At 44.3% G+C, this 1153433-nt stretch overlaps 1 protein-coding gene across 3 annotated transcripts; it reads right to left on the bottom strand.

Moving 5' to 3' along the window:
- Positions 1–69651: 69651 nt before the first annotated feature.
- Positions 69652–576429, bottom strand: PLCL1 (phospholipase C like 1 (inactive)). Of its 3 annotated transcripts, none has more exons than XM_078680511.1 (6): positions 576245–576429; positions 310951–313422; positions 296575–296778; positions 248302–248377; positions 225280–225389; positions 69652–70172 (listed from the first exon to the last, which is right to left on the bottom strand). In XM_078680511.1, exons 2-6 carry the CDS (start codon positions 313369–313371, stop codon positions 69996–69998), a joined length of 2988 nt encoding a protein of 995 aa, XP_078536637.1. In that variant the 5' UTR covers positions 313372–313422; positions 576245–576429; the 3' UTR covers positions 69652–69995. The 3 variants fall into 3 exon arrangements, with proteins under 3 accessions (XP_078536637.1, XP_078536635.1, XP_078536636.1); XM_078680509.1 differs by lacking the exon at positions 576245–576429 and adding an exon at positions 536906–536981; XM_078680510.1 differs by lacking the exon at positions 576245–576429 and adding an exon at positions 386326–386368.
- Positions 576430–1153433: the final 577004 nt, after the last annotated feature.

Raw genomic sequence — 1153433 nt, forward strand, 5'->3', positions numbered from 1 at the left:
CTGCGTTTGGGTCATCCAGAACTGTCACATTGCTCTGACTCAGCTCATAACAAGGGCCTGGCTGGGGATTATCCTGGCAGGCTGGATTAATGACCTTCCTTCCAAAAGTGAATGCCTCATTTCCAAGAAGAGAAGATGGGTGGGGCTGGAGGCTAATCCATCAGCAGCTGTCACCTGGTGCCAGGCCCTTAGCTGCACAAGGGAGAGGGCAGCGCGGGGGAAGGGGCTTTCAGAGACCATGTGGCAGGAGACCCGTGGACGACGCCTTCTTGAACCAACCCAGAGGCCTGGGCAGGAACAAGGGAGCAGGGGCAGTGACGTGATGTGTCGCCGTTTGATAGGACAAACGGAGACTTCCTGCCAGCCCCCTCCCCAAACTTTAAAAAGTGTTGGCACAGGAAGAGAAGCTCTCTCTGGGATGTGGTCTGCTGAGGCAGAGGGTGCTGGAGCCTGACGCAATGGGCAGTTGGAAGGGGGAATGCCTTGACTGTCCCAGGATACTGAACAGCGCCAGGAGAAGAGTCCAGGACCAGTGCGCAGAATCATGGGCCTCTGCGCAGGGAGTAGAGAGGCAAACGAGGAGAGCCACGCGAAAGGCTGGCGCAGGGAGCCAGTGGAGACAGCTCCCTGCTGAATCCACCCTCTGTGAGACCCAGAGGGGGAAGGAAGGTGTTCCCAGTGGCTGGGGTGCGCCTCCACGAGCAAGAGGAGGCCAAGATCATGAATATCGGACCACTGGGGGTGGAGATAGGCCCCCTGAAGGTAGACAACCTATGACCTTTAGCCCACTGATGACAAAGCGCGTGGGGCTCAGTTGCCAGTCCAGAAAATGCCCCCGGGGTGGGTCAGGTCCCAGGGGCTGCCCCCACAAGAAGAAAAGTCAGGGAGCGCCGTTGCACTCTACCCGTGAAGAGGCCCCCGCGGGGTGCCAGGCGCCCACCTCGGCCCCCGACGAAAATGAAATCGGGGAGCACCATCATGCTCACCCTTGAAGATTTGAAGGGGGAGGGGCCCGGGATCCCAACTCCGGGCCCTGTGTGAGGAAGAGAAGGCAGGGAGCACCGTCGAGCCTCTGCAATGAAGACGCAAGGTCCTGGGATCCCAACTCCGAGCCTGCTAAAGTCGGGGTGCGCCATCATGCACCCCTTGAAAATGTGCCAAAGGGGCCCGAGTCCCCATCCCTGGGTCCCGAAGAAGGAGAAGACTAGTCGGGGAGCGCCGGCACCCACCCCGTGAAACTGGGCAAGTGGGGTGCCAGGAACCCACCCTGCGGAAGTCGGGGGGGCACCATCGCGTCCCCCCATGAAGAATCGCTGGGGGGCCGGGACCCCATCTCCGGGCCGCGATGCTGGTCGCGAGGCTGGGAGAGTTCCACGGCACTCCCAGGAGGCCAGCGGGCCCAGCCCGGGCCTCCGTGTCTGCCCGCCGGAGCAGGCAGACCAGAAATGTGGTGCCAGCTCCTGTGGCAGCACGTGAGGGTGCTGGCCGTGCGGTGAGCCGACAGGAGCCACCAGGGGGTGGGCTCCACAGGTGGCTCTCCAGCACGGAGGCATGCAGGGGTCCTTGATGGGACCGGGCCCCCATCCAGGGCAGAAGATGCGGCGAAGCCGCTGGCGGTACAATCACAGCTCTCCTCTACGCAGCGGGGGAGCCCCTAATAGAATATTTACGGCAAGGAACACGGAGCACCCCATAATGCCTTGCAAGGCATGCGTAAATCTACTGTTTTGGGCGTTTGGTGGCCTGCAGAGGAGAGGGGCCACCCCCATTTGCTGGAGAAGTACAGTGGGAGCTGCAGGAGGCAAGCAGCCTCCCCCAGCATGAAGAAGAAAAGTCCCTCCCTAAGTCTCTGGGGACTTAGACAGAATAACCGATCAAGGGCTCAGCCAGGAGTCGCCTGCATCCCCATGGCTGGAACTTTTGTTCTACAGCTGGGGGTGCCTTAGGGACTACCTCAAGGAATGGGGTTGTGTTGGGAATGTCTGGAGAAGGGCATACCCTGGAGATGAAGAGGTGTAATTGCACCATAAATGGATTTAACCACGTTATTTCTTTCTCGAGGGACTGAAAGTCACATATGTAATGTGAAGTACCTGTGTAAGGTGGAGTCATAAGCAAAGTGGGGTTAGGTTGCCAAACATTCCTGTTAGGGTGTCGGCTGTTTATGCGTAATCCTGTGATTTCATCTGTGAATATGCGTAATCCTGTGATGTCATCTGTGATACCTTTAGGGATGGTAATTGCAATGCATTCTAATGATCCACAAATGTGATGAGTATTGTCATTCTAAAGTGATGCTTAACCATGTATTCTTGCTGCTGCGCTTAGGTGAAAAACCCAGACTGTTAGCCCTTAAGATGTAGAGGTGTATACTTCATGGTCAGTAGGAAATGCTCAGTCAGGGTTATGTGTCACCAGGGCAGGTGTGCCTATTTTAAATGCTCGTTGAGGTAATGGGGTGGGTCGTCACTGGTAAGATTCCAGTGCGCTAGGCCTTCGCTCCAGGTTATGTTCAACTAACTGCATTAGGGGGCAAGATGATGTGCATACATGGGAGTGGGGGTACTTGACCCCACCCTGCTGCGGGAGGGTTGGAGATGTTATGCAATGTCACAAAAGTAATTCCAACAGCTGATGAATATTTGTAAAATGGTGCATTGTATTGAGTAGTGTGTGTGTTTATTAAATGTACTCTTACTCTTAAAAAGCTAAGTACAGACTGGACAATCAATAATTGAGTGTTATTTCTGCACACCTGTATTGGCGATTACTAGCCCACACCACCTCCCTTGAGTAAGCCTCAGACTGCTGTGCAACGCTACTCTCTGAGAGTCAGGCGCTACAATTGGGTGTTTGGTTCCCAGTGAAGGACAAACTGTAATGTTATTTGTGCAGGCCTCACAGATACTACCTTGTTTACCAACACAAGCGCTATATAAATAAAAACCTTTTTCTCTCTTCTATCCTTCTGCTATCCTTCTGAATCTAAATAACTGACTAACCTATCCACCACTCAAATTACTTTCATATTTCACTATACTAATTAAATAATAATCCTTTATGGTTTCCGGAGTAGTGTGCTACTCGCCGAAAAAGCACTTCGACGCCTCATCAGGGGTAGTAAGCACTATTTAAATGCAATTTATACATTTATGCCTCAGAAGGAGACCCCACCGCACTATAGTCACAAGTGAAGTTTACATAATGATTTGGAGACAGATGGCAATTTCTCATTCCTGAACATGGGGCATGACTTTGAGCAGGTCACTGTGGCCTTTCCGCTTGATGATTCTGCCATGCTGTTCCTGTTCAATCTCTCATCTAATGAATGCCATGCCCGGACATTAACGAGCTGTGCGTCCGAGGCTCCCCAGGCCCATGTAAATCTAGGTCATTATCCGTTCCTGATGCAGGCCGCTTCCCTTGCACAGCGTGCACGCGAGCCTCCTCGCCTCTGCTGCAGGTAATGTATTCTGGGCAGTGGCAAAGTGTCGTCTGCTCATCTAAGGCCCAAAAGCCACTGCCACGCTTTTTTTGGGGAGAGGTAAAACTGTGCTACATCAAGTAGTAGTGGTGTCACAGAACCGGTTGTGCCCGATGGGGTGGAGCCCAGCCCAACATGCTGGCTGCCTGTTGGCATCAGAAGGGGAGTAGGGCACTCCTACCAACTAACACGCATATTTTCAAGCTTAAAGGAGCATATAACTGAAAGTGAAACCTACGAATCATGTCTTCAGCTCAGTTTTCTCTTCCAGCACTGACTAGTGGTTAGTCCGTTTCAAAGCGCTAAAAATGTTTTCACTGGTAAAGAAAAATTACTGAGGCTGACTTAGTACTATGGGCCGAGGGCATGAGGTGCACCCTCGATCCTGGTTGTATAAATGGCATTTGGTAACAGTGCCATCCTTGGGCAACCCAACTGTAGGCCAAAGCCAGGGGCAGCCCTGGTAAATGGGAGACACTTTCTACTGGCCTTCCCCTGCCCCCAATAAACTACATCTGGATACCTGGGGCAACGGCTGTGTTCTTTCACATGCTTTTCAAGTGTGCGTAATGTTCACAACTGTTTTGCACGCTCTTCACTGGCAGAACCCATTGTGAACATTAAAATGACTGACTTGGAGTAAAGGCTTCATGAACATGTCTGGTTGCAAATGTTTACGTGAGTGTAAGGATGGTCCTTGCAGGATAAAAGAGTGCTGTACAACGAGGGCAACCCCATTCCCCGCTTCTGCTTACTACTCTGTTCTTTGTTAGGCTCCATCTTGGGGGAATCCACATATCTTTCATCCAAGTAGGCGCCTTGAGGGTTCACCTGAGTCCTGGACTTAGGCAACGTCTTGTGCATCCCAGACTCCTCTCTGAGGGTGGAGAGACTGATCGGGGCTGGTTGCATGGACATTTGAGTTGTAAAGATGCACTGGATACTGATTGGCAGTGGCTGTTTGTCCAATTGCTTGGATTTGTAAATTTATGCTGGAGCTGCTCTGCTCTGCAACTGATGTGAACACCGCTCAGACTCATGGCTTGCATGGACCCACCCTGCTGCTGAAGGCTCATTCCAGAGTGCAGACTTCTTACTGTCTTGGCCTCAACCTGAAGGTGCTATTAAGCTCTTCCTGCTTGTCCTTATGTTGAACTTGCCCTTAATTAAAGGTCCCATCAAACCCAAGGAGACCCAGACCCAGTTGAGTCTTGAAGCTGCTATGCCCTCACCACGAGAATGGTGGCAGAGTGATGAAGTATTCACCTCAACAACCTTATATGTTTGCAAATACCTCCCGCCCCCTCACTGGAGGCAGAGTTAGGCCGCCTGAGACATGTAGGTGGGATGGCTGTGACTTAGCCTGGTGTACACACCCTTTCTGCACCAACTTTTGTTATTTTTATCCATTTCGTTGATCCCATAAACAACCTGCTGTGTCCTGTGGCCCAGCACCTAGCTGACTTGTCAACCATCCAGGACAATAAACCTTTGTGTGCCCTGTAGCCATTTTATCTCTTGATACCCAAATAATGGTATACCGGCTTGGTGTCTCCTATTACACATACAGACTTTAAAACACTGTCTGCTTCATTTGCAGGTAATTATGTATTATGTATTCCCTTTCAGCATTCCTTGTTCTCCACTGTTTAAATGCTGACGGTAATGGGAAGATTACAATCCTCCATTTTGACCCAGTATTTGTTTATTGTTCACAAATATTAGCAATTTATGAAAATTGTATCCCAGGGCTTCAAGTCACATTGCATTGCACTGGTTTCGTGCTCCTAAATGTTCTGTGTTTGTTCTAAACTTTAGAAACATTTTACAGAGTGTTTGGAGGACCCTTGTTTCGTTGTTGTCTTTTGATTAACATTTTCATTCAACAACTTCATTTATTCAGATTTTTCTGGTTGTGAGAACACGTTTCACCATGCAAATGTCAAGTCAAGTCCATGAAAATGTCATAATCCTGGCAGACAAAAAATCAAGTCACGAAAAATTAAAAATTCATATAGTGGTATCAGAATTAATCAATAAGGACATTAAAGTGTCAATGATGCTACCGTTAATGCCAGTCAGGACCCCAGATCACACCATAATTAGTACCACTCCCGGTAGAAGATGAGATGTCGCATAAATGAGAATCTGTACATTGGCAAGACCCTCAATATTGTGGTGTTGCCATTGGATAGAGGGGACCACAAAGAGTAAGACGTTGGGGTATAGTGGGAGGTCCACCCCCTTAGTAGATTTAATGTGTGATAACATTTCATTCTGATATACCTAAATTGAAGAACATGTGCCACTCAACTAAATGTTAACCCAGGTGTCTTCCTGTGTCCCTGTATGTAGTTCCCTCTCTCAGTTGTACATACAGGTGTTTTTATGAGCCGATCTTCAGTTATTTATAACCGGGTATAGGCTAGATATACCATTTTTTAACTGACTGTTAACCACTTAAGCGCTGATGACGAGCTCAGCTCGTCATCAGTTGCGCCGCTCGCACGCTGATGACGAGCTGAGCTGGTCATGTAACGCGGCTTTTTAAAAAAAGCCGCGCAGCGCGAAAAAAGCCGCCGCACGCATGCGGTTAAAAACAGAGATTCTATAGAGATTCTTTCCCCTCACTCTGCTATTCTCACTGACTTTTATTCACCCAGTGCAGAAGTTGTTAAGCAGTACTCACCTGGTCGAGTAAGGTTGAGTGTCTGAATAGATGCTTCTTTGGTTAATAGTGTCTAGTTCTCAAAGCGAGCCCATTGTAAAGGCAGATTGTGGGTGTTCCATCTTCCAAACTCTAAGTCGTCCATGTTTAATTTCAGGGTTAGGAACCACTGGTGTCATTGAGAAATTAAATGTTTGCTGCATTTGACTCTATGGTTCCAATATTTTAAGAAGATAGACAAAAAGTAGCTAGTGAGCTAATAGTACCTCTCCAGCTACCTATAAGTAGCTCTCCTGTGTGCAGCCCAGCCTAATAAATTAGAGAGTTTTGCTTGGTTGAACTAATATATGTATACTGGAGCAGCGCAATTTAGGCTCCACCCATACACATCACAGAAGTGCAATATTTAAGAGTACTTAGAACTATAAACTCTGTGTGCCTTAACTTTATTAACGTGGAGTGAAGCATGCAAATGTACTCCATAAGTGTATTCACTGTTGAAAACTAGAGACTTATGATTGTGTGCACATTAATGTTTAGTTAATCATGAAAACATGCAGTTCTACTTTATATTTACACCTAGGTCTTAAGTATTATTGCATTCTTTGAGAGTGAATTCCATATGTAACCATGAATGCAATTCTTGTTGCATTTATTTGGAAGTTATCTGTGCAAATATTGGTCCTTGGAGGGACAGCACAAGATATGGCCTTTGGTGAGGTATCAGCATGTTTTAATTAGTGTTTACACTGTTAGACTTTAGAGCAGATCCCTTTTGACTTATCGAGGTACAGGCCACTCTGCTTCATTCTGTCCATGTGAGTGTAGCTTCATGATAAGCAATGATTTCCTTTTCTTAATAAGATTTCTATTGAAATCTTCGCTGTGCTGACAGCTTCCTGCATTTTAACTTTCTCTGAGACCTTTTATTCCAACCCATCCTCATTTTAGAATTAGAGTTAGACTAGATGACCTTAGAATCTATTCATATTTAGGAAGGAGGAGTGGAGCTTCTTCAAACACTTATTCCAAATTCTTGGCATCCATATTGTTCTGACTGTCATTATTTTATGCTTCATGCTATTGAGACAGAATTTCCTTCAATGCCTTCATTTGCTGGTCATCTTTCTTTACCTTAATAACATGTTCTTGATTTTTGCATGTACTGGAATGATTATTAACTTGTAATAAACCCACTTTGGTTACTGATTCCTGGTCCTTATTGTGTGACCAAATGGGTTACACAAACGTAAAATTGTTTATTTGAATGTCGACTCCCTTTTTACTTCTCAGTCAGTCAAAAAGATCAGGTGTTAAATGGTAACCGCTTCCTGCACACTCCCAAGATGGTAGCAGAGGGAGTTAGTGTAGCATATGTTAGACCCGTTTGAACCCAGCCTGAGTCCCTAAAGCCCATGTCTTGCATGTGAATACCAGTTCCAGTGAAGTTCCAGCAAAGAGGGAGACACTTGTAGCAGCGGAGGACTGTGTATCAATGGGGTGTGCATTGCAATTGCACATGTCTAGCTTGCGGTGATTTGTGGAGATTGTGTGGTGTGATGCAGTAATGTTTTGAGTTGTTGTGTGAGTGCGCTGTTTAATGCAGAGAAGTTTAAGTTGTTATTGGGCTCGATGTAGCCCAAGGTCTCGGGATGAATTAAAAAGTGTACAATACACTATAGTGTAATTGTCTTCTAGGTTTTGTGGTCAATGTCTTGAGAAGTCGTCAATGGCAACATTGAAATAGGGACCTTTATCTTTGTGTGAGTGTGAGGTGTGGTTAGTGTAGCAGATTCTTTGCTCAGGGAGCAGCTGCACAAATCCAGGTGATTCCTGTCTGGTCGAGGTTTCATTCAAGTGTGAGTCGGGTAGGTTGCAAAGGGTTGTTCTGACCTGTTTCTTGTGTGATTGAATACTTTGTCTGCTCTACTAAAAAATCAAAGTTATTTGTTCAAATCGCTTTGAGTTTTTCTTTTTGCATGCTTGGTGCTGAGAAGAGTGCGTCTGTGAACATTGTAAAGGAGGGTGAGGCACTGCAGGGAATGAGAACTAGAGGAAAAAGCACAGATGATGGACGGAATGCGGAACAAACCAAACATTCACCTCAGTCACAGATCTGGGCTTAATGCCATTGTTTATTTGCTCACCACAACACCCCAGATTGTGACTGGGGGTACATGTTTCATTTGCATAGGGCTGGGTCCAAACTGGGGTGGCGTGGTGGGCAAAAGAAATATGGATTAAACCCAGATATATGACAGGGATGAATATTTGTTCAGCATTCCCTCCATCATTTGTTCTTATTTCTTTTGTCACCCTGGGTAGGAAGGGTATGCCCAGACGTGGGTCCCGTTCTCACTGTGCCACTGTATTCAAGCTAGCCTGGCAGATGAGGGGTGATGCCAAAACCTGTCCCAGGATGCTTGTTTCCAGTCCAGGGAGGACTGGTCCTGGCAGTTAGGGCTGGACGGTTCCCATGGGCAGCAAGTTCAAGTCTGATTTGCATATGGTTGGGTCCAAACTGGGCTGGCATGGTAAGCAAAAAAACGATGGATTAAACACAGATCTGTTACTGGGAGTGAATGTTTGGTTTGTTCAGCATTCCATCCATCATTTGTTTGTTGTGCCCTTGGGAGTGAGAACGTCACAGTGTGCCGCACTGAGATTGGTCGATTGGTGTTGAGTAGCGCTTCTATTGGTTGCCTACGTCATGGAGTGCCGGCTGTTATTGGTTGCTGATTCCGAACAAAAATCGTGGGTGAAGAATTATTTCCTGGTTGGAAACGAAATTATTTGTTGTCCCAGATATGATTGCTGGCAAAATAAAACTCTTTATGGCAATACGAAGTTTTATGAGGGGAGATGTGAGTATACCAGTTCGAGAGGGCAAAGCAGTACCACTTGAATTTACACAAGGTCATTATCTATACTAATATAATAAAGAGAGAGCCAAACCTTTGAGGCAGGTAATCTCAGGAACCACAGCACCAATCACAACACCCAATACAGCATTGGAAAGGACAGTTGTAGCAGATGGACATAGGCTATACAAGTGGCCACCATATACATTACAAAGGTAAAACAACCTTAGGGGTAAAGTAGTCCCTTGTGGGCGTGGGCGTTGTGCTGTCAGTGATGGGCATGGCAAACAAACCTTCACAGGTCTCCCTTGTGGGCGTGGGCGTTGTAAGAGGGGCGAGGACAAACAGCAAACACCAATAGGCGCACCATTCACGGGGCGCGGGGCGCGCCATTCCCCGTCATTACTGGTAAAAGCAAAAACGGCATTGTAAACAAAAACCTTCGCATTACTCCGTTGTGGCCCTGGCCGTTGTCAGAGGTGTGTGGCAAAAGCTGAATGGGCGCCGCATTCATGGGGTGTGCCTCCTGGACGTTGTCAGAAGGGCATGGCCAAACACCAATGGGCAAGGCTTCACGGGCCGCGGCATTGCTACGGTGCTCCCGCGGGGGCTCAAGCCACTCAGCCTAACAGCGGGGATCACAAAGCTTTGCATACTGCTCCGGTGCTCAGGCGGGGGCTCAAGCACCAACTTCAATAAACAGGTACATAACGACGTGTAAGCTCAATGATAAATAACGCACCGAAATAATCTTACATTTTGTGATACTTACCTAATGCTGCTAACCTCATGATTTACTTTTTTCTAATTACTACAATAAAAAGGCTTTCAGAGGCACAGTTGCTCACACTTTCATTCTAAATCACGTATGTCACAGGGAGCAGATTGTAAGTGATGTGCCACACATTCTATTTCTGCCCCGGACAACGTCGGGACTGGCTGCTAGTATAACCATAAATGTGGGCATTCAGACACGTATTTGGCTTAATCAATGGCATAAGATAACTGAGTAACTAGGCGCATTGATGTTTCCAAGCTATGGCACATTCAATTTGGGAAGAATACTGTATGAAATAAAACCGCATCCTAGACCTGTTCAATACGAAGCACTTAACCCATGGGAGCGAGCAGCTCGTGCGAGGCAGAAGGAAAGGTATAGGGAAGAACTAAAAAAGCAGTGCATACTTATGAGGATACTAGGTGGGATCTGGACAAAAGAAGTGGAGAACTTATATGATAGGTGGAGCTAGACTGTACCCTGCATTGAAAAGCACTGAAACAAAGAAAGGGAATGAAGAGAAGAAGAGGAAAAAAGGTGACAAGACAAAAAATGTAGAGAGCGAGGGTGGAACCAGCGATAGTGATTACAGTAATTTCCTGGATGTGTTGTTGTCAGCTTGTCAACCTCCATACCATGAGGCCTAAGTGGAGGGAATGAATGGCACAGGTGCTAGTGGAAACCCAAGAGTAGCTACTCCATCAGTGAATGCAAATTCTAACATGATGGGAGAAAGTACAGGGATGAATACTCCTATTACCTCCAATATTTTGCATGCTCTAGATGCACTTACTGTTTCAGTTACTATTGGTCTTTTGTATAAACCTAGATCGACTGCAAACACAACACGTACTTTGGCAGCTCCTACTGGTGTGGGTCCCTCCGATAACACACCTGTAGGCCCATGAATGAGAGCATTTCCTCAAGTTCCTTTAGTTCCACTCAGAAGAATACCCTTTGTGCTGCAAGTGCACAATGCACCATGAATTAGACAGTATTCTCACAGAGAGGACAGTTTGCCCAAAGATTGCCAAATTCTGATATGTCTATTTCAAATTCACTTCCGAGCGTTGACTATAGTACTCCCAGAGAAGGGCTAGTATCAAATGCCCCTGTGGCGCAGACAGTTCATAGTGCTAAAGAGTTTGATGATTGGCTTAACAGTTTAGTTGAAACCTCAAGAGAATGTACCAGCTAAAGATCAAGCAAGGGGGTGAATCAGTCCTGAGTAAGAGAGAATGCAGTGGATGTGGCAACATTGAAGTTTGAATTGGATGAGATGATACTAGGAACCCTTGATATTGCCCAATTAGATGGCTTTCAAGAGAATGAACTTGTCTTCAGGTGTAAAAATTTTATAAAACACGCAGGACAAGCTCATAAAAAACTGTGTCAATTAGCTCAGAAGTATGAAATCGATATAAATACAACCACATCACTACAGAAAATTTACTGTGTATGTCTTAATGAAAATTATATCACTAGCATGAGACCATCAGCAATGATATTGCAAATTGAAGAATAAATTAGTAACATCCCAAAGTGGAGTGAGCTGGATAAGTGGGACGGCAGACGGGTAAAGAAGAAACAACGAAAGAAGTCTAGAGGAGAATTGCCCCGTCCACTGCAGAAGAAGCGGGTACCTCGACCTTTCCATTAAGAGAAGTGCCTGGTGGAGGTTATGTCCAGGTGCCCTGGAGTAGAAGTGATCTTGCGTCATTCACAAATGATTTTCCTACTTTGAAAGAAAAGCCAGTGGAATGGTATATGCAGGTTGAGTGATTTGTGAAGATTTCAGAAGTCTTTTGGGTGGATTGAATACTCTGTTTGACATTCTGGCAGCTGCGGTCAGTAGTGGAAGTACCTGCTGGGCGGTGACGTGGGGAGGGGCAGGGTGGGGGGTAGTAATCTATGGATTAAGGAGCTTTACAGGTAAGTAAACATATAAATCAATTAAATGAATTTCGTTGCGTGCACTGCATCCCCAAATGCGATGCAGTGCGCGCAATGAAATTTGTTTTATTTATTTATATGTTTACCTACCTGTAAAGCTCCATAATCCATAGATTACTACCCTCCACCCTGTCCCTCCCCCTCCCCACGTCACCGCCCGGCAGGTACTCCCACTACCGACCGCGGCTGTATTCTGGTACTAAATGATTTGTGGGCAGAATGTAAGGTGGCTACACAGTGGCTGGAGAAGGAGCCTCAAATAAATCCTGTGTCAAATGCCCCTTCACCACTGGTGATGAAAAAGTTTCAACAGGACCGTTTTGAAAGAGAAAACACAGCCGAAAGACATGGCATGGGTTAAGATTGACAGAGCAATTCAAGAGCCTACAGAGACAGTGCATGTCTTTTATGAGAGATTGCTGCATGTCTTTCATGAGAGATTGTTGCAAGTATTCAAACAGTGCAGCAGAATAGAGACTCTCGAGCCTAAAGATATGGGAAATTTCATGCCCCATTTGTGACAGATTGAGACCTGATATTAGCATGATGATTCAGCAGCACAAGATTTGTTGACAGAGTTAATCAGTTGGTGACATTTTGAGATACACACATTTTTGTAGTGATGAGTTGGAAATAAAACAGAAGAGATTGAAAGAGAAATTGATGGGGGCGCAGAGGAGAGCTGGACAGAGAGGAAATTCGAGTCAGCCTTTTGTAAGGAACATTGGGCCTATACAAGGAGTATATCAGCAAGCAGCACCTGTGATGCAAGGTGGGAATGTGTTCCCACAACAAGGTAGAGGTCATGGTGTTCTGACTGGTCCAAGTACTAACTTTGATGTGGCAACTTTGAAGAGAATGAATCCTTGCCATTATTTCATTAAGTTGGGACATTGGATGCGGAAATATTGTCTTATTCCTAGTAACCAGGTTTAGAATTTGGGGTTTACTCAGCCCCAGGGTAATAACCCTGTACAGTCACAGAATGTACAGAGACCAAGAATGCAGAATTTTAAAATGCCATAAGCTCCAGTGATGCAGGTTACACAAGCCCCGATGCCACAGCAAAATACCAGTTCCAGAATGTAACTCACAATCCTTTCCAAAGTCAGGGTTTGTTTCAACAGTTTCCTGTGTTCAAAGCATTTGAGGGTTACAGTTCTGACCAGTCATTATGATGGTGCATGAGGGGAGAGGAAGATAGCGTTCTTGGTGCAATCTTGGAGGAAGACCAGCGTTGTCCATTCGTAGAGGTGAATGGCCACCCCGTATCATTCCTGATTGATGCTGGTGCTACCTGCTCTAAGCTTCAAGCCTACCTCTCTCGGGAAAAAGAATCCTAGTTGTATGAGTTGCAAACAAGCAAATGTGAAGCCCAGTGACAGAAGAACTACCTGTTAAAATAGGGTCCTTTGAGAAGAAATACCTGTTAAAATATGGTCCTTTGATAAGACCGATTGTGGTGCGTGATTCAAGCCCTGTAAACCTATTAGGCTGTGACCTGTTGTGCAAAATTCCAGACACATAATGAGAGAAGTTGTCCACTAATTGAAGCGGGCAACCTGTACCTGTCCAAACAACCCTTATTGATGATTCGGTTAAAGACAACATTTATAGAAAGCTATCCTAGTGGAAGCTGTGGAGAGCAGCCTACTGGCTAAGTCTCAAAGGAATGTAAAGCAGCTTGTGTTACCAGATCAGATCCTCCTGAATAACCAAATCAACGGAGAACCACACAAGAGATATATATAATATATGTATTCATTACTAAACACTCTCTACTAACCTCTAAACGAGATTAGAGCACAAGGTACACAATACTGAATCAATAGAACCATAGCAAATAGCACAATACACAGCGGGCTCCAGGGGGAGACTGAACCATATACTTAAAAAATGATATAACAACAACAGCTTCACTAGACACAGTGCCTAGAGCACATAGAATCACCGGGACCCCAAGGAACCACCCAAAGGAGTGAGACAGGGAGCCCACGGAGGACGGGTGCAGCGTGTGAACAGAGACGCGAGTTCCGTGGAACTCTATGGGAAAGTTGCGGTTGGAAAATTACAGTTTGAGGACACTTCGGAGAGGACTTTAAGCAAACCCTTTGAACATAGAAGATTCTAAGGTCAGCACACTTGTGAGTACCGAGCTACCCGTGTTACCTATCCCAGGGGAGCCGGGTGAATAGGGGTCAAGTGGTGTCTGAAACCTTTGTCGCTTTCTATGGCGTGACTCCAAGAATTGCTGCTGACGGGAGGATGAAAAGTGTCGGGTGGAATCCAAGCCTGGATCCAAGGTGAGAAGAACCTGAAAGCAGAGGGGACAGAGACTGGGTCACTTCAGGCTGACCAGGGGCTCGGTAGACGAATGCCCACCGATGTTGGGTGCTTCAGGCGTGAAGATTGGATGCTTGACTCTGTAGCCACGTTGACTAGAAGACGTTGACGATGACCAAAGTCTGGAGGTGAGCTGTTCCACAAAGCATGTGGAGTGCTGAGGGGTCAGTGTCTGGATTTAACACCAACAAGCCTTGGCAAATGCAACCCATACAGGCAGAGGAAACTAGTCACTATGAGGACCACCAAAGTCCTGGTGACTCTTCACGCAATGGGGAGTAAGTGCATGTCTGGAGCAACCAGGAAAGTCCAAGAGAAATCAAAGTTACCTTCACAGGGGCCCACAGGCCAACGGACCAAGGATCGTGAAGGGACCTTAAGCTGAATCACGAAAACAGGCCTACGGAGCACTCGTGGGGTGGAGGCCAGGGATCTTCAGTGGAAATACTGCTCGGGGTCAGAACTACACGTAGCCCAAAGCACAGCCTCAGGGATCGACACAAAGCATATGCTGCTGCAAAAGTACACGGTGCACAAGGGTTCAGGGTGCACGGTCCCCACGAGGGATACTGGTCTCAGGATTGCTGAGAGAGCAGACCAACCTCTGAGACGCTCAGGAATCCATGTCCTGTGTTGCAGAAATCTTCCGAGTCCTCAGGAGTTTGGGAGATGCAAACCGGTCAGATGCATTAAGGTGCCTGCTTCAGCAGGGGAGTAACTCCTTTACTCCAAGGGAGATTCTTCTGTCGTCCAGCGAAGTGTAGATCATCGAAGTACTTGGTTTCTGCTTGCAGAGTTTAGTCCAGGTAAAATCTAAAGTCCTGTAGTCAGGTTTCCTACTTTATACCCAAGGAAGGGGTTGGATAAACTCTGGGGACCCTCCTAGGCAAGGGACAGGACAGAGGGATGGTTACACCCATGACCTTTGTCCAGTTTTGTGCCAGAGCAGGAGCAAATGGCTCCTGCAACCAGTTTGAGCTGAACTATGCACAGGGACACCAGATGTGTCCCCAGTGCAGACTTTCAGGCACTCTCAGAGTGCACCCACCCAGCCCCAATACAATAAAGCCTGTCTGGGAGGTGGTCACACCTCCCTGTGACAGGAAACCTATTGTCAGGCCTTCCCCTGCTAGAGCTCAGCTCAGCAGAAGGAGGGCAGACTTGTTTCTGTGGCTGGAGCATCCATTTTGTGCTGCCTTGGTCGAGAAAGCTGGTACCGGTTAAACCGGTGACCAAAGGTAGTGGTTCTACAAGGGAGAAATCATACCTCCCACACCAGTAACTGGTGTGGAGGTATGACACCAAACAAGACAGGATTCTAAGCAGCCGTTTTAAAGTTAGCATTTACTGCGAGGTTATAATGCACTTAAGTATATATGGTTTGGCTGCATCACAGACAACCCCGGGGAATAGATTCTGAAGGCTGCACAGGGGCTCTGCTCATGTAGGGGCACCCTCTCATACAAAACCCAGCACCCTGCCATAAGGGTGACTGGGCCTAAGGGTGATAAGGCCTGCCATAGGGGGGACTGATAGGCTTATATGTGCAGTGATTTAGAATAGATATAGGTAACCTATATCTAAGTAAGAGGAGTATGCACCACCTTACACAGGCTGCAGTAGCGGACCTGTAGTGTCAGTTTGAATGGTCTCTCAGGGGTGGCATAATACATGCTGCAGCCCCTGGGAGGCCTCTAGGGTACCTATTCCCTGGGTACATGGTTTACCATATACTAGGGACTGATAAGGGTACTCCAGTATCCAATCTGGAGTGTACCTAAAGTACATGCAACCAATTTAGAGGAGAAAGCAGCTAGACTGGGGTCCTGGATAGCAGGATCCCAGTCAGTCTAAGCCGAAAACAGTGATACATCAGCAATAAAGTGGGGGTAACTATAAGAAGCAGTTCCTACTCTCCTACACGTAGCCTTCAAATTGAGACTGCATGGCCGGATATCAGATTGTACCGCTTGATGATGATGAATTACTACAAAACCATAAAGATACAGTGAAACTAGAAGTCTAAGACTTTTCAGGTAAGGACATAGAACTCATCAAAAGAGCTGAGGCTATCCGCATTAAAGCAAAATCCAATGTTGAGTGCCCAAGAACACCACAATATAATTTGACTCAAGAAACAATTGCTGGGATTACTCCATTGATTGACTCAATGAAAAAGCAAGGCATTTTGAAAGAACAATGGAGATTCCATATAATTAACTGATTATGGGTTTACAGAAGCCTAGCGGTAAGTACCACATAGTCCAAGACCTGAGAAAGATAAGCGCCACGGTTGTTCCTTGCTGTCCCATGGTACCAAATCCAGCTATGGTTTTATTTAAAATTTCATGTGAGGCCGAGCGGGTCACTGTCATTGATTTGTGTCAGGCCTTCTTTTCCATACCGTTGCATGAGGACAGGCAGTTCCTCTTTCCATTTTAGTTCCATAGCTGTGTTTTAGCATTGAGCTGAGTCCTACAAGGCTAAAGGGAGAGCCTTCACATTTTAATCAGATCCTCAAAAAGAATCTTGTGCTTAATCGTGCCTTGTAACTCAGTTTTCATTCAGTACATCAAGGACATGCTGTTTGTGTCTAACACACAGGAAGCTTGTAAACAAATACTATTGCCCTGTTGCCCTGTGTGCAGCAGAACTGTCGCGTCGCCTCCCCAAGGATTCAGGAACTGACGCATCGCTGTGTTTTCCAACGCTTCCTTTCTCTGCGGCTGTTTGGCCTTGTGAATTTCAGGTATTTTGTGTAAATGTCACGCATCCATAGTTTTTTAAGGTACAAGTTCTTGAAACCTTTTGAAAGTCACATTTTTAACTGTGTATGTTGGATTTTTGTTGTTTTGGTCTTGTTTAGTTTAGATAAAGATACTTTATTTTTCTAAACCAGTGTGGTGTCCATTTGTGGTGTTATCACTGTGTTACTGTGAGTGTTGGTGCAAATACTTTACAAATTGCCTTTGGGATAAGCCTGTCTGCTTGTGCCAAGCTACCGAGGGGGTGAGCAGGGGTTATCTAAAGTGTGTATCCCCCTTACCATGACTAGAAGCAAGGGGTCCTATTTGGACAAAGGTACCTACCTCTGCCAACTGTAGACCCCCATTTCTACAGGAGCGCAATATTCATGTGCCCCTAGCAGTATATACTCTGTGTGCCTTAACTTTATTAACGTGGAGTGAAGCATTCTCATGTACCCCTGAAATGTATTCACTGTGGGAAACTAAAGACTCATGAATGTGTGCACATTAATGTTTAGTTAATCATGAAAATATGTAGTTCTTATTAATATTTACACCTATGTCTTAAGTCTTATTGCATTCTTTGAAAGTGCATTGCATATGTAACCATGAAGGTATTTATTCTTGTTGTATTTATTTGGAAGTTATATGTGCACATATATTCATGTATTCAAAGTGCGTTTTGAAAATGCTTTAAGTTGACTGAGTCTTTATTTCTTAACACAAAATGCATTTTACTTGCTCTTCGTGTTCTCTCCTCTGCAGGTGTGTTCTCATGGTTTCGTAGCTAGAGAAAGGAGTATTATTGAATTAGACATAATGAGGCATGAGAAGAGAAATCTTGGAGAGAGCAGGACAATTTAATGAGCAGAAGAAGCCCCCTATTTTTCGCTTATCAGGAAGGAAGGGAAACACAAGGTTGCTGAGGCTATCCAAGTTCTGCGGGATGGAAAATTCTAGATTCAATGTTGTAATTGTACCTGAGAAGTTAAATACCATCGGTCCTTTGAGGGGTGGTACGAGAACTCGCTGATGGTGAGGTATCGTTATGTTTTAACAGACCTCTCTGCTTCCTTCTGTCCTTGCAATTGTGTAACTTCATGCTAAACACTGATTTCCTTCTTTTTTGCTGACACCTTCCTGCATTTTAACTTTAACCAAGACCTTTTATTCCAACCCATCCTCATTTTAGATTTAGAGACCCATGACTTTAGAATCTATTCATGTTTAGTAAGGAGGAGTGGAGCTTCCAACAAGAACACAGATTCCAAATTCTAGGCATCTGTGTTGTTCTGACCGTCGTTTTTTATGCTTTATGCTAATGAGTTGGAATTTACATCAACGTCTTAATTTGCTGGTGGTACTTCTTTACATTGATTTTTCCATTTACTGGAATCATTATTGACTTGTAATAAGCCCACTTAACTTTGGTTACTGATTCCTTATCCTTATTGTGTGACCAACTGGATTGCACAAACTTATAATTGTTTATTTGAATGTTGACTCCCTTTTGCCTCTCAGTCAATCAAAAAGATCTATCAGGTGACAAATGGTAACCACTTCCTGCATGCTCCCAATACTAATATTGAAAGTGTTTATTCAAAACAAAAAAATATTTTTAGATCTCATAAGCTATGTTTGATTAAAAATGTCTGAATTTCCAAATATATTTAAAGAAGTGGCATTCAGAGACTTATTACTAATACTGTTACTTTGGTCCCAGGGAAATGTTGGCTATGGCTGTTATGCATTATCCATACAGAGGCATTCAAAGTCGATTTCTGCTAGTAATGTTGCATATGGTGGCCAGTAATGTCTGCAGTGGTCATTATTACAACACTAATAATATTTGTAACTGGATGATTTTCATTGCACATAAGTAGCTCCCATTACAGAAATTATTGAACACCCGCTCTATAAGGTAAAAGAGTATTATGGGGTCAATGTTTCAGGAATATGGGTCAATGGGACGAGAGAAAAAAATCTTGTTATATGAGCCCCCTCACATTAGAGAAGGGGTAGAGGTTGCAATCCAGTACAGGTCATAATTGTTGTTGTGTGTGTGTGTAGCATTGTTAAGACCGTTCGCAACTTGGGAGTCATATTAGATAGTAACCTTCAACTGGACTCCCAAGTGGATAAAACAGTGAGTACCTGTTTATCACTGCTTTGAACCCTGCACCAAATTATCCCCTGTTGCCCAGCTCAGCTAGGCCTCAAGTGGTAAGATGCATTATCATCAGCAGATTAGATTTCTGCAACACGCTACTACTGGGAGCTCCTGACTCCTTGCTGAAAAAGCTACAAAGGATACAAGTGATTGCAGCTAAGCTGGCATTAAACAGGCAGCGTAGTGCTTCTGCCTCGCTTGCCCTGAAGGACCTCCACTGGCTACCACTGGCACAGAGAGTCCAGTTTAAGGCACTTTGCATTGTCTATAGGGCAGCTTATGCAATGGGGCTTAAGCCCTTGCAGAGGATATTCGGCTGGTACTCTCCTACTAGAATTCTTGGTTCTTCCTCAGTAAATCTGATGTGTATCCCTCATTTTAATAAGGCCCAACTAGGAGGAAGATCATTTAGTCTGGTAGAATCTAGGGGCATATTACCAAGCAATAGCGATAATTATCGCTATTTCTTGGTTAGAGACAAAAATTTACCGCTGAGCTGCGGCGATTTTTATCGCAAATAAACCTTAGTATTACCAAGGTTTATCGCAAATGCGATAAAAATCGGCCGCAATGCATAAATATCGCTGAAAAGTCAGCGACATTCATGCATTACCGAGCTAATGCTCTTAGCCATGTTATCCACCTCCCATTGGATAACATGGCTAAGAACTGCTCAGGGCAGGTGTTAGCTTTTGGAGATATTCGCGCTTAGCGCGAATATCTCCATAAGTTGGTAATAGGAGATAGCGATGTTAGCGACTGTTTCCAGTCGCTAACATCTTGGCACGCCCACTTTGCATGTCATTAGTGATAAATATCACTGACATGCAAAGTGGGGCCCAAGATGGTCGCTATCTCCTACTAGATGTCGCTAACTGGTGTTAGCGACAGCTAGGTAATAGGGAGATAATTTTATCTCCGCGTTCTTGGCTTTTAAAGCCAAACAAGCGGAGATAAACCCCCTTGATAATATGCCCCCTAGACTTTGGAACTCACTACCTACTGAGAGTAGACAAAGTGACACCTTACTGAAGTTTAAAAAGAGCTTGAAAACCAGAATCTTCCCTGGAGACAAATCCCTAGCATTTTTAGATTTCCAGTTTCGCACATTGCTTTTTACTGGTAATCTAAGCGCTAGGATATCCGTCGGGTGGCAGCTGCGCTATATAAGTGTACCATACAATACAATACAATACATTCAATTTTGTGAAAACCAAAGCATTCAGCGGTGGTGTGTCAAAGTAAAGTGTACCTGGCTACTCTTGGAGTTTGTTGCACCAGAATAAGTTAAAGAGTCTCTTGTACTTAGATTTGAATTGGTTTAGGGAATTGAAGAGGTAGTGTTTGAACTCCATATAAAATTAATGGGAGGAAGTTCATTTTTATGTATGTGATTCCACCCAGCAATGAAATTTCAAGTTTGCCATATCTATGTAGATCCTTATATAGGACATACAGAAAGGAAAGGTGGGGAGTATATGGAAAGAGGTCTGACAATAAACTCGCAGATATACACAGAGGTATTTTATTGGCCCAACTGACCAGCCCAAAAAATTGGAGGGGATCCATACAGGCTTTTAGCAGATCTGAAATCCTTATCCATTGTGATTTGGCAAGATTTATTTAAAAATGGAAATAGGAGAGAAACACTTTAATTTGTCTAATAAGACCCGCAGTGATGGTCCCAGTTAAGGTAAAAAGCAGAGAATGTTTTCAGAGAATAATGCAAGTTTGTGTTGTCTTTGCTGCACTATTATCCCTGCAATGTCAATGATTCTCCTAACAAGATGTTCCATTGACAGAGCAAACAGCAGGGTGACAATGGACACCCCTGTCTTGTAAATCCCCTCAACTGGGGAATTGCCAGGGTGAGTTTGCCATTTATTTTTAGTTTTGCGGAGCCATGAAGGAGGACAAGCTATATAACGTCAGGTTACTGCCAATTTCACTTTCAGAAAGGACCGTAGTCAAGTAATCCCAGTTGCCTCTGTCAAACTCAATCTCCATGTCTAATTCGGGAAGGCCCATTTGTTTGTTTTTTAACTTCCCAGCTTATATAAGATTTACAGCAAGCCCTACATTATATATTATCCATGCTAAGGCAGTTTTTGATTAAACTCAATTGGTACATTGAAATCAGGGATGGCCAAATGGACTGGAGCCGAGAAACCAACATGGCAGTACAACATTTTATGTCCAAAACCGATAGGCCAGTATGAGGCAGTCTGTGGGATTTTGGTTGAACCTCAATATTAATGATATAGGAGACTCAGACATAGTTTTGGTAAAAGAACCAGAACTTAGGGGATGATTATAAATCTTGGTGATGGGGTGGGCTAATGTTTCCATGAATGCCTTATGAAATGATGAGGAGAAACAATCCAGCCCATGGGTTTTGTTCGGTGACCGAATTTTATACCTGTCCTAACTTCTACTCTATTTTTTATTTTTGACTACTGTTTCAGTTGAGATTACTATTTTAATGTTGGATTACCAATTTCCTGGTGAAATGATGCAGAGAAAGAATCAAGCCCATGGGTTTGGTTAGGTGACCGAATTTTATACCGGTCTTAACTTCTACTCTATTTTTATTTTTGAATACTATTTCAGTTGAGATTACTATTTAATGTTGTATTACCAATTTCCTGAGGAAATTACAATTCTCAATCAAAAAATAGCAGCTTCGTTGTGCAATTACCATAGTCTGTATTGTACATGGTACAGAGTTGTGTATATCCACAAATTTGACTATCGTTTATATTGTAAGTATATTTCATGTACCATAATGTACTATTAAAAGTGTTGTGTTCACACAAAGTCTTGGTTGCACATCAATACATATTGCAACTGTGATGCTTGTTTCTGGTCCTGGGAAGACATGGCTTGGCAGTTCGGGCTGGACTGTTCCCATGAGGCACAGGGTCAAGACTGATTTGCTTATAGCTGTGTCTGAACTGGGGTGGCGAAGTGAGTTCAAGAATAATGATGGATTCAAGCCAGATCTGTGACTTGGGTGAGTGTCTGAAAAGTTTCAGAGCTACGTACATCATCACCTTGTGTTAGCAAAAACTGAGTTGACATATATATGGCTGGTTACAGTGTGCATTTTGGATACCGGAGAAAATAAATAGAGGTACCCAAACAGAAAGCAGATGGTCCTTTCTAATCTAATAACTAACTCGTTCGCAGATCTAATGAGCCCCTTCCTGGAAAAAAAAGAATTTGTTTTTGAGTCAAGATTGGTTCAAAATATTGGGACAAATGTAAATAATAGAGAACTAGATGGTAATGTTGGCTTGAATAATGACTACATATCAGTCTTGATCTACTTGCCTTCCGTTTCGCCTGTGATCCAAAGCCCTGATAGTTTTAAAAAGCTTTCACCTCGTAGCTCCATATTCATAGTCAGGAAATGAATGGTAGACTTGAGCTTGGTTGAATGATCATTCAGACACGGCAACATACTTTTTTTTCTCAGGTTAGGCAAAATGGTCAATAAAAATAAGTATTTATTGGATCTATATCAAGTAATGGAGTTTTTAGGTTTTCCGGTGTGTATGAGCTGCAAGAGCCTGGAGGTGACGAGTGAAGAGAAAAATTCATATTACCTGTTTAATGTTTAAAATGCCAAACAACTATATCTGCTATCAGAGGTGTGGTGAGGGATTTGTCAGGTGGGTACTTTTGTTTAGCATGAACAATAATTCAGCAGTCTTTGATAAACAAACTACAGTGTAAAACCTTTAGCAGAGTGGGTGGGGGCATTTTAACACTGTCCTACATAAGAACATTTTAAACACAGCAAAGTAGCTCTTAAATCTGTACATTGACAGACAGATTGGAATTTAAATCTGTATTGAATACTAAAAGCTCTGGGTCTCATTTACAAGCATATTGTGACACCGGTCCATCACTTTTTTAGATGCACCAGTGGCACAGTTTACCTGCGCAAACTTACAATGCCACATAAAGTCACCCTTGTAAACATGGCCATGTAAATATGGGCCCCTTTCATGCATTACTCTGCGTGAAAGGGGCATTCCATGGGTGTTGCTGTGGGTGTTCCAACACAACATCCATGGAACCTGACACGTTCCCATATTTACACATGCCTCACCAGGGGAGGTGTAGGAGTGGTGCTTCTCTCCTCGTTTTTTGCTGTTTCTATGTGTGCTGCATTCTGAAGCTTACATAGAATAAGGAAAACTGCACTAATGATTGTTTTTGTGCAGGAAAGTGTCCCTTCCAGCACAAAAACAATCATCCCTGCTACCTAGGCACCCTTTCACCATGGCGCAATGGTGACTGCGTTGGGCGAAACAGTGTCTGCACTGGCGCAAGGCTGCTGTTTGTGCACTGGTGCAGGGTAAAAGGACAGGAATGCCCTGTATCTTGAAGATACAGCACATTCCTGCCCTTTTATGTTGATGCATGTCAGCGCAGCAGGAAGGCTTGCTACACTAGGTACATCCGGTAAGCGCCACAGAGCTGCGTAGCAGAGAGATGTAAAAAGGGGCACGGCCTGCACCACCTCTCTGCAACACTGTGCAGTGGCGCTTCCTGGAAGCAGCTGGTGGGCTACTTGGCCCCAGGGTCCCTCAAGATTGAAGGGGAACTTTTTCCCCAACTTAAAACGCTCCACAGGGCGTGTTTGCACAGTGGTGAAGGGAGGGGATGGTGTAGGAAAGTGGCTCTATATATACTAGACCGAAGTAAAATCAGCCGAACTACGAATTCCGATTTACTCACCTGTTATCAGGAGAGACCTCAGTGCTGCATCTTTGAGCCCAGTACTGATCCTGAAAAGTAATTCTAACCGCTACAGGGAGTGTTTGCACATCACCTCAGGCCCCGTCCCCTCCCTTCACCTCTGTGTAAACGCGCCCTGTGGCCGTTCTAAGTTGAGAGATTGAGTCCCCTACAATCCTAAGGGTCCCTAGGATCAAACTAACCCACTAGGTACCTCCAAGAAGCGCCACAGAGCTGCGTTGCAGAGAGGTGTCAAAAGGGGCGTGGCCTCTGAACACCTATCTGCAACACAGGTCAACTTAAACCGTGCCACAGGGTGTGTTTGTACACATGTGAACTCAGGCCCTGCCCCCTCCGTTCACCACTGTGCAAACGTGCCCCGTGGCTCATTTTAAGTTCGGGGGATTAACTCCCCTTGAATCCTGAGGTGCATCCCAGCACTCCATCGAGCACGTCAAACGGCGGACTTGTACATGTGAGAGGTGCCGCTGTTTGAGGAAAGGGAGTGGTTCTGGTAGAAGTCGAGTGGCCCAGTGATCCACATGGATTGAATTTTTATATTGAGAAGTGAAACAGCAGTGTATCTCACTTGAGTAGGAAATCGACACTACAAGGACCAGGGTGCTACAAGTGTGGCCACGCCCATGGGTGGTGTCTTGGATATTTGGTAGTTGCCGCCAGAACACTCTGCTGCTTTGCTTCAGTCCGCAAAACCCCTGATGAAGTGATGCCACGAAACGCGTTGGGATTTGGACTTTGAACCGTGCTGTGTCATCGACTGGCCCAGAAATCACTGCCTCAATAAAGCTATGTGTGGCGTATACTTACCACTTGTGGGCGTCCTCCATATCAGGCAAAACTTTTGTTGGGATTTAAGCGGCCCTTGCCTGGGTCGCGGAGGAATGCCCCGGTGCATCCCAGCACTACATCGAGCACGTCAAACGGGGGACTTGTACATGAGAGGTGCCGCTGTTTGAGGAAAGGGAGTGGTTCTGGTAGAATTCGAGTGGCCCAGCGATCCACATGGGTTGAATTTTTATATTGAGAAGTGAAACAGCTGTGTATCTCACTTGAGTAGGAAAACGGCACTACAAGGACCAGGGTGATACAGGTGTGGCCACGCCCATGGCTGGGGTCTTGGATATTTGGTAGTTGCCGCCAGAACACTCTGCTGCTTTGCTTCAGTCCGCAAAACCCCTGATGAAGTGATGCCACGAAACGGCTTGGGATTTGGACTTTGAACCGTTCTGTGTCATCGACTACCCCAGAAATCACTGCCTCAATAAAGCAATGTGTGGCGTATACTTACCTCTTGTGGGCGTTCTCCATATCAGGCAAAACTTTTGTTGGGATATATATATATATATATAGATATATATATATATCTATATATATATATATACATCACGAGAGCGTCAATCAAGTAAAACCATTCAAAAATGACGCTGTGCACAAGACGCCGATACCTTTAGGCACTGAAGAAAGCTTAATGCTGAAACGCGTCTGCTGATAAAGGTGTTTTAAACTTTTACCCCTGAGTGCCTTTGTGTGTTTATACGTGCATGCGCTAAGCTGTTGTATTTAAATGAGTCAAAAAATAAAAGAGGCCCCCTATTGTTTAAGGTCTGGGACCAGGGGGAAAGTAAGCAGAAATATGTGGCAAGGTCCCTACATGAGTCACAGGAGTGATCTCTACTAGCACTGCGTACCTTGTTGTTCTAAACAATACCAATCACACAGATTTTATGACCTACGTTGGTGTATATAAGAATTAAAGTTTCACCAAAATAGAAACACTCAATATTGTCCACTAGCTATATATGTCATATACATATTGATACCTTGAGATAATAAAAATTAATACAGACCACAATAAAAATAATTAATACGTGAATAATAAGAAAAAGAAAAAGAAAATGGGAGATATGTTGTGCAAGTTGGTACAAAATTTATTTAGACATATTATCGATTTTGTTATTGTCACTGGTTAATACATCACTTAATATAAGTACATTCATATAACACTTTATAAAAACATCAAAAAGCACAATCGTTAAACAACGGTGCCTAAAACGACAAGTTAAAAGTCTGCGGCTACATCGTGTGTGCCATTGCTCAAATTTTGGTAAGCAACTCCACAATATGGCTTAAATATTTTGTAACAAAGATACATTTTATGGATTCCAACGATGTTTTTGTACTTTGTTTGATTTTTATCATAGCCTTACCACATCCTCCACATGCAAGGACATTGGTGGCTCCTATCATACAAGCTCCAATCCGAGTTAATCTCGGTCAAGGTATATATGTTTATGTGCTCCACGTACGTACTTTGAAGGTCTATGGGTGTAATTAAATGACACCGTAGAACAATAATAAATGCATCTGATTTCAGATTTATGAACTCATAAAGCACTGAGATTGAATCTATTCTTCATCTTATCGCCTTATATGCTGCTTGACTGATCCGAGTCAGAGGAATTTTAATACCCTCAGGTAACCATCAATTTGGTTGTATATACCCCATAGAGATTGATAAACCCCAAATAGCTATCAGAGCTATGATGTAGAGTGTACCCCAAAATGATGCTTCTTAACAATACCAATAGTATAACCTGCGTAGTTGAGGATGTGTAGTCTAAAATGTCCATTAGGATGTTGTGAGAAAAATGTATATAATGGGATAAAGATGTTGTTGGTGCTGATTTGTACAAAAGAGATATCATGCAGAGATAAAATATTTATTGTCTGTTTCTTTGTAGAACTGGTCCTGAAGAAGGTTTTTATTCAAACCCACAACCGAAACGCTGCGTCGACCCTTGTTCTGATGAACATTTTTAACGATTGTGCTTTTTGATGTTTTTATAAAGTGTTATATGAATGTACTTATATTAAGTGATGTATTAACCAGTGACAATAACAAAATCGATAATATGTCTAAATAAATTTTGTACCAACTTGCACAACATATCTCCCATTTTCTTTTTCTTTTTCTTATTATTCACGTATTAATTATTTTTATTGTGGTCTGTATTAATTTTTATTATCTCAAGGTATCAATATGTATATGACATATATAGCTAGTGGACAATATTGAGTGTTTCTATTTTGGTGAAACTTTAATTCTTATATACACCAACGTAGGTCATAAAATCTGTGTGATTGGTATTGTTTAGAACAACAAGGTACGCAGTGCTAGTAGAGATCACTCCTGTGACTCATGTAGGGACCTTGCCACATATTTCTGCGTATTTAAATGAGTTCCATCCTCACTCGTGAAAGGCACCCACCTAGAGTTCAGCCAAATCTGTTTTTGATGGAGTTTGGAGTGAAGTTATCAGAAGCTGAACCGTCTCTCCAGGCTGCTCCCGCTGACCGAAGGTCTTGAATTATACAAATTCAAGGTGGCCAGTCATATACCGCTACCTGTGCTTGCATCCTAATTAGGTGAGACTTGGTGAGGGGCAAATTGTGCACATCGCCTATGCGGTTAAAGATATTTCAACGGACTGAATATTTATAAAACACGCCACAATGAAGAAATATGCTGGTATGGTAATGAGAAACACCTTCTAAAAAACTGAACATTACCTTTGAAGTATGGCGGATACATAGAACGAACATTGCAAGTCCTGTTTCAATGACCACATCACGAGAGCGTCAATCAAGTAAAACCATTCAAAAATGACGCTGTGCACCAGACGCCGATACCTTTAGGCACTGAAGAAAGCTCAATGCTGAAACGCGTCTGCTGATAAAGGTGTTTTAAACTTTTACCCCTGAGTGCCTTCGTGTGTTTATACATGCATGCGCTGAGCTGTTTTATATATATATATATATATATATATTCACTGAAAAAACCATAGGTTTCACACACGTTATAGTTAAAAATTAGCATTTAAAAAACCTTAGAAATTCACTGAAAAAGCTATAAGTTTCACACATGTTATAGTTAGCTGGACATTTCACTCATACAAAACCATTGAAAATCCCCCGTTATAATTAGTTTAGTTAACTATAACTCGCGCACCCGCAATGCACTGCTGATGTTGTCACATACTACATCACTCACGACATGGTCAGTGACATCACTCATGACATCACTGATGACATCTCAAATGACATCATTGATGACATCATCCAGTGAATGTGTGTCTTTCTGAAAAATAATTTTTTTATATATGTATATCTAAAGGTCGATGGAACAATAAATGGGTAAATAAATGTCTAAATGGATTTTTTTTGTAAAATTGATTCTATAACTGACTTATTAAGTGTATCTTAGTGAATACATGTATTAACGAGTAATGTTTAAATATGTAAATATCTGTATCAGTGTCTCACTTTGTGTATAAGTGGCTGCATGGGTTGGTGAGAAGCTACATGAGTGTGTATATGGCTTATTAGTTGGTTTTTTGAGTATCAGTATAAGTGTCTGTATGGTTCGGTGGGGATATTACTTAGAGTATAGATGCATAAATGACTGACTCACTGTATGTGTTTTGAAGGCAGCATGTGTGCAAGACTGCACGGGTGGATGAATTTGTGTATGGGTGTGTTAGTGAGTGAATGACTGTCCAATAGTGTCTTTATGAGTAAGTACATATGTTTTAAACTAGTATATGTGAGTATTGTTTTATATAAGTGAGTATATATGAGAGTGAGAGATTGGAAGAGTTCCTGTATAAATAAGTATTTGTTTCTATAAGTGATTGTTTAGGAAAGTAAGTATGTGTATGTTTCTGTAGAAGTAAGTGTAGTGGTGTGTATAGCTGTATATGCAAGTAAATGGATGTTTGATAGTTTAATTGTAAGTGTGAGTATGTGTGTGAGTAACTCTATGTATGAGTGTCGGTGTGTAACAGAATGTATAGATGTATGAGTACATATGCTTAGTGAGTACATGTATGAGTGACTATAGAAATGTTGGTGAATGAGTGGATGTGTATGTAGATGTTGGAATTACTGAATAGGTTGTTGAAACTGGTATTGGTATCTCCATTTTTTGGAAAATTTTATTTTCTATTTTTGAATGTGTGTATCAAAGGTTATATTAGGGTGAGAGGAGGTCTGCCATTCTTTCACAAGGATGATGTCATCAGTGATGTCATCAGTGATGTTATTTGAGATGTCATCAGTGATGTCATGAGTGATGTCACTGACCATGTCATGAGTGATGTAGTATGTGACGTCATCAGCAGTGCATTGCGGGCGCGCGAGTTATAGTTGACTAAACTAATTATAACGTGGGAATTTCAATGGTTTGGTATGAGTGAAATGTACAGCTAACTATAACATGTGTGAAACCTATAGTTTTTTCAGTGAATATCTAAGGTTTTTTAAATGCTAATTTTTAACTATAACGTGTGTGAAACCTATGGTTTTTTCAGTGAATTTCTAAGGTTTTTTAAATGCTAATTTTTAACTATAACATGTGTGGAACCTATGGTTTTTTCAGTGAATTTCTAAGGTTTTTTAAATGCTAATTCCTAACTATAACGTGTGTGAAACCTATGGTTTTTTCAGTGAATTTGAAAGGTTTTTTAAATGCTAATTTTTAACTATAACGTGCCTGAAACCTATAGTTTTTCCAGTGAATTTCAAAGATTTTGTAAATGATAATTTTTAAATGTATTAGTTGTTATTTTTTTATACTAATTTATTACATTGTTTTAAAGTGTTTATTTTTAGATATTTTTTTTTAAATTACATTACATATTTTTAATATACATTGAAAAAAAATGTTTTAAAAAAATATTGAAATTGTAATATTTTTTTTATTATTTAATATTATTTTAATTTATATATATTTTATATAGCAGGCAATGATATCCTATGGAAGGAAATTCAAGTTACTGGTAAGTACAGTTAAATTTACTTTTCAGGAATAGTAGTGAGCTGAAAGATGTAGCACTGAGGTATCTCCTGATAACAGGTGAGTAAATTGGAATTCGTAGTTCGACTGATTTTTGAGGAATTTTCCTTGGTTCCAAAACTCCACACTTTGAAAAATTTCCAAGTGAAATCAGTCAATGTTAGCCTATGAAGGAAATTCAAGTTACTGTAACTACGATTAAAATTACTTTTCAGGATCAGTAGTGGGCTGAAAGATGCAGCACTGGGGTCTCTCCTGATAACAAGTGAGTAAATCGAAATTCGTAGTTCGGCTGATTTTTGAGGAATTTTTTAAAGTTCCAAAACTCCACACTTAGAAAAATTTCCAAGTGAAACCAGTCAATGTTAGCCTATACAAGGAAATTCAAGTTACTGTAAGTATGGTTAGAATTACTTTTTAGGATCAGTAGTGGGCTGAAAGATGCAGCACTGAGGTCTCTCCTGATAACAGGTGAGTAAATCGGAATTCGTAGTTCGACTGATTTTTGAGGAATTTTTTAAAGTTCCAAAACTGCACACTTTCAAAAATTTCCAAGTGAAATTAGTCAATGTTAGCCTATGGAAGGAAATTCAAGTTACTGTAAGTATGATTAGAATTACTTTTCAGGATCAGTAGTGGGCTGAAAGATGCAGCACTGAGGTCTCTCCTGATAACAGGTGAGTAAATCGGAATTCGTAGTTCGACTGATTTTTGAGGAATTTTTTAAAGTTCCAAAACTGCACACTTTAAAAAATTTCCAAGTGAAACCAGTCAATGTTAGCCTAGAAAGGAAATTCAAGTTACTGTAACTACGATTAGAATTACTTTTCATGATCAGTAGTGGGCTGAAAAATGCAGCACTGAGGTCTCTCCTGATAACAGGTGAGTAAATCAGAATTCGTAGTTCGGCTGATTAGAGAGGAATATTTGTACGTTTCAAAAATAGACACTTAGAAACTTTTCTGGTGAAAACCACACAATAGATTCCTATGGAAGGAAGTACAAGTTACTAGTAAGTACGCTTAGATTTACTTTTCAGGGTCCGTACTGGGCTCAAAGATGCAGCACTGACGTCTCTTGTGATAACAGGTGAGTACATCGGAATTCGTAGTTCCGCTGATTTTAGAGGAATATTGTGCTCAATAGTGAAGGAAGGGGGTGGGGTCTGATGTGACATGTGTGCAAACACGCCCTGTGGCGTGTTTTAGATTGGGGAATTAATTCCTCTTCAATCCTGAGGTCCCCTGTGAGCCAACTAGCCCACCAGGTACCTCCAGTATGCGCAAGGGAGCTGTGTTGCAGAGAGGTGTTCAGAGGGCACCCCCAATTTTTACAACACGCTACAACGCAGCTCCGTGGCGCTTAATGGAGGTACCTGTTGGAGTAGTTGGCCCCTAGGGAACCTCTGGATTGAAGAGGAATTAATTCCCCAACTTAAAACACGCCACAGGGCATGTTTGCACACATATCACCTCAAGCCCCGCCCCCTACCTTCACCACTGTGCAAACGCGCCCCGTAGCGCGTTCTAAGTTGGGGGATTAAGTCTCCTTGCATACTGGGTGTCCCTGGAGGCCAACTAGCCCACCAGGAACCTCCAGTATGTGCCAGGGGGCTGCGTTGCAGAGAGGTGTCAAAAGAGGCGTGGCCTCATTACACCTCTCTGCAACGCAGCCCCCTGGCGCATTTGCAGAGGGAGAACTAACTCCAACTAGTCCACCAGGAACCTCCAGTATGCGCCAGGGGGCTGTGTTGCACAGAGGTGTAATGAGGCCCGCCCCTTTTTACACCTCTCTGCAACGCAGCCCCCTGGCACGTTTACAGAGGGGTAACTAATTCTCCTTGCATATTGGGGGTCCCTGGGGGCCAACTACCCACCAGGAACCTCCAGTATGCGCCAGGGTGTTGCGTTGCAGAGAGGTGTCAAAAGGGACGTGGCCTCTTTACACATCTCTGCAAGGCAGCCCCCTAGCGCATACTGGAGGTTGTTGGTGCGCTACTTGGCCCCCAGGGACCCCCACTATTCAAGGGAAATTATTTCCCCCTCTGCAAACGCGCCATGGGGCGCGTTTGCAGAGTGGTGCCTTAATTTTTTGAGGGGGATTGGCAGTGTACGCGTACCCCGCGATTTTTAAAAAATAATCATATTTTTTTGGGGCCTTGGGGTTCCTTGTGGGACCCCCTGAGCAGATCTAGGGGGTCAGGGTGTTTCTACCCTGCCCCCTTTTCTTTGTTTTTACCTTTGTTTCCCTGTTTTCTTGTGACTCGGTTCTACCGAGGCACAAGATGGCTGCCAACACTTCCTGGTTTCAAGTGTTGACAGACAGTTGACAGCCAATCAGCATGCAGTTCGTGCTCGGGAAGGTACACGTACTGTACTCCGGCTCTAGATATCGCTATGATTTTGATTTTCTCAAGAACTACCGAACGGATTTACAACATTTAACAAAAAGCACTATCTGCGAAACGAAATCTACCTCTCTGCCAAATTTGGTGTAATTCCGTTCAGCCGTTCAGGCTGTAGCCCTGGCTAAAGGTCCCTATGGAAAATTGCATGGGGAAAACACGTTTTGGGACCCCCCTTTTTTCTCGCCCCCCACTTGACGAATCACCCCCAAATTTTCAGGGAAGGAGCGGAGCGGAGCAGGCCATTTTCTTGAAGAAATTCGCGAAGATTCGTCCACCAGCGCCAAAGTTATTCCAAATAGAATATTGCGGATTTCCTATGGAAACTAGGTTTTAACTATAACTACCTACCGCCAGTAGGTAATATATATATATATATATATATATATATATAAACAGAAAACTGAAGAGGTAGGTAAGTTCTAGGAGCATAAGTGGACTGATGCAATGTGATATAGTTTTCATTAGAGAGGTGTCTTCGGGTCTTTCCCAAAGTGAAGAAGGGTTGAGCCAGCCCTGTTGAATCATGGATGTAGAAGGCATATTGTTGTGTTTTCTACTTTTTCACACTTCTTTACCTCCAGTATCATGGTGTTTTGGATGCGAGTGTCTCCAGACACACCAAATATGGTGAGTTTGTCAGCCTGTTAGACTGAGGTGCTGATCATGATAGCTTTGTAAATGAGGCAGCTAGTTATGATTTGAAGGCAAAGGGGAGCCAGTGGAGTTCCATCAGGATAGGAGTGCTATGATCATATTTCTTCAGCCCATGTATGAGACGGGCAGTGGTGTGTTGGGGACTTTAGGAGGGCCAGAGTGGACTCTGCAAGGTCAAAGAGCAGGGAATTGCCACCATCCAAATACAAGAACATGAGAAGCAGTTCTGAAGTTGCTTTCTGGAAGGAAACATTGCACTTAATTCAGTACAGAGAGCAAGCACCAGGCTATCCTCTTTGGAGTGTATTTCTTGAGGTTGAAGTTTGTGTGCAGGGTGAATCCTGTCCAGGTTTATGTTACTGAGCCAGGTTTGGATTAGTTGTTGCTTGTTGCTCCTGGTAAATAACATGAATTCTGTTTTAGTGGGATTGAGGTTTAGATAGGTGCTGTACATGTAAGATGGTAAATCAAATAGAGAATATCACAGATTAATATATCTTGCACATATGTCCCTCAATTCATATTCCCCCTACACCCTTCAGGTTAGACTGTGATAGAGCGCCATATTATTCTGAAAATTGTAGGGGTGCTTCATAATCATGGGTAGTCAGCACCCGCATATTTAGAGGACTGTACTAATATGTGATTATTAGAAATGTAGTAAATAATCAAATTATGTTAGAATGTTCAGGAGTATTCATATTGTTTGGAAACTAATGTAGAGTTAACATGAGAAAGTGTCTTAAGTAATGTAGAAATGATAGCTTCACGTATAAGATGTCGCATTAGGTTTAAACGTGCACCATGTTAAAAGCTGCACATGTAGGTTGCTTATTCACGAGTAAAATGTAATGCATTAACATGATTTTGAATCTAACATTTCATAATGTAGTTTAGAAATGTGTTTAAAATGTGTAAAGGCCTAACTGTATGAAAGCATTAATGAGAGGCCTAACTGTGGTTCTTAACTTGTGGAGAGACTGGATAGCGGCTGTAGGGAGTCGAGTGGCACATCCAGCCGAGGTACAATGAAAGCAGCAATAAAGGCAAAGAGGCTAGATGTAATGCGGTTAAAAGTAGAGGTGGATGAGATCGTTGAGGGAAATTTACCACTGGAGAGAGTGGAACTTTACAACCCAGATGAATTGCTGTTTGTGGCACAGGATGTGACTCGCAAAGCAAGGTCGGCATATGAGAAACTAACTGAATTGTCAAACAGATATGAGGTAGATCTGTCTAAAACGAAGAAGTTACAAGGTAGTCACAGGTTGCAGTACAGTGACCAAGACTTGGATGAAAAGAGGGTCATTGGGCTAAAGACTCACATTAGAGAACTGTTCATAGGGATACGTGCATGGAACAGACTTGACAAATGGGAAGAAAGATGGTCCAAGAAAAAGAGTACCAGGAAGAGTGTGGCAGAGCTACCGCCTCCGGGAGGGGCAACATCAGAAATAGGGACCTACCCTTTAGGAGAAGTAGCTAGCGGAGGGTATGTGCATGTGCCTTGGAGTAGAAGTGATTTGGCAGCATTCACAAATGATTTCCCTAAGCTGAGGGAGAGTCCAGTCGAGTGGTACAAGCAGATTGAGCGGTTTGTCAAAATTTCGAAACTGTTGTGGATCGATTTGAATACACTGTTTGACATTGTATCCCCAAGTGATCTGTGGGAAGCATGTAAAATTGTGATCGAGTGGCCTACTTCAGAGATGGACAGGGATGCTATCACAAATGGCCCGTCACTGATTGTTATGAAAAAATATGAGCAAGCGATTACATGGTTGAAATCTAAGGTGTCTCCACAGGATATAGACTGGGTAAAGATAGATCGGACGGTTCAGGAGCCAAAGGAAACAGAGCATGAATGTTATGGGAGGCTTTTGCAAGTCTTTAAGCAATATAGTGGGTTGGACACGATGTACCCCAATGATATGGGACAGTTTTTTTCTTAGTTTGTTCTGGATTTGAGACCTGAGATTTGCCTTATGATCCAACAGCATTTGATCTGTTGGCAGAACAAACCGATAGCCGAAATACTGTTGTATGTTAGATATTGCAGCGATGAAGTGGATTCGTAGCATAGGAAGCTTACGGACAAACTGATGCTAGTTCAGATGCAAGTGGCAGACAGGGGAGCTCAGACTCAGTCAGGTGGAGGAACCCTAGGGAGAAAACAGAATGGCCAGAACAAAGGGAAGGGAAATGCAGAGGACTCCAAAGTAAGAGTAGATGTGGCAATGCAGAAAAAGACCACTGCGTGTCACCTTTGTCATCAGGTTGGACATTGGAGACGCGAGTGCCCCTTGAATCCATTAAATCAGCTGCAGCAGGAAGGAGAAGTAGTACAGGTGCCTGAAGTGACAACCACTGTAATTAAGCCAAGATCGATGAAAGGGGGGACGTTGGCCCCACAAGTACAAGTTCCGCAGCCACCGAGGATCCCACAAGGTACTCAGACTTACCAGCAGATGCCTCTTTTTGTTGGAAGTGATGAGTACTACTCAGAGCCGTTGTTATGACGGTGCTTGAGGGGGGAGGAAGACTGCACTCTTGGGGCAGTCTTGGAGGTAGACTATAGGGGACGTTTGTAGAAGCTGATGTTGATGGTCACCCTACCACCTTTTTGGTTGATACTGGTGCTACCTGCTCTACTGTGAGATCTGCAGTAGTTCCCAACCTACCCCTCTCAGGACAATCAATCCAAGTTGTAGGCGTTGCAAATAAGAAAATGACCAATCCATTGACTGACCCGATTCCTGTGAGAATAGGAACTTTCCAACACAGGCAACAATTTGTGGTGTGCGACTCAAGTCCTGTCTGTCTATTAGAAAGAGATCTTCTGTGCAAGCTCAACTCCACAATCTATTGCATCCCTCAGGGAGTGAAATTGCAAATAAATGACAACGATGCCACCTTTAAGGTTGGGAATCAGCACTTGTGTGTGGAGATGTACCCTGTAGTGACAGTGGAAGAGCTTCCACTTGATTTGAGAGATTCAGTCTTGCAAAAGGTGTGGGACTTCACAGGGGAAGATATAGGATTAATCAAAGGAGATGAGCCAGTCAAAATTCAGGTTAAGCAGAATGTTGAGTTCCCACGAATGCCCCAGCATAATCTGACACCAGAAACAGTTGCTGGAATAAAACCTGTGATCAATTCCATGATTAAGCAGGGGATCCCGAAGGAGATAATGGGCAGTCCATGCAACTCGCCTATTATAGGATTGCAGAAACCGAGTGGGAAATTCAGGGTTGTGCAGGACCTGAGAAAGGTCAACAATATAGTTGTTACATGTTGTCCGAAGGTACCGAATCCAGCAGTGATCTTGGTTTAGATCCCATGTGAAGCAGATTGGTTCACCCTGACTAATCTTTGTCAAGCATTCTTTTCGATACAGTTACATGAGGAAAGCCAGTATCTTTTTGCTTTCAAGCTGGAAAACCGTGTGTTAACGTGGTGTTGTATCCCTCAAGGGTATACAGAGAGTCCATTGATCTTTAATCAGATCTTGAAAAAGAATCTGGAGAGTCTTGTATTGCCACAGAACTCTTCTGCAGTACATAGACGACCTCCTTGTCGCGTCAAAAACTGAGGATGCGTGCAGGATTGACACCATCGCCTTACTGAATCATTTGGCAGAGAATGGACACAAAGTGTCACCAAATAAGTCACAGTACTGTTTGAATGAGGTGCAATACTTGGGTCATCGAATAGAAAAAGGCAAGAGGAAGGTGTCACCTGACAGAATTGAGGCAATCATGAGTATGACTGTGCCCTCTACAGAGAGGGAAGTCAGGATATTCCTAGGGATGGTTAGCTATTGTCGCTAGTGGGTTCCCAACTTCTCACTGAAGGCGAAACCTTTACAGAGACTGACGCGCAAGGATGTGAGTGATCCGATACCATGGGACAATGACTGTATGACGGCGTTCCTGGAGTTGCGAGAGGACCTTGTCGTGCTCCGGCACTGGGAATGCCTGACTATAACAAGCCTTTTTTATTATTTTGTTGTGAACAACAGGATTGTCAGTTTCAACTCAAGATCATGGAGGTGTGCGTAGACCAGTTGCCTATTTTCTACTTTAGATCCAGTAGCTTCAGCGTTTCCCGGATGTCTCAAATCCGTTGCTGCAACGGGTGTCAGCATTGAACGATGTGAAAGCATTGTCATGGGTCATGCATTGATTTTTTATGTATCGCATTCGGTTGAATTGTTGATGACAAGGACCAAGACACAGCACCTGACCAATAATAGACTCACACGCTACGAGCAAATCATTTTTGCTGCAGAGAATGTGATTCTTAGGAGGTGTTTTGTTTTGAATCCTGCTACTTTGATGCCGTTACCAAACACCCTTGATGAAGATTGTGCGGACCATGAATGTCTTGATGTGACTGAACTTTGCACCAAGCCAAGACCTGACATTGTCGATGAACCATTGTCTGACACTGATGAGATTTTCTTTGTTGATGGTCCATGTATATGGAACAGTGTTGGTCAGTTGAGAGCAGCTTTTGCTTTATGCACCATCACAGGAGTGGTTGAAGCTGCTTGCCTCTAAGGAGTATACTTCGCTCAGGTAGCTGAAATCGTTGCTTTTACTCGTGCCTGTTTGGCAGCTGACCAAATTCAAATCACCATTTACACTGACAGTCAATACGGATTTGGCGTGGTTCATGACTTCGGACAACTATGGTCCCAGAGTGGTTCCATGACATCGTAAGGATCACCCATTAGGAATGGGGAGTTCGTGAGTCTACTCTTAGAGGCCTTACAGCGCCCAAAAGAAATTGTTGTTGTCAAGTGCACAGGTTATGGAAAAGGGATAGATTTTGTCTTGCTCGGAAACTGATATGCTGACGAAGTTGCAAGTTTCTGTGCCGAGCAAGGTTGCACCTTTACTGAGAGACACACAGTAGAGAGCCAAGAAAGAACCGAGTTCAACATGATGTTGGCCATGGCAGATACTTGGGATGAGCTCAAGTGCCTGCAGGAACAGGTTTCAGAACAGGAGAAAAGTGTGTGGATCAAGTCAGGATGTGTGAAAGGTGATGTTGACATTTGGGTTTCAAGTGATGGGAGAGCGGTGTTGCCAGATGACTTGTTGAACCCAATGGCAAGGCAGAATCATGGTGCAGTGCATTTGGGAAGAGATGAGATGCTGCGGGTGTTCAGACAAACATGGTACAACCCACAATTTCATGCAGCAGATGAGGCTGTATGTCAGAGGTGTGTTACGTGTCAACCGATGAATGCTGGGAAAAAGACAGTAGTTACATTGAGCCACATTGGGAGGTCGGGGGACCTTTCAGTAGGATGCAGTTAGATTTCTTTGAGATGCCTAGGTGCAACACGTTGAGGTACATCTTGATCGTGGTGTGTGTGTTCTCGAGATGGGTAGAGGCTTATCCAACACGTAGGTGCGACACACTCACTGTAGCTAAGTTGCTGTAGAGGGAGCTCATACCTAGATTCGGAATTCCGACCTCTTTGGAATCAGATAGAGGAACGCATTTCCACAGTGAAATCATGAAGATGATTATCACAGCACTGAATGTTGACCAGAGACTCCATTGTAGCTACCGTCCAGAGGCTTCTGGGATAGTGGAGCAGGTTAATGGGACTTTGAAAGCTCGAATGACAAAGGTGTGTTCGTCCACATCCCTGAAGTGGCTTGATGCTCTTCCTCTGGTATTGATGAGTATACTCAGTACTCCAGATAGGAGAACAGATCTTTCAACTCATGAAGTATTGATGGGGAGGGCTATGAGATTACCAGCAGTGCCATCCACAGCTTTGATAAACATCACAGATGATCTCATCCTTGATTATTGCAAGGGACTCGCTGATGTGGTCCATTCTGTGTCTCATCAGGTGCAGGCTGCTGTGGTTCCAGCTTCAAGTGATCTCTGTCACGATCTGAGCACAGGGGATTGAGTGCTGGTTCGGAAGCACCTAAGAAAAAGCTGCCTGGATGTTCGCTGGAGGGGCCCTTACCAAATTATACTTGTGACAAATACTGCAATGAAGTGTGGAGGACTGCCAAACTGGGTGAATGCTTCTCACACCCGTCGCATTTCAGCACCCTTGGAAGAAACAGCTCCTCTCCCGAATGAAAATCCAGATGTAGTAACAGAGCCACAGGAGGGGACAAGCCAAGATGTGAGGGTGGCTGACGAAGCTGGTTGCTCACCAAATCCAGCTGAAGAGGGTCACGACAACAGCGACACTGAGACTGCATCAGAAAGGGGAAGTTGCAGTGAAAGGTGATCAGGAGTTAGACTCAGCAGAGCAAAGTTGTGAGCAGAGTGAGCAGGAAGTGAGCAGGAGAACTAGCAGAGCAGAGGAACAGTGACCTGAGAGACAAAGGCAGTTGAATCTGCGGCTGGTATCCAAAAGCGATCTTGCTCCAGTGCCTGAAGATTCAGATGAAGCCAATGAAGGGCAAGCTCGTGGAGGTCTGAGGAGATCAAGACGGACGAGGGTGCCTTGTCAGAGATACGCAACTCCAGAGTGGTCATACGTTGTCACTGATGTCAGGAGTGTTGAGATCCGGAAGGCTGAGGGCAGTAACAGTGGTTAGCAGCAGCCCTAACGTGAAATTGGACGTGGTGTTTTTGGTGCCAGGACTTGAAATTGAGGTACTGTACTGACCATCATAGTTCCAAATCCACCGATACTGAGCATAATTCTTAATCTGATATTGAATAGACTGATATTTCCTACATTTGGAGTTGAACTTCCGTCACATGAAACTATTGTTCTTCGTCTTGAACTTTTGCAGCATGTTCTAGAAGCGATTGGAGCAAATCTTATTTTGGATTAAAGAGACTTTGTTGTAAATCAGTTGCATTTGATAATCTAGGTCCGAGTGGAAGAAGAAGAAGAAGAAGAAATTTAGGGGCTTTCCATAGATTTTGGAGAAGGTTTATGGAAGCCTTTTGTTGATGTAAATAAGGAACTGAAATCAAATCAGGGGATCTTCCAGCTTTCCGAGGGGTGGTTCAAGTTGGTTCGCAAGCAACTGAAAGAGGAGAAAAGAGACTTTTGAACATTGTTGCTGAATAAGGAATATCGAAGACCTTTTGAGACCATGGAGGCTGGAAATCCAAATCGTAGAGTTAGGTGTATAGTAGGTACACTTGTAGGAGGAGTGATACTTTTCATAATTCTAGTAGTTGTAGTTTCATATTTAGCCCCACACAAGCAGACAGTGGAGGTACAGGGAACACCTACACCCACCACACCTAGTAAGAAAGAGGTCAAAATAGGAGACGAAAGAGCTTTGCTACTAGAAGGGAGTCGTAGGTTTCATATGGATCTTTCTAAAAGTGACTTTAAGCTTTACGCGTACGCCAAGATGCTTTATGAATATATTGATGTGATGTATTCGAAAGACTGTTATATGTGTATGCAGTTGCCTGCCTCAGTGGATGAGGGTATTAGATATCACCACCTTCCTCTGACGTATGGTAATACCCGTAGTTTGTTGCTTAGCATTTTCTATGGGCGAACTCATTTTGAGTATTTCTTTTCTAATTATGAAGTGCCAGCTTATAAGCTAATATGATTATTACAAAACAGAAGAAAGACTTAGAAAATATTTCATATCTTCTTCAGAGTTAGACACAGCTTATGCACATCAACATAATCTGACGTGTTTGTTGTCAGATGTATAGAAAAGGTTCATAGATCAAGTAGACGATAGACACAGAAAACAGACACAGTTACGAGATTCAGGTGAAGGTAGAGTGGATTGGACGGATGCAGAAAAGTTGCACAAATCAAAAGGGAGCTATGGTCCAATAGCACTGGATGAAAAGCAGAACGGAAAGTTATACATAATGCGTCCTCAGACATATTATAAGAATGTTAATGTGGGACAGACCACATGTGATCATGTTTTCACTATAGAAGATTCAGCTAAGGACTTTTTGCAAAGTGTGGTGCAAGTGATACCAACTGTGTATTATGTCTGTGGAAGGAATGTCTATGTGAGATTGCCTGAGAAATGGTATGGCACGTGTTATTTAGCGATAATTTTTCCTAAGAATTATCATGCAGACGATGTGGAGCTTTCGGAAGGGGGACAGCATGTGAGAGTAAAAAGGGGTGAAAGTGCAGCAGCAATAATTGGAGCTGTTTTGGAGCAGAGATACCAGGTTTGGGAGTGATTTTGAATGATGTGAAGATCAGAAGGCTGGCGACTGTTGTTGATGAATTGTCAATGAATACAGCTAAGTCACTGGTGTTGGTCGGAGGAGAGATGTTGTCGATAAGGACTACGGTTTTGCAAAATCGCCATGCTTTAGATGTCCTTTTGGCAAAAGAGGGTTGACTCTGTAAACTTTTGAAGGTTAAAGAGTGCTGTACTTATATACCAGATAACAGCAAGGATCTGGAGAAATATATAAGTAACATCACTACGATTCATCATGAGATTGAGGATCTGACGAAGGGAGGTGTTTGGGAGAAAGTTGGGAAAGGATTTGGTAAGGTGGGAGGTTGGTTTGCGAGCTTGGGAAAAGGATTCCTTGGCTATGTGTTGAAACTCAATATCGAAATCTTAGAAACATGGAGATGGTTAGGCGAGGGAGAATGGCAACAAGTTCTGTTTAAGTCGGTTCTTTACCCAAGGATGGTGCAGTTTGGTGATGACACAGGTCATCAATGGGGGGAACTGATAGAGCGCCATGTTATTCAGAAAATTGTAGGGGTGCGTCATATTCATGGGTAGTCAGCAACCACATATTTAGAGGACTGTACTAATGTGTGATCATTAGAAATCTAGTAAATAATCAAATGATGTTAGAATGTTTAGGAGTATTCATATCGTTTGGAAACAAATGTAGAGTTAACACGAGAAAGTGCCTTAAGTAATGTAGAAATGATTGCTTCAAGTATAAGATGTTGCATTAGGTTTAAACGTGCACTATGTTAAAAGTCGCACATGTAGGTTGCTTATTCACAAGTAAAATGTAATGCATTAACATGATTTTGAATCTAACATTTATAATGTAGTTTAGAAATGTGTTTAAAATGTGTAAAGGCCTAACTGTATGAAAGCATTAATGAGAGGCCTAACTGTGGTTCTTAGCTTGTGTAGAGACGGTAGGCCTGAAAATGTATTTTTCCTTGGGAAGGCTTCTTTTCCTCGTTGAATTTTGCATTGCAGATCTGTGTGTGTACTAGGCCAATTCGTTCACAGGCTTTCTGTTGCAGGTGCAAGGACACACATTTAGTTAGGCAGAAAAACTATTTGTTTTAGGAGCTAGGATGGTAGAGGCGAGCGATATGGGAAGGTATTGGAATGTGAAGAAGATACTTTTGGCACAGAAGGTGCCTGGGACCCAAGGACACACCAACGTTTTCTGGATGAAGTCGAAGTTTAGTTGAAAAATTACAACCCTGAAGACCTGTCGAAGGGGTGTGTTTAGGGCATGTTTAACGTTTTTGGGATTTTGTATTAGGGACAGTGCCCCGAGGGAGGAGAGTCAGTCTTGCAGAATTAGCGGGAGCAGAGCAGGAGAGAAGGAGGGCAGGGGAATAGAAGGAGCATCTTAGAACGAGCTCAGTAGCTTAGGCTACTTACCTATGGAAAGTGAGTGTACTTCTGAGGAAGTCTTCACTACTGACACCTTTTTCTCTTGCCTGGGAGGGATGCTAAGTAGGGATGCCACCTTAGTGTTAGTGTGGGGAGAGACTAACTTTCTTTTCTTCCTTTGAACGAATGCAGTCAAAGCTCCAAGCAGGGACTGTCATAATTTGCCTGATGCTTTTAGAGATAACTTTAGTCATTATCTTAAGTCGTCTGAGACTCGGGCGTAGGATTATGTCTGTATTAGTGCCCGATTGTTTTCTCAACCTCTTGCTGAGGTGCCTGTATGTTCAGTTATTTTTTGCTTTGTATTAAACCTCTAAAATGCTACCCTGTAGTCAGTGGTTCTTGAGTTGGATTAATTTGGTTGTTTCTTAAGTTATTATAAACCTGTTGTTCTTCCCTTCACACTTCTTAGCAGACCAGACGGTCCAGTCGACCAAGGATTCTTAAGATTGGTAAGAGGGAAAATCTGGATAAGAATCTGGCTGCAACAATTGGTAGCTGGAGAGGATGGTTAGTCTCTAAAGTAAGGGGAGATCTACTAAGTTTGTCCTATATTATGATAAGAGTTTCCCGAGTCCCATAGAATTCAGGTGATGATTATCCAGCAGATTGTCAGCAGAAGACGGCGTTTCATGGAAACCGACGGAGAGTGACGTTGCGGTGAAAGCAGCAGTTAGTGGGAGAGTAAGTATAAATAGGGTTATATGTTGTTAGATTGCAGTGTTTAATGTTGTAATGTCTTGTGGAGTTGGAGTGACTGTTGTGAGATTGTGAGATCAGGCTGTGAGCGCGCGCAGCCCGGGAAAATCTTAGGCTCAATGAGTAGCTTAAGTGGTTGTGGTGTAGCAGACACCCAGAGTAATTGTCGACCATTGTGAAGGGAATCGTGAGGTACCATCGTCTGCCTGGACCGAGATAGGGGGAGCGAATGTGTGAGTGCGTGAGTAACTGACGCTGGTCGTGGGTTGCTGTATGTGGAACATTGAGCGATTGTAACCTATCAGTTGAGGTGATAGTCCGGTCATTTCATAGACAGACAGTTGCCAGTTGAGGTAGACAAGTACACGAGACTGTGTATGACTGGGACGCGTGAGTGGGTGAGAGACGAATTGTAAAGAAGGGAAACTGCTGCGAGCGGAGGAAAGTGACGTCATAAGGTGCCGCGCCGCACAAGGGCGGTTGGTGTGAAGCCGCGCTGGGAATGGTGAATTTCCATCAGGACGTGAAAAGAGAGCTGTGAAAGGAGAAACGCTGGTTTCATCAGGAAATGTTTTTCATTTTTGCGAGATCTGTGTAGAAGAGAAAAGAAGGTGGCTACTCGGGGTGGAGAAGAGGCTCCGCCCGAGGACACCCCAGCTCATTACATGGCCACGAATGTGGGTTTACATACTATACTTTGGCTTGAAAATTAGTGTAAAATGACAGAGGGAAATGAGGAGTTGACCTTTCCCAGGTATGAAACTTTTAGATTGGAAGTGTTATACCAGTTGAAAACGATTATGGCTTCTTTGCGACCTTTGCCTAGACCCACACAGTTTGAGGCACTACATGCATGGATTAGGGCGGCACACAAAAGACACAGGGACTGGAAACAAGAAAGAGTGAAAAGGTCGGTCAGGGCATTTCAAGATGCAAGGTGGGATGCCTTGGAGAAAAGATGGAGAGTACAGACAATCGAGGGGGATAAGTTGTACCCACTGATAGTCAAGGAAGGTGAACACCCAGAAGGAGGTTGAAGAGGAAGATAACAGTGATACAGATGATAGCTTGATAAAAAGACTGCTATCTGAGAGACCACCCCCATACAACCTAGAGCCAGAGGGGGAAAAATAAGCCCTGCTGGAGGAAGCCAGAGAATCGCAGGCTCTGCCGAGTGTGGGAGTAGTGGGGAAGCTCTCGATAGGACGGATGGGAATGCAGAATCCAGAGAACACAGATACTAGGAGGTTACCAGATGCCCTTACGGTGCTGGTTACCATTGGTCCCATAGTGTCGATATATGATCCAGATCAGGTGAGGATTGGAAATACTACCCAGACAGGAGCCGAAGGGAGATCTAGCATGGGAGGAAACGGTGTGGGAGTGGATTGGCTCATATACCGAGACCAGTGGAATCGAGTACGCCAGTGCCAGCTATGGCAGACTCGTCTAGGGGACCAATGGATCTGAGAGGGCCAAGACCGAAATCCTTTGCTGAGTAAAGATCAGACCTGAGGATGTGGGATACATCCGAAGGGAATCAGAGCGTCAGGGCAAAGGAAGAGTGGGACCATGGGAATGCAGATAATAGGATGAGTTTTAGAGATACATCTAAAGCGAATAGGTGCCGAGAAGAGGATAGCGACTGTAATGAGTCGAGTGGCACATCCAGCTGAGGTACACTGAAAGCAGCAATAAAGGCAAAGAGGCTAGATGTAATGCAGTTAAAAGCTGAGGTGGAAGAGATAGTTGAGGGAAATTTACCACTGGAGAGAGTGGAACTTTATGACCCAGATAAATTGCTGTTTGTGGCAAAGGATATGACTCGCGAAGCAAGGTTGGCACTTGAGAAACTAACTGAATTGGCAAACAGATATGAGGTGGATCTGTCTAAAACTAAGATGTTACAAGGTAGTCACAGGTTGCAGGACAGTGACCAAGACTTGGACGAAAATAGGGTCAATGGGCTAAAGACTCACATTAGAGAACTGGTCATGAGAATACGTGCATGGAACAGACTTGACAAGTGGGAAGACAGATGGCAGAGGTACCTCCTCCGGGAGGGGCCAACATCAGAAATAGGGACCTACTCTTTAGGAGAAGTAGCTAGCGGAGGGTATGTGCATGTGCCTTGGAGTAGAAGTGATTTGGCAGCATTCACAAATGATTTCCCTAAGCTGAGGGAGAGTCCAGTCGAGTGGTACAAGCAGGTTGAGCGGTTTGTCAAAATTACGAAAGTGTTGTGGATCGGTTTAAATTCACTGTTTGACATTGTAGTCCCAATTGATCCGTGGACAGCATGTAAAATTGTGATCGAGTGGCCTACTTCAGAGCTGGACAGGTCTGCTATCACAAATGGCCCGTCACCGATTGTTATGAAAAAATATGAGCAATCGATTTCATGGTTGAAATCTAAGGTGTCTCCACAGGATATAGACTGGGTAATGATAGATCGGACGGTTCAGGAGCCAAAGGAAACAGAGCATGAATGTTATGGGAGGCTTTTGCAAGTCTTTAAGCAATATAGTGAGATGGATACGATGAACCCCAATGATATGGGACAGTTTGTTTCTTAGTTTGTTCTGGATTTGAGACCTGAGATTTGCCTTATGATCCAACAGCATTTGATCTGTTGGCAGAACAAACCGATAGACGAAATACTGTTGTATGTTAGATATTGCAGCGATGAAGTAGATTCGAAGCATAGAAAGCTTAAAGACAAACTGATGCTAGTTCAGATGCAAGTGGCAGACAGGGGAGCTCAGACTCAGTCAGGTGGAGGAACCCTATGGAAAAAACAGAATGGCCAGAACAAAGGGAAGGGAAATGCAGAGGACCCCAAAGTAAGAGTAGATGTGGCGACGCTGAAAAAGACTACTGCGTGTCACCTTTGTCATCAGGTTGGACATTGGAGATGCGAGTGCCCCTTGAATCTGTTAAATCAGCTGCAACAGGAAGGAGAAGTAGTACAGGAGCCTGAAGTGACAACCACTGTAATGAAACCAAGATCGATGAAAGGAGGGACATTGGCCCCACAAGTACAAGTTCCCAGCCACCGAGGATCCCGCAAGGGACTCGGACTTACCAGCAGATGCCTCTTTTTGATGGAAGTGATGAGTACTACTCAGACCCGTTGTTATGACGGTGCCTGAGGGGGGAGGAAGACTGCACTCCTGGGGCAGTCTTGGAGGTAGACCAGAGGGGACCGTTTGTAGAAGTTGATTTCGATGGTCACCCTACCACCTTTTTGGTTGATACTGGTGCTACCCACTCTACTGTGAGATCTGCAGTAGTTCCCAACCTACCCCTCTTGGAACAATCAATCCAAGTTGTAGGCGTTGCAAATAAGAAAATGACCAAGCCATTGACTGAACCGATTCCTGTGAGAATAGGAACTTTCCGAGACAGGCATCAAGTTGTGGTGTGTGACTCAAGTCCTGTCTGTCTATTAGGAAGAGATCCTCTGTGCAAGCTCAACTGCACAATCTATTGCACCCCTCAGGGAGTGGAATTGCAAACAAATGACGACGATGCCACCTTTAAGGTTGTGAATCAGCACTTGTGTGTGGAGATGTACCCTGTAGTGACAGTGGAAGAGCTTCCACTTGATTTTAGAGATTCAGTCTTGCAAAAGGTGTGGGACTTCACAGGGGAAGATATAGGATTACTCAAAGGAGATGAGCCTGTCAAAATTCAGGTTAAGCAGAATGTTGAGTTCCCAAGAACGCCCCAGTATAATCTGACACCAGAAATGGTTGCAGGGATAAAACCTGTGATCAGTTCCATGATTAAGCAGGGGATCCTGAAGTAGATAATGGGCAGTCCATGCAACTCGCCTATTATGGGATTGCAGAAACCGAGTGGGAAATTCAGGGTTGTGCAGGACCTGAAAAAGGTCAACAATATAGTTGTTCCATGTTGTCCGGTGGTACCGAATCCAGCAGTGATCTTGTTTCAGATCACATGTGAAGCAGAGTGGTTCACCGTGATTGATCTTTGCCAAGCATTCTTTTCCTTTTTTACATGAGGAAAGCCAGTATCTTTTTGCTTTCAAGCTGGAAAACCATGTGTTAACATGGTGCTGTATCCCTCAAGGGTATACAGAGAGCCCATCGATCGTTAATCAGATCTTGAAAAAGAATCTGGAGATTCTTGTATTGCCACAGAACTCTGTTCTTGTGCATTACATAGACGACCTTCTTGTCGCGTCAAAAACTGAGGATGCGTGCAGGATTGACACCATCGCCTTATTGAATTATTTGGCAGAGAATAGTCACAAAGTGTCACCAAATAAGTTACAGTACTGTTTGAATGAGGTGCAATACTTGGGTAATCGAATAGAAAAAGGCACCTGACAGAATTAAGGCAATCATGAGTATGACTGTGCCCTCCACACAGAGGGAAGTCAGGATGTTCCAAGGGATGGCTGGCTATTGTTGCAAGTGGGTTCCCAACCTCTCACTGAAGGCGAAACCTTTACAGAGAATGACGGCCAAGGATGTGAGTGATCCGGTGCCATGGGACAATGACGGTATGATGGCGTTCCTGGAGTTGCGAGTGGACCTTTGTCATGCTCCAGCACTGGGAATGCCTGACTACAACAAGCCTTTTTTATTACTTTGTTGTGAACGAGAGGCTTGTGCATTGTCAGTTTTAACTCAAGATCCTGAAGGTGTCAGTAGACCAGTTGCCTATTTCTCAGCTACTTTAGATCCAGTAACTTCGGCGTTGCCCGGATGTCTCAAATGCGTTGCTGCAACGGGTGTCAGCATTGAACGATGTGAAAGCATTGTCATGGGTCATGCATTGATTGTTTATATATCGCATTCTGTTGAATTGTTGATGACAAGGACCAAGACACAGAACCTGACCAATAATAGACTCACACGCTATGAGCAAGTCATTCTTGCTGCGGAGAATGTGACTCTTAGGAGGTGTTCTGTTTTGAATCCTGCTACTTTGATGCCGTTACCAAACAGCCTTGATGAAGATTGTGCGGACCATGACTGTCTTGAAGTGACTGAACTTTGCACCTAGCCAAGACCTGACATTGTTGATGAACCATTGTCTGACCCTGATGAGATTTTCTTTGTTGATGGTTCATGTATACGGAACAGTGTTGGTCAGTTGAGAGAAGCGTTTACTGTATGCATCATCACAGGAGTGGTTGAAGCTGCTTGCCTGGAAGGAGTATACTCTGCTCAGGTCGCTGTAATCATTGTTTTGACTAGTGCCTGTTTGGCAGCTGACGAAATTCGGATCACCATTTACACTGACAGTCAATACAGATTTGGCGTGGTTCATGACTTCCGACAACTATGGTCCCAGAGAGGTTACATGACATCGTCAGAATCACCCATTAGAGACGGGGAGTTTGTGAGGCTACTCTTAGAGGCCTTAGAGCACCCAAAAGAAATTGCTGTTGTCAAGTGCACAGCTCATGGAAAACGAACGGATTTTGTCTCGCTCAGAAACCGATACACTGACGAAGTTGCACGTTTCTGTGCCGAGCAAGGTTGCACCTTTACTGAGAGACACACAGTAGAGAGCCAAGAAAGAACCGAGTTCAACATGATGTTGGCCATGGCAGGTACTTGGGATGAGCTCAAGTGCCTGCAGGAACAGGTTTCAGAACAGGAGAAAAGTGTGTGGATTAACTCAGGATGTGTGAAAGGTGATGTCGACATTTGGGTTTGAAGTGATGGGAGAGCGGTGTTGCCAGATGACTTGTTGTACCCAATGGCAAGGCAGATTCATGGTGCAGAGCATTTGGGAAGAGATGCGTTGGTGCGGGTGTTCAGAAAAACGTGGTACTACCCGAGATTTCGTGCAGTAGCTGAGGCTGTGTGTCAGAGGTGTGTTACGTGTTAACAGATGAATATTGGGAAAAATACTGTGGTTATATTGAGCCACATTGGGAGGTCGGGGGGACCTTTCAATAGGATGCAATTGGATTTCATCGAGATGCCTAAGTGCAACAAGTTGAGGTACATCTTGGTTGTGGTGTGTGTGTTCTCAAGATGGATAGAGGCTTATCCAACACGTAGGTGCGACACACTCACTGTAGCTAAGTTTATGTTGAGGGAGCTCATACCTAGATTCGGAATTCTGACCTCTTTGGAATCAGATAGAGGAACGCATTTCTACAGTGTAATCATGAAGATGATTTGCACAGTACTGAATGTTGACCAGAGACTCCATTGTAGCTAATGTCCAGAGGCTTCTGGGATAGTGGAGCAGGTTAATGGGACTTTGAAAGCTCAAATGGCAAAGGTGTGTTCGTCCACATCCTTGAAGTGGCCTGATGCTCTGCCTCCGGTATTGATGAGTATCCGCAGTACTCCAGCTAGGAGAACAGGTCTTTCACCTCATGAAGTATTGATGGGGAGGCCTATGAGGTTACCAGCAGTGCCATCCACAGCTTTGATAAACACCACAGATGATCTGATCCTTGATTATTGCAAGGGACTCGCTGATGTGGTCCGTTCTGTGTCTCATCAGGTGCAGGCTGCTGTGGTTCCAGCTTCAAGTGATCTCTGTCACGATCTGAGCCCAGGGTATTGGGTGCTGGTTCCGAAGCATGTGAGAAAAAGCTGCCTGGATGTTCGCTGGAGGGGCCCTTACCAAGTTATACATGTGACGAATACTGCAGTGACGTGTGGAGGACTGCCAAACTGGGTGCATGCTTCTCACACCAGTCGAATTTCAGCACCCTTGGAAGAAACAACTCCTCTCCTGAATGAAAATCAAGCTGTGGTAACAGATCCACAGGAGGGGACAAGCCAAGCTGTGAGGGTGGCTGACGAACCTGGTTTCTCACCAAATCCAGCTGAGGAGGGTCACGACAACACATCACTGAGACAGCATCAGAAAGGGGAAGGTGCAGTGAAGTTGATCAAGAGTTAGCCTCAGCAGAGCAAAGTTGTGAGCAGGAAGTGAGCAGGAGAACTAGCAGTGCAGAGGAACAGTGGCCTGGGAGACAAAGGCGGTTGAATCTGTGGCTGGTATCCGAAAGCGATCTTGCTCCAGTGCCTGAAGATTCTGAGTCAGACGAAGCCGAAGGGCAAGCTCGTGGAGGTCTGAGGAGATCAAGACGTATGAGAGTGCCTTGTCAGAGATACGCAACTCCAGAGTGGTCATACGTTGTGATTGATGCCAGGAGTGCTGTGATCCGGAAGGTTGAGGAGAGTGACAGTGGTTAGCAACAGCCCTAACGTGAAATTGGATATGGTGTTGTTGGTGCCAGTACTTGAAATTGAGGGAGTACTGACCAACACAGTTCCAAATCCCCCGATACTGAGCAGAATTCAAGATCTGATATTGAATAGACTGATATTTCCAACATTTGGAGTTGAACTTCCGTCACATTTAACTATTGTTCTTCGCCTTGAACTTTTGCAGCATGTTCTAGAAGCAATTGGAGCAAATCCTATTTTGGATTAAAGAGACTTTGTTGTAAATAAGTTGCATTTGATAACCTAGGTCTGAGTGGAAGAAGAAGAAATTCAGGGGCTTTCCGTAGATTTTGGAGAAGGGTTATGGAAGCTTTTTGTTGATGTAAATAAGTAACTGAAATCAAATCAGGGGACTTCCAGCTTTCCAGGGGTGGTTCAAGTTGGTTTGCAAGCAACTGAGAGAGGAGATAGGCAGGGATGCCCGCTCTCCCCTCTCCTCTTCGTCCTTGCCCTGGAACCATTGCTTTGTAGACTTCGGTTGATGGCCCCCCACTATGGTATACGACGACATGGTACGGATCACATAGTTTCTGCATATGCGGATGACCTCATATTATATTTTAGGAACCTGAGGGGCGACTTGAGTCCGATTTCCAGGATTTTTGAGGATTTTAGAGACATCTCCGGCCTCACCATCAGTGAATCTAAGTCCTATGGGTTCACCTTTACAGCAGTGGACGGGTCGGCCCCCCTGCCTTTTGCCCCCCACACCTTCCAGGTGGCGGACACCACCTTCCGGTATCTTGGGATACAGATATATAGGGAGGCGGGCATGATGATAGATGGCAATTTAGGGAGGGCTATCAGGACGCTGAAATCGCAAATTCAGTTCTGGCTGACATTGCCGCTCTCCATACCAGGCAGGGTGGCTATATCCAAGATGGTGATGCTACCCCGCCTCATCTATTACTTCACCAATCTGCCGTTCCAGATCCCGGCGGTGACGTTCCGGACCCTCGATTCCCTCCTCACCGAACTTGTATGGGGTCATGGCCGTCGGCGCATAAGTCTGGCCAAATTACAGCTTCCCTCTGATTCCGGAGGTATGAGCTTGCCAGACTTCGGGCGTATAATTATGCATGCCAGCTACAATGGCTCGCTTACTGGGTGGCGGGCCGTAATCTTCATGAGATTGATGTTTCAAAGGAAGACCACGCTAAGGGGAGAGTGCACACCTTGCTACTACCTGGCTCGGATCTACCTAGAAACGCCCCGCCGCTTCTCAAACTGGCGGTTACGTACTGGCGGAAAGCAATAAAATACACGTCCTCCGGGACACCTTATGCCCCCACGGTACCTCTGTTAGGAATACCTCTGGGCCTAGGCACCCTTACGACGACCCTACTGGGGCCATGGCATGATGCGGGTGCCACACATGTGGGAGACCTCTATGCAGAGGGACGCCTGTTATCGTTTGAGGACTTCCGGACCAAACAGGGCATCCCCGACGGCTCCTTTCTTCTATACGCCGGCCTCCGCCATTATCTTACACGCACATGGTCACCGGACGGGCAGGAACCTGGTACGAACCCTCTCGTCGCAATGCTCTACCTCATGGGAACAGGTGGCCATCTGACCAGATGGCTAACGGCTAGCATTAAAGCGGGTAGGGCACTCACACTAATACCACTGAGGGCGGCGTGGGAAACAGACATAGGGAGGCCATTGCGGGACGCTGAGTGGAGGCGCATACTACAGTTCCCCAAAAAAGTAGCTAGGAACCCCAAATACAAGTTCATACAACTAATGTTACTGCACAGAGCTTACCTGACACCACACCGCCTCCATGTGATGTTCCCTGCATCCAAGAGCAACTGCCCCAGATGTGATACAGACGATGCTACACTGGTACATATGTTATGGCAATGCCCTAAGCTGGGGTATTTCTGGTCCACTGTGCATACCTCCCTTGAGCAGGCCGGTGCTCTATCCAGGTCCCCTACGCTAGAACATACATTGCTGGGGCTGGGGCCGTCAGCACGCACCAGGTCCGTGGCGACGCGCTTCTCGGATCTGGCGCTGTTACTGGCGAAGCACGCTATCACAATCAGATGGAAGTCGTCTACTCCACCTGACCCTGATCTATGGAGGGCGGAGGTTGTACGCTGGGGTAAGGCGGAGGGCGAGGCCCTACAGAGAGAGGAACGTAGGGGGCTCAGGAGGACTCCGATCTCCTTGGATTGGTTCGCCATGGTGGGGGCGTTTGAGGCTGACGATGCCGACGATGAGGAGGACGCGAGTGAGTAGCCACTTATGGTAGGGCTGAGCCCTACTTCACTCTCCCATACACGAATACATCCCACAGTGCACTGCGTTGGGGTGCGAAGGACCCTAACCCGTAATACATGCTGCCATGCCTTATGTGTGTTTAAATTCTAATGTGTTAATGCATTGGGCGTCGCCCACTTGTCGATTTTTACATCATATACCTGTATAGAGAGTGTCGGGTGGGATTCATGTGGGTGGAGGGAGGGTTCGGGTATAGTTGGGACTGTTCGTTTAAGGCAGAATGAAGATGAAAATGGAAATCTATTGCATTATGTTTCTTTCTATAATCGGTGCACAGCATGTATGTATCACCAGAATGGTTAATATGCTCGTATATATATGGACTTGTATACATGTTGCTGCTCGACATACTGTACTAATAAACAGATTTAAAAAAAAAAAAAACTGAGAGAGGAGAAAAGAGACTTTTGATCATTGTTGCTGAATAAGGAACATCGAAGACATTTTGACACCATGGAGGCTGGAAATCCAAATCGTAGAGTCTAGGTGTATAGTAGGTACACTTGTAGTAGGAGTGATACTTTTCATCATTCTAGTAGTTTTAGTTTCATATTTAGTCCCACATGAGCAGGCAGTGGAGGTACAGGGAACACCTACAACCACCAGTTAGTTAATTTGCTTTATTGTTTAGTTAATTAAAACCATAACACATTTTCTTTACAGCGTTTGACCAATGTTAAATTAAAACAACCTAAATAAAAACAACGCAAACAGTAAACATAAATTTCAATAAAATTGCTTCCAAAAGTTATCTTTCCTAAAACCTTAAAATAAAAGACTTCCTTCAGGCATAGTCCGCAGTGCTAACGAGGCTTAATAATGTTAATTTGTTATAGACGTGCTTGTTTTCAAGCGTTTTTCAAAAGCCAACAAAAACGTTATCATCTCGCAGTTCATTTAGGGATCAGTTGCATCCAGGCCATCAATGAGAAGTGTGGCTCACTGGTTAGAGGCGGCAGACCCGTAAGCAGAGAACGGCCCGGGACCAGGGTTCGATTCCCGACGCGGCAGGGTTGTGGACCAGGGTCAGCGGACTCGATAATTCTCGCCTCGGTGCCTACTCTAGTCAGAAACCACACTCGGCAACTCTGGGCATCAGCTTGCCTCATCTTCACAATGGCCCCCCAAGACCGCCGGGGATGCTTGGTCGCACCTTAGAGATACCCATCAGGGACCATCTCTCAGGGTGAGCCAGGACGGGTTCCCCAGCGGTCGAAGCGTGGAGATACTCCTCCGGGAGTCGATTCCTAGCGCTATATAAACCCGCAATTAATTAATTAATTAATAGCTGTCCTGCATGTACGTATTCTCTTGACCAAAAAGGCATTCTTCAAGAAAAACGCACACTCCCTGTACAGCTTCTTACAATGGCATATTATATGGATTAAGTCTTCCTTTGTATTTCCGCAGAGACGGCAATCAGTTAATTCAATGTGCTTCCAAGATGGTTCATCGGCTAAAGTTGGAAATTTGCCGAAGCGCAATGCCATCAATCATTTTTTAATGTAAATGGAATATGTTGTGTCCAAGTAGGCCACCGGTATAAGAAATTTTATAACTATTGATCACAGTCCAAGAGTGGGAGCGATGAAAGAATTTCTTTTTATCTGTGAGCAACAAATGAAGTTTGGTGGCTCTATTTAGTACCTGCTTGAATGATGTAAATAGCAAGTTTTTATCCCATAGGTTGGAAGAGCATGTTAACTCCAGTGCGCTGGTCAGGAATTTGTTGGCCTCCGATTTTTTTTGCATTTCTAGATCCTGCCATAGAAATGTATTAAGATTTTTTTCACTGGCACTTTGCTTGATTCGATACCATACCTTTATGCATGTATACAGTCTACCCAGTAATTCGTTCATTAGTCCGAATTCTAACTGCATTTGCACTGGTGAGGCAGAACTGGGACGTTGGAAGACCCTTTTGCAAATTTTAGTTATTAAGTTGTTAAGAATTTCGGAATCCTTGCCATGCATTGCAACACTTGCATAAGCTAAGGTGGGTAGCGCTTTGCTAGCAATCACAGTTAGGAGCGGCCTTAGAGATGGACCTTCCAATTTTTTTGCCAATGAGCTGAATGCAAATATTAAGGCCCCTGCTCTTTGTGTCATATCATTTTTCTGCTCTTTTAAGGCTAGCTTATCGTCAATGTAATATCCCAAGTATTTATAATAGGATACCTTTTCCAATAGTTTTCCTTCTAGCCAGATGTTATGATGTGCAGATCGTCGGTTGGTAGTTAACATTGTTTTAGTTTTTGATGAGTTAAGGGCCAACTTATTTGTAGACAGGAAATCTGACAGTTCTATTAACAGCCTCGACAGTCCAACTTTTGTTAAGCTCAGAAGCACAATATCATCTGCATATGCTAGGTGTGAAAGTTGTAGCTTGCCTAGTTTCGGGGAGTGAGCATTGCTGTTATCTAGTTTTCCGGAAAGATCTGATATGAACAGATTAAATAAGTGTGGAGCCAGGACGCAACCCTGTTTTAATCCGATAGTAGTATACACTTTTCTCAATAAGCAGGAACCATCCCCAAGTTTTACTTGTGTCCATGTGTCAGAGTAAAATAATAACAAACCCCTCAATATGCTCTCAGGTATTGCCCATGCTTTTAACTTTGCCCACAGCAGGTTCCGGTCCACGCTGTCAAAGGCAGCTTGCAGATCTACAAAACACAGATGCAGGTCCTGTTTTACGCGCTGGCATTTTTCGGCAACCATTATGATAGATATAATGTTCGAAGTTGTTCCAATCCCTTCTCTAAATCCCGTTAATAGGAATCAGTTCTCTTTCTCCGGACCAGTTTACCAGGCCTTTCAAAACTAATGATGCGAAGTATTTAGCTTCAACGTCCTGCAATGCAATTAATCGGTAATTGAGTGGATTAGTTCTTTCTCCGCCTTTGTATATGGGCATAATTATAGAGCCTTGCCAGCTGTCCGGAACTAGGTTGTTGGTCTGCACATTGGCAAAGAGTTTCTCGAGGTGTAGCTCCAGTATTCCAGTGCGTGTTTGTAAGTTGCTTGCGGAATGCCATTCGGCCCCGGGGACCCGTTGCTTTTACCCTTTTTAATTATTTTTGCTATCTCCTCGGCAGAGTAGGTGCCATAAGTTACTACAGGCATTGATGTTTTGCATTGGTCTATTGTTAAGGACTGACAGCGACATGCTTCATCAATGATCATTTTATTCGGATTTTTCAGAATGGGTTGTTTCCATGGGACTTTTGATGTGTTTTCTTCAAATTTTGACGAGAGGAAGGTGACCAATTCCGTTTCCTGCACATTCGATGTAAGTATATTTCGATGTCTTGTTGATTGATTTATTAATTTCCAAAATGTATTTGTGTTTGGGTGCTTAATGCTAAAAAGCAATTTAGACCAAAAACTCTAATTTTTCCTTTTTTTGAATTCCCATAACTTCTTTTTGTATTTTTTTTCTTTGTAGGAGAAATGTCTCCAACCACCACTCCTAGCAAGAAAGAGGTCAAAATAGGAGACAAAAAAGCTTTGCTACTAGAAGAGAGTCGTAGGTTTCATATAGATCTTTCTAGAGTGACTTTAAGCTTAATGCGTATGCCAAGTTGCTGTATGAATATATTGATGCGATGGATGCAAAGGATTGTTATGTGTGTATGCAGTTGCCTGCCTCAGTGTATGAGGGTATTAGATATCACCACCTTCCACTGACGTATAGTATTACGTGTAGTTTGTTGCTTAGCATTTTCTATGGGCAAACTCAATTTGAGTATTTTTTTTCTAATTATGATGCAGTGCTTCCTGAAGTGCCAGCTTATGAGCATTTAAATAAGTATGATTATTACATAACAGAAGATTGACTTGGAAAATATTTCATACTTTCTTCAGAGTTAGACACAGCTTATGCACATCAACATAATCTGACGTGTTTGTTGTCAGATGTAGAGAAAAGGCTCATAGATCAAGTAGAAGATAGAGAAAACAGACACAGTTACGAGATTCAGGTGAAGGTAGAGTGGATTGGACGGATGAAGAAAAGTTGCACAAATCAAAAGGGAGCTATGATCCAATAACACTGGATGAAAAGCAGAAGGAAAGTTATGCATAAGGTGTCCTCAGACATATTATGACAATGTTAATGTGGGAAAGACCACATGTGATCATGTTTCACTATAGAAGACTCAGCTAAGGACTTTTTGCAAAGTCTGGTGCAAGTGATACCAACTGTGTATTATGTCTGTGGAAGGAATGCCTATGTGAGAATGCCTGAGAAATGGTATGGCACATGTTATTTAGCGATAATTTTTCCTAAGATTTATCATGCAGAAGATTTGGAGCTTTTGGAAGGGGGACGGCATGTGAGAGTAAAAAGGGGTGAAAATGCAGCAGCAATAATTGGAGATGTTTTTGGGGCAGTGATACCAGGTTTGGAAGTGATTTTGAATGATGTGAAGATCAGAAGGCTGTCCACTGTTGTTGATGAATTGTCAATGAATACAGCTAAGTCGTTGGTGTTGATCGAAGGAGAGATGTTGTCGATAAGGACTATGGTTTTGCAAAATCGCCTTGCTTTAGATGTCCTTTTGGCAAAAGAGGGTGGAGTCTGTAAACATTTGAAGGTTCAAGAGTGCTGTACTTATACACCAGATAACAGCAAAGATCTGGAGAAATATATAAGTAACATCACTACGATTCATCATGAGATTGAGGATCTGACCGAGGAAGGTGTTTGGGAGAAAGTTGGGAAAGGATTTGGTAAGGTGAGAGTTTGGTTTGCGTTCTTGGGAAAAGGATTCCTTGGCTATGTGTTAAAACCTCTTCTTATAGATGTGGCCTGTGTGATTGGATTGTGGGTGTTGATAAGGGTTTGCAAGTGGTATAAGTCCAACAGGATGATGAGGTCATTGAGAGAGCAAGAGAGGCAAATAGAGAGACCACAGGACAGTCAATATTGAAATCTTAGAAACATGAAGATGTTTAGGCGTGGGAGAATGGCAACAAATTCTGTTTAAGTTGGTTCTTTCCCCAAGGATGGTGTAGTTTGGTGATGGCACAGGTCATCAAATGGGGGAACTGATAGAGCGCCACTTTATTCTGAAAATTGTAGGGGTGCGTCATAATCACGGGTAGTCAGCACACGCATATTTAGAGGACTGTACTAATGTGTGATCATTAGAAATGTAGTAAATAATCAATTTATGTTAGAATGTTTTGGAGTAATCATATCGTTTGGAAACTAATGTAGAGTTAACACGAGAAAGTGCCTTAAGTAATGTAGAAATTATTGCTTCACATATAAGATGTCGCATTAGGTTTAAACGTGCACCATGTTAAAAGTTCCACATGTAGTTTGCTTATTCACGAGTAAAATGTAATGCATCAACATGATTTTGAATCTAACATTTCTAATGTAGTTTAGAAATGTGTTTAAAATGTGTAAAGGCCTAACTGTATGAAAGCATTAATGAGAGGCCGAACTGTGGTTCTTAGGTTGTCGAGAGACTGTAGGCCTGAACATTTATTTTTCCTTGGGAAGGCTTCTTTTCCTAGTTGAATTTTGCATTGCATATCTGTGTGTGTACAAGGCCAATTCGTTCACAGGCTTTGTGTTGCACGTGCAAGGACACACGTATAGGGGCCGATTATGATCCGACCTCTGAGGAGGAGGGAACGTCCGCAAGGGCTGCGGCGTTCCCTCCGAGCATATTAGGATGTGACCGCCAGGGTGGCGGTCACATCCTCTATCTTTAACATTGCAGCGGGTGCAGCTTCAAGCTGCACCCGCCGCAAGGTTAAAAATGCATGCATCGCATTTGCATGCACAAAGCGGCAGGCGCCGCGCAGTGCCTGCTGCTTTGAGCACGCAAATGCAGGGGGGTACCATTGGTACCCCCCATGTGCACCCCCCACCCGCCCTTCACTCAGGAGGCCTGCAACGGGCCCCCGAAGTGAAAGTCCGTATGTTTTTCCACGGCTGAAAAGCCGCCGCGTAAAAGCATGACTGTCACACCATCCTAATATGGCTGGCGATATCTGATAGACACCGCCAACCATGTTAGAGCTTTTCCACCGCGGTCAGAAGGCGACCGCGGCGGAAAAGCTGCGGACGGAATTCCAGACCCACCAGCCATCCTAGTATGGCGGTGGGTCTTTGGAGGCTCCGCAGCGGTTTTTCCGCATCCTCCGGGCCAGCGGTGGCTTCCGCCGGCCCGAAGGATGCGGAAAAACCGCAATCATAATCGGCCCCTTAGTTAGGCAGTTAGTTAGATGGTAGAGGCGAGCGATGTGGGAAGGTATTGGAATGCTTTGGCTCACTGGTGGAGTGGTGTGGCTCACTGGTTAGAGGCGGCAGACCGGGAAGCAGAGGATGGCCCGGGACCAGGGTTCTATTCCCGACGCGGCAGGGTCGAGGACCAGGGTCAGCGGACTCGATAATTCTCGCATCGGTGCGTACTCTAACCAGAGATCACACTCGGCAACTCTGGGCATTAGCTTGCCTCATCTCCACAACGGCCCCCCACATACACCGGGGATGCCTGGTTTCACCTTGGAGATACCCAGTAGGGACCATCTCACAGGGAAAGCCAGGACGGGTTCCCCAGCGGTCTACAGCGCAGAGATACTCCTTCGGGAGTCGATTCTAGCGCTTTAGAAACCCACAATTAATTAATTAATTAATTCAAGCGAAGAAGATACTTTTGGGGGAGAAGGTGCCTGGGACCCAAGGACACACCAACAGTTTCTGGATGAAGTTGAAGTTTCGTTGGAAAATCACAAGCCTGAAGACCTGCCGAAGGGGTGTGTTTAGTGCGTGTTTAACGTTTTTGGGATTTTGTATTATGGACAGTGCCCTGAGGGAGGAGAGTCAGTCTTGCAAAATTAGCGGTAGCAGAGTAGGAGAGAAGGAGGGCAGGAGAGTAGAAGGAGCATCTTAAACGAGCTCAGTAGCTTAGGCTACTTACCTATGGAAAGTGAGTGTACTTCTGAGGAAGTCTTCACTGCTGACACCTTTTTCTCTTGCCTGGGAGGGATGCTAAGTAGGGATGCCACTTTAGTGTTAGTGTAGGGACAGACTAACTTTCTTTTCTTCTTTTGAACGAATGCAGTCAAAGCTCCGAGCAGGGACTGTCATCATTTGCCTGATGCTTTTAGAGATAACTTTAGTCATTATCTTAAGTCGTCTGAGACTCATGCGTAGGATTATGTTTGTATTAGTGTCCGTTTATTTTCTCAACCTCTTGCTGAGGTGCCTGTATGTTCAGTTATTTTTGGCTTTGTAATAAACCCCTAAAATTTCACCCTGTAGTCAGTGGTTCTTGAGTTGGATTAATTTGGTTGTTTCTAAAGTTATTATGAACCTGTTGTTCTTCCCTTCACACTTCTTAGCAGACCAGACGGTCCAGTCGACCAAGCATTCTTAAGATTGGTAAGAGGAAAATCTGGATAAGAATCTGGCTGCAACAAATGTATCCAGCCCCCTTCCTTGTCTAAACGTGCGTGATCAGACTCATAACCGAAATAGTACAATATGATTTAATATCCCATTTTACGTGCAGTATATGCAAGTAAAATATCCTTTCATTATGGTGTTCAATTGAGGTCTTTTTTTTATTACGTAAGCATGCCTCTCATGTTTTCAACATATGTTTTGCCCCCAGCAAGTATGCCTGGACTTATTCAAGGCATGAGGGTGTCTGGATTGTATAAGACGTCAAGTTACAAATTAGAAGCGGTAGTCTTACTGTGGTGCAAGATAACGGTGCAGTTCACTATGAGTCTGGGCCATCCTTATTTCAATATATGTGTGATGATGGTACAGACTACAGAAATACAATCTCAAATTGAGGTCTGCTCTCTTATAACGGTGTAGCTTAGTATATAACTATAGTATAGATTTTTTGTGATTTATTGCTCTGTTTTTTAGTGCTTAATTATTTGGATTGTGGATGTCAATATTTTACAGAACAGTTTATTTCACACAAGGGTGTTTGGAACAGTCACTGTGTCATGGCCTCTTGGCTCTAAAGGCACCGTCCAAGCAACTTGCCCATCTACTACAGAGGACCTGTGTAAAGCTCCCATGAGGTTACCTTTGATAGCAGTCTGGGACTGTCTTATCTCGGACTGCTATATGGAAAGACAGAAAGGCATTAGGATGGAGAAAAATGAAAATATGTTCATGCTCCCGAACAGTCTTTGTAAACATTTTTATTATAATTAGGCTATATGTAGGCCAATTTTTCATTTTCATTGTGTAAAATGTGCCACCAGTTCAAATGTTTAAAAAACGGCAAATGTTTGTGTAATTCTCACTCTTGGGAGATTGGCTTGAGCAGAAAATGTCTTGCTGGTAGATATTTTCTCCTCCAACTATGCCTGTGGTTTTAATGCAAAGTATTCCCTTGTTTAGAAAAGTCACGAGATACCCAGCCCATATTTTTTAAGAACTTTACATTCTTTTTGCTGACATTTTGGAAGAGAAAAATTACATAGCTTACATTTCTTTAATGCGTAGCATTTTAAAATATCAGATTTAGGGCCAAACCATTTTGCGATTTCCTAATTGCGAATCCTTGCAACTTGCAATTAGAAAATCACAAAACGGAATGCATGAAAGTGTGTTTAACACTTTCTGTGGTTCCTAGGGGATCACAAATGACCTACCTCATGAATATTAATGAGGTAGGTCGCCATTTGTGACCCCCTAGGAATCGCAAAAATCACGGGGATGGTGGCCTACTGGGGTCTGCAGACTACCATGTCCATGATTGCTTTTAAATAAAGCAATCTTTTTTTTTTTTGTAAAGCAGCTCGTTTTTCTTAAAGGAAAATGGGATGCTTTACAAAACAGAAAATGAAAACTTTTCCTTTCATTTTGGGACCACTGCCTACTCTTAGAAAATGCATTTACAGACATTCACAAAGGAGAAGGGGTCTCTTGGGGACAACCTTCCCATTTGCGAATTGGTGGTAAAATACAAATGATTTTCGACAGCATTTTGGTCGCAAAACATTCATGCATACCGATGCGATTCGGTATTACGAAGGGACGCCCTAAACACGCCCCTTCCTAATAGCGAATAGAAAACCCATTTTACGATTAGGTAACAGGTTACCAAATCAGTAAATAGGGTTTGCTGCATCAGAAGAGCATTTTTTTGTATTCACATATGGCCAATTCTGCGAATCGGCCGTTTGCGAAGGCAAAAATGCTTGATGCATCTGGCCCTAAATGTACGAATGTGCTTGCTTCTGTAATGTAAATAAAACACAAACACACACACATCATCATCTTAATATTGTTTACTTATTCGGTAATGTGCAAAATGAACAAGATGGTGTTAAGGAAATAAATTGAGATTAGTAATAACTTAACACAATACAGAATTTCAGCTAGTAAAATATGTTTACAGTTAAAATATCTGTAGAATTTGATTGAGTTTGTCTTAATGCATGTAAAAGGTAGCTTTTCAAAATAAAAGCAATTTTTAAATAAATATAATTTTTTTTTAGTTCTGTTAGGAGGTGACACATGACACAACAACAGGTCATCAAACCTTTAAGGGAGAGGATTAAAAACAGTACAAATACATGACCTAAAAATGATATTACTTAAATATTACTACTTTTCTCTATCTATTGGTATATTAACAGGACCAATACGAAGTGGAATTTTGATTCTCCAGGTATTGCGCCCACTCCTCTTACCTACGTAGAAAACAGTTAACCCCTTCAGCGCTAATGACAAGGGTAACTCGTCATGGACTTTCCATTGATTTCAATGGAAAGTGAATGGACCTCGCACACACCCCTTAGCAGCCAAGTGGTTAAACTGCCAAACATTATACATATTGGAACAATTGTATCGCACACACAGCATACAATAACCTCTACTATTAAGTAACTGAAGCATTAGTATACAATGCAATGTTCTTAAGATCATGTGGTATAGAGTAGCTAATTTGAAAATCAGAATCACAAGTTACGTAGTCCACCCATTGTGGCATTATGGCCACGCCCACTACATATTGAGTATGTTGCAATCGCTTTGAATCAGGGATTGGTCTCAGAATTTTACATTGTGTTTTTCACTAACAATCCAATACAGTCAAAGCTACAAACTGACAAAAAAAAGAATGAAAAGCCAGCAATCAATTTATTAGATTTACATAATGAGAGAAAAATGGGATTTAAATGATTTCATATTTAGTATTTAACCTATTTTAAGTAAATCCTTCAGTTTTTTGGTGTGCCATTGTTGGAATTTCCTCTTTAGCCTGATTACACTCCATAAGTGGTGACAAGATCAGAGCAACTATAACTAAAGGATTGTCAGGTACTGCAAATGTTGACTTCTCTCCTAAAACATCTAGAAGACCGTTCTTTCTGGATGAGCTACAACAGTGGCTAATATTAGACTGTCCTTTGAAATGGACTATAAGATCACATTTGCTGTGAGAATAATTAGTACACAAATGTCAGTGCATTTTTAACTCAAACATTTTTAATGCCACAGCTATTTAGTAAGGTGGATAGACTGGAATGAGGTCCCATTAAATTAATATGAGATATTTCTAATTACAATCATTATTAACAGAGGTTAGGTCAGTACATTGAGTAGGATGAAAAGGCGGGGAGGTAGCCTACGAAGCATATCTAAGAATACTTGTAAGACTTATGTTCTATGTAAGTAGGGGTGTGTCCGAACACATATGAAAGACAATTGTTTACCTTGCCAATTCCTAGAGTCTTACTGAACAAACACTAAATAAATTAGAAGGAAAGAAATGATTTAATTGATTGTATGGCACCATTATCTTGGACCATGAGGGAAAAAACTGTTGACAAGCCCCCTTGACGTCTTGCTATTGCTACCATTGGAAGTTCAAGTGAACAAAGGGGATAACTTGGTTGAAAATTGGAATGAAATAGTATTAGGATACCAACGTTTAACAACCACCTAGAGAAAGGTCCTCACACTCTCAGTCTGACTGTAGTCCCGAGCATGAAAGTAGTAAAGTGATTAGCAATATATAGAATTCAGGTGGTAAGTGCTCTTAAAACACCTCAATTAGACCCCAAGCAAGGTGGGTAAATCATGAGGATGGGCAAGCAGGTAAACCCACTCCCATGAATATATGCGGTTCAGTACACTTGACATCTAATTCCAGTTTTATCAAAATATGTTTGTGATAAAATGTGAGCATAACACCAACACAGTCAGACAACATACTTTTATTTTTTTCTTGTTTTTCCCTCTATAGAGGACGGAAAGAAACTTTTAGGTGACCTCTACTTGTGGGCTTAATATCAAAGTCGTAACCCACTGAACCATATCAATCTTATTTCTATTTTAAGATCACCAATTTCTGGAACTATTGTAGATTACAACTCTAGGGATATACCCTAAACACGCAGACTATAAACACACAACACCTCCTTGTTGTCTCATCCATCGAAGGAAATTCACCTCCAAAGGACATCACAGATATCAATTATGCAGAGAAAAGCATTATAACTTGTGGTCATAGTAGGTCGTAGTAGATCATCTTACTACAGAACTAGTAATGGAAATACACATTGGCTGTTTTTCTTCTTTTTTAGTTCTTTGTCATCTTTGCTAATAGATTCCTGAATTAGAATGATTAAGGCCACTTGGAAGGGTACAGCTGAATATAATGACATAACGTAAATTTCAAATGTTCTTGCTGTATTTATTTTAATTTCATGCTATTGGCAGAACTGGATTTCATGCCAAATAAGGCTACAGCTTCCAGTCTCACCTCACTGGTGGATTTTGAGAATCAAATAGATCAATATGTACAGGGGCAAAGTGGCAAAATCTCCGTCAGCAGCTTTGGAATCCTACTTCCTCCTACTCTGACCTTTTGGTGCCAGAAATAACCATTTCAATGGGAGCTTGATGATGGCGTATCAGACCTCAAGGGGCCATCTTCAGCTTAAGCTTAAGCTTCGTGCTTTGCCCTAATGGAGAACTTAATTTATTTTCTAGAACTCGAAGTCAGAAGTTGAAAGCATTGATCAGTGTAACCTCATTGTTATTCTTGACCTCTGTCGCACTGCAGTCAACCTCAAAGCACGACTAGATCCTAATCAACCATAAACTGTCATTTTTTATTGGCGTTTGGGTTTCTCTATGCTTTTTTTGCCACAAACTGATAAATTTGCATATTTCTGATTCCTCTCATCCAATTTGAATCCGTTTGAGATCGTTTTGCTCTATTTTTCTAAATAGGCTTGGGAATTTTATCATTTTCTCAATTTTAAAATTGTCTAATGCAGATTTTGCAGAGCAATTGCCTGCCACTTTTGCCTCAGCTACCAGCTTAACCAGGTTGGGTTTATAAAGTTGGTAGAGGTACTTCCCTCTCAATGTAATAAACTGGCAGGGCTTTGACATCAAAAGCAACCCTTCTAGCTAATGTAAGACCAGATATAATCATCCTATGGCCTATATGCCCTGTTATTATCCAACATTTTGACAAGTTGACTTTGTAGGTTGACTTTCATTCAGTGTTTATCTCTCGCCAGATAACCTGTCCCGATTCCTATGATGTACACTGAAATAAATTCCATACCTTAAAAAACACGCTTTGAGGTCCAGTCATTTTTGGGAGGCTTTTCTGTACAGTCTGGCACTTTATCACTGTCTCTGAATTCATAGTGCTAATGATAAATGTTGCTACATTGTGGATATCAGACCAACAAGCTCCCGAGTGCATTCTTTAAAAATGATGTAATTGTGAACTTAACAAATGGCTGGCATCGGACTGCAAAGGTCTAAAAGAGCTGTCCACATTGTACATGGCAGAACGAGTTTCAGCCTTAGTTAATTAAGCAGGGAATATGTCAACATTTAGAGTTAAGAGGGGCTCTGACGCTTTCCTATTGTATGGTTAGGAAATGTCACCAGAACTATACGTACATGAGCTGTGAGCCAAACAAGTCATAGAATGCAGTGTAGTTCCCACTCCTGAACCTGATGTTTCAGTACAATTTATGGTGATCTGAAATAACCAGGTGCTTGTGAAACAGCACTGCCTTTGCTATACTATGCATAACTCTGTGTCTAGACATGGCCTGTAGAGGCAGCTTTGCCATTCATATTTTGGGGGCTCTCACAGATGAAGAATATTTAGGGGCATATTATCAAGAACGGCATTAAAAGTTATCGCCTGTTTAGCGGCAGAAAACTGCTGCTAAAGCTGCGATAATGGATTTGATAATATGCCCTTGTGTATTCCCATAGAAGCCCATGTTCTGGTGTGAACCTGGGCTTCTATTGGAATTCTCCAGGGCATATTATCAAGCCCATTATCGCCGCTTTAGCTGCAGTTTTCTGTCAATAAACCGGCGATAATTTTAACGCCTATCTTGATAATATGCCCCTTAGTTATTAGTGTATTCAAGAGGAACCCCAACCATTCTGGCTTGACAACTCTCTCCTACGAATATATGATGTTACATCGCGGTGTTTACATCGCAATACCTTTTCAACGCAGGCATTACAATGCAAGTTGTTACAACGACTTGCGTTGGAGGGTGCTGGACTTAGGAATAGTATGATTTACTATTCCAACTCCAGTCTACGTACAGTAGGGAAGGTGTTGGAATAGTAAATCATACTATTCCTTAGGTTAGAGCGCCATCTACTGCAAGTCATTGTAATGACTTTCGTTGTAATACCCGCATTGTTAAGGTATTGCGGTGTAAACACTGCCATGTAACCAATGTTTCCCCGCTCCTACTGGTCAGGCAAACAGCTTGTTCTACCTTGCTGGATATAATCCTTTCCATGTTCTTCTTCCAAACATTTTTGGAATTGGTCAGAGAATTTTTTTTGCCACTGTCAAGGACTTTTTTTTGCAAACTTGCATGTCATCAGCTTTGACATAGTCTTCCCAGCTGCCTTCGAATTAACATCTGATTAAGCTAATGATTTAATGAAAAATGGGTACATCAAGCAGCAGAGGAGAGATGAGGGGTCAGACCTGGCTTGAAGGGTAGGCTTCCACAGAAGAAAAAATAGAAGCTCACAGTACCAAACCACAATTTTTTGGTAAGGCGCTAGGGGTGGTTCACAGGGAAGCATCACTTCTTGGAACCGGGACCTATTGTTTAGGTTTATTGATGACAATAAGCAAAGCTGGACCACCATCATTGAGATCTCTGACAAAGAATCCCATTTTAAAGTTCCTGTAGGAGCATTTTCACCCACAGTTTTTTTCCAAGTAAACGGATTTAACACTTTTGACTCAGACTTTACTATTTACTATCTATGCAGCAGTACTGTATGTGGAATCAACATGCAATGAAAACGCCTTCTTAAATTAGGCCCTGACTCTCGACATGAGTCCTTTTAGAGAGTTAGAGGGTACTGACCTAGCATGTCACCATCGATCCCGCCCAGTGGCGTAAGGAAACTTGAGAGAGGTCCCCCTGCAAAGTACCTGGAGGGGGCCCTCTCCGGACTTGCACAGGAGCGCTGAGGCCAGGGTACTGTGCTGAGGAGGCCCCATGGAGCTCGGGTCCCACCTGTACTGTGGAGGCTGCGGGGGCATTTACTACACTTACCCGGTTTACATGGATGCAATATATGCTCCAACCTAAGAAGTGGGAGAGCTATCATTGATCTTTGCCTACAGCGACTGTGCTAATTTGATTGTGTCCACCCTTCTCTTTGACAGCCGCGGCCCGTGCAGGTAAGAGTGGTAGGGCGGGTGGGGGGGTGATTTCGACAGACAACGACGAGGGAATCTTAATTATTTATTTAATTTTCCCTCCTGGTGGTCTGTCGAATTCCCCCCCAACCCGGCCCCACCGCTTTTACCTGCATGCGCCGCAGCTCCTCTTTGATGGCCTTTTGTTTAATTTCTTACCTACATTGTAAGCGAAGTGAGAGGTTTAGAACAGTCAAAGTAATTCCTTCACAAAAAGAATATATATATATATATATATATTCAATGTTGCAGGCAGAAAGATAATTTTCTCCATTAGGTTCACCACAGAACTACTATTTATTTGGATTTCTTAAATACAACCGGTGATATGGCATAATATACATATTCATTTCTGACACTGCACGCCTGGTGGTGGTTCTAGTGGGGTGATGGCGCTCTCATATGTGGGAGACTTCACCAGCTCCTTCACCGGATTGGGTGACCAGCGGCAACACAATCAAAGCTGGCTGACAACCATAACCCTACGAATAGTGTCTCACAATAATCAGTAACTGCATATTCTGAATACTCGTCTGCATCACAGAATATAGAATCAACTTCATGAGGAAACTTTAATTAAATGGAATTCTGGTCTCTGATACCCTCGAAACCTTCTACTACTATTTACCTTTGGGACGGAAGTAGAACCGACAATAAGGACCGTAATCAAAGGAATTTAGCCCTGAAGAAGTTGCTGTGTGCTTCATGGTAGTGACGAAACACATGTTGGCTAGGCTAAGACTGTACCAAGGAACGCACAACAAGGACAATAAATCCTGGAACCACACAGAGCAGTGGATAAACAGTGTTTCTTTCTTTCTTACACTCATTACTGTACTAACTTAAATCTATGTACCACTAGCGTGTGCAGGGGACCTTGGAGTTACATCATAATTTCTGATGGAAAGGCCACTGAGGCCTTCACAGATTTACGAAGATTGTCTCCTTTGCAAAACTTAACTTGAATTTCCAAAAAAGCAAGAGGGTACTTTTCTTGCAAAAACCTTTTGCAGGTGGTTTCACTAATACATTAATTGGCCTGTTGTAGGATCTTTTAATCTTCCCATTAACCAACTGTCCCTAGCATAGTATATGGAAAGTGTACTAGCCCTTACATATTGTGTATCTAAATGATCCTCTGGCTGCATCCAGGTTATGTTTTGGTTTGCCAACCCATCAAATGATAAAAATTAAGCCATGTTTTCAGGATGTTTACAGTGCATATTCATTAGAAAAGAAAAAACTAAATGTAATAGCTTTCGACTTATAATTTTCGCATTAATTTCGGTCACTTTGCTTCTCTAATTGACATTTAGTGACGTTTAGTGGTCAGTGAGTCGACAATTCAAGTGTAATTTAGAGCAAAGTTTTCCTGAAAGTAAAGTAAAATCACAAACATTTTCTTTTAGTTGAAAATTATTCTCAGGATGCTGCAGAGAAGTTGTGTGTCTTTTCTGCACAAAACGTTTCATAATTATGAAATGGACTTGAGGATGATTTATAATTAGGCAAATCATTTGGCAGCCTTTCCAGCAACATCTAATCCTTGAAAAAGGCTAAAAGAAGAAAATTCAGACTTCGTTCTATCTCGAACAATTGCACAGAACTTCTTCATCCAGTGCTTTTTTTTAATATATCACAAATATTGTGGAATGTTCTTGTGGGACTCTGAGCACAAAAGCACTCATTCCATATGCTCAGATTTCAAAGTCTAGATTTACTGAAGTCTTTTCATATCTTAAAACAGTTTTAGGACAGTCATAAGCCAGGAAACATGGACTAGATTCACTAAGGTTTTTGTCTCGGGTTTCATGCAATCTTAAAACTGTCTTTAACCAGAAACGCTAGTCTTTATATAAAGTCTTAAGCCAGGAATGACAGTTTTGAAATTGTTTAAGGTGGGCATACCCCTTTACAAACCAGGGTCTTCATGTCCTTGCTTCAGACAGTTTGGAGGATCACACATTCGATTTGGCTTCAATTTTCTTAGCAGGTCTTTTTTCTAAAAACAATACTAAACCATTCCTTTGGTTTCAACAATGTATAAATAAAATATTGGTCTCTAGGGCACTAAGCAGGTGCTTAAAGGTTGATAAACCTTACTTTGAGCTAACATTGAAGCATCTAGGAGATTTTCAATATTCAAAGCCAAAAAACAAATTATGAACATAAAAGACAAACATGAAACAATAACATTCCCTTGAATAGTCTAGACTATCATTCTCTATTAAGACAGGACTTTTCAAAGGTGGTGATAAATAATAAATTAATAGACAGTTGATGTTGCAGAAAAAAACATTTTGTAGGATTACCTACATATAACCACACAGGTGGAATTTTATAAAGACTCTAGTAACAAAAGTGTTTTACTTTTGCAAATGGACTGACTTTAAAATACTGACAAAATGTAGATCTATAGTTACTCCACACAGAGCAGAGCTACCTTTATTTTGTTTGCCCCATCTTTATACTCTTTTATAAAAATAATTCCATGTTCCTTCCCAAGCACGCATCGTGTGACCGCCTAGCTTACACAGCCGTGTCCTCTTCCAGTCTGGTGTGCACCAAGGCTGAGGGCGAGGCTGACATACGCCCCGCCCCCCACTTCCAAACACCGCTCCTTTTTCAGAACATACTGAGAGCCTTTGCCTGCACTCTCTATCCTGGGACCGGCCAGGGTGGGGCAGGGCCCTGGCCGCCCATTCCTAGTCTGCTATTTTGAGGCACAGTTTGGAGGAGGGGATGGTACTGTTTGCTCTCACAATCTGCCATTTTCTTCCCCACCCTCCTTCTCCTCAATGGCCTCCAGGCCTCGCTTCTGCCTCCCATCAGCAGTGCCAGCTTTACTTAGGCCGCAGGACAGGCACGCCAGCTGAATCTGCTTCATGTTCTCCAAGCCTTCATTCTTTGCACTCTTCAAGAGGTCTCCTTGTCCCTGGGTATAGAAAAACATGAAAGCAAAACATAAAAATCAATAGAAAACATGAAAGTGACACAAAGAAAGTATAAGTTTCCCAACTATCAAATGATTGTAAAGTTCACTCTCTGAGCTCCACATGCTTCTTCCTTCAGGAGGACATTGTTGAGTGGCCCAAGTAGGTAGTTTTACTACATTACTTTATATCTTCTTATCAACTGTGTATCATGGTTTCGTTCCTGTCCTTTCCTCGAACAAACTGATGCATTATGACATCTGCAGCCTTTCTCCACTTCAAATGCGTATGTGAGGCTAAATAATCAGGTTATAATTGTTTATATAAAACAATTAATCGTGATATGGCTTGAGTTAATTAATTAGTCACAATTTTAAGAAGAGAAAGTTTGATCATTCTCAATAAAAATAACTTCTGGGCATATCCTCCTAAAAAATTTATTTACACTCTCAGGGAAAGAAAAGGAAGTAGTGAAAAAAGCTCCATCTGTCCTATAAATGACATAAATTGATAAATGTTTACAGGACAGGGAGTGTGTACCTTAAAGGATGACAGCCCTCACCCACCCAGAGGTGACATGCTCACATCAGTGTACGAAGCCACCAATGTGGGCTGCTACCAGTGTGAGGAGAGCTCTTCAGGCCGGAATATGGTCCAGTAATCTGTGCCTGGGCACCCAATGAATTGGTGTGGGAGAACTGTTTTGGGATTGAGAGAGGGGCAAAAAATAATACTGGTGGACAAGATACTTTAGTAGAAGTCCCTAGTGGGTAGGCCTAAAAAGTATAGGGGAATTATTCAACCCTTTTTAGGTAGGCCCACATGTTTCAGCCCCATGTAGTACCCCAAAAAGGTGCTGTGGGCTTTCATAACACCTGCACTGATGCAGGTGTGTGTTGTAGTGTAATTGGTGCACAAGTTACTACTTGTGTAACGATATATCTGTAAGAGACATTAGTTAGTGATAGATTCCTTACCTTAGAATATTCCCCAGGCGCCTGTCTGGATCCGGAAGGTTTTCTGCTTAGCAGTACCCATGTGTGCCAGTAGGTGGCGCCGTGGGCTCTGCGTCCGTCACTGGCGTCGTAAGCACCGGGATGACGTCACGGAGGCTACTTAGGCGCCACCCATGTGCGCTGACGTCAGTTCAGTACACAACTTTTTGCACCAAAACGCAAAGCCATGCAAGAAACTGACCATTGGTGCATAAAACTAGGTCCCTAAAAGGGGATGACCTTAACCCTAGTAATCAGTTCGCAGAACGGGAGGATTGGTGGGGCGGTAGGGAAACTATCACTAACTAATGTCTCTTACAGATATCTTGTAGTAACTTGTGCATCTGAAAGAGACACGTTAGTGATAGATTCCTTACCTTAGAAAAGATACCCCAGCAATACCAACCCAGGTGGTGGGTCTGCGAGCAAGATTACACCAAAAAGTCACAGAGCACAGAACGGCCAAAGAAGCCATCTCTCTGGATCTGACTGTCAAGGCAGTAGTGCTTGGTAAACATGTGCAGCGAGTCCCACGTAGCTGCCTGACAAATGTCCTGCAAGGGAACGCCACGTCCCAAGGCAGTAGTGGCTGCCGTTGCCCTGGTCGAATGGGCACGCAGCCCAACAGGAGGCTTCTTCTTGGCCAAGGAGTAATATGCTTTGATGCACATAACGACCCACTGGGAGATGGTCTGTTTGTGCACAGCCCCACCTAGCCAACAAAAAGCTGATCATCAACACCCGGAACTGCTGTGTACGCTGCAGATAGAATGCTAGCACACGGTTTGGATCCAGACGGTGGAGCCTCTCCTCTTCCCATGAAGGATGCGGAGGTGGAAAAAAGGTGGGCAAAGTGATGGTCTGCCCGATGTGGAAGGGCGTGACAACCTTTGGCAGAAAAGAAGGACGGGTCCTTACAACCACCTAGTCTGGATGAACAGAAAGGAAAGGAGGTTTGGAAGAAAGGGCCTGGAGCTCATTCACTCTTCTGGCAGAGGTGATAGCAACCAGGAAAGTTGTCTTTAGAGTAAGAAGACGTAAAGGACAGTTATGAAGAAGCTCAAAAGGAGTGCATATCGGAAAAGTCAAGACAAGATTTAAGTCCTATTGAGGCATTATGAGAGGCACGGGAGGAAACGTTTGTGTAATGCCTTTGAGAAAGCAGTTAACAACCGGGGACTTAAAAAGAGAAGGCTGATCAGGGAGCCTCAGGAAGGCGGAAATGGCAGAAAGATAGCCTTTGATGGTGCCCAGAGCACAGCCCTGCTGGGCCAAAGATAGGAGCAACAGAAGAACGTCAGAAAGAGGGGCCGAAAGGGAATCCACAGCCTTTGCTGTGCACCACGCCACAAATCTGTTCCATCGGCAGGCGTATACTATTTTAGTGGAGTGATGCCTGGCTGCCAGAATGACATTACAGCCATCCTGACTGAAACCCGGGATAGAGGCTGAAAGAGCGGAATCATAGCCTGAATATCCTGGTCTCGCTGCTCGGGAGGATAAACCCGAAACAGCATTGAATCCAAAACCGCTACGATGAAAGGGAGCTTCTGAGAGGGAGTCAGGTGCGACTTCGGCACGTTGATGGAGAACCCCAGCCAATGCAGGAGGTCGGCCGTAGTCTGGAGGTGGGCGACAACTGCCTGGGGCGAGCCCGCCTTCAAATAGCCAGTCGTTGAGGTAGGGGAAGACTGACACCCCAGACCTGCGCAGATGAGCTGCGACCACCGCCATCACCTTCGTGAACACCCGAGGGGTGCTGGTAAAGCCGAAGGGGAGCACGGCAAACTGAAAATGCTTCTGGCCCACCTTGAACCGCAGGTAACGAGGATATGAAAATCTTCTTCCTGCAAGCCCAACCCTACCATCCAGTCTCCAGGGTCCAGGGCAGTCAGGACATGAGCCAGAGTCAGCATCTTGAACTTCTCCTTCCGGAGGAAGCGATTGACATCCCGGAGGTCCAAGATGGGGCGCAGGCCCCCCCTTGTCCTTCTTGGGGACCAGAAAGTAGTGGGAATAACAGCCACACCCTACTTCCTGATTGGGAACGTACTCGATGGCCCCCTTGGCCAGGAGGGATGAGACTTCCTGATCGAGGAACGAAACCCAGGCGTGACAGGGCTCTTCGTGGAAAGACTCAAAGACTTGGCCATGGCCCGCTCTGGACATTAAGCGAGAACCCGGTAAAACGCAACCAGGCATGGCGCCGCAACGCCACAGTCATGGAAATCACCCTGCCCAAGGAATCAGCTATGTCCAGACCACACCTGATGGCAAACTTCACCGCACCCTTGCCCTCTGCTGTTGCTTGGGAAAGGACAACCTGGACCTCCTCAGAACACTGAAGCAGGACCTCTGCTACAGAATCCCACACTGCGTGGGAGTAACGGCCCAATAAACAGGCGGTATTAACTGACCGCAACCCCAAGCTGGCCGAGGAGAACAATCTCTTACCATATTGGTCCAGCTTCTTAGAGTCCTTCTTCGGCGGAGCCGTGGGAAAGGTACTCTGCGATGTTGAGGCCTGAATGACCAGGCTCTCAGGCGTGGGGGAGTGGTCAAGGAGGCAGGATCACCAGATGCCAGATGATGACGCCTAGCGACGTTCTTATCCACCGGTGCCCCCGAGGCCGGCCGCAACCAAGTGCCCAAGAGGACTTCGGTAAGGGCCTCATTGAAAGGCAGCAGAGGTTCCGACGACATAGAAGCCATCTGAATCACCTCCGTAAGGAGGTTGGTCTTAAGGACCACCGTAGGGAGGTCAAGATGGAGAGCCTCCGAAGCCCGACGCAGCACCATGGTGTAGGAAGCGCTATCCTTCATAGTAGGCGGAGGGGAGGCAAACCCCGGGAAAGAAGACAAATCAATTTCACCAGCATCTTGAAGGTCATCCTGCCAATCCTGCTCGGAGTCGCACTGCCCCGCATGGGGGTCCTCGGACCTGTTCCAATTCTCATCTGGCTCTGGAGTAGAAGGAGCCGGCAGCGGCGGCAGGGCCAGAGCCGGAGTGGGGGCAAGCAGCGCCGGGAGCGGCGCCAGGCACGGCGCTGGCCAGGGCCGAACCAGAGCCCCACCCCAATGCAGATCCCAGGTCGGAACAAAATGGTCAGAGAACAGGGGCAGGGGCGGGATAAACGGCACCCAGTGCGGTGCCTGTGGCGGAGCCAGGGGCGGCACTGGGGCTGGAGCCAGCGGCGCTGCACCTTGTGGTGCCGGATCCGAGGGCACTGGATCCAGTGGCTCCGGGGCCGGCGCCAGAGGCGGTGCCGCCAGGCCAACAGGATCTGGACACGGGACCACAGGGCCTGCAAGCGCGCCGGCGGGAGCCCGAGGCCTAAACAGGCAGTCCATGGTAGCAAGAAACTCTTGCATTTGTTCAGGAGTCGCAGACGGACCCGTATATTGCGGGTAGGCCGCGGGACTCCCAGGCTCCGGAGGAGCCGCACCGCGTCCGCCTCGGAGGATCGACAGGGGGATGTCGGAGAGCGAACACGCTTCTTCGACTTTTTCTTATGGCGTCGCTTACCGGAATCTGAAGGTGAAGACTTAGAGCACGAGGAACGGCAGCTCTGGTCCTGCAAACGGCCCTAGACCTGGAGCGGTGGTGAGAGGACTGCCGGACCTCCAGCAACTTCCAGCGCCGCTCTCGCAAGGCTTCGGGCCATGGCACGGCAGTCCCGACAGTCTCGGGAGTCATGGTCGGTCTCCAGGCTGTAGAGGCAGACATCATGGGGGTCCGCCACCAACATATTATGGCGGCACGACCCACAAGACTTAAGCCGGCTTCCCTATGTGCACCAGGAGACAAGAGAAAGGAGACAAAAGTCTCAAAAAAGTGGTAAAAAAAATGACCGAGGTACGTGCTCAATCCGGAGCTGCGCTTTAGGTGCGGAAAAAGGAAGAACTGATGGGTGGCGCCTAAGTAGCCTCCGTGACGTCATCCCGGCACTTACGACGCCAGTGACGGACGCGGAACGCACAACACCACCCACTGGCGCGAAGGGGTACTGCTAAGCAGAAAACTTTCCGGATCCAGACTGATGCCTGGGGAATATTCTAAGGTAAGGAATCAATCATCACTTGTCTCTTTCAGATATATACATACACAACCTAGCGTTAGATGATTATTTGAAGAATTGAAGACCTTGTTAGGGATGGGTCTCAACCTCAATTCTTGTACACAGAATGTGAGCAGCCCTGTTTATGCTGTCTAGCATCCAACATCTGAGGCAGAAAGTTGGCTTTTGGTATCAGAAAGCAAGAGAAACTGCAAGATTCTGGCATGAACCAGAAATATACACAAATGCAAGGAAAATCATTGGGGTAAAAATCAGTTACGTTTCTACACCTGGCTAACTCAAATCATTTTCATACAGCCTTATAGCCCGCTGCCGATGGCTATACCAGTTGTTAAAGACCCTGAACCCGAGTTATAGGCCCGAGCCTCAGGCAAGAGCCTATAATGAGGGAGAGGGTCTTTAACAACTGGTATAGCCCTAGGCAGAAGGGCTATAAGGCTATTAGAACATTCCACCCACTGAGTATAGAATGTTCTAAATTAAAAAGGGAAAAAACATGTTGGATCTCCAGGCTTCTACCAGCCATTTTAAGCCCAGAGCTACTCCATTGTCTTCAATGGAGCTCTCACATTTCTAACATGCTCTAATATAGCCTAATAGCCCGTCGTAGCGGGCTATGCCGGCTAATAAAGGTGCGTTCCAGCGTTGGCGAGGGCCTTTAACAAGGGAGCAGGACTTTAATAGCTGGTATGGCCCAGCTACGAAGGGAGATAAGGCTATTAGAACATTTTGCCACTAGAGGGCAGAATGTTCTAATAAATAAAACAAAGGCAACTCGGAGCCCAAGGAGGTTTAAATCCCTTCGGGCTCTGAGAGGACTTTGTGAAAACAACATTGGAATGTTGCTTTGCAGGCCTTTAACAGCTCGTGGAAGCACGGAGCACACCATTGTCCAATGTTCTAATAACTTTTAGAATGATGCAATCAAAGCAGTAATGACCAGCCTACAAATCACCCACGCCACTCAAATGCTCAGGAAATGACACCAGCATAATATTGATCCAATGACTGAATTCAAACCCCACTGTCACTTTGAAGTTTTCTATTTATTCATTATCACTCACAAGTGATTACAGTTACATTGGAGGGGCCTCATACAAGCGCCAGTTCCATTAGCAATCCACGGAAGCGCTGGCAATATTTGGAGTCTTCTCTGCGCAGTTTTGTAAGTGACTGGCGCAGTTCTCTGTACCAGCTGATATTTCAAATTTTAAGTTCATATTTATGAGCCTATTGCCTGAAGGGACCTTCACTGTCACACTTTTGGACGACAATTTTTTCATTTTTAGCTTTTACCATTTTGTCTGTGGTACTCTCAGGCTCATATTGAATAAACTGACCATAGATTCTTTGGGTAGGGTTGTAACGCAGACTGTACATAATCGACTATAAGATAATCCTACGATCAACTCCAGACCTGATCTTTAACAAAACTATTTGCTGTTTAGACTTTGTCCTCCAAGTATTCAGTTCGATCCTCACTTCGAAATATTGAGGTTTTACTGTTTTTCCCCAAATCTGTTCTTTACGCTTGTTCATGGAGAACTGCGCCGCACACTATCCACAACTTTGTATATAATATTTTGTATAATATTTAATCGATCGAATATACTCATTAACACCAATGTTTTTATGTTTTCCCTGGCCGTACTAGTGTTGGATTTGCATTGATTGCAACTTGGCATCCAATTTTACTTGGATTTTAATCCATATGTCGTTACTTAAACCAAAGCAGACATTTCTAATTGCGATGTAATCTTGTCCTTTGTTTCAGCGTCATGAATCCTTTTCTGTATATCGGAGCGCTTATCAAATTAATAAATGAAATAAGATCTTAAGTCAATTAGTGACCCCCGTCGGCCTCTCAGACCAGTGTGTCTGTAGATCCTGAAGTATACACAGTGAGAGTCAGAATCCATTTTGTGAACTTCTTAAAGGAGGCCCTGAAGTTAACAACGGGTGAAGACAGCAGCCTGGATAGGACAAGAGATTGGATGAGATCCCATTTCACCCCATGCATCCTGCACAAAAGTAGGTGGCATTTGAAAGCATGTTTACAAACGGTCTGGCCAATAAATGCACACTGATTCGAAGTTTATTTTAACATACATTGTTCACCCACACCAAGGGACAGCTACAGTATTGAATGGTATTTATCATCTGTTCAGATAGAAAATATCTCCCTTCACGTGTTTTCATAACACACAAATATACATACATAAACACCTATATATATATATATGAAGAAATATATATATATATATATGTGTGTGAATGAACAGTAGAGTTGAATGGGGTTGAATGAGAGAGAGTGGTTTTTGGATTGTATAAAAATATCATTTGAAAAATTGGGGGATGGATTGATATGTATATAGTTGTGTATAGTGTAATTTGTGATAATGATTTTGAAATTGTGTTTTTTTGACTATGCATTAATGATTCCTCAAAATAAAAAACTGAGAATGAAATAAACAGGCAGTCATGTTTGTTTAGGTCAATGTGACTCATTCGAAAGGAAGTGTAGAAGTAGTGAACAGCAGTGGCAATTCTTTGTTTATTAGTTGCCTGGGGCTCTGCCCTACTGTTTTTTAGCCCAAACCCTGGTTGTTTAGTATAATCTTTTAGCCCAGCACTGACCCTGAAAAGAAATTATAAGCGTACTTACCAGTAACTTGTATTTCCTTCCATAGGAATCCATTGTGTGGTTTTCACCAGAAAAGTTTCTAAGTGTCGATTTTTGAAACGTACAAATATTCCTCTAAAATCAGCTGAACTATAAATTCCGATTTACTCACCTGTTATCAGGAGAGAACCCAGTGCTGCATCTTTTAGCCCAGCACTGACCCTGAAAAGTAATGCCAATCATACTTACCAGTAACTTGTATTTCATTCCATAGGAATCACTTGTCTGGTTTTCACCAGAAAAGTTTCTAAGTGTCTATTTTCAAAAACTAAAAATATTCTTTAGAAATTGCCTGTATGACTTAAACGCATTCTCTCAACTCTTTACAGGAGATGCAGCAGTGCTGGATCCAGAATCCAACACTGAGTAAGAAAAGGTAGCGATAACACTACTGACTTGCTAAGTGAATTTCCTTCCATAGGGTAACATTGACTGGTTTCACTTGGAAATCCTTCTAAGTGTGGAGTTTTGGAATTTTAAAATATTCCTATAAAATCAGCAGAACTACGAATTCCGATTTACTCACCTGTTATCAGGAGAGAACCCAGTGCTGCATCTTTTAGCCCAGCACTGAGCCTGAAAAGTAATTCTAACCATACTTACCAGTAACTTGTATTTCCTTCCACAGGGATCCATTGTCTGGTTTTCACCAGAAAAGTTTCTAAGAGTCTATTTTCAAAACGAAAAATATTCTTTAAAAATTGCCTGTATGACTTAAACACATTCTTTCAACTGCTCACAGGGATGCAGCAGTGCTGGATCCAGGATCCACCACTGAGTAAGAAAAAGTGACGATAGCACCACTTACCTGCTAAAGGAATTTCCTGCCATGGGATAACATTGATGATTCTATGTGCAAACATTTCAAAGTGTCAACTTTTAAAATACAATAATAATCAGTAAAAATCACTACTGTAACTAAAACGCTTTTACTCAACCGTTTACAGGAGATGTCCAAGTAATCCCTAAAGTAACTAATTGCATTTAACTAGAAATTCACATTGAGGTCAATGTTGCATTGTGTTTGAAATTGTGTTGCCCATTGCAACAACTGTAACTACTGTACTTAAAAGTCTATTGCCTATTTGCAAAGTATTTAAACTAAAGTAATTCATTCCGAGAAAGTATATTTTGTAATGTAATGTATAATGTAATTTAAAAAATAAAATATCTAAAAATAAATAGTTTAAAAAATGTAGTAAATCAGTATCAAAAAATAAATATAACAATTAACACATTTAAAAATTGACACTCACAAAACCTTCGAAATTCACTGAAAAAACCATAGGTTTCAGGCCTGATATAGTTAGGAATTAGCATTTAAAAATCCTTAGAAATTCACTGAAAAAAACTATAGGTTTTAGGGGTGTTATAGTTCGTTGGTTAAATCTCTCGTACATAACCATTTAAATTCCTCCAATTTAGTTAGTTGTACGCACTATATCTCGCACGCCTGCAATCCACTGCTGATGATGTCACATATTACATCATTCATGACATGGCAAGTGACATCACTGATGACATCTCAAATGGCATTACTGATTATATCATCCACGTGACAATCAGATACACCTCATCATACACTAGTATAGCCTTTCATCACTCACTGTAAAATACAGAGTACCATATTTGAATCCATTGACACACCAATACAAGTTTCTAAAAACCCACTCAGTGATTCCTAGATCTATACACACATCTTATCACGTACCTATAGGTTCACTCATACATGCAGTCAATGATCAATAGAACACTATCAACTATACTTATACACCAATATCGACATTGCACACCAGCACACATCCTATTCACTTATGAAGTCATCCTATTCACTTTGCAAACAATGGATCATACTTACATTTACTTAGCTATACACTTATACAAACACCACTTTATCTATTAATATTGATAGTGACTCATGCTTAGTGTGTTATAAAATCACTATTACAAGTATACAGTTATCCATACAGTCACTCATACAATCACTGAGTCTTATGTATACTTATTTATAAACAACAACTGACACATACACTGCCTTTTATTTTTCAAGTTTGTTGGACATGTACTATTGAGAGAGATATTTGCTCATCACCACACCCATAAAGATATTCACTCACCCAAACAACTGTTATAACATGTAGTTTTAACTTCATATACCTACTGAATCAACTATTCACAAATATTTGGGCAGTCACACACACATTCACTCTCCCATACAAATACTCAGTTAACTAATCAATAACTAATATAGACTTTCAAATAGCTAGTTGCCAACTGGAGCAGCAGTTTACACAACAACTGACAAAGTGATACAGATGTTCACACAGTTTAGTCACTATCCAATATATTTAGTGAGACACTTTAAATTAGTCAAGTAAACAGTCAATCACACTGCTACTAAATCCTCCATCCATATATTTATATTTATATATCCACTCATTCTTCAATGCAAATTGCTCATTATATAATACATATTTAAATAACGAACCAAACCACATTCACTGGATGATATCTTCAGCGATGTCATTTGAGATGTCATCCGTGATGTCACTGACCATGTCATGAATGATGTAATATGTGACATCAACAGCAGTGGATTGCGGGCGCGCGAGATATAGTGAGTACAACTAACTATATCAGAGGAATTTCAATGGTTTTGTACGAGTGAAATGTCCAGCTAACTATAACAACCCTAAAAAAATGGGTTTTTCAGTGAATATATATATATATATGTATCCAAACCAAAAAGCCCCTGCTTAGAGACGCCACACGCACGGAGCTTGCATCCTCCTTTATTGGTTTACTGCAGAAAACATTAGGGTCATCAACTGAATCCTCGATAAATGGCCTTACGCGTTTCAGACAAACCATGTCCTTGTTCACAGGCATGACATCGGGAGCAAAGCAGCTCATTAAAGGAACACCTTATATCCACTTTCAAAGTTCCGCCTCAGTGGGCGCAAGGCGCATTGCCTCCTGGTCCTTGCAGTTCCTTTAAAAATATCTACCTTGTGGTTGCTGCTAAACATCACGTTATAATGTCCAAAGTTTTTACCCAAGTGGGTTGATAACAGTGTGAAACCTCAATGTCCTGCTTTTAAAAACACCACATTGGGACTCCTTGCTTTAACCGCGCCTCGTGTTTACGAGCCGCTGTAGATCTGCACTGATCGCAGCAGGGTGTCTCAGCGACCGGGAAGCCGCCAACAAATCCAAACCAAAAAGCCCCTGCTTAGAGACGCCACACGCACGGAGCTTGCATCCTCCTTTATTGGACATTATAACGTGATGTTTAGCAGCAACCACAAGGTAGATATTTTTAAAGGAACTGCAATGACCAGGAGGCAATGCGCCTCGCGCCCACTGAGGCGGGACTTTGAAAGTGGATAAAAGGTGTTCCTTCGAAGAGCTGCTTTGCTCCCGATGTCATGCCTGTGAACAAGGACATGGTTTGTCTGAAACGCGCAAGGCCATTTATTGAGGATTCAGTTGATGACCCTGATGTTTTCTGCAGTACACCAATAAAGGAGGATGCAAGCTCAGTGCGTGTGGCGTCTCTAAGCAGGGGCTTTTTGGTTTGGAGATATATATATATATTTATATATATGAACGCACAATCCACTAGTTTTCGGTCGATTAACGGCAAGCACACGAATATCCAGTTACAAAAGTGTTTATTTCCAAATCCCCCTCACCCTTGAAAAAAAAAAAAAAAAATATATATATATATATATATATATATATATATATATATATATATAATAAACCCAAGGAAAAAATTTTTACAACTCTTATTGAACTCTAACATGCCAGTTTCAGCAACACGTGTTTTACGTTGACCTTTCCAGTACACCATAGTCCTGCAGGGAAAAATACTGCAACAAACTTTCAGTCACTGCCCTCAGAGACCTTTAACCGCATGCGTGCGGCCGCTATTTTTGCGCTGTGCGGCTTTTTGCGAAAAGCCACGTTACATGACGAGCTGAGCTCGTCATGAGCATGCGAGCGGTGCAACTCATGAGGAGCTCAGCTCGTCATGCGCATGGAAGGGGTTAACATCATTAGCAAAGCAAACGGGCACAGACTTGTCCGAAGAGGCTGAAAACATGATATCAACCTGGCCACTCTGCCACCGAGGCATCGTCCATGTGGGTTACAGGCTAGGGGTCTGCTTTCAGAGCAGGATTGGCATTCATCACCCACCCCTGTGGTCCATTTTGGACAGGCTCTCCTGCAGTGTGGGCTGGTTTGAATATGCTTGCCGGGCTGCCTTTTGTTTCCAGTCTGACCATGTTCACAGCGCGCTTCAGGATAGAAAGAAGTCTACCTTCATTGTTAGAGACTAGATTAAGGCGGAAATCGGGTGAAAAAATAAAATATTTAATTATATCAGTATAGCACATAGATTTACCCAGAGTGAAGCATGCCGTCTAGATACCTGCATGTAATTGCCTTTCCGCTCTGGATCATTAAGCAGTCAGGTCTGCTGAGCAGCAGCACAAGTTGTAATTGTGGGGCGTCTGAATGCACTAGATGACAGCAAGAGAAGTGTTATTTTTAGGCAGCGTTGTCCCAAAGGTCACATCTGCTCCTTTAACTCGTATCATTTTAATCAGTTGGGGATGCGGTAATGAAGTCAGATTTTCGAAGTGGAAATTGTAACCTAGCGGCAGGCTGGCAAAGAGAAGAAAAACATAAGAACCAAAAAAAAGGCCGAAATAATAATTAAAAAACAAAAGAAATTAGACAGACAGACAGAAAAGTGTGTAGGCTCTGGTAGGCTCGGCAAACCTGTCGAAGATTGACTCACCCCTTAGTATCTCCCTGGCATGTTTGTGGAAGTTTGACTACCCAGATTGTTCCAAAAGGATCGGAGACATGACAAGCAAGATTCTATGAACAATGAATTCCTTAAATGTCTCTATATATTTGGAGATAGGCAAGAATCAAGGTACCGAGAGAGATTGGTAATACTCCCAATCATTTTGGAGGCATTCATTTCTCATGGGTATGTTTCGCAGTTTTTCTTAGACATATAGCTCTTTACTTTTAGGTTTCTTTTGTGTTAGTTGTTTCCTGTTGTGTACTTTAATTTAATAGAAAACGAAGCATTATTGGACTTCTCATCCACCTTCAGTGATGTCATCTAGAGTAAGAGACTTGTTGAAATAGCCCCAATTGGTCCTTGGTGCAAGAAGCAGAGGGAGTTGCTATCCTCTAGATTCCCCAAGAAAGACAAGGGAAAGTGTGGGCATCTTGTGCCATGGGTATGTTGAGATTGGGGTGATTACTGATTGATGCAGAGGGAAGATATGCAGCAGCATTCATAGGAGAGGAGGAGTTGCAAGCAGGAGTGGTGTAAGAGTGTGGTGTAGGCGGAGCAGGAGGATGCAGGACTCCTAAAACATATAACAGCAAGGAAGAGATACTGCCCGGACACTTACTACTTCCTCGAATAACTACTTGAAAAACGAGTTTGAGTCTGTGGCATTATTTTAGCTTGCCGTCCGGAGTCTCATTTCTTGAAGCCACATGAGGAGCCGCAAAGCAGAAGGTTGCTATCAACTGGGCACAATTCTCAGGAATAACCGTACACATGCCAATAGGCCCGGTTCTGGAGGGTGGCTTCCGAATTTTGGAGCCAAAAATCTATTTATTCTGGCTGTCTCCAGCCTGGAATTGTCTCTCCTTCAATAGAATTCAATGGAAGAAATACATTCTTCTGATTCGTTTTTTACAAAATCTCTCACTTTTCTAAAATGCTGGCATGTATGTAACCGCCACAAAGCTTGGCACATATACATGTATGAGATACCTCCATTTCTAGGATAGATGCTGCCAGCATCGAAGAGAAGGTGTTTACTTACACCTATTAAGGTGGAAGTGTTGTAGAACCTAGGTGTGCAGCTAGCCGATGGTAATCCACAAATTGGATGTGGTGAGTAGTGTTCCCAGGTAGGCAAGCTCCAGGATTGATTGCCCCCTGCATATTTGCAGGGACCTGCCCACTCCTCTTCAGCACAGAGGAAAGCTGTCTCGTCTGTGGTCTTCCCATCAGCTGGGTGAACCAGTAGTGACAGCCGGTATCCAGCAAAACAGCATGCACACAACTGGTTATTTTGCAAATCTGTTTTGTAAATAGGAAGGGGAGGGAGGTGTCTTTCAATTTTCTATATATTTTCTGGGTCGAGGTGAAAGAAGAGAAAACACATAAAGTAAACACTTTCAGACAGCTGCTTTTGCAAATAAATTGCATTATGTACATATTCTGAACTGGGCAGTAGGCTGTACAGCTGTTCAATTTTTAAATGCCAATTTGTTAGAAAAATATAATAAAACCAAAACCGGAAAGCCACAAAACAGCTAAAAAAAAAAAAGGTTTTCAAAAATTCAAAAGTGACAATTACGTCTTTAATGTTTCATGTTTGATACTGTCTAGCATGCTTCATTGAACTTTTTTGCTATTTCCTTTGGCATTGGTTTGTATGGTTAAGTGGACTTTAATTTGCATAACAGAAATAGAGAGATGTGGGAGTTTTTTCCACAAATTACACCTTTGAAATGGAGTCTCCTCCTCTGCTACTTTATGAATCCATTAATTTCTGTGTTTGAAATACAAACTATGTCGCACCTTTTCACAAAAGGGACAACTGAAATGGAGCCACACCATCACTTCCTAATGTTCTAATTCATTTATGTAATGGAACTACAGAGATGGGATTGGCTGTTCATGCGAGAGACTTTTGAAATTGAGCATAATCTTGCTACAATGATATGCCTTTTCATTACTTTCGGAAAAATAGAAACACGATACTGCCTTTCATTCAAGAGACCTTTGGAAAGGAACCTGACTATGGCTTCTTAATGGGTCCCATTCAATTTTCAGATGGAAATACACAGAGGGGATTTTTTTTCTCGCCTTAGCACTTTCATATTTATTGACCATTTCCTCATATTGAGGAAACATTAACATATCACTCATTTTAACAAAAGAACACGCCCAAATGCAGACTCAGTGGGTCCCTACATGACTGTCTGCGCATATAAAGATGTCTTAAACTAACCTCCCGATGCGAAAGTCTCCCTTTTGCCAGATGTCATGCTGGGTACATGTTTGTAAATCTGGCAGTGCAGTAGTGCACCAGTCTCTACCACTTTTTGTTGAGATTTAGTACACATATGTTTGATGGATTCATCCCATGCGAAGGTAAGACAAGTTAAAAGTGTAGGCTCTTGATGGTGCGGCTCTCTTCTCTGGGCGAGCCATTACACACGATTCTCTTCCGTGGGAATGCTGATACTAACTAGATATATCACTATCCTTTCTTTTGGTCCAGTATACATAAAATACTTAGTTTTTGTCTTTGTGGAAGCATGACTCTCCATAATGGAGGAGGCTGTATTAAATGGAGGTCTTCTCCAATTTGTTCAGAAACCAGTAGAGACACTTTATCATCATCTGAGCGTAAGTAGGCATTAATAATAATGGTGCTCATCAATGTGGAAGGGAAACCCTTGGCTCAAATGAAGGATACTTTGGGTGTTCTAGCCTTCATCTCAAAACTCTGGGCACCCTCTCTACTGGCCAAGAGGGGCCCACACTCTCATGTTGCATATATCTCTTACAGTACTTTTGTGCAGTACCACGAATGCAAGTTTTCGTCATTATACATGAGAGATTTGATATTTTTCACAGGCGTACTGAACACAGCTGCTCTAAACATACTCCATTTGTATTTATATGTTTGAGGACCAGACCTGAAAAACAAGGAGAGTTATACAGACCACGGGGTAAGCAAATTCTTCAAAGTAATTTTTTTGTCTGTCAAAGCATATATATATATATATATATATATATATATATATATATTGGGTACTTATCGGATTCCAGAATATAGTAAGAAACTATGGCTTTGCACATTTGCGGTATTTGCACAATTAAACTGCCTATTTGCACATTTTTTTGCGTAATTTGCACATAAGATTGGGTACACAAATATGACCCGTTCGTTGAATAATGCATTTGCACTTTATTGTAAATATTGCTATATTGTGGTAAATTTGGAGTTGCTCTAGGAGTATAAATGAACTATTTATTTTGTGATGAGACATTAAGTTGATTCCTTTGATTTCACTGATATTATTGAGTATACAAAACAATCCCTAAAACAGATAGTACTTAACTTTGAATTTAGAATCTGTATAGGAGATAACCTCTTGTATTAGCATCTACAGCTTATATTGTAGCTGTATCGATCTATGTTACCTGATCCTAACTCAAGCTACTATGACATGTGAACCCTTGTTTGAGTATTGTACTTTTACAAATTGGTATTTTACTAGCATTCATTTATGAAATGTCTATGCAATGACCAATGTGAGTTTTACCGGATAGTATGTCTTCTATGTCCTTGTTGCACACATTTTTTTGAACACGTGATATCATTTCAATTTCACTGGCACTTTAAAAGGTTGCACCCGTTTATCAAACATTGTCATGTGAACAAGGCTCGTGGAGCCGAAACGTCTTTGACATACCTGCACTGCAATAAACTGTAGGAGAACTTCTGTGGTCCGTGTCCGTGAGCTCTTTTGGTGTGCCCTGGCTGGTTATTCCGGAGCGAGGCGAGGCAGCGGAGTGTTGAATATATATATATATATATATATATATATATATATATATATATATATATATATATATATATATATATATTCACAGAAAAAACCATAGGTTATAGACCATATATAGTTAGGAATTAGCATTTACAAAACCTTGAAAATTCACTGAAAAAACCATAGGTTATAGACCATATATAGTTAGGAAATAGCATTTAGAAAACCTTATTTTACTCACACAAAACCATTGAAATTCCATATATAGTTAGTTGCACTAACTATATATCGCGCACCTGCAATCCACTGCTGATGATGTCACATATTACATCATTCATGACATGGTCAGTGACATCACTGATGACATCACTGATGACATCTCAAATGACATCACTGATGACATCACTGATGACATCTCATTTGACATTACTGATCACATCACTGATGACATCATTCATGTGATGATACAATGAACCTCTTCAGACTCTAATATAACCTTAGATACACTCAGTGTAAACAGACACTCACAGACTGTCACTCATCCATGGAGTTACTCACACACCTAGTCAGTCTTGCAAAGAATCAATCACACCTCGATTTCCTCAACTATATAGTTATACACACCTTACTTATTGGAACATATAATAACACATATTTACTCTGTTATACAATCCCTGATACAAGTTCACAATAATCCATACAGCCACTCACACATTCACTGGCTCTTATGCACAGTTATTTATATATGTCAACTATCACATGTACTGTGTTTTACATATGTACTTACTTTGACATGTAGCACTGAGATATCCATTCACTCACCAATACACTCATGCACACAGTCAACCGCCCATACAGATGTTTCCACATGCACTTTTGAACCCATACATCTAGTGAATCAACTGCTCACACATCTATGCACAGAGTCATACACCTCCCAGACACCCACACACACACTCAGTCTCCCATACAAATACTTGGGCAACTAATCAATAACCCATATAGTTAGTCATATAGCTAATGATCAACACATGCATCAGATTACAAAACAACAGACACAATGATGCACAATTTAAAACAGTTTAGTCACTAACCCATGCACTCAGTGAGACACATTTAATCACTCACTTATACAGTCAGTCATGCACCTACTAAATCCTTCATCCAGACACTTATACATCCACTCATTCTTCAATATGTAAGACATATTTTAACTTTACAGAAGCATACAGTCACTGGATGTTGTCATCAGTGATGTCATCAGTGATGTCATTTGAGATGTCATCAGTGATGTCATCAGTGATGTCACTGACCATGTCATGAATGATGTAATATGTGACATCATCAGCAGTGGATTGCAGGTGCGCGATATATAGTTAGTGCAACTAACTATATATGGAATTTCAATGGTTTTGTGTGAGTAAAATAAGGTTTTCTAAATGCTATTTCCTAACTATATATGGTCTATAACCTATGGTTTTTTCAGTGAATTTTCAAGGTTTTGTAAATGCTAATTCCTAACTATATATGGTCTATAACCTATGGTTTTTTCTGTGAATTTCATTGGTTTTTTAACAGCTAATATCTGTAGCTGTAAAATGTATTCTTCTTTAAATCCAAAAATATATTTTATATGTTTATGAATAATTTTTTTTTAAAATATTTTTTTTTCTTCGTTCCCGCTTCGCGAATCGGGAAGCTTCCCGTTAGCTGACCTTGATGCCGCGAAATAGACCGCGAGCCGGTAAACGTTTCTTTACCGCAAGTGCCGCGTTAGAAAACAACATCGTGACGCCTCCCGTCCGCATGACGTTCCACGTTGTCGCTTGATACGTCATATGACGTGCTACGTTAGCAAACTGGTACGCGAAGCGAGTGCCAAAGCGCAGGTTTCTGGAAGCAAACCGGGAGGCCCTGCAAAGCGCTTAACGTAAACACAGCAAGTCATGTGACTTGGTAATAACACTTTTCATTGGTTCATTTCACTTTTGGTTTCCTAATGATGTAAGACTAGGTCATATAATCTAAAATGAACACTTTTGATTGGTTGAGAACTCTTGTTTTTCCCAAATGATGAAAATCCCTCCTTCTTTCCTCACTCTGACTTTCATCATTGTGAGAGAAAGACCCTTTGTGATCACTGAGCAATGGCTTCTTTAGTAGCTTCAGCTGGTGCTTCCCCACCACCTCCACCACATCCAAGGAAGAGTGGACCACCTGCTCAAGTTGTAATTCAACAAGAAGAAGAAGAAGAGGAACAGGAGGACGAGCACGAAGAGAGGCAGTTTTTGCCTGAGCAGCCCAAGACGTCTCACCGGAAAGAAAACTTCATTTGGCAATTTTTTAAAATTCCCAAAGGTCAGAAAAAAGTAAATGCAAGATACGTAACTTGCCTTATATGTCAAGATAGACTGTCCAGAGGGACCGACAAAAAATACAGTTTCGGAAACTACACAATGCATCGCCATATGACTAGGTGGCATCCTAACAACTACAGTGCTGCACAGTTTCGGAAGGACCTAGATAATCTCCCTATTATGGCCAGAAGATCTGTTGTACCGGAAGTAACGGGACCAGAGGGCAGGGAGATGGTGCCAAATATACAAATGAGATTTGGTGAAGTAAAACACACCTGCGTATTTTGCGATGGATTCATTTCCTACGGAGAAAGAAGCATCACTCTGATCAACAGAGCTATTGACTATCATATGCAAGTTTGTCCGAAACGCCCAAAATAATAAATACTTCTTTTTTTTGTTTTGTTGCTCCTGTTGAGCCCTTTACAATGAATCGTTTTCATTGCCCCCTCCAAGAAAAACCCAAAAAAATATAAAACTGTTCCGAAAAATTCAAAAACAGTAAAAAAATGTTCAGAAAAATAAAAAAAAAAGTTCTTTTCAGAACTACCTCCCCGTTATTAAAAAATTGGTACAATATTTGGAACTGTGCCAACCTCTATTTCTCTTAGTTCGCTTCCTAGTTCGCTCGCTGGTACGCGAACTGGAAGCGAACCAAAAACAGTAAGTATAAGGGAAGGAAACACACACTTATGTTAAAAGAAAGACAGCTATAGGGGAGTAAACTAGAGATACTATTACCCATAATCCACTACTGATGATGTCACATATTACATCATTCATGACATGCTCAGTGACATCATCAGCAGAGGATTGCGGGTTTTTTGGCAACATGCCTTATCCACGGTTTAATAACGCTGCCTTTTGCTTTATATAAGTTTTCAAATTGTATGAAATATATACCAATAGGTCTTTATGAACCTTTAGGTAGTGCTTTTGTTCATGAGGTCTGGTCGCTTCCATACACATACAGATGTTTCAAAGATGATCAAGAAGTTTATCTGAATGGAGAGGAATGCACTGAGACGCCAGATCATTCACTAATGTGTAGGCACATACAGTTACACGATTCATGCAACAAACACCGACCAAATATGGCTTGCGTGTTGCAAGGCACGCCAGTTCCTGCTATCATCCCCACGTTCAAGTTGTTGGAAAATGGTAGTTATTTGATGCTCAATAATGAAGATTGTTCTGAGTTAATTAAAAAGTATTCCTTTTATCGTAACAGTAAGTGAACGGGTTATTTGCTGCAGAAATGTTCTATTTCCTCCCACACATGAACATAGGGAGTTTTCAATCTGGCCACAAATACCAACCTTGGGACACGTTTCAACGGCATGACAAGAATAAGAGCTCTTTTGTCTCAGAGAGAGGTGGCCTTGAGTTCGGCCCGTGAAACTTTCGTACTTCACATAGCGAACACCCGTACACAGGTTTGCCTTTCAATTTCAGCAACATGTTTCCGACTATCTTTAACGCATCCTCCACAAAATCCCTGGCACACTTTTTTAAAGTTGTTACCAGTGGTCTCGTGACTTCATTTGAGAAAATCTTTGGAGTCATCCCTGCTCCCTTTCATTCCATTTTCTCCACTCTGGTTCATGGATTGCATTTTTACTTGCATTACCAGCGGACGCTCTTGTGCTTTTTTACATTTTTAAATATGGATGTCCCTCCTATGCAACCTCCGACCCTGCAGCTGCTGACACTGTTCCGCAATCGCATGCTAGAATATTATGGCACAATGCCGTTGGCGATATTAAGCACGGCATATGGATTATCTTTTCGGTTCTCCTACTTCACCTGTGTCCAGCCTGTATTTCACTGCCTGACCTGTGATTTCGATTGGGCCATTGATTTGTGTCTCTGCGGACCGGTTTCTCCTGACGTCGACTTTAATCAGCTGATGACTCCTATCATTACTCACGAGTTGATTTGTCCTGGCGAAAGGATTATGGCTGTGGCATTGATGCATGGACTACTTGGTCCCTGGAATTTACTGGCGGCAGCACAGTCTTTCTTGGAACACAGCTTTCTTGAAAACCCACCGAGCTGTCCTCTGATGGTGATAGAGGATCCGGTGCTGGGAGAGCACGTATGTTCTTTTCCGCTTTTAAATTGGATGGCTGAACTGTTTTCGGATGAAGACGGTGACTTCCTATTGGAGGCTGTTGCAGCTTATTTTGCATACACAGTTATGTCATAGACCTTTTTCATGTTTGATATGCTGAGTACTAGCATTTCATTGACAATTCATTGACTTATTTGTCAAGTTTTTATTATTTACCTTGCCTATTGGCTTAAGACTCGATAAAGTACTTGGCTGTTTTATTTTTCTTTAGCATTGAATTTTCCTAGTTTTTAATGCTTTACCTTGCGGACCGTCCACATATAAACTTGCAATCTGCTCTCATGAGATGGCACTTCTATTATCTTATTCAGTTCGTTTCCGGATCATGAGGAGGTGTCATCTAGGTCCTGGATATCTTTACACCGTGTTAAGTTAGCATGGGCTCATTACCGGTTTAAACGCCATTTTTCCTTTTTTGCAACTTCTGCACACGACACTTAGTTGTTGCTTTAGCTTTCCACCTAGTAGTTCATCGTGGTTTACATGAGAATAATATGTTATTGGTCTACTATCTGCTTTACTTGTTAAACTATATCTGTACAGCGAGTGCTAAAGTTTCAAGAACAACACGATACAGAATTGTTATGAGGTCTGATCTCCACGACTTCATACTCATAACATAAGTGCAACTTCTGCCAATTCTGGGCATGAGGCGGGTTTTATATTGCTTTGCCGAACACACATACACAACAGTTGATGCGGTTCACATGAAGAGAGAGCTGGTGTATGCTGATGTGATTCCTTCAAATCTAAGACACTAAAGTATGGACACGCCCTAAACCAACACAAAGAGACCTTCTTAGCAAATAATATAATATGTGTATTAGGGAGGGTGAGATATAAGCAGCCGCGGGCCGTGGAGGGAGTTACGATGGGGCAGGGAGGCGGGGAGGGGGAGAAGCAGGGTGGAGCCCTCTCTACCTTGCCCCTCCCCCTCCCCGCCTCCCTGCCCCACCGTAACTCCCTCCACGGCCCGCGGCTGCTTATAAGTGTTGCTAACTCTTATTCATTTACAGCATGTTAACATACTGTCACCATTCGCTTTTTATGTACTAGTAACTAAGCTGGTAATTTTGCTACTGATAATATGTGTACTTGTATTCTCCACCCTGCTTCTCCCCCTCCCCGCCTCCCTGCCTCACCGTAACTCCCTCCACGGCCCGCGGCTGCTTATAAGTGTTGCTAACTCTTATTCATTTACAGCATGTTAACATACTATCACCATTCACTTTTTATGTACTAGTAACTATGCTGGTAATTTTGCTACTGATAATATGTGTACTTTTATTATCTAAGGTACTACGCCTGAGAAGACGGCATTAGTAAATAAACATTTCAAATACACATGTGTTCTTCTTAACTCCATGTTCTGGTTTCTAAGAAATATATAACGACCGACTGTTCATGAGTTCCACGTATCCTGAGGTACTATAAGTTCATATTCTGGATTGTCTAAACATTGAGAGTTTGTTATATCCAATGTGACACTGTACCTAGCTTGCTAAATAGTTTTTGATTACTAACGTGAGTTTTGGGACACCCTAATTCGCCGAGGTTCCAATCCTCTGTCCACAGTTCTGTGTGAGAACAGAAACCCTGCGACAGGGGCACCCCCGACCCTTGCTGGAGCTTCATCACACTTGCGATACAACTCCAGCAATGCGCCACCTTTACGGCACAGATACATCACGCATCTGTGCTGTTTTTGCCCCATGATGCGCCGCATTGTAAATGCAGCACACCATAGGTGACGGAACAGCGGCACAGAATGACTAACACATCCCTGGTGATGCGCCAGTCATCATAAATCTATCCCTATGCTTCTTATCTTGTTAGAGATGAACCGCCATATGTATCATAAAAGTTATTTGCATTTCCTAAATAGCGAACTTTAAGGAATAAATAGCGATTCTTTACCATTCCTAGTTTGCGATGAGCTATTTGCTAATTAGCCGAATGTAGCCCAATGAAGCCCAATGTAGCCCAATGTAGCCCAAAGATGGCCGCCAGACACACAAAAAAACAAATGTAGCCCAAATATCAGCCAGATGTAGCCCAACTATAGCCCAGTGACAGAATGACCAATCAGCTTCGCAAACCTCCGTTACGCGAAGCGGAGCGCTGTTACAGATATATATCTTTTTTTGAACGTTAATTTCTCAAAATCCACTGGAGCACATATATTGAGACCTAGCAAAGGCACATCGGGCTACCAGTCCCTAATATTTTGCCAAGTTTCGTGCAAATCCATTCAGCCGTTCAATTATTATTTTTATTATTTTTTTTTGCCCCGCGGGGCCCTTTTAAAACCTCCACATCAAACCTAGGGGGTCAGCGAGGATCTACTATGCCCCCTTATAGTTATTTCCCCCTTTGTTTTGACCTCCTCTTGTCTCTCGATCCTACCGAGAGACAAGATGGCGGCCGCTACGGACTGTTTGGAATTTTGACAGACGCCGGAGAACCAATCAGCTTCGCTTCACAAAGCTCCGTTGCGCGAAAAGTCCGCGAACCAGAGCGCTAACCGGTCCGCTGTTACAGATATATATCTTTTTTTAAACGTTAATTTCTCAAAATCCACTGGAGCACATATATTGAGACCTACAAAAGGCACATCGGGCTACCAGTCCCTACAATTTTGCCAAGTTTCGTGCAAATCCATTCAGCCGTTCGGGCTAAAAGTGAGGCCAACCGCCCTATGGAAAACTCAATGTTAAAAACACGTTTTGGGACCCCCCTTTTTTCTCGGCCCCCACTGGACGAACCCCCCCCCAAATTTTCAAGGGCTGCTCAGAAACAAAATGTGCCATTTTCCTGAAAATTTCAGCCGATTCCGTCCACAAACGCCAAAGTTATTAGACATAGAATTTTCAAAAAACCCATAGAGAAAAAATCCTAACTATATATACCTACTGGCGACCGCCAGTAGGTAATATATATATATATATATATATATATGTATGTATGTATGTATGAATGTATATATATATATATATATATATATATATATATATATATATATATATAAGATCCATCAGCCTCAGCAGCCACCGAAAAAGTATATGAGAGAGAGAGAATTAATACTTAACAAAACAGTAGCCCTACCGCCTAGTGACACATCCTGATCCATACTGAGCAGTTTCAACTTGTCCTTGAAGAATGTCCTTCTTGCATCATTATGTGCAAGGGGACGTCTTGCTAAAGTGAGTAAGATGAGTACAGGAAGACAGCAGTCTCCTTAGAGGTTGAGTATGCAACTGAATGGGTGCCACTTGTCCCCCTGGCCTTTGCTCCTTCAAGCATCCCTCCATTTTTTTCCTATATAATTTGTGTTCCACCGAAGCCCAAGGTGTCGAGCATGTGACAAGAGTGGGACACAAATGATGCCCTAAGATATAGAACCAAAATTACACTACAGCTGTTATTAGCTGCCACAAAATCCATTTCTATCACGCTGAGTTGTAGCCACTTCTCTAGCACCTACGACTATTTCTTCCAAATGTCTCTCCCCATGTGGATTTTGTCATCCACTTTTTGTAAGCATAAAGTTGCCTGTTAATGAGGAATATGCCTTTACTGCACCCACTGTAGAATTTGAGCTTTAGAGCGTCCAAAAAGGTAAGCCAATCAAGTTGTTCTAAAGTGGCAATGATGTAATTGAATGTCATCTAATTGGAAATCAAGGAAGCAGTGGCATGCAAGTCAAAATTGTGTCAAGGGTTCTCAAGAGAATGGTCAGATTATGAGTGTCATTGTGTTGTCTTAGATATTGATGGGTTTGTGGCATCTGTAGTGAAGGGAGATGATGGAGCTGAGCAATGTCCCTTTTGGGTCCTTTGTGATAAGGTGCTACCACAAAACTAAAATGTATGGCATAGGTATATGTGATGGTGATACTGACTGTGAATGGAATCCAGAAAAGTGTGCATTTGCTGTATTTAATGGATCAGTAGATCACATGAACACTGAACGACTAAGTGGTTCTGAGGGCTAATCAAGGAAAGAGGTATTAGAAGAGAATGCTGGTTGAGATGGGAGTTGCAAGCTGCAGGGTGGCATTGTAGATGATCGCGAGGCCACCTCTGATATTGCTATTGAGAACCTGTTGTGTGAAAATGTAACCACCTGGTTTGAGTTCAACAAAGACTGGAGAAAAGACTGGGATAAGCTGTGTCTCTGAGATGAACAGACTGTTGGTGCTTTCATGCATGAAAAGGCTCACTGTGTCTATTGGGGTGAGGAACTTCAGCAAGACGGTTGGAGTTGATTGTGAATGTCTTGTAGGAGGTCGACGTGTCTTGTTTACTAACATGAATGAGTTTGTGAGGTGCTCCCTAATTGTTTTGGGATATTTAGAAACAGATGTTTGTGTGTGGTCGGAAGATGGTAAAAGAAGGGTATCAGAAACAGAGTGTCCTATCTTGGGATGATGACAGCGGCTCTGGACAACCACCCCTTCCTCGCCCTAACACACCCAAATAGGGAGTCACTTCAGGAGAGGTGCACTCTGTTACTTTGGCTCTTAGAGGCAATGCTCCTCTGATGTTGCTATGGAAGCACCTACTATATGGGAGCAGGTAGTCAGGATCCAGAAGTATTGTGGAGCCAATCCGAGTGTCAGGATAGCTCAAAACCCTATGCAGGAGGCAACACAAATGAGTTGCAATTCCTGCCCTGGCAACGCTTTGTAGGCCTCCAGTGTCCTTCAGCATTGAAATTAATTAGGCATATTTTGGCAGCAGCTTGCACGTTGGTACCCCCTTTACTGTAACTGTCACACCTGACTTCAAAGGCCATGAAAGTGGTGGCAGCAAAAGAATGTAATCTTGATTCTAGAAGCACCTGCAAAAGGTGGCAATCATGTTTTCTACAACTGACTGCATAAGCAAATGAGAAATACTAACCCAAGCTTTCTGAATACTTCTCCTGTTGATGTAGCTACTGCGTAAGTGTCATGATGAACTATTAGAACTTCTCTTATTCTTGTGTGTCATTTTGGTATTTGTGTTTCTGGTTTGGCTTTTGATTTATCCTGTGTGCTTAGACAAATCAAACTTGATATAGTTTTCGGGATTTGGTAGTTTAATGTTATAATTTATTATAAAAACCTTTTTATCTGTTTTTATTGGTTTTGAACATTTTCAGTGTTGTAATATCACACCGTACACATTGATTTTACATACATAATAAATATGTCTGAACCTAACACCAGCGGCTATCTTAGCGTCACCCCACTGCATTTTGAGCAGTGGATAAATTACAAATAAACAGATTATAACATTAAGTTATTATCATTTTATTTTTCCGGTTTACAGGGTGGCGTGGGGTGGGGCATGCACAAAAGGTACTAACACAAATCCACCAACAGCTAAACGAATTGGAAGAAGAATTGGAGAAAGTGAATGTGTCAGAGGTGCTGCCACCCGCCACAATGTAAACATACAGGATGCGCCCGCCATTGTGGCGGGTGCATCCTAATTCGTTTTGCGGGACCGCCGCACCTATGGCGGGCTGTCCTTTTTGTACCAACGATGGTGGGCCATCGTAATCGGGCCCAAAGATCGTAGCAATGCCATTGCAAAACACATGGAACAGTATCACAAAAGCAACTGGGAAGATCTACAGTATTATGCTATTGAACAAATACCGAGGGATACAGAAGGGGATGATGGACGGAGCGTTTGAGCAAATCGAACACTCACCCCCAGTCAACTGATCTGGGTTTAATCCATCACCATTCTTTAGCCCACTCAGCCACCCCATTTCAGACATGGCTATATGCAAATCAGTCTGACCCTGTGCCTCATGGGAACAGTCCAGCCCGAACTGCCAAGCCATGTCTTCCATGGACCGGAAACAAGCATCCTGGGACCGATTTCGGATTCATAATCCTCATCAGCCAGGCTATCTTGAATCCAGTGGCCAAGTGAGCAAGGGACTCACGTCTGAGCATACCCTGCCACACTTAGGGCGAACAAAGCGATACAAAAGGGGATGATGGACGGAGCGTTTGAGCAAATCAAACACTCACCCCCAGTCAACTGATCTGGGTTTAATCCATCACCATTCTTTAGCCCACTCAGCCACCCCATTTCAGACATGGCTATATGCAAATCAGTCTGACCCTGTGCCTCATGGGAACAGTCCAGCCCGAACTGCCAAGCCATGTCTTCCATGGACCGGAAACAAGCATCCTGTGACCGGTTTCGGATTCATAATCCTCATCAGCCAGGCTATCTTGAATCCAGTGGCCAAGTGAGCAAGGGACTCACGTCTGAGCATACCCTGCCACACTTAGGGCGAACAAAGCGATACAAAAGGGGATGATGGACGGAGCGTTTGAGCAAATCAAACACTCACCCCCAGTCAACTGATCTGGGTTTAATCCATCACCATTCTTTAGCCCACTCAGCCACCCCATTTCAGACATGGCTATATGCAAATCAGTCTTACCCTGTGCCTCATGGGAACAGTCCAGCCCGAACTGCCAAGCCATGTCTTCCATGGACCGGAAACAAGCATCCTGGGACCGGTTTCGGATTCATAATCCTCATCAGCCAGGCTATCTTGAATCCAGTGGCCAAGTGAGCAAGGGACTCACGTCTGAGCATACCCTGCCACACTTAGGGCGAACAAAGCGATACAAAAGGGGATGATGGACGGAGCGTTTGAGCAAATCAAACACTCACCCCCAAATACCAGCATTAGAAAGAGGTGGCAATAATGAAAAACTCTTACAAAAAAAAGAATCAAGGTATGTACCATTGATGAGAACTCTTACTCCGAAATGTTTAAATCAGGATGAGGAACTTTACGTGCATTTGTAAGAACTGTAAAATATACATTGCTAAACATAAAATATATGGTTATGGAAAATCAAGGTGTTTTTTAGGAGGACTTGCAAATATTCTAACAAAGAATTTTAATGACATATGAACTTCTAGATTTCTGTGGAAACACTGGGTGTTGTAAAAAACAAAGTAAAACACAAAGAATGATTACATTTAGATTGATGTCAAATCAAATTACATTTCACCCATTTGAGAGCACAGACTATGATGTCTTGCAGGATCAACCAAAAGAGAAAATTGAATTTTATGAAAATACAGATATAGATGATTGTAATCGTTTTTGCACAATATAGCAAAATTGCAGCAGATTCCCTGTGAGTGAGTTCCTAATTAATCGTACTGAGTTCGAGGAGGAGAAATTAGTAACCGGCTAGGCCCTGCCGGTGGACATGCACCATCTACATGGAGAGCACCGTACCCGACTTGAGGGACCAAAACGGCATGGATATATATATATATTTTCATATTCCAAATTATGCTTCTTCCCCATGAAAAGATCAGCTACAAACAACATTAACTTGTACTCATCATCTTTTTTTGCCTTTTGTGCTCACTCAGCCGGCAATAATGCGTTTTGAACAGTTCCCATGGCCTTGATCACAAAGCATTGCAGCACCATTTTCAGCCCCATAAGTACCATGCAAATCATTGACTTAAAATTCTAAGTCAGATGAGGTTATTACAGGTACATCTCATTAAGAAAAACAATGGCAATGCATTCTTGTTAACAGTTTTCAAGGTTTAATAAATTGTTTATAGCATTTATGTCTACAGAAACATTACCAGGATATTCACGAAGGTAATTTACACTTATAAATAATTAACATGTTTAAGTTTATTCTTACATAAATTGGTTGGGAACAGCCACACAGTTTCAATAATCCTGAAGCGTTGTAGTTCTGAATATCAACCATAACAGTATAGAGGTCAAAATACAAATTACCTAAATCCCGTTAACATATCCCTTTCATTAAAATAACATAAATGTAGATTATAACACATAGTCCTAGAAAAATATCAAACATTTAACAATATACACTACCAAAATATAGATTTCAATAATAATATTGTCTTTTGAAATTAACATTAAAATTCACAACATTATTGAAAAACAAAATATAGTGTACACCATAATAATAATAAAATTATTAATTTAAAAAATATATTTTACATAGTTAATATACAAATAACACAAAGTAACCTTTACATTACAAAAATGTTCATTTAAAACAGAAAATGTTAAATGAATTGTTATCAATGCTGATCATAAAATAAAGATATAATTATATATACTCACAAATAAATAAAATACTCGGTTTAAAAATATAAAATATTTTTTAGAAAATAACATATATATGTAAACATATACTCTGAAGTAACAAAAGCTAAATAAATGTTGCATTTCTTAACAAAATAATAAATGCTTAAAAAAACTAAATGTAAAACAACCAAAACCCTACGGGCGATTTCGATGTGTTTGTAAACGGCTCAGACAGACTACAGGTACCAGCATGCCGTGTATTTATTCACCTGGGAACTCATGCAGGACTAATTGGTGGGCGGTGCGCATGCAGTCAAATGGTGCCTGGGAGTGGTTACCAGTCTGCTCTATTGGTTTTCCACTGAAGAAGGAGCTGTGATGGCTCTAAAAAGCATCTGGAATCGATTTTAAGAACGGTCTGGGGAGGCATGTCTTTCCTGAATTAATAGTGAAAACCAGCTTGCTGTCGGCGTATCCTTGCCTCAGGGACTTTGTTTTGGATTTGAATTCGACAGCCCTGCCGCAAAAACTACGCCACCATGAAAGTTTCAGATTGGGGCCAAAAGACTCAACACCTCATTGGGACTTACATTTGGCACTGCAGTGAAGGAGAGATGACGACGTGCCGCTCTGGTTCTGCAGCCCACTGGGGTAACACTTTTTACAAGAACAATGCAGTTTGACTGGACCCACTCGGGTAATGTGGCTCCTTTAACAAGACTACAGGTACCAGCATGCCGTGTATTTACTCACCTGGGAACCCATGCAGGACTAATTGGTGGGCGGTGCGCATGCAGTCAAATGGTGCCTGGGAGCGGTTACCAGTCTTCTGTATTGGTTTTCCACTGAAGGAGCTGTGATGGCTCTGAAACGGGGAACATCCTTTACAACGCAGATGTTACCCCGCAGTACCATTACAACGCGTCTTTTACGATGCAAGTCGTAACCACGACTTGCGCTGGAGGGCGCTTAAGGATAAGGAATAGTAGATTTACTGTTCCAACACCTTCCCTATTGTACGTAGGCTGGTGTTGGAATAATAAATTTAACTATTCCTAAGTCCGCACCCCTACAGCGCAAGTCGTGGTAACGACTTGTGTTGTTAAAGTCGCGTTGTAACGGTACGCGTGGTAATACCACGCGTTGTACCGTCATACATCCCTCTGAAACGCGTCTGGAATCGATTAGAAGAACGGACTGGGGAGGCATGTCTTTCCTGAATTAATGGTAAAAACCAGCTTGCAGTCGGCGTATCCTTGCCTCAGGGCACTTTGTTTTGGATATATATATATATATATATATATATATATATATATATATATCTTACCTACTGGCGGTCGCCAGTAGGTATATATAGTTAGGATTTTTTTCCTATGGGATTTTTGAAAATTCTATGTCGAATAACTTTGGCGTTTGAGGACGGAATTGGCTGAAATGTTCAGGAAAATGGAACATTTTGTTTCTGAGCAGCCCCTGAAAATTTGGGGGGGGTTTGTCAAGGGGGGGCCGAGAAAAAAGGGGGGTCCCAAAACGCGTTTTTCCCATGCAATTTTCCATAGGGCGGTTGGATTCACTTTTAGCTCGAACGGCTGAATGGATTTACACGAAACTTGGCAAAATTGTAGATATTGTTTGGCTGATGTGCCTTTGCTAGGTCTCAATATATGTGCTCCAGTGGATTTTGATAAATTAACGTTCAAAAAAATATATATATCTGTAACAGCGCTCCGGTTAGCGCCCCGGTTCGCGTACCTGACACGTAACGGAACTTCGCGAAGCGAAGCTGTTTGGCTCTCCGGTGTCTGTCAACATTCTAAACAGTCCAGAGCGGCCGCCATCTTGTCTCTCGGTAGGACCGAGAGACAAGAGGTGAAGAAAAACGAAGGGGGAAATTAATTAAAGGGGGCAAGGTAGACCACTCCTGACCCCCTAGGATTGATGAGGGGGCAAAAAAAGTTCCCGCGGGGCAAAAAAAAACAAAAAAAAAATTCTGTTTTTTCGCGGTAGAGGCGCGCCCCGGTTCGCGGACCGGGAAGCTAACCGATAGCGTAACGGGAGTCCGCCATCTTGTGTTTCGGATGAATTTAGACACAAAATGGAGGATAAAGAATGTTGGGAAAGGGTGTAAGGGGGCACAGGAGACGTACCCTGACCCCCTAGGTTTTCTAAGGGTGGCTGAGGAGGCTCATATATGTCGAAAAAGAAAAATAAATTGAATTTTTCGCGAGGTTAGCTGCCGGTACGCGAACCGGGTAGCGCACCGCGAAGCGAACAAAAGTGAAAATTTGTGAAAAAAGGTACATTTTAAATTTTTAAAGAGTAATCATAGTTAAGGTAGCTCTGAAAAGAGCTTTTGGGTTCTGTGTAAGTTCTAGGTACTTATAAGTAGGTACCAATACATAGTCTTAAATTCAGGATGAAAATTCTGTTCCCCTCATCTGAGAACTGAACTCCATCTGCTCTGTAGATATCTTGCATGTAGTAACGCAAGTTATTGTTGTAGATGGAGCCCATTCCATGGTCTCTCATGTAAGCTGAAACAGACTTATTTACATGCTTCCTCGATTTCTCAATTTGTGGACAAAATTGGTTGGACCACCTCCATTTCTGTCTTTGGCATATATTGGAATATACCAAGGCAGTTTTAGGAAAAAGTGCCATCAATTGCTCAAAGGTGTCCTTTAAAAGCATTTCCAGACCTACCCCAGTCGAAGTGCCCAAGTCATTTCCTCCACAGTGCACAATTAACAGGTCAGGTTTTGGCAAATGCAAAAAGGTTTTCACCAATGGTATCAATTGGTGACATCTTAATCCTCTGTGACCAATCCAGTTGATTTCCACATTTTGTAAATTGAGGTTGTGTAAATTTCTGTTATCAGCATACCTTTGAGCCCAGTGGATGTAACTATGTCCAACAATCCAGACAGAAAACATGGTGAGAGGAGGTTCTGCTGCAGTCAGATGAAGTGTGGGAATGAAATGGCAGTTGAAACAGTAGGAGTTTGTTATGAAAACAACTGTGGAGTTTCTGTGCTAATGATTCAGTAGCAGTGATTGGTGGATTTTGATTGCTGAAAACAGAAAGTTAGGGTGCATGGATGAGTTCTTTGAAAGATGTAATTTGAATGGTCAAGAAAAAATCATGTTATGAAAGATTGCACTGGATACGCAGGTGTACTGAGAGTTCAGAGTTCAATTGAAACATTGTTGTGTGAACTTGTAAACATGACAGGTCTTTCAGGAGGTGGTTGCTATGGAAAAAAGGCAGAAAGGGCAGAGGGGGGAAGGGTGTTGATTTAAAATAAGTGAGGGAAGAGTTTTGATTGGGTGACATGAGAGATATGTGTGATGAATTACAGCATTTCTGTGCCTTTGTTGGTTGCAGCCTCTCAGTTTCCTGCCTTTGCTACTTCCCTCATTCCTTTCTCTATTACTTACTTACTCTACTCCTTCCACTCCTTTTCTCAGTCCCTCTGTTCTCATAGCTCCTCACTCCTGTTCACTCACTCCGTCTCTATTACTCTTACTGTCTCTGACTGATCACTCTTTCACTACTTGTTCATTATGCTTTCTCCCTGTAGTTCAAGCACACTATGCTATTTACATTTCTTTGCTGTTTCAATTATTCCTTTTCTCTCACTTCTTCTTTTCTGCTTTCTGTTTTTTCTCTCTGTTATTCCACATGTTTTAACCGTAGTCACTGTCATACATCTTGTTTTATTCCTATTTACTTTCACTCACTCTTTTCTTAACACTTTCCTTCAGGGTTGTTCTTTTAGTCCGGTTCTATCCCTACCTCTCATTCCACATCCTTTACTGTTTTTCTTCTTTATTTGAACATTCGCTCATATTCTCCAAGAAACTCTTGTTTATTATTCTTCTACTCTCCTTTTTTTCTTTCACTTCCTTATCTATTTTGTGTTTCTCAATTATACCCTCCTACATCTTTTCTTTGGTAAATAGATGTATTAAACAGTATCTCTGTGTTACTCCCTCTAGCTGTCTTTCTTTTAACATTACTCTCTGTTTCCTTCCCTTATACTCACTCTTCCTTTTTTTTTTTTTTTAAATGTTGTTTCGCTTCCGGTTCGCGTACCGGCGCGCGAACCGGGAAGCGAATCAAAAGAAATAGAGCTTGCCAGAGTGCTAAACATTCTAGCAATTTTTTATAAAGGGGAGGTAGTTCTGAAAATAACTTTTTTTTTATTGTTTTTGTTGTTTTATATTTTTTTTATTATTTTTCTGAACATTTTTTTACTTTTTTTGTATTTTTTGAACGGTTTTATATTTTTTTTGTTTTTTTTGGGGGGGGGGACGAAAATCATTGATTATAACGGGCTCAACAGGAGCAACAAAAAAAAAAGATAATTTACTTTTTGGGGCGTTTTGGACATTTATGATTTTCAATTGCTACGTTGATCAAATTTATGCTACTCTCCCTGTAGCAAATTAATTGGCCGCAATAAATGCACACATGCTTCACTTCCCCGAACTTCAACTGGATGTTGGGGACCATCTCCCTCGCCTCTGGTCCCGTCACTGCCTCTCCAGATGATGTACTGGCCACAGGAGGGTTTTTTTCCTGCAGGTGACGTACCTGCGCAGCACTATAATTAATAGGGTGCCACCTCTCCATATGCCGATGCATAGTGTAATTGCCATAGCTATACTTCTTATCAGTCCCTCTGGACAGATTTTTTTTACAGATGAGACAAGTAACGTAGCGGGCATTAACTTTTTTTTGGCCCTGGGGAAATGAGTAAAATTGCCAGATGTAATCTTCTTTTACATGGGACCTCCTTGGTTCTTCAGGCAAAAACTGCCTCTCCCCTTGCTCCTCTTCCTCTTCTTCCTCTTCTTCCTCCTCTTGATTGAGGATTACCTGAGGAGGTGGTCCTCTCTTCCTAGGAGGTGGTGGTGGTGGTGGTGGTGGGGGTGCACCAGCTGCAGCTACTAATGAAGCCATTGCTTATTAGTCAAAATAGGTCTTCCTCTCACAAAGTTGAAAGTCAGAGTGAGAAAAAAGGTGGGGGCTTTCATCATTTGGGAAAAAAAATGTTCTAAACCAATGAAAAGTGTTATTTTTAGGTCACATGACCTAGCCTTACATCATTAGGAAACCAAAAGTGAAATGAACCAATGAAAAGTTTTATTAACAAGTCACATGACCTGTTACGCTTACGTTACGCGCTGCGCGCCGGATCGCTTCCGAGGAGCTGCGCTTCGCGCCTCGGTTCGCGCTCCGGCGCACTTCCGGGTGCGCTAACGCGGCGCGTCATAAGACGCATTACGCGAGAACGCCATACGTCGCGCTTACGCGACGCGTCACGATGTTGTTTTCTAACGCGGCAGTTGCGCAAACGGAACGTTTACCGGTTCGCGGACCGGGTCGCGGCACCAAATTGAGCTAACGGGAAGCTACCCGGTTCGCGGACCGGGAGCGAAACAAAAAAAAATACATTAAAAAATGGTATTAAAAACATATAAAATATATTTTTCGATTTAAAGAAGAATACATTTTAAAGCTTTTGATATTTGCTATTAAAAAACCATTGAAATTCACTGAAAAAACCATAGGTTATAGACCATATATAGTTAGGAATTAGCATTTACAAAACCTTGAAAATTCACTGAAAAAACCATAGGTTATAGACCATATATAGTTAGGAATTAGCATTTACAAAACCGTATTTTACTCACACAAAACCATTGAAATTTGCATATATAGTTAGTTGTACTAACTATATATCGCGCACCCGCAATCCACTGCTGATCATGTCACATATTACATCATTCATGACATGGTCAGTGACATCACTGATGACATCACTGATGACATCTCAAATGACATCACTGATGACATCTCAAATGACATCACTGATGACATCACTGATGACAACATCCAGTGACTGTGTATTTCTGTAAAGTTAAAATATGTCTTACATATTGAAGAATGAGTGGATGTATAAGTGTCTGGATGAAGGATTTAGTAGGTGCATGACTGACTGTATGAGTGAGTGATTAAATGTGTCTCACTGAGTGCATGGGTTAGTGACTAAACTGTCTTAATTTGTGCATCATTATGTCTGTTGTTCTGTAAACTGCTGCATGTGTTGATCAGTAGCTATATGAGTAACTATATGGGTTATTGATTGGTTGTCCAAGTATTTGCATGGGAGACTGAGTGTGTGTGTGGGTGGCTGGGAGGTGTATGACTCTGTGCATAGATGTGTGAGCTGTTGATTCACTAGATGTATGGGTTCAAAAGTGCATGTGGAAACAGCTGTATGGGCGGTTGACTGTGTGCATGAGTGTATTGGTGAGTGAATGGATATCTCAGTGCTACATGTCAAAGTAAGTACATATGTAAAACACAGTACATGTGAGAGTTGACATATATAAATAACTGTGCATAAGAGCCAGTGAATGTGTGAGTGGCTGTATGGATCATTCTGAAATTGTATCAGGGATTGTATAAGAGAGTAAATATGTGTTAGTATCTGTTTGAATAAGTAAGGTGTGTATAACTGTATAGTTGAGAAAATGGAGGTGTGATTGATTCTTTGCATGACTGAGTAGGTGTGTGAGTAACTCCATGGATGAGTGACAGTCTGTGAGTGTCTGTTTACACTGAGTGTATCTAAGGTTATATTAGAGTCTGAAGAGGTTCATCGTATTATCACATGAATAATGTCATCAGTGATGTGCTCAGTAATGTCATCAGTGATGTCATCAGTGATGTCATTTGAGAGGTCATCAGTGATGTCATCAGTGATGTCATTTGAGATGTCATCAGTGATGTCACTGACCATGTCATGAATGATGTAATATGTGACATGATCAGCAGTGGATTGCGGGTGCGCGATATATAGTTAGTACAACTAACTATATATGCGAATTTCAATGGTTTTGGGTGAGTAAAATACGGTTTTGTAAATGCTAATTCCTAACTATATATGGTCTATAACCTATGGTTTTTTCAGTGAATATATATATATATATATATATATATATATATATATATATATATATATATATATATATAGTACAAAAAGCTCAAAAAATCAATTAAATATTAATTTACATAAATCATTATAACTCCCAAAACACATTTTTATAAAAACACTACCTACCCAATTAACCAGTGAAATAAAAAATGTTTTATAACATTTTACAATATTACTAAAATTCAAACTTAAAAAAAAAAGATAATAGTGTATAAAAATACTATATTAATTACCAGGATACTAAAGTAACCAATGTCAATACGTTGATGCTGATGTAAGGAAACCACTGATATTGCCATTCTCAATAGTTTTAATCTCAGGATATTTTGAAATTTATATTTAATACCATCAATTTTTTGGATTCAATGTTCAGGATCTGCACCATTATATAATCATAAGGAGTTCCTCTTGAGGGCAGTGGGGTCCAGACTAAGCAGTACGTTGCAGTTTCAACCACGCTGGGTCAAAAGTTGGTTAAATGCATTTTATTTATATTACTAATTTGTTTCAGCCAGACCCAAATTCTGCCTATTTTGAAGCAGTCTTTAATGCTTCATTGAGATTTCTTAATATTCTGGTTTCATGTCGAAGTGGCTAAGCCAGGCTCATTAAAGGCTACGCTTTGGCAGGAATTACACAATGACATGCATCTACTGATAAATCAATAAACATGTACACTCTATATGGTGCTTGAACAATTAAACAATACAAAAGGAATGGGTTTTGAAGCCTCCCTGCCATGATTTGAGAGGAATCATGAAACCGAAGATAAAGGCTATTACATTTAAATATGGTTTAAATATATTGGGAGCTGGAAGTGACTATATGTTTACTGCATACATATTGTAGTGAACTTAGCAAACATATTATTTAAACGCATTTTGCTGGCAAGTAAAGCAACAATTTGTTTTAACATTTATGCAACTCCTAAAGAAGATGTGCACTACAGATTAGAAATATAAGATCTTTTACAATTATAATCATTTATTGACATCCTTCCATGTCATTAGCAACTGTTTTAGTTCATGTATGGAGGATGATGGACAGGTTGTTTTAAAATTCTGCTCCATTAATTCATTCGCTTAGTTGGCAAAATAGATGTTGTGAACTCAGTTCATGAGCTGTGGGTTGAGATCCTGGGGTTGGCTAGTTAGTTACAGGACATCTGTACTTCCTACAGAGGGGCCTCCTAATGTGTCTCAGGTACACTCTGCCAGGACCAAGGCTGGGGGCTATGCATTCCCATACTGGATGGATTCTACTCAGAGGCAGGAGAATGAGAAACAAACAGAACAACAAAGGAACACTAGTTGGTTCAGAGGAGTTTGCCCACCAGAGTCATGACTCCTGGGGATAAGTCACTGTTGGCCATCACTGGTAAGAGGTCTTTCTAGAGGACCCCTAGCCACTTCCACACGGTTCCTCTCATGCAGCACTTCAAGCAGATAGCACTGGACCCACAGGCAGAATTTCTGGTGTGGTCCCAGCCCTGAGTGCGCCCGTCGCACACATCTCTAATCCCGGAAGCATCATTGGGTCTTGAAGGTATAGATGAATTATAGTCAATTTTGGAGTGGAACTCCAGTTTGCTTTTATAGTTGGGCAAAACTCCACCTACACTCAGGTTTGTAACATTGTTCCCATGATTGGGCACCAACTAATCAGGCTGTCTGCATCTAGGCATGCTTTAAGGAGTACCAGCTATGTATTACAAAGGCATAAACGAGACGTATGGAGCCGGTGTATTCTGCTGAGGAACAGAGCACATATTGCTCTGCTCCCAGAAAGATTTGTGTATCTCAAATACTATGACTTGGCAGAGTCAAAAGGCTCTATTAAAGGGAGACTTTCTCATTTGGAAGATTTTGCATTTCCCACCAATAGTAAGGAGAAAAAAATGAAAACTAGCTTGTCTTGCAAGCAGGCACACGTTGACTGTTTTGTTACAAATAAACATTGGTCGGGCACATTCAAAGAACTCTCACACACCACCAATAATTACTTGATAGCAAAAAGCCAGTAAAGATGAAAGAATAGGGTGAAGGAGGCAATTCCTGGTTAGAACACCTGAACAAAGGAAATATGGTTTAAATAAATTGGGAGTATATCCTCTGCCTGTCTCTGTTGGGAAACACTTAAATCTGTGTTTGGGATATTGTTGGAATTTAGCCAATCTGGGCCTGCCTAGAAAATACAATAGGGGAATAATCAGGGGAGGGGGGGAATAAACATCAGAATGGCACAGCTGTCAGTAATAAATAAACAAAAGTTGCTTAGGCTTTCAGTAGTAGACCACTAACGTGAGTGATGTGGGCGTGGTCTGTAGCAGGAGGGACAGTTGATTGGTTTTGTGCATTTCTTTTAATCATGTTTCTTTTCCCGGGATTTCTGCATGGTTTTGCTACATTATATACTGTCACTTGATATCAATAAAAACATATTGTTTCTGAAAGAGGTTTATTTCAAATAAAATGATTGATAACAGGTTTGAGATAAAACTGATGACCTTAATAAATTACGGGATATAGGTACCCGACCCTAGAGATTTGGGATCATTTTTATCCACAAAGTGTGAAGAGGAGACTGCCCTCAGCTTTACAAGCCGGAAGCAGGAGGGTCCATATCTGCAGGTTTGTGCAGCAGGAAAGGGAGAGAAAATCTATTGACCCATATGTGTGTTGGGCTCTCTTCACGTGGTAGCCAAAGAGTCAACCCATAAGTCACCATCTCTCACGATTTCATATCAGAGAGGTCCCAAACTTTAGTTTTGCACAATTTAGTAATGATAATAAATTAGGTCAATTTTGTGTCTAAATGTCTAATGCCGGTTGCCTGTTATTCCACAAATTGTACATTTTTATCACACAAAACTATAACATTAAACTACTGCCAAACTTTGTTAATAGAATCTTGCAAAAAATATTTATATAGTTGTGGTTTAAGTGAGGATGTTTGACTCAAAGGGTTACTTATCAAAGGACCCCAGTCTAAATTGGTTCTGTGATGCGGAGATTGCGCGATCTCAAATAAGCCCTATGTCTTTGTTGATGAAAGGGTCCGACCTGTTAACGCTTGGAGAAGGGAGAGCAGAGTCTCTGTTTTAACTCAATAAAGAGCTACTTCTGCACGCCCCTTCTCTCTTGTGATCTGTGAGGCGGTACTTCCTGGAAGAAAGTATGTTGTGGTGGAGAAACCATCACTAAAGTCTCCCTCCGCTCCCCACTAAATGATTTCATTATTTGTGGAATTATTATGGCAGAGAGAGGACGGCAATTAGGGAGTCGAATGGGCCATCACAGGAAAGCCTATTAGACAGCACTCCATACCTTGGTTGGCACATTAAAATGCAACCTCGACTTGTAAAGTTGGTGCAGTAGCTCGGTGTAATGTTTATCTGCTAAAACAGGCTGAATCAAGCACACGAGATAGACAGAGAAAGTCAAACTGCCATTTTTGTAATGCAGACTAGATTGGCTTGTTTGCATCGGGGATTTTCTGAGGGTGTAATATGTCTGCCAGCAGAGCCTGCCATTTACTTAAATAGGCTTTCATCATTTCCCAAGGTGGGCAGCGTCAGCTGCAGTGAAGATCATAATTACCAGCTATTTCCTTGGATTTGACAACCAGATAATAATTTAATTTAACCACCCGCACGGTGCAAAAGCTAGCAGAAAAACTACAGCCGACAAAAACAGAGAGCAGCCTTTGAAGGGGTTCGATAAAGCCCAATGGAGGCACAAAGACAGACGATCTAATTTAGATGACACAGCTCAACCCCTACAGAAAAGGCCATTAATTAGACACAGTTTTCAGGTCTTTCCCGTTGCCTCCCTAGTAGATACAAACAGAAACGATAAATTAAACAGCTGATATTCCATCACGAGAACGAACAGAGAGAAGTGGAGCGATGGGGATAGCGGTTATCTGAGCATATTTGGGACAGAGGGGAATACAGCCCCAACCAGAGTGCTAATAATGAATTTAATTGTTTCGAAAAAACTCTGGTATGTTATTGGGGTCTGTCAGAACCACTTTCAGAGGGCCATTGGGCAAGCAGGAGCTAGTGGACCCAACCATGGGGGATGAGGCCTCTTAATCCTGATGTCCTGGGGCCCAACCTACTGTAGGTCCTGAGGAAATGGACCAAGTACCCCTTCAACAATTGACTCTCAGTGGTAGCGCGGGTCGAGCAGTCCAATGCTTCTTTTGAAAGAAGGTAGATAAAGGAGCGGGTGGGGGGGGGTTACAGGCTTGCAACTGAAAGTACATTCAATAGTAGCAATATATGATTTTTCGGTTAAATACCGTCTTTTATGCCAGTATTTATATACATACACAAAGTGAAATTCTACATACACAAATAATACACAACCCAGTGAGGTTAGGGCGCTAGTGTTTAATGAACAGGCCCTGAGTTCAAATTTCTTCTCACTGGCTGTAATAGCTGTGCCCCATTCACTATAGGAGACATTCAGGTTAGGCCCCAGCAGCAGGCTGAGCCTCAGGAATCCCACTCTGACTCTTTCCGAAAAGTCAAATGTGTTCCAGTACTGAAGCGCTAACTGGCAAACAAGTTCTCTCTGGGCCTTCCAGCCATTCAATCAGTCCAACCCACAGCAGCATGGATTACATAACTGTAGTCTCACTCATGGATGCGCAGGGTGCGGCAGCTGCCTTGGTAGAGTGGAGGGGGGAGAAATTCAATGTCTACTTATTTTGATCTCCAGTCATGGCTCGGGCCTGCATGGGTCACTGCAGTGGCCTCTCCAATCGAAGACTGCATCAACCAGGCAACAGTCCTTGTCCTTTTCCAGTAGCCCTCTTCTGACATACAGGACCACCACTCCGGATCGGCACAGCAGCAGGTTCCTCTTCACGGAGGTCCCCTCTGGCATATGGGATTGCTGACTCTCCAGCCGCACCTGGGCAATGGCTGGGTGATGTTTACTCACCCAGCTGGGAGACTGGCAGGCCCCTACACCCAAACTAGGTCACAGGCAGAAGTCTTGCAGAGTGCCTCCTCTTCACACTGACCACTGGCTACTTGACAGTTGACAATTTTTGGGCCCCCCTGCTCTCCATCTTATAATTTATTTTCAGGCACCAAATACGATTTAGGGTTTAAGCTTTTGAAATGTGTGTTGGGAGTCTGCTTCCATGTGAAGTGCCCTCCCATTGCCCTGCCCTTCCTGCAGAAAGCACCCTTTCACAGCAGGAGTGATTATGTAAGAACATATTTAAACACTGCAGTAATCCTTTGTATAAAATGCAAACAAATGCAATAAACATACTATTCGGGACAACCAGGTCTTAATAAAGTGTAATAGTATCATTTGGTGGTGCTACCACCTTTGACATCTACTCCCAGCCAGGGTATGAATAACAAAATATGTTAGTAATGGCCCATTAAAGAATGGCCTTCGTTGCTCTGTTTTTTCAGTAAAAACAAAGCATTATCAGCATGATGAGACTCTTAGACGGTTCCTGGCATCCCCCGCCGGATCAAACAAAGCCCTCCTTCTGGATGCCCCTCCACCTCCCCCCCCCCAGTGAAGACATCTGGTCAAAAACCTTCTGAATATTATTTCTGGGTCAGACATTGTCATGAGTCCTTCGACATTCCTTGAGGCCCTGGCCCTAATTGTGAAGGGAGTGAATGCTTTTTATTCTGCTAAAGGACAGAAATATCCTTCAAACAGGTGCGTTTTAGTTTTTCTTCACAGATGCTAAGGTTGCGAGGTTCCTCAGTTCGGCTTGCAGTGAGTTCAGAGTTGTGCACCCACTGTCCAAATACGTGCCCTCTCAATCTTTTGTGATGTAATGTTTACCATACACTGTTTCAGGTTATGGATTGGCCTGTCAGAAGGGTTATGGGAGTCTGTCCTACCAGGCGTTTAAGGCTGTTGAAATCAATTTGAATTTGCTCTTCTATGCCATTGGGATCTGTAATATAAGCTAAGATACAGCTTACCACACACAGAAACAATCACATAACCCTGCCAATTTGAATCCCACTGTACTAATCAGGAGCGGATTATGTCAGGGAAAAGAGGCAGGGCGGGGGGGGGGGGATTGAGGCGGGGGGCGACTACCAGCTGTGTGTCATCGGCGTAGATGACCAACTCAACCCCCCAGGGAAGAACCATCTGAGCCAACGACCTCATGTAGATGTTGAACATGGTAGGACTTAATGAGGAACCCTGGGGGACGTCGTACTGCAGAGGAATCTGCTTCGATATTGCCCCCTCCTCAAAGACAGCAAATGTTCTGTCCGTGAGAAAGGACTGGAGCCAGCTTAAGGCCAGCCCTGAAACCCCAACATCACTCAGCCTCTGCATCATTATAGAGTGATTAACAGTATAGAAAGCTGCGCTTAGGTCCAATAGGATGATAGCAGCGCAGCTTCCGGTATCCACAATTTTTCTCACATTTTCGACTACTGCAATGAGAGCTGTCTCTGTGCCTTGTTTACATCTAAAACCCGTCTGAGTAGGATGTAGGACACTGTTGGTTTCCAAAAAGGAAAATAATAAGATGTTAGCATGCTTTTCCGCCAGTTTGCCTGTGCCAGGTAACAAGGAGATGGGACGATAGTTAGCCCAGTCCTCTGGATCAAGATTGGGCTTCTTTAGGAGTGCCTTCACTCTTGCCTGTTTCCAGGGGGGTGGTACCATCCCCGCTGCAAAGGAACAGTTGATTACGTCTCGCAAAACTGGGGAGACAGTTTCCGATGCTTTATTAAGAATGTTGGGTGGTACAACATCAGCCAGAGACCCCGATTTAAGGTTTCCCAGCAAACGATGGAGAGTGGGAAGATCCAGGGGAGTAAATTCTTCAAATCTCATCAGTCCTGCTGGAGGGGCAAGTGGTACTATAGATTCTACCTGATGAAATTTTGAATATATGTTGAAGACTTTGGCCGAAAAAACGGTTGCTAGCTCCTCACACCGATTCTGTGCGTTGGATGGCCCTGTAAGGGGACCTGCCGGAGAAACCAAAGAAGTGAATATCTTAAAAATTTCCCTGGGGGAATTGGAAGCAGAGGTAATCTTGTCTGCATAGTAGCTAGATTGTGTAATTTTTATTTTATTTTTGTAAGATCGAAGGACAGCTCTGTAATTACTTTTGTCAACTACTGAGAAGTCCTTCCTCCACTTCCTTTCCAAATGTTTGCAGGAGTGCTTAAGCAGTTTCAATTCCGGGGTGTACCATGCTTTTTTATCAACTCCAATACGATGACAAACTTCTGTCTTCGGGAGAATAACCTCCAAAGAAGATTCCAGCCAGTTATCAAAATATACATTTGCCATTAAAGGATTGGTACTGATAGCTGGAATAGCTTGGCTAAGGTTAGTAAACCATTCCTCCAAGGGCAATTTAGACTAGATACGACTCAGTCTTTTAGTTGTTATAGCTGGAGCTACCAGGTCCGAAGGGGACCAAGCAAAGGACAAGAGCGCATGATCTGACCAAGGAACCATAATGGACTCCCTCAGGCTGATATTATTGAGGTTGGTGAAGAAATGGTCCAACAGATGGCCTGCTCTATGAGTAGTACCATTGACGATTTGTCTCAATTGGAGCACGTCTAAACCTGCCACAAGACTTTGGGAGGCGGGGGCCTCGGGTTCATCAAGATGTATGTTAAAATCTCCTAGAATGGAGAAGTTGGGGGTGGAGCTTGCATGATTAATAGCGATGTTGGGAAGATCGTTACAAAAGTTGGAGTGTGCTCCTGGGGGACGATATAAAAGAATCCCTGTTAGCGTACATGTGTGTGAGAACTTGATAGAAAACAATGGAATACAGATAACTTTCTCACGCATCATTCTAGAGTCTAATAAAATACTAATAGAACACAGAAGACTCACACCAAATTCTAGAGGCTAAGAAACTAATGTAACAAGAAGACTTTCACACCACATTCTAGAGGCTGAAGGGACACTAATGAAAAACAGAAGACTCTCTCACACCACATTCTAGAGGGTGACGGGAAAACTAGTGTAACACAGACGACTCACACTACAATCTAGAGGATGATAAGATACTAACGGAACACTGACAACTCTCTCACACCACATTCTAGAGGCTACAATGCTAATGTAACATAGAAGACTCTCTCACACTACATTCTAGAAGCTGATAAGTCACTAATGGAAGACAGAAGACTCTCTCACATCACATTCTATAGAGGCTGATAAGACACTAATAGAGCACAGAAGACTCTCTCAAACCACATTCTTTCTCACACCACATTCTAAAGACTGATAAGTCACTAATGGAACACAGAAGACTCACACACCACATTCTAGAGACCGATAAGACACTAATGTAACCCAGAAGCCTGTCTGTGCTATTACAGGCAGCATGGCAATCAGTCTTGCTCCCGCCCTGAACTAGGCCCCAACCCCTTTAAACAGAACTCAAACAGGAAGAGCAGCAACACCACAGATGATTTAGTATAAAATGCAATGTGAAGAACAAAAGATAGAAAATAAAATCCTGAGATGTTCGTTTTCTATATTATGTTACAGGATATAGAATAATCTAATTTTCTCTAAAATAAATAAATCAGCCCTGCCAAGTACTACTCATCAGGCACGATACTAACGCATTTTTGTGTGGTGGTCCGCATCACAGGACAAAAATGCAAGGTCACGCATTTGTAGAGCCTCCTTGACACCACCAAAGGTGCAGAGGAAGAGACAAGCAGGACCGAAATGGCTGCCCTGGCAAAACACTGCTGATGAGCAGGCAGCGCTGACCGCGTGCTGCTCTGCTAGAGTATCTTGCAGTAGTGTCAAGTGTGCAAACTCTATTGTGAATGGCAGGTCAGGAGTGGGGCGCCGACCACTGGTGGCTGATTGCTGCGCTGGCTGCAGCAAAGAACGTTCATGATTAGTACAGCTGCTGGGGCCGGCGTTCACGTGACCTGGTGTATCACTTGATTGCAACAACCGGTGTAGCCATAACTCTGTGAGCGCGTGGAGGGTGACCTGCAGGTATGTGTTTTAGTTTTCTGGGCCAGTCACGCTGCAGTCATTATGTTGGTGCCTCCTGGATCCGGCAGACACTGGACGGTGAGGCGGGCCCCACAGTCATGCCAGAGGGAACAACAAGAGGTCCGGCCGGGGCAGCTGAGGTGTCGAGCACGCCACCGCTCACACCACCGCAGATTGCCTTGGCCTCTCTGGCTCAATATGTTATTCTCTCTAGTCGAGGTAAGCAAGTGGTAGGCACACTGTCCCGGTTTTCAAACCTGATAATCTGACCCTACTACAATAACTGACTGCTGAAATTTACAGAAACGTTCTTTTGTATGCAGTGGCGCGGCGCCCACCATCACTGAACCAGGTGCAGATCTGACTTTTTTTTAACTGTACGATCAGTTTAGAAGGGCTGTAGGTACTTCAGTTTCTGGTACTTTCCAGTAGTTTTAATATCTTCTTAGAGTGTCTTGTTGCTCAAGTGGGTGTTATTGCAGATATTTAGTCTGCAATGCTTAATTTTGCTTCCGAAAACGTCACACATAGCAAGCAATCTGAAACCTTGGCAGCTATGATAAATAAGATGCTATATACATTCTTCTTCTTAGTTTGGCTAATTCTATAGGAATCCAATTTCAAAGTGTGTATCTTCAGAGTCCGGAAATGGTTTTCACCTTGCAAGATAAGTTTGACATTTCTGTCTGCTTGGAAATTCCAGGGTCCTTCGTTCTGTGGACAGTATGGGCAGGACAGCCCGTCACAGGTCTCAGTCCAGACACGGCCTTTGACGCACTTGTTTCCTCTTATTCCATTTTATTTTGTTTGTAGATTTTAACAATTTAGTGGGATAATGCACCTGCTGCAAATATAGAGATGGGGAGAATGCAGGCTGATTTACCCGGCCTTTTTAAATGAATGTGAGTATCGCTGATAAAAGTTAACTGTGCAGACTTTTGACTGTAAAATATATTTATTCAATGCTTCCCTTCTCTTCCCTTTTATGATATAAAAACAGAGCAGAGCTTTGATCAATTATTGTGAAAGGTGGCGCTCTGCTTACTGACCCGCCAGTGCGTGCTTTCAAATGTCAACCACATTCGATGCTGAACAACTTAATGGAGAAAGGCACGTGACGAGGGAAGATTGCCTTATAAATATTTCTCTCCCCATAACCAAGCTGTGGTCTGGTGTCGAATAACTGACGCTTGACACGTTTCCTAATGTTCACAGCCTCATAAATGGTTTATATGACATTTCAATAAGTCCCACTAGAAAGACAAGGTCTACAGTTTTGATTCATTATCCTTCACCTTTGCATTCGTGCGAAGAATGATGAGGCGTGTCATGCATTATGTTTCCCTTTCTCCCTAGGCATCATATATTGGCCTCAGCCCTTAAGGGAAGATAGCTTACTAGGTAAATGTATATGCTCCTGAGAAATGTGTTCCACCTGTGGATCGCTGGCTTGAATCCTACCAAAGGTGAGTCACTTTTTTATCCTTGAGAGGGCAACAAAGGGAGAATCGTCGAATTGGGATATTTGAGACTAAGGGCCTAATTTAGAGTGGAAATGAGGTTGAGGATCTCCTGATATGTGGAGTAACTGCTGAAACTGAAAGTCGATCCACTGCTGGAATTTTTTCACCATATTATTTTTATCAGTGGAATAAAATGCTTCTGCGTTCTCTTCCAGGTTTAACCCTTTCTACATAAACCATACCACCCGAATCTAGAAAAACGATGTATGTCCTATCAGCACTTTGAGATTTTGGCGAGTTGGCACAATATGAAAGATCTGTGATTATTGCTAGAACATGGGAAAGTTGGGAGGTCCAATGAAGGTAAAGGGGTCCCCCAAGGCTAATGATGGTTGGTATAGGCTGTCTGCTCCTACATTGTAATGCGTCTCTTTCTACCCTGTACGGGTGGAAGTGCTAATAGCATTATAGTCCTTCTATCTTGGGCTGTAATAGTTATTAAAGGCCCAGTCCCTCATTATAAGCCCTCGCTGCAGCTCAGCACTATTACTCGGGAAGAGAATCTTCAACATCTGTGAAAGCCCTGGCAGTGGGCTATATTGTCTGTTTAGAGACCTTCCGCTCTAACATTCCCAAAAACTTGACTCTGTGTTTTCTCCCTGTATAATTTGGAACATTTTACCCTCATTGGGTGTAATGCTGTAAAAGCATTATTGGCCCTCGACGTGGGCTTTTCTGGACACGAAGTCCCTCTCCTTTAGCAGAACCTTGTATGCAGCCCAGGCCTGTCACTCAGGAAGAGGGCCTTTAATGACCTGAAAAACTCTCGTAAGAGGGCCATATTGCTACATAACATCACTAGAGAATGAACGACAGAGAAAACGACAACAAAGGTTACTGGATAAAAGTGACAAAAGTGTAAATATATGGGGAATTATCTTCGGGAGAACAACAACCCCACAAACTGTTCAAATGAAAGTAAGACAAATGAACAGATTTTTTTCCACAAATTTCAGGCAATATGAAACTCACGAGTGTGCCTTACATTTCCCAAATAACTTTTAATATTTGAATGAGAAAAAGATAAGATTGGATCCTTTGTTCTACACTTAGGGGGTCATTAGCATGGTGGGAGGATCCACCCACCAAAACACCCCGTTGGATGGCCTGTTACCCCCGCCACATTACCATGGCGGGGGTACCGCGGCGGACGGAAAGACAGTCCACCACTTTTCCACCGGTAGGCAATCCAGGCGGAAAAGGTCCATAATATGGTGGCGGTGCCTTGCAGGCACCACCATCCATATTAGTATGTGGCATTTTCAATCCACCGTAGAAAGGCATGCTGAGTTCTCCTAAGGGCCCGTTGCGGGCCCCCAGGGGGTGGGGGCTGCACTTGGGGGGGACCCATGGTAGCCCCAACATTGGCATGCACAAGGTGGCAGGCACCGCACAGTGCCTGTCACGTTGTGCATGCCAATACACAACATACATATATTGCATTGTGCCAGGTGCTGCTTATAGCAATGTAATATATGCGGGATGCCATCTCCACTGTGGCGGTGGCATCCTATTTGCCATGGCAGGACCGCTGCACCACTGGCGGCCAGTCCCTGCACCGCTAGGGTGGCGGGCAGACTGAAGTCCACACGCCATCCTAATGGACCCCTTAATTTCCATTTTCAGAATAGGAAAGGCAGCATTCTGTCATCATAATTCAAGATGACGGATGCAGGAATAGTTTGGGCCTGGAATGCTATGAAGAAAGTGATGCCTGGAGCATTCATCTCCCGTCCAATCCCTGGCACATGTCCCTTGGTAGCTTAGTGGTAGCTACAAGGTTTTACTCACGATCTGTCACTCAGGGAGAACACAGACCCTCTTAACGTCAACATTGATGTATTTTCCCATCAGTGAGCGCCGTGCTGCGTCCTCACTGACTGGCTGAGCGCCACGTCACAGAGGAAGATGTTCTTAACATTAGCGGAGGGCATTACCTCCTCGTCCTGTCTTCCTCGCCACAGTAATTACCCATGAGCCTCCGGCTCCACACAGAACTCCAAGCGTTAAAAAAAAACAGCGCTCTAGTCTCCCTCTCCCTCCTCCAAGATGGCCCCCAGTGGCTCCAGCCAATCCCATAAAGGGATACAGAAAGACCAACACGACCTGTTCTTTTTTTCTGCACTACTCCGAGTGCTGTGTTCCCTGCTGGTCAGGTGAGTGGGGGCTGGGGTACTGCTGGAGCAGCCCCGCTTGTCCTCTGGTATTGGGAAGGGGGACGTTAGTGTATTGCCATTCCTTGGTGGTTTGACCATGTTGTTTTGTTTAATGTTTTTTTCTCCCCCTACTTTTGCCGTTGCGCTCCGGTCCTGCTCTAGCGGACTTGGGAGCGTTTCTGTGGACTGGGCGCCTTGTGCCTCGCTACTTGTGAATGCGCCTTGGTCCTGCTGTGTGGGGTCTTACTGGCCGTGTTCTGTCTACAGGCCATGCGTCCTGCCGTGCGGGTGTGTGCGCGGCCGGGTGCGTTTTCCTTGGGGGGCCGATGTCTCCCGTGGACTCGTGGTGCATCCTGCTATGCGGATGTGTGCGCAGTCGCTTGTGGGTGCCTGTGGGGGCCTGGGGATCCCGGTGACTCGCACTTGCCTTCTGCTGACTTTCTGATTCACGGGCTGCGGGAGGCGAGACGTGGCTTCTCGTGCTGTTTTCCCTGTGCACGTTGGGTCCGGGCATTCTTACCGGGATGCGCGCATGACTTCTCTCGCTTTTCTGTGCTATTGGGGGCGTGCAGTGGGTGTTTTCCATTGGTTGCTTAGCTACCTCGGGTATATTTTGTTTTGATCAGGTGTTTTCTGTGGATTGCCTGTGTTTGTCACTCATGTTTGGCTCTTATGGAGGGTGGTTCTTCGGTTTTGGCTGCTCCTGATTCCTTGGAGGCTTCTGGCTCTGGGGTAACGATTCCTTCTGTGGGATTATTGCTGTGCGTGATAGCTTATGCTATGGCTGCTGCCTTACGGGATATGGGGCAGGTTCCTCCTGCTAAATGGCCTAGGGCTGATGTCGCTCCCGCTCCTGACTCTTAATCGGAGGTGGATGTAGACGTCCACGATCGTTTTTGTGCCGGGTGCCGACCTGAAGGTGGTGCTGGGTCACATTCGCTGGAACTTGGTTTTTCCTGGCTCTGTTGTGCCTATGGAAGATGATTATTTGTCATTATCAGCGTCCTGAGCCTGATTCTTTGCCTCTGCATTCTTCTGTTTTGATAGTTTTGGAGTCGGAGTGGAAGAATGCGGACAAGGGCTCTTTTCCGCGTTTTTTGAATAACCGCTATCCTCTGCAGGACTTTGCTGTGACAATCCCTTCCTCTGTTGAGGTTGATTCCTTGATGGCCGATATGTCCTCTCATGGGATGGTTGTTTGGGAGGATTCCTCTCCTACTGATCCTGTGGATCGTGAGGTGGATGGTGCGGTGTAGCGCACTTTTGCAGCGGCTGCTTTCTCCATCCGGGCGGCGGCCTGTTCTTAATATGCCGTCCAGTCTTTCCTTACGGATTTTCAGTCTTTCGCTGTATTGTTGGACCAGGGGGTAGATGTCTCTTCTACTCTGGCGTTAATGGTACAACATGATTCTTTGGGGACGGCTGCTTCGGCTGCTGGGTCTTCTTTCGCTGCGTGCAGGCTGTTGTGGCTCCGGTCGTGGTAGGCTGATGCTGCACTGATGGGTCTGCTGATATGCTTCCATTTCTCTGGTGTGTGCCTGTTTGGCTCTCAATTGGGGACTTTGTTTCGGTAGACGGCGGAGGCTCGTTTGCTTCTGGCTCCTGAGCGTTCTGGCCGCTTCCGAGCTTTTGGTTCCCGAAGGTCTTTTGGTCCTTCGCGGAGGGTACGTGCTGGTCAGCCCTTTCATGGGATGGGGCTTCTTCGTTTGCCAAGTCCCGGTTCTCCGGTGATTTTACCTCCTCCGATCCCGCATTCCAAGTCCTGACTGGGTCGCTCCTGGAGTGTTTCCGGTTGGGGGTCGCCTCACTTGCTTCTTGGACTCTTGGCGCGAGTCTGGGTCAGATCGGTGGGTGCTGCAGGTGGGATCCATTGGGGTTCATCTTGGGTTTTCCCTGTCTCCCCCAGGCTGTTTCGGGTCCTCTCCGTGTCCCAGGGTCCCTCTTCTGCGGGTGACTTTTTGGAGGGTGTTGAGTCCCTTGTTCTGTGGAAAGCCGTGATTCCCGTACCGGACAGTCTCTGAGGGTTTATTCTATCCTCTTCCTGGTGGCGTTGAGCGAGGGGGTTCTCGGTCATGTGAGGATTTGTTCCTCTTCGGAATGGTTTCCCTCCGGGCTTTCCTCCCTCTGATCTTTCTTGGGGATTTTTTGGACTCCTTTGTCTTACAGGTTGCTTCTCTACATGTGCCTGTTCGCCCGGATTCTCTGAGTTTTTCTCCGTTGCTGCATCCTGGGTCATCACTCTCAGTTCCTGGTATTGCCTTTTGGCCTCTGCTCTTCGCCCATGGTATTTTTCGGGTTCTGGCTCCTCTTATTGACCATTTCTGGGGGAGGACGTTAGTGTTTTTTTCCCTGTCTGGTCGTTACATTTTTCTACTTCTTCTCTTTCGTAGGCGGGGTTGCATATCCGGATGCTATGCCGTGTCCTGGAGCGTCGCGATTTCCTGGTGAATGTTCCGTGGTCATCCCTGGTTCCGATGCGGGTATTGACTTTCTTTGGGACTCTGTTCGGGACTCGATTGGGGTTGGTGTTCCTGTCCCCTGATCGGTTCTGTCCCTGAGTCTGCTGTGCGGTCCCTGTTGTCGGGGCCTTCTCCTCATGTGTGCCTGTGATTGCGGGTTCAGGGTCTGATGTCTGCATCTTTGTGGCCCGTGCCATGGGCTCGCCTTCACATATGTCTGTGGGTGTCCCGCACTTTTGTTGCATTTGGACCCCTGTTCCCTGGATATGGTTGTTTTGTTCCCTGTGTCCCCGGGGGTTCGGGTGGTCCTGGTGTGATGGTTGGCCGAATGTCTTCTGTCCAGGGGCCGCCCGTTTCTGGTTGTTCCCTCACAGGTTCTCACTGCCGATTCCGGCCTGCTGCGGTGGGGTACTTCTCTGGGGGTTTCTATGACTCGGGGGTTTGGCCTCGGGCGGTGTTGTCTTGTTCTTCCGACTACAAGAGGCTGGGTCCTTCCTGTTGGGTCTGTTGACCTTTTCAGATCTCCGCGGGGTCAACGTGTGTGGGTCCGGACGGACTCTCACGTTCCCTCCGTTGCCTCGACCGTCGTTTTGTTGTTGGGCGGTGTTGAGCCTGGCATCCCTGTTTGGGCTTTTCCTGACTGGTCGGGAGTGCTTTGTGATGGATTGTCTGTACCGTGTGTTTCCATCCATGGGGTCTTTGTCCCTGCCACACTTGATGTTCAGATGGTTGAGGTGGATGTTTGGGTCTCTGATTGTAGACCTCTTTGCTTCCCGGACCTCGGCTGCATTCCGCTGTTTTCACACGTTTATGCCTTGTCTGGATGCTTGGAGTGTGGTCGCTCTGTCGTTTCTTTGACTGTGGGGCCTGTTGTGTGCCTTCCTCCTGTTCCCCTGATTCCGTAGGTGTTGCGGGTGATCAAGTGGAGGGGGTCGTTTGTCCTTCTGGTTGCTCCGGGGTGGTGGCGTCGTCCTTGGTATCCCCTATTGCTGGAGTTGGATGAATCTCCGGGCTGGACGTTACCGTTCGTGCCTTATCCTCTGTTGGGTCCTCTTCTGCCTCTGCCTGTGTTCCGGTCCCTGGGTCTGCGGGTCTGGCTCTTGTGAGGGGATCGCTGTTGCGTGCAGGTTGTTCTTTGCGGTTGCTGGCGTCCTTCAGCAATCTCGGAGGCTTTATACTCTTCAGTCCTACGCTAAGCGTTGGTATGACTTTGCCTCTTGATGTGTGTGTCACAGGCTGTCTTTGGCTTCTTTGGACCCTGCTCGGATTCTGGATTTTACTTGTTGGTTTTCCTTTTGGGCTTGGCCTTTCCGATCTCAGGGCTCTATGGACCGCCGTTCGGGCATTTCATGTCCTGCCTTTGGTTTTGTTTTCTCCTTTGGTGGCTCGGCTTTTTGAGTCGCTTTCTTTGCAACGTCCCAGTCCTATCTTCTGTTCTCCTCCTTGGGACCTTCCTCTGGTATTGCGTTCCTTGCAGTCGGCTCTTTTCGAGCCTTTGGAGTCGGTGGGCCTGGGGTTCTTGACACTCGAAGTGGTGTTTCTTGTGGCTTTTGCATCTGCCAGGCGTATTGGTGTGCTGGGTACCTTCCTGCGGTCTGCTCCATTTTTGGTCATTTTGTCTGATCGTGTGGTCTTGCACCCTCATCCTACGTTTTTCCTAAGGTGGATTCTTATTTTCACCGTTCAGCTACAGTGGTTCTTCCGATTCTTTGTCCTGATCCTTCCTAGGCTGTGGTTTGCCTTCTCCGCCTGTTGGATGTGCGTTGTGCATTGTTGGTTTCTTTATCACGCACTTCTTCCTTTTGTACGGTTGACAATTTGTTTGTCAACTTTGGTTTGTCTCATCAGGGCCTGTAGCCTCCCTGTCCGCTGTCAGTCATTGGATTGAGGAGGCCATGCTGTTGGCTTATGGTTCTGTTTCAATTCTTCCGCCTCTGTCTGTTCGGGGTCGGTCCACCGGATCTGTTTCTGTTTCGTGGGCCGCTTTTCAGCGGGTGTCCTTGGTGGATGTTTGCCGGGCTGCCTCTTGGTCGTCCCCGCTTACTTTCCGGTCCCGTTATCACCTTCGGATGGGGGGTGGGGGTTCTGTTTTCCTTGCCTCTTCTGTACTGTCGGCTGGGATTCCTTGAGGTGTATGTTTCTGTGGAATATTGTACCTCTTGTGGTTAACATTTGTTTCTCTACATGATTCTGTGGAGTGTTTTCCTTGCATGAAGCTGATTGCTTTGGTATCGGCTCATGGGTAATTACTGTGGCGAGGAAGACAGGACGAGGAGGTAATGCCCGGTTACATACCGGTAATCTTCATTACTCCGAGTCCATGTCTTCCTCGCCACAGTATAGTTTCCCTTCCCTCCCGGCCCAGTTGGTGGCTTCATGTCTGCGGCTTGGTTCTTCAGGTCGTGTTGGTCTTTCTGTATCTCTTTATGGGATTGGCTGGAGCCACTAGGGGCCATCTCGGAGGAGGGAGAGGGAGACTAGAGTGCTGTTTTTTTTAATGCTTGGAGTTCTGTGTGGAGCCGGAGGCTCATGGGTAATTACTGTGGCGAGGAAGACATGGACTCGGAGTAATGAAGATTACCGGTATGTAACCGGGGCATTTTCCAGGTGAGCTCTTTCAAACAATGTTCTGTTTTGCAAAGACAGATGAAGCAAATCCTTCATCATCGTCATCTCCACGCCGAGCCAGGGCTCTGCGTGCCTTTGTATCCTCCAGATTAGATTTCGGAGCCCGTGTGTCCGAGATGCTGCCTCTCAAACACGGCGCATGGAGAATGCATCACCAAAGCTGTCTGCGCGATTGAACATTGTGCAAAGCTCTCTTCATGAGCTGCTTGTTCACAAGTGTCCACTCGTAATCCCTACGCGCGGTCCAATGTGGCTTTTAGGGCACTGCGCCAACACATCTGAAGGGAATTACTTTGAGAGCATCCCCCAAGATGTTGCTGGGATTCAGCTTCTTATTTCTTGCGGAATCCCCTGCCTTCCAGCACTCTCGATGTGGAGGAGAGCTTTCTGGCTTCTTGTGCTCATTATGCAAATCACTTCAGGTAATTCTTCATTCTGAATTGTATCCCACGCCTTTAAGTTCCAAAAGACTGCTGCCTATGTGTCACTGGGAGCTGCTGTGCCAATGCAGAAAGTGCAGTCGGGCTGCACCTTGAGGGGCAGCATTAGCCACCCTACAGCTCGGTCCACCCTATGACCCTGCTCCACCCCTCTGTAATGACATCATTTAGAGCTAGGTGGGATCGGCCCTGTGCCTGTTTCCATCACCCCCCTCGTGGTCTCGATGGGATTTCCTTCTCTTGCAGGCAGGAGCCGGTGGGAAAAACTGAGCAGAAGCAGCACCGCATATGGACGGAGCTCGGTTAGGCTCCACTTCGAGGTGGGCCACATCCTTTGAACCAAGCATTGCAAGGTCTTCAAGCAAGTGATAAAAAGAGGGATGAAGTGGGGCACTGGGCCCCGTCAGGACTTTAAGTCGGCCAGGACCGGCTGGTGCTCCGTTTGAAAAGGCAGGTGCTGGGACGGGTCCCTATTGGTTCTCCATTTTTGCCCTTACCATCAGGGTGAAAACAAAATCTTAACTCTACTGCAGTGCCCCCCTTCACTGACTGTGACTTAACTTCAGTGAGACTCGTTAAAGTTCTTTCACAGCCTCATCATTTCAGAATTCAAGCATTTTCAATATCATATACAACTAAGCCTTAGTAGTTGCTTATTTATCCTATGCAACTAACAACCATTGACAAAGCCAATAGTCCTGGCTTGTTGTAGGTGAATTTTACGTGTTGTACTATACATCTGGATGCAATGACAGAAGCAACAAAATACTAGTTGGGCGGCACACTATGCTAAGCACAGATGTTTAGCTTACGTGTTTTTAAGCCACGCCCTTAATTACATGGACCACGCCCCTTTGAGAGCCCCCCAGTTTTTTCATCCCACTTAAACCCCTGGGCCCTGTGATAAATACTGGGGACAGAACTACCGCCCCTCATCCCGTGGTTCAAGTCCCCATCCCTGTAGAGACCAGTCTGTCTCTGGCACACTCCAAAAAGGATCATTCTGGCTGCTCCTAAAAGTCAAAGGAACTCAATGATGTCTAGTGCTCCTAGTACTTCAACAAGTATTCACAGACATCTCAATGGGCGAGAAGAAGCACCCCTAAGTTCCGCTTTTCATCCCCTCGTTTAACGCTCTTGTGCAATAAGCAGATAATATACATCCAATGTAATCAATATGTCAACAATCTTCAAAAGAACTGACAATAACAGGGAACAGAGCCGACGTGGAGAGCCACGAGAAGACCACGTTCCAGTACTATTTATGGTGAGGAGACCATGTCCCCTATAGCATCAGAGAGAAGGAGACCAGTCCTATTCATTGCGGTTAGGGCAGGCCGTCTTTGTCAATCCCAGGTTATTACATACCTTACAATGGGGTCGCCACTTAGCAGCCATCGACCGCATCTGCCCTGATGTGAAACTTCCCTTGATTATTTCTCACCCACTTTTTAGCCCGTCTGCACCTCTGCCCACTCTCAGCCACGTGAGTTGAGTTATCTTTTCCCATTCCATCAAAGTTTGGCTTTCAGAATTGGTTGATTTTGGCTTATATGTCTTATGCCCAAGTTCCAAAACCTTTCATTTTCCTTATCGTTATCAGTTATTGTTCTCCATGAAAATTACAAGTGCTTGCTTCCGTCATAAGTTACTTTTTCTACTGAGGAATTTTAATATTTAATATAACATCTTTATGAATGAATGAAAGGAATTATCCAGCTACTCAAGAGCGTCCCGGCACAAGTCTGCATACAGAGGAGGTGATGACTTTAGAGGCTAAGGAGATATGTTTTATGTTTTCAGTTTTTTTTTAAAGCCTTCTCTTTGGACATATTTCTGAGAGTCACGGGAAGGCAATTCCATAAAAAAGGCCACGCGCACTGAAAACGGCGCACCCCCGTCTAGTACTTTTAAAACGGGGGGCCGCCATCAGTAGAGTTTTTTCTGAGTGGAGCATCCTGCTAAGGGAGTACAGATGGATTCTCTTTTTCAAGTATTGTGGACCCTTTAACTAAGGCGGAGATTTAGCACTTGAGAGAAATCCGGTCATCAATTACAACCCCAAGATTTCATGAACATTCCATGTCAGCAGGCCCACAGGCAGACAAAAATCAGGAGACAGATCGGGCACAAAAAAGAAGATTTCTGTTTTATCCTGGTTGCATTGTAAGTGATTTATTTTCAGCCAGTTGATGACCACCCTGATACAGGTTGAGATTCCATAGGACTCCACTAGAAAAAACAGCGGGCCATATCAACATAAAACAGCATAGTGCTTAATGCTGACCCATGGGACACTATACTTACGGGGTTTTGCATTAGAGAAGTATGGTTTCATCCATACCGACTGTTCTCTGTCAGCCAGAAAGGAGCTGAACCACTTCAAGGCTTCTCCTACCATCCAATGTCTGCTACACGTAAAAGCAAGATATCGTGACAGACAGTGTCAAATACTGCCAAAAGATCTAATAAGTTTAAGGCAGCATTCTGGCCATGATCCAATGTCAACTTAATGGAATCTGTTATTTCTAACAGGACTGTCTTAGTACTATGGCGTGCAAGAAAGCTGGACTGGGAAGGATGGAGAAGGTTGTTAGTCAGTCAGTCATAAAATCTTTATTCGGATTTGCATGAATCCATAAAAGTATGAGATTTAAAAGCACTACATCCCAAAATCATATTTCACATTTCATTTAAAACATCACTGCAGAGAAGGTTGTTGGTTTCAATCAGCGCCGGACTGGGAACACAAAGCAGCCCTGACAATTTTGTCAGCCCAGCCCCTGGAGGGGTGAGGGCAAGCATGAACCACTGCTGCTTTTGTTACTAGGGGCTAATATTGCAGCACAGCTGCAAAACAGGCCCACTAAACACAACAAAATCGGCCCCTACCACTGCAGAACCGGTCCCCACCCAATCAGCCTTCTGGGGAAACGATAGTTTCCGCTTCGAACAGTCAGTCCTGATTTCAATAAACTTGGTTGACAATAGATTCTAAAATTTTGGAATCTGCCGGAAGGAGGGAGATAGGTATAACATTTGAAAGGACCTTGCTGTCAACTGTAAGCTTTTTCAAAAGGGAAATGACACTGGGCTTTTTCCGCATATCAGGGACACTTCCCCTCTGAAGGGAAGAGCAAAATAGCTTGAGGCAAGTTGGAAAATACTCTCACTGATCTGTCTCAAGATAGAAGGAGGGCATGGATCTAATCGGGAGCCCGATTTACATTTCATAAAACATGTTATTAGCTGCTCCTTTTCCAGAGGTATGCATTTTAAAAGCTTACACTTAGGGGAGGGAGTCACAGTCGGCATAGGGCAAGCATCGCAGAGTCCAGGGTTAGGGATCATAGGTTAGCCTGTATTTTGACAATTTGTTATTCACCAAAATCACTTAACCTATGCCATAAGGTTGGATTAGCTTGAAGGGCCAGGGATCTTCTTTTAGGGACCATAAAATGAGAGACTGTGTGCCGCTTTGGCATTATAGTGATATTTACTTAGGGCTTGCTTGTAGGCAATCTTGTCTATATCCAGATACTATTATCTCCAGGCTCTTTCTTTTCTATTGCAATGCTTTCTTTCGATGGAGACTTCAGGGCAAAAACCAGGGGGCGGATGGCGTGAGCCTCTGTCCCTGTTTAGTTTTAGCTGACGATACCAAATCCATGGCTGTGGACAGCATTTGTTCACTGTTATGGTATCTCTATTGGTTTCTCCAGATAGTACTGGTCCGGTAAGTTCAAGTCTTTCCTGAAACTCGAGGATCGGTCCTTTGTGCCAAGCTCTTACAAGAGACGTACTACTCAGACGTTTCCTCTCCTGCTGTCTGGGAAAAGGCCACACAAAAGCGATAAGAATGTGGTCCGACCAAGTGACCTCCACCGGGGTATCTGTTATAACTAGGATGTTCGATAGGATCAAATCAATCATATGCCCCGCTTTATGAGTAGGTTCCAAAGAGAGCAGAGGTAGATTGAAGGAGGAGGTTATCTCTAAGAAGGATTTTGCCAGAGCATCCCCAGCAATGTCCACTTGGAGATTAAGGTCACCGAGGACTGTAAGGTTAGCAAACGTTACTATATTGGGAGCTATTGCCTGGTCAAATGAGTTATTCAAGGCCAGGTCTAGCCTTAGCTCTGCAAATATCTCCCCTCAGATGGCGATTTCACCAACATTTTTATTTCTGGGCTTCCTTCGTTATGAGATTGTCCATCTGGTCAGCCAGACAGCTCGGGAGATAAATTATTTGTTTAATGTATTGGTAAGTCACTTTTGTATATTGTACTCTTGCAGATTTAAAGCTTAACCATAGTGTTTTTCCTGGAAATCAAGATTGCAGGTTACCAGAGGCAATAACAGACTAAACTTCTGAGAGGATCCGAGGCTTCCAGTTAGGACGGCAAGATCTCTAAGCAAGGAAAAAAACATGCACCTTCAGCCCACCCTGCACTGATTCCAAGACCCTCTTCAAGGCCGTTGTTGTAGGTGTTGAGGAAGAGAGTTTCGGAACTTCGAGCTGAGCACAAGGCGGGATCTTCCACCCATGTGTATACAACCACTCTGAATAATGATTATTATGGATGGTGGTGGTTGGAGAGCCTAGGAAAGTATCGCAAGGCAGGGCTGAGCAATGCTTATAGCACTAGACCTTGCCGGTTGGACTAAAATCCTTGTTGGCGGCTGAGCAGGGTCAATAGCTTCACCGCAGGATAAAGCGACAGAAGTATCTCATTCCCACTTTTTATTATCCTGTAGAAATAGTGAAAAGACTGTCTCTCACTGTTCAATATGTTACAGAGTGGCAGAAAGTCTTTCTATTGTGTTTAATTTCGTGTTTTTAATATTTTGTGGTCCACTATGGGAACCCCAGGAAAAGAGGCCCTGCCACACTGCATGGACCCGTTTCTCTGCGTCTGCTGTCATTGTGTCGTTCTGTTGGTCTGCACTCATGGCTTTTCAGACTTGGTCTTTCAAAAGTGAAGCAAAATAACGAGTGCCAAAAGGTGTTGATCTTTTAGTATTGGGCTTTTTTCATCCCAAGATGTAGGCCCTTTATAGATATGGCGAAGGTACGTCAGTTGCATGTATACTTATCGCTGTATTTAGCTGCAACCCCACCTTTGTGATTTAAACTAAACGGACAACAAACGAACAGAAACACACACACATCACAGAAAGACGGACAGAAAGAGACACATGCACTCACACAGTTTCGTTTTCTCTGTCTCTCTCATACTGTTCATCTTTTCGGGTGAGTTGTATAACTACAGTCTCTCTATTGCTTTTGTATACGTAACAGGTCACCCATTGTTGGTTCCCAGCAATGAAACCTCTGTCTTGGTACCTTGCCAAGGGGATTGTTCTAACATTTAAAAACATGATGGCTTACCTTAGTGCTATGAAAATGGTTGCTATTATCTCACCGATGTTAGTAGGAATTCAGAAATTACTCAGAACATAAAAAACAAATCGCCATGTGAGCCTGTCAAAAATCTTTTTTTGCCTCAGTGGCGTAAGGGCACTCACTGTCTGTTCCTGCCCTAGATACCTAAAGATAACAGTTGCGTTGTTTAACTGTAAACAACGTCCCCACTTTGCACACCGGAGGGTTCAACTACCCTTTAAGACAATTCAAAACGTTCAAAAAAACATGAAATCATCTTTTTATTGAGTTGATGGATTCATCTTCAATAACCACTCGTTACGAGGAAATGTGGCATTTCTCGTAAATACATTCTTGGATTATTTAGTGTACATTCCTGATACATTTCGAGTCAAAGCTCTTCTTCAGGGATATAATTCTTCGGAATTTTGTTGAACTCATACGACGGGGTATGAATTCAACAAACTTCGGAAGAATGATTTGGTTTTTTGAACGTTGAATTTTCTTAAAGGGTCGTTGAACCCTCCGGTGTGCAAAGTGGGGGCGTTGTTTACAGTTAAACAACGCTACTGTTATCTTCATGAATTACGCCCTCAGGTCAAAGGGAGACACCCACCTGCACCCTAAGCATCAATTTGTTAAATTTTTGTGGACTATAGTATCTTCAGTGTGCCACAAAACAACTGAATTCTTTACTAGATACCTAAAGGACATCAGACATTTCACATTGCCTGAGGCTTGTCTCGCTCCTGTCTTCAGTGATGTTCAAGCTTCCTATCAGTGTATCCATAGGGGAATCTAGTATTTATTTAAGAACTTTATATAGTGCTGGCAAGACCCAAGGGTATTAGAGCGCTAAACATCAGTAAATGTTTACATCAAGGTAACGAGACAAGTGGTCCAAGAGACACTCAACTGTGGAAATTGAGCAATACCGGAACTGAAAGAAGTCTTAGTAGCTTTGCAATTCAAATGTTTCCTTTTGTTACTACATTATACCACTTGGTTCCAAGGCCCTGGGAATAAAGTGTTGAGTGCTAATCTAAAGGCTTCATCAATCCAGTTTCGAGTAGTATCTCCCCAAAAACTCCACTACTCAAGTTAGGAGGAAGCCTGCCCACAAAGCACTGGTCACTAATGACCAGAACTATTGAAAAAGAGGTTCCCTTTTCTAATACTTTGTTCAAACAAAGTCCCTAAATTGAGTTGAAGGTGTCAAGCCAACAGTAATAGAATATTATCAGAAGAAATGGTCGCACATTCTACACTTGTTAATAGTATGAATGAGGGTCCAGACACCGTAGACCGTATCTGTGGGAGTTTCCAAGAGGAAAGTCAGCCGCAAGAGTTTAAAGGTATACAGAATGGGAGGAAATCAGTAGGTAGGACCTGGGATAGAAACTCCAAATAGAAATGTATATATGAAAGGCACGTGTCTGAGTCTAGGGCTGTTCTGTAATCATCTAAATGCAAAGAAACTCCTGCAGGCGAACCCTAACAGACAGGCCCTGGAAACAGGGGTTTATGCAGGGGAGGCAGAGTGCATGCCTGATGCTCTTGTTCACTTTTAAGTGCACCGTGGCCTGTTCCGCTTTATGATTTAAAAGAGTGCTGCATCTAAACGTCCAAAGCAGATGTGTTACCCTGCCCGAGGCAGTCGTGAAGATGTGTAAGCATGTCACAGTCTGATAGGCCTTACCATTGCAAGAGCTGCAGGCTGAAATGCTTTATTCGTTGAAATAATGAAGTACGGGGCCACCACATTACCAGAAAGCATGGATGTCTACTAACCCTAGTTACTGCATCCAGCCTCAACGGCCTACCCAGGACACTTCGCTCGCTGTCTCTTTGGCAGCTTGCTCACTACCCACCTATGCAGACATTTTTCCTGTTTCATCTTCATTGTTTCCTTCTGAAGTTTCGACACCAGGATGGATCTCTGCATGTCTATATGTGCGCCAGTGGAGAGTGACGGGAGCTGGACGTGGCACGGGCGCTTGAAGAAGCCAGAGAGTTCGGGTGGAGGGCAACCTATTACAAACAGATGATCAATGTATGTGCATCTATGAAAGGAAGTTGGTGAATAACTCTTCCACGGAGGGCGGGTGAGTGAGAAACCAGTGGCGGCTGGCAACTATGGCAGTAGAGAGGAGGGGATCGTAAAATAAATAGATAAAAAAATTTTTTTTTTTAAAAGAGTCATTTCCCTACTTGCGCAGACATGCAGTCCTCCTCACTCCAGTCACCTTCTTTTCCTGACGCCACATTCAGGGCCCCAGCTAACGTACTTAACCAATCCTGGCACTGCTCCCATGCTGTTAACCAGCATGAGAGAAGTGGCAGGATTGGAGGACGCTGCCTCTCTCGGCACTACAGAGGACGTGGTAGGCTTCTGAAGGCTGTCAAGCCAGCTTTTCGAGACAGCTGAGCGGTTTATAGTGTACATGTCAGGCCAGCCAAAGTGAAATGCGCACTATAAACTACTGCACAGGCAGCCCACCACTGCTGCCACTCAGAAGGCCAATCCCGTCCTGACACTCGCTTCAGGACAGGTAGACAAAAAATAAAATGGTAATGAATTAATTTCTTTACCATTTCATTTTTCGTCTGTGGGGCATTTCTGAGGGCATTTTAGTGGGGCATCGCTCCTCCATTCAAATGGAGGAGCTGCCGCTGCAAGAAACAAAAAAAAAAAAATCAGTTTCAGAACAAAGGATGCCATCTTCTCAAAATTACATTATATATTGTAAAAGGGCTCACAAGTGACATACCAATAACAATTTAAGTCTTGTTTTATATTGATAGAGAATCTGGAAGGAACTCTCACCACCAAACCAAAAGAAATATAGCATTTATGTATGACATCCATTGGAAGCCAAATAAAAACCCAGTTATTCACTGCTGTGATGTAACAAAAGCATTTACTGAGAACAAGAAAGGAGGCGAAATACAGAGGAAGAAAAAGATGAAAAAAATCGTCATAAAGTGAGAAAGCATCATGCACGAATGAGATAATAGAGCAGGGAGTGTCTAGTAGTGGATTAAAAATCTTGAGGTTTCAAGACCACACATCCTCAGTACTCCGCATGTGGATATTGATGTACAGCAGCCGCAGAGCAAAGCTTTGATCACTGACACTCATTCTTTTACAAATTAAGCACTGGGCAAGGGGGCAAAATGAAACTTCACTGTGGGCTCCTCCTACGTGCTCTACACCAAATGATTAGATGGGTCTGACACGGGCTAGGAATGCCAGATTAGAAATGTGGGCTGTGCAGTGTCTGCTGCACGGTTTATGGCTAACCTGGGTCAGACGTGCAGTGTGCCTTTAATGTAGGCAAAAAGAACAAGAATGTTTGACTTTGTGCAGCATTCTACCCATCGATTGTTCCTTTTGTATTTGTCACCCCGAGTGGAACGGGTAAGATCAGACGCCGGTTCTGTGCTTTCCATGCCACTGGAGTTAAGCTAGCCTGGCTGATGAGGGGTGATGCCCCGAAACCGGTCCCAGGATGCGTTTCTAGTCAAGGGAGGACCTGGCCTGGCAGTTCGGGCTGGACTGCTCTCATGGGGTACAGGGTCAAGACTGATTTGCATATGGCTGGGTCCAAAATGGATTTAGGCCCAGATCTCTGTATTGGGGTAAATGTTTGACATTGTGCAGCATTCTGTCCATCAATTGTTCTTTTTGCATTTAACTTAGGGCCATTTCATTACCGTCACAATTAAATATCTATTTCTGAAAGACAGGTAGTTTTCAACTTGGGGTGTCTTACCTTGCAGATTTGACAAGCTAAAAGCATTTTTCTCGTCCGTGACCTTTCATGTTCAGCTCTGTGGCCCACGCCTCTCTCAGCTATATGCCTGATTTCGAAGGTGTGAAGCTAATGCTCGTTGTTATGAAACCTGTGCAAGCTTCTGTGTAAGTTAGTAACACAAATAAAAAGACAATGGCTAATTTACTCACTCTTACAATTGGTCCACAGCTAGATGTATTACCTAAGGGGAGCAAATATGCTTGTGTGCACATACAAACACACTCCATTTAGTGCTCTGAGACTGTCATACATTTCTCTGTACTGTTTTTAACCTTGCTGCACGGTTACCATTGAAATTGCTCAGTTATGAGAAGTGCGGGTACTCTGTACCAGAGCATGTGTTTGTTTTCTGAGCAGTGCTGGTACTCTCCAATTAAAAGTGTAACATCTCTATTTTAGAAGTGCAGGCACTCTCCGTCTCAAAATAAAAAAGTTCCGGTACTCAGTACCGGACAGTAAGCCCATTTAAAGAACTACCCCTATTGCAGCTTCCCCATCAGGCAGTACTCTGAACGATAGTCGCTGTAGGTTTAATACAAGCACGGGCGCTGTCCGTGGTGCTGAAGGGTGAATTCAACAGGCGCTTCAGACTGCCGGGCAGCGTCTATTGTCATACTGAATTTTGGATTCACGTGCATTTTTAACAAAAGCAAAATCATTTTCAACAAATTCAACGTGATGTTGGTTTCATACAGAGCATCCGTTCACTCCGCTTTTCGGGACTGCTAGAGGAGAGGAGCCGTCCGAATGTTACAAATAAAGAGACGGGGGGAACTGCCCTTTCCATCCACGCCTCTCGTAGAAAGCGGGCCCTCCTGCAAGCGCTAAATATATTCCAGAAGAATACGTGGCCACACTTCGAAAACCACAACACAAACAGCGAGCACTGGACGGACACCGGTAACTTTAGTTGGAAATGTACAGCCTGTCCTCTCACGTGACAAACTCGGCCTCAAAGGACACTTCGCATAAGTGGTGTACACACGATAGCCCTATTTTGACCTTTCCATAATTGCGCTGTTATAAGAAAATGAACACATTAAATTATGGTACACATACACTATAGAAAAGGGAGCAATCCGCCAGACAGCTACCTTTAGGAAAAATATTTTTGTATTCGAGAAAATGCCCTGTCAGCTTGTTTAAGACCTCGCTCATGAATGTGACGAGGCTTGCAATTTCACCAATATCCCAATTTACACTGGATTCAATGTATTTACTCTAAATATATTTTGAACCTTAGGTAATTAGAGTTTTAGTTTCAGTTTCAGTTACAATTTGGTGTTTAACTTCCTGGGGAACCGGGTGCGTATGCAAATTGGTGTTTTAGGCTTAGAGGATGAAGGTGAAGTCAGGATGGATATTATATCCGAAAAAAACGGGTGAGACGTAAATAGGAGAAAATGGGAAAGAAAGGAAGAACTAAAGAGAAAGAAAACTAAGACAAGAAAGAGAGCCTACCACACAGAAATGGGTACTTTTGAGTTGGGTAATACTTGCACCTTTTATTTATTTGCAGCTCTAGAGGGTAGAATAAAGTACGTATTAAACTGTTTTTAAGACAACACTGTTTATTGCTGTTATAGTTCCGTATTGTTTTTATGTTTATTATTAGTAGGAGCAATATTGTTAATGTGTTCCTCGTATTACATTATTTTCACCCGGAATAAACCGTCAAATGCAAATACATTTTTTGAGATATAAATATTTATTGCTAGATGACTTTCTTTGGTTATCAATGCTATTTCAAACAACCAATATCTCCAAAGAGATGCGTTATCTGATAGAATTGCATTGTTTTGTGACGAATACAATTTTAAACAATAATAGAAAAAGAAGTAAAGTATATCCATCTGTATAACTTTAAGATTCAGATCACAAGCTAGAGAGGAACTCACCGGGTCCAATGAAAAGAAAATATCTAATTTACACCAGGAAAAGTCATAATTTCGACTTCATTTACAAACGTGTAAGTACATTCTTAAGTGTGTTTTTGAAAAACACATACACTCGTGGACATTTCACATGCACATAGATTTTGATTTAAGGCATAATAGTGGGCATTTTTCTGAGGGTGTCAGGGCAGTCTGGAAATTCTATGCAAATGTGGGTCCAGTGATGCACAAACATTTAAAAATGAAGTCCCCAAATGTAAGTTATTATATCTGAATGGCCCACGTGTAAGTAATACAGATAGTGTCTGCTCGTGCATCAAAGTCCCTAGTTTTCATGGGTTAATTTAGGTAAAAGGGTCATGATGGGGAAGACTATTTTTGTTGAAGTGAATGAGTGCTTTTAGGCCTTATTGGGAAATTGCACAGGCGTCCAAAATTAGGCATGACACGTATGTACTGACTGGATTATGCAGATGGGTACTTGTTAAAACTAGTCTAAACTAAAAGCTAAGCTTGGAAACTTTAAAATTCTTGTGTTACAACTCCAGAAGTCAGATCCTTGCAAGTAAGTATGTTAGAATGGCATAAGTCATGAGGAGACGCGCGAGCGCGTCAACCAAGATGGCCGCCGCCACCGGAGCTCCGTGATTCCAAGGAGCTTTCAGCTTAATTTAACGACGAATTCCTGCAATTAACCCGGCGAAAACACCAGCGCTTGCCTCCTGAAGCCTCTCCTCACCTGTGAGTGCTTTTTCTTGCGATTTTGGTCGACGGGAGTTTTCCCCTCACCTCCCATGCTTCTGCTCCACACTGCTCCTCGAGGTCCTGCCGAGATTCTGAGCCTGGGGGCGGAGAGCTAATTAAGAAAGAGGCTGGCTTGGGCCTAGCTCCGCCTACAGCTCTGTTTAGCTGCTGCACCTGGGTTTTTTAAGTGCTGTATACTGTTTTGGTCCATATTTACGACAAATTTCCTCACATTTTGAGGTAATTTTGTTTCAGTCTATTTTGCTCATATTAAGGAACATATTTTCTCCTCAAAATGGATACAAAAAATCCTCCTACAAATAAAAGAAGGCAGCAGGTTTCCCCTCCTCCAGCAAAAGCTAAAATGGTGGAATCCTCGGAACCTTCTTTGACTCTGATTTTGGAGGAAATTAAAGCCTTGCGTTTGAATACTGACTCCATTGCCTCAGAAATTAAAAATGTTCGTAAAGATATGGCTTCTATGTCCATGAAGGTGTCGGATAATGCCATTAAAATCCAAGATAATAAGAATAAGTTGGATGGTTTTACACCTTTAGTGGCCAGAATCATTCCAATGCATTCTCAACTGCTGGACTTAGAGAATCGCAATAGGCAATACAATCTGCGCATATTTAATTTGCCTGAAGAAATCGAAGGGGCCAATTGTCGTCTTTATCTTGAATCTCTTTTGCCTGGTCTCTTGAATATTAAGTTCCCAGAAAAATTTGAAATTGATAAGGCTCATAGAGTTCCGTCACATCGTAATCCTCGTCATTCAAAGCCACGGCAGATGATATTTAAGGTCCTGCGTCATCATCATCTGGTTCTCATTCGAAAAGCTGTTCGAGAAATTCCATCATTGCTGGTGAATGGAACCAAAATATTCATCCATCAGGATTTTGCTAAAGAAACTGTGGCTATTCGTAAAGAATTCTCTTCTCTTCGTCCACAACTGAGGAGCCTTGGCTTCAAATATGGACTTTTTGATCCCTCTACAATGCGAGTCTGGAAAGACAATGTCTCTAAATCTTTTCAGCGCCCAGAAGATCTTCGTCTTTTCCTTGAACAACAACTTCCTCCATCGATGGATACACAAGACCCTAATTCTTGACTGCATCTCGCTGGTTTCTTATAGCAGGTTTATACCTAAATTTCCTTATGGGCTCCAACGGTAATTGGCCATGCTTGAGGAACGGGTGTGCGTTTCCTTGTCTTTATGTATGTTGTTTGTTTGTACCTTACTCTCTCTTTTTTGTTTCTCCCTTTCCTATTTTTCAATCAGAGTTACTCTCTTAACCTGTCCTATCTTGCCTTCTTCTTGTTTCCATTTCTTTCTTTTCCTTCTATTCTATCCTAATGGCTAATGTTCATAATATTAAAATTGTTTCTCTTAATGTAAAAGGTTTACGACATCCAGTAAAACGTTTAAAATTTTTAGATTATTTAGGTTCTTCTAAGGCTGACATCTGTTTTCTCCAAGAGACACATGTTGATGATAAAGTTTTAAGTTATATGAACAAAAAATGGGTGGACTCAATTGTCTCTTCTCCTGCTGCAGGTAAAAAGAATGGGGTCGCTATTTTCTTTGCCAAAAGGTTGCATTGTCAGGTATTGCATAAGATCTCAGACTCTGATGGCAGATATATTATAGCTAAAGTTAAACTTCATGACTCTGTTTTCTTTTTGATTAATGTTTATGGCCCTACGTCAGAGGATCCTGTTTTTTGGTCAAATGTTACGTCTGAAGTTTTAAAGTTGGGAAATGCTCCATTGATTTTTGGTGGTGATTTCAATATTTTTGTGGATCCCCTATTAGATAGACTGTCTACATCTAAATTTCGGCCGTCTAAGACTTTTCATGCCTTTAAGACTTTTCTTCAAACCACCAAGTTAGCTGACATTTGGCGATTATATCACCCAACTGGTAAAGAATTTTCCCTTTTCTCCAATCCTCATAATTCCCATTCCAGAATAGATTATTTTTTCCTTTCTCCTTCCCTTGTTCAATTTGCAAATAATCCTACCATTGGTGCCATAGACATTTCAGATCACGCTATGATTTCTTTTGTTTTGAATGTATCCTCTTCCTTTACTAAACAGTCCAGATGGCGCATGAATTCCGACATTGTTCTTAATGATACTCATAAACCCAAAATACTTCAGGCTATTCAGGATTATTTCACTTTCAATTCAGAAGGTTCTACCTCTATTACCACTCGATGGGATGCATTTAAAGCCTATATTAGGGGTACCACTATTTCTATCATGGCTCATGAAAATAAGAAGTTTAATTCACAGGTTAAATCCTTAGAGAAACAAATAGCTCATTTTGAGCGTTTATTTATTTCATCTAATGATCCCCAATATAAAGTAAAATTACAAAAGCTAAGGTATGAATTTAATGCTATTCTCAGCACTAGAGCCGGTATACAACTCTCTAAATCCAATGCTAAATTTCGTTTTAACTCCAATAAATCTGGCAGACTTTTGGCTACTTATTTACGTATTAAACGAGATAAAACTCAGATCACTTCCATTAAATGCCCTCAGGGAAACATTGCTTTTTCCCATAATGAGATTGCTAATGAGTTTTTGAATTTTTATTCCACTTTATATAATAAACAAAGCGTTTGATAAAATCCATTGGCAATTTCTATTTAAAACTCTGTTATCTTTTAATTTTGGCCCCTCCTTTATTCGTATGATTTCTGCTTTATACTATGCTCCCACAGCTCGATTATTTATTAATGGCCAGATTACTAACCAATTTTCCCTTTTCAGAGGAACCCGTCAGGGTTGTCCCCTCTCCCCTCTTTTGTTTTTACTTGGAATAGAGCCATTTCTTAATTACATTCGAAAATGTGATAACATTCAGGGAATTAATATCAATGATATTACTGTTAAAACTTTAGCATATGCTGATGATGTGTTGTTATTTATTAGTAATCCTGTTTCCTCTGTTCCTTTTTTACTTGATATTATTTCTAAGTATTCTACTGTGTCAGGTTATAAGTTAAATGTTACTAAAACTGAATTTTTTCCACTAAATATGTTATGTACTTCTGATATGCTACCCTCTCCAGATATTGTTTGGCAAAAGAGTAAATTGAAATACCTTGGAATACTATTTTCATCGTCCCTTCATGCTACTTTAAAATTAAATTGTGATTTCCTCCTAGAATATATTAAACAAAAAACATCCAAATGGTCCTCCCTTCATCTTTCTTGGTGGGGGAGAATGGAATCTATTAAAATGACTATTGCACCTAAAATATTTTACTCTCTCGCAATGATCCCGACTCAATTTCCACTCAAATTTTATAAAGATGTTGACAAACTTTTATCAAAATTTTTATGGAATAATAAGCCTCCTCGTATTGCTTATAAAAAATTAAAAATCCCCAAATGTCATATTGGTTTTGCCCTACCTGATTTCCTGTTGTATCATAAAGCGTTTATCCTTAAACAGAGTTCGTTATGGTTTAATTATCTTCTATGCTTATTCCCCCTATTTGGTTTCATATTGAGACTTCCCTCGTTAAACCGTTTCCTTTATTATCCCTGTTAACCATGTCTCCCGTATCTAAAATTGTACATTCTTCTTCCATTATTAAATCATCAAGATTCATTTTTAATGATTTAGATTCCAATTTTGAATCCCCCTTACTTTCTACAGTACATTTGTCCTTGTGGCATAGTGCCTTGATAAAATTAAATAGGAATATCTCCTTTTGGTCTTCCTGGATTACTAAAGGTATTTTTTATCTTGGAGATGTTTTCATGGATGATGAGTTTATTCCATTTATTCAACTCCAATCAAAATTTAATCTGCCTTTATCTGATCTGTCAAAATATCAATTTCTCTGTAATTCTATTTTAGATTCCTTCCCCAATGGTATTCCTTCAAAAATGACAGCTGATTTTATGCTTTATGTTAAAACTGTTTCTTTATCTTCTAAAGCGGTGTCTGTATTCTATAAAAAACTCACTGTATCCTTAGGTTCCAATGTTGATACAATTTCTACTTTCTGGAATAATGAGTTATCTTTATCACTGCCAAATGATTCCTGGTCTTTAATTTGGTCCCTTTCCATTTCTGGATGTTTACCAGTATCTATTTATCAAACTAATGCTTATATTTTGTTTAATTCCTTATGGACACCATTACGTTTATTTAAAGCTCACTTATTACCATCTAATTTATGTTGGCATTGCAATTCACATCCTGGTTCCTTACGTCATATGTTATTTGATTGTCCGACTATTTTAAAATTTTGGTCTGAAGTATGGAACGTAATACAGAAAATTTTGCCTATTTCTGACTTACCCTCTTATAATTTAGTTATCTGTAAATCTGTTGCTCTGAGTGTACCCCTTGATGATATTGAAGCAAAATTATTTAATTTTCTGGTATCGGCTGCGTTAAAATCCATCACTTTTTGTTGGAAGGATGTTTCTTCCCTTTCAGTTCATGCTTGGTGGTCCTGGATAATTTTTACAAGAAGAGGTGCACAATTGTCATTACAAGGTGTTCCTCATAATTCGTCGACTTTTCAATCTTTTTGGTCTCCTATTGATTCATATGTACAGTTCTAATTATTGTTGTTTTATTGCTAATATAGTGTTGGTAACTCTACTTATTTAAGTATTTATGCTATGAAATGTATCATTCCCTTTCCCTTCTCCCTTCCCATCCCATTCCCTCCTTTCCCTTTCTTCTGTTTTCCTTTAATTGACAAATTATTTTCTGGCGATGAATTTTATTGTTGACTGTAATTTTATGATTATTCTTTTTCGCTTCTTTGTATTTTAATGAATTCATTCAACTTTTTTTTGTATGTCTTTATGTACTTCTCCTTTCTTGAAAATTCAATAAAAATTTACTGAACTAAAAAAAAAAAGAATGGCATAAGTCATATGTGTTTCAATGAACTGGGCCTAGTTAAGGAACCTGAAATTCTATGCACAAAAAGTTCAAAAGGTCCTTACGACTTACATATATAGTCATCAGTTTATTTTCTGAAAGCGTATGTCCTATAGCGGAGAAAGCAGATCTTGTATGTAATGCTGTCCTTTTAGATTGGAGGCGAAACAATCAAGTGAAAAGGCGATAGTCCGCCGATTAATGTACATCTTCAAAACATGCTAAGGTTAATGAACATGACCAAATTCAAAATAGATAACTTCTTTAAAGAACTGACATGCGGAGGTAAAAAAACTACATTCAATGACGACACAGGCATGGAGGACTTTGGTATGTCAAACATCAAATATAACCACAGAAGCATCATACTCAATGGGCAAGCACACCAGGAAGAAAGCAAGAAAAAGAGTGGGTTGAACCGGAACGAGATATCTAAGTCCAAACCCCACCTTCTCCTAATCTTCCAGCTGAAAAGCCACTAGAAGTCAACAATTCAGTTTGATTCAATGACCAGAGACGACCTCATCAAGGTTCTGTGATTCACTCACAGTGCTATCCGCAGCTTTGGACCTATCAATGACAATATGGTAGATATACGCAAAATACTTCTATAGTTCTAATATCTCTCTGCCTCACTTCAAGCTTACTGGCAGTTGCATTGGCGGCACCACCTTTAAAGCACCCCACCCGATCTCATGCATAAAACTAAACTCTACCCACATAGCCCACTCTATGAACCGACACATTTTCAAGCATGCACACCCACCGCAATGGACTAAGATCCCCAGAGTGCTGGTACGCCTATTTGCTTCACTCCAAGCTTAAGCGCAGCTATATGTTCCTGGTGACATGTTCACAGCAGCTCCCTCATGCTGAAGTATGATACCAGGCCCTACAAGCCGCTCGTTAACCCTCACTCTGCCAAAAACATTCAATGAACAGGGTAGCCTCTTACAACTGCTCTCGGTGACGATGGGGGTATGAGCTGCCATAAAGATAATAAAATACATTTCTTAAAATGTCTTTATTGGCATTTCAGTACACAAACATAAATGCATTTACAAGAGCAGTAGTCAAATCAGCAGATCAACAAGCAGGCCAAGTTTTGGTGCTTGCACATTACAGTTCAAAAGGCATTCCAGTTACAATTCTACGTCAGCTTTTTTATGACATTGGTCAATCTGTCCTCTATTAGCATTGTACCAAATCATACCCTACTGCTCTATGCTTACAGAGACCCTTGGGGAGTCATAGGTGCAGCCGTATTACAGACATATCAATGTGTAAAAACTATAGAAACTGAACACATAAACAATTTAGCAACTGTGTCGTCCAGACGGTCTGCGTTTGGAGCACATCATTAGAATCTAAGCTTTTCTCAGGGGGTGTGGGAGGGAGTGTATGCTTCACAGATTTGCAGACTATAGTAATCCTAGGGGGAGAGAAGGGGCTCCGCATTCAGTCCTATACTTCCACTAAGTGTGCCTCATATAAGTGATGTGTCTCAGGGGAAAACCATGGCCCTATCAACTCAATCAATCAATCAATCAATCAATCAAAGCATTTGTATAGCGCACTACTCACCCGGAGGGTCTCAAGGCGCTAGGGGAGAGGGGGTCCGCTACTGCTCGAACAGCCAGGTCTTGAGCTGCTTCCTGAAGGCGAGGTGGTCCTGGGTCAGGCGGATGTGGGTCGGGAGGGAGTTCCAGGTCTTGGCGGCGAGGTAGGAGAAGGACCTTCCCCTTGTGGTGGCTCTTCGGATGCGGGGGACGGCGGCGAGGGCGTGGCTGGTCGATCGAAGCTGGCGTTTGGGAGCGTAGAAGTTGAGGCGGCTGTTGAGGTATCCTGGGCCTTGGTTGTGCAGGGCTTTGTGTGCGTGGGTGAGGAGACGGAAGGTGATTCGCTTGTTGACCGGGAGCCAGTGCAGGTCTCTCAGGTGTCCGGAGATGTGGCTGCGGCGGGGGATGTCCAGGATGAGTCGTGCTGAGGCGTTCTGGATCCGCTGGAGTCTCTTCTGGAGTTTGGCGGTGGTTCCGGCGTAAAGGGCGTTGCCGTAGTCCAGGCGGCTGGTGACGAGGGCCTGGGTGACCGTCTTCCTGGTCTCGGTGGGGATCCACCGGAAGATCTTGCGTAGCATGCGTAGGATATTGAAGCACGATGAGGAGACGGCGTTGACTTGTCTGGTCATGGAGAGGGAGAAGTCCAGGATGAAGCCTAGGTTGCGTGCGTGGTCTGTTGGTTTGGGTGCGCTGCCTAGGGCGGGGGGCCACCAGGAGTCATCCCAGGCGGAGGGTGAGGATCCCAAGATGAGGACTTCCGTCTTGTCAGAGTTCAGTTTCAGGCGGCTGTTCTTCATCCATTCGGCTACCTCTTTCATCCCTTTGTGTAGGTTGGCTCTGGCGGTGGCGGGGTCGTTGGTGAGGGAGAGGATCAGCTGGGTGTCGTCAGCGTAGGAGATGATGTTGAGGTTGTGCTGGCGTGCGATGGCTGCGAGGGGACTCATGTAGACGTTGAAGAGGGTTGGGCTGAGCGATGAGCCTTGAGGGACGCCGCAGATGACTTCGGTGCCTTCTGATCTGAACGGGGGGAGGCGGACTCTCTGTGTCCTTCCGGCGAGGAAGGAGATGATCCACTCCAGTGCCTTCTCCTGGATTCCGACGTTGCTGAGGTGCTGTACTAGGGTGCGGTGGCAAACTGTGTCGAAGGCCGCGGAGAGGTCTAGGAGGATGAGGGCCGCTGTTTCTCCGTTGTCGAGCAGGGCTCGGATGTCATCGGTTGCTGCGATCAGGGCGGTCTCGGTGCTGTGGTTGGCCCGGAAGCCAGACTGCGAGAGGTCGAGGGATCCGTTCGTCTCGAGGAAGGCGGCCAGCTGTTTGTTGGCGGTCTTCTCGATGACTTTTGCGGGAAACGGGAGCAGCGAGATGGGTCGGTAGTTCTTGAGGTCGGTGGGGTCGGCTGATGGCTTCTTCAGTAGGGCGCTGAGTTCGGCGTGCTTCCAGCTCTCCAGGAAGGTAGCGGTGTTGAAGGAGGTGTTGATGATGTCCCGCAGGTGGGGTGCGATGATAGCGTCAGCTTTGTTGAAGACGTGGTGGGGGCAGGGGTCGGTCGGGGATCCGGAGTGGATGGAGTTCATCGTGCGGATGGTGTCTTCGGTGCTGATCGTGGTCCAGGTGCGGAGGGTGGTGGTGGGGGGCGGTGGTTCGGTCGTGGCGTGCGTCGGTTGAGTGCTGAAGCTGTTGTGTATGTCCGCGATCTTGTTGTGGAAGTAGGAGGCGAGGGAGTTGCAGAGGTCTTGCGAAGGGGTGATGTCGTTGTTTCCGGCGTTGGGGTTGGAGAGCTCTTTAACGATGTTGACGAGTTCCTTGCTGTTGTGTGCGTTGTTGTCCAGTCGTTCCTTGAATGCAGTCTTCTTGGTGGTGCGAATCAGTTGGTGGTGTTTTCTGGTGGCGAGCTTGAGGGCAGCCATGTTGTCCGTGGTGGGGTCTCTGCGCCAGGCGTTCTCAAGGGCTCTGCAGTTCTTCTTGGAGCACTTGAGTTTGTCGGTGAACCAAGGGGCTTTGTTGCTGCCGGGTCTGCTAGGCGGGGTCCTCAGAGGGGCGAGGTCGTCTGCGCAGTCGCTGATCCACTTCGTGAGGTTGGTGGCTGCTTGGCTGGGGTTCATTGCGCTGGTGGATGGGTTCTCGTTCAGGGAAGTTGCGAGCTGTTCGGCTGTGATCTTGTTCCAGCTTCTGCGTGCAACCTGTTGCTGGTGGTGGTGGATCGTGGTCCTTCTGAAGCTGAAGTGGACGCAGCTGTGGTCCGTCCAGTGGAGTCCGGTGGCGTGGCTGAAGGCGATGTCCTTGCTGGATGAGAAGACGGGGTCAAGTGTGTGTCCGGCGTAGTGGGTGGGGGTGGTCACCAGTTGCTTGAGACCGAGGTTGGCGAGGTTGTCCAGCAGGGTGGTGGTGTTGCGGTCGTTGTTGTTTTCCAGGTGGAAGTTGAGGTCCCCGAGGAGGATGTAGTCAGCGGAGGGGAGGGCGTGCGGGGTGATGAAGTCGGCGATGTCCTCGCTGAATTGTGTGCGTGGTCCCGGGGGTCTGTAGATGAGGGTGCCTCTGAGGGTGGTCTTGGGGTCGATGTGGATCTGGAAGTGCAGGTGCTCAGCGGCGGCGAGGGTGTATCTCTGCCCTACTTTCGTCTGAGTAGTCTTCCTCTTTCCTATTATTCCAGGCTTGCATCACCACCGTCCACATTCCCACCAACGGGTGGCAATGAACCCCTCGGGTGTCCTTCCTCATCAATGGCCTCTCCTCTTACTTCAACATCTTGTTCCCAAGCCACCACTGAAGGATCCATCCATCCTCATCCTCGGCTCCACCCCCTCAGCCTGGGACGACTCCTGGTGGCCTACCTCGCTGGGAACAGCCCCAGCACCCACCAACCACGCACGCAACCTGGGGGTCATCCTCGACTCCACCCTCTCCATGACCAAGCAGGTCAACGCCGTCTCCACATCCTGCTTCAACACCCTCCGAATGATCCGCAGGATCTTCAAGTGGATCCCCTCCGAAACAAGAAAAAGCATCACCCAGGCCTTCGTCACCAGCAGGCTGGACTACGGAAACGCCCTCTACGCAGGAACAACAAACAAGCTCCTGAGACGGCTGCAACGCATCCAGAACGCCTCAGCACGACTGGTCCTTGACATCCCCCGATGCAACCACATCACCCCCTACCTGAGAGACCTACACTGGCTCCCCATCAACAAGAGGATAACCTTCAAACTCCTCATCCACGCACACAAAGCCCTACACAACACCGGACCAGCATACCTCAACGGACGACTCCGCTTCTGCACCCCCACCCGCAGCCTCCGCTCAGCCAGCCTCGCCCTCACCACGGTCCCACGCATCCGGAAAACAACCGCTGGTGGCAGATCCTTCTCCCACCTCACCGCCAAGACCTGGAACACCCTCCCCACCAACCTTCGACAGACCCAAGACCTGCTGACCTTCAGAAGACTTCTCAAGACCTGGCTCTTTGATCAGTAGCAGCCAATCCAACCCCCTCCCCCCCCCCAGCGCCTTGAGACCCTCATGGGTATGTAGCGCGCTCTACAAATTCCTTGATTGATTGATTGATTGATTGCCACCCACTTCAGCAGTATCTGTCTATGCGCCAGAACCAAAGCAAGGTCCACAAATCTGTATCTTACCTTTCTGGCTTAGGGTCTGGGAAACAGACCTAAGAGGTAGATCTCTGCTGTGCAGGGTAGGGTGCGAGCCAGCACTCTATCAATGGTGTCTTTTATCGTGTTCCAAAAGTCTTGCAACCTCGGCCACTCCATGGCATATGGGCAAAACCTGCGTCCGGCTCTCTGCATTAAGGACAGTATCGGTCCCCTCGCCATACATGACTTCGTAATCTGTGGGGGGTCAGGTAGGTCATGTGTAAATAATTGAAGTGGATGAGTTTGAATTTGTTGTTTCTAGATACCGCCTTCGTGCTCCCAAGAACTCTGCTCTATTCTTTGTCCAATAAGTCTCTATCTAGAAGTGTTCTCCACCTTTCTCATATTCGATCTAATGGCTTCGTGAACACCCCTAACTGTGCTTTATAGAGTCATTTCACAAGATGGCGAGCCGCCCCGGGGGTCACCAGCGCCTGGAGAACACAAATGGTCTCCGGCTCCTGTCGTCCTCCTGACCATGGATCTCCAAAGGTTCTCAGCACGGCATGGAACTGTCCTTTGGGTAGGTCGTACTGACAATACAATCAATACATTACATAAAACACAGTATTCACAACATCCTTGATGAGATCAGTGATTCTTTGACGGCTTCAGCTACAGAAGAAATATGTTTCACAATACTGCAATTCAACACCTAGGTGACTAAGAAATAAATGTTGCAGTCACATTGACAGTGTCTGAGATACTTGATCAATAGATTATACGTTAACACTGAAAGACATTCACTGCAGCTATAGAGTCAGCTATGAACCGCTACAGAATTGTATGGAATTTTGTTCTAAGACAGCAACAGCATAAGCTGCCTGTCAAAGCACCATATGCCAATAATGTGGGTATAGAGTGGAAAATACATGAAATAGCAGTGCAAGTGGTTTCTAAGGGCACTCCATGATAGGCGCGGAGACAAGTAAATGGATTGGAATCTGAGGGAGAAAAGAAGTGAAGAGGGAAGCCGGGTATTTATTCACTGCAGGATAGGGAGGGGGCATATGGACCTCTACAATGGAAGTGTCCAGAGTGGTATGTCCACACTTTCATATGGTGGCGAGACACCAGTTTTATAAAGTTTCCATTAACAAGTCTCACAGTTGTCATCACTGAAGTTCCATGAGGTATGATCAGTGAGGTAATGACAGTAAAGTCATCTACGGTGGTGTGCGTTTGTGATATCCGCAGCGATTGCATCAATGATTTCCTTTGTGCCAATCATGATGGCATAGGCAAGAGATTTGGAAGAAAGTTAAGGATGCTTTTCTCTTTAGCAGACACTCATTCAATGATAATGACTTGTCTAAGCTCAGCTTAAAGCAACGCTGCAAATTTAGCAACAGTTTAATTCAACCAACAGGCGCCCACACACATGCTTTATTTTGGATAGATTGCATCTTTCAGCTCTTAGCAGTTTGAAATTGTCAAAACCCGACACGCACAGTACTTGTGGAGCTGCTATCTTTAGTGTCGGCAGCATGCACACGTCGGGCAGTGGCGGAACGAGCATGAGCGAGATCCATGCAAGCGCACTCTCCCAAGGATCCATGTTGAGAAGATCAGAAGTGGTGACCTTCTAGGTGATACAGCCATTGCACTTGCATATCCCGTTAAGGATCCCACTGCTGAATGATGCTTTGGTCAGACGATTTGTCAATTCGTTGTTTCAAATTAGTTTTATTGGTTGCATAAGATATAGGAGGGATGGTGCCCTGTACACTTAGAGAGCCTGATCTGTGGGGATCTGTATGCCGCCATTGAAAGGAAATAAGGAACTACTTACTCTAAGATGCTGTGCGGTAGCCATGCTGATGCAAAGGCAGGATGTAGAAGTTACATAGAAAGAAAGAGTATGTGAGTAGAGTGGTCTCTGAGGTGCTTACACTTGATTTGTATTACATTTAACATAGTAATTATCTACCTAGATTTTGATATATTTATGGAGAGCAATTTAATTGGGACAAACAGTAGAGAACCAAGCTCCCAATCCAATGATAGGCAAAGACCACTAGAAAGCTCAAGATCATTTTAAGTTCACCCTAACCTACACAACCAACAATATTGAACAGACTCCCTACAGTCCTTATATAATCACACACCGTCACAAAGAAAGAGCTGCAAAAGGTCACTCAGACAGCAAAGTGGTACAATGCCACAACAATGTACAACATAATTAATAAGAGAATTACGTGTGATAGTGAATTGGTGCTGAGCAGGAGCATGTTTGGCACTATGGAAACCACTCTCAGCACACTCATAAATAGCATAAATATTTCCACGCATTTGATTTGACTTTCTGCTGAAAGAAGGCTGGCTGAACAGAAAGAACTATATCTCACATTTACTTAGTTGAACCCAAACATGGCTGAAATGTGCCTGAAGGCTACCATCCAGTCAATTCAACATCCACAAACCTTTTATTTGTTCATGGTTAATTCAAGGCACTAGAATACTGGTGTGGGCTAAGTTTTATGGCCAAGTGAAGTGAATAATAATGTGTTCTTTGTTATGCAGGAAGACCAGACAAAAGATTTTGGGCCCCCTCACCCAGGCAGTATATATCCAGACTGTCACATGATTTTAGACAGCATGTGCCCAGCTTCTAGGGTGACCCTTCTGCTTTGTTGTATCTCTAATCTCCCCAGGAAACTTCAGAATACAAGTTAAGAATCTGAAAAAGACACTGGGTAATAAAACTGTCTGGTCAACAAAACCTAATAAAGGGGCAATTCAGACTACGAGTAAGCACTCCAAACATGTGTCTTGTTGGCATTTCGCTCTATGTTTGTGCTCTTAGCTTTACCACATGTCTCTAGAAGCTATAGAGATGGTGCTTGCATTGGAAATGCCATCTCAGGTGACATAATGTTACAGAAGAAATCAGTAATTTAACTGTAACAATGGTTTTGCAGCTTAGAAACGCTACCAGATTCAAATGCTGTGCATGATTCTGCCATCTAGAGGTTGGGTCCAGAGCTTTATGGTTCACTTCCATAATATTGACACTGGTAATATTGACCAACAAAATGATCATCACACCAATATCGATTACAAAAATATCGACTTCCTATAATTTTAGGAAAATACATAAATATAAAACGTAAAATATCGTCATAAAAACATTAATACACCTAATATCGGAAACACAAATATTGTCCACAAAAATATTGTAAACATTAAATAAACAAACAAACAACAAAAATATCAAAAGCAAAAATATAGACTTAGGGGTACATTAGGATGGCGGGCGGGCTTTGTCTGCCCGCCACCCAGGCGGAAATCGGGACCGCCCGCCGGAAGGGCGGGGGTCCCGACATTGCCATTAGGATGCGCCCGCCACAGTGGCGGGCGCATTCCTCAATTTAACATTGTGGCGGGCGGTGTTCACTGTACCGCCCGCCACAATGTTAAAAAAAAAAGCACGCCTTTGCACAATCGAAGCAGCAGGCACTGCGCGGTGCCTGCCTCTTCGATTATGCAAAGGAAGGGGGGTACCACAGGTACCCCCCCGTGTGCCACCCCCCTTTGGCCTTCACACTGGCGGCCCACAGGGGGCCCCCATAGTGAACACCGCATACCTTTCCGTGGCGGCATTGCCGCTACGGAAAGGCATTGAAAGAAGCCCATAGTAATATGGCGGGCGGCGTCTAACAGACACCGCCTCCATGTTACTCGTTTTCCGCCCCGGCCGCAAGGCGACCGGGGCGGAAAACAGGCGGGCGGTGTTTTTCACCGCTGCCTTCCCCTCCGCCATCCTAATAGGGCGGGGGGATTTGGGTTTGCGATGTCGGGCAGTTTGCCTCCGCCAGGCCGGCGGTGGCCACCACCAGCCTGGTGGAGGCAAACCGCCCGACATCGTAATGGACCCCTTCATTCTTATGGTACAAACACAAACATCAAAATCTTAATATAAAAAAAATACCAACAAAATGAATAATATTAACAAAAAAAAAATATTCAACACACAAACAGAATTATAAACTAAGGGCTCAACTTGTCTCTGATCGACACCTTTGCAGTCTCAGGACCGACCAACTGCAGGTCGGTGGCCCAGATACCGCAATTACAATGCGACCACACATGGTGCAGTCGCATTCGCCCATTTCTCTATGGGAGCTTGTGCTGCGGCCATAAACCGGTCGTAGCACAAGCTCCCATAGAGAAATGGAAGATTGTGTTAATCCCCGCACCAGGTGGCAGGCACCTCAAGGTGTCTGCCACCTGGTGCGGGGATTAACAGAGGAGAACCATACATGCCACCTTAGCCCCCTAACCGGATGCCACAAGGAGAAAGGGGCCCTGCTAGGGGCCCGCAAACCCATTTTCTGACAAGCTTTCTATGTTGGAAAGCCTGTCAGAAACCGAGCATCGTAATCCCAACGGCAGAAATTCATCGATTGGGATTACAGGCTGGTCTCCAACTGGCTGACTGAGTTCCTGAGCCCCTCAAATTCAGCCAGAATGACTGGGTGGTTTCAATTCTGACTGCCTAAATTGTAATTAAGTGGTCAGAATTGAAACTGCGTTAAGGCCCTAAATATAAACCATTTTAATATTCAATTAAAACACCACTACACAATATTGAAATTTACTTTCACCACCAAATATAAAATAAACAAAGCAACTATATAACAATTAATACTTTACACAAATAACACATTATCTTAATATAAAAAATACTTACATATTACTCTGAAAAAAATATGTGACCATATTGCCTATTAACTAAAATTAATTAGCATTTTCGAAATAAGGAAATAAATGTCAATACAATTAAAACAGACATTTTAAAAACCAATTAAAAATAACTACAAACAACATCAATCAATGAAAATTGCACATCAATTAATTAAATACTATACAAGTAAAACAAAAATCTACATAATATACCAATATACCTTCCAATAACGCAGCAAGCCGAATCTCTGCTGGATTTCTACCAGAAAGCAATACCTTAATATCTAAAGCTTTAAAACCTATTTTACAAAGTAAGTAAAATACATTCCTTATTTTTTTTTTAATATCTTTATTGTTTTTTGGTTTTTATTGTTGCATGACAGTACACAATAATTAACATAGTAAACACCAAGGAAATCTATGTAATACAGTTATGCCACCTCCTTGAGTAGATTATTGCTTCACATTGTAAAGGCCTAGGTATTGCATGTAGCAACACTCACATCCTAAATCCAGCACATTGCAGATTATGCTACATCATGTTCTCCTGTTCAATATGTTACAGCATTATTTCTAACAAGCAGTGGTAGTCAGTAGCATCATGTATCAGCATTGTTGATCATATACAGTGAGTCTATATACATCCTTCACGCCGTCATGAGACGTAGTGGAATTCCGTGCATAGTCGGTTAGGTCCCCTTCAATAATACTACGCAATAATAAGGAAGGAAAGAATGTGGGGTTACAGCAATAAGACATTTATTTTCTAATAAACATCTCCTAACAACTTACTCAAAACAAAGAAAGAAAAGGGCTGTCATTAAGTTAGAATTGTAAAATTCTTCGCTGAGCTGTGCATAGGGCTGTACGTTACTGTCTCTGCAGCGGGATTCAGATATGTGAAGATATCTGAGGGACAGTAGAGTGCTGGTGTGTGTCCTGACAGGAGAGGGGGGTATGTGGTTCACCGCATCTGAGGACAACCATGCCACAGCTCTCGACAGGTGGTAAGTCTTTTCCGCTAATATCGCAACTCCCACAAACTATGGCTGCTGGCATGTGTATTATGTGGTTACTTGGTGTGTGTCATCCGCGTAGTCAGTGCTATCACCGCTAAGTGTGGAAAGTCTAATGTCCCAATGCTGGGCAATGGGAAATTTGCGTAGCCCTACCGTTTCTTCCCTATGTAGCGCCGTGCTCTCTGCTTGGGCCCAGTTCATGATAGACCGTTTCCAGCTGATCAGCGCAGGAGAGTCTCGATGCTTCCAGTGCTTCGTAAGCAGGTGCTTCGCAACTATCAATCCCAAGTCCTCAAACCGTAACGTACCTTTATTTTTCTTGGTTCTCACGTAAATCCCCAGTATGCACACCTCCCAGGACAGAGGCAATGTTGTGTCTGTGCAAGTGCTAGGGATGCAGTGACCTTGCTGCAATACTCAAGAATGAGGCCGCAGAACCACAGCATATGCAATAGGTCCGCATCCAACTGCCTACAACACGGGCACACGGATGTAGTAATATTGAAATATCTGTTAATTTTATCAGGGGATAAATACGCCCTGTGTAAGATGTAGGTTTGTATTAACTTGAATTTGGAGTTTCGCGGTATATATCTGGGATAGACCAAGATATTGTCCCATTCCTTGTCGGACCAGGGTCGTCCACGGTCCGTCTCCCAGCGGGCAAGGAGGGATGTCATTGGCTTCAACGCAAGTAGAGCCATCACCAGCCAATGTACTATGTGTGATCCCACCCCCATGACGAACCGATACTGTATTAATAAATGCATTGGGGCTCTGTTGTTATATCTCCCCAAAGAGTCGACAGGGCTCTCACTAAGGAGGTGTGTAGTAGGAATTGTCCTACAGGTAGTAAAATACATTCCTTATTTAACTAACATATTAATTTTATAGACTATCTCTCCTCTACAGATTTTCCGAAGTACAGCAAACTAACTACAAATAACATCAAAAGTAAACCTCTAAAGAAAGTATACTTTTAAAAACTACTTAGCCAGTAATTTAAACTCCAAAACAAAAACATCCCCTATCTATCTACTCTCTTAAAAAAATATTACTATTAAATAAAATTATTAAAAACATATTTTTCTTCCACAGAAAAACCCCAACTACTGCAAACAAAGTTCAACAGAAAATTGTACAAAACCCAAAAGTATTAACACATCTAAATTGGTAAGTATATTTACAATTAATATTTTTTTTAATAAAAAAGTGCATGTAATAAATATGTAACCGTTTCTACATACATATTTAATTACAGTGCAAATATCACAGTGACAGAAGGTGCAACATTTATAATGTCACAGAAAGGAAACATTTTACTGTGCTACATGAGAAATGTCTATAGCCAAGAGAAACAAACAGCTAACCATATTAATTGGAATTGCACTAAATATTATTTTAATGCATGTTATGGGATGGGTACAGCAAGAGAAACTACTGTAATTAATGTGAAAGAGCATAACTACCCCCTTAACGTGCCAGAAATAGAAGTTAGAGATGCTTTAGAAACTATCAGCTCCCAAGACACCCGCAACAGTAATCCTGAAAAATATTTTACCCCAAGTTCCAGAGCATGTAACCGATCAATTACCCTCCATTTAAAGGTTAAAAAGAATAATTAGCAAAACTAAAAAAGCTACAACTAATACCCTACCTGCCCCCAAAACATTCCTTTTTTTTTTTTTTATTAGAACCAGTATTAGCAGATGATAATACATATACCGTAAAATACAATAAGTCCAGTATTTAACATTTAAATTCAGTCAAAAATAAAGCAATACATGCTGTAACAATTATAAAATACAAAGAATGAATAATAAAGCAAAAAGCTAAAGGGAGAAAAAAAAAAAAAAAAAAAACATTAACAAAGAATACAAAATAAACAATAACAGATATTCCAAATAAGAAGAAGTGGGGAAGGGATTCAGATTTAATTTAACCAATTCCACTAGGAAATAAACCTTCTTTCCAAATAGAAATTGGGCGCCAAAGTTCTTTGCCACGAAGTTTTGTTTTGGTTCCCCTAGTCGCCAATATTGCGGATTCAAAATTAAAGACAGCGAGAAGGCGGGCTAGCCACATTTGGAAGCTAGGGGGAAGACTATCCTTCCAACGCGCAGACAAGATTAGTCTCAGTACAGCTGTACCGATAAATAATGGTCTTTGTTCGGATTTAGTTAACTTTAGCGAGCTGTCATATCCCAAAACATATAAAGTGTCAGACTCTGGCAGTTTATGATGAAAGACTTTCTCCCAGAATGAGGCAATCATATTTTTTATTAGAAGAAGCTCGGGGCAGCTGCTAAACAAATGAATTAGCATCGCTGGACCTTGTGAACAGCGTGGGCATAAGTCATTTTCCCTTTTGCCCCAAGCAAAAAGTTTGGCAGGAGTAAAATATAAATCATAAATGGTTTTATACAATTGTGCCCTTAGATTACTAGCCATAAACAAATTATTACTCATATCAAGTGTTTTGTCTATATCAATATCGGGATTATTTAATTTTACCGCCCATTTAATTTCTGTTTTCTCGATATCATCATTGATATTTATTAATAGAATATTGTATAATGTTCCTATCCTAGTTTTTGCGAGGTAGCATGCTTCTATTAGGTCATTCTTCTGGAGACTAATTAAATCTTTTTTAGCTTTTAATTTTGCATGCAATTGAGCAAATTTGAGAAAGTCCCCTTCTGGGAGACCAAATTTTATTTTTAGATCTTGAAATGTAGTCTGTGGGCCATTTACCCAAACCTCATTAATTGTTCTCATGCCCAGGCTGTACCATTTCTTGGCTGTATGTTCAAAATCAAGATCGGAGGTAATGGTCGATTGAAGTATAGGCGTATAGCGGTTAATTTTGCCGATCTGTATATGTTTAAGTATCTGATTCCAGATTAGCCAGGCGCTTTTAATAATCTCACCCTTAACTTGTTTATAATGGGCATTTTCAGTTTTTCTTAATAGCAAACCGTTAGCTTCCTGCCCAAGCACCAGTTCATAAATTGTAGGAATAGTGTTGTTAATAGTATCAGTGGCAGAGGGTGTTTCTAGAATCATTGGTTTTAGATGCTTTATAAAGGCTGCCCAATGGTACAAGATAATATTCGGTGCTGTAAGCCCACCTCTGTTGAACGGAATGGATAAGTAAGATAGAGATCGTCTAATCTTCCCGTGTTGCCACACAAATTTAGAAGTAAGTTTATTGATTGAATTAATTATCTTAGAGTCTATAATTAAAGGGACTGAGCGAAAGAGATATAGACATCTCGGTAATATATTCATCTTTAGATAGTTCACTCTACCTATAGTGGAAAGATGTAATCCGTTTACCCTGTCCAGATCCATCTTAATTTTGTCTATAAGTGGATCAAAGTTGTTTTTAACTAAAGTCTTTATATCAGCGGATAGAGTCACACCGAGATACGTCGCAGTTTTTGCTCTTCTTATATCTAAACAGATAGTGTTGTCGGTGCACAGTACAATGGTCTTTCCCCTATTCAGAGAATAACCCGAATATTTACCATATTGGAGAGAAAGCAGTTTGATTTCATGTAGCGCTTCGATCGGGTGAGATGTTAATACCGCGATGTCATCAGCATATGCCAGAACTTTGGTTTCATAATGATTACATAAGATCGGCTTTATATTATAATTTTCTATCAATTTTAAAATAAGGGGATTAATATAAAGGGCAAAAAGTACAGGAGAACAAGGACAACCTTGTCTTGTGCCTCTTGTTATATTAATGAGACCTGATTCCAAGCCTAATATTGAAACTTTTGCTTTTGTTGATGATACATAGATTTTATAGATTTAAGAAATTTGGGGCCGAAATTAAGACGTGCCATGGCAACCCACAAAAAGCTCCATGAGACATGGTCAAAGGCTTTCTCAGCGTCAAGCAGAATCATAGACATCTGATCCCCCGTGACCGACATGGCATCAAATAGTGCAATAGTACGGCGAATATGGTCAGTTGTTCCCTTACCCGGAACGAAGCCATGCTGCCACGGAGAAACCAGATGCCCAATGATCCTGCTGAGTCTGAGAGCCATCACTTTGGCGTATAATTTGGAGTCCGAATTTATCAATGAAATGGGTCGATAAGAAGTCAACTGTTCGGGTGATTTTCCCTTCTTAGGAAATACTATAATGCTAGCCTCATCCCAAGAAGGTGGGGGAATGCCACTGTACTGTACACCGAGAAATAAATCCAATAATAAGGGGTTTAATAGGGAACTAAGTATTTTGTAAATTTCAATTGGCAATTTATCAGGGCCTGCTGCTTTACCCGAGGATAAAAGTAATAGAGCTTCTAAAACTTCATCCAATGTAATCTCAGCTTCAAGTTCTTCTCTCATCCCATCATCTAGCAGGTTAGTGGCTGCCGTGTTGTTAAGAAAGCCAGCCAAAAAAATATCGATATCTTTTTCAGAATTATTCCCTTCCTCAGAGTATAGGTTTTGATAGTACTGTTGGAATTGAGTAATAATATCTGTAGGCTGAACGTAGGTACGTTCGCCATCTACAATAGAAGTAATGTTATTATAAAAAAAATTCTGACGTGTACGCAAAGCCAGTTGTTTACCTATTTTTTCCCCCGTCTCATAGACCTTCTTTCTATAAGCTCTATAAGTTTGAGCAGCTTTTCGACTTAGTTCAGTATTAAGCTCAGCTTTTAAAACTGCAACCCGAAGCCATTGATTATTGGAGTCTTTGTTCTGTTCTATCAAACAGGTGTGCTCTAATTCAGCTTTCGTCAAATCCATTAACTTTATTTCGTAAGATTTTCTAGCTTTGGTTCGTGCTGCATATTGAAAACTAGAGATCTCTCCTCTTAAAGCAGATTTATACGAATCCCAGACTATATCTCTGGACGCACTAAAGCGATTTATATTGAAAGACTCCTCAGTCCATTTTTTAATATGTAAAATGAATTCAGTATTGAAAAGTAGTTTCCGGTCAAATGACCAGGACCATTGTTGAATAGAAAGAGGGGTAAATGTAATTGCACAGGTTAATGCATTATGGTCTGAGATTATTCTTGGAATTTTTTTAATAGTTGAAAGTGGTATGAGATCTACAGTAGCAAATATGTAATCAATCCGAACCTGCTTTTGATGTGGATGAGAAAAGTAGGTAAAGCCTTGATCATGTGGATTATTGTGTAACCACATATCTATTAATCCGAGATTGTTAATAAGTCTCCTGAGGGTTTTGTATACTCTGGGTTTGCGTCCTCTGTATTTTGTTTTGGAAGGGATATTAGATAGAGGTGGTGTTAATGAGATGTTAAAATCCCCACATAGGATTAACGGGCCCTGCCATGAGGGCGACTCGATCTCTAGTTCTTCAAAAATTGTGGGATCATCTAGATTTGAACCATAAACTGTACAGATGTTTATACCACAGGCAAGTTTTGCAATAGCCCATCTGCCATGGGGATCTGATAGATGTCGTACACTTAGTCCCAGATTTTTTTTCCCAAGTATTGCAACCCCCCTTATATTTGAGGTCTGCGTGGAGACAGCCAGTATATTGTACCCATTCATATCTAACCATGATTTTTTAACCCATGGCAGATGGGTTTCTTGGAGACAAAGTATGTCTACTTGAGTTAATTTAAGCAATTCAGCCATTCGTCTTCGTTTATCCCCTGTTAATAAGCCTCCAACATTCCAAGTTTGAACATTTAATCTACCGATTGTTAATAGAAAATGACTGTAGCAGTGCCTCAAACAGATACCGCTTTATTATAAAAAAATGTTCTAAGTCTGTTACTGTACTATTTGATCTCTTTTTAAGTATTTCCCCTGCTAAAAAAACTGGTTCATTTATTTTTTCCTTTTTAGTTTTCACCCCCCTGGGTGACCCACCCGTGCCCCCCCTAGCAACCCCATCCCCCTTCCCCCTGAGCCCCCCTCCCCATTCCGTGGGCAATCAGACTCAACCAGAGTCTGAATGAAGTGGACACAGCATAGTGTCTGAGCAACCGCTTAAGAAAATATTTAATAAGAAGAGAACAAAAAAAAAAAGAAAGTAGGAAAAATAGGATTGAAAAGAGGAGAATCAAACATAAGCGGAATATTTAGACAATATCAGTGCAATATAAAGCGTGAGAAACCCCCATGAAAATGCATATATTAACAGAGATGAAGCATCATCTAAAAGTGTGTAGGAGTGTATAAGCCATTAATTAAACAAAGCAGTTTTTCGATTTCACTCACATTCTAATAACAAATTAAGGAATCTGATCTAAGTAAGCCTTTGCTTTGATCTCTGAAAGAAAAAATTTAGTAAGACCGCCATGTACAATTTTTAGCTTTGCGGGGTTATTAAGATATGCTTGTGCACCTTTGTCTTGAAAAGGTTTAATCAAAGATCGAAGTTGCCAACGTCTTTCCACCGTTACATGGCAGAAATCTGGTCTTGAGAAATATGCAAAGTCATTATATTGCACTTTATGATCTGGCCTAGCTTTCTCAGCAACAATCTGTCTTACTAAGAAATTCCCAAAATAAATCAGAATGGCTCTGGGATATATGCCTGGTTTTGTAGGAATATTAAAAGGCATCCGGTGGGCCCGTTGAACCTCTACATTCAAGTTCCAGTCTTTGAGTGCGGGGATAGAGTCTTCTAATAATTTAACCACGAATGCTCGGGTATCACCCCCTTCAAGTTTCCCCGGGACACCTAAAATGCGAAGATTGTTCCGACGTTGCCGGTTTTCAAATTCCTCTAGCTTCCATTTGATATCTACTAATTCAGCATCTTGGAGCTTAGCGCGCTCGGCGTTCAGCGTAGTTTCTTTTTCATTGGACATAACCCTAGCCTCCATCTCAGTGACTCTTTCACCTATCAGGTTACAGGATTTAGAGAGTTTCCTGACTACTCCTTGCATTTTTCGGAGTGCAGCTCGGGATTTTTTACTATCTTGTGCAATCTCTTCTCTGTGAGCCGCAATGGCTTGCAGAATAGTCTCTACAGCTGAGTGAGAAAGCCCTGAGTTTGCTGGAGTATTTGATGTTGCTGCTAGGTGCGGAGGTGGGTTCGGAGCTGTCTGTATATCCTTGGCGCCCTTTTCCTGTGTTCTGGTAGTGGCTTTAGATCTGGCTCTAATCGTGTTAATGTTAGAGTCTTGCTCATCCGTACTTTCATCATATGAGCTGAACTGTAGTTCAGAATCTTCAAGGCCCTCCAACGAGTCAGTTTCATCTGACCATTCCCCCGGTACAATTAAGCCATTTTCGTCAGAGAAAGAATAAAATTCACTAGATTCTTTCTCCTTCTCCTCAAGTACCTGATTCTTTAATATGCCTTCCCCTGCTATTGTTTGAGTCAATGCGTGGCCCCCCGCTAACAAAGCTGAATCTGCAGGGTCAGCAGTCTGTTGTATAGGGGGTGTTGTTGTATTTGAAAACTCAGTAAGAGTAGTTGAGAGTCTGCTAGGGGTCACTTGACTAGATTGAGCCGTCCCTGGTGAAGTTGAATCTATTTGCACCCCCAAAACGTTTCCCCCTACCCCTGAAAAAGACTTAGTTTGTTGTGCAGGCTCTGAAACCTGGCTTGGGCTAGTCGAGACTTCAGAAATATGAAGAACAGGGGTCTGTAGATAACTGTCCTAATTCTACATCAGTATTATTGGTGGTAGTAGGAGGCAGAGTGAGGGTCTCATTCAGTAAAATTTGTTTGTTGGAGCCACTAAGAAGTCCTTTCTTAAGAAATAAATCGAGTACTGTGCCCCGAGTTGAGTTTAGTTTCCTACAGGCAGCGTGGAGCTCCTGTCTTGCTGTGGAATCCAGTAAAGCCTGCTGGCTTCGTGTCTTAGTCTTATCCGAGTTAGAAAGTAAACGTGTTCTTTCACTTCTGTCAGGTTCCTCCAGTAGTTCGTGTTGTTCATATTGTTGACGCTCAGCCTCCTTGCGTAAAATCCTAGCAGCCTTGGCGACCCGAGCTCTGGTTGCTGCAGCTGATGCAGAAGATTTTGCTGGCATTTTTTTTAGCAGAGCGAAGATCAGAAGCGGGTATTTCCTTCTCACTCTGTGCTCCGGCAATTTGTACTGAAAAGAGCCCTCCAAGTTCAACTTTTTTCGTTCCGCTATTGTTGTGAACAAAGGAGCTTGTTGCTACAATGTTACCACAGTTTCCGAAACTAAGTTGGTCCCTCTGCAGCGCTGAAGTCAAACTTGATTCCTGAGACAGAGCCCCGCCCTGCTGCTCTGTGTACGAGGAATACACTGCAGCTGCGGCAGGGAGAGTCAGAGAGAGCAGTCGCGATGCTGCAGCAGAACCAAGTGAAGCCTCCTGGAGAGTGGGAGACTGGCGCCGCTCACAGTAAACGTATATTTCAAATGTAAGCATAAGGGTTTTTTCTTGAGCCGCGCAATTCAGCCACCAGTGATTTTAGCTAGCAAGGCTAGTCCGTAATTAGGCAGGAAGATTAGCTTCAATCCATAAATCCTTCAGTGTGTCGATTTTCGAGCGGAGCTCAGACACTGCGCTGCTTACACGGTCTAAGGACAGACCGCCATCTTGCCTCTCCCCTGCCCCCAAAACATTCAGTGAGGTTCAAATACCACCCAAGCTAAGCATAACTCACAAAGAACAATTCCTTCTTTATGACAATAAAAGTCACAAAAAAAGAATTGTAATCTGTGCAACTGCAACAAACCTATGAAAACTACTATGATGTAAAACATGGATGATGGATGGGACATTAAAAATATGTCCCCAACCATTTTATCAATTGTATAAAATCCATGGGCTATACCTCAATAGCAACATACCTTTCATTTATGCACTTTTTCCCAACAAACAAACAGCTACCTTTGTAGACCTACTAGCAAAAATCAAACAAGAAACTAACAACTACTACCCCCAAAACATTATCACTGACTTTGAACTATCAATGATACAAGCCATCCTAAAAAATTTCCCCCACACAGCCATACAAGGGTGTTATTACCATTTTAATCAAAGCATATGGAGACTCCTTCAAAAATCTACCCTTAGTGTAGAATGTGTAACTGACAGCCAATTTGCTTATGAAATAAAAAAATTAACTGCATTAGTCCACATCCCAATAACCAAAGTTCCTAGCCACTACACTCTCTTAATTGAAAGCCCCTGTTACCAAACCAATGAAAATAAACTAAGTCCCCTACTTGACTATTTTGAGGATACCTGGGTAGGAAAACTACATGTATCTGTACACAACCAAAATTTCACATTCCATGGTGGAATGTGTGCAACAGTACCCTAGCCCAAGAAGCTAAATCCAACAACACAATGGAAGGATGGCATAATGCCTTCTAAAACACAATGGGTAGAAGTCAACCCACCACCACCAGTCTTACAGTGGTGCAGGTTTGGTGGTCCACCGTTTAGCTGATTACGACTTTGTAAGCCGTATCGGCAGTGGACTGCCTGCTGCACCAGGGAACAGTCGCTCCCTGGCGATGGTGCAGGAGTGCCACAACGCAATATGCTAAGCGGGTACTGGTGCAGTCCAGCTCAGCAAATTTTGAGTTCCTGCTCCGCCAGCCATTTCATGGCAGAGCCTTACCATGAAAAGGCTGGCGGAGCAGCAACAAAGGGGGCCCTACAGGGCCCCCATTTGGCCTCCGCCATGGGATACATTCAGGAGGGCAAACATGTGCCCCCCTGTTTGTATCTCAAAAAAAAGTTCCAGCACGGCATGGACGTCCATTTTCATGCCACCCTGGAACCTTCTTTGCTGTTCCCATTGCGGTGCCTGTTTTTCAGGCACCCCCATGGGAAAGGCAAAGGACCGCTGACTGTATCACAAGTTGAACTCGATGTAACACACAGGTTTGGTCAAGCGGCACAGGCGTTGAGCCGGCACCGCTGCGCAAAACTCGTAATTTGGCCCTAAGACTTGACCGATCTGTAACACAATTATGTCCTAAACTAAAGAAAGAAACTAAAATAATGTATGAACATTTTCAATTCAAAGTATGACTCTATCCAAACACTAAAGGACTTGAATACCTAGAAACCATAGCAAAATCTAAACTCTAAAAACATCCCTTATTCTACAATAAAGTCACCAAACTTGAATTAAAATAGAACCCTACTCTAAAACATTTTTTTGGATAAACATATTAATATGTCAAAAATATATATAGTAAAAATTATATATTATTTGACATAATATAAATATTCTTAATTTAAAAAAAGAAACTAAATACATGTCTTAAAAAAAAATAGAAAACTAACAAACAAATCTTTAACAATCCTACATAGATATTAAACAAATCAAAACATATCATTTATAATTTAAAACAACAAATAATTAAATAACATTTCCCATCCATTTTAAAGAAATAAAAATGACTTACGGTTTTATAGCTGCAGACCTTCATGCAACCAGCACTGTAAAGCTCAATAATCCTTCAACGTCCATTTTAAAAATAAAACGCACCCCAAAAAAATGGAAAAATACAACTGTCCAAACACAAATCCATCAACATAATCCTCCATAGCACAGAACCATAAAACCCCCGAAAAATAGATTTAAAAAAAAGAAATGCTCCTGGCAATCCAAAATATAAAGGAAAAGTAAAATAATTATTACTAAACTAGAAAGTAATACACTCAGAAACTCAGTGCAACACGATTAGGAGAAAGTGTGACCCTCAACTGCCACAGGGGGTTGCCTTGCTGATGGTCCAAATAAATTGTCATGGGTTGGATCTGTTGAAATGCATATTACTAGTGACCATGTATCCTTTTGGGAGCCCAATGTGATTAAGTTGCAATGTCAACAGTGTGCAAATTACTATAACTGTTTATTATAAATTGACGTTTGAGCAAAAGTTAATAAAAAGACTTAAAAAAAGAAACAAAAAACAAAAATGTGTGGAAAAATATACCAAACCTGGATTTGAATTCTGCACCAGGTATAAAAAATGGAAAACTTTTTTCAATTCCAGAAATAAAATTAATTGTAGGAATGAAAAAAAAAGCAGAAACAAATCTTCCTTCAAAGTCTAAGTCTGCAATAAAACAACCTGTTTAAAGAAACAACACAAATCCCAACCGCACATACATAAAATTAACATACTATGCACTACACACAAAATTCCTCAATACATATTTCTCTACACATAACAATGGGCCTGATTTTATGACTTTGGCACAGCGGCGCAAGCGCAACGCCGGCTCCAATGCACCAAAGCCTTACAAGGACCACAGACCGTATTACGAATTAAAAATATGCAACTCGTAACAAGGTGAGCGGTCCTTTGCTATTCCCATGGCGGCACCTGGAAAACAGGAACGCAATGGGAACAACAAAAATGTTCCAGCACGGTGTGGATGTTCAGGCCTTGCTGGAACTTTGTGGGGGCATAGACAGGGTGGCAACATGTTGTGCCCCCCTGAATGTATCCCCATAGCAGGGGGCCATGGGGAGTCTGTAGGGCCCCTTTGTCCCTGCTCCCCACTCAGCATATTGCGTTGTGGCACTCCCTGCCGCAGCTGACGTTCCACCACCGCAATTACTTTAGAAGTCGGAATATGGTGGATAGTGGACCGCCCATGCTGTGCCACCTTGAGTCTGGCAGTTGGAAGACTGCCAGACTCATTATCGGGCCCAAATATTCTAAAACATCTCATAACACTACAAAAACAACACATTAATGCTACTGCAAATAATATAAACTACTTACTACACTACATAAAAGCATCCTAATAAACACACTACAAGCCCTAAACAGCATTTAAGTACCTCCCCTACTCTTAAATTACCTTAAAAAGTAAATAAAAATACTTACCTTAACCGATGTGACGCAGCTTCCAACCACAAGCCGCTCCCTTCAAAAACGCCCAAACAATAAGTGATAGATTAAAAAATCAACTAAGTAAAATAAAATGGCCGCCTAATTGAAGTGGAAAAAAGACTATTCCCCACTAAACTCAATATTAAATAGTAACAGTATTAAAAAAACTAGTTTTCAAAATGTTTAACACCATTATCAACTACTAACATATTTAAAAATATCCCCAAAAAATTACAATATATAGTATTAAATGTTACAACATATATATTTATTACCTTACATAATTTCTTTTTACTTTGTTATTAATAAAACAATATACTTTACTGTATGTAAAAATGTGAAAAATTATCAAACATGTCTGAATTTCTTTTAACACTGTATAGAAAAAAAATATTATCTTTCTAAACAATAGCATAAGCTTCTATAGAAAATATTATTTAAATAACGTGTTAAAAAATACTATTATGTATTAAACAGTATTGCAAAGTATGTAACATTTTAAAAAACAATAATATATGGGGTTTAGTATGATATCGGGCGGAAACACACCCGACATCGACTCAGTCATGGGACCGACCAACACTCGGTCATTGGTCCCGACCGCCCCATTAGGACGCGCCCGAACAATGTTCAGTCGCTTTCCTATATTTCACTATTGGAGCATGCATTACAGATGTAATTCATACTCCAACAGTGAAATGGGATGTGCAGTTCATTGCTGCATCCTGAGGCTGTGCACCAAAGGGGGCTACCTGGGAGCCCCCTTACACACCTTCCGAAATGACTTCCATTGCTGACAGAACGGCATGGGAACCATATCAGAAACCGTGCATTGTAATCTCAAGGGTGGAAAGAGTCGCCCTTGAGATTACAGGCCGCATTCCGACTATCAGACCAGCTTTCTGAACCCGTCGGAAGCCAGCCGGAATGACCAGTCAGATTCCTTTCCGACCGCCTCCATCAAAATGTGGCAGTCGTAAAGGAATCTAACCAGCCCATTACCATGCGGCTGTAAAGGCTCCGACCACAGGTCAGAGTCTTTACGAGCCGCATCGCAATCGGCCCCTATGTGTAACAATCTTTAATTTTGGGAAAAATACTTTGAATATATGAAATAGACATAACAGTGCAGTAATAACTTTTTTGTTATTAATATTTAAAGTTAAATACAAAAAAATCCTTAATAGTTCCTATGTTTTTTCTTTTTTAATAAACCTATATTTTCATTACAATAAACTTTATGTATATTTAACCAACACCTGTCTCAACTTCTTTTCTCTATAAATATAAATGCTTCTTATAAATTATGAAAATATTTAAGTATTAATTACAAAACTCTACAGAAAATACTTGGAGTGTTAGATGTGGGGAATGCCTCCTCTTTTGACTCATTGGATAAACAATGGAAGCTTAGTAACGATTAGTCAAAGAGAACAGGAAAATTGCCCGGAGGAAGTCCTTATGCAATAGGATGAAACGCGTTGGTTGTGTCTTTGTCTGTGTACTTGGCTGTCTCTGTGCTGCTATTTCTGTGTATAAGGCATAAAAGATGAATTGTGTACCAATGTAATTACACGTATTCCCAAAAAGCTAGGGAAGGCAATTCCTAGACATGAAGTTTCAACATTTTATACTTTTCCTTGTGTCAAACAGATCTATGTCTACTATTGACTATTTCTAGGGAAGTGCCTGTTCTTCTGCACATGAATTTGCATGTGGGTCGCTTCCCTGGTGTGCTACCAGTTTTATATTTACAGTTCCATATTTCTTATGTTAGCTTGGTCAGAGTGACTGATCATTGTCACCACTTGCTTGGTGAGGTAAAACATTGTTCTACTGTTCACTTCAAAGAGTTTGGGCTACACGTCTGTGTAGCTGACTTTGGTGTTCATGTCCTTTTTTGTCCTGTAGCAGCTATGAAGGTCAATTTAAGTTCTTTCTTTTTCCTCCTGCGCCCAATCCACATCTATGTGTTGATATATTGCCTGTTTCTCCTGAATGATATAGCCTGTATTGTCTTTCTCAACCTCTGCTATTTGATGGAAACAATCTGCTCTATAGGATGAATCCTCATTCTTCAGTTCTTCCTGAATTATTGGGGGGTGTCTAAACTTCTCTTTCTGTCTCTTTGGCTTTGCGCCGTTCCTTAGCATTTTAATCCCTAAAAGGTTTGTAATTTTATATGAACCTATCACTTCCTCAAACATTGGTTTCTTTTTAATGAAATTGTCAATCTTGACCTCCCGTGCTTATTTTTTTCTCTGCCTTGAAAATCTTTGGTGATTTTTTTGATTAAATGGTCTTTGAGGTGTCCTTTTATTCTATTGAGATTGAGGACATCTCTGTTACTTTTCGAGCTTGATTGCCCTCAGTTGGCACCTTTTGACAGTTACCTTCAAGTGGCCTTTGGTTTAGACCCAGAGGAATGGTATTTTTCAACACCCTCCTCAACTGATGCTCCTTTCAATGTTAAGGGTTTGTCTCTAAGAGGCCTTTCCTTATCTGTAAAAGGTTTTGACTTCAATGTTATACGTAAAGACTTTGATGCCTTTTTTGTCAGTGCTCTGAAAGTCCTTTTATTTGTGGCACTGAAGATTTTAATTGCATTGTAGACTTAAGATGTAATTTCAGATGATGTTATAAATTATGTCGTAGAACATGTCATGAGTGATGCATCATGAAGGTGCTAGTTATAGTTAGCTTTGCTATCTATAACTGGTGAATTTCAGTTTTTTTTGTTCAAAACGTTATGTTGGCACTGACATATTTACCTTACTATAACATCACTTTAACCTTTGTTTTTTTCCGTGGATTTCTAGGGTTTTTTATATAAAGGAATATTTTCTCACCATATGTAAACCCATACATATTTTAATATTTGTATGTGAATAAATGCTGTAGAATGGGCTACCACTATGTTGCACAACCTGTATCAGTGTGTGCTGAGGCTAGTGAAGAGAGGGCCAAGCCTCCAGTTTCTAACTGTGTCTAATCTTTTACAGTCAATCAACCCTAAAGCTTCTGCACAGTGCCACTAGATGTATGAAGTACACAGGTCCTTGCTTGTTGATGATCATTGTTCAGGTTTTCTTTTTCTTCTTCTGTTTTCTCTTGTTTAACCTTTTGTATTTTGTTTTCTAATTATGAATTTCCAATTAGGCACAGTTAATATATCCAAGCCACTTTTTTGTTAAGGGGGGTTTTATGTTTAGTATTTATTTGGAACTGTAAACTTTTTTATTTTTCAAAATAAATCTTTCTTAGATATTTTGTCTATGCCCGTGTGTTGCTTATCATGGAGCTTTGGAGAAAACACTTTTGTTTTTCTCCCATGAATAGACATTTTTGTTTTTTTACACATGTGGTTAAGTATGTAGCTTTGTACTGCATAAATGAGCAACCCTCTTCTTCTGTCTGCTGTTGAACCCCAGGTGTTGCTCTTTCCTCTTCATCATCTCCTTTCCTTTGCCTCTCCATCTCAGCATGAGAAATTTGGTGCAGGGGATGGGTCCAAAGATTCTTTCACATTCTGGATGCCCCTATGGACTACTGCCCCAACCTTACTCAGTAGTAACAGCACGGGCATTAATTGTTTTTGTCCTGGAGGAAGGGTTAAAACTTCCACACAACCATTCCTACCTCCAGCAAAGTCAATGGTTGTGCTGAGGATGGTGTAAGCACCACAATTACATCCTCGTCTTAGTTCTCAATCAATCAATCAATCAATCAATCAATCAGGGAATTGTAAGTGCACTACTCACCCGTGAGGGTCTCAAGGTGCTGAGTTCTGGGATGATGATTTAGGACCAGTGCTTGCACTGATTGACTGATGGTCTTTCCCACTTTCTGTACATTCCTTGATGGATCTGGAATCTATATATGCCCATCTGCCTGTGTCAAATAGCAAAGGCAATGGTATTTAGGAAGTTTCTCCCAGATTTTTGTAATAGCCTGTGCACTTAAACTCACTACTATTTACTTTCTTGCTAATCAAATGCCTGATTTCATTTTTTTGTATGAACCTTAAGGTACCATAGTACTCCTATGGGGCCATAGAGCGAATGAATAGACTGCCACGTCACTGCTGCAGTACAGCCCTTTTATTTCTTTTCCAGGTCCTGCTGGAGTACCACTGGCTCAGATGTTAAAAAGAATAGTTGTGTTTACTTGGAAGAGGCAATTTATTTTTAAAGCTTTGAACTTAGGGGTTCCTCACAGGCACAAATAAGAAAGATATCAAAGTTTAGTGAAATTTCTGTTTTAGGTGTTGCTGAACCTTAATGTTGTACTGCTGTACCTGTAACTCATCTGATTCTCTGATTTTATTGTGTGTGGCACTTGAGTGCATTGATACTCTCTGTACTCTCTGCTCAGTTTTATTTTGTAGCTTTGAACTTCTTGTGTATTTATCTTCAAAACATGAAAAACTGGCAACTGGAGAACAGAACAGAGGAGATGATGTGACAATCAGGAGGAGGATATGAGTCTTTCACCTCCCATTTTTGGGAGTTCTTTTCACTCTGTCCAGGAAAGAAGGTATCAGCAAAGGCGACAACGTAACCTTTGCCACAGCGAGTTTACCACAGGTACTGGAAAGAAATATTAATTTGCGATGTCTGGAACGAGAAACACCTAAATGCTTGGTACACCATGCACCACAATACTGCAAAGACAAGGGAGTCTCAACTTCATCGGCTCCAATCCAGACTCTCCAGCCTGGTGATAGACTTCCAGGGGAAGTTGTTTACACTGCCACCCAAGACACCAACCTTCTGGATGCAGACATTGTTTTGTATTTCATGAAATATGCTACAATAGGCTTTGTTGAGAACAGAGCACAAGTGGTCAGGACCAGTTGTTGGCTTCTCACAATGCACATGCAGAAAGTAATTTTTCCCTTTATTTTTGGATTTAAGTTTAGAGGTTTTGGCTCTGGCTATTTAGTTGAACCCCTCAAATATTTTTTTAAATCCAGAAAATATTTACAAAGGTTTGAAAAGAAAAAAACAAAAGTTTAGGGGTAAAAAATAGGAAAATTCAGATCCACCTGCTACGCATCGTTTTTGTTTATACACAGCGGGGATTGGGCACAGGACATGCCTCTGACCAAGCCCTGCACCCTAATTCCCCATTGGGCTTTCAATATCTGGCTCCATGCAGCCTTCGGCCATGCGCAGATGAGATTTTAAGCAGGGCCACCAGTGGGTAATTTGTGAAACAATGAGTGCCAGGGCCCTTGTCAGGAGGACACAACAGCTGGCACCACCCATTGCCCCTTCCAGCGATGCCAGTTGCAGTACCAACACAACTACTAACCATCACACTCTTACAAATGTGACAATTCATACTATTCAAGGTCCACAAAGCTATAAAGAATGGCCTGGGTGGCACGTATTAGTAATTGTTAATGGACATTATCTTGATAAACAGCTGTTGTTGTGCTCATACCCAAATTTGGCAGACAGTGCCACCAGGTGGCAGACTATCACAAATGCTGGTGCAAAGAATTAAGTACTGGTGCTGAGCACTTGAAACCACCTGTTCAAATTAAGCACTGAGGGCCACCCAATCTCCTGTGGCTGCCTACTCCTCCACAGGCCCCCAACCTACATTTTCCTTTTTTTTTGGTGTTTTTTCTGAGCATCATGGTACTAAAGTGGTACCCATTGCCCAAGCTTCACCACCACTGTACCATGTTGGTGAAGCTTGCAGGGCAGCTGCTGCAGAAGTAACACAGAACCCACAAGATGAAATTTCTTTGTTTTATTTTTTGTCATTTTGGGCTATGGACAGTTAGTGTGTCCCTACCCTGCCCTATTTCACTAAATGTGTCTAATTGTTTCATGTTACATGGACCAAGTCCCCAAATTCTATAATGGTGGCAGCAACATGTTGTTCTCAGTTCTCAGCTGCAGTCAGCTAATCAGAAAGCTCAGTACTCTGGGACCGGGTTCAGTCCCACTGTACTGAATTGGCCAATGGGAAGAAAAGCTTAGTTGGTTCTTAATTTGCATATATCATTGTCTCTACAAACTTGACAAGAGTTTGCTCATGTGCTTCGGTTTCTACTGTTTTTTCTTTGGCTACCGGATTGAGACCTGCCCAGGATGGGGCACACACAGTTTGCTGCTCACATTAGCCCACAGAGACCATGCTTTGGATGTGCAGACTATTTTGCATAGCCATCAATTGTGTTGTGTAAAAAAACTATTTCTAGCTATATAGTGACAAGCAGAAGGAGATATTTATGGCAGCCTGTTGATTGTTTGCACTCCTAATGTAAATTGTAGAACAGCTATCATCTTTCTGCATGTTTCTACATATTCCTAGTTGCTGCATCTTTTTAAAAATCTGACTTCTATGTTACTGACTCTAATATTTTTTTTCAACAAATATCTAAAATCTGTGTTTAATTTAGCAGAAGAGATTCCAGTTTTATTCTTCATGTTTGCAAACATGCTCCCTCCTTCATATGAAAAAGCCATGCACCAATGCCTACCTACTCCGCCGGCCACACACTCAACCCCGTCTTCTCCTCAAGCTCCCACGTCTCCTTCAGCCACACCACCAGACTCCTCTGGACCGACCACCACTGCATCCACTTCACCTTCCAGAAACCCACCACACACACCACACCCAACAGATCCTCCGCCGCTGCTGGAGCAAAATCACTGAAGACACACTACACGCAAACCTCGCTCTCAGCCCACCCACCGAACCCTCCAACACCGACGACGCTGGCCACAGCCTCAGATGCTGGATCGACGACTGAGCCAACACCCTTGCCCCGCTGAAGAAACCCTCCTACAGAGACATAAGCAAGAGGGCTAGCTGTTTCACCCCAGAACTCCTAGCTTCCAAGCGAGCCTGCTGGAAACTAAAGAAGAAATGGCACAGTGAACAGACTCGGGACAGCCACGCAGACCAAAAGGACGCCATCTGCAACCACCATCACCTATCAGGACTGCAAGAGGACCTCCTTCAAAGACCGCCTCGACAACAACGCACACAATAGCAAGGAACTCTTCAACATCGTGAAGGAACCCTCCAACTCCAGCTCCAAAACCAACGATATCCCACCGTTGCAAGCCCTGTGCGACTCCCTCGCCACTTTTTTCCACCGCAAGATAGCAGACATCCACGACAGCTTCAACACCCAGACAGCCCCAACAGACATCAACCCAGACCCATTCCCGCACCACATCTTCAACAAAGCCAGCAGCTCCATCGCACCCCTTCTGCGCAACGTAATCAATCTCTCCCTCGAGACCGCAACCTTCCCAGAGAGCTGGAAACACGCCGAAATCAACGCCCTACTAAAAAAAAACAAGGCGGACCCAAGAGACCTCAAGAACTTCCGGTCCATCTCTCTGCTTCCGTTCGCGGCCATGGTCATCGAGAAGATCATCAACAGACAGCTAACCCGATACCTCGAAGAAAACAGAATCCTGGACCCTTCAGAGTCAGGGTTCTGCAGCAACCACATCACCGAGACTGCCCTCATCGCCACCACCGATGACATCAGGACCCTGCTGGACAACTGTGAGACCGTGGCCCTCATCCTACTGGACCTCTCTGCCACCTTAGACACCGTCTGCCACCGCACATTACGCACACGCCTCCACGCTGTAGGGATCCGAGACAAGGCTCCGGAATGGACCACCTCCTTCCTCTCCGGCAGAACCCAGAGCGTCCGCCTCCCCCCATTCTGATCCCAAGCCTTCGAGATCATCTGCGGCGTACCCCAGGGAGCTTCCCTCAGCCCAACACTGTTCAACATCTACATGGCTCGCACACGTTGCCCGACAGCACGACTTCAACATAATCTCCTACGCCGACGACACTCAACTGATCCTCTCCATCACCAAGGACCCCATCACCGCCAAATCCAAACTCCACGAAGGAATGTAGGCCGTCGCCGACTGGATGAAGATCAGTCGACTGAAGCTGAACACGGACAAGACGGAGGTCCTCATCCTCGGCTCCAACCTTTCAGCCTGGGATGACTCCTGGTGGCCGACGGCACCGGGGGCAGCCTCGACACCCACCGACCACGCATGCAACCTGGGAATCATCCTCGACTCAACGCTCTCCATGACCAAGCAAGTCAACGCCATCTCCTCCTCCTGCTTCAACACCCTTTGCATGCTCCACAAGATCTACAGGTGGATCCTGACAGATACAAGAAGAACAGTCATCCAGACACTCGTAAGCACCAGACTCAACTACAGAAACGCTCTCTACACGGGAACCCCGACCAAGCTCATCAAACAACTGCAACGCATACAAAACGCCTCTGCGCGACTGATCCTCGATGAATCACGCCACAGCCACATCACCCCCCACCTGAGAAACCTGCACTGGCTCCCCGTCAAAAAGAGGATATCCTTCAAGCTCCTCATCTACGCACACAAGGCACTCCAAAAGACCGGCCCAGCAAACCTAAATAGACTACTTTCCTTCTACATCCCAAACCGCCAGCTACGCTCTGCCGACCTCGCACTCACCACCATCACTCACATCCAAAGAAGAACCACCGGCGAGAGATCCTTCTCCCACCTTGCCGCCAAGACCTTGAACACCCTCCCACTGAGCCTACGACAGACCCAAGACCTGCTGACCTTCAGGAGGCTACTCAAGACCTGGCTGTTTGACCAGTAGTGCTCCTCCCACCCCCAAGCGCCTTGAGACCCTCGCGGGTATGTAGTGTGCTCTACAAATGACTGATTGATTGATTGATTGATTGACCAATAATTTAGATGGCTTTTGGGAAAGGTGAAGGTGTTACTTTTTATTATAGGGGTTAAAGTACCGTCTGCCATATATGATAAGCACATTAAAAGTTACCTTGGAGTTCCCTAACCTTCTAAAGTTACACAGCTTTGGCCTCATTCCTCTATATATATATGGATGTTCTCAGTGACTTGCAATATCCTTATAATGTACAGCAGTGGGGCACTTCATCCCAGATGTTTTTAAAAAAAAGTAACCAAATAATGAAAAACACAAAAATCAAAGAAGCAACAAAACAATGATATACCGTTGCAACACTGACCACTCAAGATAAATACATTATGAATTGTTTTTATTTTTTATTTTTAAAGTTCCAAGACCTTTATTGAAGATGTATGTTAAAGAAACACAGCTTGGTGCCTACAACCTTGATGAGGCCGGCAGCGTTGTGACCCGTAAAGCAAAACCATGGGCCAGCCGCGTTAACAATAATATTTGGTCTCGGGGTTTTCCTTTTCTAATGCAGAGCAAACATCAACATTACTGGATCATTCCACAACCACACTCCCCACCCAGTCGACAGTACAGCGTGAAGTGAACTGTGGTGCCGGTGTGCCATTGAGACAGTAGTAGTAAAAATAGGCATTTTACTTAACTATCAGCAAGGACATTCAATCAGCGGCGTGTGCATTCAGGTAGGTCGTCAGATATACCCAACAGTTTTTAGACCGAGCCCTAGGTGGCAACATTTCTTCATAAGTACATATAGTGTGTCCTGGCAGTAAGACATATCCCTCAGCCACTGTTTGACCGTCGGTACATTAGTACTCTCCCAGCACAGCGAGATTCTGCGTTTAGCCAACAGCAAGCCCACAGCACAGAACTTACGCTTTGCAGCCCTCACACCCCACAGCAGACCCAGGAGGCAGCAGCGAACAGTGCATTCAATAGCAAGTTCCACCATTTCAGACAATACAGTTACTACTTCTCTCCAGTAGTTTTGTACCATCGCACAGTGCCACGCTAAATGGACAAAGTCAGCTCGGTTATAAACACACCTTTTGCATCGTGCTTCGTCACGTAAACCATATCTATGTAATTGAACCGGGGTGTAATATGCCTGGTGTAGGTACTTAAAATGTATGATCCGTTTATTGCCATTAGGAGTAAGCAGTTTAGCCAGCGTGCAAGCGGTCTCCCAGTGTTTGTCCGTGAGGGGGATTTCCAGCACTAGGTTCCATCGTTCCTGAGCTCTGGTAGCCCTATGGCCTATTTCCGTCTGTACTGTTGCGTAAATTCGAGATACTAAGTGTTTGGTGTTAGGGGCTGTCAGGACGAGTTGTAGTGTATCTAGAGTAGGCGGTTCATCAGGAAAGGTAGGGTAATGTTGTCTAATCACCCCTTTTAGCCTGTGAAATGTGAATTGAAATAATAACGTTGGGTTCTGTATATAGTCCAAATCCTGTACCGTGAGGAATACTCCATCTTTATATAGGTCACCCATTGAGACCATCCCCACTCGATTTAGTAGATCCATACCCACAGTTTCAGCCGTAACCGACAAATTGGGATGGTGGTGGAGTGGCAACGCAGGAGCGTAGAGTGGCAGTTTGTGTGCCAGTTTACCTAACCGTCTCCATGCTGCGTTCGTAGTGTCTATTGTATTAATGGCCTTGTTGTGGAGTGGAGGTCGAACATGTGTGATGATGGCATCCAGTGGGACAGGCTTAGCGTCTCCCTCCTCAATCGCTACGTGGGTCAGATATGGAGTTGGATGGTACCAAAAGGCGGCATAGAGAGCCTGGGCACATAAATAATATAATAAGAAGTCTGGTATGCCCCACCCCCCTTTGGAGTATGGTAATGTCAATACAGCTAGTGTGACACGTGCTTGCTTGCCCGCCCAAATCAGATTCAACACCAACGCAGTTATACGCTTGAAGACTTCCCTCGGTGGTTGAATGGGGATATTGTTGAAGAGGTAGAGGAGTTTAGGAAGCACTACCATCTTAACAATCGCCATGCGGTCAGCGAGCGATAGCGGGAGCTGAATCCATCTCTTAATTTTGTCCTCTAGGGTGTCTATTACTTTACCGTAAATTGTCCTAATTACTATTTCCGGGTCCCTATGGAACCAAATCCCCAGGTAGCGTACAGGATCTGTTTGCCACTCCAATGGGTATTCTATCGCATGCGGCAGTGTCGTGTCCGTTAGCGGGAATATCAAGGATTTTTCCCAATTTATCTGTAGTCCCGAGAGTCCACCAAATTTAATATATGTACGCAAGAGGGGGGTCCAGATTTCTCGCGGAGTCACGAACATAGAGGAGCATGTCGTCTGCGTAACGGGATATATGTAGGGGTCTGCTTGGGAATTGGAGCGCTAGGTGATGGTTCTTCTGCCGAACGACGCAGGCCAGTGGCTCCAGGGCAATGGCAAATAGGAGAGGGGATAGCGGGCAGCCCTGTCTGGTCCCTTTTTCTACACTAAATGCATCCGAGTCATAACCATTGATTTTGACTCTGGCTGAAGGTCACGTGTACAGTAGCTGGATCCATTGAATAAATATTAGGGGAAAGCCCATCCTGGGAAGTATTGTGATTAGATAGGACCATTCAATGGAATCAAATGCCTTTGCGGCGTCCAGCATAACCGCCACAGCCTTCGTAGTCGGCGGCAGGTAATGGGAGACCGCAAAGAGTGTCCTAGTGCTGTGTGCGGTGTTTCTGGAGGGTATAAAACCCGACTGGTCTGGGAGGACCAAGTTCGCCATGAGTGGTTGTAATCGCGTAGCGAGAATTTTTGCGAGAATTTTCAAATCTACATTCAGCAAAGACAGCGGGCGATACGAGTTACATTCATCAGGATCTTTGCCTGGTTTAAGAAGTGCTATGAGTAGGGCTTCACGCAGCGTAGATGGCAGTATCGGGGCGTCATGCGCGGCCCCAAACATAGCAACAAGCCGAGGCGCTAGGATATCTTTATACGTTTTGTAGAATTCACAGGTGAAACCATCAGGATTCGGGGCCTTGCCATTCGGTAATGATTGGATCACTTCCGTCACTTCCTCTACAGTGATAGGCAGAGATAAATATTGCCTTTGTGCGTCGGAAAGCCAAGCAATGGCAATGTCCTCCAGATAATGGAGCGTTTCTTGCTGTGTAGCTACCGGTCGTGATTTATACAAGTCACTGTAGTTTTGGACAAAGCACTGCAGTATACCCTGTTGGTCCGTGTGTATCCTATCATCTTCCCCTCTAATCTGCGTTATAGTGTGAGTTTTGTGGCCGGCACAGATTTTAGACGCCAGTATCCGCCCGGGACGCCCACCCTCTCCGTACGCTCTGGCTATGTGTTTTTTACTCAGATATTTAATTTCATCTGCTGCAAATGCTTGATGTTCAGTTAGTGTGTCTCTAATTTCACTAAGGATAGAGGGCTGTGGCGTTATTTCCTACTGATGTTCTAACATACTGAGTTTGGATTCGCATCGAGACAGCTGTGTCCTGATATCACGCAATATCCCTGCCGTTGTGCTGATGCAGACACCACGTATTGTGACTTTAAACGCCTCCCATAAGAGACCAGCATCGTCGGTGGATGTTTCATTTAGTTGAAAGTATTCCTTGATTGCCTTGTGTATTGTGTCAGCATAGATTGAGTCAGTAAGCACTGCAGCATTGAACCTCCAGCTATTTGGTGGTGGTGTGTAGTTAGGAATTTGTAGGGACAGCTTGATGGGGTTGTGGTCTGAAAGCGTCTTGGGCATGTGTGTAATCGTTTTGGTCCACAACAGTAGATCATCTGACTCCAGCCAATAGTCTATGCGTGACCAGCTTCCATGTGCCGCCGATGCATGCGTCGCCTCTCTGACTCCTGGGTTACGTGCTCTCCAGATATCTTTGATATTTAAATCTAACAGTATGTCGTGTAGTTTGGCACGGGCCCTTGTATGGTGTTCCGTCATGTTGCCTGATCTGTCCAGACCATCATCTAGAGCTATATTTAGGTCACCACCCCAAAGCAAAGTCAGCACATCCTCAGAGTGTAGCTGCTGCCAAACCTCGTGATAAAAGTCAGGCTCATCAGTGTTTGGCCGTATGTGTTAACTAGTGTCAGTCGCCGACCTCGTATCCTACCACTGAGTATAATGTAGCGACCGTTCGTGTCCAGTGTCGTTGTGTCAATTCTGAAATGCGTACCTTTCCTAACCAGGATGGAGACCCCTCTAGAGTATGATGAATATTTTGAGCAGTGAATAGATTCTGCCCATCTCCATCCCACCTGTGCATGTGAGTGTGGAGCATCGTGTGTTTCCTGGAACATAACAATATCAATGTGCCACCTGTCCAGGCATGTGAATATCTGACGTATCTTTTTGGGGTTGGTGTACCCCCTTATATTCCAAGTGAGGAAATTCAATGTTTGTGCAGCTAATGTAGGCTCAGTCATGAGGCCCGACAGTGCGATCTGTGAACCCTCTCCGTCTTATCCGGACAAAATCTCCATGTGATAGTCACCATATACTGCACGTAGGCACCATATTGAAAACAGCAGCTGTTTTTCGGTTGGATGTAGGCAGTGCATCTTAAGCAGTCTGATCCATGAACTAAAACAACGACCCTCTTGTCCCACCCCCCTCCCACAACAGCAGCCCAATCCTGCTGATGCCACACCCCAGTTAAACATCCCAATTGCATAGACCTTTCGTGGGGATCACCATTGGGTGGTCCGCCTGGACTGCACGTCTCCATCCGAACTAACGGATGTGGACGGACTACGCTATCGAATAGCGATCTAAGTAATACATTAAACTATACCATGGTAGCAATTAACAGTGCATTGTGAAGAGCCCATACATAGCACAGCAACTTGCAAGGCGTGTAAATTACGCTAACGCGCATGGTACTGCACGTAAAACAGTATGCAAGCAATGTTAATCACAGATGGAGTAGATGCTGTGCCAGGTACAGTGTTGGTAGAGTGGGTCTTGTTATTTCAAACACAAGCAGATAACAAAGGAAACAGAACAAATAGGGACTGATAGCGACCGCCATACAGATGTGTACAGCGGTCCGGGTGCATGCTGCATGGATTCTAAATACACCGCTCTATCTTGTGGCATCTTAACGTACCCATCCAGAGGCGTGGGCACCTGATTACATGTGCAAAGAAGACCAAATTTGCAAACCACATTCACATAGATAGCAGTCATAGTTGCATCTTAGCCAAGTGGCAATACAGTGCTCATACAGTTCCCCCCAACCCATTAGAAGTGCAGGGACAGGAGGCACAGATCGGTCAACCCCACAGAAATTGCATAGAGAGAACACAGTACCAATATGTTGAAGCAGATATACCCTGTGCCCATAGCGTAATGAACTAGTGAGGGGATCAAGCGGAAACATACATGAAGGCAGCCGCAGCGCAATGACTCTGAAGCATGGTTCCTAGTTCATCAAGCGCTACATCCGTAGTTACTCCTATACCTTCCTACTCCGTATAGTGACTGTTCTTCACCCAGATCCATACCCCAGACACATCTGTGAGGTTGGGGATTCACTCCCTCATAGTACAATAAAGTTACGTGCTAAGATCCTGCACACTCCAGGCATCACAGCACCCATGGTATATCGAAACAGTTTGACTTCATACGTGCTTGTAAAGCCATGGGTACTAGCGCCGGGTAATGTTTCAGAGTGTGGACTTACCGCTGGCAGGGTGCCCATCGCGACTCAGTTCAGCAGTTATAGCAGTCAGGGTAGTTCTTACCAGGCCGTCCGGGGCATCCGTGATTATCAGTGACACCAACAGTGTCTATTCCCAGCAGAGTCTCACTCCTCGTCATGTTCCAGGTCTTGTGCTCCTCTGTTCTTCCGAGTGGCCACCATGGTTTTGATGAAGTCGTTCGATGCCTTGGGCGTGGTGTGCATCGTTGATTTGCCATTCCAGGTCACCTTCAGACGCGCCGGATACAACATAGCATATTCAATGTTCAAGTCACGCAGTTTGGTTTTCGCTGCGTTAAATTCTTTACGGGTCTGCTGCACAGCAATCGTGTAATCAGGATAGAATTCCAGACGGTTGTTTTGGAAGGTGAGATCTTTATGCTCGCGAGCCATCCGCAATATAGCATCTCTGTCGCGATAATTCAATATGCGTGCAACTATTGGTCTGGGCGATGTGCCTGGCGGGGGACGTGGTGCGAGAGTACAGTGAGCTCTCTCCACGATAAATACCGGTGATAGTGCGTCTTTGCCAAAAAGCGCCAGGCAGTGTTCCTCCACGTACATCTCCATTTTTCCCGTGTTTGTGGATTCCGGCACACCTGCGATGCGTACATTGTTGCGAAACGATCTGGCTTCCAAATCCTCCGACTTGGACCTTATGACTTCCAGTATTTTTTCGAAACCAGTGCATTTAGTTGTGCTTGTGCGTGCTTCATCTTCCACCGCCGATATTCTGGTTTCAGCCTCATCCAGCCGTTCGCCATGCCCGTCCAACTTCGCCGCCATACTATCCACGCGGCAGGTGAGGTGGTCCAGTTTACCGTTCATGTCCTGGGGGGTGGATTGGATGGCTTTCAGAATGGACTCCATCCCCTGCGTCGCGCTATCCCTGACGTCTGTCTCCGTGTCCAAGTGTGACGCAGGTGTCCGTGTTGTCCTCCGTTGCTCAATGTTGAGCTTAGGTTGTTGCTTGTCCGGCTTCCCCATCTTGGAACGGCAACCGTTGCTATGGGTCCTCAGTCAGGCGCAATATAACACAGCACTCTGATGATGGCAAGTCGTAATCTCTGCTATACACACGACAGTGGTATTGTGAGCTTGACGCCCCTACCGCAGTGAAGCTGCAACCATGTGAGCGCGTGTACCTCAGCCCTCAATTGCAATGCCACCGGTGCAACCGGGTCCACTCTGCTGTGGTAGGACTGTATTTCCAGAAAGTGTGCACGGGAGGGAATGCGTGCACTGGTGTCCGAAGCCACGCCTCCGCAAGAAAATTGTCCGTGCCAGTATCACGCGATTTGCACCATCCAATGACCACGCTAAAAATGACAGTATGGCTAGACGTCGCATGGGCAGTTTTATCAGATTCGGCAGACAAGAGATTCTGTGTCTCCCACAAAGTTCACCACCATGACATATTGCGTGTAGCCGATAGTCTTATATCGGAGGTGATGCGGCACGTTTGTGTAACGCTCCGCCGTTGTTCCAAGGATCGGGTGCGACCCAGTGCCACAGCAGGAGTGCCATAAAGCAGTGTGACGTGCGCTGTAGTGGCTCCGTTGGTGGCCTCTTGATACGCTTAAACGTCTCTGGGTCGACCACCAGCCAGACAGAGAGAGTCGACAGGGAAATGGGCAATGTAGCATTAATAAGCGATCTTAGGCAGCGGTGCAGCCACTACTACGGTTTTCCAGTATCTGCATAATCCACATTAAAGCTGTGTTATGAGGTAGTATAAACAGCAGCGAAGGCCAACACGCTGCGTGTCTCGTATGTCGCACTGCACATTATGGGCGCCGCCATTTCACATCTTACTTGCGCGCCATAGCCGCGACTCCGTTTGATTCAGCCCGTACAGCGGCTAATATTAACAGTTGGGCAGCAGAATGCTCAGGGGGTCCGTGCAGCCTACAGTCTACTGTGGAGCAAACAGTGCACAGATATGAGGGCATCCATCCTCCCCGGGAGTGCAGAATTACGGGCCGTTATTAGCGCAGAATGCCGCCATTTTGCCGTTCTTTGTGTAAACAAACATTGCTCATCACTGCAAAGATGTTCCAATTTCGGAGGCATGTACTACTCAACAACCGTGTATCAGCAGATGTGGCCTCAAATAGCTCTCAGTAGTCGCCCTGCATATTCCGCTCGTGAATCCTGTACGGCAATACCGAATTCAGTTGTTGGAAACGGTATAAAACTTGTGATTTCAGGTGCGTCCGGCGGAGCTGCCTTTTCAGCCAGCCATCCCGCAGTGCGCCCTCTAGCGCCCCCCTACATTATGAATTGTTCATAGTACATCAGTGATTGAGAAGGATATTTTGTATGTAGGACAAGAAAATGCAAAAAATCATGCTCTTCCTATCAAATAATAGCAACTCTGTAAATACTGTTCACTGTTGCCAAACACTGAGAATACACAATACAATTGGAGCACAATGTAATGGTAAAATATAGCATCCTTCAACAGTAAAATCAATTGTTTTGAAAGCTAGCAGTCAGCCTCTGATTAGACAGCAATTGTTCTCCTTGGGAGCTGGTTGCAATGAAGCTGCATTGCCTGAAGATATTTTCCTAGAGATGTTTGAAGCTAATTTACAATCTGAGTGGTTAGTTGGCTGGAGAGCAACTGCCACCGTTTCTGAATATAAATACTCCCCACCGGCTTATTCACCTCTTTCCTACGAAAAGCTTTCTGCAGAGAAATACTAAGACCAGAGATAGGAAATGTTAGTTTATGCCATTAAGGACCATGGAGCATACTCAAGAGGCAAGAAAACACCTTTCTTTTGCTGAGAGAGAAGGACAGTGCCTAATTTGAGCTGACTTAATTATCAACACCAGCTGGTGGCGCTGTTTGTGTAATTTAGAGATGAGCAGAACAGTAGTTGTTGGTAAGTACAATATACAAACAAATACCTGCTGTCCAACCCATTAATCTAGCTTAGTTGGCCTCGAGCAGACTGAATTGTCACACTTGTAGCAGTGAGATAGTTATTATTGACAATGCTGATTGTGGCAATGGTTGGAGCAAGTTATGCTGGCAAAATTTGGAAATTTCAGGTTACATAACATTCTTGAAATCTTGATTTATAAAATTGAGTACAATGTTAACCTGCCAGAGACTGGGTGTGAAAAACATGTCTTGCTATACAAACATTTATGCTCAAACCAGTGCCCTAACCATATCTAGCATGCCTCTTGTTATCCTCAGGAATGCACTTAAAAGAAATGTGCACTCAATATTCCGAAGCCGAAAGGGTATGCAGTTCCTAAGTGGGTCACCCAGCGGGCGAGTACAGAGAGATAAGGGGTTGACAATCACCTTGGGGGGCAAAATGTCCTCCAAGGGAGGTGAGTAAGGAGGCGGGGGAATTCCTCCTTTCGGAACTAAGGCCCTCACACACCCAGCCAGCTAGGTGTCATGCTTCATCATCTGGACTGCTCCTCGTCGGGTCGGCGCTGCAATATTATGATGCCCCCTTTTGTTCCCTCCTTTCTTCGATTTTCTTCTTCTGTGTTTAGGTAATTATCCTATAACATACGTGGTAGGTATATTACCGTCACCATCACAGGGTGTAGAAAGTTTACACTTTGGTCCTGATGAATTGCCGTCTGACCACTCAGACATTTTGGCAAGAAACATGTTGACCAGTATAGAGTAGAGCACTATAATCTTAAACCACTACATTTAAGATAGGAGTTGCCGCTCTAATTTTATGTTAATCAGGTAGGAGCCACTTCATTAACCCCTTGGGCGTGGCCGCGATTCTGCGCCTATGCGGCACTTTTAAAGAGTGGGCGGGATCATGACGGCCCCCAGCCGTCAACAGCACACTCCCACCGTGTTGCATGACGGACGGGGGCCGTCATCAGCATGGAAGGGGTTAAAATACATTTGTGGACTACCTAACCTGTTTTAAATTGCACCTTCATCACATAACATCCACTAACCTAGGCCCCTCACCTACACCTCACCAACCGCCAAAGAGCCCCATCATTGGGTGCCTGTCGGGTATTGCAGCGCCGACCCAACGAGGAGCAGTCCTGATGATGAAGCATGACACCTAGCTGGCTGGGTGTGTGAGGACCTTAGTTCCGAAAGGAGGAATTCCCCGCCTCCTTACTCATCTCCCTTCAAGGACACTTTGCCCCCCAAGGTAGATTGTCAACCCCTTATCTCTCTGTACTCGCCCGCTGGGTGACCCACTTAGGAACTGCATACCCTTTCGGCTTCTGATTGTTCTGGGCAAGTATGCTGGACCTGAATAAAAGCCCTACCTGATACCCCCCTTTTGAAGCACTCAATAATCCAACAGTCCACATTTCGGATAATGTTTTGTAATTTTCCTGATATTGCCTGACAAAAAGAGAAATTTGGCACGCGCCTAATATTAGCATTTATAACACATCCTATAAGTTGAGGTAGACTGCTCACGCACAGCTGAGCACATGGAGTCAAGGAGTTTACGGAGTTCTAATGATTACCATAATTTCCAGAATCAGTAGAAAGCATTACCTTTAAAGTGTTAGCTGACCTCTACAACCACCATGACCTGAGAAAGGTATGATGCAAATACCGCAAACAATAGAAAAAAATGCCACATTAATATATAAAGAGACAATTTGGGGTTTGTGTGTACTTGTGAGCAAACACCCCTATTTGTGTAATAACTCACTTTTTTTTGCTGAATTGATTTGCTGGCTTTTAGACTCTGCACACTGGGGTACTGCTGGCAATTCCACAGTGTATGTTCTCTGACCCCTAAAGCATGTAGAAACTGGTGAATCTCTGATTAGTGTATTCAACATTCCTTTAAGACCATCTATGGCCTGCAGCACTTAATGTGCCATCCACTTGTGTGGCAAATGAAAACATGCCTTCATGCCTACCGTTGTAGCCTGAATGCTTAACAGGTTTACCCCTATGTAGGCCTTGTAGGATGCATGGTACTTAAAAGTGAGACATGTAGAAAATTACTGTTATCATGTCCCTACAGTGACAATTCCCTAAAAGCTATTTTCACTGTATCAATCCAAGCCATCCTATGTAGAAAATCAGAGTACATATTGAAATACTATTACTGTATCATGGGAATGAGACCAGCAAGAAAAGTAATGAAACAACTATTTTTACTAGTTATTAAAAAACTCCAATTCAATGGCAAAGTTAGACTTTTAATAAATATTAAGGAAAAAGTATATTTTAAAAAGTTACTGGTTTTACTGCCTGTGGTTCCTGTAGACTAATTCACATTAACTCTAAAGCTTCTCACAGCTTGTGTTAAGCTAGGGAAGAGATGCAAAACTCTTCTCAGGATCAAATGGGCAGAGATGGCTCCTTTGAGCTCACTAAAATATGCAGTGTAGAGATGTGTCCCTCCTGTTGATACTACACTTGCAAACCCCGCATGACAGGTTTGTCTGAAGCACATGTTAGAGTTTTGCACCCTTCAAAGGAAGCAAGCAGGATGCCAGGACAATTCTTGAGTATCCCCTGCCTGGTTGTTGAAAGACCTTGCTAATGTCCGACCAGACTTCTGTCTCTGGGTTTGTTGTGTATACAGTGCCTTCATCAAACTTGATTTTAATTTTAGATGTGGGAGGACAATAGATATACCATAGTACACTCCACACACACTCAGCCTCAGAGTCCAATTTTAGTGTGGCTGAAGATCTTCACAATTTTGGATTTGCCCTGACATCTTGAATGTTGGGCCTGTTTACAAAAAGGTCCAAACGTGGGTAGGTTAGGGTATGGAGACCTTACCTCCATTGGTCAGAAAGGAATAAGGAGTGTCTTAGGGTGTTACCCTACCCACAGGATGGTGAAACCTACAAAACTAGACTCTCATCCAACCTGTCTTAGAATAGTGCTGAACTTGTTAAAGGATACCAGGCAGACTGAATCTACTGCATTTGGAATCTGTGACCTGTGAGAAGGACCTCAGGAGGTCGGACAGCCTTCCACTTGAAAAGCAAGGAAACGTAGATCTCCATGGATAAGACACATTCCCTGGCTTGCTCCAGGAACATAAAAAAGCTGAAAAGGACATTCCTGTGAAGAATCCCAGCTGACCAGTGGTAACTGGACTTGGAGTAAAATTTGGTGCTGCCATCTGCCTGACACCCTGAGAGGCTCTAAATTCTCCCTTTGCAGCCTGGGGGCCATGGAAGTGTACACTTGTGGTTGTTCAGGCCCCAAACCTTTTCTCCAGAGCTTGAAAGAGACTAACCATTAAAATTATCCGACCAGCAGTTCCATAGCGTCTGATTGAATTTCAGGCTTGTCCTGTGTTAGAAATGGGATTTCTGGTTGGCTAAGGCTTGCGCTAAAGCCAGACAGAAACCAGGGCAAGGGAGTTAAACACTGAAGATAACCCCTGCTCACCCCCTAGGTAGGTTGGCACGAGCAATCAGGCTTATCCCAGAGGCAATGTGTAAACCATTTGTGCTACATACACACACAGAGCAACAACTAGCTAGGCACACCACAAAAGAAACTCCACACAAGGTTATATAAAAATAGCCTTTGTGTTATCATAAACACATTAGAAACCTAATCACACATTTACACTGTGCCAATTGGCACAGGCAATATTCACAGGGGATTATATACAGGACCGGGCAAATCGAGCCACGTTCAAAGCCATCAAAATGCAGGTAAGTAAATGCAAAACACAACCAGTAACTACTGGTATAATGACTTCAGCATTATTACATCAGGAATAAAACACATTAGTGAATGTTTTGATTTGTTCTGCATCCCGTCCATCAATTTTGTGTCTTTTGCTTTCTCACCCTAAGTACGCCAGGTATGCCCAGACGTGGGTCCTGGGCTCACTATGCCACTGGAATCAAGCTACCTGAAACCGGTCCTAGGATGCTTATTTCCGATCTCGGGAGGACCTGGCTTGGCAGTTCGGGCTGGACTGTTCCCATGAGGCACAGGATCAAGACTAATTTGCATATGGCCAGGTCTAAACTGGGGTGGCATGGTGAGCAAAAGAATGATGGATTTAACCCAGATCTCTTGACTGGGGGTAAATGTTTTGATTTGTTCTGCATTCCGTCTATCAATTGTGTGTCTTTTGCTTTCTCGTCCCTAGGTGCGCTGGGTATGCCCAGGCGTGGGTCCTGGGCTCACTCTGCCACTGGAATCAAGCTATCCTGGCTGAGGGGGGGTGAAACCCCGAACCCACTCCTAGGATGCTTGTTTCTGGTCCAGGGAGGACCTGGCTTGGCAGTTTGGGCTGGACTGTTCCTATGAGGCACAGGGTTAAGACTGATTTGCATATGGTTAAGTCCAAACTTGGGTGGCATGGTGAGCAAGAGAATGATGGATTTAACCCAGATCTCTTGACTGGGGGTGAATGATTTGGGTTGTTCTGCATTCCGTCCATCAATTGTGTGTCTTTTGCATTCTCGCCCTAAGTGCGCCAGGAATGCCGAGACGTGGGTCCTGGGTTCACTGTTCTACTTGAATCAAGCTATCCTGGCTGAAGAGGGGTGAAACCCCAAAACAGGTCCTAGGATGCTTGTTTCCGGTCCAGGGAGGACCTGGCTTGGCAGTTCTGGCTGGACTGTTCCTATGAGGCACAGGGTTAAGACTGATTTGCATATGGCCAAGTCCAAACTTGGGTGGCATGGTGAGCAAAATAATGATGGATTTAACCCTGATCTCTTGACTGGGGGTAATTGTTTTGATTTGTTCTGCATTCTGTCCAACAATTGTGTGTCTTTTGATAAAACACATTAGGACCCAACCTCCTGCGCATAAACACATTACGCAATAGGCCTCATAACCATAAGATACCCTCCTAAGCATAAACCCTTTACGCACTAGGACATCAGCAGCCCAAACACATTAGTCACTAATCATGGGGCATAACATTTGCATTAGGCATCTCCTTTAAAAACCGACCCGCCCAGTCCAACTTGCCTTCTCAGAGGGCACAACTGCCATTTGTCCAAATAGTCAGGGCTGGGCTGCCAATGCAGCAAACTCCAAAGTGCGCAAAGCACTGGCCTAAACGTAGCAGCTGCCCGCTAATTGTGGTGCAGCTGTGTAGGCAACAAAAAGTGGGCACTGGAAAAATGGTGCTGGACTCTGGGGCCCTGCTCTGGGGCTATCCCCATAACTGTAGCCCAATGGAACCAACAATGTGCTCCAATCTGCACCACTGTGCCCTGGTGAGCCCCACTTGGACTCAAAAACAACTATGGCCCCATGTTGCAGCTGCCCACTGGAATGCGGGGCAGCTGTGAGAACAGCCCGGGCCCACACGGTGCCCTAAGTGCGACCACAGTGGGGGGTGGGCACCGACAATGTGCCCAGAGGGGCCCCCCCAACAAACAGTTTAACAATGAGCCCCACTCACCTGACCCTCTGCTGCAGCAACACCTCTGCTCTCTCAGCAGGGCAGGACTTGGTACTCCCCTCTCCTGGGACCGGGACTTCTGCAAGGATCCGGCATGGCTCCGGACGCCCTGGGCTGCTCGCGGGGCTCCTCCCAACAACATGTGAGCCCCACTCGGGCCGCCAGTTACTTCCTTCCTTCTGGTGGCCTCCGGCTCTACTTCGGCACCAGAGCGTGGGGTAGGCTCCTGTCTGCTTCCTCTCTTCTTTGGAATACACAAAAGGTTGCCCCCTCTCCAATTATTTTACATTGAGGACCAAATACACTTTTATTTTAATTCGGTCCGGTATATTTATTCATACCTTTTAATTATATTCTTTTATACAAACATCATTTCGAATGGCAGAGACAGAATACACCAAACAAACAATTACTGACAAAACTTATTGGATATACAATTAACAAAAAAACATATTTACAAAATTATGAAACAATAAATAAACACAATACATCCAATCATTCAATATACATTGCAGTGCGGGATTTTGCAATATATGAGATCAAATCAATGATCAAAACTTCATTACATAAGCAGAAGTTACTACATTCAAAGAGAGAATAGAGAAATATATCACAATTATCCTGAAACACTCTAGTTGTTACAATTCGCTCTTGCTGGAATAGCCGACGCGTTTCAAGTTTGGACCATGAGTGTCCAAACCATCTTCAGGGCTTTGTATTATTCTGTTGGGATGCAGAAAAACGTAGTTTTAATACAACCAAGTCGCCTCTATTTATAAAAATACTCCACCGTTTGGATAAAAACAAATGTACCTGTGTGATGCTGTGTAGTTTTAACTTCTATCACTAGGCACGACTCTTTTCTTCAGCTGTCAAGCAGTGCTCTATATTCAGTGAGCAGTAGTCTATGAAACAAACAACATGTTGCCTGTCTTTACTCATTGTGGTGCCAGGGGTTTCAGGCCACCTACTACTAGTAGTAAGAATTGTTTTTCATACCTTGGACTGTGCTATCTTGCGTTTCACCAGGGGGCGGGAGAGTGTATTGTTCCTTGTTCTTGTGATCCTAATTGAATGACATATAGCCTGCTTTTAGATAACCCTTGATTGTCAACTAAGACAAATAAGTACGTATTATTTCAAACCCATTTCGTACCTTGAAATCATGTAATGGTGCCAGTCAAGGGCCTTTGTTTTCTTTCTTTCTCTGTGAGTCCTCCACGTCTACCTGTTTGTATAACGTACTTATGAGTACACAATATTTAAAGAGATTCACATATTTACACGACAGCGGCGGCCTGACTACAGAAACAGGTCTACATACCTGAATCTTCGGTAGGGCAAGGCGTTGCCTCTCGCCTCCCGTCTACCGCCCCGTCCGGAACTGTAGGAAAAACGGCCTCGCCTTCTGGTTAATGCTTGGCGGTTTCCACTTGGGATAACAAATCTCCCGTTCTGTTTAGAAAGAATTAGGCGCATTATTACACGCACCGCGTTCAGCGCGGGTGGAGAAAAAGAATTCTGCACTGGCGCGTAGATTTCATTACCTTCATACGCAGTGCGCTCTCTTTCTGATGTGCTCCTCGGTTGCTGCTAACTCGAGTGTGTAGCTAGCCGCCATGTTGTCTAGCTATAAGAGACTTGCTTGTAAAGCCATTGCATTATGGGAGTTGTAATGTGTTTAGAGATGGAAAGCATGAATCGTAGTAGCGTGGGTGACAAGTTGGTTTTTTTGGGGGGACCTATGTTATTAGAAAGATAAAAATCACACAAGTGTTGTCATTAATACTCAAAAGGAATGCATATTTTAGCTCCAGAATTTTTGCTGCAAACTTTGCAAGGATAACCGGGCAGTGTGATGGAAAGTCTCAAATTCTTGACAATTCAGTCATATTGTTTAATCCAGTCATTGTACAATTAAATTTTAGGATAAGGTATGCTTCCTTCTCAAGTAGCATCCTTTCAATGTCAGCAGGGCGTTGTATATTGCTCATTGTGTGGAGAACAGACCACTTGAAGTCAGTTTCACTATGTGACATCTCAACGAAATGTTCAAACATAGGAGCTGTGAGTATTTTCTTTTTAATTCTTGACCTGTGTTGTCCTATTCGGAGGTTAACCTGCTGGTTTGTTTTGCCTATGTAAATCTTTTGACACGGGCAAACGATCACATAGATCACGTTTTTGGTTTTGCAATTTGAAAAATTTAGATGTCGCCACTTGACTCCTTGGTGCTGGAACTCATTCCCTTCGATTGTGTTTCCACATGCAACACAATTGCCGCATCTGTGGTGGCCCTCTAATGGTTTCATGTCCCATAATGCTCGAAGGCCATGTTTTGGCTGAGATTTTGGAAGATCTGCTCTCACTATTTGTTCCCCCACACTTTTATTCTTTTTATATGCGAAGATGGGTCGCGGAAAGGGGCATTCCAAATTTTCAAGCAGGTGCCAGTTTTTGAGCACCGCCTGTCTGTGATTATGCGTGTCTGGCCCAAAGGTTGTAACGCAAACTAGTTTATCTAGTTCCTTCTTCTCTTTAACCTGTAGTAGAGTTTCTCGAGGGGTACATCTGGCCCTTTTCAGGGAATTCTTCAACAGTTTTCGCGGGTAACCTCTGTGAGTCATTTCATTACAGAACGCCTGGGCATGATGGTCATAGTCAGCTATCTCGGAGCAATTTCTCCGGATGCGTAACATTTGTCCGTACGGCAGGTTGGCCTTCAAGCTTCTGGGGTGGTAACTTTTGTGATGCAAAATGGTGTTTTTATCAGTCAGTTTTTTGTATAAGGACGTCTTTAATTTACAATCCTCACAGGTGACCTCTACATCCAAAAATGTCATTCTGGTGGTACTTGTCTCAATAGAGAATTTGATATCCCTATGCCTGTTATTAATCCAGCCATGGAACGCCAAGAGGTCCGTCTGGCTCCCCTGCCACAGGAGCCAGACGTCGTCTATATATCGCCACCATTGTTTGATGTTACATTTGTATGGGTTATTATTCTCTATGAATAGAGACTCATACTGTGCCATGTAGAGCACTGCCATTTCTGGGGCATAAGGACACCCCATGGCAGTGCCCTTGATTTGCATATAAAACCGCTCATTAAACATGAAGTAATTCTTTTGCAAAGCTATTGCTGCGAGCTTTAAAATGAAGCTGGTTGGCACTCTGTGTGGCTTCTCCCTTTTCTCTAAGAATAGTTCAATTACCTCTAATGCCTCATCTTGAGGTATTTGTGTATATAAGGACGTGACGTCCATGGTTGCCATTATTTGTGTAGTTGGGTCAAAGGTCAATCCTTCTACTTTCAGTAGGAAATCTGTAGTATCTCTGAGATACGATTTTACCTCCGTCAAGAAGGGCTTTAAAAAGAAATCCACATATTTGGATATTGGTTCCAAACAGGAATCGCAGCCCGAAACAATCGGACGCCCTGGTGGTTCGGCTAGGTTCTTATGTATTTTAGGGAGTAAATATAGGACTGGTATTCGTGGAAATTTTTTATTCAAAAAGTCAAATTCTTTACTCCCCAAAAAACCTTCCTCTTTCCCTTGCGTTAACACTTGACTGATTAATCCTTGGATCTGCTTTGTAGGGTCCTCATTGAGGGCTCGATACCATTCAGTGTTGTTAACCTGTTTCAAACCCTCAGCGACATATTTTTCGCGAGGCCAGATGACAACTGCTCCTCCCTTGTCCGCCTGCTTAATGACAAGCGAGGGATCTTCTTTCAGACTACATATTGCTTGTAGTTCTCCCTTGCTGATATTGGGAGGTACATACTTCTTAGTTCTTTCCATTTTGTTTATTGAAGAAAGCATGATTTGTTCAAATGCTAGTATTTGCTTTGGGATGTTTTGCTGTGGGACAAATTTAGATTTATTTCTTAGCCCAGTTGTCTCAGTATTTTGAAGAGCCGGCTGGTTATAAAAGAAAGCCTTTAACCTTAGTTTCCTGCAAAACTCCAGCGTTTTTATCTTCAATTTTGTATAGTCTGTTCGTTTGCAAGGAACGAATTTTAAGCCAAGGTTGAGTAAGGATTCTTCCTGTTTTGTCAGTGTTCGATCAGAAAGATTGACCACTACATTAGGGTTGCTTATGATTGGTAGAACCGTTTGCGCGTTCGCATTTGCCATGGGACTTTTGACTTGGTTCTTCCTTGTTGGCCCCGGTCTAAAAAAGCAACCTGTTTGCGTGAATTATTCCCTCTTGCGTCTGGGTCTGAAGAATCTGATGACGAAGTCTCAGAGAAGGTAGTAAATCGATTTCGAGATCTACCTTGGTAGTCGTTCAACGCCCTGCGTGACTCGGCCTGAGTATAGTAATCCTCTTTTAAAAAGGGGTATACTTGTTAAATTTTAAACGATTTGGTGTCTTTCTCGTATTTCAAACTTTTATTATTTATTGTAATATCCTTAAAGACCTGTATGTCTTTCTGGATTTTGTCAAGAAGAGTCTTGGCATCAGTGACCGCTGGGTTATCCGCAATAGCTTTTGTTAACTCTTCTATTTCCTCTAGTTCTTTTTTACACAACCTTTGTGCCGTCTCGATGGTATGGACCATCAAATCCCGGCTACATTTAGTATTGATGTAGCTGAATCCCTTTTTGTATTCAGCGTCGTCTACAAAAATAACTGGTATGTTCTTAACCTGGAGACCCCAGGGGATAGTTCCACCCTGTAGGTGTTTTAGCAAGAAATAGCCATGTAATTCAGTTCTTACGTGTTTTTTACAAAGTCTAGTAAGTTTTTCAGACTCGTTTTGTTGTTTAGCGGTGGTACTTAAAGAAATAGATCCAAACGGTGCAGAGGCAATGAGAGACTGGATATGACTCTCACTAAAAAATAGTGTATCTTTCTCTGCCATAATATTCGAAGGAAAACACTGTCCTTCACAGCTGCTACTTTTGTATTTGCGCCCCTATGCCTCTCGCGGATCTGGTATCCGCTCTAAATTGAACACAAAAAGGAGGTAGACCCTTGGTGGGGCTGAAGGAGGGCTGGGCCCTATATACTTGTAATACACAAAAGGTTGCCCCCTCTCCAATTATTTTACATTGAGGACCAAATACACTTTTATTTTAATTCGGTCCGGTATATTTATTCATACCTTTTAATTATATTCTTTTATACAAACATCATTTCGAATGGCAGAGACAGAATACACCAAACAAACAATTACTGACAAAACTTATTGGATATACAATTAACAAAAAAACATATTTACAAAATTATGAAACAATAAATAAACACAATACATCCAATCATTCAATATACATTGCAGTGCGGGATTTTGCAATATATGAGATCAAATCAATGATCAAAACTTTAGAGCGGATACCAGATCCGCGAGAGGCATAGGGGCGCAAATACAAAAGTAGCAGCTGTGAAGGACAGTGTTTTCCTTCGAATATTATGGCAGAGAAAGATACACTATTTTTTAGTGAGAGTCATATCCAGTCTCTCATTGCCTCTGCACCGTTTGGATCTATTTCTTTAAGTACCACCGCTAAACAACAAACCGAGTCTGAAAAACTTACTAGACTTTGTAAAAAACACGTAAGAACTGAATTACATGGCTATTTCTTGCTAAAACACCTACAGGGTGGAACTATCCCCTGGGGTCTCCAGGTTAAGAACATACCAGTTATTTTTGTAGACGACGCTGAATACAAAAAGGGATTCAGCTACATCAATACTAAATGTAGCCGGGATTTGATGGTCCATACCATCGAGACGGCACAAAGGTTGTGTAAAAAAGAACTAGAGGAAATAGAAGAGTTAACAAAAGCTATTGCGGATAACCCAGCGGTCACTGATGCCAAGACTCTTCTTGACAAAATCCAGAAAGACATACAGGTCTTTAAGGATATTACAATAAATAATAAAAGTTTGAAATACGAGAAAGACACCAAATCGTTTAAAATTGAACAAGTATACCCCTTTTTAAAAGAGGATTACTATACTCAGGCCGAGTCACGCAGGGCGTTGAACGACTACCAAGGTAGATCTCGAAATCGATTTACTACCTTCTCTGAGACTTCGTCATCAGATTCTTCAGACCCAGACGCAAGAGGGAATAATTCACGCAAACAGGTTGCTTTTTTAGACCGGGGCCAACAAGGAAGAACCAAGTCAAAAGTCCCATGGCAAATGCGAACGCGCAAACGGTTCTACCAATCATAAGCAACCCTAATGTAGTGGTCAATCTTTCTGATCGAACACTGACAAAACAGGAAGAATCCTTACTCAACCTTGGCTTAAAATTCGTTCCTTGCAAACGAACAGACTATACAAAATTGAAGATAGAAACGCTGGAGTTTTGCAGGAAACTAAGGTTAAAGGCTTTCTTTCATAACCAGCCGGCTCTTCAAAATACTGAGACAACTGGGCTAAGAAATAAATCTAAATTTGTCCCACAGCAAAACATCCCAAAGCAAATACTAGCATTTGAACAAATCATGCTTTCTTCAATAAACAAAATGGAAAGAACTAAGAAGTATGTACCTCCCAATATCAGCAAGGGAGAACTACAAGCAATATGTAGTCTGAAAGAAGATCCCTCGCTTGTAATTAAGCAGGCGGACAAGGGAGGAGCAGTTGTCATCTGGCCTCGCGAAAAATATGTCGCTGAGGGTTTGAAACAGGTTAACAACACTGAATGGTATCGAGCCCTCAATGAGGACCCTACAAAGCAGATCCAAGGATTAATCAGTCAAGTGTTAACGCAAGGGAAAGAGGAAGGTTTTTTGGGGAGTAAAGAATTTGACTTTTTGAATAAAAAATTTCCACGAATACCAGTCCTATATTTACTCCCTAAAATACATAAGAACCTAGCCGAACCACCAGGGCGTCCGATTGTTTCGGGCTGCGATTCCTGTTTGGAACCAATATCCAAATATGTGGATTTCTTTTTAAAGCCCTTCTTGACGGAGGTAAAATCGTATCTCAGAGATACTACAGATTTCCTACTGAAAGTAGAAGGATTGACCTTTGACCCAACTAAACAAATAATGGCAACCATGGACGTCACGTCCTTATATACACAAATACCTCAAGATGAGGCATTAGAGGTAATTGAACTATTCTTAGAGAAAAGGGAGAAGCCACACAGAGTGCCAACCAGCTTCATTTTAAAGCTCGCAGCAATAGCTTTGCAAAAGAATTACTTCATGTTTAATGAGCGGTTTTATATGCAAATCAAGGGCACTGCCATGGGGTGTCCTTATGCCCCAGAAATGGCAGTGCTCTACATGGCACAGTATGAGTCTCTATTCATAGAGAATAATAACCCATACAAATGTAACATCAAACAATGGTGGCGATATATAGACGACGTCTGGCTCCTGTGGCAGGGGAGCCAGACGGACCTCTTGGCGTTCCATGGCTGGATTAATAACAGGCATAGGGATATCAAATTCTCTATTGAGACAAGTACCACCAGAATGACATTTTTGGATGTAGAGGTCACCTGTGAGGATTGTAAATTAAAGACGTCCTTATACAAAAAACTGACTGATAAAAACACCATTTTGCATCACAAAAGTTACCACCCCAGAAGCTTGAAGGCCAACCTGCCGTACGGACAAATGTTACGCATCCGGAGAAATTGCTCCGAGATAGCTGACTATGACCATCATGCCCAGGCGTTCTGTAATGAAATGACTCACAGAGGTTACCCGCGAAAACTGTTGAAGAATTCCCTGAAAAGGGCCAGATGTACCCCTCGAGAAACTCTACTACAGGTTAAAGAGAAGAAGGAACTAGATAAACTAGTTTGCGTTACAACCTTTGGGCCAGACACGCATAATCTCAGACAGGCGGTGCTCAAAAACTGGCACCTGCTTGAAAATTTGGAATGCCCCTTTCCGCGACCCATCTTCGCATATAAAAAGAATAAAAGTGTGGGGGAACAAATAGTGAGAGCAGATCTTCCAAAATCTCAGCCAAAACATGGCCTTCGAGCATTATGGGACATGAAACCATTAGAGGGCCACCACAGATGCGGCAATTGTGTTGCATGTGGAAACACAATCGAAGGGAATGAGTTCCAGCACCAAGGAGTCAAGTGGCGACATCTAAATTTTTCAAATTGCAAAACCAAAAACGTGATCTATGTGATCGTTTGCCCGTGTCAAAAGATTTACATAGGCAAAACAAACCAGCAGGTTAACCTCCGAAATAGGACAACACAGGTCAAGAATTAAAAAGAAAATACTCACAGCTCCTATGGTTGAACATTTCGTTGAGATGTCACATAGTGAAACTGACTTCAAGTGGTCTGTTCTCCACACAATGAGCAATGTACAACGTCCTGCTGACATTGAAAGGATGCTACTTGAGAAGGAAGCATACCTTATCCTAAAATGTAATTGTACAATGACTGGATTAAACAATATGACTGAATTGTCAAGAATTTGAGACTTTCCATCACACTGCCCGGTTATCCTTGCAAAGTTTGCAGCAAAAATTCTGGAGCTAAAATATGCATTCCTTTTGAGTATTAATGACAACACTTGTGTGATTTTTATCTTTCTAATAACATAGGTCCCCCCAAAAAAACCAACTTGTCACCCACGCTACTACGATTCATGCTTTCCATCTCTAAACACACTACAACTCCCATAATGCAATGGCTTTACAAGCAAGTCTCTTATAGCTAGACAACATGGCGGCTAGCTACACACTCGAGTTAGCAGCAACCGAGGAGCACATCAGAAAGAGAGCGCACTGCGTATGAAGGTAATGAAATCTACGCGCCAGTGCAGAATTCTTTTTCTCCACCCGCGCTGAACGCGGTGCGTGTAATAATGCGCCTAATTCTTTCTAAACAGAACGGGAGATTTGTTATCCCAAGCGGAACCCGCCAAGCATTAACCAGAAGGCGAGGCCGTTTTTCCTACAGCCCCGGACGGGGCGGTAGACGGGAGGCGAGAGGCAACGCCTTGCCCTACCGAAGATTCAGGTATGTAGACCTGTTTCTGTAGTCAGGCCGCCGCTGTCGTGTAAATATGTGAATCTCTTTAAATATTGTGTACTCATAAGTACGTTATACGAACAGGTAGACGTGGAGGACTCACAGAGAAAGAAAGAAAACAAAGGCCCTTGACTGGCACCATTACATGATTTCAAGGTACGAAATGGGTTTGAAATAATACGTACTTATTTGTCTTAGTTGACAATCAAGGGTTATCTAAAAGCAGGCTATATGTCATTCAATTAGGATCACAAGAACAAGGAACAATACACTCTCCCGCCCCCCGGTGAAACGCAAGATAGCACAGTCCAAGGTATGAAAAACAATTCTTACTACTAGTAGTAGGTGGCCTGAAACCCCTGGCACCACAATGAGTAAAGACAGGCAACATGTTGTTTGTTTCATAGACTACTGCTCACTGAATATAGAGCACTGCTTGACAGCTGAAGAAAAGAGTCGTGCCTAGTGATAGAAGTTAAAACTACACAGCATCACACAGGTACATTTGTTTTTATCCAAACGGTGGAGTATTTTTATAAATAGAGGCGACTTGGTTGTATTAAAACTACGTTTTTCTGCATCCCAACAGAATAATACAAAGCCCTGAAGATGGTTTGGACACTCATGGTCCAAACTTGAAACGCGTCGGCTATTCCAGCAAGAGCGAATTGTAACAACTAGAGTGTTTCAGGATAATTGTGATATATTTCTCTATTCTCTCTTTGAATGTAGTAACTTCTGCTTATGTAATGAAGTTTTGATCATTGATTTGATCTCATATATTGCAAAATCCCGCACTGCAATGTATATTGAATGATTGGATGTATTGTGTTTATTTATTGTTTCATAATTTTGTAAATATGTTTTTTTGTTAATTGTACATCCAATAAGTTTTGTCAGTAATTGTTTGTTTGGTGTATTCTGTCTCTGCCATTCGAAATGATGTTTGTATAAAAGAATATAATTAAAAGGTATGAATAAATATACCGGACCGAATTAAAATAAAAGTGTATTTGGTCCTCAATGTAAAATAATTGGAGAGGGGGCAACCTTTTGTGTATTACAAGTATATAGGGCCCAGCCCTCCTTCAGCCCCACCAAGGGTCTACCTCCTTTTTGTGTTCCTCTCTTCTTTGGGGCACGAGAGCAGCACACGCGGGGCTCTCCCTTCACCACGGGAGTCCTGCTGCTCAGTTGTCGTTCCTCTTCTCTCCTCCGGAGCTTTTGAGGCGTTTGCCAGAGCGGGGTAGGCTCCCACCTGGCTTCTTTGCGTTTGCAGGGTCGGACCACACGCAGAGCTCCCTCTGGTACACCAGGGGCCCGCCTTCCTCTTCCCAGACTTCCTCCTGGGCCGGGCGGCCACAGACCGGCCATCGCGATCCTTTTCCGGACCCGCCCACAGTCAGGCGGCCCTGGCTTGACTTCCTGGTTTGGCTGCCCGATCGTGGTGGCCGGCGGTTTCTTCTCTCGGGCAATGTGGGGTGGGCTCCCGCGGTTTCAGCAACCACCACAGTGGGGTGAGCACCCTAATTCTAAAGAGGAACAATGTGGGGTAGGCACCAGTTTTTCTAGGAACAATGTAGGGTGGGCTCACGCTTCAATAAGGAGCTCAGTGGGGAATCGCACACTCCGGGATTCCCTCGCAGCCTCGCGCTGCAGCAGGGCCAGCTCCTCTCCCCTCAGGCAGCCAAAACACAGTGCTCATGAGGCGCGAGGCCATAAAGTCCTTACAAGGGACAGAGATCAAAGAGTCTTTGGTGCTGGGGAGACCACAGCACAGCGTAGCCAGACAGGCCAGCCTGCAGGGACACCTAGGAGACAGCATCTGGGTCCCGCTGCTGTTCCTCCTGGCAGAGGGTCCCCCCATGTAAGCACCAGCACAACAACACTCACGTGGTCACAGCCCCTACATTTATAGGACATTTTTCCTTTGTCTGCAGTACAGGGCTTGGGGGAACCAGATGCAATTGGTTCCGGAGCACTCTGTTTACAGTGCTCACATCCTTCTTTCAGAGATGGGGACCTGCCATCAGACACACCACAAGGGGGCGGAGCCAGCATTGTACAGGCCAGGCACTGACCTATTCAGGGACCAGGGACTTCTCCTCCCACTAGTCAAAATGTACATGTTCCATTCAGCCTAGCGCTGACTCACCCTGCGCCTCCTGGAGCTACACACACCTCCCAGCCCCTGTCACTCACAAGCCATACATGCAATTCACATCAGGCAGCCAGACACATAGTACGCAGAAATGCCAACTTCTAAAAGTGGCATTTCTAAAATAGTTGTAATAAATCTGTGCACACCATTGTGTAGCATTTATTATCAGTATTCCAAACATACCAAACTTGACCACGCTGCGCCTCTCATATCAGGAATTACCACTGAAACACTTATCCGGAAATCCCAAATGCATTACTATAGGAAGGGCAGCCCCACAATAGTGAGAAACCAAAATGGCTGTTTGTCACTACCAGGACATGTCTCAAACTTAAGGTGCATGTTGTATCTTTTACCTACAATGCACCCTACCCATAGGGCTAGCTAGGGTCTACCGTAGGGGTGACTAACATGTAGTTAAAAGGGGGGGTCACGGATATGGCACACACTTTAGTTGCCACGTCACAGTGGCAGTAACACTGTGCGCACAGGTCCTGCAATGGCAGAGGCCTGGGATAGGTTTGGAAGGCTACTTTGCTGGGTGGCGCAATCAGCGCTGCGAGCCCACCAATAGCATTTAATTTACCAACCCTGGGTATAGGAGATTCCACTTTACAATGGACAGACAGTTACATTAAATAGACCAAAACAGGTGTAGACCAATCCTTATCATATTTAACACAGAGTGCACACACACTTTACAATGGACAGCAGCGCTAAAGTGGCCAGAGTCCTAGAACCCCAACACCATGTCAGAAAAAAGGCTAGGAGAAAGACAAAAAGCTTAGGGATGACCCTGCAAAAAGGGCCAAGTCCAACATCCTGTATATAGAAGAGCTTTTCCTCTGAAGAATGCCAAAGTCCCTTTTCAGATTAGGATTTTGAAAACTTTTTGAACTTCCCTACTTCCAGGTCCTAATGGGGCCAATCTACATGGAGTATCTAATCATCCTACATCCCGATTTGCTTCAAATCACACCTACGTCCCTAGCTACTGTGACCACCTACTACCATTGGCACTTTGCACTTTTTGATGTTATTTTTACTTTAAACCTTTAAAATGTCATATCTATGGTTCCCCTCATCAGATTGTTGTCATTTTGGTATCATTGGGCTTAAAAATATTGTCTCTGTGTTTAGAAATTGGAGTGGGATTTATATTGTGTTGTGTATTTGTCTTTTTAACTGTTTTAGTACTGCTAAATGCTTTCCATATTTTCGTTAAGCCAAGCCTGTTGACTATGTGCCATAGCAGCCAGGGTTTGAACTCAGGTTTAAATTACTGAAACCTTTGATGTGACCAAATAGGATGATGACTTATGACTTGTGCCACCCTGACCTCAAGAAACAAGAGATGTCAATTCAAGATGCTGACTCACACCCACAAAGCCCTGCACAACCATGCATACATCAACCACTGCCTGAACTTCCACCAACCCACCAATTACCTGTGCTCTGCCTCCCTCTACCTCGCCCACACCCCAAATCCACCGAAGCAACAGTGGAAGACACTCCTTCTCCTACCTCGCTGCAAAATCCTGGAACAGCCTCCCCTACTACCTCTGAACCTCACCCTCTCTTCAGGAATTCAGAAAGGGAGTCAAGACCTCTCTGTTCAACTGATCCACCCGAGTAGCACGGCTCTCGGCATCTCAATACCCTCATGGGTGATTAGTGGTGCTCTTCAAATTCTGTTTGAATCATTAGACTAGTAAACCACTTTCTCACATTACGCTTGGGCACGTGTATACTTGTGTCTAAGTAGAGATAAGACAAGGGAACAGAAAATACCTGGAATGGATCAGAGTAATAATTCAAGCTGCGCTGCTTTGCGACTTATGAAATCAATGACGAGACCCCGCTTTAACTGAATTCCCAGTAATTAGCTGACAACAAGTGGTGGCAATTGAAGCATGAAAAAATATTTTTCAAATGCCAAATCGAGATATCAGTGAAATTTACGTTCATTCATTTATGGAACATTCTTTAACAGGACTCAGTTGCTCCTCTTCTTATAGCGTCTTGGAGGTCATAAGGGAGTAAAAGTTTGTTGATGAAAGAATTGCATGCCTCATGTGATTGTTTGTTTGTTAAGCATAGGACCATATGGTGCGCGCTTAGAGCCAGATGCTCGTGGTCTTGCGGTTACCGTATGCCGTCACTGTCATGGCTGCACTTCCCTCTCAAGCTGCTCGTTCCCACCAGGAGTCTGGCAAGATAAAGACACTGGAGGTAAAGCAAAGCAAACAGCTTCAAATTACCAAGTCTACAGGGCAGTTATCTCAATGGAAAGAGATGCAGGAATATCAAAGTCAGGGATTGAACAGCACGGCTCATGGTAAGAGTGACAGGAGTAGCCCTCAACCGCCAGCTATGACCCATGACAGTGGCATAGCAAGGATATCATGGGCCCCAGACAAAGAAAGGAAAATAACACCCTCTACTGCCTGCCACAGTAGTAAATGGTAATAATGAATGGGTCAGGGAGGGCCCTTGGGACCAAGGTGCCACTGCACCTGCTGAACCCATGATAGTTACACCCCTGAGCACATGCCATTCATGTCTGGCAGCTTGCTTTCCAACAGTAAGGGACGTGATCCCTCAGAGGCGGGAGTGGAACCACTGCAGCCCCTGAGGTGAAAGTGCCCAGGGATAAGACACCCCCTCACACACTCCACAGAGTCTCTCCTGCCAGCTTCCCATAGCAGCTGTCCAGCAGTCACTGTCAGCAGCTTGTTTTCAAACCGTGGCTTCTGCGCAAAGAATCAGCAACACCTCAAAAAGTCCAAAGATGTTCATAAGTCACCAGCACTTCACAGATCTACCAGGACATTAACCCCATCTTGCAACAAATAAGAACCACTGGATAGCCAGCAGTCATCAGGCAACTGAAGCAGCACGTATTCCACATGTAGTGGATGACATGCCATACTATGGAAGAGCCATGGGAACAAGCCATTAGCACTCACACAATTTACAACCGCTGAAAGGTTCATGACCATTTTCGAAAGTTAGCCTTTACTTTTCAACTATTACTTTGCTACCATCGTCTAAGATAGGAGTAAAACTACTGTTGTTCAATTTGCTCACCCTACTGGCGTACAGGCTTCAGCACGCCTTGACTTTCATTATGCTGCTCCAAAGTATTCCACAAGCAGCTTGGCAGTGTCTGATGCAACACCGGCCCACATGAAGCCCCCAAACAGCCCACATGCAGTTCCGTGGAGGCTCGTCTGAGGTTCCACTTCATCTGAGAGAGGTGGACTGTCACTGTTGGAAGGATGCCCTGAAAACAACTTGTTGAGTTTCCTCGTCGCTTGAATGCCATCCGTGGGAATGGACTCATATGACTTCAGCCTCCCTCCTCCTCCGGTGTCCATTTCTAAATAAAGTTGTAAATTGACCACGGAATAAATTAACCTAGGTGTCAAAGGTGGACTATCCCTGAGTTCTCCAGTTATTATCCTGGCTTGTATGCGGCTAGGAATCTAAATCTGTTGCCAGCGTCTTGAGCAGCTCTGCCATGAGTATCCATATCTGGAATGCATAAGACCGATTAAAGTAAGATCTTGCGTGATGGAGAACTGTGGCAGCTGTATTGCTCATCCAGGATCTCACACTGGACTACATGGACTCTTGACTCTTTAGGTGAGGACCGCAGCGTCCATGAGAACGGTCCTGTGGAGGGCGGTCACTCCGACATACATGCATCCATCTCAGAGCCATGGGACGGGTCCTGGGACTAGGTCTATAAAAGTGAACGGGGAACAGATCTGCTTCTATCAGTGCATCACTAACTCTTCAGGTCCATCAAGCCTCCCCCGCCGGTGACACTTCACAGCACACTCTGATCCGCTCGGTGCAGACATAGGAAGGGCAATGAGCCACTGTGAGAACAAAGGCAGAGTAGCCCACCACTGCTGATGGGACTGTGGGTCGAAGCTTTTTACAACAAACAAACATGGAGGAAGGAGGGCTGCTGAAACTCTGCTTCTGGGATGTGCCCAATGTTGGAGATTTCGTCATAAGACGGGTTTATAAAAGACATGTGCTATGAAGTATATTATATTAATTATTTAAAGATGTATTACCACACCCCCTCTCATTCACAGGCGCGAGATCACATTGCCCTGACCATAAACCCCGCCATCAGATGCCGTTCATATATTGAAGCCCCGCGGGAGTTTAGAAAGTAAAATAATAAGCGATTTTGTTCTGTTGTTTAAAGTATAGGTAACATTCAGTGATACGGAAAAGGAGGGTCCAAATATTTTCACTTCTACATTACATAATAAGTCAACGTTTAAGTTTCCTTCTGAAAATTAACAGCTCCTTCTGCAAAATCACTGCCTATTGCTAGTTTGACATTTTGCAGAGAGATGGATAAGAACTAGGCGTACTTTTATCCAAAATGTACGTACGAAATGTGCCCATGAAATAAATGCATTTGCATATTAAAAATGCATAAACGACTACTAAAAATATGTCAATTGATTTATATACCAGACACCCCCAGAGCAGTACGGCAAATATACCCACGCTCTCCACTCTAAACTCACAATGAGCTGTTTCGGAATGTTTATTTTTGTAATATTTATTTTTACATTTCCCCAGCTGCTCATACAATTATATCGTGTCTTGCACACATACAGATAAACCGGCATTCAGTCTCAAAAGCAATCATCAAATCAAACTGGAAAACATCGCTCGCTTGTATTTGTGGGATGGTAAAGAGGATTTGACCAAATGAACACAGCTCAAACCTGCTGCAGGTAAGAGGAGCTCATCCCCGGATTGTGACAAAGAAGCTTACATGAGGCTCTGGGCTGTTTTTGTAACTCAACAAGCACTGACAAGAAGCGCTTGGCTTTTGTCTAAGGGAAGACACACAGCAAACATGGTTACATTCAATTATCGGGCGCACATATTTTTACACGTAGGCAGACATAGATTCCTAATGCACATACGGGATGAGCTCCCAAGTACACACCCCAACAAACAGGCTTATAGGCTGCCAGCTACAAACAGGCTAGCAGACAACACACATGCAGCCACCTGTATACATCGAGGCACATTTGTATACACATACATACCCATATAGAGTCACAGACACACATAAAAAGACCAAAAAGTGTGACAATAAAAAAAGCAACAGGTTTTTATATTTGTGCACCCAAAATCTGGAACAGCGTCCTCCTATTATGACCAGGGCTATGCTTGGACTGGAAATCAAAAGCAACCCTGGCAAACTTTGCCAGAACAGCCCCCATACTGCAAATGGTAGGAAGCCTGACCTCTGCAAAGAGGGGTTTTGTCCCCCAAAGAAAATTTTGGACAGTGATGCATGGTTCAATGAATGAATAATTGGATGGCGAGGATTGGGTGGGTGAATTAATTCAAGAAAGGATGAGAATGAATAAAAACTTAATTGCAAACAGCAAATTGTCTCAATGCATCGATAAAGGGTGAGTGCTCTGGTTTTCATTTTAGCTTCTGCATAAAAACATCACCCTCGCCAAACACTATCTACACCATTCCTTTAGAAATATTCATAGCGGAATGGGTTTAAAAGAGTGCACTGATTTAGCACCTCTAATAATTTAACCCAAATCATTTATCTTTGATCTAAAATCAGAGGGAGAAAGAAATATCAGTGTAGTGTCTGAATGCCACAATGTCAAACCAGAAAACCATGCCTCATCTTTGCATCCACCTCACCACATTGTATGAACCTAGGCAATTACTTTTTCACAGTGCCTCCTTTTACTTCATCACTTGAGAGCAGTTGACTTTCCTGACGTCGTCAGGGCGGTGGGGGTAAGAATGCTTTTAAGTTCATGATTAGAATCTTTCATGTCTAACAATTGCCACTCAATGCAATGGCATAGTTTAATACACTAAACTGAAATGTGTTGGAAGGGTTCGATTATAAAGTTGGATTTTTAAGAGCCTTTCCCATTATGTACTGGATTCTTTTAGCCATGCAACAGCAGACTCCGCACCCCTCCCCCTAAGGCTCTGATGGTCAGTGCTGCTCATGGCAAACCTGCAGGAGACAAGAACAAACCTAATGCAAAAAAAACAATAGTTTTGAAGCTACACTATAAAACCAGCTTGGCCGGCAGGACCCTGAGCAACAAAACCGGTGCCCAGCCTGCCAGCTGACCTCCCACCTCTCCCGGAAAACACCCAGTACCCTGTAGCGCCAGTTCGGCCCTGATCAGGGCCGACCCAACACTGCTCTAATATAGGAAAGAGTTGAATACACATCTCTTTAAAGAACTCTACATTACAATGCATCAGTAGTCCCCAAACTAGCGACATTTTCTACCATTCACTGACTTTTTGCTCGTTTTCAAACCTGTACAGCGCACCGCTGACTTTTGGCTAGATTTGTGCAATATAGAAGTTGCATACATATACAGTAATAGACAACACACATGCACATCATGCTGCTTGGATGGTGGGAGGCACCGGACAGATAAATGCATTATTGCAGTACTTCTTTTGAGCCAGAGTTTGCTGGTGGGAGGCACAGCCACTTATTTCTCCCCACCAGGACACAATAATCCTACAGCATGTGGCAGTCTAGATAATATGGGGCCATTTGAAAGGCCCATTCTTCAACACACAATTATTTGGGCCCTTGATCTCAATATGTTCCTGTCTACAGAGGCTGTATCCTACTCCTCCCCTCCCCACTCTCCCATAGAGTGTCCTCTACCACCCCTTCAGAGCTGCACTGTGGTCCCTCCCTCTCTCTCTGTGATGGTGCTCTTGGCAGTGTGAGCACCATCGCAGCGGTAGAACTTTTCATCCTGTTGCTCGGCTTTGTGTGGGTCACTCTACCCTCAAAGTCCTCCACTTTTCTGTAGACACACTGTAAGTCAATGCTGGGATCAAGCAGTCTAATAGAGGAGTGTTTCAGGGCCCCATGTCTCTATTCTTGACCCCCTGGATCTTCGGTGTAGTTGCCGAGCCTAAGGCAGCCATCATCCCTTCCCTCTGGCCTTTTTCTGTAAAGGGCCACATTGTGTCCCTAATTGTGAGTTTGGGGGCTTTTTATCTGACTAAGGCAAAAAAATTGAATTTGTGCCTTAACTTTTACCAATTGGACTTGGTCCCACATCATGTGATTGATTACACTGGAAGGGCCTGCTACAGGGCCTCACCCACACTACCATTCACAAAAAATTGAGGTCATGGTCCAAGGCAAGCTGGCAAAGTCTTAAAATGGCAACATGGAGAAAAGCAGGAGAAAAAAATACAAACATGTTGATACATACGATTAGGTACCACAGTGTGCAACTGCAACAAGAGAAAACATAAACATATGGTATACAGCATAACATTTTCAAAGCCTTGTATCTAGCAATTAAATGAATTGTTTAGCTCTGGGGGATAAAAAACCTTCTGCAGCGCATGCAGGAAGAGTCCATATATAAGACAAAGCAATATGTGCATAGGTTTTGTGCAGTGGTGGCTCCTCCGCTAAGGCCGAGGAGCATCGTCCTACTGCTCAAAAGGAAAAATAAAATGATAATAGCCCATCGTTATTATAATTTTATTTTTCCTATTGCAGTCAGTGGCAGGGCAGGGCTGGCCAGAGCAGGGGGAGGAGTGGTTTACACTCTCTAAGTGGGAATGACTGTTTGGACGGCCCTCTTGAGCCGGCTAAACAATCATGCGCACTTTGCATGTTCCCCACAAGGCTGCATTACACAGCCTGATGAGGAACATGCACAGGCTCCCTGTCCCCGTCTGAGCACCGAACTACGGTGCTCAGACCAATCACAATGCTGCATTGCTCAGTAGAGCCTGTGTGCCCGGGTGCTTCCTGCTGCCCGCTGAGACAGGAAGAAGGAAGATGGAAGAGGATGGAAGAGAACGGAGGAGAGGCGACGGTCAGCCAACCATTCCAGGTAAGTCCTTTTTTTTTTCATTACCCCACCACTCCCATCTGGTAGCAGCCGCTCCTGTTTTTGTGGAATACAACAGTGTTCACCAATAACTTTCAGATGCTAATTTGTGGCAAAAAATACATACCGTTTATACAGTGTACTCCTTTCAGAAAAAATGCTAAAGAAATTTGTACATTTAGTTTTCAAGATTTCTAGCATTAGACAACTATCAAATGTAGTAAATATAATGCTCCTAAACACCTTATTGTTAATTAAATTAATAGTTGTTAGAGTGTTAGAAAATTCCCTAATGCTGTAGGGCACATTGGCAAAGTACCGATGAGAGCACCCCTACACAATGTAGATAGTGCCACATTTTTAGGTCTCACCTAACAGCGCGCATAAGCTGATTGCTCTCAGGGGTATTTTTATACAGTAAACTTCTTGGAGACCGCCCCTACTTACTATTGGTCTGCTCCATCTTGACACTTCAATGCAGACTTTTAATTGGAAATCAGCGGCCATTTCGTCATTTACATTTCTTCAGTGGAGCACGGCCGAAGTACAAATAAATTAAACTTAATTAGTGTCTATCCGCTGGTCCCGCTATGATTTAAGTACTAATTCTTATTTTCTCCCCTCCCGTTAACCCATGGGCATGGTGCGTCTTTCTCCTCTACCATGAACTCGACCAGAAGGTATTGAAGTGCTTAGCATGAGCTCCAGTTACATTCATGTTTTTTATTTAATTTTTGTATTTAAGCATAGAGACACATTAAACAACGTTCCATCAATTTGTTTTTGTTTTGTTTAGGCACGGATGATTAGGTGATTTGCTGAGATTCATGGAATTTTGAGCCGATGCCAAGACTCAAACCTGGCCGTCTGTGAATTTTAAAACGGTGCTTTGAACTGAATTGAGCCACCCGGCCTGTGGAATACGTCACTGCTTCCCCCGTAGTTGCTTCCTCGTCGTTGTTGCTTGCAGTCTCCTCCATTCATTACTGTGTGTGTCCCCTCATGCACACCGTGGGTCAAGAAGACTTCAAGATACTAGTCCAAGAGGTGCAGCATTCATTCAAATTCCAGAGCAGCTGGGGAGGTGGGCAGCTCTAATCAGACGAGGATCTGTGTTCAAGCTCCTGATGACCACCCGACAAGAAGAGTAAAAGGGTTTTAGGTCACTCTCCTTGGCAGGCTTTGGAGGAAATATTTCAGATTGCATTACCTTGTATTCCCAGCCAAGCCAGACAATTACAAAATAATCCCTTCATCAGTATATGGGCAGGGATCATTTACAGGTGGTGTGTGATTTCTGCAGTCTAAGGGGAGGGCTAGCCAAACACAGGAAGTCCCTAGAAGAAAGTGTATTCACAAGCAGAAAACCATCCATAACGCAGTCATATTCCCCCTGCCTACCTATAGCAACGACAATGTTAGCACCCTACAGCATGGATGCCATAGGTTGCAATAGTGCTAAATCTACAATCAAAAGGGTGTAGTCAAAGGCTGTAAATCTATTATGATCAGAACTGCCATTACGTATGAGGCACCTTATATTTTGCTATTCAGATTACCCACTGAGGACAAAAGAAAATCAATTTTTTTCTATTTGGCAGCATATTTTGCACCTGTGTGGCTCTTGGGATCAAGGCCAGAAGGTCTCTCCTGTTTGAGATCCATCGACTTTGCAAATGTTTCTTAGCCATGTTGGAACATAGCTGAAAGTAAAGGAAAAAAAAGCTGCGTGACACAGCCATCGTTTAAAAAAAATAGTTTTTTTTAAACTTTCAGCCACTTTCAGTGCTACTGTACAACATGGCTAAAAAACACTGACAAAGCCAATAGATCTTGTATAGGCAAGACCTATTAGCTTTGCCAATGCTTGCTATCAAAAGAGAGTGTTTTGTTGGGTACAGTGTGAATAGTAGTGACGCTTTCTATGGAAGAATGGTGAAGGCATTATATACTAACTTCCAATTATCCCTGGGAAGGCCTACAACAAGAAATGTAGAACAATACAGATACTTGACATCTCAAATCCCATTTGATGTTGGATGTTCCAGCAGACAAGTTACATATGGATTCCATCAAACCCCATCTTTAGCACTACGGATCTAGGGGCAGCTGCTGAATTATTAAGGAGAAATTCGAGTAGCTACTTGGGAACGTGTTGTTGGTGCTCAACGCAGTCTGTATATTTTATTAACCAGCAAGGGATTATGCCAAGGTGCAGAAACCCAATTTGATGCAACCCTATCAAATAGGATAATATGTACTTTGTCAGGCCAAGTTTCCTTCAGGGTTGCTTCATCTCAGATTACTGAAATAAATGCTCAGGTAGAGCAAATGGCAAGACTTCAAGATCACTTGTATTAATTGACAAAACAAATGGGACAGCTGAGGGGTTTTATGCCCCGCGGCAGAGTCGTGTGTGCAATCTGTGTGTCACACATTCCCGTCATGCTAAGTCTAATTCAACGTTTTATCTTTTTAAAGTCAGTGCCCCTAGAAACCAGTCATATTTGGTGTAAGTTGTGCATATTAAATAAATACAAAGTAAGTAAATACAGCTAAATTATATTCACTAAGAGCCTGAGGTTTAGTTTGGCAGATGGGTACTCCGTTACAAGCGCCATAGAAAATATTGCACTAGAAATATGGTGGATGGGATATCCACCACATTTCAGATAGGGTATCCCATCCACCAAACTCTTAACCAACAGTAGTACTAAAACATGCCTTAGTGTCACAGTCTACAAATATCGCCATACTCACTTCAACGGGCCAATATATTTCTGGTAATTCCGTTATGAGACTGCATGGATTCTTTTACAGTGAATTTGGCTTTTCATCTTGCACAGTTTACTGACACCAAAGTGTGTTATCTGATTAGTGCATCTCTAAGCTGTTGGGCTCCGCTGGGGAGAGCTGGGGGCGCTTTAAAAGACACTGGGAGGGGGCAGTAAGCCCACTAGACACCAAGGTGTACTTTTTTTTATTCCATCAGGGATGGGGGGTGGCCTGCCTAAGCATTCAGCTGAGTCCCCACCCCAATAAGTCCACTAGAGGCGAGGAAAAACATTTTTGGATGGAGGAGCGCATACCTCGCATTGGGTTTGTAGCCCCTCCATCCAGCCACAAAAGTGTTTCAGTCCCTCCGGGAGAAGAAAGCCCACTAGTAGCCAGGGATTACTTTAATAGAGGGAGGGGAAGCCTCCATAGCAACGGCAAAATGCTCCCCCCAGCCACAAAAGTCTTTCTGCCCCCTGTTGATGGTCATATAGGAACATTTTACCATCAATCTTCCCCCCTTGCGGACAGAAAGCCCACTAGATGCCATGGGTTACTTTTTGAGGAGGGAGAGGGTACCCATGGCATTGGGCTTGTGCCCCCCTCCCTCCAGCCAAAAATAGTCTTTCTGCCCCCTTGAAGGATGATAGGAAGTTAGGAGGGTTTTACTTTCAATCTGCCCCCCCCCCCCCCCCCCCCCCCCCCAGGAGGGGCAAAAAGCCTACTAGATGCCAGGATTACTGTTTTTGAGGTTGGAGCAAACCCCCTGGCAGTGGACTAACATGCTCCCCTCCCTATGACCAAAAAAGCCTTTCAGACCCCAAAGGGGTAGATAAGTAAATTTTACCTCCATTCTGCCCCATGAGAGGGTAGAAAGACCACTAGACTCCGGGATTGCTTTTTTTTATGAGGAGCAGTGCCCCATTTGGCAAGGAGTTAGTGTGCCCCCCTCTCTCCAGTCACAAAGGTCTTTCTTCCCCCACCGGGGGACAAATAAGAGTGTTTTACATCCAATCTACTCCCCGGGGGCAGAATGCCCACTACACGCCAGGGATTACTATATTTAAGGGGGTAGCCTCACACCAGGCAATGGGCAAGTGCCCCCCGCCCACAAAAGTCTTTCTGCCACAAACAGAAAGCCCACAGGAAGCCAGGCAGATTTTTGTTTGTCATAGAAAGGGGTGAGGGCAACCCACCAAGGTATCAGACAAGCCACCTACCAAATCTATGCCCAGTTTTTCTGTCCCCTCCACCTGCGGTCATGAGGGGGTTTGCCTCAATTTGCCCCACATGTGTGAGGGAAAGAGGCAAAAAGCTCACTGAAAGCCTGACTTGTTTTATTATTAAATAATGGGATGGGGTTAGACTTATGCATAAATCAAGCCCCTCCCACAACCCCGCAAGGTTCAGTCTTTCTGCTCTTACCCTGTATGGCAAGAGAGGAACTTTTGATTCTTTTGGACATTGTTTTTACCTATAAGCCAGCAGAGAGGGGCTAAATCCCATCGCCCCACTTTCCGTGCTGAATGACTGCACTTTTCGGGTCAGGTTGGCCGCACTCAGGGAAACCTACTAAACCCACACAATTCTGAAAACTAGACACCAAGGGGGTCCAAAGTGCTATTTCTTCTGTGGATCCCTTAATGTTTTCTTAGCTACAATGCCCTGCAACCTCAAACTTTGCTTAAAATTGCTAATTATTCTTGAATTTCTGAGACGTAAACTTCCGAATGCACAAGGATCCACAAAATTCCCAGTACCCAGCATTCCACCGCTTATCCAAATGACAACTCTACCCCACTTTTGTGGGTGGGCCTACCACCCACAATACAAAAGGCCCCAAAACTCACTGTGGAGAAATCAGCCGAAGGAATAGCTGCAGTATTTGGGGCTTTGGTCTGCCGCTACCTGGGGAACCCTATCAAACCAAGACATTTCTATAATTACCCGGTGTAGTCCAGGATGGTGTGCCTTGTGTGGCTCTAATGAAGCCCTAGCCCATGCATTTCACTGAAATGTGAGGAAATATGTGTTTTTAGACAATTTGAGGTTTGCAAGGACTTCTGGGTAGAAAACCTTGTTATATCCACACAAGTCACTCCACGTGTCTAGTATGGTCTGGGTATGGTATGGTATGTTTTCCTGGGTGGTCCTGGGTGGTCCTGGGTGGTGCATGAGCTAGGGCCTAAATCTAGAGTTACCCATGTGGTAAAAAAAGCATGGCTTATGCTGGGTAACATCGGATGTCTCCAAGTTGAGTTCTGTGGTGTATTGTGTCACAGGTGCTAGGCCCAGTCACACAGCTGAGGTACCATTTTATTGGAAAATATGGTAGAACATTTGATATTACAGATTGGATTTGTGCCTTCTAAATGTAAGCCAGTGTGCAAGAAAGAAGACATTTTGAAAAGTGCCCTCTAAATCACATGCTAATATGGGCACTCAAAAATTCAGCGACATACAAATTAAGCACTGCTCCTAAACTCAGTATCTGTTGTACATTTCAGAAATACATAGGTTTTCTTCATACCAATGTTCCCTCTTTATATTTCACCACATGAATTTTGTTTTATGCTCTGTACACAAAGAAAAACCATTGTAAGGTGCAGCTCAGTTGTTGGCTCTGGGTATCTCCGGTTCTTGAAGAACCTCCAAACCCTACATATCCCCATAACAAGAAGGGTGTAGTAGATGTGACGGTATATTGCTTTTATAAATTGTCAATTGTGACCAGAAATTACAGATTAAAACATTGTCACAAATGTTTTTTTACTACTCCTTTTCAGTTTTTCTTTTATTGATTGGTTCGTTTTTTCAATTTTCAATAAGCCTCTAGAGATCTACAAGAGTGACCCCATGCTAAATCCAGATTTCCTGTCTACTGTAGAGAAATGCATAGCATTCTGGCATCATCCATGGGTTTCACACCTGTTTCTAACACAAACTGGAAATAGTTTGAAGAGCTCAAAAATTATGAAAAAAGAGCTACCTCATAGAAAAATGACAAAACTGTGATTTTGGTTCAGCTCTGCTTGTACTTGAAAGCTGGAAATATGGTCAGTTTAGCATATCAAACTTTTTGTTGATGCCATTTTGAGGAAAATAACGGACACTTTCTTGTGGTGCACAGTTTTCCCCACAAATGCAACATTTAGCTACATTTTGGCTCTGTCTCATTTTTCTCCATGAGAATCTTCAAACCATGGCCTTTTGCAAGAGCAAAGTCCCGCAAAAAGGGCTCAGCATGGCTGGCAAAGCCTCAGAAGTTAAGGGGTTAAAAAGATTTTTGAACATTCAGACTTGTGGCCTAATTTGGACCTTGGTGGGCATCTTGTCATCTGTAAGATTGGCACCGGTCATTTTCTCCTTCACCGAGCTGGACTACTGCCTGACATATTTTGAGATCTTCATCGGTATAGCAGAAATCTTTGTGCCTTCAGAGGAGCACTGTCGCGTCAGCTTCTCTTAGAGGAGCCACCGTTATGGTAGTTTCTCCTAAGGCACCTGGGGCCAGATGTAGGAGGCCATTTACCGACCGGTACCGACCGGTAAATGGGTATTTGGTATGTAGGGGGCCATTTTTACAGATTCGGTAATTTTACCGAATCTGTAAATTTACCGATTCTGTAAAATACCGATTCGGTATTTTTACCGATTCGGTAACGGCCAGATGTAGGTGGGACTCTTCAGAGTCCCTAATGCCTTACAGATTCGGTATTTTACCACCCAATCCAATTGGGTGGTAAAATACAGAATCCAGGTGTGCATGCACATGTGTGCATGCACACCTATGCCATGTGACACACAAACCTGCCCCTAGGGCATGTCTGTGTGCCACATGTCACACGTGCCTGAATTCGGGGTGCTAGAGGGTGTCAAAGTGACACCCCCTGCACCCTTGCAACATTCGGTATTTACCGATTCGGTAAATACAGAATCGGTATTTCCCATTGATTCCTATGGGCTTCACAAATTCTTCCAAACTTTTAGGGCCAGATGTAGGTAAATCGTATTTACCGATTCTTAAATACCGAATTTTACCGATTCGGTATTTAAGAATCGGTAAATATGAAGGGGTGAGATGTAGGTATTTTTTTAACTGGAAATACCGAATCGGAAACATTCGGTATTTGTCACAAATTCGGTAAATACCGAATCGGTATTCCCTATTGATTCCTATGGGCTGTGAAGCCCATAGGAATCAATGGGAAATACCGATTCTGTATTTACCGAATCGGTAAATGGCATGTCTGTGTGCCACATGTCACACGTGCCTGAATTCGGGGTGCTAGAGGGTGTTAAAGTGACACCCCCTGCACCCTTGCAACATTCGGTATTTACCGATTCGGTAAATACAGAATCGGTATTTCCCATTGATTCCTATGGGCTTCACAGCCCATAGGAATCAATAGGGAATACCGATTCGGTATTTACCGAATCGGTAAATACCGAATGTTGCAAGGGTGCAGGGGGTGTCACTTTAACACCCTCTAGCACCCCGAATTCAGGCACGTGTGACATGTGGCACACAGACATGCCATTTACCGATTCGGTAAATACAGAATCGGTATTTCCCATTGATTCCTATGGGCTTCACAGCCCATAGGAATCAATAGGGAATACCGATTCGGTATTTACCGAATTTGTGACAAATACCGAATGTTTCCGATTCGGTATTTCCAGTTAAAAAAATACCTACATCTCACCCCTTCATATTTACCGATTCTTAAATACCGAATCGGTAAAATTCGGTATTTAAGAATCGGTAAATACGATTTACCTACATCTGGCCCTAAAAGTTTGGAAGAATTTGAATATCTTGAATTTAGATTAAGTGCCTCTAACCTGTCAATGAATCCAAAACAAGTTTCTTCTATTTTGGGATGGCCATCTCCTACACACGTTAAAGATGCACAACATTTCCTTGGATTCACCCATTTCTATTGCCAATTTATTAAATATGTTGTTGAGATTACTGGCCACAGTACTAAGATCTTATAAAATGTGAATTTGAAGAAGGGTTGTTGAGATTATCTAGCTGAAAGACTGTACAATTCATTAAAATAGTTGTCTGTGCAAGCCTATATTCTGTGTCAGACAGGCACCTCTAAGAAGTTAATTGAGGAGGCAGATGCCTTAGTGGGGTCAGTTTCACTCCAGAAGCCGGAGGGTGATGTAAAGGAACAACCAGTGTTTAATTAGTCCCATGTTTGTCCTTATGTGAAAGTAATTGTTTGGTGCATGAGATAACTCTTGGCTTTGAAGATGGCTGGTATTGAATGGAGACAATTCGTTATGGGGCCTCAAGAACCTGTAGGTATTCAAACAGACTATTGGAACTTGCCATGTTTTAGAACTCTCCAATGCTCCAATTTTTAACCACAATTTTCTTTGCACAGTATGGTTTAATCATCTCTGAAACACCTCGATCAAAGAATGTGTTGGCAGGTGTTTTGTGCCACCAGATCCAGAGTTGTCACCTATGTATGAGCAATCGGTAATTCCTTCAAAACATGTTGCTGGTAAAGTCGAGTATTTTCTGGAATGAGTTAAGACTATACAGGAACAGATGGATTCATAGAATTATGAAGATCGCCACCAAAAGACCTTCTTAAGAAGACAAAATAAACAATTGTTTAGCCGAAAACGTATATGTATTCCTATTAAGTAATTACAAGTCAGAGTAATAAAGATGTGCCCTGATTGTACCATCTCTGGTTATAGGGGGGTTAAAACTACTTTGGATTTGATATTGCAGTCTTTTTGGTGGCTGACAGTTCAACCTGGTGTCCAAAGAATATGATCTGGCATGCTCGGTTTGGGCTCAACACAAATCATGGAAATTCCTAGCAGTGGCAGATGGTAAAAAAAAAGAAGCCATCCGTCCGCCTACTCTAAATAGAGCGGTTGGTCAGATGGCTTACCTCTGATGGCCCGTACTCCCTCGAACCGTCAGAGGCATTAGATTTTTCTCAGTTGTTGTAAACTTGGCAGTCTGACAACTCTAAAATCGGGTGGATAGTCTGAGATTTGGCAAACAGGGTACTCTGTCCTTATTGCAGTGGAGAGCCCTGTGTGCCAAACTCTAAATCAGGTCCCAAGTTCTGATATTTTTGTGCTTGGAAGAAGGTCTGATTGCCTGCTCATTTCCACACAGTTCAATGTTTACCATTACAATTTCAACCACAAGTTTTTTGCTCCATTTTGTAATAACTCATCAAGTTTATCCTCTGGCTTTTCTATTGAATTTACCACGTATTTGGAGATTCATTCTATTTTCCATATGAGCCACATCCTTATCATCAGATCCTATTTGAAACTCCAACAATAATGATACAAGGACAATATGAGATTCCAGAGACTTCTGAGTTCCTGATGTTTCAAGAGAAACTTCAGTTTTGAACCAGTGGAAGGGCTATCCTTGGAGGGCGTATTCCTGGGAAGACACTTCTTCAGATCTTGCTAGTTAGAAATAGGGTGACAGGTTGACTGCAGTGTGGGCCCTGGTCACACTTTTGAGAGGATGTTTATTTAAATAATAATGTGCCCTCGCCCTTGTAATAATGTTTTCCAACTTTCTACGTATCAATTTGGCGATTGAATATACATTGGCGATTGGATGTTGCACCTGAACAAAGTGTTCTAAGTACTTGGGAGTGATCCCAAAGCAACATGGCGCCTTCACATATAACTGACCTAATAATACCACGTGACTCGCCTTGAATACACTTTGGCGATTAATTTGATTCTGCTTTTACCCCCCTTTTTTTCTGGACCGAATAATGTGTAGATTAACACGATAGCACTATCAATAAAAGGAGAACAGTATGGGGATAGGGTTATATTCAATCATATAGTCCCGATCTAAGATGGCGGACTCAGAATTTCCGACATAATCCCTTTTGATTCAATCCTATTTTTATTCTTCTTTTTCACCAATTTTATTCTATATTCCTGAATTCACACATTCTGTGTAAAAGTATCTTTCACACTATGAATTGTGCCAATATACAAATATCGGCGATTGAACCAAGTAGTGGGTACACTAGTCCCTTGTTGATCTCCATTACCGGCAATGCGGAAGTCAAGTGGGTCGTGAATTGAGGCAGCTTCCTTGCGATGTGTACACACAGACGGTTTGGAATGCTGAACGCTGGCAATTGGTAAGCGTAATTGCTCCTTTGTGATATTTAGGCCCAGGACATGGCACGATTAGGTTCCGAGTGTAATGCCGTTTCGTTACTTTTAGACATAGAATGTGGAACAGATGATCCATACTTCGGTTGGTGAATAAAGAAAAATGAGGAGACCCATCCGAATTGAACACTGAACACAGGTATTATCCATTGTTGTTCGGATCTTGTAGATAATGTGCAGACAAAGATGGAGGGTATAATATCGGCTCCTTTGTCTCGGTATTATTTTGTAGGACTCTGCAATATAGAGTGGCCCCGAGTCAGAACCAGTGGTTTCTTCAAATGTACAGCATAGCTCTGGGGATTGAGCATTAAGGACATCCTGATTGAATCAAGGTATATTAAAAACCCCCCTTTTACAACAATCCTCATAGGAATACAAGCACTGTGTGCAGTTGTAGGCACTGATAGATATAATTTTCTTTACAGTGTTTCTCTCTTTCCGCTATTGCAATTGTGGCTAACGCTATTCTACATCTACAATCATTTCCCTACGGAGTAATTCCTCGCTCCTGATGAATTGGTAAATATTGATTTTGGAGTCCCTATTTTTATCAATGGACTTTTCTGTTTGAGAGTGAGTTTTTCTACATGTTTTTAATATTTATTGTTGTAGGATTAAAGAATAAGCCTTGGGAACGTGGGAATAAGCACCACCCCCATCGTCTGGAAGGGTAAGCCACCTATAATTGGTAGGGTCTTACCTTCATCAAATAATGTTTTGCGGCAGCAGCCCATAGAATTATTATCTCTTGTTTTGTAGGGTCATCCATGATCCCAAGTTACCCCCTTCTTTTTTCGTCCTGAAGAAGACTCGCATGGCTCAGGCTTAAATGACCGACAGGCCGTAAGGACGAGTCGAAACGTCGACGTATTTAGTTATAAACCTGGACCAGTTTTTTGTTTCTGTATATCGATGTGCAGACATTTTTGACACTGATGAGTCATGAGCATTTAATAGTAGCTTTAGAAAATGTGTCTTACTTTGGCCAGGTTGAACAGCATGGTCAACTGATTTATCGTCTGTTGTTTAATCAATTATTATGAATATCTTATGTCACAATATTTCTCTATGAATTCCTTTCCTTCTTAAATTGCACACACTTTTTCTACTTATACTTTTTCTATCTGCACGCTCCAATTGGGGTAACGTTTGTCATAAAATTCAAATCAATGTTTGCAATAATTAACATGTTGACCTTGGTACATTAAATATTTCTCAAGGTTGTACATTTTGGTTTGCTGTTGCCCTTTTTCGTAATTTGTTGTTCTGAAGAATGAGAAACATTTATTTGAATAGAGCTGATCTTGAGTGACATGCTCCTGAACTTTGTTGATTTAAAAAAGTTACTGATTAATTCAGCTATTATAAAATATAGAGGTCTTGGACCAATTTTCTATATCGGCCCTGGTCAAGCAGCAACCACAATCCTTGCCAGGGCGAGGCTACACCCATCCCCAAATTAACCTGTGCGCAACCCTCTGGTAGCTTGGCACAGAGCAGACAGGCTTTTCGTAGAAGCAATGTGTAAAGAATTTATGCAAACCTTCAAACAGCAATAAAGTGAATACCACCACACAAAAAGGATTCCACACCAAATTAGAAAAATAGAGCAAAATGTAATAAATTAAACAAGACAAAAATGACAAACAACTAATCAGTAGAACCTGAGTTAAGAATGTTTTAAGATTTCTACCATAAATATCGCACCTGGTGCAACTGTGTCAGATGAGTCTGTGCTCAGATGATGGACCTTTGCATTGTAGGGCCCCACAGGCCACATTCCTACACCTGGCCTAGACGTGCCCACTGATTTCAGGGTTCTGGGATGAGGTGTTCCAAAACATTGCAGACATAACTGGTCAGGAGTCACTACCCCTTAGTGGTCCTACTGAGATATGTAAAAGATACCCCACTTGACAATGGGCATCTAATCGCAATGTTGCTTCTACTGGCTAAGCACAGAGTAGCTATACACTGGAACAGGCACCCAGCCCCCGCTATTAAGTCCTGGCTGCAGGATGTCACGTCCCGGCCCAAGGACATATAGGGTTTGTTCACCTTCTGGCTTCGGCAGCAAAGTTCTGATTATCCTGTGCAGGCGCCACCACCATGGCGATGTCCGTGTTGCAAGTAGATATTCCCCAATTCCCACCATAGAACTGTTGTTCTGCTCACACTGGGTCACAGTTGGACCACCAGGTGGATGCTGGGAATTGCATTGGTATAAGTTGTCTCCTGTTCCTCCTTGAACTTTGAGGAAAGGGTGGAACCTCCATGTAGTGATGACACAGCAGGCAATAAGTACGCAATGGCTTATACTGCAGTTGTGTGACTGGACCACAAATAGGTATGAAGATATCCCCCAATTACCCTGACCCCCTTAAGTTTGTATTTAGAGGCGGCACTTTCCTTTCTGTATTTCAGCAAATATGTGAATGCCATATGGTGTATATGTGCACAATTTCAATAAACAAATTATTACATAAAACAACACTTTTTTTACTGTAAAATAGTGCCAAAATGCACATAGTGCCAACTGCGGCTATCTGGTCCTATTGGTCTGGGTCAAAGTCACACTTACATGCCGATCGCGATGGAATGCAGGTTGGATACAGTCCCCAGGTTAGGCCTGCTGAAGTTTACCTTAACAAAGTCCTTGCCAAGAGTCCCGTTCGCATTTTAAGGGGGGAGCTGGAAGGAGAAGGGAAAGCATTTGGGAGGCTGCCGGCGAAGCCCGAATACCCGGCCAGTTGTCGCAGGTGGATGGTGCTGGAGAGAGGAGAGTTAGGCTGACGGAGCTGCGTGCTGAATACAAATGCAAGTAGGAAAGTCCCAGAGCAAACTGGCCAATTCACAGGCATGTAGAGCACAATACATTGATTTTAGATCACTGACCCACACAAAGGGTTTAGGATCTGAGGGGCACCACTTGGGTGTCAGGAACTCACTTCAGCGCGGTCCAGGGGCTGGTGCATGATGTTGGGGAGCCTTTCATGTCCCTGAGGCTCCAATCAGGAGGCCAGCAGGCGAGCCCAGGACAACAGAGTTACTCCACGGGCTAAAGATTAGGTAGTAGGTCTAGTTCTTCATTCCCAGGCAAGAGGGCAGCAGGTCAGCAGAGCAGCAGTTCATATGGAGTAGCAATCCAGCAGAGTGTTAATCCTTTCAGCAGCATAGCAGTCATTCTTCCTGGCAGAGTATCTACAGGTCCAGAATTGTACTGAAGAGTTAGTGTCTGAGGTGCAGTATTTATACACATTTGTGCTTTTGAAGTGGGGAGAAGCTTCAAGAGGCATGCCTTTGAAGCGCACTGACACCCTGCATTCCTGGCCCTAACTCCAGACTAACTATAGGGGGTATGCAGCCCTTTGTGTGGAGATAGGACACAGCCTATTCAGGTATAAGTGGGGCTAGGCCCAGCTCCTTCCACCCACCCTGCCAGTGATGGTCCATCCAGTCACACCTAAGCTCCCCATTTAGTGTGGCTGTCTAGGACTCCATGTGATTTTTATTCGTATGAAACTGTATAAAACTGTATTAATTGTTCATGCCTTATATCAAATGTGTGTAATATTTGCAACCAAAGACTCTTCATTCAAGCTAGAAATGTGTATAATTTGAACATTAATGAAGTGAGCATTTGATTGCATACTGTTTTTAATATTGTTTTTAACATTGTTTTTAACTGTGTTTTGTAAAAATGTATTCAGGTTATTTTCTTATAATAAATCTTAGAGAAATGAGGAATTTATAGAGTCTGAATAATCCTTCATGTCATGTTAAACAATTGATTGGATATATCTGCTATGTGCCAAATGGTCAAATAACTAACTGAAGAACACAGAAAGGAAACCCCCTTTTTTATTATTTTTTTTATTATTTTTGCTGTCTAGGAGAAATACACAAAGCCCTTTTGTTATTAAAAACTTTTTAGACTTTTTGGTCTGCAGTCCAATGGTTTCCTGCTACTGGGTGTAATGGAGAACCACCAGAGATGGCGAGCTGGTCTGCAAGATAGGCTGAGGCGCCGCTCACAATTTGCTTTATAAATGATAAAGCTAGTTTTGAAGATGGGGTGGGCTGGCAACAGGAGCCAATGGTGTTCCATCAAGATGAGGGTAATATGATCATATTTCTTTAGACCCTGGATGTGACATGCTGTGGTGTTTAGGATGCCTCTAAAGAGGGGGGGGGGGGGGGGGGGCTACTGTGAAGTCCAGAAGGTCAAGGAGTAGGGTATTACCACTTCCCAGGTGCAAGATAATGATGCTTGAACAACAGGTTTGAATTTGTTTTCAGGTAGAACGGTTTCACTTTCTTTGGAAGAGAGAGATGGCACCAGGTTGTCTTTATTGTTTTGGCAATGTGTTACTTGAGGGTTAGGTTGGAGTTCAGTGTGAATACAAGTGACTAGCATTCAATGAAGTTGAGTTTTGAAGCTGTCAGTGTTCATGTTAGTATGACAGGTTTGTACTGTGTCTTGTTTGATTCTTGGCAAATAACAGGAAATCTCTCTTGGTTAGCTTGATTTTCAGTTAGGTACTAGACATCCAGTTCTCGATGATGTTTAAGTAGTGTTTGAGGATTCGGATGTCTGAAGCAGAGGAGACTTTCTAGTAGAGTTTTGTATTATTGCCATATTGGTAAATGTTGACACTGTTTTCTGGGAGTAGAGCACGGCTCTGTGTAAAGGTTGCAGATGCCAGGAGACAGTAATGCACCCTAGGGGAATCCACAGGTGATTGGGATCTTTTGAGACCTAGGTGTGCTGATGTGAAGGTTGGAAGAGTAGGAAGAGAATCAGTGATGGACATTGGCGGTGAATCACAATCGAGACACCAAGGTGCGTATGAGGGTGAGATGGTCGACTGAGTCAAAAGCAGCTAGGAGGGCCACCAATATCAGGAGGCAGGGGCTATATTCATCTGATGAGGACATCCTATACAATGTGTCAGGTAGCAGTCTCCGTCCTGCAGCCGGATCTGAAGACAAGCAGGTAGGCTTGCAGGAGATAGCTATCAATTTGTGGGGCAGAAGTTCTTCAATTGCTGCTCCACATAAAAAGGATTTGTCATCCATAAACCCCTTCCCACCATATGATTTAAATTCATTATGAAACCTTATTGGCCATACATACAAAGGGTCTGTAATAATAAGTAAGGTATACACACACGCTTTTTGCATAGTTAGTGAATTAAAGGTCTACACAAAGCTTATAGTTTGACCCAGTAACTACGGCATGATGTGGAATTGGAAAACCAAGAATCTTTTCAACTAGAGCAAAGTCAGGAAATCTTCCAGTACATGTGCAGGATACCTACGCAGCTGGTGTTTTAACAGAAAAGCTGATGATAATCAGCAAACAGATCCATTCTGCTTTTTAGTAAACATTACTCTGCTGAAGGTATTAAAGTCTTTTTGTTCTCCCTAGAAAAATAGAATTGTTCTTCATCATTATTGTGGTAATCCTCTCTCATGTTTCTTTTAATTTGAAGTATAAGCACTAATCGTAGCCATAAGATGTCCTTTGGATGAGTCTCTGCTGGTACTGATTGAGGTATGATTACCTTTATTAGAAACTAAACATTATTTCTTTTTTTTTTTTTTTTTTTTTAAACCTTTATTGTACAAAAAATGCTCACAAATACGGGCCTACAACCCAGCGGGCTGGCCACCACATAGCAGGAGCATAGTCAACAATACAAAGCATCCACAGGAGACGACAACAAGAACACAGGAGACATAGGCCAAAAGCCATAGAGCAACCAGTATGGACAGGATACGTGAAGGTTGATTTTCTAATATGGGAACGGGAAGTACAGGATCAGGACGGGCAGTGAAGCAAGCAAATAGGGAGGGGCCGTGGTGAGCCGCGAATCGGCGATCATAGAAAGAACAGGATAAATCCAACAAGAACTAAACATAGCTGTAAATACCACCCCAACTGAAGTACCACAAGGAGAGGCGAGTACGCACGCCGTCCAGTGCTCACCCACCACAGCCACAACCCGATCATCAAACGGATGTAAAAGGACCCCATCGCATCAATCAACACGGTACACACCCCAATAAAAGGAAGGAAATCCCCCACGAAAGAGGGAGGGGAAGGAAAAAAGGGAAAAAAGAAGGGACTCCTCCTCAAACATGCGCCCCCCAGCGGCGAAGCAGGAAAACATAAACCAGTACACGGCATACATTGAAAATTAGTGGCGTAAGACACAGTGAGCCCCAAGCACAATAAAACCGGCAGGTCAGTGCATCAGAAACACCCCAGGGGGACACAGGACGAAAAGGAGTCCTGAAAAAGAGAATACGCCAGAGCCATAGAACAAAAAAGGGAGAAAAAAGGGGGGAAAAAGACCCCCCAAAATGACAGCCCCCCCTACCCACCCCGCAAGCCCACCCTGCACCCCTGCTGAAGGCTATGGCCCACCCCCCGGCAGCGTGCCTGTCGCCCTAATTAGAACCCGAAATATAGAAGAGCAAAGGCAAGAAAGAAATCTAAGACAAAAGAAGGGGGGGGGGGGAAAGGAAAAAGGGAAGAAAACACGCGGGAGAGGGCCAAGGAACAGAATTATCAGCACCCACCCACCCGCCTGAGAAAAAGGCAGAGCCCTCGGGAAGTCAAAAAAGGTATCAGGATACACTCCAGGAGCAACACAAAGTCACACATAGTCATACCGTTACATGCCGACCATCCAACCAATCAAGACTACCGCACACAGAGGCAAGTTCGTCTCAGCCCTGTCCTTGTTTGTCCAAACTTGTAGCCGTCCGATTCACCAAGAACCAGACCACGAAGAACAGAAGGCAAAGAACAGGGAGATCAAACGGCAGTCCAGAGAAGATACGTGGAGGAAAACCCAGATGATCCGGAAAAGTCAAAGAACATCTCACGCAATGCAGGCACAGCTTCAGGGACAGTTTGAGAAAGGCCGACTCAGCGGGGCCGGCAGGGGAACCAGGGACGATCATTCGAGGCGAAGAGAGGCAGAAAAACCCATTGAGGCCAGCCCAGACGGGATCCGGCCCCCAGAGCAGTGGCGCTGGAGATAGCACAGTACGATGAAGGGCAACGGAACTCCGCACAGCCACAGACGCGGCCGTCGCCGGGCCCATGCTTCCCAGGATAGTTCCAGCCGCACCCGGCAACGGCGACGAAGCCGCACCCAGTTTAGGGGGCCCCAACGGCCCGAAGAGAGGATCCACCTCCAGGATGACAACGGGTGCGGCCAACGAAGCTCGCCAGGAGTGTAGGGCGTCCAGGATGCCCTTAAGTGTAGGAAAACCTTTACAGTATCCGGCACCCGGGCCATGCGGCGGGCCTCCAGCGCTCGTCCAGGCCCGGCTGAGACACTCAGGGTCGGCCCCCATCTTGGAAGCCCGTCGGGGCCGCGGCGTCCGTCAACCCCCGTCCGGACAGCAGCGAGGCAAATGAAGACCAGCCGACCAGCAGCAGGGCACCTCCAGAGCAGGAAGGGGGACCACCAGAAGAGGGGGAGTCGCCGGCTCCCCAGTGCCGCCGGTCCCGTTCTCCGAGTCCGGGCGGAGGAAATCAAAATGGCCGGACCGGAGAACAAAGGGGGAGCAAGCCGAATGTACGATCAGCCCCGTCAACGGAAGGCAGCGCCTCCACCCACGGCCACCGGCCCACCGGAGCCGGCCAGCAAGTCACAGCCGGCCTATACGCACAACGGCCTCTCTGACCGCGTCCACAGCGCCATCAAGGGCCGACCATCGCGCTCCGCCCCGTCCGGGCGCCGCCGAGAAGATCCAGGCCAGCCCGCTCCGGAGGCCCCGAAGCGAGCGGGAGCGATGTGCAGGATCCACGGCACCCAAGGACAACCAGAGCAAAAGGTGAGTGCCCGCAAGGCGTCTTAGCACTGCAGCATAGCAAAGAGGACTTCCCGGGGCAGGATAACAGCAGGATAGACGATATAAGCAGGCAGGCGAACGGAGCCGAGCTAAAACGCGTCCATTCCGGACGCGAGCTTGGCTCCTCCCCCAACTAAACATTATTTAATAATATGGTCAATTACATTCAGATCCTGTAATTAGGCATATACCATTGTGCTTAACCTATGAGAGCATTAGCCAGTTTCTAACCATCAAAAACATATTTGAGCTTAAAATGTGATTTATGTAAAAGGGAGAAGAATGTACACTAATTATTTATAACACTAACGCAGCAGGTGCCAAGAGGGGCAGAATTACCACAAGCGAACCTGGAGACTTAATGGCACTGCTGAAAGTGAAATCCCTGAGACAACTAGCAAATTTGCCAGTGAACAGCTATATCTTTAATATTTTACTTAAAATGAGTTTGTGATTCTGAAGATGGGGCAGAGATGTAGAGACAAAAGATACCAACAAAAAGAGATCATTTGACATGATATGAAGGAGAACAGCCAAAGACCTGATCTTAAGGTTTAGAGAGAGAGAAGACATTCTTGTTTGAAGGGCATCCATAAGGCCATCAACCACTCACCAAACAAACGCACTCACAAAAAAATTCAGATTTGCCAGTTTAAACTTTTTGACCATCTGAAAGAAAAATACCTACTACATACAGAGCAGCACCCTTACCACAAGAAATCCTCACAGGACAAAAAGATTAATGTACAGTACTCAATTTAAGTCATCCCTCAACCCTATAATGGCCTGTCTGATGAATACAATCTTGATAGAATGGCCCTTTAAGTTCAGAGGTAGACCAAAATATAAACTGAATGTCCTGCCCTACCCCAACATGCAACCTGCACAACAACTAACACTAAGTCATGTGTCTTACAAATTATAAATGAAGTCTTCAGGTTAAGGGTGAACAGTAGTAACATTTTTAAAACGCATGTAGCACCATCTACAAAACATGCAATGTGCTAATATTTTTTTATTTGACATACTCAGTATAGGCAAGTGGAATGTAAAACCTGTAGAGAACGATCAGTTAATACATTCCACTGACATCATTCTGCTCTGCTTTGGTCTGATCCATATTTATATGCGTAGGTGCGGATGTATTGTAATGCCCTGTTAATGAACCAATGCCCTAGAGGGACTTGTTAAGATTCAGTCAAGGGCTCAACACTTTCCTATACCAGAATTTCATTAGAGATATGGAAAAAGCTGAAGCATCAATCCACGTAAAAAATTAGCAGGAGCGCGCTAAAAAGAACCAATTCACTCTACAAACGTCAAGGGAGAAGCAAGCAGTGAAATTCAAAAGCCACAATAGGGACCAGAGCGGTGCCACTTTCACTCTTCCACTTCTTATCTGTCACTTTGAGAATCAAACCAAGCAAAACACTTTGAGTTTAGCCGGGTCTATGCTCCTTACTGTGGCATCAGAGAGTAGAGGAATTTATTTGCTAAATATGCACTACTCCAGCTGATTTCACTGGACCCCTCCAAAAGCATGTGTCATGGCTCCTGTGGTTCACAACCTGTAGTGTCACCAGTAAAAATCACAGCGCTTGGCCACCCAGTCTCATATTTTAGTGACTCTGATCAAATAAGTGGGACATTCATGGAAATGTTTTGGGTCCTACCTTTAGCACAGTGATATTCCAAGCGAACCCTTCGATGGCTTTGCTGAGCTTCCGTCCTTTCAAGCCTTCCCTTGCACCGAGCTGGTGAAGCTCTTCATGAAGCTCCATCCCTAAGGAGAAAAGGAAGCCACAGTAGCACTGTTAGATGGCAACATGATTAAAATTGATGGTACACAGGGGTGGAGACTGCAATAAATGGAAATTGGGAGATTTTCTAACAGGCTAATAATGTTGGGGCAGCATTAGTTTACATCTGTAATGTGGCTGACTCCAACCATGCGTTTCTGGCCTTCGAGGGGCATCACCCCACTGGAACATCTTGTAAATGGGGCAAATTCCCCAGGCACGGTCAGGCTAACCAGGGATGCGTTTATGGTTGAAACAAAAACATCATCTCCAAGTAAGTCAAAAAATGGTAGGCACATAGAAAAGAATAATTTTCTCAACCAGGCTTCTTGTATATAGGATTCAAAAGAGTACCTGCAGAGGAAACGAATCAGTGGTATTCTGTGACGTGACTCGTCTGTATGTATTTGCATATGTATGTTACAAAACCCAGCTGGGAAGAAGTAGACTCCTGAATGTACGAAACAGTTCAATGCTGGATGTAGGTAATAGATAAATCCTAGAACAGCGGTACTTAACCTGGAGCCTGTGATTTCTACAAATAAAGAATGGCAGCATGGCACAACTTACTGCACCACCCAGTATAGTCACTCTTGAGTCACAAGTTTTATGCTGCCCACCTCAAATGACCAGCTGCCACACTGCCATAACTCAAATACAAATAAAATAACAAAATGAGAGGCAATATGATCATAAATGAAAAAGTCCAAATTTCAATGGTTTCAATCCACAGTTTCCAATGTGAACAGGAAATTCTTTATTCCAAATTACGTTTATATCATGCCGGCACAGCCAGCCAACGTGTTTCGACCTACAACAAGGGCTTCGCCAGGGCTACAAATATATATAATAACATACATGTATAAATATATTTAGCGTAAACATGACATTCAGAACATTATTATTGAGGAAGCCAAAGTATTCCTTCATTTAGACATCAGTTTCTGTCCAGATGATGATGATATAATCAATATATCGGCCCTACGCATAAGTGTGTTTCACCCAGCCCATGAAGAGGTCGTCATACAATGGCGCAACTTTAGAGTCCATCACAGTTCCTTGTTGCTGTTTATACCAGTTTTTGTCCTGGAGAAAGTAGTTTTTATCAAGAATGGGTTTCTATCGCATATATTTTTGATTTTTGAAGGACGACGGAATTGGAAATACTAAGAGGAATTGAAGAACTGTGGTAGAAATCTGGCGTGTTTTACCGTGATCAACAATTATTGATATTACTTTATAGTGGTAAGCCCATGTATATATGGCTGTATGTCACTACTTGAGCTATACGGTGGAAGACTGCACCAGTTGGTGTTTCTTGATCTGGAGTCTTCTCTGGTTGGTCGCTGGTTGACACTTCTAGATTTAGGTTTCTTCTGCATTTAGCTTCTTTCTGCATACTATTTTCTATCCACTATTAAAGAATGTTCTTCTTTACTTTGGGCAATTCCCTATGCGTGCAACTTTTTTTGCTCTATATACTGTATATGATCGTGGCACTGGACTCTATGAGACTAAGAATTTGAAATACGGTTTTGGATGTATTTTTTTTTTATGGATTTTAATATATATCACTATAAGTTTGTTTCCTTTGTCAGTTGCGTTGTACACTATTGTGTATATCTTGACTCTTTTTGCGGAATTCTGTTTTCTACACTTCTATTCTTTTTGAACTGTGCATAATTCTCCATATATGTATATATCTTTGTAACATAATTGAGTCCAAAATTGGTATATACATGTATGTCCTTATATGTTTTTGCAGCCCTGAAAAAGCCCTTGTTGTAGGGTGAATCATGTTGGTTGGCTGTCCCCGCATGATATGGACGTAATTTGGAATAAAGAATTTCCTGTTCGCATTGGAAACTGTGGATTGAAGCCATTGAAATTTTGACTTTTTCATTTATGATCATATTGCTGCCCATCTTGTTTTTAAGCCTGTGATGTCTACTCTGGGGGTTCTCACATTGAAAAAGTATATATTTTTTTAATAAAAAGTTAAAATGATAACTAAAATTTTTTAAATGCTCTATAAATAAAAAGTTTAGGAGACTAAAAATGAAGTTGGTATCCATAGCTTACATACAGCAAACAGTTTCTAGCGTTAACAACTAGCCGCATTGAAGCACTAGTTTTCGCAGACAAAAAGACTGCATGCATTAGAAGCAAAAAAGACCAAGTGATATGCTCGAGTCTACAATATTGCTTTGTCTTTAAGAAATAAACTTGAACTTTGAAAAGCTCCAAACTGCGATAAAATTTATATTTGTGAATATTTTTGGTTGTGAATTATATTCTGTATATGTGTGTATTGTTTTGAGGTTCAAACAGGGGTGTATCTTGAAGGGGGGTGTTTGGGGTGTAACACCCCCCCCAAATAATTACATTCTTGGCTTGGTAGTTGAGTGTATGTGTCTGCTATGTCTGTTTCTCTCCACATGCACCAAGCTAAAACCCCAAACAGTAGAATTTGAAGCAAAACAGAAGATCAACAGAGATATATTTCTGGTGGCTGAATATTAAAAAGTGAACCCTGATAACCTGGATGCAATACCATCTTTCCTGTGTGTTCAAACTGTGTGATCGTTGGTAAATATTTTATCTCACAGAACTTCTTTTTTCTTTATAATCACACACAAGAACACTTTAAAATACTTGAGTCCAGGAAGTGCACCGTACAAGCATCCATAACATTTGATTTAATAGACTACAATGTTCTCCGTTTATAATATTATAATAAGACTCTAGGCTACATTAAAGGTTTACGTGACTAATGACTTGCCTTTTAGTTGACTTATGGCATTGTCATTGGAGGGCAAGCCATTAATGTTTCTAAGTATATGTTTAAAAACTATCACTTTTAATAAATGTCTTTCAATGCAGTAATATAATCTGATGTACTACAGTGAAACGCTTCCGCATTTTGAAGTAAAAAGAATTTGGGATTTTTTGAGAATATCTCATATTTTTACATTATGTTTGTTGCACAATATGCATACCAAATGTTTTCATGGCTTGACTTGTGCACAGACTCTTAGAGCCAAGCCAGACCCCTGGTTCAGCTTTGGCTTGGCTAGATCTACCAATTAGCTGGTGCACCACCTCTATTTGCAACTCATGTTTAGTACATGTGGCCCTCAGTCATGAGATAAAATGATTTGTAAAAGGCAAGGACTGGAAACATTCAACCTTGCCTACATGCACTGATACGTTACCTCTACCATCAAGATTTCTAATAGCAGAGATATAGAAGAGTGCGGCAGTGAAAATACATCTAAAATAAGTGATCCGGCAGCAGGGACTTGAGGCTGTTGTGGTTTATATGACCATTGTCATGAGTCCCAAGGGACAACTACTAGGATCATTTGGAAAAGGAAGGTGCATAGCATCAGGGGAGAGCTTGGGGTGTGACACTCCCGAAATGCATTCTTCGATTGGTAGTTGGGTCTGGGGACCCTGGGTTGAGTCGGCTACTATAAAGTGTGCCAACGTAACTTTTTTGATAGCCCTGCAAAGAATGCCCCCTCAAGCAAAACTCATTATTAGATGTGTATTTCTCAAGGGCAAGCCGTCAACATCAGCAGTTGCTGAATCAGCATAGAGTGTTGAGCTTTGCAAATGTTAGTACCCGGGCCAATCAGCAGCAATTTTATCTAACTTTTATCCTGAACCCGCGATATAGGTTTTATCTTACTAGGTTCTGCTTGGACATAGTGCACTTTTTGGTAGACTTCACGCATCATTGCAGTTGGTCTGATATTCTCATGCCATGTCCTTGTAATAATATGGCTAAACAAACTACATACTACCTTGCACTTTGTTTTGTTTTATGAAAACAAAATTTTTGCTCCCATTGCTGAGAGCACATCGCCCCTGTACTTATTGTGAAGGTTTTAGCCATTTGTATTTGCTGGATTCTACTGACATTTGTTCTGCCATCTTAAGTTTTATTAGAGGCGTGCTTGTAATTAGAAAGCGGTATGGATAAATTCGTTTCTAGGAGGTGTAGTTGAGGCATTTAGTATTCTCCCTTTTAAAGAATGTATAATTACACAATTATCTGAGATATATTATTGATTGATATTTGAAGTTGTGAGAGCACTGTTAAGAACCTATAAACAGGATTAGTTTTATTGTGGGTTGTTGTGATCCTATTCTATTTATATGCTTGAGTCTGTTGTTTACACTGACTGATGAATTTCTAGACGTAAAATGTATTTATATTCATGTTTTTATAATAATAGTCTTTAAAATGTACATTCTTTTTACCAATGAGTACTTGACTTTGTACATACATATGATTTGCTTGCTAACTCGAATACAGCTTATTTGACTTGACTTGAGTCTGCTATGTCTGTGTCAGTTTGTTTTGACATTCTCATTCTACTAAAAGCTTTTAACTTGTTAATTTAATGGAGCTGAAATTTAAAGATGTATAGTGACTGGTTTACCCAAAAAAATAGTAAATTGGTACCCATATCAGTGATCCATTTAATGTGTGCAAATGTACCACTTTTTGGAAAACACAAAAATTGGCAGTAATAGGCTTGGAAAGCTGTGTCAGTCTCAAGTTTACTGGCAATCAAATACCCAAAAAGTCATGGGATGAATGCTAGCAAACAGTCTAACCAGTGGCAATCACTCAGGGTAGCTTTCCAAGCCACTGTTTTTCACACACTGTGCCACTCCTAACTGAAGCCCACCTACTGCAAATCAGTACTGACCCAGGTTCTAATGGAAATAGTCCACCCCAATATACTTGGGTATAAGGATTATGTCCGAGTTAGAAAATTTGGTGGATCTAAGATAGATTGAACAATCTTCACCTATCTCTTGTCGGACGTGTAACGTCGTGAAGATGATGTTTTTACCGAAGATTCTTCATTTGCTTAGAGCAATCCCACTGGAGTTTCAAAAATCTTGGTTTATCACTTTGGAAGGTTTGGTTAATCGATGTATTTGGGCACACAGGAAAGCTAGGAGGGCTCTTCGGTTTATGTCTTTGCCACTGGAGAAAGGGGGGTTTTCAGTTCCTGATTTTCAAAGTTATTACTGGGCAGCCGCCCTTCAATACATTGGCATATTGGTAGGTTCATGCTCCGGGGATATATATGGTGAAACAGAGCTCCCTGATATCTATAAGTTGTTATTGGGGGAACATGCTGAGATTTGTTTCTGGAAATTCACAGAGCCCAGTTATTACAAGAGGACAAAATTCAAGACTTTGTTGTCTGCCTTCATGATCTGGTGGGCTCTAAAAAAGAGGATTGCTTTGGGGAGACTTAATCACTATACTTTGCTTTATAAAAACCCACCCTTCCGGAAATTTTCTCTGACGAGGTCCTGGCAGTAGGGGCAATGAAGGGAGTCCGAATGGCCGGGGATCTAATTTGGAATGAAGAATTTCGCCAATTCAGTGGTATTCAGTTGGAGTTTGAGTTGGAAAGGGGTAATTTTGTTAAATACCTTGAGCTGCGCAGTTTTATTGGTAAAAAGATTGGGGGGGCTAGCAGGTTTAATAGCAACAAAATTATAGATATCATGCGAGGCACCACTAAGGGCACTATTAGGCTAATATATGCAGAATTGATCGGCTTAAACAAGACGGTCTAGTTAAGCACGAGAACCAATGGGTGGAGCATGTGGGGGCTGCACCAGATGCACTTTTAAAATCTTTAGAGTTAGCCCGGACGGTTTTGTGCTCAGTCGGGATTCAGGCGCAACATTTTAGAACTGTTTTTGCTTTATATTACACTCCGGCTAGACTAGCACAGTGGGGTGGGCTATAGGGGATCACCTGTCCACGGTGTGGGGTGATGGCAGCAGATCTTGTGCATATGTTTGCATCCTGTCCACGTCTGCAGGGTTTATTAGAATTTAATATGGAATTTTTAGAAAGGTCACTCAGGTCAAAAATTACACTAACTTCTGATTTATTTTTGCTGGGACTAAGTTAGACGGAACAAAATGAGATGGCTTATCAATTCCTTTTCGTTGCTATGGCTATACTACGGATTAATATTGCTTCTGGCTGGCAAGTCACCCTTCCCCCCACCTTTCGCCAATGGCTTGCGCGGCTACTCTCTATATATGCACTGGAAAGAGAGATCTATGAACGAAAGGGGAAGAAATCAAAGGTGCTAGGACGGACCATTTGGGCACCACTAGCAAGATGGATGGAATCAGAATAACTGTTAGGAATTGGGCGAATAAGCCAAACATGATGTTGGAACTAACTGTATGAGCTCAGTTTAAATGTGTGTTCTCGTGAATCTAGATTAATGCTTTGTTTTATAACTAGTTCTTCTTGGTGCAAAATGTGTCTTCCTTATCCTGTTTTTTTTATGCTCTCCTTACGTTTTTGTTCGATAGTATGTCTATGCATAATCTTGTTCGATTCCTTCTAAAATCTCGCAATATTGTAATGTGGTTGTGTTTACTGTGATGATATCTGGGGAAAAAGTGTCAAAAATCAATAAAGAGTTTTTTTTTAAAAAGGAAATAGTCCACCCCAAACCTTGGTCATCTCACCCTCCACTCTGCAGCCTAATGTTTTTTTAGTTAGGACATTTGAGATTCACACACCCCGAATCTCACTGACTAAGCTATGGCCCTGAGTTCCAATTGTAGAAATTACATAGCTCAGGGTTCTTAGCTTCCAGTAGTGGAAGCAGTTGAAACCCAAGATTGCTTAGATCAGAGGGGAACGTAGGTGTGAAATCCAGAAGAAGAGGCTTGCTAACGATCATTAGGTTAGAAAAGGGAGAGGATAGCAAAGATTTGGTCTGGGGACTCTGAGGGAAACTATGGCATATCTCATAGAATTTGATATGGATGAAGTTTGAGAAGTCATTGCACAAAGTTTGGGAGGGTATTGCCCTGGAGGAAGTACAAACAGAGAGCAATAGGGAGTTTACGATTTTAAAAAGTTCTCTTGCAAGGTTTTTAGTGCCTAATATTTGATCAGCAGAAAATATGGCTTTAGTAGTGTAGAGTAACTGTCTGTACGTCCTAAGTGCAGATTGTAATGCCATTTTGTTTTTTATTAAGAAGGTAATCAGTTCTCCAGACTTGTTCTAATTCTTGCAGATAAGTTTGGCCTCTCTAAGGAAGGTGCTGTATCAGGAGTGAAGGGCAAGCCGAGTACTGCTCTGAGAAGTAATAGGGAGTGCTATCCATTCTGTATTATAAGGGGACTCTCTGAGGATGCACCCACTGACAGGCTGGCTGGAGGCTATTTAATGCCTTGGAAGGCGCGGATATGCTAGATGGGCATGAAATATTTATTGCACTTGCAGAAGCCGCTCCTACTTGATTTGCTTTCCTTGTAGGGATATAAAATGACTGGCTTACTACCAAGGTGTCTCACCTCATCTTAATTTAGCTTCTCCATTGGTTAACAATAGGTGCTGTCCCTAGGAAGGTAGACACCAACACCAGGAGTGTCGGCGTCTACCCCCTTAAACCTTGCCCACCTCTGGCACTGAACCTAAGTACTCCTTCTTCTAGAAAAAACACTCTTCTCAATCTGCAACTACTCTATAACCTCAGCCAGCGTGCCAACTACTTGGAAACACGCTCTCATAATTCCTTTGATAAAAAAAGACCTCTGCAAATGTGACTGCGCCTAGCATTTTCAGTCCACTTTCCTGTTAACCCTTGCAATTAAGCTAAAAGAAAAATTCTTTAACACACAGCTCTCTAATTGTCTTAAAGCTAACTCACTCAGGGATAACCCTCATTCCAAATTTCGCCCCTCATATAGTTCAAAAACTGTGTTTGTCTCTGCACTCTGTGACCTACAAAGGTTTACTGATCAGGTCATATCTTCTACCCAGTATTACTTGACCTATCTGCTGCCTTCAACGTCATCTCCCATGCTTTGCTGTTAAAATGCCTCACAGAAAATCTCACTTAGTTCAAGCACTATCTCGCTAACAGATCCCAAGCAGTGTACCATGTTTTTTTAAAATCTGAATTAGGGTCATTCATTCATTCAAGTAAACTTTATTCGGTTTCACAGAGGAGAATCATAAAAGTTACAAACATACAATTACATAAAAACCGTAATTCAATAAGAGTACAAGTTAAAAATAAAATAGCTTACACAGCCCCCATGTATCTATAATCACAAAGTGCAATGCGCCATAAAAAGCATCACTCCTATGAGGATTTAACCTTATAATGTAGTCTGAGCCTCCACAACTTAAAAAACAATGATGCATATGTTAACTATACATCCAAACAAGCCCTGGTTTTCACAATTGAGTTAAAATATTCCACAATGAAGGATAAACAGTCCTATTTTAGCAACTGCAAGTACAAAAAGGCGGGCGAGCCTGAGTAAAATCCATCTTCTTTAAAATTGGAAACAAAAAGTTCCTTCGAGGAATTACATAAAACTTACATATAAACATAAAATGCAGCAAATCCTGTGGAGACTGACCGTAGCAGCCACAAGGTGCTAGCACATAGCCTCTACTGCATCCTTTGGACCTTGCTAACAGGAGGTGAAAAAGGTTCTGAATTAAGGTCTATACCAGAGTTCCACAAGGTTCTGCTGTGATCCTAACACTTTTTAGGGCTCGTCCTTTCCTATTCCGTAGGAATAGGAAACAAGCCCTAATGCAGTCAAACCATACTTTCTGCCAAGGGGCTCTCCAGCGGATTTTGAGAAGTGCACGAGGCGTGCGCGAGCTTCCACATCAAAGCCATCTGTTGCTTTGCTCTCGGCCTCAGGCCGGCATTTCTCCTCCCCTAATTATTCACTCCATGGCCGGCCGGCACATCAAAGGCTGCTGCTCGCCATGCGTCTCGTCACCCGCTCTCTGCTTTGCGCTTGTTTATTTTTACTGTACTCATTTTTTTTCTTCAACTGCTGTATTAATGTTTACTTCTAAGATTGTCATGCTTTTACTTACATCAATTAAATAAACTTCTCTTTTGAAAAAAACGTGCTTCGTGTCTTGCACTTAAACTGTTCGGACTCTCTTCACCCTCTTCAGGAACTGTACATCAATTAAATAAACTTCTCTTTTGAAAAAAACGTGCTTCGTGTCTTGCACTTAAACTGATCGGACTCTCTTCACCCTCTTCAGGAACTGGGGGCATCTGCCAGCAAGGGCAGATGCTTATCTGAGATCTGAGAAAGTCTATCCACCCGTCCTCCCCATATTTCCTCACTATTGAGCCAGGAGGGTATTGGAGGGAAGGGACTGTTGGAACAGCCCAATATGTGAACATTCATGTTCATTGGGGGAACACCCCGTGTCTGTAAGCAACGTGCACAGCTCCAGATTCAGCAGACTCACTGTGTGATATGCTATTTTTCACAGAAAGTGCATTGTTCGTGAAGCTGTCAACTATTGCGCCTTGGACCCTTTGAAATTTAATCTGTACCTCTCAGTTTTGCTTTGGAACTTTTTAATACAGTGTCTGTCAGTGAAACAAAGAAACTGAGTTTCCTGGGAAAGAGTCAGCCCGTGCCCACCATCAAATATTTAGGTGCTATTATATCAGCCTGGTATGTAACGGGCGATCACCTTCTTTTGTTTCTGTCTACTCGTTTCATGTCGTGCCGGGTGACGTCATCAGAGGGACAGCTAAAGGAACAGTTCACGATGCGCGTCCACATCACAGCCATCAGCCTTCCTCCCACAGGCAGCTCGGCCTCAGGCATTCACCCCAGCCCGCGCTCGGCCTCACTTCTCCTCCCCCCTAATTACATCCCTGCTGTTTTTCACTTCTTTCACGGATGAGAGGCCGTGCTTCAAAGGGACCCGCTCTTCCAACAATGCGCTACCTTTATGTATCCACCTCTTCCATTTCCTGCCTTATGCCGTTGGTTACCCCATCTTCCCGGCCTCTATCTACCCGTCTCCATTCCCTGGTCCCTTTCTCTCCAACTTTTTATGAAACACATTTTCTTTTTTCCACAACACCTCTTACTGCGTCACATTCCCTAACGATTTGTATTCTGTTGTCTCATTGTCCCTCCCCTTTGTCCTTCCCTACTCCTACCTCTTCCAAACATGCCTCTCCTTCTCACCACAGCTCCACCACGCCCCCTCCCCTGACCCACACCCCGTCTCTTGACCAGGGCTCCTCCGCTTTGATCTCACAAAACAGGGAATGTCAGAGAGTAGCCAGGGCATTTGTTCTTAAACTTATGTCCGCAACCAAAGCCGTGCCGTGCTCTGGGACACACTTGTTTTTCCCTTGTTTTTGTGCCCTTCTGCCCTCTGTTAGACTCGTGTTTCCCTTGTTATGTACCTGTCCTTCCCTCCCTCCCCCGCCATTTAAAGACTCTCTCACACTGGTCCACCGGTGCTTTCACTTTATGTAGCGCCTCGTGCAGCAGCACTGTCAGTGCTCCAGTCACATGTAGCACTAGCACCCCGTGCAGCAGCACTGTCAGTAAACGTAACATTTTGAAAACGTAGACTTTGTAAGCCGTGCCTTTAATTTCTCTAGCGCCGCACGCAAAAGTCTATTTTTTCAATGTTATACACTTTTAATAACTAGCGCTGCACGCCGCTTGTGCCGCTCTGGTTACTAAAAGCACATAATATAAAAAAATAGACCAATAAGTCTTTATTTCCCCACTTCTCTCTATCCGGGACTGCCGTTTCCGAAGCATTTGTCCCCCCCCCAAACAAGGTTGTTAATCTTGGCTGGGTTGGAGGGGGTAGAAAGTATTTTGCTTGAAAACGTGCGGTGACAAAGACTGCTTACCAACCTCTTACAGGCCCCAACTCCTTGCCCCTCCCCTCTCAGCTCGGACTCCTGGGGACTTACTCTTCACTCTCACTTCCCTTTTGTTTTTACGTACCTGTCCTTCCCTCGGTCCCCCGCTCTTTGAATCAGGCAAGCTGCATGATTTCAGCCCTCACCCACAAAGCCAGATGAACTGGTTGTTCCCGTTTTATTGATTGAGTAGAAGGATGTTTGAGAGGGGGGGTTTAACGAGGGGCGAGTGAGGAGAAGAGCAGAAGGCGGTAAACACTTTTTTTTCATGCTAGCAAATACTTGCAGCGAAGAGAGATGAAAGGGGACACAGTAGAATGTTTGATAATAGACCACTAAATATCTCATAACATTTAATAGCGCTCTTGTTCTATATCTCGGAAACATGAAAGGCAGAATAGGCCGTACTGGGTTCTCATTCCTACATACCTGCCCTAGGTAAAAAATAAACATTATCATATACAATACCAATTGCTCTAACTCTAATAATTGCGAGCCCTATTGCATTGCAAATGCTTGTTAATATTTATGTTTAGCCATTGGCCTTAAAGACCATTCGTTACGCTGATGATACTCAGATTCTGCTTTCCTTGTATAACCATGATATGTATAATTCCCAAAAACTGTATATCTGCAGTAGTTAGGTGGATTGGATAGGTTTTCTCAAATTAAGCACAGAAGCACAGAGAAAGGACATTTCTGTTTATTTTGCATATTAATGCGTCCATCAAACCTCTCTCCTGTTCTAGAGACCTCACATTGGCAATGCACCAGCTCCAGCATCCTCTGTGAGGGATCTGCGCTTTGTCCTGGACCATAAGCTTAATGGACCATAAGCGTACCCTCGCAGTGAGTAATCATTTCTCAATGTGCTTCTTCCTATTTAAACTGCTGGAAAAGTTTCTTTCCTTCCCCCCTGCTTCCACTTGCAAAAAGTTATCCAAGCAACAGTCTTAAGTCACTTTAACTATTGCAGCACCTTTTTCTTAGCTCTCCAGCCTATATAGTCCATCAGCTACAAGTCGCCCAAAATTCTATTACACGCCTGATTTCGAAGCGTCCTCACTGATCCTCTTCATCTGCCGTGCTTGCTAGGCTACACTGGCTTCCACTTGACAAGAGAATTGTTTTTAAATCAATGTGCCCTACTTTCTGGGCCTCCAAGCATCTACAGAATAACATTTCGCACAATCATCCTTCATGTCTGCACTGCTCTTCTGAAGCATGCCTCTTTGTCATTCTCAGGATCTGCCACATTTGTGCCAGTGGCTAAGCCTTCACTGTCCTACAATCAAGAACCCGGAACTCTCTTCTTTTACAATTGCATTTGATTGACAACATTTTGCATGTTTTCAAAACCTTGAAAACCTGGCTTTTTCCAAATAACTTTGCTCCATTTTCCAGCCAAACACTGTTTCGTCAGAACACCATATTGGGAAATGTCACGCTTAACAAATAGCTTTTCCATTACATCACATTGCAGCAGTGGGGGTCCACCGGAGTCAAAAGATTATAAACCACTGTACTAGTTTGTTGGGATGTTTTCTACCTGTACATAATATTTAATTTGTATTATCAAGTCTATAAGTATTCTTCAAGTCATCGTAAAGATGCTACTCTACCTACAATTCAGGTTGGTGATAGCTTTGAATTGTCCCAACTACTAACCACAAAAAGATTCAATAATGGAATTGTAAAACCCTAATCATAGGAGACCAAGCATTGTAACATAGTTGCCATGATTGATATGTTGAGCCCAACACGTGATGATAAGACCGACAAACTCAAAATGCATGCAGCACTGCTGTGGGGCACCTGTGTCACATTTCCATTTCTGTCCACAAGGGGATTTCCATCATGAACTTACTGTCTACCCAGTGCTTAATTTGATCCTGTGGTTTTTGGTTCTAAGCACTGGCACTTCTTAATCATCAATTTAAACAAAGAAAGGAGAGAGAGAATATTACCTAGAAATGGATTCGTTGTCCCCGAGTTACATTTACAAACAAGAGGAATCCATTAAGTAATGGGTCAACGATGTCCCTACTACGGTTGGGAACACGTGAGGTGTTTTTGGGTACCACTCACACACCAACAGGCCCCTTGGTGTCATGCTTCATCATCTGGGTCATCGTATCCCTCTACGGGATACGGCGTGCTGCGACCAACGATTACGTGGGAGCACTTCTTGACTATGTGTGGTGTATGTGAGGGATTTTTATGTGAGTGCTGTGGTGGGGTTTTAAGAATAGTGAGTGGAGTTTAAAAAGCGCCTTACTCATAGGGTAGCAAAAAAACTTTAATTGGCCCCCGGGTTGGTACTAGTAAAAGAGTACGTGAGGAGGTAATGGTGTAGTTTATGTGCGCCACCTCCTATGTGTGTGTCGTCAACATGTTTCGATGTAAAAACATCTTCTTCAGGACTGGGGTGCACAAATCCCCACCTTACTCACGTTTTTCTAATCACGTCTTTTGAATATTTCTAAAAAGTGATATTTGCAAGTGAAGGTATATCAATGTACCTACTGAGCAACCGCTATTTAGCAGACCTGCGGAGGAAAAGGACAAACATTTTTTTTCAGGTGATCCCTTCCTTCAAAAGACCATAGGTTGGTTCACCTGTGGATCAGGTCATGCAAAAAATGTGCGGTTTAAAAATTGTCAAGACATGTCAGTGCCATTCTACACAGGATAAACGTGCCTATGGTGAAATTTTTTTATTCGGAAAATCAAAAATCAGAAACGACACATACAAGACAGACACACATGTAACAAAAAACACACGCTCTAGTGTCAGGTTTGTGGATAAAACCCTCTGGTATTTACTATGTTTGTGATTAGTAGGGAGATTTCTGTGAAGCTCACAGTGGGCAAAACCTACTGTTTAGTTAGGAGTTTGTTACTCCATGAGACCGTTTCTTGCGTAAGGGTTACCCGGGCTTCCTTGCTGCCTGTGAGAAAAATACACAAATACCGCTATTTGTTTTCTGGTACTTACATATTGCTTAGGGGTGGTTAGACCTTCTGTTTTTTGGTGGTATTACTCACGGGTCTATGAGGAGAATCCCTCTTCGCTGCCCCTTACGCCGGCTCCGCTGATTGTGGAAGTGCGTCTACAAGGGGCCTTTATATACTCTCGCTGCTGCACCCTTAATTGGATTACTGGTAAGGCTAGTGACCGGGGCGGCCTATATTTGGTTCGCTGGTAATTGGTTTCGTTCGCAGCGTTTCATTTTTGAAGGCGCATGCGTTTGTAGTTAGTTGCGTTTGTTCACGCATGCGCGTTACGCTGAACGGTCCTGCTGTATAGCGTGCATGCCCACAAATGTAACACTACTATCCCTAGACTTCTGAGAGTCAGGTTCGAGTCTGCACTGGTCCTATTCTGAAAAAAGTTAATTTTTATTCAATAAGGAAAAGGGAATGCCAAGATGCATTTCTTGAGGGGCTCCTACTAAAATTACTGATACAATGCAAGAATAGTTTGCTGCTATTGCCGTACTACTCTGCGAACCAACGGTTCGCGCCTGTATTGGGTCTATTATCAACAATATATAATCGTTTCTTTCAGTAATAAATAACAGTGCTGGCATATGGTCTCATGAGAATTACAATTAAAATAGTGAGGATTTTGTGAACTTGACACATTACAGGGGATTGCACTTAAAATACAGATATAAAGCAAGAATTGTTCGCTACTTTTTACATACTACCCTGTGAAACACGGGTTCTCGCTTGTTTTGGGTCTATTATGAAAATATATGATCGTTTTTAGCAATGAACATAGCAGGACTGGCATTCGGTTTAAGGGAATTACAAAGATAGTGAGGATGTTGCAAACTGGACACTCAGATTTTCTGTTAACACATTTAGTGTCTAACAATAGCATTGCTGCACAGGGATGTTTTCGATACTCAAGGCAATTCTATGTTTTTAGTTGGCCCCAGGGAATATCGTCATTTAGTCCTGATATATGGGTACCTAAGCGAAAAACCCAACGCTGTTCTTTTTCAAAGAGACCTTTTTCTGTGGGTAATTGTTCAATCACAGTCCAGTAGATGTCATTGACACAATGTCCCATCTCCAGGAAGTGAGTTGCCATTTTGGTAGTACTTTTTGTGCACCGTATATTGCTCTTATGCTCATTGAGCCTTGTTTTAACTGCTCTGGTGGTCATGCCAATGTATTCCAAGTCAGTACAAAAGAGGGTGGTGATGGACGGAGCATCAGAACCAATCAAACACTCACACCCAGTCAAAAGATCTGGGTTTGATCCATCACCGTTCTTTAGCCCACTTTGCCACCCCAGTTCAAACATGGCTATATGCAAATCAGTCTGACCCTGTGCCTCATGGGAACAGTCCAGCCCGAACTGCCAAGCCATGCCTTCCCTGGACCGGAAACAAGCTTCCGAGGACCGGTTTCTGGCATTCCAGCCGTCTTCAGCCCGGCTTGCTTGAATCCAGTGGCAAAGAGAGCAAGGGACTCACGTCTGAGCATACCCTGCCACACTTATGGCGGCCAAAGCGGTACAAAAGGGGGCTTGGCAGTTCGGGATGGACTGTTCCCATGAGGCACAGGGTCAGACTGATTTGCATATAGCCATGTCTGAACTGGGGTGGCAGAGTGGGCTAAAGAACGGTGATGGATTAAACCCAGATCTTTTGACTGGGTGTGAGTGTTTGATTGATTCAGATGCTCCGTCCATCACCACCCCGTTTTTCACCACCCACTTTTGTACCGCTAATGTATTTCAAGTGGCAGGGGCATACAATCATGTAGACAACATTCTTGCTGTTGCAATTTGTCATTTTTCGTTGGTCCCATTTTGTGCCATTGGCGAAGGTCAGTTGTCTGCTTTTTTTGGTTAAGTGGCAGCTGGCACAGTAAGCACAGGGATAATGTCCCTGGATTCCTTGTACTGTCAATTGTCGTGGTGATAGCTTTGGGCGTGTATGTACTAGTATGTCTTTGAGGTTTCTTCCGCGTCTGTGCGAAAACATCGGTTTTTCAATCTTCATATTCCCGCAGTTTAAAATGCGCCAATGCTTGTTCACTATCTTTGACACTTCATTAGAATGAGTGTTGTATGTAGTGACGCATATTGGTCTCGTTTGTTTGGCAGTTGGTTCGATTTTGTCTTCCAGAAGAGCGTCTCTATTGTTATTCCTAGCTCTTTTCATGGCAGTATCGATTACTCTGTCTGGGTACTTCCTGGCTTGTAGTTTGTTCTTTAAATCTAGGGCCTGAGACTTGTAGTTGTCCATTTGGGTACAGTTTCGCCTCAATCTGAGAAATTGCCCATACGGCAGGTTCATCCTGAGGTGGCGTGGGTGGAAACTGTCGTATCTAAGTAGACAGTTCCTAGCCGTTGGTTTGAAATGTGTCGTAGATTCTAGTCCTCCATTTTGATGATAGATGTTGAGGTCTAAAAAGACCAGTTGTTCATTGGAAACTGAATGTGTGAATTTCAGAAACCGGTCTTGGGTATTGAGCCATTCCATGAAATGGGTTACTGTTTAGTGGTTACCCTGCCAGATCACAAAGATGTCGTCAATGTATCGTTTCCACGTGAGTATGTGTTCTCTGTAGGGGTTGCGAGGGTTAAGGATTTTGTTGGTTTCCATGTGGTGTACATACAATCCGGCCAGATTTGGCGCGAATGTGCTCCCCATGCTTGTGCCATGGCTCTGTAAATAGATTGTTTCATTATATTCGAAGAAATTTTTGGTCAGCGCTAGAGCGATACACTCCATTACTACTGCCCTAGGGGTTTGGTATCGCCAGTTTGTACTGTACAAAACTTCTTCGATTATAGCCAGGGTCTCGTCATGGGGGAGGCTTGTACACAAGCTCTCCACATCCAGGCTGAGTAGTAGTTGGTTCTCTGGGTCAAATGTGAGATCTTTTAGCATTTGCAGAACTGATTTTGTATCCCTCAGATACGTATCTGTGGCCTGGATGAGGGGTCGCAGAAAAGCGTCTGAAAATTTTGAGAGAGGCTCAAGAATCGAGCCAATCCCTGAGACAATGGGTCTCCCTGGTGGATTGTCCAGGTTTTTATGGATCTTGGGGATACAGTAAAAGTAGGGCGTACGTGGGTTCTTTTGCATCAGGAACTCAGACTCTTTTTTCGAGAGCCAATTATGTGCCACAGCCTCCTCTACCATCCCTCCAATTGTTATTCGCAGGGATTCGGTCGGGTCATCCACCAATACCGTGTAGTTTCGTCTATCTGACAAAAGCCTCTGACATTCCTGGTTGTATGCTGTCGTTGTCTGTATGACAGTGGCTCCCCCCTTATCGGCGGGTTTTATAGTGATATCCTGATTATTAGTCAATTCTCGAATCGCCACCTGTTCCTCCTTACTTGTGTTGTGAAAAACTGGACGTTCCGTCGGGTTTCATTTCATGAGATCGTTCATTACCGCTTTTTCGAAGGTCAGAACCTCTATGGGTAGTAGGGTATCAGGCGGTGTGAAGGTAGATTTGGGTCTCAATCCTGTGTCTGTCTCTGGGACAGTCTCCTTAAAGAAAATCTGTAATTTAACTTTTCTCAGAAATTCTTGCATCTCTGTGTGAAGTTTGAAGGAGTCCAACTTGTTGGTTGGTACGAAACGTAGGCCTTTGTTCAATACATCCCTCTGGGTTGTTGTAAGTTCCCATGGTGTGATGTTGACCACTAGGTCCCTCTGGAGCTGGTTGACGGGTTGCTCTGTAGGGCCCCCGTCATGCTTCTCGTGTTCACCCTGGGGTCCCCTTGGTTGGGGTCTTGCCACATCACAGTGTTGCCTTTTCTGTTCCGCCCTCTGTTGGTTCCTCTGCGGGAGCCTAAAAAAGGCAGGGTATTGTAAAAGTTCGGATCGAACTCAGGGACCCATGGTTGGTACATTGGTCCAGCTGGTCCTTGTCCAAAGTTAAATGGTGGGAACGGTGTCGGTACTGTAAAAGGTGGATGGAATGGTTGTGGTTGGTATCCTCGCCATCTTCTTTGTCTCGGGTAGGCTTGGCCCTGTCATCTCTGGTAGCCTCTCCGCCGCTGGTTACTGCGAGTGCTTGAGCCAGATGAATCGCTATTGGTGCCATCACTATCGTTGTCATTACTACAACTCAGGCAACAGGAGTAATGACAACGATACTGATGGCACCAATAGCGATTCATCTTGCTCAAGCACTCGCAGTAACCAGCGGCAGAGAGGCTACCAGAGACGACAGGGCCAAGCCTACCCGAGACAAAGAGGATGGCGAGGATACCAACCACAACCATTCCATCCACCTTTTACAGTACCAACACCGTTCCCACCATTTAACTTTGGACAAGGACCAGCTGGACCAATGTACCAACCATGGGTCCCTGAGTTCGATCTGAACTTTTACAATAACCAGCCTTTTTAGGCTCCCGCAGAGGAACCAACAGAGGGCGGAACAGAAAAGGCAACACTGTGATGTGGCAAGACCCCAACCAAGGGGACCCCAGGGTGAACACGAGAAGCATGACGGGAGCCCTACAGAGCAACCCGTCAACCAGCTCCAGAGGGACCTAGTGGTCAACATCACACCATGGGAACTTACAACAACCCAGAGGGATGTATTGAATATAGGCCTAAGTTTCGTACCAACCAACAAGTTGGACTCCTTCAAACTTCACACAGAGATGCAAGAATTTCTGAGAAAAGTTAAATTATAGATTTTCTTTAAGGACAAGGAGAATGTCCCAGAGACAGACACAGGATTGAGACCCAAATCTACCTTCACACCGCCTGATACCCTACTACCCATAGAGGTTCTGACCTTCGAAAAAGCGGTAATGAACGATCTCATGAAATTAAACCCGACGGAAAGTCCAGTTTTTCACAACACAAGAAAGGAGGAACAAGTGGCGATTCGAGAATTGACTAATAATCAGGATATCACTATAAAACCCGCCGATAAGGGCGGAGCCACTGTCATACAGACGACGACAGCATACAACCAGGAATGTCTGAGGCTTTTGTCAGATAGACGAAACTACACGGTATTGGCAGATGACCCGACCGAATCCCTGCGAATAACTATTGGAGGGATGGTAGAGGAGGCTGTGGCACATAATTGGCTCTCGAAAAAAGAGTCTGAGTTCCTGATGCAAAAGAACCCACGAACGCCCTACTTTTACTGTATCCCCAAGATCCATAAAAATCTGGACAATCCACCAGGGAGACCCATTGTCTCAGGGATTGGCTCGATTCTTGAGCCTCTCTCAAAATTTTCAGACGCTTTTCTGCGACCCCTCATCCAGGCCACAGATACGTATCTGAGGGATACAAAATCAGTTCTGCAAATGCTAAAAGATCTCACATTTGACCCAGAGAACCAACTACTACTCAGCCTGGATGTGGAGAGCTTGTATACAAGCCTCCCCCATGACGAGACCCTGGCTATAATCGAAGAAGTTTTGTACAGTACAAACTGGCGATACCAAACCCCTAGGGCAGTAGTAATGGAGTGTATCGCTCTAGCGCTGACCAAAAATGTCTTCGAATATAATGAAACAATTTATTTACAGAGCCATGGCACAAGCATGGGGAGCACATTCGCGCCGAGTCTGGCCGGATTGTATGTACACCACATGGAAACCAACAAAATCCTTAACCCTCGCAACCCCTACAGAGAACACATACTCATGTGGAAACGATACATTGACGACATCTTTGTGATCTGGCAGGGTAACCACGAAACAGTAACCCATTTCATGGAATGGCTCAAAACCCAAGACCGGTTTCTGAAATTCACACATTCAGTTTCCAATGAACAACTGGTCTTTTTAGACCTCAACATCTATCATCAAAATGGAGGACTAGAATCTACGACACATTTCAAACCGACGGCTAGGAACTGTCTACTTAGATACGACAGTTTCCACCCACGCCACCTCAGCATGAACGTGCCGTATGGGCAATTTCTCCGACTGAGGCGAAACTGTACCCAAATGGACAACTACAAGTCTCAGGCCCTAGATTTAAAGAACAAACTACAAGCCAGGAAGTACCCAGACAGAGTAATCGATACTGCCATGAAAAGAGCTAGGAATAACAATAGAGACGCTCTTCTGGAAGACAAAATCGAACCAACTGCCAAACAAACGAGACCAATATGCGTCACTACATACAACACTCATTCTAATGAAGTGTCAAAGATAGTGAACAAGCATTGGCGCATTTTAAACTGCGGGAATATGAAGATTGAAAAAATGATGTTTTCGCACAGACGCTGCAGAAACCTCAAAGACATACTAGTACATACACGCCCAAAGCTATAACCACAACGACAATTGACAGTACAAGGAATCCAGGGACATTATCCCTGTGCTAACTGTGCCAGCTGCCACTTAACCAAAAAAAGCAGACAACTGACCTTCGCCAATGGCACAAAATGGGACCAACGAAAAATGACAAATTGCAACAGCAAGAATGTTGTCTACATGATTGTATGCCCCTGCCACTTGGAATACATTGGCATGACCACCAGAGCAGTTAAAACAAGGCTCAATGAGCATAAGAGCAATATACGGTGCAAAAAAAGTACTACCAAAATGGCAACTCACTTCTTGGAGATGGTACTTTGTGTCAATGACATCTACTGGACTTTGATTGAACAATTACCCACAGAAAAAGGTCTCTTTGAAAAAGAACAGCGTTGGGTTTTTCGCTTAGGTACCCATATATCAGGACTAAATGACGATATTCCCTGGGGCCAACTAAAAACATAGAATTGCCTTGAGTATCGAAAACATCCCTGTGCAGCAATGCTATTGTTAGACACTAAATGTGTTAACAGAAAATCTGAGTGTCCGGTTTGCAACATCCTCACTATCTTTGTAATTCCCTTAAACCGAATGCCAGTCCTGCTATGTTCATTGCTAAAAACAACTATCATATATTTTCATAATAGACCCAAAACAAGCGAGAACCCGTGTTTCACAGGGTAGTATGTAAAAAGTAGCGAACAATTCTTGCTTTATATCTGTATTTTAAGTGCAATCCCCTGTAATGTGTCAAGTTCACAAAATCCTCACTATTTTAATTGTAATTCTCATGAGACCATATGCCAGCACTGCCATATTTATTACTGAAAGAAACAATTATATATTGTTGATAATAGACCCAATACAGGCACGAACCGTGGGTTCGCAGAGTAGTATGGCAATAGCAGCAAACTATTCTTGCATTGTATCAGTAATTTTAGTAGGAGCCCCTCAAGAAATGCATCTTGGCATTCCCTTTTCCTTATTGAATAAAAATTAACTTTTTTAGAGTAGGACCAGTGCAGACTCGAACCCGACTCTCAGAAGTCAAGGGATAGTAGTGTTACATTTGTGGGCATGCGCGCTATACAGCAGGACCGTTTAGCGTATCGTGCATGCGCGAACGACTACAAACGCATGCGCCTTCAAAAATGAAACGCTGCGAACGAAACCAATTACCGGCGAACCAAATATAGGCCGCCCCGGTCACTAGCCTTACCAATAATCCAATTAAGGGCGCAGCAGCGAGAGTATATAAAGGCCCCTTGTAGACGCACTAACGCACTTCCACAATCAGCGGAGCCGGCGTAAGGGGCAGCGAAGAGGGATTCTCCTCATAGACCCGTGAGTAATACCACCAAAAAACGGAAGGTCTAACCACCCCTAAGCAATATGTAAGTACCAGAAAAGAAATAGAGGTATTTGTGTATTTTTCTCACAGGCAGCAAGGAAGCCCGGGTAACCCCTAAGCAAGAAACGGTCTCATGGAGTAACAAACTCCTAACTAAACAGTAGGTTTTGCCCACTGTGAGCTTCACAGAAATCTCCCTACTAATCACAAACATAGTAAATACTAGAGGGTTTTATCCACAAACCTGACACTAGAGCGTGTGTTTTTTGTTACATGTGTGTCTGTCTTGTATGTGTCCTTTCTGATTTTTGATTTTCTGAATAACATTTTTTCACCATAGGCACGTTTATCCTGTGTAGAATGGCACTGACGTGTCTTGACAATTTTTAAACCGCACATTTTTTGCATGACCTGATCCACAGGTGTACCAACCCATGGTCTTTTGGAGGAAGGATCACCTGAAAACATTTTTTTGTCCTTTTCCTCCGCAGGTCTGCTAAATAGCGGTTGCTCAGTAGGTACATTGATATACCTTCACTTGTAAATATCACTTTTTAGAAATATTCAAAAGACGTGATTAGAAAAACGTGAGCAAGGTGGGGATTTGTGCACCCCAGTCCTGAAGAAGATGTTTTTACATCGAAACATGTTGACGACACACACATAGGAGGTGGTGCACATAAACTACGCCATTACCTCCTCACGTACTCTTTTACTAGTACCAACCCGGGGGCCAATTAAAGTTTTTTTGCTACCCTACGAGTCAGGTGCTTTTTAAACTCCACTCACTATTCTTAAAACCCCCCCACAGCACTCACATAAAAATCCCTCACATACACCACACATAGTCAAGAAGTGCTCCCACGTAATCGTTGGTCGCAGCACGCCGTATCTAGTAGAGGGATACGTTGACCCGGATGATGAAGCATGACACCAAGGGGCCTGTTGGTGTGTGAGGGGTACCCAAAAACACCTCACGTGTTCCCAACCATAGTAGGGACATCGTTGACCCATTACTTAATGGATTCCTCTTGTTTGTAAATGTAACTTCTTAATCATCAACACCAGCACTTTTCATGAGCACCAGTTAAGGACACATTCATTTTTTGTAGGCACAGGGAGACTACGTGGTTTGCCCAGAATCACAGGATGTTGGGCCGACACAGATTCGAACCTTGTTCCGGGGCCCAGAAGTCGGCAGCTCTAGCCACTAAGCCACCTCCTCTCTCCACTTTCATGGTTAGTAGTTGGTTCTGTTTTAGGCAGTGCTAAAAGGAGACATGGGCTTGTACAAGCTGCCTCCCGATGACAGCCGCTTAAATTATTTTTACAAATTAACCACTGTGTCTAGCTCTACAGTCCTCTACACCAGTGGCCCACAGAGATGATTTTTGCCCATTTTGCTCTAATTGCCTGCATGACGATGAAGGCCCATGCGTAAGGAAAGATTAGGGAAAACACATGTATGTTCAGGACACTGGGATAGTTAGAGACAGAATTGCATTGGGCTGCTGCTTACCGGCTTTCTGGCACTGCATAATCTTCTCGTGGATGGTGTCAGCCATTTCAATCAAGACCCTGCTCTCTTGAATCATCTGCAAAGAGGGCAAAAAGAGAAGCAGCTGCTGTCAGAGAAAGGGTACTGTCAACATTCATTCTGGCTGCCACATGGCAGAAAGTAATGCAGATGAGCTGGCAGGAAAGGAAATGGGGCACAGATGAAGCCAATCATCTAGTGTTAAATTAAAATGAGCGCACAGTTGAGCGTTTTTCGAGTAGCCACAGGCACTTGGGTTTCTTTGTTCTGCCAACAGAGGAGAGGAATGGCTAAAGAAATAGAAAATCAGCATTATACATAACCCCTGCCTTTCCACGTCATAATGATCATGATAGTGCTTTCTAAGTTGTAGAGCTTAAATTCCTACCTCAAATAGGATTGACGGCTGTAGATGTATAACTTGCGGGCCACTGTCAAATCAACAATTCGGCTGTTCATCCTTCTGAAGTTGATAAAATATGTGCCACTGAGTTGGACATGTGAATGGCTTGTATGACTGATAAGAGACAATTCAGTTTTCCATGCAGCTGGTTTTGATTTTAATGAGCTAATATAATGGATGCTTTTTGTTTCCTTTCTGATAATAAAATAATGCATTTATCACATATGGTTTCATATTCTGCCACTTTCAAGAGTTCTTAAACAACATCGATAAAAACAAAGGGCCCTATCTATCAAGGAGGTTTTGTTACTTTTGTACCACGCATCATGGTGCGTTCATGCACGATGCAACCCCCATATGAGATTTATCAAACCACAATAAATCAGAAGTAATGCAGCCCAGCGCAAAGCGCAGAGCTGCATTACTTTGCACTGGTAAGGCGTTGCATGGGTGTTCTCACGCAACTCCCAAGGATTTTGACGGATTCCAATATTTACCGTTGCTGGTAGATCTGGGTATGTGCCAAAATGCTACGCCTCCTCGTTACTTCGCTTACTTACATTTTGCAGCCCACATAAAGAGAGGAATATGCCTCAGGAGATTGTTTTTGTACAGGAAGGTGCCCCGTTCCTGTGAAGCATCCTCCCCAGAGTGGGAACATGGTACAGACCACGCCGCACACAGAGCTCTGGTTTGCAAGTCTTTATTCTTCAGTATGCATCTCTTAACTGGATGGCTGCATCACAAAGTTTGTTAACCACACCCAGTCACACCCATCAGATTTCATAATACTTTTGTAAAGCATCTGCTGAAGGCCACTAGAGACCTCGTACAAATCTCCCCCTTTGCTAAACAAAAAGTATACACAAATATATACATATGTGATCAAGGCCGTTGTAGGCCGAAACGCGCCATGGCGGTCGTGGTGGTTTGAAGGCTTTCAATAAAGACACTGACTGAGCACTGAAGTTGGGTTCGCTCTCCATTCTTTCCCATCAAAGGGAAGCGCTTGGATGCAGTGGTGAAAGCGAGATATATATATTTATATATATATATACATATATATGTATATATATATATATACACACACACATATATATATATATATATATATATATATATATATATATACATACACATTATAACTCTTAGATGAGTAGCCGAGGTGCTCGCACCAGCCTTCCCTTCCAGCTCTAGTTGTATGAGATAGAGGAGGGGCACCTTCATCTGTATCTCTGGAGAAGAGTTGAATGCTTGATTGGTGCATTCAGGTGGACTTGCCTCACTCCTGAGATTTGGAGCGGATGAACATTGAGGCAAAGGCTTAAAGTGAGACGAGTCTCTGGTTATGGAGTTTCCAAGTCATTGGGCAGTTACCATATGTCCCTTGCTCACCACAACAAACAGAGCATCAGTCTTGCGTGTCCACTTTTGCTTGACAAGAACTCAGTCTCTTTTCCCGAAGACCATGTCTCGAGCGCATCAGCGCTTATCAGTGTAGGCCTTCATTTTGCCTTTCCGAGAGGTGTGAGTGACACTGACACAAATCTCCTTAGGGTCTATTGACCGACTGGTGGTCCATTGCGGTATCTTTGTTTCAAGAGCACTTCTGAATAGTTAGGTGGTGGGGATTTTCCCTGTCGTGGAATGAGGAGTGGAATGGTAGGCATGGAGGGCTGGGATTAAAGCGGACTTGAGGTCTATGCCTTCTAGTGCAGCACTCTGAACACTAGTAAATCAGAACAAAGAAGCAGTAATGGCCACAAATAAAACAGAAAACACTTTGGAATCCACAAGACCACAAATCCCAGGTCACAGAGCAAGATCAGGATCTCTTAATGATATAAATGATTCTTGTATTTATAGCATTTAGCCATGACCTAAGTCTGTTGATACCCCGAAAGAGTAAGAAATCAGAAGTCAGTACATTTTTCAGCAGAGTCTTCATAAGGAAGCATATGCCTCTTCCTTCCTACGCTCTGCAAGAATTGATCACTAACCATTTATTAATGCCAGGGTGAACGCCACCACAAGAATAATGGAGCACTTTAATAACACCAGTAATAAAATAAGCTTTAACAACAAAGGGCCCAATAGTGTATAAACAAGTTCATATCAGCATGACCAACAGGGTCAAAAAGAGAATGAAGCAAGGGTTATTGTTAGACGTCATATTTGGAGAGGGAGAACTTTAGTGCCTTGTAGAAGTTAGAAAGAGCTAAAACTTTTCTAATGTGTTTCAAGCAAGAGTTCCTAGGTCTGTAAACAAAGCAAGAGAATGTCGGATTTAGAATGTTCTCCTTTTTAGTGAGATGGATGTTCACCACAAGCCCTGCTCTACTGAAAGTGAGATGAGATCCACCAATTTTCAGTTTGCTAAGGAGGACCTGAATGTTAGCATACAGTCCTGAGAGCTGTTTCTATGGGGAGTCACTGAAGATCCAGAACCACTGAAATGATATGGGCTGATTCTTTGTTCCTGCTACCTTTCGTGGTGCTGAATGGACACATTTATGCAGAGCAACCAATGGATTAGGAAGTCTCACAATTATGGCATTTCCTCCATCAGTGTGCCATAGGAAAACTGATAGCACACTCATTTTTAAGTTCTTGGTTGGAATCAGTGGTTTTACCTTGCTGAGGAAGTATAGTTGGTAATGAGCAGATTTCCAATTTTTTAGTTTTAAAAATGTTAATTGTACGATGGATATCTAGAAAGAATTCCAGGGAAAAATGATGAATAGAGGGTTAGAGGAGTCAGAACAATTGCGGACAAGGGCCCTGACTCCAGAAGTAGACATTTGTTCTGTGTGGGGTTACCATCTTAGGTACAAAATCCGAGCTATTCAACAAAAAGATTGTCTGCTGTGAGTTCTTTTACTATTTTGACAATGGTATCATTATTTGATGTATACAATCTATAAATGTCCTTACCTCTGTTATAAGCATGTGGCAGACTGGTTTTTCTCTGCCGACCAACCAGGGTCTGGAGCAAGTGAAACGCACTAAAATGTCAAGCGCATAACACCAGGTGCCCATAAAGTCAGTCGCTGATTCCCTTTCGTTTTTTTAATGGGTAGCCCTGTCACAAAGGCTCCTGCAGGGAAGACGAGCTTTTCAGCTTCAATATCACAGTGCTCACTCACCAACTACTGGGAGATAACGAGAACTTTGATTTCAGGAGCGTTGTCCAACTTTAGAATAAATCAGAAGGATTATGTGGGGTCTGATCCAATTTGAAATGCTATTTTTCACAAAGGCGTTCAAATGCCAGAGGAAAAATAAAACAACGAGCACTTTCTCACTCCAATCTATATTCAAATGATTGCAGATGCCCTTGGCTTTACTGTAGAACCACTTCCTCTTCCCTTTCTTTTTACTCCTTCGACCAAGCTATGAACAAAGCGTGACCTTAATACATCACAGGGCTTTAATTATCCAAGCCAATGTCATGTAAAAATCACACAACCATCTTGGCAATTTATCTTTGGTACTCCACAGAGTGAATGAATTGCCTCTTGGTGCTAAAATGACAAAAACGCAAAGTCTGACCACCAGGGATGTGGTGATTTGACTTGCAGGTTGTGCACAGATAAATGCAACAAGAACGAGCAAAATAAGTTGTGACTGAACTTCCGGTCTTACTCCAAACTTGGAACCAAGAAGCACACCCATAACCCTAGGGCTTGTCAAGTGGTGCACCGCGCTATATAAATTACTCTGTGACCAGTGCGTCCTCAATTGACTAGATTATAATCATTATTTTACATATGAATAACCTTCTGAATTCATTTATGTATGAAAATTGCTTTATTTACCAAAAATCTTAATTTTTTCAGGTTAACTGTTGCATAGTCATTGATCATCGATAATATTGTTTAAGCCCCAATGCATTTTAGAATCGCCCTCCATCAGGGAACAAAAATTAAGTAAAAAAACGCCATTCCAGCATTGATCAAGTTCACCATGATCTCCAAGATCCCTCGGCTGACTACGGCCTGGGTGCACGCTCAATGCACTTCCGAATCACCCTTCATCGAGGCAAATATGAAAGTGAAATGCACCATTCTTGCAATGTAAAATCGAAAATGTACTAAAGCTAGTATTACCTTGTGCACACAATATACATGTTGATAGTCAAGGTTTATGCAAAACCTGCCTGGCAAACAATTGTTATGTATATATTTCTAATGAGACAAATACAGTAAACTGTGGTAACGACCATGGTAATGCATAAATCAAGGCCAAAATATCCTCTGACTAAAAACTGGTGAGATCACACCAATTGATGGATGGTGCAGCGTGCAGACAAAGAACTGTGAATCCCTGAGATGACAATATGCGTATCTTAAGTGGGAATAAGTGAGTCTGCAAGGGTGAGCCTAAGGAGGGCTGGGGCCGTCTGGAAAGGGGTAAAGTGCAGTTAACTGGGGGTTATGGATCCAGCATACTTTGGGGGAGCTTCAAAAGATGGGAACACAAAGTGGCACTGGCAGGAGGCCTTTTAGAAAGGGGAGTGGTGTTCAAACCATAAGAAGGGCTAGCAAAAGGCTGGAGGAACGCAAAATGGCCACCATATTGGGGATAAATGTGACAGAAATAGGAAAACCGTATAGTGAAAGCCACATCGGATAAGATCTTAAAACTATTCAAAGGTAAAGAAACACAACACTTAAACATAAGGGTAGCAAAATAATGATGGGGTACAAGGGGTCTGAATAGAGTATGGGGGAAAAGACTGTGAGGAGATGCATCAAGCATACTGAATACCTCAATTAAGAAACCCTTTTCACATAAACTATTCTTGTACATATATTTGGACTAAAATGATTATTCATATTTAAAAAAAAAAGATTGGAATATGTTCAATTGAGGACAATATATTGTGTGTCAAAAGCATATAGCACAGTGCACCACGTGGCAAGCCCTAGGTTTAGAGTGCGCTTCTTGGTTTCTTATTCGTGCTTCTAGGCTGAAGAGAGCTTTATGTGTTGTCATGTCATTGAAGAGTTTTAATTTGGATACATTCAAGGATAACATAAAAGTGCATTTCAGTGACGTCACTACTCATTCCTCATTGAATTTTATATTCAACCACAGGACATTTTGCACCATAGTGGAATCTTATCAGCATGCATTTGAGAAAAAAAAATCCTTAAGCTCAGAAAAGAGCAGCACACTCAAACAAGCCCAAAAAATATACCCCCTTATAGAGGAGGTCATACTAACATCTAGGTTAAGCCTGGGTGGAGTTCGCAGAGTTACTCTGCAAAGTGCAAAAAAACAAGCGGCAGAGTTTCTTTAGATAAATGCTGTTCGCTGTCATTTTCAGTGCCAGGTGCTTGTCCGCACTGTGCAAGTGGGTGCTGCTTCCTTTCTGCCGCTTGAGTAGATTTTTAACGCAAACGGGCGGTTGTAATGAAGAATCGTAATGCTTGCATTGAGAAATCTTGCCGGGAGGTTAATTTTCCACGCTTGCGCTCACCAACATGATGTTGATGACCGCGAACAAGGAAAAATCTCGCCAGGAGGTGGATTTTCCTTGCTTGCGCTCACCAACTTGACATTGATGAACGTGAGCGAGGGAAAAAACTCCGCTATGCGGAGCGGAGTTTTTTTTAACTCCCCGTAATGCGACGTGTGAAAAACTCCGCAAGCGAAGCGGAGTTCACTGCCCAGACTTAATCTAGATCTCCCAATAACGTGGACACAAGTTTAAAACTTCTAGAATACCTTCTGAGTCGTGAAATAAGTCAGAGATTCTATGCGACCAAACTTATCAATACAACAAGGCAAAGCGCTTACCAAGGGTATTAGAAATAATACTGAATGCAACTTTATAGAAAAATAAATAAATCTTGCTCATTGCATTTATAATTATTACTTGTGGAAGAACTATCAAAAACTTAATGCTTGAAAGCAGGACTTTACAAGCAATTAAAAGAAAGCAAATGAAAGGAAAATGTAGTTAACATAAAAGGAAACATAGATTTATGTTCAAAGAAATCATAGAAAGAAAAATTAAGAAATTCAAACAAGGTACGGTTGTTTACAAATTTAATAAAGTTATAACAGGGAAGCATATGCAAGACAGAGCTATACGCAACAAGACTACTGACTCTTCAGGAGAAGAATCAAGTCATACAGACAAGGATAATCCTGACACTTTCCAAAAGGGTGCAGTCAGCACAAAGACTGTAAAGCAGCCAATACCAAGGTTAGATAACCAATAATCCAAAGATTCAACTTTTTTAACCATCAGCCCAGCACAAAACGAAAGAACTGAAGAGCATTTAAGCATAAAACCCTTTAAGTCTTGACTGATTGACTCAAGTCTACAATCATTTTCACTCCGGCCCTTCCTCTTTCTACAACATTAGTCTTACAAGATAAATATGGGATAGTTGTTTAATTTGAACCGTGCTTAGTAAATATTAATATATTCAAAAAATGAATTACTGTCATAGTCAGAAATATCTCTTCTAGACATAGCTGTCAAGGTTTTAGATTGATATGTTTGACATTTTCATAATTTCAGTGTAATTATGAGTGACATTTCAATGACTTATCTCGTGAGCAAAATCAAGCAATGAAGATGAGGGGAACATACACATATCAGAAATTGAAGCATGTCTGTTAAGCTGGCACATACTAGACTGTAGTGTGAGTGCACAATTATGACCACCAAGTGCACGCAGTCCGTGAATAAAGTGGGCAATGTGAATGATGTGGGTAATTTAATTAAATGTAGATCATGTGTGGTGGTGGGGCATTAGTACAAGTGTCAGAGAGGCTGACCACCTTTTGGAAGCAGCATGTCTGCCAAGGTTTCAGATTGATATGTGTGACATCTAAATTATCCTCTGCTTGTGTTCTACGTCAACATTTCCCCCCCCCCCCCCCCCCCTTGGAATAATTACATTCTGGGTCTCTTCAGCCACTACTTTCAAGTACCCTGTACCCTTGAGACCGGTATGGACCCGGATGTTGGTAGTTTTTGCTGCCAGTTCCCTTTCATCTGGGACATGGCTGAGGAGGAGGCCTGCCTGATGTTCACCCGTTGTTCTCGCCTGTAATGCCAGTTGGCGGATGTATGTATCCCACATTGTGAGGAGGGCCAGTGTGCTGGCCTTGTGAGACTATGGAGTTGCCTCAGTAAGTGGGACCAGTGGCAATTCCACTGAGAGACTGGCCCAAAGAGGACAACCAGCAGCCCAGATAATCAGACTGGAGCAGTGAGACTGGTGCACAGGCACACACCTACAGCCAACCTGTATTCCAGTTGTGCTTGAGGCATCCCCACTGCTCTGCAAAAAGGGTAGGAAGAAACCATGGTGAATCATGGTCATGGGCGAAACGTGGACCTCACCTCCACGTGGCGGGTAGTAAACAACCAGCAGACCTTGTATTGGACCCAGAGCGCAGGAACACTGACCAGCTCCACCGAAGGCCCTTACGGCCTGCAACCAAAGAGGACAAAGAGACAGCAGGGGCGCAAGAACAAACCTACTGCAACCAGACATTTCCCTAGATACCGGCATAGGGAGAGCTCGAATGGGAGATGCCCAAAACTCCTGCATAGGTATTCCTGCTCCTGGAAGCACCAACACTAAGGGAATACGTTTGGGATTCCCAATGATTTTTCTAATTACAGGGCCTTTTTTCATCCACACGTTCATTCGCTCGAGGTTAGCAAAATGCGAGGGCACTTACTTAATTTTGCAACGAGGGGGGCAGCAAGAGCAGCTGCCATTCTGTACATGGGTAACCGGCCTGGGTCGCCTCTGTGCTTGGTGGCCGCCCGCTGCCGCAGAGGCTCACTCGGCTCACCTACTTACTAGCTGCAGTCTTCTGGGCAGCTGCGCTGCAAATGATTAACCATCACTTTGCCGGAGCGAACTGTGTGTTTCAGCACCGCCATCGATGTCCCGGAGCCCTGCCTGGGCCCAGCGGTGTCAGCGACGCGGGATTCATCTTTACAGCAGCGAGCTGAGCTCATGATTGCAGTAAGCAGCAAAAAGAAACTGATTTCAACTGCCACGCCACTTAACCACCAATAACTGTGAGAGTGATGAATTCATAGTGTTACATTGTTGCACTTTAGCTCAGCCAGCCCCCTGCGGTGGAGTCCTCACCGTGCGCTGCCTGGAATGCCAGCTTTTATCATAATCATGTTTTAGCACTAATCAGCCAGCGCTCTCCGGGGTAGTTTGACAGCTCAGCTAAGCCACTACATATGTGTGACAATGCATTTCAGTGCAGTGATGCAGCCAATCACACTGAAATGCATTAGTCCAACGCCTGATGCATGGTACTTGGCAGGGCTGTCTAGTTCATAATCAGTTAATGTTCGCTACCAATAAGAATAAGAAAAATCGTCATTTGTGGTTAAGCATCAGAGTTAAGAATACTTCCTATAATGAAAGCAAATGTCATGGGTAAATATAGATCATTCTCCCAGTAAACCATCAGGTTATTAAGAACTCTGAATTAAGCTTGTGCTAGATAAAAGGGGTGTTCACCCTTTTCCTTAAATATAAAGGCTTTTATCTCAACTTCCTTTCAAATTTTTTGTGTGTATCGAAGAGGACAGGAATGCACCGTATCTATCAAGATATGATGCATTCCTGTCCTCTGACTGCGGTGATAACAATCTGCAGCCTAGTACCAATGCCTGAGCCTTGCACCATGGAGCAAGGGTGCTTGCATTACAGGCAGGATTGTTTTTATGCTGGAAAGGACACCTTCCTGCACAAAAACAAATCATTGGAGGCATTGTCCTCTTTCTATGTGTGCAGCATGTGTTCTCCTCCTTGGACCTCTGGTGGGAAGGCGTACAATTCCGATGCATTCCTATGCCAACTAGTGTAGGTAAATTTGAGAATGCTTCAGAATACATGGATGGAGGCTTGCAGTGGGGTAACAATACCCCCTGCAACCTAGGGTGTGGGGGGCCCCTGAGCTCCAGTGGGACCCCTCCAGCGCTGTGCACTGGCTGCTGACCCCTGGCCTCAGAGCTCTTGACTGGGTCCAGAGTGTGGGGAGCCCCCACCATGTACTTTTCAGGGGGAGCCCCTAAGGTTTATTACACCACTAGATGCTTGAGAACACCCACGCTTCACCCACGTAATGCCCCCACCATGCAGAGTAGCACAAGGCAATGACTTGCGCTGCCTTGCGTCACTCCAGATTTACCAAGACACACAAGGTGGCCTTGCGTGACTTAGTAAATCTCATTCCGGGTTCTGCGTCATCCTGCCTCTCCTTGCATGGCGCAAGGCAACGCAAACCTTAAGAAATCTGCTCCCTAGTGTCTGATTAACTGCAGCAGGAGTGTGGGGCACAGCAGCCATCTTAATTACCTATACTGCCTAGTGAAACCCCCACTAGGTTAATGGCAATGGGGTTATATATGATGATTGCTTGACATAAGTAAAATCAGCACAGCAGGTCCAGTGACATTTCTGGTTTTACTTAATCTGAGTATGCGTCAGTACATGATTTAAGTGCTTACTTGAAGAGAGTGCTTTTTCCAGGGTTTATCAATGTTTTTCTTTCTATTTTAAAGCATATTTACATATATATCTGTATGCCTTTCTGGTCAGAATCATCCATAGCTCAGGCACCCTGTAATGTCATCACAGGCTGTTGTGCCAAAGGGGGAGTCTTTTCCGTTCTCCTGAGGACTTCATTGTACTAATTGTCTCTAAGGCAGCGGCGGCTCCTCCGCTATGGTGCCTAGCCAGCCCACCAGCAGCCTAAAAAGATGAGAAATAAAACAATAATAAACCAGGTTTATTATTGTTTTATTTTTTTTCTAGCAGCTGAGTTTTGGGGGGAGGGTAGACATAAGAGAAAGTGTTTTGCACTGATATCAGTGCGCATGTGGGTTTGAGCCGCCATCTCAGGACGGCCAAACCGACATGCGCACTGAAGCTGTCTCCAACCTGAGTTGACTTGCCAGGTTGGAGACAGCAGGCTCAGGCGTCCAATCTAACTGGAAGTGCAAATTCACGATGCTCAGGCCAATCCTGATGCGCCTTTCATGCTGCCACCAGCAGCATAAGAGCAGCGTCAGGATTGGCCACTGTGGAGTGTCGAAGCCTGTGCCTGTAGTGGAGAGGAGCTTAGAAGAGCGTGTTTCAGTGATCTGGAGATGCAGCAGGTAAGTTTTTTTTTTGCTTATTTGTGTCGTCAGCCCGTCCCCTCTCCCAGCTCCCCCACCACTCACCTGAGGCACCGGCTGCTACCGCTCCAAGTCAGTTTTATGTTTAGGATGCTACCCACGGCTTTTGTCATTTTTGTGAAGCTTATCCCAAGAGAGGGTCCAGGCTACCACCTTAGGGTGAGGCTGCAGCTTCTGAGGTGGGCTGAGAGGTGGCTGTGTGTTTAGGGCTGAACCATTAGAGTCCTATTTGAGAGTCATGTGGCAAGGATAACATTACTTGATGACCTTACAAAACAAGTGCAGGTAGGAGTTTTTTCACGAGGTAACATGTTTGTGATATAAGCTTTGTTGTAAAATATCACTATAAGAATCTTTATACCAAACAATTGGATAACCAAGGAGATAATTTGGGAAGAGTGTTCACAACAGAAAAGGAACAGGATGAGTGAGACCAGATCAGAATACTGCTGTGCACCCAAACATAAATATCTGGCTTTAGAAGTAGCATTAATGAATAAAGAAAATGGACACGCCCAAAAGGAAATCGTATATAAGCATTCATATATACATATGGTATCTGGCCAACTGGAGGCACTTCATAACAGAAGAGAATTGAAACTAGGGTCCACAGACAGCGAATATCCTCTGATAATTCCTTTAACACAATTTATTTTCTTCCACTTAAATGCTTGATATATGAACAGTATCTTAGTCCAGGTTCTATCCCCCTAAATTAGCCACAGCAGTCACCTCTTTTATTTCTATACATATACACTAAGGAGTGGACAAACATAAATGCAAATAGAAATATCAAGAAGGTTAATGCTTTAAAGAATGTTTCCAAACACATACACTAATGATAAAACCAGGTTTAAGATGAGGCTAGTGACCAACGCATATTACATAATACTCTAGATGAAGAGTTAATGAAACAATATCCTATACAGGCAATATTGGGATCAACAGTGTTTTATTTCTCCCTGCCATACCTATGTGCAAATGATTTGATCAGGAAGGGGTGGGAGCACACTGCTGACCTCCCAGCACAGTTTGCCCCTTAGCATTAGGGTAAATGCAGTTTACAGAGCACGCTTACTTGGTATTTTGCTGGAGTGTTCCACCAAAGTTGGTGCAGATTAGTGCTGTCATCTCTAGACACATGTGTTTCTGAATTTTATCCGTCATCAGTAGAGATTAAAAAAATGTTTGTTATCTGGTGTTGCTGAGCAGGCTGCCAACATTCTTACAGGTCTGAGTACCTCTCACTGGTGCATCTCCGCTAGCTCGTCAGCTCAGTGGCTCAAGGGAGCCTTTTTAAACAGGAAAGGGTGGGAGCACACTGCTGACCTCCCAGCACAGTTTGCCCCTTAGCATTATGGTAAATGCAGTTTACAGTGCACGCTTACTTGGTATTTTGCTGGAGTATTCCACCAAAGTTGGTGCAGATTAGTGCTGTCATCTCTAGACACATGTGTATCTGGATTTTATCCGTTATCAGTAGAGATAAAAAAAAAAGATTTTAATCTGGGGTTGCTGAGCAGGCTGCCAAAATTCTTACAGGTCTCAGTACCCCTCACAGGCGCACAGGTGTATCTCCACTAGCTTGTCAGCTCAGTGCCTCAAGGGAGCTGACGAGCTTCTACAGATGCACATGTGCGCCTGTGAGAGGCACTGAGACCTGTAAGAATTGTGGCAGCCCGCTCAGCAACCCTATATAAAATGTGTTTTTATCTCTACTGATGATGGATGAAATCCAGAAACATGTGTCTAGAGATGTACAGCACTAACCTGCACCAACTTTGGTGGAACACTCCAGTAAAATCTCAAGTAAGCATGTACTAAGAACTGCATTTACCATAATGCTAAGGGGCGAACTGTGCTGGGAGATGAAGCAGTGTGCTCCCACCACTTTCTATTTGAAAAGGCTCCCTTGAGCCATTCAGCTGACGAAGTTGTGGAGATGCACCTGTGTGCCTGGGAGAAGAACTGAGACCTGTAAGGTTTGTGGCAGCCTGCTCAGCAACCCCATGTAAATTTGTTTTTATCTCTACTGATGACGGATGAAATCCAGAAACATGTGTCTAGAGATGTACAGTACTAACCTGCAACAACTTTGGTGGAACGCTCCAGTAAAATCTCAAGTAAGCATGTACTAAGAAATGCATTTACTATAATGCTAATGGGCGAACTGTGCTTGAAGATGAAGCAGTGTGCTCCCACCCTTTTCTGTTTTGAAAAGGCTCCCTTGAGCCATTGAGCTGACGAAGTTGTGGAGATGCACCTGTGCGCCTGTCAGAAGTACTGAGACCTGTAAGGATTGTGGCAGCCCGCTCAGCAACCCCATATAAAATGTATTTTTATCTCTACTGATGACGGATGAAATCCAGAAACACGTGTCTAGAGATGTACAGCATTAACCTGCACCAACATTGTTGGAACACTCCAGTAAAATCTCAAGTAAGCATGTACTAAGAACTGCATTTACCATAATGCTAAGGGGCAAACTGTGCTGGGAGGTGAAGCAGTGTGCTCCCACCCCTTCCTGTTTGGAAATGATTTGATGATGTGTTTGCCCATCAATATAATGTTCTGTTGAATGATTTGTGAAAGGCAACAAGGAGGCACTATTCAGTGTGCAGGTTGTAAAAGAAAATATATTAAATTACACATTAGCACTTGGCCTACTGTTACTTATGGGGAGTTACTAAGATAATGGCTAGGGTGTACGTTACCCCAAAAGAGTTGACAGTCATTGGTATGGACCCAAAGCAGACTGGTCAATGAGGGCTATTGGACAACTCCATTTCAGTTAATGGGAGACAGCAGTGTGAATTCTAAAATGTTTTTTGGGTAGTTGAGAAGTTGTGCCACTAGGACAGCAGCTGCCAGTGGTGACCTAAAGAGTCAGAGGCAGATTTCCAAAGGAGGCAGGTAAACGTGAAAAAGGAAAGAGTGAGGAGTGGATTTTCCAAGTTCATAGGACCATTTAAAGTGAGGAGTGTGTTTAGAGCCTGGGTGGATTCGAAGAATGGGCAGAAAGTGAATAGATGTTATGCCTTCAACGAGGGTGGTTTATGTAATTCTAATCCATTGCGCTATGCATGTGTGGGTTCTCATCTCATCCATGTCACTAAATAAATATTGTAATAAACGAGTTGACTTCGGCGAATTTAACAGGTAATGTATTCAGGCAGAACCCTGCGATGATCTCCGCAGGCTGACTGCTGGCTCCAGCTCTAAAGTTGGAATTTCAATACAAGAATAAATAAGAAGTGCAGAACATTCTGCAGCCAATTATAGTCACAAAATACTGGACTTCTGCTGTTGAGCACAGTTACCCTGCAAAAGGCTCAAGACCTGGGGGGCTGAGGACTGCAGATAAAGAGCGTAATCTACTGCGGGGGAACTGCAGAGGCTGTTGATGGGATAAAGAGACCCAATTCAGGAGATCAACTGGGCTGAAAGGGAAAGTCAGTTCACAGTCCTTGCTAAAGTTAGCATAGTGTCACTTGTGCGTGGTTTATTGTTCTAATGTTTCATATTATTGTGTGCATCTCTGGAAAGCAACAGTGCCTCTGGAAAGCATCAGTGAAGAAGCAGCTCAATGTTTTCTCAAGCATGGGTTAGTGTTATAAGCATTATAATCACAATTTAAACTTTGATTTGTACAATTTTTGTTACTTTCGAACATGCCATGTTGAGATTGAATTTTCTTATCATGTGTTGTGTAAACATTCTATACAAGAATCCCTTTATTTAGAGGTGAACCAGAAATTACTTTACTCTCTAATAGGGATGCTGTCTTTTTCTTTCATGATTTTGCTTTTCATTTGGGACTTAAAATATTTCTAATTGCTGACTACTTTGCAGTTTGCATTTGAGCCTTCATCGCATTCATTTATTCTTTATAGAGCAAATTTGAAATTTTGTAATTATCCTTCTAATCATTCATTCCCTGACCTTCAAGTCAGTTATTGAGTGGTCCCATTTACTTATGATTATTACTCTGCTGAACGATTGTTAGGTCCGATGTTGTGGAATGTGCCTTTTAGCACAAGATCTACCCTGGAACAAAGCTGCCTGTAGTAAATATTGGGTGATTTGAATTTTTGTGTGCCCTGAATGTTTGGGTTCAGGGTTCTGCTCTCATGGTCTTTAATTATGTCACCTGAAGACATTTCCTTTATAAAGGTAAATGTGCAGACTGGACAATGATTTATTTTGTGTTATTGTCTTGAATTGCAGAGTTCTGATTTTGTCACCTGCAATACCCTTCTAAGTCAGCCTTGGACTGCACTACCTTGCAATCCTGAAAGTCAAGTAGTAAAAGTGGTCCTCAGAACCAGTTTGAGGGTAAAGTGGCTCCAATTGATGCTACTCAAACCCAGTAAATCCTGACTGCCTAAGAACCCTGAAACTGGATTTCACTGTGGCATAATAAATAAAACCCGTTAGAATACCATATTACAATAAAAATGTGTTTAGTTTATTGAACCTTAATTAATTATCTCCCTTGGCAGCTTGCCATGAAAAATCTTACTCCTCAATAATAATGTGCTGGAGAATTAAGCACGCCGAAGTACTGAGGCGTCAACATACTTTTAATCACCTCTTTCATGTTAGGAAATTAATGATCCTCTGAAATCGTGTTTTCAAGAGACCGAGTAAACGCAAAAAGCACTCCATCAGGAGGATAAACTGTCAGAAAAATATTGTATCTATATCATCCATGGGAATCAACCAGACAGAACAATGTTAATAAAATGGAAAGTGTGTATGGGGATACTACACCTACATGTGGAAATGCATGAAATGGAGATTATACAAGCAGTGGCGGAACAAAACTTGAGGGGGCACTTGATGGAATAAACTATGTCAAACAGGGATACCAAGTTTAAGTCATCTTATGTGTGACACTTCAATGTTTTTCTTTTTTTTTTTTAGAAACAAACAAGGGGACCCGATGAGTAGCTAAGGCCCCGGGTGTAAATTATTTTATCAAACAATGGTCCTTAGAGGACAAATATAAAAGACAAATAAGCATAATGAGTACTATATATATTTTCAATGTCCAGCCAGACAGAGAATTTATTCTCTGATTAGTACAAGCTACCGTAGCTCCAGTTTTGCCTGTAACATGTTTTGTCTATTGTTTGTTTGCTCCCTGTCCTCTGTATCGGGTGCAGGATTGCGTCCCGCTGTATTGTTTTCTTGTATCATTTGCTATTTCTAATACATTGCATATTAAAAATTCTCTGTCCGGCTGGACATTGAAAATATATATAGTACCCATTATGGTCTATAGCTTATTTGTCTTTTATATTTCCCCTCTAAGGACCATTGTTTGATAAAATACTTCATTGTTTTTCAGCAGCTAATATACATTTTCAGGCCTCATGTATGACACTGACTGACACCAGAGGGAAAACTATGTCTTTGATGCAAGCATATAATTTGTATTCACATGTAGCGGGAATTTTCCCTGCTGTACGTTCAAGGATCCTTTGAGGTTAACTTACCCTAATTGTGTCAGAAATTTTACCTAGCAATAGAAATTAACTTTATTTGGACCTGTCACAATATCATGACTCCCTTCAGCAATAATTCCCTCATGGTCGCCTGCCACTATCATCACCAGCCCTGAAAAATCAAATGCTTGATTCCCTTCATCACAGCCCCTTAGACACTTCCTTGATATCACTGACTGCCTTGTTATAGACGAGGAAAGGATTTTATTTTGGAAACTAAAATAACCAATGCAGCTATACATTCCTGCTATGGGAGCTGTCTGTATGAAAACACTTTGTGGAAACAATGAAGGAAAAGGCTTCAGTGCTCCATATGTGTACAATAAATTATCAATTAGACCTCACACAGTGACCTCGCATTTTTCAATTTCAGCTATGAGTAGTGAATGCATTGCATTCTGGTACTTGTAGTTCTGTCTATAATGGGGAAAACAAAATAACAAGAGCTAGATTTAAAAACCAAGATACATCTGACAAGAGTGAGGTTGAGATCTCTGCTTTAGAATCATCCTACAAATTAATGTGGTTATTTAAATATTGAATTCACTGAATTAGTTTGTGAAATGCAGAGGCATTACTTTAAAAAAATACATGAATCACTTGTAAATATTTCGGCAAATCTTGTCACTTCTGTTTTCAATGCTGTGCTTTTATTTGTATATATTTGTCAATTATATTTTAATTATATATATAGCATATTGCTTGCAAGTTTGGCCTGACACATTTTTTAAAGTTATTCAAAGCATGCCCGAGGAAAAAAGGAACTCTGGATTTCCATCAGTTACTTTAATGGCAACATTGCAAAATCACCTGCAATGACTAGCATTTACTCTCATGGCTTTATGTTTTTCCCCTTATCAGTTTATACTTTAAACAGTTAATGTAAGAAGAAACATTTTAGAATGTTTTTCCACAGCAGACCTAATAACCTCTGAATGATAACTTAAGTTAACAAAGACTTAAATGCAATGTTAAAATGAATACAGATTATTTCATATAAAGTTTTACTTAACAATCATGTGTAAGCCTTTGCAGAATCTTAAAATGTGAAGAGCATTTTTGTCAGTGAAAGGTGGCAACCCTACCTCTACTCCAGTAATTTCTCTGCCGCCTCTTCCCTCTAAAACGATCAAAGCTCCACGGAAGATGCTCTGTCCTAGGGGCCCCCCACCCACTCCTATAATGTGCCTGGCAGACTGAAAACAAACAAATAAAATATTGGGACTAGCGCTGTATTAGCCCAAAGCAGGCAGCACACTGCAGATGCTTTAGAGAGAGACACAGTACACAGTCAAGCTGAGGGGGCCCCTTCCTGTAGAGAAGACCAGGGCTGTTGGGGAAGGTCCTGTTACCCCCCCCCCCCCTTCTCAAAATTGCATTGTTATGTTTTTTTCTTCTGTTTGGCTGTTTGTTATATGCAAGTACATTTCTTTCACTACCTAAAGACATGGGTATTGCTGGCATGGCTACTTCTCTGTGGCCAGACCATTCCTACAGGCCCGCCATAGTATGTCTCCCGCTCAAAACTCTTTATAAACTAGATGTTCAGCCCTAGGTCATGATCAACTGGGCTTCCAGCAGCTGGATGAAGTTATCCCTAGAGTGAGGGAGAGCTGACATGTCATGGAGGGTTTTTGCCTCATTCTAGTGTTTTTACTAAAAGCTCAAGTATCTCAAAGAGTTTCTTAACCCCTTCGACGCTGATGACGAGCTGGGCTCGTCATGAGGTAGCCTCCTCGCACGCTCATGACGAGCCCAGCTCGTCATGAAACATGGGAATCAACAAATCTCAGCACAGGAGGGGAATACCATCAGCATTGATGTGGTTAATGGACATATTCAGGGCACTTAGAAATCAGCAGAGAAGTTTAAAACAATAAAAACTTTTCAAACACAGGAAAGAATCCAATTTAACGGTGCAACTTTATGTTCATGCTGGAGGATGATTCTCTAGAGTGATAAATCATCAGGTCTATCCAACTTCACTCTGTCAGCATCATCAGCACCATCATCTATGCCATCATCAGTATCCATCCAGTACCAGGAGCACCTGATAACAATGTAGCATTGGAAGGCTTCATTCATAGTTTCTGCTATGCGGTTCACTTACTGCATATTGTACTATGGTCATGGTCTCGACCAACAGCTTCCTCTAATGAACTTCTCAAATGAACAAATACTTACACATTTTTTTATTAACAATTCACCCTTTTCTGGAACCTACTCTGCAATCCAATTAATCTCATTTAAAATCTAGCATCTAGTATAAACATGACACCATTTTCTTTGCATCTCACACCAACTTATCCCACAAGATTAACATTGTGGTTCATTAAGAGTACAGAGTCATTGTGACATTCAAGAAGTCATTGCACTCCTTTGTATGAGACTCCATGTACACGGTTTTGTAGAGAGACGTTTGGGGTCTGTCTACTCACCCTCTCTCTCACTGCAGGATTAGGGTGATTTGCACACAGTTATGTGCATGAAGTAGTTAATTGGAGCTGTCTAGAAGGCTTTCATTCCAGGCATACCCTTACAGAGACTGATGTAAGAGATGTGTGTCCTAGATCCAGATGATGCAAGGACCTATCAATTAATTGCTCTTTCGACATTCACCTTCCTAAAATGCTGCTTTGTAAATTCAGTGCAGGCTACAACAGCAGAGATAGCCAGATTAACTTGTGGACATGAATTAGAACCAGTGTGCTCCAACCCAGCAAAAGCACAGAGCCATGATGAACTAGCCTCAGTCTGCTTTGAAGCTTACTACTGGTTGACAGTAGGATCTCACATCATTTTACACTTATATTAAAGAGGATCTACCCAGTATTGCAGTACCTGAAACAGCTGCACTCAAAAATGCTTACAACCTACTCAGCTGCAGTGCAGCATTTTCATTTCTAACACTGCCTCTTCCTTTCCTGTGAGGAATTTCCTGTCCTGTACCCGGAAGTGATTGGAGAGACGCCGCAGCAGCCGTGGCAGTCCGGACCTAGCAGCATGAGCCCGAAACCGAAACTGAGCCTGAAGCCGTCATCGGAGCTTCGGAGCATAGCCGGGGACGCAGGACACGCGCAACCAGGGCACTGCACATACCCGCTTCCTCCCACCCCAGCTTCCTTTTGCTTGCTTGCGGGGGTCAGACTCGGATGCGGAGTGCGGAGCTGTACCCGGGACACGGGGCCTGAGAGGAGAGGTGAGCATGCCCAATTGTAGCCCAGAGCAGAAGTAAACCAGCTTTCGCGGAGGCGGCTAGCACCATGCCGATGTGGCCCGCGAGCCGGCTGGCTGCTCAGCCCATCTCCTCCCTGCATCTTTCGATCCTTACTCACTCCACTCGGCCCCCCACCTTCTAGGTGTCTCACACCAGGGGGTGGTGGCACACTCATAGTTCGAGCCTCAGCCTGCTCCTCTTGCTGCCTATCTTCCCCTAAGCCCAGTGAGGGGGGAGTCTCTGCAGCTCTGGAGATTGGCCGAGTGTGTCGTGTTGGCAAACGTGACTGACTACAGTGGGAGTTAGGCTGGTGCAGACCAGAGATTTGCCACAGAGTCCTGCCGTCAGGTGATTTGAGCGCCCTTGTTCAGACACTAAGATACCAGAAACCAGGCCCAGTATTCAACTCCCAAAGGTGGACCCCGAAGAGCCCGAAGAGTCTACAAACCCGGGGTAGAATCCTGAAATGCGGTCCGGGAGATCAAGAGGAGGGGGAAAAAAAGGACAAACATCCACAAGTTACTTCAAAAAATGAAAAAGTGTAAGGATGAGGACAAGGACAAGGGCAAGGAGGGAGCCTTGACTAACATTACGGCATGTATGTACCTCGTTCCCGTTACACCCTCTGCAGTCCTTGGCCAGCCAAACACAGAGGACACAGTAGTCACAGAAGCACGGCACGAGTGCGCAGCCACAACAGAAGTACCAGCAGCCAAGGCAAGCACCATGGAAATGACAGAAACGACAGTAAAAAAACAGCAGAGTCCACCCCACAAGCCAAGCGTGTTGGAAGCAAGAAAATAACCTGTACAGCTTTAAATCGGCACAAATCCTGCCCGAACAGCAGCAAACGGGCACTGATTATAGACTTTCTAAAGGTCGCAATTAAAACCACGAAGGAAGACCGGATTCGACACACTCCCAAACACTCCAAAGCTACAAATACAAACATCCCAACAAACACTGATAGACTTCCAAAAATATGACAACACGATCGGTATAGGCGATAGAAGTATTACCAGCAGTGAGGGTGAAAGGAAAGAAAAGGAAGAACCCCTGCACATGGGATTGGACTCCACGGGTGACAAACATAAAGTCGTCCAACTCCCCAATTACTAAAACCCAGAAACCTGTCAAAGTAATCCCCTCCAGGTAACTGAGGCACTCATTCATTTCCACTCGTCAATTTTGGATATACCCTGCCAATCCCAGCAACAACAATTTTCACCCGGCTACAGCGGCCACAGCAGACTAAATGGGCACATCGAAAGGGAGCCATCACATCAGTTTAATATAATCACCTCGAGCCCTTTGGGCACGCCATATTCGCTGTCGGGAGCCTACTCCCCTGCCTGTCGGCGGAACTCTAAATCCAACACCCATAATCAAGATAAACTTGATTCACTTTTCCACACACCGGAAATAGATAAGCATAATTGCCAGGACCTCAGTCAGGGTAAAGTAAATGACAAGACATCATGCCAATTAAGTCACCCAGGATCCACCACCCATATACCACTCTCCCAAAATAAGGTATCACCCACTATATTCTCTGGCCGCCTGAGCGAGCCATCCTCAGGGTACACGCACCAACGGGAAAATCGCGCTCGCCAATCACTAGTAGAACAAGATGGCCCATCTACATCCCCAGTCTGGCCCCACCTGCTAAACACCATCAGCAAGGCAATGACCCTCCACGCAGACAAATTGGATACCCAAGTCGACCTCCTGAATATTCTCGCAATTCATGTTCAGGGGGGCAAACAAAAGTTGCATAGCTTCAATGAGATGATCCTGAGGGTGCAGCAAGACCGGGAAACAGCTTATCAAATGTGTCAATGCCACTACACCCAGATTATCGATAAATTAGCCGCAATGCCAACTCTACAGACAAAACTACTGGTTACATCAAGAAAAGTTTCAACCAAGCCTGCTACACCAACAGAGAACAAAAAAGAAGCTCTAAAGGAAAAGGTCTTGGACTGTCTCAACTCCTCCTTGGGGCACAAAAACAGTAAACTAATAACAGGACTAACCAAACTAATCAAGACAACTACACCCACACCTAATCTATCAAGCGTACTTGACAATTCAGGCGCCTAGTAAACTAGTAACCGGACCAACCAAACTAATCAAGACAACTACACCCACACCTAATCTACCAAGCGTACTTGACAATTCAGGTGCCTCGGACTTATCACTCCAAGTTCAATGCAAGCAGTCTCCATCAAGACAATTAAAATTATCCAAGCCACTAACTAAATGGGAGAGAAAACGTCTGAGAAAATCCAGAAAGAGCAAACATACAAGCCAGGCATCAAATCCGGGCAACATCCACTCAAAACAGAATTCCTGAAGAAGACAAAGTACCACAAAATAGCATAGAAGCAGCAAGACCCAAAGAGCAATCAACCTCACCCCCTACACTGCCCACCACTCAAAGTACCTCAATCCACAACACAAGGGAGCCACCTCCGCCAGCAAAAAATATATAGTTTATTCAAACCTGCAGCAAGTTAAGGTGAAAAACAATCTAAAAGCTCAGGCCACACAATTAACAGTAGGGAGCACCACAACGGCTATAAGATAAACACGACGGGGGAGGCTACCTTGACCCAGGAAAATGGCCCAGGAGTAAGCAGTAATTCAGAAACAAATAGGGGAGGTGAAATCCATACACACAAAAAAACTCCGGAATACCGAGATCTATTTTCGATTTTCTAAGGCCCAGGGTGGCGAAGAATGAAATTGGAAGGAGCTCAGTTAATGAGTGGCAGTGCGACCTGCCAAACAATAACAAATTGGTTTTTAATCCCCAATATGTCTCAAGGGGAGTGCATGACACCCTCAGCAGAAGTGTATTGCTCAAATTATTTAAAGGTCTCCCCCCCTTGAGCCATATCAATTCCAACGAAATCAAAAGCATCGAGTTCAAACAAAACTCGAGCCTTATGAGTCAAGAACTCACAACTACCACATTCATCAATAATACTCTCATCAAACAGATTTGGCAGCAGAAGGACACGTTTGCGAAATGGGGTATCGAGCTAAAAAAGATAGTCCCTCCCTGTTACCCCAGCCCACTACAACTACCACTTAACACAATGTGTCTGATAAAAGGGGCAATAGGCCCAGATCAACGCAGCCTAACAAAGGATAAAGAGTCCTTGGTCAGGAAAATCACCATCACCTTTGACCATCCTGAAGCTAGCAAGCCCTCGGGTTCCCGGCACCTGAGCATGGCAGTTACCCCCACGGGAAGGGCATGAATAGCCCCCCCCAACAGCTTCACATATATACCAAGGTTGCAACATATGTTTCTGGAATGTGCACGGCCTGCACACAAAACTAGAAGATCCAGACTTCATGGATTTCATAACACAGCACAACATTCTTCTTTTTCAAGAATCTTGGCAGAAAAGACCCTCCCCAATAACCGGTTACAAAGAATTTCAGAATCAGGCCAAAAGAGCCACTAAATACGGAAGAGCAAAAGGGGGCCTCTCCACTTTCATTTCAATATAACTCCCATGGCATGCTTCTATTATAGACTTAGATTGCTCTTGGATGTTATGTGTCAAATTAGATGCCTCGTTGTCGCACAGTCTTCTTATACTCAACATCTACATTCACCCGGAATCCAAACAAAAGAAGCTAAAAATCGAACAACTAATCACATCATTAACAACATTAAAACTAGCCTACCCAGATGCCAACATCATATTGTTGGGCAACTTCAACATGAATTTACAACATGACAGGAATAAGGACACAACAGAGGCCACATCAGCCTCCAATCGACAGGCCTCCCTCGGTAAGAGATGCGCAGCCCAGCTGAATGATCTCTCAATGTGTGTACTCAATGGTCAAAGCCCGACAGATTGGCCCTCAGCACACACAAGGGTCACCCAAAAAACATGCTCAACCATTGACTACACCTTCACGGACTACAACCTTTTCCCGTACATTGAGAACTTTCAAATAAAAGATGGGCAGAAAGCGATCACCAACCACAATCTTTCACTCTATTAGGAAGTTTTGCATTTCCAGAGAAATCAAAGGCGATGTCTTCTCTAACACAATCTTATAACTTAAAACACCTTTGCTGGTAAAAGGAAAATATTCATCACATGCATATATACCAGCCTCTTGGAAATATTTAATCTAGAAACACTGAGCATAAAGGCCTGGGAGTCCTTCATCCACGTCATAAACAATACATTTTCCAAGCACATCCATGGCCATAAAGCAGGAAACTCAAAGGGGGCAGCCTGGTTCACCAAACGTCTGAGGAAACAAAAACAACAACTAAATAAGTACCTTAGACAATTACGATCATGGGGACCAGAACATCATCAGGAAATCCTGCTTTTAATTGCAAAAGCAAGAAAGGAGCACAAAAGGGACATAAGATTGGCCAAAAAAGAGTACAATAAACATATCTGGGCAAAACATCTGCATGCATGTAAACTAAGGGACTCCAAGCGCTTCTGGAATTATATCAATCAGCTAACTAATGGAAGGAATCGACATCATAACTCAGATGTAATGGAAGCAACTTGGAGAGCCCACATCGAACGCCTATATAATGAAACTCGTTCTTCAATTGCCCCAAACAACGGAACTTCAACAGCAAACGGGGCTGGTGGCGGAGGACAAGTCAACGATACTCTGACTCATGAATCGCCTGCAGTTTCAGAGTTGTTTTCTGCTGAACAAGTACTAAAAATAATAAAAAATATAAAACCTGAGGGAGCTCCAGGTCCCAATGGACTACCAAATGCCCTGTTTCAGCATGATCCTCCATTTTGGTCTTTTCTCCTGACTCCCCTTTTTACCAAAGCTATAACATGTGGTTTGATTCCTGAAGAGAAAGTATCCTTAACCCAATCCACAAGTCGGGTTCCCGCTCGGATCCCTCCAACTACAGGTTGCTTGCAATGATAGATGTGGAGGTGAAATTATACGCATCTAACCTCTTGGTTGAGTCAGATGCTTGGGTCAGCCGATCAAACTTAATACCCTACACACAAACTGGATTTCGGGCAGGGATGGGCACCCTCACCAATATTTCAGAGGTTACTCTCATAGTCAATCAAGCCTTTGTAAAATCTAGACCTTTGTATGCCTGCTTTATCGACCTAAAATCAGCTTTCGATAAAGTTTCAAGAGCTTACTTATGGGCAAAAATACAAGACTGGGGGGTCCCGCCACGACTCCTGACGGCCATCATCAATCTGTATTCACACGTGTGGGTCCAAATCAAGAAAGGAGATGGGTCCAGTTTAAGTGGCAAAATTCCAACATTCAATGGGCTAAAACAGGGTTGCGTATTAGCGCCCTGTCTATTTAACATTTACACCTCCGACCTTGATAAGCGCCTTCGGTTAATCCAAGCCGACCCTCCGAAATAGGGAAAAAAAAATGACACCGTGCCTCCAATATGCCGACGACATCGCCCTGCTAGCACAAACTCCTATAGGCCTGCAGAAACTGATTACAGAATTAGGAGCCTACACTACCCTGAACCAACTCACGATTAACAACCAAAAAACAAAAGTTATGTGTTTCTCCAAATCCAATAAACCATCGAAAAGGCATACTGTTTCCTGGAAATTGGGTGAGCATCCATTGACCAGGGTTACATGCTATAAATACCTAGGCTTTCAGCTAAATTGTAAGCTTAACTTTAAATCACACTTGGACCAAGGCCGTATGAAAGCCAAACAACTGTTGTTCACTTTTAAAACCCTAAGAAGAAACGTACAGGATGCTCCACCGGCCATCTGCTTAAAGCGATTGCTGCAACATTTTTTACTTCCATCTCATACGACTCTGAAATTCTGAACACTAAAGATGCCACAGTCCTAAATACAGCACAATCCACACTATTTAAAAGACTGTTTTCAATACCGCTACATACCTCACAGGCACAAATCCACCTAGGATATGGAATAAGAAATCAGATTATGGCCAGACAAGGTGCCTTAGTAAAATATTACTGGAGGGTGAGGGAGGCAGAAGACAACACCCTAGCCCATCATTGTTGGGTCGAGGTCGAAAACCAAATGAGCCTAGTCAATTCAACTCCAACAGCCCTGAAGGAATCCCTGTCGGCATTACAACTAGAAGATGCTTGGTTCACCCTTGCAACGTACTGCGGATTTAAAAGCGTAGTCAATAAAGCCATTAAGCGGACCTCTTTATTAACTGATAAAACGACCTTTGCAAAAAACATCATGACTGGGCTGTGATACAGGCCTACCAGAGGCTGAAGCCGCAACAATACCTGTTGGAACAATTCTCCCACCAGAAAAAATATAATCTGACTTTGCTACACATGGGATCTTTACCCTCTAAGGATTTGACCCCAAAATGTAAACAAACATGGCCATCAAAGGAATGCCGCCTCTGTGGTCAAGGGAAAGAGTCACTACTACATTTACTATGTACTTGCCCTTATTAGAAATTCAAAAATCCATCCTCCGGGAGGCTCTAAGGAAGGAACAAATAAGAACATGTAGAGCAGCGGTCATTAAATGTCTCGGAGGGTCATCGATTCCCCTGTCCTGCAGAGCCATAATACTTTGGAAAATAGCGGCAAAAGAACTGGCAAAATGCGACTCTGCCAAGTCATTATTTTAAAGTAATAAGCTGCCCCTTATTGTGATGTAGACCTCAAGTCTTTTTACGTTTTTAAAATGTATACTCTAAAGCATTGCGTTTTATGATGGTTGTCCATCCTTTTATGATTTTTAATGAATCAAATAAAAGTATATTTTGACTTGACTTGACTACTCAGCTGGACAATGGAGAAACACTTTTGTCAAACCCCTTGACCCACTGGCTTATATTGACTGCACTGGCTGCAAGATCTAGAGGCAAAGATTCATGCTTTAAAGAGATTTGTTCACTGAAAAAAATCAAAGATAAAATCTCTGCTAGCGAAAAAGGCAGAGGTTCTTTTAGATAATGCCCTTCGTGGAAAGACAATGCAGGCAAGGTAATTATTTATTATTATAATTAATATAAACACTTATAGAGCGCACTGAAACCCTACGGGCATCCTGGCGCTAGTAGCTACATAATAGAGGGTCGATATGCTCTCCAGAGAATCTACTTCTACCTCTCACAGCGAGGCATATTATAGCCTGGGGAATAACCAGGTCTTAATTTTCTTGCGGAACATCAGCAAGCCTTGCGTTCTCCTTATTTCTAAGGGGAGGCTGTTCTAAAGGCGTGCTGCTGCCACGCTAAAGGCTCTTCCTCCCAGGGTCACCCTCCTAACTTTAGGTACTCTCACGCAGTTTGTAGTAGCGGAGCGGAGATTTTGGGTGGGTTTATACCACTGAAATCTAGCCTGAAGTGGCTTAGGGCCTTGCTCATAAAGAGCTTTATGCACGATGCACAAGGATTTAAAGCGGATCCTTTGAGCTACTGGTAGCCAGTGTAGATCCGCCAGTGCTTGTGTTGTTGACGAGCCACGCGGTCGGGAGAGTGCTAGCTTTGCTGCTACCGCCTGGATACTTTGCAATCTGTCAATCAGATACCCCGGGGATTCCAAAAGCAAGGCACTGCAATAATCCAGGCGGCTAAGGATGGTACTCCTGACCACCGTTGCTCTAACCTGGATAGGCAGCAGCGGCAACACTTTGCGGAGACCACGAATTATGAAGAAGAAAGTTCCCACCAGTTTATTAACATGGGTCTCCAAATTGAGATTCTCATTGAAACTGACCCCCAAGTAACCCTACAAATGCTACAACTCTAAGAAGTTGTTGTCTTTAAAAACTATCTATCCTCACTACTCACCAGTGGCTGCCTGGCACCACATTCATTTTGTTCTCCGTTTCTGGAATTATGAGGCAATTTCTGTGGCATGTTTGGAACTGATTAAAACAATGCAGCATTTTCGATCCACTTCAGCACAAGAACGCTGGCAACAGCCCCACTGAGGGGGACAGGTAAGGGTACAAAGAGCTGAAATAATACAACAACCCCACAAAGAGCTTTCCCCAAGGTCAGTAGGAGCATGGCTTGACTGGGAACCCCAAGCAGCCTTACCATTTTTGTCCGACTGGCTATCATCCCCAGGTTTATGGGGCAAGTGTCAAACACTGCTGCTTAACAAAATTGGCCCCCAACGCTGCTGCTTTTACTACTGGGGCCGATATTGCAGCATCACTGCTAAACCAGCCACCAGTAACAAAACCGGGGCCCACTGCTCCAAAACCGGTCCCCACACTTCCAGCCTCCCGGGTAAAGGTCTGAGGCCCACTACAGCCAGTCCAGCACAGAGTAGGAGAGGAAGCCTCTCTGTGCAGAGCTCTTCATCTCCTCTGTGCAGAGCTCTTCATCTCAAACTATCCTCCAAAAATCTATTCTAGACTGCATTGAAAACAAACCATAAAGAGAAGAGCACATGGGAGCTAGAGGAGGGTGACCGTCTTTTCTGCCAGCGAGTCTTGGCCTACCTAACTTGACTCCACAGCAACACCTCTCATCATTGACAGTGGTGATTAGTTGCATGCTGTTTATGTATTGAGTGCTGGTGACCCACATACACATTTTGAAAACATAGCCACCATTCTTCCCATGGATAATACTCAATATGCTAGCTGCCATTATGGCAGGCATGCAGCCATTTCTTGCTTTGTTGAAAGGCTTGTGACACTTATATGGCGTGTTTGGAGAACAATGTGATAAAGGACACCGAAACCACAGGTACACAGTTCAAAACCAAAATTGCAGTATTTGTCCTTTTCTGGAACTATTTCTTTCTTCCAGCAGGGAAGAGCCAGGTTCTTTTGTGGTATGAAGCAATGCTCATAGTTATTGGAAAGAGGCATAATAACATGTGGGATCATTACGAGTAGTTCATTTTCCAAGGTGGACTTAGAAATGTGTTTATTTTAAAAGCATTGCAGCATTAGCCAAAATGAGAGCAGTGAGTGAGCTGCCTACACCTGCTCAGCAGGTGACATCAGCGCCATGGCACCTTTTCACAGAGTCCATTGTCTTGCCTATCACCAACAACACAGTTGACTGAAAAGATAAGAACTCTCCCATGGTGGGATGCAGATACGCTTAAAAAGGTATATAGAATGCAAGGAGGTTCCAATGAGATTTAGAATATTAGTTTAAATCTTATGAAGACCTAGTAGCAGAATGGGGAACATCTGCTCCTCTTACAGTATGATGGACAATCTCATCAGGCATGCAAAAAGAAACCGAAAAATCCTACTCGACATAGAGAAATTGGAATAGGAGATCAAAGCACTGACCCTACCTAAGGCATGTGCTCACATTATAAAATATGTTAGACGGGGACCCGGAGGGTCGGCCGAGTACAGAGGGGTAAGGCCTCCGGTGAGGGTCCTCCCCGGTAATCGTACAGACAGGTAACTTCCCCCCCCCCACAGATAGACACCACACAGGGACGAGTTCTTCACACTTTTATATATCTTAAGAGCAAGGTAATTGTCGGTACAGCAGGACCAGGATACGAGGATCCTGTCAATTCTAGTCTCTTTGGGGGGAAGGGTAGCGGGACAGTCTCAGTACCGGACAGGAAAGGGGGTAGCAGGTGTAGAGCTCACAATCCTCGAGCTGATGGTTCGCAAGTAGGGGCCGCGGCAGCGCCAGCAGGCCTTCGGGATGGTTCACGAAAGGATGAGCCGCAGCAGCGCCAGCAGGCCTTCAAGATGGTTCACGAAAGGATGAGCCGCGGCAGCGCCAGCAGGCCTTGAAGATGGTTCACGAAAGGATGAGCCGCGGCAGCGCCAGCAGGCCTTCAAGATGGTTCACGAAAAGATGAGCCGCGGCAGCGCCAGCAGGCCTTCAAGATGAGTTAGTCTCGGTGTCTCTCGACTCCAGGATACAACTCCCTTCCTGCTCTGGAGCTGCCCCAGTTATAGGCCTGGCGCCCTTTGATGTCCGGACCCTCGCACTTGGAGGTCGGGGGGTCCGGGATGAGGGAGTCCAGACACCCAGCAGGGGGGTGGAGCCAGCGCCCAGGGAGGCTGGGGCGATCGACACCTGGCGGAGGGGAGCCGTTGACACTCCTTCTCCCATTGACTGCCAAGTGGTCTCTTTACCCCCTGGGTGGATGGTGGTGCCTCGATGTCGGGGCCTGGCTGGGCCCGAGGCCGAGGTCGACCCGAGGCCACGAGGCCTGGTCGAGAAGTGTCCAAAATGGCGGCTGGGCCGGGGACAGGGGTTCTGGAAAGGACCCGGGCCAGCCGATACGGTGGTGTTCAGGAGCCAGGGTTCCGTCGGGGAAGGGCCGGAGGTTGCCCCGGCGGGCTGCGGGGGTGGTTCTTGTCCGGGGAGCAGGAAGAGCAGGGGTCCGTGACCCGCCATGCGGGGAGGGGACAGCCTGGCCACGAGGCCTGTCCAACATGCGTCCCCCCCAGCTGAAGGCAGGGAGAGTCAGCCATCCGCTTGGGTACTCTCCTCGCCAAGGCGGAAGAAGCGGGACAGGCCGTCTGCGTTGGCGTGATCTTGGCCTGGGCGGTGCTCCACAGTGAAGTCCATTCCCTGCAGGGAGATGGACCAACGCAACAGCTTCGGGTTTTCTCCCCGCATCTGCATCAGCCATTGCAGGGGTCGGTGATCTGTTTGTACCCGGAAGTGGGTACCGAAGAGATAGGGCCGGAGCTTCTTGAGGGCCCATACTACGGCGAAGGCCTCCCGCTCGATGGTGCTCCAGCGCTGTTCTCGGGCCAGCAGGCGTCGGCTGATGAAGACCACTGGCTGATCGACCCACTCGGTGTTGAGTTGGTAGAGGACGGCCCCTATGCCATGATCTGAGGCGTCCGTCTGCACTATGAATTCCCGGCTGTGTCGGGGGCTTGGAGTACGGGGGCGGTGCACATGGCGGACTTCAGGTTCTCAAAGGCCGTCTGGCATTCCGGCGTCCAGTTGACTTTCTGGGGGTTCTTTTTGGATGTGAGTTCTGTGAGTGGCCCTACAATGCTGCCATAGTCTTTTACGAAGCGCCGGTAGTACCCGGAGAGCCCCAGGAAGGCTCGGACCTCTGTCTGGGTGACCGGGGGCTCCCAGGCTTGGATGGCGGCAATCTTGAGCTGGAGGGGGGCCACCAGGCCACTTCCCACCTAGTGTCCCAGGTAGGTCACGGACCCTTGGCCGATCTGGCACTTGCTGGCCTTGATGGTTAGCCCGGCCTGCCGGAGGGCGTTCAGGACCTCCCGGAGGTGGTGGAGGTGTTCTGCCCAGTGGCGGCTGTACACAGCAATATCGTCCAAATAGGCGGCGCTGAATTCCTCCAGACCCGCCAAGACTTTGTTCACGAGTCTCTGAAAGGTGGCGGGTGCGTTTTTCATTCCGAATGGCATCACCTTGAAGTGGTAGTGGCCGTCCGGGGTGGAGAAGGCGGATCGCTCCTGGGCACCTGGGGTGAGGCCGATCTGCCAATAACCCGCTGTTAAATCGAAGATGCTCAGGTAGCGGGCGGCCCCCATGCGGTCGATCAGCTCATCTGCCCGGGTAAGGGGGTGAGCGTCGGTCCTGGTGACGGCGTTCAGACCCCGATAGTCTACACAGAACCTGAGCTCGGGGGGCGACGCCCGGGGCGGCGGCCTTGGGGACCAACACGACGGGGCTGGCCCAGGGGCTGTCGGACGGCTCGATCACTCCCAGAGCTAGCATCTTGGAGACTTCCGACTGGATGCAGGCGCGTACTCGATCAGGCACCCTGTACGCCCTGTGTCGGATAGGGGGGCTATCCCCGGTGTCAACGTCGTGGAGGCACCAGGGGGTGACCCCAGGGATGAGGGAGAACAGGTCGGCAAACTGTAGAAGCAGTTCTCTGCAGTCTTGGCGTTGTGCGGGGGACAGGGCCTCGGAGAGGTGGACTCCCTCCACGGAGCCGTCTTTCTCGAGCGTTTTCAGGAGGTCGGGGAGGGGCTCGGAGTCTTCTTCAGCCCCACTGTCGGTAGCCATCAGGAGGCTAAGTTCAGAGCGTACAAAGTGGGGCTTGAGTCTGTTGGCGTGGAGGACCCGCAGGGGGTTTCGGGGGACTCCAGGTCCACCAGGTAGGTGACGGGGCCCTTGCGCTCCACCACTTTGAAGGGTCCTGTCCATTTGTCCTGGAGGGCGCAAGGTTCAACCGGGGACATCACCCAGACCTGTTGTCCCGGCTCGAACTCGATGGATGAGGCATTCTGATCATACCAGCGCTTCATGTCCTCTTGGCTGGCTTCGAGGTTGGCTTTGGCGAGTTCCCTGAACCGCCGGGTCTGGTTACGGAGAGTCAAGAGGTACTTGTATACATCAGGGGGAGTCTTCTGAGGGGCCACCTCCCATCCTTCTTTGACTAGGCTGAGGGGGCCCCGGACGGGGTGTCCATACAAGAGTTCGAACGGGCTGAAGCCCAGGGATTTATGGGGGACCTCCCTGTAAGCGAACAGGAGGCACGGGAGCAGCATGTCCCATTGGCGACGTAAGGGTTCTTCCAGGCCCATGATCATCCCTTTGAGGGTGCGGTTAAATCGTTCTACTAGTCCGTTCCCTTGCGGGTGATAGGGGGTCGTGAATTTGTAGGTGACCCCGCACTGTTGCCATAGGGACTTCATGTACTTGGAGATAAAGTTCGTGCCCCTGTCACTGACGACTTCTCGGGGGAAGCCCACCCGCGAGAAGATCCCCATCAGGGCTCGGCCCACCACGGGCGCCGTCACGGTCCGGAGAGGTATGGCCTCGGGATAGCGGGTGGCATGGTCCACCAGGACAAGGATGAACCGGTGCCCCTGTGCTGTCCGGGGCTCCAGGGGCCCCACAATGTCTATTCCCACCCGCTCAAAGGGGGTGGTGACGATGGGAAAGGGTTGCAGGGGGACCTTCAGTTTTCGACCGCTTTTCCCGCTGGCCTGGCAGGTGGGACAGGCCCGGCAGTGGTTCGCTACATCGTTCCGCATCTTCGGCCAGTAGAAGTGGGTCACCAGGCAGCTGTACGTCTTGTCCTGCCCGAGGTGCCCGGCAAGAGGCACATCGTGTGCCAAGTTCAATAGGACGTCTCTGAATCGGAGGGGGACCACCAGCACCCGGCTGGCTCCAAGTTCGGCGATCTTTTGCTCACTGTAGAGCAGCTCGTTGTCCCAGTAGATCCAGTGGGCCCCCGATGTATCCCCTGCGCTCTGGGCTATGGCTTGTTGTCGGAGGCCCTCGAGGGAGGGACACGCTCTTTGTTCCTGGCGGAACTGTTCCTGAGTGGGGCCACCTTCTTGGCGCCACTGGGCCCGCTCCAGGAGGTCTTGGGGCTGATCCCGTTCTTCATTGTCGGACCCCGGAGGACCAGGCTCAGGGGTGGTTTCTTCGGTGACAATCGGTGGGGGAGGCTCGGGCCACTCTGGTTCCTCTTGGCTGGGGATGGCGCGGGCGGCCATGGATCGGGTCGTTACGCAGACCCATTCAGGGAGACCAAGCATCCCCAGGTGCTCCCTCCGTTCAACGGCTGACCAGGGGGAGCTTTCGAGGTCGTTCCCCAGAAGGCAGTCCACCGGGGCATCGTCGCGGACAGTTACTTTTAGCATGCCGGACACCCCCCCCCACTCGAAGGGGATGCGGGCCATCTGGCACAGGCTTTCGGAGTTGTCTGCCGACCGCACTGGACAAAGTACATTTGGTAGGATCTGGTCAGGGGTCACCAGGTGGCAGCGGACTGCAGTCACACTGGCCCCTGTGTCACGGAGGGCTTCCGCCCGGCGTCCATTGATTGTGACCCACTGGCTGTATTTCTGCGTGTTGGCGGGGATGGGCGCCCGCGGGACCAGGTCCCTCTCCCCTAGACAGACCAGGGACATGGCAGCTGGTTCCCACTCGGGCTGGTACGGCTCGTACTCTTCGGCGTCTTCTTGGCCTAGCTCTTCTCCCAGAGCGGCGGCGGTGATCTGGCGGTTCATAGGACTCTGATTTTTCGGGCAGTTGGGATCATTGGCGCAGTGACCGGGTCGCTGACATTTGTGGCAGGTAACGTTGGCGCGGAAACCTGGTCGCGTTGGAGGGCTACCTCTTCCGGCCGGGGGCGGGGGGTTGCTAGTGGAGGGTACTGTGACGGTGTCCCGGCCCCGACCCTGGCCTCCTCCTCCTCCCCGTGGCCGGTGGGGCCCTTGGGAGGCTCTGTTTTGCTCGCTGGGCCAGTTTCGAGGGACTCAGGTGCTTTCCCATCGGTCTGCTTCGATGGCGAGTTTCCGAGGTTCGGTCAGTTTGCTATCAAGGAGGTGCTGTCTCAGTTCGACAAAGCAATTATTGGAGAGGTGCTCCCATACAATCAGGTTGAATAATTGCTCGTAGGTGGTGACCTGGCTGCCCTTGATCCATCCGTCAAAGGCTCGGCTAAAAAAGTTCACATACTCCACCCAAGTTGTACCAGGGATCCGTTTGCAGTCCCGAAATCTCTGCCGGTATATCTCGGGCGTGAGCCCATAGCGAGTGAGGAGGGCGGCCTTCATGTGGTCATAGGATGTCATCTGGTGGTCGGGGAGTTGCAGCAGGGCGTCTCTTCCTTCGTTAACGAATTTACCCCATAGCCCGGCTCCCCAGTCGCTCCGTGGAATTCGGTGGGAGGTCACTGCTACCTCGTAGGCTTTAAACCATTGCTGGATATCATCGTTCCGGTAGTATTCCCGGACGACGTCCTTGGGGATGTGGACCTTGGGGTCCGTCGGAGCAGTGGGGCTCGGGTGCCCGGAGACGCCTAGGTCTTTGTTCTGCCGTCGAATTTCTAGCTCCTTCAAGTTGCGCTCATGCTCGTATGCTAGTCTTTTTTCTTCCAGCTCCCTCTGGCTCTTTTTCTCTTCTCGTTCTTCCCTGAGCCGTAAGTGTTCGAGTGTTATTTTTTGCTCTGCCAATTTGAGTTCTCAATCTAAGCGGAGTCGAGCCAGCTCCAATTCGTGGAGCCGGCTTTTCTCCCGTTCTCGGGCCTCTTCGGACGAGAGGCCCGATCTACTTCAGTCTGCAGGGGTGGTACTTGTTTCGGTGGTCTCGAGGTTTTGATTTTGGGGCGGGGATGTTTCCGTCTCCACCCAAGCTTCTAAGGCGTGCTTGAGGTCATCTTTCGTGCTCAGTCCCGTGGTAGCAATGCCCAGCTCTATGCAAAATTGCTTTAGTTCTTTGTGGCTGTATTCTTCCAGCTTTTCCATCTGAAATTTTTCCGTTGTTCCACTTTCCTTTGTCGTCATGGTTGCTGTGTGTCGTGGGGTGAGTTACTCTCTGTACGATTATGCGTCGGCTCGGATCGCGCCGCTGGCCACCAATGTTAGACGGGGACCCGGAGGGTCGGCCGAGTACAGGGGGGAGAGGCCTCCGGTGAGGGTCCTCCCCGGTAATCGTACAGACAGGTAACTTCCCCCCCCCACAGATAGACACCACACAGGGACAGGTTCTTCACACTTTTATATATCTTAAGAGCAAGGTAATTGTCGGTACAGCAGGACCAGGATACGAGGATCCTGTCAATTCTAGTCTCTTTGGGGGGAAGGGTAGCGGGACAGTCTCAGTACCGGACAGGTACGGGGGTAGCAGGTGTAGAGCTCACAATCCTCGAGCTGATGGTTCGCAAGTAGGGGCCGCGGCAGCGCCAGCAGGCCTTCGGGATGGTTCACGAAAGGATGAGCCGCGGCAGCGCCAGCAGGCCTTCAAGATGGTTCACGAAAGGATGAGCCGCGGCAGCGCCAGCAGGCCTTCAAGATGGTTCACGAAAGGATGAGCCGCGGCAGCGCCAGCAGGTCTTCAAGATGGTTCACGAAAGGATGAGCCGCGGCAGCGCCAGCAGGCCTTCAAGATGAGTTTGTCTCGGTGTCTCTCGACTCCAGGATACAACTCCCTTCCTGCTCTGGAGCTGCCCCAGTTATAGGCCTGGCGCCCTTTGATGTCCGGACCCTCGCACTTGGAGGTCGGGGGGTCCGGGATGAGGGAGTCCAGACACCCAGCAGGGGGGTGGAGCCAGCGCCCAGGGAGGCTGGGGCGATTGACACCTGGCGGAGGGGAGCCGTTGACACTCCTTCTCCCATTGACCTGCCAAGTGGTCTCTTTACCCCCTGGGTGGATGGTGGTGCCTCGATGTCGGGGCCTGGCTGGGCCCGAGGCCGAGGTCGACCCGAGGCCACGAGGCCTGGTCGAGTAGTGTCCAAAATGGCGGCTGGGCCGGGGACAGGGGTTCTGGAAAGGACCCGGGCCAGCCGATACGGTGGTGTTCAGGAGCCAGGGTTCCGTCGGGGAAGGGCCGGAGGTTGCCCCGGCGGGCTGCGGGGGTGGTTCATGTCCGGGGAGCAGGAGGAGCAGGGGTCCGCGACCCGCCATGCGGGGAGGGGACAGCCTGGCCACGAGGCCTGTCCAACAAAATACTTATAAATTACTTGGTTCACACCTTTTTTACATTAAAGGCAAGAAGCAAAAAAAGATAACCAGGGGTGAAAATGATTACAGAAGTTGCTGTGGTTTTACATATGTGAAGAAATATGGTAATATTGTGCCTTGAGTAATAAAATCAGACCAGTGACAGATCCCCCTCCAGCATGCACACCATCTACTAGTGAATCAGATGTATCTAGTGTAATGCGTGAGTCCACACAAAGGCAAATACATTCTCTACTTTCTATTAGAGGAGTTACACATGTTCAGAGTTGGAAATAAGGTGAAAACAATGAGGGGGCGGGGGCATTTAAATAAACCTGCCATGATCAAAAAAGCTATGATAGACATCAGAAAGGGAGAGGTGGTTGCATGATCTAATGCCAAAGAACATAAATAACAGATAAAGGAACGATTTCATCACAAACAGTATGTGTAGGTATCCGACAATATGGCAATTCATTCTGATATTAATATTCTAAATCAATTGTCCACAATTTTGACTACTAATGAAATTGACCTGTTCAGCAAAGTTTTGGTTTCTCTCACAAGTATACGTAGAACTCTTCAAATTTCAGGAGCAGTCTGTGCAGTTAAGAGCGATGGGGACGATGACGAGGGATAGGAATATGCTACTTACCAGTATGCATCTGCTCTTGGCATGTAGGGCTGCTGATATTCACATCTTATGCATAGATCGCCGCCTAGTGTTGGGTTCGGATGATTGCACATTGTTGTCCTGGAAGAGTCTTCGAAGTATCACGACATAGGTGGCTCCTCCCCTGGACTACAGTGAGCATGGGCATCCTCTCCATCCTCAGATTGTTTTTCGCCATTGTGGCAGGGATGGAGTATGATACAGTAAGTGATGTCCATGCTAGAGATTAAGTTTGAGTGCTACAGCTGCGACAGGCACCGGGGAGGAGGGAGGGCGATGTGAATATCAGCAGCCCTACATGCCAAGAACAGATGCATACTGGTAAGTAGCATATTCCGTTCGAGGCATGTGGGCTGCTGAATTCACATCTTATGCATAGAATGTATAGCATTTTCCTCCTAGCGGCAGTTGCCTGTGCCAGCTGCAGCAGTCTGAAAAAGAGTCTTGAGTACAGCCTGCCCTACAGCTGCTTGCTGTTTGGAGTGTACATCTACGCAGTAGTGTTTGGTAAATGTATGTATGGTAGTCCATGTGGCTGCCTTACATATGTCTTCTAAAGGAATGTTTCCTAGGAAAGCCATGGATGCCCCTAATTTGCGTGTTGAATGCGCTCTTGGGGGAACTGTTAATGTGCGTTTAGCTTTTTGATAACAGATTTGTATGCACTTAACAATCCATCTGGCTATACCTGATTTGGAAATGGGGTTGCCTTTGTGCTGTGGTGAGAAGGCAACAAACAGTTGTTTAGTCTTTCTGAAAAGGTTTGTTCTGTCTATATAGTACAGGAGAGCTCTCTTGACATCTAGGGTATGTAGAGCTCTTTCTGCCACGGAATCTGGATTAGGGAAGAATACTGGCAGTTCTATAGCTTGATTGATGTGAAACTGGGACACCACCTTTGGCATAAATTTAGTGTTAGTTCTCAGCACTACCCTATTAGCGTGGATTTGTATGAATGGCTCCTGAATAGTTAGGGCTTGCAGCTCACTAACTCTTCTGAGTGATGTAATAGCCACTAGAAAATCAACTTTCCACGTTAGGAATTGTATCTCACAGGAATGTAGAGGTTCAAAAGGTGGTCCCATTAGTCTGGTTAGAACCACGTTGAGGTTCCAGACAGGTGAAGGTGGGTGTCTTGGAGGAATGATTCGTTTGAGTCCCTCTAGGAAAGCTTTAATAGCAGGCACTCTGAAGAGTGAAAGGTGCTGCCTGTTCTGAAGATAAGCTGCCACTGCAGCTAAATGTATTCGTATGGAACTGTAAGCCAGATTGCATCTGTGTAAATGTACGAGATAACATATGATGTTTTGAGTAGATGCATCTAGCGGATTTATGTCATTATTGTTACAATAGATGACAAATCGTTTCCACTTTGCTGCATAGCATGCTCTGGTCGTAGGTCTCCTTGCCTCCTTGATAATATTCATACAGTCGGGAGGCAAGTTTAGGTAACCAAACTCTATGACCTCAGGAGCCAGATCGCAAGGTTTAACTGTTGCGGATCGGGGTGCTGGAGGTCGCCATGGCTCTGCGTTAAAAGACTGGGCGTTAATCGCAGCCTTTGATGAGGAACCACGGAAAGTTCTAGGAACGTGGTGTACCATGGTTGTCGCGCCCATGTTGGAGCAACTGGGATCAGTGTCATTGAGTGTTGTAGCAGTTTGCGTGCCACTAGTGGTATGAGCGGGGCTGGGGGAAAAGCGTATGCAAACTTGCCAGACCAGTTCATCCATATCGCATTGCCCTGAGACTGCAGATGTGGCAACCTGGCGGCGAAGCTTTGGCATTTTGCGTTTTCCTTTGTGGCGAACAGGTCTATTTCTGGGTGACCCCACCGCTGGAAGTACGGTTGCAGCAATGAGGGATGTATCTCCCACTCGTGCATTTGGTGGCTGTGCCTGCTGAGCAGGTCCGCCATCTGGTTGTCCTTGCCTGGAAGGTGTTCCGCCATGAGGAAGATGATTCTCTGAATGGCCCACTTCCACATGCTTTGCGCTAGATGGGACAACTGTGGAGAGTGTGTCCCCCCTCCTTTTGTATGTAGTACATGGCAGTCATGTTGTCCGTCCGGATTAACACGACTTTGTTGCACAAATGTACTTTGAACGCCTTCATTGCCATAAAGATTGCCATCAGTTCCAGCAGGTTGATGTGCATCCTCTTTTGCTGTGTCGTCCATAGTCCCTGCACTGTGTAATGTAGGACATGCGCTCCCCATCCCAGGAGAGATGCGTCCGTTGTCAGCACTATTTGTGGGACAGGCTCTTGGAACGGTCGTCCCCTGCAAAGGTTTTGTGGGTTCCACCAATGCAGAGAGTTGTATGCGCGACCGGTCACCAACACTAGGTCTTTCAATTGTCCCTGAGCCTGGTTCCACTGCCGTGCTAAGCACTCCTGAAGCGGACGCATGTGTAGTCTTGCGTGAGGGACTATGAAGATGCAGGAGGCCATCATGCCTTTCAACTGCATAAACACACTTGCTGGGAGCGAGTGTTGGGGTCTGAATTTTTGAAGGAGCAACAGAATGCTGTTGATCCTTGCTGAGTTTGGCTGCGCCTTTGCCGCCAAAGTGTCTATTGTTGCTCCCAGGTACTGTTGTACATGGGCGGGCTGAAGATGAGACTTTGGGTAGTTTAATGAGAATCCTAGGCTGTGTAGGAGGTGAATAGTGCGGGACACGTGGCTGGCACATTGCTGGGCTGACTTTGCTTGGATGAGCCAGTCGTCCAGATATGGGTAGACGTGAATATGGTTTCTCCGTAGGTGCGCAGCCACTGTCGCTAAGCACTTGGTAAACACCCTTGGGGCAGTTGTCACCCCGAAAGGCAGTACCCTGAACTGGTAGTGCTGATTTTGGATGGTAAACCTGAGATACTTCCTGTGTGCTGGATGTATTGGTATGTGGAAATACGCATCCTTTAGGTCTAGTGTTGCGAGGAAATCTCCCTGACTGAGTAATGGTAGGACCTGTTGTAAAGTGAGCATGTGAAAGTGTTCTGACAAGATGTATTGGTTTAGGGGCCTGAGGTCTAGTATTGGCCTGAGAGTCCCGTCCTTTTTGGGGATTAAGAAGTACAGAGAGTACACCCCTGTACCCTGTTCCTGTATAGGGACGAGTTCTATGGCCCCTTTTGCAGCATGCTGATAACTTCTTGCTGCAATAAGTCTATGTGCTCTGCGGACATAGGACGGTGTTTTGGGGGTATGTTGGGTGGAGTTGATGTTAGCTCTAGACAATAACCGTACTGAATAAGTTGTCTCACCCACCTGTCTGTGGTAATGCCTTCCCAGACTGGCAGGAACTGTTGTAATCTGACCCCGACCGGTGTTACATGGTCCGGGGGCAGCGACAAGGCGTCACTGTTTAGTATTGGTGGAGGATCTGGTGTTGTTATTCCCTCGTCCTCTGCCTTTACTGCTGTTGCCACGGTATCCACCTCTGCTTGTTTTATTATAGGTGGTTTGCGTGTTCCCTTTATTGTATTGAGTTTGCTGGGACCCCTGGCCTCTTGTAGCCCCTCTGTTACTGGAGCGACAAAAGGAACCTCCTCTGAATTGCTGGGACTGCAAGGCCCCCATAGATTTGGATGTCTCCGTGTCTTTTTTAATCTTTTCCAAGATTGTGTCCACATCAGGACCAAATAGAAAATCAGGGTTTACAGGCTGATTTAATAATGTGGTTTGAATCTCTTGTTTGAACCCTGAGATGCAAAACCAAGCATGCCTTCTGAGCATGACACTTGTGTTGATGGCCCTGGCTGCAGTATCTGCTACATCTAGCGCACATTTAATGGATGCGTTGGATATCAGTTTCCCTTCCTGTATTAGTGTTTCTGCTCCTTCCTTGTAGACATCAGGCAAATGTTGTAGCAGTTGCTCTAATGTGTCATAGTGTGCCCTATCGTATCTGGCTAATAGGGCCTGTGTGTTGGAAATTCTCCAGATGTTTGCTGCTTGAGCAGCCACCCTTTTACCAGAAGCTTCTAATACTTTAGACTCTTTGTCTGGAGGAGGAGCATCACCAGTAGTCTGGGAGTTGGCACTTTTACGAACATTTGATACCACCAAAGAGTCTAACGGCAACTGTCCCCGAATGTATGTAGGGTCCACAGGCGCCGGTCTGTATTTTCTTTCAATTCTAGGGTTAACAACCCTTGCTCTTGTGGTTTCCTTAAAAATTTCTCCTGCGTGTTTCAGGACACCCTTTAACATTGGCAATGTTTTAACTGATTTCTCTGAAGTGGAGAAAGTGTCAAACAAGAAATCCTCCTCAATTGGGTCAGCATGCATGTCCACATCATGATTATGTGCTGTAGTTTCTATCAATGCATTAAACGCCGCTGTATCCTCTGTTGCAAAGTTTTCACAGGATAAGAAGGAGTATCAGGGATAGTTTGTGACTCCACCTGGTCGATAGTGTCTGTCGAGGCTTGAGTCTGGTCATCTCGATCATCTACTGCAGGGTAACTATATTGTTCATCATAGTCATACCCTATATCCTCATTAGAGCGTGTGGGTGAGCCTGCAGAAGTCTCTTGGCCATGGTACCTTATAGGTTCAAAATGGACAGGCGATGTTGAAGAATCCCTTTTCTTCTTTAGTGGGATTTTATAGGATTTCAGAGGATTTTCTGACCTGACTTTTCTGTGATAAACAGTAAGTTTGCCTGTGTTGGCGTCGATATGGAGCTTTGACTGATCATCATAGGAGGGCTCCTGGTACATAACGTCCTCTTCTAGAGGATGACCCCTTTTTCCAAGAGACACAGTTTGGGGTGGTTTGATCCTTGTTATTGGATCGATTGCCTTAGGGCGTGCTGTCTGGGGCAGTCCGAATGTTATCGGCGGCTTTGGGGTCGGCGTCGATATCGGACCGACGGACTTCGCCCTGTCGTCGTGCTTTTGGCCTTGCGTCGACTTCCGTGCATGTTGCGGTGGAGTCGCGCTTCTTTTGTTCGACTCGACTTGCTCCTTCGAGGCACCCTTTGTTTTTGGCTCGAGGGCTTTGACGAGCTGTTGTTTTTCGACCCAGTGCCTCGGTTCGAGGGCCTTCCAAGACTCAAGTCCTTTGTTTGTGTCTTTGTCCATCGACGCCGACCTCGTCGGTTCGACATACTTGGCTTTAGCTATGGCCTTTAGCGCACCTATCTTCGGCTCAACACCCTTTGTGGTCGACCCCGCAGGGTCGTCAACACTTTTCTTCGATGTCGAATCGGATGTGGTCGCACTCTTCGATCCGAGGACTGTCTTCAGCAGTTTCGGTTTTGTTTTTGCCTCGATTGCTTTCAGTTTCGCTTTCTGTATGGCGACCGATGGCTCGTCTGATGTGTTCTTAGCCAGGCCGAGATGCGGGGCTATAGAATGTTTGGGAAGATCTTGGCTAAGGCCTTTCGGTGATGCCTCGACCTGAGCCTTTGAAAGTTTTTGAGCGTCTTTTTGGGGCCCAGTACCCACTGCTGGGCCTGGTTCATCACTCGAGTCGTCATCGATGGCTCCGATGGGGGACACGTCGTCCCTTAGCTCTTCGACGTTTTCTTCATCATTGACGCGTTCTTCGTCGTCTTCATAGTAGTTGGAGTCGTGCTCCGAACCTGGATCCGACGTCTGTTCCGGATCTTCAGTCTCGACGACCTCCTCGTCGTCTTCGTTGAAGATATTCACTGGGTCGGGCGCTGGCTTCGACATTGTTTGTCTTGCTGCACGTCAGAGCCGAAGCGTCTTCTTCGACCGGAATCGAGCACAAGCTAGACAGTTGTCCTCGTTGTGGTCTGGTGATAAGCACTTGTTGCACACCGGGTGTACATCGATGTGCGGATATTTCGAGTTACAAAGGGGGCATCGCTTGAACGGGCTCCGTTCCATCGACGATCGGGCCTCTGGTGTCGAAAAGGCCACGCGGCTCTCTTTGACGTCCTGCTTCGAAAAGAACTGGAACAAGAACTCGGCACCGATCGAATTAACAATACCGACGACCCCGAAGGCCTTCTGGCCTTGTAGAAAAGTTTCCGAACTTGAGTAAAGAAAAGTACATCCGAACCCAATGGCGGAAAAAAACAATCTGAGGATGGAGAGGATGCCCATGCGCACTGTAGTCCAGGGGAGGAGCCACCTATCTCGTGATACTTCGAAGACTCTTCCAGGGCAACAATGTGCAATCATCCGGACCCAACACTAGGCGGCGATCTATGCATAAGATGTGAATTCAGCAGCCCACATGCCTCGAACATGAATTATTTATTTAAATTTCCTTCTTAGTCGATTGTCAAATCCTCCCTAACTCGGCCCACCACCCACTGCCCTTACCTGCACAGGCCGCTTTTGTCAAATTTGACTGTAAGAGCAAATTACGAAAATGCTATAAAAGATCAAACAATCTGTTCTTCCAGAAACAGCAATACCATGCAATATGTCTATCCAAAATATACTAAATGTGCATACTTTATTATCAATCAGTAGCACAGGGACCTCAGACCTGTCTTTTAAACAACATACTACAGGGTTGGGATTTCACATCTGACCTCAATATTGAAAGTGGCCTCAAACCAAAGTCAACAGGAAACAATATTGACCTGTTCTATCAATTAGTGACAAATGGCATTTACAATCTAGAGGATCACTCCAACAAACAACTCTTTATACACTGCAATAACATATTCACCAGAAATCGTATAGCTCTAAGGTCACTGCTGAGCAATAATATTGTGAGAAAGCCAACAAATGGGATAACATAGTAATTCTGAATACGATTAACTAAATAAAAAGGATTAATAAACAACATAATGACACACACTTGCATACATCACTATGCACAATAACCTTATCCCTAATATTACACAAACCAGTTGCAACAATGGAGAGACCTACGTCTTATCACCAATTTGGAATATAGATATATTCAAATCAATCTTTTCCCACCTTTCCTTGCATATATGTTCTCTCTAAAGTACAAAGCTCTGGCCTTGTTCCCCCAGGCAGGCCAATAATTTCTGGAAAAGGATCTCCCTCCCACTGATAAAATCTTGGAATACATTGATGACTTTTTGCAATCGTGTGTGGTAATTCTTCCCTCATCTATTGAAGAGACCAGGTACTTACTAAACAAAGTCTAAAATGTGGTTGGACATGTGAGATGACTTTTAGTTACCCAATATGGATATTCTTTATGTACATGCATTGTTAAAACTAGATGTCATCAAATACTTTCTCTCAAAGAGAAAGGCTATATTTTTTAACATGCCAATGATCGATCTAGTTCTGGAAAGCAATGTATTCATGCTTAGACAAAATGGTTTAGTCAAATACAGGACAGAGCGATCTGTACCAAATTGTCACCATATACAAACATATACATGGACTTTTTTTGAAGAACACTACAGAAATTGTGCCACCGCACATTACAAATACTATTTTTATTAGGGGCAAGTATATAGATGATATTTTCATGATTTGGTCTGAAGACATAGACACTTTGCTAATCCCCATAGTTAAATATCCAGAGATTTTCTGGATGTCACACTGTATGACCAGGATTGACACATTGCATCTATACTATACAGTAAGCTACAGCTTGTAATAACATGTACCAATTCACCCCACTGCTTAGGAAGCTTTTACTGCAAAAAAATCTAAAGGATGTTCTGAAGACAAAGGGGAGGAGTGGGAAAAATAGGGTAAGATTATAGGAGCTGAAAGGAAGTATTTTAATATTTTACAGAATTTTTGTGGGGTTCTTGCTAGAGATGCATAATGTGAAGAGGCAGCACCAGTGAAGTATTTCAAAGCAGTGCCGTGGGAGATGAATATTTTTGATTTGAAGCAAAGCTCTGTTTTGCTCCTCAGAATTTTAAAGTCTCTGGATAATGCTAAGAAGTAATGAAGGTAGGCAGGTTGTTAAAGTTTAAGAATGTAATCTTGGGAATAAGAGGCCTATCTTTCAGTGCAATGTCTAAACCTCAGATGAAAGCTATTAGTCACATGACTATGGCAGCCAAAGAATTCTCTTATTAGCACACATTGGAAAATACGGTGTGTTCTGACCATGTAGTGCATCACTTAGTCTGTTAAAACACCTACAAGAACTTGTCAGATGCTTGGTCACCACTGATATGTCATCTACCGAAGAGAGTCCATGATAGCACGCCGGCTCTAATGAAATACTTACACCGCTCGCATTACCAAAGTATCCAACAATGGCCTCTGTGACTTTCAATATAAGCATATTACCCTTGGACCATACTCACTTACTCACTTAGCCTAGTTTGTCCATCCTTACAATTTCACAGGTGCACATAACTTAGCCCAGATAGGTAGATGTTTTATTAGATTTGAGTGTTTACTTTAAGTAGTGAATTGATTACTTTTCATTACCTAAGCAATTCTGAAAGAGACAATCATGTGTTCCTCGATATCTATAAATCTCCTTGTAATACTAAGGGCTTCAATATTATTTGACCTGAATATTCCTGTTAATTACCCCCAACCCACCCCTGGAATTACCGTTATTGAGGGTTTCAAATATTACATGGTTTTAGACAATAGTATGTGGGAATCTATTGTTTCTATTCTGATTTCTGCATGTTTTTCCCCCAATGTTTCACACAGATAGCTGAAATCTCAGTGTAAAAACACCACAATGTGTAATCCTGATAGGGCTGGTAATGGTAACTAACTGGACCCAACTTCTATAACTGGAGTACTTGGAATAAGGCCAGAGGAAGTATCCTTTTATTCACCAGCACATAACAAAATAAAATGTAGTTCTATTGTTAAGAATGTATGTATTTTAAAATGTTGATTAAATACATAGTGAGTAGCCACACATTAAACCGAATTGTTTATAACTATGCTTGATCGATAGAAACAAATCTTCATATTTAGACACCCAGCTAAGTACTTATTTTTTATGTTTTATCACTTTTATGTATGTGCTAGAGATAGACCCAGTCTCATTTCATCAAAAACGTTCACAAAAAATATATAAATAGATGGGCAGTGGATCAGCCCTCTCCATCGATTGATCTGTTCAGCTAACATTCACATGTTGCTGCCGGCCACCACAGCATACTGCATGGGGCAGTGGGTAAGCCCAGTTTAGTCATGGCTTTCTTGTACTGTCCGGGATGGCATTTTCCCTGATCACCTATGCGTGTCTGTCTAAAAGGGATTGCAGGCAGTACCAGGTCCTGTATGCCAATACTCAACTGTGTAATTGATTTTCTGCATTCCATTCTTTTGCCTTTTTATTGTTTTGGGGCCATTTTTGACTATTTAAACTATGCCTTGAGATTATAATAATTCAATTTCATTAGTACATTTTCTTTACGTCAAGAACAAATGTATGTCTCTGTGATGTGCTTTAAAGCAAAAAGGGTTTCTTTACCCTTTGCAGGTACACTTCCCTGCTAGAAATCACCCACAAATACCCCTGGGTGATAAGGCGCTTTATAAGCTTATGATAACATAACATAACATAACAAATGCAATGCAATGTTTTTTTCTCTTTAAAATGTTTATTGTAAGTAAATGGCCTCAACTTTTAATCAATGGCATGTTTTATTTGTATTTTGGTGGACAAGCTTGTATTATAAAATAAAATAAATAACCATTGCAACAGCTTGCAAAACCAGACCTACTGACTTTGCCATAACATGCTACAATTTGAAGATCGAGAGCCAGTTGTTGCTCTTGCAGTTGAGGTGTAAAGTTAAAGTGCCACGTTCTTTAATTTGAACAAAATTAACTTCCATTATTGTTCACAACCACTGGAGTTGTTAACAGTGTCCACCTTTAAAAATCTAAGGCTTCTACATGTTTCAGATTCTAAATGTTCTCCCTAGAAGTATATTTATTGAAATGGCGCCCTCCTGAAGAGATTTCAGGCGTGAGGTGTTCATAGTTATTGCTGTTATCATTGAAAGCTTAAATTGTGGCTTCTTCATCTGGAGTGATGGTGGTCGTAAAGTGCCGGCTAAACATATCTCCTTTAAAATAAGCAATTTGACTGTAGTGTTTATCAATGTTTAAAATTCAATGACATAAGAATAATAATATTAATATATTGGTTAACCTGACACATTTAACAAGTTCATTTATAGCAACATACACATTTGAAGTTTATGGTATAATATACATTTAGCGATTACCTACAGGCAATACAAGTTTAAGTTTTGATAAATGTTTGGAAAGCAGCAGCCCTCTTGGCTATGTTTTCTTTTGGGCCAGAATGTTTACATTGGCCACAAGATATGTCTCATAGAGCAGTGACAAATACAATATTTTAAATAAGTACATTTCAGGTTAGAGCAAAGGATGTCTAGCGCAGTGACAAATACAATATTTTAAATAAGTACATTTCAGATTAGAACAAAGGATGTCAGGTGGTGAGGAATGGCACACATTTTATAATAGTATTAGTTCTACCAGTTCGGCTAAGTCTACTAACATTTGTTACTACTACTACCACTGCTTGTATTTCTACAACATTTTCCTAATTTTAAAACTTAAATAGAGATGTAAAGCGCTTACGGTGGATTAAACTTTGAGAATTTGCACAGTATTGTTTTCATAGCTCTCCTACATGCCAACTGGGTATCTACTGGTGGATAGTAAATGGCTACTGAAGCCACAGTTTAACCACATGCTAGCAGAAAATATGCTGATGGTTTACTAGATCTGGACACACACGGCAAAAGCACTGGAACACCAATCCTAGAAGGAGTGTTTAGCATCTTAAATTCCATGCGCGTCTTTATTGGTAGCCATGCAGATAGCATACTACTGGTGTAGTGAATACTTTTGTTTTGCTGATGTTATACTTCTAAAAGCTTACGTCAGTAATATGAACTTCTAACTCATATTTGTAACCCCCTCACTGTTTCCTATTATGGCTCAAGCTATAGCAGCCGCTTCTGGATGGATCTGAATTGAATGGAAATGTACCTCAGCAGCTTTAGTTGCTATTAAGATGGTTTGATGACCTTATTAATTTGATTCTCCATTCCAAAGGAATTAGTGATGTGTAACTCCAAATAGCCCTTGTTTTAATGAACTTAGAAGCTGGCAACCAGAATAATCATGAGGTGATCGAGGGCCAGACATGTTTTCGTTCAATCACCAATATCTGTGGGCAAAAACTCTATCTTCTTGTCTTTTAAGATCATCCAGTTAGAGTGCATGGAATTAGCAATGCTGGCATATGTGCCCAAATCAGTGTCTTAGTCATGTCTACAACTCACTGAGTTAAGATTGAAAATTGACTGAGCATCATCTATTTCATCGCATGCAGACGCTGAAGGGGAATTGGAAACAATACAAGCAAAGCAATAGTCTTAGGGTTCCTTACAAGGAATCGCAGCTAATGAAAAACAAAATTCTATCCTCACAATCCAGTTTTGTAGGATGACTATGGGGCACAGAACTGGGCTATCTGACATACTAACTTTTTTCTGCTACCTCAGTTTCTATAATTAGATGGGAGTATTTGCAATATAAAACACAGGCCAAACATGAGAGAGAAAACATACCTCTGTACTAAACCCTAATATGATAATCTTCCAAACATTGTCACTTTACCGAATCTGAGATGGGCGGTTAGGTTGCTGGTAGACCAACTTTGAACGGCGTGTTTGGCATAAGGTGTTTGGTAAGTTTTTATCCTTCAAAAACTGGTACCTCTCTAATAAGTCTACAATTTACCATTGATGTACCAATGGCCTTCTAACCGCTGCTGAGAACAGTCTCGCAAACTTAATACAAAACCAAATTCCACATAGCTTCAAATGCATTGTACCACTTAAACGTAAAAACAGAGATCAACCTTTTAATGCCCTGACCTAGGAATGTTAGCATACAAGACCATAACCCAATTCTGAGGCACAAACACAGTGTCAAACGTCATGGGAACAACTCCTACCAGATCGTATGCAGACAGGATCTTCTTCTGCAGCTCAGGTGTGGCTCCCACTGGCTCCAGGTAAGGAAAGCTCTCCTTCATGATCAGGGCCACTGATGGAGAATTATCATTGTTCACCAGGCGGGAGGAGAGAGACAGCATGCACTGCTTCAGGCTAGCACTGGTAGGAAGGCCACACAGCTCTTTCACGGACACTATTGCATTCTGATGAAACAAAAAGCAAAATCAGTGTTCTGGGTCATTTCAGTCAAAGACATAACCGATCTTTCTGATGTGGGCTCACTGCTTGGGGATGCTCCAGTTTAATTTGTGCAGCTCAGTTTCTAGCCTTTTGGTTTTGGAAGGTCATTAGAAGTGGGTAGAAATCTGATATACAACCCATAAGAAATCTAAGCCGTAGTGCACCCACTAAGAATAATGTCATCTCAAGGTCAGAACTGATAGCTATTTCAAGACCTGGAGCATTTTATGCACGATGGGATTTTCATGACTGGTATCAGGAACAGAAATATTTTTCAACAGTCAATTTATGTAAGTTCACTTTACACACCAAATTACTTTTTTCCCAAGTGAAAATCCATGCCTATGATTCACAAAATGTGGATCTATATTCATAAACATATTTCTCGGATATGTGAACTCCCACAAACGTACGTGTTTGTGTGTATTCACAGCTTTGTTCATGGCCCATTACCTGGAAATTGTCAGGGTTGCTCCAGTTAAGGGCAGGAAAAAATAGTTTTTCAGTGTTAGAAAGTGAAGGAAACAAACAGAACTTGTGTGAGGCTGTAGGGAAAGGAACTTCCTCAAGTTCACAAAATGTCCAAAATGTCAGCAAGAGCCACTGTACTGTCTTGAATGTTTTTGCATGAGCAAATATACTCATATACATTAGCCCATGCAAAGATTTATTTCACAGCACTACTCCTTAGAAAACACAAACAAGTTGTAGCATCCCAATAGCAGCCCTGATAAGGTCTGTGAGATTCTAAAAGCAAAACCTACAAGAGCAATATACTGATATTTTTTTAATCTTGCTCTGCAAGTCCAGGGGCACTAAGAGGGTTAGTTAGACCCACAGAGAGTGGTCTGCCAAGGTATTGGGGGAGAGGGGGAGCAGAGAGGGGGAATGGCAGCAAACTATCCTCTGTGATTTGGAAAGTTCCTCCAGCTTGCATCCCATATTAAATGGATTTAACTGGCACGATGTACACAGTGCTGAGTCCTAACAAACTCTGTTCGGTGTAACATAGAGGCTGCACAAGATATAAAGTACATACAGAATACTTGTGACACTTCACATCCACACCAGGCATCCAACTTTAGTATGAAGTGCAATGCATCACAACACACGTCGTCTTCCAACCACTTACTTGCCTTTGCACGTAAATAACAAACACAAAACGATATATTGGCCAGCAAACACATAGCTCTGTCGAACCGCCCCATCCCTGCCAGTGGAATAACAGCAAATGTAGGCCCCCCCTGCAGAATTTGTTGAGGGGCCCCTGAGTATCCCATATCTCACAGATATATATTAGCCTTGGGTTGCATGCCACCCCTGAAGGTTTAGGGGGCCCTGAACGGTTTGGGGACCCCTGCACCCCTTGCAAGAGCCTGTGCTACACCCCTGATCGCTGCACCACACGCCATTGGAAATTTCACACATTTCGAGACTACATGGGCAGCAGGCTGTCCTACCAGTCGATGTTAAACCACTCTCTTCACTGCCAGGAAATCTTCTCCATGTCACCATCTCCCTTTCACTCCATTACGATTAGGTGCTCACAGGGGCTCTTTCAAAGCAGCCCCTTTAAATACTGCAATGTTGGCAGGGCTGGAGCACTGTCGTCCACTGCAACATTAAAATGGTCACAACCATCCCATCCTCGTAATTCATATATGCAACGTATTGTCTACGTTTATAGAGGGAATATTGTGAGAGAGCTGTACTAGAAGTTAGTGCAAGAAAGATAACATCGAGCCTCCTCTCTGCACACCTTAGATAATTGTTGACGGTCTCTTTGCTCTGGTTTTAAGGGGTTACGTTAAAACAGGTTGGTTTGTAGGGTCCTTCTGAAGGTGGACAGATTTCAGGCATGTTATAGATCCTGAGGTAAAGAGTTCCACAGCGAGGAGCCCATAGTATGTCTGATCCTGGCGATGCAGAACAGCTTTTTAGTCACATCTTCTTAATTCCCTAAGACGGATTTTTTATAAGTAGAAACTGGGCTCACTAAATATCAGGGAGCCAGACCCTTGATAAATTAAAAAAATAAGCAGCGTAATTGGAATTGGACTCAGCCTTGAACAGGAACACATTTGAGATGTTTATGAAGATCATTAAACCGAGAAACCGAAGTCCTGTCTACAGATGGTTGCAGTTGTGTAGCTTCAAGTTAATGGCTGCTCCCAACAGCAATGCTTTATGTTGGATATCATGGCGGTATAGGACTTAATTTCACTGACTTAAGTACTAAGGTCAAGTTGACATGAAAGGAAATACCTATTTTTTTATTATTTTTAATTTCAGAAGAGGTCACTGCTTTTTTATTAAGAATCTCTGCAATCAGGATCAAAGAGAGATTGTATTTTTCCTTAGTCCCAAATGAGATGATCTCGGATTTGAAGTGAGTGAACTGGAGAAAGTTGTAGTCATCCAGACCTCAGGGACCTACAGTACTTCCTGTAGATAGGATCTTGAACAAATTTTAGACAGCCGTGCATTATCCACGTACTATTGAATTCCCAGTTTACAATACTTTAAAATAGCAATCAAAGGGTAAAACTTGATTTTTTTTTAAATATATACCTTTTATTGGAAATCTCTCAAGGCATGAATAAAATTGGAGAAAGATATAGTGTGACACATCAAGTATATATCCATTCGACAATACTGCACATAAGGAAGCTACAGGAAGTTTCTTCCAGCCCATCTCAGCGTTCGATATGCTGAGCTCATGTTTGGAGATGCTCTCTGAGATAGTCTTTTCTTTAGCTGAGTCAAAAAAGCGAATCTATTTCTTAACTAGTCAGTGCCCTAAACTACCCACCAGAGAATTACCACCATAACAAGCATTTACAATGCAATGGTCTCTGCATTATTAAAGGTAGAGCTATTGGCATTGCTCATGACTTTTTTTTTTAGTTTTTTTTTTTATCATAAATAAATGGCATTGTCATTTACACTGCCAATAACTTAATCGTTAAATAAATGGCATTGTCATTTACAATGCCAATAGCTTAATCGCTCGCAAATGAATGACCTATTGCATTTACACCCACACAGAGCCACACACACAAAGCCACCCACACACACATACAGAGCCACCCACACAGAGCCACCCACACAGAGTAATTCACATAGAGCCACCTACACAGAGCCACCCTCACACAGACAGAGCCACCCACACATAGAGCCACCTACAAAAAAAGCTATCCACACAGAGCCACACACACACACAGAGCCACACACACACAGAGCCACACACACAAACACACACACACACACACACACACACACACACACACACACACAGAGCCACACACAGGTCTGATTGGTGCATGGATGTCACTGTAAGTTATTTTGACATACTGCGACCACCCTGTTCTCAATGGGTGGTTGTTGGTCTTGTTGGGGGTGGAGGATCACATCCCATTGGGAGGCAAGGGGGTTATTTCTATAGATTACACCTCTCCTCACTATGGAGACCAGCGCTCTTTGCCTGTGCCCATTTAGTCACCTTCATCCACCATAGTGGTAGCGGCGGGGGTTGTGGCAACTTCCACATCATCCCCACTACTCATTTTGTTAGGAGTAGGGTAAGGTCGATAAAGTGGGTTGTTGCCTTCTTAGCTTTGAGGCTTGGAAACAAACTGAGGAGGCATTGTTGGCCCCTCCTAGTTGCCTGGGATAAATCTGACCATTCTATGTTCTAATAATTCCCCAGTGCTCTACACGTTCACAACACATGCACTGCATCTGCTGGGCTTGTTGTACATTGGGGACATTCATCTGGTACTAGAAGATAGATCCGGTTGAAATGGTGGGAAGGGGGGTCAGATAGGCCCTATGAAGAATACAAAATGTTATATATTCGAAGCAGAAATTGTGGGATGTCTTGCTGGGATATTCCAGGGCGACAAACCATTCTGTACCACATAATGCTTGTCCTAGTCCCAGGCAGATTGTAAGATGATCTATGATGTAAGTGAATCTCTCACATAGGCCCAATGGAGCCATGTCACCAGTTGTATGCCCTGACCGACTGAGTGCAAAGCATGTAAAATTAGATCTTGGGCCGGTTCTTGACACTGTATCCCCCAGTGTTGGTACACTATCACCTTGAGCGCCCGATAAGTCAGGAAGACTTTACCGAGGAGGCTATTGACATCTTGGAGGTTCTGAAAGAACAGCAAAGCCATGCTGGCAATAAGATCGCCTAGAGTATGAATGCGGGACATCTCCCAGACCTCGAGGGTGTGGCCAGTAGGAACTTGGTCACCCATTGGGAACCTCAGTGGCACAAGCACAGAGTATTTAAAATTGCAGACAGCCATCCAGGGGAGCCCAACCCCATTGGTGTGATGTCCAGCTAATCAGAGTTCCACCCATTGAATTTGGGCAGTCCAGTGCCCGAGATCAGTTTGAGCAACGGTGAATCTAAGTTTCAAAAGGTATGCATGGGGATCAAAACCGGGAGGATGGAGAAGAGGTAGAGTAAATGACGCAGCATCACTATTTTGGATAAAGCGATAAATCCCCCAACGGACAATGGCAAGGTTGTCCAAAAGGCCAATTGGGCTTACAGGGAGCATATGACCTTGCTAAAATTTCCCTCCAGAAGATCCTCTTCCATAAGATAGATCTGTATCCCCAAGTAGGCTGAGGGGCACATGTCAGAGCCTCGGACCCCAGCTGTACTCGCTAAACAGGGAGATGCTCTCTGAATGAACTTTTTGTGGTTGATTCGAAGGCCTGACATCTTTTTGAAGCTGTGCAGGATTGAAGTAAATGGACACAGGTCCTTGTAGACATCGTAGACTTGTAGACATCGCAGAGATAAAGGATCATATCATCCGCATATAGCGAAATAGCATGTGTCTGAGGTCTAACAGGTATACCCCAATTGTGTCCACTGGTAGATAGGAGATCCAAAATATAACAAACTGTCCAGGCCTTGCCAGTGTTTTTTGTACAGGGCAATTCAATTTAAAACAATCAGTTGGCGTCCAAGGCCGGACCAGCACATCGCAGAGAATACATAGTCCCAATTTAAGGTCTAGGGAGAGGCAGACCACATTCGGCCAGTCTTCGGACACTATCTCCTTGACCACATATAGACCGCAGCTGTTCAGTGAACCGATTTTGATCCGGATGGATCAGTGTCGGTAAAAGATGCAGGATTCAGCCTGAAAAAATCTTATTGAGGATTACCTGCCAGGGTCCAGTGTTTAAACCAGTCTCCAAGGAAGCAGTTAAAGTCACAACCCAGTATCCAACAGATATATATGTGTGTGTGTGTGGGTGTGTGTGTATATATATATATATATATATATATATTACCTACTGGCGATAGCCAGTAGGTATATATAGTTAGTATTTTTTCTCTATGGGATTTCTGAAAATTCTATGTCTAATAACTTTGGCGTTTGTGGACGGAATTGGCTGAAATTTTCAGGAAAATGGCACAATTTGTTTCTGAGCAGCCCCTGAAAATTTGGGGGGGTTTCGTCAAGGGGGGCCGAGAAAAAAGGGGGGTCCCAAAACGCGTTTTTCCCATTCATTTTTTCATAGGGCGGTTGGACTCACTTTTAGCTCGAACGGCTGATTGGATTTACATGAAACTTGGCAAAATTGTAGATATGGTTTGCCCGACGTGCCTTTGCTATGTCTCAATATATGTGCTCCAGTGGATTTTGAGAAATTAACGTTTAAAAAAATATATATATCTGTAACAGCGCTCCGGTTAGCGCCCCGGTTTGCGTACCTGGCGCGTAACGGAACTTCGCGAAGCGAAGCTGATTGGCTCTCCGGTGGCTGTCAACATTCTAAACAGTCCGGAGCAGCCGCCATCTTGTCTCTCGGTAGGATCGAGAGACAAGATGTGGTGAAAAACGAAGGGGGAAATGAAGGATAGGGGGCAAGGTAGACCCCTCCTGACCCCCTAGGATTGATGAGGGGGATATTAAAGTGCCCCGCGGGGCAAAAAATAAAAAAATAAAATTTTTTAGATTTTTCGCCGTAGAGGCGCGTCCCGGTACGCGAACCGGGCAGCTCACCGGGCAGCTAACCAGGCAGCTAACCGGCAGGGTAGCTGTCAACATTGTAAACAGTCCGGAGCAGCCGCCATCTTGTTTCTCTGTAGGTTCGAGAGACAAGATGTGGTGAAAAACGAAGGGGGAAATGAAGGAAAGGGGGCAAGGTAAACCCCTCCTGACCCCCTAGGATTGATGAGGGGGATATTAAAGTCCCCCGCGGGGCAAAAAATAAAAAATAAAAATTTTGCGATTTTTCGCGGTAGAGGCGCTTCCCGGTGCGTGAACCGGGCAGCTAACCGGCAGCGTAACGGGAGTCCGCCATCTTGTGTTTTTGGAGCGTCCGGTTCGCGTACCGGGTAGCGTCCCGGTAAGCGTAACAAGGGGAAAACCAAGAGAAACAGTAAAAAAAAAATTAAGGGAATAGATTTCCACCAAACTTTGAAAAATTGTAGGGACTGTTTGTTTGATGTGCCTTTGCAAGGCCTCAAGATATGTGCACGTGTGGATTTTGTCTAATTAAGGTTAAAAAAAATATATATATCTGTAAGCGAGCTCCGGCGCGCTTACGTTACGGGTTTTGTTTGCGCTGCAGAGCCGATACGTCACGGTTATGCGACGCGTCATGAGGCGTCTCACATGGCTACGTGATACGTCACGTAATAAAGAATATATTTTACAGATATAGATATTAGCTTTTAAAAAACCAATGAAATTCACTGAAAAACCCATAGCTTATAGACCATATATAGTTAGGAATTTGCATTTACAAAACCTTGAAAATTCACTGAAAAAACCCTAGGTTAGAGACCATATATAGTTAGCTGGACATTTTATTGACATAAAACCAATGAAATTCCATATATAGTTAGTTGCACTAACTATATATCGCGCACCCGCAATCCACTGCTGATGATGTCACATATTACATCATTCATGACATGGTCAGTGACATCACTGATGACATCACTGATGACATCTCAAATGACATCACTGATGACATCACTGATGACATCTCAAATGACATCACTGATGACATCATGACACACCAATACCAGTTACTACATACGCACTCACTGATTCCTACGTCTACACACACATTCACTCATTCACCCATACAATCACTCATACATACAGTCACTCATTATTACAACACTATCATATGCACTCATACACCTATGCAGACACTCACACACTGCCACTCATCCATGGAGTTACTCACACACCTAGTCAGTCCTGTAAAGAATCAATCACACTTCGATTTCCTCATCTATACAGTTAAACACAGAACACCATACTTTTTCACACATATACTAACACATACTTACTCTCTTATACAATCACTGATACAAGTACACATTGATATGCACAGAGTCACACACCTCCCAGCCAGCCACACACACACTCTTCACACAGTCTTCCATACATCCACTCATTCTTCAATATGTAAAACATATTTAAACTTTACAAAAACACACAGACACTAGATGATGTCATCAGTGATGTCATCAGTGATGTCATTTGAGATGTCATCAGTGATGTCATCAGTGATGTCACTGACCATGTCATGAATGATGTAATATGTGACATCATCAGCAGTGGATTGCGGGTGCGCGATATATAGTTAGTGCAACTAACTATATATGGAATTTCATTGGTTTTGTGTCAATAAAATGTCCAGCTAACTATATATGGTCTCTAACCAATGGTTTTTTCAGTGAATAATATATATATATATATTATATATATATATATATATATATACATATATATATATATATATATATACATATATAAAAAAGTCTCTACCTTACACTGATATCATCACTGTGTCACTTTGTCTCACTTTAGTCACATATGTCACCTTTTTCACCTTTGTGGATATAATTGTACATATGACTGCCATATATGTCTGAACCTTGTTCATATATAAAAACAAAAAGTGATGGTTTACATTGTATGAGTTCCTTTATTTATGTTTATGAGGGGTTTTGTAGAACTGCTTAACTATCATTATGGATTAATGATTGACTGGTTTAAAACTTTATTCCGGCATCATACATGAAGCAAGTGTCTGACCCGACAGCATCTGTTGTAGATTACGTCCTAAAACATGTGTTGGCAGTTCTTTTCTCTGCTTGAAGTTTGAATCGAAGATATATATCAATATTACAAAACTAGGGGGAGGAGCCAAGCTGGCGACCGAGATGGCTGCATAGACGCTCGGCTCCGTGAGCCTTCTCACCCCGCGCATACATCCTGGCAACTATCCTGAGCCATAACGGCATATTTAAGTAGGCGAAGGACAACTTTCACTGACCGTTTGCTCCTGAGGCTTTTACGTGCGGCAGACCCGTGGAACTGTCCCCGACTGTTTTGCGGCCTTCAGGGAGCTGGAACCGGGGTGTCGAGTGAGGAGAGTGGCCGGCCGCGACTGCGACAACAGCGGTCTCTGGCGGGGGTGTGGAGTCGGCCGGAGGGCACCGGAGATCTGATGGGCCGATGGCGACAGTGCTGACCCAGTCCATTTAGTGGAGTGCCTTGTGGGATGTGCGGTGAAGCAGGGTCGAGGGGAGTGCACGATACTTGGCCCCTTTTCCAGTGTTGTGTCCGGGCGTGCCTACTGACTTCTCCCGGAATCGGCGGGCGGCTCCCAGGGAGCGGCGGAGATTTTGTTTAGCCTTTTGGTGACCCTTTGCTGGGAGGCCTGCCTTGACTTTCGGGATCCTTGTGGCAATTCCTGTTGCGCCCCGGTGTGGGGCCCAGTCCCGAGGTGTGGTGGAGAAGGACGAGGCCGGATCAGCTAAGATGGCGGACGGCACCCTCTTACGCAGACCACATCCAGGCAGAGAAGCTGCTGTGCGGGAGAGTCCTGGGGACTGGCGACGCGAGACGGAGCCCACGTCCAGAGATATCCTGGCTGCGCTAACAACCCTGCATACGACCCTGCTCCGGGACGCCCGGGATCTGGGAAGAAGGATGGCCGCCATTGTTGACCCGCCGTTCCACACGGGCATGGTTCGATCTCATGGAAGCGCCGATGTGCCCGCCTCTGCGTCAGTGATGAGTGCTCCAGCTACGCCTATGTTCGTGGAGAAGCTGGAAGACCCGGTTCATGAGGTCGCTTTGGACAGATCTGTTGTACATGTGAGTGACTCGTCGGGGCCCTTATCTATTCGGCGGCTGGGGAAACAACGTCGATCTATGGTCTGGGCTGCCTCGACGGCGTTTCAGCGCTTACCGGATGATGTGCCTCTCTTTCCCTGGCTGATGAGACTGTGTCCGGACTGGAGGATGTTGTCGGGGTCGATACTGACACAGCAGGATTTCCACCATACATGCTCGGCTGGGTTTTGGTGGCTGCAGTCCCATGGAATAACGACACTGCCCGGTCCGCCCGGATCACTCGGACCCTCCATGCTGCTCTGTATGCCGCTTGCTAAGTGGGCTTATGTTGGTACTATTGATAGGAAAGGCCAGGGGTGAGACCGTTTAGGGCCTAGTGGAATTTATTGTTGGCTGACTGTGATTTGGGGGACACTCTGCGGGGATGTTATTGATTGTGCTATCGGTGATTAATGTTTTCCATGGCTATTCTGATCTCGCTTTTGGGATGTTTACTGAGCGCGGTGGTGGGGGGGGCCGGGTGGCCAGATCGATGGCCCTTCCCCACATTTTTCCTCTTTTTTTTCTTTTTCTCTTTCTCTATATTTCGGGCCTCTTATTTAGGGCGACAGGCACGTTGCTGGGGGGGGATAGGCCGTAGCCTTCTGCAGGGGTGCAGGGTGGGGGGTAGGGGGATGGGGTTTGTTAATTTGTCTTTTTTTTGTTTCTATGGCCCTCTGTATTTTTTCCTTTTTGGTGTCGTCGTTTTTCATGTTTCCTACAGTATGTTTCGTCTTGAGGGGTGGGGTGCAGCTTTGCTACGTACTGTGTTTGTCTTTGCGTTTATCCTGACTCGTGTGCCTTACCCCTGCTACTTCAAACGTATTTGCACAATTTGCGGATTTCCTGTTTCAGACTTGCTATTGTAGGACAATGTGTGACCGTCTGGCATTGATTCTGAGTTTTTCTTTATTGTAAAATGAACCTTCTCAAATCCTGCATCTCGCACAGTACGCTTGAATACAAGTTATATCCTGGACACTTCTTGGACCCTGATTTTCGGACTGCTGTATTTTTCTACATTGACTTGCTGTACTTACGTCTTGATTAGCGGCCGGCCGGGATGGTTGTAGGCCCATACTTGTATTTACTTGAAGTGACAATAAAGGTTCTCAAAAAAAATATATATATATTACAAAACTATATATTTTAGGGTGCCTATTAAAGGTTTTGATTATTCACTTTCGAAACAAGTAGAGGATTACACGTTCTTCATCTGGGTACAGTTGCAGCTTCAAACCTCAATTCTCCTGTAATGATTCACTGCACTAGCACTTTGAAAGTTCCCCTTCGTCATCCATTATCCCTAACCAAGCCTTTCAAAACTGAAAGGCACGTGGGTCTCAATACCCGATTCCTCATTTCCAGACATGTTCATGCAAGCATAATGTTCTCATTAGTTCTGCCAGATTTTCTCTTCAGCCAATAGAAGATTTTCTTTGTGTATGCTTGAGGCACTTCACAATTGCAAAAGGATCAATGCACAGTAAATATGTGGAACTTATTATAAGACAAATATAACTTCTAGTCAACTATGTTGGCCTCAAATCACAAAGCCTTCTCTATGAGTACCGTTGTTTTACATCAGACTTTGGTATGGCCTATCCTTGAATATCCAGGAGTGAGATACACTTTGAGAAAAAAATCTTCAGAAACCTGGGTCTGGGTTTTATCAGAATTTACAATAAAACGTTTGCATTTCCATCTGTATTCACGTGGAGGCATGCTAATTTATTTATAAATTATGAAGTATCAAGTGAATGTCGCTCATTACAAAAACTTTTGGGCAAGCGGAGTACCAGCAGGGAGTACCAAAACATGGCAGAGGGATGTGGAAGCCTTGGGCACAACTATACTGGAGGTTGTGGTAAAGACGATCAGGACCCAGGAAGCATTAGAAAATTCATGATGAGGGTTATGCAGTGGCATACAAAAGTTAGCTACCTACTTCTTTCAAGTATTTAATAAAGGGACATGAAGAGGTGTAGTGTGAATATATGTTTTACTGAGGCATCATTGCAGTTGTTCATGTAAGCTTGGATATGATAATACCTGTGGTACACTTTTTCTTTTAAAAGATGGCATTCTGAGTCAATCCTCTGCCTCTGAGGAATGAATGAGCTGATAATCCTAGGTAGGTTGGTTAAATATTTTACTGGCAACTATATGTAAAGTGGGCCAGTGTGAAATAAGATGTACCTTCCTGTGTGTGTCAGTAAAGAGCAGCAGAAAGACAGGGGCTTCTTGCTAGAAATGGTGGCCTTCACAGAGAGGATGGGTGCCCTTATTCTCTGTGACTTGATGCAGAGACTTCAGAAGTCAAAAGAGAATGATCACTACAGAACTGCTATACCAAGGTTCAAAAGAACTAAACATCAGTGGAGTAGCTAACCCTATGGGCGCCCGTGGCGGCCTCTGCGTTTGCCGCCCCGCGGTGGCCACATAAAGAGCGGGGGTGAGATGCTGGCAAGTATGTTCTCTGTTTGCCACCCCATCACGGCAAACGCATTGAGGAGAGGGGGCTAGGGGTTGGGGTTGTTGCAGCCCCGAGACAGCAGGTGATAGCGGGGGAGGCCGCCACCCACCAAAACTCATGCTGCCTGGGGCGACACCCACCCTCCAGCTACACCACTGCTAAACATGTATCACAGGTGTGAAGTTAGGACTTTAGGCCCTGATCTGAAGTTTGGAAAATGGGTACTTCATCATAAATGTGACAGATATCCTGTACACAGTGCTTAATTTGTAAAAAATATAAGTGCCAGGGCCCATGTCAGGAGGCCACTGCGGCTTACACCACCCACTACCTCTGTGTGCCCTGACAACGAAGTATCCACACAACCACAAGCCATCACACTCCTACAAGTGTGACAAATCAGACTATTCCAGGCTCTGAAAAACTATAAGAATGGCTTTGGCAGCAGGTATTAGTAATTTTGAATGTAGATGGAAGTGATAAACAACTGTTGCTGCGCTCATCTCTAAGTAAAACAAATAGCACCACCATGTGGCAGACTGACATAAGTGCTGGTGTTGCAAATAAGTGCTGGTGCCGAGCACTGGAAACCACCGGCTCAAATTAAGCACTGCCTGGCCACCTCATTACACGTGTTTTACACATTTGTAGTGTGGTGGACGGGATATCCATCACATTTACAGTGGGTACACATCCAACAATTTCTAAATCAGACCCTTAGTTTATAAATGTGTGCATAAACCCCATTGAAAAGTGGATACCATGCAGAATACAGCACAGTAATTCCCTGTCCACTCAGTTGTTCCCTATTTGAGGGGATTAACTCACAATGAGAGCAAATATGTGTGGAGATACAGGTCAGAATCAGTAATTCTATCTACCCAGAATTTTCAAACATCTTCACTCATAACACTTAATCAAGCCTATGTGGTTTGAGACTGCTTGAAGTACATCGAAGCAGCTGGACAAAGGCAAACGTCTACTCTTTTCATAAAGATGAAGAAAGAAGCACTTCCAAAGAAATACGTAGAGGGGTTCTATGGGATAACCAGAAATATACTGATTATCAAATAATTTAAAAACCAGCAGAGAACATTTACGACTTGCAGAGCATTCTTGACCCATTTTGAAATAAAAAATCTAAATGCTTTTTCAGACTTCTGTTATGACCGTGGTCAATTAACTACCTTATTTATTCAGACACCCTGCTACCTTGGTTGCTCATTTGTTTTTAAGTGACAAAAGGTTGGCCAAATTGAATGGATAGCCATAGTGTAAAATGAATTAAGCAAAGTAAGGAATATAGCAGTCTAAGAATGCATTACCTAAGTTTCGGAATGCTTTGCTTTGAGGTTGTCATAGAGGGTCTCAATTGTTGATTTCAAAATCAGGAAATCTCATGACTCGATGCAAGTGTCCCAACTTCAAACAATTGAATGAATGTAGGGAAATCATTTAATTGCTCTCGACCTCACATCCTTATCAACTCTAAAGTTTTAGCACTTAAGAACATACTTCCCTCTGGAGCTAAGTGCCGTCCAAATTCTAAACATTTACTTCCTGAGTTATTGCCCTTTGAGACTGCCCAGTTGTTTCTTTAATATGGATATCATAGGTTTATATATTAGGACAACTCTTATCTTCTTATCCATTGGATCAAAGCGAGATCCTATATATGGGTGTTTAAATAGTCATCTTATTTATCTAATAATCTATACTGTTGCACCCATTTATGTGTGAATAACATAGGAGGAACAACTAATGCGGGAAAGGACTTTAGATAAAAAACATTCTAACAAGTTTGTTTAAGTAAAAAGCTCTATTTCATTTAATAGATGTTGATTAAAAGAAAAATATACATAATACACATGAAATACAAAAACTTATAACATAACAGTAACCAAATTTCACAACCAAATAAGTACAATACAAAAATTATTATATAAGGACACAAATTAGTTTAAAAAGGAATGTTTCCAGTAGGTGGCAAACAATATTCTCTCATTTGACAATAGTCGTCCCAAAAATGTGTACAAGTTAACATCCACCCATCGTGCCTTTACTAGGGAGCAGATGACGTCTAGTGGTTAAGATCCTGACTTTGACACATGACCATAACTGTGGTGGGCTAAACTCCTCTCAAAATCATATCCATTGTTTTCAGCAGAATGTAATTACATACCGAACATCAGGCGCTAATATGACAAATTAATCGATCCCACTGAGACTTAGGTATCTGACCTACCAAAATTGAGACTGCTTAAAAACAGGCAGACCCCAGAAGTAATGTTTGAAAAATAAGCTGTGTTTTTGTTCCTTACTCTTCCAAAATTGAGAATGCTTAAAAAATGCAAAACCTCACTATTACTTTTTTCTGCTCTCCAGTGCATGCTCTTGCTTAAACTAACATGATTATTCTACATAGTTCATTAAGTAATCAAAAACGAAAGCAAAATATATGATTGATGTTCACATACCTGCATGTTGACCCTGACATCAGTGGCTTCCCTCAATGGTTGGACAGCGAGTTTAAACATGTCATCCACAATTTTGAGTCCAGTGTTCCTCAGCATGGTGTATTCCTTTGCCTTCTTTCCTATTCGTGATGAGCGTCCACGTTTGTGTGACTTTCCTCCTCCACTTCGATTGGTGAGGGCAATGTGGACAAACAGTTTGGCATGCTCGATGATTTCACCCACAAAAGATCGTAAAGGTACATGACGATACCCTGGCTGCAAGCAGTCCACTGGTATTGTATACTGACCTATAAATTCATCACCAATGTAGTCATCATCCAGAACTACAAAGCGAACCATGGCCAGCTCTGGAAGGTTGATCTGAAATTCAAAGCTTTCATCAAAAATAGGATTGTCACCATTTTCCTGAACAGTTTTAGTTCTCTGCTCCGAACAGTCTGCAGGAATTCCATGGATCTCTATGCACACATAGGGGTCAATGACATCACCTTTTGCACAGGCTCCTTTGGGTTTTGGAAAGTTCTGACCGCTGATAATTTTGACATGCAGGAGCTGAGGAGATACTCCAGGAACAACACCTTTGGTGTTTGCACTAAAGTAAGACACTTCGTCTCGCATGATAGAAGGTCGAAGGACATATCCACAACCACCGTTCTGTAAGAACCAACCAGTATTCAGATCCATCATGGGACCTGGAGTCTGATAGTTCATAGCCACAATCTGGCAGCCACAGTTCCAAAAGTCTTGGGGGTTGACATTACTGGAATCTATCCTCATTGGACTAGGATAAACACGGGATACAAACTTCTTGTTGTAGTTGACAAAGTCCTCTGGGTACTCATTGGCAATTCTACTGGCCTGAGTTTCACTAAAGGAGCAAGCCTCAAAAAAGTTCTGGCTCTTCATGGAGGTGTCAAAGTCTCTATATTGTACAGATTTGCAAATGGATACCAAGTCAGACAACTCCTTGCAAAGGCAGATGAACTTCTGTTCACCAAAGTAGTCCTCGGACATCCTTCGGGAAACTTCAGCTTCTTCATCCTCATCGGAGACATCACCTTCAATCAGGTCATAGTCAGAAGGAAGCTTTTTACCCTTAATGATGATCTTCTTCTTTAATTTCTCTGGTGAGGGCAAATAGACCTCAGCAGTTGAGGGTGTTTCTGTGTAAAGTTTGGTTCCAAAAATCTTCTTCATGTGTTGGACCATAACCTTCTGCTGCTGAACCGAACAGTGATTGCCCATGCATAGTATGAGGGGGTAGTCAGAAGAAATGAAAGCATATTTGTTGATCACCTCAATAACATTTCGAAAGGTGAGTGGGGACGTCATGCTATTTCGATTGCAAATGATTGGTTCATTATCTGGACCATCAGTGACATCTAACTCAATGCTCCTACAGGCCATCTTCAAAGCCCTGACATAGCCATTGATATCTGCTGGACCCCTAAACTGGTCTTCAATCAGGTATGTATTATGGGAAGAATTGATATAGTAATGTGACAAAGGCTGTGTCATGTCTTGGCTCACATTTTTGTGCTCTGGGTCAAATATATCACATTCTGTAGACAATAGGTACTGGGTGAAGCCATCAATGGCCAGGAATCCCTTCAAACGTCCTTCCAAAGACCGCTCATATCTGAGAATAATATCCAGACATATTTCTTCGGTCATCTGGGCCATCCCTTGTTCAGATTCTAAAAACAGCATAAGGTCATTTGCATCCAGATATTCCTTGTTTTTGGAAATCTGTACCAGCAAGAAATATACCTCCGGCCTGGTGCAAAGTTCGCTGAAGGCTTCACAGAACTCCTCACTTGTAACTCTGGTCGTCAGTTTTTCTTTACTCTTTTGGATTTCTTTAAATTTTAACCGGATCTTTGATTCCTTCAAGGCAGGGGAGAGTTGCTTGATCAATTGCACCGCAGTATCCTCCGGCATGACCCCGTTCCCATCCACATCAGCAGCTTCAAACACAGACCGCAGCCACGTGACCCTCGGTGTAGTCTGTCCACCCTCTCCCAAGTCCAGAGGTTGTTTGCTATGAGAAACCAGGTAACGGAGACCAGAAACCCATATGTTGGCCACATCGGCTGAGTTAGCGACTAAGTCCAGGGGCTCAAAGCTATCACCATGAAGGATGGAGAAGGCACAGTCCTCACAAATCTGATCTGCCAGACCATTGCTTCGGAAGGTTTCAGTGTTTTTACCAAGTCTGATCTCCCTTATAGCAGAAATGTCAAGCTTGGCTTTTTCTGGATCTTTTTTGGAAGGCTCCCAGCGCAAGGCCTGTATGTCGGAGTCCAGGGTGAAGAAGCGACTGTAAATCCGGGAGTTTGAGCGGACCTTTTTGAGCTCGCAGCCTCCTTGCATGAAACCTATGCAGTCGCTGGCACTGCTGACCTTTTTCTCTGATGGCATGCTGCTGAAGGACACCGTTTTCTTCCTTCCTGTTTTTTGGTTTGCTGGATCCTAAAATAAAAGAAATAAACAAAACTGAAACTCCTGCTCAGCGAATCGAAGCTTATTGTTTGACCTTGGAGCAAGAGGTTGCACTTACAATGGAAGTTCCACCCCCATATACTTTGTTTTCCCCAGGATTTATTGATCATTCAACTTTACACATGTTGACATCCCTTTTTATGTTTATAGCCTACAACACTGGTGTCCAGGTAAATCAAGGAGGGCTGAAACACCACAGATTTTCTGTACAGTCACATAGGATGAAGGCAGATGCAATTAATCGAACTTATTTATGTGATCACCATGCATGATAACAAAACCTTAGATGGATTAGTGACAGAAGAAAAGTAAAGGAGATCTGAAAGTACTGGTGAGTAAATAGCATAGTCGCAATTCTGACCATACCTTCCATGTACTAATGTGCACATAAGATCTTGCCTGGTTGACAGTACTAGGCTCCAAGGATTACCGTCTTTGTTAGACGGATGAATAAGGGCATTCAACTTGCACTCACCCCCTCAAAGGCATTTAGTTTGTCTTTAGGAGATCCCTAACTCATTTCTAACTAGGCCTGGTTAACACTGAAGAATCCCTTATAATGCCCATTTATTATTGCAATCAAGCAAAACGAGTTTCTCTCTTTCTTGCAGGAAGTCCACATGTTCCTCGTCTGACTAAGCGTGTCAATCATTCCTTCTTTCCATTCACGTTGGAGTAAATAAATCTCCACACTGGCAATCATGAGGGTAAGAAAATGTGTGAGTGCATGCTTCTCCTTATTGAATGTTAATAAATAAATAAAGCTTCAAGATTTCTGATGATCATTTTTGACTTAGCTTTTATTCCTTGCTTTGGAATTTTCATCATATTGCCAAAGTGTTACAGTGTTCAATTTGAAACATTTTCAGCAGCTGACACGTGTTTTGCCCTTACAATGTCATCTTATACCAGGGCTTGCTGAAGGCTTTCAAGTTTGTTATTCCAAGCAGTTTACTCCATATATAAGAACATTAGAATTTTCTTTCAGATGGATTAAACAGCTTGGAATAAGAGATTTATCTGAAAAGACAACGAAACATTAAGAACTGCAAGTAACAAACTTGAAAGCCTTGAGAAAGCGCTGGTCCAGATGACCATGTAAGGTCGACACACTTGTCAGCTGCTGAAATGTTTCAAATTGAATACTGTAACACTTTGAAAATATGATAAAAATTCCAAACCAAGGAATAAAAGCAAAATCAAAAATCATCATCATTAAATCTTGAACCTTTCTTTATGTATTAACATTCAATAAGCAGAAGGATGAACGTACACATTCTCAACCAGTTACAATTGAGGTATAACTAGGTCCAATACCTCGAGACAGCATCCTCCCAACAAAAGAGAAACGGCAATACTACCCGACAAGAGAACCTTTGGGCCTTTTTTCTAAAATCGAATGCAATCATGAGGGTATGCTCGTAGTGGTCGGAGTGCATGGTACACAAGCTATTGGTCAGAATTATCCGTCTACGACACTGCGTGTGCGCTCTGGGGAAGCTATGTATGGCTAGCGGCTGCTTTGGGTAATACCTGGCATCTAAAAGTGACTGCGGCCCAAGGTGACACGCAGATTGTCTCTTATGAGAAGCAAAGGTTTTTGCAAGGTCAGAGAGACAGCAGACCTTACTTTCGGCCTTTGCTGAGAACTTTTATTCGGACCTTTCTACTACGGTTGGAAACAGCTGAGGTGTGAACTAGCTGCAAGGATTTTCAAATACACAGGGAAAATACTATTTTGCTGTTTGGTGCTCCATTTCCCATAGCAACACCGCCATTCTTTGAACCATTTGTAGCAATCTAGATCTCTCATGTGGCCACTTGTGCTGACACCGTAAGTTACCTGCAATGCCAGTGGCCCTGTTGGATCAGATATGGCTCAGCCTGGTCATACTTTGCGCATGGACGCCACATTTTAGAGTGAAAGGAATTTGATACGTGTAATATTAGCGTCCATCCATTTAACATCTTGTGTATATGGGATATGCGAAAATGTAAAACATAAAATAAACTTCCTAAAGAACGTATACAAAAGAAGTAAAAGTTAAATAAAAAAAACAAAATCGGATTAAGTGACGATTTAATTCGGCAAACAAGGTTTTAAAGACTTCCTTTCGAAAGGAAGGCAGCCTGTGGGTTTGCAAAGATGCAATTTTCTTTCTCCCAGGGGACTATGTATTTCCCGTGAGTGGGGTAACCCCTGAGAGTCTGGGTCCTGGCAGATCGCCTACTCTCTCCGGCGGCATTTGGTGACCATCCTCTCTGGCCTCTGGCGAGACACCCCAACTGCTTAGATTAAGAACATTCTTCAGTATTCCCCTTTTAGAAAGTGGAGTGCTGCAGGTTTCTACCCAGAAGTAAACATATCCTCGTGAGAGCAGAAGTAGCAGGCTCCCTTCCTGTATCTTCCTGTGAATCTGAATTCTGCAGCATTCTTTATGCTTAAACTGGAGGGAAAGCATGCACGCAGCAATGGAGAAGTTATTGATGAGGCTGTGGGCATCTTCATACCAAAGCACACATGTCCTTCCTCAAACGGATGCGAACTTGAGAGAGCGCAAATCGAGAAAAAAAAATTAGAAGTGCACCATATTTACAAGCACGTTGTATTAGTTTAGTAAAGATTACATAAGAGTGTCGAATTTATAGAGTGAAAATGCATAAGAGTGTTTAATCAAATAGAATGCATACATCCGTGTGAAAAGCTAATGTAGAAGTGTGTAAAGATGTTATAATAATGTTGAGATACCATGTTATGTGGCTGTTGTAGAGGAGAATGTAATGCTGCTAAACGAAGAAATGTGTAGGCCACATGGCAGTTCACAGAGACTGAAAGGGGTTGTTACACACACACGTGAGATGGATTTTAATGTTGTTGTAATTCAAAGTATTATTGATCATAAAACTGAAAAATATGTTTTATAGAAGTGTTTCATATAACCATTGTGTGTAATAAGTTAGAATACTGTTTAGACTAAGAAATTAAATGTTTTACAGAATGCACAGGCCCGTTTCATGTAGTTCTAATAGGCCTGAATAGATAAGTTCATTTCTTTTGATCTGCATGTGCTAGTCAGAGAAATGTCACGTTAAGCTTAAATTGCAGAAACTGCTCGATGGTTTACGACTTAGAAGATATGGTGGAGGCCGGAATTTGGGGCCCACTGCACAAGTGTCTGTTTGCAGGTGCGAGGAGGTTCCAATCAAGAGAGTGATGAATAGGGTTTTGTTCAGAGAGCCAGGCACAGGCCTGGAGGAGGCTTCAGGAATTTCCTGGGGGGTACCGTCCTGCCGGAGAAGAGTCTGAGAAGCAAGGTCAACGCTAACGATGGGCCCAGAGGAGTATCAGCATGGAAAATGCCAGAACCAACACCACGTGAGGGGCGTCTCTAAAGGGCGTTTCTATTGTAAATGTGATTTTGTATTAGGGACAGCACCCCTGGGTGGAGTTAGGGCAGATGGTCTGAGGAACCTAAGAGAGCGGATGGGTAGGCAGATAGGTTAACTGCGAGACACCGATTTACAACGAAGACTAAGGGAAGTGAGTGATCTTCTTTGGAAGTCACCACGGCTGACACCTTTTTAGGTTAAGATTTTGCTAAGTAGGGATGTCACTTAGTCTAGTGTAGGGACAGTCTAATCTGAATTTTCTTCCTTTCTGTAAATGACTCATAAGCTACAGCTTGTGTCTATTCTTGCAACTCTGATGATTTTTGAATTGGTTTTGGTAATATTCTTCTGTCGACTAAGAGCATTTAGAAAATGTATGTTTGTATTGATACCAGTATATCTTTTGAACCTTATATTGAGATGTTTGTATCTCCAGTTAACTTTGGCTTTATAATAAACTTTTAAAACTTATTCGTAGTAGGTGGTTCTTTAGAGTTGTGTAAGTCCTTATTAATTGACCTAGTAGTGGATTGCCTTTTACTCTATGACAGGTATCAACGGTACAGTCGACCTGAGTTGGGATCTAGACTTATAGCCATAGATCAAAAATCCCGCCGTAACAGTTGGTAGCAGAAGATTGTTACCTTCTAGAGGAAGGTGATCTAGACTAGGTTAAGATTACCCCAAGGTCCCTAGAGATCGAGAGATGAGCAGCGGAAGAATCGCCTGCCGAAGAAGGTGCTGACGGTGCGAGAGAAAAGCAGCAGGGTCGGACGAGAGTGAGTATAACAAGGGTCATGCGTTGACAGATTGCGGTGTTTTCTGTTGTATTCGTATTGTAATGTCATGCGGAGTTGAATGCCTGTAGTGTGAGTGAGAGAGGGTTGTGAGCGCGCGCAACCTGGCTGGGGAAAATCTTAAGTTCGGGGAAGAGCTTAAGTGGTTCGGGTGTATCGAACATCCAGAGTAGTTGTCGACCAGAGTAAAGGGGGTCATGAGGTACCATTCATCGCCCGCAGGACCGAGATAGGGGGAACGCAAGAGTGAGTGTGTGGGTAACGGACGCAGGTCGAAAGTTACCGTGTGTAAGTAACCTATCAGTTAAGGCGATTGTCTGGACGTACACGGAAAGACATTTCGTCAGTTAAGGTGACAACTACAGTTAGACTGTGGGCGTACAGTCAAGGAAAGTGATCGCTTGGTCGGAAGTAATCATTTTTCAGAGTATGAATGGGACGCATGCATGACCGGGAGACGAGCGGAGAAAGGAGGGGAACTGCTGCGAAGGGGGACGAGTGACATCAGCGAGAGCCGCGCTGTGATAGGACAGTTGGTGTGAAGCCGCGCTGAGATAGGCCGGTAGGAGTGACGTCAGCGAGAGCCGCGCTGTGATAGGCCGGTTGGTGTGAAGCCGCGCTGAGATAGGCCGGTTGGTGTGACGTCAGCGAAAAGCCGCGCTGGGATAGGCGAGTTAGCGAGAACCGCGCTGGGATTGGTAGATTGTCATCAGGAAGTAAACGAACGCGGAGAAAATAGAAATTTTGTAGATTTTGAACATGAAGTGTTTTAAATGTTTGAGAGCGATCTTTAAGAGAAAAAGAAGAGACTCTTATTGCGGGGAAGAGGCACCGCCAGAGGGTACACCAGCTCACTATATGGCAACGAATGTTGGGTTGCATACTATACTGTGGCTTGGTACTTGGAGTAAGATTACAGAAGGGAATGAGGAAATGACTTTTCCGAAATACGGAACGTTTAGACTAGAGGTGTTGCATCAGCTGAAAGCAGTTATGTCCTCATTGAGACCTTTGCCTAGACCAACACAGTTTGAGGCGCTTAATGCGTGGATTAGGGCGGCGCATGACAGGAGTCAGAACAGACGCCAGGAAAGGGTAAGGCGATCAGTAAGGGCAGTGCAAGATGCCAAGTGGGATGCGGAAGATAAGAAATGGAGAGTACAGACGATTGAGGTGGATAAGTTGTACCCAGTGAGAGAGGTTACAGGAGAAAAGAGACCCATAGAAGAGGATGACGAGAGCGAGTCGGAGGATGGTCTAATAAATAGGTTGTTGATAGATAGACCGCCTCCGGACGATAGGGAGATAGAAGGTACTGAACTCCCAAAGGAAGATAGAGTTGACATAGAAGAACAGGCCACTCCCTATAACGAATTGGGTACCTACCAAAGGTGAGGAGACACCTCAACATAGTCCTGTACAGAGAGTAGTCGGAAGGGTTGTGGTGCAGAAGATGCCAGCAACAGAGAGGGTTGAGTCTTATGGATTGCCAGATGCTCTTCAAGTACCCGTTACCATAGGTCCTATAGTGTCGGTTTATCACCCAGAGAAAGGGAGAGAGGAAGAACAGGTACGGCTAGACAGAGAAAGAGTTGAGATGGAAAGAAGGAATAACACGACAAATGCCTGGAGGAAATTGCCAGGAACGATAACGTGGAGCACCCCTTTGGATTCAGCAGTGGATCCCGTAGCAGAGCAGGGGGGTCAGAGAGGACCGATGGACCTGAGGGGACCACAGCCGAAATCCTATAAAGAGTTGAGGGCTGACTTGAGGGAATGGGATAGGTCCACCGAGCAACAGGTCAAGAGCAGAAGCTGGATGGGGAAGTCGAGGCAACGGGACATTTTCTCACTGCGGGGCTAGCGAAAGCAGTCAGGAGTGGGACGGTAAAAGTCAGGAGAGTAGAGGAGTTACACGTCATATTGACGGTGGAAATGTGCAGGAGCAAAAAGGTAGAAGTGCGGAGTGTGGAGAGACGTCTCGTCTCATTCAAAGTGAGGGAGACCAAAGGACACAAGAGTACAGGGATAGGATTAAGTGCACTCCCCATGCACCTGATGGTAACGTACAGTACTGGAATTGTGGGAACATGGGAAACCGCGAAGGATCTTGCCATGCGTCGAGTGATCAGAGATCACAGACAAATTGCGAAAGCATGGGGAATAATGGGATGTCTTACCATGCACCGAGAGAAACCAGGCTGAATGGGAAATGTGGGACTATGGGAAATAGAGAAGTGTTTCGCTATACACCCAGAGAGGATGGAACTGCATGGGACCTGGAGAGATGGGAGCATGGGAGGACTCCCCATAACACGCCTGAGCCCAGACGTAGGACTCAGAGCTGTGATGGGAGAGATTTAAATGGACTCTCTAGAGATAGCATACTGAAAGCTGTGATAAAAGCCAAAAGACTCGATGTGACCAGCTTAAAATCTGACCTGGACGAAATAATTGATGGTGTGTTGCCTTTAGAAAGGATTGACATGTACGAACAAGATGAGCTGCTGTTTATAGCAAAGGATGTTACTCGGAAGGCAAGAGCAACTCATGAGAAACTGTCTGAACTGGCAGACAAGTATATGGTAGATTTGTCCAGAACAAAGGCATTGCAGGGTAACCATAGGTTACATTATTCAGATCAGGACTTAGATGAGAGGAGGACAACTGGATTAAAAACACACATAAGGGAACTGATCACAGGAATAAGAGCATGGAGAGATCTGGATAAATGGGAAGAGAGGTGGTCCAAAAAGGGAACTGTCAGGCGGAGCGCAAATGTGATGTCTCCGGAGGGAAGGCTAATGCAGATGGAGGCATTCCCTTTGCGAGAAATAGCAAATGGGAGTTATGTACATGTGCCCTGGAGTAGGGGAGATTTGGCTGCATTCACCAACTCATTTCCGAAGTTAAGGGAAAATCCTGTAGAGTGGTACAAGCAGGTAGAGAGGTTTGTCAAAATTTCAAAAGTATTGTGGATTGATTTGAACACCTTATTTGACATTGTGGTCCCAGGAGACTTGTGGCTAGCATGCAAGGTTAGTGTCGAATGGCCAACTGCAGAACCAGAAAGGGATACTCGTACTAATGGACCGTCAGAAACAGTAATGTTAAAATATGATAGGGTAATGACATGGCTGAAGGAGAAGGTGCCACCACAAGATATAGATTGGGTAAAAATAGACCGAACAAGACAGGAACCCAAGGAGACAGTTCATGAGTTTTATGAGAGATTGCTGAAAACGTTCAAACAATACAGTTGTTTAGATGTAATGGATCCCAAAGATATAGGACAGTTTGTATCGAAGTTCGTTTTGGGGTTGAGACCTGATATTTGTTTGATGATTCAGCAACATTTAATTTGTTGGCAAAACAAACCATTGGATGACATTTTGAGATACGCAAGGTATTGCAGTGATGAAATAGATTCCAAAGCAAAGAAATTAAAAGAGAAACTGATGATGGTGCAGATGCAGTCGGCTGGAAAGGGTGGACAGCAGCAACAGGGAACAGGGACAATGGGACGGAAACCAAATAGCCAGAATAAGGACAGCGAGGAAAACTCGAGACTTAGAATAGACATTGCTACATTGAAAAAAACGACAAAGTGTCACCGGTGTCACCAGGTGGGACATTGGAAACGCGAGTGTCCCTATAACACTGAAAATGGAGAGCTAGAAGTAGAGGAGGGGGAAGTACTAGAAGTTCCAGTTCAAAGGGTGACAGTGCCAAAAAGTAAGGTGGTCAAAGGGGGGACTTCGGCTCCACGAGCCCAGTTCCCGCAGCCACCAAAGATTACGACAGGGGGAAAGATCGATAGACAAATGCCTCTTTTTATAGACGAAGAAGAGTGTTACTACGTTGATCCATTGACGGGACAACGTGTAAGTAGAGAGGAGGACTGTACCCTCGGGGCAGTTCTAGAGGTGATCAAAGAGGACCGTTTGTTGAGGCTGAAGTGGCAGGGTGTCCTACAACATTCTTAGTAGATACCGGAGCTACTCGATCAACTTTGAGATCGGCAGTGGTTCCAGATCTACCAATGTCGGGGGAAACTATTCAAGTGGTAGGAGTCGCAAATAGGAGAATGACCAACCCTTTGACGGAACCACTGCTAGTGCGAATAGGAAACCACAACTATGAACATCAGTTTGTAGTATGTGATTCTAGTCCTGTGTGTCTGTTAGGAAGGGACTTATTGTGCAAACTGAACTGTACAATATACTGCACACCTCAGGGAGTAGAGGTACAGACTACAGACGAGGATGCTACCTTTAAAGTTGCAAATTCGAGAGTATGTGTAGAACTGTATCCTACCCTGACTGTGGGAGACCTTCCACGGGACTTGTGAGATACAGTGTCATCAGAGGTATGGGATTTTACTGGAGAAGAGATAGGATTGATCAAAGGAGTAGAACCAGTAAAGATCATGGTAAAACCAAATGTTGAATATCCAAGAACGCCTCAATACAAATTGACCCCAGAGACGATTGCAGGAATAAAACCCGTAATCGACTCTATGATACAACAGGGAATACTGAAGGAAATCGTGGGTAGTCCATGCAACTCCCCGATTATGGGTTTGCAGAAACCTAGTGGGAAATTTAGAATAGTGCAAGATCTTCGAAAGATTATTAACATAGTTGTTTCATGTTGTCCAGTTGTACCGAATCCATCAGTGATATTGTTTCAGATACCATTTCAAGCTGAGTGGTTCACAGTGATAGATCTTTGTCAGGCTTTCTTTTCAATCCCATTGGATGAAGAGAGCCAGTATCTTTTCGCTTTTAAGCTGGAAGATCGCGTCCTAACATGGTGTCGTATCCCACAAGGGTATACAGAAAGCCCATCAATTTTCAACCAGCTATTGAAGAAAAACCTTGAAAGTCTAGTACTGCCACAGAACTCGGTTCTGGTCCAGTACATAGACGACCTACTTGTTGCGTCAGGAACGGAAGAAGCTTGCAAGATTGATACCATCGCCTTGCTGAACCACTTAGGTGAAAATGGGCATAAAGTATCTCCGAGCAAATTGCAGTACTGTCTGACAGAAGTACAGTACTTGGGTCACCGGATAGAAAAAGGAAAGCGCAAGGTGTCACCAGATAGGATAGAGGCGATAATGAAGATGAACGCGCCTACGACACAGAGAGAAGTCAGGATGTTCCTAGGGATGGTGGGTTATTGCCGACAGTGGATAGCTAACTTTTCCCTGAAAGCAAAACCCTTACAAAAACTGACGCACAAGGAGGTGAGTGATCCGGTACCGTGGGACAAGGATTGTTTGATGTCGTTCCTACAGCTGAGAGAGGACTTGTGCCGTGCTCCAGCTTTGGGGATGCCTGATTACGAAAAACCCTTTTCACTTTACTGCTGCGAAAGAGAAGGTTGTGCTTTGTCAGTTTTAGTACAAACTCATGGAAATGCCCGTAGACCAGTTGCATACTTTTCGGCTACTTTAGACCCGGTAGCCACAGTGTTGCCCGGATGTCTCAAATCCGTTGCTGCAACAGGTGTCAGCATTGAACGGTGTGAAAATATAGTTATGGGACACCAATTAGTGGTGTTTGTACCTCATTCTGTAGAACTGTTAATGACCAGGACAAAGACACAGCACTTAACCAATAATAGGCTCACGCGCTACGAGCAAGTTATTCTTGCTGCGGAGAACGTGACCATTAAGAGGTGCTCTGTTTTGAATCCTGCTACGTTGATGCCACTTCCTAATGATATAGAAGGCGAAGAATGTGAAGATCCCGATTGCCTTGATGTGACTGAACTATGCACCAAGCCAAGACCAGATATCGTGGATGAGCCGTTGACTGACCCTGATGAAATATTCTTTGTTGATGGCTCATGTTTAAGAGACGATACTGGTCGGTTGAGAGCAGCTTATGCTGTTTGCACCATTACTGGAGTTGTGCAAGCCGCTTGCCTGGAAGGAGTACACTCTGCTCAGGTAGCCGAAATCATTGCATTGACACGTGCCTGTTTAGCAGGTAGCAAAATTAGAGTCACCATTTATACCGATAGCCAATATGGTTTCGGTGTGGTTCATGATTATGGGCAATTGTGGTCTCAGAGAGGTTACATGACCTCCTCTGGTTCGCCTATTCGAAATGGGGAATTTGTGCGACTGTTGTTAGAAGCACTACAAGGTCCAGCAGCAATTGCGGTTGTTAAATGTGTAGCCCACACCAAAAATACAGATTTTGTGTCGCAAGGTAATCGATATGCAGACGAAGTTGCCCGCTACTGTGCGGAGCAAGGATACTCTTTCACGGAAGTGGAAGTAGGTGGGACTCAGGAAAAGACAGAGTTAAACATGATGCTAGAAACAGTCGATACTTGGGATGATTTAAAAGATCTGCAAGAGAAAGCACCTGATACTGAGAAAAAGGCATGGGAAACAGCAGGTTGTGTGAAAAGTGAAATGGATTTGTGGGTTTCAGCAGATGGAAGGGCAGTATTACCTGATGAGCTAGTGAGTCCAATGGCACGACAGATACATGGTCCAGTACACTTAGGAAGAGATGCCATGCTGAGGTTATTTAGGCAGACTTGGTATAATCCTAGGTTTAGGATTGCAGCAGAAGCAGTGTGTTGGAGATGTGTCACCTGCCAGCAATTGAACGTAGGGAAGAGAACACCAGTTACAATGAGTCACATTGGGAGGTCTGGGGGGCCTTTCAACAGAATGCAATTAGATTTTATTGAGATGCCAAAAAGCAACCGCCTCAGGTATGTTCTGGTGGTTGTATGCATATTTTCCAGATGGGTCGAAGCATACCCTACACGCAGGTGCGATACACTCACAGTAGCAAAGTTGTTGCTTAGAGAGTTGATCCCGCGCTTTGGGGTGCCGACCTCTTTGGAATCAGACGGAGGAACTCATTTCAACAGCGAAGTTGTGAAGATGCTTTGCTCTGCATTGAACATTGATCAGAAGTTGCACTGTAGCTATCGACCAGAGGCTTCAGGTATCGTGGAGCAGATAAACGGAACCTTAAAATCCTGAATAGCCAAAGTATGTTCATCGACGTCCTTAAGCTGGCCTGATGCTTTGCCCTTGGTACTCATGAGTATGCGTAGCACACCAGACAGGAGGACAGGTCTCTCTCCACATGAGGTTTTAATGGGGAGGGCAATGAGACTTCCGTCTGTTCCAACTACAGCTTTGTTGAATATTACAGATGACCTGATCTTGGATTATTGCAAGGGACTTTCTGATGTCATTCATTCTGTGTCTCTTCAGGTGCAGGCTGCTGAAGTTCCATCTTCAAGAGACCTGTGTCACGACTTGTGCCCTGGAGACTGGGTGCTTATTAAAAAGCACGTCCGGAAGAACTGCCTAGATGTGCGTTGGAAGGGGCCCTACCAAATAATCTTGACAACGAATACTGCTGTAAAGTGTGGAGGGCTGCCAAACTGGATCCACGCTTCCCATACTCGAAGAGTTCCAGCACCCTTAGAAGAAACAGCTCCTCTCACCGATGATAATCCAACTGTGGACGGCGAACCACTAGAGGGGATCAGTCAAGCTGTGGGGGTGTCGGAAGAAATTCGGAGTGCTACAGATCCAGAAGAAGAAAGACAGGACGACAGTGAAACTGAAGTTGCCACCGAAGGAGAAAGTTGTTGTGAATACGGCTCAGAGACAGATCAAGACAAGAGTGATCAAGAACCGAGTGTGAGGACAAGAAATAGGAGAACAAGGCGTGGAGAAGCTAGTTGGCCTGAAAGAAAGAAGAGGTTGAGCTTGAAGCCAACTCCAGAGAGAACTCTTGCTCCTATATCTGAAGACTCGGATCCGGACGAAGGTGCACAAGGACAAGAACAGGAAGGTCCGAGAAGATCCAGGAGGGTGCGAGTGCCCTGCAGAAGATACGCTACTCCTGAGTGGACCTACCTAGCTACAGATGTCCAGTGCACGGAGATCTGGGAGGTTGAGGGAAGTGACATTGATCAGTACTGACCCAATCATAACAGTGGAAATAGTGTTGGTGATACCCGGAGTGGAGGTCGAAGGGTTGCTGACACTCACTATCCCCAATCCTCCTTATCTGAGCGGGATAAGAGACATGGTTTTAAACAGAATAGAATTGCCGACTTTTTGTCCAACGAGGCCAACGCATGAGGAGATCACTCTTCGTTTGGAAATATTAGAATACGTGATTAGAGCCGCTGGAACACGTCTGATTCCAGATTGTTAAAGACTTTGTAAATAAATAGATTGAAAGCTGACCTAGCGCCAAGTGGAAGAAGAAGAAATTTAGGGGCTTCCTATTTAGTGGACGGAGAAGGGCTAGGGTTGTCTTTTGCTTTGGAACTCAAAAAACTGATCTTGCTGAAGGGATTATCAGCTTCCAGATGTGGTTCGGAGAGACTGAATAAGCAAAGAAAAGAGACTTTGTGTTGTGAAAGAAAATCAGAACTACACTGTCTTTAGATCATGGAGGCTGGCAACCCAAACCGCAGGACAAAATGCATAGTAGGCACACTTTTAGTGGGAGTAATTTTTCTTATAGTTTTAGTAGTTACTATATCATATGTAGTGGGACATGAAAATGAAGAAAAGGCTTCAAAGGAAGCAAAAATTGTATCGATACAGAAACCTACTACTGCTGGTCAAAAGAGGGACAATACAGAGAAAGATAAAGCTTTACTAGCAGCAGAGACTCGTAGGTTGCATGTGGATGAATCACAGGGAAATTTCAAATCAAATGCATATGCTAAGTTGCTTTATGAATATATTGATGCTATGGAGGCTAAAGATTGTTATGTCTGCATGCAATTGCCAGCCTCTGTAGACGAAGGTATTAGATATCATCATCTTCCATTGACTTATGGAATCACATGTAGTTTGTTGCTTAGTATATTCTATGAACGTGATGGGTTTGAATATTATTTTTCAAACTTTGATGCTGTTTTACCAGAAGTTCCAAACTACAAGCATATGAATAAGTGGGATTATTATAAGAGTGAAGATAGACTAAAGAAATTTTTCATTCCTTGGAAAACGTTAGATACTTCACATGCCCGAAGAAATAATTTGACTTGTAAAGTGTCAGAAATTGAGAAAAGGTTTATAGGGCAGGTGGATGATCGGTACAGGAGACAGAAGATTTTAAAAGCTTCAGGCCAATGGAAAACAGATTGGACAGAGGAAGAGAGATCACATCAAAGAAAGGGTAGTAATGGTCCAATAGCTTTAGATCGAGAGAAGAAAGGGAAACTGTGTATATATAGGGGTAAAACCTATGATGAAAATGTGTTTGTGGGAGAAGTAAATTGTGAACATGCTTTCCAATTAGAGTATTATACAAAAGATTTTTTGAAGGGAATGCAGGTGATCCCGAATGTATATTTTGTTTGTGGAAGAAATGCATACGTGAAACTACCGGATAATTGGTATGGATCATGTTACTTAGCAATTGTCTTCCCCAAAATATACCATGCTAAGGATTTGGAAATTATAGAGGGAAGAACTCAAGCTAGAGGAAGAAGGGATGTAAGCGATGAGGAGGTAGTTGGAGACGTATTTGGTGCTATGTTTCCTCTTTTAGGGATAGTACTGAATGATGTCAAGATCAGAAGATTGGCAACAGTTGTAGATAGGTTGTCCGCCAGTACTGCTAGATCATTAATGCTGGTGGAGGGAGAGATGCAATCGATAAGGGCAATGGTTCTTCAGAACCGACTTGCTCTAGACGTTCTATTAGCCAAAGAGGGAGGAGTCTGTAAGGCTTTGAAGGTTCAGGAATGTTGTACTTACATTCCAGACAATTCAAAACCTCTAGAAAAGTATATACGGAACATCACTGAAATTCATCATGAGATTGAGGATTTGACGCAGGTAAATGTGTGGGAAAAAGTAGGTCATGGAATGGGTAAAGTTGGAGGTTGGTTTGCCAACCTAGGAAAGGGTTTCATTTGGTACATACTGAAACCTATCATCATAATAGTGGTTTGTATAATCACCCTGTGGGGATTGGTGCGGCTGTACCAATGGTATAGATCAAATAGGTTGCAGAGATCCATGAGAGAGCAGGAAAGGAGATTAGCTGCGATGCAGGATAATCAGTACAGGAGTCTGAGGGCTCTAGAGATGATGAAACGAGAAAGTACTGCAACGAGTTCAGTTTGATTCCATGCATACCTCAGGGATGGTGTTGTGATGGTGATGACTACTAAAAGTCATCAAAGGGGGGAACTGAGAGAGCGCAAATCGAGAAAAAAAAAATAGAAGTGCACCATATTTACAAGCACGTTGTATTAGTTTAGTAAAGATTACATAGGAGTGTCGAATTTATAGAGTGAAAATACATAAGAGTGTTTAATCAAATAGAATGCATATATCAGTGTGAAAAGCTAATGTAGAAGTGTGTAAAGATGTTATAATAATGTTGAGATACCATGTTATGTGGCTGTTGTAGAGGAGAATGTAATGCTGCTAAACGAAGAAATGTGTAGGCCACATGGCAGTTCACAGAGACTGAAAGGGGTTGTTACACACACACTTGAGATGGATTTTAATGTTGTTGTAATTCAAAGTATTATTGATCATAAAACTGAAAAATATGTTTTATAGAAGTGTTTCATATAACCATTGTGTGTAATAAGTTAGAATACTGTTTAGACTAAGAAATTAAATGTTTTAGAGAATGCACAGGCCCGTTTCATGTAGTTCTAATAGGCCTGAATAGATAAGTTCATTTCTTTTGATCTGCATGTGCTAGTTAGAGAAATGTCACGTTAAGCTTAAATTGCAGAAACTGCTCGATGGTTTACGACTTAGAAGATATGGTGGAGGCCGGAATTTGGGGCCCACTGCACAAGTGTCTGTTTGCAGGTGCGAGGAGGTTCCAATGAAGAGAGTGATGAATAGGGTTTTGTTCAGAGAGCCAGGCACAGGCCTGGAGGAGGCTTCAGGAATTTCCTGGGGGGTACCATCCTGCCGGTGAAGAGTCTGAGAAGCAAGGTCAACGCTAACGATGGGCCCAGAGGAGTATCAGCATGGAAAATGCCAGAACCAACACCACGTGAGGGGCGTCTCTAAATGGCGTTTCTATTGTAAATGTGATTTTGTATTAGGGACAGCACCCCTGGGTGGAGTTAGGGCAGATGGTCTGAGGAACCTAAGAGAGCGGATGGGTAGGCAGATAGGTTAACTGCGAGACACCGATTTACAACGAAGACTAAGGGAAGTGAGTGATCTTCTTTGGAAGTCACCACCGCTGACACCTTTTTAGGTTAAGATTTTGCTAAGTAGGGATGTCACTTAGTCTAGTGTAGGGACAGTCTAATCTGAATTTTCTTCCTTTCTGTAAATGACTCATAAGCTACAGCTTGTGTCTATTCTTGCAACTCTGATGATTTTTGAATTGGTTTTGGTAATATTCTTCTGTCGACTAAGAGCATTTAGAAAATGTATGTTTGTATTGATACCAATATATCTTTTGAACCTTATATTGAGATGTTTGTATCTCCAGTTAACTTTGGCTTTATAATAAACTTTTAAAACTTATTCGTAGTAGGTGGTTCTTTAGAGTGGTGTAAGTCCTTATTAATTGACCTAGTAGTGGATTGCCTTTTACTCTATGACAGGTATCAACGGTACAGTCGACCTGAGTTGGGATCTAGACTTATAGCCATAGATCAAAAATCCCGCCGTAACAAACTCTACAACTTTCCTGTAACATGCCTATTGAGCCACTAAAGACCAGGCAGTCTTTACCAAAATCATTTGTTAGCTTGAGCAAATGTCCAGCTCAAATTTATAAAAATGTATACATATAAAAATGATATATATATATAATATACGATTCTCTGCTCCTCCAACAGACGTACTCAGATACCCATGTATGCTCGTGAAATATTTATTTGAAGAAAACGCGTTTCAGCTTGCGCCTTGATCACGCTTCAAAATGCATCAAACAGTGTCTTGAATGTATCCAATGTCTAACATCGACAGAGGAATAACCACCTCATCTGTGTTACAGCTTCCAAAACTTTGGCATCCTGGGAAGCTGAGGTGGTTAGTCCTCTGTCGATGTTAGGCATTGGATAAAGTCAAGACACTGTTTGATGCATTTTGAAACGTGATCAAGGCACAAGCTGAAACGTGTTGTTTTCTGCAAACAAATATTTCACGAGCATACATAGGTGTCCGAGTACGTCTGTTGGAGGAGCAGAGAATCATATAATATATTGGGCTTCCGGTAGCCCTAATTCGAACTGCCCGCGAATCGGCCAGGCATATCCTATACCCAGAATTGGTGGAGATTTATATATATATATCAGATATCTGTACCAATATGTTTCACATGGAAATGATAACAACAACAACAAGAATGATCATTTATTATTTTAAAAATTATTGCCATTATACAATAATAATAAAAAACTCAATAACAATAATAATTATACGTGCTATTATTTCTTGTAATTATGATTATTATTAATATTAGTATTATAAGTATGTAACTTGAGATGTCATCAATTATGTCATTTAACATGTCATGGGTGACGTAATATGTGAGATTATAAGCAGTGCGTCACAGAGGAGCATGTTATAGTTATCTTAGTAAACTATCACAGGTGAATATCATTGTTTTTCCGGTTTTTAAACTTTAGTTTTGTATTACTTCAACACCTAACTATAACATCACTTTAACCTTAGTTTTTTTCTGTGCATTTCTATGTTTTTTTCAAAAAGTAAGCAATGATCATATTACCATTCTGAACTATAACGTCACTATAAACTTTGTGTTTTTCAGTAATTATATACAGAAATATTTACTGAACAAAAATAAAGTTTAAAGTGACATTGTAGTTAGGTGAAAATGTCAAATAGAAGAGAACATTTTAAAGTGAAAAAAAAACCTGAATTTCACCAGTTATAAATAACTGAAGTAACTGTAGTTTGCACCATGAAGTTCCTATAACTTGCGCCCGCAATGCACAGTGTTGCCTTAAGTGATGTCATCAGTGATGTTTTCAATGCTTTCATTGACATGTTATGAGTGATGTTATATGTGAGGGTAAAAGGAGAAGGCGTGAGGTATAGTTACATCATGGTGCCAGTTATAGTTACTGCAGTTAACTACAACTAGAGAATTTCACTATTTCTTTTTAGTTTAAAATGTGATGTTGCAACTAACGTTTTCACCTAACTATAATGTCACTTAAACCTTTGTTTTTTTCAGTGAATATCTGTTTTTTAAAAATATTAACCCGTTCGCTGTGTGCATCGGCCAACAGCCATCATGAGCACTACCTCCGTAGTGCTCCATTGGCCTACGTGGCCCCGCCAGTGCACGGAAACCCCCGCACCGCTGCGGATTTTACGGCACGGTTAAGGGGTTAAGTTAGATATTATTACCATACCCAACTATAACGTCACTTTTAACCTTTATTTTTTTCAGTGAATTTCTAGGGTTTTCTTAATGTGAAGCAATTTATTTTTTACTATACCAACCCTGCGCATGGTCTTCCTCCATGTGAGTCAAGCCCTGCGCCCAACATCCTGTGAATGACCAACAAAAAGCAGGGCACAGCCTTCGATCATGTGCAACATGGGGATGGCCACAGGAACCAGGCCCCTTGCCAAATGCCCTGCGGGCGACCAAGGCACCTCTTTTTTGTCCTTTTTTTTTTAGCATCGCCTCACAATCACATAGGGGCTGCGAAAAAAAAAATATTTTTACATTTACACCTCACCACTATATCAAGGGGGTCAGAGTACCCCTACCTTACCCCTTTATACTTTTTTCCATTCGTTTTTTAGGACACAGGGACGCTGAGCCCTAAATTAGCAACCTCAACTTTTCCTTCAGGTTGCATCCAGCCAATCAGATTGTCTGATTTAAGCTTACTATACCACCAATCTCTGTGGTTGATCTGTGGTAGTACCAGCCTAAAATATACATACATTTTGACCCTTAATTTGTTAACTGCTGAACAGATTAACGCCAAACCACTCTTTCTGGGTAAAGAAGATCTAGCTTTCTGCCAAGTTTGATGTAATTTTCTGAATCGCTTTCAATATTCCCATGTCAAATGCATTTTGTCCCTTTTTATCAGCCCCTGCTTGATGGAACATCCAGAAACTTTCCAGGTTGGAGCTGAGGTGGTTGAAACTTTTTTTGGGACGGTTTTGTGTAAATTTGTCAAACAGCGTCAAAGTTATTAGCAAACCAAAAACTCAATTTCCGATGAAAATATGTGCGCACACACACAAACACACACGCGTGCATGCACAAACACAGGCTAGCTGTGAGGAATTCAAGATTAGATGCACAATTGCACTTACAAGCAGCAAGGAATATGCCCATGGCAGGACAGCCGAAGTATTTTCACTGCCCAAATTCTCTGTGGATGTGACTATCAATCAAGCAACCTCACCCTGCAGTGTAATCCCTTTCTTTATTATCTGTTTCATTGATTTTTACAACATGTGATCCTTGCTGTTACATGACAAACTTACAGATGTTGCGAATATACATATGCTCATACGATTCCTTATGTCTTTCCTATTGAGTTGGCAGTGCCTTCCACAGTTTTACATTCACAGTAAATAATTTGCTCATTATTCATTTTCCATATTACCCACTAAAGGGATTGGTGAGCTGGATCTTACAGATTTACATTTACATTTATAACATTGAACCAAGAAAAAGAAACCACATGTAAAGCATATCCTAGGCTCTGTTCTTTTATATTCTCACCCTTATTACAGATTAGCCCCCTTCTTTCTCCTGTAACCCATGCCCTGTATCAACACCTTTCAATATAAGTCTGGGCTACCTCTGATTTACCCTGTGGGATAGTAGTAGGGTTCTCTCGTTATTTCGGGTGTTCAAAGGCCATTACTAGTTTTTTTGCAAGAGTGTGCAATGGGATACTTTCTACAGCCCATGCGCTCCTCACTTTTTAGTCCGGTGCTCTTTTGTTCCTTGCCCATTTAATCACATCTCAGACTCAACTCTCCACTGGTGGGGGATTCTTCACCTTCCAATGCATGGACATGCATGTCTTAGCCAAAACTAAGACTAGGTCAATTCATTTATCACTCACCTGTTTCCCTTTGACTCGAAGGGATAGCCCAAATAGGCATCTTTTTGGGATATCCTTGTCAACAAGTAGGTCACAATTGTCTTTCAATAAGAGGTCATCTCCACACCATGTGAAAAACGTCTGAGTCACTTTGATCATATGTAGGGCATTGTTGTGTGTCATTTGCTAATATCCTAAAGGCATCTGTGTGTCAAGTATGTAACATGAAGGTAATTAAACTGTATACATTTTAACAGTGCATTTCTGGAAACCCCTTGTGTATGGTTTAGGCATTATATTCAGTGATTTGCAAAACCACACTATCAATTGATTCCCTATTGCCCACTGTATAGAGCAGCTACTATAGTTCAGGTGTGGGTGGCTCCTTTCTGCCGAAGCCCCAGAGTTCCCTCATAGCATCCACCACTCTTCTAGACTAAGAATTACCCAGGCGGGAGTCTCATGTCAGCCATAATTTCCTCCAGAGTCATCAGCCTCCTTTCTTTGTAACTATCACCCACATTATGTATTCCTGCCTCTTTCCAACTTCCCTTGACTGCATCAACTCATATAGTGGGATCGTTGAAGCATACAGTGGTGTATTTCTGGTTTTATAAACACACCAGTGCCAGCATGTCATGGCAACTCATACTAGTCGAGGTAACAGGCTATAATTTGCTTTCTTTTTTAATATTAGCTCAAGGAGCATTCCCTCCAAGCCAGGGTTTCTAAGTCCAGTCATTTCTGATAAACGGTGTTTGTCTAGGCACCGTGAGAGCCACTGAAAATTGGGTCTATAGATAGTATAACTCATCTTTAAGGTATCCATGTTGATCCTGTGCTGACTGGCAAACCAGATGAAAACCGTCAATACAATGTCCAATTCCCAGGTTCACCAAGGGCCAATCCAGACTGGAATGGCCTTAAAGTAGTATAGAAGCCCGGGGAGGGTTATCATCTTCAGCAAATTTATTCGGCCCATTACTCAACGGAGTAGCTTCTTCCAGTACTGCAAGTTGACCTCCAAGGCTCTCAGTGCTGCCCCAGATTGTATTCTAGCAAGTCCCCATCAGAGTGATACAGCTTAAGCGCTAGATAGCAAAAAGTGCGGAGTTACCATATTATATGCCTACCTCGGATGCTCTCTGGTTTCGTCATGGCCACCTCATCAATCGGGAATGCACACGTTATCCTCCCATTAAAGCGAAGTCCAGAAATACCAACAAATGTCTCTAATAGTTAGATTGTAGGGCAATATCTAGCATACTACCTTCATAGGAAAGGAGCATATCGTCCACAAATAGGGCGTTAGAGTTACCTCCATCTGATAGTGTATACCCTTATGCCTAGGCTTAGTTCAGATTATTTATGCAAAAAATTCCACCACCAGAGTGAAAAGGTCTGGTGTTTGTGGCACTCTTGCCTAGTCCCTTTATAGATGTTGTATGGAGCTTATATCATTCGGCCAGTTCGAACTCTTGTTGCCAGTTCCGGATGCAGCAGCCAGATCCATGGGATCCAGCCCTCTCCAATGCGTTTAAGAACCGACTGTAGGAACAAGTGTGTCAAAAGCTTTTTCCATGTTGTCAGACAGACTCATGGTGTCTGATTTAATCTGTCAAGGTGTCCCTTCCATAATTCTAAACTTCCTCCTAATAATTATTCATTGAGGTTTTATGGCCTGGTATGAACCCTCAATTGTTCATATTGGCATACATAAGAAGGAGGAGATGGTTGGACAACCCCTTGTTTAGCATTTTGTAATTTGTGTTTAACAGGGACAGGAGCTGGTATGACGCCCTAACCAACCAATCTCGATGTGGTTTTGGTAAGGAGAAAATGAGGGCCTCTCTCATGGAGGGTGATAGTGGGCCGGTCACTTTCACTGCTGCAAACAATGTCACCAGGTGGGGCACAACCAAATCAGAGTAAATGAGTTAGAACTCAATTGGCAGTCCATCTGTTCCTGGTGTCTTTCCTCTCGTTGTCCCTTCCAATGCTACTCTAGGTTCTTGGACCTCTCCATCCCGGAGGTATAATAAAAAAAAATCCATCAGTAACCTGGGCTGCAAGCAATTGAGCCTGTCACCTTAACCTTTCACAACTCATTACAGATTTGGGAAAGGGAAGGGTAAAGGAGCAGAGAATGAAATTGGGTACCTTTGGCTGTGCAGGTTCATGGTTACAGTTTCATGCTCCAGTACAGTTTGAAGCGGGAAGGAGCTGCCTGGAGCCCAAATGTGACCTGCGCAAGCCGCAATATAGGTCAACAAAATGCTATCAAATGCTGTGTGTGAGAGAGTGTGTGTGTGAGATAGAGCAGGTGAACATTTGAGCATGTCTGTGTGAGTGACAGTGACATAGTCAGTGAGGGAGTGAGTTACAGTGAGTTTGAGTTAGAATTAGTGCGAATGAGTCAGAGAGTAAGACTGAGTGCAAGTGAGTGTGAATGAGTAGGAGTGAGTGCAAGACAATGAGTCGGAGTGAGTGGCTGGGTAGGAGTGGGTGTAATGAGTGAGGTGAAGTGAGATGCGAGTAAGTGCGAGTGCAAGTATGTGAGAGTTAGAATTAATTTGCAAGTTGGTAAACAAATGAGAATGAATGAGCATAAATGAGTGTGGAGTCTCAGTGAGAGCTAATGTAAGTGCAGGCACTTCATGTCATATGAGAGGGCAACCATTTTATCTGGGATGGAGTCAACCATTTATTTTTAAATATCTTTATTGATTTTATTTTTAACTTTCTGTACTCCACTGGCATAGCATCATTGTAATATACATTTTCCATTCAACCAGAGGTACATTACCGCAATGCAGAGATCTTTAAATGTAGGCAGCCTGTACAGCAAAACAGTTACCTGTGGGTGCTTAACTTAAGGATCCGGAAAATCACAATTTATCAAATGAGTTCAATATTAACACAATAGATAAACACAATCCCATAAAACAGCACAAAACAAACAGAAAAATGCCATCAAATCTGCTCAATCCCCCATGCCCCTCCTCCACCCCCGTCCATTCGCAAAGTACATCAGGCGTCAGTACCTCAGTGCACCGCAATAGGCAATAATTCCATTGGGTTGCGGCCTTACATCTAAAATGTAGTAGCATTGTCCTTGGGGGCAAGGATCACATTTAATCGGGCTAAATACTCATTCCATTGCTCCATGACATTACATCTCCCATCCTGTGCTCTGGCATCCATTCGAACCGAGAGCTCTGCATTCACCCAATCAATCACATCCCTTTGCCACAAGATCACCAGAGGGGCGAATGCACTCCTCCATGCCACTGCGATACACCATTTTGCTAATACCGATATCAACATTTAGAAACTCCTCCGCTGTTTCATATTTTTGGTCACCACTCCTGAATGTAGGAGACAAAATGCAGGGTCATATAACATTACGGTTGTGGTGACATTTGACACGCATGCAATCAATACCCGCCAGATGACCTCAATTGATGGACACAGCCACACCATGGGGAGGAAGTCTGCATTAACCTCTGGCATCTAGGACACCTTGCACCCGTGCCCGGGAACATTTTTTCTATTTGGTCCAGAGAAATGCATGTGTGGTGCACATAACTGAATTCTGTGAAATATAAACCTTGTGTTCCCTGTGGTCGTTTTTATTGAAACCAAGCAACTTCTCCATGTGGAATCCTGTATTTCCACATTCAATTTCTCCTCCCACCAGACCTTGAGACCCGGGAACCTCCCATCAGTGCCCTATATACACGTGAGATAGCATGTCTAGAGCCCGTCAATGTCAACATCAAGTCCAGCGGGCCAGCTGTTGGTACAGGATCCCCCTTCCGGCCACTCCCCTCAGTGTAGAATACAAAAGACACTGCCCCAGATCTAGTTCGCCTCCGGCCACCAACTCGTCAAAAGTGCAGGAACTACCATCCACTATTATATCCCTTAGGTCTCCAACCCAGCAGCTGTCCAAGAGTACACAGGGAATGTTCTAGTCACCACATAGGTATCGGTGTTAGAGGACAGTCCCATCCAAATGCCACCTGAAGTGGGTAATGATCTGATAAGGGCCTCGCTAAGTATTCAGCCCCTGTACAGGCAGGCATCGGTCCCCTATTAGCATATATCCAATCAATATGCCTGTCATGGGCCCACTGCCACAGCTGTCTGGAACTTACATGCGATTGTGCACCCGGTACCGGGGGAGCCAATCTGTCCGGTACCAGGTCTGGAGTGCAACTGAAATCCCCACACCACAATGCTGGTGCCATGGGTGACTGTAGGAGTGAGTGAGTTAAAAAAACATGGGTTGTCCCATGTTGGGGGCATACTCTACCACCAATGTGAAGGGTTCACCAGCCAGCATGCCCTCTGGGTCAATCAGACTGTGCCCCGTGACAAACAGAATTCCAGGCACCACCCATAGTAGCACCTCCCATCCCTGGCATATGCGGAATATGTGGTGCCCAACACCAGTCCCTGCCACCTTTTACATAGCCTGGTTAGTTCCTCCGGAGGGAGCCAACCATGACAAAGTACACACATATTAGAAATACCTTTTGACAAAAGGGCCATCAATGATATATGGACAGGATACATGGCCACATTCTGGCACTGATATATTGTATGCGCTTTTTGGCAGAAGGGGACACCATGACTAAATGCTGAGTCTGCAACAATCTAGGTAAAGGTTTAAATATTCGGGTGCTCGCAGTATGATTAAAGAAATTGGGTCATCTCCTTGGGAGCATCAGGTTTCATTGGTTTGGCGTATCATGAAATACTTTGAATATTTACTGATTAAACAAATGACTTTTGGTGAAATGTATGTAAAATTATGCTTTAAAATGCACGATTTGTGCCCATTTTTTTCAACTTTTCTCTCAAGCGAACCCCCAGAACATTCAAAGAAGAAGTCAGGCTTGCTTGCTACGAGCCAAGCACGGGCATAGGAAGTGCAAGGGATATACTCCCCAGATTTTGGAGTGCGAGAGTGAGTCACAGGGGACAAGGGTGGGGGGGACGTCGGGCCAAAATACCCCTCTCCCTTCAGTGATTCCCAGGTAGATTAGCATGAAAGCACTACTTATAACCGCTCTGCACTTGACCCATGGCTTGCCTCCAGTTACCTGTGACCAAAGTGTCAGAGCAAAAAGCGTGCCACCACAGAGGACACCCGCCCTCTGCCCTTTTGTTATGCTGCACCCCTCAGGAATGTTTTTCTCAACTCGCTGCCACAGCTGCCTGCAGTCTGCACTTCCAGGACAAAGGGAGAAAGGTCCTTTGTTGATTGCTGTCTGAACCGTCCACTCCTCAGCGCACACCATACCTGCCGCCTTGAAGACCAAGACCTCATGGCAGCAGGAAGATCTGAAGAAATGTGGTTTGGGAAATACAGCATTGGCCTAAGTGCCTCCCCACTCACGCAGCGAGCATTCTCACTGCAAGCTCTGAACTCATTACTTTCTTCAAAGTGATAATGAAAGTGATACTGTGGGCACTCGCAGCCCGCAGGGACTTCTGACTGAGAGAGCCGAGAGCTCAGTGGCCACGTAGTGCCCCGTGAACATGGCCAAGTGGGTTTGCGCCTTGCTTTACAGTTAATCTGTCTGATGAGGCTCGGACTCCGGGACTGCCAGGAGCAGGGCTTGTTTTCCAGCAGAAGGTGCTGCTCAGTGTGTTCACCCTCCCCACATGACACCCACCATCACTGGCTCTTTGCTCACTCAGCCTTCCTCTTTCACCATCTCTTCTCTCCCTCTACCGCCCACATATTTTGGTTTCCTTATCCTTCCACTTTGTTCTTTCTTTTCATCTTTTGCTTACTTCTACACCCTTCGGTTTTTACTTATGCTGCCCATTTTTTACTTTTACTGCTCATTATGCGCTTTGCCTACTCTCTTTCCTGTCTCTTCCGCTGCCCACATCGGTGTCTTAGTTTCCTACTACCGGCTCTCTTTTGGTCCTCTGTTTTTTATTCGTTCTCCTCTTCTCTATATCTGACACTGCTAACTTCTCTCTGTCTCCTCATCATTGTTTCTACTAATAATCTTTCTTTCTACAATGTACTTTTCCCTCTTCTCTGTCTTCCCTCTTATCTTTGTCTTCTCCCACAGTCTGTTTTCTCCCACACATTATTCTAATTCTTCTCTCACACAGGTTGATCTCACTTGCCTCTCCCACCTCGTGTTTAATCTACGCCCACCGCTCGCATAGATGTGAGTGTTTGATTTGTTCAAACGCTCCGTCCATCATCCCTTTGGTAACGCTTTGTTCACCCTAAGTGGGCAGGGTATGCCCAGACGTGGGTCCCTTGCTCACTTTGCCACTGGATTCAAGCTAGCCTGGCTGATGACGGCTGATTAGCCAGAAACCGGTCCCAGGATGCTTGCTTCCGGTCCAGGGAAGACATGGCTTGGCAGTTCGGGCTGGACTGTTCCCATGAGGCACAGGATCAGACTGATTTGCATATGGCCATGTCTGAACTGGGGTGGTGGAGTGAACTAAAGATGATGATGGATTAAACCCAGATCAGTTGACTGGGGGGTGAGTGTTTGATTTATTCGTGGTGCCAAAAATATGGCAGGGAAATACCATGACGCAGAATCATTAATATGCCAAGAACAACCAGTGCTTTATGTCCATTGTGGAGCACATTGTGCAAATCTGGTTATGCAGGTTGCAGCACATAAATGTTCTATAGTGGAAGATGCACTACTTTATGTCCAAGAACTTGGTAATCTGTTTGGGCAATCTATGACATGCTATACAATATTCTCAGATCTCATCCTGCAAAGTGTAGAAGACCCTGCAAATGTGTTCAAAATAAAGCCTCTGTGTCCAACTCACTGGACGGTCCGTGTAAAAGTGGTACAAAAAGTAATGGCTAATTATGAACCTGTTCTGGAAACCCTAGAACAATTATCAACATCTAAGTGATGTGTCCGCTTGTGCTTGTGGTTTGCTGGCACACTTTCAGAAAAGAACTACTGTCCTAGGTCTTCAGATTGCCCTCCAAGTACTGCAGCTTCTGGAATGTTTGAATATTTCTATGCGAGGATGCTAGCAAACTATATCAGGGCTACTAGCTGCTGAGTGTGCAGAAAAAAGTGCAATACTAAAGCTTCGTAGTGATGAGCTGTTTGACAGTCTGCACGATACCAATACCCACACAACTATTAAGTACCATCTTAATGCCACTGAAGTGCCATGACTGCGCCAAATCCCTAAACAGATAGAGATGGAGCAGCAGAAATGTTTCATGCTGCAACCATCAGTGACTATCTCCCTTAGTATTTCTCACTCAGCGTTTTGACCAGGAAGGCATCCAAACATATAAAAAACTTGAACAGGTGCTTTTAACAGGCAGTAGCATTGACTCACTTGCTCAGTACAAAATAACTGACCGTTCGCTGCTCTCAGCTCAATTAACTATATTATCAAGTATGTTCAAGTACTCTTCAGTCCCCGAACTGGCAGACATATTCCAAAAGATGCTTTCAAAAAAGACTGCTTTATTTTCACAGGATCACTGAAATATTATCGACGGACACATTATCGACTTACCAAAATATCGTTGACAAATTATCGACAACAAAAATATCGACTTACTATACTTATTACACAAACTACAAAAATATCGATTAAAAAATATCGAGTACTAACTATATCGAATACATAAATATCGCTTAAAAAAATATCGACTACAATTATATCGTTGGACATGAAATTAGCCCTAACACTACAAAAATATCGACTACAAAAATATAGACTACCACAATATCGTTAAAAAAATAATATCGAGTTCATGTTTGCACACTTTTCTTTCTAAAATACCATCTTTATCATCAATAAAAGTCATTTCTCAGTAAAAAAAACTTTTCACATATAATACCTGTTTCTTACATAAAATTACTATTAATCCACATTTACTATACATTCTATTACATGCATTTTATCATTTTCTATTATTCTTTGCATTTAACTAACATTTTCATTACTTATTTTCACATATAAATATATTTCATTTAAACACGAACCTGCTTTAATGCGGGAACAACCACATACCACCATTCTCACATCAACAAACACTCCAATTAACTTAAAAAAATTCAAACTAGCCTATACTATGCTTCCTTACATCTTACAACCAATCAAATCAAAGCACACATAACACATATACTATAAAAGGGCTACATGCATTCTACCATTTGTTGCTGCTACCTATCTGGAAAGTAGATGCCAACACTTTGAAGATTTTGTTGCAGAATAAACATCTTTAAAGATCCAGCTTACTAGCTAATTAATCAAGTAAGTAACACAGCATTTTAGTAGAAAACTACATTAGAAGTGCACTATTTTCCTTACATCTCCTAACTCTTAGACTTATTTTATTTTCATGTCTTCCTACTTTTCTGATAGAAACTACTCCAACACAATTCCTATTACATGGTCATATTTCTTCATGTGCAAAATCAGATAGTAAGTATATAATAATTCTCTGTTACACACCAACTGCTTTGTTTAAACACTAATTTACAAGAGTATTTATTTTTCATTGACATTATATTTACAGATATACAGAAATGGTGCTATTTCTACAGCAAAAACGATAAAACTAACCTAATTACACATGTAAGTATAGATGTGTTTGTTATAAAACGGCCAATTTCATTAATGCACATTTTTAAACAACATATCTTGCTTTTTACATCTTCCCTATAGATCATTTGAAAGATCCAAGATCAACTATAGCAAAAAACAAAAATACCCTTCAGAAAAATGTAAGTATAATTGTTAATTGCTAAAATGTGGGCACAAAAAACGCTAACTATATTCTTAACACCATGTTATTTATTTTAAATTGCCTCTACAGATATTCAGAAAACATCATACATCTATTCTACATATCATATGAAAACATCCTACACAAAATATACCAATATAGAAGAATCGCCTTGTAAAAAATGTAAGTATATTTATCATTTCTCTAAAACTGCCGAAAATAACACAGTCTATGTTCTTAACAACATCTTCTCTATTTTATATTTCCTCTACAGATATTCTGAATACATCATACAGCTATTCTACCTACAACAAAGAAAACGACATATTTAGAAGTTAGTATACGTTTAAATCTGTTACATTTCCAAACGGTTCAGTATTAAAATTTTAATATTTTGCTTTTATTTCTTCTATCTACTCTACAGATCATACCTGTACTAAATTGATGAACTCCAGCAATTACTACTATGCTACTATTTAAACAAGTAAGTATATGTAATGTTTACATCAAATGCACTAGTAGACAAAATGCACTAGTAGACAAAAATGACAACTGCTTTTGAGTAGGAAATACGTTTGTTATATATAAACATTAACGTTGTTTTTCTATATTTTCATACCAACAGCAAATAAAGACATACATACAAGAACATCATTCAAAAGACATTTCTGCTTCTGTGACTACTACTTTGATTAACTGTAAGTATAAATGCATCACTAATGATGTTAGCACCACATAAGTAAACAAATGTGTACTGATTTTGTTTCTTTCTACTCTTTCCTAGAACAAGTAAATCAAAATGACTGAAGGTGCAGAATTTGTCATGTCTCAGAAAAATAAATTGCTATTATGCTACATGGGTTATGTGTATAATCAGGAGAGACAAAGTGGTAGAAAGGTTTTTTGGAAGTGTACACAATATTACTCCAACAAATGTTATGGGAGGGCCACTACCGAGGAAACTAATGTGCTATTTACTAGAGAACATAATCATCCCCCAAATGTCACCGAAATTGAAATTAGAGATGCCTTAGAAAGTATTAAAAGTGCTAGCACACAAAGTGACAAACCCACCACCCAAATACTTAAAGAAGAACTGGTAAAAATCCCTAAGCATGCTTCAGGGCAACTACCCTCTATTGATTCCCTGAAACGCACAATTGCACGCACCAAACGACTCACTAGCACAACCCAACCCAACCCAACTTGTTTTGAAGAAATTATTATTTCACCCGAAATGGCCATCACACACAATAAAGATAAATTTATTCTTTTTGATAATGAAAGCAGTACAAACAGAATAATTATGTTTGCAACTGCAAGTAATTTACGAAAAATCCAACAGTGTCCCCAATGGATGATGGATGGAACATTTAAACCCTGCCCAAAACCTTTTTACCAACTGTATTCCATCCACGGTTTATACCATCATTCTAACATACCTTTCATTTACTGTTTGCTACCCAACAAACAGCAAACAACCTACACCGAAATTTTAAATGTTCTCAAAACGGAAATCAATAATTATTTTCCCGAAAAAATAATTATTGATTTCGAATTAGCTATGATAAATAGCATTTTGAGAACATTTCCCCACACAGCAATCCAGGGTTGCTATTATCATTTTAATCAGAGTATATGGAGGCATCTCCAAAAATCTACTTTAAGTGTACTATACTCTACAGATAGCACCTTTGCCTATCAAGTTAAAAAGTTAATAGCCCTGGCCTACGTCCCTGTTACAGATGTTGCTGAACATTACAATTTATTAATTGACAGCGCATATTATAAGAGGAATGAGGATAAGCTAACACCATTGCTAGACTATTTTGAAGACACTTGGGTGGGAAGGTTGCACAGATCAGGACATCGACGCCAGCCCAAATTCCAAATCCCTTGGTGGAATGTCTATCTCAGTACTTTAAACCAAGAGGCGAAAACCAACAACAGTGTTGAAGGGTGGCATAATGCTTTCCAAGCAACTACAAACAGAGGCAAACCCACATTCCACAACCTTCTTGAAGCTTTGAAAAAAGAACAAAGCTATCAGGAACTAAGAATGGAACAATCAGTGTCACAAATAGGGCCCAAACTCACTAAACAAACCCAACAAATGTTCCGACTACTTCAAAGTCAAGTCACATTATACCCTACAACTAGAGGTTTAGAATACCTGGCAATAATAGCAAAAAGTCTTCTATAAAAATGTCAAGTAAATATACGAATGTCTTCTTACAATACTAATAAAAATCACATGTCATAAACATATATAATGAATTATAAATAAAACATATTTGTTTGACAAACGTTTAAAAAATATGTAAAAAAATTCGTAACAAATATGCAATGTTTATAATTTTTTATAACATACACATAACATTAGAAATCGACATTTCACACCCAATCAAAATTGTAAAATAAATACTTACAATTTTTGGAATTGAGAGACGCAATCAAGGAAAAATCAATCCATACAATCCAATCCAATATCTTACTATTCCAATATGGGAAACCCTCAAAAACCCGAAAATAAATTGTAAAACGTAAAAAAACGCTCCAGGAAATCCCGAAAACAGTAGTGTGTACACGTTAGGATTTAAAGTTATATACACACAATTTTAAAAAAACGGTCACGCATATCAAAGTATCAATCCGATTCGAAACCCTCCAAAAAACCCGAAAAAGGTTTAAAAAGTGAAAAAACCGCTCCAGGCAAACACGAAAAATAGGAGATAAAAGTCAAAATATAAGCATAATAACTTAAACATTTGTTTCTCCGTTAAAAAACACGCTTCCTTCCATGTAGTTTTCATGCGAGGAACCGAAACCTGTAAAATAACATACATAACGAAAGCCACCCACAAATACCCCCTTCACATTTGTAAATATACTAACAATTAACATTAACCATGTAAGAAGACATTTCCGAACACTTAAAATTAGACTTGAAGGAAAAAAAGCACGACACATCTATAACGCAGACTTTTCACCCAAACGCTACTTAAACTAATAATACATACACCAAAAAACACTACAGAGTTTGATTACACCCTCAAACATGACCACTTACTTATAATTTGTATTAAAAAATAACCTTACCTCTCTCCACGCGAAGCAACTCCCAACCGCGAGCTTCTCCAGTCCTGAATGGAGCGCAATAACCTTACGCGGTAAAAAAGTAGTCCCCTTAACCCATTTGTGTAAAAGGATAATAGAATAAACAATGTGAAATAAAAAATATATAATACATACACATGTATAATGTAACAAATTAATACACTATACTCATGACAATTTTCCTTTATTAACAAAAAATAATATATTTAATATAAATTAATATATAATATGTATTATATATTAATAATATAAAATAATTATGTAAAACTTTGAATAAAAGATGTAAATATTTAGTTATTCTGTATATTTATATGAATAATTTTGTGTATAATTTTTATAAAACATTATAAATGTTTATGGGAATAATTAATAATGATAAATAATATAACTTATTTATTGTTATTAATATAACAAGTAGAACCATTTAGTATATAAAGAATGGCCTGAAAAAAGTCTCTATTTTATCTGTGAATATATATATTTTTGTTAATAATCAATGAATGTTTATGTTTATTAATTAATAATAATAATAATTATTAAAATAATTATTATTTTTATTAATTAGTAAAAAAAGATAATATAATTATTTCTAATTATAACAAAATTATATAATTGCTTTACTAATATTTGATAAATACCAGATATTATAATTAAACATATTGTTTCCCTATACAATTATAAACTTTACAACCAAAGCGATTTATATGTTTTATGTAAAAACAACATTGTGTGAAATATACACCAAGAAAATTTATTTTGGTATTTCAATTTATCCTAAGAAATGTAATAATAGTCATGTTACTTGTTAAAAAGAAATATGTATTATATATTTTATTATATTAATATTTAATATTAACATTATTAAATATTAATGTAAGAAATATATAACAAATCATTGTTTAATGTATTTCTATATAAATACTTTAAATTGTAAATGACTGATGGGAATATGTAAAATTTACTGAAAGAATCTAGTAATCCAAATTATTGTTTACATTGACCACATGTATATAAATGTAAAGATGTTATTGTGTGAATAATAAAAGTAAAACAAAATGTGATGTTATATTTGTTTTTGATTTTATTGTAGTACACAATAAAAAAATTAAAAATTGTTTAATAAACTAATTTGAAAACATCTATGTTGCATAATTTTTTATTATTAAAATACAGTAATGAACAAATGTATACAAATGTGCTGCACACTGACCAATTTTATATGTATTGTTACTACTCCAGTCAATCTAAAATCATAGAAGCTGCAGGACACTAGCAAAAATTATTTTACTATTCCTACTACACTCAAGGTAATACCATAAAATGTGGTGGAGACTAACCAATGTATTTTTATTAATCCAACTCCAGTGTTGGTAATATTACTGATGGTGCTGGACACCAACCAATTAATAATTAGAATTCCAACTCCACTCTAGCTACTGTCTGGAAACATGCTAATACATAAATTGTTTTTATCTAAATAAAGTGTACTAATGTAAACTTATAATAATATCTATTTTCGTGTAATAAATTTAATGTATCACTGTTAAGTTAAACTATACATCAGCACTCTAAAATACCCAAAACTGTCCCAAAACACTAAAAAGACCCCTTGACCCTAAAGGCCAAAACTGACCCAGAACCCTACAAATACCCCTTTATCAACAAACTGAAAACTGACCCTGAACCCTACAAATACCCCTTTACCCACAAACTGAAAACTGACCCTGAACCCTACAAATACCCCTTTACCCACAAACTGAAAACTGACCCTGAACCCTACAAATACCCCTTTACCCACAAACTAAAAACTGACCCAGAACCCTACAAATACTCCTTTACCCACAAACTGAAAACTGACCCTGAACCCTACAAATACCCCTTTACCCACAAACTGAAAACTGACCCTGAACCCTACAAATACTCCTTTCCCAACAAACTGAAAACTGACCCTGAACCCTACAAATACTCCTTTCCCAACAAACTGAAAACTGACCCTGAACTCAACAAATACCCCTTTACCCACAAACTGAAAACTGACCCTGAACCCTACAAATACCCCTACAACCACAAACTGAAAACTGACCCTGAACCCTACAAATATTCCTTTCCCAACAAACTGAAAACTGACCCTGAACCCTACAAATACCCCTACACCCACAAACTGAAAACTGACCCTGAACCCTACAAATACTCCTTTCCCAACAAACTGAAAACTGACCCAGAACCCTACAAATACCCCTTTACCCACAAACTGAAAACTAACCCTGAACACTACAAATACCCCTTTACCCACAAACTGAAAACTGACCCTGAACCCTACAAATAGCCCTTCACCCACAAACTGAAAACTGACCCTGAACCCTACAAATACTCCTTTTCCCACAAACTGAAAACTGACCCTGAACCCTACAAATACCCCTTTACCCACAAACTGAAAACTGACCCTGAACCCTACAAATACCCCTACACCCACAAACTGAAAACTGACCCTGAACCCTACAAATACTCCTTTCCCAACAAACTGAAAACTGACCCTGACCCCTACAAATACCCCTACACCCACACACTGAAAACTGACCCTGAACCCTACAAATACTCCTTTCCCAACAAACTGAAAACTGACCCTGAACCCTACAAATACCCCTTTACCCACAAACTGAAAACTGACCCTGAACACTACAAATACCCCTTTACCCACAAACTGAAAACTGACCCTGAACCCTACAAATAGCCCTTCACCCACAAACTGAAAACTGACCCTGAACCCTACAAATACTCCTTTTCCCACAAACTGAAAACTGACCCTGAACCCTACAAATACCCCTTTACCCACAAACTGAAAACTGACCCTGAACCCTACAAATACCCCTACACCCACAACCTGAAAACAAACCCTGAACCTCCAAAAAACTCCTTTACCCACAAACTGAAAACTGACCCTGACCCCTACAAATACCCCTTTACCCACAAACTGAAAACTGACCCTGAACTCTACAAATAGCCCTTTACACAAGAACAGAAAACTGACCCTCAACCTCAAAAATACCCATTTACCCACAAACTTAAAAATTTCCCAAATCCCACTAAATACACCTTTACTCACGACTACCAAAATTACCCAGAACCCTAAACAATTAACCTATAACAAAAACTATGAAACTAAGCCAGAACACTATAAATAATAATGAACACAACAATAAACATAAAAATATAAAAAAAACAAATATTTTTCAAAAAACTATTATAAAATATATTATCACATTAGCTATAATAATAATTTAGATTAATTAATATTGTTTAATTCCAATTAATTAATTAACATCAACATTAATTAACACATTACATTTAAATGTATACAATTAATGTAATTAAGTCATTATTATAAATTAATTACCAATTAATTTATTTAAATGATATGCAATATATTAATTACATCATTAACTAATTATAATTAATGTGTTAGCAATTAATAAATGTAAATAATATACTAATTCTTAATACAATAAATCACTAATTATTATTAATTAATAACCAATGTATCAATGAAAATCATATACAATTTTTTTTTTAATATATTAATTATTAATAATCAATTAATCAATTAATCAATTAAATTATATGCTAATTAATCAATTAAACAATTAACTAATTAATATTAATTAATTACCAATTAAAATCTAATTAAAACAATTACCACACATATATTAACTAATTAATTATTATTAAATTACTTCCCACCCTATTCCCCTATAAACCCACAACCCGCTCCTAAACATTTGGTACTATTTATTTATATATTATATATATATTATTTTATAAAATCAATATTTTCTAACATTTTCTCGATATTTTTTACTTTCACTATATTTCGATATTTTGTCTAGTCGATATTTTTAAGTCGATATTTTTGTATTCGATATTTTTGGGTCATTTTTGCAGTCGATATTTTTTTCAACGATATTCCTATAGTCGATATTTTGTTAATGTCGATATTTTTCCGTCGATATTTTGTCCATTCGATATTATGTAGTCGATATTATGTCCAGTTACCATTTTCACAGAATGAGAAGCTACTACGGATTCTTTTTGTTATTCCAATATCTTCTTGTGAGGCTGAGAGAAGCTTCAGTGGTCTCCACTGACTGAAAAATTGCTGAGGTAAACTATGTCCCAAAAAAGACTGAATCATGTTGCCATATGCAGCATACATTAAGAGAAGATGGACTTAGTTGACCTACCGATATTAGCAAAAGAATTTGTCCTCCACACTGAACGGTGCAAGGAATTATTTGGCTTTTTGAATTAAATTTCACGATTTTATTATAGATTCCTGCCGCAAGAAAAACTATTTTTAATTAGTCCAATTGCATTTTGAGATGTAGGAATGTGCCTGTCATCATTTAGTTTATTCTTCCTTTTTCCATTCGACCTTTGTTTGCTTGATGCATGAAGATGCAAGATTCGTATACATGTTTTTTCACATTTGGTCTAATTACTTTGTGAATGCACTTAAAAATAGAGGATCCTTGCAAGCTGTGGCTACATGCCTGCCTTTCTCAATATTTCATTTTAAAACTATGCGATTGTATTTGTTTGACAGGCATATGCTCTCACACAACTTGTGATTTGTATAGGGTCACTGGAAAGTCCACAAAGTTGTACCTGTGCTCCCTAAAAATGTAGTGTCTCCTACACCACTGGAGCTGAAATCTGAACCTTTCGCAGAAGCCAAAAGGCATGTGATGGTTGTGGCTGTTCCAATCCAAGGCTGACCTGGTCTGTATGTTTCACGTGAAATCTGATGCCATTTGTTGTCTGGAGGTGCATGTTGCAGCATCTCTATGTGATTGTCACCATATTTGTGCCTGTGATCTGGAGCCAAGTATTACAGCACTATAGTTCACCCAAATTAACGAAGAACATATAACCCACCAACATGCTCTGAACCCTGGGCTCTGTATTGGGAACTATAACATCACACAAAAACCCAAAATGAAATGCCAATTGTAAATATTCCACTTTTATGAATGGAAACCTCTGATCTCTGTTCTGTTACTTTAACACAATGTTTACTGTATTTGATGCAGCAAAATGCTAAAAGAATATGTAACATTGTGGATGAGTACATAACATGTATATTTTCCACTAAGGGGCTTCTGACTGTGTCACAGACAAGACTCGAGGTCTTTATTTACCAAACTATTTTGAGAAGCTTTGCAATCTGTGGATAACAACAGGGTAGGGGCAATAAATACTGTGCATACCCAATGAGGTGAATACACTAACACAGGAAAATTATTTAGGCCCAGAAACTCCACAAGGCTCGCTTTAACCACTGCCATGTTGAAAGGGACGGATATTGCATTTCTGAAGGCAGGGCTGTCCCTCGCCATTACAGTTCCAGCCTTCTAAGAAGCGAGATCTTGCTAAAGATGCCCAGGCCAGCTGGCACAATGTGTTTACATGCATTCTGTAGCGGTATATTTGGTGTCTTGTGTTTCTTTTTGAAAGAGGGCGCTGACCTACACTTTTCTGTGGATTTTCCATCATGGTTTAGGCTTGTGGCTGTGTCATTCCCTGGTGCTGCAGTACACAGTGACCGACCGAGCCAGTGGGCTTATTCACGTTATCAATCATCTCAGACTAAAAACAAACCCGATGGCTGGGCTGTAAGAAATAACTTGCTTTAATCCCTTTCGATAACTTCCTCTGGTTCCAGCAGGGGACCTTGCACCAGCCAAATGCGAGGAGGGCGAGGGCGCAGTTTTCCCACAACTTTTATAAAGGCAGAAAGTACATCTTGGCTCTCTGATGTGATGGATGAACAGAATCTGTGCTGCTGTGAGAGTGCCGCGTCTACAAATGGAGAGTGACAAGATGAACTAGGCTGGCTCCTAGTCCTCACACGGTGCACTGTGGTGTGCCTCAAGGCTCAGCAGTGGGGGGGCCAAAGCAGGCAGCTAGGCCGCATTGCATTCCGATATTGCAACGTATCGATACCACGTGTGAGTAAGGGGGGATTCGTTAGGTGGCACCAATCCACTGCTCACCACCTAGGAAAGGAAATGGGGGCGGGGGTCTGTTTATGAGGAGCAGTGATACATGTATAATGTTACTTCCCTACAAACTGCCAGCTCACAAGGCTAAAGTTCAGGTTCAGTAAGTTAATTCTTGTGAGAGAATGTGTGTGTGTGTGGGGGGGGCATCAAAACAGCTGTTGAATATGTTAAGAGGTGAGCAAAAAACAGACACCTTTTTTCTGCACCCATGCATTTGTCCAGCTACCTGTATGTATGTTCGTATATACCTACATCTATAGAGATATAGAAACGTACATACATATTACACAAATATATATAAATACTCACACATATATACACCCACATAAATAAAAACATATTTTTTTTTATTTTATATATATATATATATATATATATATATATATATATATATATATATATATATATATATATATATATATATATATGTGTGTGTGTGTGTGTGTGTGTATGTGTGTTACACACACAATTTGCCATTTGCAGGTGGCCCCACTAATTTATCAGTGACCTATTGTGTGAACCCTCCTAAAATTCACTTCTAAAGATGCCTCTGCAAGGGGAGAGGGATCATAGGAGGCCATAATGTTCAACAATTGTTCTGATCACTGCTAGTTTTGCACGCCTTGGATGAATTTCACTGTATTTTCATTGCAGCTCTTCTGCTCATCTGCAGATGGGCTAAACTGGGAATCTCTTCCCTTTGTGGTGCAAATCTTTCACCAGAAGTTGTTACATATGCATTGCAATGCCCCTCTTAAGTAGATATTAAAAATGCTTGAAACCTATGACAATAGGTGAGTTATTCGTGTTTTGAAAGCTACAATAATATAAAATGTTTTCGTTTCTGAAATTGTTGAAAAAATATTACTACATTATATATTGCAACAAAAAACAGTGAATCAATTAGTAAAAACATAGCTGTCTGCAACATATGATATGCATAGGTGTTGTGTGATTGTTTTTACTAATTGTTTGACTCTTTTTTTTATTTTAAACCTAATTTTTTTTTTAAACGAAGATATTTCGAAGCTGTTATGGAAGTCTAGCGAATTCCGTGGGATAATCCACAGAATAGTTTTGTCATTGTCTCTCAGTCCTAAAGGGTTAATAATAAAAACAATGCCGATAACGCATTATTAACCCGGGATTTTGGTTACAATGTATGGTTTCTGTAAACCTTATATTTGGGCTCCTGTCAATCTAGGAGGTTAGGTTGTGCACCAGCAGCTTGAGCTTGCCTTTCTGATAGAGGGCAGACAGCGCAGTGCGGTCTATATGTCGCGACCCCAAACCTCAGCCCTCCTGCGCGTCACTGTGCCTGGGCGTGGCATCCTAATGGACAGACATGAACACTTGACATGGTGCAGAATGGAAACCCTGTTGCACATACTTTAAAATCAAATTTGATTTTATCTTGTGTAAAGATTTCCTTTGGGACAAGGAACACATCCTATTAAACATTCGTGAATACAATATTTTGTTAGGCATGGGTGAAAAAATTATCCGTGACCAGAGACGTTTTAAGGCATGGGCAAAGGGGGCTGTGGCCCTGGGCCCCAACCTTTCAGGGGGCCCTTATAGAGTCAGCTCTGTTCTGCAGAGAGTCTTGCCCTGACAATTCTTAAACAGGTGGTTTTAAATACACTGTCAATGACCTGGCCAAAGAGGGCCTGAAAGAGCTGAAATTGGATGGTAAATTTAAAGCTGTTCTGAACAGGAGCCCCAAACATACCTTTGGCTCAGGTTCCGAAAATCTGTCAAATGTACCTGCCCATGACCTGTACTAACTACAGGAGAAAAGAAGGGATTCCCAAAATAAGTAAATAATGACTTGAATAATGCTTTACAAAATATCTAAGCAGTCAATAAAAAAGACATGAACCAGTTCTGAAATAGCACCACACAGGAATACTCGTTGAGGAAGCTCTCACTTTCAAAACAAGCATTTACAATGCAACGGTTTCGCCTTTGCCAAAGTTAGAGCTATTGGCATTGTAAATGACAAAATGTTTATTTATGTGTTGGTTTTGAAAACAGATAAATAAATGGCATTGTCATTTACATTGCCAACAGCTTAATCTCTTGCAAATGTAAGACCTATTGTACCCTACTGGATTTCACTGAAGAAATTCAGAGTCTGGTCTGCAGGTGTCACGTGACAGACGGCCAATTGACAGCTGAGGGGGTTAAACCGTGCTGGGGTGGCACATTAAGGCGACGCTTGCTGTCCGTGCTTGTGAGGAGGTAGTGCACCTGTTGAGGGAGAGAGAGTGTGTTTGCATATGTGCGTGCATGCATGTGTGTGTGTGAATAAGCACTTCCAAGATTTAGTGGGACTAGAGTTTTTATCTACAAATCATTGTTTTCAGCTGTGTTCTAATGGAATCAAAACAACACTACACCCCCCATAATGCATAGTGTGATCACATATAAGTACAGAACTGGAAAGAGTGTCCATAATGACCAGCTAGACGGTTGTCACCCTAAGAAGGATGTGCTTCAGTCTCCAGTGCCACGGGCGAGTGGAAACACACACTGTGCTGGTGGAGAAGTAGAAGAAGTACAAGTGTCCATAGAAGAGCAGTAGAGGGGATGCACTCTCCACTCTCTATCCACTCTGCACTCCCTATGCACTCTCCACTCTGCACTCCCTATGCACTCTGCACTCCCTATGCACTCTCCACTCCCTATCCACTCTCCACTCCCTATGCACTCTCCACTCCCTATCCACTCTCCACTCCCTATGCACTCTGCACTCCCTATGCACTCTGCACTCCCTATGCACTCTGCACTCCCTATGCACTTTCCACTCTGCACTCCCTATGCACTCTCCACTCCCTATGCACTCTCCACTCCCTATGCACTCTCCACTCTCCACTCCCTATGCACTCTCCACTCTCCACTCCCTATGCACTCTCCAATCTCCACTCCCTATGCACTCTCCACTCCCTATGCACTCTCCACTCCCTATGCACTCTCCACTCCCTATGCACTCTCCACTCCCTATGCACTCTGCACTCCCTATGCACTCTGCACTCCCTATGCACTCTCCACTCTGCACTCCCTATGCACTCTCCACTCCCTATGCACTCTCCACTCCCTATGCACTCTCCACTCTCCACTCCCTATGCACTCTCCACTCTCCACTCCCTATGCACTCTGCACTCCCTATGCACTCTCCACTCCCTATGCACTCTCCACTCCCTATGCACTCTCCACTCTCCACTCCCTATGCACTCTCCACTCCCTATGCACTCTCCACTCTCCACTCCCTATGCACTCTGCACTCCCTATGCACTCTCCACTCTGCACTCCCTATGCACTCTCCACTCCCTATGCACTCTCCACTCCCTATGCACTCTCCACTCCCTATGCACTCTGCACTCCCTATACACTCTGCACTCCCTATGCACTCTGCACTCCCTATGCACTCTGCACTCCCTATGCACTTTCCACTCTGCACTCCCTATGCACTTTCCACTCTGCACTCCCTATGCACTCTGCACTCCCTATGCACTCTGCACTCCCTATGCACTCTCCACTCCCTATGCACTCTCCACTCCCTATGCACTCTCCACTCCCTATGCACTCTCCACTCCCTATGCACTCTCCACTCCCTATGCACTCTCCACTCCCTATGCACTCTCCACTCCCTATGCACTCTCCACTCCCTATGCACTCTCCACTCCCTATGCACTCTCCACTCTCCACTCCCTATGCACTCTCCACTCCCTATGCACTCTCCACTCTCCACTCCCTATGCACTCTCCACTCCCTATGCACTCTCCACTCCCTATGCACTCTCCACTCCCTATGCACTCTCCACTCTCCACTCCCTATGCACTCTGCACTCCCTATGCACTCTCCACTCTGCACTCCCTATGCACTCTGCACTCCCTATGCACTCTCCACTCTCCACTCCCTATGCACTCTCCACTCTGCACTCCCTATGCACTCTGCACTCCCTATGCACTCTCCACTCCCTATGCACTCTCCACTCCCTATGCACTCTGCACTCCCTATGCACTCTGCACTCCCTATGCACTCTGCACTCCCTATGCACTCTGCACTCCCTATGCACTCTCCACTCCCTATGCACTCTCCACTCTGCACTCCCTATGCACTCTCCACTCTCCACTCCCTATGCACTCTCCACTCCCTATGCACTCTCCACTCCCTATGCACTCTGCACTCCCTATGCACTCTCCACTCTCCACTCCCTATGTACTCTCCACTCCCTATGTACTCTCCACTCCCTATGCACTCTCCACTCCCTATGCACTCTCCACTCTGCACTCCCTATGCACTCTCCACTCTGCACTCCCTATGCACTCTCCACTCTGCACTCCCTATGCACTCTGCACTCCCTATGCACTCTCCACTCCCTATGCACTCTCCACTCCCTGTGCACTCTCCACTCCCTGTGCACTCTCCACTCCCTATGCACTCTCCACTCCCTATGCACTCTCCACTCTGCACTCCCTATGCACTCTCCACTCTGCACTCCTATGCACTCTCCACTCTGCACTCCCTATGCACTCTCCACTCTGCACTCCCTATGCACTCTGCACTCCCTATGCACTCTCCACTCTGCACTCCCTATGCACTCTCCACTCCCTATGCACTCTCCACTCCCTATGCACTCTCCACTCCCTCTGCACTCCCTATGCACTCTCCACTCCCTATCCACTCTCCACTCCCTATGCACTCTCCACTCCCTATGCACTCTCCACTCCCTATGCACTCTCCACTCCCTATGCACTCTCCACTCCCTATGCACTCTGCACTCCCTATGCACTCTGCACTCCCTATGCACTCTGCACTCCCTATGCACTCTGCACTCCCTATGCACTTTCCACTCTGCACTCCCTATGCACTCTCCACTCCCTATGCACTCTCCACTCCCTATGCACTCTCCACTCTCCACTCCCTATGCACTCTCCACTCTCCACTCCCTATGCACTCTCCACTCCCTATGCACTCTCCACTCCCTATGCACTCTCCACTCCCTATGCACTCTGCACTCCCTATGCACTCTCCACTCTGCACTCCCTATGCACTCTCCACTCCCTATGCACTCTCCACTCCCTATGCACTCTCCACTCTCCACTCCCTATGCACTCTCCACTCTCCACTCCCTATGCACTCTGCACTCCCTATGCACTCTCCACTCCCTATGCACTCTCCACTCCCTATGCACTCTCCACTCCCTATGCACTCTCCACTCCCTATGCACTCTGCACTCCCTATACACTCTGCACTCCCTATGCACTCTGCACTCCCTATGCACTCTGCACTCCCTATGCACTTTCCACTCTGCACTCCCTATGCACTTTCCACTCTGCACTCCCTATGCACTCTGCACTCCCTATGCACTCTGCACTCCCTATGCACTCTCCACTCCCTATGCACTCTCCACTCCCTATGCACTCTCCACTCCCTATGCACTCTCCACTCCCTATGCACTCTCCACTCCCTATGCACTCTCCACTCCCTATGCACTCTCCACTCTCCACTCCCTATGCACTCTCCACTCCCTATGCACTCTCCACTCCCTATGCACTCTCCACTCCCTATGCACTCTGCACTCCCTATGCACTCTCCACTCCCTATGCACTCTCCACTCCCTATGCACTCTCCACTCCCTATGCACTCTCCACTCCCTATGCACTCTCCACTCCCTATGCACTCTCCACTCTCCACTCCCTATGCACTCTCCACTCCCTATGCACTCTCCACTCCCTATGCACTCTCCACTCCCTATGCACTCTGCACTCCCTATGCACTCTCCACTCTGCACTCCCTATGCACTCTGCACTCCCTATGCACTCTCCACTCTCCACTCCCTATGCACTCTCCACTCTGCACTCCCTATGCACTCTGCACTCCCTATGCACTCTCCACTCCCTATGCACTCTCCACTCCCTATGCACTCTCCACTCCCTATGCACTCTGCACTCCCTATGCACTCTGCACTCCCTATGCACTCTGCACTCCCTATGCACTCTCCACTCTGCACTCCCTATGCACTCTCCACTCTCCACTCCCTATGCACTCTCCACTCCCTATGCACTCTCCACTCCCTATGCACTCTGCACTCCCTATGCACTCTCCACTCCCTATGTACTCTCCACTCCCTATGTACTCTCCACTCCCTATGCACTCTCCACTCCCTATGCACTCTCCACTCTGCACTCCCTATGCACTCTCCACTCTGCACTCCCTATGCACTCTCCACTCTGCACTCCCTATGCACTCTGCACTCCCTATGCACTCTCCACTCCCTATGCACTCTCCACTCCCTATGCACTCTCCACTCCCTATGCACTCTCCACTCCCTATGCACTCTGCACTCCCTATGCACTCTCCACTCCCTATGCACTCTCCACTCCCTATGCACTCTCCACTCCCTATGCACTCTCCACTCCCTATGCACTCTCCACTCTGCACTCCCTATGCACTCTGCACTCCCTATGCACTCTCCACTCTGCACTCCCTATGCACTCTGCACTCCCTATGCACTCTCCACTCTGCACTCCCTATGCACTCTGCACTCCCTATGCACTCTGCACTCCCTATGCACTCTCCACTCCCTATGCACTCTCCACTCCCTATGCACTCTCCACTCCCTATGCACTCTCCACTCCCTATGCACTCTCCACTCCCTATGCACTCTCCACTCCCTATGCACTCTCCACTCCCTATGCACTCTCCACTCTGCACTCCCTATGCACTCTCCACTCTGCACTCCCTATGCACTCTCCACTCTGCACTCCCTATGCACTCTCCACTCTGCACTCCCTATGCACTCTGCACTCCCTATGCACTCTCCACTCTGCACTCCCTATGCACTCTCCACTCCCTATGCACTCTCCACTCCCTATGCACTCTCCACTCTCCACTCCCTATGCACTCTCCACTCTCCACTCCCTATGCACTCTCCACTCCCTATGCACTCTGCACTCCCTATGCACTCTCCACTCTGCACTCCCTATGCACTCTGCACTCCCTATGCACTCTCCACTCTGCACTCCCTATGCACTCTCCACTCCCTATGCACTCTCCACTCCCTATGCACTCTCCACTCCCTATGCACTCTCCACTCTGCACTCCCTATGCACTCTGCACTCCCTATGCACTCTCCACTCTGCACTCCCTATGCACTCTGCACTCCCTATGCACTCTGCACTCCCTATGCACTCTCCACTCTGCACTCCCTATGCACTCTGCACTCCCTATGCACTCTCCACTCCCTATGCACTCTCCACTCCCTATGCACTCTCCACTCCCTATGCACTCTCCACTCCCTATGCACTCTCCACTCTCCACTCCCTATGCACTCTCCACTCCCTATGCACTCTCCACTCTCCACTCCCTATGCACTCTCCACTCCCTATGCACTCTCCACTCGCACTCCCTATGCACTCTCCACTCTGCACTCCCTATGCACTCTGCACTCCCTATGCACTCTCCACTCTGCACTCCCTATGCACTCTCCACTCCCTATGCACTCTCCACTCCCTATGCACTCTCCACTCCCTATGCACTCTGCACTCCCTATGCACTCTCCACTCTGCACTCCCTATGCACTCTCCACTCCCTATGCACTCTCCACTCCCTATGCACTCTCCACTCTCCACTCCCTATGCACTCTCCACTCTCCACTCCCTATGCACTCTCCACTCCCTATGCACTCTCCACTCCCTATGCACTCTCCACTCCCTATGCACTCTCCACTCCCTATGCACTCTCCACTCTGCACTCCCTATGCACTCTCCACTCTGCACTCCCTATGCACTCTCCACTCTGCACTCCCTATGCACTCTCCACTCCCTCTCCACTCTCCACTCCCTATGCACTCTCCACTCTCCACTCCCTATGCACTCTCCACTCTCCACTCCCTATGCACTCTCCACTCTCCACTCCCTATGCACTCTCCACTCTCCACTCCCTATGCACTCTCCACTCCCTATGCACTCTCCACTCCCTATGCACTCTTCACTCCCTATGCACTCTCCACTCCCTATGCACTCTCCACTCCCTATGCACTCTCCACTCCCTATGCACTCTCCACTCCCTATGCACTCTCCACTCTCCACTCCCTATGCACTCTCCACTCTCCACTCCCTATGCACTCTCCACTCCCTATGCACTCTCCACTCTCCACTCTCCACTCCCTATGCACTCTGCACTCCCTATGCACTCTCCACTCTCCACTCCCTATGCACTCTGCACTCCCTATGCACTCTCCACTCTGCACTCCCTATGCACTCTGCACTCCCTATGCACTCTCCACTCTCCACTCCCTATGCACTCCCTATGCACTCTCCACTCCCTATGCACTCTCCACTCCCTATGCACTCTCCACTCCCTATGCACTCTCCACTCTGCACTCCCTATGCACTCTCCACTCCCTATGCACTCTCCACTCCCCACTCTGCACTCCCTATGCACTCTGCAGTCCCTATGCACTCTGCAGTCTCCACTCCCTATGCACTCTCCACTCCCTATGCACTCTCCACTCCCTATGCACTCTCCACTCCCTATGCACTCTCCACTCCCTATGCACTCTCCACTCTGCACTCTCTATGCACTCTCCATTCCCTATGCACTCTCCACTCCCTATGCACTCTCCACTCCCTATGCACTCTCCACTCCCTATGCACTCTCCACTCCCTATGCACTCTCCACTCCCTATGCACTCTCCACTCCCTATGCACTCTCCACTCCCTATGCACTCTCCACTCTCCACTCCCTATGCACTCTCCACTCCCTATGCACTCTCCACTCTCCACTCCCTCTGCACTCCCTATGCACTCTGCACTCCCTATGCACTCTCCACTCTGCACTCCCTATGCACTCCCTATGCACTCTGCACTCCCTATGCACTCCCTATGCACTCTCCACTCTCCACTCCCTATGCACTCTCCACTCTCCACTCCCTATGCACTCTCCACTCTCCACTCCCTATGCACTCTCCACTCCCTATGCACTCTCCACTCCCTATGCACTCTCCACTCCCTATGTACTCTCCACTCCCCACTCTGCACTCCCTATGCACTCTGCAGTCCCTATGCACTCTGCACTCTCCACTCCCTATGCACTCTCCACTCCCTATGCACTCTCCACTCCCTATGCACTCTCCACTCCCTATGCACTCTCCACTCTCCACTCCCTATGCACTCTCCACTCTCTATGCACTCTCCACTCTCTATGCACTCTCCACTCTCTATGCACTCTCCACTCTCTATGCACTCTCCACTCCCAATGCACTCTCCACTCTGCACTCCCTATGCACTCTCCACTCCCTATGCACTCTCCACTCCCCACTCTGCACTCCCTATGCACTCTGCAGTCCCTATGCACTCTGCACACTCCACTCCCTATGCACTCTCCACTCCCTATGCACTCTCCACTCCCTATGCACTCTCCACTCCCTATGCACTCTCCACTCCCTATGCACTCTCCACTCCCTATGCACTCTCCACTCCCTATGCACTCTCCACTCTGCACTCTCTATGCACTCTCCACTCTCTATGCACTCTCCACTCCCTATGCACTCTCCACTCCCTATGCACTCTCCACTCCCTATCCACTCTGCACTCCCTATGCACTCTCCACTCTGCACTCCCTATGCACTCTCCACTCTGCACTCCCTATGCACTCTCCACTCTGCACTCCCTGTGCACTCTCCACTCCCTGTGCACTCTCCACTCCCTGTGCACTCTCCACTCCCTGTGCACTCTCCACTCCCTGTGCACTCTCCACTCCCTGTGCACTCTCCACTCCCTGTGCACTCCCTATGCACTCTGCACTCTGCACTCTCTATGCACTCTGCACTCCCTATGCACTCTCCACTCCCTATGCACTCTCCACTCCCTATGCACTCTCCACTCCCTATGCACTCTCCACTCCCTATGCACTCTCCACTCTGCACTCTCTATGATGCTCTTCAGCGCTTTGCAGTGCGGTTAGGATATGAAGCGCTATATAAATTCAACTGTAATGCATTACGAAAAATGCCAAACCATGAAAAAACTCCCTGTTGCAAATCTTATGAGCAGTTTTACAAGTGTCTCACGAGGGGCACGAGATGCTTAGCCCATACGAGTCTATTTAGGCCGTTTGGGTACTGAACACCCGCAGTTTTAAGGACATTATTAAAACGGACTGTAAAGTCGAACTGAAAGAATGAAAAGTTATGCATGCTGCAACAAAGGGGATCAGCCGAGCAATTTCACATCAGACAAACCACTGCGTAGTCCTCACTTCAAATAAAGGGGCAAAAATTAGTTTTAGCGCCCATGCACTTGATGAACAGCCAGATCGTGGCCTGTGTCTTCATCATGTATTTTTAACTAATGTACACTGAATTCACGTGCTCCACCACTAAAAAACAAGCACTCACCTGGGCTTCCTCGCATGGAATGACCAAAACAAACACAGAAGGAAAAAAAACGAAGCTCCGCCCACCGCCGCGATGACGACATCGCAGAGGCGGAGAGGGAAAAAATCGCGGGAACGCCCCCGAATCTGGTCCGGCCTTGACGGACAGATCCGGCTCCCAATGGCTAGCCTCCATTTATGGAGCTAGCCAATGGGAGGTGGGGGACGTTCCAATAGCCAATATGGTAAACAAAAGATTTCACCTGCGCGAACTGCTTGCGCAGATCGCCAGGTCGAAACCTAATAAAAACCACAAAGAGCTCCTGTAACCTTTTCAGGCAGCACTCGGACCTAACTCGCCATTTCTTTGGTTTCTTTGTTTCCATGGCTCTTATTCCTGTCAGTGGGCACTGTGCACTGCCGAGCTTACATCTAGGCGAAAAGACGTGTTCCCAGCTCCATTCAAAACATGACAGTGGTGGAAACTGACTTCAAAAGCCTCAAACTCCAGAACTATTTCTGTCGGAATAATACAAAACTGAGAGCGTTACAACTTGGATGCGGAGACAGACAGTCGAACTCTACAAACTTAAACTTGAAAGCTACCAAAAATATATATTTGAGACGACTCAATAGCTATTAATATTGAAAAGCATTGATAAAGATTATCGGCCAATTATGTTCATTTCAAGCAGTGTGTGGGAAGCCTATATGCCAGTTGCCACCCTGCCTCCGAGTGGCCGTCTTCGTGATCGCTGGAACTGAAAACATGTCGCTCTGGCTGCCAGGATCCATAGCCTGTCCTCTGCGAGTCTGCTGTCCATCCAGTGACAGAAGTCTGTCCTGAGCGACCGCTGCAATCGCGATCATTAGCTCCGTGATGTGATGCAACCCGGCAATGATTAGATGCCATGCGGGCGATTTTTGACGCCCTGGGACGAGCGGAACATAAGGCAGTTCTGCGAGAGCCATGATTGCGGAGCCATGACCTGTACTAGCTCCTTATTTATTTATTTATTTATTTAAACACTTATTAAGCGCAGCGAAGGCCCGTGGGCGTCTTGGCGCTAAGTATTTGCTGAAATCTGCCTTAGGGAGGGAAGTAATTATTGATCAAATAGCCACGTTTTAAGATGCTTTCGGAAGGACCACAGAGAGGGGCTGCTCTTTATAGATAATGGCAACGTATTCCAAAGCTTAGGTGCTGCGACAAGAAATCTTCTGTCGCCCCATGAGACCAATTTGGTACGGGGTATTTCCAGCTGGAGGAGGTCAGAAGACCTCAGGGATCTGGTGGGCCGATAGGAAACAAGTTGTTGCGTAAGAAAAGCTGGTCCCTGATTATGCAACGCCCTATAGACAATACACAAGGCTTTGAATTTAGCTCTGTTCCTGATGGAGAGCCAGTGAAGTTCTCTAATGGTTCCTGAGACTGATTGAAACTTGGGGACATCACCCAACAGTCTGGCAGCCGCATTTTGGATGGTTTGCAGCTTATTGAGAACTTTTTCTTGGGAATTCAGAAATAGGGCATTACAATAGTCCAAAGTGGACAGGACCAAAGAGGTGATCAGGGTTTTCCCAGCAGAAACTGGAAGGAAAGGGAGAATTTTTTTAATGATTCGTAGCTTATAAAAAGCAGAGGAGGCAATCTGACTTGCATGAGGGAAAAACGTGAGACGATCGTCAAACATGACACCTAGATTCCTCACTTTGCTGACAGGGGTAGGGGGAGGACCCATAGACTGTGGCCACCAGCGGGAGGACCATTCTGGGGTTAAACTTCCAAAGATGACCACCTCGGACTTATCCGAGTTCAATTTAAGGCAATTAGATGCCATCCAGTTCCCTATGGCCTGCATACCCAGGTTGAAGTTATCAGCGATTTTTTGGCCGTCATTTCTGATAGCCAAAACCAACTGAGTGTCGTCGGCGTAAGATGTAAGGCTCATCCCATGGGCACGAATAGTTTTGGCAAGGTCCGACACATATATATTAAATAGTGTCGGACTCAGGGATGAGCCTTGAGGTACACCGCACGGCAAGGACAGGGTGGTGGACTGAAAGGGCCCTATGGTGACTACCTGGGTTCTCTCAGCAAGAAAAGAGGCCAGGAGAGTCCTGGCCCTGTGTCGAATCCCCAGTGCTTCGACACGGTCGATCAAGATGGCGTGATCGACCGTGTCGAATGCCGCTGATAGGTCGAGCAGTATCAAGACTGCTGTACCACCCGCATCACGAATGGTTCTGATGTCCTCAGTAGCCTTGATCAGGGCCGTCTCTGTCCCGTGATTTAGGCGGAAACCAAACTGGGAATCATCCAGTAGATTATGGGTTTCTATGAAGGCTGATAGTTGAGTATTTAGGGCCTTCTCAACAACTTTAGCCAAGATAGGCAGATTAGCAATTGGTCGATAGTTTTTAAGCTCGTTCCTATCTAGGTTATGTTTTTTTAGTAGTGGCTTTAATAGCGTCTTTTTGAGATCAGAGGGGTAAACACCTGTGTTAATCATTGTGTTACAGATGGTTGTAATAGCTGGTAGCAGTACTTCTGATACTGGGAGCAGTACTTTAAAAGGGCAGGGATCAAGGGCAGAGCCTGATTTAATGGATGACACAATGTCCCTAACCTGATTAATAGAGACCTCATTAAACTGGGAAAGAGATGGGCCAACCATGGAGGAGCTCACCATCTCAGGAGCAGTGTTTTGTTTTGTCTCTTCACAGTTGGCAAAGACAGCATAAATATCATTAACTTTATTGTAAAAATAATTGGCCAATGCATCACAAAATGATTGAGAAGGGGGGGGTTGTAAGTTAGGTAAGCATCCGGCCAACTGTTTGGTGGTCTCAAACAGAGCCTTGCTTGAGTTTTTAGAGAGTTCAATTTTCTCTGAAAAGAACTTCTTCTTAGCATCTAAGATCATGTTTTTATATATAGTGACCGATTGCTTATATGTTGTTTTAACCTCTTCGGAATAGTGTCTACGCCAGTTCCTCTCATTTCTCCGGCACAGCTGCTTTTGTGTCCTTAAAGTTTCCGAATACCAGGGGGCAGAGGGGGATGATCTATTTCGGGAGCATTGTTTTGACTGAACCAGTAGAGTGGTCGCAGAAGCAACCCACTCGTTATATTGGGAAATAGCCATTTTAGCATCATTTGACAGAGGCGGACTGGTTTTAATCAGAAGCGATTGTAAACTATTACTGTCAAGATTTTTCCAATCCAGGAAGGTCTGGCGATGGTTATCATTTTCCTTAGCTAATCCTGGGGCATAGTTGGTTAGGTTGGCCGTTATAACAAAGTGATCTGACCAAGTGATGGGGAAGATGGCTGAGAACTGTAAGTCATTTAAATTCGTAAAGATGCCATCCAATGTGTGGCCTCCTTCATGGGTAGGGGCTTTCACTAGCTGGGAAAATCCGAAGGTTGTTAGACATGCCTGAAGGGCGGCAGTATCATTGTCTTCAATTTTATCAAAATGAAAATTAAAATCACCTAATATTGTGAATGAACCATCCAGGGCAGCTGTTTCCAAAATGTGACCGATATCAGAGATAAATGCTGACCTTTGTCCTGGAGGACGGTAAAGAAGGATGCCTTTAAAATTTACCGAGGGAGTAAGTCTGATGGAAAATTGGAGAGCCTCACAGGAAAGAAGCGGTATCTCGTTAGTTCTGACTACATAAGTCTCCCGGGCAATTATGGCTATCCCTCCCCCTCTTTTTCGTTGTCTGTCCAGTCTATGGATTGAGAACCCATGTGGAACAGCAATAACTAAATCCGGATCGGAGGCATTGTCCAACCAGGTTTCTGTTAAAAACAGTAAATCTAGTTGTTTATCGTCTATAAGCTCTGCTATTTCATGTCGATGCTTACCTAATGAGCGAACATTAATGAGGGCCATAGAGCAGGTGCAAGGAGTTTTAATTTGTTTCCTGCGAGGGAGGTCATGGCCATTAGATATTATGGCGGCACAGTTCGAGCAGCATTGGCAGGCATTTCCCTCAAGATGATGTTGATCAAATGTAACGCATAGAGGGTCTCGTGGGGGACGGCAGTTCCTGAGTTGGCTGGGGGAGTACGTCCTTCGAGGAGGTAAAGGACAATGGCCAGGGGTCATGGCCCTGGGCCCGGTACCGGCGCGGACGGGCGCAGACGGGCCCGCCTTTGGCGCGCCTTCGGCGCGCTGCCGGCGCGCCCGCTGCGCCCGCCCGCTGCGCGGACGGGAAGGACCTTGATTTAAATACATCCTGGTAAGTGGGAGGAGGGTGGGAGGGGCTGCGAGCTCCAGCGCGAGCCTTCCCCGGCTCAAGATGGCGTCTCCAGTAACTAGGGGAAGTGACCAGCGCCTAGCAACAGCGGCGCTGTGTCACCCACGGAGAAATGTTCAAGCGATGTAAATCTCGCAACAGGTAGGGGCTCCAAATTAAAATCACCACGATTAAGATATGTACACTTTTTAAAATAGTTATTATTTGTCAATAACTCCCAAAAAGTATATGCAGCGCTTCAGCGCTTTAGCGTGTTACAACAGCGCGCAAGGGAGCGCAAGGAACCCCCGGCTTTCCGCCTCAAGGGTGAGTTCAAGCAAATCTCCCGAATGATAAACTAAGCGTCCCTTAAGTACCTGGGAGGGCGGGAGGGGCTGCGAGCTCCAGCGCGAGCCTTCCCCGGCTCAAGATGGCGTCTCCAGTAACTAGGGGAAGTGACCAGCGCCTAGCAACAGCGGCGCTGTGTCACCCACGGAGAAATGTTCAAGCGATGTAAATCTCGCAACAGGTAGGGGCTCCAAATTAAAATCACCACGATTAAGATATGTACACTTTTTAAAATAGTTATTATTTGTCAATAACTCCCAAAAAGTATATGCAGCGCTTCAGCGCTTTAGCGTGTTACAACAGCGCGCAAGGGAGCGCAAGGAACCCCCGGCTTTCCGCCTCAAGGGTGAGTTCAAGCAAATCTCCCGAATGATAAACTAAGCGTCCCTTAAGTACCTGGGAGGGCGGGAGGGGCTGCGAGCTCCAGCGCGAGCCTTCCCCGGCTCAAGATGGCGTCTCCAGTAACTAGGGGAAGTGACCAGCGCCTAGCAACAGCGGCGCTGTGTCACCCACGGAGAAATGTTCAAGCGATGTAAATCTCGCAACAGGTAGGGGCTCCAAATTAAAATCACCACGATTAAGATATGTACACTTTTTAAAATAGTTATTATTTGTCAATAACTCCCAAAAAGTATATGCAGCGCTTCAGCGCTTTAGCGTGTTACAACAGCGCGCAAGGGAGCGCAAGGAACCCCCGGCTTTCCGCCTCAAGGGTGAGTTCAAGCAAATCTCCTTGCTGCTGTTCCTTCAAGTTCCAAATAACTCCCCGCCTTCGGCAGGCACAGCAGGATGTGATGTCACCCGCGGCGCCAGGTATGGCGTTATCTCATTTGGGCGCCCCCCTGTCTGTCATGTTATAGTAGCCTTTGCGCACTACCGTGTGAGAGCAGAGGGCCGCCCATCGGACATACTTTTGATACATTGTAGCACCCAGTGAGCTGTCTACCAGCACTCAGCCTAGCTCAGCTACAGCTCCAAGCCGGCAGGAGCAGTCTGCCTGAAGTGCCAGTTTAGCTGCCACACTCCATAATATTACAGTTTTAGGCAGCCCTTGGGTGAGCTTCAGACACTATGCAAATGCGTGACAATGCATTTCAGTGTGGTGATGCGGATCACCTCACTGAACTGCGTTAGAGTCACGTCTGATGCGTGATACTTGGCAGGAGTGCATAATGCGCTATACAGTAACTAAAACAGGCCACAGCTGAAGCGCTGCCACAACAAACCACTCATTGAGGATAGTGTGGGAGGGAAGTACTGACACCTCAAAAACATGTCACTCTAGGCGCATGTAATGAATCCGTCACCTCAGGACTACAACACTAAAGAGTGTTGACTTGAGAAGGAGTAGTTAGCGCAGATCCCATCATTCTTGGGACGGTTATAAAGTGCCACTGCGGCGGTGGAGGTGAGGAGGGTGGAGAGGTGCATGCAGCGCTCAAAGGGAAGCTAAAAGCGGACCAGGAAAAGGTTTTACCACCAGCCCCAAGTTGCACTGACTGCATGAGCGTAGGGTGCATGTAAAGAAGAGAGACGGACAGGGCAACCGTCCAAAAAAAGAATTTGAAAAAGGGGAACATACACTTCATTTAATAGTAGAGTTTTCTAAATTAGTTGGCTAATAAGCAATGGGTTTTATGGAGTGGTGTGGCTCACTGGTTAGAGGCGGCAGACCCGTAAGCAGAGGACGGCCCGGGACCAGGGTTCGATTCCCGACGCGGCAGGGTCGTGGACCAGGGTCAGCGGGCTCGATAATTCTCGCCTCGGTGCCTACTCTAGTCAGGGACCACACTCGGCAACTCTGGGCATTAGCTTGCCTCATCTTCATAACGGCCCCCCAGACCGCCGGGGATGCTTGGTCGCACCTTAGAGATACCCATTAGGGACCATCTCTCAGGGTGAGCCAGGACGGGTTCCCCAGCGGTCGAAGCGCGGAGATACTCCTCCGGGAGTTGATTCTAGCGCTATATAAACCCACAATTAAATTAAATTAAATTTTACATGTTGTTATGAAAAAGCAAATTGATGAATTACTTAAATATAAGTTATTTCTCTGATGCTGCAAATAAAGTGTTCTTAAGAATACTGTGGGTCAGATTAAAAAATATGTTGCGTCTTGGGTGCGAAACTTTTTTTGGCGCAGCCACAACACAAAATGTAAGTTGTGATTTACAAAGCCACGTAAATCAAATTTGCGAGGGATTCCCAAAAAAATAACGCAAGGTAGCGCATAGCACTGCCTTGCGTTACTTTGCATTAGGGAGGGGTACCATTGGTGAAGCATGGGTGTTCACTTGCATCCATCCATGGATTTTGGGTTATTCTCAGATCTACTAAAGTTAGTAAACCTGGGATAGCGTCAAAATGCTTCACCTCCCTGAATCAGGCCTAATAAGAGGAAATATATTTAGTTTTTCTTGTTACTTCCTCCATGTTTTGGAAATAGCCTTTGTGCAAGGTTACCCCGAACTTTTTGCCTTTTTCCTCCTCTTTTTTTTAAACTTTGCTTATGCTGGTTTTAGGACTCTGGACACTTTACCACTGCTGAACAGTGCTAAAGTGCATGTGCTCAGTGTCTAAAATCTAAGGGCATTTCGTTTCTCAATGACTGGCACATTTGATTTACTAATAAGGCCCTAGTACAGTGTACTCAGTGTGCCCATGGCCCGTAAATCAAATGCTACTGGGGAGCCTGCAGCACTGGTTGTGCCACCCACATGTGTACCCCTTTAAACCAGACTCAGGACTGCCACATCAGGGCCTGTGTGTGCTGTTTAAACTTCCATATCAACCTGACAAGTTCACCTTTTATTACATGTAAGGCACCCCTAAGGTAGGTCGTAGGTAGCCCCAGGGGCAGGGTACAGTGTACTTAAAAAGGTAGGGCATGTATTTGTGAGATTTACATGACCTCGTAGTGAAAAACTGTTAATTTCGTTTTTCACTACAGTAATGCCTGTCTCTATCATAGGTTAGCATTGGAGCTGCCTTATAACACTTTGCAAGTGTAACTTCCAATTGGGAGCAGATAAAAAATTGGAGTGTGGTGTCTCCAGACTCACAATTTAAAAACATATGATATAGTGAAGTTGTTTTTTAAATTGCAGGTCTGAAAATGCCACTTTTAGAAAGTATGCACGTCTGGGTTGGATGACAGATGGGCTTTGTGAATTCATTCTAGACAGTCTTACACAAAGGTAGCTGAGGTGTGTCCTGCATATACTCATAGCCCATCACCAGGCTGATAAGCCTTCCTGAGCTAGAGTGCTGGGAGGAGCTGACCCTTGCACCTGAATAAGGCTATACCTGTCCTCGCACAAAGAGCTGTATATCCCCCTAGAGTGTTTCTGTATCCAGGAAGGGCAGGGTTTTGTTCACTACAAAGACCTTTTTTTTAAAGTCTCCCTAATTCAAAGGCCAAAATGGGAATACATATAGGACCTCTGACACCATATAATCAGAACCATTCTGGACTTAGTACATTCTGCCAGGAGGAACTGTCATTTGCTGCTTGCTTTGTTGTGATAGACTGGATTTTACTCTCTGCATCCTGCTTTCTAAGGTTCTCACAGGGCTTGACTGAGCTTGTCTCCTGTTGCTGAAGTCTCAGGGACATCAGAGACTTCACCTGCAACTTACTATCAGCACCTGGGCTCCAGGAAAGTGACATCATAACTGACATAGTGTCTTATGTCAGAGGCGCGAGCAGGGCCACAATTCATTGTCGATATAGGTGATGTACATCATTCAATCATACCACTGTATACCAGCAGAGCACAACTTCATGTAGAGCCCTACCATATATACAGAAGCAGAATCATATTTCAAGTTCACCTGGGAAGTCACAAATCATGTTCATCAGAAATTATGATGTACCCTATGAGAATAATTCTTCACACACCAGTATGTTACACCACATGAGCAGCACTAGATATTATGTATGCACACCAGTACAGCCGTACAATGGCACAAGAGTAGAGCTGATCCTCAAGTCCACCAACAAGCATACTACTACACATGCACCACTGAAACCACCTAAAAAGCGGCATTCCTTGGTACACCAGTAATCACAGTTTAGTGACCAGGCAAACCTTGGCTAAACCAACAGCCACTGTTGTGTCCTGCTGGACACAGTCTAGTGTTTTTGCCAGCCACTCCCTCGAGGGCTGGCCCACACACACACACCCTCACCCATCCAACACGGGTGTCACCAGTCAGGTTACCCCGCAAATGAAAGAACCCGAGTGCACGTGCCTGTGGCAAGTTTCAAGTACCGTAGTCATGTGTCGTCCTTCATACAGTATATGGGCCTAGGGCCCAGAACTTAAGAAGCCACCACAGCCGCAGACCCACACCTTACACCGCTGAGCAGAGTAGGAATACTGTAGATATAATATTATGGTCATAGTATCTGCATATCATTACTATACTCCTGGGGCACCAGCAGAGCCATGCCATTGTATTAGGCCACTAGAGTAAACCACAGGAATGTCAGGGCCGGAGCAGGATGCTTGAAAGGATGCAGTGAACTTCATACAGGCATAAACCAAACATCTTTAAACACGAACACCAGATTCACCAAAAAAGGCTGCTGGGTCTGCTTTTTACCCATAATTTGTCCTTCTCAGATGTCAAGACAATGGGATGATGAAACACATAATTGGAAAACACAGTCCTCAGAAAAGTATAGCATTTCAAATGGTAATCACCTTGTCATCTTACAATCCATAGTTGAACATCCACTGTGCATACATTCTGTCTGGACCACATAAATTGTTGCAACATAAATGACAGAATCCACACAGATGGGAAACAACCTTTACAATGCAGTCATTACATCGCACTACATTTACAACGCAGTCATTACATTGCAACATCCTTTACAACGCATGTCACTACACCGCATCCATTACATTGCATGTCACTACAACGCATGACACTACAACGCATGTCACTACAATGCAGGCATTACATCGCATGTCATTACAACGCATACCATTACAAGGGATAGTACACCTATACTATCTAACACTTACCCTACTGTTGCAACCCCTGGAGTTAGAATAGTATTCAACACTTACTGTAAAATGCAATGTAATGGTATTTGTTGTAAAGGTATAATGTGATGTAATGGAATGCATTGTAAATGTAGTTTTAAAAAATGTGTTGTAGTGGTAGGCGAGGTAAATGTATGCGTTGTAAAGGATGTTGCATTGTAAAGGCATGCGTTGTAAATGTATGGGTTGTAACGTCATACATTCCACACAGATACGTCAAGGAATACAGAACGACAATAAACGTTATGCATGTCTTGCTTAGATATCTAAAATAGATTTCACTTTAGAATTGGAAAGGTAGTACGTCTGATGAACATAGGTGGTGTGGTGTTGGTGGTGCTACAGTACAGTAAAATATCACATTGGTTTCCACTGTTCATGCAGGTGAGGAGAGTAGGAGATGATAAAAGAGAAGTGAAAAAGTGAGTTAATCTGGTTCTACACAGCTATGACACCCAGTCACCGCCCCCTTCGCCACTCCACCTTCAATCGAAAATGATATATTTCTAGGGCCAGAGGATCTACCGTCAACCCTTCAAGCTGAAGTCTCCTTAGATGAAGGAGAAACTACAACCAGAGTGTTAATTAGTCCGTGCACCAAACCAAGTGGGGGAACACACAGATGACAGAGGGAGTCCGAGAACCGCAGATGAAGCGTCGCTGGCAGGCATTTCATTTTGTTCAGAAGAAAAGCTCTGACGCCCAACAAGGAACCCTATCTCTAAAGCTCCCTGACCCAAATTCCACAGCTGGCTCTTGCTGTGGACAGGATGGAATTCAATTTCGTGATCTACTGTGCGGAACTTAGCAATGGGATCTAAGTGGACATCTAGGCTCTATTACTGTCTGCAAGCCTGGGCACAGGCTACGAGCACGGAGACTTAGAAAAGGCGCGCTTCCAATCTGGGACTCTGCTTTGCAATTTCCCTCCTCTGAAATTTCTCGCCAACTGTCTGCGCTGTGCCCACCCGTGTTATGTAATGCGAGTGGGCGGAATAACAGCAGACAATTGTGAAGAGCTTCGTATGCAAGAAATGCGGTTTAGCATGCTCTTCCTGTGCTTCTATTTTAAACATTGTGTAAGAAAAATACATAGATCCATGTCATATTTTCTACCAATAATAGATTTCTCAAGAAAGCTTTCCTGCATCTTTATCCTCCTCATGTGCATTCCAATTCCCTCTACACCTCCAGCTGTCCTCATGCCTCGAGTCCCACCCATTTCCTTCCGGTCCAACTCTGAGAACCACACTGCTGTTGACACAGGCTCCGCCCGCATGTCAGCCACAAATCACCTTACCTCCACTCTTAATCTTTGATTTGATTGGCGTAGCTGCCAAGTCACTGCATTTAATGAGTGACTTCTTCAACCAGTCCTGGTCCTATGGTGATGCCAGTTAGCCTTCTGGGACTTGTACTTTCACCTTTAACATTGAAATTATTGACTAAAAATTGGCACGAGTCAAAGTGATGTTGATTGAAAAGCCAGGAGCGGCTTAAGGCCTCAAACACAGCATAGGGCTATTTGACATCTCAGACATAATCGCTTTAATACTTTGACACAACTGCTTTCTCTTTCCAGATACTGTTCCTGTTTGAAATGGGGTTCTAGTTGGCAAGGGTTTGCACCTTTGTCCAAGTAAGGACCCTTCTTCCAAGTCAGGGTAAGGGGGATACATTTCTAAAATCACACCTGATCACCACCTTTGTAGCTTGGCACGAGCAGACAGACTTATCTCAGAGGCAGTGTGTAAAGCATTTGTGAACACGTACAGTAATACAGTGAAAACACTTCAAATGGACACCACACCAGTTTAGAAAAATAAGTAATCTTTATCAAAACCAAAACAAGACCAAAATGACAAAATCCACAATACGGTACTAAAAATATGATTCTTAAAAGGTAGAAACAGGTCTGTTCCAAGAAAATGTGGGATGCATCACTTTTACACAAAGTACCTGGGATGCGTCACAAAAGGCATGCAAAAAGAGTCGCAGGGAAGATGATGCGTCGATTCATTGTTCCTGGGGAGATGATGCGTCAGTTCCTAACTGCTACGCAAGGCAGGTGATGGACCAGTTCCTTACCAGAGAGAAGGTGATCTGTCGGTTTCTTACAGGATGGGGAGGTGATGCGTCAGTTTCATACTTTGTCCCCCAACAATGCGATAGATTTGGCACCTCGATGCAATGCGTTATGATACGCTACGATGCGATTCGTGAAGACCAGAGATGATCTGCAATGAGTTCAGCCGCGTCCCCTCGATGTATAGGTTCCTCTCCAACAGGGCCTGAGTCAGAATCGGTGCAGTGATCTCGGACGTCGGAGATCGGTGCACAGAATTCGTCGCACGGCAGACACTTCAGCTGCGAGCAGGGCCTGTGTTGATTCTTCGGCGGCAGTGATGCGTCGGAAAATTCTTCTAACACTGCTGTGATGTGTTGGAAACAGGTGATGCATTGATTTTCACTGTTCTTGCAGTTTCCAGTCGCAAAACAACCTCCAGAGCTCCAGAACACTGGCAAGCACCTCTCAGCAGGTCAGAACTCCCAGCAAAAGAGTTCAGGGGGTACTAGGGGTGAAGTCTTTGTGTCCCTGAGACTTCAGAACAGGAGGCAAGCTCTATTTCAAGCCATTGGAGATCTTCCTCAAGCAAGGGACACAGCACACAGCAACGACCTTCTCCTTTCCTTTCCAGAAAGTAGCCACTGGAAGCCATCCCTAGACAGTAAACAGCACAGGGGCAGTATTCCTACTCAGTTTCTCGAACTCCAACTCTTTGTCAGATTCCTCTTGATTCCCAGAAGTAATCTTTGAAGTCTTTTCTATCCCTGAGACTTCCAACAGGAGGGAAGGTCTACTTCAAGCCCTTGGAGAAAACCCTAACAGCAGGATGATGAAAGCACAGTTCAGTCCTTTCCCTGTCCAAGACAGAAGCAACCACTGCAGGCCAACCCCAACAGCACACAGGACAGGGGCAGTACTCCTCCTCCAGCTTTCATGGTTCTTCTTTCTGGCAGGTTCCTTAGTTCAGCAGTAATCTAAAGTTCAGAGGTCTGGACCCCAGTTTTTATAGCACAAATTCCTTTGTTCCCTGGTGGCAGGGAAGCTCTTTGCCCAGTAAAAACCAGTTCTGTCCTCTCTGGTGCAGCTACCCGGCAGGAAGGGGAGGCAGCATTGTGTAAGGCAGACAGGGCCTATTCAGGTGCACGGGAAATCGCCTCCCACCACTGTAAATGCAGACCTGGCCTATTCAGGTGCTAGTGAGAACTCCTCCCCTTACTCTGAATGCAGCCCATGTATATTCAGCCCAGCCCGGCTCATTCAGGAAAGGCAGGACACACATCAACCTCCCGGCCGGTGACTGTCTGACAGAATGCACATCCCTAGCCCCTGTCACTCAAAAGCCAGACAGTCAATACACAAGCCTTGCAGAGGCACCCTGGATGGCCAAGCAAGCAAAATACCTACTTTTCTAAAGCACACAATATAAAAATCATCTTTACTAAAAGATGCATTTTTGTATCCTGAGTTCAGGCATACTAAACTCCATCTTTATAAACGCACGTTTCTGTGTCCAATCTTGTGGGTTCCAGAAAAAAGAAGGCAGGCACACTGGTATCCGGTTTCTCAATTTAATAACACCAAAAACCCCCCTCACCCCTTACAGACGCGTTTCGCCTTAGCAGGCTTCGTCAGTGTAACACAGTGCATGGTTAATATCGCCATTTTTAAAGCCATTTGCCCCTTAACATTTGATAAACATAAAAGAAGGACATACATTCTACAGAATTGCAGTGGCCATCTTGTAATGTGCAAATAGCATTAATATCACAGGCTAAAAAATGGCGAGTGTTGTGAAAGTGCTTAGTGCTGATTAAAAACATATGGATTATAAAAAAAATATATATATATATATATATATATATATATATATATATATATATATATATATATATATATATATATATATATATATATATATATATTACCTACTGGCGGTCGCCAGTAGGTATATATAGTTAGGATTTTTTCTCTATGGGATTTTTGAAAATTCTATGTCTAATAACTTTGGCGTTTGTGGACGGAATTGGCTGAAATTTTCAGGAAAATGGAACATTTTGTTTCTGAGAAGCCCCTGAAAATTTGGGGGGGGTTTGTCAAGGGGGGGCCGAGAAAAAAGGGGGGTCCCAAAACGCGTTTTTCCAATGTTAATTTCCATAGGGCGGTTGGCCTCACTTTTAGCCCGAACGGCTGAATGGATTTGCACGAAACTTGGCAAAATTGTAGGGACTGTTAGCCCGATGTGCCTTTGCTAGGTCTCAATATATGTGCTCCAGTGGATTTTGAGAAATTAATGTTCAAAAAAAGATATATATCTGTAACAGCGCTCCGGGTAGCGCTCCGGTTCGCGTACTTGATGCGTAATGGAACTTCGCGAAGGGAAGCTGATTGGCTCTCCGGTGTCTGTCAACATTCTAAACAGTCCGGAGCGGCCGCCATCTTGTCTCTCGGTAGGATCGAGAGACAAGAGGAAGCCAAAACAAAGGGGGAAATGACCATAAGGGGGCATAGTAGATCCTCCCTGACCCCCTAGGTTTGATGTGGAGGCTTTAAAAGGGCCCCGCGGGGCAAAAAAAAAACAAACGTTTTTTTTCGTGGGGTGCGCCCGGTACGCGTAACGGAAAGCGGACTGGGGAGCGTACTACAAGGAAACAAGAATGATTGACTTTTAACTTATTGTATGTTTATAGTCTTTTTTTTTTTTTCTGCTGAGTGACGTCTCGGCCTATCTCCACGGGATGCAGTCCCTACCATCTCGGCGTTTAAGCCCAGGGGGACCAGTAGTGTGGGAGAGATAACGTCTGTTAACGTTCGATTCGAAGGAAATCAGGAAGTGTTGATAAACATTGTCTGCGCCATCTTGCCTTTTTACAAATGCCACACTTTTGTCGTGCACGGCAGCCATTTTAGATGCCTTGACCAGACCCACTCTCTGCACGCTGTCGATCCTTAGCATGGCTCCCCACCCTCGCAAGCATCTCCCCCAGGCACTGGTCACCCCCGCTCTCTGTCTTATGCATGGGCAATAAACCTCCCCCCATCTGCGCTGCTCTTCCTTGAGAATCACACCCTGTGCCCGCCCGACACCTCCCTTTCGCCCTATTCACTACCGCACCCTCTGACACTCCTCTTCCTCTGTGTCCGATTGTCCAGGCCGGTCCCAGGCTATCACCTAGCCCTGCAGATGTAGTTTATGGCCCCAGCTGTAAAGAATCACCCCTCTTCAAAGGAGTTACAGTAGATCAAGGCCCCCACCCGATGAGATCCGTCACACCACACGCGTTCCTACTATCTGAAAACCATCCTGTATTGTGATTGGGGAGGGGACCGAGCCTGAAGCGGAAGATTCCAGGGATGCCTCTTTGTACATCAAAGTTTTTACAATTATGTGTCACATTAAAAATATATAGCACTCCAACAAAGTAGTAGGATTATAAAACTTTAATAACTTATAAATATATACAACGCAACAAAAACAGTAAATACATTTAAACATTTTTTTGAAAAAAGAAGCAACAATGGTCAGTAGCTGTGTTTTGTGCGAATAGTCCCAAGGCAGCACAACGTGCTGAGTTCTGGACGGCACCCAGGTGATGTTACCTGGGTGCCGCACTGGTTTTTGGTATCCTACAATGCAGCTCCGAAAAACGGCGTGGGGCGTCCCAGGGGGTGCGGGGGGAGGCCTCGTCAGTAGCGGTCTGTTGTGCGAATAGTCCCAAGGCAGCAGAACGCGCTGAGATGTGGATGGCACCCAGGTGATGTCCAGTAAGTTGCCGCACTGGTTTTGGTATCCTACAATGCTGCTCCGAATAACGGCGTGGGGCGCCCCGGGCGGGGGTGGGTGAGGCGGCGTGAACGGGCCTCCCCAGGTGGAGGCTCGTCTGCTGTAGTGTGGCGCCCCTTTACCGTTTCAGTTGCCATTCCGCCCGCTTTTGGTACACTGTGCCAAAATCCGCAATTCAGCTGAGTTGCGCCCACTCTTGAGGTGCAGCGATAGGCGGCTGCCACAGGACTCTCAAAATGGCGGCAGGCTCTTTCCTTTTTGGGCCTGGTCCACTGATATGGCCTAGGGACACCTTGGAACTCGGACGCTTGTCTGCTAGGTCTTGGACCCCATTCTCGAAAGCGTCCCCTCAGCCTTGAAGATTCTACAAAAGTCTTGGGGGCCCCCGACTCCTGCAGGCTTCCGGTGGGGAGCGGCTGCCATGATTGCTCGCGGAATGACCACGACGGAGCCACGAGATGGTGGTGCCTTCATGCTGACGCCAGCTTCAGTCTGAAACATCCAGAAACAAGGTGGGGCTTTCATCGTTTGGGGAAAAAAAATGTTTTAATCCAATGAAAAGTGTTATTTTTAGGTCATATGATCAAGCCTTCCATCATTAGGAAACCAAAAGTAAAATGAACCAATGAAAAGTTTTATAAACAAGTCACATGACCTGTTATGCGGCATAGGGCTATAAAAAGCGTAGAAAATCCGTTGGCACGTGAGGCGGCGTCAGTAGCGGACCGATGTGCGAATAGGCCGAAGGCAGCACAACGCGCCAAGATCCGGATGGCACCGAGGTGGTGTCCAGCAAGTTGCCGCACTGGTGTGGCCATCCTACAATGCTGCGCCGAAAGTCGGCATGGGGCGCCCCGTTGGCCTGTGAGTTCGCGTCAGTCAGTGGGGGCTGTTTGAGGATCTGACTGCATTGGAAAGCAATGTGATGCTGTGCGTCGCCCCCAAGATGGAGGTTCCTCGGCTGCAGTGGGGCGCCCCTTGGTGTTTCACTCGCTATGCAGCTGAGTTGCGTGCGCACTTGCGGCGAATAGGCCAAAGGCAGCACAACGCGCCGAGATCTGGATGGCACCGAGGTGGTGTCCAGCAAGTTGCCGCACTGGTGTGGCCATCCTACAATGCTGCGCCGAAAGTCGGCGTGGGGTGCCCCGTTGGCCTGTGAGGTGGCGTCAGTAGCGGACCGATGTGTGAATAGGCCGGAACCAGCACAAGGCGCCAAGATCCGGATGGCACCGAGGTGGTGTCATAGTTGAGAGTTCTGAGCAGCGCTTGTAACACTGTCTGAAGCTTATTTGCACCTGCTGCAGCTTCACTATTGCCCTGGTGTGGCCTAAGATCGCCCATGACATAGGCGGCCGCCTCCCGGGGTCCGGCGGAACTTTTTTCCTTTTCCTTTGTGCATCTTGTCCCACAATCCGTTTGACCTGAAGACACGACCAGGTCCCTGAATGTGTGCAGGGGGACGCTATTGATTGAATCAAAATGGCGGCTTCACACAAAGCTGACTCAAGCGTTGCTGCTGATGCTATACAGACAAAAATTGGTTTTCAGTTTGTACATTCTTCAGGATTTTTCCATCCAAGGCTGGTTGAGAGTTTGTAGAACAATGGCTTCAGATTTTCAACATACTACTCTTCAACATTCTTCCTAAATGTAACAATGTGAGACTCACTAGGAGAACGGTGTAGTGAGGGCCACAAATGGCTGTTTATCTTTCCTTTCAAAATGCTGCCAACAATATTTTCGGAATGGAAGACACCACAAGGCGCTGAGATTCAGTTGGCACCGAGGTGGTGTCCAGCAAGTTGCCGCACTGGTGTGGCCATCCTACAATGCTGCGCCGAAAGTCGGCGTGGGGTGCCCGAAGGGGGGGGGGGGGGGAGGCGGCGCAAACGAGCCTCTCCCGCTTCTCCATGTGGAGGCACTTCATCTGCAGTGGGGCGCCGAGATCCGGATGGCACCGAGGTGGTGTCTAGCAAGTTGCCGCACTGGTGTGGCCATCCTACAATGCTGCGCCGAAAGACGGCGTGGGGTGCCCGAAGGGGGGGGGGGGAGGCGGCGCAAACGAGCCTCTCCCGCCTCTCCAGGTTGAGGCACTTCATCTGCAGTGGAGCGCCGTCTAGCTGAGTTTCGCCCTCTCTTGCTGCTACAGCGACAGGCGGCTGCAACAGGACTCTCAAAATGGCGGCCTGTTCTTTGGATTTGGGCCTGATCCACTAAAATGGCCCTGGGACACCTTAGAACTCGGGCGCTCGAATTTTTTTTCCTTTCCTCTACATGCAAAAAAGGTAAATGCCCGGTACGTTACCTGCCTCATCTGCCACGATGTACTCTCCAGAGGAACCGAAAAAAAATATAGTTATGGTAATTATACCATGCATCGTCATATGGAGAGGTGGCACCGATTAATTATAGTGCTGCACAAAAGAGAGATTTGGAGGACAACCCCCGACCTGCCAGTACATTCACCAAAGAAGTGGCACTGACAGCATCAGAGGCAAGGGAAACGGTCCCAAATATTCAGAAGAACTTTGGAAAGATTAAAATGACATATTTAGATTGTGGCAAATTAATTTCATGTGGACAGATGAGTGTTACTCTAATAAATACAGCATATGAACATCATCATAGTCGATGGTTGGTGGAGACATTTTGACTATATCCTGGACCTGCCCGTCCTCGCCCAAAATGGCGCCGGAATAAATGGGACTCGTAACTCCTTGTTGTGTACTGGTTGCACAACCTTGATATCACGAGATACGTATGCAGTTTTGAAGCACATGGCGGGCGGGGACGAGAATTGATTGAATATTTCGACATCCCTATTGATATTAAGTTCTGATGTGTTATTGATTACTGTACTATTGAAAGTTCGAATTAACGTCACCCATGGTACTTGCCCGCAAATGTATATCTAGATAATTTTATTGTAACTGGCCCTGTCGTATTTTAATTATAAAATGTACGTCCACCGATTCCGCAACTGTTAGACACCTTAGTTCTTGCAACCTAATGGCCCGCCCGTTACGTTCCTCTACAGTGTAAATGTCTCCTTATCATACACGATTACAGTTTGCTCCGTGGCCGGCCCACGTGGTTATAGGCCCGTATTTGTATACTGACATTTTCACAATAAAAGTTTTTAAAAGAAAACATGGTAGTAGTATTTACATTGGTAAAGTTTTTAATAATAGTCACTGTTTTCGAATCAGTAAAAGGCAAGTGAAATAAAGCAGTCCAATTACATGAAGGGTAAAAGGTATAATACGCAGGAACGCAGTAAAGATAAATGGTCAAGGGCTGTTGTGTTTTCTACTCCTGCAACATAAAGTGATCGATAAGAATCTGATATTCAGGCGTATCGGCGACTAAGACAGCAGGCCGAGCCTCTTTTGCTCAACGGCTCCGTCATGGGACGAAGAAACGCCCTTTTTATCGAAAAAGAAATATATTTTACTTGCAGGACAGTTGTAAATTTTCCGGGAAAGTACATTAGCCTGGAACATTATAACATATATGTTTAAGAAAAAATAATGTTCGAAAGTAATAAAAAGTGTAATTTTTAGGTCATATGACCAAGCCTTTCATCATTAGAATAAGAAAAGTAAAATGAACCAATGAAAAGTTTTATTAACAAGTCACATGACCTGTTATGCTTACGTTACGCGCTGCGCGCCGTGCCCCGGATCGCTTCCGGGAAGCTGCGCTTCGCGCACCGGAGCACTTCCGGATGCGCTAACGCGGCGCGTCATGTGACGCATTACGCGACAACGCAGGTCCAGAATATAGTCAAAATGTTTCCACCAACCAGCGGTCGGAACACAACCCCTTTCAGCAGGCTAAATAGTTCTGTTAAATGACAGCAGAAGGGACAGGCAACAAGAACCATCAGTCAAAGAGGGGAGGGCAAGTTCTTCTCTACCGGGTCACGTTGGGGCGCTACCGGAACTGATCGAATTGGTAGTCTACAGTGTTTCTGGATGTTTCAGACTGAAGCTGGCGTCAGCATGAGAGCACCACCATCTCGTAGCTCCGTCGTGGCCATTCCACGAGCAATCATGGCAGCCGCTCCCCACCAGAAGCCTGCGGGAGTCGGGGGCCCCCCAAGACTTTTGTAGAATCTTCAAGGCTGAGGGGACGCTTTCGAGAATGGAGCCCAAGCCCTAGCAGACAAGCGTCCGAGTTCCAAGGTGTCGCAGGGCCATTTTAGTGGACCACGCCCAAATCTGAAGAGCCGGCCGCCATTTTGAGAGTCCTGTGGCAGCCGCCTATCGCTGCACCGCAAGAGCGGGAGCAACTCAACTACATGGTGAGCGAGACGCTGTAGTCGCAAGAGCGGGCGGTAAACAGCTGAATAGCGGAAGAGGCACAGTGTAGCAAAAGCGGGCGGAATGGCAACTGAAACGGTAAAGGGGCGCCCCACTACAACGTGTCTTTAGGTGAAACGGATTGTGGGACAAGGTCAAGAATGGAAGAGTCACCAAAAGGTAAAAAGTTCCGCTTGACCCCGGGAGCCGGCCACCTATGTCGGGGGCGATCTCAGGCCACACCAGGGCAACACGACTTGGGGAGGGGGCCGGAGCCAAGCGCCCCCTCCGAGTCCGCGCCATCACACCGTCCCTCGGGGGCCTCCATCAAGCGGTTCAGGGAGGCACCGCATCACATTGTTTTCAAATGCAGTCACGTCCTCAAACAGCCCCCACTTACATTGAGAATAGTGAAGCTGTAGCAGGTGCAAATAAGCTTCAGACAGTCTAACAAGCACTCCTCAAAACTTTGAACTATCAGAGTGCATGAGTTTCATGCTCGATCGATTGAGCTAGCCGGATCGGGCAACAAAAAGTATAAAATAGTTATGTAAATAGTTATTTAATAAAATGTTTTACCCTGTTACTTTGCTGGTGTGTTGTATATATTTGTAATATTTGCATAGAGTTTATCGTTATTTTGGCGGGGTGGGTGGCGGAGCCGAGCTGTCTTGCAGCCATCATGGTGTGGAGCTCAGTTCATCTCACTAGTTTCGTATTTCTCATGAGGGGTTGTTCCTAATGTTTCTATTTTAGCGAGGTCAAAAAGAGATCCCATTAGTGGCCTACTGATTTTGCTCGATTCCTTTTGTTTTTTTACACGATTTTTCACTATCTGCAAAGACTAAACAGAGTATTGCGACTCTGTGCTTGTTTGTAAATAGAGAATGAACCAAAGAGAACCAATTCTAAAACAGTAAATGCTTGGATAACAATCAATCAAATGGAGAGAGAAGCAGGCACGACGGATTACAACGGGGGCAAAGGCCTGCGTTAACTACCCTTCACTATCTGCAAAGAGAGAGTACTCCTAATAGAAATGAGGGGGGGGGCAGCATTCAAAGCAGATCAGTGTGCATAAACACGAAAATGTTTTTACTTACCACGTACTTGACATTCGACAGCTTATGATATTTGCTATTAAAAAACCATTGAAATTCACTGAAAAAACCATAGGTTAGAGACCATATATAGTTAGGAATTAGCATTTACAAAACCTTGAAAATTCACTGAAAAAACCATAGGTTATAGACCATATATAGTTAGGGATTAGCATTTGCAAAACCTTATTTTACTCACACAAAACCATTGAAATTCCATATATAGTTAGTAGTACTAACTATATATCGCGCACCCGCAATCCACTGCTGATCATGTCACATATTACATCATTCATGACATGGTCAGTGACATCACTGATGACATCACTGATGACATCTCAAATGACATCACTGATGACATCTCAAATGACATCACTGATGGCATCACTGATGACATTATTCATGTGCTAATATAATGAACCTCTTCAGACTCTAATATAACCTTAGATACACTCAGTGTAAACATACACTCATAGACTGTCACTCATCCATGGAGTTACTCACACACCTAGTCAGTCATGCAAAGAATCAATCACACCTCCATTTCCTCAACTATACAGTTATACACACCTTACTTATTCAAACATATACTAACACATATTTACTCTCTTATACAATCCCTGATACAAGTTCACAATGATCCATACAGCCACTCACACATTCACTGGCTCTTATGCACAGTTATTTATATATGTCAACTGTCACATGTACTGTGTTTTACATATGTACTTACTTTGACATGTAGCACTGAGATATCCATTTACTCACCAATACACTTATGCACACAGTCAACCGCCCATACAGTTGTTTCTATATGCACTTTTGAAGCCATACATCTAGTGAATCAACTGTTCACACATGTATGCACAGAGTCATACACCTCTCAACCACCAACACACACACTCAGTCTCCCATACAAATACTTGGGCAACCAATCAATAACCCATATAGTTAATCAAATAGCTAATGATCAACACATGCAGCAGTTTACTGAACAACAGACATAATGATGCACAAATTAAGACAGTTTAGTCACTAACCCATGCACTCTGTGAGACACATTTAATCACTCACTCATACAGTCAGCCATGCACCTACTAAATCCTTCATCCAGACACTTATAAATCCACTCATTATTCAATTTGTAAGACATATTTTAACTTTACAGAATTATACAGTCACTGGATGTAGTCATCAGTGATGTCATCAGTGATGTCATTTGAGATGTCATCAGTGATGTCATCAGTGATGTCACTGACCATGTCATGAATGATGTAATATGTGACATGATCAGCAGTGGATTGCGGGTGCGCGATATATAGTTAGTACTACTAACTATATATGGAATTTCAATGGTTTTGTGTGAGTAAAATAAGGTTTTGCAAATGCTAATCCCTAACTATATATGGTCTATAACCTATGGTTTTTTCAGTGAATATATATATATATATATCCACCACAAAAGGTTTTTGAATTCAGTGCAATATATTGAAGCCTTCTCACAACATGACGCGTTTCAGCCGGGTTGCCCCGGCCTTGATCACATATATATATATATATATATATGAGCCTTTTGTTTGATATATATATATATATATATATATATATATATATATATCAAACAAAAGGCACCCAAGTGCAATCATGCACACGAAGGGATACGGACTTGGTATGTAGCTGGTGCCAGATTCATATTTATTCGGTAAATACGAACGGTGCTGTCTCTACTTAAATACTTTGGGATTTTGTTCGGATATATCTGAACAAAATCCCAAAGTATTTAAGCCAGAGCAGTGCAACACAAGGACACAGACTCCAGTAGCAAAGGTATATGAATGTTCTTTATGGTAACATCAAGGTCCAATTGATGGGTTTCGGCCGCTGGACTGCGACCTTGATCATATATATATCTATATGCCACGCAGCACTCATTCAGAGGCGTCCAATCAGGGCCTGCGATAACGCTAAAGAAAGGAAGGTGGAGACGTGTTTGCGCTTTGAGACTGTTTTTTACCCTTTGATAAAGAGGACATCTCGAAACGCGTCAGGGTTTCAGTCGAATGCTTTTAATTGTTGGAAAGTGAAGCTGTTTGTACCAGTGAATAAAGGCTGTTAATGGGGAACGGCTGGCCTTTGTTCGAGTGAGGCTCAATTTCTGGACCCCCACTGAGCTTGATGTTTGAAGCAGCTGTCCTGCCGCTGAGACTGCACAACTCCGAAGGAGGGGGCCACGGAGCTCCTGAATCAGGGGCTCGCTGAGTGGAGCAAAGGATGTGGATTAGGACAACAACGCTTTCCAGGGCTCGTTGGAGAGCCTTAATTCAGCATGTAATTTACAGAGCGCTTCCATCTGTGGGCAAAATTACGGACTTCACCTAGCAGAAAGCCACGCAGCACTCATTCAGAGGTGTCCAATCAAGACCTGCCATAACGCTAAAGAAAGGAAGGTTGAGACGTGTTTGCACTTTGAGACTGTTTTTTACCCTTTGATAAAGAGGACATCTCGAAACGCGTCAGGGTTTCAGTCGAATGCTTTTAATTGTTGGAAAGTGAAGCTGTTTGTACCAGTGAATAAAGGCTGTTAATGGGGAACAGCTGTCCTTTGTTCAGGTGAGGCTCAATTTCTGGAGCCCCACTGAGCTTGATATATATATATATATATATATATATATATATATATATATATATATATAAACCTTCTATTGATGGGTTAATTGGATCGGGCTTGCAACTCATATGGGATCACTTGCTGCCAATTAGTCGCTGGTCTTACGGATCGCCTTCCCTGAAACGTGTCCTTCTTAACAGCAGGTCCTTTTCCTGAAAGGGGCTTTGTAAACCAGCGCTTGAAGTAGTCAAAATGTTGGTGTATTAAAGCTCAGACTAGCTAACTGCGGCCCTCATCAAAGAGGCTCACAGGATGCAACACTTTTAGAGTTTATAAGCAGAGGAGTTCATTACACCAAATAAAAACAATGTTAACAGCAGGATCTAAAATGTGGCAATAACGTACTTTGGTATTCACCTAAGATGTAAATATAGTCACGCAAACATATGAAGAAAATTGAGCAGTTGTCAATTCTATTTCTACATCTTGAGCCCAATTCACAAGCTGCATTTTGTGGTTCAAAAGGTAGTACTGCTTACTACAAACAAATTCACTAACATATGAGTGGAAACCTCCACCTCCAACTGTCCTATGTTTTCTATAGAGGGATCCTCAAAATGTATCTTAACTACTTATCAGTAAATGTGGGAAGGCCCAGTGGTATTTGCTTGAAATGTAAAATAAATTCGACTAAATGGAAGAGGTTTAGAGAGATTTAAAAGGAGTTAAGGGACTGGCAGACACCCACCCAAACAGTGGCGTCACAAGGGTTGGTGTCACCCAGTGCGGGACGGGTAAAGGTGTCACCCCCTAATGACTTACCCCATGGGCTTGCTAAATAACAAACAAGCTCTTTATTTCAGATCCCCTTCATGCAAATTAAATGGAGGTGGAGGGAAAGACAGGCAGAGGGGTGTGTAGAGGTACATGTGTGAGGGAAAGGGAGGAGTAGCGAAATTAGTTAAAGTCACTGCCTAACATGGAAGGAGGGAAACTGCGTTGAAAACAAAGACAAACAACCACATTTGACATTTTTAATTGCCGTGCAATCGATACACTTATCACAGAGCAGGACGATGCAGCGGCAAGTTCAGAAAGGAGTGTGACCTTCCAAGGAAAGTCACTGGTATCCCGTAACAGCCTAAGTGCCTACAATACAGGAACTACAAGGGATGGCGCACCACAAGCAATTGACAGATGTAATGTCATGGAAACATCGTGGAAATATGTTTTGTGCATGTTACAGGAATGTAGGACTATATCAGAAAGGAGCCGCACGCCAATTTTCGCTTTACAAACTAAAAGAGAAAAAGGTCACTGCGTGCCCGCACATAGGCACCCATGTGGAGCTGTGTTGAGGGTGCAGTTTGCCTTCCCCCCACTGTGTCGCACATGCAATATAGTTTCGCCCTCCGAGGTCCTCCTACTCGCAACCGGCAGAAACAGCCGTGGGCAGGCAGGGAAGGGAGACAGTGGCCAGCGCGCACTCAACGCAGCTCCCTTCTCCAGCAGCACCTCGACCAGGGCTCGCCCTATCACCTGGGCAGCCCCTGTCACCAGCGCCACTTTGCCGTTAGCGTACATCGTGCTTCACGGCAAACGGTTTCTCTTTCTATCTCACAGCAAAATGTTTCTCCTTTTCTCTTTCCCTGGCTCTGCTTGGCAGCTCCCCGGCTTCTATTTAGCTCGCGTCCTGTGCAGAGCTGTATTATTGTCGACACTGAGTGGCATGGCAGTAGGGGTCGTGGCAGTGGAGGGGTTAATTAAAAAAAAAACGTACCTTTTCGCCAGGTGCCGCACCGCGCCGCCTCAGCGCTCCTGACCGGTCCTGGGCTGCCGCGTTTTTCCAACTTCCCTCCCTCCTCTGCGCCAATCTTAACGCTGCAATGGCAGCGTTGTGATTGGCTAGAGCAGGGATACTACTACCTTCCCATAGGAGACCGGAGGGGGGGGGGGGTGTTTACTGCAGGAAGCAACCCTCGGTCTCAGTCCACGGAACGTGCACACTATTTGCTGCTGCGCCACCCTGGGCCTGCTTGCCTGGGTCAACTAGACTGCCGTAGAGCCACCCACCCAACCCCTTAGCTTCATCCGGGCTCGCAGCGTCAGTGAGCCGCAGCCGTGTTGCCACACTACCCAGCTCATGATCACCTGGGGTGACACCAATCACCTGGTGCGTGATTGGTGTCACCCCAGGTGATGGATGTCACCCGGTGCGGTCCGCACCCCCCGCACCCCCCTAGTGACGCCACTGCACCCAAAACATGGTAAACTTATTGCTATTAGCTAACTGCACTTCTGAAGTTGCTATATTGAAAAAAGGACCTAAAACAATAGTAAATGTGCTTCAGCTCAGACCAGGAGTAGATCCAGCAACACTAACTGCCAACCACTGTGACTGCAACACAAGCCCCAAAGAAAATAATGGGCGCCAGGACTGAAAATAGAACCCCATAAGAAATAATGTTAAAAAGAGCTAATTTATTTTGACTTTTTAAAAATGTATATACATTTCATACAATGTTAAATATATATATATATATATATATAAATAAGAAGTAAACATTATTTTATGAAAAAAGAGTTTAATAAAAGATGTGTTAATTTAAATATAAACGTCAATATTTTGCCTAAAAAATACATTAATTCTATACATAACATTTGGTATTTTTTTATAAATACATTTTAACATTTTACCTCAGGTTTATTTTTTCTAATAAAAAGTAAAACATAACAATCTCATAGATATGTAGTGGTGGTCTGAACAAGTCGCACATCCAGTTCTATCTAACAGTACAGGATTGTATATATTTGAATACAAGAGATATAGGAATTACGGTGCCAATCAAGGTAAGAGTCATCCCACTACCAAGGATGTCAAGTCAACAGGTACGGAGATACCTGATGTAAAGTATTTTATGGATATGTTGTACCTCGGCACTCTACTAATTTTCGTTATCACAAATGGTGATTTTTTATTTATTTTTATGAAAATTCTATTCCAACTAGGTATGTCTAGATCATATTACAAAAAAACAGCTCATACATGAAAGGACATCATAAGTGCATATTCCAAAATCAAAAAAGAGAACATCCAGAAACTAAATATTTCGTCTTGTTCTTTTTAATATTGCCTCACTTGAGCATACTTTGTGGTATCAAGTGCAATATAGCTCTTCGTATTTATATCAGAACGGTTTTCAAAAAACAAAATGTACACAAGATTTCAATGGTACATATAGTACATAGGAAGTCAGCAATGTATATGATATTCGTAACCAATTAACATTTTAGCTGAAGTTTTTTTGGCACTACAAAAGAAAAGACATGTTGACGGCCACGTTGGGGGTCCTGGCCCTATGGCCCTCCAAATCATGATGGTCACTGAGACAGTCGATGACAGCCGACACGTGTTTCGTTACTTATTATGTAACTTTCTCAAGGCTCACTCCTGATGTCTTGTAGTGGTGGGTATGTTTTCTTCCTTATATGATGGATCGATACAATAAATGGCTGGTAATTAGTGGATCCCTAAGACAGCCTCTTCAGAGTGTACGGGATGCCATAAAATGCATATCGTAATAAAATAGACCCCGTCCGGTGATCTGATGCAAAAGGTCATTCAGGTTCCGCCCTGTATTGGACTTCTGAGACACCTTGTAACAATGTTTTCTGACAGGAAACTCTCCGTTCTGCTCAATATAACAGTAGCGCAGAGAGTGTTGGGTGAAGTTCCGCACACAAGGACTATGATAGGTCCTTGGTGGTAAGAGGATCGTGATGTAGCGTGTCCGGGGCAATCCTTCGATTTCAAAATAAGGTAAAACTGTTGTAGCTTTTTTTTCGTTGTTCTGCATTTAAAATAAATCTATAAAATTATTTACATTATCATTCAGCATTGCAATATTTAATAGATCTCCAGTGGTGTAGGGTTCTGCCTCAATGTGAAAAGTTACTAGAAGTAACCTTACACTGGTAAATTAAGGCTCCACCTACTGTTTTAGGGGTTGGAGACATCAAAGTCTACACTTTGTATTAAAATTGCACTCAGAAATGGTGAATAGCCAAACACAATAAATTTACATCAAAATTTAAGAGCACATTTACACATGTAGATTTACCCACATGTAAAAGTATCTTTGTGAATAGGCACCATTATGTTTTTTATGGACAAAAAGCATCTGAAGCATTTTTGACTCTGGTAACGAGGCTGCAAAATGCTTGCTCTCCTTACAAAGGTGAAGTGCAGAATCAGCATAGAATAGCAAACATGCTACTGACCATCACTAGATGGTTCCTGGGAAATTGTTGAGCACAAAGAGCTGATGACAGAAATAAACTGCAGCCTCCATGTTTAAAAAGTGGAGTACCGTCTTTTAGGAAGTTGTAGGACCAGGTCCAGAGAGGAATGGTCAAAAACAATACTTGCTTTGACTAAGGTCTATCTGCACCAGTGCTACAGGTTTTGATTGCTGCATGTGGAGGCAGCATAAAGTAACTTGGCCTTACCTTGGGAATGTCATTCATCTAATGGAAGAATTTTTATCATGCCGGGCACAGTGTGGCACAACATTACTCATAGATAAATTAAAGAAGTTAAAAAAATAAAATTGTGTCAAGTGAACAAACCTAACAAGAATGATCCTCGAAAAAAAACAGGAATGGAGGACATTAGTCCTAGGTCTTTGGAGCCATCTGGTAACATTTACTCAATTCCTTTGAAGGACAGATGCTTCCACAAATAGGTTGGGGGTTCCAAGATGCAGCAGCCTGGCACAGCACAATGCAGTCTCTCTGGATGGTCACATCTGTGAAGCACAATCATTGGTTTTTCCAAAAATAAGGGACTAGAGTTCTACTTGCACCCAACTTGAGGTATCAAGGCATCCCTTGAAGGCAATGCATGTTTATACACACTGGATTTCCCAGCCACTGTTTCACCAGCAGGGTGTACACTAACCTAACTCAACCAGTCCTAAACTTTCAGGTTTTTTGATAGCGGTCATTGATCCAGGGCTGAAATTGACCAGATCAGAGGCTCCACTGGAAAAGGTTATTCTTATTAAAAACAGTTGGGCTTCTATAGCAACCCTAACCCCAACAAAAGCATAGATGAGTTGCAACACTTGATAACGTATTGAAACACATAAAAATAGTACATAATAGTAATGTACATTTTCTACTAAGACTTTTTTGGGGAGTTTATTGAAAAGAGATACAGGTGTTATGAATCAGGTTTACAAGTACAACGTAACACTGCTGTGAGAAATAGGGTTCCTGGTTGACTGAAGTGTGAGCTTTGGTCAAGCAGCAACAACAATCGTTGTCATGGTAAGGCTAAGCAAACCCCAAATTAACCTGTGCTCAGACCCCTGGCAGATTGGCACAGAGCAGTCAGGCTTAACGTAAAGGCAATGTGTACAGTATTAGTGCAACACATCAAAGACTAATAAAGTGGAAAACACCACAGAAACAATCGAAACATAGAGTAGAATTTAATAAATAAAACAATTTTTAAAGGTTTTAGAGAAAATAGTGTCAAAAAGTAATAATGTGCCTACTAAGGATATCTGGTCACGCTGGCCCAGGTTACAGTCACACTTTCACACTGACATCAATGGGGTGCAGGTCAGCTACAGTCACCAGGTTAGGCCTGCTGAAGTTTATCTTCTCAAATTTGTGCCAAGAGACCCATTTGCGTTGGAGACGGCCACAAGGAGAAGGGAGAGCTTCATGGGGGATGTTGGTTTAGTGTGAAGAGCCGACTGGCGTCACAGGTGGATACTGCTGGAATTTCGATTTGGCGGTTCCCTGCTAGCAGTCGATGCTGCAGCGCAAAGAGGCGACTGCTGGAGCATTGCGGTGAATCGCAGTGTGAGTGGCAAGGTCTTGGTGAGAACAAGCCCATTCAAGGTCTTGAAGATCCCAAAAACTCGAATGCAACTCCATTGAGCCTCACTAAGCATCCAAGACCTGATGGGCAAAACGTGGGGGTCAGGAATTCGCTGCAGCTGGGCCCAGGGGCTGATACAGGATGTTGGAGATACTTTTATGTCCCTGAGGCTCAGATCAGGAGGCCAGCGGACTAGCACTTGTAGGACAGAAGGACAGCAGTTCCTTCAGAGCAGCAGTCCAGCAGAGTGGCAGTCCTTTTAGCAGCACAGAAGACTGCTTTCTGACAGACTATCCACAGGTCCAGAAGTGACCTGAAGAGTTGGTGTCTGGGCTCTAGTATTTATATACTTTTGTGCCCTTGAAGTGGGGACAAGCTTCTATGACTATGCCTTTGTAGAGCACATGTTCCCTGCCTTCCTGGCCCCTGGCTCCATACTAACACAAGGAGATGATGGATGGAGTGCTGCAACTTTTCAGACACTCACCCCCAGACACAGATCCATCATCGTTCTTTAGCTCGTTGTGTCACCCCAGTTCAAACCCAGCCATATACAAATCAGTCTTGACCTTGTCTCTCATGGCAACAGTCCAGCTGAACTGCCAAGCCAGGTCTTCCCATCATGGGAAACAAGCATCTGGGGACCGGTTTCGGGGTAACACCACTCATCAGCCAGGCTAGCTTGAATCCAGTGACAAAGTGAGCAAGAGTCCTACGTCTGAGCATGCCCTGCCAACTTAGGGCAAACAAAGGAGATGACTAACTACAGGGGGGATGCAGCTCTTTGTGCGGAGACAGGACACAGCCTATTCAAGTGTAAGTGGGGTTTGGTCCAGCTCCTCTCTCACATTATGTCAGTGATGGCCCTTGCAGTCACACCTAATCTCCTTATTGTGTGTGGGTATCTAGGAGGAATACACAAAGTTGAATTGTCACCCACACCAAGTCATGTGACCCAGAGACAGCCCACAGGCACCAAATGGCTAAGGCAAGAAAATGGCTACTTTCTAAAAGGGGCCTTTTTAAAACTGTAATTTAAAATCCAATGTCACTATAAGTTGGGCTTTTAAATTCCAGTTCCAGAGACACCACACATGCACTAGTTACCTGTTCTCATTTGGAAATTATACTTGTAATAAGGTAACTCCAATGTTATCCTATGGGAAAGGTAGGCACTGCAATACTGAAAATATACTTTTTCACTACCAGGACATGTAAAACATAGAAGTGCATGCCCTACTTTTTAAATACATAGCACTCTAGACTGGCCAGGGCCTACCATAGGAGTCAATTATATCTATTAAAAAAGAAAGTGTGGGCCTGGCAAAAGGTTTATGTTCCCAGGCTGAAATGGCAGTTTAAACAGCACACAAACAGTCTGCAATGGCAGACTTGAGACATGTTTAAAGTGCTACTTAAGTAGATGACGCAATCAGTGCTGCAGACACAATAGTAGCATTTAATTTGCAAGCCCTGGGTACGTGCAGTACCACTTTACTAGGGACTGATAAGTTCATTAAATATGCCAGTTGGCATGGTAAAATGTTACCATGTTTAGGGGAGAGAGTACATGCACTTTAGCACTGGTTAGCAGTGGTAAAGTGCACAAAGTCATAAGGCTAATGGAAATGAATTCAGCAAAAAAATAGGAGGAGGAAGGCAAAAAGTCTGGGGAGGACCCTGCAGAAAGGGCCAAGTCCAATAACCGCCAAACATAAACTTAAATAAATCTATAAGTAAGTTGATCTAAAGTTGGGAATAGAAGATGGATATGGGTGGTGATATCCAAACAAGCACTGGCAAAGCCAATAGTGATCATCTTTGTGATCTATTGAATTTGTGACCTATTGGCTTTGCCAATAGATTTTAGCCATAAAAAAAGAGCTATGATGTGGCAGCTAAATCATTTTGTAGGTGCACATTCCATGTATGAGCGCACCTCAAGTATGGCGCAGGCGTTTAAAAAAATATTTACTGAGTAGGATCTGTAAATAAAAAGCTGGCAGTGGAGAAGGACAAGTACGAGAAACCAATAGTGAGGACAGTACACAGCGGGCGAGCTACATGGGGCAAGGCAGGGAATAGCACTCAGGCAACAGAGAGCAACTGAGAATAGTAAACAAAGTGTGTGCCCAGTAAATACAATACCCTGTTACATTAGTATTTACTGGATGAGCACTTTGCACCGGTATTTGCGTGACGGTTAGATTGAGACACTTTGAGGGTTAAAAGGGAGGGCATCCTATAATGGTTGTGATTACTAGTGACAGCAGCTATCACATAAAGCTCAGCTTTGTAAGTAAGAGATTAAAAAAATGCTGTCTTTTTTAAATGACCAGCCAAATAACATATAGGTCACTAATGTGAGAAAAGCAAGTGCATGTATATAAAGCAGTGCCTGAGAAATATCTAATGAGTTATGAGAATTGGTTTGGGTGGGTGTGGCCTCGGGCCACCATTGCCCCATGGAGCTGAAGCTCTCTGTCGACCCTGCACTCCAGGCTGCAGAAATAAGGTTTCCAGCACTCCACTCCTGAACAAAAGGCAGGTTCCAGCACTGGAATATGGTTGGAAGCACTTGGGCATAACATCGCTGCCCTAACCTGAATAACTGGCCCAGAATCGAGAGTTCATGGTTCCGAGCACCGGTGAGCAAGATGGCACCTACCCTGAGCTGACTTGTTACGGACTACCCTGGTCCCGGCGCCGCGCCATAGGTGGACCCTGAAACTGGGGTGGACATCCTATAATCATCTAGCAAGTACCACGTTTCTAAATCTGGAGACTACACTCATGGGCATCCGCAGAAATTTTTCCAGAGGGGGGCAAAATGTTAACGTCATCACCATCCTCCGACATGATGTGTGCCAGGTGGGGCAAAAGAAACACTGGGGCGCGGAACTGGGATAGACTCAATTAAATGCCAGGAATCCAGGACATGTGACTGACCCTGCCACAGGCCAACAAACACCACCTGTAGGGAAAACGCTAAACTTTCTGACAAGGTGCTTTATCTCTGTCTGCTAAGTATGCAGACTTCCGGGTCCTCGATCCAACACCAATCAAGGCTGTCTTCAGCACGATACGATTTTCATCAGAATACTTTAAAACAGCCTATGATTAAAGCACCAGATTAAATATACTGTATGCACAGTGTATGTTAGGGATTATTTGTAGCACACATATTTACCAATATTGGCTTCTTGGTGCTAGAATTAATGATAACTTTTATCCAAAGTTAAAGCACAACGTCAAAGTTAGTAATAAATAATGCAGCAATCACAAACTCTAGTGATTCGCCAATGGGTGCTCCCTTTACTAGAATTCCCCGGGCAGTGCTAAATTTTACACACATTCAATTAATTTATACAAAATAAAATGTATAGGTCCAAATGTTAGCTATATTTTTTAAAAGAAACTTAGAGTCCCTCTACGTGTAGTGAATGTCAAACTGACAATGTGCCCACGTTTAGGGATACAATAATGGCCAGCTCCCTTATGCGGAAGCCTGTCACCGTAAATGTGTGGCACATGCAGCACCGCAGCGGCGGCACATCACAGGTCCAGGGATGCTGAGTCTTACACAGTGGTCGAAGTGGGGGAAAAAAAGTAGGGGAACAGTAGGCGGAGAATCAAAGGGCAGGAATAACCCAAGGATTGGATCTGTGGGTGGAGCCAGAGGTGTGGCCAGAATGCGCAGACATCCCGATTTTTAGTATTTGTTTGGCACTTCACTGCCCAGTTTAATCAACCAATGGATACACATGATTATTTAAGGTTATAATGAGTTATTGACTTTAAAATATATTCACAAAGTGGGATATGCTTCTAATCACAGAATGTACCAAATACGATAAAATGTGGAAACACAAGCCATTAGTCTCCGAGCCATGGAGTTTCAGTCATCAGCACTTCAAACATGAATGGCAAAATATCCTAGTTTGCAAATGTTTTCTCTAAAATTATGGCTCTGCCATATTTGCCTCATAATGCAAGATCTGCTGCATGATTTGACCATTTAAACTAATAAATTGTTTGTAGCTCAAACATATCAAAAGTTAATATAAAATGTGACTTGTGTTGCTGCGGAGTGGATGGCCTATTGTAAAGGTTGACTGGCCACCTTTCTCACTGCTGAGTTTGTATGTTACACTGGTACTAATAAGGCAACATCTTTCCAGAGACTGTTAGCATGTGTATAGACGTCAAAATAATGAAATATCTGAAAATATACTGCATTACGCTGCAGCCTTTTTTTTAATGCATAATTTAGTCAACACTACGGCATAATGTTGTCATCCTTTGCTGCATAATTATTTCCAGTGGCCCCACAGCAGGCAGCACATGTTAAAAGTGCTTGTGAATGAAGCCGGGTGACTGTAAGTTTTCGAACTTAGTTTGGTGTGCGTGCAAATCCTGCATTGCCAATCCCAGGTGAGTTGCAGCTACTACTGCTGAAACAAGGCCAATGGAGGTACCTATGGGTGAGGCAGACTGGCCTCAAGGGCAGGGCCAGCCATAGCACTGGTGGTGTCCTGTGCATTAATGTTTGTTAGTGCCCCCCAATGACCACCTCTGCCATGGATTCCCTCACTACCACCCTTTAACTCTGCCCCCCAAGTTTCCATAACCACTCTCTCACAGATGCATTTAATTTGATTTACAGCGCCACTCATACCATTGTAGGGTGTCAGAGCACTTTACATCACACACATTACACAGAGACAATCAATATGTGTGTAAATCTCTGTATAGAAAATGTTACATAAGACTAAGGACTACAAGGTGTAGGAGTCACATGACAACCATACTAGTAGCACATATAGTTTTATAGTGATTGGTCTGGAGAAACACAATACCCGAAATTTAAAACGTAATACCATGGTTGGGGGTTCTCCTTAATAATCAGAATTTATTTCTGTTCAAAAGAACACTTTTTGGGACATTAGGATAATCAAAGACTTGGGGGGGTGGAGGGGGGGAGGGGAACATAATGCTCTAATTTATACCTTGCAGTTTGTATGCAGCTCTTGGATGACAGTTAATAGCTCACTGTTCTAAGTTAGGATTTTAACTTATAAACTGCAAGTAACAAAAGGATCTCTCTGACAAAAGCAGTAGCCCACTGACCTATTTACATGATGTGCACTTTGTGATCTGCATGGCGCAAGTTCTTTGCAGCCGGTACATTAACCCTCTGAGCTACCTTTCCATGAGTCAAAACTTCCACTAGACAAAATTCTGATCTCTCTCTAGGAAGAACATTAATCACCAGAGTCATCATGACATTTTTATTGCTGCCGAAAATTGCTGGAGTCCAAGAAGGAGGCAGCAAGCGTTTTTAAAACCATAATATACTTGCAAACATGATGCCTCCACCTAAAGTCAGCACCCGGTGCAGTCACACTGGTTGCACTGCCCTAGAGCTGGCCGTTCTCAAGGGTCCTGTGACCTCAGTGACTGTTGTGCTAGTGTGTGCTGCTTCATAGGCCTGCCCGCAAGACTGGAGGTAAACTTCAGTATGGATAGTGTTGGACAAGACTTGAAGGTTAACCTACACTTGTCATGCTAGGGTCCACCTGCTGGTGCGAAGACACCAGGACTTCTAAGGTGTTACGAAGCCCTCTAAGGTCTAGCATGTGCTTGTGCTCTCGCAGGAGAGTGGTCTGGTGGACTGGTTATTAAGGCTGAACCTGGTTCCCAGTTCCAAATTCAGCAGCTCTGACCATAGTGCCACATCCTCCCCCCACTGAACACCGTACTGGCCCACTAAGAAAAATTCCCACTGTCTTCAACTACAACCCAATTATTGCCCGCTATAAACACCTGGATGCGGCTCAATTTAAATTACGCACTAGACAAGAGCAATATGCGGCCTACAAAAAAAAAAGTAACAACATCCTGGAAAAAGCAAACACTTATAGGGAATGCAAAATTTAGCAAACCATGGGAAATGTAAGCAAGAACAACATGGTTACCTTAATGCTTTTTCACTCACTATTCAGAAATCAGTGAGTGCTTTTGCCTGAAAAGTTAAGGACACGACTACAGGGCCCTGAATGGACCCATTTCAATGGCTATTGCTTATATCCTTACAAAACGTTAGCAGTAGGGTAAAAAAAACACGTCCCTGGACGCAGACCCGCAGCACACATTTTGTTTTCCAATCTACACATTGCAGTACCTCCAGGATTGGTGCACTAGTTCCAAGTCCAGGGAAAACAAAGACAAGAAAACAAAAATAGCGCTTCACTGGCAAACTCTGTAAAAGTGGTGCTAATGTGTTTCAGTGTGAATAAAATCAGTTTGGCCAGTTTGCTACCACTCTGTCTTACTTTATTTAGTTATTTATCTATTTTTCATATTTTTAGCCTTTTATTCCCAATGCTGCACTTTGGAATTAAAATGTCAGAAAAATATGACATTTCCAGCAAAAGTGTCTTCATCTTTTGGATCCATTTCACAGGGAAGCAAATACAAGAAAGTAGAGGAAAGAGAGTGAGAACCCCGTCTTGAAGTCACGGTTTTCATGGGCGTCCGCAGGGGGGGCAAGGAGGGTCGCTCGGGGGGGGGGGGGGGCAAGCGCCCCTCCTTGGCCCCCCTGCGGACGCCCATGACTACACTGACCCTCATGATATTGGGCGGCATTTCTCACCAGAATGTGCATCGTCACTGGGTCAGCGGCATGATTATGGAGACAGACGGAGCGACCAGATGTAATCGATCTAACTGGCGCCCAGGTCTCACCTAGGGCCGATTCATGCCCAACATCCAGCATCAGGACTGGCATTTAGTTTACAGTAAGCCCCGGGGCACTGAGTCTTTAGACCGGCGGCTGGGCTCAGCACTGCTTTGTGAGATGTGGGGCGGGGCTGACTGGCGGGAGCCCGACATCAGCTGTTGATATGCTGCCGGCAGTGTCCTCCGAGAACCACAGCAGACACTTCTGAGGCAGTGAGTAGGGAATGAAATAACAGCCACACACAATCCCTTTGTGGGCTTTGGGAACCTTCTGGCACCTAATTTAATTCCCAATAAGAGCTCAACAATCTACTTTCAAATCTGAACTTGCTCAGCCTGATCCTAAAATGGCGGCCGCCTAGGTACTCTCACCGTTGAGGGAAGTTGTCTCCCAGATGTTCTCCCAGGATAAATGACATAACTGAGTTTAATGCAGCCATAGAACTTGAGGCATGCCCAGCTGCTGAATTACAGTGGCCAAACAGACTCAACTTGCCTGACTATAAGATGGCAGCCGAGCTACAAACCCTTACCGATCCTACCATCCTCGCCAGCTCCACTCGTCCGTCTCTGGACTCAAAACCTTTGGTCACTTCCTGATGTTCACTCATCCGGCAGAGCCTGAACCACATGGCCGATTCCCGTTGGAGCTGCACCGACAGATATAGGGGAGATTGGCTCTGGCACACCACTATTGCCGTCACCTACCCAGCCGGACTTGGAACATATGTTTCTCATCGCTTTTTCTGCTGTGGTTTTATTCCTACTGACCCTTTTGATCCTTTGGCCCTGGACAAGTGTTTCAGCTTTGACGCCTATTTGTAGGGAATGAAACGTTCCACCGTCTGTGGAGACCTAGCTTTTTGACCATTGCCCGGTGGAGCTACCTTGTTAGCTATAGAGGAGATGGGCTGCAGACTTCCCCTCGGCCGTCACCTACCCAGCCGTACATTGGGCAGACTTTCCTTTGTCTCTCCACCTTATTCCCTCCCTGTTACCCTTTTACTTTACCCCCTCATCATTCTACGCACCACTAACCAACAGATGTTACTTGTAACTTATGAATTTTTTTTGTAACAATGTTTTTTGTAACCAATGTAACTTTCCTCATGTAAAGCGCTCTGATACCTCCGGGTTTAGCCAGCGCTATATAAAACTCTAGCAAATAAAAAAATTTTTTTTTTAAATGAAATAGTTTCTTTTTAAGAAGATAGCTTTGAGTTTGAGCACTTCATTGAAAGAACCCAAGAGCAAAACATATGCTAGTCTCCCTAAATTGATATGAGGAAGCAAACAACCAAAAGCACAAGTGTGAGAACTGAAAAAAAGGAACATGAGAGACTCAAATTCCAGATTACCCATTTGAGGGTTAGCGTTCGGGCTTGCAACCCTACTGCCCCGCTTCCTTCTTGCCTAAATCCTAAAATACCTTGTCCTATCTTTTTATGTGCAGAGACACTCTGCATTTGTAAACGTACTACTGGCAAATCCCTTTGTGAATAGGAAACAATCGTAAACTTGCACAAAAGTGTAAATTTACCTTTGGGAATAATGCCCGGAGAGGTTATAAGTATTTGTGAGCTAATTGATGTACTAATGAGTTCGTGAAATTTGGTATTGAGCATAGAAAAATGCAACAATTTACAAGTAAATAGCAAAAGATGTTTTCACTGGCAAACGATGCTTTATACATTAGCTTTGCAATAATCTAGGTGGACTCCTCAGTCACAGAAGCTACAGTTTGAGGGAACGCTAGACACCACGAGTTATCCATCAGTAGATATATATGTGCATGTATAGATTGCCATCCTGCTGTGTAATGTCTTAACCCCGCATTGAACCCACGGGCCTCTGAAGGGACAGAAGTCACAAAGCCATGAATTTCATTAGCTCTATTTAAAGACTAAATAGATCCAGAATACACGGGCTGAAATGCCATTAGGAAGTAATGGTGAGCTGTGCTAAAGGGCACGCTTATCTTTACAATAGGAAATTGAGCTAGAGAAGGAAACTGCATCAAATAGACTCCTGTTTTTATTTTCTTGAAAGAATAACACTCAATCCCTCGACCTTCTTTTCTTTCTCTGTTTCAAATGGTACCTGTGTAGAACAAAGTCACTTTCTTTTCTTCTTCGGCCCCCCTAGAGTTTCTTTTGTTTGCCTCTCTAACGAGCTACTGGGAAATTAGGAGGGATTTCCTGGCAAACAGCTGCCTTTGAAAGGCTGAAGAACCACAGTACTGATTATCCAAATGCACCTAGCATTTGACGGATTCTGCTCAGGCTCGCCAGCCTTTTTGAGTGAACCAGCTATTTTTATATCTACGATTTTCTCTATAGGCCTGCCCTGTCCATATCTCACTGCTTCTTCAGCATTTGGCCACTAGTATATACGCTCCACAGCGCACACGACTTAACTGGAATTTCAGATCATTGGATAAAAATAAGTCCCCATCGTAGCACGTTGTAAATTTTGTTGTGGTTATACATGTTACCTACTAAGTAGCAAGGGTTGGCAAATACATTATGTCTCGCCCATCAAACCTACTGTCTTTGCATAGCTTTTTTGAATGATTTTCCTTGTAATGTCCATCAAGGATGTGCACACGCCTGCAGATGGCAACCTTGAGTGAATCTTCTTAAAGCTTAAAATGATTTTAAATGTAGCCTCTGCTGATGTGCATGCACTCACAAGGCCAGTAGATATGGGTTTAACCTGCTGACACTTGCAAATAGAGGAATGCAGAAATGCTGTTGGAGTTAGAACTTTAAAAGCACCCGATTGACATTATCAGTACTTGTGTTTAATGTTGCAGTTTCCTTTTGCTTTAAATTGAAGCGTAGAGAGAAGCAATTCTCCTGAAAAAAACATTTGTTACTCCAACACAATATCAGGCCTGAGCTATACTTTTTATAAAGATTAGGACTTGATTCAAGGAAGAATGTTATAGAAAGAAGCCCCCAAAAAATGATCTGCATTCATAGTACACCCTCAACATAAGCATGTTCTGATGTGTCCATGTGCACAATGTGACCTTCAAAGTGATAATGGGAAGTTATCTACTCTGCATGGATGGTTTAGCTCTGGAGAAGTGTCCGCCACCCACTGGTGTACAAACAGTGCTCTACCCCTCGGCTGCAAGCATTTTGCGGAAGAGGCTATGTGGTGTGAGCGCTGTAGAAAAGACCTCTAATGCATAAATAAAAAAACAATAGCAGAAGAAGAGTTTTCCCCACAACACTATTGTTCAGTTTCACAGACAGAGGTCGTGCACATTTTATTTCACAAGTGTGACACCTCTTCCACTTGCAAAGAGATGGCACTTAACTGCATTGTTTATCCATTGTTTCACATTAGATGCGGATGAGTGGCAGCCCGCAGGTAGACTGTGTCACGACTGTAATGCACAACTGTAAACTTTGTGGTGGAGGGGCTATTTCAGAGAAATGGCTATGAGTGAAAAACCAACACAGTCAGGTTCATCCGTCAGCCACACAGCCAGTCTCAAGTGACGTATGCCATATTTAAACTTCTCCCTTTTAATAAACTCGCAGTGAATAAACCCTAGAACATGTTAATATACATGACTGGTTGGGGAGATCTCACAGCAGATTAGTTCTATGCGTGCTGATCACATAATGACACAAGCATCTCTTGAGTGTGCTTAAAAAGGACAAGTCAATTAAAAACCTGGCCACAAAGTTACCAGGGCCATAAACAAAGAAAGCACTCCTTGAGGCATCTTCTGTATCCAATCGATAGGCGCCAGCTGTAAAGACAGACGGTTGTAAATATGATGTACATTCTGTAGAGGTTGAGTGCGAAGAAAACCCTCTTCAGAGGAAAGCAGGATATCAACAAATGGACCTTCACCCCATTGCTTGATTCACTACTGCTGCAGAAGTACCTTTGAATAATGGGGAGGGAATGTATTACATCTCTTCACATGCCACACACCTTCCTAACCCCACTAAAAGCCATTGGGACATGTCACGCACCCGTATCAATATCCCATGCCAGTTGAAATTAGCTTAAGTGGGAGCCGGTGCTTCTGCTTTGCATTCTGGTATGTGTTATTTTGAGTGTTATAAAATAAAAGCATTGACAATGCTAAGTCTGGCTTATGAATGGAAGTGGTTTATGTGTCATTGATGAAGGGTGAATGCACTAAAAAAGTCATCATGCATGTACTCTGTCATTTATCTTGCACTCATGCATCCATCCACTGACTTATCCTTGCATTCACGCTCTGACACAGGTGCGATAAAAGACACACATTCAACATCATATGCAAGTTAAATTAAAAGAATATGTACAGAAAAAGCAAACATACTGCTGTTTAAACACAACAGCCATATGCTTGCAATAAAAAAAATTACAAAAACAGTGGCGGATGTCCGTCTTGCAAAAAGTATTGTAAATAGTCTATCAATGTCTTAAAGTTCAAGCATGGCCCTTACATTTAGATCCAATGTGTTGGCCATCTTGGAATGGTAAAACAATGATACACTATGGAAATTGTCTGCATTCTGTCCATCAATTGTTCTTTTTTTGCATTTGTCACCACCAATTGGGACGGGTATGCCCATACGTGGGTCCTGTGCTCTCCATGCCACTACGCGTCAAGTTACCCTGGCTGATAACTGGCAGTTCGGCTGGACTGTTCCCATTGGGCGCAGGGTCAAGACTGATTTGGATATGGCTGGGTCCAAACTGGAATGGCAAGGGGAGCAAAAAAACGATGGATTTAGGCCCAGATCTCTGTACTGGGGTGAATGTATGACATTGTTTGGCATTCTGTCCATCAATTGTTCTTTTTACACTATGGACAACAGCATTACATAAAGGTCTCCAGGTTTAGAGGAAGCGGCTACATAGGATGCAGCACACAACAAATGAAATGAGCGGCAAGCAAGTGACCCTCAGCACTGAGTGGAGAGCTGTATTATCCTCTTAAAAAACATTATATATATAAATAGGGATTTACGTATTATTTAACTATTTTTTATTATAAGATACTGGCAGAGCTAAGAGGAGATTTAAGTTAGAGACAGTAACCAACACCAAAATCCTTAGTCAGAAAACAAATCTATTACATTTCATCTAACAAAATATCTATCTATAGGCTTTAATACAGAGCAACAACAATAAACACTGAAATGCCTTTTGACTTTAACATAGGATTTCACTATAAATATGTCAGGCCTAATGCCTTTTGTTGGACCTGGCCCTCTATGCAGAGTCACCCCTAATTATTTTGTCTTTTACCCTCCACTTTTTGCTAAGTTCTTTTTTGTTGGTCTTAGGACTGACTCCATGTGCTTTACCACTTTACCAGTGCTTAAGTGCTTGTACTCTCTCCCTAAAACATGGTAACATTGTCGTCCAACCGATTGGCATATTTAATTTACTTGTAAGTCTCTAGTAAAGTGACACCACCTGTGCCCAGGGCCTGTAAATTAAATGCTACTAATTGTGCCAACCATTTAAGTAGCACTGTAAACATGTCTCATGTCTGCCATTTCAGAGCCTGTGTATGCAGTTTTAAACTGCCATTTCAACCTGGAAAGTAAACCCTTTTTCAGGGTCAAACCTTCCTTTTTAATACATATAGGTCACTCCTAAACTAGGGCCTGGACAGCCCAAGAGACAGGGTGCATATATTTAAAAAGTTCGACATGTATTTTTAAGTTATACATATCCTGCTACATATACTCCTAAATATGTTTTTCACTACTGCAAGGCTTACATCTCCCATAGGATAACTTTGGAGTTGCCTAATTACAATTTTCAAGTGCAATTTTCAAATTGGAAGACGGGGTCAGATCATGTTTGGTGTCTCCGGAATTGGATTTGAAAATTCTAAGCTATGGTGAAGTTGGATTTTAAATTACAATTTTGAAAATGCCATTTTTCGAAAGTTCAAGAAACAAACAAGCGCCAGTACTGACTGTTTTAATAACAAATAATTTCAATTTGTGATCACACAACTTAATTATTGTGATCACCCTTTAATTTTCACATTGTACATCAGAAATTATCCATTCAACATACAACTGTCAGTAACAGAGGAGAAACATGTCCATGTAACAAAGCATAAAATCATAACTCAAATTGGCCCATATACAGTAATGCTAACTCTGGACCATGACTGTCCCTTTAATTTGCCAATACAATTCTTCCCCAAATTTGAAATAATTCTTTGTAAGAGCAAATTTGGCCAAATTTTTAATGATTCCAGTTGGAACTTGATGAAGTCTTGGTCAAGTTCAAGTAATATCTCAATATCTTCCAACCCCTTGTCCTGGGGGATCTGAGTACAAAGAGAAATAACATCCAAATGACTAGTTTTTGTGTTTGTGAATTGAACTCTAAATTCTTAATTTTATTGATGAAATCCAGCATATCACGGAGGTGTGATGGAACCTGATCCAAAAATGGTGTCAGAAAAAAATCAACATATTGTGCAATAGGTTCAAGCACTGAATCACACCCAGAAACTATTGGGTGACGCGGGGGCATTTTGCCATTTTGATGGAGTTTTTCAAAAGTAAATAAAGGTTGCATTCCTTTGGTGTTTGTTGTTAAAACAGAGTCAGTGCTGGTGCTTGTTTGTTTCTTGGATGTGATAGTGGCCTAGCCTTGCTGACGTTAAACAGTCCCAACCCCTTATTAGTTATTGAACTTTTCAAAAGTTGGCATTTTCTTGCATTAGCCACTGGATGCCTGCAGCCTGTCTCGAAGTCACATGACCGGGTGTAGTTGGCAGTTGGGTTTTGTGTATTCCTCCTAGACACCCACACACAATGGGGAGCTTAGGTATCTGGGGAGCTTAGGTGTCACTCGATGGGCTATCACTAGCAGGATGGGTGTGAGGAGGTGGGCCCAGCCCCACTTACACTTGACTAGGCTGTATCCTGTCTCCACCCAAAGGGCTACATATCCTCTGTAGTTAGACTAGAGCCAGGGCCAAGAAGGCAGAGCATCTGTGCACTTCAAAGGCATGCCTCTAGAAGTTTCTCCCTTCTTCAAAGTCAAAACTGTGTATAAATACTGGACCTTAGACACCATATATTCAGTACACATTTGAACCTGTGGATAATCTGCCAAGAAGAGCAACTGCTGTGCTGCTACAAATACTGTCACTCTGCTCGACTGCTGCTCTAAAGGAACTGATGCACTGCGGTGCTGACCTACTGCCCTCTTGCCTGGAAACTTCATCTCAAACCCAGGACACCAGAGTAACTCCAAGAGCTAGTCTGCTGACCTACTGATCTGAGCTTCAGGGAAACTAAAGGCTCCACAACATCCTGGACAAGCCCCTGGACCTAGCTGCAGAGTGTTCCTTACCCCCAAGTGGTGCCTCTCAGTTCCTGGACCCTCGGTGTGGCTAGCAAGTGCTAAAATCAAGGTTTTGGGCTCTTCGCAACTGCAAACGGGCTCATGCATACAGAAACCTCACTGCTAGCACCAAAATTCAACGTAAAGCACCACCAGTCCGTCTCTTCGCACTGCAGCATGGATCGCAATCGCAAAGCTCCAGCCTGCCCATCCACAGCCTGAACTTGATGCGCCTCCTGCAATGCTCTCCGTCCTCCTTGCAGCCCTCTCCAATGCGAAATGGACTCTTGGCACATAACTTATTGTGCTAAACCTTCAGCAGGACAAACCTGGGACTGTATGCGACCTGCACTCCATCGTGTCGGCCTGAACTTTTGAATTTGACCCAGTCCAGAGCGGCCACATATTCTGAGCTGGTTCTTTGTGCTTTTTGGCACTATAGTCACTAAAACCTTGAAAAAATCATAACTCTGGTTCTATTGATTGGATGTTTTTATTTTGAACTTGTTTTATTTATTAAAATGTTCTCTATTTTTCCAACTTGTGGGATTTATTTTGTGTGGTCATTTCACTGTGTTAATATTTTAGGCGTTGCACACATACTTTGCACATTACCTCTAAATTAAGCCTGACTGCTTTGTGCCAAGCTACCAGGGGGCTGAGCACAGATTAATTTGGGGTTTGCTTGTGTCTAATCCTGACAAGGATTTTGGTGTTGCTTGACCAGAGTTCACACCTCAGTCAACCAGTAACCCAATTTATCACACCTTTATCGTAGCATTTAATAATAAACAGATCAGGGTTTTAGCCATGATCATTTGCTTGCCACCATAACCATCTCAGTCCTACTGTATCTTGAATAAACTTTGCCACAAGCCAATCAGTGCAATACAAGCAGTCTTTTTAATGATAACACACAAATCTAGCCCAATCAAATCCTGCACTCCTGGGAACCAGCATGTGGGTGAAGCCTAAGCCTGTCTCTCAGTAGGATTCTGAAACACCTTTTGTGTTAATAACATAAGGTAACCATAGTAGCACTGGGAAGACAGACCTAAAAATCCATGTAGATCAGTTTAAACCTGGGATCTCAAACACAAAACTGCAGTCTGAAAGTTAATGACTGCCCTCCTCCCATCTGTGCTGCTGCCAGAGAATCATAAACAACATAAATTATCTATTTATCTACGACACTTTAATAGCACTACTATGTCATGTGTGTGCCCCTGAACCGTCAAGCTCAGACTACTGCTGCTGTATAAATAAACACATTATCACTGCTCCATAGAGGTCAAACACTCTTTTTTGTGGAAGCACGCAAGTTCTGCCCTATCAAAACATGTACTCCTGACTACTAACATGTGGGCAGAGCCAAAGCCCCTCTCCTGGAAGTGCTTCCTACAGCTCTTTTTAGGTTAATCACAATATGTCTGGGACAGCTGTGCTGTCAAGTCAGAACTTCAAAGCAGATACAAGTACTGAAATGGAAGGGGAAAATAAAAAGACAATCTTAGCTCTCTCAACATTATTGAAATGCAAGTAGCCAATGGCTGCCCACAGCTTGTCCTGTTCCACCGTGGCAGCTATACAAAGAAACAGATATGTTATGTGGTCTATTCAAACACAGATATAAGGCCTATGCAAACACAGATATGTGGTCTATACAAACACAGTTATATATGGTCTATGCAAACACAGATATGTGGTCTAAACAAACACCTATATGTGGTCTATACAAACACAGCTATGTGGTCTATACAAACACAGTAAAATATGGTTTATACAAACACAGATATGTGGTCTATACAAACACAGATATATATTAACCCCTCCCATGCTGGTGACGGAACCGCTCCGTCACCAGCCTCGGTCGCGCTGTGCTGGTGACGGTGCGGTTCTGTCACGGCCCGCTCGGAGCGCCTGCGCGGTGCTGATTTCGCGCCTGTGCGTTCTATTAAGTGGGCGGGCCGTGACGGAACCGCTCTGTCACAAGCACAGCGCGCCCGAGGCTCGTGACGGAGCGGTTCCGTCATGAGCATGGGAGCGCCAGGCTGCCACCCCTCCCCCCTAGCGCTGCAGCGGAATTGCAATCGCAGCGAAGGGGTTAAAAATGTAAAGAAGCAGTGATGCACAAGGCAGTTCCAGGCAAGAAAATAAAAACTTCAGTCAGGCTGCGCAGACTGCGGCCTTCCTAGTGCTGTTTAATGAGAGGCACTCATACAAACGGCTCATGTACGAAAACGATCAAAGTACTTGTACGGCACCTGCAGCACATCTTGGAAGCGAGCCATTCGCAATGCGGCACATGTAATTACGTTGAGACATTTCAAGAAAATACAAGCTGAGGGATTTCTTTCAAGATAAGCACGGCTCCTACGTGCACTGTGATGTAGTCTCTAAATATCTTCTTTCTTTAAGTTATACCTCCACTCCCTTCATTGACCAGGCAGTGCGACTTATTAATGTTGGCTCACTTCCAGGCACTGCTACTACTGCCTTCACAGCAGAGGAGAGAAAGATGGGCACCTGTATTGGGAATATGATCTTGATTTCTATTTCTTTCTGTAAGCTTTTCTTTAAAGTGCTGAGATGTTGCCAGGTTGGTAAACAGAGTCCTGGGAAAAAGTATGACAATCGCTATCAGGCCCAAGGCCCCCATCTTTTTCATTACTTCTGAAGCTGAAAGATATTTGGAAGATTTTTTTTCAGTTGCATACCAGTCTACAAACTGGCATTTGTGTCCCCAGATCCCAGTCCACCTGTACCCAAAATCCATCCAACTGTTTGGTGCACAGTGGCTTTACTGACTGCACTTAGCCATATATCTATTCAACAAAGATCTGCTTTGTTTGTGTGAAGAAATAATACCATTTACATTATGCTAAAAAAAACTTATTTTATTAACTATTATTTGTGTTTGTATGTTTTTTACTGATACCAGCCCTAGGAAAGTAGCTTCTTACAAAGTTGCTTCAACAATGTCAGAGGGCTAATAGTTTATTGACGCCACTTCCTGTGCCATCATTTCACGTTGTATGCAAATTAGAGGGGCCTTGAGTGAAGATCTCACTCAACAAAAGATGGCTGTGGCGGCAGAGTATGTTAAACTATCTTCATCAAGATGGCTTCAGAATCTCAGAGAATGTAGTGTCTGTTTATGCAATGTGATTACTTAAGGGATTCTTAAAAGTGATCATGGTATGTTCAGTGTTTTATTGTGTTTAGGAATATGAGCCCTAGCTGTGCCCATCAAGCTAGGAGCAATTGCAGCGGATAGATCCAGTCACATGAACACATAACCTTATCAGCACAGTCAAGGGCGCTTGTTGCAGGCCCCTGAGTTACAGACGTCAAGTGACAGCAGAAATGGCTGTTCATACAGAAAACACAAAGCTGCAAAGATGTGAAATGCTTTCCAAAGTCAATGCCACTATTTATTTATCAGCCTGGGAAGAGTGAAGGCCCATGCAAGTGTTTTAACATGTTCCTTCAGATTAAACACCAATTACTTTAGCAGATGAATTAACCCACTCGCTTGTTAAAAGACCTTTAAAACAGGTGTGGCCAAGTGGCAAATCTGACTTGAATATGCACATGTTGCTGCCTTTTTTTAATGAAAATTCATAAGTAAATAACAAGATATATATACATTTCTCAAGTTTTTGGTGGTGCTTCCTCCCTTTAGCCATTCCTCTCAATTTACTCTCTCTTGAAGAGTTTTGCCCTCTTGGAAATCATTTTCAACCCCCACACCTCCTCAAGGAAACAAATGCTTCCCATGGACTTCAGTGGGTATTGCCTCCTGGCTAACCTTCCTCACCCTCCCAATAAAATGCTCACCTTCATTAACTTCTGTAGGATCACCAGCTTAAGCACCTCTCCCTCCTTTGAAGACTACAAAGCTCAAGAGCTAAGCCTTGGTAAAGGCGGAGTTGGCTGAAGCAAAAATGGCAGAAATCTTAAAACCCGTTGTCCCTGAACATGGACATCATTTGGGAGATCCAGGCGTATTCCTTGCTAAACATGGCTTGTCATTGGTACCCCTTGCACAGCTCTTGCTATCCCTGGGGACAAGGGTCATCAAGGCTGCCACAGGCATCAATATTGAACCACGCTTTAAGAGCCGTGTTTACTGTCTGTAGTGCCCACAGATTGATCCTCCCGTAGCTCTTCCACAGCAGGAAGGAGGCTATGGAGGGGAAGAGTAATTTCCACAACAGTACGTGAAAAGAAAAAAATCTAGTGAGGCCTACTACTCTTCATGCTACTCTCAGGCAGCGATCGAAGTGTATAATAAAAAAGAAGCATGAGAACTGTGATCCTGAGTACAAAGGGGCGGGGTCAGAGATCTGGCTAAAAAAACTGAATAATATTCTCTAACTATTTTTTGTTATTACATATAGAGTATAATGCACACACCTTAAGCAGCGGGGCCGTGAAAACACCAGATGCAGGCAGCAGCCCTGCATCCACATTCGAATGAAAGAAACTACGCCACGGATTCTCCTGGACTTCTTTACTTTTTCTTTTGTCCTGGCTTCCATTTTGCTGCTGCTCTCGGCCGCTTTTCTCTGGACCCTGACCCGCCATCTTGTCCATTCCCTCGTCCTTTAACCCCATTCCCCTAGTTCCCCCTTGACGATCCTCAAATGTTTCTTCCCTTTTCTGATTTGCCTTTTCTCCATACCCTTGTATCCCTCCCACCCTCCCTAGTGCTGTGACTGCATCCCCTCTCCGACCCCACTTAATGGAACTCCTTTGTACTCTCTACCATTCCTATGTGACTCTTAGAGTATATCCATTTGTATCACTTCCCTATGTATATAGAGATAACTCTAATCACTAGTATATACAGTAGACCTTTGTACTCTCTACCATTTCTATGTGACTCTTAGAGTATATCCATGTGTATCCCTTCCCTATGTATATAGAGATAACTCTAATCACAAGTACATGCAGTAGACCTTTGTACTCTACCATTCCTATGTGACTCTTAGAGTATATCCATGTATATCCCTTCCCTATGTATAAAGAGATAACTCTAATCACTAGTATATGTAGTAGACCTTTGTACTCTACCATTCCTATGTGACTCTTAGAGTATATCCATTCGTATCACTTCCCTATGTATATAGAGATAACTCTAATCACTAGTATATGCAGTAGACCTTTGTACTCTCTACCTTTCCTATGTGACTCTTGAGTATATCCACTAGTATCTCTTCCTTGAGTGACTTTGCTATTTGTACATTTGCAATTTTTCTTTCTGTTTGTATCTCTTCCTTGTACATTTGCAATTGGTTTCTGTTTGTATCTTATATAGAACGCATGTAATCCTTAGTCCTTATGTTCTGCAACTGGTTCTTATGTAAAGCGCTCTGACACATTCGGGTAAAGTTTGCGCTATATAAAATCGCATTAAATAAAATAAAATTAAATTTAAAAGAATAAAAAAATTAAAAACAGCTCCAAGTTAAACCAATCTGTGAAGATGCATTGTCCTGGTAGGAATGAAGAGTTGATGTAGGTGATCACTTCAGGTGTCTTTGTGTGTAGTCAGTGTCACCTATGTGAAACCTGTGTGTTGGACAGGCCGCATGTTCGAGCTGTCCCCCCTCCCCGCAATGGGACCAGGACCCTGGCTCTCCCTGCATCCCCAACCAGAGTCCACAAACGACCACCCGAAGTACCCTGCAATCCCTCCACTACAAGACACCAGCTCCGGACCCAGCTGGCCCGGGTCACCATCTACCCCACGACATCGACCCGGCCGCCATCTTGGGGCACTGCAGCACGAGGCCGCGTGGCCTCAACTCGACCCTAACCCCGGGCCCGGCCGGCCCCACCATCCTCCCAGGAGGCAGAGTGACCACTTGGCGAGTCAATGGGAGAAGGAATCGTCAACGGCTCTCCTCCGCCAGGTGTCGATCACCCCAGGCCGCCTGGGCGCTGGCTCCACCCCCCTGCTGGGTGTCTGGACTCCCTCATCCCGGACCTCCCGGCCCCCAGGCGCGAGGGTCCGGACATCAAAGGGGACCAGACCTATAACTGGGGCAGGGCCAGACCAGGAAGGCAGTTGTATCCTGGAGTCGAGAGACCCGAGAAGAACTCATCCGTGACTTGGCCTGCTGGCGCTGCCGCGGCCCTCTGCCTCGTGAAACCATCGTCTTGGCCTGCTGGCGCTGCCGCGGCCCTCTGCCTCGTGAAACCATCGTCTTGGCCTGCTGGCGCTGCCGCGGCCCTCCGCCTCGTGAAACCATCGTCTTGGCCTGCTGGCGCTGCCGCGGCCCTCTGCCTCGTGAAACCATCGACTTGGCCTGCTGGCGCTGCCGCGGCCCTCTGCCTCGTGAAACCATCGACTTGGCCTGCTGGCGCTGCCGCGGCCCTCTGCTGTATGAGACTATCACCTTGGCCTGCTGGCGCTGCCGCGGCCCGATCCACAGACCCTCCAGCTCGAGGATTGTGAGCTCGCCTTTTACCACTACCTGTACCGATCCGGTACCAAGACTGTCCCGCTACCCCCTTTCCCTACAGAGACTAGAAGTGAGAGGACCCCCGGGTCCAAGTTATCCTGTATCGCTGATATCCTTGCCTTAAGAACCTTATATAAAGCCTTGAACTCGACTTGGTGTGGTGCCTGTTTGTGGGGAGGGAGGGTACTTGTCTGTACGATCGCCGGAGACGGTCCCCCTCGGGGATCTCTCCCTCGGTATCCGGCCGACCCTCAGGGTCCCCGTCTAACATTGGTGGCCAGCGACGGGATCCGAACCTACGCATAATCGTACAGAAAGTCACTCGCCCCACCACACACAACAACCATGTCAATAGAGAGCGGAACAACGGAAAAATTTCAGATGGAAAAATTGGAAGACTACAACCACCGGGAACTGAAGCAATATTGCATAGAACTTGGACTTCCAACCACAGGTCTTAGCACAAAGGAAGACTTCAAACGAGCCCTAGAAGCTTGGGCAGAAACGGGTACGGCCATACCCCGAACACAAACAACCGAAACGAGCCCCGCACCAACTAAAGAAAGAGCGGATCTCTCCCTGGAAGAGATCCGAGAAAGAGAAAAAACCAGACTCCACGAATTAGAACTTGCCCGACTTCGCTTGGATGGGGAACTCAAGCTGGCAGAACAAAAAATAACCCTGGAACACTTACGGCTCAGGGAAGAGCGGGAAGACAAGCAAAGACAGAGGGAGCTAGAGGAAAAGAGACTAGAGTACGAACATGAGCGCAATCTCAAAGCACTGGAGATTCAGAAACAGAATAAAGACCTCGGGCTCCCCGAACGACCGACCCCGTCTGCCTCGACCGAGCCCAAGGTTCACATCCCCAAAGAGGTCATCCGGGAATACCACAAGAACGATGATATCCAGCAGTGGTTTAAAGCCTATGAGGTGGCAATGACCTCCCACCGGATTCCCCGAAGCGATTGGGGAGCCGGATTATGGGGGAGGTTTGTCAACGAAGGGCGGGACGCCCTGCTGCAACTCCCGGACCAGCTAATGACCTCCTACGACCACATGAAGGCCGCCCTCCTCACTCGATACGGGCTCACACCTGAGATGTACCGCCAACGGTTCCGCGACTGCAAACGGATTCCGGGTACAACTTGGGTGGAGTACGTGAATTTTTTTAGCCGAGCCTTCGAGGGGTGGATCAAGGGCAACAAAGTAACCACCTACGAACAACTCTTTGACCTTATCGTATGGGAACACCTGTCGAACAACTGCTTCGTGGAGCTCCGGCAACACCTCCTGGACAGCAAGCTAACCGACCCTCGACAACTCGCCGCCGAAGCCGACCGGTGGGAAAGCACCCGAGTTGGCCGGAGCGCACCCAGCGAAGTATCCAGATCGTATCGCCCCCGAGGGGGAGGAGGAAGTCAGGGTCGGGGGAGAGACCCCGGCCCCTCGTCACCCCCCAGAAACCCCTCGACCCCGGTTGGCCGGGGAAGCCCTGCCGTCCGGGCCGGTTTCCGGGCCAACATTACGTGCCACAGGTGCCAGCGACCCGGCCACTACGCCAGTGATCCCAACTGCCCAAAGAATCCGAACACGACTCCCCGCCAAGTTGCAGCGGCGGCCCTAGGGGAAGAAATAATCCCGGAAGACCAAGAGGAGTACGAGACCGATCCCTCGGAATGGGCACCCGCCGCCATGGCACTGGTCTGCTTAGGGGAGAGAGACATGGTTCCGCGGGCCCCCCTTCCCGCCAACACACAGAAGTACGGTCAATGGGTTAACATCAATGGTCGCCGGGCGGAAGCCCTCCGCGACACCGGGGCCAGTGTAACGGCGGTCCGACGCCACCTCGTCACTCCAGACCAAATCTTGCCGAACATTCTTTGCCCTGTTCGATCAGCCGACAACTTCGAAAGCCTATGCCACATGGCCTGCGTCCCCTTCGAGTGGGGAGGAGTAACAGGGATGTTAAAAGTAACTGTCCGCGATGATGCCCCCGTGGACTGCCTCCTAGGAAACGACCTTGAAAGCTCTCCCTGGGCAGCTGTCGAACGGAGGGAGCACCTGGGGATGCTTGGCCTCCCCGAATGGGTCTGCGTCACGACCCGGTCCATGACCGCCCGCGCGGTCCCCAGCCCAGAAGAGCCCGAGTGGCCAGAACCTCCTCCCGCGCTCATCCCAGAGGAGGCCGCCCCAGAAGCCATTCCCTTGACCCAAACCGAAGAAGGACCCGACCAGCTTCAGGACGTCCCTGACCTGGCACAATGGCGGCAGGAGGGAGGCCCCACGCAGGAACAATTCCGGGCCGAGCAAAAAACCTGTCCTTCTCTCGAAGGACTCCGGCAGCAAGCCCTGGCCCAGAGCACCGGGGATACCTCGGGGGCCCACTGGATCTACTGGGACCAAGACCTGCTCTACAGCGAGCAGAAAATTGCAGAACTAGGGGCCAGTCGGGTGCTGGTGGTGCCCCTTCGCTTCCGAGACTTCCTCCTGAACTTAGCCCACGATGTCCCCCTGGCCGGACACCTGGGGCAGGATAAAACCTACGACCGCCTGGTGACCCATTTTTTCTGGCCCCACATGCGGAAGGATGTCACCAACCACTGCAAGGCCTGCCCCACCTGCCAGGCCAGCGGAAAAAGTGGCCGAAAAATCAAAGCACCATTACAACCCTTTCCTGTCGTCACCACCCCGTTTGAACGAGTGGGAATAGACATTGTGGGGCCCCTCGACCCTCGAACAGCCCAAGGACACCGGTTCATCCTGGTCCTTGTAGACCACGCCACCCGCTATCCCGAGGCCATCCCTCTTCGGACTGTGACGGCCCCCGTGGTGGGCCGGGCCCTGATGGGGATCTTCTCCCGGGTGGGGTTCCCCCGGGAGGTCGTCAGTGACAGGGGCACGAACTTTATCTCCAGATATATGAAGTCCCTCTGGCAGCAATGCGGGGTCACCTACAAATTCACGACCCCCTATCACCCGCAAGGAAACGGACTGATAGGCCTGCTGGCGCTGCCGCGGCCCTCTGCCTCGTGAAACCATCGTCTTGGCCTGCTGGCGCTGCCGCGGCCCTCCGCCTCGTGAAACCATCGTCTTGGCCTGCTGGCGCTGCCGCGGCCCTCTGCCTCGTGAAACCATCGACTTGGCCTGCTGGCGCTGCCGCGGCCCTCTGCCTCGTGAAACCATCGACTTGGCCTGCTGGCGCTGCCGCGGCCCTCTGCTGTATGAGACTATCACCTTGGCCTGCTGGCGCTGCCGCGGCCCGATCCACAGACCCTCCAGCTCGAGGATTGTGAGCTCGCCTTTTACCACTACCTGTACCGATCCGGTACCAAGACTGTCCCGCTACCCCCTTTCCCTACAGAGACTAGAAGTGAGAGGACCCCCGGGTCCAAGTTATCCTGTATCGCTGATATCCTTGCCTTAAGAACCTTATATAAAGCCTTGAACTCGACTTGGTGTGGTGCCTGTTTGTGGGGAGGGAGGGTACTTGTCTGTACGATCGCCGGAGACGGTCCCCCTCGGGGATCTCTCCCTCGGTATCCGGCCGACCCTCAGGGTCCCCGTCTAACACTGTGGAATAGTGACATGCATTTACAGTGCTAGGAGGTACATCACAGTCTGTGACAGAAAGCACTGTGAACATGTGAGTTATCAGTTTAATAAATGTATCACAGAGTGTTAGATGGGGTACACTCAGGACAAGAAAAACGGATACAAAACCCGCAAAAGTGTTTAAGTGCTGAGAGCTCTTTCAAATGTTATATTTTAGTAAAATACAATCAGACTGTGCTTAGTACAATTTCTTTTTTAACAGATTTCCATTAAAAGGACACATCCCAGAACTGGAAAAACCCTTAGAGTATCTCTCAAAAACAATAACTCCCTCGTCTTGAATCTTCCAATAAGTCTATCAAATAAAAGACTAAACATGCTCTGAAGCAACCTTTAGATGTGATGCACACATTTACATTTCTTTCAGACAGCAGGCACCAGGGCCGGCCTGGAACAGCAACCAGCCCTGGCCAATTGCTGCCCCACCGGCCTGCTGACACCCTAGCGAGAAGGCGTGTTTCTTCTTTAGCAGACTGTCCCTTCTCTCACTTCACAGCAGGCCCGGTTCTAGCGGGTGGGCCGGGTGGGCCCGGCCCACCCAAAGATGAGCCTGGCCCACCCAAACAGGAGCCTTGGCCCTCGCAGTGAGGGCTTTAAGGCAGGCGCAACGCGCAGGTCGTGTGTGTCAGCCCGGGGAGACAGCTTCCCGGGCGCACACACACACAGACAGTTTAAGATTATCGCAGCCGCACCAAAGTACTTAACAGGTCTTTAAAAGACCATTAACATGTTAATTAGGCTTTGTTTACTTTTTTCACCCCTTCATCTCTGCATGGTGAAAGGGGACAAATCCTTTCTTTGACAATGGTAACCTTTGGTAACCTTTGCCTACGGTCCTGCTGCGTTGATATTTCTTTTTCTATGCAGCGCAGGGGAAAAGTGGTCTGTTTATTCCTAGTCACCCCCTGACCCCTGCAGCTGCTTATCACATAAGGCTATGACACAAAATATGACTAATGGAGTAGGTAAGAGAATGTGTTACAAAAAAAAAAAATCTTTTTAAAATCTGCACAGGCCCAGCAGGACGCATACTTCGTATGTGCTTCATTTAAACAGTTTTTATCATTTCATCCTAGCCGATGCTGGTCAACAATAAAACAATACAAAATGCCCAGATAAAGTTGGTGATTAATGATCCTGCTTTAGAGCAATCGTTTTTCTGTTAGTATTTTTTAAAATGCAGACACACTGTATTTTATGTGGATAGCTCAGTGGGTTACTGCCTTTGTCACAGAGATCCTTGTGTTACTTCAGAAGTTACAATCCTAACAAAAGGCAGTGAACAATGAACTGCCACCAAAGAGCTGCAAACAAACATGAATGGTACAATTAGAACTTCGCTTTTTTTGTTTTTTGATATAGTTAAAACTTCCCTAGTCTTTTCATTATTCTAATGTTGCTAAAATGAGTATGATTGGGCAGATATACATTTTTATCAGTAAAGCTGACCCCCATGGAATACTCGTTAAATCCTAAGGTTGTGTTTCCCCAGACCAAACCCTCTTAAAATATACTACACCAGAATGAATGACCTATGATTCCTACACCTTGTAATCGTCATTGGCTTATGTGACATTCCCTGTAGACTGATTTACATACTTGCATGATTCATTGTCTCTGTAAGTGTGTGCGTGCTGTAAAGTACTGACACACACTACATTGATATGAGCAGCGTTATACAACAAATTAAATGCATATGAGAGAGGGGATACGTAAACATGAGGGGCGCTGGTGGAGGGTGCCAGTGAGGGAATCCGAGGAGGAGGTAGTGGGAGGGGCTATGGAGCAATGAGGGGCACTGTTGGAGGATGACAGTGAGGGAATCCGAGGAAGAGGTCATGGGGTGGAGGGGGAATCTAGGGAGAGATGAGGGGCACTGGTAGAGGGTGGTAGTGAGGGAGTCTAAGGAGGAGGTCATGAGGGGGATGGGCTACAGAGAGATGAGGGGCACTGGTGGAGGGTGGCAGTGAGGGAATCCGAAGAGGAGGTCATGGGGTGGAGGGGGAGCTAGGGAGAGATGAGGGGCACCGGTGGATGGTGGTATTGAGGGAGTCTGATGAGGAGGTCATGAGGGGGAGGGGCTACATAGAGACGAGGGGCTCTGGGGGAGGGTGGCAGTGAGGGAATCCGAGAAGGAGGTCATAAAGGGGAGGGGCTATGGGGAGATGAGGGGCACATGTGGCGTGTGGCAGTGAGGGAATCCGAAGAGGAGGTCATGGGGTGGAGGGGGAGCTAGGGAGAGATGAGGGGTACCGGTGGATGGTGGTATTGAGGGAGTCTGATGTGGAGGTCATGAGGGGGAGGGGCTACAGAGAGACGAGGGGCACTGGGGGAGGGTGGCAGTGAGGGAATCCGAGGAAGAGGTCAATAGGGGGGCATGGACGGATGAGGTACACTGTTGGAAGGTGGTAGTAAAGGTATTTATGGAGAAAGAGGTTTTTGGTGCAGCGCCCAAAAATACTTTTGCATCAGCGCTGAAGCCGGCCCTGTCATGGCATTCTGTTTTTGTTTATTTAATTAGCAGTCGGGCCATAAGGGCCACTGTGGAACATACTTTAAAGTGCGTGCTAATTATATTTATTGCTCTATTCAATGTTTTAAGTATGAAGGTGATTTTACTAATGTTTTTACCGGGAGATGGTGCCTGACATGGGGCGGGGCCCAAGGTCATCTGTCAGATAAGGTGCACTGGAGAGGAATAGTGGCTAATCAAGCTTGTAAGGGAGTGCGTTGAAGAGTCCGTGGTCAGGTGGAGGTAGTAATGAAGAGGGATTCTCCCTGAAGGCTCACACAGAGGGAGCCCGAGAAGTGTCACTTGCCTGATACTCCCACCTCAGAAACCTCCTCTTCCCATCAAAGGAACATTACATAGAAAAAACACTTTTTGTGAGTGATAACATTAAAAAGAGATTTTGAAAAGAGTGAGTTTTACTGGGCCTTGTAAAACTAAGAAGAGGTAAAGGAGGGCCCTGAAGCAGGCCTGCCTAGACATATATGCGACAAATCGAGCCCGCAGTGGCCCACCCAAATGCGTCCTTGGCCCACCCAATTAAAAATTCCTGGAGCCGGGCCTGCTTCACAGTACAGGAGACTCCCCCAACCCAAGATCATCCTCCTCGCAAGCGGTTGCATTTAATAAAAAATATGGGAACTATTTTCGTAAAATTAAAAAAAGTTTGGAATTGTCCACATAGATCCCGCCCACTTCGACCTCTGCTCCCAGGAATATTTATTGTAGCATAGGTGCACCAGAACTTGAGAGGGGAGGTTTGAGGTTTTTTTTCACATAACGTGTACCTTAAATGTATGTGGGTTCTAAATGTACTCCAGGTCCACAGGTACAATCCAGTTCGGCAGAGAGCATTAATCTGTGCTCAAAGCATCCCATGTTACGTTAGTGCAGGACACAGGGACAGCCATCTGTTGCGAGGTACATACATTCCCACTGTTCAGAGAATAAACAGCAGGCGCAGGGTTCTCTCCGGAAGCAGAAGCGAGCACAGCCGGCCTTCATCACGGCGTGTCGCGGCTCGCCTGGCGGGTTCACTTCCCATGAACTCCCGGCTATGGACAAGCATGGCGTGGGAGGCAGGGCTGTGGGAGTGAGGCGTCAGGGCGCTTTCCAGGGCTCAGAGGGTCTCCCAGGGCCAAGGCAAGCGGAACAGTGCGTGTATACAGCACGACTGTCCGCACGGAGGCCCAAGGCGCTTGTGACGTCGATACACATCTGTGGAGGGGTTAACATCTTCTGCGCACGAGCAGAGCATTCACGCTGCCCAATCTGCCTCAGAAAAAATAAAAACTATTTTTGAATGTGTGGATCAACAATAATATTGACCACTTATATAAAGACACAGTAATGCAGGCTGCATGGAAGTAGTGGAGGGCAAACTATGTAAACATTTCTTCTTGCTCCTTGTGGGCAGTCGACCTTGTGCATGGTGGATAGTTGCAGATCCGAAATATCTGAAAGACCACAGTATACTTGGGACCACGAAGCACCAGGCAGGCTCGCCTGGAGAGAAACCGCATCCTGTCTTAATCAAATCAGTAACAACATCAGTTCCAAAAATATGAAATGGTAAATGAAAGCCCATAATACCCATCCACACTGGAACTGAATGGGGGTGGCATAACATATATATATATATGATAAGGAAGAATCTAGACCAGACACTTCAGGGCTACAGAGAGTTACCTAATGGAACTGTGGCAAATACCAGAACATATCCAAACTAGCATTGGCAAAGCCAATAGGTTTTGCCTATGCAAGATCTATTGGCTTTGTCATCTTTTCTACATGATGCACAGCAGACTCGAATGAGCAAATACAGTAGTCACAGAGACTAATCTAACGCCCACTATATGCTCAGCATGGAGTACAACAGGAACCCAAAGTGATCAGAGTCTGACATTTTAAGCTACCTTAAGCCCCAGGATCAGCAGGGAGCAAAAGAAGAGACCTGATTGAACAAAGATTAATCTACAAGTTCCCTACTCATCAAAAAATATTGACAAAATCCAGCGTAACTTTGGGATAAAACCCATACTCAATGTCCAGCAGAGAGTATGGGTGGGGATCCCAAAATGACTAGATCAATATTTATTCCACACATTCAAGACCATCAACCATCAATTGCAGACGCCAGAGTCACTGTGTCCAGACATGTTCTACTCCCAGTCCAACAGAGAATGAGACTAGAGGAGGGACCAAAGTAACCTTCAGGTAAAAGAGCAGGTTGTCACTATTACACATGTTTTGGTATTTACCAACATTCTTACAAATGAAAGGCAGAGGGTTTGTCAGACTCCTGACCAGTACATCACTACACACTTTTAGCTCATTGAGCTATCCCTTTGTTAGACCAGAAAGGAAACAAAGTGGTCAAAAGTGCATACAATTCCAATCCTCAGATGAATATAGACTGAAATTAGGGACTTTCGCCCAATCCAACTGAAATGATCAGCCCTCCAACCAGTAACTTCTAACCCACCAGGGAGCGCATAGGGGAATCCATGATCAGATGCTAAATTATTGATGCACAGATACTGTCGCAGCTAGGCTGGGGACCAGAGATAAAAAGTCAACTCGCAGCTCACAGACCAGAAGGGAGCAATATGGCCATAACACAATCTGATAACGGAACAGTGAAAACACAATGCTGAAGAAACACTGCACACCAGCAGGCATATTTTACAAACCACCTTCAAACAAATGTGTGCAAAATCCAACCAAAGGCTCGTAACATGCGGTATCAATTCAAGATCCAAGCCTCACCAAAGAGTTAGGAAGGATCGACATGTCACACATGACAAAGCACCCCCAAGTCAACCCAAACCGCAGAGAGTGTTAAAAAAGACATCTACTGCCAAGGTGACTCAGTGCTCAGCAAGGACCACCTTTGGACCAAAGCTTGCAAACGTTAGTAGTCCAGCCACACAGTACATTCTGAAAATAACTAAATGTAAGCCAAGCCAAATGTCCAGGACTCCTAGTTTACAATAGCCAGTATTTTAAGGCACCATCTGATAAATACTGCGAAAGAGAAGGTGTCCAAAAGTACAGACTGTGACTTCTAGTCCCTCTCAACCAGTGTTAAAACACTTTATGAATACTTTATTAAATGATGAAAAGGGGGCGGGCTCTTCTGAATCAGAACCGGCGGCTTCTAAAATTATCTACAGTTCTTATAATGAGGAAGCCACAAGCCTGTGATATACTATAGAACGTAGACTGAAATTCATATAGTACTAATTCCGCAAAGAATGTGATAATGTCCTTTCCAGATGCACCATTCAAAATAAAATAAATATTGAAAAAAACAATCATGCCAAATGGAAATAGCAGGACTTCATACTAATAGTTAAAGACCTAAACCACTAGGCCGTAATAGACTCTTCAGTAAAAGGCTCACAAGCCCCAAAGAAGCTTTGGCCCTCAGTATGACTTCCCCATTCTTTTCACGTCCCTGTGCTAATTATTTGCACAGAAATCTGATTACAAGTTTTGTGGTAGTTAGCGTAAATAAGACAGGCAATTTTCTCCAGGTAAATGTCAACAGTAAATGACAGTATATGGATATTTTAGTGCGAAAACACCGAAACCTGCAAGGCATGCCGCATGTTTAAAGGGCACAACTCTTAATAATGGGCAATTATCGCACCTTTTACATTTCGATCCCAGATTTTATAATGTGCAGTAATCACTTTCCCAGTTGGACCATTCATAATGAGAGACACAGTTTCTTAAAGTGCAAGGCTGCTGTTAGATCTGTGGGTCTCTAGTTGGCAATGGTTATCACCTTTGTCCAAATAGGGACCCTTACTTCTAAGTCAGGACAAGGGGATTACTCTCCTTAATAACCCCTGCTCACCCCCTTGGTAGCTTGGCACGAGCAGACAGGCTTATCTCAGAGGCAGTGTGTTAAGCATTTGTGAATATACACAGTAATACAGTGATAACACTACAGATGGACACAACACAGGTTTTATAAAAATAAGTATTCTTTATATAGACTTAAACATCAGACCACAAACGACAAACATCCACAATACTATACTAAAGGTTACCTAAAAGATTATAAAAGTCTCTTAATTCAAGTTGATGGTAAATGCGGCAAAGTTCTCAACAAAGTTCTTGGATGCGGCATGCAAAGTAAACAAAAAGGCTCGCAGAAGGGGAGATGCGTCGGTTCCGTGACCCGGGGGAACGGTTGCGTCCTTCCTCAATGCTTGCGCAGAGTAGGGGACTCGTCGTGAGCCTTACCGGTGTGGAGGTGATGCGTAGATTCTCGACCTGTTGCGGTGTGCCGCGCTTCCAGCTCCCAGTGGCACGCAAGTGACTGGAGTCAGAATTCCCAGCAAGGAAATTCAGGAGGGAGCTGGGGGTGAAGTATTTTGGCCCTGAGACTTCAACAGGAGGCAAGCACAGTTCAAGCCCTTGGAGAATATTCTGTAGATGAAAGTCCTTACAAAGTTCCTTCTCCTTTCCCTTGGCAATGAAGCAACCACTGCAGGCCAACCCAGCAAACAGCACACTGGCAGAGGGGCAGTCCAAACTCCTGCAGCTTCCTTGGTTCTTCTCCTTGGCAGAAAGGTTTCTTGTTCCAGAAGTGATCTAAAGTCTGTGGCACGGGGTCCCAATATTTATACCAAAAAAACCTTTGTTCTCTGAAGGCAGAGAGGCCTCTGCCTGGTTTAAACCAGTTCCTGAGCACTGTGTTTACATGACTCTTCTCTTCCTTTCACTGTGCAGGGCAGAAACATCAGACGCCCCACTGGAGGTGGAGCCAGCACAGGGGAGGGAAGATGCAGCTCTGGCGCACTCTGTTGACAGGATTCCCCTTCTCCTTTCACTGTGCAGGGCAGAGACATTAGACAAGCCACAGGGGGTGTAGCCAGCATTGTGGAGGAAAGGCCCAGCCCTATTCAGGTCCCAGGTGCACTCTCCCCCTCCCATCTGGAGGTAAATCTCCCTATTCACCACTGGGCTGTCCCAGACTGTCTCCTGGAATTTCCCCAGCCCTGTCACACACAAACCCAGACAAGGAATACACAAGTCAGCAGAGGCGGGCTCAAGGGGTTAGTCAAGCAAATACCTACTTTCTAAAAGTGGTATTTGCAAACACATAATATTAAAATAAACTTTACTAAAAGATGTATTTTATTATTCTGAGTTCAGGCGTACTAAACTCGAATTTCTACCATGTTCCCTGAGTCAGTTAGGATTGTAGGGATGTAACAATCTTCACTGCACATTCTAATCTATGAGAACAGGTAGCCTTCAATAGTGAAAAACGAAAATGGCTGTAATTCAGTACTAGAACATGCTACACACATCAGAGCATGTCCTACCTTATACTTACAATGCACCCTGCCCTTGGGCCTACCATAGGGGTGTCTAATATGAAGCAAAGGGAAGGTTTAGGGACTGGCAAGTGGGTGCATTTGGCCAAGTCGACATTGTAGTCACAGACTACACACAGGCCTTGCAATGGCAGGCCTGAGACACACTTTACAAGCTGCTTCTGTGGGTGGCACAACCTGTGCTGCAAGCCCACCAGCAGCATTTGCTCTACAAGCCCTGGGCACACATGGTGCACTGTACTAGGGGCTGACAGTAGATCAAATAACCCAATCATGGAATAACCAATTAGTATATCAATTTAACATAGAGAGCACTTGCACTGTGGCACTGATTAGCAGTGGCACAGTGCCCAAAACATACAACCAGCAAAAATATGTCAAAACAGAGGAGGCAATCTGTCAAAAATGGAAGGGAGACTCACGCCAATGGTGTCAGGTCTAACAGCTGCATAATAAAAGGAAGCTAGGAAGATGCAGGGGAACACCAGACCCTGTCCTGTAACCTACTGGCTCCTCAGGAAACATAGATGGGAGATACAACGAAGAGCATCAGATTGATCCCTGCCCTCCCAATCTAGCGGGCCATGTACCTAGCACATTAGGTACAAAAGTGGAAGAGAATATAAGGGGAAAATCTCTGACCAGCACCTCTAGAGAAAGGGTAAAGAGTAGGGTACAAAATTGCACCAGCCTGCCCCACCCACAGAAACCCAGAAGTATAACCCAGAAGGCCTTTAAGATACAACAATCAGTAGACACTGCTGCTATGCCACTCTGGAAACCAGCAGGCAGATACTCCAAAATCAAACGGAGTGCTGTTTGTAACAAGTATGGCTTGCCTCACTTCTTGCCTTGTTGCCCAGATTCTGGAAGACTGAACCCCTAACGTTATGTGGGAGGCTGGAGGTGTGTCAGTACTCCGTCAATCTTTATCCCTAACAGGGTCAAACAGTTCTCAGTTTGAGTACAATCTGTCTTCCACAACAATGTCTTCCCCTCACAATTTCTTAAAAGCCACCTTAGTCCTGGACAACACTGATGCGCTTAATATGTTTGCAGGTTACTGTCATCATCAAAGACCCTTCAGTCCATTTAAACTATAACCATTCTCTCTTGGCTCTTTAATTGATGGAGAGCACAGTAGAAGACATTGCTTATAAAAAATACAGAGAACAGGTGGAATCCTTTTTGCTTTGTACTCCACCCTTCAAGCAAGCTCTTGTGGAGCTCGACAGGGTCCTTTTTAATCTCAATGTGATTACTTCAGCGTGTCTCCTCCAAGCTCCCGGGTTCCAGCTTTCTTTCTATGCGAATGACACACAGCTAATCCTACACCTTCACTATCACTACAAGGCAATCCAGCTCCAACCTTGGTTTGAAAAGTGTCTGGTAGGCATTACCATCTGGATACTTGGTAACCACATAAAGCAAACTACTAACAAAATTATTATTCTTAATGATGCCTTACCCACATACTCCTGCAAGCACTCGATTTTAGGATTATTTATAACCGGCTTTCATTTAAGCCTTATAAAAAGTTCCCTCCTCCCATTTTTCCATTCTTAGAACTCTACTTGCTTCCCCTGGGTTGTCAAAAGATTTTGACGCAATCCCTTATCCCCTGTCATCTGGACTATGATAACTTCATATATGTGGGTCTCAGACAGCTACAACTAATTCAGAAAATGGCCGTTCCCTTTGGTCTTGGCCTGGCGCACACAGCACACATTTCTGAGCACCTCACAAATGTCAGGTTCCAGTTCATAAACATATTTTTCATGCTTTTCATGACGCAGGACCATCTCTTATATCAGACACTAGAGTCCTTTTCGTAATCTCTGGTCAGTCCGCGGCACCTCGCTGATCTTTCTTGGGTGTCTTGTACCAAGGTGGGTGGCAGATTCTTTTTCTTTTTGACTGCCAAAATATGCAATTCGTTGACCATCATCTTTGGGCTCTTCATAATCATCTTGCCTTCAGCAAGTTACTTAAGATGTAGCTCTTCATCTGCTGTATTCCTTGTAGTTCTTATATGTTTTTAGATCTCACCTACGAGACAAAAAAAACTGGTTGCAAAACAACCGTTTTGGCCTTACAAAAATATAGTGGGCTTAAAGTCCACCCATTGCTTACCATTGCTTGGCCTTATTGTTACTCTCATTTGCTTGCTTCCTATTTAATGGTTTGCCTTCGTCTTCTTGTATTTGTCTCTCCCTTGGAGCAAAACCTCTTTAACATCCTTTTGATTGGCTTGCTTGTATCCTTTCAGTTTCCAATTTTATGGAACTACTTTTTTCCTTTAGGTTAAACACTCAAAAAGAGTGCATGTATTTTAGAGCTCTCTTCCTTGTATGCGTCTGCCCATGCCAAATACCCGACCAGCACACTTTTTTGCTCCCTTCCTTGTGTGCTGCTTGCTTTCTCTCTTATGTGCTGTTGCCGCACCAAACTCATTTGCCCAGGGCTACATGTTGCTCTCTCCCTCATGCATTTTTTCACCATTGTTGCTCTCACCCTATTGTGATTCTTTTTTCTCTTCTCTCCCATCAGCTTTATTTTTATTCTCTACCCACCGCCCACTCCCCATTGCTATTACCCACCCACTACCGCCCTTCTTCTCTATTGCCCCCCCCCAGCCGTGTGTTCCTTTTTTAAATTTTAATGTGGACGGTCAAGCAGCAAGTTGCTGCCTGCTCATCTGCCCTAAAAAGTGCTCTGGTGCAACAAAATTTCATTTTTTTTTTTAAATTAACCAATCTATCTTGGATCCGTTTTTTAAAAAAAATGATGGTTTTGTCATATTGTAGGAGCACACATGAGTACGCCTGCAAAATGACAAGGCCAGAGCATGCATCATTGTGACTTTTTTATTAGATGAGGCTGCACAGCATTAGCAAAAAATGCTTTTTGCCGATGCTACAAAGCATTGGCAAACTGGATTGGCAAGGACAAGATGTCTAAAAGGCAAAACATATTGGCTTTGCCCATTCTTGTTTTTTACCTGGTTAATTTTGAAGTGCAATACGAATTTTGGGGTTGATTATGATGGCGGACGGACCTGCGTCCATCCGCCACCCCCGAGGTGGAGGGACCGTCCGCAGGGGCAGCGGCGTTCCCTCCGTTGGAATTACGATGTGACCGCCATCCTGGCGGTCACATCCCGTATATTTAACATTGTGGCGGGTGCTGCTTTAAGCAGCACCCACCGCAAAGTTAAAAATGCATGCTGTGCATTTGCATGCACAAAGCGGCAGGCACCGCGTGGTGCCTGCCGCATTGTGCATGCAACTGCAGGGGGGTACTATAGGTACCTCCCATGTGCACCCCCACCCCCCTCTTCACCCTGGGGGCCCGCAACGGGCCCCCAAAGCAAGGACCGTATGCCTTTTTGTGGTGGCATTGCCGCCACGGAAATGTATAGCCCCCAGCACATCCTAATATGGGTGGCGGGGTCTGATAGACACCGCCACCATATTAGCAGCAGACGGTCTTCCCGTCCGCCACGATCCCCCCCGCCATTGTAATATGGCGGGGGGGAAATAGGTGGCAGACGGGCAAGGATGGCGGACAGATCGCCACCGCCTGCATGGCGGTGGCGATCCGTCCGCCATCCTAATTGACCCCATAGTATCTTTGTGTTGCCACTTCCCGAAAATCTGGGGCCATGGCTCCAGCCAAGTGCTTCTTCATTCCTATTCCCATCCTTGATTCCATGCCAAGAGCTTATTCAGTCTTTGTTCCTCTGATGCTGGAATATATTTGATCAGAGTTTACGGGTGCCAGAATCGATGTAAGCTGACTGGAGATTGCTCCAGACATAATCACAGCATGAGATTAATCACAGATTGATTGAGGAGTGAGGATTGGAATGACATGGTTGAAGGATACAATAAAGAGCCACATTCTAGACTTACTAGACCAGTCTATTATTCGTGGCAATCCTCATGATTGCCTACAACAGTCAAGGAGGGATTCTTTGGTCGTGGGTTTACAAGTACTCTAGAAAGTCTTGCCCCACGATGGAATGGTCATTTCAGCTGGAGTAAAACGAAGCTCAACCCATGCATGACCATATCCTCCTCCAACAGGGCCATTTCATGACAAAGTTATTTTCAAAAATGATTTGTGCCAGATTTTACCTGGTAAAAATCGAGCAGATAAACAGCCCTTATAGAGCAACTAGAGCCCTACTTGTAATCACGTTTCCACCTCACGAAACAGGAAACACCACACGAAACTTGTTGCACTGTGGACCCCAAGAAAACGATGGCTGCCATTTAAAAAACTGCAGGTGGGGTGGAGCTAGGAGCTGATTGGGATGGGCACTCCCTTTTAGAGCTCCCACATACCTCTGACTTCCTCGTTCTTCTCCAGCTGCCAGCGATTGGAGAATGGAGTGCGGATTCACTTGCCCACATAGGTTGCCCCACTCAACCCTCCCCCCGATCATTAGGAGATCGGATGGCAGAGTCACTCGCAGAGATGCTCCCAAGGTCCTCTCCAAGAGGTGTTGTGGGACTACCGTCACCCCCCATGCAACAAGTATGGATTCCTGCCCACTGGAGACACGCCACACCATCAGAACCACCTGGACCTGCAATCTTCTCCCTCGGAGCCCTTTGACGGGAGCCCTGGGATTGGGCCACACGGACCCTCCTAAAGGGCTGTGGTTTGTCGCAGTGTGGGATGGTGCATCTGCCGGTCGAAGTGAGTACACACCTCCTGCATGCTTCCTCGACCTGGGAAGCACACTTCCCTCAAATCCACACCTCATCGGAGGCCTTTCCTCCCTCCAGACTTACACAGGGCTGGCAGCCCGCTCCACAGAGTACCACAGGGAGGGGGCCAGTTTCCCCCCGACTTGCACTATGACAGGACAGGCAACGCACTGAAGCTGGGGACTGTCACACAGTCCTCCCTCACCTCCATATCCACCTCAAGAAGCTTCTGATGCACCGCAGGTGGGGGACAAAACCAACGAGTCATTCGCAATCTGCTAGTCTTGTCTTACCTGTCAATGTAGGTAAGTCATCCAGAGATTCCCTAGACAGTTGCCCTCAGAGGGGGACGCACAGACTGCTGGCCCTAAGTGTTCCTCAACCAGCCCTTTGGTGGCTCCTCCAGTTCCTGCAAGACGATATGCGGACTTACCGCTCCTAAAGGCACACATACCACACCTCTACTGCATCCTGCTTCACATGCCATCTTGCAAAACAGTGGCTCAACAATTGCTCTTCTCAAAGGCAGTGGCACACCCCAACCCGGTCTCTGCTCCTAACCTTCTCACCCAGACCGAGTCACTGGACCCCCAGGTGCAGCAACGGGCACTCGCCCGAAGGAATTTTGGATGCAAGAACCACCTTACCCACCAGGGACAGCAACATGAGTGCCTCACTTCGGAGGTCAAATCAATGAGAAAAGACATGTTCTCCTTCCAGGTCCACATGGACTCTGTTGAAGTGCCTTGACCTTGTAGAAGCTCATTATGAGGCCATGACAGAGACATTGACTTCCTGATGTATATGGTCACCGATTTGGAGGATAGGGCACATTGGGACAATTTTCACATCTATGGAGTCCCGGAGGATGCAGAAAAGGGAAATATGTTTTAATTTCTGAGAAATACTCTTCTTAAGTTGCTGGACCTCTGCCTCTCTCACCCACTGGACTTCCAAAGGGCTCATTAAGTCTGGGCTCAATCTGCTGCTCGTCCTCACTCTGCCCGGTCAATTATAGCCTGTTGCTTTCCCCATCAACGTATCATTGCCATTCGGCTGGCTGCAAGATGCTCCTCGACCCTGCTACTTTTTGAGGGCCACCAGATTTCATTCTCAGCAGATTACTCCTCTGCCACCAAAGTCAAATGGAAAAAACTCTTGGCCCTTCGCCGAAGGCGCGCCAAAGGCAAACCCGTCTGCGCCCATCCGCGCCTGGCCCGGGCCGAGGGCCAGAACCCCTGCCCCACCAAACTCAGCACGCATTACATATTCCAGAGCGGACCTAATTAATTTGAGCCGTAGACCAGCTCTCTATTGTTGCTTCAAACCTGATTTATTACTGGCACCTAAAGAATGTGAACACTGCAAACTGCAGTTTTAGTCTAAACAGATATAATCTCCAACGAAAGTAAAACAGTCTGAAACTACCATAGAAACAAAAGCTATGCTAATCAACTCTCGCTCCTTAATCAAACATAATGTAGAGATGGCCGAGATGATAGAACGTCACTGCCTGGTCTTTGTAACAGAGACCTGGGTTAGTGATGCTTCGGATCCAGAGCTACTACAAGCACTCCCTAATGGTTTACACATTTTCAGAGCAGATAGAAAGATTAAAAGAGGAGGTGGACTAGCCATCATTGCGAAAGATGGTTTATCTGTAACAACATCCTCGTCAGGCACCACACAGGACTGCGAACTGCTATCCTTTCAGATACAACTCAGCCCCAATGACTCTTGGAATGGCTTATTAATTTACTACCATCCCAGAGCCCAGGCACCTCTGTTGGACAAACGTACCTCTTACCTCGAAACGAGCATCAATTATGCAAATGTTACCATATAAGGCGATTTCAATCATCACTTAGAGAATACTCACGAGTCTAAGAATGCTGAGCTCTTCGATACCTTGTCAAGCCTAGGGCTCGAGCAAATAGTCAAAGAGAGCACTCACATCGCTGGACATACATTGGATGGCTTATTTACCTCCAACCCCTACATTAAAATTAGGGATATACTACCAGTGGCATGGTCATACCATAAAGCCATCATATTTACTATCAATGCCACACCTCAGCTGAAGACTGATACCAATGTATCACCAACACACACTTATCGTGACTGGGCAAACATTGATACTGAGCGCCTTCAGGCATTTCTTTCAATAAAGAAGCCTAATCTACAGGTTAAAACCGACCTGGCAGTTCAGAAGTTAACTGCCTGGGTTACAATTGCAACCAATATCATAGCCCCTCTAAAGACCATTGTCTCAAGAAGGAATAAACCTTCCGCACCGTGGTTCTCTGATAAATTACGGAAACAAAAACAACTTTGTAGGAGAACAGAAAAATAATGGAGACAAAATTATAATAAAGATTCCAAAAAGCTCTACGCACAGGCACTAGCCACCTATAAAAAATTGATTACAGAGGAAAAAAGTAATTATTTTACTTCTAAAATTCTGGCTGCTAAAAACTCTAGCAAAGAGCTCTTTGCTACTGTCAGAAATTTAGCAAAATTGCCGTCTAAAATTAAAACGGACAACAACCCAGACTTCTGCAACATCTTTGGCCAGGCTTTTGTTGACAAGGTGGAGTCGGTCTACAGAACTTTTTCCAATCTTACCAACGTTTCATCTTCTAATAGGAGCGACCCGGCCCCAAATTCATCTGGCTTTTTCTTCAACCCCCCCCAACCAGAGAACAGATTATTGAAACCATCTTAGGCACTAAATCTGGGGCAGCATCTGATCCATGTCCCCCAAAAATTTTGCATCTCTTTCCTGATATCCTCAGTGAGCAGTTAACTGTGCTTTTCTCTGAGATCATACTCCAGGAGCGATTCCCTGAAGCATGGAAGACAGCTTCGGTACTTCCTTTGCTGAAAAAGCCTCATCTGGACCCCGCTGAACCCAATAATTACCGACCTATTTCCAGAATCCTGTTTTTTATTAAGATCCTGGAAAAATTGTTAAACATTCAGCTTTCAGCCTACATCTCTACCAATAACCTTCTCGACCATTCACAATTTGGTTTTAGAGAGGGCCATGGAACCGAAACTGCTTTAATTACTGCTAGCGAGGAGCTCAGGAAGTCATTGGATGAAGGCAGGAAGGCTGCCTTGATATTATTAGATCTGTCGGCGGCCTTCAACACCGTCAATCATAACATCTTGATTTCCAGACTGTCTGAAATTGGCATTCAAGACTCTGCCACGACCCTATTAACACCCTATCTCACTGAGAGATCATTTAGAGTCGAACTTAATGAATTCAGCTCCCAAACCTTCAATCTGCAATGTGGAGTACCACTGGGCTCTTCATTAAGCCCTACTCTATTTAATATTTATGTAACTCCATTGGCAGCACTGATAAGACAACATGGGTTCTCGGTAGTGTCATATGCTGACGACACTAAGGTAGTCGTCGCAGCAAGCAATAATGTGGACAAAACCGCTGATCACTTTAATAATTGTATGCGCCACGTTAACTCTTGGATGCAATCCAACTGTCTTATGCTTAATGGCAGTAAGACAGAAGTATTGCTGCTGGGTACTAATCCCATTGCCTGGTCTCCGAACTGGTGGCCTCCAGAGCTGGGTGATTGTCCTACACCCGTTTTAAAGGCAAAAAACCTTGGGTTTATTTTTTACCACAGGCTGACATTTGACAGCCAAATCAATTCCCTTTCTTCCAGCTTTTGGGCCATCCTTAAAATGATCAGGAAGATTCGTGCCTTTATTCCTTCTGAGGCTCTAAAAACAGTTGTAACTGCCCTTGCCATCTCTAGGCTGGATTATGGCAATGCACTTTATTTGGGGATCCAAACTCAATTCTTGAAAAAGCTGCAACGACTGCAGAATGCAGCTGTTAGACTGATTTTGGATATACCTAAATATGAGTCAGTTTCCCGGCAGCTAGATGCATTGCACTGGCTGCCGGTTAAAAAAAGAATAGTATTTAAAGCTCTGTGCATCATTTTCAAAGTACTTCAGGGGAAAGGCCCCTCGTACCTGATAGCGCATATAAAATACTATGCTCCATCTAGGAACCTCAGATCTACACAACAAAAACTGTTGCAAATTCCTAGGTTTAAACAAGGACGATGGGGAGGCAGGAGTTTCTTGCTAAGATCTGCCAAATCTTGGAATCTTCTTCCATTAGCAATTAAGAACAGCGCAGATCTGAAAACCTTTAGGAAGGCCGTAAAAACATGGCTATTCCAGTCTGACCTATAAGGCTCATGCATTTGCTAGCTTTATTCATGTCTCAGTCCTCAGCGCCAAGACGCCTCCGGGCAATCGTTGCGCTATACAAATTTAAAAATCAAATCTGAACCCCAAATATGGTCTAGTGGACCCTATGCACATGATTGGCACCATAGCTAGAAAGATCAAGGACTTCCTTCATTCGAGCAAACTGGAACCTTTCCTGGACTCCCTAGATGATGCGTCCATGGATACTCAGACCCCCCTAGGTTCACCCTGCCACCGTGGCGGGCAGGCAGCAGTCTCTGCATCAAGTTCAGTCCCACCAACCTGCGGCTTGTGTGCTGCAGAGACTGGGACTTGGCAGGTGGTGGAAAACGTCATCAACAGCAGAGACAGGGACAAATTGAGGTTGCCCTTAAAGTCATCCCAAGAGGCCAAACCAGAGCAGACAAAGGAAACCTGAGCCAAGTCATGGTTATGGACTTTCTTTGTGAGTTGTGCTATGTGTGCTTCCTCATTGATGTAGAAAGCAGACCCCACTGGGACCTCTCAGAGCCCTATGTATCTCAGGTACATCAGGCTCCCTTGCCCGCTCCATCAGTAATTACTACCCTCTTATGAAAACCACCAAATTATCCCTACTTCCACCACTTTCATGTCATTGTTGTCTCCTCCTCTGTCTCTTGACAGCGGCTGTAATGGATCTGGCTCCCTACACTAAGCTTCCTTGTTATGCTTTCCCAGGGTACTGGAGGTATTCACTGCCGTAAGGAGCAGATGTTAGCTTGTATCTCAAAGCCTTTACGTTTTCTTGTCCCTTATTTCCCTACAGTGGGGCTGCCCTACACTCACTTCCTCACACCCCTCAGCCATCCTCTCCAGTAATTCTCCCCTCAAACCCCTACCCCCTCTCTTCCACCCTTTTACCAGGGTCATAGTGAAAGGACCCCCTTCATCCAGGAAACCTTCCTTAGCAGTTCTCCATTGACGAATAACTGTACTTCTCACCCTCGTCACATTGAATGTCAATGGTTTATTGACCTATTTAAAGCACAATAAAGTGCTCTACTGTGTACGTACTAAGCCATTTAAGAAACCCACCTATTTCCAGAGGAATTACAAAAGCTCAAGTATGATTGGGGGGAACTATCATTAATAGCAGAAGACAAGTGGGGACAGGCGACTCCTCACCTCCTCCCTGTAACGCCTGAAAAAAGTGAGGAGTGGCCATCCTCATAAGGTGTAACCTCCCTGCTTCTCCAAAAAGATCATAGTAGTTAGCTCAATATATGCCACCAATGCAGACCAATGCAGACAAGAGACACTTTCTGGCACTGTTTGCCCAAAATCATCACCTAAAAATGACCCAATACTGTGCTCCTGGGGAGTGATCTGAATCTGACTAGGCCTGCGTGAAATATGTAATTACACTGGAGTAATCGGAGCAATTATGCATTACTCTTGTGATGTGAAAGTACCCATATTATGCCAGTTTGAGTAATTAAGAGTAATTTGGGACACAAATCCTGCTGCAGGAGCACAGGACTAATGAACTAAGAGAAAGCAAGAAGCTGCTGGCTTCTGCTGTCCATGTCCTGTAGCATTAAGTGCTGTTTTCTTAGTGCAAAATGCATCCTTGGGTTCATGTTGGACGCAAGAAATTTTTTCAAAATGCTGCATTACGCTTCTCATGTAATTACGCATAATTACGAGTAATTTCGCTATTGTTATGAGTAGTTATGCTCGAGAGAATTGTGTCAGTTATGCCTCCCCCCTCTAAATGTGACTCTGGATCCAACCCTAGACAGGACAGGCAAACCTGATGCTCAAAATGGGCCAGACAGGGCAATTCTGCAGGATCTGATGTCAGACCATGCCCTGGTCAATGTGCGGTGCTTTCGCCACTCAGCAGACAGGGCATACACCTTACTCTCCTGCTCATATAACACTCAATCTTGCATAGATTGTTTTCTTCTTCAGGGGTCCATCTTGCCTTTGTCACTGACTGCAACCTTGTGGAGGTGGGTGTCACAGACCACAGGATAGTCTGATTGGACATAGAGCCGGGTTGCTTCTCCCCTCCAGCTCACTTGGGCATGAAGGCCTTCACCTACAGGCTGCTTGAACAGAAAGATCACCTCCACAACCATATCTGCTTTTACCTGTTAGACAATGAGAGCTTGGTGAATTCCCACAGGACACTGTAGGTGGCGCATAAGGCCACACTGTACGGGGCCTTGATGCAGGATTCCGCTATTGCTAAACATAAGACCTTAACAGAGTTGCAACAAATTGAGTGTGAGTAGTGGGATCTAAAGCACGGGTATACCACTTCTCCTACTGTGGCCCATCAGAAAGACCTACAGCTGGGTAAGTTACATCTAAATACATACCTCACAGCAGCCGCTGAAAAGCACTCGTTATATATTATACTGAAGTGGCATAGATATGGTTAGGCGATAAGGCAGGCAGATCACTAGCAGCCCAACTATGTCAATGTGAATCCCAGATGGCTATACTCGCCATCTGAGAAGCGCCTGGATCTCTATTAACACATCCCAGGGAAATCATAGGTCACCTCTCATACTTTTACTCCTCCCTTTTTAGAACAGAGTCCCATGCTGTATCATATCAAAATGAGGACTTCCCCATTCCGTGACACCTCCCTTCACTCATGGATGAAGGTTGGGCATATCTAGACATGTCCTTCCTCTCACAGACTGCTCAAAGCAAGACTTCCTCAAGCAGCGGCATCTTAATCTCTCGCTCTAGCAGGAGGTCTAAACCAGGCAAGACCTCTATATTCATGCTTGGTAATACATCCTTATTGCGAAGCAGTGTGGTCCCACTCAAAAAGCTACCACACTTGCTATATTCGCCAGTCCCCCACTTGGTATGCCTGCACAATAAGTCTGATACTCCCGGCCAAGATATCCATACACACCGGTGGCTGGAAACATTCCTAGGGGTAGCAAAGCAGTGGAGTAACAAAGGCCACCGCAGCCCTCACGGTGTGGGAAGATCTGAGATGCAGGGGACCCACTCAGTACCATAATCTGGCATGACAGCTCCTGAGTGAGGCCGGAGGGGGGGCCTCCTAGTAGTTTGCAGGGGGCCCCCTCAAATTTTGTTATGCTAGTGTAGCAAAGGTTTGTATCCTGCATCACTGGAGAAAACCTGAGAGCCCCACTTCACCTGAATAGCTTGCATGACTCCTTAGGTGGCACTGCATGAGCCACCTACACATAAACTCAACAACAAGATGGAGGCAAATAGTAAGACAAAGGGTGCCACCCTAGCATTAGCGCAGTCTGTGTAGCCTGTCCTCGTTATTTAAATGCCAGCTCCTTAACGCAGGTCTTCTCTCTCTGTCCTCTACTCATGACTTCTTGCTCCATTGGGCAACAACTCGCCCAGTGTACGCTGCCCCCGCCACATAGAGGCCCCTCCCACACCGGTCAGTCTTATTATTCTTCTTCTACACTGTCAGGGCCTACCCCAGCCAAGTCAGGGACCCTACCCACCCAGCCTCACCCCAATCCTATCCACCATGTTCCTCTGGTTCAGCAGCGTACTCTCTGTGACGCCTACTGGGAATAGAGGGAGAGGACGCAGGCCTAATCTCGCATTGCGAATAGTCTAAGGAGCCCCAAGGGATGCTGACACACGCACGGACTCCTGATCCTACAGCGGGTCTAGTTCTATCTTTGCTGTACCCTTTAGTCTTACCCATTACTTCAACAGCAGATTTAGGGGAAGAAAAATCCCTTACTATCACCCTCGAGCTCTTTGTCGCACCCCATCCATTCCCCCTTACCCTGCCTCTCCCTAACCCTCCCCCTTACCCTGCTTCTCCCTTCCCCTTCTCTCCATTGTTACCCTTTTCTTTTCCTCCAGAACCCTTCACCTCCGCCCTCCCCTTCTCTTTTTATCATTTGGTTACCCAATAAAAGGCTGTTATGTACTCACTCATTTTACAATGCTCTTACCTATTTATATTAGAACACAGTATTTTTAATATAAGGTTCAGTTCTATAATTGTTCTTAGATGGACTATGACATATATATGTATTATTGTATAATTTGTGTTGTATATTTACTCTTCTGAACGCAATATTATATTTGTATTTCTGTGTTCTTCTTAAATAAAAATTATTTAACAAAAAAAAGGCTGTTATGTAGCCTTCAAGCCCTCCTATGGCTGAACAGGGACAGACAGGTGTGCAGCCCTCTCTCCACCCTCAGGTGCCCCCTCCATATTAGCTTGTTCCCCACAGCATCGCCCTGTGGGTTGGTATTCCATGCTGTACTGGAGCAATGCCTTCTTCTCAGTTCAGCAGCTGTTCACTGTGGTGATGATGATGATGTAACCGTGTTAACTTCTAATAAACAAATGTTGCAGCAAAAACATTATATATAAAATACTGCCGGAATTCCTGAGCGTTAACAAACGTACACAAGGGTAAGCTGTAAAGTCTAAACCGGGCCCTGTGACATATGCTCGGCGGCGCGCGTGCTCGATGACTGCGTACATCGGAATGAGCCAGGAATGCGCATCGATTCACATGTTTGACTCTGCTTAGGAGCCGGAGAGCAATTAAATCTCACAGCCAGGAGGAAAGCTGTCAAACTGTGCTCGAGCTGGACATTTACTGTAAGCAGAGCGGCAGACATTATGGTTCATCAGCACAGCGTGAGGCTCGTCACGAATAAATATTATGCTTTACCCATCTCGCTGCGTCTTTATATATAACGGAGCGTTCTGTGTTGTGTCAGCATTCTTGCAATGCCGCAGGAACGCTGCAGGAAGCCTCACTGAGCAGGCTCTCAAGGTACAGGGCTGTCAGATGCGCAGCCCAGGCCAGGACAGAGAACACTAGGGAGCATTCAGGGGAGGGCTAGCAAGGTCTCCATGGAGATTCATGACGAGGGAGATGCGAGGACTTAGGTCATTTTAATAATCGGGCAATGGAGGGGGTGTATTTATTTGTGCGTTCATGTATAAATAAACATGTACAAATCTGTCAAAGTCATTAGCAATTAAACACTTTTTTACCCATCACCTCTTTAACTGGCTGCCTTTGACTTTTTTCCTTCTTCAGGGGCCCCATCTTCCCTTTTGTCACTGACTGCAACATTGTGGAGGTGAGTGTCACAGGCCACAAGATGGGCCGTTCAGACATAGAACTGGGTCTCTTTCCCCCACCTCTAGCTAGCTGGCGCGTGAAGGCCTTCGCCTATAGGCTGCCTGAACAGAAAGATCCCCTCTGCGACCGTATCCGCTGTTACCTGTCACACGACAAGGGCTCAGCGAACTCCCACCTAACAATGTGGGTGGTGCATAAGGCCACGCTGTACGGGCCTTGATGCAGGATTCCGCTATAGCTAAACATAAGACCATAGCAGACTTGCTATATGACCTTGACCCAAGATGACTTGTTTGACCAAGCAGTCGTGGATGACAATGCATTTCCCTAACCAGTGTGGGGAGTACGGTATCTGTACTGTTGTCACCTGGAGGATTCGCATTTAGTGTCACTGAGATACATCAGCGCAATCGACCAGATTCATTTGCATGTCTATATCTGAGGCACCTTAGGAACAGCCTTTGATTCCCTCAAAACCTGCCTGGCTGAGGCACACACTGAAATGCTACATGGCGGTAGCCCAAACTTTATAAGCTGAAGCTGGTGATCAAGGGTTCCCGAAGCCACCCTAGTCAGGATCAGGTAAGGTGGAGCTGAGAATTCTGGCTGCTAGTCTGGTATCCATGGTAACCACAGTCTCACTTTGTACGCTACGTATTTAGGATTGCATTTTTCTACCTGAATTCCCTTGGGGTCTTCACCCTTGGGTTGACTAGCCTTCACTATAGGAATGGACTTCGAGCAAAGCCTCCAATGAAACAACTATGAACCAACTAGTGAAGGAAGCAGCAGCATGAAGCCTGACAGGAGAAGCTCAGTTTGAGCACTTCTCCCTCATCCTCTGCCACCTCTAACAGTTGCTGGTGACTTCCCATGTAAAATGTGCTTTCCATGGCCATTAATACTCGATTACGAAAACTCTTCTGCGCTAATTATTGCACCCGATTAACTCTGACCTTGACGTGCTCAGAATTATCAGATGTGATCATTATCATATATTCTAAGTGTTGCCTGAAAATGTGGCCTAACATGCAGAATCTGGTGCTTACCACACCAAAATCCGGTATTTACCGGACATTTTTGCCCTAGGAAATATCGGAAAGTTTACCTGGGAAAAATTAGGGGTGATATGTTTGCCACAAACTTTGCAGTTCTGAAAGGCGCAGTAGCAGAAGTTACCTCACGCTTCAAATGTAACTATTGCACTCGTAATCGAGGCCGAAGTCTTAAACTGTTCAGGTCATGCTGAAGAGTTACTTGATTATTTTCATATTGCTGTTGCAGTGTAAAAAAAAACAAGCACCTCGTGGAGCCAGGACCCAAGAAGATAAAACAGTTATTCTATGACGTTTTAAAAAGGTGGGTGGAGTAACTGATGTTTTAACGTATGCTGACCTTGCTAGTTTAGCCAAAAACGCAGGTTGAGGTGGCGCCTGAGCAGACACTGACAGTTTGGCTTGATTGTACTCTCAGGTCCTGATTCACAAAAAGCCTCTGCACTCCTGGTGGGATCTCCACACCTGTGACGGGATCTCCACGCCCGGGACAGGGTCAACACACTCATGGCGGGATCGATGCACTCTTGGTGGGATCTCCGCACTGATGGTGGGATCCCGCACTCATGGCGGGATCCCAGCACTCATGGCAGGGTCAACGCACTCATGGAAGGAGCTGCACAATGCAAAGCTGCAGTTTGGAAATCCCGCCACGGGTGTAGAGATCCCGTCACGAGTACGGAGGCTCTTTGTGAATCGAGGCCTCAGTATCTGCTCATACACACCATGCACATTAGCCCCATAGTGTAGTCATGAAGGCCTTCACAAGCGAAGATTCAGTCTGTAACTCACTGTTGCAAGTTTGTTTGCTGCACACTCTCCCGCATGTGTTAATGCTTTTAGTTGGTGCTTGCAAAGATGATTGATTTGTTTTGATGTTAGTGAACAGACACAAGGCTAGTTTGCTCCTCCTGGACCCAGTGTAGGTACAGAGCACTGATAGTGGGCTGTTGTTGCGCTACTAGTCATAAATGGTGAATTTATTTAGTCCTCAGATTAAAGATTATAACCAAAATATCCCTTTCCCGAAGTTTTTAAAGGATTTTTTTTAAACAATTGTTTTTCAGTCTTCTGACTACTTAACAGTCGTCTCCTTAACAACCCTTCCTGCTCAAACCAGCTGACCTTGTCCTACGGCTGTGCACGGTAGGCTGTGGTACTGTACCCAGCCGTCACCACCAACACAGTCCTCCCACGTAACCTAGAGCTCTCTGCTGCCCTATACACAGGTCTGAACAGGTACCCTCACATTACCAATATATCCAACCCCGGGACTCCCCGGACTCAACCATCATCCTCAACACCCACTCCAACTCTCACAAGTCTATTGCCCACCAGCAGGTCCTCACCTGCTTCCTCATCCACACACAATCACACTACAACTAATCCTGCTGAGGTCCACGGCATGTCTTGGGATGCATGCACCAATGGCATAGATCACCCCAATAGCATAGCCACCTCTACTCTCACATGTGCAGGACTTGCTGCGTCTTCCCCCACCACCTACACGGGATATATAAATTACACTCTCATTCAGATTCTTCACCGTATGGAGAGTAAAATCGACTCTTTCTCAACTGACTTAGCATATCTTAGACAGGACCTATCAATTCAGGCCATCCATACCTGCTTTCGCACCAATGAGAGCCTGAAATGGCCTCCTCACTCAGACACACTGACGGCCTTATGAGGCACCCCCTGGTCTTCCTCTCCACTGGGGCGGCTGCCCCATAGGCACCGTCGTTCTCACTGCCCCCTATCTATACGGGAAGCTGTGGCGCTCAGCGACTCTTACCTCCCCAATCCCCAGACTACTGTTGTCACCCCTCCTTCCTACATTCCAGTAATAATGGGCATTAACAGAACCCCTGTTATTACAGACTCACCCAGACCCCCTGCCAAACTCACCACCATCCAGCCCTTACAATCTGCAATAGACAATCCCTGCCTGATATCTTGCATGCTCACCAACTGCAGAACGGCTGCAAAGACCCAGATCTTGGCACTCAATCCCTCCACCATCCCAGTAATAGTAGGCATAAACAGATCCCATGTAACTACTGACTCAACCACACCCCACGCTCAATTCACCACCATCCAGACTCTACAACTTGCTAAAGTCATTCCCTCCCCTTTATCTTGCATGCTAGTTAACTGCAGATCGGCAACTCAACAAGCTACAGATATCGCTTAAACCTTACTCAGTGAGGGAATTGATATTGCTTTCCTCACAGAATCCTGGCTCAATGACCACTCAAATGCCAAACTCGATCTGCTTACCCCGCCTGGTTACTCCATCATAAGACAGGACAGACAGGAAAGAACTGGTGGAGGTCTAGCCATCATCCGTAAATCTGAAATTCATCTATCCTTACTAAATAATACTGAATAATCAACTTTTGAATACCTCGGCGTCGAAATTAAAGGTAATGGCTCCCCACCTATCAAATTACACACAATCTACCACCCTTCTGGAAATCGCACCCTCTTTGCTGAAGAATGATCAGACCTACTAACTCGGTCCTCCTTAACTGACAAGAAGGACGTGTTTCTGGGACACTTTAACTTACAATGGAACATAGCAGAAGACTCCACAGTCAGGCGCCTCATGAACCTTCCTGAAATTAACGATCTAAATCAACTCTGCAATAAACCAACACATATCAAAGGTGTTATGCTTGACGCGATTATCACCAAAAATGAACTGGTCTCCCTTAGCACCATCTTACCTATAGACTGGTCAGACCACTTTCTCATACTGTTCAAAATCGATACCGCCATCAAACCACACTTAAACACATCAAACAAACCTAAGCAATGGACCAGAAATCTCAAACAAGTCCCTATTATGGCCCTTGAAGCCAAGATCTGTGAACACCTACAACATCACCCTTCCTCGCATAATGTAAATGACCTGACCACCCACTTCAACACTGCTAGAACAGAAGTTCTTGACCTAGTCGCACCTCTCAAATCAAAACAACTAAGGTCAATTCAATCAAATTCTTGGTTTAACTCGGATCTCAATAACGATAGAAGACATCTTAGGCAAGCTGAAAGGACCTGGAGACAAAACCAATCATCAGTACATCTGACTCTACTCAGAACTGCAAGGATGACATACAAGAAGCACATCATCAGAGAAAAAGCCACCTTTTTCCGTAACCACCTTGATCGTGCAAAAAACAGGCTCAGAGAACTATTTAACATTGTCAAACGACAAATCACTTCTTCCTCCACCCATGAAATCATAGCCTCTAAGGAACGTTGTGAAGAAATTGCCAGTTTCTTCACAGACAAAATAATGAAAATTGATCAATCTTTCCTTTGAGTCACAACCCCACCACCCTTACAACCAATCTGGTCTGACACTCCCTACACTACCTCAGTCACTCCCCTGGACCTCGCCAAAGACAAAATGGCTCCAACCTGAACTAGCTGCAACCATTTCAACATCCAGTTGAAAAAACATGCCAATTGGTCGGTCTCAAAACCCATGACAGAACTTGAGGTTTTCAATATTATTGCAAAACTAAAACCCAGTTCCCACACCATGGATCGATCCCCTCCCTATTAAAATAGTTCGTAACCTTAACCACATTATGGACTGTGTTGGGCAAAAATCATCAATTCTTCTCTCAGCTCAGGTTTTGTACCAGATTCCCTTCAAGTAGGTCAAATCACACCCTGTAGTGTAGTTCCTATATTCCCAATAGGCTCTGCGCATTGGAATACAATATCCTATAGATTTGACATAGGACTTATGTCGGATTAGTTTCTGACAACCGCATAAACATGACAACTTTGTTTCCCCAAGAATAAAACTGATCTTCAGTGTCGTGAAAACAATAGATAGATATTTTACTCAGTCAATCGTGCATGCTTCGTTTAATCAGAGGTGCAGAGAAATATAGAGACAAGCGTTTTCAATAAAAGGATTTATTGAACAGTCTTCTTAATCATGCAAAAGAAATGAGCTGCCACAATCGTAATACTGGCTGTAAAGTATAATGCATACAGCAAGAGGAGTATTATAAAATATTACTGTAAAAGCATGGTATGGTTTCTAAGCCATAAATAAATACATATATAAATAACAAAGGCTAAAACGTACTCAACTGGTGCTTCTGAAATACGCCTACCCCAATGTACCTAACCTAAGTCTAGTACGAGGGAAGAAGTAAGTGAGGTGTAGCATAGGTTTAGTTTGTTTTTGCCAAGAATCTATCCAAAATTTCTCTTAGGGTCTATTCAGCTCCGTACCTTGGTTTAGAATGAAGGAGGTCTGGTAGCTCTGTCTCGGGACTCGATTTCCCAACACCCCGCAAGGGGAGCTTGGAAACACTGGAGCTGGATTCTCAGCAAGAGAAAGGCAGCCTCTCGATCAGTGCATCAGCTGGAGGGTCGGCTTCCTTCGGCACTAGCTGTAGCGAGCTGCGTCGGGCAAGTAGATAGTCGAGCTGCTCAGAACCACCGTGTCTTTGCTAGAGCAAGTGTAGGCATATTTATACCTTGAAGGTGCCTAGTTTGACGTAAAGTCAGACATAATAACGTCACCAAAGAACCCCAAGGGAATGGTAGTTCTTTGAAAACTCCATGATTTCTAGGACAAATCAATATTTAAGCAAGGGGATGTCCCTGACTGCTGAAGCCGAGTTTTCCAGGAAATCGTTGTGGCTTTTTGGAACAAGTGGAAGTAGCCATGCCTGTATTTGGACTGGATGGGTTATGTCTAAATATGGTTATGATTTCTATGCCTATATAAGGGCAATGTGAATTATACCTATATAAGGCATGAATCGGTAAATTACGCTTTGATTCTAAAATGCTACACAACAATCCATTCCCAAGAATCCCTGGGCTGACACGAATGATCTCAACAACCTCAGACCTATCTCCAACTTTGCATTCCTAGCCAAAACTATGGAAAACTATGGAAAAATGAATCTTACAACAACTCAACCGACATATTGTGGATTCCAAGCTACTTGACTCCTTCCAATCAGGGTTCAGGAAAGGCTGTAGCACAGAAACTGCCATGCTTAATATTACAGATGACATCCATGGATCCTTAGATGATGGTGATGCATGCATACTTATCCTACTTGACTTATCAGCGGCCTTTGACACTGTAAACCACACAGCCTTACTGAAATCCTTGGAAATCCACCCCGGTATTAATGGCACTGTTTTAAAATGTTCAGTTCTTACCTTTAACACCGATCACAACAAATCAAAATCAAGTCTTGCCACACAAAACTCACACCGGTCTCTCTTCGCATACCCAGGGCTCAATCCTCTTCCCGTCACTGTTCAATCTCTTCATGGAACCCCTTTCTATCATCCTGAAGCAAGCTAAAATGAAATTTCATCTCCATGCAGATGACACTCATCTCTACTACAAAATTACATCCCCCAGACATCTCAATGTCACACTGTGTAATATCCAATAGTGGCTTAATCCTAACTACCTAAAATTAAATTAAACCCCACCAAAACAGAAATTATCCTGTTCTCCCCCAAAAGTAACCACCTTCCTATCAAAGACTGAAGGCTCTAAATTGTACTCTCACTCTTTCCAATTTGGCTAAATCCTTAGGATTCACCCTGGATAAAACTTGTCAATAAATGAGCACATCAAAAACTGAGCCAAAGGAGCGATGTACACACTAAAACACCTTAAAAATCTAACCATTCATTCTCTCGGATGACTTCCAGTGGGTCATTAAATCTCTGGTCTTCGCCAAACTGGACCGCTGGAATGCTATCCTCACAGGGACCCAGAAATCACACCTCGCTCCCCCGAGATCAGTACTTAACATGGCAGCCAGGATCATAACAGATATTAAACGGTATGATCACTTCATGCCTGCACTCAAGACCCTCAAATGGCTTCCTATTGAAGGAAGAATGCAATTTTAAGACTGCCTGTATCACCCACAAAGCCATTCACTCACACACCCCTGAAATTCATTAAAGCAGGAAGAACCAGAGCACTGAGTAGCTCCAACATACTTCTTCTTGTTCCTCCAAAGCTAAAAAAGAAATCTACCCAGGCTCGCTCGTTCTCTGGTAACGCTACCAGCATATGGAACTCTCTCCCGAAGGACTTACCATGCAACTCCTCCCCATCACTGGCTTCAAAAGAGACCTCAAATGCCATCTCCTCAACAAATACTGGAACACTTGAACAATTCTGGACCTTGGTTCTATCAGTCTCTCTATTTGACCAGAGAAACAGCAGGCTGTTTATTTCTGTTTGCCTCTTTTTACCTTGAAAGTAATTCTCTCACACTGGACTCATAAGATGCGACTTTCCCGTAATCAGTAACTGCCCTCAGGGCCTAGCTGCTGTCTATGTACATATTGTATTCCACCCGCACTGCCTAATTTTTCCATGTGTATTTATTGTTGTTTGTACATGAGACTAAGATTATTGCGCATCAGTTACTAAGTGACTAGATTATTGCCTGGCTCTTGATTCTGTAAAGCGCTCTGGTACCCTTGGGTCTAGCTAGTGCTATAAAAAACTTACTACTAATATTAAACCCAGCTGCCTCTGGCCCTTGCCCATGAGCAGCAGGTTCCAGGGACTTGGCAGTGCCCAACTCATGCCACCCATAGCACCTGCACATGGTCTGTTCAGTGCAAAGCAGACTCCGGGCATAAGGCCATTTCTAGCCAATCCAATTCAAATAAGCTGCAACTGCACCAAGGAACATCAGAAGGTTATTTAAAGGTCCATGAATGAAACCCTTTGAAAATGCTATGCTCCCAGTTTTGGCCATTTCACTGTTGCATGGCCGTTAATAATCTGCACCATCTAGAATCTTAGATGGTCACCTCCCTGACAAAACGATCTCCCTAATCTATAAGAAACTTATCAGTAATAGGGCGGACTTACTCATGGAGCTGAAGGTAAGTTGGACATGAGATGGTTTGGAATTGGATGATGAAGATTGGCAATTAGCGGTGTCCTCTCCAAAAGTGGTCGCTATTCCTGCAAGATTGCGACTGATACAGTTAAAAATATTGCATAAGGTCTATATTACTGGTCCCCGCCTCGTACAGATGGGATTGTTGGAAGATGGATTGTGTAGACCTAAATGTGGATTGGTGGGAACTTTTTTACATATTTTTTGGGAGTGCAGCTATATGACCGAGTATTGGAGTAGGATTCATGATGTTATTCAAGAGGTCACTGGTGTCGCTCTGTTGCCTGAGGCGCAAAGGTGCCTTCTCAATATATGGGAACCTACTGATCTTAATAATGCACAGACACAGTGGAGCACACTGAGTTATATGATTGCAAAAAGAAATGTCGCCCGGCAATGAAGTGCTGAGCTCCCCCCTACCCTTGAGAAATGGAAGAAAGATCTGGATTAGAGTATGTTCCGAAAATAAACTGTGTATATTGCGAGAGGGCGTCCCCGGAAGTGGGCTTCAATTTGGAGTCAACGGAATCAGTATATAGGAGATATTTGAACACCACCTAGAAATTCAGTATTTGATGTTTCCCAATCCCCATGATACCCTTATTAAGTAGGTGTTTTGGTTCTGCTCCCCTCCCTTCTCATTAATGTACTGCAGATCATAATGTGATTCATCTGTATTGTGTCTTTTACTGTTTGATGCCTCGATTTAATAAAAAGAATTAAAAAAGAAAATAATAATCTGCACCATGTCCCTAGTAGTGTCACATTAAATCCAAACAAGAAAACACCACAACAGTCCAAGGACAAACAAGATGACACCACACAACAGTACAGAGCGTCACAAACGAAGAACGAAACATCACAAGAAAAACAACATAGCAATACAGCGCACCACAAATATCACAGCACAAACATATCCACCGCAAATACTAATGCCCACAAACAAACACACAAAACGACAAAAAGCAGAACAAGCAGACAATAAACCCTAATATGACAACATAAACAACAAGTACAGAAAATGTAAATGTCTCTATACAGCACCGCAGCACATCTCAACAAAATATTATAACACCACACCACAAACGCACAACCCACTGCTATAACACAACAACACAACACCTCATCATGACAATGCAATAGAACCCAACACCCAACCCAACACCTCGCTCCCCCGAGATCAGTACTAAACATGGCAGCCAGGATCATAACAGATATTAAACGGTATGATCACTTCATGCCTGCACTCAAGACCCTCAAATGGATTCCTATTGAAGGAAGAATGCAATTTTAAGACTGCCTGTATCACCCTCAAAGCCATTCACTCACACACCCCTGAATATTTAGATAACAAATTCATTAAAGCAGGAAGAACCAGAGCACTGAGTAGCTCCAACATACTTCTTCTTGTTCCTCCAAAACTAAAATAGAAATCTACCCAGGCTCGCTCTTTCTCTGGTAACGCTACCAGCATATGGAACTCTCTCCCGAAGGACTTACGATGCAACTCCTCCCCATCACTGGCTTCAAAAGAGACCTTAAATGCCATCTCCTCAACAAATACTGGAACACTTGAACAATTCTGGACCTTGGTTCTATCAGTCTCTCTATTTGGCTGTTTATTTCTGTTTGCCTCTTTTTACCTTGAAAGTAATTCTCTCACACTGGACTCATAAGATGCGACTTGCCCGTAATCAGTAACTGCCCTCAGGGCCTAGCTGTTGTCCATGTACATATTGTATTCCACCCGCATTGCCTAATTTTTCCATGTGTATTTATTGTTGTTTGTACATGAGACTAAGATTGTTGCGCATCAGTTACTAAGTGACTAGGGGCCAGATGTAGGTAGAACTTATTTACCGATTCTTAATTACCGAATTTTACCGATTCGGTAATTAAGAATCGGTAAATAAGAAGGGGGGGGTATGTAGGAACATCCAGATGTTCCATTTACCGAATCGGTAAATATCTGTATTTACCGATTCGGTAAATACCGACCGGTAATGCTCCATTCATTCCTATGGGCTTTGAAGCCTATAGGAATGAATGGGGCATTACCGGTCGGTATTTACCGAATCGGTAAATACCGATTTTGACAAGGGTGCAGGGGGTGTCACTTTGACACCCTCTAGCACCCCCAAAAAAGGTTCGGGGGCCATGTGGCAGGCATACCTGCCCTAAGGGCAGGTCTGCCTGTCATATGGCACAGGTGTGCATGCACACATGTGCATGCACACCTGAATCGGTATTTTACCATCAAATTGAATTTGATGGTAAAATACCGAATTTGTAGGGCTTGTGGGACTCAGAAGAGTCCCACCTACATCTCAATTTTACAGATTCTGTAAAAATACCGGTCGGTAAATTTACCGACCGGTATATTTACCGAATCGGTAAAATTACCGAAATGGCCTGTTGCAATCCCCCTACATCTCAAAAGCCAAATACCGGTCGGTAACGGCCGAAATCGGCCGTTACCGACCGGTATTTGGCTACCTACATCTGGCCCTAGATTATTGCCTGGCTCTTGATTCTGTAAAGCGCTCTGGTACCCCTGGGTCTAGCTAGTGCTATATTAAACTTACAACTAATATTAAACCCAGCTGCCTCTGGCCCTTGCCCATGAGCAGCAGGCCACAATAACACAACAACAATAACAGAACAATATAAACAAATCAACAACACACCAACACCACTATGCCATATAACACAAACATGCAATTGAAAATACAACTCCACAAGACAAACAAGAACATAATCCCACAACAGCAATACAACCTGACAGCATAACACAAATACACGACAACAGACCCTACCCACCCATCTCCACCACACTCTAAGTTGCACGATATTTAGTATTCTTTACTCCATTACAGTACATTAAATGCAAGTATTTTGTCAAGGAAAACGTATATTTTGTGGTTTAATATACAGAAAATGAACTGCATTTTTCAGGCACATATTGTATGTCTTTCGACGTTGAGACCCTTTTCCCTCGGCTGCATTATGACCTCCTCCAGGGTCCAAAAATATAGACTATGTACTCAGCTATATTTAAATACATAATATATGTGCTTGGTAAAAGGCAAATTGTAGTAATTTACTCAAAAGCGAAAATAAAGTTTGTTATTAAAACAAACCTAGAGCTGGCTATTTTCAAATATTCAATTTGCAAGGGAGATTATAGTTACAATGCAACACATAAAATAACTGAGCGTTGCCATTTATAGTAACTGGCACAAATAAGCCTTTACACATAAATATTAGGGAAACATCTTTTACAACGCAACTTTTACAACGCACTACCATTACGACGCAACTATTACAACGCAAGTCATTACAACGACTTGCGCTGGAGGGCGCTCTAGGATAGGGAATAGTTTAATTACTATCCAACACCTTCCCTACTATCCACTGGGACTGGAGTTGGAATAGTAAATTAAACTATTCACTATCCAGCGCCCCCCCACGCAAGTCGTTGTAACGACTTGCGTTGTAAAAGTTGCGTCGTAATGGCATGCGTTGTAAAAGCATGTGTTGTAATGTCATACATCCAAATATTAACATTTGCTCATTATGGGCAGCAGAAGAACCACCACTACCCCAAATGCACTGCTCGTGATCTCACAGATGGTGACACAAATGACATAATTGATAACATTAATGAAGCTGCACTGGTGGCGGGGTTATCCAGTGAATGGTCTAGCTGGACACTGAGCTTAAAACCAGGCCCAGTGTCCAGAAGGTACTGGGCAGAGCTGAAGGACCACTCAACAAAAATAAAAAAATTATAACCTATGAGGGAAAGATCTGCTCATTTATGATTTAACCCATTGGGGTATGCTCCCCTTGATGTCCCCTTTTTATTTTCTGCAACTCAGGGTCTGAGAAGGAGCATATCCCTTGAAACCCTAAGAAGGAGCATATCCATTGAAACCCTGAGAAGGAGCATATCTGTTGAAACCCTGAGGAGCATATCCCTTGAAACCCTTGTGTAAAAGACGCTGCACTGATATTTTCCAGTTAATCAGATTGTTAGGAAATGTCTGAACTCTAAGGATAACAAAATGGCTGATGAAAATAATATGTTCCCTTCTCTAATCAAGGCTGTGGAACAGTGGTGTAGCAAGGGAGGAGGAGGCGGGGGAGGGGTGGCACAGGTTTTGGGGGCGGTGGCCTCCCCCCAACCGCTCTTACTTGTGCCCGTCACCGGGCAGCAAAGGAAGGAATTGCCAGCTCCCCCACTCTTACATTCAGCCTCAGCGGATGGCAAACGTCGGGGCCACCACGGGCGACGCGGCATAAGGCCCAGCTACTCCACTACTGAGGGGCGGTCTTATTTATAGTGAAAAGCATACACTGCTATAACAATTACACTTTGTTAAAGCCTGGAGATCTGAATTTTGGTATGTGGAATTTCACAGATTACTCTAGATGGCATGGTTGGTTACCGCCTCTGGCAAACCCTGGGGCTAAAAGATTTGCTCTGCTAAACCTTTCCACGACCTCTTAGGAGTGGTTGCATATTGCTTTTATCAATTGTAATTTTGTACATTTTTATTTATAACTATATCGTTAGCATTTAACTGTACCCATTTTTCTGAAATTGAGTGTGTGAAAGTGTAAGGGATTGCATACCAGTCCTTTGGAATTTCCTTTTCTTCTTTTATAGGTCCACTGTTATCTTCACTTTCCTGTTATTTTATTTTGTTTGATTATTTGGTTGTTTGTTGGAAGGTCTGATATCTCGCCTGACAGTGCTAGTGGGCTGCTGCCTTGCCGCTCATTTAATCTGCAGTGTACTGCATCTCATATGGACCCTACTTGTAAACGTGGAGTCATCTTGGAATTGGGTTTACCCATAGTGCATCTTTATTTTACAGTTTCATGGTGGCAACCATGTTCATATGCGGCATGCTTTGACATCTTTGCATTGGTAAAGAAACGATACACGAATCACAACATCATTCCAAAATGGCGGGACACTTGTATGTTTAATTTTATACTTGTTTTTTTATTGCAAGCATGTGCCTGCCACAATCATGCACAACATTGTTTCTTGTTCTACTTTTATTTTGTTATTTATCTTACATATTATATATGTAATGAGTGCCTAAATTCACCAGCAACTAAAGAGGCATTAACAGTGATAAGTCAGACTTATTGGTATTGCCAAAGCTTGTTAATGCAAACGTCTCAAAACCTATTGAATAGAATTAACAACATATCACAATATGGAACTACTCACAGCAATCAGAAAAAGTCTATATTGATTTCAATTTTATTGCAAATCATTGTTTTCCTTCAGTGCACACCAAAATACAAAGATATGGATTTGAAAAGGGGAACTGGACACTCTTTGCAGATCATCCCATATATCTTTGTTCTTTTTTTAATGGTCTGAAAGAATTTAAAATGAAGTATTTGAGCTGGACTGGTCAAACATCTGTCAAATTTCATGATTTCCCAAACAGTGCCAACGTTATTGGCAATTGAAAAAATCAACTCCCTAAGAAAGTCTCAACTTTGTGGGTAACTGTGGGAGGGGTTGGTACATCATAATACAAGTTGGCCATTGTTTATTTTTGTATTACATCATTTCTTTTGATTTACACGGCATGAAAAAAAGGTTTCTTTTAAGCAGGCACATTACTGATGAAATAGTGAATTCATAGTTTAGACTATTTCTAGTGCAATAATGTACTATGTATTTGTCTATATAGTCTTAAAAAATCATTACAAATGTTAATTTAAGCTATGGGGAGTTAAAAGTGGGAGGGTTTAAATGAAACGTGTGTTGCTTTGAAAACATAATTTGTGGGTAGTGGTAGGGGGAGATTTTGCAGCAGCTCTGTATCTAATAATGCGCCACTAATTGAGCGGAATTATTATGTTTTATTTACTTTTCATGGGTGATAATGAGTTGAAGAAAGGGGAATGATTAAACTGTGTAGTTTGATTATTCAAAAAGATTTCCATCTTGATTGAACAATCAGACCTAGGGAGGAAAGCCGATTGAGGAGCTAATTTTCGAGGCTTCCTATTTGTCGAAATACCTTATTGGAATGAGTCCATAAATTAATAACACCAGCCCCTGCCACCCGCCCCCACCTCCACTCCGTTGAGGCTGCAAATAAGTGGTAAGGCGTACATAGTGTCGTGTGGGATGTACAGTTGCTTGTCTGAGTTAGCACAACGTGATTTCTTTTTCATTTAACATCAATGGAATTTTTCAAAAGCCATGCCATGAACAGAAAGCAATGTTCCAGGTCCATACTGCGAAAAACCAATGCGAGAAATGGAGTGGCAGGAAAAACACACGACAAACAAACGCCAAACTCAAATACAGACAGCCATTTCTTACCAGCATTCCATCAGTTTCTTATACTTTCTTCACTTCTGCATCTTTGGCACTTCAAAGAGAACAAGCATTGGCGAAACCAATAGATTTTGACTATGCAATGATTTGTAGCCATGTTGTATGTACAACAGTGCTGCTGCTTTGCAATATGGCTAAATAAATGTAACTAAAAAAAATTGTGCTTTGATGCGGCCAGGGCTTAGCCGTGATGCAGCACTGATTTTTCGAAAATTATTTTTGGCCATGTGTTTCTCCATCCCATCTAGTCTGTCCTGGGCCCACACCTGCGGGCTTCTTCTCTCCCACCATCCCTCCCTCCATTTGCCCTCATCCCCCAACCCACTCCTCAAACAAACGGGGGAGAAGGTCGGGGATGAGACAACACGGAGAGATGTAGAGCGGGATAGAAGTACGTAGGTGAGGGGAGAGGTCAGGCGAGAGAGGATAGCCGAGCACATGGACAATGGAGGGCGGGTGCCAAGGGGTTGTGGCAAGCACACAGACTATGAGGGGCAACTACACAGACAACGGAGGTGGTGATAAAGTGGCTGAGGCAAGCACACAAGGACAACAGAGGGTGGGTGGCAGAGACTGGTGAAGCAATTGGAAAATCACATGGGCAAAGCCGGGTGGAGGAGGGGCTGAGGGAAGCACACAGACAACAGAGAGTGGTATGGAGGGGTGGAGAAAGCACACGGACAATAGAGGATGGGTGGGATGGGCATGGTGGTAGAACACTGAGGAGTAGTATACAAGGGAGACAGGTGGAAAACAGAGAGACCCTTGTAGAATGTGTGAACAGAATGAAAAAAGTAGTCCCTGAACAAGTGAGCAGTGGAAAACACAGTAATGAGTCATGCTCCAGGGGAGGGGCAAACAGAAGAAGAGAAAGGAACGCCTGCCTAGACGCTCATGAATAAGAAGCAAGCCAATGAGAGCAACAATGGAACTGATGAAGCAAAGCTTCGCATTTGCGACTTGCTGTAGTCATGAACCTTGCTCATGTGTAACCAAGTAATAATTTGTATGTCTTACTAACCTTTATTTCATGTTTGAACGAGGTAAATGAAGCTTGCACATGTGTATTTCTAATACGATTAATTCGAGTCAATAAAATGGCCGCTGCTTTGAAATAGCTTCCGCGCATGCGTCAGTCACACTCACGTGTCCTGACGTGTTTGCAGGTCTGGAGGGAAATAGTTGCGCATGCGTAATACATAGCTTTGGCAATAACGTGGTACTGCTCGTGCCATTGCTCTTGTGCCTGTGTATATGTAGCTAACATTTAGACTGCATAAGTATATTTTTTGTGATAAGTTGAAAGTACAAAACCAATGATGTGTTTTCATAACGTTATTTCTATGTATTAATTTGTTCTCGCTTACTTTTCATGTACCGCGGGAAATGGGGGTTTGACTGAGCCGAAAGCCATCTTGGAGGTCCTTTCTGCGCAGGACCGTCCGCCTGGGGAGAAGTCAACCTTGGCTGGTGGAACTCAGCCAGCTGGCAGGGATGGGCAAGATGCTCCTGAGAACTGACCTGCGAACTCAGCAGGACGGAGTCATGTGTCCCTATTCTGAAACAATGTTAATTTGTCATTGTATTTCCCTGGACTTTCTCATGAGAACCCCAATCTCGCTAGGCGGTACCCAGAGATGCAAAGTAGGCATCGAAATAGTGTGTTCTGATTGGTGTGTTACCCAAATCCTATCTTAGGACCAATCCAAATTGAGGGATTCTGACACTTTGCAACATTGGGGGGTGGTACACCGTCCCCAAACTGTATATCTACCCTGGGTTCATCTAGGGAAATTGTCCGACTTGTCTGGTTTAGCTGACCTGTCACTGACCCAACGCACTCAATAGGTGACTGAAGATACAGAGCACTGCGGAGTACTCTGTCCGAAATTGACCATAGACTAAGGTTCTACTGAACCTTAAAGTGCTGGCGAAGCGCTTTGCTGGGAGTTCGCTGACCCAATCGGGGTCTTGATCGATAGCTGCAGAGAGGGTGGAGCGCAGGCGTTGCTTCCGAACTGCGGGTGCTGGTCCTGTCCTGAGGGTTTCCTGTCCTGTCCTGAGGTCCTGTCCTGATTCCTAATCTGAGGGTTTCCTGTCCTGCCCTGGGTGTCCATTCTGCACCTGCTGTCCTTTGAGGGGTATCCTTCCTTGAGGGTTTCCTGTCCTTAACTGACCCGTGGCCAGGGTTTGGTTTTCACACCAGTCTAGGTAAATATTGCTCTGAAATCTTTCAAAATTGCACCTTTCTATTTTTCTGTCTTTTGCTTCAATAAAGACACACTTTTGCATATGTAATTTTTCCATGCTTTGCCGCAAATTATTGAAACGTAAAAGTCATTGCATATTTTCATAACGTTTCCCATGTTACCCTACCTGTTAGAAATCATATTTTGCATTGCAGTTTGTCATTTTCTGATATGGTCTAGAACGGCCTTTCTTAAACTGTCCAAAGAACTTTTGCCCTAAATGCATAGCGTTTCCTGTTGTGTCCCATATTAGCATTTCCATGATTACCCTGACTTTATTTCTCTATAGTTATGTACTTTTCATTATCTTGATTATCGATTGTCTTATCCTTGTAAATCTAATGCTTACTGAGAACGAACTTTAGATAAAGACTTTAAAACTTCCAGTTGTCCGTGGTCATTTTACAAAGGTATTGAATGTCATTTTGAGTTGTATTTTGCTGCCTTTCCTTCACAGCTAGCTCCCTGATTCATTGTGGTCATAGGTACCCGTGTCGGTGGATGGTAAGTCGGGTACGCTGAGGAATAACAGTAGGGAATTCACACAAATTGGTAGCAGCCCGTGAAGTCACCCGGTCAATGTATATGGTGAATTGAAATATATGGGCCCGAAGCCGGAAGCGGCGAAATTATTGGTTGGGTGACCTCGCGCGCTCTATCAGTTTTTCTGGTAGCAGAGGTATGGTTAGGGACTAGTTAAAGGTTAGGTAGGACTAGTTAGGCTAGTCAAGTCGGTAGCTGCTAGTATATTGATGCTGCTATAAGAGTGGCCGTTCCGAGGGACCTGATCATTCTCTTGAGAATACGCTGCTTTGAAATTTATGAATTGTTTTATCATTGTTATTCTTGTTGTTATATTGTTATATGTATTAATCCATGCATTTGTAAACTGTCTCGTTCAATGTTGTCCGAACTCCCCGGGGAATTGAATGGCAAAGTGGTGAATAGAATCCATTTGCCTTGAGGTCGCAGGCTCAAGGAAAGTTAGGTGCAGGTTAGGTACAACCGGGAAGCACTAACTAGGGTTTTTTCTGAATACGTGTGTGAATAAATGTCAGTAACGAGGTTCATTGGCAAAATTCCAATAGTGGCGTAACCTAGTAAGGGTCACATCGGAAGAGTAGCAGGTTCATCGGAGCTTGGGTGAAAGCAGAGGGGTCCGCTGGGAAACCTTAGACTCGGATATATCCCAGAGAAGTGGATGAGTTTAGGGAAGTAACAGGTTCACTGATGCTAGAGTGAAGGGTAGGCGGAAGAGATCTACCCGCAGCGTATGAAAAGTAAATGGAAGTAGTTTACTTGCAGTAAAATAACACTTTCTCTGTCTAGACACTTGAGCACTGTGGCGAATGTGTATTCGTTGTAAAATAACCAAGCACTAGCACTTTAGAAAGAAAGAAAGTTTCCGTTACCTTGTGAAGGGAGGGAGTCAGCCGCGAAGCGTCTCTGACGTCACTCCGTGCCGCGCTGGGATTGGTAGAAACAGCGGGCGGGTAGCGGGGCTGGAATTGTGAAGGAGGGGTGAGCGCCGAAGAGTGAGAACTGTCTCACGAAGGGGCCGCGCACCCATTGGTCGAAACTATTTGAACGCGTGCACCCCATTGGTCGCACGGAATTGCAAGACGCGTTCTGATTGGAGGTAACTTTGTAAACAAAGTTAAGCGTAGAAATCGTATGTGGCACTCGTATTGTCCAGAGACTAGACCAGATCCAAGAAGCCAAGGGTTTGAAAGGGATCAGTGGAAAGCCAATAGATACGATATTATGTATGGGACTAAGAGAAAAATGTCCCTCGTAAATAAGGTAAAGAATTACTTCAAAACGAACAAACCGATTAAATCAAGAGAGGGCGTTATTGTCCCACCACCCAATACTCCCGCCTCTTTCATGATGTTTGATCGAGGGTACAATACCTGTGTGTGGTTGGAAAATTGGGTAAAGTACACAAAAGATGACGGAATATTGGCTTTTCCGTTAGACGGTACCTTCAATGGTAGGATTTTATTTAATTTGAGAACCCGAATGAATGAATTGCATCCCAGACCGAGACTAACGCAGTATGAGGCATTAGAGGAATGGGAGATTGAGGCTTTCGAAAGAGAGAAACCCCGAATGGACAAAGGCCTGACCAAGTGGTACCCAAGGCTGAAACAAGAGACCAGGGATAAAAAGATGAAACAGTGGAGACAGAGCATGATTGTTGAGGGTCTGTTTCCCATGATGCCAGCATGTACCCCTTCGGGGGAAGAGAAAAAGACAGAAAAGTGTAAGCATTGGGGAGCTCTTGGGGAGTCAGACGATGAATTATTAGATGACATCTTTACGAGAAGTCCGCCCCCTTATAATGAGGGAGCCCGACCTTCCAGTGCAGGAGAAAATCCCCAGCGTCCATCTATTAAGGAGGAGAACAGATCCCTAAGTAGGGGGGGAGGTTGTCAGATACCGCCCTATTTTGAGAATCCCGGACCCGCGGAGGTAAGAGATATATATCCTAGAGTGCCCGTGAGCCCGGAGGAAAAATATTCCAGCAAGAGAGTCTTTTTCCTCAGACCTCTTTATGAAAACGAAGAAAAACCATTATGTTCAGGAATGCCCTTTTTACAGCCTCCATATGAGGAAGAGCGCAGGTCATTTGGCATGGGAACTTTGTTCCCAAAACCAAATTATGGTGGAGGACCAAGTGAAACGCATCCTACTGCCCCGAGCTTTACCCCTCACCTGACCCCACAGATAATACCTGACCGAACATTAGGAAGAGTACTAGATGAAAGGGAGCAAGAGGTCCTAGCTAGACAGAGAACAGAAATAATTCAGAAAATCTCCCAGTTAAATAACAGTCCTGAGGCTTTGACTATTCCGGTAACAATTGGACCAGTGGTTCCGTTATATGGGAATAATCAGGGAAGTCCAAACCCTCCAGTTATTAACCCAATCATGGCCCCACCAAGGCAGGAGCCCCTACTGATAGACGATCAGTCCAGTGAGTGCGAGTCCGAAGTTGTGTTCTTGGACCTGCCAAACAAACAGACCGGGAAGGGAATGCAGAAGAGGCATAATCCTTTTAATGCGAAAGAAATTAAATTAGAATCAACGTCGGTACTAGGAGCGTCTCTCTGGTAACTCCGGAAGAAATTGAAAATTGGAGTCGTGAATTAGAAAAACAGACTCAGCAAACAAAACCTTTAGACCTCTACAAACTGAGGGTAGAAATAGAGGAATTAATGGCAGGAAATGTGGGATTAGACAGATTAAATACCTACTCTGAAGAAGAGTTGCTGTTTATGTGTAAAAGCCTTACCAGAAGTACCAGAGTGCTCCACGAAAAGCTGACAGACACTGCAGCTAGTATGGGGGTAGATATTTCAAGGTCCAAGCCCTTGCAAAAACCTTACAGAGCTGAATTCTCAGACAAAGATATAGAGAACTTGAATGTGTCAGGGAAAAAGTTGCAGATTAAAGAGTTGCTAGCAATTTTGCAAAAATGGGGAGACGTGGAAAAATGGAAAAGCAGGTGGGCACGAAAGAAAGATGAGGCTCGATCCAGACAAGCGACCCCTGAGTTCGCTTTGAGAGAAGTAGACAAGCCCGAACAGTTATGCCCCATGCGTGAAGTACCAGGTGGGAGGTATGTGCACGTTCCATGGTCCAGACAGGATATTGTGTCCTTTACTAACGATTTCCCGAAATTGCGCGAAAAGCCAGTTGACTGGTACCGGCAGGTGGAAAGGTTCGTAAAGGTGCAAAAATGCCTGTGGAAAGACCTGGATGGATTTTTCGATATTGTGGTCCCGGTAGATCTATGGACCGAGTGTAAAATAGCCATAGCCTGGCCTAGTGAGGAGTACCCGAGGGACTCTAACACAGGGGAGCCGTCGATTGAAGTGATGAAAAAATATGAACAAGTAATTCAGCATTTGAAAAATAAGGTGCCCGCAAAGGAAACGGATTGGACCAGGATAGATAGAACGACGCAGGAAAGAGACGAGACAGTACACTCCTATTATGAAAGGCTGTTGCAGGTGTTTAAAACCTACAGTGGTATAGATAACATCGAGATGAAGGATATGACGCATTTCATTTACAGGTTTGTAAACGCTTTAAGACCCGAAATTTGTCAGTGGATAAAGGATAATAAAATCTGTTGGCATACCAAAAAGGTAGACGAGGTCCTACGGTATGCAAAATACTGTGAGGACGAGATGGCAGAAAAGAAAAAGGCTCTCAAGGAGAAGGTTATGTGGGCTCAAGTGAAGCTCGCAGAACAGCAGGAAAAACAATTGAGTAACATGGCCAAAAACACTCAGAACCAAGGTCCTGGGGGTGGGGGAGGAGGTAAGCCCCGGCCCAAAATGAGCAGAGAAGAGGCTATGAAGAAATTTCCCTGTCACCAGTGCGGAGAAATTGGACACTGGCGGAACGAGTGTCCTTATTTGCCTGACGATAACCCCAAAACACCTGATTTAACTCCACAGACGCAGAAAGAAAGACCAAGAAAGACTCAACCACAGGTAAAAACGATTCAGGTGCCCCGAGCTCCAAAGCAAGTGTATAAGGGAAAATCCACAGAGGGTGATGAGGTAGAAGTCTGGGAAAGCAATGAGAACAGAAATGCAGCAACTTCGCAGTATTTGTTAAATGATACCTTCCTTTGTGATGACCAGTACTGACGGGGCCTGAGAGGGGAGGACGAGGAGTGCGTACTTGGCGCCTCCTTGCCGGTAGACCAGTCCGGACCATACATTGAAGGAAAGGTTGACGGAAATGATGTCACTTTTCTGTTGGACACTGGTGCTACTCGTTCTACTGTGAGAACAGTGGACGTTCCAAACCTACCCCTCTCGGGAGAAGCCATCCAAGTAGTGGGTGTATCTAATCAATTGATTAGTACTCCTGTTACCAAACCAATGGAGATATCAATTGGAAACTTTAAGGAAATGCATAGATTTGTCGTTTGTGACACCAGTCCAGTGAACTTACTGGGACGTGATTTGCTGTGCAAAATGAACTGTACCATCTTTTGCACACCAAAGGGAGTTGAAATTCAGACCCCAGATGAAGATGGCATCTATAAATTAATGTTAATCAGACCTGACTCAGAGATTAAACGAATGACTATGCAGGATTTGCCCAAAGAACTCCAAGAAGCAGTGAAGCCAGAAGTGTGGGACTTTACTGGGAAGGATGTAGGGTTAATGAAAAACGTGGACCCCATACAGATAGCAATCAAGGACAATGCAGTATACCCCAATACTAAACCCTACAGAATGAATGCCGAAGTGAGAGCAGGTGTTACCCTAGAAATACAGAAATTGCTAGAAGGAAACATCATACAGGAGTATTGAGTAGCCCATTTAACTCACCGATTATGGGCATCAAGAAGCCTAGTGGCAAGTACAGAGTAGTGCAGGACCTACGAAAAGTAAACAAGATAGTGGTCCCCTGCTGCCCTATTGTCCCGAACCCAGCAGTGATTCTGTATCAGATTCCCTGGGATGCTGAGTGGTTCACTGTGATAGACCTGTGTCATGCATTCTTTTCCATTCCCTTGCATCCGGATAGCAAATTTCTTTTCTCATTTGCCTTCAATGGTCACGTGTATGTCTGGAACAGGGTCCCCCAAGGGTACACAGAGAGCCCCTCTATCTTTAATCAGATCTTGAAAAAATGTTTGGAAACTTTGGTCTTACCTGGAAACTCTGTCCTAGTGCAATACATTGACGACCTCTTGGTGGCGTCTAAAAGTCATAGGGATTGTGTGATTGACACCATTGCCCTACTGAATCACCTGAGTGAGAAGGGACATAAAGTGGCCCCTGAGAAATTACAGTTCTGTACAAATTCAGTGAAATATCTGGGGCACCAGATAGAGAAAGGCGTCAGAAAGGTAACGTCAGAAAGAGTGAGAATAATTCAAAAGATGCAGTTACCCCGTACTCAGAAAGAGATCAGAATGTTCCTGGGAGTGATAGGATACTGCAGGCAATGGATTCTGGGATTTGCAGTCCTAGCTAGGCCCTTGATAAAAATGACCAAGAGAGGAACACCGGATGTGGTACAATGGGATGATGAAAGCTTAACAGCCTTCACAAAACTACGGGATTGTCTGTGTACAGCCCCTGCGTTGGGAATGCCAGACTATTCCAAGGAATTTGCCCTATTCTGTGACACTCGCGATAATTGCGCGTTGTCAGTCTTAACACAAGAACATGGCACAACCAGAAGGCCTGTGGCATATTTCTCTGCCACCCTGGATCCAGTGGCTGCTGGATTACCAGGATGTCTGAAAGCAGTAGCTGCTACCTGCGCAAGTTTAGAGCAGAGTGAGTCCATTGTCATGGGACATCCTGTAACTGTGTATGTTCCACATGGAGTGGTAATTTTACTGACCAGAACGAAAACTCAGTACCTCACCCCTAGTCGGCTGACTAAATACGAGAGGATTCTTGTGGGTGCTGCAAATGTAAACATTGTCAGGAGCAGTATTCTGAACCCCGCCACTTTGCTCCCCGATCCAATGGATATGAAAGATGGGGTGGATGATGAGCATAATTGTATTGATTTAACAGAATTCAGCACCAAACCACGCCCAGACATTAAAGAAACACCATTGCCTGTGCATGACAAGGAATTATTTGTGGATGGTTCATGTCTAAGACATGAGCAAGGAGGCCTGAGTGCCGCCTATGCGGTAGTCTCCTTAACCAAAATTGAAGAAGCAGGTTATCTATTTGACGTAAAGTCTGCACAAGTAGCCGAATTGATTGCTATGATAAAAGCTTGCAAAATTGGGAAAAACTTAAGCATAACAGTGTATACTGACAGTCAGTACTGTTATGGAGTTGTGCATGACTTTGGCCAGTTGTGGCTACAGAGGGAGTTCCTGACTTCATCAGGTACCCCTATTCGAAATGGAAAAGTTGTCCAAGACCTTTTAGAGGCAATCCAGTTACCAAAGGAACTGGCAGTGGTAAAATGTGTTGCTCATAAGAAGGGCATGGACACTGTATCACTGGGAAATGATTTTGCTGAACGAGTGGCCCAATGGTGCGCCAGAGATCGATATATCATAAATCCAAAACGAGGGGGGCCCGGAACCAGCTGCCAACTTCAAGTGTTTGAAGAAGTGCCTACATGGGATGAAGTGAAAGAGTGGCAGCAGGCGGCACCTTGGCAAGAGAGAGAGAAGTGGAAGGAAGACGGGTGTAGACCAAGACGTGTGGATGGTGTCATCTTGGGCCCAACTGGTATGCCTGTGTTACCTAGACACTTACTTGGCACAATGGCGAGATTGATACATGAAGGATCACACATTGGTAGGGACGCCATGATTCTAGTGTTCCAACAGACTTGGTACAGTAAAAAGTTCAGGAAAGTAGCAGAGTCCCTCTGCCAGAGGTGCCTGCCATGTCAAAGGATGAACGCTGGCAAAAGAACTTCGGTGGAACTGGGAAAAATTGGGAGGTCAGGGGGTCCCTTTGTGAGAATACAAGTTGATTTCATCACCATGCCACGTTGTGAAGGGAAGCGATATGTCCTTGTCATGGTCTGCCTATTTTCGAAGTGGGTGGAAGCTTTCCCTACTCCCCAAAATGACGCACTGACAGTAGCTAAGTGTTTACTGAAAGAACTGATACCTAGGTTCGGGGTTCCAGTCACTATTGAATCAGATAGAGGCCGACATTTTCAGAATGATGTAATCGACGAACTCTGTAAGGCCTTTGGAATCACACAAAAGCTTCACTGTGCGTACCATCCAGAGGCTTCTGGAATAGTGGAACAAATAAATGGAACTATCAAAAACAGACTAGCAAAACTGTGTGATGCATCTGGCATGACCTGGGTGAAGGCCCTGCCCCTGGTCCTGATGGGACTCCAAAGTGTTCCTGACCGCAAGACAGGCCTAAGTCCCCATGAAATCCTGATGGGAAGAGTGATGAGACAAGCATGGGTACCAGGAAGCAAACTGTTGAGTATTACTGATGATTTGGTGCTTGAATACTGCAAGAGATTAGGTGACCAAGTGCGTTCTATCTCTCGCCAGATCGGAGAAGACGCCATCCTCAATCCAACGACTCCTCTCCACAAACTGGTCCCGGGGGACTGGGTCAAGATAAAGAAGCATACTCGGAAGAGCTGCCTGGAGCCAAGGTGGGGAGAGAAGCGTCAGGTGATCCTGGTAACAACCACAGCAGTAAAGTGTGCAGGGGTTCCACATTGGATACACGCCAGCCACACCCAGAAGGTATTACCAGACGAAGGGCCTGAAGAAGAAGGGCGTCCAGCAGAGGACTCTGCAGGAGCCAGACCAGAAGTAGCTGACGACGTACAGCCCAGTACCAGTCAAGCTGCAGGATCAGCAGATGTTGGCCCAGGAATAGTTGATGACGAACTACCCAGAGTCCAGCCTGCTGAAGGGGTCCAAGAAACTGAGCCAGAAATAGCTGAAGACGAGCTGCCGAGCATATGGCCAGAGGAATGGATACCATTGATTGATCTCACCGAAGACCCCATTCGAACAAGAGAGCGACTTTGTGAAGGTAGAGAGTGGACTAGAGAGGAAAAGCAAGGCACAGGCGAAGAACCTCAGGATCTTGAGATTCACATCAAAACTGAGGAAGGAGAAGGTCAGACAGGGACAGAACAAGTGATTGATACTCCTCCACTGACTCCTGATGTCGAGAAGGGACAGACTAGACATAGCGTAATAGTTCGAGCAGAAGAAAATCAAGAGATCGAAGTGCTTGAACAGGATCAGATAGGATTAGAAGAACGTGTTCAGGAAACAGAAACAGAGACTTTTGAAAAACAACCGCAAAACTGTCCTGAACAAGGCCAGATTAGTAACCAGGCAGAAGAAATAGATGCTAGCCCTGGAACTAGTCAGATAGAAGGGGAAGAAACTGAAACAGAATTGCCACAAACTAATGAAAACAAAAGGGCAAGAGAAGAAAACGAAGTCTCGGTACCAACTAAAAGACTTAAGAAAAGAAAGCACATTGAGCCTGGATACATAAAGAAATTGAGACTGAGAATAAAAACAGTAGAAGAAAAACGTGCAGAAGAAAGAAGAAGTGCTTGCATAGCAGAACAACCAGAAGATACTTCCAAGAGAAGGAGTGATCGAATAAAAAGACAAAACAAAAAGTACAAGTCTCCTGAATGGACGCTTGTTTTAGAAGAATTTGAAGATCTTGATATAACTGACGAGAGCGACGGAGAACCAGTCGCTGAGTACTCTGCCGAAGAAGAAGACGAGCCACCGTGAATTTGCACAAAGTAAGCTACTGGTGTAAAGACACAAAGAGGGGTCGAGGAACTTCTTCTGAGCCAAAATGTCTGATTCAAACATGAATGGTAGACCTAGTTGCAGTCGTTGCAAAACATGCTGCAAGGTATGTGTATGTAGTATAGTTATACTGATATTACTCTGGATAGGACTAACAGTTTTCATTCCTTTTGCGGTGAGCAAAAATACTAATATTGACCCTACTGAGATTGTAAATACTGAGACTGAAGAACTAACAACACAAAGTGTAGCAAAACATGAGAGAGCACTCAGACAAACAAAACAAGACCTAGAAGCATCAGATGAGGGAGGACTACATTATCATGGAGTAAAGAATAAAACGCATTTAACTGTTTTCGCAAACTTGTTAATACACTATGTAGAGACTATGGAAATTGAAGACTGCTATGTCTGCATGAAGCTACCTACCTCTGTAGCTGAAGGCGTGACATACCATCACCTGCCCCTAACGTATGGAATTTCCTGTAGCATTTTAGCAAGCTTATTTTACAAAAGAGGACCGTTACAGTACTATTACTCTAACAATGACGTGATCTTTTCTGAACTCCCTATACGTGGGAACTTGAATCCTGCACATACTAAAAGTGACGTTACTCGCTATATGGGCGAATACTTTCTGACTATAGGTAATATAGACATAGGACGCACACAGAGATAACTTGACCTGTTCTTTGCGTGAGCAGGAAAAGATGTTCCTGAACATGGCAGAGAAAAGGAGAATAAAAATAAAAAGAAAGGCAGATGACGAAACACAGAAAAGGCCAAAATGGGCTGAGAACATGGAAGGCACCTCAAATGGTGGGGCGGGTCCTGCTCTGTTGCTGGATTTTGAAAAGAAAGGCAAGCTATGTCTTCACCGCGAGAAGACTAGCTATTATAATAACATTTTCATTGGTTCCAGTGAATGCGAACATAATTACAAGGTAATTGGAGGTTGGGGTTTCAAAAATGGGTCAGAGCCTGTGTTTCCTGGAATTTATTATATTTGTGGGGACAAGGCTTATTTCAAATTGCCGGATCACTGGTATGGAAGCTGCTATTTTGGCATAGTCTTCCCGAAAATATACCATGTGAACAAAGTTGCTGGAAGCAGTGAAAATACTAATGGCTTAGTGCGTAGTAAAAGAGAAAGCATAGGTGAAATAATGGGTAGTATTTTCAGTGCACTGATACCTGGAGTGGGAGTGGTTCTGAACACTCACAGAATTTGCAAATTGTCCACTATAGTGGATGTGCTGTCTACTGACACAGCTCATGGATTTCTGCTGGTCAATACCGAAATGGTTGCGATCAGATCAATGGTTTTGCAGAACAGACTTGCTCTTGATACCTTATTAGCAAAAGAGGGCGGAGTCTGCCGGATGTTGAAGGCGCAACATTGTTGCACTTATATTCCGGACAAAAGTGTACAGCTCAAAAGATACGTGAAAAACATTACTAATTTGGAAAGGGAACTCAAACCACTCGAGGTTGACAGTGCCTGGAAGAGACTGGTAGATGGTCTCTCAAATGTAGGTCATTGGTTTGCTAGCTTAGGTAAAAGCTTATTGTTTAAGGTACTGATGCCAATTGGAATTATAGGTCTTATCCTATTCTTCATATTTGTCTGTTGCAAATGTCGTAAGCATACCCCAAAGCATCAAGTGAATGCGAGAGGAGTGAAACGAAGTGTGGATGAACTTGAATTAGAGGAAATGAATAATCAGATATACAAAAGAGTGTAGAATTCTCACCCTACCAAAAATGAGAGAGAAAAGCTGAATAGCTTGCTGGAAGAGATAGAGCTGTATAAGGTGTGAGAAGTTGGCATCTGGTTCCATTTATTTTGTGATGATAGTAAATATCATCAAAGAGGGGATTGATGAAGCAAAGCTTCGCATTTGCGACTTGCTGTAGTCATGAACCTCGCTCATGTGTAACCAAGTAATAATTTGTATGTCTTACTAACCTTTATTTCATGTTTGAACGAGGTAAATGAAGCTTGCACATGTGTATTTCTAATACGATTAATTCGAGTCAATAAAATGGCCGCTGCTTTGAAATAGCTTCCGCGCATGCGTCAGTCACACTCACGTGTCCTGACGTGTTTGCAGGTCTGGAGGGAAATAGTTGCGCATGCGTAATACATAGCTTTGGCAATAACGTGGTACTGCTCGTGCCATTGCTCTTGTGCCTGTGTATATGTAGCTAACATTTAGACTGCATAAGTATATTTTTTGTGATAAGTTGAAAGTACAAAACCAATGATGTGTTTTCATAACGTTATTTCTATGTATTAATTTGTTCTCGCTTACTTTTCATGTACCGCGGGAAATGGGGGTTTGACTGAGCCGAAAGCCATCTTGGAGGTCCTTTCTGCGCAGGACCGTCCGCCTGGGGAGAAGTCAACCTTGGCTGGTGGAACTCAGCCAGCTGGCAGGGATGGGCAAGATGCTCCTGAGAACTGACCTGCGAACTCAGCAGGACGGAGTCATGTGTCCCTATTCTGAAACAATGTTAATTTGTCATTGTATTTCCCTGGACTTTCTCATGAGAACCCCAATCTCGCTAGGCGGTACCCAGAGATGCAAAGTAGGCATCGAAATAGTGTGTTCTGATTGGTGTGTTACCCAAATCCTATCTTAGGACCAATCCAAATTGAGGGATTCTGACACTTTGCAACATTGGGGGGTGGTACACCGTCCCCAAACTGTATATCTACCCTGGGTTCATCTAGGGAAATTGTCCGACTTGTCTGGTTTAGCTGACCTGTCACTGACCCAACGCACTCAATAGTGACTGAAGATACAGAGCACTGCGGAGTACTCTGTCCGAAATTGACCATAGACTAAGGTTCTACTGAACCTTAAAGCGCTGGCGAAGCGCTTTGCTGGGAGTTCGCTGACCCAATCGGGGTCTTGATCGATAGCTGCAGAGAGGGTGGAGCGCAGGCGTTGCTTCCGAACTGCGGGTGCTGGTCCTGTCCTGAGGGTTTCCTGTCCTGTCCTGAGGTCCTGTCCTGATTCCTAATCTGAGGGTTTCCTGTCCTGCCCTGGGTGTCCATTCTGCACCTGCTGTCCTTTGAGGGGTATCCTTCCTTGAGGGTTTCCTGTCCTTAACTGACCCGTGGCCAGGGTTTGGTTTTCACACCAGTCTAGGGAAATATTGCTCTGAAATCTTTCAAACTTGCACCTTTCTATTTTTCTGTCTTTTGCTTCAATAAAGACACACTTTTGCATATGTAAATTTTCCATGCTTTGCCGCAAATTAATGAAACGTAAAAGTCATTGCATATTTTCATAACGTTTCCCATGTTACCCTACCTGTTAGAAATCATATTTTGCATTGCAGTTTGTCATTTTCTGATATGGTCTAGAACGGCCTTTCTTAAACTGTCCAAAGAACTTTTGCCCTAAATGCATAGCGTTTCCTGTTGTATCCCATATTAGCATTTCCATGATTACCCTGACTTTATTTCTCTATAGTTATGTACTTTTCATTATCTTGATTATCGATTGTCTTATCCTTGTAAATCTAATGCTTACTGAGAACGAACTTTAGATAAAGACTTTAAAACTTCCAGTTGTCCGTGGTCATTTTACAAAGGTATTGAATGTCATTTTGAGTTGTATTTTGCTGCCTTTCCTTCACAGCTAGCTCCCTGATTCATTGTGGTCATAGGTACCCGTGTCGGTGGATGGTAAGTCGGGTACGCTGAGGAATAACAGTAGGGAATTCACACAAATTGGTAGCAGCCCGTGAAGTCACCCGGTCAATGTATATGGTGAATTGAAATATATGGGCCCGAAGCCGGAAGCGGCGAAATTATTGGTTGGGTGACCTCGCGCGCTCTATCAGAACTAAAACAATGGTAAGCAATGGGAGGCCTATAAACCAACTGTAAGGCAAAAAGGGGTCTCACAAGGGACACTGCATGCAAGGCAAGAGCTAAACAGTAATTAGGTGTCCAGACTGCAGTACTAAAGGATCAGGTGGAGTGTACCACTAGAGAGCATTTGTTTGCACATGTAGGACATACATTGGCCCTTGGTGTATGTGTGCATGGTGTAGATTAGTATAGCAGCATTCTGTCTTACAGTATAGTAACAACTATCTGATATCCCTCAGTTCAGTCTTTTTGGTCATCAGTTCAACACATCAAACTCTGTTTTCTTTTCTCCTTCATTTTCCTACTTCCTGATTCTTGTCTCTCTTTTGATGGGGGTGGGGGGTGGCCCTCCAGTACTCTTTCTTTCTACTCCAACACCCATACCCCTCTTTCTCCTCCTGATTTACTTTCATCCTTGTGCCCTTTTCTATGTCATTGTGCCTATATCAACAATGAGTGATGACTGTTTAGAATTAGGAATCTTTAAAGTTACAGTGTCAGTCTCCGAGGGATGGTATGGTGCTTTAATCTACCGCCCCCCCCTGGACCGAAAGCCAAGTTTGTTGATCGCCTGATGGAACACATTGCTTTACATGTGTTAGCCACTAACAGATTCATTCTGTTGGGAGATTTTAACTTCCACGGGGAAAACCGATCCGACTTAGAAGTAAATAAACTTTTATCGGCATTAGATCTAATAGGTCTTTCACCAAGAGGAGAAGGGGCTACACATATAGCGGGCCATCAATTGGACCTTGTTTTTTCTAATATAGACCAGCTTGTGTGTAAGACTCCAACACCCCTCCTCTGGACCGTTCATTCCCTAATCGAGATCAGGATGCCGCTTGTGAAACCATATGCAGCTAATCGACCCAATCAGACTGGTTTCAGGCAGGGGAGGAAATGGCATAAGCTCACGGCAGAAGCCTTTGAAGAGGTCTTTCCCACTGAACTCGCCCCCACTGCTAGTGAGGTAAGAGCCAAATTGGAGGCCTTCAATCTGGCTTTGGAATCGGTATTGGATACTATTATTCCCTTACAGAAGCAAAATATCATACCTAGGAGGGTCTCGGCCCCTGGTACACAATGGAATTAAAACATGATAGAGCTCGCTGCAGAGATTTGGAAAGAAGATGGAGAGCGAACAAGTCCAATGATAATAAAACTTCGTATAGATAGGCGCTGGCCAAATACCACTTAAAAATGAAAGAGGCCAGGCAGATGTTTATCACGATTCAGATAGAGAGCACTCCCAACACCTCCAAAGCTCTGTTTGGGATAGTGAAGGAGTTTGTAGCCCCTACAGTATGTAGTCAGGCTACACTGGAGTCACAGGAGCTATGTGACTCCCTAGCGTACTTCTTTCACAATAAAATCTCTAAAATGTATGAAAACTTCCCCATGCCTGATCCTCTCTGTGAGGGAGTGTAAAATTTGTCAGAAAGGACGGTTGAAACTGCAGCCTGCTCCTTATGCAGCTTCTCATCAATTACAAATCAGGAGGTCTTGAAAGGCTTAAGGACAGCCAAGTCGGGCTCTTTGAGTGACATCTGCCCCCCAAGGATTATGACGCTGCTGGCTTCCAGCTGTGTTCAATCAATCACAGATATGTTCAACCTGTCAAACCTCACGGGCATGATCCCTCCAACATGGAAGGAAGCCCATGTACGCCCGATTTTAAAAAACCCTCGGCGGATCCTACCTCCCTAGGAAACTATAGACCTATTTCCCTCCTGCCTCTTCTCAGTAAGATCGTTGAAGGGATTATTAACCGGCAGTTAAGTTCTTATCTCGATGCAAACCAGCTTTTGAACCCTTCGCAGTCAGGTTTTAGACCTGGGTTCAGTACCGAGATGGCGACTCTAGAGATAACAGATTCGCTAAGACTTACTGTCGATGCAGGAGGGTCAGCAATCCTAGTTCTATTGGATCGCTCCGCAGCCTTTGATACCATCTCGCACCGTAGGCTGGAGGAGAGATTCATGGAAGCAGGGATAAACGGAATGGCACTCAAGTGGCTTAACAACTTTCTCTCAGAGAGATTCCAAACGGTGGTACTGGGCCCCTACTCATCAAAAAAATATTACCTAAACAGAGGAGTGCCACAGGGCTCCTGTCTGAGCCCGACACTTTTTAATTTATACATGGCCTCACTCGCGAGGATTGTGGAACAATTAGGTTTTGGTATTGTCTCCTATGCAGACGATACGCAGTTGATCTTTAATATCGGATCGAACCCCGCTTTAGACAAAAAAACGTTTTGCCAAAGGAATGCTTACCATTGCAAACTGGATGACTGCAAACTATATCCAGTTGAATCCGGATAAAACCGAACTGATGCTACTAGGTAAAGCTACTGAAGTCTGGTCAGATGATTGGTGGCCACAAGAGTTAGGGACTGCGCCATCACCTAAAGAGATAGTAAAAAGTCTGGGACTAAAGCTTGATCAAGCTTTAAATATGAAATCCCAAGTCTCGGCAATCACAAGCTCATGTTATTATGCCCTCCGACTCCTAAGGAAAATATTACCTTACATTCCGCTCCACCATCGGAGAACCCTAGTCCAAGCAATGGTCACCTCACGATTGGACTATGGGAATGCTCTATTGGCGGAAGTCGGGAAGACGCTTATGGCCAAGCTACAGGTGGTGCAGAACACTGCCGCTAGAATGATTCTCAATCAACCGGCGGGTTCTCCCTCAGCGCCACTGTTAAGGAAACTTCATTGGCTATCAGTAAAAATGTAACAAGATACGGAAATATATCCCTAGTAGGCATCTGAGATCAACAACGCAGCATTTGCTACAGCCCCCGCGCATCCGACTGGTCAGGACGGGAGGGAAAGCCTTCTCGTACCTGGCACCCAAGTACTGGAATCAACTCCTGTTGGGTCTGCGTACTATGACCAGCTACAACGGTTTTAGAAAACAGCTGAAAGCTTATTTATTTTAATCTAGAGTATTCTCGTTTTCAGCTTTAGGGAGGTTGTTTTGACTGGATAGCGCCGCGATGCCCCAGGGTGATGTGAGCGCTTTATAAACTATTTTCTTGCAATAGGCTGCTTATGCTCGGAATTCCACCTGTCCCTATGTTGCTTCCTTCCGACCCCTCCATGCCTTTCCCCTCCTTCCCAATCCATACTCATCACCTTTATCTCTCACCAGACACACTGGACTGAGTTAGTGACTCATATAATGTGGTAACAGCCGTGAGGATCAGAAGACAGATGCAAACAGCTGTGGACAGTCAAAGCACAACTACAAATGTATCCAAAGAATTAATGGATCCTCAAAATTTGGGGAAGGATCCACTATCCTGTAGGGTTCTCAGAGGTTACTGTTACTTCATATCATCACTCCAACTACTAAAAAGTTTTTTTGTTTCCATTTATGCCCTCTGCGTAAAGGGCGGGTCCACTTTTATTCATTTCACTTACAGGTGTGAAATAGCTTTACTTGCTTGACTAGATGATTGCTTACTTGCTGAATGCAAGCAGCTGCATAGCAGGCATTGACAAAGTCTACCCAGGGCCTGGAAGTTAAATGCCAATAGTAGACTGCAGAACCGATTGTGCCAGTCACTATAGTGGCAATGCAAAAATGCCTTCCAGACTATCACTGTAGCTTGACTGTCAAAGTGCAAAACATGCACTATAACCTGTCAAAATAAACTTGATAGATACAAAACTCCCTTTTAAATATTAGTCACCCCTATGTGTAGCCCACAAAGTAGAGTGCAAGATAGTTAAAAGTATGATGTTTATAAAAAGGAATATCACTGCGTCCCTATATTGACATGGATCTAAGAGCTATTTCCACTGTGGAAGGCTTACCTGTCCTATGTAAAAAATCAGAGTACAGATTGAAATACTAATACTGTTATTTGGGGTTTGGAACCAGCTACAAAAATAATTAAACAATTATGTTTAATCGTTATTAAAAATCCAATTTAATGGTGAAGTCAATCTTATTTATAAATATTAAGAAAAAGTAACCTTCAGAAAGTTTCCTTTTTCCTACCTGAAATTTAGGGAGACTAACTTGCATTGTCTCTCCAGTTTCACCTAGCCAGCGACTAGTCTTGAATAGATGTGAATGAGGTGTGAAAGGCCTCCCAGGAGAATACAATATGCTGACCTGAACAGGCAGAAATGGCTCCTCTGAACTGCACAGAATATGCAAGGTATTGTTGTGGGCATCCTTTTTGACACTTACATTGTCAAATCCTGGTGAGGGTGAAATCCTGCTTGACAGATCTTCTGGCTTCACATATAACACTTATAGTGAACTTGAAAGGGACAGAACAGGTTGCCAAGAGCATTCTTGTATATCCACTACCTAATAGTAATATAAACAATCCCCTCATTTTTGTTATAAGTAATGTTTCAAGGTACAGTGTAGGGTGGTGCCTAAAGGTATACTGGAGTGGTTGGGTGCCAAGAGGCGACTTCTTCAAAGCACTGAGGTTTATTTGAAAATGTGCAATTATCACACTGCAAACTATTCTGCTTAATGATATGGTGAGAATGAGTCATACATGTATAATGCCGCCTTTTATAGTAATGGAAATGTAATATTTGTTAACATTTTCTTACAGTTACTCAAATGAATCAGTCCCTTTTGTCACTACTATACAACACTTTGAATTGCTATACAGATGTATCCTGCAGATAATTCAGGGGGTTGATCACAATTAATTTTGTAAAAACGGAAATCTTTTTCTCCGTTCTCACATTAAAAAAACACTTTGTCATAAAAAAAATACATGTTTTATTTTATATGGAAGGAAATTAACTACTCAGCCTCCATCTTGGACCGGGCAAACTTGACAGACATTTTGTGAACTTATTTAGTCAGTGCGGCACCCAGTTCTGGACAGATTCAGAGTACCAGTTGGTATGAGAGAGGCTCTGTGGGGAAAAAGCAGTCAAGGGCTAACAGTTTTTTTCTGAAAAACAGACCAATATACTATTTTCTGATATATAACTGGCATATTTTTTTATTTTGTTACTTAACCTGTCGTTATTCCCCAATCACCGTTGGCCTGCCTTCTAGGGGCCTTTCCGCAACCACATAATCGGAAAATTACCTCTAGATTTATAGACCTTGCCTTGGTCCTAGCAAAATGAAAAATCACTATAAATTGGAAGGGCCAAAGGGGCCCCAACTCTTAAATGGAGAGAAGAACTCCTTAAATGGGTGGGATATGAGAGTGCTCCTCCGCAAGGCTAGGAGAGGACAGGGTTTGATTGATAATGCCAATATTTATGGCTCACCCCCAATCATAATGCCATTAGTGAACTAAGAGGCAAGTCAATAGTTATATAAACCATAACTATGGCCTAGATATTATTAATAGATGGAGAAACATTATAGTTTATTAATTCAAACATAAAAGATGCTTTTACAGTGCACATCCTGAACTCAAGTACATAAAAGTACTCTCATATGTGACAAAAAAAGGAGGCTCTGTGTAATTAAGGTCCAGATTTACTATGATTTTTTTGTTGGGGTTGTGTCACATTTGTAGCGCAGCCCCGGCGTAAAACCATGTTTGGTATTTACTAAGCCAGGCAAAGCCACTGCCTTGCATTTGTTTGTGTTAGGTAGGCGAGTATGGGCATTCCCATGCCTCCTCCAATGTATTTCGTCGCAAATCCATAGATAGGCCTATGAGCTTAGGTTTGAGCCAAAATGTTGTGCCTGCCCAAAAGAGGTGTAATGAGGAGAAATATCTTTATTTATCCTTGTTACTTCCTCTTTTTAGGAGTGCTGCATTCTGCAGCTCACATAGAAAGAGAAAAATTACTCCTTTGTGCATGAGGTGTATCTTCCTGTGCAAAAACAACTCTGTAGTACAAATGAATTGTGTTTGGTTCCGCACTCTGATGTAAATAAAGTAAACGTCTTTTCTTTATATTTTGTTAATGTCGTTGGTGCATAGGGTGGTAATCTTGCTGGGCTGCCAAGATTAAAACGTAAATGAATAAAGATATGAATCCTGTGTCACAAGATACATTCCATCCATGCACTCCTTTCAACTTTTCATGAAATTTCCATAAAATCGTTATTCATTGATTTGTAATTTATTTATTGATAGCGAAGATTTTCAAAATTTCCATATTTTTCAAGAATATTTTATATCATATTCCAAAGTAATTGTGTTGCCCAATGCATTTCAAGCATATAGCCCTTCTTCAGGGGACTTCCGTTATATCTAGAAACAGTAATATGTCGTCATTGGTATCATCTTGTGAACAAAACAGAACATTGCATAGGACGTTCAACTGTAATGAATGGCATTTCAAACATTATTTGTAGGTTTGAGCGAAATTTAGTGCGGGTGGTTACCCTTTATATCCCCATGTGGATTTGTGCTACGAAACGTGGGTCGTGAAGGATAAGGGTCACGGAAGGGTACACTAACCTCGGTTGGTAAAATACAGCATAACTGATGTGCTGCAAAGATAAGTACATAAATAAATGTCTCATAAATCGAAATAATGATAGTCTAACGCGAACGGTACCTGCCAGAATAAATCAACGTTTCTTACCGAGTAAATAAATCGGTAACTCTCTCCTCGCTATCTTCGGCGTGCGACGCTCTGTACAGCGGTACTCTATCATTCTAGACTCTATAGGTAGAGTCCGTAATCACGTGGTGCGGGTAGATGTTCACGTGGTATGGAAGCGTAATAGACATAAATGACGACTGATATGTGTACTGACGGAAAGTGTATAAACGTGGCCATGACAACGGTCGGGTTTCTCGGGGATAGATGTATTTAAGGGTTGCCTATACCATAACTCTGGTATTTTACTATGCCATGAGAGGTATTAATCATGTAAAATAAAGCAAAAAGATGTATACGAAACTGTGAATAATACATATCAAAATAGAATCGTAAAATTTACACTCATGGAAATGAGTATGTGCAAATATTTTCCCAAGTCATTAGAGCTGGACAAAATGTCAATGTATATAGTGGGACTAGTTCCCAATGATATAGTTCAATAGGCTCGTTTATAAATAACAATGTAAATCTATCCTTTCATTGAGCCCTTTTGGTTGTAAGGTGCAAAGATAATTGATCCAAAAGACTTCTCTACGTAATAGGTGGCTGTTGTTGTCTCTGCCAGGAAGTATTGCCACTTTTTCCAAGATACAAAATTTCAATTGGCTCACATTATGTCTTGCATCATTAAAGTGTACAGCTATCGTGGATTTTTCATTCTTCAAGCGGATGTTGCTTTTATGTTCTATTATTCTTGTTTTTATTTTTCTCTGAGTTTTACCTACATATGAGAGGCCACATGGACATCTTAGCATGTAGACAACGTTAGAAGTATCACAAGTTCCTGTGACTCTCAATTTTACCGTTGTGCCTTTGGTCGGGTGGTTTATCGTGTTGCCTTTGATAATTGCTGAACAGTTGCCACAATTGTGACATGGGAAAGTACCTTTGTGTACACTGTGTTCATGTTTTTTTGTTTCTTTAACCAATTCCTTTAAGTTTTTTGTTCTTTCATACGCAAAGATGGGTTGACTTTCAAATAAGCCTTTAACATCTTCTTCTAGAGCTAACATTGGCCAATGTGTTTTGATTGACTTTTTAATTTTCATGCTGCTTGTTGAAAATTTGGATACAAATACGGTTCTTTGGTCTTCCTTCTTTTCTTTTGTTTTTAACAGATGTTCTCTTTGTAATTTGTCTGCTCTTTCTGATGCAGAATCCAAGATGGATTGAGGATATCCTCTTTTTTTGAATTTTTCCAAAGTTTCTTTTTTGTGTTTTTGGTACAGGTCGTCAGTTGAGACTATACGTTTTATCCGCAACAATTGCGAAAATGGCAGGTGTTGTTTAAGTGGCGCTTGGTGGAAACTTTTATAATGGAGTAGGTTATTTCTATCCGTCTTTTTTGTGAATACACTTGTAGTAATGATTCCATTGCTGTTGATCACTTGCACATCCAAAAATGATAATATTTCTTTGTCAATGGTGAAAGTGAATTGTATTCTGTCATTGATCAGGTTCAGTTGATTTAAAACATTAATGAGACTGTCTTTGTTCCCTTTCCAGAGTACGAAAATGTCATCAATGTATCTTTTATACAGTATTAAGTTCTTGGTCTATTCTTCGTTGCTTAGTATGTGGTCTAGCTCATATCTGTGCATGAATGTATTAGCGTAGGTCGGCGCAGCACAATTGCCCATGGAAGTACCCGACATTTGCACAAAAAAGTTGTCTTCCCATTTAAAATAGCTATGATATAGCGTGAAATGTAATAGTTCCATAAGGAATACTTTTAGTGCTTCAGGTTTGTCTTCATGCATTAAAAAACTTTCAACGGCAGTCATGCCCAAATCATGTGGTGCTATGATTTGGGCATGACACAGGATTCATATCTTTATTAAACAAGCATTGAAAATGCAATAGGTCTCGCTATAGAAGAGTTTGACATTTTTCATTTTGCAAATGGATGAGTGGCGTTGCGTGGATGAGTGGCGTTGCGTGGATGAGTGGCGTTGCGTGGATGAGTGGCGTTGCGTGGATGAGTGGCGTTGCGTGTGTGAGTGGCATTGCGTGTGTGAGTGGCGTTGCATGTGTGAGTGACGTTGCGTTGTTGATTTGCGTTGCGTTGTTGAGTGACGTTGCGTTGTTGAGTGACGTTGAGTGGCGTTGCATGTGTGAGTGGCGTTGCGTGGGTGAGTGGTGTTGCGTGGGTGAGTGGCGTTGCGTGGGTGAGTGGCGCTGCGTGGGTGAGTGGCGCTGCGTGGGTGAGTGGCGTTGCATGGGTGAGTGGCGTTGCGTGTGTGAGTGGCGTTGCGTGTGTGAGTGGCGTTGCGTGTGTGAGTGGCGTTGCGTGTGTGAGTGGCATTGCGAGTGTGAGTGGCGTTGCGTGTGTGAGTGGTGTTGCGTGGATGAGTGGCGTTGCCTGTGTGAGTGGCATTGCGTGTGTGAGTGGCGTTGCGTGTGTGAGTGGCATTGCGTGTGTGAGTGGCGTTACGTGGGTGAGTGGCGTTGCGTGGCTGAGTGGCGTTGCGTGGGTAAGTGGCGTTGCGTGGGTGAGTGGCGTTGCGTGGTTGAGTGGCGTTGTGTGTGTGAGTGGCGTTGTTTGTGTGAGTGGCGTTGTTTGTGTGAGTGGCGTTGCGTGTGTGAGTGGCGTTGCATGTGTGAGTGGCGTTGCGTGTGTGAGTGGCGTTGCGTGTGTGAGTGGGGCTGTTGTTTGAGTGGCGCTGTTGTTTCAGTGGCGTTGCGTGTGTGAGTGGCGTTGCATGTGTGAGTGGCGTTGCGTGGTTGAGTGGCGTTGCGTTGTTGAGTGGCGTTGCATGTGTGAGTGGTGTTGCATGGATGAGTGGCGTTGCCTGTGTGAGTGGCGTTGCGTGTGTGAGTGGCGTTGCGTGTGTGAGTGGGGTTGCGTGTGTGAGTGGCGTTGCGTGGCTGAGTGGCGTTGTGTGGGTGAGTGGCGTTGCGTGGGTGAGTGGCATTGCGTGGTTGAGTGGCGTTGCGTGGGTGAGTGGCGTTGCGTGTGTGAGTGGCGTTGTGTGTGTGAGTGGCGTTGTGTGTGTGAGTGGCGTTGCGTGGTTGAGTGGCGTTGCGTGGTTGAGTGGCGTTGCGTGGTTGAGTGGCGTTGCGTGGTTGAGTGGCGTTGCGTGGTTGAGTGGCGTTGCGTGGTTGAGTGGCGTTGCGTGGTTGAGTGGCGTTGCGTGGTTGAGTGGCGTTGCGTGGTTGAGTGGCGTTGCGTGGTTGAGTGGCGTTGCATGTGTGAGTGGCGTTGCATGTGTGAGTGGCGTTGCATGTGTGAGTGGCGTTGCATGTGTGTGTGGCGTTGCATGTGTGTGTGGCGTTGCATGTGTGAGTGGCGTTGCATGTGTGAGTGGCGTTGCATGTGTGAGTGGGGTTGCATGTGTGATTGGCATATGTGAGTGTTTTGCATGTGTTAATTTATATTTTTAATGTAATGTGTGTGTGTATTCGTGTATTTGTATTGGGATTATAAGTGTTTAGTGAATGTTTTTAAAGTGTGTTTTATTTTTATTATGTAAAAATGTCGTACGCTTTGTATTCCCTTTACGTTTGTTACGTAAGGGAGATTAGCGTTCTAGTCTTTTTTTTATTTTGATGTAATGTTTAGTGTGACGTAATTTCTAGCCAATCGCAGCGCTACGTTTTGTGACGTAGCGTTGCGTTTGACGTGCGTCAACGGGGAAATTCCCATATCTTCGAGAACCGTCACGTGTGAAAGGCGCGTTGTGCTTCTTGTGTTGTTGCTGCGTCGTTTGACAGGTAAGTTTGAATTTTAATATTATTAATGTTTTGTATTGTTTATGACGTTTGCGTATTCAGACTGTATTTCGTTTTGCGTATGTACTTAGTGTATAGTTATGTGACGTTTTAAAATGTTGATGTGCTATGTATAAATGTTGATTTTAATGAATATATTGCAAATGTCTTAATTTTATGGGACGTAGTTCCGACATATTCCAACTGAATTTGACTTTTTGTATGCTGTTTGTGTACAGCTATTGAACGTTTGCAAATTTTTATCTGCTATGTATTAATGTTGTTTGTAATGAATATATGGCAATGTTGGAATTTTTTGTGATGTACGTACGACATATTCCGACTGAATTTGACTTTTCTTTTGCACATCGTGTCTAGCTATTGAAAGTTTCAAAATTTTTATGTGCTATGTATAAATGTTGTTTTTAGTAAATATCTTTCGATGTAGTTATTTTATGTACTGTACTTCAGACATTTTTTGGGAAATATTTTTTTTGTTGACAATGTGCGATTGCGATTGTACTGTTGTATTGTAATGACAGTGTCTTTCTTTTGCAGTATTATTCTTTTGTGTTGTGAATGATTTTGATTAATATTTAAGGCTGAGATGAATTTAGACACTATTGGTATGCAACAACCTTCAACGTTTAAACTAGTGTTACTTGGTGTTTGCAGTAAATATGTTTTTGTACTTGCAGCTTATTTAGCTTTAGCCTGTGATCGTTTGTGAAGTGTTTTGGCTCGGTTTTTTTTCAAATAGTCTATGTTTTTTCCAATATGGCCGAAAATGTTTTCATGTGCATTGGTTTGATTTACAAAGGTGTTTTTAAGACTTATGCATTGCCAGATGAATCTTGAAAGTAATCGGCGGAAGAAACGCCGGAACGATATTTACGTGATCAGCTCGTGGATGATATGTTCACATGTGCTGTCAATGACGTCAATCATTACTTTCCATTTTATTTTATCACGTCGCAGCCCCACTTTTGAATTTCCCTATTAATAAAGCATATTCTTGTTTTAACCCTCCCTTGCTTCGTTAGTTTTGCTGTTATATATAGCGCTGTTCGTAAAAGGTGTGGCTGTTGATCACTCAGTGGTACTCCGTGTATCCACCTCAGAAGGATGAAGGTCGGATTCAGTCCTGACGGGGTTTACATTTATGGCCTGAAGGTTGTACATCGATGTCAGAGCTCAGTACTTATCTAAAGAATTCTAACTAGTGTGTCAGTTACGGACTTACGGTTTCTTTTCATCTGCAAAATAGTTAATAACTTAATGGCCATATAATTCCAATCCTCATTTTTAAGAATACATTTTCAATGGCCATGTTTATTGTAAATTCATTGTTCCTTGATGGCAAAACGAGACTAACTTTCTGGCCTGATTTGAGCATGGTTTTATTGGCAGTATGCCTATTGGGTGGTTTTGTGCCAAGTATCTTTGTTTGTGTTAATGAAGATTTAATAGTTGGAGTCACTTGAGGTTTGCATGTGAGTGAACCCAAGGAGTCCAATTGTAGTATATATTTTTTTGCGAATAAAGTCCAATTTGTTTTCTATATTGGAAAGCTGCATGCACATATTCGGCTTGTGGGTGAGTGGCGTTGTGTGTGTGAGTGGCGTTGCGTGTGTGAGTGGCGTTGCGTGTGTGAGTGGCGTTGCGTGTGTGAGTGGCGTTGCGTGTGTGAGTGGCGTTGCTTTGAGTGAGTGGCGTTGCGTGGGTGAGTGGCGTTGCATGTGTGAGTGTTGTTACGTGGGTGAGTGGCGTTGCGTGGGTGAGTGGCGTTGCGTGGGTGAGTGGCGTTGCGTGGGTGAGTGGCGTTGCGTGGGTGATAGTGGGCTTGCGTGGGTGTGAGTGGTTACAGAGTACAGAGTGGGTGAAAGGTACAGAGTGGGTGAAAGGTACAGAGTGGGTGAAAGGTACAGAGTGGGTGAAAGGTACAGAGTGGGTGAAAGGTACAGAGTGTGTGAAAGGTACAGAGTGTGTGAAAGGTACAGAGTGTGTGAAAGGTACAGAGTGTGTGAAAGGTACAGAGTGTGTGAAAGGTACAGTGTGTGTGAAAGGTAAACTAGTGTTACTTGGTGTTTGCAGTAAATATGTTTTTGTACTTGCAGTTTATTTTGCTTTAGCCTGTGATCGTTTGTGAAGTGTTTTGGCTCGGTTTTTTTTCAAATAGTCTATGTTTTTTCCAATATGGCCGAAAATGTTTTCATGTGCATTGGTTTGATTTACAAAGGTGTTTTTAAGACTTATGCATTGGCAGATGAATCTTGAAAGTAATCGGCGGAAGAAACGCCGGAACGATATTTACGTGATCAGCTCGTGGATGATATGTTCACATGTGCTGTCAATGACGTCAATCATTACTTTCCATTTTATTTTATCACGTCGCAGCCCCACTTTTGAATTTCCCTATTAATAAAGCATATTCTTGTTTTAACCCTCCCTTGCTTCGTTAGTTTTGCTGTTATATATAGCGCTGTTCGTAAAAGGTGTGTCTGTTGATCACTCAGTGGTACTCCGTGTATCCACCTCAGAAGGATGAAGGTCGGATTCAGTCCTGACGGGGTTTACATTTATGGCCTGAAGGTTGTACATCGATGTCAGAGCTCAGTACTTATCTAAAGAATTCTAACTAGTGTGTCAGTTACGGACTTACGGTTTCTTTTCATCTGCAAAATAGTTAATAACCTAATGGCCATATAATTCCAATCCTCATTTTTAAGAATACATTTTCAATGGCCATGTTTATTGTAAATTCAATGTTCCTTGATGGCAAAACGAGACTAACTTTCTGGCCTGATTTGAGCATGGTTTTATTGGCAGTATGCCTATTGGGTGGTTTTGTGCCAAGTATCTTTGTTTGTGTTAATGAAGATTTAATAGTTGGAGTCACTTGAGGTTTGCATGTGAGTGAACCCAAGGAGTCCAATTGTAGTATATATTTTTTTGCGAATAAAGTCCAATTTGTTTTCTATATTGGAAAGCTGCATGCACATATTCGGCTTGTGTGTGAGTGGCGTTGCGTGTGTGAGTGGCGTTGCGTGTGTGAGTGGCATTGCGTGTGTGAGTGGCGTTGCGTGTGTGAGTGGCGTTGCGTGTGTGAGTGGCGTTGCGTGTGTGAGTGGCGTTGCTTTGAGTGAGTGGCGTTGCGTGGGTGAGTGGCGTTGCATGTGTGAGTGTTGTTACGTGGGTGAGTGGCGTTGCGTGGGTGAGTGGCGTTGCGTGGGTGAGTGGCGTTGCGTGGGTGAGTGGCGTTGCATGGGTGATAGTGGGCTTGCGTGGGTGTGAGTGGTTACAGAGTACAGAGTGGGTGAAAGGTACAGAGTGGGTGAAAGGTACAGAGTGGGTGAAAGGTACAGAGTGTGTGAAAGGTACAGAGTGTGTGAAAGGTACAGAGTGTGTGAAAGGTACAGTGTGTGTGAAAGGTACTGAGTGGGTGAAAGGTACAGAGTGGGTTAAAAGTGCAGAGTGGGTGAAAGGTACAGAGTGGGTGAAAGGTACAGAGTGGGTGAAAGGTACAGAGTGGGTGAAAGGTACAGAGTGGGTGAAAGGTACAGAGAGGGTGAAAGGTACAGAGTGGGTGAAAGGTACAGAGTGGGTGAAAGGTACAGAGTGGGTGAAAGGTACAGAGTGGGTTAAAAGTACAGAGTGGGTGAAAGGTACGGAGTGGGTGAAAGGTACGGAGTGGGTGAAAGGTACAGACTGGCTGAAAGCTACAGAGCGGGCGAAAGGTACAGAGTGGGTGAAAGGTACAGAGTGGGTGAAAGGTACAGAGTGTGTGAAAGGTACAGAGTGTGTGAAAGGTACAGTGTGTGTGAAAGGTACTGAGTGGGTGAAAGGTAGAGAGTGGGTTAAAAGTGCAGAGTGGGTGAAAGGTACAGAGTGGGTGAAAGGTACGGAGTGGGTGAAAGTTACGGAGTGGGTGAAAGGTGCTGAGTGGATGAAAGGTACAGAGTGGGTGAAAGGTAGAGAGTGGGTGAAAAGTGCAGAGTGGGTGAAAGGTACAGAGTGGGTGAAAGGTACAGAGTGGGTGAAAGGTACAGAGTGGGTGAAAGGTACAGAGAAGGTGAAAGGTACAGAGTGGGTGAAAGGTACAGAGAAGGTGAAAGGTACAGAGTGGGTGAAAGGTACAGAGTGGGTGAAAGGTACAGAGTGGGTGAAAGGTACAGAGTGGGTGAAAGGTACAGAGTGGGTGAAAGGTACAGAGTGGGTGAAAGATTTAGAGTGGGTGAAAGATTTAGAGTGGGTGAAAGATTTAGAGTGGGTGAAAGATTTAGAGTGGGTGAAAGATTTAGAGTGGGTGACTGAAGCAGAGTGGGTGACTGAAGCAGAGTGGGTGACTGAAGCAGAGTGGGTGACTGAAGCAGAGTGGGTGACTGAAGCAGAGTGGGTGACTGAAGCAGAGTGGGTGACTGAAGCAGAGTGGGTGACTGAAGCAGAGTGGGTGACTGAAGCAGAGTGGGTGACTGAAGCAGAGTGGGTGACTGAAGCAGAGTGGGTGACTGAAGCAGAGTGGGTGACTGAAGCAGAGTGGGTGACTGAAGCAGAGTGGGTGACTGAAGCAGAGTGGGTGAATATATATGTCTGATGCTTGTGGATGTCTGATGCTTGCATGTCTGCTGGGGTGACAGCGTCAGTACAAGTCAAGCTCTAAGTTGGTGTGTGTCAGAACTGGTTGCCTCGGGGAAAAATACAAGTTCTCTCTCCCGGCTTGGAGCTGGGAAAGAGGCTGAAAGGGAGGGGAGAATGCATGGAGCGCATTCCAATGAAGTCTGTTGCGAGGCGTGGGGGGCAGCCTTTGATGTGCGAGAGAGCTGCCGTGAAAGAAGTAAACAGCAGGCAAGTAATTAGGGGGGAGGAGAAGTCGCGCTGGGGTGAATACCTGAGGCCAAGCTGCCCGCGGGAGGGAGGCTGAAGGCTGTGATGTGGACGCGCGTCGTGAACTAGCCTCTTGTTGCCTGTGGGGGAGAAGACGGAGGAAAGGCAGAGAAGGGGAGGGGGGATGAATGCGACACGGCGGGCAGGGGAGGGGGCGGAGCGGGGAGAGCGGCATGAGTGTGTGAAAGCAGCAGGGGCCTGGAGTGCGGCTAAGGGAACTGAAGAAATGCGACACGGCAGGCAGGGGAGGGGGCGGAGCGGGGGTGTGGGAGGAGTGCGGCTGAGGGAAAATACATGCAAGCAGGCGGCTGGGGGCATGTGCACGCGCTTTTACGCTCAATGCACATGCGCATTAAGCTTGAATTTCACGGGCACTGCAAGGAATCGCCACGATTCCTTGCAAGTTGGTTAAAGACTGTTTAAGCCCCAATAGTCTCGCAAGCTCGATGCGCATGCGCATCGACAGGCGAGACCTAAAAACAACTCTGCCCATAACACAGGCACCCTGCCATAGTGCACAGTTGCCTGCATTGGTGCTAGGCAGTCTCACTTGTGCCAGCGCAGGGAGACTAGATACGATGCTATTTAGCTTTTTCCCATTCACACAATGCAGCTCTGCAACTTTGCTTGCTGTCCTGCATTGGGTGAACTTTTAATAAAAGTGCCCCTAAATGTTTCCCTACGATCGACCAATTTGGACAAGCTGGGAAGCCAGTATTGATTGCAGGTTATCAGGTTTCACATTATGTAATTCAATCACCAGAGATATACATCAAAAGTCATTGTTTTGTCTTTTATTCTTTGTGCACAACAAGAAAATCCAACGCAGACACAGCAGACACAGCAGACTCGACTCAGGGCCCCAAGGTCTGACTTCAAAGCTAGGAATTAATTTATTTAGGAGTTGTAGAACCCCAAACATGCTATGCCCCAGAGTTTTTGTGGAACATATGGTAACGCCTTGACCACTGGCTCAAGGTCAGCACTCTCCACATCAGCCTCTCCTGCACGCCGTGCTTCTACTGCCTCCCAGCTCCTAGGTTCGAGCAAGCAGTCCGCCCGGCGGTAACTGCCCCTGCCTCCTACGCCCGCCGTAATTTCTTCCCTCCTCTCCTGCACCCCATACTGTGTTCCTGCTGCTTTATTCCCTCTCTTGGGGGGGACTTGTCATAATCGCCGACCTGGGAGGTCTGGGAGGCCATTGCTTGGGCCACTGACACTCACCGGGTTCTTTTGTTTCCTGCTGCCTCCGTTTGCCAGCCGCCTCCCGGCCATCGCGGCGAGGCGGACTTTCGGGGACTACATCCCCCAGCATTACCTGCGCCAAGGAGGGCGCGCATCCTGTCCCGCCCCCGGAGGTGCGCATAAGGCCAGCGCGAGCCCCCGCGTCGCGGGATCGCGCGCGGGTCAGCGCCCGGGGCTAAGCCCGGGCAAAGGGCGGGCCCTCTGTGGCCCTCAGAGGACCTGAGGAGGACGGGACGGGCCACCCCACTTTGTTCCATCACAGAGGGAGGTATCGTGATTCAATATTATTTGATTTTTATTTTTGTTTGGCATTTCTCTAAACTATTACAAACACGATGTCCATATGGGAGGAACTCAACGCCCTGTGCGGTACAAAGTACGCCCCTGATCTTATAACCTCCCCAACTGTGGATTCTTTTTGTCTTAAAGCAAATGGCCCCGCTGATAAAGCTCATAACCAAGTAAATGCCGTGCCCCTGGGTTCCTACAATAGATGGAAGTATGACATCGAAACTAACTTTGGGAACAATACAAGTACACAAATACTGTGCACCAATGTTATACCATCACTTGCTAATCCAATAGCATTTATCGAGGACCCGGCCGCGGACAAACCAGAGGACCCTCTTTTGTCTCTCAATACGACTTTATTGGCCAAAATTGAGCAACTGCTGGTTGCTACCATCTCTCCCTTGGTCACAAAAATGAATGATTTAGGGGAAAGGCTGACCAATATTGAGTCAGTAATAAGAAAGCACCCGCTTCCAGCTACTATTATGGCCACATGCGTCTGTCCTAACCCTACCACCGCCCCCGAAATGTATAAATCTGGCAATGGGGCCACCCAAATACAGCCATCACGCACACCTACTCAAATAGGCCCCAAAGTATTTGTCAAACCTGCACCAAAAACCCATACAGTGGCTAGATCCGCCTTGGCAAGAATGCCACATATCAACCTGCCCCCTGAGGCCGCCCCGTATGTGTCTGTCCTCTCTGGGGTCCCTGCCCTCACCCAGGGAACACGCGAAACCCAGCAGGATTTGCTAAATAAGGCCACCTATTGGCTAAAAAAGAATAGACCGTTGCCGCCGGGGCTAGACGGGGGTATCTTGAGTGTCAGGAGGGTGGGATGGTTAGGGACGCTGCCCAAATGCATTGCTGGGGATCTGGTACTAATTAAATTTAAAAACACCAATGTTGCCCCCTTTTTACGAGTTTGTACCCCCAATGAAAGTCAAGGCACAATTCGCATTTGGGGGCGCTAGAGGGCGCGCTTACGGAATGGCTGCCTAGACGCGCAGCTCCCGTTCCTTGGCGCATGATCCTTCTCTTATCCTGCGCCACGGGGTGCTAAATCACCCCACGAAGATTGGATCCTGACTCCTGCATTGTTCCCCACGCTCGCTCCAATTCTGGCGGCTCTGAGTGCTCCGGAACCGGAGATACGGAGGCTAGCAGTTTGACCGACCCTGCCACTGGAGCTCGGGCAGGCGCCGGAACGGCTGCTGTACTTACGCGACCCTGGGGATCGCCACGAGTCTACAGGCCGCACCTCGCCGCCACAGCCTGCGATCCTGCTGGGAAGACGTGCGGCGATCATCGTGAGGGTAGGAGACGACTGGCTGCCCTGCCCTGAGCTGCGTCCCCCCCCCCTTCCCACCGCTGGTGGCCCCTGGTTTGTTGGTGCCTGGGGGGGGTTGATTCTCCCGTGCTGGACGGGGCTGCGGCCTGCCCGGACTGATTCCCGCCTCGCCACCGCAACTGGCCGGCGCGGCGGATCTTGACGGTCCTGCAGGGTCTGAGGCCTGACCCCACCGCGCTGGGACTTACCTCTGCCCCGTGCTCCCTGCTGACGGGCCCCTACGCCGGGGCCAGACCTGGAGATACTGTCGGGGCGGGGGCTTGCTGTGTCTCCCTCCTGAGAGTGGGCCCTGGATTCCCCCCCTGCGTGGCGATCCCCGGGGGGGCTCTCTCCCTCGCTGCTGGCCACTGCTGTCTGTCCTGCTGGCCTGGATCCTCTTGAACTGGACCAGCTGCGGGCCCTGAAGCCTGGGTTCCGCCTCGGGCAACACTGGTGTCCCCTGGGTGCTCCTGCGTCCACTGTCGCTTCTCTAGAGCCTGGGAGGGCGCAGACTGGCGGAGCTCGTCGCCGTCTCTCCTGTACTATCCTACTGAAGTGCACTGCGGTGGGGCCGTCCTGCCCCTTTCGACTGACCACTCCTTCACCGGCCCATTGAATTGCCCTGCTACTGACCACCCGGGTCTGTGGTCTGTCGCTGGAAGCTACCATGGGGCGCCCTGAACACCGCCAGCCCAAACTGAGTTTCGACAATGCTCGCAGAGGCGCTAAATCGACGCCGCTGAACCCGGGGCCTAGCACGTCTTCTCCACAACCCACCCCCCCCCACCCCCGGCCCCTGCGGCGGACCTCACGAGTCTGATCCAAGAAATGCGACAAGGCTTTGCCACTGTCGTGGAAAAAGTGGATGGGGTAACGGCTCGGCTGGATGCCCTTGTGCACAAGGTTGACCGCCATGAGGAACGCATTACGACTGCGGAGCAGCGGCTTTCCGACAACTTGGACACCACCGCGACCCATACGTCGCAATTGGCCAGGATGGACAATTTGCTGCGCGTCATAGCGGCGAAGAACGAAGATTTGGAGGCGCGCAGTCGCCGCAACAACATCCGCATAACGAATGTTCCGGAATCCACAGCCACAGGCAGAATGGAGCTGTACGTGGAAAAGTTGCTTAGGGGTTCCATCGGAGAGGACGCTTTTTCTCCTCAGTTCATAGTGGAGAGGGCCCACCGATCACTGGCGCCGATCCCCCAGCCTGGCTTACCTCCTAGGCCTATAATTGCAAGGCTATTGAACTATCGGGATCGCGACACGGCCCTCCGGGCGGCCCGCACTCAAAAATCGCTGCAGTATAATGGGGTCACTTTTTCAATATACCCTGATTTTACACCGATGGTCCAAGACGAGAGGCGCAAGTTTCTGCCCGTAAAGAAAAAGCTGCGAGAGGCCCAAATTGACTATGCCCTCCTGTATCCGGCGAAACTGCGAGTTACCCATCAGGGTAAGCAACGTTTCTTTACTAACCCGCAGAAAGCAGAAGATTTTTTGAAATCTGTGCGTACTGCGCGCAGGGGCGGGAATGTGCCTGCCGAGGACCTGGAGAATGCTGATATACCCCCTGAACAACAGGATGACTAACTGTACTTGCAATATGTGTGGACAACGCCAGCCTCGCCTGCTGTCTCTTCAACAGCGTGTGGGACTTCGATCGCTGGAGTGATGGGAGAATGATGGACATGCTTGGACACTGCACCCCCAGTGGTAATGTACGCCAAGGACCACTCCCTTGGTCTTAGTCTCCACCGAGGGTAGTACAGTACTGGAGCTAGGACCAGGTGGTGGCAGTTCGCACTCTATGCCTTACCCCTACTGGGTGCTCCCCATTACGTGGTTGTGTTTTTTTGTTGCTGCTGTTGCGGCTGGAAGGGTGGTTGGGGCGGGACTAAGAGGGTGGGATTCATGGCTACTGGCATGTTTGGGATGCTGGGGTGGGTGGGGGGAGGCTGGATTTTACGAGGCTGCTATTGCTCAGACTGTATCTTTCTCTGCTGATATGGTGTTTCCTTGGGTTTTGGGCGGGATGGCTGTGGCCATGACGCTGTGTCCCTTTGGGTGTTTTCACATATAGTCTTGCTGCATCTATGGCGGTATCGAATGCAAGTGCAAGATTGACATGCGTATCATGGAATGTCAGGGGTCTGAATAATGCTAGGAAATGCAGAAATATAATTGCCTATCTGAACAGACATCATGTACAAGTTGCTATGCTGCAGGAGACGCATCTGCCTGCTCAGGGCGATGCCACTTTTGGGACAAAGTGGGCTAGTGCCCGTGTTTTCTCCTCATACTCGACTTATGCAAGGGGGGTTGCGGTGCTCATTTCCCGCGGAGTGCCGTTTCATCGTCTCGGAGAGGCGGTGGACAGAGAAGGGCGTTATGCTTTACTGTGGGGAAGGGTTGGCCGCGATGTCTATGTATTTGTATCTATGTACGCACCAAACGTTGATACTCCTGCCTTTTTTTCTACGCTATGGGGAAAGATTGTAGCTGTTGGGGCACGACATGTTGTATGGGGTGGAGACTTCAACCTCGCACTGGTGCCCCCCATGGATAGGGCAGATGGTGTTAGCTCCTACAAGCCCAGGTCTAGAACGACATTGGAGGGAATCATGGAGGAGGGTGGGCTCTTGGATGCCTGGAGACACCTGCATACCCAGGGACGGGAAGGGACACACTTTACCTCACACACTGGGACATGGGCGCGTCTCGACTATTTTCTAGTTGACAGGGAGGTTACTGCAGAGTTGATAAGAGTAGAACACTTGCCTAGAACCTTTTCCGATCACAGCCCTGTGTCTATGCAATTCAGCATTCCTGGGTGGGACGATCCACGACCTCAGTGGCGACTGCGTCCTGATGTACTTCTGGACAATGTCTTCCGCACTGAGCTGGGTGAGGAAATAGCAGATTTTTTCCCACGGAATAAAGGCTCGGTAGAATCAGTTGAGAACATCTGGGAGGCTTTTAAGGTCACCATCCGGGGCTTCTGCATCTCCAAGAGTCACGGGGTACTGCGTGATATCCTACACTCCATAGCTACACTGGAGCGCAGCCTACGAACTCTGGAACACCGCATGACCACAGATTCTGACCCGCGCTTACACGCCACCTTTAGGGAGACACTATCGGAGTATGAGGAGGAAGCAGCCAGGGAGGCGAAATATCGGGGCAAACACTGGGTGGCTCGTAAGTATTGTGAGGGTGATAGGCCAGGAAAAGTGCTCGCTGCAATCACACGACCATCTCGGGTGCACAACACTATACTTGAGCTCACTGGCGACGCCGGAACTATAGTCAGGGACCCGGCAGAAATACTGTCTACCTTCACGATGCACTACTCTACACTATATACTTCTACGGCAGTGGAACACACCCCGTACACTGAATACCTTAACGAGGTGGCATTATGTTGGCTCAGCGATGGGAACAGGGAGTTTCTTGCGGCTCCTATCGAGCTAGACGAGATCCGCGAGGCCATCATGTCCCTTCGGAATGGTAAGGCGCCGGGGCTCGATGGCTTACCGGCCGAATTTTATAAAACTTACATCGACATAATGGCACCGGTGCTCCGCGAAGTCTTCACGGAATCCCTAGCTGATGGGATACTTCCCCGCTCTATGCGTGAGGTGGTGATCACCTCCCTTCTGAAACCGGATAAAAACCCCACCACCTGTGAGTCATACCGTCCACTATCCCTCCTAAACTGCGATGTCAAGATCCTAGCTAAGGTCTTGGCCACCCGACTGTCGCTGCTCATGACCAGGTTGGTCCTGCCTGATCAATCTGGCTTTGTGGCGGGGAGATCTACGTCCCATAATCTTCGCACCCTCTTTGCCTTGCTTCGCACGGTTCACCCCGACATCCCTGTCGCAGCCGTGTTCCTGGATGCCACTAAGGCATTCGACTCGATCGAGTGGCCTTACCTCTTTTCGGTTCTAGCCAGCATGGGTTTCCCCAAATTGTTTATCTCTTGGGTTCGGCTCTTGTATACTGACCCCACTGCTAGAGTGCTAATCAATGGCCGCCTGTCACTACCTATCGCACTTACTAGAGGCACCCGGCAGGGATGCCCGCTCTCTCCCCTACTGTTTGCCATCGCGGTTGAACCTCTAGCCTGTCGTTTACGGCAGCTACACCGAGAGGGAGCAGTGCTATGTCTGCAGCGGCAAATAGATGTGTCCCTATATGCTGATGACATCACACTATATGTTAAGCATCCTGAGACGCATCTTAATCCCCTGCTTAGAGAATTCATAATGTTCGGAGGGGTATCAGGTGTCCACATCAATTGGGCAAAGTCGCAGTTTTTTCCCCTCACTGACGCAGTACAGTTTTTCCCTCTAGATTACCCATTAGAGTGGTGTAGCGATGATCTTAAATATCTGGGGATTCGTATCTCTCGCGATAGAGAAGAGACGTTACGTGCCAACTATGGAGTAGCCATGACCAAATTAACTGCTTCAGTGGACAGGTGGATCACTCTGCCACTCTCCATGGCGGGTAGAGCCTCACTCATTAAAATGGTGATCTTACCTCGCTTCCTGTACCTATTCCTTAATATCCCCTATTACCCTGGCGCTTTTTTCTTCAGAACGCTTCGCACGGAACTGCGCAGGCTTTTCTGGGGTGGCAAATCCCCCCGCTTAAAATGGTCGACGCTGACCCTCCCCTACGATAGAGGTGGCTTTGACGTCCCTGATTTTGAAACTTACTACCAATGTGCACAGGCACACTTTGCCTACCATTGGATGGCTCCAACTCCTTTCATGCCGCACTTAGCGGTAGAGGACTGGATCGTACACCCTATACCGCTCAACGGTCTGCTGTACTGTCCTGAGACTTCCATTACCACTGCGAACACCTCAGTTTCCTGCACGTTGGACGCATGGCGCCGCATTGCTAAACGCCTGTCATGCCCGCTACCCTACTCTCCTAAATTGCCACTTTCTTACCACCCACAACTATCTCTCTTGTCGGAACGTGGTTTCCGTCACCTATGTGACAAATTACTCATCGCCTGTTGGGGCGACCTGTTCCATGAGGGTAGTTTCAAGACTGAAGAAATGTTCTTCAAGGCGCAGTCGCGCACCTGCCTTGAACTTTTTTACTACATTCGGCTGCGTGCGGGGATGCGGGACATCTTACCTGATTATCCCTATGAACCTGATACCCTAGCGCCACTGCACTTCCTGCTGGGGTCACAAGACGGGACCCACTTGGTTTCCGGTCTTTACCGCCAAATCCGCGTAGCTGCCCCTGAGCCGGACTCTAATGCTAGGTTGCGCTGGTCGGCTGAGCTTGCCATCGACATTACTGACGAGCAGTGGAAATACTGCTGCACGCTCACCTCTCGTGTATCTGCTAGCAGCAGATTGAAAATTATTCACTACAAATTCCTTCAGAGAATATATTATACTCCGGCTCGGAAATACAGGTTTGGTTTGGCTGACAGCGACCGCTGTGACCGCTGCCGTGCTGACCACGCTGATTTCCTGCACCTGGCATGGGACTGTCCTCAGGTTGCTCATTACTGGCAGTTGGTTGTGGGGGCTATTGCGGAGATGGTAGGTGAGGCGGTTCCCGCTGACCCCTTGGTCGCCGTACTCGGATACACGATGCAAATGCCTAAAGGATGCCGGAAATTTGTTGACACCGCCTTGCTCTTAGCCAAGCGACGCGTTGCTTGCCGCTGGGGCAGAGGAAGAGCCCCTAAGTTTAAGGACTGGCTTACAGATTTGACATATTGCCAAGATCAGCACACCACGTTTGCCGAACTGGTGCCTCTCTCCTGCAGGCCCAGGGATATTTGGGAGCCACTAACGCATTATCTGCTCACGCGCCCGGACGGCGATGCACGCTTAGACGACCTGCCTCCCCCTCCTCAGCGCGCTGATGTCCCTCCCGGATCGCAGCCCCTTGATTTCTCCTGCGACATCTGACTCTCTCCGTCCCCACACGCTCTAATGCCCCTGCAATGTCCTGCACGTACTAGGCCGCCCAGGCGTGGCCTGACCCACACCCCCCCTCCACTTTGGGCATGACTATTCTCTCCTTTCTGCATCCACAGCCCGTTTCACGTTCTTACTAGGTGATACCCCGTTTTGTATTTTACGTCCATGGGACACACCTTTGCAGGCTTCTGCCACACTAGGATAGCAGACCCAGACATCAGTTCCGCCATGGGCTACTGTCTGCCCGACCCACCTTGCTGCACCACTCATTATTTGCACTTTAGTACAGTCACAATCGGCCTCGTAGTTATAATCTGAGTTGGGAAGTTTTGGGTTCTTGTTTTTAACAACCAATATAAAGGTGAGGAACCTCATCTTTTTGACCACAAAACCCTGTTCAACTGCTGCTTATCCTTTGCTTGTCCTACTCCCCGGACTGCTGAACCAGTATCATGTATGTCTTTTCTATACGCCGCCGGGCCCCCGGGATGCCGGCTACTGGGCTGTGTACTGTTCGTAACTTTTGCTGCCGGCCTCCGGGTTGTGGGCGAACCAAGCTGTGTATCATATTCTGTTTACTCCAATAAAGCAGGTTGAACCCAAAAAAAAAAAAAAAAAAAAGAAAAAAAAAAAAAAAAAAAAAAGGCACAATTCGCATTTGGGATCTGTATGATTTTTACCCGCGCTCCCCTCACATTACATAGGACAAACTCTTAAGTTTTTTAATGGTAACTGAATCTTGCACAATAATTGTTGAATGATGGCTTTTTACTGTGTCTATGAAATGAAATGTTTATGGTTTTTTTGTTATTATTTCTGTATTGTCGATGCTTTCATGACTTTTAATTTAAAAATCGAATAAAGCTTATTGGATTGGATTCCCTCTCTTGTATTTCCTGCATTTTATTTCTCTTTTCCTGTACTGTACCCATATTTTGTGCACGTTGTGTACTTGTACCCCTTCCTCCAGGCACCTCTGTGTTGCCCGCTCTTTCCGGACGCTGCTGCCCCTGCGGCCCCGCCCACCGATCCAGCCCACACCCGCCCCCTTCCTACTCCCGCTCCCTCCCCTTCTTATGGAGACCGCTGTGTGGTCGTGCTGCTGGATCGCGGAAGGCGCGCCTAAGGCAAGCTGTCTGCGCCCGTCCGCGCCTAGACTGCGCCCAGCTCCAGAACCCCTGGCCCCCACGAACACCACCACAACACCAGACTCCGCTACGATGCCAGCACCCTCCATGCACTCAGCACCGGTCGAACTCACTCCTGCTTCCAGGCTGCCCGGAAACGCACCCAAGGACCCTTCTCCTGCCGGAACTGCAGCTTCACCAGCAACAGACCCGCCAATCCTCCCACGAGGACAGGACGCAACCACCTCAGATGCGTACTCCTAAACACCCGCTCCGCACGCAAAACACGCAATCGAACTCTGGGACCTGCTCAACACATCCATATGGGAGGAACTCAACGCCCTGTGCGGTACAAAGTACGCCCCTGATCTTATAACCTCCCCAACTGTGGATTCTTTTTGTCTTAAAGCAAATGGCCCCGCTGATAAAGCTCATAACCAAGTAAATGCCGTGCCCCTGGGTTCCTACAATAGATGGAAGTATGACATCGAAACTAACTTTGGGAACAATACAAGTACACAAATACTGTGCACCAATGTTATACCATCACTTGCTAATCCAATAGCATTTATCGAGGACCCGGCCGCGGACAAACCAGAGGACCCTCTTTTGTCTCTCAATACGACTTTATTGGCCAAAATTGAGCAACTGCTGGTTGCTACCATCTCTCCCTTGGTCACAAAAATGAATGATTTAGGGGAAAGGCTGACCAATATTGAGTCAGTAATAAGAAAGCACCCGCTTCCAGCTACTATTATGGCCACATGCGTCTGTCCTAACCCTACCACCGCCCCCGAAATGTATAAATCTGGCAATGGGGCCACCCAAATACAGCCATCACGCACACCTACTCAAATAGGCCCCAAAGTATTTGTCAAACCTGCACCAAAAACCCATACAGTGGCTAGATCCGCCTTGGCAAGAATGCCACATATCAACCTGCCCCCTGAGGCCGCCCCGTATGTGTCTGTCCTCTCTGGGGTCCCTGCCCTCACCCAGGGAACACGCGAAACCCAGCAGGATTTGCTAAATAAGGCCACCTATTGGCTAAAAAAGAATAGACCGTTGCCGCCGGGGCTAGACGGGGGTATCTTGAGTGTCAGGAGGGTGGGATGGTTAGGGACGCTGCCCAAATGCATTGCTGGGGATCTGGTACTAATTAAATTTAAAAACACCAATGTTGCCCCCTTTTTACGAGTTTGTACCCCCAATGAAAGTCAAGGCACAATTCGCATTTGGGGGCGCTAGAGGGCGCGCTTACGGAATGGCTGCCTAGACGCGCAGCTCCCGTTCCTTGGCGCATGATCCTTCTCTTATCCTGCGCCACAGGGTGCTAAATCACCCCACGAAGATTGGATCCTGACTCCTGCATTGTTCCCCACGCTCGCTCCAATTCTGGCGGCTCTGAGTGCTCCGGAACCGGAGATACGGAGGCTAGCAGTTTGACCGACCCTGCCACTGGAGCTCGGGCAGGCGCCGGAACGGCTGCTGTACTTACGCGACCCTGGGGATCGCCACGAGTCTACAGGCCGCACCTCGCCGCCACAGCCTGCGATCCTGCTGGGAAGACGTGCGGCGATCATCGTGAGGGTGGGAGACGACTGGCTGCCCTGCCCTGAGCTGCGTCCCCCCCCCCTTCCCACCGCTGGTGGCCCCTGGTTTGTTGGTGCCTGGGGGGGGTTGATTCTCCCGTGCTGGACGGGGCTGCGGCCTGCCCGGACTGATTCCCGCCTCGCCACCGCAACTGGCCGGCGCGGCGGATCTTGACGGTCCTGCAGGGTCTGAGGCCTGACCCCACCGCGCTGGGACTTACCTCTGCCCCGTGCTCCCTGCTGACGGGCCCCTACGCCGGGGCCAGACCTGGAGATACTGTCGGGGCGGGGGCTTGCTGTGTCTCCCTCCTGAGAGTGGGCCCTGGATTCCCCCCCTGCGTGGCGATCCCCGGGGGGGCTCTCTCCCTCGCTGCTGGCCACTGCTGTCTGTCCTGCTGGCCTGGATCCTCTTGAACTGGACCAGCTGCGGGCCCTGAAGCCTGGGTTCCGCCTCGGGCAACACTGGTGTCCCCTGGGTGCTCCTGCGTCCACTGTCGCTTCTCTGGAGCCTGGGAGGGCGCAGACTGGCGGAGCTCGTCGCCGTCTCTCCTGTACTATCCTACTGAAGTGCACTGCGGTGGGGCCGTCCTGCCCCTTTCGACTGACCACTCCTTCACCGGCCCATTGAATTGCCCTGCTACTGACCACCCGGGTCTGTGGTCTGTCGCTGGAAGCTACCATGGGGCGCCCTGAACACCGCCAGCCCAAACTGAGTTTCGACAATGCTCGCAGAGGCACTAAATCGACGCCGCTGAACCCGGGGCCTAGCACGTCTTCTCCACAACCCACCCCCCCCCCACCCCCGGCCCCTGCGGCGGACCTCACGAGTCTGATCCAAGAAATGCGACAAGGCTTTGCCACTGTCGTGGAAAAAGTGGATGGGGTAACGGCTCGGCTGGATGCCCTTGTGCACAAGGTTGACCGCCATGAGGAACGCATTACGACTGCGGAGCAGCGGCTTTCCGACAACTTGGACACCACCGCGACCCATACGTCGCAATTGGCCAGGATGGACAATTTGCTGCGCGTCATAGCGGCGAAGAACGAAGATTTGGAGGCGCGCAGTCGCCGCAACAACATCCGCATAACGAATGTTCCGGAATCCACAGCCACAGGCAGAATGGAGCTGTACGTGGAAAAGTTGCTTAGGGGTTCCATCGGAGAGGACGCTTTTTCTCCTCAGTTCATAGTGGAGAGGGCCCACCGATCACTGGCGCCGATCCCCCAGCCTGGCTTACCTCCTAGGCCTATAATTGCAAGGCTATTGAACTATCGGGATCGCGACACGGCCCTCCGGGCGGCCCGCACTCAAAAATCGCTGCAGTATAATGGGGTCACTTTTTCAATATACCCTGATTTTACACCGATGGTCCAAGACGAGAGGCGCAAGTTTCTGCCCGTAAAGAAAAAGCTGCGAGAGGCCCAAATTGACTATGCCCTCCTGTATCCGGCGAAACTGCGAGTTACCCATCAGGGTAAGCAACGTTTCTTTACTAACCCGCAGAAAGCAGAAGATTTTTTGAAATCTGTGCGTACTGCGCGCAGGGGCGGGAATGTGCCTGCCGAGGACCTGGAGAATGCTGATATACCCCCTGAACAACAGGATGACTAACTGTACTTGCAATATGTGTGGACAACGCCAGCCTCGCCTGCTGTCTCTTCAACAGCGTGTGGGACTTCGATCGCTGGAGTGATGGGAGAATGATGGACATGCTTGGACACTGCACCCCCAGTGGTAATGTACGCCAAGGACCACTCCCTTGGTCTTAGTCTCCACCGAGGGTAGTACAGTACTGGAGCTAGGACCAGGTGGTGGCAGTTCGCACTCTATGCCTTACCCCTACTGGGTGCTCCCCATTACGTGGTTGTGTTTTTTTGTTGCTGCTGTTGCGGCTGGAAGGGTGGTTGGGGCGGGACTAAGAGGGTGGGATTCATGGCTACTGGCATGTTTGGGATGCTGGGGTGGGTGGGGGGAGGCTGGATTTTACGAGGCTGCTATTGCTCAGACTGTATCTTTCTCTGCTGATATGGTGTTTCCTTGGGTTTTGGGCGGGATGGCTGTGGCCATGACGCTGTGTCCCTTTGGGTGTTTTCACATATAGTCTTGCTGCATCTATGGCGGTATCGAATGCAAGTGCAAGATTGACATGCGTATCATGGAATGTCAGGGGTCTGAATAATGCTAGGAAATGCAGAAATATAATTGCCTATCTGAACAGACATCATGTACAAGTTGCTATGCTGCAGGAGACGCATCTGCCTGCTCAGGGCGATGCCACTTTTGGGACAAAGTGGGCTAGTGCCCGTGTTTTCTCCTCATACTCGACTTATGCAAGGGGGGTTGCGGTGCTCATTTCCCGCGGAGTGCCGTTTCATCGTCTCGGAGAGGCGGTGGACAGAGAAGGGCGTTATGCTTTACTGTGGGGAAGGGTTGGCCGCGATGTCTATGTATTTGTATCTATGTACGCACCAAACGTTGATACTCCTGCCTTTTTTTCTACGCTATGGGGAAAGATTGTAGCTGTTGGGGCACGACATGTTGTATGGGGTGGAGACTTCAACCTCGCACTGGTGCCCCCATGGATAGGGCAGATGGTGTTAGCTCCTACAAGCCCAGGTCTAGAACGACATTGGAGGGAATCATGGAGGAGGGTGGGCTCTTGGATGCCTGGAGACACCTGCATACCCAGGGACGGGAAGGGACACACTTTACCTCACACACTGGGACATGGGCGCGTCTCGACTATTTTCTAGTTGACAGGGAGGTTACTGCAGAGTTGATAAGAGTAGAACACTTGCCTAGAACCTTTTCCGATCACAGCCCTGTGTCTATGCAATTCAGCATTCCTGGGTGGGACGATCCACGACCTCAGTGGCGACTGCGTCCTGATGTACTTCTGGACAATGTCTTCCGCACTGAGCTGGGTGAGGAAATAGCAGATTTTTTCCCACGGAATAAAGGCTCGGTAGAATCAGTTGAGAACATCTGGGAGGCTTTTAAGGTCACCATCCGGGGCTTCTGCATCTCCAAGAGTCACGGGGTACTGCGTGATATCCTACACTCCATAGCTACACTGGAGCGCAGCCTACGAACTCTGGAACACCGCATGACCACAGATTCTGACCCGCGCTTACACGCCACCTTTAGGGGGACACTATCGGAGTATGAGGAGGAAGCAGCCAGGGAGGCGAAATATCGGGGCAAACACTGGGTGGCTCGTAAGTATTGTGAGGGTGATAGGCCAGGAAAAGTGCTCGCTGCAATCACACGACCATCTCGGGTGCACAACACTATACTTGAGCTCACTGGCGACGCCGGAACTATAGTCAGGGACCCGGCAGAAATACTGTCTACCTTCACGATGCACTACTCTACACTATATACTTCTACGGCAGTGGAACACACCCCGTACACTGAATACCTTAACGAGGTGGCATTATGTTGGCTCAGCGATGGGAACAGGGAGTTTCTTGCGGCTCCTATCGAGCTAGACGAGATCCGCGAGGCCATCATGTCCCTTCGGAATGGTAAGGCGCCGGGGCTCGATGGCTTACCGGCCGAATTTTATAAAACTTACATCGACATAATGGCACCGGTGCTCCGCGAAGTCTTCACGGAATCCCTAGCTGATGGGATACTTCCCCGCTCTATGCGTGAGGTGGTGATCACCTCCCTTCTGAAACCGGATAAAAACCCCACCACCTGTGAGTCATACCGTCCACTATCCCTCCTAAACTGCGATGTCAAGATCCTAGCTAAGGTCTTGGCCACCCGACTGTCGCTGCTCATGACCAGGTTGGTCCTGCCTGATCAATCTGGCTTTGTGGCGGGGAGATCTACGTCCCATAATCTTCGCACCCTCTTTGCCTTGCTTCGCACGGTTCACCCCGACATCCCTGTCGCAGCCGTGTTCCTGGATGCCACTAAGGCATTCGACTCGATCGAGTGGCCTTACCTCTTTTCGGTTCTAGCCAGCATGGGTTTCCCCAAATTGTTTATCTCTTGGGTTCGGCTCTTGTATACTGACCCCACTGCTAGAGTGCTAATCAATGGCCGCCTGTCACTACCTATCGCACTTACTAGAGGCACCCGGCAGGGATGCCCGCTCTCTCCCCTACTGTTTGCCATCGCGGTTGAACCTCTAGCCTGTCGTTTACGGCAGCTACACCGAGAGGGAGCAGTGCTATGTCTGCAGCGGCAAATAGATGTGTCCCTATATGCTGATGACATCACACTATATGTTAAGCATCCTGAGACGCATCTTAATCCCCTGCTTAGAGAATTCATAATGTTCGGAGGGGTATCAGGTGTCCACATCAATTGGGCAAAGTCGCAGTTTTTTCCCCTCACTGACGCAGTACAGTTTTTCCCTCTAGATTACCCATTAGAGTGGTGTAGCGATGATCTTAAATATCTGGGGATTCGTATCTCTCGCGATAGAGAAGAGACGTTACGTGCCAACTATGGAGTAGCCATGACCAAATTAACTGCTTCAGTGGACAGGTGGATCACTCTGCCACTCTCCATGGCGGGTAGAGCCTCACTCATTAAAATGGTGATCTTACCTCGCTTCCTGTACCTATTCCTTAATATCCCCTATTACCCTGGCGCTTTTTTCTTCAGAACGCTTCGCACGGAACTGCGCAGGCTTTTCTGGGGTGGCAAATCCCCCCGCTTAAAATGGTCGACGCTGACCCTCCCCTACGATAGAGGTGGCTTTGACGTCCCTGATTTTGAAACTTACTACCAATGTGCACAGGCACACTTTGCCTACCATTGGATGGCTCCAACTCCTTTCATGCCGCACTTAGCGGTAGAGGACTGGATCGTACACCCTATACCGCTCAACGGTCTGCTGTACTGTCCTGAGACTTCCATTACCACTGCGAACACCTCAGTTTCCTGCACGTTGGACGCATGGCGCCGCATTGCTAAACGCCTGTCATGCCCGCTACCCTACTCTCCTAAATTGCCACTTTCTTACCACCCACAACTATCTCTCTTGTCGGAACGTGGTTTCCGTCACCTATGTGACAAATTACTCATCGCCTGTTGGGGCGACCTGTTCCATGAGGGTAGTTTCAAGACTGAAGAAATGTTCTTCAAGGCGCAGTCGCGCACCTGCCTTGAACTTTTTTACTACATTCGGCTGCGTGCGGGGATGCGGGACATCTTACCTGATTATCCCTATGAACCTGATACCCTAGCGCCACTGCACTTCCTGCTGGGGTCACAAGACGGGACCCACTTGGTTTCCGGTCTTTACCGCCAAATCCGCGTAGCTGCCCCTGAGCCGGACTCTAATGCTAGGTTGCGCTGGTCGGCTGAGCTTGCCATCGACATTACTGACGAGCAGTGGAAATACTGCTGCACGCTCACCTCTCGTGTATCTGCTAGCAGCAGATTGAAAATTATTCACTACAAATTCCTTCAGAGAATATATTATACTCCGGCTCGGAAATACAGGTTTGGTTTGGCTGACAGCGACCGCTGTGACCGCTGCCGTGCTGACCACGCTGATTTCCTGCACCTGGCATGGGACTGTCCTCAGGTTGCTCATTACTGGCAGTTGGTTGTGGGGGCTATTGCGGAGATGGTAGGTGAGGCGGTTCCCGCTGACCCCTTGGTCGCCGTACTCGGATACACGATGCAAATGCCTAAAGGATGCCGGAAATTTGTTGACACCGCCTTGCTCTTAGCCAAGCGACGCGTTGCTTGCCGCTGGGGCAGAGGAAGAGCCCCTAAGTTTAAGGACTGGCTTACAGATTTGACATATTGCCAAGATCAGCACACCACGTTTGCCGAACTGGTGCCTCTCTCCTGCAGGCCCAGGGATATTTGGGAGCCACTAACGCATTATCTGCTCACGCGCCCGGACGGCGATGCACGCTTAGACGACCTGCCTCCCCCTCCTCAGCGCGCTGATGTCCCTCCCGGATCGCAGCCCCTTGATTTCTCCTGCGACATCTGACTCTCTCCGTCCCCACACGCTCTAATGCCCCTGCAATGTCCTGCACGTACTAGGCCGCCCAGGCGTGGCCTGACCCACACCCCCCCTCCACTTTGGGCATGACTATTCTCTCCTTTCTGCATCCACAGCCCGTTTCACGTTCTTACTAGGTGATACCCCGTTTTGTATTTTACGTCCATGGGACACACCTTTGCAGGCTTCTGCCACACTAGGATAGCAGACCCAGACATCAGTTCCGCCATGGGCTACGGTCTGCCCGACCCACCTTGCTGCACCACTCATTATTTGCACTTTAGTACAGTCACAATCGGCCTCGTAGTTATAATCTGAGTTGGGAAGTTTTGGGTTCTTGTTTTTAACAACCAATATAAAGGTGAGGAACCTCATCTTTTTGACCACAAAACCCTGTTCAACTGCTGCTTATCCTTTGCTTGTCCTACTCCCCGGACTGCTGAACCAGTATCATGTATGTCTTTTCTATACGCCGCCGGGCCCCCGGGATGCCGGCTACTGGGCTGTGTACTGTTCGTAACTTTTGCTGCCGGCCTCCGGGTTGTGGGCGAACCAAGCTGTGTATCATATTCTGTTTACTCCAATAAAGCAGGTTGAACCCAAAAAAAAAAAAAAAAAAAAGAAAAAAAAAAAAAAAAAAAAAAAAGGCACAATTCGCATTTGGGATCTGTATGATTTTTACCCGCGCTCCCCTCACATTACATAGGACAAACTCTTAAGTTTTTTAATGGTAACTGAATCTTGCACAATAATTGTTGAATGATGGCTTTTTACTGTGTCTATGAAATGAAATGTTTATGGTTTTTTTGTTATTATTTCTGTATTGTCGATGCTTTCATGACTTTTAATTTAAAAATCGAATAAAGCTTATTGGATTGGATTCCCTCTCTTGTATTTCCTGCATTTTATTTCTCTTTTCCTGTACTGTACCCATATTTTGTGCACGTTGTGTACTTGTACCCCTTCCTCCAGGCACCTCTGTGTTGCCCGCTCTTTCCGGACGCTGCTGCCCCTGCGGCCCCGCCCACCGATCCAGCCCACACCCGCCCCCTTCCTACTCCCGCTCCCTCCCCTTCTTATGGAGACCGCTGTGTGGTCGTGCCGCTGGATCGCGGAAGGCGCGCCTAAGGCAAGCTGTCTGCGCCCGTCCGCGCCTAGACTGCGCCCAGCTCCAGAACCCCTGGCCCCCACGAACACCACCACAACACCAGACTCCGCTACGATGCCAGCACCCTCCATGCACTCAGCACCGGTCGAACTCACTCCTGCTTCCAGGCTGCCCGGAAACGCACCCAAGGACCCTTCTCCTGCCGGAACTGCAGCTTCACCAGCAACAGACCCGCCAATCCTCCCACGAGGACAGGACGCAACCACCTCAGATGCGTACTCCTAAACACCCGCTCCGCACGCAAACACGCAATCGAACTCTGGGACCTGCTCAACACATCCTCCCCGGACATCGCTTTCCTGACCGAGACCTGGTGAACGAGTTCTCAGCTCCCGACATCGCCATAGCCATCCCGGACGGCTACAAGATCACCCGCAGGGACCGGATTAACGGAGTAGGAAGTGGAATCGCCATCGTCCACAAGACCATGCTCAAGATCTCAACCAACTCCGACGACACCCTCAACGCTGCCGAACACCTGCACTTCCAGATCCACACTGATCCCAACACCACCCTCGGAGGAACTCTGATATACAGGCCCCCCGGACCCCGAGCGCTGTTCAGCAACTCCATTGCCGACTTCGTCAGCATGCACGCGCTGGCGTCCACGGATTACATACTCCTCGGGGACCTGAACTTACACCTCGAGAAAAACAACGACACCAACTCCACCACCCTGCTCGACATCCTCGCCAACCTCGGACTCAAACAGCTCATCACAACCCCCACCCACTCTGCCGGACACACGCTTGATCCCATTTTTTCCGCAAACACCCAAGTTTCCTTCAGCCACACCACAAACTCCACTGGACTGATCACCACTGGGTCCACTTCTCCTTCAAGAAGCCTACCACGCACCACTGCACCCAACTTATCCCCCACCGCTGCTGGAGCAAAATCACTGAAGATCAGCTAAACACCACCCTCACCCGGAACCCACCCACAGACCCCACCAACCTCGACTCCACCGCCAGCAGCCTCAGACGCTGGATCAAAGACTGCGCCAACACCCTCACCCCGATCAAGAATCCCTCTAACAGCTGTAAGAACAAGACTGCCGGCTGGTTCACCGCGGACCTCCAGACCTCTAAATAAAACTGCCGAAAGCTAGAAAGGAAATGGCACCACAAACAAACACCAGAGAACTAAACAGCATACAAGAATGCCATACGCCAGCATCATCACCTCATCAGATCCTCCAAAAAAACCTCCTTCAAGGACCGCCTCGACAACAACGCACACAACAGCAAAGAGCTCTTCAACATTGTGAGGGAGCTCTCTAACGCCAACGCCAGCACCAACGACATCCCACCTTCACAAAACCTGTGCGACACCCTGGCCTCCTTCTTCCACTGCAAAATCGCAGACATCCATGACAGCTTCAACAACCGGGCGCCCTCCCCAGCCCGCGATACCCAAGAGCCATCGGCCACCGTCCGCGGGGACCCCCTAGTCAGCTGGATCAACATCAATGACGACAACACCATCAAAACCAGGAGCACCATCCACTCTGGCTCTCCGTCAGACCCGTGCCCCCACCACATCTTCAACAAAGCCAGCACCACCACCTCTGCAAAGCCATCAACATCTCCTTTGAAACCGCAACCTTCCCGGAGAGCTGGAACCATGCCAAGATCAACGCCCTGCTCAAGAAGCCCATAGCAGACCCCAAGGACCTCAAGAACGTCTGGCCCATCTCCCTGCTCCCGTTCCCGGCGAAGGTCATCGAGAAAACAGTCAGCAAACAGCTAACCCACTACCTCGAGAAGAACAACATCCTGGACCCCTCACAGTCGGGTTTCCGCAGCAACCACAGCACCGAGACAGCCCTCATCGCCGCCACCGATGTCATCAGGGCCCTACTGGACAGCGGCGAGACCGCGGCCCTCATCCTTCTGGACCTGTCAGCCGCCTTCGACACTGCCTGCCACCACACCCTACGCACCTGCCTCCACGACGCAGGAATCCGAAGCAAAGCCCTGGACTGGACCACCTCCTTCCTCTCCGGCAGAACACAGAGCGTCCGCCTCCCTCCCTTCAGATCTGAAGCCACCAAGATCATCTGCGGCGTACCCCAAGGATCCTCCCTCAGCCCGACAGTGTTCAACATATACATGGCCCCACTCGCCCACATCGCCAGACTGCACAACCTCAACATCCTCTCCTACGACAATGACACACAACTGATCCTCTCACTCACCAAGGACCCTGTCACCGCCAAAACCAACCTCCACTATGGTAAGACAGCCGTCGTGGATTGGATGATGAACAGCCGCCTGAAGCTGAACTCGGACAAAATGGAGGTCCTCATCCTCGACTCCTCACCTTCAGCCTGGGATGACTCCTGGTAGCCGACCACCCTGGGTGCTGCTCCAACACCCGCCGACCACGCACACAACCTGGGATTCATCCTCGACTCCACACTCTCCATGACCAAGCAAGTCAACACCATCTCATTCTCCTGCTTCAACACCCTCTGCATGCTCCGAAAGATCTACAAGTGGATCCCCACCGACACTAGAAGAACAGTCACCCAGGCCCTCGTCAGCAGCAGACTGGACTACAGAAACGCCCTCTAAGCGGGAGCCCCGGCCAAACTACTGAAACGACTGCAACGCATACAGAACGCCTCTGACCGCCTGATCCTCGACTTCCCTCGCCGCAGCCACATCACACCCCACCTGAGAGACCTGCACTGGCTCCCCGTCAACAAGAGGATCAACTTCAAGCTCTTCACCCACGCACACAAAGCCCTCCACAACAATGGTCCGGCATACCTCAACAAACGTCTCACCTTTTACACCCCTAACCGCCAGCTCTGCTCCACCGACCTCAGCCTTGCCACCGTCCCCCACACCTTGAGAACGACCACCGGTGGCAGATCATTCTCCCACCTCGCCGCCAAGTCCTGGAACACCCTCCCCATCCTCCTACGGCAGAACGAAGACCTTCTAACCTTCAGGAGGCTGCTCAAGACCTGGCTGTTCGAGCAGTAGCAGACCCTCACGGGTGTGTAGTGCGCTATACAAATGTTGTGTGATTGATTGATTGATTGACTGAACACAAATGTAAATTCACTGGATGATGTTGACAAAGATAATGACGATAGTGAAAATTACATTGTAACCATAGAATAAGTGAACAACACTAGTGATACTAAGGAAGGTAGGGAAGGATTGGCCCAGGATGCCTATAGAGAGAGAGTATATCAGACCCAGAATGAGTCACAGCCATTGATGATGTTGAGTTTGATGTATTGATGGGTTCAGGGGCACGCACCATATAGCATCGTGTCCAAGAAAAATTATTGTGAAATGTTAAATGTGGATCATAGAGAAGTGCACAAAACCTCTAAGAGGTTATTGTGGAGAAAATACTGAGATGATTGGATACTTTTTAGCAGATTTTGCTTTCAAAAATATGAAGATGCAACATTTAAATTGCCAAGAGGCTGGATACACCAAACTGCTCTAGGAATGAAACTCTAACCAAGAGCAAGGAAACAAATTATGCTGGCTGAAAAGTTCGAAGAACCTGAATGTTGGGGCAAGAGACATCCCAAAGTATTTAATAAGAATTTGGGAAAATTGCCGGGTTTTAAGCACAAGATTGTATTAAACAGGAATGCACAACAAATTCCATAAATGAAACAATCTCCCACTAACCAATAAAGAAGTCAAATGCTAAATACAAAAGCTGTATGACAACAATCTTGTAGAAGAATCTTCTAATTGGGTTGTGCCAATTGCGGTGGTATTCAAACCGGACCTCTTTATGAGGATGAGTGTTGACCTTTGTGACCTTAACAACACCATATGGATCGACAGATATCCTCTAATGAATATAAATGAGAGTTGTCAAGCTTGCTTGTTTTCCACTATAAACCTATCCTCAGCATACCACCAGATTCCATTACATCTATCAACATGTCACTTAAAGTCCTTTCAAACATATGCCTTTGGCCTCGCTTCAGTTAGCTCTGTCTTCCAAATAGTAATGAAACAATTGTTTCATAGTTTATCTGGAGTGTGTTAATTTCAAGATGACATTTTAATAATTTCAAAATCTGGTATGGAACATGATAAATGCTTGGAAAAAGTCAAATGGGTTAACAGTTAAAGTGGAAAAATGCAAACTGATGGTAGACAGTGTTATTTATTTGTGTCAACTACTTAATGCTAGAGCCATTAGCCCACATAGCAAACTAGTTAGTAGTATTCAGACTGCTAATGTACTCGATAGTAAGGAGGATTTGAGGTCTTTCCAAGGAGTGGTTGAATTCTATTCCACATGTTTAATGATGTTTGCTGATAAAAACCAAACATACGTGTGAGCTACTAAGGAAGGGCAACGCATTTGTATGATGTCAGGAGTGGCAGTATGAATTTGAAACTATTAAGTGAGACATCAAGGGAGCACCAGCTCGGGATGTTTGACATTAATAATAAAACTATATTGACAACTGATGCATGCACCCATGGTCTTGAGGCTGTGTTAAGCCAAATAAAGGACAATGTGGAATATGTTATTTCGTATGCATCATGTACACTAAATGATACAGAAAAGTGAAATTTAGTGATTGAAAGGGAAACGCTTGCTGTATTTCTCTTTCAGATATGCTCAGATCATAAACCTGTTGACTACTAGCGAGTATGGTTTGGCCTCACTAAGCATTGCAAGATGGTTGGCAACTATAGACGAATTCAAAAGCTTAGTGGAGTTTGTGGGAGGAAAAGAAAAAATGTAAATACCTTACTCAGAATATAAATTGTTGATGCATGTGATCAGGGCATAGCCAGCATTTTGAAACAAGAGTTTTAAGCTAACATAACTAATGTAGATTTGAGTGTTGTATTAGAGGATAGTTTCCTCTTTCCTTGATTTTGCCAAAGGCAGGTGACCATACTTTTTTAGCAATCTCTGGCCGGGGAAGGTGACTATTTCCAATTCCCATTTTGCATTGCCGCAGGGCAAGGGGTTATTTTTATCAAGTTGCTATAACATGTCCCACCGCAGTGAATCTATTTCCGAAGAATTCTCCACTGCAACCGTGAGCTGCCCTACTTCTCTCAGGATTGCCAAATGGCGTGGTCACAATGACACAGAACTGCTGCCAGCTTTGCAACTGTGAACTAAGCATAGGGACAGCTGTGAGCCCACACCTCTGTTGTCTGCAACAAGCTGTGTACCATGGAGGAGTGAACAGCTGTTCTTGTTCCATTTTCCCAACTGCAGAGAACCATGGCAAAGCAGACAATTTGCAGCTGCTCCTGCACCCTATATGCAATTGAAAAGAGGACGCAGGGACAGCTGTGACTTGCACACCTTCTATTTAGACTCGGAAAACACAGCAGGCTATGGAAGAATGGGACAGGTGTGTAGGAAAGGGCACTTTCTTTCCATGGTTACCCCCGATTTTTGCCTGACATCTGATGCAACCGACTTGATGTGCCCTGGGTCCCTGTAAATCAGGTTCCCAGGGCCTGTGTTCTTTCCCAAAATTGTACCTTTGTGTCTACAATTGGCACATCCATGGCCACAGGCAAGCCCCTTGTAAAAGTTAACATGGGTACCAAGGGCACTGTGACCAAGGAAGGCCTCTGAGGGCTGCAGCCCCTACTGTGCCACCCTTCGAGGCTCTGCACCTTAACCTAGACACAGCAGGCTGCGTATTTTGGTGCAGAGAAAAGGGAAGAGTCGACATGGCACACACCCATGCATGCCATGTCTGCAATTCACTTCCTAAGGCCTAGGTAAGTCACTCCTCTAGCAGGGTGCACTAGTCCTAAGGTGAGTGTACAAAGGGATGAGCCCTGTACCCCTACAGTGTCTAAGCTCATTCATAGTCATTGTAAGTGTAGTAAAGCTGAGAAGAATATATGGTCTGGTAGTTTGTCTCTACGGACTCCAGAGCTCCATTTTGGCTTTTCTAAAAACTGGGTAGTTTGGTAGCAAATTTCTCCGCACATTAAACCCACACTGATGCCAAGGTGGGATTTAATGTAAAATGCACTCAGAAGATGCCCCCTAAAAATTAACCAGCCCTGGTGTGGTTTCCTGAATGACTGCCCGCCATGGCCACCACCAGACAAATTTCTGGACCCCTGGGTAGAGGGCCTCCGCTCTCTGGGTCCAGAAACAAAGTACATCCTGAGCAGAAGTGTAATGCCTCCTCCCTAACAATGGGCTGCGCCCACGAAAGGGGTAGCTTCAAAGGCCTGCCACCTTTGGACGCTGTCCCGTCCTTTTGCTGCCCCCAGCAACTGTGTCACCTTGCTTCAACTTTGCAACTGTAATGCAATTTATTCTGAGCCTTAGTTTAAAGTCAAAAATACTTTACGTTATATGAGATTACGTGCATATATAGTATACCCTTAACCATCTAATGGCCCACATTTTTGTTCCTAGAGAAACAGTGATTTATTCAGAAACTACGTTGAATTTTTGAGTGCAATTTCACTCATATCTGATTCTATCCTCCATGCCTGAGTTAATTCAAGGCTGATGTTCAACTAATTGCTGTGAAGCTTCTCAACCTGTGAGTATTGACTCGATTCATTCCTAGCCTTATCACTTGATATTTCACTGAGCATTGATGTGCCTCCCTTTATTTTTCAGTTTTTGTCAGTTTGTGCAGTGGCTGACATTTTCCAGTACTTGTAGCAACACAGCCTCATCGCATATTTTTCTCCACTGTCGACTTGGCAGTGATAAACTGAGGTGAGCCGTGTTGCCATGTCCTTGAAGTCACACACCCTCTATGTACCTTGCACAATTATTTATGGTATCCTTACCCACTTTGTAGGTTGCACCTCCAATGGTCCAGATGAAGACCAGTTGAAAGGAATGAATTGCCTTCCTCCAGTTTCAGGGGTTGATAGGTCGACTTTACTTATATTCTGACCTGCACTAACCTATTCAACCAAGAAGCGAAGAACTCTTTATGCATTCATGGCATCTCATTACTTGGGTTGTTGAGTTAGTCTTTTGATGTATTGTTAAACAGGTTGTCCTCATCTTTGTAAATATTGTAATTATTTTTACTGTCACATCCCCATTCCTTCACAAGCACTACCTGGAGCACTTTATTCACCTTTTCACTTTAGAGCAACAGTTGAATTTGCAAACTTTTGATTAATTTGTAATATGCATTTTTTGATAACCAAGTTTTCCAGGTCATTGTTCTATCCTATAATTGTGGGGTGTTTCTCATTAACTTTTGTTTTCCCCTTGAGAAGTTATTGGTCAGTTGGACCACTTGTAGTACGTGCCCTGAGCAACTTGCTACCACCGGTTCTGACCCCTACTCGAGCAGGAGAATCTGCAGGAAATTTAAGCTATGAAGAGAGGTATGCCCAGAAAATCTGCAGGAAATACAAGCTATGAAGAGAGGTATGCCCACCGTTGCCCCCAACGGGGTGAAGTACACCTCTCAATCTCCCTGTATTGAAGTTGAGGGGACTCAGCCAATTAAGAAGAGGTTCATGCCCCCTCCCACTGGAGAGTAGCAGCATAGGGGGTATACCCACCCCAAAGATGGGTCCCATTGGTCCCAACCTCCAAATCCCTTGAACGCCCCTAAATGTAGTGTTTAGGGGCAACCCTGAACCTTGCCTCCTCAGATTCAAGGAAGAAAGATGAAGAACCGAAGAACCATGCTGATCCAGGAAGAAAGGAAGGACAGCAACTGACTTGGCCCCAGCCCTACCTGCCTGTCCAAACCATGACCTGCCTACCACGAAGAAACTGGTGTGTCCAGCAGCAACAGATCCCCAGAGCGCAGAGGACCTGCCCTGCACTCAACTCTGACTCAACAGACTCTGTCTCCCGTGAGCACCAGATTTTCTCAAACCAAAGACTAGCCTTCAGAGCCCGGACTCTGCAATTCTGCACCACTCTGCACCCGTCCACCAAAGGCCGAGGCCCATTGGCCATAAACACCAAAGAAGTCCCCCGGCAATCCTAAGTTGGGATCCGGTGACACCTGACCTCCCACAAGCTTTGAAACTAAACCTGCCGCATTTACTCCTCACAACCACGACCAAAGGAGGTAAGACAATTGTTCTTTTACCAAAGCGGTCCAGGAAGTATGACTGTGTCTGTCCGACTGACCGCGACAGATCGCAGCCTAAGGAAACCGGTGCCTAAGACACCCCAGCCCTGGACTCCTTCCTGGCCTTGGGTGGCCCAACCGACACTATCCAAGCATCCTCCCAGATCCCCAGTTGCCTTCCCAGTCGTGGGTCGCCTCCAAGAAGTCCCCCTGACCAAGCCTGAAGCATTCCGAAACCAATGGTCTCCACTGAGAAGCCCAGGAGCCCGACGTCCGCTTTGCCTCTTGCACCCGGCCACCTCGCGGTGCCACTGACGGCGCAGTTCTTGTGTGGGTGGTTGGCCCTAGGAGCTTTCCTCCCACACCCAAGTGTGGCCTGCTTGCCAGCAGACCCCAACCAAAAGCCCCCTTAGCCCGTTGGCTAATGTTGGGCCCCTGCACCGGCTGCATCAGTGCCACTGGTGGTGCAACTAGAGTGTCCACCTGGACCTTGGGGAACATTGGTCCTAACCCCGAAACCTCAACCTCGTAAGTCAAACACTTACCTAATTGGTCTGGAGTCTGTCTCTGAGTGTGTGAAATCAGCCTTGATTGAGTGAATACAATAGATGCTTAACACACCCTCATGATAAGTCTGGCTGCTTGACCACAATAGCACAAATAGAGCTGTTAGTGTTTATTTAATTTAGCCTCTGCTTTACCTCTGGGAACCCACTGGATTCTATACACTCTATACCTTACTTTAGTATAGTGTATGCAGAGCCAAATTTCTACAAGTTGGCCGCTTCACTTTCACCTTGTTTCTAATTCCAAGCAGAGTAATGGGGCAGCTCTAAGCTGTCCATTCATCCAGAAAGTGCAACACTGTGGGGCCACAGACTAGAGGAGACATTGATAGTGGAATTATACATTGATCTTCTAATAAAAAACGTACAGTTTTCTAACCATAAAAACACTGCAATTCACCAGACTGTTGGGACTAAAAGCTCTTTGCATAGTAATGTATGTGTACCCCTGCCCTGAGTTCCCAACTGTACTGTTGTCTAGATACATAATGCTTTTGTTGTCAAAGGCAAACAGGGATAATGCATGTGTGCCATGACATAGGCCTCTCTCATGGATTCCGGTCCGGTTGGACTGGGAGGGGAGCCCAAAGCGCTACCCTCATAGTGGTGGAAGGCTACCGCCTTCACCAGGAGTTAAGCACCACGAGTGCAGTGGTGGCAGCATTTCGTGTAGTGATTAGTAGGAGTAAACAGGTCACTGGAGTCAGTCCAGCTACTCACTCACCTTTTTATATTTCCGCTGCTGTGTGCTTTAATCACCCTTGCCTTACATCGGTTAGATGTAAACTGCTGTGCAACGCAGGAGTGGTGACTCTGAACTGGATGTACGTGTGCCTGGGGAAGGTAAAGTACAGGTATAAAGCAATGCTGTGCAGTGCATGCATGGTGAGTGCATGTATTGGGTATATGTATAACTGCAAGGAGTACATGGGATGTAGTGCTGTGCAGTGCATGCGCGTTGAATGCATGTACTGGGTGTATATGTACTTGTGAGAAATAAGGTACATGAAGGGTGAAGTGTTGAGCAGAGCACACATGGTGAATGTATGTGTGAGCAGAGTGTAATCTTGCAAATGGAACACAATGACATAATACAGAAAGGCTACCGTACTGAGCAGACCTGCAGAGTGAATGTGTGTGCTGAATGTGTGCCTAGGGTGGCACAATGCATAGGGTAACAGTACTAGTTAGTATGGGTGCTGTGTGCATACACTGAGTGCAATTGTGTCTGTAATGGTACATCACATTGAGGATTCTGGGTTCTAATAAGGGGAGCCCCGGCCTGTCAGGTGAAGACTAGATGGATTCCCCCAGAATGTGTATTGCTCCATTCCTGTGAGCTGGGTGGGACACACTGGAGGAGGGAGAAAGGGACTCTCCCTGTGCACCTCAAAGGTTGCTCTCTGATTCAGGGAGAGATCACAAGGAAGGGGCCTGGACACATCTCAGGAAAGAGATGGGTCTCATATGGGAATCATAAAGAGTAGGGCTGGGAGCTCAGGATTAACCTTTTGATGCACATTTTACTATGGCTGACATCCACGTGTGAACTCAAGTCACTCCCTAGGCCTGTGTTATGGGGCTATCAGCTTCAGAGTCTCTCCTGCTGTGAGAGACAGCCTTTTAAGAGGAAAAGGAGAAGGGAGGACTTCAAAAGAAGCAGAACTTCAAACAACCAGCTACTAAATCACATTTGGTGTCTAGAAATGGACTATAAGAACAGGAGGTTGAGACCCCAAAAATGTGTCATCTGCCAATCAGCCATATGGGCTTTATGAGGAGGGGAAGCCCTGCAAGACATCTGCCTGTGACTAGGCCGGGGGCCAAGTCCTGCTAGTCTCCCTGCAGGGTGAGGGGACATCACCCAGGGAAACCAGGCTAACTGCTCTGGAGACTGGAGCACCAGCGCCTGGCTGTTTGCCAAGACCAGTGTGCCCTGTGAGGTACAGGAAAACAGAGAGAACGAGGTCCGGTACGGAACCCAGCCAAGTGGACTCCCAGCGCAAGGTGTGAGGAGATGCTGCTGCAGTGATCGGTGAGTGGATTCCCTGTGCGAGGAGACAATGCTGCACTGATCGGGTCATTGGCCGAATGTAGATTCCAGTTGGTGACCCAAGTATGCCGTAGAGTGGGCCATTGGGAAGATAGCTGTGAGCGGAGTGCTGTCTGGGCTTAGTGAAGCCTGTGCCGTGACAGGTGGGGTGACCCTGTATGACAGGAAAGGCCACCATGAAAGTTATTGGCGGATACTAAGGCCAGAGCTAGTGCAGAGCCTAGCAGCAACCCTTGTATGTCAGGGGCCACCATGATTTGGACTATCTTGTGTTGCGGGCCTATCCCTTGGTCGATAGTGTTACAGCAACCCCATATGCCAGGAGGCGCTGCCAAAACAAAGGTAATGCGAGGAACATGCCATCACCCAAGAAGTGTGAGCTACGTGACCCGTAGGTCACCATGATGCATTGAGGATTGTGTCTGAGTTCCCTCCATGAACGAGGGAGGACACTGTGGGTGCAGTGCCACATCACGATGACCCCAGCCAGGAGCACTAGAATCCACCCCCCCAGTTGATAAGCGTTGTACTTACCCTGCAGGAGGAGTACCTCTGATCACTGTTGTAGCTGGCCTCATACGCTCAGTAGAGAGCCAGCCTGCAGGGTGCTGCAACACCTCCCGAGTGCAGAAGACTCTACAAGCAGGACTGGGGCATTGTGAGTGCCTGAGGTGTGGGTACTCGAGGAGTCACAGCAAGCTTCCTCGCTACTGGTGTGGGTATGATTGGATATGGGCCTATCGGGCCTAGGGGGTCTTGCTGCTAAGGTCGCTACGGCTCCAAGACACTTTTGACTACTTTGCTAATAGTTGTAGTGAACTTTTGTGTTAAGGTCTACTAGTGAGCATTCATTTTGTACGAAGATAGCAGAGAATCGAAAGAAGATGCGTCGCGGAACACGTAACTACATTTACCATAGTCCTTAGGGGCGATACCGCTGGTGTGTGAGTAGTGTGCGACCCCACCCCCAATTGTAATGTTAAAGCTCCCTCGAGCAGTTGGCTGACGAGCCTGGGACCCCGCACCTACGCGCCTGAGTGGTACTAAACCTGGCAGATATTTGGCAGCCACCGGCAACCCCAGAACACGGCCTATCCCTGCTGACGAGGGGTGATACCCCGAAACACGTGTCCAGGGATGGCGAAGACAGTGAAGATAGCAGAGAATCGAAAGAAGATGCGTCGCGGAACACGTAACTACATTTACCATAGTCCTTAGGGGCGATACCGCTGGTGTGTGAGTAGTGTGCGACCCCACCCCCAATTGTAATGTTAAAGCTCCCTCGAGCAGTTGGCTGACGAGCCTGGGACCCCGCACCTACGCGCCTGAGTGGTACTAAACCTGGCAGATATTTGGCAGCCACCGGCAACCCCAGAACACGGCCTATCCCTGCTGACGAGGGGTGATACCCCGAAACACGTGTCCAGGGATGGCGAAGACAGTGAAGATAGCATAGAATCGAAAGAAGATGCGTCGCGGAACACGTAACTACATTTACCATAGTCCTTAGGGGCGATACCGCTGGTGTGTGAGTAGTGTGCGACCCCACCCCCAATTGTAATGTTAAAGCTCCCTCGAGCAGTTGGCTGACGAGCCTGGGACCCCGCACCTACGCGCCTGAGTGGTACTAAACCTGGCAGATATTTGGCAGTCACCGGCAACCCCAGAACACGGCCTATCCCTGCTGACGAGGGGTGATACCCCGAAACACGTGTCCAGGGATGGCGAAGACAGTGAAGATAGCAGAGAATCGAAAGAAGATGCGTCGCGGAACACGTAACTACATTTACCATAGTCCTTAGGGGCGATACCGCTGGTGTGTGAGTAGTGTGCGACCCCACCCCCAATTGTAATGTTAAAGCTCCCTCGAGCAGTTGGCTGACGAGCCTGGGACCCCGCACCTACGCGCCTGAGTGGTACTAAACCTGGCAGATATTTGGCAGCCACCGGCAACCCCAGAACACGGCCTATCCCTGCTGACGAGGGGTGATACCCCGAAACACGTGTCCAGGGATGGCGAAGACAGTGAAGATAGCAGAGAATCGAAAGAAGATGCGTCGCGGAACACGTAACTACATTTACCATAGTCCTTAGGGGCGATACCGCTGGTGTGTGAGTAGTGTGCGACCCCACCCCCAATTGCCATCACCCAAGAAGTGTGAGCTACGTGACCCGTAGGTCACCATGATGCATTGAGGATTGTGTCTGAGTTCCCTCCATGAACGAGGGAGGACACTGTGGGTGCAGTGCCACATCACGATGACCCCAGCCAGGAGCACTAGAATCCACCCCCCCCAGTTGATAAGCGTTGTACTTACCCTGCAGGAGGAGTACCTCTGATCACTGTTGTAGCTGGCCTCATACGCTCAGTAGAGAGCCAGCCTGCAGGGTGCTGCAACACCTCCCGAGTGCAGAAGACTCTACAAGCAGGACTGGGGCATTGTGAGTGCCTGAGGTGTGGGTACTCGAGGAGTCACAGCAAGCTTCCTCACTACTGGTGTGGGTATGATTGGATATGGGCCTATCGGGCCTAGGGGGTCTTGCTGCTAAGGTCGCTACGGCTCCAAGACACTTTTGACTACTTTGCTAATAGTTGTAGTGAACTTTTGTGTTAAGGTCTACTAGTGAGCATTCATTTTGTACGGCCACCCGTGAATAGAATGAATGGAGAATAACCACTACAACATTCACTAGCAAAACACTAGAGCCCTGACCTCAAAGGAAAATATGTTATTGTTTAGATATATCATAATACTGCATTGAATAAGTAGAGTTAGAAATAAATACGGCTTTTTATTATAAAAATAGGATTTAACTAGTTGACTGAAGTTATCCCCTGACTCTTTCTTCACTAAGGTGACTAGGAAACAAGTTGTTATGGCAAGTTCATTTAGCCAGAGAGCTCTTGCTTTATGATCCAGGGTCTTCGGAGTTGGGTTATGTTTATAGAAAGCCATGAATCCACTACTGATGGGTACTAAAGAAAGAGGTGCTATGTTGCAGGTGAGGGAAATGAGGTCTGCTTTGACCAAATGCACTCAAGACCTTTGTATTCATCCAAGCAAAAAACATCAATGCTGAAGCATCCTATTTTTGTCTTTAACCCCTTCTGTGGTGCTGCAAACGTCGTAGCCCTGCCCACTCTTTAGAACACCCGGACCGCGGCGGAATTGCCGCCGCGGTTAAGGCGTTAAGGTGTTTGTAAGTTGCAGCTAGACACTGTTGGTAACATACAGTGCTCAATCTGAGCCAGTGGTCGGCGATGGGCGTCACCGGCACTTATTTTTCCTCATCATACATTTCCGGAGAGCAAGAGAGAGAAAAACTCACAAACTGAAAAGAAGGGGGAAGAAAACGACAGAAAAAACGTCACCAAGGGAGAAAGCAGGAACATGCAAAGTGAAATAATGGGGCAGGTGGTGTCTGGCAATGGATTATAGAGGCCTTACGAGATTTCAGGACTACACAGCCTTGGTATTCAGTGCACTGACATTTAATTGCACCAACTAGGCTTCTGAGAAGCGCTTTGGGCACCAGCACTTACTATTTTACAAATTAAGCACTGAACATATAAGTACACAGGACCATTTACATCGGTACAGAAATAAGTTAAGAAAATATAAAGTTGCCAAGAGTCAAAATATTAAGCCTGTATGTTGATATCAACATAGTGAATCATTGGAGAGGTGTCCGTAGGGTCTGAGAATTGACCTCGGTGGGTGGAAAGCAAATGTTAGGCATCAGACCAACAGGCATGTGTCACATCAGTAACCCATGTAGCCAGTGCAGTGGAAAGGCTATCCATGTCTCTGCTCGAATAAGTGGGATTTTAGCAACCTTCTGAACTTAAAAAAGGTACTTTTCGGTCTTATATGCATTGGAAGAGAGATCCATAAAAATTATCCTTGCTCCAAATTTCTTGTGGCAGAATGGTTTTTCGTTTTTGCTTCGAAGTTCGAACTCACACACATGCATAGCACCACAACACGATAAGAGTGCTACTCCGATCCTCATACACAGCAATATTCACATCCTATACAAGTCAAATGAAAGACGTACTCTCTACCGATAGCGGTGGTCGAAGTGGGCGGGATCGACAGGGCACATCGTGCTCCTACTTATTAAATTTCATAGATTCCGTTCCCCTACTTTTTTTATTTTAAACACACGTCCGAGGACAGTGCAGAGAAGGCGCGGAATTCCTGGCCCTTCAGGGACATGAGGTGAGCAGAGAAGTAAAAAGACTCTGTCTCTTCCTTGTTTCCCAGAGAAGACAAGGGCAGTGTGCGCTTCTCCTGCTTTGCAGCTGGCAGCTGTCCTCTGCCCCTCTTTCATACTCTTCCTCTCTCTCTTTCTGTCTCGCTCCTCCTCACTTATAGAAAACCGTGGCTTCAAGAAACGGTGGATTTTACTCCTTCTTTCCTCTCCTCTAGTTTATTTGTTCCTCCGTGAAATGGATCCAAGAAAGAAATACAGTTTTGTTGGAAATGTCTTTTTCAGACATTTTTCTATTGCAAAGTGCAACCTTGGGATGGTCAGAAATAAAAGTTTCAAAATGTGAAAACAACTAAATAAAGCAAGATAGAGTGGTCGCAAAGTGGCCAGATTGATTTTATTCGTACCCAACACATTAGCGCCACTTTACAGAGTTTGCCAGTGAAGCTCTACTTTTGTCTTTTCGTCTTTCTTAGAACAGCAGTTTTCCCCGGGTTGGGAAGTTCTCCATTCCTGGAAGTACTACAATGCCTGATTGATGGGTGGATTGGAAAACAAATTGTGTACCGCTGCTCTGTGCTCAGGGATGTGGTCTTTTTAAACCATACTGCTTATGTTTTGAACGGATATAAGCAATGTAGACATGTCTCTAACTTTTTCAAGCAAAAACGCTTTCTGAAAAGTGAGTGTAAAAGCGTTAAGGTAACCATGTTATTCCTTCATATATTTCACATGCTTTACTTAATCTTGCATTCTTTTGATTGTTTGCTTTTTCTAGAATGTTGTTACTTTCCCCCCCCCCCCCAGGCAGCATATTACTCTGCGCTAGCGCATAATTTGAATTGTCTTGCATCCAGGTATTTATAGGGGCCACAATTGAGTAGTAGCTGAAGGTAGTGTGAGTCTCTCTCAGTGAGGCAGTATGGTGTTCAGTGGGGGAGAGGATGTGGCACTATGGAAAAGAGCTGCCGAATTTGGTACCGGGAAACCAGGTTCAGCCTTCAGGACCAGTCCACCAGACCACTCTCCTGCGGGAGCACATTCCCTTGCTAGACCTTAGAAGATCCCCCAAGACCTTAGAAGCCCTGGTGTCTTAGCACAAGCAGGTGGACCCTAGCAGTGGCAATTGTGGCTTAACCTTGAACACTTGTCCACCACAATGCATACTGAAGTTCACCTACAGTCTTGCAGGCAGTCCTATGAAGCAGCACACCTTAGTGCGACGGTGACTCTGTCACTGAGGTCACAGGACCCTTGAGAAGGGCCAGCTCTTGGGTGGTTCGACTGGTTCGATCGCACCGGTCGCTGACTTCGGGGGGGGGGAGGAGGGAGGGGTTGGAGCATGTTTGCAAGTATATCAGTGTTTTAGCAGCACCTGCTGCCTATTTCCTGACCTCCAGCATTTTTCGATAACAATAAAAATGTTATGCCAACTCCAGTGATTAATGTTCTTCCTTAACAGCATGCGCGCTGCGGCTATTTTCGCGCTACGCGGCTTTTTTTCAAAAGCCGCGTTACATGACGAGCTCAGCTCGTCATCAGCGTGCGAGCGGCGCAACTGATGACGAGCTGAGCTCGTCATCAGCGCCGAAGGGGTTAAGAGAGATGAAGTGTTGTCAAGCGGAAGTTTTGACTCATGGAAAGGGTTAATTTGCATGCTGCAAAGATCATGTACCATGCAGATCACAAAGTGCACTGAATGTACATAGGTCAGTGGGATACTGCTTTTGTCAGGGAGATCCTTTTGTTACTTGCAGTTTATAAGTCAAATCCTAGCATAGAACAGTGAGCTATTAACTATCTTCTAAGATGGCGGTACTCATAGTACGGCCTGCAGGCCACCTGTGGCCCGCCAGACCTTCCCTTGCGGCCCCCATGGAAAACAACAGCAGCCAGGGACTAAACGCCATTACTGCTGTTGTGATTCCTCGGGGGGCGCATTTACCGAGAAGAGGTCAAAGGGGCATGCGCAGACAAGTAGTGTCTCGCATGCTCACCTGCGGCACCCGCACTCATCTGCCACTGTGAGGTCATAGGCTTGGGTCACGGCAGGTGAGGATTTTAAAAGAAGGCAGGCAAGTTGCTACCTTTCTTTATCTGCCTTTATTTATTGCGAGTGGTTTAACTAATTTAAGTGAATGCGACAGTAGATGGCGCTGTTGTGACCAATTGTGAGTTAATCATCAGCTTAAATTTACTTTTTATGCAAGTTTGTTCTCCCGGAGTTAACTGGCAGGGCTTTTAGTGGACCGGGTGCTTCAAAGCAGATGCTGAGATGGGTAGCTATCGGGAGCAGCATTTTTGCCTTCAGGGTGGTAAAAAAAATATATATATTAACTCTGTAGCAGCACTACTGCTCACAAAGCCTTTGTCAGTTCAAATCGACATGTTTTCATTCTTTCAGTCTCATCATTTCAGACCTGAAGCATTTTCAATATTATATACAACAAAGCCATAGTTTTATTTATCTTATGCAACAGGAAGATAGGAATGTGGGGTTATGTAGCCCATATTCCTCAACCTGAGCTCCCCTGAATAGTAAAGATCAGCCATGTCACTATATTCCAGGCTGCTAGCATTGGTCGTTTTTGAACCGAAACACTCAGTGGTAAAATCTTCATTGGGGAGTTTTTCATCACTGTGCCTGTCCTGCCTGGTTGTTTATCCACAAACCCTGCAGGAGTCGTCTTCGCTAAGCCATACACACTGAAAGACCGATTAATCCAGGGTCCTTGTCCCAACATGAAATATTAGTAGCACCAACACACTTTGCCAGTAGCTAACACAGTGCCAAAGGCCATGCAGATTTCAGTGTGTCACACTTCAAGAGTACTAAACACAAATAAGATGCGTGACTTGGGCTGCTTACAGAACTCTTGCATCTATCGTAGTTCCAATGCTTCTGGGCAGCTCCCTTCTTATCCAACTCCATTGGTCTCATTAGATACCCCTCTTACCTAAATTACTACAGAGCACCCTAGAATACACTACCACATCCCTAAATAACTTGCATGCTTTATTGCATTGGGCAGAGGCAACCACTTCCTTTTAAAAATGGAGAAGAACACACCCACCGGATCTCCTCACCTCACTGCACAAAATATTCTTCGAGGAGAGAACTATTAACTGAAAATAAATGTCCTAATTTGCAGTTCACTGATATTACTTCCGGATGGACTGAGTGAACTCAAGTTATGAAGGGAGAGCGGAGATAAGAGTGGGCACTGGCTTTAAGAGTCAATGCACGGAGTCTTGAAAATATATGGGGGCTCATTTATGAGCCCTTGCGTCACTTTTTCACCACTGGTGCATCACTTTTTGTGACGCACCAGCAGTGTAAAAAATGCGCCTTGTTGCACCCTATTCACAAAGTGACGCATCTAGGTAGATGCGCCAGGTATAATGTATGCAGGGAGGGTGTTCCCACGCATGAAAGGTCATAGAAGTGAAGCAGTGACATTTACCAGATTTCACTGCGCCACTTCTAGGACTCAAATGCGTCAAAATCTTATGCCTGCCTCACAGCAGGCGTAAGACTGGTGCAACCCCTTTCACAAGGGGCTTGCCCCATGTGAAAGGACACATTGTTGGAGTTGCGTCACTTTTGTGACACACTCCAGCAATGCGTCACTTTTGCGCCATACAGATACGTCAGAAATACTGACGTATCTGTAACTCCTTGCGACATGATGTGTCATACAGTAAATATGACGCATCAATCATGTCGCAAGGAGTGCGCACTGAGAAGTGACGCATCGCTGCTTTCACGCAGTGATGTGTCACTTCTCATAAATGAGGCCCATGGCTTGCAAATAATGCAACAAGCATCAATTTAGACTATTATAAGGGGTCTTCAAAATTTAAAAATGGCGCTGTCGTGACCATTTTTGCCTCCAGGGTGGAAAAAAAATATATATATATTAACTCGGTAGCAGCACTACTGCTCGGAAAGCCTTTGTCAGTTAAAATGGACATGTTTTCATTCTTTCAGTCTCATAATTTCAGACCTGAAGCATTTTCAATATTATATACAAGAAAGCCATAGTTTTATTTATCTCATGCAACTAACAACCACTTGGGTCTCCATTTTCGCCCTTAGATAAATCTTAACTCAACAGCAGCTCAAAGCCTTTGATGCAATTCCAAATAGGCTCGTTTAAGTTCTTTCACAGTTTCATCATGTCAGAACTGAAGAATTTTCAATGTTATATATTATATACAACAAAGCCATAGTTGTTGCTTATTTATCTTATGCAACTAACCATTGGGGTCACCATTTTCACCTTCCGGGTGAACAAAAAAAATCTCATCTCAGTAGCAGCATCATTGCACAAAGATTTTTATGTAATTTCAAATAGACTGGTTTTACTTCTTTCACAGTCTCATCTTTTCAGAACTGACGCATTTTCAATATTATAATTTATATACAACAAAGCCATAGTTGTTGCTTATTTATCTCATGCAACTAACAACTTTTGGCAAAGCCAATAGTCCTGACTTGTTGCAGGTATAATGTTACTGGTTGTATCTACCAGTAGGGTGGCACACTATGTTAAACAAAGATTTTTGTTTACATGTTTTTAAGCCAACCCCTTAATTTTATCGGTCATGGCCCTCTGAGAGAAACCCCAGGTTTTTCATCCCACTAAAATCCCTGTAACCAGGCAATACATGTCAATTATGTGTATATGTTGCCGTAGTTTGATCTAAAAATCTATTTTTAGGTTCTGTGCGTGTCTGTTAATAGGAGAGAAATACTGCTATTTAAAGAGAGAGAAAGACTGACTGACTGACTATGAGAGAGACTGATTGAGAGAGAGTTTGACCTGAGAGGGAGACCGACTGAGAGAGAGAGAGAGACTGGCTCAGGGAGAGAGACTGGCTGACTGACTCAGGGAGAGAGACTGACTGACAGAGAGAGAGAGACTGACAGAGAGAATGACTGATTGACAGAGAGAGAGACTGACAGAGAGAGCGAAAGACTGACAGAGCGACTTACTGACAGAGAGAGAGACTGACTGAGAGAGAGAGACTGACTGAGAGAGAGAGAGACTGACTGACGGAGAGATTTACTGGCTGAGAGAGAGAGAGAGACACTGACTGAGAGAGAGAGAGACTGGTGGAATTGTGGTCAAAGTGTGTATGGAGCTATGAAATCCTCTTAAGATTGCTATTGTCTGCTAATACAAATATATTGTCAAAATGTGGTCTTTGTAGTTACATCTGCTTTTGAAATATAGCATTGTCACATTGTCTATTGTTTTGAAACAGGTTTGATTTTTTTACTCTAGCCCCGCCCCCCACTGACCCCGCCCTTACTGGTGCGGCACTCGGCCACAAACCACACTGTAATTTAGGCCCCGCAGAAAGTTTGTGAGTGCCCATGTTCTAAGAGCTGCATGCAAACTGCAAGGTATTGATTGGAGCGTTAGGGTTTTTTCCCAGCTATTCATTATTCTAATGTTGAAAAAAGGGGTAATTTGGATATAAGGCAATTGTCGTTATTGAAGAGAACCCCCAACCATGGTATTACGTTCTAAATTCAGAGCGTGTGTTTCTCCAGACCAATCACTAATAAACTATAATGCCTACTAGTCTGGTTGTCATATGACTCCTATACCTTGTAGGTACTTTGTCTTATGTAACACTTCCTTTACAGTGATTTACACACGTATGGTTGATTATCTATGAGTAATGTGCGTTACGTAAAGTGCTCTGACACCCTACACTGGTTTCAGTGGCGCTGCAAATCAAATTAAATGCATCTGAGTGAGAGTGTGGTTAGGGTGACTTGAGGGGCACTGTTAAAGGGTGGTACTGAGGGAATCTGTGGCAGACAAATGGCTTGTGCTTCCACCTTTAAGCATATTTGGGACATTCTGTGATTGGAAACGAATCCCACTTTGCGAATGTATTTTAATGTCAATAACTCGTATTAAACCTTAAATAAACGTGTATCCATTGGTTGAATTAAATAACGTAATAAACTGTAACTGGGTAGTATAATGCCAAACAAATACTACAAATTAGAATAATTTGCTCTTTCTGGTCACACCTCTGACTCCACCCACTGATCCAATCCACTGGTTATTCCCGCTCTCTGATTCTCCGCCCACCACAGTTCCCCTACTTTTTTTCCCCCACTTCGACCACTGTCCGATAGTGTAACCAACGACTCATCTGCAAATGCACTTTAGCACCTCGTCAGAAGCAGCACACAAACGCAGCTGGTAGGTTCATTTCTCCCTCGGGCCCTCGGAAAAATGTACAAAACCCACAGCATTTCGGGTGGGTAGGTGGAGGAAGGAATAGTTTTTCTCCTTGGAGAACTACTTTAGGGTGAGTGAGAAAGAACTGGTTGAAGCTAAGAACCACAGAGCTGTCCCTTCCTCGAGCATAGAGTGAAGTAGTGCACAAGGCATGTGTTTTAAAACAGAAGTTCAACAACATTCCTCTGCACTGTATAAGAATTACATACAATAATAACTTGTAACTTCATATCAACTTCTGCCATTTCGCCGCACTCTAAATTACAGGTAATGTTGTAACCTACCATAAGAGCCCTCAATCTGCTGACTTCATTTGACTGTGCCAGGGTTTGAAGTGCATCTCACGACAGATTGTCGGGGAAAGCCTTTCACTCACTGAGGCAACTTGCCAGCTTCACTTCCGCCCACCCATCAAATGAAAAGCAGAGTAAGGCTCTTTACCTCAAAGGCGCTGGCATTAAATACAGAGACATTATAATACCTCGTGCAGAGATCCAATGGAAGTGAGAGAGCGCAAACTGACCTAAATGTATGAGTGCATCACACTTACCTGTAGTAAGCACAAATCATGAGGAGAAATGCCATGAGTGCTAATAGTATCTGCAATTATATTCTAAACGTGTAGCTAATATAGAGATTAAGTAGAAGTGGAACTAATACAGAAATGTGTGACACTATATGATTTATTAGATGTGATTATTCTTGAATCCATGTCGTGTAGCTGTTAAAATGTAAGATGGTAGGTGGTTAAACGCAGAATGTGGTAGGCCTCAGGGCCAGAGCTGGAGGGAAAGGGAAGATGTTTCTTTTCACGACACAGATTGTATTAATGTTTTGGTCATTGCATTAATGGGCCAGGATTTATAAAAATGTTTACTGAATAATAGAATAAGAGTATTAACATGCTTTAATTAATGAAGAAGTTGAATGCTATAATCATTATGAGAAATATTGTAGGCCTGAAATGTTTTAACATTGATTTACACGTACATGTCTGGGCTGAGAAATGTTGCAAGCCTTTATTTTGGAAGTCTATGAGAGTTGGGTTCTTGGCTGCAGATATTTGTCTGCAAGAGGAAAGGGGGGATCCAATTATAAATGAATGAATAGAGGTCTGTTCAGTAGACGGCCCAGACATGGAGGAGGGTTCCGGAATGTTTAAGGGGTATCAGCGGGCCGGAGAAGAGTCTGAGAAGCAAGGTCAACTCTAACGTATGAGGCCCAATACAAAGCATCATGGAAAAAGCCAGAAGCTACACCACGTGAGGGGCGTCTCGAAAGGGGCGTCTCAAATGTTGTTGACTGTTTTGTATTAGGGACAGCACCCCTGGGTGGAGTTAGAGCAGATACCTGAGGACCCTTTAGAGAGCGGATGGGTAGGCAGAGAGGGGTCATGACTGGAGAACTATAGGTTTTCACCAAGAGACTTAGAGTGAGTGACTTCCCTTGGGGTCATTCACTGCTGACACCTTTGTTAGGTTGGGATTTGGTTAAGTAGGGATACCATCTAGAGCAGGGTAGGGACAGCCTAACCTGTGCGTTTTCCTCCGACTTAAATGAAGGAGAGATATGCGTCAATGCTGATAGCTTTATTATTCTTAGAACTTGTGTTAGTGATTTCCGTTGCTCGTCTGAGGGCTTTCCGAGAGCACATGTATGTAATTGGACCTGTGTATCTCGTGAATCTCATTCTGAGATGCCTGTATTTGCAGCTTATCATTTCCTTACAATAAACTTTTGAAAGCTAGAAGTTGTTTGTGATCTTTGGGAGTAGAGTCCTTTATTGGGTGAACTAACTTGGAAATAGATGTACCTTGTACCTTAAAGACAGGCAACAAAGGTTCAGTCGACCAGATCGAGGTTTAGATCAATAGTGCTAAGGTATCGATCAAAATCTCGCCCTTCCAGTTGGTAGCTATAGAGGATGGTTGCCTTCTTGAGGACGGTAACCTAGGCCAGGTTAGCTTACCCCAAGGCCCCTAGAAATCGATGATTGGAAGAACAGCCCGCTGAAGAAGATCCGGATGACGTGAGACAGAAACAGCAGCAGTATCGGTCGAGAGTGAGTATAAAGGGTTATGCGTGTTAAGATTGCGGTGTTTTGTATTGTATCTATGTTGTAATGTCAGGCGGAGGTGAATGTCTGTAGAGTGACTGGGGAACAGGTTGTGAGCGCGCGCAACCGGTGGAAATCTTAAGTTCAAGGAGAGCTTAAGTGGTTCGGGTGTATCGGACACCCAGAGTAATTGTCAACTAGTGTGAAGGGGGTCATGAGGTACCATTGATCACCCGAAAGACCGAGATAGGGGGAACGTAAGAGTGAGTGCGTGAGTAACGGACGCTGGTCGGAAGTTACTGTGTGTGTAAGCAACCTATCAGAGAGACGATAGACATTTCGTCAGTTACGTTGACAATTACATATAGACTGTGGACGTACAGTCGAGAGAAGTGACCGCTTGGTCGGAAGTAGTCATTTTTCGGTGTATGAATGGGACGCATGCATAACCGGGAGACGAGTTGAGAAAGGAGGGGTGCTGCTGCGAAGCGGAGAAAAGTGACGTCAGAAAGGGTCGCGACGTGATTGGCCGACCGGAGAAAGACCGCGCTGCGATAGGCCAAGCTAGCAAAGCCGCGACAGGATTGGTGGATTGTCATCAGGAAGTAAACAGAGTAGCGAGGCTGGATATTGTGCGCCTAATTATGAAGTGTTTTAAATGGTTGAAAGCGGTGTTTAAAAAAGAGAAGCGGGGATCGTATGAAGGGGAAGAAGCCCCGCCGGAGGGTACGCCAGCTCGTTACATGGCAGTGAATGTTGGGTTGCATACGATCCTCTGGATATCAGAATGGAGTAAGATTACGGAAGGAAATGAGGAACTGACGTTCCCGAAGTACGGGACGTTCAGATTAGAGGTGTTACATCGATTAAAATCAGTCATGACCTCAATAAGACCCTTGCCTAGACCGACCCAGTTTGAAGCCCTTGAAGCATGGATTAGGGCAGCGCATGAAAAGAATATGAACAGACGACAAGAAAGGGTGAAACGATCGGTAAGGGCAGTGCAGGATGCCAGGTGGGATGCGGATGCTAAAAGATGGAGAGTGCATAACCTGGAAGTAAATAAACTGTACCCAGTATTAGAGGTGCCCGTAAATAAAAGCCCCCTAGAAGAAGATGATGAGAGCGAAACAGAGGACAGCCTGATAAACAGATTATTGACAGACAGGCCACCCCCGTATAATAGAGCAGGGGGAGAGGTCGAGCATACAGAAGGAGAAAAGGGGGGCAATGCAGGAGAGCATAGACCGCTTCCCAGTTCAGAGTGGGATCCTGAGGCAAAGAAAGAGCTGTCCCAGCCTAGTCAGGTGCAGCAGGTAGTCGGTAGGTTTGTGGTACAAAGAGCGCCGGAAACGGAAAGCGCCACATCCTACGCATTACCAGATGCACTACAGGTACCTGTTACCATAGGTCCTATAATATCGATATATGACCAAGAGAGAGCAAGAGGGGAAGAACGGGTACGGAAGGACAGAGAAAGAGCAGAGAAGGCAAGAAGGAACGATACGATTAATTCCCCAAGTCAGATGCCGATACCAAGAGAATGGAGCACTCCGATGCACACAGCAGGGGACCCGGGAGGAGATCCTGGGGGCCCTAGATGGCCAGTGGATCTGAGGGGATCTGGACGAAAATCCTTTCAAGAGCTAAATGAGTACATGAAGCAGTGGGATGAGGCAGTGAAGGCTCAAAAGAACATCATAGCTGCGGAAGCTGAAAGGGAAAGTCAGGACAGCCGAGCTCGGACTCACTGCGGGGCTGGGGAGAGTAGCCCGGAGTGGGACTGTAGAGAGAGAGATAGTAGGGGAGTCACCCATTGGGCCCGGAGTGGAGATAGAACAGACCTGGAAAACGGGGGCCCCGGGAGTGGAGGGGTGGCGCGCCCAATACTCAGTGAAGGGGAGAGGAGAGCACAAGAGTACAGAAACAGCTTTAAGTGTCCACACTGTGTGCCTGGCACCAGAGAACTGAATGGGAGTTGTGAGAGGTCGCACCATAGACCCTGTGATGACGGAAATGAGCGCAGCCCAGGGAATATGGGGAACCAGGAAGGATCGTATCGGATACTGAGCGATACGAGGCAAAGGGAGAGTAGCGACCAGAGGGAAAATAACAGAGAGGTGTACGGTGAGAGAAGAGAAGAAGAAGAGAGTGGGCAGAGCAAGAGTAGGGGTAACAGGCCCGTGTTCCATCACCTTCCAAGATCGGATGGCCGAGCATGGGACCTGGAGAGATGGGAGCAAGGGAGGGCACCCATTAACTCTCCCGAGCCCAAACGCAGAGCTCGAAGTTGGGATGGTAGGGAGACCAGTGAGCCCCCTTCGAAAGACATATTGCGAGCTGAGATAAAAGCCAAGAGACTTGATGTCGCCAGCTTAAGGTCAGACCTGGATGACATGGTAGATGGTACCCTGCCTTTAGAAAGAATGGAAATGTATGAACAGGATGAAATACTGTATATGGCAAAGGACATCACTCGAAAGGCGAGAGCAGTCCATGAGAAGTTAGTCGAACTAGCAGGCAAATATATGGTGGATCTGTCAAGAACCAAAGCATTACAGGGTAACCACAGGCTACATTACACAGATCGAGACCTAGATGAGAGGAGAACGATTGGGCTGAAAACGCACATAAGGGAACTGATCGCTGGAATAAGGACATGGAGGGCACTAGATAAGTGGGAAGAGAGGTGGTCCAAGAAAGGGACCGGCAGGAGAAGCACGCTTGGTATGACACCAGGACTGCAGGGAATAGAGGCATACCCTTTGCGGGAAGTCGCAAATGGGAACTATGTGCATGTCCCTTGGAGTAGGGGAGATTTAGCTGCTTTTACCACCTCCTTCCCCAAATTGCGGGAAAACCCCGTGGAGTGGTACAAGCAAGTCGAGAGGTTTGTAAAAATCTCAAAGGTCCTATGGATAGATCTGAACACGCTGTTTGACATTGTAGTACCAGGAGATCTGTGGACAGCATGCAAGGTTAGCGCTGAGTGGCCCACAACGGAGCCAGAGAGAGATGCTAAGACTAATGGGCCGTCCGAGATTGTGATGGCAAAATTCGAGAGAGTGATGACTTGGCTGAAAGAGAAAGTGCCAATGCAAGACATAGATTGGGTCAGAATAGACCGAACCAGACAGGAACCCAAAGAGACAGTCCACGAATATTACGAGAGATTGCTGAAGGCGTTTAAACAGTATAGCGGCTTGGATGTAATGGATCCAAAGGACATAGGGCAATTTGTGTCCAAGTTCGTCCTGGGACTGAGACCGGATATTAGTTTAATGATTCAGCAACACTCGATTTGTTGGCAAAGTAAACCCCTAGATGAAATACTGAGATATGCCAGGTACTGCTGTGATGAGATAGACTCCAAGGCTAAGAAACTAAAAGAAAAGTTGATGGTGGTACAGATGCAGGCAGCAGGAAAGGGGGGACCGCAGCAACAGCAGCAAGGAACAGGTACAGGAGGAAAGAAGCAGTACAGTCAGAACAAGGGCAATGAGGAGAGTTCCACCTTTAGACCCAGAACAGACATAGCTGCCTTGAAGAAAACGACTAGGTGCCACCAGTGTAACGAGGTGGGGCATTGGAAACGCGAGTGCCCCTACAATGTAGAGATAGGAGAGCAAGAGATAGAGGAGGAAGAGGTCCAGAGCGCACCTACAAGAGGGGCGACGCCATATCAAGGAAAGGTGCTCAAAGGGGGGGGGGCTCCTCCCCGAGCCCAGTTCCCGCAGCCTCCTCGAGTAGGGACTGTGGGTAAGACCTATAGACAAATGCCCCTGTTTGTGGAAGGTGAAGAGTGCTATTATGTGGACCCATTAACCGGACAGAGAGTGGAAAGAGAAGACTGCACCCTTGGGGCAGCCTTAGAGGTGGACCAGAGGGGACCCTATGTCGAAGCAGAAGTAGCAGGGGGCCCTACGACATTTCTGGTGGACACAGGAGCCACTAGGTCCACGATCAGATCAGCTGCAGTTCCAGACCTGCCCATGTCTGGAGAGACCATACAAGTGGTAGGGGTCGCAAATAGGAGAATAACCAGCCAATTGACAGAACCGGTACAGGTGAAAATAGGGAAGTACAGCGATGAGCACCAATTTGTGGTTTGCGATTCAAGCCCTGTGTGTCTGCTGGGAAGAGACCTGTTGTGTAAATTGAATTGTACTATATATTGTACACCTCAGGGAGTGGAGGTATTGACCAATGATGATGACGCAGACTTCAAAGTTGCAAACTCAAGAATATGCGTGGAGCTGTATCCTACTTTGACAGTAGATGAGCTCCCCTGGGACTTGAGAGAGACAGTGGCACCAGAAGTATGGGATTTCACTGGGGAAGAGATAGGTTTGGTCAAAGGGGTGGACCCAGTGAAAATTGTAGTGAAACCGCATGCTGAGTTCCCAAGAACACCCCAATATAAATTGACTCCAGAAACGATTGCAGGCATAAAACCCGTGATCGAGTCCATGATTAAACAGGGAATACTGAAAGAAATCGTGGGTAGTCCATGCAACTCCCCGATTATGGGTCTGCAGAAACCAAATGGGAAATTTCGGATAGTGCAGGACCTTCGAAAGATTAATAACATAGTCGTTTCGTGTTGTCCAGTGGTACCGAATCCATCAGTGATACTGTTTCAGATTCCATTCCAAGCAGAGTGGTTCACAGTGATCGATCTTTGTCAGGCTTTCTTTTCGATCCCTCTGGACGAAGAAAGCCATTTTCTTTTCGCATTTAAGCTGGAAAATCGCGTCCTAACATGGTGTCGTATCCCTCAGGGGTATACAGAGAGTCCATCGATCTTTAACCAGCTTTTGAAGAAAAATCTTGAAAGTCTAGTGCTGCCCCAGAAGTCAGTTCTGGTCCAGTACATAGACGACCTCCTCGTGGCGTCAGAAACAGAAGAAGCTTGCAGGGAGGACTCCATTGCTTTGTTAAATCACCTAGCTGCCAATGGGCACAAGGTGTCCCCGGGAAAATTGCAGTACTGCCTGACAGAAGTGCAGTACTTAGGACACAGAATAGAGAAAGGCAAACGAAAGGTGTCACCAGACAGGATAGAGGCGATCATGAAAATGAATGCGCCTAAGACACAGAGAGAGGTCAGGATGTTTCTAGGGATGGTGGGTTATTGCCGACAGTGGATCGCGAACTTTTCACTGAAAGCAAAACCCTTGCAAAAACTGACGCACAAGGAGGTGAGCGATCCGGTACCATGGGACAAAGACTGTTTGATGGCATTCTTACAGCTGCGAGAGGACCTGTGTCGTGCTCCGGCATTGGGAATGCCTGATTACAATAAACAATTTTTTCTTTACTGTTGTGAGAGAGAAGGTTGTGCGTTGTCTGTGTTGGTCCAAATCCATGGGAATGCCCGTAGACCAGTTGCTTATTTCTCGGCTACTTTAGACCCAGTAGCCGCAGCGTTGCCCGGATGTCTCAAATCCGTTGCTGCAACGGGTGTCAGCATTGAAAGATGTGAAAATATCGTCATGGGGCACCCGTTAGAGGTGTGCGTGCCCCATTCTGTTGAACTGTTGATGACCAGGACCAAAACACAGCATCTGACCAACAGCAGGCTCACGCGATATGAGCAAGTTATTCTTGCTGCAGAGAATGTGACCCTCAAGAGATGCTCTGTTTTGAACCCTGCCACCTTGATGCCACTTCCAAATGATATCGATGATGATGATGAATGTACAGACCATGACTGCCTCGATGTGACTGAACTATGCACCAAACCCAGACCCGACATCGTAGATGAGCCACTGACCGACCCAGACGAAATTTTCTTTGTCGATGGCTCATGTGTAAGAGACGAAGTTGGGCAGTTGAGAGCAGCTTACGCTGTTTGTACAATTGCTGGAGTTGTGGAAGCTGGGTGCCTGGAAGGAGTACACTCCGCTCAGGTAGCCGAGATCATTGCCCTGACACGTGCTTGCTTAGCAAGCAATCAAATTCGAGTCACCATATACACCGACAGCCAATATGGCTATGGGGTAGTTCATGATTATGGGCAGTTATGGTCTCAAAGAGGGTTCATGACCTCTTCAGGCTCTCCCATTCGCAATGGAGAGTTTGTGCGCCTGTTGTTAGAGGCGTTGCAATGCCCAGCAGGTATCGCAGTTGTAAAGTGCACCGCACATACCAGAAATGAGGACTTTGTTTCAAAAGGCAATAGATATGCAGATGAAGTTGCGCGGTATTGCGCGGAGCAAGGGTACTCTTTCACAGAGGTGGAAGTGGGCGGAATAAATGTAAGAACTGAATTAGCCATGATATTGGAAACTGTTGATACTTGGGATGAACTGTCAAACATGCAAGAAAATGCTCCTGATATTGAAAAGGAAACATGGGAAAAGGCAGGATGTGTAATGGGTGAGTCCCATTTTTGGGTCTCAGCAGACGGCAGAGCAGTGTTGCCCAATGAGATGGTGAGTCCAATGGCCAGACTCATACATGGTCCCGTACACTTAGGGAGAGATGCTATGCTGAGAGTGTTTAGGCAGACTTGGTACAATCCTAAGTTTAGAATAGCAGCAGAAGCAGTGTGCCAGCGTTGTGTGACCTGTCAGCAGCTGAACGTAGGAAAAAGAACACCAGTTACACTGAGTCACATAGGAAGGTCTGGAGGTCCATTCAACAGAATGCAGATAGATTTCATTGAAATGCCAAGATGCAACCGCCTCCGCTATGTCCTGGTGGTTGTTTGTGTGTTCTCCAGATGGGTTGAGGCATACCCTACACGTAGGTGCGACACCCTCACCGTGGCCAAGTTACTGCTCAGAGAACTCATTCCGCGCTTCGGGGTGCCGGCCTTTTTGGAATCAGATAGGGGAACGCATTTTAACAGCGAGCTTGTGAAGATGATTTGTGTAGCGCTCAATATCGACCAAAAGTTGCATTGCAGTTACCGACCAGAAGCTTCAGGGATTGTGGAGCAGATCAATGGCACAATCAAGGCCAGAATAGCAAAAGTGTGCTCCTCAACGACCCTGAGTTGGCCTGACGCCCTGCCATTGGTCCTCATGAGCCTTCGTAGTACCCCAGACAGAAGAACAGGGTTGTCACCACATGAGGTGTTAATGGGGAGAGCAATGAGGCTGCCATCTGTCCCAACTGCTGCACTGTTAAATATCACAGATGATATGATCCTGGACTATTGTAAGGGGCTGTCTGACGCCATTCGTTCTGTGTCCCTTCAGGTGCAGGCTGCCGAGGTTCCATCGTGCCAGGGCCCGTGCCATGACCTGTATCCTGGGGACTGGGTCCTGGTGAAAAAACACGTGAGAAGAAGCTGTCTGGATGTTCGTTGGCGTGGGCCCTTCCAGATCATCCTGATCACGAACACAGCTGTGAAGGTGGGAGGCCTGCCCAATTGGATCCACGCGTCACATACGCGAAGGGTTCCAGCACCTCTGGAAGAAACAGCTCCTCTCTCGGATAGACGTCCAGCAGAGGACCGAGAAGCCATAGAGGGGGCTAGCCAAGCTGTAGAGGTGCCAGCGGAAGCAGGGGAAGAGTCTGACCAAGCTGAGGACGGTCAGTACAACAGTGAAACAGACGACGCTACAGAAGGAGAAAGTAGCTGGGAGTACGAGTCAGACACAGACAGGTCTGAGAGAGAGAGAGAACAGACAAGAAGGAGAAGGAGTAGAAGGGCACGTGGAGAAGCAAATTGGCCGCAAAGAAGGAGCTCTAGCCTGAGGTCAACTCCAGAAGTAACCCTTCCTCCGATATCAGAAGACTCAGACCCGGAAGAAGGTGCTCAGGGCGCTGAAGCACCGGACCGAAGAAGGTCAAGAAGAGTGCGTGTGCCTAACAGAAGATACTCCACACCTGAGTGGACATATCTGGTGACAAATGTCTGTGAAACCGGAGACAGGGAGGATCCGAGCGGTGGTGGTGTCCAGTTCTGAGCCCATTATCACCGTGGAAATACGACTGTTGGTACCCGGTGTCGAACAAGAAGGGTCACTAACATTCATGCTCCCCAGACCTCCCCGCCTCAGCAAGTTAAAACACATGTTTCTTTCAGAATTGCAATTCCCCGACTTTGGTACAACGATAACAGCACATGAAGAGCACAATCTTCGTTTGGAAATATTGAACTATGCTATTGAAGCTGCAACAACAAATCTGATAGTAGACTGTTAAGGACTTTGTAAATAAGGCAAGCAGAAAAAGAAGATTACCTAGCGCCCAGGAAGCAGAAAATTTTAGGGAACTTCCCTTGAGTTGATGGAGAAGGGCTAGGGTTGTCTTTATTGAACTGTTAAAGGACTTTTGCGGAGAAGGTTGTCAGCTTCCAGTTGTGTGGATTCTAAAGACAAAAGGATTAAAAAGAGACTGTAAAGGAACGAGAGGAAAAGAACTTTTGCTAAGATAAGAGAGAGCCATATTGTCTGACGAAATGGAGGCCGGCACCCCGAACCGCAGAGCAAAATGTATAATAGGTACACTAATAGTAGGAGTGATAATATTAATAGCTTTAGTGGTAACAATTTCTTATGTAAAGGGACATGAGGAAGAGGCAAAGGTAACTGATGTGAATTCTGTAGAAACGCTTTCACCTACTGTTGTTGGTGAAAAAGGGGAAAACACTCAAGAGAAAGCGTTATTAGCTGCAGAAGCCCGCAGGTTACACGTAGATGAGTCCCAAGGAGACTTTAGGTCAAATGCTTATGCTAAACTCTTATATGAATACGTGGATGCCATGGAGGTTAAGAATTGTTATGTCTGCATGCAGTTGCCGGCGTCTGTAGATGAAGGAATTCGATATCATCACCTCCCGCTGACATATGGCATTACATGTAGCTTATTGCTTAGTATATTTTATGAGAGAGATAGTTTTGAATACTATTTCTCCAATTATGATTCAGTGTTGCCAGAAGTCCCAAATTATAAGCAGATGAACAAATGGGATTACTGGAAGAGTGAAGACAGATTGGCCAAGTTCTTCATTCCTTGGATTACCTTAGACACTTCACATGCCCGTAGAAATAACCTGACATGCAAGGTGTCAGAAGTCGAGAAGAAGTTCATAGGGCAAGTGGATGATCGTTATAGGAGACAAAAGATTTTGAAAAAATCAGGACAATGGAAAACAGATTGGACCGAGGAAGAGAAGGCACACAAGAGAAAGGGTAGTAGTGGTCCAATAGCTTTAGATAAAACGCAGAGAGGAAAGCTATGTCTTCACCGAGCCAAAACGTATTATGAAAATGTATACGTTGGAGAAGTCGACTGTGAACATGCTTTCAATATAGAGTACTATACTAAAGATTTCCTGAAGGGAATGCAAGTGATTCCAAATGTGTATTTTGTATGTGGAAGAAATGCCTACGTGAGACTACCTGACAACTGGTATGGATCATGTTACTTAGCAATTGTCTTCCCCAAAATATATCATGCACAAGACTTAGTGATCATTGAGGGCAAGACATCTTCGAGGGGAAGGAGAGATATAGGTGATGCAGAAATGGTTGGAGATGTCTTTGGAGCTATGTTCCCTCTTTTGGGAGTAATCCTTAATGATGTTAAAATTAGACGACTGGCAACAGTTGTCGACAGGTTGTCTGCCAGCACTGCTCAGTCCTTAATGCTGGTAGAAGGAGAGATGCAATCGATAAGGGCTATGGTTCTTCAGAACCGTCTTGCATTAGATGTCCTACTAGCAAAAGAGGGCGGAGTCTGTAAGGCTTTGAAGGTCCAGGAATGTTGCACTTACATTCCAGACAATTCAAAACCCCTTGAGAAGGTTATTAGGAACATAACTGATATTCACAAGGAGATCGAAGACTTGAGTAAAGAAAATGTCTGGGAAAAGGTGGGCCACGGAATGAGTGCAGTTGGAGGGTGGTTTTCCACCTTGGGCAAAAGCTTTGTGTGGTATATTCTAAAACCTGTCATCATAATATTGATCTGTGGGATCATATTGTGGGGATTGGTGAGGGTATTCAAATGGTACAGAGCAAGAAGGTCAGAAAGGGCCCAAAGAGAGCAGCTGCAGAGATTGGCTGCCATACAAGATAATCAGTACAGGAGTCTGAGGGCTCTGGAAGCGCAGAGGCAAGTTATGCTACCAATAACTGCAGTTTAAATGTTAGTGATGACCCCGAGAGGTCATCAAAGGGGGGAACTGAGAGAGCGCAAACTGACCTAAATGTATGAGTGCATCACACTTACCTGTAGTAAGCACAAATCATGAGGAGAAATGCCATGAGTGCTAATAGTATCTGCAATTATATTCTAAACGTGTAGCTAATATAGAGATTAAGTAGAAGTGGAACTAATACAGAAATGTGTGACACTATATGATTTATTAGATGTGATTATTCTTGAATCCATGTCGTGTAGCTGTTAAAATGTAAGATGGTAGGTGGTTAAACGCAGAATGTGGTAGGCCTCAGGGCCAGAGCTGGAGGGAAAGGGAAGATGTTTCTTTTCACGACACAGATTGTATTAATGTTTTGGTCATTGCATTAATGGGCCAGGATTTATAAAAATGTTTACTGAATAATAGAATAAGAGTATTAACATGCTTTAATTAATGAAGAAGTTGAATGCTATAATCATTATGAGAAATATTGTAGGCCTGAAATGTTTTAACATTGATTTACACGTACATGTCTGGGCTGAGAAATGTTGCAAGCCTTTATTTTGGAAGTCTATGAGAGTTGGGTTCTTGGCTGCAGATATTTGTCTGCAAGAGGAAAGGGGGGATCCAATTATAAATGAATGAATAGAGGTCTGTTCAGTAGACGGCCCAGACATGGAGGAGGGTTCCGGAATGTTTAAGGGGTATCAGCGGGCCGGAGAAGAGTCTGAGAAGCAAGGTCAACTCTAACGTATGAGGCCCAATACAAAGCATCATGGAAAAAGCCAGAAGCTACACCACGTGAGGGGCGTCTCGAAAGGGGCGTCTCAAATGTTGTTGACTGTTTTGTATTAGGGACAGCACCCCTGGGTGGAGTTAGAGCAGATACCTGAGGACCCTTTAGAGAGCGGATGGGTAGGCAGAGAGGGGTCATGACTGGAGAACTATAGGTTTTCACCAAGAGACTTAGAGTGAGTGACTTCCCTTGGGGTCATTCACTGCTGACACCTTTGTTAGGTTGGGATTTGGTTAAGTAGGGATACCATCTAGAGCAGGGTAGGGACAGCCTAACCTGTGCGTTTTCCTCCGACTTAAATGAAGGAGAGATATGCGTCAATGCTGATAGCTTTATTATTCTTAGAACTTGTGTTAGTGATTTCCGTTGCTCGTCTGAGGGCTTTCCGAGAGCACATGTATGTAATTGGACCTGTGTATCTCGTGAATCTCATTCTGAGATGCCTGTATTTGCAGCTTATCATTTCCTTACAATAAACTTTTGAAAGCTAGAAGTTGTTTGTGATCTTTGGGAGTAGAGTCCTTTATTGGGTGAACTAACTTGGAAATAGATGTACCTTGTACCTTAAAGACAGGCAACAAAGGTTCAGTCGACCAGATCGAGGTTTAGATCAATAGTGCTAAGGTATCGATCAAAATCTCGCCCTTCCAGAAGTTTACACTTGATGAAGGATGGATGATTGGGGGCTCCAGAAGAAACTCTGATTAATATTTAATTGTGCTGGGGTTTCCGGGCTCAGAGATCCTGTAAGGAGATTAGAATGTAATTGTGACACACACACAGGATTGATGGCGCTGCCCCACAAACGTGCTGCCGCACAGGGCAGGCGGCTGCTGGCTGGCTGCCTGCACAGGTACCTAATAATGGTTACAGCAGCAGCAGCAGGGGAAAAAGTTAAAAGGAACACTTTACCTAGTTTTAAGAATAGTATTTGCTCAACTTCCGCCAGAAGGGCGGACTCCCCAAGGGTTGGTATAAATCTCCCCTTGAAAATCTATATCGTTCTCATCTAACATGTTTTCCGAGTGACAGAGATATTCCCGCCATTTTTGAAACGTTGCTGTAAGGCAGGCCTAGGGTTTTATTTTTTTAATCAATCCAACAGCCTTAGTCATTTCTACAGCAATTATTTCAATCATTCTTCAAAATAGATAACTTTTAAGGATTCAGAACATGCCATTAAATATAAGTAAAGTAGTTTCCAGATCATCATTAAAGATTAACATTTTTAGAACTGTATAATTTTTTCTTAGAATTCGCAACTCGGGTCTTGCCCTCTCCAACAAGCATTGCTTTAACAAATGACCTTTGCGTTTCTATTTGTTTTCGTTTTAAATATCCTGTTTGCTCTAGCCTTACTAAGAAATCCACACCTATATTCAATAGATTATTTGGTAAGCTCCAACTTAACCTTTAAGTAATCAGCTAAGGAGTTTTGTGCCTTTGCGGAAAAACAATATGTTCCTTTAGCTGCATTCCATTTATCACATGTTTGGAAGTCTTCTATATGTTTTGTACATAGTTTATTATGAAATCTCAAGAAAACGATGTGTCCTACAAATCATTTATAGATGTATCTACCATAATATTAAAGCTAAAAAAATCTCTTAAGCAATCATTAAACTTTGAAAGAAATCGAGCTTCCTTAAACAATTATGAGTTAAACTGCCATCTATTGATATCCTTTGTTCAAGAAATGAAATAACATCATAGGATACCAAAATCACCTCAGTCTCAAAATACAGGCAAATTAATCTTAAATTGTACTTGCAAAAATTGTATAAATCCTTGACTAAGAACCGTACACCAGTATAACTCTTTCAAGTGTCAGAGAACACTCTTTCTACCATAATTATTTTGAGAAACATTTCGTTTTTTTAGGAGCATATATGTAGAAGATGATTTTCTGTCCATGAACAGCTCTGATTATGGTTGCAATACCCACATCCTCACAAACTAGCAACGTATCACTAGAATATTAATTCAGTTGATTACCAATATTTTCACAAAAGGCAACGTTAGAGTTTACTGGACCACAAACATTTGAAACACATAACTTAAAATTATTCATCCTATCTTCTAGCAAAGTTAGCTCTCCTATGAATATGTATTCTGTGATGTAAAATTAGCACGTAAATACTACATAAAACAGTTACCCTATTTTTCTTATTAAACACAGAAGAAAAACTGGTTCACCCACTGTTTAAGTTTATTGTTTTCATCTCCGAAAACTGTACCTTACACAAAAGTGCTGCATTATATTTTATTTTTGCCAATGAAATAGACAACTATTAATGGGATTTCCCAAACCCTGGGCACTGGCTCACAAATCTAATATTCAAAATACATTACAACAAAAATAAGAGACATAACTTATCACTATAGCAATCAACAAAAACATAATAAGAAAATATAAAAAACAGAACACAGCATTTTATAATATATCAATATTGTGATAAAGCTAACAGCCAGAAAATGGTAACAAAACAAAAAGTACTCCAAATGTGGCACCAGAACAAATGCAGCATTAGACAACCAAGTGTTAAAAGTCAACAGCAGAAAAAACTCCTACCGTCTCCATTGACTACAGTCATAAAGAGAATGCTTGGTGACATTGTTATTGATAGACATCTCAGATATAACATACCTGGAAGATACAAAAAAAGAAACAGTTATTAGTTAACAACAGGCAAATACATAATTATGCAATAAATCAAACATTCATTTTAGTAAGCGAAGATTACATTTTATGTTTCGACTTTTAATATTTTCACTGTTTATTGATCATAAGTTATGAGTTCATGTTTAAAAAATCATTCAATGTATCTTATAGTTGTTGTTTTATACATATTAAATTCAGAAAGATACTCAAAAGGTTTATGGATTTTTTTTTAAAGCTGATGCTTTTTTTTTTTTTTTTTATGGTTGAAGTGATTTGTTTATTTCAATAAAACGTCTCAGGCTAAAACAGAAGCTAGTTTTGACCCTTTTAAGCATGAGGCAACACTTCTTCCAAGCAGCAACTGACTTCAAAAATATATAACTGGTATCAGAATTTGTGAAGATGGAGCATCCTGTTTCCGAATTCTGTTCCTTCTTTTTCCTAATGGCTATGGAATAGTCAATTAAATGTATAATATTCCAAGTTCTTTGAGGTGGTTTTGTTTATATCCTTTCAATTTATTGTTTCTTGTTCTGCCTATAAATGTGTACAGGTAAAACATTTTAAAACCACACATAAAAGCCATGATTCGTTAAATTCAGCCTTTGCTTAATTACCTAGTAATTGCAGCTTGGAAGTGAAATTATGAAATGAAATAACTATTAGATAAATTCCTTAGTATACCAATATATAGGTACACAATATGCTTTTACAGGGGGTTCAGGTAAACGATATTCCTCCTTCTAATTATTAGAATGGGCAACCATCAGATATAAATCACCATAAGAGAAGCAACATTACGTTTCATAATGCATTGAAAAGTATCCAACTACATCATAGTTGTAAATAGTTAGAGAACGCATTATACGGGGTGTAATGAAGAAAATATTGACTACCATTTTAAATATCAGATGATATCACATCTTTAAATAACAGCATTCAATAATGTTTCTCTTTCAGGCAATTCAAGGCTTTTCGTTGCAAAGATGGTTACACAAAAAATCCATGTATGGAGACTTAAAAAATAATGTAATAGGTTAAATATAATTTAACTATAAAATCAGTACATAATTTGCTGATCAGGAGATCTTATTAATTAAGTGCCCAATAGGGTAATGAAATCTGACAAATGAGACATGCTGAATTACATGGCTTAAAAAACAGCTGCACGTCTGCCAGTCAGCAAATATGGCATACTGAACTGCCAACCAACTCCAACATCATGCATTTTACTCAGCCATTTCTGGAGAGTTTGATGATTCACACATTTTGTTTCTCATCAGAGCCATAGTTCCCTCTCACCACCACCACCACCCTTTTCAGAGTTATGATCTTAACATGCTCCAAAGTCCTCCTCTGAACTCCAGACGCCAGAGAAAGCCAGACTCAACTTAAATGCTGTGCACAAACCTATTGATTTGTGTGCACCTTGTTAATGAAGAATCACAACGTAACTATCTGTAGATCTTCTATGGCAAAAAGCCTCATTAAGCAAGTGGTCTATTCTATCATAAAGTTCAAGTCACAGTTTATAACTCTGTTTAAGTAAAAAATATTACCATACAAAAGTTACTGGCATATGTGTATGATGTATACCTAATCACAAATCACACAGTCGCATTTCAGAACTGAACAAGACTCACTGGTGGAGGTGTGCTCCCCAAGGGTTGTGTCAGACAAGAAAATAGCTTGACTTTTATTCTTGCGACTAATGTATGGTAGGAGACTTTCCCACCCACCATCTGGCCAGGTGTCAACTTCTCGAAAATTGCAGCTACTCAACTATGTTTTCTAGAGGGGTTGTGGAGAGCTGAGTGAAAGAGGTGGCTGGCAGAGCGCAAAGGTACTAAGGATGTCAAAGATGGGGGTTCATCTTCCTTCATATGCCATTAAACAAAAACACCATTCTCCTGGAAGAATAGGCATGACTAGCCTTATAGCCACCCTACCCAAGATAGTCCCCTCACTATTGTTTGCTGCTTGAAGTTCCCAATTCACTATAGTGTACACCTTTTTCCTATAATATAATTTCCAGCCTAGAACATAAATAAGGACACTTGGGGTTGAGAAGGATGCATTTCAAATGCATTGTTTTCCCTGACTTATAATCACACTCATCAGCCACTCAATACATTTTTGTCCTTGATTTTGCTTGTACTTTCCTGCAGCAGGATTTCTTTGGGGTTATTTCTTCTAGAAGACTTGCATTCTGCTCTTTCTCGCCCCTGATTTCAGTGTGGTTGTGGTGCCTTCCTTTTCACTTTCTACATCCACCACCAACTACAATAAGGAATTACCATTATTGTCAAGAAGGTTTTTTTCCTGCCATTTGTGGCTTTCTCCTCCTAACAGGGCTCCTCTAAACGAGACACTTGACACCTTCCATGTGTACATTACTGTGCAGGGTAGCACCGTGTCTAATGGAAAGATTTACCCTTTTCTCAGGAAGGAGAAGCAAATTATAGAGCTCTTCACTGTGTCCAGTCCTTCAAAAATGTTTGGTGAAGCTATATGTCAGTCAGTCAGTCAATCCACTTTATTCGATTACATAAAATCATAAAAGTACAAAAACGGAACACAGACAACAATATTACAAATCTTTAGGCATAACAGTCAAAATACATAGGCAATATTTCAAATCATTATAAAACCCTATCATCCATTCCGACCCCTTAACCTGAGACTAGCAGAGAACCACAAGCAGCAACGTAAAATGGTAATGTCCTCCAAGTTCTGTTATTCTTAATCCTCACTGCTGCTACCGGAAAGGATGCAATATTAAAAATATCACCAGGATTACACAAAGATTGAAGAAAAACTAGTGCTGGTCTAACCTGGGTGAAACCCCTTCCTCTCAAGATGGGTAACAAAAATCTCATGCGCATATGAGGAAAAAAGTCACAAAACAATATAAAATGTAACGTGTCCTGAGGCGAAAAATTATCACATTGGCAAGGTTCAGCATCTTCAGGATTAAACCCTTCCTTGAAACTCTCCCAATGTTAAATGAATCAAATTAAACTACAAGAGACACCTTCTTTTGATAGGGCTCACACTAGCTAAGCGCGACATAGCCCAGCTCTGGACGTCTTCGTCTCCCCCTGGGGTGGCGGCCTAGAAAACCGCATTAGACAAATGCATGTCTGCCGAGGTGGCGGTGTTTCAGGCCAGGGGTTGCCTGCAGAAGCATGGGAAAACTTGGACAGCATGGGCCAAGTATCGGGGTATTGATCTTGCTATTTTTCCCATGTCTACGAATCAAGATCTCATAGACAGACTCACCATCACATGACTCTCCACTCCTACTCGTGGATTAGTCGGCGCGGAGATGTGATCATATGTATTTATGCCTGTTTAGTCTTTCAAGCGGGTTGGGTGGTGCGGGGATGGGAGGAGGTGGGTGGCGGGGGCTGTTGGGTTGGGTGTTTTATAGTTTCTCGAAGGATATCCGGGGCAGCAACCAGTATACTTATGTTCATTGCTATGTATAAATATGGCTTGTAGGGGGCTCACCCCTTTGGATGGAAAAATTCAATAAAATTTGTAAAAAAAAAAAATGAATCAAATTAAAACGCAACCTAGTTAGGAGCCATCGGTGGTATGACTTGTTAACAATTAACAGATAAGGTTCAATGTTAATAGATGTTTTTAACAAATAATGGGCCCTAACTAAGGGTTTGCATAACTCCTGTTCTTCTCGACCCACAGACAAGAGGTTCTTAAAATTCAGGTTTACTCACAATACGTCCTCCTTCCGAATCTTATCAGGTTCCTCATAGAGCTCTGGTCGTCCTAATTTAGAAAACATACTTTTAACGTACGCCAACCATTTGATTTTTACAGACTTATCCAGCGCAGTACAGTCTCGTAAAATTAGGTGGTTCAAGGTTAATTTGAGATTCAACCAAGTTTTGAGCCAGCAAAGCAACGGAGCTGTTCTCAAAATATCGGTAACATAACCTAGCCCTAGCTCCTGATGTATGGCATACGACGGAGTTGATTGAGGGACGGACAAAAGACCCCTTAAAAAGTTTGTTTTCAGCTATCTGTATGCCAGCCTGATCAAAAATCTTCATGGTGAAAATATTGGTCACAAAAGTGCTTCAGGTTGAAAACTGACCCAAAGATCTGAGTGGAGCGTCCAACTAAATCTCATGAGAATACCGTGCTCTCACTCCTGTATATCCATGTATTGTAAAATAATATCTTCATAGCAGATGTTCAGAGCACATTCAAGTCTGCAGGAACTAGGGAAATCCTTGTTTTATTTCCTAAAACAGGCTATCTAATATCGTCCTACCGTGTACCAATCTAAAGTATCACACACTGTTTAATAAAGAGAAGCCCAGATCACAGCCGCCATTCTGGCATAATCCTATAAATAGCAGAATTCAGGCCATCTGGGCCCAGAGCCCTTGAATCTGAGAGCTTGGACTCTGGTGATCACATTTCAGTTGGACTGATTCAATTCCAAGGCTGGGGCTTCCCGAAAGATGCGATTTCTGCACTGTAGGCTCATCAGTCATAAACCGCTTAGAAAAATGATCTTCTCACAGCTTAGCAGGATTAAGTGCGTCACCAATGTCATGTTTTATTTGTCTACAGTCCAGTGCTTTTTCTACATATGCTCACTGCCCAGACGCTGCACCCAAGAAGAAAACAAGTTATTAGAAACAGAAAGGGTAAATCTGCTTGTTGGTGGAAGTTCAAAGCATAATGCAAATGGATTTATTGACTACAAAATGGAGGCAACATTTGAAAAGCTTTGTGTTTTTCTTTCTGTTTGCCGATCATAGTTATTTTCAATTGCATCGAATCAGAAGAGACATCCCATTCTCGCACCACATTTTGGAGTATTTTTAATCCTACTGTCCTGCTACTCTCCAACTTCTTGTTTTTCCTACTGCATTTCAATTTAGGTGTATTTTCTTTCTACATATTTTTCAAGTATCTTTTTGTTGTTTTACAGATTTAACAATAATGGATTGTCTAATTGGAAAGTGAATGTGTTCTCTTTCCAATGATTCGTTGTTTATTTTATTCTTATTAATATTTTAAAGATTGGTTCGAAAGCACTGTTGGCACTGCAATTCATTTTATTGTCATTGGTTTTCAAACTGCAACTATTTTATGATATCAACTACAAATTCGAAGTGTAGATGAGACTGTATCACTTTCCAACCACAGCAGCTTAAAATAGTGACAGGTGGTGCTCTCGGTAAACAGTAGTATCTTTGGCACATTTGTATGTAATTTGGGTGCGGTGGGCATCTGTAAACACGCAACAGTGCAGACAGATATATGCCTCTTTCCCTGCCTCCAAAATACTGCTCTTCACCCACATTTACAAATAAGCAAGTACGTTCTTTTATCTTATCTAGTACACTAGGGCAAAGAGCCATTGTCCACCAGAGCTTAAGTCAAACATAGGAAGGCATAACATGTCACTATGGAAACTAAGCGAGGTGCAGCTCAAAAATTCTGCTCCCATCACAAGCATATGAGGGGGTTCCCAAAGAGGAGGGTTATGGCAGGGTCTAAGATGGATTTCCTGCAAAGCACTATGACATGTTTCAATGGCACCCGTACAAGGGGTGCACTGTGCTACCACCATCACCCCAACACGATATGGCAGTCACAAATGTTACAGTAATTCCTCTGCTAAAGCATGATGATCAGGAAGATAGTACAGTAGCTAGAAATATTTTGGGGGAGATTTAACGGTGTTTCTGGCATCTGGATAACAGTTGGCCCTTGCAAGGAATGTCACATCATGTGTACCTGAAATGTAACCGGTTGCAACCAATTCCCGATGGCCCTTAAGCGGCCTCAGTATTGTAGGAAAATTCACAGTGTACCCAAAACGCCAGACTTCCACTAGTATCAGAGGAGGACATTTCAATTGATGCTACATTGTCTAGTTTCCCCGATGAGAACTTAAAGTGAGGTGCAGCCCAGGTTCTTAGGACAGAAAAAAACGTAAATCTCACATAAGTCCTAAACGTAAGGCTCGCCTCCCATTTTACAAGGAAATCAAATTCATCCTTAGGACATACAACAGTATCCTTTCCCCAAAAAATTAGATTTTGCCTTAGAAGGTGGCATTCTATCTATTTAGTTGGTACAGTGGTATCCTTGTGTACAGGTTCTACTGTTTTATTGAAATATTGATTTTGTAGTATAGACAATGTTGGCCTTACATTTGTGATGGATTTCTAAAGAGGCATCAGACTGTAGTCCTTTGGGGCAGTCCCTTTGTCACACAGCCATGGAGTCAAAGGTTACAACTATAAAATGGTAATTCCCTGCTGTACCCTATCAGAATGTCACCGTTTGGAACAGGGCCTGCACAGGCTACGATTATAACATGGTAATACTCTACTGTGATAGTACCAGACTGTCATCCTTTGTGACAGTCCCTGCACAGGTTACAACTATTGTAATGGGTAAATGGTATGTTGTTCTCAAATGGTGATGGAATGCACTCTGTTTTTACTTTTTCTTTGCTTATCGATCTACTTTTTGTCAACTGCTCAACAGCAACGTTTTGTCCCACAATGTAGAATTAACATATCAAGCTGGTGAGTCGTCACCCTACCAGACTCTAGACACTGCAGCTGATCAAGTGTCAAATTTCAATAATTCAACATCCAGAAACCGAAATTGTTTTGCATCATTTTATCCATTTCAATCCAAGATTACTTCAATACTTTTAAAAAAAATGTAATTCCACTCTTTAGATGCTGCAGAAATGCCTATCCAAGCCTTATTCTATAGTCAATTAGAATTCACATTGAATCCTTGGACATTGTACATATGTACATATGTATACCCAATGCATTTCGGGCTCTGAAGCCCGTCGTCAGGGGTCTTGTAAAAAGGTAGGGCCGAATTCGACCAAGAACCCTTCAGTATTTGCCCGGCGTTAGCCGCCTCTCATACCATTCAAGATTACCAAACAAAGAGGCAGGCGCTGGAGACAGAAGGCAGGAAACAGGAGTTTATTCCGACGGAGCAGAACACGTCAAATCAGACAACAGGGTATCTTGTCGAGGTGCTCTAACCGCATCTCTGAGGCCTGGCCTCTTATACACAGGTTTATGGCTTTATTACATACACTGCATCCGTAATGTTTCTTTGAAGGACAGAAAAGACATCCTCGGAATCCCCGGTCCAGGCCCGTTCCCACACATATCTACAGTAGAGTTCCCACCCCGATCTCAGCATGTGGTGGTTATCGCGCAGCTGGACATTCCGCTGGGAACGGGGATGTGTGTGATCAGTCGGATCTTCGGGGTGCGAAAGCATTGATTAATCCCCGCTCCTTTGATGGGGTGGGTCCTACTGTAGGGGGCAATAAATTGCATCTGTTGGGCTAGGTGATGGCCTGGGATCAGGCCGGACAATCGGGCAGGGAGGAAGAGGTTATCAAAAGGGCCTGTTCTTTGAATGAGATGAAAGAGCGAGGGGGTTCAGCACGGGATGTGGCTCGGAGACAGGGTCGCGTTAGAGGTGCGTTTATGGCCCAAGCAGGAGAGACCGGGGGCTGTCGGGGCGCGGGCGAGAGCTTGCGAGGCCGGGGAGTGAGGGGGAGAGACGCGCAGGCTATTGGCAGTGGGCAGAGAGGCCTCGACACACAAAATGACTGCCACTTACGTGCATGATGGGGCCTAAAAGGGACAAGATGGCGTGGCCACTGTTTCACGATTTTCACTTTACTTTCAACAGTGGCTGGGGTGAACATAAATGAACGCCGCTTATATATACCTAATTTTGGTCATTTTCCACAGTTCCCAGTTTTTATCATAAGTTAGTTCATTCCTGTTCACGTCATAGGTGAGGATGTACAAGCTGACATTAGTTATACAATTCGCTTTGGTAGCCCATAGGCATTACAGGCAGATGGAAATAATTCTGCTATCAATGCAGAGAGAATCGTACATAACCATATGTAGTCAATGTGGTGGGCGGGGAGACAGTGCATACAAAATTACATTAGCTGCGTCATACGTTAGACCTTGGAGGCGGGGACATTACATTGAACGATGTAGGAGATTCGTTCGAATACAAACATGATGTCATACAAAAATGTTCTGGCATGATAAGGGCTATTATCACTTGAGGTCTGGACTCCATGGGGGTCAAAACTAGACAGCATGTTCATGTGCATAACTGGTGTTCTACAATCATCAAGATACAGAGTTAACGCCTTCTTAGCTATCCATGTACAGTTGGAAGTGACCGATGTAAGTTTTTGAAAGCTCAATTGGGTGGTAATCAATACAAAGCGGTTGGGAGAGGAATTCAACTTAATATAAGGGACAGTCAAGGGGTGGCAATGTTCAAAAAAAGGGTTCGTCTTTCCAGTGTCTTATTACAGCGAGCCATCACTGGTAGGCTCTCGTTGTTTTTCTTCTTTCGTTGGCACTGTTGAGCACCGGCGGTGGAGCTATGCGTCCAGCTCGGATTCAGATTTCGCGTTGCAGGGTGTGGCCACTCTTTGCTCTCGGACCACAGTCCTGTTTATCCTGTTACCTAACTAATCTACCATAAGTACTTTAGTCGGGGTACCCGTATTCTGTTCTTCTTTCGGGACAAGCCCTATTCTATCTTTTTGTGGTGTGTTTCTTCTTTAAGTCAAGTAAAAAAAACTCCATATGGAAAAAGGGGTGATGGGGGCGTGCTTTGGGAGGCCGAGGGAAAAGAGGGTGGAGTGGGATCAGGTCTGAAACGGACCAAGGAGGGCAGAAATTTCAAGCAAGTGGGCCCATCAATCGGGCACAATGGGCTGGGACTTTAGGCACGAGCTCATCAACATGTAGGGGCTTCTGGACAGCCCTTCTTTCCTTCACTTTCCACGTTGAGAATGGTGCCTTGTCCCGCAACTCTTTGCTCTGTGGCTCCAACTTGGTCGATGTCATAGATATTCCCCGATCTGCAGCCAGGCTGCGCGTCACGTCCGGCCCTTCTCCTCCGACGACCGCACGTTATCTTTAAATGAGTACAAAAAAAACAAGTTTTTAGAGAGCTGGCAGGGGAAGATGTTTACACATTTTAATTTCTCTCCCAACCCCATGTAGTTGGGGAAACGTTTATTGGTCACGATAGGGTGGATGCTTAGTAATCCTTACATCGGTGTATGCTGTTAACTCATGCATCATTGCTGTTGTGCAGGTCTGCAAGTATCTTTCTATTTTCAAACATCATGTCTGTCTGGTGTTTATTCCTGTTATATTCGCGAGCGTGGCAAGAAGTCTGATATCCAACAATTACATGGTTCATCGAATTCAAACCAGCTCCTCCAGTAGAGACTTGTGTTTTTCTAAAACAAATCCTGTTGAGCTATACTTTTCTTCAAAGTCTGCTAATTCATAAAAAGTGTGAAGTGCTTATTATCATGGGCTTACAGCTACCTTTTCCAGGGAAGGACATATGTTAAGCATTTTTTTTCTTTTCTGACAGCAACGGCTAACTTTTATCAGTTTTTGAACGATTTATCTTTAAAAACAAGGTCATCAGCTACAGTCTTTAAGATTTTCTGGGACGGCTGGTTACAGAACTGGGACCATTCTGGAAAAACGGGGACGTTTCGGGCATTCTACTTTTGTGCAATGGGCGGTGGTAATCCAAATGATGAGGGTGGTGTTACTAAAGCACTAAAACAAAAGCCACTGACATATAGTTCCCTTTTAAGGGTCAGATTAGGGGACATTAGTCGTCTTACCTGTCCTTTCTTTCTCAGCCAATTAAGTTCCATCATTTTACAGAAAGGAGAGGAGTAATATGGCAAAATACGATCGTTTTGTTTCTGTCAATTTGTTCAAACACTGTTGTGTCTAAAGCCAATGTACCTGTGCCGGCGAGGTACAGTGTCGTCATTTATTCAAAAGGGAGCAAGGGAGCCCTCAGAGGGAGAGAGCGTCGTGTGCACCAAATAGGCTATTAGTACACGTACAACATAAAGAGAGAGAGAGAGAGAGAAACATGTATAATAATAGGTTATTCAGTGCACACACATATAGAACAGTACGGGTCGGTTTCACGTAAAAACACAAGCTGAGGGAAAACATAAATTCATAGTTTACGTACACACAAATACCAGATAGGGCGCGACAGTACATACATCAAGTACGGAAACCTAAGACAGAACACAGAGCTATTTTGGGCAAAAGGACTTTGTCATGCATGTTGCATATTCTCGGTATTCCCTTTAATTCATTCTGGGGGTCGAGCTCTTTGTTCTCCTTCCTTCCTAATAGTAGACAATTTTTGTTGGTAACCTCGCTTCAAAAATACTTACTGCTTTTTTTTAATTGGTCGGACACTAGTCCAGTCGCGCTTATACTCACGGTGGGGTCTTCCAATATCTAGCAAATGATGATCCAAACTGAGGTAAAGGAGGGGTATCAGTCGGACGTGCAATGGTACAATTCTGACTTTTCTATGAGGGTGGAAGAAGAAGGGGTAAATCTAAAAAATAACAATATCCCTAATATCTGGGCTGAAGGGGATTCTGGATGAACCCCAACCCGGGGTACTCTTAACTTTTCTTATTTAGTCAGCACATAAATTTGACTCACTGGTGTGCATTATTTTGGGTGTACATTTGGGATATCGGTTGGGGTTGGGTTCGTCGTACTGAAATAAGCTTTTGAGTTTCTGGTGTAGGCCACTCTCCCATTCGCTAGCTCCAGAGAGAGTCGTTCCTAAGTAAGGAAAGTGCTATATTTTTATTCGTCTTTCACATGCAGGTACCATGTTCGGGCTTAATTTTTCTATCCCATTAACCGTTCGATCAACGCCTCAATCATACAAAAAGCATTCTTTTATTGACCCAGATGTGCGCCACACATACGCATTCATACCGTACAAATCAGGGCCCATGCGCACATTCATACCATACAATTTTTCATGCTCCCAGAGATGGCTCCTACATATAATGTACCGTCTCACAGAGCTAGCCTATTTTCCTCGCATGGAACACAATGCGGTTTTAGGTCTTCTCCATACTTCAGCTGAAATTCCGATGTAACCTGCAAAAAGAAAAAGAAGGGGGGGCAGCGTTCAAAGCACATCAGCGCTCATAAACACCGAAAATGTTTTTACCTACCACGTACTTGACTTATCTCTTTGGGATGCAGTCCCTTATGTCTCGGCATTGAAGCCCAGAGGAACTGGTAGGGCGGTAAAGATAACCAATGGTAGTCTGTTCATTACATAGATCGCCCGAGGGCGGTAGTACAGACCGCGTGTAAGAGAGGGTCAAAGGCCAGGGGTATTCAGTATAAGGTGGGGGGGTGACGGATTCATGTTTTCATTCGAGGAAAAGAAAAGGTTTACGGTGGTATAGGGTCATTCCTGTTCGCAGAGCATGGTATTTTAAAAAACACCCCTATCAATCTAAATGACTGTTACGATGTTAGTTCCATATATTTTTCTTTTAAAAACCTTGATTGTAAAAAATGTCAACATTCAAATACGGGCCTCCAACCATACAGGCCGGCCACGGGGCAGACGGGAAGCGCATGAGGTAAGGAGAGATTACTGTAGTATAGGAGTACGTAACGAGCGAGCCATTTAATTGGAAAAAACTAAACGTGACAAACGGTTGCAGGATCAGTGAAGGTTGATTTTATAATTGAGAGTATAACAGGATCAGTTACAATAAAATCGTTCATACGCATACCATGGGCGAGTATCATAAGTAACATTACTTCGGAGCTTTTAATAATACAATAATCAATAGTAAATAAACCCGACATCAATAGGGTTGTCCGCATGCTCAGTCAGTACACTTCCCCACCCGCCATGTGCACAAAGACCGCATTCATCCCCCATAACATCAAGGCTAAGTAACTAGAATCGTCATAAGGAGTTGCAAGTCCCGCCCACACTGGCGCCATTTTGGTCGAGGCCAGGCGGGTCTAGAGTATAGTTCGAATGCCTCCAATAACTAGCGGCCGGACCAGAATCCCTTTCGGCAGTTCAAAAAATTCCGTTAACGCCAGCAGAAGGGACAGGCGGCATGAACCGCGACTTAAAGGCGAGGAAGGCAAAATCTTCCCTACCGGGTCACGCTGAGGTCCCACCGGAACTGATCGAGTTGGCAGTCTTACAGTGTCTCTTAGTAATTCGGACAAAAGCTGGTGTCAGCATGAGAGCATCACCATCTTGTGACGACGTTGTGGCCACTCCGGAGAGCGGGACAGCAGGCGTATCCCTCCACAGATGCGTTGAATCAGTCTTTCCTTCGGCACCAGATGTGGATAAGGCGGCGGTCGCCCGGGGCAGCGGCATATCCATGGGGGATAGTCGAGCAACAGTGGCGGTTGCCCCCACCGGAAGCCCGCGGGAGTCGAGGGCCAACGACTCTCGTAGAATCTTTAAAACTGAGAGGACGTCTTCAAGAGTGGGGCTCATGCCCGAGCAGGCAAGCATCCGAGTTCCATGGTAGCCCAGAGCCATCCTAGTGGACCAGGCCCAAATCCGGGGTGTCGGCCGCCATCTTGAGAGCCCCCCCCCCCTCCCGCAGCTGCCCTTCACCACAGCCACTGGAGCGGGTCCCCCGGCCAGTCAACCGCGGGGGCTCGTTGAGTGGAACGCTAATGGCAGTCTTGGTGCAGGAGAGGAACCTCCACCTGGGGGGGGCGCGGGGGAGAGAGGGCCGTCCGCGCCGCCTCTCCGCGGGCACCCCACGCCATCTCCGGGCGCCGGTATACAAGATGGCTGGACCAGGCAACAAAGGGGGGAGCCATCATCAAGGCATCCCCCGCACACAACTTGCTGGACATCACCTCTGGATGATCCGGGGACGGGCCTCGGCGCGTTGGGTTGCCTCCAGCCTATTCGCACAACGGTCCTCCACCCCAGGCCGCCACCGACGCTACCTCGCTGGCTGATGGCTTTTGTAGACTTTCTATAGCCCAAAACCAACTAAAAAGTAGCCCAAAGTAGCCCAACATTGCTACTTTAAGGAAGGAGGGACAGGAACAGCGTTAAGCAGACGGCGAATGCATTGGGATTGTTGTTGCAGCCGGCTGCCATGTAAATAGTTATATAATAAAACGTTTTAACATGTTACTTTGCTGGAGTGTTGTATATATTTATAATATTTGCATAGGGTTTTGTCGTTATTTGGGCGGGCTGGGCGACGGAGCCGAGCTGTCTTGCGGCCATCATGGCGTCGAGCTCGGTTCTTCTCACTAGTTTCATATTTCTCATGAGGGGTTGTTCCTAATGTTTTTATTTTAGCGGGGTCAAAAAGATCCCATCAGTGGCCTACTGATTTTGTTCGATTCCTTTTGTTTTCCCTAACGATTTTTATGTTATAGTTTGCTAGCACGATACAACGGCTAATCCGAATTTTTATATATATGTCCTTTTTATTAGGGGTGTCCTCCGGTGGAGCTGGATGATCTACCTCTAATAACGGTCCGGGCTGAACCAACTACTGAACAATGGGGAGAAGATAGGCATGACGGGTTACAATGGGGACAAAAGTCTGCACTACCTATCCTTCACTATCCGCAAAGACTAAACAGAGTATTGCGACTCTGTGCTTATTTGTGAATAGAGAATAACCCAAAGAGAACCAATTCCGAACGATCAATGTTCGGATAAACAATCAATCAAATGAGGGATAAAAATAGGCACGACGGATTACAATGGGGGCAAAAGCCTGCGTTACCTATCCTTCACGATCTGCAAAGACTAAACAGAGTATTGCGACTCTGTGCTTGTTTGCAAATAGAGAATGATCCAAAGAGAACCAATTCCAAACGATCAATGTTCGGATAAACAATCAATTAAATGAGGGATAAAAATAGGCACGACGGATTACAACGGGGGCAAAAGCCTGCGTTACCTATCCTTCACTATCTGCAAAGACTAAACAGAGTATTGCGACTCTGTGCTTGTTTGCAAATAGAGAATCATCCAAAGAGAACCAATTCCAAAACAGTAAATGCTTGGATAACAATCAATCAAATGCAGAGGGAAGCAGGCACGACGGATTACAATGGGGGCAAAGGCCTGCGTTACCTACCCTTCACTATCTGCAAAGACTAACCAGAGTATTGCGACTCTGTGCTTGTTTGCAAATAGAGAATCTCTCAGAAACAATCAAATGAGTAATACTAGTATTTTCAAACAATCAAACAATCAATTCGCAATTTGTCGTGTTACACGACCTTACCCGGACCGCATGGACAGTTTCTCGTCTTCCGCTTCCAGCACCTGATCGTCCTCTATTCTCCGTAATTGCTGTGGCACTCCTGATGGTTCCCAGTCAGGACCGTAGATCACTCGAGAGAGGTCTGCTCGGAACCAGTGAAGTTCGGATGATCGGCTGCCAGACGAGGGTCTATCGGGCAGGTGCACTTCCCGATCGTTGCAGTCGTTCACTCTGTCGTTGGGACCTCTCCCACTGGATCCACGTGTCGCTGATGGGCCCCACGTTTGGGACGCCAATTGTAAAAAGGTAGGGCCGAATTCGACCAAGAACCCTTCAGTATTTGCCCGGCGTTAGCCGCCTCTCATACCATTCGAGATTACCAAACAAAGAGGCAGGCGCTGGAGACAGAAGGCAGGAAACAGGAGTTTATTCCGACGGAGCAGAACACGTCAAATCAGACAACAGGGTATCTTCTCGAGGTGCTCTAACCGCATCTCTGAGGCCTGGCCTCTTATACACAGGTTTATGGCTTTATTACATACACTGCATCTGTAATGTTTCTTTGAAGGACAGAAAAGACATCCTCGGAATCCCCGGTCCAGGCCCGTTCCCACACATATCTACAGTAGAGTTCCCACCCCGATCTCAGCATGTGGTGGTTATCGCGCAGCTGGACATTCCGCTGGGAACGGGGATGTGTGTGATCAGTCGGATCTTCGGGGTGCGAAAGCATTGATTAATCCCTGCTCCTTTGATGGGGTGGGTCCTACTGTAGGGGGCAATAAACTGCATCTGTTGGGCTAGGTGATGGCCTGGGATCAGGCCGGACAATCGGGCAGGGAGGAAGAGGTTATCAAAAGGGCCTGTTCTTTGACGAGATGAAAGAGCGAGGGGGTTCAGCACGGGATGTGGCTCGGAGACAGGGTCGCGTTAGAGGTGCGTTTATGGCCCAAGCAGGAGAGACCGGGGGCTGTCGGGGCGCGGGGGAGAGCTTGCGAGGCCGGGGAGTGAGGGGGAGAGACGCGCAGGCTATTGGCAGTGGGCAGAGAGGCCTCGACACACAAAATGACTGCCACTTACGTGCATGATGGGGCCTAAAAGGGACAAGATGGCGTGGCCACTGTTTCACGATTTTCACTTTACTTTCAACAGTGGCTGGGGTGAACATAAATGCCGCTTATATATTCCTAATTTTGGTCATTTTCCACAGTCTGAAATATAAATGAAGCCCATCAATCACCAGACATCAACATACATATAAAATACAAATATAGAGAAAATATAAAAGTAAAAATACACCATATGATTTGTTCAATGTATGCTTTTGCCCTAAAATATAACATGCATGTAGAGTACTCTGTGCTTTAAGCATATCCTTTCTCTATATAAACCATTTTCTGACTGCCATGCAAAACATAACTGTTTTATGTGATTCCCTTTCCAACCAAAAATGTATGGCCCCTCTGTAGACTTATGCTCTCACTGAGTCTGTAGCTGCCCCTTTCAACAAAAATGATCAATTCATGAATTCTTTGGACCTACCCTTAATCATTACTGGAATCTTGGAATCCCCACTGAATCATTATTGGAATCTGGGGAACCCCATTGAATCATTTTTGCAATTTCATGATTTGTACCACAAAACAATACACAGAAATATGTAAACAAATATTCTACAAAGGCTGAATTATTTTATTAAATGCAAATATTAAGAAAGAACATTTTAATAGGAAGGTTGGAGCATTTATAAATTCAATTGACCCATCGTCCATATTATATATTTTCTGTTTGACTTTTCCCATGAATCAATCTGAGGCTACCAGCCTACATTTTAGCCTCCAATTTCAAATTCCTTCATATTTAAAGATTGTTTCCAAATTTTCAGTTTTACATTTTGCTTCTTTATTCATATACACCTTATCAATATGCTAACATTATTTAATGTTCTAAGCAGAAGGCAGGCCCACTGTGTGAGTGTTGCGGACCCCCAGAGATTCACAGACCACAGGTTAAGAACCACTTATCTACGTTACCAGAGTTACTTACAGCTTTGCGGTCTTAAGCCAATATCTGCATGAACCTTGTATTTTGTAAGGTCAGTCGGCTGGATCTGTGTAACCTATAGGATAGTTTTGAAATTGAGGAGCAGTGCAACAATTTTTGGAGATCGAGGAAAAATAGAAATGTGTCTGTCTGAGTATGACCCATATACAAGGCCCATTGTACTTTCCATTCCACTGAAGTAGTGTCATGCTTCCATTAGGTAGAGCGTAAGACTGCTAACTCATTCTGCTGTTCCGAAGTATCAGCACTGTTGCTGTGAGTATCTTGAGCCTGTCAGTTCTGAGACCATATTGTAACTCATCAGAGAGTGAAAGGCAGCAAGATACTCCTTAAAATTAGGTCTTTCAGTTCAAGGCTCTGCCCTTGTCAGCAACATGAATGTAAAAGATGTTCTCTCTGTGTTTTCCACCAGGATCAAGTCCTTGGGCCTCCCAATTAGCCCTTAGATCTTATTCTGCGAGCAGGTGAAGATGAAATCGTATTCGACCTACTCTCATCTAAATTTTCTACACTGGGGCAAACTCTTCCCATCCAAATACACCATCTGCTCCACAGTGCAAGCATGCGTGCTCTCAAAAATGGAGGGGTGGCTTCCTCCTCCTCACAGGACTCCCTCAGTCTTTGGTAACCTATCAGAAGGCCGACCTTCATGGTGCTACATGCTTCAAGGCAGTGCTATAATCACATGTTCAACACTCTGGACGACCTTTGCTAGTTGCCCCTCCCAGCACATTTCAAGTTCAGATCACCCTGCAACATTTATAAGTCCACTCACACCAAACATGTCATCAGTTACTTTTGTGATAGGTTTGTATACAACAGAAGCGTAATTGAGGGTTTGGGATTGTTGCACATGAAGAAGTGCTGGGGGACATTCAAATAATGTACTTCAAGCAGGAATGGGAAAGGGGTGGTAGAATCTCTTGTGTGTTGGATCTCGATGGGCGATACAAGCTTGGAGGCACCTTATTGATGATGGAGAAGCTGATCCTGGATGAGAGGTGTATTTAGTTACTACCTGAATTGCAAGAAGAGAAAGATTCAGGACTGATGTTCAGATACATATTATTTCAGATTCCAGGTGGAATGATGGGATGAGAAACACTCTGTAGATGCTCCTAAATCACAGTAGCTCAAATCTGTTGACACTTGATATTCCCCGAGGCAAGGAAAGAAAAAGAAACCAAGCCTTTTATATCCCAACTCCTGGAACTACCATTCCCTTCATCTGAGGGTGAATCCTCTACTGTTTAAATTGGTCTGACTTTTCAACCAAGTCCTTATTTACCTTCATGTGGGACATTTATTGCGAGTGTGTGCGTACTCCATGTATGTGGGGTAAGATTAACATGGAATATGTATGGGTTCTGGGCAGTATTGAGACAAGGATCCATTTTGAACTCCTGTGTGAAAGTGGGCAACAGTTGGAAGACAGACGGGGATTTGAATTGGAGATACCTGTTTGAAGTGGACCAGGCTCTACTGAATGTAAGGTCGGGATAAAATGGTGTTTTGATATGAAAAATAGCCCACAAACCTCTTCCTGCTCCCACTTTTTCCTAAAAGCTTGATGCAGGCAGAAATGCGTAGTGGCCATGAGGAAAGAGCCTCTCTTCTTTTATAACGTTGTTCTTTATTTCCAAATCCAGGCTCACCATGCTCCTTCATTCTTCCTTGGTAGACCCCCAAATGTTTTAAGACAGAGCATTTCCTGGGAAAGGATGCCACACCTGAAATCTGAGGAACCCAAGAGCAGAGCTCCGAAATCTATATTTTACTCTGATAGCCAAGAATAAATAATATAAGGCAGAATCAGTAGGTTAGTGTTCCAGAGATGTCTTATTGCCCATGGTCCAGAAGGCTCAGAGTAGTGTCCTGGGGAGGATTTCTGAGTTGCAGTACAGGTGCCTTTGGACTCATGTCTTCTCTGGTCAGGAGCAGATGTGAAGTTTTTCAACAGTTTTGCTACAATAACTGCTTGGAAGGAGGCTTGAAGGAAGAAGGAAGAAGAAATCGCTGAGGAAAAGGTAATAATGGAGGTATCCTTACAACAAGGAATTGCATAAAAGAATGAACCACAACCTAGTTGTCTGGAGTAAAAAGGAGCTGGACAGGAAAAGATTAAGCGACAGATGTATGAATATTTAGTCACAAAATACTGGTTGCAAACTGCGACCAGTAAAGATTTTTAGGAAATAACCTACATTTTATTATGTTGGATCCTAAAAATCGGAGCTGTAGTGTGTCTGAATCCTTCAGACCTATGAATATTAATAAAGTAGGTAGAAAATTGCGACTCACTACGATTGGATGTCATCACATGGATGGGGGCCTGCTGAGTCAAGCAGTCACCATTGAGTGGGGCTGTATTTCAATAAAGTGAACTTCTGAGAATAAGTTCCTTAGAGAGCTGGTATCCCTTCCAATGGGCACACCCATCAAACCATTACTGAGCGATCTGGGTCGCCGCTCTATCCGGGACCTAGCCAGGCTACGACCTCTTTTATATTGGGCTAGGCTATGGCGGACCCCTGAGCTCTCTAAGTACCTTGATGGTTTGATAGAGGTTAGGAATCTTAATGACTCCCATAAAGTCAGCTGGATCCGTAACATTAAGAAGCTTTTGAACGACACCGGTTTGCCAACCAATTGGGAGCTTGGAGTTCCCTTATCCAAGCCTGAACTTAAGTGAGTCTACCGGAATTGGGTGGACGAGCAAGATCTAAGGGACCCAAACCAAGGAAGGCTGACCGAAGAGTTTAAACAGCATAAACCCAAGCCTCGCTTGGAGCCTTACTTGGATCTCATCAAAAAACTAAGGGATAGATCGCTGTTTATCCAGTTCAGGCTGGGAAACCTACCCTTACACGATTACACCTGTAAGTGGAAGCTCCGTACCAAACCCCACCTGACTGCCCAACTTGTGAGGGCGTCACTGAAAGCATCGCTCATGTTTTTTTTGCATGCCCAGCCTATGCGAAACCGAGACAGAAATGGCTAAAACCTGCATGTCTATTGCCCGGAACCAGGAATCATTCCGTAGCTTTGAGAATACTTAAGACTGACACTAGCACATGCTTAGTCTGTGGGGTTACCAAATTTCTGAGCTGGGTATGTATGGGTAATTAGAGCAAAATCAATGAGATGACTTAGTTTTTAATCTAATTTTTTAATTCCACAAAGCTGCTAATGTTTAATATGCCTCTTAATTTACTTATTGTAACATGAATGTTTTTATTGTAATTATCCCTGTAAAATGTAAGATTTATGAACTGTGGTTTTTCTTTTAATCTTTGTATGTGCTTTTATGATATCTTTGTGTATATCGAAATAAAGCTTTGAACTCTGAACTCTAATAAAGTGAACCTTTTTTTTAAATGCAGCCTTTCTACCTAAAATAAATTAGGTCTGTGTTAAAAAAGAAAAGTGTACTTATTTTTAGGTCTCGCCTAGGCAGCACATGTGTGCTGTTTTTTTTAGACATGCTGTATCTACAATATGGGCTTCGAGCACAGCCCATCCTTTTGATTGGATCCTCTTACTGCCCTTCGTAAATTCTTGCTTCTGTGTGGTGAATATGCTTACTAGTCCCTCCTTTCAGGCTTTTGTAACCTCCCAAATGGACTGCCCTGTTACATGTGCTCTTGCTCTTCATCTTATTAAAGATACTTTGTGAGCATTCTTTTTTTGATAACTTTTCGCAGCTCCTTAATGAGCCATGAGAACAGCGCACTGCCTCGAGCACAATGGCCATACCTTGTTTTGTGGCTTTAAGTTTCTCAGTTTTTTCACATGACAATTCCCTGTTATATCAGTTTTTTTGGCTTTTTACTGCTTGTTTTCATCCCATTATAAGAACATGCTTATCTTGTGACATTTTTTAAAATTTAGGGTTGTCCCACAACAATGCGCTTAACTTGTTACACCGAGCCTCTTCTAAACGGCTGGTCCATGCTTTCACTTTCAGGCACTGCCGGTGTTAACCCATGGGCACTAGTATGAGAAGTGAGTTAGACCCAAGGGGACTCTGAAATCAGTCCGCTAATTTTTTATACAAAGTAAATTACCTCACCTTCCTCACCTGGGTTTTTATTACACTTTGGTGCAGTTTAGTTTTTAATCACACTCCATTACTGCATCATTATTTTACACGGAGCCTCCTCTAAAAGACTGGACTGCGCTTTCACTTTCAAGTATAAGCTCAGCCATGTTAAGTGTAGGTTAACCCCTTTGTGTCTAATAAAATGAAGGGGCAGTCATTCCATTGAACTGCTGTGTCAGCCACCAGTACGTCTAAAACAGAGGGGCTGCACATGAGTCTGGTTATTGTTTTTGTTTGGCAAATAAATGCAGTTCGATTTGTAAAAATTGTATTAAGCAGATTGGATTGTCGCAGGTGGTCTCAGGTGCTTGTCTTAGCAAATTAAACAAAAAAACGTGACTTGTTGTTAGTATGCTTGCCAGTTGCCCCAACATATTACTTTCACTTTTTGGGAAGTCACATGGTTTGGCCCTAGGAACTATGCAGCAATTGGCTTTGAAGCGAGCGAAGATTGAACCGAATAACACTCCTGACTGACTTGGCATGACAAAGTGCACCATTTTGTAAATGTACATCAGAGACATTAGTTACTTGTTTTTCACAACTTTGAACATTGTATTGAGGGTGGCTCTGTAAAAATTGAGAAGTATTGGTCATTTGGCGCTAATTCTCATACTGCCCTTCTACTACGTTTCATGTTGAACAACTGCCCAAAGGTGTGTATGTAAATCTCAGCATTTGTCTTCTTAATACTGTCTGGGCGAAAACGTCAATTCATTAGTTCCAGTTAAGCATTTGAAACATAAGACTTGATTAGTTAACCTGTTCAACGAGTCAGCCATTGTATGGCAGCAGTCATTTAACTTATGAACCGTTTGATGTAGAAACAAAGTATTTTTACATGACATCTCCAAATTAGGGAGCAAATGATAGATTATGACGTGAGTGTGATAAATCCATAATTAAGCACAGAACACAGCAGCCCCAAAATCCCAAAACTCCAGTGGCCCTGCTTAAAGTACGTAATGTGTGCATATCTGCAGCAGTTACATAGATATTTACAGACTGTGGGAGATTTATTGTCTAGTGAAGAGTTTAGGGCAGCCACTCCCCTCTGAACACGGAGGATCGGTGGTGACATCTGCAGCTTGAAAGAGAAATAATTCAGTGTCACTTAGCAGTGTCTTATTTAGGAACCCATCCCTGCCCCCATCTGCCATTAACAATTATGAAACCTCGCTGTCTTATCAGGTTTCATAGCAGCAGTTTGCCAATAGTGGTGGTTAGTGAACTTTGATACTGGTGGGCGTAAATGCCTGCATCATATTAGAACCCAGCAGTTTTTAGGTAGGTCCAGGGTGCTTTCCTGAAGAAAGGTTTGAAAATATGTTCCATAGGGTGCACTTTCTGCACACTTTTTACAGAAAGTAATAGATTTTGAAGGGGCACTTATTGAAACGAAGTCTTCTGCCTGGCTTTGGAAGGTTGTGCCATCCTGTCCTTTTACATTTTTCTGGATAGCTCTGTGGTTTCTCCCAGTAAGATTTACAATTAGAAGAGGCAAGAAGAAGTTGACCTCATTGCAAGGACCAAATAACTAGAGACATTTTTAATGGTACTTTTTTTTAATAGGGTCAGTTAGTTGCACATAATGTCTTCCTGGTTATATACAAGATAACAAAAATGATTAGAACACTTTTTCATCATACCTTTTCAACATGCTGAAAAGCAGCCACAATACTCTACAACAATGCTTAAAGACATTGGCAAAGTCAATAACTCTGGCTAAACACTTATAAGGTCCCAAGGGCGAGACATGTTGGCTATGCCAATGCTTGTTTAAGTTTGAAAGTCTGCAATGGTCCTGTGGACCACCGCCTACTCCCATACAAACTTCTTGTTAAATGTCACAAAGGGAAATTATTTTGTGAATGTTTGCCACCTGAACTTGAGAGTTGGTATAGTCCTAATGATTTACGAGAACTGTTTCGTTACGTGTGCATAGGGATTGCCATTTGGAAGGGACGTCTACAATACGACCATTCCAAATAGCAATTTCTTAACGATTTCAAAACGCATTTTAATAGTCACTAAATGGGTTGTGTACATTCGCTAAAAGCTGTTTTCCAGTCTCAAACTTTGAATCAGAGTGGATGCGAGCGACAAATGGCTTCGTACATCTGACCCACGACAACACGAGTGAAGCAGCGTGAGCATCTTAAGGGATAGAGTGAACTGCCTGGAGCTGTGGTGAGCAGGCCGCTAGTCTGTCCCACTGGAGAGCTACTGACCTAATTGTCCTGTCAGCCAGTGGCCTGCATCAGGGTGTGGCGCCCTGTGCAGAGAAACCTTGATGTGAGAGGCCCACCGAGAAATAACTTCCATCCTTCTGCACAGCTATGAAACTGCAACAAAGTCATTTAAGTGAAAAGGCACAGTCTGATTAACAGCCTCCTAGTATATGAGTGGAGAACTACAGTGACACAGAGATCTTGGTGTGCAGGCACCAGACCCAACCTTAGCCTCCCATGGGACTTCCTGTCTCATCCTGACACTTGAAATCTGAATTTAGGTTGGGCTCTTCTATACTTTTTGGGTGACAGGCATTGTTGGACCTGCATGACTTTTCTGGAAGCCGCTCGCAGAAGCTTCCCAAGTTAAGGCTCTGAAGCGCGCACATACCACCAACAATACTGGGGCCACACTCTCCCCCCCCCCCCCCAATTCCTGCCACTAGAGGCTGGATAAGACTCCATGTTGGCCTGTGCAATGCTCACCTGAGTGCCTGAGCCAGCTGCTGGTCTATCGCTGCAACGGCTGAGGGGTGGCATCTGCCAAACAAGGAAGAGATTTACAGACAAACTGCACCCATTTAATACAGATCGAGACTCCCTAAGTGGCTAGGCAGCCGGATAGCATATTCAATGGGGTGTTTACCTATGGTGGGTGGGGGGACCCGATCCAGGGGGACTACTGTTAGTGGACTACAAAACCCATAGTACTTAACATTAGTAAGAAATGACCGTGGAAGTGGGGCCTGCTTACATGGAAGCAAGGGAGCCCTCACACTATTAATGCTGTGCCACAAACTTTAGCAACAGACTTCAGAAATCCCCATGAACTGTGCAGGTGGCTAAATCTGTTTATGAAATATATGTGTAGTATTTCATTGTGAAGTAGCATAAAGTACGTTTTCTATTTGACAAAGCACTAGACAAATGGCCATTGGTTTATTATAGTTTGTTTACGTTCTGCTGATTTCTGGGCCTCTGCTCTGCTTACCCGCCCTTAATAGTCTAGTGCTAAACTAGTACTCTTGTTAATCAGTTATCAGTTCAATAGTAGGTCAGGTCACAAGATGGAAGAGACAAACGACTTCAGCTCACACCTTTGGAGCAGCGTAGCGCCCGTCTCTGGTGGCCCCCGAACCATTTGCGACACTTATCTTCTCAGCATCGATTTTAGGTAACTTGCCTATCAGGGCTACCTTACTGCAGCATATTCCTAGCTCTATATAAAGCCTCCGCAGGGCAACTCTGTTCATAAATTGGATAATGGGAACATTTGTCAATTACAGCTTTTAGAAATGCGATTAGAAGCGCTGCATAAACTGTTATTATTATGATTATTGTTATATAAATACCACAAAGCAATACCAGCTTCATTCTTCGAAGGTTTCTTTCAAAACTGCTGCTTTGCTTTTTTTCTCCAAATAAGCCGTAAAAGGTTTATTTTTCACACACTGATGAGGAGTGAGTGGTACTTTAATCTGTTTTGCTGTGCAGTGAAATGAAAATACTTCACTACAAAACCCATGATTGGTTTTCTTTTAGGTTAAAAAACAAATAATACTCATTGTCGAACCAGAATGGGTCAAGAGCTCCTTCACGTCAGGCTACGGAAGGTATTCTCTTTAAAAAAGAGGTGCCTGTCCAGCATTCCTAATATACGCCTCAGACAACACAGAAACTGTGAGCCAATTATACTAAAGGCAGTGAGTGGGGGATTTGAGTGGGGGAATTCCAAAACATGCACATGTTGGCATCATGGGGTGGCAGGCCTAGTGATTACCACTGTTCTGCGTGAAACTCAGTACACTTCATCTTGAGAAACATCTCATGTTTCAGTGTAAGAAGCAGTGAAGACTGATGGAGAATCAGCAACATAAAGGCATTTCAGTTTCACTGGTGACTTCTCATTCTGCCCTTGTGTCTGCCCTTTCACAAGACAGACCGTGGGTTAGACGTGTGTATGCCTTCCCATGAATCCAGAACTCACTCTACGCTTACCACAATCTAGACTCGTTTGTTTGTATCGTATGTTGGAGTGCTTTCCCAAGTTATGTCACCTCAGTGAACCATTTCTGAGGAGTCTCTGGCAGCCCTAAACACTGTTGAGTGCTTCGGAGATTTGATAACATTTGGCACAAGTCTAGCTGGAGGGGATGCATATGATTGTAGAATTCCTTCCTAAGGAAGGAGGCATTGAATAGTTTGTAAAGCTCTTTAGGTAACCTGTGGCTCGGGTTCTGTGGATGCACAAATGTGCAGCCACCTAAGGGACATGTTGAGAAGTGTGGTGTCACTGTGTGTGAAAGCATTAAATAAACCTGATGTAGTGTAGTCTCGATTATTGGGATCCAGGTAGGTGACCTCTTTGGGGTGCCTCCACTGAGTCTCTGGTGCCTTGCTGGTTCTATTTGTAGCTGGCTTTGTGGGATGATTAGCAGTCCATAGCTGGTTCCATCTTGGTCTGAGAGCCTGTCAGGCCTTGCAGGATGAGGTGATGCTTCTGCCCTTTTGATTTGAGTGCAGACTATGCATAATCTGTTCTCTGTCAGTTCCTGCGGCAGCCCTTCCAATCACACCATACAGCATTTTTCAGCTTAGGTTTCCTGGTAATTGTACACAGTAATAAAAGAGAGTAATCCAAGCCATGTCTGTTGGCATTTCCGAGCTGCCATGGTGTCAGGAGACGAGGGGACGAGGATAGCAGACAATAATGCATACATAATTGATTACTGAGGTAGGACAGCCATATCCTGAACTGTAACATGAGGAAGCCTGCGACAAGAAGAAGAACCCCAGAGCCGAGCTTTTCTTAAATGTCAGCAATGAGAATAAAACAAATTATTTACTTTTGTCTAGTTAAGATTACACAGGCCCATGTGTAAATAATGCATACGCATCTTTGTTAGAGTAAAATAAGAGATCCCTGCTCCACCACTACTCCAATACTCTGGCTGTAAATTTAGGTTTTATTTACCACCCAGAAAGTACATCAGTAATGTTTCATGCAGATAAAAATGTAAGAAGAAATTGTTGGCTACTAAAACAATTTTGTGATGGGTATGAGTATTGCACGGTATTCAACAGATTCACCCCCATTTTAGCTATGTGACACGAAATTAATATTGGATGACGAGCTCTAACTGCTGTCACGTGTATCCATTATAATCCCAATATAAGGCTGGGTCGATAAATGCACCTTAGCAGAGTTCATTGTACAAGCCCAAAATAAAAGGGTTTGAATAAAGTGATAATCTATCTGACATGTTAGATGCCTTGAACATGAAACGCACTATTTCTTCTTGTCTTTATATGCAGTTTATTCCATGCTCTTTTTGATGTGTAGAAGTTATAAACAAAGGCACTCAATATAATTCAACAAATCATTTATTATTAATTGTAAGTAAAGATAAGTATTGGTAATCACGTTGTATTTTTATAGATTGTTGAGATTGCAGGCCCCTGTTCCTTTGTAAAAGGTTTCTGACATGGTATGTGCCACCCATCAGCATCATTATTTCTGCTTTGACTTATTTAGACTTTAAGATCTCACATTTATACATAGGAGAGGTCTGGACATTTTGTGAAAAAGCTTAGGTCCAGCTCAAACTGCAACCCATATGTTTCTTGCTTTGCCTGTTAAAATGTAATTTAAAAAAAGAATGTTATTCATCTGAGATAATGGAGAGAGATTTGTGTATTGCTCTGCACTTTGAATGTATGTATGAAGTATTTAAATAGTAAAATCCTAGATGAAAGTAGGCAGTGCGCTGTACAGCATCAAAGGTAACGACAGAGTGAACGTGATAGAGTCACTGAATCCTTAAGTGTCACTCTTTAAAGAGGTGAGTCTTAAGTTCTCTCCTACATTGAAGGAGGGTTGACACGTAAGAGGATAATGAATCCAGATTCCAGATGCACAGTGGGAGAAGACCTGATGGCATATTTCTTTCCCTTTGTAGCACATGTTTGTCTCCAGATTGATGATCCCCTGGCTGCAAGGGTGCTAAGCGCCACCTGAGATGGCGAGTTTGTCGGCCAGGTAGGCAGGGGTGCCAGTCGTCATTGTTTTGTAGATGATGCAGTTTGTTTTGAAGATGGTGTCAGGCAACAGGCAGATCCAGTGGAGTTCCGTAAAGGTAGATGTGATGTGTGTCATATTTCTTCAGGCCCTTAATGTGCACTTTGACTTCAGCAAAGATGTCTTTGCCTCCCTTACCAAATACGAACATGTTGTTTTACATAACTAAGTAGAAATCTTCTTGGGTTAAATGTTCTGTTTTCTCCCTTACATTAATATGCATCCTTTTGAAGTTTCTGAAGAGTTAGATCAATTTAGCCGCAGCCTTATTGCTGAGAGAGTGAGCCGCCCTTCTACTGATATGACAAGCAACAACGGGCCTTAATTTTTAGTAGTTAGAGAGAAAATGCAATCATAGACAGCAATCTGTACTATAAGGAAACATGTGTCCAGCCGGACACTGATTTAATCAATGTTATGTTTAACAAAAATTGAGGCGAACAGTTACACAGTGGGATACAGTCCTGTATCCAGTAGACATAACATATAACAAAACAAAGGGTGGGGATTGGAGGCAATTTAAGAACAAGGAGGCGCTAGTAACAAGTTAGAAAATTAAACTAGCTGGTCTCATGTAGTATCCACATTTAGGTTATTCAATGGCAATTCATGTGTCACTACATAGACTGTCGACGGCGTTTCGATCCTACGTTTGATAAAGGATCATCATCAGGACTAAAATAGATTGCCTGATCATGCAAAGCCTTTTGGGGCCCGGTTCTAGAAGTAGGATTGTAGGTGAAGGGTCATGGCATCAAGGGAAGTGGTACTGGGATTCTGTGTACACCGGATGTGTAGCGCCTGAGGTAGCGATCAAGGCATCAGGCAGCAACCATGTTAGGGAGCGGTAGGTGTTTGAAGCAACCCGGAGGGGGTATGTCATCCAGGTGTAATAGGGTACAGGAGACGAGCAGACGCTCGATGGAAACAAATTAGTTTAAGCGGTTCCCTTCTATTGCGGGAAACTCAGGCAGGGGTGGCGTAGCCAACGATTACAGACCATAGTGTTCAAGATGGGACATCCTGGCGTCCTTCAGGCTCAATGGCGCTGCCATAACATTGATTAAATCAGTGTCCGGCTGGACACATGTTTCCTTATAGTACAGATTGTTGTCTATAATTGCATTTTCTCTCTAACTACTATAAATTAAGGACCGTTGTTGCTTGTTATATACTATACCCCAGGTCCTTGATTACCTAAAGGGTTCCCTTGTCTCTTAAAACTGCCCTTCTACTGATAGTCACAATACAGCATTGTTATGGATAAAAGAGTTATGTTCACCTGCGCTAGATGTACATAATCCATATAGTGCCGGGTAAGCTGTGAATCCATTTCATTAAGGAAAACCATCAGAGGTCTACAAGAGTTCCTTCGCAGAATTTTCTGCGGTTGTCTAGAGATGAGCTGCCAGGACTGAAAACCTGCCAGTAAGGTTGGTTTGTCTTCACACCCATAGTATTTCTAGGGAAACAAGGATTTGGGATTGTTTTCACCCAACACTTTTTAAGGTCCAATCGAACATGGCCGACACTGGACCAGGAAATGTGGGACTGGGAAAGTAGAGTTGGAACAGGGACCACCATCAAAAAGGTGCTACCCATGTCAAGTACAGTTCAGTTCCCCTCTCCCAGCATGACCAGAATAAAGAACTTGAAAGAGGAAAAGGCAAAGGGGTTCCAGTAGCAGCGACTCAATGCTTCTAGCTTCGGTTGAATCCACTTAACACGAGGAACTAGGAGACGAAAGGCAACCGTGAGATCTCTCCATACTGGGGATGAGCCTAGCCTAGGAATCATGGCCCACACAAGCAGCGGCTGTCACAGGTAAGAGCGGTGGCGCGGTAGGGTGGGCAGGGCAGGGCGCAGCGGGGGAAGCCGACAGAAGACGGAATAGGTGTTATTTATTTATTTAAATATACCTATTCCATCGTCTGGCGACTCCCCCCCCCCCTTCCACGATGCCCCACCTCCGGCCCACCACACTGCGCTTACCTGTGCCGGACCACACACAAAACATAATAACCTTTTAGATTAACAGACACGAAAGGACTAACAATCAACCTTGGAAGTAATGGATTATGATAACAGGAATGTGAAGCTCCCACTGCCACCAGCCCAACCAGCTGTAAATACCTGTGAGAAACCCCTCCAGAGAGCTTGAGGAGACCTGCACACATGGCCTATTTCCAGCCAGACAAAACTCAAAAAAGGGAATAAACCACAGGACTTACAGTTTATAAAATACAATGATTGCTCTATCTTGCAGACATGTCGGGAGAATTCATCTTCTGGGACAACTAACTGCATCACACTGAGCACCACCAGCACAGAGATGGAATGAACTGTGAGTTTTGCCAGCGCCAGCCACATAATAGCACTTCAAGGCACAATCACAGGCATCATTTTGTTTTATCCGGCCACAGAGAACCAATCCTGTCACAAAGAGCAACCCACTGAGGGCTGAGGGGCTGGTTCTGTGGATTAGGCGCAGTCCTTGCGTCTGCCGCTGTGTTCAAACGCTCCAGGAGTTTCCCTGTCATCGGGTCCTGGGTTTCCTTACCTAAGCTGATGGCACGTGGCCTTGCAAAGCTTCAGCACGACCACAAACCAAGTGGGGTCGGCCCCTCCGCGCGCTTTCATTTCCTTTTCCACCGACCCGAAACAATTCAATTCAAGGCAACAGTAATGCGCCTGGCAGAGAGCGAGAGCAAATAATATGACAGCCCACATGAAAGGGCACCCGGCCGCAACCCCGGGAGAAGGCTGAGTGGAAAGAGGAGGCCTCCTTGTCATCCGCCTGAGAGCGGCTGCAACCGACAGTAGCTGCAAGCCTATGTATTGACCGTGCATCACAAATATATCATATTTATTTTCGGGGTGGGGGGTAGGGGATCTACAGAACATTGATTTAACATTTTCCAGAAAAATATATATATATATATATATATTTAACCAAATGATCTATAATTACGCAGTGCTTAATTTGTAAAATATGAAGTGCTGGTGCTCACCGTCTTTAACTAGGCCTATGGTGCCATGCAAAGCGTTGGCCTCAAAAACATGGCTCCAAACCTACTGTTGTTGTCTTACTACTGCAGTGTAGAACCTGCGGAATGACAAGTCACCATAAACCTTTGTGATAGGCAAAGGCCTCCGTTTTAAATATTAGTAGGTCACCCAATGTAGGCATTGTAGCTTAGATGGCTAGGGTGCATGGTGTTCATAGCTGGGACATGTAGAAAATGTATGTTGCCCTGCCCCTACAGTGACAGGGCCTCAAAAGCTATTCTTACTGTGGCAGGCCTGGTATTAATATTGCTCTCTCAGTTTAAAGACCAGAAAGAAAAATAATTAAACCACTATTTTTAATATTTATTAAAAATCCAATGCAATGGTGAAGTTGGATTTGTAATCAATAAAAAAGAAAAATACATTTTAGAGAGTTACTTTTACCCTGCACGAAGCTCCCATAGGCAGATGTGTATTAGCTCTCCAGCAGCTGCCCAACCAGTGCATGGATTGGGTGTGAAATTCCTTCCAAGAGCTACACAACAGTCCACCTTGAGTGACAGGTCAACCTGAATGGGCAGGAATGACTACTCCTCTGAGTATTGCTGAACTTTCAGGGTTGGAGCTGCTGGTCCTCTTGTTGAAACAACAGTGTCATGTCTTGCCAGAAAGACCTGTCTGAGGCACAAGTAAAACATTTGCACCTTTGTACGGTATCAAACAGGACCAGAACACAAATCTTCCATGTCCCATGTCTGATTGCTGCAGGAACCCACTTTGTCTTCCTAGATTTCGGTCTCATTTTTTAAGTGGTCCCAGGGCTTGCTTGAAACTGGAGTTTTCTGCTAGACGTGGGAGGACAATAGTAAGTTCCATAGTACATTCTCCTACATACCCCCCAGTGCTCAGAGCCCAAATATAGTGTGGCTGAAGACTTTTGCCATTTTGGAATTGGCCCTGCACTTAGCATTTTGGGCTTATTTGCAGTAAGGCAAACAGGAACTACTAAAAACGTAGGTTGGCCAGGGCCTGAGAAATTTTACCCCAATGGTAAGGGAGCACCCAGGAGTTACCCCCACCCATTAGATAGTGACAGCCATAATTTTGGCACCGCAAGACACCTTCCTCAGAGCTCCTTCTGGAACTGCAAAAGATCAGAAGAGAACTGGACCTGCTGTCTGTGTCCTGAGAGGAGCCCAGAAAGACTGGACCTGCTCCCTCTTATACCCAAGACAAAAAAGTGGACTTCAAGAGTCAGTTGGCTGACCTCCTGTGTGGCGGCAGGGGCATACAAGCTGTACGGGGTCTGTTCCCTCAGGTACTCGGTTGACAACTGGTAACTGGACCTGGACTGGTCTTTGCTGTTTGCATGTGCCTGACACTCTGAGAGTCTCTAAATGCCTTCCCACAAGGTTCTGGGGGCCGTAGGCATGTTCTCCTATGGTTGTGGAACCAGAAGAAACTTTTGAAAACTATTCTCCATAGCTTTAGCAGGACCTGTAAGGAAAATTATTTGACTAACAGTTCCCTAGAATTGGATTGGATTTTATTTTTATCTCACCTGGAGAAATCTGCACCTCTAAAAAATTGACAGAATCTCATTGTGCGTTGGTGCTTTTCGGCAAGAAATTGCCAGCGCTCCAGAGTGCCAGCGAGACCAACATGTTTAAGATATCCCTCCTTCGGTTCCACGGCAGAATCTACAGTTTCAGCCGCTTCCCATGAGGAGAGGATTTTTCTTCTAAAAAAATAACAAAGTCTCATTCTGTATTGGGACTTAAAAGAAATGTAAAAGTTTTTTCAATAAAGTGACTAAGACTCTTAATGAAGTGGAACTTAGAAACCGTTTCAAACTTTTCAACTTCCAGGTTTTTACCAGGACCAATCCACCTGGCGTACCTGACCCACGTTCCATTTCGGTCAACCTCAAATCGTGCCTAGATCCCGTCTACTGTGACCACTGACACTTTGCACTTTTTGGTGCTATTTTCACTTAAAACTTTAAAAACTCATATCTCTGGTATCCCTTGGGAACAGTCCAGCCCGAACTGCCAAGCCATGTCGTCACTGGACCGGAATCACTGGGGTGGTGGAGTGAGCTAAAGAATGGTGATGGATTAAACCCTGATCACTTGACTGGGGGTGAGTGATTTGCTCAAACGCTCCGTCCATCATCTCCTTTGGTATCGCTTTTTTCGCCCTAAGTTGGCAGGGTATGCTCAGACATGAGTCCCTTGCTCACTTTGCCACTGGATTCAAGATAGCCTGGCTGATGAGAGTTATGAACCAGAAATCGGTCCCAGGATGCTTGTTTCCCATCCAGGGAAGACATGGCTTGGCAGTTCGGGCTGGACTGTTCCCATGAGGCACAGGGCCAGACTGATTTGCAAATGAGCATGTCTGAACTAGGGTGGTGGAGTGAGCTAAAGAATGGTGATGGATTAAACCCAGATCAGTTGACTGGGGGTGAGTGTTTGATTTGCTCAAACACTCCTTCCATCATCCCCTTTGGTATTGCTTTTTTCGCCCTAAATTGGCAGGGTATGCTCAGACGTGAGTCCCTTGCTCACTTTGCCACTGGATTCAAGATAGCCTGGCTGATGAGGGTTATGAACCCGAAACCGGTCCCAGGATGCTTGTTTCTGGTCCAGGGAAGACATGGCTTGGCAGTTCAGGCTGGACTGTTCCCATGAGGCACAGAGTCAGACTGATTTGCATATGGCCATCTCTGAACCGGGGTAGTGGAGTGAGCTAAAGAATGGTGATGGATTAAACCCAGATCAGTTGACTGGGGGTGAGTGTTTGATTTGCTCAAACGCTCTGTCCATCATCCCCTTTGGTATGGCTTTTTTCGCTCTAAGTTGGCAGGGTATGCTCAGACGAGAGTCCCTTGCTCACTTTGCCACTGGATTCAAGATAGCCTGGCTTATGAGGGTTATGAACCCGAAACCGGTCCCAGGATGCTTGTTTCCGGTCCTGGGAAGCCCCTTACTGTTCAATGTCTACTTTTCCCCCTTGGCTGAGTTAATTGCTAAATCTGGAATTAAAGCGACCTCGTATGCTGATGATATCCAGCTTTTATTTTCTTATGACAGTCCCACCCATTCTACTTTCGATCCACTAAAAGACTGTCTTCGTAACATCGCCCGCTGGATGGCTAACAACTTTCTGCGGCTTAATGCTGGTAAAACCGAGGTCCTCTTTTTCCATCAGTCATCCCCTTTGGACTCAAACCTCTGGTGGCCACTCGACCTGAGCAAGCCTCCCTCCCCCAGGGACTCAGTGAAAAACCTAGGGGTTAGATGGGATTCTAGCCTCTCCTTTCATAATCAAGTCCAGACAGTATCTGCAGCATGTTTCTCTAAAATCAGGATGATCAAGAAATTCATCAATTTCCCTACAAGTAACACCCGGAAAACCATTGTTCAGGCGTTGATAACATCACACTTAGATTACGCCAACGGCCTGTACATCGGACTCGCTTCTGGCCTCTGTCACCGGCTACAGACAGTCCAGAATGCGGCAGTCCGGCTGGTCTGTGGCATCTCCCTTCGAGAGCACATCTCGCCTCATCGGCGAAGACTTCACTGGTTACCAGTCCAAAAAAGGGCTGAATTTAAAGCCCTTACACTGGCACACGTGCAATCAAAGGAGAGGTGTCAGCTTACCTCTCCTCCTGTCTCCGCCCCTACAGCAATGCCAGACTCCTCCGATGCAGCTCAAAAAACCTCCTGATTTCCCCCAGATTTAAAAAAGTACGCTCTGGGGGGAAAACCTTTCAGGTATGTGCTTCTTCTCTCTGGAACAAACTCCCGATCTCCATTCGGATGATTCAGGAAGAGCTACCTTTTCGCAGAGCACTGAAAACATTTAACTTCTGCTAATTCCATCTAAGTAAGAGCCAGCTAACACACAGAAGCGCTGGGACACCCCGTTGGGGTAGCTGAGTGCTATACAAAACACACTAAATAAATAAATAAATAATAAATGGGAAGACATGGCTTCGAAGTTCGGGCTGGACTGTTCCCATGAGGCTCAGGGTCAGACTCATTCGCATATGGCCATGCCTGAACTGGGGTGGTGGAGTGAGCTAAAGAATGGTGATGGATTAAACCCAGATCAGTTGACTGGGGGTGAGTGTTTGATTTGCTCAAACGCTCCGTCCATCAACCCCTTTGGCATCGCTTTTTCCGCCCTAAGTTGGCAGGGTATGCTCAGACGTGTGTCCCTTGCTCACTTTGTCACTGGATTCAAGATAGCCTGGCTGATGAGGGTTATGAACCCGAAACCGGTCCCAGGATGCTTCTTTCCGGTCCAGGGAAGACATGGCTTGGCAGTTCGGGCTGGACTGTTCCCATGAGGCACAGGGTCAGACTCATTTGCATATGGCCATGTCTGAACTGGGGTGGTGGAGTGAGCTAAAGAATGGTGATGGATTAAACCGAGATCAGTTGACTGGGGGTGAGTGTTTTATTTGCTCAAACGCTCCGTCGATCACCCCCTTTGGTACCGCCAGAGATTAATTTTGTGACTTTGATGGTTTACCCTTAGAAGATTTGTTATTATTCCTTGAGGTGTGGGCAGTCACCCACAGCAAACAACAATCCAAGTTCTTGAAGGGGTACATTTCTCCTCCATAAAACAGAAGGCCAACAGAGATAACTTAGTTGCACATCCCTCTCAATTGGAGCACTATGATGTGAATCCAACAATGGTGCTCTAATACTGTAACATACCTGTTGCCATGAGTTGTAAAACGGAACCATAGAAACTTCCCAGGCCATTTATTCACCGAAAATACAAAATAGCAGAACACTCATCATGCATATATTCCTGCTGTTATAATAATCCAAGTCAGTTTGAATGTCCATGAATACATCACAGTAGACATTTCATTTATATCACTTAAATAGCATAGAAACAAAATCCCATAAACCAACTTGAGACATTCGGTTAAGTAATATTTCCGTTTTACCTGAAATCGGTAGCACAAAAGGATTACACATCATATCTTCAATTCAAATTCAGTAGTTTATCAGTCACTTAGTTATAAATACAGTTGTTTAATGGCAATTGATGTATACATTGCTATTAATTCTCTTTGTTAGAGGTGCAGATGTTTAGTGACACTTTCTAGATGTGTTGTTGTTAGTTCCTCATGGATGATCTCAGCCGACAAGTTTTGTCCTTTACATGACTTTTTCAAGGTTGAATAATGTGATACATAAAGAAAGCATTAAAACATAAACTTTATTATGGATTGAAAATTGAAGTATTACTGTGCTAAGGTAAAAAGCACTGAGACACCCAGCCCAAATATGTGTGTTCAATACACAAGACCTTGGTCTAGTCTACTTATAATTTTTAAAAAACCGTGCATGTCCCTAATAATATGATATGCCTTGAATGAGTGAAACATAGAATGAAGTACAGTTCCTCCACCAGTTCCAACAATCTGGTGGGGATCAAAAATAGGCAGAAAGAGATGCCAGTGCCTAGTCTTAAAATTACCTGGGGATAAAGGGGAAATACAGTGCTGTTATAATGAGAAGTTGGTATGAGAAGTGAGTCTATAAGCACACCCAAGTGCGAAAAAGCAAGAGAATAAGTAGTGCTGAGCATACCCTATATGTGGGGAAAATATAAAGAGAGTGTTCGTCATAAGAATTACATTACCCCATTAGAATATCTCAAGCCAGTAAGTAATGGAGACAAAATCCTCACAACTGCGACAATAAAAGGTCAGGACATAAACTAACTCCAGGCTCATGCAAAGCAGAGATGACAATTTCACCTCCACCCCTTTTAGTCTGTGACACAACAGCGGTATATGCTAAGAACTATCCACTGTCATGCGGTATTTCCTGCAATTTGCCAAGCCATATGATGTCCATTTTGGAGCCGTCTACAACTTTCTCTGTCATTGACCAATATGAGAATAACTTTCCAAGATTATTAGGTGGTTTATTATGTTTTTGGAAAGTTTCATGCAGATTTGTCACTTAGGGTTCAAATTAAAAGCAATTCAAAAATTGATTTTCACAGTTACGTACAGTTGCAGTGTGCACAGGTATCAACTGGTACTGAGGGGTGGGTCGGGCCCTATGCAAACTATCTTCTGTTACCAGTTAGAGTACAGATTAGTGTCACAGGGTAGCATTAGTGTTAAAGTTGAGGTATCAGGGCAGAGCTACATCCCACTTTGAAAGAATGAAAGCTGCCAACTATCTCTGTAACTGTCCCATCTCCACCACTATTTCTTTCTTCATGTTATTTTCATTTTTGTCAGCATTTGGGGGCCAATAATCAAACATAACACCTACTCTGCAAATCTACAAACAACAAAAGGCATCCTTGGTGAACAGATGGAGCGAGAAGACTCCTGAATTTATAGTCTTGAAATATGATGAAATATCAAGATGACATATTATCAATATTGCATTGGGTAACTCCTGTGGGATTGAGTGCACTAGAATTAAGTACCGAAGCTATAAGGGATAAAATGCCATTTTATTAACATGAGTTCATAAAATCTTCAGTTAAGTACTGCAATGAGTTTGCCATTTTTCGAAATGTATTTTCCCAAATTTAACAACAATTGAAGTCCTCTAATGTGTATATTTGTTATAATGTGTAGTTGTGAAACACACATTCACCCAAGGGTATTTTGGCACTGAATAACAGATGTTTATTGTTACCCAACTCAATTGTGCTCATATTATCGACCTCAGAAGGATGAAAGCCGGAGTGGACCTGTGAAAATTTGAACCTGTGACCACGAGGTCGAACACAGGTCTCTACAGTGGACGCATTAGTCCACTAAGCCACCAGACCCAGCTGATTAAGAAATAGAGTATATGTTTTTATGGGACCATCTGGAAAAACCTTTTGAGTCATATGTGCATGCATTTGACCATAGCAGTTTCTGTACGAATTTGTAAGTCAAATTAGAGATTTTTACCTCATAGAATTGAGTATGATTTTTATATGCATGTTGTATTTTTATATGATATTTAATGTAGCCCTGAAGAATTTCTAATGTTTAAGGAATGAAACAGGGCGACTGCATTCTGCTCTAGGCTGAAATAAAGATGACTACACATATTGGAGCCTAATTGATCTTCTTGTACAAATGTGACAAATGAAATAATACGAAAGAAGAATTCAAGTGGAAAACAAAATACTAAATTATTCAATTGATGGACAGTTGCCATTTATTATGCAATTTTGGAGAGCACGGCAATATATCAAGGTGAATTTACTCTACTATAAAGATGTCCTTGTGACCTCTGAGAGCAGAGATTGTTGATAATATTGCACCCATTGGTGAAATTACAAGAAAAAGGATCAGGGTTTGTGGAATTTGTCCACACGTGTAATATGTATATTGTAAATATTCACAATCACAAATATTATCTTGATAGACGGAAGACTGATCTTTCTTACACCTGCCTTTAAGGTGACCTTTAGATAATATCCTTTTACGAAGAATGTAAGATTGAGAGCAGCTACTGCCCAAAGAGAGAGTCCAACACATATTTTTTCTCTTTCCCTCCTGCTCTTTTGTACATGGGTTCGAGCTAAAAAATATACAAAACGTGTCAAGCCTGAGCAAAGCCCTAATACATGCTTCTGCCTAATGTAACACAGGGACAAAGCCCCATTGCACTTTCTGGAAGCAGGGAAAGGCTGACGCGACAAGTTCTGAGTGAGGAGGACAGCTCTGCCCCTGCACGCCTGGCTGGATATTTTGAACTTTGATCATGCACTGGCAGTCATTGGCAGTAGGATGTTGGCTTGCCGCCGCCAAGGACTGAAGAAGTAAGCTGAAGCTCTCTCCAGTACTTAGAAGATCTTCATGGTCACATACCCGTATGGACCAAGGTATGGTGCCTTCTGGTTGTGGCAATGCATGCTTAATCTTATTATGTTATAGCCTTGTTTCATTCCCTATATGTTGTATCATTTATACTAAGGGTTTAGTCTAATTTTCAGTGATCACAGACAGTACATTAGAAAGTACTGCTTTGCAGAAGGACCACAACCCTCCATGTTCTTAACCACTTAACCGCGGCAGCAATTTCGCCGCAGTGCGGCGCTTTAGAGGAGTAGAAGGGGCCGCGTCGGCCAAAGGACATTTGCAGCATTGAGGTAGTGCTCGCGACGGCCGTTGGCTGACAAACGCAGCGAAGGGGTTAAAGTAATTTTGAGTAACACAACATTTGTGATCAGTTAGTAAGTGCAAACAATATACATTGCTCGCAATAAAAGTGTCTGGTATTGCAACTGCATTTCTTGTGTGATATTTTGCTGCTTTATGGATTTGCCTGATTTACATAGAGCCGCTTAATGTTTTGCTGTTCATATAAAAACATATATAAGATTTTATTAAAGTGCTGTTATTTGTATACAAATTAAGAACTCGAGCTGGCAATTAGATTTTTATTCCAAATGTGGTCATTGTGTTCTAATGTATCTAGGCTCATCCCTTACACCACCACTATTCTTGTCAAGCCCTCAAATCAAACTTGAATGATACTAATCACAGTAGTCCTCCTGCTAACCGGCTAGTGAAAGAAGATGCAACAGCGTTCTAATGAGAGACTATAGCTACGTGCAACAGTGTAGTCTCTCCATCCTGCCTCCCCTTTCTGGCCAGGTCTGACAGTTCAGCTGTCGCTATACCTTATGTGATCAACAGAAGAAGAGCTTTCAGAAGCAAGAGAGAGGTTTGGCTCCACCCACAAGTTGGTTATATTAAGTACTGCATTTTATTAGACATTAGTTGTATAGTTCAACCAATGAATTATTTTACTGCAGTTTATGAATGGTACAGTGTCTATGAAATGCTATGGAGGGGCATTATTATCACCCATTGCCTCGCTACCCAATCAGAACCCTGCCGGGGCACTGCAAGATTTATTTAACTGTAGCAACGGTCACCACAAAAATAGCAACAACGCGTCATGCAGTGTATGCTACATGAAGCAAAGCCAGTATAACAAAGCATGAAACAGCATGATAGCGCAAAATATTTCACCTTTACTCCATCAAAAATTAATAACACTGTGGCGTTGCTGTGGGTTTATGGATATTTGTTTACTCTCGGTTTGCACACACCGCTCTGAAACCAGGTTCATCGCTGAATAGGGGAGCAGCTGAGGCAGGTGGACCCAAGCACAGGCCTCAAGAGAGGTGGGCTGGCGCTACCATCCACGGATGGACCTCCCGGTGCACAGAGCTGCCCTCTGCCGCCTCCCAGGCACAGCGGCGGTGCTGCAGTCTTATAGCTGCACATACAGCATGCAGCTCAGCACATGCTGTCGCTCATCAATATATTTCCTTAAGACCATAACAATTATGGAAAACTCGTCTTCATTAAAACCATCATTTCACCTTACCAAGTGATAAACATAACCTCTTCCTAAACTAAGTGTTTGGTGTGTTTCTAAATCCCAACATTGCTGCCCTATCCCATCCATGAGGACAACAATAAAACCATTCCTTTCCCCTCCACGTGTTTCCAGTGGAGCAGTCCCTGATTTCAGACCGACATGTACCTTGGGTCAATCTTGCAGTCAGTCTGTCCTACCTGCAGCCGTCCTGCCAGCGCTGAAGGGTTACCTTCTTGTGGGTGTCACTCTTGAGAGACCCCGGGGGTTCTCTCAAGCTCCTGTAAGTGCAGTGTCCACCGCTCACCTTTGGCGCTGCACTGAAGCAAGGGTTGGCGCTGCCCAAGCAGACCATGTCTTTTGGGTGGATCGGTTCTCTCTGAAGAGATGACCCGGTTAGTGCTATAAATAAGAGCTAGCCTGTGGGTTCAATTTCTGAAGTCTTTTCAGGAAACCTGAAAAAAAACAGCTCCTAGGCTTCGCCCTTCTTAGCTCTACTTCTTCTTGGAGCCAACTGACATGCACACACACTGGTGTCTCCACGGCAACGGCCCAACATTCTATGATGACATCACAGACTTCTTCTGTTACAGCTGGAACTAGAATGCATGCAACAGAAAACGACGAGCAGCATTCCTACCACGTCGAACATTAACAACTCTGCCCATGCACACCGATGTCGCACCAAAACAGAACAACAAGTTATTCGCTCTGAAACACATTTCCAAACTGCAATATATATATATATATATATATATATATATATATATATATATATATATATATACACACTGTCCACTCTGTGCAAACCCCCTCACTCGTGCTAGATCGCTCCCACAAATAAATATCCTAACTGCACGACTTAAAGGTGCTACGCATAGAAAGCATTAATTGCAACCTAAAGGGTCATCTTAAAACACTAGGAGCGGAAGTCTAAAGGCCTAATTATGAGTTTGGTGGTCTGATGGGCCACTAACCCCACAGTGGCGGTGAGGCAACTGCGGCACCGGCGGTCCGACCCCTTATTATGAATTTGGTGGTCAGAGGCTCGCAATATGCTGGTGGTGCCCCTGCAGCACCGCCAAGTTTTCATGGTGGTGAGACCACCATGAAAAGTGACGTGGTGAGAAAACAAACGGGACCTTACAGGGCCTGAGGGTGCATTCATGGGGGCACATGGTGTGCCCCCCAGGCTGCTTACACACCCAGTCCATGCCGTGCAGGTACATGCGTTGGTGCTCCCAGGGTGCTGCCTTACTAAGGCTCAAATATGAGCCTTAGCACAGCACCACCGTGGGACCACCCACCAGACTAGGAGAAAACTCCTAATCTGGCAGGCGGTCGAGTTTGGCGGAGTGGGAGCGGGCGGGGGCAGCACTCACCGCCAAACCCATAATCAGGCCCTAGGGCTGAAGTGGAAGCAATGGATCTGGAACTTCAAAAATACTGAATCCGCAAACTTAAATAAGTTGTTGGTTAAACATAATGTGAAGTTCCTAAGGATATGATTACGAGATGTATTTTACATCTTCTGAAAATCACACCAATAATGTATGAGATTGAGAGTCACCATTTCTAAATATAAACAGCATTTATGTTAATGACTAAACTATATCTGCCTCGCGGTGCATGATGCGTGGGCTGCGCTTCTACCATAGTAACCATCTTGAATTCTGAATTCTGCACGTCCTAAACGCTTACATTCACCCTTTACTCCCACCAATAGAACAAAAACCTCAGCTGATTTATGGTACCAGTATCTCCAAGAACACAGCGTGGTGCACGCCCAGCCCCCTCACTGTTAACAATTCTTTCATTATCCCGGCCCTGTGCGTTCATTAAATGTCACTAAACATTAACATCCATGTACTTGAGTGCTTAAAGTGCCCAGAAGCAGTCATTTTACTACCTCGCGTGAGCACAACTCTCATGAAATGCTCATCCAGGCGAATATGTCTCACAAACTCCTGTACTCCTCACCCCGTTCACCGGAGTCATTTAGTTAAGCTCGTCTTTCTTTCCTTTTCCGACTTCCTGAATAATTCAGTTTTCTATTTGTTCCCCGTGGGGTCTTCTTCAAACACACAAAATACAGACGAGTGTAATAATGTGAGCGCCGGAATGAAGTGGAGAGGCGCTCCCCTGTGGCACGCGCTCAGCTCTCTTCTACACAGCGCAGTGCATTTAAAAAGCATGAAAACATACCACTAAATGAAGTGCTTAGCACTTAGAGCTCTCAAGAGGGGTACTAAACGCTTAAGCACCTGGTTAACAGTTCATTCGATACCCATGGCACCACCTGGGCTCTGCAAGAGGAATGGGAAGGCAGAAGCCAGGGCTCAGTTCCCCACTCCGGGATGGATAAGAACTGGACTGGCACAGCCTGTGCTGGCAGATCTGATGGACCTGCAAACTCTCACAGGTCTGAGATATCAGTGTGATCCCCAGACACAGCTCTCAGAGGGGTGATCAAAGCAGAATACCTTAAATAACCGAGTCTAAAGGCTTAAGCACTCTGAAGTGAAACAGTGCGTGTAATCCAGTCTATGCTTACTGCATAGCCACCGGACTGCCAATACAATGGTATACCTAGACTGGAGCTTAGCTGCAAGTTTCCACGTTGTCTTGTTATAAACTTTGTCAGTTGCTTGTGTTATTTGGAATTTTTATAGTGCAGAATCTGCAACTAATAATGCATTTAGCAAATTTACAAGAGTTCTAATGTTGCTGGGCCAAAACCCATACTGTCAAGCCTGGGCAGTGCATACGCTGCTCTGGGAGGCATGCAGTACTGGGACTTTAAGCTCCGCCCACTGTCCACCCATATTTTTCATTGGCTTGTGTCATTGTCCACTGTAAACTGTGGCTGTTTATTAGTCAATAAACTTAGTAGTGCCTCCTTAGTACCGTCTTGTCTCATTTTTGTAACTTTCCATGGCGACACCCCCTGTCAACACCCCCTGTTACATGTGTTGTTACTCAGTAGGCTTTAATTACAGCCTCTGATCACTATTTTTTCAAATAGCTTTGTCCTGCCTGCTGTTGAAGGAAGGACACACTCTCTCCTAACGCTTTTTTAAATGTTTACGGGACGGGAGCAGAACGCATTTGCAATAGGTTTCGCATTTGCGAGAGTTTAAGCTATTGGCCTTGTAAATTGGAATGCCTTTTATTTGGCACCAGAGGTCAGGATGGGTCTGCCCCGGTGGTGAATGGAGAGATCTGCATGTTGATGGGAGGGAGGAGTGCACCTGGGACCTGAATAGGGCTGGGCCTTCCCTCCACAATGCTGGCTCCACCCTCTGGGGTGTGTCTGATATCCCTGACCCACCCTGTGAATAGGCAGAGGGGCTGAGCAAAACAAAGTGCTCCAGAACCAGTTGCTTCTGGTTCGCCCCTTGCCTGCACCTTTGGAAACAAAGGATTTATGTGTATAAAAAGAGGCTGTGACCCCATGAAAAGTGTTCTTGTTCTGATACACGAATCTACCAGGGGCGTGCAGCTGCTAGGGCCCAGGGGAAGGCTTGCCTCCCTGGGCCCTGCCCTGCCCCTGGATGCCTAGAGGGTTTTGCTGGGAGCTACTTTGCTCCACCTTGCCTCCAGGACCTTTTATTTGGACCCTGTGCTGTTGCTTGATTGTTTCCTGGACCTGGGAGAGACTTTCGGGCTGCCCCAGCATCTTGGGAAAGCTGGCTTTGTTTCTTTGGATGCTCCTAGTTTTCCCTGTGCTGCCTTTCCCTCTGGGAGCGCTTTGTTGTGGCTTGGCAGTGCTGAGCTGCCCCTTTCCCTGAGGGGAATCGCCGGTGTAGGGATCTCCCCCGAAATGGCTCCAGTGGGGTTCCCACCCCGCTTGTTTTGGTATTTGTATTACGGGTGCCACCCCGTTTATGGGAGCCTTGGCGGGTGCCCACCCTGCCTCTACATTTATTTGTAATCTCGATGGTGCCCACCCCTCATTTTCCGCTGTCAAAGTCACCGCCGCGGCCCTGTTCGGCGGAAAACAGGAAGTAAGGCAATGTTTTGCTTGACGGTGGGCGGGACTTCCGGTTTTCGCAAGGGAAGTCCCGCGCTAGCCGCCGGCACCAGAGCAATAGAGGGATACTCCAGGCGGGTGCCCACCCCGCGCTGGACGGTGCCCGGGTGAAGCAAGAGTGCGGCCATGGTCCTTGGGACTCCCGGTACGAGGAGGGAGCCCCGAGCCGATCCTGATTGCGGGCGAAGCTGGCGCATTGTGAAAGTGGGGCTCTCGTGAGGAGAGAGAGCCCCGCAAGCGCTGCCTGCGTCCTGCGGAGGGGGGGTGCGAGGCACATTGCCGGTGCCTGCCCCCCTGCCGCATGGTGAGAAGTGCCGCCGGAGGACCCCCGCCAGAGGAGAACAGCCCGGTGAGTCAGGGCTGGGCTGGGTGACGTGGGGCATTTCTGTTTTCGCTCCCCGAGGGGGCAGATGGAGTCTAGTGGTGCCGGTGGGAGATGGAGTCAGAGCGGCCCCGTGTGCTCAGTGGGCCGCTCCAACGAGGCAAAGATCGTTTCCGGGACCAGAGGGGCCCGTGGTTGCCCCAGTTGTAGGATAGGCATTTCTAGAGCCCAAGTGGCTCCCCCATTATCGTCCCCATTATCTCGAGAGCTTGAGAGGCTCCCTGAGGGCCCAGTTATTTAAGGCACCAGTGTCTGGGGACCGGTGCTTTGTCCATGATGGGCGCACAATTCGTTTAGGAGCCAGAGTGCTCCTAGTGGCATGCTTTATTTCTAGAGCATAGATGGCTCCAATGGTTGGGGCACATTTGTTTTAAGAGCCTAGAGTGCTCCAATGTGCACAATATATATTTCCAGAGCCAGAGGGCTCCAGCATTTGGCGCAGTTTGTCCTGAGGGCCAGTGAGAGCCCATGTCGCAGTTTTGTTTTTACAGCTGCCCAGCAAGTAGTGGGAAGCTGCACCGTTTAGGCACCATTTGAATAAGAGAGCCCCAGGAGTGACACAGTGGTGCCAGGCCTTCCACAGCTGTGCAGCACTTAGTGCCATCTGCAGCATTTAGGCCCCAGGTTATGCTTCTCAGCTGCCCAGCAAGTAGTGGGCAGCTGCAACGTTTAGGTTTGCGCAGATGGCGCACCCCTGATTGGCGCTGCTTTAGCAGCGCGCCTTGACATTCTGGACACAGGGCATTTGAGCCCCTTCTTAGATGGCCAGGGGGCTGGTAGATGTATAGGGCACAAGGCCCTAATGTGATTTATGTGCTGAAGTGATTGTGGCGCTAGGAAATGTAATGCAATTAGTATGTTTTACGCACCCTGTGTTTTATACCTCTAAACTGTGGTTTATGATTATGAGGTTATTTTGCGTTCCATGTGGTTATGCTGGTGAGGTTATGTTTCACTCTGTGATTTACGCCCCTAATGTTATATTTAGGAGGTAGGGTCTAATGTGTTTAGACTAGTGAGAGATTGCATAATGTGTTTATGCTGGTGAGGTTGGCGCAGAATGTAATTCGCGCCTGAGGTGACTGTGCATAAGGTAGTTTATGTTACAGGTTGAGGTGGAGTACAGTGATTACCAGTAGTTACTGGTTGTAGATTTATGATCTATGTTACTTGTACCAATTTCTGCTAAGTGCTGAGTCTGACAGTGGCCCACGTGGCCCTGTCCTGTGTAAATAATCCCTTGTGAATATTGCCCGTGCCAGTTGGCACAATGTATATTGTGTGATTACTATCTGATGTGTTTTGAGAATACAAAAGTTATTTTTATATAACCTTGTGTGGAGTTCCTTTTGTGGTGTGCCTAGGATGTTGTTGCTGTGTGCGGGCGCAAATGCTTTACACACTGCCTCAGGGATAAGCCTGACTGCTCTTGCCTAGCTACCAAGGGGGTGAGCAGGAGTTATCTTTGGCGTGTAACTCCCTTGCCCTGACTAGAGTGGTGGTTTCTGCCTGGCTTTGGCGCAAGCCTTAGCCAACCAGAAATCCCAGTTCTAACATTGGTTGTCAGCGGTGAGGATTAGGACTTGGGTTTGCGCAGTACCACAGCTACAACTGGCTACATTACAAAACTCTGCATTTTAGATAGTCACATGTTGGGGATTATTGTTTTTGATTTTGTTTTTCCTCAAGAGTGTCATTTTCAAATGGTGTTCCTGCGGTTTTATGTTTAGTGGCGGAAGAGTGAAAATGACGTGGTGAGACGCCAGTAGATAGGGAGTCCCTTGCTGGGTCCAGTGCCCAATCCCTGTTCCTGTCCCCCGAGTTGTGGGTAAATAGGAGAGAGGGGGTGTGGAGGAGAAATGGCTAGCTCGGGAGGGCTGTTATCCCCTGAGTGTAGTGTGTGTGTTTGGATTCCCCAGTATGGTAGGATCCAGTGGTGGCAGCTAAAGTGTGTCCAGAGCGTGAATTCCCATTCCCAGTTCCCAGAGTACGGTGCCTGTGCTCAGTAAGAGGGGTACAGGTTGAGAGTGAGGGGCAGTGAGGAACTGCCTCACCAGTCTGGCGGGGGCATGTGTGGATGAGTGGTGTGTTGCCCTGGAGGAGTTGGTGTGAGTTCTTTGTTTGATAAGAAGCTTGCACGGGAGGTGTACCTTTGGTGGTGTGCGGTAAGTCCTGCAGAGGCCCGGGAGGAGTAAGTATGAGTTCTTTGTTTGATAAGAAGCTTGCACGGGAGGTGTACCTCTGGTGTGCTCGAGGTCCTGCAAAAGCACTGGACAAGTGAGTGTGAGTTCTTTGTTTGATAGGAAGCTTACACAGAAGGTGGATCTCTGGCAGCGTGCTAGAGGTCTTGCAGAGGCATTGGGGAGTGATTCCAACAGGATTGACGTGTGTATCTTCTGGTCCAGTGTGGGAGAAGAGGTTCATGTGTAGCCCAGCTAGGTCCCAGTAGAATGGGAAGGGTTGTAGGGGTCCACGTCCTGTCTCTGAGGAGAAGGAGTGGGAGGGACTGCGTGTCTCCATGTGTCCGAAACCCTGTCTCAGGGCCTGGAGGGTTCCCTAAGGGAGCGCCAGATCGGGGGCCTAGGCTGTACTTACAGGTCATTTGAGGAGGATCTTCCTGTGTCTTGAGGATGGGGAGTTTCTCTAACCAGAACTCCGGCAGTCCTGGTGTTGGGCAGTACTGCTCCTAAGTGGAGGGTGCAGAAGTCTTGGTTGAGGGGTGAGAGGGGGCCAAAAACCCCAGTGGAAAAGCCAGTGGGTCAGGGGCCAGCCAGAAGGGCTGAGCCATCCTTGAGTGACCATGGTGATGCCACTTCTGTTCTGAGAGACAGGCAGACTGTCGCATGACACATTAGTTATGTGTCGCCCTCAAGGGAAGGCATGCGTGCTCCCCGTGAAGTCCTGGTTCGCTGGGCATTTGACCGCTCAGAGTGCTTGACCATTTGTGGGGCCGCTGGAGGTCGTTCCCTGAGGAAGGGAAAGCCAGGTTCGGGTTGTAGCCTGACCTGGAAGGCAGGGCATCTGTAATCAGTGTCCTGGCCGGGTTGTCTTCTAGGGGTACCCCTGTGAATATAGGAAGGAACCATCTGAAAGGAGAGGGAACCTGTGTTTCCCAGAAGGGGTGGTGCAGGCCTCGCCGGGATCTTTAGGGTCCCTGGCTGACTAGGGTAGTACTACCCTGAGAGCAGGGAGGGCCCATCTTAAAGGAGGGGGGCCCTGCTCTACAGTGGGAGGGTGCAGAACTCTGGAAGGGGTGCAGAGGGAGGGAGTCCTCTCCTCTGACCCCGGTGCATCTGGTGGTTGTAGATCCCAGGGGGTAGACCAGTGATGGAGAGAGGTCCTGAACTGGTGGGAGAGTTGTGTTCTGGAGGGTGCTTCCCTGGGAGGGTGCGGAACCCCAGAAGTAGAGGTAGGGTGGGGCATTCTTGCCCGTGACCTCTGTTCAGCCTGAGGGTGCGGACCCCTAGGTTGAAGGATCAGCGGTAGTTTTGAACTACACTGACAGGGAGAGTGGAGAATGGCTATTGTGTGCCAGGGGTTATTACCCCCCACTCTGTGGATTGGTCAGGACCTGTGACATCTGGATGGCCTAGGGCTTGGTCCTGGCCGTGGACAACTAGAGAGTACCAGTGGGGTATCCAAGTTGGGCCAGAGAGTTCTTGTTTAGAGGAAACCATGGGGGTTCAGAGTGGGGTAGAACCGGAGGGTGTCCCTGCCGTACGGGCCCGCGTCCGTGTTCTATCGCCCAAAGCAGGGAAGCCCATCAAGGGAGTGATTGTTCTGCCCTGCATTTGGGCTGGAAGGGGGTTGTGTTGGACTTGGCCCTTTTGGCGGGTTCACCCCAAAACGTTTTGCATTTGCCTAGCCTGTTTCTGTAACCTGGTGTTGGTGATTTTAGGCCTCTGCGCACTTTTCCCTGTGGTCCAGTGTAAAATGCGTGTGCTCTCTGTGTATGTGTGGTGAGAGTGGCCTGCCCTCCCATAGGAATGCATGGGAAATATGTGTGACCATGGTAGTTCCTGATGTGTGGGGAGTGCAGGGTCGAGTTTGGTATGTGCGAACTCAAAAGATTAAATGCTGCGCGATGATGTGCGCGGATTTAATGTGTCTAGTGTGGAAGTACCACTTCTAGAAGTTGGCATGTCTGTGCAGTAAATGGGAATTGATTGTCTGGCTTGTGATTGGCTGGAGCTGGCTGGTGTGCTTGGCTCCAAGAGTCAGGATGGGTCTGTCCCGGTGGTGAATGGAGAGATCTGCATGTTGATGGGAGGGAGGAGTGCACCTGGGACCTGAATAGGCCTTCCCTCCACAATGCTGGCTCCACCCACTGTGGTGTGTCTGATGTCCCTGACCCACTCTGTGAATAGGCAGAGGGGCTGAGCAAAACAAAGTGCTCCAGAACCAGTTGCATCTGGTTCGCCCCTTGCCTGCACCTTTGAAAACAAAGGATTTATGTGTATAAAAAGGGGCTGTGACTATATTAAAGAATAAAAAAAATAGAATTCTGGAGATGGCTGCTGCATGGACATCATTTAGGGATCGCCAGGGTTTTCAGCTGTAACCCCAGGCTTGCCACTAGCGACCCTTGGCACTGTCTTTGTGAGTCCTGGCCTCTGAGGAATCATGGACAGAATACTACATACAGAATAAAAACAGGGCAAGCAGCCCACAAACCCTCAGTGCTGGAATATAATTAACTGGTATCTTCAGCTGTGAGTCCTATGAAGCAATTACCTTCAACCATCTTTGGTACTTAACAACAGGGCATGTACATATTGTCTTCCTTTGCTCACAAGGAGTGGGAAACCAACAAAGATGGGGGACTCTGGTCTGAAATGGCACACTTCTTGACTGGTGCTTGTTAAATTAATTCAATAGAAAATCTTCTGAATTCTGCTGCATGAAGAAAAGCAACAGGATCACTAGAAGTGAAATAAAGAAATACAGTACAAAAAAACATTGATCATGCTACGCTTATTAGTTATACCTTTTAGAGCTGAAATCCAAGTTCCCACTGACTATTTAACTTGGAAAGCCATTCGCACAGAAAGCAAGGTCAGTGTTCCCAGGTCCCTTTCCAGATCTGTTGCTTCCGTTCGTCACTTGGGCAGGTTAATTTGTTATAAAATTGTAACAACCTAGGAAAGCTCTGAGAGTGGATTTGTGGTGCAGCCCATGAGGGGTCATGTAACCTGGCCGAATGAGCATATACCAACCCAGATTAAAATCTCCAGCAGTCGTCCTCCAGTCTGCCTGCTCAATGCCTCCCCAATGTGCCCACAACTACTACTCTCTGACAGAGTCTTGGACTGAACTGAGCTATATAAAGCCTTATGTTAGAAGGTGGCAGCCTCCAGGGCCAGCTAGCAAGTACATATATTGGTGGGGCAGGCAAATGTGTGGTGGGTGGGTGCATGCATACAGGCAAGATGAGCGGCTGCGACGCTCCACGTGAAAAATAAAATGGCAATGAAATAATTTAATTGCTATGTTATTTTTCATGTTTAGCATGGCTGCAGCAGGTGGGGGGCAAATCACCTCCACCCTCATGCAGAAACCACAGCTGGCAACCTCGGAACCCATGTGTAGCTTGGAACCTTTCTAGTTTAATTTTGTAAAGCCTGATTATGGCTGCACACCTGGTGCAAGGCAGGGAGAGAGACTGCCCTAGTTTCTTTCTTGAGCTTCTAAAGCTCTACAGCTTATTTTACCCACATCAGAGACTAGGATTGGTGTTTTTGTTATTCTTTTCAATCGCATCCTGCTGAGCAAGTGGGAAGCACAGGTGTGATACAAATAGAAAAGCAAGAAGTGCTTTGGAGCCCACATGTGCTTTACAGTAGAGGAGTGTATTAAATGAAAGAGAGGTACATCATAGAAGAGGTGCTTTACAGTAGAGAGGGCATTATGGGAGAGAGGTACATTACAAGAGGTTCTTTACCGGGAAGAGTGGAGCAAGCACTTTAAAGAATAGGAACTCGGCAGGAGAGAAATATTACAGGAAATATGTTTTAATTGACAGAGACCCTTTACAGGAGAAAGTTATTCTTCTGGTGGGGGGTATTTTAGTTATGAGGTGCTTAACAGGACAGATGTACTTTGCTAGACATAGGTTTTACGGGAAACAGGTTAATTACAGTGGAGGCATGATCTACAGGAGAGGGTGGTTTTCAGAAGATCGCTGTAAAAACACAGATGTGTTATGAAAGAGAGGTTTTAGATGAGAGAGGTACTTTACTAAGCGGGGTTGCATACAGAAAAGAAGGGGTTTGCAGGATGTATGCTGTAATGTAGGGTGACTTTACAGAAATGGTATTCCTTACAGGATTGCAGTGCTTAATTTGAGCTGGTGCTTTCAGGTGCTCAGCACCGGCACTTCTTACACATGGCCGGGGCTACAATTTCTGACCCTGCAGGTGGTGGTCTCCATATTAGTTGTACAAATTCAAAATAAAAAGAATAACATACATTGCATGGTGACTGGCTTGTAAATGTTCATAGACAGGCCAGCATACGCCTGTCCAGGCAGGCATTATTGTGTTTCACCACGTTAGTGATGATGAAATCACGCAGATCACAAATCCAAGAAGTCATCGACAAACTATGTCTTTCATTCAACAACAGATCAAGGTTAGAAGATAGAGACTAAGGCAGTGAGAGTGTTGAAAGTGGGGCTCACCAGAGGAAGAAGTGACCTGTGGCCTCCTTGGCAAAATTTTCAGCACCTGCACTTCTTTTTTTTTTACAAATTAAGCACTGCAGGGTTGTGATACATTAGAGGAGATGGAGGCTTTAATGGAGGGATGCTTTAGAGGAGAGATGTATTTTTGAGAGAGGGGAACATACATATGAGAGGTGCTTCAAGGGGAGACAGGAGTTTTAGAGGTGAAGGGTACTTTGAAGAAGAGACGATGTTTGCAAGACGGATGTGGTTTGGAGGGCAGAGGTGCTCAACGGCAGCTTTACAGCAGGAGAGTGTTTTATAATACAGAGGAACTTTGCCAGAGAAAGAAGCTTCACCAGAGAGCGGTGCATTAGAGCGTAGACATTTTATGACGATATGCATTGAAGAAGGTAACGCTTGTAGCGTTTTGCCAGCCTGTGCACCTGCCAATGACTACGCCACACACAGAGCTTAGCATTACACGTCTTTATTCTACTGCGTGTAACTGCGAACTCAACATTCTAAAACAAGCTTTCATGGCATTGCGCTTTGACATCTACATCAAGCTCTACAGAGTCCGTTAGTAGCCAAAAGGGTTCCATCATAAAATATCACAAGACACTGCAATGCTGTAAAGGGAAAGTGATTTAAAGACAAATGCTTTAAGGGAAATGTTTGTTTTGAAGGAGGCTCGTGATTTAAATGAAACAGGTGCACTGTAGGAGGATGGTGTTTTGAATGAGAAATGTTATTTAAAGATATTGCTTTAAAGCGAAGATGTGCTTTAAAGGGGGAGACATACGTTAAATGGCTGACAGAGATACATTAATTGAAATCAGTTTTATGAAACATAGGTACCCATATTTCACAGAACTGCAAATGAAAGTCCCAAGATCAAAACATGCATTCAGACTGCCCCCATTGTTTGTCAACTGAACAAAGTTTAATAAACTAAACTAAACTGCCCAAATCAACTTGTTCAGGGATGGTAGTAATGTTAACAGATAGTCGAAATGTAACATTCTTGTTTTTCCCCCTTTTCTTTTCGTCCATCTTTATCTTTTAGTGATCACATATATGAACACACAAAGACCTTTATATAGCAAATGCATTATTCCTCACAGCTGTCCTAATGGTCTTAAAGGCTGTGTGCTACATGGTACACATAGAAACTAAATGCTTTGGGAGCACCCTATGGATGTGTCAGTTCTTGCATGTCAGGCTATCTATAAATTAATTTTGAAGTGTGTTTATAAATTTCAGGACAGATATGTCCCTCAATCTCTCTGTACTGACATATTAGTTCATGATGCAAATCAAGATTCAATTGGTCTGCATGGTTAGGTACTGTGGTTGCAGGTTCCACTACAAATCAGATTACAGGTACACTGTGATCGTTGAACTAAGAGGCAAATTACTTTGCTACAAATGTATACTTACTGCCCTACCATGTCAGAGGTGTATGGAATCATCAGATGTGAGTATTTGGGGTCCAGGGCACAATGCAAACCCTGATTGGGTGCACTGCGATCGTTCTGTTGATGTCTTGGCACTGGCCAATTAATGTGTCATATATGTCAGGATTGAGGTGCATTTTGAGAACTCTCTTGATTTCTCAATAGTATAGTAGGTTAAAATAGCATTGCATCATAGCAACTCTAAGAATGTCTCAATACTGCAGATGCATGCATGATGGAAGCCCAAGTGATTGAGTCTGGGCATATGACAGTTGTGCCTGAGCGCTTGAGGCGCTTCTGGCCAATCTATGCATTGTCTTGGTTTTGGAGATAGTAATTGGGCAAGCCAGTACATCAGAGGATGTAACTGGGCATATGATAGTTAAACCTGGACATTTGAGATTTCCTGTGTCCATGCCAGATTCTTATCGGTCATGTACGGTTCTGCTTGGGCATATGATCACTTTCTAAATATTTTCATCTGGGCCTGGCTATGTTATTAATGTGTTCCTACAATATCTTTGATGCTTCCTATGTCACCTTCGAGTGGGAGCTAACCACAGTATTTTAATGGATCTTGCTCACACGCTACCTAGAAGACAACAACATCCTCGACCCCTCCCAGTTGGGCTTTCGCAAGAACCACAGCACCGAGACCGCCCTCATCGCCGCCACAGACGACATCAGACTCATGCTCGACAACGGTGAGACAGCGGCCTGCATCCTCCTGGACCTCTTCGCTGCCTTCTACACCGTCTGCCATCACACACTATGCACACACCTCTACGACGCAGGGATCCGCGACAAGGCCCTGGACTGGATCACCTCCTTCCTCTCCGACAGAACCCAAAGAGTCCGCCTCCCCCCGTTCCACTCCGAAGTCACCAAGACGATCTGTGGTGTCCCGCAAGGATCATCCCTCAGACCGACGCTCTTCAACATCTACATGGCCCCACTCGCACGCATCGCCAGACTCCACGACCTCCACAACCTCAACATCATCTCCTACGCCGACAACACCCAGCTGATCCTCTCCCTCACCAACGAACCCCTCACCGCCAAAGCCAACCTCCACCGCGGTATGAAGGCGGTCGTCGACTGGATGGAAGAAAGCCAGCTCATTCTCAACACAGACAAGACAGAGATCCTCATCCTCGGGCCCAGCCCCTCAGCCTGGGACGACTCCTGGTGGCCCACCTCCCTGGGCACCGCCTCACACCGACCATCCACACGTGCAACCTGGGAGTCTTCCTCGACTCGAAACTCACCATGACCAACCAGATCAACGCAGTCTCCTCAACCTGCTTCTACACCCTCCGCATGCTCCGCAAGATCTACAGATGGATCCCTACAGACACACGAAAGACTGTCACACATGCCCTCATCAGCAGCAGGCTTGACTCTGCAACGCCCTCTACGCCGGAGCCCCAGCCAAACTCCTCAGCAGACTCCAAAGAGTCCAGAACGCCTCTGCACGCCTGATCCTCGCCGTCCCCCGCCGAGACCACATCACTACCTTCAGGAGACTACTCAAGACCTGGCTCTTCAACCACTAGCTGCAGCCCCCCTACCCCCAGCGCCTTGGGACCCTCGCGGGTATGTAGCGTGCTTTATAAATTGCTTGATTGATTGATTGTAGGTTTTTGTGCAGGATGTCACTTCTTTGATGCCATCAGGGGCAAAGGTCACATGAAGTACATAATTCCAGTGATAACAACAGGTTGAAGGATGTTTAGTGTTACAGCCTGTGATGTCATTGTAGTCAAGGGGCATGTGATGCCACTGTTCTCTCCCTGGCATTTTTCTGAATTGACGTCCATGGGCTGCTGCTGTCTACTGGGTATATAAAAGCCATTTGTCAAATTAAGTTATTTTCAGCAGCCAGCCTGCGGTAGCGGTGCCCTTGCTTACATTGTCTAGGTTCCAACGAGAAGCCTGGACACGTGAAATAAAAAGAGTTTCCTAACATCAGCAATGGAAGAATACAGCTAATCAGCTTGTCAAAAATAGTTAGAAAAAAGCGCTCCTCTGGGATGGAAAAAAAGCAAGAATAGGGAGTCAAGTCATCCACTTTTGAACAGCAGACTCAAAGCCCTCTCCAAGTGCATGTTAAGGTGCTCGTTACAATGCTATCTATGACGAGCAGCTAGCATAGATTTTAAGATCATAAACGTACTCCAGGTCAAGCTTAAGGCCTGATTTAGAGTTTGGCAAATGGGGTAATCCATCACAAACATGATGGATCTCCAGTACACTGTATTACAAGTGCATTATATCCTATGGCATTTGTTATATGACGAACAGGATATCCGTCACATTTGTGAAGGAGTATCCCATTCGCCAAACTCTAGATCAGGATGTATGTCTGGTATTTCATGATGCATACTGCAAAATAGGTGGTGTCACAAGGGTTAATATTCTGGTGACTCAGTGGACTAATGCATCAACAGCATGGTCCTGTGTTTAGCCTTGCAATCACAGATTTGAATCCCAATAGATCAACTCAGCCTTACAGCCTTCCAAGACTGATAAAATAAGTGCCATTATTAATGTAGATTAAATTATTTGATGTCAACATTCACTTTATAGATAGATTATTCTGTAAATACTCTAGTCGCTTGAGCTTGAAGGCCTGTGGTGGAGTGCAGAGCTGGAGTACTTGCTGCAAGTTGAGTACAAAATTAATATCTGGTATACATGAGTGTAAATTCAAGTGTGGATGGGAGTGTGTGTGTAAGGACAGAGAGAAAGAGTGGGGGCAAGCAGATATGGAATCAGTGGCGGCTCACCGAGGGAGTGCTGTGAGGTGAGGCGGGGGAGGGGCAGGGGCAGGGTGGGGGGGGGTAGTGGACTCGGACATACGATGGACAGGAGTAAAGTAAGTAATGAAATAAATAAAACTATTTACCTTGCGCTCGCTGCATCGCCAACTCGGTGTAAAACAAATTGGCCTTGTAGACTTTGAAAGGGAAAGAGGGAGCTAATTTAAAATTAGTCTCCCAGGGCGTCAAGGCTCATCTCCTCCCAAAGAATGAGCTGCGGCTGATCATGGGTTGGTAGCCTATGAAGAGGCCTAGAAGAGGGGTGCGGAAAGGATATGGGGATTGATTTTTGGTGATCCAGAGGAGCCAGACCAGAGTCTGTAATGCTACCCGAAGTGGATGTGAGAAGGACCAATTGTAGTAAGTCTGCTCACCTCTAGTCTCATCCAGAGCCTCTTGCAAGAGCCATCCAGTGAGCCAATTTAGATGGCCTGCCAAATTGTAGGCTACGAATGTATGCGCTCCCAGACTTCTCTGGTCTACAAGGAAAAGCCTTGGACTGGATCATCTCGTTCCTAGCCGGGAGAACACAGAGAGTCCGACTCCCCCCTTTCTACTCAGAGCCCACCGAAGTCATCTGCGGCGTACCTCAAGGTTCCTCACTCAGTCCCACCCTCTTCAACGTCTACATGAGTCCTCTCGCCTCCATCGCACATCAACACAACCTCAACATCATCTCCTACGCCGACGACACCCAGCTAATCCTTTCCCTCACCAAAGACCCCAACACCGCCAAAACCAATCTTCACGAAGGTATGAAAGAAGTAGCCGAATGGATGAAACAGAGCCGCCTAAAACTCAACTCAGACAAAACGGAGGTGCTCATCCTAGGATCCTCCCCCTCAGCTTGGGACGACTCTTGGTGGCCTTCCGCTTTGGGATCAGCACCCACACCCACAGACCATGCACGTAACCTTGGCTTCATTCTAGACTCCTCTCTCTCAATGTCCAGACAAGTCAACGCCGTATCGTCCTCTTGCTTCAACGTCCTTCGCATTCTCAAAAAGATCTTCCGCTGGATCCCCCTCGAGACAAGAAAGACGGTCACCCATGCACTGGTCACGAGTCGACTTGACTATGGCAACACACTTTACGCCGGAATTACAACAAAATTGCAGAAAAAGCTCCAGCGTATCCAAAACGCGTCAGCGAGACTCATATTAGACATCCCGCGCCAAGAGCACATCACCGGACACCTACAAAACCTCCACTGGCTTCCCGTCAACAAGAGAATTACTTTCCGCCTTCTTACCCACGCACACAAGGCCCTTTATAATCAGGGACCCGAATGCCTCAACACCCGACTGTCCTTCTACATTCCCACCCGCCAACTAAGATCTTCCAATCAAGCCCTCGCCGCAATCCCGCGCATCCGTAAAACCACCATGGGTGGCAGATCATTCTCCTTCCTGGCTGCCAAGACCTGGAACTCACTCCCCACCCACCTTCGCCTTACTCAGAACCACATTTCCTTCAGGAAAGAACTGAAAACCTGGCTATTCGACAAATAGTGAACCCCTCCCTCTAGCGCCTTGAGACCCTCTGGGTGAGTAGTGCGCTATATAAATGCACAAACTTGAACTTGAACTGGTCAACTAGGAGTTGTAAGGTGGCATGTGCTACTCAGCTATGGCTGTTAGCCCATATCAAATCACCCAGGAGTGTGTCAAGGTACTTGCAGAGGCCTTAGGTCAGGCAGATAGGGGATTAACAAAACCAGTAAAGGAGAATGGTGAGCATCACCATCTTAGCAATGGCAATTCATCCCATCAGGCCACTTTGACTCTGATGGAGGCGATACACCACCCCAGGTTCCCTTCCCGTAAGGTAGTGTCATCATGGTATATATTAATACCCAGGTAACGGATCATGAAGCCTTCTCATTGCAATGGTACATTCCCTAAGATAGTTGTCCAATGGGGGACCGTCCCTGCACAAGAGAAAAAGATTGGATCTTCCTCTATTGAGTCCAAATCCAGAAGCTCACCCAAAACCTGTGAGTATTTGGGCAATCTCATCATGGCCTTGGCTGTTATTTCTCAAAGTAAAGAAGAACATCATCTGCATATAACGAGATCACGTGGAGTCCATCTAGGAGTCATACTCAATGTGGAGTACAAGATCCTTCATAAAGAACTGACTAGCCAACTAAATGGACTCCTGCCACTCTTAATTAAATCTGACCAGAATGGATCTGTGTCAGGTCAGAGCACTTCCAATAACATTCGACGGCTCTACAAAACTGACAGATCTTGTCCCTCAATTCTGTCACAATCCTGGCACTTGCTTTTAGATCTTGTAAATGCCTTTGATGTACCTTACTAGAATTACCTATTGAAAGTCTTTTTTTCTTTGGGTTCAGCCCTAAAATCCTGTGTCTAATGAAGCTCCTATACACGGACCCCATAACCAGAGTTAAATTGGGGAACTACATATCTGAACTCTATACAGTTAGCAGAGGCACCTTACGGGACTGCCCACCATCACAGATCCTTTTCACTCTAGCCATGGAGCCCCCCGTGATCTGTTAGCACAAAGGTCAACAGACATGGGGTAGCCCTCTCCCGGATGGATATGTGCAAAGAACTGGCATTGGCTAGGCATCACCATCTTACCTCATGCTATCAGCTGGCAGTGTACCATTGCACCTTCTGGGAAGCGTTTCTATTAGAATGTAAAAGGAACTATACATCTGAAAATAATCACAAGTATCTGTTTATCACACTCTGTTCTTTCTCTCCTACAGGCATGCTACATAGAAAACAATATTTTGTGATACTTTTCCCAGCATGGGCTTCGCCAGTAGGACACACTCTAGCTTGATAAATAACATTTACTGAAACAATACTGAGGCTCTTTAATTGTGACTCCATCTTACATTTGTCTTCAATTTGTGTTGCCTTTACACAGACTGCTCTATTCATGAAGTGTTTCACCCTTTGGACTGCAACGCGTAGAAAACCCCCTCTGTCCTTGCTTTGAAAGCAATCTCAGACACTAGCTGGCCTAACTGCATACAGACATGTTCTGCCATTACTGATTGACCTATAAGTGCTGTAGTTGATTGACTTATGGGTTGGGCAGAACCACGACGTAAGGGGGACATTCTGGTTACATGATGTTTTTCTATTGGCTAATATTTTGCAGATCTTGTATGTCCATATTAGGTATTTTGTATGCTTGCAGAAGCTAGGACTGCCCCTTTCTTTTATGCTGAGTTTGTAAATCCTAAGCATATAAAAGACCTCTGTGTTCTGTATTCTTTAGACTGCCTCATCCAGGTGCTAAAGGCTCCTGTGCATCGTAGTCTCACTCATTAAGTTTAATAAAGATGTCTTTTAATATTTCAGCTTCTGTGCCAAGTTCTTTTGTATTAGTGAGACCCCTGAGAATGAAGATTTCAGTTCTTCAGATGGCGCGGCCAACGCAGGCTTCATCAGAGAGGTGACTTTCTGTGGGAGTGATCTTGTCAGGAAACAGAAAGCTACTGAGGAGGACAAGACAGGATTCTATTAAGAAGGTACTCTGTGCACAGGGATTCTGGAGATTCTTCGTCTCTGCAGCCCAGTATATTTCTGATCTTCCTGATTTTGATCCTCCACATGATGTCACTCCTGACTGAGAACCTTTTTGGCGTGAGTATTCTAAAAAGACCGTTAGGTCATGTAGAACTTGACAGTTAGAATTTGGATAACCTTTTGATTAGTAAAAGTAAGAGTTAAGTATAAGTGGGTCGCTCCCAATCCTTTGTTCTTTGGTTCTTTGGTTTTGATTGGTTCTTAGTTTGTTTTGTCCTTAGTTCTTATTTGAAGATTGCAATTTTCAAAAACCGAGGGTCTTGTATATTTACGAGTGTATCGATAGAGATAGCCCCTTGAAGTTTGAAGCTAGATTAGTGAGCTATAAGATGCCTGATCTTAGCAAATTTGGAGCTTTGTGTTGGCCAACTTTGTATACGTTTGGATTAGCCGGCTTCCCCTAAAGGGAATATCTAAATAGGTTTAGATTTACAAACATATTTCTTCCTTGGTGATTTTGTATCCCCAGGGAATTAAAATATGGACATAATACATACAAGGATCCTTTGTTCTGCGCAGTTTTATGAATGGAGATATGCAGAGCGATTTTTGGTGTTCTGCTAGTCAAAACTAGTGAATTGAGTGTATTTTTGCTTCTTGGACATACATCAGTCTGTTGGGCTGTTTTTGCAGTCTTTTGGAACACAATTGAGAAGCGTTTCTTGTAAATATGACTTACAACTAGTATTTACAAATGGTTTGGTTTAAGTACAGTCTGTGGGCTGTCCTTTATTTCTGTCCTGAGTATTGATATGTGGGTTAAAGGTGTGTTTAAATGTCTATGTGGTTTTCCCATTAGTGCAATTTCTGTAAGTGAATAGCGATGGCGCTATTCACGAAATGCATGGCTAAAAGCGCGCCGTATTGTGTGTCCTGAGTGTTTGACCCCTTTCTGTTTGTCTGAAATGAGCTCAATGTGTGTTTGTGGTTTTTTCTTGATGTTTTCAGTCTGTTATGCAAAATGTTAGTTAATTAATATTAATCAGAAATGAAATAAAAATCCAGAAATTAACCATGTGATATGCTAAAATAGCTATATGTTGCTATTTAATTTATAGAGTAAGCAATTATGCACATGTACAATGCTTTAAAGATAAAATTAAAATTCACATTCACTAGGAATAAAAAAGCCCTCAAAAACGAAATTGTGTGTTTTGCAAAAAATAAACTTACAGCATTTTCCTTAGATACATTGTGTTAGGTATTAACAGGCAAACAGATCAGCTGAAGTAAATTCCTGCTGAACTCAAAATAATATAGAACACGCATTGATGTGCTTTAGTTTGAAAAAGATAGCCAGCTTGTTACAAGCACTTAGAGACAAGCTAAATAAACAGGAATTTTTATTTAGCCAGGATTTTCCCCTCAGTTGCACAGGTGAAAACTTTGCATTTTAGAATGTTGTTTTTAAAAAGGTTTCAAAACTAAGGTTCATTATTTTGTATTATGGGAAGACATTTCAATTAAGGGTTTTCCTTTCTTTAAGCATTTCTCTAAGCATATTCTTGGCTCAGTTGCTAAATAATAATGAACCCATGTAATGAAGAAACATTTAAAAAGAAAGAAACCGTAAAAGATGCTAAAACAAGATAGGGCAAGTCCAGGGAAACTAAAAAGTTAACGATGTCTTGAACATTGATTGGCAATCTCAGATAAAGATCAATCAGGGAAATTGGCTTTGCAGGTCAGTTTCGGGTGACGAAAGTTAGTTTCTTACAGTTTAATCTGGTTAATGTGTACATGACCTGGGGAGGCCAGGCCACTTTGTTCGTCAGCCTAAGTGGCACAAAAAAAAAAAGAAAATGAAGTCAGGTTCAAGGAATTACAGAGCCTTAATATGTGGGATTATCAAAACTGATAGGGTTATAAAAATAAGTGCTACAAAATTTGTTTTTTACTATTCATGAAGCTTAATACTTATACTGTGACCTCCTAGCATTATAATTTAATTTACCCCTCAGCCCTCCACAGGGCTTGGTCGCCCCACTCACTGCTGCCGCTCCTGCCTGCCTTTGCCGCCTCCTGCCTGCAGATTCCTTCGCTCGCTGCCCGCTGCTCCTGGGAATTTCCCGCTGCTCCTGGGAATTTCCCGCTGCCCGCTGCTTCTTGGAATTTCCCGCCGCTGCCTCCCTGCGGCCCGCCCCCCTGTGATTCCATTCGCCGCCCCGCTCCCGCCACCCAGCTGCTCCTCCCTCCCGGCTCCTTACTTATGACGCCCCCAGAGCGACCACGCAGCGGACGCGCGCAGCGGGAGCACCGATTGAGCGCCGAAGGTGCGCCAAAGGTAAGCCCGTCTGCGCCCGTCCGCGCCTGGACCGCACCCAGCGCCAGGACCCCTGGCCCTCCCCGCCGAGGCAAGACGACCCGACTGACCTACGACGCCGCCACTCAATGCCGGCCGGACCCACGCCTGCTGCCGAGCCACCCCGAGACGCACCCACGGACCCTTCACCTGCTGCACCTGCAAGTTCACCTGCCTCCGAACCTGCCCCGCACCCGCCAGGACAAACACCAGCAGCAACCACCTCAAGTGCATCCTGATCAACACCCGCTCCGTCCACAGACACGCTGTGGAACTCTGGAACCTCCTCGACGCTACATCACGGGACGTCGATTTCCTCACGGAAACCTGGATGAACGCCTCCTCTGCACCCGACATCGCCATCCCGGACGGGTACAAGATCATCAGGAGGGACCGCATCAACCAGACCGGAGGTGGCATCGCCATCGTCCACAGGAACACCATCCGCATCACGACCGACGCCAACGACTCCTTCGCCACAGCCGAACATCTCCACTTCCAGATTCACACCGACCCTAAGACGACCCTCAGAGGCACCCTCGTCTACAGACCCCCGGGACCACGCACACAATTCAGCGAAGACATCACAGACTTTATCAGCCCGCACGCCCTCCCCTCCACTGACTACATCCTCCTCGGGGACCTCAACTTCCACCTGGAGAACAACAAGGACCGCAACACCACCGCCCTGCTGAAAAACCTTGCCAACCTCGGACTCAAGCAACTGGTCAACACCCCCACCCACTACGCCGGCCACACGCTTGATCCCGTCTTCTCTTCCAGCAAGTACATCACCTTCAGCCACGCCACCGGACTCCACTGGACCGACCACAGCTGCGTCCACTTCAGCTTCAAAAGATCCACGACCCACCACCACCCGCAACAGGTACCTCACAGGAATTGGAGCAAGATCACCGCAGACCAGCTCACCACCTCCCTCAGCCAGAGCCCACCCGCCAACACAACGGACCCCAACGAAGCAGCCCGCAACTTCACACAGTGGCTGACCGCCTGCGCCGACGACCTCGCGCCACTAAAGAACCCTCCCAGCAGACCCAGAAGCAAGAAGGCATCCTGGTTCACCGACGACCTCAAGGACTCCAAGAAGACCTGCCGCACCCTCGAGAAAGCCTGGCTCCTCGACCGGACCACCGACAACAAGACCGCCCTCAAACACGCTACCCGCAAGCACCACCAGCTCATCCGCACCACCAAGAAGAAATCCCTGAAGGAACGACTGGACAACAACGCCCACGACAGCAAAGAGCTCTTCACTATCGTCAAGGAGTTCTCCAACCCCAGCACCGGCACCAACGACATCACTCCGTCACAAGACCTCTGCGACTCCCTCGCCTCGTTCTTCCACCGCAAGATCGCCGACATCCACAACAGCTTCGGCGCCCCACCCACGCACCCAACCGTCGAACCAACGCCCCCCCACCGCCACCCTTCGCACCTGGACCACGGTGACCACCAAAGACACAGCCCGCACGATGAACACCATCCACTCCGGATCACCGACCGACCCCTGCCCACACCACGTCTTCAACAAGGCCGACTCCACCATCGCACCCCAACTCCGGAACATCATCAACGCCTCCTTCAACACCGCCACCTTCCCGGAGAGCTGGAAGCACGCCGAGATCAGCGCCCTCCTGAAGAAACCTACAGCGGACCCCACCGATCTCAAAAACTTCCGCCCCATCTCGCTCCTCCCTTTTCCTGCTAAAGTCATCGAGAAGATCGTCAACAGACAGCTGACCGCCTTCCTCGAGACGAACGGATCCCTCGACCCCTCGCAGTCCGGCTTCAGAGCCAACCACAGCACCGAGACCGCCCTCATCGCAGCCACCGACAACATCCGGACCCTGCTCGACAAGGGGGAAACAGTGGCCCTCATCCTCCTGGACCTCTCCGCTGCGTTCGACACGGTCTGCCACCGCACCCTAGTCCAGCGCCTCAGCAACATCGGTATCCAAGAGAAGGCACTGGAGTGGATCATCTCGTTCCTCGCCGGAAGAACACAAAGAGTCCGCCTCACCCCGTTTCGCTCCGAGGCCACCGAAGTCATCTGCGGCGTCCCGCAAGGATCTTCACTCAGCCCCACTCTCTTCAACATCTACATGAAACCTCTCGCAGCCATCGCACGCCAGCACAACCTCAACATCATCTCTTACGCCGACGACATCCAGCTGATCCTCTCCCTCACCAGAGACCCCGACACCGCCAGAACCTGCCTACACGAAGGGATGAAAGACGTCGCAGAGTGGATGAAGGACAGCCACCTGAAACTGAACTCGGACAAGACGGAAGTCCTCATCCTGGGATCTTCGCCCTCCGCCTGGGACGACTCCTGGTGGCCCCCAGCCCTGGGCACCGCACTCAAGCCAACCGACCACGCACGCAACCTGGGCTTCATCCTGGACCCCTCCCTCTCGATGACCAGACAAGTCAACGCCGTCTCCTCATCGCGCTTCAACACCCTACGTATGCTTCGCAAGATCTTCCGCTGGATCCCGACCGAGACCAGGAAGACTGTCACCCAGGCACTCGTCACCAGCCGACTGGACTACGGAAACGCCCTCTACGCCGGAACCACAGCCAAGCTACAGAAAAGACTCCAGCGCATCCAGAACGCCTCCGCCCGACTCATCCTGGATGTGCCCCGACGCAGCCACATCTCCAGCCACCTGAGGAACCTGCACTGCCTCCCCGTCGACAAGAGGATCACGTTCCGGCTCCTCACCCACGCACACAAGTCTCTCCACGACCTGGGCCCCAAGTACCTCAACGACCGCCTGACCTTCTACACGCCCACCCGCCAGCTACGGTCCACCAGCCTCGCCCTCGAGGAAGATCCTTTTCTTACCTGGCTGCCAAGACTTGGAACTCCCTCCCCATCCACCTTCGGCTGACCCAGGACCATCTCGCCTTCAGGACACAACTCAAGACCTGGCTGTTCGAGCAGTAGCATACCCCTCCCCCCAAGCGCCTTGAGACCCTCCCGGGTGAGTAGTGCGCTATACAAATGGCATGATTGATTCATTCATTGAAGGTATGGTATACTGCATAATGAGGGCATTAGCATATAGATTTTTACTTGACGCAGGCGTGAAAAACTATTTTTTTCCAGGATTTGCAGGAGATATGTTTAATGCCCAATCTCTGCAATTTGTAAAGAACATTCTGAGGATGATTAATATGTAACATTATTATAGGATATTTATTTTCTAGTGCCCAAATATCAAAGTCGAATTTGGGTAAAATTTGGGCATTTTTGCCATTTACAATAGCTTTAAAGTGCTTTAGGCTTCAGTAAATGCATACATTTAGGTATAATACAAATTTGCAGGTTGTTCCCATTTGGGTTTCCTTTTAAATAGGTCAGGGAGCCAATGTGCCTGGTGCAGAGGTTTGAGTTTAATATCAGGGTGGAAGGTTTTAACTTTTGCTGGGCCTAACTGAGCCTTCATCCATTTAAGGTAGATGAAATGAGTACCATTGCAAACAAGCATTTTTTCTAAAAACTGGTATGTGTGTTATTATGTTCTGCAAATTAGTCACAGTAACTGTTTTAATAATCTAAGTATAGAAATAAATTGTAGCCCCTAACAGGAGTAATGTATATTACATGTGTTTTTAAATAGGGTTGGTTATTGCAGGTTAGAAAGAGTTGGGAAGGTTTTTTTGTCTTTTTCAGCCTTAGAGTGAGGTGGGAGTTAGGAGAAAGTGTAAACAGATGGAGAAATTATTGCTTGGAAAAGCAGGGCCTCAAAGGGTGTTGGCGCACCTCAGTTGATATGTTGTGTGTTATGTGCAGAAATGTTCGTGCGTTTTACATATTTTTGCATTTTATCCTTTTATGAATTGTTCCTGGTGAGGATTTTAAGCCTGACAAATTAAGCAGGCCTGCATATTCTGTTTTGAGCTGCAGGTTCACAGTGCATAAAAGTGCATGCAATAGTGTTGTGTGTTACCGCTTATTTACATATGCTATTGTTTTGTCTATGCTTTTCGTGCTTGATATACAGCGCGTATATCTGATGGCTTGGCATATGTGTGTTTTTTGTTGTTTTTTTTGCACTTCTACTAAATTTCACAGATATGATTTTTCGTGCTGTGAACAAAACAAGACAACACTTCACCAGTGTATGTCAAATTTGGCTTTAATGGTATTTGAAGGAAAATAAAAAAAAGATCTACAGAATTAAAGTGTGTCATCTGCAATTAGTCACGATACTGTCCTCTTCCTTTAAGGAACAGGCAGCCCTAAAATGATGTATCCTTGATTGGACGTAAGGATAAATTATAGATTTGTGACTCTTGTACATGGTGACCTAATTTCTATATTACCTTAGTCAGTTTTGTTCTGCTTCCTAAGTATTGTATGGCTTTGTACCATAAAGGAAACAAGGCTTCATTTTTTACCTAATCCCATTTCCCTTTTCTAAATCCCTTTCACCAGTTGGTGTATTGCTCACGTTCACACTTCCAGACTGCAGTAATGTACCAGAGACCCCATATTATGTATACTTCCCTTTTGTATGACCAGTCTGGTTTTCAGAAATGTTCTTTAGGCCTACTCTGATGTTTTTTTAGTCCGACTGTTAGGGTAGTGATGGACTGGTTAACTGACTCAATACTATAGTAAGACAAGTTTTCCACCTCAATAGGAGATACCTTACGTTTTTTTGAATATGACAAATTCAATGCCTATTCTAATTTGGTTTTTAGTTCCTTTTCCAGCTGCTTTAATTTTTGATGGACCAGATGTATTTTAAATAATGGAAATACCAGGACTCTCTAGTTCTTGTCTTTTGTTTCCACATTTTGATTATTAGCTTTTGTATTGTATAGTCCACCTGATGCACAATTATTAAAGGGAGGTATCTACATGTCCCTGATAATATGTATGATGTGATCTCTCTTTTTAGGTGCTCTAGATAAGGAATTTAGGAACACCTATATTTAATCATTGAGAAAAAAAATGTGTTTGCCCCATTAGACAATGCCACTATGTGTGAGGACATCCATTCAGCTAGAATTCCCAAGTCACTATCTACCCTTAGATGGTAGAGGATATGCCCTCACATGGAAACCCAATTAAAGAGGCTAGAGGCACTGTTTTGCCTACTGCCTTTGTCTTTGTATTGCCTTTGAGAATGACAGTGTGTTCTAGACCAGAAATGTCCCATGACGTATGGCCACTCCTTTAAAGATTGCAGGCCACTTGCTTGCAGTCCCTTGTTAAAACAATGAACTGTTTTTGTACTTAATTGAAGGAAACTGTGTCACATTTTCTACGTCACTAGGTTCTGCGGGATCTTCCAGAGTCAAAGGGAGAATGATACCCTGCAGAACGGTGATAAAGATGAGTTCTAATTCTCATCAGTGTCAGCTACAGATGAGGGCTACATACCTTGGCTCTACAGTCCCAGCACCCAGACAGCGATCGCCAGCGTGCCATCAGTGATATCTCCAACGTATTGTACTTGCTTCATCAGAAGGCGTTGAACATCAGAAAAGAAGGAGGATCTGGTTTTGCCACAGAACCAGAATTTTAGTGCAAAGAGCGAAAGAGAAGGATTCTTGTTGTGTTTGAGGCTTCAGTTTTCCACCCACCTGTCATGTGCTGGTTAACCTCTGACAGTGTGCAGTCCCTTGAGCCCCTTGGCCTGAGTTTTGGCCACACAACCCCTTTTCCTTTGCTCCAACGGAAGTGCAGTGCACCTGAGGATTTTAGATTGGCAAAAGGCACTACATTATGGTGCCCATGAAAGAGCAGCCCAAGCATCCTCTGACACTGAATAAGAGAGTGTTGGAGCCTGAAAGTGTTGCTGAGAGTGACAGTCTGTTGCTCTTCTCCGATTAATAGTACTTGGGTCTGCATTAGATGATCTGTGCCCTTGATCAATGAAGAGCACACTATCTGTAGTGCCTGCAGCACAGGAGATATTGGTGCACTGCATTGAGTCATTGAGACTTTCAAGTGAGCTGTGAGTGTTTGCCAGGAAGGCACTCCAACGGATACTGAGTAACATCATTTTCATGAAAGGCCTGAATGTAGAGGCCCATGCGGAAGAAAACAACAGAAACAGGATTTGATGGACAATAGAAGCCTGCCAGAAGAGGCTTCGACGGACTCTGGGTATTTCCCGTGCGATTGTATAGAATTGGTGTTTGGAGACTGATTCTTATTGTTTTATTGGCATTGTCAATAGTCACTGAAATACATAATGTTTGCAAAATAATTTTAGGATTTGCCTGTGTAATGGCAAAAGGGGGGTCTGAGATTCTTTAATTTTGACTCCATCTTACATTTGTCTTCAATTTGTGTTGCCTTTACACAGACTGCTCTATTCATGAAGTGTTTCTGCCCTTTGGACTGTAACGTGTAGAAAACCCCCCTCTGTCCTTGCTTTGAAAGCAATCTCAGACACTAGCTGGCCTAACTGCATACAGACATGTTCTGCCATTACTGATTGACCTATAAGTGCTGTAGTTGATTGACTTATGGGTTGGGCAGAAACACGACGTAAGGTGGACATTCTGGTTACATGATGTTTTTCTATTGGCTAATATTTTGCAGATCTTGTATGTCCATATTAGGTATTTTGTATGCTTGCAGAAGCTAGGACTGCCCCTTTCTTTTATTCTGAGTTTGTAAATCCTAAGCATATAAAAGACCTCTGTGTTCTGTATTCTTTAGACTGCCTCATTCAGGTGCTAAAGGCTCCTGTGCGATGTAGTCTCACTTATTAAGTTTAATAAAGATGTCTTTTAATATTTCAGCTTCTGTGCCAAGTTCTTTTGTATTAGGGAGACCCCTGAGAATGAAGATTTCAGTTCTTCAATACATGCAAGTAGCCTTTGTGAATACCTATGTTTATGTTTGTTTAAGTATTAGAGCCAAATCTATAGGTTTTGCAATGCTTCTTTAGAATTTTGTACCACCACTGTTTTACTGTCCACCATGTGGATAGTCTGTCTGCCTCATTTTGAGTCAAGAGCCCCCCATTTCCTCCATCGAGGGAATACTTTCTCCAATGCAGTAGAGACTGTCGAAGTAGGACTTTACACCCGTCACCCTATTTAGGGTGGGCAATGTAAAGACCTTGTTTCCAGTGCCATCACCACCAGGAAAATCTCATAGGCTGTGAGGGGTCATTAGTTCTTTTATTTTTCAAAAACAAACTCCCACCTTGAACAGCCTCCTGTCAAGGTTGATGGCACCATCCATCATACTTTTCATCTTTTCACACATTGGAAGGAACCGCTGTGACAGCATTTCCTGTCAATAAACAGAGTTGTCCACATGGGCAGCGGACAACTCAAACTATGGTGGGCGGGATGTCCATCAGGGTGACGAAGTGAAATACTCCATGACCCCTGACGGACATTACTCCGCCTACCTAACACTAAATAAGGCTCTTACAGATGTTCAACGTATATACTTCTATGCCCCTCATCTCTGTGTGCATTCTCACTGTTATGGAACGTTGAACATCACATACTTTGCTTGCACTTGTTCCTCAGAATGTCTGCCTCCAACAGTGTAAAGTGCTCTGTTCTCGACACAACTGTAGCTCCTGCAGCTGAAAGTTCTAATACAAAAAAGTATATCTAAATAAAGTTAAGTGCTCCATGGCCATTTTCCCGAGGTGACTTCAAGTAAAAAACAGAAAAAGTTTCAGGCATTGTGTTTTGTAGATATTGAAAAGTTAAGAGTCAACCTACATAGGGAGACATATTGATAGATCTATAGATACACAAAAACAGAAATCAAGGTAATTGTACAAGCATTTCTAAATGTGAAATATTCCAAATTACTGCATAAGGGCTGGACTGTCTATGTAGCACATTTTAACTCTTGACATCTTAGTCAACCTCTCCAGTGGATATAGGACTCCGGCACCCTTAGCTTAGCCTCTGACCACGGTCCTGAAACTCACTGCTCCAATCAGATCCCCCCAGCTGACAACCTGCTCCGTGCCTCGAACTGCACTCCCTTCTTCCTCGAACAGCTGATATTTCTTAACTCTGAACTTTCTGTTAACCTTATTAGCGATCCATCTCCTCATGCCGCGATCTATGTTCCTATTGTGAAGCGTTCTAGCACCTTTGGTAATGTCAGTGCTGCATAAAAATGCACAAATAAATAAATTAACCAGGGGAAACCCCGCTCCAATAGGTGGAGGACCAGGAGGCAGCGTTTAGGAGTGTCAGTAGCTATTCAGCCTGGCAAACAGGCCCGAAGGAAAGAAAATAGTTGTCTCGTAGACACATATATAATGCTCCCTCTTCAATCCAGATCCTCCTGGAAACGGCCGGACTCTCCAGGTACAATGGGTCATGTAGGAACAAATGTCAGTCCATCACTACACTCCACGCTTCATAAAAGACGAAATTACCGGTAATTGTGAATTAATGCCCTGAAAAATCAATACCAGAATCTAGTGGCATTTATGAAACACTCAGGCGCCTGTGTCGCGCCACCAGGACAGTCTGTTGTCACTTAAACACGGTGGGAAGTTAAAAGAGCAAAAAACAGATTAACTGATGTTTCAATCATGAGATATTTGTGTGTCAATGAAGAGGCACGGGGAGAGGAGTAAACGTTGCACTTGTAGGTGAAAAGCCAACGATTAGTGACCAGTTCCACGCAGTTTCCATCAGATATCGACACCCGTGAACAAAGGACCAATTCCCCACCGTTTCAAGTGAATAACTTGGCATTCATGCAGCTACGCTCCGACATTTAATTAACACTGCTCGCCTGCACCAAATGTCAAAGCCTTCGAGGCGGTCTTGTGTTTTTATACACCCCCGAGGTCTTTAAGCCGCAAGTTACATCACCGGCTTCTGCAAAAGATGATTTGAGCATGGACAGTAAAAGCAGTTAACAAGACCAGATCCAACAATTTCACAGGACCCCCCAAACCTATGCGCTCCACAAGCCAAACAAACAGATGGCAGCTCTAACCGACGAGGAGCAGCCTTGGCAGCGGCGCTAAGTGTCTGCTGCTCGCTGGGGCCCATTTGTTCCAATCAACTTTCCATTTAACGCGCCTAATTTTTAGCTGCCTCTTCGAGAAAGGACACGTAATTCACATGATGCGGAGCGGGAGGTGGCTTTGGCGAGTGAACGCTTAGATGTTTGTCAAAAAATCTGTGCCCTAGACTGCCCCAGTAAGCAAGCATTGGCAAAGCCAATAGGTCTCGGTAATGGTCGAGCTCTGAGCTTTTGGCGTTGTTAATGTGAATGTTTTTAGCAGTATGTTTGTGAGGTTCTGGATGTGTCATGGGTGCTTGTTTTCAAATGTGTGTGTTATTACTTTTGAAGGGGGCCCTGTGTGTTATGTGAGCATGTTTGCATAGTAAGATTTGGAGTCCTTTCTGTGGCACTATGTGTGCACGCGAAAAGCGCTCATAAAGCAATGAATAGGCAGCATATCTGCCAGGTAACAGGGAGGAAAGTAATTAAATAACTTCAACGAATGCATGTGGCTTTATTTATGATGTTGAATAAGTGTAACTGACAGTCTGACATTCAAGAACATAGCTCCCCGTTGCTGCTATGGAAGAGTATGTGCCAGCATAAACTAGGAAGTATGCACACTTAAAAAGGCAGTAAACAGTTTATTTTAGCATTCTCCTGCTTCAAAAATGTCCCACTTCAATGCAAGTTAATCTGAAAATGAAAGGGGTGAAAATAAGACAGTTAAAAGTAGCAGTGAGATGCGGTGGCGGCTGGCATGGAACGGGGGTGGGGTTGGGGAGCAGGGGGTGGGTGGAGAACACAATATTTTTTTGAAAAAGCAAAACACTTACCTCCTCGTGCTGCGGCCGCCTCTGTCTCTCCTCCGTCATTGCTGAAGCATGCAGAAGCATACAGGCTCCCCATAGCCAATCACAACACTGCAATGCAGCATTGTGATTGGTCTGAGCGCCGTGGTTCGGCACTCACACAGGAAGCCTGTGCATGTTCGAGCATGACTGTTTGGCTTGACCAAGACAGCCGGCCAAGCATCTGTGGGCACTTACTGTGCGTGGTTCACTCCTCCTCCCTGAGCCACCAGCCCAGCATCGCCCTAACAAAGCCCTGCTACAACGAAAAATAAAATGATAACATTATTATCATTTCATTTTTCCCTTTTCCACTGCTCTCAGAGCGGAGGAGCCTCACCTGGTGAGATGACGTAAGTATGTAGAGAAGCCCTGCCCCATTGTTGCGGTGCTTTGCATGTGTTTTAGTCTGAGGAACATATTGACAGCTCCCCGCTGACATGTCACGGCTCATGGATGGTTCAAGAGGTGCTTCGCGGTGTAGCACTTGAATGAGATAAGGCAGTGAAGAGGCTGTAGAGCTGCATAACAGGCTTTTAGAAGTGCTAGTGAGATCTCAAATAGGCGACAATTAGATTTCAAATATGTGTCACACACTGACTGTGTGATCCTGTGGAGAACGGGCAGTCCATGGGAGGCTGGATGCCAAAAGGGCAGTGGAACGTGCCTGGCTTGGGGCTGACCTTGTCGCAGCCATGCCGACCTCAACAGTGGACATATCTCTCAAGTTCCCCAAAGGATGTCCAACATCCCTCGAAACAGGCACTGCAGAGGATAGTCCCAGCTGGCTTCTGACGACCGGGTTATTTAATAACCAGCGGCGCCAGGGGCACGCCCAAAGTCTTCGGGTTCCACCTGTCTTAGAATACAGAGACACAGAATCTTCTTGGTGGCGTCAAAGATCAAATTTATTGGCTGCAGCCAGTAACAGTAGTCCTAGAAATCATCACGGTATGAGTTCTCAGGAGACTGCTCAATTTTATAAAGCAAGTCATCCCTTTTTATGCCAAAAATCACATTCCAGACAAATACCTAACATTTACAAACTGTCCAATCACATGTATCCACACCAGAGGTATCGCATGACGGTAAAACCCACTTTTCAGTTGCCCAGCCCATGATCAATCATTGGTCAAACCCAACATTCTTCTTTAGACAGGTTGAACGAACCCATAATAAAAAAGGCCACAACCCAATCATAAATAGACCATAAAGAAAGGAGCAGAAACAGGTGAGAGTATGATAAGGCATATTTGTGTGCAATAAAACTTTACAATGTCCTGTGCCCTGATCCTTAATCTTGATCAGCTAAAGGGCAGGAACTGGTTTAACAAGGCCAGCTTCAGGCAACAGGGTCAGTTCACTCAGGTCAAACAGGAGTCAGCACGAACTGGAGCTAAGGTGCGGCCTATGTGAGGGCAACCACAAAATGGCTGCCATACACAAAATGGAACCCAAGGGTTCAGAACAAAATCCCTAAATACGTAGTGAATCCATCGGTCTAACGTGATGAAAACACTCATACTTGCCACACTAACTAGTTACGGTTCGCTAATATCAAATTCGTAACAAAACCATGACCTTTATGAAACGGGTTCAGAATTAACGGAACCTCAGACCCTCCTTTTGCCCTTACATAGGCAATAACCTAAACTCACGTCAATCTGAGTCCAGGTCTATATTCATCAGATCATCAAGATGTTGCTGGAGCATAATCCTATTACTTAGTACCTCTCTTGGGACAGGTCTCCTTGCACACGTAGTAGCACAGAGGCCACATATAGCAGGAGCGCACTGTACACAAAGACAGAACAGGAAAAGAATCGCTAAAGCCATCCCAATGATCATCAGAATCTTCCATCCCCAGGTCGATAACAGTTCCCAAAACCATCCAATCAACGACCAATCTCCTTTATCCACATTTATAGACTCAGAGATCTTATGTAACTTAGAAATGGCCTGGTATACTGTAAGAGCATTGTCTGGTATGAAAACGCAGCAACTCGATTGAATCACTTTACATACCCCACCTCGGTCCGCAAGTATGACTTCCAAAACCATTTATTTATTTATTTTATTTATTTATTTGCAAGCTTATACCGCGCTGGGAATCGACTCCCTAGGGAGTATCTCCGCGCCATTGGCAACGTCAGAAAGCAAATAGCCCTGTCATGTGTAACTATAGTACTACAAGTATTAATAGTTGAATAAGAAAGTTTTTAGTTTTTTCCTGAAAGGAAGATGATCCCTGCAAGCTCTGATTTCCAGTGGGAGTTCGTTCCAGAGTTTCGGGCCGGCCACTGACAGGGCTCTACCACCTTGTCGTGATTTCCAGAATCTGGGGACACATAGTAATTCATGGTCTCCAGATCTCAGAGTTCTTACGGGAATATATGGGGAAAATTTCCCTATTAAGATCTCCGGGCCATTACCAGACAGGCACTTATGGATAGTGCAACAGGTTTTAAACAGCACTCTCTGTTTTATAGTAAGCCAGTGGAGTTTTTTTAGAAGGGGTTTTGAGGGGGTTCTGGCCGGAACGTTAAGGACAAGGCGGGCAGCCGTGTTCTGCACGACTTGAAGTCTAGCGATGACCCCTTCATTGGCAGCTAGCAGCAGACCATTGCAATAGTCCAGTCTACTCAATACGAGTGACTGAACCAGAGTTCTTCTGGTGGAATCAGGTAGCATGGGAAACACCCTACGGAGAAGACCAATAACGTGAAAACAGGAGCCTACTACAGAAGTAGCGTGATGTTTTAAAGTAAGCTCCTGATCCAGTTTGACTCCCAGATCTTTCACTACCATTTTTGGCTCAGGGACTGGGCCAAGATCACAAGGCCACCAGTCCGGAGTCCATAGTCTTTTTGCTTCCCCAAAAAGCATCACCTCCGTCTTGGAGACGTTGCACTGAAGGAGATTTACTGCCATCCAGCGTGCCACTTCTTTCATCCCTTGAGCAAAGGAGTGGCGCACTTCGGGAGTCAAGATTTTAAAAGGAAAGAGGAGTTGTGTATCGTCTGCATACGATACAGGGATAAACCCGTGGGATCTCACGATGTTAGCTAGGGGTGCCACGTAGATATTAAATAATGTAGGGCTCAAGCAGGAGCCCTGTGGCACCCCCTTTGAGATCTCCACCTCCTCTGACTGGTAGGAACCCAGTATAACTCTCTGAGTGCGCTTGCTGAAAAAACTCCTCAGCCAAGCCAGAGCCTTGCCACCCAGACCGATGTTAACTAGTCTGGTGGTCATGATCTCGTGTGACACCGTGTCAAACGCCGCTGACAAATCTAATAGCACCAGAATAACGGAGTATCCTTTATCCTGAAGCATGCGAAGATTGTCAGTGACGGACAGCAAGGCGGTCTCGGTGCTGTGCCTAGGCCTGAAACCCGATTGAGAGGGATCTAGTCCCCCTACACTCTCAATAAAGTTGGATAAGTGCCGATTAACATACTTCTCGGCCAGCTTCCCTAGGAAAGGGAGAAGAGAGATGGGTCTCAGGTTCGTGAGGTCAGTCCATGGAATGGAACTGTTCTTACGTAGAGGCTTCACCAAGGCACGCTTCCAGTTAAGGGGAACATCACCTGAAGCTAGAGATAAATTAAGCACCTGTTGAATTCCTACTCCTAGATCTTCCCTTAGGAGTGACATGATCCGGGCTGGAACAATATCTGACGGGCAACCGCTCTTAGTCTGGTTGATTAGAGTATAAATTTCCTCGATAGATATAGAGGGGAATTCAACCAGTTTATGAACACTAACTCCTGTTGTGCAGGGATACGGTGGAGCCGCACTATCCACAGTACTAGAGATATTAGGAGAAGAGTTTGAAGCCAGAATCTTTGCATAAATACCCTCAATCTTCCTTACAAAAAACTGCGAGATACTGTTGCAAAGTACCTGGGACTCAATATCCTCAGTTTCACAGGCTGCAGGTTTAACAAAGGTCTGTAAGATCTGATAAAGGACTTTCACATTATTACCTGCAGCTGTTATTTGGTCTGCTATGTGATGTTTACGAGCAGAGCGAATTGCTTTATGGTAATTTTTCTGTGCGGTCCTATAAAAGACCTTATCCTCAGCCTTATGAGTAGCTCTCCACAATTTTTCCGATTTCCGTGCCGCAATTTTTAGTTGCCTTAGATCATCTGTATACCAGATTTCTTGTCTTGGGGCAGGACGGGGCTTATATGTTTTAAAAGGAACAACAAGATTAATGGAGATAGCTACTGCTTCATTGAGAGCTGTTAGTGCCGCATTAACATTGTTCCCATATTCAGGCCAGTTGGGTTCAATAAAGTTGTCCCTAAAGCTCTCAGCCTTCAGTTTATTCCAGGGTCTTCTAACATCAGCCAATATTTTATGTGCTCCCTTAGGCACATAAGTGGATCGAGTGTAAAACTCAATTATAGAGTGATCCGTCCAATCCACTTGGCAGGGAGGTAAACACTTTATAGAGGCGGAGTTATATAGCACCAGGTCCAGGGTGTGACCAGCTAGGTGCGTGGGTCCCTGGTTAGCTTGGAGTAGACCTAGAGTGGCTAGATCTGCCAAAAGAGTCTGTGCCTCCACACAAGAAGAAAGTTCACTGTGTACATTAAAATCCCCTACCAGGAGGAAATCAGAGTCAATCTGTATGTGTGGGGCCAGAATTTCAACAAGTTGGAGAGAGAAATTCCCAAGCGAGCCAGGGGGTCGATAGGCTAATGCTCCCTTCCTTGTATTTTTCGAATTGGGGTTTATAGTAAAGATGAGGAGCTCCATTTGTGAATTACATATGGTCTCAGTAACCACAACCTCAAGGTCTTGTTTAAAAACAATAGCCAATCCCCCACCAGTTTTGATGGGTCTGTCCACCCGTACTAATTTATAGCCTTGTGGTATCCCCATAGTAATGGCTGGAACAGAGTGGGGCTTCAGCCACGTCTCTGTTAGAAAGCATAGATGGGGCTTTTCTGATGTTATCAAATCCCAGACCTGGGTGGCGTGGGCAGCCAAAGAGCGAACATTGCACAGTAGGTTCTTGCAAGACAGAGTTGAGTCAATCGAACTGTCAAGTACAGTTTGCTGACATTTAGAGAGTTGTAGCTGACGAGGTGTAATTACTGCATTGCAAGTAAATTGAGTATGACAGGTTATGCAAGAAAACGGTCCCTCCAGAGTACCAGTACCTTTATGTGAGCACAAGCTGGCAGCGTACCTGTTTAAAACAGCTAGGGATTGACTGGTGTACGTAAGACCATGCCGAGGACGCGACTCAAGAGTGTGTATTGAATCCGCCATTGCCCCCTGCCTCTAGCCTCGTCCTGACGCGGACGGGCGCAGACGGGCTGGTCTTAGGCTCGTCTTCGGCGCAGGAGGAGGCGCCACACTGCGCGTCAACACTGCGCGTTGATGCCGACGAGATGCTTTATAGTCCCTGATCCTGGGAGAGCTAGAGCGCGAAGCGCTCGCCTCCCCGGATGTTTCAGGCTCTGCCCCGCCTTCCGCGCCCGTGATAGGCTGAAGGGTCGGACTGGGCGGGCAGGCACAGAACAGGTTACACGGAAGCTGGTCCCTCAAATGCGTGTGGGTAAGTGGATTGTTTAGACAGTGTGCAGCTAGTAAATCAGTCACAGCACTCTAACAATACTACCCCCCTTTTAAAACGCTATTTATATTAGCGAGTGAATTTTAAAAGTAAAGCTTTGTTCACAGATTCAATATTGCAATTTTACACAGCATTACAGCATAAAAACACAATTGAGAGCAGAGAGCTCTGAGACTGTCGCCAAGCGGGGTGGGGAGAAGCTGCCACCGTCCCCCTTACCGCACAGACGGTCGCCTCCTCGCTGTCTTTATAGTCCCTGATCCTGGGAGAGCTAGAGCGCGAATCGCTCGCCTCCCCGGATGTTTCAGGCTCTGCCCCGCCTTCCGCGCCCGTGATAGGCTGAAGGGTCGGACTGGGCGGGCAGGCACAGAACAGGTTACACGGAAGCTGGTCCCTCAAATGCGTGTGGGTAAGTGGATTGTTTAGACAGTGTGCAGCTAGTAAATCAGTCACAGCACTCTAACAATACTACCCCCCTTTTAAAACGCTATTTATATTAGCGAGTGAATTTTAAAAGTAAAGCTTTGTTCACAGATTCAATATTGCAATTTTACACAGCATTACAGCATAAAAACACAATTGAGAGCAGAGAGCTCTGAGACTGTCGCCAAGCGGGGTGGGGAGAAGCTGCCACCGTCCCCCTTACCTTCTGTAATGTCATAAGGCGATCCGCTTGACGCTCAGCGGTCAGATTTCTAAGGGCACCAGCAGTTTAATTTATGGTGGATTCAACCACTCTTGTCAATTGCCGTAGGTTTCTACTGTTTGCCATAGGTCCCCAAAATGGTAGGAAACCCTTGAAAAAGTCTCCCACTTCTTGTCCCGTAGTATCTTCCTCACTGAAGACACCCCTAACAATTCTCGTTCTGTGGTAATCTACAGCAGCAGTATACGTAGGAGGCAACAAATATGCAACATAACATGTTCCCGAAAAATCAGGGGGCAACCATGTATATGCTCTATCATGGCAGACAAAATACGTGCCCTTAGCTGCTAAAAACGGTGGGGAAGTTTGAGACGCAAAGACATACGTACGAGTACAAACACTCTTCCCTAACTGAGCTCTCGGATTCTTGCCTTTCCCTTGCAGACAAAAATGACCACAATGGGGTACAATCCAAATCGGAGGTGACCTTTTTCGTCTCTGCTTCTCACCCAGACTAATACTATATCCGGTTTCATTCCAACCAACATATGCTAGTAACTCATCCTTGGGAATAGCCTTATACGTTTCGATATCTCTACTCATATCTGTAATTCCCTTCACCAAGGCTTTATTACTTGAGCTGTCTCTCATGGAACGCAGGGGATAGACTTCGATGGCATAAATAAACATCGTCTGATATACCCATACGGACCCATTGTAACTGAATGGCAGAACCAGATAAGGAATACCTCTATCCATAGTATGTGGCATAAGACCACACACCCAACAATTAGTGGTGTTCACTACTAACTGGTGTTGATGGAGGAGTTGCACAAAGGAATTATTCACAAATTCCGACCTTCTAATTTGCTCGTGTTCAGGTAAAATATGAAAAGAATGTATAGAAGTAGCAGTAGAAAACGACATAGGTTGGGAGGTGGGTGCAGAAGTCAATTGGGTAGTGAAAATAATCCAACCCACCAATGCTAACGTCATGCTTAAAAACATCAGAACACATGTTATCAGAAAACATTTGCTATACATTAATTTACACAGTTTCTTCTTAAAGTTAATTTTCTCAACGGCTCTCTCAATCTAAAAAAACTCCATCCTCTAACCGATGCTGTTCACTGCAGTTGGTTTTCTTCTGCTAAGGGATGCTTCTGTCAGCCCAGGGAACTCCCTTAGACCAACCAGAACCGTCGACCTTGCGTCTTCGGCTTGCACTCTCTAGTCTTTACACCGTGACCCTACAGCTGAACCCGGATGGTGGTTCACAATAATATACCAAAAAAGTTTCTTGGCTGAGTTCAATTCCTGAGAGAGTTCAGTTCCAAAAATCAAAAAAAAGGAATTCATTTATTTTATTAGTCCATTGTTTCTAGGACGTAGATTATAACGCTCTTTTCCAGGCCTCGTTTGAGGCTGAAACAACAGTTCAGGTTCAGTAGTGTCTAATCTTTGAGACACAGGCACAGCTTCTTGAAGGACATCGTCATCTTCTTTCTTGGAGCCTCTCCACACCAACTCAGCGTCGCTAGACGGTGCAAACTTCAGCACCCTTTCAGTCTCTGAATCTGCAATACCTTCACGGACCCACTGGTCGTACGGCAGAGGCAACAACGCCCTCTTACAATGTACGCCGTGGATCCAGTTTTTCTTCCTGAAAACCTTTACTGAAGTCCTCGTAGACAGCAGGACTTGGTACGGTCCATTCCAGCGGGGCTGATCATTCTTAGTCCGCTGAAAATTTTTCACCAGGACCCAGTCACCGGGATTGAGGATGTGACCTGGGTCTGCAGAAACTGGCGGCAATTTATCATGAACCTGTTGATGTAAGACACGCAATTTAGTCGTCAAGTCATACAAGTAGTACACTAGCATAGGGTATTCGATGTCACTAAACGTTTGCCGGACGGCCAAAGACAATCTCATACGGACTAAGGCCTATCCGGGAATGTACTGTAGTTCTAGTCGACAAAAGTGCCAACGGTAAAGCATCAGGCCATTGAAGACCAGTGCTCTCTTGAATCTTAGCCAGCTTAAACTTTAACGTGCCATTATAGCACTCAACTAAACCAGCTGATTGGGGATGATTCACAGCGTGGAATTTCTGGTGAATACCCAACACTTCACACACTCTCTTCATCACCTTCCCCACGAATTCACTTCCGTTATCACTCCATACCATCCTTGGCAATCCAAATCTAGGGAAATATACTTTGACCAGGACTTTGGCAGTGGACGAGGCAGTATTATCTTTTAGGGGGTATGCCTCTACCAATCTAGAAAAGGCACAAACAACTACAAGGACATACTTTAAATTATTGCACCTTTCCATGTGGATGAAATCCAATTGCAAAACCTCGAACGGATACGTCGGAGGCGCAAAGTGACCAGCTGGAGTTGGGGTTCCCTTGCCAGGATTATACATCAGACACACCATACAATTCTTGACCACATTCTCAGCACATTTGGGAATTCCAGCATTCTGCCACACTGGAGCCAACAACTTACAAATTCCTTTCACACTAATGTGAGACAAACCATGTGCCATCGTAACCACCGCAAGCACATATGCATCCGGCAACATCCAGCTTTGGTGTTCTGATAACTCAACCCAACAATCAGTCGAATCCAATCTACCCGTAGTTTCTCTCCAAACATTCTTCTCACTTTTAGTAGCATCAGCCTGTATCGATTTCACACTCTCAATCGTATCTTCGCACATTCCAACATCACCAATCCATCTTGCAGGGCCTGCCACATACATTCGACTCATCAGATTTCTTGCTGTGTCTTTCGCAACTTCATCCGCAAACGCATTACCACGGCCAACATCATCTGTAACCTTTCGGTGAGCACTACACTTCACAATCGCAACTTGCTTCGGCAAAGTAAGTGACTCCAGAAGCTCGTTCACCAACTGTCCATGTTGAATCTTAGTCCCATGCGACGTCAGAAATCCTCTTTCTCTCCACAAGCGTCCAAAACTGTGGGCAACACCAAACGCATACTGACTATCGGTGTACACATTCACTCTTTCCCTCAGACAACACACACGCTCTCGTTAATGCAATCAACTCTGCTGCTTGCGCCGAATTATGGCTTACTCGTGCAGTTTCAACAATTGTGCATAATGTCGTTACGGCATATGCTGCAGTTGTATCACCATTCGGGAGCTTGTAGCATGACCCATCAACCCATAGCGTACCATCAGGATGCAAAAGAGGAGTGTCTTTCAAGTCGACTCTCCCCTTCGTTTCCTCTTACGTCCTCAAAAAACAATCATGCTGTTCCTGACCATCTGTATCCACAGAAATCTGCAACAATGTCGCTGGATTCAGTACATTGCACCGCTTGATGTGCACATGACTAGCCAAAAGCGTCAACTCATAACCCGACAACCTCGCACTAGTAAGGTGCTGAGTTTTGGTTCGATTTAACAAGGTATCCACTGCATGTGGAACCATCACAATCAACGTATTATCCATCACCAGTCCAGCAGACTGTCGGATGGAAACAGCCGCTGCCGCGGTAGCTCTCAAACAGCTTGGCAACGCTCTAGCTACCCGATCTAAAGTTGACGAGAAATACGCACATGGACGCTGCTTACCACTGAATTGTTGAGTCAAAACTGACAATGCACAACCCTCTCTCTCATGGACATAGAGTGTAAAAGGCTTACTGTAGTCGGGAGTACCCAACACTGGAGCAGAACACAACGCATCACGCAATTCAGAAAAACTTTTCTGACAATCGTCAGACCATGGAAGAGGGTTCGGTGTATCTTTACAAGTCAAAGCCAACAGAGGTTTCGCCAAGAGAGAGAAATTTGGAATCCACTGTCTACAATACGACGTGATACCCAAGAAAGCACGCACTTCTATCTGTGTGCTTGGTACAGTCATTTGCGCGATCGCTTGAATTCGTTCTGGGGTCAACCTTCTTCCCTCCTTTGACAAGAGATGACCTAAGTAGGTCACTTCTTGGCGACAATACTGCAACTTAGAAGGTGACACTTTATGATGCAAGTCCGACAAATGTCGCAACAAAGAAAGAATAGCTTCTTTACAAGTTTTCTCATCATCAGCAGCCACTAATAAATCGTCAACATACTGAATAAGAGCAGCACCAGCAGGCAACGCAAGAGTATCAAGCTGAGTCTTCAAAGCCTGACTATAAATGGAGGGACTTTCACAATAGCCTTGGGGAGCTCTCTTAAACCGGAAGCTTCGGCCTCCTAAAGAGAAGCCAAAAATATCTCTACTTTCCTCGGAATTGGAATGCTGAAGAAAGCATTCTTCAGATCTATAACCGAAAACCAGATAGCTGAAGCAGGAATCAAAGTCAACAAAGCAGTAATATCCGGAACAACTGGAAACTGTGGCACGACAATCTTGTTAACCTCTCTAAGATCGATCACAAACCTATAAACAGGTGGCTGAGTAGAGTCAGTGCGTTTCAGGACAGGCAAAATGGGACTGTTACAGACATTACCTCTTGTTTTTTCAATCACATCTTTCTCAATCAAATCATAGATGATCACTAAAAGCGCTCTTTCACCATTGCTAGAAATCCGATATTGGGGAATACGCGGCATTTTAACATTCGCTTTAGGCGTTACAACATAAGGTGGAATTTCCAAAAGACCCACATCATTAGGACCAGTAGCCCAAAGAGTATCAGGGAGAGAACGCAATTCCGGTGGAAGCCGATCTTTAGACAAATATATCGGAGCAATCACTTTCTTACCGAATGTAAGCTGTACTCCCGAAGGAGAACAATACAATGTTGCATGCAACCGTTTCAACAAATCCAAACCCAACAAATTCTCACCACAACCTGTCGTTAAAATGAGAGGTGCTTCCAACTCACAAGGCCCTATAGAAAGAGACAAGGGACTAGAAACTGAGTTACGAACTGGGGCGCCAGAAAATCCTACTGAAACATTAGTTAAGCCAGACAAAGGTGCGCCAGGGAGTTTAGAGTGCATGATAGAACTCTTCGCTGCACCAGTATCCAAAAGAAAAGGCTCTACCACACCCGATATGGCTACTGCAACATAAGGCCCACTCTGATCTACTGGAACCGACACTACTCCCTCTCTTTGTCCATGGCTGTCCTAGCAATCATTATAATCAGCATTCTCACTCTCAACATAATAGTCATCAGCATAGTACTGAGTCGACTGACCAGATGCAATTTTCTGTTGATCAAAACAATTCATAGAATTCTGTGGGGGAAAGGAACGTTCGTTCTGAGGAAACGCACCACGTCCTCTACCCCTAGACACTTGCTGAAAACCACCACGGCCTCTCGGGGCCGTCATACCACTCGCGCGCTGTCGCAACACAGGACACTCATTTTTATAATGGCCTTCCTCCCTACAATACGCACACTGATTTAAACCCAAGGGTGGTCTTGGAGGAAAATACCCAGCGTTCTGTGGCGGTCTCTGAAATGGGGGAGGTTGCTGAAACTGTGGGCGTTGCTGTGACTCTTGCTGATTTGAGCGAGGCGGATACGCCTGCTGCAAAAGAACCTTTGTCTTTAAGTCTTTTGTCTTTTTCTCTACTCTTTCTTTCTCGTCCTTATCCCTGTTCTTGTAGTACTGTGCAGTCGCCAATATCTGGGCCGACGAGGAAACAGCCCAAGAACTCTCAGAATCTTTCAACTTATTACACAATTCAGGAAGTAAGTTAAAGACAAACTTATTTACAAACAATCTTTGTCCACCTTCCGTACTCATATCCTGACCACTGTGATCTATAAATGTCTCTTCAAACCTAGTGAAGAAATCAGATACACTTTCGTCCTTCTTCTGCTTACATGCTGCTAACTTGTCCCAATTTACTCGTAACGCTGGCATCATCGTTTTCATAAGATCGATAATTCTGCCAGGTAGATCTGCCACTAGAGCCTCAGGCTTAGCACCACCAACTTGTCTGGCGTCCGCAGCAGCAATATTGACCCATGAGTTACCTAATTCAATTGCATGATCCTCATGACGAATCTTTGCCCATAGAGGTTGAGGTACTACATTACCCAACAGCATATCTATATCTGCCAAATTCATGATGCATGCGTCAACTGTCTGGGACAATTCTTTGTAATAGCCAGCTGGATTCTTACGGGGATCAGGTAAAGACTGTTTAAGGGCCAAAACTTCTACTCTCTTCCATGGAACATGTACCCATACCCTCTGAAAATGTGCTGGTATAGCTGGGGGAACATTATTCGCACCAGCAGCTACCGCATCGCGCCATACTGGGGGAACTTCTCTCATTGGATACTGTCGTACCTTTCTCCTAACAGAAGGATCAGACTCAAACAGTCGCTGAGAAGGGAAATCGCTCCTAAACGCAAGCACCATCGCAACCGCATCCTCAATTCCGGGACCCACTATCGTCCCTTTCGCAAACTCAGACTGTACATTTAGCAACTCCACTGGGACTGAGCCAAATCATTATATTCCCATTCCTCACGAAGAAAAGTACACATTACATCAAACACATATCTCTGCTTGGGTGCTTCCCACTGCAGGAACACATCCATAACTGACTCTAAATTATACCTTGAAACATTCGAAATCCACCTGCGAGACAAAAGGTCTAACACGGCCCTTTCTTCGGGACCAGGAAGCTGGCTACGTAATTGTTTACGTGCAGAAACAGGGGTCATACTCAATGACCCAAAGAAAGGAGACAAAAGACCAGTAACAGTATCAGTCATTCGTTGTCGAGCAGAAGGAGAAGCTGTCATAAGGACAGGAGACTAAGTATTTTGAGGTGATAGAAGCGTAGGGTTAGTAGCAAGAGAAGTTGAAGGTACAGGAGAATAAGGCAAAGTAGTTCCAGACAAAACCGATAGCAAAGTTGGCGGCCCCAGAGGAGGCTGCGCCGTAGAAGGAAGAACCAGCTGAGGAGGAGCCGGTGGCTGAACAGCAACAAGAGGTTGTGCAACTGGAGGTTGCGGAGGTGGCGTAGCACTCTGTGCATAATGGGGTGGTAATTTCAACAAATGTGACATCAAAGGATCCTTCTCAGGTACTTCGTTGCATTCTCATGAAGAGATGGCAAAGCTGGATAACATTGATCAATAGCCATATTATGTTGCCTTTCTGACACCTCAATTGCTTTATCTTCTTAATTTTCTTTAAACTGCCTAGCAGCTTGCATTATTGATACATCCTTTTCTCTTTTATCTCTTTTAGCTTGTTTAATTTCTCGTTGTCTGGCTTCTTTACGCCAAAGGCGAAAGGAGTCAAACATTGCCGGCCGGGCTTTCTTCCTGAATAATGCAGCTTCCAAATTATTTAAAATCTCAGTATTGAAACTACCGTGTTGGGGCCATCGTAAGACACCATCTTTCCTAGTGTAGCGGATCCATACCTCATTATACGTAATGGGACCCACGCCGTGTTTAGAATAGAGCTCATAAGTCGGAGTTCCAACCGGAGGTATCGGACACTAATCCTCCAATCGGGAATCCCTGTTGCAACCACAACCAAACCAAGTACCACATTTTCTACGATTAGGCATCTTCGCTCACTAATCGAGCTTCAAACTTCAAGGGATTATCTCTACCGATACACTCGTAAATATACAAGACCCTCGGCTTTGGAAATTGCAATTTTCAAATCAAAACTAAGGACCAAACAAACTAAGAACCAAAGAACCAAAAACTAAGGACTGGGAGCGACCCACTTATACTTAACTGAGGTATCAGTCACGCCACCAGAAGACCCGTCTATCGTCTCGCCGTACAAAGCATCACAAATGGGTCCAAGACAGGGCGACAGTCAGGGCAGCAGTCCTTCGTAGCCGTCAGGAAAGCAGGAAGCCTCACAGAAAAGACCTTCAGTCCACATTCGACATGCCGGGGTCGATGAAGTGGTGGCCGTCCTCCAGAATTTCCTCACGAAGCTCCTCACGATCTTCAGGCTTGGACCGGTACCGCTGAAGTCGCCCAATGTTGGGCGCCAAATGAAGAACCGTGTTATTTAATACCCAGCGGCGCCAGGGGCACGCCCAAAGTCTTCGGGTTCCACCTGTCTTAGAATACAGAGACACAGAATCTTCTTGGTGGCGTCAAAGATCAAATTTATTGGCTGCAGCCAGTAACAGAAGTCCTAGAAATCATCACGGTATGAGTTCTCAGGAGACTGCTCAATTTTACAAAGCAAGTCATCCCTTTTTATGCCGAAAATCACATTCCAGACAAATACCTAACATTTACAAACTGTCCAATCACATGTATCCACACCAGAGGTATCGCATGACGGTAAAACCCACTTTTCAGTTGCCCAGCCCATGATCAATCATCGGTCAAACCCAACATTCTTCTTTAGACAGGTCGAACGAACCCATAATAAAAAAGGCCACAACCCAATCATAAATAGACCATAAAGAAAGGAGCAGAAACAGGTGAGAGTAGGATAAGGCATATTTGTGTGCAATAAAACTTAACGATGCCCTGTGCTCTGATCCTTAATCTTGATAAGCTAAAGGGCAGGAACTGGTTTAACAAGGTCAGCTTCAGGCAACAGGATCAGTTCACTCAGGTCAAACAGGCGTCAGCACGAACTGGAGCTAAGGTGCGGCCTATGTGAGGGCAACCACAAAATGGCTGCCATACACAAAATGGAACCCAAGGGTTCAGAACAAAATCCCTAAATACGTAGTGAATCCATCGGTCCAACGTGATGAAAACACTCATACTTGCCGCACTAACTAGTTACGGTTCGCTAATATCAAATTCGTAACAAAACCATGACCTTTATGAAACGGGTTCAGAATTCACGGAACCTCACTTCCAGACTAGATACAGAGAGAAAGAAGCGGACTTCTTGGCGGGGGTGTCTAGCAGGGACTGTTCCTATGGACAGCTGCCTCCTGTGCAAGCTTCCTACATTCCTATTGAGTGCAAGCTGCCGATGCACAGGACACTGCAGGGTATGCGGGCAGACTGGCACAGCCAGAGTCCTCCTCCACTACCTCCCCCAGTAGCCAGTCCAGAAGGCATGTGTATGGAACAGCAGCTGCTGCAGAGAGTAAGAGCCCGGACCTGTTAATATTACCCTGCCTGCACAACAATTATGTGACCAACTTTAGCAGTATTTCCATCATAGCTATGTCCCCCCAATTATTCAATATCGAAGTCTATCCACTAGCCAAAGTGTTAAGAAACAGGGGAGTCAGAGCTCCCATGTGTGCAATAGAAAACCAAACACTTCTGCTCTTAGAGAATAACCCAACCGCGCAGGATTCAGTCCAACATACCATGTGCTTCATCTAGCGATGAATGGGTGGCAACAAGTTAAAACTAAACGTAGTAAAAACGTAGGTCTTCATAGTCAATGGTCAGGCTGCTGTGTCTAGACACCATTGGCCACCTGAAATAATTACTAAACCGATATTACTGACAAATGCTAAAATCTTGGGAGTCAAACTTGATAACTGTCACTATTATCTCAGGTCTTTGCAGTAATTTCTTCTAGTCTGTTCCTTCTCAGGATGCTAAGTGGGAAGTAGATTAAGAGCAGTGATCACACTGTTTGGTTCCCGATTAGAACATGTGAATGCTCTCTGCATAAAGCTTCTCAAGTTCTTGATGAGAAAGCTCCAGATTGGCCAGAATGTGGTGACTGATGCCTGACCTTTTGTACATGCTATGCGACTTCTTTAAAAGTTACACTGGCTGCCTTTTGGGCCAAACTCTAGGTATCTTGTTTAAAACTCACTCTAAAACAGCTCTAATCTTTATTCAGAAAAACATATAGGATTATATTTTGAGGAGACTTGAAATCCTCTAAAGCTTATTTAGTTGTGGAATCTAAACCCCACAAATCTAGATCATGGAGCATTGTTTTTTTAGTTAACGCGGCTAAAGTTTGTGACTCTCTTCCCACAAACCTTTGCGCTGGATCTTCCATACGCCTGTTGCGTCAACACCTAAAGACATGGCTATTTAGACAAGCATTTGATGCATCACAGTAGGACCATTGGGTTGTTTTTCTCTTTTACATTTGGCACAGTGAGTGCCTAGTGAGAGAAAACACAATACAAGATGACTGACAAACTGCAGCAAGACCTTGACATGGAGTCGCACCAGTGCTCGGTGTTGAAATGTGGAGGGGGGAATATGGAGGTGAGAGAGAAAAGGATGGCTGGGTGCATGGGCAGATAAAGAGACGGGGGAGATGGTGAAAAGAGAGTGCAGTACATAAGAGAGAGGGAAAGAGGAAGCAGGACATGCACTCCAATTGAGTGCTAAATCACAAATAGGGTAGAAATAAATCATAAGGCTGAAACCAAAATGCTCCAGGGGTGGGATAAACACAAGAATTGTGAAAAAGTCATTGTATCAAGAGCAAAGAAAAGAAATATACAGGAAAGCCATCCAACTATGAGCAAGAGGCAGACCCAAAGCCCACTCTATGTGTATCTTCAAGTATAATTCACAGTGCTCTGCGAAAGACAATGAAAGCGGGCTGTAGTGAGTCCACAAAAGGGGAGTACTTTCCACTGATACCAGTCCAGAGGTCTGTCCATCATAATCTGTCCATCTATTTCCAACCTCAGAAATCTAAAATGATAGTTAAAGCATGGTTAGAAGACAAAATAGTGAGATCTGCCATGCATAGGAAGAGTAATGCTCTAACTGTACCACAAGAGTACATCCACCCAGTGGGTCAGCCCCAGAAATCCAAAAGCAAGGCAAAAGGACAACTGCCAAGGAATAGGCAAGAACAATGGTTAATGGTAGCCACTGACTGAAAGTCTATTCTGGATGTGAGCAAACCATGACTTGTCACACCAGCTAAGTCAACATGGTGAGAGAATACCCATACAGTATAGACCCATTCAGAGAAACCAAGATAGCTCTCCAAATATACATTAAATTGCCTATACTTCCTTTGACACGAGAAGGAAAGATGGATAGCAGAATCACTTTATAGTTTTGTGAAAGGCTTGTGCAACTTTGGAATCAATACCAATTTCATGACCAAGTGCCACCACGTAAAGGAAAACCAATATTTAAAGCATCCCGCACATAGGACACTTGTGCACCAATGCTCAGAGGGCAGACTCCTCCCTGCTTCTACTGTCTGTGCCTGATATAAAATGAGTCCTCCCTATGTTCGCCTGAATGGAGGGTGCTGGATGGCTGATTGCAAGAACAGAAGGAGCACGTCTGCTCATTAAAAGAGTGCCATTAAGATACAGTAAGTTCTTGTGTCTCTCAAGGTTCTCCCAGATACCTTTTACCCAGGAAGGACATCACCAGATAGAGTATGCAGAGCTGTCACAAAGGCTTTTCTTGTGATGGCTGCCATTCTTACACCATGAAGTGGCAAGGCGCAAATGAATGCCACTCGTGGACACACCCAATCAAGGGCATCAGGGCTTTCTGTACTGACAAAACTGCCTGAAAGGCTCTGCAAAGGCTAACACCATTTACTTCCAGTGTAGGCATCACAGCAACCAGTCCTAACTGAGGGACCATTGCCCATAGGAGAAGCATAAACAATCTTCATAGCTGTTGTGTCTTATTAATAGGGTTGTTAGTTATCAATGTAACTCACAGCAAAATGGTGACCAAAGGTCAATAGGGAGAGTGTCAGGCATGAACTAATCAATGTTAAGGGACATAACCGATTACAAACCCTGGACGGTACACCAACTAGGATACTGCCGGTCTCTGCGAATGGCATGTTTCATGTACCAGTGGATGGATGAACCCGTTAAGGTTCCTGCTGCAACTGCATCAATATGAACTCAAAGTAGATATAGTGTCGCCCGAAGATGGAAACTCTACCTGTTCCTATTTCGATTCCCTTGGGGCCAAAAGCGCCTGAAGTGTCTTCCAAACCCTGCCCTACAGCAGAGCATGTTCCCTCTGAGTGAGAAGATGAACTATCAGCAAGAGCCCCAACTTCACCTTCTTCCTAAAGGCAGTTAAGGTCAAGTACGCAATACCTCTCAGTATGTCATCCCGGTCACTCAAGACACAAGGAGGAGGGTGCAACTGAGAGATGGAGGACGAGGAGGATACCGCATATGAGTGCTTTATGGTGTAACTACATAACTCCTATCCATGTCGAAATGGTGTCCACGTCCTCATGCAGACAGAGGGGTGCTTCCTTCAACTGAAGGACTGAAAATATACATTCAAAATGATGTCATAGAAAATAGCGCACATCATCCCACAGCCTTACATAGCCCATTCACATACAACTGAATACGAGCAGATATAACTTGCATATTACCTAGACCCTTGCGTAAGACTTGAGATATATATTTACATGCATGTATATACAAACATATATATAAACATATATACACACACACACATATATAAGCGCCACATGCCCCCCTCCCCCTAAAAATACTTTGGGTACCAGGGAATGGGGTTCCTGGGACCAACAAGGGCCTGGAGAGGGGGCAATGCGCCCTCCTCCCCTTGCAAATCACCTCAGGCTCCAGGGATGAGGTCCCCAGGGCTGAAAACGGCTGGGGGGGGGGGAGGTTGAGGAGGGGAGCGTGTCCACCTCCCTAAGAAAAATAAACCAGGGTTCTCCCACCAGACCCTGGCCCATCTCGGGGGGGGGGGGAGGATTTAAAAACGAAGCACTTCTTTTTTTTTCTTTTCCAAATCTTTCCATGGACCCTCCGCAAATTTGTGATTTTTTTTTTTACGTTTTCACCCCAGGCGGGGGTTCCTCTGGGACCTCAACAACAAATATAATTAAGGGGGACCCAAGGGCAATTTATTGACCAGCTCTTAATACACGCCCCAATTACATATAACACAAAAGTATTAGAGGGTCAGAATCTCAAAGGTGATTACCAAGAACAGAGGTGGTTACCAAAAAGCCAAACAAAGAGAACTATAACAACCAAATCAGGTTTGTGTCCGGTCTCTGACACCCATCAGTCACCACTCGGAACCGCCCTTCATCATTTGGGGCTCCGAGGACAAACACCAAACCTGTTGTTTGCTCCGACAGAGAAGGACTAGCCCTCCTGTGGGATAAGGATGGTTGATGTGAGTTAGATATATACTCACAACGTGACTGTGGGGTAAAAAAAGAGTGCAGTGCTAGGGATAAGTAATACCAAGAGTGATAAGGAAAGTGGGTAAAATTGGTTTGAAGAGCAAAAAATATTTTATTAAAGTACAGCTCCTGACACCAAAGTTAAAAAATAGCCAAGACAGGGGAATTAATAAACTGTCTAGCCGTGGAACGTGGTCGACATGTTTCAGCAATTATTGGCCATGTGGCCTTGCTTTCTTCAGGACCTAAATCTAAACGCTACTGCAAACAAAAAAAAAACCCAAATGTGAGATATTATGTTCTATACATGAAAAATACTAGAAAAATACTGGAACGATTTCATTGTTAGTTTTGTATGTCACCTGAACCTTCTAGGTGTACTCGTTCCGTTACTCCTTACCAATTCAGTAAATCACTGAAAAAGAAAGACATGGCATAAACACAGCAACCACCACCTGTCCACCACAGTAAACTACCTTATACACCATTGTACATTCTTAGCTTAGGTGAGATCTATATCTAAGATATTCAATCATTACACACTGTATTGTACTAGTGTCATACATGAAAGTAGAATGTGAAAGAGTTAAGCACAAATTTCACGAACTACTTCTTACCTGATTAGTAAGAAGTAAACACCTCACCCCACCTGGCTGCGGCTCAGGACAAAGGCGAAGCACCGCTCTGGAAAAGGTGAGTAAATCAAACAAGTGAATCACTCACCCAAATGTCAACAGAAGATTCACTAAAGGAGCTGCCGAGACCAATTGTCTAAGTATAAGTATAAGTATAAGGCTGGGGCACACCAGAGTATAATAATGTGCCAGTGTGACCCTGTTGAACGGTATACTCGTTGTCATGCCCATTCACAGCCTCTACAGTCAAGTGTCCATAATAATGTCCACTCGTGGTAAGCCGCCAGCTTTCAACAGACTCACTATTATTATGTTCATTAATCTTACTACCACAAATATTTCCAGGCAATAATGCCATATCAGTTGCAGTGACTCCCTCGTTGTTTCTAAAAATGCCAAGAGTTGAGCAGTGCAAGCTAATATGCAATGGACCCCTCGTCACAGACACAGCGCTCCGTGACATTCTGCAGCCCAAAGCACTGAACCCTGTAGACAAACGCCGTTTCAGTCGGCAAATACCGAATACTGTATTAACCCCCGTGATGTGAAGAGGAAGATACTTCCGCGTGCACCTTACCTAACCGTCGGTACTCCAACGCGGCATCTGTGCCGTCTGGGGAGGTACCGGTAGAGTGTTTACACTCTCTTTTTAATTCGTACCCGTTGATTGGCCAGAACTACCCACGTGATGTGGGGAAGAGGCGCGTCATGCGTCAATAGTAATAGACGCACTGTGATTGGTTGGGCGCTGCATGGAGAGTCCAGGGATTGGGTAGCTGCCCGGGTCGACTAGCCTCTGGGACCACCTTTATTCTTGGCCCCCACTTGATGGACCACACCTGTGTGCAAACTAGGAAGAAAGTAGAACTTCTTTGGAAAGTTTCAATGAGATTCATCAAATGGGGCCTAAGTTATTAGCAGGGCCAGGGCGGTGTGCCTTCCATGTCACGAACGTTCTCCACATTCTATTGCATAAGGTTCTACAGATGGACAAGTTGCTGTGTACAGATTTAAAGACACACATCATGCCATATAATAACAGACCACATTCTTCCCATGCCATCACTCCCCCGCTGTGCATCTAAAAACCTACAATTGTGGCAGGAAGATTTTCATGGGTGGCAAAAGCAGAGAATAAAAGCCCAGCAGCAGCTTTTAAGTCCCTGTCCCAATGGAGGCCGTAAAACCCAAGAGGAGGCAAGGAGTGTCAACCCGCTTTACGGCACACAGTCCAGGCAGATGAGATAGGTGTTCACATCATTTTTTGTGTGAGTTCCTGTCCCGGCAGGGGATTCACGTTAATAATACAAATGGATAAAGAAGAGGAAAGTAAAGGTAATCTGAATATTCAACTTTCAGAAATATAATAGAGAGTAATGTATTAGGAAAGCAGATGTTACAGACTCAGGTAGCAGAGCTATCGTTCAGGACACACTGATATGACAGATTCATGGCTCGAGCAACAAAGTGATCCGTTAGGTACCAGAGATGTTACAGAGTCAAGTAGCAGAGCCACCTACAGTATTACACAGAGAGATCCACTGGGTTAAGCATTCCCAGGCTCAGGTCATAGCAGGTAAATCTGATTAGTGTCTATTTAAGGCAAAGTAGATTAGACTGTGTGTTGCATGTTCTATTTTTATTAAGTGTGGGAGAAATTTTAATTATGCCAGAGTAATCCGAGTCATTTCAGTAATTACATGGAGTAGTTTCAGTAATTACGCATTACTACTGTGATGCGAAATTACGCGGTTAAACCAGTTTGAAGAATTAAGAGTAATTTGGGCCAAAACTCCTACCGCAGGAGCACACGAACTAAGAGAGAGTGAGAGGCTGCTGGCTACTGCTGTTTGTGTCTGTAGCATTTGTACTATTTTGGAAGTGCAAAATACATCCTCGGGCCTTTTTGGACGCAAGGGTGCTTTTTGTACTAAGACAATAGCGCTCGCTGCTGGATCACCCTTCTCACACAATTCTGGGGTAATTATGAGTAATTATGATGCAGCAATGCCCTCGCACACAACAAACACGGTATAATAACAGTCGTTATAGCATAAACAACAATCAATGTATGGAGATAATCGTTAAGACAGTTGTAATGACATTTTTTGTAGAAGAATTTTAGGTTTATTGGTTCCAATAAACCAGTTGGCTGGTTGTGGAACCAATAAACCTAAAATTCTTCTACAAAAAATGTCATTACAACTGTCTTAACGATTATCTCCATACATTGATTGTTGTTTATGCTATAACGACTGTTATTATACCGTGTTTGTTGTGTGCGAGGGCATTGCTGCATCACATTGTTTTGTAGGTTTGGTTCAGACCTATATTTGAACGGTTAAGGGGTCTTATCCGTTCGCCCTTCCGCACCACGCCGTACATATAGCTATTGAGACACACTAGTCAACACTAGGCAGAGCGCCTGCCTTTAACTGATACTTCAAAAACCCCACCTGCTATTTTAATTATGAGTAATTATGCTACGGTGAATTATTCCAGTTACGCTTACCCCTCGTTTTTATCGCACACGCAAGAATACTTTGTACAAAATCTACAATTTGGAACCCTAAAAAAATACAGTAAAAAAAAACCTCTTTATTCTTAGAATGCAAACCTGCTACCACAAAGCACACTGTGAAAAAGGCTCCAGAATATTTTTCCAAATCCATGAGAACTTGCAATTGTATTGTGAATTATGTTTCTGAATTAGCTCATTTACTTTGATTCGAAGGGGGAGAGACACCAAAAGTGAAATAGGTTAGAGTGTTTAAAGGGACGGAGCAAATATCAGGTGTTGCCCCTCATGCCTTTCGCAAGATTGGACTGAGAACCAAAAGCAGCCCTGGCAAAAATGTTCAAACCAGCCCTGCTCTCTTCCTCCTTGCTTTCTCATCTCTCTACTCTCTCTTTCAGCTGGTATCACTGATCGAGCTAGCATAGCGAAGTACCTAAGTCTCTCTGGAAAGGCCGCAATGGATTTTGAAGGTCGAAAAAGTAATAGTGTTGTGGGTCTTCTAAAGTGCCCATAAGGCACATTTTGTACCATATTGAAATTTCTTATAGCTTTCCACCTAAGCCTGTGTTATGTGCGTGTTTCAACCAGTCTTATCACTGCATAAAACTAGAGAAGGAGTAAAAAACAAAATCACCTACTTATTGATTGGAAAGTCATGGAGATGGTGAGACTAGGCAAGATGGTCCATGTTCAGCCAGAGTAGCTATCTATGGTTAGGGTGCCATGTGGCTGGTCTTTTAGCGCAATAGCCATCATTTCTATGTTAAGGCCAGTTAACGAAAATGAAAAAATAGTAAAAACCAATCAAAAGATGAATACTTTGAAATGTAAACCTAAAATACACAACATACGAGACTACATCAATTCGATAGAATTTTACAGACGTTTACAGTAATGGTAAATCATTATTAATGCAAGCAGAATCATACTATCAATAAAATAAAATAAAATACCAGCTCCTAGCTGATCCAGGAGTTTAAAAATGAGCAAATGCGCAGTACTTTTCTCAAAAGATGGCACTCCAAGCACTGATGCAGGGGAGCGTGTATGCCAGCCCTTTCAATTTCAATGATCGTCAGTAAAGAAAGAGAATGTGTGGGGGGACATGGCTTAATTTAAGCCAATGATTTCCAGGGCTCAGTACAGGTACTTAATTGTCAACATCAGCGCTGGTGACAGTCTGCCACAAGGTGGCACTGTCTGGCTAATTTAGAGATGTCCACAACAACAGTTAATTATTATTCCATTATACATTAAAAATCACTACTACCTGCCGTACAAGTCATTCTTATAGCTTTGGGGGCCTGACATAATCTGAGTGTGATGGTTAGTAATTGTGTTGTTACTATCATTGGCAGCATAGCAGGGGCAACGTGTGTGGTGAAAGATGCAGTGACCTCCTGACAAGAGCCGTGGCACTTTTTTTTTGTTTTACAAATTAAGCAGTGGTGGAGCGTGTTTTTACCAGCAATATTTTAAACTATATATTTCAACAAAATTTTAAAGGATCACTAGTGAAAATTTAAAATGAAAAAATTATCCCAAAACGATTTAGAATTGCAACAAAAGCTACACTCTTGATTTGTTTAATTGTACAGCTACTTGCTCTAATAAAGAAACACATCTGGTCATAAATAACTGTCAGCTTGTGCCCTGATCAGATTAGATGGCGCTGCTACAGAGAAAGTGACAAATGAATGTACTTTTGGTGCTCTATATTCTAAAAAGCTATGCTTTTCTTTTTAGAAAATTTGTAACACATTCAGTGGGTGTGCTGGAGTACCTACCATAACCCTACTTCCAGCACTACTGGCAGGTGCTACATTTCAAAGTTAAACCCCCCGGAATTATAGAAACCCTGCATTAAATGACCCAGTAATTCCACGTCCGTCTGATTATTCTCTATTGCACAGAGTTAACTCATGATCCATGTTAACTCATGGCAAGACACCAATTGCAATTGTTAAATCTGACCCTTGTATCTCTTCATGAATTTAATGAGGAATGCTGATTGAGAGGACCAAAGACTCTGGATTACGACTTTTGTTACTCTACCACAACGATGACTACAGGTGGAGTTACACCACCCGCCATGATAAGTGGGCTGATGTTTCTGGCTCTAGAATTAATGGGTCAGCAAACTCAATACTAAGGGCCCAGAGAATCCAGAACCGGTGTCAGTGAATGTAAATCCAGTGAAAGTACTGCAGGGGCTTAGTGCAGGAGCACATCCTGGTCCTGTCTGATCCCTACATCATCAAGGGGGAGAATAGAATGGACCCCACCTGCCGCATTCAGCCATACCCTGCTCCCCATCTAATGGAAGGACAGTTCATGGCCGGCAGCACAGCCTGGGGCTGTGTGACCTTCCCTTCCTCCTCCGCCCTTAGTACAACAATAGGAGAGCAAGCGTAGCCACTGGACTGCCCTGACCCCACTCCTCGACCCCAACTGTTAGACCTGGCATTCTTTGGCATGGTTACCCCCTACCTGTTTTTACTAACTTCATCTTGCTGGCCTTAGCACTCTGCACACTTCCCACCGCTAACCAGTGCTAAAGAGCTTGTGCTCCTTCCCTAAAACATGGTAACACTTGCCTATACCCAATTGGCATCTTTAACCTACTTGTAAGCCTTTAGTAATGTGGCACTACCTATGTCCAGGACCCATAGATTAAATGCTACTTGTGAGGCCTGCAGCACTGATTAGGCCACCCACTTAAGTAGCACTCTAAACCTGTCCCACGCCTGCCATTGCAGGACTTGTGTGGGCAGTTTTAACTGCCATTTCGATCTGACAAAATAAACCTTTTGACAGGCACACACCTTCCTTTTCAATACATATGTCACCCCTAACGTAGGCCCTGAACCACCCCAAGGGCAGGGTGGAGTGTATTAAAAAAGTAAAATAAGTACTTTAAAATTCTACTTGTTCTGGAAGTGAAAAACTGCTACTGTACACTTTAGGAGAAATTCAACAATATGATATTGTTGGATTTCTTAATATCATTCTGGGAAGTCTTTGAATGGCATTGCTATCCCTCTCCTATAAAGAGTTATTAATCAATAACCTCCTACCATGTTAACCTATGTAACAGGGGATTTACAATGGGAAAAATGACTTGGGCCATTTGTTCCATCACCAGGACTTACAAAAACATATTTTATAAGTCCTTGCCTTATATCCACAGGAACCCCACCCCATGTGCAACTAGGGGAGACTTTAGGAGTTCTGAGTCTGTAGAAATATTGCAGATTCTCCATCCACAGTGCTCCTAGCATCAAAGTCAAGTTTGAGCAGCAATTTACTACAATGTGGGGAGTGAAATGTGACATTTAATTTTACCCAGACATATAAAAGCTCATTTTATAAGGGTGTACCTTATAAATACCAGCCCCTCCCCCCTGGCCCCCCCTCCTCACCACCCCTGGGATACGTAGGGAAGACCCTGGGAGTCCCTAACATGTCAAAACATTGTAGGTTATCCATTTTAAGTGCCCCAAACACCAAAGTCGAGTTTGGGCACAATTTACTTTTTAAAAGCAGTCCTGGCACCCAGGGCTGTTTCTCAACTGACCTCAGACTTCAGCAGTGCCCAACACATGCAAGTGCAGAAAAAGGCTACTGGCCTCTAAACCACCATGCACTAGGGACTTCTATGTAGTTTCAATCCCCCTGCCCTATTATATACTAGGGACCTATAGGGTTAGTCATGCCTATCACAGGGGTACCCCACCATACCATTGAGTATCCTAGTGTATGGAGGTGTTTTAACTGTATTCTAATGTGTCTCTTTCAGCATAGCACTGGCCCTGGTTAGGGAGAGCCCAGGGTCAGTTACCACCAGTATCAGTCAGCAAAAAGTTGCGGGTTGCCCAGGTCACAGGATGACTTTGCAACAGTCATCCGCTCCTTCCCTAAAAGTTTGGGGTGATTCGTGAAGCGGGGGCTGAGAAAAAAGGGGGTCCCAAAACGTGTTTTCCTCATGCAATTTTCCATAGGACCTTTAGCCAGGGCGACAGCCCGAACGGCTGAACGGATTTACACCAAATTTGGCAAAAAGGTAGAGTTCGGTTCGCAGATTACCCTTTTTGTTAAATGGTGTAAATCCGTTCAGAGGTTCCTGAGAAAATCAAAAGTGAAATCATAGATATATCTAGAGATGATGTACCGTACTCTGTACTGTACTCTGTACCTTCCCGAGCACGAGCTGCATGCTGATTGGATGTCAACTGTCTGTCAACAATCCAAACCAGAAAGTGTTGGCAGCCATCTTGTGCCTCGGTAGAACCGAGGCACAAGAAAGCAGTGAAACAAACGTGCAAAACACGCAAAGGGGGCAGGGTAGAAATACCCTGACCCCCTAGACCTGCTCAGGGGGTCCCACAAGGACCCCCAAGGACCCCAAAAAGTATTATTATTATTTTTAAATCACGGGATACGGGTACGTACACGTCCCCCGTGGAAAAAAAACACTGGTCTGATTTTTTTTGTAATTAGCCCCCGGGGGGACCAAATCCCGGGGGCATAGTAAAAAAAAGTGTGGGGGGGGCAATCCCCACCACACTGCCCCGGGGACTGCCACCCCCGGGGCAAAGTAATTATAATAGCGGGGGCACACGGACCCCCGCAGCCCCGGGGACCGCCACCCCTGGGGCTTTATTACTAAGTATGCGGGGGGCTCGCGGCCCCCCACAGCCCTGAAGACTGCCACCCCCGGGGCTTTATTACTAAGTATGCGGGGGGGGCTCACGGCCCCCCGCAGCCCCGGGGACCGCCACTCCCAGGGGCTTTGATTAAAAAAACATTTTTTAAACGTGTGTGGGGTGGGGGGCTCAAGCCCTCCACATGCGCCGGGGACCGCCACCTACTCGGGGCACTGATATTTAAAATAGTGGGGTCCGTAACGGACCCCCCCCAGCCCTGGGGACCACCACCTCCCGGGGCTTTACAATTGTAGGGAGGGGGCCGCGAGGCCCCCCTCCTGGAGCCTTTGATGGCCCTGGGTACAGCCACCCCGCCATGGCCGGCTCCTGCAGTGTCCCGGGGTGCCTACCCCCGGGACACTGCTGTTTGCTATGGTAGGGCGGGAGCCTCGCTGCTCCCACCCTACCATAGCAGACTGCTTTGGTTTTTGAAAGAGAGAGCACTCTTCCCCTCTTTCTTGGTCCCCTGGGCCAAAAAAAAAGAAAAAGAAGGGGGGCTACATAGCACCCCTTCTTAAAAGTAGTTTTAAAAAAAACGGGATCGGGACGAGGCCATGCCCCCACCCTGCACCTCTTTGCAAACGCACCCCCTGGAGCGTTTGCAGAGGGGGAACTAATTCCCCTTGCATACTGGGGTCCCTGGGGGCCAACTAGCCCACCAGGAACCTCCAGTAAGCACCAGGGGGCTGCGTTGCAGAGAGGTGTGAAAAGGGGCATGGCCTCAGAACACCTCTCTGCAACGCAGCCCCCTGGCGCATACTGGAGGTTCTTGGTGGGCTAGTTGACCCCCAGGGACCCCCAGTATGCAAGGGGAATTAGTTCCCCCTCAGCAAACGTGCCAGGGGGCTGTGTTGCAGAGTTGTAAAAAGGGGTGTGGCCTCATTACACCTCTCTGCAACGCAGCCCCCTGGCGCATACTGGAGGTTCCTGGTGGGCTAGTTGGCCCCCAGGGATCCCCAGTATGCAAGGGGAATTAGTTCCCCCTCTGCAAACGCGCCAGGGGGCTGCGTTGCAGAGAGGTGTAATGAGGCCATGCCCCTTTTTACACCTCTCAGCAACGCAGCCCCCTGGCGCATAGTGGAGGTTCCTGGTGGGCTAGTTGGCCCCCATGGACCCCAAGTATGCAAGGGGACTTAATCCTCCAACTTAGAACACGCTACGGGGCATGTTTGCACAGTGGGGAAGGTAGGGGGCAGGGCTAGAGGTGATATGTGTGCAAACATGCCCTGTGGCACGTTTTAAGTTGGGGAATTAATACTTCTTCAATCCAGAGGTCCCCTAGGGGCCAACTAGTCCAACAGGTACCTCCAGTAGAGTGTTGTAAAAAGGGGGCGTGCCCTCTGAACATCTCTCTGCAACGCATCTCCCTGGCGCATACTGGAGGTACCTGGTGGGCTAGTTGGCCCACAGGGGACCTCAGGATTGAAGAAGAATTAATTCCCCAACTTAAAAAAGCGCCACAGGGCATGTTTGCACACAAGTTTTCACCTCAGGCGAAATATTCCTCTAAAATCAGCCGAACTACGAATTTGATTTACTCACCTGTTATCACGAGAGACATCAGTGCTGCATCTTTGAGCCCAGTACTGACCCTGAAAAGTAAATCTAACCATACTTACAGTAACTTGAATTTCCTTCCATAGGAATTAATTGTCTGGTTTCACTTGGAAATTCTTCTAAGTGTGGAGTTCTGGAAGTTTAAAAAATTCCTCACAAATCAGCCGAACTACGAATTCCGATTTACTCACTTGTTATCTGGAGAGACCTCAGTGCTGCATCTTTCAGCTCACTACTGTTCCTGAAAAGTAAATTTAACTGTACTTACCAGTAACTTGAATTTCCTTCCATAGGATATCATTGCCTGCTATATAAAATATATATAAATTAAAAAATATATATTACAATTTTAATATTTAAAAAAAAATATTTCAATTTATATTAAAAATATGTAATGTAATTTAAAAAATAAAATATCTCAAAATAAATACTTTAAAAGAATGTAGTAAATCAGTATAAAAAAATAACAATTAATACATTTAAAAATTATCATTTACAAAACCTTTGAAATTCAAAGAAAAAACCATAGGTTTCAGCCACGTTATAGTTAGGAATTAGCATTTAAAAAACCTTAGAAATTCACTCAAAAAAACATAGGTTTCACACGTGTTAGTTCGGCTAACTATAACTCGTGCCCCTGCAATGCACTGCTGTTGACGTCAGTGAATAAATATATATATATATATATATATATATATATATATATATATATAAATATATATATATATTTGTATATAAATATATATATATTTGTATATATATATATATATATATATATATATATATATGTGTATATATATATATTTATTATATATATATATTTAATGTATATATATATATATATATATATATATATATATATATATATATATATATATATATATATATATATATATATATATATATATATATATATATATATATTCACTGAAAAAACCATAGGTTTCAGGAGTTATATAGTTAGGAATTCGTTTTTAAAAAACCTTTGAAATTCACTCAAAAAAGTATATGTTTTAGTGGTGTTATAGTTAGCTGGACATTTTACTGATACAAAACCAATGAAATTGCTCCTATATAGTTAATTGTACTAACTATATTTCGCGCACCCGCAATCCACTGCTGATGATGTCACATATTAGATCATTCATGACATGGTCAGTGACATCACTGATGACATCTCAAATGACATCACTGATGACATCACTGATGACATCATCCAGTGAATGTGGTTTGCTTCGTTATTTAAATATGCATTATATATATAGCAATTTACATTGAAGAATGAGTGGATATATATAAATAAATATTTGGATGGAGGATTTAGTAGCAGTGTAATTGACTGTTTACTTGACCAATTTATAATGTCTCACTAAATATAGTGGATAGAGACTAAACTGTGTGAATATCTGTGTCACTTTGTCAGTTGTTGTGTAAACTGATTCTACAGTTGGTTACTAGCTATGTGAAAGTCTATATTAGTTATTGATTAGTTAACTGAGTATTTGTATGGGAGTGTGAAAGTGTGTGTGGTTCAGTGGGGGGTGTGTGACTGTCCAAAGATGTGTGAATAGTTGATTCAGTAGATATATGAAGTTCAAACTACATGTTCTAACAGTTTGGGTGAGGGAATCTCTTTATGGGTGTGGTGATGAGCAAATATATTTCTCAAAGGTACAGGTCCAACAAACTAGAAAAATAAAAGGCAGTGTATGTGTCAGTTGTTGTATATAAATAAGTATACATAAGACACAATGATTGTGTGAGTGACTGTATGGATAACTGTATACTTGTAATAATGATTTTATAATTCACTAAGTATGACTTAATATCTAAATGAATAGAAGAAGTGGTGTTTGTATAAGTGTTTTGCTAAGTAAATATGTAAGTATGATCCATTGTTTGCATAAGTGAGTAGGATGACTTCATATGTGAATAGGATGCGTGCTGTTGTTTAATGTTGATATAGATGTATAAGTATTTTTGATAGTGTTCTATTGTTCATTGACAGCATGTATGAGTGAATCCATAGGTAAGTGATTAGATGTGTGTATACATCTATGAATCACTGAGTGGATTTTTAGATACTTGTATTGCTGTGACAATGGATTTAAATATGATACTCTGTATTTTACAAACAGTGATGAAAAATTGTAATAGTGTATGAAAAGGTGTATGTGATTGTCACGTGGATGATGTCATCAGTGATGTCATCAGTGATGTCATTTGAGATGTCATCAGTGATGTCACTGACCATGTCATGAATGATCTAATATGTGACATCATCAGCAGTGGATTGCGGGTGCGCGAAATATAGTTAGTACAACTAACTATATAGGAGCAATTTAATTGGTTTTGTATGAGTAAAATGTCCAGCTAACTATAACACCACTAAAACTTATAGTTTTTTGAGTGAATTTCAAAGGTTTTTTAAAAACGAATTCCTAACTATATAACTCCTGAAACCTATGGTTTTTTCAGTGAATTTCAAAGGTTTTTTAACTGCTAATTCCTAACTATATAAGGCCTGAAACCTATGGTTTTTTCAGTGAATTTCAAAGGTTTTTTAAATGCTAATTCCTAACTATATAAGGCCTGAAACCTATGGTTTTTTCAGTGTTTTTAAAAAAAAGAATTGATTGGTTAACTGGCTTATTAAGTGTATCTTAGTGAATACATATATTAGCGAGTAATGTTTAAATATTTAAATATATGCATGAGTGATGTAATATGTGACGTCATCAGCAGTGCATTGCAGACGTGCAAGTTATAGTGAGTCCAACTAACTATAACGTGGGAATTTCAATGGTTTATGCGAGTAAAATTTCCAGCTAACTATAGCTGGTGTGAAACCTATGGTTTTTTCAGTGAATTTCAAAGGTTTTTTAAATGCTAATTCCTAACTATAACTGGTGTGTAACCTATGGTTTTTCCAGTGAATATATATATATATAAAATTTCTATGGCAAAATGAAACCCCTCATTTTGTTCCTTTTCAAATTAAATGTATTAAGTGTTACCACTTTATTCCAATCAAGATGACTTCAGGTGTGCCATACTTTTGTCATAAGTAAGACTGTTAGCGTTCTAGTTGTTCTTTAGAACACTCTGGGACATTCTGTCATTGGGCTATAGTTGGGCTACATCTGGCTGATATTTGGGCTACATTTGGGCTCTTTTGTCTCTGTGGCCATCTTGGGAGACTGCATATCAGAATTGTTTTAATGAAATATAAGAGGATTTGAGAAGTCACTCAAAATGTGCCCTAATATTTCTTTCTTCAGCACTAATCATAATTTCTATGGCAAAATGAACCCCCTCATTTTGTTCCTTTGCAAATTAAATGTTTTAAGTGTTAACACTTTATTCCAATCAAGATGACTTCAGGTGTGCCATACTTTTGTCATAAGTAAGACTGTTAGCGCTCTAGTTGTTCTTTAGAACACTCTGGGACATTCTGTCATTGGGCTATAGTTGGGCTACATCTGGCTGATATTTGGGCTACATTTGTTTTTTTTTGTCTCTGGTGGCCATCTTTGGGCTACATTGGGCTACATTGGGCTACATTTGGGCTCTAACATATATATAGCCCAATGTAGCCCAATATATATTTTTTCAAAGTTAATTTTCGTAAAAACCACTGGAGCACATATCTTGAGACATAGCAAAGGCACATCAGGCTACCAGTCCCTACAATTTTGCCAAGTTTGGTGGAAAACCATTCAGCCGTTCGGGCTAAAAGTGAGTCCAACCGCTCTATGGAAATTAACATGGGGAAAACACGTTTTGGGACCCCCCTTTTATCTCGGCCCCCGCTTGACGAATCCCCCCCAAACTTTCAGGGAAGGAGCGGAGCGCCACGAGGCAAAGTTAAGAAAAATTTCAGGAAGATTCCTCAACCGGCGCCAAAGTTATTCCCAATAGAATGTTGCGATTTCCCTATGGAAAACAATCCTAACTATATATACCTACTGGCTATCGCCAGTAGGTTATATATATATATATATATATATATATATATATATATATATATATATATATATATATATCAAAGATGCTTAAAAGTTTAAAAGGCAATCATACAGTTTGACGCAAAAGCATTCAGAAAGCCATAATTAAAAATATAAAAGCAAATAAAACTAGACTTAAAAGGAATGCAATTTAAAAGGAATATAAAACAGGCGGAATTAAAAGTTCCCACCAAAAGAAACTGCCAAAATTGTTGGTGTTATGAGAGGTAGACAACACATTTCTATTCCCAGCAACTGCAGATGATGATTCCAGAGTCACACCTCGGAGCAGGTTTATGGAGCAAACATGTTCCCATCCTACCCCCACAGCAGCCACTGAAGGAGTAAACACAGCCAGAAGAGATCTGCAGAACCAGAGCCAGGACCCAAGTCACCATCCGAGGAAGGCTCAAAGAATGCGTTCAGAAGCAGTGGCAAACGCAAAGGACACTGATACGAATGGGCCTTTAAAGGGTCCACCAGAACTTCTATGTCCAGAGGCTGAACCTCCTGCGTTCCTAGGCACAAGTCCAAAGCACACTCAAAAGTACAAAGTAAACAGCGGAATACAGGCTGCACGCAGTGCCCATTCAGTTACTGAAGCACAGGTGTGCCAAAAGATTGTAACATGCGTTCACGGCACATAAGCACATGTGGTAGTGCCAGGTCCATTTGATCTTGAAATGAACAGCCATTGCGGAGCAGAAATAATACAAACACAGTCCCGACAATAACAAGGAACAGCGGAAGACCTCCAAAAACGCTTCTGAGTGTATAAATGATGGAATTACTCCAAAGACTGTCCGGAAGGTGCTAACCAAATCAGAGCCTATGCTTTTAAAAAAGTGTGCCACCCCGAAGTATTAGACTTGTTAAAAATGCAGTGCATCAGTTCTCCTAAATGTAGTGGGAATTAGTGCAGAGTAGAGACTGTATCTCTGATGAGGACCTTACAATTTGAAGAACAAATGTCTCCCTTGTTATGTTAATGTTATGTTAAAAATATTTGTTTAGTGCACTTGCATCAAGCGGTTTCATGGTGCTGAGAGCGGAAGGGCGACAATGGTATGATGACATAAGCTTTACTCGTATGCCTGAGAGAACAGAAGGGTCTTAAGAAGTGGTCTGATTTGGGTGTAAGAGGTTACTGACCTCAGTCCGGTAGGTAGAGAGTTCCAGAATTGAGGGGCCAGGAAAGAGAATCTGAGGCCACTGTGTTTTTACGTTTGAAAGTGGGAGTGGTAAGCAGGTTCAGATGGGAGGAGCGAAGTTCGCGGGAGGGGCATAGCGATGGATTCTCGACTAGATAAATGCAGGTCCGTGCCCGGCGAGGGCTTTAAAGATGGTGCAGCCTAGTTTAAACGCAAAGCGTTTAGCCACCGGGAGCCAGTGGAGGCTCTTCATCAGAGGGCGGACATACTGGTGTCTGGGTTGATGAAAGATGAGCCTGGCTGCTTGGTTTTGTACCAGCTGCAAACGGTGGAGTTGGTATGCCGGAATGCCGACATAGAGCGAGTTGGCATAATCAATGCGGGAGTTAACCAGGGCCAGGGTGACTAAAGTCAGTGCTTCGGTGGTCAGAAATCTACAGATCTTCCAGACAGATCGTTGCTGATTATGACCCCTAGGCTTTTTACAGATTCTACTGGGCGAGGGGGACTGCCCAGGAGAGGGGGCCAGAAATTAGAATTCCAAGGGTTGGCGGTGCCACCCATCAGAATCAGCTCGGTTTTGTCGGGGTTACGTTTCAATTGGTTAGCGTATATCCATTCGCTAATAGAGGTCAATTTCGAACACCAGCTGGAGGTCGTCAGCGTAGTTGAAAGTTACCACTCTTCTTTTGCGTAAGGACCAGATCAAGGGTAGAATGTCCGATCTTAAGGCCACATCTTTCTGAAGTAGTAAGGCTTTCAGTCTGCTCAAGGCATTAAAGCGCACTTTTGAAAGTATTATCAAAGTTCAAAGCATCACCTCCCTAACTGTACGGGCAGGTGGAAAGAGTGCTTGTGTCCAAGTCACAATGGCAGAAACCATGACATGTTATGCAGTTCCCAGTGTCAATCTGCAGCAACCTTGATTGTTCAAAATCAAATAACTCCCATTAGAGAGCAATCTGAAAGCGGGATGAATCACAGCAGGTGGCGAACCTTTCAAGTAGCAAGATAAGTTTGCCATGAACACGTTACAAGCCCAGTTATAAAGAGAAACTTCCTTGTACACTAAGGGATGACTTAAATCACACTTGCAGCCAGACCCGCTAAGAAAAACTTCAGTCTCCCTATTCCGACAAAGGAATTTTCAAGGTGAATGAATGAAACAAGATTTCTAAAGCGCCTGGTTACCCATAGGCATCCCCGCGCTATTGCCTGCTTACTCACTGGGCTGTGAGCCGATCATTTAGGGAAAAGAAGTGTTTTGATCTGTCTCTGGAAAATGACAGTTAGGTTGGATATGGATCTGGATATGGATCTGCAAAGGCAGACTATTCCAGATTTTAGCCACATTGCGGGAACAAAGGCGGCCACCACTTTGTGCTCTCTTTATTCTTGGTGTTGACAATAAATATTTAGTTTCCGACCTTAGGGCACTGTTTGGGCGGTACAGATGGACAAGGGACTGAATAGCCAATGATCCTTTGCCTGCAAGTGCGCTATGGGCTATGCATAATGCCTTAAACTGAATGCGATCACGGATGGGGAGCCAATGTAGAAATACCAAAGCTGGTTTAGCTGAAGAACGCTTTGGTATGTTCATAATCATACGCACTGAGCAGTTTTGAATAACTTGTAGCTTTCGTATCGAAGAGCAAGGGGCTCCAAGATAGAGTGCATTAGCATAGTCAAGACGGGACAGAATAAGAGCCTGGACTAAAATTCTTCTTGCTTGAAAAGGGAGTAGTGGGAGCACTTTACAGACCATTTGTAGGATCCCAAAGCAACTTGAATCTACTTTTTGCCCTTGCTCTTTAAAATCAAGGTTCCGGTCGAGCCAAACACCCAAACTTTGATTCTGTCTTTAGGGGAGGGAGCAGGACCAAAAGAACTAGGCCAGAGCAGCCCAAGATTTGTCTTTTCTTTATTCCCTAGGAATGCAAGGCTCATGTACATACCCAAAGCTTCATATATGCCCACTTGATGGTGTTGTAGACAGTAATGGAAGTAGAATGTCGAAATCGGCAGAGTAATGAACCCGTGGGTTAACCAATCCACAGGAGGAGTTTAAACAACAGTGAAAGCTAATTTCTCTAACTTCTTTATGTGTAACATAGTGTATGTTGAATCTTTGCGTGCCATGAGTATGTGATAGTTCGTATGGTGGTATAGTGAAACCAGGCTTGTGACATTAATATGTCACCATGTTGTTGTGCCTGCCCATTTTGTAGGCGGGCCATATCACGTTGTATTATTTTAATTGTAGATGACACTATTTTACCCAGAGAGTATATCCTGGAGGACAAGACTGTCATGCCATTATCAGGGATGTACGTTGTTACAACGCATGCTTTTACCACGCATGCTGTAACAACGCAAGTTTTAAAACTCATTCCTATTACAACGCATTACACTGGGGGGTGCTGGATAGTGAATAGTTTAATTTACTATTCCAACACCAGTCCCCGTGGACACTAGGGAAGGGGTTGGATAGTAAATTAAAACTATACCCTATCCTAGAGCGTCCCCCAGTGTAATGCTTTGTAATGGTTTCAGTTTTAAAGTCTGCGTTGTAATAGCACTGCGTGCTAAAAGTTGCGTAGTAAAGGTTGTTCCCCCATTATCAGCCACTGCTTGAGACTTTTCTATATTAGTCCTTTCAAACATGCGCAATCTTTCAACAGCTTCCTGCTGAGAAACTTTCCACACTTCATTGCATTTTTGATGTGATTTTCAAGGACCTCATAAGAAGTCCTGTAATTCCATGTCATCAGAAAGAAGGGAAAAGTGTTGTTTCACCTGGGAAACTGCTGAGGTTTTTAGCCACTCAAGGCACAAATTCCCAACGCTGTAAGTTGTTGCCACCCCGAGTTTTCTGTCTGCAAGAAACACAGATCTAACGGCCACACTAACCATCCCTTTCAATTGGTATCTGATGAATTGTATGTGCCGTAGCGTAGCATAGAGTCTAGTGTTTTTAGTGTTTCCGCGTATTTTGAAAACTGCCGCCAGTTTGCAAATCATGTAAATGTGGTGATATTTAGTGTGATCAAATCATTGATTTTAGCCAACCTGTGGCATGATATTTGTTGCACATTTTTGTTCAGGAATATCATTTGTTGTGGTATAATGCATGCTCTAAACAAAGCCTGGTTCCCCTGAACCTGACAATCTTTTGTTCCCCAAATTGATTCAACATCAACAGTGTCCCTCCAAAAGTCAAACATTTGTGTGGACAGCTGGGAAAGAAAAGAAGCAGCATAAATCAGCTTGGTGTTTGTCAGCATATCCTACTTTGCAGGTGATGGGGCAAGCTTATAATAAGACAATACTAGAAAAATGTGCAAACGTCTGTGCAAATGTTTTTGAACTACCGCGTGCTGGAGTAGGGGAATGTTCCCATTGTGTGTAATTAAAGACAGCACGTGGAGTACTTGCTTCATGCAAGAATTGTCACGATAAAGATAAAGGTGAAGATGCTGGTGCTGGTGGATCAGATAGGTCAGAAGAAAAGTCATCAAAGTCAATGAAGTAGCCAAAGGCAGGCCGATCTACTTTTGGCAGCTTTGCAGGATGTGTAAAATTTGGAGATGACTCGATCTGTGGTAGGTTGATGTAAATAGCATTTGTGTCAGGATTCCGAATTTAAATCCGTGTTTCAGTACAATTTGATTGTATGGTAGTTATCGATGTAGCAGTTAAAAGTGATAACTTCATTGTTGGTTACTGCTATCCTCCGCTTGGGAAAGGAGGCTACATCAGCGATTAAAGCTTCTATTGGAACTTCCTGTATAGTAGTGAAAGGAAGCAGGTAACTACCCAGGAGTCCAAGCGGCCTACTGTTGAGAATCAGCCACATAGTGGGGTTTCATCAAATCAATGGAGACAAATCTCTGGTTTCTGCAGCCTGCAAGAGGCGGAACTAACACAGTTCTGGTACCTTCAACCACCAGGACAAGTCCAGGTGCTCTGTAGGATGGCCCTAAATCATTTTTGTCTACTATTTTCTCACTGACCAGATTCCCAACCTTTGGGATCCAACTGGGAGCGGCTGGCACTTTCTTCACTTCATCAGTGGCAGTGTGTTTTACTTGGGCGTTGCTTTGGTCGTTCCTAGAAACCGTTCAGTTTCTGTAAAACAGACAAACATTTGTGTATTTCAAATGGTGTTTCAGCCGCCACTGTGCTTCGATTATCAAGGTCTGGGACCCACATTTTAACCCCAAACAGGATTTCATAGGGAGTCTGACCACCCAAGGATTTTCCTAGCAGATTATTCGAAGCCCACTGGACCTCATAAGGTGATTGACCCAAGTGTGACCTGAGCCTGATACCCTAGCTGTGAAAGACCCCTTTAAGTCCCGGTTTTTCCTCTCCACTAGCAAATTTCCCTCGGGATGGTACATGAGTCTTTTTCGGCCAGGAGAATGTCATAGCTGAATCTCCCAAAAGAGAACTTTAATGGGTCTTTGTGTGCCCCCCACCAACTGAAGTTGCATCTCTTATAGGCCATTAGGAACGCTTACTCGTGTATCCAGAGTTTCCACCTGGATGTAGTCACTCAGCACTACTGTCGCCAGACAATCCATCAGGTTCCGACGAACTATCATGACCTCTGCCACGCTGCCCAGCATGGTCAGAACCCACTCCCCGTTCAGAAGCGGAGTCCTCAATATGCGCGGCATGCTTGACCTGTAGTCCAGCTACCTTCCTCTTTTTTAATTGAGGTTTGGATGTTTTAGTGTTTCTTCCTGTTTAATTGTGTAGTCAGATGAGCATTGTGATTCATTCTTCGGTTTCTCATACTCCTTCGATCTGTGCTCTGACCATCCACCTCTCTGAATGTTTTTCAGATGATTCCTGAAAGGGGCGATATGAATGTGTTTAAGTATCCTGATACCTGTCAGGCTGTTTAATGTTATCATGGTTGCACAGGTAATAGCTTTTCTCAGTGGCTACCTGTTGAGGAGACCCACCTCATGATTTACTTTTATCTTCATTTTTTATATTATCCCACTTCTTCTTTGTAGAAGACTTGGGTGCTTTACTCTTTATTTGTGGTTTACCAGCTTTGGCTCCCAAATTATCTCTACCTAATGTTGCATAGGTCTCCTCTATAATATTTGGTAATTATGGCTCTTGTTGTCCCAGAGCCAAATAAATCCCTTAGACACTGGCATATAGCCAACGCTGTTGCTTCACCTTTAATGTTACTTAACATGATGGCGGATACTGAGGCAAAGTTGCCCATCGGTTTTATCCCCAAATCCAGGGTCGGAGCTACCCCATACTAATTCTGGATCTGTGTAAGCACTTCTGGCAAAACAACTAAGGGGTACCAAGAGTTCTGCTATAAAGTGTAGCAAAGACTGTACCCCAAGTGGTGCAGTCTTCCACAAGGGGGAGCCATCCCCACTGACAATCATATTGTTAATATCCTGTGTTTTTCCTGGGGTCCCATATGGGGAAGCACTGCTTCAAGAATGGAATCTCCTCCGGGCTGATGCCAGGTGTAGCCAATTGTGGTTGTGCAGCTTGAGCAGCCCTCGCAGGATTTATTGTTAATATTCGCATAACGACCTGTGTCAGGCATCTATAAATTGTTAGTTCATTTTTATACAATCTAAATAATTGTACTTTAGTCAAATTATCGACATCAGAATGTGGTGTGTAACCGGCTTAGATTAGCCATGTTGCTCCCTCATTACTAAAGGGACCAAGCATAACATATTCTGTTGTGTGCAGTAGGGCACCTTCAGATCAATTTGTGTGACCTTGCTATGTTAATGGTATTTATATTTCTTCATATAGTGTGTAGTTATTTGGAACTTCAGCTGATGTGTAGTTGTGAAACAGCCTTGTCATGTTGTCTGCTGCTGGGAATGTAACCCATGAATAGAATACCTCTGTCCTATATGCTTTGTGGGCCTCAACCATGAAGATCACATTTCCACCCGTAAGTGTGAGACCATGTTGTCGCAATTTCTGAGTAATCAAATGTCTACAGTTCTCAGCAATGTTAAGTTTATCTGTTTCTAACATAACAAAAAATGGAATTCAGAGAGGTTAACACAATTAAATAATCTTTTGAACAGTTCAAGCTTGAAAAGCCTATATCCAACTCATAGGGGGTTACCTGCGCAGCTGATGAAGATCAAATGGATTGAGCAACCTCAAAACATGACTCTCCAAGGAATCGTGGTAACAGATCTAGAACCTTTTCGCTCAGTTACTCGTGCATACCCAAAGAGATACATAAGCAATACACAAAGAGGTGTTTCAATATTTATTGAACCATTGTGATTCTGATGTAAAATATATGCAGTGCAATGATTAATAGACAGAAGCAGATGAGAGTAATTAGCAATATGGGAACAGTGAAAAGGATACAAAATTACACCATTGTGCTATAGCAGGGTATATGTGCTGGCATATAAATACGGTGTATAGTGTACTCCTACCAGGCACTTCCTAACTCAGTTTCCTAGAGCAGGGGATCCACCAAAATCCCTTACTGGATGCTTTAACTCCCTATTATCTGTAGGTGAATGTGTTCAGGTCCCCGTCTTGGTCACAAGTTGGACATCCCTCCCCGCAGAGGGAAAACACATTCAGCTGGACTGAGACTCCGACAAACAATGACTTTGCAGTGTCAGCAGAGTGCTCCTCTGATTTGAACACGGAAATGCGTGTTTATATATAATAACAGCATCCATGGTTCCATGCCAAGGCCTCAGCCAGGCTGTCAATGTTTATCCTCCTGTAATAGCTATGTCGCCTTACGACAAAAAACAAACAGCAACATTTGCCAACCTACCAGAGAGTTGGTCACAGGTTCATTTAGGTTTGGTGTGTGCCTTACCCTGAAAAGGTTTATGGTTGCTGTTTGACCATGTTCACACCTCAGTCAACCAGTAATCCAATTTCTCTCCATTGGACTGTCAATTTTCCACCTGTTCAAGAGAGGTGGAAAATGTGAATCAAGGAAAAATGGAATAGAACACAGTATTCCAGGGACGGAATTTATAATTGCCAGAATTTGGTGAGCCTAGGCCTCTGTTATCACGGTTCCAAATTCTGGAAAGCTTGTAATCAGGGGCTACGATGGGCATTTCATCAGGATACATTCCTCATTATGGTAAGGGGAACCGTCTTAAAGCCTAAGAGGACCTACTATTTACATATTTCTGGGAAGATGAAAGCCTCCCTCATAAAAGGGGTTGCAAACACTTCCGTAAAAAAAGAGAAAGGAGTTCAGTCTGGTTAAGCCGCCTCTTCCACAAAACCATTGAGCCCTGCAGGATACACACAGACATCAGCAGCACATGCATTAACCCATCTTGGAGGCTAAATCTTAGAGTGATTTTGAAACAGTATAACTGGGAAGGGCACATGTTGAAGGCAGCCACTCTGCTAATCATTTGGCCGAATCATTCCAATGTATAAAGGTCCTGGACTATTGCATATCATTCCATAAGTGCTTACACCTTTTTTCACTCCGCTCGCGGCACTCTGTGATTCACCAAAAGCAGTAAAGTCTACTGTGAAGTGAGGCTATTTCAGAGACTTATGAGAATATTGGTTACTCCATAATGAGTGAGTGATAATTCTATAGTGCACATAAACTAACAGAACTGTAGGTGACTCCCGGCAGAGGAAGGTATCCTGCAGTAATTGAAGGTATGTGTCATCCAATTCCTGCTGAAACCCAGGTGGTCTCAGGAAGCACATATTGAAGTTGGGGTCCGTGAACTAAAAGTGCTGTGCTACCTTGTGCACTGGGACATGGAGTATATTTTGTTTGGCTCACCAGGGTGTTTCCCAGTGCATAGTGACGGATGCCATCAATGACTTATTACGAACTTTTCACAGGTACAAGAGGGGCATGTAGAGTGTCTCTGGGGTGGTTAGGATGCTCGCAGGGAGCCTGCGGTTTTGTCCTGTGATGAGGACGATCAGGCCCCTAGGCTCTTTCTTGGCTGTCTGCCTAACTCTGACATCCTGTACGAGGGGAGATGTGATTTTTTTCAGCCTGATGCTGAACGAATATGCAGAGTCAAGTTGGGAATTGAGGGTTTTCTCGGCTACTACTGATTTGTATTCTGGGGAATAATATGAGGCATCACAGGGGGCAGGAGAAAAAGTCAAAGGAACTGCCTACTGAGCAGTCAGGTTGGCAAAAAGTTTAAACTATACCAGTGGCATCAACAAAGTAGGCAATCAACTTTCCGTATATTCATGTTGAGAAATCCAGAAGCCCTTTGCAACCCAATATCAACATGAAGGTCTATTGACGTGACTTAAAATAAACCTATCTTTCATGTAATGGGGAGTGTGAGGAAAACTATTTTACACAGGGGCTATAGATTAGCTTCCCAAACCAAAGTCAGTTTTCACACAAGAAGAACTTATGGCCCTTGTCATCCATTATTAGGGTTGCAATCATCCATTGGCGTGGTCAGCTAACAATGTAAAGCTTTCTTCGTCCTGTACAAGAAGGCAAAGGCATCAGTGGTAAGCTTCATGTCCAAGGGGGGCAGTTTTCAGGGTCTTGAACCCTGCCTAGAAGAGTTAATAGAGAATGTTGCATTTATATACATTGCAGCAACGAGAAGTCACACAGGGTTAAAAATTTAAATTGTGTTATTGTGGGTTCTATGTATTACTCCTAAAACTCCCCTCTGCCCCCATCACAAGGCAACAATTGTAGGGCTTTGCTATGATCCATACTCTCACATGATTCTGTCACAATTCATGGTTAATTATAAGGGGTTTTCTTCAAGATGATGGTCTTGTCATCATGTCCCCAAAAGCATGGCCTTCTCCACACATTGAAGACTACTGCGTAGTGTTTTCCCAAGTATCCGATTTCCTGACATTTCATCAAACACTTGTCGCAGCTAGTAGTGAACTTGTTAATTCATTTCTGAAAGAGTCCGTTACCAATAAAAGTAGATAATTTAAGCTAGCTGCTGCAGAGATTCATGACTGAACCAAGGTCCTAGCCACTTACTGGTTGATCTCAAATCACTCTTACCTTAGTAGTCTTAACTCCTTCGATGCTGATGACGGAACCGCTCCGTCATCAGCTGCGGTAGCGCTGTGCTGATGACGGAGCGGTTCCGTCATGGCCCGCTCGCCGCACCTGCGCGGCACGGAGTCCGCGCCTGCGCTGGGCGTTCCATTGAGCGGGCGGGGCCATGACGAAACCGCTCCGTCATGAGCACAGCTCAACTGAGGCTGGTGACGGAGCGGTTCCGTCACCAGCATGGGCGCGCCGTGCGGCCGCCCCGCCCCCTTAGCGCTGTGGCGGAATAGCCGCCGCAGCGAAGGTGTTAAAATATGAGATGGCACAACATATACTCCACTTCCATCGATCAGTGTTTATACTTATGAGACTGAAAATTAAACAGTGAGCATCAGAGAGGGCTCCTCATTGCTCTAGATTATGAATATCAGCCAATTTGCATTATACGTGCACTATACACAGCCCATGATGTGGCAAATCGTAGCATTTTACCATAAATGTAGGGAATGTAAACCTCAACTAACAAGGTCCAGTTAACCTTTCAGGTAACTGGTTTGAAGAAATGTACCCCAGGGGGCATCCATGTCACCTATTTATCCTATGCGAGTACACTGACTCAGGTGATTGACACCACTACCTTATATTTAGGATGCATGGAGACCTCACTACAATGGTCACCGAGGGACTGAAGCAAAAACCAAATAATGCAGGAAGATACCATCAACTTGAAGACGTATGACCACATCAAACTTTCCCACAACCGCTCCTGGTGGTACTGTATTTAAAGTTCTCTAAACCATGCGTATGGCTAGTTAAGGCTCTTTGTGACAAGCATCCAGATTATCTGCAAACGCAGACCCGCCATTATTTACTGACCAAGAACTTCTACTCGGCCCCCACAACGCTAAGGATGCCTGGCCTCCACCTTGGGGGTGCCCAGGAGTGGACACCTCACAGGGAAAGCCAGGATGGGTTCCACAGCGGTATTCGTACAAGCGCCTTGAGACCCTTAAGGGTAAGTAGTGCGCTATACAAGTATCAATTTACAATTACAATTTACAATTACTCTACCTGCAATCAGAACATCTACAAACATCACTCTTGCAGCACATCCCAAGAAGTACAGGCTCCTGGATTTTGGAGCACCGTCAAACCACATTTCAGCATGCATTTACATTCACACTATACCACTATTAACCCCCCTCAAAACTAACCACTCTCCATTCAAGAACATCAGAAGCATCTCTACTCTTTCATCCACAAGCCCAATTTCATTAATCAGATTTACCTGCTACAGGATACTGTATGCTGAAGCTATACATATCTACCAACAACATTCCTGGGTTACTTTTAGCAAAACACTCTGAGATGTGTGGTACAGAAAACACTGTCAGTTGAAGCAGAAATCAATGCATTGCAAAGGTCAATAGTTCCAATGTACCATGGCATCACATATTCAACAAAGAGACCAATTGAAAGATGCAGAAAAGGGATCGCTGGAGAGGCTGGTTCATGCTAAATTAATTCCCAGAAAACCCATACCAGCAAAGAAGACTTTCTCAGCTCTGCGTTAAAAGCCCTACATCGTCCTTACTACATAAAACGGTTTTGAACTTCCACATTAGTTACAGGAATAATGGCCCCTCCAGCATCAATGCATGCTGCAGGAAACGTTTCGTTTTAAATCGCTCAAAAGAGAATCGTTTTTGTTCTGGCAGGGAAGAGCTCCTCAGTGGTGCTGACACCACATTATCTTCAGTGAGATTTCTGTTTGATGATGTATACAAGGAGTTAAAAGTATTGTATTACCTAAAATCCTACTTTAATGTAAAGGGCTTTTGAGTGGATACGTGTCAGAAGGCCTGGGTCTTCATTCATACAGGTTATTCCCGGCTGGTGTACTTTTCCACCTTGCGAGTGTTTTTAACCCGAGCCTGTGGATTGTCTCTGGTGCATGATGGGCCTAGAAATAAGTAGAACTTCGACTGACTTTCGAAATTCCACAAGCCGGCAAGAGCCTGCTGAGCCGGTAACACGGATGCGCCAAATGCCTTAAGTAAGTGGGATGTTATCTTTCCCTACCCTTAGTAGGCTCTATATCGAAGTGTGCTACATTTTGACGAAGTCTGACCCACGACCAGCCCTCCAGCCCTTTCAGAGGACACAGCAGGGCTTTAAGTGGGCGCGGCAGTTTTTCAAAAGGTGACTCGAAACGGGTCTCTATCGGGCTCTGTTTTGTGCCCTGTCACAGGTGGTCCGTTTTTTCCGGACTGCAGTGACAGCCAGCACATCATGCGCGGGTGCTCTCACTGCTCACTTTTCACTAGTGGATACGTTACGGCATGACGTCATTACAGGTGAGCGTTGTAGGGGAAGGGAAATCCTTTAAAGAGAGTCATTTTCTCTCTGTATTTCCCTTCTCTTTTTGAAACAGCAGGAGCAGCAACATTGTCGTGGTGTCACCAGGGCTTTACGTGGAAGCTTTTTCAATATTATATACAAGCCATAGTTGCTGCTTATTTATCTTATGCAACTAATAACCATTGACAAAGCCAATAGTCCTTACTTGTTGTAGGTATGATGTTACTTTTATCACATATCTGGATGCAATGACATAAACAGCAAAATACAAGTCGGGCGGCACACTATCGTAAGCACAGATTTTTACCCTATATGCTTTTAAGACACGCCCTTAATGACATAGGCCACACCCCTTTGAGAGACCCCCTAGTTTTTTCAGCCCACTTAAAGTTATGGGAAACAGACTATCTGACATCACCCTTTAGCCATAGTCCATCGGCGCAAGAGCTCTTTATGAGATCCCTTTCTCTACAATCGTGCTCATACTTTTTTTTTTTTTTTACTTAAAGCCTTTCTGTAGGTCTTGCGTTTCTTAATCTTGGGCTCCATATATATTTTCCAATCTATAAATATTAATATAACTGTATGCCTGGTAATTTGAGTATTCAACACATACTTAATTTTTCTCTTATCCTTACACTTGAGTAAAACAAACAAATACAATGTGTGGTGCAAAGATTTAAAGCAAGAAGTACAAGGCAAACACCGGCTACAGGGAGGCACGCCAGGGCTCCTCCCCCCGGAACCATCTGCGCTGCACCACTGAATCAACAAGACAGGCAAAGGGAAGGAAGAACTCCTAGACAGTTCCGGTCTGCCTATGGACCGGAAGCAAATCTAGGCCCTTACCAACTGTCGAAAAGGAGGACACATATAAGTGCCTCAAAAACTCAGCCTACTTAGGACCTCATTTATGGATAGTTGGGAGGCGGGGAATATCTTGCTAAATTTGCAGGAAGTAGTCTTCTGTGCATTCACCGTAATCGCTGTGTTTAGAAGAGAGCGGTGTTACCTCAACCAGAGACGCAGTACTAATACTACACCGCCCATCATGCACGGAAGGACGAGTGCTCATTTCACCGTTTTAAATGAGGGGGAACGGGGAGGTGCTCCATTCCTGCACGTCACTACCCGTGCTCATCTAAACCTGTGGTAACGTCAGGCTAACCAGTTCCGGTAAAGCCAGAGCTTTAAATGGAGCAGTACTGTGCGGTACTGAGTATCAGCACTATTTTATTTTGAGCGGGACAGTACCGGCACATCTCAAGAGAGACGTAATACTTTTTATTGTAGAGTACCGGCACTTCTCAGAAGCAAGCAGGGACTCTGGTACAGAGTATCTGCACTTTTATTATTAAATTTCAAGCACTGGGTAAAGCATTTGCAGGTATTGTGACACTACATTGAAACACCCGACAACCTCCATGATGGTCTTAATAAATTAGACATATCCAGAAAGAACCATGAGTCAATCATGCCCCACTGAGTATTTAAAGGAGCTGTATTTTAACTCATGTTTGCCCCCACACAGGATGAGTCAACTCAGCCTTTTATCCTTCTTAGGTATATAAAGTCAGTTGAGCATTTTAAGCACCTGTTATTCAAGTACCAAAAGAAATGCAGTGTTGTGTGTACTACATATGATCAATAAAATGCACTGAAATTCATGCATACAACGTCAGAAGATTTAAAGTCTGGGGCACACTTATAGTTGAACAGTTGATCTTGTCACAATAAACATATCTCTGAGGTGTAAACAGTAATTCAATGAGCCAACCTACTAGTAGGTGTTGGTAAAATTATGTGGCAAAATTTCAAGTATGGAAAACAGCCTGTTCATTCGTTGGGAGAATCCTCACCGAAAATGTTTCATTGCTTTTGGGTTTTCTTCACCTTTTGAAAAATGTTTTTGGGAATGGATGGGAAAACCCAATACAATGTCACAATAAAAACAAAAGAAACAAATGTGAAACTCTGTTTTTAATTTAATGGGTACAAAATATTGACTTGTAAACATTTGAAAAATTAAATTGCAATATAAACAACCATTAATTTCGAGTCATTGATTAGTTTAAAGTGTTCATGTCCATATAGCTTTGAGATTTTACATTACAAATAAAAGGAATACACAAAAATAATCTCCTGCACGTGATATAGAAAATATGGGCCGGAAAAATTAAAGCTTCCTCCTACTTAGAGGAATACGTCTAAAAATGCACACCTTTTATTCCAGTGCGATTCCCTACTCGTAGGAGAAATATTATGAAAGACAGCAGCAACACTTGGTTCTTCTAGCTACCACTGAGTATCTCTACAATGAAATCCTCGTGATGTTGAAAAATACAATTCGTACATTTTACACAAGCATTCATTCTCATATTGCAACAGATAGATAGCAAGGCAGAGTCATCCATTCGAACCTCAATTCCATTCCAGTGAGTAGGATTCTGCGGAAGCGGGGAGACAGGTAGCATTGGGCATTAAATGGGCATTTAGAAGTGTGGTTAGTCAATATTCCGGAGTACTTGTTTACAACCGAGAAGTGCGAGTACGTTCCCATAAAAAGTATTACAACTCTGCAGAAAAGTGCTGGTACTCTCCCTTTCAAATTTAAGAAGTGCAGGTACTAAGGTAATTGTCAGTACCTGCACATGAAAAGCACAGGGTGGCATCGACAAACAGGGAACATATACACTGAGATACTAAATTCAACACAAAACATATGGAACCATTAAAAATGCTACTGTTCCAACTAGCCAGCCACTACAAAATACCTCAACCTCCCGGAAAGTCCGAAATCTCCAGAGTCGGAAGAAGAAAACATCGCATTTAAGCAGGCATTAAAATGACAACTAGCAGCATGCCACGCCGCGTGGACACCGCCATCCAGGCAGACAGATTTGTCTTTTCTCGATGCTCGCATTATTGCCTCGGGTTAATTGAAATTCTAACAGGTTGACGCTGGCGCAGAGTTATGTGTGCGGCATTGGCTATAATCTGTTTTGAAATGCCAGGGCCGGCGAGGGCCTCTTTGGGATTAATAAATCGCTGTCGCGAGCCTCTGGCAGCCATGCCCGGGAGTGACATAGATGACGGCTACCCAGGCTGTCCCCTGCCAGGCTTGTCACCTCCAGGCTAAACACAGCGTGCTTATTTACAGGCAGCCGTGCCCAGTTTATTTACTCAGAGACAATTAAATACCGCTAATTAGACCCGTAATGAGAAAACATGCTGCCTTCTGCTGGGCAGTAATTCAGGGCTGGCTTGTATTTTCAGGCTGCTTCGTCCGAGTTCCTGCTTCGCTGGTCCAATAATTATGTTTTGGGGTAATATTCGGTCAAGGCCAAACTGAGCCTGGAAGGAATACTAATGCATCCTAACAGGCATGGCATATCCAGAAGGTGAGATAAGACAGCTTCCACCAGCAGGGGGCTGGAGGGTGAGTACATTGCAGGATGGAGCTGAAAAAATGCGCTAATGTGGACAACAGGAACGTGGGAACTTTGTCTGAAATGCCGACAATCTTCGCGGCATTCATGACATACAGAATTAAACAGTTAAGCAGCAACACTAATGAAACGTTGCCCTATAATAGAAAGCCCAATTTCAGGAGGTTGTGATCACAGAAGAACACAAACACAACCTATGCAGAGTTTTAAATGGTTTCCATATTGTTGCATTTATACAGCGCGCTCACTACCCCTGACGAGGCATCGAAGCCCTTTCGAGGTGTCGAAGCGCTTTGGGCCCATCGTTAGGTTGGCGCTGATGGCAATGGCTGGTAGTGGCTAAAACAGATGTGCTCTGTCGAGGATCCCATTGGAGAGTGAGACTTGGACCCACACCACTTATTTTATTCAGGTTTCGGTTGTCACTCTCACTTCGGGTTTCATAGATGAATTGAGTACATATGAAAAGGCACAGTGGAAGCCATTGTACTAACATCACGTCAAACTGGCACTCATCCTGCTGGCTAACGCACGATTGCAGGCTCGCCATGTTGTGATTTTTATCCAGGCTTTAAGTCTCTTTTTAGGTCGAGCCTATCCCAAGAACATATAGGGGCTTGGGGGACACCCATTGCTTACATTGGTTGGCATTCCTTGCCACTCTCTTTTGCCTGATTCTTATTGGTGTTCCAGCCTGTCAATCTTGTTTATGTCCCATCCATGGAGCATTGCTCTTTACAATCTCTCAGTTTGGCTGGCATCACTGCTTTCACTTCTTGCTTTTCAAACATTAGTTTTTAACTTTTATGTGAAGCAATCCAATAGAATATGTGTGTTTTGGAGATGTCTGCGTCTCTTACCCCTGCATTACGTGTTGCTTAGTTAGCATCCTCTTGCGCTGCTTAGTTAGCATCCTCTAGGGAATACTGCAATTGGTTTAGTCAGACAACTGAGAATGCAGAAAATACTGCTATTCTGTTATTCACTTGCATTCTCTGCTGCATGGAAAAACAGACAAGGATTTGTAGTAAAACAACAACAGTCGATGAGCACACAATGTCATATAAAGTCCAATGTAAATCAATGTCCTAGGATTCGGTAATATCACATATCCATCCTTTATTGCTTCTTTGCCCACTGCCAACACGTGTTTCGTCACTTGGGCATCTTGCCCCCGACTTCCTCAGGACTTGATATTGCTGAATATTGGCTCATTATTATATAACCATCCCATGTCCATTCCAAACGATAATTCAGATTGTTTGTTGCGGGGTCGTGTAACTAGTTAGCATGGAAGGGTTTCATTCGTTATTAGAATTAACAAGAGGAATTGCTCCACCAAATAAGAATGGCCATGCACCACCAACCACAGAATTGTGAAAAAGCTATCAATCTGTCAATCCTTTCCTTAGGGGAGTGTAGTAGACAGGGGCAATGTTAATGCATGTCTGTGTCTGTGAGCGAGGAGGGATGAGTATGGAAAGGGACAAGTGAGAACAACCTAACCGCATTAACCACTATTTATTTATTTACTCTTTTTATACCACCACCTCTTCGGCTCAGGGTGGGTAAACAGCAGCTGGTAATATCCTCAGTAGAAAGCATTGTTAAATAGCACTCAGTGGGAAATACTGAGACAGTCTCAGTCAGTCAGCAGGTTTAAATGGGTCACTACCCCTGCAAGGAATCTCTTGGTGGATACTTTTTTTTTTTTCACTTTTCAAAAACCTTAATTGTACATTACTGGTAACATACACAGCTCGTAGCCTACAAACCGGGGGCCGGCAGCATTGGAATCGCAAGCCTGGATCACAGACATTCAAAATTTACACAGCCTTGTGGCCGACATCCCTGGGGTCTGGTGGCGTAATGTCACAATCTCTTACTCCTCTGAGCATGCTTGTTCTGTTCATAGTGCGACCTATTACCCCTCCCTAAGGGAAGCAACATTGCCCCTAATCCCAATCTACGGCTCTGCGCCACCATGCTCCTCCCTGCGGTGGCCATTTCTTCCCACTTCTAAAAACCCAACCAAAGAACAACCCCAATTCACCCCTCCCCCAATTTCTGTGCACACCTATCCTCCCGGCTTCTCTCATAGCAATTACTGTTGCATGTCGGGATTCCCTGTCTCTGCTGAGATTACCTGTGTCCAATCCTTCTGCATGTTGCATTCTGTGTATTCCCTACTCTGTATACCCCTGTCTACCGCTTCCTATAAAGGCTCGTGGCTCGCCTATTGTCTATCTATCAGGTTGATTCCCTACCCCTCCAATGTCGCGCTACCCTCACTGGGCGCATCCTGATCTACCTTATCTCTTTCTGCGTTGTCTGTGTCCCTGGTTCTCAAGTGCGTTTGGTATAAGCCCCAGAAATTCTTTGGCGGGCTTGTGGGGGGTAGCATTTCGCTATAATGTTCTGCTTGCGTGCAGCAGTAAAGCATATCCTTTGCCCATCTCTTGACCGTAGGCAGTGGGCCTCTCATCCAGCATAGGGCTAACACACGCCTAGCCAGTAGCAGTCCCATGTCAGCGAGTCGCCTGACCGCAGCCTGCAACTCTCTGGAATAGCCTCTTAGTGCTAACGCCGGATCCGGAGCCATCTCCAACTCCAGTATCTTATTTAGCTCTTCAAATATGCTGCCCCAGTATTTCTGGACGCCCGTGCACCACCAAGCCAGATGCATGAAATCTGCCGTTGGTTCTTGGCACCTCTCGCATTCTGCCGTCTGTCTGAGCCATACCTGTGCAGCCTCTCTCGTGTGTAGTACACTCTGTGGAGGAACTTGAAATGCACCAGCCTGTGCCTCCCGTTTAGCGATATCTTTTTAGTGCTTGCGCAGCAGTATCTCCACATGCCGTCATCTATCGTGACCTGTAGGTCTCTCTGCCATGCTAGTCTAGCTTTCACTAGCTGTTGCTCTCTATGCGCCATTGCCGTCTTGTATAAGTTTGTGATCAAACTGCGCAGGGTTTCTGTTTTGACAAGGTACGTGAGTCCGCCAGGTCCGGGCCCAAGAGGTCCAGGAGAGCGCTGCGCATTCTGTGATATTGGAATCGGAGTAGTAGCAATGTTTCACCACGCTCCGTCGCCACCTGGTCCCACGACTTCGCTTGCCCGTCCTTGAATAAATCTCCCGCCTTGTCGATTCCTAGTGTGCGTAGTGCCCGCACCACCCCTCTTTCTGCAACCGGTGCCAGCCATATGGCCCACTCCAGCGGTATTATGGGGGTATAGAGGAGTGTGCAATGTTGCGTTTGTAGTAGGGAGTGCCATGCATGATTGGTGGCAGTTATAGAATCTACAATGCCTACTTTGCTATCTATCGGTCTGAATACCATAGTCGGTAGTGGGAGGGTACGCGAAGACTCGCTCCATGCGGACATGGGGGATGTGCTCATCTCCGTGTACCCAAGTGTGTAGGTGTGCTGCTTGCGCAACTCTGTAGTGCAGCTCCAGGTCTGGGGCCCCCAGTCCTCCCATATCATATGGCAGGGTAAGAAGAGGCCACTTCGCTCTGGGTTGTTTGCCGCCCCACGCCAGTTTAATCATGAGTTGCGTCAAGAGGAATCTGGGCAACACAACTCTCTTGGTGGATACCTGCCAGACGTAAAAAAGGTAAAGTCAATCATAAATGTACTGTTCTGACCGAATATACCTTTGTTAATAGGGCCCCTTAATTTATATGTGGGAAGAGTAAGGAATATATGCCATGGTGTACTCGGTGCCCCACATAGCCCCAAAAGGGTCTCACGCTTAAAATGTAAATTTTCTGCTGTTCAATAGCAAAAGAGCAGCCTCTTTCTGAAAATTAATTCAACTGACAGCATCCTGGGAAGGCAGACTTCAGGAACTCCTTAAATTAACTTTCATTCACAGTTAATGAGGAAAATGTGTTTTCATTCGTAAAATTGCCTGCATCTCTTATCTCCGCAGACTCAATTCTGCTTTTCACGCCTGTGCTTCGGTGGCCCCGCAGACAGTGTTGATAAGGAGGGCAGTGGCTGGGCAGGTGACACACACAATTACACCCATCTTGAAGCCCTTGAGAGGAACCTACTGAGCAGAGACTTCAGGTTACCCTGTGCCAACAGCAACATTTCTTGAGTAATTACATTGTGAGCGCCTGCTACTGGCGTTGTGCTGCTTACACCTGTAATGTTATGCTGTGACGCGGAAAGGCAGATGCCATCAGTGGCGTTGCTGGGCCCTAGCACATTCACCACAATGGTTCACCACAACAAAGGAAATATAGCAATTTGCTAAAGAACAGAATCTTTGTATTGATTAAAGCCAACAGTCTACCAAATGTGCAGCTTAAGACAATATGTAGAAAACAAAATATTTTAATAAACAAAGTGCTTTCACTGCTAGACACCAGTGAAATATTTTTTGCTCCAAATGATCACAGTATGGGATAGGTGCAATTCAGCAAAGTGTACGTAAGACCACGTCTAAATGGATTTAGACACTTAATTCCTATTCTTAATGTTACATAAGTCAACAACGTTTCAACCCTGCTAAAACTCAAGGGTCATCATAAAGACAAGTCAATTAATAAAAGCAGAGAAAGGAGTGGCTTCAATAACAAATAAGGTGGTGTGGCATAGCTGATAGTGTTCCAAGAGCTATGGCAGAGTAATGTAGCTGCACACATGCTGAGAATGGGTCAACCAACTGAGGACTCAAATCGGAAAGTTAACCAGATTTCATCAGAAGCTAGTGTAATGAGTCGTGCAGCACAGCAACTTATTTATGTCGGCGTGCAGCGGTGACGCGCATGGAAGGCGCATTTGGCTGTTTTTTAACAATTTCACAGAAAGCTCACTTTGTGATGGGCAGTGGGAAGCTGAAGAGAAAGAGTCAGGCTAGAGGAGCAGAACTGCGACGGTAAGTGTCTATGTTCCGACCGCATTAATGGGCCCTAATGCAAGCAAGGAAATAGGCCACCCTCTCCCAGACTGGGTAGCAAAAGGCATTTCTAGTTGAAATGCATTGGTCCTTTCACACCTCTGGGCGCTGTGCCAACGCACCTGAGTACTGAGCTAGGTATGCCCGTGGATGCAATATCTAGCATGGCATCAGACATAGTCTCATCAGGGCCTCATGCTCCCACAAGTGCTGAATGCAGTTCCCTTTTAGTCCAGGGGCATAGCTATAAAGAATACAACAGGTCCAATGCACCAGGGCCCAGGAATGGAAGGAGCTCACCGCAACCCAATTATAGCAGCTTTTTTTATTACTAAACCAGGGATGGGAGGGTCCATTTTCTTCACATGCACTGCTAGCTGAGAGCAGCCGAAGGAGCAAAACACCAGAGTACGATCTAGATGACATCAGAATCGAAACTGATTTGGAAAATAAAATCAGAGAATTGGTTGTATTTATTATGAGCATGGCACACATAACTGATAACTGACTTCAGATCACTAGAAAATTGTGGCCCATTAACCACTTTTAATCCTCAACCAACATCACTCAATGGGAACAGGAGTGATATTCAGTGTCTAGCGTCCTCTCTCTACGCTATTCCTGCATGCCTTGGAGTTTGCAGACAGCACCACAGCTGACCACAAAGCACTGCAGGTAGAGATCCTGTTGGACACTGCAAGTTGAAGATGATGTTTACAAACCAGAAAAGGAGCAAAGATGGGGAATTTGTTCGGACAGAACGATAAGGCATCATTCGGTTGAACCAACCATCAAAGCATCTGTTACATTGACCATATAGGGAGGGAAACTCTCCAGTGACCAGCATCCGAATTCCTGCATGTTGAACTTGACCCTCTCTACAGGGTCACCCTCAAACCTTTTGCCTTCTCTCCTTCTGTTTTCTGAAATTCATTTTTGTTGGTATTGGGACTCTGTGCACTCTACCACTGCTAACCTGTTCTAAAGTGTTTGTGCTTGCTCCTTTAAACATGGAAACATTGGCTTACACCCAATTAGCACATTTACTTTACTTATAGGTCTCTACTACATTTACCCAGGGCTACCCAGTTAAGTATCCCTTTAAAACATGCCTCAGGCTGACATTTCAGCCTGTTGGCAGTTGTAAACTGCTAATTAGACCTGGCAAACCAAACCTTTTGCCAGACCTCTTTTTTTAATAAGTATATGTCATCCCTATGGTAGGCCCTTAACCCCTTCCCTGCGCCAAGAATTCTGCCACGGTGCGGGGGGCTAGGTGAGCGTGGTGCTTCGGTGCTCATGACGGCTCCACGCCGGCATGAGTCACGGGCGGCGTGTGCTTTTGTGGTTCCGTCATGACCACGCCCGCTCATTAATTAGCCCGCACAGGTGGGGAATTAGTGATGCGTGGGAGGAGTGGGCATGAGCACACGCCGCCCGTGGCTCATGACGGCGTGGAGCCGTCATGAGCACGCAAGGGGTTAACAGCCCACAGGGCAAGGTGCATTATATTTTAAAGACATGGCATGTGGATTTAAGTTTTACATGTCGTGGTAGTGAATAACTCCCAGAATTATTTTTCACTATTATGAAGCCTACCTCCACTATAGGATAAGATTGAGTTACCTTACTACAATTAACCTTTGACTGGGAACAGGGAGAAATGTCATGTTTGGGCTCAAATGTATTGTAATATAAAATCATCTTTAATGATAAAGTCGGATTTTAGATTGCAACTTTGAAAATATCACTTTTTTTTTTTTGTCCTCATCTCACCATTGGCACTTGCAAAAGAAAGACACCAGCAACCCTTTATTCTCTCCTGTGCGCCCAGGGTTGGAGTCCTTGCTGCACCCGAAGCCGACCTGGCAACCCCTTTATCCTGGGGCCCGGTGTAATCATTGGACAATCTCGGAATCGGATACCAACCTCAGCTCGAGTGCCCATTCCCAAAGTGGGAGCCAGACTGTGGTGTTTCTATTATGTATAGCCCCCAACTCTAGCCGTACAGTTTTTAGAACAGACTGTAGCCATTTATCATGCAGTGGGGGGGCTGGATCTTTCCACAGCATACAAATTTCTCTCGAGCAATAATAATTAGAGTGAAAAATAAGGCGATCTGTTCCTCACTGAGCTCATTAGTAGTTTCCGAATCCAACCCAAATATTACCCTCACCCCATTCAATCCAATGTTTACTTTTAAAACACTATCCAGTGTCTTTCCCACTTTTATCCAAAAGGGACCAATCACAGGGCAATCATAGAACATGTGAATATCGTCCGCTTCTGCTAAATCACACTTGGACATAAAGGAGAGGGACTCACAAACTTTTCTATTTTTTTTGGCGTAAAATACAGCCTATTTAATACAAAATAGTGGTTCTTTTTCAATGAAGCCGACTTAACATACCTATATAAGAATTTAAGAGATCTTTCATAAAGCTCAGCAGCAGAGGCCTCAAAGATCGATGAACTCCATACCTGGTTTAAAGGCATGGCTGTGGTCTCTTCCAAATTCAGCAATTCTCTATACCAGAGGGCTACCTCTTTCTCCCTAACACCCACAGACTGGAGTGCTACCTCAATATCCCAATTTCCACCGATGTTGTCTTTCTCTGTAACATACCAGGAGCGGAGTTGGATGTATTTAAATTGGGAAAAAGAATCCCCTATCTTAGCCCGCAGAACTTCCCACGGAAGAACACCCTCCGCTGTGACAAGGTCTGACCAGGTAGCTACACCTGCACTCCTAACAGCCTGAGAAAGACTGTCCTTAAGGCATATTGGCGTGCCAGGGGAGTCCCAGATGGGGGCCAGATCTGAATAATATTTTATACCCCAACATCGCTTCAGTCTGCACCACAGAGTCAAGGCTGATCTTAAGACCTTTAGACGGACTTTTTTGAAGAATCTTGGGGACCCGAATTTGTACAAAAAACCCGGGCCCCCCCCTTCTAGATCTTGCATCGCCTTTAATGTCCGGCCCCAATGGGATTCGTCTGGGGTGGTTAAAAGGGTACGGATATTTTTTAATTGGAAAGAAAAAGAATACCAAAGAACATCCGGGAGCGCCATTCCTCCCTTTAGTGGACTCCTTTTTAATTTTTTCCATGAGATCCGGGCATTCTTGTTTGCCCAAATGAAGCTACCTATCTTCCCCTGAATATTCCCCAGAAGTTTATTTTGGAAAGTTAAGGGTATAGCATTGAATAGATATGTTAGCTTGGGCAAAATAACCATTTTAACCAAGTTAACCCGGCCATAAATCGTCAAGGGGATGCTCTGCCATTTCAAAAACAGCAAACTAATATCCTTCATAACCTTCGTCAGATTGGTTGGCATTTTCCTTCCCCTAAAATGTGTGAGGCCTACTAAGAGTTTCCAGGTTTCTGAGGCAGTTCATGCCTCCTCCATCTGGAATGTGTATTGGGCCCAGGCAGTAAACAATAGGACCTGGGTGTAGCTGACCATTCTGTCAGGATGGTCATGTAGAGCTATACCCTGCCTCACATTTCAATGGACTGCCTCCAGTACACTCACAATGGAACTTGCCACCAGCCTGTTGTCACCCTAGACAACTAGGAGCCTAGGCAGGGGAAGGAAGGAATTTTCAAGAACCAGGTGAGGAATCTCTAATATGTTTGCCCTACTTCAAAGGCTGGAATCAAGTGTAAATATGGTATCCTCAGACAAACTCTCCTAGCCCTCTGAACACTACAGAAGAGGACTTTCTTGCTGCTTGAGGCCTGCCTTTTTCGCCAGATGACTGCCAGCGCCTGTGTTGTTTTTCAGAGGACTGGCCTGCTGCTACCACAGGACTACCCTGCTCCTTGAGGCCTGCTTTGTTCCTCGAAGGACTGCCCAATTACATTAAGGCCTGTCTTGTTTTTCAGAAGATGACTCTGCTGCTTGAGGCCTGCCCTGCTATCTGAGAAGGAAGACTGGACCTTCTTCCTTCATTCCAGGGTAAACTGAGTGACCCCAGGGTCACTTGGCTGACTTCCTGTTCTGAGCTACAGGGACACAACAAGCTCCCTCCAGAGGCCTCCCTGCAACTGCACAGCTGACCTGATGCAACTGACCCTGCCTGGACCTGCAACTGACCTGCCTAAGCCATGCTGGCCTCTGCCTAGATTGAGTTTGTGATACCCAAAAGATGCCTCCCAGGTCCTGGAGCCTAGGCTGGCATCAGTTGAGCTTCACATGTGTAATCCTGAAGTCATGAAGACTACGGGCCGGAGTTCGAGAAGGTAACTTTTTCAGTAGGACTAATCTGGTCCCTGAATCCAGCCTCCACTTCAATACGGTCAGCCGAAATTGTGATTTTGTCCCGGTTTAGTGTGACCAGTTACCACAGTGAGCGCTTTTTGCTTAGCACTATTTTTACTAAAGCCTTTAAATTGCAAATCTCTGGTTCTATTGATTGGATTTTTGTTGTTTTGCACTCATTTTTTTAATTACATTTTACTCTATTTTTCTAATTTGGTGTAAGGCTTTTCTTGTGTTGTGTTTTCACTTTATTATTGTTTGTCTGCTGCATAAATACTTAACAAAATGTCTCTAAATTAAGCCAGACTTCTTTTGTGCCATGCTACCACAGGGTTAAGCACAGGTTAATTTAGTGACTTTTGTGGTTCACCCTGACAAGGATTACGGTTGTTGCTTGAGAAGTGTTTTCACCCCTTCAATCAAAAACACATTTTCTACTCACTTTTTCCAATATTTTCTATTCTTTAGCCAACTATTTCATAAGGATGGCTAAGGGCCCACTATGAAAACAACACGCCGAGCAGAATCAATTTGGCGGTGCTTTGAATATAGAATATGTAGCTGATGAGGTAGGATGCAAGAAAGCACCTCGTTTATCTAGGAGAAGAGGCTGACCCAGCCTGTGGCCAGAGATTTGTTTGGCAGTAGATTCACCTTCATGTTGAAAAGTAAGGGTCTTACTGCAGATCCTGCAGAACTTCCCTACATGCCTTTAAGGTGTGAGGAATCAAACTTATCAGATAAAAGCTTAAGAGAGCAAAAACACAAAAATAATGATAAATGAACTGAAATATCATCAAGTGGAGGCAAAAGTCAATGACGGAATTCAAATAAATACAGTAGAATAGCATATTATTGTAATAGCACAGTCTGAGCAGCCTCCTGGTCATCACAGGTAAATATTCTGACGATAATTACCCACTACTCATCAAACTCCATCCGAATCCACAACAGTAGCGCAGACCATTTAAAAATACATGTATCCTTCCATGAACCTAAACGAGAAAACAATTTGTAATTTGAGGATCACAATCTGAGAAACGCAAGCATCTCTTAGGCCCACATGCATCAAGCATTTTTGCAGTCGCAGACGGTGCGATTCCTTAAAATCGGCCGTTTGCGAATGCAAAAGTGCTTGTTGGGATGCATCATGCCATTTTAGAAGTCGCATCTTTTTTACGATTTCTAAAATTGCGTTAGCATTTAAGAAATCGCAATTGTGCGATTTCTTAAATGCTATGCATCATTATAGAAATGTTGTTAAATTGGAAGTGCAATTTACCACGAAGTTCAACTTCGTGGTAAATTGCGAAATTGATTCAAAATGCACAAAAATGCATTTTTTAAACTGTAAAGTTACACACACACATGTCCTTAGGACATGTGTGTATGTAACTTATGCTGAAAAGTACATTTCAGGGGTGCATGGGGGGGTCCTTTGGACCCCCCCCTGCACCCATGAAATTTTCTAAGTGCCACTCGCAATTTCCATTGACTCCTATGGGCCTTTTGGCCCATAGGAATCAATGGGAATTGCGAAAATTAAGTTAAGAAATCGGTATTTCTTTGGGATTCGGTAAAAAATGCGATTTTTACCGAATCCCACAAGAATACCGAAAATATTGATGCATATCATTTTGCATTTCTTAATTTGCGGTTCCTTATTTTTCGCAAATTAAGAAATGCAAAAAGACACAATGATGCATGTGGGCCTTAGTTCTGAAAATTTTCCTGATCATAAACTGGATGATAAATTGCTCACAGATCCTGAAACACGGCTGGAATAAATGTGACTTGCCCCTAAGATAACCTTAGACAAATCTTTAACACCTAATGTGTTCACAAGCTACCTCTGATTGAATACTACCTCATCTGCACTCCACAAGGTCTTCTGCCTTGAAGGAAGCCTACAAGTATTGCACAATATACAGTAGCAGTATCTAGGTTTCTGGAAATGTTCTAAGTCAGGTCAGTGTGCAAAGATGGTTTTTCAATGGATTGCTGGTGATACTTCCAAAATAAAGTCCTTGAAGCTGAATGGAAATAGTTATAGTTTTGTTAGTGATTCTGGAGCTGTGGCGTTAATAAGGCCCTTCTACTCCTATGCTGGACACCCCTGTTTACACCATGCCGATTTCTACTCCTTTTGCCCTTCCTTGCACGATCACATCTTTGCCCGTTTGTTCCCAGCCCTCCCTGGGTGTGGGTAAGTTTCTCCTTCATCCTGCCGAGCCTCGTGGCAGGTTCTGGGTGAGTTGCCCTCAGACACAAGGAAGAGAAGAGAGTTTGGTACCTGTCAGCAGGGAAAGCATCAGTCTGCGTCACGGCTCCAGCAGTGACCTCCAGCAGCAAACATGGGCTCAAGGTTTGCGCCCTCATGTAATGAACTTTAGTTTCTCCAGCACTAAACCAAATGAGACGGGATGAAGGCATTTATTGCCTCTTAAATCATTTTTAATGCCCCCAACGCAATTGTTCCTAATAAGTCGGTATGCAAACAATTCTATACAGTGCTGTAAACGAGGTGAGCAAACGCCTGACTCCCAGGCTGACGGCAAGCAGGCCTTTCCACAGAGGGCATACTTCAGACACGGCAACTTAGTGTGTCTAACGAGGATGCTTCTGGTGCCTGCGAGGATCGATGTCCCGCTCGCCTCATCAGGACCAGTCTCCCTCACTGTGCAGCAGTGAATCAAAAGTTGATTTGTTTTCACCTGTAAGTGATGGCGGCTTACCACAGCCCAGCGTTCATTCTCACTCTGATGGAGAAAGCGGTCATTGTTGTTTCTCCTCTGGAAGGAAGTAACTTTTTAAGGAGAGGAAAACCATCGCTTTTCCCCAAGATTACGACACCGCTGCAGCTCGAGGCACATGCATACTTGAAGAGATACCAACACAGGAGGGGGTGGGACTGTGACACTAAAGACATTTAATAAAAATGAAAGCACACGAGCAGAGGAGGAAGGCAAGTTCGTATACTCCACCACTCCTGGGCGTAGCCTTTATCGGGTTATCCTATGTCAAAAATCATCATCTCGTAGGGCCCAACTTCGAATTATCACACCTCTCTACTCTGAGTCATTCTAGACATGCAAACGTACATACAATACACCATAATATAGGCACCCTTTTAACCGCCCAAGCACATACATACATACCATTTATGTGCATACCATTGTGATGAACATGTGGCCCAATAATATATGTTATTTTGAACAAGGGCAGCAGTGAACACAAATTCGAGAACTACTTTATCACCGAAGAGAGATGATCTAGTTCTGCTGAAATACCTGTGTTTATAAATAATGCACTCCCAAACAGCATGGCATAAGTCATTACCTCCTCGTCCTGTCTTCCTCGCCACAGTAATATACATATGAGCCTCCGGCTCCACACAGAACTCCAAGTAAAATAAAAGAGCAGCGCTCTAGTCTCCCCTCCCTCCTCCAATATGGCCCCAGAGGCTTCCTCCAATCACATAAAAGGACACATATCAATCAACTCAGCCTGTTCTTTTTTTCTGCACTTCTCCGAGTGCTGTGTTACCTGTTGGTCAGGTGATTGGGGCTGGGATCCTGCTTGAGCTGTCCCCTTCTGCCCTTTTGGTATTGAGTTTGGGGGTAGTAGTGTTGTGCTAGTGTTGTTTTTCTATGCACTTTGTGGATTGTGTTTTTCATTTTGTCTCGTAATTTTAAATTTTTCTTGCCCCCTTCTTTTGCCATTATTGCCTCTCGTCCTGCTTTAGCGGACTTCTGGGCTTGTTCTTTCGACTTGTTTTGCGGGACGCATGGGTTCCTGGAAGCCGTTTTTTATTTTGTTCCTGACCGCGCGTCCTGCTGAGCGGGCGTTGCGTGGTCGGGTGCCTTTGCTCTGGGGGCCGGAGGCTCCCGGTCGCATTTCCCTCCCTGCTGCCGAGGCCGGGTGTGCTTGCTGTGGGGGCCGGAGGCTCCCGGTCGCATTTCCCTACCTGCTGCCGGGGCCGGGTGAGCTTGCTGTGGGGGCCGGAGGCTCCCGGACGCATTCCTTCCCTGCTACTGTTCTGGGCATATTCTTTAGCTGCGATCAGCTTTCGGATTTCTCCGACCACGCAAGGCGGTATATGGCTGTCTTTTTGCGCATGCGCGCGGCTCTTCTTCAATGCATTTATGTTATTGGAGTCAAGCGTGGGTTGATTTATGTGGTTGCCTAGCAACCTCGGGGCCTTTTTCGGCCAGGCATGTTGTCCTGTTCATTGCTTGTGTTGACTCCACTCGTCCACTCGTGTGTGGATGTGATGGGGCGTGGTTCTCTGGACTTTCCTGCTCCTGGGTCCTTGCAAGGGACTTCTGGGTCAGAGGTGGCAATTCATTCTTTTGAATTGTTGCAGCTTTGATTACTTCTGCTATGGCTACGGCATTGCAGGGTCAGGTGCCTGTTCCTCCTGGTGATGAGGCGAAGGTGGATGGCGCTACTGCTGCTGATTCTGTCGCTGTTGTGGACGTTGATGTCCGAGGTCGCTTTGTGCTGGGTGATGCCTAATGGTGGTGCTGGGTTACATTCGTGTGAACTTGGTGTTTCCTGCATCTTTGGTGGATCTAGTGGACGATCTGTTTTCGCGGTATCAGCGCCCTGAGACTGATTCTTTGCCTATACATTCTTCTGTTTTAATATGGATACATGTATGGAAGTATGTGGTCAGGGGTTCGTTTTCACGTTTTTGTGTACACGATACCCGCTGCGGGATTTTGCTGTGAGTAATGGTTGGTGCGGTGAAGCGCACTTTTGCAGCTGCATTGTTTTTCTATCAGGGGTGTTGCCTATTCACCAAGGGTAGTTATTCTTCTACTCTGGCGATGTTGGAGCTGCGGGTGCGCCTGCTTTCTGATGTTTTCCTTTGTTCTTCGCTCCTGGATAGATGGTGCTGCGCTGTATATTCTCCGGATGATGATCCTTTTTTTCGGGTGTTTAGTTGTTTGATCCTCCTTTGGATGTCATGGTGGAGTTGGCTGCGGAGGACCGTATGATCCTTGCTCCTGGGCGTACTGATCGCTTCCATGCCTTTGGTTCCCTGAATGCTTTTGGTCATTCTTGGATGGTCAGCCCCTTCATGGGAGGGGGCGTGGCCGGGGTACTCCTTCCTTTGACGAGTCCCGGTTCTCTGGTGCTTCTGCCGCCTCCGCTCCCACTTCCTAATCATGTAGGGCTCGCTCCTGGTGTCGGCCCGGTTGGGGGTCGTCTCCCTTGATTTATAGACTATTGACGCGAGACTGTGTCGGTCATGCGGGTTCTTCGAGTGGTTTCGGAGGGTGTTCGTCTTGGTTTTTCCCAGACTCCCCCTGACTGTTTCAGGGCCACGCCTTGTCCCAGAGACCCTGTACGGAGATTGGCGCTTTTGGGACGGCATCGATTCCCTGGTGGTCAAAAGGGCGGTGATTCCTGTTCCCCGCGATCAATTGGGGTTGGGTGTGTATTCCATCCTGTTCCTGATGTCCGAGCGCACTGGGGTTCTTCGGCCAGTGATGGACCTTAGGTGGTTGTATGATTGCATCCCTCACATGAAGTTCGAAATGGTTTTGCTTCGGTTGATCCTTACTCTGATGTCTCAGGGCGTCTTCCTTGCTTCAATCGACTTGTGAGATGCTTATCTGCATATCCCTGTTCATCCAGACTCTCGGAGTTTCTCCTGTTTTGCGTGCTGGGTCGTCATTTCCTTTTCCAGGTACTGCCCCTTGGGCTCTGCTCTGCTCCCCGGATCTTTACTGAGATTCTGCCTCCTCTTATTGGACATTTGCGGGGGGGGGGGGCGTTATTGTGTTTCCTTATCTGGACGACATTTTTATTTCTGCTTCTTCTCTTCCTAAGGCGGAGTTGCATGTCCGGAAGGTGTGCCATGTCCTGGTGCATCATGGGTTCCTCGTGAATGTGCCGAAGTCCTCCCTGGTTCCTGCACAAAAATTGATTTTCATTGGGGCTCTGTTCAAGACTCAGTTGGGGATGGTGTTCCTGCCCCCTCCCCGTGTTCTGTCCATGATGTCTGCTGTTCGTTCCCTGTTGGTGGGGTTTTCTCATCCTGTGAGCCTGTGGTTACGGGTTCAGGGTCTGCTGTCGGCTTCTTTGTTTACGGTGCCGTGGGCTCGCCTCCATATGTACCCGGTGGTGTCCCACATTTTGTCGCATTGGGTCCCCTGTTCCCTCGATATGGGTGTTCTGGTTCCTATGTCGGAGGAGGTTCGGGTGGTCCTGAGTTGGTGGTTGGACACGGGTCTTCTGTCCGAGGGCCGCCCCTTTCTGATTGCTCCCACCCGCGTGGTCACTGCCGATGCCAGCCTGCTGGGGTGGGGTGCTACTCTGGGGGCTTCGACGACTCAAGGGATTTTGCCTCAGTCGGTGTTGTCTTGTTCCTCCAACTACTAGGTACTGAAGGCCGTCCTTCTGGGTCTGTTGGACTTCTCGGATCTTGTTCGGGGTCACCACGTGCAGATCCGGATGGACAATCTGGTTGTGATGTCTTATGTGAACCATCAAGGGGGGTGCAGGGTTCGCTCCCTCAGTTGCCTGGCCCGTCGGCTTGGTTCTTGGGCGGAGGTGCATCTGGTGTCCCTGTCTGCCATCTTCCTGCCTGGTGCGGAGAACACTGTGGCGGATTGTCTGAGCCGGGTGTTTTCCTTCCATGGGGTCCTTGTCTCTCACGTGGTGGATGTTCAGGAGGTTGCGCATGCTGTTTGGCTGTCCGATTGTGGACCTGTTTGCCTCCCCGGACAATGCCCTGTTCCGTTGTTTTTGCACGATTTTGCCTTGCCGGGATGCCTGGAGGGTGGACGCTTTTTCGTTCCTTTGGCCGAAGGGTCTGCTGTATGCGTTTCCCCCTGTTCCCCTGCTTCCTGCTGTGTTACATAAGATCAAGCGGGAGGGGTCATTGGTGCTTCTGGTTGCTCCTTGTTGGAAGCGTCACCCTTGGTTTCCCCTTCTGGTGGACTTGTCTGTGTCTCCGGGGTGGGCCTTGCCGTTCGTGCCGTATCCTCTGATGGGTCCTCTTCTTCCTCTGCCTGTGTTCCGTTCCCTGGGTCTGCGGGCCTGGCTCTTGTGAGGGAGTCTCTGATGCGTGTGGGTTGTTCGGTGGCTGTGGCTGGGGTCATTCTGCAGTCACGGAGGCCTTCTACGCTTAAATCTTACGCCAAGCATTGGGATAATTTTGCTTCTTGGTGTGTTGGTCGTGGGCTGTCACTGGGTTCTTTGGATCCGGCCCGCATTCTGGCCTTTCTGTGCGATGGGTTTGTGTTGGGATTGGCAATTTCGACCCTTCGGGCTCATTGGGCCGCCATTCGGGCATTTCATGTCCTGCCTTTGGTTTCCATTTCTCCGTTGGTTGCTCGACTTTTTAAGTCTCTTTCTTTCCAGCGCCCCCGTCCTCTCATGTCTCCTCCTCCTTGGGACCTTCCTTTGGTTTTACGTTCCTTGCAGTTGGCTCCTTTCGAGCCTTTGGAGTCTGTAGACTTGAAGTTTTTGACTCTCAAGGTGGTGTTTCTGGTGGCGATTGCCTCTGCCAGGCTTATGGGTGAGTTGGGTGCTTTCCTTCGTTCTGCCCCGTTTTTGTTGGTTTTGGCGGACCGTGTGGTCTTGCGCCCTCATCCCACTTTTGTTCCTAAAGTGGATTCTTTTTTCACCGGTCTGCCGAGGTGGTTCTTCCGGTTCTGTGTCCTGATCCCTCCTCGGCTGAGGAGTCCCTTTTGCACCTCTTAGATGTTCGGCGTGCCTTGCTGATTTACTTATCTCGCACTTCTTCCTTTTGTAAGGTTGACTGCTTGTTTGTGAATTATGGTTTGTCGCGTCAGGGTATGAAGCCCTCCCTGTCCACGATCAGTCGGTGGATTAAGGAAGCCATTCTTTTGGCTTATGCTTCGGTCTCTGTGGTTCCATCTCTTCCTGTTCAAGGTCGTTCCACCAGGTCTGTGGCTGTATCCTGGGCTTCTTTCAAAGGGGTGTCTATGGAGGATGTTTGCAGGGCTGCTACGTGGTCTTCTCCGCATACCTTCATGTCCCATTACCGCCTCCAGATTGGGGGTGGGGGTTCTGTTTCGTTTGCCTCTTCTGTTTTGACTGCTGGGGTGCCTTAAGAGGTTGTCCATTTTTTTGGGTTGTTGTGCCTCTGTATATTAAACTATGTTTCGCTGCACTGATGGTGTGGTCTGTTTCCTTACATGAAGCTGATTGCTTTGGTATCGGCTCATATGTATATTACTGTGGCGAGGAAGACAGGACGAGGAGGTAATGCCCCGGTTACTTACCGGTAATCTTCATTACTCCGAGTCCATGTCTTCCTCGCCACAGTATAGTTTCCCTTCCCTCCCGGCCCTGGTGGTGGCTTCATGTCTGCGGCTTGGTTTTCAGGCTGAGTTGATTGATATGTGTCCTTTTATGTGATTGGAGGAAGCCTCTGGGGCCATATTGGAGGAGGGAGGGGAGACTAGAGCGCTGCTCTTATATTTTACTTGGAGTTCTGTGTGGAGCCGGAGGCTCATATGTATATTACTGTGGCGAGGAAGACATGGACTCGGAGTAATGAAGATTACCGGTAAGTAACCGGGGCATTCATTCAGATGTGCACAGTGTAATATGCTATTTATTACCATTATTGAGGGAGGGAATGGGTCGCATGATGCAAGCCTTTACCTCTTGCGAGTCACAACCTCACCTCACACTCAGAGATGGTAATAAATACCGTTATATACTCTGTCTGTGGATTTATATTATATAGATACAGACACGCACATGATGTGTGCTAACGTGTACACATGTGGATAGATCGATCACACTTAAAAGTGAGAGATCTAATAAGCGCTGACTAAATAAACGAAGTAAAAAAATATAAAGTTTCACAATTTGTGAAATGCACACATTAAGATGACTTCTAGAAAGGTCACATAATGTTTCAAATGTAGCTAAATGCTGCAATTAAGGTACTGAATTACCAATTTGAAGCACCCACAAGGATTCAATGTACAGCTCAACAAAATACAGGATAGATAAGAACAGAATTGCAAACTTTGCTCACCCGGAAGAATGTATTGTGCCACGTCATGCTCAGTAATGTTGATCAATATGGGTCAGTTAGGTTTCCTATATGTGCATTTTCTTCCATTGGTCCTCACCTCATTGCCTCAATTCCATTCAATGCCTCTGATTTCTTCCACATTTCTCTCCACACATACCCTATTCAGTGGCGTAGCTATGGGTGGTGGGGGGTAGTCCTACTTTGGGGGGGGTGGCGGCGAGCTCTTTATTCTCCCTTGTCGGTATTGCTAAATGCACCCCACTTCTTGTCGTGGTCTTTCACTAGCACTCCTCCCGCCCCCGCTCTTACCTGCACTGGGCATCAAACTAAGGGAACGCCCCGGGTATCAAAAGCTGTAGCTGCACCACTGAACCGAATACCCCATTCTTACCATCCACTCATTTCACCACCCCTTCGACTTTCCCACTGAGAGCTTCTATTCCAGTCCCACTGTGAGTCTGCATCACTGTCTACCTCAGTGACATCACGGATAAGAGTTTGGTGCACTAGCCCCTCCGAGGATACATCTTTTGGGGTGACAGTTTTGCCTATTCCCTAATTGTTCAGTAAATTAGGTGATGGGCTAAGTTGGCTGGACTGCTTGCCTCTCTGTAACGATGAAGACCAGGATACTAAAAAAATCAAATTTAATTTTTCATGCAGTTGAAATAGCCATGAAAAGGATTTTTAGCACCATGAGTGACAGCCCCAAGCAAGGGATGCTGTAGATAAGAGCCTATGTCGCCTATGCCTAGGAATAACAGGCAGTCCTAACTTTTGCCTTCAGCATCACCCTCAGGCCACCACTTCTCAGTAATGCAAATGACAACTTTTCAGCCTTCTTTTAACATACTTGGGGGATTTTTAACTTTCCCCAAACAGTCAAAGATTGGACTTAGACAAGTAAATGAGCCTCCTGGCCTGCTTTGGGGGAAAGCAGCACTTTTCCCAAATACTCCAGGACTGGAGTTTGAATAGTACATTTGCCCTCCCAGTGTCCACAACACCCTCTGCTTCCCTGAGGGTGCTGAGGCAAGAAACTCAACTGTGCCAGAAAGTAGCACGGCGCTAGATTCAGAAAGAGTTTGAACCTGCACCAGGCTGCAGGTGCACGGACCGTGTTCAGACAACATTACATTCCTCCCGGGTGCTTTGAAAAATGGCCTTATCAGCAGATATCTCCGGCTCTGTAACTCGGTATACTAGGCATGCAGGGAGGGAGGCTCGCGAGAACTGAAGTGTTGCTGTTTTTTTTCCAGTGCCTAGAAATTCCTGCCCGAATTCAAGCAGCGAGACGCATTCCACCGCTGGCAGAGCGCCTTGAAAACAAAGCGCTCGGGAGGGAACCCCAATCTCGGCGTCTTCTGGTGTTAGTGTTTTCCTCCTCTGCTTTTTAAGGGCTGCCTGTGTTTGTATCCGAGGCAGGCCAAGGCTAGAGTAACATTCCACAACTTCAACAGCATCCATAACAAATGCTCGTCTTGGACTCTCGCCAATGGAACAGGATGAAGGCACGGGCACCTGCACACATTTTAAGAATCTTGAATAAAAAATGCAATTTAAGAATGTCCTACGTTTCTTCAAATCTAATCAAACGTATGCTAGGCTTATTTTAATTGTAAGCCATTTTTAAGTTTATCTTATGTTCATGCTAATTTTTTTGTGCTGTTTTGCTAGTCTCATGCTTATAATATGCTCTAATTATGTTATGTTGTGGCAATTTCCGTATAATGCTTATGATTGTGCTTATTCATTTATATTCATGTTACTATTACATACTTTAATTGTGCTATGCCTAGCGTTTGCGCTGCCAATGTTATGCTTTTATAATGTTCATAAAATGCTTCTGTTACATTTCCGCAAGGAGCATATGCTAATATGTCAAACTAACCTCATGCTTCCTTTAGGCATATATTAAACCAAACCGTGGTGCTGTTAATATTGAAAACCTTTAGGGTGGCCTTCCCCCAAACCTTCTGCTTTATCCTCTCCTGTTTGCTGAAATTCGTTTTTGTTGGCATAAGGACTCTGTGCCCTTTACCACGGCTAACCTGTGCTAAAATGTTTAAGCTCACTCCTCTATACATGAAAAAATTATCTTACAACCAATTGGCATATTTAATTTACTAATGAGTCTCTAGTACAGCAGTGCAATATGACTAAGGGGCCTGTAAATTCATCCTTTTGCTGCTAGGCCATCCACCCTCCCCCCACCAATAAGCCTTTTTGGGCTAGTTGGGTTAGTTCGCGCTTAGGCCTCCATAAGGTTTCATCCACAAAAGCTATGCACACATAACTTGAGGTCTTTTTTCCAACATCCTGGGAATTCTAAAAGCATTCAGGGTTTGTGGATTCTCCTGGAGGGGACCGAGAGAATAGCCAAAATATAGAAACATTTTGAGTTTTTTGGGGAAAAATAGGAAAAAATAGCTCTAGATAAAAGTGTCTGGTTATTTCCATAAAAATGGCATCAACAAATGGTTTGGTGTGCTAAAGTCACCCTCTTCCCAGCTTTCAGGGACATGCAGAGCTGAATCAAAAGACACAATTTTAGAGTATAGTTTTGTCATTTTTTAAAGAGGTAGCCTATTTTTGTGCTTTCAACCTATTTCCAGTTTGTGGTGCAAATCAGTGTGAAACCAATGGGTGAGCTAGAGAAGCTATACATTTCTGAAAAGTAGACAAAATTCCAAATTCAGCATCAGATCATACGTGTAGATCCCTCATGGTTTTCCCAAAGACACCAACTGTTGAAATAAAATTTGAAAATGAGTAGGAAAAAACAGAAATTTCTGAAAATGTTTTTAACTGTAACTTTTTGTCAAGATGGCCAATTTACAAAAGCAATGTACTATTACATTCGCTATTTGGTTGTGGGGATATATAGGGTCTGTAGTTTCTGTACCCCGAGCAAAAAATCAAGCTGCACGGTACAATGGTTTTTCACTGTGTACTGCGTATAGAACAATTCATATGGTGAAATATGTATCAAGATAACCTATGTATTTCTGAAATGGGCACAATATATTGAGTTAAGGAGCAGTGCCTATTTGTACATCTCTGAATTTGTGGGTACTTGTATGAGCACATGATTTAGAGAGTATTGTCTTCTTTCTTATACACTGGCTTACATTTGGAAGGCACAAATGCAACAAAATCTAATTGGTAATAAATATCCTACTATTCTATGCTCCTACATGCCTTCCAATTAAAGTGTGTGGGTAGGCCTAGTGCCCTTGACAGACCCTAGCTGTGGATTTTGGGCTCTAGCTCAGCTGGGACCTACGGTAACCTAGCAAAGCTGTATGATTTTTAAAACTAGACACCTAAAGGGAATCCAGGATGGGGTGACTTGTGTGGCTCTCACCAGATTTAATTTACCTAGGATCCCTTGCCAACCTTAACCTTTTACTGAAAAAAACACATTTTGCTCACATTTCTGTGATGGAAAGTTCTGGAGTCTGCGGGGAGTCACAAACTTCCTCCTACTCATATCCCTATATGTCTTCTGATAAAAATGGTATCTGACTTGTGGGGGTAGGCCTAGTGCCTGCAACAGGAACCATACCAAAACGCAACATGGCTATATCACATTTTTCCACTCAAAACTGACTTTGCAAAGTGGGAAGCTGTGGATTTTTGGTCCTAGTTCAGCCGGGACCTAGGGAAACAAAGCAATCTTGTAAATTTCTGAAAACTAGATACTTAGGGAAAGCCAGGAAGGGGTGACTTCTCACCAGGTCGGTTTACCCACAATCCCTTCCAAACCTCAAACTCTGACAAACAAAACGTCATTTTCCGCATACTTCTGTGATGGTAAGTTCTGGAATCTGCGGGGAGCCACAAACTTCCTTCTACGTAGCATTCCCCTTAGTCTTCTGATAAAAATGGAACCTCACTTGTGGGGGTAGGATTAGTGCCTGCAACAGCAAACTGCCCAAAACGCAAAATGGATGCATCACAATTTTCCACTCAAAACTGACCCATTTTTTGCAAAGCTGGTAGCTGTTGATCTTGGGCCCTCGTTCAACCGGGACCTAGGGGAACCTCGAAAACCTGCATATGTTAAACTAGACACCCAAGGGAGTCTAGGGTGGTATGCCTTTGTGGATCCCACAAAGTTTTCTCACCCACAAAACCCAGCAAACCTCAAACTTTGCATAAAATTACACATTTTCCTTGTATTTCTGTGACATAAACTTCTGGAATCAGCAGAAATCCACAAAATTCCTACCATCCAGCATTCTCCCACTTGTCCCGATAAAAATGCCACCTGACTTGTGTTGCTGGGCTTAGTGCACGCGACAGGCAAGAATCAAACCAAGGTCAATGGGAGTCTGATTTGTTACTGGAGAAGTTTAAACAGAATCAAGACCTCATGAAGTAAGGCTAAGAGGCAGGTTATGCTCCTTCTTATCGAACTAGATCTCTGGTCTCTTTGGACTACATAGAGCATTTGTTGTCTTACAATTAAGTTGCAATCCTATTGATCTTCTCTTCCTTTTTCTTTCCTTTTACCATGTTTTTCTTTCTTATATGATAAGTGTTAATATATAAACCTCCCTCCCTTATAGGGCCAAAAGGGTTAGCTTAGCCAAGGAAGATAGAGCTAGGGTTCTCTAGTGAAGAGGGTGGGTGAAAGCAGCACGGAATGGGCAGCATAGAGGGATAAAACTAAAAAAAGTCCCATTGCCTTAGTCAATGTTGGACTTGGCCCTTTATGGCCAAACTTCCTTAAACTTTTTGCTTTCCCTCTAGACCTTTTTTCTGACATGGTGTTTCCAACTTAGATGCTTTGGACACTTTACCACTGCTAATCGGTGTCAAAGTGCAAGTGTTCCCTGTGTAAAGTGTAATGGTACTTTGTTGTACATGATTGGTATATTTGACTTACCAGTAAAGTCCTTAGTAAAGTGCACTATGTGTGCAAGAGCTGGTAATGCAAATGTTACTAGTGGGCCTGCAGCACTAATTGTGCCACCCACACAAGTAGCCTTAAAGAGGGAACTCAGGCCTACCACTGCAGTGCCTGCGCGCAGTTTGTTAAACTGCCATGTTGTTCTGACAAGTGCACCCACTTTCTAGACCTTACCCTTCCCTTTCTATGCACCTCAGACACCCTATGGTAGGTCCAAGGTAACCCCTGGGCAGGGTACAGTGCATGTGAAAGGTAGGACATGTAGTAAGGTGGTACCATGTCCTGACAGTGAAATAACCTCCATTTCGTTTTTCACTGTGGAAAGGCCATCCTGCCCTTAGGATAGAATAGGGAGGCTGTGTGATATGTTTTCCAGCCTATCTTCCAAAAGGCTTAAGATGGAGGGGTGAAGTTTAGTGTGCCTGAACTCACAATGTAATAACACATTGTTAGACCTGGCATCATTGGCATGAGTCTCTCCTCCATTTTTTCTGTTTGCCTCCTCTGTTTTACGATGTTTTTGCTGGTAAATGCTTTGGGCACTGTGCCACTGCTGATCAGTGCCACAGTGCAAGTGCTCCCTATGTGAAGTTGCTGTATTGATTGAATTCCATGTTTGGCTTATTTGGTTTACTGTCAGTCCCTAGTAGAGTGCACCAGGAGTGCCAGGGCGTGTAAATACAAATGCTGCTAGTGGGCCTGCAGCACGTGTTGTGCCACCCACAAGAGCGGCCTAGTAAAAGTATGTCTGAAGGTCTTCCATTGCTAGACCACGTGCAGTCTGGTACTGTCACGCAGACTGCGCAAGTACACCTACTTGCCAGTCCCTAAACCTTCCCTTAACTTCATGTTAGTCACCCCTATGGTAGGCCCAAGGGCAGGGTGCATTGTAAGCATAAGGTAGGACAAGCCTGACAAGGTTGGCATGTCCTAATAGTGAATTACAGCCATATTCGTTTTTCACTATTGTAAGGTAACCTGCTCTCCATCAGTTAGAATGGGCTGCCAGGATTATTAATGCTATAATCCTAGCGGGCTCGGGGAGCATGGTGCAATGTCGAGTTTGGTATCCCTGAACTCAGGGTTTAATAACGCATCCGTTTGTGTGGATGGTTTTTGGACTCTGTGTTTGAAAATAGCACTTTTAGAAAGTAGCTATTTTCTTGTCTAACTGTCTACCGGTCTCTGCTGGTTCTGGTGTGCGTGTGACAGGAGCTGGGTGGCTCCAGAGGTCTGAATGAGTCAGTGTGGGATGAGTGGGGCATTTGCATTGAGAGTAGGGGAAGAGTAGCTCCTGATAGCCTGCCCTGCCTGATACAATGCTGGCTCCGCCCCCCTGCCAGGCGACTGATGACTCTGTGCCTGCCTGGGACTTTCCTGGCCCACCTCCTGCCGGGCAACTGATGGCCCTGCCAGTGACAATGCTGGCTCCGCTCCTGCTGGGCGGCTGAAGACACAGTGAATAGGCCAGGTGCTTCGGCCTGGCAACACCCACAACAAACCCAAGATGGGGGGAAATTCCCCTGCATGGACAAAGGGATCAAAGCCAAAAAGGGGTATAAGAGAAGGACCCCTGAACCAAGAATTTAGATCACTTCTGACAAAGAAACCTGAACCAAGGACAAGAAGCCTGCTGATCTAAGGACTGCCTACCCCTTCTGCCAGAGTGCTGTTTGTTGGGGGAATCCTGCATTGCTTCTTTATTTTTGCCAAGGAACCAGGAGAGAGGAACTGTGTGTGTACTCTCAATCTTTGCTAAGAAAATCTCCAAGGGCTGGAAGAGTGCCAGTCTCCTGTTGAAGTCACAGGGCTAAAGGACTTCACCTGCTTAAAGTGCTGTTTGCTGGAACTTGTGAATCCAGCACCTCTGAAAGAATCCAGCAATCTCGACGCCGACGGACGCCGCCGAATCCAGCTCGACATCGTGAGTAACGGCTCCAGTGTCCCGCTTCCTCGACGCTGGCCGCCGGGCCCGATCGACGCCAGCAACAACGCCAGTGAGTAGTGAGTTCGGCTCCAGCTCCAAGTGACCTCGTGTCTGCACCGCTGCTGATCGCATCGACTTCGAGCCCTCTCGACGCCGTGAGCGCTGCTCACTCTTGCAACATCGACATCGACGACGCCGTATCCTGCTTCACCTCGTGAGCGCTGCTCCTGCCTGACTTCGGTCGACACCGCTGCAGATCGCCCCGACTCCGAGGCCCGATCAACGCCGAAGACGCGACGCCGGACATCTCGACGCCGCTGATCATCGAGTGCTTCACTTTTCCAAGGTACTGTGTTGTTGGGGTCTGTGCGACTCCGGGCTCGACGTAGCGCTCCTCGCGGTCGACGCCGAACCTTTGGATTCACCTTGCCTCGACGTCGTGTGACTCCCGTGTGGGTTACATTGTTGCCAAGAACTGTGTTTTAAAGAAGAAGAGTTGCTTTTGATACTAAAGACTGTGTGCTAAGAAGAAACTACGCTTGAACTATTATTTTTCCTTCCAAGAGTATTTATTAAGACTGTGGTATATTTTTGTCGTTATTTTGTCTTGTGCTAAGCCTTATATAAAAAATCCTTATTTTTATAATACTACTGTGTCGTGTCCATTTGTAGTGTATTCACTTTATTACTGTATGTGGTCATAAATGCTTAACGCACTGCCTCTGAGATAAGCCTGTCTGCTTTGCCAAGCTACCAAGGGGGTGAGCAGGGGTTATCTAAGTGTGTGATCCCCTTGCCCTGACTAGAAAAGGTGTGTCCCTATTTGTCAGAAGTGTATACCTCTGCCAACTAGAGACAGCCGCTTCTAACATTGGTGGGTCAGCGGTGAGGATTTGAACTTTGCATTTATGACCCATGTGCAGTGATTAGTGTGCGCTACATAGTGAAAGCAGACCATAGCGCAGCCACAATCTAATTTGGAAGGATTCTATTTTTGTTCTCCGCTTTCCTGGAACTTGATTTTTGAAACTGCCAGTTTTGACCATGAGTGATGACGGAGTCACTACCCCTGCTGTTATTGTGGAGGAATTTGATAGGAGTAAGATCAACGACTATCAGTTAAAGGATCTGAAATCCTTTTGCAAGCAATTTAAAGTTCCTACCACAGGCTGCAAAAACAAACCAGAATATCTCAAAGCATTGCAGGCCTGGGTAGAGGCCAGAGATCCCTCTGATGCGGTGGTGGTACCGCCAGGGGAAGGGGAGGAGGAGGTGCCAGTGAATGGGCCCGCATCCTCTCCTGGCAGCAGTGTTTCCTCCAAAGGTCTTTCTCCTGAAGAAAGAGAAGAAAGGGCGAAGGAGCGAGCATACAACATGGAGATGGCAAAACTTAAGATAGATGGGCAGTTGGAAATAGAGAATGCAAGAGGCAGGAGAGAAGCTGATATGGAGATCAAAAGGTTAGAGTTTGAAAGAGAGAAGTTAGCTTTTGAGCGTGATACCAGGATGAGGGAGTTGGAGCTCAAAGCTAAAGAGTTAGAATTGAATCCCTCTGGTGGCAGCATCCCATCTGTGCCTGCAGAAAGTAGGTTTTATTTTCCTAAAGATGTGATCAAAGATTTTCAGAAGAATGAGGATATTGGTCAATGGTTTAAAGCATATGAGTTAGCATTGTTGGCCCACCTGGTCCCTGAGAAGGATTGGGGAGCGGGGTTGTGGGGTCGCTTTGTGAATGAGGGAAGAGATACCCTGTTAGACATGCCTGTTGAGGATAGGATGTCTTATACTCATATGAAAGATGCTTTAATGTTAAGGTATGGCCTAACCCCAGAAAAGTACAGACAGGCCTTTAGAGAATGTAAGAAGTTGCCTGGTACTACGTGGGTTGAATATGTGTCATTTTTTTGCAGAGCCATGGATGGTTGGGTAAAGGGCAGCAAAGTGGAAAGTTATGATGCTCTTTATGATTTGTTTGCTTGGGAGCACTTGTCTAATAACTGTTTTCCAGAGCTGCGCCAGCACCTTATTGATAGCAAGATATCTAACCCTAGAAAACTTGCTGAGGAGGCGGACCGCTGGGTCAGTACCAGGGTCCACAAGGGTCCAGTGGGAGACTCAGCCAAAGGTGGGCAGGGTCCCCAGCAGAAGAGTGGGGGGGACAAGGGTAAACAGAGGGAGTTCCAGAAAGGGCCCCAAAGTAATCCCCAAGGGAACCAAGGGAAGGGTTCCCAGCCTCCCCCAGAGAAGAAATCAGAGGCCCCGACAGGTAAACCTGTTCGTAGGGGCCCAATGACCTGCTTCGCTTGTAAGCAGGTGGGCCACCGGTTTTATGATCCCCAGTGTCCCTTGAAGAACTCTAGTGCACCACCACGTGCCGCCCCCCGTCAGTTGGCGAGTGTAGCCCTGGGAGGGGAGGAGATGGTTGCCCATGGTGGGGAGGGTCCCGCAGAGATGTCCCTGGTCTCTCTAGGAGACATGGAATTGGTCCCTCCACCCCCTCTGCCTAGTAACACTAAGAAATATAGGCAGTGGGTGACCATTAATGGCCATAGAGTGGAAGCTCTCAGAGACACCGGAGCGAGTGTGACAGCTGTCAAGTGTCACTTGGTGTCCAGAGAGCAGGTTGTTCCCCACGCATTCTACCCTGTGATAGCTGCTGACAACTCCCAGAGAGAGTGTGAGGTAGCTCAAGTTTCCTTTGAATGGGGGGGAGTTTCAGGTACTCTTCAAGTTGCTGTAAGGCCCGCCATGCCTGTTGATTGTCTCCTGGGCAATGATTTAGAAGACTCCCCTTGGGCTAAGGTGGAGAGGGAGACACATTTGAAAATGTTGGGTGTGCCAGAGTGGGTGTGTGCAACCACTCGATCCATGACAGCAAGTAAGGGTGTTGATGGGGTTCTGGAGCCTGAAAGTATGGCCCAGGACCCAGCTGTGAAGAGAAGAGGCAGGGGGCGCGGGAAACCGTCCCCCGTAGTTCCCGTGGTCCAGGAGGAAGCAGACCTTGAGGGGTATGCCCTGGAACCCACAGGTGAACAAGTTGCTGAACTGGGAGACCTACCCAAGCTGACCCACTGGCAGCAGGATGGTGGTCCCTCCAGGGAAGAATTCTGTGCAGAACAGAAAGTGTGCCCTTCTCTTGTGGGTATGAGGCAGCAGGCCTCAGCCCAAACCTCAGGTGATCAGTCAGGGTCACATTTTGTTTACTGGGAGAACGACCTCCTGTATAGCGAGCCTAAGGCTGCTGAGCCTGGGTCAGCCCGTGTGCTGGTGGTACCCCAGCGCTTCAGAGCCTTCCTACTGGGTTTGGCTCATGACGTTCCTTTAGCTGGACATCTGGGGCAGGACAAGACCTATGACAGGCTTGTCACCCATTTTTATTGGCCTCAGACGAGAAGGGATACAGATATCCATTGCAAGACCTGTCAAACTTGCCAGGCAAGTGGGAAAAGCGGACGGAAGCAGAAGGCTCCTCTCCAACCTTTTCCCGTGGTCAGTACCCCCTTTGACCGGGTGGGGATTGACATTGTTGGGCCCCTGGACCCCAAGACAGCCCTGGGCAACAGGTTCATCCTGGTCTTGGTGGACCATGCCACACGGTACCCGGACGCCATCCCTCTCAGAACGGTGACGGCCCCCGTGGTGGGACGGGCACTGATGGGTGTTTTCTCCCGAATGGGGTTCCCCAGAGAGGTGGTGTCAGACCGGGGCACCAACTTCATTTCCAACTATATGAAGTCTCTGTGGAAGGAGTGTGGGGTAACCTACAAGTTCACCACTCCTTACCACCCTCAAGGTAATGGGTTGGTTGGGAGATTCAACCGTACCCTTAAAGGCATGATTATGGGTCTTGAAGAACCAATGAGGCGTAAATGGGACGTCCTCTTGCCATGCCTGTTGTTTGCTTACCGTGAGGTGCCGCAGAAGTCTCTAGGGTTCAGCCCCTTTGAGCTTTTGTATGGACACCCGGTAAGAGGACCTTTGAGTCTGGTCAAAGAAGGTTGGGAGCAATCTCCCAGGAAACCTCCCCAGGATGTATACAGTTACATGCTGGCCTTTAGGAACCAGACTAGGTGCTTCAGAGATCTTGCTCAGGCAAATCTGGAGGCCAGCCAGGAGGAGATGAAGCGGTGGTACGACCAGAAGGCCACTCTGGTAGAGCTTCAGCCTGGACAGAAAGTTTGGGTTATGTCCCCTGTAGAACCTTGTGCGCTCAAGGACAGGTGGACTGGACCATTTAAGGTTGTGGAGAAAAAGAGCGATGTCACCTACATGGTGGACTTGGAATCTCCCAGGAACCCCTTGCGGGTCCTGCATGTCAACCGTTTACAGCCCCACTTAGAAAGGTCCGAAGTGGGCATGCTCCTAGCTACAGATGCTGGAATGGAGGAGGAGAGTGAGCCTCTTCCTGACCTCCTGTCTGCAAAAGAACAAGATGGGTCAGTGGATGGTGTTGTCCTCTCTGACACACTGACCCCTGAACAGCAGCAGGATTGTCGCCAATTGTTGGGACAATTCCCTGATCTGTTTTCCTTGATTCCTGGTGTCACGCAGTGGTGTGTCCATGATGTGGACACCGGGGACAGCACTCCTGTGAAGCACAAGGCTTACAGAGTGACTGACAAGGTCAGAGCATACATCAAGGAGGAGGTCTCCAAAATGTTTGCCTTAGGGGTGGTTGAGTCCTCTAGCAGTCCTTGGGCCAGGCCAGTGGTCTTGGTCCCAAAGGCTGCAGCGCCTGGTGCTTCACCGGAACTTCGGTTCTGTGTGGATTACCGAGGACTCAATTCAGTCACCAAGACTGACGCGCACCCCATCCCAGGAGCTGATGAGCTCAATCCCCATCCCATCCCAGGAGCTGATGAGCTCGTAAGCGCCAAGAAACCGCGTGGTAAAAGTGCGCTATAGAAATGTTTTTAAATTCAAATTCAAATTCATAGATCGGTTAGGGGCTGCCCGGTACCTTAGTACGTTTGATCTAACGTCTGGGTACTGGCAGATCGCCTTGACTGATGGGGCAAAAGAGAGGTCAGCATTCTCCACACCAGATGGGCACTACCAATTCCGGGTTATGCCCTTTTGGGATGAAGAATGCCCCTGCCACCTTCCAGAGGTTGGTCAACCAGGTCTTGGCTGGACTGGAGGATTTCAGTGCCGCCTACCTGGACGACATCGCAGTGTTCAGCGCCAGCTGGGAGGAACACTTGCGCCACCTCCAGGAAGTGTTGTTGGCCCTGCGCAGAGCAGGCCTCACAATCAAAGCCAGTAAGTGCCAGATTGGGCAGGGTTCAGTGGTGTACTTGGGGCACCAAGTAGGGAGCGGCAAGGTGGCCCGCCTGCAACCCAAGATTGATACCATCCTGGCATGGGCACCGCCCAAAACCCAGACTCAGGTGAGAGCCTTCTTGGGTCTCACGGGTTATTACAGGAGGTTCGTCAAGGATTATGGTAACATTGTGCACCCCTTGACTTCGCTGACTTCCAGGAAGCAGCCACGACTTGTGATCTGGACTGACGCCTGTCAGACGGCCTTTGACACCCTGAAAACTGCAATGTGCACAGCACCCATACTCCAGGCACCCGACTTTTCTAAAGAATTTGTTGTCCAGACGGACGCTTCAGAGCATGGCGTGGGGGCTGTTCTAGCTCAGGTGAATGAAGAGGGCCGAGACTTACCTGTAGCCTTCATCAGTAGGAGGTTACTTCCCAGGGAACAAAGGTGGAGTGAGATAGAGAGAGAAGCATTTGCTGTGGTCTGGGCGCTGAAGAAGCTAAGACCCTACCTGTTTGGGACTCACTTCCGGGTTCAGACAGACCACAGGCCCCTCAGATGGTTGATGCAGATGAGGGGTGAGAATCCAAAGCTGTTGAGGTGGTCCATTTCCCTACAGGGGATGGACTTCACGGTGGAACACCGCCCTGGCACAGATCACGCCAATGCTGATGGTCTGTCCAGATTTTTCCGCCTTAGTGATGAGGACTCCCTAGGGTAAGGGTAGTTCTCCCCACATTTCAGCTGGAGGGGACACGTGTTAGACCTGGCATCATTGGCATGAGTCTCTCCTCCATTTTTTCTGTTTGCCTCCTCTGTTTTACGATGTTTTTGCTGGTAAATGCTTTGGGCACTGTGCCACTGCTGATCAGTGCCACAGTGCAAGTGCTCCCTATGTGAAATTGCTGTATTGATTGAATTCCATGTTTGGCTTATTTGGTTTACTGTCAGTCCCTAGTAGAGTGCACCAGGAGTGCCAGGGCGTGTAAATACAAATGCTGCTAGTGGGCCTGCAGCACGTGTTGTGCCACCCACAAGAGCGGCCTAGTAAAAGTATGTCTGAAGGTCTTCCATTGCAAGACCACGTGCAGTCTGGTACTGTCACGCAGACTGCGCAAGTACACCTACTTGCCAGTCCCTAAACCTTCCCTTAACTTCATGTTAGTCACCCCCCCGCCCCCCTGCCAGGCGACTGATGACTCTGTGCCTGCCTGGGACTTTCCTGGCCCACCTCGTGCCGGGCAACTGATGGCCCTGCCCCTGCCAGTGACAATGCTGGCTCCGCTCCTGCTGGGCAGCTGAAGACTCTGCCCTGCACAGTGAATAGGCCAGGTGCTTCGGCCTGGCAACACCCACAACAAACCCAAGATGGGGGGAAATTCCCCTGCATGGACAAAGGGATCAAAGCCAAAAAGGGGTATAAGAGAAGGACCCCTGAACCAAGAATTTAGATCACTTCTGACAAGGAAACCTGTACCAAGGACAAGAAGCCTGCTGATCTAAGGACTGCCTACCCCTTCTGCCAGAGTGCTGTTTGTTGGGGGAATCCTGCATTGCTTCTTTATTTTTGCCAAGGAACCAGGAGAGAGGAACTGTGTGTGTACTCTCAATCTTTGCTAAGAAAATCTCCAAGGGCTGGAAGAGTGCCAGTCTCCTGTTGAAGTCACAGGGCTAAAGGACTTCACCTGCTTAAAGTGCTGTTTGCTGGAACTTGTGAATCCAGCACCTCTGAAAGAATCCAGCAATCTCGACGCCGACGGACGCCGCCGAATCCAGCTCGACATCGTGAGTAACGGCTCCAGTGTCCCGCTTCCTCGACGCCGGCCGCCGGGCCCGATCGACGCCAGCAACAACGCCAGTGAGTAGTGAGTTCGGCTCCAGCTCCAAGTGACCTTGTGTCTGCACCGCTGCTGATCGCATCGACTTCGAGCCCTCTCGACGCCGTGAGCGCTGCTCACTCTTGCAACATCGACATCGACGACGCCGTATCCTGCTTCACCTCGTGAGCGCTGCTCCTGCCTGACTTCGGTCGACGCCGCTGCAGATCGCCCCGACTCCGAGGCCCGATCGACGCCGAAGACGCGACTACGAACATCTCGACGCCGCTGATCATCGAGTGCTTCACTTTTCCAAGGTACTGTGTTGTTGGGGTCTGTGCGACTCCGGGCTCGACGTAGCGCTCCTCGCGGTCGACGCCGAACCTTTGGATTAACTTTGCCTCGACGTCGTGTGACTCCTGTGTGGGTTACATTGTTGCCAAGAACTGTGTTTTAAAGAAGAAGAGTTGCTTTTGATACTAAAGACTGTGTGCTAAGAAGAAACTACGCTTGAACTATTATTTTTCCTTCCAAGAGTATTTATTAAGACTGTGGTATATTTTTGTCGTTATTTGGTCTTGTGCTAAGCCTTATATAAAAAATCCTTATTTTTATAATACTACTGTGTCGTGTCCATTTATAGTGTATTCACTTTATTACTGTATGTGGTCATAAATGCTTAACGCACTGCCTCTGAGATAAGCCTGTCTGCTTTGCCAAGCTACCAAGGGGGTGAGCAGGGGTTATTTAAGTGTGTGATCCCCTTGCCCTGACTAGAAAAGGTGTGTCCCTATTTGTCAGAAGTGTATACCTCTGCCAACTAGAGACAGCCGCTTCTAACACACATCTTTTTATGAAGGTGGTTTTTGCATTCTGTGTTTAGAAGCCACTCTTTTAGAAGTGTCTGGATTTTTGTGCTCTAACATTTCGGTGTGTCTCTGCCTGGTTGTGGATTGACTATCTGGATATGAAAGTGATAGGATCTGGGGAATGTCTTGACCTAGGAGAGGTGGTGAGACAGCAACAGGCTGACCTGCATCTGGAGTGTAGGGGGAGGAGTAGCCCTAGAGGTGAAGAGGCCTGGGTTGCTGCCATAAAACAATGGTCCCATCTCCTGCTAAGTGATTGAGAATCCAGACCGCCAGTAATCAAAGGAAGAAGGTGTCACTGGCAGGGAGGCACCCAGAACTGGTTTGAACGGGGGTCAGTGCCCCCTGAACACAAAGACTTCAAAGACATTTATGGGTATAACTATGAGAGCTGAAGCCCCTGAACTTTGGAGAGATGGCTTGATCAAGAGTGAACAAGACTGAAGCTACTTCATGGTCAAGAGGAACCTTTGCCAAGGAAGAAACAGTTGAAGAGACTAAAGAAAAGGACTGACCCTTGCTGTGTGTTCTGGGGCTGGCCTGCAGTTTGCTGCTTTAACCAAGGAGGAGCGTAAGGGACTTTGCTGTGTGCTTTGTCCCCCTGCTTGAAAGGACTTTGCTGTGTGCTGTGTCCGGAAGTAACTTAATCCCCAAGGGCCCGAGGTGAGCTGGCTGCCTGTTGCAGAAACTCAGGAACACAAAAGTTTCCAGGAGAGTCTCAGTGACGCTGTGTGCATGTGCTTTTTGCAGCCTGAGCCCTTCGTAAGGATTGTCCTGTGATCGTGTGCACAGGAGTCCAAGTGAGTCTCAGCGACGCTGTGTGCGTGTGCTTTGTGCAGCCTGAGACCTTCGTGAAGATTGCCTTGTTACTGTGCGCACCAGAGTCCAAGTGAATCTCAGCAACACTGTTATGTTATGTTAAAAAAGTTTTATATAGCGCACAGCTACTCCGGAGAGTGTCCCAGCGCTTTAATAGAAACTAAGAAACAGACATCGGGGGCGAAAAGGGACCGAGCATAGGACCTACTGGACAAAGAGCCAGGACTTTAGCTCCCTCCTGAAACCCAGTAGACTCGCGTTGAGTCTCATGGACACTGGCAGGGCGTTCCAGAGTTTGGGAGCCAAATAGCGGAAAGAACGTCCACCAATCCTGGCCCGTGTAATTGATGGAATTTGTGCCAGAGCCAAGGAAGCTGACCTTAACATCCTCGAAGGCAAATAGAAAGCCAAACGGTTTCTAATATATTTAGCTCCTGTGCCATGGAGCGCCTTAAAGGTCAGTGTGAGAGCCTTAAAGGCTACTCGTTTTTTAATGGGGAGCTAATGAAGATTTTTTAATAAGATAGTCGCACTGGTTCTGCGATGAAGCCCGTAAATGGCTCTAGCAGCAGCATTCTGCACGACCTGCAGGCGAGAAAGAAGAAACTCCGGCAGGCCCAGGTAGAGAACGTTGGAATAGTCCAAACGTGAACCAATAAGAGCCTGTACAGTAACCTTCCGATGGCAGAGGGTCAGCAAAGGAAGAAATTTCCTCAGCATCATAATGATACCGAAGCATTTGCCAACAAGACCCAAGACCTGAGGCTTCAAGGTAAGACCGTCGTCTATCTGAACCCCCAGATACTTGGCCTTGGAGGACACAGCTGCGGGGGGAAACATGGCCGGCGGCGTGTGCTTTGCGCATCCTGAGACCTTCGTGAGAATTGCCTTGTTATTGTGCACACCAGAGTCCAAGTGAGTCTCAGCTACGCTGTGTGCCTGTGCTTTGTGCAGCCTGAGACCTTTGTGAGGATTGCCTTGTTATTGTGCACACTGGAGTCCAAGTGAGTCTCAGCGATGCTGTGTGCGTCTGCTTTGTGCAGCCTGAGACCTTCCTGAGGAGTGCCCTGTGATCATGCACCCGAAGTTCAAGTGTGTCTCAGCGACGCTGTGTGCGTCTGCTTTGTGCAACCTGAGACCTTCCTGAGGAGTGCCCTGTGATCGTGCACCCGAAGCTCAAGGGAGTCTACGCGATGCTGTGTGCATGTGCCCTGTGGCAGCCTGAGATCTTCGTAGCGTCAGAGGCCCGGACCGGCAGCCCCGGAGGAGCTGAGCCGCGAGCCCGCCGTTGTCAGAGCGGGACCTCCAGCCAACCTCGTTGAGGGAGGGCCCGAATCCCACTGCCCGGAATTCACAAAGATTGCATCGGAGGCCCAAGTCGCAGGAAGAGGAGAGGAGAGCGAGGTCACGCCCCCCCAGGTAACGTGTGGACGCGTGGGGTGCGGGTTCGGAGGGAGACGCTCTCGGCCTCTCCCATTCCTGCTGTGCGAGCCTCTGCTTCGGCTCGTATCGCGGCCCGTACTTGCCAAAGGTGTGGCAGTACCAGGGCCAGAATGCAGAGCTGCACTTTTTGTTCATACCTGTGTGGGGGCAACTGTTGACAGAGGCTGACGGAGAGGTAGTACGAGTGGCAGAGAGACCTCTGCCTGAGGCACCGTGATCGGCGCTGGAGTGTATTAGACATTGCATTATTTCTGCATTACGAACTACCTGATTGTCATATTACACATTGCATTATTTCTGCATAACGAACTACCTGATTGTCATATTACGCTTTGCATTGTTTCTGCATAACGTACTACCTGATTAGCGTATTACGCCTTGCATTATTCCTGCATACCGAACTACATTATTAGTGTATTATGCATTGCATTATTTCTGCATAACGAACTACCTGATTGTTGCGTTATGCATTGCATTATTTTTACATTGCAAAGTGCCTGATTCTAGCATTACGAACTGCATAGCATTGTATTAGGACTTCAGAGGAACATTTAGAGGTGCTCATTAATATTGCCAGAACTAACAAGGGCTGGCTGGCCTAACAACCGGCCAGGAGGAATATTACAAATACGCATATGCTGGATTTATATTGTGTGGTCTTATCGTATATCTTTTTATATAAATTTATACTTGTTTTTATGAAACTCATGTAGAGTCCATTTGTGGTGTCATCATTGGGTTGCTGTGAGCGTGGTTGAAAATACTTTACACATTTACCTTGAAGTTAAGCCTGGCTGCTCGTGCCAAACTACCAAGGGGGTAAACTTGGGCTATCTGAGAAGGTGTCCTTCCTTTCCCTGACATGGAATCGCAGGTCCCTATTTGGCCTAAGGTACCTACTTCAGCCAACCAGGGATCCCGGGTCTAACGGTCAATATGAAGGATATGAAGTATTATAAAATACAAATGACAAGATGCAATAGGTAATAAGAGCATCCAGATCCTGTCCTGTAATATTAAAGGGCTAAAGGTTAGAAGAAGGAGAGACAAAATCTTTTAATATCCGAGGGATGCCCCAGCCCAAATAATACTACTTCCGGAATCACATTCATCTAAATCAGAATGTCTAGTTATTTTTAAAAAACAGAACTGGGTTGGGCAAATGTATGCTCTGAACAAAATGTTCACACTAAAGGAGTTATTATATTAACAAAAAAATGAACAGAGGTATTGATTTTAGAGTGGAAAGTGGATAAGAGGGGCAGGAGGATTATCGCAATCTTGAGAATATCTCATAAACATTATTTGCTAATAGGATATTATGACCCAAATACAGTCGATATAGAACCTTCACAAGCCTTGGCCTCAGAGATGATCCCGTTTCTATATATGATTATTTGGTATGGGGATTTTAAAGTAGTAATGAATTATCACGTGGACAGACTAATAATAGGCGATCAAAGTTTAACCCTAAAATACAAACATATGTTAAATCTTTGATGAGACAATTTGGACTTTGTGATATTTGGAGGGAAAGGCATAGTGCCAAACAGGGCATGTCACAACAAAAAATATAAACACTATTATAGGATTGATTTCGTTTTGCTGGATAATTCTTTAAGAACAGATGTTAAAGGAATAAAATATCTACCCACCCGCTTGTCAGATCATGCAGTAGTCACTCTAGAGTGAAATGTGGAAATTGGAAGAAGGGAAAGAAGATGGGAATTAGTTTGTTACTTATTAAATGATCATACTATTATAGATATATTAAGGGAAAAAATAATTTCGTTTCTTTAGATCAATAACACATCAGCACCCAAATATATTGTTTATATGGACGATTTTTATTAGTCTCTCTACATAGAAGGGGAAGGAATATAACAAAAGTGTTGAAGAGCTGAAATGTAAAATAGCGACACTTGATTTGAAGTGTAGAGAAACAATAGGACAGTAGACCTCATTGAGAAGTGGCAGGAGGAAATCCTAGAGTATAAATGTTCCCTTATTAACAAGCTGGACAGTAGAGTCTGAGCGCACTGGGAAGTCAGTAAATTAGCACACTTTGAATAGAGTGAAAATGCTGGAAAACTCCTGGATTGGAAATCAAAAGTGAAAGCTACAAGAATGAGATGAATGAGATAATATGTAGGGAAACAGAAGATAGCCTGAGAGATAAGACACGAGGTAGAGCTAGCCTTTGTTGAGTTTTTTGGGGAACTATACGCAGAGAATTTGTGCGTCTCAAAGGCTCAAGTTAATGATATATAAAGCCGCACGGCAAAAATCTTGCTGAATGGGAATTTAACACAGAGCTTTAAAATAACAAGAGGGACTAGAGAGGGCTGTCCCCTCTCTCTGCTTCAATTCACTCTATATATGGAACCTCTTGCAGAAATAATTAGGAGTGAACAACAAATATCCCCCTTTGAGTACGATTCTTGGTGGAGAACAATTTCCCTATACGCCGATGATGTAATGATTTATACACAAAATCTGGTGCCAACTTTAGAGAGTCTAGACTGACTGGTGGTAGAGTTTGGCAAGATAGCGGGGTATGAGGCAAATCCTGCCAAGACAGAGGTAATGGTTTGGAATTTGGAGAAGAGGCACAATCTGATAAAAAATGAGATAAAATACTTAGGGATTAAAGTAGGCCATTCATTAGGAAAACGGGCAGAATTACATTTTAATAAAATGATGATGGAAAAGAATAAACTACTAGTCAGCTGGTCACATCTCCCATTAATGATTTTATGGGAGGACCAGTTTGATCAAAATGTAAATTCTCCCTAAATTCACTTTTCTTTTTAATATGATACCTATTCATTTTAAGAATATTTGCTTCCAAAAGCTTGATAGTAGAGTAGATTCTTTATATGGGCAGCTAAGGGTAAACAAATTGCAAGAAGAAAGTTGTCGAAAAAGTACGACAAGTGGGGCATTGCACTCCCAAACTTCCAATTATATGATTGGGCCTTTCAGTTACAAAAACATTACATTTATTTTATGTGATAAAGGGCTGGGGGGAGGGGGGAAGGGGTCAGGGAGTGAGAAGCTTTGGGAGACCCTCCTCAAGGAAATAGGAAATGGAGGGCACAAATTTATGTTCAAGTTTGGACACCAAAAATACTTTAAAAAATCAGACTAAAGGTGTTACAGGTGACAGCTTAACTGTGGGAACAGTTCCGATGTACAACAAGCTTACCATATTACAGTAAGTATACCCCATTATGAGACTCTCCGGGTTCCCCAGAATGTTTGAAAGACAGGCAGTGAGCTTAAAAGAAGCCAGCATCACCGAATAGTGTCAAATTTTTCAAGAGTGACAATAATATTTGTGGGAATTGTTCCAACAAGCAACCAAGATGACGGTGTCCAAGTTTAAATTCTTACTACTACAGAGTGTGGCCCAATAGGTGGGAGAGCATAAAGGTGGAACAAATGATCTGGAAGAGCATCTGATTACAAGCAAGCAACAAAAGAAGTTGGTGGCAACCTGGTACGAGTTGATCATGGATATCCAAGATAAAGGGCAAAGGCTACCAACCCAGCTACGGGGAGAATCATTTTGCCATCAAACTCCGAACACTTGTGGCAAGTAGCTTTCCGGCTACTATATAAGTTAGTAAAAATAGCATATCTAAGACAAAACTATTTATTTTCCCTTCACCACAGAGCCTATTGGTCACCGAAAAGGCTAGCAAAACTAAAACTAAAAGGAGTGAAGGTGATGTATTGCAAGAAATGCGGCTTAAAAAATGCCATGACAGACCTCTTACATAAATATTTTGAATTAGGTCTTGATTATTTTTGGGTTACCAACACGGCTGAACAAATTGATATTCTATCTAATACTATTGGGAAGAAGGTTGATTTATAAACTTAGGATTCATTCGACACCGCCTTCGAGATCTCAATGGCTTGAATCAGTTTTTTATGTATACGGGAAGGAGCTAAACTGCTCATCCTCAAAAGAGTGGCTAAGGTATGGGATCCATTGACATGTTGGCTGGAAAAGAAGGGTAGATAATACTTGAGAACTAGATTATGAAGATGGTTCATTTTTGACTTAGTCCGATGATTATGGCAATATGGGGAAATGACGTGGTAGTCAATATCCCCCTCTCCTTTGAGCATTATACTGTTATTGCCGATGTCTCCTAACAGGGCAGGATATCACGTAATAAAGGGGAAGTTTGGAGATCTCAGTTGGAAATAAAGAAGGCATATGAGGACATTAAAAAAAAGTGCTCTGAGAACCGAAGGGGGACCAGGGGACCTACCCGCTCGCTGATCTGCCCAAGGCACATTGCAAGTCAGCCTGACTTCACAGTAGCTCCCATGACATTGTTATCCACAGCTGAAAATCCTGTACAGCAGTGCTTCTTCAAAAGGGTATCTGGCCTCCCGGAGCCCTCCTCAGCTACAGCCTGCAGCTTCATTATGCTGGAGATTTTCAACTCCCAAAAAACAGACTTAGTCTGAATGTAGAAATCTTCACTATGACTTCATCCAGTGGCTCCCCAATGATGACGCCCCCTCCTCAGACATCACCGGCCTTGCCCGAATGAACTTTACCTTCTCAGACATTTTCCCTCAAAAAGTCTTCTAGGTCCAAAGGTAAGTGGAGACCAGGCCCAATCCACCTTGTGTATTCAACCCACGCTCAATCGCAGTCAGCCATAACTTTTGACTTTTTCCTGGTCTCACGCGACTAGATGTCCCAGGTCAGTGCTTTGATCTTTTAGGTGCCCATTTTTACTACAAACTTTAAAAATTCATACCTTCAATTCTACTGATTGTATTTTTTTCGTTCTGGTGTCAATTTATTAATTAAATTGCTTTCTATTTTTCTAAACTGCTGTGGGACTATTCTTGTGTTGTGTTTTCACTTCATTACTGTTTGGTGTTGCATAAATATTTAACACCTTGCCTCTTAGTTAAGCTTGACTGCTTTTTGTGTCAGCCTATCAGAGGGTTAAGCATAGGATAATTTAGTAACAATAGCAGTTCACCCTGACAGGGATTGTGGTTTCTGCTTGAGAAGAGTTCTCGTCCCCAACCAAAAACCAAATTGGTTACCTAATTTTAGTTAAGTTTACATAATTTGTACACTATTGTTAAGTTAAAGCAATGATTAAATTACGCTTAATCTAATTTTAAGCATATGTTAAGATTTGAGTTTTTTATTGTAAGAAAGAATGGGCCTCGAATTGGGAATCAAACATGGCCGACGGGAGTGAGCATTGTGCTGCAGCGTATAACGAACTAGACCCCACTTAGGGGGGAGTCAAGAAGAACGCCACCCATCCCTCGCATTGAAAGGCCAGAGTGCGAAGGATATGGCATAGGAAGGAGCGACACGAGAGCAAGTAGCAGGAAGGCATTGGGGAACGGAGCGAGTACTCCAGAGTTAAGGAGACCAATGAGAGCAGAGGAACGAGCAAAGCAGTCGGCATCGCTGAAGACATGGAGGACACTGGTGGGAGCAGGGAGACAGGTGAAGCAGTCAGCTTCATGGTCAGAAGAGAGCTGGAGAACAGAGCAGGAGCCCAAGAGCCCCAAAGCAACTCTGATAAGGCCATCGGCCAGGGAAGCGGCAAGGATGCCCGAGTGCCATAGCCATGGTCCAGGAAATGGGTCATGGCCAGAGACAAGTGTTTAGGGGGGAATTAAGCTTTGACTGGTGGAGGTGGTGGGGCGGTCAGAAAGCATTTTAAACCACATAACGGTTTATTTGCATGCACCCCTAGGTGGTGACAGAGTGTGTGGTGAAGTAAATAAACACAAACCCGAACCTGGTGGTGATAGACTAAGAAAGAAAAACAGCCTGCTGTAATGAAGTGCTTTTGGGGTTTTCTTTGAGGGATTCAACCCGCTGACTAACCGTGCAGAGAAAGGGAGAGGCATCTATACCTAGTGGGAAGACTTGGAAGCGTGAAAAAGACTGAAAATCTACCAAAGGTTTTTCAGAGGAACTGCTTATACTGTCCCTTAAATTTTGGCAAACTCAGAGCTAACTACCAAGTTTTAATAAAGAGGCCTGGGAAAGTATACAACCTTGTCCTTGGATCCTTTAACTTTCCACAAGTGGTGTTAGAAATGGGATCCCTGTGTCAAACATTATGACACAACCCATACCTGTAGAGGAAATGATAACACAAGTAGTAGAAAGACAACAGCACCACCAATTAGTGGTAGAGCAGCAGGTACCAGCTGCCCAACAGGATTGTGAATATTTCTAAGAGACCCTGAAAGGCCAGGTGGTACTTCTCATTAGTAACCAGAAAGGCAAGAATACAGCAATACCAAGGCTAGTATATGCCATTGTTAGTGTTAGGGTGAGGCCAAATGTGTCAGGCACTGTACTGCAAAAATATCAGGAAGGACTACTTTTTTTTTTACAAATTTTGAGCATGTACCTCAACAGCAGCATGGCCTCCTGGGAGGTGGAGACGATATATTGCACCTTTGTTATCAGACCACCTATCACGCAGCCAACCCTGCAGTAACAAAGGCTTATACAGACATTAGAAGGTCATATTAGAGTGGCTAGGGTGTGATCCCGAATATTACCGGTCCAAATTTAGAAAGGAGAAGTGGACCACGGAGGACAATCCTTATTACCGTATCCAAGACAAGGGTAACCAGTGACTTTAACCCAACATGTCCAGTGTAGAGAATGTTACAGAGAAAGTGTACTTGGAACAATTTTCAGATGCTCTACCTGGGAGTGTGCAAAAATGGGTTAAACAATGTCCTAATCTTACCTCTGCTACTGTTATTGAACTTGCATGTGCTTTACATCTATCCGCTAAATTTTAAACCAGCGTGCCTTGATCTCCTTATTCTGTGGGCAGAGTGACCTCTGGAGTAAATATCAGACCATCCGTAGCCCCCAAACCACCAGCCAGATCGCAACAGGGAAGTAGTGCTCAGGGACTTAAATGTTTCAATTGTGCAGAGTGGGGTCCCATTAGTATTCCACTGGGTTACTCCTGCTGAACCAATGGAAGTAGGGTATACTCGCATGGGCGTCCGCAGAAATGTTTCCAGGGGGGGCAAACTTTTAACTTCATCACTCGCCTTCCAGGGGGGGGCAACATTTTAACTTCCTCACTCGCCTTCAAGGCACATTTAATGCAGACGGCCCATTGTCATTCTTTATGTGATGATCAGCAGCAGAGAGAATGACAATGGGCCTGTCCACAGTCTGCTCGAGGTCAGGGAGGGGCTGCTGCAGCCTCTAGAGTTCAAAGACAAGTGCGAGAGGCCCAAAGTGAGAGAACATTTAAACTCCTGGGGCTTCTCGCAGGGGAACAGCCTGCTGTAATCTTGAAAATTACGGACCAAAAGGAATGGGACCGGCGATCAAGGGGGGGGCAAGCGCACCCCCTTGCCCTCCCCTGCGGATGCCCATGTATACTCGGAATTGGATATTCATAATAGGAAATAACCGAAACCTGCATTGGAAGAAAAACCTTAATGGCAAAAAGCAAAGGCGTTCTTTTTGATCCTGGGTGTCACTGTACAGCGGTAGATCAGAGGCTGACATCTAAAGCACAAATGAGGGAGTGGGAACGGGTTTGTGTCACTGGTGCTCATGGTGATAGGAAAACAAACCCCGTAGCCAAAGTCCTGTTAGCCATGGAGGGGGAATCTCATCTCTGGAACGTGGGTGTGATACCATCGGTAGCTGAGCAGATCATTATAGGGACAGACCATCCCAGAGCATATCTAAAAAAGCACTAATTCAGCCGGAGCATCCTGGCTTAATGAAGCATCCTTTGGCAGGACTGAGATAGAACACAGTCAAATGGGAGAAAATACAAAAAGTCTAGACAGGAAAGAGGGTAGAGAAAAGGAAGATCAGCTATGTCACTGATGCTTATCCCACTTTTGTCCTTTAGCATCCAGAAGGAAGCTGGATGCCCCAGTCTAGCTTGTTTGCTAAATCCACCGATGAGCAGAGATCTACAGGATTCTCCCCCATTTGAGTTAATGTTCGGGAGAAAACCCTGTGCCTTCCTAGAAATGGGATTAGCACAGTGGGAGGAAGAAAACGAGAAGGGGAAGACTCTGTTTGAGTATGTTGCCAACCTAAAAGACACCCTGCCAAATATATGGGGGCTAGTGATTGATAATATGGAACACGCTCAGGAGGGCCAGAAAAGTCTTTATGACTAAGGCAGTAAATTGAGGGAGTTCATGGAAGGGGACAAAGTGCTCATTTTACTCCTATCCACAGAAAGGAAGCTTCTAACCCAGTGGAAGGGACCCTACTTACAGAGTAGCCATTCCACAAAGACATGGGGGTGTCAATCTGTCAATATGCTAAAAAGTTGAGAAGAGCCCAACTTAAGTCAAGGTGATCCCACATCCATTCAGTATGTTACCACCTCTACATCAGTAAACATTCCCTTACCACCAATCCCAGTGAAAAAAACAACCTGTTAATATAGGGACGACTCTGAAATCAAAGCAGAAACAGCAACTATGTCAGTTGCTAGAGGAATATCCAGGGCTATTCTCCAGCAAACTGGAATGACACTTATTCAATATGACATAGTCGCCATATGCGACCATGTAGTTAAACTAATACCCTATCGTATACCAGCGGCACAAAGGAAGGCCAGACAATGGGAAGTAGAATCAATGCTCCAGGCCAATATTATAGAACTGTCCCAGGGTGCCTGGTGTTCCACCATTGTCATAGTGCCCAAACCTGACAGACGTTTAAGATTCTGCATTGAATTCTGACAATTAAACAGCACCTCTAAATTTGATATCTACCCGATGCACAGGATCAATGAGCTCATCAAACAGTTGAGAGAGGAATGGATCGTGTCCACTCTGGATCTTACAAAGGGATATTGTCAAATACCCCTGACACAACAAACCTGAGAGAAAACTGCCTTTTCAACCCCTTCAGGCTGTATCACTTTAAAGTCTTGCACTTTGGCCTCCATGGAGTGCAAACTACGTTCCAACATTTCATGGACACCCTACTAAAACCATCTTTAGTCCCACCTGGGAGGAACACTTGACCCACCTAACTTTAGTGTTAGACACCATTCGAAAAGCAGGCCTGCCTATCAACCCTAAGAAGCCCACATTAGGCACCAACGGAATCCAGTAGTTGGGTTTCACTATTCATTCAGGCCTTATCAAGCCTCTGGTAGACAAGGTAGAGGTATAAGAGAGATTCCCATACCTACCACAAGAAGAGATATATTATCTTTTTGTGTTTAGCAGGGTACTATCGGAGATTTATCCCTCAATTTTCAGAGATTGTCAGCCCCCTCATGGACCTTCTCACAAATAAATACCCCTCCAGCATCAATGTTTGGATTGACCACCATGATAAAGCTTAAGGACATTAAGAAATATTTTGTGAAACAATCTGGTGTCCCATTGTTTTGATTTCATAAAACCTTTGTGTTGCAAATGGATGCTTCAGGACGGGGCGTGGGGGATATTTTGTCCCAACCTGATGAGCAAGGTGCCCTGAAACCCCTCTAATATCTCAGTCAGAAATTCTATCCTCGAGTGGTATACTACTTGACCACAGAAAAAGAGTGTCTTGCCATTAAGTGGTCTATAAAAGCGCTACTATATTACAATTTGGGCCGTTCTTAGCCGGCTAGCACAAAATAAAGACTTGAATCCTCATATTCTCCAATGGTGCCTGGCTCTACAATCTTTTTCATTCCAGACTCTCCACATCTCAGGGAAGATGCACACACGTGCTGACTGCTTATCTTGCAACCCTGCCTCCGAATGGCCCTTTTGGCCATTCCTAGGGGTAGAGCAATGCAAGGAGGAATGGGACTTGAGTCTTGAACCCAACAATGTTGACAGGAGTGGACATAACACTGCAGCATCTAATGAACTAGATCACCTGGGGGCGGAGTCAAGCTGAACACCGCTCATCCCTCGCATTAAAAGGCCAGATCGTAAAGGATATAGCATAGAGGAGGAGCAATACAAGAGCAAGAAGGAAGGAAGGGGTTGGCTAAGGAGAGAGTCCCCTGGAGAGAAGGAAGGATGCCAACGAGAGCCAAGGGACAAGACACGGAGGACGCTGGCGGGAACAGGGAGGCAGGTGAAGCAGTCGACTTATCAGAATGTAAATGTAAATGTAGTTGAGCTTATATAGCGCACAGCTACCCGCAGTGGGTGTCCCGGCGCTTGCTTAGGGAACCCGTCCTCGTATTCCCCTGTGAGATAGCAGGGTATCCACAAGGTGAAAGTCAGGCATCCCGCCGCGAGGGGCCGTTGTGGAGATTAAGCAAGCTATTGCCCAGAGTCGCAGAGTGTGAACCCGTGAGTCGAGGAGGCACCGGGGCGAGAATTATCGAGTCCGTGGAATTTTTAGCCCAAGACCCGCCGAGGCGGGGAATTGAACCCTGGTCCAGGACCGATCTCAGCTTCCGGGTCTGCTGCCTCTAACCCCTGAGCCACACTTCTCCAGAAAGGAGCCCGAAAGCAACAAAGTTAAGTCCGACTGCTAGGGAAGTGGCAAGGACGCCACGGATGCCACAGCCATGGCCCAGGAGATGGGTCGTAGCCAGAGGCAAGTGTTGGGGGCATCACACTCTCCCTGGTGGTGATTGTGTGGTGGTCAGAAGGTGTCTTAGACCAAACAAGGGTTTATTTGCATGCACCTTAGAGGGTTGGCAGAGCACACAGGGAGTGTGTGGTGAAATAAAGAAACACAAACCCAAGCCTGGTGGTGGTAGCACTTGGTTTGTTTGAAAAGAAAACAGCCCTGCGAATAAAGTGCTTTTTTTAGGAATTCAACCCACTGACTGGAGTTGTGGAGAGAGGGAGAGGCATCTATACCTGACAGGAAGACCTGGAAGCGTGAACAAAACGAAGAGTCACCAATGTTTTTTCAGGGGAACTGCTATGTCTCTTAAATATTGGTAAACCTAGAGTTATCTGGATGTCTTAATAAAGATACTTGGGAAAGTATACAATCTTGTCCTTGGATCCTTTTACTTATCACAGTTGAGCTTCTGATGTGCCTGCAAGATCATTGACTCAATGTAACTATTCCATTGATAGCTGTATATTTTGCAGGTGACAGGTTCTTATTCTGAAATAATCAACTTAAACTTTCATACCTTCAAGCTCCTTAAACTGAGTGCAATTAAGTTATGCAAATTAGTAGGGTAAAGTGAGAAAATTACACTTAGTCGTACCCTGCCAGGTATATCCTTAATAGATACCACAGGTATCCCCTTACCTGACTCCACCCAGTGCCTGGAGAGTTAAATCACATAATACACCAATCAAATCAAGATACAGTTTTCTTTTGGCAAAATCAGCTTGGAAAAGTTCAGCCGCTTGCTTTCTTTTGAGAAGCAGTGTTGGATTTTCGGGCAGCTTCTTTAAACTCAAGGCTATTAGAGAAGAGGTATTGGTGAATGTCAACAAGCTCCTCAGGAAACAGGCTAAGAACCAGAGAGATTTTTAGGAGGGATTGAGAATCCTCCCTATCGATCAAGAGACGTTATTGCCTGAGGGAAAGTCGATGGCATTACTCTCATACCCAGTAGGTTCACACCTGATGACTGAACATCTTCTTTTAGCAATCCCTTATAGACAAGAAGGCACAAAGAACCCTGTGAGACGAGTCCAACAGGAAGCCATCCTATATAGACTTGGGACCACTAGCCATCCAAGAAGTAAAGGTTTTGACTCTATATGCTTGGCATTAATGAGTGAGAAGAATAAGGGGTATCCCCGACTAGAGTTCCTAATTTCGGGATATAAAAACTATTTGTAAGAACAAAAAATAGGAACAAGGGTATCAAACGGACAAACACTGACATCCAACAGGAAATACCTAATTATAAACAAGGTGCATGGTACGAAAAAAATATGTGTATTTTATTGAGCAATAATTGATAAGAGGAGAAAAACAATATTTTATACATTTATCATGTGCAAGTCTCCTCTGTTTTTATAATATGAGATCTACAGATGCATGAAATTGTGCATATTTCTTTCATGTAGATTATAGTACATTACATTGCAATTTTATCATGTGGAGACTTTTAGTACTATATGACTAATTATTTAATCTAAAAACATGGCTAAAGATTACAAATGCACCTTGTTTATAATTAAGTATTTCCTGTTGGATGTCAGTGTTTGTCCATTTGATACCCTTGTTCCTATTTTTTGTTCTTACAAATAGTCTATATGCTTGGCATACACATTTTAGTCTGGCCAAAACCTAGCATTTGAAAGGGAATCAACGACTGCCTGGAAGATCTCCCTTTAATGATGTGAGAGAGAACTCATGTTGAGATTTCATGCCTATTAGTAAATCTACTATAATTTTATATACCAGGAGTAACATGCAGAACTCAGTGGGCTCCACAGGAGGAGTGAAGTTTAGTTTACCTCCCACCCCAGTCCCAATTATCCTAATGTTGCTAAAAAGGGTTTGTTAGGGTAGAAAGACATTCTTTTTAAAAAAACAACTCCAACCACTGTGGTATGTTTTAAATTGTGAATTTGTGCTTCTTCAGACCTAACATTCTTAAAATATACTGCTTACTAGGACGGTTGACATGTAATTCTTGTAGTCCTCATTGTCTTATGCAACATTTCCTATAAACTGATTTACATACACACGATTCATTGTCTGTGTATAATATGTGTGTGATGTAAAATGCTCTGACACCCAACACTGGTATGAGGAGCCCTATAAACAAGTGAAACAAATGTGAAGAAAGGGCTATGAAGAGATGACAGGCACTGTTGGAAGGTGGTCGTGAGGGTATCCATGGAGAAGGAAGTCACTGGAGGGGCACCAGGACCCACCCGCGCTAAACCCGGCTGTTCAGAAAGCCAGATGGTACAACAAATGTATACTATACTGTATTCCCACATATCACCTAATAAAAACGGTACATCACTTGTATGGCTGGGCCTACCACCTGCGACACAAAACACCCCAAAGCCTGACCTGGAGACATCATATTTAACCCAGCAGAATACAAGCTTCTTTTACAATGCTAGTAGCTGTGAATTTTGTGCTCTAGCTCACCCGACATTCAAGTGACCCTACCATACCCAGGCATTTCTGAAAACTAGACACCCACGGGTGCCCAGGGGTTGAGACCTGTGTGTCTCTCAGCAGGTTTTCTTACCCTGAAGCCCTTGCAAACCTCAAACTTTGGCAAAACACATTTCAATGAGGGAAAGTTTTGGAATCTGGGGGAGCCAGAAATGCCCTACCACTCAGAATTTCCCCATGTCTCCTGATAAAAATGATATCTCATTTGTGTGTGTGAGCTGAGCATCTGCGACAGGAAAGGGTTCAAAAAGCAACATGGACAATTTTTTTTTAAATTTACGAATTTCGTAGCGCGCGCTGCATCGCAAAATGCGATGCAGCGCGCCCTATGAAATTAGTTTTATTAATTAAATTGTTTACTTACCTCCAATTATCCGTATTCCGGATTTTAGCACCCCCCACCCTGCCCCTCCCCCGCCCCGCCTTTGTGCCCCACCGCAACTCCCTCCACGGGCCGTGGCTGCACAAAGCGTTCCCCCAATTCTTTGGAACAAAATGGCACCTCACTAGTGTGGCTGGGTCTACTGCTCATGACAAGAAGAGACCCAAAATGACAAATTGGCGACATGAATATTTGCTGTCAAAAGAATTACCTGATTTGATAATGGGGGTAGATGGGGTATTTGGGCCCCAGATTGGAAGCCGCCCAGGGAAACCTACCAAACCCAGTCATTTCTGAAAACTAGACACTTGGGGAGTCTGAGGTGTTGGGCCTCATGTGGATCCCTTGATGTTTCCTTCGCCACAATGCTCTGCAAACCTCAAACTGTGCCTAAAATCACATATTTCCCTTGCACTTTTGTGATGTCAACTCTCAGAATAGGCAGGGATTCCCAACATTCCTACAACCGAGAGTTCCCCCACTTGTCTTGATAAAAAGGGCTACCCACTTGTGTTCTGAGCCTAGTGTCTGCGACAGGAACGGATCAAACCAGGGCTAATAGGAGTCCCACTACGAAGCTCTTCCCCAGCAGCCCTAGGTAAAAAATGTGCAAAGGAAACCCTCTAGGGCTTGCACCAGAGGGTCCTTTACAGCCATCCTCAACTTTGGTCAATGGCAAAAGACGTACTGATGAGGTAGTCTGGGCATCGACCGAAAAGGTTAAAGAGGGAAGACACCATAACAGAAGAAAAACATAGCTTTTCCTGGAATAGGCCATGCTTAATTTGCAAGGGCGGCTCCTATGCAATGGTGGATGCGTGTCGCCCCACTGCCTCAGCTAGCAGCCGAAAAATAAAATGATATTGTTTTATTTTCGAGCTTCTGGATGAGCCAGAGTGTCTGGGGATGAGTGGGGCAATGCCGGGCAATGGGAGAGGTGCGGAGTGATGTGCACTACTAACTGTGCGCATCTCTTTGGCCGGCGGTCTAAGGCCGGCCAAAAAGACATGTCCAGTTAGGTTTCTCCAACCTGGCTGTATTGAACAGCCAGGTTTGAGAAACAGCACAGACTCCCTGACCTGAGCATCAAAGCAGCCGCTCAGGTCAATCCCCGGGAATGAGAGCAGCATGGAGATTGGATGGGAAGTCTGTTTCTCTCCCAGTATCCACTGAAACCAGGAAGCAGAACAGCTCAGAGGTGCGAGGCAGCAGATGCAGAATGAGGTATGTTTTTTAGTCTTTTTTTTCTCTCCCCCCTGTGCTCCCCCTGCACTCTCTCCTGCGCGCTCCCCCATGCCCCCCCACCCGCTCCCTCCACGAGCCTCACCACTGTCCATATGTATTGGCTGCCACTGTTAATTTGCTAAATAAATGAGTGCTAATCCCATACTAAGTATCTACATTTATTGATGACACTTTAGTATTTAGGAATGAACTGTACTTAATTTTTAGTACTTTGATGATGTTATTTGAAAGAATTTGACATCTCTCACCTGTTTCTTTTCTTTTTGAATGTAATGTCTTGTAGAATGCAATGATTTGTAATAACTGTATGTTTTCATTTTTTGTATATATGTTTTTGTATAATTAAGACAACAGGATTGTTTGGCTACGTATGTGAAGAATATTGTCTTCTCTTGCTAAAAAACAGTATCTTTCTTTCTAAAAAAAAGTATGAATAAAAGGCGCAACTAATCGCCGAGATAAACATATTAGGTTTTGTTTATCATTTCAACTAGAATAAGACTTCTTGAAATACTGCGAAGTGCGGGTCTCTCTTTTTTTGTAAAATAAATGAGTGCAGCCTGCAAGGCCCTAAATGTTTTCTTAAGAGCCCAACATCTTTGCTGCCAAATGCCTTGGTAATTCCAAGGCAGTCTAGTCTTGGCTGTTGGATGCCTCTTTCTTCTACCACACTACACTTCTCTTCTCTTTTTATAGTTCTTGTAGGTTTGTTTTCATCCCTGATTTCTGCCTTGCTCATTTTCGTATTTTCCTTCATCTTTCTATCCAATTGTCTGTCTTTTTCTCTTTTGTGGTTGTCACAATCTGATGAGGAAAAATATGTCCTGGCACATGAAAATGAGTGTCGCTGGCCTTCACCTTCAACTACAGGCACAGACTAAATACTGAAAAGAGGGCTCTCCTAAAAACAGACAGAAACTAAGAAGCCACCAAGCCTCCCATCCTTAAGGGGCACTGATCCCTTGCACATGCAGTGTTCAAGGAGGAAGCGAGCACCATGAAGTGGCTACCATCTTCTCCCAGTGGAGAGTCCGTTCAGCTGGGTGTCACCCCGAGGTGTAAAAAAAAGGTCCACTACCTGGAAATGATTTTGGACACTGACTTCTCATTTGTGAATAGAATTAGTGTAGTTGAGAAATGTGCATTCTGGGTCCTGTGAGTTCAGCAGGAAATTCTCACCCTTTTCCTTAAACAGTGATGGTCACCCGCGTGAAACTATTCTGCCCTGACCTTAAAAGCATTTACATGAGACGCTTCTCAAGAGTCACAAGCCCTTTTAAAATGTCAGTAAGACTAAAGTTCGGTTTGAGGAATTTCAACATGATTGAATCTGCAAGTAGATCCTAATACAGGCAGGTGACGTCAATCACAACCATGTAGCTGACCCACAAAGCTCTCCATGCCCAGTGCCAGAGTACCTGGGTTCAGCATCACAAAACCTCTCCTCAAAAGTTAAAATGGCGGGGAAGAGTTGTGGCGAAACATCCATTCACACCCAAGACTCTACACCCCGGAATGTTTCTACTGCGCACTGGAAATATTCATGTGGCATTCAGAAAAGCCATGAATGAATGGTCCTTGGTCAGGCCCACAATTCACGTGCCTCCGTCCCCGCCCAAGCACACTAAAACAACTTTACAAGTGGTAAGGGTACTATATAAATCTTATAAATACATTCGGATGTACATAAATACAAAAACTACATCTGCTAATCCCACTCTTTCAAGTCCTATACCAAAATCTTCCCCGTTATCTTGCTAAGCCAGTTTCGTTTTATTTTCCTGTTTTTCCCTTTCCTAGCCCAAAACATGACTGCTTTGCGAGACTGCATTGTTCAGCTGGCACAAAAACACATAATCCCCAGTGCACACGTATTTCAGAGCCGTGCAGCGGGCTGCTTAGACATCAATCCGTTTGTATTTCTGGCATTCAGGCAGGAGAAGAGAGCAAAGCAATCATGTCTCTGACTGAAGTGCCTTAGAAAGTGGAGGGGTTTATTCAAACAACTGTCTTGTACTCGAGATGCCTTTCTCCCTCATCTCTTCTTTGATAAAGAGCCTCGCTGTTGGCTCATTGTAATTGCCAGCTCTGCTTTGCAGCACTGTCTGCACAGGGTCCGCTTTATTTAGATGTACGCTTCCAAGAAATATTTGAAAACTGTTGGAACATTTCTTTGAAAACTATGAAAATTTCAAAGAGCGGAACATCATAACCGATATTTTGACACTGCTGGATGTCCCTACCACGCCTCTGCAAACATGGTTCTGTAAACCATACTCAGCAGAAGAGTAAACACAAATCCTCTGTGGAAGGGCCCCCCGCCTCTGGAACAATTGAGGGTCAAGATCCTGCCAGCTCTGTCTGACCTCTGCATTCAATCAGTTTTCTTCCCCCTTCACTTCTGCCATACATGTTTATTGTCAAATATGGCTCAGCAGTACAATGTGTAGTGTATATATGGCAATGCACATTCCTATTGGACTACTCAAGCATGGCACCACAAGCCTGAAATACTGAACAACTGCACAGTGCCACTATATGTTTAGAAAGTAGAAAATATAAACATTGCATCCTCTAATGATGCTCCTTTATCAGAGGCCATGATTATGCCGAGCAACATCTAGGTGATTAATGGATACTGCATTTAGTTTATGTAATGCATCTTCGGGGTAAGAGGCTACCTCCTCGAATGTTATAACATTTTTAGTCTCTACTAACTCTGCAAGTTAGTAGGGTTTCACCTCCTCATTAAAGATGGCCGCCAACATAAAATAAACTGCTTGTAGGAACTGTGTAACCGGGGTATTATTTGTGGTTCTCAAAGTGTATCTTATTGTTATTGAAACTTAGGAAGAATGGCTTTAGGGATATGTGGCATAATGCCTCATGTAATCTCTGCTGTTAAATCGAAGACTCATTTTCAAAAGATTTTGATCTTGACCCAAATCCAATAAATATGTCTAGTGAGTCAATTTCAACACATTCCCTCCAGCATTTATCAGGGAGCTGAAGACATATATTTGAGTTGGATTGGCACATGCTACGCTCATAGTATTAATTGAAAGGATTTCATTTCTGCTTTGAATAAGAAGAATTTTAAACTTAGTTTTTCTGTGGCACCTTTCCTGATTTGAGGATGAACCTCTTGTGGGAACAGGGCTAGGGGTCCCAAGGACAAGCAGAGCTTACTGGGCTCCATTTGTAGCAACTGGAGCCTATTACTTCTGTGCTCCCAGTGCCGCCTTGTGATTGGACCCAAAAACTGAACAATAAGCACTCTCAGTTAGAACATGACTCTCAGGGTAGCCAAGCAAAGCAACCCAAGGCTGAAAACAACAAATATTGCCTCAAGATCACCGCCTCACAAGCAACGCCAAGTAGGCCTTAGATGAATATAAAAAAGTGTTGTGTCTGTAAAGCACATGGCAAGCTTAATTTGTTCCGGTGCTTTCCGGTGCTCAGCACCAGCACTTAATCATCAACACCGGAGCTTGAGCACCAGTTAAGGGCACATTCATTTTCAGTAGGCACAGGGAGATAAAGTGATTCGCTGAGAATCACAGAATGTTTTCGACGCCGAGACTCAAACCTAGTTCTCTGAAATGGAAAAGATTGTATTAAAAATGATATCCTATAATGCCAAAACAGCTTCCTTGGAGAAAGTCGAAACCCCACATAAAATGTGCCTGTGCGCCGAGACATGGACGCCTGAAGCAGGTTTGGTAGCAGACACCTTCAACTGGGAAATACTTGAATTTAATCTCTCAACATTTGAGACAGTAAAACAAACCAATTCGAAGCCCACTCCTTCCTCTCCTGAAAGTGTTCTTCAAAGCAAAAGGACCACAGCATTGTTCACTGACCCATCAGTAAAACTTTAAGACAGGTAATCTCGAGTCTGTCTGTTCTTAGCAGAAGTTGTGGTGTTTCTAACCCTACTGAGCTCCCCAGTCTCAGGACTGGTACTGAGGCTGATTTGGAAACCGCATTTTTTAAACCCGAAGTATACATCTTGTGTTATTGTTGTGTTTGTAAGTTTATAAGGGGTGGATATATAGAGGGATCAGTAACATTGCTGTATATGTGAAACGGTGACTTTTAGGGGAGGCTTCTTTAACTTCTGATATTTAACCCCTTGCCTGCTGCTGTCGGCCGTTGGCCGTCGCGAGCACTACCTCGCTGGTGCTGCGAACGTCCAACGGCCGATGCGGCCCCGCCCACTCCACGGAACCGCCGCACTGCGGCGAAATAACGGCCCTGGTTAAGGGGTTAAAACGATTGTTGATATTGTGAATTCGTGTACCTTGGAAACCTGTTTACAAATGAAAGATTTCTTAGAGTGTGATCAAAGTTTCCTAATGCTGTATAGTTGTGTTGTGTTGGTCGAGAATTAACCTGAACACAGAGCACCTTCTGAAACGCATCCACGAAAAAAAATGCCTGGTTGCCCAGATACGCAGCTCTGGCCATTACACTACATCCTCTACCCACTTGTAGGGTGTCATGGCGTCTGTTGTAGGCGGCGCTAACAGGAGTACTGGGCTGGTAGAAGATGCCTCCTGACGAGAGCCCCGGCACTTATTATTTTACAAATTAACCACTATGCAAGGTCCAAGCTATGGCCTAAACTATTTGCATTGAGTATTAAGAAATACCCAAGAAGCTTCTGGGCATTGTTAAATTCTTTATCAAATACGCGGGACACCCTGCAGGTGCAATTTATTACAGAGGAAGGTTGGTGGCGATTTATTTACATCTCTATATGGTGAAGGCACAATTACGATAGTTACATCAACAGAAAAATGTACAACCAACACAGTTCAAAATTGTATTGGTACAAATATTACGCCATCAACACCTTCCTACATCATGTCAAAAAAGGGACAGATCCTGTAGTTTATGCAATAGTTCCTAGAATAAATTCTCCAAATTGCAATATCAATGTATTAATGATTCCTCATTTAATTGATAATGGAAATACAAGATCATAAAAGTAAAGAGAATGAGCAGCCGATCCGTGTTTCGCCCATTTGCCTATCCTGCCAAGGCCTTTCTCAAGGCATACATCTCAAAGTCACTTCTTCTTGGTCCTGTTGAATCACATGAAATAAGCAAGAGTCTCTACGGTCCCATTCTACATCATAAATTAGATGTCCGTGCCCACCACAATAAAAAGGGAAGGCAGCTAGTGAGTTAGGGCTCAATGACCTCCCAGCTGCGCTTTTTGAATGGAAAGAAGAATACTGTGCACGGATAACTTACTCCCCTCTTTTAACATCTGCCTAAAAACGCAAGTTATTCCAAAAAGCTGGCAGAGATGGATCATACAACCAATGTATAAAAAAAGGAGACCCATAAAATCCAGCAAATTACATGTGCATTGTATTGGTAGCTATAGAGGCTAAATACTATGCAAAATACAGCTTCCAAGATCTGGAAGGGTGGGCTGAAAAACAATCTCTCATGTATTTTGTCCAGACACACATTCATCCAAGCTCAGGCATGGAATTTAACATCTTAGCCTTAACTAAGTTAGTGGGAAAAACATTGATAGCGAATCCATACTATACTTCCTGGTTATAGACTTTAAATCAGCTTTTGATATGGTGCAGTGTAACATGCTTTAACAAAAGGTACCAAGATGGAACATACCATTGTTGAATGCATCCAGACGCTATATACCCACTCATGGGTACAGATTAAAATTGGCTGCAATAGAACAATGTCCATAAAAATAAGAATTTACAATGGGCTAAAACAAGGCTGTGTTATAGGCCCCACCTTATTTAATCTTTATATGGCTGCCCTGTATGAGTCGATCATCCAGCTACAGGTAGATCCGCCAAAACTTGCTAACCAAGGTCTGTTGATCTTGCAGTATGCAGACAACATGATCTTATTCAGTAAAACCCTTGCAGGTCTGCTAGACTGCTTAAGCTCTTATTGTGATATCAACAAAATAGAAATGAACATCGATAAAAATGAAAGAAATGATAATAGGTAAGGAAAAAAAGTGACCTGTATTTTCACAACAAGGAAATAGAAACAGTACACAGATACTAATACCTGGGCATACTTTTGGATGATTGAAGAACATTCAGGCCCTACAAGAACTCTTTGGCTCTGGCCTAACGAACACTATCAACAAAAGACCAATGCCCATCATCTCAGCTCTTCCACAGGTGATGAAGAACAAAATCCTACCACCACTGGCATACAGCTTTGCCATCTTGCCATCATAAGTCACCAAACACATTGGCCAATCAACTTGAAAAATCTACAGGTACGTTTTAGGCTTCCTCCTAACCCAAATTGGCCCAGTCCCAAATCAGGCTAGAATTCCCAATAAATAAGGCTTACTCAACAGTCTGTTTACGGTAAACTGAGGCATGAAATATAATCTAGCAAAAAAAATACAAATACATTAAGTCATTAAATTTGAGAAGATATCAGCAGAAACGAGTCAGAATGCAAAAACTGGTGGCAGACACTTCTCATTACGGAATGGCAAATAAAAACTTCAAGCAAGTTTCTGCGTCTCGGGATAAACGTCCATTTAGTGCCTAACCCAATCGCATTCTTGCACTGTAACGCCCTCTTGTAAACACAAGTGAGCAACACCACTTAGTGCAGCCCATGGACGTCATTTAGGGGTCGCCAGGGCTAGCTGCTGCGCCCCCTGGCAAGCCCCTTAGGCAGGGCTTTAAGTGAGATGAAAAAACTGGGGGGTCTCTCAAAGGGGTGTGGTCAATATAATTAGGGGCGTGGCTTAAAACACAGATAAGCTAAAAATGTGTGCTTAGCATTGTGTGTCGCCCGTCTGGTATTTTACTGTTCCTGTCATTGCATTCAGATATATATTACAACAAGTAACATACCTACAACAAGTCTTGTATATAATACTAGCAGCCCGCCCCAGCGTTGCCCGGGGCAGAAGGGAGCTGGGGGCAGCATTTCAGGCTTGCATGCACTCCCGCCCCGGCCCCCGCTCACCACGACATTGTCCGTGCCCCGGAGCCTGAGCCTTACCTCAGCCACCGTTGTTCAGGGCCAACCAAAACGCCCCCCTCCCCCTCCCGCCCCGGCCCCCTCCCGCCCGTGTCCCGGAGAGCCTGAGCCTTACCTCAGCCTCCGGTCCCACTCCAGGCGCTTTTCCTCCTGTAATTCATTGTTTGCTACCTCCCGCTCCCCGCGCATGAAGCAGCGCCAGTCACTCCAGGACTCACCCCCGTCTGTGCTCTAAGGGATTGTCCGGTCCCGCTCCCGGCGCCCTGCCCGCACAGGCCGCCACTTCGCCCAGCAGCAAGCAGGCCCGCAGCAGTCCTCCCAGCAGGTTGCGATCTTCCGTCAATGGGCACGATCCGCAGAGCTGCACAGCTTCGGACACCCCGGGAAGTACGTTTCGCTGTCATTTCAGGAAGTGTTGCCAGGGAGCGCAAATGATGTCAGCACGCACGTGGGCACAATCCGCAGAGCTGCACAGCCTCGGACACCCCGGGCAGCACGATTCGCCGCCATTTCAGGAAGTGTTGCCAGGGAGCGCAAATGATGTCATCACGCAGACGTCGCGGCCGGCGCTACTTGCAAGGGACTACTTTATTTTTATTTCTAAATTTTTTAAACAACGTATATTTTTTATTTTTAATAGCCTATGTCCTTCTGCTTGTCCTGAGGTTTTCAAAGATATCTTGGGTGTTTGGATTGGTGGTGTACTTTTCGAGTTTACCTGGCTCAAAGGACACAGTTCTCTCTTTATAATAGTAGTATAGATTGAAAAAGCTTCCACTTAAAGCCCTGGTGACACCACGACATTGTTGCTGCTCCTGAGTTTCAAAAAGAGAAGGGAAATCTTGAGAGAAAATGTCTCTCTTTAAAGGATTTCCCTTTCCCAACCTCACCTGGCATGACGTCTTGCCGTAACTTCTCCACTAGTGAGAAGTGAGCCATGTGAGCACCCGCACATGGATGTGTCTCAGTAGGCTGTGAAAGTTCACTGCAGTCCAGAAAAAAACGGACCACCTGTGCCAGGGCACCAAACAGAGCCGTTTCGAGGCCCCCTTTAAAAAACCGCCAGTGCTCAGACCCCATGAGACCCGGCCCACTTAAAGCCCTGCCCTTATGACCCTTGGCACTGCTTTTGCTACCCCTAGGGTCAGCAGTGGCAAAATCAGTGGCAGGAACAGAAGCAGCTTGTCCTTATGGATGTAGGTGGGGGCTTCAATCCTCTCGTTTTTTTTGGCAGCATATTATTGTACTAACAGTGAAGAAAATTACATTATTTGCAATTAGTTTAATTACAAAAATGGAGGAAAACTGATGGAATATATGACTTTCCCTGGCACCTGAAATAAGTTTAAAAAAATGCTTTTAAACGTATGTATGTTGTTTGTGTGCGTGCAGTTTTGGGGTGTGATTATGTAAGAGAGAGTGTGTGTATATGTGAATGTGTGTGCATGTGTGGGTAGTGTGTGTGTATGTGCGAGTGTGTGTGCATGTGTCAATACGTGTGTATGTATAACAGATTGCATGCGTGAGTGAAAGTGAAGGTCAAGGGGCATGTGAAGTCACTGCCGCTTCCCTTGGCATTTTGGTAAACTGACGTCCATGGTTCAGGTCTATTCACTAAAAATGAAATGATGACAGTGCTGCTGTGGCATCTTCCTAAGTAAGTCCAAGGCTTCTCCCTGGGTGCTGCAATCCAAAGATTAAGGGCCATACGTAAGAAGCCTAATTGCGCTCGCAAATGCTGAACTTTGCAGAATTTCAGCATTTACGATCGCAATTAGGGCAGTGTGCTATGTAGCACAAAAAAAGCCACACGCAAAATAAGGAATCACAAAATGTGCGATTCCTTATTTTGCGATTGCATTTAAGGAATTGCAAATTGCGATTCCTTAAATGCAATGTAGGAAGCTCCCAAGTTGTGCGAATTGTGGCTTAAGGAATCGCAAAATACCACCAACTTCAGGTTGGTGATAAATTGGGATTTTTTTGAAAAATGCACTTTTTGGCATTTTCAAAGTGCCATGTGGGTCACATACATGCCCTGGCATGTATGTGGGACACATGTTAGTTTCAGGGGTGCCACAGGGTGTCCTATTGATACCCTTGCAACCCTGAAATTGCATTCTCAATTTGCGATTCTCTAATTGAGAATCGCAAATTGAGAATGTCTTACAATTCATTCCTATGGGCCTTCTAGCCCATAGGAATAAATGAGAAGGTATTCCTTATTTGCGAATCCCAATTTGCGATTCGCAAATAAGGAATAATTGGGATTCACAAAAAAATGTGCTAATCCTACCTACATTTCGTTTTGCGATTCTCTAATTGCAATTCTCAAAAAGTTGCAAAACAAAAATTACCTACATATTGCCCTAAATCTGATGACTGTGTGAGTATCGTGAAGAATCACTCATGCATTTTTTCAGCTCCTGCCCGACCCCAGATTTAGCCCGTCGCGGTTTCCACAAAAAACGTTTTTTCTCCCTGAGCACAGGAACCTGCAGAAAAGCCCTTCAGGCCTGCCTGGAGGGCTCACATTTCAACGAAGCTGCTGGTTCGTTAATTACATGTCTCAGGCTGAGTCTGAGAATCAATTCGAGCTCCAACTTAAGAGGAAGTATGCAGGTCTCACAATCCACCAAGAATGGCACACTCTAGGCTTTCATTTGCGAACCGATGGCGGCAGGCCGGAACTGTTTATTCTACATGCATAACTGCACAGGATATTCGCACTTTTATCTACCTACTCTTTTTGGATATCGTAGCAATTTTAATTAATAATTCAATAAACACCATTTATCTTAATTTAAAAAAAAAAACAAGGCTGATATCTCTGCTCAGGTGGCCGCCCGTGGACAGCAGAGCCCCATTGACAGCTTGGCTGACACCACTGCTGCCCTGATGGTGCACACATGCATCCATTCGCATGGCCGGGAGATGGGGGACCGTGTCATCACAGGGCCACAGGAAGACTCGCTGGCGAAGGAAAGTCGGTGCATACTTGTCACAACCTCCCCTGCAGATCCTCAGTAAATTCTACACCAGTACCCATTTTTGTGCCATTTGCTGAAACCTGCCCGCCCCCTATTAACGTCACAAGCCCACCCTGACTCTCGAGCCACTGTCCTCAAATTAAGGAGGAGACAGCCTCACGGTGCGGGTCCACGGAACTGCAGACGGTCACTGGTGCCCACAGTCATGCAATAGTGCTTTGAAGCAGCAGGAAGAACTGGAGCAAAAGCCAAGCCAAGATCTCAATGCAGCTTAGATCGTCAGTCTGCACGATCTCGGAAAAGTTCTTTGAAAGGCCCACACTTTCGGAGCCAATATCACAAGACCTGTTAAATACAGTAAGGTTTTCTTGTCCCCACATTGCACAGAGAGAGAAGGAGGTCAGGGTCAGCGTATCACAACTCCATGAAGCGGAGCTTAAAGTGTGGATATCTTCTGCAACAAAGTTTTGAACACTGTAAGCGAGGTATGAAAGCAAATGTGCGAGCAAAGTATTCCCAGGTAAGAGAGGCACGTAAGATGTCTCACGAGGACCGGACGGCTGCGTGGTGTGGGGCAGGGAACGAAAGAGCATCACCATGGTCAACATAGAGCTGATCCTCCAGGTTAGTTCTTCAACCTTTTCTGTAGTGAGAGCTAGTTCTGCCCAAGGAAAGTCCTGCTACTAGCATATTTTATCACTGTAAAATGCTGATGATATGCATTAACATTACACGAGCATTGCTGTGTGTTGCTTCCTTCAATCCTTTTCACTTTCCTCAGTTCACTGGTGGCTGAGCTGGGATCCTATTTTCTGGACCACTTACTCCTCTTTCAGGGCACTTCCAGCATTCCCTCTCACAGCAATTTGGCTTCCTCCCTCAATGGCAGAAGGGAACTGCACTTCTAGCAACGTGTTTGTTCCCATTTCGTTTTTTTAGCTAATGGGTGTGCTGTGTGCCATGAACACCAGTCTTGAAGCTTTGGAGTAACTCATACACACTTGTAGGTACTTTGCTTTCAGCAAAGAGTATCCTGGCAAACTTTAGGTTTCTTCACAGTATTTATGCGTGACACACACACCCGTATGGATGCCAATGACCTATTCTGTTTTGAGTAATTTCTGGTTCTGGTAGTGGTGAGCTCAACATAGACTGACACAGACAATACAATCACATTTGATCTGCAGAATCGCCAGGATGAAGTGTGCCATGGCATTGGATGATAATAAAAACCCAAAAGAGAGCCCTAGCCAGGCAAGCTACAAATCTGTACGCAGTGACATTCTGGGTGAAGGGAAAGCAGGAAGACACCAGGGAGCTGCCTTTGCACTTCTGAGACTAGTCACCCACACCCTATAGCTATATAAAGGCCTGTCTCACTGCAAAAGAAGGCTATGGGATTTCCAGACCTACTATCAGTCAACAAAGAACCTCTAAAAGCTCACCTACTTTTAGGAGTAATCTATTCACAGTTCCATAATCGATTTCGGTCCTCATATAATGAAGCACAGCACACACACTTGACATTCACCCTGCCAACATGGTCCAGATCAAACGTGCATTAGCCATTAATGCCCCAAATGAAAAAGAAAAAAAGAAAGACTAAGTTGAGGAAGAATAGGCAGAACTTGTACCAGGTGGGACCAGTAGACATACACCCTTGCAGGTGACAAAAAGGGCCTGTACCTCTAATATGAACAAATGCTGCTACCCTTGTTAGTTTCTTGAAGGTGGGTGAATAAAATAATCCCTCCCAGCCTCAGAGCCAAGCTCTGGGGTCTCATGTCACTACGGGAGAGGAACTCAGCAGACATGCATGATTGAGGTGTTTGCTGAGGTGAAGGTGAAAAGTTAAAAGCACACTAGGTCTTGTTTTGAGTTTAACATAGTGTAATGGTGCACGTGTGAGCATCTAAGCTGCATGTTTCTGCACCAATACAGTACACCGCAGGGTTAACAATAGAAATCACATAATTTTATTTTGCAGAGCTCCACTTTCCTTTGCTGTGAGAATTATTAGGGAGGGTGCCCACAGTGCTCCGTTCTCAGACTCACTGCTGCATTTCAAGGTGAAGCCCATGGAGGGAAGAATGTTTCTTTCTGGTTAGTCTTATCATTGGATTAGTTATTGCGTATTATTAGCGAAGGCTTTATTGTTCCTCTGTATGCACTGTTTGGAAACTTCCATTGGTTGATGTGGATATATATGCGATGCTTAAAGATGAACTGTTAGAAGTGAACTAGCTGAGCCTGGCTTAAGATATCCTTTCAGCTGGAATACATACTTCTCTCTCAAAGAATCTTCTGCCTCAGGTTGTTTATTGGATCACACATTCACAGTTGTGGTGGAGAGGTACAGGCACGCCATTGATACTTCTTGTCGTATCAGAGGACCCGTGTCAGTTAAGTCACAGTGATCCAACAAATACAGAGGGCGCACCAAACAGAGGGATATTTCCCTACATTTCTGGCCTCTACTCATTTCCCCGGTTGGGCTGCATTGGTAAGTGGCATGCACATAACCCTAGACATTCTTTGAGTACAATGCAGGCAAAGGGTGGGGGACTGCGCAATATGGAAGATCTGTAATACCCATTAAGGAGATTCCGGGGCATAATGAGCAAAAGGTGCATATTCATCTGGCCCTAGATCAGATATGACCTCTGGTCTTTCACTAAGGACTTTTTGAGGACTTTTTGAGTTTTTGAGTCTGCGGAAAGTTCTTGAAAAGTGGAACTTGGGTAGAGAGAAATCTGAAATTGTCAAAATTGTTGCATTTTTCCAATGTGGTACCTAAGGATCTGTAAGGTGGCAGCGAGATGACCAACGGTGAAGCCTACATGGGTAGCTCCACAATATGAGCCTTCACCGACTGTGACAAACACAAGGAGGTAATGTGGTGCTTAAAGGAAAACGTACCAGTGCAACTTTTGAATTGGTCCTAGATTAGGCAAACCTCACAAGTCAAATATGAAAGAGTGCAGGCATATTATGAGAAATTGTTAGAGGTGTACAAACAATATAGTTAAATAGAAGATGTTACACTGAGAGGGATGCTGGTATTAGTGTCAGCATTTCTATTGTTGCTCCGCCTGATAATAGTACCATGGTATAGCAGCCTGTGATGTGGTGGCAAGCTAAGAAAGTTGAAGAAATGTTACAATCTGTGCAGTATTATTGTGATTATCTTAACTGGAAATAAAAAAAGACACAAATATCTTGATGTGGGTGCAAACTGAAAATTTCCAAAAATCATAGGGGATACAGGGACCATCGAGGGGGCTGGAAGGATGGGTCAGGAGGGGAGATGAAAGGGAAGTGGTCAGGTTATATGGGAACTCAACAAGATGCTTGTTTTAAATGCTGAAAGCTTGTACACTGAAAGAACTAGTGTCCCAAAGTAAGCAAGGGAGGGGTGCTGGGAGGAGTATTGCATGCTCAGCCTGCTCCTTCTGAGATGTTACCTGCCCTGGCATAACCGACTGTTCCTGCCTTCTAAACCATGCCACCACTTCAGTTCTATCTGCCAAATCCTCCCATGACCAGGATGCCTCTGAACTATCCTATATAACTAGCTGATGTTTGTATTAAGTATTCATTTCCCAATTTTGCCCCAATTACAGGGGTTCTGAAAGACCCTAGCAACGCACAAGCATAGGAGTTATTGTCTCCTGGCACAACAGGGTAGCCAGGAGACAATCACTGCATGTAGGCTGCTATGCTTTCAATTGAGCAGGAACCTTATTACATATAGGGTAAAGCAAATGGACACCTCGTGAATTTCCTGGTTAATACTGGAGCCACTTAATCTACTGTGAGAGCAACAGACGTTCCACAATTACTCAATTTGGGAAAATGGCACAAACCGTTTTAAATTCTAACATTAGCCATCCCGTTTCTGCATTTGCCCCCATAACAATAAGTCCTATTATGGAACAACATTAATGTTTTCTCATTTTCATACCAGCCCTGTAAATGTGTTGAGGAGATATATTCAATGTATATTGAACTGTATTACGTGTTGAATCTCTGAAGGTGTATTCACAAAGACAGGATAACCTGATGCACATTTTAAAGTGATGTCTCTATTGTTTGCCACAATTCCTCTACCTCTTGAGTCATGTGAGAGTCATGAAAGCAAGGTAGTATGGGTGAAATCGAAAGTAGAAGCAAGGTTTCAAGGAATTCCTCAGTATGAACTGTCTCAGGGATTGAGACAGAGACACAGGAAAGGATAGAGGCAAGCCCTTGCAACACCCCCTACCTTCCCATTCGAAAGGGGAAAGATGTTTCTTTGAGAATGGTCCAGGATTTAAGAACTGTTAAGGACACTCTTCCCATTGTCCCTAGAACTGAAGTGATCCTGTCCCGGATCCCTGTTGCAGCAGAGTGGATGACGGTTGTTGATTTATGTTCAACATTCTTTTTTATAACCTTGACTGAGAAGTGTTATTAGTTATTTGCTTTCAGATTTAAAATAATGGTGATCCCTCTTGAGTTTTGGAGATTCCAGAAGATTTGCAAAGTAATGTACCAGTTGAGCTTTGGCCAGTGAAGAAGGAGAAATAGGAGGGATGTGGAGTGCCCGGTTAGTACGGGTAAAATTGACAGAAGTAGCAAGATTGCCTGAAATTCCCTGGTATAAACTGTCTTGGGAAGAAGGAATTGAGACAGCAATAGAAGACCTACTGGGGGTATTAATAAAATGAGAGAGGAAAGCCCTTCCAACAACCTCCTCTTCCCATTCAAAAGGGAAATGGTGTTTCTTCAAGAATGGTTCAGGACTTAAGGGCTATTAAGGATATTGTGGTTTCCACTTTTCTCATTGTCTCTAGTCCTGCAGTAATCCTACCCCAGATCCCTGTTGCAGCAGAGTGGTTCACAGTTATCGATTTATCTTCAGCATTCTTTTCTATATCCTTGCCTGAGGACAGCCAATACTTATTTGCTTTAAGATTGACATAAATTCCCTATGGCCGTACTCCTTTCCGGCCAGGCTCTCCAATGCATCTCAGACAACACCCCTTACACATTCTGTCATATATGCTGTGAACAATAATACCATCATTCTTTGACCGAGAAGACGACAGAGAATGTCAAGGCATTCTGATAATGACCCAGATATAGCACCTGGCGAGAGACACAGTCTGGAACAAGTGTTCCTTTATCAATATGTCAAGACCATCAAGAAACATCCCTAGATTATTCATCAAAGAGGTGTAGTTGAAATTGTCATCTCCTCCGTTCTCATTTTCTGGAAGATATGTCAAGAACCCCTTCTCTGGTGCCTAGAATCTATACACCACATTCCTAAAACTATGTCAAAGGTTTATGTCCCTAATAACTTTTCAGTATTTAATTGGATGCTAAGGCATTTCCAGCAAATTAGGCTAATTTCCATTGAAATGAATGGGCACTCCATGACGAGTTACCCTTGTCATTAGCATCCAAGTGGTTAAGGATCACCATTCGAAACCCTTAGGTAGACAGGTCCTTCAACATAGATTATGCTAGAAGATAAGGTCCGAAGACAATCTTGGTTACTGCTGGCATTTGGAGAAGTTGAAGCATTCTGTCTGAAGCTGATAAAAGCCGAATCCTAGAGGAGAGCACCTACTGCAGTGCATGTTTGCCTTTCGCAGGGAACACTTCCTCCTCAGCTCTTCTGATAAAAAGACAGCTTGAGCTGTCAACAAGGTATGCGGTGCACTGCTTCCCCCCTAAGAAGCTCTAGTTTGTAAGTTGATCAACTATATGGTATGGAAGGGTAGCACATATAAGTAGCTTTAGGATGTTAAGATTTTAGTTGACATTTTAACCATGCTAGACATGTTTGTTCTATTCTCATTTTTGCAATGTTACTTCTTGCTCTTTTTATGATATCCTGTGTGATTATTTTAGATATACTAAGAAACATGTACACCCGGCTGCAATAAGTACTTTTAGTTAAAAGTATCTGTCCTTCTTAGTACTGTGTGTATGTCAAGCTATGAAGAACGAAATAGTTTACTGTTACCACAATGCCCCCAGTCCTTTTTGGAAACTGTTAGTAACCAAAAAACAAAAGATTTCACATCAACTAAGCATTGAGTGGAGTTTTGCAGGACTACAATAGCCCATCTTTCACATTCATCACTGGTGCATTGAACTAAGTTCCCTTACGTCACTCATGAGAAAGCAAACCTTGTAGAGCTACACCAGAGTCGTAGCTTACGCAACAGTTTGCGCCCAATATGGGACTCATATCTTATGTTTAAGCCTTAAAGTAGTTTCTTCATTATTCACACACAGGTGAACTATTATTACGTCCTTATGGAGACGTCCATAGTAATCATGGTTACCTCCTACTGGTCATCAGGAAGCACCTATTTCTGTAGGTGTGTCAAGCTTGCCTTTTAAAAGGGTTATTCCCCATTCTGTTGGTTTTCTTTCTATAATTATGTTTTTCAATCGAACCCATTCACCACGGTGGCACCTATAGTGATAGCCAATTACAGGTAAGCAGTCACTCAGCATCTCAAATCTCAAGATGTTGCCAATGAAGAAGGGGCAGTTACTTTGTAATTGCTACACATGCAGCCATATGTTTTTGATACATTTTACTCATGGGCAGAGTTTGGGCCTATCGATGCTGCCTCAGGGCAGTGTCGTGGATATTCAACAGTAGATCCTTCCATAAATTATAGGGCTTAACAAGACTGGAAATCCCATTGACTTACCAGGAACACTATATTTGGCTCACTGGTCAATTACCACATATGCACAGCAATGTCCGCCTGGGAACCCTGAGCAACGAAGGGGTTACATGGCCAATCCTTGCTGGCTTTACGCATGTTCCCTGTCTTGATACCTTAGCACATGCTGAGGTGGTTGGATTGCTGAATTACACAGTCACCTTGTACAGAAGGTTGGTACAGACTGTACAATGGACTTTGAGTTCTCGTACCGCTCTCACTGTAGGACCAGCAACGCCAACACAAGTCCGAATTATTAGTCCTGTCCTCTGAATATTGATGCAATCATGGGTAAAGTACCCGCAAAGCGAGATGAGATGCCTTCTCCATTGCTCACAAGACCAATCAGTTGGAAGCGATGGATCCTTACACAACCCCCCGGGATAACCACTATGTGTCTTCCTCTTGGGGTGGTGCCATCTGTAGAGGAGTGCAACTCCTGGGGAAGCATATTTGAATGCATTTACACTAGTGCACATGGCACACCTTCATTTGCAGTTCTCCCCTATCTACTGATGCAAGTAAAGTAGGAGCATGGTGCAGCACCAGCTCTAGACTTAGGTATGAAACAACTGGGAAACTTTTCCACAGTCTCTTTTTTCATCCTAAGTAATATTAAGGGAGAAGGTTGGGTTCCGGGTACTCAACAGAAGTTAGAAGCTGTTCCGGTTCAAGACCATGAACGAGAACTACCTAAAATAACTGCTGGTGTCTACACCTCTGTGGGCCATGATACCTCAGGGATATCATTGGATATCACCTTCACACACACTCTCCAGAGCCATGCAGGGGCTTTTCTGACCCAACATGACTCAAAATCTGTAAAAGCTGCATGAAGTTGGACATTTTCATAATTTCGGAAGTGTGACTGGCAGTGACTAAAGAACTAAACTGATTTGTTGTCATACATATACATGAATCTGATATAGCTAGTTGTGATCAAGGGCACCACAGGTTTCCGCTTTGATAATATTGAAAATTCAAGATGTTTATATACAGGTGTAAAGGTAGGTGGTCACCCTATACTCTTAGAAACAGCATCTCAAGTCCTATGTGATTTTGCACAAATGGCTCTTATACATTGATCCAAGACAGATGAACTTGTGGAGTCACAAAATACGGCACTGCAGTATGCCTGCTTACTGCTTAACCCACATACCACAAGGGCATGTCTGAGGCATGTATGCTCTATTCACTGGCTACTGTAAATTGTGCAGGTAAGAGTTGATAGACTTAATGAAGACAGAGCTGCTCTATCTTATTTGGTAGAGATACTCAGATGAGTGTCCCTTTACAGCTAGAGTACAACAGCTGAGATTAGAACCTCATTTGGAGGTAGTTACTGGGATAACTTCAATTGGACATTCTGCTATCTCACAACGGGTATTATGATTTTTTTCCATCACCCTTAACATTCTTGCAGCTTTTCAAACGTCAAAGCAAAGTGTGCCTCATAAACCCTTGTACCAACTTTGTAACAACAATTCTCAGGGATTTAATTTTCTAAATTTGCTTAGCGACTGCAGTTTAGAAAAGAATTGTAACTCTGGGGCATGTAAATGTAAGACTGAGAATCTCAGATTAGACAAAGTTCATCTTCAACACAAATACTTCTGAGAATGATGTTTGAACCTTCTCGACTGCTTCTGGCTGAGACTTTATTGGTGTGGGCAGCAATGAGTTTCCAAAGATCCTTGTGCTAGTGAAGGTGCTCTCTGTATTTATGACGAGGCAGCTGCCTTCTACAACATTTTCTCATCAAGACTCCCATATATTTAAATGTGCAACTATTATAAAGTTACTGGTGGCCCAAGACAAAAGCCAGAATTATATCGATTTATGTAGCTAAGAACTTTGTAAACAATTTGGCATCCTGAATAATTAGAACAACAGGTCTATAGTGTATTCACCCTGCAAACTTTAGCAGAGAATCTTTCAAGCCCATCTAGCTGGTGATGAATGATTGGGAAAGTGAAGTATAATTTAGACAATCTGTTATCTTATTGATATTGAATATATTGAATACATGTAGTGAAGAAGTTGTATCTTTAAAACATTTTCAGATGCATTATTCTTATCAGAATTAGTACGATGAAACCGCGTATTTTTTGTAATGCAATGATACTAACTGTTTTTAATTTGTTTTTTTAACTTTACTAAATGAGATTCTTTCATTTTTAAGCAAGGGTCTAGTGAAAGGAAATCTCAGACTTAAAGCATGCCTATTAGTAAGCAGACTGTCATAGCTCTCTTGAGAAAGATGAGTTTTGTGTTTTTGTTCACATCTCTGAACTTAGGAATTGTCATTTGGTAAGCCTGGTAAACTTAGTGTTGAGTGTGCAGCTATTCTTTCAGATGATTTTACATTTAGCAAGTTCATGAAAATCAGGCTCTCTATTAAAAAATATAATGAAAATAGAAAACATGGACTCAGTAAATAAAGTAAAATCAAGCCTAAAATCAAAATGCACCGTTAATATTGGTCCTAATTTTTTTAAAACTATAATTAAACAAGATCAAAAACTGTATTATGGCATTTCCTTCTACATCTGATGTGTACCTATATGGAAAATTAACTTTTATATTTTAAAAAGTACTCTGTCATCATTTCTTTTGACTTCAGTACTCCCTAAATGGTTAACATGTACACGTTCACAGTTGTTTAAAAATGCAGGGACAATATAATGTTTTCATTTACAAAAAGACAGTAGACAAACAACAAACATGTCACAATAAAAACCTGGATTAAAAAAGTAATACTTTACTCTGTATCAGTGAGTATAACCATACCTTTTTTCAAACAAAGGATTGTTGTCTTGCTTAAGTAATATTGTAATTTGCTCAAGTTGCTTAGATAAACCAGCTTTTTAAGAGGTTGTGTGCACAACGCAAAATATAGAAACATATGTTGTGTCAAATGTTTTGGTAGGACATTATAATTATGACAATGGTTTCCAGAATCAGTCAAATTATTTATTGTAAGAGCAAAGAGCTAACACACAGTGTTCTGTTAAGCTTGTGTGCCCCAATTATGAAAGTCTGTTTGTTTATTTTATTTTTGAAATTTCATATAGCATGGACATTGCCAGAAGGCATACGAGCGCGTTATAGCAGTAGCATGATACAAGATTTGGCAAGTTATAGTCACAATAATTAAGTTCAGACATTTGCATCAGTAGATGCGACGAGAACAAATGCAGCAGTTGGACAAGGGACATACACTGTTCAAGCACTGATTAAGATGGTAGGGTCACACAATGAAGGTAGTTCATACCCTTGGTGGAAAGAGTACTTAGGTATGGTCAATGGTGATTGACCCAGGTGTCGGTCAAATAGTAGGAGCTTGAGCGCCTTTTTGAAGGTGGCTTTGCAGGTTGTTAGTTGAAGGGAGAGAGGTAAGGAGTTCCAGATTCTTGTGGTACTACCAGAGAATGACTGGCTCATGTACCATTCTCAGCTGAATATGTGGGGTTCCAGGAGCAGAGATTGGGCATTTCTGGAATCCCTATTTGCTCTAGAGATTTCGGTTTCTCATTTAGATGGGAGGGTGAAGAACAGTGCAGCGCTCTGTGGGTAATGCAGGTGGTTTTGAATTCGGCTCCCGCTTCAATCGGAGGGTTTACCAGGCAGGGGAAATGTGGTCAAATTTCTTGAGAACTAAAGTGAAGCACGCTGCTGCTTGTAGTGTTGCTCTCAGTGAGCCTAGGTGAATTTTGGGAACCCCCGAGAGAAGGGCAATTCCATAATCTAGTCTGGAGAGAACGAGAGACTGCACCACTCTTGAGGTCTTGTTCTGTTATCAATTGCCTTATGCCCCGCAGCTGCCTGAGTTGGTGTTGTGCGTTTTTGACCATGGCTGTGATGAGGCTGTGAAGGTTTAGATGATTGTCAAGGGTGATACTAAGGGATCTAGCACTCTGGACAAAGGCAGGGCAGCCATCCAAGGCAGGAAAGTTGCCCATCAATTCCTGTACTGAAGTTCCTGCTTTGGGAGGTGAGCTCAAAAGAAATTCTGTTTAAGTTGGGCTGAGTTTTAGATGACGGTTAGACATCCAGTTTTGAATCTTTAGGAGCATGATTGAAAGGAGGGTAAGGTCCTTCAGGTGAAGAGATTTTCTTGTATATTTGAGTATTGTTGGCATAGGGTTGGAAGAGAATTCGAGTTTCAGAGAACCTCACACAGTGGTTCTAGGTACAGGCTAAAGAGGGTTGGTACATTGACTGGTCTCAAGAACAAGTTGCCCATTTCACAATTTGGGAGTGGTTGGTTAGGTAAGAGGAGACTCAATTGAGGACTGTGCCTCCACAAGATCATGCGTTATTCAAGAGTGTGAAGGAGATCCAGATGGTTGACAGTGTGGAATGCAGTGAACAAGTCCAGGAGGACCAGGAGGCAGGCGTTACCAGAGTTGAGGATTCAAAGGGAGTCATTAATTATTTGGAGGATCGCAGTTTCTGTACTGTGGTCCTGGCAGAAACCTGATTGGAGAGTGTCTAGAAGGTTGTTTGAATGTGTAAAGTGAGTTGGCACCCAATTCAACTTTTAATGACTTTGACCTAAAAATGGAAGTGTGGAGACTGGGCGGTAGTTGTTCATGTTCCCTAGGTCGAGAGATCTTTTAGTCAAGAGAGGAGAGACTGGACCCACTTTTAGCGTTTCTAGAAAAAGGCCCTTTTGGAGAGAGGAGTTGACTATGTTGGTCCATAGGGGAGTAGGTGTATGACAAGAGATTTTCTAATAGAACCTGGAATGGTGTTTTGAAGGTGGCTTGAGGGTTGCACTTTGGAGACTGTTTGCTGTAGGTATCATTCGGAAACTGGAGAGAAAGATGACCATGAATGAAGCACCTTGAATGATAGAATCTCAGTTTCTGAAGGTTCACTGGTGTGTAGCTAGATATGTATGTCTCTGATATGTATGTCTCTGACTTTTGAAGCAGGCCACTGATGATTCTGGAGCTGAAGTGGTGGAGGGTTTGTAGTTTTTTACGAGAGCCTTGAACAGACATTTTGGTCTGTTGATTGCAGAATTCACGAGTGTTCTGAAATGAGAGGATCTGACTTTAAGAATGAGGTCTTTGTATTGTTTTGCTGCTATGCGATGCTTATTCATACTCAGAAAAGAGGGTGCTAATATACATTCTTTCTCACACTTTCTGATAAGCTATCTTTCTTCATATAGTTCTTTTGAGAAGCAAGGGCTAGATGGTTTTGGTCTAGATAATTTGAACTTCAGGGATGCAAATTAGTCTCTAAGGGATTACATGCAGGAGTTATATTTGTCAGATGCCTCATTAATATCAAGGAGGGGTGTAATTGAAATTAGGGGAGGAAGGGCCATTCTGCCCATGGCTTCCGTGTCAAAGTTGGATGTGTCCCTGAACCATATTTTCTCTTTCTTGGGTTGCCCGGACATTTTGGTACTAGAGAGGGAGAATGGGATCTGCATGTGGTCGGACCAGTCAACTGAAATCGGGTGTATCACTGTGCATTGGGGGAATTGGAGATTATCAGGTCCAGAATGGCGTCTTTCTGGTATGTGGTTTTATGGCAGTGTTGTTGGAGATGACTGTCTTTGAGAAAGGCTGTAAACATTTCTACAATGCTGTTACCCTTCTTCCCGACGGCATGTTGAATTCTCCAAGGTAGATCGTGTTGTCCAAGCTGATCAGTTGAGAGGTGAAAAGATCCATGCTTTCCTCGATGAAGGTATTGTTTTGACCCGGTGGATGGTATATCACATTCAGTCTGATGTTGGCAGCAGTGGATGTGGGCATTTGAAAGACTCAAACTGAGTAGTTTGGAGGATCCTGCATCTGTGAATGAGTGTGAGACCTCCGCCTTGTCTATCTTCCCGGTATCTATGTGGGATGGAGTAATTGGGAGGAAGTAAAAGGTCTAGAGCATGGTAGGATGAGTTGTTGAGCCATATTTGGTGAGGCCAAGGATATCAAGATTATGGGCCAGGATCAAGCCCGATATCTCTAGGCAGTGGTTGACTGCAGACCGGCAATTGTGTAGCATGCAGTTCAGGGAAAAGCTGCTGACTTTTCTGACTAGGCTGTTCAGGAAGGGAGGTTGGGGTTTGTATCACGTTAAGAGGGGTTGATCGTAAACATGGATGGTGTGTGTGTGTGTGAGCTTGACTGCGGTCTGAGATAATGGTGGAGATTGGTCAGCCTACCCTTTCTGCAAAACATTATCTCAATTGTACCCCTTAGGTATGCTGGCAGTGTGTATTTAGTTATGTTTTGCAACACATGCAGAGGATTTCATAAAAACACAGCAAAACAAAGGCCGTAAATTATGCAGTTGGGGTGGATGAATTACTAGGTAAGGAGAAGAAAACTATGCAGCATATTATGAGACTAAATATAAATTATGAGGAACATGCCGTGGCATTATTATATAGCAATTCTGACATCTGAACACAAATTGACCAAAATTATCCCACGCTGTGTAAAATATAGAGGTGTCTTCAGAAGACAAACTATACACATTAGGGCAGATCCTACTCACAATGTTATTCAGTAAAATATAAAACATTGTGACTGGCCTAGAATCTTAAGAAAGGCAACCACTTTAACCTGCATATTTTTAAACTTGCCTTCAGTCTCGTGTTTTCTCTGTATTTGCATTACACAGCTGCAGAAGCAACATATTTCCAATAAAAACCGTCTTGCAGAGCAGTATGGGTATTACATATAAATTGTGTGCGTCTCTAGTTGACGCTTTAAGGTTTGAGGCACTATAGATGCAATACTTCGGGAGTCTTCTAAACTCTGAGAGCTCTGTAGAGCTCTCTAGAAATAAATAATGTTTCAAGTACACTTTGATATAAACAAACATATACATGCATGAACTGTGAAACAAAACAGTTTAGTGATAAAGTATCAAGTATTCTTCACCTTCTGGACACATACATTATTAGAGACCAGTTCATTCTAGCAAAAGTTTGAACTTTCATTGAACTTAAGTGTGCAGCAGGGATGTTACGTCGGACCCAGTAACCCCTGCGGTGCAAGGAGGGGGGCATCCTTCAGGAGAGCCACATTCACCCAAAGGCTGTAAGATATGCCAATCTCAAGGGCCCGTCACCACATTTACAAGTGGACCTCATCATTTAACATTATGCTACTGGTGTGCAGAATATTCAGACACGAGTAAAACAATATTGCTGTTGAATACAGTTAAGAACAATACTAATGAGAAACAATGGAAACTGTGAAATATTATCTTATCTTGGCATTAAAATCCCAATTCATGGGCAGCACCACTTCTGGAGGTTGTGATCACATGAGCAGAGCATACTGCCAGTGGCTTCAAGAGTTCTACCAATCTCCTGTGGTGCAATGCAGTAATCCACCTTGATACAGCCAAAAACGCCAACGAGGAATGGATAATTAAGAGGCTGTGGGGTAGATGTATCAACATACCCCTTTGCGATTTCTAAATAGCGATTTTTAAGGAATCGCTATTTAGAAATCGCAAAATGGGATGTATGTAAAAAATCGCTATTTTTTAGCGATTTCTTAATCTTCCTTATATGCGAATTCGCAATTTGCGAATTCGCAAATAAGGAATAATTTCCCATTCATTCCTATGGGCCAGGAGGCCCATAGGAATGATTGTGAAATTAATCTCAATTTGCGATTCGCAATTTGCTGATCGCAAATTGAGAATAATTTCGAGGGTGCAGGGGTGTCTCAAGGACACCCTGCTGCACCATGAAATGTACATGTGTGTGCATATGGCGCACATACATGCCCTATGGGCATGTGTGTGCGTCACATGCCACCTTCAAAAATGCCAAATTGTGCATTTTTAAAAGAATTCGCAAATTAACATCAACTACAAGTTGGTGGTAATTTGCGATTTCTTAACCAAAATTCGCAATTGAAAAAATGCTACATACATAGCATTTAAGGAATCGCAAAATTGCGATTCTTTACTTGCTGTGGCAAAAGAAGGAATCGCAAATTTTTGCAATTCCTTAATTTGCAAATTTTTGATGCATGCCAAAACATGCAAATAGACCGTTTGCGAATTTCGGCCTTTGCAATTCGCAAATGGCTTGATACATCTAGGCCTTTATTTGTAAAAAGAATAAGTGCAAGAGCCCAACGTTGTGCTTAGAATCCCGCGGTTGGCGCTATCGAAGATGGCAGTGCCAGATATACCATGGCTGCGTAGCCTTGATTTCACCTCAGGCCTCTTTATTCCATCACCCTGCCCTGTTATCTCCCACAGGCAGGTTCCTGCAGTCACCCTTTCGCACGTTTTCCATCTTTCTCTTCCTCCTCTTTCTTTCCCCTTTGTGGTTTTTCGATCTTTCTTGCTCTGGGTCGAAGCACAGTGAATGAGTTAACCAAGGTCCACTTAAATGAGTGCGTGCCCCGCCCCGCCCCGCCCCTTCCTCCCCAGCAACCACAGCTCAAATTAAGCACTGCTTAATTACCGAAAGAGCTGAGCTATTTCTAGGCCTCTGAGAGCTCGAAGTAGGAAAATTTGAAATGCAAATTTGGAAGCAAATCCTCCGAGCACTGCACAATTTACCTTCCATTATCTTATTGGATGACACTAGTTAATATGTATTGAAGAAAATTGGCCAATGGCCTCATTATCTGTGCAATCAAAAGAGCATCAAGTCTGCAGTAACTCCCAAGCATATAAAGCATTGGACACAGAATCAATGTAAGGAGGCCTCAGACAATATGGTAATTAGCAGAAAGGGCGCCTAACTTTAAGGAAATGTACAGATAATGTCCCCCTCTGGTGGCGCTAGAGCTCTGGCCATTCAGCCCTAGATGTCACTATTGCTGGTCGCAACGACAGCACAGTTGTGCTGGCTGAAGGAAAATATGTATTTAAACTGCTTTCAGTGCTTATTTTGTAAAATAATAAGTGCCTGCCACGAAAGCGCTGCTTAGAAGGCTGGCCGATGCTACCGAACACCAAGGCTGCATAGTCCACATCCACGTCATCTCAGGCCTCTTAAACCAATTACCAGCCACAGCTTGCGCTGTTATTCACTTTGCAGGTTCCGGTGTCCTCAATTGGTGACTTTCTTTCTTTCTCTTCCTTCTTCTTTCCAGTTTGTGTGTTTTGTTTTTTCTCTCTCTTGTTCCTGAGAAATGTCTGATGAGGAAAAATAAGTGCAGGGCTCCAAAAAAAGAGCACTGGTAGCCCCCATCCGCTCAAATTAATCACTATTTATTCAGCATGTTACATAGTGAGTTTCAAATGTTTGTATTGTGCGTGCATACCTCATGTGCCTAAAAAAAACTCAGAAGCAGACCAATCTTTTTACAAAATGTTTGGAGTTGCAAGTAACTAAAGCATGCAGAAAATCTGAATGTTCGCCCAGGGAACTGAACAATTTGAAGGCCCCTGCTTGAAACCTTTCCAGCGCAAGTGTTTTTAGGAAAGGTCCACAGAGGGGTGTCCAACATAGATCCAGAGATGTTGCATCTATGGAAGATTTCCAGGACATCCTCAAAAGATGAATGTACACACAGTAGCTCGAAAAGCATCTATTTGCCACAGTCAGTAAGTATTCTAAATATGTGAGGTGGATCCGGTCCACCGGAGCCTAAGTTGGATAAGGCATCTGCAGTTTAGATACAATGATGCTGGTGTCCCTTTCTTGCTTTCTTACTCTTTCAAACCCTGTATACTAAAATATTCCCTCTTTTCTGACAAACGAAAACGGATTTAAATGAAGGCTAATCAAAGTAAAAAAGCTCAGTGGAACTCACAATTATGAGTGAAAGAAGTCCACTAAACACATAAAGAAAGAGCTAATGTACTTCTCGCATCAAAGCAAATAACTGTCTGACTGAAAGAAAATAGTTAGATAAATGTAATTTTAGCTAGTGTTGTGTAAAAATATACAGATCCAATATTTACATTAGCACAAAGTAACATAAACTCAGAGTATGGTCTGAGGCCATGCCGCTGGCAGAGTTTTGAGTTTATCTGTCCTCACAAAATATTTTATATGAACTCATCTCTAAACACACATTAAAGATAGTCTAGTCAGTAAACAGGCAGGACCTGGCTTCCAAACTAATCTAGATTGTGAGTTTCCCTGCATGGTGTATACCACAAACTGAATTATCTTTAGGAACTTTGGATAATTTAGGGTCTAGATTAGAGACCTATGAAAGGTGTTGGAGCAGGGATACTCAAAGTAAGGCCTGGGGGCCGCATGAGGCCCTCCTGACCTTTAAAAGCAGCCCTCTGGACAGCAGCAGCACTGGGCTGCTGTTTCATCGACTCAGCACTAAAATGAAAACAAATCTCAAATATACAGCAAGCACTAATTAAAAGGTTAATTGCAATTAGGGAACGGAAGTAACTAGGCTCTGAACTTTAGGAACACCTTCATTTTTAAAGACAGACACTACATATACATTATTGGCTTCCCCTACACCCACTCTACACCCACCAGGCTGGCATCAGAGCAGCCCTCAGTCAAACCATAGACCAAAATTTGCAGCCCCAGGAAAATGTTTGTGAGTACCCATGTGTTGGATTAATTGTCCTGGCAAATGAATGATGGCCTTGCAAGCTTGTCTTGCTTCCATCAAATCCTTCTCAGGCTGATTAGAAAAAAATGAATAATCCATGGTCATTCAATGGCTAATTCCCCCCACTTAATCAAGTCAATTATGGAACAGTTTTCCTGCTACCAAAGGGATATTGTCCTAGCTTCCCCAATATCTATAGATAACGTCAAAAGCTTGCAGTCAGAAAATGTCCAATGCAGAAGTTATGACTGGAGGAACAGCTGTAGCGGGGCAAAGGAAACAGAACTGCCTGAAGGCACTTCTTGATTGAAAGAGGAAGGCAGTAAGGTTTAGAACACATGGGTTTTGATTTATCTTCTGAGATCATGGTTTGCCACGTCGAAGAAATAAGTGGGGAGTGCAATGCACAAACCGGGTCCTTGAAAGACAAAAGTGGCAACATCGTATTCAAATGAGATTTCTGACACACATATCCTCAACAAATTGTCACAAAATAATTGCAGAATTTGTTATTATTTTCCAGCCTTTCATTTGATGTGATCACCTCAGTGCTACAACCATTGCTACAAAAATGTGCACCTTGAATGATAGCCAATAGGTTAAGCAACTACTGCATGTGTTTGGAAGGATCATAAGACACTAATCTTGCAGTCTGGATCCAGAGCGTGTGATGTGTGAGTCCACACTTCACTCAACCCACTGCCAACCACAGTATGCTCATAAGAAGTAGACTAGTAGACTGGAGAAAGAGAAATTTGACAAGAGAGAGAAACAGAGGCACTGGATTTTGCCACTCTTCCTAGTCATACAGCTTGCCAGTGCCTTCAACAGGAGGCCATTGATATCTAACGACAAGAGCAAGTCTTTAATGGTTTTATCATTCTTACTACAGTGCCTGATTTCTCAAGTTGTATATGATATACCTTTAAACAATCTCTGTTTCTCCAACTGTCTATGGTCGGGTGAAACTTTGTGTTTTCTGAGACCTGAAACACTATTATCATCTGTAAAATGTATGTGAAGAGAAGACATGGTTGTTATGAGTTTCTCACTACAGACTACAACCTTCTGTGTTAAATGAACACACTTTATGATCTGAGTTTTGTTAAAAGTGTCAGGTTCATACACTGCAACATAATAAATGCATATTAGTATTACAGAGGTCACTTAATAACAAGTATTCACTTTCCGGTCTACGTTAGTATCTTAATACTATACATGAATCATAAAAAAGTTAGCAAAGTCTGTGCAAACATGAGGAATACTTTTCTCTCATTTCATGAAAATAAAATGAAAATATCTCAGTTGATAATCCTCAAAGGATGACCCATAAATATAGTTTCTACGGTTAATATCTGTTTATTGTATTTTCAGAACAAAAATCACGGCCTACAACCAACCGGCAGGTGGGAAAACATCATAGAGTAAGAAATTAAAAGGAGAGGATAGCCAAGGAAGAAGGAAGAGAGGAGGAGGAGTAAAGGGGGCAAAGGGAGAGAGGTGTGGCGCCGCGGCCAGGGCGACTGACGCTGGAATCTGGGGATCACGGTTCGATCCCCGGCTCCGGCGGCAGGTTAGCCCAGCACCATGTGACTCTGGGCAATAGCTCGCTTAATCTTCCCGACGGCCCCCCAGCGCCTAGAGACCCTTACGGGTGATTGTGCGCTTTACAAATGTGGACTTTACTTTACTTTAGGGACCAGTTCCAGTTATTGTCTTATGTCTCTATTGGGCCTTATCTTGTGTGTGGCGTTCCCGCTGTGGGCATATCTTCGCGTTTTGGGTGGGGTATCTGGTAGGCCCAAGCACACGGAGTACATGGGGGATGTGAGCTCGTTAAATTCAGTGGATAAAAATTTCAATGTGGATTTCCAGGTTTTATCAAAGCGGGGGAGTCCTTGTGATATGTTGACCGTTAACTTCTCCATTTCCACCACCTCCCGCAGCTTATGTAGCCAATCTAACCAGATTGGGACATCCTCTCTACCCCACCTAGCCAGCAGCACTTGCTTAGCCACCCCAAAGCCAGCGTGATTGAATATAGTTTTTGAAAGCAAAGTCTAAATCCAAAAACTCAAAAACTTTCCTAGAATACTTCTCTGTATACACTTTAGTCTTTTGTTGACGTCTAAGAATTAAAAACAGTGAAGGTTTCAAAACTCTGGTAACAAGGTCCCAGCTGCAGAATCTACTCCTACCAGAGAATCTGTGGAGTAGTAAGAACGTATACTCTATCAGGGATATTCACAAAAGTAACTTACACTTTTGAGTAATTTACAGATTTACTTTTATAATTTTAAGAAACTTTACTACTTTTGTCTATTCACAAAATGTGTAAAGTTACTAAAAAATGTGGATGTACGCGTAAAACAGAGGATGGAGCCAGCCAATGTTACGAGTGTAAGTTACTACTGCAAACAGTACTAAGTCCAGAACCACATATGGCCAACTACTGGTACTGCAACACCCTCCCATATATAATAATGGATGTTGGGGCATAAATAAACTCACGTACAAAATATTGTTCAATTCAATTTTTAAATAGTTAAATATAATTGAATCTTAAAAAATATCTAAAACAAAAACATATTTATTCTTTAATTATAAACATTTAACAAACTTTTTTGAATGTATAAATTAATATAACAGAAATTTGTATTAAAATAGAAGCAGACTAATTTTAATTATTTTATACATCACTTTTAATTATTTGCAATGCTTAGTAAAAAAAGTTTTTACTTTAAGTGGGATCCTATTTTGTAATTTAAACTTCAGAAAAATAATTTTTACTCAATTTCTTTTTAATTCATTAAATATTTAATTCAAAATGAAGTTACAAGTGCTGTAGCATTTTATTTGGTTTGTTGTACATTTAAAATATGTATAACATTAATTTACATTAATATTTAACATACAAATATTTGTACTAATTTATTATATAGTTTAGAATTTTTATTTAGTTGTTCATACCATAGGGAGAAGATCTACACCCACAACTATAGACTCTCCCCATGGTATAGTATAGGAAAGAGTAAAAATAACTCAACTTGTAGGAGTATTTTTCAAGAAATTGCTGGTTATAAAAGGGCATACAGATGTCTAAACTGATCTCTGGGTAAACCAAACAATTATTCTTGTTGAGTCTGCTCTTATAGTACTATCTTATCAGGGTGGGTTAAGGTCATCTAGGAGTAAGTATGCCACTGAAAAATGGGTGATATGGGTAATACCATTGAGTCATCACACCTTTTGTGAAATAGTATTCTCACCACCAGCACCTCAAAACATAACTTGACTTGAGCAGAACAGAAGGAAATAACATTGTTGCTGCTTGGAAAAGCAGACATCTGAAACTGCTATCTCTTGTGTTCAATGACGATAAGTTTTTATGGGTCAGACATCTTGCCTGTGAAGAACCAGCAGATCCGTAAGCACTGGAAGCAGGACAGGAGCCCTGAAGTTAGTGGTCTAGTCTATCTCCCTTTGATGTCTGTGTCCTGGTGCCGTAAGTGTTCTGTCTTTTGGGGCTTAGACAGTGGCTAGGAAAAAGACATGCGTATTCCAAGAAAGGACCTGGACAAGGTACTAAGACTAACTGAGCTGAGAAAGGCACATCTAGTGCAAACTAGCCTCCCTGGTTCATCACACTCGTACCTTTATACTGCACGAAAAGAGCCTTCAGTGGGACCTGACACTGATGGTATCAGGATGTGTGACGCTCTGCCCATATACAGCTCTAAACTTGTCCCACCAAACGATTTTGTGCTCCATAATTTCTTCTATGACACAAGGAATGAGTTGAGAGTGAAAAGGTTGGCGAAGTCAACCCATCTTCAAAGCAGTTTGCCAGCTAAACTGTTCTAGTTTGTCTTGCTCTGAGCTTTGGCACCAAAACTCAAGGCTTCCGTGTGATCCCACTTCCAATGCCCCTGTTTCTATTGCGCTCTTGCTGGCTAAAGCATCATGCCTTGTTCTACTCTACCATCTTTTCTTCCTCAATATCCTCTAAGTCAGAGGGTAACATTGTTGCCAAGAGTGAACCACTGGGTTGTATCTGATCTCCACCACAGCTGGACTGAAAATGTTTGTTGCTTCTGGTCATTCACAACCTCTGACTCCACATCCTACCCTGAACATTCGCACTTCAAGCCCTTCCTCAGCCACATACCAGCCAGCCTCCACCATACTCCATTATCAATCACACACAGCTTTGCTCCACAGAGAGAATTCTTGTCGGTCTATAAAGCCAACAAAACGTATGATCGAACGAGGCATTCCTACCCTGATTCACGGCCGTTTGAAATAGGCAACTTGGGCCGCCTGAAAGTTTAGAAGTAAGGATTTTAATATGGAAGTTCGATATTGGTGCCCCTACTCGCCATCACTTGCCAGAGGGGTCTGCTGTTGGAAGAATATTGGAGGTGCTGATTTCTTGTGCACATTATCTTCATAATAGAGGTTTGTTACACATGGAATACAGATCCCTATGAAGTGGTTAGAAGGTACTATTGTTTACATCCAATTTTGGATTGTATAGACTCGTTTTGAGGTGCACCAGGAGTTGGTATACGTATAGTTTTAAGATAACAAAGTGTAGCTGGGAGATATCGCTTCTCCTGAAGAAGATGGATGTCTTATCCTAGTACCCACCAAAACCCTTTCATGCCGTTTTTAATAAAACATTGTACACACTAGATCTTTGGGATATTTGTGAGTCAAAGGAAAAAATAATGGATGAAATATTCTGACTGCTACAAATGATCTATTACAGACTGGTGTGATGTGTAATGACATGAGTTTACTGTCTAATGTGTTCTCCCACTCTGTTGTTTTTCTAATCAAATTTTAACTCGTCTTTTTTATGTGATTCACTTGATATAATGCATGTTGTTTTTTTTATTCTCTTGAAAGTGTATACAACAATTAGTTGTTTTTTAATGATTATTGTAATAACTTGTTGAAATACATTTGGGACCATTTTGAATATAATCATTTTTCCCCCTTTTTTAACTTTTAATTTATGTTTTGGCGATATGGTGTGTTTACAATGGTGTGTTGGAAATCGATTTGTTTCAGTCTACCAAGGAGGATATTCGTTTTGTTGACTTTGGTCTATTTTGGTGCTCTACCTCTTTGGTATAAATGGCCCCTCTGTCTTTTGAGGTCTCTAAAGCACAACAGACTGACAAGTTGTTCCTTGTTTTGGCAGCTATCATTCATCAAAAACTGCAAACCTACACATTATGATATACAGTCTGTGAAAGGCCGGAATGGCCATGTATTCCATTAGGTATTTATGTCCCTGAGGGTGGTTGGAGCCATTGGAGTCCAGTTTTGCAAGGTTGACAGCCTCTGCCGGTGCGTCCAGCTCTTTGGGGTATATGACAGCAGGCAAAACCGTCTGGGAAATAGAAAGCGAGAGACTGTAAAGAAAGAGACAGGCATGAAAGAGACAGGAAGGAAGCAGGGGTTCTTTTGAACATCTTTGAAAGGACCACTTTTGGTACCCAGTCCGTCATGGGCAGCTGTTCCAACAGTACAGAAACAAGAGCCTGACTTGAAATAACTAATGTGTGAGCGGCTCGTGTTGTCGAGTAGCTGGATGCCTCTGACTGTGGATAGCCTTCGAATGTACACGTTGAGGGTGCGACTTAGAGCATAGGGCAACGTTAAAATGTAGAAAATGTTATCTCTCGGAGCCTCATTATTCAATTCACCGATATTGTTAAAAGAAGTCCTACCCTTTTACTGTCGTGCAACCAAACTATTGTGTATCCTCTATGTTAATACGGAATTTTTTTAAGCAAAAGTATACATTTTAACAATCATCTTTGTCTAATAAAAGTAACAACAACATTACACGCAGGGATAACGAATTCAGCAATGCTAATCCGCATTGTGAGTTTAGTAGAGAAGGGCTCAAACCCATTATTTCTCTGGTTTGAAATGATAAATTGGGCTCTGCTGGGGCGGAATTCCATAAAGTAAAGTTCGATGTCTCGCGCAGTGGCATTGTCCTCCCACCCGCACCACGCACGAGGAAGGAGGAACGAGAGATCCTTGTAAACACCATCCGTTTTTCCGAGAAGTGAATGCACTCCGTTCCCACACAAAAGCGCGCGCAAAACAAATACCCGAGAGATAAACCAAGCCAAGATTGCAACAATTGTACGCACACACATACACTTGGCTGCCAACAGCCACCACTGCTGGAATCCACTTGTGTCTTCAGTTCACGTAAATGGCAAATCAGGACGAAATAAGTCTGTGATTATCCAAGATTTATGAGCGCGAGAGATGCGTTTTTAGCTAATATCACTTTTAAAGGGAACATGCCTCTAGAATAGGAGATAATTTGGAGTTTCTGCTACGGATCTAGTCGGAAGGTAAAAGTGGCGGTTTCGCAGTGGGCATCCGGTAAGGTTGTCACAATCAATAACGACATATAAACACTTCTAGTAGCAAGACTGTAACACCGAGAAAGCTTTAGACGCAAGAAATGCGATCAGCTACTACTTTAAATACATTGACAAGCATGACATGGCACTGTGACTGTGTGCAACCTATAAAAAAGTTACGTTCTGTCCCTTCTTGCCCTTTTGTATTCAAAACTGTGCATGCATTAAGGCTAGGTGGCTTAAAGCCAGGCAGCACTGCTTGCCTGTTTTGAAATCAATCACTTGTTAAATCAACACGAACAACCCTCAGAAATCCCACATGATACATACACCATAAAAGTTATTTGTAAACCTTTGATATGTTCAGCATTAGTGAGATTTTGAGTGCTAACAAGTAACAAGGGCGTCCCATTGAGACTTCTGCCCAGAACCCCCCTTCAACTGAGCTGCCGAGGTTCCTACGTAACCATCAGCATCAACCAATTATTTCATGGAGGGCTTGTTCTCTACTGGTAAAGAATACCTTCTCTCAGCCCACAATGTGCTTCAAACCTTCACCCTAATCTGAGACATCCTTTAAAAATTTAGAATTCAGAAAAAAAATTAGGTTGGCAAAAACCTCGAATCTTAGACTGAAACCAAATCTCTTCCTCACATCCTCTGGTATGGCCGGTGTCCCAGTCCCAGACACAGCACAGATTTTGCACTCCTCGATTATTGTCAAGAATAAGGGTCTGGACAAATTCCAGCCGATTCTTCCTGTTCTCCAGGATCTTTCTGGGTGATATGTTTGACCACGATGCCTCACCACCCTCAGAGACTATACTTTGTGTCTAGCAATGCTTTACCTAGCTCAAATATTTTCCCTAAAATTGCCCACAAGTTCCCATCACACTGTGGCTCTCAGTTGGTCAGATGTTGTTGGCATGCGGTCTCCCAACAGCACATTAGCCACAGCTCTCGTGGTAGAGTTCTGCAGAACTTGCCACATGTTGTGTGTAATAGTTCACTGGACTAATGCACCCACTCCAGGGATCTGTGTCAGCCTATGGGTCACAGGTTTGATTCCTGATTAGTCCATTCGATCTTTCATTTTCCTAAGGTCATTAAAATGATTTAGATAAAAATAAACATCAATCAGGGGCATGTAAAGAGCAGAAGCCATGAGGGTTTCAAGGCGGTGCGGGGGAGGGGCTGCTGGTTTGGCTGGGTGGCGGATCATTCGAAGAGCCAGATCTTGAGGTCCTTCCTAAATTGGGTCGGTGGCGCTGATTGCCTGAGGTGCAGGGGCAGGGAGTTCCATATCTTGGCATGAGATATGAGAACGATCTTCCTCCAGTTCTGGTCTTGTGGATTCCGGGGAAGGAGGCGAGGGCGAGATGGGTGGATCGGAGTAATCTGGTGGGTACCTGGAATGTGAGGCAGTGGTTCAGGTACGCTGGTCCTTTGTTGTGTAGGGCTTTGCAGGCGGAAGTGAGTAGCTGGAAAGTGACTCTTTAGTTGACTGGAAGCCAGTGGAGTTGTCATAGGTGTTGTATGATGTGGCTGCAGCAGGGGATGTCGAGGACCAGTCTGGTGGCGGGATTTTGGACGTATTGTAGTTTATTGAGCTGTTTCTGGGTGGCGCCACCATAGAGTGTGTTGCTGTAGTCGAGTCTGCTGGTGATGAGTGCGTGGGAGACCATCTTTCTGGACTCCCTGGGGATCCATCTGAAAGTCTTTCAGAGAAGGAGGAGCATGTGGAATCAGGCTGAGGAAACTGCGTAAATTTGGCAGTCCATCGTGAGCGAAGAGTCCAGTATGATGCCAAGGCTGCGTGCGTGGTCCGTTGGGGTGGGGTGCACCCAGAGCAGCTGTCCACCAGGAGTTGTCCCAGGCTGAAGCGGTGGGTCCCAGGAAGAGGGCTTCAGGCTTGTCCGAGTTGAGCTTGAGGCAGCTGTCCTTCATCCATGTCTCGACAGCCTTCATTCCACTGTGGAAGCTGGTTGTGGCGGTTGAGGGTTCGTTGGTGTGGTAGAGAATCAGCTCGGTGTTGTCGGCATAGGAGACGATGTTGAGTCCGTGGCTTCCGAGGACGGCTGCGAGAGGAGCCATGTAGATGCTGAAACGGGTAGGGCTCAGGGAGGAGCCCTGGGGACTCCACAGCTGATCTCCAGGTTTCTGAGAGGAACAGTGGTAGTCCGACTCGCTGGGTCCGGCTGGTGAGGAAGGAGTGGATCCAGTCCAGAGCCCTGTCGTGGATGCTGGTGTTGTGGAATCTGGTGATTAGGGTGCGGTGGGAAACGAGGGCTGCTGTCTTGCGCTCATTGAGGAGGGAGCGGTTGTTATCTGTGGCGGTGAGAAGTGCAGTCTTCTTTTTATAATGTGTATTGAGAATTATTTGACACAATATAAAACATTCAATTCATTTAATTCATTATACAACAAAACAAGTATCAAATATCATCCGGCATTAAAATAGATAAAAAACCATTAAGATCCTATAAAAAACTTAAAACATAGAGAGCGACAATTTATACAATTATATATACAAGTATTATATGGTATGTATATACAGAGAAAGAGACGGGTATAGGAAAAGACAGATATTAAATACACCTCTATACCATTCTGCGCCTTATAATTGATTACTGCTGCAACCTGTTGGTCCTCCAAAGTTCTACAGGTGCCCACATCTTTAGACCCATCTCCCGTGTTCTTCTGCCCTTTAGCTCATAAAGAGCTGCCTCTATATTATGCATACCTAAGAGTCTCGTCAACCACATCTGGAATGATGGTGCCTCCGTGTCTTTCCATGCAGCTGAGATCAGGATGCGGAGTACTGCGACTGAAATAAAAACCAAGGTCTCTGTCTCTGTATTTAAGGCCAACTTACTATCGCAGCCTAAGATCATCTATGTTGGGGATAGGCTTATCTTAATGCCTAGCAGCCCCTCCCAGAATGCCACAATCTCTTTTTTGATCATTTCAAGTTTATCGCACTGACAGAACATATGTAAGAGGTCCCCCGGACCCTCTGAACACCTGGGACATCTGTTATCCACCCTCTTCCCCCAATCAAATAACTTAGAGGGTGTATAGTATAGATTAAAAAGTGTTTTAAAATGTTGTGCTTTCAGGTTAGAGGAGCGTAGAAGTCTTTTATCCAGAAGTAGTGCTCTATCCAAGTCGACATCAGGGTTTTCTAATTTTGTGGCCCAGGAGACCTCAGTTTTTTCTATATCATCCTGTATTTCTTCTAGTAATATCCCATAGATACCTTTAACTCTACGCCCTCCCCCTAACAGATAATCCAATATACTACACCTTTTGCCTAGAATGATACGTGGCCTCTTAGATTTGATTGTGTGAGAAGTGCAGTCTTTGTGCTGTGATTGCTTCGGTAGCCGGATTGGGAGGTATCCAGGACATGGATTACTTCGATGAACTCGGAGAGTTGGGCGTTGATGGCCTTCTATATGACCTTGGCTGGGAAGGGGAGGAGGGAAATCAGTCTGAAATTCTTGAGGTCTGTCGGGTCTGCGGATGGCTTCTTTAGCAGGGGTTGATCTCGTCTGTTATTTTAACACCAGAATTGGCTTTAGGGCGAATGTACACTTAACAAATACATGTTATGTCATAAGTGTCATTAGAAGAGTGCAGCTGTTGTCTATTTTGGAGACTATCAGCTAGATTCATGAAAGGGCCGTTTTGCGAGTCTTTAATAGCGATTCATAAGGAATCGCTATTAAGGACTTGCAAAACGGGATCCATGTAGGAATTGCTAAATAAATTGCAATTCCTACACATTCCTTATTTGCGATTAGCAAATTGCTAATCGCAGGCCCATAGGAATGAATGGGGAGTTATTCCTTATTTGCGATTAGCAATTTGCTAATCGCAAATAAGGATGCGATTTCAAGGGTGCAGGGGTGTCCAAAGGACAACCTGTAGCACCCCTTAAATGTGAATTTACACTGATGTTGTGCACACACATGTCCAAAGGACATGTGTGTGTGTAACATGCAACTTACAAAAATGCATTTAAATGCATTTTTCTAAGTTTTAGCTATTTACCACGAGGTTTGACTTCGTGGTAAATAGCGGTCCTAAATTGCAATTTCGCAATTTCAAAATGGTTCATGAATTGCATTTAAGGAATCTCAAATAGAGATTCCTTAAATGCAATTCCTCGCAAATGTGCGAATTCTTTATTAGCGAATTTTGCATTTGGGATGATGAATTCCAAATGCAAAAATTGCACTCGCAAAGGGCCAGATTCTCAGAATCTGGCCCTTTGCGAGCGCAATTAAGCTTGATGAATCTAGCTGTTAGCTCCAGGTTAAGCTCCTGTCACTGAGAGGCCGCTACTGGTTATGGTCATCAAGCACTTCAGCTTTGAGCTCTAACTGTACACTGCTGACACTCAGCACCTGGTCTACTCTGGACCTTGGCGTGACTCAGTGTCAGAGTGTTTCAGAGAAATCCACAGCTGGATGAAAAAAAAGCAGTTTTTTTTTCTGAACGGTTCAAGAACTGAAGTTATCTTGATAGGTTTAACTCCCATCTGTTGGCAGGAATCCTTTGTTTACACTCTGCCCTGTTAAATTGACCTGCAAACTGCAACTCTTCTTTCCAACACGATTTTATGAAGCAACAATTGTGCAGTCCTTCTCTAAACCACACCAGAAATCTCACTGTCATTTTCCCGATTGATTGTTTGAATGTCTTTGATTAGAGCTATTGCCTTCTCTATTCCAAATTCCTTGAATGATTACAGGAACATTTGTACTCCTGAGGTCCAAGCTGCAATCCATCCAAATTAAAGGATCCAAAGTAGTTGGCAATTTTAAACCATTCACCCATAGTAACCCTGCACTGATTCCCCATTGAGAACCATGTTAGGTTAAAAACACTTCGCGTTACAGATACAGTTCTCCTCAAAACGATACCAGTCTATATTCAGGAACGTAACAGCACACATTACCCAATCAAATATCTGAGGTTAAAATACACTTTTCTTCTCCAAATACCTTGAAAGTTCAACCAGCATCTTAGAAGGTGAAAATGTGATGCCCACATCACTAACCTCTGGGCTTGTGAGCTTTTTGCTACCAGAGAATGATGGATCCTAAAAAAACATATATAGTGGTGCCCCAGGCAAGAAAGTAAACACTGGCTGATGGGTTCTGGGTTCATGACCACATTCAATGTTTATGGTTTGTATTGGTTTGTATTTCATGACCATTCACAGCATAGTGAAAATGTTGTTCTAGCCTGTCACTGACCGTACTTGACCAACAGCTCATTCACAGTGAAAATACGAGATTACGTGGTCACCAAATATTAGGATGAATAGTGCTCAATCGCCCCCAAAACAGAATATTTTGAAATATCAATTACACTATCTGAATTTCTGTGAGAAAAAAATGTAATGTTCGTGAGAAATTCTAGAAAGATTTCCATGCCTCAATTTGGGTTTATTATATATACAGAGCATGTATATAACATGTACATTAGTGGGCATAGCCATAGGTTAGGAAAATTGTACATATGGTCTCCTCCAAAATGCTGTGGCCTTGTTCCCATTAGCCCATATAGGGATCAATGCCACAGAAAATGAAGGACAACCAAAAGTCAATATGCATTCGGCATTTTGCATCTCATTGTGTCTGACAATGAAACTTGGCAAATGTAACCAAAACATCATGGAGAGATTTGTGTGTGTATGTAAGATAGAGAGATGGGCAACGACACACAAGACACTGAAACAAGGTCCCTAGATTCATCTGACACACCCGACAACCAACTTGGAAGCAGATTTCAATGACGTACAACGCCTGTTGTCTTTCAACCAATGACCCAGAAATTAAGTGACACAGAGATTACCTGAATAGATTACTGGACAGCTGTGAAAACCCATACAAAAAAGGTGTCAGGATTTATTGAGCTGAGGCACCAAAGGCAGAACTTTGTAGCCAATTCTCGTTGCTCAAGAAATAATAGACTATTCTTCAGAAGAGAGTTAAAAATCAGCATGTAGAGTTCTACTCTCTTTCTCATACTTGACTGACACATTGCAGTGGGAATCTCTGCTCTAGGTTACGGACAAAATGCTACTATCTTACTGGGATAGCACAATGTGATTCTACCTAAGAGAAGATGAACACCCAACTCTATGCTTTAGATGTTTTAGGAATTCTATATACATAAAAGTCATTATGATTCAGAGACAAAATGATAGCCATTGTACGTACCAGTCATTACTCATGCCACTTATCTTCTTTAAGTAGAAAACATGGAATCTTTAAAACAAATAGGTCGATAAAGAAGCAGTCAGGTTCTGTTATGTTTAATTGTTTCCTGGAACAATATCCTTACTATAGTGATTTGATTCTTCTCACACTTCTCCGTTCATCAATAACATTCAACACAATCGTTCACAGCATCTTCTTGGAACACAATGGTGTGGCAATATTTGCCTCGTGTGATTGCTTCAAGTCGTTACATTTAATCAGCACTGACAGGCAACAATGTATAAGAATTTATCAATTCATCTTTGGCCTTGTCAAGTATTTCCTGTGGCACCTGCAAAGTTCATAACATTAGCCTAACATTTAACATTTTCACGCCCCCACTCATGAAAGCATTTAAGAGTGAACACATATCTTTCCGTTCCTATGTAGATAACATGCAAACTTAGAACAGTGTCGCTGGTTCATGAGATCTTTTTTCTGAGATCCCTCACAGATGGGATTTACTGAAGTCTTGGATAGACGGCAGTGGATCTAAACTCAACAAATCCAAGGAATGTTCATTTGATTTGTCGATTTGTATAGCGCTCATATGCCCAAAGGCGTCTTGGAGCTGGATGTGGCAGGGCGTATGAGATAGACAGGACCGAGTGATGCTCCTATAAGGTTCCATAAAGATCAGTTGGAAAAAAGCCATGTTTTCAGTAGTCTTCTGAAGGACGAGTGAGATACTGTTTTTTATCAATATTGGCAGGAAGTTCCAGGTTTTTGCTGTTCCAAGTAGGAAGCTTCTGCCTCCCCAGCGAACCTGCTTATACTTAGGTATTTGTAGCAGTTTTGACTAAGATGATCAGAGATTTCTGAATTTCAAGTGCGATCTCAGATATAATGGTCCTTTACCCTGAAGTGACTTATAAGCAAGACACCTGATTTGAATTTGATTATTTTTTCCACTGGGAGCCAGTGGAGGGCTCTCAGTCTATGGGAGATTGATTCATATTTGGGGATATTCAGATTCAATCTTGTGGCAGCATTCTGCAGTCGCTGCAGTTTTCGTAGATACTGGCATTATATCCCTACATGAAGGGCATTGCCATAGTCCAGTCTGGAAGGAGAGCCAAAGTTGTCACAAGTGTCTTTAATGCATCCAGGGGTATGAAAGAACAGATCTTTCTGATCATCTTTAAAATACCCCAGAAGGTGGAGGAAAGCTTGTTAATTTGACCGTCAAATGTCAGTCTATCCTCAAAGATCACATCTAGGTTCTTAACCTTGGGGACTGGCGTCAGGCAGTCTCCCAAGTTATCCGGCCACCACCTCGGCGACCAGAAGGAAGGGTTGGGGCCCAGCAGCAGGACTTCCGTTTATTTGCAGTTCAATTTCAGGCAGTTAGTCTGCATCCAGGTGTTTACCTGAGACATGCAGTTGTTAAAGCGATCAGCTGTCTCCTACACCCTATTTGATACTGATACAACCACCTGGGTGTCGTCAGCATAGGAGACTACCGAGAAGCCGCACTGCCTAATGATCAAGGCCAGCGGAACCACATAAATATTAAAAAGTGTGGGTCTCAGAGAAGAACCCTGTGGCACACCATGCGGCAGTTTGAACGATTTGGATGCGGACCCTCCCAATTCTACTGAAAAAGTTCTGCCAGTTAGATAGGATGACAGTAGGTTAAGGGCGGATTCCTAAAAACCCAGCTTCACTAATCTGCTGATTAATATTTTGTGGTTGACCGTGTCGATGGCCACCGATAGATCTAGCAAAATCAAGGCGGCCTTCCCTCCTGAATCCAGTGATCTTCTGAGTTCCTCTGTTGCCATGATCAGAGCAGTCTCAGTTCCATGGCCCTCTCTGAAGCCATATTGCGAATGGTCCAGGAGCTCTCCTGCGGAGATGAAAGATATAATCTGTGTATTAAGCAGTTTCTCCAATACCTAGGGCGAAAATGAGATTCTAGAAATTGGCCGGTAACTGCTTGGTTCTTCGGGGTCCAGATTGTTTTTTTTAATAGAAGCAGGACTGAGGCTGCCTTCCATGCATCAGGAAACTTGCCTGACTGTATAATCTCTGTGAACATTAAGCTCAGTTGTTCACTAAGTAATTCAGGGAACAGATGGAAGACTTTAGGAGGACAGGGGTTCGGGATTTGGTTGTCTTCACCACTTGGACGATCTGTTCCCAAAAGGGAGCAGAAAAGGAGCCTCATCTCCTTTTCTCTTGACAAAACTACCAGCTTCCAAGATTGTTTAAAAACTGTGAATACCAAGCTCTCAAGCTGCCTGGAATCTAACAGTCTGGTTGACAACTTTCATTCTGGTTTTAAGCCCACCTATGGAACCAAAATTGTCACAGAACATCTTTGTTACTAGCTCGGTCATATAAGTGCTCTGATATTTTGATATTCCATGATGCTGTAATTTGTTTCTGGCCGTAACTAGCTCTTTCATGTATAGCGCTCTGATACCTTCGGGTCCAGCCAGCGCTATATAAAACCTCTAAAATAAATAAATAAATAAATAGATAAATAAATCCCTTATGAAGTGGTTCATCTGCATTGATTTTATAAGACCTTTCTGCAGCTTTTTATATGGTCTCTGACACCATACTCTCAGAAAGACTTATAGTAGTTAATGGGTTCCATCCATTTAGTCCACCAGGATGTATCCCTTTTGACTTCCTGGTTTTTGAACATCTACTGTGGGTGAGTCTCGCCACCCGAGTCTCATTCATTGTAATTAACAGTAATTGGATTGATTGTGTTTAGCGCCAGTATCCACCTTTTAAGATAAGGCCACTGCTGCACAGCCTGGGTAAGAGGTACTGGTGTGGTTACACATGAACAGGGGTGCACACCCATGGGCACATGTGTACGGGTCGCGTGTGTGAGAGACTACTGTCCTGCGCAGCCCAGTAATTGCACAAAGGTAGCCTGGTGCAGAAGGGACTCTGCAGGGATTGGTGCTGAGCTGGGGTAGTCCTTATTTTATTAAAGGGCATTTACGCAAAGCGCCCATAGCGATGCAATAGGAGGTCATGCTGCAGGAACTATATGGGTTATTGGAGGATAGTGACAGGGACCCAGTTACCCCTCCCCCGGAATGGTCACATTAGGTGGGAGCACCCAACCAGTGGCTCCCGCTGAAAGGTAATAGGCCGCATCCAGGGGTATGAAAGAACGGATCTTTCTGATCATCTTTAAAATACCCTAGAAGGTGGAGGAAAGCTTGTTAATTTGACCGTCAAATGTCAGTCTATCATCAAAGATCATACCTAGGTTCTTAACCTTGAGGACTGGCGTCAGGCAGTCTCCCAAGTTATCCGGCCACCATCTCGGCGACCAGAAGGAAGGGTCGGGCCCAGCAGCAGGACTTCCATTTTTTTGCTGTTCAATTTCAGGCAGTTAGTCTGCATCCAGGTGTTTACCTGAGACATGCAGTTGTTAAAGCGATCAGCTGTCTCCTACACGCTATTTGATACTGATACAACCAGACTCTCCTCTCTGTCTCTGCATCTGGTCTCTTGTGCTCCTGGGTTTGAAGAGTCGTTGGGCGGGGTCGATTACAGAGGTGCCCAAATGTTGGCAATATAAACGAATTTTTGTGCAGCACTCACTCACTGCTTCAAATAGCATAGTGGCAACACATGGCGCAATTACTGTAAAATAAGTCCTACCCACCCCTCTCCTTTTTATATCATTAGTAACAAGGGAAGCAAAACCTCAGAAATGTTTTATACATACAATGTTGTGAGCCACACCTGTAATGTCACTACATCACTTTGTAACTGTAAAGAAGCATAAGAAACCTAATGCATTCACATCAGTATGCTCAGACATTTTTGCTATACATGTTCAAATCTGTTGCACAATGTTTAACCAGCAGTTCTAACAAACATAGCCAACTAAAGACCAGTGTTAATTACTGGCAAACTCACTAAAGTAATGCACTATATATACAGTGGGAAGACAAAAGCTGATAAAAATGGCTGTACCCAACTTTTGTGCATCACGCTGTTAAGACCTTGTATAAGTATAATAATATCATATATGTAATATGTAAGCAGATGCTTATTAACAAAAATGCAGTCAGCAAATGTTTAAAAAAAAATGATTAGAGGGCATTCACAGTGTAGATCAGCATGGCTTACTGGTGAACCTGCAGTGCTTTCACTGTATTAGACACAGAGACAAAAATGACCCTAGAGTGCAGGGTCACTCCACTTAGGCCTATGCAGTCCAGCAAGGTGTCTTACAAAACATGCACACCTAGTTTGATTTTGCAGTTACCAAAACTTTACATCCACATCTTAGCAGATGTCAGAATTTATTATGTTTCGCTGATTAAGCTAATAATCAGATTCCAGGCCTTTGTCCCCCCTACTAGTCTAAGTTCTTTACTCAGCTCCCCTGCAAAGGGGAAAAGCCTCCTCACACAAAAGTAGCACATATCAGTGAATGGCTCAGTTCCAGGCAGAGGAAGGGTATGTGGCAGACATCTGTATCCTATAATTAGACTGTCTCACTGCACCTGGGCTGTAATAGACCAGGCCCACGGAAACAAAAGAGGAAGCCCAGACTTCTGGAGCCAACACAGTAGGGTCTCGGCTTTGGAATTTTGTTGAGACGGTATCTAGCAATGATGTCAACCAGGGAGACAACTGAGGCCCTCAGACTACTTGCTCTTTCCAGAGAAATCATGAAGTCACCATGATGGATTGCTCCAGAATGCTGTTACTGGTGAGTTGGGACAGGGGTGGAGAGATGATGAGGTATGCTAGGATTAGTCAGGGGTGTCTGGCTTCTAGAACTTTCCATCCCCACTTTAAAACCCCTACAAAAGAGAGAGACAGTTGAATACCTTCTGGACCTGGTAGGCGACGGTTGAGGAAAGGATGTCCAGCTGGAAAGAGACCTCCTTAAGCCCTGCAAAGATAGACTAAGAACTCTGCCTCCAGCTGACCAGATGAGTCTCTGAAGGGTCCCGTTAATGCTTCTTAGGATAGGTAGGGGAAAAGACCTGGACTTCAAATCCTTCTACAGGTGCCCAGCAAGACACCCAGGAGGCACTGGGACCTGGGGAGTCTCCCAAGGAGGGTGCTCTGTTGGCTGACAGTGGAGGGGCTGCTCAATATGCCCCCATCAGCAGGAGAAGACAACCAGAAATCAGGAAGAGGAGAAGGTTGGCACATGGAGCCAGAAAACGTAGATTTATAGGCCGAGGCATGATGAAAATGCACATTGTGGCTAGGCCTGGCCACCAGTAGCAAAAGAAGACAGTGATTGTTGAAATCAGCACAACACGACCGGAGATATGCCTGTTTAAAGAATGCCTTAAAAAAAGAGAGAAATGGGCACATAGAGTTCTGCTGCAATTCCAAACATTTTTAAGGAGAGGAGGCTGCATACAGGCCCTACACAGAGGCTCGTTTGGCCCCAGGGACCCCATCTTCTGGGGCCTGCCACATCCCAAGATATCCTGGCGGACTCCATCCTCCCAGGACCAAGAAGAGTTGAGTCCACTCTGCCTATGGCCGGGCATAGGAGTGGATCACTGCAGCCCCCTACTGCCCTAACCACAGGGATGAAATGCAGTCAGAAAATGAGCAGCTCTTGCCATGGCTGTGAGCCATAAAATAGACTACTCCTACCAAGGAGCAGAAGAGGAATGATGCTGATGCCCACGTCATCAGAAAGACGCATGGGGAGCCGGTGAGTTCACAGAGGTTTGGGGCGCCCACTATCACCCCAATGAGTTACACAGCTGTGGGTGCCTCAGCTGGGACTAGGGCACCCATCAAAAATGGCAAGAAAGGCATAATAAACATGTGGTGCGAGGCTGTAAAGAACAAAGCAGCAGAGAACTTTGGTTTTCAAATAAGCATGCCTTTGGGATGGGGTGCACCATAAAGCCCTGCAAAGGCTTATTTGCACGTTATTTTGTCAGTGCTGCCTCAAAATAGACAGGTGCACCACTGTTTCCCAGGGAGTGTTTGGGGGCTACAGGAGTGCAGCAGTCCCTCCCATAACTCACTTACCGCAGCTGGCCTTACGTTTCTGGTGGTACTGAAATCATGACCCCAGGAAAGTCTGCCCCTTCAAGTGTTTCTAAAGTGGAGCTTTTACGTGTGAGCTCAAGAGTATGGGGACCCTTGTGGTTGGTCTTATGGCTGCATTATGTGGCCTGACAAATGTGAATGAAAGACTCTGATACCCATATTTAGGGTTGCTTTAAATACAAATTCTTTATAAAAAAAAACTTAATTGACAATCATTTTTAATTAACATTGCAATGCTTATGTTAATAATGAATGCAATTGAATATGGTTATTGATTCTATTGGTTTTAATGGTGAAGCCTAACATGTGGATGTTGTTTTATTATTGTGGTGACAGCCTCACAAACTTGTATGGCTTCCTATTATATAATGTTACCCTCTTATGTTGCAATGTTGCATCTGGTATAGGTGGGGGACATTGTGATTATGCGGTACAGGACTAACTAAGGGTGAAATCTGAAATGAGGATTTCACCAAAGGTAGTTACAGTTACCGGATTTGAATATTTCTAATTTAATGAGAAATTAAGTGCTTTTGTTGCATGCCGACTAATTAGGAATGCTAGCCCACATCACCTCCCCTGACTAGGCCTTGGGGGGGGGCTCTAGTTTGCTAATGTGAGAGATGCAAGTACTACTATTCAAGCCTTCTTGATGCAAAACAGTTCTCTAAATCTTTTGAAAAAATGTGCATTGTCTTCAACCTGCTTCACACTTTTACAAGAGCTTTGGAAAATTCTAGCTATCCTGTTCATTAGTCAAAGAAGTGACTCTTCATGCCATAATTACATCACAGTTTGAACATGGGTATGCACTATTCACAGGATTGTCCCATTGTATAATTCATCAACCTCAGGTCATTCAAAATGTGTGGTGGTAAAGCTGATTCTCAACATTCGCAGACATCATCACGTTTTGGAGCAGCGAAGATAACTTCGCTGGCTCATGGTAATCACAAGAATAAAATGTAAGTGCCTGTGCATCACCTTTAATGCATGTGACAACAGAGGACCGATATATCTTCAATGGCTGTAGAGGCCGTACGTACCTTGTAGTTCTCTTACATCATCAAAGGCTCATCTCCTCACACCTCATGAATTAAGCAGGCCAGACAAGGGGTAGGGCACTCCTTTTCACATCTAGCTGGTAGTTACTGTAACACTGTCCCAAAAGAGTTACTTTTGATCCAGTGGCGGCCGGGTATTTCAACAGGGTGGAGGCAGGTGGGCCACACACGAACCCATATAAACTCACACCCATGCATTCACTAACGCTCGCATACATACCGATTCACTACACTCGCTCACAACAAAATCATATATTTATACACAAATGGATGCATGCACCATACATTCAAAAATATAAAACGTAAATTTCCTGCAGCTCGGGAAAGGGAACCCTCGGAGGACCCAGGAGGGTTGGGACTGCTGCCTTCTCTCATTGGCTGACCTTAGGACAGCCAATGAGGGACGCCAGGAGTCTGTTACAATTAAATGTAAGATACGTAGTCCAGTGATGTATATTAGAATCACAGCTTTATTCATCAGATAGGATCCAAGTTATGCCTCATACTATGCCCCACCAGGAGCAGCCTCCTTGCTGCTCAGCCCTTCCACACCAACTGATTCCTTCTTCCACTTAAACACACTCAACATTCTGATGACATCACATAGACTGAGCAGCAAGGCAAAGGACAACAACAGAGAGGATGCATTATCCACTTACTAGATTACAACACAGTCCATCATTTGTCATTGAGTGAGTTGGGATCAGTGAGACTTGCTGACCACACCCCAGTCTGTGATGAGGTTTCAATGATTGACTCTCGCTCTGAGCACTTCACGGCTTAAAGCTGAAACCCCCAGGTCTGAGGCAATCAGTGATGCTCCCCCCCATCACCAGGGGAGGCCCTCAAGGCACTTTTGCCAGGCAGAGGAGCTCGCAGCTGTGAAATCCTCAGCCTGGCAAAGTTCAGCATAGCCAGCCAGGAGACTGCACATTTAGTGCATGTCTGGCTGGTTGCTGCCTGACCTGAACAAGAAGAGTGTCTTTCAGGTTGTCATTAGCTGAGCCGGACAGGCACTCTTCCTTTCTGGAAAAAGATGAAGGGGTGTAGCCCCTTCGATCATATGGATGGGCCGAGCCTGTTCTGATCACTTTTGAACCCTTACCTGGAAAAAACATGGTTCTTCACTTCCAACTAAAGTTCTTTTCTCTTCTTGTAACCCATAGTGACGCTGCAGCCAGGGCAGTGGTTGGCACTTTACCAATAGTCCATTCATTCATTTAATCATGATGTCTGCACATATGGAATTGCTGGAAATTCATATGTTTTACTTTTTGATTTAATTTGAGTGTATAATAATGCTCATGAGACCACATGTACAGATGTTCAAATTCAGATCCTCTGCTTAAAAGAAGGACATTTGGATCCTCTATACTCTCCAAAGTACTTTAACACATCTTAGCACAAGGCATGTACATCAACCAAACTATTCTTGGCTGCCTACAAAAGATGCTGCAGCTTTACTAGCTAAAAGAGGCATCTTGTCACATGAAGCACAAATAGCAAAGGAACTTACAGTATTTCTAAAGATAAATATAGATTTTCATGTTTTTATAAAGAGATATTTTTTACCTCCCTCAATTTTAAAAGGTAATTTTAACACAAATTTTAAATGTGTAACGCAACTCTTTGAAAAACAACATGTTTATAGCCTAGTAACAAGATATTCTAAATATTAAAGTAAATGAAAACAGTATGTGCCAAGTGTTAAGCTTCAGCTGTTAAAATTAGAAAAGCAATGACAGTAGTTATGCTGGAAAAAATTCAAATGATTAGATGATGATGGAATTGTGTATTGTGGATCATTCAATGACAAAAAAGGTGTTGCATTGAAGCGCTCATTTAAAATGCTACGCATGATGGCATAATTTTTCACCTGACCCATGGGGTAGGTGGATTATCACTCAGGTTGGGGTAGCTTCCCAAGTTTATACTAGTTGGGCTGTTTGGGCCCCAACAAGGATAACCCAGAGCTGTTTGAAATGCAAAATCTCGAGTTAGCACAATTGTCTGTTGACATACTCGTTTTTGGTGACTTTAATTGTATTATGTGCTAGAAGTTGAACACAACTAATAGGTCTGCATCTCCACATATGACTAAAACCCAACAGTCTATTAAGAAGATAATGCGGATACATATCTGCTTGGTTGATCTTTGGCGTATTTTGCACCCGCACTCCCCTAGATATATATTACTAGGGGCTTCATGGGCATTACTCTAGAATCAATATGATATTCCAGCACTGAACTGCGCCCTAAGATCACATCAGATCATAACCCCCTGTTATTACCATTTCAAGTTTCTGATCTCCCTAAGGGACCCCGCAGGTGGACGTTTCCTAGGTCATTATTGTCAACTATGATGTCACAGACAGGATGCGATTGAGCTGGGCTCCTCTTCTCCTAGTACAGACTGGGATGCTCTGAAAGCTTTTGTTCGGGGGTGGGGGGTGCCACTGTCCAGTTCGTGTCTGGGACTAATAGATCTCATAAGGGCTAGCCGCAAATGTTACATTATGAATTACTTCAACAGGAGCAGAAACATGTCCAAGATATTTTAGAGAAGGATCCTAATGAGTACAAGTTATGATTTGATATGATTAAGTGTCGGTGTAATGTCGATTCTATACAGAAGGAAAGGGCTGCTGCGGCCTATTTGGCAGGCAGAGTTTCCATATGTGAATATGGCAAAAAAGTAGGTAAGGTATTGGTGGATAAGATAACAGAAAAAATAGAATCTGAACATGGTTAAATACATTATGCATGAGGAAAAGTTTAAATAATATGAGTCACAGGCTATCCTCGAACAACTTAAGAGCTTTAATCAGAGCCTATATACCGAGACTCAGGCCCCTAATCATGATGACCTGTACGATTATATATCAGCGGCTAATATCCCTAGGTTTAGCCCTCTGTACTCAAGAACATGTGACCATGGTTTTACTTTGGCTGAGGTCAAAGATGCTATTGGATCACTCACATCGTACAAGCCAGCAGAAGAGGACGCCCTACCGTTGGAATTTTATAAGACATTCCTAGACATATTGGCTCCTGTATAAGTTAAAGTTTTTCTCCATGTTGACCGAGGTGTAAATATACCACACTCCGGGAAATATACTAATACAGTTATTTTTCTTAAAAAGAATAAACCAGCTGAAGAGAGAGGGTCATATCGCCCTACTTTATTAATGAATGCAGATGCCAAGATCTATGCAAAAGTACTGGTTAAAAGACTGGCCTTGTGTATTCATGGTCAAGTATGTCCACAACAATCATGGCTTTATTCCAGGTTGGGATATCACTAATCACATCAATGTCGCTATAGCATTATTTGATGCCTCAAATACTTTGGGGTAGTCATATGGGAATAATATTATTAGAAGCTGAAATGGCCTTTGACAGGGGTTCATGGCCTTTTTTTATGAGTGTAACTTTGCAAACTATGGGTTACTGGGACAGATATATTGATCACATTCAGTGTTTATATTGATATCCAATTGCTTGGGTTGTTTTGTTTGGAAATCGCACCTCGTTCTTCAAAACCACACGTGGTACATGCAAGGGCTGTCCATTCCCCCACTTTTATTTGCCTTTTATTTTGAGCCCTACCTACAGTCTCTTATTCATAAACTGCAGATAATTCCTGTAGCTTTGAATGTTGTAGAGATCAAGATTAATGCCTATGCAGATGATAATGCGGTGTATTCTACAGAACAAGTTCAGGTTATCCAATTTATTGCAGAAGAGGACAAAAAATATGGATCACTTCTGGATACCGTTTGAACCTTCAAAAGACTCAAACTATCCTTAACTTTACCCCTGCCTCAAAGATGTTAAGTGCTGTACCTGTTGTTACCTATTTAGGAGTTAAGATTACTCCATCTACTGTTAACAATAAATTAAATTATAAACACTTACTCTCCCAGTCTATAATCAAAAAGGGGTTATGGCATCAACATCCTATCAGTATTATTGGCTGATGTAGCATTATCAAAATGAATATTCTCCCCAAGCTTTTATATCTCTTTCATGCCATTCCACTTCGTGGTCTTAATACGTTTTTTTAGGGAGCAATAAGTAGCTTTGTATGGGGGTATATGTTTGACTCCTGAAACTCCCCCCAAATCACGGGGGTCGTTCTTGCCAGATGTCAAGATGTATTTTTGTGCAGCTTTTGTCTCTCATATTAGATGTCTCCTCACTGAGTCCCAATCAGACTGTAACTCATTTGTATATCAAACAGGGGCAGGGTCTGACTGTAAATTTAGACTGTGTCGATATTTGGACCCTAATTACTTAAAAAGAGTACAGTTTAAGGTGATTATCGATGTCCATAGGATATGGGGAGATATCTGCTCACCTTTCAAAATCCCTCTGTTACATTCCTATACACCTTTCAAGGGGAATACATTTTTATACAGAAATTCAGGAGTTAAATATATCATCTATTTGCTAAAATAGAACATCCGCCCAAAATTCGCCCCCTTAAAGGCGTAAAATAAGATATAGTTACTTTTAAATATCTGCCGATTTTTATAATTTGGCTTATATCATGATATCAAACATACTTTCCGACGTTGTTAATGTCTTCCAGAATCAGTCCTGTATGCCAACTCCTTGCTCTGGTAAAAATTATATTGGTTTCCATAAGTTAATCATTAAAAAATTCAGCATTCAGAACAAACCCACTGTTTCTCATCTTTTAATTTCCTCTGGAGCGAGTGTGGGGTATTCCTGCAGGCAATCTATCCGTCTGGTGTAGTTGTTGGTTTAAATGGGATCCATTCAGCTGACATCATATTATGTATAAACCTGTCATAGACCCAGCACTATTTCGACAGGGACCATTTAATAAAATAACTAGCAAAAGCTGCCATATAATATAAACTTATATTTGGTAGAGCAAGTCTAATCCTTTTATTCGATAGAAAAAGAGTTTCCATAGCCAGCCTTGGGTGCTTATTGTTCCAAATAAAACTACTTAGAATGGAATTTACTGAGGTAAAAAAGGATATCTTAAGCTTAATGGCAAACTGTTAAATAAAGACACAAACAGTGGTAACATTACATTTTCACAAGGGCCACTTGGTCCATTATAGTTAAAGGGAGAAGGATCCATCATTGTAGCATAGAATTCAGTTTGTTCATCAAAGGTTTAACATTTAAATCATATAGTACATTGAAGTCTTTAAGTATTTTTTAGAGCACATCGACAATCCATCTCCTGGGAAGTATATTGCGTGAACAGTTCAATGGTGAAAATTCCGTTTTTTGATTACTTTTATAACTGCAGATGGGTGAAAAATTCTCAATCTGACTCAATATTTTGGAAATATTGTTTTTATCTGTCTTTAAACAAAGCATGATGTTATTTGCATATAATTTTATTTGGGGGGATGAAATTATTGGCCAATAGATTTTCAGACACGTACGAATTGGACTAGCTAGTTACTCAATAAATAAGACAAACAGGATAGGGACGTAGAACACCCATGTTTTGTACCTCTTGAAATCCTGAGAGACCCAGCTAAGAAGTGTTTTTCATTATAGTCGCCTCTGCTTTGTAATAGAGAGCACTTATTTACCTTATAAGCAGGCTTGGGTATATTAATTTTTCCAAAATGACAAATAAAGAGTCCCAGTATACCAAATAAGGCTTTTTGGAATTTAATAATAATGCTTATGCTGTATTTTTTTTTATTTTTGCCCCACAAAAAACTATAGCCTGCACCAAAAAATTGGTATTATGATATAACTGTCTCCCCAGAACAAAACCATTAGGGTTTCTCTCCATTAATAGGGTCACTGTTTTAGCAAGTCTGCTTGATCATGCTTTTGCGATTAATTTACAGGTATAATTTAATAATGAGATTTGTTGATATGAGCTGGTATCCTTTGCTTTTTCATGAGGTTTCTAAAAAAATAACATTTTGTTTGTATAAAGATGAAGGAGGAGGCACCGCTTTAAGCATACCATTCAGCATCAAGCTAATATGCGGTGTAATAATTCAGAAACTTTCTCATAAAATTCCACAGGAGTATCATCCTCTCGATTTGCTTTACTTTTGGGCATCGCCTTTTCTATCTCTTCTACCCTAATTGTGGCTATAGTCTTATTTGCTTCTATCTCGGCTCGTTTTGGGAGGGTTATGTCAAAGAGATATTCCATTATCTCACATCTATCTATTTTTTTAACTTGGGTATACATTTTTTGTGAAAACTCCATCGGTTCATGGGCAACCTCTTTGGTCCAAGGCTTTAGTACAGTGTGGATTTTATTCTTATTATTTTGAACTTTCACACAAACACTTTCCCTGAACATTCTACTTCAAAGCATTTTTGATTAAGCTGATCGAGAGCTTTAGATTTAAGCTACTATTGTCTATAATAGGAATCTTACAATTATAATTTGACTACTATCCAGTCTTATCTAACATTTCGAGTCTAGTTTTCAGAAAACGTTGCTGGAGATACTCTATTTTGTCTTCTAGTTTTTAAAGTATATTACTATGCCTTTATTTAAGATGATATTAGATATTATCTTTCCTCTTAGGGTTGTCTTAAATACAACCCATATCATATGATGTTCTTTTCCGCTAACACTTTACTGATTTTTTTTTAAAATCCCCCATTAAATTATTACTTTCTCTTACATAATCTCTGTCATTGAATAACAGTTTGTTTAGTTGCCATGAGGTACTTATTTGTATTCTGGCTGTTACCCTAACTTCCAAAACAATAGAGACATTGTCCGAAATTCCAATATAGATCGTAGCCATACATTCAATTGGTAATGAAGAGATTATTGCAAATGAATTGATCCTTGTGCCCAGCGAAAATCTTGAGAACCCCCACGAAAACCCATCTACCCCTGGGTACAAAGATCTCCATGGTTCTACTCTCAGGTTTTTAAATAGCACTGCTCGATTTATCATTCCTCATTTTCTGATTAGAATGATATAACTTCAGATTCTGTACATAATTTAAATCTCCAGCAATAATTATATCACCTTTTAGCGTTGACAATTTTACAAGCAAATTATAAGTAATGCCATTTAGTAGTTTAGGATCATTTACAATACGTTTTGTTCTGGTAGATGATACTAACCAAACCCCATCTGCCCTTTTTACCTGTACCAATAGACATCATTTCAATACTGATATTTCTGTTTATTATTGCAATTCCTCTTGGTGTTATTTCATATGAGGCAAATAACCTACAGTTGGCCCATTTCTTGCAGATTGTTGTGTGTTCCTTATCTTGGATACTGTCCAGAATAAGAAAGAAGAATTAAAATCTGTGCAAACGGATTTCATCACTTTTCTAATCTTTGTGTTTCAGAATCCTTACTTGACGAACCACTACCCTTCAATGTATATTTGTAAACCTTACCCTCCTTGATCCTCTCGCCCACTCTTCACCTCCCCTTTCCTCACCTTGGCTCAAGGACATAGCTCAATATCCCCCTCCTCCCAATTTGATTTTGGGTGCCTTACAGAATCACCATTTTTAAAACAATTCCCCCCACTTTTCCCAAATTAATATAGGCCGAATCAGCCTTCTTGTATATGTTTAGGGTTCGCAACTATTATATCATATCCTGTGTAGGTCTATTTAGTACTAGTATTGCCTCCTGATTATGCCTATAGATGGTTATTTTGCCATTGACAGTAAGTTTCAGCTTCACTTGCTGCATGTCAGAGAAAAGCTTTAAAGGCTGCTCTTTCTTGGTCTCTAAACATCTTTTCCTTACAGTTTGTTAGAGTATTTTTTCTTTGACTCTGTAATCCGCAAAATAAACTAGAATCATCACTGGTACAGTGCTTTTGGAGGAAATGAATATTGGTACACTGTGAGGTCTAATTATATTCAAATCTCGCTAAAAAGCTGTGAAAATCATGTCAATCTTCTCTGTGTTTTCCTGAATACCCATGATGTTTACATTTCATCTTCTATTGCATTTTTCTAAAGCTTCATATTTTTCTGTGATACAGGTTACTTCCATTGTTATCTTTTCTACTTTATCTTAGAACTTTCCTGAATATCTTCTGAGTCTGAAATGCTTTGTTCTAATGCTGTGGTGCAGATGTAGACTCAAGGCAATTTGTTATCAATTTGATGAATCTTTGAGCTTAATAAAGAAGTGATCTCTGTTGGTGCTAACTGCACATTTTTCACTTCATTTAACATTAGATTTAGCATCTCAAAAAGAGATTCTTGGGCCTCTTGGATTTATGTTTGCTGGTGTCCCTCTGACTGATTATATTCACTTTCTTCTGTTAATCTTATGGCACACTCTGTGTCATTTGAATCATGGTTCACTCTTTATAGGCAACTGCCATAGTCTTCTCTACTACACTGATGGACCTCATTTAGCCCTCCTGGACTGTCTTTCCTTGATATCATTGACTTCACTGCTTATTTTTTGGAATGCATTTCAGTTCTAAATGTATGGAATTCTGCCCAATTATGTCCTACTTCTTTGCTTTTGAGATGGTCTCCATTTTCTATAGTCCTGACTTATGCGGACAGAAGTTCTTATGGATCAATTCCCTTTGATTCTTGCTTTCTTCCTTGTCCCTTAGGACTGTTTTGTACAGCCATCTCCTTAGGCCCTATGAAGACTGCCTCCTGTTGTGAAATAGGAAGTCCTTGAATAAAGTGTGCAGGCTAAGTCCATCCACCGAGGTATTGTCTACTATTTTCCTCCCCTCTCCTTTGTCTGTACCTGACACAGTATTAGTTATGGAGCTCAACTCCCAACGTTTGGGTTAGTTAGTGTGAATTAAGACAGGCACTGCAGCAGAAGCTGAGGGCCGTAGATCTTCTTTCCCACTTTGAGTTAATCTTGACCCAGATTTAGCCTCTTTTAATGTTAGCTCCTCTATTGTCTGACCATTTAAATCAGTCATCAAGTTAATTCCTTCCTTACTTCGACTGGGATGGTTTATTGAAATGCTAATAGATTTATCTAGCTAAAGTTCATAGACTAACAACTGCTCCTTGCGGAGAGTGATATTCTCCTTGATACCCTTGGATGGCTTCCTGCCTTGGCGACGGACCAGACTATACTTCTCCATTGCACCTTGGTTTGGAATTATTATTATTATTATTATTTTTTTTTTATCCTCATTTTGCGTATGAATGTATAAGGAGTACCACAGGGAACTTTAGGACTTCCACTTTTATTCCTTCACTCTTTTCTTATATATTTCCGGTCACATAGAGTACCCCTTTGGTGGAACTGTCGTGTTATAGTCCTCCTGTATCCTTTACCATATTCAATAATTCATGGCGTAGAGGGAGTAGAGCTAGCCTTTTTGACTACTCGGCGGGAAATAATTCCTGTCTGAATTATTGTCACCGCTTTAATCATCAGACATATTGTTACTATTTCAGGTATCTCTTATATATTGATTAGTATAATGGTTTTCCCAGATTTCCCAGAAATTTAACTTTTTGGAGAATTTTCCCTTTCTATCTATTTTATTAGTATTTATAACGGAATTAATCCAATCTTCATGTAATGGAGATGTTGGTTTAACCCAATTCAGACAGATCTCTCTTCTAGCAAGGAGTATCAAGATGAATAGTAGATTTTCTTGTTTTCTGGTCAACCTTTCGTTACTTACATTTAACTCGGTACATATCCCAAAAATAATTAATGTTGTACTTACTTTTAGGGTTGCTCCCAATATCCGACTTAGCGTGTTACCTACATCTTGCCAGAAGGGTTCCAATTGTGGGCATCTATGGAACATGTGAATATCGTCTGCTTTTTCTAATCCGCACTTGGGGCAGGATTTTATGCTTGCTCCTTTAAATTTTGACAATCTTTTTGGTGTCCAGTATGCCCTATGCAGTGTGAACAGATGATTTCTCTTTAGACGCGCTGGTTTGATAATAGTCCAACATTTTTCACATGATTTCTGCCATAAGTCGTCGAGTTCCGAGTGTAGAATGTTTTTACTCCAGATTGATTCCGATATTGAGGCGTTACCATCTCCTGAGGTGATTATGGCCCAGTACCATATTGAAATTGCCTTTTTTATTGGGGAGATTTTCATGATCTCTTTCTCTATCTCTATATTTCCAGTTTTTTTCTCCGACAAAGAACTAGACCAGCTTGTGAGTTGATAATATTTAAATTTTGAAAGTGTCCCGTTAGTAATTTCTGTAAGTTGTTCCCAAGGCACTATTGAGTTCTCTGTCATCAGTTGTCCCCATTTGTTAATACCTGCCGTTCTTAGAGGGGTTGATAGGGCATCTTTTAAGCACTCAGGGGTGCCTGGTGAATCCCATATAGGGGCTGCGTTGCTGTAGTAAGGAATACTTAATGCACTTCTTACTTGATACCAGAGTTTTGCCAGATTTTTTAATACCTTTAGTTTTATTTTTTTAAAGAATTTGGGATGTCCGAATTTAAACAGGAAGTGGTCTGTTTTATTTGTTAATATTTGGAGGTATTGAGGGTAAAAATTATGGTTGTTCACCAGAGGTCTTGCATTCTTGAATTGGAAGGCTCTACAGTATTCCATAATGTCTGGGCTAGCTATTCCTCCTAGTTGTTTTCTTCTTCTCATTTTGTTCCAAGCAATCCTTGAACCTTTTGAGGCCCATATGAAGGCTGTTATATCTCCTTGAATTTTTTTCAGATGGTCTTTCTTGAACTCCAATGGAATGGCGTTAAAAAGGAAGGTAAATTTGGGAAGGATCGACATTTTTACCAGATTAGATCTTCCAATCATGTTTAAAGGTAGCTTGTCCCATACCTTCAAAAGCTTTTTCGTTTCTAGTGAAATCCTAATCAGATTTATTTGGGGGATTTTTTCAAGTTCTTTCACTATGATTATACCCAGATATTTTATTTTATCTCTTGTGTATGGATTATTCTGTTGAGTGTTCCAGCTCATTGATTCAGTTTTTGCTTCATTTGTTAAATAACCGGATACCTTCCCAAACTCTGTAATTGTCTTATTTATTGCTGGGAAGGAGTTTTGATAATTTCCTGTAAAAATCATTAAATCATCTGCATAGAGTGCCACCTTTTTGACCCAGTCCTGATATTTAAAAGGAATTATTGTTTCATTGTTTCTAATTGTGGCTGCCAGAGGTTCAATGTATAGGTTGAAAAGCAAGGGAGAGAGCGGGCACCCTTGTCTTGTTCCTCTTTGTATTGTGAAATTGTTGGTTAGGCCCCCATTAACTAGGATTTTTGCTCTTGGTGTTCTATAGGTCTCAACTATCAGATGGCTAAAATTTTGGCCAAGATTATATTTGTTGATCACTCTATTTAGAAAGGACCAATTAACTCGATCGAACGCTTTGGCCGCGTCGAAAGTTATTATTGTAAGGGGGATTTTTTCACTAGTAGCTATATCAGCTGCTGCAAAAAGTTTGTGGGTAAGATCAGATATTTGCCTCTCTTTTATGAAACCCTTTTGGTCTGGGTGTATCAGTTTTGGCATTACCAGCGCTAGTCTACCTGCTATTATTTTGGTGAAGATTTCATAATCGCAATTTAGCAGGGATATGGGTCTATATGACTCACAGACTGTGGGGTTCTTTCCTGGTTTTAAGATAAGACTAATGATAGCGTCATGCCAGGTGTCAGGAGTTTTATCTTTTTCCCTATAGATTTTGTTTAGTAGTCTCGTTAGTGGGGGGGCTATAACTTCCCTTAGTGTTGAATACAGTTCGTTTGGTAGAGCATCAGGCCCAGCGGCTTTCCCTTTTTTAAAGATTTCAAGGCTGTTCTTACTTCTTCCGTTGTTATTTCTGCATTTAACTCTTCGTTTTCCAGATCTGATAGCCTCGGTAAATTTAGTGAATCCAGATATTCTCCTAATTGCTCCGAGGAAGAGGAGGAGTCTTCCATATACAGATCAGAGAAGAAATTTTGGAATTCCTGCTTAATTTCCGACTCGTCAGAAGTTGTCCCCGACTGATTGCTTAGTTGTATTGTATCTATTTTGTTTCTGGTCTGTTCTGTTTTAGTTTTCCAGGCCAGTAATTTTCCGCACCCCTCTCCATACTCATGCGTGGTCAGTTTACTAGCCTCCCACTTAGTTTTCACTCTGTCTTCAAGATAGTCTGCCAGCTTTTCACTTAGAACTTTTCTTTCCATTTCTAGTATATTTCTTATTTCTAAGTTTGGTTCTGTGTTTATCCGTATATCTAATTGATTTATAATTTTTTCCTTTTCACTAATCTCTTGTTTGGTGAGTTTTGATCTGTGTGCCCCCAGGCTCATGAGTTTACCTCTGATGACTGCTTTGTATGCGTCCCAAGTTATTTGGTCCGAGGTACCTACTCTATTATCCTCAAAGAAATTTGCTGAGGTTATACTCAGATCTTCCCTTATTTCTGGGTCCAGAAAAAGAGTGCGATCTACTGTCCATCTAGATTTAGATTTATTTATTTCCAGATGTACGGCTAGTAGAACCGCAGAGTGATCGGACAGGTGTTCAGGCAAATGGTCCAGAGTTTTGATATTTCTATGGAGATTTTTACTGATCAGAAAATAGTCAATTCTAGACTTGTGGCCCAGTTTTTTGTTGTGTAGAGTAAATGGGTGCTCTTTGTTCGCTTTCTCTCTCCACATATCGATCAGGTCTAAATCCCTTTTATATATACTTAGCTACTCTCTCATTTTTGGTGGATTAGATTGTCTTCCTGGGGGAGATCTATCTAAATTAGGGTTTATCATAATGTTAAAGTCACCCCCGAGCAGTATGGGATCAGATGTGGTTAGGAGCTCTGTATACAAATTTTGTAGGTGGTTTGGATCATCAATATTTGGTCCATAATATCCCGCTATTGTTAGGTTGTTATCATATATCTTCACTCTTACTACAGCCCATCTACCTTTATTGTCTACTGTTTTCTGTACGATTTTCACATTAAGGGGCCGATTAGGATGGCGGACGGACTTGCGTCCGTCCGCCATCCCAGAGGTGGAGGGACCGTCCGCATGGGCTGCGGCGGTCCCTCCGTGCAAATTAGGATGTGACCGCCACCCTGGCGGTCAGATCCTGGATATTTAACATTGCGGCGGGTGCTGCTTCAAGTAGCACCCGCCGCAATGTTAAAAGTGCATGTTTTACATTTACATGCACAAAGCGGCAGGCACCGCGCGGTGCCTGCCGCTTTGTGCATGTAAATACTGGGGGGTACCATAGGTACCCCCCATGTGCAACCCCCACCCGCCTACACCCTGGGGGCCCGCAACGGGCCCCCAAAATCAAAAGTACACATGCTTTTCCACGGCGGAAAAACCGCCGCGGAAAAGCATGTTTAAAAATGCATCCTAATTTGGCTGGCGGTGTCTGATAGACACTGCCAGCCAAATGAGAGCTTTTCCGCCGCGGTTGTAATCCGACCGCGGCGGAAAAGCAGCGGACAGAAACCAAGACCCACCAGCCATCGTAATGCGGCGGTGGGTCTTTGGTGACTCCGCAGAGGTTTTCCGCCTCCTCCGGGCCGGAGGTGGCTTCCGCCGGCCCGGAGGAGGCAGAAAATCCTCCATCCTAATCGGCCCCTAAGTGTTTTTTTGAAGAGTATTGTGATTCCCTTTATATTGCAATTTTGGTTAGTACAAATGTAGGAATCTACCCAGTTCAGTGATTTTATTATATGTTCCCATTCTTGGTTTAGAAGATGAGTCTCTTGGAGAATGATCACTTCGCTGTCTACTATTTTTAAATATTCAAAGATTCTCCTCCGCCTACTCGATGTTCTGAGCCCATTTACATTCCATGATAGAATTTTGAAATCTTTCGATGTTTTAGACATGGTATTTTCTTTTTTTAAAGTTTTTTAGTCCCAGTTTCGTTTTTATTTGTCGTTCTCTTGTACTCTCTGTTACTTTGCCTTTGAGGATAATTTTTTCAATTTTTTCCCTAGTTTGCTCTCCACCCATGGTGTCTTTTTTATTTGGTTTTATGTTTTTTCTGTGTTTGTCTTCACCCTCCCAGAGGAAGCCTCCCTTCTTTCTTTTGGGCGGTATTGTTCGCCCTTTTCAAGCTCCATAATTCATCTTTTTGCTACGTTACCTGTCTTTAAATTTATGTAGTGGTCCGTAGCTTAGTCTTTATCTCTACTTCACTTGGCTCTCTAATATTGTACATTTTGTTCTGCCACATGACTCTTAGTGCGGCAGGGAATCTCATTTGAACCGTAGCCCCTAAGGATTTTAATTCAGCCATGTATTGACCTAGTTCCCATTGTCTGTCTTGGGTGGCTTTCGACATATCTGAGCGGATCCTGATGGTCCAGTTATCTTTCTTTAGTGAGCTGCTCTTTAATCCTTCACTTAGAAATCTCTCTTTTAAAGTATACGTTTTGAAGTTGATTAGAATCTTTCTTGGCGTCTTCCTGTCTTTGTTTTTTCTGAATGGATCTCGGTGCACTCTTTGAATGTCTTCACTCAAATGTGCGTCCTTTGCCCATGGAAAGAATTCTTCAAGCAGGGAGATAGTGAAGTTCCTTATGTCTTGCCCTTCCAAGTTTTCTGGCACATTTAGAATCCTAAGATTATTTTTTCTTGCCTGATTTTCGAGAGATTCTAATTTCTCTTTGATGGTTTTATCCGAGTCTCTTAATTTCCTGATCTCAGACTGGTTAGAGTCTACTTTTTTGTTAAGGGACACCATCTCTGATTCCACTGCAGCTACTCTGTCACCCAAAACATTCAACTTCTGTTCTAGTGTCTCGCAGGCTTCCTGAATCTTGGCCTGGTTGGATTCAGATACTAGAAACCTCTCCCTCAACTCTTCTAGAACCTTCTCCATTAGGTTTTCCATGAGTTTTCCAGTTTGTTCCAGGAAATTCTGCGGTAAAGAACAGTTGGAGGCACTTGTGTCTGGTTCGGTTACAGTTGGCTTCGGTAAATTCTCCGGAGTCTCAGGAGTCTCTGAAATTTCATTTTGTGGGTTTGTGTTACTAGAGGGCTCCAAATTCATTTTCGAATTTTTATTGATCAGACTTTCAAGCGTTTCTTCAGTTCGGGGTAACAAAGTAGAGGGGCTTTTTCCTCCGTTTGTTGGGGTTGTAGCACTTTAAAGAAGGATCTCAGTGAAGGTGTGATCTTTAGTTTGTGCTCAGGGGGGGGGCTCCTGTTTTGTCTGCTCTTGGTTTAATTTGACATTCTCTGTTATTGGTACCTTTTTTGTTCTTTTTTGTAGAGGCAGGGTTACCTGTTTAGCAGGCTGTGAAAAACTTTGTTTTGGAAATTGCCTATTTCTAAGACAATAACTCGAGATTACTCCGCCCCCCCTCTCAACTTCTGGTTTTTTTGTTAGGTCCTTTCCCTCTGCCCTACTTTTTGTCTTTTGGAAAAGGTCAAAGTCAAGCACTTCTGATTTACTCCCTCCTATGCAACTGGCTTTTTTAAACTCTGTTTTTCGGGTGGCCACCTGCTCACCCACTTTACACCCTTCAATTAAATCTAGGGCAATCCCCCCCTGGATCTCTTCCTCCCCACGTACCTGGCTCATGTGGTTGTAGTAGGAGTTAAGGCTCGTTTTTTTTTTCTTACTTCTTGTTGTACTTTTGTTGTCCAGCCTCTGCTGCTCGAATAGCCTCCCCTCGAGGTGAAAACGCTGTGTGCTGGTCAAGAACGGAGCTTCTCCCCTTCGGTGGGTCTCCCGGTCTCCCTGTTTACTAGCGCTCCCTTGTTTCCCCAGTAAATCATCCGATTGGTATCCCTGTCGGGTCGGCTGGTATCCTCGAGTCTTAGACCAATTGTCCCAGAAACCGCTATCGCTGCTGCCGCTGTTGCTGCCGCTTTTACCCCAGAAGTGAAAGCGCACTCTTCCCTGCGCTTTCCGGCAGTCGCGCTGAGCACCCGCGGCTACTGCCCATCTGTGTGGGGCGTCCGTTGTGGCGGCAGACCTGAACACAGGTTACAGGATTACAAAGTTACAGGGTCTCCGGAGTGCAATGGGTCAATGGGTCCGGTTCTTCCGAGTCGAATACTCCGCAGGTAACGTCAATATTGTGTGTAGACTGCTACGGTCCGTTAAATCATAATTATATCATCGTTCAAAGGTTGAGTTTTGCTTTTCGGTTACGGAGATGAATGAGGAGCTCCCGACCGGACCTCTTAGCCGGCCGCCATCTTCCTCTAGCAGCTCATCAGGCAAAAGCCCCCACTCACTCCAATATTGTGGTTTGGAATTATTAAGGTTCTTGATGAGGAATTATCCAAGACTTAAACATTTTTTTATTCGATATTACTCCCATACAATGCACTTTACCATCTTCAGGAGTTTTAAGGTCAGAGGAAAGTCTCTTGGAACAAAGATGTAAGATGTAGGTCCGCATTCCTGCAACAGTTCATATCACCTTCACCCAGATATCGCTCAGAGGGTCCTGCCTCCCAGCTGAACAGCCAGACAAAGTAGGCTGAGCACCTCAAAACACAACTCTTACCCCAAAGTAGTCACCTGACTGTAGCTTCCTGCAGCTGAAAGCCCTTCTCTCAGGTGATGTGCAATGTAGCCTGTCCTTCCTTCAACACAAGCACTCACAGGGGGTGCAGACGATCTGTTTAGAACAGTGGTGTAACACAGTCCACCACAACCCCCATGGTGCAAGGGGCCCCTAAGGTCCAGGGGTCCTCCTCAGCACAAATCTCTGGTTGGAGAGCTCCTGATTGATTCCAAAAGGGGCTCTCTACGTACCTTGCAGGGGGGCCCCCTCAAGTTTTGTTACGCCAGTGGTTGAGAGGGGTGGTACAGCTTCTGTTTTAAAGGAATTATAGGCACTTCAGGTCACGATGTTGGATGAAATTAAGTCTGAAAAAAGTGCAGATACAACTGGTAGTTATAGCACATCATCATTGCTGTAAAGTTCGTGGAAAGCTCCTGTCTCTGCATGAGTCATCTTGGAGATGCTCACCATACTGCCTTTTTCATAGCCTATTCCTAAGCAGCTACTTTGTATTAATCTACCGTTCACAGGAAACAATGTTGCTGATTTGTCACTTTGCTTGTCTGCTTTAAACTACGCTTACTACGTTTCTGCTTCTCTGTTGCTTACTGCACAGCGTTGGAGTTCACCCAGGTTACGATACAGTTTCAATCACAATGTAACTTCAAGACCGTAAAAATGCTGCTGCCTCACCAGGGTCCGGGGGCGGCTCCTCTGCTATGGCAGGGAAGCATTGCCACCCCCTGCTATGAGCTGCAAAACTTGAAAAATAAAATGATAATAAAGCATGTTTATTATGGTTTTATGTTACTCCTATTGTATAGTCTTGTGGGCGAGGCCAGGGGATGCCTGAGGGGGGAGTGGTGGGCACTGTTATCAGTGCGAATGACGGTTTGGCTGGCTGTCTCAGGCCAGCCAGACCATTATGCGCACTGAAGCTGTCTCCAACCCAGCTGCGTTTCCGGGCTGGAGACAGCAAGAACAGGCTCCTAGTCCCCCTTGGAGCACAAATGGAGGGCGCTCAAGCGAATCCTGACGCTGCTCTCGTGCTGTGCGAGCAGTGTCAGGATTGGCGGCAGGGCAGTCTAGGAGCCTGTGGCTGCAGTGGAGCCAGAAGAGCAGCGATGCAGTGGGATTCAGGTATGTATTTTTGTTTACTTGTTTTTGTTATGTCCCCTCTTCCTCACCCCGTCACTTTGCCCTGACATCAGCCACGACTGCCAGGTTCATTTAGACACCAGTCTGGTTCATTGTCCTCACCTGCCCAGACTTGGATTCTCCAGCCGCATATCTGTTGATGGTGCTATGTTGCTGGGTGGGTGTGACGGGCTGCATGGGACATACATTTTCAAAACCACATAAAACTGGTATGTTTCAGAAAGAACCATGCTGACAGTCCCACCAAACAGTCCTAACTGTTCTTAATGTCTGACTGATTAGTTCTCAAACTCCAGTTGTTGGTACCTTTTACTAGGCCAACTGAAATTAAATGAAGTCGGTAAATTGCATTACAAACAATGTGCATACTCAAGCTCATTTGTACATTTAAGGCTGCACTGTTTTGGCGTTTACAGATATATTGAGACTGGGTGTGTCACAATGGCACGTGCTAGGAGTAAGTACACTGTAATGTATGTAAGAAGATGGCTCACCAGCCCATGTTATTTTCTAGTTATATAGTCGACCATTAGCATAACCCCGAGGTCTCTGGCAGCTGTTTATGCACCTTCCACATGATTCTAATGTTTTCATCACAGACAGGAATTGCAATCAACCTGTCATGATGTGTGTCTGGCTTTGCTAGCCTTCATCTTTGACGTTATGTGCTTCAAAAGGTGTGGTGGAAGTTGGCCACTGATATTTTTGTCATTTGGAATGTTGGAAGTTAACCTCACGGTATTCGGAGTTGTTAGTGTATGATTTTGGTACTGAGGAGGTGTGACCAAAGGGTTTTACCGTTTGTGTATTCACTTCTGAGACCAGTGGTATGTCCATTGCTCAGCAGTTGAATATAGTCTGGTTGAGTTGGTTGGTAAAGTGAACTTCTGTATAATATGTTCTTGTTTTTGTGATGTGATGTGTCCCTAGTGGAAGATGATCTCAATTCACAGATAGGCTAATGCCGAAGGCATCTTACTAACACATGGCAGAGTCAGTGCATTGTGGTGTATGTATACAGCTGTTTCCGTTGCCTATATATGTGGCATGTGATTCCTTCGCAGTGAGGAATATCCAGAATCTGATAAATGGCTTGTAATGCATGTTCTAGGAAAAATAATCTTATTTTGTTTTAAACCAGTTTGGATTTATTGGCATAATTTATGATTAAATAACTGGTGTTCCATGTTCCCAATAAAATATGTGTGTATATATCTTTGTGGTACATAAAAAGGGGATTCCATCCGTAATTCCCATCCTAAAACTTGTTTATTGACTGGAAAATAATTAAATATTGAAATCTGACACTCGCGTATTCCGAACACATCACGTCGGCAAGTGCCTTTTTAGTATTGTTAATGATCCTGTACAGAGATTTGTTCATTCACGTTTTAAATAAAATTAATTGAAGATTGCCCTTTAGAGACATATTAGAACATAATAACTTAAATGCTACAATAATTACATTAATTGGAGAACTGCAATAGCCCGGCAATATCACTTAATAACTCTGGAAAATATTGATTCTCCTCAGCATTAATTAAAATAATGTTTGATTTAGGGTGTAATTTGGATGTCAGTGTTTCGCATGTGTGAAATTAATGCTAACATTTTATTTTTCTGCACAGAACGTAGGCCCATAAGTACGAGTACATTTTACCATGGACACAGACTAAAAACTACCCTTTGATACACCTGGCCCATAGATTTCTAAACTCAAGAGGGGTGTGTTATTTGTTAGGGAATACAACTTTGCCACTGGAATTGATTCACATGCCTGTTGGACCGGCACCTAAAGACACATGTTTAGGACCTTTCTGATATGAAATTCATTGCTAACATCTAAATTTACCATAGGGAGGATTCAACCAATTAGCTCTTTTCAATGAAGCAACAATTAGAACTCCCTCCCCTTCTTTCTCAAAGTCAATAGCAACCATCTGTCTCTACCATGTGCATTCTAACATCACTCAGCTATATGTCTGCATCACCCATCCCAAAAAAAGCCATGGGTGGTGGCTTGTTTTCTGCAAACAAATGATGGCCAAGTGTTTCTTGAACCTTAATACCACCAAAACAGAACTACTGCACCTCTATTTGAAATGCAATGCCATCTCGCTCACAAATCTCATTCCACCCCAGTCAACCGTCCTGAGGCCATGATAATCTGAAACTCTAAAGCCAAATGTAGAAGTATAGAAGTTGCACATGACTCAACAATGACTCTGTGGTAAGAAATGGGGTTTCTCATCCCACCTTGTGGATCTCCTCTTCACAGGCAACCCCCTCTCCTTGCAAAAGACTCGTAGCTCCTTTATTGTGTAGATGAACAAGTGCCAAAAGTTGATTTCCATTTTGTCAAGGCCTTACAGGTACAACAACTAACCAGCAATACATCCAGAAGGCAAACAGGGAAAAACAGTATGTGATAAGTATTGGTCTGCATTATGGTGGTAGTGTACACCAATCACTGAAGGTCAAGTGCAAACGGAAGTCTTATACTCACCGCTGACAACCAATGTTTGAAATGGATTTTCTGGTTAACTAGGGTTTGCACCTAAGCGGGGAAAATCCGCCACTCTAGTTAGGATAAGGGGAATATATGTCTAAAATAACCCCTGCTTACCCCCATGGTAGCTTGGCACAAGCAGTCAGGCTTATCCCAGAGGCAGTGTGTAAAGCATGTGCACATAACAAAAAGTAATACAGTGAAAACACTACAAAAGGACACCACACCAGTTTTAGAAAATTCTCCAATATTTATCTGTGTAAAACAAGCCCAACACGATCAAAATCTACCATACAGTAATCCACAATACCAATAAAGCAAAAATAGATTTTATACACAGTTCCTTGAAGTCGATAGCTCCGTCTGGAGCTATCACGGCAGCATGAACAACAAATCCAACAGTTCTGGCCAACCGCACCTCCATGGGCCAGCTACGGTGTCTGGGAGGCCCTAACAACAGTATCTATGGAGATGCAGGGTGCTAGACCTTGCGGTGATCTCCGAAGAAGCGACATCTGCAGGTGTCAGTTCGGGAAGTCGGTGCAGAAGTCGTCGGGCCCTTGAAGTCACACGCATTGCAGGTCGAACTCCTAAAGTTCAAACGCAGGAGAACCGGCATTGGCAGACGTCAGGGTTGCGGTGTGAAGCAGAGCGCTGCAACGTGTGGTGCCCTTCAGGTGATGGTGCAGGCAGCGTCTCAGTGATGGTCGTCCAGCGATATTGGTGAGACCAGGGCTGCGGTGCAAAGCGGGATGGTGCTTGTTGCGGTGCTGACAGGTCACGGTGCAAGCAGTGGCGTAATCGTTGCTGAAGTACTGTCGTCGGTAGACCCAAGGTTGCGGCGCAAGTCGGGGCAATGCAGTGTGTGGGGCCACCAGGTCACGGTGCAGGCAGCGGCATTGGTTGACGATCTGGAATTGATGGCACTGGTGTCGCTGGGCCAAGGCTGCGGTGTGGAACGGGATGGTTCATCTTGCAATTTACAAGCAGCGCCCCCAAACCATGGTGCAAGCAGCAGCGTCTATGTCAGCTTGGAGCATCGTCATTGGTGAGACAAGGGCTGCTGTGCAAAGAGAGACAGTGCTACGGGTTCTCGACAAGCAGTGTCCAAAGGTCACGCTGCAGGCAGCAGCGTCAGTGATAGCATCATTATGATGTCGTCGGAATACACACCACCGTGTGAAGCGAGGCAGTATGGAGTGTGGTGCCCACAGGTCATGGTGCAAGCAGTCGCGGGGTTAGAGGTTGTCGTCAGGTAGACCAAGGTTGTGATGTGAAATGCAGTGGTGCCTTTAGGGCACGGAGTCAGCAGCGACTTCGTTGACGGCGTAGGGTTACCTTTTTTCTCTGTGGCAGCTGAAACATCCAGTTCCAGAAAAGTACAAGTCCTGTGCACACTTATAAAAATGTCAGGTTCTTATGTCAGAACCAAATGAGTTAGGCAAAGTTCAAATAAACATGGTTGAGGTTCAGCATTGTTTAAATCGTTACTTTATAGTTCAATCTTGATCAGTACATACGAAAATACAACTAGCCTATACAGGGGTCGTTTTCTGTTGGGTTTGTTCCCCTGACCTTTTTGCACCGTTGTATCTTAGCAAATACAAATCTAACTCATAATCGTACCTGCTAGAGCGCCATTTCTTCCTGTGCTTTATCCAAACCCTATCTTTTCTCACATCCAGTTCCAGAAGCCTGTACCCAGGAAATAATGAAGTCTTTGATTTCCCTGAGACTTCCAACAGGAGGCAAGCTCTACATCACGCACTTGGAGATACTCAGAATGCAGAAAGAACATCCCAGTCCCTTCTCTGCCCAAGATAGAAGCAGCAACTGCAAGCAACCCCAGCAAAGCACACAGCAATGTGGTAGTCTCTCCTCAAAGCTCTTCCAGCTCTTCTTCCTGGCAGGTTCCTTAGTCCAGCAGCAATCTAAAGTTCTGGGATCAGGATCCCAATATTTGTATCACATTTCCCTTTGAAGTTGGCACAAACAAAATTCCACTGGCATGCATAATCCAGTTCTGCCTGATTTAGGCCAGGCTCACTCCAGAGGGTGGAGACACAATTGTGGAAGACAGACACAGTCCATTCAGGTTCAAGCAACAACTCCTCCCACTACTCCAAATGCAGCCAGGTCTATTCAGCCTGGTTATGAGTCACCCAGGAAAGGCAGGACACAACTCAACGACTCCTGTTGTCTGTCTAGTGTGAATGCACAAACGAGCCCCCGTCAGTCTAAAACCCAGACAGAGAATACACAAAAAGCAGAGGCACATTGATGGTTAGACAAGAACCTATCCGCTTTCTAAAAGTGGTATACTTACACACACAATATCAAAATCATCTTTACTAAAATATGTATTTTAAAATCCTGAGTTCAGGAAGCCTAAACTCCATTTCTCTATCTTGTGCCAATGGAAAGTTATGCTTCTAAGATGTTACAAAGCAACTCCCATTTCAGGATACAGGACAGATAGCCTTGCAATAGTGAAAAAGGCAATACACAGTCTTTCACTATCAGAACCTGTAAAACACACTAGTACATGTCCTACCTTTCACATACACTGAGCCCTGCCCATAGGGGTACCTTAGGCCTACCTGAGGGGTTCCTTACATGTAAGAAAAGGGAAGGTTTGGGCCTGGCAAGTGGTACTTGCCAGGTCAACATGGCAGTAAGAACTGCATGCAGACACTGCAGTGGCATGTCTGAGACACATTTGAAAGGCTGCCTCTCTGGGTGGCACAATCAGTGCTTCAGGTCCATTAGCAGCACTCAAAACACAGGCCCTGGGCACACACAGTGCATTGTACTAGGGACTTAGTAGTAAATCAAATAAGCCAATCATGGAAACACTAATCCTTGAACACAAGTTATGCACTATAGCACTGATTAGCAGTGGTAAAGTGCCCAGAGTCCTAAAAACAACAAAACAAGTTCAAAGACAGGAGACCAAAAATCAAAAGGTCTGGGGGTAAACCCGCAGATAAAGTCAGGTCTAACACTCTAGTTGCCCTGATCCGATAAGTGATCATGACCTCCCACTTTAACATTTATCTTCTTTCCTTTCCCACTCCCTTTCATCACCGAAGAAATGTAATTAGTAGTCAGATCTGCCATCAACGACCAATGCTAGGTCCTTCTTTACGGCAATGTAAAAAAACACAAATCTCCCATCTCTAGGTCCTTCAGAAATGTGAATCTAGACTGTTAGCAGGAACAAATGCTTTTGTAAACTAATCCCCTAGATCCTGAGAACATCCACTGGCTCCCTGGTGATGTTTGCACTTTTAAATCTATGCTTGGTAGCAGGTTAAACAATATTGATGTTCAGTCTTAATTGCTCAGCCCTGAAAACAATCTTGGCTTACCGTTAATTTCTGAACCACCTTTGCGACCCCTTGCATCACCAATAAATACATCCAAGGAAAATTAAACTTCCAGCAGTGGTATATAGCATAACACTATGCCCAAATCCGCCAGTCACAATCTATCACACAACACCAGATTGCTATAGGGAGCCCTGGCTTTTCATTAGGGGACCCAGATTTGCAGTATTATAGTATCCTCCATATCAAGCCACTGGATCTTCAGAAAGGAATTGATCAGGCTGAAAGGGCCTGGAGCTCACTGGAGCTAGCATGGCATTGTAGTTCATGAAAGCAACCAGCATCACCAACATCGATACCTTGTGACTAGTGATAGTAATAACTAACGTTGACGGAGAATGATCAACACAAAAATCTAAAAATAATTAATTTAGGGTACAAATTGTGAAGTCCCAGTAAAGACTGCTGCAGCAACTTTTGTTATTAAAAACGCCTGTCCAGAAGTGATTATCTTGGCAGGAGATGTCCTGAGACTTCCCCCGCATTGTACAGAGCCGCTGGTGCTGGAAGGATTTCGATACCTTGGTATCTATGGTACCCGGGATCCTGGGAAATTCTTGTGCAGGAAGCTTTATCCACAATTGGACAGGCTTTGCCGAGATGTCGGGCACTGGAGAACTATCCCACTCTCTATGATGGGCAGAGCTTCCCTCTACAAAATAATCCTACCCCTATATGTTTTCCAATTACACCTTACTGGATCCCCCAGAATCTTTAATTTAAAAAAAAGTTGACCATGAGGTAAGACTGCTTCTTTGGGATGGGGTAGCACCCGGACTGCTCTTCACACTGCAGAGGGGTGTCTATGGTGGGGGGTTGTCTAGTGGTGCCTGGCACGGATCAGTGTTGGCGGGGAGGTGGGAGGGGGCAGAGAGGACCGGAACAAGGGGTAAATAAAAAATTAAATTAAACTTACCTCCTCGCTGTGTCCGCCCTTGCCGCTGCTCTTCATCACGTTTCTCCTCCAGCCGGAACACAGAACAGAAAGCACCCAGACTGAAGCTCCCCCTGATCTAATCACAATGGTGCAATGCAGCATTGTGATTGGTCTGACCACTGTGGTTTGGCGCTCAGATGAGGACAGGGAGCCTGGGCATGTTCTACGCCGAGGCTGTAATGCAGCCTGGGCGGAGAACATGCTAAGTGTGCATGAATGGTTGGCCGGCCCGAGATTGTTGGCCAAACATTCATGCACACTTAGGGAGTGAAAAACACTCCTCCCCTCCCCTGCTCTATCAGCAGAGCAGCCCCACCCTGCCTGAAAAGCTGCCATGCCCGCAAGAGGGAAAAATAAAATGATAATAATTGAAAGTTATTATCATTTTATTTTTCCTTACACTGCTGAAAAGCAGTGGGGTGACGCTCCTCTGCCTTAGCAGAGGAGCTGCCGCTAGGTTTGGAAGTCCCCGACAGACGCAAATACTATTGGGCTGCACAACTAGTCGCTCGGAATGACTAGGTGTTTGCAGACCGAACCAGCCTACCAGGTTGACAGGGAGGCAATGGGACCAAGAAGCTACCCAGAGATTTTCTATAGACATCGTCGGGAGTGCCACCTGAAAACTCATACTCAGACAGTGGTGAGGGTGTGGCGAGAGGCCTCAAAGTATCTAGGTTAGGGTGGCAAACTGACAGACTACACCCCTCTCTGGGATAGCGACCTTCTGAAGGAGTTGGGATGCCTGGGATGTTTCTCACGATGAGCTTTGATTTGCATAGAGCACCTGGGCAACCAGTGGAGGGTACATCTGCTGGTGACATGTGAGGTCCTTTAACAGGAACATACAATGGCACCAACTGAGCAACTTAGACATATACAGATCGGGCACCTCCTAAGGTGACACATTGTGGATGGGGAGCAACTACCCTAGGTGGCGCCATTAAAGGACCATCTCCTCCTGGACCCACTGACAGACAAAGCCATTTCTCTGATATATAGAAAAAATAATAAATACCTCCCCAGACCTCTTTGAAATCTTAGTGAGACACCAGGGAAAGGGACACCGGGAAACTGGACGATGACGACTGGGAGGAGGCATTGCAAAGCCCAAGGGTGGTGCGACTGCGGATCCTGCATAGATCATACTGTTCTAGAGTGCTCTTACACAGGATGGGAAAGGGTGACTCTATGCTGTGCTTGAAGGAATGCAGACAGGCGGGTACCTTTTTCTAAACACAATGGGAGGACAGCCCATCATCCACCGCTACTGGGGAGGAGTGATGCAAACAATGGCCCGGCTACACACGGGTAGTTCCCCTAGATGCAAAATGGCTCCTGCTAGACATCACAGCCGAGATGTTGTGGCCTAGAAACCAGACTAGATATGGTGGTGGGCGTGGGGTTGCCTAAATGTAACATAGCGTAAGCATGGGGTATAGTGGCACCCCTTCACCCACATTATGGATTAGGATTCTAACATAGATTGGTGCCAAAGGCAGAAAAGGTTGTCTGTCAGAGTTGGGATTGCCTGCAGAAATGGGAGAAAGTATGGGGTGATTGGTGTACCTATCTAGGCTATTGAATCTGCAGCGGTTGGCATGGGAGGAGAAGGGGGATCTGACACCCCTGTACTTGACGTATTGGGGATCAAGATTTCTCCAATACAAGATGTCTCCACACAAAATGCCTGACATTCTCCAGTTTATACTGCTATATACTCTGCTTGATGTGTACACTGGACGACTGATTTGAATACTGCATTTATTGTACAATAAGTAAAACGTAATAAAAAAGAGTTCTTTTAAAATAAAAAAAGAAGTGCTAATCTATTTTTGGCGAATCAATAGGCAATGTTTGTGACGTTCCCATCTAAAATGTAGTTGCTTTTATTTTCAATCCAGGAATTATTGGCAAAATAAACAACGTATTGCCATTAACCAACCATCAAAATGTGGCACCAGACTAAAATCATACTTAATAAGCTAATTAATACGGACAATATTTAGGCAGGTACCTGTTTACCTAGTGGGTCCACTTAAACCTAGTGCCAAAGCTGCCATGCTGGTTACATAATTGAAGTATTTGTGAAAACACAAATTTTGTATTCTTTTTGGGAAGTAGGAAAGAGCAATGAATGGACTTTCATTTCAGTGGTAATGCATACACTTTGCACATTTGGGGATAGCACAGACAAACTATTACCTTTTTGGAAGGGGATTTTACATTGTTTTACGGAAAGGTAACATTTTATTTTCACCTTGATGCAATTTCAACATCTAATCACCCAGGGGCTCCCATTCTCTGTCACTTCAGTTCCGTTTCATGGGACCTGTTTTCATTCGCCTTTGTCATCTGATGCAACAAGGTGGAGAATAAGTGTTTCATCAACCAATCTTTGAACTTTGTAGATAATTTTAATATTTACATTGCAATTATTCTGTCCCATTTGACTATATGCCTAGTCGACACATTCCTAGCCACACTCTGACGTTCTATCAATAACCCCACTTAAAATAATTGATATTCAGACTAACGTATGCTTCATTTTGTTATTTATACAACTCATGATGTCCCTGCAACCTTGACAGGAGAAAGGAAAATATGTCCTCACAGGCACCGACTTCACTGAACTTATGTTGGAGGGCGTGGGGGGGGGAGCAAAGTTTAATTTCAGTTCAAGTGAATAAATCATCTACACATCAGCCTTACACTATCTAGCTCCTCAATACATGAAGAGGGCATAATCAAATCAACAAGGCACATCCTCACCCATGTTTTTGAAATGGCAAAGCAAATGGAAAGCCATTTCTTCCAACACCCTTATAACAAAGTGTAAACATATTTGTACCAAGAATCTTTCATATTTCTAAGAGAATTCTCATATAAACATAAGTTCACCTTTAAAACAGGCATGTGCATAGTCCAATTTGTCTAATGTATTCAAAATGATCAAGTGGATAAATGAATAAAATCTTGTTGTGTTGTGGTGTTCAACAGAGCTCGCTGATGCTTTTAAGAGGTCCATCTGCAATGGTGCTAAGGGTAAGCACGGAAATGGTCACAAACTCCCAATACGTCTGCCTAACTGAATCGCCAGAAGGAAACTGCAAGGTCCCTGTAGTCATAGCAACTATATCCCCAGTCAGCTAAACTTTAAAAGCATTGAAAGCTGCCATTATACACAATGACCATTCCTATGCAAATCTGTCTTGTGCCAACCCCAAATGAAAAGTCCAGTCCTTTAAATAGCTTTATTAAACATACATATTAACAAATTAGAAAAATACACATCACATCAAATCCATAATCGTGAATATTAAAACAATTCCTATGACAACAGAATGTATTAAAAGAATACTCAAGATAGCTTGAGTTGACCTTCTTCAATAAAAGAATATGTATTAATCTAGAAAGGTGCTTGATAAAGGGAGATCATAACCTATCACTCTCAATAATTAACTTCAAGGAATAAGAACTTACTCCAACACTATTAGGATACTATACAGTTCCATCAAGTGTAATGAGATAAATTACTAATGTTATTCCAATGTGTAGGTATCAACAGTTTACCTTTCATTTAAATAATAGGCCAATTTTTAACCGCACCACCTACAAAAAGATTTTGACACAGCATAGAAACATCTAGGCCAATGACATCATCAGTCTTCTTCCACAATGTTTGCCAAAAATTTTGAACGAAGGGGCAATTAAAAATCATAAGAGGAACAATACGCTTAAGGAAGTATCAAGACCAGCGTTATGCACAGATGGACCAATTTACCTTGTTCCAATTTACAGTGGGTAATGAATAACGCACTCTAAATATGCTCAGCTTTTATCTCAAATATGAATGGGTTATATTATATCCAAATGTCTTTCCTATTTCTCTACAATATTTGTTTGTAACTGCATGTATAGATGAAGAACATAAAATGCCATAAATATGGGTTTCCCCAGCGTGTAGATTAAACCGATAGAAAATCCTAATGTCCAATCCATCCAATGTTTGTTTAACCTCTGATCATTTTCCAATTGTTTTAATTGCCAATATGAATTTAATTTGTTAACTCTAAAATAAATTGAAGACACCACATCTAACCTGTAACTGAGCAAAGGAACATTGAGAAAGACTATTAAAGGCACCCATTTCATGCCTTTGAGCTTCCATTTTTCCCAATAATATCTTTTTTTATTTTAAGGTTTCTGGTAAATCAAACCACTAAACTAAAAAATGCATCACTTTACTTAATATTTTTTGTTAACAATGGTGCTAACAGATACAGTTGGAACTGGCCTGTTCCTCTTATTACATGTATTATTAACTAGAAGACCATAATATGAGTTACATTTCCGAGTAAAACACAGAAAAGCAAAATAAAATAAAAAAACAAATGGTTCCTACAACTTAGCCCACAGGGGTAGTTTCTGAATCGTCTCAAACAAAGATCAGAGCAATACAAATAAAAATAAGGAAACATATATCCTCTTTCTGCTTATAACTTTTTTAGGTGGATAGCAACAATCTTTCTCTTAGTTGAGTCCACAGAAACATGATAGGTACCTTGATTGGTAACATTGATAATGTAAATATGACAAAAGAACAATTATCATGCTAATTACATCATATCGAACACACCAGGATAAATACACAGTGAAGTTGATTTTAACTTAATTAATAGTCTTTTCATTTTTGTAGATTAAATATTATGAGTTATTCAAATGCATATGAAAATCACACTTCAAATATATAACCCTTTAACTATTACTGACCAGAGTAAAGCAGGAGAATGAATATATGCCTAAAATATTTTTGTTTAAAGGGATGATTTCCAATTATCTACATTCATTTTCTACCTTAAACATTGGAACACAAATTTAACTTGATACTGGCATAGTGTTCACTGTATAATATACAGAAGAATAATGTTTGCAAGCAGAAAACTTTGATTCCTTATCTCTAAATTAAATATCTTTACTATCTCGATCTTCACAAATTCTATACAAAATGAGTTCAAAGACAGAACAGACAGAAGAGGAGATAAAGTGAAACCATGCCTGGCATCTCTGTTGAAAGAGAAATAAGGAAAAAGTGTACCATTGATAAAAATGGAATCTTAGGTGGGTCGTATAATAATATTATATTTAACAATCTAGACTAATCCCAGATCTTTTTAGAGATTCGAACAAAAACATATAACACAATTGATCAAAATCCTTCACTGCATCAAGTACAATAGCAGCCCAATGTGATTTTGAATTGGAACCTTTATTGAAGTTCTAAAATGGCTTTGTATTATCTCACAATAGTCTTTGCATTTTCTAAATCCTGATTGCTTAGGGCAATTAACCCATCTAAAACAGGTTCATATCTTAGAGCTAAAAGCTTTCCAACATCCTGCAATCTAAATTAATGAGAGACATTGACCTATAATTTTTGAACAGCGTAGGACACCGACCGGTCTTTAGGGTGAGATACAACACTGCCTCCACAAATATGTCCTTAGCTTCATTACAGCCTTTCTACAAATTTTATAATTTGGGAATAATAGTTTATGAACATTGCAGCAAAATTTGAATGGAAATTCATCAGCGTCTGCAGTATTATTTAAACTAAGCAATTATATTGGGACATTTTCAAACTCGGAGGCAAACTGGGCATCTTTCAATGGATAAGAAAGAAATCTATGGGGCATTTTATCAAGCATGGCGTTATAATTATCGCCGCTTTAGCGGCAGAAAATTGCTGCTAAAGCGGCGATAATTGGCTTGATAATATGCCGTCCAGAATTCCCATAGAAGCCCATGTTCACACCAGAACATGGGCTTCTATGGGAATTCACAAGGGCATATTATTAAGCCCATTATCGCCGCTTTAGCTGCAGTTTTCTGCCGCTAAAGCGGCGATAATTATAACGCTGTTCCTTGATAATATGCCCCTATGTCTATCTCTCCCACTTCTACAAGGAATTAAACCATAATAGACATGAACTCTACAAAGTCCGAAATTCAAGTTACTCCAATCTCCTACTATAAACGTTTAGCTGTTTAATTTTTACTTTAAAAAAATAATTGTTTATTGAGAAATGTGCTTCAACGAAAGCAAAAAGAATTCAGGAACATAAGATTTAAATATCCTGTAGGAATTCAACAAATATCTTGACAACCACTCTTTTGGAAACCTTTGAATTCTTCTTTGTTGTGTACATGAACTTAAAAGTTCTATCTATTAAAGGATCCATATCTTGGTTGCAATTCATCCACATCACCCAATTTACATGTCATGAGTGCAGTCATTCAGCAAATTGCTAATGTTTTGCCAAAGATATTTTAAATAAATAGGTTAACATTACTAATCTTACCTTCAAATAAAATCCATATACCTTTTTTCTCTGAAACAATATCAGCATTCATAGACATGTGACATAAAACACTTGTCATATAAGGCTCCCTAAACACTTTACCTCTTTAGAAACAAACCTAATAACAGAAATAAAACAAAACCTTTATTGATGAATAGCTTCAGAAAGCATTGCAAAACAATATGGAAATGAATAAGGTGTTTATTAATATCAAACTACAATTAAGCTGGTACACAGGATTGGCTTTAAAGAGAAAAAAAGGCATCACATTTTGTACCAAGTAGGAAATTATTATACCATCAGGAGACAATAACTAAGGTGAAAAAACATTATACCAGCAGTTGACATTAACTAGTGTGAAAAATGAAATAAGGCAAGGAGAGCAATCAAAAAGATATCACATCATGTCCTACCGTCTCTCTTGACAACAGCCACAAAGAAAATACTAATAGCCAACGGGGAGACATCATAGACATAACATACCTGCAAGATAAGAAAAATAAAGGAACAGTTAGTAACAAATTACTGTTGGAGCAAATTCAACATTAACAAATGGCCTAGGAATCAGATTTGTATTCATACATTTTGGGCACTATTCGCCAAAAAATCAGAAAAGGAGGGCGGAAATGTATGCCTTTGCCTGAGTGTAATGTTCAAATGATGTTAAAATTATACATGCAAAAAGCTATTTCTAAAACTACAACCAAAAAGCTAAGTCAGGTACTGGTGTCCAGATGCAGTTCTCAAAATGTCATGTCTCTTTTAAAAGAAGTCTCCTATTCCCCATGTGCACATTTCTCCATGATGGAGACTCCCACATGGGGGAATGGAGAATTTATGAGTGCAGATGTATCTGCTATGAGTGCAGAGAAATCTACACTCGTAATTCCACTCGAGGAGTAGTTCACCGTGTGGTCTGCCTTGGAAAGTTGGGTGTTTCCAAATTGCAGTCTGACCCCTGGGCACCCTGGATATGGTGAGGTTTAACTCTTCTTGCAGGGTGGAAAGGAAAACTGATGATTCCCATATAGGCGAGGGTGTGGTGGAAGAGCTTTCTCTACGAAAAATGTCTTCTCTGCTGAGTAAAAAAGACAAAGGTGTCCATTAGGATGGCGGGCGGGCTTTGCCCGCCCACCACCCTATCGGAAAACGGGACCGCCCGCCTGAAGGGCGGGGGTCCCGGGGGTGCCATTAGGATGTGCCCGCCACAGCGGCGGGCACATCCTGTATTCTCAGCATTGTGGTGGGCGGTGCTCTCTGCACCGCCCGCCACAATGCTGACAATACATTACAGCACTCCCCCACTCACCTTCACTCTGGGGGCCCCCTCCGTGGCGGCATTGCCGCCACGGAAAGGCATTGCACTCTTGCCATTGTAATATGGCTGGCGGTGTCTCATAGACACCGCCACCATATTCAACATTTTCCGCCCCGGCCGCAAGGCGACCGGGGCGGAAAAGTGGCGGGCGGTGTTTTCTTCCGCCGTGTTCCCCTGCCATACTAATATGGCGGGGGGGAATTCAGTGAAGGATGTCGGGCGGATTGCCCCCACCAGGCTGGCGGGGGCAATCCGCCCGACATCCTAATGGGCCCCAAAGTGTGTGTTTGTACTAACTACTCTGGAGCACTCCTTACAAGGGGGATTGGAGTCCAGGGTAATAGCCATAAGGTGTTCTAGAAGTACTGGGATCATCAGCATTCCACGCGCACTTTTGGAATGTTTGTGGAATCCAAAAAGAAGTTATCTTTTAGCCACACATAGACATACATCTGTGGATGCAGATCTACTTTGCGTTTGTGAATCAGCCCAACTGTGATAAATACAAATTAAAACAAATTTGGTTTGGGCTACTAGTTCAGCTATATTTTTGGGGCGTGGCAATGGACTTGAGAAAATGTAACTGAAAATGTTACTCTTCCCACCACGCTCTGCGAGAGCAAACCAAATCCTACATTTATCACTGGTTTGGTAAACCTGCAAACACTACAATGAACAAGGATATAAGCTAATACCAGCTGAACATCATAAGAGGAAATGTATATCTCTCCCTCTGATACAAAGTGAGAGGTTTGCCTTGTGGAGCCCACCACCGTGCTTTGTTAGGTACTGAGCGGATCTTGCACACCATTTACATCCAGATTCTTCTAATCCTCCTTAAGATTTGTGTTTCTGAGTATATGAATACTATAGATAGATCTACTGGACAGACAAGCAAGCACCACCATGGAAAACAAAGTGCCTGGCAAGTGCTAAAATATCCACCTCAGTTGAAATATGGAAAACACGGTCCATTCACAAAGTAACTAAACAGCTGAAAATAAACGGACATTTTATGAGTATTAAATAATGCCCATGCTATAACCAGTTTTCTAAACCTTTGCTTTTCTGGGTGACTTAACCAGTGCGTTGTTGTTAGGTCTCAAAATAATTGATGCCATGATCCACTCATCGACCTGAAGCATCCAACAATATGAGCTTCTCTCACTCCCTTCAGAGAATCGCACAGTATTTAGCAAAATAGTGCTTTGTAACAAATAATTCTTAACTCCATGCATAGGGTGAGTTGTCTTCGTTTTTACATTGTAGTGATGATGCGCGCTTAACACTGGACATGGCATACATGTTGTCTTAGCCTAATACATTTACAAGCCTGTGTACTGAACGTGTTTCATTAAATAGGTTTGTGTACGTTTTTGTCAAATATTAGACAATGTGTGGACTCTTCTCGCCATACACAATCCGTGGTGTTGGCACACAGATGCACAGAGATGGTTTCACTTCTATGATCCCCTCTCCGGCAACCACACATTCTTAAAATGACTAGTTTACGAAAGCATTTCCTGATTTAATTGTAGACATGACCAGAATACAAAAGCGTGCATACCCATGGTCTCTGAGAGTGAACCCACTGTACTATACAATGAAGCCATCAGCATGTTTAGTAGGCCACAAATGACTAAAATATTGCACTAAAATTGGTCAGAACACTTTGAGGAAGGGATTGGGTCATTGTATTCCAATTTACTTGGCCAGGGGATGCGCACACAAGCGTCTAAAAATATGGGGAAGCTGAATCCAATTCTGGGGCATCCAGATTGATTTGGACATACAGCCCTCATAGTCGTTAGATGCCGATATTCGCTCCTTTCTGCCAAGCCATGACATGTATCATGAATGAGCTGCTTTGTTGATGGGATGACCAGGTGATGTTTTGAACCTTCTCCAATGGGAGGACCCCGCTGCATGCCAGAAGGGGCCAATGGGGGCTCATTATAAGCGCACCGCGCTCCCAGCACCAGTTCCTTTTGCAAGCTGGAGGCAGTGTGCAGATCAACTTTCCAACTTGGGGGGCCCCCTTATAATCAGTTGCCCTCGTCCGACAGTCCTATCACAATGTATCTAACTTCTGTTTTTTTTTGCTCTTGAACTTTCAGTAAAGTCAAAACAAAAACAAATCCCAGGAAACGACATATATGCAACGCCAATCACAGTGACCTCTTGGCAGTGCCTAGTGGTCAGACCTGTAAATGATCACACAATGAGTGGGGCCTTTGGTGCACTTAATCTCAGTGCTGCTAGAGAGCAAAAGTGGAACAGTAAATGCGCGTCCTCATGGGCTTACCGCCACAAGGAGCAATATTGGATTTGCAGAGCACACAGAAGTTTATCAAACTGAGGGCCAGGTGCACTACCCCTTTGCGATTATAAATCCTGCGTTTTACAAATTTGCGACTAGAAAAGGGCAATTTCGAATGTACAAAACCCTTTTTGAGTTGGAAATGATTTTTGGACTCAAAAAATAGGTTCTGTATAACATTAACGAATCACAACTTGGAAGGAATGTGAAAGGGGAGTTCCTTCCAATTCACGAGTCAGTAACCTATGTTAATTGCTTTGGGGCAGCAATTTTTGATTGCAACCAATTGAGCAGTCACATACTCCCCAGTTTCAGTGATTACTGATTCTCAAAGGTAAATGGGTTCTTTCTGGTCCCCGCCTCCTTTGGGAAATGGGGCAGCAGTCATAGGGCAAAGAGACAGTGGTCTAGGAGGCCACTATGTGCTCACTGTTATGACTTTCAAAATTACAAACTTTTTTTTTCAAAGCATGAAGCAGCATTGGCTCATTTAAGGAACACGAGCTGCTTAAAAAAAATATACTGTGTTTTGTAATGCAAAGACAGAAAATGAGGTATGCTGTCCCTTGCAGGTCACCAGCCATCCGTTTTTGTAGCCAATCCACAGTGGCACAGAAATTGTGACCTGCCCAATGAATATTAATTAGGCAAGTTGTTCTTTCATCCCTCGCAAGTCCTTCTTTCGTGGATCCACCCCTTAGAACATAGGGTCATGTTGTAAAATCTGATTCCATGTGAATTTTGGGATCACTTTTTGCAAATGGAATCTATGCACAGCTGACCAAAAATTACTATCAAGTCAGCCAAAAATGATAACATTCATGCTAAAATTTCAGACACTATTATATGAGAAGTCAAATGTGATGTCTGTGTCAAAGAATGAAATATTTTATTTGGTTAGTTGGTTTTAATTGTATGCTCCCGTTATTGCCAGTGGCAATTTCAACAAAAACATTTGAGTTTTGAACTTAAATGTCACGATTACAAAGTGGGAAGCCACTTTGAGGAGGAGGGTAATTTCTGTAAAGATTTACAATTCTAGTGAGTCTTCCAGCAAAGCTAAACGGTGGAACCAAAATAGTCATACGGATAGAGCACAAAAGTGGAACAACAGAACTAACTGAAGCATGCGTATCTCTCTGTCTTCAGTAAAGTAAGCAGCTCAAATACTTCCTGCAAAAGACAGATTGGAAGGGAGACATCTACTAATCAGAAATTTGCTACAAAAGGGATTTTTTAATAACAAAAAATATTTATCAACAGTGCTGACCATCATGGTAAGCTATCGCCTTAAACAGAAGGAAACAGTACAATGGCAGTGGGACAGAAATAAGTAGTAGAACCATTTCTATATTTTTCAACAGCATTCTTATGCCGACTCCACACTAGTCACCCACAATGAAATGAAATGAAATGAAATGAAAATTAGATTTATAAAGCGCTGCAGTTGCCCTGAGGCATCCAGGCGCTGGAGCTAAACCAGACAAACCTGACCACTGAGGTTACTAGTTGTTAAACAGGAGGGTTTTAAGCTGTTTCCTGAAACTGGTGAGATTTGTATTGTTTCGCATCTGCAGAGGGAGGGTGTTCCACAGTTTGGCAACGTTGTATGAGAACGAGCGTCCTCCTGCTCTAGTTCTAAATATTCGAGGGATTTTGGCAAGTATAGCAGTTGAGGAGCGTAGAGTTTTATTGGGTTGGTATGGGGAGATCAGGGAAGAGTTGATTTCTGGGCCCGTTCTCCAGAAAGTCTGGTGGGCGATGCAGAGAGCCTTGAATTTTACTCTGTCCCTGACAGGCAGCCAGTGTAGAGTTTTTAGGCCGGATTTTATCGAGGTCCTCCGAGGGATTCCCAGGAGCGCCCGGGCAGCACAGTTTTGAGTGCGCTGAAGTTTTTGTAGAGTATAGTCCGGGGCTCCAAGATAAAGGGCATTGTTGAAATCCAGCCGTGATTGGATCAGGCCCTGTATGACAATTTGTCTGGCCTCGAATGGAAGGAGGGGAAGGATTTTTTTGATTACCCTGAGAAGGCCAATACAAGTGGCTGACACCTTAGTGGCCTGAGTATTTAGGCTCAGCGATTTGTCGAGCCATACTCCCAGGCTTTTGATATTGTCTTTGGGGAGAGGGGGAGTGCCCATACTTGAGGGCCATATTAGCTCCAGAGTGGAAGGAGTTGCTGGGCCAAGGAGCATAAGCTCCGTTTTATCATCGTTGAGCTTCAAGCATGAGCTCAACATCCACCTTTTTACGTCCTCCAGGCAGGCCGCCAGGTCAGGAGGAGTCTGGAGACCGCTCTTCTGTGCAAGGGAGACCACCAGCTGGGTGTCGTCCGCATAGGAGATGATATTAACACCATGCGGACGAACAATCCCAGCCAGCGGCCTCATGTACACATTGAAGAGCGTAGGGCTTAGGGAAGAACCCTGCGGCACTCCACAGCCCAGTGGCCTACTGGAGGATACAGATGTGCCGTCGAAGACCTGGAAGGTTCTGTCTGACAGGAAGGATTCCAGCCACGACAGGGCATCTCCGGATACTCCCAGGTCGGCAAGACGGTTCAGCAAGATCTTGTGGTGTACCGTGTCAAATGCGGCGCTTAGATCGAGGAGGATCACTGCCACTGATTCCCCTCGATCCAAGATCCGTCTTGCCTCCTCGGTTACAGCTAGTAGGGCAGTCTCTGTCCCATGTTTGGGGCGGAAACCCGTCTGGGAAGCATCAAGGAGGTGGTTGTCCTCGAGAAATGTCGTCAGAATGGTATTGACGTGCTTCTCCAGGATTTTTGACTCCCATGGGAGCAAAGAGATTGGACGGCAGTTACCCGCATTAGCTGGGTCCAGGGAGGGTTTCTTTAGGAGGGCCCGCACCATTGCATGCTTCCAGGTTACGGGTACTGTCTTACTCAGTATAGAAGAGTTCAGCAGTTCTAGCAGGGTGGGGAAGATAATGTCACTGGCTAGACCCAGTGGGCCTGGAGGGGCCGGATCACAAGGAGAACTGGTTTTTATTTGTAGGGCTAGTTTCTTTAAAGTTTCCATTGTTATCAAGGGAAACGATTTCAGCCCAATGTCCCTGTCCAGGGCAGAGTACAGGCATTGAGGGGGTGGATCGGTAGGTGAGTTAATGAAAGAAGAGTATATTTTATTTACTTTTTGGAAAAAGAATTCAACCAAGTCATTGCATTTGGACAATGAATTGTTATTATCTGAGGCAGGCGGGGGTGGTTTTGTCAGAAAGTTTACTATGTGGTATATTTCTTTCGGTTTTGATTTTGCCACTGTTATTTTATGGGTGTAGTAGGCTGCTTGCGCATTTTTTATGGACATTTTGTACTCCCTAATCATTTCCCTGTAAATAGTTTTTTCGGCTTGATTGTAGAATATGCGCCACTTCCTCTCTTGTCTCTTGCATAGGCGTTTCTGGTTTCTAAGATCTTCTGAATACCATGGGGCTGATTTGCTATATCTTTTTGATCTAGATGGATATGATGGGAGACTTAAGTCCAAAGAGGTTGTTAGCCAGTCTTCGTATATGATGTTATTGGATGTAGGGTTGTGAGAGAGGGAGGGTCTGGTGTGACTGAGAATCTTCGTCCAGTTGTCAAGAGGAAGTTTTGACCAGTTTCGAGTTTTCCTGGATGTAAACAGGGAAGGGGGTGGTTTACTTGTAGTCCAGGTAAATGCTATCAGGAAGTGATCGGTCCATGGGAGCTTGTTAATAAGGCCTACTTTGAGCTGGTTGCTATTACTGAAAATAGGATCCAGAAGATGCCCCTTTTCGTGTGTGGCCGAAGGAACTCGTTGCTCTAATTGGATGGCGGCCAGGTTTGATTGTATCTCTGAAGCCGTGGGATCTAGCAAGTTGTCAAAATGAAAATTAAAATCTCCCAGAATGGTGAAATTGGAGGGGGAGACAACCAGCTGTGAAGCCACTGACATAAGAGAAGTATTGAATTGTCCGGTGGAACCCGGGGGGCGATAAATGAGGATGCCGGAAAAACTGGAATTTGGGGAGAACTCAATAGAGAAAGAGAGGTTTTCGCAGTCCTCAATGTCGTCCGCTAAACAGCGGCAGACATAGTTCTCTTTGTAGATAATCGCGAGGCCGCCACCTCTACCTAGTGGTCGATCAACCCGCGCTATCTGGTATCCACTCTTGTGGTCATGAAAACAAATAGGCGAAACGTGCAGACTCCAAAATAAGCAAGTAAGTGGATGGTGGGCCATTAGGATTACAGAAGTACCAACACCTCTGTACTCTGTGACTAACTCTACTCTTTTCTCATTTTTGACTTCCAAGATAGCTAAATGAAAAGTCCCACAACCATGCATTTTGAAGAAGGCCGAATCAGCTACATTCATACCTACCCCCATTAAGCACTATGGATTTATTTCCTAACACATGAAACAATAGGAGACACAACAATCACTGTGTGCCGCTTGCTGGAACTACTCAGACACACATTTTTGCATGCTGTGTGTGTTGAAGTAAATTGCGGATTCACAAACTAAGGCGAATATACTAGTACTAAATGCCTTTTATTTATATGTTGTTTGTCCATTAATTTTCTGTTTGTGGACACAGTCTTGAGGAAATGTAACTCTCAAATAAGGGTTTTTCACAACATACCAAGTAAATCCGGCAAAATCTTTTTTTGTTTTTTAGAGGTACACCCATCAAAATCTTTCTAATCTCAATTCAGTAGATTAGGATTAAAAAGGTCCTGAAGAATTGCCATCGGCCCCTCAAGGACACAACAGGCAAGAAACATGCAGAATATTAGAACTGACAACCTTGGTGTGGTGTTCGTCCAAACTTTTTGCTTTCACTTCCTAATTTTTGCTGAACTCCTTTTAGTTGGCTTTAGGACTCTGAGCATTTAACACTGTCAACTAGTGCTAATGGGGAGACATTGTTTAGTTCGCATGCGATACACTGCATGCCATTACAACGCGGTTGTTACAGTGACCTGACACCAGGCCTGCTCTTGCTATTGTCACCCTAGAAAGTTTGAGCCAACCTCAGGAAAGAAGGAGAGGAGATAAAGGGGGCATTCCATACCCACAAGCTGGCACTGGGGATATAGGTTTGCATACTCAAACCCCGAATTACAACTCTTCTGGACCTGTGGAAGATTCAGATGGGCGTCCCTGCTCCCTGAAGGACTGAACTGCTGCTTGAGGGATTGCCTTGCAGTTTGAAGAAGGAAGTGTGAATCTGCTTGCCCTTATCCCAGGCTGTATATAGTTACTCTAAGAGTCAGTTGGCTGAATACTGTGTGAGCTTCAGGCCTCCTTGCAGCTGACCAGCCTGAGCCCTGCTGCTAGCCTCTGCTGGAGTGAGTCAAGGAGATGACCCCCAGGCTCTGGGCCCTTGGCTGGCATCAGTGAAAGCTTCTCCAAAAAGAAATGGTGAAAATCCTGAAGTTTGCCCTCCTCGCGACCATAAACAGGCCAGTACGCGCTGTTACTCTGCCGCCTACAATGACCGCCAATGTGAAGGTCTTGTGAGCCCTGCCCTTTACACCAAAAACGGCCATCCACAATGACCGGCAACGCCAGACCTGCACTTTGCGCTATGGCAAAAATACAATAACAGACCGCTACTGCCAATGAAAAGCGATAACTGGATGTTTGAGGATACATCCACGGTGCTCAACCTGCTCGTCGTGTCGAAAGCCTCCTCATCGTGGCCCCCTCCAAAGCGAACGGAACTCTTCATGTCAGACTTGAGAAAGTAACTTTTCAGCAGGGCTAACCTGGTCCCTGTATCTGGCCTGTGCTCCATAGTGGTAGGCCTAAACGTGTGACTTTCAAACAGTGGACAAGGGGAATCAGATGGCCCTTTGTGCTTTTAGGTGCTATTTTCACTTGAAACTTTAAAATTGGATATCTCTGTTTTTACTGATTAGATTTTTGTCCTTCTAGTATCATTTTATTTATTAAAATATACTTTTGTTTCTAAATTGGTTTGAGATTTTTCTTGTGTTGTGTTTTTAATGTATTACTATTTGTGTGATGCATACATACTTCACACATTGCCTCTTAAGTCAAGCCTGGCTGCTTTTGTGACAAGGTACCAGAAGGTTAAGTAGAGGTTAATTGAGTAACTTTTGTGGTTCACCCCAACAAAGACTGTGGTTGTTGCCTGAGTGGAGCTTTCCACACCTCTTAACCAATAACACCAATTATTTACACTGACCATATATAGCACTCCATGACCATAGCTATGACCATAGCTATCCCATGAGTTCATTATGTTGTTTTTAACTTTAACATGGACAATCATTGGAAATAAAAGCTACTTCAGCTGTCCATAGGTAATTTTCCATCTCCATCCCAATCTTCCAATGGTCCTCCTACCATCACAGAGAAAGGCACATATCTTTTGTCTGACCAACACCAGACATAAAGATAAAAAAGTCTCTGGCAAAGTGCCCCCTGTGGGGCCCATTGGGATTCCCAGCACCCACCCAACGAGGAACACAATCCCATGGTGACGCATGCCACCTCGAAGGGTAGCGGTCTCTGCATCCTGAAAAGGATCCACCTGTCGACCTGAAACAGTCTACTGACCAGACATTAGTCAGGTAGGGCCTACAGAACTGCATACTTTTTCTAACATGATATTCAAATAAGGGAGACCCTGTGCTAGTCCGACAATTCCTCTCATACCCACCTCTACGCTTGAATGTAACATTGCCAGATAAAATCTCTGACTCATAGGAGCATCCTCCTCACCCTCTACAATCCCACCACAATCTTGGAAAATGTTAACCAGTGTACACCTCAGACAACAACATATCCTTCTCCTACTGCATACAGTGCTCAAAACACAATATGAAACAAGCATTTACAATGCAATAGGTTTCGCAGCATTAAAGTTTGAGTTATTGGCATCGTGTATGACAATGCGTTGCATACATTTTTTAGCAAACTTTGAATTGGTGAGCAGTGAGAGTGTGTGCAAGAGTTTCGGTTTTGATTTTGCCACTGTTATTTTATGGGTGTAGTAGGCTGCTTGCGCATTTTTTATGGACATTTTGTACTCCCTAATCATTTCCCTGTAAATAGTTTTTTCGGCTTGATTGTAGAATATGCGCCACTTCCTCTCTTGTCTCTTGCATAGGCGTTTCTGGTTTCTAAGATCTTCTGAATACCATGGGGCTGATTTGCTATATCTTTTTGATCTAGATGGATATGATGGGAGACTTAAGTCCAAAGAGGTTGTTAGCCAGTCTTCGTATATGATGTTATTGGATGTAGGGTTGTGAGAGAGGGAGGGTCTGGTGTGACTGAGAATCTTCGTCCAGTTGTCAAGAGGAAGTTTTGACCAGTTTCGAGTTTTCCTGGATGTAAACAGGGAAGGGGGTGGTTTACTTGTAGTCCAGGTAAATGCTATCAGGAAGTGATCGGTCCATGGGAGCTTGTTAATAAGGCCTACTTTGAGCTGGTTGCTATTACTGAAAATAGGATCCAGAAGATGCCCCTTTTCGTGTGTGGCCGAAGGAACTCGTTGCTCTAATTGGATGGCGGCCAGGTTTGATTGTATCTCTGAAGCCGTGGGATCTAGCAAGTTGTCAAAATGAAAATTAAAATCTCCCAGAATGGTGAAATTGGAGGGGGAGACAACCAGCTGTGAAGCCACTGACATAAGAGAAGTATTGAATTGTCCGGTGGAACCCGGGGGGCGATAAATGAGGATGCCGGAAAAACTGGAATTTGGGGAGAACTCAATAGAGAAAGAGAGGTTTTCGCAGTCCTCAATGTCGTCCGCTAAACAGCGGCAGACATAGTTCTCTTTGTAGATAATCGCGAGGCCGCCACCTCTACCTAGTGGTCGATCAACCCGCGCTATCTGGTATCCACTCTTGTGGTCATGAAAACAAATAGGCGAAACGTGCAGACTCCAAAATAAGCAAGTAAGTGGATGGTGGGCCATTAGGATTACAGAAGTACCAACACCTCTGTACTCTGTGACTAACTCTACTCTTTTCTCATTTTTGACTTCCAAGATAGCTAAATGAAAAGTCCCACAACCATGCATTTTGAAGAAGGCCGAATCAGCTACATTCATACCTACCCCCATTAAGCACTATGGATTTATTTCCTAACACATGAAACAATAGGAGACACAACAATCACTGTGTGCCGCTTGCTGGAACTACTCAGACACACATTTTTGCATGCTGTGTGTGTTGAAGTAAATTGCGGATTCACAAACTAAGGCGAATATACTAGTACTAAATGCCTTTTATTTATATGTTGTTTGTCCATTAATTTTCTGTTTGTGGACACAGTCTTGAGGAAATGTAACTCTCAAATAAGGGTTTTTCACAACATACCAAGTAAATCCGGCAAAATCTTTTTTTGCTTTTTAGAGGTACACCCATCAAAATCTTTCTAATCTCAATTCAGTAGATTAGGATTAAAAAGGTCCTGAAGAATTGCCATCGGCCCCTCAAGGACACAACAGGCAAGAAACATGCAGAATATTAGAACTGACAACCTTGGTGTGGTGTTCGTCCAAACTTTTTGCTTTCACTTCCTAATTTTTGCTGAACTCCTTTTAGTTGGCTTTAGGACTCTGAGCATTTAACACTGTCAACTAGTGCTAATGGGGAGACATTGTTTAGTTCGCATGCGATACACTGCATGCCATTACAACGCGGTTGTTACAGTGACCTGACACCAGGCCTGCTCTTGCTATTGTCACCCTAGAAAGTTTGAGCCAACCTCAGGAAAGAAGGAGAGGAGATAAAGGGGGCATTCCATACCCACAAGCTGGCACTGGGGATATAGGTTTGCATACTCAAACCCCGAATTACAACTCTTCTGGACCTGTGGAAGATTCAGATGGGCGTCCCTGCTCCCTGAAGGACTGAACTGCTGCTTGAGGGATTGCCTTGCAGTTTGAAGAAGGAAGTGTGAATCTGCTTGCCCTTATCCCAGGCTGTATATAGTTACTCTAAGAGTCAGTTGGCTGAATACTGTGTGAGCTTCAGGCCTCCTTGCAGCTGACCAGCCTGAGCCCTGCTGCTAGCCTCTGCTGGAGTGAGTCAAGGAGATGACCCCCAGGCTCTGGGCCCTTGGCTGGCATCAGTGAAAGCTTCTCCAAAAAGAAATGGTGAAAATCCTGAAGTTTGCCCTCCTCGCGACCATAAACAGGCCAGTACGCGCTGTTACTCTGCCGCCTACAATGACCGCCAATGTGAAGGTCTTGTGAGCCCTGCCCTTTACACCAAAAACGGCCATCCACAATGACCGGCAACGCCAGACCTGCACTTTGCGCTATGGCAAAAATACAATAACAGACCGCTACTGCCAATGAAAAGCGATAACTGGATGTTTGAGGATACATCCACGGTGCTCAACCTGCTCGTCGTGTCGAAAGCCTCCTCATCGTGGCCCCCTCCAAAGCGAACGGAACTCTTCATGTCAGACTTGAGAAAGTAACTTTTCAGCAGGGCTAACCTGGTCCCTGTATCTGGCCTGTGCTCCATAGTGGTAGGCCTAAACGTGTGACTTTCAAACAGTGGACAAGGGGAATCAGATGGCCCTTTGTGCTTTTAGGTGCTATTTTCACTTGAAACTTTAAAATTGGATATCTCTGTTTTTACTGATTAGATTTTTGTCCTTCTAGTATCATTTTATTTATTAAAATATACTTTTGTTTCTAAATTGGTTTGAGATTTTTCTTGTGTTGTGTTTTTAATGTATTACTATTTGTGTGATGCATACATACTTCACACATTGCCTCTTAAGTCAAGCCTGGCTGCTTTTGTGACAAGGTACCAGAAGGTTAAGTAGAGGTTAATTGAGTAACTTTTGTGGTTCACCCCAACAAAGACTGTGGTTGTTGCCTGAGTGGAGCTTTCCACACCTCTTAACCAATAACACCAATTATTTACACTGACCATATATAGCACTCCATGACCATAGCTATGACCATAGCTATCCCATGAGTTCATTATGTTGTTTTTAACTTTAACATGGACAATCATTGGAAATAAAAGCTACTTCAGCTGTCCATAGGTAATTTTCCATCTCCATCCCAATCTTCCAATGGTCCTCCTACCATCACAGAGAAAGGCACATATCTTTTGTCTGACCAACACCAGACATAAAGATAAAAAAGTCTCTGGCAAAGTGCCCCCTGTGGGGCCCATTGGGATTCCCAGCACCCACCCAACGAGGAACACAATCCCATGGTGACGCATGCCACCTCGAAGGGTAGCGGTCTCTGCATCCTGAAAAGGATCCACCTGTCGACCTGAAACAGTCTACTGACCAGACATTAGTCAGGTAGGGCCTACAGAACTGCATACTTTTTCTAACATGATATTCAAATAAGGGAGACCCTGTGCTAGTCCGACAATTCCTCTCATACCCACCTCTACGCTTGAATGTAACATTGCCAGATAAAATCTCTGACTCATAGGAGCATCCTCCTCACCCTCTACAATCCCACCACAATCTTGGAAAATGTTAACCAGTGTACACCTCAGACAACAACATATCCTTCTCCTACTGCATACAGTGCTCAAAACACAATATGAAACAAGCATTTACAATGCAATAGGTTTCGCAGCATTAAAGTTTGAGTTATTGGCATCGTGTATGACAATGCGTTGCATACATTTTTTAGCAAACTTTGAATTGGTGAGCAGTGAGAGTGTGTGCAAGAGTATGCTGTTGCTTACAGCTGTTATTATTCACACAGCTCTGATGATGCAACTCACGCACGGGGCTGACGCAGTTATTATTCACACAGCTCTGATGATGCACCTTAGACACGGGCTCACAGCTGTTATTATTCACACAGCTCTGAAGATGCACCTGAGCATGGGGCTGACGCAGTTATTATTCACACACTCTGATGATGCACCTCAGCACTGGGCTGACGCAGTTATTATTCACACAGCTCTGATGATGCACGTCAGCACGGGGCTCACAGCTGTTATTATTCACACAGCTCTTATGATGCACCTCAGGCACGGGGCTGACGCAGTTATTATTCACACAGATCTGATGATGCACCTCAGCACGGGGCTCACAGCTGTTATTATTCACACAGCTCTGATGATGCACCTTAGGCACAGGGCTGACACAGTTATTATTCACACAGCTCTGATGATGCACCTCAGGCACGGGGCTCACACCTGTTATTATTCACACAGCTCTGATGATGCACCTCACGCACGGGGCTGACGCAGTTATTATTCACACAGCTCTGATGATGCACCTCAGGCACGGGCTCACAGCTGTTATTATTCACACAGCTCTGATGATGCACCTTAGGCACTGGCTCACAGCTGTTATTATTCACACAGCTCTGACTATGCACCTCACGCACGGGGCTGACGCAGTTATTATTCACACAGCTCTGATGATGCACCTCAGGCACGGGCTCACAGCTGTTAGGCCGACGAGTGCATGCGAGGTGGGCGAGTAATACCGCGGGTCTTGCACTATAAGAGGCACGGTTAGAGGGTAAAGAGGCTGGAAAAGACAGTGGCGTGGAATGAAAGTGGGAGGGCTCGGTAGGTGCGAAGAGAGGCTGTGGCTTGAGGGAGATGCATTGTTGAAGTATGCGCACTGTGCAGAAGGAGGCTGGTATAATGTGTGAGAGATGGGCTGTCAGTGCCAGTTATATTCGGGGGGTGGTGAATGGCTTGCGATGCATTTGCGGAGGGTGGAGCTCGTAGTGTGGGTGGAATAGCAGAGGAGGTGGGCTATGCTGTGGCTTGGGGGCAGGCATTTTTAGGAATATGTGAAGCGCTGTGGTGAGAGGAGGGGTGGTTTGGTTTGTTGATCTGTGAGCGCTAAGGAGATGGGTGTCTTGTGTAAGGAGGTGAACAACGCAGATAGCTTGCAGCTTCCGTGTGAGAATGCCTGTCACGCCATGGAAAGGGAGAGAGGGCGGGAAAAGACAAGGAGTGATGCAGTACTAGTAAGACGCCCCTAGAGGAGTCCTCTGGGAAGCCGTGAGAGTTTTGAGACGGTAAACAGCCACTCCCGCGGGGGCGAGAGAGTTAGGATTGAGTCTGGGTCAGTTTTAGGGTGTCAGAAATAGATGGACAGGTCTGTCTACAGCCAAAGACCGGACGTTATCGGAAAGCGAGAGACGTGTAGCAGAACGGACTACGCCTGGATGGACAGAACCTCTTCTTTCATGACCCACTCACCGTTAGCCGATCCCTTCCTTCTTTCCGCGGCCTCTTCTTACTGCGCATGCGCACCAGTACGGCAAGCTACTTCCGGGTAGACGGAGACGCGCATCGTGACGTTGCACGAATGGAGCTAGGCCGAGCTTATGTGACGGCTACCAGAGGCCGGAAGTCGTTGCGTTTTCGGCGGCGGTGGTGCGGAGCAGCAACAGAAGATGGCGGAGTATCTTGCATCCATCTTCGGTACCGAGAAGGACAAGTAAGAACCCCAGAAAGAATTACAGGCTTTTGTAGAGGATGTGAATATGGTACAGGTGGCTCTGGAGACCTTGGGGTGGCTAGGAGCTCACAGGACAGAAACGGGTATGCGTGTGTGTATGCACGGCGGCGGGGGGAGTTAGGTGGGTGTTGGGGGGTGTTCTCTATGTGTGTGTATGCGCGGCGGCGGGGGGGGTCTGTGTGTGTGTGTGTGCGTGCGTGCATGCATATCTGCTTCCAAGGAGCCATGGGAGACAGGAAGCGCGCGTGACCTGATCCGTTCACGCGCGCGTTCACATCACTTGTCTCCTGTCTCCCTTGACTCCTTGAAAGCAGAAGCGATTGCAATAGGTTTCGCTGCGACGATCGCGAAGCGATCGGTTCGCAGGTGCGAAACCTAAAAACCTAGCAGCTTGAATTACCCTGCTCTCCGAACACCTATAAGGCAGCAAGAGGAGAGGACAAGCCCATGCCTTCCCTTCAGCATGGTCAAGACACAAAACTAAGGGAATGGGACAATTGCAAAATGTATAAATTGTCTGTAAATGTATGTAAATGGGATATTACCAATAGAGATGTGGATCACTGTTTCAGTGCCATCAATCTTGTTTTACCTGTTACTTTACTGTAGTCTGTTTCCCTTATTTGGAGCATTAAGGAAAGTGGGAAATGGCATGTGTCATTCTCTGCGCTCCAGCCCAATAAATATAAATATACACACAATATGCCACGCAGATGTCCTTTAAAGACCAGTTATTGCCTTTAGTAGTGTGTGAACGCCTCTGATATTTCCATCACAGACCAGAGTCTGATTCGAACTGTAAACATCTGCCATCAGCAGAGTGAATGGAAAGGTTACTTAGTTAGGTCAATGTGGCAAATTATACGAGGTGTGAGTGAATGTTCTTAGTGTTTGGTGGCTGAAACTACAGGGGCCAACTGAATCAGTTGGTGGTTGTGAGCGCTGTTGGGTGTAATTATAGCCAATTAAAGGCATATTTTGGCTGTGTTGGATGCAGGTAGGGGTTCCTTCTTAATGTATTCTGTTATACAATAGAACCTTGAGCATCATGGTCCAGAGTGTTATTGTGAGCATGGTGATACCAAAACGTATGGTATTTCTGTGCTGTTACCGTCTAAACATTTTCATGGGTCCTGATGAACACAGTGACGGCTCTTCCGCTAAGGCGGAGGAGCGTCGCCTTACTACGTTGCGGCAGTAAAATGAAGGAAAAATAAAATTATAATAACTTGATATTATTATCATTTTATTTTGTCTTGCTGTGGCTATTTGGCGGGGCAAGCTACTCTACTTTCAGAGCAGAGGGAGGAGTGGTGGGCACACTGTGAGTGTGCATGAATGTATGGCCTGCCATCTCAGGTCGGCCAAGCATTCATGCACTTTTTTCATGTTCTCCATCGTAGCTGTATTGCAGCCTGGGTGGAGAACATGCCAAGGCTCCCACTGCCTGTCTGAGCGCCAAACCACCGCGCTCAGACCTTTGATCATGCTACATTGCGGCATTGTGATTGGCCAGACCAAAGGACTACAGAGAAGAGATGCGGCGAGGCAGCAGCAAGGAGGTAAAACAAATTTTTCCCCCTTTTTTTACACCCACTTGTCCCCCTCCATCCCACACCGCCACCCCGATCCGTGCCAACAGCCACTGTATGAACACTGACTTGTATAAGCCTAAAAAAAAAATCCAAATAGGACTGGGTTTAATTTCCTTTGTGTCATCATAATCTCTCATAATTTTGCATTACACTAGTTATGCAAAATCCAGAAATTATGCTATAACGTCAAATCGCGTAATTACTGGCCGTTCGAGGCAGAAATGTATGGACAAGCAAACAGAAATAAGATTGAGTAGACCCAGAACAGCTACTGTTAGTCGTGCTTCTATTTTTTGCACACTGTTTGATGTGCAAAATGCGTCCTCACATCCAAACTGGATGCAAGCATTCATTTTGCACCAAAACACAGCGCCAAATGCCGGGTTTGTATTTTGCATAATTGACCATAATTTTTCTGAAATCGTGCATAATTACACAAACGCAAACTACGCGAATGTCGCAAACCCCTACAAATGAACAACATTAGACAACTGAAAATATCCTTCAGCAGGAATGCATGTGGAATGCTGTGTCATTCCTTTCCAACAACCCTGCTCCTCTGGCAGTCTTCGAGGAAAAAACGCACTTAAAGCATAAAATACATGGATGAATACCTGCTGGCGTTTAATGCAATGTAAGAGCTCCCTTCAAAGCGTTTCCAGAGCGTTAGCAAGAACTATTATGAGTTTGTTCAAGAAAAGTGTCTACTGAGGGAAGCAATGAGCGGCCTTTTGGTGGTGACGTAGGCTGATCCTTCCGAGTCAGCGCACACCAGTGGGCCATAAAGCGCGCGCCTTTGTGTGTGTGGCGTCTCATAATAGCAGGGAGAGCGCGCCCTCGGCTACGAATTTAGAGGCATTATCTTTTATTGTACTTGGAGGCCTTGAAAGAGCTTGGCTGACACAATTTTCCTTGGCCTGAGGCGGGAAATAATCCTTTGTAAATGTCGGGCTCAGCAAACGCACGAACTGTGCGGCTTGAAAAGAACAGTACAAGTGTGAATAGGATCCATGTATCTTTATATCACTCTGTGTAGTGCTGAGCCACATACTAGAGGGCCAGATATTAAAACGGCCAGCACGGATCGGAGGGATGGGGGCAGGGGCGGGAGGGGCAGAGGACATGGGAAGCGGGTATAAAAAAATAAAATAAAAAATAAAAATGTATCTTCTTGCCACTTATTTGCTGCCTCTCTCCCTTGTAGTCCTCCCTCTCTCGGCCTCAGCAGGAAGTACAACAGTCTCCCAGTCAGCCAATCACAGCACAGCTCTCAGACGCTGACTGGAGGCCTGGGCATGCTCTCCACATAGGCTTTAATGCAGCCTCCATGGAGAACATGCGAAGTGCGCAATACTGTTTTGGGTGGCCAGAGAGGCGGCCAACTAGTCATTGCACATTTAAGAGGGTGATGCCTACCACTCCTCACCTTTCCCCACCATCCATGCAAAGTAGGAGAAAATAAAATGATAACACAAGTTATTATCATTTTATTTTTCCTTCGTTTCACTGCAAAAAAGCAGTGGGGCGACGCTTCACCGCCTTAGTGGAGGAGCCGCCACTTACATTAGCCATCACCGATTTTTAGCACAAACTTTTTCTGGGACAGTTATAATAGCGCCAAAGCTTCAGAAATCCACATCACAGTACTGTACTTTACAGTAGTGTACCATGGATGCTATGGGCCCTGGTGCAAACAGGGAAATGACCCCTTTGACTGCTGATGGGGTAGCAATGGATTTCGGAAGGCCCTGGGGGCTGGTGCCATCGCACTTACTGCCCCAATGGTAACTAAGCCCTGGTCTTAGTCCTCTACGGATGAGCTCCCTGGAACTGCCCTGAAACACGGCTCAGAGCACACCCCGAAGACACTAACAAAGAAACACCTTTAAAGATCATCGTTTCAAGGACTCTTCAAATATGCTGAAAACAGCACTCAACACAGTCTTTCACCACACAGGTGCTCATCTGTTCACAACTGTAAGAACAGAGCCAGACATATGAACCAGAAGCAGCCCTGGCAAATAGGCTTAACCCAGCACACCCCCTTCCTGGCCTCACCTTATCTCTTTCCATCCACTCTCTCTGTATCTCCTCTTTCTCTTCTCTCTTCCTCCCTCCAGCTCCCTCCCTTCACTGCCCTCTTTCTCTCACTCTCGAAGCCCCATGTGTCTGTCGCAATGAACCCGGGGGAGCTGGGAGAAGGGACTGAGGGCCCCAGAGGCTGCCAATGTCTTTCAAAACCGGCCTCCAACTGCTCCAGCCCACTGGGGCAATGCCAGATGGAATAAAAGGCCAGTCCAGGACTGCGTGATAATCAATCAACGATCTGGAACAAAAGTACAGCCTTGATAGCAGGTTCCCTTGTCTTTGAACGACACCTGCGCAAAAACATGTTTGCTCCAGGGTTACAAGAGAGGAGGCGTATTCTGCACCCACGACTCACCCAAGGGTGGTGCTATTGGGTTAGCATAGGTAGACTGAAGGGAAGTTACTAAGTCAACAAGGGAGTCTGGAAAAGTTATTTTTTGAGACATCAACTGAATTGCAAATAGTTAGTGCATTCACGAAGATGAAGAGGAAGTTGATTCCAGTATGAGGGGGCCAAGTGGTAGAAGGCCTTCCCCCATGTACGTAATTTCTTTAGCTGAGGAACCACAAGGAGCAATCCGGATCAGTGTTCTAGAGGGCTGATACCGTATAAGTCTATCACGGATATAGCTGGAAGCATTGCTGTGAAGTGCCTTATGCACTATACAGCATATTTTAAAACAAATCTTCTTCTGAACAGGCAACCAGTGTAGTCCCTGGAGTAGGGGGAAGGAAGCTGTTCTGGCTGGAGAGTTGGAGACCAATCGGGTGGCGGTGTTTTGAACCACCTGGAGTCTATTAAGTGATGCTTCAGTGGCTGAGATTAGGAGGGCATTGCAGCAGTCAAGGCGACATACTACAAGAGGCTGTAATAAGGTTTTCCTAACTGTCAAAGGAAGGAAAGGAAAAGCCTTCTTCAGGAGACCTACTATATAAAAACAAGAGCTCACAGTGGCTGTAACTTGCTCTTTCATAGAGAGTTTCTGGTCTAAATGCACACCTAGATTTTTCACCATTGCTTTTGGAGTAGGGGCGGGACCTAGATTGTTAGGCCACCAATATGGGAGCATAGCAAGGGCGCCTCACCAAAGAGCATAATTTCAGTTTTACTGGCATTTAACTGGAGAAAGTTGTTTCTCATCCATTCCGAAATTGCATTCATACATTCAGAGAAGGCCAACTGAGTATTAGCGGGGTTTCTGTCAAATGCCATTAGGAGCTGGGTCTCATCCGCATAAGAAATAGGGATGAAACCCAGGTTCCTAAGAAGATCTGCAAGAGGGGCCACATAAATATTAAACAATGTGGGACTTAAGCAAAAGCCCTGGGGTATGCCTTTAGTCAGCTTTGATGTGGGTGACTGGAAAGTGCCCAGCTTAACAGTTTGAGTGCAGTTATTTAGAAAGTTAGACAGCCACTGGTAAGCTCGATTTTGAATACCAACATTTCTTAATCTAGATAGGAGAATGGGATGGGATATCGTGTCAAACGCTGCTGACAAATCCAGCAGCACTAACAGTACTGCCTGTCCATTATCTAGGAAATATCGGAGGTTATCAGTGACTGCAATTAATGCTGTCTCCGTAATGAATCTGGGATGGAAACCAGACTGGGAAGGATCAAAGCCTCCTATTGCTTCCATAAAGTCTGAGAGATGTTTGTTCACATGTTTCTCCAGGAGTTTACTCAAGTAGGGTAGCAAGGAAATAGGACGGTAATTAGATAGATCTTCCGGAGGAGCATTGGGTTTTTTCCTGATTGGAATTATTTGGGCAGCTTTCCATTCAGAAGGCAATATTCCTGTGGTCAAGGAGGAATTAAGGACAGAGCAGATCAAGGGAGCCAACTGTTTATGAAGTAGCGAAGATACCTTAGTGGGTAGAACACCCTGAGGTGAACCAGATTTTACTGTTTTCATAAGGGACTCCACTGTGTCTATTGTAAGAGGGGGAAAGCAATCCAAAGGACTTGCATGGTAAGGGTGGGTAAGGTGCAATATTCGTTTGTTGGGGGTCCTTATCTTTAGTAATGTTGGCATATATGCTCTCAATATTCTGGGTAAAGTGGTGAGCCAATTTATCACAGAGGTACTGTGAAGATATTACTTCATTGTGGCATGCCTTGGGTTTATGAAGGAGTTGAGAATGCGGTAGAGCTCCTTGGAGGAATTACCTGCCTGATTCAGCTGGGACTCGAAATGGGTCTTGTGGGCCTTCTTTAGATTTTTATGGTAGAGGGTCAGGCAATTCTTCTAGGCTTCTTTATCAGTTGCGTTGCGTGAAAGCCGCCAGCGTCTTTCTAGCTTTCTGCAGTAGCTTTTGTCTTCCCTTAGGTTGGGAGAGAACCATGTTGCTTGTAATCTGTTTGATTTGGTGGAGAGAAGTTTTAAGTGGGCTAGTCGATCTAGTGTAGAAGTGACCAGGGCATTATAGTTAGCCAGGTCCTCTTCAAGGCTTTCAGACGCTGAATCTGTGTTCATGGGAAGGGTGTTCTAGAAGTGTCCGGGCGTGATGTTATGCCATTGTCTTCTTCCACTGCGAGAGGGTGTCATGGGAGTAGAGAAAGCTCTGCCATCTTTTATGTGGAAGCGAAGTAGGGAGTGATCCGTCCAAGTAAGGGGGCGGGGAGCCTCGCAATATATGTTCGAGGCGGTAGTCAGGACGAGGTCTAAAGTGTGCCCCTCTCAATGGGTAGGTCCAGTGTTGATCTGCTTTAAACCTAGGTATGCTAAATCCGTCAGAAGCATAGAAACATCTGCATTAGATGAGACTTCACTGTAGACATTAAAGTCTCCTACCAACTTGAACGAGTGAAAAAGGTCCAGAAAATACTGGGACCAATGAATTTTAGAGGGGAAAGCAACAAAAATCACCTTATTCAACATGGTCAATGGCTAAATATGAATAAATACGGCAAGTCCAGGCATCAGATTTTATCTGGTGCAATAATTATCAACAATTTATTTAAGTCACTTGCAATTATGTTATAAGTTTTGTGATGGATTCCTATTATTTGTGACATTAGGTGCAAGTACCCTAGAAGCAAAGCAATCACTGCCTCAGAAGGAAGGGCCTTTACCTATACTTCTAGAAGTAAAATGATAAATTATGTAGCCAATTCTATTCGTTAACATAGGGGCCATCTTGGATCTGGAATCCACCCCATTCAGGTATAGTATCTCTCAATCCAAAATACCCTGCACACAGACAGGCTCACAAATCAAACAAGCTCGAAGAAAATTCTTATTGGATAGTTTGCACAGAGTGTATGCCAGCGTCTTGTGCTAACACTGAGATGGTCAGAGTTATATAGTGCAAGACAAGTTAATCTTATCACGGACGTGCCCATGCATCTCAAAAGCTGTGCACAATAAGTCCCTGCTTAGCAGTGGTTAATTTGTCAAATAAAAAGTGCTGGGGCTCTCTTCGGAAGGCAGCGCTAACAGATGAAATGTGCTGGTGCAAACTGCCTCCTGACAAAAAAGCCCTGGCACTTATTATTCTGGGGAGGGCTTGACCTAATCGCTAAAGTTGCCGATTTCGGAGCTGGGGAACCGGTTCGAGTCTTGGCGTGGCTCAACATGCTGTGATTTTGTGGAAAATCAAGTGCCTTACAAATGAGTGTGTCCTTACCTGGTGCTATAAGCACCGATGCTGAGGATGAAGTGCCGGTGCTGAGCACCAGAAAGCACCTGCTGAAATTAAGCACTGCTGCTTAGGGATATTTGGCGGACGCCTCTTTCTCCCATCATTAAAAACATCGGTCTGTCTAGGATTTTCGCAATGAGACTTACTGGTGATGAATCTTTGGATCTTACATTTTAACTCAACGTATTTTGGCCCTCCTAAATGTCACTTCATTATGCGCGGAGGAGGTATTATATGCAAAGCGCGCCGTCTTCCCCAGTGATGTGCAAGGTGAAGAGATGAAGGTCACTGGTCCATCTGGGCAGGACTGCGGATCCTGCCACGCGGCTTCAGCCGCCATTAATTACATTTGGAACTCGTAAATGAAAGACCCGGGCTGCATTAGAACGGCGGAGATGTGCTCCCAGCGGATGGTTTGATGGAATTAATACAGTTCACGTGAATCCAGATTCCTTCCTTAAATCTTTCAAAGCTCTCACTAATTTGCAGTCTCGGACTCCAGTCTAGTCAGAATGAAGCCAAATATAATTAAATCTGCGGCTGGGTAACGACAAACCGTATTTGCTGCTGCCTGTATGGCCTTAAAAGGATCTTAACTGAAAACGCATCCTGGCAAATAAAATGTTCCAATGCTAAAAGGGAGCAAATTCGTTTTGTGTTTTTATCACTTACAGAAGAGGAACAAATAAATTGCTCACCATGTGTTACCTTTTATAAATACTAATCAATCCATATACAAAAATATGTGAAATGGTTACAAAGCAATGTTTTCCATCCAACAGAGGTAAATAGTTGTAGAAATGCACGTATTTCTGAAATAACAAAAATGCTTTGCTAAAATATAAAATTGGACAGAAATCTATAGCAAACAGTGGCAAAGCCAATAGGTCTCGCCTATGCAAGAACTATGGGCTTTGCCCAGCATATTGTTAACCAGCGTGGCTGATGGTCAACATGGCTATGAGTTAGTGGGGTAAAGGAGGGTGGGGTAGAGTGGAGTGTCATAAAATAGAGTAGAATGGAGTGTTAATGAGTGGCATGGAGGGTCGTAGAGTGGTGTAGAGTAGAGATGAGTGGAGTGTCTTGGAGTGGCGGGGAGTGTCATGAAGTGGTGTGGAGTGTTGTAGAGTGTTGTAGAGTGGCATAGAGTGTTGTAGAGTGGAAGGTAATAGAGTGGAAAGGCATATATTGGAGTAGAGTTGAGTGGCATAGAGTGGAGTAAAGTGTCAGAGTGAAGTAGCGTGTCATAGAGTGGAGTGGCATAAGAGTGTCAAGGAGTGGTATAGAGCAGAGTTGATTGGCATAGACAAGAGTAAGGTGTTGTAAAGAAGTATAGGTTGTCGTAGAGTAAAGTGGCATAGAGTGGAGTAGTGATGGAGAGTGGAATGGCATAGAGTGGAATGGCAAAGAGTGGAGTAGAGTGTTGCAGAGTGGAGTGGCATAAGTAGAGTGGAGTGGATCAGTGGAGTAGAATGCAGTAGTGTGTCATAGGTTAGAGTGGAGTAAAGTAGCATCGAGTGGTCTAGAAGCAGTGATATTTGAGCCTGTGGTTTCTGGTGCTCAGCACCAGCACTTAATCATCAACACCTGCGCTTGAGCACCAGTTAAGGACACATTCATTTTTGGTGGGCACAAAGAGATTAAATGAAGCACCCAGAATCACAGGATGTTGAGCCGATGCCGAGAATCGAACCTGGTTCCCCAGCTCCGAAGTAGGCAGCTCAGGCCATTAAGCGACATGCCCACCCCACTTATAATTTTTGTTAGTTCTGTGTTAAGCAGCGCTGACAGGAGACAGGAGACTGGTCGAAGCTGGCGAGAGCACTTGCACTTCTTTTTTTTTTTTACAAATTAACCACTGCCTAGAGGGATTTGCATGGAGCGCCGTAGAGTGGAGTAGTGTTGCTGAGTGGAATAGCAAAGTGTTGTAGAGTCAGTGGCATAGAAGGCAGCAGAGTGTTAGAGTGTAGTAGAGTTTAATGGAGTAGAGTGTCATGGAGTGGAGTATTGTAAAGAAGAGTAGAGTGGTGTAGAGTGAAGTGGCGTAAAGTGCAGTGGTTCAAAGTAGATTGGCGTAGAGTGCAGTGGTGTAGAGTAGTGTGGTGCAGAGTAGATTGTTTCAGAGTTAGAATGGAGTGGTTCAGGGTACAGTGGAGTGATACAGAGTAAAGTGCAGATGTGCAGAGTAGAGGGGCAAAGAGTGCAGTTCAACAGAGTAGAGAGGTGTAGAGTGCAGTGGCATGGAGTGCAGTGGTATAGAATAGATTAGAGTGGCATAGAGTGATGCACAGTGTAGTGGTATAGAGTGAATTGGCGTAGAGTGCAGTAGAGTGTCGTGGAGTTAAGCAGTGCCGAGTCGATTGCAATGGCGTAGAGTGCAGTGGTGTAGAGTGCAGTGGCATAGAGTCAGCCGGCATAGAGTGCAGCGGCATAGAGTAGAGTGGGGTATGGTTGAGTGGCACAAAGTGGAGTGTCGCAGAATAGAATGATGAAAAGTAGAGGCTTGTGGAGAGCAGAATCCTGTAGAGAGCATTGGTGTAGAGTACAGTGGTGTAGAGTAGAATAGAGTGGCATACAGTGCAGTGATGTAAAGCGCAATGGTGCAGAGTGGCATAGCATTCAGTGGTGTGAAGTGCAGTGGTGTAGAGTAGTGTGCAGTTGAGTTTAGTGGCGGAGAGTGCATTCTTGAAGAGTAGAGTGTCAGAGTGTAGAGTAGACTAGCACAGAATAGAGTGGTACAGAGAGCAGTGGCGTAGAGTACAGTGCTGCAGAGTAGAATATAGTGGTATAGCATGCAGTGGCGTAGTGTGCAACGTCATAGAGTGCGGTGGTTTTGAGCAAAGTAGTGTTGAGTGCATTGGTGTAGAGTGCAGAGGTGTAGAGCAGCGTAGAGGGCAGTGGCATAGAGTGGTGCAGAGTATACTACTGTAGAGAGCAGTGGCGCAGAGTGCAGAGGCGCAGAGTGCAGAGGCGCAGAGTGCAGAGGTGTAGAGTAGACTAGAGTGGCATAGAGTGCATTGACATAGAGACCAATGGTGTAGAGTGGTGTAATGTGCAGTGGCATGGAGTGCAGTGTCTAGTGCTATTGTGTTCAGTGGCAGAGAGTGCAGTCTTGCAGAAGAGAGTGTCAGACTGCAGTGTCGTAGAGTAGCGCACAGTAGAGTGCTGCAGAGTAGAGTGATGCAGTAGCATAGAGTACAGTGCTGCACAGTAGCATAGAGTCGCATAGCATGCAGTGGCTTAGAGTGTTGCTGAGTAGAGCATAGTAGCGAAGTGTGGGGTGCAGAGCAGTTGATGTAGAGTGCAGTGGCTTAGAGTAGTAGAGCAGGCAGTGTAGAGTGGTGCAGAGTAGAGTAGAAAGGCATGGAGTGGTGCAGTTTACAGTGCAGTGGTATAGAGTAGAGTGGTACAGAGTGCAGTGGCATAGATAGATTGTTTGAAAGTAGAGTGAAATGGTGTGGAGTGGTGCAGGACTGAGTGGAGTGGTGCAGAGTACAGCGCAGTGGCCTAGGGTAGTGGCATAGTATGTAGTGGCATACAGTAGAGTGGTGCAGAGGAAAAGAGGGTGGTCTAGGAAGCAGTGGCATAGAGTGCAGTGGTTTTGTTTCACTGTAAAGTGAAGTGGCGTAGAGTGGAGTGGTGTGGTGTGGTGTGGTGTAGGGTAGAATGCAGAGGCATAGAGTAGTGGCATACACTGCAGTGTTTCAGAGTAGTGTGGCATTGAGTGAGTGGCATAGAGTGAAACAGCCTAGACTGGAGTGGTGTAGTGTGCAGTGCCAAAGAGTGCAGTGGTGCATAGCAGAATATAGAAGAGTGCACTGACAGAGTGCTACTGCTCTCTGCATCACTCTACTCTGCAGCACTCTACTGTGCGCTACTCTACGACACTGCAGTCTGACACTCTCTTCTGCAAGACTGCACTCTCCGCCACTGAACACAATGGCACTAGACACTGCACTCCATACCACTGCACATTACACCACTCTACACCATTGGTCTCTATGTCAATGCACTCTATGCCACTCTAGTCTACTCTACACCTCTGCACTCTGCGCCACTGCTCTCTACAGCAGTCTACTCTGCACCACTCTATGCCACTGCCCTCTACATTGCTCTACACCTCTGCACTCTACACCAATGCACTCAACACTACTTTGCTCAAAACCACTGCACTCTATGACATTGCACACTACGCCACTGCATGCTATACCACTATATTCTACTCTGCAGCACTGTACTCTACGCCACTGCTCTCTGTACCACTCTATTCTGTGCTAGTCTACTCTCCACTCTGACACTCTACTCTTCAAGAATGCACTCTCTCTCACTAAACTCAACTGCACACTACTCTGCACCACTGCACTTCACACCACTGAACGCTATGCCACTCTGCACCATTGCACTTTACATCACTGCACTGTATGCCACTCTATTCTACTCTACACCACTGTACTCTACACCAATGCTCTCTACAGGCCTCTGCTCTCAACAAGCCTCTACTCTGCATCATTCTATTCTGCGCCACTCCACTTTGTGCCACTCAACCCTACCCCACTCTACTCTATGACACTGCACTCTATGCCGCTGCACTCTATGCCGCCGCACTCTACACCACTGCACTCTATGCCATTGCACTCTACTCGGCACTACTTAACTCCACGCCTCTCTACTGCACTCTACGCCAATTCACTCTATACCACTACACTGTGCATCACTCTATGCCACTCTAATCTATTATACACCACTGCACTCCATGCCACTGCACTCTACACCTCTCTACTCTGTGGCACTGCACTCTTTGCCCCCTACTCTGCACATCTGCACTTTTCTCTGCATCACTCCACTGTACCCTGAACCACTCCATTCTAACGCCGAAACAATCTACTCTGTGTGGTGCAGAGTAGAGCAGAGAGACGTAGAGTGCAGAGGCATAGAGTGCCATATCATAGAATGTAGTGGTACACAGTAGATCATAGTGGTGGCGAGTGTAGTGGCCTAGAGTGCAGAGCAGAGTGGTGCAGAGTAGTGAGGTGTAGATTTCAGTAGTGGAGAGAGCAGTGTTGCAGAGAAGAGAGTTGTAGAGTGAAATGGTGTAGAGCAGAGTGACATAGAGGGCAATGGCATAGAATAGACTGTTGCAGAGTATAGTATAGTGGCATACAGTGCAGTGGTGCAGAGTAAATTGGCGTTGAGTGCATAGGCATAGAGTGTGTTGGTTTTGTGTAAAGTGGTGTAGAGACCAATGGCATTTAGAGCAGTGGCACAGAGTGCAGTGTTGTAGAGTGCTGTGGTGCAGAATAAATAAGAGAGGCTTAAAGTGGACTGGTGGACGTGGTGCAGAGTAGAGTGCAGTGAAGAGTGGCAGATAATTCAGTGGTGGAGACTGCAGTGTCGCAGAGTAAAGTGGTATAAAGTGAAGGGCAAAGAGTGGAGTGGTGCAGAGTAAAGTGAAGTGGTGCAGGGTAAAGTGCAGTGGCATAGAGTGAACTGGTGTAGAGTGTAGTGGCATAAGTGCATTGGTGTAGAGTGGCGTAGAGTAGTGTAGAGCAGAGTTCAGTGGCGTAGAGTGCAATGAGATAGAGTTCAATGGCAGAGAGTGCGGTGCAGTGGTGCAAAGTAGATTAGCGTTTAGTGCATAGACATAGAGTGAGTTGGTTTTGTGTAAAGTGGTGTAGAGACCAATGGCATTGAGAGCAGTGGCACAGAGTGCAGTGTTGTAGAGTGCTGTGGTGCAGAATAGATAAGAGAGGCTTAAAGTGGACTGGTGGTAAGTGCAGTGGCGGAGAGAGGAGCAATGCAAAGTAGAGTGGCATAGAGTTTAGTGGTGTGCACTGCAGTGGCGTAGAGTGCAGTACAGTGGTGTAGAGTAGAGTGGTGCAGAGTAGAGTGCAGTGAAGAGTGGTGGAGAATTCAGTGGGGGAGACTGCAGTGTCGCAGAGTAAAGTGGTATAAAGTGAAGGGCATTGAGTGGAGTGGTGCAGAGTAGAGTGAAGTAGGGTAAAGTGCAGTGGCATAGAGTGAACTGATGTAGAGTGTAGTGGCATAAGAGTGCATTGGTGTAGTGGCGTAGAGTAGTGTAGAGCAGACTTCAGTGGTGTAGAGTGCAATGAGATAGAGTTCAATGGCAGAGAGTGTGGTGCAGTGGCGCTGAGTGGATTGTGGCAGAGTGGAGTGGTGCTGAGTGCAGTAGCTCAGAGTAGATCATTTCACAGTAGAGTGGAGTGGTGCAGAGCAGAGTTCAGTGGCGTAGAGTGCAGTGGCATAGAGTTCAGTTTTAAAGAGTGCAGTGGAGTGGTGCAAAGAGTATTGCGGCAGATTGGAGTGGTTCTGAGCACAGTGCTATAGAGTAGATTGTTTCAGAGTAGAGTGGAGTGGTGCACAGTAGAGTGCAGTGGCGTAGAGTGATGTAGAGCGCAGAGTACATTAGAGTGGGATAGAGTGCACTTTTGCAGAGTACAGTGAAATAGAGTGGAGTGGCACAGAGTGAAGTGGTGTAGAGTGCAGTGGTGCATAGCAGAGAAGTATGGGGTAGAGGGCAGTGCATCAGCATATGATAGAGTAGAGTGGTGTAGAGTAGAGAGGAGTAGAGTGAATTTGTGTAGAGTGGAGTGGTGCACAGTGGAGTGGTGCAGTGACGTGGAATGAAGTGGCATAGTGTGGAGTGGTGCAGAATACAGTATAGTGGGGTAAATTAGGGTATACATGGTGTGGTAGTGCACTGCCTCTACAAGCAACACATCTTCAACTGAAATGACCATTACATTTGGGCAGACATACAGTTTTACTGCCAAATGTATGCAGTGCACAAATGATAATATGTGGAAATGTCATTGTAGGAGGCTGACTTGGTATATGGTGCACACTTATTTAAGTGATGCACATTGCATTAACCCAGGCAGCCCTTACGGTGATTTTAGTGGGCTTTGATAACCATATAAAGCTCTCAAAGCGGTAGATGTTAGGAGCAGCCTTCAGGCTTATTTTGAATTAGTGTTAAGCGCTTGTTTTACCAGTTTAATCATGAGGTGTAAATTAAACAAAAAAGAACCATGCAGTGTTTATATAAAAATAATTCTATTTATTACACAACACTCAATAGCATATTGGTATATCTCCTACCCGAAGATAGTAACACAAATATACAACAATACTTCAATTGCAATAATATAAGTAGTACAAAATGCAGTGGTCTCGAGGGAGAAACCAAACCATATATTAAGAAAGTGGAATGCAAACTGCAAAGAATGATAGGACTTGAACCAGAAGACCGAGAGGACCCAGGTACACAAGGAACCACCCAAGGTAAGTAACCAGGAACCCCACGGAGGCTGTGTGCAGAGTGGGAACACAGCCGCGTGCCCGATGTAAGTCAATGGAGAAGTCGCGGTTGCAGTTTTGCAGAAGAAAGACCCTTCCCAGAAGACCCAGAAGAATTCCCTTGGAGGACGGAAGGTTGGAGATACACATCACCTGTGGATGCCCCGCAGTCCAGGTTACCTACAACAAGGAAAGCCAGGTGCATAATGGTGAAGAGACATCGGAAACCTCCATAGATGACAATGGAAGAATTGGGGAAATGTGCCTCTGGAGAAGAAGGTAAAGAAGTCCGGTGGAATCCAAAGGTGGATTCTGGAAGTGGAGAATCTGCAAACAGAGTCTATGCCACTCAGGAGTGACCAGAAGGCATGGAAGTGCGATGCCCACCGATGTTGGGAGGTTCAGACAAGTTGACAGTAACCTTGTCGTTGCAGCTTTGAGGATAAGACGATGTTGAGTAAGACCAGGAGCCATGCATGAGCTGTTCCACGTCGGATGTCAATGACTAGGGAGGTCAGTGTCTGGTGGGAGCGCCAACATGACTTGGTAGTCACAACTGGCGTGCAGAACGTAGAAGGAGCAACATTGGGACCAGCAAGGTCCAAGGGACTAACCACAAACAGGAGAGTCAGAGCAGGCCCAAGCAAGCCGGGGAGCCCACTGAAGCAAGAGAAGACCCTCAGGAGGACCCACAGGCCAAAAGCAAAAGAGCAGCTCATCAAGAAGGAAGGCCCCCCGTGCAGAGGATGTAGTGATGATGCTGTACTTGGCAGGAAGAGATGCTGGAGGCCGGATCTTCTTGTAGCCTGAAGATCTCTGCAGTGCACAGCCAGCAATCCTTGGCAACGGCAAGTCAATGCAGTGCACAGGGGTTTGGTCCCAGCAGTTCCGAAGAGGGATACTGGCCTCAAAATTGAAGAGAGGTCAGGCCTCAAGGGAGTTGCTGAACAACCACCTGTGTTGCTGAGCCTCGCGAAGTCCGTGGGACATCAGGAGCAATAGACCAGTCAGCTTCATTGGGGTGCTTGCAGATGCAGGGGAGTGACTTCCACACTCCAAAGGAGATTACTTTGGATGTCCTTGATGCCCACAGGTCTGGTGAAGATCCTGGAAGAAGCACAGGCACAAACGACGAAGAAGACTAGCAGAACAGCGAGACTGGAAGCAGCAGGAATCTTCCTGTCTCTGTTCCAGGCGTACTTCAGAAAAGTCAAAGTGTCCAGAAAGTCGAAGAGTGACATGGTTTCAAGATTGAGACTTGTCCCACAACGAATCTAAGGAACAAACCACAGGAAAACCCTTAATTACCCTAGGGAAAGGTTTTGAACAACTCGGGGGTCCCGCCAAGAGGAGGGGCTGGACAGAGGGGAGGATAATTGTTGCGGATGTTGATATTGATCGACTTTAATCCATTAAATTCATTTTCCTTTATTGAGTTTTTGGGAGCTTTAGCAGTAAATAAAAAAACATGTGTGCCTGATTGGGATTCCTGCAAAACATCCCTGTGAGACACATGTAGGGTAATTTACTATACTAAACTGTGAGTATTGGCACATGCTGGTGCCATGACTTCGCTTCCATGCTATTCCAGCTGGCTTCTGCACACATCACTCTTTTCTGTATGTTTGGCGTGAAATCTGATGTCATTTGTTGTCTGGAGGTGCATGTTGCAGCATCTCTATGTGAGTGTCACCATATTTGTGCCACATTGTAGCAGCTAGTTTCGAAGATGAACTTCAGAGTAACCATGGCTTGAACTCTCGACAGAACAAAGAGAGAGAAAAATCTTACAGTTCAGGTCAAATTTCAGTTCCAGATATTGCTGAGTTTGCCTGTGCCTTAGGGAACGTGCAGACATTGACGTTTGTTTGTGTTTCTGCTGCACCGTCAGAGGTTAACAAAAATAGGCCTCTATACCCCTAGGCGAACCAAGAAATGGTGCTGTTGCTGCTCTATTACAAGAAAAGTTGGACAAATCTAATTCACAAATGTTGAAAACATCTGGTTCAATTCAGTTAAAGAGCCGAAATCCTATTCTCAGGCAAATTTAGCAGCTTGTTAATTTGATTATTGTGCAAATTCCCCTTTCCATCACCGGGAGAAGTGCCAGCCTCTGAACTGCCATTCTAGTTGAACGGGTCTGAGGCCCCATGAAAGGAACAACCGAGGTCAGTCTTATTTTGGCCCCATGTCACAAGCTCACTTTTCAGATATGGTTGCCAGGGTTGCTGTTTTGGTGGCTAACACAGTTAACCTCACTGGTGCTGCCCCGGCTACAATTCAAGTGATCCATCAGTCAAAACACTCTTTTCAGCTAATAGTATAAGAACTTTCCAGTCTTCATAAGAATTTCAGTGCAGTTCTTGGACTGTGGTTTTGCCTTGGTGTATAATGCAAAAAAAAAATTATTTTGGACATTTCCTCGATCAATCCCAGTAAATATCAAAAAGAATTTCACATGCCTTTCCACGTTATATTTGGCATTGTATTAAGACTTCGTCTCGGCATAGGTTTAATCATGGTTGTTAATCTGAATTTCACCTAGAAACATATTTTACACAGTGGCATAGCAAGGGGGGTGGCACGTCATGGGGGCGGCGGCTTCCCCCACTCTTATCTGTGGCTGCCGCAGGAATGGCTGGCAAACCCCCACCCCGCTCTTACTGGCGGCTGTCGCTTGAATTGCCAGCATCCCCCCTCCCACGCTCTTACATGCTGCGCCGACGAGCGGTAAACGCAGGGATCGCCACATGCAGCACATGGTCGAGCTATGCCATCTGCACACCTTCCAACTCCTTTTTAAGCAGTTTACTACATAACGTCCCAAGTGAAATTTTTACTATAGGTAAAAACTCACACTCTGTATATGCCCTGCGTCTACAGCATGCTATGCACTGCTGAAAGCTGCATACATCCTTTCCAGTGCGTGGAGGATGGTGCAGGGCCTGCACCAGCAGCGGGTACGAAGTGCTAAAAATGCATGCATGTCTGTGATGCAGTGCAGCAGGGGTTTGGTGAAGAGGACTAGTCATGAAGCCAATGGCCAATTCCCGCTTCACACAGCAGAAGGCACTGCACAGCAAGGTTGGGCATGCAGGAGGTTGGGCATAGTGTCTGGATAAAGGCAGATCAACACCTGCTGCACATGGTGAGGGAGTAGCTATCATTGGTGCAGAACGTGTCCTGAGTGGCCCATTGCGCTCTGATAACTGCTTTATATTACTACCTCAGCAGTAGTCAAAGGGCCCATTTTTAGGCCTTGGCCTGATCCAGCGCATGCGCTGGTCTGGCCGAGAGATTTAGTAGCTGCTTTGAAAAGTGCTACTTTCCCAGCAACCAGCTTACTATCACGCGCACAAGCGAGCGCGTGATGTTCACAGCTGCCATCGTGCACAGCTGCCATTTGGCTTCTTTTATTGCGTGTGTGAAGGCCCTCTCTTACCACGCACGCCTCGCTTCAATGCCCGCGTCACTCTGCTGGCCTTCATGTCCGTCCTTCTTTCTCTCACACTCTGCGCCGGCACTTTGCCCTTCCCCACCACAGAACACGTCTTGTATGGCTGGAATCATTACTACGAAACTGATCGACACAATGTTTTTAAGGTGCACGTCGCCTGTAAGTGCGTTTTGCAATGTCGTAATTAGTATTTAAAAACAGCCTGCTAGTGCGATTTTTCTCATCTAACGACGACGGCGGCGAAGAGCACCAGAAAAAAGGGTACTGGATTCCCCTTTCTTACGAGCCTGTGTTTGGAGACGCCGGCTCCACCCATAAACTGTTACCCGCTCAGGTGTCGGGTGCTACATAAATCACAATGGCAGCAGGGGTATTCTTTTCATAAGTTAGAGGCTGCTTTATCCTAGCGCTTTATGCTAGCTGGCGTTCCATCCAAACTATACTTCACACAGGGCGGACGTGTAATGTACCAGGCTTCATTCACTGGTCTAAGTGAAGCTCCAGGGCACCTTGTACTATCAACGAGGAGGACTCCCCCTGCCGAGGCCCTGCTTGCTGTCCTTCCATTGGAAGGCGGAAATGTGGTGCCCACCAATCATTTGGCAGCCTCCCCGCCGCCCGGCCAAACACCTCCCATTAAAGAGCTGGGTGTAAGTCTGTGTTGCTCTAGTGTCGCATGGCCTGGCAGCAAGGAATGATAGTCATTTCTCCCTTTCAGTCTCGGCAATTAGTCCCTGTTGCAGTCTGTCTCCCACGATCACATTTTTCATTCAATCTCTTCTCTTTTCAACTTCTCCATCACTCTATTTGTTTCTGCGTATTGCTAAGCTTCATACTCCCTCTCCCAATCCCTCCCATTAATTTAACGTTCCTCTCTATTATCATACTTCCAATCTATTTCACATCTATATATTGAATTCTCTTTCTTATTGTTGTATCCCAGCATCCATGTTGTGGATGTAACCTAGTGTTGGTTACCATGTCATCTTAGAATGTTGGGGGGAAGCTGCTCAGAGGATGAAGGCAGTTGATGCAGATGCAGACATGCCTAGGGGTTGCTCCATGTAACTTAAATAAATACTTATTCATCAAAATCTACAAGTCTACTTTGTAATACTTATCACCTCTTATTTCTCCTATTTTTCTTTCCCCATCTCCTGTTGCCTTGTTTTATTTCCTCTCTGGCTCGCATCTCCTATCCCCATCTTTCATTTACTTCTGTTTTCTACTTTTTACCCTTTCCTTTTCATTCTTCCATTTCCTCGGTCTTCTCCCTTTCTCCCTCTTGCACTCCTTTGTTCTTCACACTCCGCCTCGTCCCTCCTATCATTCAGCTACAGACCTGGTCTCGCTCCCGCCATCGAGCCCACTGGTTCCGCTCCGCCATGATTATGGGAAACATCCAATTAATGAAATTGCAAGGCTTCGTCCCCTACTATTCTGGCACCCTGAAAAGGTCCCCAGAATTGTCTAACTATGCTTCTGCTTTGACCGAATTAGTCCGACTAGACACGGGCCACTAGATAAATTGGTTATCCAAACTGAAACAGCTTGTGGGGGACATCGGACATGCAGAGGCATGGGAAAGCCAGACCCCGCCACCAAAACAGGCAGTCAAGAAGGCCTATTGGGAGTGGTTCACCATAGAAACCACAAGAAATCTTAAGCAGGGCACTCTGACGGAGCAGTTCCTAGATCACAAGCCCACCTTTAAACTGGAACCCTTCCTTGACTTCATCGAATCACCGAGAGAAAGAGTATTATATCTGAAGTTGAGGTTTGGAACACCCCCACTGAATGACTTTACAGCAGGGTGGAACATCAATAAGGAGAAAAATAGCAGGTGCTTCTCCCATTGAATCTATTCCCCACTTTCTCTTTGGCTGTCCGGCATACAAACAGGCGAGAAGAAAATGGTTGAAACCTCTGTGCACCAATATGGGAGCTAGGAACTATAGGGAGACGTTGCGCATTCTAAAAACGGACACATCCTCCCTTAGCACAATCTGTGGGACAGCTAAATACCTGGGATGCGCCTGGCTAATTAGAACTAAGCTTCTGAGGGTAATCAATGTTTAGACCCAGGAACATAAGTCAGGTCCCCCCTAATACTGTGAATTTTATTGTGTATGAATTGCTTTTATTACTGTATAGCTTTTAAGGCAGGTTTATATTTTTTATAACTGTATTTATCAAGTCGATTTTCACCTCTAGCACTGTTTGTATGACAATGAGACACCATTTTCTTGTTACAAGATTGGATTGTTTTAAGATGATGAAATTTATTGTGTACACTTTTATGATATTTTATATCGAATAAAGTCATACAACAACAACTACATAGCTCATACTTTCTCTCTGCCCTCCTGAACTGAGATCTCCGTCTCTTTCTCCACACCACACCCCTTCTTCTTCATATGTCCTTCTTCCGTGTGTCTGTATTTCCATCGTTTTTTCATTGCTTCAGTTCTTGCTGGCTTTTTTCCCTTTTCTCTACTGCACAATCTGTCCTACTCATTTCAATCGCTTTCTTTATGCTTCCTCTATGTATCATGTTGACCATTTTTCTTACCCTATATCACCTTTCTTCTCTATCACATCCCTAGCACTTGGTCACTTTTTTTCACTTTTTGATCGCTTTCCTTTCTTCTGTAAGGATGCCTTTTCTTGTCTGCTTTCTCCCACTTGATGTTCTCCCAACAGACTACTGGGGGCATCAACACGATAAAGGAAGTGTTCAAGGACTACAAGGAGGTTGGTACCACCAGCCATCAGTGCACGCATCAATTGTTAACGCATCCACAATTAACTTTTGTAGCAATCGCAGTATGGCGCACTTTACTTTTAAACATATTCATCTAAAGCTCAGCATGCCACCATTACTACAAAAATAAATACACATTTTTTTGGCCTACAATTTATAGACTTTTATTGCAATTGGTGTTGCAATATTTAGCAATGCCAATAGCTCAAACTTAATTATTGCAAGACCTATTGCATTGCAAATGCTTTTTCTGGCTTGCTCGAAGGCCCCTGACATTCCTGCTACACTTCTGATACAGTCATAGTGTGCAAAGAGGCATGTGCGAACTTGATTCTGAGAGTGGGTCCTGGTCACAAGACAGGCCTTTCGGCCAACCCCTGATGTGCATGCCCACAGCTGCACACTCAGATGTTTGGACACAATAAAGTAATGAAACGTGTATTATCAAAAACCCCAAAAGATCACTGCAAACATTGTTAATGGTAAGTTGTGATGTCTTTTGCTCATAAGACATTAAAGGTTTTTTTTTAAACTCTGAATATTCCCCTAAAAGTAAAGTTATGGTTTCTAAGCAAAACTGAAAATAGCCAGGAAAATTGCCCTGTTATTGAGAAAACTATAAATTGCTCCCTCACCAGGTAAATCATAACTCACACTCTAAAGGCAAAATTACTTTACAATATTTATATCATTAAAAAGTAGGAATCAACTATGCAGCATAATTAAATAAAAGTGCATTTCACCAGAAAGAAATCATACTCCATCCATAGCGATGTTGTCACTAACATCCATGTAGTGTCATGGGTGAGGTTATGCGCATTGCATTTACGGTGTGACTTATGGTCTGCTCAGCTAACAATAACTGGCCAATTTCAGAGATGTTTTAGTTTTGTTTAATAACCATAACGTCAAGTGTGGATCTTTCAAGGACATGTTTTAAACATATGTTGATACCTTATGAACAGAACAAACCATTATTTTACCATTGCTGAAGATTTTTCAGTGAATACATACATGCACTTTCATGTATGCTCAAGGAAGGTTATCATAACTGTTAGTCCTAAACAACCATCTGTCAAATATACACACCAACAATAGACCTCGTTATTCCTAGTTGGGTGTACTGTGATTCCTTTATTCCAGCTTCAAATGCCTTCCTAAAGCGCTTCAAGGAGGCTGTCTCCTGTATATTTGGAGAAGTGTGGCTCAGGGGTTAGAGGCGGCAGACCCGGAATCTGAGATCGGTCTGAGATCGGTCCTGGACCAGGGTTCAATTCCCCGCCCCGGCGGGTCTTGGGCTAAAAAATTCCACGGACTCGATAATTCTCACCCCGGTGCCTCCTTGACTCACGGGTTCACACTCTGCGACTCTGGGCAACAGCTTGCTTAATCTCCACAACGGCCCCTCGCGGCGGGATGCCTGACTTTCACCTTGTGGATACCCTGCTATCTCACAGGGGAATATCAGGAAGGGTTCCCTAAGCAAGCGCCGGGACACCTGCTTTGCGGGTAGCTGTGCGCTATATAAGCTCAACTACATTTACATTTACATTTACATCATTAGGCATGTTTATTGTCTACTGCTCAATGCAGTCCATATTCCTTCCATCTTTCTACCCATTCATTGCGGATGATGGTTATAAATCAAGCTTGGAGGATCGGTAATGACAATGTGGGTCAGTTACACCATATCAACAATTGAAAAAGATGGAGACACATCTGATTGTTTAGGAGACACTGCCCGAACTCTTACATCGTGACACTGTTTGCATCTTTCTCCTGGGATCATTAAATAAAAAAAAAAAGCATGTATGTGATCCGTACTGAGACTCGGTAAACCTGCCACTTCTTCTACATGTGTCTTGATTCCAGAGAGGAAGTTACTCAATAAGGTATGGAAGCAGTGCTTTGCGTTTATATGTTCACATGGTGCGTACAGCTGTGTGGATTAAAATGCCTGCTGCAAGAATCCGCACATAATCTGAGGGTCATAGGTTTGAACATAGCTGGCAGGGCGGCTAAAAGTGAGAGAACGTGCACGGTAAAGCAATGCAGCGAGGTATATGTCATGAGTTTGACACCTGGCAAGGTAGACTAGGCCTGCCATCCTTCTGAGGTGAGATCATTTTGTACCACAAATTCGGTAAGAGTAACATTTGCTATTTTCAACACATCGAAGCGAGTGATGGGTGGCACAAAGCACTATGTAAAATAAAATTCCTTCTAATCTTAAATTTGCAACGAGCTTCCATTCATATTAGTTAAACTCCCTGGATTAAGAATGCACCTATATTGAGTGTAAATATAGACTTGTCACCTATTATTTAACTCGAAACACGCATTGGCACAGAATCCCTTGAATGCCTATGGCTACAAAAAGCGTGTGTGATAATGTCAGAGAAGCACGCAATTTATGTTCAACAAGCAAACCCTTAGGAGAAAAAGTCCTGTTCACCCCAAAACACTCTACCACCACCCTCCATCTCACATAATCGCCCCTCATCACAAACAGCAGGTTCTTGACCCAAACTCCCAGGCTAAAAATGTACACATAGACAGCATGTATTGCTCATTAATTGTCCTATTTTCAAGCATCAATATAAACATGCCTTGCTTTAGGCGCCATATGGTTGTCATTGTAGAACGCGTGAATCATGTTTTTCCCCAAAATGCACAAAACCTCTCTTGATCACCAAATAATGTTGATTTAAGAGCTACTGTAAAAAAACACTCTAATCTGTGAATCCAGACGAAACGAGCGCAGACCTATTCAGAACACTTCAAAAGCTCAGCAGTCAATTAGGCGAAGGTTGCAAACGGTGCTTCAGCCTGACCTCATGTTTATTGACTTATCAGGAAGCGCTGTGGCAGCTCGAGCTGGAGGTTTCCACCTCTCAGACCAGAGCCAGAGATATTTATTATAGCGCCCCGATTAAATGAACAGCCATTAGAGACCGAACAGCAATTACTTCAGAAAAAAATGCACACGAGAAATGTAAAAATAAGGACACTGGATACATGAAACAACGGAGAATGCTACCTTAAAAGGGCTTTTGAACAATTGTAAGTTAGGATTCATGACCTGAGATGCATACTTCAGCCACGAGACGGCGGCTCACTTTCTAAAAACATCAATGAGAGTCGGACTGCACGTTTTCTGCTCAGAATCACATGAACTCGGTGCATCCTTTCTTTCAACAAAGTTTTTGCAACACCAGTGTATTGTTTCTCATTCAGTGAGTGCGGGGTTCTGACTGGACTACAAGGAAACCAGAGTCCGAAGGGCTGGTCTGACAGGCCAGTGTGTGACCCCGTGTTTTGCCTGTTTGTCGGCCTGTTTTATGGTCTGCTGGGACTTTTTAACTGTTAAATTCCCCGGTATTAAAAACAGGCATTGTTTGCAGCAAGCTCAAATCCATGCAAGCCTCTATACATTGCAAACCTCTTATACAGAATGTCTTTACAAGTTCAAAAGTGTCCCAATTTGCAAACATGGGTCACATTTTTAATATTCTAATTCACTAGTGGAGGACACTTTCATGTTAGTGCCAGGACTATTTTCTGACCCAGTCACACCCTGATGAGTGGCAGTAGAATAGATGCAAATATTGTCCACCTCTCTGATGAGCAAGGCTATTATGTGCCATGGCTGTCCCTCAGGTCTCCTCACGCAAGCCCCACCCGCCCAACCTACTTTAGAGCCGGTGCTGTAGTCAGAAGAGCCATTGAAACCAGGCCTTGATTAGATTTGGGAGAAGGTGAACACATGAAGAGAACAAGGGACAACTGCAAAGATCAAGGAGGGCTCAGAGACAGGGAAAGAGACCAAGTTACCAAGTTATAAAGAAGCACGTCCCGCCAAGGCCGGGCTGGTCGTAGCGGGCACCAGACGTTTCCCTGGTGGCTCGCCAGGATGGGGGCTGGTTTTGGACCCCAGGAAGGGCATTTTTGCAAACAGCTGCAGTGCTTTCCACTTGCACCCTAACACCCTCTCCTCCGCCACAGCCGGCACAACTCAATTGCCTGGCCGGTTTGCGTTCCAAGTCCGGCCCGACACCCACCTACCCTACATTAGTTTACATGATGTAACAGATACTAAGCAGTCAATAACCACATACATAGCGCAGAGCGAAAGAGAACAAATGCATTACAAATTTCATTCATTCATTTTATTACAATAAATATATTAAAAATATTTATATACCGTAGAAAAATCTTAGAAATACAAATTACATCACTGTTCAGAAACATAATTTTGAAAAAAGTATATGCAAAAAGAAATAGTTTTCGAAAAAAGAATAACCCACTCCTACTACCACAAGACATTTTAAAGATTAAAAATCAATCATTCGTCCACATACAACCAAACCATACATTTAAAATGTTTATCAAACATAAAAAAGAAGTGGATGCAAAAAAGTGAACAGATTTATCAATGTGTTTTATGAAATAAGACACCACATGTGAGTAGTCTTGCATGACACGTTTAACGATTATATTTTGTAAAACAGGCACCTTACTGCCTTGGAGTTACTATAAAAGTGTGAATTTGGTTGTCTGTGGATGAGTATGGATGAATGATTATTTTTTAATCTTTCCAACGAGAGTTGATTGGTGTCTGGAGTTCTGAGGATGGTGGGATGGTTGCATGTCCACCATCAGGAAATGAGGGAGGACAATTGGCAGAATACAAAGTAAGGAGAAATAAATAGGGCAAAGAATGTTCCTAGAATTGATGCCGTCATAGGGGTGCAAGGCTGCCAAGCAGCAAAAATCCACATTCTGCTCCTTGGGCAGCATCTGCACTCAAAGACTAAGACCTGCTCTTGTTCTGAGATCAGTGGAATTACCGTGCAACAGTTCGGTCTGGAGGGGGGTGAGTGATTCTGCTTCCTCTGGTGGAAAATAACTTGCACATTCCAAATTCTACAGTTTGGAAGGTGAGGATAACACCAAAATACTACATGGTTTACGGTGTTCTGAGCTGCAAAACTATGAAGATTAAATTTTTCTTGTAGGAAGGTGTAGTATTATGTGATGTTACTGGTCGGGCTTCACCATGCAATTCTGTCACAAACCCCAAAGTTGGTCCTTAGATTCACACTAATAAATCGTTAGCTCAGGCCTGGTTATGTGGCAAAGAGCAGTCAAGCTTTACTAGAGGAACTTGTTCAGCATTTCAGAGCACCAACATGGACAAAAGTAATTGACACGACTCGAGAGAAGTCTGACACCAATTTATAAAAATAGTGTGTATTTTTATCTCAATTTAGACACCAAAATGAATGGAATAGCATACATATAACCAGAGTTATAGATTTTTGAAGCAATATAAAATCAGCCCAAAATAGTACAATTAAACTTTACCATTGCAGTCAATGGGAAAAAACCACAAGTGACATTTGGCCACATGCAGGCCGAGTTGCATGGTACCCTTGCAGGGTAAAAGTGATGCAGGTCCCAGGACCAAGCCATGACAGTCAGATCAATTGTACCTGCCCCGTGGAGCCCGGGTGCAGAGTTGTCCTGGCTGTTACCTGTGCTGAATGGGAGCCATGGTGGGGAGGTGGTGGGGGCTGCTTTTAGAGCTGAATTTGTGATGTGGGGAAAAAGTTCCCTCTAAGTGCAGCATCGAGTAAATGGGTCAGTTGCTGGACTGGTGATCAACAAGCCTTGGTAGCGGTTAGAGGAGCAGAACGTTACTTCGACTTCTGTTGGTCCTGGGGAACGTGGTAGCGGCCTGGAACTTTGTGGAAGGTAGAACTACAGTTCCCACAGTGCACTATGACCATCTGGACTTGGGTGATCCCTCAGAGGGCCCAATAGCCAGCGATTATTTGGATCTGGAGCATTGTTTTACCTACAGTTTGAATATGACTAGTGCCACTAGTCCAAGGGAGTCTGAGGGTGCTTCAGGCTTCCAAAGTAATCCCTCTGTCTGGGTAAGCTGAAAGATAGCCTAGGACGAATCTCAATCCAGCAGGAGCATTGCCACAGGTGGAGGGTATCCCACTTTAGCTTTGTACAAGTCCTGTTGTTGCAGAAAATTGTCTCTTCTACTATCCTCTTTGTTGTTCAGAACTGAGGCTCTGGTGTCAGAGTGTTCCATGAATCCTGTATTTAGGGGAGTTAGGGGTGTGGGAACAAGTAGCTAATGGGCTGATAGTCCCTACTGCTTGTCCGCTCCTGTGATGAGGACATCCAGTTGTGTGGGTCACCTTTTCCACCCAGAACCCTTTATTCTGCCACTTCTAAACATGGCAGAACTCTTCTTCCAGTGTACAAACCAGGCTGCCCACCCTGGATGTCTGGCTAGCCATCTAGGGGTGTACATCTCCTTGACTATCTAATTTTCCACCTACCTGGGTGCAAAGTTGTGTGGGGCAGTTGGAGGGCTGTTTCCTCCACTGGGAGTCAGCCCTGATGCATATCAGAGGCGGTGCAGCCTTTCAAGCTCACAGCTTTGATGTGTCACTTCACTAGCCTGCCTGGGAGGGAGAGAGGTGTGACCTCCTTCCTACCCAAGCCTTTGTTTCTGACTCCTATGAGTGATCACACAGCCTGGCAGGAGGTCAGAATCCGGTCTTGGAAGCAGCAAGCGCAGAAAGCATGGGCTTGCGAGCCAGAGCACAGGAAAACTGGGGCAACCAAGTGGGCAACATTAAAGGTAGCCACCTCGGTGCATTCCACATCACCCTTGACACAAGATTTGTGTCAGGGGTGAGAAGGCATGCTGTTTGATACCAAACATGACCTATTTAGGAGGTACCATAATGGAGCTGCCAACCTCGGGTTTGCCGGGGTGCCAGCGCTTGTTATGCGGTGGACCGCCTATCACTTATAGTGTCCTCTAATGATAAAGGGCACTATAGATTCATATAAGCTTGCACTTACATGTTCGTAACTTTGATATAATGCACTCTGCCTCCTGGGCTTTAGGAGGCCTTCCTTAGGGGTGGCTGGTATATATCAGAGATAGTGCATTTTATTTGCCACATATGAGGAGGGTTAAGTCAAGTTTGAGCAGTTTGCACTGCTCTTGCAGACCGCTATGGCAGGCCTGCTGTCAGTAGTTTATTTGGGTCACTTAAGATGCCACAAACAGTGCTGCAAGCCCTGGGATTCCCTTGACCAGGGAACCGCTATACCTATACCTATACCATATACCATTCGCGCCAGGATACTCCGGCAGTAATTGTGCGCGCTATAAAACAGCTTAACATAACATAACTTTTCGCGCCAGGATACTCCGGCAGTAATTGTGCGCGCTATAAAACAGCTTAACATAACATAACATAACATAACATATACTAGGGACTTTTTAAGGGGGTAAAGTCCTTGTGAATTGGGATTGTCAATTTACACATAACAGTTTTAGGGAGAGAGCACTGGCAAAAGGGCCTGGGCAGAGGGGCAGAGTCATAATCCTCAGCATGGGAGCAAATTGTGGGGGGGTGACCATAAAAAATGGCACTTTCCTACATTTCCGACACACATGTTGCCAGTTCTTACTTGGAGAAATGTGTGTGAGACATAAAAACATTGTCTTTGCAAAGTTTGCACTCAAGTGTTAATCCTGATTCGGATGTAAACACATTTGAAACCAAACCAGGATTACCAGGCAAATTCTAATGATGGCCAAAGTCTACAACCAAGACGTGGCAATCTTGAGGTAACATTTGATGACAAGAGCCGGATCCACTTTGATTACAAAGACTGGCTGTACAATCAAGTGCTGCCACCCTTGAAGTGCTCCATTATAATTGTCCCCAAACTCGTTTGATTTCAGAGCATACACCTGATTTACTTCAACCAGCTAGCCTAACAATGTAGCAGTGGCATACTGTGGATTACTGAACCGCTTTGGTTTCCAAAGTGATGATGTCATGTTAGACAACAATGGGATTTTTTAGCTTGGAATTTAAACCTGTTAATTCAAACCTGATTCAAATATCATTTTCCTTCCTCTTTATAAAATGAACTGACCCTTAAAAACAGCATGTACATTTTAATACATTTTATTTTGTCTGCAGAAAAATGTATAGGACTTCTAGTTCTGTACTCCTATACAATTCTCAGCGGAGGACGATTTTCATAGCTTTCTTTGGAGTGAAATCCTTCAAACCGTAATCCAATCCATTATGTGGAGCCATCTGTTTCTCAAAATCTTATGTAAACTCAATCACAACTCAATCAATTAATATTTGATCTAAAGGGATAAGAGGAAGACATGAGTCTTGTACACGTGCTTTGAAAGTGCTCCCTCACACCACTCTTATAATAAATCCTTGCGATGCACCCCAGTCAATATATCTCAAATAAGCAGCAGCAGCATTCTGTGGAGGTAAGTGTGGTGGGGTTGGGCAGGGAGGGAGGATGTCGACAGGCAACGGAATAGAATTTGCTTTTCCCAATTCCATCGTCTGTCAACTTGCCCCTCCTCCCGTCCCGTCCCGTCCCCACCGTGCTTCCCTGCGAGGACAGCCGCTGATAAGCAGGCTCCTTGCTCAACATTTTTTCTATCAAAGCAACCATCCTAAACCACCAGCAGCGCCTCTGGACCTGTATGCAACCATCAGTAGTCCCACTTGAAGTGCTTTCAACAAACAAGGGTCTTGTGAAAGCCAATTCATCCCCAAAGGAAACTTTGGATACACAATTACGTAGCTGAAAGCAGCGGTCTTGCAGTGCAAATTTTGAAAAATTTGATTTTTGATACCGCAATCAACATTTTTATGACCTCCTTCGAGCCGCTTTGAAAACCTTTCACAAGAACAGTGCGTTTAACCATGTTAACTGCACAGAACCTCCTGATAACGTTTTCTCCTCATTCAAGGGTGCAAAGATACAATCAACCTGATTAGCTTGTTTATCACAGCAATTCTCTGATGCCTCGAGAGCCTAGAACATATTTCTTGAGTCGTTTCCTTGAGTATACCATTTTTTCCTACCTTTAGACATAACATCCTGATCATGGATGATTCCAACTTGTGGATGAACAAGTCAGATTCTAAACAAATATCAAACCTTCTCAAAAACACGTAGGCCTTGAATCCCAAACAGTTATTGCTTGGATTTAAGCATCCAGATGGTCATACACTGGACTTATTGCCCAAACACATTCAACGGGCCAGTGCGACCACAGTCTTCATCATAAAAGTACCTTCCTCCTGCCACCTTTCAAACTTGCTTCATCAGCAGGACCACTGCAACACGCAGCCAACACACCCCGCCTTGGTAATACATTATGAAAGCATCAACACCGTGCAGCCTGGAGCCGCTTACAATAAATTATGGATAATATCCATGAATGTCCTTGACCCTGAATCATAGCTGAAATATCTCTACCATAACATTTCCAAAACATAGAAAAAGTACTCCCTAGTAGGGACAAGGACAAGATCTCGTGCAGGAGGAGGCACCTCTGAAGAGACTCAATATGGCCTGCTTTGCAAAATTCACAGCTTAGTTTCAAAACAATAAAGGGAGAGATTCAGCATCACAACAATGCTTGCCAAATGCCTGAAAACCCTCCAAGCATTACCCTTCAGCAATGCAATGACCTTTTGATATCTTCAAGTTAATGTACGTCCCTCCTGGACATTTGTTAGACACCCCTAGACTAAAGCATCCAACATCTTAGAATGAAGCATCTGCCATCAAAATACACATTTGACTATTGAGGTTCATCCTCTTTCTTCACTATCCTCTCCAATCTCTTGTAGCCGTTTTAGGAGGAACCAATGGGACCCAGCCTGCTGTGATGTGTGCACTCCAAAAAACAGACTACTTCTGAAAGAAGCTTTGATCACAGATCCTAACCCATTGTCACAAAATGGCAACATGTACTCAAGAGCTGAATATCTTTTGACAAAAGTACAGTTAAAAAATCTCTTTGAGACAATTTCTCATGTTTTTCTACCTTTCCCTGTTCCAGTGACTTAATATGAGTTCAGTAGGAGCCCCTTTCGCTGACATTTGTTGGAATGCTTGACCTAATTGTATTCCTCTTTGGCATTACTGACTCTCTTTATATTTTTGTGGCAAAAAATGAATTTATTTTTATGAATATGGTTTGGACCTCACATTTGCTATTTTTAAACCATATTGTTTCTTTGTATTGTTGATCCTTCTTCCCCTGGACAAGTCATGACGTCTGTTCACAGTCACACATCTGAAGCGTGTGGTAAGGATATTTTAGGGAGTCTTATTTGCAGCTGCTTTTTCCTGTGTTGTAGGGTTGCCGTTGGAGCTTAGCTTTCGACACAACACTTATAAGCGCCTTTGGCCACACCTCTTTCTGTCAGCATCATGGCTCCAGACAGGCTGCAGTTTGAGATTGAAAAATGGACCAGAAATTAAAATAGTTTCAGTTGCACGTTATTTTAAACCACATTTTCTGGGTTGGATTGATTAAAACTGACTACAGGGGGTGGCTTCACGTGACATAATCCATTTGTAATCCGTCCATGGTCTTTAAATTCAATTTTCTTTCTGTGTGATTTCATAGAGCCACATGATCACACACAAACCCATCGCCCTCGGTCCACCAAAGTACAGCTGAAAGAATCACATTAGGCAGGGCACCAAGTTATAACATCCACATATGCTTCACAACCATGTGAAGCCATCAGCAGATCCCATGCATTTGCTTACTCCCATAGTGGCATGTAGCCCGCCATAATTGCTCCGCGAAGGAGACACCCAATTAAAGATGTGTTTTGCTCATGCGATAATGAACATGTTAGTTCTTTGGTGGCGAAATAATAACGCTAATAACACTCAGCATCAATATCCATTATTAAAACGCCAGACTTTGGTTTACCAGTGGGGGGCATTTTCATGGTCTGCTGCGCACAGCAGATGAAAATATGTAAAGGCAACAAAGATGTGTGACTAACTGTGCAGCAGTGTGCTGTTCTGGGAACCACCAAGCTAACAACTTCAATTTACTGTTAACACAGATATATGTTTGTATTAACACTGCAGAACTGCAAAACTAACAGCTTTCAAAGTCAGAGTCAAGGAAGCTGAGCTTCATAAAAAGACAAGCATTGGCAAAAGCAAGAAGTCTGCTGCTAGTTGCCAGGCTTTTGACGTAATCAGAGCTTGTTTTCTTTTGTAATTGTTTTTGTAAAGCTTTGTTTTTGAGGAGCTTCCTCGCCCTCATCAACATGTTAAAAAAACTTGAATAAAAAAAAACCCATTGTTTTAGACTTGCAGAGCACACACTCCCCTAGTTGTTCTTGGCACTGAAGGGAACTACTTTGTGTGTGGATGTGAAACAGCAGAAAGTTGTCCTTCCCAGTGAAGTAAGCCAATGGCTGAAGTGGGCTAGCCCATTACCCCAAGCTGTATGCTTTAGTAGGTGGAACAAAATGTGAATGACACAACAACAGACTAATAGTTGAAAAGGGCTCGCTGAAAGCCCCCATAAATATATTATATAAATATTTTTAGTGAAATAAAAGTGTTGCCTCACATCAAACCTAACAAAAAGGGCTAGGGGGAATATGACCAGATAGGAAACATGTAATTATCTAAATCACCATAGTTGTCATTTTTTATTGTTAACAATTAGTATTACAAATAGTAGTAATAGTCATAATTCTGCTAGTGGTAGTAGAGATAGTGGCATGAGCAGTACAAATAGCAGGCACAGTCCTCGCCATGATTCTAGTAGCAGCAGTAGTATAATTAGGAGAAGTAGTCATTGCAATAGTGGTAGTTGGGGTACAGGCAGAGAAATTGGTGGCAGAGGTACTATTAGTATATACAGCAGCACTAATAGCCATCGCCTTGATTACTAGTACTCGTAGTAACACTAGTATAAATAATAGCAGTAGTTTTCAGTTTTATAACCTTATTCGGATATACATCCATATCCATAAAAGTACAATAGTAATATTAGTAGCAGGAGAAAAGTGACAGTATAAGCAAATAAATGACAATTTATAAAACACAATATAATACAATCAAGGCTAAAACAATAAATCCATTAACAGCAATTACACTGTCCCATCCATTTCATTAAGGGAGGAAAAATACAATAAAAACCATTAGCAGCAATTATAAAATATGTCTTACAGTGCTTATGGGGCTCAGGGTGCTAGCATCGACTTACGTGCCTGAGAGGCAACCCTCAAAAAAGTGCTAGTGCGAAAAATAAGCTCTTCATTGCTCAAAGACAACATATTTGAGTAGGCAGAATCCAAGCTAACCGGCCTGCTCTTTTTAAAAAATGGCTGAAGGAACCCCTTACTGTACTTTACATAGTATTTGCAGAAAAACAAAAAGTGAATAATAGATTGGCCACTTATCCCGTCGCATGGGCACGGTAGAGATGCGAGTTGCGGGTTATAGCCAAAAGGAAAATATAGTGCAAATTTAATTGTCCCTACTCTGAGACGGAATAAGAGGCTCCTATCCCAGTTACTCATCGGTAACAATATTCTGTTAAGGGGAGACAACACCGCTCATAGGACATGTAATTAAAAACTAGTGATTTCTTTGATTCTAGCACTAGTTTATCTTTGGTATATAGTGAGTAAAGGGCACTTCTTAATTCTTTCTTGTCCATGGTTTCTGTCTCACTAGGGTTTGTAAAGATACTGCCCCTATTGACACTGCATAGGCTCTGGTAAACTCCAGAGAGCCAGGGGATATCCATGACCAGCCTGACTCCTTGTGAAGCGGTCGCTCCACCCTTCCTCCCGACCTCGTAGCGCTTTAGTGGTATCGTAGCGCTGCTTCTCCCCACTGCCATACTTTTAATTCAATTGATTCTGCACCCGGTCTGTAGCGTAGCGCTCCGCACTGCTTACATTGTGTATATTATTTAAATTGTGCCTGTGTGCGTAGCGCTGCTTCTCCCCACTGCCATACTTTTAATCTAATTGATTTTGCTCCCGGTCTGTAGCGTAGCGCTCCGCATTGCTTTCATTGTGTATTTCCTTTAAACTGTGCCTGGGTGCGTAGCGCTGCACCTCCCCACTGCCATAGCTTTAATTAAATTGATTTGGAACCCGGTCTGAGGCATAGTGCTCCGCATTGCTTGGTTTGGTGATTTTATTTATATTGTGCCTGTGTGCTCCACCGCTAGATCGCATTACCCGCATTGCCGCCCTGAGCACAATTGCTGCCTGATTGCGCCCATAGCGTCCTGTTGTCCTTTTTGTTGTTGTTTGTCCACCATTTTGTTGTGCCTGCAGCCCGTCCCTCCCCCTACGCTCCCGCCTCCCAGCTCCCCCTCCCACGCTCCGCCCCCCTCCACTTCTCTACTTATGACAGATGCATCCACGCGCAGCGTCCACGCGCTGCGGCCGTGCCGAAGGTGCGCCAAAGGTAAGCCCGTCTACGCCCGTCCGCGCCTGGACCGCGCCCAGCGCCTGTCCCCCTGGTCCCCGCCGCTCCCACCCCCTTCATTCACATATGATGCCGCAACTCTCCTTGCCCTCAACCCCGGACGCACACCACAATGCTGCAAAGCTGCCCCGGGACGTATCCACGGCCCATTCGCCTGCCTCTCCTGCAAGTTCACCTGCCTCAGGTCCCTCACCAAACCCACTTCCTCCACATACAGCTCCGACTCTAACCGCCTGAAGTGCATCATACTTAACACCCGCTCGGTCCACAGACACGCAACTGAACTCTGAGACCTACTCGACAATGCGTCACCGGACATCGCCTTCCTTACAGAAACATGGATGAACACATCATCAGCACCCGACATAGCCATAGCCATACCGGACGCTTACAAGATCATCCGAAAAGACCGCACCAATCAAACAGGAGGAGGCATCGCCATCATCCACAGGAACACCATCAAAATCACAACCAGCTCCGCCGATAATTTTACAACCGCTGAACATCTCCACTTCCAGATCCACACCGATCCTAGGACCACACTCAGAGGCACCCTCATCTACAGGCCTCCAGGCACCCGTACTCAATTCAGCGATGACATCTCGGACTTCATCAGCCCACATGCCCTCGCCTCCGAGAACTACATTCTTCTAGGAGACCTCAACTACCACCTTGAAAACAAACACGACAGCAACACCACCACCCTTCTAGATAACCTGGCCAATTTCGGACTCAAACAACTTATTGACACCCCCACCCATGCAGCCGTACACACGCTCGACCCTATCTTCACCTCCAGCAAGCACATCTCCTTCGATCGCACCACAGCTCTCCATTGGACGGACCACAGCTGTGTTCACTTCAGCTACAAAACCACCCTGAACCACAACCGCCCACAACCTATTCCTCGAAGGAACTGGAACATAATCACCTCCGACCAACTCCTCACATCTCTCAACCAAAACCATCCCACCCTCTCATTGGACCCAAACCAAGCGGCCACCAATCTCAAGCAATGGATCACCCACAGTGCTGACGAATTGGCACCCCTGAAAAAGCACCAGATCAAATCAGCCAGTAAAAAAGCTCCCTGGTTCAATGATGACCTTAAGAAATCCAAGAAGCTATGCCGCACCCGGGAGAAAACATGGAGAAAAAAACCAACCACAGACAACATGGCCACCCTCAAGGCAGCCACCCGCAAACACCACCAACTGATTCGATCCGCCAAGAAATCAGCATTCAAGGATCGTCTCGACAACAACACTCACAACAGCAAGGAACTCTTCAACATTGTCAAAGAATTCACCAACCCCACCGCAGCATCTAACGACATCACTCCCTCCCAAGACCTCTGCAATGCGTTATCCTCCTTCTTCTACAACAAAATTGCCGACATCCACAACAGCTTCGAGAATACTCCCAGCGACCAACCCTCCCCCACCCCCCCCAGGTCCTTCTCCCCCAACTAACAACCTTAGAGACTGGAACCCAATCACCACTGAAGACACCATCCGCCTAATGAACTCAATCCACTCTGGCTCGCCAACCGACCCCTGCCCCCACTACATCTTCAACAAAGCTGACTCCATTATCGCACCCCATCTCCGTGATGTCATCAACTGCTCGTTCAACTCTGCCACCTTTCCAGAAAGCTGGAAACACGCCGAACTCAGCGCCCTTCTGAAGAAACCCACAGCAGACCCCTCTGAACTTAAAAACTACCGACCCATATCCCTCCTCCCATTCCCGGCCAAAGTCATTGAGAAAGCCGTCAACAGCCAACTCGCCGCCTTCCTCGAATCCAACAACTCCCTCGATCCATCTCAATCCGGGTTCCGAGCCAAACACAGCACCGAAACCGCCCTCATAGCAGCGACTGACGACATCCGAACACTACTGGACAACGGAGAAACAGTGGCCCTCATTCTACTCGACCTCTCCGCCGCTTTCGACACAGTCAGCCATAGCACCCTTATACAACGCCTCAGCAACACCGGCATCCAAGGAAAAGCCTTGGACTGGATCATCTCTTTCCTCGCTGGGAGAACTCAAAGAGTTCGACTTCCCCCATTCAACTCTGAGGCCACTGAAGTCACCTGTGGCGTACCACAAGGATCTTCACTCAGTCCCACCCTCTTCAACGTTTACATGAGCCCACTCGCTTCCATCGCGCGTCAACACAACCTCAACATCATCTCTTACGCCGACGACACCCAGTTAATCCTCTCCCTCACCAAAGACCCCAACACCGCCAAAACCAATCTTCAAGAAGGCATGAAAGAAGTAGCCGAATGGATGAAACATAGCCGCCCAAAACTCAACTCAGACAAAACGGAGGTGCTCATCCTAGGATCCTCCCCCTCTGCCTGGGACGACTCTTGGTGGCCTTCCGCTCTGGGCGCAGCACCCACACCCACAGACCATGCACGTAACCTCGGCTTCATCCTAGACTCCTCTCTCTCGATGTCCAGACAAGTCAACGCAGTCTCATCCTCCTGCTTCAACGTACTTCGCATTCTCAAAAAGATCTTCTGCTGGATCCCCCGCGAGACAAGAAAGACTGTCACCCACGCACTGGTCACGAGTCGACTGGATTATGGTAACACACTATACGCCGGAATCACAGCAAAATTACAGAAAAAACTCCAACGCATCCAAAACGCATCAGCGAGACTCATCTTAGACATCCCTCGCCAAGATCACATCACCGGACACCTAAAAGACCTCCACTGGCTTCCCGTCAACAAAAGAATTACCTTCCGCCTTCTCACCCACGCTCACAAGGCCCTCTACAATCTAGGACCCGAATGCCTCAACACTCGACTGTCCTTTTACAATCTTACCCGCCAACTAAGATCGTCCAATCAAGCCCTCGCCACAGTCCCGCGTATCCGAAAATCCACCATGGGCGGCAGATCCTTCTCCTTCCTTGCTGCCAAGACCTGGAACTCACTCCCCACTCACCTCCGCCTTACTCAAAACCATATCTCCTTCAGAAAAGACCTCAAAACCTGGTTATTCGACAAATAATGAACCCCTTCCCCAAGCGCCTTGAAACCCTCCGGGTGAGTAGTGCGCTATATAAATGCCTGAACTTGAACTTGAACTTATCCCTTAGTCGCACTTCATGCAGTCTTTAATAATATCTTTAGTTAGAGTGCCTGCCTCATTCTTCCAAACCGATAGCCAAAAGAGGTCTGGACAAGCACGAATAAAATCAGTTATATAGTTTAAATTCAACTCCCTGTGTCAAATGTATTGCGGGGTGGAGATTGGGATTCCCAGATAGCTTCTACAAAATCTATTCTCTTCCCGCTGAATGCAGGAGCTATTTGCAGTGCCCAAAATCTCTGCTCCGTAAGTAGCCACAGGGCCACATTGGGATTTAATTTTTTTTTAAAGCGCTAGGATTACACCTGAATTCTTTGGGCGTGGAAGACTTAAGGTTAAATTGATGGTCTTTGAGAACTTGCTCCTGGAATGAGTAAGATGCTCAGTCCAGGAGCCGTTCTCAGCAAAGACCACCCCAAGATAGGAAAATGTACATGTGCTTGTTAGGTTTTGATTGCCTACGCTGATAAAACTGAGCTGGCGTTTCCTGGGACCACAGGACATTAATTCAACCTTAAGTTGAATTACTGCCCAAAGAACTCAGGTGTAATCCTAGCGCTTTAAAAAAAAATAAAAAAAAAAAAATAATAGCAGTAGTTAATAGTAGTCATTGTCGTAGTAGTATTAGTAGAACAAACAGTAGTCCTAATTTTGATAATGGTGCTGGCAGTATAAACAGTAGTCATTGTTGTCATGTTATTAGTAGTAGTAATCCTAGTAGCAGTGCACACTTTCTATCATCTTGCCACGTGCGGCTTTCGGGTGCAGCTACACTGCAATGCAGTGGAACTGGAATGATTCTCCAGCAGGTATGGATTTGCTCATAGGGTAGCGATTTCATGGCCTTTTGAAATCCAGAATTTATTTTGATTTGGCTAAACCAGTTTTCTCAAACTATACCCACTAATTTTTTGATCAGATCATCGTAAAGGCCCACAACAGACGTGATCTTTCTATTGTTCCCGGAAGCACCAAAGAATGTTGACACCAAGTAGCTCCTTACAAACAATAGCGCTGTCTCTTATATTCTTGAATAAAGAGAATTTACTCATGTAATCTCTGTAGATGAATGTAAGATTAATGAATGATACAAAAGACCTGTCAACCAGGCAATGGAACGCTCTTCTAACAGCTGCGGATGATGCGCTGGATTTTATGTGTTGGTAGGACATGTATTCCTCTGTTGAGGAAACCGGTGGAAGAAACGTGCTACTTCAATGGAGGCCAAGATGGAGCAGTCTGAGTTACTTTTGGGAATACATTTTTTTCTCTAATTGAGGGGCTGAATCCAAACAGAGATAGGAAGTGGGTGTCGGAAAAATAATCAAGTGCTGGAAGTATGAAAAAGAAATAATAACAGAAACAAGCAGGCCTGAGTTTAATGTGCTAACACATGGAAACACAAAAAATGTCAAAACAGTATGTAGCAATAGAACAATAGAATAACACAACGACATTTCATTGCAGTAATACAGCACAAAATGCAGCAGCACAAAAAACTACAGTACTCATCAGCACTACAAATAAAGGGCACACACACAATATGCACACGCATTCATGTCACACATCACCATCTAGAGAAACCTGCTTTCATAGGGTGGTAAAAGGAGTTTGGAGCAAGCACTGACCTATCTAACCGTCAAGGACATAAACTAGTGCCAGCCAAAAATGCTTTGTGATCCAGCCCCATCATGTTCCACCTCTTGTTGTATGCCTCCATTTGTAAATGTAAATGTAAATGTCGGAATTTGTAAAGCGCACAGCTACCTCCACCGGAGGTGTCCCGGCGCTGTCCGTATACCGCTTAGGAACCCTTCCTGGCTTTCCTGGGAAATGTCCACTCCTGGGCACCCCCCAGGTGCAGCCAGGCATCCCAGCGCTTTTGGGGCCGTTGTGGAGACTAAGCAAGCTATTGCCCAGAGTTGCAGCGTGGGACCCATGATCAGAACAGGCACTGAGGCGAGAATATCCAGTCAGGGGAATTAATGAGCCGGAGACCCACCGAGGTGGGAATCGAACCCTGGTCCCTGGCCAGAGCTCTGCATCAAGGTCTGCCTGCTCTAACCATTGAGCCACACTTCTCCACATGAATAAAACAAAAATAGACAACATTCTTGTGCTGCCAGGGGGGCTACGACTTATTATCTTCCCAACACGCTGACCATTGCACTATGCTTGCAAAATTCACCATTGCCTAATAAGGCCTATCAATCCAGCGCTGCCTTTGTAAAAGCGTACAACACACAACCCTTTACATCTTCTTCCCTTCACATGAAGAGCTTCTTTTGGACTGCTGATCCTTGTGATCTGACAGACTTGTAAGAAGTGATGTAATGGCACACACGAAGCAGTGTCTTGTCGGACAGTCTTTCGATGCATTGATGCCTTCGCTGACAGTGTTTCTCAAGGGGCAGCTTTCATTTCTGCTGATGGTCGACCTGGGGTGTAAATATGGCACCCTCAGTTCTGACGCTGGAGCTCTAATGTTTTCACTCCAGGGACAGAAATCAAATTCCTTCAGTCAGGGCCGGCTGTAGTGCTGATGGCGCCTGGTGCAACCATCTTTCTGGTGCCCCTTAATGACCCCCTTCTCTACTGATTCCCTCACTACCACCCTTCAACAGTGCACGCATTTCATTTGTTTGGTGCTGTGTCTGTAAATTAGTCTAGTTTAAATGATGATGCCAAGGTGTAGGAATCACACGTCATCCACACTAGTATTTAGTGTATTTTGAGGGTAGTTAGTCTTGAGAAGTACAAACTCAGGATTTAAAACTTATGACAGTGGTTGGCTTTACTAATAAGAATGTATTTCTACCAAAACTAACCTTTTTTTTTAAACATTCGGATAATGAAAGACTGGGGAAAAGCATAAGATTCCAAATCTATACCTTCCAGTTTACATGGAGTTCTTCGATGATAGTTCATAGGTCATTGTGCTGTATGAGGAGCATAACTTATAAACTGGAAGTAACAAAAGGATCTCTGTGGCAAAAGCAGTAACCCACTGAGCTATCAGCATAAAATGCAGGTCCGTGATCTGCATGGCATACGTTCTATGTAGCAAGCATATTAACCCACTACTTTATAGTAAGTCGAAACCGACACTAGATAAAACGTGATCTCACTCCAGCTGGAACATTAATCACCAGAGTTATCGTGACATTATTAGTGTTGCCTGAAAACTGCACAACACACAAGGAACTCTGCAGCAGGTGCTTTTAAACCCATAGGTTATTTCTAAACAGAGTTCCAACCACAGTCACCAGTCTCACTACCCTACAGCCAGCCCGGCCTACTACAGGGAGAGGAGACAGAAATATGCAATGTACAGAAGTGCATCCTGGGTGTTGTGTGGGGAGTATTGGGGCCACCATAGGCCCTCTGTCTAGGGCGTGGGCTAGCGCGGGGGCAGGAGCGCGCAGCAGGCAGAGACTGAGCCCACACCAGACTCTCAGTCGGAAGTGACGTGCCCCGAGCGGCCTTCCTTCATTTATTGATTCCCCGCAGGCCACGCCTGGCCTGCGGATGTTTAGGATGCGTGTGGTGCATCACTAGACTGCTAACCATTACACTGGGTACCCCCAAAATAGCCCTGGAATACCTAGCACAAGAAGATAGCGTATATATGCTGCAGCGGTATTGGGTGCATTGCACACATCCCAGAAACGCTACGGCACTTGGCTTCAGTTGTCCGAAACACATGTCACATGGCATGAAATAAAGAGGTCTGAGAGTTTAAAGATTGTTGCTCATGAAAAGGTGATCAAGGCCAGGTAAAGCTAACAAAATGTGAAGGCGTGCTGATTAATGCCCACTTGGAAATCACCAACCATCATCATATATCAGAGTAAATTGCCAAGAAAGACCTGAAAATTATGCAAATAACCAAAACTTGGAAGAATAAGGACTATCAAATAATCACTGCATTAAACTGGGACAGAAAATAGGCCTGAGCACCGAAATAAAAGTGGCCCCCATTAAATTAGAAAGCTAAAAAAGAGGCCCATGTTTGAAAATGGAGCCATTTGTTAACTTGTAAAGACACACTGGATAAGTGTTTTGCAAAGCAAAGAAGACTGCAAGGATTTGAGCTTGCTGCAGGCAATGCCTGTTTTAATATCAGGAAAATCAACAATAAAAACCGGCCCAGCAAACCCTAAAACAGGCCCATAAACAGACGGAAAACTGGGCCACCCACTGACCATTCAGACCAGCTGATCAAGCACTGTCTGATTGTCCTACAGGCCAGTCCAAACCTGGGTAGGGTGTACGGCTCATAGTGCTTTTTTAAACAAATCCTGAAATCGAAAAAGTAGTCAATTTAGAATCATTAGATTCGATATTACATTAATCAATCCAAGAACATATATTTATTTCTCTGTTACAGCCCCCCCAGGAGGCTGCCAGAGCGCTGCGCTCAATCGCCTATGTGCACATCTGTGTGGTCTTGCATCTATGACCCTAGCAATATTATATTTGGAGATTTAAGCAGCCATTTCTGTGAAACGTCTGTTCACCAGCTGATTTTAGAGAAAGATTAGTATTGTGCAACTTCAATCTAACAGAATCATCTCCTACACTTAGATTAGGTCACACATTGGGTTTGGTATATATAGACCATGATGGGTTGTGGATCTGACCCCGTCTTTGCTTTTCTGTGTCCTGACCACTTTATTATCCCAGTTGATTGGGTTTTAGAGCCATTACCTGACAATAGGCCAGTTTTTAGGATAACTGATCGAATAGGGATTGGCGAAAACTGGATGTGAATTAACATCAAAAGCTGAGGAGTGAAAAAGCCTTGATAATTCAGTAAACAATCCTGATGTGATATGTGAGGGGTAAATGAAGACCTGAAGGGCTGATTGAGGTTAAGGTTTCAAATAAGAAAATAAACAGATAACCTAAATATATAACAAATAAATGATATAAAGAAGAACTGGCCAGGATGAGGAGTAAACTCTGCCAGATTGAAAGGATCTGGAGGAGTGATTATGCAACAAACGCCAATACGTAGTGACTCACTCTTAACCATGCATATAAAAAAGTAATTAAAGCGACAAAAGCAACCCATTTCTCAGAGAGAGTTCTGAATGCACTTAATGTTAGGAAAGCAGCTTTTCAAGTTAATAAAGAGTTAAAGAATGTCAAAGGGAATGTGAGACTAACTGCTCCACAAGATACAATCAATTTTCAGACTTCTTTGAACAAAAAGTATTCACAATTGATGCGCACATATCTAGTAATAAGTTACAGATGCAGCCTTGGCCCTTCATTAGTGACTCCACAAACAATCCAAAAACATTTAGACAATTTTCCTAATTGGAGAAGAAGGACTGCTTGTTCCCTAATTAAAAATAGCGTGTGATCTGGCTCGAGAGCAGATGTATTGCCGGCTAAACTGCACAAATAAGAGAACTGCTAAAATCACATTTGGCGGGCTTTGACCTTCATACATTTGTCTGCTGCTATAGTGTAGTGCTGGCGGAACTGGTGAAGACAATCTAGATTCTGAGTGGCTAGAATATTACAGACATGTGTCCCATCCACCGGTTTTTCCCAAATTATTGGAGTGTGGAGTGTTCAATCAGTTATCCCTTTTTTTTTGGTCAACTCTTTTTATTGGCATTTCTATTTCATATGCAACAGTTCATTGCATGCACCATGCACATCGAGATACTTTGTCAACAGTGTCCAGTTATCAGTGCACTGACAGTGCTGAGTGCTGCTAAGGCGCTAATACAGTACCACCCATCTGCCGGGTGACTAAGTCTCAGGCGCTCAGACATGTCCGCAGTTTGTAAGAGTCTTTGCGTTCCTTTTGTGCGCAGAGAGACAAGTCATGCATATCAGTTATCCCTTTGATGTTGAAACACAAAATCTACTTTGTTGTATGGAATTCGGGGCAGGGTGTAGTACAGAAAGTGCGATGACAATAGTAATACATGACCTCTGCCAGTATACTGATAGTGATGTTTTAATGGAGCTGATTCAGTGGCATTTGAAATTGTTGATGACAAGGGGGTGTTAAATCGTCTGGAGGTATTCGGTATGTGGGACATGGATCTCAAATGCATTCAGAGTTTTCTGTCCTTTCAATCTCTGTAGGTGGAACTGGGTCCCCATTTGTTTGAAATGAAATCATTAGAACGTGGAGTCCCTTGAGGGTCAGAGCTCACACCCCTGATATTTAATTTGCACAAGGTAAAATCAGTAGCGGGTGGCACAGTTAAGGGCGGTGAGGCAGGGCGGAGTGGAGGTCGGGCCAAGTCGATATACAACGTGAGAAGTAAAATTAAATTTAAAAAATACATAAAACTACTTACCTTGCAATTGCTGCATCGCCGACTCGGTGATGCGGCAAGCGCAAGGTAGTGTTTTTATATTTTTTGAAATTTCATTTTACTTCTCCTAACGTATGTCGACTTAAGCCCCGCCACATTGCTCTTACCTCTACTGGTTGCCACTGGGTAACACAGACCCATGTTATCCATTCCTGTGGGCTAGCTGCCTTAATGTACGTGAATGACATCTAGATTCTGTTTGTGGGTGAAGGAGATACTAGTATTAGTGCTGCAATTTATAAAACTGATTGATAAGCGTGAAAAGCTGCACGACAAAATATTACTTAAAATTATATGTAGAAGGGTCAGTCATTCTTTTTGTTTTCTAGCACTCATCAGTCTGGAGTTATGGTGCCTTGGGCAATGGGTCAGAATCCTTCCATGTTCACAGTGTAAAGAACTTGGGTATCATATTGGAATTATATCTGATAATTAAGGGCAAAAGAAATGTGATCACGATATGTTTCTTACAACAGAATGTTGAAAAAGATAATCTCTGCTGGGGTGTGAGGGACGTTGTATATTGCATTTCTCTATTGTATAACCTACATGGTTTGGTTGAAATGTTTTAACCTTTTTATCCCTGTTTTAACTATCTTAGACGTAACAAATGTTTGTACTCTCTCTTTTATGACAAACAAATTGTCGAAATAAAGAAATAACGAACGAACGAAAAGATAATGTATCTTTTTACTTTCCAACAAAAAAAATACAATTTATAATGCATGTGTGCCTGCAAAGCTAGACTATAATAATCAATGAAGAAACTGCAGCTGGTCTACATACAGCAGTGAGACTAATTTTGAACATTAAGAAAAAGATTCTATTTCTCAGCCATAGCCAGGTAGCACTGGCTCCCAGTTAGACAAATAATTATGCTCACAGCTATGTGTCAGGTACACAATGCACTGCATGATAACATGTTCAATCCTATGTTACACAATTTTTCATTCTATGTACCCAGACATTGTCTAAGATCAGATAATAAATATTTTGTGAACATGCCCAGATTCTGTCATGTTACTTTGGGTGGCATGACATGCTCTGTAAGCGTCCAAGCGGTGGAACAGCCTCACGTTACATTTACGGAAGGAGGATGAACTGATAAAATTCTAATGTAACTAGGATCCTGTTTTTTTCTTTCTGTTACTGCAAAAAGACCGATGTATGTTTACATATTGCCCAATGTCCAAGTCAATCACAGACTTGCTACCTCTAGGTATGAAGAAGCTCACTGTAAATATCTGACCTATGAACTTTCCAAACAAAAGAACACCCAGGTTTTTAGACTTTATGAAAGAACTAATGTTTTCCATCCCCAGATACATCTTCATTCATATTACACACACACACATACACACACACACACTCATGAAACATCGTAGACAAAGATGGAAGATGACAAAATGTACTTTTCCTATTAATACACAACATGAGTGAGGTGTATGAAGCACAAATCAGACTGTAGAAAGAAGAAATTGTGTTACCATTTTAAGAGAAATATGCAACCCTACCAGAGCACTACTTAAAAAAAAGTATTACAGGCACCACTAAACAGTAGTTAAGAACAAGGAATTGCACTCACTTCCAAACAAAGCACAGTTGTGCGCCCAATACCTGACGATACTAAGTGTATCACCAAAGAGAAGAAATTGGCCCTGCACATGATACACGAACAAATTGTGGCTATCCACAAATACACATAACCAATAGAGGTGTTCTGTGTTTATCTAAAATCATTTTATACAATAGAAATTTGATTGCATACTACAAATACACCTGAATAAGAGAGAAAGCATGCATAAACTTAACAACAGAAAATTTGTTTGGAATTCCATAAAGTACAAACAAAAATATTGTACACGTGCCCAAATTCACCTGATACAGGGAACGCTGACTAACCAATAAGGGAAAAACCCACATAACCTTGATACAAGCAGATACCATTTATACTAACAATTCACTACAAAAAGAAGGAATTGTGTGAATATTAAACAAATGTAATATATCAAAGTATGGAGTGTACCTCAAAATATACCTAGTAGAAAAAGGTACATGAGGCATTACCAAATACATTTGTTAAAGAGGAGTTGTGAAATCCACCAATGAATACCAGAACCAACAACTAAATTGTGTACTCACTAAAAGTGGCAAAGCAAAGATTTTCTTTGGATCGATTCCTGGATAGGCCATATAATGCTAATTAGAAGATTGGAATGTTGGGAGCTCCATTGAAGACAATGGAGAGCTCCGGTCTTCTAATGGCTGGTAAACCCAGAGATCCAACATTTCCATATTTGTTGTTCACAGGTGTTGCTGTGAACAAAGGCCTCATGGAGCCCAAGGGGATTTCAATACCCTCAGGCTCATTGAGGCCTCTGCTTTATTTGGTAGAACATTCTTCCCTCAAGTCGTGGAACGTTCTAATAGCCTTATAGCCCTCCGTAGCTGGGCTAAACAGGCCATTAAAGGCAAGCTCCCTTGTTAAAGCGTTTGGTTCAGGCCTTTAACGCTAAGGCGGGCCTTTCATGGCCAGTATAGCCCGCTACGGTGGGCTATAAGACTATAATAAAGAAGTTATTCTTGAGGTGTTCCTCATGATCGTCAAGACCCTGTGAAGGAATACGCTGATTTGCTTGTGAAGAATCCATACTCCAAAGAGTTGTCTAGCCTCAGCATACACTCTTGTGAACATGTGGACACCTTTCCACAATCTGATAGGTGAGTCAGACAGGTGAATTATTTCAGTAAAGCATACTTTACTCTCTCTATAGGTAGTAACATCTTCCTCAATTATTTATTTGCTCCTTTGTTTTTCAAAACAAGTTTGTTAGATTAAGAACTGCTACAATTGCACAAATAATCACTCGGTGCTTATTGAATGGACCATCAAATGTCTCATTAAAGCCAGAACAGCAAATTTTCTCCTTGAACCCCTTTAAAATTAAATGAGTGCCTAATATAAAAATGTACGCCCTTGGTCCCCTTAATTTGGCAACACAGAAGCAAACTTAGTTAAGGAAGAAAGAAGTGTTGCCTTAAGATCAAGGGCAAGATACATTTTGGGCCCCCCCCGTTCATAACAACTTTGAATTTTATTTCCCACTTTTGTGATATTTGTAGCCCGCATGATGCCAAACAACCTTTCTGAAACAGAGTTCACACAAAACAGTTAAAATATGTCTTTCCAAGGAAACCAAAAATCCTTCAGATGACAATAGGAAAAGAGAGGTAGAGGTAGGTTGAGAAAAGAGAGGTTCAGTTATACAAATAGGCAGAGGTAAGCTAAAGGGAGATAGAGTTTACTTTCCCTGGGGACCCCTGGAAGGTGGAGGTCCTGGCCAATTATTCGCTTTGCCCATGCCTTTAAACACCTCTGGAAGATGGCATGAAAAGAAAGCGTCCAGTCTTTCCACTGTTTCTATAATAATCTATTATTCATGCCGATGAGTCCTGGAACACAAATCAGTGATTAACAATTTATAAGTAGGCCTGGGTGAAATCTAAAGTATGTTGGTATAATTCATGTAATTTTGGAAACTCTGGGTTACACTTGGTACAACAAATCCCCAAAAGTTATGCCAATATGCCACGTCGCCTAACTACATGCCATTTGCTGCAAAGCATTACTGCAAATGCTCAGCAATAACGGGAAGAGCAAGAATGCAAGAGGCTGTTGCTTGTCTCACTTGATTTTTTAGCACAAATGTGTTAAAGCAAAATGCATCCATGCATCCAAAATTGTCACAAGGACACTTTTAAAGCTAAAAAATGGCCCTAAATGACAGATTTGCATTTCACAGAATTTCCCCAAATTTTTGCATAATTAAGTGAATACAAACTACACGAATTTCACACACACCTATTTATAACAAGACTGGAACACTATCCTATGCAGCACTGCAGACCACACTGGGTGTGTGCCCTCGCTGCACATTCTAGTGTACCGCCCATCTACTGCTGCTTGTTTCCGGTCCAGGGAGGACCTGGCTTGGCAGTTCGGACTGGACTGTTCCCATGAGGCACAGGGTCAGGACTGATTTACATATGGCCAGGTCTAAACTGGGGTGGCATGGTGAGCAAAAGAATAATGGATTTAACCCAGCTCTCTTGACTGGGGGTGAATGTTTTGATTTGTTCTGCATTCCGTCCATCAATTGTGTGTTTTTTGCTTTCTGCAACATTCACCGCGCCATGCACCCTTTCACTTTCCAAGCAGCCCAGGACAATGGCGGCTGCTTCTTTGAAGTGAAATAGGTCTCACATTTACAGGACTTTGAAATATTGGCATTGTAACTGACAATGCCTTTTATGTGTTCATTATCAAAACAGATAAATAAAAGGCATTGTCATTTACAATGCCAATAACTTAAACTCTCGCAAATGCGAGACCTATTGCATTGCAAAGGATTGTTTCACTGGTTGTGGGGCTCAGTGCCTGTACCCTATTAAGCTGCTGTACTTTCCACCTTCCATCAGTGTAGGGGTTCTAGCGAAGAGAGTACAAAGATGCTGACTCTTTATTGGATGACTGGGTCTGGCGGGTCATTTCACTGAGCCAGAGTCTTGGCTTGAGGCAGCAGGAAGACCCGCATGACCCATTTAAATCGGATCAGTGCTGGTGGACAGATCCTTTTTGAAGGAAGGTTCACTCTGACTGGAGTCTGACCTACAACCGGCTTCAATGGTGCAATCTGCTTCCTAAAGCCACATGGCATCCCCTCCATCAGCTGGCTCTGTTCCTCCCTCTAGCAGTTCCCATGCACCACAGAACCCCGCCTCTGCCTTGGTCCATCCTGTGCCACCACTGACACTGGGCTCAGGCTGACCTACATGGATCCCACCTACATCGATCTATCCTACAACCCTCTCCCCTTTAGGCTGATCCATCTGCCTGGGGCCACCGTGAGTGCAGCAGGTGTAACATGCACTTCTCACTTACCCAAAGAGGATAGCCACCACTGCATTGGTGCAGCTGATTTTGCTTAAACTGTTTTGCGTATTAACTGTTTTATCTAAATGAAGCTTGTGCCACAAAGTGATCAGTTTTCAAAAATCCGTGGCCTCTAAATAATGATGTCATTTCTTCTGTTTAACTGGGGGCAGGGTAACAAAAACAACACAATAATAAATAAAAACCAAAGTGCAGTTCATATCCTAGGAGACCTCAAGGTGCTGGATTCTGGTCTCAAGATGAGAGTGAGTGTGGATGCATAGACACAGGATGAAACTGAGCTGCTGAATGAATCCTGTATTGTGTGCCCCATAGCATGGCTTGGTGTGGGTGGGAAGGAGGCAGGGATAGTTGTGGGGTGGGAGGGAGGCAGGGATAGTTGTGGGGTGGGAGGGAGGCAGGGATAGTTTTGGGGGGAGGGGGCGTTCTGGGGGGGGCAGTTAACTAAATACGATGACTCCACTTCTGTGCTTAGCTGCTAAATTCTTTGTACTGTACCAATGTTAATAAAATAAATATTTCACTAATGTGCTAATAGTGTTCATATTGCACTTATGTGGCAGAGGCCGGCCCTTACTCATAGAGATTACAATACATATAATCAGGTGAATTTTTTTTTCCAACTAAACGTAAGTATATCGAAGAATTGCAGTTTCCACACTAACACAACCACGGTATTAAGACATAATATCGAAGTAAAAATATAGAATGGACACAATATCGAATTAAAAATATAGAATGGACAAAATATCGAATGGACACAATATAGTGGTTAAGAATATCGAATTGAAGGTAAGTAATATCGATTGTCAAAATATTGAAGTTTAAAATATCAAAGTATATAATATAGGCATTAAAATTGATCAAATCTTTAATAATATCGAATTTTTTTAAGTGTTTTGTATGTTAGTATATGTGTGAAAAGTGTATATTATTTTTGTAATGTATGTTTAATTTTTTTTAAGTAATGAATTTTATGTTATTTAATTTTTGCGTAATTTAATTCTGTAGCGGGTTGTGGGTTTATAGGGGAATAGGGTGGGAAGTAATTTAATTGTAATTAATTAAATATTTGTATTTATTTATTGGTATTTATTTTGAATTTATTGTTAATTACTTTTTTAATTGGTAATAAATTTTTATTAATTGATTAATTGATAATTATGTTAATTTTATTAATTTGTTTTCCGTAGCGGGTTGTGGGTTGATAGGGGAATAGGGTGGGAAGTAATTTAATTCTAATTAAGTAAATATTGTGTATTTATTTATTGGTATTGATTTTTAATTTATTGTTAATACATTTTTAATTGGTAATTAATGTTTATTAATTGCTAATTCGTTTTTATTAATTAATTATTTGATAATTATGATTTTATTAATTTATTTTCTGTAGCAGGTTGTGGGTTTATAGGGGAATAGGGTGGGAAGTAATGTAGTTGTAATTAATTGCATATTAAAAATACTTTTTGTGTATTGATAATTAATTTACTGTTAATTACTTATTAAGTGGTATTAATTTGTATTAATAATTAATTATGAATGAGTAATTGATTTTGAATAACTAATATTTATTTCAATTGCTAATTAACTAATTATTACATAATATTAAATTTGTAATTAATTTTAATTAATGTTTTATTGGTATTGATATTTAATTATTTTTATTAATATATTAAATCATTACTTTCCCTACTGTTAAACTCATTGGAGTGGGAATAGTAATCTTTACCCCTACGCTATCCAACGCTTTCCCTACTGTTGCACTCTCTGGAGTGGGAATAGTAATTTTTACCCCTACGCTATCCAACGCTTTCTCTACTGTTGCACTCTCTGGAGTGGGAATAGTAATTTTTACCCCTACGCTATCCAACGCTTTCCTTACTGTTGCACTCTCTGGAGTGGGAATATTAATTTTTACCCTCCGGCTATCCAACACTTTCCTTCCTGTTGTACTCACTGGAGTTGGAATAGTAATTTTTCCCCCTAGGTTATCCAACGCTTTCCCTACTGGTGCACTCTCTGGAGTGGGAATAGTCATTTTACCCCCACGCTATCCAATGCTTTCTCTACTGTTGCACTCTCTGGAGTGGGAATAGTAATTTTTACCCCTACGCTATCAACGCTTTCCTTACTGTTGCACTATTTAGAATGGGAATAGTAATTTTTACCCTCCCGCTATCCAACACTTTCCCTACTGTTGCACTCACTGGAGTGGGAATAGTAATTTTTACCCGTACGTTATCCAACGCTTTCTCTACTGTTGCACTCACTGGAGTGGTAATAGTAAATTTTACCCTCCCGCTATCCTACGGTAAAAATATTGTATATTTTTTATTAATATTACGTTCATATATATATATATATATATATATATATATATATATATATATATATATATATATATATATACATGTATTAAAAAATCAAATTGTATGTTAATTTTTTTTAACTTACATTAATTATGTATTACTTTTATGGTTAAGTTTTTAAGTATGTTTAAGTTAATTATATTTATTATTTCATTAATTTTCAATTACTTTTAAGACATAGTTTTTTTTTGATATTTTGACTTACTATATTTTTTACAACAATATTTTTGATTCGATATTTTTGTACTTACCTGTTTGGAGATAGGAATTCTATATTTTTGCATTCTATATTTTTTCCTCTATGTTCTGGTAGTTCTATATTTGTGTAATCGACATTATGTCAGTGATCCCACAACCACCCGTGGGGTTCAATATTTCTAAAGGGCCTGAGGCTTTTATAATTGGAAGTAAATGCAATGCTTTGCGCCACACAAGGGCATGTGCAAAACTTTAGTAAATAAACACTTTTGACTCCTGAACTCAAAAGGTGAACATTGTATTCATGACTTTGGTGTGGGTGATCAAGAATATCTACGCTCTAGACTTTCATGTGCCAGTGTTAATTGGAAAAACAAAAAACTTGCAGCCTTTGAGAGAATAGCATGCAAGATTAACCTTTCCAGAACTGCCACAAGCAGGTATTGACGACCTACTTCTCCCTAACAGAGAAGCCAGCAAGCCCATATTTACAATCCTTTTTTCTTCCAATCAGAGATGTTTTAAGGCATGGGCAGAGTGGGCAATTCCCCAAGGCACTCACCCTCCAAGGGGCACCCTGGCAATGTAATCTTGTTTTAAGTCTCGCTTTCCCTTTGTTGATTTTCTATCACAACATCCCTTCCTCTACTTTTGACTTGCTAGTCTCAATTGAATATATTCAAAGCTGTGTAGTGCAGCCAAAATGCGTGGATGTTTCATTTTATTTTTATGTGCTAAATAAATGGGACGAATTCGGAGTGCCAGCGTTTTGTTCTATCTATTGTGAACAAAGAATATATAGATTTACTCTTTTGCCTGAAAGGGTATTGTTTTGCCATATACTGGGTTCTCCCTTGTGTCTGGACAAAGCTATACCTCTCTGAACAATGTGTCAGCGGTTGCTTTTACTCATTTCAGGTTGGCTTGATTGGTATTTTACCAATTCAAAGCTGTAATACTGTGCCTGGAGTGGTAAATGGCTTTTGTCATTTTACAGGGAAGAACAGGGAAACCCTACTCGCAATGGAACCACGGTACTAGGTATATATAAGGAAAACCGCAGTTCCTGTGGACTGATGGACCTAATTTAAGCAATATTTATGCACAATTGTAATATAAAGGGTGCCGTTATGTCAGAGGGCAAGAAACCATCCACACAGTTTACTCAGTATAGCATATTTTATAAAAAACAATAAGAATATATGTACGCTTATTTTTAGTCAAAAGCGCAAATATTTGTGCATTGTGTCCACAAGTGAAAAATGGAACCAACAAAATGGGAATATACAGGGTGAATAGTTATATACATGGTTTCCATAAATTCTAAGAAACAACCATTCATATACAATTTTTCAATAGCATAGGTACACAATATTACACACTGGGTAATGGTCCTTTCTTTGTGCTTGTCGACGGCGTTTCGACCCTTCTATCAATGTGGGGTCTCCTCAGGACTAACGATGTAGGGACATCTGAATTGAAATAAGCACAGCCTTGGTGAAAGTGATGTGCCACAGTGAAAAAGTGAAGGTAATAACGCAGGCACTTCAGGATGTGTAAAGGCCAACAGGCTCTTCAATTAACTCGCTACAGCCGTAGTAGTACAATTGCACCGAGAGCTAAATCACGATGCCAGACTGCAGCTGACTCACGCGTCTATTGCAGATAACACGGAGATCCGTCCGGTCACACTAATATTCTGAAAATCACAGTGCGCTTTCACTGTACACAGTACTTCAAAGGGATTCATTGTATATATATTTAGACCCCACTGGGTAGTTACAGTTAGGATCATGTTTCCATGGAAAATACCTTTTTAGTGTTTCTAATAACTTTGGCATCATTTGATGAATCTCCATGAAACTTTCCAAATAAGTGCTACTTTTTGACTAGTTTGCGAATGGAAAGCTTCAGGGTGATCTGCCAAGAGGGGGCTGAGAAAAAGGAGGGGTTCCAAAATGTGCTTCCCCCAATAATATTTACATAGGAACTTTAAACATAGGTACAGCCCAAACTGCGGAACAGATATAAATCACATTTGGCAGAAAGCTAGATCTTGATCCAGAAAGATTGATTTTTTGTTTTGGTGTAACTCTGTTCACAGGTTTGGAAAAATTAAGTTAAAAAAATTATATATATCACGTGACTGAAGATCGGTGGAGCTGAGAGATCTCTTCCTGAGATCTGATTGGCTGCCACCACATCAACCAAGAAGTAGTTAAAGTCATATTAGGACTCAGTCCCTAGTCCTAAAAAAATGCATTAAAAAAAGACATTACGGGCAGGGTACAGAGACTCTAACACCCTAGGTCTGATGGTCGGTTCTGACACCCCACCTGGGGCCAAAAATGTATTTTTATTTTGGATTTAGCACAAAGCTACTCCCGTCCAGTGGGAGAACAAAGCATTTCCATGCTCAAGAGATGTAGAAAATTGCTCCCGCGGGGTTGGAGCAATGCCAGCACCGGTGCACACGTGATGGGTGCAAGCAGGGGATCCGACAGAGCTGAGGGGGCCCTGGGACTCACCTCACAGCCCCCAATGAGTGTTAGACTGTGGGGTGCGCTGTGTGGACACCTGGTCACCACACTTACAAAACAAAATGGCGATAGTTGTGGCGTACCTCTGGTAGCCACCCGTGCATGCCATTCAGAAAAAGCCATTATTCAATAATAAATGAGCGGCCACAGCTGCTCATTTGTTATTCACTGCTGCTTCAATAAGCCCCCTATAATGTCATGGGACAGCGATAAACATATATTTTGATTTTGGTGATGACGCTAGAAGGGGTAGCGACATCACCAGACATAGGTCTTCGGGTCATTGAAATCATGACCCCAGGAGAACGTACAACTGTTTTCTAATGTATTTCCCGCGGTGGAGCTTTTGTTCTTCAACTGGGATTATAGTGCCACCTAGGGGCTTATAAAATTTTATGTGTTAAAGATATATCACATAAATTACAAGCCCTTTATGTGGTCATATTTACCACTCCATTTTTGGGGGTGTAAAATGTGAAAAAGTAGAACAATGTTATATTTGATATATTTTTGTTTCTTAAAGAAAAAGTAATATATCACTAACTATTTATTTTCACATTTTCATCCCTATAATGTAGCAATAAAAACTATGTAAAAAGAAATGGCACAGACATGATGTTCAATAAAACTTTATTAATTATTTTTAACCCATTATTAAAATGTAGATTTGATTAAAATTATTGGTAATGTTTGAAAAGAATGATAGATCTGCTTTATATATAAGGTGTTATATATACGTTATATATAGAGTGGGTGTTGGGAGTGGAGGAGAAGGTTTAGCTTCCCGTGGTGGTTAGCTGCGAGGGTTGGCTTGCAGGGCCAGCCTGCAGCCAGGCCCTGTGGCCAACCCCCCACCATGCACACCAAAGACAGTGCACAGCGTGAGGTTGGCTGCCTGCGATGGGCTAGCTGCACGGCCTGGCCACAGGTTCTGGCCCTGTGGTTAAACCCCCACTGTGCACGGCCAAGGCTGTGAACAGCGGGAGGTTGGCTTTACGTATGGTAATAAAATATTACTTTATATCTTTTTTTTACTAAAATGCACTGAATAAAACTAAAGTTAAAGTAACATTAAAGGTAGGTGAAATGTTCAGTAACAACGTATAGTTTTAGACTCTGAAAACCACATAAATTCAGCAGTTATATTTATCTCATGTAACTGTAACTTGTGCCCTAAGTGGACTATAACTCACGCTGTAGACATGCTAATTACCACACATATTTCTTCAGTCATGACATCTTCTAAGACATCTTTGAAAATATCACTGCAACATGTGCAATGAACTTATTGATGAGACAGCTGTGCATCTAAGATGACTATTGGTGCATGGTTAGAGGGAAGCAGAAAGGACAATAATACTAATGGATCGATAAAAGAGAGCTACCCAGAGCTGGACTTGCAAGGAGCTTTTGTGATGAGCATATCTAAAGAGGTTGGAGGGAAGAATGACACAGGGGTAAAGGAAACTGGGATGCATGATTGTGGGAGGAAAGGTGGCCAGCAGGTTTCTGTGTGATAGAGAAGATAGAAAGGGAGAGGAGGATGGTGCTGCATGTAGGGAGGTTTGGGAAGAATTAGAGGGTGAGTATATGAGTGAGAGAAAGCAGGTGGTAACACAGTTCTATAGCTAGTTTGTGACGTTGCCTGATACACTTTAATCGACGTCTAAAAACACTTTTGATGATCTCTGTTTTAATGCGTTTTCCTCAAGGTGATCAGCAGCTTTGCAAGGGTTCCACAGGTTCCTGACAATAGATGTATAGGGAAGCTGGTTCATCAGCCAGTTTTACAGACCTATCCATAACCATGTGATGATAAAAGATAAGCTTTCACCTCACTAAGGACCTACCATCTAGTCAGCGATGATGTTGGCTCCTCGGTAAAGAGCCTGCTAGTAGTGCTGTTTGTTAAATGGGATTCTGGGACTTAACTCAGTGCTAGAGATCTACTATTGGGGAAACATCCTTTACAACGCAACGTTTACCACGCAGTGCTTTTACATCGCAACTTTTACAACGCAAACCATTACAACGCATTGCGCTGGGGACGCTCTAGGATAGGGAATAGATTTAATTTACTATCCAACACCTTCCCAAGTGTCCACGGGGACTGGAGTTGGAATAGTAAATTAAACTATTCACTATCCAGCACCCCAAAGCGCTATGCGTTGTAATGGTATGCGTTGTAAAAACTGCGATGTAAAAGCATGCGTTGTAATGTCATACATCCCTACTATTGTAGTGCAATGCTGGGGTAAGATGATGAGACCTGCTTAGAAGGGAGTACAGAGGCTACCCACACCTAAACCTCAATGGTAGTCACAGCAGAAGGGGGATTGACAGTGGAGTCTTGCACCAAGCCAACATGGAGTAGCTGGTGACGATCTGGCCAGGACAATGCACAACTAAAGACCAAACTCAGTACTGGCAAAAAATGTCAAACCAGCTACACAGTGCAGCGGACAATGAGCATAATGGGACCATTGGATCATGGTTAGATTATGGCTCCTCTTCATGCAATGCAGCCTATTGGGAAAATGTCAGAGTGGCAAGATGGCCAGTCCAACCCTGGCCAAGGGGACTTCGAATGCACCAAGAAACCCTGCAAGTTCGATAAAATAATCCCAGCTGGTGTTATTAGCAGCTTCCGATGCAGACTAGAAACATACACTTTGTATTGTCTCCTGTTAGTGATGTGTTGTAGATATCACACTGCATGGCGCATTAGATGGAAGATGCTGCTCAGGTATGCTCCACAAGCTGTGCACTTTTTGAGGAATGCAGATGAGCATGATTCACTCAGAACAGCAAAATGTGTGCTGTATCAAAAGGCCCAGCATCACCAGCATTTAATAAGAAACATGATTTTACTTCATGGCTACACTGTCATTAGCTCCCTCACAAGCCCTGCACTCTCTTCGGCGAGGCCTAAAATGCACTTGTGACTGTTGCGATTCGCCCTCTGCCGTCACAGCGTACACTTTGGTTTGGAGGGGTATGTAATAGAGTAAGAAACAGAGAAACAGAGACTGGCAATGGGAGAGATAGAGACCCTGTGTTGGCTGACTGCAAAATCCAAAATAAGGATATTTACTTGGGGTCATGACAGGAATGAAGAGTACTAACTTAACACCACAAAGGCTTCTATATTGAACAATGTGGAGGGTATAACATTTTGGGACCACCACCTCTTTGTCAGTGCCAGCGAGCAACCATTTTAGTGATCTTTTTATTGATAACACTCCTATTTAAGATTATGTGTTGGCCCAAAAAGACCCTTTGGCACCTTTGCTCTTAAACATGTGTTCCCACATTTACTTCAGTAGGATATAATATCTAATATATTGACCGGTAACATGCTTTAGTTTCGTAGCAAGGGAACTGTGTACACTGGAGTCCAGAACAGGAAAGAAAAATCTAGTAAATGTTTATTGGTGTAAATCTACTTGGTTTCCCTTTCTTGCTCCCCAGCGGAGGAATGGGCAGAGGTTCCACTGCTACTACACTAAGCATGTTACTGGTCTATCAGTGAGATGCTAACCCACGTTAACACTCCTTTTTCTTTTCAATGTCTTGCCCGGAGACTCAAGTCAAAATGTTGATGGTGGCTAAAGGCAATCATCCTCAGGTTCTAAGGGACAGGCTGTCCACAACCCACAGCGGAAGATTTTTGGATCCCTGATGCATTAAGACCACTTCTCTCAATCTTGTTGCCTGGGAGGTGGGCAATAGGTAGTAAGGATGTGTTTCTGTGTGGCAAAGTAAGAATCTGTCAGCTGTGAGGACAGAAAAGATCAGGGAAGTACGAAATTCAAATTTCACCTGGGAAGATTTATGTAGTTGTTAATTTTTAGGAAGATTTTGAAGTTTGGCAACTTTTCAAATAGTGCATGTAAGCCAAAGCCGCTGCAAAAAACAAAACAAAAAACACTCATGAAAAAAAATATTTTCTGCAAAACGTTTCTTGTCACCAAAAGTATGGAGTTGTTGGAAATATTTCCTGATAAAAATTGCTTTGCTATCTTTTTTCCTGCAATTCTGAAAACAAACCAATGCAGCTTTTGGCAAAGGTTTGAAACAAACATCACAAAGAAAAAAGAAAAGAAAAATCGTGGCAATTTCGCAAAGTTGCCAACTGGAGAATCAGGATAACTGAGCTCTAATTCAAGCTTTCAATGTGAAAACATCATATTTTCTCCTCACACCTCATTTTCCTTATCTACCAAATTTGATTCATCCTTGAATGAGGCAAAACGCTAAGGGCTACATTAAACTGCGCATGCATAGTACTGGAGACAATAAAATGTAATACATATATGTCTTTTAGAGATGTGAAGCAGAATTTTGCATGCTGTTAGCTAGAATTAACCCATTTCCATTCTGAATATGGGCCAGAGAAAGCAATTTAACTCAATGTCGTCTTCAGCATGAACTCGTTCTTAGTTAACACTATTTTCCCATGACATCCTTCTCTCTTCTGCTAGACATATCCAGTCTGAAGGATGCCTCGTTGCACCTACCATAGTACCCGGAAGCTGACGGCTGTGACATGGCATTGTGTGACCACACCCGGTGACATACTTAAACTGGCTCCTTCTGAGGAGGAAGAACATCTCATATTGGTTGTTTAAACCGCACGCGCCACGCTTAGGGCAGATATATTACTGACCACGGCTTCCTAGGAGACTCAGTCAAATTTATGTGCAGTGCTATCTAGATGTGTCAAAGATATCTCAAAGGGTCCATGATAAGTAATCGTGGACATCCTGCCATATTAAAATTCATGAGGTGTGATGCATTCTGGGAAAGCTGGTGGAAGGCTGGAAATGTGGAGGTGAAAGGCTGAAAGAGACAGACCTCTTTGTGCTTTTCCAATGTGCCGGTATTGCGACCCATGTCGTTATAGGGCGACAGTGTGACCTTTATATGGGAGAGGAGTGGGAATACCAAAGGAAATGTGTCAAAATGCAAAAGAACATTGGATGGCGTATGCAGCGGTTGCTGGAGCCGCGGCCAGCTTCACCAAAGGCCCACGGATGCCACTCACCGTAGCTTCCACTTTTACTGAATGACAAGGGCAATGGTAACCTTTCAATGTTTTGTGACCTCAGGAAAGGGCGCAGATCATCCTTGGGAATCATAAGGAAGGGTAAAATGCCCCCTTTGCTTCCGCTTTACCATGCAAATCACAAGGGGACAAAGTCATTTGCAAGTCATCACAATATAATAACATGCTATTTTCAGTGGCACAAAAAAGGCAAAAACTGCTGTGGGCAAATGCTTTACAAAAACAAGTGTTACAACAATAATAATTGTAACAATTGTTATTATTTTTGTTACAAAAACAAGTTACAACAACAATATTAACTATTAGTACTATAAGAAAAAAATCAATAACATTATTATTGTTATTGTTATTATTATTATCTAAAAAAGTTCATTTGCATTTACTTATGTGGGATAATCACACTACACTTTCCTGAATGGCAAAGCTACATTATAGGTGGACCCAGACAGATAAGTAGAGTGACTCCTTCTTTCCTAAACAGAATTTGCAGCTTTGGTCTTAGGGCTGCGATTGGGGGGAGTGAAAATCATGTGTAGCTCACCAAATAGATAATAATGCCTCTAATCACAAGTCTGAAAAGAAACATCACAAGATTAGGTCTTGACTTTAAGGCCCACATGCATCAAGCATTTTTGTAGTCGCAAACGGTGCGATTCCTTAAAATCGGCCGTTTGCGAATGCAAAAGTGCTTTTTGGGATGCATGAAGCAATTTTAGAATTCGTAACATTTTTGCGAGTTCTAAAATTGCGGGTGCTTTTAAGAAGTCACAGATGTGCGATTTCTTAAAAGCAATGCATCATTACTTTTGAAAGTGTAAGGCCCACATGCATCATTGTAACATTTTGCACTTCCTAATTTGCGAAAAATAAGGAATCGCAAATTAAGAAGTGCAAAATGCTATGCATCATTATTTTCGGTATTCATTTGTGATTCGGTAAAAATCGCAATTTTTACCGAATCCCAAATGAATACCGAATTCTTAAGTTAATTTTCGCAATTCCCATTGATTCCTATGGGCCAAAAGGCCCATAGGAGTCAATGGGAATTGCGAGTGGCACTTTGAAAATTTCATGGGTGCAGGGGGGGGTCCAAAGGACCCCCCCATGCACCCCTGAAATGTATTTTTCGCATCATGTTTCACACACACATGTCCTAAGGACATGTGTGTGTGAAACATGAATGTTGAAAAACAACCATTTTAAGCATTTTAAACACTTTTTCCAAATTTACCGAGTGGTTCAACCACTCGGTAAATTTGGCACCCTAATTGCGAATTTACAGTTTTAAATTTAACGATGCATTGCTTTTAAGAAATCGCACATCTGCGACTTCTTAAAAGCACCCGCAATTTTAGAACTCGCAAACATGTTACGAATTCTAAAATTGCTTCATGCATCCCAAAAAGCACTTTTGCATTCGCAAACGGCCGATTTTAAGGAATCGCACCGTTTGCGACTACAAAAATGCTTGATGCATGTGGGCCTATATTCGCAATTAGGGTGCCAAATTTACCGAGTGGTTGAACCACTCGGTAAATTTGGAAAAAGTGTTTAAATTGCTGAAAATGTGTTTTTTTCAACATTCATGTTTCACACACACATGTCCTTAGGACATGTGTGTGTGAAACATGATGCGAAAAATACATTTCAGGGGTGCATGGGGGGGTCCTTTGGACCCCCCCTGCACCCATGAAATTTTCAAAGTGCCACTCGCAATTTGCTAATGCCTTCCCATTGACTCCTATGGGCCTTTTGGCCCATAGGAATCAATGGGAATTGCGAAAATTTACTTAAGAATTCGGTATTCATTTGGGATTCGGTAAAAATTGCGATTTTTACCGAATCACAAATGAATACCGAAAATAATGATGCATAGCATTTTGCACTTCTTAATTTGCGATTCCTTATTTTTCGCAAATTAGGAAGTGCAAAATGTCACAATGATGCATGTGGGCCATAATGTATTAGCTGACCTTTTGGTCTTGCCAAAACTAGTTGCGAATGCTCACCAATATTAGCAAAAGAAACAACCAAGCACCAGTCAAAAAAAGCCAAAGTATTACCCTGCAGCGTCAATTTAGCCATTTTTTAAACAGACACCCATCTTGGAGCAGTAACACAGGAAATGCAGTGCAATCTCGCATTACCAGGAAAGGAGTGGCCGAGTAGAAAATTCCAGCTGTTGGGTTGTCAAAAATTGGGGCGCAACAGAGGAGCTTAAGGCAGGAGTATTCAAGAAAAAACACAATAAAAGATTCAGGCATGATGGAGCGAGATGGGGAAGCATCAAACGAGCTGGGGGGAGGGGGGGTTCTAGGAAGAGCAACACAGAAAGACTGCAGGTGGCGATGTGACAGTGAAGCAGCACCCGGAGGAGAGAAATCAAGCAAGCACATGGACTCCATGGAGTGCTGAAAGAAATAGAAAAAAGTAGTTTCCTGAAAGTAAGCAGTGGAAGGATGCCACACATTCAACCAAAAGGATGCGCCATGCTCCCGGAGATGGACAAACACAAAAAGCGGAAGCTATGACACCATGAATAGGAAGCAATCAAATCAGATGGATAAGCAAGCCAATGAACCATGAACAATGGGCTGACCGAAAGTCAACTATAAGTATTGGTACTGTATACAATAGGTCTTTCGATTACAGAGTTAAAGCTGTATAGCAACATGTATAAAAGGAGGAACATTCTCCAAAGGGTAAGAATGTATATTTTATTGTTCATTTTAATACCATATAGTTTGTCGACTATTCGACTTAAGCTGAAAAAGGGCAGATTTTTATTTGTCAAACAAAAATTTTAAACTAGCTAAACGGGTTATAAAAATAATATAATTGTTTGCAGTGGCATAGCAATGGAAGAATGGATCCAAATACAAGCTATGAAAATGGGCTATTTGACTGTATAGAAAGAAGCATTGAGTAAAGAGGACTTCTGTAATGTTGTACCACTGCAAGGATTCAGTGTAAGAGTAAAGAGTGTCATAATTGTGGATGCCAGTAAGAAGGCCTTAGGAGTCACCCATAGCTGGTTGGAAAATGGAAGGCAGAAAGTAGCTATATCCTTCGCATCCTGTTCATTTTGACACCAACTGAAGAGTGTTATTCTGTATTTGAAAAAGAGACCTGTGTGGAGGCATAGACCAATTTAGGCAATTTGGGGCCGATTCACAAGCTGCATTTTGCATCTTGTTAGAAGTACTATGATAGTGCTACTATCATACTACAAAATATTATTCACAAACCTATGTGTTGAGGTTCTGCCTCCACCTGTACTAAAATTTTGTGTACGGAGATCTCCACCCCAACTGCAGAGTCTCCTCACACCGAAGTATACGTTGAAGTAGTAAATGTGGGAGGGACAACGGGGAATCAATTGAAAATGGGGACTACCTACTACAAAATGGGAAGGGTTAAGGTAGGAGTAAGGAGGGGTCTAGGCAGGCACCTGCACCCACCCACACAACAGTATGATCATTCCTAATCACAAACTGCAGGTGTAAAGTTACTATAGCACAAAAGGGGCCTAAAACAGTCATACATTTACTCCATCTCAGAGGTAGAGTAAGTCCGGCATCACTCGTGGCTAACCACTTGTAATGAAACACCCTCCTAGAGAAACAAATGGAGGTAAGGACTTAAAATTAAGCACCATAGGAAATCATGTTAAATTAGATAGAATTATTTAAACTAGTTAAAAATATAAATACATTTAAATGTTAAAAAATAATCTAAAAATAAAGCATTTTAAATTTAAATCTGACATTGTATAATAACTGTTTCATTGAAAAATTGATACAATATTTATAATTAAAACTAAATTAAAGTACTTTAAATTATTTCTATGCATCACTTTTAATAATGTTTCATACATAATAAAAAACCTTTTTTGCTTTAGATTTTTTAAAATATTTTAATATTCTGATACATAACTTTAATTCAATATATTCAAAATAATTACAAGTTAAAACTAAATTAAGTTAATAATGCTTTAACTTTTTTATATTATCCTATTAAAATAAGTATATGCAATTTTTCCCTATAGTGTACCACACGGAGACCTCAGTCTACCTTTAAAACATTACTAGTAGTAACTTTAAACTATTAACTCATTGCTAACATAAATATTAAATTACTATAAATATATTAAATTAAATAAGAAACCAATTTTAAAGATTTATTTAAACAGCTCAATTAATGTAAAATGTTTGTATTTCCTTAAGATGTAATAAACATTGCAAACATTTATGTATATAGTAAATTGAAATTTGTTGAATTCTTCTCAAGAAGTTTAAGTTACTTGTATTTCAAAATTACAAAAGGGTTATTAAAATGTAATCATTAGAAATATCATTAACACTTTTTTTTACATAATTAAAACAATTTATTTTGACCTTTAAAAATGTTTATAAATTAAAACAAATGTTAAATTGTAATTAGATATATAGATACATTTATATATACATACATTAACACACATATCTTTTTTAACATTCGCTTTAAGTTATATACATTTTTTAGAAAGTCAAAATAAATTATTTTTATTTAACATTCTTATCTATGAGGTTCCATTCTTCCGTGGTAGGGCATTGCGGTATCTGTGATTGATTATATGTGGTGCTGGACTTACTACTGCTCTTTTTACACTCGTACATTTGGCTCCACCCACAGTTTCCGTGGGTATAGATATGTAAATCTACAGTTTTGAGTAACTTTGCACTTGTAAATAGTGAATAGCCAAAAGTAGTAAAGTTACTCAAACCTCTATGAGTAATCTCACACATGTAAGTGTACCTTTGTGAATGTGCCTTCATTTTGTGGGGCTCTTAAGTCATCATGAGGACTGACCATAAACCTTTATTCAAAATCATAATTACAGGTGGAATGTTACTAGCTTCTCCTTGCATAATGAGATTATCAATTAGGCTACAAGATTTCACTTACAGTTTACAATATGTAACTATTAATGGGAGCTAAAAACAGAGTTGAAGATTTTTTTGCTGCTGTTGCCCTTGCAAAAAAGTCTTGAAAATGAACTGGATGAATTTCAAGTGGGTTTGGTGGAGAACAAAGAAGTGTGAGCGATCTCCTGGAAGAGGAGGAAAGGGAGGTGCTTGTAAAGAGTGAGTTGAAGTTATTTTGGAAAGTCATTTTGCGAGATTGTGGAGAATGCTGCAGAATTCTGCAGGGCTAATAAGAGCTGTCGACCATGGAGCTGGGGAACCAGGTTTGAGGGATGCTCAACATCCAGTGGTTCTAGGCAAATCGCTTAATCTCCACGTGCCTAACAACAACAAGCATGAATGTGCCGGTCTGTAATGCAACTGGTAAAGTGTTCTGATACCTTTGGGTCTAGTTTGCACTATATAAAATGCCCCAAAAGAATAATGATCTCTACTCTTTGTATATTGAAATGCCCAGCTGTACCATGTAAACATTTGGAGGTTGATATCATGGGCTTTATATTGGATGATGAAGAGGAAGTTGTTTTTTTAAGTGCTGAGATAGACTTGTTTTCCAAAGGTCCTGAGTTTGAAGATGTACAAATGCCAAATGCAGAAAGTGTTTTAGTATTCATGGATAAGGTTTCACAGATAGAAGGGCTTCTGACCAGATTAATTAGTGATAGCTATGTCCAATTCCGATCTTTGTTCACAGAAGAATATATTGTTCAAAAATGGAATACTCATTGCATTAAGTCCTTTACCACTCAGCGGTTAGTAAAGAGATTAAAAGAGTGATTAAATGGTTGTCATACTACTAGCCAAGAGTAGAAAGATGAGCTGGGAAATGGAAATAAACAGGATAATCTGGGCATACCCCATTATTCCTACATTAATGGGGTATAGTTCCTTAATTAACGTGAGGTATTATTTATTACTATCATTTATTAACAACTGTCTTCGTTGGAGAGCTAAGGAATCAATAGTGGAGTGGTCCCGAGAGGTTGTCAGAGGGAACAAACAGAATACTCATACAGTGTACAAAGGTTACTATAATGAGAAGGAAGTAAGTCTCAAAGTAGAAGATTTGATGAAAGTCAAATTGGTAGTTCCGTGGAAGGGAGGCAAGATTATGGGGCCCATTGCGATGGCGGGCGGACAATGTCCGCCCGCCACCATAACGGTAAACGGGACCGACCGCAAGAGGTGCGGCGGTCCCGCTGTGCCCATTAGGATGCGACCGCCACCATGGCGGGCGCATCCTGTATATTTAACATTGTGGCGGGCGGTGCTGTATTCAGCACCCACCACAATGTTAAAAGGGCACGTTGTGCATTTGCATGCACAATGTGACAGGCACCGCGCGGTGTCTGCCACCTTGTGCATGCAAATGTTGTACCTCCCAAGTGCAGCCAACCACCCCCCAGACCCCATGCAGGCACCGCCACCATATTGCAGGCCTTTTCCGCCTGGTAGGCAATCGGGCCAATTGCCTACCGGCAGAAAACTGGCGGACGGTTTTTCCGTCCGCTTGGGTCCCCACTGCCATCGTAATATGGCAGGGGGGAAATGTCAGGCAGGCGGACGAGAATGGCGGGCGGAATGCCACCGCCTTACAGGCGGTGGTGATACGCCCACCATCCTAATGAGCCCCTATGTTTTCTAAACCCTTGAAGGTCGAAACTAAGTGACAAGAAGTTCTGGCATATGCGCCAAGTACCACTTGCTTCAAAAGAATATCATTGTGAAAGAAAGCATGGACACTGGAAGAGTGTGGTGGCTGGGCGGGTTAGAAGTGAGAGTAGTGACTGACTTTGAGGATGGTGGAGGAATGCATTAAATGGTGGTATGAGAGAGCAAATGGTTGGTGATTATATCGAGTACGAAGTGGGAGAGGCCACAGAAGGTCACATGGGTGTTGGCATACAAGGGAATGAACAGAAAAAAATTAATGGTGGGATACCCTGTGAATGTGCCAACTGGGTTGCTTCTACTGGGTGTGCTAGTTGTAACTTTTTCATTGTTTTGTTATTTTTATTGTTTTGTTTTGCTTTGTTTGTTTTCAAGTTTTAAGGTGGAATGTGTGTGTAGAGTTAGTAAGCTTACGTTCTAACCATAAAATGTTTCACCACATAAGTTACCTTGTAGAGTGTACTACATAAGCAATTTTGTTTTGAACCGGCACCAGATGGGTCTGCAGTATTTATGATGCAAGCTGCTGTTTGTTTCAGTTGGGGTTGTAAAAAAGGAAGTTACTTATCTACAAAGAAGTGGACATTCATTCTTTCAAGGCTTCGGTTTTAGAGTGGCAAATATGCAGTTAAAATCAGTTTTAAGAATTGTGGCTACGAATTGAACACATTTAGGGCCTCATGTTCTAATCAATTAATGGTCACAAGTGCTTTAATACAGCGTTTGGGATCATTAAAAAAAAGTCCTCTATTTTAATCCCCTTTAAGGAGTCTGTAAAGATTTTCTGACTTCTAAAATGGGATTCCAAATAAATAAATACAATATGATTCTGTATCTGGAAGGGGCATGTTGCAGGCCTCCCATCCAAATACCAAATCGCTATATTTACATCAATGTTTTCTGGTCAAAATGTGGTTATCAAACTTTGAAAATGTGTCAACTCCTCAAAGAAGGTGGTGATGCATTTATAAAAGAGAAGGGGTGTCATTGGTACCCCTTTCTCTTTGTGAATGTAAAAAAGGGGCCACTGCTAACTCTTCAAAAAAAAATTACAACGAAAACTTTTTTCAAAAGCAAACTCTTAAAGGAAAAGGAGATACATTAAAAGAAAAGCTTGTTGACTCACATGGATGATGGCCAGTTGGTTAAACAATTTGCGACCTACCTCCTTATTATTCATGGTCAAGTAGGCCACTGTTAGTTGAAATTTTAAGAACCAAACTATTAGTACATAGGTCGGTTCTTAAAATTCTTTAATGTTTGCAAATACTGAGAATTTTGGGAGCAATAAATAGTGCTTCCAGTGCAAAGTTAGACAAAACCAGACTTCAATATACCCCTAATTACAAAGGAGGTTTGTTTAAGTCTTTTAAAAATTGAGATGATTTTGGTAAACATGGAGATGGCGAGACAGTTGCCATGTCACCTCTTGAACTGCCCTCAAACATTAACTCATAAAACTGGCTGTATTGCTTAAGATGCTGACTGGTTCTTCGCACGTGCTAAGACTGCAGACATGCCCTGCACAGAGAATGCACCTGCTTCTAGCTGGAAAGAGGCAGCGACTGCAGACTCTATTATTGTTCGATTACTGAGATGAGACTCACTTCTTTCAGACCTTTCAGAGTTAAACTAAAGGCTCTGCTGAGAACTTGATCTTGCTAATTACAAACATGAAGCTTGGCTTATTTGTCAAATGGTAGAAGTGACTGTCTGAGATCTTTGACTTCGATTGCTTACTTCCCAAAGGTGATGTGCCCTACTTTATGAAGTCAGACATTAATTAGTGCGGTTCCTTGTGGCTAGTGTGGGGATCAGCTTCCCTACTCCCTACCTGATGTTCCTCCTGAGCATTTAATTACCAGCTAGTGTATCAAAGATCAATTAAAATGAATTAATAATGGTAAACATTTGTCACTAGATTAGAGTTCTGTCTAAGGGACCAATGAGCATTATTTTTTGAGTGAGTGAACTAGGGCAGTGGAGCTCAGCCCTTACCTTTCCTCTGCTGTACATCTGTGCATCAGAATGCCCAGGACAGTGGAGCTCAGCCCTTCCCTTTCCCCTGTTGTACATCTGCGCATCAGAATGCCCAGGACAGTGGAGCTCAGCCCTCCCCTTTCCCCTGTTGTAAATCTGCGCATCAGAATGCCCAGGACAGTGTTGGCCCCTTCCCTTTCCCCTGTTGGACATCTGCGAATCAGAATGCCCAGGACAGTGGGGCGCAACACTTCCCTTTCCCCTGTTCTACATCTGCGCATCAGAAAGCCCAAGACAGTGGAGCTCAGCCCTCCCCTTTCCCCTGTTGTAAATCTGCGCATCAGAATGCCCAGGACAGTGTTGGCCCCTTCCCTTTCCCCTGTTGGACATCTGCGAATCAGAATGCCCAGGACAGCAGATCTCAGCCCTTCCCTTTCCCCTGTTCTATATCTGCGCAACAGAATGCCCAGGAGAGCAGATCTCAGCCCTTCCCTTTCCCCTGTTCTACATCTTGCATCAGAATGCCCAGGATAGTGGAGTTGAGACCTTCCCTTGATGCCCAGGACAGTGGTGCTGAGCCCTTCCCTTTTCCCTGTTGTACATCTGTGCATGAGAATGCCCAGGACAGTGAAGTTCAGCCCTTCCCTTTCCCCTGTTGTACATCTGTGCATGAGAATGCCCAGGACAGTGAAGTTCAGCCCTTCCCTTTCCCCTGTTGTACATCTGTGCATGAGAATGCCCAGGACAGTGAAGTTCAGCCCTTCCCCTTTCCCTGTTGTACATCTGTGCATCAGAATGCCCAGGACAGTGGAGTTGAGACCTCCCAGGACAGTGGTGCTGAGCCCTTCTCTTTTCCCTGTTGTACATCTGTGCATCAGAATGCCCAGGACAGTGGAGCTGAGCCCTTCCTTTGATGCCCAGGACAGTGAAGCCAAACCCTTCGCATTCACCTGTTGCACATCTCTGCATCAGAATGCCCAGGAGAGTGGATCTGAGCACTCCCCTTTCCCCTGTTGTACATCTGTGCATCAGAATGCCCAGGACAGTGGAGCTGAGCCTTTCCCTTGATGCCCAGGACAGTGGAGCTGAGCCCCTCCCTTTCCTCTGCTGTACATCTGTGCATGAGAATGCCCAGGACAGTGAAGTTCAGCCCCTCCCTTTTCCCTGTTGTACATCTGTGCATCAGAATGCCCAGGACAGTGGAGCTCAGCCCTCCCCTTTCCCCTGTTGTACATCTGTGCATCGGAATACCCAGGACAGTGGAGCTGAGCCCTTCCTTTGATGCCCAGGACAGTGAAGCTGAACCCTTCGCTTTCACCTGTTGTACATCTGTGCATCAGAATGCCCAGGACAGTGGAGCTGAGCCTTTTCCTTGATGCCCAGGACAGTGGAGCTGAGCCCCTCCCTTTCCTCTGCTGTACATCTGTGCATGAGAATGCCCAGGACAGTGAAGTTCAGCCCCTCCCTTTCCCCTGTTGTACATCTGTGCGTCAGAATGCCCAGGAGAGTGGAGCTGAGCACTTCCCTTTTCCCTGTTGTACATCTGTGCATCAGAATGCCTTGAGGCTCATCCTGCTCAATATGCACATTCAACCTGTGGTGTACTCACACGCGCTACTCATGGATGCGTGCCTTCGCTCCCAATAAAAGAGAGCACCTGCCCTGTCAGCCGGTTCTTGTAATGGCTTCCAGCCTGGGCATCGCCAATACTCCACCATCTGTGAACTCATCTTACACACAACACGTACATCAGCTCTTCAGAGAACACTACATCACAATGCAGTAACCGTACACTTCTGCTCACACCAATTAGCTGCATTTCCTATCACTCGTTGACTGTACGCTTGCCCTAGGTCCTGTACAACTCTCCACTGACTTTGGCAAAGTTTGCTGTATACAAATACTATATACATACTACAAACATACTCTCCAAAACTGCTAGGCAGGTATAAGAGAAAGCTATGCATGGCTGCCTTCTCACTAGTTTAGATGTCTTGCTACTTGTCTAGAAATCAAGTTGGTTGAGACATTAAAAAGGTACAAGATGGAGATGCTGGTCATGGGAAATGAAACACTCTTATTTTCTTCCTCCTTTTGTCACCCCGCTACGAGCCTGCTAACAGACAGTGCCTTTCAGGCTCAGTTACAAGACCTTCCTTAATTTCTAGCTCAACATGACAGCACAAGTTATCCATCCTGTAAACTCCTGATTAGGCTCAAAAATATGTTCTACGACTCCACATTGTAAATATGCAGGACTCTGCTCTCATTAGAACACGGGTGGCCTTCTAATCCTGTTCCTCTAGGCTGCACTGAGTGCCCGCTGGCTTGCCTTCTAAAGGAACAGAATGTTGTGTCCAAGAATAAAACAGAATCCTTGCAACATAAACACAACCAGGTTTTCTTAGAGCATTGCAGTGGGAACTAGTTGGCCCTTAGATGCAGTACAAAGCTGCCCGCCTCACCCATAAAGCTCATTGGCTCAGAGTCGAGCGCACCGTTTGGGGAAACTACAAACGTACTTGAGAATTGACTTTAAAGCATTCCTTTTCCAGTTGTCCTTTTTCATCAAAATAATCTGAATGAAGAGGGTCAAGATGCATTACCTTTGCAAGAGAGCAGTAGATTTTGCAAGAACATTTTCACAAACGTTTATGCTACATCAACTTCTGCAAAACTGTTATATTTGTATCCGCTGCTCTTTGCAAAGGTCCTTTATACACTGCTAGGCCATGAAAATCTCTGAGCAAAATTAGCATCTTCACTCTCTAACCAATGCATAACCATTTGCACAGACCTAAGAGTGGAAAATTCACGTTTTTGCAGGTGCGTCAGTAGAAAGGTTGCTTTTGCACCAGTCGTCTAGTGCCAATATCAGTACAAAGTTACACCGCCTGGAGCAGGTGTATAATTCTTCATGCGTTTATTGGTTGTTGTTTCTCCACGAGGAGAATATTTTTTATATTTTCAGAACCCCCTTCCTCTCAACCTCAGTAAACTCTAAGCACCCTCACTCTCCATTCATACACTACTCTTGCCCTTACTTCTGCCAGTATTGCATATAGCCTCACCCAAACACACCCACAAACCCACCGGAAGGCAGAAGTACCACTGTATTGGCAAATCTCATGCACAAGGATAAAAGTGTGCCATTCATGACTTACAATCAAGAATGTGGTTATATTCTCACATTTTCTTTATACAAGTTGAGGTAACATATGCCACGATTTCGAAGGAATGGTATAAGAGTTACTAATGCTGTTCCCATTAGACAACAGGCAAAATCCGACTGCACAAATTAGACAGAACACTCAGGGCGGCACAGCTCAGGTACTTCCATATAGTTAAATATCACCAAACTCGCTACAGTACCAATTCTAGCAGTAAACAATCGTAACCTTAAAGAGAATGCAGAAAACAGACTTTGCTATGAGATGAATCCTTGAGACCTGGGCATGGAGGTATCCAAGGCCGACAAGTCTAAGAGGTCATAGTAAAGGGAATAATGCATTAGACAAAACTCACTTCGACAATTGTCAGCCCCAGAGGTGCTAATACATTTTACTAACCAACCAGGATGATGGAAAATGATGACCATCGACTTTTCCTTCACTGTCTCAAGATTTTACTTTCAACTTTGTGTTACTGTGCAGTTGTTTCTTTCAGCTTTCACATTAGTTAATATTTTTGACTGATACCTGTACAATTTGCTTTTTTTCAAAGATTCGGATTTAAGGAGCAATCTAGCTCTTATGGTAAGGAGTAGGAGGACCCCATGCACTACTGAGAAATTACCGTGCGGAAAGGCACAGGGTTGTAAACAGAAAGTAGTATGCAAGAGAAGAATTATTATTGCAGTTTAGTAACAATTTCAGCATTTTAGCAAAATGGACCAAACTGAGAGCCAGGGTAGGAGGACAGAGCAAAATGGTACCACAAAATTTCTTTTCAGTACAGGTAAGTAAAAATGTCCATCTTGAAACAGAATTTAAAGCAGAGGGCTGTGTATTTACAATGTCTGAAGACAGTGCTCAGCTAATGTGTTCCAAAACCGTGCCTTGCACTCGAACCATTGGCATCGGGGGCTTTAGACATCAAGGGCAGGCTCTGACTTCTGCAATGGCTTCCGCGCCAGTGGTTTTCATCAAGGAAATCAGGCCAGCCCCTTGTCTCAAACCCTTTGCTATCCCACTTGCTTTGCAGCTATTCTCGTCGCTGTGAGCAGATCTGCACTTTCCGGGATCCACCTACAGAAAATGTGTTCCAGTAACCATTTACCCGTCTTTGAATTCCCTGAATTTTCTCATCATCATCGTCACCGCACATAGCTCCTGCTATAATTAGAGATCTCTGCTTATCGAAGAAATGTAAAAATACCCCCATTTTTTTTTTACTACTTCCTAATGAAGATCCCCCCTTGCGGCAGCGTTCATATATGGGCCTGGCGGCTGCAGGAAGTTTACCATCGTGAATTGTTGCACTTTACATATGTCTAGCACAACACTACACGTCCTTAACCACCGACAGCCTCAGTCTCACTCATCCGCTCAGGTGCAAAAGCAGAGGGGATTCATCAGTTTCCTTATACACACAGATAAATGCAGTTACGTTCGATACTTTCTTAAATTACCGAATTATGTCTTAAATCTTGATAAAGATTTAGAGTTGCACATACCATGGTACAAAACAACTTCTTGGGTTTCATGCATCCAGTGCAGAAGGAATCCACCAGTCGGGGTCTGGATCTAGGGGTTGCATTTGTTATTGTAATTGTTTTGAGGACAGAAGCACTGCATTTGATGTATTATTTAAGGCTTTCAAAGCAGGGTGGGAATTATGGTTAGCTCAGATAAGCATTATGACAATTTTGGGGCCTACTTGATTTTATTCACTTTAACTGTTTTGTGAGGGCCGGATCGGCTGCCAGTATAGCGGAGTATATTTCCCCCTCTTGATGTTGACGCGCCCTCCTGACCCCGCAGCCGCCTTTCTTCTTCCAGGGCCACTTCCGGGCTCCCTGAGCTGACTTTCTCCTAACCTCGATGACTCGTGAAGGATCGAAGACCTTCAGTCTTCTCCCATCCAGTGCTGATGACAAACCCCCCTCTCTATGACTTGCACCCGGTTTATGTTTTCTTTCTTGTTGGCCTTTAAGATCTGTTTTCGGTTTGCCCGCAGTCCCGCCATTTTGTGGCGAGGTATTCGGGGTCCATGTCCGGGATCCTCCATTTTGCGGATTGGAAAGCCTCCCAGGCCGTTTTTTCCCTACTGGTTAGCTCCTCATTCAGCCGGATTTTACCTTTGCCCTAACCCGACCCCTCTTGACTTACCTTTCACCCCGTGCATCCTGTTGTTCAAGGTGAGGCACCCATAATGCCCTTAGCTACCGGAACCAACAGCGCCCTTTATCGACCCCATCGGAACCAACTACACCTCTTCCTTCTTGTTGGTCTTGGAGATGCTCCCCTTTCCACCCGTACCTCTACCGGACCCAGTTTTGAAGTCCGGCCTTTGTCGTTACTGACTCCTGGACCCTCTCCGGTCTTGCCCGACTTACTTACTCTTATTATTTGGCACACACTTAATGAACTCTTCTCCATACCTGGCCTTCCTGGCTTGATATGTATCCTTAGCCCTTTTCTTCCCCCCTTTACCTGCTTTGCTCCTTGATCATGTTTTCCATGTTTTATCTTGCTCTAGAAACTGAAACATTTTTTCTTGTGCTCTATTCAACCGATGTATTTTTCAACATGCAATTGTTTTTCTGCTCCAGAATCTAATTGTAATTTTGTAACCGCTGTTTTGATGTTTTAACTTCCTTATGTAAAGCGCTCTTTTACTCTCAGGTCTAGCCAGCGCTAGCGTTCTGCTGAGTCCGGGAGACGTTGCCCAGTGGAGCTGTCTTATGCAGCTACAGAGGATTCTGGCTTTGGTTCACCCCTCAGCCGTCACCTACCCAGCTGGACTTCAGACATTATTTTTAACGGTTCTTCACGGTCTTGTCTGTCTGTTTCTTTTTTGCTCTGACTGCTTTGTCTCACCTGAAATACTTTACCCCCTTCTGGTCTACCTGACTCTATCAGCATCCCTTCCCCTGTTTACCTTTCCTCTTTTTCCTTCCATTCCTTATAAAATGTGTTGTCTTGGATATACTGCGCGCCAATAACCTTTTGTTATTGTGCAATCTCATGTTCTTCTTATGCCTATACTTGTAACTGTAACTGATGTAATTTCTTATGACTGTAACTGAAGTCATTTTTTTTTGTAACTGATATTTTTGTAGCCTGTAACTCACTGATCCTAATGTAAAGTGCTCTGATACCTCCGAGTCTAGCCAGCGCTATATAAAACTTTTTTCAATTCAATTCAATTCACCTGTGTTTTTAAGGGATATTGATGTATATATATTAGTTTCCTCTGTCAAACCTTGGCTACATGGGGATCAAATTTTCATCATCACATTTTCATCTAAAAGATTCCTTTCCAGCCTTCACCCAACATCACCTAGCCGCCCCAGGTTCAGGATGGTTAACAAAAACAAGCATTTGCAATGCAAACGGTCTCGCCTTTGGGACCTTATATGTATTTAGCTATGGAGGACATTTTCCTGGGTGCTAAAATGTATGTATGTATGTGTCTTGTAAAGCGCACTGCTGCCCTGAGGCGTCGTGGCGCTGTAGACCGCTGGGGAACCCATCCTGGCTATCCCTGTGAGATGGTCCCTACTGGGTATCTCCAAGGTGAAACCAGCCATCCCCGGCGAATGTGGGGGGCCGTTGTAGAGATGAGGCAAGCTAATGCCCAGAGTTGCCAAGTGTGATCCCTGGTTAGAGTAGGCACCGAGGCGAGAATTATCGAGTCCGCTGACCCTGGTCCACGGCCCTGCCGCGTCGGGAATTGAACCCTGGTCCCGGGCCGTTCTCTGCTTCCGGATCTGCCGCCTCTAACCAGTGAGCCACACCACTCCACTCCACTGAAATATCTACTGTTCTTTCACATGGAGGGAAGGTAAGCACCGAACTGCGTGACACGCCAGGCATGGGAACACATGGAGAGAAGTATTGCTTTTCAGCGGGAAATGGTATAGTCCAAAGCTCTCTTTTTAATATAAAATCAGGGCCTTCAATGGTCACATCACTGAAAATACAAGATTTGAAAAAATATTATTGTCTACTGGTGCTCGTGGAGGACAATTTCTATGGACTGGAATCTAGAGAATGCTAAAGTGATTGTGGTATTTTACTGACCTCTGCTCTGGGGTTCTTCTCCAGTTGCCGGAGTTAAGGGAGTGAGGGATCCTGGGCCCAGTAGAGCAGCTCTTGTTGAAGAGGACAGACGCAAGAAAGTTTTGTTATCAGCAATGTCACTTTATATGAGTGTGTGCATATGTTTGTTTGTACACGTGCCGGCCAGGGACTGCATGTGTATATCTGTGTGACTGTCACTGTATGTGTTCATGTCTGGACTGTGTATTTCTGTATATTGTGTATGTGAGCATGTGCGTGTGTGAGTATGATCTGAAACTGCAGGCCTGTGAGGGTGGCGGTATTGGGCTCAGTAATTGACAAGGGAGGGACCCTGATTGGCCACTCTGGGTCATATGTACTGCAGGCAAGATGGGGTCATAGACACAGCAGGAGGTGCACTGTGGCATACATGGTATGTGCCACAGTAGACACAGCATTTTTCATGGCTGGATTGTAGATGGGTGGGTGAGGGCACCGCTGCATGGTAGCAAGCAGGGCTGGGTGAACTGCTCTCCTTGACCAGGTCATGCAGGCTGCTGGATTTCAGAGTAATCCTAGTCCTGTAGCGTTGCCTTCCACTTCCAGTGAATGGCCTCTCTCCTTTATTTGGCATGAGGACCCGACCTGGCCACTGCCACGTGCCTTGGGCCGGCGCGGTGACCTCACCATGCAGCACAGAGACCAGGAAAGTTAACCAGGTTCATGCGTGGATAGCTCAGTCAGGGTTTCCTTTCCATTTTGGGACTTGTAGTCCTATTTATCCCATTATAAGACTCCCCTCCCTCCAAAAGCCCGGGAACCGCCATCAGGACGGACCGCACCTCAGGAATGCAGGCATGAGGCGTGAGGAGCGATAGGGGAGTGAACCTCAGTCTGTCTGACAGACAGTGCAGTCTGAGGAGACCGTGGTGACCAGGGCACTAGACTGCTTCCGAGTCACCTCAAGGAGGGCTGTGAACTGCACCTCGCAGTCTGCCCTGCTCAAGGCAGGAGCTCAGCGCTTGTGCCGGCCCCCTGCCACACAGGCCCCCAGTCTGAGTGCAGATCTGGGGCCACCATTTGCTGTGGGTGTCACTCCTCAGCCGCTGGGCGCTGTCATCGGGTGTGGAGTCTCTATAGAGCCCTCACTCTCTTTCAGTGGCCCTCCAGACAGAGGCCAGGGCTGGGAGATGTGCTCGTTGGGGCAGACGTGGCATGGGTGGGAGATGGGGAGATGTGGGATGGGTGAGAGATGTGGTCTCATTCCTACGGGGCTCACTGGTTAGAGGAGGCAGACCTGGAAGCAGATGTCAGCCCGGGACCAGGGTTCAATTCCTGGCTCGGCGGGGTCTTGAGTCCTAAAATGTCCATGGACTCGACAATTCTTGCTCCGGTGCCTACTCGATTCACGGGTTCACACTCTGCGACTCTGGGCAATAGCTTGCTTAATCTCCACAACGGCCCCTCGCGGTGGGATGCCTGGCTTTTACCTTGCGGATACCCTGCCGGGGCTATCTCACAGGGGAATACCAGGACGGGTTCCCTAAGCAAGCGCTTAGAAACCGCTCGGTGATTTGCGCTATATAAATTCCTGTACATTTACATTTACATTTCTAGCCCATAGGAATGAATGGGAAGGTATTCCTTATTTGCGAATCTCAATTTGCGATTTGCAAATAAGGAATAGGTGGGATTCGCAAAATATTTTGCTAATCCTACCTACATTGCGTTTTTTGATTCTCTAATTGCGATTCCCTAAAACTCGCAATTTGAGAATAGCAAAACACATATTACCTACATGTGGCCCTATACTTTGTCCTCATTTTTTGTTCTCAAATTAACTCAAGTGCAAATATCAATTTTTACTTGGGCATGTCTCCCTCTTCCACGCTCACTGATACTTCTGTGACTTGCACTCATTCAGGCACGGATTTCAAGCACTTCACCAAAGCAGCAGCACCCAGAAGGGACTCAACTGGGTTGTAGCCAATGAGGGCCAGCGAGAATCAAGGAACGAAGCAGCATTTGGTGATGTGCAAATATTCACCAACAGGGGGAAACTCAACATAAGTGCATGACTTGTTCACATTACACTTTCACCTCCCTCACTACTGGTTCGAAAATGATGTGTTTCCACTCGTGCGAGCACACAGGGCGCTGAATTATGACGTGTAAAGCCCTTAGACTGTGGTCAGCGAGGAAAACGGACGAAATATTCAGGGCAAGGTTTGACGTAATACTGCAGTTGGTGCAGACACGCCTGTTGCTATAGTTTCACAGAAGCGAGCCACCCCTCAGTATAAACGTCTCCTTGGGGATTGATTGTTGGGCAATAAACAAAGCCTACGCCGAGCCTGACCTCATGCTTGGGTTGAAAAATAGCCACAGTTTATATCAAGAATTTACTGGGCTCCTCGCTCAAGACACATATAATCCTAGTATTAGTGTTAAATTCCAACGCGTTGTGCGATCTAGTCATTTACTTTCAGGGAAGTTAATTGTGTTAACATTGCACGGACTTGTAAATTGGGTAGGAATCCAAGCAGAACAGCCGGGAATGTTGCAACCGAGTAGCAATGCAATCTTGTGACCTTGAAATAGTATGGACTCTGAGGCAATCACACAATGACAGGCTCAAGACGCTCAGCACAGAGTATGTAAATGTAAATGTCCAGTATTTGTACAGCGCGAACAATAACCTGAGGGTGTCAAGGCCCTGGGGGCCATCGGGAAGATTAAGCAAGCAATTGCCCAAAGTCACATGGTGCTGGGCTGTTATGCCGCTGGGGATCGAACCATGAGCCTCCCGGTTCCAGAGTCAGTTGCCCTGGCCGCTGCGCCACACCTCTTCCACAGTATGGTTGCAAGCTTGTTGTGGACAATACCCGGAGAGAGGTGTGCATCCGTGTACACCTCTTGTACACCATGTGGGAAGGCCCCACCGCCAATCTTCCTGTATACCTGGCAGACGTGTGCCGTAGAGCAGATAAGAGTGTATTGGACTGCCCCTGAGACTGCTTCACATGCCAGAGACAGGAACGTCTACCCAGGTTACTTGATTGAAACAGAAGTCACAGGCAAAGTAAGTGCTGAAGTGCACCAGTGGTGTGAAGCAGTCTACCTTAATTGGCTGTGTTGGAATACAGTCAGAAGCTGGCATACACAGCCAGTGCTATTTGTTGAAGGCTTCACAGGTAGTGGTATGCAAATGCTAAAGTGGGTCCAAGGGTGTAGAGATGACCCCCTAACAATCAACCATGGAAGACAGTATATTTTGTATAGAAATTACAAATAGCATAGTGCCACATTAGTCCTCCACTGCCACAAAATTCCAGTGGCCCTGTCTATAAGCAACATCACAACACCAAAGAAGTCCAAGTCCACACACTTTTGTGACTAAGAAAAGAAAATTGAGTGTCTCCACCTGTCTCTACCTGTTTTGTCTTGTTTTTGTTTTTTATTTTCGCATGCCCATTTTTTCCATTATTCTTTAGTAATAGTTGATCCCAGCTTTAAAGGGAGATTACATTCTGATTCATACGTTTTTCTACTGTTGATATGTAGTAAAACAGCCGACATGTGTTGCGCCCCCTATGTGGTTATGTTACCTGGGACTTTCTCAAGGGAGTAAAGTTGAAGAAAGTGTGGATATAGTTATTAATTCTCAGATAGTTGTGTCCGCCACTATATGTGAAGTCAACACTATACATGTGTCCAGGCATATGTGTACAATGATCAGTTCATAGAACTGAGATACTGGTGCATAGAATTGTGACCACCCAAAGTGCTATACAAAAAAATGTGTGTTACTTATTCTTAAGATTCTTTCTACTAGGTGCTGGCAAGCGATTCTCTTTTGGACGGTATAATATCACCAATATTGGAAGAAAGAAAAGAAAATAGGTCATAGAATTTAAATATTAAATATTAATACGTTTTTAAGTTCAGGTTTATTAGTTGAAGGCTCATTTGTTAGATGAGACTGCTGCCATAGGGGATAAGTAGTGTATGTCTACAGCGAAAGGTCATGCAAAAGGTTGTGAATATTACATTTCAGAGAAAAGTTTTCGAGGAGAGGGCTGTCTCCTGTGCTCTAAAATGCTGCATTAAGATGCTGACTTTCTTCCTGCATATTACACGCGCTATTGAATAATAAAACCTACGCATAGTGTTGACTTCACATATGGGAGTGGACACACCTATCTGAATATTAATAACAATATACACTCTTTCTTCAACTTTACAGCCTTGAGAAAGCCCCAGGCAACATAGCCACGCAGGGAGCAAAACATGTGTAGGCTGGTTTACTAGATATCAGCAGTACAAAAAAATACACAGCAGAATGTGATCTCTCTGTAAAGCTGGAATCAACTATTACTAAAGAGAAATGGAAAAAATGGACAAAGGAAAACGAAAATAAAAAAACAAGACAACAAGTACCTCTGTTCTTCTTTTGAAATTAACGGTAGAGACACTCGATTTTCTTTTCTTATCTGGCTGCAAAGAGGTTAGGTAGGTACACACCACAAGATTGAACTACCCTCCACAATCTGATATTTTTTCACATGATGGCACGGCTGGACCCCGATGCGCTATAAACATTGGTGTAGATAACTGGGAAAGTCACTTAGAAAAATGGTTTTCCCTTACACTGCGGTCTACAGCCTGGTCTCCAAAAGAACCAATTAAGCCAAGGGAGAAATATGAAGGAAAACTTTCCTGAGGTATTTACCCGTATCCCATAAATACAGTGCACTTTGGTTTAAGGCAGGCATACAGATATCGCATTGATCCACAGCTAAGGCAAGAACATGTTGGACATGTGCTAAAGGAAATCCTAAAATCGTTGATTGGTTTGTGTGATGGATCATTCAGTTAACACTGGTGCAGTATCTTCATTTTTTAATGGGAGGCTCAACAAAGAATTTAGAAGTCCTGTTTCAACAGCCAAACGGTAAGCAATGCAAGGATTCTGGCAGATTCAAGGATGCAACTCTTCTTAATTCTGCCAGTGTGGTAGCACCGTGGATCAAGTGTGAACCACTTCATCTAAGCCTTGTCTGTCTTTTACAACCAAACCAAGGGGAGGGGCTAAATTGATTGGCTTGCAGCATGGCCATGTTATCCTTGCTATGTCACAAGTCATGTTTCTTGTCCAAAAAGGAGATCCCCTGTTGGTGATGTGACACAGTCCTGCTTGCTGAATTGTGTTATAATTGTACCCAGTGATGTTTGAAAACAATCTGAGACACAAGCAAAGTAGCTTAGAGTGCTCTACAATCAAATGAGTAACTCAAGGAATGAGCTACTGAACCATGGGCACAGGTAGCAGCTGCTTCCCCCTGCACTGCCCTCACTCCACCTGGTACTATGAGTCCTGGAGGCAGGGTAAGAAACAGAAAATAAAACAGGCTGCAAGAATTGTGGTTTGCCTGATATTTCTACCTGTTGCCCCATTGGTAGCAAAAATTCGAGAGTTGACGGGTTAAGGTGGGGCGAGGGGAAATTAATCAACTCTATGATGTCATCAGCATTCAAAAGTCAGTTATCTCATTTCCTCAGTTTCTGGCATTTTGGTCGATTAACATCCACGCACTGAACCTGGCTGACAGGATACATTGATATGGCAGTGCAACGTCTTTGGCTAAGGTAAATACAGAAAGTGGGCAAAAGTGGGAAAGCCAGCACTATGAGACTGAAATGTTGTAATTAGTCATTGGCATTTATAACTTTCAGTTGTCCTGGGTCGACTTTCGAAAGTCTGTTGAGGTCCCCGTTGTAGACCAGAGTCCTATGCAGCTTTGAATCTTATATATGCCTCGTCCATTCGCACAATCTGAAGATGTTTTCAAACGAATTATCTAATTGTTTTACGTCTATGAAGTTTGTAATGCAATGACAAAATATTTAAAAGTGGAATATCGTTTTTTGCAAAATGTATATAGTGCATTTATATAGCGGTTGCTACCGCTGACGAGGCGGTGACTGACACTAACAAACAATTGGCTTTGGAAATCGTCAGACCTTCTGAAAGAAAGTGGAATAAAATATAGTTTATAGGAGGGTCTTCGACGTTAAATAAAATGGAAGTCCTGAGGTACATCCATTTTTTGAGCCCACGCCCAACATTGGTTTATTGACACCCAGTGTATCGCCATCTTGTCAGTTTTGACTCCACGGCGTTGACTTCCTCTGTGCCTCGCTAAATCTAACGCGCAGTCGAAGCCTGGCACAGTTACCCATGTGACGCCACACACGCACTCCCCGTGTGCAAGCAAGGCCGTTTACTGCGTGCCAGGCCCGTCACTTGTTACAAGTAACACGTTGCTGGAGTTTAATAACTCTCTGTCTGCGGCAGGTAACTGTGAAGTGCGGCTCTCGGCAAGCAATTACGTTGGCAGCTTTGGCGTAGCTGTGGAAAGATGCCAGGGACAGAGCTCTTCCCTGCCACAGGGGTTCGTCTCCGCCGCTGCTGCTGCTGCCGGGACAGAAATAGCATCCGCGCACAAAGCCGCCTGTCAGAGACAAACAGATAGGGGGACGTCTCGGCGGCTCAGCGCGCAGAAGGAAAGGCCAGGAGAGACGTGATAAATGCGCTAATGGAAGGAGGCAGGCGAAGGAAGGCGCGCCCGTCTCTGAACTAAGTCAGGGCAGCAAGCCGCTACAATCAGCCACTGAAATATGACGATAATGGCAGTTAGATAGCATTGTACCTCGTGCTGCGGATTATGCAGGCACTTATGTCATCGCATGCTTTATGTCACTTATTACGCAAAGGATGAGACGGGGTCGTTCGTCATGGAGCCTCGAGCTGGTGAAATAGTGGAATTAGTCTTGGAAAGATCTGGGGCCATATCATAAACGACCAGCGATAATTATCGCTGGCCGTGTGTAGCGTGCAAAAAATTAACGCCGCATATCGCCGGATTCTATTGTCTGGTGAGCGAACTACCAGCAACGCGTATCGCCGAGGCAATAGAATCCCAGGCAAAAGCAGCGGAAAGTATCGACATCGCCGGAATTCCAGTGTTGAAAACCGCGGTAGGGAAAACCTAATCTATAATGGGAGACGTGGACTAACAATCCACCTCCCATTATAGATATGGCTTAGTAAGGAAAATAGCAGGTGTTACAAACCGGCGAAAAACCCGTTTAGCACTGATTTAAATATCGCTATGCGTGTTAGCGATACACTTGAAAATAGAGAGTATCAGGGTTAGTGATGATATCCCATGTTGTTTCACGGGACACGCCTCCCTTGCATCTCACTAGAGATGCAAGGCGATGCAATGTTGAAGCCGCCGCTAATCCAATTGAACACGCGTTAGCTTGCTCTTGTAAATAAAGCAATATTTTTATTGTCGCATTTCGTCCGAAAACGGACGCAAACGCGGCGATAAAAATATCGCTAGGCCTTGATAATATGCCCCCTGGAGAGGATTGCATCGCACGCAGGGCGAGGTATTGGCGGTCAAGGTACACTACACCTTTCCTCCATCGGTTTTGAGTGGGAAGAACTTGATGTAAAGCAATATTAACTCCAACCCTCCTCAGCCGAGTCACCTACATTTTCGGGATTTGTTAGAGACCCTGAGAGGGCAGGGCACTAGTCCTAAAGAAGAAGTGGGGGGGAACCAACCTAGTTAGGCAGTCTGCAGGTGATATTACGGCACGTGATATTACGGCACGTGATATCACGGCGCATGACATCACGGCGCATCACAAGCCACGACTTTAATATGTACGTGTGAAGTACTCTGACACTCTGCTTTGGGATGTGTAGCGCTATACAAGAAAAGACAGCGGCACTTAAATTATTTCAACGCCTCTTCAGGGGTAGTAAGCGCTATATAAATTATGTTTAGTATTATGTAACTACTGGGAGAGACCAACACATCTGACATTCTTACATTGCATGCACATCTAGTAAACAGAGCCTGACGCAAGTGAAAAGCTGCCTCTCTTAAATTAAGTATGTGTAAGTAAGTAAGTAAAGGGGGTTTTGTCATGCGCAAACTTAGCCCAGTGGGCGTCAAGGCGCCTAATTCCAAATCCAGCTAATAACAGATAACCCTGCAGCTCAACCTGTGTAGGCTCTGGAGAAGCACCACGTTTTTAAGGCCTTTTTGAAGAGCGATAGAGAAGGTAAAGTCTTCAACTCCATCGGCAAGATGTTCCAGAGCTGTGGCGCAACGACGGAGAAGGCCCTGGCTCCCCATCTGGTGAGCTTAAAACGGGGGACAACAAGTTGAAGTAAACCCGAAGAACGCAAACACCGAGTAGGGTGATAACGGGTAAGCAGGGAGCTGATAGCGCCATTAGATCCATCCTCGAGAGCTCTATAGGTCAGGCACAGAATTTTAAAATATATTCTGTGCTGAATAGGCAGCCAATGAAGATCTCTCCTCGCAGCAGTAGCAGAAGAGGACCTGGGAAGATCCAAGACAAAGCGTGCAGCAGCATTCTGCACGATTTGCAGTCGATGTATGAGGCCCTTGTTGGATTCCATGTAGAGCGAGTTACAATAGTCTAATCTGGACCCAACAAGGGCGACTGCAATCTGCTTGCGCGCTTGAAGAGACAAATAGCTGCGAATTCTATTGAGCGTCCTGATCACACCCCAGCAGGTCGAAACAGTCCGATTCACCTGTAGGGACATCGAGAGTGAAGTATCGAACACCACACCCAGATTTCTGGCAGATTGCGAGGGAGTGGGGCAGGTGCCAAGCGAGGAGGGCCACCATTCACTCGACCAGATATCATGGTCCTTCCCAAAGACCAAGACCTCAGTCTTGTCGCCATTTAGCTTCAGCGAGTTGACAACCATCCAATCTGCAACATGTTGCATACAGGACCTGAAGCTAGAGGCAGATGTTATGACAGAGGACTGAGTGAGTGAAACCATGATCTGTGAAGTGCAAATCTTTATTTCCCCTCTGTTGCATTTTCTTCTAGGTGTGAGACTCCTGACAGCCAGTAGACTCTAACAAAAGGAGGCCTGATAACCCCTCAAATTCGGCCTTTGCTATAGGCCCAACAGGAGTCTAAAATAAGAAAGCCTGTCCCCGCCTGTACGTTGTTGCTTGTTGCAGATGGAAAGCAGACAACATGCAGGCGCTGCGGAAAGTGTCCAGGTGTTTAGAAATTACACCGGGACAAGTTCAGCACATTATTTAGTGGGGTCAACTTCTTGGCAGGGTGAACGGCGTTCACCCTGTGAAAATAGTGGGTGGACGCCGTCCACCCGCGTGTACCCCCGACTCGTGCCCTGCCGAGAGGGATTCCTACACCTGGAGTAAGAACGCCCCCTCTCTTTTGCATATTTTGTGTTAAAACCTACTCTATTGCAAAACCTGAATTCAAAGTTGTTTGTGCAAAGCAAATGCTACATTTGTTGTTATGTTTTTAGTCCGTTTTGGGAAGTTACAGGTGGAGTTAAATGGCAATCCAACGCACAATGGTGCAGAAAGCAACCTCAAGATTGTGCATAAAGGTGCTGTAGGCAAATACCAAAGAGGTCCTTGCAGCAAGGTGTCAGGATAAAAGTGACAGCACTCAATTATTCCACAGGAGAGTTGGAAGCTAGAACATCTGGAGAGCTGGACTGGCATTGAGCCACCCACACATGTGTTTAAGGAGTCAAAATGTGGGGAAAACCCCAAAGGTAACAATACCAGACAATAACTACTTATGGTGGTGGTGGCAAATCAGGGACCGCATAATGCATGCAGCACATTTCCTTCATAGAGCTTGGCGCACCATTTAAAAAGTGCGCCCGGCGCAATGAAGGAAAATGCGGTGTAGTATGGTGAATTCGCAGCCCTCAGGGCAGCCGTGAATTTACGCTGCCCTGGGGTCAGCGCATTGATGTGAAAAACGGAGTGGCTGCTTTGCAGCAGCTCCGTGTTTTTACAGTGCAGGCAGATTAGAGATTCCTTTGCAAGCGGGTGCAGTCAGGGCTGCTCCCCAGGGGTCCATTTACTGGCCCCCTCAGAGCTCCTTTGCATCTGCATCGGAGTCTGTAATACAGCGCAGGTTCAGAGGCAAAGGAATTCCCTCATTTGCACAGGGCACCCTCCCCCCTCAATACAAATAGGGGAATGCCCCCTGAAGCTAGCACTGACACTTTATGTGCACCAGCGCTCTCTGTATTACAAAAGGGGCCGGTCAAGCTTCTGCGGTCCCTTCTGTAATACCAAAGTGCCCCGGGGGCGCGCTGAGTGCGCGCAAATGCCGTTGCGCACCTGGGGCACTTTGTGTAATATGGCCCCAAGGTGGGCAGCCACCTTAAATTGCAACATTGCTGCCTGCCCTTGAATCACCCATAAGTTATCTAATACTTTATTTAATAAACCTGCAATATAACATTTTACAAAGTGAAACTCTGTGGCCTCATTTATTTCTGTGGGATGGTATTTAATTGAATAATGTATATATTATGTGGTTAATTTGGCTACGATAACAGCGCAATCTGTTTAACCGTGTGTCCAGTAGCTCACTCTCTGCAGGGATGACCTCATTGAAAGTACAAGCTATTTGTTTAGCCCATCATTAGCTTTTAGTTACGCTCTATCTATTCCCAGTGCTGGCGGAAATGGGAATTGAAAAATGGGATCAAGTGGTTTTCTCTGTATCACATAATATCACCTGCATTCTAAGAAAGTTGGGATAAGAACCAAGGGCACCTACATGTAGAATAGGCAACACCCTCTCGGAAACAGCCTTTACAACGGAACTGTTACAACGCATGCTTTTACATCGCATGTCGTTGCAAAGCAAAAGGTGTGCAACAGTGGGTAGAAGGTGATGGATTTAACTCCAACACCTTCCCTACTGTTGCACACACTGGAGTTGGAATAGAAAATTAATCTACTCCAACTTCCAGCGCCGCACTGACAAAAAGTCGGGGTAAAGATTTGCGTTGCAACGGCATGCAATGTATTAGCATGCGTTGTAACGTCACATATTCCACCCCCTCTCAACAGTGGAATAGCCTTCAGTTAAGATAAAGTTTACTTGAGACATCCTCTCGGCCTTAAAAATACCGAAAACAAATGAATTAGTCTTTTATCTTTCCTCGTTCAATAAAATGGGCGCCACCGTGTTGCTTAATACCGACACCCATAATTCTACCAGCAACACAAATTCAGGTTATGATGTGTCCAAAATGAGTGATCAGGTCTCTTAGAGATCTTAGACCTCGATTACAAGTGCTGTGGAGTTGGTTGCATTAATTATTAAACCCAATAAAATCCAACATCGGTGTGTCTGGAATATATCAGTTACAATAATTATCTCCTATTCTGAGTTTTCCTGGAAAGTGAGTCATAGAATGGAGATTTTGGTGCTTAGTGTACCAAATTTCCCATATCTCGGTATTTAAAGCCATTTTTAAACTGATAATAAGAAGATTTAGCCTGCAGTAATTTTCCATGACATAACTGCAAAGGTGCAGTGTTTGAAGCAAAAGTCATATTCTGATACGTCTGATACTAAGGCAATTGTGATCGAGGCCTTAGTAGGCTCAGTTGTAAGGTGAGTCGGTGTTCCCTCAGGGTCGGACTGGTAACCAAAACCGGCCCTGGCAAAGTGCTCGGCTGGCCCCCTCCCCCCTCCCGGGGATTGTGGTTGCCGCCGAGCTCATTGCCAGGGCCAATTTTGTTACAGGCCCGATTTCGCAGCTATGCTGCAAAAACGACCCTGTAACAAAAACGGCCCCCAGGGGCCAAAAACCGGCCCCCACCCTTGCGGCGCACCGGGGGATTGCCCGGTGCCCGCAACGGCCAGTCCGGGCCTGTGTTCCCCACGGGAACAGGAACAGCCTGAGGGGCCATGAGTGGCCGGCCCACCCTCATTTTTTAAATATTTCAAGTGAGTCAAAGTTATCAGTGAGGCAAATGGATTCGTTAACATCTTCTTTAAATGTTGGACAACATTGACGCCCAAAGGTTAAACAGGAAGAGAAAGTCTCCAGGGATCAATGAAAGTTTACAGATCGTATTACACATGTGTCTGGTAGAAAACAGCGTCGTTTATTGGCATTGCAAACAAATGTGTAGTCGGTAAGATAGGTGGGCTAAGTGTCGACTTCACAAACGTGTGCTAACTAAACTGCAGGCAACAGTTTTGAGTGCCAAGGCGCAATATATGTGCAAAAACTGTCAATACATTTACAGAAACTTTAGGAATGTATCTGTAATTGTAAATTGTATTTATATAGCACTTACTACCCCTGACAAGGCATTGAAATGCTTTGCAATGAATTGTATGCTATACAAGGTTCAATGTAAATATGTCGCCATTTAAAAAAAATTAATATGACCCAAGGTGTGGGCTAGCACAAGGGGGACAATAAATATTATTTGGGGAGGGAGGTGTATATGGGGCCCCACCTCCATGAGCAGATTTCGGTCCCGGGGACCTCATCCCCAGGGCCTGCAATGTAATATAAAGGGGAGAATATGTAGCCACATCCCAAGGCCCAGGGACCCCTAGGGACCCCCTCACCCCCCGGCGCTATGAGGCACTCGCGGGTGAGTAGCGCACGTTACAATTTCCTGATTGATTGATTGATTGATGCTATATCCCGGGGCCCATATACATTTGAAAGGGAGGGGGGAGGGGATGTGCGGCCAAGACCACAATTACTGTAACTGGTGAATTTCCGTGTTTTTTAGAATTTGAAGATTATGTTGTCAGTGAAATTTTCACCTAACTATAAATTTACTTTAACCATTAGTTTTTTAGGGAATACATACATACATATATATATTATATATATATATATATATATATATATATATATATATATATATTACCTACTGGCGGTCGCCAGTAGGTATATATAGTTAGGATTTTTTCTCTATGGGATTTTTGAAAATTCTATGTCTAATAACTTTGGCGTTTGTGGACGGAATTGGCTGAAATTTTCAGGAAAATGGAACATTTTGTTTCTGAGCAGCCCCTGACAATTTGGGGGGGGTTCGTCAAGGGGGGGCCGAGAAAAAAGGGGGGTCCCAGAACGCGTTTTTCCCATGTTAATTTCCATAGGGCGGTTGGCCTCACTTTTAGCCCGAACGGCTGAATGGATTTGCATGAAACTTGGCAAAATTGTAGGGACTGTTAGCCCGATGTGCCTTTGCTAGGTCTCAATATATGTGCTCCAGTGGATTTTGATAAATTAACGTTCAAAAAAATATATATATCTGTAACAGCGCTCCGGGTAGCGCTCCGGTTCGCGTACTTGACGCGTAACGGAACTTCGCGAAGCGAAGCTGATTGGCTCTCCGGTGTCTGTCAACATTCTAACCAGTCCGGAGCGGCCGCCATCTTGTCTCTCGGTAGGATCGAGAGACAAGAGGAGGCCAAAACAAAGGGGGAAATGACCATAAGGGGGCATAGTAGATCCTCCCTCACCCTCTAGGTTTGATGTGGAGGCTTTAAAAGGGCCCCGCGGGGCAAAAACGTTTTTTTTGCGTGGGGAGCGCCCGGTACGCTTTTGTGCAATGGGCGGTGGTAATCTAAATGATGAGGGGGGGGGGCAGCGTTCAAAGCACATCAGCGTGCATAAACACCAAAATGTTTTTATCTACCACGTACTTGACTTATCTCTAGCTTTATTAATACAATAATCAATAATGAAAAATCGACATCAATAGGGTTGTCCGTATTCCCAGTCAGTACCCTTCCCCGCCCGCCATGTGCACAAAGACCGCATACATCCCCCATAACGTCAAGGCTAAGTAACTAGAACGTCATAAGGAGTTGCAAGTCGCTCCCATACTGGCGCCATTTTGGTCGAGGCCAGGCAGGTCCAGAGTATAGTTCAATGTCTCCAATAAGTAGCGGCAGGACCAGAATCCCTTTCGGCAGTTCTGGCTTCGTCATTACGAGCACTAGAAAACAAGACATTCTGGGCAATACCACCCTTGACGCAGCCCTTTATTCTACAAGATGGTGTCTTTCAAAAGCCAGGGGTATAGGAGTATGTAACAAGCGAGCCATTTAATTGAAAAAACTAAACGTGACAAACGGTTGCAGGATCAGTGAAGGTTGATTTTATAATTGAAAGTATAACAGGATCAGTTACAATAAAATCGTTCATACGCACACCATGGGCGAGTATCATGGGTAACATTATTTCGAAGCTTTATTAATACAATAATCAATAATGAAAAATCGACATCAATAGGGTTGTCCGTATTCCTAGTCAGTACCCTTCCCCGCCCGCCATGTGCACAAAGACCGCATACATCCCCCATAACGTCAAGGCTAAGTAACTAGAACGTCATAAGGAGTTGCAAGTCGCTCCCATACTGGCGCCATTTTGGTCGAGGCCAGGCAGGTCCAGAGTATAGTTCAATGTCTCCAATAAGTAGCGGCAGGAGCAGAATCCCTTTCGGCAGTTCTGGCTTCGTCATTACGAGCACTAGAAAACAAGACATTCTGGGCAATACCACCCTTGACGCAGCCCTTTATTCTACAAGATGGTGTCTTTCAAAAGCCAGGGGTATAGGAGTATGTAACAAGCGAGCCATTTAATTGAAAAAACTAAACGTGACAAACGGTTGCAGAATCAGTGAAGGTTGATTTTTTAATTGAAAGTATAACAGGATCAGTTACAATAAAATCGTCCATACGCACACCATGGGCGAGTATCATGGGTAACATTACTTCGAAGCTTTATTAATACAATAATCAATAATGAAAAATCGACATCAATAGGGTTGTCCGTATTCCCAGTCAGTACCCTTCCCCGCCCGCCATGTGCACAAAGACCGCATACATCCCCCATAACGTCAAGGCTAAGCAACTAGAACGTCATAAGGAGTTGAAGTCGCTCCCATACTGGCGCCATTTTGGTCGAGGCCAGGCAGGTCCAGAGTATAGTTCAATGTCTCCAATAAGTAGCGGCAGGACCAGATTCCCTTTCGGCAGTTCTGGCTTCGTCATTACGAGCACTAGAAAACAAGACATTCTGGGCAATATCACCCTTGACGCAGCCCTTTATGCTACAAGATGGTGTCTTCCATTCAGAAAATATTGTTGGCAGCATTTTGAAAGGAAAGATAAACGGCCGTTCTCCTAGTGAGTCTCACATTGTTACATTTATGAAGAATGTTGAAGAGTAGTATGTTGAAAATCTGAAGCCATCGTTCTACAAACTCTCAACCAGCCTTGGATGGAAAAATCCTGAAGAATGTACAAACTGAAAACCAGTTTTTGTCTGCATAGCATCAGCAGCAACACTTGAGTCAGCTTTGTGTGAAGCCGCCATCTTGATCCAATCAATACCGTCCCCCTGCACACATTCAGGGACCAGGCCGCATTGCGAAGGCACCGCAAGACGTGTCTTCAGGTCAAACGGATTGTGGGACAAGGTCCAGAATGAAGAGTCACCAAAAGGCAAAAAGTTCCGCCGGACCCCGGGAGCCGGCCGCCTATGTCGGGGGCGATCTCAGTCCACACCAGGGCAACAAGACTTGGGGAGGGGGCAGGAGCCAAGCGCCCCCTCCCAGTCCGCGCCACCACACCGCCCCTCGGGGGCCTCCGTCAAGCGGTTCAGGGAGGCACCGCAGGCAGCGGTTCTTCAGATCAGTGGCTCTCACCGGCAAGGCTCCTCTCTGTCAGCAGCGATCGTTGGCGCTGTGGTTGCGGCCGGAGGCCCCGCCTAGTCAACGCCCCGGCCTCTCCATGTCGTAGGCCGCAAGAGTAGGCGCAACTCAGCTGGATGGCGGGTGAGACGCTGTAGCCGCAAGAGTAGGCGAAACTCAACTGGCCGAGTGCGGCACTGTGCCGCAAGAGCGGGCGGAACTCAGCTGGCCGAGCGAGGCACTGTGCCGCAAGAGTGGGCGGAACTCAGCTGGCCGAGTGAGGCACTTTGCCGCAAGAGCGGGCGGAACTCAGCTGGCCGAGCGAGGCACTGTGCCGCAAGAGTGGGCGGAACTCAGCTGGCCGAGCGAGGCACTGTGCCGCAACAGTGGGCGCAACTCAGCTGGCCGAGCGAGGCACTGTGCCGCAAGAGCGGGCGTAACTCAGGTGGCCGAGCGAGGCACTGTAGGTCTTCCTCTCACAAAGATGAAAGTCAGAGTGAGGAAACAAGGAGGGGTTTTCATCATTTGGGACAAAAAAATAGTCCTAAACCAATGAAAAGTGTCATTTTTAGGTCACATGACCTAGACTTACATCATTAGGAAACCAAAAGTGAAATGAACCAATGAAAATTTTTATTAACAAGTCACATGACCTGTTATGCTTACGTTACGCGCTCCGCGCCGCGCCCCAGATCGCTTCCGGGAAGCTGCGCTTCGCGCCTCGCTTCGCGCATCGGGTGCGCTAACGCGGCGCGTCATATGACGCATTACGCGACAACGCGATACTACAGTGTTTCTGGATGTTTCAGACTGAAGCTGGCGTCAGCATGAGAGCACCCCGTGGCTACGTCGTGACCGTTCCGCGAGCAATCATGGCAGTCGCTCCCCACCGGAAGTCTGCGGGAGTCGGGGGCCCCGGTGACTCTTGTAGAATCTTCAAGGCTGAGGGGATGCTTTTGGGAATGGGGCCCATGCCCAAGCAGTCAAGCGTCCGAGTTCCAGGGTTGCCCAGAGCCATCCTTGCAGGCCAGGCCCAAGTCTGTGGAGCCGACCGCCATTTAGTGAGCTCCGTGGCAGCCGCCTGTCGCTGTACCGCAAGAGTGGGTGCAATTCAGCCGGATGGCGGGTGAGACGCTGTAATAGCAAGAGCAGGCGCAACTCAGCTGGCCGAGAGAGGCACTGTGCCGCAAGAGTGGGCGTAACTCAGCTGCTGAGTGAAGCGCTGGGGTGCAGCTGAGAAACCTCCACCTGGGGAGGTGGGGGAGGCTCGTTCGCGCCGCCTCTCCCTTCCAGTGCACCCCACGCCGTCTCCTGGCGCAGGTATTTGTGATGGTCGGACCAGGGCACCGCAGGACGTGTCTTCAGGTCAAACGGATTGTGGGACAAGGTCCAGAATGGAAGAGTCACCAAAAGGCAAAAAGTTCCGCCGGACCCCGGGAGCCGGCCGCCTATGTCGGGGGCGATCTCAAGCCACACCAGGGCAACAAGACTTGGGGAGGGGGCAGGAGCCAAGCGCCCCCACCGAGTCCGCGCCACAACACCGCCCCTCGGGGGCCTCCGTCAAGCGGCTCAGGGAGGCACCGCAGGCAGCGGTTCTTCAGATCAGTGGTCTCACCGGCAAGGCTCCCCTCCGTCAGCAGCGATCGTTGGCGCTGTGGTTGCGGCCGGAGGCCCCGCCTAGTCAACGCCCCGGCCTCTCCATCTCGTAGGCCGCAGAGTAGTCGGGGAGAAATCCCGGGAACGGCGGCATGTATTTGGATCGATGTTGCAGCAGGCTGCCATGTAAATAGTTATTTAATAAAACATTTTACCCTGTTACTTTGCTGGTGTGTTGTATATATTTATAATATTTGCATAGGGTTTGTCGTTATTTTGGGCGGGGTGGGCGGCGGAGCCGAGCTGTCTTGCAGCCATCATGGCGTCGAGCTCGGTTCCTCTCACTAGTTTCATATTTCTCATGAGGGGTTGTTCCTAATGTTTCTATTTTAGCGAGGTCAAAAAGAGATCCCATTAGTGGCCTACTGATTTTGCTTGATTCCTTTTGTTTTTTCTAACGATTTTTCACTATCTGCAAAGACTAAACAGAGTATTGCGACTCTGTGCTTGTTTGTAAATAGAGAATGAACCAAAGAGAAGCAATTCCAAAACAGTAAATGCTTGGATAACAATCAATCAAATGGAGAGGGAAGCAGGCACGACGGATTACAACGGGGGCAAAGGCCTGCGTTACCTACCCTTCCCTATCTGCAAAGAGAGAATACTCCTAAAAGAAAAGAGGGGGGGGGGGCAGCGTTCAAAGCACATCAGCGTGCATAAACACGAAAATGTTTTTACCTACCACGTACTTGACATTTTAAAGCTTTTGATATTTGCTAATAAAAAACCATTGAAATTCACTGAAAAAGCCATAGGTTATAGACCATATATAGTTAGGAATTAGCATTTACAAAACCTTGAAAATTCACTGAAAAAACCATGGGTTATAGACCATATATAGTTAGGAATTAGCATTTACAAAACCTTATTTTACTCACGCAAAACCATTGAAATTCCATATATAGTTAGTTGCACTAACTATATATCGCGCACCCGCAATCCACTGCTGATGATGTCACATATTACATCATTCATGACATGGTCAGTGACATCACTGATGACATCACTGATGACATCTCAAATGACATCACTGATGACATCACTGATGACATCTCAAATGACATCACTGATGACATCACTGATGACATCTCAAATGACATCACTGATAACATCTCAAATGACATCACTGATGACATCTCAAATGACATCACTGATGACATCTCATTTGACATCAATGGTCACATCACTGATGATATCATTCATGTGACAATACAATGCATCTCCTCACACCTCACACTTTAATATAACCTCTGTTACACCCAGTGTTAAATACAGAATATAATTTTTTAAACCATTGACACACCAATACTAGTTACTACATATGCACTCACTGATTCCTACGTCTACACACACATTCACTCATTCACCCATACAATCATTCATACATACAATCACTCATCTTTACAACAGTATCATATGCACTCATACACCTATACAGACACTCACACTCTGCCACTCATCCATGGAGTTACTCACACACCTAGTCAGTCCTGTAAAGAATCAATCACACTTCCATTTTCTAATCTATACAGTTAAACATAGAGTACCTTACATTTTCAAACATATACTAACACATACTTACTCTCTTATACAATCATTGATACAAGAACACATTGATCTGCACAGAGTCACACATCTCCCAGCCAGCCACACACACACTCAGTCTCCCATACAAATACTTGGACAATCAATCAATAACCCATATAGTTACTCATATAGCTACTGATCAACACATGCAGCAGTTTACAGAACAACAGACATAATGATGCACAAATTAAGACAGTTTAGTCACTAACCCATGCATTCAGTGAGACACATTTAATCACTCACTCATACAGTCAGTCACGCACCTACTAAATCCTTCATCCAGACACTTCTACATCTACTCATTCTTCAATATGTAAAACATATTTAAACTTTACAGAAACACACAGTCACTGGATGATGTCATCAGTGATGTCATCAGTGATGTCATTTGAGATGTCATCAGTGATGTCATCAGTGATGTCATTTGAGATGTCATCAGTGATGTCACTGACCATGTCATGAATGATGTAATATGTGACATCATCAGCAGTGGATTGCGGGTGCGCGATATATAGTTAGTGCAACTAACTATATATGGAATTTCAATGGTTTTGTGTGAGTAAAATAAGGTTTTGTAAATGCTAATTCCTAACTATATATGGTCTATAACCCATGTTTTTTTCAGTGAATTATATATATCTATATATACATATATAGATATATATATATTTTTTTTAGCATCAATAATACGGATCACATTATTAATTCTACAAGCAGTGGCTCTGGCCTATAATGCAACAAGGGGCTTTAATGACTGGCACAGTTCTCAACACCTGTAATGGTGCATTACCATTTATGCACTATTCAAAAAGGTTTCATCTCTTAAAACAAGCACAGTAGCCTGTCAACTTTCTTCCCAATAATACTGAGAGATTCAACAGATGTGTTCAATGGCCTTATTACTGAAGGGGTTATAGAACTATACAACAGAACAAGCAAAATCCAGATGAAGCAGAAACCCCAGTTAAAACAATATAACAATTTAATAGGAAGATTGCAGGGGTATAATGTGTTGGCCATAAGGAACCCAGACAAGAGTAGCAATATTGTGATTTGGCCAATGGACATGTACAAGGCATAAGTATATAAATTACTAAATATTAGAACATTGGAATGTTGGGAGCTCCATTGCAGACAATGGAGTGCTCCCTGCTTCTACGGGCCGGTAAAGGCCCGCAGAGCAACATTCCAATGTTCTACAAAGGCTTCTCAAAGTTCGAGAGGATTTATATCCCCTCGAGCTTCAAGAACCCTTTGTTTAATTTGTTAGAACATTCTGCCCTCTAGTGGCACAATGTTCTAATAGCCTTATAGCCCTTCGTAGCAGGGCTATACGGCTATTAAAGTCCCGCTGTTTCGTTAAAGTCCCGAGCCGAACGATTCAGCGGGCCTTTAATAGCCGATATAGCCCGCTACGGCGGGCTATAAGGCTATAATAGAGCATCCGATATCAGGAGTAACAGAAAGGAAGTTGGGAAATCCAGGATCTTGTATCATAGTGAATTAATGGAGGGGAGAAACGCAGGCTTGCTCAATAAGGATGAATAAATGTTTCTGAGAAACGACCATCGGAAGATCCCAGTATTCTATCTGATACCGAAGGTCCATAAACATCCCCTACACCACCAAGAAGACCTATTATTTCTGCAAAAGATAGCGTGTTTGAGAACACCTCCAAGTACATTGATTTTTTTCTACAAAAATATGGTAGCAGCTTACCATCATACATAAGGGAGACTAGGGTCTTCCTGAAGATAATATATGATGGATCATGGCAAGGAAATGATGTATTATTTAGAATAGATTTGACATCACTTTACACAAGCATACATCATCAAGATGGACTCCATGCAGGAGAGGTGTGGTGCAGCGGCCAGGGCAGCTGACTTCGGAGCACAGGGTTCATGGTTCGATCCCCAGCTCCGGTGGCAGCTCAGCTCAGCACCATGTGACTCTGGGCAATAGCTCACTTAATTTCCACGACGGCCCCCAGCGCCTTGAGACCCATAAGGGTGAGTAGTTCGCGTTTTACAAATACAGATTTATTATTATTATTTTATTATGCAGTAGAACATTTCCTCAAGGGACGACCCTTGATTCTATATAAACATACTCAAATGTTGTTATCAATGATTCACTGCTGCCTGGAAAACAACTATTTTTTATTTGACGGGGAAGTATTCCACCAGTTGAGGGGAATGACGATGGGCACCTGCTTCACCCACAGCTATGATTGTTTGTATATGGGCTGGTGGGATTCAGCAGGTGCTCCTTCGTGACCACAATGAGGACTGGGATGAACATGTGATACTTTCAACCAGATTCATTGATGACTTGTTGGTTATCTGGCAGGATTCGGTGGAAAGTGCTAATAAATTTGTACAAAAGATTAATAATAATGCTTTGAATTGACATTGCATGAGTCAGATAAGCCAAACCAGAGTAACATTCTTAGATTTAGAGGTCTTCATTGAGGGAAGTAAAGTGGAAATAACGCTGTACAGGAAAGAGACAGATGACCTGGCAACTTCACTTGCAACAAGCATTCACCCAAGACATTTAAAGCCTAATGTTGTATATCAGGCAAAACTACAGCCATGAACAAGACATGTCGGTATGAAATGATAATGAGATTCAAACAGAGGGGTATACGAGCAACCTGTTACAAATAACTAAGGAAACAGTCAATAAGAAACAAAGGGATTCTCATGTATTCTCATGGATGGCAAGCACACCAGTGAACACCCTCAAGATTTAACACTTGGGTAGAAGCGCACCCGCTGATACCGACTACATCAACCATCATGCTCCGGGGTCACACGCTGATGGAACGAGCAGTGTGCGACCTCATTCGGACATACTATTCATACAGGCTCCCTCGAGCCGGTGGAGGTGACGACCTCGAGATAACGCACCTGCGCGCCTTAAGAGGTATCTGGACCTACGAATATTTTCGGCAGCCCACGCAGCAACCCCGTGCACACGCCTAATCCCTGCTGATGAGTGTTAATGAACGCGAAACACGTGTCCAGGGATGGCAAGCACACCAGTGAACACCCTCAAGATTCAACACTTGGGTAGAAGCGCACCCGCTGATACCGACTACATCGACCATCATGCTCCGGGGTCACACGCTGATGGGACGAGCAGTGTGCGACCTCATTCGGACATACAGCCATGAACAAGACATGTCGGTATGAAATGATAATGAGATCCAAACAGAGGGGTATACGAGCAACCTGTTACAAATAACTAAGGAAACAGTCAATAAGAAACAAAGGGATTCTCATGTATTCTCAACAAAAGAAAGGGTACAGATAACTCAGTGGTCAGACTAATCACAACATATAATAACCACAAAAACAAAGCACTGAGAAAACGTATCCACAAACACTGGCATCTAATCAAGGGAGTTCCAGTGATAGGCCACCTTATGACGAGGAATCCTATCAAATTTCAAAGAGTATAATCGATGCAAAATGCTTTGGTTAAAAGCAGTCCGAAGGTGACATCACAGAGTGCCTAGCTATAGCAAAAGAAGGGATTCCGAAAATGTAGTTGATGCAAGGCTTGTCAGATTGGCATCAATACTACACAGTATGTAAGCTCATTTCATGGTAGACAGATGGTAATAAAGGGAACGTACAACTGCAAAAGAGACTTTGCAGTTTATGTACGGACATGTAGCTGTAATCTAAAATACGTAGGGAACACTGCACTTCATGTACACAATAGAATCTTACAGCACATGTGAGCCATTCAAAATAGGGACCCTACATGTCTAGTGGCTATGTACCTTAGTGAACAACACGAGAATGATGTAACCCAACTGCATTAATATGTATTAGATCCAGTGCCAGTATAATATATTGGTGGAAATAGAGAACAATCTTTAAGACAGATGGATACCAAATGTATTTTAAATCTTGATAGCCAGATTCCAAACAGTCTCAATGCAGAAGAAGAGATGTATGCTTTTTTTATAAATGTGTTATTATTGAGTAATTGCCCACCCCGATAGTACACAAAGGACATAACATGAGTGCCATGCTTGTTATATTATATCCTACGATGTGATACATGACATTTAGATATGCCCAATTGGGCTTAAATGAAGTCACTTCAAAGATGACATTTATCAATATAGTTGAAGGAAAGATTGAGACATCACTAATGAATGTGGCCATAGAGATGACCATTAAGTCAAAAATAGAAGCCCAAGGATTGATCAAAATTAAATAGAATAATGTTTATTTTGGAAATATTTAGTTTTTTTGTTTATAATTTAGTCACTTTTGAAGAAATAAATATAATGATGATAAAACAAGGACTGATAATAAGGGAATTTAATTATGTTTCATTTGTATATATTCAATTTATTTGCTATTCTTATTAGTTTTTGTTATATAAGATCCAAGTTGGGGGTATATTAAATGGCATAAGCAATGAATGTGATAACATTTTGTATAACATGTTGAAAATATAAACATGTCCTCTCTTTCTATTGTTTGCACTCTACTCATGGGGCTGAAAATGGTGCTGCAGCGGTGTGTGATCAAGGCCGCAACACGTAACGGCAGGAGAGCATAAGTAAAGATGTGTGGAGCAAATCTTTGGTGTCCGCAGCCAACTTGTTCCAAATCAGGAACTAGTGGGATGCTGGAAAATATATAAATAAATATATATTTCTTTTTTTTTTCACCATCAATAATACAGATCACATTATTGCCACTACAAGCAGTGGCTCTGGCCTATAATGGGGCGATGGGCTTAAATGACTGGCACAGTCCTCGACAGCTGTAATACTACATTACCATGTACATGCTATGTTTTTGCGCGTATCAAGAGAGAGAGAGAGAGGACTAGAAAGCTAGTCCGAGTCCCCGTAGTTTATATGTGTTATCAAAAGAGACTAGCATAAATATGACCAATATTGTTAGGACTCTGATTAGATTTGTCTTGGGCACCTCGTTGGTGAGTTCATGAAGCCCTCACCCACCAACCTGGTTGGTGGCATGCTTCATCATCGGGCCCACCCAGTGACACCTAATATGTCCCGGGTGTGCTGCGACGCCCGATTACAGCGGAGCTGGTATTTTACTGAGAGTGCAGTGTGAGGTGTAAAATGAAGTGTGAGTTAAAACGGCTTGGCGAGGGTCCCAGTACCCGAGGGCAAATAAAATTTTAATAACTGGGCCCCCGCCAGCGGTTAAAATAAGGCTTGGGGATGTTTAAGGCAGGCGAGTTACTACCTCCTACATCCATCAGTTGGTCGACATGTTTCAGCCAGTGCCTTAAACTAAATCTGGATTTCCTCAGGACCTTTTTAAAATAGAGTGTAGTGTAGGTTAAAAAGGAGTGTAATCCAGGCTATGTGTTACACTCACAAAGGTTTTCTCTAAGTGTAGCTACCGGAGTACGAGGACGGTGCAACAGGTACAAGGCAGGCTCTGACCAGAAAAGCTGGTCAACCCCTTACCGCTTCACTCCTGGAAGCATTGGCTGCAAAATCTAAGCGCATATATGAGAAGGGAATCCCCCCTCTCACACTTAGAGAAACACCTTAGTGAGTGTAACACAAGCCAGATTTAGTTTAAGGCACTGGCTGAAACATGTCGACCAACTGATGGATGTAGGAGGTAGTAACTCGCCTCCCTTAAACATCCCCAAGCCTTATTTTAATCGCTGACGGGGGCCCAGTTATTAAAATTTAATTTACCCTCGGGTACTGGGACCCTCGCCAAGCCGTTTTAACTCACACTTCATTTTACACCTCACACTGCACTCTCAGTAAAATACCAGCTCCGCTGTAATCAGGCGTCGCAGCACACCCGGGACACATTAGGCGTCACTGGGTGGGCCCGATGATGAAGCATGCCACCAACCAGGTTGGTGGGTGAGGGCTTCATGAACTCACCAACGAGGTGCCCATGACAAATCTAATCAGAGTCCTAACAGTATTGGTCATATTTAAGCTGGTCTCTCTTGATAACACATGCTATGTTTTTGCCTCTTATAACAAGCACAGTAGCCTATCCTCAAAATTAAATTCTATTTTTAGGAATGCTACTTTCCATTCTGGCTCAAATACCGATGTTGTTGAATAGCAGATGACTCAGATTAAGATGTGATTTTTGTCTGAGAAGGTATATAGAGCGAACATGTAGGTGGATGGGGGTGAGGGTGGTTGTGGCATTTGGTCATGCAGAGCGATCATGTTCTGCAAGGCTCCCTATGTTACATGTCTTGTGTTTACTTACGATTCAACATTCTTTTTACACTCAAGTTAAGAGGATATGATAAAAAAAACTGCAAAGTAAAATTGCAGGTGGCTCCTGCTACATTGTAAAGTGTAAAAGAAGCTGTCTGTTGTAAAATGTGTTTTAAGGGGAATATGAATGTGTTTGTCTGCGTTGCTTGCTTAAGAGTGGGCGATGAGGGATAACTTGAAGAGCTGACACATTGGAGTTAGTCATTCACCGCCTTTTAGAAACACGCAGAACCAGCTCTTTTTTGTTCAGAGGAAAGATTAGGGTTAGCAAGGCCTATAGTTACCCTGCCTACCTTTGAACTTCATTGGTCACTCTGCGTGTTTTTATACAATAAAGTCCGGAATACGAGTTAGCAGGCCGAGGATGGCCATTTACAGAAGCAAGTTTAACTGATCGACCACACCTGAACCATGTAATTACAAGGTAAATAGGCTGAAATGGGGACTAACTACTCACGATCATTTTTTTTCAGATGGACAAACACCTGGTTTTACTTTCCAGGGCCAGTGCTGGTCAGGTAGTGACGGACCGAAGGATGTCTGCTGGCATGAACATAGGTGAGCGGCCCACCCTTCCATCAGGGGCGTAACACAGGCCCCCGCAGCCCCCGTGTTGCGGGGGGGCCTCCCTCCTCCAGGGGCCCCGGGCCGGCCCCCTCAATACATCATGGATATTTATTTTAATGGTGCGCTCTGCGCACAACCGTCTGAGGCTCTTAACTGATTGTTGCACGGCCCCGGCTCTTGCAAATGGTGCGGGCGGGCCCCGGCCGGGGCCCTGGCCTGAGGCCAGTTATAATGGTGAGGGCGGGCCCCGGCCGGGTCCCTGTGAGGCTCTTGCAAATGGTGCGGTGGGGGCCGGGGCCCCTGAGGCTAGTTAGTGGTGCGTGGGCCCCGGCAGGGGCCCGTGAGGCTCTTAACAAATTGTGCAGGGACCCGGCCGCGGCCCGTGAGGCTCTCTTGCAAGTGGTGCGGGGCCCCTTGTGTGTCCCGCAGACACGGCCCTTCAGCAGGCGCAGCTGTTGCGCGGCGGCGCTGGTGCCAGGGTTCGTGGCACAGCACTAATCCCCTGGCAGCGCTGGGTTTCGGAGGCTGGCAGAGGGCACCTGCGCCTCGTGCGGCGGACCTGAGCTCCATCTCCCCCCTCTTTCCATTCTTCCCTCCACAGTCCTATTAGATTGGAGGGCGGAAGTGAAATGAGAAAGGCCCCCGGAGCGAATTTCAAGCACCCGAGCCTCTCTGGGAATTGTACAGTTAGGCAGTATTAATAGGCCGTGAATAGCGCACTGTCAGCCTAAAATATCAGCCCGGGCTCTAGAGAGGGGGCGCCCCGGCCGGGGGCCCCGAGGCTCTTTATTCATGGTGTGTGAGGATCTCTTTATATTGAATACATTTCTGGGTGGGTTTCACTTTCTGCCTTCCGGCCCCGGGACTAGTATGCGCGCGTTGTACAGGGTGGGGGGCGGGGCAGGGCTGGTGACCAATGCCTGGCCCCTGATTTCTTTTTGTCATGACACACGCAATGCGCGTTAGAGACGAGTAAGGTGTGGCATCCAAGAGAAGACCCAGCAGCAACACTCCTACGCAGGTCAGGACTGTCCAAAGTCCACTGCGTCACCGGCCGGGCCTTTAGCCATAATTTAAATTATTTGCACCCCGGTCCCCTACCTGGCTAGCCTAGTGACTAGCTTTGCGCTGCCTGCACCCTCTCTTCCAGTCCCGCTTGCGGCCTTCCCTTGCGCCTAACAGAACTCTGAGCAGCAGCCTGTAGGCCAGGCCCAGGCCCCCAGACCTCAGGTTAGTTGTCAGGTGAGTCTGTGTCCGAGCTACGCTGTAATGTTAATATCCCAGGGGGCGCTCTCACTCCCCCTCCCCTCAATGTTCGCTAAAACATGTGAAATCTCCTTTCCCACCCCACCTATTCTCTGTAAGTGTACTTGGCCATCAATTTGCCAGTTTTCACTCACCGGGCATTGCAATGTCGTTTCTGCTGCAGCGTTGTCGAAAACGCATGATAATTCGGTAATCCTGGAATAATATGACAGTGTAGCCACTGAGACTGTGAGGGGAGAGCGGGGGAAGGAAACCACTATGTAGCAGCATGTTGCAGCAAGTCCTGATGCATTTTTCCACATTAAAAAGAAATGGGACGGGGAACAGCATTGTGCCGACTGACTTCTCTTTGCCGGGGGCAGTCAGACACAGAGCAGTGCGGTGCTACTGAAGCTTAGACGCTTTGAGATCAGTCAGGCGTCTCAGCTGTGGAGCATGATGTGCGCGCCATACGTGGCTTCTCCGAGTGTGCCTACCTTTGGTTTTTTTGCCTGACCTCACCCATTCTCCTCTCTTAGGTGTTGTTTACTGCCTCCCCCGCATGGTGTCTGCTTACATTTTAATTTTCTCTTTCTTTGCTTTGTCAGTGGCCTTGAGCCTGGCGTTGTCTACAGTGTTAGTCGCGGTCCATTGTGAGAGTTTGGTCCTGACCTCCTGTCCGAACATGAGAGTGACGGGGCTCTCTCCTGTCATCAAGTGCTGGGTGGATCGAAATGCGGCAGGATTTAGCACAGTGCTTCCTCAAACATTAATCCTTCTGTGGCTCTCTTCACAGTTAATTTTCTGATGCTCAGGAATTTTTCTGCAACTCCTTTGGCCTGAGACCCCATCATGGGCGTAACAAGGCCCCCGCGGTGTGGGGGAGGGGTGGCGAGCACCAGGGGCCCACAGCGCACAGTACACTCACTGTAAGGGTCCGTCTCTGGGACCTAGTTTTAAAGTTATGCCCGTCGCTGTTGTTCATTCATTAATTATATGGTGCACTCTGCACGTGCGCTCCATGCTCACCTGCTGAGCTCCTCTCTGTGGTTTGCAGTGGTCTGCAGTTAGGGTGACCAACCGTCCGTAAATTTCACGGACAGTCCGTAATTTTGGCCGTCTGTCCGTTGTCCGTGAAGGTTTCTTTAACGGACGCCATTTGTCCGTAATTTTAACCGGACACAACTTCCACCCGCCTCCCTCTTTGACTCCGATGCTGTTCCAAAGCTCACATACCCAGCAGCATTGGAGAGGCACAGCGGGATGTCACCCCTCACACCTCCAGCCCTTGACGAGCTGTTAAGAAGTGCTTGAAGGTGATAGAGGGAGGGCTGCAGCTTCAGGAGCAGGGGCATCTATTCAGATGCAAACAGACCTGAATGCGTCTCTGCAATTTAGAGGGGCCTCACACATTCCATTTCTACCCGGTGCCCCAAACATCCTAGACTCGGCCCTGATTACACTGTGCAGCACGTGGTTCTCTTCACAGAGCTTGATTACTGTCACTAAATTGTAAGCAACCCTCGGTTCTTCAAACATGCAGGCTATAATGTAATAAAATTAGGAAATAGCACAATCGCACCCACACTGATTAGCAAAGTATGGAGGACAATCAGTTAAACCAGTTCTCTTAGAGTATCTCCTGTAAGTACTGTACATCGCAGTGGGGGATGGCATTTTGGACAGAGAGCCTGTCTTCTCGTTGTCTTGTGCAGGAGGGCTCGAGGAGCCCAACATGATACTAGAATACTGCATGCCCACCCCTGTGCCCACACTGGTGGATCCTGTTCCCCCTCCTGTGATGGCTCCTGTCCCCCCTTCCCCCCGCCTGTGATGGCTCCTGTCCCCCCATGTTGTGGCTCCAGTCCACCCCCGCCTGTGATGGCTCCTGTCCCCCCCCTGTGGTGGATCCTGTGTCCGTCCTGGGTGGCTTCTGTCCCAGTCCTGGAACGGCCCCTGCAGCGAGGGTGAAGTTCCTGATGGGCCTCTTCTCAAAAGGGCTCAGCTCAAAATTAATATGGAAAGGTGGGCGAGTAAGTAAGTGAAGGGATGGTTGGATGAATTAGTGAAAGGGTGAGTGGATGAATGAAAGATTGAATAAATGGATAATGAGAGAGTATGGATGGATTGAGGAGTGAGGGGAAGGATGGATGAGAGAAAATGTAAATAGCTGGATGTATGGGTGGAAGGGTAGCTGCATGATGGATGAGGGGAAAGATGGATGGATGAGTGGAAGGATAGATGGATGAGGGGAAGGATGGATGGATGGATGGAGGGATGGATGGAGGGGAGGGGAAGGATGGATGAAAGGATGGATGGAGGGGAAGGATGGATGGATGAGGGGAAGGATGGATGGATGGATGAGGGGAAGGATGGATGGATGGATGGAGGGGAAGGATGGATGGATGATGAGGGGGAGGATGGATGGATGATGAGGGGGAGGATGGATGGATGATGAGGGGGTGGGTGGATGAGTGAAATGATGGATGGATGGATTGATGGATTGATAAGTGCATGGGTGAATGAATGTATGTATGAGTGAAAGGGTGGATGTAAGGATGGATGAGTGAGTGAAAGGGAGGGTAGATGGACAAAAGGATGAATAGATGTGTGAAGGGGTGAAATGATAGATGGATGAGTGATAGGGTCAATGGATGGATTCATGAGTGGATGAGTAGATGGGTGGGTGGGTGGATGGATGGATGGAAGGAAGGATGGCTAAGTGAAAGGGTTGATGGAGAGAGAACGGGAGGATGGATGGATGACTAAAAGAGTGGATGGGTGGAAGGATTAGTAAGTGAAAAGATGGCTGGATTTGTGAAAGGGTAAATGGCTGTATGGATGAGTGAATGGATGGATGGGATGAAGAGTGGATGGATAAGTGTACAGATGGATAGGGTGAAAGGGTGGATGGATGGATAATGGATGGATGAGTGAAAGGATGGATGAAGGGATGGATGAAGGGATGGATGAGTTGAATGATAGATAGATGGAAGGATACATGATGGATAGGTTTGCAAATGGTTGAATATGTTTGGAAATGGCTGGGCTTAATTATATACTATTGCGCGACCTCTGATGTGTCTGTAAAACTTACCTATTGTCCTGAAGTTTTGTCCTGAATTTTGACCTCCTGTCCTGAATTTGTGTCCTGAATTTTGACCCTTTGTCCTGAGTTATTACACTCACCGTCCTGAATTTGCACCAATGCCAGTTGGTCACCCTATCTGCAGTGCCAAGCAACTTGTAAGTGAAAAAGTTGCTGATTTTAATTATTGTCATGTATTCATAATCACTTTAAAGTGCGAAGCGATGTTTCAACTTATGTTAAATGTAAATCTTGCGTTTTTCTTCTTAAGGCTTGCAAACGTGTATTTATTTAATGCTTAGATTTATACTGACACTTTCTGATATGTGGGGAGCAGTTTGGGACAGCACAGGTGGACAGACGTGTAAGAATGTATGAGTGTGGAGAGTGTGTGTGTGAGTGGAGAAACTTTCTAACTCACTAGGTACTCCCATAACAGACTGTGCTGTGCCAAGCTACGATTATGTGGTAGAGAGCCCCACACCTCCGTGCACATAGCGTGTGTGTGCAAGCCCACGCTTTTTGTGTGGTGAAGAGCGATGCAGTCTCAGGGTCATCACCGAATTAAACAGCTCCGTGCGCCGTGGAGAAGAGAGGGTAGAAATAAATACAAATATGCTGAAGACATGTCCGATATGATATTCAAACTTGGCTCTGGCATCCAAAGACAAATATTTGCACTGCAATAGGAGAGTTTAAGCGGCCGCCATTGTCCCGAACTGCCTCGAAAGTGAAAGTTAAATGTAGGTTTCGAATCAAAATATACCAGATTTTAGGGTGGTAGGGCAAAGAGGTGATGAGCTGGGCAGCCGGGAGGGGGGCCCCTCCCTGTACTTTGCAGGGGGGGCCCCTCACGTTTCGTTACGCCACTGCCTTCCATGGTGTTGATGGGGCCCTTTGGCCTAGGACTCTACTCCTGGCCTGGGAAGTCCTGTGTCCATTCTTCCAGCCTGCTATGCTTTTATGGGCTACGGTTGAGGGAAAGGATGCAGCCTGGGGCACAGAGGGTTAGCTGTGTGTCCGGTTCCACTTTCTCTGTCCCAACCCATGCTGCTCGTGGTGGGTAGGAGCGGAGGTCAGTGAGCCCCAGTTACTGTCTATGTTCCAGGGAAGTCTTTGCTACTTAGGGGTGCGAGTCAAGGAGGTGACTCCAATCCCAGGAGAGGTGGAAGACTGGGGCAAGCATGGCCAGCTCCCCCCAAGGTGGGCAAGGCCCAGGCTGTGCTTCTGCCTGCAGCCCCTGCCCATAGCAGGCACCAAACAAGTTTAACTAATGTTGAATTGCACCAAGATTTACTGATGTTGAATGGCACCTGCTAAAACAAACCTGATGTTTCCATTCCTGGGAAAATTGCATCCAGAAAGCCCATGTGTGGCTCAATTTCATATCCCCGACCAAGATACTACTCCTGGTTATTCCTAATTGCTACTTAAGTGGTAGATGTAGCCCTTGAAGGGCATTTGGGCAGCATCCTTTCTACGAGGTCTGTCTGGCAGATTAATGGTGGCTTGCTATGGGTGATACTGTGAAAGAAAATATTAAGAGATGTGTTGGTTTGAGTGGTTTAGTAGTGACTATGTGTAAATATACTGTGTGTCTGTTAATTGTTAGATGTATCTTTAACTGTTTGGTGTCTACGCGAATCATGTACAAACATGTCCATCAACTGTAACTGTGCCCATCCAGCACGATATGTATTTCCTATCTCGTGCATCTTCCTTTGTACCATAGACAGCATTTCAGGTTGGAATGTTTTCTGTTTGTCATCAATAAACTGCTACAAATTAGACTGTGTCCCTGACAGCCTGTGCCACAGCGAAAAGTCACTGTTAGGAGTAGGTATGCTTTAATTCTCATCAACTATTAATCCAAGTTCGCAGAGGCTTAAGATTTTGCAGGATTGGAACTTGCAAATTGTCTTCCACATTTTAGATATCACTTACAGATAGGTCTTTGACAAAAGACAGGTACAGCTATTTTCTCTACTACAATAAAGTGGTTTTTATGTGGTCTTTTTGTTACCCTCTTGCTCTTAATTATAGGTCTTTCTCCTCTTTCTCATTTCCTGCTTCTTATTAAATAGCTTCACTCGTTGTTTATTATTGTCCCACCTATGAAGCATCTCTTCTTTACTATGTTCTGAGAGAATGACTTGTGTCCTTCTACTACTTGCATTTAGAGAACTATATTTTTTTTCTTTCAGCACTCCAAGGTAGAACATGTGTTGTCATGCTCTCTCCTGTGTAAACAATACTGGGGGTTGTGGAATGCACTCCTATTTACACTGTCTCAACTGTACTCTTTTATGCGTGCAGCTTGGTCACAGTGTCATGCCCAAGAGACACTGGAAAAGTTAATAACATGCAAATTGGGACATATCTTTGTCCCGAACCCTACGCACTGCGAAATGTGCCACATTAGCAATGATTATTTCTTTTTAGACCACTTAGACTAGTTTCATTCATCCTTATCTTCATCTTTTTAATTTCACTCGCTTAATTCATTGTCCCCACTTTACGTCGTGCGCCTTTTTCCCACGTTTCTGATGTTCAGCCTGTGCCACTCCGGGCCTCTTGAAAGAACATGACTGATGCGAAGTATCGTAAAAGGCAGTGCTTTATTAAGTAAAACCCAATGCATTTCGGGCATGAAGTGCCCTTCTTCGGGGGTCACTGTAAATGAACAATAAACATGACAGTCCATCAGAATACATCATACTGAATCGTTGCCTTATCTTACACGATCTCATGTTGACTGTAGCCTGCAATTAACATCTCTTTATCAAGCGATTTTGTCTTTACCTGCGCAACACCATCCATAAACATACTCTATATCTCTCCCCATTTTCAATTAATGCTTTTCACTCCAATGCTAGCTCTCCCTCCCTCTCCTAGTTCAACCGCCGGTGATCAATCATGGCAGTAAGTCCGCGTATGATCCTTCTATTTAGCGCTATATTCCTTGGCTCTCCCCCTGCTTAACATCTTTAACAAACATTTAGCTATGCAAGGTATTAAGCTGAATGCTTAATTCACACGCCTAGTTATCCACGTACCTGCTAGACACCATTTAAAAACCGCCCGTTTTCCTCTTCATTTTCAGAAAGTATTATGCCTCCCACAATCCCTCACGGTTTTAAACCCTCCTGATCACTCAGCTGTTTGAAATCTCCCTCAGGGTGAACTATAAAAATGGTTGTGCACAAGCTGAAAACTCCAAGTCCCAGAATGCATTAAAATCGATGTGAACTTAGTGTAACAATCGCAATGTCCAAGTAACGTGGTGATGGTTTCATTATTTCATCTGTAACTGACTTCAGAGTTCATTTCCTTCGTGATTTCACACTTGCTCGAAAACGAAACTGGTGTTCCAAAAGACGTATGGGGAGCTTAACTTCCATCTTAAACTTGATGCTTTCATTCAGCGGGTGCAATTCCACGTTTTGGGCAATCACTTGCGTAAACAATACTGGGGGTTGTGGAATGCACTCCTATTTACACTGTCTCAACTGTACTCTTTTATGCGTGCAGCTTGGTCACAGTGTCATGCCCAAGAGACACTGGAAAAGTTAATAACATGCAAATTGGGACATATCTTTGTCCCGAACCCTACGCACTGCGAAATGTGCCACATTAGCAATGATTATTTCTTTTTAGACCACTTAGACTAGTTTCATTCATCCTTATCTTCATCTTTTTAATTTCACTCGCTTAATTCATTGTCCCCACTTTACGTCTTGCGCCTTTTTCCCACGTTTCTGATGTTCAGCCTGTGCCACTCCGGGCCTCTTGAAAGAACATGACTGATGCGAAGTATCGTAAAAGGAAGTGCTTTATTAAGTAAAACCCAATGCATTTCGGGCATGAAGTGCCCTTCTTCGGGGGTCACTGTAAATGAACAATAAACATGACAGTCCATCAGAATACATCATACTGAATCGTTGCCTTATCTTACATGATCTCATGTTGACTGTAGCCTGCAATTAACATCTCTTTATCAAGCGATTTTGTCTTTACCTGCGCAACACCATCCATAAACATACTCTATATCTCTCCCCATTTTCAATTAATGCTTTTCACTCCAATGCTAGCTCTCCCTCCCTCTCCTAGTTCAACCGCCGGTGATCAATCATGGCAGTAAGTCCGCGTGTGATGCTTCTATTTAGCGCTATATTCCTTGGCTCTCCCCCTGCTTAACATCTTTAACAAACATTTAGCTATGCAAGGTATTAAGCTGAATGCTTAATTCACACGCCTAGTTATCCACGTACCTGCTAGACACCATTTAAAAACCGCCCGTTTTCCTCTTCATTTTCAGAAAGTATTATGCCTCCCACAATCCCTCACGGTTTTAAACCCTCCTGATCACTCAGCTGTTTGAAATCTCCCTCAGGGTGAACTATAAAAATGGTTGTGCACAAGCTGAAAACTCCAAGTCCCAGAATGCATTAAAATCGATGTGAACTTAGTGTAACAATCGCAATGTCCAATGGTGTCTAGACGTGATTGACAGAAAGCCATTTCATTTTCATAAGAGGGGCTTTTTCCCTGAGAGCCTACAGGTGGTTATCCTTACAAGATGTTGTCTGCACAGTATATTGCGCATGTCTGGGCGGAGGAGGAATCGGGGAACGCTGAGATGTATGTGGAAAAAGAGTGCCGCTAATTCACAGAGTGCACCAACAAATCATTGGAAGTTTCTTTTTTATATGATTAGAAACTATTCAGAGACTTTAGAGGGTTATTATGAATATTATGTGCTGCTCCATGCCAGGAGGAGTTAAGAGGCAAAACTAGTCCATTGTTGCTAGCTTCGGTTGTCTGATCCGGAGGTTATCTCAATGTTCTGGACTGTTCTAGCACTTTTGGGCGCATTTAAGCAGCCCCTTATCTAATAGCCCAACTAGGTTTCCAGGTGGGCCTCAAGAACACCCCTCTTATGAGGGCTTTCCTCCTCAACTGGCAGCTACCAGATTACACATGTATGGGGGACAGCGTGGTTGCATCTCAGTGGTTCGAGCTACCGGCTCCTTCTAAAGCAAGTAGTCCTTGTAAGTGGGTCTCTTTCTCCCTCACCCTGAATGTGCAAGGGTCCTTTGGAAGATATTTTGAGTGCGCCTTGTAAAACATGGATTTCACAAGCCGAGTCCAGTCCTGCTGCTATGGCTGCCTTCTCAGTTTCTGTGAAAACCAGGCAAGCCGGGCATAGGAAGACACAAGGCGTGATTACAAGTGCCCTCAGAGTGGGTTTGAAATACCACAGTGGAGGGGTTGCTCATTTCTATCCAGGGCCCCACCACCAGCAGCTCTGCACAAGGTGAGAAGGATTTCATCATCCTGGATCTGTGCAGAGATGAGCGCTATGGGGTTGTTTGCAGTATGGCACACAGGAACAGCAGCATAAGTGCATAAGGTTACCTCTGGTGAGGAGTCCAGGAGTCACCCCCATCCACAAGCAGGACCAGTCAAAATGTGGCACCCCTGGGTACAATCTTTAGAACAAAACTCGGCCTATGGACTACAACAGAAGGACTGTATCTGCAGATGAAACCTGTGAGGGGACCTGAAGGGCTGGGGTGACTCCCATTTGTACCCAGGATAATGAAGTGAGCTCCAATGGTCAGTTGGCTGACCTCCTGTTAAGCTACCAGGCTACATAAAGCTGCAAGAAGCCTCTTTTCCTGAAAAGCCCAGGTGGCCAGTTCCAACTGGACCTGCCATGGACCCTGCTGGTGGCGTCTATTGAAGTGAGTCTTGACGCCCTGGTGCTTTTCCTGACGTCCTGGGACCCTTGGCTGTGTCAAAGTGTACTCCTCATAACAAACCTGGGATTTAGAAACCTTTTGACTGCAAAGACCTTTGGCGGTCCGGGGCAAACCTACCAAGTCAATTTGGCGAATGTGCATTGCCACTAGGCCAAGGATTCATGTTGCTTCTGATCAAAACTTTCTGCAGCAGCAAATCTATTTCAGTGGGATGTTGTGGAGAAGGTATTTAGCCTTGCAAATTCCTGTTCGGCTACAGCTTGCTGTCTTGTCCAGCTGGAGGATTCCTAGCTCCAAAAAAGTAATTAATTTCAAATGTAAAACTCTTCACTGGGTGAAGGTGACAAAAGCGTCCCACCGGCGAGGGAACTTTCTTGGGCACAAATTTTGATTCATCCCGCTCTGAGCTTTCTTGGCAAAAGGAAACTGCTTCACCGGGACCTCGTCTGATGGATATCCGCCCTAACTGAGCCCTTCTCAGCTGGTTGTAAGAACCACACTTGCCATTACCATGCATGCCTTTACAATGTATCCATTACAACACACATGACTTTACAACGCATATGTGTGGTAAACTTTTGCATGGGAAAGGCATATGCTTTGAAATGGGTGAGCGGTAAAGGTATTGCACTGTAATGTCCAAGTTGTAAAGGCTGTTTCCGCACTCAACCACTTCCTTGCCCTGCTGAGGATTTCTAAAACTAAATCAGAAAGTAAGGCTTCCGACCGGGTCGAACCAGGTTTCTATATCCAATCTGTACCCCATTGCGGTTGGCCTTAAATCACACCTGGATGCCTGTAAAGCTCAACCAGATGACCACAATTAGTGTTTAATATTTTTGGCACTATTTTTATTTTAAAATGTTGAACGTTATATCTCCATTTCCCCTTAATGGATGCTTTGATTTTTTGGTGTAATTTTGATCATTAAATTATTGTCTGTTTTTATGAATTGGAGTGGGATTTTTATTGTGTTGATATAATTGCTTATATCTATAGTGATAGTATTTTATTTTCTGACGTGTACATTTTAGCTAGCCTAATGGGCAGGGAAACTGCTCTGCTATTGTGTCCTAGCACACTGCTTACCACTGGATTTACGAAAGCACTCAGGATTGCGCAGCTTCTTCTTTGGGACAACATTTGCCTGCCGTGCATCCAGTGTTTTGTATCAAATACAAAATGGGGGAAAAGATAGTCTGCTGCAGAGAACTGTTATTCCTGTGCATTAATGTTTTGGGACATTATATCACCAAAATTAGCTGCACATGATTTTTTAGGGGGAAACATCCTTTACAACGCAGCTTTTACCACGCAGTGCTTTTACTTCGCAACTTTTACAACGCAAACCATTACAACGCATTGCGCTGGGGGGCGCTCTAGGATAGGGAATAGATTTAATTTACTATCCTAACACCTTCCCTACTATCCACGGGGACTGGAGTTGGAAAAGTAAATTAAACTATTCACTATCCAGCACCCATAAGCACTATGCGTTGTAAAGGCATCCGTTGTAAAAACTGCGTTGTAAAGGCATGCGTGGTAAAAGCATGCGTTGTAATCTCATACATCCTTCTTTAGGCACTTTGAACCACCCACTCCACTAGAGAAGGCTGGGTTTACCACTAGTTCTGAGTGCAGTGTGGGACTCCCCTGTTTGGGACCGGGTCCCAGTCCAGCTCTTGGGGATTTCGCCTCTAACATCTTTAATCCAGTGGTTAATTTAGAAAAAAATAAAAGAAATGATCTCATCAGGAGTCAGCTTGCACCATCCCATTTCTCCTGTTAGCACCGCCTAAACAGAACCAACTACTAACCGTGAAAGTGGGGGGAAGATATGGCGTAATGGCCATATCTGGCGACTTCGGCGCTGGGGAGCCAGACTCCAGTCTCCAGTTGGCTCAACATCCTATAATTCTGGGCAAATCACTTAATCTCCCCGTGAAATAATGTGCTCTCGTGAAAAGCGTCGGTGTTGATGATTGAGTGCTGGTGCTCAGCACCGGAAACCACCCCCTCAAATTAAGCACTGCTTTGATCTATCATCTTCCACAGACAGCGATGATCGCCTAGAAGCATTTCAGCACACAGTGTGAACTAGATGAAAATCACACCAAGGTACTGGCTGTATTTGTAGCCCTTTGATGCAGGACAGGGTCTCTGGCATCTGTAGACAACGATGCTTCTAGGGGAAAATCAATCATTCACTGCATGCGTGTCTAGACTCCGTTTTACACCTGAGGTGGCCGCGTCAACTCTGAAATATTATTACAAACTCTGTGTACGTTTTACCTTCCTTAAGCCCAACGGCGCAGAGTGACTGGACTGAAAGAAATCGGCAGAATATGTGGGCAGAGATCAAGCAGCCGTAACTGGTCGTTTAGAGAAGATTTTTAACCAAACTGTTACTATATATGGCTATTTTGAGAATACTCCTTGGCAAGCGTTCTGTACAATTCACACCAAAGTCATAAACTGTTGCATGTGTTGAGGAAACTCAAGGACAAGCGCTTAGAGACGCGTTAAGAAAAGGAGAGTTCCGAAAACATGATTATTACAAGGTTGTTCTGCCTGAGCTCTTGGGGCGTCATTAATTGCCGCTGCCCCCCTCCTACCCCCATCCCAACACCCCCCACCCCCAAAGCATACACACACATAAAGCATGACGGAAGGAGGACTGAAAAACATTTAAATAAGGAAAGAAGGAGAGAAGAAAACAGAACTGGAAGAAGGATGGAGGGAAGGTCGGAAACTTCCTAGTTCCCCTCGAAGAGCCAAGTCCCTTGAATGACAACGGGGCTCACTCACTCGCTCAGTCCCATTTGTGGTGTGGTTCAACGTGGGGGTATTTTAATTTTCTGGCTGCTCCCTTGCTGTGCATGGAGCATTGATGTACCTACCTCAGACGCCCTCAGAGAGACTAAAGCAATAAAAACATACGCGGACAATCAATCCGAAAGGCATGGATTTTGTTACTAATCAGATTATCCAAGACTTTGGAGAGAGGAAAAATGATGAACAACTGGCATTGGCCAATATTATTGTGATATTTATGTACTGACTACCAGAGGAATGCACGTGATTCGTATATCTCACTCCCATGGTACCTATTGTATTAACATTGAAAAGATGAATAGCCGAGTGCGTCTACCGAGTCCCTCATTGTGAAAGGTCCATTTTTAGCGTGCGCGGGCTATCAGAATTGGGGGTTTAGAAGTAATACCTGCATCCCCCCATGTTTTTTAACATGTGAATTTTGGCAGATCAAATATCCCGAACATTGCATGGGGAAAAAACAGTAACTACCATTACATGTGGATTTTGATGCTGAAAACAATTTAAAAAAATGCTTTTTATTGGGAAAACTCCGCCTTGCAGTTATTTCTCAGCCCTATAAATACCGATCCACTGGGTATCGCTATACGCAATTCAGCCCTCACCAGGACAGTCACAGTAATGGCCTAAGATTTGAACCTGTGACAGTAGGTTGTAAATAAATATTTTTTTATGCAGGTGCTTACCCAACTGAGCAAACTCATCACCTAAAAAATGTACACAAATATTAATAACAAAACGAGTAACAATGGCAACAACTAAACTATTCACTTGGGCCCCGGTGCGGAGTGGGGCAGATGTTGGTTGTGTATTTACCCCATCCAGTAAATACAGACATCACACTATACAGTATTTATAGGGTGGCTACATATCTCCTTTTCTAAGTTGGCACACTGTAAAAGTGGAGTAACCTGCTGAATTAGGACCTTTCGTCACTAAATGCCTCCAGTATTGGAATTTACTGCCCACTTCTCCCCCATTTGACATGATAACATGCACTATGTGCAAATTGCTGGATGCAGTAATCATTTCAGATACATGCATTATCCCCTTCCCCGTGGGGCTAATTCCCCAGCTGTGCTGGGGGGAGCGGGGCGCGCACAGCGCCGCGGTGCTCATGACAAGCTCCACTCATCACGCAGCACAGAGGCGCTGTGCTCATGACTCGTCATGTCCACGCCCATTTCTTACAACGCTCAGCACAGCGGGGGAATTATCCCTGCATGTGAGCACCGCGCGCGTGTCATGACGAGCTCAGCTCGTAATGAGCACAGCGGCACCGTGACTCATGACGAGCTGAACTCGTCATGAGCACGGATGAAGTTATTAAAAGTGACCAAACACAGTGGCGTAGCAGAGAGGCAGGGGGACGTCTGCCCTAGGCATCACAAGTTTTGGGGGCGGCGGCCTCTACAGGAATCGCCAGCACCTACCTCCCACGACATTACATGCAGCCGCTGGGCGGCAAACACAGGGACCGCCACAGGTGGCACAACGTCTAGCTACGCCACTGACCAAACATACTGGAAATTAGCATCCCACTCGAAAAAGAAGCCTCATTGTTCTTGTTGTGAATATAATTTATATTATTATTATAAAGCTCCAGCTGCTAAGAACAATAATACTGTTCATGCAATCAATAACAATAGCAATGCCTTTCCTTTACTTAGTTCTTTTCTTATGTGATAATATTTCGAGTATCATTACTTAATACAATAGGGCTATTTCTCCATTGAAGTGATGGGAAACACATCACACCTCTTTGTGTAGCCAACCATTGATACATCAGCTGCAGGAAGGAACAGCATAATTAAGAGGAAGTGTACTTTTATGGCATGGCACAAAGGCCAATATTATGGATTTACCTCTGTATTGCCACACGCATAGCAGCAACTACTGGAATTGACTAATAACCAATCACTCAGTAGCTAACCAAAGTGAGAGAGTTAGGCAGTGGCTGCTCTCCCTTATAAGTACCATTGCTCCATCCTCCTTGTTTTATAACCCTTAAATATTATACTAATAGAGATGCATAGGCAATTTTGACTATTAGTCACCATTTGAATAATTAAAAAATATAGACCCTTGCAGGGCAAGCAGCAGCCAGAGGCGCAGAGAGGCCACTTTTCGTATACCGTGCTCTGCTGCCTTTTGGCTAGGTTTGTGCTATAGTAATACCACATGCATGCAGTTTCTAGTTTCAGTTCTCTGTAAATATCCATAACCGTAAGTGTTGGCAAATGCCTACATACTGCATTCATACTGTATTTCCACACTGCCTTTCTACATACACAATGTTCTGTGCATTATCCGCACTTTGTGAATATTAGAAACGTAAAACCTTTCACGAATGTTATACAGTAGTTAGTCAGTGGCCCTAATGTTATTGTTGCATTATATTTACAACTATTGTTCTTGTATTTATTGTGTCCCATCAAGGATGTCATTGTATCATATTGAATGTGGATACCCTCCCGTGTGATTAGCGCGATTTACAAATCCCATTAACTTAACATAATATTGTGTGACCAATGTGTAATGCTTAGTTGTGTACTGTGCTGGGTACTTGGCATTTGATCTGGATATGTTTATTCTGTTAATTTAATTTCCGTGTTATCAATAAAATTATTTTCTACGTACAACTCGTCTGAAAAATGATACTTTACTGTCACTTAGATTACTGTGTTGTACTGTTATCTGACTCGTCACACACTCTCTATTTAATAAAGCCTTGGACAACTCACACACATCTACCCAGCGAGTAAAGGATGTTTAAAATGAGCCTCCAGTTTTAGTTGTAGACTATATAACTTTAGTGACAATTCATAGGGACCCTGAGCTTTCTCACAGCAGCGCAGTCCTGTGGCCGTGTAATTATGCACCCTGGGGAACCTGGCCCGACAACATTCCTTAGATGCCTAGGATGAGTGTTATTGAAGACCAAGTGGAGATAGCAGGTGACTTTGAAGGGGTCACTCTGGAGAGTTGTAGGCCCATCAAGAGAGACCATCAATGCTGGGACGAGGAAGTTTGTTTCCTGGGGAAAGCACACGAAGAACCCACTGGAGAAAACAAATCATAGCATCTGAAGGGAGTGGATGGCCACAGAAATATATTTTGATATTTCCAGCACTTCCCACATGTATGATATGAAGAATGAATTTAAGAGACCTGCGAACATGATAAAAGGGGGATTTTGGTGCATTACTGACTGCAAGGTCAGGAAGACAGTATGAGTTGACTTTCAATGAGTAACACACATGGTCAACATCACACTCAATGAGCAAAGAAACTGCTAGCTCAGAAAACAATGTAGTGGTGTCAATTAAAGTAAAAAAAAGTACTGCAATGGGGGGATTTGCTTCAGTTAATGCTACATGGAACAAGTGGCTCCTACTTAAAATGGAAAAGCATCAATTTGCATAAAACAGGATGTTCTCTTTGCTGCTATTGATACTGGTTGAGAATGATTGCTTAAAACACCAGGATCTGGGGAAAGGCCTCACAACATGCTTTCCAGGTGGCAAGAGAGATATAGTAAGGGTGGGCGGAACTCACGGCGTTACAGAAAAACTCAGCGAGATTCCATGGATTTCCACCAACCAGCAGGAAATATACTGTTCGCGCTACAATTTTGCACCGTTAGTGCGACAGCGCTGAAAATCAGCGAGAACGGTACCATGTGTCCTGCAAGGGCCCTTCAAGTTGATTTTGCTGCCGCTCGAATAAAAAATGTACTCAAACGTCAAAATGTACTCAAATGGCAGCTCTTTCTGACCATGACTGTTGGCGTCCACCGGCATCATAAAATGGCGGCGGAAGGCTTCGTGGTGACTGAAAATCACGCCAGTGGCCAACAAATTTCACTCACTAGTGTACATTGCAGAGCCTTGCGTTGGTCCTGCAAAACGTGAATGGCAGAATAATTCCGCCATGCACCGAATAGGGGAATTTGCCAATAGCTCCTTACCCAATTATAATTCCTTCTGGGCCTGATAGTAAGAGAAATTGTTGAGCCCTGAGCACTTGTATGCGTGTGCATAAAACCTTTGAGTCTATAATACAAATGAGTTTGCCATTTCTAGTCACTTTACTCAATTCTGGGGTCTTGAGTTTTGAGTGATTGTGAAATTGAACGTTTCAGTAAGTACATCACTATTATTCAATCGAATAGAGTATGATGTATTATTGTGTTTATAAATATAATTGTTTTATCTATATATAGTCATGGTAGTTTTCTAAGATTGTGGATCACATGGTCTATGAATTGTTCATCTGTGGCTATCCATGCTACCTGTCAGTTGTTTAGAAAGGTGCGTAGGATTTTTTTGAATGGCGTATCCATCAATATATCTTATATTCTTTTATAAGGAGGGTTACATTTGGCAAAAGTTCATGCTGCAGACCCAGCAACTGTTAACGATTTCACAGTTTGTTACTAAGATGTGCCTCAGCATAGCTGCGCAACGTTTTGATTACGAGTGTTGATGAGAAGTTAGTAATTTTTTTTTATATATAGATAACAGAACCTGCATATGTAGCTATTTCAGGTGGTTAATGTGGTTTATTTTGCTTATGTATGCTTAGGAAACTACCCACACCATTTGACCAAAAAGTGGCTGTACGGAGGAAAACAAATGGTGTATTCAGAGGGCATAAAGGAGAGTTGCAGGGATATCTGTGTGTCATCCACATTGGTGTCAAATTCCAGGTGGTCGTGCAAGTGTGTTGTGTATGCTGCAAAGTAAAGGGGATATTGACAAATCTTGATTGACTAATAATGAGACTCCGGAGAATTTGGATGGGACGTTTCCTTAGCTGATTTATGATGTGCAACATTTAAAGAGAACAAAGTTGGATCACATTTTATTGGTTATAATTTTTCACGTATAAATTCAGCATCTGGGGTGATACGGGTGTTGTGCTCAACTGTGTGAAAGGAGGTAGCTGCCCATAGGAAAACCAGGGAGCTCAATCTTCTTGGCTTCGAGATACAAGGGCTTCATTGCAGATGGAAAGCTGAGTGAAGGCCAGTATTTCTCTAAGAATTTCCTTAGCAAAGGAATGCTGGAGACTGTCAATAATTGCTTGAAGATTGGGATAAAGGTTAGAATAATTGAGTAGGTATGTCTTTCAGTGAACGCTATGGAAACATCTATAAATGAAGTGCCTGGTCTCCATAGGTGGGTGTCACAGTCTCGGGGGGAACATTTCTCTTTAAGGCATTGTATGCAGGTTACAGAGTAAGTTTGTATAATAGCCTTCCAGAGCAGGCGCTTGGGATAGTTCTACAAAACGTTTTATAAATAGTTTTAACAGCAAATAACTCTGGTAGGAGAAGTTTTGATTTCTGTAGTTGCATATTTGGGAATCGTGGTACCTGGATCTTTGAAAGTAGGCACGGGAGACATTGACACATTTGTAAATAGCTATAGAATTAGACATTTGTTGAGATTCACAAACATTTCCAAATCATTTCCATACCCACAATCCACACAAACACACGTACAAAATGGACTGGAGTGCATGCGCATTTTGTTTGAGTAAAGGACCCTCAACGATCATGTTTCAGGTAGGTGTAGAGAAAGGATTTCTTAACATGCATATTTCCCCCATCCCCCTGACTATTGTCCAAATGTGTACAGTCAACAGGTCAAGGGTTTGTGATACAGCTGTATGCATAAATACATATATTTTTTATTGATTGCCAGGCATAATAATCCCAGAAAATGTATAACATTTCTAAAGAAGAATAAATCCTAACACTCGTAGAATTAAGCATTTTTAATCAGCCCTATATCGATTGTAATTTGAGAGTAGGGATTTATAAATATTCTAGAACACATATTGTGAAATGTCTTCACCTGGAATTTACAGTAACCCTGTATCCGCGAAGAATTAGGGATTTCAATTGTTCAAAAGCAGGCATTTAAATTTCCTTACAGCAGTGCATTACAAAGGCTCTAGGCTGGGGATTTTTTTTTAATGCTTCTAGGGTTGTAATTTGTAATGGCATCTAGGGAGGATTTTCCAAAAGCTCAAAAATAGTAATTCTTAAAGGTATCAGGGAGCCATACTGCATAAAGAGAATGGTGTAATAAAAGATCTAAAGCAGTATTAATAATGACTCAGGAGAAGAGCATTACACAGACAATGAAGTACTCTTTAATAGTGACTCGGAAGCCAGGTATCAAAAAGCCATCTCCAAAGAAGGAGTCATTCTTATTATGCATGATGGATCTGTATGAAAGCTTTAGTGTAGGAAGCCTACAGTATTCTGACACTAACAATTTTAGGCTTCTGTCTGACAGAATGAGTGTACGTATTTGGCATGAGCCGGGACATGACTGGAATTGGCTCAGGATAGTCAGAGAAGCTTCAAGAGCGTGTGTTCGGATGAGGAAAACAGGCCACATGAACATCCTTTTTGATGAGTCTGACCTGGCCAAAGGTGTGCTTCAACACTGCCAGCCACATCAGATGCATTCTTATGAATGTATTTATTTACCAGTCAAGTTCATTTCAGGCTTGATAAAGTTCCACTTCTTGTTTTTAAAAGCAGAACACGTCCCTGTTACCACCTTCTGTACCTCCTAGACACACCACCCTTGTTTCTATGGACACCAGCAATATCTCATTTAACATCCTCTTCTTTTATTTAATGTCTACTTCTCATTTCTTTGCACTTACAAGCTTTGTTCTCATTTCTCACACTCTTCAGACTTTCTCAGCCATACATCCAAGCCTGTACTTAAACCAATCTAGTTCTCCTTCCTGTACAGTTCATAGAGGACAAAAAGGCAGAATTCTTCAACCCATTAAAAAAAAATTTAAACCAACCCTCTCCCATTTTGCTTTTTTACTATTAATTCTTAATAATTTAGTAACTGTTACAGGTTTTCAAAATTGTTTCAGGGTAGACCCAGTTTACCGGATCTGTGGGTTGTCTATAAGTGTGTTGTTTACTACTTTTCTATTCAAAGGAGCATTTCTCAAGAAAAAATAATCATTTCAATAAGATTTTGTCATCAGAAATTCTTCATCAAACCTCATTACTTAATACCATTTTTGTTGTTAAAACATTTCACAACTATGGACAAGCCCAAAAATACGTGTCTTCTGGTCTCTTTGGAACTTCAGTAAGTTAGGTTGAAGTCTTCGATAGTCAGGAAGAGCGTTCAGAAGGCTGGAACACTGTACTTGAAGAGATGTTCCACCCAAATAATGTGTATCTGCCATTCACCTGGATGGGTAGTCTGAGTGGAAAACCTTGTAGCGCTGTGCCAGAATGTAATCCATTGGGAACTAGGCACAGAATCTAAAAGAGGGATCATTTTATAGTCTTCAGACATACCTGGACCATGACCCGCTCTTAGTGTTTCAATATAGGTTTTGGACATATAGATGGTTCAGTATTGACTTTTTAAGGAAGCCTGGGGCATTGGCAAATAAATTATATATAATCGCTCCAAATATAGTTATTTGTTTTAACTTTGCAGTTTGTAAACCACTTTTTTGTCTGAAGAGGTTGCATCCTCCTCACCACTGCAGGTTCTAAATCAGTTTCGAGGCCACTATGGATGGTCAGAAAGATATAGGCTTCCATTAGACAAGATCAACAATTCTAAAAGGAGAAGGGCCACTCTCGGCACAACAACCAGGAGAAGAAGAAATGGTGTTCCAAAAGGAGGAAACAAGACTCAACAGGGAGATACTCACATTCACACACTTCTCCAAGAATTGTGTTTAGAATAGACCACACCATATCAACATGTGTGTCTGTGCATTCTGTACTATAGAAGGGGCTGTACAAGCATATGCGGCCCTTTCCATAATATAAAAGTGCCCAAGTACTGCACGAGGCAGACAAACACCATTTGTACTCCCAAAGCACTTACTGATATATGCCCTCAGATGGTATTGAAATCATTTTATTCAAAAGCAGAGGATACAATGTGCCAATGCACTTTCTAAGTTATTCAGCAAGTGTACTTATAATGGTACGAGAACAGCGAGCTGGTGAGGTAGTCCCACGATGTTTTTTATCTTTTATGAGTAGATGAAGTTATCAGGTAATGGTGGAAAACTGTTTGCAAAATATCTGTTTCTTATTACACCTTGAGATTTTCAGTTTTACCAAAGAAAGGGTTTCATAATATGTCACATGTTGTGACTTTACACCCATGAAAACTGACAAAATTATTATGTGTTGTGGCCCTCTACTCAGACTTTGACAGTACCTTTAGCGAGCTCCTGTGGTGCATGATACGCAGTTGGTGAATTGACTTGTAAGAAACTCCTAACAGTTTCATTCCAATACTTGGACCCCTGGTATTCTGCAAGGTAGAGAGAAATGCTCAGCCAGGTGATTTTCTTTTACTTTTGAAGCACGAAAGAGATAGCCTAGAGCTGGAAAAAAAGAGTTGTAGAGCATTCACTGTTAATTAGCTCCCCACTAATTGAATCCTATCTTTCTTTCTATTTTAACCAAGCAAAGATGTTTTATCTGATCAGGTTCACGATGGGTATTGTTAATTTATCGGTCTCATACCCACGAGATGTATATTGTGACGCTAAGTTAGACCTGTGCCCATGCAATTCAATTTCTGCACAAAGCACCTTGCACTTGATGTTTTTTTGTAAACTGTATTTTAACCCCAGGCATATCTTTTTAAAACCATTATTAAGATTTTTAAATATCAGAAAGTGTCAACCTGCATTATGTAATTTACTTCTTTTAAACAATGAATTCACGTGCCTCATGGTTTATAAGTATATTTCTGCTGCAGTTCGACTTCGTAATATTGTTGGAAGATGAATTCCTGGGTAACATTTGAGTCAGTTAACATTTTATTTTGTGTATTACTGTTAAAGCTTTATCTGTTCTTTCATGGCTGTCATTTAGCCGAATAAAGATTTTTGACTGACTGACACATAAGCAAGGGACAAAACTCGTTGAAATTTAGCACTTGTGTTCACAAAGGACAGAAAAGTTTGCCCAGCATTTGCACATTCAACCTAGAGAATACCAGAAATCCCTAAAATTCCACCTTTGATTATAGGATATATTTTCATTTTTAGATATAACTTTGTTTGTTTCTGGATGTAAGCAGCAAAATGTTGTAGCAAGAACCTATTGTCAGGAAATGTAAGCACCGTCACAATATGGTCTTACCGCATGACAGCAAGAATGCGTTTGGTTACAGATCTGCACACACTCTCCAACTCACGCACATGTATATGGCAAGAATAAGCTGTGGGAACAATTTCTACAAACATTCCGAAAAGCTGCCCACAGGCAAGAACCAGTTATGATCTGCAACCCTCCTACAACATAGCACCCACTGCATATGACATGAGTAACTTATAGTACATGGTAGACTTTCTGCAACGTGGCATCATCCTGCACACAGGGAAAACCCAACTAGAGAGAAGTCAGGTTCCTGCTCTGAACAAAAGGACACAACTCAGGGACTGCTTTGTTGTGACGACTGCAAATTGCACTGTGACCAAGAAGGCTTCACTGGAGCTGGCCTCAGTTGCACAACAAGAGCTGCCAGGTCTAGAATCTGGCTAGAAACCCCTTTCCCCACGCCCGTTCAAAACGGACCTCAAAGTTCTCCTCCTTCAAAGACACCTCCTGAAGTAATTCACGCCCTCTCTATTATCTGAAGGAAGACCTCCCATCCCTGAAAACTCTATTCTTCATGACTATGGAAGTGCCTTCCCAGTGCATTCGTGTGGTTGGAGTGTATGCCATTTATTGCAGTATTATCCTTGTGTCTGTGTTTGGTTCTCTTTTGTAACATGCACACGCCACTTTTCTCTTGTAACACACTGTTTGCTACCTCTCACATTTTGTTTTCTTTTGATACTTGCACAAGTGCCACCATTGCCTACATAACGTTTGTTCTTGTGCCTCTGTGTCTAGCATATATTGCAGTATATTACCTCTAAATGTACTGTTTTCTCTTGTAACCTGCACACTTGTCACTCTCTCCTCCTGTATTGCACTGTTTGCTACCTCATGTATTTTGTGTGCTCACAATTGTCACTTTTACCTCGTAATTTATCGCGTGCTTTTGTAATTTGTTCATTTGTAATTTTCTGTTCCTTTTGTGAAGCGCTCTGACGCCTTCGGGTAAAGTCCGCGCTATATAAAAACGCATAAATAAATAAATAAATAAATAAATAAAACTGCGGGCCCCCAAACATGAAAGTGCACAACACCCACAGGCATGGAACACGAAGTAAACACAGTTAAAACGATCCTTCGTCACGACGCTTACGCGGCAACGCACAGGCTTTCTTAATACAGGTGAAACCTGAGCACCTGTCCCGAGTAGCAGGCACCACAATGGCTCCCTTTGGAAGGCAAAGTTCTGTGCTTTAAGAAGTGCGGGATCTGTGTAATTTATAGGCAGCGGTCATTAAGCACGTATATATGATGCTAGGCTCCAATTTTGCTTTAAAATACGAAAGGTGTTCGGGAAGTAAACAGACAGCAGTCCCCGGTGATGGAATCCACAAGCGTGAAGGAGGACTGTCTGTCGTGCTGGTTAGGGCCCCCGCACCCCACATCCTCCAGCTGCAGTACAAGATAAGGCGAGGCCCGCAGAAAGTTGTTGCGCCTTTTCAAGGACGAATGGAGGTTCTGCAGGTGGTATCACGAAAATAACCCTGCTGCGCTCACAGATATCTTTGAAGTGCATCCCGAGCACGGGCGCTAATCTTTCCCCCATTCCCACGCGCGCTTATCGGGCGCGCGTCTTTGGGTCATGTTTTCAAAGAACAAATTTCAATATTCAGAGGCCCTTTTTATCTGCTTCACCTTGGAGGCTGCGCCGGTGCCGAAAGTCAAATGTTTTGCTTCAAAGTCGACACTTTTTAGAGCGCGGAGGCATCAAGAGATTGTGCGTCACAGATTACTTGGGTAGGATCAGTGTTGGAAATGGAAATAACATGAAGAATCTCGATGCCAACCCAGCTCGAGACATAAAATCCGCAAAGACAGAGGGATATAATAAACTTCGCAACAAGGCCACCCTAGGGAGGGGAAGTTAGAGAACTCTTCAGCCGCGTGGGGCCCAAAACAAGCACAGGGAATCAGGAAGAGGTAGTCTCAGAATGTACATCCAGAATGCTGCCATACAACACGACGACGTGCCCCACACGATTTACAATGGGAGAGCTCAGAACGTCAGAAACGAGATCCTGCGTGACCCACTCACTACTCCTGTACTGAAAGAAAACTTCCTGTTTTCAACGAGGAATTCCATAGTCGTAGCGTTACAGGAGTATTTATTATGAATAAAATGTACACGTGTATAGTTATGTAGGATTCATATTTTTTTGATTTTCCATTGAGAAAATATTTCCTCTATGGAGAAACTTTTCCTGTAAACTACCACTAAGCACAGTGTGTTCTCTGCTTTTTCCCACCACGAAGACACAGATACTACCGTACTTCACAGGAGAAAATTATCTAATGTTTCTACCAATTTCCAATCTCCCTGAGAAGGATATTTGATTACCAATAAATATACTAGTTTCAGTGCTGTCCATCTACGACTGTAGGTAGGGTTACCAACGAGCACCTACAAACTCACTCCTAACCCTAAATTTGTGTGTGGATGTGTACTATGCACACTGTCGAGGTGCTATCCCTCCTAGCTAAGCATCTGCTGTCGTAAGGGGATTGTTTAGCCACTGTAATGTGTAGTCATGGACGTTGCCTGTGTATTTTAAACAGGGCAAAGCTGCAGAACGAAAAAGCTTAGCCGTGGTACTCTAGTTGGCTGCTCCATATTACTGGAAAATTATGCCCCAAGACTAAGGCAGCCATTCAGTACCCCAGAAATAAAATGTTATCCGATCGTATCAGTGACAAATTCAGTGTCAGACATGGTTGTGTGTTCACGCTTTTCAAATTTCTACCAAAACTAGAAGGTCAGAACGCTCCCGCCCTATATTTTGCTGATGAGAAGATGCTACTTGTTGTCGGATAGCAGATGGTACAAGAATTTAGACTTCATAGCTGATGATACGCTAACATGGACACCTATCCTGGAGTAAAAGAAAATGTGCCATACCTTCTTAAGCAGGAGATTTGGCTAAATGTAATTCAATACATGCAGAAAGGTCAATTTGTCAAAGGCCGTGACAACTATTATATGAGGAGCTGTAGCTTGGTTCTTGAAATGTGACCAATACCGTTATAAATATGAGGGCCACATTTTTAGGTCGACACACATGCACTGCTCGCTCTGCGAGGCATGCTGTATTAGGGTATGCACTAGAAGCCCCGCCCTCTCTCTGCCCATATTTGTCATTGGCTTTGTGTCATTGTCCTTCTTACATGCTGGCTTCTGATTTGTAAATCCTTGGTACTGTCTTGTCTCCATTTGTTACCGCCCATAAGGACTGGACATTTTACTCGTCATGTTAGATGGTCTGCTTTATCTTACCAGTGAGCACTATTTATTTTTTTATTTGCAGCGTGGTCCGCTTTCACTTTAGCAGGCGTGATTTTTCACTTAATTAATTTGCAGGCAACGCGGTCCTCTTTCACTTTAGCAGCCACGCTTGTTTATTTTTAAATGAATTTGCAGCGCGCTCCGCTTTCACTTTAGCGGGTGCGCTTGTTTATTTAATTAATGAGCAGCGCAATCTGCTTTCACTTTAGCGCCTGTGCTGCTTTAGGTAATCAATTTGAAGCCCCCACGTGTGCGCTTGTGCCTTCCTCTGCCTCTGAATTAAGTTCACTCGGTGTCCCAAACAGCAGCACTGCACAAGCTCCGCCTCGGCAGCTTCCACGGCCCAACCCCCAGCCTCAGAAAGTTCAGATGATGGGCACAGGGAGGCAGGTACCTCACGGGAGGCTTCGTTCTGTTGTGGTGAAAGGCAGGCACTTTTACCTAAACAAGCATTTGCAATGCAATAGGACGCGCATTTACACGAGTTTGAGCTATTGACATTGTAAATGACTATGCCTTTTATTTTTGTTTTCTTTTTTAAAACATAAATAAAAGGCCTATAGCTTAAACTTGCGTAAATGCAAGACCTATTGCATTGCAGATACTTGTTCTAAAATGGCACGGGCCTACTCGCATGCAGTACTTGTCTAAGCATTATTGAATATAAATGATTTAAGCCAAATCACTGCCTCGTCGGTGGGTACAGCAGGATATTAATTCCACATTAGATCATTGGACCCAGAAGGAGATATTTCATGGCAGAGAGCTGCCGAATGTTCAGTTTAATAGTGAGACTTGGCTTAAATGTTTGAGGATTACTTTTGGTCTGCTGATTTTATATCTTGGCATGCCCTCTATGATACTTTATTTATGTCTTCCAATGACAAAAAAATCAAGGTCAAACTATGTGTAAAATTGCTCCCAGATATATGATATTTGTAAATGTTGCTTAGACTGGGACCTTTACCATTCTTTAGTGGATCTTGGTGTAAAACCCAGTAGAAGCTTGTAGATGTTGAATCTGTAGGCTCAACGTTGAGTCTATACATCTACAATGTATTGACAGTAGATAGAAAGAGAACATTTCATAATTCCATTACTGTGCATGTTAAAAACTAATGGTGACCATCCAGTGGGAGAAATGTTCTGGATTATCAAGGTGATTGCTATGTGATGCCTAAATATTTGAGCACAGATCTAGCAATTGTCATGGAACACCAAGAATTGCAATTGACTCTTGCCCTAAGGAGTTTTCCTGGCTTGCATTGACTGTTTTACATATATGGTATGCAAATTCGCTTGTGGATTGGTCAAGCATGTGATGAAAATGATATTCTGAATTTCTGGATAAATGCATTGTGTTTTTGATTCATATACATATATATTCAGTAATACATCTAACTGATAAAGAACTTACAAAAGAGGAGGAGCAAGTATTGTGTTTTGGACTATCCTTCCGCCCCACAGCAGAATTTAATTATACTGAGGCAAGGATTGATCTCTTTAATTTTGTACGGAAACTCAAGTTGGTTAAGGCACATGTCTTACAAAAAATAAGAACACAGCCAAAATACATACCACTCCCATAGAAGAGATGGACATTTGGGAAGTACAAGATGCAGAGGGGTTATGTGACGCATATGATTTAGACCAATACACAAACATCATTCAAGACCAAGATCTAGGAAGGGATGTCAATACAATGATAAAGACTCTTAACAAAATGGGCCTGAGGGCAAATCAAAATAGCAAAGCAAGATTTCAAACCCAAATCGCGCTGTGTTCCTACTCTGCTGTACGATTCGATTGATGATTTCCAGGACATAACAATCAAGAAGTTGAAGCACCTAAAGAGACAATCATTGAAAGAACGAAGTAGTAAATGGAATCTGAATAAGTCAAAAGAGAGGGCTGTATGATTCAACCATCCCATAATGGTGGAAATATGATCCTGTGGAGCAATAGACTGTATATAGAAGAGGCTCAAAGGCATCTAAATGACAGAACCTGCTACCAGACGGTAGACAAATGATACCACAAGGAGTTGGTGGAGAAGTATCATATGGAACTATCAACTTGGAATGGGAATAGGACACTTGAATATGAGGAATATCAGTTTTTAAAAACCAATAATCCCATTATTCTCACCTTTTATTTGTTACCAAAGGTGCATAAGGACAGGAAAAAGCCACCAGGAAGGCTGATAGTTTCAGCTATAGGGACCGTTTTGGAGAGGACATCTATATTTCTGGATCACTTCTTGTTTCCTTTTATTGAGACTACACCATCCTATCTAAAGGACAGTACTGACTTCCTGAAGAGGATAAAACACATCTCACAATGGCTGTCTAGGGTTATATACAAGCATTCTGCATAGGGATGAACTGGAAGCAGTAAGTCAGACCCTTGGAACTTTTCGAGCATAATGTGATGCTGTTGAAGATGATCAAATTGTGTCTGAATGAAAATGTTTTTTTATTTGATAGCAAATTGGATAGACAACTCCAATGGACAGCCATGGATATATGTTCTACTATATGGTATAGTGTAGGCTAAAATCTAAATACATTATTAACTTGGAAACAATGGAACCGAATAGACTTAGCATAGGCAAAGACTTGGCTGTGCATTTGGACACATGAATAGTTTTTTCCCTCCCCACCACTGTCACAACTTCTGAGTATATCATTAGAATGTGAAGTCTCCAGCTTTTTAATAGTTTTATTAATTTCTTTTTTTCATTTCCTCACTATTATGATGATTATTTTTTCAAAGCACAAAACTCTTTTATGAAAACTCTAGTTTTTCTTTTGTTAAACAGTATAGTCTAGTGAGGATTGTTGGTATAATATTCAGGAAGTTTACCTTTAATTTAAGGAGGAGATCCTTACATGATCAATATCTGGCGGATGGCAAGGAAAGATAGTACACAGATTAAATGTGGGAGACTATTGAAAATGTTATTTGCTCTGATACCGATTAAGAGGCAAGCAATAAATAGCCTTAATTTCCTAATACCAGGGCAGGGCTCTAGAGTTATGGTGTATAAGAATTGAATGACGGCTCACTAGAGCTCGAATGACATGTGATAAAATAAGGATGTTGACTGGGGCAACAAAAAGCCCTTTATCTCATTCTTAAATTGCATAATATGCTTCATGTTGAACAATAGGTATGCTTATTTTGAAACATCAAGGTAACAACTTATGAAACAAATGCACTATCATGGAATGTAAGCCCACTATGGCATGATTGGTATATGATGAAATAAATATGTTGCTCAGCGCTACAGATAGCACTTTATCTCGTTTTGATTGATTTCTTATCTGCCTTTATTTGTAGCCTCAATACCCTTTTGTGATAAATGTATATGTTATCCTCATGATTGGATTTTTTATTTCGAGTTCTATATTCAAGTTTGAAAAATCTGAATAGAGAAGAATAATTGTCAGAAGAAAGACTTTATGGTCTATAATAAAGTAAGTTGTCTGTATTGTTTGTTTTAACGTGCATGTGTTTACTTTAATATGTGTGGCTGGGATGGGTATGCCCAACTGTGAGCAAGGCTCGTATGTAGGAGCCAAAACGCATATATATATATATATATATAGATATATAGATAGATAGATAGATAGATAGATAGATAGATAGAACCAGTATATTAACAAATTGATATCACACATACATACACACACAGACATATGTCCACTAAAAAACAAAGGTTAAAGAGACGTTATAGTTGCATGAAACTGTCAATTAAAACATACCGTTTTAAACTAACAAAACCACTGAAATTCACCAGTTCTGATTACGTCAAGTAACTATCAGCCACATGCATCATTTGAAATTGCATTTGCAAAGTGTGCGAATCGCAAAATTCGCTCGTTTGCGAATGCAATTACAACTTCTGGGATGCATCATGTAAAAGTGTATTTTCGCAAATTAAGGAATCGCAAACCTTTTTGCGATTCCTTAAAAAATTTGCAAACTTAAGGAATCGCTTACATTTGGAAAAAAATTGCATGTATGAAAATTCGCAATTAGCGATTCCTTAAAAAATCGCAAATTGGAATTCTTATTTTTAGAACAAGTCAGACCAGGTGGTAAATTTAAAAAAAAAATCAATGCAGGTGAAACTCATTAGGAGTGCATTTAAGGGGCTCGAGAATGCATCAAAGACTGTTTCACAATGGCAGCACTCTTTGTCGTGGCACGTAGGTTGAGGTTGAGAGCAGCAGCAAGGAGGAGAAGGATGGTACATGAGAGAATTTTCAGAGTGCGTGTCACCTTACTAGGGCAGACAGAGGCAGAAATCTATGATAAGTATAGGCTAAATGCTGACTCAATTTTAGATTTGATAGATGAATTGGACCCAATCTTGCAGAGACATACACACAGGACACAAGCCATACCTACCCATGTACAGGTATTGTGTTCCCTACACCTCCTTGCCTCAGGGTCCTTCCAGGGTGTTATAGCCATTGCTGGTGGTGTGTCCCAGAGTTCCCTTTCACGTTTTTTCAATGCTTTCCTCAATGCCATGTTGCAAAGGATAAGGCATCACATTACATTTCCGAGCACACAACAGAAATTGCTACAAACAAAGTTAGATTTTTACAACATGGCACATTTTCCCCATGTTATTGGCTGTATAGATGGCACACATGTTCCCATTTGTCCCCCATCTGAAAATGAGTACATTTTCCGCAACCGGAAATGTTACCATTCTCTTAACATTCAAGCAATTTGCAATTCAAAGACTATCATCACTGACTTAGTTGCAAGTTATCCTGGAAGTACCCATGATTCCTACATTTTTAGACATAGTGCCATCCACACACGACTGCTTGCTGGAGATTTTGGTGATGGATATTTGCTTGGTAAATAATTTCATTCCATTGTTACTAATCTCTGTACCATGCTGTCCCATTTTATTAATTATTTGTATCTTCCATTCACCCATTCCATAGGTGACAGTGCATACGCTGTGAGGTCATTCATACTCACACCCTATTTTAATCCAGCAACCCGTAAATAACAGCAGTACAACCATGCGCACATAGCAACCCACAATGTAAAAGAGAGAACATTTGGTGTTCTGAAATCTAGGTTTCGAATACTACATAAGACAGGCGGAGCATTACAATATCGTCCAGATATTTGCTGTAAAATAGTTGCAACATGTGCCATGTTGCACAACTTAGCCACTAAGAGAGGCCTAGAACTGCCGGTTGAGGATGTACTACCTCACATTGACAACCAGCCTCAACAACCCCAACCAAGAATACGTGGACCAGACGCAGCAGAGGGGAGAAGATGAAGGGCAGAGATAACTCAACATTACTTTTAACAGAGGTAAGAACCATACAACACAATCTTGTGCATAACTTAAAGCAATTTATTTTTAAATCTTTATCAAGGACTCAGGGTACTCGGGACATCTTACTGCATGCATTTGTCTGACAGTAAATTATTTGGCAATTACATTTTTCACTCATAGCAATGTTTTTATCTTCAGACGTCCTCCCATACTCAGCTATGTACTTTCTGAAGCTACATACTACTTTTTGCGGACTCACACCCCTAATGCCTTGCATGAAATTCTCCCATCGCCCTTGGTTATGCTGCTTGCAATGTCTTGCTTTCTGGAACTACGGGGTCCTCCAGGTACAGCTGGTGCAAGTAGGCTCCTGACATTTGCGCATCCATCACTACCCCCAACATGTAGGCTTCCAGTTGCTTTATCATTTTGCATTATATCAACAACATTCTTGAGTGTCATCATTCCTCTTGCAATATCTCCACAACATTGTGTCATCTCCTTTTGCATGACAACTGTATGCTTGGTTAGCTGAGCAGTAGTGCTGGAAAGACGATTCATTGCCCTGGTGTACCCCTGCATGCTGGTCATTGCCCTGTTATGCCTACTGACACTTCCTACTTGCTGAGCCTGTATTGCTGAACACAGTGTTTCCATTGCTGTTGCCATACGGTCAAGTTTCTCAGATGATGCTGTATGAGCTTTCTCAATTACATTGGTCATGTGCTTCAGACTGTTGTGTATAGCACCAATATCATGACTGATGTGAACAAGTTTGCCCTTCATAACACGTATGTCTTTGCCTTGTAGGCGCTGGACTTTCAGGAGCTTCAACTCCACAACACTGGCATTGCTGTCATCTTCCACTGCTGGTCTATTTTGTGATGGACGTGCCCTGCGCCTATAAAACTGTTGTATCCTATTCTGCCTGCTCTGATGTGTTGTTAGGGTTGCTGGTATTTGAGCAGTCTGTCGTTCTTGGACATGGACTTTTGGTTCTTCATCACTCTCAGACTGCTGGAGTTGAAGCACTCTGTTTCTTTGACTTCTTGACTGAATAGTGGGTGAAGAAGTGGCTGAATTTGATTCATTTGTGTTTTGACATTCCTGAGTATGTAACTCGGCCCATTCGTTTGTATTACTGTCCTGTTCTGCATCTATGATTAAAATAGTGCAAACTCTATGTTACTTTTAAATATTGCACTTTTTGCAGCATGAAGTAAAGTACATTTCAAATAAAAAGCACATGTAGCATGGCTAGTCTCCTATTCTAACAGTGTTGATGTGTTATTTTAGTTGTCTAACTATTTCAAACTGTAATGGTACATGGACTACAAATCCCATGATGCATTGCTTCTTTCATTAAAAGTGTTAATATGTACTGCTTCATTCAAAACACAAAGTACTACATGAGAGGGATTTTTACTAAGCAGCTAGGACATCATTAGGGTTCTCTTTCACTCACATTTTAAACACAAACACATGTATGAATTCTTACCTTTAGATGGGCCAGCTTGCTCTGAGGTATCAATTTCTATGACTCCAACTACTGCTTCAGTTGCAAGGGTTCCTTCCACCATGTCCTCAAGGGGGGTATTAGGTCTATCCCTGGGTGTTCCTCCACCAGTCTTTTTTGCAGCTTTAATCCGGTTTGCAATTCTTTCCTTTGCTCGACTGCGCAGGTCATACCACCGTTTTTTCAAATTATTAATGTCACGATGCCCCCCCCAGCATTCACTTTCGCTTGTATAGCAAGCCACAGCTTTCTCTTCACAGCCTCAGGCACCTTCAAAGACTGCTTCCCAAAAAGCTGGTCCTGCCTCATAGTGACCTCCTCAATCAGTATTTCCAGCTCCTGGTCACTAAATGTAATTTTTCTTTTCCTGGCCTGCAGGTCTTCTCCAGCATTTTCTGAGGCCATTTCCCCTTCTGCTACAGACAAACACACTGCTCCAGTTACTCCAAGCAGAGCTCCAACTGCCAACTGCCACTCCTCTAACTCGAAAATGGGTACAGGTGTGTGTAATTAGTCTCCTGGCTTCCTCGGTGTGATGTCATTGCAATGCAGCAAATTGCAAATTCGCAATTTGAGATTTCGCAAATAGCGAATTCGCAAACAAGGAATCGCAGAAACCGTGCGAATCGGTAAAAATTGCGATTTTTACCGATTTGCAAAAAAAATGCAAAAATCATGATGAATTTCATTTTGCGATTCTTTATTTGCGATTCCTTATTTTTCGCAAATAAAGACTCGCAAATTGAAATGTTGATGCATGTGCCAGCTAAACTCATGCCCTAAAGTAACTATAACTTGTGCACCCGCCATTCACAGTGTTGTCATCACTGAAGGTATTTCAGATGTTGCACTTATGGTATCAATGTTGTCATAGAACATGTCACGAGTGATGTAATCTATGAGGTAATTAGCACTGCATATCAAGGGTATGTGTTTTCAATTAATGATTGTTTTGTGAGGGCGGGTCGTTATCTGAACTGCCTTCACAAATCTTCCAAATATTACATAACTTTTTTGATGACAGAGGAATGTCAGGGTCATGTAGGTACAGAGTCTGGATTGGGGAGGAGCTTTGAGCCCATCCCAACCTGCCCAACCATAGTGTGGGCGGGGAATGGAGAGGGCATGAGACTTACAGCCCAGGACTTCCCGAGTGTTACTTGGTCTGGTGGCTTACTGGACTAACGCATCCACTGTAGGGGCCTGTGTTTAACCTCATGGCCACAGGTTCAAATCCGGCTGGTCCACTATGCCTTTCATCTTTCTGAAGTCAATAAAATGAGTACCATTGAGTTGGGTAGCAAAAAACATACGTGAGTTGGAAGATTTTCATTCAAGATCATCCCAAAACATTAGGCAATAAAGGCAACTCCCTAGGGTCCGAGCAGTCAGCACTAACCCTGGGCGTAGTTCGCGAAGTAAAGCTACGTGTAGCTTTGTGAAGTGCACTTCGCACTACGCAAGCTACGTATAGCACTACGCAAACTGCATAGTACCCTGTTCGTGATGATTGCACAGTGCCGGATGCTTGTCCGCACTGTGCAATCATTGAAAACAGCATCTTGCACACTGCGAGCTGTCTTTTACTGCCACTTGAGTAGATTTTTACTTGAGCGGCAGCTTTCTCAACTCGGACTGGTAGTTTCTCATCATGAGCGGTCATGAGTATACGCGACCACTCGCAATGAGAAACCTGACCTCCCCGCATTGAGAATCTTGCCGGGAGGTTTATTTTCCACGCTCGCGATCGGCAACTCGATGTTGCTGATCGCGAACGAGGAAAAAGTCTCGCCGGGATGTCATTTTGCTTGCTCGCGGTTGCCAACTTGACGTTGAGGACCGCGAGCAAGCAAAAAATGACCGCTGCACTACGCGACGGTACACTACGCGTGCATGCACTGTGCTACGTGCAGTTCGCGTAGTGCAAAGTAGTGCAAACTTCGCAAACTACGCAAGCGTAGCATAGTGCTTTGCCCAGGGTTAGTCAGCACCATTAGAGTCAAAAAAGTTATTTTTCATGGGGCAGTAAATGTTATGGAGGGCTATGATGGTTTGAAGCGTCTTTTCACTTAAACCAGCAAGCATCTTTGCACCCGACATGACCTTTCTCATTAACACTGGGCAGTGGCACTGGTCTCTAGTTGTATCTGGCACCTACTAGGCCAAAGAGGCATAAATAAGAATGGGTGGGGATCCTCGCTGTATTTCGCGGCATATTAGTGAGTCTGTGTAGTGACATAGCATAAGTGTGATGTGGTTGCTGTGTCTCATACACCAAGTCAAGAGCTGCATTTTGACTTTGCTGTAGCTTTCTGAAGCTCATGGACCAAGGTTTGCTGTAATAAAATGATGGTCTTTGTGAAGTGGTTTGTGGAGATTGGGAATTATTTTCATTGTGCGAAAAACAGGCTAAGAGAAGAACAGCTATAAGTGAAAGAGAGCGCTTTGATTCATTTTGGATTCAGAGTCTTAAAAGCCAGGTCCAGCTTTAGCGCTGGTGGCAGCTGGTGCGACAATCACTTTTGGCACCCCCACGAACCGTGACCGACTCCTTGGAATCTCTCACTACCACCTCCACAAGTGCCCCTTAACTCTCACATCATAAGATATTGCTAAACACAGCGTCCCCCTGAGGTCACAGCGCCCCCTCCACAGGCCAGCGCCCAGTGTGGCTGCCCCAGTCGCACTGCCCTAAAGCCGGCCCTGTTAAAAGCCAATCTGGTTTGTGTTATAGAGAAAGAGGCAGTTGCCTTACTAAAATGGGCAAAGCTTAGGGAGCTGGCGCACCGTTGCTACCCTCCATCCCCTTAATTTGAGTAAGTTATTTGTTCATACACAATGCCTGATCAGAGAGCCAATCGGAAAGATGATGGAAGCAAGTTCTGGTGAAGCTCAAGACCAGGCGAGTTTTGTTACTGAAGATTGGGGGAGCGTCAAGTTGCAGACTTCAGTCATGAAGCTGGGCCTATTCGGGAAGCGTCGCCCTAGGCTACAACAGGCAAAGATGCCCGATTTCACCCGACTTTGCCAGTGGCGAAGTTTAACTTCCCTGACAATCGGCAGGTGATTTCTCGCCACAGTATGTTCTACCAGCGGAAAATCATGGCCACCTGCAACCCTGTCTTTCGCACCACATGAAGGCCCACAGGCTGACGTGTTAGTAATGTTTACAGCATGAAGGAGAGGCTCACCGAGCCTCTCCCTATTCCTATATTATTATTTTTGCACACACTTTATTTCTGAATGGAGGAAGAACGGCAGCCAGTGAATAGTTCATTGTAAAGATCAGCTCCAAACGCAACATTACATTTCCTGTGGAGGGGAAGGCGTTGCTGTGTGCACAGTGAGCTGCGCGCGGTGCTTTTCCTAGGAAACCAATGCCATCCCAGGAGGAGAGGCGCGAAAGCCTTCCCCTGACGGCGTCCTACTTTAAGGTGATTTAGCGTAGCTAATTACGTCTTTTCTTCCAGAGAATAAATGGGCTGCCATGTCCCCAAACTACGAAGAAAGTGATAGCATACTGTTCTATTTGTGCAAAGTAATATGCCATTCTCAGCACAAAATGTGCCCTTGGCACACACCACAGGCCAGTTTGCATCATTGTGGACATAACTATTTGTTTTTTTAGGGTATATGATGAATCGGAGAGCGAAAAGCAATTTACTACACCAAAGCAGAGCAGAAAATGTGTTTTTAAATAATGCAGAGCAGTGAAATCTTTTTAAAATAAAGGAGTCATTTTGAAAAGCAACTTGTCTCTGATTTAGGGAAGAGGGCCCTGTGATACCGAGTGTAACATAGGGCTAGAGCAGGGCTCGAGTCGGGGTACCACGCGGGTGGACGGCGTCCCCCCACTTATTTTACCGGGGGGTCGCCATCCCCCCTGCCAAACAGCTGGACTTCACTCTTTGGCCTCTCTGGGACGAGGAGCTCGGCACCTTTCGTGACGTCACTTTCGGCCGTGACGTCACTTCAGGTGACAGCGTCCCCCCACTTATTTTTTTACGACTTGTGCCCTGGGCTAGAGAGTAGGAATAGAAGAATGAAGGGAGGAGGATAGGGGTGGGGCTAGGGATCAGTACTTTGATCCGTATAGTGGGAGGAATGTAATTTTAATTGTGTGCTGTATAAGGAACAACTACACCGATGCAAGATTGCAGGATCACGTGTTCTTTTTTTACTATGTGGCTCCTCCGATACAGAATCTGACTTGTTGACATGCTCTTTTGTGTAACCTCTCTCACTCGATCAAACCAGGTGCCACCAGCTGATCCCTGCAGTGGGTGTGTGGACCTCATTTGAGTCTTCGCTGGTAATAGCGCCTGTGACCTTCAGATTCCATGCACAACTCTCAAATAGGTGCATTAACTAGGGTGACCAACTGGCATTGGTGCAAATTCAGGACGGTGAGTGTAAAAATTCAGGACAAAGGGTCAAAATTCAGGACACAAATTCAGGACAGGAGGTCAAAATTCAGGACAAAACTTCAGGACATCAGGTACGTTTTACAGACACATCAGAGGTCGCGCAATAGTATATATGTAAGCCCAGCCATTTCCAAACATATTCAACCATTTGCAAACCTATCCATCATGTATCCTTCCATCTATCATTTCACTCATCCATCCCTTCATCCATCCCCTCATCCATCCTTTCACTAATCCTCCATTATCCATCCATCCATCCATCCACCCTTTCACCCTATCTATCTGTACGCTTATCCATCCACTCTTCATCCCATCCATCCATTCACTCATCCATTCAGCCATTTACCCTTTCACCAATCCAGCCATCCTTTCACTTACTAATCCTTCCACCCATCCACTCTTTTAGTCATCCATCCATCCTCCCTTTCTCTCTCCATCGGCCCTTTCAATTAGCCATCCTTCCTCCCATCCATCCAACCTCCCATCCATCCATCTACTCATCCACTCATGAATCCATCCATTGACCCTATCACTCATCCATCTATCATTTCACTCCTTCACACATCTATTCATCCTTTTGTCCATCTACCCTCCCTTTCACTCACTCATCCATCCTTACATCCACCCTTTCACTCATACGTCCATTCATTCACCCTTGCACTTATCAATCCATCAATCATTTCACTCATCCACCTACCCACCAATCATCCACCCAACCATCCACCCACCCACTCATCCATCCTTTCACCCACCCACCATCCAATCCAATCCACTCATCCATCCTTTCACCCACCCACCATCCACCCACCCACTCATCCATCCATCCATCCTTTCACTCCTTCACACATCTATTCATCCTTTTGTCCATCTACCCTCCCTTTCACTCACTCATCCATCCTTTCACCCACCCACTCTCCATCCATCCATCCTTTCACCCACCCATCATCCATGCATCCGTCCTTCCCCTCATCATCCATCCGTCCTTCCCCTCATCATCCATCCATCCAACCTTCTACCCACCCACTCATCATCCATCCATCCTTCCCCTTATCATCCATCCATCCTTCCCCTCATCATCCATCCATCCTTTCACCCACCCCCTCATCATCCATCCATTCCCTCATCATCCATCCATCCATCCTTTCACCCAACCCTTCATCATCCATCCATTCCCTCATCATCCATCCATCTATTCACCCACCCCATCATCATCCATCCATCCACCCTTCCCCTCATCATCCATCCATCCACCCTTCCCCTCATCATCCATCCGTTCACCCACCCCCTCATCATCCATCCATCCTTCCCCTCATCATCCACCCATCCATCCATCCCCTCATCATCCATCCATCCATCCTTCCGCTCATCATCCATCCATCCATCCTTCCCCTCCATCCATCCCCTCATCCATCCATCCATCCCCTCATCCATCCATCCTTCCCCCCATCCATCCATCCTTCCCCTCATCCATCCATCCCCTCATCCATCCATCCTTCCCCTCATCCATCCATCCTTCCCCTCATCCACCCTTCCCCTCATCCATCATCCATCCTTCCCCTCATCCATCCATCCTTCCCATCCATTTATCCTTCCCCTCATCCATCCATCCTTCCCCTCATCCATCCTTCCTTCTCCTCATTCATCTTTCCCCTCATCCATCATCCAGCTACCCTTCCACCCATACATCCAGCTATTTACATGTTCTCTCCATCCTTCCCCTCACTCATCAATCCATCCATCCTCTATCATTATCCATTTATTCAATCTTTCATTCATCCATTCACCCTTTCACTAATTCATCCAGCCATTCACCCATCCCTTCACTTACTCACGCGACCACCTTTCCATATTAATTTTGAGCTGAGCCCTTTTGAGAAGAGGCCCATCAAGAACTTCACCCTCGCTGCAGGGGCAGTTCCAGGACTGGGACAGAATCCACCCAGGGCGGGACAGGATCCACCACAGGGGGGACAGGAGCCACCACAGGCGGGGGGCGGGGCAGGAGCCTTCACAGGCCGGGGGCGGGGGCAGGAGCCATCACATGAGGGGGGGGACAGGATCCCCCACAGGGAGGGACAGGAGCCATCACAGGCGGGGGTGGACTGGAGCCACCACATGGGGGGACAGGAGCCATCACTGAGGGGAGGGCAGGAGCCATTACAGGAGAGGGAACAGAATCCACCAGGGTGGGCACAGGGGTGGGCATGCAGTATTCTAGTATCATCTTGGGCTCCTCGCCCCCTCCTGCACAAGACAACGAGAAGACAGGCTCTCTGTCCAAAATGCCATCTCCCAATGTGATGTACAGTACTTACAGGAGATACTATAAGAGAACTGATTGAACTGATTGTCCTCCATACTTTGTTAATCAGTGTGGGTGCGATGGTGCAATTTCTTTATTGTATTACATTATAGACTGCATGTTTGAAGAACCGAGGTTTGCTTACAATCTAGTGACATTAATTAAGCTCGGTGAAGAGAAGCACGTGCTGCCTCGGTGTAATCAGGGGTGTAATCTGGCCGAGTTTAGGATGTTTGGGGCCCTGGGTAGAAATGGAATGTGTGAGCCCCCCTGTAAATAGCAGAGACATGGTGCATTCAGGGCTGTTTGCATGTGAATAGATGTCGCTGCTCCTGAACCTGCAGCCCCTCCCTCTCAGTCACCTTCAAAGCACCTCTTAACAGCTCATCAAGGGCTGGAGGTGTGAGGGTTGCCATCCCGCTGTGCCTCTCCAATGCTGCTGAGTATCTGAGGAGCTTTGGTGCAGCATCGGAGTCAAGAAGGGAGGTGGGTGCAAGCTGTGCCGGCTTTAGGGTGGGGCGACCAGGGCCGGCTAAAATGATGGACAAATGGCGTCCGTTAAAGAATCCTTCACGGACAACGGACAGACGTCCGAAATTACAGACTGTCCGTGAAATTTACGGACGGTTGGTCACCCTAGCATTAACCCACTCATATGTTGACTAACAATAAGCATTCTGAGAAAAGTGCAATGCCTGGGCCAGACAGCAGACATCAGCTTAATGTGGAAACTGTGAAACATACAGTGACACTGAGAAGTGCTACTTTCCAGTGGCAAAGCTTTAGTTAGTCCATTATATATCATTTGATTGACCTTGAAAAAAATATGTTGATATAATTAATTTAATCTCAGGTTTCAATTGGGTTCAATATTTAGATATGGAAATATGAAGAGGGCGCACGAGCAGCATGGCCGCACTTGTGTGAGGCTCCTGCAGCCTGTGCCGGTATCCTGCAGTTATCCTGGCTAAATCACCTCCGATGCCGATGAAATTTGGTGTGCGTGCAGAGAACCCCTAATGCAGAGGTCTTCAAACTTTTGTAGGTTGAGCCCCCCCAGCTGAATTTTTTTAGATGTTGGGTCCCCCCCACCACCTGACAGAAATTTCTGGACTCGACCGCCACGCGCACATTCCGGGCATATTCAGCGAATACCATTCAATACAATAAGAGTGTTTAGTAAACTGCAGGTTTATGAGTGGGTGGGTGTGGTGAAATGACAGAGGCTTATTACACAGCTCAAAACACCACTTGTTTTCTAGGGCTGTCTGAATGATCAATGACTGATAATAAAAGGGAGCAAAGATAAAAAAGTCACATTACAAATGAATAGACAAAAAGAAGGGGGGACCGGGAGCTCGTTAACATTACAAATGAATACATACTTATTTATAACTATATTTAGCAATTTGCAAGCTGTTTAAACACATGGCTTACTGGCATTTTGCGCGCCTGCCTGTGTAATTTTAAAATAAACTTTCAGGGACGTTTTAAGGATTTTGTGGCCTGTGGGCCAAATGTATTTTTGGGGCCCCTGTTCAGACCAGCTTTGATTTTATGATCTAGTCTCAGCTCTTTCATGCCTTCTTTGGTCAAATACTAAATGTGTGTACATAGGATATTCAGGGATAGTGATGTGTGTTTTCAGTTTGTAACACAACAGCAGTTCACTAATATTACTGTAAATAATCTGTCACACCCATCTATTTCTCATATGTGAGGTCATGTATTGATCTAAAAAAACTTTTTATATGGATGTTGCATGATGCATAAACACATTTTGTCTGCAAAATGTATGTAATAGACTTATACACATTGAAAATTATTGATTGAAAAACGCTATTTACAACATTGTGTTTTAAAATGATTCAAGGCCCCCCCCCACCTCTCCCCCCCACACACACACACTCCCACCCCCTTTGAAAGGCTGGGGCCCTGGGCCAGAGCCTACTTTTTGTTTTTTTACAGAGATTTATAAAGCGCGAACTTGACCTGAATCAGGTATCAGAGCGCTTTACATAGCACCAGTTGCATTACATGAGGACATATTCATTTTCTTTGTCAGGCACGGGGAGAATAAGTGATTTGCCCAGAATCACAGGATGTTCAGCTTCAATGCCGAGACTCGAACTCTCTCCGTTCTGGGAAGAGCTAACTCTCCCAGGAAGGGGTTAATTCATAGAGCTGAAATGCTTCAGCTGCAGTGGGAGGTGAGGGGTCTCCCCTGCTAAAACCGAAAGCGTGTCTGTTTGTTTGCTTTCGTTTTTAGCAAGGAGACTCCTTGCCTCACACTTTAGCTGAAGCTAAAAGCTCCGTGAATTAACCCCCTCCTGGGAGAGTTACCCAGAAAAAAAGGACAGGCACCTCCTGCCCCATCGATCTCCCCTCCCTCCCCCTTCCACATACCGGAGTCCTCTAGGAAGATTTGCACGGAGGGAACAAAGGGCAGATTGCAGTGGAGGACGCGCCCCCCCTGGGAAGGTGTCACGCCCCCCCAGGGGGGCGCGCCCCACAGATTGAAGAACACTGCCCTAATGTGACGCTCGCTGAAAATTTGAAGCGATTCGGACCGGTACTTGCGGAGATATCACCGTGGGAATATCCGACCGACTGCTGTAACGGAGCCTACATTGCGCGCACCTGGGCGCCGAGGCTACGCAACACCGGTGAGCCCACGAGGTCTACAGGCCCCGGCCTGAGGGAGAGGGAACGGCCGTGCCTAACTGCTGCTCAAGAGGCCGAGAAGAGGTGCTGTGCACACGGATGCCCGGCTTGGCATTCTACCACAGGGCAGAGGTAATCCTGCGTGGCCTTACGGGGATCTGAGTCCTACACGGAATGAATAGTGGCGTGAAGAGATAACAGGCTGGCTGAGACTATAGGAGGTGGTGCACCTCGACAAGTACTCTCTCTGACTCTATCCTCCGGTTCACCCCCCACCCCTCCATAGAAGGGGGCGAAGCGTGCTGCTACACCGTGCACTGTATGGGTCGGCGCTGGTACGGATGCCTTGGAGCCAACAAAGAGTCTGGGCGCGACGCGGAAGATCACGTCTATAGCACTCCCCGGTGAGATTGGTGTGCAGTGCCTGGAAGTCACGCTGCGGGCGGCTGTACGTGGGTGCAGACAGGGAGCGCTATACCATAAGCCACGTGCAGAGTGGACCATAAGGGGCACGTCATGCTCGGCTCAAACTGATCTATGGACCGGTGATAATGGGCTCACAGTACGAAACGTGACCGGCCGGGCCATAGGGACTAGGGACTGGAAAACACGCGGAGCCACAACTAACCACTGAAGCCTCCGGAGAGACGCGCGAGGCGCTTGGGATTCCCGCTCCGCGAAGAATAAAAAAGTTTGTGCTGTTTTGAATCTGCCGGAGGTAACTGTGATCTTGGGGGTGCAATTAGTGGATTACTCGAATCCCATTAGACGCTGTACTATACCGTTGAGGGCGCAAAGAAACTGAGTGATTCCGAAAGGCCGCCAACGGGCCATCGGCGCTGTGGTCTTGCAGGACTAAGTCAGACATACCCTTAAATACCATCTACAACATAAAAGAACGGAACGTATAAGAGGGCACAGTGAACCTGCGGACATATATGCTGGAGGTGGTGAGACTATTGCTAAGGACCACAGCTCCACTTGGTGGACTCGGAGTTGGAGTGGAGGCCTGATCACTGCCATTGTAACAGTTCATGACGGAGTCCTCTGGATCGCCTTGTGGTGGAGGGAGTAAAGGGACCTCTGCACCTAGGGGCAAGTCAGTTAAAGCCGCTACCATGGGACGATCGGATACTAGGCAGCCGAAATTGTCCTTTGAATCTGCCCAGTCGTCGAAGAAAAATACGAGGTTGGAATCTGACGCCGGAGGACCACAAAGCGGATCTGCAGCTGGGACTAGCCGTGACATAGCTGCGCCGGATATGCACCTTTTACTGCAGGAAATGAAGCAGGGATTCGCGACGGTGGTGGACAAGGTGGATCGGATATCCTCCAGAATGGATGCTATTGCACAAAAGATGGACGTTCATGAGGAACGCATCACAGAGGCGGAGAGGAGGATTTCGGACAATGATGATGCCACGGCGTCCCATGCTACCAGACTGGCAAGAATGGATAACATACTTCGGGTAATAGCAGCAAAGAACGAGGAGTTAGAAGCGCGCAGCCGTCGCAATAATGTACGCGTGGTTGGTGTGCCGGAATCGACAAACACTGGGAGGATGGAGGACTATGTGGAGAGGATTCTGAAAACAGCAGTGGGGGAGGAGGCATTTTCGCAGCAATTCATTGTTGAGAGGGCGCACCGCTCTCTAGGACCTCAGCCAAAACCGGGTGCACCGCCAAGATCGATCATAGCACGGCTCCTGAATTATAGAGACCGGGATACTGCACTAAGGGCTGCAAGGAACACAAAACAGCTGACGTGTGGCGGAGTGAATTTTACTTTGTACCCGGACTTCACGCAATTGGTGCAAGACCAAAGGCAGAAGTTTCTAGATGTGAAGAGAAAACTAAGAACACTGCAAATTGATTATGCTTTACTGTACCCTGCGAAGCTCAGAATTACGCATCAGGCGAAACAACACTTTTTTATGAATCCACAACAGGTTGAGGATTTTCTGAAAACATTGAGGAGAGAGCATGGAAAGCGTCCTGCAGAGGAAGGAGCTGAGGAAGAAGGGGTCTAAACTTACCTTGGATGTTGCTGAGAATTATTGCTGACCACAAAGTACCAAGTTTGAGACATGTTGAACACCTTTAATTGTGCTACTACGTTGGGGACTCTGAATAAGCACGACTATTATGGATACCAGAGACTGTTGTCATCAGCATTGGGACTACAGGTGGTAATGTATGCCAGGCGACACCCCCTTCCCTCGAGGAGTCCTCCGTGGGGAGGTTCGGATCGATGGGCGGGGTGAAGGGGGTTGTGAAGTGCGCACCTTAGATGGCCCCGCCAGGGTGTGCCCCACTGACATTGTTTGTTACACTGCATCTCATTGGGGGTTTGCTAGCGGTGCTGAGGGAGGTGGGGGGATGGAATGCTGGAGAGTTGGGGTTGCTTCAGTGGGAGGAGGGTGGGCTGGGGAGGAATGCGGTATTACTGTTTAGAGGTTGTTGGGATAGGATGAGGGTTGTGGTCGCTAGACTACTGCTTGGATGGGGGAGGGAGGTGTGTGGAGGGTTGTTTGACCTGGGTGGGGGGAGGCGAGAGATAAGGGGTGTGTTTGAGGAGGTTGGTTACTACGACCAATGGTTACACAGGAAATTGCATGTCCATTGGAGGGATTGCTATGAGATGGCTGGCGGGTGGTTGGAGCAGGAGGGAGCGTGCATCATTATGGATGTCGCATATGCTCATGGCGGATGAGTCTCGGAATAAACTGTCGATATTGTCATGGAATGTGCGGGGCATTAATGATGCTAGGAAAGGAAGAAATGTGCGTGCTTATCTGGATCGGCATAATGTACAAATCGCATTGTTACAAGAGACGCACTTTAGGCCGCGACCGGACCCAACATTTGCTAGAAAATGGGCTTCAATCAGGAAATTTTCATCGTATTCCTCGTACTCGAGGGGTACCGCTGTGTTGATCAAAACTTCAATTGCTTTTCAACTGATGGGTGAGATTTTGGACCCTAATGGTCGCTTTGTACTTTTGTGGGGAAGGCTGGGTACGGATATTGTTGTGATAGTGAGTTGCTATGCTCCTAATATTGACACTCCGGATTTTTTCACGACACTTTGGGGGCATATATTGGGGGTGGGTGCCACTCATATCATCTGGGGTGGAGACTTTAATGTAACATTGACTCCTGGTCTGGATAGGTCGGACGGCTGTATGCAATACAACAGGCAAGCGCGCGATGTGCTGGTAGGCATTATTGAGGAAGCTTGACTGGTGGACAGTTGGAGGCACACGCATCATGCGCGTAGGGAGGGCACACACTTTACATCACATACTAATACCTGGGCTAGATTGGACTACTGCTTTGTGACGAGAGGACTCTGTGAGGGGATAGGTACGGTTTTGCATTTGCCCAGGACCTATTCTGATCATTGCCCGGTGCTGCTGTCTCTCGCTGTACCGGGACATGCTCGTATGAGACCTCCATGGAGGATGTTCCCCTCCATGCTACTAGATACAGTATTTAAGACAGAATTGGGAGTGGAAATTGAAGATTTTTTCCCCCGAAACAGGGATTCGGTTGCTAATGTGGAAACGGTGTGGGAGGCATTCAAGGTCACAATCAGAGGGATGTGCATATCCAAGGGAGGGGGGTATTGAGAGATATCCAGAGGACGCTAAGTAGACTAGAGTGCGAGCTGAGAGGACTAGAATCTGACATGACGAGAAGACCTGACGTGGTGCTACATAAGGCATTTAGAGATAAGCTATCTGAGTATGAGGAGGAGGCGGCAAGAGAAGTCAACTTCAGGGGGAAGTATTGGTCTGCACGGAGATATTGCAAAGGTGAACGGCCAGGCAAGGTGTTGGCTGCCATGACGAGGAGGCCACGCTTTAGTTCCAATATATTGGAGATTGTCACGCCGGAAGGGGAGAGATATAGAGATACTGAGAGTATTCAGAGGGAGTTTCTGCTGCATTATGGTCACCTCTATACTTCGCAACAGACCACTGTGGAGGGCATGGGCGACTTTCTTGACGACATTGCATTGTGCTGGCTCAGTGATGTGCATAGAGCATTCCTTAGCACGCCGCTGGAGCTAGACGAGATCCGCGACGCGATCATGTCATTGGCTAATGGCAAAGTGGCGGGACTGGATGGACTCCCTGCGGAGTTTTATAAATGTTACATAGATATCCTGGCACCGGTCCTTAGGGAAGTTTTTATGGACTCATTGGAAGCTGGGGTGTTGCCGGGTTCGATGAGGGAGGTGGTCATTACCTCCTTGTTGAAGCCGGGGAAGGACTCGATGGACACAGATTCATACCGACCGCTATCACTTATCAACTGCGATGCGAAAATTCTAGCCAAAGTCCTAGCGACGCGTCTTTCGTTGATCATGACTAAGTTGGTATTGCCAGATCAAGCTGGTTTCGTACCGGGCCGTGCCACCTCACATAATCTCAGAACGCTGTTCTCTTTAATACAGACGATTGCCCCGGAACTCCCAGTCGCTGCCGTATTTCTGGACGCCACGAAAGCGTTTGACTCGGTAGAGTGGTCGTACCTGTTTACTATATTGAATAGAATGGGGTTTCCTAAGTTGTTTGTTAGCTGGGTGGAGCTGCTGTATACCGCACCGACGGCCAGAGTGGTTGTAAATGGATTGCTGTCGACCCCGATACCGATCACTAGAGGCACAAGACAGGGTTGTCCCCTTTCCCCTCTGCTCTTCGCTATAGCGATAGAGCCACTGGCATGCCATGTCCGGCAGCTGCACAGAGACAGTGCCTTTCGTTGCTGCCAACGCCAAATTGGTGTGTCTTTATATGCGGATGACATCACGATATATGTGAAAGACCCGCAAACTAATCTTAACCCTATTTTACGTGACTTTCTGGTTTTTGGACGGCTGTCAGGGGTGCAAATAAATTGGAAAAAATCCCAATTCTTCCCGCTCACGGGCGCTGTTCAAAGGTATCAGCTGGACTATCCACTTGAATGGTGCGATTCAGATCTTAAATATCTGGGAATAGTGATTTCCTTGAGTAAGGAGGAGACACTGAGGATGAATTACGGGGTGGCCATCTCGAAACTGGCGGATAACGTTACAAGATGGAAAATGCTGCCGCTCTCAATGGCAGGTAGGGCATCGTTGATAAAGATGGTGATACTGCCACAATTTTTATATATATTTCAGAACGTGCCTTACTTCCCTGGCACTTTCTTCTTCAAACAACTGAGATCGGAACTCCTTCGTCTTTTCTGGGGGGGTAAACAACCGCGGCTGCGATGGGACATACTAACCCAGCCTTATGAGAAAGGAGGTTTCGACGTGCCGGATTTCGAAACCTATTATCTTGCTGCCCAGGCACAATACGCCTATCACTGGATTAACCCCACGCCTTTTATGCCACAAGTCGCTGCAGAGGACTGGATCGCAAGACCTCTCCCACTTAACGGCCTGATACAGGGTACGGGGCGGGACATAGATACACCATTTACTACGGTGACGTGCACTATAGACGCTTGGAATCGAATTACGAAGCTTCTTAAAGCTGAACAAGTGTACTCACCTGTGTTGCCCCTCACGTATCACCCTGGTGTATCGCTCCTACAGGAGGCGGGCTTTCAGGTGATGTGTAAATGCATAAAAATTACCACGTGGGGAGATCTATTCCTCAACGGGCAGTTCCGTACCAGGGAACAAATGTTTCAGGATACTATGCCTACTCCTCTAGAGGTCTTCTATTACGTCAGACTTAGACAGGGGTTGAGAGCTGTCTTGCCTGACTTTCCAAGGGAACCTGATGTTGTTCTGCCATTGCACGCCATGCTGCTGTCCGATGGCCGCCATCTTGTCTCCAGGTTATATAACAATATCAGATTGCAGCACCGAGGGCCTGAGAGCTCAGCTCGGCGATGTTGGAGTGAGGAGCTGGGCAGGGATATCACTGACGATCAATGGCACTATTGTTGTGCCATCACAGCTAAAATCTCGTCTAGTAGCAGGTTGAAGATTATTCATTTCAAGTTCCTACAACGTTTTTATTATACGCCTGTCAGAAAACTATGATTTAATTTAGCAGACAACAATAGGTGTGACTGCTGCAGCGCGGAAGGGGCGGGATTTGTCCACTTGGCATGGGAGTGTCCTGGTGTGTACGACTACTGGTCACAGGTGCAGATAGCCTTACAGGGTATGACTGGAGGGACGGTCGATAGAGATCCGTTATTAATGCTGTTGGGGCACACACGTGATATCCCTAAGCCTGTTCGCAGGTTTATGGATGTTGCACTCCTATTAGCCAAGAGACGTGTTGCGTGCCGTTGTGGGAGAGGGAGGGCCCCAAAGTTTAAGGAGTGGATTGCTGATATGGTTTATTGCCAGGATCAAAACAATGTATATGCTGATTTGTTACCTGTACGAAGCAGACCAATTGATATATGGGGCCCACTGCAGGCCTATTTAGTGAAAGAGGCAGCGGCGACTACAGATTCGGACAACGACAGTAGAGAGTAAACAAAACTGACGACAACTCACAAACACCCAAAAAAAAAAAAAAAAAAAAAGGGAAATAACAAAATAAGAGAAAAAAAGAGAAAGGAAAAGAAGGAGACAGAGAAATGAGATACTTGGTTACTGTATTGTATTGTGGGGATAATTTGCTAATATACTGCTTATGGGATGATAATTGCGGGCTCCCGGCCTGCTCGGACTGGCTATCTGTCATATTTGCTTGCATGTATACTGAGGAATGCAATGTAAACCTGTGTAACCTACCTTAATGTCTTACCTTCTTGTTGTTCATCAAGAAAACTTAATAAATAAAAAAATAAAAAAAAGTCAATTATAGCAATCGGAGAGCAAAAAAAAAAAAAAAAAAAAGATATGGAAATATGAGACTCTGAATGGTGGAACTTGGAGAAAGTAGTGAAGTTGACTAAAAAATGTAGTGACTACTATCAATCAATCAATCAATCAATCAAGAAATTTGTATAGCACGCTACTCACCAGGAGGGTCTCAAGGCGCTTGGGGGTTGGGGGGGTCTGCTACTGCTCGAACAGCCAGGTCTTGAGTTGCTTCCTGAAGGAGAGGTGGTCTTGGGTAAGACGGAGGTGGATGGGGAGGGAGTTCCAGGTCTTGGCAGCCAGGTAGGAGAAGGATCTTCCTCCCATGGTGGCTCTTCGGATGCGTGGAACGGCGGCGAGGGCGTGGCTGGTCGATCGAAGTTGGCGGGTGGGAGTGTAGAAGGTCAGGCAGTTGTTGAGGTACCTAGGGCCTAGGTCGTGGAGGGCTTTGTGTGCGTGGGTGAGGAGGCGGAACGTGATTCTTTTACTGACGGGGAGCCAGTGCAGGTCTTTCAGGTGTCCGGAGATGTGGCTGTGGCGGGGGATGTCCAGGATGAGTCATGCGGAGGCGTTCTGGATGCGTTGGAGTCTTTTCTGCAGTTTGGCTGTGGTTATCATTTTTATCAAGACTATACATATAAATTATCTTGCACAAGATATGTTAAATAGGTTTTCCCCTTCTAGCTCGAAGCTCTGCACAACGGGCCAAAGAGATTCCGGCAATTTTTCTCACCTTATTGAGATGTCCTCAGCTACATCAGTACTGGGAAAAAGTCAATATCAGTGGAACTAAGATTATTGATACACGACTGCAATTAATAACAACAATTAATTACGCAATACATCAGTTCAGTGGTTTACCAATGAGGAAGAATTAGATATTATTTTGATGAAATGTTTCTTTTTCTTTTATTTAAATTATACTAAGAAAACCAATCTTGCAATATCAGATTACGGGAGATGTACAAAATCCTTTCATCATGTGGACGGCTCTTGTGAGGTCCATGTGATATGTGTTGGGGTAATGTTGAAAGTGAAGCTATTTGTGCTGTCCTTTAATAACAAGTACTGATTTAGGCTTATATGTAGGAAGCCACTTTGCGATCGCAAATGCTGAAATATGCAGAATTTCAGCACTTACGATCGCAAATTAGCAGTGTGCAATGTAGCACCCAAAAACTCCCTTGCAAAATAAGGAATCGCAAATTTTGCGATTGCATTTAAGGATTGGCAAATTGTGATTCCTTAAATGCAATGTAAGAAGCACAAAAGAAAGTGTGATTTGGCCTTAAGGAATCGCAAATTACCACCAACTTAAAGTTGGTGGTAAATTGCGATTTCACTTAAAAATGCACTATTTTGCATTTTTTAGAGTGGCATGTGGTGCACATACATAGGGCATGAATGTGTGCAACATGTGCACACATGCACATTTCAGGGGTGCAACAGTGTGTACTTTTGACACCCTGCCACCCTTGAAACTGTATTCTCAATTTGCGATTCTCTAATTGCTAACCGCAAATTGAGAATGCCTTCCCATTCATTCCTATGGGCCTTCTAGCCCATAGGAATGAATGGGAAGGTATTCCTTATTTGCGAATCTCAATTTGCGATTTGCAAATAAGGAATATGTGGGATTCGCAAAATTATTAGAAAATCCCAAGTACATTGCATTTTGCGATTATCACATTGAGATTCGTAGAAAATCGTAATTTGAAAAATCGCAAAAGAACATTTTGATACATATGGCCCTTAAAGGCTAGTGGGTTAAGGGAGGATATCACGGCTGGTCACAGTCTCTTGTGAATGGGTGTGAATAGTACATTATTTTAAGAGTGTTTGATTGATTTTGGGACCATTGTGGTTGTTAGGAAGGTGTCGCCAACACACTAAACTCATGCGCCAATAAATAAAGACAAAGCATTAACCTTTGATGTAAACTGGAGCGAGAAAGAGATTTGCATGTAGTGCTTGATTTTCACAATGTGAAACTAGAAAAAGTAGGATTAATCTCAACTTCCCCACTTGACCAAAATGTATGATTTTAGGCAAATATTTTATTTTCCTGTCTCTCCATTCTCTTCATTATTGCATGAGTGAATCTTGAAATTTGCACGTGTAGGATATGTAGAAAACCTCTCTTGTTTTTGATTTAATAGGATAAGCTTGCTCCATGTACAGTAAAATATAGCCCACAAAGAGGGTGAAAAGGACAACTAATGTTGTCAGGACAGGGGGAGCATTTCTGTTTCCAAGTTAATGTTTAATTACAAAAAGGGGGTGGTGATGGACAGAGTATCTGAGTTAATCAGAACACTCCTACCCAGTCAACAGATCAGGGCTTGATCCATCACCGTTTTTTTAGCTCACTGCACCATCCCAGTTCAGAACCTGGCTATATGCAAATTAGTCTGTCCCTGGCCCAGTGCATCATGGGAACAGGGCAGACCAAACTACCAAGCCAATTCTTCACTTGAAAGGAAACAAGCTTCCGGGGACCGGTTTCTGGCATTACAGCCGTCTTCGGCTCGGCTTGCTTGAATCCTGATGGTTCAATGAGCAAGGGACTCATGTCTGAGCATACCCTTGCACACTCATGGTGGCCAAAATAATTACAAAAAGGGGGTGGTGATGGACAGAGTATCTGAGTTAATCAGAACACTCCTACCCAGTCAACAGATCAGGGCTTGATACATCACCGTTTTTTAGCTCACTGCACCATCCCAGTTCAGAACCTGGCTATATGCAAATTAGTCTGTCCCTGGCCCAGTGCATCATGGGAACAGGGCAGACCAAACTACCAAGCCAATTCTTCACTGGAAAGGAAACAAGCTTCCGGGGACCGGTTTCTGGCATTACAGCCGTCTTCGGCCCGGCTTGCTTGAATCCTGATGGTGCAATGAGCAAGGGACTCATGTCTGAGCATACCCTTGCACACTCATGGTGGCCAAAATAATTACCTTGCTCATTGCACCATCAGGATTCAAGCAAGCCGGGCCGACGACGGCTGAAATGCCAGAAACCGGTCCCCGGAAGCTTGTTTCCTTCCCAGTGTAAGAATTGGCTTGGTAGTTTGATTTGCCCTGTTCCCATCATGCACTGGGACAGGAACAGACTAATTTGCATATAGCCGGGTTCTGAACTGGGATGGTGCAGTGAGCTAAAAAACGGTGTTGGATCTAGCCCTGATCTCTTGACTGGGTGAGAGTATTCTGCTTAATTCAGAAACTCTGTCCATCACCACCCCTTGTTGTTAAATATTTTGTCCACCCTAAGCGTGGAAGGGTATACTCAGATGTGAGTCCCTTGCTCATTGCACCATCAGGATTCAAGCAAGCCGGGCCGACGACGGCTGAAATGCCAGAAACCGGTCCCCGGAAGCTTGTTTCCTTCCCAGTGTAAGAATTGGCTTGGTAGTTTGGTTTGCCCTGTTCCCATCATGCACTGGGACAGGAACAGACTAATTTGCATATAGCCGGGTTCTGAACTGGGATGGTGCAGTGAGCTAAAAAACGGTGTTGGATCTAGCCCTGATCTCTTGACTGGGGGAGAGTATTCTGCTTAATTCAGAAACTCTGTCCATCACCACCCCTTGTTGTTAACTATTTTGTCCACCCTAAGCGTGGAAGGGTATACTCAGATGTGAGTCCCTTGCTCATTGCACCATCAGGATTCAAGCAAGCCGGGCCGACGACGGCTGACATGCCAGAAACCGGTCCCTGGAAGCTTGTTTCCTTCCCAGTGTAAGAATTGGCTTGGTAGTTTGGTTTGCCCTGTTCCCATCATGCACTGGGACAGGAACAGACTAATTTGCATATAGCCGGGTTCTGAACTGGGATGGTGCAGTGAGCTAAAAAACGGTGTTGGATCTAGCCCTGATCTCTTGACTGGGTGAGAGTATTCTGCTTAATTCAGAAACTCTGTCCATCACCACCCCTTGTTGTTAAATATTTTGTCCACCCTAAGCGTGGAAGGGTATACTCAGATGTGAGTCCCTTGCTCATTGCACCATCAGGATTCAAGCAAGCCGGGCCGACGACGGCTGAAATGCCAGAAACCGGTCCCCGGAAGCTTGTTTCCTTCCCAGTGTAAGAATTGGCTTGGTAGTTTGGTTTGCCCTGTTCCCATCATGCACTGGGACAGGAACAGACTAATTTGCATATAGCCGGGTTCTGAACTGGGATGGTGCAGTGAGCTAAAAAACGGTGTTGGATCTAGCCCTGATCTCTTGACTGGGTGAGAGTATTCTGCTTAATTCAGAAACTCTGTCCATCACCACCCCTTGTTAAACAAGTTAATGTTTAAGCACTATCACTTTTAATACATTTCTCTCAAGCCAGTGATGTAATCTGCTGTACTAAGGTCAAACTATTCCGCTTTTTGAAGGAACATACACTTTAAAAAAACTTTGAAGCAACTTTACATTTTTGCCTCACCATTTACACACCAAACATGTTCATGACTGTGTTTGTGCACGGGTTCTGAGTGTCAAACCATAGATCGGCTCAGCTCAGCTCTCCTGATTAATCTATTGCCTCGCTCACTTTTCCAAGTAACTGTCTGTGCCGGTACTGGTGACAAACACACTTTCTCGTGAATAATTCAAAAACACTATTAACGGCACCCACCATATTGCAATGGAAGAACAGGTGCCTGCTTGATGTGCTAGCAGTGTGCTCTAACAACCCGCTTCCATGGTAACAAGCCATATCAACATGGCCCGAGGCAGGATTCGGCTCACCTGACACGCGCCGCGCCCATTTCACCAGGAGTGCTCATACCTGCGAGGCGGCTTCACGTCGAAGCAATCGGAAAATAGCAGCAGAAATCCCGCTAAGTACCAAACGAGTCAGACAGACCACGCCGAATCCCTTCGAGGACAGACACCTCCATAATTAAGTGATGGCTCCAAGAATACATTATTTGCTGAGGGTGTCCCATGAGAGCTCAGGCACACATCACACTTCTTCAGAAGCTCGAATGGTGAACGAGCATGTGGGTTTCTGACAAATAAATAGGCGGGAAAGAAATACGAACAGATGCATTGCTCTGTGCGCACGGCGTGAACAGCTAGAAATACTCGCTTCTAGAGAAGTGTGGCGCATAAAGTGCAAAGCGTCAGAGGGCCACAGTGCAAGTAAATGGTAATTTTCAGATATTCCACTTCGACTAATAATTGCCATGCCCTATGTCTTATCACATACCATTATGCAGAAAAAAAACTCTGCAACAAAGGGAGATGAAATGATTTGCCCAGGATTACACAATTTGGTCAAGTGAGGAGTGTTGGATTAGAACTGAGGCCAAAGTAACCAGTGAGGCACATTTCTTTCTAACGGTGCTTTGTCGTTCCACAAAAAAATGCTCGAAAACTTTGCCTTTAGTCTCTATCTTCCATCCAAAAATCCTGACATTAAATACAACAGAGGAGCACAAACGCGGGAAAATGCATACAAATGCAAACACCTTTAATTCCCGAGGGAAATAGCAAAATATCCCTCGCAGCGACTGTATGCATTTGGTACTAATGTTCTGTAAAGCGATTTATATCATGAATTGATGTTTAGTGCTTGTTCCTTTTATTTTACATATAGTGCACCTCCTACGATAATGAATGTAGAGTAATCTTCCAAATGTCACCCGCTGAAAAACTCCTTTTATTATGAAAAATGTAAAAACAATAAAATATCTCACTGCATTGGCAAATGTCAAGAAAAGCTCACTCAAATGTCAGTCTTTGATATTGCATTGTTGTCCTTTCTAAATTTTCAAACATCAGCAAGCTTGAATCATGCTCACTACAAAATAACATATGTTAACTATTGATATTTAATCTTCCTTGCAGATTATAGTCATTTGCGTACGGATCAGTAACTTGTTTATTATAAGTCGAAAAGACATTTGGGGAAAGCAGAGTCACACTTCCAGTGACAGCACTTTGCCTTGTGTTCATGTTGGTTGATAATAACTTCAGGGCTTTAATTGGGGTGAAAAAACTGGGTGGGGGAGAGGGGGGTCTGTCAAAGGGGCGTAACCAATGTAATTAAGGGCGTGGCTTAAAACATGTAACCTAAAAATGTGTGCTTAGCATAGTGTGCCACCCGATAGTATTTTGTTGTTTCTGTCATTGCATCCAGATATATGATACAAGTAACATCATACCTACAATAAGTCAGGACTATTGGCTTTGTCAATGGTTTTTAGTTGCATAAGATAAATAAGCAGCAACTATGGCATGTATATAATATTGAAAAAGCTTCCACTTAAAGCCCTGGTGACACCACGACAATGTTGCTGCACCTGAGTTTCAAACAGAGAAGGGAAATACAGAGAGGAAATGCCTCTTTGAAGGATTTCCCTTCCCCTACAATGCTCACCTGGCATGACGTCATGCCGTAAGTTCTCCACTAGTGAGAAGTGAGCAGTGTGAGCAGGCGCACATGATGTTCCTGCTGTCTCGAAACGGGTCTCTATCGGGCTCTGTTTTGTGCCCTGGCACAGGCAGTCCGTTTTTTTCTGGACTGCTCAGCACCGGTGAGACCCGGCCCACTTAAAGCCCTGGATAACTAGATATGTTTTGTCATTACTAGTTTCCCTTACTCTGATTATCTTGCCTTTATGCACTTTGAAGCTGAAATATATGGACTCAATATACGAGTCGAGTTTCCCAGTCTGGTAGTCTGTTAAGAAGTAGAGGGCTAGCTTTGAGGAAACCGAAAAAGTGCCCAAAGACATGGGTACTTCTCTGAGTTTCACTTGATTCTCAGGCTCTGGAAGGCCAGCAGGGCTTCGGCAGAGGTTTTTTAAAAACGTCTACTGTAGTAGCAGCCTTGGGGAGAGACAGAAGCGAGTCTCAAAAGGAGGACGTCTATATTCGTCCAAGGTACCCATTTTGCCCTTTGCAATACCTATTAGGAGACCCTTTCCCATAGCTCCCCAAACCTTTCCATTTACAAAAGATATGGATATTAACTGTATATGGAAGCTGATTTCCCTTATCTAATTTACATCATTTCCGAGGACAGACGTGAACTGCTGGAATAGGAAGGATGGGGAGGACAGAACAAAAGAAACACAACTACAGCGATGCTATTCCTTTTAACCTAGAGTGTTATGTTGGGATGTACTTACATGCTGGGTGCCTGTCTGGAAATTGGGGCAGGTCTACTGGTGTACTACTGTTGGGAGTGCGGCTCGGTTATTGTTTAGTTCTAGGGCTCATTAGTTCGCCCGCAAACACAAACAAAGAGTCTTTCTTCGAAACTCTTCTGTTTTTGAGGAGAGGTTGCTCTTTGGTAATTCTTTTCCAGAAATCACTGCATAGCAGGGTTCCTCGAATGCCACATTCCGAACTACTGACTTCCCTTTCCTGGTCCGGGTGGCGTGTTTCGGTTTAGTGTTTATCATACTTTAACATACTTTATTTCTATTTGAACTTAAAGGATTCAAGAAAAAAACTGAGGAAGATGAAACTGATCCAGAAGAAGGAGATGAGAGGATAGTGAAGGCAAAAATAAACAAGGAAAATGAATGGTAAAGTGGAGCCAGAAATGGGGGGATAAGAGTGGCAGCTGAGAGATAGTGGAAACATGTTCACACCAATAGAGATATATTTAGGCAGTCTTCCAAATAAAAGACAGCAAAATGGACAAGAAAGAAGTACCATCAGCTCTTGTTTCCTATGACTGGCACATGACATTGCTAATAACTTTGGTGACCTTTGACAATCAACACAAAGCTTTCCAAAAAAAGTATCATCCATCATGGCTCCTTCCGGGAAAGTTTCAGGGTGTCCTGTCAAGCAGGGGCTGAGAAAAAGGGGGTGGGGTCCCAAAACACATTTCCCAAGCAATTTTCCATAAGAAAATGCAACAGAGCCACTGCAAAAATGGCAGAATGGAATTACACCAAATTTGGCAGAAAGGGGGCTTTTTGTGATTTGGTGTGAATCTCTTTTGAGGAATGAACGTTAAAAATGTATATATCTTTCACGCTGTGGATGATACGTGGACTCAACAGATCAAAATATAAGATTTGATTGGTTGCCACCCCATCAATAAAAACTTAGCTGCAGCCATTTGTGGATTCGGGGTCTCAGTACCCAGTCCTGAAAAAAGATGACTAAAAACCTACAGGGGGTAAAGGTAGGACCCATAACCCCCGGACCACAAACATTTTACCATAGATCTGCATTAAAATTAAAGAAAAGATAGGACAGGCTCACACTCCTTTGAAATAAAAGCCCCCTGGGTGGGCCAGAGGGGTTTGAGAAACATTCATTTTTTGGGGACTGGACACTATTGTCTCTGAGACGTTCTACGGGGCCTCAGTGTTATTTTTGCTTGGGGGGGGGGGGTCTTGGGGCTCCGGACCCAGAGCCATGGTATAGCCCGGGGGTCCCATATATAATAACTTGCACCCTCGCCAAATACCCTCACATATTATATCACTCATGACATATTCAATGAAAGCATTGATAACATTACTGATAACGGCTGTAATGGCATAATTTATGACAACACTGTGCATGGCAAAGGCACAAGTTATAATTACTTCAGTTAACTATAGCTACTGAATATCAGTGTTTTTTTAAGTGTTATATTGTAACTGGCATGTCCATCTCACTATAACATCACTTTACCTTTTGTTTTTTCCCAGTGAATGTATGTATTTATAATGGGTGCAGAGAAGCACTCAGCACCAGACCTGATGTTATTGTACATGTTTAAGTGAACACGGAGGACTGCAGTAGTGCCAGAGGCCAAAACATAAAACTGCACATTTTTTTCAGGTCAGCATTGATTTTTATCATATTGCTCGTCTCAGGGTGGTTTAACTCCACAATTTCCCACTGTCAGAAACAGCACCTGCATTCTCACAGAAACCATGGCAAAGCCATGTAGCGAGAAGTTCTTGAGGGCACAGGGAGAGGATACATCCTCCAGCGACACAGATTTATTGCTCCTGTGGGCCGAGAAGGGAAGTTCCTTCAGCAGACAGTAGGTTCTCGTTCACATGCGAATTAGCCCCTCAGGGCTGCTGTAATAGCTACTCAACTGAAAGCAGCGCAGTTTATTATGACAGCAATAAAAAGACAATCATAAACATCCTCGGCAGATGTCTCCAAGGCTGCAGTCAGTCTATGTGTTATGGGAGTGACTTGGAGCAGTTGCAGCTCTGCACCCAGGCCCCGGTGCTCCGGTGATCGAATCGCCCACCCTGTTTAACAATACTGCGTTACATTCCCCATTTGAAGACTCGCGCACTAGACCAACTAAATGAAGTAAGAATATGAGCTTTTAAAGTTGAGGATAAGCAGTGGACCCAATAAAATCTTGCTTTTTGTCCCATAAGCATCTTTCACATAAGGAAAGCATTGGCTTTGAACCACATCTGGACTGGATCCAACTAGAGGCACACACGTCACATGCCATAGTCAGGCTGGGAATCCTTCAGACAAGGTCCCATTGCCAAGTGGGACATGTCGAAAAATCAGCAGTGGTCTTTACGACTGCGCCTTGGAGAGCAGGGACCCCATCCAGTATTTTATGCTCTTCTGTGCGTAGGCCAGGACTACACAAACAATCACTGGCAAAGCCAATACGTCTCACCGATAAACAAGCTATTGGCTCAGGCAATCGGTGGGAGTGCCTAACGGGGTGGGCGTGGATAACACGATCATTTTAAAAAACGCTATATAAAGTGGCCAGAGCTGAGCATTTTTTAGATTGAGATTACAGAGATGGTTAAGGAGATCCAAGGATGGAATGAGAAGACACAGGGGAGGAGGTAGTAAGTTAAATAAAAAAAGACACAGAGCGGGTGGGAGGGGTGAGAAGAAACGAGTATGGGAGGGAGGGGAGAAGAAACAGCGAGAGGGTGAGGATACGTTAAATAAGGTAAAAAAAGAGCTATGACGTGGACAGGGTTGACGCGTCATAGCTCAGAAATAGTACCTTGATTCCAGCAAGGCCAGTGGAGGGGCACTAATCAAAAATAATTAATTGCGCTTGCTCCGTGCGCCACTGCAAGAAAAGGTAGTAACGAATGGCAAGTGCTGACCAATGAAAAAGCAGCAAAGAAAAGCCACAATGATGCCAACGAATGGTAAGCTGTGGGTGGATTCCAAGCCCCATACTCAATACCAGAGTCTTGCAAGCTAGAACTCATGCTCTTGCAGGCCAGACCTAAAAAGGTGCTTCTTACCACTATTTAGAAAGCATGATGTTGAGCACTCTGCAGATGAGCTTGCTCTTTGCTGTAGGACAGATGAAGCATTGATATACTTCCTGGTAGCATCTTACATGTGGTCAGTCTGGTTCACCATTTGCAAGACTAAAAAGCAAGTAGATGGAAAATTTCTTTAATTATATTGTAATCATACTACAGGGCTACTCACCACCTAGGCCAGAATGGTTTGAAAGAACTAAAGAGCTTAATTTGTATATAAATAATATGTGCCTGGGTCCATTCTCAGGAGGCACTGCAACGTGCACCACCCACTGCCCCTGCCAGTGCTGCCAACGCGAGTACTAACACAACTACTAATAATCACAGTTCCACAAGCACTTCCGCAAGTGTGACGATTCAGAGTATTCCAGCCCACACAAAGCTATATGAATGGACTGGGTAACTAGTATTATTCATTTTTACCATATATTGAATTATTAAAACAATCTGTTGATGAGCCTACATCAAAAATAGACAAAGAGCGCCATCATGGGATGTCATGAGAGCCGGCGTTGAGAATAAATACATGGCATGGAGCACCACCAAACACTGGCTTATATTAAGTGCTTATATTAAGTGCTGATCTTCCGGCAATCTCTTTAATGTCTAATCTGTTATTTTTATTATAATGCCTTGTTGATATTGGTTCTTACTATGATCTTAATTAGGGAATACATATTACTGCATAATTGCTTTTAACACTATGATCTGCAGTATGAAATTCTTTTCTAGTGTAATTATTTTAATTGTGAATTGTTACAGCAATTACCAGCAACAGTAAAACTCGGCATCACCTAACATTTCTGAAACACGAGGAAGATCCTTGTTTGATTACAGAGGCAAGTAACTGCCAAACCAAGACCACAACATACCTGGACAGCATTTTTGAAAAAAAATGTATTGCCATTTATTTAATAATACATACAACACATTTCCAATGCGGGTGATATTGTCTTACAAGCAAGATTGCGTAATCGTGCTCTACATTGACATTAGAGTGTATATTCCTAGAGAGTAAAGGCCCCCACTCAGTCTTTTAGCTGGCAACAGACCGAAGAGGTCTGTGTCCAATTATAGCTAATAAGCCAGCAGGGTGGTCGCTGCGCCTTGCTGAGGTTGTGGGGTGTGTCTATTCCCCCCGTGTACTTTGTCATAGGGGTTATGGGATGTCAGCGTGTGTTAACCTTGAACAAACTGGGGATATACAAAACTGGGGTGCCCTGTGAATATAATGGTTCAGTGTAGTAATTCCCCTGAGAGCTGTACTATTTCAGGGTATCCCGCTAGAATTGCGCAGGTGCGCGGGAGAGGGGGAGATGGGATCACTAATCTCTATCCGTGTGAGGGCGTGGTGATGAGTCAGTCGTGGCCGGCCGTTGTGATCTGTCGGGCTTCTGGGCCCCTTGTACACCCCCCTGGGTAGTCTCATGGGCTATGGGGGCCCCGGGGGAACATATCGACCGTGGTCCCGCCACTGTTGTTGTTTCATGCGCAAAGGAATGAAGTAACATAGCCCAGGGCATGGATATTGGGTGTTTGCGGATTCCCTGGATTTCCTTCGCTCAGAGTAGACCTTCTTCCGCCATGCCCCACTTTTTGACTGCACCCACCGATGCCGCCAGGGGAGAACCCTTCGGCGCCTTCCAGTGCATAGTAATGCATCGCTTGGGCAGGACGAGTACCAGGGAGGCGAATCGTCTCTCTACTTTCATGTGTTTGTGTCTCTTATGGATACCCAGGGCGCTGGTCTCCCATGTGTAAAGATCCCACAGCCCCGTGACCTCTCGAAGGGCTGTGTGGATTGTGTGCCAATAACTATGAAGCGATGGACAATTCCATAAAATGTGTTAAAAGGAGGCACTGGGCTCCAGGCATCTAGGGCAGACAAAGGAACTGTCTGGGAAGTACTTCTGAAGTTTTTTGGGGGTGAGGTAAGCCCTATGCAGAATGTGTAATTGTATGTTTTTGAATCAGTAGTTGCGGGATACTTTTTTGGTATGTTCAAGTGCCCTAATCCATTCCCTGTCATGCAGTGGCCTGCGAAAGTCGGTTTCCCATTGTTCTCTGAGAGGGGCCAGTGTGGGTTGTTTGAGGGTACGTATGGCTTTATATATCCAGGTGACTAAGTGTCGCCCTGGACCCATCTGCAGGATTGCATGGATTACCAGATGCGTGGGGGGGTTCTGTGTCAATCGTGTGCCAATATACCTGGACGGCATGCTTCTAGGTGATGAAGTGTGGCCAATATAGAGGACAGAAGAAGAAGGGAAGAGTGGTAGGTTGAAGAAACTGCAAGTAAATAAAAACAACAACATCCAGTTCTACCTGTTGCTAATTAGCTACTCCTAAAAAAAAATAGTGGTCATCTCAAAATAAATATGCTCATGTGGAGCTTGCTTAGAGCCTGCACCATGCCCTACATGCCACAGGTACCTTACACAAGGACTTCTCCTCACAATCGAGAAACTGCTAGGGTTATAACTGTTTAGTTTAAACTCAAGCCCCTTGAATTACCAGCTTCAAGAATATAAGCCCAAAATGTGAACAAACCATTCTTCACTTTGACCACCCTTGAGACAGTGTAGTTGCAGGTCCATTGGTGACATGCTCTGTGGCAATCCACCCACTGCCTGTATCAATCCCACCATAGTGAAGAGGTCTGCAATCCACCGAATATTTCAGAACTGTCCAGGAGCATAGCCTCAACGTGATGCGTGAACAACCCTTTACACAGAAGCACCAATTGATTTTCTAGTGAATTTCATTGATGCATAATCAAGTAGAATGTGTGCATACAAAAGATGCATGGTTCCACGTAAATCTGATGAACTGGCTTTTGATACTACTGAGTTTTGATCCAGATCCCAGTATGGGACGACAGGAGGGAAGGAGAATCACGGATATGTGGAACAGCCTCTTGCACCTCTGAACCATGTACTTGTGCCGGAGGAACTCTCTTAGGAAAGGCATTTCCAAAGCACCCTGGCAGGTAGACGGTCCCCACTAACCTCACAAGGTGTGAAGATTGCTCTTCCCCTGGTTTATGGCAGCTTCACAGCATGGGAGCACAGTCTGGATGAGATCATCAAAAGTAAATGTGCTTGTAAAGTTGTGCTGGGCATTATACCTTCTGTGCTGCACCTGACCCCTCGCTGGAGGAAAGAAAGGATGGCCACTCAAAGGCACTTCTACGCAACCATTGTTTACAGTGTGCAGGGTTCAGTGTGGGACTCTAGGCCTCCCAGTGCACTCCTGAACACCCTGTAAAGCCCTATGCAGGACCATAACAAGGCGAGGGCAGAAGGGGGATTATGTCACAGGCCCTCCTCCCCCTTTTCATGGCCTACGTCCCTTAATGCAGAATACATTTCTGAAGCCCTTGTATTCATTAATGACAAGACAGCTAAACATGTTTATACCAGTAGACGCGCCAGATTCTGGAGGTGTTCTGTTTACTGGATGATACAAAGCTATTGACAGGCCTGCAAATGTACATGCTTCGTTTAGGCTCCACCCTGATTTTACACACATTGGTAGTTTACAAAAAAGGACTGTTTTTCGTGCTAAACAATAGTCACCCTACCAGGCCTGTTGTGCTAACCTTATTTCTGACAACGTTTTAAGCTGTTTTTTCTGACAAACTCCTTCTCTTGCGTGTGGTTCAGCATACTCTGGTGTCGGCAGGAGGGGCTGCAGGCCGGTGGGGACACAGCAGCATATGGTTCTAGTCTTGTGGTGCAGGATCATGCTATAAAACAGGGCATCGGAATTTAAAGATGGCGGTTCTCGGGAACTTTGAGTACTGGCAAAGGGGGCTCAGGGGGCTCTGCACGCGTGTGTAGGGCTGTGAGTTGGCAAGTGCAGAACTAGCTTATAAATCTTCCTTGTATCTCTCTTTGAGAGGTTTCTGGTTCACACTTGTCCTCCTCTAACGCCGACTGCCTCAGGCAAGTGTCCAGGATGGAGTACTGAAGAGTTAGCGGATTGTAGTAGAATATGGTTCCCCTGGGAGACAGATTGGACAAGTCTGAGTCCAGGGGGCTTATGCTGCTGTCCAAAAATGGAAGCAGTGAAATTACACTCCGGCTTCCCAAGGACTCAGCCAAGAGGGGCTCTGACTGCAACTAAATAAAGGCGTTGCTAAACTGCTTCCCGTTTGGAGAGACCAGGCTCATTTATCAAACTGAGCTGTTTTACAAAAAAAAACGTGTTAAGCAGCCGTATTTTCTTCATTTAACTTGAAGATCTTATGTGGAAAAGCCCTCTTGTTGGCTCCATGTCAACTGTGGAGACAGCTCAGCCAAAACAAATTCAAACGCTGTCCTTCTGGCCTCTTTCCTACTTCTGCGAAACTCAGCGGCAGTGCAAGTGAGAGAATGTTCTTGGAGGATGTGTACAATAGTGGGGCAGAGTTACCCCTAGCTCCTGAAAGCATATGACTCTGAGTGACTCCCTCAAAACCAGGAGAACATGGATTGCGCTAAAAGCACAGGCTGCAAGAGACGTCAACGTGTCTTGCAATGCCTCTAAGAAAGAGCTGACAGGATGTCGGAAGTTCAAACCCTATCAGGGCCCACCTGGACTTTCATTACTCCAAGACTCCACATCTATGTAACTATATATTTATAAAATATACCATCGCGTTTTGCAGATCTGGAGTTAGGTATAGAAAATGTATACTTACTTCTTGGTATTTTGGTTAATGTATATATACCTCGATATTCTAGCTTTGGTATTCAGGGGCATACCCATCTCACCATGAGTACAGTCATCCTCTCATCTTTACGCCACAGAAAAGGCGACTCCGCTATAACAGCCATAGGAGACTATGGGGGCTTAATATGTATCCAGTGTGAACACCAAAGTGGTAATAACACATCCTCAATTACTGATATCACGTGGGACAGTAATTATCAGGTTCATACTGCTCCATTCAAAATGTTAGCCTATTGAATGGGAGTTACCACGGAAATCAGCATTGCCTACCAGTTTCTACACAAAATGTCATCTACTGTGTCTAGGGAAGTAACGCATGGTATACAAAATCTCAAGCTAGTTTTAAAATGTAGGATGACTGTAGCTGGATCAGGTGCTAATTTGTTGATTGTGTTCTGTCAGTGGTCAAATAAACGTAAACGCCCTGCTCAAAAATGCCTATCTAATTTAGATAGTGGCCACAGACTACACCAAGCAATAAACTATAGTGTAAGCATTATTTTCATGTTAGATATTCCCAGAGGTTATTTGGGTTCCCCTTGTCCAGTGCTGCACGGTAAAAGATACTTGTTCATCCAGGCTCAAGCAAGAAGGGTTTTTGGGAAGCACTCAAAAAGAACATTCAAGAGGGCTTACAGGCAGAGTGCAGGTCGAGATCCGAGGTGGGTGGCTGTCTCGCTAGAGTGCTGCCAGATACAGTACAGTGATAGGTAGCTGCCTCTCTAGAGTGCTTGCCAGGGAGAGAGTGCAGTGATTGGTGGCTGTCACTATATTGCTATCAAACAGAGAGCAGTGACAGGTGACTGTCCCTCTGGAGTGCTGTCAGATAGACCACAATAAGAGGGCAGGCATGGAACCGATTGAAGAGATCTGCTACACCACTGGCCGCTGGGGAACTCTTACGCAGCCACCACTTGTTGGTCCTGATGAACTATATCCGATCACTGCTTCTTGATGTCTTGTGACAATCATACAATGGATACTTGTAACAAAGTCCGTACTTGCAGATTCCTGAATGTATCCTCCTTCCACCTATGCCATCTCAATGCCATGAAATCTCAAAATGCACAGCCCTGTGTGACTGAGAACATAAAGCATATTTTAACGGGACCTGTAGAGCTAGTCAACACTGTCAGAATACTGCTAACCATATCCTGCATATCTACCTCTCACACTTCCTCACCCACCACTTCCATCAAGTGACAGACTTTGTGTCCCATAACATGATAACCGCACTTTAGGGGTCATCAAGCACGACATGCAAACACTTCTCATATAGGATGAAAGCAAGGACAGCACCATTCCAACCACACACCGTACATGGTGTAACATGACACGCATGTGGGAAAGCACTTCAGCAACTCTTGTAGAGCAATAAGCACTGTATATATGTCATTAATACCACTACATACCACTACAAAGAAATTGCGCTAAACAAATGGAATAACTTGAGAACATTATACTAAAACCAATAACCATTGAATTAACCACTAACACTAGGTTTCGAAATAGCGTGCTACTGGCCACAAAGTGCTGCAACACATGGTCGTTGGTAGCAAGTGCTAAATCAAGGCCAATACATTTATCCATCATTCTGAGCACATTTCACTGCATGTATGCCTTCCGATTTCTTCCGGCAAAATTTGTCAATGGAAAAACCCAGAAACTCTCAATTACAATTCAGCCAATAACTTCTGTGAGCAGGTGAAGCACCATCAATTTATTTGTATGGGGTTGCACCATATATTTGCATGGTTATTAAAATTCTTCTGAACAATAACTTACAGCCCTTCTTCTCAACCCTCCTCTGATGATTCTATGCCATCATTTCCACACTCCATCAGTATTTATCTTTGTGGCGAGCTTGTACAATACCATGTCATTCTGTTCAGGAATAACCTATCAGGTCTCCATATCTAAGAATTATTTCGACTCGTTTTAGTACAGATAGCTGAAGATTTTAGAGTGAACAGTAGAAATGTAGTTCATTTTATTAAACTACTACATTTGAATATACCAAAGTCCTGTGCACACGTTATAAATATTTTATGAAAGTTCAGTGATTCGAGCACAAATGTCAATAAAGTCCAATATATCCGTTTCTTGTCTTTAATGTAATCAAAACACCAAGAGCATCCAGCCAACACGTGTTTAGTCACAACGGGAAATATCCCTCGACTTCTTCAGGGCTGGGAATGATACAAGGATTCTTGTGTAAAAAAATGTACCACATTGTGGACAGTAAAAATGGGAGTCATTTGATTTAGGGGTTTTAGGGTGTTTTCCCCTACCTTTTTGAACCGCCCTTACTTTCTACACCCCTAACGTCCCACACTGAAGTAATACTACATTTGAATAGCCAGAAACCATCGGCGGCTACTACGCTACAGTGGAGGAGCGTCGCCCCCCATGTCAGCAGCAGCAACTGAAAAACTTGAATAATAAAACGATAATAAAGAATGGTTATTATTGTTTTATTTTTCTCTACTGTGGAGTCTTGGGGGCAGAGCCAGGGGGTGACAGGCACTGAGGGGGGAGTGTGGGCCTTGTTATCAGTGCGCATGATGGTTTGGCTGGCCGGCCAAACCGTCATGCACACTGAAACTGTCTCCAACCCAAGCTGCGTTTCCTGGTCTGAGACAGCAGACACAGGCTCCCAGTCTCCCTGGGAGCGCAAATTAAGGGCATTCAAGCCAATCTTTACCCTGCTCTCATGCTGTAAGAGCAGTGTCGGGATTTTCCGCAGGGCAGTCTGGGAGCCTGTGCCTGCAGTGGAGCTCGAAGAGCAGCGTGTGGTGGGATTCATGTACGTTTTTTTATTCGTTTTGTGTTTCATCCCCCCAAATCTTCCGCCCCACCACTTTTCCCCAACACCAGCCGCGACTGCCTGAAATGCTCCCTTTCAACAACTGAGTGAAGATTGAAGATTATCCCCCTACATGCCTGGAGTTAAAACCACATAATCTCTGTGTATTCTCATTTCTGTGAACCCATTCTTTCTGTCACAGATTTTCTACATATATTAACAGTTTGCTGCTCCACCTATTCTGGTAGTCATTTGTTACTGCATCTGCTAATCTTCCCAGGAAAACATATTTTCTAATGTTTTTCCAGAACTTTTATCTCTAATGGGAGACTTCTCCTGAAAACTGTGGCTTTTTGGTCTGTGTTAGCTTTCTATGGCAATGTGAAGGATCATAGCCATCTACTTCCTTTCCTTCAATGTATATATTTTTACATTCTTCAGTCTTTCTTGAGAGTGTCATAAGATTAAGCAACAAGAAGAAAAAACTGACAGGCGCTGCACTAAAAGCGAATAATTTCTCTCATTATGTCATCAGGTACGAAACCAAACTGGCTGCATGTTTTTACATATAGCCATTTTCCTAGAATTCTGTCCGACTCCTGAGATGAACAATCATTCTAGGTTTCAAAAAGCTTAATGATATTACACAGAGTAACCAAAATAGAATGAACCAGAACAGGACACAGCTGAGACCCTGCACGCAGGAACCAGCCAGCACAACACACAAAAACTACTTGTCACAGTACGAAGAAGACAAATGGAAGATTGAACAAGATCCGAGTTAGTGTTAGATACCACAAACCAAATACAATATGAAGCTCTGTGTCTATATCACCCCCAAGGTAATTGTAAGTCAGACAGTACCAAGTTGATGACTTAAAATTATCTATACGTACAAGAAACAAAGTGTATGTGCTGTTGATCACACCCCAGAACTAACTGAAAAATCCAACATCCTTCAGCAGGTATAGCCTATGACGCACTGAGTAGAAAAGTACAAAACAAACATATTGTCAATCAATTAAAATTGCTACTATCACTATGGTTTCAAGAAACCCTACTGTGACAAAATATCCTATTACAAAGAAGTATAAAATGCATCAAAAATCAAATTAGTAGCCATAACTTCGCTTTCAGATATTTTTTACTTCCATCAGATTTATCACTCTGGATTGTGTGCCATTACTTTCTAAGAGGTTCCCTGTATGTTTTATACATTCTGCCTATTGTCAAGTGCCAGCCAGAACTTCTGTAAAATGTAGTAATAATGTCTCCTCTTTAAGATATTATGTTGTTTCTTTTTTGTCCTACAATATAATTACTATGCTGCAGTGTCAAGTAAATAGAAATAAGTCTAGTGAAAGGGAAGAGTGAAACTGATTTGAACAAATAGGCAACCTTTCAGGTGGAAAATATATCAAGCTTTACAACTGCAAATCAAGCATGGTAAAACAATTATAGATACAGGCCACTTATTTGGGATACTAAGTAACCAACAGGGACAACCAGCCATTGTGTGTCCTGTACTAATTATTGCTCTGAAGGATTTACATCTTAACTTTCAGTTCCTCACTTTTGCAGTGACTGAATATGAACAAACATGCATCCAAAATAGAACATCAACTCAATGGAGACTACATGAATCCAAAATAAATGGGGACAGCAGCACCAACAAGACGTTTTACTATCTAGACTAACAGTGGATGTCAGGTGTTATTAGAACAACTCATGCTCACCTTTTAAAAGACATACATGTATAAAGTAACATAAACTATGCCAAATGGGGCCCATAAAAAGGCCAATACGTGGACATGAATAGACTCATTTAAGTAAGAATTGTCGGTGTTAGTAATAGCTTAAGGCTGTGATTCTGATGAACTCTTGAAGGAAACACGAAAATTATACTTACATTATCTATCCCCTATTAATATTATCAGAGGGAGTAATTAAAGTGTATCTAGAGTGATACCCGAAAGTGCATTGAGGAGAGGAGTTGGCCTAATGGCTAGGGCGGTCGACTTCAAATCTGGGGAACCGGGGTCAAGTCTCGGCAAGGACGCACAACATCCTGTGATTCTGGGCAAATCACTTAATCTCCCCGTGCCTAACAAAAATGAATGTGTTCTCATGTAACACAACTGGTGCTCAAGTAAAGCGCTCTGATACCCGATACCTTCAGGTCAAGTTTGCGCTATATAAAACTCAGTAAAAAAAAGATAAAAATTAGAGATTAGTAGGACAAAAACATGCAGACAGGTTCAAATTGCAACTGGGTTCTACCACAATTTTGTACAGTCTAACACAAAAATTCAAAGGAAGAATTATGTGGGCTCCACCATGTATGCAGAGGTAAACTGCATCACTTGCTATTTTGTATATTTGACATGTTTGTCCTCAATCTTTTCAGTGGCTGTGTATCTTGTATTAGGACACTGAAGAGGGGCTGCTGGCTTTTACACAGATAAGAGTTCACAAACGCTTGCAATGAAACAGTAAGAGCAGTACTAACACAGTGGTATGTCCCGCATTTGCGCAAAACAATGAATGACTTGTAGATTACTGACTGAGGAATGCAAGCACATTTTAGTGTTATGATATCTGCAACTGACAATATTGGCATATGGCACAGATATTTATGAAGCTGTACCACAAGCTGTGTAGGAACACAGTTATTATGAGAAAGCGACTGGACTATTCCCCACAGAAATATTAAAAGCAATGCGATGATATTGTAGATTTAGCTAATCTGAATTTGGGAGATTTGAGGAGACTATTTAAAGCTCCACCGAGCGCTTGATACACTATATAAAACATGGGATTCTGTAATTCCGGTATTAACGGCAGTCGCTAATTTCTTTATGATCGGCAACTCGTGACGCACCAAGTCGCCATAAAGACGTCAGAACTTGACTATTATAAGGTTATTAAAGTTTAGTTTGTCTTCTGTTCTATTTCAATAATTAACAATCAGAGATATTTTTATTTTTTTGCATTGCTTAGGAAAACTTAGAATATATCTGCATGTTACTACGTCACAAGTTACTACAGGTTTTTTTTATAAACTGACTGTTTCTAATATGTGTTTGCAATGGATATTTTCTAATATGTGTTTGCAATGGATATCTAACAGGTTTTCGATGTGTTTAGTTTTGCACTTTAGTGTTTATTTCTATTTTTATCAGTGGAAAGATGCCCACTCTTTCATATGAAAGAGGTACATACCAAGGTTTTAAGTGGTTTGGGGGAAAGGTGATGGTGTAGCCATGAATTATATTGGATACAGTATCCCTGGTGTACATGATAAGGATATTGCAAGTCACCTCGGAGTTCCATAAACATATAATGGAACCCAGCTTTATGGTTATGAAACTCCTCTGTGACATGTAATATCCTTATAATGTACTGCAGGGGTACTTGATCCTTTATATACCACAGCAAGAATCAAGAAGATCACTGGGTGTCTGATTTTCAAACAAGAGTACCTATTGTTTCTTGTGCCACTACATAAGTGTCACTTCTCACTGGGTCCTCTTCATAAAGCATATGGGGAAACACTCAGAAAATCTTCCCCCATGGATTACTAATAAGTTTGGAACACAGTTAAGCTTTTCTACGATTTACAAGGAATCCTTGCAACAGCCCTGGAAAATGACAACAATTGTACGTTTCTACATGTACTCACATGCTTAAAATATGTGCATGACTAATTGTATTCCGCATATGGAAGTATGATGCTAATATGAATTTACACGTTACTTTTTTACTTCTCCAGTCAATTAAATTTGTGGGTATTCCCTCTCCAGTCCCACCCAAAAATCAAACTTCTAGTGCCAGTGACAGAACCAGTGAGGCAATCATTTCTGGGGTGGGAAACGACTTGCAAGAAGTGTATAAACATTCACAAACTTGAATGTTTATGGGTGTTCACCTACTTTTACAGATGAGACCTCTTTGGAAAACCATACGCCTGCCACTATTTCTAAATGCATGTGTGCACGGTTCTGGAAGCTTGAATCTTAATCAAGAAAGGAAAGTTGACCCTTGCAAGTGTATTTTTTATGAACCAAAGCTACAATTACCATTGAGAAATGGACTTTCAAAAAGAAGCTGGATTTTCCAATACAATGCCACAGTCCTTTAAATATCCCTTTTTTATGTTAACACCTTCTTTAAAAGTACAACTAATCAGGTAGGAACTTAGTGCTGAGTTGCATTACATTTCTGATCCAATAATGTGGGTTACTTTCATGCTGGTTGTGTGGGCATTTTACAAGACAGGCTTTAGACACTTCATGACTACTTTGTTAATTTCTTGGCTTTAATTTACAGGTCCACATGTGAGTTAGGAAAGCACCATTTTACTTCTTAATTTAAAAAAGCATATGTAGAAGAGAACCTCACAAGAAATATATAACACTGGGTGGAACTGATTTTTACCAGTGAACAATGACAGAAATTGTTCAAGTTTACTCTATTTTTACTTCTTTACAAAAACGATTGTGTAGAGAAACTATTAAATTCCCCCTCAATGGTGTTGCTATAATCACACATGAAGTACAATATTACTCGGCAAGATGAGAACTTAAAATGCATCATGACATGTTATATTTTATAGAAAATATTCATAAGGATTTGACCCCTCCCCATCACTTGTTCATGTTGACAGATATTGATAATTATACCTGTGCCGTAGAAATTTCTTTGCCTTCCCCTATTTGATACAGTTTGAAAACAATTGTCTTTTCTTTCTAGAGTTGATTGGTAGAGATCTAAATTCCTCTATAAATAAATAGCAACTGCTGTAAAAGAGAAGGGTTTCGAGGTATTGGGGTATATCACAGCCCACTCATACATAATGTAATACTAGGTTGCTCTAATCTACATTTCAATACATGTATCGCCAGAATTCCACTCCTAGTGGGCAGTAGTGCCCAGGATTCAGAGAATCAGACGTCATCCTTCCAAAAGGGGCGATATGTTCCACCGTAAGACTGCCATTATTAGGGTGTTCGTTGCAACACAATTTTATCAAATTAGTTGTTAGTTTTTTTTTAATGGTGTGCATGTAAGATTTAGGAGGCTATGTACTTGGTCTTAGTAAAGATGTTTGCCCTAGATTTATATATAACACCTTTTTCAATTAAGTCAACTGTGAATAAAACAAGAACGGAAAGAAAGTTGGTAAATCCTGACTATCAAAGAGTAGTAATTGACTGCATGGATTCTAGATGACATGCAGTAAAGTTCCTATTACCTATTGTTGTGCATCATACCACTGAATGACATAGATATAAGCAATAAGGTTTCCAACTTTGTTGATGGTAGTAAACAATATGGAGTAGATCATATGAAGCAAGCATCACAAGTGCTACAACAGGTAATGTAAACAGTTATTATTTTATTATACTCATTTGTATAGAGCGACGAATCATCCCCAGGGGGATCTCTCAGCGCCTGAAATGAGGACACCCACTGAGCAGTAGAATCCTAAAACAGCCAGGTCTTAAGCAGTTTCTTAAATTGAGTCAAGTTGGAGCAGGCACGGATCTCCTCAGGGAGACTATTCCAACGGCTGGGGGCTTGGTAAGAGAAGTCTTGACCGCCCATTTTGGCCTTCCTGATTCTCTGCGTGCAGAGCAGATTGCGATTGCTAGATCTCAGCTGATGCACAAGTAGATACAGTTCAAGTTTCATTTTAAGTTAAGAAGGGCCATTCCCCAGGATAGACTTAAAAACAGTGCATAAAAGCTTTAAGATAGCTCATTTTCTTATGGGAAGCCAGTGTGGTGGATGTAGGAGAGGTAGAGATGGCGTGCCTGCCGGTTTATTGAGGGCAAGGCAGGCTGCTGTGTTTTGAACCACCTGCAGTCTGGATACTAGGTCTTCCCTTATTCCGACCAGCATGGAGTTGCCATAGTCCAGACGACTAATCAAGAGCGACTGAATAAGGGTTTTTCTTGCTTTAAGAGGGATTCAAGGAAAGATCTTTTTAAACATCCACATTGTTCCGAAGCAGGCGCCTGACAATGTCTTCAACTGTTCCTCCATAGACAGTTTATTATCAATTCTAATGACTAAATTATTATCCCATTTTTATGGGGAGGGCGCCTCTCCTAGTTCTGATGGCCACCAATCTGGGGTCCACAGTTCCTCAGCTTTACCAAACAGAAGTATCTCTGTTTTGCTGGAATTGAGCTGAAGGAAGTTCGTCCTCATCCAAATATATATATTAGACATACCGTTTTTAAACTTTACTTTGGTCGCTACAGGGTCCCCCTCTATAGGGACTATCACCTGCATGTCGTCTGCATACGATATGCTTTTAAACCCATAGCTTCTAATAATTGAGGCCAAGGGGACCACATATATATTAAACAAGGTGGGACTTAAAATGGATCCCTGCGGGGACTCCCTTATCCACCAAAGTGGTCTGTGACACAAAGGAATCCATCTGAACACATTGTGTTCTGTCGGACAGATGACTTTGAATCCATTTAAAGGCCACACCTCTGACACCAATCTCTCAAAGCTTATCAACAAGGATACGATGAGAGATGGTGTCAAAGGCTGTCGACAGATCAAGGAGCACTAACATCGCCTGGCACCCATTGTCCAGTGACATCCTTATGGTGTCAGTGACTTCCAACAGTACGGCCTCAGTGCTATAACAGGCAGGGAAACCCGACTGGGATGAATCCAGTAGGTTATTCTGTTCCAGATAGACAGATTAATGTCTCCATGATATTAGAGCAGCAAGAGAGGAGAGAGATCGGCCTGTAGTTTTGTAGATCAGCTACCGCCTTTTTCAGCAGTGGTTTAATAAGTTGTTTTTTTTCACTTACAAGGAGACGTGGCTGTAGTTAACGAGATGTTACAAACTTCAGCAAGCGCATCGGCTAACATCGGGGTAAGTTCTGACATAACGGCAGGTGGCACAGGGTCTATTGGGGATCCAGATTTCACGTGAGTTAGTAATGCGCCCACTTGCTCCCCAGTGATAGCAGTGAAAGATTCTAGGCTTGGAGAGCGGGGGTTTTCCTGGGGAGGGGCTACCTCGTAATCTACCACCTCAGGCCCGAAGGAGCGATAGATTGTGTCGATCTTATGACTAAAATGACTGGCTAGGTTCTCTCATAGCTCCTGGGTGGGTGGAGGTAGCGGGTTATTGGTCCTCGGGTTAGTGAACTCCTTAAGAATCTTAAAAAGCTCCCTCGAGGTGTTCTTCGCTTCCGTGATCCAGAAAACTGGATGTGCTCTTCTAGCTGAGTTGCAGCTATTTAGATAAGCTCTATGTGCCGTTTGATAGCTCGATTTATCAAGCTCAGATTTTGATCTCCTCTATTTTCTTTCCTTGATCCTGCATAGGGCCTTTTCTCTCTTGAGAGTATCTGAATACCGAGGGGCTGGGGCTGGCCTGTCCTGAATTTTGACCCTCTTAAGCGGTGCAATAGAGTAAAGGGCATCTGTTATTGAGGCCTCAAACCTCACTAAGGCTGTGTCACAGTCTTCGCAGTTCGTAAACGAAGGGGAGGTGTAAGCTCGAGTAAAGGGAGAGGATGTCACCTTTCTGCAGGATCTGTGGAAGTCCCTACGAACTTGCAGGTGGCCGACCAGTTTCATGAGCACCCAGGAAAAACTTAGCGCCATATGATCAGTACTGCCTAATGTCGGGGGGGGGAGAGTACTCCTCCTAAATCCAAGATGTTAGAGAAGATAGCATCCAACACATGACCAGCAATATGAGTAGGACTTAAAGAAAGATCAAGTGACTCCATAGCTGTCACTAGACAGGCAGACTCTGCGTTGGAAAGAACCTCAAAATGATGTTTAAAGTCCCCTACCAGTAGGAACTTGTCAGTTTGCAGTGTATACGGGGCCAACCTCTTTAATAATGATGTGCAAAACTCCTTCTTTTTTCCACCTGGTGGATGATAAACTAAAGCTCCCGCCCATTCAATCGCCCGTGCTCGCTCCACCCTAAAGATCAGCAGCTATAAATTGGGGGAGGAAACAGTATCCAAGGTCTTAATGTGATAAGGAGGACGCGTGGCAATAGCTAAACCTCGGCCCCTCTTGCCCGATCTATCCAGACGCACAACAGAATATTCGGCGTGGAATGCCGTTGCCAATGCCGGCGTGGCATCCTTGTGGAACCAGGTCTCAGTAAAGAGACACATATCTGGTTTTGAGTCGTCTAACAAGTCCCAGATTTCTGTCACATGCTTCGGAAAAGACCTTGCGTTAAATACAGCCCCTGAAAGGGAACTGCTTGCCCTACATTTGTCTGCTTCTCTGTCCCAAAGGACTGCTCCTTACTTAATCGATTGTTACTAGAGCAGGGGAATAGGCCGCACAATGTTTGCTGTTGCTCAACCATAGACTAACCACAATGAGGGCATTTCCCCAGAAAGACTGTGTCCTCTACTCGTGGGTTGTCTTTGCTCCAGTGCAGGGGGACACGTATCCTAGCTTCAACAACATCTCTCTAGAGTACCCTAGCCCAGGTGAAGGAAGTACCTGTGGGGAAACGGGCAGCATCTCCTGGCTGCAGCAGGGGCCAGGAGCAGGCGGGGGCAGACGGGCTTGCCTTCGGTGTGCCCGCTGTGCGTGGCCGAGGAACCCAGTTGTTTTATGCCCCAAAAGGGCCAACCACTAGTGCGCTAACTGCTGCAAATGGCGCCCAAAATGATTACAGAAATCTAAAAGGCATCCTCTCTCCACTCAATCAATCGAGAGACCCAATTGCGGTGGACCGGAGAGTTGCAGAAGGCTAAATGGAAGACTCAAGTAAGATTCCAACACTTTACAGCCTCCCAAACTAATTATGGCATCTGTGGTCTTGTACATAGTGATATGTTTATCCCAAAATGAAGAGCAAGACAAATACAAACTAAGGGCCTATGTCAGAAACCCACGCTCATGCATTTGTGGGATGCAAAATGTCCTGCAGTTTCTGAGATGTCAGATTCTAATTCCAAAGTCGACCTATGGACAGGAGAAGGTCCAGTAGCGAGCTCAGACGCTGATCTCACATTCTTTACCCATCTCTCAATGCAGTACAAAGCAGTAGGTACACTGCTAAGTATTGGCTCCCCAAGCCAGGTGGATGTGGAGATGGGGGATGCTGGTGTTATCAGATCTTCACACCCAATCCCAGAGTACCCATGAATGTGTTTGGGGTCTGCGATGTAGATGTGAGTCTTTTTTGTCCTCTGCCTGCATTGAACTTTCCAATGTAGCAGCCATGTCAATATTCAGAACACATTTAGGGTTAGAATAAGCATTCCAGGTGCAGCTTTCAGTTCACCCCTATCTAAATGATGTGCTCGAATCTGTGCCTCCCACACTTCCTGCCAAGCCCCCTGGGCAAACTGCACGGGACAAGATGCATTTGACAAGCTAATTTGGACAGAGGTGTTCCATTGTGCGCATGGCAGAACATGCTTCTCCAAACCAGACAAGAACAAATAATATTTGTGAATCGGGCACTAAATGGGGCTAATCTTGGCAGCGGAAATCAGTAAACGAAAATGGGACACTTACAGGCACCAAAGGAAACATGGAGCAACATTCCACTCTACTACTTGATTTTTGTATTGATGGGCTGTTCTACCATCGCATATCCTAAATAAATACTTACAATAATATTGCTGCAATATCTCGGACTATTTGGGGATTTAAACTTGAAACCAGAATATCTCACAGTCGGGTGGGTAAGTCTCCTTTGCCTCAAAACAGTATTTGGGGGGTTTATCATTTAGACACCTATCACCAGACTCTAAAACCCTCAAGAACAGATAGATGAACAACCAGTTTTGTGTTCCAAAAGCCAACCACGCACACTACAATTGCAGCCACAGTTTTGCTTTAAAACCTATACTACTTTCCATACAGAATGTTTTCTTACACAATATTCTGTGATCCTCTTGCTGCATCAGCATTTACATTTCGGACTCGAGTTGGATGTATTGCCCCATATAAACAGTAATATGTATATCCAGGCTTCTTAAAGAATAGACAGTGTTTGCTGTCTATTGAGTAAGCATTCCATCGTGAAGAGGCATTTTGTGAGCAATCCATTATGTTCTCCTAAATTAGAGTACTATGTTAAAGCAAACACATATGAATGATGCACGAGGTCTACAGACCAGCCATAAGGCTCCACAAAATATGAGTAGATATTCTTTATGACATGGCACTAGACACAGGGTGCAGAAAAGGATGCTATACACACTGAGCCAATGACCTGCTTTTGCCTTCAAGCCAGCCCCACTGGCCTGGTATAGGTTCACGCCGGGGCTGCTTCACGTATAATAGGGAATTTTCATAATTCATAATTTGTGTGTATCGCAAATGTTTCAATATAAATGTCTTACAAAGCAAACCTTCATACTCATATAATCATCAAAATGCAGAACTGCAGAAAGTTAAAAGTAAAAAAGTGTTACTTCTTTTTTTGTAAGGCAATACAAAAATATTTTAGTTTCAAGATCATTTTCAGTAAAATAGGTTACCGGGTGAATACACAGTAAAACCACCACCATGAAGCAAAGATACCAATGATTCACCTTCCCCTTAGTGCTTACTTAAGATGATCAGAAGACCAACTGTGGATGCACAATTGAAATGCCCACTTCTGAACAATCACGAGCATTTCTATGAATTAACAAATAAAGCATGGTAAATCATTATATCACACATAAATGCTATACATAATTTTACCAATTTCTATATCAATGGAAACCCATTTTCAATAAGCATCATCACGTTGGATCCCATTAGAATGGAGGACAAGAAAATTCATGTTGTACTAAAGTTGGACGCATCATATTGGTAATGATTGGCAATGATTATCAATGTGATTAGATCAAAAAGATATAGCCCAATATAAATCAGCTAAGGGAGCACACAAGACATAATATCCAAAACTATTCAGGTAGCAAGGCATATCACAGAAAAAAATAACGCAAAGAATCACTTAAAAATGGTTTTGAGGTATTAAGTTAGAAAAGAGGTGGATAGAAGCAGTTCATTCAGGCCAAATGTAAATTTTAATTACCATTCAAATAAACAAATATGCAGCAAGCTGGATAATTGCTCTGCATATCAATTTAAGGCTCTAGAAATGAGGAAAGAAAAATATAGAGAAGTTACATTGATCTATATTTAACCATGTAAACAGTGAAATTATGATTTTGGATTTGCCTCAATCTCCTTCCTTAGTTCCTCAACAGAAATGCTCTGGTACTCTGAAAATTCCAGCAAATTTCAGGAATGTAGGCTCACCATTGGGCATTATTTGGAAATATAATACCCTAGGACACCTATTCTCATTATGGCAAACTGCACTAATATGTTTCAATATCTGCGTTCATACAGTGCAGACAGTGTTGCCGGTATACACCAGTTTGCAAAGGCATGGTAAAATATAAATTACATAAAATGTCTTACAATTAATTACAAACCTTATTTCATATCCCTTGCTGTGTGATCATATAATTGATTTGTAGCATCGTCCACATTTACCACATCTTCCACATTTAGATAACCCTTTACAAGTTAGCCGTAATTCGTTCTAGTCAATATTACTAAATAATCCTAGTGGTTAGTTTGTCCCTTGGAGTAGTGACTCTTCTAGATGTTACAGCTGCATAAACAGGTAGCTGAGTAGTGAGCCACTAGCCACTACTAATAAGTTACCATTCTATTTTAATAATGTGGCTCAAACTTCTGTAAATATTTTGTTAAATTGGGTAAGGAATCTGAAGTTTCCTATACCACTAACCAATATCTTACATTTCTTAGACTTGCCTACTTGAAGTTCATTTCAAGGTATTTTAATAACTTCATGAAAACAATTTTAATATCATTTTGTTTGTGGGCCAATTTGAATGAACCTGGAAATCATTTTATTTGGTACTTCAAAAAGTGTATACAATCAGTACAATTATCTTTACCATGCATAAACTCAATAATGTATAGTATGTAACGTGATCTGTATGACAGTTCTCCACTGATAATACAGAATTAGAGGTTATTAGCTTTCAAATTAGATTTCCACCTCTTTTTATACTGAATTTGTCTGCAAAAGTTATCTGCGTAGCAATCTGATTTAGTTGTGATATGTATTTAGTCAGATTCAGTGGCACTCCAAATAATAAAGAAATCATTTATGTAATAGATCCCGACTTGGACATCAGCTGTAAACCTATTCAAATCTGGCCTCCAAGCTGTTTTTTTCTCACTACATCACACAGGGAGATTATCATAATTTGGTGCAAACACAGAATCTACTGCAGTTCAATACAGTTTCGGTAAAAAAAGCCATTGTATAAAAATGTAAATTGTTTGCTAACCTGAAATCTACCACAGAGAGCAACAGCATCGCGCCCTCCAAAAATGAAGCAGAGTATTCTGACAGAATGAATTATAAAGCATTCAAACTATCTTTGTGATGAATGAATGTGTATTCACACCAGTCTCCCTTGCACACAACATGAATGCTGACATGTAAAGTAACAAAACTTGTGTTCTGTGTGGGAGCCCATGATACTCATTATCAGCCTGCCCTTCTGCTGTTCATTAGGAATTAGGAATTTCCCTTAGCTAACCATGGCAGATATATTCTAATACACCAGCATGGACTACATACAGCCCTTATCACCACCTAAAAAACAGGTGTTCTTAAATACTGTGTGTCCTTACTAGTGGCAGCCTTACTACCGGAAGAATCAGCATCTCTTAAACTGAAAGTGTGGTCATATTATGTCAATAGTTACAATTGTTTTAGTAAGCTTTGTTTAGTTAATAAAAACCATAAGAATTAGATAAAGACAGGTAAAAAGCATTTAAGGTGGCATGTGCAATGAGCCAGTGTGCAATAACAGTAAGCAATCAGTGCATTACAAGAAAGTTAAGGGCTACAAGTACCGAACCAGGCACAAAGTACCAGGGTCATGCATTGTTGTGTTTTGATTTAGATACCCGTATATAGGTTTCCCGAATCATGCCATTATATAGGCACAACTCACATTGCCCTTATTTAGGCATAGTATGGCAGTCCTTATGTAGGCATCAGCCATGCTATCCAAATACAGGCATTGTCACCTACAACCGTCCATCCCACATCACACCTGCTTGGATTATTGATTTCTCCAAGAACTCCTTTATTATGCATGAACAACTATTTCTTAGGGGCTCATTCATGACGGCTTCCTCGGCCCGACTTTATGTCAATGCTAGCATTCCTAGGCACCTTCCAGGTATAAATATACCTTCACTTACCATAGCAAACCACGGCTCGGCTACACAGCTCGATACGGCTTGCCACGGCAAGTTCAGAAGGAATTTGAGTCTCCGTCTGATGCACTGTCATCCTGATCGCAGAGAATCCAGCTTCCAGTGTCCTGACTCCCTTTGCGGGGTGTTAGGGATTGAGATCCGGAAAGAGATTCCCACCTCTCTCATTCTAAGGTATGGAGGTGACTAGAACCTAGAGGGACTCTTGGCATACAAACTTAGCAATACAAACTATAGCTTACCATACTATAGAAAACAGCACCTACTTCTTACCTCGTACTACACTTAGGGTAGGTACACTCGGGCAGAACTATTTGGTGGGTGTGGTGGTGGTCCTGTTTTGACTACAGCGATAGAACAAGCTAGAAGAGGCCTACTCTAGCAGCTGTCGAGCTGACCAAAGGCAACTGGAACTGAACTGGACCCTTCTGTTTGACTATGCCTGCCACCCTGTGAGTCTCTAGGTGCCTCCCCCAGGGACCTGGGTGGCCTAGAAGTGTTCTCCTGTGTTGGAGTTGGACATGAAGGACTAAAGTTAGAAAGTAAAATTTTGAGTTTTGATCAGGATGAATCTGGTTAGTGTATCCAACTCACACTCCATCATACTCAGTGTTAAACTGTCCCTACGTCCTGATCTACTGTGATCATTGACTATCTTTGGCACTTTATGCTTCTTGGGCCTGTTTCTAACAAAAACATTACAAACTCATATCTCCAGTTCTCCTTACTGGAGGTTTGTCCATTTGGTGTTGTTTTGTTTATCAAATTGCAATCTATTTTTGTAAATAGCTTTGGGATTTTTTTATTGTTTTGCATTTCAACTGTATTGCTGTTTTAGTACTCCATAAACACTTTAAACATTGCCTCCAAGTTAAACTTGTCTGCGTTGTGCCATAGCTACCAGCTCAGGTTTATTTAGTGGCTTTAGTGGTTCACTCCGACAAGGATTGTGATTATTATTTGAGGTGGCTACACACTTGAACTAATAACCAAATATGTTACAAAGACTAAATAACTTTGCCACCTTTGATTCGCTGGCTTCTAGGGATAAGATAGACATGATCCTAGCAGATGGAAACTAGAAATCTTCATCACAAATCAGAATTTGCAGAAAAAATTAACTCACTGAGGGATGACTTAGTGTGACCTATGTGTGTTAAAGAAAAGGAGTCTTCTTCAAATGCATTCTAAACATTCTGTTGATCTTCCATGTGTAAACGTGTCGAAGAAAAAGCCTGTTAGATATTAATCAGATTATGATACTCAGACCATAGCTCTATTGGACACAATAATCCATGTGGTCACTTTTAATTTGATAGTTCCCTGAAGTTTTGATGTCTATATATACACATTATGACCTGTGGCGTGAAAGCTGTCTTGCTATGGGGTACAACTATTTAATTGCACTACCTGCAGTTTTTCCCCACTTAGTAGGTTTTGAATGTTGAGAACATTGTCCATTTTGTAGGTGATCTGTGTGTTTGTGGTTGAAATCATCTCCTGCCACAACAGAAGCTGTACAGCAAGCTCACAGTGGGTACCCTTAAGGTGTGTTTCAATCACTAAGCCCCATAAATACTCTAAGTAAATTTCTTACAAGTGAGTTTATGTACTGCTTAGAGTGACATGCCTAGTAGTTGCATAGAATTAAATGTTTTTTAGGATTCACTAAATCCAGTGCTTAATTGTGCCGGTGCTTTCCGGTGCTTAGCATCGGCACTTATTCATCAGGACTGGGTCTACACTCTGCACATCACACATTGCATTAAAGATGATACTGAATTCAATTGACATATTTAATTTACCTCCTCACTGTATGTAGGCTCGGCGTCGGCGCAGCCGCACTGCCGCAGACTAGTGTTGTCCAGTTCTCTTCTCGTGACCTTCTCCCGAGTGAGTCCAAGTCAGTTGCGGGCCTTGCGGCAGCGGCTGATACTGAGCCTGAGCCAAGTCATAGCAGTAGGAGATTGATATTCATAAAATGTTGCTTGATTGATGGCGGCCCTTACTTCAGTGTTGCCGGTAGGCGGAGCACTGATTCATTGGGCTGGATTTTGGTTTTGCGGGGGAAGGGGCTGTGCCGCAGCGTGCTTGGATTTTTTGCAGACTGGCACGCCCCAGCCTACATGCACATGCACCCCACCGTGAGTCTCATCCGTTCAAGGCAAGCCACAGGCACAGGCACTGCCAATTACTGTGCAATACCAGTGCCAGTCCCGCCTAACGGTTACGGAACCAGTCGATCAATAAAGGGAGGCAGTGAGTGTGCAGTGTGTGTCCCGGCAGGCACCTGGCCCACCACGACGACTGTACAGCAGGTAATTTAAGTACTGTATAAGTTAAGTCATCACCATGCCAAACCAACACTGCTTTTTTTGGGAGCGTGGTGGCGTAACGGCCGTCAGGCCACCGTGGTGGTGGTAGCTGTGTCCGGCTCCACAAAATTTGACGTAGTAGCAGCCACCGGCCATACACTTATATCACAATGGATGAGGGCCCGGCCGGGGTCAAGTTAAAGTCCTGCCCGCCCGTCGTCTGCCTTTGAAGTATCGTCCCTCCCCTGCTTCAGAGGGAGTACTGGGCTAAAACTGTAGAGGCTGGCAAAAAATGGGCTCATCTGTCTGTGTCTCGCTCTCACAGTCTTTGAATGCCTGCTCTCGGCCTGGGGATGGCAGCAGAGAAGCTGTAAGTAAAATTTTAAAAACGTGTGTTCTCGTGGGTTTAGGATTACTGAGTATTTCAACTTCTAAATCAAATCCCACCCCTGGCCTCAGCACGCATGGTCTTGTACACCATAAGTAAACTATGTCACATCATTTTCCTAACCCTGTTGCATGATTTGCCGCATATTCCCAGTGGTCTTGGTTATTATAAGGTCTCTGCTTTGGTGCTAACGCGTACACTACTGATATAATATACTGAGCGCGAGCTCCCCATTACGTACCCAAACCAGTATTGTAGCTCCTAAACCATTGCTCCTGCACAAAGCGCTGTGACACGCTCCTTGGTCTTTTTTGTGCCACTACAAACCTACAAACATTAGTGCTCTCACTAGTGAACAGTGCACTCCTCTCTGCAAAAGGAGCATTAACCCACCGAGCTGCGGTTGGTATTACCCTCCCGGGTATGTCCTGCCTTCCCTGTGCAGACTTTAGCATAGTGCTCCGAGAGGGGCTAGATCCCTCCAGCCGCTGGAGATTGGGAAGGGTGGCTAGAGATGTTGAGCGGGGGTGTCTGGAGGAGGCTGCCGGGTCACGAGCTTCACCACTGCACGTTTTAGATTTCAGGAGCATGAGTGGAGGGGCTGGTAATCAGCACTCTGTTAGTGGGGGCCCAGGGCTGTGCATTTATGCCCCACTTGTCTTTACACTGAATGAGTAGCTAAGCTGAGCTCTTGTTTCAGGTCTGACTCCGGATATTATTCATTGCTGTGTACCTTCTCTTTTCTGTCCTAGAAAGCTGGTCTTCTGAACTGCTGATTCAGTATATTTACTTGCTAAATGCGAAATCTTCTAATCATAAAATTCCACATTTTGTGTAATATGGCCGTGTAGGCACACACAGATGCCACCCAAAAACCTGACATGCTTCATGCCTGTTTTATTCTGCCAAAATAAAGAAACATTTTTTTTGTAGCTAAGACACGATTCCACCTCAAAAACGTATAGCTAAAAGTCGGCATGTTTCTGGTAACAGTTTCTTCAAAAGCTCACCTTTCTCTTTGCACAGCTTATTTGGAGCTCTCTCATCATGCTCTTTGTACCTAAATCTAACTGCTCCCTTCAAGTTGTACTTGCATCAAAGACTAGTATAATGGCGTCCACCCCATGTCATTTCTATGACTGTGTGGTTTGTCACTCACTTCTGGTAATACTCCTGTCAACACAAAAGCCAGATGACGCAATGCAGTTATTAGCATATCACTGATTTATTTATTCGAAGTACTAGAATTTGCAAAGCAGTATATTTTATAGGCTGTGAACACTACCATACAGAAGCTTTTTTTTAATGAGATGGATAAAATAGCATCCTTTATAAGCATAAGCTTATTCAGTACAGTAAAACAGAAAATTACAGTTTGTGATATGTGCTAAGCATTCTATGATTTGAATAATGTTCCTGCCATTCCTCTCTGGTTTGATGTACGGAGCTGTGCTGCCCTCGAAATTAAGTTTGTGATCTAGAAAAACAATCACAGTGTACACTTATATCACAACAGGCGGACAGGGCCCGGCCGGGGTGAAATTAAAGCGACCCTGCCTGGATCCTGCCCTTGAAGTATCCTCCCTTGCTTCAGAGTGGCTAAATATATGTGCAGGCAGCCCAAAAATTGGCTCATCTCGCAGTCCTGGGATACCCTGCCCGCTATAAGGTATGACACGCGGGAAATGGAATGCGGTAGCCACCGCCTTTGGTCACACTAGAAAACCTCTATCACAAGCTTTTCCCTAATACCACGGGCCATGCTATTGAGTGCAATAGGGCAGTTTTATTTCTCTTCTGAACAAGGATCCCAATCCAACCAAATAGAACAACGCCCCTGTCCATGTGTGCTGTGTAGCAAGCATTATTTATAAATAGCTTCGATCAATCAGTTCAAACTTCAACCTTTTGAGTCAGACCTGGACAAGCGGCTCATCTAATATTAAAATCTTTTGACTGCTTTTGTGTCAATGTCCCTCCTTTGGTCTATGCTTCTCTCTGCACTGGATGAATGTTCTAGATCTTAAATTACATGGATTGGAAACAAAATGGTGCAGAGCCCAGGCAGTTTCTGAACTGCATAAGAGGGTGGATAGCTTGAGGAAGGGACTACCCAACAAGGGTAGAAAGCAGGGAGAGACAGACAGGTAAAGAGTGGTGAGCCCAGTACTGGCCCACTGGGTGAGCCTGAGCCGTGAGGTCATATACCGAGAGAGAGATGATGGAGCAAGAGATGGGAGTGTGAGTAAGAGGGTGGAGCCGTTTCAGGGAGTGGGTGGAACTGGAGAAAAGTGGGTGTGGCCTCCGACAAACATTTGAGCACCTGCACTTCGTATTTTACAAATTAAGAACTGTATAAATCACAGGTAGTAGTTTCATAAAGATACAAAAGTTTTACATTTTCAGAAATAACCGTATTTTCCTGATCCTATCCTTGCAGATAACCTCAAGCAGATAATTCATAGATTTAGCTTTAGGTTAACACATTTATGGTTACCACTGTTTGTTCGGCCACAAAAATGTTTCTGTGCAAAGGAATCTCTTTCTAAACAACCCTTGAAAATATAGTTGCATTTAGAGAATGCTCTCAACCTAACAATACACTGAAATGCCCACATCCATTGGTGCTTATCCACTGTGAAAGCTATTAAAATGATGCATTCACGTTGCAAGCATATCAATACATGTATATCTTGCTCCTCAAGTGACACTGTACCATCTTCCTCTTTCCCACGCTCAGACAGTTGTGGCGCATTCCTCCATGTTTGACTCCCTCTAGTAGAATATGGGCACTGTGCATTCACATGGGCTGAACCAAGGGTAATGCTCTACTTTTGACCCCCTCAACAACTCACTTTTAAGTAGTATAAAATGTGCAGGTCCAAACCTTTTGTGTGTGTCATCTGGTTTCAATAAGTTTCCCTTCTTCTGGGTTTGTTTCACTGACAAGCTGTACAGGCAGTAATGATTTCTAGACTTTATATATTGCTCATCAATCAAATTATGGACCAACCACAATTTTCCTGAAAGCTAAACTTGTTTACTAGTGTAGTAAAGTTCTTTTTGCCATGCATTCTTGGTCCGCGGGATTTGTCTTAAATTAAAGAAGGAGTGTTGATCCTTATTAGTATTTGCCCCAATGTTCTTGCCTTCCATGTCATACCATTAACCATTTGCATCTCAAAGTAAGCCTTGGAGTGAGCAGGTTCAGTTATTTCTCTTTGTCTAATAGGAGCAAAAATATGATGAACAAAGGCTCCTAAAATAATAACTAGAAATAACACATTCTTACATAAATAAACAACAATATACAAGGATAAATCAGTAAAATGTGAATCTGCTACTGTTGTACTTTAACCTTTGTGGCCAGCACCATTCGTGGATTTTTGGTAAAGCACTTTGCCACACAAAGTTCCTCCCTCCCAAGAACTACTTCAATAACTGAGATGCCTCCTGAAAAGCTGTATCCCTCTGATGTCACGTGAGACGCCGTTATTTTTTAAAGTGCTCCATACAAGCAACCCTTGAACCTCAGACAACTGGAAAATAATAAACACATCGATTTACAGTTTGTGGGTGCCACAAAGTGAATTAACAATGACGAAAACATCACTGTTGTAGCTTTACAGTATTTCTGGGATTATTTGTGAATAAACTGGGAAAATAATTTTAAAATCAAAAGATGTGTGGTATATATTTAAGCTGGGTCTGTCCTGTTTCCACAGAAGTATAGCCAGAGGTCTTGGTATTAAAGGCATTAAACACACAGCTGATCCTTTAACGATTATGGAGCGATTTCCTTGGCTGGAATAATTAGCATACAGGTGTAGCTACTGTGGACTCTTCCCACAGACTTCTCCATCTAAAGTACTTTACAACCAGTGGCGTGACATTGGCCCGATGGTGCGTGAGGCCCCAAGTTCCAGGGGTCTCCCTCCGGCACTATGCATGGGCAGCGGGCCCCTGCTCTGAGAGCAATGCTTAGTTTGTAAAAAGAAATAAGTGCCAGGGCTCTTGTCAGGAGGCCACTGCAGCTTGCACCACACATTGCCCCTGCCATGCTAGTAGCAATTATCGTAACATCAGAACTACTAACCATCACACTCCTACAAGTGTGGCAATTCAGACTATTCTAGGCCCTCAAAGCTATATGATTGATTAGGGTGGCAAGTAATAGTAATTGTAATGCCTATTGAATTATTAATCAACTGCGGTCATCTCTAAATTAGCCAGACGACGCCACCTTGTGGCAGACTGTCACAAGCGCTGTGATGACAATTAAGTCCCGGTGCCGAACACTGAAAACCACTGGCTCAAATTAAGCACTGCCTGAGAGTTCCTGACTGGGTTGGGGGGGGAGGTACATCCTCAATGTATTTTACAAGTGCGGCCCCCTCAAGTTCTGTTATGCCACTCACTGTTTACAACCCAACTGCTTCTTTGTGAAGTAAAGCAGGCAGTGCTTTTTTGGGTATCTAATGCACATGTCGCATAGGTCAGACAAACCATATCCTTATTATGTGCGCCAGTTGATGTTCAGAAAGGATGAGATGGTTAGTCTGGTTTTCTTAAATGAATAATTGCGGGTGGTCCTGGTAGCCCTCAGCTCCTGTCTGGAGCGATGTACAGACTTTGCATGCATTAAGATCATGAAACATATTCAAGGCATGAAAAGGTGGCCAATAGTTAGACAACTTGTTTTAAGTTGTCAGATATATGTCGGATATAAATGTTTCCATTTGTCTCTGTTCATGTATTGACTTTTCTTTGATTTTTTTTGTTTTCTTTTGCTTTACACTCACATTGCCTGCGTTGATTAATGTTAACGATTTGTAGAGTGCTTAATACCGGCAGGTCTCCAAGCGCTGAGAAAAAAATAGCTACAGTCCCCACAAGTGAATGTTAACCCCTGATTGGTCTGTGGTATGCTCAGGCTTCTATGAAGAGGAGGATCTTCAGTTTCTTCCTGAACAGAAGGAGGGCTTTTTCAGACTGAAGGTGGCCTGGCAGCCTGTTCCACAGATGCGGGATGAGGACAGAAAAGGCTCGCCCTCCTTTAGTCGTGTAGTTAAACCGTGGGCAGGTTAGCTGGCCACCCATGGAGGACCTTAGAGTGCGGCTGGGGACGTATTTCCCCAGGCGCTCTTTGATGTATCTTGGGGCCTGTCCCTGCAGGGCCTTGTGGGCGATACAAAGGCCCCTGAATCTAGCCCTCTGTTTGACGGGAAGCGAGTGAAGTTTTTGCAGCAGGGTAGTGGCCAGTGTGCATCTGGGAAACTTGAATATCAGGCTGGCCACATCATTCATCATAACCTGAAATCTGCCTAGCAGCTTGTCCTGTAACCCAATATAAAGCGAGTTACCATAATCTAGTTGTTACATGATCAAAGCGGTCACCGTAGTCTGCATGGTGGAAAATGAGAGGAGGGGTGATAACTTCCTCAACTGCCTTAGTAGGCCCACATAGGTCCCCAACATAGTGGATACTTGTTTGGACAGTGAGAGTTTGGCATCTATTTTAATACCCAGGCTTTTTATCACCGGGGCTGAAGACGGAGTGTCTCCCAGCTCTTGTGGTCAGAATTGGTTGGTCCATGGGTTGCTGTCCGTAGTAATGACCAATACCTCAGTTTTGTCTGGGTTAACCTTAAGTGAATTGGCTGTCATCCAGTTTACCACATATCTCAGTGTATCTTGCACACATGTGTGGGCTTGTGGGGTGTTGTCAATTTGTAAAATAATTTGTGTGTCGTCAGCGTAGTTAAACACCTGGCAGTCATCCGGGCCAAGTCCCTTACTTGCGGTCTCAGAACATTAGATCCTATTTGAGGTTCAGAGGGGTGACCATATATAATAGTTCTTTGTATCTTCAATAGTTGTTTTATTTCTATTGCTGCTGGTTGCCTTTAACATTTTCTAAATTTTATTTTTATGGGACCCCAGCAGTTTTGTGGATTTGCATATTGTGCGTTTTTTTACGAACAATAAAGATTACAAATTTTAGCCACACAAGATAAGCTTCAGGGGTGGATGTCTGGCTTTTCCAGCCTTAGCTTTATAAATGGAGACTAAATCAGTAATCATCCTAAAACTCAGTCTGATAACATGCAGCAGGGGTAACATCCTCAGCGGGGAAGGAGAAAAACCCCTCTAGACCTATGGAAGAATACAGCAACACTCAGGGTTTCTGCTTTGCCAACGCACTCTACGAGGATGCATATGCGCATAACTGCCAGTTGTCTTAATATTCTAGTAAAATGCCTTCCTTTTCACAAGCACTTCAAAGGTATATGAAGCCTTAGAGAGGACACTTGGTTGACAGGCAATATCAGTCACTAAGGCGGTGTTCCTGACAGCAGAGACATGCTGCAGTGAAATGAAGCAACAGTCACATGGGTCACATCTTAGGGCGCATAAATCTACTGCATGGCAAGAAACACTTGGCAATAGCTTCATATGCATGTCAGTCATACATCAAAATTCAGTAGATATATATATATATACTGGGGGAAAAAGGAAGGTCAAAGGTTGTTATAGTTAGGTGAAAAAACAATTTAATTAACAAAATCAATGGAATTCACCAGTTATAGTTTTCTCAAGTAACTATAACTTGTGCCCTAAAGTAATTATAACTCGCACCCCAGGCCCTATGTCCAACCACCTGTGGGCAGTCAACACCCCCGCCGCTCAGGCCTTCAGCCATGCACGGCGTGTGGTTGGTTGCAGGATGCCAAGCCCTCACCGCACACGGCCTTCAGTCAGTTTGAGATGTTCACTGTCATTGGCAATTACCCACTTAGCCACTGACAAGCTGAAATAAAAATGTCTGTGAGCATACCCATCAAAATTTTGGCACTTGCTGCTACAGACAAAAACAATCCATGTTTTCTTTTTTTGTCATCTTCGTCATTTACGAATGTTGTCAAGAACGGTGTTGTGTATGAAACTCTTTGCCGTATTTTTTTCACAAAAGACTTGTATTGTTAAAACAGCACACATATTCACCTCTAAGACCAATGCATCTCAGGAAAGATGGTAAGTCCACTTAGAACTTGTCCAAATTTAGAATGAATGAAAAAAACGGAAATGTAAGAAACGATCTGCATGAATGCACAATTTTAAAGGTATTATTGAGTACAAAATATCATGAGGACAAAATATCAAGTGTAGGTAAATATGCATGGATAAGTATAAGTTAACTATAATTAACTTCACATATCTGTACTTTGACAATATATGTAGAACTTCAAAGTAGGTAGATATGGAGTTAAAACAGTTAATCTATACTTCAGTGGCATTACAATAGCCCCGCAGCACGGCGGTGCGGGGGGCCCAGAGTTCCAGGGGGGGCCCCACCTGGCACTGTGCACGGCGGCAGGCCCCTGGCCTCAGAGCTCCTGACTGGGTTCAGAGCGTGTGGGGCCCCCACCATGTACTTTGCAGGGGGCACCTCTCATGTTTGGTAACCCACTGCTACACCCATAAGCATGCACCTTCGCAATATTTTGGTTCTACCATATTTTATACTCCATATTCTGCCATAGAGCCCATGTTAAATCCCACTTGTCAGAACAGTCGAGTGCATAAGATCTGATCTGTTCTAGTTCCATTGCTCCATGGAGCCTGGCTGTGGGGTCAGGGCACAAACCTCTCTAGCTGTGGGAGTGCTAGCTTAGCACTCCCAATGACGGCACTACTTGTACCTAGTTAGGCGCAGCTAGAGATTGCAAAGTTAGCAGCGTTGAACTGAACCATTGGGTACAAGATAGATAATTGCTTTTCCAGTTTTGCGAGATAATGCTGAGGCACCAGACTACATAAAGTTACCAAGACTGCTGTAACCTTTTTCTGTTATCTTACATTATCTTTGAAGCAGAGTCATATTGGCCTGTGAGGCGACTGAGAGATTTTGCATCCTAGCGAGTGTCTCTGAAAGCCGATATAGCAGAAGCAGAGTCTCCAACGTGCGACATTTTGTCGCCACTTTAAAAAAAGTTCTAGGGAAAATTTCACAAACTTCACAAAGTTCCAAAATGTTCCCTTTTCAGACATTTGCATGAAAAATTGGACTTTTGTGAGAAGCTGTGTGGAAAATTTTAAATTGCAGAGAAAAAAATCTACTACATTCTCCTTTGTGTGCAAAAAAACAATTGCAAAAGTTAAATCTACTGAAAAATGCTGCATGCATTTTCCAGCCTTACTGGGGGTAGTAGGTAAGAGGATATTATCCTCGACTGCGCAGAAAAAATTAGCACAGCTGAATTTAACGGACAACTTCTCTAGGGTAAATATAATTATACATCCTTACATTGATTTTACCATCCTTGTAGCGACCTTTACCTGTCAGGATATCTCCATCAAACCACTCCACCCCTTGGGGCTAATGCACACGAGGAAGACTGAAGAGCCAGACAAGTGAATAAGCGCTCCATGGAAACTAGAAAACATGCTTGTGGTAATAATGCCTTGTTGCTTCTTCTGCCGGTTTCTTTCTGTTACTCGTAGGCAGGCACTGAACCGCTAATTACTTTGGAAGGAGAACAATGAAAACCTGGCACAGACAATGAAACTAGGCCGCCTCTGCCACGACAACATTATTACTGGTGTCAATTTCTCTGCTGCTTTTTAGAAATTGTGTGATAATGTTAGATTCTTCAAAATGTTTTGACTTTATAAAACCTCTGCAGAGTTATTTTTATTTGCCTCTTGCATAGCAGTTTTTTCTTTTCCTTAAGATGAGTACTCTTCTTTCACTTAAACCATATGTTTGTAACTGCTCTGTCTTTTTATGTTTTCTTGTGTTCCAAAAGCTTCTTTTGGGAACAAAATATATGCACGTTTGCCTTACTGGGTTAGAAATGGAACATGAAATACATGTGGTGATAAAACGTTCTCCCAGCACCTAGCGCCTACTCAACATAAAAATGTAATGTAAGGCGGATTTGCAGAGCACTGCTTGCCACACGTCAGGGTATCCAGGAGCTGAGTAAGTGAGTGTAGTTGGGTGGTGAGGCTGGGCCTGAATACAGGCAGTCTCGATGGACTCACTAGAAGACTAATTGAATAGCCAGGTGTTTAGCTTCTTGTGGAATTCAAGAAGTGAGGAGGAGGCCCTGATGTGTTGGGGGAGGTCCTTCCAGAATTTGACTGTTTGGTAGGAACATGATCGACCTACCGTTCTTCTTCTGTTGATGTGGGGTGTGCGTGTGCAAGTGAGAGTGATGCAGAGTGAAGTTGTCGGGTGGGTTGGGGGAAGTGCAGCCGGTGACTGAGATATGCTGGTCCCGTGTTGTGCAGTGAGAATGCGGGTTTGAGAGGTTAGAACTGGCAGTGTTTCTGGATGGAGTGCCAGTGAATCTCTCAGAGGAGTGGTCTGGTGTGTGTTTGGTCAGGAGGTCGAGGACGAGTCTGCCGGTGGTGTTTTGGATTGTTTGAAGTTGGTGAAGGAGATGAGTTGGTATTACCGGCGTAGAGTGCATTGCCGTAGTCCAATCTGCTTGTGATTAGGCCCTGCGTGATGGTACGTCTGGTGTCCAGTGGGAGCTTGAAGATCCTACATAACATGTGGAGGATTTGGAAACATGAGGAGGTGACAGCATTGAACTGGGACTTCATGGTGAGGTTAGTGTCCAGCATGAAGCCTAGGTTTCTGTCGTGGTCGAAGAGGTGGGTCTGGGCCCAAGATCGGCAGTCCACCAGGCGGACTCCCAGGGTGAGCTCTTATTCCCAAAGATCAGCACTTCAGTTTTGTAGGTGTTGAGCATGAGGGTTCTCTAAGGGAAATAAACAGAGAACTTCAAAAGAATGTTTTGCTTTTTCATGTCAGTGAAGAAGTTATCAATAATTTCACTGGTGATGATTTATTAATAGCTACTGTGGCATGATCATTTTTGTTGTGGGAGATGTGGTGCCTGATGTCACTGAGAATGCTATTTGTTATGTTCTGAAAAGAAACAGAAATGCCAATAATGAAGTCATAAGAGATCGTCTGTGGTATTAATAATGACATTTGTGATGTCATGCATGACACCACGAGACATTGACAGTGATGTCAGTTATGAGATCTTTGGAATGCCAGGTGTGAGCGTCTGTAATAGCATACAGAAACATTGGATGTGCTAAGTTTAATATCACCAAGCATTTCTCTGGTTTTAATAGAAAAATAGTTTCTGTTGAAATCCGTTATGTTTTACTTTGAAGAAGTTCACAGTGTGCGTGTGAGGGGAATACACATTATTTATTTATTTAGTAGTTTTATGTTATGCTGAGCTCTACATTCTAGTCTCTTGAAAACACTGTGGTTTCCCAGTAGGAATGTTCTGCAGAACAATCTAGGGATGGTAAAAGACACATCAGATAAGACGCATGGACTTTTTCATGGTGTATATTGGCCACTTCCCTTGCAAAATCCGGGCCGTATTCAAAGGACAATGTGAAGAACTGAGTTTTCAAGAGACTTGCTTAAGCGTAGGTGGTTTGCTTCTGTCATCAGGTTCCAACAGAATAGCATGCAATGTCTTGGGCCTTGGATTTCCAGCCAAATGTCTCAGTCTATTTCGGCACTTGAAAGTGAGTTGGTGAAACCAGGGGTTTCTGGCTGAAATAATAGAATGCAAATATCTATGTACCCTGGATCCCTGCTCCTGTAGGCCATGTGGATATGGCAGAGAGTTTTCAACTTCTTGGAATCCTTTGGGAGCCTGTGGAGTGCTCTCAAGACCTACTTTTTTGAGGTCACGTTTCATGGGGTTCACAAACAATTTGGCTGCATAGTTGTGCATCCTGTTAGAATGTTGTTTGGAAAGTCAGAGGTAGACCACGTTAGAGTGTTGAGCTGAGCCATGCCATGACCAGAGGGCTTTTCATTAATACTTATCTCTCACTCATAGGCAACTATCTTAATTAGTGCCCTAACAAGGATGCTGGGTAGTAATCTTAACTAAAGAAAATTCCCTAACCTCAGCAGGTTTATTTACTAAAGAAAATTCCCTAACCTCAGCAGGTTTATTAACCACAACTATCTTGGTTGTCGCATTCCCATGAATAAGTACATTAAGTGGATTGTATTGTATTGCAAATAACGTATTATATCATTCCAAACTAAAGCGTGATACAGCTCATCTGGAGAACACTATGGACCACATGCATCAAACTGTGCATTTGCGTTTCCTAAATTGCGATTTTTAAGAAATCGCAATTTAGGAATCACAAATGCTTATGAATGTAGGAATCGCAAAACAAATTGCAATTCCTACACATTCCTTATTTGCGACTCACAAATTGCAATTCACAAATAAGGAATTGCTTCCCATTCATTAATCAATGGGAAGTGCATGCGCAATTTGCGAGTACCAAATCGGTACTTGCAAATTGCGCATGCAATTTCAAGGGTGCAAGGCTGCCAAAAGGACACCCTGATGCACCCCTGAAATTGCAATTTTAACACATGTTGCACACACACATGACCCAAGGACATGTATGTGTGCAACATAGAACTTTGAAAAATGCACTTTTGTGCATTTTTCAAAGTTCTTGCAAATTACTATCAACTTTAAATTGATGGTAATTTGCGTTTCTTAATTGCGAAATTGCAATTTCTTTTGGTTGTTGCACTGCATTTAGAGAATCGCAATTTGCGATTCCCTAAATGCAATCGCAATTTAAGTAATCACAATTTTAGCGATTACTTAAAAAACGAATTTTATATTTGGGATGATGCATCCCAAATGCAAAAATTGCTGTTCCAAATGAATCTGCCCCTTTGCGACCGCACTTTACAATGATGCTTGTGACCCTTTATCTCTTTGAGATAATGGCCTTTTCATAGAAAGTACTGCGTATAAAATCCTATTGAATGAATGTCGAATTCACACAATGTTCATGAAGCCATCACTTTCATGAGGTGGCAAAAGCGTGTTCTGAACCAATGCTTTCAGATTGTAAAGAAGCACTTTTAACATTGCAATACATTTAACTGTGGAATAAAATCCTACTTTTAGGAACCCATCTTCTCTGAATTATATTCCACTGCCGCTCTTTCATGGAAACATCTATAAATACACTTTGTACCCAGAGCATCCTTTTCATCTCCTCAGTTGAGGAGAATATTTCATGACAAGAGAAAAGAACTGAGCTGAGAAAGGGAGAAAAGGACGAAATGGAACCACTCCAAGCATTATTTTATGCTCTCTCTTGCTGTTTCTATCTTACATAATGGTGCATGACTTTATGGATTCCGTCCTTCTTTTCTCTACCGCTCTCTCATTCTCCCTTCTCTTACGCAAATCTTATTCACGCAATACCAGTCACTTTAAACAATTCACTCCAAATTTCCATTGGCCCTTTGGTTGGCAACCACTTCTAGAAGAACGTGAACGAAGAAGGCCACCGAAACTTGTTTGGTGTTCTTGCTAATTAATTAGACATATTACTGAATCAAAAGCAAATGAATTACACAAATGTAATTTGCACTGAAACGTTATACTCTTACCTAACTGAAATTGAATTATAATTTCCTTAAAGTGATCATTGTTCATAATGTGAGCAAAATAAAATGAATGCCACTGATGCATGCTTTATTTGATTACATAGTACATAGTAGCCATGAGCATTACATTTTTTATTAAACAAATGTGTTCCAATCATGAGTGACACTTTCACGTTCAAATGAAAAGAAAAATATGTATTTATAATTTCTAATATGCACACTGGCAGACATAAAACACATTGAAATAAAAAATAACAGCATGCATTTGCACCATCGTATAAAGAGACATTTACTGGGAAAAACACTTCTCAAGAGTCCAGCTAAATATGGCTGGAAGATAGTAGGGACCCTGTCCCCCGAACTAGCCATCTTGTTATGGACCAAAATGGATGTCAGCAGAAAAAAGCTCTCTCTTACACAAGCGGGCAGTGATCTAAAGCAAGCGTGTTGGCTTTTCTACAAGTCCATCTGTGAATTTTTTTTCACCTGACATGCTCCTTTAGTGAAGCAATATTTCCTCACACGGTGATTTTAATATGGCGTGACTCCTGAACGAATTGTGAAGAACTGTTTTTGGATGTCCAGCTGTGTTCGTTTTCCACCCTGTGGATTTACCCTAAATTGGCACAAAAGTCTACAATACAGAAGTAAGGATGCCCAGTACATATCAGTGAAGAAGTAAGGGATTTTCTAACCTATTCTACCAACTCGCTGTAAAAGTAAAGGTTCCAACTGGAGCTAGCAGATTTATAAAGGTAGATGTTTACAATTACTTTAGTTTGACTAATGCTATAGAGTACGTTGATGAGGCGTTTCCTTTTTATCAACGTGATACCAGATGTGTGGTTTATTCTGAAAGGCGCTGAGCATCTCCAGTCCTAAAAGCACCTGGGTTGATCAGTGACAGAAAATGCAGCACAGCAGAAATGAGCTAATCGGGGTACACCGCTCCAAAGTCAAACTTGTTACCCAAGTGTATGGAGGATTCCTAGAGAAAAGCTTGTAGGACATCCAAGAATGAATTATTCACGTACTTGTTTATTTAACATACATCAGTGTTTAAGCACACATTAAATATTTAACCTTCATCTATAAATCATAGTTGCTCTCTACAGTTACAGGTTGATCGCGCTTATCTTTCTGTAACTTAATAGCAATAAAACCCAGCATAATAAAATAATGCTTATTTGCCGACCCTGAACAGCTTTGTCAAAAAACTAAAAAGAAAAAAAACAGTAAGATGAGTATGCATCCTACGTGCATATGCGTAATAATGCTGCTGTGGTCTGACGTGATGACATATGTTTGCATTCTATAACATAGTAGTACCTACCATATGACTTTTTTTTCTATCTGAATCTCTTTGCTTGAATATGTGTCTCTGTAGACAGGCATCTACATATGTGTCTGTTTTCTTTATATGGATCTCTATGAATCAGTACAGTACAGTATCTGTCTATGATGACGTCTGTGTCTCTTTCTGCAACTAAAAGCTAACTTTTACTATAACTGAAATTGTATCTTAATATGAGGTAAATACGTTGGTACAGTGAGATTTTAACTTATTGCAAGCGTTTAATCCTTGTTATTGGGTTTCAGTTGTTCACAACTATCCACAAGCAAAGTTTGTAACTTTAATGTGCAGCAGGAATTGTTTCACAAATCAGGCCATGTTGCCGACATAAGCAATGTATTTGTCTCTCCTTCTCCATCAACTTGTAACTGTATCTGTCAAAGTACATTTGTGTTCTTGATACTTGTGCACATATATGATGGTTATCTAGGAACGTATCTGTTTGTCCACAACAGTGTCTATCCCTGCAGGAAAACATTTGTAATCTATTTACCCCCTTCTGGCTGCATATAAGCCGTACCCCTCTAAACCTAGTATGGTGGTGCTTTCGGCATTACAAACCCGGCACAGGTTTCTGCTTGTCTTGCCAAGGCTCTTCAATAATTAAACTAAAAGTTTTGTTTTTCCGAGTTTCCGGCCCTTTTACCTTATGGCTTCATTAGGGTGTGAAAACCCATCTATCTCCATGAGTGTAAGATGGGTTAGACTTAGTCTCATTCCATTAATGAGGCATTTGCATCTATCCAAGATGAGTATATACCTCTAAATACTTCAATATACCCATATCATTGGGGATCTAACAATGTGCCCTTTTATATATATTTATATATTTACAGTTAGATGCGGTTCACAGGACCAAGTGACAAATGTTTACATATGTCATTTGTATGAAGGTTTTGTGAATCTGAGTAGAGTATGTGCCTGTAAGAATTCAAGATATAAATGCATTTGTATCTGTCAAAGATGTATCCCTATATAACTATAGGCCATGTATCTCTTCACTTTGTCTGTCGAGGGACATATGGCGACATGAGCTTTCTAAGCAGTCCTGCCTTTGTACAGAGTACAGACACTGGGGACCAAAAGTGATCTGCTTACCCTCACCTTTCTCCTAGCTCTTAGCAGCTTGGAGGCCACATTTATTTAGACTTATAGTGAATAAATAATAACTGTGATGCTTGCTATTCCCTTACCAGGGATGGCATGAGGACGGACCTGTGTTTCTCTTGCATTCACTCTAGATTTGCTGATAAGCTGCCAAGACAAGTCAGCAAGGTAAGCAGTTTCTTTGGAGAATTTCTGTCACCAAGAGGTCATGCTTTTGAATCCTGGCATTGCAAACTCACTTTTTCATTCTTCTAATTTTAATATATTAAGTGCCATTATATGTGGTAATAGGGTATTCAAATTTAACATGCTATTGTTTTACTTTGCTCACCAGTTTCTGGGCCATTGAGTACAGCCTAGACTGAAACGCGTAATAGAAACAAACAGTCCAAGAGATACATCGATATAGGAAATGAAGGAGAAAATGGACAGAGAGACAGGTAGTAAGGTAGAGGTAAGGAACGGACTATAGTCATGTAGGGAGAAAAAAGATACAAAAGGAAGGAGTGAAAGGCAGAGATGGTGAGATCTTGAAAGACAGAGATAGGGAGAGAGTTAGAAGGAGAAAAGCAGAGTGATGGCAATATTTAAGGAGCAGGCGAGATATTTCGAGACTAACAGGGAATATGATAGGTATGTAGATAGATGGGATAAGTACCCAGTAAGTGTAGAGTTGGAACTGGGGTTTTAGATATAAATGCAGTATATGGTATGATTGGAAGAGTCACAAGGTGTGACATAATAGGATTCTGAACACGGGTGGATAAGGAGTTGGAGCTGTTACTAGATGTGGATCAACACACAGCATTAGGTTATAATAAAGGAGTAAATCAGTATCCAGACTTGGGGCGTATTTGAAGAGACACTACACTGTGGTACTTTATAAGGATATTGCAAGTCATAGAGGAGTTCTGTGACCATATAGAGGAATGAGGTCAAATACATCATAATATTTATCCCAAAAGGTATTACCAGGTAAAAGCACAAAATGATTAAATACCAATACATACTCAAACCAATGGTCAATAGAGCATTCACAGTCGTGCCTTTCATAGTGTTAAGTGTAATGTGAAATATAATCTCAACTGTAAGATTATTTACCTTTGTTATTGCATCAAGGGTGATGTCAAGAGCATTGCATCTGGTGTGCAAGTTAGGGATTGTGTGTCTGTTGTGTGAGTTGTGAGATGCCGTCCTAACCATAACTTACAAATGTCAGTGATTTTTTTGGTTGTGGTTTGCAACCATAACTCTATTTTAACTGTGTTTTTTTAGTGAATTTGTACATTTTTGTAAACATATGTTATTATGTTATAACCAAAGCTAACCCTATTGTCACTAAATAAATTAATAAATATATAATTGTTTTTTTCACAAAAAAGAACCTATGATTAAAGTGACGTATAGTGAGGCAAAAATGTATCAGTAACTATAACTCGTGTCCCTGCCATGGACAGTGTTGTCATCAAACGTAATTTTAGATGTTGCATTGATTGTTATCAATGATGTCATAGAAGATGTCATGAGTAGTGTAATATGTGAAGTCATGACCAGTGCATAGTGAGTGTGCAATTTATAGCTACTTCAGTTAAATATATTAGGTACATTTCTGTGGTTTTTAGAGTTCAAAACATTACATTTTCACCTAACTTTAACATCACTTTAACCTTTTGTTTTTCTTCCAGTGAATTTTAAATTTTTTTACATTTCCCTGCACTAAATGGTGGGAACTATGCGGTGCCTGCCACATGGTGCAGGGACAGTGGCGTAGCTAGCCCTTGGCCGGGGCGGTCCATAATTTTGCTGCCCAGTGCAGCCTGGAGTGAAGAGCGGGGGGAGTGTTGGCAAGATCTCTGATTCTTTTGCCTCGCCGAAACTGCAGGTAATAGCAGTGGGAGGCCGCCGGCCCCAAAACTTTTGCTGCCCGGGGGGACTGCCCCGCCCCTCCCTTACTACGTCACTGTGCAGGGAAATCTAGGGGGCACCATAGGTGCCTCCAAGAGGAAGTTCAAGGTGCCCATGGGCAAGTGGGGCCCGCTACGGGCCCCCAAAATCCTTCTACGTCAGCCTTTCCATGGCGATTGAACCGACCACCATGGAAAGGCTGGTGGGGATACTGCATCCTAATCAGGCTAGGCACCGCCACCATTTTAAGGATGAGAGGCAGTCGGAACGATTGCCACTGTAAAACCCATGGTAGTCGGGCTTTCCGCCCGACAGCACAATCAGGCGGACTGAAAATGGCCACACAATGGCAGTAAACCCGCCACCAGCAGGCTGCCGGTGGCAGGTTCACCGCCATCAAAATCAGCCCCTTAGTTCTTTAAACTGCTAAAACAGGAAGAGATCAGAAGTAGGCTAACTGCTGCTGTCAGTACGGTATATAAAAAACCTAAACATATATCAAGTTCGTGGTCCAAGATTCCCACACACAGACATCTCCAGTAGGATAGTGTAGACATCACTTTGAAGAGATAGTGTATGCTTATCCTTATAGAGTAGGGAAGGCTGATGCAAGCTGTGAGAGCAACGCCGCAAAAAAAGATCAGCAGGGCAGAGAGACTCAATATACCACAGTTTGCAGGAGGAGACATGAGAGAAAGTTTGACTTAAATGAGGGCTACAATACCATTCAGTATAAACATCACATGAGCCAGGTAGGAAGGCCCGACTGCCCAAACGTTTGACCTAATATTTATTGTAATTTATTAATTTCGTTTAAGTGTTCAAAAAAACACTACAAACTTAATATTTTATCAAATCAAAACTAAATATACAATTTATTAGAACCACAGTGCATTATTTGTCACATAGCATGTGATGTTTGTTATTTAACAATAATTTTTAACAATGCCCGTTTAAAACTGTTTATTCATATCTAAACATACATTATGAATATCATTTATTAAATAGTAGATGTACAATTTAATCCTGTTTTATTACCTTATGTTTTTTTAAATAAACCTTTTTGTAACTAACGCAAATACAAATATACATTTTTGCAACAATATTTAGTTAGAATATCTTTCATCTGCAAGGCAATTATCTCCATTGTAACAAACAAAGTATATGTGGAGCTCTCTCCTCTCAAAGCAGGGAATGAAAACATAGTTTTGTATTTACTGTAACATAAGTATAAGAAATTGGGTTATTGATTTAGTGGGGGGGAAGTCCCACTCAATCAACAACCACAATCCATGTCAGGGTGTACCACAAAATCACTAAATTAACATGTGCTTTACACTCTGATTGTTTTACACAAAAGCAGTCAGGCTCAACTTTGGGGCAAATTGTAAAGTATTTAAGTTCACACAAGCAGTAATAAAGTGAAAACACAACACAAGAAAAAATTCCCAAGCCAATTTAGAACGATAAAGTAAATTTTAGTAAATAAAATGATACCAGAACGACAAATCATGATACCAGAACTACAAAACTACAACCAGTATAACAGGAGATAAGGAATTGTAAAGTTTTTTGTGAAAATAGCATAAAAAAGCACAAAGTGAAACTCACGGACCGGGGAAACATCACAAGTTCTAGCCAGCCGCGAAGAAGCGCGTGTCAGATAAAGGGACCAGGTTGGCACCGATCAAGACTTATCTTCTCAAGGTCGGCAACAAGAGTTCCGTCTGCACTGGACGGGGCTGTGAGGAGGAGGCTTCTAGTATGAAGAGCATGTTTAGCGTCACGGATGATTGTTGCTGCAGCATGACAAGCCAGTCGTCTCTAGAGTTTTGCATTGGCAGTTATGGTGGGCTGCCGATGCTGTAGCATGAAGTTCAGGCCTCGCATTGCTGGTCTCCACCAATGATCGCTATTGCTAGAAGAGCAGGTCTCACTGAAGCATTGTGTTGCTAGTTGTTGCGGGCGGCAGAGTTATGGTGAAAAAGGTTCATGGTAACAAAGAGCTTAAACTTATGGATTTCCACCTTTTTCTTGTGTAATAGCTCTCAATAATGGCAACCAAAGATCCAGGACCAAAGAGGTTCCTCTTGAGGATCAGGACTCGCTGCAGAGGCCAGCAGTCGGGTTCAGGAAGCATGTTCTCTCCCTGTAGCTTGCACACAAGGTCAGCCAACAGACCCTTGGAGTAACTCAGGGTAGCCAAGTGTGGAATAGTCAGCCCATCTCGCACCTGATGCCCAGGCTGCTGGCGCAGGAAGCCTCTTAGTTCCCATCTTGAACAATTACCAAATAAAGAGACGGGTGCTGGAAGCAGGAAAACAAGAACAGAGTTTTATTTCTCATGAGGAGAGCCTGTCATTTCGGACACTCGCATAGTGTCTTCAGGAGGTGCTCTAACAAGTTTCTATGAGGCTTCGTCTTTTATACACATGTTTATGATGCACAAAACATTCCTTATTGCAATAAAGACGCTTTGAAGTAGGAAGAAGCATGCTTGGAATCCCAGCGTCAGGCCTATTCCCATACCAGTCGCTCAGATGTCATTCTCCCCTCCTGAATGTAACAAGAGATTGTGATCTCTCAGCCGGACATTCCTACAGGACACGAGGGCAGGAGGGGATGAACAGATCAAAGGTTGGGCAGGCGATAAGATCGGGCACTTCGGCTGGTGTATCACGGTTTTGTTATGCTGGGCAGGAAAAAAAAGGGGGGGTACATCCACGAGGCTTGGTCTTAGGACTTGGGACCGGGTCGAAAGGCCAAGTGCAGCTGGGGGGGGGTCGTCAGCTGAGGGGAAGGGTGTTCTTGGGAGGAAATGGGGGGTGTGGGTCAAGCAGGAGTGTTACTTCTAGGGCAGGGTCACGCAGAGGGAGAGGGTCTTATGGCCGATGCATGAGCAGTGCGCGCGGGGAGGGGTGCCGGGAACAAACGGGCAGAGAGGCCATGGTGCCTAAAATGGCTGTCGTGTACGTGTGTGCATGGGTCTATGCTGGCGGGATAACACAGTCAGTGTTTAGCGATATCCGTTCTGCTTACAACAAGGGGTACAATGAACACAAATGAACGCCGCTTATGTGCATATACATTGCCATTTTCAACAGTCGCCGCTTTTTTACATAAGCTAGTTCATTTCTATACAGTCGATACGATTGGCAGAATGCGGTACATATGATTTTACATTTGTTGGGTTATTCATACAAGTCTAGAGATCGGCATAATACTTAGTTGGGGTCAATCAAGAAAAAGGTTCCGACACATTATAGAATCAGGTTCTGACTTTCTCTCCGGTGACATCAAAATACAGTAAAAAGTGCTCTGATACCTTTGGGTCTTGTCAGTGCTATAAGAGACTTTTGGAAAACTAAATACATGAGTGACCGATGAAACATTTTTGAAAGCAATACAAAAATGGTTGAGGGAGGAATTCAGTTCGATACAAGCAATTAGTCAAGGGGTGGGTAGAAAGTTCAGGAATAGGGGGGTCTTCGTCACAGTGTCTTTTTAACAGCGAGCCATCACTGGTAGGCTCTGGTAGTCCGTCTTCTTTCGTTGGCGCTGTTGAGCACCGGCGGTGGAGCTATAGGTCCAGCTCGGATTCATCCTTACGCGTTGCAGGGTGCGATCAGTCCTCTGCTGTTAGATCACAGTCCTGTTTCCTAACTGATCTTCTTAGGGGTGCCTCATGCTGGGCACCTGCGTGTCTTCTTCCGTGGCAAAACCTTATTCTATCTAAATGCTGCTCTTCTTTTCTGAGTCAAAAGTTATGCGAAAAGGGTGATGTTGTTGAATAATCGAGGGAAGAGAGGGCGGAGTGGGATCAGATCTTTGAACACACCAAGAGACCAAAGGAGCAAAGGACGACGAGCAGGCAGGCCCATCAGTCGGGCTCAAAAGGGACGGGGACTTCAGGCACGAGTGGGTCAGCAAATCGAGGGCTTCAAGGCAGCCCTTCATTCCTTTATCTGCCGAGTTTGAGAGTGGTGCCTCGTCCCACGTCTCGTTGCTCTGCGACTCCACCTTTGGTTGCGGTCACACGTGCTTCATGATCTGTGGCCAGGCTGTGCGTCACATCCAGCTCCTCTCCTCCGGTGATTGTATCTTTGAATGGGTACAAAACAAGTTTTAGAAAAACTGGCAGGAGAAGACATTTATACATCTCAATTCCGTCCCCAATCCTAAGTAGGTGGGGGATATGTTCATCAGTCACAGTCAGAAGTCATCACTTATGGAGTATGTAGGAGAGCATTTCCACTGAATTCGTGAGCCTATTTGGCGTTCATTCGTGACGTACGTGGAGAGAAATCGGACTCCCATTGACAGTGTATTCTATCAAACTCGAAATCGAGTCCTTAGGTAGAGACTCGCCCTTTTTCTTTTTAACCCAAGTACTGACAATCTTACATTTCCCTTCGGGGTCGGCAAACTCTTGCAAGCAGGGGGTTATCATCATGAGAGGGGGGCAGAGGTTAAACATGCTTTTCTTGGGGAGCGACGGTTAATCAAGGTCATCAATTACGCTTCGGGGATAGCTGATATGGAGCTGGGGTCAATCAGGAGAAGCGAGGACGCTTTGGACAGGGAGCTGGGGTCAATCGAGGGAAGCGAGGACGCTTTGGACATCCGCACTTAAGTGCAGAGGGGTGAGGCAATCTGGGCATTGGGGATTGTATTTCTAACGAACTGAAAAACAGACAACCATTGACGTTATAGTCCCCCTATAAAAGGCCAGATTAGGGGACATCAGTCGTCTTAACTGTCCTTTCTTTCATTACCAACTCGGGTTCTATCGTTTTGCAGAAAGGAGAGGTAGTAATATGGCAAGTTACAATCGTTTTAGTTCCTGTCAATTTTGCCGAACACCTTTCTGTTCGAAGAGACCCAATTAGGTTTGTGCCGGTGAGGCACAACGTTACCACACAAGGGAGGAGGGAACAGGGGGACCCTCAGAGAGAGAGAGTCGTCCGCACTCTAAACGAACCACTCGGTACACGTATGACATGGAGAGAGAGAAAGAGAGAGAGAGAGAGAGAGAGAGAGAGAGAGAGAGAAACGTGTACAATAATGGGCCATTCAGTGCGCACACAACACAGAACAGCAGGGGTCAAGTAATACGGAAACACAGGCAGAGGGACGACGTAGATCCATACCTTACGTGCACACAAACTCAGGCGGGGGAGACAGTACATGTATTATTTACAAAAATCCAAGACAAAACATAGAACAGTTATTGGCCAAAATGATCTCTTCCTGTATGCTGCGCATCCTTAGCATCCTAAGCTCTTTTTACCTTTTTCTTCTCTTTTATCGTCGGCTGCCTTCACTGGTGGCTTTGGTTGCATACACTTATATGCCTTTGGCAATTGGTCAAGAACTAACCTGGTCGGGCTAATGTGTTTCCAGGCTGAGGCAACAGTGGGTGTCAGTTGCGAGAACAATGGGGCAGCTTTGAGTTTCATGTCTATGAGGGTGCGAAAAGGAGGTAGTAGATTTTAAACACTGGCAACATTCCTAGTCCTCCAAGCGGAGGGTACTTGGGTAAACCTCACCTCGGAATATTCCTTAAACTTTCCCTATTTAGTTAAATGTAGGAATTTTTTTCATTAGTGCACGTCATTCTTGGTTGTATTATTCGGGGTGCCAAGCGAAGTCATACTTTGTAGTTTCCGCTTCAGGCTGTCCTCCCAAGCGCTAAGTTCAGGGAGAGAAATAGCCATTGTTCGCTCGTCGTGTGTAGGTACCATAATCGAACCCCTTTTTCCCATCTCTTTGTCCGCTAGATCACCATTTTCCTTTTCGTACTTTAATCGACGTTCCGATGTGACCTGCAGAAAGAGGGAAAAAGAAGGGGGGCGGGGGCAGCATTTTAAAAACACATCAGCGCGCATAAACTCGAAAAGGCTTTTACTTACTACATACTCGGGCTATCTCCACTGGACGCAGTCCCTGCCAACTTGGCGTTTAAGCCCAGGTGGACCATTTAGTGTGGGAGAGATGATTATCGGAAGCCTGTGGATAGCATAGGTCGCCCAAGTGTGGTATTACGGATCGTGCGCAGGGGGGGGTCAGGTGGCACTCCTTCGGGGCGACTTAGGGGCATTTTAAAACAACTTTCCTGATACAGGTAGCATATAAAGTATAGGCTAAATACCAGGATCTTTAGCAGTTGCTTTAGGCTTGTACAAAAATGCAAAAACACATACAACAAAAACCTGGACCATTCATATTTGCAATATTTCTGCGTACTATACTTTTTAACCCTTAACTAGTCGAGCTGAGCCATTTCACCTGTAATCTAGTTATATCGGAAATAGTGGTCATTTATTCGAAACTTACCAATTTACGCGTGACAACTACGTTTGCTTTTTCCAAAAATCTTTAATAAAAATGTCGGTGCATAAATACGGGCCTACAACCCCGTGGGCCGGCCAGAACTGTACATGTGGGGATACTTATTAGTGGAAAACCTAATGGAGTCGGTGGTCGTTGATTTTATAATAAAAAGTGCGACAAGTGCAATAAAATCATATCGAAACTTCAGTGTGAGCGAGTATCATAGGTGTTGAAATTCGAACTTTCAATAATCATGATGCGCCAAAACTTAACAACAATTCATTGTCCGAATGTTCAAGCAGTACCCATCTCACTTCAATTCATTGTCCGAACACATAATCAGTACCCATCCCATATCAATTCATTGTGTTTAAAAACTGCATACATATTTCATGACACCAAGGCTGAGCAATCGGGGTACAACAAGGAGTTGAAAGTTTCATTTGTACCAGCGCCATTTTGGGAGCAGCCAGGCAGATCTAGGCATAGTCAAAATCTCCACCAACTCGTGGTTGGCCTAGAGCCTCTTTCGGCAGTCCAAAAGTTCCGTTAAAGGGCAACAGAAAGGATCGGCGGTATGAACCATCAGTCAAAAAGGGGGAGGGAGGCAACAATTTTTTTTCTACCGGGTCATACTGGGTTTTCACCGGAACTGATCCGAACTGTAGTCTGCAGGATTTTAGTCATTCAAACTGAGGCTGGCGCCAGCATGGGAGCGCCGACGTCTCGCGGCTACATTTTCATCGTTCCGCGGGCAATCATGGCAGTCATTCCCCATCGGGGGTGTCTGCGGGGGTCGGGGGCCCCCGTGGCTCTTATAGAATCTTCAAAGTCGAGGAGAACACTTCTGATTGTGGGACTCATTTCTTAATCAACAAGCAACCGGGCCATCTCTTCACGCCGGGCCCGCTCCTGCAGGGTCGACCGCCATTTTACGAGTGGACGAACCCTCGTCGGGTGAGTGGAGCGTTGGGGGTGCCGCTGGGGGCCTCCACCTGGGGAGGTGGGAGAGGCTCGTTCGCGCCGCCTCTCCCTCCCAGCGCACCCCACGCCGTTTTTCTCGGCGCTAATATTCATGATGGCCGGACCAGGCGATGAGAGGGGGGGGGTCGGAGGCATAGGCAAGACATCCCCCCCCCCCGGTGGCCTGCAAGGCGCCGCTTCAGGGCCGAACGGGGAGCTCATACCAAGCCGTGGCTGGACCAGGAGATGCGAGGGGGGGGGGTCGGTGGCATGAGCAAGACATCCCCCCCGTGTTGTCGCAGCCATTATTGAAGAAAGAAGAGGGGACGCCCGGATCCCGTCGGCCTCGGCTCCTCTTCTGGCCCACCTTATGCGACGACCTCCGGCCGACGGCTGGCAGCAGGACCCGCCCTACACGTGCCGAAGATCTCGTCTTCCGGATGGGCGTAGCCGCGAACCTGTAGCACTTCGGGAGTTTCCAGAAAGGGGGTAGGTATCTGCTGATTTGTATCTATCTCATGTTACCGTTATTGGGGCGTGGCAGGCGGTGGGACAGACATGTTTGGAGCAGTGAGGGGTGGCGAAGCCTGGTTGCCTCGTGGCCGTTGCGATGTCAAGCTTGGCTTCTCTCACCATTTTCATGTTTCCTATTACGGGCTTATTTCTAACATTTCTTGTTTCTAGCGAAATCATGTGTTTTATCGTGAGCTATTTCTAACGTTTTCCTATTTGTTGCGAAATCAAAAACTCATCAGTGGCCTACTGATTTTGCTTTCTTATTTCTTTCTTCCCTTTTTTTCCTAGCATGTTTCATGCTAAAGTTTCTGTTAACAGGATACGGTGATTACTTCGTTATTGTTGCATATGTCCTTTTTATTAGGGGTGCCCTCCGGTCGAGCCAGATGACCTACCTCTAATAAATGGTCCGGGTGGAACTAGTTTACCAATCAGTGGGGAGTAGATAGGCACGAGAGATTACAACGGGGGACAAAGGTCCACATTACCTACCCTTCACTACTTGCAAAGATTAGACAGAATATTTCTATTCCACGTTATTTGCAAACAGAGAATACCTCAAAAGAACTATTCCTTGAACAATAAATGTCCAGACAATCAATCAATCAGTGGGGAGAAAAACAGGCATGACGGGTTACAACGGGGACAAAAATCTGCATTACCTATCCTTCACTAGCTGCAAAGGGGGCAGAATATTTCTATTCTTCCCTGTTTGTAGACAGGGAATATCTCAAAGAGCAATAATCGATAAAAATCGATAACAAACAATCAGTGGGGAGAAAGATAGGCATGACGGATTACAATGGGGGACAAACGTCTGCATTACCTATCCTTAACTATTTGCAAAGAGAGGGGAACGTTCCTATTCATCGCTGTTTGCAAATAGAAAATGTCTCAAAGAGAACCAATACTTCAAGTACAATCAATCAATCAATCAGATGGATAAAGCCATCCTACCAATCGGACGTAAAGACGTCCTACTTAACCTTACCCGGACCGGACCGTGTGGGCAATTCTTCGCCTTCCCTTTTCCAGCGCCCAATCGTTCTCTTTCTCCATGTTTTTACCGCAGCATTCCTGTGGGATTCCAGTCAGGACAGTAGGTCACTTGAGAGAGGTCCGTTCGGAATCGGTGAAGTTCATTCAATCGGCAGCCGGTCGAGGGCCCTCTCAAGGCAGGTATACTCCAATCGTTTAGATGTTCACCCCATCGTCTGGACCTCTCTTACCGGACCTTATGTCGCTGATGGCCCCCGCGTTGGGCGCCAATTGTGGAAAAGTCAGCCCATCTCGCACCTGATGCCCAGGCTGCTGGCGCAGGACGCCTCTTAGTTCCCATCTTGAACAATTACCAAATATAAAGACATGGGCGTTGGAAGCAGGAAAACAAGAACAGAGTTTTATTTCTCATGAGGAGAGCCTGTCATTTCGGACACTCGCATAGTGTCTTCAGGAGGTGCTCTAACAAGTTTCTCTGAGGCTTCGTCTTTTATACACATGTTTATGATGCACAAAACATTCCTTATTGCAATAAAGACGCTTTGAAGTAGGAAGAAGCATGCTTGGAATCCCAGCTTCAGGCCTATTCCCATACCAGTCGCTCAGATGTCATTCTCCCCTCCTGAATGTAACAAGAGATTGTGATCTCTCAGCCGGATATTCCTACAGGACACGAGGGCAGGAGGGGATGAACAGATCAAAGGTTGGACAGGCGATAAGATCGGGCACTTCGGCTGGTGTATCACGGTTTTGTTATGCTGGGCAGGAAAAAAAAGGGGGGGGTACATCCACGAGGCTTGGTCTTAGGACTTGGGACCGGGTTGAAAGGCCAAGTGCAGCTGGGGGGGGTCGTCAGCTGAGGGGAAGGGTGTTCTTGGGAGGAAATGGGGGGTGTGGGTCAAGCAGGAGTGTTACTTCTAGGGCAGGGTCACGCAGAGGGAGAGGGTCTTATGGCCGATGCATGAGCAGTGCGCGCGGGGAGGGGTGCCGGGAACAAACGGGCAGAGAGGCCATGGTGCCTAAAATGGCTGTCGTGTACGTGTGTGCATGGGTCTATGCTGGCGGGATAACACAGTCAGTGTTTAGCGATATCCGTTCTGCTTACAACAAGGGGTACAGTGAACACAAATGAACGCCGCTTATGTGCATATACACTGCCATTTTCAACGCAAGGATCAAGGCAAGCAAGTCCAATTCTCCATCTTCAGACAGCAAGGCAGTCATTCTGGTACAGGGTAATCCTTCTGATCTTCCACAGGTACAGGAGTGTTTTTTTCTGAAGAGTGGTTCTGAAGGTCCTATTTTTAGGTTTCACCTGGACAGCAGTCACCCTTCCATATTGCTTCTTTCCCTTCCCACACCCTACCCTGTACTGTATGCCAATACACTCTACTTTACGCCACTGCACTCAACGCCACCCTACTCAACACAGCTACACTACTGTACACTAACTCCCAACTCTGCTCTTTTCTGTACCACTCTATGCCACTGCACTCTACTCTGCACCACGCCACGCAACTGCACTCTATGACACTCTACTCTGTACCACTCAACTCTATGCCACTGCACTTTATGCCACACCACTCTACTCTAGGCCTCTGCAGTCTATGTCACTGCACTCCACCAAATGCCACTCTACCTCACTTCACTCTATGGTACTCTACTCTACGCTACTTCAAGCCACTCTACTTCACTGCACCCTACACTACTCTACTCTATGCCACTGCACTCTGCACCACTCTACTCTACACTACTCTAATCTAGGCCATTCTACTCCACTCCACTCTACTCCACTTTTTGCCACTCCACACCACTCTATGCCACGCCACTCCAATCTACGCCACTGTAGTCTACCCCACTCCAGTCTACACCACTGTACGCTAATCCACTCTATGCCACTGCACTCTACACCACTCCTCTCAATACCACATCACTCTACTTTATGCCACTGCATGCTACTCTGCATCACTCTACGTCACTACGCTCTACTCTGCACCACTCTACACCACTGTACTGTACTTTGCACCACTGCACTCTACACCATGGACTCTGCTTGCACCACTCTATACCACTGTACTTATCCCCACTGTATTTTACTCTGCCCCACTGTACGCCATTGCATTCTACACAACTGCTTCCTACTCTGTCCCGCTGCACTCTATGCCACTGTACTCTACACCCTCTAAACAATGCCACTGCACTCTACACCATTCTACACCATTCTACTCAGCTCTGCACTACTCTACTTTAAGACACTGCATTCAATGCCACTGCACACTACCCCACAGCACTCTACCCCACTCTACTCTAATTTGCACCACTCTAATCTAGGTCACTGTACTCTACACCACTACTTTATGCTACTGTACTTTATGCCACTCTACTCTGCACCACTCAACTCCACTCTACCCCTGTGCACCATACCCCATTCTACTCTACTCTGCCATGCCACTGCACTCTGGTTTGCACTATTCTACTCTATGCTAAAGCACTCTATCCCAGAACACATTCATCTACGCCAATTACCTCTACTCTGTGCCATGCCGTTCTACTCTATGCCATTCCACTCTATGCTATTGTACTATACACCACTTCACTTCACTCTACACAGCTCTAGTTAGTGCCATTCTACTCCTCTTATTTAACACAATGCCACTCTATTCTAACCCACTTCACTCTATGCCACTCCAAGCCACTCTACTCTACTCCCATTCTAAGCCACTCTATTCTTCACCACTCCACGCCACTCTACATCATGCCACTCACCAACTCTAGTCTATCCCACCCCAGTATTTGCCCCTCTACTCTACTCTATGCCTTTCCACTCTACGCCACTGCATTCTACATCACTCTACCTTACTCCACTCTACTCAACTCCACTGTACACCACTCCACTCTATGCCACTCCACGCCACTCCACTCTACTCTACACCACTCGAGGCAACTCTACGCCACTCTATACCACTCCAATCCACTCCACTCTACTCTACGATTTGATTTGCTCTACGATTTGCTACTCCACTCCACACTGCTGTGCAACATGGCTAAAAGACATTGCCAAAGCCAATAGCTCTTGCGCAGGAAAAACCTATTGGCTTTGCCAATGCTGGTTATACTTTGAGACAGCCTTTGTGTGGAGAATTTCCCTGGCCTAACCCCAAAACTGGTTTTGGTCAGTTCTTCCCAATTCCCTGTTCTTGGCTCTAAACTGCCTAGGGGACAGATTCAAGGTTAGGTCGGGTGTTAGGTTTCTTTATGTGTACTGTGGGCAAAGTCCTTTCAAATGTACCCAGAGCAGGGTACAGCTCCTCCCCAGTCATCCTGACAGGAAGACCCTCCCCCAGCTACACCCAGGTTGGATTGTTCACTGTTTGGGCCCAATACACATTCTTCATGGGGGAACCAATAACGCCCAGGCAACTGAAAACTCCCAGAAAGGCCTCAGAAACTTTGGACAGGAGCATGCCAACTTTCTAAAAGTATGATCTAAAATCCACAGTGCTAGTCTATGGGGGAGATAATCCTTACAACAGTGAAAAATTACTTTAGGAGTTATTCACTACTAGGACATGTAAAACTAAACCACACGTCTGACTTTATGAATATAATTTGGCACCTTTTATGTCTTGAAAGAAAGAGCTCCCAGCCAGAAACATAAAGGCTCTTCCAAAGCTCAATTTAAAGAAAACTTAAAACAGAAGGAACCCTGATTCTCTTTATAGGTTCATATATACAGAATAAATTCTGTTTCCAGCCAGATGTAGCTTGCTCACCTCTTGAGCGTATTCCCACATTCTGCAAGCCGGTACTTGCCTACATTAATTCTAGTGAGCTAACTCTATCAACGGTGTGGATCAATATCCAGAGTGTGCAGCCAATGCAGACAGCAGACTGGAAGTTCTTGTAGGTCAATTAGTCCTATCTTAGAACCTAAATCCCTTATCAATTCCAGCAAGGTACTACTATGGGTATGAAGTATGCCACAACAGAACATACTTGCCCTTATAAAAGTGTATCTCCAATTTAATTCTAACACCACATCATGTTCAATAGTCTCAAAGAGGGTTCATTTTTTTAACATCAGAGGACACTTACAAAACGTCAAAAATCATTACCAGACTTGGAAACCAGCAGCATTGTCACACGTCTGAATCAGGATTATTCTGTCATTATAAATTTTCATTAAATCAAATATCAAAACTTTACATTGGTAAGCATTGTAATTGTAATTGTAAAGGTTTTTCTATAGCGCATGGCTACTCTGAAGCATCCCAGCGCTTGATATTTGAACAGAAGAGAAAGGGAAAAGGAGCCTGAAGTACAAAGGACCTACTTATCTAAATCTTAGGGAACAGTGCTGTTTTTAACTTTTTGCGAAATGCGAGCAGGTTGGACTCTTGACGGAGTGGTAAGGGAAGAGCATTCCACAACTTAGCCGCATTTCGCGAAAAGAGACGGCCCCCTGTTCGGGCCCTGTTGGTCCTGGGGATTATTAGAAGGTTTTGCTGGTTTGAGCGAAGATCCCTAGATGGTTTATATGGTCTGACCATATCATTTAGAATGGGAGGGCCCTTCCCATAAAGAGTTTTATGGACCACACAAAGGGTCTTGAAATGGACCCGTTCCTGTATTGGAAGCCAATGCAGGGTCCTTAACGAAGGTGCCGCTGATGTACGGCGGCTAGTACCAGTAAGTAGCCTTGCTGCGGAATTCTGGGCAATCTGGAGTTGTCGAGTGACTGAAGTGGGGGCTCCTAGATAAAGCGCATTTCCATAGTCTAGCCTTGATAGAATTAGAGACTGGACTATGGTTTTTTTGGCGGCTTCGGGTAGCTGGGGAAGGATTTTTCGAATTGTCTTCAGTAGGCCAAAACAGGTAGCCACTGTCTTTCTTGCCTGGGTTTTAAAAGACAGTTCCATATCAAGCCAGAAGCCGAGGCTTTTTATCTCGGACTTTGGGGTGGGACCACAAGGTTGAATTATTAAAAGTGGCTTTTTTCCCAAGTAACATCAGTTCGGTTTTCCCTCCATTTAATTTCAGGTGGGACGCGTCCATCCACTTCGCAACCGCCTCCAGGCAGCTGCAAAGATTAAACGGAAGGGGTTCCACCTGATTTAGGGAGACCACTAGCTGAGTATCATCAGCATAGCTTACCAACTGGATACCAAAGGGGGCTACTACCTCTGCTAAGGGTGCCATGTACACATTGAACAGTGTGGGGCTAAGGGAAGAACCCTGTGGTACCCCACACTGTAATGGCACTGAGAGGGAGCAGCTGGTTTCTGAGAAAACCTTGAAAGCTCTGTCGCTGAGAAAAGATCCGAGCCACTTAAGGGCCTTGCCTGTGACTCCGATCCTCTCCAGGCGAGCAAGAAGGACACGGTGGTTGACCGTGTCGAAGGCGGCACTGAGGACCAGGAGGATAATGGCCGCGCTGCCACCTGCGTCCAAAATCCTCCTGGAGACCTCAACCACCCTCAACAGAGCTGTTTCGGTTCCCTGCCCCTTCCGGAATCCTGTTTGAGAGGGGTGCAGCAAATCATAGGTCTCCAAATAAGATGCTAGTTGTTTATTCACCCATTTTTCGGTAAGCTTACTGATGCCGGGAAGAAGGGAGATGGGGCGATAGTTGGAAAAATCATCAGGATTAAGATTCGGTTTTTTCAACAGGGCTTTTACCGTGGCTAACTTCCAGTCTTGTGGTACTATACCAGATTCCAGTGAAGTGTTAACTAGGTTAGTTATGTGCTTACTGACATGGGGTAGAGCCAGTTTCAAAATGGTCATGGGAGCAGGGACAAGTGGAGAGCCGCTTTTTATAGAGTTGAACAGAGGGGGCAAAGATTCGGCACTGAGTGGAAAGAAAGATGAGAGACAAGGTGAGATGGAATCAATATCACCTATCTGGGAGGGGTTTAGTTCCACCACCGGAAGGGGAGGAAGAGAGAAAATGATATTTTGGATTTTTGTGGCAAAAAAATTTGCTAGTTTATTGAAACGAACATCAGATTCCTCAGGAGATAGTTCAGATGATGGCGGATCTGGGGCTTTTACCAGAGCTTTTACTATCTTGAACATCTCTCTAGGGGCATTAGCAGATTTCTCAATTTTTTCAGCATAAAAGATATACTTAGCTATATTGAGGGCAGATTTATATTGCTTTATGGTGGATCTATATTTATTTTTCTTCTCCTCGTCAAAATGTTTTCGCCACTGCCTTTCCTCCCGTTTGCATTCCTGTTTGAGGGACCTTAGGTCTGAATTGAACCAGGGCTGTTTATTAGTACCTTTATTATTTGTAATACATTTTTTTGGGAGCACACTATCCAATGATTGCTCAATCCATTGGTTGAAATCTGTGTTCGCCTTAACGATGTTCTGATTGGCCAGCAGTTCGTTCTGCTTTAATGCTTCTATCCAATCATTAGACTCTAATGTCGTCCAGCTCCTACCTAAGGCTTTATGGGAGGGTTTAATGGGGCTGGATCTATTTATTTTCCATAAAAAAGGGATAACCATGTGATCTGACCAAGGAATAGGGTATGGTTCAGCTGTGGTTAATTCTGCAACGTTGGAAAATATAGGGTCTAAGAGATTCCCTTTGGAGTGGGTAGGATGCCGGACAATCAAATGTAGTTCGCAGGCAGCTAAATCTTTCGTTAATTCCATAGCAATGGTATCCAGAGGATTGTTAAAATGGAGATTCAGGTCTCCTAACACTATAAAGTTAGAGACCGTACTGGCTAGCTCCAGAGTGGTTTCAATTAGCCCTTCTACAAATTGACCTATTGGGCCAGGTGGACAGTAAATTAGAAGACCAGAGAGTGACAGTTCTGAAGATAGTGTAATGGAGAATTGTGTGTTCTCACAATCTGGGATGGCACTGTCAATCAGGCGACAGGTTAGGTGTTCCCTATAAAGAATAGCGATCCCTCCACCCGCCTTCCGTCCTCTGTCCAGGTGTTGGATCAGATAACCAGAGGGTAGGGCTCGCATAAGCGCTCGAGTCCATTCATATACGATTTGATCGAACCGCGGCTTCTCTCCATGAACGGTTGCCATTTTGTGTGATCAAAAAGGATATAGAAATAATAACACATATTTGTCACCTTCAGTTTGCTGAATGTAAATATATTCTCACTGTACTCAAATATATCCTATAGTGTTACAATTGAGTGGTGACTTGGTTAAGGATACCATGGACCCTAATGTAAGTAAGGAAAATTGGTTTCCGTGCCCCAGTGTTGGGTAATAAAATACAGACATAATTGGGATTCACTGGGATCCACTGGGATCCACTGGAATCCTCACAGCCATGCCCCCCTGAAGCCACAAAGTCTGCTGTTCTAATGATAGCTGTGCCCCACCACCAAGCCAGTAATGTGTAATATTGATGCTTTTTAAAACATTCTTAAGCTTCTAATCGCAGCTATTTCAGCAAGCTATAAATGACCTAAAAAAATACGTAAATACAACTTTTTTTAAATTTTTACCACACTTTCATGACACACAAGTCTGATCTAGATCTGTCTGATGGAACTTTTCTTCAAGCGTCCCAAACATGGCCTGGTTTTCAGACATGTAAACTATGACTATTTCTGAACCAGTGAGGGAGAGTCTGTCCCAGTCTCCATCTCTCCCTCCAGATGAATGGAAGTCTCCCCTTTGTAGGCAATCAAGAGGAACTACTACCATAGTTCACCTCCTTCCAACATAATCAATTCCGATAAATGGTGTATCTTTTTTTTTTTTACCTTCGACACCAAAATCAGATTGACACTATGCATTAGGATGAGTTAGAAAACTGGTTAAAAGATAGAGGCAGAATTTCGAGGACAGTAGGGCTGTGACTCATAACCAAACCATCAAATAGCAGTGCTCTCAAAACCCTAGGATCACTTGTTCACACGCTCACATAAGTTATAGATAGGAATGAAAAGAGCACACAGGGGCTCTGACATCCAATGGGCCCTGAACTCCTGTTTATCGAAGGAATTATAATCTCCTAGCAAACACTAAATAAATACGAAAGGGCTCCTCTGACATCATTTTTACTGGAAAGAGATTTTTTTGGGAAAAATAAGAGATTCCAACATAAATATTTAGTTAAATGATGAATGGCCAAAATTTGAATTCCAGAATAAATGTAAAATAACGCCTGCCCTTGTTTTTATGTCATTTATTTGAACCTGCATTTGTGGGTATTTAACATGTCAGCTATCCATTTCTGCAATGAAAACATTGGTAGTTAGCCTGCAATAGTGCAGCAGGGTATGCTCAGACGTGAGTCCCTTGCTCACTTTGCCACTGGAGTCAAGCAAGCCCGGCTGAAGACGGCTGTAATACCAGAAACCGGTCCTGGGAAGCTTGATTACGGTCCAGGGAAGACATGGCTTGGCAGTTCGGGCTGGACTGTTCCCATGAGGCACAGGGTCAGACTGATTTGCATATGGCCATGTCTGAACTGGGGTGGCGGAGTGAGCTAAAGAACGGTGATGGATTAAACCCAGATCAGTTGACTGGGGGTGAGTGTTTGTATTGTCAACGCTCCGTCCATCACCACCTTTTGGTTTTTCTTTGTTCGCTCTAAGTTGGCAGGGTATGCTCAGACGTGAGTCCCTTGCTCACTTTGCCACTGGAGTAAAGCAAGCCCGGCTGAAGACGGCTGTAATGCCAGAAACCGGTCCTGGGAAGCTTGATTACGGTCCAGGGAAGACATGGCTTGGCAGTTCGGGCTGGACTGTTCCCATGAGGCACAGGGTCAGACTGATTTGCATATGGCCATGTCTGAACTGGGGTGGCGGAGTGAGCTAAAGAACGGTGATGGATTAAACCCAGATCACTTGACTGGGGGTGAGCGTTTGTATTGTCAATGCTCCGTCCATCACCACCTTTTGGTTTTTCTTTGTTCGCCCTAAGTTGGCAGGGTATGCTCAGACGTGAGTCCCTTGCTCACTTTGCCACTGGAGTCAAGCAAGCCCGGCTGAAGACGGCTGTAATGCCAGAAACCAGTCCTGGGAAGCTTGATTACGGTCCAGGAAAGACATGGCTTGGCAGTTCGGGCTGGACTGTTCCCATGAGGCACAGGGTCAGACTGATTTGCATATGGCCATGTCTGAACTGGGGTGGCGGAGTGAGCTAAAGAACGGTGATGGATTAAACCCAGATCAGGTGACTGGGGGTGAGTGTTTGTATTGTCAACGCTCCGTCCATCACCACCTTTTGGTTTTTCTTTGTTCGCCCTAAACCAAGAACCACATGCACCACAAATATAAATGTATTTTACAGTTCTACCAGGGGTGTGGGCTTAGGGAAATGTTTCTTGCTTGCTTTAGGGCCCTTTGCATCTCATGCTGTCTGGCACAGGGGCGTAACACAGGCCCCTGCAGCCCCCACGGTGCGGGGGGGCCCTCACCCTCAAGGGGGCCCCGTCAGCACCGCACTTCTGCTGGGGGGCTCTAGATTTAGCCCGGAGGGGGCCCCTTCACGTACCCTGCAGGGGGGCCCCTTCAAGGTTCGTTATGCCACTGGTCTGGCAGTTCCACTCAGCAGCTCGACCACCATCATAGCTGCCACGGTTTCAGATTGCTACGTGTCACATTTTCATAATTTAAGTGCAATTATGAGTGACATTTCAATGACTATGAGTGACACTTTCATGTGAGCAAAATAAAGCAATGAAGATGAGGGAAACATAAAAAATATCAGAAATTACACCCATTTGATCAGCGAGTAACTCTAAGAAGATCTTAAAACTGCTGCAAAGTGTCTGAGTAGAAGGGCATTTAGGTGTGAATGTGCGAGGCGCTGTGCTTCTAACTGCCTCACGTCACTGCCCCCCAGGACCTCCAGACCTCCCTGGGTTCTCGGTTACTCCATCTACCCTATCATGTCTCTCTCCATAGCTGCCAAATTTTCTGTATGCTTACGTGTGGCATTTCAATGATTTCAGTGTACTTAGGAGTGACATTCTACAGCCAAATCTTTGACACTTTGAGTGACCCTTATATACTACTGTGTGCACTATAATCAGTGACTTGCATAAAGTGCTTTCTCAGAAGCAGAAGGTGACGTCGTAGCACTATAACTAGACAAGTCACTATGCCCTACTCCACCAATCAGGATTTAATTCAGATTCTCTCTCCTTAAACACAGACATACATCTGTAGAAAGACTGAATTAACCAACTGAGGTTTCACAATGTTAGAGAGTATTTCCCAGTGATTACTTGAACTTGCATTTATTTTTCGTTTTAGGTGAGTGCTTTAGATACCTAAGGGTGAAAGACTAACTAAAATACATGCAGAATAATGTCCTTTTTAATCATGTCTTTGCCCCACGCTCTGACACTGCCCCCATTGCTGTTGGGCTCACCTGTGCCAACCAGAAATGACTGACAGGGAAGGCTGAGGCTGAGTCAGTAGAGAACGTCTTGGAACTGGGATAGCACGTGCTGGGGGCGTACCGGCATGCATAGTTTGTGTGTGCTGCCCTTGAGGGCCATGCTACGCTGCAGGCTGCTGTCTAGTGCTAGGCTAGGGTGAAGTCACTGTAACACTGCAGTGGCCGATGCTTGGAGGGTGATTTGTGGCATTTGAAGGCAAGGCAAACTGGCACATCCTTTAAAAACTGGCACTGCATTAGACTATAAAGAGCCTGCACGTGACTGGAGGCAGGAGGACAGATCTGAGGCTTAATATCCTGTCTGCAGTCTGCCCTCCACACACCGTGGATTGTGGTGCTGGGGGCAGGTAAGGCAGGCTGTTGCTATAGGATTGGTGCTCGGCAACTGGAGGGCCAATTGTAGCCGCAAGACTCTGTCTCCCGCTTCATAATTCTGCCCAGCACTGATGACCACCAGCTGCACACACGCTGGCCATGGCGCTGGTGCGGTTGGGACCGGTTGCGGCAGCCATGGACATGCGAGCTCTGCCACAATTGCCATGACTGTCTGTCATTGCCCAGCAAGTTCACAAGGAGGCAGGTGGGGTCAGATTGTTGCAGAACCACATACTGTAAGGCAGTGCAAGCGCAAGCTGAGCTCCAATAATTACCTATTGCACAACAGTCCGTGCAGCCAATGAAGGCACTGTGAGGCGTCCGCCCTCTCGCACCGCAGGAGGCAGGAGCCGGACCCGCCTATACATTATGTGCACAACTCAATTCGGTGCCGTCCATTGGCCCAGGGCACAGTGACTCCACCACTCCTCCTGACATCAGTGAAATCCCTGCACGGAGTCAGGTGAGTTACATTGGAGCAAGGCAGCATGCACCACTGTGCAGTTCAGCAGCGGCTGAGCCAGAGAGCCCCCAAGCCTGCCGGGAGCAGCGCGCGCCGCCACTCGGCTTGTACGGTGTTTCATTATAGCAGCGCTCCCAGCTTGACAGCTGAGGAAGAGGCGCTAGAAGGCGTGACATTGCATTTCAGTGTGGTGATGTGGATCATCACGCTGAAATGCGTTAGCCTAATGCCTGATGCGCGGTACTTGGCAGGGTTGTACCATGGGCCTGCACAGCAGCTGACCTTCCTCCCTCCCTCCGTCCCCTGCAATAAATCCTGTTAGGAGCGGTATGCACAGGGTGTGTATTTTTGCACTGCCCACAAGTATGCATGATATCCCTGCCCTCCTCCTCTGATCCCACAATCCTAGTTCTGTACTTTCTCATCATTCGTGTTACTTACAGTGCTTAGTTTGTAAAAGAAAAAGTGTAGGGCTCACGTTTTTCACAGAAGACCAGCGGTGCCGCTGACAAATGATAAGGTTGCCAAATACCAACGCTGCCTAGTCTTGATTTCACCTTATACCGCGCTCATCCAACAACACATTCTCTCTGCCCCTTTAACTTAGTCTTAAAGGTTCTTTTTCATCCCTTTGTCACAGTTTTTACCTCTTTCACTTCCTCACTATTTCCCCCATTGCTGCCTTTCTTTCTCTTGTTCTGGGTCAAAGTCTGAGGGTTAAAAATAAGTCTCAGGCTTCAGAAAAGAGTGCATGTGGGCCCCACAGTAAGCACTGATTACCACACCCATTCAAAATATGTTGAACGACATAGACAAGGAGATAAGGGAACTTGTCTGAAGGTTTCAGTTGAGTGCCACATCTGTGGTGTGTATCGAGGTGTAGGCCTCTGCTGCTGTGCGAGTTTGTAAGCAGCAGTGCAAAGAAGCTGCATCTTCGCTTTAATTTCCGTAACTAATTAGAAAAGAAAACAAACACAAATGTGGCCACCCAAGGCAGGAGATTTCTCTTCGTCTTGCATCAGTCTAATAATCTGAAAGCCTATGGTTTCCATCCGTTTAGCGCGCGCTCTTGCCAGTGGTTCTTGAAGCCTCTTCTCGGCCGCAGCGCGTGCAGCGTCTTGCACCGACACGCACATTGGGAGTAACGGCGGCTTCCGGCGCGTGCCAAAACTGGTGCGCGCCACAGCTCATTCATTTCACCCACCTTTTGGATGAAGCGGGACTCGGATGCATTTGCCTCCCACACAACTCGCGGTGCTCGGGCCCGTCCTGCACATGGAAGTTCCTTTGAATACTTTGCCCCAAGATATGTGTCTCTGCGTGAATGTGGTTGTGGAACAAGCATGAAAAAATCTAAGAGACAGGACAATATTTTTATAGGCAGAACTTTTGTGTGTGGACTACCTCGATGTATTTTGTTTTTGGATGATTATGAACGAGAAAATTAGTTATGTATGGAGAATAAAAGAGGTTAAAGGCGTTGTGTATTTAATAAAGAAGAACACGAGTATTTTGTATATTTGCTAGTTGTGACAAGGGGCATTCGATCATGCAAACCATTTGGGTCCAGTGAACGCTGCGAAAGCTGCCTCTTACCTAAAAGATATGTTGAAAGTAAGCATGGCAAAGCCAGTGGGTCTAGCCTGTCAATGTTGAAGGAGCAACACCATCTGCTTTGCTATTGCCTGACCCTTGCATGACTGCATCATCACCTTCATCCCTGTGTACCTTAACTTTAAAAAAAATGTATTTGCATTTATAATCAACATAAACACAGCTGGCAGTCATAGTTAATTATCCACACCCCCAGGCGTCCCCCGCCCCCACCCACCCACCATCCGTACTGACAGCGTCATGAACATCAATTCAACAAGATCCAGCCTCCTCCCACAATACATAATTCGGCCATACTCCGTCATCCCCCAATAATTCTCCACAGGTCCCGGTCCCATGGCCCACCTTCCAGCAATTTGAAACAGAGCCTCAATCAGCAGGACTCTAAGTGCGTCAATCCGGTCTGTGTACCTTCATGTTGCACAAAGTTAAGTCTGCACAGGATAGGCCCCTTGCCTATCATTACCTGTCTCCTCCCTCTCCTTAGTGTCCAACCAGTCTGGTCTCCTGCCTACCATGGAATCTTCAGTCCAAGATGCAGCTCTAGCAAAGCTGGAGGATCAGAGTCAGAAACACAAAACAGACACAAGCCCCAATAGTAAGATGGGTAAAACAGACGTTCCCTCTACCAAAGAAGTCCCAAAAAACATAACCCAGTTTGAAAGAAAACCCGACCAAAACAAGCCAATGACCTACTAAAAGAAGCCCAAAATACCCATAACTGTCCTTGAATAAAATTTCCCAAAACAACTGCCAGGAAGAAGCTCTAAACAACCAGAACACTGCATGCAAATAATTCCATAACAAATGGAACTCTTTCAAAATAAGCCCAGAAACTCACACACCATGCATCAGGATAAATGGAGGGCACTAAAGAAGAGATGGGAGAACAGGAGGAAGGAGGTAAAAGCAAAGAACCCAAACTATATGCTGAAAAACAAGACAGGCACTCCCATGGAGTGCTAAAGAAGTAAATAACATTTAGAAAAAAACAAAAAATTGTTTCATAATGTCAGCAAAGGACGGCTACGTTCCATAGCCAGTCAAAAGCAAGGGTTAAACACAACAAAAAGAAGGGAACTGAGATTGACAAGAAAGCCACCTACTCATGTGCCAGACTGACTCTGAGTATTGTATAAAATACGGTCTGCAGACTGCTAGAGCAGTCTGTAAAGAGACCACAAAAATGTTTTTCTACTTTTTTTTGACTGATTAGACCGCCCTCTCACCAAAATCAAAGGGAGGAGCCTAGACAGCCATCTGTGTACAGTGGCTGCATTAGAAGAGGCTGGGGGAACACTGCAAGAGAAAGGAGTATTTTTTAACCTCTTTTTTAGCTAAGAGACACCTCTTGCAGTGCTCCACATTTTTTAGGGAGAGATGGCTTCTTAACACTCTTTTAAATGAACCTAAGCGCTCCCTTCATATTTTAAAAATCATACACATATTTATGCAAAATCCAGCCTGCCACTTGGGTATGAAAAAAAAATGATTTCGGCTTCCTTGTCTGAAAGTCAGCGATTAAGTGTGTCCCAGTTCTGTGTGCCTTAAAAAGTCACTTTGAACACTCTAATGTTGATTTATTTTTACTCAACATGTATGAATACACTAAATGGATAGAAATCGATTGCTTCTTAACAATGTTCGGCAGTAATCCTCCTCTCATCCCACTCTCACACACAGGAAACATTTTACACTTTACAATAAGCAATACTAAACCTCAGACGCTAAGGGGCCTTTTCACAAAAGGGTATTTGGTCATAACTATATGTTTACGACTGAATTCACCCTACAAACACCCGGTACCTGCAACTCACAAAGGGATTTCTGGCAGGCGTAAGTCTATTTACATGTGTAGAGACATCCATCACAAGTGCAGTCTTCTCTGCACCAGTGTATCCCACTCAAGAGGAAAGAATTGGGTGTTTCAAGGCTTAATTACCCTTAGAACTTAGTGAATGTCCATAAACATGGCTTTTCAACTTCTCTCTTTCTATCTTTGGAAGGGTCAGAGATTTTCTCCAGCCAACGTAACTCCTAGTCCAGGGTCTAAAGATTTAGTGGGGTTTCAAGAGAGGGGGTTTCTCCACTAGGAAAAATATTTTCCAAAAGGAATATACACATTTAAAAAAAAACGTGCGCTCGCACAGGGAATCACGTTTCTCCTGTGCAGAGTTCTCTGGTATGGAGAACTCTAAACAACAGGGATATAATCCTGCTGGAAACGTCACATACCTTCTGAGAAACTTGGGTGAAAGCCTGCACCTGGCAAGGCTTTCCATACATATTCCTGGAAATGTTTGTGAATTCCAGAAAGTGACACATCTACACTTGCACTAGGTGAAAATCTGTGAGAGCAGATTCAGGAATTTCTTTTTTAAATGGGCCCCAACTGATCCAAGGTAACTCTGAAGAATGTTTAAAGTTTAAAATGAAACTACTCTGGGCTCTGCCTAAGAACCTAGGCAAAGGCGGGAGGGTGTTCTACACACCAAGAGTTACATCGGAGAACACACAACCTCTAAAGGCAGGGTGGAAGATTCGCCATTACATACAAAAGGTTCCATATATGGCAATCTAATCATTTTTAGAAGACGTACAGATTCACTCCAAGCAGGTTGTTTAATGTAAAATCAGGTGCCGAAGATATCGGTGCCTGTGCAATTTCCCCCATGCACAGCCTGGAGGAAATTTCAGGGTAGAAAGTGTGTTAAGGGGGGCACTGTACGGAAAACATGGTTGAGCAATTCTGCATGTTATTCCTTTTGCATTGTGGGAAACTTGGAATCGGGGGCAAAAACAAACTCAATAGCCTGCCAAACTATTGCTTCCCAGGCCATACACGTTACTAAAACCTCAAGAATGCATTACTGTCTCCCTCTGCAGTGTTCAAGGGAGCTGAATGGGGTGTCTCCTCTGAAGACAGCCGGCAGCCACAGTGAGCAGGATGAATGTGAGCCCCAGTAACACAGACTTCTAAAAAGGTTTAACTAATGAGTTATTCTGTTTGTGCAACATCTCACACCAGGTCTCCAGCCTACAGTGTACTTCATCCTTCGGCCTGCAGTCACGTGTATATTATTTAGGCAGAGTGGGGGTGGGGATGAGACTAACACAGCAACCCCAGGCAGCCTCCCTCAGTCCTGTGGCATATCAGCTGGGTTAGCAAACACAAATCACCTCCTGGGTTACCAACGGGTCCCCTTAAATTGTACGTGCTGTCATCAGGTAATGGTACTCTTTTCTTCGAAGGCCGAGTGTAATCTGCTAAGAATCAAATCCACAACCTGCATGTTACAGACAACAGATCTCTGCAATGGGCCATGCAATCCACTCAACTTGCTGGAGGTAATATATCATGTTTTAGATCCCTGAAGCTCTATGTATACGATGCTGACAGATACAGTCTTGCAATTTGATGCACTAAACAGGTATTACATTTCTGCACTCTGCTTGGGATTGTCCTGTTGTATTTATCAAACAAAATATACCAGGCATTAACATTATTCCAACTCAATAGTACTCATTCTATCAATCTCAGAAGGGCAATTGAGATTCTACGTGTGTGCAAAGTTTTTATTACCTGGGCGTAGTCCTTCAGAGTTCCTGATTACTTGAATCCCATAGTTCTCGTAGTTTACCACTTTTCCAAAGTCTACACAGGTCCATTGTTTTATTTCGCACGTAGTAAATGGAATCGATGTCCACAAATCATTTATATGAGCAGTGCTTTAAATGGTAAAAAATAAGCGCACATACTCATCAAATTGTATTGAGCCCTGTACTATGAGTGGGGCCTTGGGGCAGGCTTAGGGTTCAAGCTACCAATGAAATCAAGACATTTCCAGTGTGCATCGGTGCACGTTGATGCGGACATCAATATTGTGTGTATTACTTTGCTGACACTAGCACGGAAATACCATATGGGAGAAGATTACAAGTCGTAGATGCAGAATTCGTGGTGTGGTAACATCCCAGCTTTTCCAAGGACACTGTATGTAAGTTTAGATTACATAACCCACTCCCACCTTATGAGGACAAGCCAGCGGTCAGTTATTTGTCTTTTTGGGCCAAGAGTATGTCGTTTGAACCCTAGCCACTACATTGAACCCTTGAATTAAGGTGATCTTGCATACAGACTGCTCTCAGACCTGAAACACACATCTGCCACTACTACAGTCGGGGCATTTATTATAAAATTCTTCTATGTACACACATTCAATACCACGTTTTTAGACACACATATTGGCGCAGATGAAAAGCAGCACACTCACAAATGTAAATTTACTTCAGAGAAAAGAGATCTTGTAGGCTTTGTGTTCAAGGATGTGATGACTGAAGTCGGACCATGAGACCGAAGAGCAAAATTGTGCAATCTTATAATTAAATATACTCTAACAAACAGCCTTCAGTGAGCAACAAACAGGTTATTGGCATGTAAATGGAGCATTTTTGCATTTAACCGCTATCCCATCAAATCCACCCCACCTCGGCTGACTTGCATAGCTGTGTTAATTTAGCGCCTGTTGGTTTTTTTTTTAACACAGCAAGTAGCTACATTGTTTTCTTAAAAGGCTATTTTGGTTAGTGGATTGTGAGAGTAGATAGGTACGTTATAAACTGTGTAGTTAATCAAAGGTTGCATCTATTCATTTATTTTTGTAGCAGGTTTATGTAGCACTATGCATCTCCTGTGTGTTACTTCCTAGCGCTCATATCGATATTTCCATCATGCATGCCCTATTCATTATGTGTACGGATGAGCAGCCGATGCTGTCTCATGATCAGTGTCATCCCCTTCACACTTGGCCTGGCTACAGATACCTATCACGTCAATGTCAGCATTTCCCATATGCGTCACACATTCAAATGATGGTGCATGTTTATTAAATATTCGCGCAACGCAGCAAGTAACCTTGCAGCACGGCGTGAAGGGAGAGGGCAAGTATGCGTAGTAGTTAACGTTATACGGTGCATTCATGCTCTCCGCCTGCGCTGGCGCACAAATGATGCCTAAAGCCAATGCAGGCACCCTTGCACCGTGCCTGCTTTGTAGAAAGGATTGCTTATGTGCAGGAAAGAACACCTTCCTACACAAAAGCAATCCTCTGTGTATTTTTCCTCTTTCTATATGTGCTGCAGCAGCACACGTAAAAAGAGGAGGAAACAACGAGGAGAAATAAAGATATTTTGTGTGTAGCGCTGGCTTGGTATTTTGTGGGAAGCACTGCCTGCCCAAAACGAATTAAAATGAGGCTGTGGTGTAGCGCACAATGATGGGGGGCTCCTGCAGAAAGTGATGAGGGGCCCCCGAATCTCACAGACATTTATTGACCTACGGTTGAATAGGCCCCCATTTGAAGGGCTGTGGGCCCCTGGAGGGTTAGAAGCCCATGACTGCAGGAGCCTACTTTCCGCCCCTGAAAGGAGGGCTGACCAGACATTTCTTTGAGATATTGTTTTGTTTCACTAGCAAACATTCTGTAGGTGCTCCTGACTAGTATTTGGTGTGTTTGCCAATGACAAGATGCACCGCAGGATGACCATTTCACCTCGCGGTTTCGTGCTGTAATAATCACTTCGATCCCCAGGTGGCGCAGCAGAAGAGCGAGAGAAGTTAGGTTCACAAACCAATCTCATTAAATGCTGTTTCGAGCAGGAACTAATCGGTTCTGGGATGATCTGGGGTCATCTGTCAGTGCAGAGAGTCACAGAGCTTCTGGCAGTCAGTCTTGTCAGAGCAGAGCAGCGCCTGTCTTACGCTGTTACACATATGTAACATGAGCCTGGCTACTATCCCCAGAATACTGGTACCCTCCCTGGCCAAGGAGAAGTTCTGGTACTCAAAAGAGAAAAAATCAGAAGTGCCAGTACTTTAAAGCACCGTATGAGAGTACATACTTTGCTTAGTTTGTTTGTTTTTTGTTGAGTACTCTGAAACCCTATTGCACCAGTAACATGCGCTCTTAGCTTTCCCTCCTGAGACTCTCAATACAAATTACACATTTGTAAAATAGTTGCAAAAGTTCCACTTTGACTACATAAGTCCAACTCGAGTAGAAATGAACAAAATTTACAATTTCATCTTCGATTTTGCAAAATGACCCCTGTGGGTTGATTGAAGATATCTCTGTTTGAGAATGTTGACTACCGCTGAGTTAAATACCATTAACATCTGGCATTCTATGGCATCGACGCTGCATTCAGGCGTTCCTGTATCTTACAGGAGGGGTTGATTATTCATTCACAGCAAGCCTGATCCTCCGACACAAATGTTTTGTGCTGCCACACAGAAGTTCAAACAGCATTTCACTAATCAAATATGCCCAGGGCTCCGCCGCTTACAGTGATGCTCCATCAGCTGTGGCGTTCTGCTTTTTGTTTAGTTATTCTGCAAAGCTTTTTACATGGCAAATGGGAAGCTATTAAATCAATACTGTGCCTCAGGCAAATAACCGGAACTGTATTTATTGTTCCAATGAAGAGCAAATTAATTAGAACGGCAGACAGAAGTGAGGGCTTTAAGTGCCAGAGACTAATAAATACAGGAAGTACAATAACAGAAACGGTGCCTGTGGTTCTTGTCGGGAACAGCAAAGCATGGCTGATTTGAGAATAATGGGAATGTGTTTTAAATTGCGGAGGAGTGGTTGTCAGGACAACAGGGCCTGGCCTCGACTACACCTGAAAGTCTCTTTGTCCGACTGCAAGTGCCTTTATTTCATGTGCAGGTGCGGCCAATCACATTCCGCCCCACGCTTCTCTCATTCCATTATGAGGTCGGTACACTAGCAATGAAGGCATTCAACCTTCCAAAGCATGCTTGTTACCTTGCAAAGGAGGCCTGTAATCTCGCATTCGAGGAGCCTAGTTTAGCAATGGAGGCCTGTAGCCTCACAACGGAACGGAAGAGAAACTACAAGGTCATCGAGGTGGGGGCAAAAGTAGCATTTCCTTAGCAAATCAGAACAATGCATGTATTACCTTAACACATGAGCACCATCCCAGTTTTCAGGGGATGAAAGAGTTATGTTAATGGTAATGTTAATGGTACCATGGATGTTTTAACTAATATGAAACGTTGACAATAATATTTCCAGGGAATGAATAGACTAGTGATCACAGCAGAAGACAGTGGACTTGACAAAGGTTACAAGTCATAGAGAACAAGGAAAAGTTCATTGGAAGCAATGTAATCATAGCAGTGGTAATAAACTACTACACATCAGCTTGGCTGTGCTCTGCGACGCCTGTGAGGAGAAGGTGTATTTGGAGGGAAACAACAGAAATGAACAGAAATGGCATCCATCTTGTCTAAAATTGTGTTTTACATGAAAATGAGGCATAACAATAACACAATAATGAACATGTTTCCACACCATGTTTCTACACCTCATATAAAACTCCTTTCAATTGCAATTATGTCAATTCAGTCTACATATTTGTATATTCATGTGTAAAAAGAAAATATTAATCATCACTATTAGTGCGCAAATAAAAACCCCGAAAAACAATATAGCAAGAGCTCTAGCCGTTTCGCCGCGGCACACATTCCGCCGCGGTGTGGGTGAATTATACGCGTGCGCAGATCGGATGGCCCCCAGCCGTCCGAGGCACACAGCCGTCCGACACATGGAAGTGGCTAGGTAGTGAGATGTCTATATCCTAAGTAGGTGGAGAGACATATCAAACCTTTGCACCACAAGTGTTTTAGATTCTATCTGTTGGAAAGTGGGTTATTGGTAGGGGCAAATGTAGGTCTGCCACTGGCAATAAGGTCACTAACACATGGTAGGGCTCAGCATAGGTCTTAGAAAATTATTCCTTTGCTCAACCCTTGGTAACGTGGCTGCGAGCAGACAGGCTTAACTTCAAAGACAGGTATGTAAAGCATTTAAAAACACCATTTCAGTAAATAATTAAGACACCACAATAACTAAAAATCCAACACCAATTTATAAAAATAGGTAATATTTTTATCTTTTAAATGACACCAAAAGAAAATCCACTGTAGGGAACCAGAGATGTTAATTTTGAAAGATTAGTCACTTTCTACTGCTTAGAAAACAACAGTGCCCCTTTTAGTCATTTAGTTTTCTCTGACAGGGACACCTTTAGAAATTGTTCTGGAGAATCTCACCAATTGTGTTGTGTGACTTCTTCAGCAGGCGGGGTCCAGTCAGAACTCCTTCCTGAAATTCTGCTTGCGGGTTTCCAAAGTATTCAACACACAATGCAAGGTTCTGGAGTCTCCAGGAGGGTCCTTGAAAGTGTGAAACTTTAATTCCACAATCCACTTGAACAAAACCCTTACAAATCCACTGGTACTCCAGGCTGTGGGGATGTCCAGGTGGCCCCTGTTAACCTGTAGCTTGCAGGGAGTCCACTCTTTAGTCGTTTTGCAGAAAGGTAATCCACAGGGCTGCAGTTTCAATTGGTGCAGTCTTCAGAGGTCAGGCCTTAGAAATCTTTGCACAGTAAAACCTCTCAGCAGGGCACTTCTTGCTTCAGTAAGTTTCGAACAGCAGATCTGGAGGGCTCTGCCTGTCTCAGATACTTATTCCAAGTTCTCTGGATCAAGCAGTAGGTCACGTCTGACCAATGGAAGCAGGGTAACTCCTCATAGCTATGACCACATCCTGTAGAGTGTGGCATTATTTTTTCCCAGAGTGCATCAAATCTTCCAAATCCATAATGGCTGATTTTCCAGCAGGGAGGTAAGAGCTGGCTAAAAACACCCCCTAGGATATCTTATTTCCATAGAGTCTCCCCCTACCATCAGCACATACCTTCCCTAATTATGGGTCTGGTGGGGGGTCAAAAGTGTAAAGTGGAAACTGACACTGTGGCCATCCCTCTGCCTTTGAAGACCATGGTTTACGACCCTTCTCCCTGGCCTGGCATTCCTATTGAACAACACACTGCCCTGCCAGCAGAGCTGGTTAACCCTAGGGGCTCTTTATCACCTCTTCAAAGCAGCCTGGCTAATCCACGTAACTCTGACCAATCAGGGCAGACCACTGGAAGGCTGAATTTGGACTTACAAACAAGAACGTCTTAAACCTTCTTGTATGTACACTTTAGGAGAAATTCAACAATATGATATTGTTGGATTTACTACTCCCAATCTGGGAAGTCTTCGAAGGGCATTCCTAGCCCTCTCCTATCAAGAGTTACTAATCAATAACATCCTACCATGTTAACCAATGTAACAGGGGATTTGCAATGGGAAAAATGACTTGTGCCATTTTGTCAGCACCAGGACTTACAAAAACATATTTTATAAGTACTTGCCTTATATCTACAGGAACCCTACCACATGTGCAACTAGGGAAAACTTTAGGGGTTCTGAATCTGTAGAAATATTGCAGATTCTCCTATTACTGTGCTGGTAGCATCAAAGTCGAATTTGAGCAACACTTTACCACAATGTGGGTAGTGAAATGTGAAATTTTACTTTACCCAGGCATATAAAACTCATTTTATAAGGGTGTACCTTATAGATAACTGACCACCTACCCATGGGATACCTAGGGGAGACCCTGGGCGTCCCTAATATGCCAAAACATTGTAGGTAATCCATTTTTAAGTGCCCCTACCACCAAAGTCGAGTTTGGGAACAATTTACTTTTTAAAAGCAGTCCTGGCACCCAGGGCTGTTTTTAAACTGACCTCAGGCTTCAGCAGGGCACACATGCAAGTGCTGAAAAAGCTGCTGGCCTCTCAACTGCAATGCCCTAGGGTAAAGGGTACTTCTATGTAGTTGCAATCCCCTGCCCTATTATATACTAGGGGCTTATGGGGTAGGTCTTGCCAATTACAGAGGTACCCCACCATACCATTGTGTACCCTAGTGTATGTTAGGTGTTTTAACTGTATTCTAATGTGTCTCTTTCAGCTTAGTACTGGTCCTGGGCCTGCTTAGGCAAAGCCCAGGGTCAGTCACAATCAGTTACCACCAGCATCAGTCAGCAAAACGTTGGGGGTGCCCAGGGCACAGGATGACTTTGCAACACTATCATTACGGACTCTCTCTGTCAACATTTAAGATGTATAACATATCTATGGCTGAGGTAGGTAATTCAACACCAGAACTTCTGAATGTTCAGAAAGCATGAAAGTAGAACAGTATGCATTGTAGCCTTTCTGCCTCAGGCTATGGCAGTTTGTAATGGCCCTCTCCCTTGTTATATTCTTTGCCTGCAGTGGCAGTAATCAGGGCATCGTGCGGGGGTTGAGTGTGCAATATAAAAAAATGAATTAAAATGCCTTGCTGCCGGTCCTGTGTCTCTATTCCAGCTCTCCTTGTCTTGGAACAGGAAGCACAGCCAGGATCCCCTGACCAATCACAATGCTGCAATGCAGCGTTGTGTATGCAGTGTTGTGATTGGTCTGAGCGCCATGACACGGTGCTCAGCTAGGAACTGGAGGGGTGGGCATGTTCTCCATGTAGGCTGTAATGGAGCCTGCATGAGAACAGGGAAAGTGCGCATGGCTGGTTTGGGCGGTCCAAGAGGGTAGATCAAACAGTCATTGCGAATTTAGGAGTTGGCAAACCACTCCTCCCCTGCCCTGCTCCGAAAGCAGAGCAGCCCCGCCCACCCGCCAGCCCGTAAAGCAGCACAAAGCATAAAATGATAACGCAGTTATTTTCATTTTGTTTCATGCTATGCACTGCTCAAAAGCAGTGGGGCGACGCTCCTCTGCCACAGCGAAGGAGACGCCACGTTTTGCCTGCGGTTCGGGCCTCTAACTTAGGTTCAGGGCCTATAATAACCGGTATAGCCCTCCGAAGTGGGCTATAATTCTATATTAGACCACTAGAATGTTGAGAGTTCCATTGAAGACAATGAAGTGGATCCAGTTAATAATTGATGGTACCAATGGCTTCAATGTTCCAATGCTTGATTTTCAGTTTGTTTCTGTTTATTTTGGATTATTCTACCCTCAGTAGGTGGAATTTTCTAACAGTATAAAACATTTGTGCCTCAGGTTATAAGTACTTTTAAAAGCTCTCCCTACTTGTTATAGACCTGAGCAACACTTGGGAAGGGGAGGGGGGGCTAAAAAAGGCTATAATACTACGTTAACTCTATAAACGCTGGGACACGAGGCTTAAATAAGCACCAAGTGGCAATGTACTATATTGTGTTTGATGAATAACAAATAAATATATAAAACATTTAAACTGTCAAAAGTGAAGAAAATTTCGAAAGTGTGCTTCCAAACTAGCTTTATTATGCCGCGGATTGGCGATCTGTTTGCATTCTACAGAACAAGATGTCAGAGAATACAAGGGCTACAATGTTCGCTTTTCGTATCGCTGACGTCATAGAGTAAGTGGGAGGGAACAAACTGCTGAGAGCGACATTTAAAAGCAACCAGGAAGAGAGAGGGAGCCGCCGTCCTCCACTCCACCAAAACAAGGCGCCTACTCAATGAGTCATTGCCAAGCCACGTTTAATGCGTGTTACCACCTTTGTTTAAAATGTAGACTGACGCCTTGGAAAAGAGGTGAGTGGTACTACCAGCAGGACGTTGCAGTTTTCAGGTCCGGTGTAGCTTTTCCTCCGTCTCATTACAAAGCCAGAGCTTCCTCAAAACAAAGGCCATGCCGGATGACAAGGCAACTCAGGAAAAACAATGATGCAGGGCAGCGAAAGGGAATCATGAAAACATCTGTTGCAGGCTTTGCAATAAAGTACAAAAGTCTATTAGAATCTAAACATTCCAAAAACATTCCCCTCCAATGATTTCCTGATTTTAATCGGAGCTATGGGCCTTGTGAAAAGTCAGTAACACTAGCACTCAAATGGGTTAAACCCAGGAGGCAGGAGCTGTAAAGAATAATATTAAATGGCCACAAACTGGACATGAAAAAATGTGATATATATTTATTCATTTTTAGCATGTCTTCTCCTGGCTACTTCTCAGGCGTGTGAATAGAGACTCCTCCTGACCTCAGACAGCCTTAGATGCGCGAGCACTCATCCCTCCGCTCAGGCACTGCGCGTGCACGCTGAGGTCTTTTATGCCCTGTCCTCCTGTCTGTTTCCCAAGAAAGCTCAATGTTTACCCCGACCGCCATTAATACTGCACATATATCTGAATAACAGCTGAACTGGGTCACGCATCCACAGTGTGAACCAAAAGTTAATGCTCTGGAACTGGAATGGACGTGACACAATTATAATTTAGAATTATTCTTCTGCTTCGGAATTGTGTGACCTTGGTTCATTAGGTCTCGCCTGTCGATGCGCATGCGCATCGAGCAAGCGAGACTATAGGGGATCATCTACTCTTTATCTAACTTGCAAGGAATCGTGGCGATTCCTTGCAGTGCCCGTGACTTTTAAGCTCAATGCGCATGTGCATTGAGCTTAAAAGCGCGTGCACAGCCGCCCGCATTCCTCCGACACCTTTGAAGTGAAGCTTAGCTTCACTTCAAAGGCCCGGCTTCTTCACACCCACATGCCGCTCTGCCCCGCTCCGCCCCCTCCCCTGAGTCATCCTGCCTGCCCCTTCCCGCCGTGTCGCATTTCTCCTCCCCCCTCCCCTCTCCCCTCTCTTCCCTCCGTCTTGTTTTCTTTGATGCTGGTATTTCCATATCTGGCAGCTTCCTGCCCTCACCCCACGCACGCTGTTTATTTATTTATATTTAATATGCAGGAGATCTCAGTTTATTTAATTTATAATTAATGATGCCGCCCACGCTGAGGCTCGAACCCTGTTCTCCTTCTCCAAAGTCGGCATCGTTATATATGTTGAGCCACCTCTTCGCACCGTTTGTTTGTGCTGACTTTCTTGCTCTGCCGCTGCTGGCAGCGGCATTGCGCTTGGAGGGAACATGTAATTGACCCGTCTCGCTTCTTTTCATTTGAATTTTTTTTACATTGTCTCCTTCCTTCCGCCCCTCGCAGTTTGTTTTCCTTGCACCGTCCCTTCTTACAGTCCCTTTAACCATTTTGGTGTTGCTCAGCCCCAACTAGCATGTTATTGTCAAGCCTCCAAATATGCAGCACAAACACGACGTACAAAGAGATTAACGTGTTGCCTGGAGCACATTTCGGGAATAACATTAAATGAAAGCCCAAACCCGCTTTACCGCAACTTGCTTTCACTTGTTGTCTTTGTTTCCAGTGCTATTTTAGAGCTTTGTGCAAACTACACTCTCGTTATTTTGCTGGTAATAACTTTGAGGGAATAGCGTATTTTTGTTTTTTAAATAGCTGGCAGCTTCCTGCCCTCACCCCACGCACGCTGTTTATTTATTTATATTTAATATGCAGGAGATCTCAGTTTATTTAATTTATAATTAATGATGCCGCCCACGCTGAGGCTCGAACCCTGTTCTCCTTCTCCAAAGTCGGCATCGTTATATGTTGAGCCACCTCTTCGCACCGTTTGTTTGTGCTGACTTTCTTGCTCTGCCGCTGCTGGCAGCGGCATTGCGCTTGGAGGGAACATGTAATTGACCCGTCTCGCTTCTTTTCATTTGAATTTTTTTTACATTGTCTCCTTCCTTCCGCCCCTCGCAGTTTGTTTTCCTTGCACCGTCCCTTCTTACAGTCCCTTTAACCATTTTGGTGTTGCTCAGCCCCAACTAGCATGTTATTGTCAAGCCTCCAAATATGCAGCACAAACACGACGTACAAAGAGATTAACGTGTTGCCTGGAGCACATTTCGGGAATAACATTAAATGAAAGCCCAAACCCGCTTTACCGCAACTTGCTTTCACTTGTTGTCTTTGTTTCCAGTGCTATTTTAGAGCTTTGTGCAAACTACACTCTCGTTATTTTGCTGGTAATAACTTTGAGGGAATAGCGTATTTTTGTTTTTTAAATAGCATGCACGAAAACAGTATAATTTCAATTTGCACCACTTATTTCCCATGTTTGTGTCAATGTAAAAATCGACCCTGCACACCCAGCACCAGGGCCGTGTGCCTCAATGATGCAGTACACGCACCAGTAACTGAAATATGACGAAAGACTGAAAGGAGTAGCTACAAGCTGTGCTCTAGTTCTGCTCTCCAAAAAATCAGCAAAGAAACAAGCAATTAAGAACATTTCATTGAAGAAACCATTGAGCAGGAAACAGAAGGAAATCCTACAGAAAGAATCCTAGAGAAAGAAGCTTGAGGTATGTAAACACTTTTATTATGCAAAGGACGTCAATTTCAGGATGCTCAGATGCTCTCATTGGAGTGAAGCGATGGCTTACGTTGAATGAAGAAGCAGCTCTGAGCACTTCAAGAACAGCTGTAGTTTACCACAAGGCACAGAGGCTCTGGCAAGCTTGCATAATGTGGCGGTAGTCCACATCTCGTCATCTAGTGCCCCTCCCTCTGACCACATTATAACACGTTTGTGCCGAGTTGGCTCTATGGTTTATGCAGGAATGAAAAGAAACAAGTAAAATGCATCAGAGATGAGAAAATAAAAAACAGCGAATCTTTCGTACTAAAAAGATGTATGTGAAATAGTTACGAATCTGTTAAAATATGAGCGACAATCCTCAAGTCATCCACAACTTACACTGGTGCTGTTCACTGAAGGGTTCACACTCTGCTTATTCAATTGTTGGCCTCTTGCTGAGATGGTGAATAAAAAGCTATTTAGTGTTCATTTGTATTAGAGCATGAATTACAAGATCAGCGAGTAGTAGTGAGACCACCCAACAATTCTCCATCAGTTGGCAAGTAAGGGGCCATTCTAAAATGGCAACACCCAGATCCTGGACTGCCTAACTCTCGGCCCACCCATAGTATAGTCTGGTAAAGATGATGCTCACGAGTGCCTGTGCAGCAACAAAAAATATCAAAAATGCATAATCTCGCCGGCGCTGAACTATGGATCGATAATTATTTGTCAAATACATTTTTAAAACATAAATGTTCCTCTAAGGCACATGGCAGATGCTATCTGTAGCCTTGAAAGTCCATAGGCCCTGAGAAGTGAAAGGTGATTGGTGAGGGCAAGTTGTGCTAAGACATACTCCTAAGCTTGTGTGCTCACCCTCACCCTCAAACCTTCACCCTCAACCCCTCACTCACCCTCACTCTCACTCACCCTCACTCAGCCTCAACTACTCTCACTCACCCTCAACCCCTCACCCTAACTCACCCTCACCCTCACTCACCCTCAACACCTCACTCACCCTCACCCTCACTCACCCTCACCCTCACTCACCCTCAACACCTCACCCTCAACCTCAACCCCTCACCCTCACTCACCCTCACTCTCACTCACCCTCAACCCCTCACCCTCACTCACCCTCACTCACCCTCACTCACCCTCACTCTCACTCACCCTCAACCCCTCACCCTCACTCACCCTCAACCCCTCACCCTCACTCACCCTCACCCACTCTCACCCTCACCCTCACTCATCCTCAACCCCTCACCCTCACACAGTGCAATAGGTCTCAGACCATTTCAGTTAGAGCTTTAAGAAATGTTTATGGCTTTTTTTATTTGTAATTCTTTAGCATTGGCTACAGGAAACAAAAATGCTAAACATTTACAAAAAAAACCCATAAACAATTCTAAAAGCACTAACTCTAATGGTGCGAGACCTATTGCATTTCCAATGCTTGTTTTTAACTTGCAAAGATTTACTGTCATTCCTAACACCAGTCTGCAGTAAAATCAAACAACATGAAATTCACGGAGGTTAATTCAGATTTATAGCAAGATGGCTTAGCACCAAGGGGCCTTGATTTGTTATGAAATATTCACTTCTCATTATATAAACATTGAGAGTGAAGCTGCCTGTGTTTCGGGCCCTGGCGGTGCCCCGTTGCATGAATGATTTGCTCGCGGCTTGTCAGGACATGCCAGCTCCCTTGCTGTGGGTTGTCCCCTCTGACTGCCCCCTTCACTCTCACTCCGAGTTTCCTGCCCCAGCCCGCTGCACACGGTGCATGTTTTCGTTTCACATGGCGGCAGAATGTCCTGTTTGCTGTTATCCACACTCCGCAGAGATGGCAATCAGGCTTGCCCTGCCCTGGGGAGCGGCACCATAGCAGTAACTGCTGGATATTTGCAATCTTAGAATATTTTGAAGTTTCTCCAAAAGTGATACAACATCAGGGAGGGGAAGCAGCTCGGAATGCTTATTATTGCACAAGATGATCAAATAAATAAAATAGAAGCACTGACACAATTGGTTGAACGTTTAACAGAACTGCCTACATTTAACCACAGCATTGTATTGGATTGCACTGTATTGCAAGTTGCCAGGAGCTCTGTGACTCGCAGGGACCCGGCTTCTGCAACCTGTAATTGCCTAAATGGATATCAGGACAGAGATGAACCAGAGAAGAGGACCACCAGAGAAGCCAATCCGAGTTAGAAGAGGTACCAGATATTACCCCTGATGCCCGTGGTTCAATTACCGCTGGATCTGCTATCCATTGCCCTAGAGACAGGAATCACAGCAACAAGAACAAAAGTGAAGATATTTCATAAATCCGTGTGTACTGCCTGTTGTTTCCACGCCTTCTCCACCACTTACCCCGCAGCAGCTGAGGAGCCAACAGTGGGCTTAGGAATCACCAAGGCCAAAGAATGAGGGAAGTTACTTCCACTAGTCTTGGTATTATGGTGAGTCGATGCCCAGGAGAGCCATGTATGCTGAGGGGTACAAAGCGGCAGAGAGCAAGTGGCGGCCCCTCCTCTAAGGTGGAGGAGCATCGCCCCACTGCTACTGCTGCAAGCTGAATACAAACCAAAAAAATGATAACGTTTGTTATTATCATTTTGTTTTTTGTATTCAGCTTGCAGCTGAAGCTAGGTGGGTGGGGCTGGGCTCCCTCCCTAGGGCTCCTAGAAAAAGATCTAACTATCAGGAAAATGTGGTGTAATTCTTTCCAGCAGTTTTTGCAGTATAGGTTTTCAAAAAAGTGAATGGGGAAACGTGTTTTGGGAAAACACGTTTTATCAGTACCCACTAAATGGGCACCCTGAACCTTTCTAGGAGGGAACTGAGATGCATGAGACTTTTTTTTAAAGTTTCGTGAAGCGCTAAAGTTATAAGCAAACCAAAACATTTTTTTCCTATGGAAAGGTGATCCTAACTATAACAATCCAAGGGTGTAAATATAAATACATTCACTGAAAAGGGACAAAGGTTAAAGTGACATTATATTAGATGAAAATATCAGTCAGAGCTAAATATAACTTGTGCCCCAACTAAGCCCTGCTTATGACCTGACATATCACATCAGTCATGACAGGTTCAATTACATCATTGATGACATCAGTGATGAGGTCTTAAATTACATTGTTGATTACATCATGGCTGACATCATCGTGCATACTGCAGTTCAAATTACTCTATACACCAGTACAAGATTTCAGATATGAAATTAAGTACTGAATGGTGCGGAATCATGTAAACCATAAAGCTTCCTTAGGTGAACCAAGCTCCTCCTGTGCACAGTTTTCGCCCTGTACTGAAAACTTTGTGGATAGCTGAACTCATGCAGCCAATCAACCAGACACGAGTGTGCAGGTGGTGCTGCAGATGATCTCCCTCTACTTTTTTGGCCCATTCATTGCTGCATACTATGATTTCCCGTGTTTGAACTGCACCTCAATTGTATTATCTCGGCCGGCCTTTGGACTTTGTGGGGTCCGCTGATCTTCTCCTCCACATTATGATACATCTTGGGCTGCACACTTCGCTCACCTTTGGCCTCACTGGGAGCTGCTGATGGCGCCCGGCCCGATCTCCTCTGGTGCGTGACTTCTCCTCCTCCTGGTGGCGGCTGCGGCGCACTCGGTGGCCTGGAGTCTGTTTTTGCTCCCCCCCCCAAGTAGCTCCCTGCGTTGTGTTACCCACATTCAGCTATACATTTGGGCACGCTGAACTGTACCACAATTTGAATTGGGGAAGCCTGATGGCCGCAAACCTAAGCTCGTCTTCGACTCTAAAAAGGCCACTACGCGGTCTAACTCTGATGACTCAAATGTACAGGAATTTATATAGCGCAAATCACCAAGCGGTTTCTAAGCGCTTGCTTAGGGAACCCGTCCTGGTATTCCCCTGTGAGATAACCCCGGCAGGGTATCCGCAAGGTGAAAGCCAGGCATCCCGTCGCGAGGGGCCGTTCAAGCCAGCCGGACCCTGAACAGTCAATGATACCCTCAACCATTTTCAGAAAATGAAGTAAAAACTCTGCTCTTGGCCATGCAGCATAGCCTTACAGCTCTTTCTGGTAAGATGGACACAATGAACAGCCGCCTTGACTTCCTCGTCCAGAAGGTTGATAAGCACAACAAGCAAATTAAAGAGGCAGAGTGACGCATATCAGATACTGAAGGTGCCATCTCTCAGACGCAGCAACAAATGTCGCAAATGGATAAGCTGCTAAAAGTCATTGCCGCCAAAAATGAAGACCTGGAGGCCCGCAGCCGCCATAATAGTATTCGCATTGTGAGCATACCGGAGAGCACTACTACGGGCCGCATGGAGGACTTTATTGAGCGCCTCTTGATAGACACCTTTGGGCGGAGACCTTCTCGTCACAACTCATTGTGGAGTGTGCCCACCGCTCCCTGGGCCCGACCTCCTCCTGGCAGCACTCCACGTCCTACTGTGGCCAGACTCCTGAACTATCGGGACTGCAACACAGCACTAAAAAAGGCCAGAGAGTACAAATCACTACACTTCGAGGGCAATGAGATCACCATCTATCCCGACTACATGGTCGCGGTACAGGAGGCATGTTGCAGGTTCTTGCAGGTCAAGCAGAAACTGCGTAAGGCCCAAATTGACTGTGCCCTCATGTACCCATCACGCCCAAAAATTACTTACCAGGGAAAGAGTGTCCTCTGCACCAACCCCTAACAAGCTGAAGACTTCCTCAAGACTGTCAAGCGCCAATTACCGCGTCATGATCCCGACGACCACGCTTTCAGGTCTCCATCTCCTACAGAGAGCTGACTCTAGAAATGTACTATGACAAATTGGGCTTCAGCTCCGAGTCTACGCGTCCTTCATGCTGCCTTCTTCGGCCTGTCTACTTTCAAATGCTGCAGCCATCGCCTGCACTACCAAAGTGGGACATTGCACGTTCTCCTATTGGTCTCATGCTCCTACAACTCGATGTCGACAGATTAGTGCATCAAGTGACCTGTATGTTCTGTAGAATTGTCTGGTGGATTTTTTGTTTTTTGTAGAATTGTTCTGGACATTGCCAAGCACCCTCCCCCCTTCTCTCTTTCCCCTTCACCCCTGCAACATTGAGGAAATGCTTTGCAGTTGATGTTGGGAAACTGGAGGATTTCGTGGCTCACAAGCGCTCCCCACATGGGGAATCACCCATCTTACTTACTTTATTGTTGGTTCTTCTTGACCAGACTTTAATATCAAGAGTTATGTGGGTTTCGGGTGGGTTTCTAGTCCCAGCACGTTTGGGGGGCTGTTATGGGTGGGGGCGGTTTTTGGCTTTGGGTGATAAAAAAAGGTAGGAACACAGTGACAAAGGGAAAATGAAGAGACGGACAAGAACCTGCAAAATAAGGTAAAGAAACGGAATGTGTATTTTGGTGAAAGAAAGTGGCATGGGGTGCGATCAAGACTAGTCAGCCTTGGTATTCAGCAGCCCTGGCATTCGGCAGTGCATGTGGCCACTTCTATGAATAACGTGGGGCCCCTGCATGTATTGGTTTTCAAATTAAGCACTGCCTCCGTGTAAGTCTAACGTGCTGAAGCAGTTGTCTTAACATGCTGAAATAATGTTTGGGAAAGCCTATCATTGACCGATAACTAAATCTAAAGAAAATGTATTATCTCACAGGCCTTGAACTTAATGGGAGTGGTGTGGGGTAAGGGGTTGTGTTACACTCTACTCCAGCGCCTGAATACCCTCTATTGTGATTAGTGTGCTATACAAATCAACATAACATAACATTTAGGGACCGGTTTCCTTAATCTTAAATCACTTCTCAGCAAGTACTACATATATCATAAACAAACGCGTAATAACATCCCTTCAATCAAAAAAACCATTACATATTCTGAATTAATGGTGGTTGGTAACATCAAGCAGAGAAGTGAAAAAACTAAAGGTAGGGGCTCAGTTCTCAAGAGAAGCTTCCTGCTGATCTAATTTATTTTCTCTCTGGAATAGGCTCTTCCTATTCCCTTCACAGCGTAAATCAATGAAATATTTCTGGTAATTCTCCTGTGCTGCCTCTTTATTACAGGGTTTTGAAAGAACCATCTACTGAAAATTGCTGTGGGATCTGTCATGGCTGTAACATCATGTTTACTTTGGAAGCATGCCTTGAGCCTTTTCTAGTTCCTCTAAGTTATCTGACAAGAAGAAATATCCCAGGCATGCTGCGCCGCGCCAGCAGTATCAAGGCGCACATTTTCATGTGGTTAAGTTAATTCCTGCTTCTCCACTGCAGGGCTACTGGGCTAAGGTCAGACTCCTGGTAACAGAGTTACTGTAATTGAAAGAGGACACGAGGAACATTAAGTTCACCTCTTTTTCTTAGGGGAAGATTGTAGTCGATCACTTAGTGGGAGGCAAAACGAAAATTCTAGACTATAAAACATATTTTTTTAAAGAAAAGAGAAAACATTGTTCCAGGATCCAAATGTGGTCATGGTTACACACTGAGAGGAAAATGTAAGGTTCTAGCCCTGTAACTAATAACTTTCGCTGACTAGCTCACTGGGTACACAGACTGAAAGTAGCCTCTCATAAAATGTAAACACTCACCACCACAAGACCACAGGACCCTCTCCACTGATAGAAATAGGTTCATCCTCTGTGTGCAGAGCTCCAGGTTGCATCATACAAGGTGCAAGATGTTCAGAAAGTCCAGGCATCCAGCACTTATGAATAAGTATAGCTACAAGTACTGATGATTTCACCATGCTAATAATGCAATCCAAAATTAATGTACTCCGATAAACACAGCTCTAGAAATAGGTACTCAACAAATAAGTCATGAAATCAAGAGATTGTACTAAGTATTTATAACAGAATTACTTCATTCAGTGTTCACATACATAGCACAAGTAGACTGTCAGTATTAAAGTGCAATTCAGTGACATTTGTGTGAAAGGTGCTCAATGGGTGAAGAGTATATACAGTGCCAACAATTTCCTATATGCAAATATATACACAGATGTTTTTATGGTGGCCAGACACCGATTTGGAGCAAAAGATTTCTAGTCTTCCTATTGGAATCCTGGTGGTTCTGGACCTATGTATTGCGTCGAGGTTTCAACCCTGGTGTGCCTCTGTGGGTGGTCACGACGAGTCTTTATCAAGACTTGGGAGTGGAGGGGTTGGCAGTTTAATGAAGGCCGGGATGCTCAGCCTTAAACTGCAGGGCTCAATGGCCAGGGAATCCGTAATGGTGTAAATCCGAATATGGAGTCAGGCGGTTGGCGGATGGGACTGAGCACCAAGCGCCCGACTCCATATTCGGATTTACACCATTACGGATTCCATGGTGAAATCGTTTTGTTTTACCCAACAGAACCATCTTTTTGTAAACCACTCAATACCCAGGTTCTGAGGGACACAGAGTTACCCCTTTTCTTTAAAATACAAGTACTGTTGAGTCGGAGCGCCGGGGCTAGGCACTGATCAGACCGGACACCATGCAGCAGGAGTGCAAAGGTATTCTTCAATCTTCTCGGCCTCCTACTTACAGGGTTCCTCTCACCATTGTGCATCCTTCTGCGTTTGTGTGCATGTGGGTGTGTGTTGCTCCCCTTGCCACCTCCTCTTCCTCCACAGTGACTTCCTGTCCTTTGTGCACTCCCTTGTGTCCAGTGCGTATCAGGTGATCTCAGGGGCCTAGCTTAGCCCTTCTCCACAAGTACCAGAATATGAACTCACGGCAGCTTAAAAACGCACTGATTGAACTCCTTAAAATTGCCGTGGGTCATATAAGAGCTCTGTTCCATTACAGACAACAAGATACAAGGCTTCATTCTTCGCAAATCGGTAATGTCTCATCATACTATGCCCTACCTGGATTTTCCACATGAGTGAATGATTGGAGAAGTGTGGCTCAGGGGTTAGAGGCAGCAGACCTGGAAGCTGAGATCGGTCCTGGACCAGGGTTCAATTCCCCGCCTCGGCGGGTCTTGGGCTAAAAATTCCACGGACTCGATAATTCTCGCCCCGGTGCCTCCTCGACTCACGGGTTCACACTCTGCGACTCTGGGCAATAGCTTGCTTAATCTCCACAACGGCCCCTCGCGGCGGGATGCCTGACTTTCACCTTGTGGATACCCTGCTATCTCACAGGGGAATACCAGGAAGGGTTCCCTAAGCAAGCGCCGGGACACCCACTGCGGGTAGCTGTGCGCTATATAAGCTCAACTACATTTACATTTACATTGAGTTGGCCCTCAATGAGTTAGTGAATGAAGAAAGTGAGGGAAGAAGGCAGTAAATTAGAGACGAAAGCAGTAAATGGTGAAACAAGGCCAGGAAGGAGGGAAGTTAAGATGGGCAGATGAAAATTGGAAGAGCAATATAGGAAAGCATAATGGATGATTCTCAAGCATCTTGACCCTCTCCATCGCCAAGCTCTGGGTGCCCTACTGACACTTGCCGAGGTCTGCCTGGACCTAGACGAGATGGCACACAATAAGACCCCAGGGACTGATTCACTCCCTGTGGAGTTCTATTCAACATTCCGCGCTATGCTTGCCCGCAGCTTTTATGACAGTTCTAATCGGGTAAGTCGGCGGGTGCCCTCCCACCATCATTACGTGAGGCACCGATTGTGGTACTCCCCGAACCGGATAGAGGTGCGCTATTATTGACCACCCTAGCTACTTAATACAGACTGTAAAGTCCTGTGGAAGATTGTTAGCACATGTTGTTCATTTAGTACACCTGGACAAAAACACCTTTATTCCGGAGAGGAACATGTCTTAATCTTCGCTAGTTGGTCCACCTCTGCGATAAACAAACCCCCGAGACACCGCCATGCAAGGCGCTCTCATTAAATATTAAGAAGGTCTTTGATAATCTAAGCTTGTTTTACCTTCAGGGTGTGTTGCGACGTAAGGGGCTGAGCCTGGAGATAAGACAGTGGATAGACCTTTTATTAACAGATCCGGTCACCAGAGTGACTACCAGTAGGGACATCTCGGCGCCATTTCCGGCTCATCAGGGTAGCAATCAGGGATGTCCACTTTCCTCTCTTCTTTCTGATCTGGACTTGGAGCCGCTAGCGGGCCTCTTCCAAAGATGGGGGCGCAGTGGAGCATACAGAGCGGCATTTCATGGGAGGTTTCACTGTATGCAGATGATGCGCTAATATTCCTCCAGAATTTTCATCTAGCCTGCATGGGGTGATGGAGGCATTGGATGGTTTTGGTAGGGCCTCAGCCTGTAATATAACTGGTCTAAGTCCTATCTTTTCCCCCTTTGTGGTAGCCCGGTTGCGGTAATGGGGGTCCCCATCAATCCAGACTGGTGTGGCAATTCAACACTCTTTGCTACCTTTGAGTTAACATTTACCATGCACAACGCGACCTGGTGGAGGATAATCTGGGTAGGGCTCTGGCTGGAGCAAGCTGCTCATTGACTATTTGGAATTTGCTACCTCTCTCCCCCATGGGCAAGGTTTCTATTGCAAAGATGCTGGTGTTGCCTCAGATCACTTCTCGGCTCTGCCTGTATCTCTGCCCCAGCATTTCTTTATGCATCTGAATTAGTTCCTTATCGCCTTGAGCTGGGGTCCCAGGAGGAAAATTGTGGCAAGACAAAAGTTGTTTGTCCCTTGTTCAGGTATGGTAAGGTGTCAGTCGAATTTCATCAGGAATTTTACACACACTCACACACAGACAAAAAAGCACACACGCTCTCTTTGTTTTGTAAATCTTCAAATCTGTTGGTTATTTTACAGATTATGGTGATTTCTCTCACTTAGTACCCCTATCAATCCTCATTCTTTTCCTGTTCCACTGCCTCTCAAGTCCCCCTGCTTGTTGCATAATGTATTTTAACATTATATGCCAATGTGATTTTTGGAAAATCTGAAGCTCACACCCCCCACCCAATCTTACTGACCAAGCTATGCCTCTGCCGACATCTGGGCTGGTAGGATATCCTCAGTTGGCTTGTGGGTCCTTGATACGATACGAGGAGGATAGGGTGCCTGATCAGGCTGGCCAAGTGCTGCTGAGACCGATTTATAATGCCTAGCCCTGTTCCATATGCTCCCTCCCTACTGTTGTGGGTGCTCCCAGCATTTTGAGGAATTGTTGATAATCACGATGAGGGTGCATTGACCGGTGCAGGGGTTGTCACATTGGGGGACCTTTACAAATACAACCCCCTGATGCTCTTCCAAGATCTCTGGGAAAGATGCGAGATCCATGAGGGTCAGTTCCAGACCTGTAATCCGTTGGTAGCAGCTAGGTGCTTGGCTTTACAGACGTTACTAGAGCATGGCTCTGACAGGCATACGATCACACTGCTTTACTGCAGATTGCTGGAACCACGTGTACACACCCTCCAGGTTTCACGGGACAAATGGGCTCAATCTACAGGTAAGGAGTTCATGGACAAACAATGGAAGCAGGTGCTAGAGCAGGTGTGGGGTGTCTCCTGAAACTCCCGCCTGAAATACACCCAATGTAATTGTGTCCACCAGACATGCCTGACTCCGGTGCGCCTTCACTGTATTTTTCCAAATTCTCTACAGGTTTCCCCGTTGCCCCTCTGCAAAGGTAGATTTCTAGCACATGGTCTGGGACTGCCCAATGATTGCTCGCTTCTGGGTAGAGGGCGTTCAGGCTCTGTCCGAAGTGATAGGCCGCCCCTCTACAGTGTGATCCGCTTCACTGTTTACAGAGACTGACCAACCGGACACGCAAGAATAAGTATGTTGTTCGGTTTATTGACCTGGAATTCATACTCCTGAAGCACCAATTAGCCATGACTTGGAAATTGGCAGTGCCGCCGTTGGTATCACTCTGGCTGAGGGACCTCCTTAAGTGGGCATCTGCTGAGACAACAATATAGAAATGATTACCATTGACACGAGGGACGTGCCAGCTGTAGATGCCTGGGACACATACATGGTTGAGCTGCTGGCCAAAACAGACAAGCAAACTCCGTGGGGAGAGGGGGTGGGTTATTTCTCTTGAATACACTCGCTAGCAATGGTGTGGGCGACTGAAAACCTCTGGTGGCCCGTCTCCACCCTCTCACCCCCCCGGATACTTGTACGCTATCCGATTGGATAATTACCCATTTCTCCCCTAAATTCCTGACCCGTGGCACATTGGTATACTTACACCTGCTACCCCACAGGGCGCCCTCAGTCACACAGACACCTACTTTTTCTCTTTTCTATTTCCTATGGTTAGTTTTGCTCCACTACAGCTCCTGACTGCGGTTGCAGATTAGTGTTCTCGGACACCATACAGTCCCCCCCCCCCCCAACATCCTCCTACCAAGAGCTGCCATTTATCGGTTGTTGATGTTTCACTGGACGTCTTCTTTTTTAGGTCTCGCCTGTCGATGCGCATGCGCATCGAGCTTGCGAGCCTATTGCGGCTTTCACAACGTTTAACTAAGAAGCAAGGAATCGTGGCGATTCCTTGCAGTGCCCGTGACTTTTAAGCTCAATGCGCATGTGCATTGAGCTTAAAAGCGCGTGCACAGCCACAATCTCCCTCAGCCGCATTCCTCCGACACCTTTTGAAGTGAAGCTTAGCTTCACTTCAAAGGCCCCGGCTTCTTGACACCGACATGCCGCTCTCCCCGCTCCGCCCCCTCCCCTGCCCGCCGTGTGCATTTCTCCTCCACCCCCTCCCCACAGCAATGCCCTCCGTCTTGTTTGGCTTTGAAATTCTGGACACCCTACTTCAAAGCCCCAGGCACCCCATCTGCTGCCTTCCGCCTGGCATGTGTTTGGTGGATCCCAAAGGCGACGCTACACCGGTTCCCTCTCTTGCTCTCCTCCCCCCTACTCTCTCGTGCTCCCCTGATACCGTCACTTGTTCTGTCTCCTCAGATGCGGCTCCCTACTCCTCCCCCCTGCTTGTTATTCGAAGGATGCGTGCTTTTTAACATGCACTCCACTGCAGATAAAAAATAAATAAATAAACGTGGGATGCCGTATCTCCCTCTGCCCCCACCTGCCCTTTCCCTGCCTCGGTTTACTTATGGCGGTGGTATGTCAGGTCTGTTAAACCTTTCCCCCTCTGTCGATACTTTCAACAATGCGCACAGTTATACACAGGGTGCTGCCGCTTTAAATTACCCCTGCACAAAGCTCGCTGACTGCCTGCAGATTTCAAACTCCCCCCGGCCGTTCAATAGACTTGGCGGTTATCATGCAGTAAGAATACTGTAATTAGTTTCACTTTACAAGAGGAGGTAGCTGTATGCTTTCAGAGTTTGGGCAATTATTTTTAATAGAAGTCTGCGCACCTTTTAATAGCAAGCACTCGCACAGCGGATCAAAATAAAAGCCTTGTAGCGCTTCTCACAGAATTTACATGGTTGGGTCAAGGGACTTTTAAATATTTCTGGCTTTTCACTATGACGCCTGCATGTGGCTCACGGTGGGCTAATAGGTTTTAATCCTGCACAGTGGTAAACACTTCCACTTTCAAACAGTGCTGCTGGGCGGCAGCTATCAAACACGTCATACGTGTCCACTATTCACTGTAAGCATGGGTTTAGCATGGGTTTATCACTCTGCTTAGAGCATCACTGGCATGTTTTTTTTTTCCATTTTGTATATATTTGTGATAGCATGAACACACACACAAAAACACACACAGTTTTGGCACTGACTATCGCAAGCGCATGTAAAACTCACGGTTATCATTAACAGAATGGATTTTTATAAAAGCACAACAAGGGTCTCTTTGACTCTGTAACCTTTTGGTGCGCACACACGGACTATATCGCTTCTACACAGTAAATTTTCTGGCTGCACTGTCAGCACAACATATAGATCGTGATTACCAACGCCACTCATCCATTTGCAAAACGAAAAATGTAAAACTCTTCTATTGCGAGACCTATTGGCTATGCCAATGCTTGTTTCTTTTTGTTTGTCCTGCTCGTTTGTTGCCAGTACATGGATATTGACCTGCATTGCACATGTCCAGATGGCTACTGGCCACGTTACCATGATGTGCTTTATGTTACATAGACGGCTATGTTGTAGATTTGTGCTATAATACCGCATGCACGGAATGTATTCATCATCAATCAAATAAAAAAATGGAAATAAAAAAGAGCTACTTGCAAACCAAAAGTATGACACTCAAGCAAGAATCGGCACACAGAGTTCTCTATACAAACTCAACCACCTGTGAATGTTGCCCATCAGAGAATGCATTTAATCCCTTTGTTCTGCAAACTGAGAAAGAGGAAAGCCCTGCAATCATGCTACTGCACGACTTACCACACTACTCAGTGTGAGGGTTCATCCTTTTTACGTCTCTCTGTGTCTATACATCATTTAATCACGTCACAAAACAATAGGATGTGACCAGGAGTAAGGTTCAGGATATTTTCTATTAGAAGATCTCTAGGATCCCTTCACCACTCTTCCGTCCTGGTATTTGGGAATTACCTTAATAAGGATGAATCCAAAAGAACGGGCTTCTTTCAGCTTAAAGCACTTCGCAGCAAGTGCCACATATGTTATAAACAAACAGGCGTTAACCTCCCCATCCATCAAAAAATGCATCTTCTGAATCATTGGTGGTGACGTCAAGCAGAGAACTGAATTTAGTGGCTCAGTTCCCTAGAGAAGGTATCCTCGGAGATGAGCTGCTTCAACGAGGCGCACAATTTAATTAAGCACCACTCCTATTGTCTGTGCCATTTCAATGGAATTATTATTTTGCTTCTGCACACGTAAGTTTGCTGTTTTTGCGGAGACGTGTAATGTTTCAACTGTGGGCAATAGCCAGTGCTTAATTTGTGAAATAATAAGTGCTGGGTTCCAAAGTGTTGCTGTGAAGTCTGCAGCCGGAGCTACGAATATCCAGGAGGTTGAAAACACAGGCTGCATATTCTTGATTCCACCGCATACTTCTTTCATCCACCACCGGACCCTCGCTGCCCCTTTATCTTGCAGGTTCATTTTCCTCCATGCTTTTTGCCTTTGTCATTGTTTTTTCATCTTACCCTTCCTTGTTCTTCCCCCTTTTGTGTTTTTCTCTCCCTTGCTTTGGCTGAAAGTGTGATGAAGAAAAATAGGTGCCAATCCCCAAAAATGAGTGGTGGGGGTCCCCAAAAATGAGTGGTGGGGGGTCCCATCTGTAACCTCCAGCTCAAATTAAGCACTGGAACAGAAACAATATCAGATCACCTGGGCCGCCTGGGAGGGATCCACCTTCCCGCCCAAACCATCTTTTGCAGCCAAAATGTCATTCCCCCGTTTCACTTGTTGCAGCCAAAGTCTCATTCCCCTGGAAGCCCAGAGAAGGGCACCGTTAGGTTGTTTGACAGATAAGGTGCAGAGCTCCGCGTGCAAGTGCAGCTGAGGCGGTTCTTCCTGCCCTTGGAGTGTGACGCGTCTCACTTTCCCGCCCTTCTTGTATCCATTGCACAGAACTTCTGTTAGCTACTGGCTGCCATCCCGGGGGAAGACATGTAGCAGCACATTTGAAATCAAAAGGATAATGCGTGTCAAGGCCAATTTCTAAGATTCATTTTTTTCGCGCCGGCGACGTGCCAACGTGGGATGCACGTCGGCGCTCTCTCCTGTTTACAGGGATTGTATGCATATCCTGAATTTTGCAACAGTCATTTGCATGGCTCTGTGCCAACAATGTCCCAGCTCCCCCGAAGCAGCTGTAAAGTGGCATGTTAGTTCAATGCAAAACACAAAAACCATGAAAGTAAAACAGTTCGCGCACAGGTATAGGAAACCCAACCTGCCCGTCTATTTTGTCGGTTTTTCTTTTATTTATTTTTCTTTTATTTATTTATGCGATTTTATATAGCGCAAACTTTACCCGAAGGTGTCAGAGCGCTTTACATAAGAACCAGTTTAGAAACATAAGGACTTCAGATTACATGCGTTACATAAAGGATACAAAGAGAAAAAAATTGCAAATGTACAAGATGTAAAGTCACATAAGGAGGAGATACAAATGGATATACTCTAAGAGTCACATAGGAATGGTAGATAGTACAAAGGTCTACTGCATATACTAGTGATTAGAGTTATCTCTATATACACAGGGAAGGGATATGACTGGATATACTCTGAGAGTCACATAGGAATGGTAGGTAGTACCAAGGTCAACCGCATATACTCGTGATTAGAGTTATCTCTATATACATAGGGAAGGGATACACATGGATATACTCTAAGAGCCACATAGGAATGGTAGAGAGCACAATGGTCTACTGCATATACTAGTGATTAGAGTTATCTCTATATACATAGGGAAGGGATATGAATGGATATACTCTAAGAGTCACCTAGGAATGGTAGATGGTACAATGGTCTACTGCCTATACTAGTGATTAGAGTTATCCCTATATACATAAATATACAAACATAGGTGATTTCCTCAGGCAGAGTTCCATTAAGTGAGGTAGGAGGGGGGAAGTAGTCACAACACCAAGGGAGGGTGGGAGGGATTCAAGGGTATGGAGAAAAGGCAAAACAGAGAGGGGAAGAAACATTTGAGGATCCTCAAGGGGGAAAAGAGGGAAAAGGGTAAAAAGACGAGGGAATGGACAAGATGACGGGTCGGGGACCAGGGAAAAAACTGCTGAGAACAGCCGCAAAATGTTCAAATGATTCTGCAAGTCTTATGGGAGTGCCCTGTCTGGCCTAATGCCTGCTTGTAAGGGTGCTTGTAAAGGTTCAGCAACCAGCCGCTGGCCAAGTCACAAATTAAAATTTAGGGTGATCCGCAACCAGACAGTTCGGGGGCAGTCGCTATCTTGCTCACCGGTGTTTGAAACCAAAAATTCCTATTTTAGGGCCAGCTACACAAGTTAGGGCATTGATATTATGCCCATGCACCTCCAACCAAATTCCGGCGCTGGAACACGCTCTCTATTCCGGAGTGTGGTGCTGCAAAAATCCCTTCTGTAGTCTGGAGAGCAGGGTGGACACGGAGCTTCAGTTCCAGGGGCATTTGAGGGCAATTTTGGCCGCCATGTTAAAGTCAGGCATTTAAGGATGTAAAGCGCCGCAGACTCCACCGCCTCCAGGGACCCCGAGCGCGCTTTGCGGGGCTCACCTCTTGGATCCTCAAGGTTCAGGAGTGTCAGTAGCAGCGATGTTTCTCAGAGGGGTCGGGCTGTCTCATCACGGGCGGGCTCCGGCCGCCATCTTGTCCCTCGCTGGATTGTTGAGGTCAGGCAATGAGGATGCACAGCGCCGCAGAATCCACTGCCTCCAGAAACCCCGAGCACGCTTTGCGGGGCTCACCGCTGCGTTCCTCATGGTGCCGGTGTGTTCATAGCGTCTGTGGAGGCCACGCTGTTCAGAGGGGTCGAGCCGTCTCTCGTCGAAGGTGGACTCCGGCCGCCATCTTAGCCCTCGCTGAATTTTCTTCCCGGAGAAGTCGCAACAGCGTAAGGCCAGTGCAGACGCTCTCGAGAGAGCAAAATACATTCCACCGGAGCTGTGGGCTCCACGGAAGAAGCCCATTTTTGCAACCGCTACATGCTTACATATGAAAATACAGTTTTATGCACGCATTCTCTAGTCACTTTAGCACATAAAGGCAAGGTCTGCTTGTTGTATGAGTTGAATAAAAAACAGAAAATGACAATGAAATTAGAGAATTAAATTCTTCCATTTAGGAGTGGATTTCACCCTGATGTTTTAAAAAATGGTTGAGGCTATGAAAGAGCAAACTGTCTGCAACGATCTTTTGTCAACTTACCAAGATCTAACAGTGAGCTTACATGACTGTCACTCTCATTTGCTTGCTCTTTGTTCGATGGTTTGACTTTTCTATTTTGCTTCTGTCTCTCACCTGGCGCATAACTGCTTTACTTGTGTCCTTCCACTGCTGACGTTTAGGGAGCTACTTTTTTCTTTTTGCTTAGGCACCCCACTAGATTGCATGTGTTTTCTAGCTGTCTCCCTCGTGTGCTTCTCTCCCAGACTTCCTGTTGCTCTCGCTCGTCTATCTCCTTTTCTCCCCACCTGTTGCTCTCTCTCATTTCTTGTTGCTTAGGCACTCCACAAGTGCGTGTCAGTGGCGTAACAAAACTTGAGGGCCCCCCCTGCAAGGTACATGGAAGGGGCCCCACTCCCTGGCCCACTACCTGTAAGGTACATGGAAGGGGCCCCACTCCCTGGCCCACTACCTAGCACTTTTTCCTGAGGGGGCTCCTGGAGCTTGGGGGTGCCTGCACCACAGGGGCTGCGGGGGCCTATGTTACATCAGCGGTACATGTTTTCCAGCAGCTCCCCTTGTATGTTTCTCTCCCTCTGCATGTTACACTCTCTCTCTCATCTATTGTGCTTCTGTTTTCCTCTGTACTGTTCTCTCTCGTCCGAGTGCTTCTATCCCCCACCTGCGCTCTGTGTTGGTCTCTGTATGTTTCTTTGGAGTTCCCTCCCTCTTGTGCTTTGCCTCACTTGCTCCTCTGTTACCCCCACCCTCCCAACACCTGCCGTCCTTAAGTGGCACTTTTGCACTGAAAAGTGTGTTTTTTATTTACCGATCAAGTGGCGTCCGCCATCTTAGATCAGTAAATAAAAAATTAAAGCATGAGGCCTGCGGGTCAATCCCCTGGCACACGCATGCTTTCTAATGCATGTGCACATTAGTGGAATAACGCAACTGCCATCCTGTATTTTTTATTTTGAAAATACTGCACAGCGTCCAGATGCTGTACAGCACTGCCAAAAGCAAATGGTATAGACAATAGGTCCAAAAGGAGAGATGCATTGGCTATGCCAATGCTTCTTTCCATGGAGTGCTGTTCGGGGGAGCTGAAAAAGGGCATGAAATGCACATTATTCCATAAAAAAGAATTAACATTAATATATTCTAGATTCAGCTGTGCACTTGGGAGAAAGACTAACAGAATACAACTTATGGGAACAATACTGAAAAGACAGAAAAAAGTACTACAATAATAAAAAGATATTGGCAGGAAATGGTAAAAGAAAGAACTACTTAAATATCAGGAGGAAGACTTACGGACAGTGATGCATAAAAGTAAAGTAATAAAAATCCTCAGTAATCAAAAATACTACACTGCTTTTTTACGAATCAACTCTGATTTTGCAAACCGACCTATGTACAAGTAGTTTGATCCACAAAATACAGAAATGCAGGTGGTTGCAGAATGACCTGCTTCATGTATGTTCATAAGGCAGGTCTTACTTTGAGGTCCCCTGTAACTCACAGGGATGGTGTCCAGCAAGGGTTAGCTGTCCACCATGTCCTGCGACTGTTTAAATATAGACTTTTTTTCAGATGCAGAGCGTCTTCTTTAAAAGAAGCAGGACTGAATTTAAAAAATAACGTGTTTTTTTTTTAATATAATGCTTCCCGTGGTCCACCAGTAGGCCACAGCCAACCATCTGTGCAACTTTTTTGAAGATTCACAAAGCAGAAGGGGTTTAAAACAACACTTGACCTTTGTGAATCAGATACCACGTCCTTAGAGGTGTCAGTATGTGAACAATATTTGAACAAATTGCGGTCACACACCACTTATACATTTCTCTCCAATTTGCGATTCAGACAGAGTCGCAAATGCCTTTTAAGTAGTCGGAAAGGAATTTCTGACTTTTAAAAGGGCTTTTGCAATTGCTGAGTTGCTATCGCAAAAGGGCTTTGTTCATCAGGCCCCTGATTCCATCGTTTAAATACTGGCAGACAGTCCAAGGCCTGACTTAGGGGGTTACAGTTGTATGGCATGTTGGGGATACTTGTGTTTACATTTCTTTGTTAATTCTCTATTAAATTAAAATGTCTGTTTGTTGTTTAATTAACAGTTCCTAGGTCCAAGGCCCTTCTCAGGAGGCCACATTAGTTTTCTCCACCCATTGCCCTGCCAGCGCTGCCAATTACACTACACAACTACTAACCATCACACTGCTACAAGTGTGACAAGTCAGACTGTTCAAGGCTCCCAAAGCCCTAAGAATGGCAGGTAGTAGTTGTTTTTAATGTATAAATGTTGCAAAGTCATCATGTGCCCTGGGCACCCCCAATTAATTTTGCTGGCTGGTACAGGTGGTAGCTGACTCTGACTGTCCCTGGGCTCTGCCTAACCAGCCCCAGCACCAGCGCTGTGATGAAAACACACTTAGAATACAGTGACAACGCCTACATACACCAGGGTATACTATGGGTTGGCATGATCTCCCCTATAAGGCCCTAGTACATAATAGGGCTGAGGGATCAAAACTACCTTTAGGTCCCTAGTATAAAATAGGGCATGGCCGTTTAGAGGCCAGCAGCCCTTTCTGCACTTGCATGTGTGCACTGCTGAGTCAAGTTAAAAAGCAGCCCTCTGTTGCAAGACTGCTTTTAATATGTAAATTGTGCCCAAACTCGACTTTGGTGTTCGGGATACTTAAAAATTAATAAACTACAATATTGTGGAATATTAGGTACCCTCAGGTTCTCCCCTAGGTTTCCCAGTGGTGGGGGTCAGGTACTTATAAGGAGGATCCTTATAAAATTATTTTTATATGCCTTGGGTTTAGTGAAATTGCACATTTTGCGCCCCACATTCTAGTAAAGTGCTTCACAAAATTAACTTTTGTGCTAGGAGCACTGTGGAGTGAGGATCTGCAATATGTTTACATATTCAGAACCCATAAAGTCTCCCCTAGGTGCTACAGGGTGGGAGGTCCTGTAGATAAAGGCAGGGTCCTTATAAGAGATGTTTTATAACCTGTGGTGTTGGAGAAATTGGCTCGTTCATTTTCCCCATTGCAGATCTCCAGCTACATAGGTTAACATGGCAGGAAGTTATTAATTAATAACTCCCACCAGGAAACATCAAAAAATATAATTCCAGGACTTACTAGAATGGTACGGATAAATACAACAACAATATGCTATTCTTTAACTTATCCTAAAATATACAGACAGAAAGTTATTAGACTTGTCTGTAAGCCAAAATTAAGCCTTCCAGTCATCTGCCCTGATTGATCAGAGTTATGTGGATTAGCCAGGCTCCTTTGATGAGGTGATAAGTAGCCCCTGGGGTGAAAGAGCCATTCTGGGAGGAGAGGGTTCTGTTGCACAGGAATGCCAGAGCAGGGTGGGGGGGAGGGGGTAGGCATATAAAATGATCTTCAAAAGAAGATGGGGACAGGCATAAGAAGCAAATTTCATTAACACCCCTACTCTTTGAACCCAGCCAGATGGCAGGCTTAAGGAAGGAGTGTGCAGATGCCAGGGGGAGGGGAGGAGAATATGGCGATGAGCCATCTTGGAAGTTGATTTTAGCCAGCTCTTGCCTCTCTGCTGAGATTTCACCGAAATTGAATTTTGGAGAAATAGTGCTTTCTGGGAGACCACTGTGCCACACTTTGGAGGAAATGGTCATGCTCTAGGGTGTTGCCCTGCACCTCATTGGACAGGAGTGCCCTCTTGTCTGACCCCAGAGAACACTGAATAAGTATCTGAGAGAGGCAGTGTCTCTTAGATATGCTGCTTGAAACTAAAGGAAGAGGAAGGTTCCATGCTGGAAGTTTGATCTGCACCAACCAGGCCTTGCAATTTGACTGACTGTGCCTGCTGCATAAGCTGGAATTACAGCCCTGTAGATCAACCCTACTTCAAAAGGACTAAATAGTGGACTGCCTGAAAGCTACAGTTTAACAGAGCTCACCTGGACCATCACCACCAAAAATCCCCAGCCTGGAGCACTACCAGTGGTTTTTTAAGGGCTTTGTCTAACTGGATTGTGGAAATGTAAGTCCCAAACATTCAAGGACCATCTTGGAGCTTTCTAGACCCATGGAGTAAGTTTTAGACACTTTGGGACTCTCAGGAACTTCAGGAAGAAGTTCCAGAAGTTGAAAGAACTATGGGGCAACTTTGAAAAAAAGCTCCATAAGTGGACCGACTTGATCCGGCCTGCACAGCCGGCGACCGTCAACCGCGAGCCAGCCTGACCTCCAGGTTCGTCCCGCTGAAAAGCTCCAGAGGTCCGACTCCCATAGGTTTGATCAGGAGTTGGTCGAAACACAAGATGGCGATCCCTCGCCGAATCTGGCCTGGTGATGAGCATTGATGGACCCCGGGAGAAAAAGGTCAGAACGTAGAAAAGGTGGCCTGAACCAACTGCGAGAATCAAGCCGCCCACCTTCAATCGGGAGCCAGCTTGGATCTCTGGTACGTCCCGCTGGAAAGCTCCAGAGGTCTGTATTCCATAGGTTTAACCAGGAGCTTGTTGCAAGGCAAGACAGCAAACCCTCACCGAATCCAGACTGGCTGAGAGCTTCGACGGACCCTGGAAAAAAAGCTCCAGAAAAGTTTCTAAGTCAGAAGGTAAAAACTTTGACCAAGACTTACTGCGAGGGGTAGCTGTGCAGGGCTCCATCACGGTCAACCTGAAACGGGGACTTTTTCTTGGTGTAGCGCGACCAGATGTCCCAATAGGCTCTATAGGTTTTATGCGCTTTATATAGTACTAAATATTTGAAAATCCATATCTCCGGTTGCCTACATTAGATTGTTTTTGTTTTGGTGTCATTTTAAAGATAAAAAATTGTCCTATTTTTATATATTGATGCTGGGTTTTTAGTGTGTGTTGTGTCTTAATTATTTATTGAATTGGTGTTTTAAATGCTTTACATACCTGTCTTTGAAGTTAAGCCTGCCTGTTCACAACCAAGCTATCAAGGGTTGAGCATGGGAATAATTTTCTGAGACCTATTCTAAACCCTATATTGTGTTATTGCCATTATTGACAGTGGTAGATGCATATTTACCACTACTAATAATCCCCTTTTCAACAATATTACATTAATAAACAACTGTTGTTTTTGCTCATCTCTAAATTACACAATCAGTGCTACCATGTGACAGCTCTCATAAGTGCTAGTGTTGACAATTAGGTGCTGGTGACAAGCACCAGAAACCATTGTCTTAAATTAAGCACTGCATAGTACTCTACCTAATATTTTAGGCCTACCCGGACTCTCCATCAAGACATTAGGCTGTCAGCAAGACTATGCAGTTTAAAGAAACTCTTCACTTTAATGCCCAGCCGCACTGAACAACTAACAGCTGCTAACAGCACTAGCAAAACAAGTGGTCTGACTTGCATTTTGAGTCCAGATTAAAACAAAGTCTGCAGCAATGAAAAGCGGGCTTCCTGTAAAAAGTGCATCCATGAGATAAATAATTTATTGTATGAAGATTTGATGTGAATTTTTGGTGTAAAGTACTACCCTATGCATTGCAAAGCAGGTACTCCATGGGAAAACAAATGAAACTTAAATCGGCAAATATTAAGCAGTAAAAGAGAAATATTCCTCTATTTGGAGCCAAAGCACCCTCAATGTATATCTTAACACACTGGTAACAATAGATCTTGTAGACAGCTGTGCTGTCAAGTCTGACCTAAAAATAAACAAACATGTTTGACGAGTAGAAAGAGGGAGCAGAAGATAAACAACATAAAGTGAAAATCAGTAGGAAGGGAAGGGGATGTGTGTCAATAAATGACAAGGAAGAGCTACATTCTAAACAGATGGGTATAGATGAAGTTATATATATATATATATATTCAGCCGGAAGAACTGAAAACGTGTGCACATGTTGGGAGGAGTCACTGATGGGTAAAGCACCGGCAAGTGAAGTGAAAACACAGGATGCTCAAAGGCTGTGGGACCATGCAATGCAAAGATCTGCTGATTTGTCCAAATCAAGGATTCAATTCCACAACTCCTCCTGCTTTTAGCATCCATCATCAAATATGCTCTGGGGAGTTGTGGAGCACACCATTAAGTAACAAACTACAGATGAGTGTGCCTAATAATTTTCACAGAGCAACCGAAGCGCTGCCTCACAATGACAGCATTTGTCATAAGATATGTGACGCTCACTATATCTGCCTTGTAATGCCAGAGGAACAGCAGTTCATTGGTATTAGTCATGCGCTTATTGTAAAAAAAAAATTTTTTAAACGCCATTCCAGATGTAAGCAGCAGTTTCAACGTATTGTTGTTCTGGGTCTGCAATGGCCAAGCCTTTTGTTTTTTACAACAGCATGTGGCAACCTAAGTTACAGTAGGCAATTCACATGCAGCAAGCACTTGACCGCAAGCAGCGTGTTGTTCCATATAGTGGACTTATAGTGAACTTAGAGGTGGGTGGGGATCTAAATACATTCTTAAGTTGGTGATTTAGGATATATTTCTGAGTCATTCATGGCTTTTTCTGCCTGGGGCCGCCATGCCAGGCAGTCACTGCTCTCTAAACAGGGCGGGGCATCCATCAGTGTTACCCATGGTCCTCTGGCGAATGGGCAGTGAAGTCAGCTGAGTCTCCACCATGGAAAACCCTGTGGCATTCCCCAACTCTAAATGAGGCAGGACAAGCGAGGGGTTGGCGACTGCAGTATTTATTTGGCGGATGGCACTCCTGCCAGACTCTAAAGAACCCCCCCAGTCTTCTCATGCTAGAAACCGTGTGGTTGTCCAAAGGCTAGAAAACATTGATTTGTGGATAATCAATCACTGAAGAGTGATAAACCGAAGAACAGTGATGGTGAGCATATTAAACAGTTTTGAAGCTATCTCAATATAATCAGATGACAAGTTACATGCACGTGGGCATGTGAAAAGATTAAATAAACGGGAAACATTAAAGACACAATTCTAGCATGAATGAAAACTATGGGCCCGATTCACAGAACTAACTTAAGACAAAATCCTAAACTTACTACCATTTTGGTATTCAGAGAAAGCACTTACTCATTTTGGTATTCACAGAAGGCACTTAGGGCCAGATGTAGGTCGGTCGGTAACGGCCGAAAATCGGTATTTTCGGCCGTTACCGACCGGTAAATCAGATTTGGTATGTAGGGCCCAGAATTTTACAGATTCTGTAAATTTACCGATCGGTAAATTTACCGAATCTGTAAAATACCGAATCGGTATTTTTACCGATTCGGTAATAATGAGATGTAGGTGGGACTCTTCTGAGTCCCACAAGCCTTACAGAATCGGTATTTTACCATCAAATATATTTGATGGTAAAATACCGATTCCGGTGTGCATGTACATGTGTGCATGCACACCTGTGCCATATGACAGGCAGACCTGCCCTTAGGGCAGGTATGCCTGCCACATGGCCCCCGAACCTTTTTTGGGGGTGCTAGAGGGTGTCAAAGTGACACCCCCTGCACCCTTGTCAAAATCGGTATTTACCGATTCGGTAAATACCGACCGGTAATGCCCCATTCATTCCTATGGGCTTCAAAGCCCATAGGAATGAATGGAGCATTACCGGTCGGTATTTACCGAATCGGTAAATACAGATAATTACCGATTAGATAAATGGAACATCTGGATGTTCCTACATACCCCCCCTTCTTATTTACCGATTCTTAATTACCGAATCGGTAAAATTCGGTAATTAAGGATCGGTAAATAAGTTCTACCTACATCGGGCCCCTAGTCATTTTGATATTCACAGAAGGCACTTACTCATCAAGGAGTATGTGCCTTCTGTGAATGCCAAAATGAGTAACTTACTCATTTTGAGTAACTTACTCATTTTGGTATTCACAGAAGGCACTTACTCATTGATGAGTAAGTGCCTTCTGTGAATACTAAAATGAGTAAGTGCCTTCTGTGAATACCAAAATGAGTAAGTGAATACCAAAATGGTAGTAAGTTTAGGATTTTGTCTTAAGTTAGTTCTGTGAATCGGGCCCTATGCCAATATCAGATTGAACAACTAACCCCCTTGCTTCATGGTTTTTAAATAGCTTGGGAAGTGGCTTGAAAACAAATAGTTTTGAGTGTTGCAGCGGAATTTAAAGTAAACAAAGTTCATAATGCTCTTGGGGCCGGTAACTCTTTCCCTGCGTGGCATTTTAAACAAGCATTGGAAATGCAATAGGTCTCGCAGCATTAGAGTTAGTGCTTTTAGAATTGTTTATGGGTTTTTGTGTAAATCTTTAGCATTTTTGTTTCCTGTAGCCAATGCTAAAGAATAAAAAAAAAAAGCCATAAACATTTCTAAAAGCTCTAACTCAAATGCTCCGAGACCTATTGCACTGTGTGAGGGTGAGGGGTTGAGGGTGAGTGAGGGTGAGTGAGGGTGAGGGTGGGTGAGGGTGAGTGAGGGTGAGTGAGGGGTTGAGGGTGAGTGAGGGTGAGGGGTTGAGGGTGAGTGAGAGCGAGGGTGAGTGAGGGTGAGTGAGAGTGAGGGTGAGGGTGAGTGAGGGTGAGTGAGGGTGAGGGTGAGGGTGGGTGAGGGTGAGTGAGGGTGAGGGTGGGTGAGGGTGAGGGTGAGTGAGGGTGGGTGAGGGTGAGTGAGGGTGAGGGTGAGTGAGGGTGAGGGGTTGATGTTGAGGGGTTGAGGGTGAGAGGGTGAGTGAGGGGTTGAGGGTGAGTGAGGGTGAGGGTGAGTTAGGGTGAGGGGTTGAGGGTGAGTGAGGGTGAGGGGTTGAGGGTGAGTGAGGATGAGTGAGAGTGAGGGTGAGTGAGGGGTTGAGGGTGAGTGAGGGTGAGTGAGGGTGAGGGCGAGTGAGGGTGAGTGAGGGTGAGGGTGAGTGAGGGTGAGTGAGGGTGAGGGTGAGTGAGGGGTTGAGTGTGAGTGAGGGTGAGTGAGGGTGAGGGGTTGAGGGTGAGTGAGGGTGAGTGAGGGTGAGGTTGGAAAATAACTTTAATTCTACTCTGTCTCTCTCGTTCTTGCACCCGAGCATCGCTGGTGCCATCGCACTAAAGAATATAACAGCTACGGTTGCCAATGGCCCATTTAAAAAGATAGCAAGCAGTCCTGCTGAGAAGTACTAAGCACAATCGTATTCAAAGCAAACAATCACGATAACACGAGAGTGGCTTTCACTTCCACCATAGTGAATGACATATATAAGATAAGGATGATAAATAACCACACGGCCATTCAATCCCAGGAGAGACTCTCCCAGCTGACACCGACAGCAAGAGCAGGTACATTCTTCATAGACAACACAGCTTCATATTCAGATTACAAATACGTTTCTGTATGAGCACCAAAGCAGAGTTAAGGCTGAGGGCTGGTTCTTCGTGCACACTTATATCCCTATCCACATGACAAACCCCTCGAATCAGCCGGCATGGCTCCCGATAAGGGCCTTCCTTACCTGCCGTTCCCGACAGAAGATTTCAAACATCCTTTTGCCGCTATCATCTATAGTTAATACGTGAAACCGAAGTAAAGGTTTAAAATTGTTTTGACAAGCAAAAGAGAAATAAAACCATACGGGCATTTGAGGCTGTACTTCACAGAGAGTCCTGTGATTGGTCAGCAACATTGGCCCGCCTCGAAATAGACCGCCCATCCATCCACTAAAAAGTCTGCTGCACCGGAAGATGCTGCTCCTGACAGCGCACCGGAAGTAACCTCTTTGCTGCTCTGGAAGATAAGGAATAACCCACACGTGAGCAGTCCACGCAGCCGGTTGTGAAGGAGGGGCGCGCGAGTGGATTGTTGCTACAGCGAAAGCTGAGCTCGAGGACGATGAGAGCAAGCAGACTCCGTAGCAGGGGTTGTTCGGTGTTAGGGAGTGGGCTTGTTATTCTTCGTGTGGAAACAGAGCACACTGAGAACAGGTCCGCCCTCCCACAATGCGACGAGTTTAACGTGGGTGGGGGAGTACCTTGGGAAGGGGACCGTGCTTGGAGTCTGCTGCTTTGTTAGGCGCGACTTTAACCACTTGGCTGCTAAGGCACCTGATGAGCTTCCATTGACTTTCCATTGAAATCAATGGAAAGTCCATGACGAGTTACCCTTGTCATTAGCGCTGAAGGGGTTAACCTAGTCGAAGAGCTCACTTCATTGAATTTTAATTAGGGTGACCCGTTTATGTTATTGTGCCTCTGTGTTTGATGTAAAGTACTCCTGCATCTACACTGGGATAAGTGGACTCAGCTAGCGGCAGGCAGGCAGGGGAGGAGGGGGGAGGAGAGTAGGGGAGGCACGGCCTAGCGGCCGTGCAATCAAGTAGTGAGGGGGCGGAGCTGGGGGAGGCTGTGGAAGAGAGTAGGCAAGGCGACACGGCGGGAGGGGGCGGAGCGGGTAAACAAAGACGGACATGCACGCGCCCGTGACTTTTAAGGTCAATGCGCATGCGCATAAGCTTAATGCGCATGCGCATTGACCTTAAAAGTCACGGGCACTGCAAGGAATCGCCACGATTCCTTGCAGTGTGGATAAAGAGTGGATAACTCGCAATACTCTCGCCTTGCTCGATGCGCATGCGCATCGACAGGCGAGACCTAAAAAATGTGGCTTAATTGCCGTAAAGATAATAGATAGAGACTTAATTTGCACTGAAAAAACATGGTAAAGTTGCTGCGCTAGTTATGAAAATCAAGATATCGGGAATAAGAAATTTAAAAGAGTTTGCCGACATGAAGGCTAAAAGTTAACTTGGGATTTGGGCCTATGCTTCCCCTTCTGCTCTGATCTGTTTTTTTTCAAACACACACATGTAAACAGGCATGTTAAGGTGAAAGTTTACATGTACCCTTGAAAGTTAAGCCTTTTTCTTTTCCCACTTTGAGGATAGCTGCGTGCACACATCCTGGTGGAGCATAGGCGCAACCACCAGGACTGAGCGCCATGCCTCCCTCCTAGGCTGGGAATGCGCCCTTTCTCTCCAACCCACACAAAAAAACAAGCCCTGGCAAAGCCAATACATCCCGCCTTTAATGCGTTAACTAAAGCAAAAGGGCATACACAAACGCTGTTTGCATGTGTGGCATGAACAAATGTGGTGCAACACATAAAAGCCAAACCAACTGTCTGTTCAATGCTGGCGAAAAACAGTATCCAAAATGACTTCTGTACAGACTGCATATAGGAGATAAGCAATTGAAAGTGACAGTTTGATGCCTAAATATACCTTTCAGAAAGAAAATAGTCCCTCAAGCATAATCTTACTCTGTATAGTTCAAAGAATTGATACCAACAGGTAAGGAAGACAGCTGCGCTATTTAAGTCGGACCTAAAATGTCATATCTCTGTGTAGAGTTTATGTAGCAAAGGACACCCTAAGTACTGTAAAGTGTACTTGATTAACTCTTCCCATTCTCCACATGGTCACCACGGGGCCAGCTGAAGGGGGGGGGCTGCACTTGGCACTTGAGAGACCAGCTCCAGTCAAAGTGAAGGCACCAGGCATCCCAGTCCAGCTCACAGACTTCTGTCTTTATTTCTGTGCTAATTGGTGGGGGTCATTACATATCACGATGCTTTTGGTTTTCTTTTGCACATTTTAGGGAAGAGAAGATGCACTAGCCGTAGTAAACAATTCAAATTTAAGGGTATTTTGCTTTTTTTTCTCAGACTAGTACTTTTACAAAAAACACTTCACTATCATTTTTAATAAATTACCTGATGAGAATGTTAGTGAAAACGAATCGACGCAGGAGATATTAAGAACCAGACAGAGGTCTTCTTTGCTTTATCAATGGCAACTGAAGTAATACTAGGGCCTAAAACATACCCTTCGTTTCAGATGTCAGATCTTCTGTGCTTTCGAGTTATAACACTTGCTGCTTAAATATGGAGGCCTTTTGAATGTGTGTTGGGTAATCTCGAAAATAAAAATAAATAGTTGCAAATAAAAATATCAAATTCACTATTTCTATCATGCTGCACATTTCCTGAAGGTTTCCAACTGAACATTGAATGCTAATGGCTGCGAGTTGGCATTAATTAATCCTCTGCTGGATTACTCGGAGTGACTATTGCCCACACCAAATATATGCGGACTATGCAGTGCAAATGTGTCCTGCAACCATACCTGGCTCCACTGAACCTTTCACTTTGAATTACTTCACCATACCCCCAGGGCCTGCTGTGTTGGACCTCACCTGTAACTTCTCAACACTGGTTGCACCGCTGTGGTAAAGAGATTGAGAAGGGCAGACAAAAACAGCAGGTACAACAACATAGTTGAGTCCACAGACAAGTAGAAGGAAGTAGCTAGTCCCCATCCAGAAAGTTTCTATGTTTACGATTTCTCAACAATACAATAGTATTAAAAGTTTAAGCTTAAGATTCTGTTAGGGTTGGCGAGGTTAGGGAGTGAAGTTAGAAGCTAAAGTTATATATTCCATATTATGTGAAATTTCAACCTCTTTGGGAATCCTCATGTGCATCAAAGAGTTTTCAGGATACACTGTGTAAACCTTGGAAACCTTTTGAGAGCAGGAGGTCTTGGGACAATGGGGACCCGATGCACGGGTGCAGGAATTTTGTCCTGGTATGCCAGAAATAACGTTCAGGAGGTGGTCTCTCAAGAATCAAATACTGTCAAGTTGTGATGTGGAGATGGACTATTTGTATCCAGTTGGTCTTTGATGTAGTAACAGCAATGGAGGAAGCAATGACTGCAAGAGGTTTCGGAGTGGTCTGGCATGTTTTAGGAAGTATAAAGAAGAGAATATAGCTCCACTACATAAGTTACGGGAAAAGACAATTGGTGTCAAGTGATTTATCATATTTAGGGCAAGTATCCACTTATGAGGTAATGTATCAAACATGATGTGTAAACAATCTTTGTTTCACCCCACTGTCATAGGTCCCCATCAGGCTCCCCTTTGCTGGACATGGTGGGCTATGAGCATGCCTTGAACTTTCTTCTCAGGGGAAGAAGGCTCAAACAAACCCTACTGAGCTATTCTGAACTCTGCCAGGTGTGCGACGCTTGGAGTGGCATTTAGTGAGACTTTGCATCCATTAAATAAATGTATATCTCGTAGTAAGGAATCAGAGATAGTAAAACAGGGCATCACTTGGAGCACAGCTAGGCACCACTGTACCAAGTACCATGCTTTCATTAACCAAAGGATGTCAGCTCTTTAGCACTATACCTTCTGCCATCGTCTCTGATAATAAGGCTAAAGCTTTACATATGTTTATCACGTTTGTATTTATGTATGATCTGCTGTTACACCACTTCTCTTATCCTCCTTTGATTAAATTAGGCAAAATTCAGTCAAACCAACATCCTATGATTCAACCCAAGCTTAGGTTCCATATGTAGGTTATATATGTATTGAGAACACGTATAATCTTTAAATGATTCCTATATAATCTCTCAATAACTTGAACTGGCACACTCTATATAGAACTGTTCTAAATAAATACATTAGTAGTAACCCAAAGATCCAACTCCTTTGCAAGTGCTTACTAAGTTGGCTCCATAGATTTACAGAGTTGTGTTTAGGCCCACAGTGTAATGAGGTATGACAGGGAGGGTCATATGTCAGCAACCACCAGTGGTAGGCACTTTGGGTTTTCTCTAATGTAATCTGCTTTAAATGCTCTATGTTTCTTTGGTGTGTTGAAGAGGTACTTATTTTCAAAGGCGTGACTGGACTGGACTGGACAGTGGAGAAGTGTGGCTCAGGGGTTAGAGGCGGCAGACCCGGAAGCTGAGATCGGCCATGGACCAGGGTTCAATTCCCCGCCTCGCCGGGTCTTGGGCTCAAAAATTCCATGGACTTGATAATTCTCGTTCCGGTGCCTACTCAACTCACAGGTTCACACTCTGCGACTCTGGGCAATAGCTTGCTTAATCTCCACTACGGCCCCTCGCGGCGGGATGCCTGGCTTTCACCTTGTGGATACCCTGCTGGGGTTATCTCACAGGGGAATACCAGGACGGGTTCCCAAGGCAAGCGCCTTGATGCCTTCGGGTGATACGTGCGCTATATAAATCGCAATACATACATACATCCTGCTTGCATCACCCACAAAGCCTTTCACATATAACCCCAACTATCTAGATAACAAGCTTTCTAAAGCAGGAAGAGCCAGAACTCTGAGAAGCTCCAACTCACTTCTTCTCATACCTCCCAAACTGACTCCTTATTTTCTGGAAATGCACCCAGGATATGAAACTCACTCCCTAGAGATCTCCGCTACACCCCCTCCTTCTCCTGCTTCAAATGGGACCTGAAATACCTTTCCTCAACAAATACCTTAACACGCACACTAACTGAACTGTGTTCCTATAGTTCACAATCTTCCTGACAAGACCCTTTGAGACGGTTGGTTGATTGATTGTTTCCGCTGTCTAATATGTCATTTACTTCATTAACTCATACTATTCTAATTATCCGCATAATGTAACCACCCTAGCTGCCTAACCATTCTCTTTGTCTCATTATATGTAGAGCACTCTGATACCTTCGGGTCTAGCTAGCATTATGTAAAGCCTATATATAAATAAGTAAACAATTAATTGAGTGTGAAAAAGTCTTTGTGTAATTTATCCCAATCCAACACCCTGGCATATTCTTAAAGTCTTGACTAGTTGCCCAAATTCAGAATGTAAAGGAATCAAAGGGGATCTGGTCTAATTTTTGTAAAGTGAAGTCAAACTATAATAGATCTGCGGACAGTGCAGAGAAATTACAGTACCAAACACCGATTTTACCCAGTACATACCTCTGGAAAAAAGGCCAGGCAAGGAACCTACATTTTTCATATTTTCTTACCAATGTCATAGCCAAGACATGGAAGCTACTGGTACGTAGAGTGTACACCTAGACTAGATACGTTTTTTTATTCTAGCATTTTGACCTTCTCATAGCTTTGATTTTTTGAAAAACTGTGACAGACTTCCCAAACAACTGGCCCTCTCTAAGCCACAAGCTCAAATAGGTAAAATGACTACATATTTAAATTACACTGAAGCAATGTATTTCCAGTTTGAAGAGAGTAGGTGCAAACACACACACACACACCCTCCTTACTTTATTTGCTGAAATTTCAAAAAGTTCAGACAGAGTGAACATTACTATAGCCTTATAGCCCGCCGTAGCGGGCTATACCGGCTATTAAAGGCCCGCTGAATCGTTGAAGGCCCGAGCCGAAGGCGAGGGACTTTAACCAGACAGCGGGACTTTAATAGCCGGTATAGCCCTGCTACGAGGGCTATAAGGCTATTAGAACATTCTGCCACAAGAGGGCAGAATGTTCTAACAAATTAAACAAAGGGTTCTCAAAGCTCGAGGGGATATAAATCCCCTCGAGCTTCGAGAAGCCTTTGTAGAACATTGGAATGTTGCTCTGCGGACCTTTACCGGCCCGTAGAAGCAGGGAGCACTCCATTGTCTGCAATGGAGCTCCCAACATTCCAATGTTCTAATCAGAAATAACTACATGTTAAAGGCCACTCATTCGACATTTACTTAGTAAGGTGTGGCCTGACTCACAAAGGTAAATGCACACTTTTTCAGAAGTTTACTATTTTTCAGTATTCACAAACTATGTGCCGAGTTTTACAACTCCGTACTACCTATACATATGTGTGCAGAATTCACCGGACCCGGAGACTCCGCAATCACGCACAGAACACAATACATATAAATATAGCGAGTGCAGAGTCGTTGTCGTGTATTTCTATAGGTTCTGAATCGATCCCCCTATTCCTGACCCTATTCTGGTTAAACTAACTAGCTAGTTAACTAACAGTCAGCCCATGAGGCAAGAACAGCCCCCATGATGCAGATACCGTTATCTGACGCAGTCACACTACGGCACAGGAACGTGTTATCTGATTAGGTCATAACGCTTGAGATCTAATTAGACAAGCCACATTCCTCCAGCCCCTGATAAGGCATACGACGTTCTCATAACAAATCAAACCTATGACAACCTGGATAATCCGTGCGGCCATTGTTTTGATTTCACAGACAACTTTAGTAAAGAATGTGCTAACGAGCAAGTCGTATGACATCTTTATTGACGTATCTATGTCCATCCTTACGTCAATCTCGGCACCTTTAAGGTATAAATATTGCCGACCTTGCCCTATGCAAACACACGCGTGGTGACAAGACGGAGCAGCCACACTTGCCGAAGCCGAGAGCAGAAGCAGACCCCGCTGGCAGCAGCCCCGCCTTCCTGACGCGCTGAGAGACGCGCTGCTATCTCAAGCCGAGAGACCCAGCACCGGCGCTTTCGGGCAGCCCTCGCAGGCAGCCTGGAATATCGAGAGCAGAGAAAGAGATACCATTCCTCATTCATCCTAAATTCCAGGTACAGAACTGAATAACCTCTCACAGAGAATTCTTTAGTTATTCACTTGGCAAAAACAAACTTAACTTAAACTGTAACTTTCTATTCCCGCCCACGCATTAGACTTAGGTCAGGTACACGGGGTAGGCGTATTTAGAAACACCAGTTGAGTACGTTTAGTCAAATGTATATGTGTATGTAAATATATTTTAATCATTTTAAACATCATATGGCTCAGAAACCATATCAATGTTTTTACAGTATTATTTTATACTATTGCTTTTAATGTATGCACTTTACTTAACTATAAGTATTGCAATAATATCGATCCATTTCTCATGTATGAGAAAAGAGACTGATCAATAAATAACACCTTTTTATTGAACACGCCCGTCTCTTCCTTTTCTCTACATTCTGATGAGACTAAGAATGCACGTACTGACTGAGTAAAATAATTGCCTTATGCTCACACGACTCTCGAGATTGACTCTTGATTAGGGGAGAGCAAAGTTGTCATGTTCTATGGTTGTCAGAAACTAAATCCCTTCTTGTCTAATCAGGGGAGGTAATTCTTTCCTGAACATTCGAGAAAGTTTCTAGCGAACTCTGAGCTTAGCTGGCAAACCCAAAAATTAAGTCTAGTATCGACAGTAGTAGACCTAGTTACCGTCTGGCCAAGGCCTTTACTGCTGTAGGTACTATTCCAATGCGCAGAGCCTATTGGGAAGATAGGAACTACACTACATGGCGCCCAACGCGTTTGGAAAGGGCGATAAAACTAACGTAAGACATTTAGAGTAACTCAGTCGTGCTTTCTCACTCAGACCCCTTTTCCCAAATACTCCAAAGACGTCTGGAGTGGGTGAAAGGTTATATCCTCCAAAACCTCGCAGGAGGGAACTCCTATGTATGGTTCTTGGTCTAGTCAACGTTGAAGGATAAACAGTTCCAAAATATTGTGCATCTAATCTTTGTTCCATAAAGAAACCTGATCTGCAAACAAACATAATACCATCCTGTCTGTAAAATGGCAGAGAGTGATGATGAAAGAGAGGCAGTTAGATTAGCTACTGAACTCGCAGATGCTGATGCTACCATGCAAGCAGCAGACGCGGATATAATACTCATTCCGGTCATCAAAAGGAGATCTATAACTCTAAAACTTATAGAAAATGGACTGACACCTAGAGGTGGCACAGTCATATTCATAATTGAGGCACACGAATATCGGCAGACAGAGGTATACTATTCATGGATACATTTTCCGGCAGCAAATGCTGTAACAAAGTACTTCCACTATTACAAAGTAGAGGAACCTCCTGAAACGTACACTCCTTTCGAGGAGGTGGAAGTACCACTCAAATTCCAAGAGCATTTGCTCTTATTTGATGGCGCCCTAAAACATAATAATCACATTACAAGGCTCGGTCCTTTAGGAAGACCAGGAGCAACGTGGCCGGTCTTAGCCGGATACACACCACATCCAGACATCGAAAGAATGCCTGCAGCAGAGCTGTTAATACAGCTAAAACAACTACTAAAAATTCATAGACAATTAGTTCAGTATGTAATGCGGACTTCAACAATTCAGCCAGCGATTAAACTTCCACAGCTGACCCCTCACCAGGGGAACACAAACAAAATTACACCACAGAACATCCAATCCTGCCTAGGTAAAGTTCCAGCTAAACGGGAACAAATACCATTCTGGTTGGCACAGAAAATCACCCAAATAGAGGCGGTGTTTCCTGACACCACCCCATTAGAAAAACACAGGATTCTGACTATATGTCTCCCAATGGGAATCGCACCACACATTGAGGACTGTGACACTTGGGGTACAGTCTTTGCTTCCATCTACACAAAAACGCACGGTGTTCCATCCATTTCGGTAATACCAGATGTGCTAAAACAAATTCAAGATGAATACGGTCCAGAACCAGCTTTAACTCTTGGTATGAAATTACTGAAAGACTTCAAGCAGGTCTCGGCTATATTACTAGCCAACATAAAAGGTGAAGCAGCAAACGTGGCGATCCGCCAGAGGTTAAAAGAGACAGATATAGCAGACCAACCAGCTGAAATTGCCAGAATCATAGAAAAATCCTATGAAGAACTAGGCAGAGATAGTCTAGGTGGAATACCAGTAAAACCGCAACTGACTACAAGTCCAGAAAAAATATTTTTTAATAATAATAATTCACCAAAAAAGAACTGGGATGGAAACAAACAATCCAATCCTAAAGAAAAGAAATTCCAGTCCAGAGGAAGGTCTCCCAGGCGAAGAGAGAAATCTCCAAACCAAAGACAGAGGTCACCACAGAGTGACCCCTCTGGGAATAGATATAACCTTAGAAATAGGGATAATATTAAAAAACCTGATAGATATCAAGACATTGATACACGTCCCTCTCAATCTTTTCAGACTTCCTCGCAGAAATCGGAAAGAAGAGGACGATCAGAAGAGCACGCCAAGTCCAAAGACAAGGAACCTGCTCAGCTAAAAAAGAAATTACAATTTCCAAAAAAGAAGGTAGCCAGTATCAAGGTAGTTAACAATGCCGAGAATACTGAGGACACAACTGAAAAACGGAGAGTGGGCTCAGACAATGCTAGACAGCGCAGCAGAGGTGAGCATAGCTCGCAAAGTCCTTATGAATCATCTGGAGACAGTGGACACGAATGAATATCTTCAAGTGGAAACTGCAGACACCAGAGTTAGCAAGCCCCACAAGATATACGAGATAACATTACGTATAGAGGGAGATAAGACTAGGAAAATAAGGGGACTATTTTGGGATAATCTATCCAAAGGCTATGACATCCTTCTAGCTGAAAAAGACTGGCCACCAGAGTTTGTCAGGGAGTGCCCTCATGGCGAAGAAGTAATTATGCCTGCCTTCTCGAATCAAATCCCGATTCATAAAAAATATACACTTGCTAGAAAGTGGGCAGTGGCCTTAGCACCTGCTTTATATAAAAATCACGTAGGATGGGATGAGGATTCTCCTCCTCACAAAATCCAGTTAAAATCACAACCTACTGCACAAAGGCAGTACCCAATTAAGCAAGAAGCTAAAAAACAAGTAAATGAAATACTAGATCAGCTAGAATACCAGGGGGTGATTGAAACTTGCACCTCACAAATGAACAATCCTTTGTTTCCGGTCTCCAAACCAGACAATTCATATCGTCTAGTTTTGGATTACCGACACCTTAACACATGTTGCAAAACCTTTGCAGTGCAAAACTCACACAGTGCTGCACTAATGAATAACATAGTGCGCAAAAAATACAAAACAACCCTGGACATCTCCAATGGATTCTTTTGTCAAAACATAGCACCAGAGAGCAGATATTTAACTGCATTCTCAGTAAATGGCACTCAAAAACAATTCTGTCGGTTAGCCCAGGGGTACAAGAACAGCCCGGGGGTATTCTCAGCGAGAGTAACAGAATTACTACAACTATATGATGATGAAGCATTATCTTATGTCGATGACATTTACTTAACAGATGATGACTTGGAGACTCACTTGAAAAGGGTGAACACCATAATACTTGGGTTCGCTGCAGAGGGTTACAAATTCAACTTTAAAAAATCCAGAATTGCCCATCTGACGGTCCTATTCTTAGGATATGAGTTATCAAGTGAAGGCAAAAGCCTGGCAGACAATTTCCTAGAGAAATGTGCCGTAATCCAAGCTCCTAAAACACTAAAAAACCTACAGTCAATTCTAGGCTTCCTAAATTTCGGAAGAACATACATTGCAAATTACGCAGAAAGGGTCAAACCCCTTTATGATCTAATTAAACCAGACTTTAAAAGATCCAATTGGACTCAAACACACACAGAAATTTTGAGATCCTTACAAACAGACATGCTAATTAAAACAAAATTAGAAACACGTGATAACACACGCAACCTTGTGATCCGAGTCATCCCAGGGAGATGCGGATTCACATACCTGACCTCTAATGAGGGAGAAATGGTACCAATTGCATTCAAATCACACATGTACACAGAAGCTGAACAGAAATTCAGTAATACAGAAAAAATAATTTGTGCAGTTCAAACCGCAATAGCTAGAGAAAAAGACATAGCTGACGGTAGACATATCACAGTCAGAACAGCAGAATCAGCCTTTGAGGCACTAACAACACCTTGTAATTTACCAACAACAACATTGAATCCGGAATGGATACAATGGGTGAATTCAATCACAACGGACAAAGTATACTACTACTTTGATCCAGAACTAGAAGAATTAAAAAATCTAAAATATGAAAAGACGTATCCTCTGCCAACCGACATTCTGCCTCTACGACATTACGCCTGTGTAATCTATACAGACGGACATGCTCAACCCTCCGTTTGGGGAGAACATGCATACAATCCCACATGTGAGATTACAAAAGAAGTGTGGCGCGGAGGTAAACTAAGACCTCTATTAACAAAATCACACTCAGTAGAAACTAATTCAGAACTACAAACTGAAATAATAGCATTAAAAATGGCGCTGGATAATGCGGATCGCGAATTCCCGACACTTATAGTGTCAGATTCATATTACTGCGTCAAAGCATATAACAAGGATTTGCAGACATGGATTCAGAACGGTTACAAAGATGACACAGATGCACCAATAAAGCAGAAACTGCTCTGGGAACAAGTAGCTCTTTTGAAAAAAGAACTACCAAAGACTCACGTGACTCACTCACTGAGTCATCAACGTGATGGCGTTCGCGTTGTGGGGAATTCATTGGCTGAAGCAGCCGCAGCGGCAGCCACTAAACCGGCTCCCGTAGATCGAAAAAAGCGTACATTAAAATACATTGACGGTGAAACATTGCTGGCGGTGAAAACGTCATCAAACGGCGACTGCTCAGCACTACCGATCAACTATCCACTCAATTATACATACATAATCGATGCAAACTCCGTCCCTTTTGCTCGAATCCCTGGAGTGGGGGATAGAGTGATTCCAAACATGGACAGGAGAAACTTGTTAATCGCAGACGCACACATGGGCGAGGGTCTCAGACACCTTAAATTAAAAGATTCTCTGGAAGAATTACAATCACGGTACTGGTGGCCAGGCATGAGCCTGCACTACACCATGTTTGTAAAAAACTGCCCAAACTGCAACAGAGATCGCAGTGGGGAGAGAAGCAGTTTAATACCTCGTCGTATCAAGGCAGATAATATTACCAGCAAAAAGAATGGCTTGCGATTAACATATACAGGCTAGTTTCCACTTATAATGTAGATCACCAGAACTCGGCTGACGTCCGGACTATTATACAAGATTTGCGAGTCTAATTGGCATATACGCTAAGAGCATGTTACGTTTGACCATTGTTTTCACTCAGGCAAACCAGCCTGGGGGAAACATGGCCAAATGAGCACAGCCCAGCGGGAATCTTCTCACTTCCTTCCTGAGGGTACTGGATGGTGTAAAGAAAAACCCAAGGCAGAAAGCAATCTATAATGGAAAGGATATTAGGTTCGGGAGCTGGGTGGGTCAAACATCTAATAAGTGTCCAACGTAGTCTAAATAACTTGCCAAGAAATTCTCTGAAGGGATTCAGTCCGTACGAATTATTATTCGGAACTAGGATGTTGATCTCTGACCTTGATAGTCAGACTTCAGTGGTAATAGAAAAAACCTTTGATGTCAAAGACCGTTTGGCTATTTTGCAGGACTTAAACAAAACAAGAAAAGACCTGAGCAACATACAGTTGAAACAACAGCCAACAACCACTGAAGAATCACCACCTGTCCCAGCAAGACCTGTCTGGATTCCAAAAGTCGGGGATCTAGTCAGGGAAAAGATCGCGGTAAAGAAGGAATTTGGGCCTTCTTACAGAAAAGCAGTTCCTGTCTTGTCTGTCAACGGGACAAGATCAGTTGTACTACCGCCACTTGCTGGAAAAAAGGAGAACCGAGTTGTATCCATCGACCTGGTAAAACCACAACATGTGGCCGATAACAAACAGTAGGCCAAGTGGACTCCCAATAAGTAGCAGAACACCAAGGTTTGCTACCAGTACAGAGGTCCTAACAAAGAGGCTCATCACATTCCAAACGCCTTCAGAAGAACAAGAAGGACTATGCAACAATGCAATAGAACTCAGACCTCTTAAAACCCAAATAAAGACATTTAGCAGAGACACACCAATCTATACTGAAGTACCAAGTGAAAATGCAAAAAACAAAAATCCTGAACCAATTGGAACAATTGACAGAACTGCATCCGGTTACTTCATCAACTTCGATGATTCCTCTGACGGCTTCAGTGAATCAAAGACACAGCCATCATCAAAATCCTTTAAAGACAAAGCTAAGGAACTTTTGAAACAACTGAAAGAAACATATCTGGTTTCTCCATGGATTGAATTTTGGGTGGGTTTTGGTACATTTATCCTCATACTTTGGCTCATCATGGTATTTACTTTGGGACGCTTCATTGAGGGAAAATATGCTAAAATAGACACAGCAAGTCAGAACATCAACTTGGTCCTCAAACCACACACATCTTCACACGTCGAGAAAAGAGAACTCTCTCCAGAACTTTCTTCAGCCAACTTCACAGCCAATCCGATACCTGGTGGGGTAGCCTGGGACAACACTGACTATGAAATTTATGTTCCGGTCGAGATCCTGAAATATCCACACCAAATCAAGATCTCCTTGAGTGACTTTGCAAAACCAAACTCATTTGCTGATGATTGGGACTTCGAAAGTATTAACAACATGATGTCTGACTTAGTAATGTCTGCTAAATTTACAAAACATGATTATTTGCAAGGTTCTACAAATTATGATAGTATGTATTGCTATAACCATTATGGTAACCATTTTTTACATAAATCTGCACAACCTAGAAATGTTTTAAGTTATAATCAATGGGAACATTGTGCTACACCTCCAAAAGGAAGCTCTAGAACCGTGTATGACAAATATTCATATTTTTCAGGTTTTAACATAAGTAATGCTGAAACATTTTATTTTAAATTGTCAAACAAGACAGGGATGAAAACCATGATAACCAACACAAAATTGATATATTCAGATTCATTCTTTGAAAAAATGAATACTTTTGGATTTGATTATTGGGACAAAAATGTTGATTTGAAAAGTGTTTGGGGTACAAAAGAATGGCAAGTACAGGGTTTAGAAGCTTTGTTTAGAGCCTGCATGATCCCAGAACAAATGATATTTTTAAATGACACTGTTCAACAAACCACCTGTCTTGGCTTAGCCAAAATCAAAGATTTAATTAAACCGTCTATTCCGAAGCCAACAATGTTTAGCAATAGCTCTGATACAGATGAAGAGATAGACGTAAACCATATATTAAACCAAAACAGAACACATCCTGATTGGAAACAATGGTTGATCTGGCCCACAGATACAAATTACTGTCAAGATAGATTCCTGAATAAAACACAGGGTTTCAAAATGACCAGGCCAGACCCAAGATATCCCCAAAGACATCACCCAGGGATAATTACAACCTACAGTGTGGGCAAATTATGCCTTCAATGGCTACAGACTTCCACACTGCCTGAAATTAAGCAACACCTAACTTTACTTACTGATGGTGCTGACTTGCGTGATTTCATACTGGGACCACGCAAACAGCGTCAAAAGCGTTTCATAGCAGCCTCTGTATATGCAGCATACAATGAGGCCTGGAAGGTTACTCAAATTGAAACAGCAGAAAGAATACGGGAAATTGACCGTATTAATTTGGAAAAATCACTATCTGTAGTGGACAATGGGTTAATGACTCTGTCCTCCAGAATTTTTTCATTGGACAGCATTGTGTCTTCAGCAATCGATATATTATCGCAAGACTTACTGTTATTACAACATGGTCAGTCACAATTGCGTTCCATTGTACAGCTTGGCTGGACGTTACAAAATCTGCGTTCAGGCTATGTGCCTTGGCGTTTAATCAACACAACGTCACTATTCCAAATCTTTAACCTTACTGATAGACAAATCGGTATGGCGCAAAAGGGTGCTGATTATACAATCTTGAGCATTGAAAAACTAGAAAGATTACCAATGACAATGTCAGAACGACCTGTCAGTGAATGGATAATCCACGGAATCATAAATATTCCAATCTCAACCTTCAGGTTTCAATACTGCCAAAAATATATACAGGCTGGCATGTACGAGAAATTGGGAAAGGGGTACCTTAAAACAACTTGGAACCTGCCCTATTCACATGCATGTGTCAGTAATAAAGGACAGAAAGTGTTTCTTAGTGGCAACAATTGTGCTATGTCACTAAGCGGCACGCTTCTGTGTAACGGAATTAGTTTGCACGGAGCCTGTGAAGGGAATTCATAGAAACTTTCATGTCACCAGCAAGGCGCACCTGCAACTGAAATAGAACCATTCTTTCAAAGACTCTATAATGGGAGTTACATTCTTATTGTAGACCGCAGATGTTGTAGTCTTATGCCCGGGACTCCTTATCTAGTCACTACAACGGCGAAGGTCAAGTGCTGTGGACGTTCTTTATTCCCCAGCTCCTTTCCAGACAGGGAGGCAAGGGCATGGCCCAATTTGAAAATTACTTCTATTCGAATAGATACTTTAAGCAGAATGAAAACAGTGCTTCTTCAGACGCCTACAAGGCTCACGTCATCAAAAGAAACGTATGATCTACAAGTCGCAAGGACGACTGCAGAGATACATACATTATTATCAACTAATTCCCCCGTACATTTCGCGGAAATCCTGAGCGAAATCTTAAATATTTCTGATACCAATGGGATCTCAGGGGTATTTAAGACAGTATTTTCGATGGCATTAACACCATTCAAAGCCATACTGGGTATTTTTCCAGATTTCGTCCATTCGATTTTTGGCGGACTTCCCCTGATTCTGGGACTAATTGCAGGAATCCTATTCTTAGTCCTTATTTTTCGTTATGGCAACCCATGTCACAGATCAAACTCTCGCGACAATGGAAGATACGATCCTAGCCATTGGATACCGGGACCGGATATCAAAAATCCTGGGACTCTCCCGGCTTAGAGACCTAAACATGACTTGGTTTCTATCATTTCGACCAATGTGGCAAAGGTGTGTTTTACCTGTACTAAGGTGTCTGCTATGCGGAGAAGAATGCGTGTTAGACACCTGTCTGACGCTACAATCGGATGCGCCAGTGGATGCAGATACACTGTTGGTTCCTACCAAGGTTCACGCTTTGTGCTGCCCTCAAAGGCTGCCAATCCTGATGACGGCATTCCTGGAATCTTCACCACTGGGATTGAAGAGTAGTGAAGTTCAAGATGAAAGCAGCATCGAACAGGTACGACCTTCTGTCAGCAATGCGAATCAGAATGTCAATGCAGACAATCATGCGCACGAATGCATGGTTACACCTATTTCCGACTTAGTGGAACTTTCCCATGAAGCTGTTGACAGTTTTTTCGAAAGCCTGAATGATATGATGTTCTCTCCAGAACAGAAATAGAGACTTTTGAGTAAACTCGCACACGGCGTTCCCTGAATTCGGCCTTCAACTTTAAAAATAAAGTCGCATGAACAATTTCACTCCAGCTCACGGACAGCAATTTTTTCAGCGAGCCCTTAAAATATTTTTCTATATTTTTTTTTTCCGGGACACTGATCTTCTGCTTAAAGTAAGAACTATTCCTAGAGAACTAAAATTTCTATTTTTAGATACTTTATAGACTTTAGCTGCCCGCTGGTATGTTCACAAATATTTTATTATGTGATGAAATGGTCTCGGACTTCCTTTCTGTATAGCCATATTAAGAGCCATTTCATGTGTATTTCTCATATACCAATAAGCAATAATGCATAAAAATGCATGTTTACTTTTGCATTTAATTCATAGCTTAAGTGCATACAATATATATGACTGCAATTTTTCAGTATATTTGAAAATTTCAAAATGCATTTATGTATTTTGGGGTGGTAAGGTATACACTATACTCTATAGTATGTTGTACTATGTTATACTATGCATAGATTAGTAAATATGACCATAGTTAGCGTGGAGTGGGTGTCGTGTATTTCTATAGGTTCTGAATCGATCCCCCTATTCCTGACCCTATTCTGGTTAAACTAACTAGCTAGTTAACTAACAGTCAGCCCATGAGGCAAGAACAGCCCCCATGATGCAGATACCGTTATCTGACGCAGTCACACTACGGCACAGGAACGTGTTATCTGATTAGGTCATAACGCTTGAGATCTAATTAGACAAGCGACATTCCTCCAGCCCCTGATAAGGCATACGACGTTCTCATAACAAATCAAACCTATGACAACCTGGATAATCCGTGCGGCCATTGTTTTGATTTCACAGAGAACTTTAGTAAAGAATGTGCTAACGAGCAAGTCGTATGACATCTTTATTGACGTATCTATGTCCATCCTTACGTCAATCTCGGCACCTTTAAGGTATAAATATTGCCGACCTTGCCCTATGCAAACACACGCGTGGTGACAAGACGGAGCAGCCACACTTGCCGAAGCCGAGAGCAGAAGCAGACCCCGCTGGCAGCAGCCCCGCCTTCCTGACACGCTGAGAGACGCGCTGCTATCTCAAGCCGAGAGACCCAGCACCGGCGCTTTCGGGCAGCCCTCGCAGGCAGCCTGGAATATCGAGAGCAGAGAAAGAGATACCATTCCTCATTCATCCTAAATTCCAGGTACAGAACTGAATAACCCCTCACAGAGAATTCTTTAGTTATTCACTTGGCAAAAACAAACTTAACTTAAACTGTAACTTTCTATTCCCGCCCACGCATTAGACTTAGGTCAGGTACACGGGGTAGGCGTATTTAGAAACACCAGTTGAGTACGTTTAGTCAAATGTATATGTGTATGTAAATATATTTTAATCATTTTAAACATCATATGGCTCAGAAACCATATCAATGTTTTTACAGTATTATTTTATACTATTGCTTTTAATGTATGCACTTTACTTAACTATAAGTATTGCAATAATATCGATCCATTTCTCATGTATGAGAAAAGAGACTGATCAATAAATAACACCTTTTTATTGAACACGCCCGTCTCTTCCTTTTCTCTACATTCTGATGAGACTAAGAATGCACGTACTGACTGAGTAAAATAATTGCCTTATGCTCACACGACTCTCGAGATTGACTCTTGATTAGGGGAGAGCAAAGTTGTCATGTTCTATGGTTGTCAGAAACTAAATCCCTTCTTGTCTAATCAGGGGAGGTAATTCTTTCCTGAACATTCGAGAAAGTTTCTAGCGAACTCTGAGCTTAGCTGGCAAACCCAAAAATTAAGTCTAGTATCGACAGTAGTAGACCTAGTTAACGTCTGGCCTAGGCCTTTACTGCTGTAGGTACTATTCCAATGCGCAGAGCCTATTGGGAAGATAGGAACTACACTACATCGTTAAACTCCTCATATAGTTTATGAATACCAAAAAGTAGTAAAATTACGCAGATGTATACATTAACCCTTGTTTATCGGGCCTAAGAATTAAATTGCACATTCAAAATGTTGCATGGGAGCAGCAAAGGCCAGTTGGGAGGAGAACAAAGCCTTCTTTGCTGCAAGGTGGGACTGGGAGGCGGTCATTTGGCCTCCTGGGCACATTATTTCACATGTCCCGATTCCATGCCTCTATCCTTACTTTTCCCCTCCATGCTGCCCCACTTCAGGCTACCATACAGTTCAAGTTGGCACAAGGCCAGAAGAGTATTTGGACACAATATCGAGGTTTTATTATCATGATACATAAATATTGTGTCAAATATATTGTCAGTACAGAAATATCGTGTCACAGAATATCACTGTCAATTATAGAATTTCTTTGGTATATAATATTGTTTTAAATAATATAGTTTTACTATTGTTTACCTAAAAAACTCAAATATTGTAAAAATATTGTTTTTATTTTAATGCAAGTTAAAATATGAATCTTAGGTGTTATTATTGCTAGCATAAAATGTATTATTTCTTGTACTAAACTTTGTAATTTAAAATGTTACATTTTTTAATTAAGTTGTTATGTACAATGTTATAGTTGGTTGTTCAATTTGTAAGGGGAGAGGCTAGGAAGTTATTTTAATTATATTTAATTTAATATTAATTAATTTTGTATTGTAAGTTAACAAAAAATAAATACTTAATTGATTCATAATTATTTAAATTGTTTAAAGTTTTGAAATCAACCCTTAGAAAGTGGAGAAATCATTTTAACGTTAATAAAAATATATTAAAACGGTGTGAAGTCAAATGTTGTGATAAATAAGGAACCATTTTAAACATCTCTTTTCACATAGGGTGCACCGCTTGTAGTAAAGGATGGAAGAAAATACGGTCAGCATATAACTCACTAAAAAAATGCCAGATATAATTGTTTAAAGGCGTCAATGATCGTACAATTCCACTTATGCTCTTCTGTAATATATAATAGCAATGTTACTACCTGAGCGGCACTGTGGCTAATATAAATGGGTAATCCACCCTTAGAATATATATCCATTGGGAATAATAGGTCTAAAATAGGAAACAAGTTATCCATTATTCATGATGAACTCATACATAATACAAATCTAAATTAAACATGTAAATACATAATAGAAGAATTATTTCCAACAAGTCTTAAATGATTAACCCACAATATAGAACACATGGAGCAAAATGTGAACTTTACTTAACTCTATTGGGAATGGAGTGAGCCGACATAAAGATGGCCATAGTTTGTTTCTTTGTATTGGTCAGTAACCAACCTGTGCAATGGGAACTACGATAAAAATCATATGACCACCCTTTCTGGCTGCTATCCATCCACAACAGTGTTCTATGAACACAAACAAAACGGTGGTAATATTTAGCAAGCAAAAGTGCCCCTGCTCTAAGCAAGGATAATGCCCACCTTTGTTCCTTAATTTGATAGTAAATAAGCATTAGCAGCATCAAATGGGCTCCTCTTTGGAACCTATTGGTTTTGCCAATGCCATTTGGTGATGATTGACAGCAATATGCAATATGGGCAAAAGTAAAAAATGGGTTTACCAAGCTGGATTGGTAGATAAAGTTAAAAAGTATCAGAGTAAAAGTCAATATTTTTAAGGGTGTGGATCTGGGAGCAGTTTGCTGCCTGGTCCTCCCCAACAGCTATTTAAAGTAAACAAAGCAGTAGGAGTGGTGGCAACAGAGGAGTAGGGGTGAAAAGCAGCACATGAGGAAGAGCAACACCGGGGTTGGAGGGGAGAAACACGCGTGCAAGTAAGCAAAACAGAACCTCAGGGAGAAAGGAAGTTTGGCAGGGGGAGAAGCACACAATAAAGAGCTTTCAACATGAAGGAGACAGCAACATGGAACGCACAGTGCAGGTATTTGGTGGAGGAGCGAGAAGCACACGAGGGATGTAGTTCCCTAAAAGTGATTAGTGGAAGGATAAAAGCCAGACAATCAGATAGATGGCAAAGAGGGTATGCTCCAGAGACATAAACACAAGATAGATAAATAGTGAAAAGGAAAGCCATCAAATAAATAAGCAAGCAAATGAGAGTGATAATATAGCCAGCTAACGGTAAGCATTGGGCGAGCTGTAAGTTCTTGGTAAGTCCACATATAGGTCTTTAGCAACGAGAAGCTTGTGCTATCCTCTAATGCCCTCGACCTAACAAATGCCAAAATTGTGGTGCAGTGGGCTCCTCACAAATCTGGGCCCTGATGCTACTGCAGTGGCTGGATTAATGCTAGCTGCATCCTGGTGAGATGCTGATTTCCTTCATTTCATATAAAATTGTTATATTTTATCCTGCCAAGTGTACAAAGCAGCATTGGATTTGTTCAGGCACAAGATAGAAAAAGGCTTCAAGTGTTTATCTTGTAGGCGCCATTTGAGACAGGAAGATATTTCTGATTCGGTCATGAGACCAGCCTTAAGTCCCCTGTGAAACCGTATGGCCTACTTTTTGCGACAGAAGCCGGAATGTATATTTCTCCTAAACCAATGTCCAAGGACTATCTGTTTATATGCGAGGGACCCTTTTCAATAAAACCTCTCTGTGACTCAGGCATGTGGAGGTGTTCTGCCACCAATCTGATGCACTGCTACTGGGGAAGGGAGGCTGTCACACTAATGTATTACTTCCTCAGTTATCTATCTATATATCTATCTATCTATCTAGAAAGATATATAGATATATATATCCAACCACAGCCCAAACCAGTGGCGGCGGCACGAGATCAAAAGCAGTGGGGCGTGCAGGTGTGGAATGGGGGGACACAGACAATATTTAAAAAATATATACAACTTACCTGCCGCATTGCTACTCTCCCGATCTTGATGCTGGTCTGATCCTGGGCTGATCACACTTCGCAGGCTCCTAGATGCCAATTCCTGACACTGCTGTCATGCGGGGAATGCTATTCCCATCATGAGAGCACCACTAGGATTGGTCTGAGGGCCGTAGTTCGAAGCTCAAACAATGACCAGGAGCTGGTGGCTTTTTTCCACACGGCTGTACAACACAGCCGGGAGGAGAAATGCTAAGGGGCCCATTAGGATGGCGGGCGGATCGCCCCCGCCATGCTGGCGGTAGCCACCGCCGGCCTAGCGGGGGCGATCCGCCCGCCATCCTTGCTCTGAAACCCCCCCGCCATATTAGGATGGCGGGGGGGACCGCGGCGGACGGTAAGACCATCCGCCGCTTTTCCGCCCCGGTCGCCTTGGCCAATGTGAATGCCTTTCCGTGGCGGCAATGCCGCCACAGAAAGGCATTCGGAGAATCCCTGCGGGGGCCCGTTGCGAGCCCCCAGGGACTCCGGGATTGGGGGGTGCACATGAGGGGTACCTATGGTACCCCCCCCCCGCATTTTCAAAGTGCAACATGGCAGGCACCGCGCGGTGCCTGTCATGTTGTGCTTTGAAATGCACGACGTGCATTTTTACCATTGCCGCAATGGTAAAAATACAGGATGCACCCGCCCTGTGGCGGGTGCATCCTAATGCCACCATCGGGACCCCCGCCCTTATGGTGGGCGGTCTCTTTTTCCGATGGGATGGCGGGCGGACAAAGTCCGCCCATCATCCTAATGGGGGCCTCAGTGTGCATGATGGTTTGGCCGGCCTAAGATGGCCGGCCAGCCATGCACACTTAGTAGTGCCCATCACCCCTCCTTCCCACTGCTGTTGAACAGAGTGTATGGCCCCGCCTGATGATGCGCTCACTGGCAGCCGCAGGTAAGAAGAAAAATTCAATTATAATAAAATTGGTTTATCATTTTATTTTTCAGTTGTGTTTTACTCTGCTGCCACCTAGTGGGGTGTCACTCCTGCACCATAATGGAGGAGCCGCCCCTAGTCCACACTCGCGCAACGAAGAAAGGAGCACGCACACGAGGATCAGAATGACCACCAATTTAATGTGTCAGCTTTCTTTGTCTATCAATAAATTGCCATCTTGTCTATCAATAAATTGTCTATCAATAAATTGTCTATCTTTGTCTATCAATAAATTGCCATCTTGTTTATACATTTAAATACCCCCGGTATCATAGAAATAAACAACAGACTCCATCATGTCTACAGACCTGCTTTCATACATAGTAAAAGAATAGCTCAAATATGTGCCATGGCAGTGAAAATAAATGTGGCTCAGTAACATGTTACTTACAGCAACTGTACTAATAAATGCACATTCAGGCATTTATTACTTCCATGCAAAAGTCAAATTCAAGTTGATTACCAGAGTACAACAGAATTTACACGAAAAATTTAAAATGTTATTCTTAACAGATTGCATGTAATTAATATTTTGCATGGAAAAACAATTCTCTTCATAGTCCAGCGGTCTCTTTCGTTTGATTCTACCATGCTGCCCAAATTTGACCCACTGAATCCTTTAAAACGGGTACACATAGGAAAATATCCCATGCTACCTAGTTTTGGTAAAATACCTTTAAAACAAGTATACATTAAAAAATACCATCACACAAACCATAAATACAGATGTGCAGAGAATAATAATCTACCATACACCTATACACATATACCATACAAGAGCATCATGATTCACTTGAGGCTTCACCACTTGCGAGTCATGACTCTTCCATACACCCAATAATGGTATTAAATAGCATTAAGTTTGTGGATTGAAGTCTACCAGACAGTGCAGCTGTCTGGTTTACTAAAGACATCTTGGGGACATTCTGAAAGCTTCCCTGGGAATGCATCCCACCCTTTGCTATGATGGGCTTATGGTTTGCAGCTCACATTTGCTTCCTCCTTTTTGTTTGCTGGCTTTATTTGTTTTAGTCTGTACTGCTTGAGTTGGTCCCTCCGAAGAGCATTCCTTATTTACAGTACTCCTTCTGAGTACTTCCTTTCTGTAAACAGTCCCTTAAATCTTGTTTTTATCTTGTCACATTTGCTGTGCATTCAAGCCAGAGGTCAAATGTCAGGCTCTGTCTTCCAAGGGAGCTTGCAGTTTACTTTTCTTTCTCTGACTTCAAAGTGAGATGATTAATGTGACAATCTTGCTGTGAAAGGCTTTATTTCCTAGCACACAACAAAGTTTAAATGTCTTTGCAGCGCAGTTTAATGAACTGTGCAGACATTTCAGAATATATCAGAATTAAACAAACACAAATAAAGCATTTTTTTGTAATTTTGAAGTATGGAAGAAACAAATATTTTAATACTATCAAAACAAATCAATACACTAACTAGGTGATGAAACTTTCCACACATTATCGTTTCTGTGCTGTATACTTTTATCAGTAAAACTGCATATCTGTACAAATGTAATGGACATTTCAATTGAAAATATGTTGTCTGTAATGGCACTGGGCTACCATACCATGCATACTCCACTTTACGCCTTCCACTCTACTCTGCACCACTCCATGCCACTGCACTCTACTCCCCACCACTTTACTCTATGCCACTCCACTCTGTGTCACTGAACTCTACTTTGCACCACTCCACTGTACACCACTGCACTTTACTTTATGCCATTTCACACTACGCCACACTGCACTCAACACCACTCCAATCTACCCCACTCCACTCCAAGTCACACTACTGAACAACATTGCACTCTATGCCAATGCACTCTAAGCCAATACATTCTAAGCCAGTGCACTCTACTCTTTACTACTCTACGCCAATGCACTCGCCAGTCCACTCTACACCACTCTGCACCACTGCACTCTGCCACTCTACTCTATGCCACTGTAATCTAAGTCACCCTACTCTACGCCACTTCACTCTACCCTGCACCATTCCACCCTATGCCACTTCCCTCTACTCTGAAACATTCTTATCTAAACTACTTCAATCTACGCTGTGCCACTGTACGCACTGCACTCTATGCTACTCTACACCACTGTACTCTATGCCACTGCACTCTTTGCCACTCTACTCAAACCAGTACACTATATGCCAATGCACTCTACATCACCCTACTCAAAACTAATGCACTTGTCACTGCGCTCTACCCAAATCTACTCTGCACCACTGCACTCTATGTCACTATATTCTATGCTGCAGCACACTACTCTATGCCACTGCACTTTACACCACTGTACAACATTGCACTCTATATCACTGCACTCTACACCACTCTATTCTTCTCTGCAGCAATGTACTTTATGCCTCTCTACTCTACACCACTCTATGTTACACCACTGAACTCTATGCCACTATACTGTACACCAATGCACTCTACGCCACACTACTCTGCAGCACTGCACTCTACGCCACCCTAGTGCACTCTCTGTCAATGAACTCAAAACTACTACACTCTACATCACTCTATGCCACTGCACTCTGCAGCCCTCCACTCTATGCCACAGTTCTCTACTCTGCACCCCTACACTCAATGCCACTGCACTCCTCAACACTGCACTCTAAGACACTCTACTCTGCACTACTGCACTGTACGCCAAAGCACCCTAAGCCAATGCACTCTAGGCCACACTAGTCTAATATGCACCACTCTAATCTATGCCAATGCATTCTACAATGCTGCAATACTCCACTCTACGACACTATATGCCACCTTTTGCCACTCTATACTACTCCATGCCACAAACTTTTATCCATGCTGAACAGCAGCCACACTGGTGTAAAATAAGGCAAACATACATTGACAATGCCAATAACTCTTACATAGGCGAGACCTACTGTCTTTGCCAATGCTTGTTCAGTATTCTGATTTTCTCTCGCTTGCACTGGATCAAAATCGTAAATAAAAAATAAGAGGCAAAAACAAATTGTCAGTGCCCGTCACCTGCAACCACTGGCACAAAGTTAGCACTGCAATTAGAAAGGTTTAGCTGACTTCCGTTACTAATGTCAAATCCCAGCTAGCATTACTTTAGGTGAGACAAAACCCCTCAACCTCTTAACCTGAGGAATGTACCCTACGAATTAGTGGCTTTCAGGTCAGTCAGTCTTTGAAAAGCAGTGTGAGAGTTTAGTGCTCAAAGACAGAGGAAGGGTAGTGACCAAACCATGCCATCCAGTGCCCAGGAGCTCAAAAACAGATTTCCGGAGTAGATATTATAGTTCACCGACTGAATTCCCTCGTCTTCTGAGGCTCTGCTCTCTTCTGGCTACTAACAAGCACACAGGACCAACTGAGGAGCATGACAACACTTCTTGGGCAACCTACATCCCCACCTCTTCCCTTAATCTCATTCAGTCTCCCATGGCTCTTGGGCGGTGCCACAGGGGGACCCCGGTGAACCCTGTGCCTTGCAGCATTTCTTTGGGCCCGCCCTGGTTTCGAGTCAGCTTTGCTGTCTTGTTCAGCAGTTCCCACGCCCCACTCAGACGACTCCCCGCCATAATACAAGGTATATCCTAGGGTCATCTCTGTCCAACGTGCACCTCCTTCTCTAACGTCCTACTAAATCTGCACTAAATCCACAAAACACTTGCAACTTTGGACAATAAACCACCAAAAACAGCACCTCATGTCACACGTGAGGGAAGCGAAGTTGCTCGCTCTTGAATGATTTTATTAAATTGAACAGTGCACAAGCTAAGGAGCTTCCTATGCTCATACCATTCAGCCTAATTGCCACATGAACAGTTTTTACATTACCTTTTGTTCCCCGTTATGAAATTTTCAAATCAGCGCCACCATATCCTGTGCGAACTACATATGTATTAATGGATCCATTGAGGTTTATAGCAAACACCTAGCTGTCATGCAAGAGGACAAGTGTTATTCATTGTTGGAATCAGGCACTCGAGTGATGGACATTATTGCAAACGTCATTCCCAGACACTGTTTGCTCTTCATGCTTTTATGGACAATGACAGTGCCAAGCCTAAACAGTAACAAGACTGTTAAGATGGGGATGAGTTTGACACCTGCCCAATTAGAGCTGGCCCAACCATCCAACAATTCCACGAGAGGACCATAGGAAGCTCAATCCACCCTGGTTGGACCAGACCTGGAGACGGTAAAGACGTCCTATCTGGCGACCATGAAGAGTGGATCGCCGAAAGACCCTGTACCAATGAAATATCTGAAGCAGGTAGTCTCTACCATCGGCGGCCCAGTGACGGCCCTTATAAATCTATCTTTCACCCAAGGAGTTGTGCCCCCTAGCTGGAAGGGAGCGGTTGTTAAGGCCCTTCTGAAGAAGCCTAATCTGGATGCTGCCAACCCTGCTAACTTTAGGCCTATTTCCTTGCTCCCCGGCCTTAGTAAGGCGGCAGAGAAGTTGGCGAATAATCGCCTATCGGGTTTCTTGGAGTCTAACTCCCTTCTGGGTGACTCTCAAACGGGCTTCCGCCCCGGGCAGGGAACGGACACTGCCCTGCTGGCAGTTGTGGAGAATGCCAGGAGCATTCTGGACTCAGGGGGATCAGTGGCAGTGATCCTCCTGGACCTCAGTGCGGCATTTGACACCGTAGACCATCAGGTGTTACTCCAACGGCTGTCGGGGGTAGGGGTGTCCGGGATGGCCCTGAAGTGGTTTGCATCTTTCCTGGAAGGCCGGACGTTTGAGGTGTGGGAAGGCCACGAGAAGTCATCATCGGTTCCTCTCCAGTGTGGTGTGCCGCAGGGCTCATCGTTGAGCCCTACTTTATTTAACATTTATATGGCCCCACTGGAGAGTGTAGTACTGCCCCTGGGTATCAAGAACATCAGCTATGCTGATGATACTCAGTTGGTGGTAGGGCTTCCCCAGTCGGCAAATCAACCCGACCGGCTGCACACGTGTCTGGTTAACATCTTTACTTGGATGTGTAGCTCATCACTCAAACTTAACGGCTCAAAGACGGAATTGATGATGCTGGGGAACTCTTCCCCCTCCTTGTCACCTAGGAGTTGGCCTAGCTGCTTGGGAGACGCACCCACCCCCAAACAGGAGATCAAGAGCTTGGGGGTGTGGCTGGAGCAGGACCTTTCCTTTAAGACACACGCCAAAAAGACAGCAGGCGTGTGTTTCGGTCTGCTCCGGTCAGCTCGTAAGATCTTACCTCTCCTCCCAGTGGCGGCCAGAAGATTACTCATCCAGGGGCTTATCATCTCACGGCTGGATTTTAGCAATGCTCTGTTTCTGGGGGCCCCAGAAGGTACCTTAAACAAACTGCAGCAAGTGCAGAATGCGGCCGCCAGGCTCCTGACTGATCTTCCCAGGCGCCAGTCAGCTCGACCTGCGCTGAAGGCGCTACACTGGCTCCCTGTTAGAGAGAGGGTAAAATTCAAGGCACTCTGTTTGGCCCAAAAAATTTTGCAAGGGAAAGGTCCTCCTATCCTGCGGGATATGGCTCAATTTTATAAGTCCTCTCGTTCCCTTCGCTCAGATCATCTTCATCTGTTGCAAGTTGCGAGGGTCAGGAAGGCAAGAACCGGTGGCAGAAGATTTTCCATAAATGTGGCAACACTGTGGAACTCCCTCCCCTTGAACTTGCGCCTGGAAACCAGCACTTTGCAGTTTCGTAAACTTTTAAAAACTCATTTGTTCCCTGCCTAATATCTGTGTTTCTTGCTTTGGTGTATCTTTCTGGATGAGCGCGGGGATGCCCAAGGGTAACCAGGCGCGTTATAAAACTCGATAATAATAATAATAAGTAACTAAGTGTTGAGTTATTTCAGCATGCTTCTCGCGCTGAATTGTCCTAGATTCTCTGGAGAAGGATTGCCCCTGCTCAAAGTGTATCCATAGGCTTTTACTCTGCCTCTGGTGCCCCTACACTCCTCCAACATCTCCTTGCCACCCTAAGTTAGGAAATACTTGCCACTGACGAAATGCTTTAAATAAGGGTTCAGAGGCGGCTCCTCCTAAATCGTCCTGTCTGGGAGCAGTCAGCAGGGGTGTTTTGGGGGGTCTGCTTTGGCTTGGAGAATGGATTAGAATGCTACTTGCTCCCTTCTGAGATATGTGGTGATGTGCGGGTCACAAGTTCAAATCCAGGCATGGACTCAGCCTCCCACCCATCTGAGGTCAATAAACTGAGTACCATGAAAATGGATAAAAGTCGTTCATGTCATTTAAAGCATAGGTGTGGTATGGGCACTATATAAAAGGTTTTTATTAGTGAAACACAAACATATTCAACAGATATTCCAGTCTTCCTCGGCCTCATCCTGGTCTCCAAAAACCAGTGCAACTCTGCAGAAGGATGGACAGTGAGTGAACCGGTACTTACCTCTGGTCTCAAAAGCGGTCATGCAATGGCAGATGGCAATCTACCATTCCTCACCTCTTCCAGGTCTCTGCAAACCTGAGATCTGGTGGCACTACAGTTCTGAGCTCTCCAGTGCTAGCGATCTGTAGTGCCAATAGCGACCAAGTCTCCTGACTACCATCACTCTACGCTGATCCCTGTCACATAGAGGATTTTGTCCCAGTAAAGGCGTAGCGCTGACAGACAATTCAACATGTCTCTCAGCGCTGCTCTCGGCTCCGACAGAGTTGCCGTCAGCAAGAACTGAGCTCTCGGCTCTCTCAAGAGTGAAAATGAGGCACTCGGCTGGCTAGAAGGAACAAGCCTCAAAGAGGGGTGGGAAGGAATGCCAGAAAGAGAGGTATTTCTTTCTTGGAACTTTCGATCACGAGCTCATATGCCACGGCGGTAGCAAATGTAATAAGATGGAGTTACAATCTACTCCATGCAGAAGAAGGGACATTAAGATATCTGCTGGGCCAGGAAATGTTGGAGGATGCATCTAAAAATCAAACTTTTTCAAAAAATATGAAAATTATTTTACAAATGGCAGAGATTACCCCGGAAATGCTGAAAGGCTGGTCAAACGCTCAAATGAAACTTTTCTTAAAATGCTTCACCCCGAAGCTAAGCTATCAACTAGACTACCAACATTGTAAAAAACTGCCAATGTACAAATCTTATGTAAACTCCCTGGAATATAAACAAAAACGACTATATATTGGGTTTTCATTGCCACACGGCCCAAGGAGGATGATAACTTTGTTAAGACTGGGTATTTTACCCGTATTATCTTATACCGTAAAATGGCAGCCAGGGGGATCCTCGATTTGTCCCTTGTGTGAGGGGGGAGACCAAACCTTAGAGCATCTGTTGTATGTATGCCCTAGTTCCATGGTAACTACTGCTCGGAAAAGATACCTCGCTCCCATTTATCGATCTTGCAGAATTACTCGAGTGAGTGAATTAATGGATCTGTGTAAACAGCCTCCAAATGAATTTGTTTGCTATAATTTTTATAAATTTTTCAAAACTTTTTTAAAATTATATTGATTGATATGTGAAGTTATGTTTTATTTTTCTTTTGAATGTTGTAAATGTATATTTGTGGTCCTCTGATGAGTACCTCTACAAATAAAAACTTTGACTTGACTTGACTTGAGAGGTATTTCTTAATATTTAAGGTGTGTGGGATCCACGGCTGGTGTCGATGTTGGCAGATCATTCTGCTATCATATTTGTATGAGGGGAGGGAGGGTGCAGGAGGGCAACATAACACCTCACTTTATGTTTCACAATGTTTTGTGAAAAGAGGTCATGGCGTCCAGGCGGGGCTATGTAAGAGTGGAAGGGCGCCGGGTACATATATTTTTTTAATGTACAGGGCAAGAGCGGGGCCTGCGAGAGGTGAGGCCACATTATGCCTGACTCCGAATGACTTCTCTTTCCACGCAGAAGGGATCTATGGACGGAGCTTTTCACGAGGGAATAAGAACCGGCCGCATAGACAGCATAAAAGGGCGCACGGGCAGCTCTCAATCATGTAGACGTTTTCATCCACGTGGTTCCAAGCGACGTCTGTGGCAACATGCGCTTCTCACTGCTTTGATGTCCCTTGGAAATCCACGGAGGGAAACATACGGAATTATAGATGGGTAACAGTGAAACACAGGGCTGCTGTTCACCTCGGAGGTCTGAGAGACATCAAATAGATGAGCGTACAGGTCGCGCGGTGTATGATGTCCTTCAGAAACATGGGGTAAAAATACAAAAAATCTGTTATTCACTGTTACCCATCTATAATGCTATCTCATCAGGGCACGCTCAACGGACCTGCGCCTCCTTTCAACTGCTGCACAAGGCCAGAGTAGTGATGAGGAAACGATCCATGGCCTCTCCTCCGTGTCCCGAATGGGAAAAAACTGGTCCCCAGCTACCCAGCCTCACCACTCTCGGCACCTTCCCCCCACGGGCTCTCCGTCAGAGCAGCGAGCCGGCGCTGCCCTGACGGGCTCTGAGAGCAGTGGCGTAACGAAACTTGAGGGGGCCCCCCTGCAAAGCACATGGAGGGGGCCCCCCTCCCCCGGCGGCCCGGTCCACCACCTACCACTTTGCCCTACCACCCTGAAATCTAGTATATTTTGATTTGAAACCTCCAGCAGTTGTCCATTCTGAAAATACTGTGCCTACTGTTTAAAGTTAATGGTCCTGAGTAGGCATAGATTAAAGAGTGCACAGTGAGTGATGCAACAGTGAGTAGGGTAAGAGGAGCGACTGCAGGGTGAGTGAGGTGACCATATGTAAGTGCATAGTTGAACGAAAGAATGCATGGTTAGTGATAGGCTTATTTGAGTTAGATTGCAGATTGAGCAGTGAGGGGGACAGGTGAGTGAAGTGTTACATGAGTGCAGGGTGAGTATGTGCTTGTGTGCTTGCAGGGTGAGGGACAGGGTGAACAGTGCAAGTGTATTGCGAGTGCAGAATGATTACTGTGAGTGCAGGGTGAGCGGGTGAATGGTGCGAGTGCATGGTGGTCAGTGTGAGTGCATTGTGATCACTGTTAGTGCAGGGTGAGCGTAAAAGTGAAGGGCGAAAATGAGGAGTGAGTTGTCTGAATGCAGGGTTCATTCCCGGACACTTGAAGTAACTCAGCATGTTATTGACGGCAGTGTAGGGTTTCAGGTACAAGTTAAACTATTGTTATTCTGGCATTAATAGTGATCGAGGGTGTAAGAAATAATGTGCTGATCCTGCAACAACTTCCAGTCTTATGATTAGGGTTGCCAGCTCATTATTTTGATGCCCCATAAAGGACAAAAATAAGCAGTCACCTAAAGCTGTATTTTCAGCACTTATCTGTGCATACTTCGAACAGTAAATAGAAATAGAAAACACTTAACTGTGTTTTAGGGCTGCCTGAATGATCCATGACTGATGAATATATACATTTTTATTTATAACCCGATTTAGTGTTAAGACTAGGTCTTTCAGTGTCTTTAAACAACAAATGGCTGGCATTTTTCTTTTGGCAACCTTACTTTGTATTCCATTTCATAAAATGCCTTCTCACACTACAGCAGTAATTGTAAATTTCAAATGTAAAGAATAGGCCCAGGGGGTACTGGAACCAGAAAAACTAAGCCTCTGTAACCAGTTTACAAAGGTATGTAAATACAAATGGTCTCTGTCCTCGAGGCAGTTGCCTTCCACCCCCTTGTTTCTGGTCACCTGCACCCACCGCACACGGCACGCACCTTTTAATTTATGAGGTAGGACTGTTATGAGGCAACTCAAGGGTGCAACCAACACCGGCGAGAGAGTGTAGCGCTGCCTGTGTGCGCTAGAGTGCTGATGGGGCCCCTAGAGGCTGGAAAACGGCAGCGGCTGCTGGGGGCATAGCTGCCAAGGTTTCAGATTGCCATGTGTGACTGTTGATGTAAGCTGGATCCCATCATGCGGTCAGTTGCCTATTACTGACACTTCGGACAAGTGGTTCTGTAATATTCGGCAACTGTGTCCCCGTGTGTATAACACTGAATGGACACATAGATGCAAACACAGTGTTTCAGTGGAGGCGCTGTGCTTAAGGAAAGGAGCATACAGGAGTTGATGGACACCGCACGTGAGACACTAACGTGTGCTACAGACATCGATTAATACAAACACCCCATGTGTGATCACTAACATCCACAGATGTAGCGCCTAAATGTAGCAATGAAAGGGACTGTGAGTGCCAAAATCACAATCTCTGCGTCTGTTGACGAAACCACCACTAACACACTTCTAGCAACCACACACACTTGCCATTGGAGAATTTTATGAAAAAAGAACTTGCATGCCCCTTCTAACCATCAAAATTATGGACAAAGGAGGTAAGTTCTTGTATAAGTGTTTGATTTCTACACAGCAAAATGTTCTTCTCTGAAATGCAGTAAAATGTGCACCTTTTAATAACGTGGAAGAGCAGGAGTTAATGCTGCGATAAACCCAAATCTTATGTACTAGTATGAATCTAGGTGAGTAGATTGGTAATTCAATGTTTGAATTTATTGTAACTTCATTCAATGAAATCAGCAAGAATAAAATGCCAGCAACTGTTTGCAGAAAAATGGGAGGTGACATATTTATTTGCCGGGCATAAAAGAACATTATGTGATATTTTTGCATATAGGTTGGTGATATAGCGATGCTAAAAATTCTAATAATATTTTATGAAGCCAGCTGAAGATACAGATGCCTTAAGTGGTACCTCTAAATCTGAGCCCGCTGGGCAAAGGTGAAGTATGGCGTATGACCGTATTTCCACCCAGCGTGCGCATCCTGCTGTGATACTCTGCCAGATGCAACAGCCATCAATGTGTACCTTGCTATGTGTAAGCAATATAACTAATGTTGCATTGCTATATTTAAATAGTATTTACAGCAAATGATGTCACATCATCATCATACCTGACTTTACACCTTCAGTTGATGTCAACCTCACCATGCGGCTTCAATGTTACAGTACCTACCTCACCTGTGACCTACCTCATGTCCTTTGTCCCACCTATGTAACTAGCACCTTGTACCTAACTACCTCATATATTACTTTGTATATACGCTTTATTACTTTGTATTTTTTATCCCCATGCCCTTGTAAAGCGCTCTGATATCTGCAAAGATCTTGTTCGCGCTATATAAAACTTTCAAAATAAATAAAATGTTTCAATTTCCATAAAGTTACCAGATGATGTCATTGTGGATACTATGTTCACAGTCCTTGTCTTTTTCATTTAATAACCTAATGCATTCTGGGAGTTGTACTCTGATTTCATTTTAGCTGAACTAGTTTGACTGACACAACTGAAAACAATGGTTTGGAAAACAAAACCGTGAGACTAGATAGAGCATGGTGCCCCTTTTGACATGCTGCCATCTGGGGGCCTTAGTTTTACAGCAATGACAGACAACCAAACTGTATTTGTTCTCCAGGCCTAGCTGTGGTCAAAGACACCATCTCAGCTCTAGAGCCACCAAAGTAATTAAGATCTGAGTACGACCTTTCCAAATGAACAAGGCCACCGAGATTATTCGGGTCTATGGTGTTTTCCTCATACTCGTGGGTTTGTCCCATAATTCAGCATCTGCTGTATAATTTACAGATTTCACCCAAAAAATAGTTTCTAGCTCAAACCAGTCAAAGGTCACTTAACAAAAGTCACTACACATGCTTCCACATACCTGGTTATCTTTGAGTTGCTGATAGCTACATTCATGTGTTAAACTAGCACTAAGGCAGGCAGGGGTTGTGCATTGAAAAGGAGGTGGACTGTCACAGGTTCACATCTCGGTGGGTTCACTCAGCCTTTTATCCTCCTGAGGTCGACAAAATGAGTACCATTGAGTTGGTAACAATAAACATCTGTTATTCAGCACCAAGAAGCCTACGGGTGAAAGTGCTCTATAAATATACGTAAGTTATGTAATTGTGGGCAGGGCATCTGTATGCACAGAGCATTCACAAAGGCTGGGAGGCTGCCCCCAAAGTGAGGTGTGCTGCATCCCCAGTGGGTAGGGTCTGCTTCTACTCTGCAGCTACTGGGGGGCAGGGGGAACCCTATCAAGGGAGAGAGTCACAGATTAAGATCTCATTCTTCCACAGGTGATGAAAGGATTACCATTTTAGAGAATACCCGTTTTTTACTGTAGCTTCAAAGCACAATTCAATGTGTGGTCTATATTGTAAATGGTGACAGTACACTCCATTCTCCATAGTTAGAACGACTGTGATCATGTGAATCTGCGGCTGCAGCATTTTCTGCAAAATGATGTATTTAGTTCATTGTCCGCATAATTTACTAATTGCTGCATAATTAGCAGATTTCAACCTTTTATTTAATTTCTAGCTGGAATGGACCAAAGATTGCTGAGAAAGAAACTGGTAACGTTTCAGTCTTGCTTGCTGTGTCCAGGTATTAAACGGGCATGAATGAGGAAAAACTTTTTCCTCAGACAGCATCAACAAGATTTGAAACGACAAACTAGCAAAGTAATACTGCCACAGAATAAGATGCATTATGCACCACAATTTACCTTTTTTGCCTCATAATTTAGCCAACCATGCTGCATAATTTGGTCTACCATTGCCACATACTTCCAGTGTCCCTGTCCATAAACTTGGGGAATGTGAAGTGGAATACACTATAGCGTTTTCTGAATGTAACATGCACATAGCATAAATAGTCTGGTTACAGGGGCGTAACACAAGCCCCCGCAGCCCCCGCAGTGCGGGGGGGCCACGCGCTCCTGGGGGCCCCGGGCCCTCAAGTAAGATCGGCCGCTGCTGTGACAAATGGTGCACAGCGCGGGCCCCGGCCAGGGCCCCTGTGAGTTTGAGATAGTGCGGGGGCCCCGGTCGGGGCCCCTGCGAGTCTTGAAATGGTGCGGGGCGGGCGCAGGGGCGTAACACAGGCCCCCGCAGCCCCCGCATTGCGGGGGGGCCTCGGGGGCCCCACCGCTCCGGGGGGCCCCCCTCGGCTCACTCAGCAGCAGAGCCAGGCAGCAAGTGGCAAGCCTCTTCAAAATGAACATCATAATCTGTGCGCACGGGCCGCACACCGGCTCCGGCTTCTAAATACATGAAATGGTATGAACGCCTGGGCCTCAGTGGCTCTTCTCAAATTAGTGTGCAAGTTCAACTGCGCAGGCGCGGGCCCCCGGCCGGGCCTCAGTCTTCATTAATGAAATAGAAAGTGGTGGGTGCGCAGCTCGTCTGAATTGAGGTTAGGCAGCCCCAGGTCTCAGACTCAGCCACGCGGCGCCAGAGACTGAGAAGGACCATCCCCTGCAAGACAGTAAGTAACACAGGCCCACGGGTTGGGGGGGGGGGGGGGTGGGGGGGGGAGAGGATGTTTCTACTGCGGGGTGGGGGGGGGTGTTAGCCTCTTCATTTATTAATGGTGTGCACTGTGCACGTCAGGGCCCCGGCCGGGCCTCTGAGGCTTTTTATTTATGACCAACCTACCTGGTTGTGATCACTTTAGTCTCCACCTGACTCGTGTTTTGTCAAGGTTAGCTGGTGTTATAAGGTGGGGTGCAGTGTCTGCCAGTGCCTTGGCCTCTTAACGCTGACAGCTGACAGTTATGTTGGTTTTCAAAGTGGTCTCTTGTGAGTGTGCCACATTATGTTCACTAGACAAGGCTTGGACATTAATATGCTTTAATGCATGCATTTTACATTCACCAGAGTGTGCACTTGGTGCCACTACATATTCACCAGTGGCTAGTTATCTTCCTTTGTGTATGCTGTACTTTCACGAGTGCATAGCACTAGCACACTGTACTTTCATCAGACAGCACCAGTTTTTTGCCACTAGCTACTATTTCTGTCTGTGCATAAGCTGTAAATTCACCAGGGTATACGGTAGGCAGAGATATTCACTATGCAATGTGTGCAGTGGGACACCAGTCCATACGGGGTGTATTGTACAGTCAGCACTAGATTGTATGCTTGCCTTCATTTATGCTGTACATTCACCAGACTTCAGCCTGTACGTTCCCTAAATGAGTGTTTGCATTGTCAGTTCACCAAACTATAGCTCACTCTCTGTACGTTTCACAGTCTATATTATATTGTAATTGCAAATCTAATTGCATTTATATAGCGCTTGCTACCCTTGATCAGGCGCAGAAGAACTTTATGGCGAGTAGTACACTACTCTGAATCCAAGGTCAGTGGTTAATCAAGTGGTATTGTTGGTCATTGGGACTAGTAAAGTGCTCTAACAAAAAATATAGAGTACATTCAACATGGTGTCAGACCAAAGTGTACACTACATAGCTGGCATTGCACATTTATCAGGCTATATTGAGCATTCACTAAGTTGTAGTCTTGTGCACTGCACACTCACCAGATTATAGTACCTCACATTAGTAGTTAGGCATCTGTTTCTGTGTGTAAAGAACATTAACCAGACTATTTATGCTATGTGCATGTTACATTCAGAAAACGCTATAGTGTATTCCACTTCACATTCCCCAAGTTTATGGACAGGGACACTGGAAGTATGTGGCAATGGTAGACCAAATTATGCAGCATGGTTGGCTAAATTATGAGGCAAAAAAGGTAAATTGTGGTGCATAATGCATCTTATTCTGTGGCAGTATTACTTTGCTAGTTTGTCGTTTCAAATCTTGTTGATGCTGTCTGAGGAAAAAGTTTTTCCTCATTCATGCCCGTTTAATACCTGGACACAGCAAGCAAGACTGAAACGTTACCAGTTTCTTTCTCAGCAATCTTTGGTCCATTCCAGCTAGAAATTAAATAAAAGGTTGAAATCTGCTAATTATGCAGCAATTAGTAAATTATGCGGACAATGAACTAAATACATCATTTTGCAGAAAATGCTGCAGCCGCAGATTCACATGATCACAGTCGTTCTAACTATGGAGAATGGAGTGTACTGTCACCATTTACAATATAGACCACACATTGAATTGTGCTTTGAAGCTACAGTAAAAAACGGGTATTCTCTAAAATGGTAATCCTTTCATCACCTGTGGAAGAATGAGATCTTAATCTGTGACTCTCTCCCTTGATAGGGTTCCCCCTGCCCCCCAGTAGCTGCAGAGTAGAAGCAGACCCTACCCACTGGGGATGCAGCACACCTCACTTTGGGGGCAGCCTCCCAGCCTTTGTGAATGCTCTGTGCATACAGATGCCCTGCCCACAATTACATAACTTACGTATATTTATAGAGCACTTTCACCCGTAGGCTTCTTGGTGCTGAATAACAGATGTTTATTGTTACCAACTCAATGGTACTCATTTTGTCGACCTCAGGAGGATAAAAGGCTGAGTGAACCCACCGAGATGTGAACCTGTGACAGTCCACCTCCTTTTCAATGCACAACCCCTGCCTGCCTTAGTGCTAGTTTAACACATGAATGTAGCTATCAGCAACTCAAAGATAACCAGGTATGTGGAAGCATGTGTAGTGACTTTTGTTAAGTGACCTTTGACTGGTTTGAGCTAGAAACTATTTTTTGGGTGAAATCTGTAAATTATACAGCAGATGCTGAATTATGGGACAAACCCACGAGTATGAGGAAAACACCATAGACCCGAATAATCTCGGTGGCCTTGTTCATTTGGAAAGGTCGTACTCAGATCTTAATTACTTTGGTGGCTCTAGAGCTGAGATGGTGTCTTTGACCACAGCTAGGCCTGGAGAACAAATACAGTTTGGTTGTCTGTCATTGCTGTAAAACTAAGGCCCCCAGATGGCAGCATGTCAAAAGGGGCACCATGCTCTATCTAGTCTCACGGTTTTGTTTTCCAAACCATTGTTTTCAGTTGTGTCAGTCAAACTAGTTCAGCTAAAATGAAATCAGAGTACAACTCCCAGAATGCATTAGGTTATTAAATGAAAAAGACAAGGACTGTGAACATAGTATCCACAATGACATCATCTGGTAACTTTATGGAAATTGAAACATTTTATTTATTTTGAAAGTTTTATATAGCGCGAACAAGATCTTTGCAGATATCAGAGCGCTTTACAAGGGCATGGGGATAAAAAATACAAAGTAATAAAGCGTATATACAAAGTAATATATGAGGTAGTTAGGTACAAGGTGCTAGTTACATAGGTGGGACAAAGGACATGAGGTAGGTCACAGGTGAGGTAGGTACTGTAACATTGAAGCCGCATGGTGAGGTTGACATCAACTGAAGGTGTAAAGTCAGGTATGATGATGATGTGACATCATTTGCTGTAAATACTATTTAAATATAGCAATGCAACATTAGTTATATTGCTTACACATAGCAAGGTACACATTGATGGCTGTTGCATCTGGCAGAGTATCACAGCAGGATGCGCACGCTGGGTGGAAATACGGTCATACGCCATACTTCACCTTTGCCCAGCGGGCTCAGATTTAGAGGTACCACTTAAGGCATCTGTATCTTCAGCTGGCTTCATAAAATATTATTAGAATTTTTAGCATCGCTATATCACCAACCTATATGCAAAAATATCACATAATGTTCTTTTATGCCCGGCAAATAAATATGTCACCTCCCATTTTTCTGCAAACAGTTGCTGGCATTTTATTCTTGCTGATTTCATTGAATGAAGTTACAATAAATTCAAACATTGAATTACCAATCTACTCACCTAGATTCATACTAGTACATAAGATTTGGGTTTATCGCAGCATTAACTCCTGCTCTTCCACGTTATTAAAAGGTGCACATTTTACTGCATTTCAGAGAAGAACATTTTGCTGTGTAGAAATCAAACACTTATACAAGAACTTACCTCCTTTGTCCATAATTTTGATGGTTAGAAGGGGCATGCAAGTTCTTTTTTCATAAAATTCTCCAATGGCAAGTGTGTGTGGTTGCTAGAAGTGTGTTAGTGGTGGTTTCGTCAACAGACGCAGAGATTGTGATTTTGGCACTCACAGTCCCTTTCATTGCTACATTTAGGCGCTACATCTGTGGATGTTAGTGATCACACATGGGGTGTTTGTATTAATCGATGTCTGTAGCACACGTTAGTGTCTCACGTGCGGTGTCCATCAACTCCTGTATGCTCCTTTCCTTAAGCACAGCGCCTCCACTGAAACACTGTGTTTGCATCTATGTGTCCATTCAGTGTTATACACACGGGGACACAGTTGCCGAATATTACAGAACCACTTGTCCGAAGTGTCAGTAATAGGCAACTGACCGCATGATGGGATCCAGCTTACATCAACAGTCACACATGGCAATCTGAAACCTTGGCAGCTATGCCCCCAGCAGCCGCTGCCGTTTTCCAGCCTCTAGGGGCCCCATCAGCACTCTAGCGCACACAGGCAGCGCTACACTCTCTCGCCGGTGTTGGTTGCACCCTTGAGTTGCCTCATAACAGTCCTACCTCATAAATTAAAAGGTGCGTGCCGTGTGCGGTGGGTGCAGGTGACCAGAAACAAGGGGGTGGAAGGCAACTGCCTCGAGGACAGAGACCATTTGTATTTACATACCTTTGTAAACTGGTTACAGAGGCTTAGTTTTTCTGGTTCCAGTACCCCCTGGGCCTATTCTTTACATTTGAAATTTACAATTACTGCTGTAGTGTGAGAAGGCATTTTATGAAATGGAATACAAAGTAAGGTTGCCAAAAGAAAAATGCCAGCCATTTGTTGTTTAAAGACACTGAAAGACCTAGTCTTAACACTAAATCGGGTTATAAATAAAAATGTATATATTCATCAGTCATGGATCATTCAGGCAGCCCTAAAACACAGTTAAGTGTTTTCTATTTCTATTTACTGTTCGAAGTATGCACAGATAAGTGCTGAAAATACAGCTTTAGGTGACTGCTTATTTTTGTCCTTTATGGGGCATCAAAATAATGAGCTGGCAACCCTAATCATAAGACTGGAAGTTGTTGCAGGATCAGCACATTATTTCTTACACCCTCGATCACTATTAATGCCAGAATAACAATAGTTTAACTTGTACCTGAAACCCTACACTGCCGTCAATAACATGCTGAGTTACTTCAAGTGTCCGGGAATGAACCCTGCATTCAGACAACTCACTCCTCATTTTCGCCCTTCACTTTTACGCTCACCCTGCACTAACAGTGATCACAATGCACTCACACTGACCACCATGCACTCGCACCATTCACCCGCTCACCCTGCACTCACAGTAATCATTCTGCACTCGCAATACACTTGCACTGTTCACCCTGTCCCTCACCCTGCAAGCACACAAGCACATACTCACCCTGCACTCATGTAACACTTCACTCACCTGTCCCCCTCACTGCTCAATCTGCAATCTAACTCAAATAAGCCTATCACTAACCATGCATTCTTTCGTTCAACTATGCACTTACATATGGTCACCTCACTCACCCTGCAGTCGCTCCTCTTACCCTACTCACTGTTGCATCACTCACTGTGCACTCTTTAATCTATGCCTACTCAGGACCATTAACTTTAAACAGTAGGCACAGTATTTTCAGAATGGACAACTGCTGGAGGTTTCAAATCAAAATATACTAGATTTCAGGGTGGTAGGGCAAAGTGGTAGGTGGTGGACCGGGCCGCCGGGGGAGGGGGGCCCCCTCCATGTGCTTTGCAGGGGGGCCCCCTCAAGTTTCGTTACGCCACTGTCTGGTTAATGTTCTTTACACACAGAAACAGATGCCTAACTACTAATGTGAGGTACTATAATCTGGTGAGTGTGCAGTGCACAAGACTACAACTTAGTGAATGCTCAATATAGCCTGATAAATGTGCAATGCCAGCTATGTAGTGTACACTTTGGTCTGACACCATGTTGAATGTACTCTATATTTTTTGTTAGAGCACTTTACTAGTCCCAATGACCAACAATACCACTTGATTAACCACTGACCTTGGATTCAGAGTAGTGTACTACTCGCCATAAAGTTCTTCTGCGCCTGATCAAGGGTAGCAAGCGCTATATAAATGCAATTAGATTTGCAATTACAATATAATATAGACTGTGAAACGTACAGAGAGTGAGCTATAGTTTGGTGAACTGACAATGCAAACACTCATTTAGGGAACGTACAGGCTGAAGTCTGGTGAATGTACAGCATAAATGAAGGCAAGCATACAATCTAGTGCTGACTGTACAATACACCCCGTATGGACTGGTGTCCCACTGCACACATTGCATAGTGAATATCTCTGCCTACCGTATACCCTGGTGAATTTACAGCTTATGCACAGACAGAAATAGTAGCTAGTGGCAAAAAACTGGTGCTGTCTGATGAAAGTACAGTGTGCTAGTGCTATGCACTCGTGAAAGTACAGCATACACAAAGGAAGATAACTAGCCACTGGTGAATATGTAGTGGCACCAAGTGCACACTCTGGTGAATGTAAAATGCATGCATTAAAGCATATTAATGTCCAAGCCTTGTCTAGTGAACATAATGTGGCACACTCACAAGAGACCACTTTGAAAACCAACATAACTGTCAGCTGTCAGCGTTAAGAGGCCAAGGCACTGGCAGACACTGCACCCCACCTTATAACACCAGCTAACCTTGACAAAACACGAGTCAGGTGGAGACTAAAGTGATCACAACCAGGTAGGTTGGTCATAAATAAAAAGCCTCAGAGGCCCGGCCGGGGCCCTGACGTGCACAGTGCACACCATTAATAAATGAAGAGGCTAACACCCCCCCCCACCCCGCAGTAGAAACATCCTCTCCCCCCCCCACCCCCCCCCCCCCCCCCCAACCCGTGGGCCTGTGTTACTTACTGTCTTGCAGGGGATGGTCCTTCTCAGTCTCTGGCGCCGCGTGGCTGAGTCTGAGACCTGGGGCTGCCTAACCTCAATTCAGACGAGCTGCGCACCCACCACTTTCTATTTCATTAATGAAGACTGAGGCCCGGCCGGGGGCCCGCGCCTGCGCAGTTGAACTTGCACACTAATTTGAGAAGAGCCACTGAGGCCCAGGCGTTCATACCATTTCATGTATTTAGAAGCCGGAGCCGGTGTGCGGCCCGTGCGCACAGATTATGATGTTCATTTTGAAGAGGCTTGCCACTTGCTGCCTGGCTCTGCTGCTGAGTGAGCCGAGGGGGGCCCCCCGGAGCGGTGGGGCCCCCGAGGCCCCCCCGCAATGCGGGGGCTGCGGGGGCCTGTGTTACGCCCCTGCGCCCGCCCCGCACCATTTCAAGACTCGCAGGGGCCCCGACCGGGGCCCCCGCACTATCTCAAACTCACAGGGGCCCTGGCCGGGGCCCGCGCTGTGCACCATTTGTCACAGCAGCGGCCGATCTTACTTGAGGGCCCGGGGCCCCCAGGAGCGCGTGGCCCCCCCGCACTGCGGGGGCTGCGGGGGCTTGTGTTACGCCCCTGTCTGAGAGCCCCGTGAGACCAGGCTGTCATTCTGGCATGACGCAGCAACAGCAGGAGACAACTTTGGTACCCACTGTTGCTACGTCATTGCAGTTAATATGATTTAGACTATGATATTCGCAACAGCAATTCCCGAGAGATGCCATACATACTAATCCCTTTAGTGAATGCTACCCGCTAATAATTCTGCATATCTTTGACAGCAGTTGCTGAGAAACGCTCTGCCGTTATTTGAAGCATTTCTCACGAACATTTCCTCTTTTTGTGCCAGCACAGGAGGAGACTCCCTCTATAAATAGCGCGCGCAGGCCTGGCAGAGCTCGGCGGCTGCCCCCGCGGGTCCCCTGGGCGCTCGGGCTGTCTCATTAGCTCCCCAGCCGGGGAGAAGGACAGCAGGGGGCGCCGGTGCCGGGGCGCCGGGCTCTGTTCCACCGTGTGCAGAAGGCATCACTCTCGCTGTCCTCCTGTGCAGGTTAGCAAAGCACCGACCTGCCATCCTCATCAGAGTACATCAGGGCACGCGCAGCCACTTTGCATAAGAAGCGGCAACTCGTTTGCCTGTTTCCATGTCAGTGAGAAGGCACCCGGCTTCCTCGGAACAGCTGTTTCTTTTTGAAGCCACCTTTTCGGGTACCGCGCGCTCCCCCTGCCTTATGACAATGTGCAAGGAAGTGGCTGTATAACAGCTACTCATTTGCATAGTTTTCACGGCTGAGCAGAGATGTGACATAGCCCCGGACAAGGTTTCTCCGACAGGATTTGCTTGAAGCGCAATAATGTGTCAGCTTGTGCGCACAGTGCCTCGTCAACATAAACAAATGACGGAGGGGCCACTCGCGCCATGGAAAGAAAGACACGTCTTTGAAATACACGGAGTATAAAGGATATTTGGGAAGGAGAAACAGGTGGGGAGAGGTTGTCACCTTCCCAATCCAGTGTTTAAAATCTCGAACAAGATTAGAACCTGGAGACACAGGCTGGGGCCAGAAGTAAGGAGTGGGCTCTCAGGCACATAGGAAGAGAGAGGGTTTTAAGAGGAAAGTGTGACCATGGCAAGCATGAGTGGCCATTGCTGTCCTCTGGAAGATGAGGGGGCGTGACACAAGGGCTAGAACGCCAGGTGTTTGGAGGCATCTGTAGGAGATGGGGTAATATTAAGAAATATCTGCCTCGGTTACATATTGCATTAATAAAATAGTTGGCTGTCAGCGAGTATTATTGACCAGCGCAGTGTCAGTTCACAAGCTTGAAAAATCCGTATTGTGAAACAAACTTTCCCATTCATTATGGTGTGCCTTAATAAAGCTTTTACCACCAGCTGACTGTCTTAAAGCAAAGTAACCATAATCTGACACCATATCAATATAGAAGAAGAAATAAATGATGGACAAGGATACACATGAAATTATAAGGTGGAAAACAACAGTTTTCCCCTTTTTCTCCTTTCCCACCTTTGTTTCCTTTCCACGAGGGCTATGCATCAGACCGCCGATGACAGTTTACGCCAACTTAGTGCCAACCAGCCATCTCTGTATGTAACGCCATTAGGTTAACGATACGCCTAATGTAACCCTACCGGCGTACGAGTACACCTCTATGACCCTCATTATATCTGTACTATATCTGCACTGTATACCTGTACTGTATATAAAAAAATTCTTTTCTAATAAAATCTTTTGAAATAAAAAAAAATACATTCTGCTGTTTCCAAAAAGTAAACACTTTAACTTCATCAGCTATAAACCTTTCACTGGCCCTAATAAGTGTGACACAGCTCCTAAAGCTAACTTTATTAACTATCATTGCCAAAGATCCTTTCATTCCAGAATTTAGGGACAGATGTATGAAGCATTTTGGAGGTCACATATGGCCAGATTTGCAGGGGGGAGGCGTGAGACGTAAAACACTGCTGCCTTACATAACCGTCCCCCAGAACTGCTGCTTTTGTTACTGGGGGCCGATATTGCTGCATCACTGAAAAAACAGTTCCCAGTAACAAAACCGACCACCACTGCTCCAAAGCAACCACCATCCATATGTTCAACTTAGCTTAAACTCACCCATACACTGACTGAAACTCAAGCCCTAGTTCCAATCACACACATTCTTTGCGGCCTTTTCTTCACTCTCATTTATTAGTACTTTAGCTATATCTTTATATAGTTACAGTGGGTTTTGCAACACCTACACATTTATTGAGGCTTCACCTCCACTGTACTCAAATTTCATTTTAGCTACACGTTGGCACATATGTTATGAGTCATGACCCTGGGCACACCCACACACTTTGCTATATTGTGATTTTTGCTCCACCTGCAGAAGGTCACTAAGGCTCTAGGCTTTTGCTAATTGGACGATGCTGCAATGTATTCCACATTCTATGAATTGGAATAGTCGAATCCCTCCTCACCCATATTTATTGACAGGAGTGTAACACCTGTCCCTGCAGTGTGGAAAGGCGGGAGGGGGCTCGCCAAATCCTTTGGGGGTCCCCATTCAACTCAAGCCCAATGAATATCTGTAAGATGTAGAGCCTCGGGAGCCACTCTGCACATTGTGCAGGGGCTTGGGCTACTGTTCATTGCCCTCACCCTTGTTTTGATTCTTAAAAAAAAAGCGACCTTTGATGGTCTTCGAATATTGGTGTGATGGCGCAGTGACTTTGCGTCACGTCCGCCTCTATTGCTGATAGAAAGATTTACCCAGAGCCTTACCCTAGCTTTCCACAGACTCAATTTATAGTTAAATTCCAGTCGATTGGGGGGGGGGGGGGGGGGGGCGAACAGCAATCTGGAATCCTTGCTGGTGAAAAAGTACCATTCACATTTTTCATTGCATAGAAAGCGCCCTCTGCTACCTACAGATTAAAGCTTCGACTGACTGGCATTCCTAAAATCCAGGCAGCTGTCACAAAGAAAGCGTCTAAAACCTAATTTAATTACCAGGCTATTCACCCTGCCACAAGATGGTGGGCCAAACAAGACAGTGAAACTGGGGCCTGCGAGAGACTCTGCCTCGGCAGTGCGCAATCTGCTGCGCACACAAATTAGACAGAAGAGAGCAGTTTCTCTCCACTGCATGGAATTTCGCACGGATCAGCTCAATTAAAAGCAGTGGCGGCTGCCACAAATAAAGGGTGGTGGGGTGGGAGTGCTGGGGCGGGAGTCATGAGGGTGCATGGGAGGGGTTAGAAATAATAGAGTGGGAGGGGTTAGGAATAATAGATTTTGAAGAAAAAAGTAACTTTAGCTGCCAGCTGCCTCCACCATCGTGTTTGCAGCTTCTCCTCTTGCTAGGTCCCAGCAGCCCCTGGGACAGACTCCCATCCAATCACCGCATCTGAGAGGGCTGAAAAGACACCTTGCTCAGACATGGGAGTTTGTGGGGGTTTTGCCAGCCCTGATGCTCAATGCAGCTGGGCTGGAGAAAACCTAAGTGTGCATGTGTGTTTTGGTCGGCCTACAACACATGAGCACTTAGGGAGTGGAGTTCACATAGCACTCCTCCTCCCCCTCCCAGGCCTAGGCCCCACCCCTCCCTACAGTGCTGGCTTCAAACAGCCCTTACATTTGGTGATTAACCAACAGCAAACATTTGCATTTCTTTCAGATTGCAGGTACCCCAGTGATAAGGCCTGTGTCTTCTTTAGTTCTCTGTCCATGGGTAGCCTCAAGGAGATGGCCCAGAGGAAAGGGTGCTACGTGCAGGCTAAAGGTTTCCTTTACAAATGGACAGACACAGCTCTCTCAGGGAGATCCCCTGAGGAAAGTGGATTTTTTTTTAAAGAGCCATCATTGCCATTAGTGCAGCAGGTGAGATGGCACTAGGGCAGTGCACCCCGATTTTGCTGTGTTACTAGCAAAATGGTCGGTGGTAACCCTTTTTTCCTTGTTAGCATTCAGGCCCAGGTTACCCTTGCTGCACAGGGAACAAGTTCAAAGCAACCGGCAGCGAGTTGTGGGATATATTCCCTTTTTTATTTTATTTTTTTCCAGACCGGCGCAGAGAAACTGCTTTGGGCCTCATGTCTTGGTGTGATGGGCCAGTGGAGAGAGTGGGCAGAGTAGTAGTTATAACTTGTGCTGCAGATGCAGTGGTATGGGGGCAGACAGGGTGCGAGGCGTCAACTAAACCCCAATTAGTATTGTTTTACTATCTTTTCTTGCTTATGTTAGGGCACAGTGGAGCATCCCTGTGCCAGTGTTGATTTAGGCCTCTGACCAGTGGCCTAAGATAAGGGAACATTGAAGCAGGGGAGACACATTAGCTGAGGCCTTACAGAGACGATAAAGTGGGGAATGAGGCAAGATGGAGACCCATTTTTTTTCAATAAGGGGCAGAGAAGACCGCCCCTTTCCAAGGCAGTCAATCTCATTACTGAAGCAGATGCAAGGGCACTGGGTGGAGTGAGAGGCCCACTGCAAAACAATTTTGACTGCCTTCATTTATAAAAGATGATTGGAGGCTCACTTTTCTTCTTCTTAGCATTAAATGGGAGGGCACTCTTGCTGTTAAGTGGTGGGCAACATGCCGGAGCTCATTGTATTCTGAAAGGGGCAGAGAATCTGTTCCAAGATTGGAGTGATGGCCATGCATGACACTGTCTGCTACTCAGGACATTGTCTGCTACTCAGGGCTGCAACTATCATTAGTGCAACAGGTGCAGTTATATGGATTCCCTGGAGTATGAGGGGCTCACAACACCCCAATTATCCGGAGTCGTGATTTTGTTTGATATATTTGCTCTTTTATAAGTCTCACATTTAGTGTGGATTATCTGCCACAGAAAAAGTACTCCTGAAATGGTAATCCCTCCCCCTGCACTCAGCCCTGACCCCTCTGCTCTCCCAACTACTGCCATAAAGTTTGGATGGGGCCCAACTTGAAAACATTTTGCTCAGGAGGGCTACAAGCAAAAATATTTGAAGACCTCTGCCCTAGGAGATGTGGTCTGAGTGTCTGTTTTCATACCTTCCGATCCCTGTGCCTCAGTTCCTTTCTCTACAAACATTAGACGCGGAGGCTAATGTTACGGCACTGGTTTTTATTATAGAACACACATTGGCAGATATGTGGTGATCTTCAGTGCCTCCCAATTTCTACTAATAAAAGAAGTCTGGCACTAGGTCTAAAACAGCGAATCGTCCGGGATCACACAAGCTGATCAAGTCGGGAAGCAAGGACTACAACTCAAGCCCGCTGCTTCCACGGCCAACAACATATTCACAAGATGGAAGCTTTACACTCGCCAAAGAGTGAAGGATCATTGAAGCCTGTTTAACAAAGGCAAAGCTCCACACCCACCGCCCATTAGCTCCCTTCCCCTAGTCTGGGAACAAGGCTGCCACAAAATGTGCATTGCTTGCTGTACCTATTTGCAATTAAAAGGTAAGAAGTGACAGGAACAAGGTCGTAGGCCTGCAGACAGTGGGTAGCCAGTAGCCACTAAAACAGAGAACGCTTCTCAGATCACTCCTCCGCGTGGGTTAGAAACTGCTTATGATTTGAAGGAGAGATTTGGTGACATTTTTAGGCATATGATGAACAGGGACTTTTTGTTCCTTTCTCCTTCGCTTTAAAAATGTACTTAAGCAAAGGTTATGATGGTGCAACCGAAGCTGTGATTCTCCTAATGAGCTCGGAGCCTGGCTGGGCAGGAACATTACAAAAGGATTCCATTCAGAACACAGTGTGTTCAGCTAAAGAAAACACATACTGCGCGCCTGCCTGACAAAGAACATAAACACGTGTGCCTTTCTATATTAGGGCTTCAAGGCGGATTTTACCACCTGCTGCTTGAAGAGGCTGCACGGTGGAGACTCATCCTGCACTAAATCAGAATTCAAGTCACAGACCTACCTAATCGCTGCAGCCCAGAGGTAAGACGTCGGCGGTGTTTCTGCAGGATGCCCGCTCGTACGACTGCACCGTCAGCAGTGAACCATCGCTTGGATGAGCAGCTGCCAAGAACTTCTCTGGACTTGGAACCTGTCAGTCTTTGTATTTAAATTAATGTTACACTAATTGCTCACAAAAAATTAAAAAGCACAGCACACCCAAAGGAAGTCAAGAAAACTCCGTGGCATTCCTATTCTCTCCAATGAGAAGCCACTGTGAAAGCTAAATGACTGCATTAATGCTACATTGCATTTCTACTAATTACGTCTACACTAGAGCTTCATTTTATCTGTTAGGCCATAAGCACACTGCATATTTCGTGCCTGGAAACATGCAAAAGTCGTTGTCTTCGCTAGTGGTAAACAACTGAATATGTGCTTTTGACTACTCTGCTCTAAATACAAATACTCAAATACAAATTTAACAACCGTGTTTTTTTTTTACATTTGTGCAGCGAGACTCATGAAGTTGCAGGCCCACCTTCGCTGCAGATACATGTGAGTGCGGCTATGGTAAGCTATCTGACTGAAGAAGATGCATTGACAGCTGAGTACAAGGTAATCCTGTATTTGGTACCTCCTGGTGAAAATGACTTTGCATTGCCTACAGAGAGCCGGTGGCACTCATCAAGCATCCAGTGTCCCATTATGCACTGCAATATTTCTGCAAAGGGGAAGGGTAGACCAATGGTGTTGGGGAAAGGGAGGCAGGTAAAACATAGAGAGCCTGCCCGTGAGCAAGGCTGAGGGGTATAGAAGGGGGAGAGAGCTATTTAGCATGTGCCTCTTCGCTAGCTCTGGCCAGGATTGGGGGCTAAAAGGCATTCGATGGGCATGTAACTTAAACACTGGACTTCCTCTCCTCTACAGTGTCGAGTGGATAGAGTGGTACACGGGTAGGAAAGAAGGTTTTTTTGGGGTCGCCATCGGTTTCAAAGATTTAGGCATGACTGGGAGCGTTTCCAACCCCACCCCTGATACCTGGGAAGGACATGGGGTGTATGCAAGCATCCTTTTATTTAATGGAATACTCCATGGTCACTATTTGAATGGTGTTGGGATGGCCACAAGGGACTATGGGACCACAGGCAATATGGCCAGGCAGGAGGTCCCTTTTTTAGGTTTTGCCTGCACAGTGTTTGCGCTGTGCTTGTGAAATCTATTGTATTTAATATAAATCTTAAAAGGGGCTTACATCCCGCCCCTTGCTTTCCCTGCTTTTCATTGGTTCCTGTGCTTGCCACTTACTTTTCCTCTGTTTCTAATGGGTGAAGCATACTGTTTCCAGGGCCGGACTGGCCGTAAGGGCACTGGGCATTTCCCCGGTGAGCCGCCAGGGTTGGAGGTCGGTTTTGGGCCCCCGGGGGCCGATTTTGTTACTGGCTCGTTTTTGCAGCATAGCTGCAATAATCGGCTGCTGTAACAAAATCGGCCCAAACCGGCCGTGGCAAACAGCTCGGCCGCACCCCAACCCCCCAGAGGGCCAGCCGAGCATTTTGCCAGTGTCGGTTTTGGTTCCCAGTCCTGCCCTGCCTGTTCCTGTTCTTCCTCGAGTTTTCCTCATGTCCTTCTCTTATCAGTTTCCTGGTGCCAAAGTACGGTTTCCATCCACTTTGGCCAAGTACTCCTTTTCATTGTATATACATTGCTTGCACTGTGCTTGTTCTTTCAGCACTCTCTCTATTAAAGGCTTTTTTTGCTGTAATGTTGTGTTCCTTGTGAAGCAAACTGCCACCACCAGGAGCAGACCCTGGATAGCGGCGTGCTTAACAAGAGCTCCGACAACAAGGTGGCAGCTCACTTCAACTGCATGCTAAGAGCTAGAGGTTCATGGGGTGGGAGGCAGCTTGTGCATTAGCCTGCACAGAGTGACCTGACATTCCGGACACTCCTTGCTTTTCAGGTTCTGTCCCAGCTTGACAGCATTTTTTTTTCTTCAATTTTTGGCATCAGATTCTTTTTCATTCCTCTATGCCATATATTTTTGATATTTCACAAGAACAGTGATTGCTTCTATTTGGTAAATGGCGAATCTGGTGATTCAAAGAGTGAACAAGGAATCTGAAAGTTATGCTTCCAATAACAATAACGAGTATTCCCTTCAAAATACTAGTCATCGGTCGATGGATGTTCCCCGTGGTGGGGGAGCAGACAGCCTTCTTTCTGTTTTGTAACAAAGCTTATACTCAAGACATTTATTGACATATGGGCAAGGTAACGTGATGTTTCACATAGGCTGAGAAATTAGTTGAATGAAACAAACACGCTTTCCTTCTAAAAATACAGTGTGCTGGTGTTCGTTCACGTGTCCGTTTTGTTTCCTCCGGAGCCAGGCTGAAAATTACTTTAATAAAATCTTTACGATCCACTTTCGAATCTTCCACAGTGTGTTTGTCATTGTTATCTGTTTGACAGTCTAGCAGGTAAATGAGATATAGTGGTGTCTTAAGAGTTATTCTGTTTGTCATGTGCACAGGGATTGGGCCGATTTTTTAAATTGCAAGTTTAACTACAGGGATTAGGGGATTGTTTAGTATGCGGTTTATAAAGGCGGCACAGGGGTGGGTCGAATGTTTGGCATTGTGGCGCGGTCATAATGGCAGGTTTAATATCGAGGATGGAGTGGGGGTGGTTACTGCGCACAGTGAACTTTCGGCAAGGTTAGAAACACTATAGAGGGCATTTGGTGGATTTACTTTTGATGTTGAGGGCAGAACATGGATTCGATTAAACATGGAATGTGCAGTCATTATAAAATATGACATTGTAGTATTATGGTTGACTAACATAGGCTTTATATCATTTTTTTAAATTTGAACAGCTTCCCCCGAAGAAGGGCCTAAAACGAGGGCCCGAAATGCATTGGGATAAAAAATATCTGCTGTAACACATGAATTTAATGTCCCGTACGTGAAGTGGTAAGAGGCTTGGATGGGCACAACCGCCTCATGTGAAACAATGGGTATTTCTGGACAGTCTTATCAGAACAAAAAACAGCAAAGAGAAACTGGATGAATTGTGATAATTAAAGAATTAAAACGCTTTCAAAATTATGGAAGGACTTGTGAATTACTTCACTCAAAGCTGTGCGATTGGTTCAAACAGTACAGAGGTGCTGTAAGTGTTATTTCATTGTTATCTGTTTGCCAGCTTTCCCATAAGGTATGTCAAGCACAGGTCACAGGTCTGCGTCAGTGACATGCAGAAAACATTTGCATTTTACTGTGCAGCGCAACTGAACAGTTAACATTAGTCACTGTTAGGTACACAAAGGTGTGCTCCCAGGGCCATACCAGTTTGTCACAAAATGGGTACGTGCTGTTTTTCTGTTACTTTTCTCCTTCTTTATATGGCCTAGTTTACTGTTGAGGCTATTCTTGTGTACTTTGGAGCAGGAGAGCAGAGGAGTCGGCATGCTAGCACTTTTAATGAAGAGACACAGTGGTTAAAATATTATACATGCACACTATTTTTTTCAGGTTTTGCATGAAGAGTGCACACTCACACAGCCTCCATTAGCAGAACAAGGATGTACACGCAGTCTGTTCTCTGAGCCGCGAGCACAAACGGTAAATGCGCTTTTATGTAACTTTTTTATGTTCTGCCAGCATCTGTTTATCTTTCCACTGCCGGTAAATGTAAATTGATACTTGTGCAGCGCACTACTCACCCGCAAGGGTCTCAAGGCGCTTGTACGAATACCGCTGTGGGACCCATCCTGGCTTTCCCTGTGAGGTGTCCACTGCTGGGCACCCCTAAGGTGGAGGCCAGGCAGCCTTAGCGTTGTGGGGGCCGTTGTGGAGATTAAGCAAGCTATTTCCCAGAGTTGCAGAGTGGGACTCCATGATTGGAATAGGCACCGAGGCGAGAATTATCAGGTCCGTGGAATTTTGAGCCCAAGACCCGCCGAGGCAGGGAATTGAACCCTGGTCCCGGGCTAGACCTCTGCATCAGGGTCTGCCACTCTAACCATTGAGCCACACTTCTCCACTTGAGCCACACTTCTCCGGTACAGCTGGACAGCTCGTCGGGCGTTGCATATTATTGTTTTGCGTGCAAGAAGGTGAGGTATTCTTACAAACTGCTTCTGTGCCATAGTTGTGTGCGCTTTGAGAGGTTTGTTACTTTCCTCACACTGACATTTTCCTAGTCAGCAAGCATTGAGCAATGCATTCCTGTAATTAAACTAAATTCCCATGACCATTGACAGACACCAGGCATTTCTAGGGAGATGATTGGTAGCAAAATCCTTGACCCAGAAAGGCTATAATACTGCTACCGTTTTAGTAGCAGTGCAGAATATTCTCTCTTGATGTCAGGTACGGTCTGCCAAAGGAGCCACGTTTCCACTGTTCTATGTGGTAAGGGTGCTTGTTTATTTAAAGCAGTCTCATTTCCATTCCACGGCTGTTGTACTTTTGCTGCTCCCAGAGTTGGTCTTTACGAGACTCCTGGATACGGGCAGTCGCCCTGTTGCTGCAGTCAGCCACACAAACACATTCAAACATATGTCACAATTTCAGAGACCCTTGAGGAGATGGTTTTGGAGCTCCTGACTGGCATGTCAACTGACTGCTGGGCTCCACTACATTTTTCTAAAATATTACGAAATCTAGTAGTTGATAAGTCTATGTTACCTTTCAAATATATCTGTTAGATCGCTCTCATTCACACAGTGTATTGCTTCCCTGCATTGTTTGTGATCTGTCACTTCTGTCATTCAAATCCTTTGTGTTCCAGTGTACTTTTCGAAAATGCTATCAAGAATGTCTGTCCAATTTAACAGTCCAGCCCGAAATGCCAAGCCAGGTCTTCCGTGGACCGGAAACAAGAATCCTGGGACCGGTTTTGGGGTAAGACCCCTCATCAGCCAGTTTAGCTTGAATGTGAGCAAGGGTCCCACGTCTCGGCATACCCTGCCAACTTAGGGCAAACAAAGCAAACACAAGGAGATGATGGACGGAGTGCTGGAACTTTTCAGACACTCACCCCCAGTCACAGATCTGGGTTGAATCCATCATCGTTCTTTAACTCCTGTTCAGACCCAGCTATATGCAAATCATTCTTGACCCTGTGCCTCAGGGGAACAGTCCAGTCCGAACTGCCAAGCTAGGTTTTCCCTGGACCGTAAACAAGCATCCTGGGACCTGTTTCGGGGTAACACCCCTCATCAGCCAGGCTAGCCCAGATCTGTGACTGGGGGTGAGTGTCTGAAAAGTTTCAGCGCTCCGTGCATCATCTCCTTGTGTTTGCTTTGTTTGCCATTTCAGAGTATTTCATACACTGTCAGTATGTTCTAGTATCTTAGTACGCCCTATCCTGTATGTACCATCCAACATTCTTACAATGTCATAACTAACGCACTATGATTATGTATGTACAGTACTTCCAGTTAGACAAGCACAAAAATAGAGCGCTCTTAGAACACGCAGCAGCCAGAGGCTAGCTTCTGAACTCTGTGAGAGGGTACAGGGACATACCTCAAATACATGCCTCCCGTTGCAGGTGTCAGCACAGCGCCGTACTCACGGACTACGACGTTCATGTCCCTCTGCTGTTTTCATACAGGATCACGCAGACAGCCGTGACCCGGAAGTACCGCCTCTATACACAGGAAGGAGAACTCCGGAACCAATGAGAAGGGCGTCAGTTGCAGGTTACGGCGAGAGAGGAGAAGACGCGGGACCCGAGCCGAGTGGAGAAGACGCGGGACCCGAACCGAGTGGAGAAGACGCGGGACCCGAACCGAGTGGAGAAGACGCGGGACCCGAGTGCAGCAGTGAACCCTTGTCGGACGTCCGAACCGCTGGAGATCCTGAAGACGAAGAGGTGAGCTGGTTTGAGGACTGGTGGTGTCCGGAGGTGGCTGGGGAGCGGCCGTGACTCAGGAGAGTTACGGCGGGAGCCGGTGAGTACAAACGACTCGAGGGTATAAAGTAAAGGAAGGGAGGGACGAAAACCGGGGAGGAGGGTGGACTAGGCACGGGGCATGTTTCCTTTAGTTTCTTGTGCACGTTGTTGAACCTATCCTTGGCCATAGCATTCTTGCACGTTGTTGAACCTATCCTTGGCCATTGCATCCTTGCACGTTGTTGAACATATCCTTGGCCATAGCATTCTTGCACGTTGTTGAGCCTATCCTTAGCCATACACTGAACGCCCTATTCTTTACCCCCCATCTTATTTCTTAACTTCGAATCTGTGTTGGACAATATCCTTGGCTGACATCCATTCTTGGTGGGGACTAGAGAATCATAGAGCACCGAGGTGTGGTGAAGGAAAAAAAAAACATAACCACTTTAGTAAAAGAATTCATTCTTACGGTTCCCTTTTGGTTTTTTCACTCCTATGAGCCTCCGGGGTAACCACCCCGGTCCAGAGGAACCAGGAAAGAAGAGAACACCTTTTTCGGACCCTGACGAAGACGAAGGACCACACGAACACTCCTTACGCCCTATCCCAACTTCTTCAACTATTAATAAACCTCTTTCTAAACCTCTACTGCAGCCTCCACGCCTGTTTATCAAACCTGCCCTCCCACAAGTGGTGTCAGAAGTGGGATCCAGAGGCGAAATGGAGGCTGCCTTGACAAAGATGGCTGAACATCAGGAACATTTGGGAAACGTCATAGAGAGATTTTTGAATGTGGTAGAGGAGGACCGGGAAAAATTGCAGCAAGTTCTAACCGGACAAGGACAGACACAAGGAGCCGCCATGGACAAACTAGCTACAGTCCTAGGGCAACAACGAGGTCCCACTACCCTGCCGTCAGTAGTACTACAAAGATACGTAGCCGGAGAAGATCCAGATTTCTTTTTCAGGAACTTTGAACGCATGGCAAGTGCAGCGTCCTGGCCCCCAGATAAATGGGGACAGTATCTGGGACCTCTTTTGTCAGGAGACTTAAAAGCAGCTTATCAGGCAGCCACACTCCAAGGGACAGTTCCGTATGCTGAGATAAAAAGAATTATCCTGGAAAGGCTAGGAATAGATGATGAGACCTACAGGATAAAACTGAGACAAATGAAGGAGGGTCCCCAAGAAACTCCTTGCTCCCTATATTTTCGAGTAAAAGACATGGCTGATCGGTGGTTAAAACCAGCCACTACTGACAAAGATGGGATCATGGCAAAGATTTATCTAGAACAGTATTTGACCTCTTTGCACCCACCAATACAACGTTGGGTCCGTCAACAAGCTAACCTTACATTAGAAACAGCAGTAGAGATAGCCAGTGCATACAATAGGGCACAGGACTTCCACAAAGGTAGAGAAGAAGCCACTGGAAAAGGGGGGCAGACTCTTCATAGACCCATAAGAACCCCAATAGTCAAGAAGCCTGAACCTCTCAGTTTGGTACCCAGTGTTCCTATGCCGACCATACCGTTACGTCCACCCACTCCAGGACCTCAGTGTTACCAATGTGGGGGTATGGGACACATAGCGAGATTCTGTCCCCAAAAAGAGGAACCTATGGAAATAGGAATGGCCCGTAATTATTTCTGTTCCCCCACAGATAAGAAAACGCCTCCCTATAGATGTACGGTGTCTGTAAATGGACAACCGGTCACCGCTCTTGCTGACACGGGTTGCTTACATAGTGTAGTTAGGCCTCAAGACCTGGGTGACCGAGTAGGCCCCATAGATGGCATGGTGGCCATTAAATGTGTCCACGGCGACACCAAACCGTATCCCACTGCAAGGGTACTCATTCAGCATCCCCAGGATACAGGGACTTCTCTTACTGTGGGATTGATACCTCGGTTACCAGAGCAAGCAATTCTAGGCAATGATTATGAAAAATTACCTCAGTTGTTACAAGAATCCTGTAAAAGCGATGATGAGTGGTTAGCTTCCGCCCCTTTCTCCACAGACACAGAGAGAGAATGGCCACACTCCAAACCCAGAAAAAGCCGAAAGCAAAGAAGAGCCGAGAAAGGGAGAGACCCCCTAGTAATGCCAGTTCTCCCAGTAGAAAACCCATGGGAAACAGATAGGAATTTCCACGCGGCCCAGCGAGAGGATCCTGTCCTACAGGAAGCATGGAACAAGGCACGTGAGTAGGAGGATCCACAACACATAGGTCCTTATTTCTTTGTTAAAAATGGCCTGTTGTATAGAAAAGGCAATCCTGACCAGAAGGCACAGTTATTAGTACCAGAACCTTTTAGAGAAAAAGTGTTATATCTTGCTCACAGCCATTTGTTAGGGGGACATTTTGGTACTGAAAAAACGGAGAAAACCATTTTGGAAAAATGTTATTGGCCAGGCATATATGTTCAGGTGAAAAGGTATTGTAGAGAATGTCCTGTGTGTCAACGAAATAGTCATTATCACCCCCCAAGAGCACCGTTACTTCCTCTTCCCATTATTGAGGAACCATTCTGCAGAGTAGGTATGGACATCATTGGGCCCTTGCTACCCTCTAGAAGTGGTTGTAGATATGTACTCGTCATCGTAGATTATGCTACCCGATTCCCTGAGGCCATACCTCTTCGTAGACCAGACACAGCTAATATAGCCAAAGCCATGATCAGTGTTTTTTCTCTGGTGGGATTTCCGAAGGAAATTTTGACTGATCAAGGGACACTTTTTGTGTCAAAGATGATGAAGGATATATGTACACAGCTAGGGGTAAAACAAATTCGAACAGCGGCCTATCATCCTCAAACAGATGGTTTGGTTGAAAGGTACAATGCCACTATTAAAACCACTCTAAAGAAATTGCTAGATCTAGAAGCCCAGAAATGGGAAGAGATCTTACCTTTGGCACTATTTGCCATTAGATGTAAGGAACAGAAAAGCACAGGATATTCGGCCTTTGAATTGCTGTATGGCCACAAACCCCGTACCTTGCTGGATATGGCCCAAGAACAATGGGAGACGGAACCAAACAACATAAAACCGTTACATGCGTATGTCTCTACCCTAAAACCACATCTGAGACAAATCAGAGACATCGTAAGAAATAACCTCGAAAATGCGCAGGATGCCCAAAAGAAACAATATGACAAAGGGGCTAAACTGAGGACTTTCCAAGTAGGGGATCAAGTGCTACTTATGATGGCTTCCTCAGACCAGAAGTTATTAGGACAATGGCAAGGACCCTACACAGTTCTCCAGCAAGTCACACCCGTAACTTATCGCATTGAAACAGACAGTAACAAGAAAGTATCTCAAATCTACCATGTGAACTTACTAAAGAAGTGGGAGGGAACTCTTCCTCCAATGGCGGTACATCATGTAGAAATCCAAAAAACCCTTTTCCTACAATGCATAGATCCCGAACTACCTCACTCATTACAGGTCGACTTGCAGAAAGTGTTAATGCCACTTACCTCTGTTTTTTCCCTAACTCCCGGGAAGACCCCTCTGATTGAACACGCTATCAAAACCCCTTTCGGGAAACGGGTTAGGTTAAGGCCATATCGGATCCCGGAGTCCCGTCGTCAGATCATAAAGGAGGAAATACAAAAGATGTTACAAATGGAACTCATTGAACCATCCCAAAGTGAATGGAACTCCCCCATTGTACTCGTGCCAAAACCTGACGGGTCGGTGCGCTTCTGTATTGACTTCAGGGAGGTCAATAAAATATCTGAGTTCGACACCTATCCCCTTCCAAGAGTGGATGAAATGGTGGAAAGGATAGGGAGAGCCAAATATATTAGTACCCTGGATTTATGTAAAGGATACTGGCAAATTCCTTTGAGGAAAGAAGATAGAGAAAAAACAGCCTTTTCAACCCCAGACGGCTTATACCAGTTTAAGATGCTGCCATTTGGCTTACATGGAGCACCTGCAACTTTCCAAAGAGCCATGAATATGATCTTGAGACCTCATGAAACCTATGCTGGGGCTTATATCGATGACATTGTGATTTATAGTGATACTTGGGAACAGCATCTGTCAAATCTTTCCCAAGTAGTGCATACACTGGGTTCACATGGATTGAGAATTAACCCAAGCAAAAGTCATTTAGCAGCCCAAACAGTAAAGTATTTAGGCTACCTGTTAGGAGAAGGTGTTATAAGGCCACAGACGTCTAAATTGTCTGCTATTTCGCAGATTCCTTTGCCCAGAACCAAAAAGGAGCTGAGAGCCTTCCTTGGATTGTTGGGGTATTACCGACGGTTTATCCCCAACTATTCACAAGTGGCTGCTCCACTCACTGATCTGTTACAGAAGAACAGTAGAACGGAAGAACTGTTACGTTCTCCTTCTGGTGAAGTGTTACAAGCATTTGAAGCCTTAAAGAACTCCCTGACGTCAGAATCTGTCTTGATCCGCCCAGACTATTCCCGACCTTTCATTTTACAAACAGACGCCTCAGACCAGGGTCTAGGGGCGGTTTTATCACAAAATACTCCCCATGGAGAAAAGCCCATCCTATACATTAGTCGTAAACGGTTTCCCCGAGAGAAAAACTATACTACCATTGAGAAAGAGGCCCTTGCTATCAAATGGGCTGTAGAAACTCTGCGATATTATTTGGAGGGGAGAGAATTCACCCTGTTCACCGACCACGCTCCCTTAGAATGGTTAACGAGGAACAAGGGCCACAACGAGAGGGTACTGAGGTGGTTTCTCTCTTTACAACCTTATAGATTCCACACCAAACATAGAAAAGGGAAAGAACAAGGGAACGCTGACTATTTGTCCAGGTATCCACAAGATTGCCTCCCTAGAAGAAAGACAGCAAGGGAAAGGGGATGTGAGAGGGTACAGGGACATGCCTCAAAGACGAGCCTCCCGTTGCTGGTGTCAGCACAGGTCCGTACTCACGGACTACGATGTCCATGTCCCTCTGCTGTTTTCATACAGGATCACGCAGACAGCCGTGATCCGGAAGTACCGCCTCTATACACAGGAAGGAGAACTCCGGAACCAATGAGAAGGGCGTCAGTTGCAGGTTACGGCGAGAGAGGAGAAGACGCGGGACCTGAGCCGAGTGGAGAAGACGCGGGACCCGAACCGAGTGGAGAAGACGCGGGACTCGAACCGAGTGGAGAAGACGCGGGACCCGAACCGAGTGAAGAAGACGCGGGTCGCAGCAGTGAACCCTTGTCGAAGAGGAGAGCTGGTTTGAGGACTGGTGGTGTCCGGAGGTGGCTGGGGAGCGGCCGTGACTCAGGAGAGTTATGGCGGGAGCCGGTGAGTACAAACGACTCGAGGGTATAAAGTAAAGGAAGGGAGGGACGAAAACCGGGGAGGAGGGTGGACTAGGCACGGGGCATGTTTCCTTTAGTTTCCTGTGCACGTTGTTGAACCTATCCTTGGCCATAGCATTCTTGCACGTTGTTGAACCTATCCTTGGCCATAGCATCCTTGCACGTTGTTGAACATATCCTTGGCCATAGCATTCTTGCACGTTGTTGAACCTATCCTTAGCCATAGACTGAACGCTCTATTCTTTACCCCCCATCTTATTTCTTAACTTCGAATCTGTGTTGGACAATATCCTTTGCTGACATCCATTCTTGGTGGGCACTAGAGAATCATAGAGCACCGAGGTGTGGTGAAGGAAAAAAAAACACAACCACTTTATTAAAAGAATTCATTCTTATGGTTCCCTTTTGTTCTTTTCACTCCTATGAGCCTCCGGGGTAACCACCCCGGTCCAGAGGAACCAGGAAAGAAGACAACACCTTTTTCCGACCCTGACGAAGACGAAGGACCACAAGAACACTCCTTACGCCCTATCCCAACTTCTTCAACTATTAATAAACCTCTTTCTAAACCTCTACTGCAGCCTTCACGCCTGTTTATCAAACCTGCCCTCCCACATACTCACATAGGTGAAACCTAACTAGTGAGCTGCCTGACTCATGAGTGTTTGCACATTCCCCCCACACTGGTAGAACTGTAGGACATGTGCATCTTTTTTGTATCATTGTCCAAGTTCAGTGTGTGGGCATCACAATATAAATATATATATTTGTTTTCTTCTTTTTCGCTGACTTTTTTATTTAATATTCTGGCACGGGCCTTTCCCTTGAGAAAACGCCTGCCACTCTAGAAATGTTTCAGTGGTGCCAGTCAATGAGGTTAGTCATTACAGAAATGTTTCTACGGTGACAGCCAATCAGATAGATATAATTATTTTCCATACTTAAACACCGACACCTGTTTGTAACCCATACATTTCACACTCTACTGAATGGCCATTGAGCACATGGGGCAGAACAGCAGTTATTGACCACTTTGGGCCCCTTTGGGCCACTTTGTGCTTAAACCTCACTGAACATCGCCAGAGGTAGTGAGCACATGGGGTCTCACAGCGGCTGGTGAGACTACGGAGCCGGGTTTAGTGCTGGGCCATAAGCTCAGACCTGTGCTCAACCACTGCTTTACACATCTAACGGCTGAGGGCAGTGCCGGACCAGTCCAAAGGTCTGGCTCTGTACTCAGCCATGACTAGAGGCATGGCCAAAGGCGACGCAACTCAGCCCCTGTGGGCTCTCTGGCTGCTAGGAGCCCCCATCTGGTCACTACCAGATGGGGGCTCCTAGCAGCCAGAGAGCCCACAGGGGCTGAGTTTGGAACCAGGCAAAAGGCCTGAAAAACATAAATAGTACACATCAGTAAATAAAACAAATGTCACATTTGATGTCACTGGTGAAGTGATAAGTGATGTCACCAGTTATATCAACGTATATAACATGCACAATGTCTCAACAGGTAATATTAAAAGGCAGTTATTGATGACATGCACAAAAGCTGCAAAAGAAAGGAGACAGGGAGACATTAATAGTTGTGGCAATAAATGCAAAGAGTGGTCTGTATTTGAGCAAAAACGATAAAAAAGGAAAAGAAAGACGGCCCTCTATTACACTAAATGTACATGTAATCTGTACATACTTGTGCACATTTGTGCTTGTAAAAAACAAGGTGGATGGCACAAGTGAAAAAATATACAAAAACAGCAGAGAAGCGGCGCAAGAGAAAACAAAGTTTAACAATATAAACAATGGACTTGATGGTGGTTCTAATGTAGTCACACAAAGTTTAAAGGAGCAAAGTCATTTAAAGGAACCACGAGAGTTGCGCTGGGGAGTCAACAGCGTTTTGACCTGTGTAGAAATTCAGGTAATCTTCAGGACCAGATTACGTATTTATTACTAGTGCTGCGTAGGGGTCAGTAAACGAAGTCCGGTGGGTCAAGGCTGCTAGAGGTGATGAGGATCCAAGGGTTGTAGGCGAGAGTGCCAATTCACAAGGAATAGTCCAGGCCGACAAGATAATTGAAGGAATGGGCCCAATTTCGTTCTAGCGTGGCCAACTGAAACATGGTAAGAAGATCCCTGAGCCGGTTCAATCGTCGAGGTTTGAACATGCGTGGGTCACTGTTGGGAGCACCCGAGGCGTTGGAGTATGAGCCTGGAAGGGGATTGTTCTGATACTCCATGGGGGACAGCAAAGCCAGCCTCAGTCAGGCGTGGAATCTTTCTACGGCTAATACAGACCACTCTTTGCATTTATTGCTTTAACTATTATTGTCTCCCTGTCCCTGCAACTTTTGCTCATGTCATCAATAACTGCCTTTCAATATTAACTGTTGAGACATTGTTGCATGTTACATACACTACTTACCCAGGTCTCAACTGGGTCTATGGGTTAACTCCTGCTGTTTGATTACACAACAAAAGTTATAGCAACAACATTTATGACACCTATCATTATGTGTGAAGTCTTACGCATTGGATTGGGAGGTGAGTTACAGATATTTCGCTACCAATGGCTAGCCAATTTCTCTAGTTTCTTACCTGGGAATCGCCATAACTTCACTTTAATTATAGTTATTTTAACAAAAGGACACGGGTGATTCAGTGAACAAGACACAAAGTGGTTACTACAAGGTGCAGCCTTTACAATCTTGCTGATAAAGCAAGCCCTCTGATTAAGTTGCAATGCAGGATGCTACTCCGCAAGTATTCAGGATGACCGGTACTCGGCAAATCAGTTTTTAAGGGGGACCAGCAGAAGTTAGTGAACATACACAGAAAACAAACTAGTGGTTATTTAGAACGTTTGGAGGTCGTTTCCCACCTTGGAAAAGTGTTGCTGCATATATCAGGATGAAGTGCCCTTCCAGGATGTGAAAGGATATATTCAATATTTCATTGGGGCATTGAGGAAAGGCTTTACCCAGGGGTGAAAATGTGTCTTCATGGAAAAGAAAGAAAAGAAAATCTTTGCTTAGGCACATTCCCACCTGCTAGTAACTTCACTAGAGGACACACTGAGGTTTAGAAGTATGCCTAGAAATATATGATTTTTGTGAAGGGCCGACTTTAGTTGTATATGCTTTACGAATATCCAAACTTCAGCAAATGTATAATGTTTGGATCTATACAGATTATGTATTCTGTCATCATAATTTGCAGCTAGATGCTCAGATCTATACATATTATGAATTGTGTCATTATATTTCTGGCCCATTGAGCAACAGTTAACCACCTTTTGTTATAGCTCTAAAACGAATCTCAGCATTCAATGCAAGCTGACTGCTAGTCAAGAGAAAGCTTTCCAATCAGGGGTACAACCAATGTCTATGATGAAAACGAATTTTAATATAAAGTATAATGTATGGTATTCTAGTCATGGGGGTGATGCTTTAAACCAAGAGCTTTTTAAGTTAGACACATACAAAGGATAAAATCTTGACAAAGTTACCAACGTTTCTCTCCTGCTTCTCCCCTAGCCCCGGTAAAAATCTAACTGTAATATGATGTACCTCTTCTGCTACCAGCCCTCGCTATGAAGGATTGCCACACAAAGACATCCGGCTAAACTTTAAGAATTAACAAGCATTGACAAGGCCAAAATGTGAACATGTGTATTACAATCAGAGGTCGCCACCTAGTTGTTGTCACCATATACTATAATGTTAAATTAAGAAAAATATTCATTGATGTGGATGTTTGACTAATGATTTTTTTTAACTTTGAATTGCGTCCTGCAATTCACTAATATTTTTAGTCAAGGAGACAAAAATCATCACCCAGTAAAGCAATCAAATTGCAGGTTAATGAAATTATACATTGTTGCTTAAACACTTTATAATGGAAAGTTTAAGAGACAGGAAATAAATTACCATCTAATGTGGCATCTGAACTGCAGGCAAAATAAACAGACATGTTTTGAAGATAATGTATAAAACTTCAATATAAAAATTACACAGTGAAAGAGGTTCATCACTGAAGAGAAAGCTGTGGACAATGTGCAGAATCTTTGTGCATTCACGTGAAGAGGAGGGCGTCAATGGGCTAGCCCTGGTACCCCATGGTATATGCTGTGGTGGGTGGAAGGAATTGTGGATTACAATCCAACAGACCAGAGGATGTAGCCTGCTGATCAAAAGCCCTCTATGTGTATATTCAGTATGTTTTTGTTTATTTTTTACACAAGAGTTTGGTGAGACAGCTAAAGCGGTCTCACAGGCCAGACCTAAAATCTATTCAACATCACTTAATAATGAATAGCCTGTTGAAAATTACAATAAATTCCATCTGTGAATCACTCAATAATTAAGAGTTTTATCATCTGCTCAGCTGCTAACAGTGGGGAGAGTGCGGACTGTTATTGACTGCTTGCCTAGCAATTAAAACACTACCCAAAATCAAAGGCTATTAATATGGAGTAAGGAAATTAAGAGCTGGTATTTCCTGACAGCTTTCAGCAATAATGCTATTATAATCCGTCCTATCAGTCCTACCCCTGCCCCTGCTTTGGAACCTAAAATGCAACCGAGCACCAGCACTCAGTGCCACCATTGTAAGCATAATGATCGACTGAGCCAATTTCATTATTTCATACAGGGTGCTAATTAAACAATACTTGCAGACTTTGAGAACTTATTAGCTGCATAGCACCTCATCAGAATGTTGACTTCCTTTTAATTTACAGAGTACAAAGACCGAATGCATTCGTAAACATGAACTGGTATTCATTTTTCTCGTTAAGGAGATACGACTGATTCCTGTGGAAATTAGTATTTAAGTTAACATGACCATGAAAGGTAGAGCATGTAAAACGTCATGGAAGTATCCAAATGATTACATGAGCCCACGTCTAGAACAGACTTCCATTACGCTCCCAATTTCAACACAAGATATTTCCAAACTCAGGAAACATCTCTAAAGGGCAGGTCAATAACTATTCTCAAACCTGAGCCCTAGAACATAAAGAGAAGGGACAAAACCCTTAAAATGCATCTGGGGAAATGCCTGTCATGTTGCAATGGTGAAATGGCACAATACTAAGTGCCCTATGTGTATGACATAGCAAAGAGTAAGTAGGGTGCTAGGTTTATGGCTTTTAAAAGGAGAAAATAATATTCTATGTGTTGTTATAAAGTGTAAAAAATATTCTATGATTGTTTCATCATATAAAGTTAATATACTCTGTAATTTACTCTGTAATGTACATACAGTGGCCAAATTAACAAAGGTCAATTTACTCTTTGTATATATTTACGCTACAACTAGTTGTCACACTCCAGTTCCACTGGTATTCCCACTGCTGAAAATATAGATTTAGTGACCATCTATAATTTTGGGAGGCAGGAATTCCATGATATTCAAACTCTGCTCCTGAAGGTCTCCTGAAAAATAGGGAACTATTGTAGGAACCAGGAATACTGCATCCAGTTCCACATTTTTTCATCCTTTCCCTTCCTGTTTTGAAATGTCACCAGCTCTTAGCTGGTGAAATGTCGAGGTATGCTGTATTCTGCTGTCGTGTGGCTACTAGCATGAACACTATATTCTAAATCTGGTTACTCACTGCTATGATGTAGCAACAATCGGTAACAAAAGTTGTCCCCAGTGGTTGCAAAACCTTAAAGGAATTCCACAAGGCCCTGATACACCTCTTTCAGAGTCTGTCAGAGAGGAGCTGGCTCTGTGCTCTGATGGGCAGAAGAGGACACAGATTAGGGAAAGAAGGGAGTAAAATGGCACAGAGGGTGGTGGGTTGGGTGTTGGAGGCCGGTCATTTATTTTGTTTCTTTACATCTAGAGGAGGCAGGAAAAGCCATGTTATGTACGGCTCTGAATTAACCTACTGCACCTCTCTGGCAGTTGAACACAGGGGCAGGTGACTTTGGGAGCAATACATAACATAAAATTATACCTGGGAAAAATATGACTACAAGAGATGTTTTTAATCTCTGGATTCTGAGTGACATCATAGTTTTCTTGAGCTTCACTCACATTGTCTATTTGATGTCACTCAGAACCCCTAATTGCTTTGATATAGCACTTCACAGCCCTGGTGAGGTGCTGACTCACTGGACTGGCAAACTGCTCACTGAAGGGCTGCTTGGTTGGAAAAGTGTTGAGCTGCTCTGTGGCTTATGTCGGGAGCAGTTTGCTACTGGGCATGAGTACCCAGAGTGACATTCTTAGGTCGCAGCATCACTGTGTGGTATGGTGGGAGCAGGAGTGAGTGTGAAGACACATGTCCTTTACATTCTCTTGATTCTTTAAATGATTTAGAGGTTCTATAAGCCAACCAGGAGTAACACCTCACAGCATGCACTGGATATACGAAATCACTGTAGGTGAGGGACAATTCTGGAATGTGGTATTACTGATTGGGATGGCAAAGCACTAAATATAATTTAACTGGATCGCCTCCAGCTAGCATCTGGAGATTTTAACGGTTTGACAGCGACCTTTTCAACATTCTTACATTAGTATACATTTTTTTGTAAAAGACTTGATAGCGCGAGAAACATGACTAAATGTTTTAATTATATTTTCCACGCTTTGTTACTCACACATCTACAATTTTAATGAGGTCCCAAAATGTCATAAGGTCTATGAAGAGCAATTATCATGTCACTGCTATTGGAGCAAAGCCACCGTGTCATTGTTTAAAGGGAAACGTTTAATATACAATGAAAAAAGTAAAAAGTAACAAATTGATTGAACAAGAATCCGATTAGCTATCAACAACAATTAACTCAAGAAAAACTTAGGTTATTCCAAGCAGATAATTATATGGTGTCTCATATTGTATTCGGTTGATGGTTTTGGTAACTTCAAAGTATACAATATGTGTTCATGTGTACTTAATAGAATTCTGAAAAAGTTATTTTCTTACTACTGTATACATTCATCTGGTTTTGAATCTTTTAAAAGCCTAACAAATATGTAAGTAAAAGAAAACACATTGGTGTGTGATATACAATGTGCGAATCCACATGCTCATTACAATAAACATACTTTCACGAGATGCACTGAGGAAAAAGCCAACATATAAAGAGAAAGAACAGCACTAGCTATATTTTTTGTCAATCTTGATTTGTGGAAGAGTGCACCTACAACATCAACAAGAGAGGTGCAATAAACATTATTCTTTTATTCAACATCTTAGACTACTGTCATTCGGGAGTCCAATACAGAGTTAAGATTTTTGAGTAATCTTAGAGTAATCGCCTTCAAAAACTCAGTGCAGGTTAAAACAATGAGAATATTCTTCTGTCATTAATCAGAATATTCGTTTGTAATTTTGTGTAGGGTGATCCTTAATATTGTGCAAGGTGAAGTAATCAATGGCTCCCTGTAAACTAAAACAGGGTAATTGGAATCTGAAATTCTATTATCTGACACATACTAAAGTGAGGTGATTAATCCTCTGTAGTCAAGTACAAAGTAAATTGTTATTCATTTAACACTGTTTGAAGCAATTTCCTTCTGTACTTCAATTCAAGATAAACATAGTTTGCATTCTAATTCACATTAAGCTGAACTGAGTAATCCTGGTTGTAATTTAATGTGTTGTACAGTACTCAGAGTAATCTTTTTCTCTAGCCTAATGTGAAAGTGTTCTGTAATCCTGTAAAAGGTAAAAAATAGTGCTGTAATCGCCTTTTTGCAAAATGCAGACTAATGTAATCATTGTAACCCCATGTAATCTAATATAGGGAAAAAACAAAACAAATCCAATTATACAATCTAAAGCAGAATAAAGTAATCAGAATAGTCACCTGAAACTTAATGCAGTGAAAAGTGTACAAACGTTATTGAACAACAAAGGGGAAATACAATCCTAATAATTCTGAGAACTAATATCACATTTCTATCTAATGCATGGTCATGTAATCAAAGTAATCCTCTGTAACCCAGTGGAGGGCAATGTAGTTCATTCAACATCATTCCATAACTTTATACATGGTAGAACAATCTGAGGCATGAACTGTTATCTAATGCTGTTGGAAATAGCATGATAATTCAGGAGTGACCCAAAGCCTCCTCCAAAAGGCTATCGGATCGGCCTGTAATGAGCCACATCACTGATCAACTGGCAACCAAGATCCAAATACAAAGGTAATAACGGGGTAGATTGCGGAAGACCGATTATAGACCTGAGAAACTTATTTTGGGCCAACTGGTTACCAATCTCTTCAAACTACCCATGAATCCATTCATTTGTATTTTTAAATTGAAAATGAAAGCACACAGTCTGACAGAAAATAGCCTTGTGTCACTGCTACGTAAAGAAGGTGATGCACAGATCAAGGACTGTACTGCCCCTCTTTCTGCAAACTGTGGTTGCCCCAGTACGCTTGCCCCACCATCCCCCACTTCAGATCTATACACTAAATCAACTAAAGGCAAATCCTTTAAAAGAGCCCTTGAAACCCACCCCAAACTCTCTGGATCAAAGTACCTCATGTGCCGCGTTTTATGTTTTTTTTAACTAAGAAGGGGTTATCCCAAGTGCTTAGTCTCTCGCTTTAGTGTCTTCTCCTACCATTTCCTGCTGGTACAGGGAACGAAAGTAAAAAATCTGCTCCAGTACACAATCTTATCCTTTGCGGCACAGTGGATTCAATCAAACGGTGGACCAAGTCCAGAGTCCTCGGCCGGTGTCATTCTGAACCGAGCATCAAAACATTGTTTTTGTTTCTCAGTGTGCTTAGTTTCTGGGTTTCAGTTAGAGGTTAAATGCACCCTTTGCCTGGTAGGAGAAGCATCAGAGAAGGCAGTGCATTATTATTTTTTTATCTCTTTGATCACTGGTTGTTTGCGACTGAGACTGAACATCAGAGAGCCATCAGTCAAAGCGGGCTGGGGCTCTGATCAGCTGGCACTGCCTGGACTGTAGCACGGGGACAGTACAGGTTCAGTGAAAGGTTCGACACCCTCATTACTACTGACCTGCAAGGCACAAACACCAGGCTAAATCTAACAGACGAAAACAGAGAGCTGCAAAAACTGGACAGAGTTCTACTACAACGCTCTCACCTCCATAAATATTTGTGTCAATGCGAGGAAATGCTTTATGCAAGGAATAGAGCCCTCAACATTTTCTGTTCATTAGAGTGCGACACACAGCAGACATTTCTGAGGGTGGCTTGTGGTCCTACCATGCAATTTGTGTACTGAGTGGTGGCAAATGATTACACACTTATTTTTCCTTTTTAGATAAAACTACTTCATGTAGCGGCACAAGACATATGCCTTGGGCCCTAATACATGAAAGGAAAATGTAGTCGTTGCCCTGGGTTTCAGGGTTTTATTGGGTTTCAGAGGGACCCTCAGTCCCCTGGGCTCTGGGATGCTGTCCCTTCTGTACTACTGATAGTTGCACCTATGACTTCAAGCTGCCCTCAAAGTGACGCTGTTCAACAGGCGTGATGAGGAAGGAGAGGTCTTTGTCTCTTCCATCAATGGAGACAGCGGGCAAGCCATCTCAGTCATAGAAATTGTAGTGCCTCCTGTCATTACCCAATCCCCTTAGAGGAATAGAAGGCAGAACGTACAAGGGAATTTTTGCTCTATAGATAATGGTGTTCCAAAGTTAAGAGGGCAAGCTGTGAACGGGGACACCGTGCTGAAGCCTCCTCCTTCTTTGCAGATAAAAGAGCTGTAGAAAGAAGGGATTTATTTCGAATAAGACACAAATTGAGGTGGAGAGGTAAAACACTGGGACACCGTGTTGAAACCTCCTCCTGCTCCTCCTCCTGCTTCACAGATGACAGGAAAATTCAAAACTCAAAACTGTTTTAAGGAAAAGAGCAGATGTGACCAATGTGTATCATATCAGCCTGACAACCTAGAGCTGGGGCATTCCGTTCCGGAGTAAAAAGCGCTTTAGAAATAGTACAACATAGCATAACAACATAGCCACGTGCCTGATTTTGCAAACTATCATGATTTTCCTGCAGTGAATTGACTGCAGTTCAGTAAAGTAGGAGTAATGCCTAAATCTAAATACACAGCGTTTGTTGAATGTGTAGAAATCCAATAACTACTTTATTTTTTCAGAACAACCTGGAGGAAGGCCTTAAACAGGATAGTTGTAATCCACCAGCCGCAGAACAATCTTTGAGCTATTACTTTCCTATTATTAACTATCTATAATTTGAAGATAATTACATTCATTGGCTGCTACTCGCTGCTATTTTCGGTGTGTTGTTGTTAAACTCCAGTTGGCAGATATATTCATAATTTGCTCCCGTTACTGAAAAGAAGGGCTTCCTTGGATTACTCCCCAGTTGCCACTGACCAGTGTTATTTTTGACCACTTGATCTATTCATAGTATTACATTTAAATCAAAATTTTATTCAGGGTTTGGTAATAAGAAACTTGATTATTAAATGTAAAATTTTTGGTTGATCTCATATTCAGAAGGAATGCCTGACCCACTAGGAATGTGGGATACCCCTCTGCCTGATCACGACTGGTTAGGGTTCCCCACCCGGAAAATTCAGATGGTAAAATCACATGAGGCTTTGGAAGTATCACCCTCACCCCTAATCCCGTAATCCTTTTTGTCTGCCATGGGGGAGCATGCATGCTACCCGAAGCCATGACGTGACTTACCTTCCCTTTCCTTTCCATATCCTCCTCTTTCCTCCTACCGCAATTCAGCCCCCCCACACATTCATTACCCGCTCAGCGCAGGAGCTAATTGTGTGTCTTCATCCACACGGAATGGGGAATACCCTGCAGAATTTTGCTAGCTAAATCTATGCATTTTGTGGGGATTCATTCATAAAAGCAGGAATTCCATGAGAAAATTGTATTCAGTAACAATAATTGCGGCCACATGGAATTTCAACAAAGAATTCAGCATGATCAAGGAATAGAAATGGGCATCAAACATGATGAGGGATGTTAATTAAACGAAATACAGTTCTGCGGATGTATGATAAAAAGTGAGCACTTCCTGTGCTAATTTACGACAGTGTTTGCTATGGGTTTGGCATGACTGCTCTCTTAAATAGCTGAAGATCTGGAGCAGCGCTACTTTCCCACCCTATTCAGAGATAAAGCATTGTTTGTCAATGGAACTTTAAAGAAATGTCTTGCTTTTGCTGGAAATGTGGTAGCATTTTTTGATGTACCTAAGCTTAACAACAGACCGCAACATAATAACATATACAAAGCAACATTACACAGTGAAAACATAACAGGTTCCAACACAACAAAACAGTTAAAACAAAATGCAATAAAGCAACCACAGTACAACACAACAACATCACATTACCCTTCCTTATTGCAAACACACAGCAGCACAAAAGCCACCAGAACACACCAACCCAGTAAAATGTCACACAACAAATATGCACAAACATTCAGAAACGTCCTTTCTTAATATTGTGGTAAAATGTGTTTGCACCAAGCAGTACCTTAACTTACCACCAAGGACAGGACATAGCATGAGTCAAAACGGTTTGTCATCCACCCATTGACAGCACAGGGAATAAATGGTCAAGGTGTTATGAGGGCGGAATCTTAAGACCTTGAATTTTTCTTCTTTAAATTTACATCTGTATTCTGAAATGGAGGATTGGCGAGGAGAACTGTATGCCAGGGGTAGGAGCGTAGAGTAGGAGGTGAGTATTTTTCAGATGAACAGTGGTTCCAGATCAAGAGGTCAAAAAGAAGACTTGTAAGGTGAGGTTCGGCAGTAACCCAAGGAAGCTCATCTTTTCAGTAACGGGAGGTAATTATGAATATTTTTTCCAACTGGAGTACAACAAGCACTGGCAATGTCAATCTTTTTGGCTTTTGTTTAGGGGAATATTTGTCTAGACTTCAATAAGAAGCAGGTACGACAAGGGCATCAGCAGGGCAAGGTTCCTTCTCACGCACAGAAGATAAGCAGTATACAGCAGTAGTACACGATTCACACATGCACATACTTTCATGCACAGAAAGGTGTTTCCTGTGTAACGCAGGTGGCATAGTGCATAATACCCACACGTAGAACTGGGTAATGGTTGTAACAAAGGTGGCACCAACACCGCCTTCCTCGTTTGTTCTGGACGGGAGCAGCCTCTCCGGTATAAATGCAAGAAACTCACAGACTCGCACACACGTCTGGGATCTGGCATCTCCCCAACTTATTTTAAATGCAGTTTTGCAAACAAAAGAAACTGGTGACATTTTGAAACTAAACAACTGGGATAAGAACGGGACCCTGCACTGTAGAGTAAATGTTTCTGTTGCCTGTCTATTTGGAAGTACAAAGCCATGCAGTCACTTACTGCTGCACATACTGTGCACATCTGCTTTCCCCATTGCAAGAAGTCCCACGGTAGGACTGCAGTGACAGAAGAAGACTGGTCAGGGCAGTGGCTATAAAGTTTCTCCACCCAAATTACAGTGGAGAAAGACAGTTCCCAAAATGTTGATATCCTGTCCGAATTGGCTGGGACATCCAGCTGCCTCACCCCAACAAGCACAAAGTGCAATGTTTACTTCTTCTGACTTTGAGTTCATAGGGGATCTATGGCAACCACGTGGGGGGGAAGGGGTAGCTTTAGTCTGATGTCCATTAGGAACACCTGTTTAAAAGTTCCAAGGCGAGTCAATTTTTTGAGACTAAAATTAGACTTCTGCCATTACTTTTTAAACAACCAACTCTTATCCTCTAATTACGGATGAGCGGCTCCAATCACATCACCTTCCCTGCAACACACTCACATTTATGCACATTATCAGGCTTAGTTTCGTCGTTTTGGCGTCAAGGCACAGATGCAGCACATTTTTTCTCCTCTCAAGTGGAGTTTCTCTTCCGAAAGTATTAAATTATGGATCGATGCGAAATTTCATTTTGTTACTGCAAAGCATAACATTTTGTTTCAATTAATTAAATGTTGTGTAGGCGCCTTTCCATGCCTACGGAAAGTGTGGCTCCGGTTTTTCTGGGCTGCAGACATTGTGTTCTTCTAGTGGCATTTTGTTGTATTCCAGCGGCTCTATACATACATGCATTCTTAATGTGAATCTTTCGAACAATAAACTAGTTTCGGTTTGTCTGCATAACTCAAAGGTTTGCTGAGGCTTAAGAAATGAAGTGGACTCGGAGTGAAGGTCAATGCCCTAAAATACCAAAGGATATATTTTATTTTGTAACAACAACACTTGATCCTGTGAAATTCTAATTCTAATTTTTAATGGGTTCTTGATGTGGTTTCTTGATTCATAGCAGATTAATAGACTTGACATCATCTAGGTTTATCAGTCCTTCATAGAACTGCATGGATATGAGATTTGCCATCCTTAGCCCAAGGGCGTGGAATCCCCACTGTGCTCAGGCTCATGTTATTTACTATTTGCTGGCTTTTAGGCATGCTGTAAAGTCCTGCATGTTTGGTTATTTCGTGTATTTTTTATGCTACTTCAATTTAGTATGTGCAGCTACATGTGAATACGTCTGCAGTGTGTACAATAAATTATGATAAGTCATCCTGAAAAAATCAATTCCAAACAATGGAAAGGCAATAGGTGGAGAGTGAAACCTTCACGCCGTTGTGACACTTTAGCATATTACCTTATCGGTTGAATAGCTGACACCTCCTTGTAGTTGGAAGGTGGTCAATACAGCCGGATTTGTAAACATCTTTGCACATTGAAGTGTTACTTAGGTGCACAAAAAGTACACGACCAAGATTATACGCCATATCCTGATTTATAGAATCTGTATTTGTGTGCATTTTATGATTATAAATTGCACTTAAAACAATTTAAAATTCCACCATTGTCCATCATTGTAAATTTAGGGTTATGGAGAAGAAATGGTGTGTTAAGATCTTGAGCAGTCTTTCAAATGCTGTGACCATTCGAAAATTCGAAGTTAACGGATATTCAAATAAAGATTTCAATTAGATTCCCACCCTGGAAGGCGTATGGCGTATGTGAAAGGAAGGAAAAAGTGTGTTTTTTGTCTGTGAGAAAAAAATAAACCGTGATAGAACTCTAAGGGGAGGCGTACTCCACAGGAAGTCATTTTTAGTATGGGGGAATAAAGTTACATGTGAAAATAAACAGGTTACAGTTACATGGGAAAATGTATATTTTCACTCAATTTACTCTTACAGTCAGTATTGCGCAGTTGGAATACTGGAAATCTATGACCAGGCATATTCCTAGGATTATTTGTGAATCTCCATAAAGTTGTATGTCTAGTCCAAATACAAATAAAGGAATTAATCTCTGAAAGTAGATTTCAGACTTTTAGCAGTCATGGTTTGAAAAAGGCACCACATTTTTTTTGCTAAATGCCATGCACATCATAAGAAGTGCATTTCTTGCAGGCTATGACACTCTTCAGAGGCTAGAGCATGCAATATCTATTAAGGAACTACAGGAACAAGGCAATTTCAAATATATGGGCCACCGTTTCTGGGAAAACGGGAAAGATGTCCTCCTGCATATAGACAAATCTCAGCATACCAGATGCTCTAGCCTTCGCTCAGTGGGTTAACACTAGTAAAGGGCTTGACTCACTCTCCCAAAAATGTTCATGCAAGTAAATGTATTAGCACAGGCAGGTGCTTGCACTACAGAGCAGGAATGCCCTCCAGGTCTGATTGCTCATACACACACCTTCAAATATGTGGGAATTCCCAAACTGGTCTCCGACCACATTATCACATTGGAAAGGGTTGAAAATGTATTAATGTCAAAGGCAGAAGCAAATCTCTTTCCAGGGGTGGAAGGGGGAAAATATCAGTGGCAGCTCCTCCGCTAAGGCAGAGGAGCGTCGCCCCACTGTTATTGTAGCAGTGAATAAATTAAACATAAAATGATAAATGCTCAATGTTATCATTTTATGTTTCCTGCTGTGGCAGCTTTGCGGATGGGGAAGGGCGGAGCTTCTCACACAAGAGCAGGGGGAGGAGTGGCTTGCCCACTCCAAGTGTGCGTTGAATGTTTTGGCCGGCCGTCTTGGGCCGGCCAAACAGTCATGCACACTTTGCATGTTCTCCACCCAGGCTGCATTACAGCCTGGGTGGAGACCATGCCCAGGCTCCCACTGCCTGTCTGAGCATTCCAGTGTTGTGATTGGCTATGGGGAGCCTGGTACTTCCTGCTTCCTGTTCCGGCCGGGAGAGATGACGGAGGGACGATGGAGGAGAGACACAGCAATCAGGTAAGCTTTTTTTCCTTTTGCTTTTACACCCCCTCAGTCTCCCCGACCCCATACCCCTGATCCATGCCAGCCGCCACTGGAAGAAATACCCCCGAATATTGGTAGGGGACTAGTGGAATGGCTTTGTTGGGGGATAAACATTTTCCCTGTGGAGATGATAAAGAAAAACAATAAGTGCACATGCTTGATTTCTTCTGCATGAGCAAATACACACAGGTACATTTGCTCCTGAAAAAATTGAACACAAAAAGGGTTTCTATTGGTACATCAGGATACCTGTGACTGGTTTCCTGGCATAGTTCAGGAAAGTTTTGCAAATTCCCGCATCTATGTGAGGTTGTAGATCTGGAGGTGTACAATTTCTATGAAAGTCGACCCCTGTGTCAGCACAGAAACAGAAACAGCCTTGCATGCAGTAATGAAGACTACACGTTTCAAAAAGAAATGCAAGGGTGCATGTTCTGCATAATTTCAGATTAAGCGACGACCCAAAAGGGGCCTGTGCTAAGTACATTTGACCTCATACCATGTATTTTAATTACATCATTTCACACTGCTGGGCTGCTGCTGGCAGCATCGTTGCATGAGCATTGAAGCTGTGAGAGCCCTTGTACTATTTTTAAATCAGAAATTAGTCTAATCAATTACTCCACTCAACCTAATTTCCCAGGGCTACATTTGTAATTGCGTGCGCCTACTTTTCAGTTTATTTAAACATGTGTTGCCTGTCAATGCTTTCCAGAAGGCGTGATGACATCAGAGGTCCCATGTACAGCGTCCTTTTGTGATCGCACAAAATCATTAGGTTTGTGACAACATAAGGGCCTTTCATAATGTAGAAAGGTCCTTTTATGGGAAAATGTATTCCAACTCGTTGAAGGACCTTTTCTATAGTTTACGAATTGCAAAGAGAAGGGAGCATGAAAGGGGCTTCGCCCTCTTACTTTCACTTCAGAAAGAAAAGTATCAATGGCTTATCTCAGCAATTGACGTCAGAAACCATTGATGAGTTGTAGACCCCCACGTTAGGGTTGTAACTGATTGACAAAGGGGAAGGGGTCCCCTTAAGGCGCCTTCCACTTTGGGGATCGAGTTGGCAACCTCGGGGAGGAGGGTGGGGGTGGAAGAAGGCAGTGGTCCAGAGACCTGCTAACCTTGAAAACTGTTTTAAAAGCAGCACTGGCTCCATTCAGAAATATGAGCTGCTTTTAAAAAAGTTTTTCGTTTTGGAATGCCTTCATAAGGATGGTGGTCTGTTGTCCCTTGCAGGCTGCCGTCCCTGTGATTGCAGCCAATCTCAGGGGCTCGCAAATGGCGACCTGCCTAGTGAATATTAGTCAGGCAGTTTTGTGACCCCCTGTGACTTTGTCCTTTGTGAACTGACCAATTAGCACATAGGTCGGTTCGCAATATACTATTCCATTCACAAAAAGTCTGTGCAAAGTGCGACAACTTTTTGGGAATAGAATAATAGTACATCAGGCCCAAGTATGATCCACGCAAAGGATAAAAGGCCTCGCCAACAGAGATTGCTCCTCTTCCTTATGAACAGGCAGCTCACTGGTATTAAAAGACAAAGCGCAGACCCTGTTTATGAACTTCAGTGGTGGCTGCTCTTAAGGGACGTTAGGGTAGTTTGCTCCTCCCACATATGGGCCGTCTCCCATTGTAGGTATTATAGACCCACATTTAATGAGTTTAGAGCGCAGCGGGATAGCACCCACCGTATTGTTGGAGGGAAGCGTGGCCCTTGTCACAGTGTACTGACGTGGTATCATCCTGATGGATGCCTGCGGCAGTGATCTGAAGTGCACCTATCAGACTTAACATGGCCAGCCTGCCATGGTTACATTGGCCTTACCAATCTGTGCTCTGCAGAAAGTCTTGGGCACAGAGACAACTTCAAGCCTCTAGACAAAGTAATGTAAAAATGTTCTGGGAAATAACTAATGAACTTGAAAGGGGAGGCAACAGGGCCTACAGTATTATTATTATAGAAGACGTATGGGTCAATTTTATTACCAATCTGTATGGTGCGTGCGATCTAGCTGTGAATAAGCAAGAACTGTGTTATAATTGTGTTAAAATTAGCAAGCCAAATATAGAGATAGTGAGTGGCATGAGCCTGGGTAATTAATGACTTGGTCCATATAAATAATACTGTGAAAGCTAGTGAGCCATATATAGAGCAAGCTACCAACCCTGACTTGAAGAACGATTTGGATTTTATAAGCATTCATAAAATAGCCATTCTCCTACGCTGTCTTCAATCAAATGGTCCTCCTGGCCCAAATGGGCTTCCTAATGCCTTATTCCGTGCCAGTATTGATATGTGGGCAGATGTGTTGACTTCAGTTTTCAATGAGGTATTGGCATTGAAAATTGCCCCTGTATCTTGGCAAGTTAGCATCATGCAGCCCATCTATAAAAGCAGCCCAGTTGACAACCTTGCTAATTATCAGTTAATCGCCTTAATTGAAGTACACAGTAAGGTTTTTGTCTCACGTTTGTTGATTGATCTGGAAAACTGGGCAGCACAGCAATGTATAATACCACTCAATCAAACAGGTTTTCGTAAGGGCCAATCTACTATTACCAACCTGCTGGCCCTTACTTTATTAGCAGAACGGGCAGTTTAAAAAAAACAAAATCTATATATTTCTTTTAAGATTTAAAGGCAGCCTTTGATTCAGTTCCTCGAGCACAAATTGGTTGGCTGGGCCATTCCACAGAAATTGCTAGATGCTAAAATACTCCTCTATACCAATACTTGGGTCCAGGTCAAGCTAGGTGACTGTGGTACCTTATCACAAAATATTAAAACCTATAATGGCTTAAAGCAAGGTTGCGTACTTCCTCTTTGCCTTTTTAATCTATTTCTGTCAGACCTTCTCCAGCACCTAGAATTTGTTAACTCCCATCCTCCAAAACTAGCTGTGGTGCATCTTAGTTATTTACAATATGCAGACGATACAATTCTGTTGGCCAAACCCCGATAGGTCTACAAAGATTGATTAATGCATATGATGGTTATATAATAACGAATGACCTGTAATTGAATGTTAAAAAAACTAAAATCTTGAAAATCGACCCAGCAAAATTCAAGACCAATTCATGGAGGGCCAGAGGAGAGCCAATTGAAGTGGTAAAAACATACAAATACCGTGACATTTTATTTGATAACAGAGTTTCGTTTAGAAATAATTTTAAAGATTTAAGGGCAAAAACTGCATCCCTATTCTATGCCTTTAAATGCCTGTATAAATCATTGAGAGGTCAATCATATGACCATCTTCTTAAAGTTAGGAGAGGAAATCTACATATGGCTTGCCTATCACTAGGGTGAAAGATGCAAAACTATTGGCTTTATTAGTATATAAGACCTATAAATAAACCTTTGGGATTCCCAGGTCAATTGGCCAAGCAGAAATAAGATTGGAGTTTGGCCTCAAAAGACACTCCATGGTGTCGCAAGGGTCATTTTGAAATGCATGTATTCTGTGTTTTCATCTTACCGAGTTTCATTAGCAAACATCTGTTGGCTTGAAATAATTAATTCTACCCACACAGCCACCTGTCGATCCTGCATTTCATCTTGCCTTCAGAGTCTCTGTCTACAGATAGGGCTTACCGAACTGACAATGCCCAATTTGAAACACATTTTTAAAAAGCAAATCAAAATGTACTCACTTAATGCGGATAAAATAGCCTTAGCAGTAAAAACTCATGCATGGTTTTTGTTTAATTCACATCAGTCACTGCAAATCCAGCGATATTTGAATGCCTATGTCTCGGCCCAAATAAAAGATACATTTCTAAATATTAGACTGGGTATAAACCCAACTAAGGAGTGTACATCGACCTGGATCCAGCAAAGGCCAAATACTAATTGTAGACTGTGTGGGTGGCCGCGTGAAACCCTACTGCACATAGTATGTGCGTGCCCTAAATTGCTTAAAATACGCTGCACACTTTTAAAATCCTTATTTCTTAAGGCTGGGGTAAGATCGGCCCATCAGGCCCTTATTTTATGTCTATCGGGTGCAGGTCCGGACTGGGAACCACAACCGGCCCTGGCAAAGTGCTCGGTTGGCCCCCCTCCCAATTCGGGGGGGGGTTGGAGGTGCCGCCGAGCTCTTTCCTGGAGCCGATTTTCGGCCGATTTTGGTACAGGGCCGATTTTGAAGCTATGCTGCAAAAACGACCCTGCTGCAAAAACGGCCCCCAGGTGCCCAAAACCGGCCCCCACCCGTGCGGCGCACCGGGGGATTGCCCGTTGCCCGCTATGGCCAGTCCGGCCCTGATCGGGTGAGTCGATTCCAATGCTATGTCAATTGACAACGTTTTTAGCTATTGCTGAAAAATTATTGGTATCTGCTATCTAAGGGTTGTCGTAATGAACTATGTTTCATTGTGGTTATTTTAAGGTCGCGGACATCTTGAACGATTTAGTGTCTAGGCTGCTATAGTAAATAGACTCAATAGAAAACATGAAAACACTGATATACTTTCATAGCTTGTTTGCACAATGGAACTCATTGCGTAAAGATTCTGTGCACTAAGACAATCTTAGATAATAGGTTTGAAAACATACTGAGACACCTTATTGCTCATTTGCACTTTGAAACGTAATGATACAGATTGTAGGCACCTTATAGCATATTTGCACAATGTAATATAATGATAACTATTTTTAATGTATATTCCTGAATGTAACTATAATATGTCATTAGATTTTACTGCGTTCGTTTAAAAAATGTTTTTTTGGTACGGCAAGTAACCATAGATACATTAGTTTTGTACAGGCCCTTATTGCCTAAAGAAACTGGAATTGTGTCCCTTTTTATATTGTTTTGCTTTAAAGTTTTAATTGCAATGATTTTTGTTAATCAAGCAATACAGAATCAATTCATTCATTCAGTGACAAAGTCCCCACTGTGTTGGCTGCCCAGCCAATCCTGATGCTCCTTTCGAGCTACGTGTTCTAAAATAGACCATGCGAGCAGTGTTGTGATTGGTTGGGTCGGGCTCTATGACAGAAGCAAGTTCCTCCAAGTGCCGTGTATAGAGCAACACTGGTAGCACGGGGACAGGAGGAGTAACTGGGAGTAGCTAAAAAGCATGAAAAATCACTGTACGGCTTTATTCTGACTAGCAATGTTGGTAACTTGCTACTCTCCATGTACTGTCTGTGCCGCCTCCAGGCGCAGACAGTGAAGACGCTACGCAAGAAGACACAGATAAAGGCAGATCGGCCCCAGCTAAGCAAGCGTGCAGGCGTCACGGTTCTTTCTCCCTGCTGTGGAGTTATCTCTTTCAAACATGTCAAGTTGGTTTAAAACTTAAAGTAAAGAACAGTAGGCATTAAATATAAAAACCTGCACACTTGGCTTCTTTTAGAGATCAGCTGCTTGCCTACTATTAATTACTTTCCCTTTCTTTTCTCTCGGCTCTTCCTTCTGTGGCGCAGTATTTATTCCAGAAAGTCCATATTCTCATTTACACCAATACACAGCCATGTTTCTATATGACGACCATTAATACATTGTGGCTTCCCGTATTGTAAAAGTTGGATTTTTCATTGACCTAGTGCCGGGATACTGGACTGAAAGCTTTGGGAGAATTAAACACAGTGTTGGGTTTTGCAGATTCCACATGTGATCTGCAGCAGATCCGTCAGCCTGCCGAGCAACAGTGCTGCGAGTTTGAAGGCAGGCAGCTGTTACTTCAAAGTTGCCTGCAGCAGTAGATGGTACACAGGAACAGCTTCAGGGGAATGAAACAGTATTACATCCATGGATGGACGTTACACCACCCTCCATCAAAAGTTGTCATTCCACACTGTCCCAGTTAAGTTTTCTGTGCTATATATATGCGTTTCGAAATTCTCTTTCAATTTTACAGTGGTCAAGCTGTAAGAAAAGTAGGCAGGTACTTCTGGTAGGTGCCTAGAACTTCAATGGGTGCAGCTTTCCCCCTCTACATCTGGCTAACATTTACGTGGGCCACTTTGAGGAAGTATTACAAGGCCAAACTACAAATCCATATAAAAATACAATTACGTTTTTTCTTCATAGATGATAGTTCATTCATCAGGCAAGGCACTGAATAAATCAGTCAAGTTCTTATAATGTCTCCAGGAACAGGATTAGCCCTTGCTTTTGATGTGGTCATACAGCAACAACACTGTGACCCTTTTTGATTTGATCCTTATGCCATACAGTAGTCCACTTCCACTCCCTCCATGGTGCATACAAACCCACAGAAAGAAATGTTCTGGTCCAGTCCCATCACCCAGAGGCACTTTAGGAAGACCTCCCAGGGGGGTACTTTTCACTACAAAACACTTGTGAAACAACATAATTTGTTCAATAGGTAACGCACCTGAAATATAAATTAGTGGCATGAGCTTACCCTTGTAAAACAGTGAGGAATGTTTACAAATGGGTACTAATTGGCCTCTGGGAAGCATTACTTCAGCATGTAAAATTACAAGATCAGGGATGTGTCACTCGCTACCGCTTTCATCCGCTCACTCAGAAAATCTGAAATATAAATCAGAAGACCAGTAAGATTTCAACACGTGCTCCCACAAAACACTAACTACCGGTTCATTTTTAAATGAACCTAAAATGTAAGGTATTCCCTGATACATACTTGTCACTAGAGAGTCACCAACCAGGTGCCCTTTTATGGCCGTCATCCAGAGCAGTTGTAGTGAGTGCAACCAAAGCAGATGAACCACCAGTATCAATCACACAGAGAATGGAAAAGTTATGAACCACAAATGCTCTAATTACAATGCTATCAATGTGAATAATCGCATCATGTGCCCATGCAAAATGTTCCACATTTGTATGACTTTCTGGATGGTAACAACCAGAATGCAGGAACCCAACTGTACCACCAAACAAGGGAAATTGACCAGCAAACTTAGTGATTCAATTCAAAACTTTAAATCTCAGGATAAAACAATTGTTAAGACAGTAGAGCCACAAATTGGCCCTGGGATTTCAGCACAAGATTTAGCAACAAATCTGCTGTAAAAGGTGCAATACTAGATGCTACAGTAATAACAATGAAGTGCATAGCCTCAGCATCTACTAATAGCAGTCCCTGTTCCTTGTAGGCAGGGCACATAGTACATGATATACAGCCAAACTGCCACACTATCACATATTATGGGTTTGTGCACCAAACACAACAGCATAAGATGAAGCTACTGCCATGCACCTCCAGATTCGGCAACATTTGAATCGGGGCTGTTTGATTTATACTCTTGAGCCAAAACAAGAAAACATCCCCCTGCAAATGTCCAGCACGTGATCGCCAGCTGAAGGGCACTGATTTCACGATATCCAACATGACGGGGTGCTTATGCTGCATACATTCCAGAATATTGCATGCTAGCCTCTGATGCCCACCAATGCCATCAAACTGGCACTGACGGTCACAGCACACCAAACAACTTTGCCACTGGCATTTTACCAGGCTCCCCTAGGGGCTTGTTCTGACCATTGAACGGAATCCGGCTGGTGAGCGAGAAAGCATGTTTAGAAACACAATTCTTTAAGCCTGGGTATTAAAATCTTGCCATATTCTGCTAAGCAAATGAAGGGCGATGCGCTTCCTCTTCCTCTGTCCCCTCCTCTCATTATCCAACAATGTTTGCCCTATTGCGTGAACGAGATAGGTCTATCACCGGCGTAGCTAGGGGGGGACGAGGGGGGCGGTCCGCCCCAAGCGGCACATTTTTAGGGGCGGTGGCATTTACAAGGTGCACTTGCTCTTTACACGTGGGCCGCACCGCACTGGCGGCGGCATTTATCATTTTTTTTGGGACACTTACATTCTATAATAAAATTAATTATAAATGCCGCCAGTGCCGTGCGGCCCCCTATTAAGGAAAGGAAAAGAGCAGTACTTCAAACTTAGGCAAAATGTCCACACTACTTATCGCTTGATTTCCTATATAGGGAGATATGTGTACAATCAACTAGGAGTGCTTGCCATGGAAACATACATTTTAAAAAATTTTAACCTGTAAACGCATGTAATGCTGTTGTTCTCCATCTTCATTGTAGAAGATTTGTACATCAATTGCATCGACTTTAAGCATGCTATCTTAGACAACACAACCGTACAATATAGACATTGGGATGTAAGCAAAACGCTCAAGGCAGATTTTTATGGTGATGAATCTGCTAAGTTAACGGGGACAAAGAAATGTGTTGACCTTCATAGACAAGGTAAATACATGCCAGTAATCTTTTAAAACTTGTGTGGAGGTGTTTCTAACACAGCTTTAAAAGTGATTTGTGAACACTAAACTCATAGAGTCACTGACTTGTTAGGTCTCACCTAAGGTGGTATGCATCCACTGTTGCTTCTGAGAGACATTGTGTACAAGGGACTTAAATGCCATCCATTGTTTATTATTCGTTGAATTCATTGTCACTCTTATTAGCTGCTTCTGGTTTGACAGTGTGTGCCGACTTCATCTGGAGCATGGACCAAGTACTGATTGCAATTGTGATAAACAAGGACCCCCTGAGATATGAATATGTCTCAATTCCTAGGACAGGGAAATAGAATATGAGAGAAAAACTTCCTAGGCAATTATAGCAAATCAATACAAGTGCAAATATATAATATATGGAAAAGTAGACAAGACAATCATGTAGAAAAATATTGTGTATTTAATTATAAAAACAAAAACACAAAGTTAAAAACAGCATTAGTTGTACATTCCACAATTAGATTCACTCATTTCATTGTCATTCGATAAAATATACAAATGTATATAAAGGTGGCAATCTTTATCGTTAATATCTATTCGACGCGCGTTTCGGCATAGTAAAAACGCCTTCTTCACGAATAAGCCACTGATTTAAATTCATATATGAAGTTAAATCGCAGTAGTGTGTTGATCGCTTATATAGATTGGAGGTCAGATAGGATAGCTCCATCTACTCCTTGTGAATGTTATTGATATACTGAAAATGCGACAAAATATGAAGGGTATTCTGTATAAAACCATGAAAGCTAAAAATGAATAATGATGGGATCACCACAATCTCAAGATAAAGGACCTCTTAGACTGAGTCCATTAGATGATTGTAAGTGAAGCTAGAGGACCCTCCTGAATAGACGAGGCTTCAAAGTCTATTCTTGTAAATATAAAAACAGTAGTGACGAAAACGGAACAACTGATAGATAGGCTAAAAGAACAGACGATATTCTGCTGTAGCGTTTCTTGGTAAAATTGGTGCATCAGAGAGCAGTAAGTCTGATATACTCGTTCGTAGTGACCAAGAGATCGGGGCACAAAGTGCCTCCTCGGCGTAGCGTGTTTGGATGAACAGTGTGTGACGACTTCATCTGGAGCATTGACCAAGTACTGATTGCTTCATCTTGATTACTGACCTTCTGCTGCTCGTGCTGTAATTGAGGTACTATTTTTTTCTTCCCCTGCTGTCCTTATCCATGTTGCTTCTTCTCTTCCCAGCCCCCCTTGTCGGGGTTGCTCCTTCCTCCCACTGCCTTGTCCATTATGCTTCTTCACTCCCCCTCCTTCTCATGTCCATGTTGCTTCTTCCCCTCCCACACCCACCTGTCTATGTTGCTTCTTCCCTTCTATCCCCCTGTTGACTGTGTTTCTTCTTCTATCCAACCCCATCTTCCTGCTGTCCATGTTGCTACTTCCCTCCCACCCCACCTCCTGTTGCCCCGTGTAGCTTCTTTCCTCCCGCCCCACCCTCCCACTGTCCATTTTGCCCCCCTCCCACCCCCATAAAAATAAAAGAACTATGATATGGTCATCGCTGGATGCATCATAGCACTTACTTTGCTGGCCTGTTGCCTATTGTCTGTTCTCTCCCACCTTCCCTCCCTCCCGTAGTCCATTTTTCTTACCCCACACGCCAAAAGAACCAAAGGAATCATATTGCTTTTTTCTAACTTTTAGCCATGCTGCACAGCAGCCACACTGCTCTACAGCATGGCAGGGGCGTAACACAGGCCCGCGCGGTGCGGGGGAGCCCGTATCTCCAAGGGTACCCCTCGGCACTGAACTCTGGCCGGGAGAGCTCAAGATTGAGCCCGGAGGGGGCCCCCCCAAGTACCGTGCAGGGAGGCCCCCTCACTTTTCGTTACGCCAGTGCAGCATGGCTAAAGACACTGATTGGCAAAGCCAAGAGCTTTTGCATAAGTGAAAACCTATTGGCTTTGCCAGACCTTTTTTTAGTACATGCGTTGACTCCCCATACTTCAACCATTCTTACAGGGCCAACCTCGGTGTTCATGAAAACAAACATAAAGTGCTCACGATATAATGACGCAGTATGTACTATTTAACAGTGACGGCTGGTGACATTTGAAAGTGGTGTGGCGTAGCGCGCGTACCCGAACAAACCCCCCTCTCCCCCCCCAAAAAAAATTGTCTTTATGTATGAACTGGCTTGGCCGTCCATGCTGAACTGTTCCGTTTGGAGCAGGGTGAAGACTGGTTTGCGTATAGCTGGGCCCAAATTAAGGTGACATGGTGTGCACAAAAACAACGAATTGGAATGCAGCCTGTGTAATCACCTGATGAATTCAAGAATTCCATCCATCACTTTTTGTATTCTTTAGTATGTTAATTGAGGTCATCTTACTTGAATCTCCTAGTTACTCGTAATAGAAAATCGCACAAAATAAATACAAAAATGTAAAAAAAACTGCACGATTTTTAAAGCAAAACTACTAATCCCAGAATGCAACATCCTGTTATCTAAATCGCCGAAACAACTTGAAGGTGTCACACATTAGATGGTTTTACTTAGCCACAAAGAAAAGGTTAAAGTGTGAAATAAAGCATATGCGTGACGGTCTGTGCACTTCCAAAAGTGTGCACACGCAACATCTTGTTATTTTGATAACAGGAGTCTGCACATAGGCGGGTGACAGGTGAGTCTGGTTTGTGACAAAGGGTGTTGGAATTCTTACTTACACGGTATTGGTGGTTTGCTCGAGAGTGACACCAATGCTGGTGCTGTTGTATCATAACAATTTCATCAGTCTTCCTAGATATTTATACTTGGGTCAACTACGCTGTCAGAATGGTGTCAAATGTGTCATTTTATTTGTCCAAAAGACCACCTTTCATTCTAAATCGGTGTCCTCTGCAATCCCCTTGGGAACCGCAAAAAAGCGGTCTCCGTTGCTTATCAGCGCCAGGATTGGCTGTGGAGCAGCGTAACTCCCTGCCCCATTCGGAGACCGGAGGCTGCGGCATGAGGCAACCCTCGGTCTCCCAAGGGGGAGGCTACTGCGCATGTTCGGGCTGGTCAGAAAAATGACCAGCCCAAAGCAAACATGCGCGCCAGCACCAGTAGCACTGCTGAGCAGCGTGAGCACGCACGCTCACAACAACCCGATCAAGTACAGCCCCATCCCCTTTCTCCCCTATAAGCTACATCTGGTGCGGCCGGTGAAGTTTCAGATGGCGGTGGGCATTGGTTGGTGGGGCAACGCCCGAACGCCCCAATGGACGCACCGCCGCTGCTATTTGATGACCCGGCAGAGTCTAAATCTGATGGTACATGTTTGTCCCACTCCTAAAATAGTAATGTGATACTTAACTTTGAGAGGTATATTAGTCACATTGAAGAAAAACTAAAAGGGACTCTCACAAGCATGCATTACCTCCTCGTCAGCCCTCCCCGTCCCAGTCCTTACCAATGAGCATAGCTCCTCCCACCAGAAACTCCCAAGCAACTAAAAACCCATCCCTTCCCTCCAGGCCACACCCACACCCTAAGGCATATAACCATGTGACCCGCCCATCCACATCCTGTTTGTTTTTTCTGCGGAATTCATTTCCTGGCAACTTCGTTGTGGGGAGGTGCTGGACCGGTGCCTCCTTTCGGGTGAGTGTGAAACGGCCTGCTGGGCGGCCGTTTGTTCCCCTGATGTACCTGTTTTCTTTCCATGTACTTTCGAGTCCCTGCTTTAGCGGGACCGTGGGGTTGGGGGGCCTTGACTGCCTGGTGTGGGGTGGTGTCTCCCTGCTGCGGCCTCTCCTCTTCCGGGTATGTTCCCTGCCCAAGCGGGTTCACCCGGGGTGGGAGGAGGGGTGTGTTGGGCGCGGCTGGCCTCTCTGCTCGCCTGTGGCGTGGTGGTTTGGCTCCTCCTTGGTAGTGTGTTTGGAGGCTGGGTGCTCGTAACGGGCCCGTGTTTCCCACTGTTTGCTGCCATTGGTTTGTCCGGGTGTTCGGGTGCAAGGTTGTGGTGTCCCGTGCACTGCTTCCGGCTTTGGACTCGGTTGCCCGGTTTCGGGTGTTGGCGTTGCTTCAACCTCTTATGGTTCTGAGCGTGTCGCATTTCCTCCCCCGCCTACAAACCGTAACATGTGTCCTTCTGTGATGCAACTGGTGCTCGTGAATAGCGCGCCGTTACGTTTTCCAATATTCCCGTGTCTGTTTGGATGTTTGGGCTGCCTGTTCTTTCTCCTGTGCATCCCTTTGTCCTTCCGTCTGGGGGAGCCCTGGTGTTCTGATTGTGTTGGGCTGCGCCTCGGCTACATCTGATTAACGTAGTGACATGATCCTCTATGTACTGTGGAGCGCGTTGGGTGTTTGTGCCTGCCCTTAACGGAGAGGATGTGCTTTATTATCTTTACAAAACGCATGCCTGGGGCCGGTTCTTTGGGGGGTCGGGGCTCTGTGTGCTGTAGGTCCTTGGTTTCTCCCCTGGCCTCTTTCTCCTGCCGTGGGTCGCTCTCTGCCCCTTTTTGAGGGGCATTGCTTTTGTTTCTGGCGGGGACCCGTGGTGGTGGCACGACTTGTCTTCCTGCTGGGGCCTCCCCTCTTCCAGGTTGATTCCCTGCCCTAGCGGGTTCACCCGGGGTGGGAGGGGGTGTGTGTTGTGCATGGCTGGCTTCTCGGCACGTCTGTCCTCCTTTCAGGTAGGTGTGTGACGGTCTGCTTGGCGGCTGTGTTTTGTTCCCCTTGGATACCTGTTGTTTCATGTGCGTTTGAGTCCCTGCTTTAGTGGGACCATGGTGTTTGGGGGGGTCCGGGACTCCCTCTGTATTTCATGTTTGGGCTGTCCTGCTGTCCTGTTAGGGTGTGGCGTTCCCTGATTGGCCCTTGTGGATCTTGCATTGCTTGGTCTGGGCACTACTTTCTCTGTTCTGTTCCCCTACTGGTGATGTGTAGTTTGGGCTCCGCTGCAACTGGGGGGTGGTGGTCGCTGGGTCTTCCGCTGCTCCTTCGCTGTTGTCTTGTGCTGGTTGCTTTGCTGTCGTGGCTCCGGACGTAGTTTCGGGTGAGTCCTGTGGGCTGGCTTCACGGTGTTCTGCTACGTGTTGGGGACGGTTTGGGGTTCCCTTGGCCCTTGGGAGGTGGGAAGTCTGTAGACTTTTTCCCCTCTTTCCTGTTGATGGGGCTTGTAGGACTCCATCTTTCTGTACTCTGTGAGCGGTGTGCTTGATGGGGGGTGGACGGATGTTGTCACACTTGCTTTTCCCCTGGCTCTGGCGGCGGGGTGTCCTTTACAGTGGTTCGCTGTGGTGATGGTCGGTCCCTGCTGGCTGGTGTGCCTTCTCGGTGCCTGTTGGTATCTTTGGGTGCCGTTCATTCTTATTCTGTGGTCCTGCTTGTTGCGAGGCCTTGGATCCGTCTTTTTCTGCCTCTGGTCTTACAGTTCTGTCTGTGCCTTGCCCCTGCTTTTGGGTTCGGTTGCTTCTGTGTGGCTGTCGGGGTTTTCTGTGCGGCCTACGGCCTTGCCTCCCTGGTTTCGCCTGCTCTGGTCTGCTCTCGGGAGTTAGGCGTGGTCGGGCCTGGTTGGGAGGCCACCTTGGACTACCGGGAGGTGTGGGCTAAGTTCCCTCTGTTTCTTTTTCCGTGTTGGGACTGCTGTTGCGTTTCCTGGCGGATTTGTCCTTCGGTTCCCTGGGTACGGCGGCGGCTTGGTCCTCTGTGGCTGTTCGATGGCTATTGTGCTTTTGGCCTGGGGAGGCGGTGCTGCTTGTGGGGCTGCTGTGATGGGGCTTTCCTTCGGGGCTCTGTCCAGTTTGGGGTTCCGTTGGTGCCCTTGTTCGGTTTGGCGGCTGAGGTCGTTCTTGTTGGCTCCAGTCCGATTTCTCGGTGTGGGTAGTTTACGGGTTGTGAGCGGGCTTTTGGTCTGCCTTTTGTTTACTTTGTTTGCCCGACCCTTTTGTGGTGTGGTACGCGGCCGGTGGGTCCCTTCCTTCCACATGTCCCGGGGTTTTCTGTGTGCTTCCTCTTCTTCTGGTCCCTCCTTGTTGGGCTGGGCTACTGGATGTGTTCTGCGCTGCCCCTGTTCCGGGTTCTCTGGCAATATGTCGGGCTTTCTTTCTCGGTTTTCGGGGCTTCGTTTCTGTTGGGCCCGTGTGGTACCCTCTTCATTGTTTCTTCCCTTCCTGTTGGAGGGGTTTTCCTGGCTTCTCTGGTTCTTTGGGACGCCTGCTTTCAAGTGGGGGTGTTGTTCATTTCTGTTTTTTGGGGCTGCCTTTTGGTTGGTCTGCGTCTCCTGGTGTGTTTGCTGACCTTTGGCTCCCTGGGTGGTTTTGTTGAGCTACTCTGTTTGACCTGCTCTGGGGTTCCGGGTGTTCCCGTTCCTTGGACGGTTGGTTGATTCTTCCTCTTCTTTCCTTCCGGCTCCGGCCCTTTCACTGGGTGTTTGCTGGCTCCTGTGTCGGTTTGGGTGGATTCTGATCTTGGAGTCTTCAATTCTTTGCGCCACTCGGGAGCTACTGTTCGTTGGGTGGTTTCGGCGCCTTGGTTGGTGGGGCCTTCCTACCGGTGCCCTGCGGGCTAGCTCTGTTGCGAGGATTGCGGTGGTTGTTGGGGGCTCAGTCTTCCACTTCTCCCCGGCGGCTCCATGTTCGGCGGCTGTTGTCTGCTGCTGTGGGGTTTGTTCCTTGGGCCCGTTGGCACTTGTTCCCCCCTGGTGTGTCTTGCTCTGGGGCTTTGGGTTCCGACTTCTTTGGGCTGTCTGCTGTTGTTTCCGGGGGGTGTGGCCATTGGCCGCGGGTGGTCCTGTTGGCTGGTGGTTCGCTCCTCTTGCGTGGCTGCCCTTTTATGTCCCGTGAGCGGTTGCCTCTGTGACTGTCTTGGGCTTGTTGGGCGTTGATTGCCCTTGGACCTGTTACTCTTTGGTATGTCTTATGCCTCTGCTGCCGCGGGCTTACGCTGGAGATGGGTTCATATCCTGCCTCTGCTTTCGTGGTGTCCCTTGGTGGTTTTGGTTCTTGTGGTGCTTTCGTTGTGACCGGAGAGCTTTAGCTCGTTGGTTTGTCTTGTGCCTCTGGTGGCGCAGGCTCGCACTGGTGTGGGTTTGGGTCCTTCTTCTGCTTTCTTTATCTCCTGTGGTCGGTTCGGTTGGCCTGGCCTCTTTCTGCCTTGGCTCCTCTTGAGGTTCCTATCGGTCTGGTCGGACTGTGTGGTGGTCCCATGGAGCTTTGGCTAGTAGGTGTTTCTTGTGCCTTTGGTGGTGCCCGCCGTCGGTGGCCTGGGTTCGAATCCTGCCCATTCTGTGAATGTGTTCCCTGGTGGTACTTTTTGTAATTCCCTTTGGGCTTTCTGTCTGCCGGGGGTTTTGCTCTTGTGGCGACTCACCTGCCTGGGGTGTTTCCCTCCCTGTCCGTGTTGAGCCTCTTGCTGACCTGGTTCGGGGTTCCGTTGTTGATCCTGTTTTGCTTCTCCGAGGATCGCCTTGGGTTGAGGTTGTTCTCTGGTTTGGTCCGGCTCTGTCTGGGGGGTGGTTGCCCTGTCCTTCTGTTGGGCGGGGGCCTGCTGTGTTCCTTTCCTCTATTCGGAAGCCCTTCGCCTCTCCTGTCCTGTGCCGGTCGTGGGGTTTTCCTTCCTGGTTTACTGTCTGACGCGGGGTGTGTCTGCGTTGGATTCCGGTGCGTGTCTTGGGTTTCTGGGCGGTTGGCTTCGACTGGAGTCGGGCTGTGTCCTCCCTGCGAGCTCTGTGGGCGGCTGTGTTGGCCTTTCGGGGTTCGGGCGTTGGGCCGGTGCGCCCCTTGGTGTCCGGGTGGTTTTGGTTGGTTCCTCCTGGCGCCGTTCTTTCGTTCCTTTGCTCCTTGTTGGAGTTTCTGGTTCTGCCTGTTTTCTGTCCTGTTCCTCTTTCTGGGGTTTAGGTGCAGCTTCTCTGTTTGACGGTTGTGCGGGCTCTGGAGGTGTTCCTCCTTCCTGCGGTGCCTTTTTTATGGGGTGGTTTTCCCTTTTTGTTGCCTTTTGGCTGGCTGGTCCTGTTTTGGGGCCTTTTGTGGCTGCTCTCCGTCGGTGGCTGTGTTGGCTGTGCGGCCTGCTGTTGGGCTTGTGGTGTGTTGGCGCCTGGGTCGGTTCGAGGTTACTAGCCTCGGGGTGGCTGCTTCTTGGGCTTGCTTCCGGGGGGCCTCCCTGGCTGTGTTCTGCGTGTATGCTACTGGGTGTTCTCCTCGAGCTTTTATGTCCTCTAGTCGTTGGTTGATGTGTGGGACTGTGTCTCCTGGGTTTGGGGACGCTGGGTTGCGTTCTGCTCGGGTTGTGTGCCTTCCTGCCTGTGCGGCTTGAGTCTGTTTTACTAATGTGTGAAGCCGATTCTTGCTTTGGTATCTGCTCATTGGTAAGGACTGGGACGGGGAGGGCTGACGAGGAGGTAATGACCGGTTACTCACCGGTAATATTCATTACTCCGAGTCGTAGCCCTCCCCGTCCCAGTCCTGGTTCACATCCCTCCCTCCCTGTTCGGCTTCTTGTGCTTGGTGGTACAGGATGTGGATGGGCGGGTCACATGGTTATATGCCTTAGGGTGTGGGTGTGGCCTGGAGGGAAGGGATGGGTTTTTAGTTGCTTGGGAGTTTCTGGTGGGAGGAGCTATGCTCATTGGTAAGGACTGGGACGGGGAGGGCTACGACTCGGAGTAATGGATATTACCGGTGAGTAACCGGTCATTAATCACATATTAAATGCCAGTGGCACAATGATAAAAGGGAAGGAAAAATATCTAGAACACAAAATGCAACGCAAACATGGGAATTCATATTATGGATTGATGATTATAGGAAACCAGGAAATCAATGGAGGCAATTAAGGTCTGATTTCAGATCAGGAACTAATCCTGTAGCGTTCTGACATGCGACCTTATAAACAAAGCCTCCGTGAGTCCTTATCAGAAACTCGCACCTGCTGCAAACCCGGATTACACAAAAGTTAAATGAACTGAGGGCCAAGACTCTAAAACGCACCGCACCACAAATGACTATCACTGCGCGCGAATGTTAATTTGGTTACCTAAAAACAGGGAGAGAAAAACATACAGGAAGGTCAAATCCTCAAACGTTATTGCATTGATGATGTGTGGCATACAAGCACAGATGGACCGATCACAGGCCAGCAGACAAGCAAGCAGACAAGCAAGCAGACAAGCAAGCAGGCAGCGCCAGCAAGGCACCAGGCAAGGAGCAGTGGCGAGGGAATGTGCGTTTTCGTGAAGTTTTCCCTCGCCTCCTGCAAACAACAATCTAGCAGGAATATAAACTTCCCTCATC

Source organism: Lissotriton helveticus, chromosome 3_1, assembly GCF_964261635.1.
Source record: "Lissotriton helveticus chromosome 3_1, aLisHel1.1, whole genome shotgun sequence".
Lineage (NCBI taxonomy): Eukaryota > Metazoa > Chordata > Amphibia > Caudata > Salamandridae > Lissotriton > Lissotriton helveticus.

Bases quoted from the DNA above. Each gene is read 5' to 3' on its own strand.
- PLCL1 (XM_078680509.1), bottom strand. The intron at 248,378-296,574 runs GTAGGAGTTGTT...CCCTCTTTGCAG, and splicing joins TCCTGTCTGCATACGATCTG to ATGATTCAAGAGAGCAGGGT. The intron at 225,390-248,301 runs GTAAGCAGCAGC...TTTTCTCCTTAG, and splicing joins TATGCAGTGCCAGAAAGCCG to GGATGGAGCTTCATGAAGAG.